This window comes from Ceratotherium simum, chromosome 15, assembly GCF_057802395.1.
Source record: "Ceratotherium simum simum isolate JZ-2026a chromosome 15, ASM5780239v1, whole genome shotgun sequence".
Taxonomy (NCBI): Eukaryota; Metazoa; Chordata; class Mammalia; order Perissodactyla; family Rhinocerotidae; genus Ceratotherium; species Ceratotherium simum.
Genome location: NC_141914.1, coordinates 25,180,881 through 26,284,068, shown reverse-complemented (window position 1 = coordinate 26,284,068; position 1,103,188 = coordinate 25,180,881). Strand labels below are relative to the sequence as shown.

General features: G+C 44.5%; 7 protein-coding genes, 1 non-coding gene and 3 pseudogenes across 25 annotated transcripts; 7 read left to right on the top strand and 4 right to left on the bottom strand.

The window, feature by feature from the left end:
- The first annotated feature begins 12,598 nt into the window (after positions 1 to 12,598).
- SLC12A8 (solute carrier family 12 member 8) lies at positions 12,599 to 138,685 on the top strand. 3 transcript variants are annotated; one of them, XM_087439732.1, is made up of 13 exons: positions 12,599 to 12,694; positions 31,958 to 32,104; positions 36,215 to 36,406; positions 45,440 to 45,671; positions 87,564 to 87,677; positions 103,593 to 103,680; positions 105,275 to 105,362; positions 111,800 to 111,946; positions 118,515 to 119,160; positions 130,899 to 130,996; positions 131,537 to 131,654; positions 134,776 to 134,836; positions 138,172 to 138,685. In XM_087439732.1, exons 1-13 carry the CDS (start codon positions 12,644 to 12,646, stop codon positions 138,332 to 138,334), a joined length of 2,145 nt encoding a protein of 714 aa, XP_087295858.1. In that variant the 5' UTR covers positions 12,599 to 12,643; the 3' UTR covers positions 138,335 to 138,685. The 3 variants fall into 3 exon arrangements, with proteins under 3 accessions (XP_087295858.1, XP_087295859.1, XP_087295860.1); XM_087439733.1 differs by lacking the exon at positions 87,564 to 87,677; XM_087439734.1 differs by lacking the exon at positions 111,800 to 111,946 and having other exon boundaries at positions 138,172 to 138,684.
- On the bottom strand, positions 19,677 to 19,783 carry LOC147915143 (U6 spliceosomal RNA). Its single transcript, XR_015554551.1, has one exon. It is a non-coding gene; the product is annotated as a U6 spliceosomal RNA (small nuclear RNA).
- Positions 138,686 to 158,898: 20,213 nt separating the features above from the next.
- On the top strand, positions 158,899 to 248,506 carry HEG1 (heart development protein with EGF like domains 1). 2 transcript variants are annotated; one of them, XM_087439730.1, is made up of 17 exons: positions 158,900 to 159,361; positions 189,258 to 189,545; positions 191,257 to 191,562; positions 197,222 to 197,575; positions 198,482 to 198,829; positions 202,142 to 202,429; positions 203,115 to 204,467; positions 207,133 to 207,252; positions 212,166 to 212,269; positions 214,979 to 215,037; positions 215,281 to 215,441; positions 219,687 to 219,821; positions 224,801 to 224,843; positions 224,976 to 225,013; positions 236,130 to 236,217; positions 240,640 to 240,814; positions 243,181 to 248,506. In XM_087439730.1, the coding sequence occupies exons 1-17, from the start codon at positions 159,052 to 159,054 to the stop codon at positions 243,328 to 243,330; spliced, it is 4,320 nt and encodes a 1,439-aa protein (XP_087295856.1). In that variant the 5' UTR covers positions 158,900 to 159,051; the 3' UTR covers positions 243,331 to 248,506. The 2 variants fall into 2 exon arrangements, with proteins under 2 accessions (XP_087295857.1, XP_087295856.1); XM_087439731.1 differs by lacking the exons at positions 240,640 to 240,814; positions 243,181 to 248,506 and adding an exon at positions 238,198 to 238,681 and having other exon boundaries at positions 158,899 to 159,361.
- Positions 248,507 to 275,056: 26,550 nt separating this feature from the next.
- Positions 275,057 to 284,301, top strand: LOC147915142 (uncharacterized). The gene is made up of 3 exons (XM_087440151.1): positions 275,057 to 275,199; positions 279,924 to 281,132; positions 284,123 to 284,301. The coding sequence occupies exons 1-3, from the start codon at positions 275,148 to 275,150 to the stop codon at positions 284,299 to 284,301; spliced, it is 1,440 nt and encodes a 479-aa protein (XP_087296277.1). The 5' UTR covers positions 275,057 to 275,147.
- A 1,505-nt stretch (positions 284,302 to 285,806) lies between these two features.
- MUC13 (mucin 13, cell surface associated) lies at positions 285,807 to 304,941 on the top strand. Its single transcript, XM_087439729.1, has 9 exons — positions 285,807 to 285,830; positions 288,727 to 288,782; positions 291,614 to 291,777; positions 295,812 to 295,937; positions 296,279 to 296,405; positions 297,076 to 297,113; positions 299,095 to 299,179; positions 301,281 to 301,462; positions 303,431 to 304,941. The coding sequence occupies exons 3-9, from the start codon at positions 291,639 to 291,641 to the stop codon at positions 303,436 to 303,438; spliced, it is 705 nt and encodes a 234-aa protein (XP_087295855.1). The 5' UTR covers positions 285,807 to 285,830; positions 288,727 to 288,782; positions 291,614 to 291,638; the 3' UTR covers positions 303,439 to 304,941.
- Positions 304,942 to 317,965: 13,024 nt separating this feature from the next.
- ITGB5 (integrin subunit beta 5) lies at positions 317,966 to 423,992 on the top strand. 2 transcript variants are annotated; one of them, XM_087439727.1, is made up of 16 exons: positions 317,966 to 318,393; positions 329,075 to 329,160; positions 335,708 to 335,912; positions 345,502 to 345,751; positions 353,579 to 353,747; positions 373,924 to 374,085; positions 375,574 to 375,669; positions 377,452 to 377,541; positions 382,840 to 382,974; positions 391,650 to 392,079; positions 392,171 to 392,323; positions 412,928 to 413,150; positions 417,323 to 417,426; positions 420,902 to 421,021; positions 422,389 to 422,555; positions 423,235 to 423,992. In XM_087439727.1, exons 1-16 carry the CDS (start codon positions 318,324 to 318,326, stop codon positions 423,328 to 423,330), a joined length of 2,556 nt encoding a protein of 851 aa, XP_087295853.1. In that variant the 5' UTR covers positions 317,966 to 318,323; the 3' UTR covers positions 423,331 to 423,992. The 2 variants fall into 2 exon arrangements, with proteins under 2 accessions (XP_087295853.1, XP_004424565.1); XM_004424508.3 differs by lacking the exon at positions 392,171 to 392,323 and having other exon boundaries at positions 317,969 to 318,393.
- On the top strand, positions 332,487 to 333,605 carry LOC106800932 (alpha-enolase pseudogene; annotated as a pseudogene).
- On the bottom strand, positions 369,238 to 369,755 carry LOC101403212 (large ribosomal subunit protein uL11 pseudogene; annotated as a pseudogene).
- A 2,013-nt stretch (positions 423,993 to 426,005) lies between the features above and the next one.
- UMPS (uridine monophosphate synthetase) lies at positions 426,006 to 459,580 on the bottom strand. 2 transcript variants are annotated; one of them, XM_087439726.1, is made up of 6 exons: positions 459,391 to 459,580; positions 454,978 to 455,131; positions 452,276 to 452,947; positions 450,412 to 450,587; positions 448,692 to 448,806; positions 426,006 to 427,145 (listed from the first exon to the last, which is right to left on the bottom strand). In XM_087439726.1, the coding sequence occupies exons 1-6, from the start codon at positions 459,544 to 459,546 to the stop codon at positions 426,862 to 426,864; spliced, it is 1,557 nt and encodes a 518-aa protein (XP_087295852.1). In that variant the 5' UTR covers positions 459,547 to 459,580; the 3' UTR covers positions 426,006 to 426,861. The 2 variants fall into 2 exon arrangements, with proteins under 2 accessions (XP_087295852.1, XP_004424564.1); XM_004424507.3 differs by lacking the exon at positions 426,006 to 427,145 and adding an exon at positions 431,277 to 436,744.
- A 1,736-nt stretch (positions 459,581 to 461,316) lies between these two features.
- On the bottom strand, positions 461,317 to 1,094,842 carry KALRN (kalirin RhoGEF kinase). Of its 13 annotated transcripts, none has more exons than XM_014783031.2 (60): positions 1,094,452 to 1,094,836; positions 914,856 to 914,930; positions 907,904 to 908,018; positions 881,840 to 882,032; positions 877,947 to 878,459; positions 852,366 to 852,488; positions 830,337 to 830,528; positions 826,552 to 826,683; positions 822,725 to 822,955; positions 805,042 to 805,164; positions 773,514 to 773,705; positions 762,271 to 762,479; positions 758,534 to 758,708; positions 745,504 to 745,699; positions 737,763 to 737,929; positions 728,812 to 728,931; positions 722,644 to 722,862; positions 719,151 to 719,300; positions 716,677 to 716,791; positions 712,899 to 713,014; positions 712,274 to 712,396; positions 705,152 to 705,334; positions 703,851 to 703,969; positions 700,311 to 700,377; positions 699,623 to 699,732; positions 686,630 to 686,699; positions 684,123 to 684,212; positions 679,123 to 679,215; positions 674,563 to 674,674; positions 672,569 to 672,759; positions 672,032 to 672,133; positions 670,520 to 670,662; positions 667,294 to 667,396; positions 594,049 to 594,295; positions 536,631 to 536,914; positions 535,004 to 535,108; positions 531,262 to 531,357; positions 521,960 to 522,090; positions 517,820 to 517,886; positions 516,286 to 516,389; positions 516,033 to 516,102; positions 515,633 to 515,719; positions 514,660 to 514,752; positions 513,545 to 513,595; positions 512,589 to 512,666; positions 508,958 to 509,143; positions 508,404 to 508,575; positions 504,197 to 504,435; positions 502,231 to 502,487; positions 498,549 to 498,672; positions 497,359 to 497,418; positions 483,431 to 483,458; positions 482,733 to 482,904; positions 480,655 to 480,776; positions 479,538 to 479,669; positions 477,816 to 477,980; positions 475,999 to 476,077; positions 472,170 to 472,370; positions 468,766 to 468,904; positions 461,317 to 468,182 (listed from the first exon to the last, which is right to left on the bottom strand). In XM_014783031.2, the coding sequence occupies exons 1-60, from the start codon at positions 1,094,522 to 1,094,524 to the stop codon at positions 467,637 to 467,639; spliced, it is 8,970 nt and encodes a 2,989-aa protein (XP_014638517.1). In that variant the 5' UTR covers positions 1,094,525 to 1,094,836; the 3' UTR covers positions 461,317 to 467,636. The 13 variants fall into 13 exon arrangements, with proteins under 13 accessions (XP_014638517.1, XP_087295841.1, XP_087295842.1 ...); XM_087439715.1 differs by having other exon boundaries at positions 502,231 to 502,484; positions 535,004 to 535,105; XM_087439716.1 differs by having other exon boundaries at positions 722,644 to 722,835.
- LOC147915141 (U2 spliceosomal RNA) lies at positions 684,627 to 684,734 on the top strand (annotated as a pseudogene).
- Positions 1,094,843 to 1,103,188: the final 8,346 nt, after the last annotated feature.

Genomic DNA, 1,103,188 nt, shown 5'->3' with positions numbered 1-1,103,188 from the left:
ACAAACTTTTACATCAGTAGTCAGCAGCCTGACAATTGAAATTCGGTAAGTCAATATATTTTAGAATATATTTTACCCTCCAAGTAGAATTGTTTTTAAACAATTGGGAGGATTTTTTTTGTTTAAATGCGTTTTTTATTGTCATTGTAAGAGTAAAATCTTGCTTGACCCCATATTATGCCATGAATGAATTGCTGGGCCTTGTGAAAGCTTGTTTCATGCGTAATCATGGAACACAGAAATGTTCTTTAAACTGACCTGCTCACTAAGAGGTTTAATGAATTTCACAGCTTCTGGCATTATTGTCATGTAGTTAACCTTGCCATTTGGAATTTATAATACCATTTTATGTATTGTGATACTAAAAGAAGTTGTTTTGTTTTATTTTTAATTGAATTATTAGACTAATTTATATTTGCAAATTCTGCATTTTAAATGTGGACACTGGCTATTTGAAAAATAAAAAAAAATACAGAATACAGTTTTATGAATAATTTCCTAGCTGAGTTTTTCACAATATTCTGAACCAAATAACGGTAAATATTTAAAAACTGTGGTATGTAGATTAATATTAAAAACAGAAAAGGATGTCTGTATGGAATTGACAATTTGTCACACAAATTGGGTAACAATTAGCAGGGCCATTACTGTAGCTTTGTGAAGAATGTTATTTAACAGGCAGTTCTAAGGTTCAGGAGTCAAATGTTACTGTGGTCCAATACTTTAAGACTTGAAATATGTTTAACAGAGCTAAGAATATATGTGATATTTTTTCTTTACAGATCAGATTCTATTTAGTCCATCATCATACGTGGGATTTTTTTTTTTTCCTCTTAGTGAAGATAGTTTCTTTTTATCCATTTACCACCTTGCCAGTCCCCTATCTTGTGACCAGTGGGAGCCACTGCCAGAAAACTGTTTGCAGTTAGGAGTGCAGTCTGGGTCCTTGGGATAAATATAAACTAATTGGCCTTTTTAGAGATTGATCCTAGGGCCCTGGCTTTTTTAGCATGGTACTTTAACCAATTATACATAATAATACCACTGATAGTCTATTAATCTGTTTCCTAGATTCCAGTTTTCCTTGATTGATTAGGAATGGTAGGGAAGGGGCCGGCCCGGTGGTGCAGTGGCGCAGAGGTTAAGTGCACGTGCTCCGCCGCGGTGGCCCGGGGTTCGCAGGTTCAGATCCTGGTTGCGCACCAACATGCTGCTTGTCAAGCCATGCTATGGCGGCGTCCCATATAAAGTAGAGGAAGATGAGCACGGATGTTAGCTCAGAGCCAATCTTCCTCAACAAAAAGAGGAGGATTGGCATAGGATGTTAGCTCAGGGCTGGACTTCCTCACAAAAAAAAAAAAAAAAAGGAATGGTAGGGAGAGGGGTGGGGAGATAGTCTATGTGATACTTCTCCCACCTTCTGAAGATCACAAGGAAAAATCAGATTGAAGTCACTTGAATTAATGTGTTGTCATTGAGTCTTACTTGACAAATTATCGTGCACAAAAGGAGTATGAAGGTTTTTCTGATTATACGTTTGGATGGAATTTTAAATTTTTTTCAGAGTGCTGGCTTTTGTGTGTGTGTGTGTTTTTCCTCTCTCCTTTGGTGAACCTGATAAGGTATCAGGATAAATTATATCCATTTGATGGATAAAAAATCAATGGAGCAGAAAATTTTAAGTGAATTAAAGGTAAATTTTGGGTCTCAGTTCTTTTGTCATTTTCAAATGCCCTTCAAAAGGACATTTATAGTAAAACATTATGCACACACTCATGCAGATGTATATACATATGTGTAAGAGCTGGGATGTGAAATGTGATACTGTAAATGAGAAGGACATTTTCAAAGTGATTTTCAAACTACTGGGAAAACTCAAGTTTAGAAATGGACTTGAGGGCCGGCCCCGTGGCTTAGGGGTTAAGTGCGCGCGCTCCGCTGCTGGTGGCCTGGGTTCCGATCCCGGGCGCACACCGACGCGCCGCTTCTCTGGCCATGCTGAGGCTGCGTCCCATGTACAGCAACTAGAAGGATGTGCAGCTATGACACACAACTATCCACTGGGGCTTTGGGGGAAAAAAATAAATAAATAGAAATGGACTTGAATTGTAAAATAGAGAACATTTGAGCCTTTGCATATTTACCCGTTTATACAGATGAACTTTTAAAATTATAACTTTCTTAATTTTCCCTAGCTTCTCCCATTCTTAAAAGATTCTGAAACTATGATGCCTGTGTCAAGGTGGCGAAGAGGGCCAAAGAAATATGATAGTAATTGTGTTTTTTATGGATTTGCATCCTTCCTTGCTGGGGTGTAGTATTCATTCAGCATCGATCACCTACTTAGTAACAGGCATTGTGCTAGTTGCAAATAATAGACGGTTGAGGCTACTGGCATCTTTGAGCATCTGAGAGGTATTTCTAATGGTATCAATTGAAGGATGCACTGTTGTACTTGAGATTATTAAAGCAAATATGGAGTATTAAGATGTGTTGGGTGTTGTGCTGAGTATTTTGTGTGTGTGTGTGTGAGAAAGACCAGCCCTGAGCTAACATCCAATGCCAATCCTCCTCTTTTTTGCTGAGGAAGACTGGGCCTGGGCTAACATCTGTGCCCATCTTCCTCTTCTTTATATGGGACGCCACCACAGCATGGCTTAACAAGCGGTGCATTGGTGCACGCCCGGGATCTGAACCGGTGAACCCCGGGCTGCCGCAGCAGAGCACGCAGACTTAACCCCTTGCACCACCAGGCCGGCCCCTGTGCTGAGTAATTTATATTTCATTCCTCAACAAATGGGTAAGTAGTAGTCCTTTTTTTGGGACAGTTTTTAGAAAATATAATTTTAATAAATTGGTTGCAGAAGATAGAAAGTATATACAGACCAAGAGAGTAAATAGAGAACATTGTCAAAAATTATCCCCTATTAAAATACCAAACTTAGGAGGAGGATTCAAACCTGGACTGTGGAAATGAGACAGTAGGCTTTATTCAGAAGGATTTGACCTAGTACAGGAGTGGGAGATTAACGCTCTATAGGGATTCACAAACCTGAGAGTAAAAATACACTAGAGGATCACCTATACCTTATTGGGCATTTGGAAATGGATGCTGGCAGATGCTTTCCTGGAAGTAGGAGAACTCACTGAACCAATGCTAGTTAGTCATTCTAGCACAGTCTTCATGGAATGTTATTTTAAATCCGTTGAAGTCATACACTACTAGTCAGTACTCTCAGGCTCTGATTATGATGCTCTTCATGTCAAATAACTTCCACTAGCCCCTAATTATCTGATATTCCTTTTTCCTTGACCATTTCCTTCAAGGTGTTTGGGCCACTGTAAAACTTACCTTTCTAAACCTTTAATATGATATTTTCCTTTGTTTCTATATGGGAACTCCAGCACTATCATGCAATTTTTGTCAATGACAATATGAGGATTAAGCCTGACTGCTAGGGCACAAAATTAAATGGCAGAAAGAGGACACACCTGAGTAGATGCCTTGAGAACAACTCGGGACTTCACAGGAGACATTGGCTGAGAGCAGGTGTCCCAAGCAGTTTGCTGAGTTGGCCCTCGTGGTTAGAGAACAGATGATGGCACTCAAAGGGAGCATAGCCAGTGCTGTGTGGGACAGCTTTAAATGAACTGTGTGTGATTTTGTTGAGGATTGTGAGACTGCAGTGATGTAGTTTGGTAATATTCTACAGGCTGCGTGGGCAGGTGAGGAGCAGTGAAATGAGCAAGGGACTTAGAAGCAAGAAACTTTTAAGTTGTTGCTCTACTTTGATTTATTTGTGTAACATATTCAAGTCACTTCCTGAGCCTCAGTTTTTTCATCTGTAAGATGGGGATAATAAAAGTATTTCTCAGAGTTGCCATGAATATCAAATTATTCGAGATAACTTGTAAACTATAAAGCACTAAACGAACATTTCCCACTTCAGATTTTAGAAGTGGCACAGAGGCAAGAGAGAGCAGAACTAGACAAGTGTTGGAAGCCTTTTTCTTGTAAAGCAGAGCATGTGAGCAATTCCTGACTTGCTGACAATATCATCTTTCAAAAGACTGGAGAAGATATGAGAGGGTCTGTCTGGTTTTAACTGACCAGCAAGGAATAACTAGTTAGTGAGGTGGAAGTGACAGGAGTTTTGTGAATTTATGATTCCATTATCACAGACCCTGGAAGGGATGGAACATTCTGGAGAACAACGTATATTGCAGTGAATGAGAAGCAAAAGTCAGTAGGCTTGTAGGGAAAAAGAAAAGAGGCAGAAACATCGTTCTACAAAAGTAAGAATATATTGAACTTCTCAATCCCAAGCTATTGGTTAGTCGTGAATAGGAACCTGGCTGTGCATGAGACAGAAACAAAAGTCATGGACGGTGAGTGTGGAACGCTGCAGCCAGCTTCACCAGGCAGGAGGGAGGGGTACGTGTCTGCGTGCATGCTGTGGGCCTGCCTCTAACCTTTTTCTCTTTCATTTTTCTTTCACCATTTCTGTTCATTCTTTGCTATCTCCTTTGTTTTCTTCCTCCTGACACGTGCTGTAGCAGGGATACACCAGACAAAAACAGCTGACTAATGGTATGTGATGCCCGGCCTTTCATGCAAGTTAGGTTTATTTATCTTAAATGTTTTTTAGTATTAATATTTCAGGAAAATTCAAAACTAATTGTTCATCAGGAAAAGATTTTAGGATTCCTAGATTCGTTTGTAAGCTTCTTGAGGGCATTTTGTTCACAGAATACAGAACAGTGCCTCACACATAATGAGTGTGCCTCACACACATATGTGCCTCACACGTATGAATGAATATGGGATAAAGAGGCATTAGCAGTGAAGGTGTTAGAAGTAATGGTGGAGATTTGGTGGCATTAAGATAATGCTATGATCAGGGAGTCTGGAAATACCAGATTTCTGCACTCCACTACGAACTTCTAAAAAAGATTCCCAAAGGAGACACACTCAAGGGTCAGTGGCTACTGGGAAACAAGGTATCTTATTACGTGCTGGACCTGCTTCCTGAACCCTAGTGTAGACATGGGCCAGGGGATGGGGCAGAACTACAGGCCTCTAGAGCCATTGCCTTTGTCTTGGCACCTTGCTACTCTCTGGCTGCAGAGAAATCAGAGCATCTCAATATATGAGAAGAGTGTGTCAAGAGCAGGACAGCCAGGACTCCATCAATGAGCAAGTGGACCCCAGCCCTTTCCCCACCCCAGTAGCATAGGAACAAAGAGAGGAAAAACAAAAAAGAGCCGTGTCCACGTGTGTGACCTATTAATAGGAAATGACCTTGGTTACTGCTGGATGTGGTGCAATAAATGTTCTACGATCTGATCAACCAGACTGGCAACTCACAGCGGGCAGGGCTTGTGAATATTTCTCAGATCCTTTCGAACCCTCTCTCCCTTTACCACTACACAGCCCAAGCCACCCTCAAGTCTTTCCTGGGCTCCTGCAACTTTCTGTACATCAACTCTTTTCTCCAGGTAACAACCATGCAAACCCTCTTCAGAAGCTTCTCAGTTGCTATTTGGATAAACACTAAGCTCCTTACCCTGGCCCTACATGGTCGTCCACTGCCCATAGCCCCAGCTTCCCCCACAGTGAGCCTCTCATCCTCTCTGCTCTCTCACTACTGAACTGCTTTCAGCCTCTCATACTTGGTTGTGCCCTCTTCTGCCACAAAGTCAGAGTTTTCCCTACACTCTTTACCCATCAAACCTGCCACCCCGATTTCAGCCCCATCACTTCCTCAGAAAAGCTTATCCTGATCTCCCTGATAAGGTCATAGCCACCCTCCCCATTTGTACCCCCCAAACCATTTCAGAGTCTTGAACCACCCTGTACAGTTCCTTCCTAACACAGATGGCTGTAATCATCTGCTTTGTTAGTGTGAGAATTTGATTTGATTTCTCGTCCATCCGGAGCCATCTTGTGTCAGTGTTGGGCACGGTGCTTGGTGATCAACAGATATCTGGTGAGTATGGCTGTGGGAGAGCATCCAGGCCCTGCGAGTGACACCCGAGGGTGCAAAGAGACCTGCAGGTCCCATAGAGGAAGCACTACCAGGGATTTTGAGGCTCTGTGAATAGCAGCAGTGGGACCAGAAAATTGGTCATGTGAGTTTCAAAACAGGAGGAAAGATGGTGTATTTTGAAAACAAAAGCTGAGCTGGACTGCAATCCCCAGCAAAATTCTAGAATGTTCATAACAACTCTGCTAGGCTTGGCAGGTCTTATTAACTTCATGTTAGAAATGAGGGAACTGAGGCTCAGGTGCATTCAAGACCCTGGACAAGGTCACACAGTGAAAAGGGAGAACAGGACTCTAATTCAGACCTGACTTCTCTCATCTCGACTCCTGAAGGTCTGTCACTGGGTCTTCCGTATATGATATTTAAGCAAATGCTGAATGCTAATTGCACTCTTGTCACAGTCCAGTAAGGCTCCCATTGTCATCCATAAAATAAACTGGACCCTGTTCATTAGGCTTCTCTCTGCATCACGTCTTCTCATGGTTCCACCAGGTTCTGGCTCACACCAGATGCCAGGTGGCTGATACAGGGAGAAAACCTTTCTCTTGTCAAAGGGCACAACCCTAGAGTCAACAAATAGCTTAGATCCTGGAAGAGAAACCTGCTCAACAGGAGCTGGGGACACCTGCCAGAAGGACAGTGGCGGCCCCTCCCCTTTCGTGAGCCCCACCCTGGGAAGCAGAGCAAGACTAGTCTTCCTGGGGTCCCGCCCCCACCTCGGGAACTGGGAGCTCTCAGGCTGTGTGAAGGGCTTCTACCTTAGTCAGATTTCATGTCCTGAGTTGCCCCCTTCCAACTTCCAGTAATGCCTGATAGCCTTTCTGACAGACTTCCGTCTTGCATCTGAGGCTCTTGGATATGCATCTCAAAGTTCAGGAAGAAGGAAAATCTTTTTCTGTCACCTGAGTTAGAGAGGCTGCATTGTGTAGAGGAGACACTGGAACCAGACCTAGGTTCAAATCCTGACTCCATCTTCAGAGCCAGCAAACTTAGCATGTGCAGAACTCCCGCGATTTTGTTAAATAGGCAGTCATGCCCCAGGGGGGTGCATCACAATGACCAAGTAAAAAGAAAAGAAAAAGAAAAAAAATATATAGTACATTACCTGTGCTCCCTGAGTGGTATATTTCACACCTTCTCCTCGTCATTGAAAATTATAACTGAAGTAACACCATGATGGGGAAGATGTATTCTAACATTCTAACTCTCAGGTATTTTAGAGAAGGGCAACACCCTACCCCCCCACCCCCCGGCAGAAAAAATCTATTGATCTAGATATACCATGGTTTTTAACCTTGGCTGTACCTTAGAGTCACCTGAGGAGTTTAAAGAAAATGCTGATGTCCAGGCCCCACCCCAGACCCAGGTATTCGTGTTTTCTGAAACCACCCCCAGATGACTATAAAGTACAGCCTGGGGAGAGGACCACCAGACTAGCTGACCCACCTCTTACGGCCCTTCTGTATATCTGATTGTAGGCTAGGCTGTGAGGTATGTTTTTGTATATATACATATTTACATCATGATTTAATGTTCTGTTCACATTTCTGTTTTGTCCAAGTTCTGATCCCTTTCCCAGGGTTCAGACTTCCTGACAAATGAGGTCACTTTTCAAGACATGGTTTCTTCTCCAACCTTCACACAGAAGGCAGTTCTCAGCACCTACCACTGGAAAGAAAAGACATCAAGGAGCTCCTGTCCGTGGCTGAGCAGGGCAAGACCCATAGAGCAACGACCTCACTACTGTAGGCTTCAGCTTGAGCTGGAGTTGTTCCTGAATAGAAAAAAGGTCAGTGTAAGAACAATATTATGGTTTTGCTATATGATGGGGCTGCAATAACAGTGAATTCAAACAATGAAATGAATAAAAATACTGTGAAAGGAAACAAAACATGTTTTACCTTGGCTGGATGCACTCTGTATTCACTATCTATTGCTGAGTAACTAATGACCCCAAAACATCATGGCTTAAAACAACAATAATTTATTATAGCTCATGGTTTCTGTGGTCAGGAATTCAGATGGAGCCCAGGAAGGTCAGCATGTCTTTGGTTTACAATGTCTGGGACCTCAGCTGGAAGAATCTAAGGCTGGTGGCATTGTTTCACACAGATGTCTGGCGGTTGATGCTGGCTGTTGGCAGGAACACCCACCTGTGGCCTCCCCATGTGGCCTGGGCTTCCTCACAACATGGTGGCTGAATTCCAAGGGTAAGTGCTCTGAGAGAAAGGAAGCCAGGCGGACTCCTTACTGCCTTTATGACCTAACCTAGGAAGTCAGGCAGTGTCATTGCTTCCATTTCTACTCTTGGTGGAGGCCCTTACAAAAGTCTCTTCAGGCTCAAAGGGAGGGAACAGAGACCCCCTTTTTTTTGAAGGAATGTCAGTGTCATATTGCAAGAAGAGCATACGGGATGCGATATGTGAGCGTAGCCATCTTTGGAAAATACAATCTGCCCTACATTGTTTGTCTTTTAATTTTCTTATTTTTTTTCAGATTCCAAAAGTAACATGCTCACTGTAAGAAAAAAAATTTCAATAAAAATCCAGAATTTGTACACTAGTTTCCTCTCCCACTTTACTCACTATCTCAATCTCACTCCCTAGAGATAACCACCATTAACAGTTTGATGTGGATTTTTCCATACAAACTATATACATATATCACTGCTTTTTAAAAAATAACAAACTATACACATTATTCTGAAACTTGCTGAGTTTTTACTCAGCATTATGTGATGAACAGAGTTCTATGTTAGTACTTATGAAACCACTTAATTCTTTCTAATGCTGGCTGTCATAGTATGGCTGTTTCATAACTTATTTAATTGTCTTCTATTAATGGACATTTAGGTTATAATTTTTTTTAACTATTACAAATTAATGATGCAATGAACATCCTTATGCTAGGTCATGTAGGGTAGCATCTTAAAAATGGAATTGTTCTTGTAAAGGATATGCAGGATACTGTTTTTCAATACAACAAAAGTGGGATTTTGTTTATTTATTTATTTATGTATTATTATTTTTGGGGGGGGAGAAAGATTTGCTCTGAGCTACCATCTGCGCTAATCCTCCTCTATTTTGTATGTGGGTAGCCGCCTCAGCATGGCTGCCGACGAGTGGTGTAGGTCCGTGCCTGGTTTGGAACCAAGTGGGCGAACCCAGGCCGCTGAAGTGGAGCACACCGGAACTTAACCACTATGCCCTGGGGCTGGCCCCCAGGTTTTTTTTTTTTAAGGTTAGTATCACTGTTATAGGATAAATCTACATTAAGCAGGATACACTTTTTTTTCTTTGCAAATGGGCAGGTTTCTCTATAGCCTTAACATGGAGAAAAGAAACAAATGTTTGTTCTTAGGTTTAGAAGATGCTTACAAGCTTTGAAGGGAAATTCTCATTTATTTAGAAAATGATGAGTGACAGGAAGTAGGTGATTATGAACAGAGGGGTGGATTTCCTTTTCTGATTATTTTAGCTCAGGCTGATAGGGAATTGAATGTGGATTCTTCAAAGTTCACACTGACACTTAGAGGGATGCTCATCAGAAGATGATAGCAAACAGGAAACTAGCTTGAGGCAAAAAAACAGTGTCATCTCTGACCCCAAAATGAGTAATAGAGATGACTCTACTGGCCATACAGATGTAATATGTGGATATGTAGTGGATTCCAATTATACGACTGTATCATTTGGCCCACCTATCCATCTTTTGTTTACTGATGGCTAATCTGAGGTTCTTTCCTCTTGCAGAGATAGGTTATTAAAAGCTTTTTTGCTGGGAATGAAGTTCTGACACATTCTACAACATGGATGAACCTTGAGGACATTATGCTAAGTGAAATAAGCCAGACACAAAAGGACAAATATTGTCTGCTTCCATTTATATGAAATATCTTGAAGAAGCAAATTTATAGAGACAGCAAGTAGATTCAAGGTTACCATGGACTGGGGGTAGGGGATTTGGGGAGTCATTGCTTAATGGTACAGAGTTTCTTTTGGGGTGATGAAAAAGTTTTGGAAATAGATAGCAGTGATGGTTGCACAACATGGTGAATGTAATTAATGCCACTGAATTATACATTTAAAAATGGTTAAAATGCCACATTTTATGTTATGTATCTTTCCTCACCCAAAAAACCTTTTTTTGCTGGAGCATGGGAGGTTGGGGCTCTGTCAGTGTTCCCATGGCTTTGCCTTCCCCTTTGTTTTTAAAAGAACAACCTCTATTTTTAGGGATTTTCACACAAAGGCTCATGTGGGCGTGGGAAGTACTCCCAGCTGCCCTCCTGTTTCTCAGAAGCCCACATGGAAGCCTAGCAAGTTATTTAAGGTTTAGGAAATATGCCAGATTGGAAATGGAGATAATTTAATCTCTCTGTATGTTAATTTAGTTTTTTCTCCCAGCTAAGGCCCTGGAAACCTTACTTCACCCCTGGGAAAGCCAGTTGTGGGTCTTGCTGAAGGTGGTGAGGGCAATTCCGCCCCCCCCCCAACACCTCAGCACTCCTGAGGGCACTTTCTTGGCAAAAGAATTCCACTTCCAGCGAATCTGAGGGTCGCTCGGTCGGGTAGCTAGGCGCACTTTGGGATGACTGGAGGGCAGAGTCTTAGTCTCCAGTCCAGAGGCTTCTGCACCTGCCCAGGGCGCTGCGGGACCAGTGTGGGAGCCGCCCGCAGGCTTCCCTCCTCCCCAGCCTTTCTCAGTCCTGTGTGCAATTCCTTAGACAGGGCTGTCCTCCTGATCCCTGGGCTGGGCACCTCGGCTGGTTGTATTGAACTAGTTATCGAGGGCGACAGCGGCAGTGGCTGGTCAAGTCAAGTCTGAGGGCTTGCAGACGCTCCCTCTTCTCCCCCGTCCCCTCCCCTCTCCTCCCGGGTCAAGATTCCGGTCCCCAACTCCCGGCCTGTCGGCACTGTCTGGGAGCGCGGAGGCCGCCTGGGCAGCGGTAGGTGTGCGGGCCGACTCTTGTGGAAGGGAAGTCTCTGCAGCCTCCTCTCTCTCCCCCTGGACGCGGGACTCGTGGGTACAGGCGTGGCCGGGGTGCCCGAACCCGGGACCGCCTCGCCAGCGGGACAGCTGGGACGCGCGCAGCCCACACCTGGCCAGCCACGTGGCGGGGGCGGGGCCGGGGCGGGCCCGGCGCTGGGAGCTCGCTGGCCCGGGAGCAGGTGAGGGCGGACGGGGCTGGGGGGTGGGGAGGGCACAGGTGGTCTCGGGGCGGCCCCTCTCCCCCGAGGAGCTCTGTCCGGTAGTAAGGGGGCCCGGTCTGGGTCACCTCTGTCCACAGCTCAGGTAGAGCTCCCTTCCCCCGTCACCTGGCGCGTCTGCACACGGGCACTGGGACACGCGCGCCTCCCGCCCGGCCCGGAGGAGGGCTCGTGGCTTCTCCCAGGGGGTCCCGCGAGCCCCGTCTGGGAGCCGCGGCGGGAGGGGGCTGGGTTGCTCCATCTGGGGTTCGCGCAAGTCGGCGTGCTGAAGGGGCGCGGGTCCCAGCACTGATCGAGACGCGAGGGGGCCGGGGCTCTGACTCCGAGGTGGGTCTCGTGAGTCCCGGGGTCCTTTGCCGTAGGCCGACGGCGGGGGTCGGCGAGGCCGAGCGCGCCACCCGCAGGACCCGCTTGGTATGCGCGTGGGCAGCGGGCCGTGGGGCGCGGGGGACCTTTCCTGGGTCCCCCTCGCACCCTACTCCTCTGCAGCCCTCCAAATCCCTGCCGTCTCCCCAGCTTCTCTCTGAGCAAACACCGCCCCCCACCCCCCGCAACTCTTCTGCTTCGAATATTCCTCAATGCGCTTTCCTTTCCTCGCCTTCGCTGGCTACTCTCATGGGTCCTGTTCTCACATGACGACAAGCTCTACCCCCAGCACCCCTTCTCTCATTCTCCCTTTTCCTCCTCCTTCCAAAATGTCATGAGCCCTCTCTATGTTCCAGCCCTATGCTGGGGAGAGGGGGTGCACAAAGGGGGCACAAGGTCCCTGCCCCAAGGATAGCCAGGTTCAGGGCCAAGGAAAGACTATGCAGGTCTGAGGAGAACCAAGCCCTGATAATGATGCTCAGTCATCTTTTTCTTACCTGTCCTCTCCGCTCTCCTACCCCTTTCTGGCCCTGCTCCTCTAAGACAACCTCCTAACTTCCCCTCTCCCACTCTGCTCATGGTCCAATCTACATTCACTCACCACCTGCAACCAGTTTAGTGAGCTGATGGTGCCCTTGCCCTGGACAAACGTGTTCACAGGGTGAGTGGGGAGTGTAAAATTGTGTCCTCAATTGCTGGGCAGCTGGCTCTGACCCCCATATTGAAAGAGCTCAGGGAGGAAAGAGAGAGCTGGGGCCAGTTGTAGCTTTAGGACAGCAAGATTTGAGCGCAAGGAGGCTCTGAAGGATGAGTGGGATCTATTTGGGTACCAAAGAGGGCAAGGGGATGTTTTCAGATGAGGTAGAATAAGGTCTCTTCCTCAGTCAGAGCTATGTCTGGTATAGAGGAAGGATGGAGGATAAGAAGAGAGGGAAGGAGGAGCCAGCCTGACCAAGGATGGTGTTTACTTTCCAGAGGGGTCTCCCCGCCCAGACCGCCAGGACCCCCATTTCCACGAGAATGGCCCAGATGTCTCAAGTGCAGGAACTTTTCCACGAGGCAGCCCAGCAGGTAGGCCTGGGTGCTATGGGGTCTGTGAGCAAACTGCTGGAGGCGGTGAGCAAGGGGTTACCAGACAGGAAGCTGAAGGGAAACATTACAGGGCACTATTTTAAAAGTTATCATCTCAGAAGTTTGTTTTGGTATTCCAGCTTAATCAAGAAAATATTATAGCCAACGCTTAACCATCTGTGTGCAGAAAGTCGTCTTTGGTATTATTTGTAGTGGATTTTGAATCCTGGACACTCCCTCCCTTCTCCCATGGAGGTTTTCCATGAGCAGTCAGAGGAGGACTCAGAGAATATGGACTCCTTTCAATATTGAATCAAACCAGTGTAAGGAGGTAAATTTATTTCTGAAAACCTCATATATGCTGAAGCCAAATGGATTTCTGGATTCCCTGATGTCTGCAGGTTTTTTTTCTTTATCCTCTCCCTATTAGTCATTAGTTATAGTAAATATTCAACATAGCTATGGAATTGAAGCAGCTTTCCCCAGAAATAGAGAGTTAATCCCTTAAAAAATAAAAAAACATACTTAGGTGTGTATCCGGAAACCACTTGCGCCCAGGGGCTTTGCCATTTAACGGGCACTCAACCGTGACGTTTTCACCGTCCCTTGGATTTCTCTCATGCTTTGTAGAGAGGGGCAGGAGAGTTTCCCGGCGTTATAACAGGGGAATGAGCCCCCCAAGAGGGGAGAGAATCAACTCAAGGCCTTACACAATAGCAAGAGAGCAGGGCCCAGAACCCAGATGTCCTGAGCCAAAGGGCAGAGGTTGGTGAGGGAGATGGGGTTCAGACTTGCTGGAGGAGTCTAGTCTGGCTAGTTTCCCCCTCTTCAGGTACACAGGTACATGTGAAAATGTAGCACAATGGCTGGCAGGTGGCGAGTGCTCAGCAGAAGTTACTGCTCCCTTTCCCCTGGGAGGCCCAGGGCTGTATTCCTGCACCCTGGACCTTAGCTCCCCACAGCTGGCCCCAGAAGTATTCAAGCTGCTTAGGAATGAGTGACTCGGAATAGCTCCTCAAAGATATTTGAGAACTCTTGTCCAGAGCTGTTCACTTCTGGGTGGAAAGGCCTGTGGCCACGTTCTCAGTGTGGTCGAGGACCCTGAGAGAGACCTTGATTTGTCAGGGGGCTTACATTTTATTTAGCTGGACCAGTCTCTCACCATACTTCACATGCATTTCTTTGGATATGTAAGACTGTACTCACGTGTTTATGCACTTACCATATATTGTGGACTACTTCTTAAACAATGGGGGCTGTGTTCAAGCGTGAACAAGATACCACATGAAAAACCAGATGAACAGGTGGAAAACATGAGGCCCTTGTCCCCAGAGATCCCAAAAACAAAGACAAGTAAGACATTCTTGGTTCATCTCTGTGAGAAGGATCTGTTAAGGCTTAGCTGTGATTCTCTCTCCCACCTTCCATAGCTCCCCGTGTCCATGACCCAGAGTTCAAACTCCTTGGCTGAGGCCCTGCACGGTCTGATCCAGCCTGTTTCGAGCCTGGCCCCTGCATCTTCCTCTTTGTGCCCCACCTTCCAGCCAAAGCTCAGCATTCCCCAGGCTCTCTGCTTGTATCTTTTCTCTACATTGGTCTTTGCTGATACTTCTCACTCAACTGATTTGTCACTGGAACCCTCCAAGCACCTGAGGCAACGCCTGGCATTTAAGTGGGCAATAAATGTTAACTGACTAACCAGATGAACAAGCAACAGATAACCACAAGGCAAGTTAAATTGCCATTAAGTGCCCTAAGAGAGAGTTGATTTTTAAAATGTGGTGGATGCAAAGACCTCTGTGTCACCTTCCTCTCCATCTCCCTCTCCCTCAATCTCCAAACACTGAAGGACTGGACAGTGTCCAATGTCAAGACTTTTGGGATTCACTCTCTAGATATGTTTGAAATCCATCCCTTTTTCTCTGTCTCTCTTGCACTGTCTTGTCCAAGGGACCATTTCTTTAAACATTTTTTTTTTTTTTTTGTGAATAAGATCAGCCCTGAGCTAACATCCATGCCAATCCTCCTCTTTCTGCTGAAGAAGACCGGCCTGAGCCAACATCTATTGCCAATGCTCCTCCTTTTTTTTTTTTTTCCCTTTTTCTCCCCAAAGCCCCAGTAGATAGTTGTATGTCATAGTTGCACATCCTTCATAGTTGCACATGCATGTGGGACGCCGCCTCAGCATGGCCAGACAAGCGGTGCGTCAGTACCCCGGGATCCGAACCCGGGGCCGCCAGTAGCGGAACGCGCGCACTTAACCACTAAGCCACGCAGCCCGACCCCCCAAGGGACCATTTCTTGATTGGATTATTCATGCCCTCCTAACATCTTTCTCCACATTGCTATTAAAGTGATCCTTTTCTAAAGCATAAATCTGTGCATTTGACTCCTCTACGTAAAGCCTTTCAGCGGCTTCTCGCTGCCTTCAGAATTCAGCTCGGACTCCTTATCCTGGCCCCCAAGGCCCTCCATGGTCTGACAGACCTCCCCTGCTCCCTCGGCATGCTCCATCACTGCACTTCCTGGGTGGCATTGGAATGAGCTGTTCCTTTCTATCTCCCTTTAGGCTGTGAACTCCTTAAGTTCAGGGGCATGTCTTCTTCATTTTCATGTCCTCAATACCTGCCATTAGTGCTCAGCATATAGAAAATGCTCATCAATGCTGGTTCTGCTTAACCCAACCCACCTGGCTAGGGATTGGGGGGCTGCCGTTTGCATCAGGTCTTGAAATGGTGGAAGTGGAAAGTACCGGGAAGCTGGGAGGCACATCCCAGGCCGAGAGGGTAAGAAAATGACAGTAACTACCAACTGGTGGGCACTTTGTGCTGAACCTTTAGTGGCATTACCTCCTTTAATCTTCACAACAACTTTCTGAAGTAGAGATGATTATTTTGGTTCGACAGATGAAAACCTGAGGCACTTTGAACTGGGCGTGTCTGTTGCCAAGGCCCACAATTTAATCCTGTCTACTCTATGCTCCCTGCCCCAATGGTGTGAGCAAAGCCACCCGGCTAGTTAATCGAAGGCCTGTGTGGGGAGCAGATAGCAGGTTGGGTGGCTAACATGTCTGAAACTGAACTCTGGGAGTGGCTGGCTCTCCAGAAGTTTCCCTTGAACCTTTTTCTACCTTTACTCCAGTCTCGGGAGTCAGGAATTCTGCTAAGAGCTTTGGAGCCTGAAGAACATGGAATTAAGAAGGCAGTGCCCAATGGGAAGACAAGCTGGTGGGTGTTACACCAAACCCTTCAGTTCAAATCTGCTCTTCTCCTGGGCACTGCTACTGGAAAGTAGTTCTCAGGAAGTCTGGCCAGTTGGGGATGCTTGTGAGTTAGGTGGAGAGATGAATGAGTGGATTCTTGGTTTGGCTTTCATTGTCTCCGGACCAGATGGTGTAGCTCTGTGTGTGTGTGTGTGTGTGTGTGTGTGTGTGTGTGTGTATAATAAGTGGATCAGCTGAGAAGAGGCTGTAATTGGAAGGTTAATATGTGGTGGTGAAGGGTACATGTGCCGCCTCAGTTCAAGTACTGGCTCTAATACTTTGTGACCTTGGGCAAGTTACTTAACCTTGCTAAGCATCTGTTTCCTCACCTGTAAAATGGCTACAATAATAGAGCCTACCCTAGAGAATTACGAAGATTAAAAGAGATAATTCATGTAAATATTTAGTATAGTGCTCAGTTCATAGTAAGTGTTAAGTAAATGTTGGCTAATAATAAAACTAAGGTGGGGAGTATGTACTTGGTGCGTAAGGTAGTGATGTAAGTGATCAGAAGGTTCAGTTGGCAAATAAATGCATGACTCAGCATGGCGAAGTCAGGCAGGAGACCTGAGACAGGACTTCCACATCTAGGATGATTCCAGTGGCCAAAACCAGAATGCGGGACATTGTCCAGGACAACCTGCTGGGTGGCCAGTCCTTGAGGAGGATGGGCACTTTCTAGGCCTAGCTGAGTCTGGAGTGGATTAGGAATGTATGTGTGTGTGTTTGAGGACCTACTGAACTTCTGGCAGGTACAAGTCTTGTTCCAGGATCCTCTGTCCTTAGGCACTTCACTAATGCGCGGTGTGGTCTAGTGGTCGACTTAAACCTGGGAACCTGGGTTCCAGATTCTGACTGTGCCACTAGATGTGCTGGGCCCCTGGGCAAGTTACTCAAGGGCTCGTAGTCTGTTCGCATAACTGTGAGATGGGGTGAGTGTACCTGATTTTCAGGGCTTTTATGCCATATGTGGAAGGAGCTGGCCCAGTGCCTATCACATGGTGAGCACTAACCGCAGTGCATGTTCAGTGATTGGATGAAGCAAATTTCACATTGAAACCCAGTAGAGTAGGCTGTTTGTGAAACATGAGGCTGGAGAGCTAAGGAGCAGCTGGTGCCAGAGGGAGGTGAATGGAAGGCTAACGACCCTAGATAGTATGCTTGTCTCTGCCAGTCACTGGACAGAGAGGACTGTGACGGACATGGTGTGTCAGGAAGATTACTCTGGCAGGAGAGAGCAGGTAGCCTGAGACAGGGAGAGATGGCAAGTAGACATACTGAAGGTCTGAAGTCCAGCAGGATCAATGCCTTTAGCATCAGGAATAGTGAGAAAATTCAGCTCAGCTTACCAGGTATTTACTGAGGGCCTGTTCTTGCCAGGATCTCCACCTCCTGCTGGAAATATTAAAACTGAAAACCTTTAATTGCTATGGAATAAGGAATGCCTCCAACTAATCTGAGGCTCTTGTCTTCCTTCTCCCAGGGCTGGATGGTCTCCAGAGAAACTTAAAGGGAAGCTTTGGCATGAGAACGAGTCACCAAAGGCCACAGGTTAGCTAGTATGAGTGACTCGTGTTCTGTCTTCTTCATCCAGCTTTCCTCTAGAGACTTGTGCTCCAGCAGGAGTGGGTCCATGGTGACCGTTTTCTAGGAAGTCTGTGCGCTCAAGTCTGGCTGGCCTGAGCTAATCACCCTAGAAAAGAACCCGATGCAGACCCAGGGAGTAGGTACCCCATCAGATCATGACATCTGGCCCAAGTGTGGGAGGAAGTGTTTCTAGATTGCCTTCCAGGGTGTGACCCACCTCCAACCCTGTGCCACGCCCCAGCATTGCCTGACTTCCTGCTCTCCTTTTCCCCTCTCTGTCCTCTCCTCTTTTCTTCTCTCCCTGCCTTCTCCTCCTCGGTTCAGTGGCTTACCTAGGTTAGTTTGGCATGGTAAGATTAACAAAGCGAGTCTGGTCAAGTTTGGGGCCCTGGGGAACAGGGAGGTAGCACTGGCAAGAGAGGCAGATAGAGCAAACATGTTAAGAGACAGAGAGGTCCTTGGAGATCATCTGGCCCAGTCCCCTTGCTTAGCATGTCAAGAAACAAGCCCAGAGATGTTGAATGACTTGTCCAAAGACACGTGCAAAGAGTGGCAGAGCCAGGCTGGAACCACGGCTACTGACCCCACAATACAGCTCTGGGTTGATCTGAAAGTATCCAGTCTTTAGGTTGTGATATAATTTTGAGCATTGGTGTCAGGCTTCATTGCAAAAGCTTTGCTCTTGTTTTCTGCGCCCTCATTAGCCAGTGTACGGTTAAGAACCAACTTGTATTTTTGCTATTCATTTTTCAGGCCTGTTTTGGCATCTTTAAAAAGCCAATATGCAAAGTGAGCCTTGCATGCGAGGTAATAGCATATTGCTTTATTAGTATGTAGAGAAATGAATGCAGCTGAGGAGAAAGGAAAAGGAACCTAAAACAAGACCGTCTTGTTAGCCCCTCCTTTTACAGATAAAGAAACTGGGGCCCAGAATAGTTGGGTGGAAGAGAAAGGCTCACATCTGGGGTTGCTGGAGCCATGACCCCTCTCGCCCTTCCAGTTTTCGTAGAGTGTGAAGCTTGTATGATTTTTAGGGATTCTGTTTAGTAAAAAGGATACACATTACAAATAAAGAATTAGGTATAATCTTTGGAAGGGACTCAATGCAAGTGAAGGGTCTTGAAGCTTAAGCTATTAGCTGCACTGCAAACCACCAATGGTACCTGGACAGAACCAACTTTTGGAGGTGGCAGAAGAAAAGAGGCTTCTGGTTCTGGAATCTGGGAGAGAAGAAGGGGCAGAAATCATCCTCAGGGTCGAGTTGAGTCAGGCTTTTATGTGCACACCGTCACCCTTTCCTGCTGTTTCTCCTTTGTCTCCCCACTTTCCATCTTACAGCCTTGTTTGTTACTTAGCCTATGAGGTCAACCCTGAAAATGATAACTGGGCTGGAAATGCTGCGTATTTGTGAAAAGTGGAATGGAGACATTTTCTGGATGAAGGTGTCCCAGAAACTGGAATGAAAGTGATTCTTCACTGAAATGAATTATTCTGTCTCATTTGTACCCAGAGGATCTTCATTTATGGAGATGACTGAGTGATGACATGGAGAGGTCAATGCCATTGAAAGAAGAATTTACTACTTACATTACCCAAGAGAAGGGGGAATGCTGTGCCACACAGGGCTACAGGAGAAGCATTGGGATCTGGTCAGCAGGCAGAAACAGGAGTGAGGGGAAAGCCTGGACCAGAGCCTTTATTGGGGTTTCCATGGGAAAGGCAGGGCAGAGCAAACAGCTTAGGACTGGCTAGTTTGAATAGTTCTGGTGGGCTCTGGGCTATAGGGGTGGTCTCTAGTTGCCTCCTACCTGGCCCTGGGATGATTTAGGGCAGGGGAAATATTGGTTTGGTGTGTGAGAGTTAGATAAAGGGGGTGCTTTGGGGGATAGACTTGGAATTGGTTGGTTTGTATAGGAAAGGCATGCTCCTGGCCAGCCCTTTGCTATCGCTAACAATTGGTTAACCATGGCGGGGTCAGTCTGTCCTCAGCCAGCAAGATTTTTTTTTTTTTTTTTAATTTTTTGTTTATTGCAGTAACATTGGTTTATAACATTGTAAAAATTTCAGGTGTTCATCATTATACTTCTATTTCTGCATAGATTACATCATGTTCACCACCAAAATACTAATTACAAAAATATGGAACGCTTCACGAATTTGCGTGTCATCCTTGCACAGGGGCCATGCTAATCTTCTCTGTATCGTTCCAATTTTAGTATATGTGCTGCCGAAGAGAGCACAAGATTTTTAAGATATCATAACATCATAAGATATGGAAAATAAAAAACATGATTAATACATTCTGCCTAGCTATGAATGAAAGGACTAGGTGACTTCAAAACTTTTTACTGCCTTAGGGTACATTTCATCCGTGGCCAGATATAGAAAAAGCCAGTCCTTGCCATCATTTAATAGATTGGGGTTTGCAAGGAGAATCCTAGCTGCTGTGTTAATGACTGTGAATCACTATTCTTGTAATTTGAGGAAGCTGCCACTAGGTGGTGCTTAGACTCTGGTCTGGCCTGACTGAACACCCTGGCTTTCTGTAGGGGTGGATAACAGTTTTAGCTTGTTTTTCTATTCATTTTATACTTTCTCTGCCCAAAATATATCTCTTCAGGATAACAGTTTAAACACTAGATAGTTCTATATTCATAGAACAGTATCAAATAATTGTAGTAAGATTTAAAGAAATATACATACCTGAGTATAATTCAATATCTCTTTTTGCTTTTCAATCATCAAGTATAATGTAATCTGATTCTTAAAATCGTTTGTATTTTTCCTTCTGAGTTTTAGTACCTTAATCAAGAGACTATAGTGGTTATAGAGATGGTGGTGTGCTTTAGAATAGCTTGGCATGAAAAGTCTTCAGAGGGAGCACCTATTCAGGCTTTGATGTATTTCTATTAGAATAATACTTGAGGTTACCACTTCTCAGGAGAAGGTCCTATTTACATTTCCTTTGTTTGTTTTTGTTTTGGTGTGAGAGTGTTTTCTTCTTCACCTGAACAAGCATAAAGAAAGAGAAAAAGTAGTGGAGTAAAAACCACTGGTCTGTGTAAAAAATTCTATGATCTTTTCCTAACCTGCAGATAGCTTGTAAGTCATAGCCAGGATCCCTGTCAGCAGGGACAAGATTTAGGTGCCTGCTGATGACCTTGAAGCCATGGTGGCCTAGCAGCCCTCACAATGCCAAAAATAGTTGTGTCTGGTCCAGATGATAAATTTGCTCTAATATGAATGCTAGTGTTCATGGAATTTAACTTAAAAGAAAACAGAAAGCCATGACTCATTTTGAGTAACCTTCCCTTTTTATTTTAGGCAATTATCAGTCAAGAACAATGCAGAGCAAAAACAAATTCTAATTTTTAAAAAAAGATATACAAATTTTAAGAACAGACATTAATATTACAAAAGTCTTCACTATCTTTAAGCGTCGTATTCATCCAATATGTTTAAAATGTGATTCAGATCACAGCCATCTTTTGGTGAATCCATCCCTTGTAAAAAATGAAGTTGAGTTGTAAACGGGATTACTAACTCTAGTACAGCATTTTATTTTTAAAATACTTCTAATAAAGTGATGATTTTTTTCTCTAAATAAAAAATAAGTTAATATTTTTATCATAGAAGTACTACATACATGCAATAAAAAAAAAATTCAAATAATAGAGAATAATATAAAATGAAAGGCCTTCTTCCCCTCTTCCTTCACCCCCATTCCCCAGAGACAGTCACTGCTGATGGTTTCTGGTTTTCGTTTTCCCTAATAATAACCTATTATTATAACTTTAAATAATATATTTATACCTCAATTTCTTGACCAAGTTATCAATTTATCATTTCACTTATTGCTTCCTGATATGAAAAAAGACATTGGCACATATACTCTTCCATTTCTCTCATTTCATTTCTAATTTTTTGTTAGTTGGATTATTATTTTTACATTGTCAGGGTTTAAAAAAATGATACTTTTTCTGTAACTATAATGAGCATTTCTATAGGTTATAAAAATTTTAAACCTATAAATAGCATTTACAGTAATAAGATGTGTGTATATGTAACTGACTAGCCAAGTGACATTATTAGACTCATGGAGAAGAAAATACAGTCTTCAGTCATGAAAGCTTTGCTGCTTCTGAGCAACACGGTCTTAATTTTTTCAAGTTTCCTTTAATTCTTCTGGTTCATATGCAGCTACTGCTGTTTCTCATATCCTGTGTCACCTTTTTTTTGTGATTCTCTTATCTTTTGGGTGACAGTAATTTTTTTCATATATGGGTCAGTGGTAGTAAGTTACTCGTTCCTTTTCTAACTATAGAACTGTGGGAGGCTAAATTTTTTTCATTTACTTCAAAAACAACATTTTGCAACAGATTGAATGCAGAAGTAGGTATGAGAATCCAGCTGTCTTCCATCAGGCCAGACATTAAAACGATTTGCAAAATGTATGACAAGGCCTCTCTTCTCACTAAATGTTTTTGTTTCAGAAGGTAGTTATTTTTCATGAAAATATATTTATTTATAAAATAAATATCATTTATTTTAACAGATAACAGGCTTATTACTGTTATTTTTAAATGATTAATAAATATTGTAAAATATCTCTCTTTAAATTTCTAAATCTCTCTTTAAATTCTATGGTAAATATTGATAGGTATAACTCACATAAACAAAAGCTCTTTGGGGTCCTCAATAATTTTTAAGAAAGTAAAGGAGGCTTGAGACCAAAAAGTTTGAGAACGGCTGTTCTAGGGATTAAATATACATTTTAAACTTTTCACAGTTGATTTAGAGTTGCTTCATGTAAACTGTAGAAACTTGGCAGTGACATGGGCCCTGTCTGTCCCCCTCCTCCCCATCTTTTATGCTGTGAGTGCCATATATGTTACTACTGTAGACATGACAAAGCCTTCAAGATCATTTTATACCCAGTGATTGCCGTGGCCTTTGTCTGCTCCAAGGGTTAGCTGGCTCTGAACTTGCAGCTTCTCAGGTGCCTTGGAAGACATTTCTTCTCCCGGCTGCCCTGGGCTGCTGCATCCTCTGATTTCTCTCCTCCCCTCCAAGCCCATCTGCAGGAATCCCTCCAAATATCTGTTGGTGGTGCTTGTTTTTTCCCCTTTTTAGTTATAATTATAGTTTCATACTTGAAAAAACAAAAAAACACACCTTTTCTGTCATTTTCGTGGTAATTTGGAAGGTAGAAAAGTGCTCACTCTGCCATCTTAGAAGAGAGGCTTAATGTCACTTTCTCAAGCCCATTCATTCATTCAACTAACTCACATTTAGTAAATACTTGTTCCATGTTGGGCTTCAGGGTACAAGGGTGAACAAGCTTTTTTTTTTTCATAAATGTCTGGGCTCCTTTTATTTAAAAAATAGCTTTTATTGAAAAAAGTTTCATTTATTTTGAAACTTTTAAAATTTTGATAAAATTTCATACTCGGAGAGTTGCAATAGTACGAAGGGCCCCATATATTCTTGACTCAGATTTACCAGTTGTTAACATTTTGTCCTTTTGCTTTATCATTTGTGTACTCTCTCTCTGTTTCTATGCCATATATATATATAGTCTGTATTCTAATACATATTATATTCTATAGTATATATATTTTTTTCTAAACCATTTGAAAGTAATTTGTAGACATCATGTCCCCTTATCCATAAGTACTACAGTATGTATTTCCTAAGGACAAGAATTTTCTTTTACTGAACCACAGTATATATATCAAGATTGGGAAATTTAACATTGATAAATCCTATTATCGAATCCACAGTTCCACATTCCAATTTTGCCAGTTATCCCACTAATATCCCATCGCTGTTCCCCCGGCCCAGGATCCAACTCAGGGTCATACATTGTATTTAGTTGTCACATCTCCTTAGTCTCCTTGAATCTGGATCAGCTCCTTAGTCTTTCTTTGTCTTTCATGACCTTGACACTTTTTGAAGAACACAGGCCAGTTATTTTGTAAAATATCCTTCAGTTTGGGACATGATCCCTCATGAGTGGGTTTAGGTTTGTATTTTTGGCAGGAATACCATAGAAGTGATATTGTGCTCTTCTCAAGGCATCATATTATGAGGTGCAGGATTTCTGTTTGTCTCATTATTGGTGATGTTAATTTGGTTACTTATTTAAGGTGGTGTCCACTAGGTTAATTCACTGTAAAGTTACTAACTTTCCTTATATAATTAATAAATAATTTGTTGGGGATACATTGAGACTATGAAAATATCTTGTTCCTCATCAATCTTTCACCCACTAGCTTTAGTATCCATGGATGATTCTTGGCAGAATCAATTACTGTTATGCACCGCATAACAATGTTTCAGTCAACGATGGACCACATCTGCAACAGTGGTCCCATAAGATTAGTATCATATAGCCTAGCTGTGTAGTAGACTATACCATCTAGGTTTGTGTAAATACACTCTATGATGTTTGCAAAACGATGTAATTGCCTAACAATGCATTTCTCAGGATGTATCCCCATCGTTAAGTGACGCATGACATATATATTACTGTGACGGTTTCAAAATGATGATTTTCTAACACCATCATTCCTCTTACATATATTAATTGATCTTCTACTGTAAAGGACTTTCCCTTCTTCCTCATATTAGTTTATTCATTTATTTATATCTGTATGGACTCAGATTCTTATTTTATTTCACAAATATTCTATTTCTATTATTATTTATTTTGATGCTCAAATTATTTCAGAATTGGTCAGCGGGAACCCCTTCAAGCTGGTTCCTGTGTCCTTTTGACATGTCCTCATTATTATTTTTTGTTTTTATTTTTTTGTGAGGAAGATCGGCCCTGAGCTAACATCTGCTAATCCTCCTCTTTTTGCTGAGGAAGACTGACCCTGGGCTAACATCCTTGCCCATCTTCCTCCACTTTATATGGGACACTGCCACAGCATGGCCTGACAAGCGGTGCATTGGTGCGCGCCCGGGATCTGAACCAGCAAACCTCAGGCCGCCGCAGCCGAGCGCGCGCACTTAACCACTTGCGCCACCAGGCCGGCCCCATCCTTATTTTTTTTTAGCACTTCCTTACGTTCTGGCACTAAATATTCCAGGCTCATTTTGTGCTTTCTCTGCCCCAGCTCTGAATCAGCCATTTCTCCAAAGAGCCTTGTTCCTTGATGTCAGGAGTGGTATTTAGAGACGAAGATCTGGATGCTGTATATGTTCATCGTTACTGGGGTGTCTTTGCTTATAGACCCTTTAAGTGGACAGAGAGGACTATAAATATAAATATATATATAGTCATGTGCCATATAACAGCATTTCAGTCAACAATGGACCGCATATATGATGGTGGTCCCATAAGATTATTACCATACAGCCTAGGTGTGTAGTAGGCTATACCATCTAGTTATGTGTAAGTATACTCTATGATGTTTGCACAACGACAAAATTGCCTAATGATGTAGTCTCAGAACATAACTCTGTCATTAAGTAATGCATCAAAATCCCACAGTAGCAATGCCATGGCCACTTAGCTATGTATTTTTCTATATATGTTAAATATATATATTTACTTAGCTAGGTATTTTTCTATATATATTAAAAACCGTAAATTCAAACTGATACCTCCTATTCCAATGCATCACCCCAGGGTTAATTCTTCTATTTTTTCCTCTTTCCTTAGTTGTAACTCCCTTCTCTAATAGTGAGAAACTTGACTCCCATTCAATATATTTACTTATTTGTTCAATCCTACAATTCACAGAAAGTAGATTCAAAATTGGTAACTCCTACCTCTGCAGAAAACACTTTCTGTCTAGAATTAAATTAGTTTGTAGTTATTTTTATCTTTTGACTGAGAGCACATAGTGGAAGTAGCGTGTTCAAAAGTTATTCTGGTTAGTTCGTTTTTCACCTTCAGTGTGGTTATGTGATTTCATTTAAAATACTGTTAGGTTAATTTGTTTCTCTTTGCGTTCTATTTTAGTTTTTCTCTCTCATCCATGTTGATTTGGTTTGATTTTGTTTTATTTTGAGTATGTAAAAGGTTAACATTATTCTAAAAGTCAAAACTACTCAGTGCATAAGAATTCTTAAACGGATATAATGTTGGCTGATCCACTGAAGCACCTAGAAGAATAAACCTATTGCAGTTGATTTTTAGCTGGTTTGCCTGTTACTGGAGGAGGGCATTAGGGTCTGTGTTTCTCCTCCTGGTGTTAAACCCAGGTAGACTTTCTAGTAGCCTCCCAAGGAGGCTGGGAAGGGAAGGGGAAGCTCTTGTTTACGTGGCCATGGCATTGCTGCTGTGGGATTTTGTCATTTGTGGGATGGTACCAGGTGTCCAGAGCACTCTGTCTTTGGGCTCTGAGTTCTGAGGGCAGAAGTGGCTGCTCTGTGGGGAAAGAGTTGATGTGTGGTTCTGGGAGGCAGAACTCGAGCAGGGATTTCCCATCAACTTCAATGTTTTCACAGCGTCTGAGGGTCTTGCCAATCCTGGGGCTGTGTGGTTGTGTGACCAGGTTGTGCCTTGGGAGAGTCCCAGCCTTGGACAAGGATTAAGATGCACAGGTATGGAAAACCACAGATCAAGCATGCAGGAACTACTGTGCGTAGACACTGGCTTTCGAACTCGCCCTGTGCAGAGGAGACCCACACTGCCATGATCTCACATTTCTAGGAATGACCAAATCAATATTGACCCAGGGTACTGCCCGGATTCCAACCCAGGGAAATGAGACTTTGCCTCTCCGTGTGGGTCCCTGCCTCCTGCACTATAGAGCTGTTTCCATTTCCAGCATCAGTCGGGATGGCAGAGCACTCACTGGATGTGCATTCCAGAACCCTTAGTACAGTACAGAAGGGGCTGGCTCCCCCAGCGCTGGGACTGGGCAGGGGTTGGAGCGCTTTCAGCTCTCCAGCTTTCAGGGCTTAGCTGTAGGGCAAGGATTCACCCGAAACGTGAGAACAACGTAGCTGGGGAAAATAGAAAATGCACAGTCAATAAGACCTCTTTTCTTGCATTTCCTCCCAACTTCCCTGCAGAAATCCTCACCCACATTTAAAATGGTCTGTTGTGCTTCATGTATACAAAAAGCTTTCCCAAGTCTTATCTCTTCTAAACTGTACAAAACCCCACGATGCAGGGATGTAGCTCTCTGCATCTTGTACAGGTACCACAGTTGGGCTCTGGTCCACGGAGCCCGTGGCCGTGCTGGCCCCCCTGCCCAGCTCCAGCTCCAGCTCGTGGTGCCTATTCAGAGCCAGAGGAAGGGAATGTGGCGCCCACTCTGCCCGCTGGATACAGTTCAGCAGTGGCTGGGGATATTCTCTGATGTGTGATTAATAATTAAATAATTAGCTCTCAGAAGGCAAACTGCTGGCTCGTGTGTGTACTCCGGGCAGAATCAGGCTCCGCGGGTGTGCTTCTCTGGGAGGAAGGGGCAGGCCGCACGCATCTTGCTTTGACCCACTCCTGACCCGAGTGGGCAGAAGCAGAGTTTCTCGCCTGGTTTCTTTTCCTCCAGCTGCCAGAAGAGAGAAAGAGTGTCATCTCACGTTTCAGAAGTGTTCATTAAGGCCTGGCAGGTAGCCTGCGGGAGGTGGGTGTTTGAGAAAGGCTCCTGGGCGTGAGCCTGTATCATTGCCTGTAGCAGAACTTTCCTCTCTTACTCAGCTCAGCTTGCTGGGTGCGGGAACCCAGTGTTTCCTACCCTGGGCAAGTTTCAGGTGCAGCTTCTCCGTCTTTCTAGATGCCTTGCTCGAGTATAGAAATTCTCTATTCACAAGAGCAAGACTTCTACTTCTGAACTAAAACACCCACCAGGCAGCCGTGGTGTTTCCCTGTGGGGTGCAGGCCCTGGGGCTCAGAGGGACCAGGGCGTGGCTTCTTGCCCTGGAACCTGGGAAGGAAAGCCCTAGCAATGAGCACCATGAAGCTGTGATCACTCCGAGGCCAGGCTCCCGGACACTGTGCCCCTGGAACCTGCCAAGTTGTCCCTGCCAAGCTGAGGGTCCTCGGGAAATAGAGGAACCTTACCCTTGAGCATGTGTCTGGTGCCCATTCTGAGGGACTGCTTTGTTCCTTGCTCTTCTTTATCTTCTTTCTTAGTCCCCACCTCTGCTTCCCGGTAGACGCTGTACCCAACACGGCACACATCCTGTTGCCGCCTCCCTTTCCACGCAGCCTGTTGTGTCAATGTCATAGAATGCTGAATGGGACTCTTGTTACTTTGGAATTGATGACTGGGGCCCAAATCTGAGGAAATGAGATTCTAAGAGAGTTATCAACAGTTGGGACCAGACCTCTTCCCTGGGGCATAAAAAGATAGCCCAGAACTGGCCCAACTATCGCCTACTCTCACCCCAGCTGTTCCCCTTCCCCACCCCTGGATGATAGAAATGACTGGGCAGAGGTGCAAAGGGGGCGTCTGTGAGCCACGGCCTTGGTGGGAGGGCATGTCTGAGATGGGAGGGGGTTCCTACCCTCTCATAGAGGAGGGAGCTGGATATGAGGTCCCTGAGTGTGGGGGAGAAGCTGATATTCTGGCCCCTACTGGATGTCTGCTCATGCTACATCTAGACCCATGGCTCTGCCCTCAGCCTCTCTGAGCAGGAGCTAAGGGAACAAAGAGAGCTGGCAGGGCAGGGCGAGAGCGGGCTTGTGGAGTAACCAGCCAGTCTTTATATTGTGATTTATAATAAGAAATAGATATTTGGTTTTCATCCCTGTTCCTGGCACAGAGCTCCTAAAACCCTTGGAATTTCCTAAGTGATAAGAGTGATAAATATATCCTGATATTCATAACAAACCTCTTTCAACCACAGCTGGGTTTATGTTAATGAGGTGGCTTTTGGAAAGCACCTAAAGATGGGGGCTGGTTGCCAGGGGAACCAAGCATGTGATTAGAGGGTTGGAACTCTCAGGGGAGGGGAGAGGGGCTGGAGGTTGAGTCAATCCCCAATGGCCAATGACTTAATCAATCATGCCTATGTAATGAAGCCTTCATAAAAACCAGAAAGGAGAGGATTTGGAGAGCTTCTGAATTGGTGAACACGTAGAGAGTTGGGGAGAGTGGCTGGAGATGGCATGGAATCTCCACGCCCCTTCCCCATATGCATCTCTTCCATCTGGCTGTTCCTAAATTATATCCTTTTATAATAAACCAGTAATCTAGTGAGTAAACTGACTTCTTGAGTTCTGTTAGCCGCTCTAGCAAATTAATCCAAACCCATGGAGGGCATCATGGGGACCTCTGATAGATAGCCTGTGGGTCAGAAGCACAGGTGACAACCTGGACTTGCAGTTGGCATCTGAAGTGGGGGGCAGTCTTGTAGGACTGAGCCCTTAATTGGGGGTTCTGACACTATCTCCAGGTACATAGTGTCAGAATTGTAGGATATCCAGCTGGTGTTGGAGAATTGCTTGGTGTGGGAAAAAACCCCATACACCAGAATTGGTGTCAGAATTGTACCAGTCATGTGCCAAGTAGTCACTATGCAAGGGAGCTGGTTTGAGTTGTCTAGCCAATACTTTCCTAAAAGGTCAACTCTGGGGCAGTAGCAAAAGGCTGAGGGCGTCCCGTGAGCTGTGAGGCTGGAGGATGTGGTGGAGAAAGGAGAGGTAGGAAGAACGGGGCACCCGAGCTGGTGCTCCTGTGTTGATGCCTGGAGGCAGTGGGTCAGTGCAGGGAGCCCGGGAAATACCCCTGCCATCTCTGTATTACCTATTTGGCATTTCTTTCTAGGGTTCTCTGTCTCATCCTCTTTCCCTTTTTCTGTGCTTTTGTTTCTTCTTCCTTCTTTCCCTCTCTCTAAGAACGTCAGAGTTGCAACCTCAGGGTCAAACCAGGCTCTTCCTCCAGCCTCTGAGGAGCAGGCTCTGGGGACACTTAGATATGGTCTTTTAGCACTTGTTAAAAAAGGTAGGCACACTCCCATAGACATCCCCAAATAAGCTGTCATGGCTCGGTCACCATTTCCAACCATTTATACCTTCATTCTGAGGGTACAGAGTCCCCTAAAGTTTCACCCTTGTTCATCTGTGAAGCACCTTTAAGGCTGACTTAGTCCAGTGAGATCCAGGGAGAGAAAGGCTTTTCATACACCATTAGGTAAAAAAACAAATCAACAAAACAGGCTTCAGAGTGGAAACACAAGGCTGGAAAGAAAGAGGAATAAAGTTTCTAAAACTACAATGAGAGTTTATGGGGAAAGGCAGATGTCTTCACAATTAAGCAAAGTCCAGGGTATTAGAAATTGAAACCTGTAAGATTGAAATTTAAGAGACAAAAGGGAAGTAAGCTGTGGTTCGGGGCAAAGTACGGATTTTACTGGAGCAGGGGGTTCAAATCTCGACTGTGGGACTTAGGGCAGTGGTGGCTCTCCTCCCAGCCTCTCTTTCCTCGGCTATAAATGAAGCCCTCTCCTGCTGCCTCCCAGAGGTGTTGTGAGGATCAAAGGAGGGGATTGATGTGGAAGCTGTAAGCATTCTCTAAATTATTACTCTATGTTGCTGATTGTTGCTATTGTTATTACTGTTTCTAATGGCCTATAACAAGCCAGGGTAGGAAGCTGAACACAAGCAGAGACAGGAAGTTGCGCCATGTCCTGACTTTGAGATTAGGTTCCTAGAAAACAATCCTACATTCACCGAACGGTCCCTTGGTGCCATTTGTTCAAGGACAAGCATAGGTTGGCAGGGTCTTTGCTCTGAGTCACCATGACTGGTCTCACATTTATTGACTTTCAGGAGATTCATCATCTGTGGTTTGTGGAAGACAGATGAACAGAAATATACCCAGATAAAAGGAGTTAGGGACTGATGGGGGACACCATGGAGTCCCCTGGCCATCTGTCCCGGGTGGCTTCATTGACGTCCCTGATGATTTCTCGAGGCCCTTTCTTGATCTGAGTGTATGATGCCAGGGGAGAAGAGGAGCAGGGATCCTCCTTTTGTTTTGACCAAGTCTGGCTGGCCTCTGCCTTTGGTCCTGGATCATGGGCGCTTCCATTGTTCTCAGCCATTCAGGAGCCATGCCCCTGTGACTCTGACCTTGGATTTTTTTCCTGTACTCTTGAGTTTTCTGCCTTCTCGCTGTGTTTGTAGATCACATACACACACCAGTTAGACTCTTCCCACCCAGCTGATGTTCATTAATCACTGCTGTGGTAGTTTGAAGATATTGGAAGACTCTACTGATGTCTGAATTCAGAGTAATTACTAAACCTATGCAAGACCAGTTCATAGCATGAGCTGCTACTGGTTTTTTTTTTATGTGTGTGTGAGGAAGATCAGCCCTGAGCTAACATTCATGCCAATCCTCCTCTTTTTGCTGAGGAAGACCGGCCCTGAGCTAACATCCATTGCTAGTCCTCCTCCCTTTTTTCCCCTTTTGCTCCCCAAAGCCCCAGTAGATAGCTGTATGCCATAGTTGCACATCCTTCTAGTTTCTGTATCTGGGACGCCACCTCAGCATGGCTGGAGAAGCGGTGCGTCGGTGCGCGCCCGGGATCCGAACCCGGGCCGCCAGGAGCGGAACGCGTGCACTTAACCGCTAAGCCATGGGGCCGGCCCCGAGCTGCTACTGGTTTTGTTTAAGATCATTTTAGGATTTCCACAAGGTTTAGTCTTTTTAGTAAAGAGTTTCCATTTGAGTGTTCTGTAAGTGCCTTTGTTATTTTTGAATCAGAAAAATGAGGAAGGCATCTGTTTAACCACTTACTATCCTCTGATTCTAGACAACTGCCAAATGATGCCTTAAGAATCCTCTCTATGTGGTGGAAGGGGCTTAGAGATCACTGTATCAACCAGTGTTCAGTCAGGAAAACAGAAACCACCTTAGGCATTTTAAACAGAGAGAATTTAATACGCAGAATTCATTACAGAAGTGTTAGAAGAGCCAAAGGAGGAAAAAGCACAAAGTAAAGTTACCCCAAGATTAGTAACTGCTGGAAGCTGCTGTCCCCGCTAGGACTGGAGGACTGAAAGGGAAAATGGTGTTACCCAGAGCCCATGACCCTGGCCTGAGCTGGAACCCAGAATCCTACGCTCACCCAGAAGTGACATATAGCTCTTCTACCTACATTCCAGTGGCCAGAACTCAGTCCCATGGCTACACCTACCTGTGGAGATGCTGGGAAACGTAGACCACTGAGTGGCCAGAGGCAAGGGAACTGTGTTGGCTGAGCAGCTAGTCTCTGCTGTGTTCCTCTGGTACAGGAGTCACTACTGCTAGGAGAGAGCAGCCACCTTTTGCAGACTCAGTCTTCAGGACTGTGTGTGTACACACATGCCCGCCCTGCCACAATAGGATAGAATAGTTTAAAGCTGAGTTCTCCTAGCTTCTCCTGTCCACTTCCCCTCCTCTCCCCTTGCCGGCCATCCTGAATGCTGTGGAGCTGACGTCTCTGTGCTCTGTTTTCAGGGGGCCCTGGCCCAGCCCCAGCCCTGGTGGAAGAGCCAGCTGTTCATACGGGAGCCAGTGCTGTTCGGGACCTGGGATGGTGTGTTCACGTCCTGCATGATCAACATTTTTGGGGTTGTCCTTTTCTTGAGGACTGGCTGGCTGGTGGTGAGTGATGAGCTGGTGGCGCTGGAGCCTCGTGTGGGCCTGTGACATGGAAAGCTCTGTCACTCTCGGGCATTCCACAGTACAGGCAACAGATTCCTGAAGCACCAATGCTCCAAAAACATGAAACAAGACCAAGTACGTTGAATAGCTGGCACTGCTTTTTAAATGAGAATCCTGAGAACCTGGGCCTCAGACAGAGGTTCCAATGGAAGCCTCTCCATGGATTTAACCACAGAAATATGAGCACAGAAGTCAGGGCACATCATGGGTGGGACTAGAGGTAGGTCAGAGAGAGCTGACCGATGGCCAGTTTGCCTCCAGTTTGAGACCTTCTCCAGCTTTCCTGGTATTCTTCAGCTCGTCTAGTGCCTTCCTGGTGGCACCAGCACCTCGACCACATGGTTGCCTTCCCCCCACACCCAGATCCTGTGTGTAAGGCTGAGCCCTGGGGTGTTTGGTCAGAGGTGCAGACTGCCTACCACTCAGGGCGATGACCTGGGGCAGACACTCCCGCATGGGATCGTAGGGGTCAGTTCATCTTCCTTCGCAGAGGGACAAGGGCCTCTTCTTTGTGTCTTAGGTGAAAGTTTCCTGAGACCTTCCAAACAGATGTGTGTCCTGAGCACGGTTCTCGCCCTCCACACAGAGCTTTCAGTGAACTAGATAGGCTGTTGAGGGAGAGGGAGAAGTAGGGGGAGAGGGAAAGTGTACTGGAAAAGCCTACAGTTTTCCTCCTGTGTCTTTCTCCTTTACTTTTGCACAGAACACTTCACTTCTGACACTTCTGGTCACCAGATGTGTGTTTTTATTCCCCCCACACACCAAGCAATTCTGTGACACCAGCTCGGTGTCCTATAATTTAACTCAATTGTGACACTGTCTACCTGAAGATAGCATTAGATCCCACAAGTTAAGGTCTCATTCCCACAAGACTGTCCCCACCTCACTTCAGATGCCAATCGCAAGTCCACATTGTCACCTGATTTTCTGCCTGATTGGCTATAAATCAGAGGTTCCCATGACCTTCTCCTCAAGTTCGATTAACTTGCTAGAGCGGCTCACAGAACTCAGGGAAATGCTGATGTTTACCGGTTTATTAAAGGATATGATAAAGGGGATGGATGAACAGCCAGATGAAGAGATACACCAGGCACAGGAGTTCCTGTCCCTGTGGAGTTGGGGTGTGTCAGCCTCCCAGTACGTAGATGTGTTCACCCACCTGGAAGCTCTCTAAACCCTATACTTTTGGGATTTTATGGAGGTTTCCTCATGTAGGCATGATCAATTATTAACTCTATTTCTAGCCCCTCTCCCCTCTTTAGAGAAGTGATGGGGGTGGTTGTTGAAAATTCCAAGCTTCTAATCATGGCTTGGTCTTTCTGGTGACCTGCCCCCATCCAGGAGCCATCCAGAGTCACCTCAATAGAATAAAAGATGTTCCTAGTGCTCTTATCACTTAGGGAATTACAAGGGTTTTAGGAGCTCTGTGCCAGGAACTAGAGGCAGAGACCAATATATATATTTTCTATTATCTCACAGAGGAGGGGAGAGAGAGAGGTGTGTGTGTATTTATTTTAAGGAATTGGCTCACATGATTATGGGGGCTGGCAAGTCCAAAATCTATAGGACAGCGAGATGCTGGGAAGAATTGATGGTGCACTTTTGAGTCCAAAGTCTGGAAACGCAGGCAGAATTTCTAAGTTGCAGTCTGGAGACCAAATTCCTTCTTCTTTGGGAAGCCCGTCTTGGCTCTTAAGGCCTTCAACTGATTGGAAGAGGCCCACCACATTAGGGAGGTTAATCCTCTTTTCTTAAAGTCAACTGATTGTAAACGTTAATCACATCTACAAACTTACAGCAACTTCTAGACTAGTGTTTGACTAAACTACTGGTCACCGTAGTCTAGCCAAGTTGACACATAAAATTAACCATCACCTATGCAAATTCCAGAGGATTAAAGCTTCACTGTGGTGGGGTTTATGGGGTTCTTAGCTGCTCAGGAGACCTGGGTGGGGCCAGACCTTCCTAAGCTCTTGCTCTACCCCATACCCAGGCCCTTAGCTCAGGGTTCAGCCTTAGCCGCAGCCAGGGTGAATCTGATATTTTTCTTTATTAATGTGTGGAAAGCTTAGAGCAGAGTTAGCAACCTCTCTGGTATGGATGCTAAGAATTCTCCCTCTCACACTCCTCCCAAACTTGCAGGAGCTCCCATTTACAAAAACACAGAGCCTCCAGCTCAGACTCCTCATCCTGGCACGTAGTCTCAAGCTTCAGGGATCAACCTCTGATTTTCCCCTTCCTGGGAGCCACCTCACTGCCCAGCACTTCTCCAGCCTGTGTCCAAGGGAGGCCCATCAACCTGACTGCTGTGGCAGAGAAAGGCCTGGCCAGTGACAGCCTGGGCCCCTGGGCTCTGCTTCATGCAGGGGATGGTTATGGGATGGTGGAAGGAGAAAAGTGTAGGCTCTCTCTGTTTTGATATCTTAAGTCTTTAGGGGCATCCTCTTAACCCTCCCGCTGGATGATCTTCTTGAGAAATGGCTATCCAGAAATGTCAATTCCATCCCCAAAGTGAGGGGACAAGTTGTATTAGTTATCTATTGCTGCATAACAAATTACCCCAACATTTAGCAGCTTAAAGCAACAAGTATGTATTATCTTGTAGTTACTGTGGTTCAGGGCTCCAGGTGCGACTTACCTGGTGCCTCTGGCTCAAGGTCTCTCATGGGGTTGCAGTCAAGCTGTCAGTGGGGGCTGCAGTCTCATCTGAAGGCTCTACTGGGAGGGGAGCTGTTACCAGATCACTTGTGTAGTTGTTGTCAGGCCTTGTCGTGTGGCCTCTTCACAGGGTTGCCTCATTATGTGCAGCTGGCTTCCCCCAGGGCCAGTGCCCAAGAGGAAGCCAGTCTTTCTAGATCCTCATCTCAGAAGTGACATCCCACCACTTCTGCAGTATTCTGCTCATTAAAAATGAGTTACTTGGTCCAGACCCCACTCAAGGGGAGGAAATTACACAAGGGCATGAATGCCAGGAAGTGGGGATCCCTGAGTCCCTCTTTGAGACTACCTACCACACAAAGACATCCTTTTGCCCTGAAAGGATCTCTGTTTTTCAGTTCTGACGTTAGTTTTACCTGAAAAGTCATATTTGATCATGGAAAAAAAGGTGAATGTGACACGCCAAAAATAAGATAGAGCTTCTAGGAGATGGCATAAAATGAAAATAAGTAGCCGTCAAGCCAGAATCATTTTTAAATAGAAAACATTAACTCTAAAGAATAATATGGCAGCATACTTACAATTTGGAAAATGTTAAAGTGGCAGTTTTGGTATGAAAAGTTAAAGATTGGTACAGGATATTTTATTATCACATGCAGAGAGTTTAACGGCAAGAAAAAAGGAAGAAAATAGTAATTATATAATTTCATTAAAAATATAAAATCAGCAAAATAAGTAACTGTCCAAATAAAACATAATCCTTCTCTCTTGGAGCTCACAGCCCAGGAGTAAAGAGGGGCTTGGAAACAGACCCAGTGTGATAAGTACTGTGATAAGGACTAAGCCCTGGGTACTGTAGGAGCCCAGAGGAAGGGTCGCAGGGACAGCTTCCTGGAGAAGGAAACTCCTGAACTGTCTTAAAGGATGCTTTGGAGTGAACCTGGCCAGGATGTGGAATGAGCAGGAAAGACATCCCCAGGCAGAGGTCAGCCTTGGTGAGGGGCTGGGGGGAAAACTTGTGCCTTCACACTGGGGCACAGAGCACAGGTATTGGGGGCTTGTTGGCCAAGGGATCAGAGGGACTGGGGAGGTAGAGAGGGGTCAGATTAGGAGGGGCCTCGTCCGTGTATTAGGTAGCTTTGACTTTGCCCTATGGGCGATGGGAAGTCACTGAAGAGTTTGGAGCAAGGACATTTCCCTTCATCTGGGCCTTACTCTTGTGGTGCTGCCTCTGTCCTTTTCCAGTCGCCGCACCTCTGTGGCCCAGCTCTTCTCCCCTGGATTGCAGCTCCGGGGGTGTGGTAGAGGTGGTCACTGCTCCCGGGAGGGGCCGCATCTGGCGGGGGCTCCTAATCCTAACCCCTGACCTTGCTCCTTGCTGTTCCACTGCAGGGCAACACAGGAGTGCTCATGGGCATGTTTCTGGTGTCCTTCGTCATCCTGGTGGCCCTCGTCACTGTGCTGTCTGGCATCGGGGTCGGGGAGCATTGTGGCGTTGGCAGCGGCGGCGTCTACTCCATGATCTCCTCGGTCCTCGGAGGGCAGACCGGAGGCACGATTGGGCTGCTGTATGTGTTCGGACAGGTGAGCCCGGGCTGCCGGGGCAGGGGACCTGTGCCCTGAGGCCACCTTGTGCAGGATCTCTTTCCCTGCCGTGCTCTTTGCCATCATCTTCTCATCCTCATCCTCATTTGCCCTGGTGAGAGGCAAGGTGGGGGAATTGCCCCCATTTTATAGATGGGCAGACCAGGGCTCTGAGAGAGACTCACAGGCAGAGCCTCACCCGGGTCCAGGGCTCTGCCCCTCAGTCCAGCACTCCTTCCACTTCCCACTCGTGCCTCACGGGGTGCTGATGGGACCTGGGAGGCAGGGCCTGGGCTGGAACTATTCTTGCTGCCCGCTCTAGGGAGGGGAGTGCCCGACAGTGGCCGGAGCCCAGGTGGCAGCTGCGTGGCTCCATCCCTGGGGCACTTTCGTGCTGAAGAGGGGACATTTGGCTTATGTCAAAGGACTTTCCTAGAAGCAGGCACTTCTCAGATGAGCTGGTGCTCTAGGTGCGTTGATGGCTTGATGGCCTTAACCAGACGCTGACAGGCCTGTGTGGACGTGCAGTCTGAGCAGGAGAATACTAATGAGGAGACTCAGAAAACCAGCGAGCAGGAAGAAATGCCGAGGCTTATTTAGCTAAAACACAGGGACGGTGACCTAACGCTGAGGAAACAAAGTGCAGACGTTAAGAAGCAGCTCTTTGTAAGCACTTCTTGGCTTGAAAAAGTCTTTTATGATGGTGCAAAGGGTGGTGGGTGTTTGAAAAAACAGTTTAAAGAAAAAAATTTGTCTAAATAAGAGTACCAGAGTCTCGTCAAAGAAAGCACTGGTTTTGTTTCTTTTATTTTTAAGCAGCAGGGGCAGGGTATTTTAGCAAAAATACATCTGATTCTCCAACAGCACAAAGCTGTGTGCGCGCACGTGCGCGTGTGTGTGGAGGGCAGATGCATGGAAGGCAGACATTGTCACTGGGCTCTTAAAAACCGCTTACCTTTATCAGAGAAAGATCTTTAAGCAGAGTAGTTTGGGAGGCGAATAATAAACAGTCAGTTTACTTCATTACTCTGGGGATTTGTATTGATTTTTTTTCTTCTCTGCTATTTTATAGCTAAGGAGGCTGCAAGATGGGCAAACAGCAGCCCTCATGTTTCCCACGCCTTGGGTAGACAACAGGCTTGCCTCTTGAAGCAGACACCACAGAAGGGGCACCCGTGCTGACCGGGTGGGAAGGGTCCTCGATAGAGAGGGAGCCGGGATGTTGGGAGTCTCCTGTAAGTCGGCTGACTTGCAAGGAACGATGGTCACAGAGATGTTTTCTGTGAGCTGGTGGCCACCGCTGAAGAAACCATTGCATCAACATCCCTTGCTTTGCCTTCTTTCCACCTGGGCCTTGGTCAGAAACATCGGCGCCCCTCTGGTCATGTCTTCGGCGTGCCTCTGTTTTGTCTGCAGCTGACCTGGGCTCTGCTCTCTGATCAGGGTGTGGTTGCTGCGCAATCCTTTTTATATGCTGCTGAACTCAGTTTGCTGGTATTTTGTTGAAGATTTTTCTGTGTGTATTCACGAGGGATTGATCTATAGTTTTCTTGTGATATCTTTGTCTAGTTTTGGTATCATGATAATGCTGGCCTCCTAGAATGAGTTGGGAAGTGTTCCCCCCTCTTCCATTTTTTGGAAGAGTTTGTGAAGGATTGGTGTTAATTCTTTAAATGTGTGGTAGAATTTAGTGGTGAAGCCATCTGGTCCTGGGCTTTTCTTTGTAGGAAATGTTTTGATTACTAATTCAATCTCTTTACTTATATAGCCGTATTCCGATTTTCTTTTTCTTCTTCAGTCAGTTTTGGTAGTTTGTGTCTTTCTAGGAATTTGTTCATTTCATCTAGATTATCTAATTTATTGGTGTATAATTGTTCATAGATTCCCTTATAATCCTTTTTGTTTTTGTAAGATTGGTAGTAATGTCCTCCCTGTCATTCCTGATTTTAATAATTTGAGTCTTCTCTCTTTTTTTCTTTTTTTTTTTTTTTTGGTGAGGAAGATCGGCTCTGAGCTAACGTCTGTTGCCAATCCTCTTCTTTTTGCTTGAGGAATATTGGCCCTGAGCTAACACTCGTGCCCATCTTCCTCTATTTTGTATGTGGGACGCTGCCACACATGGCCTGATGAGCAGTGCGTAGGTCCACACCCAGGATTTGAACCAGCGAACCCTGTACCGCTAAAGCGGAGCGCTTGAACTTAACCACTACGCCTCTGGGCCAGCCCCCCACTTCTCTCTTTTTTTCTTGACCAATCTAGTTAAAGATTTGTCCCCAAAGAACCAATTTTTGGTTTTGTTGATTTTCTCTATTGTTTTTCTGGCTTTTCTTTCTTCCTTCCTTCCTTCCTTCCTTCCTTCCTTCCTTCCTCCCTCCCTCCCTCCCTCCCTCCCTCCCTTCCTTCCTTCCTTCTATTTAGGCTTAGTTTGCTTATCTTTTTCTAGTTTCTTAAGGTAGATAGTTAGGTCATCTTTCTTCGTCCAGGATGTGATTGGGCTTTCTGAGGGTCCCTATTCCTGGTTTTTGTTAACCCCTAACCTTATCTTTCCAGGGCATGTATGCACTCATTTATTTTTAATGATTGCCAGAGCAGATTGTCTGGTTTGCTCTAGAGCAGGGGTCAGCAAACTTCTTCTGTAAAGAGCCAGATAGTAACTATTTTAGTTTTTGCAAGTCATACATCTGTCACAACTGCTCAGTTCTGCTACTGCAGTGCAAAAGCAGCCATAGACAATAGAAGAAACGGGCACAGCTGTGTTCCAATAAAACTTTATTCCCAATACAGACAGCTAACAGGATTTGGCCAATGGGCCCAAGTTTGCCAACCCTTGCCCTAGAGCATCAAAATTCAGAAGGTATAAACACTTAAAATAATATTTTCAAAGCTTGTGAAATCTTCTCATTGCCCCGCATCCTCCACACCCTTCCCCACTCATCTCTCTGAGGTGTTGGTGGCAGACCTGCTGTGCGGGGCCAGAACCATTGGCTGGTGGAGTTGATGATGGACTGAGGCCCCTCCTCACTCCTTACCGCACTCACCGTTGTGGACCTGAGGGCTTCTTTAGGGCTGCTCAGGCTGGACACCAAAATATCCAGCTTCAGCCTGCAATATTATGTCTAAAAGCATTTATTAATGGCTTACGTGCTCTATACTGGGCTCTATGCAAAAACAATGGAGAACTGGACAACTGTTATAGACCTGATATAGGCCTGGGGTTTTTGTTATGGGAGTTAACACATAGGCAGGACATACAGTCAACCAACTTAAACCAGGGATTTCGTGTTAGGAGGAGTGTGTAGGGGCAGCTCTGCTTTTCTAGGTACCCAGAGATGAAAAGAAAAATGCCTATGATTGTGAAAGTGCAATTTTTCTGAAACAAATACCTTAAAATGGAGGTGTTACACCCTGAAAATAGGTCACCTTCTCTCTTTCAAATGGTGGGTGACACCCCCTGCTTCCTGTGGCAGGGGATTAGAAGTTTCTCTGTAGACAATGAAAAAGGAAAAGGAATGCCTGTGATTATAAACTTTAAGAGGAGATAAAAACACTGTTAAAATATAATAAACTCTAGAGATATTTATACATTAAAAAAATTGGCAGAAGGCCGGCCCCGTGGCTTAGCGGTTGGGTGCGTGCGCTCCGCTACTGGCGGCCCGGGTTCGGATCCCGGGCGCGCACCGACACACTGCTTCTCCCGCCGTGCTGAGGCCGCGTCCCACATACAGCAACTAGAAGGATGTGCAGCTATGACCTACAACTGTCTACTGGGGCTTTGGGGGAAAAATAAATAAACAAAATAAAAATTAAAAAAAAAAAAATTGGCAGGGATGTTTTCCACCAAAGAGTAGTCTTCATGGTTGGGAGATAGACCACTCTGGGGTGGTTGGGTTGCTCTAGGGAAGGGCTAGCAGTCACTGGTGTCACACGCTTGCTGAGGGGAGGCTGGAGCTCAGGCCAGTCCCGAGTTCGCCAGCAGTGAGCCGGGTTTGGGGGAGGCCTTGAGTCCTAGACGCACTGGGTTACCTGTACCCAAATGTAGTTTTTGCATAAACAGAATAGTACTCTTTTTTGTGTGTGTGAGGAAGATCATCCCTGAGCTAACATCCATGCCAATCCTCCTCTTTTTGCTGAGGAGGACCAGCCCTGAGCTAACATCTATTGCCAATCCTCCTCCTTTTTTCCCCCCTTTTTCTCCCCAAAGCCCCAGTAGATGGTTGTATGTCATAGTTGCACTTCCTTCTAGTTGCTGTATGTGGGATGCTGCCTCAGCATGGCCAGACAAGCAGTGCTTTGGTACGCGCCCAGCATCCAAACCTGGGCTGCCAGTAGCGGAGCACGCGCACTCAACCGCTAAACCATGGGGCCGGCCCCAGAATAGTACTCTAAATGTGTTTTTTTTGTTGTTTTTCCTTTATAAAATTATTTTAAAATTACAAAATGATACTCATTGTAACCAGTTAACACATCAGAGATAACGTAAAGAAAAAGTGGGTTTCCCTCCTAAAAGTGTTCTGCACCCAACTCCAATGTGTGGGGAGGGTTTTTCCCCCACACCAACAAGCAATTCTCCAACACAAGGTGGGTGTCCTACCATTTGATTAGATTCTGACACAATCTACCTGGAGATAGCGTCAGATCCCGTAGATTGAAGGCTCAGTCCCACAAGACAGCCCTCTCATTCAGATACCAATTGCAAGTCCAGATTGTCACCTGTACTTCTGACAGACTGGCTATAAATCAGAGGTTCACACGACCTCTTCCTTGGGTTCTATTAATTTACTAGAGCAGCTCACAGAACTCAGGAAACCAGTTTACTCACAAGATTATCAGTTTATTAGAAAGGATATTAAAGGATACGAATCAACAGTCAGACAAAGAGATGCATAGGATGTGTTCTCCGACAAAGGAGCTTCTGTCCTCTTGGAATTTGGGGTCCTGGCACAGTGGCACGTGGAAGCTCTCCTTTTGGGTTTTTCTTTATTACAAAGGCATGGTTGATTACACCATCAGCCATTGGTGGTTGACTCAACCTCCAGCCCCTCTCCCCTCCCAGGAAATCACAGGATGGGACTGAAAGTTCCAACCCTCTACTCATGGTTGGTTCTCCTGGCAACCAGCCTCCATCCTTAGGGGCTTTCAAAAGTCGCTTCATGAACATAAACCCAGCTGTGGTGGAAGGGGGCTTGTTAGGAATCAGAAGACACCCATTTCTCCTTTATGGCTCTTAAAGCTATTTTAGGATATTAATTAAACAAAATTTTAGGATATTATTATATTAATATTAATATTAATATTTTAGGATAATATTAAACAAAAGATGCTCCCATTGCTCTAGCGACTCAGAAAATTCCGTGGGTTTTGGTAGCCAGGAACCACGGACGAAGACCAAATATATGAGAAATATGTTTTGGTCATCTGAATGATCAAACATATATTTGTTATAAATCACATTATCGCACCTGCATACTCCTGAAGTAACCAGTGTGGATGCCTAGTGTTCTCTTCTGGCGCCTTTCCCTATGCTCCTCTACATGCATTTATGGATTTTTTGAAATGCTTGCTTGTTTTTACAAAAATGGGGGCAAATTTCATACTCTATCCCGTGACTTGTATTTCTCACTTAACAAGAAGTCGTAGACATTCTGCTGGGTCAGGGTTTTAAACCCATGCTTTTTAAGTAGTTACTTAATATTACATGATATGAATGTGCCATAATTTATGGCACATTCATATTCTCTATTCATTCTTTTACTCTCTTTTGTACTAGTAGTTTTATTCCTTTTCTCACTCTTAATAGTCTATATTTTTTGATTTTCTCTTTTCTTCTTAATCAGGCTGCCAAATACTTATGTATTTTGTTAATCTTTTAAAAGATCAGCTTTTGTTCTCTGTATCCTCCCCTTTGTTATTTTTTTCTTCTGTTTCATTAATTTCATATTTCCTTTAATCAAATACCTCTTCCTACTGTCATTTAATTTATATTGATCTTTTTATCACTTCTTAAGTTAAATACTTTGTTAATTTATTTTTCTGCCTTTTTTAACTTATAAATACATCTAGAGTTATTCTTTTTTTTCCTTCTGAATACAGGATTAGTGTTCCTCTCAACGTCTGGATAAAATATTCTCATTTTCATTACTTTCTAGATAATATGAAATTAAAAAACTTTCTCCTTATTTGGCCAACATGGCTCAAATTTGTTTCTATTATATTTTTCCCCCTTGTTGATTTGCAAGTTCTACTATGCTTTTAGTTCTGCAAGTAGTTATAGTCCACCCTTAGAAGCCATAATTATACTTTTTCTATATTTCCCAACCAAGAAACATTACTTACTAGCTCCTCCACCTACCAAATATGAAATCTCGAGGATACTTTTACTTTCCCATTGTCCATAAACACCCTCACCTCTTACCCCCAAACCCTTACATTTTGAGAAGATAGTTTAATTTGGTCTGTTATTAAAGTAAGTCTCTTCAGTTTCAAGAATCCGTACTTACAACTTATATTGCAAATGGCCAGTGACATTACCATCATCTATTTAGCATTAACAAAGTATTTTATGAAATTTTGGCTAACTTTTGTTTCCTCTTCTTTAGTAGCTAATAATAGTAAAGCAATAATGAAATACCAATAGCGATTATTTCTGTAACTCAAACTGTGAGCCAGATATTGTTCTAGGACTTTACATAAATTATCTCATTTAATCCTCACAATAACCTTTTGAGGTAAGGTTATTATCTGTGTTTCACAGATGAGGAAATGAAGCACAGAGAAGTTAAAACACTTTCCCATGTCACACAGCTAGGACTGGGAGCTGCAGGATTTGGCCTTAGATAGTCTGGTTTCACAGTCTGTGCTCCTAACCACCACGCTCTTTCACGTGTCCTGAAGAGCTTTTTCTTTTCTGTTGCTGGCGTCTTTGGGCTAAAAAGTGATTTTAGGCACAAACATGAGAGAGGGGCTCTACTGGAGTTACTGGGAACAAAAGGCAGCATCTACTCCTTGGCCCACTTCATCTGAGCAAATTCTGTTCTCCAGCTAGAAAGAGAAACAGTTCTTTTGGAAGCTCCAGATGCAAATGGTCACATTGAAGTTCTGGCATCACCCTCTGTGTGTTAGAGACACGGGATACCTGGGAAGGTGACGCCCACACAAATAATAATCATGACTACATTTATCATTGTTTTTTAAACTCTGATATATCTGACCCTGAAGAGTCCTGTTGACCTGGCCAAATACTGATGAAATAGCATAATTATCACCATCACACTCTTGGTATTTAGTCAAGAGTAAGTTGGAGTTCTGAGGTGAAGGCAGGAAAACATAGATTTATTTCGGGCTCTCTCTCTCTCTCTCTTTCTCTCTATGTCTCTGTCTCTCTCTGTCTCTATCTCATCTCCCTCTAAGAGAGGACTGTATTTCCCTCACATTTATTGGGCTTCCCCCTTTACCCAAATATAGACAGAAATGCCTAGTGTGAATTTGGGGAACAATGATGTTATATCTAGCTGCAAAGTGAGCCAATCCCAGTTAAGAATGGGGCCTTCTTCGTGAGCTCCCCTCAGATGCAGAAATTGTGTCACCCTTCTGGTCTTTACATAAAAGGGCTGGAACTTAATGGTGCCTGCTTCCCAGGGCACTTTTCATACCATCAACATATCACAAAGTGTTTATTGAGTGCTTGCAACATGCTTAACAAATGCAGGGGATTGTAAGAGGTGCAATCAGCAGAAAAAGTTTGTGTTTTAGAATTTTGACATTCTTGGTCGTGGTGAGGGAGACAATAACATGCATTAAATAATGGAATGTGGCACCAGGTAATTAGTTGCATGGCACTGGCAGTAAGCATGCTATTTATTCAGAAAAGAGGGATGAGGAAAGGCTTCATGGAAAAGGAGGAACTTGACGGAGGCCTGAGTAGAATTTGTGCCCTGGGAGAACAGCAGGGCAGAGCGACAGTGATGAGAGTGATCCTCTGGCCTGGGGGATGGTGAAGGAGTGAACCTGATGAGAGGACGGGGCTGAGGAATTATGGAAAGTGAGGTCTGTGTTATTTTCAAATATTTATTTGAAATTGCATTTCAAGTATTTTTAAAAAGGTAATATCGTGCCTCTCAGGCAAATAAAACATAAACATGTGCCAAAGATTTTATTGAACTCATTTTATTTAACTTACTGGAGGAGCCAGTAAGATGTTGAAGAGCATTTGAGAAGCTAGGTATGGATACTGGATAGATACAGATCAAATCCATAAATTCATAGTTAGGCAATTTAATAAATAGACGTAAGGATAAGATTGCTGGGTTAGATACAAAACTGGGTAAGGTCTTACAGGACAACAAACCCAAATCTTTTGGATTGTCTGTTCTACTGGACGGAAGTTATTTGCATCTCTGCTGGAAAAAAATCTATACGTTAACGTGTAACTTCACTAAGTCTGGGACATTTAATACATTTAATCAATAGTAAATGGTGAGTAGAACTAAGCACATTCACCTGGATGGTCCTTGGGTAGCCTTTGTTCTATATGACCTGGAAAGGATATGCTGCACACGTTTTTTTTTCTAATTTCCAAGTTCTAGATAAAATACCGACCTACAAGAAATGGAGGAAAAACTGGGGTTTGCTTCAGTGCCCTTCTATGGCTCCGACATGGGAGGCCCTGTGTGTTTTTGTTCTCTATTAAGTTCTTGAATAACTCAGACAGAGAAGTCCAAAGGTGTCTTTGGCCCAAAGTCCCATCTTCTTCCTCCCCAAATCTTTTCATCTTAGTTCCCACTGACAAGCAGCTGGCTCTGGGGTTGGGCTTGGCATTCATTCCCTGCTCTGGATGAAGGTAGAGATATAGACTGGAAGAAATGGGGCCCGAGGCAAGGTTCCCAGGCCAGAAAGGCCCATTTAACCCCCGTGCTGGTTCCCAGGTGCCGAGCCCTGGCAGGGCTGAGCTGGGTCCTCAGGGCCTGCCACGCTGGCCTGTGGGCTCCTGGTGCTTTTTTCTCTTGCTGGCTCTTCCTACCCCGAATGGCCTCTCAGTGTGTTGCAGGCGCCATGTACATCACCGGCTTTGCTGAATCCATCTCAGATTTGCTGAGCCTCAGGAATATCTGGGCTGTGCGAGGAATTTCCGTTGTGGTGCTTCTGGCCTTGCTGGGGATTAACCTGGCAGGTGTCATGTGGATAATCCGCCTCCAGCTGCTGCTGCTGTTCCTGCTGGCCGTGTCCACACTGGACTTCGTGGTGGGCTCCTTCACGCACCTGGACCCGGGTAAGCCTTTTGGACTTCAGTAGATGGCCTTATTCGGGTCTGCCCTGCTTTCTAGACGTTTATAGGTGTGAGTTGGCAAGACTACCCCCAATAGGCTTTACCTGTAATTAATGTGGGCTATCCTGGAGAGGTGAGTGGGTGGGTCTTGGTGCAGCTTCAGCGGCTGAAAGCCACTCTTCGTATAGACATTTCCACTTAGCACATTTTCCATGTTTCTTTTTGTTTTCTTTCTATTAAAAGAAACCCAGAACATTTAGATCAAACAAAGAATAAGGTAGAACTGGATAGATAAAGATCAAATTCATAACAGTGATTAGGGGAGTGGCAAGAAATAGATTTGGGAGTAGGGAGGAAAATAGATTTTATCAGTCATATTTTTCCTTTTTTTTTAAAGGACTTGATGCAAATATAACAAATGTTAACAATTATCATTTCTGGGAGATGAGGACTGATATAGGTTTGATTATCTATAGTTTTCTATATTAAATTTTTTTCAAAATAAAAATATGAAACCATTAACGCAGCTTAAAGAAAGAAAATAAACAGCCAGGTTTGCACGATTTGGAAATGGTATCCTGTATTTGTAATCAGTCCATCACTGTTTAATCTTGGGTTTTCCTCAGCCTTGGGGATGCTTGGCAGCTCCAATCCTAAATCCTTATGCTCTGAGTGAGAAGCTGTCACCCGGAGTGTTCATAACTTCGTAGCTTTGTGATTTGGGTTGGTTTGGCATCAAAAGTCATTGTTTCTCTTCAGAGTACAGAGCTATTCCTAGGGTGCTGTAGAAAAACGTAACTGCCTGATATTTCACACTCCAGGGACTCTATCTTTATATGGCAATAGTGACCAGGCATCTACATGGGAACATGGACAGGGAAAGGAAGATGGGGCCACCAGCTGTGTTAAAAAAGAACAAAAAAGAAAAAGAAAAAAAGATCTGCAGCAGAGACACTCGCCTCTAACGGTGGTGGTGGTGGTGGTGATGGCCACTGCACTGGACCGAGCACTTGCTGAGGCCAGGCATTTTGCTCAGCACCTCACATGGCTCACATTGTGTCATCCTTATTGTAACCTCAGGAGGGAAGAACAGTTATACCCATTTGATAGATGAAGAATCTGGGGCTCAGAGATTACATAATTCATGGTAATACATGGCAGAGCTGGGAATGAGACTAGATTTATTTGACTCTGAAGTTGAGCTGTTCCCTGAGGTGGGAAGCTGGGCAGGTCTTCACATGACTGGCAGTCTTTTTGTGATAGCAGCTCTGCTTTTCCCTTTCAAGGCTGCCCCTGATGTGTGTTCCATACAGGCTTGTCTTTCATAAAAATGTTGGTTGAAGGAAGGTCAGAATTCTATTGGTACACACTGATCTGGCCTTATCACTTCTTCATATATTGAAATTCTTCTGTTGGAAAATAGTCACTCCCCTGAGCTCCCTGAGTGCCCCCTACCCTCTGGCATCCTGGCCCCTCCCCCAGAACCTCCAGACTGCCCCATGATCCAGCATCTAAAGGGTTAACCCCTGTACAGAAGGGGCTCCAGGATCTGCGCTGATGCTAAGGGCCACTGTGGTGTCCAAATAGATCACTTGAAGCCTGGGCTTTGCAGCCTGTTAAATATTTGGAGCATCTCTGTTGGAGGGAAGGGGTGGTTATTTTCCTGGCCTTGTCCCACCCTGCAGAGACAGCCCACATCCTGAGGGAGACCTGCTGGCAGTTTGCCCATCAAACTGTCAGTGAGGGAGAAAGAGAGTCTACCCCATCTCCGATTCCTGGTGCTCTCCCCCTCTGTCTATATGGCTGCTGAAAGGGCATAATGAGTTAAATTGCAGGGCGATGCTGCTGCCCTCTGTGAAACCTAGCTAGGCTGATGTATTTTCCTTCTTGATTGGAACTTTTCTTGGCTGCTCTTCTAAGTTACTCCAAATATTTCTCTTTCCTTCTGGTCAGTACATTAGCAGGGTGTAGTGTGAAATGAAATTTATTTTCAATCATTCCCATAGCAACTAGCCCCTCCAGAATCTGTTTTTGGTATCAGTGATGTTTTATATGGGCTATTTTCTTTGAGGTTAAAAATCTAAACTAAAACTAGACCATAAACCTTCAGAATGGATTTAGTGGAATGACTTCAACTCTTTAAAAAAATGACATATACATAGATATTTGAAAAAAGACTGGAAGGAACTATGCAAAGTGTTAACAGGAATTGTGTTTCTGCTGAGATTATGGGTGGCTGTATTATTTCATTTCTATTTTTCCTTCAATTGTTCTGTTGCTTTTTTATTTTAATTAGTAGAATTTAGTTTTTAGAGCAGTTTTAGGTTTATAGAAAATTAAGCAGAGAGTACAGAGGTTCCTATATCCTTCCTCTCTCCTTTCCCCACCACTGTTTTCCCTATTATGAACATCTTGCATTAATGTGGTACATTTCTTACAACTGATAAACCGATTGTGACACATTATTATTAACTAAAGTCCATAGTTTAGATTAGGATTCACCCTTTGTGTTGTACATTCTATAGGTTTTGACAAATATATAATGACATTTATCCACCATTGTGGTATCATACAGAATAGTTTCAATACCTTAAAAATCCCTGTGCTCCACCTGTTCATCCCCCCTCCCTCCCCCACACTTGACTTCCTGGTAACCACTGATCTTTTACTGTCTCTATAGTTTTGCCTTTTCCAGAATATCATAGAGTTAGAATCATACAGTATGTACTCTTTTCAGACTGGCTTCTTTCACTTAGTAACATGCATTTAAGGTTTCTCCATGTCTTTTCATGGCTTGATAGCTCATGTCTTTTTATCCCTGAATAACATTCCATAGTATAGATGTGCTCAGTTTTTAATTGGGTTGTTTTCTTATTGTTGAGTCTTAAGAATTCTTTGTATATTTTGGATACAAGCCCTTTATCAGATATATGTTTTGCAAATATTTTCTCCCAGTCTGTGGTTTACCTTTTCATTCTTTTAACAGCATCTTTTGCAGCATGGAAGTTTTTAATTGTAATGAAGTCTAACTTAGCAATTTTTTTTCTTTCATGGGTCATGGTTTTGGTATTGTACCTAAAAACCCATTAGTAAACCAAAGGCTGCCTAGATTTTTCCTGTTATCTTCTAGAAGTTTTATTTAGGCATAGCTCAGAGATATTGTGGGTTTGGTTCTAGACCATTGCAGTAAAGTGAATATCGCAATAAAGCAAGTCACACGAATTTTTTGGTTTGCCAGTGCATATGAAAGTTATGTTTAAACTACACTGTAGTCTAAGTGTGCAATAGCATTGTGTCACAAAAATATACATACCTTAATTAAAAAATACTTTATTGCTAAAAAATGCTGACCATCATCTGAGTCTTCAGCGAGTCATAATCTTTTTGCTGGTGAAGGGTCTGGTAAAAAATTTAACATCTGAGAAGCACAATAAAACAAGGTATGCCTGTAGTTTTGTGATTTACGTTTAGGTCTGTGATCCATTTTGAGTTTATTTTTGTGTAAAATGTAAAGTGAGTGTCTAGATTAATCTTCTTTTTTGCACGTGGATGTCTAGCTCTTCCAGCACCATTTGTTGAAATGACTGTCCTGTCTCCATTGAATTGCCGTTCCTCCTCTGTCAAAGATCAGTTGGCTGTATTTGTGTGGGTCTAATTCTGGGCTCTCTAATCTGTTCCATTGATCTATGTGTCTATTCTTTCTCCAGTACCACACTGTCTTGATTGTGTAGTAGTTGTTGTGATTGTGTAGTAAGTCTTGAAGTTGGGTAGTGTCAGTCCTCCAGCTCTGTCCTTTTCCACTAGCGTCACTCTTTAAATCAGAAAATAAAATTTAAAAAATACTCTTAAGCCTAACTTTCTTTCTTTCCCTTTCTTTCAATATAAAAGACTAAAAAAAATCCAATCCTGAAATGTAGAAAGTAAAAAAAACTCCATTTTCCCACTTCTACTCTCCAGAGGGAGAACAGTACAGGTATTAGTTATTTATTGCTGTTGAACAAATTACCCCAAATTTAGTGGCACAAAACAACAATAAACATTTATTATTTCTTTCCATTTCTGTGGGCCAGGGATTTGGGTGTGGCTTGGCAGGTGGTTCTGGCTCAGGGTTTCTCATGTGGTACAGTCGTATGTCGCCAGGGGCTGCAGTCATCTGAAGGCTTGACCAGGGCTGGAGGATCTGCTTCCAAGGTGAATCACTCACTAGCTGGCAAATTTTTGCTGGTTGTTGGCAGGAGTCCTCAGTTCCTCTCCATGTGGTCCTTTCCTGAGAGCTGCTTAAGTGTCCTCAAGTCATGGGGTGACTGGCCCCAAAAGCAAACAATCAGAGAGAGAGAGATCCTTTAGAAATGAATCACTAAGTCTGGCCCTCATTCAAACAGAGAGGAATTAGTTTCCACCTTTTAAATGGAGAGAGAATTTGCAGACACATTTTAAAACCACAAGTTTTAGTTTTAAAATCTGAAAAAAAATTTTAAATGCACATAAGTAAAACTATATTCTTCTCTTCATTTTAAAGACAAAATAAATGTTTTGTATTGTAAAAATAAAAAAAAAAATCTGAAATATAAAGTGAAAAGTGAAAATTTCTTCCCCTTACTCTATTTTCCCACTCCTACTCCCCAGAGGGAGATTGATAAATATCTTTCCAGTCTATTTTCTATACATGTACAAGCACACATGCACACATGCATGTACATTAACACATACAACATAGTCCTTTGTAAAAATGTAATTAAATTCTACATTGTTTTGCTGCTTTTCCTCTCCCACTCAATAACATATCATAGACATCCTTCAATGTCAGTACATTTAGGATTCCCTCATTCTTTTTTTAATACTTGCACAGTATTCCATATTACAGATCTAAAATACTTTATATTTAAACATTAATTTATTGATGGATATTTAGGTTTTTCCAGTTTGTCAGTATTACAAATACTGCTGACATGAATATCCTTGTACAAAATTTGAAGGATTTCTGTAGGATTTTTCTGTAGGATTTCTGTAGGATTAAGGCTTATAAATAGAATTCATAGGACAAAAGTCAAGCACATTTTAAATTTTGTTAGGTTCTGCCAAATTGGCTTCCAATAAAGTTATTCCCTTCTGAACTCCCACTGACAGTATGTGAGTTATTGACTCCCAGTACCCTGGACAATATTGGATTTGTTCAGTCTTTTAAATTTCTGCCATGTGATGGGCAAAAATTCTGATTTTTTAAAAAAATTTGCTTTTCTTAAATCATTAATGAGGGTTATTTTATTCCCATTTTTATTGCCACTTATATTTCTTTTGTTTGTTTGTTTGAATTATCTATAATCTTTCCCTATTTTTCCTTTAGGTTGTCTTACTTTTTAATAATTTATAGCTCTTCTGCCTTAGCAATTAATTCAACATAAAACAAATATTTGTTTAGCTTTTATTAGTCTAAACAATGTTATATATGTTGAAAATTGTTTCCTAACGTCATTTGTTCTTTTAAAATTAATTTTTATATGAAAAGTAATACATACAAGTAAAAATATTCATTTTTGAGCCAAATGATGTACTCTGATTGCTTTCTTTTTGTATATCTCTCAGCTTTTCCTGAAATTAAGCTTACCCTGTGTATCAGTTTCCTAGGGCTGCCTTAACAAACTACCACAAACTTTGTGGCTTATAACAACAGAAGTTTATTCCCTTACAGTTCTGGAGGCCAGGAGACTGAAATCACAGTGTTGGCCGGGCCGCGCGCTCTCCAAAGGCTCTAGGGGAGAATCCTTCCTTGTCTCTTCCAGCTTCTGATGGCTCCGGGAATTCCTTGGCTTGTGGCGGCATGGCTCCCATCTCTGCCTCTGTCCTCACAGGGCCTTCTCCTCCCCTTGTCTCTCTGTGTGTATTTTGTAAGGACAACTTGTCATTGGAAGTACGTCCAACTTGGGTAATCCAGGATGATCTCATCTGGAGATCCTTAACTCAATTACATCTGCAAAGACCTTTTTTCAAATAAGGTCACATTCACAGGTTCCTAGCATTAGGACGTGGACATATCTTTTTGGAGGCTACCACTCAACTCACTATGCTCTGATTTTTTTCATTTGCTTTATTTTCTAGGCTTTTATCACCATTTTAAAATATGCTCCATAGAGCTTTCAAATACTTACAGGCATTTTCCCAGTGCTCCCTGTATTATGTCTTCTCCTGGAGACTCCCTCCTCCCTGTCCTTCTCCTGGATGGACAATCTCGGGCCTGGATCACTCCTGTGGTGCTGGTACTTTCCTTTGCTGCTCCCAGGTGTTGGTCCCTGTTGTCTGGATCCCAAATCATCCTCTTCTGTCTATGATGGAAAATGTCACTTTTCCACTTTCACGTGTGATTGGTAGGAGATATAAAATCTAGGCTGAAAATAATTTTCCCTTAGAATTTTGAAGTCATTTTTGCTCTACCTTCTAGGCGTCAGCGGCACTTATCTGGGAGTTTGGTGCTATTCGGATTTCTGCTCTTGGAAGGTAACCTCTTCTCTTTCTCCTCCTCAAAGCGCATAGGATCTTCCCTTTACTCTTGAGGTTCTAAAATTTCATAATGAAAATTCTTATTCATTTGCTTGGGCATTTTCCATCTGGAATTTTCAATTATTTCTTTGACGATTTCTTCCCCTTTATTTTCTCTGGTTTAAAATTTTTTATTATTTTTTTGAGTTCTTAGCTGGATGTTGGAGCTCTTGGTTTGAACCTTCTATTATTATTCTTTTTTTAATCTTCTCTCTTCTACAGTTTATCTCTTTTTTCCATCCCTGCTTTATGGGAGAGTTCCTCAACTTTATTTCCAATCTTTTAACTGAAGTTTTTATTTTGGCTCTCCTTAATTTCCAAGAGCTTTTTGTTGTTCTCTGATTGTTAGTTTTAAAATCACATCCTGTTCATGTTTCATGGATATAAAATCTCTTTTTGACATTTTCAGGCTGTAAATTATACAGGTTTTATTTTCTTTTGAAATTTTTTTCTGCTCTCTATATTGTCTGTTTTTCCTAGATTTCTTAGTTTCTATTATCTTGTTTTGTTCTCTGTGTTAATTGCTGCCAGCTTTCTTCAGTGTCTGGTAGTCCTTGGTTGTTCGTTCATTTTTAATAACGAGGCACTGAAAGGCTGATTGGAAGTTCTGTGCACGGTCAGAGTGGGTGGCGATTGTGGCAGGAGGACGTCACTGTTGAGTGATCCTCTGGCAAACTGGACCATTTCACCAGAAATCTCCCAAATGTCAGTTTCTGTAGGTCTTTCCTCTAGTGCAGTTTGTGTTCTCTGGGCAATCTCCAGTCTCCTGCCAGGGGCGTGCCTGGCTGCCGTAGTTCTGGGGGTGGAGTAGAGGTGGGGGAAAGGTTGATGGTCTCATAGTCAGGGTGCAGACTCTCATGTAGTCTTGTTTTCCGCCTGGCACATCATTCCCTCCACTGTGTCTTCCATCTCAAGCCACTCGGTCATATCTCTCATTTCATCTCCAGAGTTCCCATAGCAGTGGATCTTATCATCACCTCCGTTTTCTTACCTCCCAACTCCTTAGCCTGCAGACAGGCAGCAGGGGCCCCTCTTCCTTTCCCCACCTGCTGTCCTGTCTCTTCCAAAACAAGCATCATTTCATAAGGCTCTGTGGAGACACAGAGCTCCATTACTGTAAGAAGCTGAATAGCGTGACAACTTAATTTAAACAAGGCACTCTCAAGTATTTGTTTGGCTTAAAGCTCCTCGAATGCCGTTTTGTTGGATTATATTTCCTTTATGTAAGATGAGTGTCATGCCAAAACGATTTTATTGCCATAGAAGTCAGGCAGCTATAGAGAAAATGCATTTTAGAAAATAAAGTGGCGTGTGGCACATTTTAATTCTATGTTCTGCATTTAAAATGAAATTATGTATCTCCAAGCTTAACTTTTTGGTTGTCTAGGAAGACTGTTGCCTAGCATGGCTCTGTAGTTCCCTCCACTCCAGAGCCCATATTGTACACTCTGCTCTGCCTTGGCCCTCTGCCTCTGCTGGGGGTGGCTCATTGGACGGTGCACAGCAGGACAGGCACAGGGTCACCTCGTGCTGAGTCCAGCAAGTGGGAGCTGGCTCTGCTTGCTGAGGGAGGGGCTCATGCTTGGCTGTAAGAGAAGCTACTTAGGAGCTGTAAAAGGAGTGGGTCAAGCATGCCCGACTTGGCCCTCTGCTAAAATTGCTCTACCACTGACCGCTTGATCTCCAAATCCAGAACCGTTAATTACTTTGTATTCTTGACCCCTTTTGCGCTGTTGACCACTGTCTCAGTCCTTGGGCTGCTATAACAAGATGCCATAGACTGGGTGGTTTATAAACAACAGACGTTTATTTCTTATAGTTCTGGGGCCTGGGAAGTACAAGATCAAGGAGCTGGCAGATTTGGTGTCTGGCCAGGGCCTGCTTCCTGGTTGATAGATGGCCATCTTCTCACTGTGTCCTCCCATGGAGGAAGGGGTGAGGAAGCTCCCTGGGGTATTTTTTATAAGGCACTAATCCCATTGCCTAATCACCTCCCAAAGGCCCCACCTCCTAATACCATCACAATGGACACTTGGTTTCAACATATGAATTTTGGGGGGACACAAACCTTCAGTCTATAGCAACCACCTATGCTGATTTGAAATTGTCTCTTCCCAATTTTTCTATGACACAACACTGTCAACTCTCTTCTTCATCTTCCTTTTCCCTGAGGTGGGCAGGGGGACCCCAGGTCAGTCCTCAGCACTGCTTTGCTCTGTGTTCTCTTCCTCAGAGAGAGCCTTCCACCATCACTGCTGCTCAGGCGATTCTCATCTGCTTCTTCAGCTCTCTTGAACTTACCTCCTGTGTCACCAACTACTATTGGATCTCTAACTGGATGTCTGAGCATCACCTGGGATTAAAAACAAGCAAAGCTAGGGTGAGCCCTGTGGCTGAGTGGTTAAAGTTTGTCACTTTCCACTTCGGCAGCCTGAGTTCTCTGGGTTTGGATCCTGGGCATGGACCTACACCACTCGTCAGCCATGCTGTGGCGGTGACCCACATATAAAGTAGAGGAAGGTTGGCACAGATGTTAGCTCAGGGCTAATCTTCCTCCAGTGAAAAAAGAGGAAGATTGGCAACAGATGTTAGCTCAGGGCAAATCTTCCTCACCAAAAAAAAAAGCAAAGCAAAGTCCTCAATTTCTTCCTCCTCCCTTTATTTGCCTTTTCCTCCTCACACACACCCGCCTCCCCAAAACAATAAGCAAACACAATTAGCTTATCTTCTGAATGGCTACACCATTTCCCCAAGCCTGGAAAGCTTGGGGTTAACTTTTATTTCTCTGTCTAGCTTACACCCTCCTATCCTTTTAACCCCACAGCTCTCACCTTAGATTAGCAGATGTCATTTCTTATGTGCGTCGCTTAGATGATTTCCAAATCTAAATGTATTCTTCCAGGATCTTCCCCTTGGTTGACCACCCCCACCCCATCTTCTATGGATAACCAACCCCTCCCATACACTGAAGCCAGATTACTTTTCTGAAAATAGTGCTTTGTTTATGTCACTACCCAGCTTAAACATTTCCAGTAGCTTTCTATTGCCTATAGGACAAAATCCAAATCCATTAGGTTTTCATTCAATTAGCTTCATGGTCTATCCCTAAATTACTCATTTGGTTATCTCTTCAGCTTTGTACCTTTCTAAATCCTCTTCTTCCCTAAAATATATCTACTCACTGGTTTATAAATACATATGAATACAGCTCTGCTTCTATTTCTGGAATTCTCTTCACTGTGCTCCATTTAACCTAAGTTCTTGCTCTTAGATGAAATAGTTAGTGGGAATTGTACATGAAGACATGGCCTGAAATCCAGGATCCTCTGTGTGGTCTCGAGCCATGTTAGATGTTCTGAGTCTCGGTTTTCTCATCAGTAAAATGAGGATAAAAATATTTACATCTCTGCTTTGCGTTCCTGCCCATCTCGCGTGGCAGCCAGGCCCAGGGCGATGGGTTGGGAAGAGCAACTGCAGCAGTCTGCTCAGGCCCCCAGGGGTGTTAGCGAGGGCGTTGGAGACTCCAGTTCCTCATTAAGAGTTTAAAAAAGGTACTGATAAAATATTTCAGATATACAGGAAATAACATAGCAGATCCTCATCTATCCACCCCCCAAATTTAATGGATAATATTTTGCCAATTTTGCTTCAAATCTCTATTAAAAATAAAAATAAATACAGCATTACAGACACAGTGTAAGCTGCACTTTCATCCACACCCTCTTCTCCCCCGGGCGACGGCTATCCTGAGGCTGATGGATGTCCTTCCCGTGGGTTTTTATCATTCTACCAAACGTAGATGGCCGCAATCCAGCTCCACTATTGTTGAGTGTTTCAAAATTGTACATACATTTTATCATACTGCATGGACCTTTCATGTGATAAATATTTGAATGGTGGATGAATGAATTATTTTGCAATTTGCTGTTCTCACCCAACATATTTTTGAGATTTATCCATGTTTCAACATGCTGTGCCGTTTCATTCATTTTAACTGCTCGCAATGTTGTGGGAAACCCAGATAAGTAAATGGTTACTAAAAAGTGACAAGTACTGTGATGGGGTTATACCTGGGAGCTTCTGGGAGGGAAATGGGGGGGCCTCAACCCAGCCTGAGAGTCAGGAAAGGTTTTCCAGAGGAGATTACCTCTGAGCTGAGGTTAAAGGAGCACAAGATTTGGCCAGAGGAAGAAGAGGAGGAAGCACATCTTGCAGCGAGGGCGGCTTATACAAAGACTCAAGAGTCTGCCACGCTTGGGAAAATGAGAGAGCCCCGGCTGTGAGGAGCAGGCAGAGCCGGGTCATGGAAGGCCTTGTTTGCCACGCTAAGGGCTTGGGCTTTATCTTGGGGTGGTGGGAAATGTGACATCAGTTTTACATTTTAGACACGTTGCTGTGGCCACAGTATGGAAAATCAATGGCTTGAGATAGGGACGAAGAATGGAGGCAGGAAACTTATTTGAGAGGCTGTTGTGGTAATCCAGGAAAGCAATGATGGTGCAGTGCCTCTGGGCATGGGAAGGAGGGGGCAGATTAAAGAGATGAAGATGGAGGGAAGGGGCATGGCCAACACAAGGCTGGCTAGCTAGTGGTGTCATGCACTGGGATCCGGGAGGAATATGGCAGCGGGAACAAATGTAGGGGAGAGAGCGAGGTCAGCCTAAACTCGAGCAAGGCCCACGTGGAGATGACTAGTAGGCGCTAAATATGATGGCCCAGAGCTCTGAGGTGTGGGCTGCTGGAGATAAAGTCATAAGCAGTGTGGGAGTGGGTGGAGCAGTGGGATGGGCTGAAGTGGTTTGGGGAGAGTGTGCTGATTTCATGGCCAACGGAGCCATATTTATTAAGAAGGAATTTAATTCACTAGAAGAGGCATTTTTCACTGCTCTATGTTAAAAAAACCTTCTCTCTGATAAAATTCCAAACATACAAAGCGGGTAAGCTAAAGATTAATATTCTACCCAGGAATGCACCCCGGAATCTCCTCAGGTGACTGTTCCCTGTTCCATTCAGGATGTAGTGAACCCACAAGTGTTTTGGCTGCTCCTCTGGGCCACACAGTCGGCCTGCACTTGTGGATGCTGAGGACAAGGCTTGGGTCTTCCCGGAGTGTATGGTCCCCGGCATCTAGTAGGCATTCAGTAAATATTTGTGCAGGAATGAACACACTAAGTGAAAGATGGTGAGCCCAGACTATGGCCTCCTCTGCCCCAGCAGGTGAAGGCAGCTGCTCTGTGGACACTTTTGCTCTGAAATATCTTCCTGGGTACCCCCTTCCCCGTGGCCGCCTTCTCCTTCTGAGATGAAGAGAGCAGCCCAGCTACCTAGCACCATGACTCGTAGAATCATCTTCCCTGCCAGGCATCTTCCTGAGCCTTCCTTGCGGGCTTCTTTCCCCCTCTGGGAGAAGGGCATCTCTGCATGGCTTTGCTGGGAGGGGTTTTCCAGGTCTCAGTGAGCAAGGCCTGCCTGGACGGCCATGCAGTGCCCAGGATGGCCTCTGTGTGGAGTCACGATTCTGGCTGTTTGTTTTCTGGGCTCTCAGGGCACAGAGCCTTGTCCCAGGGCAGCTGGCTCAGCCTTTCCTCTCTGCCCAAGGAGGTACTAGGAGGAAACATGGACTCCTTTGTGTGGAATGGTTTGTGGTGTCTTGGCAGTTGCATTTTACTTACGGCTGAGTAGGTGGTGCTGTGCAGCAAGGGCTTCCGCACGTGCTGTCTCACATGACCTTCACAAATGACCCTGTGAGGGAGGCCAGTCAGGGTCATTTTCCCCATCTCACAGATGCAGGAACAACAACCCAGAGAGGTGAAGGAATTTCCAAGACCCCAGGCCTCGGAACACAGCTCCCTTCCTGCCTCAGCAGAGAGGAACAGTGTCTTCTCAGAACACCTGATGAGAGCTTTAAGTGAGAGCCCCAGCCTCTCTCTCTGGGCTCCTCAGCCCTGCCCGCACATTAGAAGCACCAGGGGAGCCTCAGGGGAATAAAGAGACTCCCACGTCCCACGCCAGACCAGGTCAGTCAGCACACTGGGGCGGGCCTGTATTTTCAGTGCTCCAGGTGGTTCCACTGTGCAGCCGGGGTTGAGGACCCGGCCCCTGCTCACGGAGCCTCTGCTCTGCTGTCGGGCTCAGGCTCAGCAGTGTAGGAACCAAACATGGCGAGGCCAGTGCCTCACTGCTCAGGCTGGCAGGATCCTAGAGACAAGACCGCGGACTCATTGCCCTGGAAGTGAGCTCAGGACAAGGCCGGGAACTCTTCAGTTAGCCCCTGACTGTGAGGGTTGGCTCCTCCTTCCTCTGCATTTGACCGGCACTCCCCTAAGGGCCATACATACCGCAAACCTGCTTATCGTGTATATGGATGTGCGCAGGGAATAGTAATGAGCATCAACTCTGTGTCAGGCACTTTACATGTATTGTTCTATTCTATCCTTGAAACAACCTAGTGACATGGGTGAGATGATTATTCCCGTTGTACAGACAAGGGAGATGAAGCCCCAAGAGATTATGCAAACTTCCTGAGATTGCACAGTCAGTGGCTCAACCAAAATTTGAACCCAGAGCTCGTGATTCCAAAGCGCTGTTCCACAGTGCTTCCTGGCACTTCCCGGCTCTGGCACGCCCTTGGAGGAAGGTGGGGGAGCCGTTTTCGTCCACGGAGAATCCTTCACTGCTCCCCTTCTCCTTCAGATCAAGAGGGTCTGGGAACCTCCCAGTCTGCACTGGGCCCTCTCGTGGCTGCTGAGAACTATTAGAGGTGAGAGCTTGCAGGGGAAGCAGGAGACAAGATGAAGGCACGTGAGGCAAGGTCGGGAGCAGATCCAGGTAGTGAAGCGGCTGAAATATGGTTCCCAGCTGCCAGCAGAAAGAGCAGCAGTAGACAAGCTGAGCTGACTGGGACCAAATTCAAGTCCCAAGTCTGGCAGGGCAGGGCAGGGCGTCGTCGGGACGGCGTCTGCTCTCTGTGCAGCCTGATGCTCACTTCTGGGTCCTCAGGCACCACCCCTCTCCCTGGAGAGCAGAGGGGGGACCTGTGCACAGAGGGTCCCTTTCAGGGACCCTGCTCATGGGAGCTAGGCTGCTCAGCTCTCAGCCTTCCACACTGTCAGCCTCAGATAGACTGAACCCAGCGCGAGTGAGAATTTCTGCCACTTTCTTAGGTGATTCTTTGGAAAGTGGTGTTAATTCAGAAATGTACAAGGATCACGGGACCCCGGGGGTGCCGGGGGGCAGCAGACCATCTACTGGGATTTGCGGCTGTAGTCAAAGGGATGGGAAGCAGTGGGTAGCATTTCAAGCCTCTTTTGATTTCTCTTCCTGTCTTCTTCTTCTTGCTTTTTTCTTTCTCCCCATCCCTTCTGACTCCTTTTTTTTCCCTCCTTCGTTTTCTGGTTTCCTCCTCTGATCTCCTTCCATCTTCCCCTCTACCTCTATCCGTGGCTAGATCCCTGGAATAAGCTACTATGTGGGGGTTTCTGGCCCAGCCTGGGGTCCTGATTACTGCCCTAATCTCTGTAAAACACAGATTGTGCCATCGTGCCAAGTTAGTTACTGTAAGTTAAGTATGTAAGTTATAAGTTAAAGATTTGTTGCATTGTAGACTGCTAATGAGCAGGCTTTTGGAGGATCCAGAAGTGGGCAGTGTTGATGATTTAGTCTTAAAAAGTTTATTTATTCACTAGATCAGAGCCTAATATATATGCCAATTACCATGGCCAGCCTGCCACTCGGCTGTGCTAAGGTGTCTTCTTGGGACCAGAAAATGGACCTGGATCTGCCAGCCCTTGCTTGTGCTAAGGGAGGTAGGGTTGGGGCTAGATGATCTACTGCCTATTCCCTTGCTCAAACCCTCTGTTGGCTTTGTTGTGACGTTATATCAGGGACCCTGCTGGAGGGATCAGTGCTGGGATGGCAGGGAGGTGGTTTCACTGGGGGCTCAGAGGAGTCCAAGGTGCCAGGGTTGCCCCTTGAGTGGCCTGTCACAACAACATGAGTGCTCCTGGAGACAGACAGACATCTCAGTCACCTTTGTGCCCTCAGCTCCACCACAGGGCTTTGTATTGGCAGATACTCAATATGTTTGTTGAGTGAATGAATGAAGAATGAATCAGATAGATTGAAGAAAGTGTGAGGGAAAGGCTCTGGAACATAACTGGAGCCCCTTCATCTCTTATCTCTGTCGCCTGGGAGATGGACACTCCCCAGGCCTCCCTTCAGAGAGGCGCCGACCTTCCTGTTTTGGCAGCGGTTCTCAGGTATTCCGTCTGCACAGGCTGCAGCTGGGGAGAGCAACCACAATGCCTGCATGGTGGGCCCGGCCCAGGGCGGGGTCAGGTTGCAAGTTCAGTCAGACTGTCTTGGGAAGGAGGAAGGAAGGAAGGGTTGCAGCCGAGAAGAGACCGTGGCTCTGAAAGTTTTCCTCCTGGATATTTTGTTTGCAAGGAGTAAAAATGGTTAGGGGGGCATTAAATACTTGACAAGAGTGTGCATGAATTCCTGGTAAAATCAGAGTGAGGTCGTAGCTGCAGCAGGTCAGCGGGGTGGTTTCGTCTGGGAATGCCTGTGTGCTGGAAGGACGCCACAGCCTCCGGTAACAATAGCTCTGTATCCCTTAGAACCTTCTTTTTTTTTTGGAGAAAAGCACATGTGCTTCATGTTATGCATATCCACTGTGTCCAGATGGCTGGGACAGGAGTCTCCTGACCCATTCTTTCCGACTGTGCAGGTTTGAGAGAAAGACCAGGGATCTGGCGACGTTGGCCAGAAATTCCTGCAGGTCAGCTGGAATCTGGTTGGATTTGCTGATGTGAAACACACATGGACAAACGCACAACAGATGAGTCAAAGAACAAAGCCAACTTGACCTTGAACAAAATCTTCCTTTGCTCCTGAACCACACACCAAGCAAGGCAAATGTCGGGGTATGAGAATATGGATTCCTATTTGTTAAAAAACAGACAATTGTTTCTCATCAGGCTTTCCAGTTATAGTGCATAGGATTGCAGTGACCTCATTTTTGACCAATGGCCAACGCATTCAACTGTCTGGTGGAATAATCTATTAACTGGGCACCTGCCAATTGTCTGCAATAGGAACTAGTTTAGGCCTGTGTTTTCAAAAGTGATAACATTGTTACAGGCCTTGCCTAGACATGGGGATGGAAGCCCAAGCGGGTCAGCATCAGCACTGAAGTCAGTTTTGAATGATGGGTTTTGTTATTAGAAGACTCATTGCCCCATGACTGACCTCCCTTTCCCCCTGCACTAATTATATGGTGTTTAAGGGCAAGCAAACATGCACTTGGGAATGTTGAGTCTGGGTGATGTACCTGATTCTATGGGTGAGGAACTTAGGCACAGAGAGTCTGGGTCACACAGAGCCACAGTCAGAACCCAGTTCCTCCAACCCCCAATCCAGTGCTGTTTGCCCTGTACTCTAACGTGGTTCTGAGTCCTATGTGACTACCTATGTGGGCGGGGAGTCATCGCTCACACCTGTGTGTTCACTCTGCTGCGAGGAGGCCCCTTATGATGCTAGTTGGTGAAAGAGGAGGGTCTGCTGTTTGACAGCCCACCTGCAAGCTAAGTTTGCCACTTTTAGGAACCATGTCTCAATCCTGAGTGTGAAAAGGCTTAGACAAGTTGTTACAAACACCACCTGCGTCATCCAAACTGGCACCTGGAAGTAGTGGCTGATTGAAGGATGATGGTAGTTGTGGAACACCAGGAGGCCAGGAGGAGGACTGACCGCAGCAAGGCCGAGCACTTGTGGACCTTTTGATGGGAATAACTTCTTTTGTAGAAAGATAGTTGCCACGCACAGTAAGACAGCTGCTTATCTACGATAGTAACAATAGTAACAACTAACCTTTATTGAGCACTTAGTGTATGTGAGGCCTTGTTTGATGTGCTTTACATTATTAATTCATTTACTTTTTACAGTAGAAGTAGGTCTTATGATTATTCACATTTTTAAAATGGGGAAACTGAGATTGTGAGAGGTAAATACCTTGCCTAAGGTTGCATTGTTGGTAGAGTTGAGAATCAAACCCAGATAGTCTAGCTCCTGACCCCAAACTCTTAACCACTACCTTTTATGCCTGTTGAGAGTCTGATGACCCTAGACTTAGGCCTTAAGCCTGAGATGGGGAACTTCTGGCCCTCGACTTAATTTAATCTGGTCTTCACATCAGTTTTTAAGAGATGATATAATTTATGCCTGAAATTGTGAAAATGCAAAGGAGATTCTAAGTCTTTATAGAAAGTATATCCAGATCTCATAAAATGGAGATATTACTTCATAAAGATAAACAATTATGTTTTTCTCTGTAACATGAAGTGCAGCACTTTGCGGAGAAAGAACATGGGAGGGGGTGGTGTTTACCCCTAAACAGGAGGAAAAACGTTAGTGCTTCCAACGTTGACATTAAAATTATTTCTTAAATTCTATATCATTAAAATATAGAAGAGTATATAAAACATATGTCTTGTATACCAGAAAGAATAGCAAAATGTCATCTAGGTACCTGGGTTAAGAAATAGAAGATTGCTGGTCCCATAGGAGACCCCTGTGGCTCCTCCCCAATACATCTCCCTCCATTCCCATCAGAGGTGACCATTATCCTCTGACTTTTGGTTATTCAGGTCTCTGCCTTCCTCAGGGTTGTAATATGCATCAGGTACTAGACATCTGGAGGAATGCATGGGGGGAGTGAGCTGCTCTGTATTTCAACGTGTAAGCTCATCATTGCCTATCTCTAGCCCTCAGGAGTAGGTCAAAACAGAACACTTCTGTGGGGGGTAAGCAGCAGGCTAAGGAGGGAGAGCAGCACTTCATGGTCAAGTTCATGGTCAAGATGAGCCGAGTACAGATAAGACTCTGCAACAGGCTCACCCCAGGTTCTGACCTCAGGTTAAAAACTAGGTGCAGTGGCTGCAGGGATCTTGGTGATGACAACCTTCGATATGTCCTTAGTCAGTTGCTCCAGTGTGGGTAGTCACCCTGTACTCCTGTACACAGCTGTCATCTCTGGGTCTCCATTCATCCTCCTTTATCTCTCTTCTCTGTTGGACCTCCTGTTTCTGAATCCCGTGTCATCCTGATCTGCTCTCTCATTTTGATGGAAATCATCTTCTAGTAACTTCCTGAGAAAGAGCACATGGGAGACAAATTGAGACTTCCTATGTCTGAAAATCCTTTTTTCTATGCTCACAGTTGACTGATAATTTGGGTATCAAATTCTAGGTTGGAAGCTATTTTCTCTTAGACCTCTGATTGCTGGTCTCCTTGGTTCTAGTATTGCTGTTGAGTAGTCTAAAGCCATTATGATTGATAATCCTTTATAAGTAACTGTAGACTAATAGGAAGTTCTTTTTATCCCCAGTTTTCTGAAATTTCAAAATAGTTTGCCATATGAGGGTTGGTTTTTATTATGCTGGGCACTTGGTGGGCCCTTTCTGGTCTGGTAACATATCTTTTAGTTCTTAGAAATCTTCTTGAATTTATTTCAATGATGATTTTTTTCTCTACTTTCTGTTCTCTCATTCTGGTACTTCTGGATTTGGATATTGGATTCAGGATATTAGATTTTCTTATTATTTCTCACCTAATTTTATCTTCACTTTGAGAGATTCCCTCAGCTCCATCTTCCACTAATTCTATCAACTTCCTCACTTTGCTATCATGTTTTTAATAATCAAGACACTTTTTTCTTAGGTTTCTGATTGTTATATTTTATTGTTTAAATAGCATCTTCTTTTTGGTTTTGTGGATACAATATCTTCTCTTTTCTCAGAGGATTTATTAATATATTTTTTAAATTTTTCTTATCTCTGCATAGTTTCTGTTTCCCCTAAGCTGACTTTTCCTCTTTGTTTGGGTCTTTATCTTCCATGTTAGAGGAATTTATCAGATATCTGGTAGTTCTTGGCTTTCTGCTCGTGATGAAGAGTAGGGAATACAAAGCTGATTGGGAGTACTGAGCACATCCTTGGGTCCTGTCAGTTTTGAGCTAGGGGAGATGGTTAGGGTGGACTAGTTGTTGGAGACCCTCTCCCAGGTTTATACCTTTATGTGCTTCTTGAATTGTTTCACTTTCTCCGGAGAGGAGTCTTCCAGTCTTCCCTAAGGATGAGTCTGGTCGCCCATGTTGTGGGAGCTGAGTTGGAGAAAAGGAAGGGGGGGGTCTCTGCTTTCAGTGTTCAGTAAACATCTACTTGATTTCCCTCAGCTGAGTCTGACACCCCCAGTCAAAGCCCTTGGTTTACCCTCTCCAGAGAATAAGCCTCCAGATTCTGCTGGTTGGGGGGCACCAGGTGCCTGGTAGCATGAGTAACTTCTCAGAGTGTCCACCTTGGTCTTCCTTGTTTAACCCAGCACCTCTCACTCCCACGTGCAGACACCTGGTGCCACCTGTCCTGAGACCTTGGAGAATTTTGTGGGGTAAATCAGGTTGGTTCTCAGCTTTCTCCTCTGCTGACTTGAGGTTCCGTTTTCTCAGGTCTGATCTTACTATCACTGGACCATCTACTTTTTAGCTTCCAAAATTTTGTTGCTGTTTTTCCCATTCTTAGGAATTTATATTCCTTTAAAAACTTCTGTACTGTGTATTAGTGAGATTTTTGGAGGTAATAAAATTAGGTACATGTATTCAGTCTGCCATGTTACCCCACAGGTCTGGAGTTAATATTTTTAAATGACAAACTGACCACGTTTTAAAATTTTTTATTTTATTATTATGATTTTTTTTGCTGAGGAAGATTTGCCCTGAGCTAACATCTGCTGCCAATCTTCCTCTTTTTGTTTGTGAGCCACTGCCACAGCATGGCCGCTGACAGATGAGTGGTATAGATCCGTGCCCTGGAACCGAACCCTGGCCACCAAAGTGGAGCGTGCTGAACCTAACCACTAGGCTACTGGGGCTGGCCCTAAAATTTTTTTTAATTAGAGAGTTTTATTTACTTTTCTCCCCCCTCCAAAAATTAGCATTTTTCCATCTATAAAGGAATATTAGTATCTCTTTCTGTGAGAGATCATTGTCTCTCTTGCTCTGGCAACCTCTAAAGCCCTGTATTCAGAACTGTAATCACTGTGTGGGTTATACCTCTGATTTTGAGGACCACTTGTGAAAACCTGAATGATGCTCTTTAAACAGAAGGTTTCTGAGGTTTTTTTGAAGTCAGTTGGAGTGATACTGTAAAGGAGATAGGAAGAAGGTATTTTCTCTTGGTGGATTGCTGCAATACGATTTGTGACCTAGTGTCACAATAAATACTTGAGAACACTTGTTATCTCCAGTAGGGGTGACCTTATGGGTTGGTACTTCATCACAGAAGTCGGAAACTGTGAATTAGCGCTGTGGAAACCCCACCCAAATGACTGTCAGAGCTTTCCTCCCCACTTTGGAGGGTTTGCAGGCTATAAAGAAACAAAGTTTAGGTATTGCTCTGGGGAAAACGGTGACTCCATCCTTAAAATATGTGGTAATGGCAAATGGCATGTAAGGAAAAAGCTTAAGTTGTCTGAAGAGGATTCTATGATGGGCATCAAGGCTCACAAGGACTGAAAATAAGCAGAGAAATAGTCTACATGGAAATGAAACTTTAGGTTGATGGGAAAATGTATTTATTCCTGAAAAGATGTTTCACTGTGCCTTTTAAAGTTTTGTCTCACTACCGTTCTTTCCCTGACTCCTTCATTGCCACCTTGTCCATCCTTTGCCCCTTTGTCTCTTTATCTCTGTCTCTCATCGTCTCTACCCCACCTTTATTTCCTTCTCTCCCACTCTAATCAATTAACCAAAAAACTTCTCCTGAGCGCCACTATGTATAGACCCAATGCTAGAAATTTAAGATACACACAAGAATAAGGTCAGCCTCTCCTCTAACCAAATAATCACCATATGTTGGTTAAATATTATAAAGGAAAATATAATAGTTGTTGGTGGAGGATAGTGAAGGGACCTCGGTGTTTCAAAGAGGTCTTCAGGGAGTAGATGACGTTTGAGTGGACCTAGGAAGTTACACAGGAGTTAACGTGGTGCTAAACTGGAAAGGGTGATCCCAAGGAAAGGGAACGGTATGTGTGAAGAGGCAGAGATGAGAGAGGTCATGGAAAATTCTAGAGATTTCAGGAAGTTAGGTGTGCTGGAGCTTAGGGTGCTAGAACAGGATAGGGTAGAGAGGGCTAGCAGGAAATAAGGCTCTTCTGGGTTCAAGGAAGATTCATGTTCTGAGGTCATCATGATTGAATGTGAGGAGACAGAGGGAAGCTCAGGAAACTGTTAGCAGCTATATAGCCCCTGGGGATCCTAGTGCTTCCAAGATCAACTTTTACCACAGGCATTGGTGAGACATGAAACATTAGCTTGTCTTTTGAGGTTACAGCCATAGGTGATACCTGCTGTTCCCTGCTGCCTTCTCTAAGGGTCTCCCTCTTCATTCTCACTGCGAGAGATCTAGTTGGGCAAGGTCTCATGGGAAATCTCTTGAACAGTGGACTCCCTCAGGACCAGCCTCTGTGTGGTCACCTTTGGTTCAAACTCCCATCTCTGGTCCAGAGATTGTGTCTAGGAAATCAGGGTCATAGGGTACAAGGAGATCTTAGGGCAGAAATAAATTCACCTGGCCCATATCGTCAAAAGACATAAGCATGGCAGACATCAAGGGTTTCTTGGATTGTCCACTACAGAGGGGCCGGGTTTCATCCCATGGGTCAGGAGGAGCTAGCCAATTTGAAAACTGTTGCTTAAACAACAGAAATTAATTTTCTCACAGTTCTGGAGGCTAGAAGTCCAAGATCAAGGTTCCAGCTGATTCTGTTCCTGGTGAGGTATCTCTTTCTGGCTTGCACGTGGTCCCTTTCTATGTCCTCACATGGCCTTTCCTCAGTGTGTGTGTGTGTGTATGTGTGTGTGTGTCTCTGTGTTTGTGTGCCTGCGCATGTATGAGTTGAGGGGGGAAGGAGAGAGGGAGAGAGAGAGCAAGCACACTAACTCTCTGGTGTCTTTTGTTATAAAGACACTGGTGTTACTTGATCAGTGCTCCGCCCTTTTGACCTCACTTAACCTTAGTTACTTCCTTAGAGGCCCCATCTCTAAATATAGCCACACTAGGGGTTAGGGCTTCAACACGTGAATTTGGGGGTGGGGTGGGAATACAAAAATTCAGTCCATAACAGGTAGTATATACTAAATTATAATTCTAATTTATTTTTATTAAGAATAACACGTTTAATTTTAAAATATGAAGTATAAAGGCTATTTCCTTATAGTCTTTTTCCATCCTTTTTTTTTTTTTGCATAATTGAGCTCACACAGTATATAGTATTTTAAAAGTTAAAATTAATGTAGCAGCATTCAGAAGTCCCAGATGGAATGTAATATAAACATAGGCTTGATGACATGCCTTATCGTGAGGATTTCCTTAGTCTTTCTAGTTAAAAAAGCAAACAGATAAACAAACAAAATAACTGGGAATGACTTTAAAACTCAACATGAGTTATAAAGATGTGGAAATCATAAAAGCTGAACAAGGTTGATAGGTTTTTCTTTTAAGTAGGGAACCCCTACCTGGGGTTAGTGTGGGTACAAGTGGAGAGGGACTCAAGGCAAGGGGAGCCATGAAAACTCAAAAATTAAAGTTTGGGACTCAATTTCATATTCAACAGCAACTGCTAAGATGAGAGGGACTCAAGGCAGGGGCTGCCGGTCAGCGGCGGCTGCAATTGTCCAGGCAGGAGAAAACACAGCCTGGACCGACGCGGCAGCGGTGGGGGTAGAGATGAAGACCAGATGCAATTTGGGAAACAATTTTGTGATCTCATTCTCTTAGATTCTAAATACCTCTTTATTTTTTCCATTCCCTCCTTCCCCACTCCACCTCCCACCCCATCTGCACTACTTAAACCCAAGCAAACAAGATTTATTTTAACCAATGAGATCCTTGATTGATTTTGCCCTTGTTAGTTTATGATCCAAAATAATAAATGAAGTTTCCAAAATCCTTCCATGAATATTTATCTTACCCCACACCACTGGCTGTGTGAATGGACACAGAGTCACATGCACGGGTGATCTGGCCACTTCAGATACTCTATAGAAAGCACCCAACACAGTGCCTGGCACATGAGCCTGAATACTTCCCTTCCTCCCCTAGATCTTGGCCAGCCCCATCCATTATTCAGTGACAATGCCTTCTCACGCTGGACTAAACTCATTTGCATGGTTTCTAGCATGTTTTGTATTTTTAGTCTTTTTCACACATATCCTCTCCCATTGGACAGCTGGCTCCCTAATCACAAGAGTGCAACTTGCCCCGCATGCAGCATGAGAGCATGACTAGACAGCCTGGCTGGGTCTCTGCCTGCCCCAGGCCTGGATTATCGCTTTATGTGGCCATGATTTGCATGTGAAAATAATGTCTGCCTCACAAGTCAGTGGCCCAAACAGCAGTGTCTTTCACCCTGAGTACAGGGTCTAGAGATGTGAAGGGCAAAACTTCCCATGCTTCTCCAAGAATTTGTGTCGCTTTTCCAAAAAATTGAAAACATTGGGTTATGAAAGGTTGTTTTTTGTAAGATTAAGCCTAATGATTTAAAAAAGTGGCTCATAAACTGTTACTCAGCTCTTAACACTTTAAAAACTTATTTCTAATAGGCCATCAGATTTTTATGTCAGATGTCTATATGTTGGTGCCTTGGCAATCTTGCTGTGCCCGCGTCAGACATTCTTTATCAAACAGCCCAGATACAATTAATACTTTTTGAAATACTAAGTATATTTCTGCTTCTAAGTAGAGAAAAAAGAAATGAAATAATTTATTAAGAAGAGAAAAAAAGTTTTGGGTCAATTCACATTGCTACAGATTTCTTGAATTTAAGATTTGGAGACAGCATAGCGACCAAGGAAGGTAATATTAGTGTTTACTGAGCACTCTCTATGTACCAGGCACTGTGCTGAGCACTTTAGACCTCCGTTTATCCTTGCAGTATCCATGGGTCCATGTGCTAATATTGTCCCTACCATACAAATGAGAAAACTGAGGTTCAGAGAGGTGATCTGCCCAAGGTCACACAGCTGGTAAGCAACGGAGCCAGAATTTGAACCCTGCCGTCTGACCTCAGGGTCCATGTCCTTCTTAACCGTCAAGCTGACACTGCTCCTAGCCGTGCTGTTGACTGAATTAGGAAACAAGCAGTACACTTACCAAGTGATATTTACAGTGCATTTGGAGAAGTTGTTAAGTAGTAAAGTGAAAGGGGACCATAGTTAGTGTTCTGCATTGGGAGATGTGAAGCCAGGGTCCTCTCAGCTACTATCTGTGGGACACTGGGCCAGAACCCTAACATCTGTGGGTCTCAGTTGCTTCATAATAAGATGATGTTAGACTCATCATCTATTGGACGTCAGGGGGCTGTGGTCCCTTCTCGACCTAACCCCTCATCAGTTGGGGTGGAGAGGAGGTGTTATGGAAGGATGCTGGCCAGGAGCAGATGACTGCCAGTGATTGTGTAGGGGCGCTTTTACCTTGCATTTCCTCTCCTGTAAGACAAACAGGCTTCTTCCAGCGCCTGAGGCTGCTTCTTCCAGTCCTATCCATCTCACAGCTCAGGGCAGAACTTTGTTTGGCTCCCCCTGCCTAACCCTGCGTGCTTCTCTCGTCTCTCATGCCTCCCAGCATGGGAAACATGTTGAAAAGTAGAGAGGAGAATCTCGATGGGGGCCATCCTTTGATGTCTCTGAAAATAACAAAACAAAGCATCAGAGAGAGCAGAAGTGCTGCTGGAAGCTAAGAGAGTTTGGTAGACAGCTTCAGAAAATCCTGTCTACGTTGGATTCTGAGGGCTTGCAGAGCTGGGTAGGACATGCGGAGGTCATTGTTTTAGGCTGTAAGAGCCTCAAGGCTGGGAATTGCATCTTACTGCCTTTTTATCCAACATCTTAGAAAGTGCCTGGTGCGTGGCTGGCTCTCAGTTACACTTGTTGAGTGACTGACTGGGAAAGGAACCAGAGTAGATCAGGCTCCAGTACGGCAGATGGACACAGTCCTAGAAAACAATAGTCAGAGCAGCTTGTGGACGTGTGATACGAGTTGTAGGAGAATGACGCCGATTGGACAGACTGTTGGAGCATAGTCTCCAAAGAAGTGAAGTGTTGGGGGAAGAGCACCTGCCTGAGGGGCCGGCCACACTGCACACACACCTCTTCCTGCCTCCCTTTCTGTCTTCCTTCCACCCACCCACCCGGTGAGTAGTTACTGAAGCTACTGGGTGCCTGGAGCTAGGCTCCAGGATACAGTGGAGAACTGAATAGATATGGTCCCTGTCCTCATGAAACATGGAGATGACTAGGGAAGAGCATTGTTAATGACAATAATCTGTGCTTCATGATACGTGCTACCAGAACACAGGCTCCGTGTTAGCTGTGTGACTGTAGGCAGGCCACTGAAACCCTCTGAGTTTGCTCATCTGTAAAATGAAAATAAATACCTCCCTGGAAGGGCATTTTTAAGGATTAGAAATAACATTATTCAGTAGTCCCCCCTTATCTGCGGTTTCAGTTACTTGTAGTCAACTGAGGTCTGAAAATATTAAATGGAAAATTCCAGAAATAAATAATTCATAAGTTTTAAATTGCATGCCATTCTGAATAGCTGTGATGAAATCTCAAGCTGTCCAGCTCCGTGCTGCCTGGGACATGAATCATCCCTTTGTCCAGCGGCTCAGTGTTGTATATGCTACCCGCCTGTTAGTCACTTAGTAGCCATTTTGGTTATCAGGTGGACAGTCATGGTATCACAGTGCTTGTGTTCAAGTCACCCTCATTTTACCTACTAACGGCCCCAAAGTGCAAGAGTAGTGATGCTGGCAATTTGGATATGCCAAAGAGAAGTTATTGTTGTTAATCTCTTACTGTGCCTAATTTATAAAGTAAACTTTATCATAGGTATATATGTATAGGGAGAAACATAGTATATATAGGGTTCAGAACTATCCACGGTTTCAGAAATCCACCGGGGGTCTTGGAACACATTCCTGATGGATAAGGGGGGATTACTGTATGTCAGTAGTGGCTATTTTTTCTTTGAGTTTATTTGTGTGTATGTGTGTCAGGGGGTCTCCTTCTCTTCCCTGCTGCTTTCCAGAAGATGAACACTTACTGCATATTGTAGAGAATGACTTTTTGGTTTTATTATTTTGATGATGAATTTCTTCTGTTAAACTTCTTCCTGCTCCTCTTAAACTGGCAGAAACCAAAATGCTAGATTTCTTAAGGTACAACACCTTATAATCCCAATTGCAAGAAATCATTATAAACATTCAAAAGTAAATAAAATAATAAATTCAAACGGTAAATCTGTAATTACTGTCCAAATGAACACCATTTTAAACTTAAACATGCCAAATGTGATCATTATATGAGTAGTTATGCATGGCACATTCTTAAGTTCCTAACGTCATAAAGGAGCTTTAGTTATGGCCTAAAAGAAACTAACAATCGCAACCAAATAAACCCTATATACGTTTCTCTTTTTTCTCAAGTTTCTCTTTGAAGTAAGAGGAAAGTCACTTTTTGCTTTGTCACCCTGCAGTGACTCAGGTGGAAGCCACTTTTCAGAGCCCTTCTTCCCTGCAATTACTCCCCAACCCCCAGTTCCTACAGTGTGAACAACCATGCTCACACAGAGTTGGGGAGAAGGTGCTGGAAGACTGGATTCCAGTCCTGGCCCTGTCACTTCCTCACTCCGTGACCTTGGGCACATCACCTGTCCTGGCTTCAGTTTCCTCAACTGGAAAATAGAGAATAATCATACCTGCCTCACAGATTGTTCTGAGATAAAATGAGGTGATAAACCCTATTTCCTCAATTCTAAGACATCATCAATTTCAAGGCACACCAAATTTTCAGGTAGAAAAAAACATATTAAGTCTACATGTTGATGATAAGACAGCCAAATTTCAGGAAATAAAAATGTAAAAAAAAAAATCATACTCAAATTGAGGAAATACAATAAATAAGAGTGCTTTGCCATTGGGGGGATTCTAGATAAACGAAAGGCAGTCTTACTCTCGTGGATGTGCTCTCTGTGGTGGAGGAGCTGCGGTCCGTCCCGATTTCCCTGCACGGCCACTCTGCCAAGCAGTCTGAAATGGGGATGCCTTTGCAGCATTTCTCTTGATGCCTCACCCCCACCCCAATCAGATGCCAAGCCCAGTGTGGACCAGTTTGGGCACATTGTGGTTCCCTTTTTGTGTGGAATTTCCACCTCGTAGAGAATCAGAAAATACTTGGGCAATTTCTTCTGGACCGAGCCATCCCTTCCCTTCCATGAGTTTCTTTTACACCTGACCTAGTGCCTCCCAGTCATTTTCATGTCACTGCATAGCCAGAAAATGATAATATTTGTATAGGACTCCAGGGTAAAGGGAGGAGCAATCGGGCCAAGGGGCCAGAATCTTCGCCATCTGGAACCCATTCACAGCATTCCAGTGTGGCCCACCGTCTCAGCTTCTACAATGAAAAAGAAGAGGAGGAGAAAAAGAGAAAAGAAGGAGAAAACCCTAGTAATGTTCACTGGTTTCTGCTGGAGAATTTTAAGGGCATTTTAGTTTTTCAAAACATTTTTACAGTTATGGTCTTGATCAAAATACCCTTGGGCCTGTGGGTACCACAAACACACAAGTCCCCAAACCTGTCTGTGTGTCAGAACCACTGGGGAAGCTTGTTACTAGGATGTATATATATATATTCCCTAATAGCCTGAGGCCTGGGAATCCCAACTATGAAAAGTACTCCAGGTGATTCTTTATTTGCCATCAGATCTAGGAACCGCTGCTTTCAATTCAAGGCCCTCGAGGGTTTCACCTGGCACTATACATTTTATGTCCTACATTGTTCATTTACCTTTTTTGCCCTGTCAAGGTAGCCTTTCTGATGCAATGGTCCAAATGTAGTCACATAGTACCCTTGTACATATGCCAGTCCTGCCCCTGGTGTATGAGGAGGACACTACAATGAGTAGGGAATCTGCTGATCTGCTGGACCAGAAGCTCAGCCTCCCATGCTTGCAATTTTCTATGAGAACAGGGTGTCTCAGAGTTTGGTCTAGGGACTGCCTGCATCAGAATCACCTAGAAGCTCATTAGAAAAAGTCCGAATCAGACTCTCAAACTTTGGACTAGTAATCTGCATTTTAAACCTGCGCACTGGTAATTCTTATGCACATTCAGTTTTGGGAACTACTGCATATGTGTGGTTTAATAATCCCATTGATCTGTAAAGGGTTAATTTCAAGGTGAGCACAAACATTGCTACCTGGGTCAAAGGCAGACCTTTTACTGCGTGATAACCAGCCATACACACAGCTGGGGTAGTAACTAGGGAAGGGGGTTTAGGCCCAAAAATTCTATCAATGAAGCCAATGGTATAAGGAAAAGCTTGCTATGATGGCTTCAATACACTTAAGATTCAGCACATCCTGCCCTTGTCTTAGTTTAATCTGGCATTTGGGGTATTTTTGCTTTGGCCGTTATGGGTCTCACAATCAGAGTGGAGCTTCTAGAATAAGTAGTTTTTAACTTAGGATCCATGAGCCCCTGAAAGTGCATGCAAAATTTTATGTGAATAAGTATATTTTTCTAGGAGACGGTCAGAACTACTGCCAGATTCTCAAAGGCATATTTGACCCCAAAAGGGGAAAGATTAAGCGTTCAATAGAGGAATTTTTCAAGATCAGCATGGTGAAGAATTATAAACAAAGGCTCCTGCCCTGGGGGTAAGGATTTCTGAACTTTTGCAAACTGAGCTAAGAGTGAATTTTGATCTTCAGCATTCCTCAAAACTTACCTGGTTTCTCCCCTCTTTTCTTCCTGCCTCGTTCTTTCTTCCTTTGGGTGTGTCTCTGCCTCTGTTTTTCCTCCCCAATCTTTTTTCCTCTTTTTCCTCTCTGCCCCCATCTTGCCATCTTGCCACCCATGCTCGCCATCCATTCCCTCTCACGTCCTCTCCCTTACTGACCTAAATAGGAAGCAGAGCACGTTCTTATATTTGTTCTTCCTATGGAAGAACATTTTATTGGTGGTTCTTGTTTTTAAAATCAGATGAGTTAAACATTTAATATTTCTCTGGGAGAGGGAGAAAATAATGCCTTAGGTACCCTGAATTCCTGGCTTTTTGGATTCGGCACTTGATAGACGGTTTTCTGTGGGCAGTGATCCTCACTCCTGCCTGGCTGGAGGAGGGGCAGGAGCAGGCACGCCTCGGGCCTTCCTCTTGTTCTGAGTTTGACTCTGATGAAGAAAGAATGACTGACCACAATCCTGGGTCCCCTGCTATCTCCATTGGATTATTTTCATTTGCTGGCTGTGGCTATGGAAAGCAGAGATAGGAATCATTAGACTGAGGAGGCCATGGGGACCCAGTCAAGGCTATAGAAGTACGCGAGAGCTAACACTGCCCAGCTCTTTCCGGTGTCTGCTCCAGCTCTGTGAGCAGGAGGGGCCTTGGCACCCGGGCTCCCTGGCCAGCGTTCTGAGGATGGATGCCTGAGGCATGAAATCACCAGCTTGGGAGGGCCCTTTCCCGCTGCTGGGCCTCGCATGCCTCAGCCCTGAGCATCTGAGAGTTCCAAGGAAGTGGAGGGTGACACTCTGAGGGAAGGCTTAATATACCCCGCTTGTGCCCCCAGCTCCTCTCCAGCCCGGGCCTGTGCTCCTCTCACTGGTCCTCTGGTTGTGAGGAGCAAGTAGAATGCCCTCCGCATGGCTGTGGAAGGGCAAATGATGGCACCGTCTGGCTCAAGCATTTTGGGGGCACCTACTGGGTTGAGAGGCATTATAATGGATCTGTGAGGGACACAAGGCAGAAATGTGCCCTCAAGTCACTCACAATTGGGGCATGAGGTGGCATCTACAGATACAGAGAAACAGACAGACCAGGCCAACAGTGGGTGGTGCAGAGAGGACCAGCCTCAGGCTGGGCTCCATGAAGCTGGGCTGGAGTCTGTGACCCAGGAACCTGTGGATGCTCGTTAGAGAGGAGTGTAAAGTTTGCCACGGGTGCAGTTGGCAGGAGAGTGCTGCCTCCTAGGGGCTGGGTAGAGGAAGCCCCAAATCATAAATTTGAAAGTTATATAATGAGGACCGGGTGGGCCCCCTCTTGCTTTTCTCCCCCTTACCCTCACTCCAGGGCCCAGATGAGGTCAGTGCCAGAGGTTCTCGAGTTTTGGTAGAAGACCTGCTCACCTGCTCACCATCCAGCTTATCTGTCACTCCAGTCCCAGACCGTAATGCTCACCGCAGGCCGCGCCATGCAAGTTCATCCCCAGGGATGTGTTCTGGAGAAATAGTGAGCCCTCTGCCACAGGGTTAGCCCAGCCCCAGCACACAGGCACCTTAGCCCAGGCCAGCACCAGGCAATGGGGCGGCCCCTAGAATACCTCCCTGGGGATTCCACTTGCCAATGAATTTCTGGGCCCTGTAGAGAGTTGACAATTGGCTGTAACTGCTGGCGCAATTTAAAAGATTGTGTCATATTTACTACAGTTGTCAGGGCCATGGCTTTAGAGTCAGACCCTTGTGTTCAAATTCCAGCTCAGCTATAACCGGTTGATAGAGTTGGTCAAGTACGTTAGCCTTTCTGACTGTACTCCTTATTTCTGAAAAGCAGGTAATAATGCCTACTTTGCTGGGTTGTCAAAGCATAAAATACAACCATATATGTAAGAGGGCTAGTGTCATACATGACACAAAGTGGGTGCTCAATAAATAATTATTATCATTATCATTGTTTATCCTGGAAGAATAGGTCTCTGGAGGCCCCTGGATTATACTCCAAGATAGTGCTTCTCAAGCTTCAAGATCTAGGGATCTTGTTAAAATGAAGATACTGGGGCCCACCCGGAGGCGTAATGGTTAAGTTCGTGTGCTCTGCTTTGGCAGCCTGGGGTTCACAGGTTCAGATCCCGGGCCCGGACCTCTGCACCACTCTTCATGCCATGCTGTGGTGGCGTCCCACAAAAAATAGAGGAAGATGGGCACAGCTGTTAGCTTAGGGCTAATCTTCCTCAGCAAAAATAGGAGGATTGGCAATGGATGTTAGCTTAGAGCCAGTCTTCCTCACAAAAGCAAATAAATAAAAATAAAAAATAAAAAAAATGAAGATACCAATTTCTCAGGTTGGGGGATGGGGAAGGGAGAGGAGAGAGCTGAGATTCTGCATTTCTAACAAGCTCTCAGGTGTAGCTGATGCTGCTGGTCCAAGACCGTACTTTGGAGAACAAGGTACATCCCTGGGGCGCATCACCAAGTTCTCTAGAGCAGTGTCATCCTTCCTCCTTTCTCTTTGCTCTTTTCCCTACCCTACCCCTCATCAGTTGGTCATCAGAACACTTTCAGGCTCTACTGACAAATACTCCCAGACAACAGGTGTAAGCTGGGACCGTCCCAGGCAGAGTGTCGGTTCCCCCTACCTGTGGAGCACATCCAGTGATTGCACCCTTCTGGGGACGAGGAGGAGATCCCCGGGGAGGAGGGAACTTGTCCCTGGCCTTGAGGAACTCCCCATCCAATGGGGAGACGGTACAGACACACCTCACTCTCCGTGAGCACCCTGCAGAAAGGCACGTGAAGGCTTGCAAAGGACCACGCAGCCGAGGAGCCCACCGTCCAGGAGCACACTGGGACAAACTATACCCTCTCTGGGGCTTCAGCAGCCCAGGAAGATGGCAGGTGCCCCGTCCTACCTCCCCACTCAAAGCCAGAAAGCTGTGGGTGCTGCGAGCAGAGCGCCCCCACCAGCCCTCCTGAAGGAAGGGGTGCGCACAGCATGGGCACTAGCCAAGGGCAGCCCGGGTTAAAGGCATGTTCTTTGAAGGCCAGCTCTCATTAAGTGAGACCCGTGTTAAACATGGCTTCTGGGCCTGGGATCTCAGTGACCATGAGAGTTTTGAAAGTAGGAACATGTGCCAAAAGCAAGGCTGGGACACCAGTGCCCTTGACTTTGCTGAAGTTTTTGGTGGGAACTGGGCCTGGTTGATATCGAGAAACTGCAGTCTGCGTTTCTTGACAGCTCTGCCTCAAATCCCCCCATCCCTACCCCTCACCCCTGAATAAAACTCCGTAGGTTCTAGACATCAGCAAAGGGAGCCATGGTTTCTGCCTAAATTCCTGAGAACAGAGTGCTTTCTGCCCAAATCGCCCTGAAGAAATTGTGGTCGGATGGCTCACTGGTGGGCCTTGCTAATCATGCAGCGGCCAAGAGCTAGAGCTTCCACGCTTCGGCCTCCACCCAAGGAGGCAGCTTGCTTTGGCAGAGCATCCGAGTCCATGTCTAGGAGTGGTCTATACCTGAGGTGTGCCCCTTACATTCTGATCAGCCTTGGCCGGGAAGCTGCCTTTAGTCTCTATTTCCACATCAGCAAAGCAGAGAGGAGCCCAGGCCGGAAACAAGGATGAATGCAGGAGGTGGTCCCTGCAGGGCGCAATGTGGAAAGAAACACCTTGCGTATTTTTTTTATTGTGGTAAAATATATATAACATTAAAATTTGCCGTTTCAATCATTTTTAAAATGTACAATTCCGTGGCATTAATTACATTCACCATGTTGTGCAACCATCAAGATTATCTGCTTCTGAAACATTTTCATCACCCCAAACAGAAACTGTGTCTGGTAAGCAATAACTCCCTATCCCTCCCCTCATCCCCTGGTAACCTCTATTCTATTTTCTGTCTCTATGAATTTGCCTATTCTAGATATTTCATGTAAGTGGAATCATACGGTATTTGTCCTTTTGTGTGAGGAAGATTAGTCCTGAGCTAACATCTGATGCGAATCCTCCTCCTTTTGCTGAGGAAGATTGGCCCTGCACTAACATCTGTGCCCATCTTCCTCTACTTTATATGGGACGCCACCACAGCAAGGCTTGGCAAGCCATGTGTTGGTCCGCACCCAGGATCCTAACCTGCAAACCCCAGGCCGCCGAAGCAGAGTGCGTGAACTTAACCACTACACCACCAGACCGGCCTGTGTCCTTTTGTGTTTTTTTCACTTGACATAATGCTTTCAAGGTTCATGCATGTTGTACATGTATCAATACTTCATTCCTTTTTATGGCTGAGTTATATTCCATTGTATGGATGTACCACATTTTGTTTATCCATTCATCTTCAGATGGACACTTGTGTTGTTTCCATTGTTTATTATTAATAATGTTTTATATTTTTTCATGCCCCCTGGCTCTAGGCAATGGAGACACACCAGGAAATAAGATAGCAGAGTTCCTGCCACTTGGCAGGTAACCAGGTAGTGACAACAGAGAGACAAATGCTATCACAAGGTCCATGAGGACCCGCAGGACACTTTGGATGGGGGCTTGGCCCCATTGGGTTCTGGTCTTACCTGATCAACTGCTAACTGTGTGGTGTGGGGCTCTCCTTTTTCGGGCCTCAACTGTCTTATCTGTAAAATTGGGTTTGAAGCTAAAGACCCCTCTGCCTCTAACATTCTACGGTCCTATGATACTAATCTTCTGCCAAGGGATCCTAAGAGACCTTCTCCTCTGTTTCTTTCTTAGGTAGGACTTGGGGTTTGGGACAGCTGCCTGAGGCTGCAGAACTGGTGGGTGTGGGAGTTTGGATATTTCCAGCACAGTGCTTGGCAGGAGGGTGGCCCTGCTTACATAACCGTCAGTGTCATGCTGACTGCTCCCTGCTGGGAGCCACTTAACCTCCCACCCCCTTCTCAGCGACCTGCCTAGAGAGAATGTCCAGGCAAGAGAATGTTCAGGCTAGAGTGTTACTCCCAGGTCAGAGCTCCTGACCACTACAGGAGGCCAGAGCTGTGCAAGGGCAGTCAATTTGGGGGATGACCAGTTGGGTTAGGGTTATTTCGGGGGTGTTGGGGGTCTGGGGTTTAAGCAGGATGGGAATTGGGACACCAGAGGCAGGGACAGCCAGAAGGAGTAAGTGGTGGCTGGGAGGAGCCCACAGCCAGGGTGGAGACTTCCTGTCAAAACAGCCACTTATCCTGGCGGGAGAGTGCATTCCTTTCCCCCAGGAGATAAGAAGGCCAGATTTTCCTTTCTCAGGGCTCCTTTGAGCTGAGAGCTGCATTGGGCAGGCCAGTGGGGGCTCTTCGGGCTGGCCTGGGGCCAGCCTCTGGGGGCCTCTGTAGTCCCCTCAGTGGGGCCCGGCTTGACCAGCTCCCCCTCCTGCCCCCCCACCCCACCCCGCTCCTTCCCCCTGCTGCCTGCATCCTTAGATGAGCACTGACCCCAGCAGTGGCAGCCAAGGGCTGAAACCAGTCTCCTCTCTGTGCTCCAATTTCCTTACCTGAAAAATGCACCTACCTCATCAGGTTGTTGTGAGCTGACATAAATAAAGCACTTGGAACAGCGCTTGGCGCAAACCCTTGCTCAGCATATGTGACAATCACTCTTATTATCCCAAGATACCACTTTGTTTCATGGGACCAGGGGAGCCCCAAATTCCCGCCAGAGTCAGGCTTTTTAACGTTCTGGGACATTTGACAGTTCTTTCCTCTGGAGGCTTCTCCAGGCAAAAATCTCTTCTCATCTCCACTTGATGACCCCAAGGCCATTGTAAGAAAAGGTTCATTAAGCGTTTGAAATAGAACCCATGTCAGCAGATGGAACAATTTCTTGGATATTAGAAGTCATTCATCAGGAAAAGGGTCATCATCACCCTTGAAGTTTTCATGACAAGTGAGGAATCCTTTGCCCAGAAGGACCCCCAGGACTGCCCGTCCTAGATAGTAGAGGCTGGCGGGAGCCTCTCTTGTTACTGGAAACTTGCAGCCACACCCTCCCAAGGGGGCTGCCCTGACATCCCCCCAATCGGGGCCATGGGCCCTTCATTCCCTGGGTTGTCCAGCCCTGGGGCTCTCCCGGCTGTTCCTGCCAGCCAGTTGTCCCGGAGGGTGGAGGCCTTCCCCAGGGGCCTGGCGGCTCCAGGCTGCTCCTCTCTGCACCCTTTGAGCAGGCCCAGCCCCACTTCAGACTTCCCTTCTGGCCACTGCTGGAATGCCCAGCCCTCCCTCTGTGTATTTTCTCTCTGGGTGGGGGCCTTGGAGCTGGAAACTTGCTCACATCCTCTCCCCACCCTCTCTTTGGAGGACCAAACTCACTAGGGCTGAAGCCAGAGAAGAGATTGTAGTCTGAGGACGGCTCCCAGCTCACTGCCCAGAACTCCTGTGGGGAAGGAAAGCCATGCTATGGGCGGGTGCCTTGGGGGCCTCTTCCAAATGTTTCATATTTCCCCTTCCGTCTCTCCAGTCCGTGATCAATACAGTCCAAATCAGTACAGCCCAGTTCAGTTCCATCTCACAATACTTTCATGGAGCATCTATAGTGGACCAGGATTGTTACGACCCAGTTCAGTGGGGCAGCCCAGCAAATTGAGACTTGGTACTATGTGGACTCCAAGCTGAACTCTAAGCCAGAGTTACTGTTCCACCTTCAGCTTTCCGTGCCTTTCGAGCAGCTGGCTTCCCTCTCTGAACTCCAGTTTCCTCTGTTATTAAAATGGGCCAATGAATTAGACCATGCAGTTTTCATCATCTGCACTAACGGAGGGCACCCGTGACGCTGCAGTGATGGAAGACCTTGTGGCAGTACTTGTAACTGGGAATTGCTTTTTTACATTCACATATTAAAAATGTGGTGGTGAGCTTGTCTCACAGTTCTGGAGCACATATTGTATCAACAGCCACAGAGAAGGGAAGGGGTGGCAGGGAGGCAGGGGTGGTGCTGATGTGTTCTGGAAGCTAGTTTGGGATTTCACATCTGCCGTTGGAAATCAATGGTGTATTCGGACAATGTGCCCTGAGTCTTGATAATGGGCTTCTGGTTGGGCAACTTTCAGAATTAGGAGGGTTCTGAAAAATCATCTAGTGCCCTGCGTCTGGGAGTGTGGTCTGCATTACCTGGGTGCTGGTTGAGAGTGCAGAATCTTGGCCCAGACTGACAGAGGCAGAATTTGCATTTCAAAGGGGGAAGGGCTCACCACGGGTCCCACAGCGAGTCTGTGGTGGAACCAGGGCCAACTAGGTGTCCCGACCTTTGGTCCTGCCACAGTTCCTCCCTTCCTCCCCAGAGACCTTAAGGATCCTCGTGCCAGGAGGGGCCCCCTGTGCTCCACCCCAGGGAGGAGAAGGATAGCCTAGACTTCTCCCAAATCCGTACTTTTTGGGCTCTGTTTGGGCGCATCCTTCCTTCCTGTGCCCTGTGGCTGCCTCACCCACTGCAATGCGTGTACTCCTGGGAGCTGACATCAGAGCACAGAGGAGGCAAATTCCACTGGCCAGCCCAGGTGGCGGGGGCATGCTGGGTTTAACTGCCCATCTGTAGCCATCTTAGACCATGGGGGGTTGGGCAATATCTGAATAAGTGTGAGGAGCTGGTTGGGCAGGAGATCTGTGGGGGACTTCGGGACAGGATGGGGCCCTGGACCCTCTCTTTCTTCCCCTTTTCACTGACCTCTCTGTGTCAGGCTATTTCAGACTTGTCCCCTTCCCTCACACTGCAGATCTCTGTCCCCATGAGACGATGTCCCAGAGTGGTCAGGGCAGTAATGGAGGCTGGGCAGACCATCATGGGTTCCAGTCCAGCCCCACCGTGGGGAGGACCTTCGGAGGAGCCGTGTGTACAGAGCGATGCTTGACCCTTGGCAAAGGCACCCGATTCGTGTTTCCTTAGTGCACACCCTACTGTACTGTACTTCCTCCTCGTTTGAGGATCCTCAGCTTGCTCTTGGTGGCCTTCTCCTGCCCTCCCCACCCCCAGGCGTTGTTTTGGGGGTGTGTCCCTTCCCAGAACCTCGGCCTCTCCTTTCCTTTTCCTTGCAGAATTGCTCTTCCTGTGATCTCCCAGCCCCAGCCCGCCCTTTGGGTCTCGGTGGTGGGCCCCTCCCAGCCTTCCTCTCTCCCGGGCCCTTCCTCCACTCTTTCTATTCCTGGTTGGACCAGCCTCTCCCATTGTCTGTTCCCAGGAAAGGGCTGTCTCACGGGTCGAGGGGTGGGGGCCCCCCGGCCAAGAAGAAAGCCAGGGCCAGAAGCCCCCGCCCACCCAGAGCCAGTGGCTTGCAGCCGGTGGCAGGGGCCTCCAAGTGCCAGCATCATTTTTAGAAATCTCGATTTCTAAGTTAGTCAGCAGCCACAATCTGACACCCACGTGTGGGGGCTGATGACTTCCCGACTGCCTCTTGTAATTTCAGCAGACCCCAAAGGCGGGGGCGGCAGGGGTGGGGGAACCACAAGTGCCACAGAGAGCTTCCCAGCAGCGACCTTACTGGAGGGTGTGGGGCCCAGCCCAGCCTTGAGGGAGCTGCTCTTTGTTGCAACTTGTGACCAGGCTGATGGCCTTTGGCCGAGGCAAGGTGGGTGGGGTCCCACAAGCAGCGCCCTTGGGAATGGACAGTGGACCCTGCAGAACCACAGCCCACTGTTGGCATCCCAACAAGCCGTGTTACCCGAATCCTGAGGGGAAAGGTCAAGCCTTTCTGCAGACAGACCTTCCAGTGTTTTCCCTCTGCCTTTTTATTTTTTTAAAGATTGGCCCTGCGCTAGCATCTGTTGCCAATCTTCCTCTTCTTTTTTTTCTCTTTCTTCCCAAAGCCGCAGTACACAGTTGTGTGTCATAGTTGTAGACTTATAGCTCTTCTACATGGGAAGCTGCCTCAACATGGCTTGATGAGTGGTGAGTAGGTCTGACCCCGGGATCCGAACCGGTGAACCCTGGGCCGCCGAAGCGGAACGCACCAACTTAAACCACTATGCCACCAGGCCAGCCCCATCCGTCTGCCTTTTCTTGCCTGGGTTTTGCTGTGGTGTGTTTCTCTCTCTTTCCCTCTCTTGTTCTGTCTTTGTTCTTCCTAAAAGCACATAGCTTAAATGGGACCAAAGTATTTCTTTCCGTGGTTACAGAAACAGACACGTAGGTCAAACCCAGGTACATTCACCTGCAGCAGCTGCAGGCAGGGGCATCCCAGGCCTTTCAGAATTGAAAGATGTCAGCTCAGAGGGCCCCAGCCCAGCTTCTCCGTTTTACCAGCAGAGGAGTCGAAAGGCCCACAGAGGCGGAAAAACACGTTTTAGAAGCCTCGGGGGAAACACTTCTGGGATGAATTACAGAGGGATGGTATGGTAGATGGAAAACTTTGAATTCAGGCAGGCTGAGCTCCAGGCTGGGCTCTGCCTCCTCCCAGCTGTGGAAACTCCAGCCGGTCACATACCCCTGATGGGTGGCATTCCACAGGGGAGGCTCCCTGCCTGCCCCCCACAGATGCAGAGAGGGAGATGCTGTGATCTCTGGGGGCATGTTTCATAGGGTTGAAGGGAACCTGTGCTGCATGCATCTCTCTGTGAGGGAGGACCGGCCTCCTGGAGAAGAGGCCGTGGCTGTAATACAGGCAGGTCTGGCTGTGTGACCTTGGACAATATTCTGCACCTTCCTGAGCCTGGTTTCCTCCCCTCTGGTCTTGCAGGGTAGTTGTGAGGATCAAGGATGCCATTGTAAAGGGCTTAGTGCCCAGTGGCTGGCACGTAGGAGGTGTTCAATAAATGGCTGCTCATCATTATGTTCAGAAGAGAGGCTGCCCTGTGACGTCCATGGGGGACCCGCACATCCCTGCGCACGTGGAGACATTGCCTGGCAGGGACTGGAGTATGAAACATTGTTGGCTGCATCACTTGGGGTCACTGTCCACTCTGAGGCAGGGCCGTGGTGGCAGTCAGGGCTTGGGACACCGTAGGTGCATGCAGGGCCTGGCAGAACAGTCTCAGGTGCAGAGGCAGCTCCTAGAGTAGAGATCCTGAACCTCGGGGTCCATGCCCCCCAGAAAGTCTTCAGAGGCCCAGGAACTCCCAAATCGTATGCAAAATGTACTGTCTGTGGGGAGAAGTGCCACAGCTCTCATGAGATTCTTAAACAGGGCCATGACTAGAAGAATTAAGAACCTTTGGTCAGCAAATGAGGCATCAAGACCCACTGTAAGAGGGCATGGCATGTGGTGTCAGCTCAGCCCTGCACCCTGGACGTGACCAGCTAACCTCACCCACACCTCAGCCAGCAGGGACGAGCCAGTCAGAGACATCAGGGCCTGCCCTGGGTACCTGCTCTGCATAGGCTCAAGGTCCGGCTGGACCCCCAGGTTTGGGGTGTGGCAGAGAGACCGGGGCTCTAGGAATCAGGGTGAAAGCCAGTGGGGCCAAGCCTCTGTGGGTGCTGGCTCAGGACTGGGGACCTGAGGTGGGGGGTGGGGGGTTCAGGGTAGAAGTCACAAGGGCCTTGGAAGGTAGAGAGAGAGGAAATGAGGCCATGCAGGCCTCTGGGACCCCTTCTTATCGTTGGAAAGTGGCCTGTGTGAGGGCTGGGCCTGGGGTTCTGTCCCTGTCTGAGTGGACTTGGTCAAAAAAGCCATAAAATGGTCTCTCTAGGGCTTGAATTCTAGTTTGAGGGATATCATGGCAGGATCTTTCCTCAGAGCCTTAGTCAGAGCCCTCAGGCTGTGTTCCATGGAGGTGCGGCTGTGGGCTGAGGGTGTTTCCCTTCTCTTGCTCAATTTCTTTTTTTTTTGTTCCTTATTTCATTTGCCCTATCTTACTTACGTTTTTCTCATAAACCACTGAAATCATTTTGAGAAGCAGGGAGGGTATAAATGGAAAGAAAAAACGAAAAGATCTTCTTTTATAGAAAAGCCGTCTGGAGAAAGTGGGCTTTCAGTTTTGGGCTGTTGTATGTTTTTCTAAAAGATGTTACTTTTTGATGATAAGTCGATAATGCTCATTAAAGACAATGTGGAAAATCTATAAACGTAAAAAAAGAAAGAAAAAGAAATTGCCCATAATTGCATTATACAGATAACCACAGTTAGTATTTTGGTATGTTTCCTACTAGTCTTTTCTTACATGTATAAATTAAAACTTTTTTTTTGTATTTGTACTGTAAATGGTATCTAGTTTTCTTACTTAACATATATCATATGTAACATGGACAGTTTTCTGTGGTACTAAAAACCCTTTATGAGTGTTTAAAATACTTTAGTCCCCCATAGTTATTTAGACCCTCCCCCATTTTACATTATTATAAATAAAGCCTTGACAAACATCTTTGTCCATAAAGTTCTTTTCAAAGTTAAGATTATTTCCTTGAGAAAGATTGAGAACTGGACTTGGGAAGAGAGGCTGGGTCAGCAGTCATGTAGGTGTGAGCACATGCTTGTGGGTGTGTGAGGGCTGCATTCGTTGTCAGCCCTGCAGAGCAAGGGGACCGAGGCAGGCCTCCTCCGCAGACCCCCGTGTGAGCCAAGTGACTCCTTCGCTCATCTGTGGGTTTTGTTGGTGGGATAGAGGGAGAGAAAATGCTTCCCAGTGACTCATCTTTGAGACCTGAAATCCCCTCTGACCCTCAGGGTGATCAGGGCAGAGCCTTTCATGCTGGTGACCAAATACCGGCCTAAGTCAGGGCCGCCTTAGAGACTGCAGAGATCAAGGGAGCCTGATCAAGTGTTTATGTCCTGCCTGCCCAGTGCGCACAGCCCCGTGCTCAGATGTGCTTTGAGACCTGTGCGTCATTCCAGCTTGGCTGAGCTCTGTTCCAAGGCAGGCTGGGCTGGTTTTCTCCTCAGAAAGGCTAGTCAGTGGGGTCAGCCAGCGGATAAACTCAAGTTAACTTAGCTATTATTGCTTTTTTGTTAATGAGGGGAGGACCAGCTGTGAAGATGCCAAACCACTCAGAAATGTTGCACAGTCCTTGAGATTTCATGTCCCAGGACAGATTCTGTGTTCAGGCAAAAGAAAGCAATCGACAAGGATTTTAAGTCTCAACCGGACTCCCAAGGGTGCCTTGTGCTTCACTCAGCTCTCGTTTTATTATTTTTTTGAAAAATATTTTTCCTGTGAAGTTATGGATCTTGGAAGCTGTGAGAAGCGCTGGCGATCTCATTGGACTCGTGAGCGAGCAGGAGCTCTCTCGTGGAGGGAAGCTCAGGGTGAAGCTAAGCCCTGAGGAAAGGGAAGGACAGGCGGGCAGGAGAGTCTGTCCCCACAGCCCTGGGGGTCCTCAGGAGTGATGGCTGAGTGCCCATCCTCCATGATCGCGGGGACTGAGGGAAAAGGAGCAGGATTGGCTTCTCTTGGACTGTAGTTAACAGGAACAAACCCGCTCCTTCTCAGAGATGAGATTCGAAAGTAGAGGCTGGATGTCCTGGGTGTTCCTGAGCCCAAGATCACTTGACTTACATCTTAAAATTCCACAGCCCACTAACGTGTCCACAGATGCTATTCAAAGGGACCTCCTTTGACAAAGAACAAAAGCGCCTGTAGGACTGAAACCACCTGAAAAATTTTATTAAAGTCAATGTACCAAATGTTTAACATGCTTTGAAGAAATCAGATCTGAGGTGTTCCTGCTATAAAGCAGTCTCTGAGAAGTCAAACTGAAAGCATAGACGTGAGATGTGCCCAGAGCCAAGAGATCTAAGAGAAATATTCTTTTCAGTGTGACCCATATTTGCCACTTGCCTCCTGGGTGCCGGGTGCAGTGCTTGACTCTGGGGGACAGAGATGTGGAAGACTGGATTTCTTGCCCCAAGGAGTCTAGGTGGGGGAAGACCTAACATGGCTAGTCATGGTGCCAAGGACAGTTAGGAGGAATTGATTCTGAATAGGGAGTCCATGTAAAGCCCAAAGGAAGCAACATTGGAGATGGGCTTGAAGAGTGAGCACAATATTGATGCTTAGAGATGTGGGAGAAGGGTCTGGAAGGCAGGGTACACAGGGATGGGTATTCGTGGTGTTCTTGGGGAGAGTCATCTGTGTGACGGTGTGACTGGGAGAGGAAAGGCAAAGGATGAATAGGAGATGTTGAGCTGTTGCCAGGTTGTGGAGGGCTTTGACAGTCATCTTAAGAAGTTTGGACTTTGTTCTGTAGCTAATAGGGACTCATGGGAAGGTTTTTGAGCAGGGAGGTAACTTAATTTTTGAAATTAGAAGGAAACACATAAATACATGCTCATTGAAAGATTTTAGCTGTACTGAAGTCTATAAAGCAAAAAATGAAAATGCTCCCCTTCCCGGAGGTAACTACTGTTCTCCTTCATGTCATTTCATCTACCTGTATTTACAGATACAGATACATAAAAGTCAAGCCTTAGAAGTGGGAAGGAAGATGGAAGGAAGGAAGACCTCCGCTCTCTCTCTCACACACCACACACACACACACACACACACACACATGCACACACACCCCTACTTTTTAACGTTACATAAATAGGACTGTAATGTAGGGAAGCCTGCACTGTATCTTATCAGTTGGCTCATTTTGCTCTCCTTCGTATAATTTCAGAACATGGTTTTATTGGATATTCACCAGAACTGCTGCAGAACAATACTCTCCCAGATTACAGCCCTGGGGAGTCTTTTTTCACTGTCTTTGGGGTGTTCTTCCCAGCAGCTACAGGTACAGTAATTTGGGTTCTTTTTCACTCTTACATTATGGGTATAAATGCTTGGTTCCCAAAACTTATCATGAGTGGCCTGCATGTGCTCTCAGGGTGTATATCTGACTTCAGAGGTGGCCTTAGCTTTGACTAAAAATCTATTATTGTAACAGAGAGTTTACTTGTTCATAATTCCTGAAGGCCCCCGACATGATTTAATCCTCCTTACCCCCTATACTTATATATTGACACCTCTCGGCCAAGTTGATAGAGGGGACATATTTCTCTTAGGGCTGAACGGGATGGATTCCTTGGTAGGACAAGCTGCCATTTCCACTCTGGAATAGGAGCAAACTTGGTCTAGAAACTTCTCTTCCTTTACCCCAACCCCGTGTCTTCTCCCAGGCGGGCAGAGAAATGGTATTCTTTTCTTGCTACGCTGGGTGTGGGCGAAACCAGGATCCCATGGGCAATGAATGAGTCTCCTTACCCGCCTTCCCCCTTTCCCACTCCACCATGGCCAGAGAGGAGCCTTCCACAGCTGAGGTCCCTGTAGAACTCTTGTCTCATGCTTGGGGCCCTGGCCTGGAAGGCAGTAAGCTAACATGTGGACCAGATGATCCATAGCAAACAGCCATTTGCCGGGGACTGGGCTTGTCCCCAGGGCACAGACTCAGACAAGCACTTCACTCTTGATCAAGGCACTGTTGATGCCCTGGAGTGTGGCCGATTTTGTCTCCTTATCCTCCTCTCCTTCTCCCTCTGCCTTCCAACATGTGGCCATTTCCTTGCTCATTATCCTCTCCCCAAATAAGACAGGGGTAGAAAAAGGAGGAAAAGCTATTAGAATGTCGAAAATTTAACAGACTGTTCATACCAAATGTTGGCAAGGATGTGGAGAAACTGGAACTCTCATACACTGCTGATGGGAATGTAAAATGGTATAACCATTTTGGAAAACAGTTTGATGGTTTCTTAAAAATTAAACATACACCTAACCATTCCACGCCTAGTCATCTACTGCAGAGAAATGAAAGCGCGTGTCCACATAAAGACTTGTACACGAAAGTTCAAAGCAGCTTAATTTGTAACAGTCCCAAACTGGAAACAACTCAAATATTCATCAACAGGTAAATGGATAAACAAATTATGGTACAGCCATATGATATAAAACTACTCAGCAATAAAAAGGAGTGCACTGCTGATACATGCAACAATCTAGATGATTCTCAAAATAATCACACCGCATGAAAGAAGTCGGACAAAAAAGAGTAACTTTTTTAAAAGATAAAATTATATGAAACTTCATTTATATGAAATTCTAGGAAATGCAAACTATAGCAACAGAAAGCAAATCAGTGGATGCCTGGAAATGGGGGTGAGGGGAGCAGGAGGCGGGGGATGAGGAAATTTCGGGGGATGAAGAATAGGTTCCTGACTGTGGTGATGGTTTCACAGGTGCATTCATATGTCAAAATTTTGCAGATTGTTACACCTTAAACATGAGCAGCTTATTGCATGTTACTTATGCCTCAGTAAATCTGTTAAAATGAAAAAACATTAACAACTTGAATCGCCTTGAATCAACTTTCCTCAGTCCCTCCATTTTCTTGCTCCAGCAATGGCCGCTCTCTCTCCCCTTCAGAGCCAAACACCAGAGCTTAGTCTGTGCTCCTCATCTCTCTTTTCCTGCCTCCTGCTCCACTCCTCCACTCTCTCCTTTTGGAATTCCAAGCTTGTCTCTCCAACAAAATGGTTCTTTCCAAAGTCATCAGTGACTTCCATGTTGCTCAAGTCTATAGACATTTTAAGTTTCTCAATGTATTTGCCCCCTCAGCAGCATGCCATTCCCTCCTTCTTTCCTCTTGCCTTTTATGACCCAGCGCCCTCCTGTCTCCCTCCAATCTCTCTGACTTGCCTTTATAGGTGCATCATCTTCTGCCTGCCCCTTCAGTGTTGGGGTTCTTCAGGCTATGCCTAAGCCCTCTTTTCTTCTTTCTCTGCTGTTTTCCTTGGAATCTCATATGCTCACTATTCAATGACCACCCACAAAGCTGATGACTCCCAAATTTATCCCTCTAGCCCAGACTTCTCTAAGCTTCACATCACGTATTCAGTTGCCTACGTGACGTCTTCCCTTGGGTTTCTCGGATCCAACATGATCAGAACCCAACCCACCCCACCTACCCCCCAACTGGTTCTTCTCCTCTACTCCTGATCTCAGGAAGTGGCACCTCCATCCAGCCAATTGCTCATGCCAGTGATGGGGAGCTATTCATGATACTTTCCTCTCTTACCAATACCCTCCAAGTCCTGTCACTTTTGCCTCCTAAAGATCACTGGATTCTCTATACTTCTCTCCATCTCTACCATCTGACCACTCTGGTCCAAGCTTCGTCTCTCACATGGATCTCTGCAGTGGCCTCTTATCTGACCCCTCTTGAGACTTGGCCACAGGAATGAGCCTGGAGCTAAGCCTCAGTAATGGCAGGTAGAATCCTGATCCGCAAATCCAGGTGTGGCAGAAATAGAGCATCCCTTTCATTTTTGTGAAATGAGAAGAGAGTCAGTCTCTGACTCTAAGCCTTCATTCTCCTAGGATGACTGAAAATTGATGTCAATTATTCATCATGCCTCCGCCTTGCCCTGCCATTCTGTTCCAGGTCTTAGGGTCTTACACAGTACTAAGGCATGTTAGGGGGATTCTGTCTATTCATCATCTGTGCACAGAACCAGGCCCTCCCATTGTGCTGTCTGCAGATCCCTTTGAGTTCATGCTCTCTGTTGCTTCTCAGCCACTTTTGGGGACCAGAAATCTGCTGAGCCTGGGAACCCTATGCTTAGAGTCTGTGCACTTCCCAGACTCTCCTTTCCGGGGTCTTGCTGGATCCCCACAGTCCTGCCAGGGAGTGGGCCCCAGGTCCGCATTGCTCCAGATCCTGTGGGTCTTTCTCTCCCTGCCCCCAGCTCCAGGGACAATCTTCTGTTCTAATATGGGGGACACTCCTGTCCAGGGCCAGCTCTGCAGGCTCAGAAGGGCCCCATGCTTGGTTTAATGCTTGGCTGTTGCTAAAATTCTTACTAATTTTTGAACAAGGGATCCCGTATTTTTATTTGCACTGGGCCCTGCAAACTATGTAGCAAATTCTGTTCCTGTCGCCCCCATGCTTTCCCAGCCATTCTGCTGCAGTTTTTCTACTTCTTCCATCCTCTGAAGTCTCCTAAGGGCCCAGGCTTTTGAGAAACAGAACCCAAAACAGCGTGCAGGCAAATTTTGCTTCCTCCCTGCCACGTATCCCCCCCAAGGCAATAAAATATAGGTCAATTTCCTCTTGAATGGACAGAAAAGGCAAGGGGGAAAATAAAATAGAGGGAATTAAAAAAAAAAGTTAACATCTGAAAATACTGTCCAGCCCCCGCCCCAGTCCACCTTCCCCTCCCCCACCAGACGGAGCCCGCATTCAAGAAGCTTCCCACCAGAGCTTTTCCTCGGGCCTGGCAGTGAGTCCCAACACCAAGTCAGGAACTCCTGGGCGCAGGTGCCAGGTTAGCAGTTACACCTGGGGCGAGGCTGTGGGCCTCCATGGCCGGCAGCACTCCAGAGGGCGTTCTTCTCAGACACCCCCAGAGGGTTGTCTCAGTAATGTGACCCTTCTGTGCCGCCTCCACACTGCCCCCACGGCTTCCCTCCTTTGCCTCTCCAGGCCCCACATCTTAGCTAAGAGAGGGGATGCCTGGTCTGAAAGGGGGACCTGGGGTGGCAAGCCTCCCCTCCAGTACTTGTCCCTCTGGTAAGGAATTAGCAGGGGCCTGAGGTTTGAAGATGTTGCTAAGCGGCATCTTCACTTTTTTTTTTTTTTTTTTTGTGAGGAAGATCAGCCCTGAGCTAACATCCATGCCAATCCTCCTCTTTTTGCTGGGGAAGACTGGCCCTGAGCTAACATCCGTGCCTATCTTCCTCCACTTTATGTGGGAGGCCGCTGCAGCGTGGCCTGACAAACAGTGTATTGGTGTGCACCAGGGATCCGAACCCAGGTTGCCAGCAGCAGAGCGCGTGCACTTAACCGCTACGCCATGGGGCCAGCCCCTAAGTGGCATCTTCAGAGCTTTAACTGGACTAACACTTGATATCAGCTTGTCCAGTGACTCTCAACTTTTTTTTTTTTAAAGGACTTTTAAGTTTCCTTTGCTTTTTTTTTTTTTTGAGGAAGATTGGCCCTGCGCTAACATCTGTTGCCAATCTTCTTCTTTTTTCTTTTTTTCTCCCCAAAGCCCCAGTTTGTAGTTGTGTATCATAGTTGTAGAGTTCAACTTTTAATCCATATTCTTTTTTTTTTTTTTGTGAGGAAGATCAGCCCTGAGCTAACATCTGATGTCAGTCCTCCTCTTTTTTGCTGAGGAAGACTGGCCTTGAGCTAACATCCATGCCCATCTTCTTCTACCTTATATGGGGCGCCGCCACAGCATGACTTGACAAGCAGTGCGTCGGTCTGTGCCCAGGATCCGAACCTGCGAACATCGGACCGCCACAGTGGAGCGCGCGCACTTAACCGCTTGTGCCACGGGGCCCGCCCCTAATCCGTATTCATTTTTGATACTCATACTTAAAAACCTCAGATACACTGGAAATTCTGATATGCCTCCCTGGACCAGAGAGGGGTGTCTTTGTCCTTCCTTTGAGAAAGATTGTGACCTAAGAATGTTAGTCAAGCTTTATTTTCCGTTTAAATTATGAAAATATTATTTTGTAATATTCCAAATATAAAATTATAATGTTGAACAACTGTCTACACAGATTTCTTTTATCCCACCCTTCTTAGTGAGTGTACTTCCCTGTCCCTCCCACCCCCCCTTGGCCCAACCTGGTTGAGAATCACTGATCTGATCCTTTATTTTACCAACTAGGAAAGGAGGAGCACAGAGGAGCTTATGAAGGATCACTAAAGGTCACCCAGCTAATCAGTGACAGGAGTTGGGCCACCACCCTGCTGTGGAGAGTTGCCCTCCCCTGGCTCTCTCTCTGTTTTCCAGGGGCCCCAATGTAAACTCGGTAGGCAGGACAAACAATTTGTATCACTTGGCTTTCTCCTGGCAGATGTCCTGTTAAGCTATGAAAAGCATGGATGATTGACAGTTTCCATGGTGATGGATTTGCCAAGGATTAGCTCTGAGTGAGTCATGGCTGGGGCTCCCTCCAACGCCATCCTCTTCTGGAACAAGAGAACTTCCAGGCTGTGGAGAGGGGAGAGGAGTTTGGAAGAACAAACACTTCAGTCCCCCCACCCTGTGTCCCCATCTCCGGCAAGAGACAAATTATTTACGTGACCTCAGAGATTTTATCCCAAGGGCAGGAGACTTCCTGGGTAGAGCAGCTGAAGACTAAGTTTCAGTGGCCCCTCTGGACTTATGAAGCAAGTCCTTCTGTCCTTCTGTCCTTCTCACTGCACTCCACCACACCCTGTGGTAGTGGCTGCAGGGTGGGGCTGGGACCTTGGAGTAGACTCTGCATTTGCTTTGTTAAAGCACTTTCCTTCTCCAAGTTACACCACCAAACTTTCCCTGAAAAACAGACATCTCTCCCTACAGAGTTTTCATACATAGACACACACATGCAGCCACTCCTGGGATCCGGGACCACAATACATGGAGGAACTAGGACATGGAAATTCACTGGGAATAATACCAGTGTGTGAAGTCATGTAACCCTTGTCCCCAAATCTCAAGCTCTTACTGGAAGGGATGAGGGCCTCTTGTGGTTGACCACACCCAGCATAAAAATGTAGCAGGGAAACCAACAGCCTTTACCAGAATGTCCATAGTTACCTTTGTGGTGAAGGGCCATGCTATTCTCTGACATCCTTTGACCTCCCTGGGCCTGATTCCCTCTCCCCACTCACACACACACACACACACACACACACACGCACACACACACGCACACGCACACACACCCTGAGAAGCTGTGGGAATCTGCTGGCCCCTCTGGATTGGCTGGCTGTCTCCAGGACCCTCAGCAATGGGCATCAGTGCTGGCCCCACCTCCAGCCTACCTCCTGCCTTCCTCCCCTCCCAAGACATCCCTTAGGTCTTCTCACAAGTCATGTGTCTTGTGAGTGAGAGAAAAAGGACCTGCTGGGCCAGAATGGGATCCTTGGGTTTAAGGAACAGAAAGTCCCAAGAAAGGACAACCTGCAGAGTGGGCCCACCCCACTGCGTTCTGATGGACTTGTGAGCAGGATCAGGAGAAAAGAAGGAAACTTTATCATTATTATACATGTTAATTTTTATAATTTTATTTATATAATTAATTTATAATTTTACCAAAATTATGATAAATATATATAATAATCATTCTCATTGCAATAGCCTCCTATGCCAAGCACTGTGCTGAGCACGTCACATATAGTCTTTCCTTAAACCTCAACACCGCCCTGCAGCTTCTGTCAGATGCAGATTTACCACGAAGCTAACGTAAGACTAGCTCACTTGTGTGATCTCCTTCCAAAGCCCTGTTCCTAATTCCATATTCATCACCATATTTTTTAAAAGTTTCAGGCCCCCCAGAACTCGGATCCTTCCATGGGTTCTATTATTAATCCATTTTACAGATGAGGAAACAAAGACACAGAGAAGTTAAGTTATTTCTCCAAGGTCACCCAGACATAAAGTAGTGAACCCCACTGCTTTTTTCGTGCTTGGGAGAGGCTTCTGGAAGAGAGGACACACACCTGTCTGGAGCTGTCCCCAATCCAGAAGCCAGCAAATCTTCTTTGATCCTGGTGTTTGAATGTCTCATTATTTGACACCGTCTGTCCCAACAGAATCTCTAAGGCATCTTGAGAGGGTGGGGGATTGACAAGTTCTGTCTCCAAGAATAGAGTGAAGAGGGGATGAAAGATTCCTACAGGAACAGCTAAACAAACCAACCAGTAAGCCAAGTGTGGAGAAGGAGCGGGGTTTGGAAAGCAGGTGGAAGGTAAGGAAGGCAGCTAGAGTCGTTAGGAACCCAAGGGATTTCTGAGTGAGGAATGGAGCCCATTCTTCCTGAGCGGACATTTATTTAGCACCTACTGGGTGCCAGGCACTGTGCTCGGTGCCTTATAAATGTTCATTCTAACTTGACAACAGGCCTGCGAGGTAAGTAATCTTATCCCTATCTGTGGATGCGAAGACCGAGGCTCAGAGCCGCACTGCCTCCAAACGGTGATAGACTGCTTTCCTCAACAAAGGCAGCGAGTAAGATTTGGGCGCTTAGTGCGTGGGTATTCTACCTTAATGAAAAAGAAAAATAATCAATTCATGAACTTAAAAAGGAAAGAAAATAGCAGAGAAATAATTAAGCTTTACATGGAAAGAGAAAATTGAAGGTTTCTAAGGACATAGATTTAGATTGAAAAGCTCCCGAGGGGAAGCTTGGAAGTTCTTGAGAAAGAGTAAGTAGTCCTTCCATGAACAACTAAGAGAAACCAGAAAAGCCTATAAAAATATTAAGCTTTCTTTTCCCTTTCTAATTCTCATTTTCAGGAACAAAAAAGAAAATAAGGTGGGAAGTGGGCTATGATAATAGACAATAAGTGAGGACTTGGATCTCTGTGTGCCATGCTCGATGAGGTGGCAGGCAGGAAAAGGGGAGGACCACTAACATGCAGATGTTGGTAGTAAGTGGTTACTTGACATTTATACTTGTTATTTAAACCAAGAGCTTATTTTTGAGATGTATAAGGGATCCGTTGTCTCCTGGCCATCCATGTCTGTTGTCAGACTGGACATTTGAGCCCGGGCACCAAGCCCAAGCCACTGTTCACCTGGTGCCACCCAGCCAAACTGTAGGCAGGATGGCGCTGGTGGTTTAGTTTCATAAACCTAAGCTGGTAAATTGATGGCCAACACCACCATACTTACCTACTAAAGCTGAGACAATAAAGATGGGCTGACAGGCCACAGGGCTGGGGTGGAAGACCAAGTCAGAGGCTTTAACCATAAGAAGGAGGCTGTTTACCTAAGTCATGTGGTAACAATGTGCAGACCATATCATCATCCTGATACAGGGAGAAAATGTGGTTGGGGGTAAAGCAGTTAACTGCTTCCTGGAACTAGCAGCTTAAGACCCACGAGAAGGGGAAATGCCCTCGACCAGGCACAGACTAGTGATTTCAAACTGGTGATGGAAGTACCTGTGGGTAAACCAATGTGTGGTGCTGATTATAACTGATAAGTGCAGCCTCCTTGTGGGGGTGGTAACCCCAAATTAATCATGCAGTTACTCTGTTTTAAAAAGAAAAATCCAAGAAAAGCATGGGTGTTAGAAAGAAATGGAGAGATATATAACGTAATGGAAAGAACCCTGACTTGAGATCTGGAACCTTAAAGATTAGTGCTGGTTCTGCTAGCATTTAGCTTGAAAACTTGAGCAAAATCGTATCCCATCTTTGGTTCTCAGTTTCCTCATCGGTAGAATAAAAGATTGGAGTAGACGGTCTCTAGGACACCTTCCAGCTTTAAGAGTTGTTGATTCTAAATAGCCATGTTAAACAATTTGAGGAAGCCTAGCAAGGAAAGTGTAAAAGATAAAATAGTAATTACAAAATGGACACTTAGTGTTTTCCAAACTGTGTTTCATGGAACACTAACAATGAATAAAGTGTTTCACTTTAAAAAAAAAAGTCAATTGTCAAATAAGTTTTGGGAAACCCTGTGTGCTACATTTCTCTTCCTTAGAGATAGACAGTGAATATTAACATATTACAGGCCCTGGTAAGTCCAGCAATAAAAACCTCTCTAATCTTGTTTAATCAAGGTTTACCTAACTTTTTTTAAATTGTGGAACTTTTTTTTTTTACTGTAATATTTGTAAAACATCTGGACACAAATGCTCTAGGAAGTGGTACTGTATCTGTTTTTCTGCACCCACCCTAAATCCAGTTCTAACATTAGCGACAATATTTTTAGATTGCACCAGATGCAGAAAGAGAGCAAACTAGAGAATCTCTATAATACTTGACAAGCATGGGCGAAAAAATACTAAATTAAAATAATTTCTCTAGATCTAAGTAGCAAGTAAGACATTTATAATTCACCAGAGCTAGAGATCATCTGCTCAAGAATTGTGTGGTCACACAAGGGCAAAATTCTAGAAGTGGCAGCCACAGTGTGCAAGCCACTCTAACAAGTGTGCACGTTACCCCACTAGGAATCACCCACGAGGCCTCCTGTCTGGAGTACAAAGTGAGTCCATTTCCTTGTTTCTGGTGCTTTGTGTCTGTGGTACTGACTATCTACTTTCTGTCTTCCCTGCTTTATCTCAAAAGCCAGCTTCCCAGTTGTCTGGATCTGGCCCATTCCTGAGGGTGGCCCATGTCGGTGTCAGTTGTTTCTTCTCCCACTGACTAGGATCCCGGCACACTCCACACTGGGCCAGCTAGTAGGACCTATAATCACAGGTTGGGTCATCAACTGTGTAGGGGATTGTGGGAGAGAAGAAAAGGGTGTTGTTATGAATATAGAACCTGTTTGGAAGCAGGAAGCAATTAGGATTAGTCAATCACTCTCCTAGACAGAAGCATATACAGTCGTGCATTGCTTAACTGTAGGGACATCTTCTGAGAAACACGTCATTAGGCAATTTCGTCATTGTGCAAACATCATAGAGTGTACTGAAGGGGAACAAAATTTGCTACCCCAGGATGTGTCTCTTTAACATAGGGTTATTTTAGGCTGATTATTTTTAAGAAATAAAAGACTCAGAAAGTTTTCCTTGCTACCTCCCCCTTAACTGCCTAAAAGAATTCCCATAAAAAATCTGTCTCGGGAAGTGAGCTATCATCTTAGCATAACATGAACTAGGTGAGAATGTAGAAAAGCCTGTTTGCTGGGCTCCCCTCTGTGTTCTTCTGTTTCTGTGTGGCCAAACACTTGTTTTCCAGACATTTGCTCCTTTTCACCTACCTGTGAATTGCCTTCCTTCCCTTTGAAGTCCCTGACTCTCCCCATCCCCAACATCTTCTTTTGTCTTACCTGAGGATGGTATTTAAGGTGAGGGCTTCAGCCATTTTGGTGAGTTACTGGGTTTTGCTGAGTTTCTCCCATGTATACATGTTAAATAAACTTTTGCTTTTCTCCTGTTAATCTGTCCCATGTCAATTTAATTCTCAGACCAGCCAGAAGAACCTAGGAGGGTAGAGGAAAATTTCTTCCTCCCCTACAGTGCTTACACCAACCTCTCCTACAGTACTTACACAAATGGAGTTCTTGTGGGTTTTCATTTATTAACTTTTGTAAGTGATCTGAAGGAAGGTGTACAAAATGACATGACAAACTATAGGAAATACTAAAATGGCAAAGAATAAATAGCAGTATGTAATCTCACAAAGCTGAAAATGGGCATAAAATTGCCAGGGGCTTGGGGGAAGACTCAGGCCGTTGCAGAAGGTGGGAGGCAATGTGTCCGGGAAGGTGAGGCACCAGGAAGCCTGGTGACAGGTGGGAGCCTTGGCAGAGGGTCAGAATTCGGGAGGTCTAGGAAGCGGTGGTGTTAATGGACTAAGTTAGTGGGGTCTGGTTGTCAGGTGAACGTGGAGATCTGGCCAGGGATGCCCTTGGCACCAGATTGTTCTGGCAGCAAGCAGAACCCTTGACCATAGCTTCAGTGACAGGACCTGGTCCCAGGAGCACTGGTCAGAGTGAGGCAGGTCTTGGGCTTTCCTTTTTTGATCCAAATAAGACCTGTACGTGATAAAAAATAAAACACTAGAGGTGACTGTAATGTAAAGCAATAGTCTCCCACCCCACGCCTCACCACTCCAAGTGCCCCTCCATAGGGGCAGCCACTTATTCATTTTTAGTACTTCAGGAGCCAACTGTATATCACCAACCAATAAGCTTATACCTATAACTTGATTAATCAAAGTCAGACATAATCTGTTGACTCCACGCTAAGAAATAGGAGAGTGTAGCTTACTTACATGGTCTTCCATCTACTCCTTAATTTATGATAGTTATATTTTTATTTTTAGTTCTTTTTTGGTTACTTTATGACTTTAAATAATATGCTTTAAATCTCTGTTATTTTATCAATTCTAGGGCACATCCCTTCAGTTTTTATTGTTGGTGTAGGAAAGTGAGCTTCTGTGTTGTATTTTAAGATTAATGTATTAGAGTCATATTTATTGTATGCGTAAAATTTTTTTTACAAGGAATGCTTTAGTTATCTTAAGGGAATGCCTAATTTTAAGAGAATCTGCAGAATCCTTTTATATTTACGTTTTAGAGCAATATCAGGGAAGCCATAACAAGTTGATTATTAGCAGGTGAGTAGGCAAAATCCCATGAAAACTGTAGTTTAGAACTTTAAGTGAACACAGTTTCTCACACACACTCAAAACTAGTAAAAAATTTTTTGTCTTAAGGTGACAAGTCAACACTCTTTGTAACTTCAAAGACGAACTGCTCAATATTCTTGGAAATTTCTTTGCTCTTCTTAGCAAACACTTAGAAACTCCCCTTTATGATGACAAGGTACAGAAAAAGTATAGAGTTAACTTAAAATTTATTGCCACTGGTATATAAATATTTGCTAGCCTTTCCTTATCTACCTAACAAATTGAATGGCTAGCTCACCTTTCAAGTTTTCTTATTAAACGAATTGAAGCCAGTATGGAGATTCCTCAAAAAATTAAGGATAGAACTACCATACGATCCAGCTATTCCACTGCTGGGTATTTATGCAAAGAACGTGAAAACACCAATGCATAAAGATCCATGCACTCCTCTGTTCATTGCAGCGTTATTCACAATAGCCAAGACATGGAAGCAACCTAAGTACCCATCAAGGGAAGAATGGATAAAGAAGATGTGGTATTTATACACAATGGAATACTACTCAGCCATAAGAAACGATGAAATCCAGCCATTTGTGACAACATGGATGGACATTGAGGGTATTATACAAAGTAAAATAAGTCAGAGGGAGAAGGTCAAATACCATATGATCTCACTCATTAAGTAGTAGATAATAACAACAAACAAACACATAGAGACAGAGATTGGATTGGTGGTTACCAGAGGGGAAGGGAGGGGGAGGAGGATAAAGGGGATAATTAGGCACATGTGTGTGGTGATGGATTGTAATTAGTATTTGGGTAGTGAACATGAGAACATGATGTAATCCATGCAGAAATAGAAGTATAATGATGTACACCTGAAATTTATACAATGTTATAAACCAATGTTACCACAATAAACAAACAAAAGAAAAGAAAAGAAAAGAAAAGAAAAAAACGAATTGAAGCTTGTGACATTCAAGGCAGTCCTGAGTGAAGGTCATGCAACTTGTATTTTGTTTTCCACACTACTGTGATGAAAATATCAGTGCTTTTTCTCTTTCCTCTTTTCAGTTCCTAAAACCCGTTAGCTATTTTTACTTTTTACTTCGTGTTTACTTTTTTTTACTTTTACTTCATCAAGGTAGATAATATTTGTATTCTATTTTGTAGCTATGTCCTCTGTGCTTTGTCTATAGGTCAATTTTAGAAGTTAAAAAACGATAAACATGACTATGTAGCTGTTTTTCATCCAAGAGCAAAGTAGTGGGCTAGAATTCCATTTCTTTGCCGCGATTCTGATGTGGTCCTTATGCCGTTTAGGGGAGGATGTTCCTAATATCATGGCCAAATGGGTTAATTTTTCTTAAATTTTATTAAATGTTTAAAACCATGTCACATTTTAGTTTGCTTCATATTTAGACCTTGAATTTCTTGTTCATTTCCTGGAATTTCAATAACTTTTTTTTTTTCTTGTTGCCATAATATGCAGTCAGCATATCCTTAAAGTTATTTGGTTTCTTAATCACACTGTTCATTATGTTGAATCCACCTTCTATCCAGAGGCATCCCTCTTGGGGCCTCCATCCTTCTGCTTCAATCCCTGCTGGTTTCTCTGCTGTACGACTCTTATTCTGGGACTTTACTCCATTCCTGAATTATTACCGCTGTTTTCTGAATCTTGTGTTTTTCTCCTTCATGATTTACATCCTCATTTTGCTGGAGAACATGCTTTAGTATCTTACTCAGAAACAATATGTAGGAGGCAAATTTTCTGAGCCCTTGTTTGCTTAACTTTACTTTCACTTAATTGGTAATCTGGCTAAAATTCTAGTTTCAAAATAATTTTTGCTTATAATTTTAAAATCAATGTTCCATTGTTTTCTACCATTCAGTGTTGCTGATAAGAAGTCTGATGCCAATCTAATTTTTGTTCCTTTGTAAGTGTTCAGTTTTTATCTTTGGAAATATTTAGGATTTCTCTTGAAATTGCACAATGATGCGTTTAGGTATGGGCTTTTTTTTTTTTCCCCCCATTCTTTGTGCTGTCTACTTTATGGGATATTTCAACCTGAAGATTTCTTCTTCAGTTTGGAGACAGTTATTTCTATTATTTATCTGATTATTTTATTTTGTTTTCTCTATTCTCTCTTTCTGGATCTGTTGTTAGTTGAGGGTTGTAATGCAGAGATTTCTTCTCTCTTTCTCTTATTTGCTCAAATTTTCTACCCCTTTATCTTTCTGTTCTAAATTCTTTATCTTTTAGATCTTCTATTGCATTTTTAATTTTAGCGATCACGTTTTTAATTTCCAAACATACTTTCTCGTTCTTGGATTGTTTTGTTTTTCACAGCATCTTGCTTTATAGATAGAATATTCTTCTTGGATGTGTCTGGAGCTGCTAATTAGTGTTTTCTTCAAAATTCTCTTCTGTGTCCTGACTTATATGTTTCTTCCAGCCCAGGTTGTTCTATTTTTGTCATGCATGTGTTTGTGTATTTGTTGCTGGTTTTCTTCACACACCTGGTGATCTTGGTTGCTGGCGTGGATTGCCTGCTGCAGTGTCTGTGGATCTGTTTCGCTGATGGGGCTCTTCCTTCATGGGAAAGCTGACTGCACTGCATTTGTGAGTATGGCTGGTTCTTGAGGTGGCTTCATTTGGGGTGCAGACCTCCACACTAGCAGCCCTGGTTTTCCTTGGACGGTTTATTCAGATCCTCTAGAGAAGCATTCCAAGGCTTTCTTTTCCTCCCCTTTCATGCTGTATCATTTTCTCCATTTCCTGTTCCAGACATTTGTGGAAACCTTTCATCTACTCGAGGCTCCCCCTCCCAATCCTCTTTGCTTATAGGCATGTGTCCATTTCTCCCTTTTACTTCTCTTTTAATAGGATCTTGGGAGGGAGGGGAACAATAGGAAAGAAAATGTGCTTAACATGCCATTTTAAACAGAAAGCCCTTTAAAAATTATTTTCCCTTGTTTCAAAATGATCACTGTGGAAAATTGAGAAAATATAGATAAGCAGTAAAATAAAAAAAGATCTGTTTTCCATCACCCAGAAATAACATTGTTAACATTTTAAAATATGTTCTAGTTCCTTTTTCCTTTTTTCTATGTGTGTATTTATCTGTTGTTGTTTTTTTTACAACAATGGGATTATACCATATGTTCTGTTTTCTAATATGCCTCTGAAAATGAAACAATAGCTTTTAAATATCTTTCCATGTCACAACACATCCCTGACAGTATGGGAGACCTGGTATTTACTGACAAATGCATCATCACTTATTTTGCCAATCCCCTATTTTTAGACATTAGGTTGTTTCTGATTTTCACTATTATAAACAAGCATTTATAAACACTTTTGGCTAAATCTTTACTCATATCCTTGACTAGTTACTTAAGATAAAATCCTAGTAGTGGAATGGCTGGGTCAAAGTATATGCAGCTCCCAGTCTTGGTCCTACATTCAGGCTACTCTTCGATATGGCTCCACTTTGATTTTCTGGCCCCAACCTTTCACTTTACTCCACTTTCCTTGAGCTCCCTCAAGCATTATAGGAGAGGCCTTAAGAGCTTAATTTTCAGAGTCAGGCAGACCAGGGTTGAATCCTAGCTTTGCCACTTACTAAATGTGTGACCTCAGGCTATTTTAATTAACCTCTTTGAGTACTAGTTTCCTTTTCTATAAAATGGGGGTAATAATTCTCCTTTTCTGATTTGGTGGTTGTGAGGATTAAACAAGATGAAAAATGCATGGAAAGCACTTAGCACAGGCCCTGTCAGGTTGAAAGTGTCATAAATCCATAATGATGGAGTTAGACCCGTTCCCCTCCCTAAGCCTGTGCAAATCTTCCTTCAAGGCCACCTTCAAGACGCACCCACCCCTCCGTGAGGCCAGAGTTGCAGAGCACTTGTGGGCTGGACCGCATTTGATGTTCAGATCACGTGTTCTAGCTGCTTTCCTCTGTGTGTGTGTATGGACAGAGGGGCCATCCCCTCCTCACCATCCCACGCTGTGCTCTCCTTCCCCTCCCTGTCATGACTAATTACTTTTCATGAGTGTTCTTGGAGAATAGAGGCCATGATGAAGAAGAGCTTGTGACTCACTGTTCCTAGCATGGGGATTGTTCTTTGGAGTTTGTTTAGAACCCTTTGGTTGCTCAGGAGCTTTGAAAGTGGTCTCTGGCTCTGACTGTTGGATGGAACCTCCCCCCAGGATACCTGAACCCCTGTAGAGTCAGTGGGCAGCAGAGGCAGGAACTTGACTAAGGCTGAACCTCTCCAGGGTGTTTCCAGCAAGAAGGCAGAGCTCAGCATATTGCCCTGGGACCTTTGTGCTGCCTACCAAACCCCCGCCACCCTCATTACTTTGCACTGGTCCATAAGATGCTTTTGTACGCAGTAGGGCTTTCCTGTGAGCATCACCCAAACCACAAAGGTCCCTTTCACACCCCATGGATGCTTCCCCAGTTGCCAGGGGAGATTGAGAAGCATGGTTTGCAGAGCTGCAGATGGGAGGGCTTGACAAGGGATGGCTTCCAGGAGATGGCCCTGTAGGGGAAGATGATTCGTAGAGTGCGCAGCTCACCCCTCTCCCATTTGGGTGTCTTGCAGGAGTCATGGCCGGCTTCAACATGGGGGGCGACCTCAGAGAGCCTGCTGCCAGCATCCCCCTGGGCTCCCTAGCAGCTGTTGGCATCTCGTAAGTTCCCCTCACGGCAATCTGCTGGAGAGGGGAGAAAACCCGGGGCAAAAGAGCGGATTGCTCCTTTTGTTCTGAGAGTGCCCCAACTGTGACCAATCTATTTCATATTCCAATCCTCCTTTTAACACTCAGCCGGCTGGAAAATTCACGTCTGGTGGGTTCAGACGATTGCCCTTTCATACCTCCTGCCTGGGAATGCAGAGAGGAGGGGTGTCATTACACGCAGATCGCAGATCTCAGATCAGATCCTTTCTTCCCTTTCTCCTCAGCCTCCTGCCGCTCTCCCTCCCCACCCCCATTTTGAACTTGGGGATTTTTTAACCATTGAGTTTCCAGGATCACTGGAGGGAGCATAAAGATGAAGAGTTTTGCAATCAGACAGATTAGGGTTTGCATCCCAGCTCTGCCGCCCATTGGCTGTGTGACTTTGGGCAATTTACTTAGCTCTCTGAGCCTTCCTTTTGTTTTCTGTAAAATGAGGATAATGAGATATGTGGGCCTCCTAGATGGTAGAGGAGACACTGTGTGTAAGGTACATGGTAGGAACTCAGAGACTGGTTCCTCCTTCCCCCAGCTAGCCTCCCTGGCACCTCCCCACAAGGCTGTCAGTCTTCTTCAGTTTTATTTCACACTGTGCTGCCCACACTAGCAGGCTGGGTGGCTTTGGGTCTGTTTCTGACCTTCTAGAATCTTCTGTTTTTCTCTCTGTACCATGAGAAGAAGCTTCTCTGCCTTCACTGGGTGGGTGTGAAAGGCAATGAGATCACAGATGTGACAATGACTTGAGAAGATAAAAGTGCCTGTATTATTTTCACCGTGATATTTAAAAAATATTAATATATCTATTTCACAAATGCTGAATTTGCTCTTGGCTTGCTGTAATGGCACCGTTGCTTCTAGCCAGGCACACAGCACCAGCCTATTTTGTGCTAAATAAGGCAATCCCATTGGGAAGAAAATGAAGCCAAGAGAGAATTGGGTGGTGGAAAGGAAAGAAATGAAAGAATCCTGTCTTGTTTCTAGTCATAGCTGGGACGTCCTGGGAGGAGCTTTTGTCTCATCCTCTCGCTGCCCAGATGGGAATGAGGCCACTGGGATCATGTGACTTGTTCAAGGTCACAGGGCATCTGGGGGCAGAGCCAGGTCACTGCTGGCCTTTTCACACTTGGCTTGGCTCTCTGTCATCTAGGATCCAAGGAACAGCAGGACTTAGAGGTCTGAAAGATCATCAGCTTGTTCTTCAGCTGCAGGACGATGGGGTGTAGGGCTGCAGGTCAACCCTGCCTGAATCCTGGCAACCTAGGGGCCAGCTGGGCTTCCCCCTCCCCCACCCCAACACCCTTTGTGTGTTTTTCTTCTTTATTGAAAGAGACAAAAACAATGATACCTTTTTTTTTTTTGGCAAGAAATATGCTAAGGAGACATAGTACCAAAAGTGCCCCCCAGACGAGCTAGGGAGGCTTCCTGACTGGCCTTTCTCTTTCCTTTTGAGACAGGTCCCCGTGGGAACCCAAAGGCAGAGTGGGGTGGGTTGGGATGGGGTTGGCCGAGGTTGGGGAGCAGCTCTGCTCCACTCTTGGGTTTTCTGCAGGTGGTTTCTCTACATCGTCTTTGTCTTTCTGCTCGGCGCCATCTGCACCCGAGAGGCCCTTCGCTATGACTTCCTGATAGCTGAAAAGGTGGGTGAGTTCTGCACTGTCCGAAGGGCTTAGGCTGCTGGTGTTGCCTCCCCCTTGCAGTCCTGCCTGGGAATCCATATTGTCTTGGGCCAGGACTGAGGTACAGGGGGGTAAAAACATGGAAAAGGTACAGGTTCTTCTTATGGATCCCTAGAAACAGGTAACAACATCTGGAAAAGCACATGCACACAGGTGACTAATAAAGGGGACACAACCATCTCTTTGTGTCGAAAATCAGGACAGAAACAGAATCTGGTCACCTGAAATCCCCAGCTCAACCAGCCCTTCATTTTTGCCAATAGCCTCACCTTGTACCATGAGCAGAGAGTGCTGCTCACAAGAAGCAGGCAAGAAGGAGGAGGCTGATGGCTAGAAAGGAGGGTGGCAAGGTGGAGGGAGATAGAGGAAGCCCAGTGCCAGAGTGAGGGCCTGGGGGAGGCGAGGCAGGAGGCCCCTTGCCCTCTGAGGCCCCTCACCCCTCAGGCTCTCCCCTTGGGGTGGGCCGGTTGATTTGGCTGTAACATCTTTGTTTCTAGGGCTGTACACTCTGCCCCAGAGAAGATTAGCAAATTCCTTACGTTCCATGGATGCCCTTTAGCAGGCTGGAGGTCACGGGACAGTCAAGGACACTCATTTGGCATCTCTAGAACCCAGGAGAATAAGATTTCCAGATACTTTTCTGGAAATCCCTAAAAACTCCTACTTTCTTGTAAGTTTCTGGAGGAAAAGTGGACCCTGAGATTCCTGTCATTTATCAGAGAAATGGAGTAGGCGAGGGAGGTTTTCTTACTCAGTTAACTCTTAAGTATCATGGCTCATATTTTAGGAGAAACTACGCTTTCTCTTGGTGTGAGGTCTTGCAAAACAGCCTTGCTGATCTTCATGGAGGGCAACCTGGGGCAGGAAACCTGAACTTACTTTTTAGAGCTACATTAGGGCTTGATTATCACATTAGCACAGGTTTCTTTTTCAGGCATGTAGATACTGATGTAAAGGTGAGGTTTGTTTTCAGGGGTCTTGACCTTACCTGAAAGCAGGTTTTGAAAGAGGGAACAGTTCAGGTAGTGAGAACGCTGACATCCCCTTCCAGGGCCCGAGGTCTTAGGCTCCTAGTGAGCAAGGTTTGCTCTCAGGGAAGGAATCTATGGCCCTCATTCATACGTACATGCATGCTTCCTTCTCGACTGTCATCTCCCAGGGGCCTCTTCTCCAATTGTGGAATGAAGAGCTTGGCTGCATTAAAGGAATTAAAGGCCTCAGGGAGCAGCTGGCCCTTTGACCAGGGAGCTGCTTGCTGCTGTCTGCAACTTGCCAGGGGCTAGCTAGCACTGCCTGCTTCTACGGCTGGTTCCTTTCTAGTGGATTCCCTCACAGAGGTCCTTTCAACCATTCAAGACTGTGATCTGGATGGAACAAGGCAAATTATCCCCAGGGCTGGAGCTCCTTTCTCCCCTCCTTCCCCTGCTTTGCAGGGATGCTAAGAATGGGTATGTGGGAGGGCAGGCAGCCTGTGTCCAAGGAAGGCCACAACAGCAAGAGAGCAAAAACATCTCCAGTGACAGCATGGGAGAGCCTTTGTGGGTGGAAATTCCACGGCTAGTAATAGACATATGAACTGGGGGAAGCTTGTTTGGAACGCCACCTGTCCCAGACAGTGACCCAGGTAGGCAAGCACTTAGCCAGTGGGGGGCACCTGCTAAACCAGGCCTGGCAATAATATGTAGGAATGTCATTACGCACGCACCAGGATGAGAGGTGGAAAGTTAGTTTTTGGAGAAGACAAGAGACTGTTTCCTGGAATAGGCCGTTGTAAAGCCTGTGAAGAAAGAAAACATACTGTTCTTGGTTCTCGGTAGCAAACAGGGGCTGGTGCAGCAAGTAAGTGAATAGTGATGGAACCAACCACGGCAAGTCCAAAACAGCCACGCCCTGGTGTGCTGTTGCCCGCCATGGTCCCCCAACAAAGGAGGCCATGCAGGATTTTCCCCACAAAGCCTTGACCCTTGGCTTTTCTCCTTTCTTGCTCTCTGGTGTCCCTTCTTGGGCCTGACTCGGCTGCAGTAGCAGGTACTAAGGCAGTGAGCTGGGCCACCAACAATTTTACTAACAGTGCCTGGAGAATGGGAGGGTGCAACGGATAGAGGTTGGAAGGTAAAAGTTCACAGTCTCCTTCTGTGGTCACTTGACACAATCTACCACCCTAATGTGGTTTTAGTAAACTGTTCATCTCAACTTCCTGTCTTTGCTATGGCCTTGGTCTGAGCCAGCCCATCTCTTAGCTTTCCAGGGCCCTGAGGAAGCAAGGCCTCTTCCGGCTGGTCTGTGTGCCCTGAGGGTCTCGCCTCCAGGCACAGACCAGGCCTGGCCTCCAGCATGCTCCCCTTGGCGCTGGTTCTCATGAAGCTCCTCAACTCGCTTCTCTCTCTTTCTCTCCAGCGCTTTCTGCCAGAACAGTTACCTTCCATGGCTACCAGCTGTCCTGGATTCTTTTCCACTGACCTGCAGCTGGTTACTTCATCTGTTTCTTTCTGGGTTTCCTGTAGCTTCTCTAATCTATTTCTAATCATTTGGCTTCCCAGCCCACAGTTTCTCTAAGAAGTTTCTTTTTAACTAATGTTCATAGCCTAGAGGAACTTTTTCCTGGCTTTTGGGTGTCAGTTTCAGTAATATTATGCTTTCTAAAAGATCTTGAGTACATTGTGGTGGCTCTGAAGGAATCTATGTGAAGCCCAATACCTGGCGCACAGTAGGTGCTTATTAAATTCTGACTCCCTTCCACACTCCTTACGGGGATACCCATATAGATAGAGACATTTATTTGGGGGACACATTTTTTCCCTATTTTTTCTATGTTTAACTGAATAAGAAAAACCAAAATAGTCAATCTCAATATCATTCAGTTATAGAAAAAGGAACTGTATAAAGAACAGGTGTTAGTAGGAGAAAATTAAATAGATTGAATAAGTGTTTCAAAATAAGCTTGTATACAGTCCAGGAGAAAATGTTTATTACACACCAAAAAGACCAAGGCCTTTAGGAGGCCTGGGGCTTGTTAACTAGTAAAATAACAACAAACTAAATAGGAAAAGTACCCTAAAAGCATCTTTGTTAAAAATGAGGTATCCCAAACTTAAGATTGGCAACAGATGTTAGCTCAGGGCGAATCTTCCTCAGCCAAAACAAAACGGGGGGTATCCCACAGAGTAGGTTCTAGTCGTTCTGAGAATTGACAGTCATGGTTTCACATGTTCAAGGGGGGCCTTGAAAGCCCATGACACAAGCTGTGCTTGGGAAGATGGGGGTGGGGCAGGGCTCGCGTCTGGTGAGTGAGCCTTGCCCGCTGCTCAGCATCCACCGCCCAACCCAGCCTGACTGTCCTCGCTCTCTGTCATGGACACAACGCTGTGCCAACTTTGTTTCCTTATGGAAAATGGCTATCAAGTGAGAGGGAAAAGTTGACTGAAAATTGAGATGTTGGTCAATTTGTGGAATGAGGACAGTGTTAATGAGGACAGTATTAGAAAACTCATGTCTGTGGAAATATGATGTGGGAGAAGACTAGGGAACTGTTGAGACATTGCTATGTTAATAAATTTGGGATGGGGAGGGTTTCAGGATATACTCCTCAGTAATGTCAAGAGACCACAGGATTTAGATGCGGCAGAATGAGCACCTTGCAAATGACTTTAAATTCAGTCCTTCAAGAGAAGGGAGCAGCCAGTGGATTGGTGGGATCATTTAAAGACTGAAGCTCCCAACGGGATCTGGGATAAAATACCAAGAGCATGGGGCCAGCCCGGTTGCACAATGTTTAGGTTCATGAGCTCCGCTTCCGCGGCTTGGGGTTCGAGGGCCTGGATCCCTGGCATGGACCCACGCACTGCTCATCAAGCCATGCTATGGCAGCGTCCCACATACAAAATAGAGGAAGATGGGCACAGATGTTAGCTCAGGGACAATCTTCCTCACCAAAAAAATAAAAATAAAAAAATTTTAAAAATTAAAAAATACCAAGAGCAGAGATGGAATTAAAGATTTTCATCAGTAGTTACTAAAAAATAAATTAGGGTAGTTCACACTCCAGATAATATTTTGGAAAGATAGAGAACTTGGTGATGACTCAAACAGGTATATGACAGAAGGGCACCTTTTTTTTTCCTCCTAAAGAATAGCTGACACACATTTGCTCAACTAAATTCTCACTTCCACCTCCACTGGCACAGTTAGCAAGTTTACAGTTCCATATGAGTAGAGAAAATGATTAAATTCTGCAAGGGCCGGGAGCAAAGCTGTGTACTTTACTCTTGTACCTAGATAGCCGTGCCCTGTGCCTAGCACTGGGCCAGGTATGTAACCTGTCCTCAGTAAATGCTCCCTACATGGATGGATGGATGACAGGAAGGAAGAGACAGGATTCAGGTGGGAGAGAGACAGAATGGAGTTTTTATAATTTATCCAGACATGAGGGTCAACATTTCATGTATTTTTCAGAAAATTGACAGAGTAGTAGTTTTATATAAAAGAGTGGCAAGTGAACAGGCCATTCTAAACACAGTTGACAAACTGGACATGTCCATTATGCCTGGACAGTCCCTCCTCTGGCCCCCAGCCAAGGGTTCTGCAGGAATCCCAGGGACTGTTTGTGGTAAGGCTGGCCAAAGATGGAAGTCACGGTATCATGGCCTCATGGTGCCAGAGACTCATCAAGTTCCTGAGGTCAGTTCCAACAGTAGAAGAACGCCAGACTGGGCAGTCTCATTCCCACTGTGAGTAAACGGACAGGCTTTAAATGAAAAATGGGGTTTTGTCTGACTCCAATATATATAACCTTTTGGGTAAGAAGTAGTAACATTTCTGCAAGGAGATACCATGCCTGACTGTCCTAGAGAATTCTCTGAGGGGAGAATACAGTGGATACAATGGACTACGCCCAGTGGTTCTCCACCCTCACTGCACATTAGAATCACCTGGAGGGCTTTTGAAAAATCAGCAATATCTGTGCCCCACTCTATGCTAATTAAAGCAGAATCTCTGGGGTGATTCTCATGTATAGCCAAAGTGAAGAACTACTGAGTTAGATTTTCAAAAAGCTCTTGATACAGTTTCATAACAGAGTCTATTTTTTTTTTTAACCAGTCAACATAGGATGTGTTTGGTAGAGAAGACAGAAACAAAGGTTATGGATGCATGATCGCATCTCAGAATGGACCAGGGATTAATAAGGGGACCAGGTTATCTAACAATTTTGTAAGATATCCAGGGCACGAATCACAGTGAAGTCGTGAAGCTTCATGAATTCACTTGGCACTTGCTGAGCCCTGATTGCCAGACTCTCTTGGATGTGGTGGGAGGGGGCAAGACGCAGGAGACCCGGGAGTTTATGGTTCACTGGTGAGATAAGCCACGAGCGAGATTAACCACACCACAGGGTAGAAAATAACAAATGCCATCAGAGTACACAAATAAAGTGATGGGAAACATGAGATGACATTAATTTCTTCTAGTAATAAAATGGTAAGAAGAGTGGGGGATGAGATAGACACAAGTAACCTAGGACAATGAAGAAAAGAGGGGAGATTCATGGAGATAAGATGAGATAATGCATTTAGGGAAGAGTTATCCACACTGAATTAGGGACAATGGAGGCTCTGTAGTGGACCTTAGTGTTGTCCATCAAACCTCTGGCCTCCCTGACCATCTGGGTCTTATGCCACCTATGTATGGTTTGAAGGGAGTGAGCCCCATTTAATATTACAGAAGCCCAAATGACCAGACTCTCGCTTGCCTGTCCTTTTGTGGCCCTGGTAGGGCATGTGACCTAGGCTAGGCCCATCGGATGCTCCCAGTGTAATAAATGAGGCAAAGATAAAGGGATGGGGAGAATTCATCTGCAGGCCAGCAGGTTACTTGTACCATCTTGATATTTTTGCAGCGGGGCATTATGATCAGATTTGAGTTTAGAGAGGTCACTCTGTCAGAGGCTTGGGGATGATTCAGTGTGGGCAGAGCTCAGAGGCAGGAGGCCAATTAGCATTGTTGTTGGCCGGTGGTTCTCAAAGTATAGTCCCCAGGCCATCAGCATCAGCATCATTTGGGCACTTCTTGGAAATCCAAATTCTTGGGCCCTACCCTAGACCTACTAAATCAAAAACTCTGAGATGGGCCCAGAAATCTGTGTTTTAACAAATCCTCCAGATGATTCTGATGCACACTCAATTTGAGAACCTCTGTGTAGTCCATACAAGATGTGATGGTGGGCCGAGCTGAAATAGTGGCAGTGCAAATGAAGTGGGGTGGGGCTGGGGATATTGGAAATATATCCAAGAGGTTGAATCTAGAGGACTTATGATTAGCTAGGGTGTCGGTGGGTGCCAGGGAAGAAGAAAGGAACAGAAGCAGGTTCTGGCATTGGATAATGAGACTCCTTCCTTATATAGGTGTCCCTAGTGGGCTTCCTGTTCCTTTTGGGCTTATACATCTCGTCCCTCGCCTCCTGTATGGGAGGCCTCTACGGAGCCCCCCGGATCCTGCAGTGCATTGCCCAGGAGAAAGTGATTCCTGCACTGGCCTGTCTGGGGCAAGGGGTGAGTGACCCTTTCTTTGAGAAGTGTACATTTTGCCACTAACCTGATTGTTGGCCAATAAATTGCTTAAGTCTTTCTGGTTAGAGCCAGTAGTCAAGTTTTCCCCGGGGGAGAAACGAGAATGCAGAGGTCTTTCTTGTCCTCTGGCTGCCTGAGACTGGGGCCAGTTGGACACAGCATCTGTCAGTGTCACCCAGGGCCCTTTAGCACTGGGTTAGCTAACCATCATAGTCATATCTTGGACCCTGTGCAGCAGGGAGAGGGAGTGCCGCATCCTTTAATAACAGTAAATTCAGGATCCTCCAGGTTTAGCATAGAAGTAAAACTCTCTTGGTGAGGAGGGAGGTGGTCTTGCAGCTCTGACTCTGTCCTCAAGATTCACCTTCCCTCTGGGGTTGCTTTAAGATGATTTCCCACACCTCTGGCCTCTGTGCTCCCTGTTATTCATCATGGCCCAAACCCTAACTGACACAGTATAGCTTAGATGAGTCATGGAACGATCAAGTGAGACATTCCCAAAACCAAGGGGATGACCAAGAGAGAAATAAACAGAGAGAACCCCATCCCCAGCCTCTCTCTCATTTGGGGCCACGTATTTGCAAGTCACCCTTAATTCGTCTCTTTACTTTCCTCCACTTCTTATCCATCAGTCAGCCTGGGCTGGGTGGGAGCAATGACTGTTGTCTCTAGTACCTTCCACGTAGTGTATGCCTTTTACTTTAATTTCATTTATTTTTTATTAGGTAATATATGAACAGAGTTCAAAAATTAAAATGATATAAAAGGTATACCCTGAGAATTTTTACTCCTATCATGAGTCTTTCTACTCTTTCCCCACCTGTACTCCTGCCCTATCAGTAGCTGTTTTTATTCGTTTTTTATGAATCCTTCTTTCCTCTATTTTTACACAAAGATAGTGTTCTACATACATTGTTCTATATCTTGCTTTTCTTCATTTAATATAGCTTGGATATCTATCTTTTCATACGGATGTAGAGAGAACTTTCTTATTCTTTTTCTATCATGTGGATATACCATAGTTGATTCAACCAGTTCCCTACAGATTATGTGTCTTCTAGTAAATGGGGCTACAAAGAGTACTCGTGTGTGTGTGTGTGTGTGTGTGTGTGTGTGTATAATTTCGTACATGTGCAGATATATCTATAGGATAATTTTCATAAGTCCGTTTGCTGGGTCAAAGGGTAAATGCATTTTTAATTTTAATAGCTATTGCCAAAATACCTTCCATGGGATTTGCACCATTTGTACTTCTACCAACAATGTATTAGAGTTCCTGTTTCCCCACGGCCAGCACCACTCTTAGACTCGGGCCAAAAGACCCTGCTTTATAGGACTGTTCTAGTCCTTGGGGTAAGAAGTTCATGAGGTGAAGGGGACATGCCTGCTTGGATCCCATGTTCTCCTTCTAGATGGTCCAGGAATGCTGCACCCAGGAATTCCCTGCCCAGATGTCCCCCAGCCCACATCCAGGGTCTACAAGGGCCTCTTCCCTGGGCCTGTCCTCTCTAGGGCTGGGATGTGGGCTGGGAGTCCTCATGTGGGTGTGAGGCCCCCCCAGGGTATAGCCTTGGAAGGGAAGGGGGTGGGCTGTGAGCTGGAGGCTGTGCATGGCCGTCCTCCAGTGAGGAACTCTGAAGAGTGCAAGAATTCTAAACTTGAACCTGGCCTTCCCCATCGTCCTGGAGGTGTGTTTGCCAAGGAAGGAGGAGAGAACATATTTAACAGTTTGTTAGCTTGGTTTATCATTGTAAATATTTAGAAATAGGGCATGTGGACCACCATTTGCACCCTTGCCCGGCACCACAGCGTCAGCAATGGACATGACCACGTTGTTAGCTATAAGCTTTTCCACAGTGATCACAGTGTTAGCAGTGAGCTTGTCTACAGTGTCAGCAATGCGCGTGTCCACGGTGTTAGCAGTGAGCTTGTCCACGGTGTCAGCAATGCACGTGTCCACGGTGTTAGCAGTGAGCTTGTCCACGGTGTCAGCAATGCGCGTGACCACGGTGTTAGCAGTGAGCTTGTCCACGGTGTCAGCAATGCGCGTGTCCACGGTGTTAGCAGTGAGCTTGTCCACGGTGTCAGCAATGCAGTGTCCACGGTGTTAGCAGTGAGCTTGTCCACGGTGTCAGCAATGCGCGTGACCACGGTGTTAGCAGTGAGCTTGTCCACGGTGTCAGCAATGCGCGTGTCCACGGTGTTAGCAGTGAGCTCGTCCACGGTGTCAGCAATGCATGTGTCCACGGTGTTAGCAGTGAGCTTGTCCACGGTGTCAGCACTGCGCGCGTCCACGGTGTCAGCAGTGAGCGTGTCCACGGTGTCAGCAGTGAGCTTGTCCACAGTGTCAGCAATGCGCGTGTCCACGGTGTCAGCAGTGAGCTTGTCCACAGTGTCAGCAATGCGCGTGTCCACAGTGTCAGCAGTGAGCTTGTCCACAGTGTCAGCAATGCGCATGACCACGGTGTTAGCAGTGAGCTTGTCCACAGCTCATTGTCAAATGTGAATTTTTGCCAATTGTGTAGTGAGAAATGGCATCTTAGGATACTTGTGATTTGCTTACTCTTATTATGAATGAGGTTAAACATCTTTTCCTCTAAGAGTTGTTCGTATTTTTTTTTTTATATGATTGTTGGGCTTTTTCTCTCAATTTCTAGAAGCTCCTTTTTTGTTGGGGAGATTAACTCTTTGTGATACGTGTTACAAATATTTTCTCTAGTTTGTCACTCACCTTTTAACTTTGCAAATTTCTTTTTTCCAAACCTTCTTTACATTGTGTGTATGAGAAAGATTAGCCCTGAGCTAACCCTTGTTGTCAATCCTCCTCTTTTTTGCTGGCTAAGATTGGCCCTGGGCTAACATCCGTGCCCACCTTCCTCTCCTTTATGTGGGACGCCTGCTGCAGCGATTAACGCATTTTCTTTTTTAAGAGAAGAAACTTAAAAAAAAATTTTTGAGATATATTCAACATACAGAAAAGGGTGTAAAGCCAATATGAACAGTTTAGAGAATAACTGTGAAGTGAATGTCCCTGTAACCTCCAGCCAAGAACACTGCCCATCCCCAGATGCTACCCTCCACACTCCCTCTCTGGTCAGAGCCCCGTCCCTCTCGCTCTGGGAGCTGTAGCTGCTATCCTGACTTCTGTGATAACAATTTCCTTGCTTTCTTTATGGCTTTACTCAGGAGTCGGCAAACTTTTTCTGAAAAGGGCCAAATAGTACATATTTTAGGCTTTGCAGGCCCTATGGTCTTTGTCACAAATATTCAGCTCTGCAGTTGTTGCTCAAAAGTAGCCACAGACAATACCTAATGGGATAGGCGTGGCTGTCTTCCAATAAAGCTTTATTTATGGGCACTGAAATTTGAATTTCATGTAATTTTCATGTGTCACGAAATATTCTTCTTTTTTTTTTCTGACTGTTTAAACATGTAAACCCATTCTTAGCTCGTGGGCATCCATAAACAGATGGTGGCCACATTGGGCCCAGGGCCATTGTTTGCCAACCCCTGGTTTGCATCCTACATGTGCATCTCTAAACAAAAGTTTAATTTTGCCTGTTTTTTTTAACTTTATATAAATGTGGCATGCTTCTTTCACTCAACATTACGTCTATGACATTCATCCACATTTTTGCCTGCAGCAGTAGCTTGTTTATTATCATTCCTATGTAGCATTAACTCATTTGCTACAATTTATTTATTCATTCTGCTGTTGATGGACATTTGGGTTGTTTCCAATTTGGGACTATTACAGACCGTGCAAAGAACATTCTTGTACTTGTAAACTGGTGCACATGCAGAGTTCTTCCAGACTATATACCCATTAGTGGAATTGCTAAATTGTAAGGAATGTACAGTGAGCCCGCCGTTGCCTGCGGGTTCTGCCTCCACAGATTCAACCAACTGGGGATCAAAAGGCCCTCAATTGTTGCGTCTGTATTGACCATATACAGACTTTTTTTCTTGTCATTATTCCCTAAACACTACAGTATAACAACTATTTACGTAGCATTTACATTGTATTAGGTATTATAAGTAATGTAGAGACAATTTAAGATTTTATTTATTTTATTTTTTCCCCCCAAAGCCCCAGTGGACAGTTGTATGTCGTAGCTGCACATCCTTCTAGTTGCTGTATGCGGGACTCGGCCTCAGGATGAACGGAGAAGTGGTGCCTCGATGCGCACCCGGGATCCGAACCCAGGCCACCAGCATCTCAGCGCGCGCACTTAACCACCAAGCCACAGGGCCAGCCCTGTAGAGACAATTTAAATTATACAGAAAGGTGTGCAAAGATTATATGCAAATATTACATCATTTTATGTAAGGGACTTGAGCATCCGTGCATTTCGGTATTTATGGGGGTCCTGGAACCACTCCTCCGTGGATACCAAGGGGTGACTGTGTATATTCACCTCCTAGATAACACCAAACTCATTTTCCAAAGTAGTTGTGCTAATTTACACTCCTATCAGCAGTGGATAAGCATTCCCTTTCCTCTGTGTTCTTGCCAATACTTGATATTATCAGACTTTTAAATTTTTGCTAATCTGGTGGGTGTTTAATGGTATCTCACTATGGTTTTAATTTGCATTTCTCTGATTACTTAATGAGGTTGGGCATCTTTCATATATTTAATAGGCATTCTTTTGCTCATTTTTTTTAGTGGATTGTCTGTCTTCTAATTATTTTGTAGGGATTCTTTGTATATTCTGGGTTACCCTTTGTCAGTTATATGTGTTGCAAATATCTTTTCCCATTCTTTAGCTTGTATTTTCATTTCTTTATGTTATCTTTTGGTGACAGAAGTTCATATGTGACTATTTTATCACTTTTCAACCCACCCTTATCAAAGTCCTGGCCTGGACCACTAGCGTTTCCCTCAGCTTACCTAAGACCCTTCTTCTAAGTTCTCTTTAATTTCTGAAGATATACTTTATTCTTAGTAGTTTTATTGTTAGAATATGCTAAACAGCTGTAGCAAATATACCCCAAAATGTAATTCTCAAAAACAGTAAAAATGTACTTTTACTCCTTTTTTTTTTTCTGAATAATTTTACTCTAAAGTTCTAGGTAAGGTGTTTCAGGTCAATAGGAGTTCTAATCCTCAGAGACTCAGGCTGATGATGACTTTACTATCTTCATCCTGAAACTTCAAAGGTTTCTTTCTATTCCAACCCTCAGTAAGGGGGAACACACCTGGAAGAATACACGTGGGAGGTTTACAGGTCAGATCTGAAAGTGGTTTATATGCTTGCCCTCATATTCCAGAGTGCTGGCAGTCAAGGAGGTGGGAGCAGGGGTTAGATCCTGTGTATCTCCTGAGGGCAAAGCTGACAATATTTGCCAATGGAGAATGAGAGAATGAGAAAAGGCATCGAGAATTTTGCTTGATTGAGCAACTGGAAGGATGGAGTTGCCATTTTATGACATGGAGACTACAGAAGGAGTAGATTTGAGGGTTGAGAGATTAGGAGGATCAGCAATTTGGTTTTGGCCGTAATAGATTTGAGATCCTATTAGACATCAACTGGGAAATGTTGAGTAGACAGTTGAATATTTAATTCTGAGTTTCAGGGGAACATTTCAGGCTGGAGATTCAATTTTGGGAATTGAGAGCATAAAGATGGTATTTAAAACCATGAGCCTGGTTGAGAGCACCTAGGAAGGGAGTATAGATAGAGAAGAGAAGCGGTCTGAGGATGGAGCCCTGGGCTGCTTGAAGTATACATTTCAGAGAAGTAGAGGAGCCAGCAAGGGAGACTAAGAAGGAGCAGTCAATGAGTGGGGAGACAAATCAGGAGAAGCTAGGTGAAGAAGGTCTTTCAAACACCAGCGAGGATCATCTGGGTCAAATGTAGTTCTTAGGTCAAGGAAGATGAAGACTGAGAAGGGACTATTGCTTTTGGCCCAAGAATTGTCAGTGACTGATGTATAGCTTCTGTGGAGTGACAGATTATATCGAGTTAGCAAATTTTTTCCACTCCTGTTCTCCTGAAGGTCACCATACTGCCTCCATTAATAACAGATATGTATAAATGTGTGTGTGTGGGCGTGTGCATGTGTGTATGTTTAGTATCAGAATTCCCCCACCTCAGCCACCAGTGAGTCTGCTATGTCTTCCAGAGTCTGCTACTCCCCTTAAGGTCATTTTTTCCATTACAGCCTGGGAAGAATCAACTTTGCATCTCTTTGATGTCCAACGCTGGTGTTAAAACCCAATGAAAGACAAAAGGAGAAGTATTTGGGAAGTCCAAGTTCTATAGTAATGCCCCATATTAATAGTTACTAATACAACTAATACTCATGGTGTGTTGGGAGCCTACTGTGTGTCAGTGCCGTGTCAAGCATTTTATATGCATTAACTCTGATCTCACAGTAACCCCATGAGTTGGATATTATTATCCCAAGTTTGTAGACAAACAGTTATTAACACACCAAGAAGCACATGGTAGAAGTGGCTGAGCCATTACGAGTTGTGTTTCTATCATATAATGTGATTTTCTTCTGAAATTTCATAGTCCTGCTGTTATTTTTGCTTCTGCAGAAAGGGCCAAATAAAACACCTGTAGCTTCCATCTGCCTGACCAGCTTGGTGACCATGGCCTTTGTCCTCGTGGGTCAGGTGAATGTGCTGGCCCCCATCGTCACCATCAACTTCATGCTGACATACATCGCGGTGGACTACTCTTACTTCTCCCTGTCCGTGGGTCCCTGCAGCCTCCCGCAGGTGCCTGAGTCAGGGCACAAGGAGGGCACGGAAGCTCTCCACTGCTCTGAGCATCTGCTCTTGGAGAAGGCTTCCAACTATGGCTCTGAGGGCACTTCCCAGAGCCTCTCTGAAGGCACTCTGCTAGAATTCACCAAAGACATGGATCAGCTCCTCCAGCTAACCAGGAAGCTTGAGAGTAGCCAGCCCAGGCGAAGAGAGAGTGACGGGATCCCGGAGAGTCAGAAGAGGAAACGCAAGAAGGCCACCAAGCAAACCCTACAAGATAGCTTCCTCTTGGACCTCAAGTCCCCTGCCTCCTTCCCTACTGAGGGTTCTGGTGGATTGCCCTCTGCCTCCTTGGAGAGGCAGGAGTCCTACTGGAACAAACAGAGTGCCAGAGGTGAAGGGGATCGGCCTGAGGGAGCCTGTGGAGAACAACTTGTCCCTGAGCTAAGTAACCAGCTTAGGCCAAGTGGAGAAGGTGAGTGCTTCTGATCACACTGGGGCCTCCTAATTTGGGGTGACTACAGATTGCCTCACCTAACCAGTTATTGTAATCCTCTTTCAACTTCTTAACCAGTTCACTTTATAGCTGTGTTCAAAATCCTTGTTAATTTTGTTTGATATTTGTTTTAGAAAGTTATATTCAGATATCAGCTGAATATATCATTCTACTCTGTTATACATAGTTGATTTTAACAGAAATTTCTTTCTACACCTGTATGTTAGAGCTGAGAGCCATGGCTAATAATTAAATATTAATTTCATTTTACTCAAAAATCAGCTGAGGTATAATACCAACATGAATGAAACCAATTTCTCCTTTCAAGAGAAGTAGAAATGTGTTGTGACAAACTGCCTGGCAAGGACTCAGTATGTTTTCTCTGGTCCCAAACCAAGAAGAGGCGATGGCGAGAAGGTGGCTAAAGGAAGACAGCTTTTCTTTGCTTTCTCAAATCTACAAACATAGAGACACAGAGAGAGACTCTCAAAGAGAGGCTTACAGGGCATGAGAAATTCCGAAAGAAAGAGAGAACTCATAATTTTTGAGTCTTCCACATACTAGGTGCTTTACGTATGTTATTTCATGTGACGTAATAGACATTAGCATTTTCCATTTTACAAATGAAGACCCTGAGGCCCAGTGAGGTCACAGAGAAGTCTCAGGGCCGATACTTTGCACAGCTGGACATCACAACCCGGTCTGCCTGTATTTGAAGCCCAGTACTTTCCCCTACAGGTCCCCTTGAGACCTGTACAGACAAGTGTGGGCAAAGAGGAGGAGACAGAGGGATATAGAAGGAGATGTCTAAAAACAAATGCTTTATGTTCTCCCATACACCTGCTTTTACTTCTTTATTTCCAAGTTGGTGGGAAGTTTTTAATGGTAGGAGCATTATTAAAATTTTAAAAATTATTTTATTTCTATCAAAGTAATAAGTGTACATTTTAATAAGCCAAATGGATTTAAAAGTCATATAATGAGAAATAGTAATTCCCATTCTTCTATACTATCTCTTTTACCCTTCTCCACCCCCTAGTCCCACTCCCAGAAAATCCCACTTTCAACCAAAAAGTTTCTTTTTCTGTTAACCTTCATGTTACTAAATAATATATTTGTATTGCTACTTGTTTATTTTTTATTTTTTGCTAAGGAAGATTCGCCCTGAGCTAACATCCATTGCCAATCTTCCTCTTTTTATATGTGAGCTGCCATGACATCATGGCCACTGACAGATGAGTGGCGTAGTTCTGCGCCTGGGAACCGAAGCTCGGCCGCTAAAGCAGAGCATGCAGAACTTAACCACTAGGCCAATGGGGCTGGCCCTGTATTGCTACTTCTTGATATGTCAGTTTCAGATACCATCTTTTGACTTCCTATTATGGTAAATGAAGATTTAACTCATTTATACCACTCTGACTTCTCATCCAATGTCCCCAGTATAGTTATATTGCAATTTTTTATTAACTTAATAGCTAGTATTCATATCATTGTGATTAAGTAAATATTGCTTAACTCTGAGCCATATATTATGATATGATTACATTTGTTTTTTGTCCAACTTTTTCTGTTTCCTAGAGTTAATAATTGCCTTGGTTTTTTATTTGCTTGGTTTTCTGTCATTTTTCTCTAAATGCTCTGGCAGACATGTCAAACACCTCTCAACGTTATTTTCCAAATACTTGAATTCTTCAGAAATCTGTCATGTTCATTTCTGTTTTTCCCTCTGTCCTGTGGCTCTCATATGTTCCACTCTAGACTGTCTGTTCTCTAGGCCTGCTACAAAGCTGTCATTTTGGACTTCCTCTCTTTATCACACTTCTGTGTCGAATTCAGGGAACAAGAGATTTCTTGGATACAATATTATAGTAGACTTTTGTCTTTTTTTTTTGCTTACACAGCATTGAATGACCTCCCTATGTTTGAAGAATTTCCAATGTTATGAGTCTTGGTGGGAAGCAAAGCAAGCCTTTCACACTCAAAGCTGAAAATGTCAGGTACTCAGTTTTCCAGCCTCTTTTGCAGCCAGAGTTCTGGCATGAGACCAAGGCTCAGCTAATCAGATGAGCCCTCCTTATACTTGGAACAGGGAACTGGAAACCTGAAGAAATGGGAACTTTGAGGAATTTTCTGGAAGCATGATGGTAGCTGCAGGACAACTACATTCCTGGCTACAGAGTCCAGGGCTTTCAGGGTCAGTGGGCAGGCTGCAGTGTCTAGACCTTGGTGCCTGCAGCAGTGGTATACCCACTAGACTGCTCTGACATGTAATTTTGAGTGTTGTCCCTAGCTGCATAACCTGAACTTGATTCGCTCGCCTTTCCTGCTATTCTCAGAGAGGAGTCTGGGAAATGTCTTTTTAGTTGGTCACATTGCTGTTTCACATGAAATTGTGTGTGTGGGGCCAGCCCCGTGGTTTAGCGGTTAAGTGCGTGCGCTCCACTGCTGGCAGCCCAGGTTCAGATCCTGGGCGCGCACCGACGCACCGCTTCTCTGGCCATGCTGAGGCCGCATCCCACATACAGCAACTAAAAGGATGTGCAACTATGACATACAACTATCTGCTGGGGCTTTGGGGAAAAAAAAGGAGGAGAATTGGCAATAGATGTTAGCTCAGAGCCGGTCTTCCTCAGCAAAAAGAGGAGGATTAGCATGGATGTTAGCTCAGGGCTGATCTTCCTCACACACACACACACACAATTTGTGTGTGTGTGTGTTTTTTCCCTAAGAAAGAAGGAGAGATTGGATAGCAACAATCACTCTATGCCACAATTATCCTGTTTTTAATTTCTGAGAGCTCTTGGTGTAACCTGATTTGTCCTTATCCCTTTTTTTTTTTTTTTTTTTAATTTGAACATCATCTCATTCTTGTTTTATGAGTACAATGCCTTATCTTATCTCTCTGGTAATATTACTTATTCTCCCTTTAAATTCTTTTTCTGCTCCTTTTACTGTCCTGTGGTCTTTGAATTCTTTTCCCTTTGGCTTGGTCTCACTCTCTCTCTTTTATATTGGAGTCTTTACTGAAATGTCTGTTGGTCTTTTGATTTCTTTTCATACTCAGCAGTGAAGTACTACAAAGCTGTTTAGAAGACCTGTGCACTGGGCAGGACTTGTTAAGGGGGGCACCTCACTGTAGAATGATTAGGGAGTAAGCTAGCTTTTTCATGAGAGGACCCCCAAATGTGACTATCTAGAGGTTTTCCTCTGGGGGTCTTCAGTTCTTCCAGAGAAGAATCCTTTATTTTCTTACCTGGGGGTCACCCAGACGGCTGTTTGCATTCAGGGAGCAGAGTGAGATAATAGAGTTGGGGGCATCGCGCTGTTTAGGATATAGACTCTCATTTAATTCTCCAGTTTCCAGCTCCATTCCCCTACTCTTTGCTGTGCCTGTGTCCCAAGTCCAGGCTCTCTCTGGTTTGATTTCTTCACAGGAAACCCCCCTTGGGGAGGGAGTCAGACAAAGGAGGAGATGTTACTTACCTGCATGAGCAGAGGAAAGGATCTTGGTGTCCAGCTGTTTCATATACCATCTTGCAACCAACCCCCTGCACCTTACCACTGCCCAGGGGCGTGGTACTTCCTGGTCCGGAACTTGCTGGGGTCTGCCAGGGTACATTGGTCTGCTTCTTGCCAGCACCCTCTCTGTAGGCCCTGGAGTTCATCCTCCTGTGCTCTGCTCAGTCTGTTACCACTCCTCTGTCACCTTTCCATCTTCTGAGACTTATTTTTATCCCTTCTCTCATTCTCCTTGTGTTTGTGGGTTTATGCCTATTTAATTCCATTTCTGTCTTCTCAGTGGGTTTTCAGGAGAGACGAGTGGTCAGTTTGCAATGTTTAGCCCATGAAGTGGTTGCTACCTAGTTGCCCAATCTTAGAAATGTCATAGCTAGTGACCACTCCCTCTCCTCCATCCTTACTGCCTTTACCTTGGTGCCAGGAACATGGGACATGCTTGATAGACACTAGCTATTTTTAGCTACTAACAATATTTATCACTTATTATTTTTAGCTCATCATCTAACACCCAGACTCTTAAGTCTCCAAACTAGTCTCCTGCCTCCAGATTCTTTCACCTCCTGTTTCTCCTTCTCATTGTCCACTGAATGATCTTTCTAAAATAAAACTCTCATCATGTCTCTCTTGCTTAAAAACCTTCACTGGAATCTAATATCTTCCATCTAAAGTCCAAGATCCTTGGTGTGATTTGCAAGGTTCTTTATAGTCCTGCCCTGACTTACCTTCCTGGCCACTTTTCACACGACAGCCCGTGCACGGTACGTTCCAGCTACACCCAGACTAGTGCTCTATACATGTCATGTTCTTTATTCCCTCCTGCCTTTGCATACGCTGTTCTGCCTTCTCAAATTTCTTCACCTCCCCCTTCTCCATCTGGAAAACTCTGATTTATAGTTTATAATCCATCTGACTTTTCAGACCCATTTTCATCCCCCTCTTAGAAGGATTCCCTGATTTCCCCTCCTCTACAAGCGTAACATTTGATTCGCACTAGTAGTATAAACCATTATCACTTTGTTTTATATATTTCAATCACATTTGTTTACACATTTGTCTTTAGGCCTGCTCGTCTGTCTGTCTTAAGAAGAAATTTTAGCTTCATTCCTTTGCCCCTAGACTATGAGCTTCCTTTAGTCACAAACCATGTCTTTCCACCTTGTATTCATCACAGTATTGCCACACAGTATGTGGCACACAGCAAACAAAGGCTAGTTAAATTGATGAACAATGGAAAGGCTAGTTAAATTGATGAACAATTGGGCCGGCCCGGTGGCTTAGCGGTTAAGTGCACGCGCTCCGCTGCTGGCGGCCCGGGTTCGGATCCCGGGTGTGCACCGACACACCGCTTCTCCGGCCATGCTGAGGCCGCGTCCCACATACAGCAACTAGAAGGATGTGCAGCTATGACATACAACTATCTGCTGGGGCTTTGGGGGAAAAAATAAAAAAATAAATAAAATCTTTAAAAAAAAAAATTGATGAACAATTGAACAAATATTGGCTAAAAAATTGAAACATTGATCAGTGAAGTAGAATAGAAAGAGTTAAACTATTATAAGAACCTAATCTTTGACAAACCAGATGCCATAAAATAATAAGAATCAAAGCACTATTGAATAAATATTGTTGAGAGCAAATGGATCAAAAAAATTAAGCTGGGGCTGTATTTTATACCTTATATAGCCACAGATTCCTCATTTATAACAGCTGTGCAAGAGAGATATTTCTGACTATTGAAGACATCATCAAAGACAAAAAGGATCTGATTAAATAGAAATAAAAAACATTTGCACAACACAGTGTCACAGAAGGAAACAATTATTCTGACAAACACAACTGATAAAAGCATACCTTCCAAAGCATATTATTTTTAAAAACAGGAAGGTCAAAATCCAGATTCTACTAAAGAGAGGTCAGAAGAGATGAATATGCAATTTAGATTTGAAAAATCAATGCCCAGACTCATTCACTGTCCATTCAACAAACTAACTTTTATTGTTAAGTGTTAAATATTGTTAGTAGCTAAAAATAGCTAGTGTTTATCGAGCAAGTCCCATGTTCCTGGTGCTGAGATAAGCACTTAACATGGATTATCTCATATACGCTCAGAGTTAGGCGTTGTTATTATCTTTGTACAGAGGCTTACAGAAGGTAAACACTTGCTCACGATATGAGACAACCAGAAATGTGAACCCAGGTCCACCTCACTTTAGAACCTGTGCTCTTAACCACTATGCAAACTAGGCCATGGTATTGATTAATTAAAAAATTAAATTTAAAAAATAAAAATAGTAAAATTAAACCATCTTTAAGATATCATTGCTTATCTATTAAGCTGTCAAAAGTTTAAATAAAAAATAGTAGATCTGTGGTAATCAGGTATAGGTACACATTGCTGGAAGCAATGTCAATGGATTCATTCCTTCCGGATCTGTTGATAAAAGTTTTTCATCAAATTTGAGAGGTTTTTGGCTATTATTTCTTCAGATATATTTTCTGCCCCTTTCTTTCTCCCCCATCCCTATGGGACCCCATTACACATTAATTGGTACACTTAACATTGTCCCCCAAGTCTCTGAGACTCAGTTCCTTTATCTTCCATCTTTTCCACTCTGTTCTTCAGTTTGGATAATTTCTATTGATCTGTGTTCAAGTTCACTGATTTTCTCTTCTGCCATCTTAAATCTGCTGTTGAGCCCATCTAGTAAATTTTTTATTTCTGTTACTGTACTTTTTAATTGTATCATTTTCATTTGGATCTTTTTTATGGTTTATATGTCTCTATTGATATTCCCTATCTTGAAAGTCATTGTCATCATATTTTCCATAAGTCACTGACATTGTATTTTTATTTAATTCTTTGTACATATTTATTATACTAGCTGCTTTGAAGTTTTTGTTTGCTATACCCAACATGTGGGCCCACTCAGAGTCAGTTTCCTTTGATTGCTTTTTTTCCTGAACATGGGTCACAGTTTCCTGTTTCTTTGCATGTCTTATAATTTTCAGTTGAAAACCGGACAATTAAGATAATATGTTGTGGCAACTCCTGATTCTGACGTATGTTTCTGAGTTTTTTTTGTTTGTTTTAGTAAATTGCCTGGATTTGAACTGTGGAATCTGTCCTTCCCTGGGGTGTGTGGCTTCTGATGCCTTTACTCAGTTTTTTATTCTTATTTTTAATTTTTAGCCTGGCTTGCCAGGGGGGTTGCCCCTGTGTCTGCATGGCCCATAAGGCTTCCACCTTCTGCCAGTGGATCTGTGTGTGTGGGTTGGGAAGCACATTCAAAATTGCAGCCAGTTCTCCAGTCTCTCCTGGCTTTTACTTTTTTGCAGTTTCTCTTGGGTCTCCCCAGGCATGGACATAGTTTTCCAGTCAGCCAGGGAAATGTGGGGAGCTTTGGTCCTTCTGCAGCTCTCTCATTTCTAGAATCTTCCCATTAAATTTCTGGCTGGTTCACTGCTCACCCTAGTTTGGTCTGCAACCTCAGGCTAGCAAAGCTGAGGATTTTCCCTGTTCAATTTTCTACTCTGATCACCACATTTAGCTTTTAAAGGCATAGGTTTTTTGCCCCCTGCTCCAAATCAAGTTTGCCTTCTCTAGCAGAAAAACTGCTGGTTTCTGACCAGCTCCATGCTGGTGAGAACTGGGGTGGGGATGGGAGCAGCCCAGGCAAGAAGGCCACAGACTCTCACTGTTCTTACCCTCAGCTCCAGCAGTTTTTGAAAAATAAACACTTCTCAACTTGTTGTCTCCATCTGATAAGTTTCTAGAGCCCTGAGTGATTGTTTTTGAGTATTTTCTCAAGTTGTTTACTTATTTCTTGTAGAGAGGATTCACCAACCTCTTCACATTGCCATAGCTGAAAGTCCCTCTGGTTCATTCTTTCTGGAGAATGATCTTTCAGGAGGTAGCAAGAAATATGAAACTGTTTAATTGCCCTGACTTAGTAAATCTTTTTGGAGGAACTGTATATCAAGGAAACAACCCTAAACCAAACAACAAACCATAAAATATGTACAAGATTGTCATAGCTGCATTGTTTGTGCTAATGCCAAATTAGAAATAACTTAAATGTGCACCGTTTGGAAAGTGGTTAAGCAAATTATAGTATTAACATGATAAAATACCACGTGGACTTGAAACATGATCCTATGTGGACTGAATCAATGCACGTTCTTGGTTTGTGCGTTCTAATTAGAACTATGTTTATTTATTCTGATAAAGATATGGTATGCATTTTCAGAGATGATTTAATACTTTTTAAGTAATTTCTATATTTTCTCATTTCTAGATTTTAAAAGACAATTTAAGATTATGCGTTATGTTTATTATATTTGATATTTTTAACATGTCAGATGTGTGGCTTTATTTACCTGTCTGTTTGTTTTGTGACTAAAGCTTGATAAAGTTGCTTTCCTGGTTATCACTCTAGTACTTCTCACATGAGAAACTGTCCCCTTTCACCGCCAGTCTGTAAAACTTGCTTCTTCCAGGGCCGGCCCGGTGGCGCAAGCAGTTAAGTGCGCGCTCCGCTGCGGCGGCCTGGGGTTCGCTGGTTCGGATCCCGGGCGCGCACCGATGCACTGCTTGGCAAGCCATGCTGTGGCGGCGTCCCATATAAAGTGGAGGAAGATGGGCACAGATGTTAGCCCAGGGCCGTCTTCCTCAGCAAAAAAAAAGAGGAGGATTGGCGGATGTTAGCACAGGGCTGATCTCCTCAAAAAAAAAAAAAAAAAACAAAAAACTTGCTTCTTCCATCAAAATCCTAGAAAAGAGAAAAAAAAGTCTTCAGTTACTTTGGAAGGGTTTTGGAACCAGAATTCCAAATTTAGAATTCTATTTAGAATTCTGAATAACTGTCTGCCTGTATTGTCATACCTCTTCAAGTCATCGAGCATCCTTGCATGAATTCTCTCTTACATCTGACGTATAAAACTGCATTGTGCTTGCCTGGAGGACACTCCCCTTCCTACTGCGTCCCCCTGAGTTCCTCAGAAAACATGCACATACACACACACCCCATTTCCTTAGGTACAGTGTAACTGAGGCTGTGCAAGGTCAAGATCAAGTGTGAAAGGGTGAACTTAACATTTGACAAATCTCAGAGAGGTAAAAATCTAAGTCCTTAACCAATAGTATTCCTTAATTACCAAGGGGGCAACTGTATTTCACTAAATCTGTGACTGAAAAAATGAATCATGCATTGGGCTTGTTAAAATTATACAATTTAATTAATGACAATCATAACAGTATTCCTTCTTTAAAAAAAAAGTAATACAGCCATCAATTCAAATCAATCATAAACCTTGGCAATGTTTATTTTAATCCACAATTACTAAGGAGACATTTATTGAATTCTTCCTATACGTGAACTTCTAAAGGCCTAGATTTGACGTTTAGAGATATTAAAGACGGTCTTTGCCCTCAAGGTATGAAGGAATAAAAGATAAGTATAATAGTTGGAAACACATGATGAAGGCAGATAGATGTTGAGAAGGTGAAGACTTCTTGGGGGCTAGGAGGGTCCGTTAATTCACTTAATCACATGTGTGGAACATTTGTAACATTCCAAGCACTGTTCAAGGTGCTGGGGCAACATGCTGAACAGACATAGATGGTCTCTGCTGTCACTGAGCTTGCGTGCTAGTAGGGGAGACACATAATAAACAAGCAAACAAATGTATACTGTAATGTCAGTACATGATAAGCACAGTGAAGAATAATAAAGCAGGGGAATGGGATAGAGAGAGAGACTAGTGTGGGGAGAGGGGCTACTGTTTCAGATAGGTCTGTTACAAAAGATCTCTCTGAGAAGAGGATATTTTAATGGAGAAGTGAGTTGTATAAAGGAGTGAGCCATGCAGACATGTTGGGAGAGAGTTCAAGGCAAAGGAAATTGCATGTATAAAGGTGCAGGTGGGAATTGGATTGGCAGATTCCAAGAACAGCAGAAGTCTAGCAGTGACTGGAGAGGAGTGGGCTGGGGGAGAGGGGCAGGAGATGAGTACAGTGAGGAAAGTGGAGGTCAGTGTTGTATAGGGCCATGCAGGCTATGGTGAGTGGGATAGAAGGCCACAGAAGGTTCTAGCTTGGGCTGTGCTTTGATCAGATTCATGCTTTAAGAAGATCACTAGATTTGTGAGGAATGGGTTGTATAGAGGTAAGAGAGGAAACTGTGGCCAGTTTGGAGGTATATTAATTAGGATAGCTCAACTGCTATAACAAATAATCAGAAATGTAGTGGCTCGAACACAATAGAAATTTATTTCTTATTTGTACTAACAGTCTAGGAAGGGTGTTCCAAATCAGTGGGAGGCTCTCCTCCATACGTTGATTCAGGGACCCAGGCACCTTCCATTTTTATGACTTCCCCATCCCCTAGGACCTTGTCATGTGCAAAGTCAAGACTGAGTTGCCATGCTCAGGGTTCAGGCACAGAGAAGAAGCACACCTACTCTCTCAAAGACCTTGGTGCCGAAGTGGCACTCACCACTTCTGTTCACATTCCATTGGTGAGAACTCAGTCACATGGCCACACCTAACTGCAAGAGATCCTGGGAAATGTACTCTAGCTGTGGTCTCTATTGCAGGAGTGTACTGCAGTAAATCAGATGAAAGATGAAAGTGACTTGGACTAGGATGGGAGCAGTGGAGGTGGTAAGGAGTGGTCATATTCAGAATATATTTTGATGGTAGAATCAAGAGGATTTACCAATGGAATAAATGTAGGTATGAGAAAGAGAGGAGTCAAAGATGAATTTTAGATATTTGAGTGAATGGTGGGGTGGTGTCATTTACTCAAATGAAAATATTGGGGAGAATAGATTTTGGCTTTAGCCATGTTAAGGTTTGAGGTACGTATTAGCCATCTAAAGGGAGATGTTGAGAAGACAACTAGATATTCAAAACTTCAGTTCAAGAGAGAGGTCGAGGATGATATATACTTGGAATCATTAGTGTATGGATAGTATTTAAAGCCATGGGACTACATGAGATCTCCTAGGAGTGAGTATATATGGAAAAAAAGAGTGCTGAGGACTGAGTGCTGGGATACTCCAATATTTTGGGGTTGGAAGGAGGAGGCAAGCCAGCAGAAGGGACTGAAAAGAAGTGGGCAGTAAGATAGGAGGAAAATCGGGAGAGTGAAGCATCCTAGGAACCAAGAGAAGAAAGTGCTTCAATAAGAAGGAAGTGATCACTTGTATCAGATGCTGTCTGCAAGGTCAAATAGGATGAGAACTGGGAGTTGACCACTGAATTTGAAAGACTCAAGTTATTGGCAACCTTAGAAAGAGTAGTTTTAGTGAAATGGTATATACAATCTTATAAGCGGGTTGAGGAAATAATGGAAGGTAGAGATTGTATAGGCAATGCTCTTCAGGAATTTTGCTATAAGGGAGACAAACAAACAGGGCAGAAAACTGGGGGGTGAAAAGAAGTTATTTATTTAGGTGGAAGAAATTACAATGTACTTGTATTTGATAGGGATGATTCAGTAGAGGATGGAAAAATTGATGATGCAAAAGCAAAGTCCTTGAGCAGGGCACAAGTGGAGGGAAGGGCCTTAGATAGGAGCTGGGATGGTTCATCCACTGTAAAGGAGGGAAGGCAAAAGAGAGGGTACGGATGCAAGTTGTAGATCTGGTGTAGTTGTAGGTTGGTAGATTTGGTGATGAGAAGATATGAAAGCTCTCTTTTGAGAGGAGAGGTTGTAGATTTGTTACATCAGAGAGGAGGAGAATGAGTCGACTAGGTGTAAAACCACTGAGGAATGCTGAAGTGTGGAAGCAGATGATATATGCAGGGAACACTGAGTCTTGGACCATGTAACGCATCTAAGCTAGGTAAGAGGAAGTGAAAACAAGAAGTAGGTGATAGAAAGCAAAAACATACTAGGTCCCTCTGTAGTCTAGAATAGTTGGAGGAGGGGAGAGCAGAGCACATGAGAAAAAAAAAAATGAGGTGATGGGCTGAGAGTAGATTAGTTGAAATCATGATTTAGGAGGTGTAAGATTACTGGTAAAGACAAGCCTCAAGTGTGGCCAAGGGAGTTAAAGGTTAAGGTGAATAGAAGTTATCTTTTAGGCTGAGTTACAAAATTAGAGAAGAGGAGCACATGGGTATTTGCTCATAAAAATAGAAGAGAGTTCAGTAACAAATTTATAACCAAGGATTTGGCTCATTTATATTTTAGATTTCTTCCTGAAGTCCAAGTTCCAGGAACAAGATGTCCAGAGGAGACCAACTTCTTTCTACACCCGCCTGTGCAACCCCTGGGTCTCCCTGTTGGGGGTGAGTAACTTGTCCTTGAGGCATAATTCGGGTGGAGATGTGTGAAATTGGGGTGCGAGTGAGGGAGGAAAGAGGAGAGTCTTAATTAGGAGCAATGTGCTTTAATTGCCTGTTATATTAGAATTTAGATGAGACGACATATGGCAAGATTACATTTAATGAACCACTTATTTTAATCAATGGTTTACTTTTAAATTAAGTAATCATCTCTGATAACCTCTGGGTCATTAAATTTCTAGGTACACCAAATTAGCATAATTTCACTCTAATTTTTTTCTTGTAGGGAGAAGTAGGACAAGGAACTGGTATAGAATATCTGTTTATTGATAGTTTTGGCTAGAGGGTACTTTCAGGAGGTGTCTTGCCAATACTTGCTTAAGTGAGGTTTTTTGAGTTATGAGTGAACTTCAGTTATTCAGACGTTTATAGTGATCAGAGGTTGATGAGAGGAGCTATTGTTTCTTAAGGCCCTAGCCTCATGGCTTGCTTACCGTGTGCCATACCATTAGGTGACTTGCCCTTCGTACTCTGTTTCCACAGGCTGTCGGGTCCCTTCTCATCATGTTTGTGATCCAGTGGGTCTATACCCTGGTTAATATGGGTGTTGCTGCCATCGTGTATTTCTACATTGGTCGGACCAGTCCAGGGCTTCACCTTGGTGAGCAGCAGAGCCATTTTGCCACCACCTCCCTTCTTCTCTTTTCGCATTCATTGAAAAAATGTGTTGTGAACACCTGTTAAATGCCAACACTGACTCAGATGTGAATTCCATTTTCAAGTAGCTTACAGTCTAGGAGGAAAAATATGATGCACATAAATTATAACACATAAAACATAATAACAACTTATTATGAGGTTTATAAGACACATGGAAGTAAAATGGATGCTAGCAATAGCACAGGGACCAGGAGAGAAGAAATGGAAATATACTGTTGGAAGTTTCTGATACTGTAGGTGAAGTACTATCATATCGCTTAAAGGTAGACTGTGATAAGTTAAAAATTATTATGCTGAGTGAAAGAAACCAAACAAGAAGAGTACATATTGTATTATTTCATACATATATATAATAATTGAAAATGTGAACTAATCTATAATGACAGCAGATCAGTGGTTGCCTTTGGACGGGGAGTGGAGATGTAGATGCGTGGGAGCAAGATCTTATGAAGTGGCTTGAGGGACCTTTTGGAGGTGATGGATATGTTCATTATCGTGCTTGTTGTGATGGTTTCACAGTGTATACGTGTGTCAACACTTACCAAATTGCACACTTTACATGCATGCAGTTTGTTTTAAAAATATGCTCAGGATTTGTTTTAATCAGGTATGGTAAGACATACAGACACAAAATGACTGTCACGACGGAATAAGTTGGTACTCACAGATCCCTAGAAACAGGAGGCACAGCACGCCATGCAGGGCCACATGGGGAAGGACCAGAGTTGGTCAGGAGGCAGAGAGGAAGAGGGAGGAACATGGCCCAGAGCCTTTATTGGGGTTTTAATGGGAAGGAGTGGGCGAGAGAGGGCAGGTACCCTGAGTAAGCTTAGAATTGGATAGTTTGAATCATTTGGCAGGCTCTGCACTACAGGGGTGGTCTCTAGTTGTCCAGTACCAAGCCCTGGGGTGATTTAGGCAGGGGAGTATTGGCTTGGTGTATGAGAGTTTGATAAAGGAAGTGGCTGGGAGTGTGGGCTCTGGATTGGCTGGTTTGTATATCAAGGGTTTGCTCACAGGGAGTTATTTGCTATCTCTAGGAATTAACACCTCCAAAATCAAGGTCCCAAATGCTAGAGCATCAAGAATACAGAAAGTAAGAAAACATAGTCAATACTCTGTTATTGTATGTCAATTATTCCCCACTAAGAAAGCTCTTTAAAAAGTACATTTGAGAGCCCTTTACAACAAAATTCTATGATGCCCCAATTTAAAATAAAGCAATTGCTTTCAAGTCCTAACTAAATCAGATGGACCCTAACAATCCAGGCAAACTGAAAAAAACAATTCTTCAGAATTAGAAGAGTCCAATATATATTTTTGAAAGAAATGCACTTCACTTTGTCACATGTACATTAAAAATAGTGCTTTAGAAAAAGTCATGCTAAGAAGAGGTCTTCATATCAACTAATTTAATGGATAGAATATATTTTAATTAACATAGTGATTACTTCAGTAATTGCTTCTAAATTTCTTAGAAGTTAGTTTGATCTTAAGAAATTTTAGTATTTCCCAGAAATCTATTCACAGGAAAGTATGAAATTAAATTTCAGGCCAAACTTCATCTAAAATTTAGATAATTTAGAATCTTTGTTGTTGTTAGTGCCCTCCAGTCAATTCCAACTCCTAGCGACCCTGTGTCCAGCAGAGCAGAACCCTCCCCTGCCTTTTGCATCATCCTCTCACCTTCCGGCGCTTTATCAGACAATGCTCCACTGCTCTTCATAGGGTTTTCATGGCAATTTTTTGGAAGTGGATGGCCAGGTCCTTCTTCCTAGTCTGTCTTGTCTGGAGGCTCTGCTGAAATCTGTCTATCATGAGTGACCCTGCTGGTATTTGAAATCCTGGTGGCATAGCTTTCAGCATTTCAGCAACATGCAGCTGCCACAGTGTGGCAACCAGCAGACGGTGGTGTGGTTCTCTGCCCGGGAAATGAACCTGAATCGCAGTGGTGAGAGCGCTGAATCTTAACCACTAGACCACCAGGGCTGGCTGATTTAGAATCTAAATGATCACGAATAAGTAGTGTCAGTTAATGTTTGTGTTTATTTTCTTCCTTCTGCCAATCTCAAAATATATTAGGAAACTTCTCTTTGCAATTGCAGATTTTAATGCAAATCTAAAATTTATCCTCCTTTCAACTGTAAGAATCCTAAATGAGACTGAGTAAATACATGTTATCAGCTGCATACAATTGATATTAGCCAAGATTCTAACATAAACCTCTGAAAATAATGCTAACTTCCTGATCATATGTTGAACGTTATCTAATTAACCAATTTTCAACCAGCCATTTATATATATATATACACATATATCTGGTAGAGAGAGTATATATAATTTGGAAAAGCATTTTATAAAATTACATTTAATTAAGTTTCCTAAATTTATATATAATTTATTACATGAGATTTTTAAAAACCCACACCAAAGGAGATGGATTTAAAAAAAAGAAAAGTTGATAAACCCTATTCTGATTGTGTGTCAAATGTCAGGCTATTTGGCCAGGATCACCACAATCTCACTTCAGACTTCAGCTCTAACCTTTCTACATGTTGAGCTCTGTGATTCACTTACCACCTGTTGAAAACTTCCTAAGTGCCAAATCCTGTGCGTGTTGTTCTGTGAGTGTCAGAAGGATGGAAAAGACGCATTTCCTGTCCTCAAAGAGTGTCTGGTCGAGTAGGGGATTTTATAGCATGTATTTAACACATATTAGTATGAATCTAAGAAAAAAATGTTATTAAAATTTTTTTTTAATTCCTAAAACTGAAGTTAGCAAGTCCTCTGCTTTTTTCTCTATAGCACTGTATTCAGTTTCTGGGATTTTGGAGTTTAGAAATAAATTTTTGGAAACTACATATGAGTATGAAGTCCTTAGCAGGTCGTTGTCAGGGGGTATTACAATGAATGTTGTTTGGTTAAACTGAAAAAGGAAAAAAAACCCATTTGTGCTAATTCTGTGTGTATGTCAGGGGGTGTATATCCACCCTATTAAAACCAGGATTCTAAATGCATACCTAGAGCCCTCGTCAATATTTATGTATATGTCTTCCCTGCAGGATCAGCCTCCAACTTCAGCTTTTTCAGATGGATGAAGTCTCTCCTGATCCCTTCCTGCAGGTCGGTGCTGATCTGGGGCCAACACCAGGGCAGTTGAGTGTCCCGGGGCCCTGGGAGGTGCTAAGGGGTGTCCCATTCCTACCTGGGCTTGGTGAATTGTATAGGAACCTGACAGTTGAGAACCTCGAGGAGACTCAGACACTGCTCCTCACTGCCCTCCACCACCCAGCCCCCCAGCCTCAGCTCTTCAGAGGCTTCCCCTGGCCCATGTCCTCTTCCCTTCTTATCCTCAGGAATCATCAGCAGAAGCTTTGTTTAGAATCTGACTGCTGGGTGATAAGAGAGGTACTCTCAGTGAGTTCACAGTCTAAGACACACTAGCATCAATACATAATCATACACAAGATTAAGGCCCAAAGGACTCCGATTCTTCCATTTCAAGTCAGAGGTAGTTGACATGACTGTATTGGTGAAAGTGCAGAGGCCAAGTCCAGAAATAGAGGAGAGATCCTGGAGGATTTCTATGGGACCTCCATGTTCAAATATGCCAGGAAAGGGAAAAACAAACTTTCCTGAGAAACAGGAGAAGGCCTCATAGGGAAGGTGAGACTTCGTGAGCGCCCTAATCTCTTTCCTCCTCCTCCACCCTTCCAGTGCCAACGATTCCTCACTTTTGAAGGCCTCAGGACTCGGGGAAGTTACTTCCCTCTCCTTTCAGTATCTGTGAGGAGCCAACCCTGCGGGCTGGGAAAATCCAGGCAGAACCCAACGAAGTGTTTATTTGGTTTCATTTTGTTGGTTTGTTTTTGAACCTCTAGATGTCTGGGTTGCACTTGCCAATCTTTCCACCTCCCATGCCCAGGCATTGCTCATGGATTATGGGACCCTTTCCGTTGATCCCAGATGTAAGTTCAGAATCCCTTTTTTTCCCATTTTTTTATTATGGTAAAGTACACATAACACAAAATTTACCATCTTAACCACTTTTAAGTGTACAGTTCAGTGGTATTAAGTACATTCATATTGTTGTTCAACTATCACCACCTTCCATCTCCAGAACTCTTCATCTTGCAAAACAGAAACTCTATACCCATTAAACAATAACTCCCCATTCCTCCCTCCCAAGAATCTTTTTTAAGACAACTCTTTATAAGCACTAGTCTGTACAAGTTGGCACAAGAAATGGAACCTTGGTGCTAGAGCCTGGGATGATGAAAAAAAGGAGCAGGGGCTATGGAAACCGACAGGGAGAGGACTGGGAGGAGGGTGGTATGTTGGGGGAGAACTCCTTGTCATCTGCTTGGAAGCTGGGCTAAACATCCTGTGTGGAGCTGTAGGAGGGTGGGGTCACCTCTCTGCCTCTCTTTCGGTCTGAGGCACCAGGTTGGGTGACTCAGGTCGCAACACACCTGCCCTGGTCTCTTTTCCCCTACCACCTAGTCCTGAGGAAAAGTCGAGTTTCAGTGGAATAGATTCTGTGTAGAAGCTGCCTACAGATTCTGGAGCTGCAAGTGCTACGTGGTTAAGAGTTTTCCACCTTATCTGATTGACAGGAATATCTTTAGGCGTTTCTGGTTTTAAAGCCTACAGATGGCCATGGGAGGTCACTCCTCCTTATGACGCACTCTGAATTCCCGGAATTTCACCCCTGAGATCACGGTAGTGCTATGTAGAAAGAAGAATGTATTAGGAGAAGATTATTCTTAGAAAAGGGCAGTACTTTGGTTGGAATAGAACCCAGTCCCCACTATTCATAGTGCTGTGGGCTTGTGAAGTGGGTGGTGGAGGCCTCAGCTAAGTCTCAACATCAGACTTGCGAGCCTCACCTTGCTGACTCACCATGGCTACTGAGTGATATTTTGTGGTGGTTATTCAGAGGGTTAAAGGACCAAGAAATGGTGATTCATTTTAAAGTAGAAATTGGTAGCTGTGTTTTCTATTTTGTAGTTTTGACTTTTTTTCACAACTGTAGCGCCAGATTCTCTTCAAAACCAAAGAATAATACTGTAGAGCATGTTTGGGCGACAGAATTTGCCTGTTACTTCCTCTGTTACACCTACAGTTCCCAGAATTATGTGAAATTAAGCCTGACCTTGAGAAGGCTTTCTTTCCTGAAGTCCTTGCAACTGTCCAGGTGATAATTCTTAGGCCATTCTAGACTAGAAAGTGAAGTGTATTATTTCCCTGAACTCAGAAGAATGGAATGGTTTCACCATAAAAAAAAGAAAAAAAAAGCATTAATGAAAAAAATGCATTGGCAAAGACACTTATATGTTGACTGGTATGGCATTTTTGTCACTTCCTAACCTTACTTCTTGAAGATTCAACCTTTATAGAAGTTAATTCATTTCTCAGAAAACCTCAACCTATCTAATTTAGAAGTGTTCTCATCAAGTGGCTGCGAGGCCTTAGTCATGTGATCTGAACTTCTGTAACAGCACATTTTGCCAGAGTCAGTTGAAGCTTTCTGCTTAAGTTGCACAGATTTATAATGTTAGTTTCTACCTTTTTTTTACAGCTATCAAATATATTCCTGCTTTAAACAATTGAACATTACTACTCATAAGGTAGATGATTCTTTTAGAGTAAAATTTTTAAGAAAAAATCCATGCCTAAGGTATGACTTAAGGACCTAACGTAGACTGTAGGAACTGGAAGGGCCCTGGAAAGATGAGCAAATAGAGGCACAAGGAGGTGAGGAGGTTTGTCCGAGGCCATTAGGCTGATCAGTGGCAGAGCTGGGACTGGATCTATCTGCTGTAGATACCCTGACTGCCAGTCTGATCTTTCTTTACTCCTTCTGCCTCTAGCACTTTCCTCATATATCCCTAACATTTTTCTTTACCAGTTTATTCCAACTCCAACTATATATAGACACTTCAGTGACAATGGAATCCATATTGGGACTTGCTCTTTGTCTTCAGGCCATTTACCCTGTAGCTGCTTGCTATGTAAACTTAGCTCTGGGAATCATTCCTCATTCAACTTTCTTTCCAATGAACCAAAAAGAAGGTTTCTCTTTCTACTCTTCTCAATTTTCCAGCCTCTCCATTCCATTATTTCATTTGACAAAAAAGCAAAGAGAAGCTATAGAGCCCCAACATGACAGCATTTGGAAGGTTATCTTCCAAACAATTTTATACGTTTCTACTAAAGAAAGGCAAATATCTCTCTCTTCTTATTTGGTACTTGTCTCTCATACCTTGGGTTCATAAAATGTTGTACAAATAGCTTTCAACAGTTATGTTATTTAAATACATGTTAAATAATAAGCACAAAATAATAAGCACAATGACGTTTTTGCGGATAGTTTCTCTATCCCAGAGGAGACTTATCTCCACTGTTTAGCACTTGGTCTTTCTTTCTGACCATCCTCTGTGTTTCTCTCGCCTAAGGAGTTTGCAACCCCCCCAAGAACAGATCATTTTGGCGCCGTCCCTGGCTAGGGTTGACATGGAGATGACTCAGCTCACCCAGGAGAACGCAGACTTCGCCACTCGGGATCGCTACCACCATTCCTCCCTTGTGAGTCGGGAACAGCTGATGCCTCAGTACTAGAGTACTGAGTACTCAGTACCAGGCAGCCCTGGAACCCTCCTCTTTTGGAGCTGTCCAGTGTAGAGTGGACCCAAATCCCAGAACCTTTGTAGAGCTGGTTCTCCTCGGTAAGAAACTCAAAGACCTGTCCGCCCACCGCCGTTTTGGACAATGGAAATCTGCATTCTGGTCGTAGCACCACATCTAACTATGGTAACCACTGAAACATGCTCCTGGTCTGAAGAGCTCCAGTGGACACCAAGACTTGCGGGTATGGAGAACCAGACCAGATTGCTTGTTCTAAGGGCCACAATAAATGGTTATTTTAAGTTTTATTTTATTATTTATTTTTTGAATAAATAATACACTCACATGGTTCCAACCTCAAAGTATAATCATATATATAGTGAAAATTCTCCCTCCCACCCTTCTTACCCATCTATTCAGTCCCCATCTCCTCCCCCAGAGGCAACCACTGTTCTCATATATACTTTCAGAATTTCTTTATGAAATACAAGTAAATAGGAATGTGGATTCTTATTACTCCCTTTTTATATACAAAAGGTAGCATATTAGACATGTGTTCTGCACCTTGCTTTTCCTCTTCACTTGGAGATATTTCCATATCAATACATACACAGTTTCCTCATTATTTTTCATTGTATGAATGTGCTATAATTTATTTCATCAGTTCCACGATGATGGCCTTTGGATGGTTTCCAATCTTTTGCTATTACAGTCAGTTCTGCAGTGCATAATCTTGTACATATGTATAAGCATACAGTATATCTATAGGATAAATTCCCAGAAGTGGAATTGCAGGATCAAAGGGTACATGCATTTGTAAGCTGCTATTGTTTAGTGCAGGTCTTTTTAATTAAAAACTTAAATTACCATGAATTACCTAATGGTGACTCACATTCTCAAAAGCATTTGTGGTCCCCAGCTCTCTGAACACCTTTGCAGCTGTTTTGTGGTATGAACGCATGAGGGGACAGGATAATTTTAGTTCCTCTGTGAGTGCAGTGTGGCATTCATCACCAGCGTCTGGTCCTGGGAGCCATGGTAGTGGCTTCCCCCAGAAAAGTTCAGCATCTGGCCCAGAGTCAGTGGTTTCACCACTGAGTCACAGAGGGAAGTGCTATTGGGTCAACTCTGACCTCTTTCTTCTATAGTAGAGGTTCTCAAAAGTCAAGGTGCTAAGAGTCACCTGAGAGGCTTATTAAAAGTGCAGATTTCTACACCTCACCCAAAGATTATTTATTCAGTAAGTTTGAGAGAGAGTCCTGGGCTTCACATTTTTAACAAGACAAGTGCCTCAGGTAATTCAACACAGGAGATCCTTGGACCCCATTTGGAGAAACACTGACCTGTTGGATGGAACGGGCTTAAAGCAAGTAGGGGGGTGGGACAGTCATGATGAGGGGCCAGTTGGACCTTAGCATTCTCTCTTAGAAAATGAGATCTAGTTATGATTACTATTCACAAAGAGATCTAGTTTATTAGTACTGTTTATGCACTGTTTTGGTTAAATACCAGACTTCTGAACATCATTAGAAACAACTTAAAGAAAGCAAACTACGTTAACAATAGACATGTGGGAAAGAGAAATGTCATAGAAAGGCAGACTGTGTTCCTGAAGGCCTGAGTTGGTGATCTCTGAGGACCCTTTCTGAGAAGAAGCTGCACTAGTTTCTTGTGGCTGCTGTAACAAATTACACAAACCAAGTAGCTTAGAAACAACCGAAATTTATTCTCTCACAGTTCTGGAGGCCAGATGTCCAAAATCAGTATCACTGAGCTGAAACCAAGGTGTGAGCAGGGCTGTGCTCCCTCCAGGGGAACTCTCTCCCTGGAGCCCAGCACGACTGGCTGCTGCAGTGGTGGCTGGGATGGAACAAGTGGCCTCAGCCCCAGAGACAGGTGGGGCCCAGAGGATATGAGGTGGCACATAAAAGGTGTCACATACAACCTGTATACTGACAAAGGTCAGTAGTAAGTACAGGTTGTTGGAAAGATGAGACACGGATGTCACAGGATCGTTTAGACAGAGTTTACTTGTCTAAAGGCTGCTCAAAAATGTCAGGATGTGTGGCAGTGAGACTAGCAACATTTTCTAAAATGGTCAGAGGGGCAGATTCCTGGCCTAAAGGTTTTAGCCAAGGAGTGCACAGTTAGGTGAGAATGAATGAGTGAGAGTCATATCAGACCTTCTGGGATCGTGAATGTCTCCCTTCAGGCCATGCTATCAATTGATCCATCCAATGATCCATCCATTCGCCCACCCATCCACTCACCCACTGCCCCACCCACTGATCTACCCATCCACCCACCCATCTATGGCTGGAGCACCTGCACACGTGCCGAAGACCACCTCGTCTGAGCCAGGTACACCTCACCAATCTCAAAGCTTTGTAATGTAAAAATATGATCACAGGCCGTTCAGATAGAACTCCTCAGCCACCACCCTCAAACTTTCAGAGACAGTACAGCCCAATTCTAGAGCATTCTTGAACTCGGAGCTGGGAATCAGAACAGGGTTCATCTTCTTAGATGTTTCTGGGACTCATGCTAAACAAGTCCTCTGACCTACACAATAGGGTGTATCCTGCACAAACAATTATAAATCAGTGTGGAAGTGTGAGGTTCAGGATTCCATCATCCTCCCCTCCAGGTTTCTGACTGAGAGAGTCTATTTAAGGATGGGAAACAACGTGCTGGTTTATGTATTAACATCTGGACAAGGGTGCGAGAGCTGCAGTGGAGAATGCAGCTGAGGTCAGAAGGTTGAGACAGGTCTGTAGAGTCTAACTTCCTTCCTCTTGAATCTGAGAATCCACTTCCAAAGACCCTTGGATGAGGAGATGGAATCAAGAGAGAGAATGACCAGCTGGCCTCATCGCCTGGTAACAATGGGCAGAGATCATAAGGTGACCACACTTTACCTTTCAATCCAGGCCCTGCCCACCAGTGAAATGTGGCCCCAGCTCTGACCAATCAGATTGGCCTCTGCCCTCCCATGGGGAGGAGCAAATACAGGATGACCAGGTCGGGGTAGGGGCAGAAGTGTTCTCTCCACCGCTGCCGTGCCTACAGGGAGCTTGGGTGGTAGCTCCATCCTCTCCCTGGGCAGAGGAGGAAAGTGAGGAGAGCTGAAGGGACCTCAGTAGCAGTGAGAGCAGTGACAGAGGCAGACACAGGGTCTGTGGATGGCGGAGGAGCCCTAAGACACTCTCACAGAGGTCAGGGAGGGCTCCCTGGCGGAGGAGATATCTGACCTGCATCCAAGCACTTAGCAGGCAGAGAGGAGGGGAAGGGCATTCCCAACAGAGGGGACAGCATGATCAATGGTGTGGGGGGGCTGGTGGGTAATTCAGGGTTTCAGGGGCGTAGGGGTGAGGCAGTGCAAGGCAAGAGAAGTACTGGAAAGGCAGGCAAGGGCCGGGTGCTGAAGAGGCTCATACCCTACTCTGTATGCTAGGAGAATGAGGAGGGGAGGCTGAAGAAGGTAATAAAAATCCATCCTCAGCAGTTTATAGGGCTTTATCAGAAGACCCTTGTAAAAGTTAAGTATGATCCAGGCTCAGGAACAATCCAGCTTCAGATCTACACTTTTTCCGATGCATGTGTTGCTGTTTGTGTTCTCCTACACTGGAGAGAGGAGAGAGGGCCAGTGGGGGCTTCCGCTCCTGAGGTCGGAGCCAGCAGAGGAGAGGCTGAGGAACCAGCCCAAAACTCTGCAGGGGCAGGGACCAACCAGTCCTCTGAGGTTCACAGAGCCCCCACCATGTGCTGAGTACCAACTGTGCCGGGAGCTTGCGTGTGTGGGCGAACGGTGTGGAGATAAGAACAGAATGAATAGAACACACCATCCTGATGTATTACTTTCCTGTTGCTGCTGTAACAAATTACCACAAATTTAGTGCCTTAAAACAACACAAATGTATCCTCTTACAGGTCTAGAGGTCAGACTTCTGAAATGGGTCTCGCTGGGCTCAAATCAAGGCATCCGCAGGGCTGCGCTCCTTCTGCAGGCTCTGGGGGAGAAACTTTCCTTGCTTTTTCCAGCTTCTGGAGGCGGCCTGCATCCTTTGGTGGTGGCCCCTTCCATCTTCAAAGACAGCAATCAACAATCACATTTACTCTGAGCTCTGCTTCTGTCATCATATCTTCTCCTGCCTCCCTCTTCTGCTTTCAAAGACCCATGTGATTAGATTGGGCCCACCCAGATACTCCAGCACGATCTCCCCATCTCAAGACGCTTAATTTAATCACATCTGCAAAATTTCTTTTGCCATGTGAGTAACTATTCACAGGTTCTGGAGATTAGGACCTGGCCATCTTTGGGGCTGGGGAGCTGGGGGGGACAGTAGAGCTGCACAGGGAAATGGCTGGAGCAGAATTGCAAAGAGGTACAGCATACAGCTAAACGACATGCCGCAAGTTGATTTCACAAGTGCTGAGGGGACACTGAGTAAGGAGGAAATCCAGGAGACTTCTTGGAGAAGCAGGTTTTGAATCAGGTTGGTCAGAGGATATGGAAAGGCTTGTGAACCAAGGGAATGAGGTGAAGAAAGACAAATGAGACAGAAGGACCAAAGCAAGAGGATGTAGGTCTTCCCTTCTTCCTATCTTTGACCTTTCAGTGGGCTCACTTGAGAGTGAGTTTGGCATGGTTGCAAATTCATGGGATATGAGGAAGAAAATCTCTGTTTGAATCCTGACTCCCCACTTACTAGCTCTGTGACCTTGGGCAGGCTTCTTAACCTCTCTGAGCCTTGATTTCCTTCTCTGTAAAATGAGAATTCTAATTCCTATCTGCCTCCAAGTGGAGTTGTGTGTACTCAATTAAATGAGACTCACATTTTTGTGGAGAAAATAAAGGTGGAGGAGGTGTCATAAAAGTGTCCTCCCACCACTCCTGCTGACTCCGTGTCACTTAGTGTGGGCAACCCAGAAAGAAAGAAAAAAAAGTCCTTGGGAACTGTAGTGACTCTTGGCACCTGCCAGCCTGAAGTTGCAGAGCCGAGCGGAGTCCTACTGCTTCGGCAGGCTACTCTGTGTCTGGTCAGCCACGACAAGGTGGGACACCTTCCCTAGCCCCCAGCAGGAACTCTGCGCATGCCCAGTCAGAGCGAGGAGAACCTCTAGAGTTGAGCCTGATCACCGTGTCAGCTCTGCCCACCCCCGCTCGGCTTATCAGATTCATTTGGCCGCCTCCCCGTACTACTCCACTCAGGCTTCTCCCTCCCCTGCCGAGATCCTGGGGGATTTTTCTTAAACATCAAAAACCTACCCCACTCTCCAGTTCTTTTGAAACAAGGCTTACTCAACAGCAAATAACCCACTTCTTGCTATGTCTTATCCCCTCGATGTCTACGTGGATGCCCAAGAGGAGAGGATCAGATATCGTGATCTGTAGCGTGGGCTGTGGGTTATTCCATACCATTTGCACTTCTCCGCAGGCACGGGGATGCAGAAGTCTGCACTCAGTACACACTGCTCAGCATCCCTGCATCTGGGATATGGACCTGGGCTCCTGTGGGGAGGCTCACAAGCAGAAATAGATGCCAGTTTGTCCATTTGAGGCAGCAGGGAGAGGCATAAACTCCTGACTCTTGAAAAGGTACTCTTCTTGGGGGAAGGTCACATTCAAGTAAAAAGCAAAGCAGATGGCAAGAAAGACCCACCAGCATCAGGGGTCCCCAGTGCTCCTGGGCCTGCAGCCCATCTCACAGCATCAAGGCTGGCGCCCTTCCCCTGTTCCCTGGACTGATGGGCTGGGGGTGAGTGGAGGATGGGTAGCAGTTGACTGCTCACCACCTTTCATAGAGGTGAGGGTGGCCACAGCCTCCTTCTAAAAGAGGCAAAAACAGTTCTCTAAATGAGAGTCACTAAAATAATGGAGAGCCAGGATTTTTTCCCTATTTTATTGTGTTTCTCAAAAAACACACCTGTGTGTGCACGCATACACGTGCCCTTTCCTGACTGTTTGTGTCTGTCAGAGAAGGCACTATATGAAAAGAAACTGGACTCACCAAATGTGAAGACTGGCTTAAAATATGGGCCATGTGGTCTACGTCACAGTCACTTTGGGAAACCCTGAGGGCAAATGGCATTTCAAAGGATTAGCAGTCATCCCCCAACAGCCAGCAAGAGGGCTCGCTGAATGCTGATCTGTGCAATGTGACATACACCATATGTGTTAAGAGGCTGAAGACAGAGAAAACAAAACTGCTTTCAAATATGAACCCCAAACTGAAAGCCACAAGGGCAGTTGCTCGAAATGGCAGTGTCAACTTTTAATTGAGCTGCTTGTCAGATGGGTGACTCTGTGTAACTCTTATGTGTTTGTGTTAGTCAGGGTGGGCTTGCTGCTGCAACAAACAGCCCCCAAATCTCTGTGACTGGACACTTCACAAATTTATTTCTGGCTCATGTTCCAGTCTGACACAAATCAGAAGAGGGTGGGGAGCTGTGCTCTACACTGTCATTCAGGGACCTAGGCTCCTTCTGTTTAGTAGCCTGAATATCTTCTAGGCCCTCAGAGTCTTCCCCTGAATTCTCAGCATCCAGCTGGCAGATGACAGAATAAAGGGAGGCTGCCATGGAGATTTTAGGGGCCAGGGCTAAAAGGGTTCATATCACCTCCTCGCCCATTCCATTAGCCAGAACTAGATATATAGTCTGTGTAACTGAGAGACTGGCTGAGAAATGCAGGCCATCTGTGTCATCCAGAAGAGGAACCAGGTTTGGTGAGCACCTGGTCAGTCTCTGCCACTGTGCTCAGGACTGAGTTTTTTACTGATGGCAAGTGAGTCGGTCTCCTGATCTGCTCTGAGTAGGTTGGCCCCTTCAGAGCTGTCTTCTGTGGGAAGTTAGACATTTGATCCAGTGATTCTGCCTTCCTTAAATCATGCCTGGAATTCCGTCTTCAATATTCTTTTCAGAGCCTTTGAATATTCTCATGAATGGCACGTTTTTATCCTTTGTGGGTTCATCTGATTTCTGGAAGCACCAGAAATCATTTGGAACCAAATCTGGAAATAAGGGGACCAAACAAGCTGAATTATCTCCTTGGGTCAAAAATGAGGTGTGACCATAAAGTGGACTGACTCATGAGGCAATTTCCAAAGATGAGATCCCAACACAGCACAATTGGAGGACCTACAGTGTCATGGGAATAATTCTGTAAGGCTTCTCAAGGTGCTGATTTGAAGGAACAGCATGTATTTAGATAAATTGTGTGTGTGTGTGTGTGTGTGTGTGTGTGTGTGTGTGTGTGTGTGTGTGTGTAGTGAGTGACTCTGAAGTTTTGGTTCATATGCTGTCTTTTATTCGTGATCTGTTTTGGTTTTTTTTGCCCAACTGGATTGAAGACCTTCAGTAGTAGAGGTGTATCTTCAGTTACAAATCATTCCAGTTTATGGTTTTAAATATTTTTTATGTGCTCTGTCAAGCATCCAACCCATCATGCATTCGTTCAGTCACTCACTTAGTAAATATTTATTGAATGTCTATGTGTGCAAAGCCATTTTTTTATTTATTTAGAAACTGTGAAACCAGATGACAGCACTTGCTTCCCTAGCAGCCTGAAGCCCAGTCTGTAGGTGCTGGAAGCAGAGTGTTCTAGGATGAAGAAGCAGGAACTGGGCACAGACTTCTTGGAAGGCCAGGAAGAGAGGAAACTGGGCTTGGAATAGGCTGCACTTGGATGGTTCAACCAAAGTGTTCTGAGAAGAGAAATTATCTGTAAGATTTTCTTACAGAGTGAAGACACTGGATCAGCTCTTCTCTGGACTGATGTTTTACTTCCCTGGATAAACCCAGTGCCCTGGAAAATCTTCACACCTCTTTTAGAATTACTTATGTTACCTCAAGATGCCCAACCAGAGCTGATCTTTCCTCATGCACAATAGGAGGAAGCATGAGACAGGGTTGGACCCTGCTCCACGGCTGCAGTTCCAGGAAAGGCTTTGGGGATTCCCTTATTCCATCATACAGCTGCTTTCAGAAGTGAGAGGGCAAAGCCTTATTCCTGAAAGTATAGTCCTCAGTTCACGGATATAAAAAATCACCTGAGATGCTTGCTAAAATGCAGATTCCTGGGCTCTTCCAGACCTACTAAATCAGATTTTCTTGATGGGGCCTAGGAACATACATTTTTAAGTGATGCCTTCCCCAGGTGATTCGCTAGTTTGAGAAGCACAGGTGGAAAGTCTTTGGGCTGACCTGAGTCTGAGACTAGCTGACTCCATCAGCTCCAGGCTCTCTGATGGGCAGTGGCAGTCCCAGACCAGAGCTCCATGTGCTACATGCTGGCGAGGCGGGCTGCTCCGTGCTGGGGTCCGATAAACCACACTGCAGGGAGGTGCTTCCCCACTGGCCACACTGATTAGCCAGAGACAAAGCACTTCTTAACCTCATTCCACTAAGAATGGTAGAGTTGGGCTGTACAACCTGAGTGTGCATGTGTGTGCACGGGTGTGTGTGTTTGCAGCTGTGGGTCTATATTTCTGTAGACCTGGGTATGCACATTTTGTTCTCTCTGCCACTAATTGGTACAGCCTATCCCCTTATCTCCCACCCCAACCCCAACCCCGCCCTTCCTTCCACTCCTACCTCTTAGGATGCTAGGGTTCCATGCCCTGCCTGGACTCAATGGTCATGGCTCCCTCCTGCAGCTGGGGTTCTGCGATTCGTGGTCAATTCTTAAAAATTAAATAAGTATTGAACCAGGCATTATGCTAGACTCTCATATTCACCGTCTTATTTGATCCTCAGAACAACTCAGTGAGGTAGGTCCTGTGATTTCCCCCATTTTACAGATGAGGAAACTGAGGTTCAGGAAAGTTAAGGAATTTATGCAAGGCATAGTTAGTAAGTAGCAGAGCTGGATTTAAACTGAGATCATTCATTGATCACTGTTCACACTGCCCATGGAGGCCAGCCCAGACCTTATCTTCTCTCTGTGAGTCCCCAGCTGCTCTGCCTTCACCTCCAGAGCAGGCATTGGCAAACTGTAGCCCCATAGGCCAAATCAAGCCAAGGGCCTGTCTTTTTTTTTTTTTTTTTGAAATTCACATAAAATAAAAATAAGCATTTTAACCACCTGTTTTTGAAAATAATGTTTTATTGGAACACAGCCATGCCCATTCATTTGCATATTGTCTGTGGCTGCTTTTGCATCGTCATGGCAGAGTTGAGTAGATGTGACAGAGACCATATGGCCCACAAAACCTAAAATATTGACTAGCTGGCCCTTTATGGAAAAAGTCTCCTGGCCCCTGCCTTAGAGGTTTTTGACCTGGATCCAGGCCCTTGGGAATGCGTTTTCCCAGACATCTGTATCTCCCTTAAGAAATGTTTATCCTTAACCAAAAAAAAAAAAGAAATGCCTATCCTTCCTAATGGTAAGCTCTCCTTCTTTGTTGGATGCGTTGCTTTTGCACCTCCTGGACCTAGCTCCTCAGCCACCTCTGTTCCCTTCTCCCTCCTGTCTCCACCCACACACAGGTCAGTCCTGGCAAACACACACCTGTGCCTGATCTGCCAGGTGCCATCCCGTTTTTCTTTCTTCCCCTGCCAAATGCCTGGTATAAGGGTTTATACCTGGATATTCCACTTTCCCTCCTTATATTTTCCCTCCTCACCTCTACAATCCAACTTCTGCTCTTCAGCTAGCCTTCTGCATACATCTCCACGTGAATGTCTTGGAGTTACATGCAATTCAAGGAATCTACCCTGCGTCTTGTTATCCTGCTGTCTCAGATTAGTTACTGCGGGGCCATCTTTGCCTCTCTCTCTCTTTCTCTCTCCTTACATCTGTTCTGTTACCAGATTCTGTTGTCGTTTTTGGAAATATCTCTTGGGTTGCTCTCTTCCTCGTTCCCACCATCAATTCCTCGGTCCAGGCCTTCATCATTTCATGTCTGATCACTACGGTGTAACTGGTCTCCTTCTCTCTCTTCTAATCTGCTCTCTCTAGCTCATTTTTCAAATGCTAAGACCTCAAATAGAATCAGGCCCTGTGTTTGCTTCACTGTTCTTTCCAGCCTTTTCTTCCCATACTCTCCATGTTGTGCTGAACACAGCGGGTCTCTGTAGGACTCAGCACCTGTATGATACTCTTTCTTCTACTTGGAATGTTCTTCTCTGTTTTCTTTACTTGGTAAACTCCTAAACATCCTTCAGGAAAGAATTATAATGTCACCTCTGTAATAAAGCTTTCTCCAGCAAATCCTCAATGTTATTAGAGCATTTGGTTCATACTTACATAAAATAACTTATATTATACTTATTTATGGATCTGTCTTTTCTCCTAGTCTTCTGGCTGGCTAGTCAAGGGTAGGGATTATATTATCTTCCTCATCTCTGTGTACCCACAGCCTAGCACAGTGCTTGCTGCTACACAGTAGGTGCTCAATAAAGGCTCCTTGAGCAACCACTTTGATCACGTCCCTCCACTGCTGAGCGCTTACACTGAGTCTCTATTTCCTTCTGCACTAAGTTTAAGGCAGTGGTTTTCAACCCTGGCTGCACATTAGAATCACCTGGGGAGCTTCTAAAGAATACTGATTCCCAGGCCCCCTGGCCAGAGATTCTGATTAGGTAGGTGGGATCAGGCACCAGCATTTTGTAAAAGTTCCCTTGGCAATTCTGATGTCCAGCCTGGGTTGAGAGTCACTAGTCTAATGCCTAGTTTTCAAGGCTCTCATTCATTTCTCCATCTCCTCATGAGTTTCTTGCACATGCAGCCTCCTTCCTGAATCGCTCTCTCTCATTCAGGCCACACTTCTCCCCCCACCCAGACGAGTGCAGGGACCCAGTAGCTTTGCATCCCCAGAGCACCAATCACAGGGCTGCCAGGGGCATGGAGCTCCCTGCAGGGCGGAAGCCACAGAGCACAGGGTTTGTTTGGGTTGGGTGTGGAGGAAGAATGGGGTGGGAGCTTGTGGCGGGTGCCTAGCCTCCCTCCACACCCGTGTGTGGACAGTGCCAGCTTCCCTGCACCAACAAATAACCTCATGTTAGCAGAGAGCACAGAGCCTTAGATTTGCCCTGCTTGTCAGCAGACGTGTAGCCCTGTTTCCTGTCTCACACTCTTGTCTGATTCTCTCCTTGTGAGGGGGGACAGTGCAGGGTAGTGGACGGGACATTGGGCTGGTGTCTGAGGAAGAGTCCAGTCCTGGCATATCCCTCCCCTTGATGGGCAGTGGGGGCTGGGCCTATCCTTCAGGTCCCTACAGCTCAGACAGGGTTTTTTTGTTGCTCATCTAGACCAGGAGCCTCCAACAGCTATAAGCCAACATCACTTGGAAGGGACAAAAGATGTCAGAGGCCACGTGTTCCCACCTGCTCATGTGAAACCAAGACCTTTGGAGACAGGACATTTTGTGACGTTTCTCCTTTATTGCCCACAGTGGGTCAGGGACTGGGGAGAACTTTTGTCTATTGAAAGCCACAGGCTCAGATTTTACAAACAGATAAATCAAGAGCCTCATAATGTAGCTATTAGTTAATTTTTTTAAGAAAAAATAATAACCACCTTATTTTTGCATGACACTTTTTCCCCCATATCCATCGTCTTATTTGATTGTCACAGTGACCTTAGGAGGTAGTAACACCTACCAATGGCAGATATTACTGCACATCCTCTGCAGATGAGAAAACAGACACTGAGCTTAATGGATTGACTCAGAGTTGTAGAACCACAGAATAGAGAAGCCAGAACAAGGACTCGTGCGTTCTGCTTCTTACTCCAGAGTCCTTCATAAAACATCCCACTTGGCCACCTCCATCTTTCCAAATGGAAATAGTTTTCTGTTTCTCCCTGATTATAATAGCGATACATGCCATCGAAAGACATATACGTGAATGTTAATGGCAGCACTATTGGTAATAGCTGCAAATGGAAACTACTCAAATGCCCATTAACAATAGGAGGGAATATAAATACTGTTGAGCAAGGAGAATGAAGAGTCTATAACGACCTGCAACAATGTAAATGACTCTCACCATCACAATGCTGAGCAATAGAAGCTGGACACAAAAGAGTCCATTGTATAGCATTCCATCAATATAAATACAAAACCAGGTATTTTATCAAAAAATACCAATCTATGCTGAAACAAGTCAGGATAGTGGTGACCTGTGTGGGGGAGAATGACTGGGAGGGAACATGGGCATCTTTCCTTCTGAGTGCTGACAACACAAATGTTCTGTTAGTGAAATTCACTGCGCTCTGCACGCCACCTTTATGGCACACTACAGGTGCACTTTTTTCTATGTACGTCTTATTTTAATACAAAGTTTTAAATAGTTACTTATGCTCTTGTAAGAAATTCAGACAACACAGAGAAGTACACATATTTTTCAATCAATTTTAAAAATAAAACCCAGGGAATGTAAAAGTTTCTTCCACAAATAAAAAAAAAATATTTAGTTCTGTGCAACAGTTTGTTAAAGAGAAAAAACAGAAAAGAGAAGGAGAAAAAAAATGGGCATGAGTTGATTGGAAAAAAGGCATAAAAAGAGAGGAAGAGAGAGCCTGATGGAGACGTAGAGAAACAGGTGGGCCGAGAGGCACACAGTGACGCAAAGCGAGACATGAAGACAAGGAGAGACTGAGTACTCAGAAACAGCCGCACGGAGGAGACCCTGCGAACAGAAAGTGACATAGAGAAAGGCCACAAGAATGGAGGGCCCAACAGGGTATAGAGGAAGATGAAAACCCCCAGCCTCACAGAGGCAGAGAGAAGCTTCAAGGAGGAGTGAGGAGAGTCGGTTTAGAGGTGAAGGCATGGACGCGGCACCCCATTGCTAACCCGGACTGTGTGAGGGGACTGCGTTATCACTGCTTTTTGAAAGGCAGGCTTGCTCTGCGGTCACATGAGGACATTGCCTTCCAGTGACTCTGGATCAGGGCCTGGCACTTGGGAAGTGTCATCAAATACGTGTTGACTGATTGATGGAATGAAATGATGCCTGAAAATCCAGGTCCCTCTGCCCGCAGTGGGAACTTCACCTCCGGGTTTTCTGCTCCTTCCCTAGGGCCCTGGCCACTTTGCCCAGGGTCCTGGCATTCCAGGAATTTCCTTGCCTGCTCTAGGGAGGATTTTTCATGCTGGAAGGTTTTGCAAAATAAGACCGCTTTATCAGAATCCTGTTGCGTCGGAGAATGTTCCTGGCTCGTTGACGTTTACAGTGTGTAACCGATTTTATCAGAGGAATGTTGTTTGGAAGGGAATGGTCCTCTCCGATGGGCAGACAAGAAGTGGAAGGTCATTCGAGGACCCACCCCAAGCTGTCTATGTTGGAACTCAGGGTTGCTGTACATGATGCTTGGGAGCCTGGCCAAGCCGTGAGCAAGGCTTCCTCCCTGGAGGAGGTCCCAGCCCCTTTGCAGCGGGCTCGCGGTGTTTACATTCTCACCTCGGCCCTCCAAGCAAATGCCTCTGGAGGTCTGCACCAGCCAGGACTCCAGGACTCGAGTGGAGAAGCCGCAAGGGCTCCCTAGGCTGGGGCTCCAGTGAGCAGCCCAGCTCAGCCTGGACAAAATGAAACCATTCCTGACATTCCACAAAGGGGACAGTAGGGAGATGGGTTTGTTCCTTGTTTGGCAAGATCCCAGGCACTCTGCATCCCGGAGCTCTGGACAAAACAGTGCAAGTGTAGCGAGTGTTCCACAGAGGGCTTGAATTCTCTCTCTTCTGTTATAACCCTGGTGCTGTCAGGGCCAGCTCGGCAGCTTTGTCGGCAGGGGTTCTTGACATATCACTGGGTAGAGAAAAGGACCGAATGGGATGCAGAGAGTGAGACTGAGACGGGACGGGGCCAGGGGCGGGGAGTGGGGTTGGGTCAAGAGAGGTCAGGAGTCTTTGTTCCTGCGGGAGGGAATCTACCCTGAAGTGGGAGAGGGCTGAGTGCCCCAGCTCAGGCCAAGGATGCTGGATGCCCGTCAGCAGAGAGGAGCAGGTTGGCAACAGCTGGGGCTGCTGGACCCTCTCCATGAATCTCTGCAAGCCCTTGACAGGGCTGGGCATTCGAGCACATTTCTCTCACTCCCTACAGCTATTTCTAAACTTCTTCATTGTAGCGGGGAGAATTGTGTTCCCAAAAAGCCATGTTGAAGTCCTAACCTTGGTACCTGTGAATGAGACTTTATTTGAAACGGTCTTTGCAGATGTAATCAAGCTAAAACGAGATTGTACTGAATAAGGCTGGGCCCTAAATCCAATGACTGGTGTCCTTGTAAGAAGGCCATGTGAAGACACAGACACCCAGAAGGAAGAAGCCCACGTGATGATGGAGGCAGAGACTGGAGTGATGCGTCGACAAGCCAAGGAGTACCGGCAACCACCAGAAATTAGGAAGAGGCGAGGAAGGATTCTCTCCTAGGGTCTTCAGAGGGAGCATGGCCCTGCTGACACCTTGATTCTGGACTTCCAGCCTCCAGATCTGTGAGGGGATAAACTTCTGTTGTTTTAAGCCACCAAGTTTGTTGTGTTACAGCAGCCCCAGGAAATGAATTTATTTGTGTTCCTCAAAATTTCAAATCCCTCAGGCCCCACCCCTTCAGTCCCTCCACTCTTAGCAAACAGCCTTGTATTTGCTATTTTACAAAGAAACTTGAAGTCCTCAGGCAGCAATCCAGGCCCCTTCACTGTGCCACCCTCCCCTCTTCCTCCCCCCAAGGCCAGTCCCTCCACCTGTGCTATGGATTCCATCCCCTCCTGCTTCTCAGAAACTGTATCCTGTCGGCCGTCTTTTCTCTTCCTTAGACCTTTGCTTTTCTCAAGTAGACCCTTCCCATGTTCAAATTCTCCCACTAAAAACAAGAAAAACTCCCCTACTTCTTCATTCCCCTGTAGCTACTGTCCCAACTCACTCTTCCCCTTCGAAGCCAAACTCTCTTAAGAAGTTATTTTGACTAGCTCGGTTTCTTCATTTCCCACTCCTCCCAACTCTCTCCATTGTACTTCTTCTCCAATCACTCCACTGAAACCTTTCTTGTTTTGGTCACCGGTGACTTCCATGTTGCTAAAACCAATGGATATCTTTGGTCTTCACCTTACTCAACCTTTCAGCAGCCTTACACACTGTTAACTGCAACCTCCTTCCCTTTGCTCCAGTGACATAACTCTCTCCTGGATCTCCTTCCACATCTCCGTGGCTCCTTCCCAGTCTCCTTTCTGGCTCGGTCTCCTCTCCTCAGCCTTTTCACCTTGTGTCTTCAGGGCTCATTTTTAGGCTCTCTTCACTGACTGCAGCACTCTCTTCCCGAGGCGATCTCATTCCCTTGTATGCAACTCTTGGACCTCTCCTCTCAGCGCCAAGTCTGCAGATCTAAATGCACCCTTGACATTGCCACTTGGCTGTCTCAAAGCCACCCCAGACCCAAGTCCAAAACAAAATTAATGATCTTGACCTCAAAGATCTAGTTCTCATCCACTGTTCCCTCTCCTTGTGAGTGGTACCATCATCCACCCAATGATGAAAGCTAGAAGCTTAGGAAGTCTTTGACCTCTCCCTCATCCTCCATATCCATCAGCGTATCTTGTGGATTTTACCTCCTATAATCTCAAATCCATATTCTTCTCTGAACATGTTCTTATCATCTTTGTCCAAGAATTATCATTTCTCACTTAGACTCCAAGAGTCAGGCATCAGCTCTTGTTTCTTTCTAAGCTATTCCCCTTACCATAGCTGGAATGATGATTTCCAATCACAAATCATGTCACTACCACCCCTTTCTCTTCTCCACTCCCACCTCACCTCCTCCCCGACTTAAACCTTAAAATGACTTCTCTAAATTCTTAAGATAAAGCAAAAATCTTTAGAATGGGCTATTAGGGTCTGCCTGATCTGGTTGCTAACCAAGTCTTCAGCTTCACTCCCTCCATGCTCTTCCTTGCTCTGTGTGCTCTAGCCATGTTGGCTTTCTTTCAGTCCTTTTAATTTATCCCAATCCCTCCTGCCTCAGGGCCTTTGCACATACTTTCCCACTCTCCTTTGCCAGATTAATAGCCTATATATTAACAGCCTATACCATTTTCAGATTGTGGCTCAATCTCATGTTTACAGGAAAACCCAAGACCTCCTCCCGAGTGCTCTCCTTCAGGGCCCTTTCCACAGTGACAAGTTTACACTTATGTTATTTTGATTACAGTCTGTCTCCTCTAAACCTTTAGGCTCTAGGAGGTCTGAGACTCACCCAACACCCGGCACAGTCCCAGGCACAGAGTAGTAAATATTTGTTAAATGACTAAATAAAAGAAAGTACTATGTTGGGTTCTGGGGATACAAAAATGAATAAAGCACAGAACTTCCCTGAAAGCAGCTCATAGATTGGGGGTGGAAGGGACAAGCAAATGAGAGGATAAGTAAACAGACCCAGGGTGTAACGGAGTGATGAGCACATAGCAGAGGAGCAAGCCAGAGGAGACAGTGATGCCTGGGCCCAGCTTACCGCCCCCACATGATGCTCAGCCCAGGTGTCTATTGACTGATCTCTCATCCCTCAGGGACCCTAGTCCTGTGATGTTACTGCTATGCCGTCACCACTGTCTTCCAGCCATGGCCATGCCACCCTATCCTGCCACAGATCCTACGGGGGCACTGTCCTCAGGAACTGGGCCCACTTCGGGCCTGTTCAGAATGCAGTGTTATTAAAGGATCTGGTTACAATAAGAGCATCGTGTGCAGCACTTCAGTCAGAAGAGATCTGGTGCCTTCCGGACAGTGATCTCATCGTATCCTCAGACCAACCCCGGGAGGCAGCGAAGGGTAATGATTTTTCTCCCCACTGTACAGCTGGGGAGACTGAGGTCAACAGAGATCACTTGACTTGGCCAAAGAGTGAGAACAGCTCCAGAACAGAACTTGGAGAGAGCCCCAGGCCCTCTCCATGGGGTCCACCAGCCAGACCAGTTGGCAGAGGAAGAGGACTCAGGCCAAGGACGTGCTGCAGCAGAAGCCTGCAGGCTTGTTTACTTTGGTGCAGAAGGACATTTCATCACCTCTTGGAACCACAGAATGTCAGAGCAGATGGGTCCTGAGAGATCATCTGATTCAACACCCTCGTTTTATGAAGGAGGCAACTGAGGCCAGAGAGATGAGTCTCCTTCACCACTCTTTCCTTTCCCCACCCTAGTGATATCAAGTGGTAGGGCAGAAACTACTAGCTGTCTACCCACATCTCTTCATCCCTGTCTTTGCCTAGATGGCTAGACTATATTTCCCAGACTCCTTTGCAGTTTGGTTAGCCATGTGACCATGTTCTCTCCAGTGGGAAGTAGGAGGAAGTGAAGCATGCCACTTGCAGGCCTGGCCCATCAAAACCTCTCACGCTCACATCTCCATGTTCTTTTCACCTCTGGCTGATTGGGATGTCAATTCCAAGGGCAACACTGGAAGCCGTACATCAGAGAATGGTAGAGCTGCCAGAGTGTGGGTCCTGAAAGACTGGGTGAAGAGCCACCCCACTGACCTGAACATCACTGCCTAAGGCTGTTAAGTGAACAAGAAGAATGAAACATCCATTATGGGGGCCGGCCCCGTGGCTTAGTGGTTAAGTGCGCGTGCTCCACTACTGGCGGCCCGGGTTCGGATCCTGGGCACGTACCGATGCACCGCTTGTCTGGCCACTCTGATGTGGCGTCCCACATACAGCAACTAGAAGGATGTGCAACTATGACATACAACGATCTACTGGGGCTTTGGGGAGAAAAAGGAGGAGGATTGGCAATAGATGTTAGCTCAGGGCCGATCTTCCTCAGCAAAAAGAGGAGGATTGGCATGGATGTTCGCTCAGGGCTGATCTTCCTCACACACACACACACACACACAAAATCCATTATGTAAAGCTGCTCCATTTGGGAGCCTATTTGTTGCTGTAGCCTAACCTAAACCTAATCTAACTAACACAAGTAGAGACGGGGAAGTGCCTGGAAAAGCTCTGACTACACACAGCATTGGGTGGTGGAGACACTGGGCTCACTGCTAGTTCACTGTCAACCATTTGGGAGTGTCCCCACTCCCCCCGCTGGAGAGGTTAGGAATGCCTGACTCCTAACTCACTCAGTCCAGGAATTTGGTCTGAGCTGCCTTCCCACCTGTTTCATTCTAAATCAAAAGACTCCCAAGGCTGGAATGGATTTGAGATGTCATCTGATTTATCCCTTGGGTACCAGATAGAGTCTCTTTTAAGCCATCTGTGATGACCAAAAATCTTGTCTGGATTTCTATATTCCTGGGACGGAAACACTACAGATGTCCTGAAACACCTGTTTCATACCTCCTTGCTACTGTGTCAGAGGTTTTTACTGAACCCTAAAACAGCAGAGCTGGAGCACTCCTTAGCAATCATCTAGGACAATCTTTGTTTTACAGACGAGGAAACTGAGGCCCAGATCACACGGTCAAACAGTGGTAAAGGCAAGACAAGAAGCAAGGGCTCTAAGGCCAAGTTGACCACTCTTTCCAAGGTTCTCTCTGCCTCCAGCTCTCTCTTGCTGTTTTCTCTTGTTCTGTCCTCGGAGGAGATGGAAAATTGCTGGGGTCCATCTTCCCTGTGATCAGTCTTTCCAGGTTCTCCTGTGTCTCCCCCTCCTCATCCACAGGTTAAGCCCCACCCCACTGGCTGAACTCGGTCATTTCTCTTAGAAGGCAGAGAAGAGATTAGAGAGAGAGGAATCTGTGGGGCCTAAAGGGGAAGGACATGTGACAGTGCATGTTTGCTCCTTGGGCATTGGTAGTGAAGGCAGATTCTCTAGTGGGATCTGTGAATCCACACAAGAAGCACATAAGGGCCATTAAACACTTCAATGTTACTGTTTGCCTGGGAGGGCAACCCGTGCTGTGTGAAATGTTCTCTGAGGAAGGGAGGGAGCCGCAGTGACCAGAACCTCGGAGCACAATGTCATCGCTTGTTGGGACTTGTCTGGCTATGTCTGGACAGCTGGGCAGTCCAGCCTGTTAATATGAGAGCAGGATCCCAAGAAGTTGAGCTGAGGCCATGAGAGCAAACCAACTTACTTACAGGGAGAGCATGCTAAGGCACTTTATTGGAAACACCTGGAAATGCCATGTGAGAGCCCTGGAAAGTTGGGTTTGTTTTGTGGTTCTTTAAAAACAAAAACAAAATCACTACTCCTCGCTCCCCTATTTAAGGGGAGCTTGTTTGTACAGAGCATCCTTTATGTTTTCTGCCAAGTGACTCACTTGGACTGAGTCGCCAGAAAGTGGGTCTGGGTCTATCCGCAGCTGCCCTGGACACCATGTTCTGCTCATTCCCCTGGAGGTGGGTCATGGACCTCTGAAGACAGCAACAGAGAGGAGCAAAGAAATAGGGTGGAGAGACAGGCCGGAAACGGAAGTCCCTACTCACAGTTTCCTGCACATCTGGTGGTCAGACAGGGGTCCCCAAAACTGATGAGATCCTCGGGGAGCTCCAGTATTCATTTCAGTGGAGACATTGCCCGAGTTATTGCAAATTCTGAATTATGGGACCAGAATGCCATGCAGTCATTCACAGATAAATCCCTTACTCTTTGGGTCTAGCTTCAGAATCTTGAGCCAGTTATTTTCCCATTTTGAGCCCTTCTTTCTTCACCTGGAAATGAAGAGACTTGCTGTCTTAAAATTTAGACATTTTATCCTTTATTTAGTGGGAAGGGAGGGGATATGGACACAAATGGAACTTTATTTACCAGGAAAATTTGGTTACACTAAATCTTTGAATCTCTTCCCTGATGGTCTCCTTTTAAAATGCAGTGATTTTTGTGTGTCCTTTTGTTTAGCTTGCCATCTGCAGCCCTTCTTCTGATGATGAATTTGCCTAGCCTGCCTGAATTCACAGTTTTCTTTTCCCTGCGGCCTGTTTGAGTGTCCTGGCTGTGACATTTCTGCAGAACTCTGGTGTGAGCCAAAGGCAGGGGATGGAATCCAGGCTTGAGAAGGCGCGGGGGAATAGGATGACTCCCGCGTTGGCCGCAGGGTGAGGTGTCAGGCTTGGCAACAGCGAACTCCGCATCTGCCCCGGGGCCTGGTTGCGACGGTTCGGGGGGGGGGGAGGCCCTTCAAATTAGGAAGGGACAGCGACCACGCGGGGTGGGGAGTAGGGGAACAGGTTCCACTTCTCTGCCATATCAAAGCACTCTGTATAATCTAGTTAGTACTAATCACGCTTCCCAGTACCTGCTTTTTGCACCGATTGATGGTGTATTTAAGGAGTTGGGAAATCCTGGTTCCCGATTCGGAAGACTTGGGCTTTCTAATGCTTCTCCAAATGGCAAAGCAGTACTAATGAGGTGGGGGGGGGAACGTGTGTGTGCGCGCGCGCTCGTGTGGCCAAAGTTGGCCGGCTCTACGGACCTCAGCCCGCGGTCCCGCGCCGGCCGCTCTGCGGGCGCCGCCCCCGCCCCCTTCCTGCCCTCTCCCCGCCCCCGGCCCGGCCGCGCTCGGCCGGTGATGTCAACCGAGGAGGAGCCGCCCGCCCCGCGACCCGCCCGGGCTAATTAGCATGGAGCGGCGCCGGGGCCGCCTCCGCCGCGCCCGCCCGGCCCCCGGCCGCCCTCCCGCGGCTCCCCACAACTTTTGAGGCGGGGACTGCGCTCGCAGCCTCACTTCGCTCACTTCCCCGGCCCGGCGCGGCACCCGCCGCCCGCTTCCCTCGCACCCGCGGCCGCCCCGCGCCCGCCCCGCGCGCCGGGCATGTGAGCGCGGGCGCCGCCACCATGGCCTCGCCGCCGCTGCTGCTGCCGCCGCTGCTGCTGCTGCTGCTGCTGCTGCTGCTCGCCGCCCCCGCGACGTGGGGCCAGTCGCCCTCCCCGGGCCCCGGCGCGCCGAGCGGGACGCCCCTCGCCGGCGCGGAGCTGGAGCGGCGGTCCCAGACGGGCGCCGAGCGCGAGCTGCAGCCGCGGCCGCCCACGCCGCCCCGGGAGCGCCGCGGGCCCGAGACCTCCGGCCCCCGCCACACGGCCCCGGGGCCGGGCGCCGCGACACAGCGGGGACCCTTGGTCCGGTCCCCCCGAGGCGGGAGCGCGGGTGAGTGAGAGCCGGGGACCGGGCGCCGCATCCACCCCTAGGCCCCTCCGCGCTGCTCGACCCCGGCCGGGGGCTCCGCTTACCTCGCGAGTGTGGGACCCTGAGAGTGGGCTGGAGCGCGGGCGGCGGGCGGGGAGAGTGCGTTTCCTAGACGCTTTCGCTGGTGGCTGGACTGGGGGGTGTGACCGTCCTGTTCTCCCCCCACTCCTTGGAAGAAAACTTATCTCCCGTGGTGTACCCTGGACCCCCCCTACACACACACCTCCCTTAAAAACAAAGAAAAGAAAAAACCCAAACCTTCCAAAGCGCCTCTCCCACCCAGGAGGGGATAACATCCGGCCCGACCTTTCCCCAATTCCCTTCTTTTCCTATAGATACAGAAATGGCCTCTCCAGGTACAGAGCCTGACTTTCAAATCTAGATCACTGATTTGTAAAGGGTTCTAGCCCTGAGGATATTGTTCAGGACAAAGGATGTAGTTGGAAACAAAACCCTTTACTGGGTCACTCTAAAAGCAGAGCGACTGGGAGGACGCGGTGGGTTGGGGGGTTGGGGGTTGCAAGGTCGAACCCCTTCGAGGCAAAGACAGTCCTGACACAGGACCGTCCCTGAGTCTTTTCCTCCTCTTTGCTCTCCCAGCGAGCTGCTGCTCCATGCATAGCCACTGCCTGTCCGGCTCAGAGAGGGACCTGCCCTCTCTCCTCTGGACTTTTTTATCCAGTTCCATCTTTAGCTCTGGAAGAAATGCTAAGGACTGAGTGGAATTCCAACCATAATACCATTGTGACCTTGGGAATGTCACCTCTTTTGATCTCAGTTTCTCTGTCTGTGAAATGGAAGGGATGATCCCTGTTCCTCCTAGCCTCCTAGTGATGTGACAAAATGAAAGTAAAAATAAATGGAAAGGGCTTTGAGCGAAGTCAGCCATGTGGTGGTGTTAGACGCTGCCTCCCTGTGAGTGACACAGGCTTACGTTCCCGCAGGGTCATCCTCAGGGTCATCCTGGAGAGGCAAGTTTGCTTGCCACACCAGGTATTGATTTGGAGTTTTGTTGGGGAGGTTGAGATTTCATCTTCCTAACTGACACTTCATTTAAGTTTCTCATATCACACCAACTTTCTGGTATAGGAATTAGCTGGCTTCATTGAACCTAGGGATGCTTCCTCTAATTAAATAAGAAAAAAGTTTTTTTAAAAAATAATCAGATCCCCCAGTAAAAAGTCAACTCCGTATTCAGTGGTACTCCCATCATTGCAAAATGCCTTGTCCTTGAGAATTTCTAAATCGCTGGTGCAAGATTGTGAAGCTGAGAACAGTGAGGGGAGGGAGAGGGGAAAGAAGCTTCAGAAGACCTACCCGACACACCCACAGTTGACTCTGACTTGAGAGGACTTACAACATGCATTGTTTTAAGTTCCACGGGAAGGAATCAAGAATATAAAAGAGAACATTTCCTGGCTTTCTCTCACTGGAACAGTAACTAAGGAACTGTGTAGTATTTTGTGAGTTTTCTAAGTGGAAAGTGGAGTGCAGGGGATTAAGGCCATTTCAGAGGAGACACCAGGAGCTGAAGGCAGGATTCTCTGGCTGGTAGTCGGGCTTTCTTAGCTGTGGGGCCCTGATCTTCTTAGGGGATGGGGGGTTGGGTGCTGACTTGCCAGGGCGGTGCCTGGTTGAGACTGGCACATGAGTCTCCTTCCTTCTCTTACGGCCGGGAATCCCCACACATCACAGAGAGCTAGGTGTTACGGGGAGAGGGACTGGAGGGAACTGGCTTAGGGGACTCAGCAGGTAAGAATTGTTAGTCAGGAACCGCCCCCGCCTTAAGTGACCCACACTTCCTCACAGGTGTGGCAGGAAACCCTGCTGGTCTCGGCTTTGCATCCTTCCCAGTCTGATTCATTTTGGGAGGTGGGAGCATTGGAGGCTTCAGGTGCTTGAGGCTCTGGAGGGATCACCTGAGAGTCCCAGAGAGCAGGTGGGCAGGAGCTGGAGTCCAAAACTTCTCTTACCTAAGAGGGTCTCTCCTGGCGCCCAAGGAGCACCTGCTTTCCGGCTGATCTAAGGCTGGATCTCAGGGGGGATGTTAGAAAGGTGAGATTAGAAGAGTGGAAATTGATTACCTTTGAAATCTGCTAGAAGCTGCTAACATGGCTGAAGATCCAGGCATGACCTGTGCTTGTTTTCTGGTGGTCGCTGGAACAATGTCACTTAGGGAGAAAAAGAAACAATGAACAAGATAGCCAGGGTTAAGAGATTTCAATGAGTCTGAGTTTCCTAATAACCTCTGAGAATTTTCTTCCGACCCTTTTTTGATTGACCACTATGTATCACAAGGCACAATCGGTTATTTCCGAAGGCAGCGAGTTTCAACTCTGAAAGCGCCTCCAGAGGCCCTCTGGTCCACACTGCGTCCCACGTGGCTATCTGCCCTCTCAGCACCCCTGACAGATGGCCATCCAGGCTCTGCACCAACGTTTTTGTGTTTGGGGAGGTGCTCGTTCCTGCTGGTAATGAGCCCCAAGTCGTAGAAATGATGTGCTTCACTTGATTGTTGGGGACACCGCCTGCTACCTCTTCTGCTTCCGGCAAGCTGGTGGTCAGTGCCTGGTCCTCACGGCTTGGGCTTCCAAATACGCGGGTGTTACTAGTAGGGACCAGAGATGTTCTTTTCTTCCCTGGGGCCGTTTCTAGCCCTGTCCCTCTTGGCAGAGTTCAAGGTCCTCGCTGTTGAGTAACCATGCTTGCATTCCACCTGTGGGTTGTTTGGCTGCAAGTCCCTGGACAGCAGCTCCCCATCTGTGTAGCCATAGTTAAGCTTTTGTGCCCACGTATCACCCTGCTGGCTGTTCAGCTGAAGTTTGTTGCTGGTGTTTCAGCCAGTGGAGACAGAGAGGATGCTGAGTCTTAGAGGTTTTCTTTTTCTCCGTGTCTTTTTTTTTTTTTTAACAACTCGAGGCTTCCAAGGCACAGTTCTAAGCTGAGTGCGTGTTTATCCACCCTGATTTTTGTGATCCATCAGCTGTGCTTTAATGGTGAGACCTGCAGATGAGAGAGCAAAAAAAGGCTTAAGTCATAATGAAAATCAATGCAGAAGGAAAGAACTTTCCCACCCAAAGGGGAAATGACGCTGAGTGGCTGAGCAGCCAGCCCAAGGAATAATAATCTTAGAAAAATGCAGCTCCCTAGAGAAAAGGAAGCGCTGGGAGCCCCGCCGCTTCTGGGCTGTTACATAGCTGTCCCCTGAATTGCTGTAACTTTGTGGGCCAACTTGGTCATTTCTCGTTAGCTGCTGGGAGAACCATTGTACCGTGCAGTGAAGCAGTGAAGCCCCGGGCGGGGCAGGAGGCAGCCCTAGAGAGGGGCTTTCCCCAGGAGTGTGGTCACCTCACTCCTGGCTGGGGGGTGTGGTGGTGGGGATTCCTGAGAAGCCCGTGTGCTCTGATAGAGGCTGCCCCAAATAGAAGGAGGGGTGGGGGGAGAGGGACTCTCTGTGGTGTGTATGTGTGTATGTTTAAAAGCTACATCTTTTACCTTGCAAGAGCCCTTTTATTGCTTCCCTCAATGGGTGCGTAAATGCTGCACTGATATTTTCTGCCCGAGAACTGAATGGTGTGGGCGGAGGGAAAATGAAAGGTGTTTGATGCCCAGCTGGCGGTTACTGCATGCCTGGTCCTGGAGAGCTGGAGAAGGAGCTTCTGTCCTCCTGGTGATCCCCTCTGCCTGCCAGCAGCCCTCCCCAGCTGGCTGAAAATGGTGTTCTTGGAGTTGACTTGTCACAGACATACTCAGAAAGAAAGCAAAGAACAGATGGCAGTTGTGGTTTCCTTAGCCACTTACTGCCTTCTTCAGTGGCTTCCCTCTGCCCCCAGCCCCATTCAGTATGAACAGGAGGTTTCACCTGTAATAGATGTCCCGTCCTTTGAAGAATCCTAGGGAAGCAACAGGGAAGGACGTTAGTTTTGGTCCCTTTCTGCGCTTCTAGCCTTCTAGCCTTGGTCGGCAATTTCGCATTCCTCATCCCGTTGAACCCTCAAAACAATCCCATGAGAGACATCATTTCTCTTTTATAGTCGTGGAAACTGAAGCCTGGCAAGGTTAGATCACACAGCAAATGGAGGAGGCTGAATTTAAATCCATTTTTCCCAAATTCATTTGCTCTTTCCACAATAGCATGCAACCTCATTTTTCTCATCCGTAAAATGGGGTGAGAGTTGTTCTAGATCCCTGAGATTCTCTCCAGCTCGTCATTCGTCTTCCTCTCTTCCTCAATGCCTTGCTCTTGCCCCTTTTTAGGGACTAGGATTGGGATGAGGGACGGGATGAGGAGATAGTAGTGGTAATGGGGATAGCCTGCAGTAAAGACCTAAAAAAAGAAGACAAGACCACAAGTCTTTATACATGTATAAAAGGGAATTTTATATAGAGATTGTGAATTATGTCCTATTTATATGCCAATCCATAGGTTATTGATGCCGGAGGTAGCCACATTAATTATCAACCAAAATGAAATGAATTGGTGACATTCTTAATGGGCTCTCTCCTGGGGACGTGGCTGATATTATGAGGCAATTGTTATTAATAACTATTCAGTAGGAGGAGAAGTTAAATGGTACCCCATTCAGATGCTGTAAAATTGTTTTCTTTTTAACATCTATGTCCTCTTCTACCCACTCACTTCATCTTGTGTAGACAGAAACAAAGATGTTTCTGTCCTGTCTTTTCTCTCTTCTTTTGTTGGACTGTAGCAGATGTCTCAGTCTGTGTCACGTCTGACTGTGCTGTAAGTCAGGAAATATTTACAGAGCCCTTTCTAGGTGTGAGGAGCTGTGCCAGGGGATATGGAGGTTGTAGTGCATGTCTGCGATGCCCCCAGGGAACATGCAGTCTTGTTGGAGCACAAACATCCAAACTGTAAAAAGTGAAAGAATGATGCATTAGTGATTCATCACTGAAGAAATGTCATAAAAAGGTCATACTGACCCCAGGAATGATGTGGTTAGAGATGGGCTGCAGTGTGCAGAGGTGGAGAGATGCTGGGGGCGGGTAGTCCAGGGACACTTCAGGGAAAAGGGAGGAGTTGACTAGGATGTGGATAGACAGAAGTGGGGAGGGTACTGGCACCAGCAAAATCCCAAATATTGAAAAACTTGAGCCTTTTTAAATGGAGGTGATTAACAGCCAGGAAGGCTAGGGGAGAGGACTTGGGAGACCAGTTAGGCTGCAGGATAACTGGAGTCATTGAAGACAAGACTGGAAAGGAGGATTAGGGCAGATCGTGGGGCTTTAGAGGGCTGTGTAGGGTGTTTGTTCTTGTTGCATCTGCCTTGAGGAGCTCCTGGTGGCTTTTGAGGAAGGAAAGAGCAGTATCAGTTTGCTTGTTCATTGTCCATTTGTTCTTGGTGCCAGGGCCTCATGGATGAACCCACGTACACGTCTGCCCTTACTACAGCCCAGTAGTTATTTCAGACAAAGCGGAATGCTGGCAGGCATTGTATCGATGTGTTGGGAGGAAAAGACGGAAGACAGGGCACGGACTAGAATGGGTGTAGTGGAAATGGAAAGGGAGCAATGCCAGGGCTGTTTAAAGGAGTAAGGCAGGAAGAGTGACCGCCGGGCTGTGGGGGATGACGGCGGAGGATGGAGGGGGCTGGTTTGCCGTTAAAGAGGCTGCTTCGCTTTTAGGTGCTTTCGCTGTCAAGACTGCAGCATGTCCCAGTGGAAGTATTCTGCGGACAGCTGAGAATGTGCAACTGAACTAGGGAGAAGTCAGGGCCGGATTCAGCCTGCAGGGGTGAATTTCAACAGCAGTCGAAGCCACGGGAGAAGAGGAAGCCGCTCTGAACACCCAGTGTAGATGGTGGGGGAGGAAGCGGCGCCAGCCCAGGAGCCAGCCGGGCCTGAAGGCGCGGTGAGGGCTGGGCACTTTGGGGGCTGGCTGTGGTTGGCAGATGATTTGGATATAGCGCACAGTTTATGCATAAAATGCGACGGTCTGTGAAGGTCCCCGTAAGTTACCGTGTATCAGTGGGGACTTGTGGTCTCAGCCAGGTACTATCCAAGTTAAAAAGGTGATGGGGAGAATGAGTCGAGGAAAGGCCGTTGGATTTGATTCTGAGAAGCTGAGGGACACCTTTGAGAGTGCAGGAAGGAGTCTGCTTACCATGTGGGAGATGCTGACCTCCGCGGGCAAAGTTTAACAGTGACACAAAGGAGGGAAATCAGAGAGAACTGGAACCCTGGATTCCTACCCTCTTCACCTGTCGTCGACTTCCAACTCTTCCCGTGTCAGGAGTTGGCAACACGGTCCACCTAGTTACTTAAATGAAAAGCCTAGAGGCCGCCCTCCATTCCTTTCCCTTTCTCACATTCTACATCTTTTTTTTTTTTTGCAACTCCAGCTGATTCTGTTTCCGGAACATATCACGGATCTGCCCTCTTCAACTTCATTGCTCTTTTCTGTTCCCCGTGTCCACTCATGCTCTCCATCTAATCTGAGCTCACAGAAGCCAGAGTGATCTTCTTAAAATGTAATTCAGGTCACCTCACTCTCGGGCTGAAAACCCTCCAAGGGCTTTGCATTGTGCTTAGAATAAAATCCAGACTCCCTGCTGGACTACAGGATCCGCAGCATCTGACCCTGCCGACTCGCTGACCTCTTCTTGCTCCACTCCCCGCTTCTGACCGCACCAGACAGTTGTTTATACATGCCAAACTCCTTCCTGTCTGGGAGACTAGGTGCCTGGTGTCCCCCTGCGTGTGGTGGAACCAGCCTCCCGGGCAGAGGGAACAGCCAGTGCAAATGCCCTAAGGCCTGAATGAGCATGCAGGTTTCTCTGTTGGAGAGAAGGAAGGCCACAGTGGGCAGATCATGTGAGGCCACGAGAACTTCCATAAGGAGGTCAGATTTTCTTCTGGGCACCGTGGAGGGGTTTTCGCAGAAGAGGGAGGTGGAAAGTAGACTGTGGGAAGACAAGAGGAAGTGAAGATGGGAAGCCAGGGCTAGTTCGGTGCCTGACATACAGTAAACACTCATGGTATTTGTTGAATAAATGCTTGCAAAAGGGGAAAATGAGTCCAGATGCAGAAGTCGGAGATGGAAAGAGGAATGCATGCTTATAGTAATATCTCTGACTGAGCTGCCCTCATGTTCCTGGATCATCAAAACACAGGGTAGACTAGCCAATACCTTCCTCATACTTTACCCCCCAGTGCAATAGGACGGTGGACTGGACATTCTTCTTCTCTGGGTGAGGGACAAGGCAGAGGGGCTGCCATTGGAGCAGAGAAGCCCGCATCCTCTCTCTGGTGCGGGATTTGGTCCAGGGTGCCTGGGCTGGGATGCTGCTGTGGCGGGAGGAGCTGAAGCCAAGGGTTTGGACATACGTCTCTGGAGTGTTTGCCTTTTGCTCACTGTGTTCCTGCTTCCCTGGTTGGCCCAGGAGCTGTCAGAGGGTAAGGGTGTTTCTCCCTCATCAGGCAGGGCGCCTCTCCTCCCTGACATGTGTTTCCCCTGCCAGACTAGGGACTGTCAGCCCAGAGAAGCCTGGCTTGCCATCAGTCAACAGTGAGGCCATGAGGTGACATTTTGACTCAGGCTCAGGATAAAGTGCTAGCATTGTGGTATTTCCAAGCTGCATGGTCGTCTTTGCTTTTTAAAAATTATAACATTTTTTTCTAATTATGAAAGTTTTGTGTGTTTATCACATACAATCTGGAAGTTATAGAAAAGTAAAAGCAACAAATAAAATATCACGTATATTCCAACTACTAGAAGTATATTAAAACATTAGCAATTGTTATTGTTTCTCATTTATATGGAATATAAAATTTTATATATATAATATAAAATATATGTAATATGTATAGGATAATATATATCTCCAATCCATGTGCATATCCATATGAATATCCAGAATAGGTAGTCTTCCATTATGCCATAATTTTTTTTTCCAGCTCTTTCTTTATTGGACATATGGACTATTTCCACTTCTTCACTATCATCAATAATGCTGGATAAACATCTTTGTGCATCAGTTTTTGTATTTGTCTCTGATTATTTGCTTAGTGTTAATTCCTGGATGTGGAAAATTTTGAGATTCCTGACAATACTACCAAACGGTCCCCTAGAATTGTGCCAAATTATACTTTTCCCAGCTTCGTAAGATTGCGTAGATTCACCACACCCTATTTGCCACCAGGCATTTTGATGAAAACAAAGCACCTTTCTCCTACCTTTCTTTTTCACCCAGATATCTTCTGATAGTGTGTGTGTGTGTGTGTGGTGGTGGGAGTGGGCAATCACAGCATCTCTCTGCTAGCCCCATTTCCGGAAGCTTCTGTAGCCCCACCTTATCCTCTGGTCGGAGGCAGGTTGAGGAGAGGATGTTTCTGTGGGTGACTGACTTTGCAAGGTGTCTGGTGAGCAGGAAGCTTGGGGGACACTGCTGATGCCGTGGGTCCCTCCAAAGCAGTCAGGCGAGCTCTCCACCATGGTTGTGCCGAGGAAGACTACATCTGGGCAGGGAGGCAACCCAGCAAAGTGCTTTGGCAAAGTGACCAGGCAGAAGGGAAACACAAGTATTTTAGAAGGAACTGGAATGCAAAATGTGGGATCGGGCAAGAGAATGCCACAGGGACCTTGTATCTTTCTAAATTAGAGCCGTTTCATTGGCAATAATTGATCCTTTAAATTGTGGCATACTGGGCAAAATTAGATTTTTGTTTTGGGTCTATAAGAACATTTTGGGAATTCTGTTTATGTTCAGAGACTCCTAGACTCTCAGGGTTAGAAGGAACCTTACAAGGTCGATCTTTATTCATTATATGATAGAAAGGCTTATTTCCAAAATGAGGAAAAAGACGACTCTCCCTGTCATTGTAGGGCTCTCACTCTTTTGCCTCATCTACCCTGGTTGATTTCCAGCCAGAGTCAGTAAATTTCACTTTGTGCTCAGAAACTTTTGGTCTCTCAAGATGCAAGGTCACTTTAGATTGGGAGATTATCTGATAAATCGAGACGCTCCCAACCGAGTGATGTGATGGCTGCTGCTCACAGACATAGGTATTCCTGGAGAGGTTCTGGAAACCAGTGTAGCAGTTTCACAGCCATCGTAGTGACCGTTAGAGCTCTAGTTGGGGGTGGAAATGGTGCTCCAGCAGCCCGGAGTGCTAGAGGTGAAAGCTGGTCCGGAAGGTCTGGGTTCAAGTTTCGGCTCTGCCACTTAGTCACAGTGTGACTTTGGCACATTGCTTCCCCCTCTGGCCTCCATTTCTTGATGAAATGATTGGTTGGTCCATCCGGTGCTAAAAGCTCCGTTTCTGAGAGGGCCCGTCGTTATCCTGTGAACACCTCTCAACTTCCCTGATGCTGGTGTGAAGCTCGAGGAGACTCAACACCTGGCTTCTCAGCTGAGGGTCCGGGAGCTTTGGGAGCCTGTGTGAGGGACAAGGAAAAGGCCCTCACGGTGGCTCTGCATGTACACCTGTAGACCTCCAGCTCCTTGAGAGGAAGCACTAGGTTTTATCCATCTTTGTTCCCTAGCGCCTCCCTCGGCTCAGGGAGCACCTGTCCAACCTGTGGCCACCCACTGCCCGGGTGGTACTGCAGCAGCACCTGCACCACCACGTGATCTAGGGCTCCTGTTATAAGATCTCTTAAGGAGCTGGCCAGACCGTCTGCTCTGTTTACAGGGGCTGTTCAAAATGGACACGTTCCTTTTGCGCTGTATTTTAGTTTTGGGGTACTTGAACTTCATGGTACTATTCTGGCTTTCCTGTCATGTTGGAGTGTTTGAGGAAAGCTTACAGGTCAGATGGTGTGGCAGGCAGGCACGGCTCTGTTCCCAGCTCCTAGGGGGCTTCAGGGGAGGCTCTGACCTCCCTGGAGACTCTGAAGAACAGTAGCCCTCACCTCTCTGTGCTGGGAAGGAGCTGGGCTGCTGGAGGCAGGGAGGTGGATTTGATAAGTTTGACAAGTTTCTGCTCAGTGTCTTCCATAAGTTGGGAGATGAAGACCAGGGAGGAAGACAGGTGATGAGAAGAAGGCAGAGGCCGAGCTCAAGCCCTCCAGCTGACCCTGTGCCATCCTGGGCTGTCTGAACTGGAACAGTCACACTGGAGGAAGAAGTAGCAAGAATACAGGGAGAGACGCCTGGTTGTAACCTGGTGGGATGTTTTTTGTGCAAGGTTGTGACCGATGGTTATGGTCTGTTAGGCTAGGATTGAAAACCACTCCGTTTTCCTTCCCTGGGCAGTAGGAGGAGAGGGAAGCAGCTTCACTGTGGGGAGAGTTTCATTCCTGTAGGCCCTGGGGCCACCAGGATGTTTGTTGCTGCCATGTGGTGAGACTTTTTCTGGGATCGTCTTTTGACGGAGTGTGGATGAGAGCCCTGCTGGCTTTGCAGGCACAGACCTGGGGAGGTCCTGGCTCAGGGGTCAAATTTAAGCCCCAAGAGTGCCGCTTGCCAGCTGTGGGACCTTGGTAGGGTACTCAGCCTCTCTGTGCCTTCGGTTTCTCATCTGTCAAATGGGCTATAAATAAGCCCCTGCTCAGGGCATATAGTGTCATAGAGCCCCTGGAAAGCAGACTGCTCGGTGCCTGGCAGGAGAGCTCTGTAAATACCCGCCATGATGGTGCTCCCGAAACCAGTGCCTATTATACTGACCATTGTCTTAATGACAACACCCCCTTCACCTCCAGGCTTATTGGATGGGGGACAAGCTCTGAATGCAAAGGGCTTAAGTCCACCTTCCAAGGATCTCTGTTACCTGGTCCTCCCTCACCTTGGACCCCTGCCAACCTCACCCCTTGGTGCTTTTAGAACTCTCCATCCTTAACTTCAGATGCAGAGAGGAAAGAACAAGATTTGAAGATCTGAGGTCAGAAAAACTAAGTGCCACAGCTCTTGCGTATAATCATCTAAGGAGACCAGATTAACACATGTGAAACAATTAGGACTCAGTAAAAACAGTATGTGAGGTGTGACTCCAAAATAATAAGGCTTTAAAAATCAATCATACTTGGACCTCTGTGGCCAGTGAGTTTTCTCCTTCAGGTCAAAACCTCTGGAGGTTATTGGCACACGCCTCAAAAGTGTTTGAAGGAGTTGGGAGCCGCCTTCAGAGCTGGTGTGCGAGCCACAAGCAACGCCCTGGTTTTTTTTGCAGTTAAACCTCCTCCTGGATCCGAAATGGAGCCACCCATCTCGATCTCCTGCTTCAGTCACTAGATTGGGCTTTGAATTTTTGTTTGTTTCCAAATCCATCCAAACCCATTATCAAGGGATGAAAATTTGTCGTTATTCACGAAACGCAAGAGAATATTCTGCAAGCTCCATTGAAAGTTAGAGAATTTTAGAAAACAGCTTAAGCAATAACAGCATTGTCGGAATAAGTATGGTCTGAATGGGACCTCTTTGAAGAGGATCATCCTCATTGGGTAGGTGAATTCTTGTGGTTTGTTAGGAATTATTTATAGTGTAGTCATGCCTTGTGGTAATGGAGTGGTGCTGTCTATAGCCGCTGGCAGAGTTAGGGAAGAGAGATGCCAGTGGTGGCTCAAGAGCTCTGACAGGGTCAGAGGACTTTTGGTCTTAACCCCTTCACTTTCTAGTGATGTGGCATTGCTAGCTGCCTAATGTCTCTGGGTCTTACTTTTCTCATGTTAAAAATGGGGATAATAATATTTAAACTACTTCCTTAATAAGGCTTTTGAGGAGGAGCAAATATAATTATGACCATGAAAGCACTTTTAAATGTAGACATAGCAAGTAATTTGAGTCATAGTATGATGAACTGACTGTGACCTTGGGCAAGGCGTTTCATCTCTGAGCCTCTTTCCATATCTGTATAATAGAGATGATAATGCCAGTTCTGTCCATGTCACAGTGTTGTTGTAGGGGGTGAAGTGAATTAATCCACGTGGACAAATTTTGTAAACATGCATGTGCCGTGTACGTGTTAGTCCTTAATGCTTCCTTTGGAACACACTGGGCATTATCATTACATAAATGAGGTGGGGCTTCATGAAGCATGAAGGTAGATGTGGGAGGATGAGTAGAAAGTTGCAGAGGAGGTGGAAAGAGGGGAACATTCTAGGAAATCTCAACAGCCTTTTTCAGTTCTCCATCTCTTTGTCCTCTCGGCTGCCTCTTGTTGCCATGACTCTTTCCCATCACCTCTCCCTCCGACCAGGTGGGATGTTCTTCACAGTTTTGCCCTTGGCCTTCTACCTCCAACTCAGTTCAGTGAACGTTTATTGAGCTACAGTCTCTCATAAGGGACATAGAAATGTGATCAAGTAAGTTAAAATTGTATAACAAGGTGAAACAGTAGTCAAGAGGGACAGGGTTCTCTCTGGGGAAGGCTTCTTGGAATTGGCGGCCTCTGAGCTGGTTGTGAGAAATGAGTCAGATTTTGCCAGAAGGCCCAGAGAAGGGAGCAGGGCGTTCTAGGTAGGGAGGTCTGCAGGAACAAAGGCATGGAGGGAAGACTTAGTGTGGCTTCACCATTTTCTCTGAGGGGTGATTCCGAGAACTACCTTTCTTCTCTTCAGAAATCCAGTCCTGTGCCTTCAGCCTCCTACCAGACCCTCACACATATTTATCGCGCTTCACTTTCAACACAACAGATAACGGTTGTACATGCAGACATGTCACCCCTTCCTCCCCCAAACCTGACCTCCCTTTGCTTGTTAATGGTCCCATTCATCTCTCAAGACACACATTCAAAACCCATCTTTGCCTTGCCTCCTTTTCTTGCTCACATGTAATCACCATCGACTCTTCCCTCCCTTCTTTCCTCCCATCCTCCCTCCCTCTCTTTCTTCCTTCTTCTAAATCCTATCAGTACACATAATTCCATTCAACAGTGGGCTACATGGGATGTCAGGATGTTGTCTCCCCGTTTGGGGCATGAGACTGCAGTTTGGATCCAGGTGTCCTCAGGGAAGCATCCTGGAAGCCCACCCGAGGAGGGCTGCCTCTGTCCCGTCCAGCTTTCCCTTTCAGGATATGTTGCCATTTCTCTGAAGCTTTCTGTCTTCGTTTTGCTTCTTCCTTTCTTCTCCTTCATCCTTCCTTTATTTCTTTGGACTTTAAATTGGACTTTGTTTGGAGTCAGACAGACCTGGGTTGGGGTCCAGTTCTACTATTTGCTCTGTAGCCTTGGGCAACTTACTTGCTCTCTCTACGCCTCAGTTTCCTTATCAGAGAAGCAGGGATAATAATGGTGGCCGCCTCATGGGGTTGCCATGAGGATTCACTGCGACAATCCCTGTGAACTGCTTAGCAAGGTGCCTGCAGGGAGCAAGTGCTACACACATTTGGGCTGCTATAATTATCATCATAATTTCCCTACTCTTGTGGCTGTCCTTTTAAAATTTTTTAAATTCTCCCTAGCTTGATTTCTCCCTCCCTCTGCAAGTTTCTCCCTTTTATTTCTCTTTTCAGCCTCTTTCCTTTCTTCTCCCTCTATTTTATCTCTTTTTTTAACTAGCCATGGCAAACCACTGATTTAAAAAATATTGGTTGTATTTGAATCAAGTGTCAGATTTCCCAATCTTTATTTAAAAAGCCTATTAGTAAACTTTTAATTTATCTCTTTAAAGAGAATTTACTTATACACCCTGATGGGCTCCCAGTGGGCCCACGCTCCCTTCCCTCCCCAGTCCAGGCCTTGGGGCCCTTTGTGCCTTAACATCACTCCGCTGTGTACGTTTTCTAACATTGTAAACTTCCCAGACAAATGATGTTTCTATGATTTCCTTAGCGTCCTGGGCCACTTCACACAGGTCTGTAGAATAAATTAACCGCAGAAGTGATGAAAGTCAGCCGCCAGTGCGGAGTGGGTGTTTAAAGCCCCGGGCCACATCTCATTAAGTTTGCCCAGCGCCGCCTGCCCGGGAGAGGCCCGGCTCTTCCTGCCCCCTCCTCCCTCCGCTGCTCTCCCCCCTTCCTCCTCGGAACCAGGATGTTTTTCCTTGCCTTTTTATTGTTTCGCTAACCTGGCAGGCCTCCTTTGGTGGAGCCCGGCCACCAGGCTTCCTCTCTGGGTGTTAGCGAATGTTAGGGTGACACCACGGGAGACAGGGAGGCCTGCTCCCCTGCCCTGTCCCCCCTTCACCTCCCGGCGCCCCAGGGAGCTGCTCTTCAGCTGCTTTCTCAAAACTGCCTTTTGCTAAAGAGCCTCCTCTTCAAGCCCCTCTGCTGGGTGTTTATTTTTCAAAGGGTGAGAGAGGCAAAGAAAATGGAGGTGCAAGGTAGATTCCCCCAAAAACGAGATAGGCACCCCCACAGAAAGTCTTTTTGTTTACTTATTCACTTGAATGGGAATCTTATGACCTTCAACCCTAGGGCTTTTTCTCAAGGCCTTTTCTTTTTTAAACCTATAGAATTATTTTTAAAACAAGGAGCATGAGGTCACATCAAGATCCTTCATCTTTCACTCCTGCCTGGGGAGGCTGCCTCCCCGCTTAGCACCCCGAGGCCACCCCACGGGTGATTCTCATTCTGGAAGCCTGACCCCAGACTCCGGGGCTCCAGGTCAGCTGGTCCCTGGGTCACGGCTCAGTCCTGCAGGCCTGTTTTCTCCCCAGAGGATGCTCCCTGGACAAAAGCCGACTCTGTCACAGGGAGGGGAGGATGATACGCCTTATAAACTTTATACTTTCATTGCTAGAGGCTGTTCCAGGGGAACCTTTTTTAAAATCAGATCATCGGATCTCAAGTCCAAACACTTCATAGTGTGTATGGTTTTTCTTAGGGCTGCTCCTTTCAGGGCAAGGACAAGGAAGGAAATGAAACTCCCCGAGAGCCCTGGACAGTCCAGAGCGAGGGCTGAGTCTTTTGTTCACTCAAACTCATTTGGCTCCTGAACGTGCTCCACCCAGAATCATTACATCCGCAGCAGCGTTTCAAAACACAGCCCAGAGTGGCCCGCTGAGTAGGCGGCTGCCTTTCTGGTGAGATCTCAGCCACCTTCCCTCCACGCCCGCAAGGTTCCTGCCTGCCCCAAAATATCTCACCCCTGGCCATCCGGCCTGAAATCCCCCTCATTTGGAGGATTCCTGGGGTGAAGAGAGTGAGGCCAGGAGGGGCCTGCTGTGGAAGGGCCGTGATCTGGAGGAGATGGTGGCAGCCGGGAAAGGGAGGATAAGATTTTGGTCTTAGCCCTGCGCTTTCCAAACTCCCGGGGCACCCTCTCTGCCTCACTGGGCCACGTCCCACACCCCACGGCGTCGTAGGGATTTACGTACAGGTTCAGCTGTCTTGGAAGCGGTAAGGTCCTTGAGGCAGATTCCACCTTACCTTGTGTGTGGTTGATGCTCAGTAAATATCTATATTTTTTATTGTGGTAAAATATTCATAACATAAAACTTACCATTTTAACTATTTTTAAGTGTACAATTCATTGGCATTGAGTACATTCGCAATATTGTGCAACCATCACCACCATCCATTTCTGGAAACTTTCATCACCCCAAATAGAAACTCATTAAGTAATAACTCCCTATTCCTTCCTCCCCCCAGCCCCTGCTAACCTCTATTCTATGACTTTGCCTATTTTAGATGCCTGATGTAAGTGGAATCATATAATATTTGTTCTTTTTATGACTAGCTTATTTCACTTACCATAATGTTTTCAAGGTTCACCCATGTTGTAACGTGTCAGAATTTCCTTCCTTTTTAAGGCTGAATAATATTCCATTGTGTGTATACACCACATTTTGTTTATCCATGCATGTGTTGATGGACACTTGGGTTGCTTCCACCTTTTGGCGATTATGAATAATGCTGCTATGAACGTGGGTGGACAAATATCTGAGTTCTTTTGGATATATACCTGCTTTCAGTTCTTTGGATATATACCTAGGAATATAATTGTTGGATCATACAGTAATTCTATGTTTAAGTTTTTGAGGAACTACCGAGCTGTTTTCCACAATGGCTGCACCATTTTACACTCCCAACAGCAGTGCATGAACGTTCCAATTTCTCTCTGTCCTCGCCAACACTCATTTTCCATTTTTTTTCCCCCAATAATAGCCATCCTAATGAGTGTGAGAGTAAGCATTTTTTGAATTCATAAATGCCACTCTCTGGCTGTAATCTGGATTTGGAGCTGTTACTGGGACCTCTTGGGCCCCAGTCCTGTCGTCTGAGAGGGAGACTAGTTTGTTGCTATGGTCCGTAAGGGTGGAGGTCACCTATAGAGAGGGATGGGGGCACCAAAGACAACCCAGCCGATTTCCCAACTTTAGCCAGAATGAATGATGCAAAGCACTATGGATGCTGGCTAGTGACACAGGCTGCATGCCATACATTCGTTTGGGAAGAGATGGCTGAGCTTCTCTCTTCTCAGTCCTCACTGGTTTTCTCTTGAGTGTGGTTACTTAAGAGAGACACGGGAATGAAAGAGCTGGGATCCAGTCTCTGCTCTGCCACTTATTTTCTGGGTTACCCTGGGCGGGTGATCTCAGTACTGAGCCTCAGTCTTCTCTTCTATGAAATGGGCCAAGAATTCCTAACCTGCCTGCATTCGGAATGCCAGGATCTAACAAGATAAATTATCCCGTAAAAAGTGCTTTGCAGATTGTAAATGTGTGGGATTTCTGAATTTGATCTCTGAGAATAGGAGCATTTCATTCTCTCATGAAGTTCCTGTGGACAATGCCTTGCTCCTCTTGGGTTTACAGTCATTCGTCATAGCAAAAGAAGAATTAAAAAGGGAAGGGGATAGCAGTCTCCTTTTTTTTTAAGTCTGTTTTCTCCCCTCCCTGTGTGAGCGATTGAATCTTAGGAAAATCTTTAAAAATACAAAAAACATGCAACTGTCGTAGGTATAGGAATCTCTGCTGGTACACACAACAGTGTATTTTTTTTTCTTTTTACCTTTTGACCACCTTCACGCATTTCTCCCACCCCCTCCCCCACCTCTGACACTCCCAATCTGTTCTCTATTTCTGTGAACTTGGTTGGTTTTTTTTTTTTTTCAATTCCACATATAAGAGGGATCATACAGTATTTGTTTTTCTCTGTCTGACTTATTTTACTTAGCATAATGCCCTCGAGGTCCATCCGTGTTGTCGCAAATGGCAAGATTTCATTCTTTTTTTATGGCTGAATGATATTCCAATATGTGTTTTCTTTATCCATTCATCCATCAATGGATACTTAGGTTATTTCCATGTCTTGGCTGTTGTTAAGTAATGCTGCAGTGAACATGGGGTGCATATCTCTTTTTGAGTTAGTGTTTTCATTTTCTTCGGATAAATACCCAGAAATGGGATTGCTCGATCTTATGGTAGTTCTATTTTTAATTTTTTTGAGGAGCTTGCATACTGTTTTCCATTGTGTCTGCACCAATTTACATTGCCATCAACAGTGCACAAGGGTTCCCTTTTCTCCACATCCTCACCAACACTTGTTATTTCTTGTCTTTTTGATAATAGCCATTCTAACAGGTGTGAGGTGGTATCTCATTGTGGTTTTGGTTTGTATTTCCTTGCTGACTAGTGATGTTGAGCATCTTTTCATGTACCTGTTGGCCATCTGTATGTCTTCTTTGGAAAAATGTGTATTTGGATATTCTGCTCATTTTTTAATTGTATTGTTTGTTTGCTATGGAGTTGTGTGATTGTATGAGTTCTCTATATATTTTGGATATTAACCCCTTATCGGGTATATGATTTGCAAATATTTTCTCCCATTCAGTAGGCTGCCTTTTCATTTTGTTGATGGTTTCTTTTGCTGTGCAGAAGCTTTTTAGTTTGATGTAGTCCCACTTGTTTATTTTTGCTTTTGATGGCAGATTAAAAAATCACTGCCAAGACCTATGTTAAGGAGCTTACTGCCTATGTTTTCTTCTAGGAGTTTTATGGTTTCAGGTCTTACACTCAAGTCTTTAATCCATTTTGAGTTAATTTTTGTATATAGTGTAAGATAGTGATCAAGTTTCATTCTTTCGCATTTTCCCAGCACCATTTATTGAAGAGACTGTCCTTTCCCCATTGTATATTCTTGGCTCCTTTGTTGTAAATTAATTGACCATATATGTGTGGGTTTATTTCTGGGCTCTCTATTCTGTTCCATTTATCTGTGTGTCTGTTTTATGCCAATATTATACTGTTTTGATTACTATACCCTTGTAATATAGTTTGAAATCAAGAAGTGTGATCCTCCAGCTTTATTCTTCTTTCTAAAGATTGCTTTGGCTATTTGAGGTCTTTTGTGGTTCTGTACAAATTTTAGGATTATTTGTTCTATTTCTATGAAAAATGCCATTGGAATTTTGATAGAAATTGCATTGAATCTATAGATTGCTTTGGGTATTATGGACATTTTAACAATATTAATTCTTCCAATCCATGAACACAGAATATCTTTCCATTTATTTGTGTCGTCTTCATTTTCTTTCATTAATGTCTCGTAGTTTTCACTATACAGGTTTTTCACCTCCTCGGTTATGTTTATTCCTGGGTATTTTATTCTTTTTGATGCAATTTTAAATGGGATTGTTTTCTTAATTTCTCTTTCTGATAGTTCATTGTTAGTGTATAGAAACACGACAGATTTTTGTACATTCATTTTGTATCCTGTAACTTGACTGAATTCGTTTATCAGTTCTAACAGTTTTTTGATGGAGTCTTTAGGGTTTTCCATGTATAATATCATGTCATCTGCAACTGGTGACAGTTTTACTTCTTCCTTTCCAATTTGGATACCTTGTATTTCTTTTTCTTGCCTAATTGCTCCGACTAGGACTTCTAATACTATGTTGAATAAAAGTGGCGAGAGTGGGCATCCTTGTCTTGTTCCTGATATTAGAGGAAAAGCTTTCAGCTTTTCACCATTGAGTATGATGTTAGCTGCGGGCTTGTCATATATGGCCTTTATTATGTTGAGGTACATTCCCTCTATATCCACTTTGTTGAGAGTTTTTATCATAAATGGATTTTGAATTTTGTCAGATGCTTTATCTGCATCTATTTAGATGATCATATGATTTTTATTCTTCATTTTGTTCATGTGGTATATCACATTGACTGATTTGTGGATGTTGAATCATCCTTGCATCCCTGGAATAAATCCCACTTGATCATGGTGTATGATCCTTTTAATGTGATGTTGAATTTGGTTTGCTAATATTTTGTTGACGATTTTTGCATTTTTGTTCATCAGGGATGTTGGCCTGTAATTTTCTTTTCTTGTGGTGTCCTTGTCTGGGTTTTATGTCAGGATAACGCTCGCATCATAAAATGAGTTTGAAAGAGTTCCCTCCTCTTCTATTTTTTTGAAGAGTTTGAGAAGGATTGTTATTAATTCTTCTTTGAATGTTGGTAGAATTCACCAGTGAGGTCATCTGGTCCTGGACTTTGTTTGTTGGGAGGTTTTTGATTACTGATTCAATCTCTTTACTAGTAATTGATCTGTTCAGATTTTCTGTTTCATCATAATTCAGTTTTGGTAGGTTGTATGTTTCTAGGAATTTATCCATTTCTTCTAGGTTGTCAAATTTGTTGTTGTATAATTGTTCATAGTAGTCTTTTATGATCCTTTATATTTCTGTGGTATCAGTTGTAACATCTCCTCTTTCATTTCTAATTTTATTTATTTGAGTCCTCTCTCTTTTTTTCTTAGTGAGTCTAGCTAAAGGCTTGTCAATTTTGTTTATCTTTTCAGAGAACCAGCTCTTAGTTTCATTGTAGATACAAGGCACTAGCCTCACAGCTCTCCTAAGACTGTTTCCCAAGTTGAGGATCCCAAGAAAGCTCTAAGTGCAAGGGATGGATGGGAATTCTGCAGCTGGGGTCAGTATTTTACTGTTCCAGAACCTCTCCTTCCTGAGCCTTAACCTCTAGCAATCTGACCTTCATCTTCCGTCTGCCGCGTGACGCTCTAGAAAGTCCTGGGGACTTTGGTTGCCTAGTCTCTGGCCTTTTCTTAGGCCTGGTGTCCATGCCCTCTCTGCTGCATCTCAACCCTCGCCAACTTCCTAGTCCCTGCTTTTAATCTCGTCCTATCCTTTGCTTGTCATCTATGTCTCTTTCACTGGCTCTTCTCCTCCCTTCAAATTCAAGTTTTCCCTTAATTCAGACCTTGACCCTCACTTTTCCCTTCATATGCTATGTCCTTGTCCTACCTCCTAATCAATAGTGCCCAATTTTTAACTACCTGTCGGACATTTCTACCCAAAAGTTATAACCTCACCCCAAACTTCATATTTTGAAAACAGGCTTTTCTTGTCACTCGGACTCATTCTCCATTTGGCCTCTACTCTTTCTGTATTATCATTCTTTTCATGGAAATTACCCATGGAATTCATCTCTGAGTTGGAAGCTGATTTAGAAGTCCTCTTGCTCAGTCTCCCAGCTAATAGCATGCAGCAGTTGTCAAACCAAGTCTGTCTGATTCCAAAGCCCATGTGACATGTACCGTCTCATTCCTTTTAGGGCGAAACAGGGTAGTAGTGCAGGTGGGTTTAAGGCTGAAGTTTGAAGGCTGGTGGGACTTTTTTTGGCTCTGCTTGCTGGTCAGCACCGTGAAGCCCCATGTCACCAAATAAGCCGGGGTGTGATGGAATGAGACCTGGGTTCAGATTATGCCCTTGAGCGTGTGACCTTGAACAATCATGTGATCTTTCTGCCCCTCAGTTTCCGTGTGCCGTGATACCCACTTGACCCGCTGGCACACACATTAAATGAGATAATGCCTGTGAAAACACTCTGCGCTTAGTAAGCACTGAATAGATGTTTGTGAAATCTGAATCTAAATGGAAGGAAATGAAAATAAAGGGCTCATGCTTCAACTCTGTGCCCCAGAAACTCGAGACTGTATCTGGTAACACTTGACACAGGGCCTGCTGCAGCGGTAGATGGTGCAGTGTGGGGGCGGGCTGGGCCCTCCGGGAGGAAATTGCCTCTTTGGATGACATGGCACACTCCCTGTACACGCCCACCCCTCTGCTCAGAAACAATGCAAGTTGAAAAACCCCAAATCATGGGGTGGGTGGTGAGGAGTTGATTCTGTAGCAGCTGCTAATTAGGAAATCGTACTCCCGGGCTGTGCTAGCATCCCTGATGCTGCTGCTTCACAAACAGATGTTTTGGAACATTAAGACGCTACAGAAGTGGAATTTGTCAACTTGGGAAAAAAAAAAAAAACAGGCAAAGCAATAAAACTCGCTTGTGAATTTAATCTCCATTCATGGTACAAGGGAAAGTGATGTCCTGACATAGGGGGCTGAGCGCAGAGGGAGGATGGTATTTCTAGCTCAAAAGATGCCTGAGAAATTGGGACATCTAAACTCTAATACGAGGCTGGTTGGTGTGGCTCAGTTGCCACGGGCCGTGAGTGGGGTTTGAGCAATCATCTCTGACCATGTGGGGAGAAGGATGGGTGAGGTATGGTGTGCCAGCCTCCACTGAGCCTCAGGACGCCCCTGCCCCCACCTCAGAGGCTGCCCCTGAGCGTCTGGTGGGGCACAGCTTCTTGTCCTCCCTCCCCATCTGGCCCATCCTGGCCCTTTCCGTTCCTCCGGGGCCATATCTCTTTCCACCAAGAGTGAGAGCAGCTTGCCTGATACCTTCCGCTGCATGTGGTAGGTCCCTGTTGAGTCCTGTTCACTTTACTCTGAATTATTCTCCTACTCAGGGTCTGCACCTGTGCTGAATAGGGACCAACACCACAAACAACATTCAGCCACAGCGCCCTAAACAACCCGGGGCTTCTGAAAGGATTAGTACTTGGACTTAGATCAAGATTTTGGCATTTGAGCCATCGTTCTCCCTGAGATACAACATGGAATGGTGTAAAGCACTTGGATGTTCACAATCAAAGAGACCTCGAGTAGCAGAGAGGGTGGGCTGGGGTGCTACCTGCCCCAGCCTGTGGGGTTTGGTAATCCCTTTTCTGAGGAATTGTTTGTAGGCAATAAAAGAAGTAGAGGGACGCCCAGAGTTAAACAGGGAGCAGTGGGACACTATTCTCTTGGAACCCTGGGTCAGTGACATCAGGGGCTTGCCGTGCATGAGGTGGCCCCAGGTCTCACCCTGTGCCCCCTAAGTTCTCCCTGCGCCTCTTAGGAGAATGTCCTGGAGCAGAGGTGGAGGCGCAAGCTGCCCAACAGCCAGTCAGCCAGCCTCAGTCCTTTCACCAGAGTGCACGCCTAGCGTCCAGGAGGGCCTGCGGGCCTGGGCGGTCCAGGGGCTTTCACCTGTGGACCAGCTCTGATCTGCTGCCTGGAGAAGGATTGCGAGACTGAGCCATGATTGATTAGTAGTGTCTGCCAATCACATCCCAGATGTATTTGTTAAAAGTTGATAGACCTAAATCCATTTAATAGCTATGTATATAGCACTCACCACGTACCAGGTCCTATTCGAAGCTCTCACATGTGTACTGTCTATTACAGCCCAGTGAGGTAGGTACTGTTAGGACACCCATTTTACAGATAAAGAAGCCAAGGCACGGAGAAATTATGTATCTCCTTTGAGGTCATAGGGCATATAAGTGGTGGAGCCAGAAGTCTCACCCAGACAGCCTGACTTTAACCACAGTCTCTGTGTTACCCGCTGCCTCTCTTATTATGAACTGAATTTCCAGATCCAGGCATGGAGCTGGAAGCAGGCTCTGTTTCTTGTAGATGAGAGCACTTTGCCTAGAGAACACAGATTCACAAGGTATGGGTAGAGCAAGTAGCTTTTTCATGTTGCCTCCTGTGTTCCTGGGGGAAGAAAGGGAAAGATTCCTGGATAAAGAGGGACACCAAAGGTAAGAGCTTCTCACTGATCCAGGTGGCCGTGGCCCTGTGAATAAGGGGAAGAGGGTGGAGGTGGCCCCACAAGCCAGCCTGTTCCCGAGGTCAGCAGGGCCAGCAGTGACAGCGCTGACCAGGGGCGTGCCTTGTCTCTAGCTGCTCTGGAGAGATGGTCTTCGGCACCTCTCTTTGATCAGGCCACCAGCTACGGCCACAACTGGTGCTGAGAGTGGTTAGGCAGCCAGAGGCTGAGTGGCCCAGACACAGAAAACTCATCCGTCCTTCAGCTGGGCAGTCAAAGCCACTCACATCCTTATATTTCAGAAATGGCGCCGGAGCCTAAACCCACACATTGTGTTATTAGCAAGTTGCAGGAGCCAACTTTATATTTAAAGTCTACAGGCTTCACCTACCTTAGGGGGCAGTCTGGGGACCAAAGAAAGCTCATTACAAGATGGCTTCTTGGGGACCTGGAGTCCTTTTACCAAGATACCAACCTTGTTTGTTCTTTTTCTTAGGAGACACTTTTTTTTTTTAAATAACATGGGATCATATGGTACATACCGTTTTGTAATTTGTGTTTTCACTTGACAATATAGGTTGAGCGTAATACATATCTAAAACTGTATCAATAATATATTTTGGTCAGTCTGTTAAAGTTTTGTTGTCTTGTAATTAAGTTCACCACCTCCCTGTTGCAGAAATTTAGGTTGTTTCCAATTGTCATGATTATAAACAATGCTGTGATAAACTTCCTTACATCTAAAACTTTGCACACTTCCTTAATAATTTCCTTAGAATTAATTTCCAGAAATGGAATTCCTAGGTCAAAATATATGTCTATTTTTAAGGCTTTTGCAATGGATTGCCAAATTTCTCACCAGAAAGACTGAGCCAATTACATTCTTACCAACATTGTATGAAAGTGGCCATTTTCTGTACCTTCAGTGACATTAGATGTTATCATTTTAAAAATCTTTGCCAATTTGATAGGCAAAAAGAATTAAATATATAAAATTTAAAAAGGTCTTTTCTAGTTTGGATTTGTATTTCATTTCTTTCCAACAATACTTCCAGGTATTTATTCTCCACTTAGGTATTTCCTTTTGTGAATTGCACATTCATGTTCTTTGTCTGTAAGATGTGAATCTGAGAAATTTGAAAAAGTTCTTCATGTATTAAGAATGCTAAACTTGGGCTGGCCCCATGGCTTAGCAGTTAAGTGCGAGCGCTCCGCTACTGGCAGCCCGGGTTCAGATCCTGGGTGCGCACCGACGCACCGCTTCTCTGGCCATGCCGAGGCCGCGTCCCACATACAGCAACTAGAAGGATGTGCAACTATGACATACAACTATCTACTGGGGCTTTGGGGGAAAAAAGGAGGAGGATTGGCAATAGATGTTAGCTCAGAGCTGGTCTTCCTCAGCAAAAAGAGGAGGATTAGCATGGATGTTAGCTCAGGGCTGATCTTGCTCACAAAAAAAAAAAAAAAAAAAAGAATGCTAAACTTTTATCATGTACTGCAGACATTTACCCTGGTTTGTTATTCAACTTTTTAAAAATTTAATTTTTATTTTTATCAAACTCATACATAGTTGAAAGATCCAAGTATATTTTATAAGGCTATTATAAAAACCCTGACCACTTCTACCATCATCATTTTCTGCTTCCCAGAATCAACCACATTCAACCTTTTTAACTGATTCTTTTAGTAATTATGTCCATATGTCTAAATAGCATGCTTATATTGCTATTTATTGATTTTTATGTTTTGGTTTTAGGCAATATTCCTTGATTTCTCTCTATGGAAATTTTATATCATTCCAAGCTCTACCAGTTTGGAAGCTGACACACTCTATTTCTGTCCTTTACAGTCAGTTTGAGGAACTTTAAAATGCATTTTTGACACAACTCAAGGTTACCGTGACTTCTCATATACAACAGGATTCTGATCATCCCCTCTTGACTTATGTGCTATTGTTATCCAGAATTTTCTGTGTCTTCTTTTATTAATCCCACAAATGAGAAATTATTATTTTATAAATTCAATGTTTCTTTGGATTTTTGCACATATTTACTAGTTTCTTTGCTCATTATTTTTTCTTGCATCTTATAACTTCCTTCCAGGATTGTTTTTCTTCTACTTGAAATAAATTCTCCATAATTTCCTTTAGTGGAGGTGGTTAGTCAACTAAAATTTGACTGAAAATGTTTCTATTTTGAAAGATAATCTCAAGATGTTTTTGAAAGAGTTTTGCAGAGTATACCATTCCAGTTTTTTCTCTCTCAGCACATTGACAGTTTTTATCCACTGCCTTTTGGCTTCCATTGTTGCCACTGATAAATCAGCTGTTGGTCTAATTGTCATCTTTGGTAGATGATTTGTCATTTTTTTCCTCTGGTTGTTTTTAAGACCTAGTTTTTGTCTGCTTTTCTGCAGTTTCACTATGATATGAGTTATATTTCTTTTTTATTTAGCCTCCTAAAGATTTGTTGGTCTGAGGATTCATACTTTTCATCAGTTATGGAAAATTCTTAGCCATTAATTACCTTTTTGAATATTGCCATTTCTCTCCTTTTCCTTTCTTTTCCTCCTAGAACTCCAGTTAGATATACATTGGACCTTCTCACTCTGTCTTCCTTGTTTTTTCACCTATTTTTCATATTCTCTGTCTTTTCGTTTCATCTGGGCATTCCCTTGTCGTCTGTCTTCTAATTCTTAATTCTCTTTTCAGCCATATCTAATATGCTGTTGAGTTTCCTAATTTCAATTATTATTATTTTTTCATTTCTAGAATTCCACTTAGATTTCTTTCAAATCTTTTTGGTCATTATGTGTAGTCTCTTTTTCTCTCATTTTCAATTTATTCTTATTTCTTTTCATGTAGTTTTATATACTTACATTCTGTGTCTGATAATTTTAGTGTTTGAAGTCTTCGCTTGTCTAGTTTGCTGACTTTTGCTTATGGCTGTCTTATTTCCTTGTATATTTTGTGATTTTTGACTGTAATCTCTTATTCTTTAGAATTTTTTCAGTAAATGATAAAATTGGGTTGAAGGTACATTCATCTAGAGAGCATTTGCATTTATTTCTGCCAAGTACCTGGAGGCACTATATATCAGGGCCACTTTTTCCTCCCCATTAACAGTATATGTGTATGTGTATTTGAGATATAATTTATATACCTTAAAACTCACCTGTTTAAAGTGTATAATTCAGTAGTTTTTAGTATATTCACAAGATTCAGAACCACTTTTAAACATATTCTCAGCTTGAAGTTTAGACCACGCAGGTAATGTGAATTTGTGCTGCACACCCACATGAGGGCTAGCTTTATAGTTACAAATTCTTGAGTGAGATTTGTTTTTCTTTCACCTAAAACCAAGATTGAAGGGCCAGCTTTCCTTGCTGTCTGCTTCTGAAGGGCATACGTGTTTCTATTTGCCTTACACCCAAGGTACAGACCTTTGGGGTCCCAGCTTTATACAGGAGTTTCCTTTCAGACTCCCTTCCTGAGAATTTTGTCTCCTATCTCCTGCACCCTGTGGCCATCAGAACAGAAGTTCAGGTCACAAATGTTGAACAGATGCCCCAGGGCAGCTGCCAACTTCAGAGTTAGCTCACCTCTCTGAATTCCAGCTCTTGGTTCATTTTTGGCCTCAGAAGTTTTGGTTCTTTACTTATTTGCCAACTCAGCAATGCATTTAGAAATATTTTTTAAAAAATATTTTATTCAGCATTTTTAGTTGTTTTTAGTGGCAGAGCTATTTGGAATACTGCAGGACTATTGTCTGCCTTTTAGTTTTGTTTATAGTGTGCATTTTTTCCTGCTTCCATCTTTAGTCACTCCTCCAGGGAGAGAGTATGGTTCACTTTTAGCCACGTCCTGTCTTCATGTGGTTATTCTTTTCCTTTTGGAGACTGCAGTGGAATTCCTTGAGCTGACTGGGATCTGAGACTTTCACTCCTTGTTCTCTGAAGAAGGGGACATTGCTGCTTCCTCAGAGGCCCAGCCAAACTCACCAATGGCCAAGTCTCACACTTGTCTTAAGACTTAATAGAGCTAACTTCATTTTCTTCCGTTTGCTCATGGCTTGCCAGCTTTGGGGCATGGGTTTTGAGTCCCTTCTGCCTCCCCACCATCACTTATTTCTGACTCCTTTTGAGAATAATTATTTTCCATTGTGCCCGGTTGACCAAGAGGATAGAGAAAGCATCCTCAAACCCTTTCATCTGCTCTCTGGTGGCCAACTTACATTGGTGGCTCAGGTAGGAAGAACAAAGGGAGCGTGCCATATGGGTCACTGCTGTTCATAACCCTGGAGTCTTAAGTTCAAATTATGGACTTGGCAGCTGCCCCTGGAAACGCCCCTCTACATCCCATTTCCAGCTGAGTGTAGGCCTTGCCTGTCTAGGGCTGGGCCTCAGAGGAACCCAGATGCCTGGACAACTTCCCTCCCCCTTCAGGAAGCTTCTGTTAATTATCACTTACAGGAAACAGAATAGGAAGCATGAAAACAGTAATTCTCAAGAGACTTTGAGAGGAAATGATTCCCTTAGGAAAGTTTGTCAGAATCTCTTGTGGAAGTTTTTAATAATCACCACCCCTCCAACCCCACTGCTTCTGGTAGGAGTGGACCAGAGTGGCAAAATGTTGAGAACCATTGATCTAGAGCTGCACTGTCCAGTATGGTAGCCGCTAGCTACATGGTGCCATTGAGCTCTTGAAATGTGGCTAGTAAAATACTTATTGGATTTTAATACCAGAAAAAGAATGCAAAATATCTCAGTAGTTTTTCCTATTGATTACATTTTGCAGTAGTACTATTTTGGATATATCAGATTAAACAAAGTGTTTATTAAAATTAATTTCACTTGTTCCTTTTTAAAATATGGCTACTAGAAAATTTAAAGTTACATATATGTCTTGCAGTTGTGGCTCACTTTATATATCTCTTGGACAGTGCTGATCTGGAGGATAGCTTGTTCCTTTTGGGAGTGTGTGTGTGTGTGTGTGTGTGTGTGATATTTTAAGCCAAACTGTAGGTTCTGCCAGCAGCCTGTACTGGTCAGGTGGTTGGGCCATTTTTGCCTGACTCATATAGAAAGAAGTGACTTCACTCATCCTCACAGAGGTTTCTCAACAGTGCCCACAGCTCCCGATCCTAAGTAGAAAGAAAAATATTCCCAAGTGGGGAAAATGAAAATGGTTTCTCAAGGAGCCATGTAATCAGTAATAACTTCCAGTGGCCCTCGTCCTCATCGTTGCTCACTCTAGAAACTCATGAAACTCAGTTAGTACATGTCTTCCATGTTCACTTCCACATTAGTCTGGATGTTCAGGGAAACAGCTCTTAGACTGCTGTTTGGATTTTGGTGTTATCTTTCAGGGGCCCGGCACCCGCAGCCGTGGCCCAGCTCTGGCTTCCAGGCTGTGGCCGTGCCATGTGCAGACTCCTCCAGGGTACCCGGGCAGCTTTCTCGGGTTGGACTTGGGCATACCACCCACCTGCTCTGACTCTGAACCCCCTGCTTTGACAAATGACACTTGACACTATAGATGATTTCCTCTGTGCCCAGTTTACCCCAACTGTAACTTCATCCTGACAGCGTTTTCAGCTAATGCTCTCTTTGCCGTCACCTTGGGCGATATGGAAGTAAATGATCGTTTAAATATGTTTTCTGACTAATATGAGTACATTCCTAATTTGTAAGCTTCAAGTAATAGTTCATGCTACTAATAAGCAACATTTCCTCAGCACCCCTGAGCTGGACATAAGGGAGAGCAGGAGGATTTGCTCTAACACTCCTCTCTAGCACTTGATCCTTCCAGCTGAGCACAGCTGAGAGCTGAGGGGTTGGGGTTGGAGACGCTGCCTGGTGACCTGGGCAAGAAACATGACCTTCCTGAGCTTCCTCTGCCTCCCTGCAAAAAATGGGGAGAATAAGAGCACCTACCCCTGACTTTGTGCAAGGATTATGTGAAAAGAGTATATGTCGAGCGCTTACATCAGTGTCTCGCACACATGCACATACCTGATTGCTGTTATTATTATTTTTTAACTAAATGAGATCATACCCTAAAATCTATTTTGAAGCCTGTCATTTTAACTCAGTAATACTTGTAGAATATCTTTATTTTATAACATCATTTTAATGACAACATGGTATCCTTTCATGTGGATATACTGTAACTGGTTTAATTGATCTCCTGCTGTAGGATTTTTAGTTTCCTTCTTTCCCTCCTTTCTTTCCTCCTCCCTTCCTCCCTCCCATTCTTTTTTGCTATTGTAAACAATGATGTAGTGAACATCTATGCAGCTAAATCTTTGTCTACATTCTTGAGTATTTCCTTAGGATAAATTCAAAGAAAACAAAAACTGCATCAAACCTATTTACATTACTGAGGTTTTGGTAATATTGCCAAATCCTTCACATGTTTTTCCAGAATCATGCATGTCCTACCTCCTGCCTACAGGAGAGCTGTCAGGATTAAGAGCTGCCAGCTTTTACCCTCCTGCCACCCAGGAGGCACAGGTCACAGCCTTGGTGCTTATGAAGTGCTTTCTTCCCTCTGCTCACACCTGACCTCTGCCTTCCACACCCCTCTCTGAGCCTGCCCAGACACCTGAGGTTCAGGTGCTCTTCCCTGAGCCGCACGTTCCTCTCTTTCTTTTTTTTTTTTTTAATTTTAATTTATTTATTTTTTTCCCCCAAAGCCCCAGTAGATAGTTGTGTGTCATAGTTGCACAGCCTTCTAGTTGCTGCATGTGGGACGCGGCCTCAGCATGGCCGGACAAGTGGTGCGTCAGTGCGCGCCCGGGATCCGAACCCGGGTCGCCAGCAGCGGAGCATGTGCACTTAACTGCTAAGCCACGGGGCCGGCCCTCATCTCTTTCTTTCAATTTTCATCATTTATTCCACTGACTGTAAAATTTAATCTTACGTCGTATAGTTGACTCATAATTTCATTCACTGGATTGCAAGAGTAATTACTATGGGGAAAAAAAGAAAGGTGAAATTATTCTTGAATCGCCTTCTTTACTGATCTGTCTGCTCATGGTGTCTTTTCTAAGGATTTACTTCTCTTTTCAGAAGCCAGCAAGTTCTCACTGATCCATTTTCTGATTGTTTCAGCTACTGTAAGGGACCGTAGGCCAGAAAGTGACACTGAACTCCACATAGAAAACGTCACCGTTAATCACAATCAAGTGGACTTTTCAACAGTGGCCTCCAAAGAGGGCGTGAAGGCTCAGACCCCCAGAAAGAGCCACGCTTCTTCAGATGCTCCAGAAAACTCTACTCTACAAACTGCAGCAGCACATGCTGAAGGAAGAAACAACCCTTCAAGGAGAACAGATTTCCCCATTTCCTCTGTTGGGCCTGAGACAGCAACAGCTCTGACTTCCCACAGCAGCACCGTAGGTGAGGCTGTGCTGATGATGCTCATTTCATTCATGCATGTCCACTCCTGGAAAACAAAATTTCTGCCAGTCTCTCCTCCCCACCCCGATCCTGAGTCGTGGTGCCCATCCGAGGGTCCTGGGCTGAGCCATGAGACCTGTGGCTTAGGCATGCTGTGGTTAACTGAGTTGTAAGTACAGACCAGGCGAGGGTGCAGATTTGCTGAGAGGCCTGACCAGTCCCGTGGAATCTACATTCCATGGCCAGACTGCATCCATATGTCGTCCATTGATCCTGCCACACCTGCAGTCTCAGAGGTCCCAGGTCTGGTGGGATGCATGACTGAGTGTTTGTGTGGACAAGGCTCACATGGTGTTCTTGCTCCAGTCTGCACAGCTTGGTGGTTTGCCATTTTTAGCAAAGGATTTCAAGAAGGGGCTGGGGCTGGATGAGTAGCATTTACTGAGGAAGGAAAGACAGAGAAAACTAGCACTGATCAGGTACCTACTGCATACCAGCTTGTCTAGTCTCTCATTTCTCACAGCAAGCCAGTGCAGTCCTATTATTCTCATTTTAGGAATTTGGAAACTAGAGCTCAGAGAAGTTAATTTATCCAATGTGTGTAGATCAAACAGCTAACAGGTTTCAGAGCTGGGATTTGGGTCTAAGTCTATGTATCTGAGTGAGGCGGAAGGGGTGACTGAGGAATGGGATGCCTGGACCGTGTGAGTGAAGAGACAGAGGAGAGAAGAGAAGCGTGGGCTCTTTGTGGGGTGGCAAGGCCAGCAGCCTCCCCTGGAGGAGGGTGTAAGTCGCACACAGCGGAGAGGAGCAGCGAGTAGGACAGCTGTGTGGATGGGGTTATGGACAATCATGGAGGACTTGGAAAAGCAGGTAGTTTAGATTTGCTATGGTGGGCAGAGTCACTGAAGGTTTTTGAACAAGGAGGTGACGTGATTAAAGCGAATCTGGGGAGGATTCACCTGACAGACAGATATAAGATATATGGGTGGGATATAGGGCAGAGGGAACCTGGAGTCGGGGGACCACCCAGAAGACACAGAAATCCAGACACCAGGTGCTAAGATATGGCCTGGTGGCCTCAGGGATGGAGAGGAAGGAATTGGTAAAGACTGTTCACAAAGGAAAATTGATAGGACTTGGTACTGGCCTAAAAGTAGAGGATGAAGCCACCAAAGATGCCCCCATGGTTTCACACCCTTGTGACAGGAGGTCTGGTTGGGAGACTCAATTCTGTAAAGAGCATGTATGAAAATATTTTATGTTTCACTCATGAATTGTGGATATAGAGCTTAGAAACTGCACGTGCTGCTGCCTGGGGTTGTTGGTCATCCAAATATTAGAAATTTTGTTTATGTTGAATTCAAGTAAATTCTGGGACCAACTGTGTGGAATGTGAGTAATGACTCATCATGATCAGAAGCCGGTCTCTGATTCCATATCGTCTGATACTTACTTTCATGTTGCCCCTTTTCCGATAATTTTACCACAAAATGCAAAGCATTGTCTGTGAGATCTGAAAACAAAGATCTTCTTTGTCTCGGTTTGTGGTCTCTCATTCAGGAGTTAATTTTTCGTAGAATGAATAATTGCTCCTAATTTCTTCTCATGTCTGTCTATTTTATGGAGGTCAGAGGTGAGCCCACTAACAGATTATTCAGACGTTGGGAAGTCTGCTGGGGGCATTTTAATTGTTGCTGTCTGCTTTCAGCCTGGGGAAGGCGGCACCTGCCATCCAGCCGTTCAAGGTCAGAAGGAAGAACAGCCCCTTCTCACACGGACAGCGAGAGTGGAACATCGTGGGGTTCCCTGGTAAGAGGGACGGGGCTCCCAGAAGAAGTGACTGTGCACACCCAAGTGGCTGCCACTTCGGTTTTGAGCCAATCCTCTCTTCCTGCTTTGGAGATGGGAGAAGAGACCACACCCTTCAGGAAGAGAAATTCCTCGGGACCAGAGCCTTCCTGGCTGCATTTGTCCAGGGTGCCGGCTTCCTCTCCTCCCTCAGATCATTCCACATGTGAGTACTTGTATCCCGGCTTAGCACTCTGAAGTCATTCCAAACAAATACACAGACGTGTAGAGGTAGCTAGTTCTGTACTCGTTACAGAGGTTAAGGGGAAAAGACATTAAGCACATATGCAAAGTGTTCGGGATAAAAGTACAACCTGCACAATTTGTCTCAGTATTGAAGTTGTTTAAAGTATGTTTTCTTTAGCTGTATAAGAAGGACAATATTAGTTGGTCTGGTGGCTGCCCTAGGCCTTTCTGTCCACCAATCCTTGCTTTCCCCTCTCTTTCCACATACACACACACACACACACACTAAAGACTAAGTGTTATTGGTGTGTATTCTTGCACAAGAGGTCACGTTCTGGGGTGAATGAAATGGTGAGCACTGTCATTTGATTAGGAGTTCAATTTGTATTTCTTCATTATTGCAAAAATGTTTCTTTCAACGGCAAAGATAACATAGGTATACATTTTTCTAGGCATCATTTAAAAAAATCATACACTGCAGGTGTTTGTGGGGCTGCAGCAGTGGAGTATTCACCTCTCGGCCATTCCAATTCCTGGTCATCAGTTAAATCTCCGCTCAGGTATTCCATCTCCACGAAGACTTTTTCAACCCTGCGCTCCTCTGAGCCACACACCTTGTCACACTAGGTTGTCTAATGCCTGTCTGCCCAGATAGATTGTAATCCTCCTGAGGACACGGGCTGTGTCTACTACCTCTCTTAGGTTCCCCACTGCGCCAGAACAAGGTACAGCTGATAAGTAACAAGGAATAGCAGGCACCCGAATATCACAGGGCACGTCCAGCATGGGCCAAAGAGAATGTTGGGAACTCGTCCCACCCTCTCCCTTCTCTGAGGTTTTATTCAGAGTCTGTGCATGCTGCCTGTCTTTTCATCCTCATGCCACAGGGAGCAGGACAGAGAGGGTTGGAAACATTCTTGGGAAATAGAGGTTAGGTTGCTTCAGAAATTACCATTTCAAAATTTTTATGGGTCAGAGGTTTTTAGAAGTACTTTGCAAGACTAGGGGTTTGTGTTTATGTCATGAAGCAAAAACTGAACCCAGAGGTCCTTTCTGTAATGCCTATTTAAAGCAGCCAATTCCTCTTCCGTGTACTCTGTATACAGTTTCCTGCTGACTGGTATACATATAATTTATGATTCGTGTTTTTAGGAGATTGTTTTTTAAGATTATTCTTAAACATTGGTTAGATTGGATAAAAGCTATGATCTTTTCCACCTTCAAAGTTCTGTGGTCCAGTGATTTACAACCAGCTTTACTAAATGCTAAAGGAAGCTTTTTCTAGGAAGCTACGCTTTGATTCTGGTCAGGGTCATTTAATATTTATAATTTAAATTCAACCCATTACTGTGGTATATTTGAAAATCAGCCTGTTTCCAACTTTACTGGACTTGACTCTGTAGTCACCTACATTTTTCAACATTAAAAAAATAATCGGCCCTCAAATTCCTTGAGCATTCATCGTTTTAGAACCTTATATTTTTAATTTTCGAAGAGTACAACCATATCTTTCCTATTCCTTGAGTGTTTCACTGAGCATTTCTCTTCCTTCTTAGTGAAGTGGGTGTTCTATGCTGGGTAGAGCCCTGCCTCCTTCTTAGATACTGGAGAGGGCTTTGGGTGTGTTAAATGAGGGGATAGCCAGCCATCTGGGAACATCTGGATCCAGCCTGCCATCCTCCCCTCCTGCCTGTGGGAGTGCAGAGGACACATGCACAAGGTCCTGAAGCCACATGGGAAACAAAGTTCTGCTCTATTTTTAAGGCTGGGCTGGTACCTGCTAATCTGCTAACCAGAGCTCTGGCATACCTCCTACCTCCCCTTAAATCCAGATCTTGCGATTTTACTATCCCTCTCTGACCACGGGATCTAGGAGCTCCAGACATGCAGGCAAGGGTGCTGAGAGAGCCCGCAGGACTTGCAGAGCAGAGCAGAGTCGCCTGGCCCAGCTGGCCCTCTCTGTAGAAGAAGGGTAGCAAAGAGGGAGTGTGGTGGGTGCATGTGCCTTTCGATGCTCGGCCACTCTATCCACTTGTCGATGTGACCCAATGAAAGTTCTGGCATTTAAGACCAGTCCGATGAGTGATGCTGCTCACTAGGTGAGCACTAGGATGGCCAGCTGGGAGCCTGGCCCGGGGAGAATGGCGCTCTTGATTTGAAACATGAAGGGATTAGATCAGATGATCCTCAAGCTCCTTTCTGTTTCCAGCATCTGTTATTCCAAACACATCCAGCCTTTGTGTTCTGTGCCTCCTTTCACTCCTCGCTCTGCTACACAGAAACTGCATGCAGCACAGCCTCTTCTGAGGCTCGAGCAGCCAGGATTTATCTGCTTCCAGAAATAAATTGTATGCCAATAAATGTATGCATTAAAACAGGTACAGGCCCAGACAGCTAAATCAGATTTTAAAAAAGAGATCAGAAGCCGTTTGAAATTATTTTTCTTACTGCTTTACATCTTTTGCTGCTTTATATCTTTCTGTGCTTTCTGTGTTTTCTATAATAACCATGTACTATTTGATCATTAGGGGAAAAAGTAAGTAAGCAACTAACAGGGAAAAAAGTTCTCTTCTGCAGGCAGAAAGAGATATGTGTATGTTGAATTGTGTGAGAGTGGCTACAATTGAGCACTAAATTTAGTACTGAGCTTCCTGGAAACCAGGGCACAAAGGGAAACCGGGTGGGGCATGAGATTGTTGTCAGATAAAGTAAGCATACAGTTTCATCCATAGGCATAAGTGTTTTGGGGGCAGTAAATTCTAAGAGGAATATTTGTATAAGGAATGTTGAGAATCATAATAGAAAATGCCATCAATTGCTGTTTTGTGTAAATTATGCTAATGTTCTTTAAAAGGCAATATTTTATATAGATTCTCAATAGGAGCTGAGGGTGTAATAATGGATCTCAACTCTGGAAAGTATTTCTGTGGGTAGCAGAGCTAATGTGGTCTAGGTAAATTGCTTTGTGGTGATTTCACTTTGTAAAGGAAGAGAACATAACTCAGAAGATTGTAGATTTGGCATATCTTTCTCAAATATCAGCTGCTTCAGCTAGATTTCTGGCAAGTTCTGGAGAGCAATCAAGCCAAAGTTGAGCATTCTGTTGCATGCCTGAGGTTCCGGTATTTTGCATTGTGATTGGAGAGTGACCCTATGTTTTACCAGATGAGTAGGCATCCTTTTCATCTCCTGTTATAAAGATTAGGGCACTTGGCTTGTTTCTGCCTCCAAATGGATGGTCTTCCCATTTTTGTATGGCTGCTTCAAGGTAGAAATGAGCAAGGAAGCACTTCATAAATAATCAGTCATGCTGGCCTGTTGATTAGAAACATGGTAAATGTCTCCCTGGATGTATTTAGCAGGCCCGCATTTAACAGTATAAGTGGTGATTGTAGATTAGTTTGACCAAACATTGCCTCCTTTTAATAAAGAGGCACCAGCTCTACATTGTTCACAGAGCTTTACTGTGAGAGTGGAATGAGATTGTGCATATAAAGTACTGACTCAGCACAATGCATTAAGGTGGATATAAAGTACTGGCACATAGTAATTGGTCAGTAAATGGCAGCTTTTAATAATGCTGATAATGAGAAGATGAAGCAGTGTTCCACAGAGCCTCAGGGCAGGGAAAACATAGTTGTTTTCCTATTGTGACTTTCAGCATTTGTGATTTTTGTGATTGTACTTCTGTGGCCATTGATCTGCTGGACAGGTATTCAGGCTGAGTCCAATATAATGACATTGTACATCAAATCAATGAAATAATGCAGTTCACTGGAAATAAAAGTGCTTTGAAAGAGCACCCGGTGATCTGACGAGGCTGTAATTTGGTGGATTTAGATAATAACTCTAATGAAGTTAGGCCTGAGAAGCCAAGTGGGTGAGTGAGGATTTGGGACATATCTATATTCTGCTTTCCTTTTTTATGGTAATGTGTTTTTGTTTGTTTGTTTTTGTTTTTAAGTAGGGGTGGGTTTAGGTAGGCTGGGACTCCATTTTTGTGTCTGGGTCTTTCCGTTTCCTTGTTTCAATTGCTAGTTGTGTGGATTGCCTGCGTCTTCATTTTGTCTCATTGACGTCCAGTGACCAGAGCTGCAGCCCGTGTTCTAGGTCTTGTACGAGAGTAAGAGGAACCTTTTTGCTTCCTGTGCTCCTGCTTTCTTTCTCTCTATAACTATATTTTATATTTATTTGTGCTTTTGGTCACAACTGCACATAGGACTTGTTCTTCAAGGAACCATTTATACTGAGAACTTCCTTCTTCTCTTTCCTGGGTCACAATTAACATTTCCAAGCCTTTCATTATATAGGTGTATAGAGTACTTTATTTTATTTTTGGCTTAAGAAGAAAAAAGGGGTCCGCTCAGTGGCTTAGTGGTTAAGTTCACGTGCTCTGCTTTGGCGGCCCGGCGTTAGCAGGTTCAGATCCTGGGCGCAGACCTACACGCTGCTCATCAAGGCATGCTGTGGCAGCAACTCACATACAAAAAGAAAGTAAAAATAGAGGAAGATTGGCAACAGATAGTAGCTCAAGGCCAATCTTCCTCACCAAAGAAAAATCAGAAAGACAAAATGAAGCACACTTTGGTTCTTCCCAGTCACCAAGCTTCTCTGTAGTTTATCTGTTTGGAATGAGGATTTCAATGTGCTCTTCTGAAGGTCAGTTCTCAGGGTGTCCTTTGGAAAGTTCTTTGTGGGAAGAAGCCATCAGCAAGCCACCTGTACTTCTGTGGAGCAGACTGCACGTTTTGACCAATGGTGTATAATTCAATTCTTGAGGTTCTTGACAATTAATCCAGTGTTTGCCACCCATTTCGTTAGAACAACTGTTCCCAACCTGGAGTCCCTGATCTCCTAGGGGCCCACTGGAGTAATCTGTAAGCTTGAGAGCTGGTCTCCAAAGCCTAATGAGGCTAACTACAGTAATGGAGCCTGCTTCCTTTTGATTGGAATTAAATCAAATCAGTGGGGTAACAATGAGTATCTCCTGCTGTTTAGAAGCTCTATTACTTAATAAATGCAGTTCAGTTAATAGTCTTTCAAAACATGAGGTTTACAGTGGCCTTGAGGTGGGGAATAATAAAGAACCCTTGAAGGTGACAAGGCTCAAAATTACTGTTCTAGCTGGTGTTGTTCCAACTGTTCTCTGCAGAGCCCTAGGCCTGGGGGCTGGGCACCTTGGAACGGCCCCACTTTTATTCGTTTTCATGTATGGGTTTTAATCTATAATAGCGTTTGAACAAAGGGGTTACACTGCTAAAATAAAACAAAACAAAAACGTAAACTTTATCACATGGTCTCTCCTATATAAGCTATAAGGTAGAATTCAAGAGTAGAAGTTTTTACCTTCCTCTGTAAAATCCAAGGCAAATAATGTCTAGAGGCTTTCTCCTACCTTCTTTTTAGCTTGAGCTGAAGCTTTTCATTGCGCTTGGTGAAGGCCCTCCATGCTTCTCCACTTAGCTCTGTGAGGATTAGAGCTAGTGAGAGAATGAGTGTGTCAGATGTGTGTATCTACATTAGGTCCACATTATCTAGATTTATCTACCAAAGTGTAATAAACATTATTTGTATCTAGATACATCCCTGATTGTCTGAAACTCCTGAGTAGTCTTGAAGCATATTTTCTTCCATTTTAGCTTCTAAAAGTATGGAGGAGCTAAACAAATCCACTGCTCTCCAGAGCCCCTCAGTCAGTTGGATAAAGCGTGTGCACATTGCCACCACATTCCCCGATGGTGTCCCAAGGACACTCCAGTCTTTGACCGTCAGTCCAGGACCTCTAAATGAGACAGAGAGTTTCCCCATGGACTCTGAAATTGCCACGACTTCAGCATCAGTCCATTCTACACCCTCTGAGGCAGAATTGAAAGGAAACAGTGAAGTAATCAGCAATCCAGGGGATGGGAAATTCATCGAGCCATCCACAAAAAATGGATTTGGCCTTACGTCGTCCGACGTCTCGGTGGGATTTTGGCGAAATGATTCCCCAAGTAAGTATTCAATCTTTATTTGATCTATTATGGACATTTTTAAGTTGTTGAATTTTCTCAAAGGATCTCTTCAAGACCATTTGCAATCTCTAAAGAAAGCTGTGTTCTTAGATAACACCATCTCCTTTGTCTGGCATCCCACGTTATCTCGTTTTGGTTTTCTTCCTTATGAGAACATTGTGAAATTAGTTGAATGGGCATCATTCCTCCTGCTTTCTTGTAGATGAGGAAACTAGGGTTCAGAGGGTTTATGTAATGAGTGCACGGTCATTTAGCTTGCTCACAGCAGTGAGCCCCCAGCCTCAGAGCTCCCACTGTTGAGTGCATCTTATTACTCTGTAGCATCGTCTTCAATGAGAACTGGCCCTTCTTTAAAACTAGCTTCAGCTATTTTATGTACAGATTAACTTTACAAATAAAATGTGCAGATATAGATATACTCCCCAAATTCATGGTTTTAGTGTACCCTCTATAGTTGATTTTTTGTTTGCTATACTTCGAAATTAGAATAATCTTTATTAACAGTAGAAGTGTTTTAGAAAAATGCTTCTGACCAAGCAGTGTATTTGGGCACATCGTATTTGTTGGACATAATGACACACTGGCTCCCTTGACCACTTTTTTGGGGAAAGAGAATAAAACATTCAAGTTACTCTGCAACTTTGCACAAGCTATTTAAAAGCTTCCCTCTTCACCAACTTTTATTTTTAGTATTTCTATCTTCCTGACACGGAAGAGTTTTGAAATAATTATTTAGAATATGAAAATGCATGTCAGGTTACACATATGGTAAATACTGTACGGGGTCCTTGCAGAGGGCACCATTCCTAGAGAAGACTCACGTCTCTGTTCTGGAGGGATCTCTTTCACATCCATGTAATGGCATTTTTCTCTGACACCTCATAGCCTCCAGAGGACGCCAGCTTGCCAGCAGCTCTGACGCAGAGAACAGAAGCCGCGTGTCTCCGACTGAGACTGTGTCTGGGTCCGTCCCATTGGTCACAGGTGGAGAGAGCACGGCACGCTCGTTCTTGATCGACAGCAAGACAATCACAGACGCGACAGGAAGCTCTACTTTCTATCCTGACGTTGTGAACGCTTCAGTTTTGACTCAGTTCTCAGCCTCTGCCCCACAGAGTAGAGGAAGCGACACGGCGCTGGGTGATAGGAGTTACTCTGAGCTGGCCACCGAGTCTTTGTCTTCACCTTCCTCAGAAAGCCCGAATTCCTCTGCACCTCGCGGTGAACGCTCGAGTGAGTTTCCCTTCCCAGAATGCACCACACGGAGGGGAGAGGGGCTTCCTTGGCTTGTGATCTTCTGTGGCCTTAATGAAACAGCTCCGTAGGCCCCTCTAGTTTCATTATTTCCAGGCCATTCTTCTAGCTGGTTGATACAAGTACACCTCTATATCCCCCATTTTTTCTGGTACATCTCTGAGATACTGCTGTTGCCACCTTCCCCTCCCACGCACAGCTCAGAGACCTCTCTATCTGTGTCCTTCCCTTCCTTATCGCCCACACCATACCCCCAGACCTGCCTCAATCACACAGCTTCCGGAAGGTGGAAATATCACTTTCTTGTGAGTTCACCCCAGGTCTGGGCATTCATCAACAGAAATTCTCTCTCCCCCTTTTTTTCAAACACCTTTATTGAGATATAACTCACATTCTATGCAATTTCCCATTTAAAGTGTATAATTCAGTGGTTTTTAGTGTATTCACAACATTGTGCTATCATCACTACTATCTAATTCCAGAACATTTTTATCACCCCAAAAAGAAACTCTGTACTCACCAGCACTCACTCCCATTCTCTCCTTCTCCCATCTGCTGGCGACCAGTAATTTACTTTTTGTCTCTCTGGATTTGCCTATTCTAGACATTTCATATCAGTGGAATCATATGATATATGGCCTTTTGTAGTTTTCACTTAGTGTAATGTTTTCAAGGTTCATTCATGTTGTGGCATGTATCAGTACTGCATTTCTTTTTATGCCTGAAAAATATTCTCTTATATGGATGTACCACAATTTATTTATCCTTTTATCAATTGATGGATGTGTGGGTTGTTCCCACCTTTTGGCTATTATGAATAATACTGTTGTGAACATTCAGGTACAAGGTTTTGTGTGGATATATGTTTTCAATTCTCTTGGAATTGCTGGGTTAAATGGTAACTGTATTTTTAACCTTTTGAGGAGCTGCCAAACTGTTTTCCAAAGTGGCTGCACCCTTTTCTCTTCCCACCAACAATGGCAAGGGTTCCAGTTTCTCAGCATCTTTACCAACACTTGTTATTGTACATCTTTTTTTATTATAGCCATCCTAGTGGGTGTGAAGTGATATCTTGAGTAGTTTTGATTTGCATTTCCCAGCTGGCTAATGAGGTGGAGCGTCTTTTCATGTGCTTGTTGGTCATTTGTATATCTTCTTTGGAAATGTCTATTTAGATCTTTTGACCATTTTTAAATGGGGTTATTTGGCCTTTTTTTCAGTTGTAAGAGTTCTTTGTATATTCTGGATACTAGTCTTTTATCAAATATGTGATATGCAGACATTTCTCCCATTCTGTGGGTTGTCTTTTCACTTTCTGGATGGTATTGTTTTCAGTGCAAAAGTTTTTAATTTTGATAAAGTCCAATTTATCAATTTTAGAAAACTTTTCTTTTGATGTTCCTTCTTAATAATGTTTTTGGGTAATTTTTAAAAACAATTTTCAGCAGCCTTATCAATGTAAAGTGTATGCTGACTAAAGAAAAAATGCATTAACTTATCATTTATACTTATAATAGGTTTAAATTCTTACCTCTCCACCACTAATAATAGCAGCTTCATTTTCTCCGTATGTGCATCCTAATTGATGAGGAAAATTAGCATTTATTGCTACTCGTGATATGGAAAAGCATATGCTTATCAGGAAAGAATACCACACATATGGGTGGAGGATATTTATGCTCTTTTATATCTGTGTATGGAAAATGCATTATCTGCCTCCTAAACAAAAGAAATCATTTTCCACCCTCACAATTGTGGGGCTCAGAATTTTGACCCTCTCAGACCAGGATCTTAGGTTCTGTAGCCGTTCCCTTCTCCATCTCTTCAGTACCCTTTGCTCTGCATTAATGCTCAGTTGATTCATGTGGAAAATGTGATCTCAGGGTGAGCGGATCTTGGGGTTCAGTTATAAAGAGCTAGATAAGAAATAGCCTTGTTCCTGAAACCGCCTCACCGTGGGTTAACATGATGCTTTATCTCGTTTCCTCTGAATTACCCCAAGCTGACTCATTCTGCCATCCAGCCCTTCAGAGTTCTCAAGCTGTTCCATTTTCTGGGTTCAGATGCAGCCCTTCTGTTTCAGGTCATGATCTTCCACTTTGTTAAATTTGTAAGCCTGACACTTCATTTAACACAGCATTTACGACCTCCCCTTCCCAGGCAAGTTCCTCTTTGCCCAGAGAACTTGTGCTCAGATATGCTCAAATCTCAAGCCTCTCCTGGTGGACTTTCCGTGGGTCTCTGAAGCCCTTCAGCCTGGATCACATCACATCGCTGTCTGGGTCCTGGCTTTCTCAGTGCTTCCCAGATCACTGTGTATCCTTTCCCCATACTCATCCATCCTGTCTGTCAGTTAATGCAAACCTATCATGAAGTGAACTTACTCAACACTCAGCTGTCATCGATTTTCCATCAGGGTGTGTCCATGGGGTGTCAAGAGCTAGTCTGGTCTGGGAATAGGAATAAGAACCAGGAAAAGAGGCTGTTTTCTCATAGAGCCAGATTATGAAGTATTTAGGCCAAGAAGAATTGGACCTCATTTCCATCTGAAAAGAAGGGTTCATTTGATAATCTAATATAGTAACCTAAGATACTTTAAGCTTATAGCATAAAGCATATGCCAGAGAAAGGGGGAAAAGGATATTTATTTGTGTGTTACCTGTCCCTATTCCATCCTCATCAAGAAAATAAAACAAATGGATTAAAAAAAAATAACAAGCCCACCTTTAACCTCTGACCCAATACCATTTCTCACTGATATGTTAAGACCAGTAGCTAACACTCCATGAGAATGACAGGCCCTGTGTCACTTCCTGTACGGCTGGTCTACCAGGAGGTAAAAGCCCCTGGAGTGATGTGGGCCTCCCTCTTGGGCCTCGTCATAGGGTCTGAAGGCCCAGTTGGGTTGTTAGTCTTTGTCCACAGTTCACCTCCCCCACCGCCGCCACCGATTTCCCTGACAGAAACTCTATTTATTATGTGTCGCCGAGCAGAAGTACGGTATTGATCCTGTCCACTGAAGTAATAAGGCTTCCCATAAATCCAGGTCGCCTGAACAGATATGCTGACATGCAGAGCCTCTTGAGGATTCAGTCACCGATCTGTGTTTGCAAGAACAACACACGTCTTGGTTTTCCATGATGTGAGTTTGAGATCAAGATCCTGAGAAAGCACAGGGAAACATCTTGGCTAACGGAGTCCAGGAAGTGAGGCTTATTCCTGAGACTCACACACAGTACTGTTGCTCTAACCCTGTATTGACCGGCCATCCCCTTTTCTATCTTCTTGTAGCCACTGAAGACAGTCCGGAGCTGGGAGTCATTTCTGAGGCGCAGGAGGGGACTTCCGAGGGGACGTCTGGAGCCCGTGCTCATAGCCCGCACACTTCAGCCACTTCCACTGGAAACGGAGAGCGCACGCTGCGGTCTCTCACCAACGGGAGCACAACTCCTGGGGAAGCAGGGCGCTCTGTGGCAGCGCCCAGAGAAACAGAGACTGCCACTCAGCAGGGGAATGTGACCGTGACTGGTGACACCCACCTGGTCTCGGGTTCACTGGCGGCCTCGAGTGCCCTCGGAGGTGACGAGCAGGATCTCTTCCCACATTCCTTCAGCTCATCTGTCAGTTTGCTCACAGTCCCAGAATGATTAAGTTGGCTGTCAACCCAGAAAGTACCTTACAAGCTCTTTATGAAGAGAACTTTCTGGATTCTCCCACGTCCCCCCACCCACCCCCTCCACACACTTTCCTAAAGCATTTGCCGTGTTGTCTGCCAGGATGCTTGAAATAAAGGAGACCAGCCATGCTATGGCTAAGGCCAATCTCCTGGGAAAGAAATATCTCATTATACAGAATGGAAAGTTGGGAGGGTTTTCCTTTTCCATTTAGGCATAACAATTGTTCTATTTGGGGTCTTAAGAGTTTTTCAGATACCCGTTTGCTTTTATCAAAAAAGGCATGTGGAAGGAATTTGGACCTATTCCCTATTCTTCGGCCTCTGGCCCCACTTTTCTTTTATTATTGTTTCCATTGCTGCCACCCTCTCTCCTCACAGGAGGGTAAATCTACTCAGCACGGACTCAAACCCTTCCTGCCTTCCCATACTGTCTCTATCCAGAGTGCTCCCATTGAAAACCACCTCTCCAGAGAAAGTGTTTCATCCACTGGCATTCGCAGATAGGACATTGAGAGTCTATTTTATAGTGTGTGTTCAGGAGATTTCCTGTTTGTTTAGTTGACCTAACTTTAGTTTTTCCATTTGCAGTCACTGGAGATAGCTACGATCCAGTGAGTGGCACAGACGTTGAAGAGAGGAGTTCCAGCGACCACACAGACCACACCTATGTTTCATCTACTTTCACCAAAGGAGAACGGGCATTGCTCTCCATTACAGACAACAGTTCATCCTCAGACATAAGGGAGAGTTCAACTTCTTCTATTACGATCTCAAACTCATCACATTCAGACTATTCTTCCTCTTCTCAGGCTCAGACTGAGCAAAGTAATGTCTCATCCTATGAAGGGGAATATGCTCAGCCTTCTACTGAGTCACTAGTTCTGCGTACAGCCAACCCTCCGTCCTACACACCCACCATTAATATGCCAAGCACTTTGGTTCTTCTGAACACTAGTACTGGCTCACTTGGTGACTCATCGTCTTCTTCATCAGGGTCCCCTTTGCCTCTGCCCTCAGTGTCACAATCCCACCAGTTGTTCTCATCCACCTTACCATCGACCAGGGCCTTCGCTCACCCACTGGAGTCCACTCCTGGTGCGCCCACACCGTTGTCTTCCTCACCACCACCTTCACCGATACCCCTGACAGCCTCTACCTTTGCCTCGCTGTCTGTCTCCCAAACAACCCTACCACCTTCATCTTCTACCCTGGTGCTGCCCGCGGCAAGGGACCCTCCTGTGACTTCAGTTTGGATGTCTACAATAGCGTCTGTGGCAATGTTCCCCGGTAGTCAAACAGCAGATCCTAAGAACCAGAGCAACCCACAGCATGAGCAAATCATTACGGAATCAAAGCTAGAGAGCCTGGAGTCTCTGCCCACAGAGGCCACCAAAGCTGTGACAGTGAGGTCTACTCTGGGGATCCCTATGCCTCCGGCCTTAACAGAGTCTTCCACTGAGCAAACCCTTCCAGTCACAAGCACCGGCATGGCCCAAATGTCTCCAGCTTTGACAACCACCACTCTCGAGACCTCTTCTCCCCCTGTGACCACTCCCAGCCCCCCATCAAACACAGCAGCTGTGACGGCTGGCCCCACAACAGTACAGACTACAGCCAGAAAACAGCTCTTGCCAACCAGTCCTGAAACTGTAGCACCACAAATCTCGACAGAAGGTCCTGTTACCACAAAAAGGAGCCAAGTCGATATAGATGCTACCACCCAATTGGTCTCCCTGACCAGTGTACCCACCTCAGCAAAAGAATTGACTACAGTGCTTGGCATTACAGAAGAGTACAGCCCGACGTCACATTTCCTCAGAACATCTCCTTCTCCCGAAACCACAGACGTTTCTACCACTGAAGTGCTGACTCCTAAATCTACCACCTTCGCTGCTCAGAGCAGCACGCAGCCACCAACAGCATCGTCATCTCCAGCCTCAGGTAGAACGCAGTCGCATAAGCACACTGAGAGCTGCACGGGCTCGGGATTCGTGTGAATGTGTGGCAGTGGCTGGTATTTGCAACAGTACGGTGTCTGTTCTGTGGTCTCAAATGCTTCCTGTTGAAGCACTTAAAGCATAAAAGAATGTCATGGTGCACCTAATTTTCTCGCCTCTGAGTTACATAATTCTTCCTGAAGAAAGTGGAGAGGGTGCCATTGGCCGCATGCGACATTAGTAGATAGTACAGTTGTAGCCTGTAACGCCCTGTGATTGCAGGAGCTTTTCAAGCACGCCTTTAACTCTTCCAAGGCCAGAGCAGGGCGGTGATGCGGGATTGGAACGTGGAAAAACTGGAGTCAGGAAGCTTTAGATGGCCTGTCTGAGACACAGAGCGAGTAGGTGCCTGCTCCCAGACCAGAGTCCCGAGCTTCTGAGTCAGTGAGCCCGCTCCCCAGCCGTCTGGGAGGCTTCTCTTGATCCAGCAGAAGTCCAGGCCCTTTGTCCCCCTAAGGTTATGACCCTAATTGATAAATGTGGGGGAGAGGACATGTTCAAGAATAGGATAATGAGCTAACCTTTTCCTATAGTGACTGCGTGACCAGGGCTCCTTTACATCACGCTGAGGTTATCTTTACATCCACGTGGAAGTTGCTGGGACAAGGAAAATAAAACCATCCACTAAAGTGATTATCATTTAAGGAAAGGTAGAAGGAAGGAGGATGATGTAAGTTTTGATGTCATGTTCAAAATATGGGTTGTCTAGACCCAGGAAAGGAACACTGCCATGGGTGAAAGGGTGAAATGGAGACTGACGTCTTAAGGAAGAAGGAAGGAAGAGAAATGCTTTGTAGTGACTAGAGCAGGGAGCTCAGTTAGTGTCAGAGTTCTAGCCAGTCAGCCATCATCAGCCTGGGGGCTGGAGGGTCGTAAACCACCCCCACCGCCAGCCCCACAGTGCTGTGAGCACCAGTGCCTCCTGTGTACCAGCGATCTGGCACTTCTGGGAGATGAAGGGTGGATCCTTCTCCTGGCAAGTGTGGGATCCCTGCTTCAGGGCTCGCAAGCCTTCATTTCCAGAGGCCGAATATATTCCAGTACCAGATGGAACATAATTCACAAGTCTCCGTTAATGCCAGTGATAGCCGTTGCAATCATAACTATAGGCGAGCATCATTAGGAGCATCACTACTGGCTGTTGGTATGCTTTTTGTGACAGTGTTTGTGGATATATAGGGGCTGTGCTTCTCTAGGTGATTTTAGGTATATTAAAGTAGCAATGAGGAATAGGAACACCATCTTTGGGTTTATCCCATTTGTTTTCAGGGTTATTCTTTTGGAGTTAGAAGTCCTAATTTCCACCTTCTTTTTTCCCATTCTACAACTGATTTTCTCCTTGGAGACGATGCAGTCATGTTGTGGGTTTTGGCTTTTCTAAGTATGTGTCAGAAGCCTCTATCAAGCAGTTATCCTATAACTGGAGTGTGACAATGCCAGTTACACAGACCAAACCGAGAGTTGTGGTCACTGCCCCTGGGAGCTGGGAGTCCAAGATGACACTGCAGCCTGTGCGTTGTTAGGGCCTGGATGAATCAGATAGGGCTCATTGTCACATCAAGTAAAGAGAGGGCATTGTCGTGCTCAACTCCGATCGTTTTCCTAAATGATTGCACAGCACATGGAAGATCAGTTACATTTTGAGATTTTTGGATAAAGGGAAATCTTGCAGCAGGGAGGATGGTTGATGAGGGATCTTTTTACTCTTTAACTTGTCCTAAATTGGCATTGATTCAAGTAGAATTTTCTAAGTATCACAAAGGCAATATAATCGTCAGTCCTGAACTGAGTGACTGTTCTGTCCTGTCAGTCCTGTAAGCAGCGTTTGGACTGGAACCAGTTCCTGCATTCAGGGACTCAGTTGTCTAACGCTGTGTGTGTACCCACGCTAGTGCTGGTATCCAGTCCTGGAGCATCTCTTCTGCCCTCTTGGGAACCCATCCTATTTTAGTAGTGTGGCCTTTCAGGGCAAGTAAGCAGAAATAAGCAAGAATCAAATATTAGCTGGGAGAATTAAGAGATAGGCAGCAAACTCCTTTCTCCTCCAAAATGTAGGGGAGTAACATTTTTAGATTAATACTCCGCTTACTTGAAAGTTAGTGTGCTTATATGTTGTCTGCAGAATAACGTCAGACTGTCGCTGACAAGCCTCCATGATCTGGCTCCATCTTGTAGGCTCCCTACACTCCTGCCCTACTGGACCATCCATAGCTACCTAAAGACCCCTACGCTTTCCTGCTCCTAGCCTTCACTGTGCTGGTGCCTCAGCATAGAATCCCCCCACCCACCCACCCATGTCTGCTTATGAAAGTCCTTCCAATCTTAGTCAAGATGTTATTTCAAACAGTCCTTAATTCTCCCTTCCATCAAAATCTGCTACTTTCTCTGTACTTCCAAATCCTGCCTCGTATTTATAGTTAGTTGTATACATGGCTGCCTCCACTGTCAATAGACTGGCAGCCCCTTGAGGACGAGGGTAGTGTCCTACTCCTCTCTGGGGTGCCCCCACACCTAGTGCCTTTTGGCCCTTAGTAAGCGCTTACTGCACTGGATTATGGTTTTGCTGTCTGCCACAAATTCAACATGGCCTTGTTTTCTCTCCTCTGCAGATGTGAATGAATGCCGCTCGAACCCCTGCCCACCCCTGGCCATGTGCAACAATACTCAGGGATCCTTCACCTGCAAATGCCCGGTTGGGTATCACTTGGAAAAAGGAATATGCAGTTTGGGTAAGAGAATTAGTCTGTCTTGGAATTTTTTCTGCACCACAATATATTTTGCAAAATAACATTTATTGTTTTCTTCCCTAATCAAAATAAATATTTGTCCAAGGTATAAACTTAAGGAATATAGAAAGAAGTGGAGGATGCTGCCTATTGTTCCACCACTCAGAGATTTAGCATCTTATTTGCGATCTTTTTTAGTGTGCGTTATATTTTTATATAGTTGAAATCATGGTATTTGTACAAACTTTATATCTCAGACATTTCCCCTGTTATTAAAAATATTATACAAACATCTTAATGACTGCATAAATATGCCATTATTTGTGCATAACACTATTTGCTTAACCATTGCACCCTGCAGTTAGGAAAAAAGTATATCAAAAGGATATTCTAACCACATAGTAAAAAAAAAAATTATAGAGAGAGAAAGAAAAGAAAACCCTGATTATCCTACCACATTCACACATTCTTTTCATTTTTAAAAATGATCTTCACGTTCTTGTCCACAGGCAAATACATTTTTACAAAGCTGCTGCTGTAATTGTACCTTACGATTTGTAATATTTTGTTCCCTAATTTGATAGAGTCATGAAGCTGGTTGATTTTAGATATAGTCTCCATTTTAGAGATTAAAAAGCAAACAAACAACCCAAATGAAAACTAAGGCCCTGATAAGGTGCTAAGTGGCCAAGCTTACACAGCTTGTTGAGGAGAGGCCATAATTCCTTCCCTCACACAGCAATGTGTTAATCATAAGAGCGTTCTTGCACATAGGGTATACCCCTGTGTTAGAGTGCCAAGTTCAATACATACCTTGTGGAAGAAATTAGAAGTGAAGGACAGGGGGCCGGCTCGGTGGCACAAGCGGTTAAGTGCATGCGCTCCGCTGCGGCGGCCCAGGGTTCGCGGGTTCGGATTCCGGGAGCACACCGACGTGCCACTTGGTAAGCCATGCTGTGGCGGCGTCCCATATAGAGTGGAGGAAGATGGGCACGGATGTTAGCCCAGGGCCGGTCTTCCTCAGCAAAAAAAAAAAAAGAGAGAAGGATTGGCAGATGTTAGCACAGGGCTGATCTTCCTCTCCCACACACACAAAAAAGTGAAGGACATATTGTTATCTAAGCTGGATAAGGAAACTGGCAGGTAAATTGACGCATCTTTGAATCATCTTAAATCACCCGATGTGATGCTTAACACACAAAGTGCTCAGTAAATATTTTTTGAGAGAACAAATGTCTGTATCCTTGAAAAGTATTATTCGCATGAATTTCTTCTGCCCATAGGCTGAGTGGAGTCATCAGACCTTTTAAGAAGGTTGGTACCCTACTTTTAAATGGTAGAATTTTGAAAATTGTTTAGAATATAAGGTTCAAGTCAAAGCATTATTTAAAGAAAGAAAAATTGAGGAATATACACATCAATCAAAATCAAGAATTTCTCTTATTTTAATAGTTTATTTGCTTTTGGGTAACCTATTCCATTTAGCTACACTCTGTAAGAAATAAGCCAGGAGTTTTTGGTTTAAGAATGGAGAAGATGGAAATAATTTTGTTTTGAGGCAGTGTGGAAAGTACACTTGGCCAGGAACTCAAATGCCCGGCCCCCAGCTTCAGGGCTACTGCCTTGGGCACCACATCACTGTCCTCATCTGTAAAATCAGATTACCACTTGCTCTGCTTCCCACTCAGGGCTGTTGTGAAGATCAGATAAAATAACATACTTGATAACAAGTGTTGGCGAGGATGTGGAGAAAAAGGAACCCTCGTGCATGGTTGGTGAGACATTTAGTGCAGACATTATAGAAAACAGTGTGGGGGTTACTCAAAACATTAAGAATAGAGAGCCAGCCCTGATGGCCTAATGGTTAAGGTTCAGTGCTCTCACCACTTCAGCAGGCCCAGGAACCAGACCACCTGTCTATCAGTTGCCATGCTATGGGCGGCTCACAAGAACTGTAAGGACTTACAACTAGGATATTCAACCATGTACTGGGGCTTTGGGGAGAAAAAAAACAAAAGAGGGGAAGATTGGCAACAAATGTTAGCTCTGGGAGAATCCTTCCCTGCAAAAAAAAAAAAAAAAATAGACCTACCTTATGACCCAGTAATTCCACTTCTGGGTGTTTATCTGAAGGAAATGAAAACACTAATTGAGAAAGATATGTACCCCTATGTTCATTACAGCATTATTTACAATAGCCAAGATATGAAAGCAACCTAAGTGTCCATCGATGGATGAATGGATAAAGAAAATTTGGTATATATTACTCAGCCATAAAAAAGAATGAAATCTTGCCATTTGTGACAACATGAATGGACCTAGAGGGTATTATGCTAAGTGAAATAAGTCAGACAGAGAAAGACAAATACCATATCACTTCACTTATATGTGGAATCTAAAAAACAAAATAAATGATCAAACAAAACAGAAACAGACTCACAGATACAGGAAACAAACTGGTGGTCACCAGAGAGAGAGAGTGAGGGGGGATGGGCAAAATAGGTGAAGGGGATTAAGAGGTACAAACTTCTAGTTATAAAATAAACAAATCAAGGGGATGTAATGTACAGCCTGGGGCACATAGTCAATAATATTGTTATAACTGTATGGTGACAGATGGTGAGTAGACTTATGATGATCGTTTCATAATGTATATTAAAACTGAATCACTATGATGTACATCTGAAACTAATAGGATATTGTATGTCAATTAAAAGTCAATAAAAAAAGTAATAATAATAACATTTGTGCAAGCTTTGAGAATGGTAGATTTCTCCAGATGAGAGTTATCATTTGACATTAGTCTTCAACTTTTTTTTTTTTTTTTTTTGAGGAAGATCAGTCCTGAGCTAACATCCTGCTGAATCCTCCTCTTTTTTGCTGAGAACGGCCGGCTCTGAGCTAACATCTATTGCCAATCCTCCTCCTTTTGTTTTTTCCCCCAAAGCCACAGTAGATAGTTGTATGTCATAGTTGCACATCCTTCTAGTTGCTGTATGTGGGACGCGGCCTCAGCATGGCCGGAGAAGCGTTGCGTCGGTGCGCACCCAGGATCCGAACCCCAGGCCGCCAGTAGCGGAGCGCACGCACTTAACCACTAAGCCACGGGGCTGGCCCCTGTCTTCAACTTCTTGGAGCAGAATTGAAAGCAATGAAAACAGTAAACTACTCTGAATACAAAGTAATAATTATGCATCTTTAAAAAAAATCATTTAGATAACTTATGTAAATCAGCAGTTAAATTTGACTTAAGTACAGGTATGAAGATGTAAATGGGCCTGGGAAAGTGCAGGGGCTGGAAGGACTCTGTGTGATGCCATCTTCATATTCACACCGAAAGCAGAGGCACCATTTACTGTCATGTTTCAGGAGAGATCTGTGCACTTAACATTTACAATATGTATGTCTCTATACAGAGAGTCTGGGTGTAAATCTAGACCTGTGAGATGTGAAGATGAAGGAGTAGAGTGAAGGTTCTGGAAACCTGTGTGTGGAGTGTCCCACAGGCACCATGGATCAGGAGGAGAGCGGATCTCTTGTGTTAACAATCATCTTTCCCTTTTCAAGTCATTTAGCTTCATTGTTCATAACCATCAGAGGAACATGCAAATTAGAGCAAGCTGAAATGCTTTCATTTGGCCGAGAATGTTTTCAAAGAGCTCCCTGCTGTTCAGAAAGAGTCCTGAGCAGCTGGCTTCACTGAACTGTAGAACAAGCAAAAAGATGTTAAATAAGGATTAAGGGCTTTAGACAGTAAGGATAAGATGTTAAATGTTTTCCCTGGCTCATTTGTGGGCCTTTTTCTTAATTCAGCAGGCAAGCTTTCTGTGAAGGAGCAGCTTCATGGATTTCTGTGTTTTGGGTTTTCCTGTCCACAGGGAAAGATAAGAATTTAATATAAAGGAAGATAAGAGCCAGATATAAAGCAGGCCATACTAATTTTTGGTTGCCTGCCCATTTGTAAGTTCCGTTTCCCTCAGGCCCAATCAGCACAAATTGATGTTAACTAGAATTTTATTTTATGAGTGAAATGGGGCTGCTTTCTTTCATGTCTGAACCCGACGATATCTTGAATATGGGTTGTTTTCATTATGTGGTTTATAATCATGGAGTCTGGCAGCCCCCTGGATTGGGGTCCCACTACAGATGTTTGGCAGCTTTCTCTGTAGGCCCTTGGTTGTCCTAAGAATATCAGATTCCTCAAGGGGATGAGGGTGTAGAGGGGAGAGAAGAACTTGGAAGATGGGCACACATGACTTTGTATGTTAATTTTGGCCCTTGGGAGCTGGATGATCTTGGAAGTTACCTGACTTCTGGACGCCTCTTTTATCAGTGATAAAATGGGCATTTCCTCTGAGCAAGAGGAATGGGTGTTGGTGGGGGTGACTCTGATGAGAAGAGGAAACCCAAAGCGTGCCCTTGAAACGGAGGACTTAACTTGGTACAGGACCTAGAGAGCAAGAGCTTTCATCTATTTAAAGCTTTATAGGGACTGACGAGCATTTTTGTCTCTAGCCCCACATCTCCCTCCCCTCCTCCTAGGATTATGTTGTTTAGGCCAGCTCATCTTTCTTCTTTGTCACAGCTCAAGTGAGCATCTATTATGTGGGAGGTCATTAGAGAGATGTCAAGAAGGCTCCTTCTCTCAGCAGCCCTCGCACATACACGAAAGGCTCCTTGGAGTCTCTCACTCAGAGGTTTACTTGGTCTGAGCCTTCAGCTCAGCTCAGTAGATGCTCACTTTACTAGAGAGGAGCCCAGAAGAGGGAGAGGTGGTCTCCACCCTCAAGGAGAAAGAAACGCACGGAGATTGTCCTGTGAGGTGGAGTGAAGCTGGATGCCCCTGAGATTTATGAACACAGCCTTGCGTAGGTCGACCTGTTGTGTGGTCTAACAGGTTATGTTTTCGTTTGCAGTCAGAACCTTCGTGACAGAGTTTAAGTTAAAGAAAACGTTTCTTAATATCACCATGGAAAAACATTCAGACCTACATGAAGTTGAAAATGAGATCACCAAAATAGTAAGTTTCCTGAAAGTCTTCTTCCTTCTAGTCCTTTGTTTTCTAGAACAGATTTTATTCAGAATTGGGAACCTCCTGAGGATCAGCTGTGTCTCCTGGGCTGTTCATTTCTATTATATTTGGAAAGAAAACATGATGGTATGATAAAAAGCCTCTTAGAAATAGAAGGGAGGTGTTGAGAACTACTGGTGCCCAGTAGAAGCGTTTCTTTGAATGTGTCCTCACATGCAGCCTTTATCAGTGCCTTAGCGTTTCTTTTCCATGTGCAGACTCATAGTCGTAGACATTTGGATGACATGTACCAAGAAGAGCTGTTGGTGAAGAGGCAAGACCTAGAAAATCCTACTATCCCATCTGCTGTTGACATGCTCTGTCACTTTCTCTCTGTGTTACAGAACTTGGGCAGAATGATGCTCTTTTTTCTCAGGAGATGTTGTTATGCCGAAGGCATAACAGTTAATCCTGATTACCCAGGGTTGAGAATTCACTGCATAAATTAGCTAGGGCCATTTGATTCTTCTTCTTTCCCTTTTTGCTTACTTTTTGTGAGGAAAAAAAATAAGAAAGAAAGAAAAATGGAAAGGAAGGAAGAAGAGGTGGAAGTGAAGCTCAGATAATAAATTTTGCCTCTCAGCTGCCACCTGAGTCTAAGATTTGGTGTTCAGAAAATTGAAATTTGCCATTAAAATAAGTTTTAGTTTCTGGCTTCCATTTTACTTGTGCTTTATGGGTAAGAGTTAGTATATTAGCTAAAACCTATAGGATTTTATAGGACTATGGATTTTATTTGCATATAATTTAGGTTTCAGTTCCATTTCTGTATCTGCTGAGCATCTACTCTGTGGCAGGCACTTAGCCAGATGCCTCGTGCCTGTTAGAGGTGTTGCCAACACTGTTACAGAGGGAAAACTGGGAGGCCCTGGGTGTTAATGACATTGCCCGAGTTCACACAGAGCAAGTGCTAATTTAGGGAACAGTCCACTAGGCCTACCCTCACTTCTGACACCAGTTGCAAGTTTGGAGATCCCCAAGACTACCCTTGGTTTTGATAATACACTAGAAGGGCTCACAGATAATGCTGAAAGCAGTTATACTCATGGTTATGGTTTATTACAGTGAAAACATCCAGATTACATCGGGTAAGGAAAGAGATACGTGGGGCAGAGTCTAGGAGATTTCCAAATTTGGTGTCCTCTCCCCATGGAGTCATGGACAGCGTTAACTCCTCTCGGCAACGATGTGAACAATATTCACGGAGTATTGCCTACCACGGAAGCTCACCTGAGCCTTGATGTCTAGAGGCAATACATAGACATAGTCAACTGCCCATATGGCTGACCTCAGTCTCCAGCCCTTCTGGAGACTGAGTCTTGTAACCCAAAGCCCCCGCCATTAATCACATCGTTAGACTATCTGGAGTGGCCCAGCCCCTCCAGGTAAACAAAGCAGGACATTCCGGAGGCTTAGAGTTTGCCTCCCAGGAGCCGAGGGCCAGACCTCTCTTTGGACAAGGTTAAATTCTTTACTATACAGCAGGGTTTTACGTCTGCTGACCCTATACTTGCTGTTCTTGTCACTCTACCACAGCTGCCTCGTGGATGTGCTGTAGGTCAACATTTCCTTCCAGATAGTATGGGGGCTTAGAACACCATGCAGAGGTACAGTCTTACCCATTACACAGTGCTCAAGTGACTTGCGTGACTCGTTAATTTTTACCCAGTATCAACGTATGATTTATTTGTGAGATGGCATTCCCGCCCCCAAGAAATAGTGAAGATTTAGGCCGTGACTGGAGAAGCCACTCAAGTGGCCTTTCCCAACATGCCACCCTGGTCTGAAATGTGCCATTTCTGTTTTTACCTGGTGAAAAAGTTTAAGTAATTAATAAATCATTGCCTATCAGAATATAAAGCAATGTCATACAAAGCCAAAAGGGTTTGATAGCATCCTATGTTTGAATCCGTTTTATGAGGGTGAGATGTGTCTGACACATGGGCTTTGAAGACAGGTGGGTCTGCATTGGTCAAGGTATTGAGACTCTCTGTTGGTGAAAGGAATCCCCAGCCCCTGCCGTGGGGGGAGTGGGGATGCAGGCATGGTCCTTCACGCCCTAGAGGGATTTTCTGCTCTTTCCGAGGGCACAAGGCAAACACGGGAAAGTCGCTCTTAATTTGCTCTCAACAAAAGGGCTCTTGGCCCTGTAATGTAATTTCCCATGGAGAGCCTTTGTGAAGAGGACCTATCTTTGAGTTAGGTCAACTCATTGTAGATGATGAGCGGTCTGTGTAGGGCCTGCCAGACCTGGGGTAGCCAACAGGAACCCAGCCTTTTCAGTGAGGCTGTTCACTGTGCAAAGTCCAAATAAACAGTTGCCTCTGAGTTTTTTGAAACCCTGGGTCTTAGAAGAGATCTGCTCCTTTGAAGATGTTTTGCATCCAAGGGTGCTGTTCTGAACATCATTTCCTGCCAAGATTTTCTCCACTGATTTACTATCTGCCTCTCTCCCTTTGTACTCATGGGACAACAGAATAAGAGCAGAAAGGCATTTAAGAAGGGAACAAAAAAGGGACACCACTCCCATGTAAAAGCTGCCTGCTAATAACTTGATGGCTGGAAAATGCCTAGTTTATTCTGAAAAAAGGAAATTGGTTCTAGGTCCAAGGCTTTTCTTTAACTCCCAGTTAACAACAAACTTCTTCTTCCTTTCAGTTAAATGTGTGTTTTTCAACATTACCTGGTTATACCCGATCCACAGTTCATGCTTCTAAGTAAGTAGCAGAATTACATTTGTTTGTGAACCAGTCTCGAGAAAGGGGAGGATGTTCCGACATGGGTGGTAGCAGCAAAACTGGGCCCTGTTCTGACTAAACCCTAGAGTGATCCAGGCCAAGGTCACTGGACCTTCATGCTCTCCCATGCCCTCGCTGGAGAATGGAGACACTCATTTCCCAAAACCCCTGGGGCCCACATGTCGCTTTAGGACAATTAAAACCTACACACTTTGCCCATAGGGAGTCCAGCGCAGTGGCTGTGTCACTACAGACCACCTTTTCCCTGGCCTCCAACGTGACTCTGTTTGACCTGGCCGACCAGATGCAGAAATGTGTCAACTCCTGCAAGTCCTCTGCCGAGGTCTGCCAGCTCTTGGGATCTCAGAAGCGGATCTTCAGAGGTAAGACAGAGGCCCTCTGAGAGGACCCCACCCATACAGTTAGGCACAGACCTAGGGTAGAAATGTAAGGCATTTGGGGCTCAGGCCCAAGAGCTCGTCACATGCCAGCCTATCTTTGAAAGGGATGTTAAGCAAGAGGCCTTCGTGTGTATGCACCTTTGTGCACACGTGCATGGACACACACGTGTGCCCACACACGCACACACACACACACAGTCGTGTGCACACAGCCTTGAAGTCACCCGGTCCTTGGCATGCTCCCTCTTCTGTTTCTTCTATGCAGCAGTGGTATAGGAAGGGATATGGGAGCTGAAGTCATGAAGCAGAAATCACTCTTCTTTCCCTTAAAAACTTCCTTCTCTCTCTGGGGAGACGGAAATTCACACACAGAATGTACATGCTTGTCAATGACCCCAGACCTTCATCTGTGATATAGTGTTAAGTGAAAAAAGCACATGCAGTGTTACCCATCTTTTTGTTTGTTTGTAAGTTATAAATGCATAGAAACAAGACTAGAAGAATGGGGGCCAGACTGCTCACTGTGCTATTCACAATCATTTCCCTTTTCTTGTTCTTGCTTTATCTGTGTTGTCAAAAGCTTCTCTGGTGCATCTAGTGTGAAGCAGATGAACCAAGAGATTCGAGATGACAAGTGCGGAAGGCAAATTTGGATCTTGAAGGCGAGGTTTTGCCTCTGGGATGGGAAAACTCTGCTGGAATCAAAAGTGCTTCCTCCCAATGAGGGCTTGTCCCTGCTGCCGTCTCATCACTGATCAGAGGGGGCTCTGGGTAGCTCATTTTACTACACAGTTAGGACTGGCAAAGCCTGTAGAATCTGTGTAAACCTCCCCATCTGGTGTCCAGATGCTGGATGTGAGAGGCAGGTAGCAGGCCTGATGCTCTATCTGCTGGTAGATCGGGGGACGTTCCGGTGGGTCAGGGCTTCGTGAGTGCTTGTGCCCAGAGCTCTCCTCATGGGCTGTGCGTTGCAGAGCCTGGGAGCCTGGAGTTAACCCTTCACTCTGGAATAAACGTGGCCGCTTTAGCCCATTTCGGGGCTAGTTATTCATTTTGGGGGGAAAAAAAAGAGCTACAGAGCCGGTCTTCCTCAGCAAAAAGAGGAGGATTAGCATGGATGTTCGCTCAGGGCTGATCTTCCTCACCAAAAAAAAAGAGCTAAACTTTCTAGAGTTGAAGTTGCTGTCATTCAGCATCGTTGGGGAATTAGCTAAAGAGTTCATGCCCCATTATACCGTGCTCTAAATTTTGAGACCAGAGCTCCTTAGTTTTACTTTGTTTCTCTTGCCAGCAATTCAAGGCTACCCATTTTTCTGCCCTAGTGAGTAGGAAGGGGACCTTTCAATTCACCAAACACTTATGGAGTACATCCTGTGTGGTCAGCGTCATACCAGGTTACTTTTTTGTCCCCAGTAGATGCATTTCATGCCTTGCAAACCCAGTGGCCAGACATCTGGCCTAGCTCAGAGCTCTGCCCATGCTCAGAGCCCCGTTCTTCTGACTGCTTGGATGTGGCTTATGGGAAAGCCCCTCTCTTCCTTGCTGAGGTCTCATGCTTTTTTTTTAAGACTCTGGTTTTTGAGAGCAGTGTTAGGTTCACAGCAAAACTGAGAGGAAGGTGCAGAGATTTCCCATGCACTCCTGCCCCTACACGTGCTGGTCCCCATTCTTTACCTCTCCTTTCACAGCCCTTGAGAAGAAAGCTGGCCACACATCGTGGTGAAAACAGGCTCACTTCTCTGCTTTTCCTCCCAGGCTTCTCTAGGTTTTGCCAACACACCCAGCTCGGTCTCTCGCGCGCGCACCTTTCTGAGCGCTAGAGAGGTGGGCTTGCCAAGCAGGAGCCTTCAGCTTCTGACGCCTGGGTGTTTCCAACATGTGGGCAGGGCTGGGCTACTCTAGACGCTGCCGTTGGAAAGGCAGGTTTTCCCCTTCAATTCACAAAGTATCCAGAGAACTGCAGCTCGTGTGTCTCCAGAGGTTTAGAGTCTTTGGAAATCCCCCAGGGAGTGTCTCAGCTTTGATTTACATAAGTTCTCATTGTCTGTTTGGCGGATGTTACACCCAGGAAAGACCATGGGAATTGTGGATGTAGAAGAATCACATCGCCTGGCTTAAAATGAAAATGGGATTATACGTGGTTCCGTTTGATGGATTTATGACAGAATGTTCTTTGAGAATTTTTAGGATAGCAACCCCTCCGTTGCAGAGGCTGGGCCAGCTCTTCTTCTCCTGCGTGAACCTGCTTCTGTACATGGAAGCGTAGCTTCAGCAGGGCGAGTAGCACTTGCCAGCAGCCTGGATTAATGGGCAGGATGGGAGGAAAACATGACATTGGCTTCCAGAAACTATCTAATCAGGCCAGGCAACTCAGGCTGGCTGCTGGACAAGGCTAGGGCCGGCCTGGGTCGCCTTTTGCTCTGGAGGGATTTCTTTATATTAAGGGTTCAGGGCTGGCAAAGTCTTCAGAAAGTTCAGATGAGGGACTGTGGAGGTTGAACCTCTCTGCTGCCAGCTTCGCAGTGTTTGCCTGGTGAGATTTTCCATTTTTTATTTTTCTCCCTTAAATACAAACTTTTCACAATAAACAAAGGAAATTCTATCACACACACAAATAGACTTCTGATTTAGCATGCCAACTTCCACCGATAAAGACAGGAAATTCAGCATTGAGAACTAAAGCTGTGTCCTAAACTTACCTCCCTGTGACCAGTCATCCACCAGGTCTCAGCTCTCAGGGCTCAGGAAAGGAGGTGGGTATCTGGACCCCTGTGTGGGTGTCTGCTCACGGCACTAGAACCGGCCTGGGTGGGGCAGTTTTGCTATGTTAAAAGCTGGTACCTGGTTTCTGAATAGGTTGGTGTCTTCCTTACGGTGGGCGAGGGGAGATCATGCCTCAATGCACAATGTACACATTGCCCTTGTGTGGCTCTCTCCCCCGCTGACCTTGCTGGTGCCTGCCGACAACAGGGGAGATCAGTCTTGCCTTGCCCTGTACCTGGGTGTAAGTTACCATTCACTGCCTGGTTGGTTTCATATTTTTTCTTACTGTCTGTGTACCCCAATTACATGTGTCTTTTTTGTCAAGCCTGTCTTAGATGGTAAAATGCACCCTCATTGTATCTGCTGTATACAACCTCAGAGGGGGTCTGCTGTGTACAACTTGATAGAGGGTCCACTGTATACAACCTCAGAGAGGGCCTGCTGTATACAACCTGACAGAGGGTCCACTGTGTACAACTTCATAGAGAGTCCACCGTATACAAACTCAGAGGAGGTCCACTGTATACGACTTCATAGAGGGTCTACTGTATACAACCTCAGAGGGGGTCTGCTGTATACAGCCTCAGAGAGGGCCACGTGCCCAACAATGAATGCTTTTTGATAATAATGAAACGGTTCTTTGTCATTCATGAAATGAACATGGCCCACATGCCCAGGGCTGGACAAAGCCAGGAGGACGTACATGTAAAAAATAAGGCCCTGAAGTGAAGGAAGATGCCCTCCTCCTCTGCCCGCCTCTGCTTCCCTTGGCGGTGGCTGGTGACTGGTGGTCCCATGGCACCTTCAGCGTGTGTGTATCAAGCACTGTGTATGGACCAGTCTCTTGCACAGTGCTGAAGATGCAGAGGTGAATAAGCCCCAAGAAACCGTCAGTGTAGTGGGAGACAGGTGACATAAATACACGACAGCTGGGGAAGCAGATTATCTTCCACACGTCTCCTTCAAATAAGTCTGTTAGGCAGCAAGCTCCCCTGCCACAAGAGTGTGCCATGTCCCTTTGGGCCACACAGACCCCGAGCTGAGACACACTTCAGCTTGAGACTGGCCTGAGTGTCTCGGCTTCCTGAGAAGAGCACGGTCACGCGTGCTGGGTTTGTGCTGATTCTCCCCCTGCGGTCCTTTAGCGTGATGTACAGAAGACACCCACACCATGGAGGCCGCATTTGCAGTGGTCGCTGGAGTTGGAGACAGCACCCTGTTTCTTCCCAGTTTCGTTTCTCTGTCCTCTGGCATGCTGTGTGAACTTTTAGGAGATTGGCCTGGGCTGACCCAGGGAAGGAGTGGCAGAAGGTCGTGCAGAAGGCTCTCTGAAAGGAGTGCTGCACGGTGCAGGCTTTTTTGAAAACTGCTCTCAGAGCCTCTTGACATAGAAAGTCCATACATCTTAAGGTTTGAAGTGGAGGAGGTTTTGTTTTGCTTCACTGTCTTGTTTTTCCATTTCAGCGGGCAGCTTGTGCAAGCGGAAGACTCCAGAGTGTGACAAAGAGACCTCCATCTGCACTGACCTGGACGGCGTGGCGCTGTGTCAGTGCAAGTCGGGTTACTTTCAGTTCAACAAGATGGATCACTCCTGCCGAGGTACTGGGGTCGGGGGGTAGCAGGAGGGGTGTTCTGTAGCCCGTCCTGGGACAGGGAAGATGCCTTTCTCTGCCCCGGGCTCGGGTTCGCTCTTTGCTCTGGGTGTGATTGTGCTAAACTGGGGGTAACTAGTTCTTGTTGTTTTGCTCACAGCAGGATTGAATACATTATCTCCTTGGAATAATAGCGTTATCTCTGACTGGTGCATGCTGGTCTGGCCAATCAGATTCAAAGGAAAAGAAAAGAGAATGGAATGCCTGTGGCAGCAATGCCTTTTCTTTTTTTTCACTTAAAGGAAGTTAGAAAAATCACTGTTTTAATTCCCAAAGCTTTATTCTATTGTCTGCTAATCTTTTAAAATGGAAATACAAGCATGGAGTCAGGCCCGTACCTTTTAGTGGCAGCTGTGGCTCACTAGACAGAGTACAGATGAGGCAGGAGACCCAAGTCAGAGCCCAACTGTGCCTCACCGGTCATCTGTCATCTTGGGCAGTTCACTTCACTTTGCTGAACCTCAGTTTCCTCTTCTGTGAAATGGGTACAGTGATACTTCAGTGGGTATTCTGAGAATTAAAGAAGACAGTGTATATGGAGGTACTTTGTAAGCCATCAGCATTTGCTCTTGTATTTTACCCAAGTTGTTATTGGATTAATGAGTTCTCGTTTTAAAGGTTTCATGAAGGGTTTGAGGGCAGAAACCTAATTCCGCTAACCTTCTAGGTGTGGCTTAAATTCATTCAGTTTGAGATAAAGGCTGCTTGGTGAGTGTAGTGCAAGAATGCTGCTTTAAAATAAAATTAATTCAAGTCCAGAGCCCTGACTTATGAAAGACTGCCACAATTGGCTATCACCGGAAAAGCTGGCAACGTAAAGGCCATAACGTAGCTCTAAGCACTGCGTCCCATTAGCACGTGTGGGGCACGGTTTTCTCGCTCAGTGCACACCTGCTGGTGACAGAAGTACTGGAATCTGAGTGAAAGTCACATAGGGGGAAGGTGACATGCCACTTCCTCTGTCAGGACTTCCCAGGAGAGGACGAAAATACATTTCCGGGCGGTGCTCCCACCCTGAGCTTAACTTAAACTTAGGTTTATACACAAAGGGCTTTGAAAGCGTGCCCCCTCAGCTCTGCACAGGCCCCGCGAGGGGTTTTGAGGAGGAGGGCCACTCTCTGTGTTGGGCAGTGGTCCTGATGCATGACAGCTTCACCGCGTTGCTCAGCGCTGTGTCAGTCTGCCACTTTGATGCAAAAGATGATTTTGCATTTCCTAATTCCATCTTATCTGGTTTAATGCAGAGTGTTCCTTGCCCTTCTTAGAAACTGGGGCGTTGAGCCCCGCTTCGTGTGGGAAGGCGACCTCTGCTAAAATCCATGTGTGCTGGGGCGCCGTGCAGCCTGCGAGAGGGAAAGGCAAAGTGGGCAGAAGTGCAGGCGCATAGGAGCGGTGGCCCCTGCATGCCGCACCTCTGGAGTTTCTGCCGGCCTCAGGAATGGTCCTGCCACCTTTGTGTCTGGTTGACCCGAGCTACTTGCCTCCGTTCCAAGTCAGCGATTTCATAATTGTGTCACTTACGGACCAGCATTAGCAATGGCAGAGCTGCCAAAGATTTTCCAGATGCAATGCCACAGACAACAGCAACCTTATGTTGGTCAAGTGACGACCCAAGAAGCAGCATTCAGGGAACCTTGGTTAACAATGGGGCTTGTTGCCAGGCTCTGCGAAGTCTCATTTCTGCAGTCTCCTTGTAGATTAGATTTTCATCCATGGCCATCAGGCCTCAGATGAATGGATCTGGGAGCTCCTTGGGCCACAGCCCTGTCTGCTGGGTTCTGATGGGTTAGCAGTGACATCTTCTGGCCTTTGGTGCTGGAGCATGGGAGCATTTAAAACGAGTCCCCTTTTGGACACCTCAATTCCAGGATCAGTCCCCTGTATAAATGGAGGATAGAGGTGTGTTGGTGTGTGTTTTCTAAATCTTTGCAATTCTCAGCTGTACGTTAGCCAGTCTATATTGTTCTCTGTTGTACACACACACCCTTCTTAGTGTCTTACATAAAATGTCTTCATAGTGTCTTTACCAGACTTTCAAAACATCATATGAAATTAAAGAAGGTGTCCTTTCCATAGATGTCTTAGCTTCCTTCCATCATGCAGGCATCGTGATGAATTCCAACTGTCTGATTGCAGGTCTCGGTCACTAGACTGCAAATGTCTTGAGAGCAGTAGCTGTGTCTAGAATATGCTTAGCACATCGTGGGGTTCAACAGATGTCTGTTGAATGAACAAATGGATGATAGGGCAGCAAATATGATAGAATGTGATTGGCAGATGTTGATTTAGTTTCCTGGAAGGGAACAAAAGAGTCTTTAAGACTCCACCACTTAGTTATTTTATTAAAAAGGCCAGAAGGCCTGAGTTTGCTTGTGTTCCATGTCAGTACGGGAAGCCCAATTTGGGTGTATCTGCTAGCTGTTGTCACATTCATTCCATCTTCCGTGCTCCCTGGGTCAGAGTCCTTCTAGGGTGTGGAGATGAGGAGCAGGATCCTAAGGCGCGCTGGAGTGCCTCATGACAAGGTTTCCCTCCAAGAGCCCCTAGAACAGCCCCAGGCCCACGGCAGCACTCAATCTTTGATGAATGACAGATTGAGCCCATTTGAAATAAAGAAATATTATTACTCCAGGGAGTCAGGCCACTTCCGAAGCTAAGTGAAAACAGCCCAACCCATCAGCTAGCAGGCAGGACAACAGATGGACCTTACATCTGGCTGGATGACAGCCACAGGGTGGAAAGCCCCCACCCAGCAGATGAGGGTTGGGTGGGTAGATTTGATGTAAAAACATTTCCAGGAAGAAGTGTTCAGGATAGAACACACTGGGGTGAACACACTGGGCCTGCCTCAGTGCCGAGATGGATGGCGATGAGTCACTGGGGATGCCAGCAGTCCCTGGGTGGCATCTGTCCTGCAGACAGAGCTGTGGGTCATCTGGGGACGGCTTCCCCCGCTCCCACCACCTGGCCGGCTGTAGCCTGAATACTGCCAGAGCACGGTGCTCCCCACGCCCGGGGAGGCAGGAGTGCTCAGCTTGTTCCTTAGAGAAGGCCCACCTGGGTGAGGGCAGCGGAGGACTCAAAGGTGTCAAAGATTTGGGTGAGGGGCCTCGTTCCTCCTTTCCTAAATGGGATATGATGATGCTCTACTTGGTTGCAAAAAAGATTTGAAGCATCTAATGAAAATTCTTATAACAAAATGAGATTTAATTTAAAAGGTAAATCAGGTTGAAGGAGAAATAAAATGACTACTTTGTTGAGGCTAGAAAGAAAGTGACAATACAGAGATATACCATAAGGTCCTGCATGTTTGCTAAAGATAAGCCACTCGTCCAAGTTCTGAGCTTCCTGGACACTGAGGCAAAGAGAGAAACATGATTTTGAAAATAGGTAGGGACCATAAATAAGTACAGTTGTTCAGGAGCATCCCCATCTTTCTAGGCCCTAGGGCCCAAGAGAAGTTTCTCTGGGGTGTCCTCATGAGGTTACTGAGTGGTAGTGGAGCAATGTGGTCCATGATATCCCTCAATAAATACCCTAGGGACTTGCCCAAGGCTGCTAATAGATAGCCCTTAATGCAAGAGAATGTAGCTCAGGAAAAGTGATTCCCAGGAGCTGAAACAGCGCAGTCCAGGTTCACAGCTCTCATGATCTGCTGTGAGAGAATTATGGATTATTTAGAACAGTGTTTTCCAAACCATTCCACAAAACTCTAGTAATATGTCGGTGGTCTATGACAACAAAATAGATGCTGGAAACATTTAGCACCTAACATTAAAAATAGAAGGAAAAACAATATTAAGCACATCTAAGTAGTTGATATTATTATGTGTTAATCTGTAACGGAGGATGCAGGAAGTCTGAGTGCTCTCCCCACCCAGCCTGCAGGGCATGCACCCTGCTGAGCCGTGCACTCACATCTTGCCATTAGCATGTGTGCTGTCTGTCCAGAGATCGCTGCTCTAAGCTATGTACCTTTTCTTACCTGTCATTTTTTTTATGCAGTGCATATCGTACATTAATCATGAATCAAATTTTTATCATTCCTTGCAGCGATGAATTTCTCTATGAGGCCATTTTTTTATTGTCTCCTTTCATCCGAGCATGCATTATAGCTCATGGTGTTCTGTCAGCTTATTGTAGTATTGAAAGTGTTCCCTGATCAAATAAATCAGGAACTGCTGATCCAGGGGGATGGCTGGGCCATAGCCCTTCAGTGAAGCAGCGGTCCATGGGCAGCACCACCAGAGGGTTCAAAGTTATGTTCTCAGGTGATGGGCCCATTAGGGCTCATCTAGAAATGTCCAAAGTCCCCTGCACAGACCATAAGGTGAGAAATCTCTTTTGAAAACTGAGGCACTCACCAGGACCATGGCCCAGAAGATGTCACAGCTCCCACTTCCTCGTGGAAGGGGGCTAATGGGGTCAACAGCAGGTTAGAGGTTTGACTTACATTAAAGAAGGTGAAGCATATGTCTTTGTGTATAAAGGATGTTACACAGGGGCCAAGAGAACTTCCAAAAAGAATTGCATCTGTTGGATAATAATTACAACTACAGACATTGATTAGGTGGTTACTGTGTGCCAGGTTAAGCCATTTGCATGCCTTATTTTACTTAATCCCCTCCAAGAAACTGTAAGGTAGATATTATTATTGTTGTTGTTGTTGTTGTTGTTATTATTATCCTTGTTTTATAGAGGGGAAACTGAGAGCCACTAAGAAGTTAAGAAAATATTTTTGATAAAATTAAGAGATGAGCTGGCAACAGTATTTGGGCGAAGTTATAGATAATTCTAAAGCTATTTGTGGCCCTCTGGTTCTAGAATATTCTTGTGGATTTTAGGCTGGCTGGTGTTTTAATAAGTGTCACTTTGGGCCAAGGGAGGTGAATAGACACGTTCATGGATTTTCCTTTTCTGTTTCAGCGTGTGAAGATGGATATAGGCTTGAAAATGAAACCTGTATGAGGTAGGCTCTGTGTTCATTTATTTTAATGAATTTGTTACACACCTTATTTAGAAATTACTTAGGTAAATTGCCTTAGTTATTTCTTTTGATACTTGAAACTAATCCTTGTTCTTTTTCTCTGTTGACTTGCAGTTGCCCATTTGGCCTTGGTGGTCTCAACTGTGGAAACCGTAAGTGTGCAGAAGTCTCGAGTTCGAGTGGGTGGGGCCTCCAACGGCCGGCAAGGTGTCTGTCTCCTCCTCTTTCCCTCAGTTCACATCCGCTGTCTTCTCAGCTCCTGTGCTGGGAGGTGTGGGGAAAGCAAAGAGTGCTCTCCGGGGGCTCGAGGTCTGCAGGGGAGATAAACACATTCTTATATAGCCCTGACTACAGAGTGTTGATACAGTAGATCAAGCTGGAGGTGTGAGGCAGGGAGGAAGGGACCATGCCCAAGGAGAAGGGAAGAACCTCCTGAGTTCTTCTTGGAGGGGATGGAACTGGACGTTTTGGAAGACTGACTGGCAGGTATGAAGAGAGAAGGAATCCAGGCAGAGGGAACAACTTAAAACAAAGGTCTGGAGGCAGCCTGTGCCTGTGGTATTCTGGGGACAGTGTGTACGTGGGTGTGGCTGAGGATAGAAAGAGAGGAAGGCGGAAGGTGGGGGATTAAGTTGCCAGAATCAATGGGGACCAAACTGTTGGGGGTTTTGATGGCCAGCCTGAGAGTTTAGACTCTAATCAGTATCCATGTGGAACTAGCGAGCATCTTAGAGCAGGAAAGTAGTTGATCAAGAAAATCAGGTCTAGGGGCTGGCCCGGTAGCAAAGCGGTTAAGTTTGTGCGCTCCACTTCGGCAGCCCAGGGTTCGCAGGTTCAGATCGTGGGCATGGACCTACGCACGGCTTATCAAGCCATGCTGTGGCAGCATCCCATATAAAGTAGAGGAAGATGGGCACGGGTGTTAGCCCATGTTCTCAGCCTGGAGCCACTCGGGCCAGACTCTAGAGATCTGGAATTACATATCCATCTAGGATCACTGGTGACTTGAGTCATCTGATTTATCCTGACTGCAAACTAGCAAGAGGTTACAGGAGATATCCTAAGAGAAAGACCAGGGAGACACTTCTAGAAGCAAATATATTCAGAGCCATACTGAATGGAGAAGAAGGAGCCCACAGACTTAATGTTTATTTAAAAAAAAAAAAAAAAGAGGTAGCAACCTGAGGCCACTGAGTGGTGGAGTAAACAACACTTTACTGTTTATTAGTCCTTAAGGACACCACAGTGCCATAAAATAATTTAAGCACAGATATTCATTATGATGGACCCGGGTCATCACACACCTAATGGTGTTCCGTGTTACTATATGAACTCGTTTTTACTTGCTATATTTCTCACACTAAATGTGTGGGGTTTTTCCTCCTACCAGGGCATTCTCATACTAACTATCCAGGATGAGTGTCAGACTCCACAGGTGAAGGGCTCAGTCCCACAAGACTGCCCCTACTTCAGACACCAATCCCAAGTCCAGGCCTCCAGTGCTTCTGACCAGCCAGCTGTAAGTCAGAGGTTCCCATGACCCCATCCTCAGGTTCAATAATTTGCTAGAACAGCTCACAGAACTCAGGAAGCCACTTTACTTACTATTGTTGGTTTGTTATAAAGGCTGCAACTCAGGAACAGCCGAATGGAAGTGATGCATAGGGCAAGGTATGGGGTGGGGGTCCTCTGAGCTTCCGTGCCCTCTCCTGGCACACCATCCTCCCAGCCCTTTTCTGTGTTCACCAACCCAGAATTTCTCTGAACTCTGTTGTTTAAGATTTTTATGGAGGCTCCATTACGTAGTACTGACTGATTAAATCATTGGCCCTTGGCCATTGGAGGTCCAGGGGTGGGTCTGAAAGTTCCAACCCTCTAATCCATGGTTGGTTTCTCTGGCAACCAACCCTCACCTTCCAAGAGTCACCTTATTAGCATAAACTCAGGTATGGTTGAAAGGGGCTTGTTATGAATAACAAAAGATGCTCCTCTCACCTCCTAGCTCAGAAATTCCAAGAGTTTTAGAAGCTCTTATGCCAGGAACTGGGAATTAAGACCAAATAGATATTTCTTATATCACAGTATCACAGGTGTACTCAATTTAATAAGGTGATAAAGTCATCATATTTCAGGTTTTTTAAAAATTAAAAAGTAGTCAAAATTCTTTTTAAGTGTCAGTGCTTAAAAGGGTAGGCTTCAGTTTTTTGGAGATTTGGCTTCTATAAAACAGTCTGGATAGCAGTATATGTCCTTTTCTGAAAATCACTATTTAGACAAGCCAGTTTCTCAGCCAGGTTCAGGGTCATTATACCTCTGCATTCAGGGAGATATCTGTGCCTTAAAGGGGCTGCCTGGGGGACAGAGGTGTCTTCACTCACCTTCTGGTGTGAGTTTCACTCCTCACTCAAAACCAGAACCGAGCCATAGAGCACACTTAAACCGATCAGAGAATGGAGTCACCTGCACATACAGACTGAAGAACGCCTAGGACTTTTCAGTGTGGAAAACGGAGGCTGAAGAGTCAGACAAAATATTTAAGATATTTGAGACCTGTTCACCAAATGCTGGAATACTGAAACTAAACAATACAGTTTAGAAGGGAGGGTTTTAGGGCTAACAGTGTTATCAAGCAAGGGCTCACTGCCCAATGGTCACAGAAGCCGATACCATGGCTTTTGAGGGAAGAAAGGCTTTATTGCGAGATTGGTCTGCAAGGAGACAGGAGGCATAAGCTCTCAGATCTGTCTCCCAGATCCAGGGCTTGGGGCAAAATTTATGGGTTGAAGGTCAGGGAGGTCTGAGGTGTGGAGATAAATGATTGGAGATGAGGAGAGGTGAGGTAATTGATGATCTGCCCAAGTGTAGTCAAGCTTCATGGCTCTTCATAGGATGCATGTTCACAAAGCGGTGGTGTTAGTATGATCTGAGGGTGGAGCTTTCCTCAAGAGGGTCACTTATTGGACATTTGTGCAGGCCCAGTTGATGGGTTGGTGGTCTCAACTGGCCTAAACTGGGTGAGGAGTCATTTCTCAGTTCCTGAAAAACCACTCTTAGTTACTCTATTGATAAGACAGGGTCAGTTGAACTGGTCCTAGAGGGCCCGTGGTTACAAAAGTAGTAATTGCACCACAAGCCTGCAAACTTTATCCTAAGACATTTGAAGTATTAAAAACAGAGGCTTAGATCGTATCATAGAGGATGGCTTCAGAATAATTTAAGGGAGGAAGGAAAGTACAACAGAGTTGTACCACATGTGCAAGAAACTTATTTGAATACAATCCATCAGATGGCAAAGAGAGTGAGCGAGACAGGCGAGGAGTGTGGAGATGTGGCCGGCCCAGAGGTGAGCCGGGGAGCAGGAGGTGAGAGATGCCATCTGCCAAGTCCTCCTGGGGCCTTGGCCCTGACAGGCTTCTCAGTGATTGAGCCAGTGCCTCAAACCTGCTTTGGTCAAGCATCCCTCTAAATAGGTTTTACCAGAAAGTGCTTCATATTTCTCAGTGAATGGAAGAGTGATCCACAGAGGGAAAACGGATACAGGGAAAAACCCTATAAAGGGTTGAAGAGAGGGAAGTGAGCTGCAGGGCATTGTTCTAAGTGGCATTTAGTGATTTTTTTTTGGAGATCATTAAATACTATGATATATCCCTCCATCCATTGGCTATTCTGTAAGTTCCCATGTCTCCCCATTTTGTTGGTCGGGCCCTGATAGTAGCCAGGATTTCTTTGTGATCCTGAGACTTTTTTCCTCCCCATTTGTCCAAGTCACCATCATTATGTCCAGCAGAGGGCAGACTCCTGTCTGGATGGCTAGCTAGCTCCTGGCTACCTTTTGTTGCTGACTTGTTAATAACTCTGTGACGGTGTGTGAATATCACTTTATGATTTTGATATCTGTATTATTTTAGTGTTGCAAAGCAATTAATAGTGGCTGGTAATAAATACCACCTGCCACCTGCCCATTTTTCTGAGGTCTCAGAACAGCCCTGGGTGTTGGTAAAGGAATCGGGAACACGTGAATTTCATCCCCATCTATGGTGATAGTGGCCTGTGGCTTGTCACTCAGCGTTTTGTGCCACATAGCAGGGCTCTGACCCCCCACTGCTGTTACTTCTGCTGTCGCCACCAAGACAGTGAGTGCCTTCTTGGGGCTGTGGCTTAGGTTGGATTTTTTTGTAGGCAAGAAATGCTTCTCTCTATGCAGACTTCTTGGGGTACACACTCTATCCAAGTCCAGTGAGATGGGGAGCTCTGCTCTGTCCAGCCAAGCACATGGTCTTGAGCTCTTTCCCTCCCTCCTACATTCCTGGGAGTCATCCAACTCCACATATTCTGGGTTTAGGCATAACCTATGACCTGCCTTTCTACAAGTTTCTAGTAGCTTTCTAGTTGTGCCCAGATTTCACTCCTTGTTCCTCACAGAGAATATCTTTCAAACCAGAGAGGGCAGGACAAGCCCTTCTCTCAAGTCCTTTAGTCCTTGCGGTAGCGCAGGCCCAGCTGGACTCCCATATGCACCTGGCAGGGCCACCTACTCCTGGCAGCTCGGGTCTGCTCCTGTCTTATCACTGCTTTCCTTTTAATTTTCTTCCCATGTAAAATATGAGTCTGTTTATATCACAGATTCCAACAATTCTGTCTTCTTATACCACTTGTCCAATAGCCCCAGAATTCTCCTACAAACTTGTTATCAGAGATGCCCTCTCGCCTGCCCCTCCATCCTTTCCTTAGGCTCGCACGTTCCCTCCTGTGCTTGAATGTTCTATTGGCTCCTCCTCACAGTTTTATAAAATCTCCCATGACATCTTGGTTTGCTTCACCTTTGTTCTTTTTTTAAAAAAATGAATTTTGTTTTTTTATAACATAACGCATGCCCATTAATTTTCCTTTTCTTAACCCAAATTAAATAGAAAATAGATACAAGTTAAGGGAAGAAGAAAACTAAAATAAACAGTCTCATCACACGTTAAACATCACTGTTAACAGCCTGGTATGTATCCTTGCTACCAAGTGTGGTCCGGGGACCAGCAACAGCAGCATCACCTAGGAGCTTGTTGGAAATGCAGAGTCTCAGGCCTCTCCACTCCAGACCTACTGAATCAGAATCTGAATTTTAACCAGACCCCTAGATTTGGTTGATATGCAGATTTGTATACATATTAAAGTTTAGGAAGCACTATACCAGAGGTATGTGTGTTTTTTAACAGAAATTGGATCTCGCAGAATATATTTTTTTGTAACCTGCTTTTAAACCTCGTAAACTGTGCAGTATTTTCATTTATGTATTTTATAGTGTCACTTTTGATAGTTCTGTGGAATTCTACTCTGCAGATGTGCCATAATTTACTTAGCCGTTCCTCTCATTACCTATTTAAAATCTTTTTATAATCCCATTCTCTGAGCCATTTTTCTGTTTTGTGGTTATCATCACTTTGTGATTATAGAACTGGCGTAATTTTCCTAGATTACCTTTTTCTGGCTGCAGACATTTTTTTCTATCCCTCTTTCGTATTCACAACACAGCCTTTTGTAGGTCATCCTTTCCATTCAGATGTTCTGCATCTTTTCAGTGGAGCCTCCTTGCCACCACCCTCCCAGCACGGCCAGCGAGGATGCAGAACCTGTCTTCCCCATATATGTTTTTCTTCTTCCTTTCCGGTGAAACCAGAACATTTACTTAAAGATTATCTGCATTGTCTTCCCACCCTGACCCCCAGTCAGATGGATGTGTATAAAGTATCCTGCACTGGTATTCAGCTTGTTACACTGGGCTTAAAAAAACTCTTACCAGTGGAGGTGCTGTATGTTGGCAGGAGTCATAACAAACATCCAGAAAGACATCACTAAACTGCTTAGGAGGAAGAAGAGATAATTAATTATCCAGAAGTCAGCTGGAAGTCTCATTCAGCTAAGAGCAAACGTCTCACTCAGTGTTGACAGGCCTCGCTTCGTGTCGGAAGGGAAAGGAAGCAGGGCGTGGGCAGAGGGGAGTGCTGCTCTGTATCTGCTCTTGGGTATGGTCACATACAGCCTGTAGACGTGAGGAAGGCAAATTTCAAAAGGTACAGAGGGGAAAAAAGAACGCTGTGAACAGAGATTCTAAAGGAAAGAGGATGCGAGAGGAATGGGAAGATTTAAAAGGCAAAATTCTGACCATACATCACTGATGAGCCTGATCAGTGAGGGAAAAATGGGGAGAACTGAGTGAATTTTAAAATAAAACTAGTGTGGCTACCTAGAAATGTCTGTAATGAGTTCAAGAGTTTTAAAGGAAGGCAAATTGGTTGGTACGATTCTGACACCAATTCCGATGTGTGCGTTTTTTCCACATCACCAAGCAGTTAACTCGGTTCTGACACTATCTCCAAGGAGATCCCACAGGTTAAGGGCTCAGTCCACAGGTAGCCTCCCTCCCCCGTCAGACGCCAATCACAAGTCCAATTATCACCTGTGCTTCTGCTCGGAGGTTTCGATGACCCCCTCCTTGGTTTGATTAATTTGCTATAGTGGCTCAAAGAGCTCAGGAAACATTTTACTTACCAGATTACTGGTTTATTATAAAAGGATATAACTCGGAAACAGCTGGATGGAAGAAATGCATAGGGCAAGGTTTGGGGAAAGGGCCCAGAAGGTTCATGCCCTCTCCAAGCGTATCACTCTCCCCTCATCTCCATGTGTTCACCAAGCCGGAAGCTCTCTGAACCTTGTCCTTTTGTGTTTTTATGGAGGCTTCATTATGTAGGCATGATTGGTTACATCATTGGCTGTTGGTGATTGAACTCAATCTCCAGCCTCTCCTCGCTGCTCCCTGGAGGTTGGGGGGTGGGACTGAAAGTTCCAACCCTCTAATCACGTGGTTGGTTCCCCCTGGCAACCAGCCTCCATCCATAAGTTACTGAGGGGCTTTCCAAAAGTCACTATTAATATAACAAAAGACACATTTACTGCTCTCACCACTTAGGAAATTCCAAGGGTTTTAGGAGCTCTGCGCCAGGAACGAGGACAAAGACAAGATATATGTTACTTATAAATCACAATATCACAGCTGGCTAAGGTTATTCTGAAGTAAATAACCTTAGCTAGCTTAAGGAACAAAGACAGTTTATTGGAAGGATCCTGGAGTATGTCGTAGAATTCCAGCCTCAAGAGTGGCAAGAATTGGAATTGTGGGGAACCACAGCAGCTGGAGGTTGGAGGCCTTTTCAGAGCGTGTGTTAACATGACTCCAGCTTCATCTCTCATCTCTGCTCTTTCCTGTGTGTGTCTGTGCACAGGCTTTCTCTCTCTACAAGCAACATGGTGGAAAATAGGCTCGCCAAACAGCTTTGAGTGTGTGTCACTGGTTCAGACATTTTGAAAGAGAAGGTTGTCTCTCTCTCTTTCCCAAATTGAGATTCCTGGGAAGGAACTGATTGATCCAGTTTGGATCTGTGTTTACTCCCAGAGCAATGTGCTGTGGCCAGGGGATGGTGTTACATGCACAGGCTTGACCACTCCCTCTGTAACCTGCATGTGGAGGGGGGCGAACAGTCCCTGGGGGGTTGACTAAGCAGACAATCCAGTAGATTCCATCCAAATAAGCATATCAGCAAGGAAAATATAACTTATAGGAAAGACTGAGGCCTAGAATGGGTTGGTTTAGTGAAAAATGCCAACAGCAGTGACAACAACATCAACGACAACAACATCAACTTAGGATCAAACCACAAGAATGAAGAAAAGATAGAGCCATTGCTTGGGAAAGACTGTGAAATGTCAACAACGTCAGAGAGAAAGTAAGATTAAGAATTCCAAGGTCATCATTCTGGAGAATCTCTTCAAAGTAGGGAGGATAGGACAGATAAACCTAAGACGACACTTCTCTCTCACCGTAGTAGGTAGATATTCAGAGCACCTACAGACTAGTAAACGGTGCAGTAGGCATTGATTCAAATTCCATGCCCTTGTACATCATCATGTGGCCTCATAGTAAATCTAAGTCAGTACTTAAGTTCAAGAGATCAGCTGTAGCTCATGAACTGACTTGACAGCAGGTCTGAGGAAAAAAGATCTGTGAGTTGTATTGTCTATAAGCTTATCACAAATTTCTAGTGACCTGACTGCCAAAGAACATCAAACATGCTCTTTAAAAAATTATATCCATGTATAAAATGAATTATATATGTATATGTATACACATACAATTTCTAGATTTAGAGGAGGTTGTGAGTGTGTGTGTGTGTGTGTGTGTGTAAACATATGAATAAAATTTGGACATAGAGAAAAGCACAAAGAAGAAAGTAAAAGCTCTTCCTTACCCGAGGCAGCGCTAACTTCTGTGAATGTTTTGGTGAGTTCCCTCCCAGGCGCTTTCTCTATGATCACGTGCACAGAGGTCTTCTGGCTTTCTGTCCAGTGTTCTTTCCTCTCGTGTGTAATCTAAGCCTGTGCTACCCAAGGTCTGGTCTGCAGGCAGCATCCTCATCCTGGGAAGCTTGCTAGAGATACAACTTCTGGGTCCTAGCCCAGACCTGAATCAAATCTCTTGGGTTAGGGACCAGGCGTCTGTGTTTTAACAAGCCCTCTGGGTGACTCAGGTGTGTGCAAAAAGTTTGAGAAACACTAGTCTGTACCAGTGTTACTCAGAGAGTGGTCTGTGAACTGTTACTGGACGGCAACAAGATAATAAATGAGAGTAAGCACTTAGAAACGTTTATATTAGTTTGACATGGCTGTGACATCCAAGCATGAGATCCTTTTTAAAAATTAGTGTCATTGTGGGGCCGGCCCAGTGGCGGAGTGGTTGTTTGCATGCTCTGCTTCAGCAGCCCAGAGTTCACAGGTTCAGATCCCGGGCGTGGACCTACACACTGTGCATTGAGCCATGCTGTGGCAGGCATCCCACGGATAAAAGTAGAGGAGGATGGGCACAGATGTTAGCCGAGGGCCAATGTTCCTCAGCAAAGGGAGGAGGATTGGCAACGGATTTTAGCTCAGGGCTAATCTTCCTCACCAAAAAAAAAAAAAGTTTTTTTGTATCTTACAAAAGTGTCAGTGCACAGTAGACTCCTTAAAAAAAAAGAGAAAGGGAAATTCATGAGAGTTGGTGCCTGTGGGGAAAGATGAGAGGAGTAAATGAGACTTTATTTTCTCTATTTAAAAGGAATACCTTTATCAAACAAAAATTGGTTCTTGTCCACAGGTAGTTTGAGAAACACTGGTCTACTCCGTCTGTTTCTCCTTGTTTTTTCTTTTTTGTTTCTTAGTGAGCAAGATTAGCCCTGAGCTAACGTCTGTTGCCAATCCTCCTCTTTTTGCTGAGGAAGATTGGCCCTGGGCTAACATCCATGCCCATCTTCTTCTACTTTATATATGGGACGCCTGCCACAGCATGGCTTGGTGCGTGGTGTGTAAGTCCGCGCCTGGGATCTGAACCTGCAAACCCCGGGCCACTGAAGCAGAGTGCACGAATTCAACCACTACGCCACCAGGCCAGCCCCCTGTCTGTGTCTCTTTTTAGACAAAACTCTTGGTTTCAAAGAGGAACCTGCCACACCTGCAGCCATGTGCAAGGGCCGCTTAAAATGAGCACTTCCTTGTTTTGTTGGAAGTGACGAAACATGAGCTTGGTGTGGAGGGATGAGCGGGAGCTAGACTGTGGTCTTTCTTTAGGAACAAAGGGAGCCACTGTAGGTTTTTTAAAGCAAGGAAGTGGCACCATCAGATATGTTTTTTAAAATGAGTGGGCAAGACTGGGCTCAGGAAGATGAGTTGTCTGGTCAAGGGTTGATGTTAGCTTAGGGTGGTGTTGGTGGAGATGAAGAAAAGTCAATAAATTCAAGAGATTTGTCTTTTGTTTCACTTTTGTTAAAAGCGAAGCTTAAATACATGTGTCAGGAGGTGAGGGAAGAGAATTACCTCATTCTGTGGTTTGGCTTTGTTTTCCGTATGTCTTAATACTGATAGTTTTTCAAGATAATCAGTGTTCTGTGCTATTTATTTAAATAAAGGATAGGTCAATGTTTGCAACACTTGTATTTGCTCTTATCTTAATACTGATAGTTTTAATATCTTAATACTAATAATTTTTCAAAATAATCAGAATTCTGTGCTATTTATTTAAATAAAGGCTAGGTCAGTGATTGCATCACTTGCATCTGCTCTTATCTCACAGTCTGCTCACTGTCAGCTCTGTGCTTTATTCTTTGACTTTCCTGAATATCTAGAGAGCATGGTTCCAGTCTTAATTTACTATAGAAAATCTGGTTATTGGCCTTTTTTTTCGTCCTGCACCTTACAACCTGAGAACACAATTTTAATTATATTTCCACAACAAAAAATCAATCTGAATGTTTGATAGAATTCATTGAAAATATGATTGTGCCAGAAATACACAGGTATAAAACCAATTAGTTAAAATTTTAATCTTATTTATTACATATGATAGGTACTTACTTATATGACTGCTAATATCTGGTAATTAAATTCAATTTGTGTGTATTGAGGAAACTAGTCAGTGCCCAGCATGATTTATGCAATGATTCCCAGACTCTGTACTTAATTGACCAGTAATGTTTCTTATAAAACTGGGGAGTCTAACCTAGGGTTGCCTCCTTTTTATTTTATCAAGTAAGAACCTAAAACCAAATCAAGAGTTTTTATATCTATTGTCACCATCAATTCAAAAAATTTAAAAAACAGTTAACACCAAAAGGTGAGAAGTAGCCAAGAAAAGATTCTCTGTTTTCTCCATTACTTTTTAAAAACCAACTTTACTGGAGGCATAGTTTACACATAATAAAATGTACCCGTATTAAGTGAGAAAAAAAAAGTCAGAAGGACAAACTCTTAGTAGAACAGTTATTAAAACCAAACAGATTTAGTTTTTGAAAAATTCAGGCATCTCCTTATTTTTCCCTTTTTACCATGGATTGGTAAAATCCGTGGGTCAGGCCGCCTTTCCAATGAAAATCTCTTTACAAAAGGGTCACTTCCACTCTGTTTTCAGAGCTTCTCCTGTGTCTGCAGTTTCTCAAAAATAATCAGCTCAAAATAATAAAATATGCCGTACAGGAATATGTTGGGGTGGCGTATTCTCTACCCTTCCACAGAGAAAATGTAGAGCTAGCTCTGAGGAGCCCTTGCTGGGGGCCCGGGAAGTGAAAGGCAAGGTTACCAGCGGAGGTACAGTGGTAGCTGTGGGGTAGGGAGGGGAACGATTCTTATGTATTCATTTATTTATTCGTTACCTCTTATTTGTCCACTTTTATTCTTTCTAAACCTGTTCAGCCTATCAGCTCATCACCGTGGTGATCGCAGCCGCAGGAGGGGGGCTCCTGCTGATCCTGGGCATTGCGCTGATTGTCACCTGTTGCAGGTGAGTGGTGGGAATTCACACTCTAATTCTGTTTCTTTGCCTGTGCTAAGCAAGGGTCAGTTTTTAAGAATGTTTGGGGTGGTTTACAATATTAAATCATAACATGTGACTGAACTGTTAAAAATAGGAGAAAGGGAAATTCATGATAGTGAGTGCCATTGAGTAAAGAAAAGGACAGCAAATGGGACTTTATTAGAAAAGAATATTCAAAAACATAAGAAACAAAAAAAGAGATAAATTGGACTTCATCAAAATTAAAAACTTCCCTGCTTTGAAGAACACTATCGGGCTGGCCCCGTGGCTTATCGTTTGAGTGCACGTGTTCCGCTACTGGTGGCCCGGGTTCGGATCCCGGGCGCGCACCGACGCACCGCTTCTCCGGCCGTGCTGAGGCTGCGTCCCACATACAGCAAGTAGAAGGATGTGCAACTATGACATACAACTATCTACTGGGGCTTTGAGGGGGAGAAAAAAAAAAGGAGGAGGATTGGCAATAGATGTTAGCTCAAGGCCGGTCTTCCTCAACAAAAAGAGGAGGATTAGCATGGATGTTAGCTCAGGGCTGATCTTCCTCACAAAAAAAAAAAAAAAGAAGAACACTATCAAGAAAGTAAAAAGACAACCCGCAGAATGGGAGAAGGTATTTGAAAATCATATGTCTAATAAGGGACTTGTGTCTAGAATATATAAAGAATTCTTATAACTCAATAATAAAAAGGCAACCCCAGTTTAAAAATGGGCAAAGAACTTGAATAGACATTTCTCCAAAGAAGATATACAAACGGCTAGTAGGCACATGAAAGGATACTCAACATCATTACCATCAGGGAAATGCAATCAAAACTGCCATGAGATACTACTTCACACGCACTGAGATGGCATTAAAAAAAAGGAGGGGCCTGCCTCGTGGCATAGTGGTTGAGTTTGGCACGCTCCACTTCAGTGGCCCAGATTTGCAGGTTCGGAACCCAGGCGCGGACCTGCACTACTCATCGGCCGTGCTGGGGCAGTGACCCACATGCAAAATGGAGGAAGATTGGCACAGATGTTAGCTCAGGGCTAATCTTCCTCAAGCAAAAAAAAGAGGAAGATTGGCAACAGGTGTTAGCTCAGGGTAAATCTTCCTCACCAAAAAAAAGGAAAATAACAAGTGTTGGTGAGGATATGGAAAAATTAGAATGCTCATACAGTGCTGGTGGAAACATAAAACGGTGCAGCCACTTTGAAAAAGTCTAGCAGCTCCTCAGAAAGTTAAACACAGAGTTGTCATTTGACCCAGCACTTCCACTTTTAGGTGTATACCAAGAGAAATGGAAACGTATGTCTACACAGAAACACGTACACGTATGTTCATAATGGCCAAAGGTGAAAATAACCCCAATATCCATCAACTGATGAATAGATAAACAAAATGTGATATAGCTATACAATGGAGTATTATTCAGCCATAAAAAGGAATGAAATACTGATACATGTTGTAAAGTGCATGAACCTTGAAAATATTATGCTAAGCGAAATAAGCCAGTCACAAAAGACCACCTATTGTATGATTCCATTTATATGAAATGTCCAAAATAGGCAAATCTAATAGAGACAGAAAGGAGATTAGTGGTTGCCTTGGGCTGGGCAGGCAGAGGGGAGAATTGAGGAGTAATGGCTAAGGAGTATGGGGCTCCTTTTTGAGGTGATAAAACTGTTCTAAAATTGATTGTGATGAGATACCACCTCACGCCTGTCAGAATAGCTATAATAAACAAGACAAGAAATAGCAAGTGTTGGAGAGGATGTGGAGAAGAGGGAACCCTCATACACTGCTGGTGGGAATGCAAACTGGTACAGCCACTATGGAAAACTGGAGATTCCTCAAAAAATTAAGAATAGAACTGCCATATGACCCAGCTATTCTACTGCTAAGTATTTAACCAAAGATCGTGAAAACACAAAAGTGTAAAGATACATGCACCCCTATGTTCATTGCAGCATTATTCACAATAGCCAAGACTTGGAAACAACCTAAGTGCCCATCAAGGTCGACGAATAGATAAAGAAGATGTGGTATATATACACAATGAAATACTACTCAGCCGTAAAAAAAGATGAAATCTGGCCATTTGTGACAACATGGATGGATGGACCTTGACAGTATTACACTAAGCGAAATAAGTCAGAGGGAGAACGTCAAATACCGAATGATCTCACTCATAAATAGAAGATAAAAACAACAACAACAACAAATAGACACACAGATACAGATATTAGATTGGTGGTTACCAGAGGGGAAGGGGGGAGGGAGGAAGGCAAGATGGGTAACTGAGCACACATGTATGGTGATGGATGGTAATTTGTCTTTGGGTAGTGAACATGATGTAATCTACACAGAAATTGAAATATAATGATGTACACCTGAAATTTATGTAATGCTTTAAACCAATGTTACCTCAATAAAAAAATAAATAAAAATAAAAAATAATTAAAAAAATAAGATTGTGATGATGGTTGCACAACTCTGAATATACTAAAAACCATTGACTTGTACACTTTATTTATTTATTTTGTGAGGAGAACCAGCCCTGAGCTAACATCCAATGCCAATCGTCCTCTTTTTTGCTGAGGAAGACTGGCCCTGGGCTAACATCCCTGCCCATCTTCCTCTACTTTATATGAGACGCCGCCACAGCATGGCTTGATAAGCGGTGCGTCAGTGCACACCCGGGATCCGAACCAGCGAACCCTGGGCCACTGCAGCTGAGCGCGCGCACTTAACCGCTTGTGCCACCGGGCCGGCCCCGGACTTGTACACTTTAAATGGGCAAATTAAGAAACAGACAAAGATGAAAGGGGTTACCTGGCATATTTTAGCAGTAGAGAAATTGTAGCAGGCACGTGGGGTGAGCAGGTATTCAGCAGTATACTTAGCCCTGGGCTTTCTGGAAGCCAGTGGGATTGGGTTTTTACTGGAAAAGGAAGCAAAAAGAAGTTGGTCCACCTGCTCTGTGATAATCTATTCAGATAAAGGAAAATTATGACTTTTGATTTAGATGATCATAAATGGCAGCAGTTATCCTGACATAACAAATGGAGGGAACCTACCAAAGTAGCAAGTTATCTTTTCAGCCATTGCTTTGAAGGACATTATAAGATATCCTCTATCTCCAGTAAGGCTGCAGAGAGCAATTTGCTCAAACTGCGCATTCGAGACTGCAGGCCTCATGGTACAGCCTTTGCTGTCATTTACAGAGCTGCCACCAGATCATCAAAGATAAACTGTGTGAGTGGAAATAAAATTCTGGAAATGAGACTAAGAACCCCAGAGGTAAAACCTGAGTGCTCAAGGGACATAAGCCTCATATTTGCTAAGTGTCCTGTACCGGGTAGTGTAGCCATTTAGGGAAGGAGCCTGTGACTGTTGGTCACTGGGAAGGGAAAGTACTTGGGAATTAGTAAGTCATTGTTTAAGACTGGATGCCCCACCCTCCAGGGAGCAACACAGTGGCAGGTCTGTTCTGAACTTGCAGGAAGGGACAATGCCTAAGCCACATGTGGGACATATGGTTAAATGACCCGGAGTCATTTCAAACTTCCCCAGAAAGTTTATTTATAGGAAAGTGAGGTAGAAGGAAGAAACTTCAGATTATCTACCCAGGGCAAATATAACTAAACATGCCTGATCGTAGGCCCATTAGGTAGGTGAATTTTCTGGTCAGTGAACTCTCACAGCAGGGAGCTTGTTCCTAGGGTTTCCCTGACCCACTTAAATGAAAATATGTACAGGTCTGCGAACGGGTGGGCATTTTTGCAAACAAGATGTCCTGTTTTTGTGATTTGGGTTGAAGCTTCATATGGGAAAAGAGCACTGGCTGAGAGTTGGGAAGCCTCAATTCTAGTCCCAGCTTTGCTAGTAGCAAAATGTGACCTGGGACACAAGTCACATCTCTTCACAAAGCCAGAGTTGCCCCATTCCCCAGAGCTCCTGTTTAGGAAATCTAGGTGAGAACTAGAAGCTTCTCTGTAAATTCTGATGCTCAAGTAGGTGTGGAACCACTAGACTAAAGAATCCTCAAGACCCTTCCGGCTCCGGCAGTCTGGGAGTTTCTGACTCCTGTTTCCCGGGCTGCCCCCAAGATGCAGCAATCTCTGTCCCCCAGAAGAGTCTACGTCTGCTTCCCTGCAGCTGTCTTTGTCCTCTCTGCCTCTCATAACCTGTCCCTTTGGGCTGGAAGATTTTTTTTTGCATCTAATTGCATTTTTGCTTATTTTAGGCAAATACTGAAAATAATAACGTTCCTCAGTGGGCAGCTACAAAGAAATATAATAGTAGCTTTCAGTCTAATTTACTTTGTAAAATAATAGGTAGTGCTTTCACAAATATCATTTCTTTCAGAACTTATTCACTTAAATTTTCAAATATTTTTTATCCCACAGAAAGAATAAAAATGACATCAGCAAACTCATCTTCAAAAGTGGAGATTTCCAGATGTCCCCGTATGCCGAGTACCCCAAGAACCCCCGCTCACAAGAATGGGGCCGAGAAGCGATTGAAATGCATGAGAATGGAAGCACCAAAAACCTCCTCCAGATGACGGATGTGTATTACTCGGTGTGTATCCTGTGCCCGGGGCAACCTCAAGGCTCCAATTTCCTCTGAGAAGTAAAGAGATCCCATTTCGGTGTAGTAAAAGCACTACAGCTAGTTAACAGTTAGAGAGAATGGTGGCATGATGCTCGTATTTACGTAACTTCATATTCAATTTCTTTACCATCTATTTGCATGGTATTTATCAGTTTCGACATTGAGATATGAAGAGTATTTCCAGAGAGCACATTGCTTTTATGGGGTTGTAGCAATAACCCTGAACTTGCGTTTAAGTTATCGGCTGGGAAACTGAAAGGCAGAGAAAGAACTTAGTGATATTTGGCCTTTGGCCCTTCATTTTTATCTCTTGTCAGCCATGCTTTGCTAATGTGATTGGGTAGTTAAAACGGGGGAGTGGAAAAAGGCGTAAAGAGAACAATTCAATGTCATCCTCAACAAGTACTTCTCAGAGGTTTAGACTGTGTACTCAGTAGGTCTTTAATAATTTGCTGTGTCCAGCCCTGGGCTGCATCATTTAGAAAGAGGGGAGACCACCTTGAACCCTTGTTTCTTCTGTCCCACACTGAATAACCCATGACTTATTCTCGTGTGCTGCCCAGTTCATTTCACATTACACTGTGTCAGCCACAAAGCAAACACAGACAGAGTATCTGAGCTGACAAGTAAACAGACGTGAGGGGACGTCTCATGCCGTGGGGAGCTGTTTGAGGTACAGCAATAAACATGAAACCTTGTCCCGTGGGACTTAATAGCACCAGGCAGTCCTCTGACAGAAGCCACAACCCCTCTGGTTGCTATGGGATTGACCATGAGGGCTCAGACTTTGGATGGGAGTGGTGCGTTTGTTCACGCAGAGGAAGCTGCTGTTTCAGTGGACGCTGAAAATTTGAAACTGGAGGAAGAACAAGAAATAAGGGGAACGATAAACATAGACACCGACTTAGCTCTGGTTCAATGTTTCTGTTGATATTTCTGTAGAAGGGCTTTGCTTTGTTCTCTCTTTGTCAGGAAAGTCCTTTGACTCTAAGAGCTGCAACCATCACTAAGAGGTATCTTACCCAGTTGTGCCCGCCACTCACACCTCTGCTAGGCATGCCTCAGCCCCAGTGGGGTGAGATCACATAGCAACAACAGGCCTCAGGCGTCACAGCACCCAGCTGTGCTGCGTGTTTCCATGGCGTTAGCTACAGAGTGCCTGAAATCGAGCCAAGAACTTAACTGAACCCCGTCTTCAATTCAAAAATAGGCTGAGCAGTCTGTAGAAGGAGAGCCTGAGCTATGGCATGAGGCTGCCCCCTGAGTGAGGAGCTGTCCCTCACAGTGGTCTCAGGTATGCTTTGGACTCTCCTAGGATTTGCGTTTATTATATGCAATATCTAGTGCAGGCAAGCACTAGATATTTATTTATTTATACCAGGCAAGCCTTTTCCCCTGGTGGTCCTGAATGAGGGCCTCCTCAAAGTAGCTGTGTCATTCCCAGGGAGCTGCTTTTGCACATCAGATAGGTAGTCACGATCCGCTAAGTGGGGTCTGGTCACAGACGCTGGAGACTCGCTCTTGGCCTCCTGCTTCAAGGTCCTAACTCCACCTCCGACAGGTGGTCATATGACCTTGGGAAGATCAGTCCCCCCTTCATGGCAGAGACAGTAGCATTCTGCTAAATGCCAGAGAGAATTTAAAGCCTTTGTGCTCCACAGAGAAAGACACTTGTTTAAAAAGTCAAGATAATAATCAGATAATAATTAATCTTGATAATCAAGATAATAATTAACCCAAGTCTTTTTCTATGTTGGTCTAAAATCACTGGGCTGCCCTTGATTAATGTTTTTTTAAATTCCCTTTAAAATATGGGCAAAACTTACACAAAGAGACGACCTGGGAGGTCCTGACTTCTAGATTGGACCCTGCTTTGCTATGTTTAGCTGCCTCCATCTTAGGTTTATTAAAATGTAGCATTTCTTTCTCCCCTCTCCTCTCCTCTCCTCTCTTCTCTCCTCCCTCTTTCTTTTTCTTTCTTCATAAAAAAAGTAACATTCCTTTTTTTAAAAAAACTATTAAGGGGCCGGCCCGGTGGCACAACGGTTAAGTGCGTGGGCTCTGCTTCGGCAGCCCAGGGTTCGCAGGTTCGTATCCCGGGCACGCACCGATGCACAGCTTGTCAGGCCATGCTGTAGTGGCATCCCATGTAAAGTAGAGGAAGATGGGTGTGGATGTTAGCCCAGGGCCAGTCTTTCTCAGCAAAAAGAGGAGGATTGGCACCAGATGTTAGCTCAGGGCTGGTCTTCCTCACCAAAAAAAAAAAAAAAAAAACTTATATTCAAATCCATGAATAATAAACTGACTTCTTTTCTTTTCTCTTTGGCCACCAGCCCACAAATGTAAGGAATCCTGAACTTGAACGAAATGGACTCTACCCGGCCTACACTGGATTGCCGGGGTCACGGCATTCTTGCATCTTCCCCGGACAGTATAACCCATCTTTCATCAGTGATGAGAGCAGGAGAAGAGACTACTTTTAAGTGCAGAAGACAGAGGGCCCCATTGCTCTGAGCGAGTTGCCCGGGACCTCTGTTGCTCAGAGGACTGCACAAGGTGGGAGCACCAAACACTGGCTGCTCCCACGGTTTGTGGAGCCGCACTTGAGTGGCAGGCAGAAAGTGGGACAGGCGTGAGGGGCGTTGACCACAGTGGAAGGGGGCAGATGGAACCTGTGGACGAGGAACTGCAGGCTGCTCTTTCGGCACCTTCGTTGTTACTGTGAATGTGAACGTGGGCCAGTACCGGGAGAGTCTCTCAATGACGCGGCATGGACGCTGGCTCAAGGGTGACTGTTAGCGAGGGCAGATCATTAGGCATCACGGCAAGAACCCAGTTTTTCCTTAGTTTGCACTTTAGTAAATTGAGTAGGGAGGTCTCTCTTGGGATCTTTTTTCAAGACTGTTCCAGAAAGAAGGCCTCTTTTCCTGAGACACTTCCATAGGCCTCAATTTGGTGATGAATTTACAGCAAAATACTGGCTCTTTAGTTTTCCTGCCTAGTACCTACGAGCTAACCCACAGCTGATGATGACGATGATAAACACACCACTAAGGTTTGGAGATGCTGTAGGTTAACGTACAGTATTTTCATATGTTTCTAGGTCTTCTTGTGCTACAGTTTCCAAGCCAACCCCCAAAATGAGGAATTGAAATTTGTGGGGCACAGCACACAACTCCGGTTTGTTTTTGTAGTCAAGGTGACACATTTATTTAAGATTCTTTTTTCCCTCTGCAGTTAAATCTCACTTTTTCAAAAAAGTCTGGATCAGGGCAAAGCGGCTTCCATTTGGTTTTCGTTTGAGGCCACCAGCTGCCCCGTGGTGAGGCCCAGCAGGCAGTAGCCGGCACTGGCACTGGGCGAAGGCCCTGGTGGGAGATTTACAGAGCTGCAGGCGTTGGGGCACTTTGCATCCCCTCCATCTTTGAGGCTGAGGCTGCTCTGTATGGAGTAGAAATGGAAAGCTGAATGCAGGTTGGGTCTGAGCTAGTAGTTCACCACTAAAGGAAAGGCAGCATGGTGTAGTCGCTGCAGCTGAATGTGGTTAGAGGTATGGGCAGACTAGGCTAGTTCGATTTCCTGCAACACCAGTGCTTTAGGAAGCTGTGCGCCTTCCTGAGGAAGAAGAGGGAGCTGGGGTGGAGCCACACGGGAGTCTGCTCACCTGCTAGTGCGCCATCTTGATTGTATCCCTGATCTCGTCCTCACACTCAGTGTAAACTTTCAGCTGACCGCTCAAAGCTATTTATTCATTGAAGACATAACTTATTTGCTCTCATCCAGTGGTTTGTACCTCTTTGTACTACTCCTTAGTTCCCTCCAGAAACATGGTTATCATTCAAGTCAGCCTTGGAGAACTGAAGACTCCTGGCCAGTTAGGGAGTCGAAAGTCTGCCTTTGGGAAGGGAATTCCCTGGGTCTTATTTATTATGCCTGTGACGTGGGTCCTGTGAGGGGGGCGTATCCAATGCTCAGTGTCTTTAACTGCTTCTTGTGGAACTGTGATTGTTCTTGTCATCTCGTCGTCTGCTTTTGAAACATCTTGATTTGGGATGAAGTGAAGAGAACACAGATAAAAGAATTGTTCCCACCCTGAAGCTTTGGAGCTCGGTGGCACCCACGTTTCTGGAAGTGGTGCAGCCTTTGGGGACAGTTCTGTCCTGGGCGTGGTTGTTTCTTCGACGTTCTCTAATCTCTTCAGAATGTATCTAATCCTTATTCTTATGTAATCCTTGTCCTAACAGTTGTAAGTACAAACTCCTGTGTCCCATGGTCTCCGAGTCACTGCCACCCTGCTACAGCAGGAATGCTAGTCAGATGCAGTGCCTCTTGATGGTTCAGTTGCACTCATCTCATGTGATAGATACAAAAAGAACTCAGTTTTTGTCAGTGGATGCCCACTTAAAATCTCAGAGCATCACCTTTTTGAAATCTTGGGTCTCGCATCTCTCTGGAACCAAACAGCTCTTTGTGGCTCACGGCCTTACATCTCACTGGAGTGCTCGAGCTCCTGCACTCAGCCCACTGAGCCAGCCGACTTGAATCCCTCATGAGGTGGCCTAGCTTCCAGGCTCTTGACGCTGATCCTGGCTCATCCCCAGGACCCAGAGCCACGGCGGGGGGCTGTTCCTGGGCATACACGTCTGCCACCTTCAGCTGACCTCATAGCTGCCAAATCGTCTCCTATATCAGGGCCAGAAGCTAGAAGCTCCACAAATGAAGTGTCTGTCCCAAAAGCATTCTGGAGAAGAATCCCAAAGTCCAGAAAGAGTCCTGTGAGTTCCAAGAATGCTTTCCTGTGAATGGGTTTTGTGCATATGAAGTGGATTAAGAATGTTGTTTTGTGCGTGTGAAGTGGATTAAGAATGTTGTTTTTCTTTCACTGTGAAAAAAGGAGGCGCTCTGCAAGGTTGAGTTCACATCATAGCTGCAATTTCTAGGAGGCTCGTGGGGCTGGGGAACATGCATCTAAGAAGGCCTGGAAACAGCATGACTCTTAGCCAGTGCCAGCTGCCCGCCCGGGGTGAGGAAGGGATAGGCGAGCTTCACTCCTGCTTGGGGTTCATACCTCCAGAAGAGTCCTGCCTGGGCCGAAGGGAAACAGCTGTGGGACAGCAGCGTCTGGACTGTAGGGACAGGGCTGGGTGCACCCATGGCAAGCAGAAACTCTCAGCTCTGGCCCAGGTGCTCAGTGTAGCCCCCACACCTGGAATGTGTGATTCATGAACTCAGAAGTGCCACAGTCCTGCGTTGGGGCCCCATAGCTGGGGGAGGGTGGGAGGAAGGGAAAAGTGACACTTAACTGCCCATGAGACGCTGAAACTTCTGTAGGGAAGAGCAGGCCCAAATGGACCCATGTGTCCCATAACATACCAGAACACAGAGACTCAGAGCAAGGCGGTGCTGGCCTGCTGGCCTCCCAGCATCTGTGGGTTTTGTTTAAGCTCCAGAGGGTCTTATTTCTCGTGTCGTCTCCTCTTTGCCCATGAGCCAGCCCAGGGCACTGGAGACAATTTAGGAAGTCTAAATAGTCCCACCTAGCATCTCGCATGTTTCTCCCGCGACCCGGTTCTGTGCCAGGGACTTGGCCTCACTACACCCTTGTGAGGAGGGCATGAGAGTGCCTACTTCTCAGACGGGAACGTTCAGAGAGGATAAACATCTTGCCTTGCAGAGCCAGGATTCAAACTCTTCTGCCTGGCTTGCACTTCCCACTGTACCTCCCTGCCTCACCTTCCTGGCAGATGCCCCACCATCCAGTGTACTTTAAATATCAAAGAGGGCATGAGAAAGTGGGCTTAAAATGTTTTTTTAAAGAAACTTAATATTATTAAGCAGTAACTAAACTAATAACATGAAGTGCAAGAAATTGTTAAATCCCCTTTTGAAAGAGTCCTTTAGGTTTGTTGTTACATATATTTCTTGAACGCTTGTGTCATCATTAAGAAAACAGCGGCTGGCTCATGTTTAGCAAGAAGCATCTTGGTACATAGCTTTGAACGTAGAGGTGTAAGGTGATGACCTGGGTTTTTGACAAACACAGCCAGACTTAGACGTCCCTCTGAGGGCTGCTTCACCTGGCTGCCGTGGTAGGGCCGTGGCTTCCATATATTGGAAGCATATTTTCATGAACATTATCAGAGTCAGGAACATATTCAGTCAAATGTCTTAAATGCTGACAAATCTCCCCCTTTGCCAAAAGTTTATCTTCAGAAGCAGCTGAGTCGTTTAGAGCCAAAATTTCTGAATAGATAGTGTCATCAAGCTGGCTGATAGCAATGGAGATCAAAAACTAAGACGTGACTATTAGGTTCTTGAAGAGGTAACTCTTAAAGTTGGCCCAAATGGGAGGGCAGCATCTCTGCAATGCAAGACTGGATGGCTGCTGAAGAAAGTGTCTTTGAAGGATGATGTATTTATCCAGATGTGAAAGTTCCCAGAGCAGACACGTTAGGGTCATCCTTCGCACGTGGCTTTTGGGGGCCTCCATTAAGCCGTCGTGCCCCCTGGTGAAGTGCCCGGGTACCCTGTAACTCTGTGAACTTTGCCTGAAGAAACTAGAGCTGTCAGTCCAGTTGCTTCTGGCTTAGTTTAGCCTAACAAGCCCAAAACTAGGATTTTGACCCACAGTTCCAAAACTAGGATTTTGACCCACAGTTCTAAGATACACTGATTTTGAAAGTAGAGCACTTCTTTGGAGAGAGGAACAATGCAAAGTTCAGTATTTCAGTATTTTGTGTCTTATTTAAAACTACCCTTAATATCAGAGATATTTTTTCTATAGGAAAACTTTTGTGGGGATTAGAAGGGACATTTCGTTTCCTCCTTGACAAAGCATCATTCTGAGGTTCTTGTGTGCATTTTTATACGGTTTTGTAGAGTTGGCTTTTGAATATGTGTTCTTTTTTCTTTGTCTTTTCTTAAATCCCCAGAGAAGGAAACTGATTAAAATAAGAGGAACATTAAAGTATTAAATGTCAGTTAATTTGTTGTGCTAAAGTATCTTTTCAGTAGTGTTACAATCCATCCTATTGGGTTTAAACTGCTCACAGAAAAGCCTGGGAAACCAAAGGGGACAATTAAGGTCTAGAAAGAGATCTTAGACTGGCTCTCTCCTCTTGGCATTTTTAAAGAGGAGATTTCAAAGGATTTGTGTATTAGATTCTGGCTTTATCAGGTTTTTTTTGGACACATAATAATGCACTTTAGGTGCAGAGTTCTTGGGTAGGAAGGATGGGACCAGACAGGGATGGGATGAAACCAGTCTACCTGGGAAACTAACCTAGGTTTCTGTATTACCTGGCCTGTTTTCTTTAAAAAAAGACCTTTTATCACAGGTTACTGTGAGTTTTGTTAATGTTTGTGTTGCTGGATTTATGGTTAAATGGAGCATGTAGCTGGGATATTAACTTTCTGAGTGTTCACGTCGTCCTGGATTTCTCTTCGCAAACCTTTAAACCTTACCCCCTGGTTGACTGTGTTAAACCCATTATGAGAATGTTATTTAAAGTTGTATTATAATTGCAACCTCCACTAATTATTCAGTACTGTAGCAGCAAAGTATTATTTGTAAGAATTCGGTTATTTTTATACTTATATCCACTATAAGTCTGGCGTTCTAGTCAGTAAAATGATGCAATAAAATAAATATTTTCATCATGTGTTTTTCTCTTCATAACAAGCAAACCAGACCAAAGTGCAATGTTACTCTTCATGTGAGTATCACTTACACAATGGAACAGTGAACTCTTACATGGCAAATGTAGGGACTGAGTCGTTTCTGTATCCTCAGTGCCCGGCACAGTGAGGAAATATACTTATGATGGATGGATGGACAGATAGATTGACCTAAATGATAAGTTATATATAACACCTGCTTTTGTTTACTCTCTACCGATTGGAGAGTGTAAGGAACCAATTCAGACACTGAAAGTTTCCCCCTGAATGCCTCCCACTACCACCCCAGCCAACTCTTCATGTCTTGGAGGAGAAGGGAAGGGAAGCCTGTCTGTGGTGGAGGGATGCTGGAACTTTAGGATGGTGGGCCGTGGGCCTTACACTTATGGCGGCCAATGAATGTGGCTACTTGGCTAGATATATGTTCATTCATCAGTTGCTTCCTTGGGTACCTTTTGTGGCAGGAGTGGAGGAGCCTCTCAGATGCTTTATGACAGAAACCTTGGCAATAGGAGAGGCCAGTAATGGCAGCATGGGATGTGAAGGTGGCTTCGTGGCAGATTAGATCAGTGTTGCAGCCCGTCAAACATGCTGACGTGAGATGACCAACGGCACTCTCCTCTGCTGACCTGCTCCCTCACACTCAACTTTCCCAGCCCAGCTGTTAATAGTCCCCAACTGAGATCTTAAAGGGAACCCAGTATTGACCCCTTTCTTGTTCCCGCCCAGCTCAGCCAGACCTTATAAACATCACAGCATTTCCAGACCCACGCTCCCCCGGTTACTGTTTAGGACCTTCTGCTGTCCCCTGACAAGCTGTCCCGAGGGCTTGCCCTGCTTGTGCCTCTGACCTGCCTGGCGGAGTTGAGCCTCCACCTCAGGATTTGATCTCCAGTAAGTAAAGAACAAAAAATATTTTTAGACCCTTGGACTTCAAGGACTTCGGGAATGCACACTGAGTCATTTTCCAGTTGCTTGGGAAGTCATGAAAGGTAAGGGACATAATATATAGATTAGACGGGCCAGAGTCCTCCTGTAGTGGCTATTGCATGGCCAGGACAGCACTAAATCCCCAGAACTGGAATGTGGCATCATGCAGCCACCTGACGCAGCAGGAGTCAACTTTAGTTCAGAAAGATACAAAGAGATGCCAGGAATAAAGATATTTATGTTGATTTTTATTCACCTTCTCAACCTCAAAGATAAAATAGCCAGTTATTTTACTAGCAAAATGAATTTATTCAGAAATAGCAGAGAATTGCAATTTGGGACAAGCAGACTATGGCAAACCATAGGCAATTCTGAAGAGACAAACGGGGGTTAGCTTTTATTGGATTTTAGGAGGAAATTGGGGAGGATTGTTTTGAATAAAAGCTCATTGGAGGAGAACAAGGGTTGGAGGTTGTGGAGGTTTCTCATTGGCTGCAAGCAGTAGTCATCGCGTTGTTGCTGGGGCAGGGAGAGATCGTCCTTCCTTTTCTTAAAAGCAGGAGATAACATTCCTAGGTGAAAAATGTCCTCCCTTCTTCCTTCCTTCTTCCTGCTGGTTATACAGACTGCAACAGAATGTTGTGTGCCTGAGAACTCCCCCTCCAGGGCTTCCTGACTCCATGTTAAATGAGGTTTCCCCTTTATTTTTACAACCTGGTGAAAACTGACAGCACCATCAGGAGGCCTGGGCTCTGGCAGCTGGTACAAGACACTCGAACGATTTCATGGCTGTTTTGCCCAGATCGTGATGTCAGGCCTAAGAGTCTGCTCTGCTCTCTGAGCCTTGGCATCCTGATCAGTGAAATGGGGATAATAATTATTGCCTCACAGAGTTGTTGTGAGGATTAAAAGGAAGAATTCATATGAAAACACTCTGTAAACTATAAAGAAACATAACACGTATGGGCCCTCTTCAATTAGGTCCTCCTGTCACCAAAAGAAAGACAATTGCGAAATTAATACATCATTTCAATGCTGATTCACTAGCAACTGGTCCTGAAGACCTTGGACTTGCCGTCAAGTGTTCTTGTCATTTCCCCTTTCTTCTTTCTCCAACCTGCTCCATATATTGAGAAGGGATTAAGGGGCTCAAAATCGTAAACTCTGTAGGGGTAAGACTCAAGACTGTCCTGTTAAACATTATATGCTCAGGGCCTGGCACCTCGTAGGCATTCACTGAAACAAAGAATGAATAAGTGGGTAGACGAATCATCCAACAGAATAAATGTATTGAGTTTGAAGGTCCCGGAGATCCAGCCCCTCTAGTAGCTGCAGGCTGATGACTAGCGGATGGTAGATAAATATATAGCCATGACATATAACTGACCAGGAACCCTTAGCAAAGATCTCTCATAGCAAAGCTCAAGTAGGCATTTATGGATGAAACACCAAAGATACACTAGAAAGCCCTTCACCTGATGCATGTGGGGACAACTCTACAATGGGCTACCACTCAGCAAATAAAAGAAAGTAACTACTGCAACAGGCAGCAACGTGGATGAGTCTCAAAAGCACGTGCTACATGAAAAGAGCCAAACACAAAAGGCTGCAGACTGTATGATTCCATTTCTATTACATTCTGGGAAAGACGGAACTATAGGGACAGAAAACAGGTGAGCAGTTGCCTGGAGGTGGGGAAGGGGATTTCTGCTGTGCACCAAATATTTCCAGCTGTCTTCCTTCCAGGCACGTGGTAGGATGCACTTCCCCACCCTCTTTGAAATGTGGCCACATGACTTGCTTTGGCCAAAGAAATATAAATGGAAGTGAAATGTGTCACTTCTGGGAAGATACTTTAAAAGTCAGTGTGTGATGTTCACTTCTCTTGACTCAGTAATCCTGGAAATACACGGTGAGATGGAACCCCTGTTGGCCTGGGGCCCTGAAGGACTAAGAGGAACATTGCCTCCTGCTGACCGGGCTTGGAAATACACTTCTGTTTTGCTGAGGCACTGAGATTTAGGAGCTGCTCACTGCAGCATTACTTAGCCCATCAGCTCTCTAAAAGTAACACTAGTTACTGCAGTTCATATGCACTGCTCGTTTCCTAGTTCAGTGCCATGGAACATTTATGATTATCATTAAGATTCTTCAACTAAGCTGTTTTAAGTTTGTTTGTTTGTTTAGAAGAATTCAAATCAGAAACACTAATTGAGTGGCTAATATTTTCCAACCCTGCTGTGTGAGGCTTTGTGATACAGAGGAGCTTTTGAATCAGAATGACCTAGGTTTGAGACTCACCTTTACTGCTTATTCGCTGTGAGATCTTGATGAATTTCTTAACCAACCTGATCATTAGTTTCCTCTTCTATAAAATAGAAATAATAATTCCTAATTCAGAGGTATGTTGAGAGGTTAAAGGATACGATGTCTCTAAAGTGTATCTCAGTGATGGCACGCAGCACTTAGCTCTGGGCCTGGGATGGAGCAGACATGGATAAATGTGTTGGGCTCTGTGGTAGGCATGCTTGAAGCAGCTGTCTTCTTGTTCACATAAAGCTAGAACATTAATTCCTCTGCCCTTCCCTCCTGCTTACTTCACAGTTGTTGTCAAATCCCATTGTAAGGCGTTATCACTGTAATTTAAGTATTGTCAATAAGACAAAAGTAGTTTTCAGCAGTATACTCTAAGTTTATATGCCGCGGAGAACCTGATCTTTATTTAGCCCAGTGATAACTAGGTTAATGGAGGGACAAGGTCCATCTTTCCTATCTCTCCACACCCATCACCCCCCACCATGAAATATCTTCTCTGTCACTTCCTTATTGGTTGGTCCACGTTGAGGCTAATTCCTTTCTAAAGACCAAGGGAGTGGGATATAGTCATCCTAACTTGGGAAAATAAGAACAGGTTTTATTTACTCATGGTCTCATAGAATGTGAGACCTGGAAGACTTTCCAGTGAGGTCATTGAAGCTAGTGATTTACAAAACCTGCCTGTGGAGAGGTGCTGGTCCAGGAAGAAGTGGGCATCGGGATGAGGCCAAATGCATGAAATAAGTAGTGAGTTTTTCAAAAAGCTAAATTTACTCAATTTAAATGCAATCTCGTTATGAGATAATGTCCTTTCTACTTTTTTTAGTTATTAAAATGTCCTTTGCTTTATGAAACAATGGTGATAGCAGATGATAGTATTCTTTATTTTTTGGTACCCATGCTTAGTCAGCAAGCACCTCTGTGTCAGTCCCCTCCACATCACTAGTTTGGAACACATCACAAGCTTTTTTAAAACCTTTAAATCTGGGACCACTACCATGGTCCAACCCTGCCATTTTACAAAAGAGGAAATTGAGGCCCAATGAGGCTGAGTTGCTTTTCCCAAAGTTTCCTAATGTCCCTGGTTGTATTTTGAAGATGAAAGCATCATCAAGCAGTGGGATAGAAGAGTGCAGGCTTCAGAGACAGATGTGGATACAAATCCTGGGCTCCAATGAGCTACTCACTAGGTTAGGGCCATGTCATTCCTCAGATCTTAGTCATCATTGGTATTTTTCCTTTTTTTTTTTCCTGAGGAAGATTAGCCCTGAGCTAACATCTGTGCCAATCTTCCTCTACTTTATATGTGGATCCCCGCCACAGCATGGCTGACAAGGGGATCATGTCCACGCCCGGGATCCGAACCTGCTAACCCGGGCTGCCAAAGTGGACCGTGCCGAACTTGAACCACTCTGCCACAGGGCCGGGCCCAGTTTTTTTCCATTTTTAAAACTAGGTTACCGTCAGGTATAAAAATGGAGTCCCCTTCAAGCAGACGGACTCAGGCTGGTCTCACACTTCTCCACAGCAACGCGAAAGCTTGAAGGCAATGAGGCAATATCTATAAGGTTGTTCATTTCATCATGAAAGGAAAGAAAGATTTCAGGAAACCCAGCACCCAAGAAAAACTACTCCGTGGTGAAGTCCTTGCCAACCAAGAGAGGAATCAAAACGCTGAATTTGAGAATGGAGAAGCCATGAGGGATAAGTATTGGATCAGTTTAGGTATAGAACCAAGACTGAAAACAAAAGAATTAAGGTTTGGAAATAGAATATAAATGTTACAAAACTCCGATAAAGTAAAAATAATATAAGTAACGAAAACAGGAGTTGTGAAAGAATGAGATGCTCTCTTATTTTTCATAGCAGGTGGATCACTTCATGCTGTTTAAAGTTAAATAATAAGTTTTTAAAAATAGCCTATCTTAGTAAGGGTTTTCACAGTATTTTTTTTCTTAGAGGAATGTTTTTGGAACTATCTCTTGTAGTAAAGAAACATTTTTTTGAAGTTTAGCCATCATTTCATTTTCACTTCACTTGATTTTTCTCCTTTTAATTCAAATCAGAAACTAAATGTCTTGTTCCAGTTGGAAAATAGCATCTGTATTATGATCTCAGGCTTAGACAATTATACCTATCTATCTATCTCCATCTAGTCTCTCTCCCTCTATCAGTCCACATGCATGGAGATGTCTCACATGGTGTCTGCAGATGTTAACACTGGTTACTGGATTGGGGATGGCTTTTCCTTTCTTCTTCATGCTTTTCCGTGTTGCTTGAATTTATTTTAACAAGCATGAGTCATTTTATAAAACAATGAAATTATTAATTTAAAAAATAAAATGAGGACAATAACATATAACTTTCAGAATTATTGAAAGACTATGTATGTATGTGTGTGTACATAATGATGTGAGTGTGTGTATAAATAGATAAATATAGATATGGATACAGCCTAGCACAGTTCCTGGCATATTGTAGGCACTCAGGAGATGCTAGGTACTATTATTATTGCTTTCTTGGAGAGAAGAAGAGACTCAAATCCTGGAATCTTCTCCTGTATTAGTTGGGGCTCTTAGTTGCAGAGATGGGCATCTACTCTGGTTGGTTTATTAAGGATAACAGGTGGCTCACAGAATCTCCAGGAGGAACTTGGAAGATCCCCAGACAGGAACAATGGCTGAATCACCCTGCAGGAGCACTCCAGTATAGGGTACCCTGCTCCCCTCTGCTCGGCACAGACCTCACAGCTCCCACCACTGACCCCAGGCAGCGTGCTGGCACCTCAGGTTCTGCTGCCCCTGAAAGCCAGAAAAGTGAACTCCATCTGGTGCTGCTTCCTTTCACTTCCGTCTTCTAAACATAAGTCCTGTGCAGGTACCTCTGATTTATGGCGCCAGGTCATAGCCAGCACCCCAGAGACAAGAGAGGCTGCGAAAGCAAGGTCTTGGCTTCTGCCTTGGAGAGGCAGGATTCACGATGCGGGAGATCCCCACATACAAGAAGAGTAAAGGTGCTGAGCAGCCTCAAACGGGGCAATCACCATCAGCCATGCGTCCTAAGTATCCCTTACAAAGCTTGGTGATCCAAAGACCAAGAGGATCCTCAGAGCACTTGAAAATTATGGTAAATTGGTTCCTTGCTTATTCAAAGGTTCTGCTAATTTATTGAAATATATTTACAAAAAATTCTAAAATCTCAGAGAAGGAACCCCTTATCCAGTGTAAACAGTGTTATCAGAGACCTCTCGATTCTCGCTGATAAAGGGGTAGAGTTGTTACAAAAATGTAAACTGTGTATAAAGAAAAATATTAAAAAGCAAATGATAAACTAAGGATTTACAGCAGATATGATAGGAGGGTTAATATATCCTGATGTTCCAAAACTCATACAAATTAATTTTAAAAAAGAAAACACCAAGAACCCAATAGATATGTTGGCAAAGGACACGCATCCACAGATGATTGACAAAGTTCAAGAAGTCACATGGTATGAAAAATATTAACTCTCACTTATAGCTGGAGAGGAAGGGAGACTACCACTCTCTGGGGGCCAAGCATCTTGCATGCATTTTTATTTCATCCTCACAACCATAGTCATGTTAGAAGCCTGTTATATATAAAGAAACGAGGTTCAGAAGGGTTGGGTAGCTTGTTGACCTATAATGCTTGGCCAGGCTGGAACTGAACCCATGACTGTCAGGCTTCAAAGACCAGAGTCTTTCCCCTCACCAAGCTGCCTCTCTAGTGATTGGTGTGAATCGAACCAAACTCTTTTCACCTATGAAATTAACAAAATCCAATGCCGATAAGAACATGGTGGGAAAGTCCTTCTCATAAGAGACTATGAGTGGGTGAGTAAATTAATAAAATCCTTTGAAATCTGTCAGTACTTACTAAGAGCCATAAAAATGTTGCTTTCCAATGACCCCGTCATTCCATTATGGGGGAACCTTCTCTTAGGGAATAATTCAATATAGGGAAAGTGTTACGGGCAAAAAGATGTTCATTGTGGGTTTATTAAGAGTGAAAAATTGGAAACAACCTAAATGTCTAGAATTGTCTACCTAAACTAGTAAATATTTACTTTCCTCTTAATAGAATATTATATAGCCATTTTAAACATTTGTTATAAATATTATTAAGTAAAAAGGGAAAATATTATTTCATATAGTTTTTTTAAAGAAACCTGATACCCCTTGATAGCAGGATTAAGGAGTGAAGAAATGAGGGAGCTTTCACTTTATATATTTCTGTAGTCTTGAAATTTTTTTAACAAATATTTTATAATTTTAAAAAGTAAGGACAAATAGGTAAGATAAAATCTTGAAAATAAATATACCAGAATATCAACCACATCAGGGTAGAAGGATAACGCGTTTGTTCCCTCCTTACTTTATTTTCAAATTTTCTTTGAATATATTACTAAAAATATATTTTATAATAGAAAAACGTGTCATTCTAAAGTTAAAATACAGTGCCAGTAAACAAATAACCATTGCTGCAATTTATTGTCTCTGGAAGGTGGTCATTGTCTCCGTATCACAGATGAGTAAACTTAGGCTCCAGAAGGCTGAGTAATTTGCCCACCACTCAGAGTTGAGCCTTGAATTAAGCCTTGACCTGTCTGACTCCCAACTTTGTGTGCTTTCAGTTTGTCCTCAGGAATTGAAACCTGAGGGCAACGCAACTGAAGCCCTGGACCTGAAGGAAGTCCCTGAATGAACATGTATGATTCAACTTCTTGGAAATCAGTGACATGTGGAGATGTGTAGACGCACGGATCTCTCAGGTGTCCTGGTGTGCTGTGCAGGGAGTCCTTTGTTAGTTAGTGGATGTCTGACTGGTTGTGACGGAGAAGGGAGAGACAAAGGGAACGACGCACTCCACCTGACGTGGCCCCGACATGTGGTGCTGAAAGGCAGAATTATCAGCAGTTGGGATTGACCTGGACGTGATAAGAAAAATATCACGTCAAAAATGACCCTTAGCCTAAGACAAAGTAGGTGTTCAGGATTTTTGAAGAAGGTGGCTCTAGGAGAAGGAAGATATAGGGAAACCTCTCCAAATGAAATGGCATTCTTCTTTGTGATAAGCATCAGTACTAAAGGTAGAACTAATACAGGTGGAGACAAGATATGTTTCAGGACATCAGAGAGGAGACCTTTCAGCTTACAAAGTATTAGTACAAATTAAAATAACTCTAGGGGCCGGCTCCGTGGCTTAGTGGTTAAGTGCGCCTGCTCTGCTACTGGCGGCCCGGGTTCGGATCCCGGGCGCGCACCTACGCACCGCTTCTCCGGCCATACTGAGGCAGCGTCCCACATACAGCAACTAGAAGGATGTGCAACTATGACATACAACTATCTCCTGGGGCTTTGGGGGGGAAAAAAGGAGGCGGATTGGCAATAGATGATAGCTCAGAGCTGGTCTTCCTCAGCAAAAAGAGGAGGATTAGCATGGATGTTAGCTCAGGGCTGATCTTCCTCAAAAAATAAAATAAAATAAAAATAATAACTCTAGAAAACATAAACTACAGAATCCCAGAATCTCAGGTTTGGAAGAGATCTTAGTGATCATTTATTCCAACCACCCTAAAGAAAGTGCTTAAATTCCCTCTCATCTGAGCAGATGTCCGAGGAACAGGGATCTCATTTGCTTTGAGGAAGCCTCTGCATGTCTCAATAACTCCAACTGTTAGAAAGTTCCTTCCCACTCTTAACCCAGGTATTTCCCCCTTCTTGGACCAGAGTCCTCTTCAGAGGGGCGAGGAGCTTGGAGGGGTGAAGGAACTGGGTTGAGGTTAGGGCTGTACAGGGACAGATTTGAGCAAAGCTAAGCAGGAGAGAGGAGAGGTGAGGCAGGGGAGGAGGGTCTGTATGAAGGCAAGGTGGGCTCCAGGCGCAGAGAGTCACCCGTGACCGGGGGCACAACTTCTTCTTCTTGGGGTGAGCCACAACCAACCTCCCAGGGACACTTGAAAAATGTGTGGGGGAAAAGAGGTTCCTGCTCATCCTGGACACCTTCTCCCCAGCCATTCTTGCCAGCGTGGTGGGGGGAGGGCAGAAGCTGACAAGGTAGTAGGACCAGGCAGGTGACCCTGGCCACTCCTGCAGACTTCTTGAGTTCACGTCCCCACTTATTAGCTCTGTGGCCCTTGGCAAGTTATTTTTAATCTCTCTGTGCCTCAGTTTCCTCAGATGTAATATTAATAGAATCTGCCTCTTAGAGTTGTCATGAGAATTAAATGTGTCAATATCTATAAAACATGTACACCAGTATTTTACGTGTAGTAAGTGCTGTGTAAGTGTTTGTTAAACATAAAACATTTTGGAGTTCAAATTGTGAACAAATCAATTGAACCATGACTTGGATTTCAAGATTTAGGTAGCCAATTTCATATACTGCTGTGTTTTTCTAGTCATATTCCTGACAACCTCCTAAAGCATGAAACAAGTTGAAAATCACATTATAACAAGAGTGGCATTATAACAAAAGTTGCTAAGAGAGTAGATCTTAAAAGTTCTCATCACAAGAAAAAAATTTTTTTTGTAACCATGTGTGGTGATGGATGTTCACTAAACTTATTGTAGTAATCATTTCGTAATATAAACAGATATCAAATCATCATGTTGTACACCTAAAACTAATGCAATGTTGTATGTGAATTATATCTTAAATTTAAAAAAGAAAATAAGACAAGGTCTTCTCCTGAAGGAAAGCAAGTGGTTGGTGGGAGCTGGAAGGAGGGGAGGAGAGAACTTCTGAAATAGCTGTGTGGGAATCTGTATTCCCTCCTGTGAGGGAGCAGATTCAGGACATGGAATAGTGTTGGACAAAGGTTGAGAATAGCGGTCTTGTGGTAGCAGCAATCCCCACATAACATAATTTCACTCTAGCAGAACTTGGCAGTGGGAATTAGAGCAGAGAAGGGGGCCAATGGGTTGACCCAGAATTGAGGTTTTGTTTGGCAGGTGACACCAGGATGGGAAGGTACTGGCTGGAGGACTTTGCTGTGAGTGATAACGTGTGGGTCTGGACTTGAGAAGAGGGAAGGGCTGGGTGAAAATGAAGGGCCAACAAAGGTTAATAATTTTAATCCATAAAATATATTAAAAGCCCATACAGTTTAATTAGAACATTATGAATAACCCTTCCCTTAAAACAATAGGCAAAAATCATGAACAGGTACTAGAAATAACCTAAAAGTATAGGGGGAATGTTCAACCTCAATAGTGGTCAAATAAATGAGAATTTAAATACTGAGATATCATTTTTCGCCTACTATGGTAGGAAAAAAAGCCTACTTTTTACCAATGAAAGTACTTCATGCTGATAGGTGGGAGGAAATCTGCAGGGGTGTAAATTAATATGAATCTTTAAGAAGATAATTTGGTAACAATTTCTAGAAGCCTTAAAATTTTTACCCCTTGAATTAATCATTTTACTCCCTGGAATTTATACTAAGGAAATAATACAAAACAAAAACAAAAAACAAGAGAGGCACTTCCTTGCCTCCCAGAGCTGTGCTTGTATCCAGAGGACTAAGTCAGGTTAACCTTCAGGAATGATGGAACTTCTAGGCCATTCATGTCCCCTGAGGCTCTCTGTACCCGGATTGATAGGCCTCACAATACAGCCAACTTCCTCAGTCTACTTCTCTACGGAGGCAGGCGGGTCAAAAATCCCCTAACTTCATTGCTATTGATCCCTACATTTCTATTATTCCTAAATTGCTATTATTAGCTCTTTGATTATAACCCACTAGGTGGTGAACTCTTCAAGGGCAGGGACCTCAGTATTATTTATCTGTTTTGTTTTTTGTATCCACCTCTACTCCCTTTGGCTAACACTCACATAGTAGGTGCTTTAATAGGTATTTGTAAAATTGGCTGTCATTTCGGTGCTCCCCACCCCATAATGCCTCATTCTCTACCCTCTTTAGTTTGTGCATTTGGCGAAAGAACAAGTTGGCCTCTTTGTTCAGTTAATTTCTTCTTAAATGTCCTTGTGTGTGTGTCAACCAGTTGGCATTTCAGGGCTGCTATGTTTATTAGTGGACTCCTTCATCATGTGCCTTAAAGCAAGGTTCAGTGTCCGTGCCTCTCTGGGCCTATCAGCCGTAATGACTCCCCGTAACTCTTACTAATAAAGGGATGTGGTGATATGTGGGTCATAAAATATGGTGGGGAATCAGTTGACTCATGGAAAGTTAAAACTGGAAAGGAGCTCAGGAAATGTCGGTATCACTCACCCCGACTCTGATTTTACAGATAAGGCAACTGAAGATCAGAGAGGGAACATTTCCCAAGGTTACATAATTAGTTTGCGGAAGGGTTGGGATAAGATTCCAGGGTCTAGACATCCAACCTATGATTTCCAGGGCACATGTTGTCATCAAAAGTATGTGTCATAACATTGGTCATAAAGGAATCTCCCCGGACTAGGGAAACTGAAGAAAAAATAAGCAAGTGGAACTTCATCACATTAAAGAGCTTCTACAAGACAAATGAAACCAGGATCTAAATGAATAGACAACATACCAGCTGGGAGAAAATATTTGCAAAACATATATCCAACAAAGGATTAATCTCCATAATATATAAAGAACTCACACAACCGAACAACAAAAAAAAACAACAACCTGATTAAAAAATGGGCAGAGGAAATGAACAGATACTTCCCCAAAGAAGATATACAGATGGCCAATAGGCACTCATATGAAAAGATGTTCAACATCACTAATCATCAGGGAAATGCAAATCAAAACAACACTAAGGTATCACCTCACACCCTTTAGAATGGCTATAATCACCAAGACAAAAACAACAAATGTTGGAGAGGATGCGGAGAAATGGAAACCCTCATACACTCTTGGTGGGAATGCAAACTGGTGCAGCCTCTATGGAAAACAGTATGGCGATTCCTCAAAAAATTAAAAATAGAAATACCCTATGAACCAGCTAGCCCACTACTGGGAATCTATCCAATGAATCTGAAATCAACAATCTAAAGAGCTTTATGCACCCCTATGTTCATTGCAGCATTGTCACTATAGCCAAGAAGTGGAAGCAACCCAAGTGTCCCTTGACTGATGAGTGGATAAAGAAGATGTGGTGTATATATATATATATATATATATATATATATATATACAATGGAATACTACTCAGCCATAAAAAAAGACAAAATCGTCCCATTTACAACAACATGGATGGGCCCAGAGGGTATTATGTTAAGTGAAATAAGCCAGAGAGAGAAAGACAAACACCGCATGATCTCACTCATATGTGGAATATAAACCAACACACGGACAGAGAAAACTGTATTGTGGTTACCAGGGGCAAGGAGGTTTGGGGGTGGGCACTAGGAGTGAAGGGAGACATGTATATGGTGATTGACCAACAAAAATGTACAACCAAAATTTCACAATGTTATAAACTATTAAGACATCAATAAATAAATTTTAAAAATTATGAAAATAAATAAATCCAAAAAAAAAGTATGTGTCATAAGAACATGTGAGCTACAGAAGTGTATGGGAGGGCCGCCCCGTGGCTTAGCGGTTAAGTGCGCGTGCTCCGCTGCTGGCAGCCGGGGTTTGATCCCGGGTGCGCACCGATGCACCACTTCTCTGGCCATGCTGAGGCCGCGTCCCATATACAGCAACTAGAAGGATGTGCAGCTATGACCTACAACTATCTGCTGGGGCTTTGGGGAAAAAATTAAAAAAAATAAAAAAAAAAAGAAGTGTATGGGAGAGGGCAAGGCCAGCAAGCCCAGCTCTGTTGACTGACAAGGCAGAGCTCCATAATGCAGGCAGAAGTCACCAGTGATTCTGTGAGAAGGCCTGGTTGGAGAATACGGTCAGGCATAGATGAGTGTCTGGATGAAGCAGAAACAGTGTAATATGGTAAATAGAGTATGGCCTTGGAAACCTGGAATTCAATCCCAGGGCTGCCACACATCCCCTTGTTACTTAACTTCTCTAAGACCCAAATTTTTATTCTATAAAAACTTGCCCATATCGGGCTGGCCTGGTGGTGTAGCGGTTAAGTTCATGCGCTCTGCTTTGGCGGCCCTGGGTTCCCCAGTTCAGATCCTTGGTATGGACCTATGCACCACGCACCAAGCCGTGCTGAGGTGGAGTCCCATATACAGCAACTAGAAGGATGTGCAACTATGACATACAACTATCTCCTGGGGCTTTGGGGAGAAAAAAGGAGGAAGATTGGCAACAGATGTTAGCTCAGGGCCAATCTTCCTCAAAAAAAAAAAATTTTTTTTAATAAAAAAAAAAAACTTGCCCATAGAACTGACGTCTTAGAATTGAGTTAAAGGAGACAATGGAAGTGTAATATTCAGGAAAGAGCTCTGGAAGATTGTGGTTTGTGACATCCTCACGGAGGTCAAGTCTTGTGGTCCTTCTAGGAGGTTAAAAGTGAGCACCCATCCCTCTGTCAATCTTCAGAATGCTCTGGATGGGGATGAGCTCCTCCCTTGATGGGGAGGACCTATCCCCATTGGGCTGATTGCACTCTAGAGTAGGGATTTGCAAACTACATCTGTGGGCGAAAGTCAGTCAGCCTCCTGTTTTTTGTAGGACCCACAAGCTAAGAGTGATTTTTACATTTTTAAATCACTGAAAACAATTAAAGAATCGTATTTTGTGAAAGGTGAAAATTATGTGGAATCTAAATTTCAGTGTCCACTAACAAAGTCTTATTGGAAGACAGTCACACTCTTTGCTTGCCTGTTGTCTATGCTGCCTTCATGCTGCAAAGACAGAGTTGAGAAGTCCTGACAGACACTATATGTGAGGCTCCCTTCACTGCACACTGCTGCTCTGCACACCACACATCACAGTGATGCAGTCATAACTCAATGGTGTTTCAAATGCCGTGCGTATGGTCATACTGAGACATTTTGTTTTCTTTTTTAAATTACTGATGCATACCCATCGTCTCAAGACAAGAAAAGAAAAGTGGACTTCATATGTCATGCTTTTAAGTCACAGTATGGATTATTTTGGAGTATGGATTATTTTGTTATCAAATTCGATGGCAAAGCATTATTTATTATGCAATGACACTATAGGTGGGCTAAAATAATAGATTATGTTAATATCACTAGACTAAGGACATATCACAGTATTCCCAACTCACAGGAAAGCAACCATCAAAAAAACAGAAAATTCCAAATGGAATATCTCATCACAGCAGAATTTCTTCATAAAATTAAGTAATGAAAGTGAGACTGCAATCAGAGCAAGTTTCCAAGTGGCTCATTTGTTAGTTAAGCAAGGAAAGCCATTCAGGGCTGAGTTAATTAAACTGTGTTTGATTGCAGCAGCCAAAGAAATGTGACCAGAGGAAAGAAACTTGTTTAAGACTATTTCAGCAAGAAGGATTGCTCTGAGAATTCAAAACATTGGTAACAGTATCAATAGTCAATTAATAAACAAGGCAAATAATTTGGAGTAGTTTTCCTTGGCTCTTGACGAGTTGATAGATATTCCCAATACTATGCAGTTGTTAATTCAAGGAGTCAGTGACAAGCTTGAAGTGACTGAAGAATTAGCCTCTGCGAACAGACTCTGTGGAGCAACTTGAGGAAAGAATATTTTCAAAATGGAATTATGCACTTTAAATGGGTGAATTGTGTGATATGTGAATGTTCAGTGTAAATTGAAGTAGAATCTGCTAAGATATGTTGCAACTGAAGGTGGTAGAAATATGTGTGGAGCAGGAAAAGCTATAGTTGGATTCACTTACAAAGCTTGTAAAAATGTTAGACATTTAAAGCTTATGGTTATTCATTATATTATTCATGAGTAAAGATTTTGTGGAAAATATTTGAATATATCATGTGTTACGGAACCAGTAGTGTCAATGGTGAACTTCATTCACTATCAATGGGCTTAACCATCACAGGGTCTGTGAATTTTCGTCAGATAAGCTAGTATTCTGACTGAGCCTACTTTAAAGCAGTTTGATGACTTAGCAGTAGTAAAATTTTATTGCAAGTTTTTGAGCACAAAACTAAGACTACAATCTTTCTGAGTGAGAAGAACCACTCTTGACCACTATTATCAAACAAGAATGGCTTTTGAAGTTCTCTTTTCTGAAGACTTGATAATGCAGCTTAATGAACTCAACTTATAATCACAAGGCAAAACAGCACTTAACATGCCAATTTTATACTGTGGTAAAGTGATTTCAACAACTAAGCTTGTGTCATTCACAAGTCATCCCGAGCGGCTCTCTATACTTCCCGTGAGTCAAAAGTTAAAATGAGAAGCAAGATCTTCCTTCCCACACAAGTTTGCCACAGACGTATTTTCTGAACTTGAACTACAGGTCCAGCAATGCTTTTCGGACTTCAATGCAAGTGCAGAGAAAATCTCTGTGCTTCAGAATCCCTTTTACTATGCAGTTGAGGAGCATCTACCTAACTTTCGATTGGAGGTGATTAATTTGCAATGGCATGGCATGATAAAAGGCAGCTACCAATGCAAGAATCTAATAGAATTCTATAACTGCCTTCCAAGCAATGCATATACTAAATTAAAATTATATGCTCAGGGACTGAGATCAGCATCTGGCAGTACCTATCTGTGTGACAAGACATTTTCAAAGATGAAATACAGAAAATTTCATTCTATGTCAGCATTAACAGTTGAACATTTGTGATCAATTTTAATGATAGGGAACCTAATTTTGAACCTCAAGTAAACAAAATATTATCCCCCCACAAATAATTTCATCCTATTGGTAAACCAGTATTACCAAAAATTTTGCTCAATTGTTGTTATATTTTAAACTTCATCAATAAAAATTTTTTGGAAATTTGTTTTCTCTCTTGTTATTTAAATGTCTACGTAATATCCTCGATTTTGCCTCTTGGCCCACAAAGCCTAAACAATTTATGCTCTGGCCCTTTCTAGAAAAGGTTTGCAGACCCTGATCTAAGCCATAGTCCTATGTGCTTCAGGTTCCTAGCTATAATATGGGTATTATGATAGTAAATCTACTTCATAGTTTTGAATTAATAAGTGTAAAGTGTGTAGAATGGAGGCACATGGTAGGTGCTTTTTAAGTGTAGGTTGTTATTAATATTAACAATGATATTTCTATAGCTCTTTTGAACTATACAGAGTTGTGGTCGTTACAAAAGGTTATGTGTAGGCAGAGGGAAGCCTCTGGTGAATAAAAATTTCCTTTAAAACAGTCCTCTCTAAAATTGCCTTGGAGAGGTTTCCACCTAATCCGTCCCAGCTCACTTTTTGTTATTGTTCTTTTTTTCCCTTGGTAGCAGTTTTATTGAGATATAATTCACATGCCATACAATTCACTAATTTAAATTCAACGCATCACCACAACCAATTTTAGAATATTTCCATTGTCCTTGAAAGAAACTCATACTTCTTAGCCATCATCTCCCAATCCTCCCCACTCCCCCTAGCCCTAGGCAACAGTTAATCCACTTTCTGCCTATAGATTGCCTATTCTGGGCATTAAATACAAATGGAACCATCTTTCGTCACTGGCTTGTCTCATGTGGCGTAATATTTTCAAGCTTCTTCCACGTTGTAGCATGTATCAGTACATCATTCCTTTTTATGGAGGAATAGTATTCCACTGTATGGATATACCACATTTTGTTTGTCCATCCATCAGTTAATGGACTTGGATTCTTTCTGTTCCTGGACACATACACAGGTTCTTTACCCGCCACACAAGAGGGGCCAAATAAAGCTGAAACGCCAGGCTTATGGCAAAGAAAGGGTTTTTATTTCGGGTGACATCAGCTGAGAGACAGGAGTGAGCCCTCAAATTCGTCTGGTCTCCCCAGAAGATGGGAGGCAAGGGGTTGTAAAGGTTGCAAGGAATGTGGCTGCTTGTAGGGAGTGGAGCCTGTGGCCTTGCTGGTTGGCGCCTTCCCACCAGCCTGCATTTGGCCTTGTGAGGCTGCTTGCAGGGAGGAGGATGGGCAGATAAGGGAATCCACAGGTGGGTGTCCTTGGTTGTCTGCCTCAATGATGGGTGGTGGATTCTGGCACCAGGAAGCCAAGGAGTGGGGGTCTGGGAAGCTTCAGCTTCTTGATATTCTCTGGATATCAGTTTCCCTGTAATAAAACTTCAAAGGACCCATAACTAGCCACAACATCAGTGTAAGCCCAGTGTGAGGCCACCTGGGCTTTTATCAATTTGTAACTTCTATTTGCCTTGTGAAGTTCACCGACACAAAGGTTTAAAAAACCGATATTTACATATGAATGTAACTTAGAGATGCAGGGAAAGGGGATGAGTGCTTTTGGTTTTAACCCCATATATGCTGGGTTTAATGTAGGGGAACTGATATCAGGGCCGGCATCATTTCTACCTTTTGGCTATTATGATTAATGAACGTTCAAGTACAAGTTTTTATGTGGACATATTTTTATTTCTCTTAGGAATATACCTAGCAGTGGAATTGCTGGGTCAAATAGTAACTCTGTGTCTAACTTTTTGAGGACTTGCCAGACTATTTTCCAAAGTGGCTGCAGCATACCAGCAGTGTATGAGGCTTCTGATTTCTCCACATCCTCACCAACATTTGCAATTATCTGTCTTTTTTCTTTTTTTTTTTTTTTAAGATTTTTTTTTTCCCCCCAAAGCCCCAGTGGATAGTTGTGTGTCGTAGCTGCACATCCTTCTAGTTGCTGTATGTGGGACTCGGCCTCAGGATGAACGGAGAAGTGGTGCCTCAATGCACACCCGGGATCCGAACCCGGGCCACCAGCATCGCAGCGCGCGCACTTAACCACCAAGCCACAGGGCCGGCCCTATCTGTCTTTTTTCTAATAGCCATTCTCGTGACTATAAAGTGATGTCCAGCTCACTTTTAATTCTCTGGGATGAGGTATTGGGGAAAAACACCTTCCTCACCACTCCATGCTGGGTCCACGTGGGGACACCACCCCGGCAGGCCAGTCCTGCGAGAGCATCAGGGTATTTCCCTAAAACTTAAGTTTTGCCCAGAGGAGAAAAGGATCCCAGAGATTGTGCCCCACTGGTAATTAGTTTTTCAAGTCACAAATCCACACGTTTATACTACCCTCTAAGAAGGTGTTATTGGGAGACATGAAAATATTTTTCAAAGAACTGCAAATCCTTACAGGGCAGATTATTACAAGGTGTTTTGACTCAGCAGGAGCTAGGACAAGATCACTTCTAGAGAGAAGTTCTGTAGACTCCACTGCCCAGCCCCACCTCCCACCTCCCACCCTCCATCCCTGTGATTTACAGAGACTTCTGTAAGCCTTGAATGTCCAGTTAAATGGAGGATGGGCAACAACTTCCCAGGAACAGGCTCTTATCTGAATGTCAATCAGAAAATAACTCAGAGTTCAGCTCCAGCTCAGCCTTGGTTCAATTTTCTCTTTTACTAGTGTGATGTGACATTTTTCATGTTGATGTTTTATATTTCTTTTTTAGTTAACTTACCTGTTTGCTTCCCCCACCCCCATGCTTTTACAGGCCCTCTTCCTCAACATCCACTCAACTATATGTCCCAGTAGTGTTTCCAAACTTCAGTCAGTTTTGTACCACCCTCAGGATTTCTGACAAACTGCATATTGTCTCTACTCTTTCTTCCATATTTTTCTTGAAATTGACTTGTTTTTTTAAGACCTAAATAAATTTACTTTTAAAATAAACTTTCCATCATCACCTCAAATAAAAAACTAGTTTCCTCTGCCATTGTAGGGGAGGAAGACATATCCTCTCCCTCTCCCTCTTGGTCCTTCTGGTTGGGGTACGAATTAAATTGATATGAGACAGAATAACAGGAGAAAATCAAACAAAGCTTTATAATGTGTACACGGGAGAGACCCAGGAAAAACTGGGTAACTCGCCAAACGGTGGAGGCTCTCATCTTAAATACCGTCTTCAGCTAAAGACAAAGGAAGACGTTGGGGGTGGGGGAAATTAGTTACGGGAGATTACCAGAAAAGCACAGGAAACAAGAGTAGGTTATTATGCAGATTTAAGTCCTCACCTTCCGCATTGATAAGAGTTTCTAGAGATAAGGTCATCTCTCCTTTTTCCTGGTAGAGAGGGAGATACATTTACAGATGGAGATTTCCCTTAAAATGTAAATGTCTCTTACAAAGGGTAAATTTTACTTTTCAGAGCTTCTCCCATGTCTGCAGTCTTTAAAAGTAACCAGCCCGAAACAATCCTCAAGCCAAAGAGACACATTTTGGAGTGGCCAATTATGATCCCCTACACCATAAACAGACAGTCATCATAAAATAAATACAATAAAAATAAAATGTTATCGGATTCTAGGTGGATGTCTTTGATTGCCAAAGGATCTGTGCCAGAGGCCTGCTCTCTCTTTCTTGTAGGGGCAATACACAAGTATCAGAGAACAGTTCAAGATAGACTAGTAGTAAATGAGATTTTCTCCTGGTGTAATCAGAATGACCAAAATAAATTTGAAAAGGCAATTGCTTTCCCCTTCTAAGTGAATCAATGTTCTCTAATGCGGTGTCCGTGGACCATTTAAAATCATCTTGTGTGCCGTAAGCGCAGTAGCTCTCACACCTGAGCATGCATCAGAGTTACCTGGAGTCTTGTTAAAACACAGATGGCTGATTCTTTCAGTAGGTCTGGGCTGGGGATTGAGATGTGCATTTCTAAACAGTTCCCAAGTCATGCTGGTGCTGCTGGTCCGGGGAACACTCTGTGAGAGCCAGTGCCCTCGTTACATCCTCTCTCGCTTTAGGAATAACTGGACTGGGGAAGGCTGACAGGGCAAACCAGAAACAAATGCAAACCCCAAACAGGAGCAAATCTACTCCCATCTGTTGTTGGCAATTTTCCTCTCAAAGAGCAACAAGCTCAGGCCCAGCGCTGGCATCCCTGACAGCAGTGTTATAATCTCTAGAGCCACTCACTTCCTCTATGAAGAAACCTGAATACAGTCTGTGGCCGCCAAGAGGGAGCTTTCTGACCTTAGTAAAACCTCCCCATAATCCCACTCAGGGAGCAGAGGAGGAAGTGGGTGAAAAGCCAACTACTCCTTGGGGTAAGTCCCTCCATATAACTTCTCTAAGAGCTTAAGTCCAGAAGATAATAAAATGGAATTAATAAACCCGCAAAGTCTCCTATGATGAAATATACCTTTTTTTTTTTTTTTTTTTTTTGTGAGGGAGATCAGCCCTGAGCTAATATCCGTGCTAATCCTCCTCTTTTTGCTGAGGAAGACCGGCTCTGAGCTAACATCTATGGCCAATCCTCCTCCTTTTTTTTTCTTCCCCAAAGCTCCAGTAGACAGTTGTATGTTATAGTTGCACATCCTTCTAGTTGCTGTATGTGGGACGCGGCCTCAGCATGGCCGGACAAGCGGTGCGTCAGTGCGTGCCAGGGATCCGAACCCGGGCCGCCAGTAGCGGAGCGCGCGCACTTAACCGCTAAGCCACCAGGCCGGCCTGAAAAATACTTTTTTTAGGGCTGTGAAACTCAGTGGGGTGAATAGATAAGCGACTGTGGAGTTTTACAAGCCAAGACTCCAAAAGCCAATGCTTGCCCCTTTTGAACGCCAAGGTGTTTTGGAACACATCTCCAGTGGTTAAAAGTCCGTGTGTTGGCATTTGAACCTTCCTGAGCCCTTTACATCATTTGTGTATGAGAAGAGAAAATCTCAAGAGAGCTCCACCACAGTACTGTCTCCCAACAAATCAAACCACACTAATTTGTCCACGTTTCCTTCTAGGGCTGATCTTCATAGAGGCACATTTTCTACATAATTAGATATATAGTGAGAATCCTGCCTTTTTCACACACATCACAGTAGAATAAGCCCTTTCCCTTATTGCTACACCTAGTCTTCACCTTGTGTGATGCAGTCATATCTTTCATCAAGGATAGTCAGCATATTTAATCCTCTGTTGTTGGATATTTAAAGTTGTTTTTAATTTTTGATACTATATGTAACAGTGCAGCAAATATTTTTGTATATACGATTTTCCCTTCATTTGAAAATATTTCCTTATGATAAAGTCCCAAAAGTGCATTTCTCGGTCAGAAGGTAAGAACATTTTTTATGGCTCGTAATACCTCTTGCTTAATTGCCTTTGGAAGGAGATGTAACATTTGTAAGCATATTATGTTGTCTTTGTTTGGCTTGATGAGCGGTCTGTAGGTCCGCACGTGGGATCTGAATCCGTGAACCCTGGGCCGCCGAAGCAGAGTGCATGAACTTAACCACTACACCACCTGGCCTGCCCCCTAGCATGTCTTTAAATGAGGAAAAAGTTGAGTGTTTTTCCCACATTTCTTTACTAATTTTTAGTTTCTCTTTTGTGAATAATTTGATTATGACAAACTACTTTTAGAAAATAAATTATCCAAATGCACTGTGAGTCTGAAGACCCAGAACTATGTCTTATTTACTTTGCATTCCCTGCTCCCTGCACATAGACCAAACTGGATGGCATTCGTCCATTCCTTCTTTTATTCCATAAATATTTACTGAGCAAGGGCTATATGCCAGCTCTTCTGGGTGTTGGGGACAGAAGAGTGAACAAGGTGGGGAAGCTCTCATGGAAGATGAGCAACAGGCAACTGAACCAAGAAAGAGACAAAGTAATTTCATATTGTGATGAAGGCTGTGGAGGAAATGAACTGGGGATGGATAGTCAGTGGGTAGAGCAGCTCCTTTGGATAAGACTACCAAGAAGACCTCTCCTGTCATTCCTGGTTAAATATTCCTGTGACTTCCTGTTGTTGCGCTTAGAATAAAATCCACGCCCTCTGTGAGATCAGGCCACAGTATGCCTCTTTAACATCACCACCCGCCGATCTCTTCCTAAATCATGGTGCTCTCAAACACACCAAACTTGGGCTTACTGTCCCCTCTGCCTTGAATGTCCTCCAACGTTTGAATGGCAGGCTCCTTTTTAATATCAAATCTCAGTTCCAAGATTAACTCCCATGAGAAGATTCTGCTGCAGATTTAAAGAAGCACCTTCCACCCCATAAGTCACTATCCCGTTGTGTTTTATGTTCCTCATAGCGTCTATCACTCTCTGAAATTATTTTATTTAATTATTTTTTTCTGCCCACCCCTCAGCCTCTGTAAGCTCCAGGAGAGTAGACCTTCACCATCTTGTTCACAGCTTCATCTTCAGTGCCTGATAGATGTACAGAGGTGCCTCAAGTATGTGATATCAATTGAACAGCCACCTGAACTTTATTCTCGTAAAGTATCCATTAGCTGAAAAGTTAATTTCAGTAGATATGAATGCCAGGATTGGAAACGGTTCTGTCAAAGCACCGTCAATTAAACATTTGAGTTGAGAATATTACTTTCCCACAAGCCATTTCTCTGGGAATGGTTTATTGAATTAAAGAGGAAAATAACTGATCAACTTCATTTGTTATCCAAATATGATATTGATAATTAGTATTAGTGAACCTGGGAAGACTATACTCATCAAGAGATTAGAATTAGTGAGAAGCAGGAAAGGACAGTTAAAATTTCTTGCAACATTTGATTCTATGGACAGAAATATTTCTGTGGGTCTAGTTATTTAATTCTGATAGAAATTTTAGGTTTCTAATGATCCTCCAGAGCCTTAGAGCCTTATCATGGTACCACTGTGTTGCAGAATCAAAGCACTTAAAAAGGATCTCTTGACAGATCAAATTCTAATCCTAAATGACTTTGACATAACTCTCTTCTGTTTACCTTATGTGTAAATAGTCAGATATAGTTTTAGATTAATAAGCGTGTCCTGTTCCTCTTCATAGCCAATGGAATCATTGATAAGATCCCCCTGAAGAATAGTTCCAGGGTGACCAGGTAATTATGGGTAAACTTAGCTCTTTTTAGCTGGCTCTGTGACAGAGTCACATACACATAACATTTGTTTCTATGAGAAAATGGAATCTGTATTCTTCACTTGCAGATAAATATCTAGAATATAGCTGGTGTTATGCTAATAAATATCACCTCTTTTCCTTGCCCAAGTTTTGAATTGTGTGAGAAATAAGACAAAGAATCTGGCAGACAGAGACAAAATATCACTTTTAATAAGGAGCTTATTTTGGAGAATGCAGCTTAGGGCTTCCTAATACCGAATCCTTAAGCTTCCAGGTACAACCGTCCTGAATATCCAGGTTCTTTCACAGAAGGGAAAAGGCAGGATCTGAGGTCAGTATTCCCAGTATTTGTTCTTCTGAAATAACTCACGACACCTCACTTAGGACAGAGGGAATAAAGGCGTGTGAGAAGCCCGGAACGTGGCCTCATCGAGCTCCCTCCACATGGAAGGAAACATCAGCAATGAGGAAGAAGCATCTCCCCTAAGAAGGAGGTCTGTGTACATTGTCTCTCTAATCCTGGAACATTGCAGTCTGGTGTGGATTGGGTTAAAAGGGGCCTAAGAAAGGATTATTGCTGATTCATACTTTCAGCACTGCCTGACCTTCCTGTTACTCATGGTTTTCCGGATAAGGCCAGGGAAGAGTCAGGAATGCAGGTGCCTCACAGGCCTCCAACCCTTCCTGGTCACTCTTCCTTGTATGCTCACCAGAGAACTGGTGTAGAAAACCACGGTAAATATTGACACTGTTGTCATATGATGGTGTTAGCAGACTGTGGCAATAGAGCTCTGCGAGTACTACTCCCTTAAGATCTTAAACCCAAGACAAGACAGAGCAGTGGGCTCTTCTCGGTTTAGGAGACAGGATATGAGACCCCGCATTTGAGACCCTTCAGCTAATTATGTGACCTCAGGACACTTTTTCATTTTTCCTAGATTCCTGGTTAGCCTTTTATAAAGTGGACTTAGTATGTATGTACATGTAAAAACGCCAGAAAGAGAGAACATATTTGCAGCACATATATAAAGAACTCTTACAAATCAAAAGTAAGAAGACAAAACAACTCAACTAAAAAATGAGCAAATGCTTTGAACAAATATTTTACAAAAGAAAAGATATGAGTGGCTAATAAGCACATGAAAAGATACTAAGTATCATTTGTCATCACGAGATGCAAATTAAAACCAAAGTGAGATACCACTACATGCCCTTTAAACAGTTAATGTAACAAAGGCTGATAATAACAAGGTGTTGGCAAGGATGGGTGGCAACTGGAACTGTTATATTGTTGACGGGAATGTAAAATGGTACAACTTTCAAAAACAGTTTGATGGTTTGTTAAAAGTTAAACATATAACCTGCCATGTGATGTAACCATTCTACACCCAAGTATTTACCCAAGGGACACGAAAGCATATGTCCACACAAAGACTTGTGCACAAATACTCATAACACCTTTATTTGTAATAGTCAAAAACTGGAAACAACCCAAATGTCCATCAACAGATGAGTAGACAAAAAACCATGGTATATCCAGCATATCCATACAATGGAACACTATTCAGAAATAAAAGAAAACAAACTATTAGTACACACAACAACATGGATGAATCTCAAAATAATTATGCTGAGTGAAAGAAACCAGATAAAAAAATTAAAAAGACCCCAAAACTCAGTACATCTGTATGACTCCATTTATATACAATTCTAGAAAATGCAAACTAATCTATAGTGACAAAAAGCAAATCAGTGGTTACCTCCGACTGGGGGTGTGGAGAAGGATGGACACAAGAAAACTTTTGGGGGTTACGAGAATGTTTGATATCTTGATGATGGTGATAGCTTCATGGGTGTACGCACGTGTCAAAACTTTAAATAGTGCAGCTTACTATACATAAATTATACCTCAATAAAGTTGTAAGAGGAAGAAAGGAAGGAAGAAAGAACAAACTAAGACAGTCATATGGATGAATTTCAAAATCATTGTGTTGAGGGGGAAAAGCCAGACATAAAATAGTACATACTGTATGACTCCATTTATATACAATTCTAGAAAAAGCAAACTAATCTCTAGTGACAGAAAGCAGATCAGTAGTTGCCTGGGGTTGGGGGTGGAGGGAGGAATGGACTGCAAAGGGCCAAGAGGAAACTTTTGGGTGCGAGGGAAATGTTCTGTATCTTGATTGTAATGGTGGTTTCCATTGTATATACATCTATCAAAACTCATCGAGTTTTACTCTTTAAATAGATTCATTTGTTGATGTAAATTATACCTACCTCAATAAAGTGAGTCTAAAAACAAAAGAGAAAAGAATTAAAAACAGGCCTTTGTTTAACTCCTGGTGCCAGGAATCACTCAAGCTGAGAATAACAGCAAAACATATGGGCCTGAGAGGTGTCTTTGCTTGGGAAAAATATTTAAATGGGACTCTCAGCTATTTAAGAGCAAACCCCAAATCCTATTCCTGAATGGAGACTTTGGGGACAATAAGGAACTGATCTGCTGTGTAGTAATATAAAAATATTTGTTTACACTGAGTCAGAGTTAAAACCCTGGCTAATCTTCACAAGGTGTTATTGGTTTCACTGCCGTGGCTGGGGTTAGACACAGGGGTAGTTGGGGTCCTGGATTTTAAGGAGGGAGGACTGGATTGAGAACATCCTCGTCCAAGTGATAAAGCTGTTCCTGAAACGTGGTGAGAGTCAGGGCTGAAGAACAGAGGTGAGGAGAGGACCTGGGACTGGGGGACGAGGCCAGTGAGCAACCAGGAGTGAGGAGCTAAGTCATCTGTTTTAAGTATTTCCCTTTTCTGCACTGTATTTCCCCCTCCTTGACCTGTCACCCATAAGCCTTTGGTGAAGTGAGGTGAATGCTATAATTTGATGTTAACTGTGTCTGAGGGCATTCATGGGGGGCTGTGTCCAGTAGAGTGATATGTGGAGAGCCATGGAAGCTTAGGGACATGATTACAAAGAAGTGACCCTCAGAGAGGGCCAGAGTGGTGGTCCACAGAGAAAGCTAAGCAACGGATAAAAGCTAAGCAACAAATAGCCTGGGGACACAGGTAGGTCCTCCTCAGGGACTCTCGGCACTACAGCTGGGTGAAACCGGATTTCCCGCATTCAGATGGGGTGGGTGGAGCACAGACTATATTATTGGGTGTTTAAAGGAACAATGACCTTCTAAAAGGTGGTGGCTTGGGGACGTTTGGCATATAAGGAGATTAACTACCCTCTTCCCAACCTCCCAAGGTTGTTTGGACTGTCTCGAGTAATTTTGGACTATGAGACAGAAAAATAATCCATAGGGCAAGATTCACCTTTTTTATCTCAAAAGGTCAGAAGAGATCTATGGTATATGACCAAACCCTAACTAATAATTGCCTTTCGCTGGTTTGACGTCAGTTACTGACTGGACTTTGTACCTGAAAGAGAGTTAAAACTAAAGATACTTGGGGGACCATCATTTCCTCCTCGGAGCACCTAGCAAGAACATCTAAAATGAAAGCCTCTGCTCACCTCACTCTTCTCATCCTCCTTTTTGTAACCTCAGGTAAGGAATATTTAAAAATTTTTCATTCTTTTAATCTCATTTGTTGTCTTTGAGATAGAGTCAGCAGGCTCAAGCTAGCAATTACCACAGCCCAACAGGTGGAGGGTTTTGTGGATGAAGTTTCCTCTCCAACTCAAAGATACAAGGCATTTGAGTCTGTGATGAAGGAGGATAGAGCAGTAGTAACGAGGCCTCTGGACTAAGATTTGGAGGTCAGCAAACCATAGATTTGTCCTTGAGAGTTCCCGAGGCCAGACAAGAACAACTTAGTAGGTTCCCACAGCCCAGCACTCTACAGCAGCCTTCTGGATCTCTTCCCATGATAAGCACAGGGAGCTGGCCACAGAGAAGCCCTCCTTTCACAAATGTACTTGAATTTGAGGGTACTAGACCAAAAGGAATAATTGTAATGTTGAATGGACTTCAGAAATGGACTTCCTCTTCTGAGTTAAGAAAGGTTATCTGGCGTGCGTGTGAGTGAGAAGGTTGTCTGTGTATCTGAGAGGTGGGGGTTCATGAATGGAAATCTAGAGGCTGCTCGCGGAAAGGAATAAAGTGTTTGATCAGGCAGAAATGTGAAGAACAGAAATTGGACCCATTTTAGAGAAACTGGAATGGGCAGCATCAGGATTTTATTTTTTTGAGAGCTGGTTTGAAGCTCCTAATAGAGGAATGTTGGAAAGACTGTCTTCATATGAGAGACAGGACAGGCCAGATCTCCCCGATCAACCATGGGGGCAGATGTCATGGCCAAGCTTTCAGGTCCAAGCAGGATGGGGCAAGGGTTGTGTGACTTTCAGGAGCCACCATGAAAGAAGGCTTGACTGCCACAAAATAGAGGAAATTTTGGCTGGGAGGGGATGTGAAGATGGCTAGAAATCCGGGAACCCAAGGGGCAGGGCAAACTATAGCAAGCAGAGCACGTGCTTTGGAGTGAGGTAGGCAGTAATTCAAATACCTGACACCACTTATTAGCTGGGGGTGTCTCCGAAATTCAGTGTCTCCCCCTGTAATAACTGAGGGGAAATCCCTATGCTGAGAGTGACGGAGTGAGGGACGCTGACAGTATATGACGTGCAGGAGATGCTGCCTGGCACATAGTAGGGCTCAATAGATGCTTGAGACCAAGTTTCCTTAGTGACCGAGTTGCTAGAGAGAGGATTGAAGCTGAGTTAGGGATAGAAACAGAGAGCGAGCCAGGAGCTGGCAAGGCAGGTGGCATTGAACTCTCCACCAGCAAGCTGAGATTTCCCAAGCAGAGAAGACCACCGCTGCGTCTTCGCTGTCAGCATCTACCTGGTACTCAACCATCATTCTGCAGTCAGGTATTGCCTTCCTGATGCGGATGTGTGGCAGGCAGTGGACAAGAAATGAAAAAGAGCCAAAGGCCTTTTCTTTGGAAGAAAACTGAAGTGTTGAAAGCATAAGCAACTTCTCTTCCAGGGGCAAGAAAATAGCCCACCAGCTGGCCGTCTGACTGCTGCTGCTCCTGTGATGGCTACTATTCTCATTTCTCAAGGGCTTGTCCTGTGCCCAAGAGGACCTGTGACATAGACGTCAGGGTCCGCATTTGAGAGAAGAGCCCACCAACACTCAGAGGGATTAAGGGATTTGCCCAGAGGTAAACGTTAATTCCCATGTGTAAGGGGCCAAAAGGCTCTTGATGCCAGAAACAGGGATTAAACCACGTCCCTGCACTGCATGAGGGCCCAATGACATCTGGGGGCCAAAGAGAATACACCACTGGCCCGAGCAGTGGATGGGATTGGGGAAGTTCTCAGAGGAGAGAAGGCAGGCGCCCTGAGATGGGAACAGAAAGGTCACTTCTACCACAAAAGGCAGAACAAAATCAGCTGCCCTCCCTCCCTGTGCCCTCCCCTCACCTCCTCCAACAGGAAATAGGAAGGAGGCCTTTTTGTGGAAACTGCTGGGACCCTCATTCGACCCTGCATTGGAGGACGTTTGGTCATGCGAGGGAGCAAAGAACTGTAGACACAGAAGAGGCAGCTGAGATGAATTAAGGGTTACCCTGGCCACTTTTTGTCATATCCACATTTTCATCCAATTTTTAAACTTTGGCTTTGATTTTCTCTTCTCTGTTTGCTATCCAAGTAAGGCAGACCCACTGTAACAAATTCAAACATAGAGACATCTGCCCTCACACCCACCTACCCCCATCCTAGCAACCACCCCCAGATATACTACTATTGACTAGTTGGTGCTCATTAAGGTTTTTGTAAAAGAAATAGTTTCTTTTTCTATAGAATGTAAGGATTTTGCAGGTGTGCATGAGAAATTACTATTTCAAAAATGAGTTCCAACTCAGAGTCCTAGAAACCAAGGGCAGGAAGCGGATTCGTAACCTCTACACACACACCCCGCCCCCCTTGATGTCTTCCCCGGCACCTTGAATGCAATAACCCCTTCGTAAGCATTGACTAAAAAAATATGTGTGGGTGACACTCAAGTCCCTTTAACAGGCAAAACTTTGCAGGTTGTTTTTGCTTTCTCTGCAAGATTAGGGCTGGTTTATTCTGCGTTTGGGAACGCACATTTCATAATATCAAAGAATTCAAATCTTGAAGAAGGGCATTTTCTCGTAACCTCCAGCTAGCTTTGAATAGAGCAACAACAGGTGTTCCCTGGACAGGGGTGGGTGGGTATGGGGCGTTCTCCAGGAAGTGGCCAAGTCAGGGCTCATTTTTTTTCCCATTTAAGCCTATGGTTTGTACCCTCATGGACATTGTGCTTGTATTGTTCAGAAGCTCCAAGCTCCTTGTATTGTTCAGAAGCTCCAAGACTTGGGGAAATAAAAAGATTAAAGCTATCTTTTACTATGCTGATGCCTTAATATATTTCTGTAACTATAGGTTGAACACAATAGATTTTTTTACAATTCCTCTTGGATATTATTACCAGAAATGTAAGCCTCGGTTATCAGCTTCCTGAAATCTGTACAACCATAAAATTCACACATATACATACACACATATCTATATTTTAGGTTTTTAAAAAAATTCGTATTGTAGCTATTCACAGTGATGAATGTGTCTCATTTATTAAAACTAATTGAGCGTTCTTGAATGCAATCTCCCTAGCAAACAGAAATTTGAAACTGAAGTAAAAAAGCACTAAATCTAAAACTTCTTGTCATAATCTCAAAGACGTGCAGAAAACCTCTTAATAGGTCCCAAAGAGCTTTGTGCACATCTGCAGAAACATGTTGGTTATTTGGCATCAGCAGAGAACGAACATTTCTGAAGCGTGAAATTCAAGGCCGGGTGGAGTCAGGGCTGTTTGCACCCACAACCTGCCAAGCCCTTTTCTTCTGTTTAGTTTTCCATGGTCAGGGTCAGTCCCAGGCCACTCTCACTGCTTCTCCAATGATAGAGGACACCCCAGAGGTGGCTTCCATGCCCACTGTTCTCATTCTAATCCCCGGTTTTTCTCTATTTCTTTCTGTTTCCTCCTCTGATATTTCTTGTCTTTTTCATTAAATGATGGCTTTTTCCACAACTCTCTAACCAAGTCAGAGGTAAGACATTGGCAATATGCAGACCTGGCTTTGTGTCTGGGCAAATCCCTTAGTTCCTCTGAGTGTTGGTGGGCTCTTCTCTCCAACGTGGACACTCACATCCATGTCACAGGTCCTGTCAGGCACAGGGCAAGCCCTCGAGAAATGAGAACAGTAGCCATCACAGGAGCAGCAGCAGTCAGATGGCCAGCTGGTGGGCTATTTTCTTGCCCCTGGAAGAGAAGTTGCTCATCTCTTCAACACTTCGGAATGACTATCTAAGCCGGGCCCTGTTCCAGGTGAAGAGCCGGATTCTGCCCCCAGGGGCTCACAGACACCTGGGGGAGTCAGGGAACAGCTTCAGCAGTTTTCTTTATCCCAGGGTTTAGGAATTGCTTCCTCACTAAAACTTTTCTTTTTCATAATTATGTTTTTTAACCAATTGTCAATGTCAGAGTTCTTAGAGACAAGTGTTCTAGAAAACTGATCACTGGATCACTAAGAGTTTACTACCCCATGTGTCCAGGGGTTCCTAAGGGTTAAAAAAAAAAAGGCAACTTGGACGATCACCATAGTCCTTAGGGCAAAGATCATCTCTATTCATCTAACTCTTTAAAAAGTTCATGTGTCTAGAATTGTTGATGGATAAACATTGCTAGAAAAAATTTGGGGAAGAATTTTAATACACACTTAATGAGGTATATTTATTTTATCATTCTTTAAACACAACCCTTTCCTTCCCTCCCTCATATCTATCAACAGCTAAAATGCCATGTAATGGGAAATTGAGACACTTGCCTTCACAAAAAGACAAAAGGAAGCCTCTTCCAGATAGTAACACCGCCACCTAGTGGCATTTTCAATAGTCCTCCTGGGGACTACTCAGGAGTGTTCAACACCGATTGACAGTTCTACAACTATAGGCATAAATGATATTACTTCTTGGTTTTCATCTTAATACATATTAACTCTGTATCTTATTTTTCAATAACATTTTTCCAGTTTTGTCTGTTTATTTTTAGTTTTATTTATTGTGGGGTTTTTTGTGTGTGTGTTTAGAAGTCGTCATGTATTTTCATTTTTAATGTGGTCAATTATATTTATTTTTCAGAGAAGAATGGATTGGGTACTAATTAGTATTAAATAATAGCAACTGCCGTTATATATTCAATGTTCTGTCTTCTGAAACTTGGTATTTTTGTTCTTCCAGCCATCGGGCAAAGCCTGTCTAGTACCTCAATCACAGCTAGCTCAACTAGCTCCACCTCAGAAACTGCAACTAGTCCGTCTAGTGCCTCATCAACCACAGCTAGCTCAACCAGCCCCACCCCAGAAACTGCAACTAGTCCGTCTAGTGCCTCCTCAACCACAGCTAGCTCAACCAGCCCCACCCCAGAAACTGCAACTAGTCCGTCTAGTGCCTCCTCAACCACAGCTAGCTCAACCAGCCCCACCCCAGAAACTGCAACTAGTCCGTCTAGTGCCTCCTCAACCACAGCTAGCTCAACCAGCCCCACCCCAGAAACTGCAACTAGTCCGTCTAGTGCCTCCTCAACCACAGCTAGCTCAACCAGCCCCACCCCAGAAACTGCAACTAGTCCGTCTAGTGCCTCCTCAACCACAGCTAGCTCAACCAGCCCCACCCCAGAAACTGCAACTAGTCCGTCTAGTGCCTCCTCAACCACAGCTAGCTCAACCAGCCCCACCCCAGAAACTGCAACTAGTCCGTCTAGTGCCTCCTCAACCACAGCTAGCTCAACCAGCCCCACCCCAGAAACTGCAACTAGTCCGTCTAGTGCCTCCTCAACCACAGCTAGCTCAACCAGCCCCACCCCAGAAACTGCAACTAGTCCGTCTAGTGCCTCCTCAACCACAGCTAGCTCAACCAGCCCCACCCCAGAAACTGCAACTAGTCCGTCTAGTGCCTCCTCAACCACAGCTAGCTCAACCAGCCCCACCCCAGAAACTGCAACTAGTCCGTCTAGTGCCTCCTCAACCACAGCTAGCTCAACCAGCCCCACCCCAGAAACTGCAACTAGTCCGTCTAGTGCCTCCTCAACCACAGCTAGCTCAACCAGCCCCACCCCAGAAACTGCGACTGTTACCACAACGACCACACCTACTACAGTATCAGTAACTGCTTCTTCTATAAACACATCAAGTCCAGTTCCAACTACCACTGTCACATCTAAAGAAAGTGAATCCACCCCAAACACAAACATAGTAACTACACTTACCACTCCCACCATTTCCTCTTCAAGTGGTGGCTCAACCACAACTGTTTCTTCTCTAACACTAAGTAACAATGGATCATCCACGAGCACAGTCACGGAAGGTGTTTCCTCAAAGACTATTGCTTCAGTGACTTTCAGCAGCATCACTTCATCAGAGAACAGCACCCCAAAACCTAGTACCACAGGTAAGAGCAATTCCCTCAAGGACTCCTCACTGAGGAGTCAGACCATAGTAGAGGATGGGAGGTAAGTGTGCTCTGCTGGGGTAGGGAAGTGGGTATAAAGAAAGCCCAGGTTTCCTTGCATATGAATCCCTGAAATGAAAAAATCTGAGTCACAAAGGCTAATGGTGATGGCAGAGACCCTGAAAGATTACCCACAGTTCCATCCTGTTCTTTCCTTCCCACCCTTCCTACCCAAGCTATTTGCTAGATGTGGAATATTTTTATGAACTTCGATTTTATGAAAGCTACTTCTCCAGTTTCCCTCTCCCTAGGAGATTTTTGGAAATAGTTTCAGCGACTTTGAGAAGGCCAGGTCCAAATACACACTGACTCTCCAGCTCCACTGGTCCAGCTCCATGGGCCACCTAAGGAAGGAGTCAGTTCTACTCTGACTCCTTATCAAATGTTCTTAAAAAATATGACACTGCAATGGTGGCTGATCGCAATTTGGAATTTGAGCCAATTTATGGAATTTGAACCTGAGGGATAAAAAGCCAAACAACAGCAGTGCTCAAACAGCCCTAGACATGACAGGGGTCATTGTCCAAAGGACAGATGTTTGGGGATACTGTCTAAGATGACAATCAACCTCAAGCCAAAGTTATTGAAACAGAAACCACTTGCCTCATTTCCCAGAACCTGGTCTAGAACAGGGGTTGGCAAACTTTATCAGTAAAGGCAAACTAGTAAATATTTTAGGTTTTGTGGGCCACAATAGGGTCTCTGTTGCAACTACTCCACTCTGCCATCTTTAATATGAAAGCAGCCATAGTCATTATGTAAATGAACAAGCCTGGCTGTATACCAATAAACTTTATTTACAAAAAACAGAAGATGGCCAGATTTGGCTCATAATTCATAGTTTGCCAACCCCTGGTCTAAAAAAATCCTCAACCCTAGGCTTGAAGTATCTAGATAAACCCTGTCATTCTCAGATAGGGAAACGGAGGCCCAGTGAGGGCAGCAACTTGTCCAAGGTCGTAGAGCAAGTGGAGGTCTGCCATTGAGCAAAATTGAGAGGAAGGTACAGAGATTTCCCGTATACTCCCTGCCCCTACACATGCATAGCCTCCCGCATTATCAGCATCGCTCATCAGAGGGTACATTTGTTACAACTGATGAACCTACACTGACACATGATAATCACCCAAAGTCCACAGTTTACATTAGGGTTCACTGTTGGTCTTGTGTATTCTATGAGTTTTCACAAATGTATAATGACATGTATCCATCATTATGGTATCACATAGAGTGTTTTCACTGCCATAAAAATCTTCTGTGCTCCCCCTATTCATCCTTCTCTCCCCTCAACCCCTGGCAAACACGGATCTTTTTACTGTGGCCATAGTTTTGCCTTTTCCAGAATGTCATGTAGTTGGAATCATACAGTCTGTAGCCTTTTCAGATTGGCTTCTTTCACTTAGTAATATGCATTTAAGGTTCCTCCATGTCTTTTCATGGCTTGATAGCTCATTTCTTTTTAGCTCTAAATAATATTTCATTATCTGGATGTACCACAGTTTATTTATCCACTCACCTACTGAAGGACTTCTTGATTGCTTCCAAGTTTTGGCAATTGTGAATAAAGCTGCTATAACCATTCATGAGCAGGATGTGAGTTTTCAGTTCCTTTGGGCAAATACCAAGGAGTACATTTGCTGGATCATATGGTCAGAGTATGTTTAGTTTTGCGAGAAACAGCCAAACTGTCTTCCAAAGTGGCTGTACCATTCTGCATTCCCACCAGCAATGAAGGAGAGCTCCTGTAGCTCCACATCCTCACCAGCACTAGTTTATTTTTTAATAAAAGTAAATTAGATCCATAGTTATGGAATAAGAAGCTTAAAAAGGGCAAAAGCATATGTGATAAAAACTAAATCTCCCTCCCATCCTAAGTCCCTGGGACCCAGACCCCAGAGGCAAGTGTCTTTCCCCAGAGGCAAGTTCTATGGCCAGTTTCTTATGTCTTCCCTCCAGAGATAATCTGCAAATACAAGCATACATATTTGTGTGTTTGTGTGTATTCCTCCTTTTTTTAATCACAAAAGAGAGCATGTTATACACATTGTACCTTTTTTAAAAAAATTGATTTCTACCTATAGGTTCATAAGAATTCAGACAGCCTTGAAGGTTGTCATACACTTGGTTTATTCTGAAATCAAAGCTCAGAAGCATTTCATTTGACAGAGATGAAGAAAATGGCCAGTCAAGATCACCATTTGGCCATTGACCTAACTTTCCTCCTTGGGTTCCATCAGATCTCTGGAGACAGGAAAGATGCTGCACCCTGCCTGGTCTGGAGGCCCGGCCAGTGGTGTAGAAACCATTGCAATAATATTCTCACCATTTATTCAAGTCATCGACTCAGAGAGGCAGATAGTGGAGTGTCCCCTCATCATTTCCTCTTAGAATTTCCACTGAGTTAATCCACATTCTCTTCCTAACACCCCTTTCCTTTCTTCGTGGATCTGTATACCATGTCTGCTACCCAGAATATAACATCTAGTTTCTTGTTGGAGCTTCTTGCCTATTCCTCCCTATAAGACAGTTATTCACACCTTCCTAAAAAATATGATTCTTTCTCTAAAATGATCTTGGGGAGACCTACCTAGTGTTAGAGGACCAGACATCAAGGTTCTGGAGGGTCCTTGAAGTCCAAAGATTCCTGCCTCCCTGGAATTAGGACTGCTGTCTCTCTCTCTGAGCAGATGCTTGCCAACAACCTCTGACCTTTACTGTTGACACTTGGTTCCAGAATTTCAGCAACAAACTCCCTAGAGGCATAAGAAAATATGAATTTGTTTTTAGCTCTTCTAAGCGTGTATACTGTGGAATAACATAACTGAGGAATAGAAAGTGCCCAGGAGGGAGGCATGAAGATTTAAAAGTATGTTTCCAGGTGCTATTTGTTGCTGTTCTGTGGATTTTAATCTCTTTCTTCTCCATCTCAGGTCCCAGCAGTCCTTGCCAGGGGGATCCCTGTAGCGGTGGTTCTGTGTGTGTTAGTCTGAATAGCACATATTTTTGCCTGTGTTTGGACGGGTATTACTATAAGTCTTCCACATGCAATAAAGGTGAGTTACAAAGGATGAACTGTGCAGAGCTGCATCTCATACCTAAAGTGGAATAGAAAATTTAAAGAAATGGCAAAAAGAGCCTCCAGAATACTAGAGGTAGAGGAAAATTTGGAGGCAACAAAGGCCAGGAAAACGGAGAGAAGTCTCCTGCCTTTGTCTCAGTGGAAGCTAGTGGGAGAGGACATGGATCAAGCCAGATCTGTGAGCTAGTCTTGAAGGTCTGGGAGTGGATGTGTCCTTCACTTTACCTGTGCAAGGAAACAGTGCCTTGGGGATAAAATGAGAATCACAGGTGTTGAAGCCCCTGAAAAAGTACAAAGACTGCATAAATACAAAGTAGTGTGGTACATGGGACACTGACGCAGAAGAGGGGGACATGCCTGAGACCACATGGTCAGACAAGCCTGGGGCCTGGTCTTCTGACTCTGGTTCAGTTCTCTGTCATAGGACTTGCTTGCTCCATAACAGCAAACCCCATTTTCAGAGACTCAAGAGCCTCTCAGCTCTAGAAATAGACTTTAGGAGCAATCGACACACCCTTGGCATAACACTTTTTTTGGTTAGATCAACTGGGTTCCATGAAGGTCCAAGGCTGTTTCCTGAGTTATACATTTTTATCTGTTTCGTGAATGAGAGCTAGCCTCCCTTGCCAGAGCAGAACAATTGTGTAGGAAATGAATGCATTGGCCACAGGGCTTAGAGATATGCCAAAAGCCAAAAGGATGTTCATAATTTTAGCACTAATAAGCTCATTTCTGGGGATCCACTCTAAGTAAGTGACCCCAAATATAGAATGGTTTGTGCATGAAGAAGTTCATTGCAGGCTTTTATTTTTCCTTTTATTTTTTTATTTTTTTAAAGATTTTATTTATTTTATTTTTTCCCCCCAAATCCCCAGTAGATAGTTGTATGTCATAGCTGCACATCCTTCTAGTTGCTGTATGTGGGACTCGGCCTCAGGATGGACGGAGAAGTGGTGCCTCGATGCGCACCCGGGATCCGAACCCGGGCCACCAGCATTGCAGCACGCGCACTTAACCACCAAGCCACAGGGCCGGCCCTCTTTTTCCTTTTAAATAATTAAAACCACTAAAAACAAAAAAGTGAGACATCAGTCAAGGAACATATATGTCATAGAATATTATGCAGTCTTTAAAAATGATAGTTATGAAGACTAGGTAATGATTTGGAAAAATTCTTATTATATAATAATAAGTAAAATGACTTATGATATAAACTTGGAATTATAACAATGTAAACTATGCATGGAGAAAAAGAGCTGGGAGAAATATACCAAAATGAAAATGGTTGTGTTAGGTCAAGCAGGATTTGGAGTAACATTTTTCATATTTCCAGACTTCCTGTCCTATCATTATATAATGTTTAGAATTTTGAAAAATAATCTATGTTTTAAACACAATGGAAATGACCCTCTTTGTGTGAAATAGTACAGAAAGATTCTGCTTGAATTTCAGGAAAGATATTCCCCGGAACAATTACAGTAAAAGTATCAGAAACATCTGGCTTGGAAGATGAACATTCTGTGGCCTATCAAGAATTATATCATGAAATCACTACATTTGTAAGTATTTTCCAACCTTCCTTCTTGTATAAGTGTTCTTCATTCTGACTCTGAGTTGCAGAGCATTGGGCTGGTATTCAGGTGGTGCTCATTGGTGCAGCTGTACCACTTGTTCAGGTGGTGAAACGCACCCTTACTGGTTGGTACACAGCAGCTGTCCCGAGCCCCCTGGGTGCCACTCCTTACCGGTTGCCCAGGCCCCTCCCCTGGGACCCTTGGGCTTCCCGTGATCCTGCACCTAGAAGAGTAGCACTGGCACAGCAGAGGGCCTTTAGGAGCTTGCTCCAGTCATGCCAGACTCATTGTTACATGAACTATTAGAATATTTTTTAAATGGACAGATAATTTAATAAAAAATTAAAATAAATTATTTTCAATTGAATCGAAGAGAAAAAATTTAAAGATGATTTTTTTTCTTTTTACATTCAAATTTGCATAAATTTCCATCCTACTTAGCTTTTTTTTAACGTCTGGAAGGGGAACTCCATCTGAATTTAACATCTGTTACTTTTTTCCCCCACTTTCAAAAATGTCAAAATGAACAATAGCTTCATTTCCTTTTGATTATTGTGAGTGAGTGTGAACGTGAAAAGGATAGAGCTCTCCATTCTGGAACCATAGATGTGAGACCTGGAAGGCCTCGCAGAGGGCATCCGGCCAATGTTTCTTAAAGTTTAAAGGAAAAAAATGTTAGCCTGTAACTTTGTCTTAGAACACTAGGTGGAGAAACACTTTTAAAAACTAAAGTCTTATTCTACGACAGTATCTTTCAGTCTGGCGTTACATCATTACACAAGAGTTTTGTTATTAGAATTGGTAAAATGTAAAAAATTATTATCTAAATGATTTTACACATCATACAGAGAGAGCTAGTGCTCACAAGCTAATAGCCGATGCCTGGTGCTGCTCTGATAAAAACCCCAGCTGGCGCATCCCAGGGCGTGCCCCTGCTCCTTTGCCGTACCACCTGTGCAAAAAAAAGGGCCTTATCCTTTTATCCTGGATCTACATTCCTATTCACCAGCTTGGATGATATTCAGACCATTGAAGACACCAACATCAATGTGTTCCTGTTGTCAGGGAACCCTCGATTGTCTCCTGCGGCTTTACTGAGCACTGGCCACTGTGGCCACTACATTTCCCAAACTTGCTTTGGGTATGAGCGTCCAAAAGCCCCCTCCAGCTACAGGCCTATGCCTAGGTCTCAGAGAGCAGTGTAGAGACTTGATCTCAATCTTGATGGTCCCAGGGGGTAGAGGTGTTAGAACATTCTTATAATTTCCAAGGACCTTTTATTCCAAAAGAAATATGCCAGAACTTCCTTGCAACTCCCAGACATAGGAAAATAGAGACAATTTACTTTCTTCAAGGTCCTCTCAGCAGACTTTGTAGCCAGGACAGTCCCAGCTCAGGCCCTGAGAAGTCTCCCGGGATCCACTTTCTACCCAGCTGGATCCACACGGACAGTCGACACAGGGCTTCGGAGTTTCCCTGTTGCGTGCTGTGCCTGGCGTTTTATGTGTAATGTTTCTAATTCTCATAACAGCCCCACAGGGGAGATAGCGCTATGGTGCCTATTTCATGGATGAGGCAGTCGAGGATCAGGAAAGTTAAGTAACTGACTGCAGGTCACCCAGCTGATGAGTGAAGAGGTCGGGATTTGAACCCAGACCTGCCTGATCACACAGCTGCTTCTCCTTCTCCTCACCTGCTGGCTCTGTGGTGCAGTGGAGGCCAGGCAGGCCCGTTTCAATAGCTCCTGCCTTCTTGTCCAGCCTTGCAGCCCTTCAGATTCAGAGGTATATATCCCAGCAGCCTCAAAGGGTGACCTGGAAGAGAAAAAAAAAAAGGAAACACTTTGTCCTATGCCAGATGCTAACTTCACAAACTCTTCTTTGGGGTTAAGAAAATCAAATGGACAATGGTCACCAGGGGAGCTGGAAGGCACCTTGCAGGTCATCCAGTGAACTTGTTCCTAAGTGGACCCCTGGGACCCTGATGGTTTATAGAAATACCAGCTATTCCTAATGTTTAAAATATGATAAAGGAATATGGACATATTCTGGATATAAGGCTGCTCAGACTACCTAGAGCATCAAATTTATTTGAAATTGACTAGAATTAAAGAGAAATTATTTGACATCTTTTTAAATGACATTGGTTGCTGTGATCTTTTAAAATGTGGGGTCCCCATGGGGAGAAAAATAATCAAGTTGTAGATTATAAAAAGGTTGCACCAACCCAGTTCAACACTCATCTGATAAATGTGGAGACCTAGGCCCAGAGAGGGGAGGACACGTCCAAGGTCATGATTGTAGCTCTCACATTTAATTCATTCGATCATCAGTCAACCAGCCTTTGTCGAGCATTTCCTGGGGATTGCTAAGTGCTATGGGGGAGGCTGGGGGCTGGGCCAGTGGGGGCGGTTCTGTCATAAGAAAGAGAAAACCCCGTTCTTGGCATCAGAGAGCTTATGCTCTAATTGGAACCCCCACCCCACCTCCACCTCACCCCTGCCAGAGGTCCCCGCTTTATCTCTGGCCACTTCCCTAAAAGTATCTCAAGTTATCTCTGCTCTTAGAGCACAACTCAAGCCTAAGAGAGTTTCTTTGAAGTTAGTCACCTCATTTTTAAGAGTATGACCATCCATTTGGCGGAGTGCTTTCGGTTTCCATCTTTTTCCTGGATAACTCTGACTTAAATCAGAATCTTACTATTTTGAGCAAAAGTTACTGAAAGGTGTTAGAGCACATGTCAAGAATAAATAATTTGCTGTGATGAACCATGTATGTTTATATAAATGAATGTACAAATGTATTTATGTTAACACCTAGATACAGTATCACATTTTCCCCCTCTTTGTAGTTATTATTAAATCTGTTCTTTTCCTCCACAGTTTGGAAATGCATTTAACAACACTGACTACGGACAGACTGTAATTCTTAAAGTAAGGTAAGTCTGCTATGGACCAATGGGGTACTTTGGAGGTGGGTGTGCATTTGCCTAACTTCCGGTCTTCTCTTGAGTTCCCGGTGCAGCAATAAGGCCCTCTGGTGGCAAGTCAAATGTCAAGAAGAGATGATCACTCTGAGCACTGCGGAGGGCCCTGCCTCTAATGTCACGCTGACCCTGGCCAGGATGGGCAGGTTGTGACCTGGGGACAGCAAGATGCTGTCTGTGATTGGCTACTCAGCAACTTGCACACGTGGTCCCAGGCATCACCTGGATCTGTTTGGTTTGATCCCTTGGCTACAAACCACACCTGGTCAACCCCTAGAATGTGTATTCCCGGGGGCCAGGAAGAGAATCAATGGCTCACAGGCATCATCTCTTTCCTCATATCAAGGGAGTGAAGGAGACAAGAACACCCCAAGCACACATCTGGCTACTGAAGGGCCAATAGTGAGGTCTTTGTGCTGTAAGGATAAGTATTTATTGAGCATGTCAATACGCAATGAGCAATGCTGGGTGCTACTTAGGGGCCCAAAGAGGCAGAGGATTCTCAATAAGTTAGCAATTCTATCTCAGCCTTCTCTGAAGTATATTGATACACAGGTACCACAGGCCGAGGAAGGAATGCTCTAAGATGAGTGGAGCTGTACAGAAGGAAGCAGCTCTAATGTATTTCTATTTTATGATTTTACTATCGCACCTATCTTTACAAGCTTTGTCAAATCCTTTGTGGAATAAAGTAGATATATATATAAAGGCGGTGAGTTTTGAGCTGGCAGTGAATGAGGAGCAAGCGTGGTTGGCAGCCAGGAGGCCAGCAGGCATGGGATGGAAGGCACAGTGCTCGCCTAGCGAGGGGCAAGCAGCAAGCAGAGAGGCTGGGCCCCAAGGCAGAGGCTCGGAAGCTGGAGGTCCACAGCGGACAAAGCTGGAGGGCTATGCATTGTTTCAGGGCATTTGGTTTGGTTTAGCAGATGACAGGGAGTTTGTGCGTCGAGGATGACTGGATAAAAACAGGAACAGTGAGGTGTGATGGTGTCGGTCAAATCTGTACTTGAATCTTGGCTTTGGCACTTTCTCACTGTGTGGCCTAGCAGGTGTTTTAACCTCTCCGAACTTTTGTTACCTCCATCTGTGTAACTGGGACAATCTGATCGACTTTCCTGGAACCTTGGGAGGAGTTCAATGAGATAACATTTGAAAGATTCCCTGTGCAAAGTGCCTGGCACCTAGTTGATTTCAAGTCATTTACACTACCCTTTTTTGGTCACAGTGCACAGTGGCTCCATTGTTTCCTTTAACTGTTTCATGAGTGTAATGTCTACCTCCGAATCAAAGTGCCTACTAGTAGATTCTTTGAATGAATTATGGATGGCATTTTCTTTCCTAGCTCTACCGCAAAATTTTACCATCGATTTCTGGTCATCTTCCAACTGATAAAGAATAACTTGTATCAAGTACCCTTTCTCACTGCCCTATACATTCCACTGCCACCTCCAAATTGTATCATGAATGAATCATGGTAGACAGTTTTAAATTAGAATTCTGAAGCCCATTTTGCTTTTTTGAACTCCCTTTTGAGGTGGTCGTCCCTAAAAACAGAATTTGGTTCGTGTCTTGGATTTTCTTGATTATTCTGAAGAACCAACGCAGCTGTAAACATTTCCTAAGTAGGCTGGCTATATTTTCAAGCTTCTATATTTATTCAAAAGCCAAAATGGAGTATAGAAAAAAAAATCGGACAAGAAAAATACAACCTGAGACTTAAAAACACATAGCCACAAATCAAATAGGGAAAGAGTTTTTAAAAGTCCTTTTTTTTTGGGGGGGGGGGGGCGGCCCAGTGGTGCAAGTGGTTAAGTGCGTGCACTCTGCTGCAGGGTGGCCCCGGGTTCGCCGGTTCGGATCCCGGGCGCGCACCAACGCACCACTTGGCAGGCCATGCTGCGGCGGCGTCCCATATAAAGTAGAGGAAGATGGGCACGGATGTTAGCCCAGGGCCAGTCTTCCTCAGCAAAATAAGAGGAGGATTGGCAGATGTTAGCGCAGGGCTGATCTTCCTTACCAAAAAAAAAAAAAAAAGTCCTTTTTTTCTCTCTTAATGGTTGTACCACTTGATTCCTTTTGGACAATGAAAGAATTAGAACTTGGCAGTGCTGTTCTTAGGGCTCCAAACTGCAGTGCTGATTAGAAAGAGAGAGACTCTTATAATGTCTTGCTCATAGCAGGCTCTCAGTAGTTGATGAGAGGATTTGGTAGTACATGCTCATATTCCCCCCAGCCTTGTTTCAGTTCACCTCTGGGTCCTGTGTGACCAGGCCCAATCACATACCCACTTTGAAGCTGCCTGCTGACTTCCTGGCACTTTCTGGAAATGACCCAGACTTCATATGGTTGATTACTGCTCTCTCTTGCACAGGAGGAACACACATCCCTCTGTCTCTCTCCAAGTATGAGTCTGAGATTGAACAGCTCAGCAAGAGACCTACTCTTGACGTTCTACAGAAAGCGACAGCTTAGTTCAGATGTTACTTGCTCTACTTCTGCTTAGCTCCAGCCTCTTAGATCCTAAAAATTGTTGTCCACAACCTTCCTAAGTATCCTCCAGCAGGACATTGTTGTAGCCATAGGTTTCCTCTGAATAGACATCTTGGGGCCTATAAATTGCCATCTTACTGTAACCCCAGGCCTCCGTATTTGGGCCTCAACTGTGGCTATGGGACACTGGGTCAGGACTAGAGCTGGGAGATTGGGGAGTCTGGGAGGTTTGAAGACCTGTTTGTTGATCCTTCAGTTCAATTCATCAAATGATGGATTCATTTCATTTTTAGCATATCTCCTTCAGCAAGATCTGAAATGCGTGCCGGTGACCAGACTGTTAATGTAGCAGTAGTAAACATTCTTGTAGAAACTACAAGCGCAGATGAGGAGAGAGTGTCTGATATAATTGAAGAGGCAATTAGAAAATACTCAGGTGACATCACAGGTTATACCAGTAAGTATCAAACAATTTTATTCAAAGTTTACCTAAAGACCTACCTAGCTTTTTGTAAACTTTTGCATTATATGTAGCAAGAAGAACTGGATGACCAAATCCACAGATGTCTCCAAGTCTCCTTTTAACCAGTCCCTTCTTCCTCCCTTTCCTCTCTCACTCGGCCTCTGCTCCTTTCCAGCCGTCGCCCAAGTCATCAAACTGACCAGTTTGTTCCTATTCTTGGAAGGTAGCCTTGAACAAATGGTCTCTTGACAGGGGAAGATGAAGGAAGGAGAAACAAGAGGGCTTTACACCAAGTTACAGCTTCCCAAATGATTATAGCAAGTTTACCTACACCGTTTCCCCTTTAGGCTGACATACAAGCCCACAGCACAGCCTTAATAATTCACTTTTTTTTTTCTTTTATTGAGGTATAATTGACTTACAACATTATATTAGTTTCAGGTGTCATAACAGTTCACTTTTGCTGTGTTACAAACCATCCCAAAACTTGGTGTCCTAAAACAACAACTATTTATTTATTGGAACACTCTAATTCTGTGGATCTGAATTGGGGCTGGGCTCAGCGGGGCAGTTCTGCTGATCTAGGCCAGTCTTGGCTCACTTATAACTTCTGCCATTAGCTGTTGGGTGGGTCTGCTAGGGGCTGATCGATCTGTGATGGTTCAGATGGATGGTTTATCTCTGCTCCACATGGTCTGTCATCCTCCAGCAGGGTGGTCCTAAAGGGTTTCAAGAGCAGCAAGGAGGTAAGTTTCAATGCACAGGTGTTTCTCAAGTCTCTGCTTACGTCACATTTACAACCGTCCTGATGGCCAACACAATTCACATGACCAAGAACAGTGTGGCAGGGCCCTACCAAAGCAATTGGATACAGGAAGGCATGAATAAATTGACACTATTACTGCAATCAACCCACTTCAGCACCCATCAGGAGTTCCTCATCTTAGAAGTGACCTGTTAGGGCCAGCCCCAGGGGAAGCTTTGTGCAACTGGTTCTCAGTCCTGGTTGCCAAATCCAGAGGCCTCTGTTGAGGCACAATTTATCTGACTTTTCTGTAGCAGTGGTATCCTTCCCTTCTGTGACACTGTTATCCTTCCCTTCTTAAAGTCCCCTTCTCTCTGGGCCTCCACCCTCATTCTCCTAATCCCCCTCCTGCCTCCCTCATCCTTCTTTTTGCTCCTTCTAAGACTCCTTCCTTAGTCTCTTAAATTTTTGCTTTTTGATTATTGTAACCTCCCTGGCCTAGTATGCAAAACTTATTTCTCTTTTTGAAAATATAAAAAAATCCTGTGCGTTTATAATTTTCCAGCACCTTTTCTCTTTCTTCAAGATTTCACAAAGATTCTCACTGATCTCTCAGGACCTGGAATGTAAATGCTCTGGGATAAAAGACTTACAATTCTATCAGAAAAGATGGGGGCTCCTCTGCATTGTACCCCCTCCTTGGGCTGCGGTCCCTTTAACAATGTCCATTCAACTCTTTTCCATTTAAGTGATATGTCCTAGCAGAAAATACTGGAGAAAAATACCCGTGGAACATTCAGTTTTTCTCACGTCATCCATCAACATTACGCCACCAGGCCTGGCTTTTTCATGAGCCCCTGGTAGCAGGGAAAACACACAGACACACACAGCTCCATTAATTTGCCCATATTTCATTTTAATTCTTTGCTCTTTGTTGTTATATTTTTTAATTTTAATTTTAATTTTAATTTTTTGGTTATTTTGGGTTTTGTGTGTGGTAAGCCTGAGCTCATTTGAGACTCTAAACTTTCTCTGTCACATTTTTAATCTCCATCTTTGGTTATAGGACCTTCTTTCCATATTTTATTTATCTCTCTCATCTGAGAGCTTCCTGTGCAAACCATGCCAGTTTCTTAAATTACCTGACCCTCTCCTCCACTTTTTTATTTTACAACTCATGGGGATCATTTGCAGCTGCATAATTAGAATTGCATTTCAGAGCTTCTTACCTTCTTGAACTATTTTCATCGTCTAGAGTCTCATGCCGTGGAACTACATCTTTTCCTTGCTGAACATTTCAATATTTACTTTCTCAAAGTCATGCTCCTCTTTCTGGCTATCACTTGGTCCTTGTCTTCCACGGGACCTATCGCTTCTACCTGCCAATCAGTTTCTCTTTGGGGTCAGAATTTGGTCCAGAGTAGCAATTCATGCAGTCAGAACCTCTACCCCCTGGAAGATGAACTTGTCAGCAAGGCAAGACAAGACCTTATCACATACTCTGCTTTTGGCTATATGAGTCTTCTAGCAAGTGTGAGGAAGTTGAAAGTCCCCATCAGCATGGGGACTGACCACTCGGAGTGGTCACCAGCTCAAAATAACCAGTGCATTCTTCAAGGTAAAGTTGGGGTCCCCTGTGCAGTTCTTTCCTTTTGGCTCTCCTTAGTAATTGCCTTGGCTACAAGCCCTGCATATCTGAAACTATCGCCTCAGCTCTGAGAATTGCTTTCTTTTGACAACTCCTCTCAACATCTCTCCACTCTGAGAACACGCAAGTGCTCTAAGATACATGAGCAAATTACTAAATGATGCCCATAGAGATGGCTACTGAGCATGAACCACCGGCAAATGGAAGTGAGAGCCTCAGAACTGTTAGAGGAAAATCACTTTTCCTGCTCTCCAGCTTCTGCTGCAAAGACAGATTCTCTCTTCCATGTCAAAAGTCCTAGAATCTCTTTCCCTAGACTTTTTTTTTAATATAATTTTATTTATTTATTTATTTTCCCCCCAAAGCCCCAGTAGATAGTTGTATGTCATAGCCGCACATCCTTCTAGTTGCTGTATGTGGGACGCGGCCTCAGCATGGCCGGAGAAGCGGTGCGTCGGTGCGCACCCGGGATCTGAACCTGGGTCGCCAGCAGCACAGCGCGTGCGCCTAACCGCTAAGCCACGGGGCCAGCCCTCCCTAGACTTTTAATTGGTGGCATTTTCAAATGACAGGTGGTGAAGGAAGGTTGGTTCCAGGTCTGGAATGTTTAGAAGAGAGTAACCACATAACCACTCTGCATTCTCCTATTCTTTCCCCTAATCTAGTCTCAGATTCATCTCTTTATTCCTAATGCCTTCCAACCTGCTTCTAGACTAACATTCTTGAAAGATTGCATTCTCATGTCATGCTTCTGCTCAAAATCTACCAATGCATTCTCAGGCTGGTGGAATAAAAGTCAATGTCCTTAGCCTGGCCTTCAAATTGCTCTATCAATGAATGCACAGAAGAATGATTATTTGTTGAGACTCCTGTAGCGCCACTTACATTACATTAGCTCATTTATTTCTTACAACAATCATGTGAAACAAAAAGTATTAGCCCCATTTTATAGATGGAGGGAACTTGGACCCACCAAAAATCAAATGACTGAACAGAGAGCTCACAGCCAATAAATGGCAGAGTCAAGAATTCTCTATTTTCTTCCACCTCACCACCCTGCCTTCCCCCTACCCAAGTACAGCTCCACTACTCCCTACAAGAATGCTTTGCTTCTTTTTACACCTTGATTACTCCACTTAGACAGACTTTACCTCTCCTTTGACTGTTCACATCTGCCCTATTTTTCAAGACTTAACCCAATTCCCAGCTCCTCCATGATGTTATCTTTAGGTACCTGAGCCCCTGAATTCCCATTGTACTTAAAGTCTAGATTATGAGTTGCTTGATGCGACTCTCTATGGGTTCAAACATGTAACTCTACAAAGATGGGCCCTAAAGTTACATAGCTATTGTGTTCCTTGTGGAACCCAGCACAGAGCTAGGTGCAAAAGAGATACTTGAACTTAAACATGATTGCACTGCATTGGATTGAATTAATTTGAATTGAATAATATAAGGAAATAGTCATGGAAGTGAGGACTGGGGAGTTAGATTTCAGAATCCCAGATTTTCATTTGTTAAATCCCAAAACTTCTTAAAAGGCAATTATAACAATAATGGAATGGAGTACTTTTACAAGTTACTTTATCCATATTATCTTGCTGAATATATTTTTGAATTGTTTGTGCCTCTCAGTGCAAGATCGGTGTGATTACTATGGCTGTAAAAAGACGAAGGATGACAATGACTGCAGCAATGGTTTACTATGTACATGCAAAGATGGGCTGGAAAGACCTAGCCCACAGATCCCTTTCTGTTCTGGTAAGTTCCACCCGCTTCTAAATGTTCTTCACAACACCTATGCTCTCTCCTTTTGCATTTGCAAAATACAAACTTGACTGCTCGAGTTTCCATGAGCATTTCGGAGTCTGAGGGATGTGAATTTTGGCTTTAAATAAACATATGGACCTGGACTGGGACCTTGGGAAGAGCTGGTGAGGTAGCCCATGTGCAGCCTCACAGGAGGCAGGTCATGTGCAGAGCCAATGAGCACCTCATTTGACACAGGAAAAGCAGTGTGAAAAAAATTGAATTCTGTGACATCACTTTGGGTTTGAAGAGGTTGTTTGTGAAAATTACTCAGAAGTCACTCTGTTTTGAAGCTAGTTCACAGTGTCCTGATGGCTGCAATGAAGAGAACAAGAAGCAGTGCTTACTGATGGATGACGGGAGCACTGACTGCGTGTGCCTGTCGGGCTACGAGAAAGATGGTCAGGGCACGTGTCAAAAGTAAGAGAAATCACTCCTTTTCTATCTTGCCATAGCCGGAGCTAGGCCAAAAGGATAGAGCTTGCAACGTATATATGGGTTTAGGGTCAGGAAGTTGGTACGCTGGCATAAGTTGGTAGGTACAGAGCATCATCATCATCATCATCATCATCATTAATAGCTTTTGAGCATTCTCTATGTGCTAGGAGCCACACTAGGTAATATGTCTCACACAACAACACTGTCAGGAGTGTATTAGTTCCCTATTTTCAGGTAAGGAAACCGAAGCTCAGAGAATATAATAAATAAGACGCCCCAGCTCACAGGGCAGTAAAAAGGGGCAGAGCTACATGTTCTTACAGCCCAAGGGGAGGGGCTCCCACCATGCCTCCGGGGCTGAGCTTTACCTGAATTGCTGAATCTTCTCGGAGCTCAGAGGATGGAATAGCCAGTCAGTAGCAAATGAGACCACATGGGATTGTGTGAGCTTTCCAGAGCTTTCTAGAGCTCCATGGAAGGTGCTTACCTGGAAGAATGGGAGTGTAAGGAAGAAATGAGAAAGGGGAGAAGGAGCAAGGGGGGGATGGGTTGAAGGAAAGGAAGGTGGGAAGGAAGACATGGAAGTGGGGTGGGAACTCCCACTTCCCACAAGGAGCTTTACCATGCTTTCCTATTGCTTATTGTATTTTAGATGTGCATTTGGCTACAGTGGAGTCAACTGTAAAGACCGTGAGTATGAAAGTCTTGCTTTGTTATTAAGCACCTGAGAAACAAAGATTGGCCACATTCACAATTCTGTCCAGTCCCCCAAAGTCCCTGGCTCCCTTCATAAAGAGAGAGAAAAGCTGCCTGCAGTCTGTGTTCTGGGTCACGCCATCCCGTGCCTGCCCTAGGCCCAGGCAGCAGCACCTCTCCTACAGGAGATAACAGAACTCAGCCCATGAGGTGGGCTGGCACCTCTGCCCTTGTCCCAGGCCAGAAAAGGGTGTCCTAACATTATGTTCATTTCCTACATTACCTTAACTATGCACTGTCTGCTAACAGAAAGGATAAAAGACCAGTATATTCCAAAAATGTTTATGGTTGTGGGAGAGCAGAACTAGAAACCAGGCAGCTAAATAAGCCAATCTTTTTGTTTCAGGCCTATTTACTAGTTTGGCATGTGCTGTTGCAAATTCAATTGCTTCCTTCTCTCCTATGCCCCATCTCCACCAGATTGGGACAATACTAACTTTATATTTTAAATTGTTTTATATTTTAAAGTTTACATCAATGGTCCAAGATGAAGGAAATATTACTTCCTTCTTCAGTGGCCTCCCAGCCAGCCACAAAGCTAGTGATGAGAAATGCTCTCAATTTCTACTGTATTTTGTTGCAAGGCTGGATTTACTAAAGTCATTTCTTTCTTCCGGGCTTTCAGTGTCCACACCTATAAACTTAGCGGTTTGGACCAGATGACCTTTGAGGTCTTTTCCAGACTTACTGGTCTACGGCCCCAAGAATCCAGGCTGGAGTTGGTGTGGATGGCAGTTATGTAGCAGAAAGAGACCAAGGGGTCTAGAGCAGCAGTGTCCAAAAGAAATATAATGTGAGCTTCATATTTAATTTCAAATTAAAAAAATTCTAAGTAAATTTTAAAAAGCAAGGAGAAATAGGTGAAATTGATTCTAATAATATTTTATTTCACTCAATATCTCAAAAATATTATCATTTCATGGGCCCGCCCCGTGGCTTAGCGGTTAAGTGCGCGCGCTCCACTACTGGTGGCCCGGGTTCGGATCCCGGGCGCGCACCGACGCACTGCTTCTCCAGGCATGCTGAGGCCGCGTCCCACATACAGCAACTAGAAGGATGTGCAACTATGACGTACAAATCTACTGGGGCTTTGGGGAAGAAAAAAAAAGGAGGAGGATTGGCAATAGATGTTAGCTCAGAGCCGGTCTTCCTCAGCAAAAAAAAGAGGAGGATTAGCACGGATGCTAGCTCAGGGCTGATCTTCCTCACCAAAAAATAAATAAATAAAAATAATAAATAAATAAATAATAAAAAGGAAGTGTTAAAAAAATTAAAAAAAAATTATCATTTCAACATGTAATCAGTATAAGAAATATTAATGAGATATTTTACATTATTTTTCATCCTTCGTGTTTGAAATCTGCTGTGTATGTTACACTCACAGGCCATCTCATAGCCATATTTTAAGTTCTCAATAGACAGAGCAGATTTTGAGGAGGAGAATGAGTGGTAATGAACGTCCAGACTCTTCCCTCATCAGTTCTATCAAGCCATTACCTGGATCCTCTATTAGTGACAAATTTGACTCCAACCTAGTTCCCCCAGCTTATCAGCAAGGTCAAGTATGGTGGGTAGGCAAAGGCAGCAGAGGTAAGGAGGGTGTGTGGACCTCGGTTGTGATCCCATCTCCCATGAAGCCCAGGAAGGCCCTGCTACTATGGCGTTCTTTGTGTTTATGGTCTTCTTTTACCTGGCAAGGCTGCCTCTTCTGATTGAGTTCTGAAGACGCAGCTGGGGGTGTAGGGGGATAGAGTTAAAGGAGGTTAGCCACCCACCCAGCCTGGTCCTGGAGGGGTTGGAGACCAGAGCCTGACTGTCCTCACAACCAGGAGCCACTGGGAACACACGTACCTGTGCAGTAGACAGTGGTGCCTGCTTGTAGGAGGCTGTTCTACTCTTCTCTTTTCCCTTTCAGCATTTCAGCTGACCCTCACCATCGTGGGCGTTATTGCTGCCATCCTCCTTCTCGGCGTGGTGATCGCATGGATCGTCTCATTGAGGTACGGAATGGAAGTGTCCCTTTCCAAGGGCACAGCGCCACTGGCATTACACTCTAGTTCTCAAAGACACCCGGCCTTTCCCAGGCAAGAGATGAGAAATAAGGCGAGGCCTCTCTAATACCAATGACTTTTTTTTCTTGCTTTAATTTTCTTCTGATTATATAAGCTATACATGAACATTGAAGAAAATAGAGAAATGTGTAAATGAGCAGAATAAAAATCACCCATAAAACCCACAACCCTGATGCAACGACATTGTGGCATATGTCCTTCCAGGGTTTTTTCTATCTTTTTAAATGATATTATACACATAATTTGGTATCCTTTGTGTTTTTAAAAAGTTTTCTTGAGGTTTATTTTTGCTTAACACTATAATGGGACATAGAAGCCATTTCCTGATGTCATTAAAAACTCTTTGTTAACAGTATTTAATTCCACTGATGTTGTCAAATATAATTTTCATCAAGCCACACCCCTGCCCAGGACCTTGCTGCAAATGGTCCAAATCAGCCTCAGCTGAACCCCCTTGGTTTTAAAAAAGTAGAAACTGTTATCTCTGCGTGGCTCTTTCTCAGCTTGGTGCCTGAAGTGTTCTTCCTGGGAACTTAAGTAGGGTCCATTCATTTATTCAGCACATAGGTAGATATGTCCAAGTTCCCTCCATTAACAGTAGGGAGAGTACTATTATCTCTGTTTCATTCAAAATGTGCCAAGTGGGATTCCACTTTGATGAACATAAGCTACTTTTTTACAACATTTATCCCATATCTTATATTTTGGCACAATAGGTATTTTCGCACTGTAATGTGAGAAGATAAATAGATTTTAGCTTCCTAAAATATTTTGTTTCTTCTTTTATTCTATTTTGATATTAACTCTTCCCCCAGAGACTTAATTATAAGGACTCAAAGCTGGGAACTGGGAATATGACTTTCCCTGTTCCAGGGAGAGGACCAGAACATTTGATTCTGGAGCAAGGCTGTCTCCTCCTTTCTTAGAATTGGCTAACTGTCCTGGGTCTCCAGCGTCCAGGGGCTGCTGTAGAACCTTGTGACCCTGTAACAGCCATATTCTCAGTTCCTCCTTCCTGCTGCAGAGTCAGGTTTGCTCTTAGCTCAGCCTCAGATTTGTGATTCTCGGGAACACACCGAGAATTCTAACGTCTTGCCCATTTCAAAGGGAAGGAAGCCTCTCCTCAGTCGCCTTAGACGGGAGTGTTGTCAAAGGGCAGGACCCTGTTGTGGGCTGGGCTGGCTGTCAGGGTCACAGGGTGTGTGGGTCTTCCTTTACGACATTCCTAGTGTGACTGAGGCATGGGTGACTGTCACACTGAGAGGGCCTTGTGGGCATCAGAGATGCAACAGGCCCCATCCCCACTCTAACAGTCTAGGGCACTGCAGGGGCAGGACGATGGCCTGTGGGCCAGAAGGAAGGAAGGGTCATGATCAGCGTTACTTGGGGGCAGATGCCTCCCTGACCTGCAAGTACTTCCATACGGCTTTGAATGCTTACACTTGAGATCCTTGAGGGGCTGCAGCAGAACCTGGGCAACTTCTATTTCTCCTTTTAAGACAGTAATTCCTGGAACCCATTTTATTCACTGAGGTGATTCTGTAGATGTTGACTTTGCCCGAATGAAAAATTGTATCACTAATCACCTTTTCTCTTTGACTTGTATTATTATTTTCATAAATAATTCAAAAGCATACTTAAGAGGACTAACATTATTAGCAAAAATTTGCACGGGACCATGGAATTAGATGGTAATATTGGATCACTGTTAACATTCTGGTTTTGATGGTTACACGGAGCTTATGAGGAGACCGTCCTTAAACTAAGGGAATCTACACTGAATGAAGTAAAAGTATTATGGGTAATGGGGCAGCAGATCTGCAACTTATTCTTATATGGTTCAGAAATGTTAACAATTGGGGAGTCTGGGTGATGGATGTATGGGAGCTCTGTGTAATTTTTTTTTTTGTAAATTACATGTAAATTCGAAATTATTTCAAAACTTGAAAACATTTTTTAAAAAGAATACTAACATTTGCATCAAGGACCTTCCCTTATTGTCAGATCCTAATTTCTTCACTGATTACAGATCAAAGAACAGAAGGCAGAATATTGAAGAACAGAACTTGATTGACAATGACTATCAAAATCTGAGACTGCAGCAGACAACAGGCTTCAGCAATCCAGGAGCGGACGGGAGCATCTTCCCGAGAGTCAGGACTAATATCTCCAGAGATGGTCAGCCACAGAATCCTTATGCAAACCGGAGAGGTATGCAGAACCCTTATGCAAACCAGACAGGTATGCCCTGCCTTGACTATTAGGTGAGTCAGTGGGCTTTCTGATTGGCTTTTCGGAGTGAAAAGCCCCAGGGCAGAGTAGGGACCTGGCTATTCTCTCTTCACCTGGGGCTGCTCCCAAAGGCTTTTTTTTTTTTTTTTTTTTTTTTTTTTAATCCAAAGAGAAAGATCAGGGGCCTACCTGGTGGTGCAAGCGGTTAAGTGCGCGCGCTCCGCTGTGGCGGCCCAGGGTTCGCCGGTTCGGATCCCAGGCGCGCACCAACGCACCGCTTGGCAAGCCATGCTGTGGCGGCGTCCCTTATAAAGTAGAGGAAGATGGGCACGGATGTTAGCCCAGGGCCAGTCTTCCTCAGCAAAAAGAGGAGGATTGGCAGATGTTAGCTCAGGGCCGATCTTCCTCACAAAAAAAAAAAAACAAAAAAACAAAGAGAAAGAGAAAGATCAGAGGAAGCTCCCTGCTATGGTAAACAGCCACCCCTTGGTCCCTAACACCAATCATCTCTGTGACTTGAGACACATCACTTAATTTCTCTGGTCTCCTAGTTCCTCAGCCGTAAAAAAAAGAAGCTTAATTTAGATTCCCTTATGGTCCCTTTAAATTACAAGCTTCTGTGGACATGACTCCAGTGGTTGTGATGACAATTCCCAGGCTGTTTAAGGACCTAGGACCTAGGACCTAGGTCAGGCCTGGAAGGACTGTTGCATGTCAGGATCTGTGGGATGCTTTTCAGGCAGCCCATGGAAAGGCAAATCTCTCCTTCCCTCCCTCCAGGCCTCAAGGCGACCAGATCAATTTCTAAAGAGATAAGGCAAGTTAGGCTGGTAACATTTTATCTCCCTGGGGAGGACTTTCAAGAACAGCTGTACTCTTTAGATTTGTATTGATAATCGTAGCGGCATTGCTGAATGTGTTCTGAATGAAATGCTGGAAGGAGCAAGCCTGTCAGAGGCGACTCTTGCGGGGAAGAGAAACAAGGGACTGAGATGGAAGGAAGGAGAGGTGATGAAGGAACAGCAGAAAGGGGGCCAGAGAAGAGAGAGGGCAAAGGAGAAGGCAAGAAGAGAAATATTTTTTTTAATAAAGGAAGACTAGGGAGAAAGGGAAAGCAGGTGGAGGGTAAGAGGACTCAGAAGAGTAGCAAAATGAAGAGGAGGAAGGAGGGAGACACAGGCTGGTGGGGGCGGGGCTGAGAAGGGAGACAGGCTCCGCACTCTGCGCGCACATTTCTCTTCTGCAGACTGCCCGGGTGAGCACGCCGCCCTTTGAGGATCTCAATGCACTGTGAACATTCTGAGAAAACTTGACATTTTTATTTTGAAATTCCATGGCTTATTTTGCACATAAACTTTCCTTTAGTCATGGAAGTCTAAATGTTTAACGTGTACAAAGAGATGAGTTGCACAAAATGCACCATGTTGGGTTAGACACAGGGTCTTGCAGCAATACCAAAGATGGACATGCCGTGGGAACTCCTGTTGGCCCCACCTAAGGCCAACCTTAACCAGCAAACTCATTAAAAACCTCCTCTCCTCCGTATCAGTGTAGCCCTTACTTCAAGTATAACCTCTAAAGAGAGCCCTGTAAGTGGGAGAATAAGCATGGCATTTAGAGTCAGAGACCTGGGTTCAAAGCCTTGCTCTTCCTATCTGTGTGTTACCACCTGTGTGATCCTGGACAAGTTATTTGACTTCTCTGGGTTTGTTTTCTCGTCCATGAAATGGACAAAATGAATCCTACCTCATAGGACAAAAATCAAATAAGCTAAAATATATAAAGAACCTAGCACAATGGCTTTTCTGATTTGAATAGTAGTATTCAAATAATGTTAATTAAAATAATGTTAATAATTTATGAATCTAAATTTTCTTATGTGTTTTTGTTGGAATACTTCTTTTCTAAGAATTTTTTTTCCCTCTCTCTTTCCCTCCTTTTGTCTAGAATGGTAAAAATCCGGAAACATCCATGGCCCTCAACCCAATGTACGAGCTTTTATTTTGAACATTTAAAAGACTGATGGAGAAGTGAGCAGCCATAAAGATCTGGCCTTTGGTATTTTTCTTCCATCCAACATCTAGCCTCTCTGAGTGGAAGTTGTGGGCATTTGCTGTGAATAGAGCTTGTTTGCTAACTGAGTACCTATGAAATTGAATGCACATAGATGCTACCAGCACTGGTAAGGTAGTTGATTTTCTCCAATCAGTACAATGGTTAGGTTTTTTTTTTTCCTGTTGGGGCAGCAATAACCATTTCCAATCCAGAGAAAAGCTCCCCAAGATTGTTCACTCCTGGGAGAATGTTGCTCTCAAGTTGATAGCCTACAGATGAGTGACCTAGTTCTGGGAGACTCTTACCATCAGCTGTGGAGGTCCTAGAGGATGGGAAGAGATACTTTTTTTTTTTTTCTGGCGAGGAAGTTTAGCCCTGAGCTAACATCTGTTGCCAATCTTCCTCTTTTTACTGAGGAAGATTGGCCCTGGGCTAACATCCATGCCCGTCTTCCTCTACTTTATATGTGGGATGCCGCCACAGCATGGCTTGATCAGCGGTGTGTAGATTTGCACCCAGGACCCAAACCTGCGAACCCCAGGCCGCCAGAGCAGAGCACGCGAACTTAATCACTACATCACCTGGCCAGCCCCTGAGATACTATCTTTTAAGGTTCTCAAAGTTCATTCTCTGACAAGTTAAACTAGGGCTGCTACTTCTAGCCATCAATGTAAGGATTTCATTATCCTCGAACTGCCAGGAGCTTGTGACCTGGCCTCACACCAAAAGGACAGAAAAGAGACATGTCTCAGCTTTTTTGGCAGGAGTGACTGGGCATCCAGGACCTGTCTGATGCTAATTAGAAGGCCTGGACTAGAAATGTCCACCATGGGTGCATTCTAGAGTTTTTGAAATGCCAGTAGGTGGCAGAGGCAGGGAGAAAAAATATGACCAGAAGTGGGAGGAAGAGAGGCAGAAGGAAGCTGGGCTGGGAGGATGAGTAAGGAAGAAGGTACCCAGGATCCACCTGCATTGTCAGATGCTCCTCCTCAAGGAGCAAATGGGCACTGCCTCTAATTCATGCCCTATCCAAGCTCAGAGGCCAGGAAAAGGTGTGAAGACAAAACCCCCAGGAGCAAGAGCTTGAAGTCGCTTTGAAATTGCAGCCATTCTGTCTGGCTGATGGTGAGAGAGGTGGCTTGTGCTCTGGATCCAGATGTCCAGCCCTGTGATGCAGATTCCAGCAGGACTTCCTCGAGGCCGCAGCCGTGGCTGGTGACACACACAGCCAAGAATGGGGGCAGCCACATCCAGCACAGCCTTTCTTTACTGTGAAGAGTGTCCTTGTTTATGTCTCATGTCTGGTCCCCTTGCAAGTTATTTTTATTTGTTGTTGTTATTATTTGTTCTTGACTTGTTAACTGTGAAAGGTAACAAATAAAGTATCTTTGGTAGATGGCGTCCTTCCTTGTGTTCAGGGTTTTGGTGACGCACGTGGCAGTAAGTCTCACTTGCAACGGCAGCCGTGACACATGGCAAACTGGATGGATTGACATCCGCTGTCCTCATTAGGGGCTGTTGGATTACCCAAGTTAAATTTTTAACAGGTAGTAGACATTTTTGGCTGCTTCCTCATCCACATCCCATTCCCCTTGTGTTATGAAGCAGCCAAGCATTTTGGGTGGGACTGATCTGACCCCCAGCTCCCAGGGGTGTGCCTTGGTTGGCCCAAGCAATCAGTGGAATCCCATCCCAATCCACAGGGATTGACTTAAGAGTGAGCACATGGCATAAGTAGATGCAGTTAGAATAAAGCCCGAATTTTGGTAGGAGGCTTTCAGGAAGAGAAACTCTTTGTTCTGGTGAGTGGACTCGAGGATGTAAGGCCTCGAACTGCTTCAGTTTTGCTGAGCTGACAGGTACAGGGGGGCAGAGCTGAGAGAACCATGGAAAGTGGAGCTGGAGCTCTGATCAGACTATACTGGAAGCCTCTGGACGGGACTGTTAGGCCAGTTTGAGTAGTTGTTTCTGTTTTTGCAGCTTAAAGCATCCTCACTGATGCCACCTCAGTTTACTCTTGTGTTCTCAAGGCTAGGTGGTGAATGGAATAAAAGAAACACCCTCTTCTGAGCTATTAATGCCCACAGTAAAGACACTAGTCATCAACCAATTGGTTAATGGCAGCAGAATTAATGCAGACATAACAAAATTGGCTGACCAGTGTAACGTCATCACAGACTTTATTTCTGACCTACATGTTACCTCCTTTACATTTGAAGATGATTCTAGATTCAGTGCTAGAAGTAGGCTATTTGAACCTTTTTTCTAAAGAGTCCCACTTGCCTTGTGCCGCTCTGCACCAGAGCACGCCAGCTTCCATTGCTTCTCAAAGGTCCTGGGCCATACAAACTCTGGGCTTCCCAGACCAGAGTGTCAACCATTCTTCAGAGACTTTCATTGCTATTATTTGAATTAAAATAATATGCTCTAAATATGTACATGTGTAATGTTTATGAAAATGGGTTTTGTGTTCAAAGGTGCTTTTGATTCTTCTACAATATGGCCTGTAATTCAGTTGTTTCTGCTCTCCAGGACCTCTACAAAGGTTTTCTCACTGATCGTCCTGCAAACTCAGAGGGGAATGAACTTCCTAAGATAGGAATCTGATCATGACACTCCCTTGCTTAAGGCTTTCAGGGGTTCTCCACAGGGAGAATGAAGCTCACAGAATCAAGCCAGACTCCTTGTGGCTCATCACTCCTTGTCATCTGGCTGCTGCCACCAACTGCTCCTGCTTAGCCTCATGCCCTTCCCCCCACAGTGCACTAACACTCTGGCCACACTTGCTGCTCCCTAAACATACCACCTCTTCACAAATTTGCTCATGCTGTTCCCTACACTTGGAATGCCCCTTTCCTTCAACCGCCTGATCAACACCTCCATCTGTCCATATCGGCTAAATCACCATCTCCCCTGACCAGCTTTTCCTAATCCTCCCTGCAGCACTGAAGTAGAAGTATTGCCTCCTTCATGTCGCAGCTGGGTCCTGTGAGCAGTTCCCCGAGAGAAGAGGTTCTGCACAGTGAGTCTGTGCTTCCTTCTCACTCAGCACAATGCCTGGCATAGAATAGTATTAAATAGTTGTGTATAGAGTGGAGTATGAAATGGGACTCTTCAGCTCGACCTTGAAGAGTACGTTCATCATCTTGATTGTGGTGATGGTTTCACGGGTATATTAAAACTTGTCAAATTGTACACTTAATGTATGTACAGTTTATTGTATGCCAGTTATACCTCAATAAAGCAGTTTTATTTTTAAGTGGTGGGTGGGGGGTAGATTCTCATGCAAGGGCCTCTCAGACCTTAAGGGAGGCATCCTCTGATCACAGCCCTAAGACAGGACAGGAACACAGACATGTCATTCTGCTGCACCTCCACCTTAGACTGAAGGTCTCTGAGGTCAGCACTGGGTGAACCAGCTAGGGATGAGCTGCTGCCCAGACAGCAGCAGGGCTCAGTTGCACATCGGAGTCACCTGATGAGATTTAAAAATCACTGCCGGCCCCGTGGCTTAGCGGTTAAGTGCGCGCGCTCCGCTACTGGCAGCCGGGGTTGGGATCCTGGGCGCGCACCAACGCACCACTCGTCTGGCCATGCTGAGGCCGTGTCCCACATACAGCAACTAGAAGGATGTGCAACTGTGACATACACCTATCTACTGGGGCTTTGGGAAGAAAAAAGGAGGAGGACTAGCAATAGATGTTAGCTCAGGGCTGGTCTTCCTCAGCAAAAAGAGGAGGATTTGGCATGGATGTTAGCTCAGGGCTGATCTTCCTCACAAAAAAGAAAAAAAAAATCACTGATGCCTGGGTCCCGTCCCAGAGCACATCACTGGTCTAGGGCAGTCCTGAGCTGACAGATTGTTTAAGCTCCCAGGTGATTCGAATGTGCACCAGGGTTTTGAGAACCACTGCTTTAGATCAGTGGCTTGGCTCCTCACTGTCAAGCCCTGGATCATGTCATTTCCTGTTCCTTGCCCCAAGAGTCTAGAACACGGGAACCCATTATGCACAAGAAGCTTCAGTGGGCTCTGAGCCTCTTTTGGAGAAGCAGGTCAGGCGTCCAGGTGGCATCAACACCAAACAGCTTGAGACAAACCTTTTGGGCTGTTTTGTCCCTGAATCAGCCCTGCCCCCTCAGCCCCTCCTAGCCACTGGGCAAATTCCGCGGCCAGTAGGTGGCGCTGTCCCCTATGGCTTTCAGAAAATCCAACTTCCGGTGGTGGAGCGCTTTTAAAAGGCCTGCTTGAAATCGTTAACTTTCAATGCACCAATTCTAAATAATTTCCTCTTGGCTTTGTCTTGGTGTCTTCAATGCCTGCTATTGTGCCAGGGAAACATGAATGTTAGCTCACTCTTGTTGCAATATTTGCACCTTTTTTACTGGATCATTAGAGATCATACGTTGTTCACTTTATTGGTCCTAATAATACCTTAAGTATTGAAGTAATGTTTGTGTCATATTGACGATGCAAACAATTAGGTACAATTGTTCAGACAATCAACATTTCATTTCATGGTGATTTTCCAAAATTAAGAAGGAGATAAATCCATTTCCAATGAAAAATTCTTCAGTTAAGATAAAATACAAAATGTCACCAGTGGGAGGTGTCTGTCTTTCATCAGCTTTTATGAGCTGAGCAAGATCTGCCTGGGTTTTTTAGAGAATGAGGTTGGGGAGAGGTCTGGAGTGCAGCATGGGGGTCTTCTCCTCAACCTCCTTGCTGTGAAATGTGGGTTCTTTTATTCAAAGACAGAAGCTTGGGGCAAACCGTCAAAGGCTTCATAATTCCTGCAGGCCTGGTTTTCTGAGCCCACAATCATGACATATGATCCAGTAAAAGAATTCTCTCCTGCTTCCAAATGAGAGACTCAGTTTGAAAAACAACAGTAATAATAGTTAATATATTAGGGAGTACTTAATAAATGCCAGGCATAATTCCTAGTGCTTTGCATATATTAACCCCTTTAATTCTCATGACGATTATGAAGTAGGTACCATTATTATCCCTGTTCAATAGTTGGGGAAATAGAGGCAAGAAACTTGCCCAAAGTCGCATGGGTAGTAAGTGGGACAGCCCGGATTTTAACCCAGGCAATCCAACTCCAGAGCCTATTTCTCTGTCATTTAATGACAAAATATCAACCTATGTATGATATTTAAATGGTCAGTAGGGACAATGAGTCATATATTTGAAAGTGCGAGTGTCCTATATTTATTAAGCTTGATGCCAGATACAAATAGAGCTTCCTGGAGCTTATAGGTTAATACCAAAAATGAAAAATTCTGTCCCTATGCGAACTTCAGAAAGTATTCTTTCCATTAAAGTAATTCATCTAAAATCATCTGCAAAATGCCTACTGCATTACTTATTACCCAGGTATGACTTCCTGTTTGGGAGACTGTCCAACTTCTCTCTCTCTAATGCAAAGGCTCTCCATTCTCTGACCAGCTGTGGTATTCTGCCCTTATGTGGTGACAGAGGAAACTTTGAAGCTTCTTTCCTTCTGCTGGAAACAATAACCTCCTGGTTGGGTCCAGGCCAGAAATGAATCCCCTGTTGGACTGACATTGAATGCTCCCATCCCTCCTTTGTCCCACCTTTATCAGCCAGTCGCTTCTGGAGGGAAACCCTCTATCTTATTTCTCTGGTATGTAGAAGATCCTCAACACAATTTATTGGATGAAATAATGAAGGTCCTATTTCAATTAATTAACATCCTAGAGCAAAGAACATTCTAGAATATGGAAGCAAATCAATAGAATTAGGGCAAAACAAGAGAAGTTCAGATTAGGCCATAAGAGAAAGCATCTCTTAGTCTTGACTTAAGGGTCTTTACCATTTTCTTAGTGAGGAGAATTAACTTATACAATACTTTCTAAAAAGTACATAATTCTCATCTCATAATATAGCATATGTCATTTTTAAGTACTCTTTTAAAATTTTCTGTTGTTACTATTCCAAGTCTCAAGTTTTTTAAAAAACACACCTCAAAGTGTCAATACAAATTGACATTTGGACAATGGACCCCGCCTGAATATTATACTCCAGAGATGCCTATTCTTGCTCCTGGGTGTTCCTGCTGAGCCCCCTGCTCTCCTCTAAGTGGTGATCCAGGCTCCTCCCTGTTATGGCTCCATTATTTTAAACACGGCTCTCAAGGTCACATTGTACTCAACTGCATCAATCTAGCGGAAAGTGAAAGAGCGAGGAGGATCATGCAAGAGAGATTTTTATGGGTCAGGTCTGGTGTTAATGCACCTCATTTCTTCCCACATCACATTGGCTTAGAACTCAGTTACATTATCACACCCGACACACCAAGGGAGGCAGAGAAATATAGCAGAGCTACATGTCCAGGAAGACGGGGAAATGGGCGCTTTGTGAACAGCTCTCCAGTCTTTGTTCCCCTCCCTCTCTTACCTTACATTGTCTCATCCTTCAAGACTCAGCATAAACATCACTATTCTATCCCCAAGTCTAGAACAGTATCTGGCACCTGGTATACACTCAATATTTTTTGAATGAACAAGTCATTCCACAAATACTCTCTAAGTGCTCACTCTCAAGGAGTTGAGAATTAAGTCAGAGAGACAGTCATGCCCTAAGCAAGTAACTTCAACCTCAACACTTCTAACAGAGGCGAGGATCAAGCCCTTTGAGAACACAGAGGAAAACATTCTGCAAATGTCAGTTCTGGGAGGCTTTAGCTGGATATCGAAAGACAAATCAGAGTTTACTGGTCTGACAAGATCAGGAATAGGACCGTTTATGGAGAAGAAACACGATGTTCAAAGGTGAGAAGGTGCTTGTGAGGATGTGCACAGGGGCCAGGCTGAAATGGTGGATCGGGGCCAGGCTGTGAAGGGCCTTGTATATTGCATAATCATCTGATTCCTGGTCTGCTGATCTTTCAGTTCTACCAAGTATGTGCCCTGCCTGCTTTTTCTAGAGAAGGCTGAACGACTGTAATTAGTAAGGCGTTTACTCAAGTCCTGTCTTCTGGTGTGGATAATTTGCAGATGTCCTCCGTGGTCTCTTGAGAAGGAGGGAGCCCAGCTAGCTCAAGTTATGGCTTGCGAGCATCCTGCCTTGGGTCTGGCTTGACTCTGTCTTTTAGCTGCTCTTGGAAAACGGTGATCTGGGTGTCCTAGTTTGGGAGCCATAAATTCCCGTAGCTAACTACACTTTGGCCTCTTGATCTAAGGGTAAAAGGCCCTGTGTTTGCTGTCAATGAAGATTTTTTTTTTTTAAGAGTATTTTTATTTATTTATTTATTTATTTGTGAGGAAGATCAGCCCTGAGCTAACATCCATGCTAATCCTCCTCTTTTTGCTGAGGAAGACCGGCTCTGAGCTGACATCTATTGCCAATCCTCCTCCTTTTTTTTCCCCCAAAGCCCCAGGAGATAGTTGCCAAAGCCCCAGCAGATAGTTGCACGTCCTAGTTGCACATCCTTCTAGTTGCTGTATGTGGGACGCAGCCTCAGCATGGCCGGAGAAGCAGTGCGTCGGTGCGTGCCCGGGATCCGAACCCAGGTCGCCAGTAGAGGAGCACGAGCACTTAACCTCTAAGCCACGGGGCCGGCCCTGTCAATGAACATTTGACCGTGGTTTGGGGACAAATGCTCTAAGGACAGCTATAAAGCATGGAGCCCCCTGTAATGAGAGGCCTGCTGTGACCCTGGAGGGGCCATCTGTATAACATGACTCAGAAGTTTAGTGGGTCAAAGCTGTTGCTCTAAGAAATCATTTGAGTCCACCTCCCAATATAGGAAGTACAAGGCAGATTCAAGTAATGTTTATTGAATGCCTACTATGTGCCAAGTATTTTCAGATGTATTTGCTAATATAACCTGAACATAAATGTTTTCTGAAATAATCACAAATAAGACCAACTATTAGATGGTATTGCACATTAGAAAATATTAAGATATTATATTTCTCTTAAATACACAAATTATGTTAAGACTATGTCATAGTCACACTGAAGATCAGAAATTCCATTCAAAATGAGGCAGCTGTGAGATAATAGAAAGAACAGTGGACTTTGGAGTCAGGAGGTCTTGGCTCTATCACTTATTATCACTTCTCCAAGCCCCAGTGTCCCAATGGGGAGAAAAAGGTATGTTTTACAGTGTTGATTTGTATGAACTATAACTACCTGGCTGGGCACCATCCTTTGGGCTTCTCTAGGTGTGTATACCATCTAGGTTTGTGTAACACACCGTACGATGTTTGCATGACAGATTCGCCTAATGACGCATGTCTCAGAACATATCCCCGATGTTAAGGGACGCACGACTGTATAATGGCTTCTAAGCCAGGGAGGCTCCTATACCCGTGCAGCGTGGATCTTATCTCCTTGCACCTGAGCTGACTGCTCTGCCAGACTGAGACCAGAGCTCCCGTGAGATGAACTCTTGATGCCGCCCTGCTGGCCAGCTGTGGCTCCTCCCTACATCTGTTTTAGTTGGAGAAAGCCAAGTGTGGCCTCTAGAAGGCTTGTGAGTCTAGTTTAGTTGAACCTAGGAAGAACCTCGGATGGGCACTGCAGGCAGCGTGTTTTATTTTATGGTCGCTGGAATGTTGGAGGGGACAGTGACCTATGTCCACTAAAGCCAGCAGAAGAGGAAACCATCAAAGAAGGAACTTGGATTACATGGAATGAAGAATTTGCTGAGGTTGATGATTAAATAATTGGGGTGGATTAGCTAGGGAGCTGATGGAGGCTGCTCGGGATATCATTTAAAGAGGAGAGATGATCACTTTCAGAGTCTACCTTCAAGACAGGCCCTGACAGTCTTCCCACATACAGAACATGTTCAAACAGGCATTACATCCTATTAAAGGGCAGTGGTTTTTTGAAGGACAATTTTTAGTTGGTAGAACAGGTTATGTAAACCAGAGCCTGCTGCCAAGTGCCAAACATATTTGACTTCACAAGTAGTAATTATAGAGCCAGCTCTGGCATGGACCAGATCCTTCACTTTCCAAGTGAGCAAACTGAGGTCCAGAGAAGGGCAGGCAGTTGTGTGGTTGCTCAGCTAGTTGATGGCACTGAGGACCGGAACTCAGTTCTGATTCTGAGCCCAGATTTCTAGTTTTCCTCCACTAGCAATTGAATAGGAAGAGCTACATTCTACAAAAGGGGCAGCAGCCCCTGCACTCCGGCCAAAGATGGCGGCTGATGGCTTTGTGCAGGGCTGGTGGCCCTGGATTTCTTGCAGACCTGGTCCTCGAGCAGCTGCTCAGCCTCCAACCCCTACCTCACCCTCAAACCCGGTCCCCAGGAAAGGGTAGAGGTCAGAGACTTGTCCCACCTTTTGAAAAGCTGCTGAACTCCCAGCTAAACATTGTCTTAAAGACAACTGCTAGACCTCAGACAAGGCAGAGGAGAGAGGCAGGAAGGAGGTGGGGTGGCAGGTAAGGAATGGAGTGTAGGTGACAAGGAGGATGAAAAGAAAGTGGTACGCAAGCGGTCGAGGCAGAATGTTGGCTCAGCTTCCAACAGCAGTCCCACCACCAGCTGCTTCTGTCCGGTCTTCAGACATCTCTGTCCTTGCCCGTGTCTGTGGTGTTCACCGCCCTCTGTCCCATCCCCCCATCTGTGGCATTTCTCTCTAGGCCACACATGCATGGACCACACCTGTTCCGTACTCCTTCTCCATCCCCGACTCACTCCTTTTTTCCTAGCATTTACTCTAGAAATCTCTAGACATGATTAATTTAAAGTGTGTGTGCGCTTGTATTCATTCATTGTACTTTTTATTGAAATAACTGGAAAAGAATCCATGCCCTTTAGGTGGTGTGACATAACTTCTAGGGAAAGAGAAACAAACTGTGATGGCTTTGCTAGCGTGGAAAATGGGGGCATTTACACAAAGACTCTGCAGTCTCCTCTGGGTCTAAGCCCACTCCTCTGGGTCTTTTCCCACTTGAAAGAAAAGTTCTCTAAAAAGAAAACAAACATGCCAAAATTAATTGAAAGATATCACAACTCTTACTGTAATTTGATTAATGGATATTGTTTTAAATATTTCAGGTCACAGGGCCAGCCCCAGTGGTGTAGCGGTTAAGTGCGCGCGCTCCGCTGCTGGCGGCCCGGGGTTCGGATCCCGGGCGCGCACCGACGTAGCGCTTGTCAGGTCATGCTGAGGCTGCGTCCCACGTACAGCAATTAGAAGGATGTGAAACTATGATGTACAACTATCTACTGGCGCTTTGGGGGAAAAATAAATAAATAAAATTATTAAAATAAATAAATAAATAAAATAAAATATTTCAGGTCATGAAAGCCAGAAAACATACATTCTCTCTGGTATATATAATCTTAAAAATATTTTCAAAACTAACCTTTGAAAAATTGCTCAGAAAAATAGAACAAATAATGAGCGTTTTCAGAATTGATAATTATATGAACAGAGAGGTTGAAAACACACACCTTATTTACCAAGGGTGTGCTACCTACTCCATAAATAAGTTTAAAATGCTTGGACGTGCTTCTTAACAGCTTCAGAGAAATATGACATTTCTGTGAGTTACAGCTACATTTGTACATTAAAAGCACAACAAACAGAAACACCTTTCCCTATTGTTGAAGATTTCTGTCAAGACCTGTTTTGTATTCCATCTCTCGATGTGAAATTCCACCCACCTCAGGCTTGGCATAACCACAATGTGCATGCTTAATCCAAAAATAAACAAAAATTACTAAGGGACCTAGTATATGCAAGCTAACATAATAGGCTATTTTCATCAAAATGGAACCCGGTGTGCTCACCATGGCTTGTCATCTGACCATCTCCTGTGTTCACCCATGATCTGGATGTTTCTCTAGGTCTGTGATTGGCAGTTCTATATTGGCTATAAACTCTGAGAGCTGGCATGGGAATTATTTTTTCTTAACCAGGACCATGGTGCACTGGGGGAGAAAAACCTATAAAGAACATTTTCCTATAAAAAGGAATATAATTTGGTATTTTTAAAATAAAAAGTTAATATTAACACTAAAGAAAATTTTATATGTTTCATAGCCCTATCAATTGGTGCAAAAGAATTTTGTAATATTCTGTCATCACAGTCATTCGTTTCTTGCACCACGACAAATCCCAGGCATAACTATTAAAAGCAGAGTAAATTAAGCCTATTACCTAAACTAAGGTGAATACTGTAGGGTTGTTGTCTTTTTTCCCTTGTATATTAAATTGCAAGTATGTATTGGTAAAATATTTTTGACCTGGTTTATAAATTGAATTGCACAATATGACACCTCATTGTGGGAATGAGTTGGCATGTAAATCTGAATTGTGAAATAGAAAAGTTTGAACTAATTGATTTTTAAGTGTTTTTTTAAAATTATGGTAAAATATACATAACAAAATTTACCATAACCATTTTTAAGTGTACAGTTCAGTGGCATTAAGTATACTCATAATGTTTTGCAATCCATTTCCAGAACTTTTCCATTATCCCAAACTGAAACTCTGTACCCACTACACAATAACTCCCCATTCTGCACCGTCCCCCCGCCTGCCCCTAGTTTCCTCTATTCTACTTTCTAACTCCATGAATTTGCCTATTCTAGGTCCCTCATATAAGTAGAATTATACAATATTTGTCCTCTTGTGTCTGGCTTATTTCACTTAGCATAATGTCCTCAAGGTTCATCTGTGTTGTAACGTATCAGAATTAATTCCTTTTTAAGGCTGAATAATAGTTCATTGTATGTGGACATTAATACATTGTGTTTATCCATTCATCTGTTGAGGGACATCTGGGTTGTTTCCACCTTTCGGCTGTTGTGAATAATGCTATGAACATGGGTGTGCAAATATCTGTTTGAGTCTTTGCTTTCAATTCTTTTGGGTATTTACTCAGAAGTGGAGTTGCTGGATCATATGGTAATTCTATGTTTAACTTTTTGAGGAACTGGATTAACCATCTGTGCTCAAATCTCGAGAATCAAACCCAAACCAACCAGCAACCCCCTTCTGGCCCAGAAGCTCAGCAATGATCAGAAATGGGCCATTCCGGAGGCAGCCACAAAGGAAACTGTTCCAGTGACTGTGGGAAGTACTCCCTGTCTCCCTTCCTGAGGGGGGGCCATCAGTGCACCCCAACTGTGCCAATTAGAGGAAGTCAAAGCATTTGAAGGGCACTTCCACCCTTCAGCTTAATAAAAAGAATGAAGAGTTTTCAAACATGAAAAAAGCCACAAACCAGAAACCAAAATCTTCAGAGGAATTAGAACAGGCATCTCCAAAGCATTTCTAAGACAATGGAACATGGAAGAATGTTGTCATCACTTGCCATTCAGTGGCTTATGGCAGGTCTGGGCAGGTTGGAACCACCAGGTGAGACAGGATGGGGGCAGATCTTACTGCAGCACTTTCCAGGTGCAGTCCAGGTAAACAGAGGTCTGTGTTGGCTCTGAACAGTGAAGTGCCGTGTTGGGGTGGGGAAGGTGACGCACAGATCAGACATCACAGGGCCTAAACTTAGAGGATTAATGCAGGTTATTATTGTACTTATCAACGCAACATTTACCCAGTTTCCGGGACGTAACTTTCCCACCATATTATCCATCCTTCACATCCCTGCCAGACAAGTCTTTTAAAAATCACCACTTGGCACATGACACCTCAGGGTTCAAACTCTTTGACTGGCTTCTGATTATTTATAATCATTGTCTCTCAAGGTTGGATAAAAGTAGCCCCAAGGCCACTCCCCTGAGAGGCAGAAAGACCCGAGATAAAGCTGGGGCAGCCTCTGCAGCACCAATTTTACTGGAAAATGTTTGGGAACTAGTATGACTTTTACATTAGAACAAACACTGCAATGTTACACAGGAGTAGGATGTTTGTATGCAGTTTAAGGATGAAATGCTGGCCTTCTGTGAAATTTGGAGCTTCACCTCTAGGTACAGCATACTATAAGAATAAGTTTAAGAGGTGGCCCCCTGGTTTAGCGGTTAAGCGCCTGCCATCTGCTACTGGTGATCCCGGTTCCGATCAGGGCGTGCACTGATGCACCGCTTCTCCGGCCATGCTGAGGCAGCGTCCCACATACAGCAACTAAAAGGATGTGCAACTAGGACATACAACTATCTACTGGGGCTTTGGGGAGAAAAAGGGAAAAAAAGGAGGAGGATTGGCAATAGATGTTAGCTCAGGGCTGATCTTCCTCACACACACACACAATAAATAAATGTTTACTTCCTCGAGCCTCAGGACCACCTTGGTTGGGGGGGGCGGGCGGGCGGGCACACAAAGATTAAACTCCAAACTCTCTAATCTGGGCAGTTAGAACCATCCCTGGCTTGGCCCCTGGGAGCCATCGGTCCAACCCGTTCCTGACTTTGCAGAGGTCAGATCACTTTGCTCTTTACTCCTCACTGCTTCTGCTTTTAGTCAAGGCAGTCTGAACTTTGGGACAAGGCATCCCAGCTCTGTCACTTCTGGCAAGTTAACCTCTCTGTGCCTCAGTTTTCTCATCTGGATAACAGTAGGGCTGTCGGGAGGATTATAGGAGCTCATGTGGTAAAGCATTTAGAAGTGTCTGGCTAGCAGCGTGCTTGCTCTCTGTACATGTTAGGCATCCTGTTAGTATTTCCTTCTACGCGAAGGCCTCCTCTTCTCTTGACTAAAAACTATTCCAGTCTTCACCTATTCATGGTGGCCCAGCCCTAAGCCCACCTGGTCCTTTGCACGCACGCAGTGTCAGGGGAAGCTCACACCCCCACCCCTTACTGGCAATTTCAGAACCAGCTCAGATGTAAATAGTAAGGCGAAAGCCTGAGCATCTGCTTTTTAGTTTATTAGTTTGGCTTCACGGAAACTGCCAGTGTATCGAGATAAGGAAAACAAGAACGGCGGGATATCGGCCAGTTTCGAATCCTCGACAGGGGCAAAACGTTAATGAGGGAAAAGTGGGCTTCACGTGTGCCTCCACGCCCCCCGTGCTCTCCCTTCCCCATCAAGCGGGTCGCCTCGCGGTTACACGCGCGGGCGCCTCCGTCCCTCCTCGGTTGAGCGCGGGGCAGGCGGTGTGGCTCTGGGAGGACCAGACGGCCCTGGCACGATCCCACCGTACCTGCTCTCCCTCCCGAAGTCTAGCAACCCAAAGTAATCTCGGCTCGCCTAGGGGAGCGTGCCCCGCCCCCTTCCCGTGGCGCCCAGCTGCTGAGAAAGCAGAGCGAGACCCTACCCAGCGATCTCGACCCCCACAAGCGCGCCGGAAGGGACTTCCACCTGGGCGCCCCGGCCTCCGCGTTCCGGGCCGGTCCCAGCGCGGGGCGGAGCTGGCCGGTCGGGAGCTCGCCCCGCCCCGCCTCGCAGTAAACTGACCGTGTGGCAGCCGGGCGGGGGCCTGGAAGGGGAAAGAAGGGGAGGAGAAAGGAGGGAGGAAAGTGGAGCCTGGCGGGCCGGAGGGAGGAAGGGAAGGGGCGGAGGCGCAGGGCAGAGTGTGCCGGCGCGCGGGGCAGCCTCAGCGCGGGGCGCGTCCCGGAGCCCAAGCCGCGGCCGCAGCGCGGAGCCAGCGCCTGCCCTGCCCGGGGCCGTCCCGAGCGGCGACACCCCAGGCGGCCCCGGGACTCGGCTGCGAGAGGGATGGTGGCGGCGGGGCGCGGGTCAGCGCAGCCGCCACCGCCTCCCGCCCGGCCGCCGGCGCCGTGAGCCCCGGCTGCGTGCCGGGCATGCGGCTGCGGCCCCCGACCCCTGGCCCCCGCGCTCCGACCCCGGCCGCACGCCCCCGCCGAGGCCGCCGCTGAGGCGGGCGCCCCACCATGCCGCGGGCCCCGGCGCCCCTCTACGCCTGCCTCCTCGCGCTCTGCGCGCTCGTGCCCAGCCTCCCAGGTAAGCCGCGCCGGGTGCCGCGCTTTGCAGGAAGAAACTTTGTCGGGCACAGAGCCGCCCGCAGGCGTCTTGGAGGGGCCGGGGCGGAAAGTGTGATCTGAGGGTGGAAGGGGCCTTCTAGGCACTGCCAGGTGGGCGAGCCGCCGGGGTACGGCCCGGTGGGGGGCTTCCGAGCTGCGTGCCCCATCCCGCGCGCAGCCCCCCGGACTGTCGTCGGCCTCCAGTCCCCTCCCGGGCTGAGGAGGAGCCTTCCCCTTCTGTGTAAACAGTTTGCCCGTCTGCTGACCGAGCTCGCGTGCGCCCGTGCCCGGTGCGCCGGGAGGGCCCCGCCAGTCCTGTGTGGGGACCCGGGCTCTGCACCCCCTGGCACAAAGCGGCCCTTGTGGCGGCCGGCGGCGGGCGGCTGCTGGGAGGCGCCGAGGGATGCCGCCGGTACCCTGGTCCGGGAGAGGCGCAGGGCAGCTGGAGGCGCGAGACCCGGAGTCTTCGCTGGAGTCAAAGTGTGGGGCCACGGCGACTCCGGGGGCTCGTCTCCTGGAACTGCGGGTGCTCAGGGCCCCATAGCGAATCCTAGAGTTTCACTGTGCTCAGGCCAACCGCCTTCCTTTAAAGATGTAATCCTCCCCTCCCTGCTCCAAGCCACCGCGACCCCGAGGGGAGACCCGCGTCCCAATCCACAGCCCCACCTGGGACTTCCCGATCTGATGCCTTCTACCTGGCTTTATCCCGCGATTTGCAAACACTCCTTGCCGCACACTCCCCTAACTCTGGAGGATTCTGGAGCGGAGGGCTGGGGGTGTGCGATTGCATTAGCCGCACACTGCCATGGGCTGGGGGCTATGCGAGGAGCCCCCAGTAACCTGCTTTAAGTGTTCGGAGTTGGGAGAGGGCTGGACGTGGCGGTTAGGAGGCCCCAGAGGAAGGATGCTCTGTTTGGCGCTGGGGCTGTGAGGCAGATGAGCTACCCCCACCTCCTCAAAAAAAAAAAAAAAAAAAAAAAAGCAAGAAGCTCCAAACTTGCTCCTTTCCCGTAGGAAATCAGTGTGTTGGGGTGCTCCATTCACTTGCAAGTGCGAGATACTTGATTGCTCTTGTGAACCCACTGCCCAGCTGCGGAGGAAGGCAGGGAGGGCTGTACCCCTACGGTGTCGTGTCTCATTTACATGAAGGCTGCGGAGGTTTATAAAGGGCAGAGCGGAGGAGGGGTCTGGACAAACAAAAACTTCCTTTAGGCCCTAATTCCAACTTAGTACTGTAGCAGGGCTTCTTTTATGGGAAAATAATCACTCCAGCACTTGGAGTAGATCAGTGGTTTCCAAACACCCATCTGGCAACCAGTGCCCATCGCTGATGTTTTCTTGGGTCCCCAGGGAAATACAAAGAGAAAGAAGATGTACCCTGCGTCACACACAGGAGTATATCTTTGCCCATCATCCCCTGCTTCACAAGGACTATCCTTTAACTTGAAATTAGGTCTTTTTTATTTTTGGTGGGAAAACTTATTGTCTTTTAATAATTTATAGTGATAAGAGAGGGTAGTTTTTTATTTTTCGCAAAATAAAACTGGCGATCCTGTATAAATTTCCCCCTTTTCTGTTTGTTTCTTTTGTTTTGTTTTGGTCTTCATGTTCTGTGAAATGCAGAAGTTTGGGAACTGCTAAAGGAGATGACTTCTAAGTTCCCTTGCAGCTTGACATTCTGTGATTCTAATAAAAATGCAAATGTTTCCAGTTGCAAAGAATTCTTTGAATATACTGTTTTCCATTTACATTGTGATTTCTGTTTTTCAAAGTTCCTCTACATCCTCACAATGATCTCCATTTTTTGGATGGCCCCAAGATGGTGAAGTGACTTGCCCACCCTCCTTCTCCACCAGCCTCAGAGCATTTTGGTCCAGTGCCCTTTGTCCTGCATGACTCAGCATAGGTACAAGCATTGAGCTGTGATTTATTTCCAACTCTTTCAGGGTTCCCTTTTCTTCTGCGGTTGCCTATTAGAGCTCAGCCCGCCCCGGGGGGATGGGTAGAGCAAGCCCATTGCTGGCCTCCAGACCTGGTCCGCTCCCTCTTAGTGCCCTGGAGCTCCTCGAGGTTAGAAGGTGCAGGCTCACATCTGTGTCATTTCTCCCAGTTTCCTGGTGTTGCTGAGCCAACTTCAAACATAGTTTGAAACAGAGTTTTCCTTTTTCTTCCCTCTTCTTTTTTCTTGAAGCCCTGCAGGTACTTTTTTTAGAGCTTGTTTCTGTCTTGCTACTAGGAACATGATTTGAAAGAAAAAGCTTCATTACTCAGTGAAAGAAAGAGGTCACCTGCAGGGCCGTGCCTGCCTGGTGTCCCGAGACCGGTGGCCAAGTTGCCCTTCTGTTGCTTTCACCCTGCTGTTGTCTCTGTGCTTAGTCCAGCAGAAAACACACTTCTGATTTAAGGGGGCTCATTTCAGCAAGTCTCTGGCAGGCTGACAGCCCCCTTGTCCTGGGGTTATCTCCCGCTCTCCTCCTTATCTCATGGCCAAGAGCCTCCGGACAGCACCCTGGGACCTAGTCTTCCCACAAAACCAGGGAAGGGTTTCTCTGGGGTGAGGCCCTTGCTCTCTAAGGAGGGAGGAGTGTAGTATTGATCCTGCTGTAGGACTGGAGTCATGTTTACTATCATAGTTTATTAAAAAGAAAAAAATCAGATGTTCTTTTAGTGGATGCCCTGCAAATTAGAATGTTCTAAATCCTCAGAGATCCCTTTATTCTACTTGGTGGGCTTCTGTTGGCAGCGCTCTCCCCCCACCACCACTTCTCTGCGGTCTGTCAGGGGCTGTAGGAATTTGGCCCAGGGTTTGCTGCTCTCTCCAGGTGACCAGGCGTGGGTTTAGAAATGACAGGACAATGAAATGCAAACAGGGGTTTGGTTTGTAGACTGCTGTTTACCCTAGGTATTTACATTTTAGCTCCATCATCCTTGAATTAGGGGGGCTTTTTATAAAGGGGATTGAGCAGAAGAGGGCAGGGTCTAATTAGCTCTAATTAGTATTCCTCTCCTGCTTGTTCTCCATGCTTATTTAGCTACTGAGGCAACAGAGAATTAAAATATCTAAGTAGTTGGCAGAAGGCCCTTGGGCCTGCCGGCCCTGGTAACTACTTTTCTTCAGCTGGTTCATGGAAATATTCTGAGAAGTTTTAACGATATCGGTAATGTGGAACAATTACACAGCGCTTCAATAATAGTGCTCTTTCACTGGGGCGCTGTGGGTTAATGGGGTGGGGTGTCTTTTCACAGGTATTTTCAGTTGCCTGGGGCTGAGAGCTTTGGAAAGCCCACTGCTAGGGTTTGTTTTCTTTCCCTCCACTTGGAAGGGGATTAATGGCCTTTATAAATGTAAAGGAACACTTTATTTGTAGGTGCTCATTTGTTTGTGAGGCTTCTTCTTCTTCTTCTATTGAACGCAGGGTTTGATTCCTAGGCCACATGGTGAAAAGTTTGCTCCAAGACAGGCCTTGACAATCCCCTATGGTGGATGCTTAGAGGGAGCCATAGTGTGGCCTGCCCTCTCCTTACTGGATTCCTGCCCCCAACCTCAGCCGAGTTTTTCAGAGATGGTTGCTTGTCTTTTGTAGAGCTGGGACCTGCTTCTGCACTTGGCCCCTATAGTCCTTCTAAACTCTCACTCAGAGTGGTCCTGTTAAAACTCAGATCATGTCACTCTGCTTAAAACCCTCCAGTGGCTTCCCAAAGTCCTGGCTGTGTCCTGCGAGGCTCCCCCCACCCTCCAACTTCCCTGACTGTATTTTTCTTATCACTTCCCCTCACGCACTTCACTTCAGCAACAGGAGCCCAGACTCCCCCTGCAGGCCCTTCCCTCTGCCTGGACTACTCTGCTCCCAGATAGCTGCATAGCGGGCTTCCTCCACCCGCAGCCTTTTCTCAGTTGTTCCCAGCTCAGCCAAGTCTTCCTGGCCACTCCCAACTAGACCTGCAACCTCCTGCCCCACTTCTTCCTATCTCCTTTCCTTCCTTGATTTTTCTCCTTAGCGCTCATCACCATCTAATGACTGACTTAGCTGGTTTATTTTCCATCGCCCCTCAGTCAGGATTGTCCCCCAGCCAGGGCATAAGCTAGATGAGGGCAGGGAGTTTTGTCGGTTTTATTCATCACTGTGTCCTCTGTGCCTAGGACAGTGCCTGACTCATATTTGTTGCATGAATGGATAAACATGAGCCTTAGTAGTGTGTGTGTGTGGGGGGGGGAGGGGCGGGGCTTGTCCCATCCTCACCTCCTCACTCCCTTCTACAGTTAGCTTTGAGGTCAGGGACTGTGCATGTAGCTTATTAGGAAGAAACATTGTGGGAGAGAGAGAACCCATTTGAATGTGTCAAGATTTTTGAACTGGAATCAATGATAGAGGCCATTTAGTTCACCCCATGAATTGTTTGCATGAGGATGTAGCCAATGAATGACATAACAAGTACTTGGATCTTTCATGCCCAGGATATCCTCTCCTCATCCCATAATTCCAGCCATAACGTCCCCTCCTCTGTGAAGCCTTCTCTGCATCCCTTGGCCGGAGCAGAATTGGCCTCTCCTTCCCTCGCTCTCAGAGTGCATTCTATTAGAGAGACTTGGGGCTGGAGGGGTCTTCCTCACATGCTATGTGGTGAGTTGCCCAGGTCTCATTTACTTTTAGGTCCCTGATACAACCACGGTGGTTGGTACTCAGTTGCTTCTTCAAAGGCCTTTAAAAAATACCTTCAACTTTCTAAAAATTTAAAACAGTTTAGATTTACAGAGAAACTGAGAAGATAGTACAGAGAGTTCACATATGCCCTACATCTAGTTTTGCCTATTATTAACATCTTGCATTAGTATAGCTTGTTTGTTACAATTAATGAACCACATTGATGTTTTATTATTAACTAAGGTCCATACTTTATTCAGATTTCCTTAATTTTTACCTAATGTCCTTTTTCTGTTCTAGGATCTCATCCAGGATACCACATTACATTGAGTTGTCATGTCTCCTTAGGCTTCTCTTGGCTGTGCCAGTTTCTCAGTCTTTCCTTTCTTTTAAAGACCTTGATGGTTTCAAGGAGATACTTTGTAGACTGTCCCTCTACTGGGATTTGTCTGATGTTTTTCCTCCTGATTAGATTGGAGTTATGAGTTTTTGTAGGAAGACCAAAGAGGTAATCAATTGCCTTTTTAAAATTTAATTTTTGCATATGTAATATTTTCACATAATATTTTTACAGCATAACATGTATACAGTGAGAAATCGCCTTCCATTCTTGTTGCCCATTAGTCCAAGATATTGCTCTGGCCCCCATCCCCAAACAGATTATCCCTGTTAGGTTTCTTATGTAGCCAGAGTGTTTTCTATACCTACGTTACAAATATCCCTTCCTAATTTTAATTGAAAGGCAGCATTAAACACTGTTCTGCATCTTGCCTTTTAATTTAGCAGTATATCAGGGGAAGCTTCATATCAGTATATAGGGAGCATGCACATTCTTTTTAATGCTGCATAGGAGTCTATTATACGAACTGGTGTTTTATTTATTTATTTATTTTTTATTATTTTTATTTATTTCTCCCAAAGCCCCAGTAGATAGTTGTACGTCATAATTGCACATCCTTCTAGTTGTTGTATGTGGGACGCGGCCTCAGCATGGCCGGAGAAGCGGTGCGTCGGTGCGCGCCTGGGATCCGAACCCTGGCCGCCAGCATCGGAGTGCGCGCACCCAACCGCTAAGCCACGGGGCCGGCCCTGAACTGGTGTTTTAAAAAAACAAGTCATGGGGGCTGGCCTGGTGGCATAGTGGTTAAGTTCTCACGCTCCGCTTTGGCCGCCCAGGGTTCGCAGGTTTGGATCCTGGGCGTGCACCAACGCACTGCTTGTCAAGCCATGCTGTGGTGGCATCCCATATAAAGTGGAGGAAGATGGGCACGGATGTTAGCCCAGGGCCAATCTTCCTCAGCAAAAAGAGGAGGATTGGCAACGGATGTTAGGTCAGGGCTTATCTTCCTCACACATACACACAAAACTCACATCTGTAAAACTGACATTGTTGGGTATTCTGCAGATGTCTGATGTTCAGAAAGGCAAAGATATAGACTGACTGAGATAGATCCTTCCTAGGGTATATTTTCATTTCATGGTAACATCTCTAGACCAATGACCATAGTCATGTGCCACACAATGATATTTGGGTCAATGATGGATTGCATGTACAATGGTGGTCCCATTATTTGTAGTTTTTTTTTCCCTTTTTCTCCCCAATGCCCCAGTAGATAGTTGTATGTCATAGTTGCACATCCTTCTAGTTGCTGTATGTGGGACGCCGCCCCAGCATGGCTGGAGAAGCCGTGACTTGGTGCGCACCCAGGATCCGAACCTGGGCCGCCAGCAGTGGAGTGTGTACACTTAACCACTACGCCACGGGGCCGGCCCCATGGTGGTCCCATTAGATTAGTACCATATAGCCTAGGTGTATAGTAGGCTATACCATCTCAGTTTATGTAAGTACACTGGATGATGTTTGCACTACGATGAAATCACCTAGTGACACATTTCTCAGAACTTATCCTGTGGTTAAGTGACACATAACTGTATTTAACTGATGGATTCTGTACTGGAAATACTTGGTCTGTTGTGTGACAGATGTGGAGGGTGTGGTTCAGGGCATGGGGAGAAGCACTCCATTGCTTTACCACCCTTTTTTTTTAAACAAGAATGATATGTTTTTATTTTCTGTTGTCTTGAAAACAATGACTAAAATGTAATTCAGGATTGTATTTCTCTAGCCTGGCTTCTCGCTTGTATCACGAAGGTGATGGCACAGACATTAACTGTTCTGAACATCATGATCTGTGATTGATCATGTGCTTTCTAGGGTGGGTGTACGCCCTATACACTTGTTAAGCTTTTTCCACGATCCCGAACGAATAGTGTCATGTCTCCTCTCCCCTTGCCAGTAGGGCTATTCCACCTTGGTACTCACTTCTGTTATGCCACTGAATGTTTTGGATCAGGAAATTCTACCTGCTGGATGTGTGCTTCAGTAGGTGTTGTCTGACCTTGGACATGTGGGGTGGACAGAAGTGAGGAGAGGTGGAATGGAGGGAGGCCAGCCGGGCGGCTACTGCAGGAATCTCTGGAGAGCATGCCTTGGGCTGGGTGGGGCTGGAGGGTGCAGGCAGGAAGGGTTGGATGAGGAGAAACATTTCATACATCTTGAGGGAATCATCGGCTGGACATGATGGCTGCCTGGGTGTGACTGATGAAAGAGAGGGGTGAGTCAATGAGTTTCGGAAGGAGAGCATATTTTTAGATTACGGTTTGTAGTAAACCCCTGGCTTCAGAGACACTAAGGGCTGCAGGCAGTTGAAGTTGAGCTGGGAATAGTCACTATGCAAACAGCAACTAAGAAAAGACATGGCCATCATCTGGGCCATGAGCGCCTATTTCCATGACCTAGACACAACACTCTGACATTTGTGAACTCCGGTTGTTTAGCTTTTATTCATTGCTTCCTTCCTTTCAAAATGTTATTGGTGCCGGGTGACTCATCCAGCCAAATCCAAACTCTCTGAAATATTAATAGGTAGAGAGAGGAGAGATGCCAAAGGTAGTGACTCTGGCACCATGACACATGTCAGCACACAGCCTATGCTTCTGGCTCCTGGAGAGCCTGTCTGCTACCTAGCACATGGCAGACTGTGAGTGTCCGGGGAGCAAGGCCTGGGTCATTTATCTCTGTATCTCTAGCATCCCCTAGGCCAGTGCTTGGCATTTAGGACGTGCTTAGTGCAGGGTTTCTTGAATTTGAATTTGTCCCAACAGCAACCTAATTTTAGAGGAATCATTTTGAGTGTGGTGAAACTACTTGCTATTGCATGTGAATATGTAATAATAATAGAAATAATTAGTAATGCAGCATGGCAAATATTTTACAGTTGTTCAATATGTTTTCATACCGGATGTCTGTCACATCCTTTGAGCCTCTTCAGTATTATGTCCAAGGTCTTCTAGGCTGGCAAAGCTGAAGACGAGAGCCCAGTCTGATCTAAGTCAGAACTGGGGAGCTGTTATTACCCTGAACCCTCGACCCAAGTTCCAGAGCTCAGTGATGAGGCCCTGGTAATTAGAAAGTGGTGTTTGTGAATTTATGTAGATTGGAGCAGAGATGTAAATGAGACATCCTTTCTGAATGAGGGCCTGTTGGAAGTCTCCTCCAGAGGACCCTGGAGCTCGCTGGGCATGCAGCCCTGAGTCCAGGGTGGAGCAAGGATTGCCAGGCAGGTACCCTATATGGGCACTTACTGGCCAAGACCCCTTCTGACCTCTTTCTTGTAGACTGGGCTCCTTATTTCAAGTCACATACTCTTGTTTTCTCATATTTTCATCTATAAAATGAGGTGACCTGACTAGCTCATCTTAAAACATTTCTAGCTCCAAGGTTCTGTGATTGGGTGATTTAATGGAAATGATTTTATACATCAAAGCAAATTATATACCACAAGGGCCGATTTTGTATTTGATAAGGTTGAGGAGAACAGGAGGAAAGTCACATTCATTCTGGATTTAATCCGTCCCCCTCAGATAGTGGTTTCTGACAGGTAAGGGGATTTGACCAAAAAATGAAACTGGCATTTTGAAACTCTTTTCCTGCACCCATTCTCTCTCTTTTTTAAGGTTTAAGTGCCTATTTACAAGTCACCAAGTGGGGCCTGCCTGGTGGTGTAGTAGTTAAGTTCACACGCTCTGCTTCAGCAGCCCAGAGTTCGCCGGTTCGGATCCCAGGCGCGGACCTACGCACCACTCATCAAGCTGTGCTGTGGCAGCGTCCCATATACAAAATAGAGAAAGATGGGCACAGATGTTAGCTCAGGGCCAATCTTCCTCACCAAAAAATAAAAAATCAAAAAATAAAAGTCACTAAATGAGTGGATTCATTTTAAAATGAGAAAGGAGGTTGATGCAAGCAGGAGGCAGACAGGCCCAGCTTCCTGGTGGGCTAGATTCTAGGACCTTCTTGGTCCATGTTTGGACCCAGGATGGGCTTTTCCTGCTGAAATGAGGTTGGTCCCAACTTGTTTCTCCTGGAAAATGTGTTCCGAGTCCAGCGCTGCACCCAGGAGGTCCTGCTGCAGGCCTAGTAGAGACATGGGGTTCCCCAGCCCCGTGGGTGTGAGGCAGGGGTCCCAATAGGGTGATGGCTGGTGGGGACGAGGAGCCCAGGGTTCAGGGTTGGGGTCTCTGGCTGAGGGAAACCATTGTTCTCACCCCCTTTGGGCTCCCAAAGCCACCCTTCCCTTCTTCCCAGCATCTCAGGTCCTGCCACTTTCTCCTTCCTACTATGCCAGCTGCCATTCCTATCCCAGATGATATTTCTTCCCTCTAGTGTCCGTTGGGGTGACACAATGCAGCTTCCTGTGTCACCTGATTTCTGTTTTTACTGCTAGAGACAAAGGAGAGGCGGAGAGTTAAAATTAGCAAATTAGAGAAATGTTAGAGTTTCAGGATGTCTGACAATGAATGTTTTTATGGTGCCTAGTGGAGCTTCCTATATTTTCCCCTCCACTCTTCCTTTTTAATCTTTCGACTCTTATTTTCCCCCTTATAGTCTGAGTCCTTCTTCCTAGGGCTGGTGGCCCTAGGTTTCTCTTTTTTTCCATCAATCCAATGGGCCTCTCTCCTCTTCTCTCTATATTCAAGGCCAGACCAGGAGAGACCAGTGGGTCTGTTAGTACTGTGAGGCCTAGAGAGAGTCATTTCCGTTCAGAGAAAACCCAAGTTCTGCTCTTGGTCAAGAGGAAGCTGTCCTGGATGTTTCAGAGAGGAAGGAAAAGAAAGAGTGACAAGTTTCACGGAAGATACCTGTGCTGCTGGGTGGGGAGGTAGGGGGTGGGGATGTAGTGGTTGGGGAGGTGGGGTGGGGGGAGGAGGGGGGACAATGGAGTTAGGCTCGCCACCACAGTTGGCCTCCTTCAGGAGACCCCTCCCCAGATTAATGGGAGCGGGGGACTGGCCTGGGTTTGAAATAAGTAACTTTTACAATGATAAAGAAGTTTCCTACAGATCTTAGTTTCTGATTTTTTTTAAATCAGGGATGGGTTTTGAATTTGATCAAATGCCTTTTCATTAGCTACTGAGGTGACCATGTGGTTTTTCTTATTTGACCCACTAGTAGGTATATTGAATTAATGGGTTTCCTTTATCCTAACCCAGCAAGGTATTCCTGGGATACATTCTTCTTTAAGGGCTCTGCTGGCTTCTTTCAGGATGCTGTGGATTTGGTGTGATAGTACCTGATTTAGGATTTTCTTTTCTTATCCCTGAAGGAGACTGATCTATTCTTTTTTCTTTCCGTTTTTGTACTGTTTTTGTCATTTTGGCTGGACTAGGTATAAAGGGGCCTTGTTTCCCCTCGATGAGGGAGGACCTGCTATGTTATGGGGGAATGGGGTGAAAATCCAAGCGGGCCCGGCAGAAGAAATGGGAGTTGCTAACACAAATGTGGGTGCTTCAAAAACTGTCAGTGTTTAGCCTCAGCCAATGAGCCTTAACCTGCAATTAGCCCTGGGGCCTGCACCCTGAAAAAGGAGGTGACTCCTCCTCCCGCCCCATTCAAAGGCCTCATCAATAAGGTTTATGGCCAGGAACTAATTGGTGCATCTTTCTCTTTCTCCGAAGGTCTCAATATATGCACTAGTGGAAGTGCCACCTCCTGTGAAGAGTGTCTGCTCATCCACCCAAAATGTGCCTGGTGCTCCAAAGAGGTATGTGGGTGGGGGAGGGGAGGAAGAAGAGAAGGAGTGCGGGGGAGGGGGTGGGCTACACCGCAGCACACAAGTTGACTGTACAGAAAAGCTGCAGATTCTGCAGTCTGCTTCTTCCTCTTTTGCAGGAATGACGAAAGAAAAGCTGCATTTTTATAAGTGAAGTTGCATCTCTAGATTGTGTTGAATGTTTTCATTTTGTTTTAGGGAAACAAAGCCTTCCTTCCTTTTTGTGGGGGAAACAATTATGACTTTTATGTAGTTTTCTGCTATTTGGTAAAAGACCTGAGCTTGTGAAATGAGTTTGTTGCATAACGATTCCAAATGTGCCCAGTGGGTGTCGTGTTGGTGGATGCTGGTCATCTTAGTGTGGCTTATTTGAGGATGAGTATTATGAATTGGCCTTTATGGAGTAATTTTATTTAAAAATACTGGCTGCTGTTTCTTTAAGCCCTATAGAAAGGGATATAAGTTTGGGGCGATGTTAGGCATATTGCTCTAAGTATCAGAGCTTCGTGGGCTAATTAGGAAATGATCAATTTCTAAATTCCCTGTCTTGAAGGAAATTTCTGGGTCACTTTTCTAAACTGTTGTTAGAGTCATGGGGCCCAAACCCTCCTTGTACTACTGCACCATTGAGATTATTTTTTAAAGAACCCAAGATTTGCTGTTTTGGACTGGCTCGGCCTCTGCAATTCAGTGTGTGGTGCCTGTCAGGACCAAGAGATGGCTCCAGGCAGGCTAGGCTTCTTCTCATGATGTAGCCTCAGAGGTCTAGGGATCTCTTTAATCTACAGATGATCGTGCGGGGAGCCCTACGAGATGCCATACACTTTGAACATAGTATCTCTAATCCTCACAAGAGCTTTATCGAGTGGATAGTAGTATATTTGTTTTATTGATGAAAAGCCAAGGCTCAGAGAGGTAAAGTGACTTTTTCAAGGCCACGCATGTTCCAAACAAGCTTGGGTTTGAATCTGGCTTCTTGGACTTCTGAGCCCCGGCTCTTTCCTCTAGGCTGCACTGCCTCTTACATATGACTGCTCTAGAATTCTTTCTAGTAGAGAGGAAGGTGACTAAGCAAGTGCTCTGAGAGAGCAATCTTCCCAATATGTAAACCCTTCATTATTTTTGTGCTTAACTATAGTGTCTTTGTTATGAAGTTTCTTTAAAACCTTTCCCTGGTTCCCTATGATCTGTAGGATATAGTAGTTTCTCAGTAAATATTGATTGATGGGTTTCATTGGATGGCTTTTTATTGTGTGTCTGCATGTGCAGGCCATGATCATTTCTTTGTCTGCCCATACTCTATACTCCTTCAATAACACTCATAACCTCTTAATTCTGTTCATTTGTTTTTGTGCCTGTTACCAACTAAATCATCATCTCCTTGAGGACCTAAACTATGTCTTATTCATCTTGGCATCCCCAGATCTAGCCAAGAATCTGGCAGGAATTTATATTTGATAAAAGAGCCCTGTTAAAAAGATAGGCAGTTAGAAAACCGAAGTTTAAATCTCAGTTTGGCCAGTTTTACCGTCTCAGTTTCTTCGTGTGTAAAATGAAGACAATTCCCACCCTCCAGCATTACTGGGAGTATACAGTGAGATCAGTGCGTGAGAGCACTTGTGCATGGACTGCTGGTTAACCGAGCCTACTGAATGACTGAGTGAGAGTTATCCAGCAAACTGCTGCTGTCATTGATGGGTATGCTCTAGTGAAATGTGGGCAGTGGGGTCTACTTAAATTTCTTCCTTTCTTTTGCTAGCCCTTCCATATATCTGACATCCTGTTGATGAGAGTGAATGACATTATCCTTGGGAGCCTATCATTGTCCCGGGCCACACCTGGGTTCCCTCTATGCTTAGACAGAGCCTCATTCTTGGCTGAAGAACTTCCTACATGCCTGCACTGGAATGCAGCTTCCCATCCTCTTTGGGGTTGAACTTTCCCCAGGGCCTGAGTGTGTTTCAGGGAGCTGGGTTCGGAGAGTTCAGGAATGGTTTTGATCAAGCCCTGCTCCTTAGCAAGACAGAATAAGTGTGGTCTAGTGCCTTCGTAACTGTACATCCTGGGACATCTTCAAAGAATAAAGTATCTGCCAAGAACATATGGTGTGTGTGTACACTGAGGGCTGATACTGAGTAGACGGCCAGGGAGGGCCAGGTCCCTAACCAGTGTGTTCTTGTGGATTCTGATCCGCCCCTCCCCCTACCTTCGCTGCATACCACCACGGATTAATCCCGGAACACATTCCATGGGGACTCCCCTGCTCTGGATCCCACAGTGACTTCCTTATTTATTTGAGGTGGGAGTGGGAACTCCTCACTCTGCGTTTAACACCCCTTATAAACTAATTCCATCTCCTCTACCCTGTCCACCCTCCCATTACTGTATTCTCCCACAGGTATTGAGTTTGAGTCAGCCTGTGTCCTTACCGCCTCCCGCACAGCACCTCGTGCTGGTTCTCTCTGCCTAGTTCTGCTGCGTGGCCCTCTTAACCTGGCTCTCTTGTCTTTGTTTCCTAATGTTGTTTACTGGCAGCTTCAGACTTACCCTCTGGCTTCAAGACCAGAGTTGCCAGACTCTCCCCTCCTCTGAGACCAGGGTGTGTGTGGGGCTGCCTGGCCTCCCCTGTCTACACTGCACACCGCAGCCCCTGTCCCTTGTCCCTTGTGACAACCCTGGGTTGTTCTAGCCAGCCTTGGCCTCTACTTCTCGGCCAGCTTGAACACCTATGGTGCTGTTTAATTGCACAGTGTAAAACATGCAACAAACTCTGGCAGTTTGTCATCTATTTTGTCCTTCATTTTTTTTTTTAAGTGGAAATCTGCCTCTGCTCTAAGATAGTAAGTGTCACAACCTGGCTAGCTATAGAGAGGAATGTACAGGGAAAGACGTGTGTGGATGCTTATATGGCAAGGCCTCGGGGCAGCTCACATTATTTCTGCTCACGTTTTCTTGACTAAAACACATTGCAGCGAGGACTGGGAGACTTAATCCAGCTGCGTGCCCAGGAAGAAAGGGAGAGTGGGTTCTGTGGACTAGCAGCCTGTGCCGCAGGCAGGAAGGCCAGTGTGGCTTGCAAGAGGGCAGTGGTTTGGGAGCCATGGGCAGGGCTGAGGGACCGGTGCTCCCTGTGGGTCAGAAAGCAGGGGTGGTGGGAACGGGACGGGAGACAAAGGCAGGCAAGGAGATTTTGCCCAGGGTGGGGGGAGCAGGGAGGCTGTTAGGGCGTGAAAGTGAGACACCTTGAGGAGATGTGGCCGTGGAGGTACAGGCTGCTGTGACACCTGAAGCAGGAGGACCAGGTAGGCAAGGCCGCCCCTGTGAAAGCTGAAATCCTCAGGGAGAAGAACAGGGTGGCCTGTGGCATTTGGATGGGTGGAAATAGGGTCAAGACTTGATATACAGATAAAGATGTCTCAAAGGCTGTTTAGCACATCAGTAAAACCATTGGGCTTGCCCCAAGTAGCAAGAAACCGAACTCTGTGAAATTGCAGAAGATTGACAAACTGATGATAGAGGTGGATGGCACTGAGACTAAATCTGAATTTGGTACACGTGCCATAGGGTGTCCCTTACTGTCTGTGAAGCTGGAGCTGCTGAGAAAGGGCTCCCTGTACTGTCACATTGCTGACTTGTTGGCACTTGACATCATCCTGCAAGTTGCAGTTTTAATGTGGCCAGTGGGTGGTTCTCATGCTGGCAACCAGGTGACAATGCAGGAGTTTATGGTCCTCTCTGCCGGTGCAGCAAACTTCAGGGAAGTCATGCTCACTGGAGCAGAGGTTTACCACAACCTTGGAGAATGTTATTAAGGAGAAATAAGGGAGATCTACTGCCAGTGAGGGGAATGAAGAGGGCTTTGCTCCTAACATCCTAGAGAATGAAGCCCCATTGTGCAGTTGGGAAAGCTAGGTACACAAATAAGGTTTAACTGGCACAGATGTGGTTGCCTCTGAGTTCTTCAGGTCTGGGAAGTATGACCTGGACTTTAAGTCTTCTGATGACCCCAGCAGGTACATCTTCCCTGACCAGCAGGTGGCCCTGTACAAGTCCTCCATCAAGGACTGGTAGTGTCTATCAAAAACCCCTTGGGGCACGATGACTGGGAAGCTTAGATGGAGTTCATTGCTAATGTACGTGTCCAGGCAACAGGAGACGATCTCGATGACCAACCTGAAGCAAATGGCCGAGGCTGTGGATGAGGAATCATGCAACTTCCTCCCACTTAGAGCAAAGCAGATTGGCTCTGTGACCTAGTCTATTCCAGAATGCAAGCTGCTCCAGACCATTGGGGGCGCATCAGTTTCCCATCACTCTGGAGAGACTGAAGATGCTTTCCTTGCCACCTAGTGGTGGGGATCTGCACTGGACTAGTCAAGACAGGTGTACCTTGGCAGTCAGAGCTGGGCAGAGGACAGCCAGCTCTTCGGAACTAGAGGAGCTGGCAGCAAGGCCCAGTGTCCCAGCAAGAAGTTCAGAAATTCTCAGGCAAGTTAGCTTTGAGCAGGCGAGCCCCTGAGCCTTTCCAGCTCTGGGCAGCTAATTCGTCCTCTGCTTCAGACAGCTCAGGACAGCAGGCTGATAGCAGCAGGGCCTTCAGGAAGTTAACTCACTGTTCCCCCATCCCTGTGCTTTTTTACTGCTTCATCAGAATTTCTACAGCAGGGCCCAGCTTGACCATTTGGAACCCAGTTTGGAAACCCTAGCATAGAAATGTATTAATAATCATTTTAAGCCACCATCATCATTTTTCTCTCTTTGTTCCACAAGCGTCTGTGGAGCCACTTATCCTTACGGTGTCATCCCTGAGGTTGTTGACAGGCAAGCTCTCCAGGGGTTCAAGACATGAAATTAAAAAACATTCAGTTATAAAAAAACAAACAAAAAAAATCACAGAGGCCCAGAACAAGACATCTGGCTTTACTTATTTAAAAATACTGCAAAGTCTTCTTGATTCCTTGCTCTTGAATCTTGCAAAGGCTCTAATGGGCATTGACTTGTCTTGGGGCATCCTAGCCCACGATGAAGGGTGAGTCCCTCTGCGTGTTTGTGCCTCTTCAGCAGTCTGACTTCTAACATAGTGGTCAGAGGACACTTGACTCATCTGAGGCCTTCCAGCAAAGTGTTACAGAGCCGGGAGGAAGACATCAGCATCCTAATTCCTCCACCCATTATGAGGATTATCCAGTCCGGCACTGGCATCCAACCAGCTGGAGGAGGTGATCTTGTTTTCTATATCCATCAGTGAAAGGGTGTTCAGAGAGAATGCTGGGTGTGCTTTGCCATTAAAGACTCCCTTACTGGGAAATGATCCATACTTATAGGTACCATATTTTTTAACAATATATATTGTTTCATTTTAAAGTTAATGGCCCAAACTCCTGGTGCACCAAATCGGGTTGGGTCTTCCTGATGCCCAGGCTTCTCCTAAATCCAATTTAAGAAAAGAAACATTTTTCTTTTCAATGTGGCTTTCTTGTTCAAACAACAATAAAGATAAAAAGAAAAATATCATTTTAGTCCCTCTCCCCTAACACTTCTGCTATCTTCATTTTTTAATTTTTCTTTTGAATCCTCATGCAGATACAATTCTGTTTTCTGATTTTTTTCTTACTATAAATGTTTTGAAATTTCTACTTAGTCTTCATAATTATTTGTAACGGCTAGTTCATCTATTGAGGTGATATACCCTATTTTTCTTATGTTTTAGGGATTTTGGTTTACAGGTTTATAAGATTATTCTATCCGAAATAACTCTACAGTATATATCTTCTTACAGAGGTTCCCCTTTTGGTTATTTTCTTGTGACAAATTCCTAGGAATGGACTGCTGGGTCAAAGGGTACAATGTATGTTGCCACATTGTTCTCCACAAGGGTTGTGCAATGTCCGGGGCCTGCACAGGAGATGAGCGAATAGCTCAGAAGTTAACTCCTGATTGCCTGAGTGACAACTACTTGGCCACTTACATATTATCTTTCGAAAAATCCTAGTTATACAACTTTTGACCACTTCAGTTACTTTCTCTTGCTAATGGTGTATACAGTTAGGCACATATTTTTAGGAGCACTTGACCGTTAAAATAACAATGAAACCGAGGCTGGCCCCTAGTGGTTGAGTTCTGCATGTTCCACTTTGGCGGCCTGGGGTTGGCGTGTTCAGATCTTGGGTGTGGACCCACACCACTTGGCAGCCACGCTGTGGCAGCAACCCACATATAAAGTGGAGGAAGATTGGCACAGATTTTAGCTCAGGGCTAATCTTCCTCAGCAAAACCCCCCCAAAAAACCCAATGAAACCAAACATTTTTATTATGCATTTACTGTTTACAAAATGTTTCCCTATCCAGCACCTCAGTTAATCCTCTTAATACTAGGTGAGGCATTTGGGATACGGATTATCATTTTCTCCACTTTCAGACGATGAAAATGGAATGTAGAGGGTGTAGGGTCAACCTGATGGTAATGAGTCGACAGCCTGAGGTGTGCTGGGGAGACTCCTGACTGCCTCCTGCTCTCCTTCTCTGTGTCTGCACCTAGGACTTCGGCAGCCTGCGGTCCATCACCTCCCGGTGTGACTTGAGGGCAAACCTGGTCAGAAATGGCTGTGGGGGCGAGTTTGAGAGCCCGGCCAGCAGCACTGAGGTCCTGCGGAGCCTGCCTCTCAGCAGCAAGGGCTCCAGCGCGGCGGGCGCAGACGTCATTCAGATGACGCCGCAGGAGATCGCCGTGAACCTGCGGCCCGGTGAGTGCCCGGCCGGGACCTGTTAATCATGGGAAAAGCAGCCGTGCAGTGGGGGCCGAGCTGGGAAAGGGCAGAGGTAAGGCGTGGCCCAGACCCCAGGAAGCACAGTACAAGGCCCTTGTGGACAGATGGAATATCCTTGCTATTTTGTAAGTTGTGGTGAAATATATATAACATAAAATTAACCAATGGAACCATTTTTAAGTGTATAGTTCAGTGGCATTAAGTACACTCACAATGTTGTGTAACCGTAACCACCATCCATCTCCAGAACTTTTCCATTATCCCAAACTGAAACTCTGTACCCATTAAACAGTAACTCCTCGTTCCCTCTTTCCCCTGCCCACCACCATTCTACTTTCTGTCTCCATGAACTTGCCCACTCCAGGTACCTCACGTAAGTGGACTCGTAATATTTGTCCTTTTGTGTCTGGCTTAGTTCACTTAGCATAATGTCTTCAAGATTCATCCATGTCGTAGCATGTATCAGAACTTTCTTCCTTTTTTAAGCTAATGCTCCGTTGTGTGTATATGCCACATTTTGTTTATCTATTCCTCCAACACTTGGATTATTTCCACCTTTTGGCCATTGTGAATAATGTTTTTGTTTTTTATGGGAGGATGCTGGTAGGTTTACTCCTAGTTAATGCAAGTTTCTCAGGGAAAGTGCTGCTTCAGGAGAAAGTATTTTTTCCTGTCAGCAAGTTCCTTTTGAATCAGTGGCATTCTGAAGAAACACATTTTTAGAGATATTTTGTTTTATGACCCTGCAGCCTCTGTGAACCCTAGAGTTGATTGTACTATCAGGAAACTAACAGTTTTTGTGCACCTACTATGTGCTGAATACTTGACCGACCCTAAGGTAGCTGATATTTTACTCACGAGGAGCGACCAGTTAGAAGCGGCAAATCCAATTCAATCTCAGGTCTTTGTGACGGCAAAACTCATGGTTGTTTCTAGTTCACCACTTTTATCATCTAATATTCTACGTATTAGAATCCTTGTGATGTCAGAGGGTGGATGTGAATCACATTGGAAGGCACAGAAAGGGGCAGAACCTTTTCCAAAGGATGGAAAGGATCACACTGTTGAGAGAAGACAGCTTTTTTCCAAATGCCATTGAGTTTTAGCCTTCTATTCTATCTCATTTTCTAGGAATCATTGCCAATAACTATTTCTAGATGGTTTATTTAGACTTCAGGGCAGCTTGGAGCAGTGGAGGGTGGATCTGGTTGGCCATCATAGGTTCTACCTCTGGCTCTGTCCTTAGCTCAGACACCATGGGCAAGTTACTCCATCCCTTAGCATCTAGGGTCATTGTCACCTTCATTCCTCACAGCCAATGGGTTCAGAGGCTTAAATGAGACTTTTTGTATAAATGCACTTAAAAAATTTAAAATTATTACTGTTTTCAAAGTGATGGCCAAAGATGCAGATTCTGGAGTCAGCCAGATCTAGATGTGAATAGAGACTCTCCGTGTCTCAGAAGTGGATTTAGCACAGCGCTGCACATCAGAACACTCAATAGTGCTGCTTGTTATTGTTGTTAGAACTCTGAGTCATCATACATTTGGGAAATGTTTTATTTTTCTTATTGAATGGTCAGGGTGTAAGTGGCCCTGCTTAGAGAAGCGCAAGCTACCAGACGGCCCAGGGATTAGAACTGGGATTAGCTGAAGTTACTATTTTTACAAGTCACCTCACTGTAAGCGACACTTAGCCTTTCATTTGGTGAGATACCAAGTTGAGAGTGAAGGAAGGGAGCCCTTACCAAGCTGTGGGAGTGGGTAGAAGAGTCAGCTGAGTCTTTATGTGGGCAGATGTTTGGTACTATCTTCTGGGGAAAAATAACTCATCTCCTTGTGTGGAGACAGACTCAGGCTCAAGGGCTTTGACCTGGAAGGGGATGTAGGAGTTGTGGTAGACTATTAAGATATGGGAACATTGTGTAAGACAAGGGTGGTTATCAACTAACGTCAATGGTGTAGCTTCCTTTTTATCATAATATAACAGTAACTTAAAGGAAATTCTTGAAAAATCATCTACTTTAACACAACATTATTTTTCACTTTTACTAGATCCTCTGTCTTTATTCACGAGTTCATATTTTTCATATGCTTATAACTGTAGTGTGTTTATAATTGTGTACTGTTTTCACTCAATAATCTTTGACAAGGACCAAAATTCACACCTCCAAAAGAGTTTATAGTTTCAGAGTCATCACTGAGGGAGGGTTTTTTTTTTTTTTGATGAGGAAGATCAGCCCTGAGCTAGCATCCAATGCCAATCCTCCTCTTTTTTGCTGAGGAAGATTGTCCCTGGGCTAACATCCGTGCCCGTCTTCCTCTACTTTATATGGGACATTGCCACAGAATGGCTTGACAAGCCGTGTGTCGGTGTGCACCTGGGATCCGAACCTGCGAACCCTGGGCCGCCGAAGCAGACCATGCGCACTTAGCTGCCACTGGGCTGACCCCCTGGGAGATTTTTAACTTATATTTTTGGAACTTCTCATCTAGAATTACTCTCAGAGCTTGTGGTGTTCTCTCCAAGAAATCTCATTCATGGTGGCAAATCTTAATTCCTGAGGGTAGATTTAGTTTAGGAAAGAGTTGGAGGTTACTCAAAGCCAGAGATATCACAGTTTTAATTCTGGTTTTTAAAATCAGAATTAAGGTGTGACTATAAGGCAGAGAAACTGTTGTTTGGTTTGACTTAACCAACCGGCTTTTAAAATGGCCTCCAAAGAGGAGTTAAAGAAGTGATTTGAGGAAGGGCAGCCTCCCTGGGCACAGTGCTCTTGGCATTAAGTTTATTATTGTTGTTAGATATTTATTTATGCATAAAGCTCAATGTATGCTCAATTAAAGAAAAAAGAAATCAGTCTCATTTGGTATAGTTACATCCCCTGCTAAGCATTAGGATACAGTTTCTAAGCATTATGATATGGTTTCCAGTACGGAAATAAAATGGAAAACCTGATCCTATGTTTATACAAAATCATGATGTGAATGTATGTATGGCTCTGGTCCTGTGGAGAGTGTAGTGATGGAGAACCCATTGCTGGGAGGTCAAGGTGACGGAGGGGCTGGCTGCCCTGTGAAGACACACCCAAATGGTGAGGATGTTTCAGTCGGTAGAGATGAAGACTAGGAGGAGAGCTCATGAAAATATGAATTCCTACAGGTCTAGAACCTTGTGAATATGTTCCTCAAGTATGGAAATTTTAAAATTTAAAATTTTAAAATCTTAAAATTTTGAAAATTTTAATATTCATAAAGAGAAATACAGGCAAACCCCAGATTATTTATTTGGGGAAGGGGAGAATGGTACGTTGCAGTTAGCAATGTTTTTACCAAGTGCACACTTACCTCAGGATAATGCCTCTCTGACTCGGGGGAAGGCGTTCAGGTATGTGATGATTGGTTTCTCCATTATATACTTTCAGAAATGCTTTTGGGTCTCCTTCTTTGCCCCATTCCCCTGTACCTTGTAATAGATATTTGTTGAGTGAAATGTAACACTTCACCAGTCTTAGACCAGACTAGTCAGGACAAGCCTAAGCATAATATGAGAGATACTTCACGAAGGCAAAGTTAGTGTTCTAGGATAAGCCTGGGAAAAAGAAAAAAGAAAAATTTCCCTCTACTTTAAATAGGATTTTTTGTTTTGTTTTGTTTTTGATATATAATTCACATAAAGTAAAATTCACCATTTTAAAATGTACAGTGCAGAGTGGTTTGTGGTATATTTGCAAGTTGTGCAACCATCACAGCTATCTAATTCTAGCACACTTCATCACCCCAAAAAGAAACCCTGTACCCATTAACACTCACTCCTCCTCCCTCCTCACCACCTTCAGCGCCTGACAACGGCTAATCTATTTTCTCTCTCTTTGGTTTTTCTTATTCTGGACATCTCATTTAAATCATATAATATGTGGCCTTTTATGTCTGGTTTCTTTCACTTAGCAAAATATTTTTAAGATTCATTGATGTTGGAGCATGTATCAGGACTTTATTTCTTTTTATGGCCAAATAATATTCCATTGTGTACACATAGATATACCACATTTTAGTTGATCAGTATTTGGGCTGTTTCCACTTTGGGGCATTTATGACTAATGCTGTTTTGAACATTCACATACAGGTTTTTGTGTAGACATATGTTTTCAATAATCTTGAGTAGCTAGCTAGAAGTGGAATTGCTGGGTCACATGGTAATTCTATGTTTAACTTTTTGAGGAAATGCCAAACTTTAAGCAGGATTTTATATAAACACAGGATCATGTTTTCCATTTTGTTTCCAATCCTGGAAACTATGTTAGGATAACAATCTTAAAAAAACCTTAACAAAGGACATAAAATCCTTAAGAAAGGGCATAAACTTTAGAGTAAAGCTTATTGAAATGGTAAAAAGCTAGAAGTAGAGCAATTAGAAAGGGTTTACTTAAATCATTATTTGTCTCAATCCCTTAGCCTCTCAAAAAATGACCCTTGATTGGTAGCTTTTTTTAAATTTTGAAGAAATTTTAGATTCACAAGAAGTTGCAAAAATAATAGCAAGTTCCTGTGTACCCTTCTCAGCTTTTCCAATGATAACGTGTTACATAACCAGAGTATGTTATCAAAGCTGGGCAATTGACATTGGTACCATACTATTAACTAACCTATAGGTGATTGGCTGCTTTTGATATGGGTTTCCTGCCGGCCCCTATCCATGCTGCTCCTCCCCTCTCTCCCACCTTCTACTTTGGAGGTGCCAGTTCCCTGATTTACGTATTGCTTCTGCTTCTCAGACTGACAATGCACACACCTAAAAAGACTTGATGATGGGTGGATAAGGGGTTTGCTCTAGACTGAATGTGTTCCCCAGCATTCACATGTTGAAATCCTAACCCCCAATGTGATGGTATTGGGGGGGGCCTTTAAGAAGTGATTAGGTCATGAGCATGGAACACTCATGAATGAAATTAGTGCTATAATAATAATAATAATAATAATAATAATAATAATAAAGACCCTGAAGGGCTCCCTTGACCCTCCTGTCACGTGAGGACACACCAAGAAGTCGGCAGTCTGCCACCCACTAGAGGGCCTTCCCCAGAGCCTGACCCTGCTGGCCCCCTGATCGTGGACTTCCAGCCTTCACAACTGTGAGAAATCAATCTCTGTTGCTTGACCACCCACTCTATGGTACTTGTTATAGAAGCCTGAAGCGACTAAGACAAGGTTATTTTGAAGTTAACTAGGAATGCTGAGCCCTAACACTTGGGGGCAGATGCTGTAGAGGCCAACCACGTCTTCAGATGGTTCATTCCTTGGTTCCATCTGTCAAGAGTCAGAATGCTGAGGTGGGGAGTGGGGTGTGGTGTAGCACAGTGGCCTTATTCCAGATCAGTGAGGCGATTCTTTGTTCTAGGATACTAATTACTGACTGCTGCACTGAACAGGAGAGCTAGATGATAGTCTTGTCACGTGTGCACTTGGGCCCTGCTTCCCTGCCCAGCTGTAGTCCATTTATAATATAGCTGGTTTTAATGTTTGCCTTCTTTCTTTCCATTTCTAGCCTAGAAAGGTAATCGGGGAATCAGAAACTACTTACATTTATTTGGGGATGGCAAGAGTCTGTTGTCTTTACTTTTTTTTTTTTTTTTTTTGTGAGGAAGACCAGCCCTGAGCTAACATCCGATGCCAATCCTCCTCTTTTTTTGCTGAGGGAAGACTGGCCCTGGGCTAACATCCATGCCCATCTTCCTCTACTTTATATGGGACGCCGCCACAGCATGGCTTGCCAAGCAGTGCGTCAGTGCGCGCCCGGGATCCGAACCGCCGAACCCCAGGCCGCCGCAGTGGAGTGCATGCACTTAACCGCTTGCGCCACTGGGCCGGCCCCTGTCTTTACATTTGAACAAAAATCAGTCTTAAAAATCAAAGTTCTTGCTGGAATTCTCTACCTTCACTCTCCAGAAATATTTGTCATCTGGTATATAAAGCTAACTTTTCACTTGTGATTGAAGGCAAGGCAGAGAGAAGGAAGCTTTAAAAATACATTTCAGGGGGAATGCTAGTTGATACTTGACTACGGTGGGAGAGCCTACACTTATGAACTGAGCAGTGGCAGGAATTCTGTGCAAAATACAGGTGGAGCCAGGTGCTTTAGAAACAAGAAAAACCAGAAGGACGTGAGAGGGGCTGCTTGCAGGCGTGGCCTCATCCCCACAGGTGTGGGGCGATCAGCTTCTCTTTTGAGTTTGCTTTGTCCTGTTTCTCTGATCCTGCTGCAGGTCCTGAGGCGGGGGTTATGTGAAATGGCCCAGGAGAGAGGGGATGCAACCACACAGGGAGATGAGCCTGGAGGGGTCTTGTGTGGAGAAGGAGGAGGGAGGGCCTGTGGGCTGGTGCATCCAGAGGGTGCAGACCGAGCACCCACGCACGGACGAGAAGAGCTCTGCACTTTGCTGGACGCGAGGGAGGTGGCGACTGGTTAAAGTCTCAGGTGGTGCAGAACTGCGTGGCTGGATGTATTGTCGGAGTGTGTCTAAGTGTGTGTGGTTCTGGAAGTGTGCCCAAAGATGGAAGACGTGCCCCAGACCTTCTCTCAGCAGACAGTGCAGTTCACACGCAGCAACGCCTCACCTTCAGTCGGCTAGCCCTGGAGGCCTCCCTGTCTAGGAGTTGGTGCACTGCGGCTTAACTCCCATGCTTAGCACGCGTGCTGAGAAATGGTCCAGGAATGTCGGTCCCCACAAAATCTGCTGACAGAACATTGCGTTATTGCCAAGGCCACTGAGGAGTTTGTAGCATTTAAAATCAGACATAGTTGAGGTAGCAAGAAACCCTCATTCTGAACATTAATGATACTACTCTTTTTCTTACACCCCTGCCTTCCTGGAAAACTGAGAGAGAAATATTTCTTTTTAACATTTGCAGCCTTCCTCGGGGGAGGTGCATGCAAGTGTGTGTGTATGTATGTGTTTAGTGATCAATTTCTCTTAGAATTTAATGCCAAGAGATTTCTCACTTCAGACTAGATACCCTCTTAGCATACAAAAAGACCTCTGTAGCACATCTTGCTTCCCTCTTTGCCTTTTTGCCTTCATGTCTGGAAAATTTGGAGTTAAATTTAATGCCCAAGGCTGTGGCCATTCACACTCAAGTTTTTGGCAGAGTTTTCTGTCTCTGTCTTTATTTCTCTCTCTTTAATAGTTGACTTTCTGGGGAGGTGAGGCTGAAGTTTTCCCTGTGTGGAAGCATTTGTGTGGTGTTTATATACATCCTCCCCATTGTACTGATCCGGAAACTGAGCAGCAGGTTTATAGGAGCCTGAGGTCTCGAGTCCTTGGTGACAAGGTCTGGATTCCAACCCAGCTCCTGCTCTCCGAGGCTAGTGTCCACTTCCCTCCCATGGGTGCCTCCTGGCCTCCCTGAATCCAAGCTAGTTCCCTGTTTCCTGGTCTTAAAGTACTCCTTTGTTAGTTACTCATAATCCACAAAAAGATGGAGGTGGATTCCGGATAAATGAAGCTGTAGCTGGGAACTTGAGGGGAAGGGCATGGGTGACAGAAAATGCAGAAGACCTTGCAGAGAGGTCTTGGGGTTGGACAGAGGGAACGTGATTGCAGGCTCTGTCCATTTGGGGTCTATGGTCTGCCCATGCAGAGGCCAAGGGGGGGGTCTCCCCTCCCCCAAGGTCTCCCTCCCTCCTGCCCCTCCCCCACTGTGATGTGACATATAAGCCAGGGAGGGGCCCTGTGCAGGGATCTGCACTGTCTGTCTGATGGGAACCAGAGACAGACATCGCAGCAGTCCAGAATTCATTCTGGAAGAAATCTCGAACATTCCTCCGTTTGAGTCAGACTCTGATGGTTTTTAAAAATAGGCTCATACCAACAGGCAACCCAAACTCCATCAATCTTGTGGCGGCCAGAACAGTACACGCAGAGACAAGTCAGGGGAAGCAGGCTCGCGCTGTCACTTGGGCCACAAATAGCAATTATCATAATCATACTTCGTTTGTGCAGGCCTTTGCTGCTCATAAAACACCTCTCTCCCACATGAGTGCTTCACAGCCTTAATCAGTGCTGTGTTGTTGTTATTATTTCCATTTTATATGTAAGGAAATTGAGGCCTAGGTCCCACCCCGTGTTGAGGGACAGAGCTGGAGCTTGGACTAGAGTCTTTTGGTCATTTGATTCCTCACGGTCTGGTTAATGAACTGTGTTGTGTCTTGGGGTGGGAGGAGGAGAGGGAGACGGAGGATGGGGTTCCCTGTGCTGCAAGTTCAAGAAGGCTTCAACTTGCTGCTAGTGAGCTTGAGGTGAAAGATTGGCTTCTCTGAGACGTGACTGCTGGCAGATCAGGCAGGGCCCCCTTGGGCAGGAGGGAGGCCACCTTCGCTGTTGCCCCCTGAACACACAAAGGGTACGTCCGGATTTCAAATGGGGGCTGACGCTTCTTCTACCCAAAGAGTTCAAGGACATCTCTTGGTGCCTCTGAAAGGCTAATAACCTCAAGGGCAGATAGAATTACCTGGTATGATTTGCTTCTTGAAGTTGGTCTCAACGACATGTTTTTAGAGATTTTGAAATGATTTAGGATCATTATCCTGGCTTGAATCCTCCGGTTATTGCGCTGCCTTGGGCCTCTCTGTAAACCCTGTGGGGTGCGAGATTGCTGAGGCCACACCTCCCAGACACAGGCTGTTCTTTGTTCTTTTCCTCTGTGAATTAATGCCTCTTTTCTCTGTTGACTGTCTTCTTGTAGAACCACAAATTATTTTCTCTTTCTTGTAGCTTATATACAAATCTAGGAGTTTTTTTTTTTCTTTTTGTGTTTTCTTTTTTTCTCTTTTTGATGGGGCTAAAATTTGGAATCTGTCTTCTTGTTATTTATACATATAATTTCTGATGATAATGATTTGTGTCCATGATGTCCCAAAAGGTCAAATATGCCCAGGAACAAAATACTATTGTTGGTAAGTGGCTAAGGAAATAGAAATAGGTGACATCATACAAGCATAAATATTTTTGCCCTTTGGGAGTATTTTAAGTGACTGTCTTTGTGTCCCCACCCTCCATTGCCTTGTACTCTCTCTTCCCCACCTCAGTTCTTCCTCACTCATGTCTGTAGCCTTCTTCTGTTAATTTCTTCCCTGTTTTCTGTTTTCCACACACCTTTACAGTCTCCTCCTGGCCACATTCCCATCTTGGCTGGTCCTTTCTTTAAAGTTGGTGTGTGGTTGGTGGGCTGCTCTCACCCAATTTGTGTCCATGGAATTGTCTGGCTCACTGTCCACCAATTACCCAAGGGTTCTTTTTGCTGAGAAAACAGAACACACTAAGGAGACTGATTGTTAAAGAATTTCCTTAAAAATGCTGAGCCAAGTGTTTATAAGGAGAACCTAGAACTTCATCCTCACCATCTGTATTCCCTTCAGTCACTCTAATTCCAAGAAAAATATTTCTTCTGAGAGACCCACAATCACTAAAGAAAAATAGGAGATGGACAGCTTTGAAAGCAAAATCCATCCCTTCAGGGCCCAGCAGGTTGGATGACCTCTAACATGCACGGCCTGTCTGTTGGCACAGGTGATAAGACTACCTTCCAGCTGCAGGTTCGACAGGTGGAGGATTATCCTGTGGATTTGTACTACCTGATGGACCTCTCCCTGTCGATGAAGGATGACTTGGACAGCATCCGGAACCTGGGCACCAAGCTTGCTGAGGAGATGAGGAAGCTCACCAGCAACTTCCGTTTGGGGTTCGGCTCTTTTGTAGACAAGAACATCTCTCCCTTCTCCTACACAGCGCCGAGGTACCAGACCAATCCGTGCATTGGGTAAGTGACCAGCTGTCCTTCTCTTGGGTATTTAAGGGTGGGGGAATGGAGTAGCAGGAAAACTTAGCCCAAAGAAAGGACTAGACACGGCATATTTAGGAGAGGGAACCAGGTTTAGGTGTTTAATTTGGTTAACAGTGACCTAGTTCTATCCTGCCCCTATGTTGAGGAAATGAACTGACACAAAGTTACATAAAGATGTAATGATCACAGCTATTTGTTTTTCTGCTTGCTGGACACAGCACTGTTTTCTACATTAATAGATTTTAGAGAATTTTCTCAGGAAGTGATGGATTCGGGTGATCAGGGAGGGAGCAGGCAGAAAAATGGAAACTTTCCTGTTGTTTAGAGTGACTGAGGTGCTTGTGATAAGTGAATTCAACGTCTGTTCCTGTTGTTTATGTAAATAACTGTAACTTACCTTGACAAAACAAAATGAAAACCCTGTGTTTTAAGGGTATGATTTCTTTTTTCAACATATGTCAAATATTTGAATTAGATAGTATTTGACAAATTATTAGAGAACAGGAGATTCTAACTGCTGCAACAAACAAATCTAGAAGTATGTAATGGCTCCAAGTTGATGGAAGTTGGTTTCCTGCTCACTTAAGTGCAAATGGGTCTCCTGATCACCTCTCCTCCAAGCAGTGACTCAGGGACCCAGGCTCCATTCATCCTGTGCTCCATCTTCCACATGTGGCTTCTAAGGCCATCATGCCTGGAGGATCACTCATAGGAGGATCTTATGGGCTGGGACTGAGTGGCCTTCACCACTTCTGCTGCTACATTCTATTCTACAGAACTGGCTTCTGGCAAGGAGGCTGGAAACTAGTTGAGCTGTGCCGAGAAAGAAGAGGAAACGAGACTGGTGGATAAGTCTCTGCCATGGTGTATTTGCATGCGGGCTGGAGGGTCACATCCTCCAACTCCTCTAACACAACCTCTACGAGGTTGGTTTGTTTCTTTTCTAGTTCAAGTATTCCTTTAAATGTCAGAATTATGCAATGTGACCGCAGTGAGTGATAACTTCCAACTTTTTGTTACCTCATCTCCACATTCAACTTTAGTTAGGCTTTGGGGATGTAAGGCCCCAAAATAGTCACTAGATAAGGAACAGCTAAGACTTAAGTTCTTACTAAGCGTCAGGCTGCATACTAAATACTTTATATGGATTGTCTCATGTAAATCTCATAGTAGTCTTTTGAGGTCTCTAAGGTAGATGTGAGCCATATTTTAAATTTGAGGAAATGGAGGCTGAGTATAAATAACTTCCCCAAGATTACACAGATAGTAAGGGGTGGACTTGGGATATGAATCCAGACAAGCTACTTCCAGAGTCTGCATTTCCGTTAATATAGTGCTTATTTTTTCCCCATGCAAGTCACACTTCAACACAGATGCCTTATCTGAGTCTGAGTAATAATACCCATTCCAAAACCACCCCGACCCTCTAGGCACTTGCCTAAGGGTAATGTTACACTATACTGCAGTAACGGACAATCCCCAGATCTCCGTGGCTTAACACAGTGAAAGTTTATTTCTTGCTTGTACAAGATCTGATGAGGGTTGAGCCACTTTCTGTGGCAGCTCTCCTTTAAGTAGTGACTCAGGCATCCAGGCTCCATCTATCTTGTGATGTCGTTTTCGATTCTTGTATCTTTGGCTGTGCCTGAGGGGAAGCTGGTCTTAGGCCCCTGAGCCTGTCTAACCTCCAACTCATCTTTGGCAGACTCAACAGCTCCCAGCTCTGGGTTGGGCTGGGTGGTTGGGGTGAGGTGGTATTTATGCTGGTGGTATATGTTCTTCTGAATTTTTCCTGATCCTTCTGTACACTTTCCTAGAAACTAAATTAGACTTTCCCCAGGGGTTGGGAACTGACATAATGGTGGAAAAAACAAGAAGATAAGAAAAAGTTTTAAATACAAATGGGGCCGGCCCCGTGGCTTGGCAGTTAAGTGCACGCGCTTCGCTACTGGCGGTCCAGGTTCGGATCCCGGGTGCGCACTGATGCACTGCTTCTCCAGCCATGCTGAGGCCGTGTCCCACATACAGCAACTAGAAGGATGTGCAACTATGACGTACAACTATCTACTGGAGCTTTGGGAGGGGGGGGAACATAAAAAAAAAAAAAAACAAATGAGATTCTAAGTTCCCAAACCATGAAGAGGCACGAGGTGTCATCATTTGCTGGTTTTAGCTTCCTCCTGGCCACAGGTGGCCGCTGGCATTATTATTACTTTGATCCTGTCTCCAAGGCCCTTTTCAGCTGAGTCTCAGTGCCAAATGTCCTATGGTTGGAGTCCTGCTACTTACCAGGAGTAACAGCATCTTAAAACTTTTTTCAGTTCATCTGGAATAGTGATTCTATCTGCTGCTTTTCACCTCTGACCTCTGCTTGGGCCCTGTCTCCAGACAGACAGGGTGTGTCTCCACTTTCATTCTTCCCTGGACCATCCACTCTCTGTGAGACTACATTGGAAGCTGTCAGAGGATGAAGGACCTGCTCTGGGCACTCAGCATTTGAATACTCAAGGTTGTTACACAGTACTTATTCACAGCTCCTTCTCCAAGCCCGAGAAGGCAGAACCAATTGCAGACGGGAAAAGTCTTGACAGTGAGTGCAAGGCACACTGATAGCTACTTGTAAGACAGGAAATCCAGTGAAGAATGGGAGTTTTGAAGGAAACATCAGGTCTAAGTTATGCAGATCTCTCTTCTCTCAGCTAGGCAACCATCAGAGAGTCCCTGTATGGCTCAGTGAGCAGGCTGAGACTCATCTGCCCACATCCAGGCAGTGGAATGTGTGCAGCGTCCTGGGTGTCCTGGAAGACTCCCCACTGCTCTTGAGGGAGAACAGCATAAGTTGGGGGTGTAATCTGGCTGTTCCTGTGCCTGGTCCAGCCTGTACCAGTGCTTTGTTTGCCTGTCTCAGTTTTAATGGCACTGTGAATTAGTTGCCAACATTTAAAAAACAGAAGATTTAACCAGGAATAACCAGAATTTCTAGATTTTCTTGAAACGCTGGGGGATCTGGTAAAGCTGGGCTTGCACCACTTGTTGCTTGGCTGCCACAGTCCCTACCACTCCCTCCTGTCTCACAGCTGGGCTGCTTCATTGGTTTGCCTTCCGTGCCTAGCTCAGTAGACATTGTCTCTGATCCTTGTCTATTCTTTTCCTTCAGCTAATATGGGGAGGAAAATCATAGGGTTCTTCTCAAACTCCCATGGCACCTTCAGTTAGGTTTTTCTCCTCCGTGGTGGTGGGGGCAGCAGCCCCCGGGAAGTTTTGGGGGATGGAGGAGCCAGGAGGAATGACTTCACCACCTGTGCAGGACATCTCAGAGAAAAGAGAGCCAGTTTCTCATGGGGATTTCCTGAGGGTTATCCCTCCACCTTCTATTCCAGGTGTTTCTGTCAAAGGATCAAAATCCTAGACTCACCCCTTCCCCTCTTAGAATGCACCAGAAATGCCAGAATTGAAGTAAGTAGTACCAGGGCTGCCATAAGAAGAAAAAAGACAAAATAATTTAATCATCAGATTAAAGAAATGTTTAACTGCTGTTCTGAGTAATAGGAAGAACGTCACTGAGAAGAGTCACATGATAGTCACCGATACAGGATTTGAAGGATTAATCTGGCATGCTATTTCTGTTTCTGAATACTTTTTCTTTTGTTAGAGGTATTGGGCTGTTGTTGAAATACCAGTCATGTGTCGTTTATATGTGGAATCTAAAAAAGCTGAACTCATAGAAACAGAGTAGAGTGGTGGTTGCCAGGGGTTGGGGGATGGGTGGGGGAAATGGGGAGATGTTGGTCAAAGGGTACAAACTTCTGCTTATAAGATGAATACGTTCTGGAGATCTAATGTACAGCATGGTGACGATAGTTAACCATACTATACTTGAAGTGTGTACTTATATACTTGAAAGTGTTAAGAGAGAGTAGATCTTAACTGTTCTCACCTCACACAAAAAGGGAAATAGATGTGTAAAAATCTTTGCAAGTGAGATAATGCATTTCATCCTTCCTTTATATTTTTTCTTATCCTTTGTGTATTTATTCCAAGAGGTCATTGTACTCCTTCATCACCTTGAAGGTATGATTTTACTGTCTTCTGGCACATCTTGTGGCTGATAAGTCTGCTGTTCATCTAATGGTTTTCCTTTTCTCTGGTGGCTTTCAATACTTTCCTGTGCTTTTCATGTTCTATAATGGTTTGCATTCCAATGTGTCTAGGTTGGATTTTCTTTTATTTCCATTTTTCGGAACTTGGTCTGCTTGTTTAACCTGAGAATACATCTTTATTCTTGAAAATTCTCAGACATTATTCTCAGACACTTTTGCATCCTCTCTCTCACTCTCTGTTTTCTTTCTAACACTACTGGGTGTGTGTTGGAACTTCTCATTCTAAACTTCATGTTTCTTAATTTTTCTCCCATAATTTCTACCTCTTTCTTTCTTTCCCTTAGCTGCATAATAAGAAATTTCTTCCAGTTTACCATTTTGTTCTTCAGTTGTTTAATTCATACGTTGAAGTTTCATTTGTGAATTTCAGTGATTGTATTTTTTATTTGGTTCTTTTTCATGTTTCTGTTTCTCATACTATTTTTTTTTCAGAGCCTTATGACTTTTTTCTCCCCTAATAATATTCTATTCTGGTCTTTGGTATCTGTTCCTTCCTCTCCTTGAATGTTTTTAATATCCTTGTTGTAAAGTACTTCACATCATTCCATTGTCTCTGCTTCTTGAGCTGCAGATCCTTCATGGTGGTTTGTTTCTCTCGGGTCTATTACTTTTCCATTAGCTCCTCTCTGTCAGAGGCTGTTTTCGTCAGAGCGTCCCGGGCCCCGGGTTGTTGGCATCCCTGCAGCGGGGGGTTCATGTTGATTGCTGCCATCGTCCTCCAGGTTTCACTAGGACTAGTTTTCCTGTTCATTTCTCAGCTGGGGGTCCCTTCACCATAGAAGTAGTGAATTCTGACTTGTTCAGGCCTGGAGTTACACTTTTTATGGGTGATTATCTTGCTCTTGACCCAGAGTGGATCTTCCTTGCTTCTCGCCCAGGCCAGTGGCTGGAATTTTTCTGTTTTTGATTTTAGTGACGGAGCAGCTCTTTGTAGTGCTCGGCTTTGTGCAGAGAGCCCTGTTCCAGTGCTTGGTGAGGCACAGGTCTGAGGCTCATCACTCATCCCTGTTAGAATCCTGCCTCAAGCCCTCAGGACCTCTGTTGGGTCCTGTCACAGCAGGGGCTCTTATCTTCCCCATGAGCTTCTGCTCACTCCCCAGCTAGTCTCTTAGGTCCATTCATTTGTTGACTGGTTTCCTCTTCATTTCTGACACCTGGGATTCCCTGCTAACTGCCAGTCTTGGCTAGAAATTAAAATTTTTCTAATTACATTTTATCCAGCAGTTCTATGTTTAGAGTAAGAGGGGAGCTTTTTCCGTGTCAGGTCCATAATCCACAATATTGTCCTGAAGCATTGTTTTCTGGATTCGCCTAGATCTAGTGTCTTCAAATTGGATTAACTTTTTATACACACGTGTTCCCCCAGGCTCTTTAATCCAGCATATATGTTTTATTTATCTTCCTGTTCATAGTCCTTAATTTAGTAATTCCCTGTGCATGGCCCTAAACATGTGCCCTATGATGCAGACGTAGGGTGGGGGTGAGACGGTTTCCTGGCATGAGACCCCCAAACACTCAGATCTCCGGGTCACTCAGACAGCTCTTCCAGGGGTTAAATTAAATAACTAGTCACAGGTGACATCGTATTCCAGTGACTGTGGAGACATTCAACAGGGTCTGTGTGACAAAGCTGTTTTCCTCTGACTAAGAGATGACTCTAATTTGATTATAGAAAATTCTCTGTAATGAAGGCTTCTCTCTGGCAAACACATTTTCTAGTTCCTGATTATTTAATAATAATTCTCCACAGTAAAAATATATCTACTTATTGCTGTTTCCAGGAGCAAAAGGGAAGAGGTAAAAAAATAGTAAGCTAGTTTAGCTTAGCTTTTCACAGCTTTTCTGGTTTTCTCATTGAATGACAATTACTATTCTGTTCTCCTCCCTTTCCTCAACCAACCTGATCAACCGTGACAATAAACACAAACCTAAAGTCCTAAATCATGGAGCAGAACAGCACCCTACACCAAGGGTGTAGGCGCTTGGAGGATGAGACAGAGGGAAGTGAGAGTTGGAGAACATTCACTTCCTCCTGGGCCATCCATTTATCAGATGGGACCTCAGCTCAGTTCCTCCTTCCAGCTGGGAATGCAATTTCCACGACCTTTCACTCTATGGCAAAATGAGAGGCGAATGAAAATTTGGGGTGGCCCGAGGGTGTGCAAGAGTCTGACCTGTCCAAGCACAAGGGGCAGGGGAAGGTTTTAGGGGAAGGAGGAGGGAGCAAAACAAAGGAAAGGCAAGTTTCTCTAGCTGCTGCCCCCTGTCCCGAGAGAGCCATGGCTGTGACCGCAGTGGGGCTGACTCTCTCCAGAGCCGGCTTGTTGTGAGTGACTGGTGGATGGAGCAGGCACTGTAGGCCCCGAAGGAGAGTGGAATGGCCTCTTAGAAAGCCAGGGGAACCTGTGCAGACCTGCCCTGGCGGGCGCTTCTTAGCAACAGTTAGGCAGGATCCTCCTAGCAGTTGCTAAGCCTGTTTCCCTTCCCATGCACAGGGCTTGAATTGGATTATTCACTTTTCATCTTTTGTTTTGAAAGAGAGGCTTCCTTAACATGGCCACAGACTGGCACAGTCTGGTCCAGCGTGCTTTCCCAGCCTCCTCTTAGCCCATCCTTGCCCTTACTCCCTGCACTGCAGCCTCCCTGGCCTTCCTCTTCCTTGGGCTCTCCATGCTCCCTCCTGCCACAGGGCTTTTGTACCTGCTCTTCTCTCTGGTCAGGATGCCTTTCCCTTTCCCCTTTTACATAGTGAACCCATTTGTGAAACAATGTAAGGCCTCTCTCTGTTTCATGAGCTATACCTCAAGGTGAAACTCCTACAACTGTAATTGGGCTCTAACTCCTCCAGGAATGGACCACTTGAGATCTCTACTGCAGACTGAAGTTGAGATTGCCAAGTGTTTCGGGTGAAAAGCCTGGCATTAACCTACTATTGAGACGCAGTACTTCCCTCTTTCCGGATTTCCAGATTTAATTATCTGTTTGAGGATGGTTAGTTTCTAAATGATTTCTGTTGCATCTAGGAGAGCTGATAGTGTATCACTGCATACTTATAAATGAATGAAGAAGCAGAAAGAACATTTCATCTGTGTTCCATTTAGCTTTTGCTCATGTGCCAGCACATCCTGGTGGTCTCTGAGGGGGCCAACGTGAAGGGGTTATGTGATCCTTTGTCACATGGCAGCAGCAGAGTTGATGTGAGAAGCTGGTTTCATGGAGTAACTCAGCTTACATCGCCATCACTCAACATTGCCCACCTTCCTCAGCCCGGAAGAGCCTTCCTCTCAGCGCTGCCTGGCCTGCGGTGCCCATACCACTGGTTCCTCGCATCTTTCAAGGCCTGAGTCAGGACTCCTCCATGGTGTCTTCCTCTGACCGCAGTAGCCCACCATCATCACTACTTCCTTGGAACCATTTGTCCATTCCATTCACTTACAACCTGGTATATGCTGTCTCGTCTGCAGTTAAGGGCTTGATGTTTGGAGAGTAGGGACTGTGTTATTTCTCTTTGATCTCCCCACTGTGCCTGTCCCAGGGGCACACAGTAGGTGCTGGGTAAATATTCACTGGTGCACAGAGTACTTGGTTGTTGAAGATTTAGAGACAATGATGGACAAGAGACTCTTCTCTTCTTTCTCTCCAGTTACAAGTTATTCCCCAACTGCGTCCCCTCCTTTGGGTTCCGCCATCTGCTGCCTCTCACAGACAGAGTCGACAGCTTCAACGAGGAAGTTCGGAAACAGAGGGTGTCCCGGAACCGTGATGCCCCCGAGGGGGGCTTTGACGCAGTACTCCAGGCAGCTGTCTGCAAGGTAATTTTCCTTTCTGGCCCTGTCCCTGGGTGGGAGGTCAGGAGAGAGAGCATCAGTGTGGGCGTTGGCACTGCCTGCAGGAGGTGGTGGATTTTAAGCCACCCTAGCATGTGGCTCCTGTCCACTCTTACATCAGAGGGTGAGCTCAGTGGACCCTTGGGGAATCTACAGCAGTCAAGTCAGCTGGAGCTCAGGGATGGATCGGGGCTGGTGTGTGTCTCTGTGTCAGGGTGTGGCTCTGTGCAGTGGGATACTGTCTCTGCTGGAAGACAGCTGTTCTGTGTTTATACATTTGGCTCTTTTACTTCTTTTCGGGGGAAGAAAGTAAAGGTCAAGCCATATGCATAGCAACTTGTAGAGCTTTCTTGGTAAACCGTAAATATTGCTCTATTGCGCAATCCAGCTGAAAAAGAGTTGCACGTCATCTTTGGTGGCATTTTTATTTGTTTGTTTTTCTTCAGCTTTTCTGTAATATATGAAGCCAGAGGGAGGATGTAGACTTAGGTCAGAAATGAACTCATGCTTTGAGCGGTTCTAATCTCAGCAAAATATATAAATGGAATGTTGGTAATAACTTATTCTTAAAATAATTTTCTACTGTCAAAACAACTCAATAACAACAACAAAAGATAAAAATAAACATCACTCTTGAATTTGCTATCTCAACACATACTTTTAAAATTTTTCCGTAGTGGTCATCCTAGGGCATGTATAATTGGTAATGCTTTCTTGAAAATGTAGGCGGGCTCAGCAATAGGGTGGTGGTTGGGACTCTCATGTTTGGGGGAGGGCTGGAGTAGGAGGTTACGACTCAATTGGAGAGGCTGCATACCCTGCAGCTGCTATTCATTTACTAAGTGCTTAGCACTTAATTGTCCACTGACATAGTTTCTTTTTTTTTTTTTCTGATTAATTCTTTGAGGTTTTTTTTTTTTTTTTGTGAGGAAGACCAGCCCTGAGCTAACATCTATTGCCAATCCTCCTCCTCTTTTTTTCCTTTTTTTCTCCCCAAAGCCCCAGTAGATAGTTGTATGTGTCATAGTTGCACATCCTTCTGGTTGCTATATGTGGGACGCCACCTCAGCGTGGCCAGACAAGCGGTGCATCGGTGTGCACCCGGGATCCGAACCTGGGCCGCCAGTAGCGGAGCGCGTGCACTTAACCGCTAAGCCATGGGGCCGGCCCCCTGACATAGTTTCTGACCTCAGAGAGCCTATGTTCACTGTGTCAAAGACTCATTTTTCCTCCATGCAATCCTTGACAGGATGATAAGAGAGCCACAGTTGTCCTTTCTGAAATAACAAATTGACATGGTAGACAGAGAAGGATAAGGGGAAGGAAAAATGGAAAGAAAGCAGGGCAGTCTCCTGCAGTCCTCTTCTTGGTCCCAGTGTGGTTCTGCGGGTCATTTGCTGCATCCTTGGGGCCACCCCTGGAGAGGAAGGCCTCACAGTGCCCCCTATCCAGGATGGCTGCAGAGCGGCCCCTTCCCAGCTGCTGGCCAGAGCCAGACAGTTTGATTCAGAGGCTGCTGATGCTTTGTAGCCGTCCAGGAAAGCCAGATCGAGCACAGCTAGGATGTGTTCGGCTCTGAATCTTTCAAATGTGTTACAAAATAGACAGCTTATGGATTTTCTTCAGAAAGAAAAATTATATTTTTGACTGGAATTCAGACATTGATTGTATGAGGTGTTGTCTTCACAGACATTCTGCCAAATCCACTGCTTGGCAGGGACAAATAGTGCAGGGAAAGTATAGGATCCCTTTCATCTCCCCATGTTGAGAATTTTGTGGATTTTTTAGGGAGGAAGGGAATTATCTTTAAGACTTAGGGGAAGGAACCTAGTAATAGGCCTAAGAAATATCCAGTTTTATTAATTGTGTTTAATTAGATAATTGAAACAATGTGATTGAATGCCTGATACACAATGGTCTTTGAGAAGCCATTTGATCCACTCTTGTGCCTACAGAACCTTCCTATGCCATGCCAGACCCAGGAAATATTCTTCTCTTTGAAAACAGTATTTCAAGACTTGAGCATTTCAGAGGAGATGCTGGCAGATGTCTTAAACTCATTGCCTGAACCTGGTGTGTGAATTATTGTTGGCTGAGAGGCACTTAATGAGCATGTTTTTTAGTTTTATGTCTGTTGACATTTTCTGTTATTCCCCATCATGGCCTTTGCAGTAGGGGGCACCTGGGAAGTTAATAATTGCTTGGAATTTGTAGTCTGTGAGCCACCAGCTTCTCTCTTCACCATTTCTTTTCCTTTGTGCTGTCGGTTTTTTTGGGTACATATTAAGCAATTTCTTTCTTTCTTGAAATCACCTATTTATAACAAATGTCATCTTTCCTGGTTCACCACAGCCTTACTTATAGTAGCCAAATATTGGAAGTAGATTACAGCCTACGTTTTGATGAAAGACTGTACAACAACCATACCCTTAAAGAATATTTAAGGACTTGAATAGTACTTAAGATAAATTAAGAGAGGAACAGAAAGCAAGTGATGAAACAGTATAGACATCTGATCCTATTTTGCAAACAAAAGAAAGAAAAATATGGAAGCGATTAGAAATACGCAGACCAATGTTTTTAACCTAAATTTCCACGGTGATTATGTATGATTTTTTAAATTTATAATGAAACATTTCAAACATACAAAAGTAGAGAGAATAGTGAAATTAAACCCCATGTACCCCTTGTCTGTCTGTAACAGTTAACAACTCATGGCCAATCTTGTTTCATTTGTATTCCTAACCACTTTGTCTCCCATTATTTGAAGCAAATCCCAAATAGGATACATTTGTTTCAATGATATTTAGATTTGTAATGATAATTAGATTTTTAATTTTAATGGGTTTTTAAAGTCCTAAGCATTCCTTACTTTGTTTACTGAGTTTTCTGCCTCCTCCTGATTTGCCCAGATTAAAGGCCCTTCCACTTAATCCTGCAAACTGAATGTGACAGAGCTGGCAGGCCTGTAATCTCTGCATTTGGAGATGAGTCTCAGAAAGGCCGAGGCTGGCTGGGCTGTCCTCCAGCAGTGCACATGCTGGGCTTCCTCTGACCCCGGGCCCTTGGGGATGGAGCTGATAACAGGCTCATCTCAGAGCCTACAGGAGGCTCTTTGTTCTGGTTTTATTCTCATCCTGATTTCTCTGGGATGGACAGAGGCGTATGGAATGCGCGCATGACTGACCTTAAATCCCACCTCTGTGGCCCACTTTATATTTCTTGGACAGCTGTTCTTTGCAAAAAAGAAGGAAACTGTCTGTTTTTATTTAGGATTCTGTTTAGGATAAGGACCCTGCTTCTACAAGTGGACGTTTTGAGTTGCTGCCTTTCCCTCCAGCAGGTTGCATTGCTGTGAGAGGCCATTTAATGGTGTCCGCAGCTAAGGATGCCTCTGTCATCAACGTGGGCATTTTTTCTAATGCGCTGCACCTGGCTGGGTTGGAATGAGGGAATGCCACTGCCCTTAATTTCTTATCTTAGAAACGTATTCCTGAACCTGTTTATACTTTTTCTTGGTCAGAATAATAGTTTCCCCATTGTTTTTTATTGCTCTCCCAAGACTTTCTAGAAGTTGACTCTAAGTTATTTATTCTGAAATTGTAAAGGTGGAAGTGTGATAAGTCGTTCAGACTGGAACTATGGCTGTTTCCTATTCTCCCCAAACAGGGAGGGTCCTCAGCCTGGGAACACAGGGGAGGAGGGTCCCGGAGCTCTGTTCCACGTTCCCAGTCACCACTTGGCTGTTCTTCATGGCTCCCAGGTTAAAAAAGTTACCTGCAAATTTGAGCTTGGCTGGGTACATCCTGGCCGCACAGGGTTGGGCCACTGTCTCTGGTCAGACAGAAAATAAGGTCTGTGCAACCCAGCGCCTTCCCCTTTTGGCCTCAGCTTCTAGCGCCCTAGCATCTATCCGCCTTATTCTTCAGACAGACTTTCTGGTTTAATCTAGATTCTCTAATTTTGCATTGTGTGTTAAATTTTTAGCATTGGATGTCATCTCAGAAGTAGGTGGATGAGTAAGTCTCAAAGCAAACAAAATAAGTTCACATGCTGAGTGAGAAGTCTTGGCATGGACTGTGTCCTTTCTTTCTTTGCTGGTGCGAGCATCCTAATCTAAAATGGAGACCATAGCCCCAGAGGGGCTGGAGGGACAGCTTCACTTCAGCAAGACTTTCTACAGGAATGCAAATTCTGTGGACCTCTAGAAACAAAGTAATTGCTGCCCTTGCTCTACCATCATCATGCTCCAGATGTTTCGTGTATGTTATCTCTGATTCTCACAACAGTCCTTCAGGGTATTGGTGGTGATTGTCCCCAGTTTACAGACGAGGAAACTGAGTCGCACAGGGATTTATTACACTCATTATTAGTAAGGGGTAGAGCCAGGATTTGAACCAGATCTGGTGGATTCTAAGCCCGAGCCCTGGCTGTCACCTGGTGCCTGGGCGCTTTGGGAAGTAGCGACAGTGCAGTGCAGAGCCAGGGGGGCTCGATTTAGGGTCGTGTTGTCCTGACTCAAGCTCAGCGTCTTCTGCTACCAGCTGGCTCCCTGGAGGCTGGCTGAACCTGTCTGGGCCTCAGAATGCTCATCTGGAAAATTCAGGAAGGAGGACTGGAGGGGGGTCTCCAGGTGCCCTCCAGCTGTGCTACTTTTCACAAAGGACTTGTCACAGCTTAGAGCCCTTGATTTTGCTTTTTTGTCTCTCCTGGTTCAGGCTTGAGCCTCGGCCAGGGAGGGGCTGCTACAGATACCAGGAGAGGGTGGGGAATTCCCAGTTCCCGAGGCAGGCGCAGCTCTGACAAGCTTCCACTCTGCGCCCTCCCCTCTCCCAGCCTCCCGCAGAGTTGATTTGGTTTCTTTTGACTTGTTGCCTGATTTCTTTTAGACCTCAGACTTGTGTTGTTTTTCCAAGCATAAGTTGAGAAACGTAGGAATTGCCTTTCTTTCCTGGAGGAAGGCAGCCACTCCTGACGCCTTGGTGTCCCCTGAAGGGACTCTCCCACGTGGTCTGTCTTCTCGCTGCCTGGATTATCTGTCTCAGCATATGTGAGCTGCTTCTGCCACACACCATGGTTTCTGGGGCTTGTTCCAACCCCAACCTGCTTGCTCTTCCTCCGATTCAGTGTTCATGAAACACCACAAAGATATTGAGTTTCCCTGCAGCCCACGGAAGCCGTGGGGTCCGTGCGTGCAGGTATGCAGCCCTCCGCCCAGGCCCGTGCCGCATTTTTGTCGGAGGCGGTGAAGGCTCTCCTTGGCTTTCTGTTTTGCAAATGGTTGTGGTTTAATATGCACTTTTGAGTCACTTGACTGTTTGGGTCCCTTAGCTGATGTTTCCTTGTTCTGCCTCTAGCCCGTGAGCTGTGCTGTGGGCCTCACTGCCCACGGACAGCTGCTGGCCCTGATGCGAGGGCTGAGAACAGTCTGAATTACAACTCAGAATTCTCAACAGGGCACAGTGAGAGTTTGCGTCTCTTTTTATCCTCCAGCGTAAAGTGTCTCACCTTCTTCGACGGTGTCTGCACACCTTGGCTGCCTTGGCTGATGATGGCAGGGAGGAACCATCCCTGGAAAGTTAGGAGGCCCCTTCCATGACTGAGGCTATATTTTTGGACCTGGCGGGAACGTCAGTTTTTCATTTCAAGTTATGGGCTCCTTTCTGCTTTAGATGTCCATTTAACAAAGAGGAGTAGAGACAGGATTTATTCCTGGGCTCTTCTGGCACTGCCTTCCCCAGCCTCTGCCCTTCACCCCAGCCATAGTGACCAGAGTCACTGTTCTCTGACTCGTGTGAGGCCCTTTGCACATGCCGTTTCCTCTGCTTGGAATACTCCTCGCCTGTATTCCTTCCTTTCTTTTCTTTTTTATTGTTAATAGACTTAATATTTTTAAGAGCAGTTTTAGGTTCACAGCAAAATCAAGCAGAAAGTACACAGAGTTCCCATATACCCCCTGCCCCCACACACACAGCTTCCCCCACCATCAGCATCCCACACCAGAGTGGTATGTGTTTTAGAATTGATGAACCAACATTGACACATCATCGCCCAAAGTCCGTAGTTTATATTGGGGTTCCCTCTCAGTGTTGTGCATTCTGTAGGTTTGGACAAATGTCTAATGATGTGTATCCACCACTGTTGGATCATACAGAGTCATTTCACTGCCCTGAAAATCCTCTGTGCTCTGCCTCTTCGTCCCTCCCTTCTTCCCCCTGAACCTGCTTTTCTTTTAATGTCTAATCTCTGCCTACTTATGCTTCGGACCTCCGCTTACTTGTCTGTGTGTCAGGGAAACCTTCCCTGATTGAGCCTCCTGATGAGGTCAGAGTCCCCGGGCACCAGGCCCTTGGTCACATCTCCTCCAATTACCGTTTTAGTTATATTTGGGCCACTCCTTGAGTGATGTCTGCCTCCCCTTTGAGACAGAAAGCTCCCTGATGGCAGGGACCGTGTCTGTCTCTTCACCACTTTATTTCCCCAGCACTGGCATGTAACAGGTCCGCCTTAAACGTTTGGTGAACAAACAGAGGCTTTGTTCTCACAGATCCCTCTATGCTTCTAAAGTTCAGAAACCTTCAGGTCTACCTGGCTCCAAGCCTGTCCACCCTCCCATTATTCCGGGCACCTCCACATCATTTACGGTGCTTCACACATGTCCACTAAAGCAGAAGCAGAGGTACTGTTACTTGGCAGTACTTTCCCACTCAGTAAGTACTCACTGAGTGCCCAATAAGTGCTTAGTGGCGAGTATGGTGGAGAAAACTAAAGATGAGGAAAAGTCCCGGTCCTCGGGGATTTGAGCTTCCAGATCCACCAGAAAGTAAATAAACAACCTGTTTGTAAACATTAGATGGAACCAAATGAAATTATTGATATTTGACTATCAACGATATTTGGTATTTGACTATTGTTAGTTTCTCCTACAAAAATAGAAAACTCATATGGTTCAGCCTTGTACTTTCCAAATGTTTCTCTTCTTCAGTTCAGGTTGGACCCTCCGTAGAGTCCACATCAGACGTGTTCTACTGCACGTTGTTGGGCTTGGGCTCGAGGTGAATGTCTAAATCCTGAGTCACAGGCTGAGATTTCTTTTCCCCAAGGAAAGAAACACTACACTTTTGCCCTCCTTAAGTTGAACCACAGAAGATTTTTTAAAAAGAATTTTCATTGCAAAATATGGGTGGAAGTAGGAAAAACAAACTACTAATGAGAACATGTTTATTGTTATAAAGCGACAGAAATAGGCTTGAATGCCAACATGATTGAGGAAGCCAATCACAGACTCTAACCTTGTTTTTCCCTACATGTGTTGGAATTCAGACTCGTTAGGCCCCAAGCTCAGGTCTGCTATGAGGTCCGCCCACTGGCTGGTCAGGCCAGCCCCCTTTCCCTCCTCATTTCCTCTCCAAACCTGTCCTCTCTCTCAGTGCTTGCCTGAAAGGTTAATGTACAGAGTGTTTCGTTATGACTTTTGAAAATTTGTTGAGTACTTGTTATGTGCAAGATGCCCTGTTAGGTGCTGTGAGGGATGCATAGATGAATGAGCCATAGCTCCTGTCCCCGTGAGCATCACACAGCTTGGAAGACAGATGCCTGTACAACAACCTCAGGTACCAGTGGAGTGTACAGACTCTAGGGAAGACCTGGCCTCTTAGGACCCAGTGGTTGAGTCACAGTCTTCTCCTTCAAGGGGTCACCCTTGGTCTCTTTGCCTCCCTGTGTTTTCCCTGAGGCTCGGATGCTGGTGATGTTATTGATTACCATTGGCTGAATGCTTTGTGAGAGCCAGGCTCTATGCCAAGCACTTCACAGAGCTTATTTTATTTAATCCGTTGAAAGTGGTTTTACTGCCCGCTTTCAATGAGGACACAATCCTAGAAAGATTGAGTAACTTCTCGAAGGTCTTAGAGCTAGAAATGACAGGGCCAGAGATGGGACTGAACACCCGCCTGCCTCCAAAGCTGGGGTTCTTCACCTTGACACTAGAGTGCCTGCCGTCTTTTGTGGTCACACGGGAGCAGAGAAGTGGGAGAGGTATGCTTCCAAAGAGAGCAAAGTCCTCGTCTGAGGAGCCAGTACAATCTGCCACGTGACCCAGTTTGCCAATGGTGGAGCGGGACTGAGTCAGTCCCAGGGGAAGACAGCTGCCCTTGCTGTGTTCTCTGGAACCGAGGGTTTCCTGTTTATCAGAAACAGTTACAACATGGCTCTGACAGCCCTCGGGATGTTCTAGGGAGACCACTGGTACCGTTCCAAGGCCGGTGCACTGATGGAGCCCAGCCCGTGGAGCATGCTTATCTTTGCCCTTGGCTTCCCTATCTGTGAAATGGGAACTCTGATATCTGCCTTCTCATTCATAATTCGGGGCGTCTCAGAACCCTTGGTTCTGCTCTTCAGCTCTCAGAGACAGTGCTATGGCCACTTGTTCAGATGGTGGGTCCTTTTCAGCAGTGAGGGACCGTGTGGCTGGTGACTCTTCAGTGACGACTGTGGCCCATGGGCTGTGTTGATACCTAGCTGGGGACTCCTTCGTTTGGGTGACCATTCATTTTAATTAGACAGATTGACCTTGAGACCAGAAAACCCAGTCATTTAAAGCTAGTGTTTCTGTCCTCGCTGCAACTGCTCCCTGGATGGCATCTTGATTCTAGGCCTCCCCTGTGTTTGAACACTGTTTACCAGAGAGTGTTATGAGCGTTGTCCCAAACAAGCAAGCCAAGATGAGCAAGCCAGCCCACATCAGGCAGACATCCACCTCTGTTTTCTAAGGCAGCTGAGTGGGACATCAGCTTTTCTCAGATTTCCAGGAATCGGCATTCCAGGCCTTCCCTGTGCTCTCCCACAGAGGCGTCCTTGAGCCTGCCTCTCTCACTTGTCACGCTCTGCCGTGGTCCCTGTGTGTAAGCAAGTCACTATGAAATGGATCTGGGGACCCACAGGCTTAACATGGGACTGTTGGAAGATTCATCTGCCAAACACAGGACGTACAGTCCGGGGCCTGCAGGCTGCAGTCCCGGCCATTTTCCTCTGTGGTCAGACCACATCCAGGGAACTGCATCTGCCTCCGGGGACTGTGTTTCAGACAGACGTTGATAGCGACACAGCAGATGGGGGTGAGTGGGTGGTGTCGGGTGTGGAACCCATGTCCTGTGAGGGGTGGTTAAAGGTTAACCAGGAGGAGAGACACCACGGGGAGGAGTGTGTTGCCTGACCTCAGATGTCATTATAGAAGAGGGAGTAGACTCCTCTGGCTGTTCCAGGGGATATACTAAGTTAGCCACAGGGAAGCAGGTTTAAGGTCAAGGTAAGGAAGACTTTTCTAACAAAGATCTCTGCTCAGCAGTGGAGCACACTGCCAGATGTGGCAGTGAGTGTGTGTGGGAGTGCCAGACAAAAGATCCATGCTCTGGGTGGCGCTTGGATGAGACCATCTCTAGGGTTCCTTCCAAACTCCAGGTGCTACACATTTCCTCGCAGTCGACTTTTTGCCCCATAACCCTCTGGGGCTTTTGTTCTGTGGTAGCCCCTGCCAGCCTGTCTTCTGTGGTTCTCAGCTGTGCACTCTCTAAGCTGCATTTATGCGTGGCCACCGGGGACATGAACTCTACCATGCTCACTCGTTTGTGTGCCAAATGTGGCTTACTTTGAGCTGGTGCCCAGAAAAGCTTTCCCTGGCTCCCGATGTCTTCCCCATGGAGCTACCTTACCACATGTGTAAAAATCCAGGTAGGTTGGGGCAGCTGTTCAAGGGGACCCAGGGACAGACTGGAGGTGTGCAGGAGAGGATGGAAGCCTGTTCTAGGTTCTTTGAGTGACTTTCCTCATTTTTCAGACTTGCAGCCATTGACTCCTTCCAACCCCAGAGACCAAATTGCCCCACAGGCTGGAGGCTCATGTCCTCAAACAGAGAAACCATGTCCTCTGCTCCCTAGCCCTTGTTTCTCTCTCCCCCGGCCCCATGCTTTCCGGGGCTGGAGATTAGAGGTAAACAAGCCTGCAAGTCTATTTTCACTCTTGGGAAGAGCCAACTGGTATTTATTTTCTCAAACACTGGAAGGCCTGGTGTTCCATCTCCATCCTGCTCCCCCTTTCATGAACTACTGCTCCCTCTCTGCCATTTCAGAGTCCCAGATCCCCTGGACAACTTCCAGGCCTGGCTACCCAGGTCCTCCAGTGACCATCCCACTCACTGCCCTACCACCCCGCCCCCCCCGGCCCAGCATCGTGTATCAGATGATCCTGTGGCCCTGCTGCCACCCTTTCCATAATTCCCATTACTTTTCTCAGGTCTCAGCACATGGCAGGTGATTTGATTAAATGAGTTTTCACTTAAGATAGCCGCTTAATGCTTCCCATATTTATATGTTTAAAAGAAGCTGTTTGTTAGATTCCAAAACATAGTAAATAGTTGGTGGAATTGTGAGTGATGTGGCTGAAGACTTGTAGATATTAGCGGGGAGGTTTTGGTGCCCAGCCCCGATTTCGTTGATGTGTCCACTCGCTCATTCTTCCTTGAGTGCTGAGTATGTCCCGGGTGTGGCACTCTGATTCTGGCCTCAGGCCCTGCGCCCCTTCCTCTCTTCCCTCAGCTCCAGATCTCTGCTTCTTTCCAAGACAGAGCAGAGTTTGGGCAAATCCTCCACTGAGTTTCCACTCTGAGAAAGTCATCTCTGGCCCCAGCCCTATTTGGGCTGGTTGGTCCCCGCAGAACTAGAGGGTTTGCCTTCAGGGACCTGGATGGAATCAGAGATTCTGGGCTTGTGACGGCTCCCCCCGCCACTCATTAGTCCTGACACTTGCGTCCAGAGTCTATGGATGGCTGCTTTTCACAGCGCATAGTCACCTACCCCCAGATCTGGCTCGCCTGGAATGCCTGGAGTAAATGTGGGTCACAGAACACATCACCCCAGGGGCAGAATGCAGGCTGGTGGCCAGGAGAGAGGTGGGCCTCAGGCTTTGCCTGCTCACCCAGAGTGTGTTTAGGAAGGGAAAGGTGAAATGTGTAGCATTGTCCGGAAGCTCTGGCTCAAAACAGGTCATGGCAATAGACTATAACAGAGAATTGACAGTTTGGGACTGGATGGATGCTGTTGGGGGACCAGAGAAATACGATGAAGAAAATAATTCCAAGGTTTCTAGACAAGGCGTTTGATGGTCCCATTGTCAGAAATGGGGAAACGTAGCACTTGGTTTGGGGGGAAGATGGTGCAGCAACTTTAGGTAAGTTGAGTTCCAGGTGACAGTGGACACGTTTGGCTTTTGGTGCAGACCTGGAAGTAAAACTCAGGAAAGAGATTAAGTGAGGGATCTGATTTGTGAATCGTCCAAGCAAGGCATGAACTTGGGTTAGTCTCCACAGGGGAGAGTGTTACCTTCGACCTCATTCAACTGCTGGGAGAGGAGGTGGAGTCAGAAAGCAGCCAGAGGAGCAGGGGGGAGCTGGACGGTGCAGTGTCCCAGAAGCCAAGGTCAAGGAAGGAGGCCCTGGTCAGGCCATAAGAGTGAGGCCTGAGGGTGGCCATGGGATTGATAACAGAATTTCAGCTCAAGGTTCTCAACCTTGGCTGCACATTAGACTCACCTGGGGAGCTTTAAAAACCCCGGTGGCTGGGCTGCAGGTCAGCCCAGTTACATCAGAACCTCTGGGCATCAGTATTTTTAAAGCTCCCTAGAGGACCGTCAAGTGCAGCTAGATCAGAGAACCACTGTGTGTGTGTGAGGGAGGGAGACGGGGACAGAACTGCTGCCTGATAGAGAGAGAGTGGGATCACGTGGAGAGGTCAGATTGTAGGGAACTGAGGGGAGGAGATAGAGGCAATAAGTGTGCCAGTCTTAAAGAGAGAGAGACAAGTGATGAGAGATTGGAGTAGCTGGGTCAAAAGAAGGGGTATTGTAAGTGGGTCACAAGCATATTTTTAGGCACATGGAAAGGAACCAGAGGAGAGACTGATGGAACAAATTCTCCAAAGGGGGTGGGATTTGGGGCTGTATTTCCTCAGAGGGAGGAGCCCTCCTTCCTTTGGGACAGTGAGATCAGAGGAGAGGCCAAGAGGATGCCCATTTATTTATGACGAGAGGCATCCTAGGGCTGTGGAACCAGACCCTGAGCCACTGGGAACAGACGAGGAGGCACATCCTGTTACCTGTGTCTCTTGATGACGAGTGTGGGAGGTCACCTCCTGAGTGAGTGTGGGAACTGGGAGTTTGAAGGCTGAAACAAACCTTCTGGTGAATTTGATGCAGATTTGACCAGCCAACAAAGAGAAGTGAAGAGAATCGCATTCTTGGCCAGACGCCGGAGTTCTTGCTTCTGTGTCTAGTGCGTTTCCGTCCCGCCCAAGCCCTGACATTTTCACTGAGGGCTGACCTCCATCACGGTTAAAGAAATCGGCTTTCAAAAATTTTGTTTTTACTCAGAGACATGGAGAAAAGACCTAAACAAATAGGTCTATTTTTTTGTCTTAAAATAGTTTTGTATAAAAAGAGAATATATTCAATCTAGAAATTTAGAAAATGCAGATAAGTAGAAAAAAGAGCAACATCACCCATAACCCTGCAATCCAAAGGTAAGATTGTGTGCTTCTGATTTACAGACTTGTCACAGTTTTTTGACTCCATAGAAATACCGATGACAATAACTGCGAGTTCTCTGACCATTTACTGCATTCAAGTACTGAGCTGGGTGTATCGTTTTGTTTAGTTCTCTCAACAGCCCTATTTTATCGGTAGTATTATTATCTCCATTTTGTGGATGAGAAGCTGGGGCTGGGAAAGATTAAGTAACTCACCCAAGGTCACAAAGACAAGCTGAGGCAGATATGGGGCTGAACTGAGATTTGCCAGGCCTCTGAGCCCAAGCCCCTAACTGCTCTGAGATACGGCCACCGAACAAAAGACTATGTATAAGTAGTATTCCTGGCACATTACTGACATTCAGTCTATTCATGTAATTTATTATATTGAAATGACTTTCTGAGCAAACCAAGTCTTCTTTAAATAAAACAGCTTTATTGAGGTATAATTGATGTACAATAAACTACATATATTGAAAGTGTACAATTTGACAAATTTTGACACATACACACACCCGTGAGAGGATATATACACCACAATCAAGATAATGAACATATACTTCTCCCCAACAGAGGATTTGTGCTCCTTTGTCATTTCTCCCTCTTGCCCCCTTATCCCAGGCAGCCACTAATTTGCTTTTTGTCACTACACATTAGTTTGCATTTGCTAAAATTTTATGTATACTCTTTTTTGGCCTGGTTTGTTTCACTCAGCACAATTATTTTGAGATTCATCTGTGCTGTGGAGTGTCTCCATTCATTCCTGTTGTTACTGAGTAGTGTTCCATTGAATGGATAGACCGTGGTTTGTTTATCCATTTACCTGCTGTTCGATATTTGGGTTGTTTTGGATTTTTGTAGTTTTTGCCTATTACAGATAGAGCTGCTATAGATGTTCATGTTCAAGTCTTTGTACAGATATATGCTTTTATTTCTCTTGAGGTCAATACCTAGGAGCGGGGTGGCTGGGTTGTGTGGTAGGTGTTTGTTTAACTTTAAGAAACTACCAAACTGTTCTCCAAAGTACACGTATCATTTTACATTCCTGCCGGCAGTGTATGACGGTTCCGGTTCCTCCACATCTCCGTCAACATTGGGTGTGCTCAGTGTTTTTAATTTTAGCCATTCTAATAGGTATATAGTAGAGTCTCATTGTGGTTTTAATTAATTCAAATTAAACTTTTCGGTATGCAGTACTTCATAGTTCCTGCAATAATTGTGGAGCCTCATACATCAGGTAGTAGGAGAAGAGAAAAATTCTAAAAATTATTACTAGTCCTAGAGTAATAATTACAGATCCTTTTTTATGTAAGTACTTTTTAATGCATTATGCCTAAACCTAGCATCCACCCTGCAAAGTAGCGTTATCTCCATTTTACAGATGAAGAAACTGAGGCTAACAGAGGGGAAGTGACTGACTCAGGGTCTCATAGTTAGAGCAAAGCAGAGATTTGAACTCAGCCTCATCTGTTCCACAGTTCAAGTCCTCTGGCCCCCACACTATACTCCATTTAGTAGTTAAGTGTTTTCCTTTTCTTTAAAAAAGTCCACTTTCCCACTGTTGCTCTCTGCCCCAAACATGGAACACAGAACTTAGCCTTCAAAGCAAACAGCTCTGCTGGCCGGGCAGACAGTGGGAAAATTATTTCTAATGTAAATTCTCTGTGGAGTCACCACTTGTAAAATCTCCAAGCCCAAAAGCCTGGGTGAATGAATAGCACATCCTGACTCAGTCTCTGCGGCCCAACCTCTGCGCCAAGTTTGTTAACATCACTTACATAACAAGAGTCCACTTCAGAGAAAACAGAATTATTATTATTATGCTGTGCCACTCTTCATTTGTGCAGCTGTTTGTGTTTCAGATGCAACCTTCCAATTCAACAAACATTTATTTTGGATCTCACAGCCATTAGATGAGAGCCTACCATATATTTTCATGAATTATCTCATTTATTACACACACACCCTCCTCCTTTCTCCCTATGTGATTAGGTAGTTTAGCTTTGTGGGTAAGAGACGGGTCATCTGAATCTGGCTTCTCTGGTCCTTACTAGTTCAGTGAACTTGGGCTGGTTACTCAATGTCTCTGAGCACCAGTTTCCTCATCTACAAGATGGCAATGTATCACCTACTTCACAAGGGTTGTGGTGAAGATTAAATGGAATAAGGGAAGTGACCAATAAATGCTAAGTATTATTATTCTTGTTTCACTGACAAGAAAAAAGCTTTTGAGGTGTTAAATAATTCCATCAAAGCTACACAGGTAATTAGGAGTGGCAACAAAATTAAAATGCCCGTCTTCAGGATCCAAGTTCCATGTTGTTTTGTCTCCTCGCTGCCCCCCTACTTTAGGCCCCTACAAGTCCCTTGAGAGGCTGTCATGGAAGAAAAGGAGTCTGAAAAAGTTAAATGACAGATCCAGCATTCATAGCCCAGTCTTCTCGAAGTAGTACTTGCCTATTAAAGACAGTTGGAAAAAAGAAAAAGATATTGCCCATAATCTCAACCCCAGCCCCAGCCACATTATGGTGTATTTTGTTTCAGTCTCTCTTATTCTCTTTTAAATAGAAAGTGATGCTTGTTTCTTACCTAGTTTGTAATTACACTACAATTACAGTACTGTATTCTTTGTTTTTCACTTCATATTGTACATGTTTACGCATAATTTCATACCTTTAGAAGAACATAGTTTCTAACAGCCAGAGAGGAGATATCTCAGTTTAGTTAACTGTTCCTGAATAATAGGATATTCACATCTTTCCCTTTTTGTCACTATTAGTAAAAATACTGCTGTATTTCAGAACACTTCTTGCAGATAGAAATAGAATCACTGAATCAAAAGATATATACTTCTTTGGTTGTCATATGATCCTTTATTGAAATATTTTTCTTTGTAGTTTTTAACTAGCTGGACATTCCACCGCACCACTGTTGATGTCATCTATGATGTCATGAGGGTGGTGGCCATCAACATTGCAGCCCACAGACTGGGCAGTTCCCGGGATCTCTTTAAGGGTTCCAGACACTTCTCTAGCTAAAGATCAGTGCTGCATCTGTCGGACAATGTTGACAGTCTCATCAAAAGTGATATTTCCACCGTGTTTAATGTTTCTCTGCTTGTTTCTGTCTCTTGGCAGTTCCTTGAGGGCTTTGATGATCAGGGCAGGGGCAGAAGGTACCACCTCAATCTGCGCCTGTCTGTTTTCAATGGTCAGTTTCACTGTCAATCCTCAGACCCTTCCAATCACCGGTTGCCTTGGTGATGTCATCACCAACCTTTTTGGAGAGAGACCTGGGGGCCCATCTTGGGGGCCAGGGCAGAGGTGGCACTGACTTCCCCACTAGTGCACCTCGGGTACATGACTTGTGACCTCAGGTGCATGACTTTGATCTCGTTGGGGTCGAACTTAGGCAGCATGGTGGAGGCTGCTGGTGTCGGATGAACCCAGATTCGAGACCAAAGGTTTTTTTTCCTAAGTCAGGTTATTGAGGGATAATTTACGTATAGTAAAATTCACCCTTTTTAGGCATCAAGTCTCATAGCCACGCCTACAATTAAGATACAGATTATTTTTGTCACCCCAGAAAGCTTCCTAGTATCCCTTTGTTGTCGACCCCTCTGCTTGCTCGCAGCCTTTGGCAACCACCGATCTGTTTCTGTCCCTATATTTTTGTCTTTTCCTGAATATCTTATGAATGGAGTTAGACAGTACATCACCCTTTGGTCAGGCTTTTTCCACTTAAGATAAAGCCTCGGAGATTCATCCAATTGTATGTGTCGGTAGTTTGTTCCTCTTCATTGCTGAGCAGTATTCCATTGTATAGAGGTACCATGGTGTGGCTGTCTATTCACTACTTGATGGACATGTGGGTTGTTTCTGGTTTTTGATGATTATGAATAGCTGCTATAAATATTTGCATAGAAGTCTTTATGTGAGCATAAGTTCTCATTTCTCTTGGGTACCAAAGAGTGAGATTGCTGGGTTGATGATAAATATATATTTAAATTTATAAGAATCTGCCAAACTGTTTTCCAAAGTTGCTGAAAAGTTTTGTATTCTTGCTAGTGACTATGAGAGTTCCAGTTGTTCCACATCCTAACCAGCACTTGGTATTATAACGGTTGGTTTGTTTGCCATTGGAATAGCTATCTAATGGCTGTCTCGTGCTTTTAATGTGCATTTCCTTGATGACTAATGATGAAATTTCTGTTCAAGTCTCTATCTTGTTAAATTCAGTTGTTTGGTTTCTTAGTATTGACCTATGAGAGTTCTTTATATATTTTGGATGCAAGTCCTTTATCAGATTTTTATTTCTTGCAAATATTTTCTCCCAATCTGTACCTTGTCATTTCATTTTCTTAATGAATGGTATCTTTCAAAGAGCAGATTTTTTTTTTTTTTTGTGAGGAAGATCAGCCCTGAGCTAACATCCGTGCTAATTCTCTTTTTGCTGAGGAAGACCGGCTCTGAGCTAACAGCTATCGCCAATCCTCCTCCTTTTTTTTTTTCCCCCAAAGCCCCAGTAGATAGTTGTATATCACAGTTGCACATCCTTCTAGTTGCTGTATGTGGGACACGGCCTCAGCATGGCCGGAGAAGCGGTGCGTCGGTGCATGCCCGGGGTTCCTGGGATCCGAACCCGGGCCACCAGTATCGGAGAGCGCGCACTTAACTGCTAAGCCACAGGGACAGCCCCAAAGAGCAGATGTTTTTAATTTTGAAGTCCAATTCATCAATTTTTTATTCTGTGAATCTGTCTTATCTAAGAAATCTTTTGCCTATACCAGGATCAAAAGATTTTCTCCTATGTTTCTTTCAGAAGTTTTATAGTTTTAGGTCTGTGATCCACTTTGAGTTAATTTTTGTATATAGTGAGAGATATGGGTTGAGCTGCTTTTTTTTTTCCATATGAATGCTAATTGTTCCATTACCTTCTGTCAAGTTGATTATATGTGTGTGGCTCTGTTTCTGGCATCTCTGTCCTGTTCCACTGGTCTATGTGTCCATCCTTTTGTCAATACCATGCTGTCTTGACCTTAGATAATAAGTCCCCTAATTTTGTTGTTCTTTTTCAAAACTGTTAGGCTAGTTTCCATTGTTTGCCTTTCCATATAAACTTTAGACTCAGCTTGTCGTTTTCCAAAAAAGGCCTTCTGGGCTTTTGACTGAGATTGTACCAAATCTGTAGATCAATTTGGGGAGAAATGACATCTCAACAACATTAACTATTCCAGTCCATGGAAATTATCTCTCTGTCCATTTATTTAGGTCTCTGATTTTCTTTAAGGTTCTTAATACGTGTTGTTAAAAATAAAGGTTGATCTTCTACTTTCTTGTTAGGGTGTTTAGCATATTGCTGTGCGCTTGTGGATAAAATCCACATTTTTCCTGCAAAGAACTTTGCTGGTTTATATTCTGTTGATCATCTCCTAGCCTCTTGCCCCTCCCTTCCACACTCCATGGATTATAATATATTGCTTTGTTTTTTGTGTGTGTGAGGAAGATTAGTGCTGAGCTAGCATCTGTTGCCAGTCCTCCTCTTTTTGCTGAGGAAGATTGGCCCTGGGCTAACATCCATGCCCATCTTCCTCTACTTTATATGGGACACCACCACAGCATGGCCTGACAAGCAGTGCATCAGTCTGCACCCAGGATCCGAACCTGTGAACCCCGGGCTGCAGAAGCAGAGTGCGTGAACTTAACCGCTACACCACTGGGCTGGCCCCTGTATTGCTTTATTTATTTCAAAGTTTTAAACTCTGTATCAAAGTATAACATACATACAGAAAACTATACATAAAAATACTTCTCGATAAATTTTTACAAGTTGGAAATACCAGGTCAAGAAACAGCATTACCAGCCACCCAGAAGCCTCCTTGTGACCTTTTCCAATTATTACTCCCCCCAGTCTTGCCACCAAGGGAACCACTATCTCAACTTCTAACACCACAAATTAGTTTTGTCATGGCTTAGAATTTCATTGCTGTAAGGGACCTTCTAGGTTTCTTATTCTAGGTCCTGAAAATGTGCCCAGCCTCCTCATTATGCCTTTGCTAGTGCCTGGAAAACCCACCTCCCTCTTCTACCTTCTCCCTCATTTCTTTTTCCAGCTTCCTTGAAGAGTCTTCCCCCTCCTTCTAGCTCAGCTTAAGTTTCATCTATCCTGGGAAGTCTTCCCCTCCTCCTCTTCTCAGGTTTCCATTGACATTGTGTGTACCTTCATTAGCACTCTCGTCGTGATGTATGGGAGTTGTGTTTCCATTTGGCTGCAAGCTCCTTGAGGTCTGGAACAAGCTGTTTTGTAGACCCAGTGCCTTTCCTAGGGCCTGGCACACAGTAGGACATCAGTAATTGTATGTTGGATGAATGTTGAGAATCAAGGAAACTGATCCCCCAAAGGTTAAGTTCCTTGCTCACAGTAGGCCTCTTGGCTTTCAGCCCTCACTGGCTTCTCTTCAGACCTTTTTCTCCCACATATTTCTCTGACTTTTTGTGATTTATTTTTTTATTTCCATGCTGCTTTTGGAGCAAGTGAGAAAATATCATAGCTCTTGAAGGCTGTGTGATCCATCATTGTGATGATAAGAAAGAGATACCCTACGCCCTTCATCTGCCAGAAGAGCAATATCTTTTAACCTTAAAGTCCATGAATCCAGTCTCCTGTTTCAGTATCAAGTGTGCATGTGTAGATGACTCTGGGCAATGTTTAAATCCTTCATAATTCACTGTGCCACCAACATATTTTGGGATGCCCTTCTGCTATTAGTAAGAAAGTGACCATCCCAGGTTTGTTGCTCTGTATCAGGGTCTAGGTGCGCCTAATAATAATTACTGGGAGTGTTTGTGTGTAGTGTTGGGGCCACAGTGGCTAAATATGAAAAATAGAGTCCTTCCCTCACAATTCAGGCAGTATTTAGCTGCGCCCTCGACTGAAGAGTGGATGCATTCCGTACAGTGAAACAGGAAAGGGAGAAAAGAACTGATCTGATTGACCTTAAACACCCAGTGGTTCAATTAGTGATTGGAGTGGTCTACATCTACCAGAATAGATGGCAGATTTTACCACATCCTTCAAAGACAGATTGGTCTGTTGGTCATTTGAGCACTCCATTCTGAGCAATTTGTGTCTAACTGGGGACCTGAAGTATTCGCTTACCCCATCCTCTTGGACAAGGCCAGCCAGCCTGAGTGTGTTGTGGGGAGGTTGGGGTTGGGTTAAAGGCTGTTCTGGGTACAAATAATAGGTGAGGCTAAAAGGGGAAGCAGCCCTCAGGTAGAACTGAAAGGAGCAGGGGAGAGTATGATGGTCTGGAGGGGGGTTCCAGGTGTGTGGGCCTCTAGGGGCAAAGCCGTGGAGACTTGTCTCTGTGCATTTAGGCTTCCCCAGTCAGGCTGTGTCTCTTCTGAGCTCTGTGGAATCCCTCCCCAGTGGTTTTATGAGTGCTCTCCAGCTATGCCTACAGGGCAATGCCTCTGATTCAGACCATGCCCTCTGGAGATGGGCCAGTGCCTGTCCGATGCCCCAGGGCAGGCTTGGGCAGCAGCCAGAATGGCTTTGCATGCAGCAAACTTCTGCCCCTCAGGAGAAGATCGGCTGGCGAAAGGATGCTCTGCACTTGCTGGTGTTTACAACCGACGACGTGCCCCACATCGCGCTGGATGGAAAGCTGGGGGGCCTGGTGCAGCCGCACGATGGCCAATGCCACCTGAATGAGGCCAACGAGTACACTGCGTCCAACCAGATGGTGAGGGCCGGGGACCCCAGCGCTGCTCCTGTGACCCTGCCCGTGGTCCGAGTTCTCACCCGGCCTTTGAAAACTTCCTCTGGCCCTCTGCTCACGGACTTTCCAATCCATTCTTGGGAATGGGTTTCTATTCCGTCTTCTCCACCTGGGCTTCCAGAACTCCTCATTAACATAGAACATTTCTCAGGGATTTCTGTAGCTGGTTCATCTTTCTGTCATTGTGCACCTAAACAGGAGTGTTTAGTGGGGGAAAGAGGTGAACTGGGGAGACAGGATAGATCTCAAAGGGGAGAGGTGATCTTGCAGGAGGGCAGGGACTGTGCTTCTGCAGAGATCCAAACTGGAATAGAAATTACAGAGCAAGACCAGCGAAGACAAAACTTCCTGACTTCTAGAAATGGGCTCCCTGAGGTACCGAGTTCCATCAGCGTCAGGAGTGGGGTAGCAGGCATCCTACGTCGAACGGGAGGCCCCTAGGACCTTCCACTCCCAATAGTCTATGACTATGACCATGTCATTGAAAAGAATTTATACAAATTTTCAAATATATATAATAATAGACCAGTGAAATGAACTCCTACATTCCTATCACCCAAACCCAACAATTACCAAGATCTTGTCACACTATGCAATTTTAAAAAAAAATCTATACCTTCTTCCTTCCCAAATCCATTCTGGTGTCTAGCCAGAGAGGAATTTTTTCTAATTTTCTTTGTTGGACAAGCCCATTTTCTCCAGTTTTAAGAGGTGCCCAGTGCCCAAGCCTTCTATATTATCCAAGAATAATGGAGTCTGGAAAAAAGACTCATAACCATAGAACCTGATAACTACAGAACTGATGTGGACCCCCATGCCCATCGTTAGCCCTTAAAGTCCTTCTGGACGTTGTTAAGCTGCCTCTCAGCCTCCTCCCTCCCTCCCTGCTCTGCACCCCCTCCCCTGCCATGGCTCAGCTTTTCGTCCAGAAGTCAGCACCCTCTTCTGCCCATTCTGAGCCGTGAGCAGGACTGACAGGAGCTGTGGGGAACAGTGGCAGGCACAGCCATTGGGCATAGGAAAAGGAAAATAGGGCAAGGAGATGGGGAGGAAAGGTCTTAGGGAAGCGAGGAAAGATAACAGGTGCTGGTGGTAGATGGTAGGATGTGGTGGCTGCTCCTTTCGGAGGCTCCGCACTCTGCCCCATTCCTGCTGAAGGGATGGAGACACAGACCAGGTATGAGAAAGCTCCACTCCTCACTTCTCCATTTGGGGGTGGGAGGATTGAGTATAGTTTGGTAGGTGCCAGAGGGTCCTCTCCTGGGGAGTCTTCTCTACCCATTTCCTCAGTTAGGAGCTGCCCATGGGGCTTGGTTGTTAGGGGCTTTAAGGAGCTGCCAGAGGAAGATGCTTTTCATGGCAAGTGATGAGTCCCTGAGTGCATGTTGGAGGCAGGTGCTAGTATCTCAGCCTGTTAGAAATCTTACAGCCTTGACTTTGCCTTGGCCCTAGGACTATCCATCCCTTGCCTTGCTTGGAGAGAAATTGGCAGAGAACAACATCAACCTCATCTTTGCAGTGACAAAGAACCATTATATGCTCTACAAGGTAAGCCTGGAGGGAGTGAGGGAGGCTGGGGGCCTGATTCTGACTTAAGATGAACAGGAGATTATAATGTGGGGTGAGGAGTGTTGACAGCCCTACTTTGTGGGAGAGGAGATCCCAAGGAGGGGTAGAATGTAGCCCTGTCTTGATCTAGTGGAAAGTAATAGTACTAAGGAAGCTTGTAAGCATTCACCTAGCAGCACATCCCTTTACAAGGAGTTTAAACATACAGTATCTAATTTGATCCCAAGAAAAACTTTGAAAATAGTACAAATTCCCATTTTTCAGATGATGAAATGGAAACACACAGGGGCACACTCTAATAGGGAAGGACAAAATAAGTGAACATGTATAGAGAGGAAACTAAGGCATCTAAGCAGGCTGTATCACTAATTCCAACGTTCCAGAGTTTTTATGCCTTCCCTGCAGGGTATGGGACATCAGTGGGTTAGCCCGGGACAGGAACTCCCAAAGAAAACTGTAAATGTCTTGAGTGAACAGAGCAGACTGTGTGTGCATCTGTTCTGTCAAAGAGACTTTTTCCGGGTCGTCCCACAGACCATCATTATAAATCCCCCTCGTGAGTGTACTCTTCCCACAATCACGGGCAAGTCACATTTTGAACTACAACTCTCCTCGGAGTTGCTCGGGGAGTGCTCACGTGAGCTAAATGAAAAGCCCAGCTCACCTCTGGCATTTTTTGAATTGAGAGGGTATGAGAATTTAATCCCCACCTCTAGAGCAGCCAGTCCTGGTCCCCTCTCCTTCCTGCTCTTAAATATCCACAAAAGAACCTTTGTCTGACTGTGTTTTTCTATTGCTCCTGCCTCAGATTATCGCTGATAAAAATGCCACTTACATCGTCTTGAGTTCTTTATCTTCTCTTAGTCTGAATCGATTTTGGGTGATGAAAACAAGGGAAGAGAATTGATTTTCTTTTTTTGTTTAGTGGAAGATCGCAGGATAAAACATATCCATTTACAAATAACATTTTTAGATGGATCAATTGCACAGACTGTACTGAGTATGCTTCCAGATGCTTCGAGAGGGAGGACATCCCCCTTGGCTTAAGTCATCCTTGCTCGGTACCAAGGACACCTGGCTCAGGGAGGAGCCCACCCAGTCCAAGGCAGGCTGAGGGCAGTAGGTGTTTCTAGATGTTTCTCTCACTTTTATAAGTGGCATTCATTTCTTTAATGAAAGAGGAAAGGCAGCCACTTCAAGGCCACCTACTTTGTCTCCAGACTTCACCCAGAGATACCCAGATGTCCTTGGGAGGGCACTATTCACATCTCAGTTCCCTGTTAGGAAAAGAGGCTGCATTTGAGACCCTCAGAAAAGTTTCTCCTTTCACTCCTGCTGAACAGGTTGGGAGCATCCATGAACTGAACCTGGGAACACCTATGTAGACTAGGGGAGAGAGGGCAAGAAAATCAAGAATTTGTTGACCTTGGAGGATGGAGTTTCAGAGAGTTGTCCATTACATGCCAGAGGGGAGGGGTCTCCAGGAAGGAGCGTGACATACTTTAGGAACAGATCTCATCAGGCCCTTTCCACTCAGGCCTTTGAGAATGGATATCTGCAGCCTACTGCAATGACTGTTCCCTGTTCACGTTCTCCTTGCCTTTCTTTGTGGCATCCTCTCCAATTTATGGTGTGAGAGAGCGGCAGACTAGTGCTAGGGGGCCCTTTGCTGTTCTAGCTCAGTAGACAAGTGTTCAGTCTGACAGTATGGAGGAGCAAAATGGGCTTATCTTTTTCTTTCTTTCTTTCATTTTTTTCAAGAATTTTACAGCCCTGATACCTGGAACAACGGTGGAGATTTTACATGGAGACTCCAAAAATATCATTCAACTGATTATCAATGCGTACAATGTAAGTCATCAGTTTCTTCCCCCACCGCCACCTCCACTCCCTCCCACTGAGGCTCCGGGAGCTGATGTGGACTCAGCAGGGCCTTGCGCTGTGCTGGTGTACTTGGCTCTGCTTCATGTCTCCTGCTTCTTGAGTTTGGCACCTGCCTCCTTCACTCAGGTTTGCGTGGAGAAGGCCATCCTGCCTGATGCATCCCTCTCCCCTCACCTCTGCCATCTTGACTCTCATCATAAGCTGATCCTAGTGAGCAGAGAATGGCCCAGTCAGCTCAGGCCAGCGGCCCCTGGCCGTGCTTGGGCTCTGACTGTGTGATAACCCATGTCTCGTGGGAGCACCTTGCTTGGGCGGGTACAGGTGCTCTCCACCCATCCAGTTGCCTAGGCAATCTTGCCACTGTGTTCCCTTGGCGAGAAGGGAGAGGCATGCATACTGATCTCCCCCACCAGTGGGCAGGATAGTTGAAATTCCCCAGGTTCATGGAGCTCAGCATAGAGCTGCAGACTAACATGGGATAGAAGAATCCAAGAAGAAACAACAACAGGTCTTTTGCCTGTACACTTAGGATCTGATTGTAATCAGGTCCTTTCAGAGCGAGCCTGAGTGGGCCTGTTAAATTCCATGCTGTTGTAACTCATCACGGTAACTTGGTTCTGCTGTAGGAAGTGCAGTGTTTACAGACGTGGTGGAGTCACTTCCACATCCCAAGCCAGTTGTCCCTGATTCCCAAATCTTTCTCCTGCCTCCCCTTGTTTCCCTCAATTCCTAATACCTGAGAAGTACTTGACTCAGACCTACCTTTTCTCAGGAAAATGGCAAGCACTGTGTCTTGTGCTTGGAGGTATGTACCCTCAGCTGTCCCCTCCCTGCTAAGCCCCACAATGGTTGTTGCTTCCAGTGCCCACCCTGCCCTTCGTGAGGCCAGGTAATTCCTGGATTGGAATTCAGAGTACATCTTCCTGTAAAAAACAAAATTATACATAGAGTAAGTATAGTTTAAATAGCACTATTAGTCCTAAACTTATGTAAAATAGACTTTGGTGGGCTAACCTGGGAACCTAACTAACCACTATGGCATCACATGTGTGTGAGAAAAACCGTCTTACTTTCCCCCACCACGACTGATTTACAAATGAGTACTTGGAACTCTGTCTTTCCAGTGTTGACGTTGTCAACCTCCTGAGGCAGCCCTATGTTGAGTTACAAAATACTGCTCAGCTAGAGCAGGAGCCATAGGCAATGCCCTGGCTCTGGGGGAAGCCCGGAGGTTGGGGTATGGCCAGCCCTCCCTTGATCTCCTGGAGCTTCAGTGTCCTCATGGGGGTGAGCTGGGGGGCAGTGAGGATTTGTGGCTGGCTTTCCCTCCCTCTGTCCCACCCCCACCTTCTATTGCAGTTCAAGGTCCTCTTCCTCTGACAAATTCTCCGATTCCTCTCACTCCCAGAACTTCCTGTTGAGAGAAAACAAAGACTTCCTTCTCCTCTCCTACCCCACTCCCCACATGCTAACATCCTTTTTCCTGATCTGTGACCTCTAAATCTTCACCAGAGCCAGTGGCCCCCTCAGAACCCAGAACCCGGTGAGACAGGGTCCAAGCACAGCTCTAACCCGACCGACTTTCCATTTCTCTCTGTCCCTTTACTGCCTCAGCGGTTTGCGATGGATTTCATATGAGTCATGCCCCACATGACTAAGTGTGGGTGTTGACTTTTACCTCCCCTAGAGAGCTGGCAGACCATCTGTGGGACATTCTGAAGGGATTTTGGTTGGAGCACATGTTAACAGATGAAATGGCTGTGGTATTTAGCTAGGCTGAGGAGGGAGCAAAATGGAAAGGGTATGTTTAATTTAGCGTCTTGTAGAATCGAGTCTGTCGTAACAAATTTCGTAGAGTGAAATCTTCAAGTCTGGGCTTTGATTTATAAATTGGTTCTTGCTGCACCAAATTCTTCATTGTGAGAGATCACCAAGTCCTCCCAAGGGAGTTTAGCGGTGTGGAGCTTTGCTGTACCATAGGTGCTGGTGAGAGGTTCCCTTCCACAGCTCAGAGATAGGGCCCAGGGTGCACACACACACACAACACCAGCACTGTGTCACACTGAGAAAGGGGAGGTAGGACTCAGAGAGAAATCACTAGAGTCTCTTTTCAGAGTGGGAAAGAAAAGAATGAGCTGGAAACCACTGGAGTTGCATGTGGAGGGTGACATCAGAGGCCATGGTATATGTTTCTCCTTGTGGAGCACATGTTTCTCTTTTTGTTGTTGCCATAAAGTCTGCTCCCACCCACTCCACAGCTGGCCTGACTTACAGCAATTGCAGATGTGACCTAGCCTGACCGGGTATTCAATAGCCTTTAAACTTCTGACATTCTTGACATTGTCTCCTTGCCCTAGAATGAGGAGTAAGGAATCATCCTCAGGGGCAGATCTGGTAGGAGGTAATTGAATTTCAGGAGTCACATGTAAGTCTTCATGCATATGAACTGCATTGCCTGTGGCTTTGATCTTCTGCTATATCTTGTACTCCATTCGTTCATCCATTCATTCATTCGTCCATTCATTCATTCAACAGCTATATGCTAATGGCTTGATGTATGGCAGGCATCGTGCTGCACCTTGGAAGTAGAATGGTGCACAGAACACAGTCCTGTCCTCCAGGAGCCCAAAGTCTTTTAGGGGAGACTGACCCTTACAACCAGAGTACAACCTACCCACCCACACTTTCCAAAGTCAGAGCTGGTCTCAGAAGAAAGAAGTGAGAATCAGGTGGGTGATTACAGAGAGCATTGCCAGTGGATCAGGGAGGCCTGGTTCTTGTCCTGCCTCTGGCAGCTCAAGGACCATGGATGAGGTCTTTTCTTTGGCCTCAATATCCGTAAAATAAGAGATTTAAACTGAATAATCTCCACGGTTCCTAACCTTGTAACATCCTAAGGGTTTCTGATTCCAGAGACTGTGTGGAGAGCAAGAATACAAACTTCAGGTCAGAACACAGGCTCTGGGGTCTTATGGCCAGAGTAGAACATAGGATTCAGTTTCCATCCGTTATACTTACCGCTTCATTGAATAGGAGTCCCTGTCCCCAGTGTTCTTTGTCCCTCTACCAAATTCTCCGTTAATGCTTCCAGGTGGCAGCTTTGGCAGGTCTTGATGGGGAGGGCTATGCTTCCTCCCAACGTGTTGTTTGTGAGCCACAGGCTCTCATATTTCATTGACTGATCCCAAGTAACTTTTTACACAGCTCCAATATACCTAGCCCTTTTATAATACACTGTTTTGCCTCATCCTCATACTTATTCACAATTAGAAATACGTTTCTTTAATTTACCTTGTCTTTCAAAAATAATTTTAAGTTAGGCCTGAGTCCTTTACCATAGCTGCTGTTACAACATCCATCCTTCCATCCATTCATTCAACAAAAGCTGAGGCTCAGTCCTAGAGAGAAACATAGTATGGCCCTTGGAATTCACAAGTCAGTGGGGAAAAGGGACTTGTAAATAACTAATCACATTCAGCAGGAGATGCTGTGTGTGCTGAGTGGAGCCCTCGCAACCCTCTGCCAGTTGAGGCTGGCACTTACAAGAGGAAGTGGATTTAAGAGAGAGGGTATTTTTAGAGCTATAGAAGCACTTAGACAATTTGTTGCAAAAGGAGAGACTATTTTTTTCAGACAGTATTTTCAACAAGCTGTTAGTTTGTTGGGAAAACTGCATATTTAGCTTATTCAAGTTTAACACTACATGCTCAGCAAAAAGAGAAGAAAGAAAAGAAACCCCATGAGAGCAAGAGGGGATTCTGCCAGCCGTTCTGTTCAGTGCCGTGTTCCCTGGAGTGCACCTGGGAAGAGAGATGGGAGTCCGAAGGGCCGTCGGTTGATCGTGGGGTCCATGTGTCTCTCTGAGTGTGTCCCTCCTGCTATACTGAGTGTATTTAATGTTTAAAAAAAATTTTTTTGTAAGATATGGCCCCTAAATACAAGCCAATTACTTCATTTGGTCTCAATCTCCAAAGTACATCCTCCTCAGAGATTTTCAATGGCAATATTTTAAACTAACAGACATGCAGAAAATTGTATAAACTTTTTACAAACTAAATACACCTGAGTGTCCAGCACTAGGTCAAAAAACATTACTGGCTCCCAGAAGCCCCGATCATGCTCTCTTCCATTGCTATCCCCAGTTTCACCTGTTTTTGAATTTCATATAAATAGAATCATACAGGATATATGCCTTTTGTGTTTGGCTTCTTTAGGGCAGTGTTATATTTGTGAGATTCATCTGTGTCTTGGCATGTAGTCATATTTCATTCATTCTCGTTACTGTATGTTATTCTATGTGAGCACACCATCATTTTAAAAAAAAAATCTGTTCTGCTGTTGATAGGCATTTGGGTTGTTCCAGTTTCTAGCGATTACAGACAGTGTTGCTGTGAACAGTGTGTACAGTATTGTTGTACATTCTTCTGGTCAGTACACATCTCTCTTAGGTATAGTCCTAGACTGAATTGCCAGGTCTAAGGTTGGCCTAAGCGTTAGTAGATACTGCCTAATGGTTCTCTTAAGGGTTGTACCTTCACCTCAGTATGAGGGCCCCAATTGCTCTATGTCCTTTCCAACACTTGGTATTTTCAGTCTTTTATTTTTTCTATTCTGATGGGTAATTTTGGCTTGATTTTTATTTCATTCACTGTCTTGAGAACATAATCCACACATAAGATGATATTCTCTCAGAATGTAGTTTCAAAACTCATGAATAGGGACCTCATCTGATGGGGAATGGGTGTGGATGTGATGAATGATAGGGTGGATTCCGGCAGAAGGTGCCTACTGAACTGATTTCGAAGGATGATAAGGAGATAGTCGGGGGAAGAGAAGAGAGAAGGGCCATTGAGCAAAGGAACATTACTGTAGGCACGTATAAAGGCCCAAAGTCTGGAGAGCACGTGGCAAGATTGTAGGAGCTCTGTGTCTGAGGGTGGGGTGAGAGGTGACTCTGGAGAGGCGAGCAGGGGTGGAGCCTCACCCCTTGAAGTAGGTAAAATTATCATATGGCAGGGGGACCATTATCATCTTCTCTGAGCCCACAGAGCAAGAGCTCAGGCCAGGTCTAGCAAGATGGCGTGTGGGTGTGGAGATAAGGAAAGCGATGAGGGAGGGGCAGCCAGCCAAGCCCACTGGCTCTTGCCTTGGCTTGAGACTCCTGAGTTAGAGGAAGCCACGTGGGCATCAGAGAACCAGTGTACAGAGCATCTTGGCTGCAGCCTTTACTGAGGCGTTCTGCCTTCATCTTCTCTCTCTCTCCAGAGCATCCGGTCTAAGGTGGAGCTGTCGGTCTGGGATCAGCCTGAGGATCTTAATCTCGTCTTTACTGCTACTTGCCAGGATGGCGTATCCTACCCTGGTCAGAGGAAGTGTGAGGGCCTAAAGATCGGGGACACGGTAAGTTCTCACCCCCATTTATACTTGTTAGCCTTGGTTGTCATTCTTTGGCTTCTGATAACTTTTGTGACTTTTTAGCGTTCTTTAGGAGTTTGTATTCTGTCTTCCAACTCAGCATCCTGGGAGACTTCCCTACACCTGCTGTGTGGTGTGTCTTCAGGGTGCCAGGTGGACTTGTTAAAAGCTCCCCTCTATAGACAGCCCTCAGTGCAGTGCCACCTAAGTCTTCCTTGAGTTGACATTGTGCCCTTGGTGTTTTAAACCATTATTATCTTCATTTGACAGGGATGAAATCAGGTGGGAGGGTATGGGTGGAAATCTAAGAGACCTGGCCTTCATTCCTAGTTTTCTAGAGCTTGCTCTGTGCCTTGGATAATCTTACCCTCACCTTTCCCTTCTGTAAAATATGAAGAAAGCCATCTATCTCTTCTGATTTGATGAGATGGAATGGAGAACTCCAGCAATGGATGGCATAGAGGTGCCTTGTCTGGATTAAGTGGATGTAATTAAATGATGGGGAAGAAACACCGTAAAGATGTGTGTACCTGTATACCAAACCAAGGACTTGAGGGAGGGAGGAGGATATATGGGTGATGGGAACGAAGATAAAACAATGACACAGAGGCAGGCAGAGTGGTGATGGAGAGCCATCCACACATCATCTAGAAGTTCCTGCTGCTAGAAGCAGACCATGAGATCCATTCCTTGCTTTGTTGACGGTTTCATTGCTCAGAAAATAGAAAGACAATGAGGGAGAGTTCTTTTCTAGACTTAAAAGAATCTGGTTGGAACCAGAAAAATTATAGGGACCTTAAAAATAGATGACCATATTTTCTGGGCATTCATAAGAACTAATGATGGCCAGGGTGGGTATAAGCAGACTTATACGCTGGTCTCTAGGGAAACAGCTCAAGAAGATGTAGGTGTAGCTACATGGCTGGTCTTCTGGGGCTTTCTCACATTCCGTAATTGATCCTCTCCCTCCTTCCCTTTCACAACTGCCCTTTGCCCGCTTTACAACACACAGGCATAGCTCTCACCCATTCTGAATCTTACTGTGGTGCTTAGCCCCGCCAAAGGGACAATTGAAAATATAGTATCAATGTTGAGCAAGTGAAGGACTCTAATGCCTGGGTAACAAATCTAAGACAGGGGTTTTCAAAGTTTCTTTTGCTTTTTTAAAAAAAAAAGGTGAAAGAAGGCCTAATCATGGTATCAGGTGATAGATCATTAAAAATTAAAAATGATTATTTATGGCATTTAACTCAGAAAGCACTCATAGAAGAAGGTGACGTTGCTGTAACAAAACTCCTTCTATTCCTATCTTCCTATTTATGTGAATAAGGTTTTTTGGAGGGGAGAGGGCTTTAATCTCTACAAATAAAAAATAGGAATGTAATTGATGCTGATCCCTGTCTTATTTAGCAAAAAGTAATATTATTTTACATATACATGAACTATTTGGGGAAAGCCTCATCTCATTAAAGAGGCACTTCCAATAAAATTTTATTTTTAATACTTGTCAAATTTTGCAATATTTTTATGTTCTTTTGATCAATTTAATGATTAATCAATCCAGATGACTTTTTTAAAAAACACAAAAGCCTTAGAGTTACAGGGTTTAAAGAGACGGTTATGAAAAATGGAAGGAGGCAGAAATAACCAGAAAAAAAACTACACGTAAGTGAATTGTGCAGATCTGTGGATGGAATATTTGGTGCAGTGTGTCAGGAAAGCTAAAAAATGAGGTGTGAAAAGCACCCAAACAAGGAATCCTTTACTTGGAGAAATAGCTACAGTGGAACAGAGGTGAGAAAGAGCATGTGTAGCACACACACCAGAAGCCTGGGCTTCAGGAAGGCTCTTCACAATTTCAAATGACATCCTTATGAATAAGACGAATAATGAGAGTTGATGACAGCCAGTTAGGCAGATTTGTAGCTGAGCAAACATGCTTCTAAGAGTGTTGATAATGTTAGCTGGAGGGAAGACTTGACTGAGGGTCCAGATGTCTCTTTCTGTTCGTGTTTACTACTGGCTTGAGCGGAACTCACGGAAGGCCCGCTTATCAAATGTGGGAAGGTCACAGGGATGGAGAAAACAGATTATCTTATAAAACAGGAAAACTAAGATTTTAAAATATTTTTCAAAATTGAGCTGGATTGAAATCATCAGGATTAATATCTTGCATTTAGTTCAGCATATTAACAGAATAGAGGGAACTTGGTTTAATAGTAGTTTGTAAGAAAAGCGTCTGGCAGATTCTAATTCTCAAAGGCTCCATGTGAATAAACAGTGTTGCTTTGAAAAAAAAACATAATGCCAGTCGAGGCTACATTAATAGAAGTATTTTGAAACCTCAGAGGTAATGGTTCCGCTCTTCTGTGTGTGGGTGAGACTGCATCTGGAGTTCTGCATTCAGTTCTTTTTTCTAAAAGGGCGAGTGACAAGCAGCTATCATGATGAATTGTCTAGAAACCCGGAAGATCAGAGGAGCTGGTGTTGGTTGATAATAACAGCATAAAGTTGGAATACTTTTTGGACACAAGAAACTGAAGCCAATTTATGCTGCCTTAAGCGAAAAGGGGAAAATGGTTATAAGAATACAGTCATGTGTCGCTTAACGACTGGGATACGTTCTGTGCCATTAGGCGATTTCGTCATTGTGGAAACTTGATAGAGTGTACTTACACAAACGTAGGTGGTACAGCCTGCTACACACCTAGGCTATATGGTACTAACCTTATGGGACCACTGTCGTTTATGCGATCTGTTGTTGACCGAAACGTCATTATGCAGCATGTGACAGTATTGTTGTCCCTCATGGACCTAAGAGGGAGATGGAGTTAGTATCAAAAAGGACTGGAAACAAAGTAGACAATGAGTCAGGTTTATGTGCCTCACCTTGTTCCCTCATTGCTGCGAGGGATCCTGAGATTTAGGGGTATAGTGACCTGCCCAAGATCATCCAGCTAACAAACGGTGGATTCGCAACTCAAACCAAGATCTTTTCACTCCAAATGGAGTCATCTCAGCAGCCATTGCCTCCTTATCATGGAGGGAAGAACATGAGTTACCATTTCATGGGAATTTATCATGCACCCAGTACTGAGCTAGGGGCTTTACTGCTCCTTCCTCTGCTTGCTGTGGCTGTGTCAGGTAGACATTACATCCCCATTTTATGTGAGAAAAACTAAGGTTCTCACTCTCACAAGAGTTGCCGGAAAACTTGCCAGAAGTCTTGCTGGTGGTGAGCCACAGGCACCAGGAGTCAAATCTGAAACTACTGATGCCAAAGTCTGTGTTTTTTCTCTTATACCTCGTGTGCTTTGGAAGTAAAAGCTTCAGAGAAGCCCAAGGTGGTATCATTGTCACTTGTGTATGGACATTCGGGTGTACAGATTTTGATTTTTGCTTAGGATACCTCAGAATAATAGGAACATTGTCCAGAAGACAGAAAAAGATTTTAAGTGGCATTTTTTCACAGCAGTGAAAAATCTCAGAGATATTTGGATGATTTGTAGAGCATTTGAAACAGAGAAAGAAGATGGTGCTTCTCCTATACCAACCGCCCTTCACAACTCTTCCACAGGGGTGAGCTGGGCACCTCCCTTGGGATCCGACGGGCCGAGGCCCTGTGGAAACAGCAGCGGGCCCGAAGGCAAACCTCCCGTGCTGGCTCCTTGTTTCTCTCACCATTCCAGTGTTGTCCTGCTGTCCAAGGGGCTCAGTCACATAGCCCCTGGCCCCACTGCAAGGGCTGTGGGGTTTTTGTTTTCGGTAGATGAGACAGGCTGGCACAGAGCAGTGGCCGCTCGCCTGTCATAGCCAGACATGATGCTGCTCACAAGGGCCATGCCAGGCCACGAGAAGCGAGCTCTTCGATGGCCCTGAAGGCGATGGGGGACAGAACCGGCTACATAATTTGCAGTGCCAAGTGCAAAATGGAAACATGGGGTCCTTGTTCAAAACTTAAGAATTTCAAGATGACAACAGCAGAGCATTAAACTAAGCAGGGGGTCCCTCTGAGTGTGGGGCCCTGTGTGACTGCACAGGCACACGCCCATGGTGGGGGGAATTGAGGGGCTTTCCCTCAACCCCCTTTTTGCTGAAGAAGTACACTTCCAGCTGGGACCAGTTTTCTTCACCCTGGGCCGGGAAGGCAAACTTTCTGTTCCTCCTCTCAGGCTGAACTTTCTCCAAAGAGTTTACAGTTGGGCTTCGGCAACCAAGCTTGCTGCTGAGTATGTGGGCATTTCCCTCTTGACATTTGTCCCAAGGAGAAAGCTAGTGGAGAAACTATACATGCAAACAGTATACGTGCAATATACATGCAAACGAGTCAACCCCATGGAGGGTGACAGGTACACGGATAAAAGCTGGGCATGGTGCTATGGGAGCCCCAGGAAAGAAGAAGGGCCCCATATTGCAGAGGGCGTGCTGTTTGAGCTGAGGCTCTGAGCATGAATGGGAGTTTTCTAGACATAGAAAGGGAGGGTGGGAAGGTCCCTTTAGTGGGTATAGCATGTGCAGAGCAGCAGGGGAGTCTGGGAGGATACGAAAGAGCATCGCCCTTTTGCACGTGGGAAGCAGCTGAGGGGAGTGGGTTGGGGACTGAGGGGAGGGTGGCTGGAGCTGGGGCTGCAGAGGCAGCCTTGGCCATACTGGGAGGACTTATGTGCCAAGCTAAGGTGTCTGGCTGTTATGTGGCAGGTGGGTTCCATTCTTTAGTGCCACGAGTTGGGAGGGCTGTGAACAAGTCGGGGACTGGCGAGGAGCGTAATCAGGAGTGCAAAGCACAGCAGAAGGGCCTGGGGACTTGCCTGGAGAAGAGGGATTAGGAAAAGCTGATAGGGTGTAGCTGTCATAGGGTACCTCAGGGTCTGGCCTGTGGATGAGGACATGGGCCATGTGTGGGGCAGCCTTGGGACAACTGGGTCAAGTGCCAGCCAGGTGGGTCTCACCTCCTTGTAACTTCAGCTTCCTGCAGGGGTAGTGAGGGGGCAGGCAGAGGCTCTGTGGTCATTTCCAACCAGAGGCCATGGTGCTGTGACTCTCCTGTGTTCTCTGGGTTAAGAGAGCTGTCCAGGCAGGAGGCAGGAGAGATGGCAAGGGGTGAGGGACAAGGTTGTCCTCAAAAGGAAATATTCCTTCAATATAACCTCGAACTCTCAATTCCAGTGAAGTTCTCTTCTTCATTGATTTCAGTTATTTCCCTAATTTTCCTACCCCGGTCCCAACACCAACAAGGGCTGACTGAGTGGTCCTGGCCACTGGGACTCGGTTTTCTCATGAACTGGCTTGACAAATCAGTATGCAAGTGGTTGCCTGTGCAGCGAGCACTAACGCCCAGTACAAAGGACCCAGTGAGCCCCGTCACGGGCTTCCCACGGCGTCCCCCGCTCCTGTCCCCTCCTCTGGGGCTCTGTAGCCCGTGCCCTTGCCCAGGCTTTGTTTCAGTGAGCTCCTAGTGGACTTGGCATCTGCACAGCCCTGGGTTTGGTGGGTTTGGGGTGGGGGCTGGGCAGCCCTTTTGAAAGGGTGGATCAGGCCAGCAGCCCTGCGGGGGAACCGGGAGCATCCCAATGAGGTTTAAATAACAAGACTATCGGGGAGGGAGGGCTGCTATGTCCATGACCTTCCTCTGGAATCTCCGAGTGGGAGAATGGAACGTCTCCAGGAACTGGGGAGCCTTCAGGATCAGCTGGAGTCCACAGTAATCAGGAAAGAGAAGCCTCGTTCCAGCTGCCTGCCAGCCTCCCTGAATCCTTTCCTTTCAGGGAAATGGGCTCTGAAAGGAGAGTAGCAGAACAGATGTACTTGCTGTTCCCGAAGTGCCTTTTATAGCACTCCTGTGCCCAGCAGGAGCTGAGGCCCAGTGGCTGAAATAGACAGAGCAGTTCTCTGCTTATCAGGTGGCCGGCTGCGTGCCCGGCTGTACGGGGCCGACAGCTAGAAATGAAGACGGCCACCGCGACCTGCTCGAGAGCCAGGGCCTCCCTGTGCCCCAGCCAGGCAGGCAGTGCATGAACCTTTCTAAATCCTGGGCGATCGGCTGCCAGCACTGACACAGGGGCTCCCCCAGCCTTTCCGCTTACTGCCCGGCAAACACAGACACGTCGGTGAGACTTGGGAGATTTAATGGCGAGACTTGGGAGGTTTAATTCTCTCTCTATCCCTTGACGTGGGCAGGTTTCCTGGGGGAAGGTTTTCTCACAGACAGGCACTCCCCACAGTCTTTCAATAATTAGATGCCTTTTGGCTCTTCGTCCAGGTTATTCCTTTGTAGTTTATTACATTTCTGACCCCCAGATGCCTTTGGGGAGCAAGGGCTTTTCCAGCAAAGTTGCAGCCCTGGGACATAGTAGCCTTGAGCCAGTCCCGGCTTCTCTCTGAGCCGCAGAAAGGAGGGATGTTCACCTCGGCATTCTTGATGGCCCTGTGGGTGGTGTTAGTCAGGTGCAGCCCACTGCTGCCTTCCCCCGCCCCTGCCATCTACAGGCTCAGGTCACCCCCAGCCTAAGGCAGGAAGATTGGGAGCAGCCTCTGGTGGTCCCCACAGTGATCTAGGCTGCCTCTCCCTCTGGACACTGGATGTCTGCCTCATTCCCCACTTTTAGGAGGTGACGTGCCAAGGAGAGCACAGACCCTGCCCTCACCAGCTGTGTGACAGCACTGAGCTCCCCGACCCCACCAAGTCTGATTTCTCTCTGGTAGATGAGGTGCTTCCTTCTAGGGCATGTAAATGAGATGCTCATGGAAATGCCCAGCACAGTGCCTGGCGCATGTAGGCACTTGGCACCTAGTAACTATTAGTGTTTGTTGTCATTAGGCAGATTTCAGTGCCTGGGTAGGTTCCCATCTTGTTTCCTTACCTCGAGAACCTACCTGTACCTCAGGGCCTTGGAACTTAGTCTTGAACTTGCTTTTGTCAATCTCTCCCTTTGCTTCCTCCCACCCCCCACATAGATGTGGAGGGTGGGGTGGGCTAGTCCCAACTGTCTGCAGCTGACTTGATGTCCTCTGACCCTGGCTCCTGGTCATCGTCCTCAGCTCACCTGTCCAACAGCATCTCCTGTGACGCCCCTTGGCTAGCGCTGACTCCTGGATGTCTGCTGTCAAGTCCCCTAGAGCCGTGGCTTGCTGCCAGGCAGGATCTGTCCAGGCCCTCGAGAGCTTCCTCCTGCTCAGTCTCACATGTCCCCGTCCCCACCCTGGGGTGTCCCTAGATCTCACAGAATCTGAGGGGAGACTTGAGAGAAATTAGTCAAGATCCCAAGGTGATAGAGATCTATAGAACATTTAGAAAAAAGTATTTTCAGTGCTCTCCTAAAATATATATTATTACCTAAAGAGTGCTCAATAAAGCAAGTTATTGATGACTTTTTAAAAATCAGCTTTATTCCAACCCAAATAATGGAATTAATAATAACAATAGCTAAAAGTGGTTCCCAACCCATCCTGAGCTTCAGAATGATCTGAGGAGCCTTTTGAAAAACAGAGACATCTGGGCCGGACATGGTGAGTCAGCGTCTGAAGTGGGCCCAGGCCTCTGTCTGTCCAGGAAGCGCCACCATTCGGGGAGGAGCACTTCAGGATGGCGTGTGGTCAGGGCATGCCAGCTCCCTGTCTGGATTTCCACAGCGCCCTGCTCTCAGGTGGCGCTGGGCGATTTTAACGCACACAGGTCCTTTCTCAGTGGGAGGAGAGGGGTGGGGAGGAGCCTGCTCTACTTCCTGGGAGAATCGCACCGAGCAGTGTACTTGTTTTCCTCGTGTTCCACTGTGTGGGCAGCTAACGGGCATCCTTCCTGCACTGCCACCTGTCAGTAAGGTCCACCTTGCTGCCTGTTTCCAAGGCAACCCATGAGGCGTTAGCAGCACTTCTTTACATGTTTTGTTTAAAAAGTCTGTCTACCTGTGTGTCACGTTTCATCAGTGATGACTCTTCTTTAGAACCTCAGGGCCATGAGCTGATCATGAAAGACGCAGCTGTGGGGACCACTCAGAGGAGAAATTGGGGCAGAGGGAGGCTTCAGGTGTGTCTGTGAGGAGACATGCTCTGGAAGGGACCAGGAGTCATCTCGTCCCTTCTCCAGCAGGTAGAGGAAACCTTTCTACAGAGGGGCCGGCAGTTGCCAGGGCGTGTGGACCCCAGCGCCCCATGAGTTCAGGGAGCACGTAAGCGCAGTGCTCCCAAACACCCAGGGGCCCGGCACAGAAGGCTCTCCCAGTAATATCTGTGGAATGAGTGACTTTCAAAATGGAGATGGGCAGAGGCTAGGATAGAAGTGAAAAGGGGGCAAAAAGAACTGTGTAACCTTGAGTGCGTCTTTTTACCTTTCTGTGGAAGCCCATTCCCTCGAGGTTGTGAGGATTAAGAGAGAGAATGAACTTTAAAGAACCAAGCACGCGGCCTGTCAGATGTTGCCACGCCCAAATGTTCTCTTCCGGTAAAATGAGGGAGCTTGCTGATCTGGGGCCTCTTCCTCCTCTGCCGCGGCAGTGGCTCTCCCTGTGTGTGTGGAGGGGGCTGGATTTAGCCGGGGCCCTCCATCGAGGACCTCGGAGGAGTCAGTCCTTGGGCCGGGCCCCTGGGTGATTGAGAGGCCAACACAGATGCTCTGGAGGCCCTGACTCCACGGCCATGATGTCCCCTCTCTTCTTTCTGCCCAGGCGTCCTTTGAGGTGTCGGTGGAGGCCCGGAGCTGCCCGGACAAACACGCGGAGCACGCGTTCACCCTGCGGCCCGTGGGATTCCGGGACAGCCTGGGGGTGGCGGTCACCTACAACTGCAAGTGCAGCTGCAGCGCGGGGCCGGAGCCCGACAGCGCCAGGTGCAGCGGGAACGGGACTTATGTCTGCGGCCTGTGTGAGTGCAACCCCAGCTACCTGGGCACCAGGTGCGAGTGCCAGGAGGGGGAGAACCAGGGCGGGTACCAGAACCTGTGCCGGGAGGCGGAGGGCAAGCCCCTGTGCAGCGGGCGCGGGCAGTGCAGCTGCAACCAGTGCTCCTGCTTTGAGAGCGAGTTCGGGAAGATCTACGGGCCTTTCTGCGAGTGCGACAATTTCTCCTGCGCCAGGAACAAAGGAGTCCTCTGCTCAGGTAGGTGCCCCGGCAAGCGCTTGTGCTCTCAGCCAGGCCCAGGCCCAGGTGCCCTTAGGCCATCCCCCAAAGCGTGCCTTTTACTCACTAGTATGGTTCTCCTGGGAGAAGAAGAGGGCAAGCCTGGCCCGCTACCAGTGTCAAATACAAAAGCAGGAGAAGGTGCTGCCGTATGATGTGGACTCAGAGTGGGAGGGATCTGCCATGGGTCATCCAGGACTTACCTGCACAGCATTCCTGACAGGTGTGTGTTCAGCCTCTTCTTGATTGCCTCCTGGGACAGGAAGCTCACTGGGGCAGGTAGTGGTTATTTCCTTGTTAGACATCACCTTCACTGCCTGTTGCTGCTCTAACAAGTTACCACAAACTTAGTGGCTTAAAACAACACAAATTTATTCTGTTACAGTTCCGGAAGTCAGAAGTCTGAAATGAATGTTATTTGGCTAAAATCCAGGTGTCGGCAGGGCTGCATTCCTTCTAGAAGCTCTAGGGCAGAGATCCATTTTCTGGCCTTTTCCAGCTTCTAGACGCCATCTGCATTCCTTGGCTTATAGCTCCTTCCTCCATTTTCATTTATTTATTTATTTTATTTTTTGCTGAGGAAGATTCGCCCTGAACTAACATCCACTGCCAATCCTCCTCTTTCTGTATGTGAGCTGCCACTATAGCATGGCCACTGACAGATAAGCTGTATAAGTCCGTGCCTGGGAACCGAACCCCAGGCCGCCGAAGTTGAGTGTGCCAAAATTAACCACTAGGCCACTGGGGCTGGCCCCACTTCCTCCATTTTTAAAGCCAGTTAGTGGAGCATCCCCAGACCTTTCTTTGACTCTGACCTCTGCTTTGTTGTAATACCTCTTTCTTGGACACTCCTTCCTCCCTCTTAGAACAAGCCTTGCGATTACATTGGGCCCACAAGGATAATCCGGGAGAGTCTCCTCCTCTCAAGATCCTTGCCTTAATCACATCTGCAAAGTCCGTTTCACCATGTAAAGTAACACAGACACAGGTTCTCGGGATTAGGCTGTGGACACCTTTGGGGGCCATTATTCTGCCTCCCACAGACATGGTTTGAAAGTTTCTTTTTATTTTGAACAGAAAATTGTTTCGCAGTAACTTCCACCCAATACTTCGCGGTCTAGACTCCCTTTTCCACATGACAACCTGTCAAACCCCTGAAAACTTCTTTATGTTTCTTTATTGTCTTTTCTTATCCAGGCTAGACACCGAGTCTCTTCCTTCTCTGAGGGCTCTGTCTCTGAGGGCTCTGTCATAAGTATGCTTCTCAGAGTCGAGCATGTCACTTGTCCTTCCGGATAACGAGGGCTCAGCCCCGAGTTCAGCTGAACACTTACTTCCCGTGATCCGGACATTCCACTTCCATTAACACATCCTAACAATATGTTCGCATTTCTTTTTCTTTTCTTTTAAACAACCACATTATACTGTTGAGCTTGTTTTTAACTTGACTACCAAAGTTGAAGATTTTTGATTTTTCGAATGAACTATAGCCAAGCCAAGTTTTTATTACGTCATGTTTGAGCACTGAAGTTTTTGAATCCAAGCATAGGACTTGAACATGGATTCCAGTTAAATTACAACTTGGCAGTTCCCATTCTAGGAGTTGCATTCTGATGAGATACTATAAAATCGTGTCTCAAAAGGGTCGTTCCCTCCAACACCATGCCTCCTGCAAATATGGTAAGCAGAACAATTTTAGGCAAGATTGTAATTGCTTCTACTGCTGTGTATTCTGTTGTTTGCAGGGTTCCTTCCTTGAGAATGGTCTTCCAGTTGGGAAATGTTGATTGAAAAGGAACTTAAGAGTGTAGCAGCGAAGATAAAGCACAGACATATGAAGCAAATCAGGACTTAAATGATCTGTATTGTGGGAGGAGTAACTGTCCTTCCAAGGGAGAAACAAGTGGCAAGGGTTGCACAGACGTGGGTTAGCAAGTGAGGCCTCCTGGGGCCAACCGCACAGTGGGACAAGTGTGAATGCACCCATGGGTGCAGTGGGACCAACAGGTTCAAAGCTGGAATTGCTCCAGAAAGTGCAGGACAGACGGATGTCGTGGAAGAGTTAGGATTTGATGTGCTGAGCATGCACCAGGGAGCCACTCTTTCTCTGTCTAAGTGATGATAGATCCAGATTAGCTGGATGGTTCTGTCTGGGTCAGCAGAAACAGTGCTTAGGATCAGACAGACCCACGTCTAAATCCCATCCCGCCACATGCTGCTGCTGTCACTTTGGCACAGAGCTGTTGTGAACAATAAGAGGGTGTGTATAAAGCACCTCGCACATTGCCTGGCACGAAAGGAGGACTCGCTGACCACCGGCTCCTTTATGTGTCAATGCCACACTCCTCTGGGAGCCGCGGCTGCTGCCCAGTGTGCAAGAGGGCCCGGCCTTCCCCCTGTAAATCGCCCCACTTTGCCTAAGGAGTTCCAGCATGGTGGGATAGAGTTTCCATTCTCTTTAGCAGCCACCGTAAAAGCTCCAAGAAACTGACAGTGTCTGTAATTGGCTTTCAGCAGTGGTTTTTTTTTTTTTAATGTATTAGCAAATATTATCACAAAACTGTCCCTCTTTTCCCCTGAAGAACCAGAAATAATCCTCTGATATGTCTTCCTCCAGAAGGCTGCTTGTGTTCATGTTGCCAGGGAGCAAGAGCTTCTAAGTCAGATGACATGTGCCAATTCCACCCCCATAATTTATCCGCCTACCACTTGGGTTGTCTGGGACTTTCAGTTTTCCTGTCTCTAAAAATGACCCAACACCCCTTGTTTCTGCATTATTTTGAGAATTGAAGAAGACATAGAGAAAGGACCTGGCTTGGGTGGGGCTTGGGGGGAAACAGGGCCCAGTGCATGGTCGATACCTCCTCTCCCTTTCTCAGATGTTATGTTTCTCTGAATATACCACAAAGCCTGGAGATGCGGGGCAGGTGGTAGATGAGATGTGAGTGTCCTCGTTGGGGAAAACTTGTCATTTTGGAAACAGGAATATTTTCTGTAGCTAAGTGAATATGCTTTTTTTGTTCAGCCACCAGAACCCACAGTTCTTCTGAGTTAATCTTGCATTTAAGAATTCTGCCAGATCCCGGGTGCCCTTTCTCCTCCTCCCTTCACTCCATACAATCCTGCCGGATTGGGAGACTCTCGTGTCCCTGGGTGGAGACACGGGAGTTTCAAGAAGCCCTTGAAGCCCCCATATCACGGTGCTTCAAGTCACTAAATTCTCAGGATCGCTGAGATGGGATGTCTTTTTTCCCCCATTGGAAAAGCCCTACACATTCATTAAAGAAAATTTGAAAAATATAGAGAAGTCAGTGGATGTGTGGTCAATCCATGCTGTCTGTCTCCTTCTTGGAGACCAGGATTAATCTGGACCATCTGGCGAACCAGACAAGGAACACATTTCACCCAGACTGGTTCACATGCAACTCATCCAAAACTGTGCTCAGTCAAGAGGATGACTCCAGAGAAGTGGGGGATTATTCTAGGTCTAGAATGTTCTGAAGAGTAGAAAGAAATAAATCGTTGATAATTCTATCACTCATAGTTGGAGAGATTAGTATCTTCTAAACTTTTTTTCTAAGTTAGTGTGTGTATATGTGTTTGTGGTTGTATACAGTTTTGTATCTTGCTTTTTTCATATAATGTTATATCCAAAGAAACACTTGAGGTTGAATTACTTGAATACATCATTGATTAGAACATTGTGACTCTCTCCATTGCATCCCCAATTAGCCTCCCCCACCCCTTCACTTTAAAAGCAACAACTAGTTGAAACGTGAAGCTTTCCAAGTCTTCCTGGAGCAAAGAGTTTCTAGAATGAGGTCATTGTTGTGTTTGATCATTCTGGAAAGACTTAACACTGAGCCCAGCTCTGGGCAGGATTTGATAACACGTCAGTGCAGCGGCTCCTTGCACATCGATGTAGCGCCCAGCTCTTCGTTCACTGTCTCTCCAACACCAGAGCTTGGTCAGGAGGCAGCTGTGAGCGGGTGGGTGAGGGGTTCCAGCCTCCAGTTCCTTGGCACTCGTGGTCAGCTTGGGGCTCCCGCTCTGGAGTTGTGCCCATTGGTTTTGAGCTCTTGGATTGCTGTTACATTTGGGGTTTTTGTGGGAGAGAAGTCTATTTCCCAACAGCCGCTCTGGGCTTGAAGATGCTGACTCAGACTCATAAGCAGCTGACTTCAGCATTCTTGCACTATCTTTCTTACCCCTTTCCCCTGCAGCCTGTCCTGCAAGGGGACCGTGTGGTTGTGGTCTGTCTTCAAACAGGGCCCGAGGCAGAGCCAGGGCCAGCATCGGTGGGGACATCCTGGAGAAACTCCTTCCACTTCTCTCTAGTCTTTCCGTCTATAAGAGGCTTATAGTCCTCCCTCCCCAACCCCCCAACACCAAGAGACAGGACAGAGGGGCAAATACAAGAGATTACAGGTTTATAATAGGTTATACGTCATAAAAGTTAGTAGTGAAGCAAATCAGACTAAGGTCTGGAAGCAGTTGAACAACTGTGTTATTACTGTTGTGACACATGGTCATGGGAATGTGTGCACAGTCAGGGCTGTTGTGTCTCCCTCTGTTTCTGGAGGTGACATAACTTAGAGAATGGTTCTGTCCACAGACTATTCCTGTGTGTGCAAAGGGAGCTTTATGGGGCCATTGTGAGGGTTTCTATTCTTTCGAGTCTCATAAAGTGTCGACCCCTCAGAGTCCCTCTACTAATGGAACATGAGAAGTAGGACATAGTCTGTTTAGTTGTTTTTAATGTAATAAAAGATTATTGCTCAAACTTCATTGTTCTTTGTTGGTTTCTGTACCTAAACAGTGCATCTCCTGGGAGGTGAGTTACGCCATGATGGTAGACTGTTGAAATCAGTCTCAGCCGTGATGCTTTCAGCAGTCTCTGTACTTACAATGAGCGTGCTGGGGTATGTGGAATAATTTGCTAATAGTCAGCCTACTTCTTGGGTTTCATATATTGAGAAAATTTAAATCAAAAAGGATATAGGATTTTGAAAAGAACGCTTTTGGTTTTGTGGCTGTGAGATCCCGAAAGTACATCTAAGTAAGGTCTCATATTTTACTTCATCTAATAGGCTGTATGGCCAGTTTATCCATATATAAAAATTGACGTATATATATCCTTTAATATGTGGCAGGCAGTTAGAGGTCGGGGGGCATCAGCAGTTCCCTCCCAAACATAAAAACAGAGAGAGTGACACTAGTGGCATCATTTCTAGTGGCCAGAGCCAGCCTCCAAGCACAGGTTCTGGGTCTGGGCTGATGGTTTCCAAAAGGCTTCACAAGGCTCTGTTAAACCTCTCCAGTTAGAAGTGCCTCTGACATTAAGGCCTAGTTCTGGACTTCTTGATTCTTGCCAAATGAAACACCTCTTATGGCAACAGTTATCCAGATATGTTTATAAAAGTACTTCTCACCATATTTATCTGATTTTTCAGAAATGTAATTTTCACACTCAGAATAAATATCCTAGTGGCAATTCCTGGGGCTATGGTCACAGCTGTACCTTCTGTCACTGTATTGCAGTTTGCATATTTCATAAATGACTTGTTGCAAGACCATCTTGGATGTGGCTCCATGACAAAGGCCTCAAAAAGTACCTTTTGAATGAACCAAGATTTGATATATTTAGTTTCCCAAGAAAGGGGCCTCTTGGTGGGATTGCTACCACTGTTTGCCTCAGGTTGGAGAACCTAGAAAATTCTTCAGGTTTTTTCATGTCTATTAATCTGGGCTCAGTTTGTTGATGGTTACCCAAGGATGCAAATATGCATATATATGTATGTGTATATGTGTATATATATATCTTCTAGAGAAAGGGCCCCTCTCCCCCAAAGGAATATCCTGCATAGCAGTTTCCCTTATCTGGTATTCTGTAAATCCTAATTATGTACGTGATGGTGAAGGCCAAGAGAGTCATATCCCATTTTGGAGTACTCAGAATATGGTGACTCTGAAAACAGAATTTCTTACAGGATTATTCCATAACCATGATTATAAGGAATGATACATCCGTAATTAGTGAAGATAATTCCACAGAAGACCATTTACCGGGTTGGTTCAGTGCATGTTCAACTCTGGATTCTAAACCTGGCACTGTCCCCTTGTACCTCTGTGACCTTGGACTCTTCATTTCCACCCCCCTGACAGATTTTCTTTTCTGTCAAATACCCCAGAGGGTTATTGTGAGCATCAAATAGGACAAAGCTTCGTGCACACGGCCTCTCCACCAGGGGTGTGGAGTGAATGTTACTACCTGGGCGCCCCACCCGCTTCCTGGAGGAACATTTTATTCCGCAGAGATAAGCATCAGAGACGTTCATGGCATCAACACAGGTTGGTTTTGGAAGTTCTTAGCAGGCATCCATGGTCAGGAATTCTCTAAGAATTCCACCTGTATCCAGACATTGCTCAAGTTCACTTGAAAGGCAAAAAGGTACCAGGATTTGGGGCCTAGTCATATAAGGAAACCACGCATCTTTCAGACTAGCCACATGAACCAGGTGAGCTGGCTGCTCAGGGCTGGAGTCAGCCAGCCTCTTGCAGCTTGTGGTTGGAGAAAGTTCTTGGGAAAACCAGAGTGTAGTAAATATCTGATCTTAGGGCAGCAACAGATATGGAAATGATGATCTCTCACTGAGGGTCATTCTGTTTTAAGTAGGTTGCTGCATTCATCTCATTCAACAAGAGCTCATTGAGCATTCCTTGTATGCCAAGTGTTTCACTAGGATACAGAGTTGGAGTGCTTGTAGTCTTGAATTAATTTCTAAATATTTGTTGTCCCTAGAATTTTCCACTTCTCAGAAACTTTCTGGGAGTGAGGAATGAGGATATGAACCATTTAAGCTTCTACCTTCACCATCCAGACTTATATGAGATCTTGAAAGACAAGAAGGAAAGTGTTGGGAAGCCATTTTGAGAACCTGCCTTGTTCCAGCTCTGAGCTGAGCTCTGGGAATGGAGTTTTCTTACTGCTCTTACTCACTGCTCAGATCCTCTTTCCAGAAACATCTTAAGCAACAATTCACCAGCCATTGGGAAAATGGAATAATCTAAGCATTGGATCTCACCTCACGGCTCTTCTCTCTCTGCTTAGAAAGGGAAGTGTGCAAACAGGAGACCCTGTGATGAGGACTCTGTGTGCACCTTTGAACTTCAGGCCTGATCCTTAAGGTCATGAAGTTTGGCATGTGAAAGAAATAATGAAATTTAAAAAGCAGACGAAAATTCCAGAAGACCATGAGAATGCCAAAGATAAGATCTTAGTCATGAATAGATTTGAATGGTATTAGCTTTTTGATATTATGGAATAACACATTAGAAAATTTTCCATTCTTAGTTAAATTGAAAACTATAATAGACCTCTGGTGACTGAAATAGTTATTCCTAAGGCCCCTTTGGTTCCATTTCTTGGGTATTGAGCCTCTACTTTGAGTTTGGTCTTGATTTTGGAAACTGTGACATAATTGTCACAGATTCTAGGCCTCTGCTGCTCAATGCCTTGGGCGGTGTGGGATTGGATAGAGCCCTGTTTTCCTTTGAGGTGAGTGTCCATGACTCTTGGAACACTGACCTAAGAACTCCATCCAGATCCGACTGCTCCCTGGTGTCTGAAAGTTGCTCTGAGCGAGTCGGACCTGCTGGAAGTTTTGCTTCCTCTCTCAGGGCACCTTCCTGAGCCCAGCCTGTTGCCCTCTGACCTGAAGGTGTGGGCCTCCTATCACCCTGGCCCACAACCACCACCCCCAAAAGTCTTGACCAGATGACCCCACCATCCCTAAGCTAAAGGAATATACTTCCCAGGTTGGTAGTTATTTGACATCACAACGTTGGCCTTTAGCAATAGGCAAATGTTGTAATAATGCAAGGAGAATCTATTTTAATGCCCTTTCTACTATATTGAGATGGTTTCCTTGGAAACAAACTGAGGGTAATTTGTTAGTATTTTGCACTCATCATGAGCAAGCACTAATTAGTGGGATTATTTGCCTCTCGTGCCTTTCCTAACACCACCAATCACACACAGTGGTCAACTGTGTGTTACCTGCTTTGACTATTTACATTTGGGAAAACTGAGGCCCAGAACCTGGAGAAAAGCTCCTTGTGATTCTTGATTATAGATCAAGACCAGGAGAACCTTGCAACTAAATAGCTACCTCATTTCTACCTAATTTGAGTTATTTTGATTAGCTTGATACCCTTCCCAAATATCTGAGTTACCAGGTCAGCCCTTCCTGCCACCACCCAAGCATTTAGCCCATATTTTCCAAGACTTACCTAATAAGTGCTTTTATTTTGGTCAAAATTTTAGGAAACATTTAATCTCTGTTTTCCTAAGTGAGTTTCTCTGGGTTGCGTAAGGAGGTATCAGACACAGCAGACCCAGCTGAAGGACACTTGTGGACCAAGGGACCGGCTGAGGTGCTCATTGGTTTCTGATTATTATTTGATGAAAGGCACAGAGTGTTCTTCTTAGTACCCAGTGGGCGTCTGGCTGTTATTGATTATGCTGAACCCACTTTCCTTAAATGAACCTTTGTTAGCCTATTCTGATTTATAAAACGCTCCTGACACGAATGATCTCATTTAGTTGTTGTTACTCGACCAGGAGATTGATGTGGCTGTTACTGATCCGACCCATGTTGGGGAGGCTGTGGCTGAGAAGATTGGCACATTGGCCACACTCCCTACCCATGGTTGGCCCGAAGCCTTGACCTAAGAAAAGCCCACCTCCCTTAACCCTCGGGGGATGCTTTTCTCTGGGCGGCTGCTTCCTGCCATCTCATGGCTTGGCTGGGCTCTTGGCAGCCAAGCTTCAGCATGGCCCACTCATGTGACATTCCAGACCGACTCTGTCCCTTGAGAGTGCTGCACCAGGCTCTAAACAGTGGCCAGCTGAGGGTGGAATATGGCAACTGTGAACTGACCACAATAACATGACAGTTTTCCAGGTTGAAAATAGTAACCCTCTCATCTTATTGCAATGACCGAGAGGGAAGTAAATTCATGTCTCTCCAGATGTGGCTGGCATTTCCCCAGAAGTGCCTGCCAGGCGGATTGGGCAGGTTTAGTCAAACTCAAGATGTTGATCTGAGGTACCTCTGTTTCTTTTGGCCACAGGCCATCTGTTTTTCTTTCTGAGTCAGCATTCTCAGGGTCCTATGAGAACTATAGTTCATCTCACTCAGCTGTTTACAGACTACAGAAACTGGAAAGGTGAGTTCATTAAAGAACACAGATTTTTCCATCTTCCCTCCATTGCCTTAATCTCCCTGTAATTGATAGAGTTGGTCACGGACCGAGTCCTTTCCCTGCCGCCCTCGTGTGAAATGCAGCAGTAATTAGAGGGACTTGGCAGCTGGGTATCAGCATTGAGAAACCAGGGGCTAAGACCAGAAAGGCAAAGATATCCTTTGAGAGGGCTCTGTTGCCTTTGACAATGGATTCTTAGCTTTCTAGCCCGTGTTGTCATCTTAGAAAGTAATGTTGAGGTTTGGAGAAGCTTAGCTTAAAGCAACATCACCTTATTTGTTTAGTAGTGGTCATATTTTGTGGCTCAGATACTGAATGCAGCGTGTGGTCCAGCAGATGAAGGCAAAGGATGGGGGGCTGATAAGAGCATTGCATGTTAGGAAGCACCATCAGTTGACATTGTCAGGGCTGGTTCATTGACACTAAGCCAAGGACAGAGGAGCAGCTGGCCCTGAGACTAAGGATGCATCATTGTTCACATCTCCGAAGAGGCTTTTGCTGGAGAAATTTGAAGAATGTGCAAGAACATTGGAGAGTGCATGGCCTGTCACTTCTTCTTGACCATGACCATGTCCTGCCCAAGGAATTCTTAATCCTTTTTTTCCTCGTGTTACCCTAACATCTCTGGGTTTCTTGGACATATGTTAAGAATTTGAAATATCTCAAGAATCACATTTAAGTTTATAAGCATCAGTAATACTTCTATTCCTTTTCTAATTTCCAGCTCTGGATGTCTTCCCCTGGGGCTTCAGGTTTGTCCTGATGATGTTCACAGCCTCCAACAACTAATAACATGTTCTGAGCATCTACTGTGCACCCAATACCATTCTAGGCATTGGGCAAACAAAAATAAAACACCATCTTTGATTTTGTGTGGGTTTGCAGCCTAATGAGATGTGGCAAACGAGTAAACAAATACGTCCATGTGATAAGTGATTATATATCTACACTCGCCCTCTTAACTAAATCTTCTGGTCAGCTCAGGTCTCTTCAGTCTTGGGGAAAAAAAAAAAGAAAAGAAAAGAATGGAAAAGAGAAACCCTTAATCTGCCACCCCACTCACTGTCACCTTCTCTTTCCTCCATATTCACAGCCATTTTTCTGAAAACACTTGTCTACACTCACTGTCTTCATCTGTCACCTCCCGCTCAGTCCTCCACTCTGTCCAGTTTGGTTTCAGCCCTGTGATTCCAGCAAAGGTCCCTAATGGCCTTGCCTGCTACACCTCATAGACTTTTCCAGCCCTCATCTTACTTGACTTCTCAGCAGCAGGGGACACTGTTGACCATGCCCGCCTTGAAATGCTCTCTCCCCACTCTCAGTCACAACTTGGTAGTCTCCTTTGCAGGATCCTTCTCCTCTAGCAACCCGTTCACTGCTGGGATTGTCCAAGGCGTGGCCTAGCCATTTTCTCCTGCGTACTCTGTAGGGAATCCCATCACGTCCACACCTTCCGTCACCCCCTATGCTGCTCAGTTGCTCACACTTGCTCCCAAGCTCCCTTTAGCCACTTGCCTTCTTGACATCTTCTCTGGATGTCTTAAATGCACCTCTGTCTCAAGATGATCTCATGATCTGCCCAGTCGTGGTTCTCCTCGGGCTTTCCCTGTCTCCGCCTTTCACTTGTGCGAGCCAGGAGTCATCCTTGTTTCTTTGCCCCAGCTCCTACGTCCCATCTGCCACCAGCTCTTGTCCACTGACCTACCTCTTATATTTCTTTGAAAGTCAGCTTCTCTCCATCTCCGCTGCCACCGTCCTAGTCTGTCTGCTCTCCACACTGCAGTCAAAGTGATTGTCTCAAAACAAAGATATGCTAACATTCACCTTTTAGAGGCTGTGAGTGGTTTGGAATGGCCAGAACCTGCGGTGCCTGGGGGAAGGTGAAGAGACTCAAGAGGTCGGCTGGGATACTGGACCATGAATAGCCTTGTATCTTGTGCACAAAGTATAAATATGGGGGCTGTGCTTTAGGTGATTAGGAGTTGTTGAAGGGCTTTAAGCAAAAGAGTGTCATCACATAGTTGACGTTTTAGAAAAGTGATTGAGGAGGCCACATGGAAACTGACTTGGGGAAGGAGCAGACCCCAGAATGGGAAATCAACCAGGAGAATACTGCAGTGTCCAGGTGAGGCCTCCAGCTTGCCTCAAGTGATAGGAGTTTATTATCAGGCCTTTTGGGGCCTAAAGGATAAACTCAAACTTTCCAATCTAGCACTCAGGCCCCCTTTCCTCCACAATCATCCTCGTCCCTTCCTCCCTCTTTCCTTCTCTTCTTTCCTTCCTTCCCTCCCTCCTTCCTTCCCTCCCTTCTATCCATGTGTTTATCCATCCATATATACATACACACATACAATAGGCCTATGTCTAAATCTAGCCCCTTGCCATCCATTTTATTTTCTCTCTCCTTTTCAAATAGTTCCCTCTAGGCTACCCACTCTCTCCATTCGTCCTCACAAATGAACTCATGCTATTTTTTTGCACCCAAAATGCCTTCTTTCCTCTGGTATTCCAAAATTATAGCTTCACCTGGAGCCTGTCCCAGGCTCTCCAGATTTCTCCCTGCTCTGACCTTGAACAGTAGTGTCAGTGGTGGAGGAACCGTAGAGCTCGCCTAGTCTACTGCCCTTAATTTACAGAGGAGGCCAAGAGTGATTTAATGATCAGCAATTAAAAGAGCCAGCCTTGTGGATGAGTCTCCTGCACATTTTTAACTATACCACACCCTGGGGCACCTTGAACATTTATCCTATGTGTTGTTTTAATTGTCATCTGTTAATCATAACTGGATTATACTAGAGAGGCAGTACATGTAGTGGTTAGGAAGATGGGCTCCAGAGTCAAACAAATGTGGTTCAAATCCCCGCCCTGACACCTACTTGCTGTGTGACTTGGGATAAATTACTTGGCCTCTCTGTGCCTCATTTTCCATATCTTTGAAAATTAGGATAATAATTGTGCCACTGCATAGGGTTATGGGGAGGACTAATGAGACAATCCATGTAAAGTGCTTTGAACAATGCCTGGCTTATTGTAAATATTCCATAAAGCTTCTCTAGTGTTAGGAGATTTTAATAGCTTGATGTCTCAGTGAAATTAGAAATTTCTTGAAGGCAGTAAACCATACATTTCTCTACTGCATGTTTACAAGGAATTTCCCCAATCCTATCAGATAGACTAGGCACTATCCCTCTTTTATTGATGAGGAAACTGGACCACTGCCCAGCAAGTAGGTAGCTGAGATTGCACAGTAGCACCATTCAGAAAAGACATCCCCAACCGAGCAGTTCCAAGGCGTTTCAAGTAGAGTGACAAGGATAGGACCGAGTTGGTCTGAGGGGACTTTCTGCGGGAGCTGAGTTCCAGGGCTGGTGGTAAGGGTGGGAGTGCTGTGCTGTCTTTGTGGGAGGAGCAGCCCTTAGCTGGCAGGTTCTCCAGTCAGTAACTCATCCTTGGAGAGAGAGAACGCGGTGTTGACTGGCGCAGGAAGCCTGTGGTGAGGACGCAACTTGTCAAGAGCGACTTCTCTCTTGCCCTGGAGGCTTATTTAGTTTCTGCTGAGGGAATTAGAGCCAGGCTAAGATTCCTTATGAGGGAACTGGGAACATGTCCTGTGCATTTCAAAATCTCCCTTCTGGAACCAAAGCCGGTGCACGGAAGGGAGGGATAAAATAGTGGGAGCAGCACATTCCCACGTGGCCCAGACTGGAGACACCCTGAGAACACGACAGCACAGGCGAGCAGGGACGGGTGAGGGCAGGGGAGGGCCCGTTATGTAACCCGAACCTGTTTGTCAACAAAGAACCAGGCAGAGCACTTCCTAGGAGGGATTTCCCTTCCTGTTCGGAGGCCCCAGGCAGAGAGGCCCTACCCTTTGGAGGCCTGTGTGTGTGTTGACCACAGAGAGGTCAGCCCACGGCCGGCTTTGGTTCTCCATGGAGATTTGTATGAGGGCCAGCATGTCTGTGACAGTGAGGCCCCTCCTCTGTGTGTGGCCGCAGGCTCAGAGAGGGGGCTCCACACGTTTGCCTGATGCTAAAGAGCGCAGGACTGTGGGAGCTCATCCCAGGTGCCCCTGCTCGGCAGCGTCTCTGGGCCCCTGACACACACACGCACGCACGCACGCGCGCTCGCAACTGGAAGCATATAAAGCTCTGAGTTGGTTTCCTGCTCTTTTTAAGATTGTTGTGGGAGAATTCCAGGAGCTGGGCCCGGGGTCTCACCCAGAGGTTTCCAGAACACAGACAGGACCTGACTGCGGTGACAGGGAAATCACCCAAATGAGCAAAGGCATTCCAGCACACGCCCCTTCTTTTTCTCTTAACCACTTCCTGTTTACACGCTGCCTGTTCTGAGAAGAGGGGAAGAGAGAGAGGAGGGAGAGACTGCGGGCAGGGGCAGACGGAGGGCTGTGAGAGAGGGGGATCCTGTGAGAGAGGCAGAAGCTGAGAGGAAACCAGGAAAGAGAGGAGGAGTGAGCATGTATACTTGTGAGAGAGAGACACTGACTGGGGAGAGGGAGAGGGAGACAGGGCCGTGAGAAAAGAGAAAGTGAAGTGCCGTCCTGTCGCAGGAACTGAGTTAGTCCTCCCCCCTTAGCCCTCTTGGACTAGAATGGACTCCCAGAGGGGACGGAAGCTGCGGTGGAGGGAAGTGAGGGAAGCCACAGCGCATTCCGGAGCTGGATGGAAACTATTTTTGGACCATCTCTGGAAAGATGATTTGTACCCCCAGGGCCTGACATCTGCTTGGTTGTGACCCCTTGCTCCTGAGTCTGGCCAGGATGGGGAGAAGAGAATCATGTCTCGTTTCTGCCCTGTCCCAGGCTGGCTCCTTTTTTCCCCCAGCCCCACAGCCTGAGCAAATCCTCTGAGGTCACCCCATGGCCGCCTGGGGCCTTTGCAGACCCGGAGTCCAGCTTGGGGATGAGGTGGAGCTGTGGCTTCACTCCTGGGCCTGGGGCAGAGGACCACGAGGGCCACGTAGCTGTGCCTCAGACAGCTCGCTGTCCCCTTCCTGCCGAGGGCCAGGTTCACTGCCCTCCCTCATTGACTACCCTCACGTTCCTTGTGTCCTTGTGTCCACTGCACACTTCAGGGAGCTCCCCAGGCAGGGCCTCAGGCGCCTTTGTGTGTCAGCCTCCCCACAAGGCTCCACCAGGCCCTGGGTGTTCTCACTTCAGGCTGGATGTGTATTAGGTAACCATATGGGAGCCTGGAACCCTGAAAGTCTTTGATCCGAGCTCGTAGAAAGTGCTCCCCTTCCCATCCTCCAAGAAGATCTACTCCAAGCCTGCCCTTCCCTTCACTCCAATTATGACAAGGACAACCATGATGAAGATAGATAGCGTTTATTGAGCACTTACTGCATGCCAAACATGAAGTGCTTTGTACGGGTTAAGTGACTTAACTCACACAACAATCCTAGAGGGAGGCATGTTGATTAGCCCTGTTTTAAAAATGAAGAAACCAAGATACAGAGGGGTTAAACATCCCTTCCTGCTGGTAAATAGCAGATTCAGGAGGCCAACCTAGGCACCCTGATTCTAGAAGCCACGTGTTCACCACCACACGCTACTGCCCCATTTTCCGGATGTTTCCTTGTAGCCCTGCTCTGTTCTCCACCACCCATGCTCCATGGTGAACAGGCTCCTCTTCATCCTGAGCCTTGTGCAGAAATCCCCACCCCCTCCTTTTCCAGAAACCTGTGGTCCCTGGTCCTGGAGTGCATGGGGGGTGGGGTGCTGAGGGGGACTGGCCTCCTCCCACACCCTGTCAGCATTCCCCTCGCTCCTCAGTGCTCCCTTCAGATCTTTGCTTTTCACTCCCTTGAGCTCCCTCCCCTCCTTTGAGGCTGTGCCATCTCACTGCGTGATCCTTGACTCTTCCTCGTCCCTGTCACTCACTGACCTGGTCACTGCCTCCATTCCACCTCACACCCACACCCTCTCCCCCCGAGTCCCACCATCCAGGGGGCCCTGCATTTCCCTGTGACGAGCTGTCCCGCACGTTGATCTCCGAGTCCTTCCATGATTCAGCTCTGGTGGCAGTCAGGGAAATTCCAGCTACCTTTTCCTGAGCTCCCCTGTGTACCAGAGACTGTGTTAGGACTTGTAATAGTGCCTATATTTCTAACAGCACTCCCATGGGAAGGAGTTGTCCTCATTGACAGATGAGGAAACGGATCATCAGGCAGGTTTAGGGACTTCCCCAAGGACATCGTGCATGGTGGAGGACAGACTTGAACTTGGTTCCAGCACGGTCCCCCAGCCTTCCATGCCGCTGATTGCCGTTGCCCTGAACCCCACTCCTGGAACTTAAAACTCGAGCACCTCACTCTGGCACAGCCCTCACCCCCAGCTCGTCCTTTCCTTTCTCCCACTACCTCTCTCTCTGCTGGGATCTCTCTCGAGTTTGCCATTCCCTCCATCCCTCCATTTCCCCCCAAACTCTCTCTTCTGAATCTTTCTCTTTAATCAGAAGAATGCTCAAAGACATCCCATCTTCAGAATCCCCCATCCTCCCTCCTCCCATCTCTTCCTTTCCCTCCACAACCAGATCACTTGTGGGAGCTGCCTACACTCGCTGTCACCGCCTCCTCTCCTCTGTACCAGCTGGATTCTGCCCTCCCCACTCCACTGACTGGTGAAACCCAGTAGCCGCTGTAGGATTTGCCCTTGACCTCTGCAGAGCACTGATGCTGGGCTTCCTCTCACGGCTCTTTTGGCTTCCAGGTCACCAGTTCCCCTCCCTCCTCTCCGGCAGCTCTTTCCCAGCCTCCTTCAAGAATGCCCCTTCCTCTAAATAGCCGGCATTCTATTTTATAAAAGGAGGCAAGGGGCCATGTCTTGGCCCACAGCCCACACAAGCACCGTTTTGCTGATGGAAAGCTGTTGAATTCTGTAGAGCTGAAATTCTGTATAAATAGACACATTTACAACTTCCTGTCCATTTAGCTATCAATCATTGTAACAAAGGTAGTACTAAGAATAGCTTGCACATGTAGCAATTCACAGCTTACAAAGTGCTTTCACATGCCCTGCAATATCCCTATCTGTGTGTAATGAAAATATTTTTATGTCTGCACAATATTAAACAGGCATCATTAAGTTCAACTCACTTTGCCAAGGTGTTGGGGGTGGCATTAGTAATGAGCTTTGTTTGGATGAAGAGTCCTTGCTTACCTCCTCTGGGTGTTGTTAGCCAGGATCATGTTCCCAGTCCACTCAGTTATACTGAGTGATTGACAGGTTATTGACCCTTGGGACAGGGCCAAATGACCCTCGTCATTTTAATAACACCTGTTCCTACTGGGGTATGAGGAGAGGCCAAGGGCTGATCAGAAGATGTGGGAAGTCTCCACTCATGCAGGTTGAGGGAAAGGCAGATTGAGGCACAACTGCAGGATCTGAGACATTTGGATTAGGATGAAATGTGACCAGACTTGCATAGTTTTTGACACTGTATATGGGTCATGCTTTCTGAAGGAGACTTGGAAGCTTTAAACCAAGATGGCAAGTAGTGGTGTCTTGTTTGCCAGCTCCCACCAGTTGGTAGAATCTACTTGGAGTACAGTTTTGAGGAGGATTCTGAGGCCAAGCCCAGGCTCCCTGGAAGAGAATCCCATGATTAGACAACACTGTCTGCCATGGGTGTGAAGGAGGACATGGCTGCACATGCCACTTCTTTGCCATAACTGCCTTAAGTTGTTTTTGAAAGGCGATAGGCTACCTGACAAATTAAACTGGGGCCGTCAAGGGAGTCACTGAGGACAGGCATCAGGTGGCTTCAGCCATTTCGCCAACCGTGGAGCCTGGGGCTTTTTCCTAGTTTGGCTTGCGGGGACTTTGCTTTCGAGTTGTCAAATATTTGAGGCCAAAAAGCCACATGGGTAAGGATTTTCTGATGTCCCACAGCCCCTCAGCGGCTCCCACATGCTTGCCCGCCACACTGAAACGGGCTAGGGCTCTTGGTGCTCTGTCCACTTCACAGGTTCTTTGCAGTTTCTTTCTTGTCATATCCTTGCTGTGCTCTGGTGTGTGGGAGCCTTTCAGGAACGGCTTATGGTCCCTGGTGGTGAGTCCTGTCCTTCTCCCAGAAACCACAGTGACCTTTGGTGAACCGTCAGCTCCCACTCTGTCTTGCCCTTGACTCCTAACTTTCGCTACTTGAACCCTAGACCTGGGGCACTCAACTACATTGACCTTGGGTTGGGTTTTAGAGCTCTCAGGCCTGCGTGGTATCAGACGTACCCGAAGCAGCTGGGTTTATTTGCCGATCAACTGTCCTGGTGGAAAGTACAGGGGAGCGGGCACCTCTGCCTGATTGGCCATCATTCCCAGTGAGCAGATCTTTTCACTTAGAGGCCCAGTCACACACACACTTCACCCAAAACTCAACTCTTCAACAAAATAACATACTACCTCTTCTCCACACCTTTGACACTTTGGAATATTGTGTCAGGTTATATTTGGATAATTTTCTATCACCACCAAAAACAATTAGAGTTGGAAGGAAAACAACACTCACCTTCTCAAGGAAAGCAGTCCCTTTGGCCTGCGTACCATCTTTGCTACTTCTACTATGGCACTGACCATGCCTTTTACTTTTTGTACTTTTGTATTTTGGGATGATGTGATGTACAAGCCATTGGAGAATGCCAGAGCTTTATTAAAAACCTAACCCTGGAGGCCGGCCCAGTGGCGCAAGCGGTTAAGTGGGCGTGCTCCGCTGCGGCGGCCCGGGGTTCGCCGGTTCGGATCCCAGGCATGCACCGATGCACTGCTTGGTAAGCCATGCTGTGGTGGCGCCTCATATAAAGTGGAGGAAGATGGGCATGGATGTTAGCCCAGGGCCAATCTTCCTCAGCAAAAAAAAGAAAAAAAAGAGGAGGATTGGCAGATGCTAGCATAGGGCTGATCTCCTCACCAAAAAAAAAACCAAAAAACAAAAAAACCTACCCCTGAAGTGCACTGGTATCTCCAACTCACTTTGAAATGCATTTTTAAAAACAAGGATTGATGGATGGATAGAGGGATAGATGGATATGTGATAAAGCAACAGGTAACGAGCTGATGGTGGAACGTGGGTGGTGAGTATCGGGATGTTCACGGTGCAATCCTTTCAACTTCGCTGCAGGTTTGGAAATTTTCATAATAAAATGTTGGGGGGAAAATTACCCTCGACAGTGAACCGTTTTGATTTAAAACAGACTCTTGACCAGTGTGGTCCCTGAGGCCGGAGAGTGAGGGAGCTGTGTGGATTGGATCCATTTAGTTTGGGAAGACTTCCTGTGAAGGGTGGTTTCCTGCCTGCCTGGGCTTGAAACCGGTGCTGTTCATAGACTGGTAGGGAGGAGGGGCGTGCAGTCCTCCCTCCCCGGGGTGAGCTGTGCTCCCTGCTGCCATTTCCTTCCAACCTTCCCACCCCCCCATGCAACCCTTGGGCAGGGGGTGCTGCTCTCTCCTGTGGCTCACACATCACACGCCAGCTTCTAGGCAGTTAAGCTGCCCTCCACAGCCTCCTCCTGGCCAGTGCCTGGCTCTGCTCACTTCTCCCGGAGGGCTGCCATATGCCTCGTCGGTGCCTGTGACACAGGAGGGCGCTCTCGCCCAGCACGGTATCGGCTGTGGCTCTGAGCCCCTGGGCGAGTGGAGAGGCTGCCCAGCTCGGGAGGGTGGGGAGGCTTGGCTGCTCCAGATGGCCTCCCTGCCGCCTGCAGGGTCCAGGCACCACAGAGCGGACAGAGCGAGGAGGAGGCAGGAAGTAAGTGGCGGGTGAAGAGGCTCTTTGGAGTTAGGTCCTGACCTCAACTGTGGGTCACACTCATTGGTGGTCTCACAGAAGGGGCTGGGATCCAACTACCAGGATAACTGACTCAAGTGTGGGAGTAAAATGGAAGGACCCCCATCTGTCCGACGCCCATCCCCTGCCACTCAGTCTCCTGCAGGTGTGTACGAGGTGCTCAGTGAATACAAATTCTTGGTCCTATTAATATCAGCCTTAGCAAAAAGGCATCAGGAAGGAAAATCTGCTGCAATAATAGTATAAGGAAGATTTTTAAAAATTAGGTGCCATTTATAGCACTGCTTTCTGTCCTTTTAAGTGCAGAGAATCGAGACTCCACTAACCATCAGGCTCTTAGCCCCTTGGAAGATGACCCTCTCCATGCTTTTCACTGTCCAACGTGCACACATGTACGCATCCACTCACAAGTGCCTGGTGCATACTCTCACCCTCACACACTCACACACACTCAGTCCTCTGAGCCAAGCGATTCCCCTGCTCTTGACACCTGCAGAGCCTTGGGCGGGTGGCCAGCCCCTCCCCCTTACAGGCTGTGGAAAGGGTCCCTCCTGTAAGGGCGAGCAGGGCTACCCTCAGCTGGTTCTCCTCTTGGTTTGGGCCTGCTCTGTCCTCTTCTCCTAAGAAGCAGAGGATCCTGGAGTTCAGGCTATGGACTCTGGAGCCAGACTCCCTGGTTCGAGTCCTGGCTCCACGGCCGCTAGCTGTATGACCTTCAGCAGCCTTCGTCTTCCTGTGTCTCACTGTCATCACTTGTGAAGTGAGGATGATATGACCCCTACCGCATGGGATGGCTGTAGGAATTAATCGAGTTGATGCTGTCAAGCCTGGCACACATAGAGAGCATTCAGTGAGCACTGCTCAGTGTTAGCCGCTGCTGCTGCTGCTGCGCTGGCACCTGTTTCTGTATCCTCCAGCTCTGGGCCATGAGTCCAAGGCCAGAGCAAGAATTTGGCATCTCACTAGGAGTGAGGGACAACAACTATGTTAGTTTCCTATTGTGGCTGTAACAAATTACCACAAATTTAGTGCCTTAAAACAACACAAATTTATTCTCTCACAGTTCTGAAAGTCAGAGTCTGAAATTGTTTTCAGTGGGCTAAAGTCAAGGTGTGGGCAGGACCGCACTCCCTCAGAGGCTTTAGGAGAGGAACTGTGTCCTTGCCTTTTCCATCTTCTAAAGCTGCATTGCTTGGCTCTGTGGACTTTTCATCCATCTTCAAAGGGGGCAGTGTAGCATCTTCTGTTGTCCTATCACCACCTTCTGTGGTCAAATCTCCCCCTGCCTTCCTCTTATAGGGACCCTAGTGATGGCATTTAAGGCCCACGTAGATAATCCAGGAGACTCTTCCCATCTCAAAATCCTTTACCTAATCACACCTGCAGAGTCCCTTTTGCCATAATGAGGCAACATTCATGGGTTCTGGGGATTAGGGTGTGGACATATTTGGGGGCCATTATTGACATAACAACAGAGGCAAGAAAAAGCTCTCCTGGTCCTGTGGCATGGCTTGGCCAAGTTCTGGACCAACTTGAAGCACTGCCCCAGCCCCAGCCAAGCCCCACAACTACCCGGGCCCCCTGCTGTCACTCCATGCCAACACTAGGCCCTCTGTCTGCCCGGACGGAGTCTGAAGGCACGGTCAGGGTCTCAGGGCCTCATCCTGTTTGCTCCCCAGTGCCGGGCACTTGGCGGGCACTGAGGGGTTGGTTATGTGTTCATGTGGGCAGGCGCCGATGTGCTATGTGTGTCCTTTTAGGCCACGGCGAGTGTCACTGTGGAGAATGCAAGTGTCATGCAGGTTACATCGGGGACAACTGTAACTGCACAACAGATGTCAGCATGTGCCGGGCCAAGGACGGCCAGATCTGCAGCGACCGCGGGCACTGCATCTGTGGGCAGTGCCAGTGCATGGAGCCAGGAGCCTTTGGGGAGACATGTGAGAAGTGCCCAACCTGCCCGGATGCTTGCAGCACCAAGAGGTAATGGCCCCACCTACAGCCCCTCGCTCCAGCTTCTCACCGCCGACCAGGGCTGATGCTCAGGGCCAGCCAGCCTCTCACTCCCCACCTCCTGCGTCTTCCACCCACCCAGCCTTGCTGGGGAGCAAAACTCTGACTAACATTAACTAAAATAGCATCTCTGAAACACTGGTTCCATGGGGATTTCATAAGAAAATAAAAACAAAACAGAACAAAAAAACCAGACTGCTACTCTAGTTCTAAATAAGTTTAGAAATTAGCAGATGACTGAATTAAATGAAATTAAAGTGGTTTTGGTACCAAAATAGCATCTTCTCAGAGCCTTCAGTGTGCTGTTGTGTATCTCCAAAGGGGATACAGTATGCTTTTTTTCAAATGAATTTGAGCCCCCCCCATTAAGTCTCTCAAACAGTGTTTCACAGGACACCGTATGGGAAATGCTGCTTTAAACAAAACATCATCAGAAGGTGCATGAGATAGAAGGGCGTCCGACCTAGATAAGGCCTGCCAGAGACCAACTGCATGGGCCTTTGAATTTTCTGCTCCATTTATACAGATAATGGAATGCTGGCTCTGCACGGCTGATGAATGCAGAGATTGTCTAGACACGGGAACCAGGCCTGCACTGACCCAGCCTTGGAGTCACGTTCCCCATGTTGACCTTCCATGGCTCTGCCCCTCATGCCCTTCCAGAGCACGAATGAGAGGGAACTAAAGAAAACAAGGAGTTATGCCATCGGGAAAGCAGAGTGACAGTTTCTCTTGAATTTTGCTAGAGAAACAGCTGTGGCGTCGTCATCTGTGCTAAGGGGCCAGGAGGGAAAGAAGCCGGGCACAGATCATCAGAAACAAATAATAAGGCGGACATTGTTTGTCTTTGGCTGGGGAACACAACTGTGCAATTTTCTTTTGGCAGAGTTCCCCTCCAAACGTCTGGCTCGGGCTGATAATGCAGTGAGTTCATGCTCCCTCAGCCTGCCGTAGCTGCTGGTCAGTTGGTGCTCAGAAACGTTCTGGGTGGCAGAACCCCTGGTTGGGCATTTGCCACAAATAATCCAGGCGTGGGTAATTGAAAGCTGGCTGCAGATCAAGAGACGAGATGGACAGCGCCAGATTTTATTTTGTGTAGTTGGAGGGGAGCCGGGGAGAGTAATGGAGAAGAAGAACAGATCCACTTTAGACCTGTTGGGAGTGGAGAAACAACAGAAATGCAAATAACCACATCCCAGGGGAGGAGGTTAGGATCCTGGACCTGGAACCCAAGTACCTGGGGCCATCTGAGCGTGGACTCACAGCCATTGTCCACGTTTTATGCTGGAGGGAGGTGCCCTCCTCCCAGCTCCCACCAGCAGAACCCTTTTAAGTATCTGCTCCTACTCCTTGGGGCACACCAGGTTAGTGGGGGCCAAGCTAGGACAACACACATAGAGTCAATAAAAGTTGCTAAAGCCCGTTTCTTCCCTTCCTCTGGAGCAATAACGCAATGTCAGATTGGCTCAGGTCTGTTAAAAGGCCCCGTGGGAGAACAGCGCTAGCTTTAAATGTTTAAAGCTTTCATTTCCTAGAAGATGTAGACTCGATAGTTTATTATCCATTAAGCCATACCAAAGGAGCAAGGAGAGCAGAGATGCCGTAGGGAACCTCATCATTCCTTCTTATTCGTCTTTGGGCCACACTGACCCTCTGTCTCTTTCACAGCCTGGTTGCAACTTAAAAAAAAAAAAACAAAGTCCCTTTGATAGTGACTTATATCAGGCTGTTTTTCTACTTACTGCTTTCCTGAGAGCCACCAGGTTTTGAATGTCGTATGTCCTTGATTTTCCTGGGGTTTCAGAGCAGCCAATCTCCGCTTTCTAGAACTTAACCAAACATGCCCTTCACCTTGGGTGAGGTCACACTCAGCCTCAGCTGATTTCAATTAACAGGCTCTCTGAGCAAAGTCTCTCTCAGCAACTTGTTTGTTTAAAAGGCCAGACTTATTTTAATACTTGACTACAATATAGCACAAGTTTCAACCCAGTACGTGGAGCACACCAGTTAGACTGATATGTCCACATGAATAATGAAGGACTGTTTCCAGGAAGTGGCGCTATAGTTTACTGACAACAGGGGGTGCAGATGGAGGGCAGGGTGCATCCTAGCTGAGACCGGAAGCGGCCATCTTTCTTTAGAATGTGTTAATCCAGGAGGCTGGAGCAGGGGCCAGCAGGGTCAGCATGAATGACCAGAGTTGGAGCCACTCCTTCCTGGCCCCCAGCCAAATCTTGGTTGCCTGCCCTTAGGGCTCTGGCCTCAGGGGAAATGCAAACATTACCAACTTGTTTGTAACTCCAGAATGTTTCCATGAACTCATTCCCAGGAGAGTGGGATCTTGCGGCCAATTTGGGATAGAATTCTTCAGCATATTAGGACCCTGTTAAGGAAGTCTTGTCTACTTTTTCTTCGTGACCTACTCGCCCATTCCTCCTGAATGTTCAGAAAGTGGAGTAAGGTCTTGTCTGAGAGGCGGGTGCCTGGTGCTGGACCCAGCTGCCACTGACATCTCTTTGGCCTCATTTTCCTCCCCAGTAAAATAAGAGGGACTTAATGAAACGCCCTCTGAGCTTCCTTCCAGTTCTGACGTTCCGGTCCACAGTTTCTGCACTGGAAATGGATAGCTGACCTCTTCATCCCAGGGAATTAAAAAATGATGATAACAAAGGCGATGTGATCGTGTACCCCTCTATATTTTTGCCAGAGAGATTTCCAGACACACAGCTCCTCTGGTCCCCACAGGCCTGCGGGGCAAGCAGGGTGGCTATCCCCATGTAGCTGAGGCCCGAGAGGTCACCCCCTGCGCTCGGGTGCTGGCGCAGCTGCAGGGAGGCAGTGACCCTCCCAGCACCTTGGCTCCTGAGTCCTAACACGGGTTCCTGAGGAAGCCCCTGTTTCGGGGGCTCTCACCCACCTTGCAGGCCACCAAGCACCGTCACCTCCCTAAGTCCCTGAAAGTTCACCCGTCAGCTAGTTGTTTGTCCCAAGCCTTCCTCCCTAGGGTTGAGTTCTCACCCTCCATTTATGCGCCCCCATCCCACAGTCCCCAGAGGGGTCAGGGACCCTCTCTCCCCTCCACAACAAGCCTTACAGACCCTTAGTCAAAGCTTAGCTCCTCCGGCCTGGTGCCCTCGGGAGTCTTATTCTCCGTGATGTAACTGGAGGTGGATGGAGAAGGTCTGGAACTGGGATTTGACCATGTAAAGTCTAAATACTGACTATTAGTTGAGCATTTAATTAAGCATTTTCACACAATATCTGATTTAAACTGTTGGCCTGATACGGGAGGAGCGGGTCTCAAAGTGTCTCCTGTGGCTTCTAAGCCATTTTCTCCAGAAGGCCCCTGTTGAATGTGGGTTTCCTGGGACGGGGCCGCCACCCTGTAGCCTCTGCCAGAGTCTAGTGTAGCCCCAATGACAGGTGACAGTGCACAGCAGGGCCCTTGGGGAACCTACCAGGTGGGCTCTGTCTGGAAGGGAGAAGGGGGCTAGGGCCTGAGAGTTTCCAGGACGGTGGTGCTCAGCCCTCACTGTCAGTCAGAATCCCCGGAGCCCAGGCTCTATGCCAGAGATGCGGATTCTGTGGGTGTGGTTGGGCCCAGGCAGTGGTATTTTGTCTTGCAAGTCTCCTGGAGAGTCTAATGTGCAGGCTGGTGGAGAGGCCGGCCCTGGTGATGGTCTCCTGGTGGGGATGTTGGGAGTTGGGGCAATGTGGGGGCATCAAGCACTGGCTGTGGGGATTTGAGGACCCCTCTGTGAGGCCGGGAACACAGTGTTTTGTCACTCAGAAACTTCTCGTTTGGGGCAGACTCCTCAGTGAGGCGTTTGATGCACTAGAGTGCAGATGGATTTGGCTCCTGGTATCAGAATTTGAAAGGTCTCCAACCTGCAACTTGACAAGTAGACCAGACATGCCTCTAAACTCACATATGTTCCTCCAGAACCCTTGGGCTTCCCCGCATAAGTGCAACAAAAAGGGCAGAGCAGAAACCTTCCCTGAGGCCAAATGTCTGAAGACGGAAAGAAGTTACAGCCTTCAGGGGCCTGCAGGAGGGCTGGGGTGCACTGTTGGGAGCTTAGTTACATGCGTGGAACTGCTACGCAGCATCTCACACCCACGTTCATGCCTCTTTTCCAAAGAGATTGTGTCGAGTGCTTGCTGCTTCACTCAGGGAGTCCGGCTGACAACCAGACCTGCCAAACCCTGTGCAAGGATGAGGTGATCACGTGGGTGGACACCATCGGTGAGTGTGCTGGAGTGACGCTGGACAGCCGTCCCTTTTTGGATCTTGGCAAACACCTAGAGACTTTCTCCCCTGTGGGACCATCTTCAGGGGTACTTGGTGGGGAGGAGGGAGGTTTTAGCCTTAAGTTAGGAAGCACAGCCTTGGTGTCCTTGGCATGACTGCTGGCTTCCCAAAAGGACTTGGGGAACCTGTGCCAGGGCATAGGTTCCCGGCTCTCCAGGACATAAGACCTCCTTGTTCATAGGTTTCTGTCCCATCACTGGAGCCCAGTCATTTCCTAGCCACATCTTGTCCCAGGTTCTCTGAGAAGTTGGTATATTAGTTTGAATAAGTAACATTAGCTGCTACAACAAACCAACCCCAAACCTCGATGACCTAAAATAATAGTCGGTTTGTCACTCACTGAAAGTCCAGTGAAGATGTTCCTGGTTGGCAAGGCTTTCCATGTGGTCACTTAGGAACCCAGGCACCATCTATATCGAGGTTCCACCCTCCTCGGGGTCCTCAGAATCCTCTTGGTTCATTCAGCAAATGCAGGAAGACAGAGTGAGGGATCACGTGGGAGTTTGATACAGCCAGGTCTGGAAGAGGTGTGCCTAACTTCCACCCACTTCTCATTGGCCAGCACTCAGTCGTCTGGCCACATTTAACTGCAAGGGTGGCTGGGAAATGTAGTCAAGCCTTGTGCCCAGGAAGCAGGGAAACCACGTTTGGTGAACAACAAGCTGATCTCTGCCACGTTTGGCCTTAGCCTCATGCAGCTCTCACAGGCTGCAGGCAGCAGGGGAGCAGAGCTCTCCTTCAGTCTGGATTGAACCTGGGATTGAGTGCCGCCCTGGCTCTTCTCCTGGTGGCAGGTCACCTGTTTCTGCAGATCTTGCCCACTCCTCCTTCTGTTGTCTCGCTCAGCAGCTTGCATCTCAGGGCTCTTCTCATTCTGACCTCTCCAGTTTGACACCATCCATCCATCCGTCCGCCTTTACCTCTGGACGCATGGCTGCCAGTCCATTTCTGACCATGAGCCCACAAGGAGGCTCAGACAGAGGTGCAAAGATGTTTGCTTTTCACCCGCTCTGGGCTGCATCCCTGTCTTTTCTAGTACAGCCATTGCTGTCCAGGCAGAGGAGTTTCTAAGGACAAGAGATGCAAATCACATATCTTAGCCCTATATGCATGTGACTGGGTTTGGAACTGGTCTGGAACACTCTAGTTAGAGCAAATCAAAGTGACCCTGTGCTGGAACCCTCATACACTACTGGTGGGAATGTAAAATGGTACAGCCACTTTGGAAAACAGTTTGGCAGTTTCCCCTCAAAATTAAACATAGAATTATCATACAATCCAGTAATTCCACTCCCAGGTATATACACAAAAGAATTGAAAACATATGTTAACGCAAAAACTTGTACATGAATGTTCATAGCAGCATTATTCATTATAGCCAAAAATTGGGAACAGCCCAAATGTACATCAACTGATGAATGGAAAAATAAAAAGTGGTATATCCATATGATGGAATATTATTCAGCCATAAAAAGGAATAAAGTGCTGACGCATGCTACAACATGGAGGAACCTTGAAAACACTATGCTAAGTGAAAGAAGCCAGACAGAAAAGGACATATATTGTATGATTCTGTTTATATGAAATGTCCAGAATAGACAAAAACATAGAAACAAAAAGTAGATTCATGGTTCCTAGGGCTTGGGGAGAGAAGGGAATTGGGACTGACTGCTAACAGGTATGGTGTCTTTCTAGGGTGATGGAAATATTCTGGAAGTAGATAGTGAAGATGGATACAAAACACTGTGAATATACTAAAACTGCTGAATTATACACTTTAAAATGGTGGGGGAAAAGACTGCTTACCTTGAAAGGGACTCCGCCTCTGAGGCTCCCCTGCTGGCAGTGTCACCCTCTACCTTGACCTCAGCTGCTCCAGCCCCAGCCGCCTGTCTGTCTCGGCCCTGACTTGCCTCCTCTGTAGACGTCCTTGTTCCTGCCTCCCTGGTCTTGCCTGACTGCTCTGGCCAAGTCATGGCTCCTGAGTATGTTGAGTCATGTGTTCAGCCAACACATATTCATGAGCACCTACCGTGTGCCAGGACTTGTGCTGGACCTGGGGAGCCCACGGAGAGCCTACCAAGTCCCATCTCATTCCCATTTTCCTGTCCCTGCTACCGTCTTGCTATTTGAGGCCTGGCTCACAGCAAGTTCTGCCTGCAGACTCGGGGCGGTTGCCCCTAACTAGGCACACACGGTCAGAAAAGACGAGACAGCGCCTTCCTGTGGCCCGCTAACTGATTCACGTGCTCTGTGGCAATTGCAGGCGATCATACACGGCTGCCTCAGTCCATCCTTCTGAGATGAATCGGTTGCTTCACGGAGAAGATTTCTGTCTGAATTCTCCTTTTTCCTTTTCCTTCCTTCTCCTAGGCTTTTTTTCCATAAACACACACACACTCGCTCACGCTAATCCAGACCAGGCTTATGATTGGGGGCTGGGAGAAAAAGTCCAGGCTTTCATGTTTGATAACCACACTAATTTATCTGGTTCCAGGCTAAAACTCCTTTGAGTAACAGGGTTACAAAGGCCAGAGCCGAAAAGCATTTCACATCCCGACGTTAACCCGCAGTTGTTACTCAGGGCCGACTGGCCATTCCCTAGCCACTTGCCTCCCTCCCTCTTCACACTCTTCCCTACTTCCTTTCCCTCCTAGAAATCAATCTATCCCTTTCCCAGGGAAGCCTCAGAATGCAGATAATGCCTGGACAGGGGATTGTGACACCTTCCTCTCAGGTGGACAGCTGTGTGGGGACAGGGAGGAGCTGAGGCAGCTTGAGGAAGGGGCTTCCTAGTATAGAGGAGCAAGGCCAGTCAGGGTCCGGGCTCGGCCTGGCCTCCAGCGCTGGCTCACTTCTCTCTGGGTACAGGCGCCACTGTGGGTACCAGTCTCTTATCCAGATGTCCTCTTCTCCTTGTGGGTCTTCTTGGTTTTACAGCCCTGGAGAGAGCTGCTGACCCTTGGCCTCTGCAGCTGGCCCTCAGCCAAGTGGCCTCAAGTGTGAACTCTCTCTCAGGCCTCAGAAGAGATGGAGAAGGCTCGCTCTTTTGTTTATGCCTTGAGTTTCCACGGCCAATTCCACTTATCATCCCCGCTCCAAGCTTTAGTGGCTTCTTTTCTTTCACATCACCCCCAGCAAGCACTTCAGAGGTTTGAAGATTCTCTCCTGCATTCCACAAGAGTCCTCGCATGTAAGGGAATTCATGTCCCCAGAGTAACTTAAACTCAGCGCCTGGGCCTGTTCTTGATGTGAGAAACCTGAACTCATTTTTAAAGGCCCAGCCTCCCCTTTAAGCTTGTCTGCACCCTCTTCCTTCTTCGAGGTGCTGGGTTCCTCACTCTGTCCGTCAGCAGCTCTGGGTTGCTCAGAGACACACTCAGGACATTTCTGCTTGGTTTTCTTCCAGTGAAAGATGACCAGGAGGCTGTGCTTTGTTTCTACAAAACCGCCAAGGATTGTGTCATGATGTTCACCTACGCAGAGCTCCCCAGTGGGAAGTCCAACCTGACGGTCCTCAGGGAGCCAGGTGGGTGAGGGCCGGCTGCTCCCTCAGGGGGCTGGGTTTCTGACGCCATTCCCTGCTCTGGGCACCTCACCCGTTCTCTCCTCACTGCTCTTTCCATACTCCAGAGAGAGGAGGGATACGATTCCTTATAAAGATCAGGGTGTAAGGCCGCCCCTACCCGACAGCTAAGAGTTGAGAGAAAGGTGGTTTACATCTGGGGGCCCATTGCTGGGGCGCAGCTCTGGGGAGCATGGTTAGGGGCATGGGGGGTACAGGAGGACAGGGCCTGCCCTGAGGGCCTCATCTTGGAGGAGACTGAGCACAGAGGATAAGCAAGCACACAACACACTGACCCTGCACGGCTAAGGGCGGCAGGGAGCTACCGTGTTCTGCAGGAAGCATGCAGGGTGGGTGTGCATGGTCAGGGCTGGGCAGGCCAGCGTCAGGGAGCATCTGGGTACACACACAGCCCTGGCTGGACTGCTGCGCTTCCCAGTGTGGAGTCCAAGAAGGGCACGTGGAGTACTGGGTTCAGCATTCCTGCCTCTGCTGTGCTCAGCCCCCTGGGCCACTGAGGAGGTCAACTTCAGTCCAAACGTGGACCCATGCTTTGGGCCCAGGGACCAACGAGCATTTGCCTTGGAGGAATCAGGATTTCTAGTTTGACCCCTTTTGTTGTTCTCTGGAGGGGGCAAGGGGGAGCAGAAAAAGATTTGCTCTCTTTAATTCACAGCATTGCAAACTGTTTTTCCAAATTGGGCCAGACCACATAATGTGCCTTCGCTGGTTCAGAGGCAGAGGGAAGTGTTGTGGTACCAACCCAGGATGCATGCCTGTAAGAATAAAGCCTTGTTTCCCAGCGCTGTCTTTGCGGTTCTTTGAAAATAAGCACATTCGCTCCAAAGGGCTTCACACTGAGGGCTTACAAATGTTGGCTGGCCCCCAGCCCAGCCCTGTGGAAGCGGCTTCATGAAACCTCTTGCTTGCCCAGTCTGCTCCTGAAACCATTCACATGCAAGCTGAGACGTGGTCCGGCGTCCTGCACTGGAGATGGGGCCAGGCTGGGGTGTGGGGAGATGCAGCCGTGTGCACAGTGTGTGGGAGCAAGTGGCGTGGCCACCAAGGTTCTCGTTTAGACTTTGCCATAGGCTTGCTGTGTGGCCTTGGAACAGTCACCACCTCTCCTTGAGTCTCTCACTTTATGTGCACTGGAGAAACCTGCTTGCCCACCCAGGTCTCCCAGCAACAATGTGAGGATCTAAGAGAATGGAAGGAAGACGTTTGGGAGAGAGGGGTACCCTTCATGTCAGATATGCCTGAGGTTGGGGGGTGGGAGGGGCACAGCGATGCTGGTGGCTTGGCTCACCGTGCCTCCTGGTCCCCTCCAGAATGTGGAACCGCCCCCAATGCCATGACCATCCTCCTGGCCGTAGTCGGCAGTATCCTCCTGATTGGGATTGCGCTCCTGGCCATCTGGAAGCTGCTTGTCACCATCCATGACCGGAGAGAGTTTGCAAAGTTCCAGAGCGAGCGATCCAGGGCCCGCTACGAAATGGTAAGCCAGTGGGAAGTTGGAAGTAGAAAAAATGTCAAGCTTAGAGGTCTGGTTGAGTTCAAGCACACGATAAAGGCCCACTAACATCTTTGGCATTCAAAACAAGGAAACAAAACCTGAAAGGCAGTGTGTGCCCAGTTCTGGAAGGTGAGAAGTTCACGGCCCAGGAGCACAGAAGGCCCCATGCAGATCCCTGCACTGGACCCTGGCTGGGAGACTCATAGGGCAGAGGCACTGGGCACAGCCTCAGCAGGAAGAGTCTGGACAGCCTTAGACAATGACCCAGGAAAGGACCTCAAGTTCTTGTAGTCTATTACAGTATCCATATGTGTAGGTTTTATCTCCCCAAGCAAACGACACGCTCCTGAAGGACTGAGCACAGTGTAGGCGCCCCCTGAATAGCCAGTTAGTTCCTGTTAAAATTGGAAGGGACTTCAGAGACCATGTGACCTAGCCCCTTATTTCAGGGATGAAGAGCAAAAGCTCAGAGAAGTGGAGGGACTTGCCCAGGGCACGGGGAGTCAGAGGCAGCCCATCTTGGGGCACAAGGCTGTCGCCTCCACCTGCGTGCTCAGCCTGCTGCCTTCCTGGGTGACTGACCCAGGAAGGACCTCTAACCCTGAGTGTGTGTTCCACTGAGTGAACTGACACATGTCATCTTGCTTTCCGTGTTCTCTAGGCTTCAAACCCCTTGTACAGAAAGCCCATCTCCACACACACTGTGGATTTCACCTTCAACAAGTTCAACAAATCCTACAACGGCTCGGTAGACTGACGGCTCCTTCTCAGAGGGCTGGAGGGGGCTGAGAATCAAGTCAGAGACTGACGTGCTGACAGCTGCTCGACTCAGTCACAGCTCCCTAGATAGACGAGCACAGAGACCTTCCGGTGAGCCTGGGCCAGGAGCCCACTGCCTGCACAGGAAGGCACCCGGCCATGCCACCTGGCTGCTGGGCCAGAGCCACACTAGGCACCACCCCTCCAAGCCCAGGAAAGGCCACGGAACCTTGGCACTCTCGCTTTCCCCACTGCATCCAACTTGTCGTCTCAATGAACTACTGAGATGCTGGATGGCCTCTCCCTTCCAGGAGGGCTGGGCCTCCAGTCTGGCCAGAGGAGAAGGCTCTTGGGAGTGTCAGCATGTGTAAAAGTAACACACGGTCTGGCTTTTTTTGTGTTGATGATTTTTGTATGAAATAAAAAGATCGTGCATTTATGGTATAGTTCTGATTCCTGAGAATTGTCTGCCTGATGTCTATGCCTTGCACATGGGTGTTGGTGATGGGATTATTGAGACGCCTGTTGAAGGCACATAGTTTGCAAATGTCAGTTTTCCTCTCCTGTCCATGTTTGTTTAGTATTTTTGTAATGAAAAGGAAAGAGATTGTTTGGGATTGAAAGTAAAGATTAAAACCAAAAGATTTTGTGTCCGCCTGACACTCTACGACGTGCGTGTTCCTTTCTGCAGTGGTCTTGAATGGTGCCCATGGGGACTGAAGTGGCTGTGAACTTCCTCAGGGGACCCAACACAAGCCAGCCCAATACTCCAGGGCTCTTCAAACAGGGCTCCATGGGGTGCTCAGGGGCAGCCGGGGTGGCTCCAGGGAGGGCTGAGCAGGTGCCTTTGGACCCTCTCAGCTTTAGCTTAAAGAGTTTAGGCTAGAAACTGTGAAGACCACCCCTCTGGCCTCCCTCCTCTGTTCCCAGGTGCTGAGGCAAGCCATAGATTGTGCAGATGAAGAAGGGTCAAGATGTGATTTCCACACAAAATCACTTCTTACGCATCATCAAGAACAGTTCCCTTCCGATGCCTTCCCTAGCCAAACTCCTATGCCCCAACCAGGCCCAAAGCACAAAACCCATTTCAGCTTTTTTTTTTCCTGAAGGACCCTGAAATCCCCTTATCTATCTCCATATCTGAAGCAGAAAGGACCGCACGAGTTGTCTGATCCTCCTCCTATTTATAGAAGAGGAAACTGATTGCCAGAGAGGGGAAGTGGCTTGCCCAGGTGTCAGGAGGCTAACTAGTGACGAGCTGGCACTAGGATCAAGTCTCACAACCAGAGGAGCCTCCTACTACCTACTCTTTTTTGTAAAATCTCTCACTAATCATTTTTTGCTTTTGGCATCACTTCAAGGCTATTGGGCTTTCATTCCAAATTCATCTGTTCTCGGGCTGGGACCAAATTCCCCTTACTTCATTTTGGCAAACAGCGAGACAAATGCCTCCAGTAACTAGGGCCTATTACCTGGGGCAAATGTGAGCAGATCCTGGGTTTCTTCGTCCTGTGTAATTAGGGTGAAATGGACCTTGTGACTTGGTGAAACTGCCTTAACTCCTTTTTGTAATAAAGCCACATGCAAATAAATATATAAAATAGATAAATAAAATGGTGGCTTTGAGACTTTCTAGATTGAGAAAATTATGATTTTGGAAGCAACTTTGGGTTTCCGTTTTGCTAAACTGTGTGTTTCCTGGGGACAAATCATTAACTTGTTCGAAGTCTCATTTTTTATCGGGCAGCTCTCTAAGGGCACAGAGTTCTTGAGCCTCAGACACTAAAGGATGATGTGCTCCTGGCTTCCACCTGACGTGGAAGTGAGGCACATTTCATCTGTGACGGGACAGCTGTTGATGGAGCCAGCTGCTCACAGTGCCCTGCTGCCCCCTGCTGGAAGCTCTTGGGATAAGCTATTTGGAGACCTGGCTCGCGAGATTCTGACCCAATATGTGATTCCCTTCTTTCTTAGGCGATTGGCCATGCGGCCCCCTCTACCCCTCCACACAGATAATGGAGCAGGAGCTAAAGGTGGCTGGAAAGCTCTCTCAAACCGAGGGCTGACGCTGCCCTTTCTCCTGTTACTGGGCTGTGAAAACACGCAGATGGAAATGAGCCTTCTAATGCAAAAGGACTCACCATTGTGTGGCCACAGTGGTCCTGCAAGGAGCACCTGGCAGTCTCTGGAAAATTCTTTTCTGGTATCTGTTTGGAAAGATGATTAGTGATGTGCTTGTTTGTTGGAAAGAAGGGGGTTACTATTTACCTTTGTAATTGATCTATGTTGATTTAATACAGATTTCCAAATGGTACCTATTATTTTTATTGATTTTTAACAAACTTTTTTTTTTTTGGTGAGGAAGATCAGCCCTGAGCTAACATCTGCCAATCCTCCTCTTTTTGCTGAGGAAGACTGGCCCTGGGCTAACATCCATGCCCATCTTCCTCCACTTTATATGGGACACCGCCACAGCATGGCCTGACAAGCAACGCGTCGGTGCGTGCCCGGGATCCAAACCTGGGCTGTCAGCAGCGGAGCGCACGCACTTAACCACTACACCACAGGGCCGGCCCCTTTTAACAACTTTTTTTAATTACAAAAGTAATACATGGAAAAGATGGAAAATAAAGAGATCATAAAGTAAAAACTCTTTTATAATCAATCATCCCACATAGGGGTAACTACTCCTGACCATTTTGTGTATGATTTCTCAGTCTTTTTTTTCTATGCATATATATGTAATTTTAACCAAATTAGTATCATACTATTCTTCTTTTAAAAGGACTGGGGATTCTCATACCCCTGGGTTGACTAGTACTTAGGCACACTAAAGTAACTAACAGCTACCTCTTCTGGGGAAGAAATGTGTTTTTTTAATTTGTTTATTAGGATCAAAGCTTGAGGTTATCGTGAAACTCTTGAGATGAATTTCAGGGAACAGTAAACAGGTGGGGAGATCAGAGGGGAGGGGAGAAGGTCTTGTTCTGTGTTCCAATGACACCTTTAACTGACTGGCTCCTCCGTCTCTCTGGAGGGCTTCCAGGTGCGGGGCTCCTGCTTGCTTCTGAGAAGGTGCACTCAGCTACCGGCAGGGCTTTGTGACTGGCTGAGGGGGCGGTGGAGGAGGAAGATGACAGGTGCTTGGATGAAAGTCAGGAGGAGGTGAGTGCTGGACCTCTGTGTCTGAGGTGCCTGAGGAACCCTCTGAGGATCTGTGGAGCCAGCACTCAGACAGGGCGCACGAGCACCCAGCAGGTTCTGCCCACTTGGAAGCTGGTCTAGTGGTAGGTGCTCAAAGAGTTGTGGCTTTCAGCATGGTTGTGAATGAGGCATCCCGGTCCCTCTCGTTCGGGTCAGCGGGCTGAGGAGGCTTAGTCAGGTCTCTCCCCATCTGGCTTCTGTCTCCCCGCAGCTCAGGGGCTCCAGACTTCTCAGTCGGGACATGGCTCCATTCAGACCTTCAGACCCTCAGGGAGAGATTGTGCGGTGGAGGGAGGGGAATGGGACAGCTGAGCAGGCGGTGGTGCTAGGAAGGGAGAGCTGTGCCTGAAGAATCATCCTTCTCAGCCCCCAAGGCTCCTGCTGAGCTTGTGGTTCTGGGAGGGACTCTCTGATGGTCTCCCCAGCCAGCCCTGTCTGACAGAGCCAGCCCAAGGTGAGTCAGGTGGTGTGTCACAGTGAGAAGGTTTTCATACCCAATTTGTTTCTCTTGGAGTTCAATGCTGGGAAGTTCTGATGCTTCATTTTTCATATAATGGGACCTGCATAATCTGGCCTGTTTGGGTGTCTTGATTGTCAGGAAGCTGGGAACTAAACACAATGAAATATAACCTACCTCCAGTTCTTAGTGGGATCCTCGTCCTCACCACTGAACCACCCCGCTCCGCTGCCCCCACTACTCGCCCTGCGTCTTCCCTCCACACGCTGTCTAATCCTTCTCACCGATGTCCTGATGTATAATGTCTTTATTTTAAGCGGCCTCAAACTCTTGTTGAAAAAAGGCAAGGTCTAAACTGTAAGTAACCACAGGGCCATAAGGCGCAGTGACCTTCTAGGATAGGACTCCTTAACCTTCTTGGGTTATGGACCCTTTTGGCGTTCTGGCGAACGCTCCAGACTCCTTGTCAGAATAAATGTGTAAATAGGGAATATACTAAAATGTCTGGACCTATTTATCAGGGCAGCTGGTTACCATCTTAGTTTGACTTCAGACACACTCTGGAAGGCTCACCAATTAAAGCTTCATTGGCCCTACCTGCATAGAATATCAACCCCTGAGACTAAAGCAGCCTCTGCTCATCTGACCCTCACGATAGGCCCACATGGTATTCAGGGGTGGTATTTCCCCATTTACAAGGGAGGACCTCACACCTGGAGTGAGGGTTGGCAAGAGAGACCCCAGCTTGGGGAGCCCTTCTCTAGTTTGATGCTGTTTCCTCTGCATTGCACCTTCTGTTGGAAAAAGCATGACTGGCTTTTCTTTTTTTTTTTTTAATTTTATTTATTTTTTTCCCCCAAAGCCTCAGTAGATAGTTGTATGTCATAGTTGCACATCCTTCTAGTTGCTGTGTGTGGGACTCGGCCTCAGCATGGCCGGAGAAGCAGTGCGTCAGTGCGCGCCCAGGATCCGAACCCGGGCCGCCAGCAGCGGAGCGCGCGCACTTAACCGCTAAGCCACTGGGCCAGCCCTGGCTTTTCTTATCCCAGAACTCTGCGTTATGATTAGGGAGTCATCTGAGTTTCTGCCTTGAAGACACACATCTCTACTGAAATAAAAAGTACCTCTATGTGCAGACTAAGAAATTATAAAATGTCCCCCCTTCCTCTCGTTGTAGCATATGAACAATCTCGGGTACAAGCACGTTAACCAAAATCCAGGTACAGTTCAAGGAACTTTTCTATTTAAAAAAATGAGGTAAGATGACAACTGACACAAATTTCTTGATTCCTGGCACAAAAATTCAGTACTTTAAAGACTCCTTTCCATGGAGGTGACACATGGGTTGGCCTAGGCACTGGCTCATGGCTTGTTTGCCTGCCAGTTCAGCTAGCCCTGCAACAATGGAATATTTGTATGAGCTGACGTGTGCTGGCTGGCATTCCTGTCCTGGCCCATGACCATAAAACAATATTAAAAAATCTACACTGGGGCTGGCCCAGTGGCATAGCGGTTAAGTGCGCGTGCTCCACTTCGGCAGCCCAGGGTTTGCAGGTTCGGATCCCGGGCGCGGACCAACTGGGACTGCTTATCAAGCCATGCTGTGGCGGCGTCCCATATAAAGTAGAGGAAGATGGGCACGGATGTTAGCCCAGGGCCAATCTTCCTCGGCAAAAAGAGGAGGATTGGCATCGGATGTTAGCTCAGGGCTGATCTTCCTCACAAAAAAATCTACGCTAAACAAAACACACAGTCAACTGAGGGTTGTGTGGGTTGCACCCTGTGTGAGCATCTCCATGTGCATAGACTAGCTGGGCAAAGGCCCCGGAGAAACAACGGATGTCAGAGCTGCTTGGCTTTCCTGCCTACCCAGCACCATCTCTGAAGGGCTTTCTCCAGCTCAGAGGATGCAAGGACTGCAGCCTTGATCTGAGTTGGGAGACATCCCCTATTGGATGGACCTGCAGTTTAAAAGGGGAAGAAGGCAGAGAAGTGAGGAAGAGGTGATGCTACAGCCCAACAGGAGACCACAGGGTTTTGGGACATCAGAAGGGAGCAAGATGGCAGAGGTGAGGGAAGAAGAAGGGATAGGGAGGGAAGGAGATCAAAGAATGACTAGGCTGTTGTTTTTCCCTGAGCAAATTCTATGAGGTGAATAAGAATTTTTAAGCCATCCATTCAGGTATGCAAAAAACTTAATTTTATGTGTTTTTTGTTTTTTAACTCAACATTCTCCCTGCTTCAAGTATCTATTCAAGTGATGGAGAAAACAAAGTTACTAGGTAAATAGGGACAGTATGTCTTGTTAAACACAATCGTTTCAGGAAGCTTCCCACACCCCACCCTGGCGGGCTGCGCAGTACAGGGAGACAATGCGATGTTATGACTTTGGAGGTAGGCTCATGGAGCCAAGTCTGTGCACGCTGACACCTGCTAAGACACTGCTGTCCTCATCAAAACCACTTTCCACTGAAATGTCCTTACGTGATGGTTGAGAGACCCTTCAGGTCCACCAGATCTGTTTCTCAGCTAACTCCTGTGACCTTTTCAGGGAAGTCTGGCTTCTCTGTCTTGTCACTCTGAAGCCACTCTGGAAGCTCAGGCTGCCTCAGGCTCTGCCCCGAACACATGTGGCCTCCAAATCCATTGCCAAGCTCCATGCTGAGGTGGGGGTCTCTGGACCATCACCACTTTCCTGGGCCCCTCCTAGAAAAGCAAGGCCCAGAGCTCCTTGGCTGTCTAGGGGTCTATTTTCCTCCCGCCTCCCTCCCTTCCTGGGCTTTGGTCTGGGGTGGGGGAGCCCAAACGTATCGCAGCCCACTCAGCCGACCCCAGCATCTGATTCTGACCATCCCTCTGCCTCCTGATCCTCCTCCAGGCCAGAGGAAGACTCCTCCCCTGCCCCCTTGGTGAGAAGGAGAGAGGCAAAAGTTCTTCCAAACCAGTACTTATGCCAAAACCTTGAACTTTAAAAGTTAAAAAATATTCTAATTGTTTGGTTTCTCTTTGTGTTTTCATTGTGGCCTCCCTTTCCTGAGGCACAAAAGCCAAGTATGGACTTGGAAGGGCTACAGAAAAACAAAGGGATTGCAGGGCAAAAAAAATCACTTGATAGTTCATACAAGGCCAGATTACGAACTTTAAAGACCCTAGGATCTAAAAAAGACATGGCATCCCACATGCTGTAATCCAAAATAAAAACAACATTTAATAAAACAGCATTAACTATAGTCATGCACCGCATAATCTTTTGGTCAACAATGGACCACATATATGACGGTGGTCCCATCAGATTAGTAACATAGGTGTGTAGTAGGCTAGACCATCTGGGTTTGTGTAAGTACACTCTATGATGTTCGCACAATTATGAAATCACCTAATGATGCATTTCTCAGAATGTATCCCTGTCGTTAAGCAACACATGACTGTATAAAATAAATGTAAAGAATCCCAAGGAGTCCTGATTTTTCTATTTTTTTTAAATATCAGATTCCTTCCAAATACGTGTTTTTGTATCTTTGCTTCACTGGTCCTCTTAGCCCACGCTTAGTCGACCAATTGTGTGCCCTGATGTGTGCTGATGACATGATAGCATATCCACCTGTTAAGGGGTGGAGGAAGCAAATCGCAGAGTCCACAGGGTTACCCTTTGTCATTTTCAATGATTGATTGACATTGGACTCACTGTGTTGAAATGCAGTATCCACACAAGAGCCAAGCAGCTGTTTCTTTTAGAGAGAGCACTGAAGGCAGCCAGAGGTGAAGCCTGAGAAGGCTGAAGGTAGGCAGGCTGATTCGGGGTGGAATGGTTTTGTCTTCCTGGTAACCAGAGCTGGATCTGGGAGAGCTGCAGTTCATTATTAAATGTATTAGTTTGCTACTGCTGCATAACAAACTGCCCCAGAAGCCCCTGGCATACAATAATCATTTATTATCATGCTCACAGGCTTACAGACCAGTGGGGCACCTGTGCATCAGGCTGTGGAAGGCTGGTGTGGGCTCTGCTCTCCTTTCATTCTTCTGGGAGCTGTGGGCTAACTAGGGCATGGTCTTCTCGTGGTAGTGGCAGAATTGAAAGAGGGGTGAGCAGAAACACAAGAGCCTGGGCTCAGAACTGGTACCCTGTCACGTCCACCCACATTCCATTAACCAAAGCAAGTTACACAGCCACGCCCAACATCAGCAGGGTGTGGAAACATTCTCCACCTTGAATGGAAGGAACTGCTGAGTCACCTGGCAAAGTGTATGGATTCAGGGAGGGGTGAATGGGGACAATGACAGAATTGCTGCTTCAGTTTTGGCACTTTTATTGAATCTGGGTTGCAATAGAAGAACATATCTCTTGAGTTGCTACTGATAGAAAGACTGGCTGATATCTCTTATGATAGTATGGAAATCCTTTTGAAAGTTTAATTTAGAAACTAATTTTCATAATGATCAGGACAACGTATGTCTGGTTTACTTCCTGTAAATACTTCTTGATTAAATGGTGAAAGAATATTATATGTATATGTGTAGCTACACATCTGCCTATAGACAGAAAGGGGTAAAAAAGTGGAATATATCTACCTATACAGAATGTGGGTAAAAAGAGTGTGATAACAAAAATAACAAATTGGAGTCAAGAGACAGGGATTCTAGTCCTTACTCTGCTTGTAATTAGTTCTGAAACCTTGTGCAAATCATTTCTCAGTGGGCCTCAATTTCTTCATCTGTGAAATGAGATGATTGGATTAGATGAGCTCTCAGGGGCTGATCAATTTCAGTTTCCTAAGATTCTGGGATATAGTCACCACTTCATCTGACGACAGACCCCATTATCTATTGGCTAGCTACACCTACTCTACCTCTGCACTCCCAGCCTCCACCTGACCAGCCCTTTACAAGGCACATGCTTGGTGCATCTCACTCACCAGTGTGGCTATGAGTCAGAGCACTGAAGTGCACTATGAACAGGCTGCAGGGAGCCTAGCACTCACAATCAGGCTGCTACAACCTGAGAGGGGGTCACATGGCTGGGTTCAGGATGATTGGTTCTGACGGTCCTTTCTTCTCAAGGCCTATGAATGTCACCGTTTCCAAGCTTCCAGTGTTACAGATGACAGTCTGCTACTAGTCTGATTCCTTTTACTTTGCAAGTATTTATTCTTCCAGATGCTTGTAAAATTTTTTATCCTTGAAACTCAATACGTTTTATAGGCTATTCCTCAGTGTATGCCTTTGCCCATAACTCCTGCTAGAACTTCGTGGACCCTTGTAATCTGCAGACTCAAGTATTTTTTCACACTGTGGAAATTTTCCTCAATTATTTCTATAATTATTTCCTCTCCTCCCATGATGTTGTCTTCTTATATTGGCTCTGTCTTCTAAGCCTCTCATCTGCTCCCTCATTATTTCCATTTCTTTGTCCCTTTGTTTTGAAATTTGATGATTTCTTCCATTTGATCTTCCAGCCCACAAACATAGTTCACAATATTATCATACTATCTTTAAATTTTTCCATCAAGCTTTCAAATTCAAAAGTAAGTTTTTTTTTTTTAGTTCCCCAAATAAAAAATTGTGTCTTGTTTTTGTTATTTTGGTCTTTGCAGTGTGGTCTGTTTCCTATGGCAGTGCACTCGCACCAGAAGACACTTGTGCTCGCATCATTCAGAAACATTTGCTGGGCCTTGATGGAAGTGCAGAGAATACAGCAATGAACTTGAGAGACCCCCTGCTCTCTTGGCACTTACATCTGTTCCAGGTGGTTTATTTTGCTTTCCTCCCCTGGTTGCTGTATTTCCTCAGGCACTTTCTTCCTTTTGCCTACCCCTGGCTCTGTACACCTTGAGAGGTGGGGCAGCCCCTCATGAAGCAGCAAACCCATGGTTGGTAGGAGCCACCAACCAACCATATACTAACCACCATTGTACTAACCATGACAGACCGTCAGAAACTTCAGTTCCTCCCAGGCCAGGAAGATCCAGTTGGCCCTGTGTGTGTACACACAGACCTGCACACACGCATGCCACTCCTCCACAAGTCCTGAGCCTCACTCCCACCTACCTTAAAGGAGACAATACCCTGCACCTGTGCTCCTCTTTGGAGATTCTGGCAGACTGGGGTCATGCTCACAAGCCTTGCCTGCATGGCCCCACTAGCCATTTTGTTCAGTAGAGGTGGGAGAATGGGAGTTGAGCGGAAAGGACATTAAAGGTGTCCTCTGGCTGTCATCTTCATCCTCTAGTGCTTTTTCAGAGACTTTAGACAGTCCCCAGGGGCTACTTTAGGGAGCTTTTCCTACAGAGATGACTCACATCAGCATGAGCGAGGTTGAGAGCTGGGACTGAGACCACAGGCCTGTGTCAGCAATAGGCTGCCTGTGAGCAGATCCCTTCACCATTCTGGGTCTATACTTCTGTAACTCTAATGTAAGGGGAGCCAGACTAGGTTTCTTAGGTTCCTCCAGCAATACAAATTGAGTGGCTTATGCTCTACTAAATGCCTAGAGTAACAGAAGAGGCCAGACCGAGTTCTCACTCCATTAGTCTTACAGATGTTCTTGGCACCGTGTGGGGACCGTTCCCATGTTCCTCACCAGGACCAGGTGTTGTCATGTTCAGAACTCAAGCTCTGTAAATATTCCTTGACTGAGAAAGGGCTAAACTATCTCATGCTTCCAAATTACTTCTATGCTGAGTAGCAGCACCCTCATAGGCCCCGAGACAACCCAAGTTCTCTGTCTAAATCAATCTGTGCTCCAAAGTTTTATGACTCCAGACCGCCTGGGCTTTTGCTAAGATTAGAAGCCTGCAGCACTGGGCTTATTCTTAAGAAACCTAAAACCACCTGAGGTACCCGTCAGAAATGCAGATTTCCAGGCCTCTGGCCAAATGTGCTGGAGCAGAACCTCTGATGGTGGGGCTCAGGGATCTGCATTTTTAAATACATGGCAGGAGCCAGGTGATTCTCCGACACTCCTCTGATCTCCCTTCAAGTTACCTAGCAGGGGCCCTAGGTGAGCTGCAGTACAGGCATATCTTGGAGATGTTGCAGGTTTGGTTCCAGACCACCGTAATAAAGGAAATATCACAATTAAGAGCCACACGAATTTTTTGTTTCCCAGTGCCTATCAAAGTTATGTTTACACTATACTGTAGTCTATTAGGTGTGCAATAGCATTATGTCTAAAAAAGCAACGTACATATCTTAATTAAAAATACAATATTGCTAAAAATACAATATTGCTAACCATCATCTGAGCCTTCAGTGAGGCATCGTTTTGCTGGTGGAGGGTCTTTTAAAAAAGGCAGTATCGGGGCCAGCCCGGTGGTGCAGGCGGTTAAGTGCGCACACTCTGCTGCGGCGGCCCAGGGTTCTCCAGTTCAGATCCCGGACGTGCACCGATGCACCACTTGTCAAGCCATGCTGTGGTGGCGTCCTATATAAAGTGGAGGAAGATGGGAACGGATGTTAGCCCAGGGCCAGTCTTCCTCAGCAAAAAGAGAAGGACTGGCAGATGTTAGCTCAGGGCCGATCTTCCTCACACACACACACACACAAAAAAACAGTATCTGCAAAGCACAATAAAGCGAAGCAATAAAACAAGGTACGCCTGTAACAGAACAGGTAGTGCCAAAATCCTGGTACGGCAGGAGTTTACATTTCTGAAGGGCAGGAGTAGGTGACTCAGTAGGAGGGGGAAGCAGTCTCATTCCAGAAGAAAAATGTGACTAACCAGAACAGTAGCTCTCAAAGTGTGGTCCCTGCACCAGAAGCATTAGCATCGCCTGGGAACTTCTTAGAAGTGCAAATTTCCAAGCCCCATCCTAGACCTATCCAGAGTCAGAAATGCTGGGGCTGGAGCCAGTCTCTGATTTAAGACAACTCCAGGTGATTCTGATGCATGCTGAAGTCCATTAAGTGGGCACTTGAGACCTTAGCACATCACTCCAAAGGTCTCTCAGCCTCAAGGTCCCCTAGACTCTGAAGACACCCAAGAGATTTCTGTAAGTTTTTATTAGAAAATGTTCCTCCTCTTCATAACTTTCAGCTCCTCCAGAGTAGCCCTGAGGGCTACACCCCTTCCTTTTCCTTTTAGCTTTATTCCTTGATGATTTGCCTTCCCCAGAGGGAACTTTTCTGAAGCTGCAGCACTAGGACTTGATGCTCAAACTGGACTTTAGAGCAGAAGCTCTTAAGTGTAGACTCCAAGAGCGAATGCAACGAAAACCCGAGTTGAAATCCCAGGCTTCCATCTGAGTCATCAGAAGAATGGGGCAGTGAGGGATGGGAAGAGCTGTCACCGTAAGGAAATGGCAAGTGTCCTCTGGCACTTGCCACGCTGCCAGTAGGCATGATCCCGATGAGAAGGCAAGGTGGATCATGAGTGTGCTGGTGGAATCAGAATGATTCACCTTCAGATGCAACTGCCCCACTGGCCCTGCTCACACAGGGCCTTGAATGTGCAGAGCAGGGCCATTTCAATGGTCATCTGGGCCCACACCCTTCACTGCCCTCCCTCCAAGACACTTCCTGAATAGACCACAGAAATATAAAAATGGGGAAAGTCTGTATCAGTATTGGAGAACAGGGATCATTCAAAAACTCAGGAATTTCTGGGAGAAATAGTGTACTTAGGAGCAGGGTGAGAGGGCTGCTTGACTGGTTATGCCACATGTGTGAAGGTGGGTCTGTGAGGAAAGGCTGCCCTGGGGCCACCACAGCAAAAAAACCAGAAATGTTGATAGCAATGTCAGCTCTGTTACTGGGCTCCTTTCTCTTTAGTTCTAGTGACAGCTGACTTCCCTCTCTGTCAATGACAGTTGGGACAATTTGTAGGATCCTCATGTAAACCTCCAAATGGAACTTTAGACCTCTTGACACTTGTTTTTTTAAAATAAATGAAGGAGCAGCTTGTCCATTTGTAATCCAAATAAGGCAAGAGGAAGCTGTGACTGGGTTTCAGCACAGGTCCACAGCTGCTGCCTAGGGGAAGAAATGAGTCAGAAGCCCTCTCCATGTGTTTGAAATCGAAGCCAGATATTGGCTTCAGGGGCTCAGTTACAGTCCTCTCATCCCTGCCCCACCTTGCTCCCTTTAGTGAGTGGGCAATGGCAGTTTTGGGAACCAGCACCATTTGGATACCTAGACTATCACTTTTAAGCAGAAGTGGAGGAGAACAGCTAATACTTAAATTATTATTTGGGCATCACATTAGACATAGAATAAAGGATACAAGAAATGCTGTACTGGTTTTAGCTTCTTAATGTCCTAAAATTTTTGGGACAGCAATTAAAAGAATCAAAAAGTCTGATCTAGAGATGGGGGGTTCCTCAAATGTGGAAGACCCTGACACAGACAGAACTGTGAGTGCCCAACCAACATCAGCCTCAATAAAAGAGAGCTTGAAAATGAACTTCTTATAGTAACAATGCAGTGATTACAAGTCATTCAATATTTCCTAAAGACCACTGTAACACCAGAAGTCATTCCAACACAGGAACTGTGGAAGAATCCAAGCAGTATTAAAGGCTGCCTATTATTTCAATCTCAGGAAACCATGTATCTTCAAGGCCTTCACAAAAAGGTATCCAAGACACTCAAACACCAAGTCTACTCAAATAAGCTTCCCAGGCAGCTTTTCTGTACATCTCAGCTGCTTCCAGACGATTAGCTGATGTTATTATTCCCCGGCCTACAATGATGATATCAGAACCTCGTTTGCCAATAACTTCTTGTGGGCTATTGTACTGTTGGCCAAGATTATCCCCTGCAAAAACACAAAAGATACCGTTCAACACAATAGAAAAAAATCAGAAAACCTGTCACATGACCTTTCTGAAAAAGTATCTAACCAGCATTAAATAAAAATATGCTCTTGCATTCCATGCCCCTTCTACACAGCAAGTGAGTAAATGCAGGTGAAGAGACTCCTTGGATAGGCCAGAGACCTCCACAAGCAGAGAAAGATGCTAACCAACTCCTTTCCAATGTGTAATTTTAGAGCATTTATAGTTTAACAGTATCAAAACCCAAAGAAGTAAATCTCCTACATTGCCAAGAAAGGTTAAACACAAAAAAATACAATAAAAAAGTGGCTTCACAATTGAAGATAACTTTAGTATACATCTCTAAATCACTGTGACGTACTGTTGGAAAAGTCCTCACAAGAAATCTAACCTGACCATCACTCATACGGGAACCTTTCTGTCACAACCCCATCAAGTGCTCAGACTATGTACAAACCCTAATCCTTGATTCTGGCTTTTTCGTTCTTTCTTTTTTATTGAGGTATAACTGACATATAGAATTAGTTTCAGGTTTACAACATGATGATTCGATATTTGCATACATTGTGAACTGATCACCATAATAAGTCTACTTACATCCTTCACCTTGCGTAATTACAAAAAATATTTTTTCGTGTGATGAGAACTTTTAAGATTTACTCTCTTAGCAACTTTCAAATACACAATACAGCATTATCAACTATGGTCGCCATGCTGTACATTACATCCCCAAGACATTTATTTTGTAACTGGAAATTTGTACCACTTGACCCCCTTCACCCATTTCGCCCACCCCCTACCGCCTGCCTCTGGCAACCACCAATCTGTTCTCTGTATCTATGAGCTTGAGTTATTTATTTTGTTTTTAGATTCCACATATAAGTAAGATCATAAGGTACTTGTCATTCTCTAACTTATTTCACTTAGCATAAGGCCCCCAATCCATTGCTGCAAATGGCAAGATTTCATTTTTTTTAATGACTGAATAATTATATTCCTTTGTATATATACACACCACAATATCTTTATCCATTCATCCATCAATGGATACTCAGGTTGTTTCCATATCTTGGCTATTGTAAATAATGCTGCAGTGAACATGAAGGTGCATGTATATTTCTGAGTAAGTGTTTTTGTTTTCTTTGGATAAATATCCAGAAGTGGAATTGCTGGATCATAGGTAGTTTTTAAAAAAAATTTGAGGAACCTCCATACTGTTTTCCATAGTGGCTGCCCCAATTTACATTCCTACCAACAGTGCACAAGGGTTCCCTTTTCTCCACATCATCTACATTTGTCTTTTTGATAATAGTCATTCTGATAGGTATAAGATGATATCTCATTGTGGTTTTTGTTTTTTTTTAGATTTTATTTATTTATTTATTTTCCCCCCCAAAGCCCCAGTAGATAGTTGTATGTCATAGCTGCACATCCTTCTAGTTGCTGCATGTGGGACGCGGCCTCAGCATGGTCGGAGAAGCAGTGCGTCGGTGCATGCCCGGGATCCGAACCCGGGCCGCCAGCAGCGGAACATGTGCACTTAACCGCTAAGCCACATGGCCGGCCCTCTCATTGTGGTTTTGATTTACATTTCCCGGATGATCAGTTGAGCATCTTTTCATGTGTCTGTTAGTCAACTGTATGTCTTCTTTGGAAAAACGTCTTTTCAGATCTTCTGCCCATTTTTTAATCAGATTGTTGGATTTTTGCTATTGAGTTGTATGAGTTCTTTATATATTTTGGCTATTAACGCCTTATCAGATATATGATTTGCAAATATTTTCTCCCGTTTAGTAGGCTGCCTTTTCATTTGGTTTTTGGTTTCCTTGCCATGCAGAAGCTTTTTAGTTTGATGTAGTCCACTTGTTCATTTTGCTTTTGTTGCCTTTGCATTTGATGTCAGATTCAAAAAATCACTGCCAAGACTACTGTCAACGAGCTTAGTGCCTATGTTTTCTTCTAGGAGTTTTATGGTTTCAGGTCTTACACTCAAGTCTTTAATCCATTTTGAGTTAATTTTTGTGTATGGTGTAAGATAGTGATCTAGTTTCATTCTTTTGCATGTGGCTGTCCAGTTTTCTCAGCACCATTTATTGAAGAGACTGTTCTTTCTCCATTGTATATTCTGGGCTCCTTTATCATAAATTAATTGACCACATATGTGTGTTTATTTCTGGGCTGTCCATTCTGTTCCATTGATGTATGTGTCTGCTTTTATGCCAATATCATTCTGTTTTGATTACTATAGCTTTGTAATTTAGTTTGAAATCAGGGAGTGTGATACCTTCAGCTTTGTTCTTCTTTCTCAAGATTACTTTCACTATTTGGGGTCTTTTGTGGTTCCATACAAATTTTAGGATTGTTTATTCTATTTCCGTGAAAAATGCCATTGGAATTTTGATAGGGATTGCACTGAATGTGTAGATTGCTTTGGGCAGTATGGACACTTTAACAATATTAACTCTTCCAATCCATGAACACAGAGTATCTTTCCATTTATTTGTGGCTTCTTCAATTTCATCGATGTCTTACAGTGTTCAGTGTACAGGTCTTTCACCTCCTTGGTTAAATTTATTCCTAGGTATTTGATTCTTTTTGATGCAATTGTAAATGGGATTGTTTTCTTAATTTCTCTTTCTGATAATTCATTATTAGTATATACAAACACAACTGATCTTTGTATATTGACTCTGTATACAGCAACTGTACTGCATTTATTTATTAGTTCTAACAGTTTTTTCATGGAATCTTTAGGGTTTTCTATATATAATATCATGTGATCTGAAAATAGCGTAACAGTTTTACTCCTTCCTTTCCAATTTGGATGAATTTGGTTTCTTTTTCTTGACTAACTGCTCTGGTGAGGACTTCCAATACTATGTTGAATAAAAGTGGCAAGAGCAGGCATCTTTGTCTTGTTCCTGATCTTAAAGGAAAGCCTTTCAGCTTTTCACCATTATGTATGGATGTTAGCTGTTAATACGATGTTAGCCTATCATACATGGCTTTTATTATGTTGAGGTACAGTCCTTCTCTACCCACTTTGTTTAAAGTTTTTATCATAATGGAGGATTAATTTTGTCAAATGCTTTTTATGCATCTTTTGAGATGAACATATGATTTTTATCCTTCATTTAATTAATGTGATATATCACACTGATTTGTGAATGCTGAACCATCTCTGCATCCCTGGAATAAATCCCACCTGATCACAGTGTATGATCTTTTTAATGTATTGTTGAATTTGGTTTCCTAATATCTTGTTCAGGATTTTTGCATCTATGTTCATCAAGGGTATTGGCAGTCTGTAATTTCTTTTCTTGGGGCATCCTTGTGTGGTTTTGGTATCAGGGTAATGCTGGCCTTCTAAAATGAGTTTGGAAGCATTCCCTCTTCTGTTTTTTGAAACAGTCTGAGAAGCACTGGTATTAATTCTTCTTTGAATGTTTGGTAGAATTCACCAGTGAAGCCATCTGGTCCTGGACTTTCGTTTGTTGGGAGGTTCTGATTACTGATTCAATCTCCTTACTAGTATTCAGTCTGTTCAGATTTACTTCTTCATGATTCAGTCTTGGTTGGTTTATGTTTCTGGAAATTTATCCATTTATTCTAGGTTGTCAAATTCATTGGTCTTTAATTGTTCATAGTAGTCTCTTATGATCATCTGTATTTCTGTGGTATCAGTTGTAACATGTCCTCTTTCATTTCTGATTTTGAGTCCTCTCTCTTTTTCTTGGTGAGTCTAGCTAGAGGTTTGTCAATTTTGTTTACCTTTTCAAAGAACCACTGCTTAGTTTCATCATTCTTTTCCATTGTCTTTTTAGTCTCTATTTCATTTATTTCTGCTTTGATCTTTATTTTCTTCCTTCTACCAGCTTTGGGCCTCATTTTCTTTTCTAGTTCCTTGAGGTGTAGTTAGGTTGAGATTTTTGTTTCTTGAGGTAGGCATTTATCACTATAAACTTCCCTCTTAGAACTGTTTTTGCTGCATCTCATAAATTTTGGTGTGTTGTATTTCCTTTTTCATTTGTCTCAAGGTTTTTTTTTCTCTTTTGATTTCTTCTTTGACCCATTGGTTGTTCAGTAGCATGCTGTTTAGTCTCCACATATTTGTGAATTTTCCAGTTTTATTCTTGTAATTGATTTCTAGTTTCATATCATACCACTGTGGTCAGAAAAGATGTTTACTATGATTTCAATTCTCTTTAGTTTATTAAGACTTGTTTTCAGGTGGCCGAACAAATGATCTTTCCTGGAGAATGTTCCATGTGCCCTTGAGAAGAATGTGTATCCTGTTGCTTTTGGATGGAATGTTCTGTATATGTCTGTTAAGTTAATCTAGTGTAATGTGTTGTTTAAGGCCAATGTTTCCATATTTATAAATGTTATATCCTTTTGTTGGATTGACCCCTTTATCATTATGTAATGCCTTCTTTGTCTCTTACTATAGTCTTTGTTTATTTTTTTTTTTTTTAAAGATTTTATTTATTTATTTTTTCCCCCCAAAGCCCCAGTAGATAGTTGTGTGTCACAGCTGCACATCCTTCTAGCTGCTGTATGTGGGACGCAGCCTCAGCATGGCCGGAGAAGCAGCGCGTCGGTGCGAGCCCGGGATCCGAACCCGGGTCGCCAGCAGTGGAGCGCGCTCACTTAACCACCAAGCCACGGGGCCGGCCCTATAGTCTTTGTTTAAATAGTCTTTGTTTAAAGTCTATTTTGTCTGGTATAAGTATAGCCACCTCAGCTTTCTTTTGGTTTCTATTTGCATGGAATATCTTATCCCATCCCTTCACTTTCAGTCTGTGTGTGTCCTTACATCTGAAGTCAGTCTCTTGCAGGCAGCATAGAGATGCGTCTTGTTTTTTTAATCCATCCAGCCACTCTGTCTTTTGATTAGAGAATTAGTCCATTTACCTTTAAAGTAATGAGTGTTAGGTATGTACTTATTGCCATTTTGTTAACTCTTTTCTGGCTGTTTTGTGGTTCCTCTCTGTTCCTTTCTTCTTCTCTTGCTCTCTTCCTTTGTGGTTTGATGACTTGCTTTAGTGGTATGCTTAGATTCCTTTCTCTTTCTCTTTAGTTTATCTACTATAGGACTTTGCTTTTGGTTACCATGAGGCTACCTATAACAACTTACATCTAAAACAGTCTATTTCAAGTTGATAACAACTTAAATTTGATTGCATTCTAAAGCTCTACAGTTTTACTCCCCCCCAACATTTTACGTTTTTGATGTCACACTTTACATCTTTTCATCTTGTGTATCCCTTAACTAATTATTATACAGTCACATATCACTTAACAACAGGGATACATTCTGAGAAACGTGCTGTTAGGCAATTTTGCTGTGCGAACATCATAGAGTGTACTTGCACAAACCTAGATGGTATAGCCTACTACATACCTAGGCTATATGGTACTAATCTTATGGGACCACCATCATGCATGTGGCCCATTGCTGACTGAAACGTTGACATGCAGCTCATGACTGTAGTTATAATTATTTTTACTACTTTTGTCTTTTACCTTTCAAACTTGCTTTACAAATGATTAGTTCACTACGTTTACCATATATTTACCTTTCCAGTGAGATTTATTCTTTCATACGTTTTTTAACTAATTAGTACCTTTTCTTTTCAGCTTAAAGAAGTCCCTTTAACATTTCTTGTAAGGCTGGTTTAGTGATGATGGATTCCTTTAGCTTTTTCTGGTCTGGAAAATTCTTTCTCGCTCCTTCAAAACTTTGCCAGGTAGAGTTCTTTGTCAGAATTTTTCTTCTCTTAGCACTTTGAATATATCATGCCACTCCCTTCTGGCCTGGAAAGTCTCTGTTGAAAAATCTGCTGATAGTCTTATGGGGGTTCCCTTGTACATAACAAGTTGTTTTTCTCTTACTGCTTTTAAGATTTTCTCCTTGTCTTTAACTTGACATTTTAACTATATGTGTCTTGGTGTGGGTCTCTTTGGATTTGTCTTATTTGGAACTCTCTAGGTTTCCTGGATCTGAATGTCCATTTCCTTCATCAGGTTAGAGAAGTTTTCAGACATGATTTCTTCAAATAATTTCTCTGCCCCTCTCATTATCTCTCTTCTCCTTTTGGGACCTCTATAATGTGAATGTCAGTCCACTTGAGGTTGTCCCATAAGTCCCTTAAGCTATTTTCACTTTTTTCATTCTTTTTTTTTTTTTGTGAGGAAGATCAGCCCTGAGCTAACATCCATGCTAATTCTCCTCTTTTTGCTGAGGAAGACCAGCTCTGAGCTAACATTTACTGCCAATCCTCCTCCTGTTTTTTCTCCCCAAAGCCCCAGTACATAGTTGTATGTCATAGTTGCACATCCTTCTAGTTGCTGTATGTGGGATGCGGCCTCAACATGGCCGGAGAAGCAATGCGTCGGTGTGCGCCCAGGATCCGAACCCAGGACGCCAGTAGTGGAGCGCGCGCACTTAACTGCTAAGCCACGGGGCCGGCCCTCATTCTTTTTTCTTATTGCTGCTCTGATTAAGTGAGTTCCACTGCCTTGTCTTTGAGTTTACTGATCCTTTCTTCTGCTTCATCTACTCTGTTGCTGAACCCCTCTAGTGTATTTTTCAGATACTGTATTCTTCAGCTTTGTGACTTCTTTTTGGTACTTTCTTCTATTTTCTACCTCTTTGTTGAAGTTCTCTCAGTCTTCATCCATTCTTCCCGAGTTCACTGAGCATCTTTATGACCATTACTTTGTACTCTCTATCAAGTAAATTACTTATCTCCATTTCATTAAGGTTTTTTTCCTGAGGTTTTATCTTGTTCTTTCATTTGGAACATATTCTTTTGTTTCTGCATTGTGCTTGACTCTCTGTGTTGGTTTCTACGTATTAGATGAAACAATCACCTCTCCCAGTCCTGAAGGAGTGGTCTCGTGTAGGAGATGAACCTTTTTGTTCAACCCTGCCCTAGCTCTTGGTTGTCTCTCAAATCTTGGTGATCGTCCAAGCAGCCTATTATAATTATAATAGCTCCCAGTAGTTGAGGGTGTGCCAAGACCTATCAGTATCCCAAAAGGGAGGATCTCAGCACCTAGATTCAGGCTAATTGGAAGCCAGACCCTCAGGAAACAGCTTTTAAAGCATGCATATAGAGTCCTTTGGGACTGCAAGCATAAGCCCCACTGGCCACCAGAGCTCAGCTATCCGGAAGTGTCCCCTTGGCAAAAATCAGGGCTTCAGATGAGTGTATAAACAATTTTCTGGGACACACCAGCAAGCTGTAGTGAAGCAGAGGGACAGCGCAGAGATGGCCTCCATCAGCTTACATTCCCTGAGAACAGCTCTACAGGCCTCAGGTATGTGCCAAACCTGAAGCCAGCCCCTTCGGGTCAAAGCTTCAAGACAAGCAAATAGGCATTTTTCAAAGAAAGACTGGGGTGGTTTCAGTTTGTTGTCTATGCAGTACCCTGGGCGTGGTAATCTGCTAAGAATGGTCTCTCTGATTGTTACAGTCCCCTGAAACCCAGGAACACAAGCCTCCCTGGCTACTAGAGCCAGGTGATCAGAGGGTGTCCCCTGGGCAGCAGCTGCAATAACTAGGGCACCAAATTTACAAACCAGTGCACCAGACATGTGGAAGAGCTCCCCTCTGGGAGATACCGGCACTTTGGAGTGCAACAGAGGGAGAGCAGAAAGATAACCCCCAATCTCTGAGGTCTCTAGACAGGATTACATTCAGCCCTTAGATGTGTGTTTAATTTGAAGCCTGCCCCTCAGGTTGCAGCTACGATGATTAGCTAATAGGCCTCTTTCACAGAAAGACTGGTCTGTTGCCTCTTGCTGTGCCCTAGGGGCAGTAGCTGTTTAAGAACTCTTTATCTGTTGGCTAAAGTCCTGTGGGAATCTCGAGTATAAGCCCCAGGGGCCATCAGAGCCAGGCCATATAGAGGTGTCCCTTGGTAGCAGCTACAAAAATCAGGGCACCATACAAAGGTATAAGCTCCCTTCTCGTAGACACCAGCAAGCTGCAGTGAGGCAGAGGGAGAGCACAAAGACTGCATCCACCAGCCACTGTTCCCTGAGAGCACTTCCGTAGGCCACTAGACGTGTGTCAAATCAGAAGCCTGCCCCTTTGTCCAAAGCTCCTGGACAAGCAAATAGGCCTCTTTCACAGGAAGACTGGGGTGTGTTTCAGTTTGTTGTCTGTGCAATGCCCTGGGGGTGGTAGCCTGCCAAGAGCTGTCTCTCCGATTGTTAGAGTCCCCTGAGACCCAGGAATGCAAGCCTCCCTGGCCACTAGAGCCAAGTGATCAAAGGGTGTCCCCTGGGCAATAGCCATAAAAATCAGGGCACCAGATACAGGTAAAAGCTCCCTTCTGGGACATACTGGTCCTCTGGAGTGCAGCCGACGGAGAGCACGAAGACGGTGCCCACTGGCTGTAGCAAAGCAGAGGGGGAGTGTAAAGGCGGTGCCTGCTGGAAAAAGTAAAAAAAAAAAAAAAAAAAAAAAAGTGAGAGATACAGGGTACCCAACAGCTAGGTCAAGGCAGAGGAAAAGCATGAATACAGCGTGCCCCAGTATCCACGCCCAGAGAGTGTTCCAGCAGGCTCTTGGATATGTATGTGAAGTGAAGATGCCTGCCCCTCAGGCTGACACTTGAATATTAGCAAATGAGCCTTTCCTACTTAAAATCTGGGGACATTGGCTGCCTCTGAGCCAGGCCCTGGGGCCGGTGAGTCCGAGTGCATGAGCCCTTTCTTAGATCACTAGTCTTGTGGGCCTTTAGGACATGAGCCCTGTTGGTTTTCAAAGCTAAATATTTTGAAGTCTCATCTCTCAGGTGCAAGTCTTAAAAGTTGGGGTGCATGATGTGCAATGCAAACCTTTCATCCCTCAGGGAGAAGCTCTGGGTCTTGAGTTCCCTTCTGATTATGGATTGCTACACTGGGGGTGGGGTTTATGGTCAGATTGTGTCCCAGCCTCTCGTACCCACTTCAATGTGGTTTTCTTCTCATCTGCCCACTGTGTAGTACTCACTCAATCAGGCTTTAGGTTTTTTTTCAGAGAAAACTGTTCCACATGTAGCTGCAGACTCAGTGCATCCACTGAAGGAGGCAAGTTCAGATCTTCCTATGTAGCCATCTTAAATCAGAAGCCTGCTTTCTCCTTTTTTTAAAATTCTGTTGTTCTAGAAGCCTTCTGTTAAATGGCTTGTTATCTTTCAAATCCAAGATGCTTTAAATATCCCTAAAAGCCTAGATCCTAACTGTACTACCTAGTGAAAAAATTGTGGAGGCTTACAATGAACGTTAACAGTTGACAAGCAGAGTGCTTACTCTGTGCCAAGATACTGTGTTAAGTGCTTTACACATATTATCTCATTTAAGCCTCTCAACAACCCTATGAGGTCAACACTGTTATTATCCCCATTTTACAGATCAAGAAAATTAGACTAAAAGAAGTGAAGTGACTTGTGCAGAGATACACAGTTACTAAATGGAAGGGCCAGGAATCCAAATCTATCTGACTCATAAAATGTTTAGTGCAAATGTGGAGTTTTAAAAAACGTCAAAAGTTGTTAAGTACTAAGGCAGTTATTACAAAGCCTTAGATAGGCAAGTCATCCTGCTGAGTAGTGTATAAAATCTGTGATGTGAAACTTGGGAAATGGCATAGGAGACTTCCAATATTCTTTAACCCCAGGGGGTACAGTTACCATTCCTTAATTTATTTGAATTCTCATCAGCCTATTAGTTTTCTTCCCGATTAACCTTCTGTAATGTTTTCTGTTGAAAGTTTCTGTTTAATTAAAAACAAAACCCAGGGGCCGGCCCTGTGGCTTAGCGGTTAAGTGCACGCTCTCCGCTACTGGCGGCCCGGGTTCGGATCCGGGCGCGCACCGACGCACCGCTTCTCTGGCCATGCTGAGGCTGCATCCCACATACAGCAACTAGAAGGATGTGCAACTATGACATACAACTATCTACTGGGGCTTCAGCGGGGTGGGGGGGGAGGATTGGCAATAGATGTTAGCTCAGAGCCGGTCTTCCTCTGCAAAAAGAGGAGGACTAGCACGGATATTAGCTCAGGGCTGATCTTCCTCTCTCTCTCTCTCACACATCACACACACACACACACACACCCCCAAAAACCCCAAAAAGGCAATACTTTCCTTAAGTGTGGTTATATTATTTATATAAAATAATTAGCTCCTTCAAGGTTAGCTCCTTCAGTGAGTACCCACTAGTTCTAGTATTTCAGTATTTTTAAAAAGAAAACCAAGGTCTACCAAACTCATACCCTCAATCATTATGTTATTAGTGTTGTCCCACTCACAGAACACCTACTCTTTCATATGGTCCTATACAGCATATCGTGCATCCCTTCAATATTTGCATAAGTATTTACAGAACATTTATGAAGCACAAGGGTACTGCACTGGAGGATATGCATTCTTCAGAAAGAGCTCTCACCCTCAAGGAGTTTCTTGCCTAGTAGAAGAGTATTCCAGAAATATTCTACATATGTAAAAATATATACAAGGATGTTCACTGTTTGTACACAGTTATAAACCCATCAGCGGGAGAATGGTTAAATATATTATGGCCCGATTGTAACTAGCAAACACTATGCAGTTGTTAAAAGGTAACTCTCGATGTGGAAACGTAATACAGCTGCACATATACAAAACATTCTCCAAATTCTCCCTGCATATGTGAGTACATGCAAAGCCAAAGGTTTGGAAGGAAACATATATCAGTTATGTGATTATCTCTGGAGAGGGAAGCTAGACTAGGGAAAGAATGGTGTGAAGGAGAGACAGGTGTTATACAAGAATGACTAGTTTTTATAAAACCTACTTTTCTCTTAATATTTTTAAATATACCTTTTGAACTTTTCAATGTAAAAACAGAAAATCAGAGCTGTCAACCTGACAAATTCCACTGAGGAGTGATAAGCATAGTTGTTTTCATTTTAAATAGTTTTGCTAACTGAGAACTCTACTGTTCATAGTTCCAATCTCCAACTTTTAAAGCCTAATCTATAAAGAAGGAAAGAGATGGGGCCAGCCCCGTGGCTTAGCGATTAGGTGCACGCGCTTCGCTGCTGGCGGCCCGGGTTCAGATCCCGGGCGTGCACCGACGCACTGCTTCTCCGGCCACACTGAGGCCCTGTCCCACATACAGCAACTAGAAGGATGTGCAGCTATGACATACAACTATCTGCTGGGGCTTTGGGGGAAAAATAAATAAAAAAATAAGATTATTAAAAAAAAGAAAAAAAAGGAAGGAAAGAGATTGAAAGTGGGATAGAACAAACTCCCATACCTGTGATGAGCAAACTTCTTGCACAATAACCAATTCAGGAAAAATAAAATGTTTCCAGGTCATCATTAAATATGTATATTTATATAACTATATTATTCCTTTATCGACTAGAAACTATCAAGGAGAAAATACGCAGCTTTTCAGTCACTACAACTGCATTTCGCAGGCTGCTGAAAGTGTTACATGTTCAAATAAGTTTGGGAGCCACGACAGAACCACGTGTCTCCACACTGGAGAGTGACAACAGACATTAGCAATCAAAGGCTCTGCGAAGTCCTCTAACAAGAAACAAATGTTTGATTTTGTTTAGCCTTGAGCATTCTTCCTTGAGCGTGGAACACTTTTTTGGCAGCATATTCAGAACATCAGTTGGGAAACACTAAACCAAAATATCAGTTTCTGGGTATCTTTCAAAGAAAAGAAGCTTTCTAAATTTTCATCCTAAAATTAGACTGCAAGCTATTCTGCATTATCTAGGTCAGTATCACCAGGCCAAAGGGCTCATTCATTACTGTTCTAGACAAACAAGTTTTCTCTTTAGCAACTTTGTAACACAGAAAATTTTATTTTGCCCTTGCTGAGGGGTAGAGAAGCATTTTGGAAGAACTATGACCAATGAATAGATTTACCTCCTGCTTCTAACTGAACTCCTGGAGTCAAGTGAAGAAATTCTGGTTTCATGCTTACTCGGGAGCCAGAAATAAAACCAACCACAAATTCAGAAAGCTCTTCAGCCATTCTAACCTAAATGGAATGTAACAGGACAGATAAGAAAGCAGTTAATCACACAGAATAATAGTTCTACAAGTAAAGTAAAAAATTGACTCTATTAACTAGTAAGAAACTTTGCTATTTTATAGATGTCTTTTCTGATTTCATATTAAATTCATTATATCTAAAACAGGTAATCTTAGATATGAGTCTACATACTTGCTCCATTAAGACCCTGAGATAACGCCCCCTCTCCCCTCCTCCCAATTAATCATACCCTAAAAACATTAAAAACCCTATACTATGTGTGCCTAAAATCTAAATCCTGCATAACTATGTGTAATGCTGCTTGATGATACACCCACTTCCAAAAAGAAAAAGGATATGAGGAGAATACTCTAGCATACATTTATAATGGTATGAAACCACACTGAAGACTTATTGCCTATCTAGGTATTCCACATCCAAGGACAGCCACCATATAAAAAACAGCTACGTTTGTCAAGAGCTAAAGAAATCTCACCTCTGCCACTTTCCCTATTCTTTAAATTTGCCAATAAGCGGTCTTCACAATTTCTATCATTACCTCATATTCATAGAAGTTTTGCTAGAAAGTCTGTCTGACTTTCTAATTTGGCTCTTCCTGAAGGCTCATCTTGTTTCACTCTTGCCACCAAGTACTAACACCTAACAACAAGTCATGCCTTGTCCTTGAGCCAGACCCAGACTCCCACAATGCCAAATATTAGCACTTCACTCATGGAGCCTCTGCTATGCGAGTTGGGAAATGACAGACATTTATGGTCAATTCAAGGGTGGGGTTAAAACCTGGCCATGTGAGTTCTTCACAATTGTATACACAGACTTTGAAATACTATGAAAAAATAAATTCCCATGTAAAAATTAAAATTTTATTAAAATAAAAATTCCCATTACTTTTAAAAATAGTCTTTAAAATATCTGTAAAGGTGATCTATCCACCTTTCTAGGTGACTATCCAACAAGGAAACCTAGAGGAAAAAGTAAAAAGGAACTTTTTAACTAGATAATTAATTATCCATCTCACATTTTACTCTGGCGTGCAGGGTTGGGGGTTGGGTATTAATATGTATGATGTTATAAGAACTTTTAATGGGGAGTTACTGGAGGAAACAATGTGTAGACTATAAGAGCTTTCCCATACAACAACTAATCAATATCAAAGACTGAAAAGGATAAAGCCCTTCATGTGGGCTGCCATCCTAAGAATGTGCATCTCTACAGGACTTTGGAGACTGCGAGAAACAGCATGTCTGGGAACAAGCTCTTCAATTTCAGCTCATGGTGAGATGAAAAAACTCTATCTTAAAGGTCCAGTAAGTACAGTCAGATGTTTATTTGACCAAATATCTGTGTTTCAATGTTTCTCTCTTGGAGAAAAATTCAAATCTCTTAAGTGTCCACTACAAGATATAAAATGCTCTTAACTATCCGGGAATTCTAACCAACTAGTATCAATATACTGTCACACTAACAACAGCTCATTTTTTTCTGTCTTTTGGCAAAGGTTCCAAAGACCCAAATTGAGATATTTTCTTCCCCTGTAACACATAGCATAACAGCCCTGGCCTTCTCTCACCCCATCCCTCTGTCACTTACCGCTGCTTCAGTGTAGTTCCCAGTGGCCAGGGAGCCAGCAGAGCTCATCTCTGCAATGAGCAGGCAGCCCCGGTGCAAAGGCAGGCCTACTTCTCTCAGGCCCTTCACAACTCCTGAGCCTGGCACTACATGAGCATTTATTAGATCTGCCCAGGAAGCTATTTTAAAGATACCACCTAAGAAGAAGGAGGAAACAGATACTTGACAACTTTCAAACAAAAACCTTTAACTTTTTGCCCAACCAACCAAGTACAATATGAAATAATTTCCTAGTAACATGTTAATAAAACAGTGAAACACTTTAAGAATTTTAGTAATTATCAATGTACCTATGATTCCATCTATGAAAAATTTACCTGTCTACCTGGTAGCTAGTTGAGAGATCACGATGAGAAAAAACTCTTGCAAGTTCTGCACTTAGTTTATCAGCAACACTGATGAGACTGTTTTCCCATGCAGGCTGAAGCTTGTGACCAACACAATGTATGCAATTAGAAATGGACTGCAGCAAAGACGGGCATTTATTGAGGTCAAAGATCTCAATATTCTGAAATTCCTCTGAGGATGACAAATTTTCATTCCACAAGGGTTTCTCAGCAACTTTACCATCTCTCAAGTCATCTACTTGTTCCTTAGGTCTTTTTAGCTCTTTAAATTTTAACAGGCAATTGTATTCATTTTAAATGCTGACAGCAATAATCAACTGATTTTTGAAAAAACTATATGCAAAACTGTAGAAAGTTTGTGTAACTCTTACATCAGTCAATAAACTAAACTAAGCAATATGATGACGGTAGGACATCTTAAGGACATAAAGAAAGTCACTTACAGACAAATCTATCCTAAAGAAATAGCTTAACAATATATACATGCATTACTTTAAGAAAAATTAAGTTATCTCAAAAGATGCCTATAAGTGTTAAATAACATGATAAAATGTCTAGTATAAGGCTAAGTGAAAAAAGCATTAGATATGTACAATACGACAGAAATTTGCATAGAAAAACGGGTAGAGAATTAAGCAGGTTTTTTTTTTTTTGCTTGAGGAAGATTAGCCCTGAGCTAACATCTGTGCCAATCTTCCTCCACTTTATATGTGGGTCGCTGCCACAGCATGGCTGACTAGTGTGGTGTAGGTCTGTGCCCAGGATCCAAACCCGGCCCACCGAAGCAGAACACGCCAAACTTAAGCACCACACCACAGGGCCAGCCCCTTAAGCAGTTTTTTTTAACCAGCATGTTCTCTATTTTAAGTTTCTATTTAACATAAAAAAAATTTTTTAAGAGATATATATACACACACACAGATCATTATCTGCAGAAAATAAATCTTACAACTTTATACTACTTTTTCATTGCTTCCTATATCTGCAATTTTCATTCTTCAAATATTCAGAACTCACTGTGTTCTGCCAAGACAACATCTGTCAGTCATTTTTGCCTGCCTAGAACTCACGTCTCCTTCTTCTGGCATTAGCACATCTATTTTCTTCAGGGGAATTCCCCCTGAGCAGATCTCCATTCAAGAAGTTTACAAAGAATTAAAAACTTCACATCACCTGGGGTGGGGCACATTACCCAAGTGAGCTAATAAAGATATTCTATACGCTAGGCCTGAGTGACTGAGTTGGGGCAGGCATGATGGGTGTGCCTATCTGAGAAAGAAGTCAAAAGAGAAGAAAGCAGAGCTGAGAGATGGAGAGAAAGCAAGCCCAAAGGACATTAACTTGAGCTCCTCGATCCAACCATGCTTGACAGCCTGTTCTATGGCTGGATTTTCAGTGATGTGAGCCAATATATTTCTTTTTCTTCAGCCAGTTTAAGCTGGATTTCTGATTCTTGCAGATTCCTGAATAATATTTACCTTCATACTGCTTTTTTACTGTGTTTCCTATATCAGCAAATTTCCGGTCTTCAAATATTAAGAACTCGTGGCGTTCTGCCAGAGTTGTTAACTCCTTCATCACATCCAGAGTAAAATCATTCAAAATATCTACATGAGTCTTGAGCATGCAGATGCTGGGTCCTAAAGCATCTGCTAGCTGCAATAGCTCTCTGGACTCGGAAATATCAGCAGACAGACATAGATTGGTCTCCTTCTTTTGCATAAGCCTGAGAAGCTTCGATGTAAGTGGGTGGATCCTTGGCAGCTCTGCACGTGCACCAAAGCTGAGTTCTTTGGGTGTTTTCTTGACAGAAGGGAGACAACTCTTCTGATTAGCTGCCACAAAAACATTCTCCTGAATAAATCTCTTCACTCTCTCAACCATCTCAGGATTAATTTTCTTCTGTTGCTCAAGAATCTCTAGCACTTTGGACAATGTACACACTGAATGGAGATGAATCCCATGCGCCTGCAGCTTGCCCTTGCCTCCTTGCTCTCTGTCCAGCAGCACTATGGCATCAGTGACTTTCAGGCCCTCCTTCTGAAGAACCTCAACAGTTTCCAAAATGCTAGATCCACTGGTAATGACATCTTCAATGATCAAACAGGTTTCTCCTGGATTAACAGCCCCTTCTACAAGATGCTTAGTACCTAGAAAAGAAAAAATTATGTTGATTCCAGCTTAAAATTATGTATTTCAGTCAACTCAAGGTGCATCTTGCAGTATAAATTTGGCATGTATTCATGAAGACATGGATGATCTAAATCTTATTTTCTGATACTCTGCTTGGGAGCTACTTTATCTTTATTTCTGATGAATGTTGAATGTGCCACGATTGCCGATTGCCATTTTGTTCAGTGTCTCTGCATCCCAAAATTGTCAAAGTTACATATACAGAACATTTACAGTAAAACTAGCAAATTATTTTGCAGTGTAGATAAACACCACTTAGGGCCGGCCCTGTGGCTTAGCGGTTAACTGTGCGCGCTCCGCTGCTGGCAGCCCAGGTTTGGATCCCGGGCGCGCACCAACACACCGCTTCTCTGGCCATGCTGAGGCCGCGTCCCACGTACAGCAACTAGAAGGATGTGCAGCTATGACCTACAACTATCTACTGGGGCTTTGGGGGAAAAAATAAAATAAATAAAATTAAAAAAAAAAATTTTGTTAGATAAACACCACTTAACATGTTTATGATCAAAATTTTAAATATGGGGTTTCTTAAAGCAAGATCACCTAGATCAAGGAAAGTTATGAACCAACAATAACCCAATATCATCAATGAAATTATTCCTTTTTCCATCATCAAACAAGTTCATTACTCAAGATCAGCCAAACAATTAGCCTTTCCAGGGTATAAATTCAGGTGGGAAAATATTCAGCAACCATTTAGACCAATTACAACTTTATGAATTATATAATGCAATGTGACTAAATATACTTCCCTACTCCAACGCCCACCATAGATTATTTTCAGATAATCTACAAAATGTAAATATCTCAGGCTGTAGACTTTATAAACTCATTTTTTTAGAGACTTATTTTTATATTTTCCACTATCAAATTTGTCTTATTTTGAAACAGAAATAGAATTAGGGGGCATTTTGCCCACTTTCTGAGCTTTACTATAGGTACCATCTTTGCCCTTTCCCATTCCTTTTCTCTTAGCTCCTTTCCTCCCCTTGAAGAACTGGCAAGTTTAAATGAATCAGCTTAGACTAGAACACAAGGCTGCAAGTACTTATAGGCGTATTTAAAAATTAATGATCTTTTTCTATGAAATATTTTTAAAGATATATAATAAGGAAATACAAATAATAGTTTTCTTATGGGCAGGGATTCATACAGATAAACACTGTGCCATCAAGCAGCAAAAATATTTTTATTTTTTTTATAATGGAGAATTTCAAACAAATAAAACTAGACCAAAGAGTACAACAAACACCCATAATTACAGCATCTTGCCACTTAACAACTCACGGTCAATCTTGTTTCAGCTATATCCCCACCCGCTCCCTCTCCCTATAATTTTTAGGAGCAAATCCCAGATATCACATGATTTCATCATAAACATTTTTAAAATGCATCTGTGAAAGGTAAGGACTCTTAAAAAAATAACAAAAACACTATCACATCAACATAAAACAAAAACAAAACCTCAGTAATTCCTTAATATCATCAAATATGAAGTCAGTTCTAATATTTTTACATTGATTTGGTTTTAAAGCAAGCCCACATGTTTAACACACCCACCTGATAACCTATTGCCATGGAACTACGAAAAAATTAGAATTTCATGTGGCATTTATATTGCTTTATGAGAGTAATTTTATTCACATATTTCTCTTTATGCAGTTTAAATACAAATACAATGAGAAAGTATGTGCCCTTAGAACATTCTGATGAGGGAAGGGCTGGTAAAAATGTTGGGTTTCATAGATATGGTGCAAAAAAAGCACTTTTTTTCATTGCCTAATCAATACAAAGCATTTCACCTCCATACTCTAAAGGAAAGGAAGATGATTTATAGCAACAGTTAACAAATTCCACATAACAACTTAAAGGACCTATGAAGAATATTAAAGGTGACTCTGGTAAAACATCACTGCCTAGAAGAAGAAAAAATTCTAACATTTTCAGGTTATATATCAACTTAACGCTTATACTACTTTTACTTTACCATAATCCTTTGTTTCTTTCCTTCTAATAAGCATTGGAATTTGGTTGGTTGAACAGATAACTGTAGCCAATGGTAAAGCTGTGTAAGGTACTCCACACACAGTGTCAAAATTGATCCCAGCATCTTGGGCAGTTTGGAATAAAATTTCTGCAATCTATAAGAAAATAAACACATTATCTATTATTATTACTATTTTAAATGGTGTATAAATCAGGTAACATTAAAGACAGTAATAGCCCAGTAGGAAACAGTCTCAAACCTCATCAGAAAAATATCAACGCCTTTTTGTTAAATTACTCTCTCCTAAATCCCGGTTTACAAATATAAATACAAAAACACAAGAATGAACCTGCCTGGCTAGACTCAAGGTCTCCTATGAGGGCACATGGGATGTATTAGGGAAGGCTATGATACTGTCCCCAAAGACTAAGGATGGCCCCTAGGCTTCCCAGTTTCCCTTAGTAATCCATTATGCTTTAAGTATTTAAAGCTTTCTAACACCTGCTAGTTATATTTTCCACCTAAAAGACATCTTCAATTAAGAAGTTTCATAAGAAAAATAAAACAATCCATTTACAACTGCATCAAAAATAATAAAATGCCAAGGAATAATTTTAACGAAGGAGATGAAAGATATGTATAATGAAAACTATAAGACATTGATGAAAGAAATTGAAGATGACACAAATAAATGGAAAGACATTCCATTCTCATGGATTGTAAGAATTAATATTGTTAAAATGTCCATACTACCTAAAGCAACCTACAGATTCCCTGCAATCCCTATCAAAATGTGAATGGCATTTTTCACAGAAACAAAGCAAACAATCCTAAATTTGTATGGAATCACAAAACCCTGAATAGCCAGAGCAATCTTGAGAAAGAAGAACAAAGCTTAAGGCATCACGCTCCCTGATTTCAAACCACAGGCATACATTGGAGATATCGCAGACTCAGTTCCAGACCACAGTAGTAAAGGGAATGTCGCAACAGAATGAGTCATACAAATTTTTTGGTTTTCCAGTGCATATAAAAGTTGTGTTTACACCACACTGTAGTTTATTAAGTATATGATAGCATTATGTCTAAAAAAACAATGTACATACCTTAATTAAAGAATACTTTATTGCTAAAAAATGACACAAAGTGAGCAAATGCTGTTGGAAAAATGGCACCAATAGACTTGCTCACTGCAGGGTTGCCACAAACCTTCCTGTGTAAAAAAAATGCAATATCTGCAAAGCACACTAAAGCGAAGCAAAATCAACGAGGTATGCCTGTATATTACGAAACTACAGTCACCAAAACAGTATAGTACTGGCATAAAAACAGACACACAGATCAATGGAACAGAATAGAGAGCCCAGAAATAAACCCACACATAAGTGGTTAATTAATTTACAACAAAGAAGCCAAGACTACAAAGTGGGGGAAAGGACAGTCCCTTCAATAAATGGTGCTGGGAAACCGGACAGCCACATGCAAAAGAATGAAACTGGATCACTATCTTACACCCTATACAAAAATTAACTCAAAATGGATTAAAGATTTGAACGGAAGACCTGAAACCATAAAACACCTAGAAGAAAACATAGCTGGTAAGCTTCTTGACATCGGTCTTGGCAATGATTTTTTGGATTTGGCAAAAGCAACAATAAACATGTGGGACTACATCAAACTAAAAAGCTTCTGCACACCAAAGGAAACCAACAACCAAACGAAAAGGAACCGACTAAATGGGAGAAAATATTTGCAAATCATATATCTGATAAGTGGTTAACATCCAAAATATACAAAGAGCTCATACAATTCAACAGCAAAAATCCAAACAATCTGATTAAAAAACGGGTAGAAGATCTGAAAAGACATTTTTCCAAAGAAGACATACAGATGGCCAACAGACACATGAAAAGATGCTCAACATCACTAATCATCAGGGAAATGCAAATCAAAACCACAATGAGATATCACCTCACATCTATCAGAATGGCTATTATTAAAAAGACAACAAATAACAAGTGTTGGCGAGGACGTAGAGAAAAGGGAACCCTTGTACACTGTTGGTATGAATGTAAATTGGTGCAGCCACTATGGAAAACAGTATGGAGGTTCTTCAAAAAATTAAAAATAGAACTATTATATGATCCAGCAATTCCACTTCTGGGTATTTATCCAAAGAAAAGGAAAACACTAACTTGAAAAGACATATGCACACCCATGTTCACTGTAGCATTATTTACAATAGTCAAGATATGGAAACAACCTGAGTGCCCATCAATGGATGAATGGATAAAGAAATTGTGGTATACACACACACACACACACACGGAATATTATTCAGTCATAAAGAATGAAATTTCGCCATTTGCAACAACATGGATGGACCTCGAGGGCATTATGCTAAGTGAAATAAGTCAGAGAAAGACAAATAACATATGATCTCACTTATATGCGGAATCTAAAAACAAGCAAACAAACAAAACAAAACAAACAAACTCACAGATACAAAGGACAAATCGGTGGTCACCAGAGGAGAGGCAGATGGGAGGATGAGCGAAACAGGTCAAGGGGATTAAGAGGTACAAACTTCCAGTTATAAAATAAATAAGTCAGGGGGATGTAATGTATAACAGTCAATAACATTGTAATAACTTTGTATGGTGACAGATGGTTGCTAAACTTGTCATAATGATCATTTTGTAAAGTATATAAATGTCGAATCACTATATTGTACACCTGAAACTAATACTGTATGTCAACTATACTTCAATTAAAAAAAAAGACCAAAAAAACATGAAAATGTTGGACTATCAAAGCTGGAAAAATTTACATTTTTGGGGAACTCATATTTTCATTCCACTGGCTTCACAAAATTTTATTCTAATGCAATATATATTTACACTTGAAAAACTTTTACTTCCTATCATACTTCACTAAAATAAAAATGTATGTAAATTGAAATTTAAAATTGTAAATTTTAAAAACTTCCCCATGCCCATAAGTCTGTAAGTGTTAAAAATTCTTGTGTTATCATCACAATTGTTATACAAAATTAATTAAAACACAACTTGCAAAATTTGATAGAAGCATAAAAAAGATTATTTTGGAAATGCATTTCTTAGTGAGATGAATAGTACCTTCACCCCCGCCCCCCCATTAGTTTATTTATCTACTGTAATTGAATATTACTACTAGGAAGTTGGAGTTTAGTGTAAATTCTATTGCATTTTTTGAGTGCAAATACTGAGAAACCCTATTCACATAAATAAGGAGACATGAAAGGAATTCTGCTATAGCCAGGTCTCTCAGTGTTTTGAACTCCTTCCAAGTTAATGACCAAAAATCACACAGACACTAACACACACCAAGAACTAGTATCAAAAAATAATTTTTAATCATCTAGCAACTGACGACTTGTTAAAAAATAAACCAAATTTTCATTAGAAGATCCCTTGTCATTCACTTTCTCAGCACTGATGAGATGCACCATAGCAAGACTCTGGGTGGTGAGAACAGTCCAAACCACTTCAACTAGGGCTTCAATGCTTTTTATAATAACCTCACAAGGTGAGGTTCACAAAGGGTGAATATAAACCCTTACGTGATGGAGGAAACTTATACATCTTCTAGATATAACTTCTGTGATGATGGAAATGTTCTATATCTGCACTGTCCCATATGGTAGCCACTCGTCACACGTTACTATTTCAATTTAAAAATTCATAATACTCAATATTCATACATAGCTAGTAGCAACTCTACTGGACAGCACATTTAGACACTTCTACTCAAAGTGTGGTTTGCAGCTTTGGCTGGCAGCTTGTCAGAAATGAATAACCTCAGGCCCCGCCTCAGGTGTACTGAATCAGATTACGCATTTTAACAAAATTCCCAGGTGATTCATATATACTCAGTTTGAGAAGCACTGTGCTAGAAACCTCTAATTTGTACAAAATTTTTCCTTATATTGACCAAAAAACTGCCTCCATGAAATGTCCACCCTCTCGCCTCAATTCTTGCTCCTGGCCACACAGTGCAAATCAAATTCCCTTTTCCTAGCAACAGCCCTTCCCAAGTATTTGAACAGCTACTAAATTCTCCCCCCTCCCACCTTTTCCTTTCTCCCCCAGGTCTAATTTTCTCGAGGTTAAAAACACATAACTCTTTCAACTACTTCCATTAGAGAAAGGGCCCCAAACTGGGTTTCCCGAGTGTCTTGCAAACCACGTGTCAAAGACGGCGGGTCAAAGATCAGGCTGCTCTCTAGGAACCCAAGAGCCTAACAGTTCCTGGTCTCTGGGCTTCTCAAACCCACTGCCCACGACGATATTGGAGTCCGCCAGTAACCCCTCCTCCATCTCCTAGTCCCCATTCCCGCCACCCAGCCTGCTCTTCCCTTTCCCGGGCCGGCACCTGACTCAGAAGACGCGGTCGAGACACGATGCCCCGCAGATCGATGTAGACGGGGGAAGAGAGCCCGCTCTTCAGCACGAAGTTCCCAAACTTGAAAGCCTGCACGTCGTACAGACCCGTTACCAATGACCCCAAAGCTGCATCGGCGGCCGCCATCGTCGCGCGCTGTTTGCTCCAAACTCCCAACCGCCCCCGGCCTGCGGCGCCCCCGTGACGTCACCCGAGACGTCCCGCCTCTTCCGCCCCCTTTTCCGGCGGCCGGGCGGGCTCGCTGGGCGCGGTCCCGGGTGTTAGGTAGCAAGGGTCAGGCGGCAGTAGGGAAAGTCGTGTCGGGGTCTGTGCTTCTGCTGGCTGCGTCTGGATGGGATCGCTGGAGTTTAAAGGTCCAAATAGTTAGATTGACTGCGGGATCATAAAGTCAAGCCTCTCAAGAGAGTTTGTATAAATCCGTTTTTATATAGCTCAGTGTCCTCTTAATTATCTCTACTCCTTGGCCGAGCATGTCGTTATATGCCTATTAGGCATGACTCCTCTCCCCCCCACCCCGCCTTCTGGTTTCTCCAAATAGAGTGTAAATTCTCGAATACAAGGACCTTTACTCAATTCTTTTGTTAACTTCATGGTGTCCGGCACATGACAGTGTCATAGCAATTTGCACATGGGGCTATAAAGCGCTTAGCAGGTAATTGCTTATTACCGCTTGTACTGGAGGAGGAAGTGTGTTTATTCTGGTTAGAGTAGCTCAAGTGCTTGGCACGTAGTAAGTGTGCAGCAGGTGAGGAAGAGAAGGGAGCAGAGTAGAGGAGGATGAATTGATCGGTGTCAAGGTTATCCAGGCGGGTAATCTTACTAGCCAATCTGAAAATCCAAGTGTATTGGTCTTTACAAATAAATCCTTTCAAATGGGGGAAATTCTCATCATGTCTAGAAGGCAATGCTTTAAGGAAAATAACCCTTAAAATCATAGGACTCATGGTTGTTACTCATCAAGTTGATTCTGTTTTCACTTCTATATTTCTATATTCTTTATATATGTCTGTATTTTCTCTGAAGAGATTGTGCTGACCAGCCAGTGTGAAGAACCAATGCTTTTTTTTTAGCGAGGAAGATCAGCCCTGAGCTAACATCCATGCTAATCCTCCTCTTTTTTTTTTGCTGAGGAAGACCGGCTCTGAGCTAACATCTATTGCCAATCCTCCTCCATTTTTTTTCCCCCAAAGCCCCAGTAGATAGTTGTATGTCATAGTTGCACATCTTTCTAGTTGCTGTATGTGGGACGCGGCCTCAGCATGGCCAGACACGCAGCTAGTCCGTGCGCACCTAGGATCCGAACCCGGGCCGCTGGTAGCAGAGCGTGCGCACTTAACCACTAAGCCACGGGGCCGGCCCAAGAACCCATGCTTTTGACAGTTGTTTCTCATTTCAAATAAATGCAGTAAAATCTTGATGAAATAGAAGCCAAATATTAAAACATTTTTGTTCTTATTGGCAAAATAAACTAATCACTTCAGTCTCTAACACTAGCTAATTGACGGTGTGCTATGAATCAGTCTCATTTGCACTTGGGTGCCACATGCAGACTCTTTCAAAGCCTGGTCATGTCTGCATAGGCTAATCCAGGCTCCTGGAGGCCACACTATGATACATAAACTTGTAAGATCTAGTCCAAATGGCCTGCCAGTCTTCTAACAAAGTTGCCATGTGAAACACAAGAATGAAGTTAACAACACACATCTGAGACTTATTTGGCATTTTTGAATAGAGAAATGCCTTAGAAAACTTCTCTAGGCTACAGAGTTGTGGCTTTCTTTCCAAAACGCTGGGCAAAAAGTGTAATAGTAATGTGATATCTTCACCTTGTCAAAGGCTTTCATATATTTGCAGGAAGTGAGAAAAAAAATTACTTTTTTTTTGAACAAAGGTTTTAATTAGGAAGAGAAGGGGAAGACCACCAGAAATATCTTAGTATAGTATATTTATAGGAATGCATAACTTGTGAGATGTACATTTTGAAGTTTCATCCATAACTTAGAACATTTACTGTAGTAATAACAACAAGACAGCAGGTTATCACTTTACAACATTACACGAGTGATTTTGACTTACAAATAAAATATTTACAACGCTACCTTTACAAAACGACATTGTGTGCATACAAAATGAACAACTGCAGAAAAATTTAAAAATAATAAGACAACCAAAAACCCAGAAGATACACTTAAGGCAGACCAGCAAGACACTGAAATAATTAAGGCTGTGGAATTCTTCTGCACCTTGAAAATATAGAGCTATTTATCAATACTGTGGAGTGATTTTAAATCAATTGTTACAAGCCTGATGGAAGTATGTAGTTATATGTATATGTGTAATGGTCCCTATGGGGAAACCTGTCCACTTATGGATAAGGCCCTTTATCTGAATGGCCAGAGAAGCCCACCCCAAACTCTCAAGAGACTTGGTGGGGAGGGGTCACTCAAAACCAAGAGGTGCCAATGCAGTTTGCAAACCAATTATTAATAATTCAAATATAAAGATATAAAGACTCCAGGTAAACAAAATAACCTAAATAATGGCCCCATTATGATTCAGGCTTTGTTTTTTGGCTTTGTGGACTTCAAAAGACAGCAAATAATTCCCAAATGAGTAGAATCTAACTCTGCCCATCAGCCCTAATGGTTTTGAATGTCCCTAAATGGTTTTCCAATAGAAAAACTGACCCACCTGGGCTGTCTTCAAATGGATAGATTTCTGCATATGAGCAATAACATATACATACATATTATACACTATATACATGTACAGATGTATATATATCCATATTTTCCAACAGTTTGCACTTTGATCACTACTGTTCTCTGACTAGGATCTCATTCTGAAGAGTATGTTTTTTCACAGTCTTCACATTTGTCCTAACTACGAGTTTTACTCACCTTCCCCATAGAGTAGGCTGAAGTTTGGCAGAAACAGAAAAGCACCAGGGTCAAAAAAATCAAACACAGAGATGACAGATATGGCTTAAGTTAGTAAGAGAAGATCTATGTTTTAACTTCAAACTCATAACCACAGTCTTTGAGATGATGGTAACAGTCCCCACAAGACTCCAGGATGTGGATGCATTTCTTGATAGAAGTCTGACATTGATGGAACTCATGCTAGCTATTCCTGGGCTAGCAAATTAGCTTGCTTCAATTAAGCCTCAAGAGTTGGGAATCCGAAAATTATTTGCGCTTTTTTTCTACCACCCTCCTTTTTCTCAGCTTTCTTCACTATTTGAAATAAGAGTTACCTGAATAGTTAATCTTGATAATTTGAATAAAAACTAAACCTGACCCCATTTTAGAATCTCCCAGCAAACAGGCTGACAGGAAAACACAATAGCCTATGAGTATTAATTTCAGGCTTTCCATAAATGTCCCTTAAAGATGAAAATTTGTCTTAGAGTAATTGCTTTTTCCTCTCCTCTAACTTCTATGTATACTGAAAATGAGGAAGAAATGCCTTTCATAGAAAATATGGCCTGTGATATTTCTGTGTTCTATGTCTCTATAGATTTCTCACATGAATAATATTTTTTATTAAAAATCTCCAGTGCTATGGACAAATTTCAGCCCTTTTTAACCCTCTAGAATTAATGAAACAGCTGAGAACCTTGTGGTTTTTAGAAAAGAAATGTTAACATAGTAGCTTCCCTTTCTTAGTGGAGTACGTGTAAACCTTATCTTTCCTAACACCACTCTGGGTTTAGTCATTCATTTCTAAGTGCTCCCTAGAGCTTAAATAGTTAAGGAAAATCATAATGCAAATAAGTCCACTGAAAGCTCACATACTGTGTTTGCCTAACCCAGACTTCACAGAAATGCTACATGGGAGAGAAAGGAATAAGGCCCACTTTACTCAAAACTGAACAAGGAAGTGGTTAGTCTGTACCTTTGCCCTTATGCAGAGACCCTTACATTTGAAATAGTTCCTCCTTTATCAAATGCTTGGGACAAAGTTTTAGTTAATACACAGAAATAGCCACTATTTAGTTTATAACATATTTGCTTCCTAATTTTCTCACAAACCTAAATTTCCATGTTTTTCCACATACGCAAGAAAAACGGCAATGACTAACTCACGGGCACTAAATCAGAGATGATGGGACAGCAGATATGCAAATCCTGAAACACCTAATTATCTAAAAAAAAGGTCCAAGGTTTCCCCTCCAAAAACCAACAGTTCAATTCATTTCTGCACCTGTGAGTTTAATGTGCCTCTCATAATAGATGCCTACGAGACTCTAAAGAAATGAGCTGTGATATCAGAAAATATTTTATTCTCATTTCTGCCCTCCCAGTGAGGAAAGTGACTGTTTGGGTTCTTCTCTGTCAATTTTTCTAGAGCATAAAGCTTGAGAAGAGAGAGTGGCGGTTGCTCTGGGAGGCCTCTTACTCTTTGTGTCTGCCATAAGATACTGGAGAAAACAGTTTATTAACATAAGACTTCATCAGCTCTCCTAACCTTTTTCTGTAGACAAGCTTTTAAATGATTGAAATTACAGGCTAAGACCAAATAACATCTAGACAAAGAGCAGCTAGTATTTCCAATTAAAATCAATTTACAGAATTTAATCTCATGAGTTTGCAAATGATATCTAAAGACATGAACATTGAAAACCTGGAATGTTCAAAGTCACTATCAATAAAATTCTTAGCACTGGCATTGTGTAGCACTTTAAAAAAAATCAAAGTATTTTCTAGACCTCCCAACTAAGGTATTTTCCCAACATTCCTATGAGATGAATGTCCTTCCCTCCTTCCCCCCAACTCCCATTTTAACAATGGGGACATTCGGGGCAGAAAAAACACTTTCTGTAAGAAAGGACGAATCAGGAATAGCTGAGGTTGAAACTCAAGAATTCCTGGGCTCACCTTATATTCAGATGTTTTCATTTAAAAGATATTTTAAAATAAAGAGAAAATGCTGCAGTATCAGTCAATCTAAATACAATGAACTTCTTTATCTCCCATCCTCCCCTCTGAAAGGCACTACTATTTATAAAGGCTTTGTGAACCACAAAGCGCTAAAGCCAGCTTTTCCTCTGCTTCCTCTACTCCCCCAAGAGTGTTTATGGCTGTGAGAGACCCGAAGGACACCTCCAACATTGCAATTTTGTTCTTAAAAGTTTTCCCACAATCAGCTGTAAGTGGATATAAATTTCTTTAATTTGAAACAAATGTAAAAGATGCAGTAAGTCATTATACCTTTTAAAAATTATTATAGGTTGTCCCTGATCTCTTCCTCCTCTCTGCATCCCACCCTTACAAAAAGCCTCAAAACTCTATACAATGACTATAAGCCAAGCAACAAACTTGTGACTTGAACCAACGTTTATTTTTCCCATTTCAACTGGAAGTTCATTCCCACTAATTCCTAGTTTTGATTTCAAGAACTGCCATAATTGTAGTAGAAGTGGACTATTTTCTTTTCTCTCCCCTCTTCTCTCCCACAAAGTAATAAATATCTCTGCCAAAACAGGTATAAGAAAGTGGGTCCTACTCCTTCATGTCTTACCACAGTTGCCCACAGAGCAACCTAAAGTACATTTCCCAGCCCCATCATTTCCAACGTGCTGTGGAGAATTCTTGAACCAGGACCACTAGCTTATCCCTGTTGGGAGGGACCAGGAGCTTTGCAGACAGGGAGCCTCCCTGTTAGTTTTCTTCAGTTATCAAACTATATAAAATATACACCCTTTCTCTTGGGGCCTCTATTAAATTCATTCTACTCTAATGATTGTACTTTGGCTCCAATTAACAAAATCCTACTGCTTTTCATTTCTATGTCCCTCCTCTCCTGTCTCCTCACTTCCCCAAAAAGTGTACTTGGGGCGATTCCATACAATCTCACATCTGGACCATCCTAACTCTGATGTAAAAGCTGATATAAAAGCTTTGGCTCTAACATTCTGTCAAATGTCCTCCCCACAATATGATTTCATTAATGCTCTCCTGTGCAATCTGTGCACCATTGTCCTAGGCCCTGTCCTTCTCAAGCAGAAATTCAGCTTGTCTCCTACATGGTCATAAAAACTCAACTTGACTCATTAGGGGGCTCTGTTGTCCACAATGGATGGAACAGAACTTGCCAAGCCATACTTTATAAATATTTGGAATCCTCAGCACCTGCAATCTATCCCAGGATAAGCCCTAGGGACCAGGCTTTCTTCTTTTACGCTCTGATGAAGACATATTTACTAAAAGAGTTTTTAGTAAATATGTTTTAAATTTTAAAATATTGTATCATATAGTATTTGTATATACATACGGGTTTAAATGAACAGTATGGAGAGCTAGTCAAGAGAGAGCTCTGAGGGAGACTTGATGACCCAGGGCCATTTGAAAACTAGGAAACAAATACAGTCGAAGTCAGTTTCCATATATTTGGTTAATCCTGAAAATATGAAGTGCTATCTAGTCTTATTGCTTGTACTTTCTACTAATTTATTAATCTATAATCTTGGACAGGATGAGGTGGAGGGTGGATGAGGAAGCTGACTTTGAAACCAATGGAAAAGAATGATGAGCCTATTTAATTCTACATTTCCACTGTGAGAATAAGTGTTTTTATGTTTTAAAGTTCAGGCTTAGTTTCCACCTTTCTTTTTCATTTAGATATGTTTGTAGTTCTCTTTATCCTTCATAAACGCTCTGCTTGCACTTCTGTGCTGCATGATTTTAATTTTCTCAATCCTATTATAGGAGAGAAGCAATGCTATTAAACCTGATTTGGACAAACACTTGAGTTATATTTTTAAAATATGATTTGCATAACAGCAATTTTCAAAGCACATTCTAGAAAACAAAGAGTGTATCATGTACAAACATAAAAGGAAAACTCTTCCCCAAAAACAAAAAAAGAAAGGAAAAAATCATGAAATGCCCAGGTTTAATTTTTTTTCCCACCAGCAGAATAAAGGGCAGTTCATAATCATCTTATATGGAGAATAGACACCAGAAAGCAGCGTTGGCCTCTACGTGCAATTAGTCCTTTTAAGTCTAGGGAATTATCGGTGGCTGAGTGCTGATAAGTATTGCGATTGCAGCTAAAACTCAATGCTCTGTTAGGATGATGCATCAGATTTTATTCCATGGCTTCAAAAAGGACTTGGGACTAGGCCTTTAAAAGGCCTATATGGCTGCCTCCTTTTGGTAAGCACCCCTTAGCTTCCATAAGGAGTTAGAAATAAAGCAGGCCAACTTTCTGAGGACTGCATTCTACAGCTGTAGAAGACACCAGAAAGTGTTGTGATGTCGTTCATAGGAACTGTAGGAAAGGTTTCTATTTGCCCTTTTGTATGAACCTGTTATATTCATAACCTATTTCAAACCGAGTGTAGACATAAAAATAGCCCCACAACTCTTACTGTATTTGGACTTATTTCCTGGCAGGCTTTCCTGCCAGATTAACTCTGAGCTGCCAGTGAATTTGGGGGTAGCATTTCATATACAGAACCTCTGTTGTCAAATGCCTGTGGCCACGAGAAAAATCTTCTCGTTCACAGACTGCAAAAGGGTAACATTGCTTTCTCTTAACGCACAGGTTCTGGTAAAAGATTTCTATACAAGATTTATAAAATGCTCTAAAAAACTTGTCTTCTAATTGTGCTTAGTCAAAACAATGTAATGCTTCTGTAAATAAATTACTGTCTTAACTGGAACACTCAAAGTTACTTATGATTGATTTCATATATATCTCTATATTATAAAACTCTGAAACCTGCATTGGATATATTTTACTGTATGTGTATATGTATCCTATTAAGAAACTATATCTAAGTAATCTAAACCAGAATAGTTGACATACATGACATCTCTGTTAAATAGAACTTTTTGCTTAAAATTTCAGCAAAGGCAGAAACCTTTTATACTCACTACAGTGAGCTTAAGTTTTTCCCAGTTAATTACTCATTTTGGAACACACAACATAACAGCGAATATTCTTGTTATCCTTGCCCCTCTTTTTAATACTTTTGGTGACTCTGCATCTTTCTCTCTTCTGAATGACCTTCTGGAAAGCCCCTGGCTTTAGGGTGACTTTACTCCTGCTTAGACCCTGAATAACCACTGACGAGGTTTAAGAGGTACATCTCTCAATCCAGAGAACCGCATGGAGTGAAATAATTAACAGAATTATTTACAGACACATTCAGTCTTGCTTTGGTTCACACTGCACTTCCATGTGAAACCTCAAGGGCCAGGAGATGGCTACGTCCCTTGGTTTACCCGGTTGACAATATAGCTCTTGACATCAGGAACAGGCCGCACATCGTTCTGATGCTTGCGGCGTTCTATGAAGCACGCCAGGCGGGAGGTGTCCAGGGGGATCTTGGAGTAGCTGCCATTGTGGGGCTGCAGCCACGGATGCTGCAGGCAGGTGGCTGCCGTGGGCCGCCTTCGAAAGTCTTCCTGTAAGATCACATTGATGAAATCTCTGGCAGCATTGCTGACGCCGCAGAAGTACTCATGGGGGAAGCTGAAGTCCACCCTGCACACATTGATACATGTCTCCTCTTTGCTCTCATCCAAGAAGGGGGAGACCCCACTCAGCATGACATATGTCAGAACCCCGATGCTCCAGATATCTGTGCCCAGGGACACAGGGATGCCTTGGATCACTTCTGGGGCAGCAAACTCGGGGTTACCCAGCAGGTGGTGGATGTGGAAGTGACCTGAGATCTGGACAGCATCCTCCAAGTCAATGAGCTTCACTCGAGGCACTGGAATTCGTAGGTCAATAAGCAGGTTTTCAGGCTGGGGAGATCCAGGGAGGCAGGGAGAAGAGAAGGCAAGTTCAGATCTCTGCTTTGACTACCCGTAGAACTCCACTGGTAGCCAATAGCAACTCTGCTATTCTTTGATAAAGTCTACGGTGTATGGGACATTTCCTATGCAAAGTGCATAGAAGGCTTCAAAGAAGCTAAACTCTAAGTTTGGGCAGTACTTCAGAGAAATCGTTTAGCATTGAAAATCATGTCTTAACTACCCCTTACTTCTGCATTGAATCAAGAATAAATTATTCATTTTGGAGAACAGGGGCTTCTTTTTGAGCACCATGAAAAAGAAGGTGATATTTATTGGCTTCCTTTTATAAAATCAGATGAAGTGGTTAAAGCCTCCCTACCTTGTCTCACCCTAGACGTCATTGTGACTTTGGTGTGTTCTCATTAATTCACGAATAACACAATTAAATTGTGTGACAACCTAGTTTCTGTTTAATATTCATAAGGATTCTACTCTAGGTAAATAAAATGAATTAGAATTTACATCCCTCAAGGGTAATGACTGGCAGGTGGGACTTAACCATTGCCCTGCAAGGGTTGCTATTTCTTCTTACCTTTATGTCCAAATGTGCAACCCTGCAGTTGTGAAGGTACTGTAGAGCTTCCATGATGTCCCGGATGTAGAAAGCTACTTTTTCTTCCATCAGCTCATCATGATTCATAAGGTAGTCTAAGAGCCGGCCATCATCCATCCTGAAAGTAGGGAGGAAAAGCCAAAGGAAAATGTTTGTAAAGAAACAGAAAAATAACAGATCTGTAAGATTGCTAAGACCTATCCCATTCCCTATTATAAGTTAAGATCAATGTTGCAACACATGCATATTTTAGTTAGAGCCCAAAGTTAGTATAATGTTCAGAACTTAAATAAATAACAAATGTGGTTTGCTTCAGGGAAGAAATTTGTGTGACCTTAAGATACATTCTGTTTTGTTAACTTCTAAAATTGCTCACGAGGAAAAAGGCCTGACATCTCTTTAACGGGTGAGATTCCAAAATAGAGAAACTCTTCACAGAGAGAGAGAGAAAGAGAGATCTCAGCAATATTCTAATTAACTGGAACCTGGTGGCTGCAAGCAGCCCCACATATGTTTTGCAAATTGCTTTTATTTGTTAATTTTTAATTGGGGAAAAATGGAAAATAGGCAAAGTTTGTCCTTGGCATTCTTGACCCCTTTTTGAATCCTTTGCCTTTTGGGCAACTTTCCAATCTTAAAAACTGTGACTGAAAACAATGTACGAGGAGCCAGCCAGATACAGGGTTGAATCCTGGTTCCGCCACTTAAAGGCTGGGGGCTTGGAGCAAGTCATTTAAACTCTCTGTGTTTTGGTTTCTTCATCTTTAAAGTGCGAATAATAACAACAATAATAACACCTTCTTCATTATGAGGATTGTGCAAGGATCAAGTGAGACAAGGAGGCATTTAAGCATAATTGGTAGCAATATGCTCGATAAATGGCAACTCTTTTCAGGTACCCTGTGCCCTCTTTAGCAAGGAGTGACCAGATGTCAAGCAGTTATTCTCTAATGTGCATTGAGCTGTTGAAGGCACATCCCCAGGAAATACCCAGGCAGAGGAGCTTGAACCAGCATCAGAAACTACTTTTAAGCACAGCTGAAACCCTCCAGACAAGTTTCCATTCTCTTCTCTAGCTTCTTCCTTCCCACTGGTCTCCTCTCCTGCTTTCCTTGACAGGAGCAAAGGCTAGGACCAGTGAAGACCTCCTTTGCCTTCCTCTGACCCTGCCAGGGTGGGGTGGGAATGGTGAGCATGAAGTGGAGTGGAGTAGGATTGGGCTTATTAGATGCACCCCCCCCGAACTTCTTGGGGTGCTTAAGTGAGAAATTCATAGTAGCACTGCTCTAAGACCAGAAGGTCTCAGCCACCAAGTTCACCCTTAGAGCTCTTGGATAATGCAGACACCCAGGCCCCACCGTAGACTAGGGGAACAGAACCTCAGATGCCTGGTAGAGAAAAGCTCTAGCAGCGATTTGGATGGCTGCCTAAGGGGGGCCCCACAGTCATGGCATAACCAAGTTTTGGAAGGGTTTAGCTCAGGCATTGCCTCTCAACAAATCTTCTCTGAACCTCAAGTCCAGCCAAGCATCCTTCTATGTTCTCACAGCAACCCTCCCCTGCATACGCATGTACCATGCTTTATTGAAATCATTCATTTATCTATTGGTCTTCCTCATTAGGCTTATAACTCCTCAAGGGCAAGAACTATATCTTTTCGTCTTTGTTCCTCCCACCCTGGCCCAGGTCTACACAGCGGTTGGCACACAATGAGTGCTCAGTAAATATTTTATAAACTAGTTCAAGCCAGTATTCATCAAATTTAATCCTTACAACATCCCTGAGAAGTGGAAATAATTCTTCAGACTTCACAGATGAGGACCCGGAGGCCCAGGAAGCTAAGTACACTGCCCCAGATCACAGAGCTGGGATAAGAGCCCAGGTTCTTCATTCCAAGAATGGCATCTTTCCATTGCACTGTGGCAGCTTGGTAATCAACACCTTCTCTTGGAATGGTAATCAGCAATGTGATGGGGCAAAAGTTCCAGGTCTGCTGTACCACTTTGGTACACAAGCGACAATACCTCTTATTGGAACTCAAGTATCACATGTTGTCACTTGTAAACAAAGATAGTTCACTGTCAAGAGAATATGTCTTTTGAGTTAGGAAGCTCCCAACAAACAGGTTGGGCTCTGAAAGGCTGTTTGTAAGTGTACTTATTAATTCTTTTGTGATACTTTATATAGCTGTGTAGTAGCTGGCATGTTGTCACTTTGGTTTTGTCTCCTCTTGTTTCTTTTCAACCAATCTAAAAAGGTACCCAAAGATGTTTTCATGTTCTTTCTTTTTTTCATCATAAATAAATTTATAAGTTACTGCCTCAAAGGCCCCCATACACAAACACCTTGACTAACAAGAGCAAGACTAAAATGACAGTTGAAAAGCTGTAAATGGAGGTGCTTCTTTGCTGAACATCAGTTCATGTGGAGCCATACACAGCATCAGTCTTCAGTGCAAATGTCTGTCTTCTCTTCAGGCCCAGGGCCCCATTAGTACCGATCAGATAACATTTCTATGAGGGCTCAGTACTCTGAAAAGACTGTTCTCTTTAGCTTCTGTAAGATCTCTCTGAACCACAGAGCATGATCTCTTCCTAGCTTGGGGAAATAGTGGGGAGCATGTGACCTTATTGCTCTATTCTGGCGCCAAGTATGTGGGCCCAAGTGTATGGTTGCCTGAGTCCCTAGAAAATCTGGAATGAGTGCAGTGTTATGAAGATAAGGTTCTACCCTAAAAGGAATCTCTTGGGTGACAGACTGGGGATGCTATGGCAGTGGAATGATGCACAAACTGCTCTCTTCCATTTCAACTCCACCCATGTCAATAAGCCCACTGTCAAGCTTTTTCTAAACTCCGGCCCAGCCCAAGAGTCCATAATAGAAAGAAAATGCAAATTGGAGAAAGATGTGGGTTCAAGTCCCAGCTTCACCATTTCCTAGTTTCAAGGAGTTAGTTTTAGTTAACTTCCTTATTTTTTGATTCTCTAATCTATAAAATAAGAATAACATTTTAATTTATTTATTTAAAAATATTTTTTTTGCTGAGGAAGATTCGCCCTGAGCTAACATCCACTGCCAATCTTCTTCTTTTTGTATGTGAGCCACTGCCACAGCATGGCCACTAACAGACGAGTGGTGTAGGTCCACGCCTAGGAACCAAACCTGGGCTGCTGAAGTGGAGTGCACCAAACTTAACCACTAGGCCACTAGGGCTGGCCCAAGAATAACATTTTTATGCAATGGAGGAGAGAGTGCATGTGACATACAACACTTTGTAAACGATAAGACATTGTATAAAATGTAACTGCCTTGTCCATCAATTGTGGGCAATAAGTAACCCAAACATCTGGGGACCTCCTTAGAGAGATGACACCTGTACTTACAGTTCCAAAATCAGGATGTAGGATGTGGGGGACTCATAGGTGTCATGCAGAGTGATGTACTGGGGGTGCTGCAGGTGCTGAAGGAGGGCAGCCTCGTGGGCAGCCTGCTCTTTTTTCTTCATTTTTTTGCTAACGAATTTCACGGCGACATCTTTGCGGGTAGCTTTGTGAATGCACTTCTTGACTATGGAGAAACGGCCTCTGGAAAACAAAAGGGAGACAGTGTTTTGCCAAGATTCATCAATCAGCTAGGTATCATTTTATTCAAGGATGTCTAAAGTTTTATCCGAAGTGGTCAGACAGCAACATTTTACTAGGAATCCTGCTTTCCTGTATTTTTAATTATCATGTTATCATTCAGAAAAGCCATTTTTCCTTCTTTAGATTTAAGGTTCTTTGAGATTTGAAAAACTAACAAATAATACTTTTTAGTCAATATATTTCTCTGTCTTTTTGAACATCAACCACAGGTTCAGTTTTCTAAACAGTATATTTGTATAAAATGCAATAATAACAACAGTAACGATGTTAAAGGTGGAATTCTGCTCTATGATAATTTCAAAAACATGTTTTAAAGAGGCAATTTTTTCATTTTATTTTGTATTTATCTTTTTATTATGAAAAACATCTAATATACACAAAAGTAGAGGGACTAGCATAGTAGATCTTCTATGCACTCAGCAGTCAGCGTCAATAATTATCAACATTTTGACAACCTTATTTCACCTATTCCTTTCCCACCATCTGCCTTTTTTTTCTGGAGTATTTTAAACAAAATCCAGATATCATGTTATTTCACTCATAAATACTTCAGTTTGCATCTCTATTGACAAGGACATTTTAAGATATATAACCACGATGCCATTTTCACATCTAACAAAATTAACCACACCTAAAATAGACAGAATGGTTCCCAGACCCAGCTGTAGCCCTATGGAAGGAAGTTAAGAGAGTGAAATAGAAGGGGAACTGGTCAGCAATGAAGCAGAAAAAGGGAGGGTCCAAGAGGTGAGAAGGCAGTGCCATCCAAGGCCCATCCACGAGGTGCACTAACCCATGAGCACAGGAGGAAACGGTTGGCAGAGCAGTCCATTCCTCTAGCAGAAATCGATGCATCAGACACCACGGAGTATGGTTCCCCTGCCCTCAACTATGCTGGTGTCCCCAAGAACAGAAGCACTCTGTTTCTCCCTTTCTAGAGAATAAACCTCCAGCCTTCTCCCAGATGGGGAAGGACAATCATACAGCTATCTGAAGCTGGGAGGAGATCTGGAGCCACAACTTCTTCTCACACTGAGTTCAGCCAATCCTTCCAATGTTAGCATCCTCTTTACACCTATTTCCAGAGGAACTTGGTGCTGCCAGTACCTGAGCCATTGGGGAATTCTGCTGCAGAAGTCATACTGGCTTTCACTAGACTCCACCACTGACTTGGATTGAGTTTTCGCAGATCTCCTAGGTCATTTGTCACTCTTTCACCTGTTTTTCTGCTTTTAATTCTTTATTGTTGTTGTCTATTCTTCCGAAGTCCTTATCCTTATGTACCTGCTTAAAAAAATTCCTTTACTGTAGATTTAGTGAGGTCTCAGGAGGGAGTGAAAATAGATGGCTGTGTTCAACCTGCCATCCTTACCTGGAGGCCTGGTGCTGCTACCTTTCTGGATCCTGTACAGGTAACCTATCAGCATTCCCAGGGGACAACTCCCTGAGCTTCTTTACACTGCAATGGTGCCTGTCTAGTTTATTTCTGCTTAAATATGCTGTGCTCAAGTGCTCTTTGCTTCTATAATGGGCTATAGGAGTGAAGATATTTTTTTTTGTACCATGGTTTTTATAATATTTAATTACTGGAGAGCTATTTTTAACAAGATAGTCGTATAGGCCTAGAATTCTAAGTTTAGGTGTGCTGGAGAAAGTTGACTCACTTCTATGGCCCTGGTACAGATATCTTTCATGTGTCTCATGTAAGTATCTACGTGTTTTACTTCTACTCTGTTACCCTACAGCATTTTTAACGGATTTTCTGAAAATATGAGGACTATACTTAAGAGAGAAGAAAAGCTTCAGGTTATTGGAGATGAGATTTTTGAAAAACCATTGATTGCTCTGAACAGATCAGAACACTGATTTCCCCTTTGAGAAATATCAAAACATCCATCTCTTCTAGGTAAAACATGCCCTTGCCTATGGTTATCAACAGCAAATGCAGGTCTCGGGGAGGAATTAACCAGTGCATCTGGGTGATGAGACCAGTTTCATTCAGAACTAGGTGGGGATTTGATTTGCTCATTTTTGGGGTCATATCTAGCTTCACGAATTTCAATACAATGGAGCAAACTAGATTTCAATTACTAGGGCCTATTTTTGACAAAAATTGCTGTGATGAGAAACAACATATGCTGATAAAACAAGCAAAGGCTGAGAGTCAGGTGACCCAGGAGTTGAATTCTGTCTACACTTACTAGTTGTGGGGCCTCGAGAAAGTTACTTAACTTTCCTTTACCGAAAGTTTCCTTTACTGGAAATCTACTCAAACACTACCTCACGGTGCTGTAAGGATTAGATTAAATACCTTTTGTATAATATCTGCATAGTATCCATAACACTATAGATACTTAATAAACATCATCGTCACCATTATTACCACATAAATTTCCAGTGGCCTTTTTTTTTCTCTGTTTGGCTACACACAGAAGAGGGGAGAGCAGAGCTAAAATGGGTTTGTGATGAGAGGTGTTTGTACTGAATGGCAGTGAGTTACGTTGTGACTCTGCCTAAGAAACAGGAATAAGGAACATCTTGGCTTTCTCCAAAGCCTCTGTCACAACCACCCCACTTAGGAAATTTATGCTTCATTGAGAGACGTCAGTCGAAGATGGAGATGACGCTAATGGCCCATTGTGAGTGGCTGCTCTTTTATTTATACGTCTAGGGTGGGTGGGTGACTTGCAAGATCTACTTGCATTCTCTCACCTAGACCACCTGGAGCCCAATGCATGCACAGGGTAAAACCCCCTTTTGTTCCTTTCCATCAACTATTTTGTGGGACAGGTGATAGATTTTTTTCATTATCCTGTTAAAAATCATATTTTTATCCTTTTTATTTTTGAGGACACACTTTTCTAACCAAAATACTGAAAGAAAGAGAGAGAGGGAGGTGTGTGTATGTGTGTGTGTGTGTGTGTGTGTGTGAAGGGGGATATTGGACTAGAAATATCCATAAAACAATGTGCTTGACATATGAACATATATGAGACCTGTACCCAACAAATAGTGATTATACATTCTTCTCAGGGACACACGGAACCTTTTATGCAAATTGACCATGTACTACTCATAAAGCAAGTCCTAACAAAAATCAAGCGATCAGTATTATATAGACCAAGTTCTCCAACCACAATGCAATTAAATTAGAAATCAGTAACAAGAAGATAATTTCTTAAAATCTCAGACATTTGGAAATTTTAAACATTTCTACTACAATTGGGTCAAAGAAAAAAATCATAGTTGGAAGAAAAATATATAGAACTAAATGATAATGAAAATGCCACATATCAGAACTCTGGGGATGTAGCTAAAATTACACTTTGAAGAAAAGGTTGAGCCTTAAATTCTTATATTAGAAAAGAAGAAAGACTGAGAGTTGAGGAGTGAAGGTTCCAACTGAAGAAGTTAGAAAAAGAACAATAGAAAATACACATAAATATTCTAGTTTTTCCTTATTATGGAGAGAATGCACTTAGTAAAAGAAACAACAACAAAAGCAAGCCATTAGTCTGATGTGATGTTAAGCGTTCATGAAGGAAGGAACAGAAAATGAGGTCATTACCTTCCAATTTCATTCAGCTCAGTATAAGCTGAATCAAAATTTTCCTTCCAACAAATGGTGGCGCCATCGGCAGCAGCGTCTTTGGGAGAGAGAAAAATCATTTAGGATGTTGAGGATTATCACATGAGAACAAAGAAAAGGTTAACAGCAAAGCTCTAGCATCACCCCAGAGCAATTCTCATGACTAACTAGGGGGCCTCACTCAGTGGGAAAATGCCACGATTCTCTGAAATGTTATTTTAAAAATATCCAAGGGGAAACTGACATGACGGAGTCAGACTCCCTGCGCCACCTACGTAAACAAAGGGAAAACTTGGGACAATCAGAAAAGTAACTTCTGGATATTTTTAAAATAGACATTTGGTAGAAAAAATTGAAAGTGAGAAAGAAAAACACTTTGAAGGCTAGAAAAGCCAGTGGAGTCAGCGTTGGAGGGAGGAGGCAGCAGAGAGGATGGGGCAGAGTTACAAGGCCAAGGAGAACAGGAAAGGATGAGCTCAAACATTCTAAAAACTACTCTTTCTCACCCCGCTGTCCTCAGGCATTAGTGAGCTTATCCGGTGTACTGAATGATTTAGCTTGACCCAAAATATACGTCTGCGTAGAGTCTTTGGCAGCGTTACCTTGTATGACGTGTTAATTCCCTGCAATGATTTAACACACACACAAGCACGCACACCAGTATCTGTGTGTGTGTCTGCCGGGGACCGATGCTTACAAGAAGCAAAACATGAAAAGTGGTCATCCCTGGGCAGGATTTAGTTGGTGGCTTGACAGGAGAGGAACGGGATCAGAAAAGCCGTTCCTCTCCTCTCAAGCCACCAACTGTGACCCTTCTGGTCACCTCAGCTGCCCAGAGCACAGCCGGCTGAGGCTGAAGGTGCCGTATCCATATTGAATGCTGAGGAAACAGAGACCCAGGGCTAAGGTTTCCTAGTGAGTCACAGGCCCATGGGAGCAAAGCCATTTTGAGGAAGCTGAGCTGGCCTGGTGGTGGGAACAGGGCTGGGGAGCGTTTGCAGATTGGCTGAGGGCGGGGCTGTAGCCCGAGGCCCTAGAGGGTTTCCCAAGCCCCTCTGGAGACTCCGGGATTCCTTTAACCCACAGAGACACAGGTTCATTGCCTTTTAAGTACAGTGACCTTCTCTCCCCGCCCAACACACACAGTCCACTCCCCTGTACTGCCGAAAACCTCACAACTTGGGGATTTCTTTAGGCTAACAAGTGTCCTCCTTCCCCCAGGGACCAAGGTGGCTTGGTGAGATAGTGACTAGATGGGCAAAATAAGAATCACCTTTGTAAAATACTCATGTGTAGCTAGTTACATGTATATCTTAGTTAATTATTCAACACATCTACATAAAAATATATTAATGTTGAACAAAGACATTCGGGGAGTGTTGGGGGTGGGGAAACTATCAAATATTCATTTTGATTCAAATCCTTCAACCATTGCCTTCCTCTCCCCATTTTAATTTGGTGAGTGGGGCTGTCTCTCATGCTGAGGGACACTTATGCCTGGCAGGGGTTCCCAGGGAAGAGGAGGCTTGGTGTTCCTGGAGACACACACGGGTGCCCAGGGTAGACGTCGGTGGCAGATCTAACTTTTGCTCCAAGACACTTGAAATTACACTTTGTGGAAACACTCTTCATCGGGCCTCTGAAATGTCACTTGACTGAAGCTGCCGAGCAAATCCAGGTCACCTCTTGCTTGGTGGCCCAATGTGCCAATGAACAGCCAGTGCCCGTGAGTGCGTGATAGCTGGCCTGGTGCCTTTCCTCCACCCCCTGGTGTCTTGGGCATGGCTGGGACTCACCGTATTCTGGAAGTCGCACAAACTCCGAGGGCTCGCTGGGAAGGCTGATCCCCCAGGGGTTACTGGCACTGACTCTGAACTGATAAGGACTCCCGGGACTGAGGTCTTCGATGACGAGGTAAGTGTCCAAGGTCGAAGCCACTGACTGCTGCCAGGCCTGAGAACCTGTGCACAGTTTCCGAGGAGGGGGAAAGAGAAAAAGCCAGAGGGACATTGTTTCAAAGACCTTCAGCAAACAAAGAAAGGAAAATTGACACATTCCATTCAAGGGACAGTCGTGGTCACTGTGTCGGACTCTGAAAGCCAGTGGGCCAACCGTGGCAGGTTTGGGTTCAGTTCCTAAATGACTGGACATATCATGAGCGGTGTGGGAGCAGTCGGCCTATAGATTCTGTTCCTTTTCACGTGTGCACGTGTGAGTGAAAAGACAGATCATACAGAATTTACAGAGGAACATGTGGCAAATTTTTAATAAAGCCAGAAAAATATACTATAAATTAATAACAAAATGAGAGAAAATATGCATTTGGAAATTGAAACAAAATAGAAATGAACATGTATGAGCACGACATACATGTAAAATACTGTGCAAGGGTCTCCACATGATTCTCTCATTTAACTTTCTCACTTAAACCCACAGAAACCCTATGAGCTCATAGGGTTTCATGAATCTCATTATACAGATGAAGAAACCAAGGCTCAGAAATATTAAACAATTTTCCCAGGAGAACTTCGTTAATAAGATGAACCAGGAACCGAATAATGTTGAAGTAAATACAAACTTTGTGAAATGTGTCCCTCAGCTCAGCATTAATACCTTTGTGCTGAGTTGGGAGACACAAGAGTGAATGGCTTAAAAAAGATGCAGAAACAAATCGCTTTATAACTGCACAGGGAATGAGGGAAGAAAGAAGAGTTAAAATAGTAAGAGCGATGGAAAGGAGAGTAAAAATTTTGGTGCCGGGTGCCAGCAGTTGGCTTTCAATCCAGTTGTGTAATTCATCAGGTGGTTCAGAGACCTGTGATTAACAATTAGAGCTGCCTGGCAGCTTCTGAGTTTACCTAATTCTTCTTGATCCTAGGAGTCGGGGTCAGTTTCTAACTGCTGAGAACTGTATGCACTCTTAGCAAGCAAATGTAACAAATTTTAAAATTGAACAATTTAAAGAAGTCATTATATATATATGACATATTGTGTGTGTGTGTGTATATATATACACTATATATATACATATATATATATTTCATGATCTCTAGATTTTATCTGGGGTGAGGGTGGTGGTAAAGCTCTGCTCATGCTACCCTAGTCATTACTCTGGGAGAAAGATCACAAATTAGCAAACCAGAGACCTGGGTTCTCAGTGCCAGCTCTGCCTCTTACCAACTCCAGCCTCATGTTTCTTAACTTTCTTTAGGCTTTAGCCTCCTCATCTGTAAAATGGGCCTGATTGTCCCTGTCTGGGTGATTGGCTTGTTAAGTAGGGAAGCGCACGTGAAGGCACTTTGAAACCAGCCACAAGTCATCACCATTTTGGCGAAACCCACTGCCCCATGTTTGAGATCAGAAGGTGGCTGTGGACTGGCCCTGAGGCCTCTGTGCTGAGCTGGAAGATGCAAGAAGGAACAGCTGATGAAAAGCACAGAGGCAAATAGTTTTACGACTCTGAAGGACTTTATGAGGAAGAGAAGACAGAAAGAGAAGAGCCGGCGGAGATGGCCCACCTTCCTCTCTGTACTCCACAGTGTACCCAGAAATGGTGCAGTTTCCCGTGCTGGATGGGGGCAGCCAGCGGAGAATCACGGACGTGCAGCTTCTCTCCTGGGCAATGGGGCGGTTAGGGGCTGCTGGAACACCTACAGGACAGAAATTAGGGTCAAGTGCTATTTCTGCAGAACTTGGCATTTCACACCAAGATCGAATGTCACCTAGGAAATGTTACCTAACCTGCGTCTCAAAGTTTTCCTGTGACCTTCTCCACCAAGTGACATAGCTCTCTCTAGGCCCGAACGAGACCTGGGAGACACACCTTGCTGTCGGAAGTTCTTCCTCGGGCTAAATACTGCACAATGGAGATAAAACTTCTTCAGGAAACTACGCAGGAGGTATATGGTAGGCCACGGACAGCTCTTAGCAAAGATTCGTTCTCTTCCCACTTGCTAGGACTTTACTTTGGAATTTTCACAACGGACCTTTCCTTCCCCAGGTCTCAGAGAGCTCTTGTAGTGTCCACTTAAAATGTCAGACTAACACAATTCATAGAGACACAAAGTAGAACGGTGGCTGCCAGGGGCTGGGGGTGGGGAGGGAGGAATAGGGAGGTGTTGTTCAACAGAGACAGAATTTCAGTTTTGCAAGATGAAATGAGTTCTGGAGATGGATGGTGATGATGGTTGCACAACAACGTGAATGTACTTAACGCTACTAAGCTGGACGCTTAAAAATGGTTAAGATGAGGTCAAATACCGTATGATTTCCTTCATTAAGTAGTAGATAATAACAACAATAAACAAACACATAGAGACAGAGATTGGATTGGTGGTTACCAGAGGGGAAGGGGGGAGGGAGGAGGGTGAAAGGGATAATTCAGCATATGTGTGTGGTGATGGGTTGTATTAGTATTTGGGTGGTGAACATGATGTAATCTATGCAGAAATAGAAGTATAATGATGTACACCTGAAATTTATACAATGTTATAAACCAATGTTACTGCAATAAACAAAAAATTAAAAAAAAAATGGTTAAGATGGTAAATTTTGTGTTGTGTGTATTTTACCACAATTAAAAAATAAATATTTGAAAAAGGATAAAAAAATATTTGACTAACAAAGAGACTGTACCTTGCACTTTAACTGTGGCTGATGTCGATGTGGTGCCGTGGTCATTTGTGGCTATGCAGGTATAAATCCCGCTGTCTTGGGGCATCAGATTGCAGATCTTCAAGGTGATTTCCCCAGAATCACTAGGGACATGAAAAGGAAGTCCTTCAAACTATAGTAATAAGACAATTGACTGGTAAAGGGTTCACACCTGGTGTGCGGGCTGAGGAGGCCTCAGCCCCTAGGTCTAGTCCCAGGTCTGTTACCTTCCTGTGCACCTTGGGTGATGGCCTTGCCTTTACATCCCCAATTCCTTACAGAGGAAAGAGATTCTTGCATGCCCATCTCTCAAGTTTGTTGTAAAGGAGTAAAGTGAGAGAAGAATTAGGACATGGTTTGAAATATATCAAGTTTGAGACGGGTCTTGGTCCACGACATCACTAGTATTATTACCACCAGCAACTTCGTCCTAAAATATTTTCAGTCTCACAGATCAATAATGAATGGGACAAGAAAATGGAAAGACTGAAAGTGTTCAAGTATTTCAAATTCTACATGTGGGACCCTCAAAATAATTAAGTGAATTAAGTAAAGGGCAAATTCCTCCACTAAATGATAACTTGCCCAATAATCCCAGTCTGGGCCAGGACGTCACAAGGGAAGAAGTGCTCTGAAAGGGTTCAATGCAGAAGTCACAGCTCCACTCCCTCCCCGCCGGTTGTGACCTATCCTGGTGATCTTCATGATTCTCACCAAGCACTGACTCTCACACTCAGCTCCTTGAGTCCACTGATATTTTAGGACCTGGCCACAGAGTCTCTGCTGGGAATACCAATTCACACGCACAAAGGTTAAGTTAATGGATGAAAGTGTCTTGATCCTAAGTGTTTCTTCCATAAATGTTTCTTTTTTTTTTTTTTTTTTGGTGAGGGAGATCAGCCCTGAGCTAACATCCGTGCTAATCCTCCTCTTTTTTTTTTTTTGCTGAGGAAGACCGGCTCTGAGCTAACATCTATTGCCAATCCTCCTCCTTTTTTTTTTACCCCCCCAAAGCCCCAGTAGATAGTTGTATGTCGTAGTTTCACATCCTTCTAGTTGCTGTATGTGGGACTCGGCCTCAGCATGGCCGGAGAAGCGGTGCGTCGGTGCGTGCCCGGGATCCGAACCCGGGCCGCCAGTAGCGGAGCGCAAGCACTTAACCCCTAAGCCACGGGGCCGGCCCCTCTTCCATAAATGTTTCTTGAGCATTTAGGGCTTGTCCACTGTAAGCAGTAGTACACGGTAAAGTTCATAGTTAGTAGCAATAAAAATCAACAGAACGATTGGGAGGCAGTCAACTAGGTTTTCTTAGACAGCCTTTTTGTGTACAAGCGTGCTTGTGGCTGGATTTTCTGTTTTCTATTGCACACTTTGGAGTGAGTCATTTTTTTCCTTCTAAGAAAATTGTTCTTAGGTTACTAGAGGAATCAAATATATCACTGTTTCACAGGACCCTGAGGGGCACAAAAAACACTTGGATGTCTAGATGTGAGGACCACACTCCTACGTCAGGAGCCTTTGCCACTTCTCCTGACGTAGAGATTCCCTTCAGGATCCTTAGGGAAAGATCAATTAACGGGGTGAATGAAAGGCAGTGACTGTCAAAGCTCTTCAAAAGTATGGTTCAGGCTTGACCTGAGATATAAAGGTTTATGTTTTTATTTGTGTAATGCAGGTCCAGAATGCAGTCTTCCCAAACTGTTCTTGTTGGTTCCACGTATGTCTCCATGATGCTGAGCAACATGTGAAAATGTGCTGGCCATGACCCCAGATGTCCATCAGGCTGAGTGGCAGGTTGTAGTGAGTGGCTGAGGCTGTGCTAAAGCTCACAGCCCCAAGTACACTGTCGTGTGCATGCACTACTGTGAGTGTACACTACCGTGAGCCACCTGTGGTTTCTGAATCAATCACTCTCCTAATCAAGGCCAAGTGTTTGCACTAGAATAGGCTCCAGGCAGCTCTTCTCTCGGAGAGATTAAGAACAGAAGCTGCATCCCAGACTTAGCCTCTGGGTGCTGCACCAAGGTGCTGGGGGTGCTAATGGGAGGCGATCAGCTTACCAGGAGGAGACGGTGTATGTGGCTGAGCTGTTGTCAGTGTCAAGGATGTTCTGGTCTGGACCCTTCCAGGTGATGGTGGGCTTCGGCCTCCCACAGACTTTGCACTGCAGTGTCACTGTGTCTCCAAGCAAGCAGGTCACATCCACTAAGGGCACAAGGAATTCTGGGGCCACTGTGGTCAAATTGACATAAATTTGCATCGAGAACAAACTTAGAATAAAACAGCCATTTTATAACACAACATTCTCATTCCCCACCCATGGTGTATAATGATTCCAATAACCTTCAGCTTAACACTGTTGTCATCTGTGCCCCATGAAAAAGTATTTTAAAAGTAATAAATGTTTATTGTAGAAAAATTAGGAAATAGATACACAAAGAAAAGGAAAAGTTCCATGACGTCATGATCCAGAGGTAACTACTCTGAACATTCTGGTATATATATATATATATATATATATATATATATATCCTTTCAGGCTTTATGTAAACACACTTTCTCTTACAAAAAATTGGATCCCATCATACATATTGCAAGTTGTGGTCTTTTTCACCCTCTCAGTTGATCATCAACACCTCTCCTTCTCCGTCAGTACAGACCTCTGGCACCACTGTTTAAAGGTTCTCCTTCCGGGCCGTATTTGCCGTAAGTTATTTAACCAACCCCATGTTCTAAATTCTATCATTTTTTAACTCACCTTCTTGGATGAAATTTGGATTTAAGATCTGAAAAACACAAAGAAACAGAAAATTGCTTAAATCCTAAACTACTAAAAGAGAACAGGAGACTTTTACCCTATTGAGTAAAAAGAAAGTGCAATTTAGGGAGCTGAAGCCGGGAGCCCAGCCTCTGGGGTTTGTGACCGGGTCACTATAAAGTAAGGGCACCCGGCTGACTTTCCTGTCTGGTTGTTCACACCCCTCTGGGCGGCCGGGGAGGCAGGTTTACGTGACTGTGAGTTCTGCTGGCTGCAGCTGGCCTTTCTGTCCTCCATCGCCTCAGCTGCTCTCCCCTCCGTGCCATATGCACAAAAACCCATTCTCCACCCACCCCCATTCAATATGTACTCGAGCAACGTGATGGCACTGAGTCTTCCCAGCGTCATGAATTTTCAAAAAGAGGATCCAACTCCTATCAAACTGGACAGACAATGGACATTAACTAGCCCAGTGGTTTCCTTCCAAATGTACCCTTTCCCTCTAGGCAGGGAAACTTCTCTTCAAGCAGCTAAATTCAGAGCTTGTCTGGTTGAAGGAGAAAGAGAGAAGTCCCAGCCATCCATCCTGTCCCCAGCACGGCCTCCTGCAGCCCAGGCCTCTGTAGGGCAACTTGAAAACCACTGACCTAACGGTTCTAGCCCTTTTGGCTGCTTAGGTAAGAAAATGGAGACTTCCGGCCAACTAAGTGACTTGTGTGGTCACGGGGCCCGTTGGCAGAGGCACTGCTGGAGCTCTCTGCACATCCCGTGCTGATGCCTCATGACACCGTGGATCTTCACAGAAGGGAAAGCCTTCCAGCTGACTAGCCATGCTGGAGATACCCCTTTTCAAGAGGATGGTCACCTTGATTTCCCCCCATCTTTTGTATTACCTCTTATCACATAAGTCCGGGTCAGAAAGTCTGGTGGGGTGAACAAAACATGGGCTTCAGAGTCAGGCTGGGGCTCACCTCTTTTGTTTGATGTGATTTTACGATACTTAAAATTTACTAGCATCAATTTTCTCCAGTATAAAATGTGGATAAATAATAACTAGTGCAAAGTGTTATCACAAAGATTAAATGAAATAATGTACGTCAAGTGCTTAGCACAACACTTGACAAATAACAAGTCTTCAATGACGAAATAAAGATGATCGAATTCCAAATGTACCCTTTCCCTTCTGCTAAGCAGCCTGTTGTTACAGTGGCTTATCTCTAACAGTTCATCTTGCAGAATTCTTCTTTCCTTCATAATGAAGCCAGAAAGCTCAAGTGCCTTACGAAGAGCCCACGGGCATTCACACTTATCTCCCTGTATTGACCTGTGTTGTATGTGAACATGGTTTCTGTGTGTTTTCCCCTTATCCAGAGATCCCTATGAGCCCTTTGGAACAAAGATGCTATTTCCTCCTTTGGGTTCCCCTTTGCAAACCAATTGCCCAAGTATACCACCCAGGTTTTTCACAAAGTGGGCTGCAGAAAACTCTTGCAATGCCAAGTCCTGGAGCTGAGTGTCTCCAGACAGACCACTGCAGTGCCCTTTGCTAGTCTCAAAAGGCCACTCACACCACTGCTCAGCCTTCCTTTAAATCGGTGACTCTCAATCCTTGACCTAGGCAGCCTTAAAAACATAAAAAGACCAATGCCTGGGCCTCATGGGTGAAGTGGGGCCCGGCATCAGGAGTTTTGAAAGCTGCCTCAGGTGAATCAACACACAGCCTGGTTTGGGGAGAGCTGTTGAAAGTCCCTCCATCCAAGGGAACTAATCTCAGTTAAACCAGCTTCCTGCCATTGAGGCATTTGGGGGGCTGGGGAGAGGGGCAGAGTGTGTGTGTGGGGGCATATGGTGGAAGCTACTGCTTTTCCCACACCTAAGAGACCCCCCTCTATGTGAGGCAGCACTGGGCCATGATGGGGGCCTACCAGTAACCATGGTGGGCAGTACCACATCACCTGTAGGGGGTGCTAAGGAGGCTGTGAATTTACCCACCTGGCTTAGGTGAGGCAGGGAGAATGACATCCAAACCAGTCATTTCACAGTCAAAGAAAAGGAGACTAAGAATATTTTCTAAACTTTAACAGTGGTTATCCCAGGCGGTGAATACACCCATTCAAAAAAGATTATCTTCTCCAGGCCACTGTAAGGTTCTGTGGATACAGAGATGCTAAGACATAGGCCCTGCCCTCAGGATTTATAAAACATTGTCTGAATTTGGGGTGATTTTTTTTTCTCCTCTTACCTGGTTTTCTAAATATTCTGCAATCAGTATGCTTCACGCTTGTAATTTTTTTTAAGGAAAAAAGGCGTAGTCAGAGCTGTTATAAGTAGGTTCTTCAACGACAGGAACCACTTATTGATCTTTGTACCTCAGGCCCCTAGCCCGGGGTCCGCTGCACAATGGCCATTTAATTCGTTGGTTGAATGAATATTTGACTTTTGTCCTCATTCCAGTTCTCCCAAGAATTGAGGACTGGTTCATAAAGAGAATCTGGAAATAGGACCAAAAGATCTATAAAATAATTACTTCTGGGTATATTACCAATAATCTTTGACTAGAGCATATTTTCAAACACAAATGGAATGCAAACTTCTTGGAAAATGATTAAAAAACAATAAACTCCATTGCTTCTGAGAGAGGAGGTTCCTAGTGGCCTGCTGTGCAGGAAGGAATGTAAACTCGGAGCAGACAGAGCACGTCGTGTTCAGACCCTAAGCCCAACAGGCTCTCTTGCCTTGGACAACATTCTTAAGCAGCTTAGGCCTCAGTTTGATCTGTAAACTGGGGATACTAATGCCCACCTGGAAGGCTGTTTGACGTAAGGACTCATTTATTTGATGAAGCTTTGCTGGGCTGACCCTTGATTAGGAGGGTGGCCAGCAGGGAGCAAGGCAGACATGCTCACTACTCTCAGTGGGCCAATAGGCGAGTGGGGAAAACGGAATGAAACGCCACCTGTCCAGTGTCCAGGACGGTGTCTGCTGATGCTAATGACCAGCCTTCCACAAACCTGAAGCACTGCCCTCTCCCCCGTCCCCCTCCACTCCGTCAGAAGGACTCTAGGGTAAAAATGGCTTGGGAATGCTGCCAACTTTGTTCAGTGGCCTGTACTTCCCATCCTGATGGGAATCCACAAGGGACCAAGACAGTGAGTCCACGCCAGGAGTGTCAGAGAGGAGACAAACGACACATGGCAGGTTCCTATGGTATGAAATTGTAAGGGGGGTTTCATAAACCTGCACTGCAGCAGGACATGTATAAAACAACCCCCTAAACTGCAGCTTAGAGAATTTCTTGCCTTATTTCTCTTTCTCATCACAACCCCAATTGTGTTAACATGCACTGTTTTTAAAAAGCAAATCTTCCTATTTGGGTGTAGACTTGAGCGGGGAAGTTGGAGAGAAAGGTTGCCAATAAGGCTGGATTGCAGGGTCTCTATCTGGAAGGGGCTTGTGGAAGGCATCAGTCTCCATTCCTCTGCCACTTGGCCGGCCCAGGTGTTGCTGAAAATGGTGATTATGTCACTGATGTGTGTAGCCTTATAGACTTGGCATGAACTACTCACAAGCCACTTCATTTGCAGCTCCAAAACCCTGGGAGGAAGTGCTGAGCAGGTGTTATTGATTCCCATTTCCAGATGAGATAGGAAAGTAAGTCTAAGATCACAGAGACAGGACTGGCTTGGAGTGAACTTTCCACCCTAGCATCCAGTTCACAGGCAGGGGCCTGGGAAAGGCGTTGTGAAACGTTGTCATCAATGTCAAAGGCCTACCTGCTTACCTTTGCTCCCCAACCTTGCTCTCCAGCCCATCTCTACCTAGTCCTCTTCTTTAAACTCCTCTAATAAGGACCAAGAGCCTGGGCAAAGTCCATACTAATACTCTTTCTAACTTTGATTCTGGATGATACCCATAGAAGATTCCTCCCGCATTTTTCCTCTTTCTACTTCGAAGCAAATCAGAGTATGGACTGGAGAAGGGTCATGACAGCCTTCTCACACTGTCATGTGATAACCTATGTGTTTGTCTATGGCTCCCTATGGACTACAAGGCCTATGCAGGCAAGGACCACATTTTGTTCACTGTTATTGCCTCAGAGCCTAACAACGCCTGGCACATAAGAGCTCCACGGATATTTGTCAAATCAATGAAAACTTAAAGTAGTAGGATCCTAATTTGGGGGAGGAGAGTTGAGAAAATGTCTCGCCATGATCCTGGAGTGTTTTCCTACTTCCATTAATCGGGAATGTGACTTGCTCTGGAATCTCATTGGTCAGTCTGTGTCTGCGATTTAGCCAATAGCGAACTTTTCCTCCTCCTCGCCCCTCCAGAGGCTGGTACCTACAGCTCTGATCATTGCAGCCATCTGTCATAACATCTTCCTAGCATGTTATTGCCCTACCAGACTTGTGAGCCCTTTGAAGATAGTAACCCTTTTATATGTTTTATATACCATCTGTCACACTGCTTAACAACGCATTTTGCACACAGCAGAAGATCAAGCATATGTTGAATCAAATTAACTGAACTGAGGTCACTCAACTAGTAGACTAGAATTTAGGTCTCCTGACCACCTCGTCTAATGACCATTGTGGGTGTGTGCAGGGACCTGAAGAGTTAATCATACGCCACACATGTTTCTTGAAACCTAGTGTTTTCCTTCCACCTAGTGTTTTCCTTCCTTTGAAATAGTTGGGAGTCCGTGTACAGTGGTCGATGGGAAGGAGGAGAGAACTGGAATCCGAAATGGATGTGGTAGTGGAGGAAAGAAGATGCTGTTTATATAAAATGCACATGTTCTCTTTCTGGGACCCAAATCCAGGAGGACGAGGCTGGTATAGACGGTGTGGGAAAGAGCTACTTAGGAATCTGGTTTTATTTGAACAGCAGGGGGCAGCAGGCGGTAGTGCTTCCTCCCAGATGGGAAACGAGAACCACACAAGCTGGTCCATCAGCAACTTAGTTTCTTCCTTCTGGAGAGAATTCCAATTGTTTTCTTGATTTTTCTTCAAAACGGGAGGGCAGTGAGGTAACAGGAAAGAATTACATGTCAAATCAACCAGCACTGAATAACAAGCTGAGCTTTGAACAAATCTTGCGTCTATTTTTCTTGCCAGTCAATGTTCAAGATTCTGACTCGATGTCCTGAGAGTGGGGGTGAAATCCTCGTCTGTCTAGAACAGTAGGTGTCAACTGACTCCAGAAGAAAAATGCCCTCCCCCCCATCCAGTTTTTCTAAATCTCTCATCACCAAAACACAGTTCAAACTATATATTGAGAACGCTGGAGGAATAAAAATGGTCAAAAAACTCAAACCAAATGCCCTAACCTCAACTGGAGCTACCTTGAATGAACCAAAATTTCTACACTCAGCCTCCTCTTGCTATGCCTTTTGTGCTTGTTTCACGGGAATCTGTCTTCAGAGGAGGAAGGAAAGGGATTTTAGATGATGAGATTTGGCAATAAAACAAAGAGATATAAGAAAAAAAATCCTTAAAAATTTAGGTATGATTTCTGATTTGACCCTTCATGTTTTCATCTGGCCAAACCAGATAGGATTTTCTAAATATGTTTATTTAGAAAACACTTTTCTAAATATTTAGAAAATATTCCTACCTCTGCTCATTTCTTTTTTTTTTTAATAATTTTTATTTATTTATTTATTTCCCCCAAAGCCCCAGTAGATAGTTGTATGTCATAGCTGCACATCCTTCTAGTTGCTGTATGTGGGACACGGCCTCAGCATGGCCGGAGAAGCAGTGCGTCGGTGCGCGCCCGGGATCCAAACCCGGGCTGCCAGCAGCGGAGCGCAAGCGCTTAACCGCTAAGCCATGGGGCCGGCCCCCTCTACTCATTTCTAAATGGACATAATGCAAGTGGCAATAAAAATTATGCAAATGCAACAGGATCCTAAACAGCAATAGAATTGTCTTTGAACTAGTTCCTTACTTCCCAAATATTTTCATTATCATTTAGTTCTAAGTATGTTTTCTTCATGCTTTTTTTCTTTGACCCAATTGTAACAGAAATGTTTTAAAATTTCCAAACGTATGAGATTTTTAAAAATTATCTTTTTATCGCTTTTTATTTATTTATTTATTTTTCCCCCAAAGCCCCAGTAGACAGCCGTATGTCATAGCTGCACATCCTCCTAGCCGCTGTATGTGGGACACGGCCTCAGCATGGCCAGAGAAGTGGTGCGTCGGTGCGCGCCCAGGATCCGAACCCGGGCCGCCAGCAGCGGAGCGCACGCACTTAACCGCTAAGCCACAGGGGCGGCCCATTTATCACTGATTTCTAACTCAATTGCATTGTGGTTGGTCTATATGATACTGATTTGTTGATTTTTGATGAGACTTGCTTTATGAGTAGTATATGGTCAATTTTTGTAAAAAGTTTCATGTGTTCTTGAGAACGCATAAGCGCTAATACAGGTCTCTATAAACATCCATATGTTAAGCACATTAATTGTTTTATGTGCTACCCACCCCTCACCCACCCCTCCTTGGTATTTTGGTTAGAGAACACTTAGTGTGTCCTCAAAAATAAAAAGGATGAAAATATGGCTTCTCCCAGAATGAAAAAAAAAGATCTATCACCTGTCCCACAAAATAGTTGAGGGGAAAGGAACAAAAAGGTGGTTTATTGCTGTGCATGCATTGGTCTCACGGTGCTCTCACTAGCCTAGATGTCTGTTAGGAAGGGACAGGGGTGGGGGGTGGGGATGGTGCAGTGGCGGTGTTACCACTTACTTTTTATAAGTCACATTTTCAACCTGGAGCCAAGATCTTGACTTTGGATAAAGCCTTGATGGATGAATGTTTTGAGGTCTCATCTCTTAATGATTTGACCCTGATCATATCCCTTTCCCCAAAATGTCTTTTACTGAAACAACTCTCAGAGCCTATGGACCCACCACAGGTTAAAATTTGCTCTGAGGACATGGGAGAGTGCAACCTTGATTTGGGGGCTCCTTTGGAGTCCCCAAGTAGGAATGCCCACGCCTGATGCCCCTTCCCTGACCTCCCGTGATGTACTGAGCTGCTTTCATTCCTGCTCCTCCCCCTGCTCCTCCTCAGCCTCTCACTAGCTCTCATTCCTCTCCCTGTCTCACCCATCAGGTATTTTTCACCTTCCACTGGGTCTAGTGCAATAGCCCTCCAAGAGGCCTGACAGGCCTGCCTGTCCCCACCATTCTTTATATAGCTGCCAGTCATCTTCCTAAAGTACAGAATGAATCATACTGACTCTGCTTAACAACCTGCTACTGTTCCTCACCGTCCACTGGATCAAGTCCACGCTTCCTAACAAGTTCCCCAAGGCCTTCACAGTCTGGTCCCAACTCGCCTGCCAGGTTTTACCTGCTGTAACTCTTCCCACATACCTAAACCCCAGGTACCCAGACCATATACTTCTCTCAAAATGTGCCAGGCACTGTCACACCTCAGGGCCTTTGCTCACGCTCTTTCCTCACCCTTTACCCTTCTCCAAGACTGTTTACATCCTATTAATCCATCCAACCTATACACTGCCATCATGGAAAGCCAATGACCATGCTCATAGGCTTCCTGGGGGGACAGGTTGTGAATATACAACCTTCGGTAAGTTACTTACCCTCTCTGTGCTCAGTTTTCTCATCTGTAAAACAGGAATAATGATAATAGTACCTATATCATGATGCTGTTTGGAGGAAAAGACTCTGCACAGAGCCAGGTACATAGGAAAGACTGATTAATAGTAGCTACTATTATTATTAGCCTAGTGCCTGAGTGGGTATTTAAATATCCACTGAAAGAATAAATGAATGGCCCCATGCCTCTATTAGAGCAATTTTTAAAATTTGCTATGTAACACAGGCATTTACTCAAATCTGCCTCCCTCCACAAGACTGTATGCTTCTTAAGCACAGGACCTGACCTTACATAATTTGTTGGCCCTCCATAGTACTCACTGCAATGCTTTGTGTTACTGAGTTTTGATATACTAAATTGACTAGGACGTCATGTTGAGTGAGCCTGTAGATGAACTTTGACAGCATGGGGGTAGGGCCTGGGGAGGGAGGTGACGGCCTTTGCTCCTCCAACAGCCAGCTCTTAGAGCAACTTCTCCTGGGTCAATGGCACCTAGTAATCTCATTAGTGTACAACAGAAATGAAATGGGCTAGGCTTCCAGACTAGGGTGAGGATCCCACAAGACATGCATGACTGAGGATGTGCTGAGTGACTGTGTTCGCCTGAGAACCAATTCAGATACTTCCAACCCATGTAATTGGTTCCTTTTTTGGCTTCTATGGCTGGACTCCTGAGTCACTGGGAAACAGTGTGGGTGAGGCCAAGTAATTACTCCAACAGCGAAGGGATTAAAAAAGTTGTTGAGGAAGAAATTCTCCAACAAGCGATGTGCAATAAGGGAAGACCTGAATTTGACCCTTCTTAAGAAAGTACCTGAGCCTCAGTGAGCAGACTTCCTCCATATCACATGCCAAGTTTGGCCTCTCAAAGCACCACAATCAAGACCTGCTCTTTTATTGGTTGTATGCCCATGACCTCTCTGAACCTGTTTCCTCTAGGAGCGTAAGAAAACCCCACATTCACCAGGTGGTTAGAAGGAACAGAAAGCATAATAGACGTGAATATGCAGTGGAAGATCTTGCAATTCTCCCAGGAGAGAGAAAAGCCAGCTCCAGCAAACTAAGTGCCCTCCTCTTAGTGGCAGAATATAAATCAGTCTGCATAGAGAGTCAGAACAAAGCTAGGCCAGAAGAGTGAGTCTCCAAGCCAAACCCATCAGATATATTACAAAGAAAATATTTTATAAAAATAAAATGAGGAATGTGATGCTTTACTTTCTTTTCTCCAAAGAGTTCTTTTCATAAAAAAATTCCTTTTATAAAATGCAGTAACAGGCATCGGTGGAAACACACTGGCAATGCCAGGTGGTCAGTCATCTGACGAGGGGTGTAAAAGTTTCCTTCAATCCGTCTGGCCAGGTTATTTTGAAGCTCTGAATCTGGGACAAGGAGTCAAGGCAGCTGAGGTGGGAGCAGCAGGCTGTCTTTGAAGACATGGGAGCTGGGGCTGGGGAATGGAAAGAAGGGTCAGCTCTGGCCACTCAGACCCTTCCCAGAGCTGGGAGTGGACACGCCAGTCAGGTCTCAGGAGGAAATGTACCCAGGTCGTTCCCGCCACATCCCCTGCAAAGTAAGTTTTAAGGGGCAAGGCACAGAATCTTCTACTTCCTCTTCTGTTGGGGTCTCGTTGTTTTCAGAATCAGAAGGTTGGGAGAGCAAAGCCCTTTGCTATCACACCTTAGGGCTGCACATCACTTACATAAACACCTGTCTACCTGGAGCTGTGCGACCTCCCACAGATAAACCCGAGGCTCAGAACTAACTGGTCCGAGGCCTCACAGCTGATGGTACCCAGACTAGAGTCCAGCTTTTCTGACTCCCATTTCAGCATTCTTTCCATGTGATACTGCCTTTGTGAGATTTTTAAGTCATACTTCCACCTCAGAAGGCTGGGATGGGCAGAAATGATATTCCTCTTTGCTGAGCTGGAAAACTGAATAACAAATTCATACAGAAAAACTGGCACGAAAAGGCAGGTCTTCTCGTCTGCCAGGATCTGTGTTTTAGATTAAAAACAACCTGGAGATGGGTTGCTCCAAGAGGGAAGCAGGATGGTGTAGGTGGGGGAACAACGGTGGTGGGTACAGATGGGATTAACTAAAGGTTTCCAAGTTCCCATGGACTCTAAGATTATTACCCTAATTGGAAATTTCCTCCCAAATTAGCTTCACCTCTCCAAGTGCTTTCTCCCCCTCATCTCTCAGAACCATCTCCCACAAGATCCCAACCCTGTTCTTACTGCAGAAAGTAACCCCCAGAGCTAAGCATGCCGTGGCTGGTATTATGACCGAGGGTAATGTCGGCACTGACTCCGTGTTGTGGATGAGGCTGGCCCTGTGGTAAATGGCTGGGGCAGAGATGGAGTCTTTCTGGAATCGTGACAACTCTTACTCTGATAGATTGACCTTCTCTGCTAAAAGTGGTATTGGAATTTTTTTTTTTAATTTAAGATGTATTTAATTAATTGGACATGACTTAAAAGCTGGGCTGAGAATCCTTATCCCTGAAGACAAAGCCCAAGTTGGGATGTTGGTTCAGGTCTTCCTACTCCAGCGTATGATGTAGGCAAGTGCAGTGCTGGTTTTGGAGGGCAGGTGCAAAAGCCCTCAGACAACTTCTCAGAGGCGGTATGGGTGTGGGAACCTGCCTAGCATGGGTCCTATGAGAAATCCAATACAGCTCAGAAAGCATCCAGACTTCTCCGAGATGGGCATTGGCTCAGTGGGCAGATGCTGCCCCTTGAACCTCAAGCCCTAGCTCCAGCCTGGGTGTCAGCGCAGACGCTGGGGCAGGGGCAGGACTGAGAAGCTGGCAGGGGGCATGTGGTGCCCAGCCCCCTGTCACGCCTGCAGTCCTTGTCAATAAAAGGCCATCAGCAGTCTAAGCTGCACAGGAAATAATAAATTAATGTGAACTTGTTTCCAAGACAGCCTAATGTTTGATTTTCAGTCTGATTTGACTCTTTTTCCACGTAGGACCATGTCTCTCACATATAATATTCCCCTCCACTCCTACACACCCCCAAAGTGTAATCAGTGCAAGGTAAGGAAGTAAGGTGAACTCTGGGCAGACCCTTGCCATGTTTAGAACAGTTCTCTGAGGTGTGGTCACGGATCAGCAGGAGAGAAGAGGGTGCGAGGCCACGAGGGGATCGCATAGACCCGGAGCCAATCTTGCAGCGGTTGGTGGTGTGGCCTGTGTGTTGGGGGTTGGGAGTAGGGGTTGTACTTGAGAATATTCACAAGTGTGTCTCTACAGGGGAAGAAAAAGGATGTAAACCTTAGAGCAGAATTGCCTCCTTCACATAATTGAGCGTTCTTGGAAAGCTCTGTAAATCAGATTCCTAGGATTCAAGGTGCTTTATTTTCCTCTTAATTAGCTTTCAAAGATGTGCTCATATAGCTCCCTAAAACAGTATGGCGGGACATATGCCAGCCCTGAGGGTAAGCAAGCAGCTAGTGTGTAAGAAAAGACTCCAGGAAACTGCTCCTTAAAGGAAGGCTTCAATTGACCAATTGAGAAAAAACAAAGAATGCTTTGGTAGTGACATTCCTGTGGAGGCAGGAGCCAAGAGCCTGCACACAGCTAGGGTTGGAATCAATGTGCTGGCAGCAGGACAAGGGTAGGCAGTGAGCAGGGCAGGAGACCTAGCATGGAGCAGTGCACGTGGTGCATGGACCGGATGTCAGCTGGGGTTCCAGGCACAGGTGCTCATAGCACAGGCCACGGAGCTGCAGTTCAGCTCGGCAGGGCACAGGGATATGCTCCCACAGAGACAACGCCCACTACAGTAATCAGGTTGAGAGGACAAGAGTGAGGTTGGGGCCAGGTTGGGCCTGGTAACATGACCAAAACTGTCAATTTAGCAGCGAGAGGCCTTCAAGAGGCGGCCCGCCCACCTGTTCCTCAAGTGGGCCTGCGAGGTACAGCTGTCTTCATCGGCCACTTTCTTCTTCTGCAATAGACATTGCAGTAAAGTTCTACTTACCTAGCCTGTAAGAAAATTCTCAACTCCTGTTGAACAGGCTGACTTGCTATATTTTATTTATTATTTCTGTCTGAAAATACTAAACTAGCTGTGCCGAGATGCCTGCTTTCCCTCAGGACCTGCTTATGTGCTCCGAGTTAATTTCGACATGGCAACACAGTTCAGCAGAGTTCGCTGATGCTTAAAAAGAGCCGCATGAAATACACAAGGGCTACATCCACACCTCTACAGAAACCTTGGATTAACCAGAATATTTGCAGTTTCCACCCACACACCCCCTCAAGAGTTCCAGGTAATTGAAATTTCTGCCTCCTATTGTATTTGAAAACTTTTCAGACCTGCATTAACACAATTTTTGGCTTTCCTCTGCTCAGCATTACCATCCTAATGCCTTTGCTTAGGCACCCACAGCACCTCCCCAGGACCCATCTCACTCAGCCTATGCAAAGGACTGCAAGCCTAGGATGAAGAAGAAACGTGTTCAATTCACAAAGCAGAGCTCAGACACGTGTGTGCACACGTGTGCATGTGCTTTTGCTTATGCGAATATAGAATGGAGCATCTGATTACATCACTTAACCTTCTCAGTGTGCTGCTCACCTGGTCCCACAGCCCCCTGGGCCCCCTTGTTCCTTTACAGAGCAGAGTGGGAAAGACACTCTTCTCCCCCAACTCCAGAGAGCTGAAAAAGGTCCCAAACTGCCTTCTGGAACACAGATATCTGGCTTTTCCCTTCCTTCTGCCTGGCCGTCATCTACTTGCAGATGATAACACAATTAGATACACGCCAGCAACACTTAGGCCTGGAGATATAGGTGCCACCAGGGATCTACAAACTGACAGGTGTGGGCTCCATGGGAGCTGGTGCCTATCCTATGAAATGCAAGGAAAGCAGAGCCAGGAATTTCCCCTGGCTTCCTCATTCTCTAAGATAACGTTTAGGCTACGAATGCCATATCCACTTCCTCCCACAGTGGAGCATTGCATTGACCCACACCTGCCAGATTTAGCTCTGTGGCAATACCCACATCCACAGGGGACTATTTTATCCTGGCAGAACTCCTACTTACAACCACTTGTCTCTGGCCCGATTCTACTCAATTGGCGTCTTCCACAGCTGACTTACCCCAGTAGGCTGCATGGTCTTTGCTGGTTTTGTGGTGGTTGTCATAATATGGTGGTGGATTTCTTTGGGGTTAGGTCAAATTAGAATAATAAAAGTCCATCTAGCTAAGTGAAAAGCTGAGGGCTATAAAAAGGAAAAAGTTTTCAAAAAAATAGTCTCTATTTGTGCTTATAAGAACCCTCTAAACTTTCATCCATTACTGGAAATAGGGGCACAGATTTGGAGAAAAACATTTCAATTTCCTCTGAAAGACAAAAGGGCAGGGAAAGCCAGCTCCAAGTTTGCTCTGATTCTCCAGGGTTTGTAAATTTATGACAGCTGTCGCTCCATGGCAAGCCATGTAAGGGTCCTGTTTCTATAACCCCAAATAGAGCCTAGCGTAGGAGGAGCTAGAAGTCCATTTGATGTTCCTGTTGGTGGAGGTGGTTCCACACCCACATCCCTGTAACCCTAGAGTGTGAGAGAGGTCCGAAGGGCAGTGTTCCAGTCTCCCCGACTCCAGAGAGGCCTCTGCTAAGAGTATGGGAGGGAGGCTGTTCCCAGGGCTTCTTTCCCCTCACAGTAGGCACAGCCACCGCCCAGAAGCCCTGGGGGCCGGGCAGAGGCGGGTTCTGGAGTTGCTGCAACCACTCATCATTTGCTACCAGCCAGCTATACACAGTGACCAGGTGCCAGGTCTCCACAAACCATACTTAAAACATGATTTTGCTGGAGCCTTGAGGGAGGAATAGGCCCCAGTAGAAGACGACCCAGAGGAAGAGGATAAAGGGAAAGAAAGAGGGTTAAGGGAGGAGGGAGAAACTAAAACTAAATGGGTTCTTGTCTTTTAGCTAGGAACCAACCACTCTTTACAATGCCGTTTTCCATGAAAAAAATGTGTTCTAAGTTTCCAATAATGAGGTTAGATATTTTCTACATAAAGCCAAACCCGCCAAAAAAAGAAAATATCAAGCAAACATTCAAGAGAAACAGAAGTTCATGCATTTAAAAAGATATCTAGGTAGAGTTTTCCACCAAAATTGAGCTGAATTTTTTTTTTTTTAAGTTGGGATGGGCCACCCAGAGATGCCCTGACATAACAATTCATCCTTGACTTGCTGGCCACTTTAGCAAGGTCACTGTTACAGAACACATTAAAAAAGACAATCATTGTAGGAAATAGGACAACAATAGCTGCTTCTACCTCCATGCTAGTATTAGGGTCAAGATCATCACACTCTGACTCCTCGGAACTGTTGGTCTCCTTGGTGGGCAGCATGAGGAAGGGGGAAGAAAGAGAACACAGTTAGAACACAGGCAGCTTTTGCTAGAGAGCGAGGAGAACTCCAGAGCAGCATGGGCAATGGGGACTCGGGCAGAGAGAAAACCAGGTGCTTTTCAGGTGGGGTGCGAACCACCAAGGGCGCAGCATGCTCTTTTCAGGGAGAGGAGGCGGGGATCACGTACAGCCGCTCATCTCACAGGAAACAGCAATGGAGGGAACTGAATGTAGCATGAGTGCTGTAGAATTTAAACTGTAGTCTTCTGTGAGGCTGGACTGCCCAGATGAGGGTGAAGGAGAGAATACAATTTCTTTTCCCCAAGAAGAACGTTAGAATGGGTTTCAGTTGTTCTTATTTTGCCCAGGAAGGGAAAAAAGTGCCTGGTAGATAATCACACATTATAACCAAATTAAACATCAGCAGTCTAATTTCCATGGTTCAGGGGCAGGTCTTTTCAGAGGGCCCAACTTGAAACAGATCACATCGTTTCAAGATGGGGGACAACAAGGGTCTGCCAAAGCTTAGAATCAGTGAGTTCACAGAAACAGGTGGATTATTAGAAAGCAATAACTTGGGCTTCACCAGTGTGTCTCCCATCCCCGCCCACGCATAGGCCTGAAGGTGATGTTGTCTGAATTCTGGGGAAAAGAAATGAAACTTGACCAAAGACACAGTAGCCCTTAAATTCCAAACCTCAGACTTCACAGGGTTGGGGGTTTGGAAAGCATCCCTAATCTCTTTACCCTGCAAGTATTTTTAAAACCTGGGATACTGAATGGGAAGCTTTGAGAACTTTAGTGTGAATTAAGCACCTTGCATTTCTAAGAGAATAATGCTGCAGATAATTTTGCTATAAAACATCTGCACAGGATAAAGAGAAAGGCATAAAAGAAAAAAAAAAGAGATGATACTTACTTATTTGAATCGAAGTTGCCAGGAGAAATAAAAAATAAAAAATAAATTGATCTTGCATGCAAAATCCTGCTAAACTACTTCCCCTCTGGTCCCCACACTGAGGAAAAAAAATCCCATCCACCCAAGTTGCCTCGTGAGAATGCTGCAGGGTGGGAGGAGATGAGAGGTGGACACAGCTGCGGAATACCTTACTCACTTTAACAGAGACTTTGTTGCCCAGAATATCCTTGGGTTTACGAGACCCTGTGGCTTCATTTTTACCCGTGTTCTCCACTTCTGCCCGCTTTCTCATGCGTAGAGTATGCCATGAACATGACTTCCTGTTGTACCAAAAAATGCACCAATCAAAATGGCAGGTCAGGGCAGAGTGAGACGGTAGGTGGGCTTGCCACCCTTAGATGAGTCAGTAGGTGAGGTGCTCCAGTCAAGCCCTGGCTTCAGAGGCCCCAAACCTGCATGCCAGCTCCTGTGGTGGCTGGCAGCTGATCTCACCTCCAACAGTGAGTGAGGATGAACTTTGACCCCTCCTGATAGATGTGCGAGGTTGGCTGCAGCATTTGAGGAAAATATGAGTTATTAAACTCTACCAAGGGGATTTTTTATATCATACTGGTAAGGCCGTATAGGACTGAGGAATTCCCTTCCTGAAGGGTATGGTGGATGGGAAGAATGGGGAGTGGGGTTGGGGTAGGGGTAAAACAGGAAAGATAAGAGAAGTATATTCTATGGTGCATAAGCTACTAGCACTTTCCCAGGACCAGATACAAAGACCCAAAAGGATGATTTCGAGGTTTCCATCTCATTATTTGTATTTGGGCTGTGGCCACTCCCAACACTATAGTACAGATAGGGTTTTCTGGGGCACTTGACTTAAAACAGTTGAGCACCTACTCATTTAGATGGATATTTTAGGATGAAGGGTTTCTCGGTCTACATTCTCCACATCACTCAGTGTTTGTGAATACAGGGCTCTGTCAATCACTAAGAGGTGCTAGAGTTTTCTTGTTGGGAGAAGACCCAATACGTGCTCTCAGGGAGGTGAGGGCAGCAATGCCCTTTCACACCATCCTATTTTATTTCTTCCCCTCAGGGGATGGGAACTACTTCTTCACAGACCTGTGAAGAGAAGCTCAGAGCAGAGCTCTCAAGTTCCACTTATGTCAGGACTCAAATACACCAAAAGCCAAGTCACAAACAGCATCAGTGACCCTGAGCAGGCATCATCAATTTCAGGTGTAGTCACAGTTTGGATGAAGTTCTAACATTGCCTGGGATAAGTGAGGTTGGCTTCCCTTCAGTGTCTCCTTGTCAAATTTAGGCCTATGCAGACAGGGTTCAATGAAAAGAGGCTTCATTAAGGGAGAGAGGAGAGAGAGAGAAGCATATGAGATTTGGGAGGAAGGAGGATGCCCCAAAACGTATAGCATCTCCTCCATAAAACTCCATATATGTCAGGAATTTTAGGATGTCCTGAGGAAGGTGTTCCTAAAATATTTGTCACTAACACATATACTCAACAATCAACCTTCTGAGTAGGAAAGAGCTATCATAGCCATGTTCTCAAATTTTTGCAGAAAGGGGGCTCCTTCAAAAAGCAAGAATCTCTTGGCCAGACCTTCTCCTGTACCTGCCAAATAGGCAGGCCCTCTAGGATCCCCAGCATACTAGCTCCTCGCTCCAACTGTTATATCCGAGTGAGAACCAGTCATGGAAACTAACCTTAGATAACATCACTCTGTTAACTTCAGACTTTCATCTCATATCTTTACCCCCAAAACCCATGTCCCTGGCTCATTCGGAGAACATCTTGAGTCAGGGAGGTCCCTGCTGAAAAGACTCCCAGGGCAGACAGCATAGTGTGTGCATGTGTGAGTGTGGGGGTATGTTCCTATGTCTACTGCAACCCTCTAGATCATTCAGGATGCTTGGTGAGAAACTAGAAATGTTACAAATAACGTTCAGAAGGAAGACTCGGAGTAGTACAAGCATCAGGACAGGCTCAATCTCATATTCTTCTTCCCAGAAGAACTTGTCATCATGGTTTGGGGAGCTTCCATCTCTTGCCCGTAAGCCCAGGGACTGATGTGGAAACAGGGTTTCGTGACATTTATATTGTAGGCATCACAACCAACTCTGACCCCTGTGGTCATAACAGGCCCCGGGGAGGGTGCAGTGAGTGTCCCTCACTGATAGATACCGACAACCACTTTTCGTCAGTTGCTCTGCTCCACCCCCACCAACCCTTGTGCAAGAGCAACTGACAAGGAACCAAAATGACCAATTTGTATTTGCATCTGTTCTCTTTCGCCCAGCCTGACACTCCTCCTACCTTCCCTCCCATGGAAGGTGTGAAAAAGTGACAAAAAGACCCAAAGGTGAGGAGGAAGAAGTGCTGAGTGTCTGGATAATTAGATCACAAATCATTATATGTTAGCTCTGTAAGGCCACTGATTAATAGGAACTTCAGTGCTTTGAGGGCCTTTATTCCCAAGGCTTCTTAAAAGGTAGCAAAACCAAGTGTCTTTAGATAAAATGAATTGAGGCTATTGTGCCTTAGAGGCCACTACTGATTTCCAGCTGGACCTGTGGTTACCTAGAAAGACCAGGATGAGGTCAGTAGCCTCTATCCCCTGAGCTATAGAAAGGGTCAAAGAAGCTGTTGGTGCCCCTGCTCAGATATCTTATGGGAGCTCCTGCCGTGGATGACCACACAGCATAGAAAGCAGTGGGGGATGCACACCAAACACTGCCTTCTACTCTAGTCATTAATTGATGTCAGGACCTCAAGGTCACCCAGTTGGACAGCATCCAATCTGCATCATTCCTCATCTTAGAGATTAGAGAAAACCAATAGGGGCTGTTGAGAAGGGAAAGCTAGGGTTGGAGCTTTAGCAACAAAGGCATGTTTTGTGTAGGAAAAAGGTGCCAATGCATTCAACCAATTCCTAAAATACAGAAAGGAAAAAGAAAAAAGAAGAATCATTTGCACATTTAAAAGTCCCAGAATAGTGAAATGGGGGAAAAAGGGTCAACTAGTCTTGAACTTCATTAAAACATGCTCATGGTGAAAATTTATTTTACATATTTAAAATAGTACATTTAAAATTATTAGTTACATTACAGGTACAATGATGGACATTGTGACTCTCCATTATATTGCACAACCTGACTTCATCCATATGGGTTTCTTTAAATAGTGCAAAATACTTTATACAGGAATGTGTTCAGAAGGGTCTTCGCAACCAAAATGAGGAAAAGAAATATCTTACAAATTACCATGAACATATATTAGAGTGACAGGGGAGGGGGAAAATTAAAAAAAAAAAAAACTTACAATCTGTACAGAGGAATTGCCATAGACAACCAAAAAGTTCCCTCTCTCCTGGGAGAAGCAGCGGGCCTCTGACCTATACAGGTCTGGCATTTGTGCTAAGGTAATTTTTTGGTGTCAATCAAAAATATTTATATATATATATCAGTAACTTAATACAATATAAATAGAAGTCCAGTCCAGTGAATCCTGTGGTGGGTCAAATGGAGCAACGGAAGGCATGCCTTTTGTCATCTAGGGTCTCAGTAGGGTTCTTTTCTTAACGAAGGGGGGAAAAAGAGGGGAAAAAAGGAAGAGAAAATTATAAACGAAAAGGAAAGAAAAATCACTGCCACTATCATCAACAACAACAAAAAATCGGAACACTCCAGCCTGGATGCCCCATGCTGCGTGTGGTTCCAGCACTCAAACATTGGTTCCGGTGGCGCTGTCGAGAATAGGCAGCAGTAATTCCCTACCGTGTGTTTGCATTTTTGTGTTCTTTGTTTGCTTTTGAATTTTTTTAATCCACATACTCCTCTCCCGGGGAAGCCAACGAGGCACTTACTTGATGCTCCCGTCACTATTTTCTGCTGTTGCCGTGGCTTTGGTGATGGGCGCCAGGATGCTGCCCGGGACCCAGCCCTCGGCCGCAGGGGAATGGTCGCTGGCAGGCTGGTACACCAGGCACATGTTCTGCTGGTTGACGGCGAGGACCTGGACCACCTCACCTTGGCTCACACAGATTTCGTTCTCCTTCAGTGCATAGTAATCTTTGATCACGGCCATGGACGAGGTCCCATTGCAGCCTCCCAGGTCGCTCTGCTAGGAGACAAGGGCGAGAGGGACACAGACACAAGAAGGCTGGTCACATGGGCTTGCTCTCCATCCTACTGGGTGGTTGAAAGCCAAACTTCCTACTAGCAGGGTAAGTAGGAGGCAGAAGATAAGTATCTTGAGTAATGAAATTATATTCATAGACGTGCTCTGAAAATGCATTTTTTATAGTAATGTTTCATACAATATCATAACCAAGGGTGAACAGGTAGAGATACTGCCCGGCCTAGGTAAAGGTATAAACACACCTTCCTCCTGGAAGTCCCTCCCTAGCAGGCAACCTTCCTGCCAGTATCTTCTCACTAATGGAAGGTAGAGCATGGCACTGGCACAGGGATATGTATGCACCTCAGCAGAGTGAGGTCAGGGCAAAGGTCAGGTCAGGGGTCAGAACCCCATAATGGAAAAACATAGACCCTTTGATATATTTTTCTCTTCCTTTTGAAAAAACATTGGTCTTACTTTACATTCTGACCCTCCTTGAGACAGAAGTAACAATGAGACATTTGCCTAATTCAAAGGCAAGGCCATGACCTACCCTGACCCAACTCCTGTGGGAATGGAAATCCCCTAGCCCCCACCCCCACCCCCACTGTATTCATTAATCTGAGAGGTCCTGCCTGCATAGCCTTTTCACATAACTCTACACCAGGGAAGCTGCTTCTGGACAGACCTGTAACTCCCAAGGAAGCTTGGCTGCCTCGCAGAGCATGATGAGAACCAGAAATTCTTCAGTAAGTTTGACAAAATGCAATGTGACTTCAACTTATTCACAAGGGCAGGGGGTTTTTAAGATGGAAAATCATTTCCAGGTCTTGTGATGAAATAGCTTGGTACAGTTACTCCAATACAGAATTGAACTTAGACATTAATAGTTCATTAAAAAAAATCAATATCATCTAATAATTTTGGTAAAAAGAATAAAACTATAAAATCAAAATATGTAGGTAGGTCAAAAATGTAGCTGTTCCTATTCACAGACCCATTGAGTTCTAGAGAAAACTGAGGCCTCATGAGATTAACTATTTGCTAAGGTTCTAGAGCAAGTGAGTTGCGGGATTTGGAACAGAAACCAGATTGCCTGACTCCTAATCTAGAACTTTTCCCATTTGTTCTCATTCCTCTTACTGTGTAGCATCAAAATAGCTGTGTTGATTGGGTCTACAGTTAAGTCTACGACTAGCCTCATGGTGATGTTTGAATTGTGGGTTATTTATGACAAATGTTTATTCCAAGGCTGGCTTACCCCATTCGCTCACAGATGAGTAACTTCCCTTTGCCACATCAGCCAACGGATGGTGAAGAACTGTGAGCTCACTTTAGCAGCTCATCATTAGAAAGGGCAATCTCTTTAAGATGTCACACACTAGAGTTGTGAGTTTTAGATGATCCACACCACAACTACTCTATTTGGTATATATCACCCGTCTTCATAATTGCCTCTACAATAATACCTTATATTTGCATTGAGTTTCTGCAAATGACAACAGCCCTTTAACACCAAGTATCTGAGCCAGAGGGAACTGGGCTACCTTACTCAATTTGCTGGGGAAGAAAGAGAAATAATTGAGACTAGGCTGTATTTAGTGGGCTGTTCTTGCTAAAATGATCAGCATAAAAAGATGCTACTTCCTAAAGTGAGCCCCGAGGCTGTGCCCTCAGAGTGGTAAGGGTGGGAGTAATGGGCTGTCACTTACCTTGTTGGCCTCAAACTTGTCCCCAGGCTGGTGGTAGTCAAACCCTGGACTGCCATTGGAGGTAGATATCTTCAGGGGTGGCAGAGGTGGGTTATAGCTGGAGCCCTTTGGGGGCTTCTCAGAGCCCACAGGGACAGAGGAGTAGGGCCTGGGGCTGGCTTGGGGAGTCCTAGCAGGCTGGGACCTCATCACGGCTGTGCTCCTTTCTTTCCGCTGATACTCAATGGGTGACTGTAGTGCTGCAGGATAAGAGCAGACGGTTACTCTAAGCTTTAGGAATCCCACAAGGATTTGAAGGCTTATTAGGTACAGGCTTTGTACCAGGCATAATGGAGACAAGTGAGGAAGACACTACCCTTGTTTTTAAGGAACTTATTATAATCTACTGTGAGAACTAAGAAACCTACCTAAATAATGAAAAGACAAAAACAAAATGGTGCCATATGTGAGGTGCACAGTGTTGTGCAAAAGGAGGGAGAGAGAACTCTGTTGTAATTGTGCATGTTGGTGCACATACATACAGGTGGTGGTGGGGGTAATAAGGAGCTTCAGAGGAGGGCCAGCTGTCAGACCCTGACATGCAGACTCTGCAGGAGGGAAGCAAGTGCGAAGAATGTCTGGGGAACAGGATGGAGTCAGACGACCTGTAGCATAGGGCCAAGTGTCTCCATGGAGGAGGAGGAGACAAGACAGGTAAGTGAGGTTGGAGATGCCATGGTGTGAAAGATCTAGAAAGCCAAGGTTACTGAGTCTGGATTTAGTTCTGAAGATCAGGAAACATGATTGGGTTAAATGACTGCACGTTTTAAATTCAGACTCTATCAGCAGAGCCATGCTTGAAGAACATTAACCTCGTAGAGGCTGGGAGGAGGGATCAGAGAGGCTGATTCAGAGGCCACGAGATAGTGGTAAGCGAGAGGCCTAACCAGAGCGGAGCCTGGGGGAATGTGGGAGGGATTTTGTGTGGCAAGTGTTCCCAAGGGAGACTAGACTCTGACCCAGTCTAGATGGGAAAAAAGGCAGGAATCAAGGGTCACTCAGGTTTGGAGACTGGGAGAATGGTAGTCAAGGAGGCAGAGGAAAAGCTGATATGAAGGGAAAGACGTGAGCTTTGTTTAACTAAGTTTAAGACAACAAAGTTCCAAGGTCTGAGTACGAAAGAGGTACAGCCAGGCAAAAGCCACACAGGTCAAATTCTATAACAAGGACTTCAAGGGCTGGCCTGATTATGTTGTTTTTATCAGTAGTCACTGTAACAAACATTTAACTAAGTGGGTTAACAGCTGGGGCCCTGAGAACTTTCAATTATAAGAACATTTCTATAGTGATATGTATACACTTCAATAGGACTCAACATAGGGTCACACTTCCTTTCTATTTGAGGTTTCAGGAGGGAAAGGACTCTGAGATGCCTGCACATGTCTCTGTGAGTAAAAGCCTGGACCTGGTCCATCATCACATCTTGTCTCTCTAGTGTGTCAAAGTACAGAGCAGGATCCTGGCAGAGCTCAGCCTTTCTCCCTGGAGAGTGTTCTGTAGGCATTAAATATTTAGGTATTGATAATCTAGTTCAGTAATAGCTCCATAATTCACTATAATTAGGAGAAAGGTCTCTTGGAACCATATAAAAGTCTGAATCATTGACTATGCCCAAAGAAATGCAGTTCTAAGTCTTAAGTAGATAGCAAAGAGTTGCGAAGTAGGCTTTGTCAAACTGACTTTATGAATTAATACCCATCACATGGAATTGGGGTACTACCTGATTATATGCAATAACTGTGCTAACGTGTTTGAAAATAGCACATCTTCTTAAATAAGCTACAGAGAGATCCTATGTTCTTCCACCAGCCTCAATTTGCATAACTTAGGTCTTTGGACCAAGAAAGCTGTACATCATCTGACAGGGTTTGTTTCTAGCTGATGGATACAGTGTCTCACGGCTGATCCTGTTTCTTTCTTTGCTTTGCTTGCTAGGGAGCTCACAGATAAATGTGTGTCCTACCACGAGCAACAATACTGCAGTTCTGTGGCTAAGAGCCATTAAAGTCATACAGCTCTGGATTCAAGTCCTTGTTCTATCACCTACTGTTTTTATGATACTGGACAAGTTTCTTAACTTCTCTGACCCTCCTTTTCCTCACCTGAAAAATATAGGATGATAGTACTTTTCCATGTTGATGTGAGGATTAAATGTGAAATGCTTACATACATGTGAAATGCTTAGCATTGTGTCTGGCACAGAGAAAGGACTCAATATATGGGAACCATTATTGTTACTTCAATTATTTCTGGTTTCAATTTATTGTCCTACCGTATTTTTCTTTTGTCCTGAATTGATAAACTTAAAAACTTCATCCCAGCCTAGACTCTATCAGAAATTCCATGGGCCGGCCCCGTGGCTTAGCGGTTAAGTGCTCACGCTCCGCTGCTGGTGGCCAGGGTTCGGATCCCGGGCGTGCACCAATGCACCGCTTCTCCGGCCATGCTGAGGCCGTGTGCCACATACAGCAACTAGAAGGATGTGCAGCTATGACATACAACAATCTACTGGGGCTTTGGGTGAAAATAAATAAATAAATAAAATCTTTAAAAAAAAAAAAAAAGAAATTCCTAACAACAGAATGCAATTTAATGAGTGTATTTTATATATGCATATATTTTTGCATAAAATTATTTTATCAACAAAAGTGTTAATTCAAAGTTGTGCGTTCAGAAACCATAAACTATATACAACTTTCATTACTATCCCTCAGGGCTGGGCTGGTGTTTAATTTTAGACTTTTTAGAATGAGAAAAAACCCTGGAGATCACCAGTCTAGTTTTTTTACCAAACTGCTCTAGAGCTGGGGGAGCAGGGGGCATGACCCAAAAATACTCTAAGTGCAAAATTGCTTTGAAGTCTCCTCTTCTATCTTCAAAAGTCATGGCATCCTGCTAGATAACTTATTTTTATGTGTTTTAAAATAAACACAATGTGTTAACTCCTTTACCCTGGAGTAAAGCTGATGCTGTAGGGATGCGTGCCATGTTTTTCTGCTTCCGGTACTGCTGGCACACCATGGCACATGCCAGCATGGGCAAAGTAGATTACTTGTCCTTTTCACAAAATGAGCCAACCGAGGCCCAGAGAAACGTCATGACTTGTCCAAGGTCCTCAACTAGTAAGTCACCTTGAATCTTTCCCCACAGCATTCAGTCTACGCTAGACATCCAACAAGTGCTCTATCTGCATCATTTGAAAGAGAGTCCAGATTCCAGTACTGGCAATAAGAGGTGACACCCTGGAGGGTGGGCCCATGTGCACACGTGTGTGTATGCGTGTGTGTACACAGGCATATGTGCTGCTGAGTCTCCAGGTTTATTTGGTTACCGGTTACATTTTGCCTTCAACTTCAAGCTCCACTTCTGCTCAGAAAGACTTCTGAGCTCATCAACTCAGCGGGTCAACCCTAGTTAAAAAATGTCTACCTCCTTTCACATGACAAGCTCAATAGGAAGAAAATCCCAGCAGGGAAAAAGAAATAAAGAAATGTAAACAGGGTAGCAACTCCGCTTCATTTCCGTTCACACCACCTGTTAGGAGACTTCTGCAGGGTCCATGGAGAGTGACATTGCCTGCGTAATCATCAATTTGTTCTGGGAAGTTTCAAAATTACTGAAAGTTACTGAAATTTAGTTAGCAATCACTTCTCATTTGAAAGGGGTGAGGTTGGCCAGCAAGATGACTTAGCCAGGCTCTCACACCATTGGGAGCAGAGGGGGGGATTTGAGCTGATCTGCCAACCTCCCAGTTATCTCTAGATAACACTAGAGAATCTGTGAGGTTACCAGCCATTAGCCACCAAATGGGAAAACACATGTCATTGACAGCTGGTCCGTAGGACAAAGAGGATGTGCCCATTTCAGACTTTTGCCCCAATATTACCAGCTGGTAGTGGTGGCCACAAGGCATATACCCTACATCAAGGCTATAAGAGAATATCTCTTCTTGTGGAAAGATGGGGCTTCTTTATCATGCCCCATCTGTTCCACTTGCATATTCAGGTTCAGAAAAATTCTAAACAAAGTGTTTCTGAAAACCACAAAGTTGGAATGCATATAAAATGTGATCTGGGCTCATAACTCACCATGAGCCTAGATCCAAGAAAGCTCAGAGGGGTGGGGTCCCCTGAAAACAGCCCTGCTAGAAGCCAGGCCCAATACCCACCATTTAAGAAGTCTCTCTGTGTTTCTAAGACTTGATTGATGTCCTGCACCCAGGCCTGCTGGATGTCAGCATTGGCGGCTTGCAGAACAACCCTCTCCGAAGTCTCCCTGTTCATGAGCGCAAACTTGCAGGGGTCATCGTCCACATTCTCCTCCAGGACCAAGTAATTCATCTGGAAGAAACCAAGTTGATCCTTTCCATATTTAAAGGGTTTAAAAAAAAATCAACAACATATTACAGTTCCTCAAAGTTTTCATTTCAGGGCATGTTTCCAAAATTTTGCCATGGATCTAACAGCTAAATACTTTGCTTTCTGTCTTTGAGTGAATGACATGATCCTGGAGAACCTGCAGGACCACCCCAGAGACTGGCACTCAGCCTGTCATTTCCACCCCATCCCCCCAACAGATATTCAACCTTTATGCCCAAAGGTTATTAGGCTGAAAGATCTTCAATGTTCTGGATCCTCACTCATTCCAGTGCCTGTCTTAGAGAAGCAGCTCTCCCCAATTTGGCACTTTTTTGCTCTTTCTCATCCCCACTGGGATTCTCACCTTGATGCTCCTTTTGAACATGTAGCCCGGGGTGAGGGATCCCTTTCTGAGCAGTTCACTGAAGATGACAATTTGCTCAAAGAGGAACACGCGCCTCTCCTTGGTCCGGGACTGCATGCCTGCATCCAGCTCAATCACATAGAACGTGTCCTGCTGCAGCAGCTTCCCCTGAGCCGTCAGGGTGCCCTGACAGGAAGAAGGGCTGGGGTGAAGTAGGTGAAAAATGGGGAGATGGCCACAGCCCTCTGGGTCCACAGGATCTCCCCCTCTGGGGACCTGACACCAAAAGCCTCAGGGATCTAGTAAGAGACTGAATTAGGACCCACCCACTCATCTAGGGCAGACACCAGGGCCCTGGAGGGAAAGGAAAAGCTAAGAAGCAGCTCCAAGAAAATGCCAGAAGGAAGGAAGATAAAATTATTAGCTAAAAAGATGTTCAGGAATTATCCTGGTCCTTCTTATTTTTTATTAAAAGGAGAACAGAAAGTAGGTGACACCTGGAGCTAGAAGAGCTCTGAGAAATGTGCCTGCCTGGCAGCATGGGCCAAGGACCTGGGGTACTCTTGTGGCCATGAAGCTGGAACCAACCTGTGGCCAAGGGAAGTGATGCAGGCAAGACCAAAAACATTCTGATGAGGTGGCCCCTCTCTCCTCCTTCTAGTATTTCAGGATGGGGCAATTCTGAAGTCTTAATCTCCTGCTATAGATCAACAGGTAAAGTTGGGGTACCACCTATTTTATAAGCTGGTAGATATTTTTCTGGGTCTTGTGATCATTCTTAAAATGCCTCCAGCCTAGGAGGTGGAGCCTATTTGGTTTGCTAGTTTCTAACCAGATTTTCAGAGACTTCTTCACATCTTCAAAGGGAATATGGCCCAACCTAGCAAGTCTTCACAGATGCTATCAGAAAGCCTCGCTTGGGGCTGGCCCAGTGGCGCAAGCCGTTAAGTGCACGTGCTCCGCTGCAGTGGCCCAGGGTTCGCAGGCCCGGATCCCGGGCGCGCACCGACGCACCGCTTGTCAAGCCATGCTGCGGTGGCATCCCATATAAAGTGGAGGAAGATGGGCACGGATGTTAGCCCAGGGCCAGTCTTCCTCAGCAAAAAGAGGAGGATTGGCAGATGTTAGCTCAGGGCTGATCTCCCTCACACACACACACACACAAAAGAAAGCCTTGCTTTTCCTACTATTCTGCAACAAGAAGACACTGACATCTGAGACAGCAGTCAGAGGGCCTCCTCTGAACTGTACTCTCTCAGGTGATGACTTTCGCCTTTTAGTGCAAATATGGGCCATTCTCTGCATACAATGCCCTACTCCAAACATTACCCAGCACACAGGTCACTTTTCTTTCATGTTCCTGTGAAATGTCTGCCCTCTGCTTGGATCATGGCTCCTAACTGTCAAGGTCAGCAGCCACATAGGCTTATCTCTACCTTGGTCCAAAGTTAATATTAAGCCAATGACCAGCTAGCCAGGAGAGCTCCAACAGCTCTGTTGATATTACATAAGAGCCTGACCCGTGAGTTATAGCCCTGCTGACGCTAAAGGGAAAGCTAGAGGATTTAAAGGGAGGGAAGCTAAGTGAGGGGGCTAACTGCTCCCTGGCCCAAAGCCACGGACCTCAGAAGGAATGGAAGTACATTCACAGTTCTTCCCAATTAGCTGAAAGAATGCAAAGCAGATTCTCTGGGGCTTGATGAAAAAAGATGGTGGTGCTTGATTTAAAAGAGAAAATGATTCCACGCTCCTGTGTGTGGCCTTCCGTAGACACACACACATGCACAATATACTTCCTGTGAAGTCTAACTTGAGCCAGACAGCACCATCAGATGCCCTTCCTCCTGTCAGCGGGCAGTTCCTTCTGACCTTCTGAGAACTGAGAGCAAGTCAAGCCAGACTCCTGCTCAGAAAACATGGAGACAACAAGGTTTAAGAGCAATAGGAATTACTTGGCTTGTTCAGAATAGCCTCAGACCTGGCATAACTCCAAGTGACAAAGTGTACAACTTCATCTAGTACGACCAAAGAAACACTGTGGAAGAACTCAGGTGTGTTTCCGCTGCCTAATGCTGCTTACTCTAATGCCTCAGCTCTACCACGGAGAACCGGGAATCTACAAAAAATGAACCTCAAAGAAGACCCTCCGCATAGTTCCTGGTCACAACAAAGCAATGGAAATCAGACAGGGACACCAGAATGGGCTGGAAGGACAAGGAGGACAAAATAATTTGGCTCAAGAATATCATGAATCCAACTCATGAACCCAAACTTGAATACAGATATCATCTTCTAAATTTACTTATATACCAGTCTGCCTTATATCTATTCTATTCTATCTATTCTAGTTTAGTCAGGGAAAAAAAAAAAGGCTATTACTTTCTTAATTAGCTCAGCTTCCGCGAATCCCTTTTCTCCAAAAAGGAATAATGAAATCTTAGGTTGCAGGACTATCAGGAAACAGGATTAGAAGATCCACATCTTTCTCTAAGGGGTTCAGCAACAACTAAGTACCAGTCAATGATGTGTCAGTTCCAATTTTATCATATTAATATTCAAAACAGATTATGTTTAGTTAATATATGAGGTTTGGATATAAACTAATAACAGCCACTTATTAAGTTTAAATTAGGAAAGTCAATTTGCTTTCCAAAATTTCACTGAATTGTACCCCCCTCCAAGTCATATGTTGAAGTCTTAACCCCTAGTACCTCAGAATATGACCTTATTGGGAGACGGGGTCTTTACAAAGGGAATCAAGTTAAAGTGAGGTCATTACGGTGAGCCCTAATTGCATGACTGGTGTCCTTATAAAAAGGGGAAATTTGGACACAGAGGTATGTACAGAGAGAAGACGATGTGCCATGTGAACGTGAAGACGGCCATCTACAAGCCAAGGAGAGAGGCCTGAACAGATCCTTTCCTCACAGCCCTCAGAAGGAACCACCCTTGCCCAACCCTTGATTTCAGACTTCTAGCTTCTAGAGATGTGAGATGATAAATTTCTGTTGTTTAAGCCACCCAGTCTGTGGTACTGTGTTATGGCAGCCCTAGCAAACTGGTACATTCACTGAAACCCAAATCCTGGGGCCATCCAGCTGTTTCTCCTAAGACTTGATTATCCTCTTCAAAGAACAGAGATGTGCACTCTGATGTCTTAGAGCTTTAAATGTTCATTTAACTAAAAAGCCAGCCGCTATATAGACCTGTTTATTGGAACCACCATCTCAAAAAAAAAAAAAAAAAGTGTTCCATTTTCCCTCTGGTTCTACTTCCATCACATCGTCCGGCTCTCCTTCACATTCCCAGCATTTCTCAAGAAAGAAAGAAAAGGGAAGAAGTCATTGCTGGGTCCACAGTCCTAAAGAATTTTGGGTCTTTCCAACCCCTTTGGAATTGTGACTCCAGCCTGGTTGACTGCTCTGTAACTTCCTATGACCGCCCTATCACTGCATGTCCTAAATAGATGCATCTTCTAGGCCTGTGAACCATGGGGGCCCAGGCATAAAGGCGTAGATGGCGAGTGAAGGAGGCAGAGGAGGCAGGCACAGAGCTTCAAAGGGAAGCCGCCTCCCAGCCTGGGCTCCTGCTGCCCAGAAGAGAGAGGGCTTAGAAGCATTTAAGGGCTCACCTCAAAGCCCTGCAGGCGTCCCAGATTCATCATGTCATTGCAGTGTTTTGGAACAAGGCACATTAACTCCACTGCTTTCTGTGGGAAAGAACAATAGCAGCTCAGCACGGGGAATAGCACTCAGGCAGGAAGCTCAGGGCAATTCTGTGCTGGAAGACAGGCACCTCCTGGCAGCTCCTTCATTCTAGGAAAGAACCCTGGTCCCTGCTGCCCACTCTCAGGAGTGTGCGATTTTCTGTTCTAGGTTGGGGGGTGTTGGTCATCAAGGGCAGGGGCTCCACGTGAATCAGTGACCACATGTGGGGAGAATACTACCCAGCCCATCCTTCACCTACCTTCCCACTTTTGTTTATCAATTCCCTTTCTTTCTTGTATTTTTTTGTCTTCTCTTTGTTGTTTCCTGGCTGCCCAAGCAACAGCTTAGCATGGCTTGTGGGACACTAGAGGTTTTAACCTAAAACAACCTGCCAGAATAGTTTGTAACCTCCCTGGCTTAAAATAATCCCCATGGTGACGTTGTCTCAAAGGACTTCACTTAGGGAGTAATCCTTGGGGCGAGTGGGGGAGTGACAATGAAATACTTTACATGTTAGACTCAAACAGTGTCTGGATTCACGGATAAAATTGCACGTTGAAACATCCAAACTCTGAAGGATGTTAGAGGGCTCAAATACCACCCTTTCCACCACATGTCACTGGAAGCCACAAGAAGAACACCAGCAGGGCTAAGCTCTGGTCTAGCCTAGGACAGAATTCTCGAGTTCTAGAAAAACACTCAGTGTGTTCATTGATATTGGCCATTCCTCATCCTGCTGAGCAGCTGTTTGCAAGGGGCTATTACTGTCTGAGAGGAGTCAGCCTGGACCCTCGCTTGTCCAGAGACAACCTTTCCCCTTTAGAGACAGACATCCAATATCGTCCCTAAGAAGAGTCAGCATTACACGCAGAAAACTCACCTCAATATCTGAACACTCCAAACCAGCCTTCTCGCTGTATCTCAGGAAGTCCTAGCAAGTGGAGGAAGCAGGGAAGGGTGAAATAGTTAGGAAAACAGTGCTATAAAAAACTTAAGCATCATAAAAACTGTGATAACACTCAGAAGACTTTCCTCCCCAAGAGAGAGGGCAGTGGTGTCTAGTAGCTGAGATATGAAGTTATGAGTCACATTGGACATAACATAGAGAAAACCCCAGAATATTCAAAGATTCAAAGCTATGGGAAAAGGGAGGGAGGGAGGGAAGAAGAGGAGAGAGTAAGTGTGTGAGCAGGGAAGAGACGGGGGTTATGACAAGAAAGGAGGGGACAAAGGAAGGTAAATCTCTCTTCCATTTACCTCATGTCTCTGTAAGACAAATCAAATTACACCATTTTCAAAAGTAAAATATGATTAAATTTTAGGTATTACTCATCTAAGGTGTCTAGGGCCTTGCTTTTTCTTTCTCCTTGTATTCCACTCTGATTTTATGCTCTTATTATTTTTATTTTTTAAAGGTACCAAGTCAGTGATGATGACAAAGTAAGACAGTGAATTGGAGAAAAGAAAATGAATTACCAACCAACCTTTTTTTTTTTTTGTGAGGAAGATCAGCCCTGAGCTAACATCCATGCTAATCCTCCTCTTTTTGCTGAGGAAGACCGGCCCTGAGTTAACATCTATTGCCAATCCTCCTCTTTTTTTTTCCCCCAAAGCCCCAGTAGATAGTTGTATGTCATAGCTGCACATCCTTCTAGTTGCTGTATGGACGCGGCCTCAGCATGGCTGGAGAAGTGGTGCGTCGGTGCGCGCCCGGGATCCGAACCCGGGCCGCCAGCAGCGGAGCGCGCGCACTTAACCGCTAAGCCACGGGGCCGGCCCACCAACCAACCTTAAAGGCAGGAACAACAGGCATGTAATTTATTTGGAGGCAAAGCTGACACCAGTAACCAACAGCCAAGATGAAAGCCCACATGTTCCTCCCACTCGCTCACAGGAAAAGTGTGGTGGAGACAGAACCTCAAGCTCACCTGCTCCCTAACTCAGAGCCTCAGAAGACCCTTCTCCGGCCCTGACCCAGGCTCACAGCTCTCTTACCTTGAGGAGCAGTTGATATTTTGTTATTCTCTGAATGGGCTTGATAAGGAAGTCGCTGAGTGTCAGCCTTTGATTTATCTCCTGTTTCACCTCCTGGAACACAAGGGAGCTGTGTTAGAAAAAAAGGAACCAAAGAATTGGGGTGCTCAAGATCAGGGTTCAGACAAAGAAGGCAAGTCTTGGTGTTTGCCAATAAAGTTTTAGAATCTTCAAACCATACGAGGTAGAATTGTCTACACAACTGCTAATTTGTTATTAACAACATGTAACACACTTCCCCATCACCTTCTTACATGTCAAGCACTTTCATACCCTGTGTCCTCATCCCAGTCCTGGGGGACAAGCTGGAATGGGTATTCTGTTCTCTCTACCACTCCAGGGCCAAGTCAGGAATGAAGGGCTTCTCCTAGGACACAAGCCACAGGGCTGGGCCCTCAACTCAGATCTGCAAACCCTGAGTTGAGGGCTCTTTCCAAACGATGGTGTTGCCTCTCCTCCAGCAAAATAAACACTTCCAGGGTGGGGCAAAACAAACACTTTGAGATGCTTGACAGAACTCTGGGAACAGCAGCAGAGACTAGGAGGTAACTGTGAGCACCTCGAGGAGGAGGAGGGTCTCAGCAGGCAGCCTCCAGGGACTGGTGAGGAAGAGTGTGGACACAGTCTGCTCTGGGGTCACACAAGGAGGACTAGAACTTCTGCAACAGTCTGTATGTTACAGAGTCATTCTGCACATGGGGGTTTCTCAAAGCAGCCGCACACTGGGCTGCCTCAGCTCCCTCAAGCAAAGCGGCTCATGAGAACACAGCTCAGAAGCTAACGCTCTGTTGAGGTAGCTCTCCCTGTCCTGAGGGGGTCAACAGTGCTGTGTGCGGCCACCTATGGATGGATGACGGCTGGGGCTTCTGATGTGGTGGTCTTGGCCTGAGTTTCTCCCCCCTGGCCCTGGTTCAGCAAAGCCTGAGCAGCGTACTTCAAAGTAGGCGTCGTACTCGGCGACGATGTACTCTGAGCGCGGCTTATTCTGGCAGTACCACACGTAGATGTGCAGCTTCCGCTCCTGCAAAGGCAGAGGGACGGGCACTCAGGCACCTCGTGCCTCACGCTCAGTCCCAGAGGGCTGTGCTGGTCTACACACAGACAGAAGGACAAAGAGACAGTCTACTCTTTGGGGACCCACCAGGGCAGTGAAATGTCAAGGATAGAAGAGTAAGTGCAGTAGGCAAGAGGTCTTCCAGACTGCCAAGAAGGTTAAAGAAACCGACAACTCAGAGAGGGATGAGAAGGAAGAGCAGAAGAGAGAAGGAATTTTAAAATGAATGTAAATAAGCCTGGTTGAGGGTAGGGGGCTGGGGGCAAAGGGAAACACTCACATGTTTAATAAAGAGCTGTGCCAATCTGTCTTGCTCCTGGATACATTTTTCCAGTTCAGCCAGGAAAAAGCTAAAAGGATGGAAGGGATAAGAGAAAGAAGCCACATTCTTCAGGACTGTATTATTTCTCAGTGCTGAGATAAATGACAGAAGACTCTCCCCAAACCCTACCCCTAAGGTCAGATGCAGGGGGAGGACGGGAGAGTCCTGGATTCCCAGGACACCCCAACCCTCAGGACAATGTAGCACTTACTCCTTATGCCAGTCATAGATCTGGTGAATATTTCCAAACACTATTTTATCCTTTCCTCGCATGTCCTCAGGGACACCCTTTTCTTCTATTCTCTTCATGAAGCCCTGCAGAGTGGAGAAATGGTGAGTAGAGCATTTTCACAGGAAAGCTTTCTGGGCCGAGCCCCACACTGCAGTCCCGGGTAACCACCCATCGCTGCGTGAGTTTCAGGGCAAGGGCTTCTGTGGTTTCTCACTATTCAACCAGGACCTTCCCTTTGTGCAGAATGATAGACAAAACTTTTATGAAGTTCTGGATCCCTTGGTCTCCAGCCCCCTTAAGAAAGCGGAACAAAGAAAGAAGACAATCATTTGTCCCTTTCCCTTCTCCCAATCCAAGTTAATTATGGTCGTTAAGGCTTAGAACTAGACACACCTGGCCTAGAAATAAGTCTTAATAAGTTAATACTTTAGACTCTGTAAAATGCTATCATATATAGTCTCATTTCAGCTTTAAAATCAAGTTTTGAGGTTGCACAGGCAGCATCTATCCGCATCTGACAGATGAGGAAGCCAAGGCACCAGGGAGTTATGTGATTTGTCTTACAGTCACACCACTGATGTCTGACTTCCCTGGACCTCAGTCTCTAGATGCCTAAGACCTCTACTTCTAGGCTGTGCTGCATATGGAGGCACAGTACCCCTTCCTGCCCATATTCCCCCTTGGAGAAGAGAATTAACTTTCCATAAGTTAGAATTCAGTTCTCTATATGCCAGGCTAGTCTGTTTATACAAGGTTCAGGATAACCAAAAACAAACTCCTAAATCAGTAGGTTTCACAGGATGGGGAACTTTAGGGCAAATGTAAGGAAACATCAGGTGATTTAGAGATCAGGCACTCAAATTTTCGCCTTCACATTCTTTGTTTAAGGTGATTAACAACACAGCTCTAAGCCATCTAAATTATCCATTTACTTTCTTAGATTTTCTCATCCAAGTGCTAAATCTCCCTAAAGTAAAGCTCTATGGAGAGAGAGCTGTTTTAAGACCAAGTTGACTCTTAACTGTGGACCTGTCACTGTTGCCTTATTGGTGGTTTTTTTTGTCTGTCTTTTTGGTAGCCATAAGTTCTCCCTAAAATCTACGGAAACATATAGACCCCAAGGTTTCACTAAGAGTTACCTGCTTAGTGCCCACGGTGGGTCATAGCTCTGAAGAATATATGTCATGAGGTTAAATATCAAAGAAAACCTCCTAAGATAACAATTTGGTCACCTAAAACAAGGTGAAATGGACTCAGCTCTAACCAGGAGCCTCCTCCAAATGCTGCAACATTCAGGGCCCCACCTCCCTCTAAACCTCTTAAAATACTTCAAGGGAAAAAGAAAAAAAATTAGTTACATATTCTGTTTGATCTATTACCATTGTTAGTTTCATTTCTGCAAATACCCAGACAGAGTAAAATACATACCCTCAAGTGAAAACACCTCGGCCCAGGTAGGGTCCAATATGCCCTTGGTTGGGTGACACAGTCCCAGCCTGAGCCATTTACTCACCTCCACCACAATCCCCAGATCCTTGACATAGTCTTTCTCTGTCTGTACCAGCTCATTCAGGACAAACCTGAGCAGGAGATTAAGAACAATGAGGGCTCCTCTTCATTGTAAAGCAAGAAATCTTCACACTTAAGTTCACAGGAAGGTTGCTTCGGCATCTTTATGACAAGCCCACCCAAAACCCCACGCTTGGTACCTCTCAGGAAGGTGCTTACTGGTGCTTTTTCTACAAGAGGCCCCACTGAAGAGCTGAGGGCATTGAGGCCTAGAGGGCTTTCCCAGACAGCACACAATAGTTAGATAAAGAACAACACTCACAACCCAGCATTCTTCTTTCTATTTCTGCTGCTTCTTCCTCCCTCACCTATAACTGAACAGTTGTGTAGACACAGGGCAGAAGGAATGACAACCACTCTGGCAAACTGAGTTACGAAAGCTTTGAGGCCAAGGGATCAATGTGAGACTTTTATTCCTTCATTTCAGCTCCATTCTTCGCTTAACAAGAAAAAGACATTTGTTTGGTAAGCAACCTTTGAGGCCTCAGAGACACTGACATCAAGTGAAGCTTTTGAGATACAGAAGCCACAATTATTCAGATGGGTATCCGTGGTAACTAGCCTGCAAAATCCCCAGTCAAGGCCAGCAGGATTGACTGCAGACATTCCATAATCACAACCTGGAATGCAGCAACCTCCCCACCCCCACCAGAGGCAGGATTTAACAACTTCAAGGACATTTGCTTTCTTCGTTTCTTTCTTGTTAATGATTTCTTCCTCTCAGAGCTTTTACTTTGTGCCAGTTGCTTCCTCTGGGTTTTCTCATGCTTCTAACAAGGTAGGTACTACAAAACCTACTTTATATAGATGAAAATACTGAGGCGGTATTGCCTAAGATGACCAAGTGAGTAGCAGAGCTGGGATGTGAACCCAGTTTCACAGGAGTCCAAGACTCTGCTCTTTTACTGTCGTCCGCTGCCTGGCCAACTACTCAGACTGGCTCTCTGGAGTCCCTGAGGCATCAAACCCAAGCACTTCTCTTTCTTTCTCTCCAGACAGTAAAAGGCTGGACTTAAAATGCTGTGCACACGGCCAGGCTAGGTGCCGTGCAGCTTACTGGAGTCTGATTTGTATTACCTAAATTTGAAAGAGTTTTGCCTGGAGCCACACAACTGCATTTTTGGCCCAAGTGGCAGAAAGGATTAAGTTCTAAACTGTCAAAGAGGGGCCCCAGCCCAAGTGTTGTAATCGTTCTGAACCCAGGAAGCAATTCATCTGGAATTCTTGATCTACACAGCACAGAGAAGCCACCAACTCCCCGGGTCTGGGGCCTCAGGGTGATGGGGAGGAAGCAAAAGGAACACACGCTTCTTTATCAGCATGTTCAGCAATTTCGACCAGCTCCCTCTCTCTAATACACACAATTGCGAATTGGAGGCCCCAGGAAGGAACTGCCAAGGCCAAATACAAGCATTTAAATTTATCTTCAGCATGGCCCAATTAGTGCTTGGAAGAAAGTGGTAGAAGAAAACCCACAGCAAAGTTGGAGTGGGAATTTGGGGTTGGAAGGGCCCTCTGGAGATGGAGTTCAGCTCTCTGTCTCCAGGCGATATTTTTATCCCAAGCTATCTGCTGACAGATTGAGGGCTATCTTGGGCTTTCCAGCCTCTAGGAAAGGGAACCGGACTAGGTGCTGCTAGCAGACCTGGCGTCTCTTCCCTTGAAAGGCTGATAAAATACTTGGGGAGATAATGACACATTAAAAGACGTTCTGAAAAGATACATAAAAGATTTAAATTACATGCATCACAAGGCAGTGCACGGTTAATTGCCAAATAAATTGAATTGATGACAAAGCAATTTTTTTTTTTTCATGTTCACTTCTTATTAGTAAAGCTTATTCACAAGGTAAATGTTATTCTTTGGTCCAACTAAACTTCTTCCAGCTACAGATCAGACCCCAGTCTAATCTTTATCTTTCATAACCGTAGGGAGTGGCGGGTCTTCCACAGAAAATCCCTTAGAGCCTTTGCACTGGCTGTTCCTTCTGCCACTGAACAGTTTTCCTCCATGGCTAATTCCTTACCTCCCGCTGGTGTTTGTGCAAATGTCAGAACCATTTAAAACTGGAACAAGGCCTCACACCTACTCCTGATCTCCCTTACTACTTTTTCTTTTTCCAGCTTCTAACATACCACATAATTTATTTTTTATTTTGTTTATTATATGATTTCTCCCATTAGAATGTCAACTTGCCACGAGAGCACAGACTTGACTTCTGTCCTTGTTGTTTGTGTTATTCACTGATGTATCCCAAGCACTTGGTACATAACAGGTGTCCAACAAATATTTGTTGAATGAATGAGCAACCAAAATTTGGACAACTAGGTCCATTCTCAGCCTTTTTCTTCTCCTAGACGCATAACTATTTGTTTTCACCTTTTCTCCATGGAGCTCTCATTTAACCCTTTGATGTCTTGCCATCTTCTGGACTGAGTCTGAGTTCTCTATACCCCTCAGCCTCTAGTCGCACATAGGGCTTACCATTAAACACCTATGTATCCTCTCTGTCATCGTGGCCATAGATCACAGCAGGATAAAAACAATCTACAGAAAGAGGAATGAGACATCTAACAGCTGGATTTTCAGGATAGCTCAGCAGGTGGAGAGTTGGGCAACAGAGAAGAGGGAGCTGAGATGAGTGTAGTGGGTAAAAGAGGCAGCAAATTTTTGCCCTTTGGAGCAAAATCGGACAATATCATGTCTGGAAGCAGGACAACGGCATAAATGACTGCTCATAGGCCCGTTTGACCTAAGTGACAAGAGTAGTGACAGGCTTTGCCAAGTACCATCTGCTACCTCAAAGTTCACTTCCCTGATCTGAGCTTTGCTTTGGCTTGACAAAGGACTGGAACATCAGCTCCAACTCGGCCTCATCTATGTAAAAACAGCCTGAGAAGCCAAGGAGAATTAGCTTTGTACAAGTCCTGCGACATTTCCCTTGGGGATGGTATTTCTCTAGCTCTATTCCATTCTTGGGCTTCCCCTGAGCACCCATAAGTTGAGGGGGTAAATACGGAACTAGAGAGCTTACAGGCCACTTGCTCATCTCCACTATGAAGTGACAGCCCTGCTCTGAGGCCAAGCCCTGGCTATGATGTTTCCTAGGAAACAAAGTCATAAACGTTCACTTTGCCTATTTCCAGGCAACAGAAGGACCTGGCTTCATTTATTTTTGCTAATCTTCACGTCTACAACCAGGCTAAAGGAGCAATGAGTTTGAGGAAGAAGGGCGGACTAATTAGCAACAGGGAGGGACCCTTCACATCTGCCTACCCAATTCTCGCTGTGCTTACAACATCTTACACATCGAGCTATGTCCAAGGCTCATTAGTAGCTCTGCTTCCAACACAGAGTGAAACCCTAAACAAAAAAACTCAAGTTTCAGAGGAATTGTGGTTTTGCATTAATGGCATCTGATATCTTCTTGATCATCTCAAATAATAGAAGACTGACTTCACATCAAGGTGGATTACGCAAACCTTCCATGACATATGGGTTTTTATGAAATGGACTGCAATGTAAATCGTATTTATCCCAACCATTCAAAAAGTGAAGAGGTTCTCTTGGAACTAAGCCCACCAATGGATGCAAAATTAAAACCTCTGGAGAAGGAGTAGAGATAGGCCCTGGTCTGGTGGTAAAACAGCTCCCTTTTCCTAAACACTACTTTCCTACATCTGGGGAAAACATTTCCTCAGATGAAACTCCCTCCGACTTTCTGCCATGGATTCTCTGATATGGGACCAGAGCAATAGTCCATAGTTCCCCGAACTTTGTCATTTTCCTTTTATCAGCATATTTTATTCTAACAGACCTTGCTTATAACCACACTTTGTCAATAACAGCTGCTATCTCACAGAAAATATTTCAGCTTAAAATTCTTAAAGTCAGTGCCACAGTAGCTCCTTGTTTATCAATGCTACACTGTATAGATCCAGGTCACCTTTACTTAGAATGAATGATATCAATGGAAACACAGTGTGAGGAATCCCTCTCTAATTCTCCCCAAGCTTCCCGCAACCCTTGCCCATTGTCCACTCCACACACGCACGCCACGGTGGAATCCGGGAAAGCCACTTACATCCTGCCTCTCAGGGCCTTGGCTTTCTGTTCTTCTTCCAGATTTCTAGGAGGTGTGGGCGGGGTCATTCCCTCATTCAGGCAGCCTGCAGGGTCTTTCAAGCTTCCCCGGTATGAGCCTCCTTCTAGACTCTGAAAAGAGAAGAACAAACAACCTTAGAGAAGTATACACTGAAAAGCCATCTGGAAGCCCTCATGTCCCCCCAGCCTCGCCGCAGCCAACTTGGCATAGTAGCCAAGGCTGTTCTCACCCAACCTCAGTGAAGCACCAGGAGACCAGAGACTCCCATCTTCCTGCGGCAGAGCTGCTGCCTTCTCAGGCAATCAGGATGTGCTTGGCGTCCTGTGCTGCCAATTTCCCAGACATAATGAAAATCGTCAAGTGACTTATCTCTGGGAAAGAGCTCCAGAGGTAAAGCTAATCATCGCAATTCTACACCAAACAAGCAGTTAGAAACTGAGTTGTAGGACCATCAAATGCCAACTGGTAAGGTGAGGGTAGTAATAGGAGAACTGTTTGGTAAAATCTTATTAAATCAGCTACAGTTTTTTTTTGAAGAGGCTGACGAGATATTGACAAGAAGAGGTCAATAGATTTAGCCTTTTCTTTTTTTTTTTTTTTAATAGAAATGTTTTATAGAGTCAATTCTTTTTTTTTTTTTTTTTTTTTATTTTTTCCCCCCAAATCCCCAGTAGATAGTTGTATGTCATAGCTGCACATTCTTCTAGTTGCTGTATGTGGGACACGGCCTCAGCGTGGCCGGAGAAGCGGTGTGTCAGTGCGCGCCCGGGATCCGAACCCGGGCCGCCAGCAGCAGAGCACACGCACTTAACCACTAAGCCACGGGGCCGGCCCTAGCCTTTTCTAAAAAAATCTTTGCTAAGGTTATTTACCACTGGCTTTCTTTCATTTATTAATCTCTTTCATTTCTTTTAATTAAAGTTCTGCAGGATTGAGAAATAAATTAAAGGGATTAATACTGTACTCAAGAAAAAGCTAGGGGTAAAGGATTCTAATCCGAGATTTGCTAGAGACTAGATGGTCTTAAGTGAGACAACTAAAATTGTTCTATGCTTCAGTTTTTCTCAATTTTCGCATCAGTTCTCTCTTTTCTACAGATTTCTAAGAAATAGAGAGAGACAATAGTTGTACAACCCCTTGATAAATTAAAAATGCTCTATAATGATGAGTTTTTTCCCATGTATGGAACTGGGACATTCCCATGTATGGAATAAGGACATTCAAAAATGGGGTCCATCTTAACATTCTTACAAGTACCCAGGAAGAAAGATCACACAGTGACATTTAGCATTTCATTATGCAAATGGCAGAAGCAATGTGGATAAACAGTAAGACTGGAGATCAAGGTCAAGGTAGGCAAGGTCAAAGCAAACAGGGGAGACTAATCCAAACTATCCGTACAAAATGCCTGTCTACATTAGCCACTGTGGCTAAGGAAAGGCTTCACTTTCGTAGTCTTTGAAAACATCACCCCTAAGGTTAAAGTCACAAAGATCAAAAAATGTCCAGAAAGGTAGCAAGAACAAAAGGCTTCAGCATGGTCTTAAGCCACCTGCACTTGGAATATCTGTCATGAACTTTCTTAGCTACTATATTTCAACATGGGCCGACTAGAGGTAGAAACAGTCCAGGGAAATGAAACAAAAAATGAATGAGGTGCCCACTGGGTGGCTATATGAGCACAGGTGGAGAATATTAAGACTTGAAACTGAAAAACTTAAAGCTAAGAAGAGATGTCAACCTTCTTTTCCCCTACTCTACTCTCAAATCAACAGAATGTGCCAAAAGCCAAACATGAATTTGTTACTAGAAACTAGAAATAAGAGGACAGCGTCTTCAAACTTAAGAGAGAGAATTACTTTTAACTTGACACGAAGGCATTTTACAGAACAAGTAGTCAACCATGGAGGTTCTCATCCAGAGAAGCAGCATAGGCTAAAAATATAGAAAGGTCAAGAAGAGTTTAGCTAAATTTATAGATTCAGGATCTATAACCAGTTATTAAGGAAATGAGTGTCTGGTGCTGAGGCTTGACAAGCCACCGGACAGGCAAGTTTTCCAAGGACATGTGACATGTCCCTTGGTGCCACCACCAGAGACAGACTCCGCAAGCAGATGGACCCAGCTGGTGATTGATCTGATTACATGCCTTTTACATCCCCTACCCCTTTCCCCATTGTCTGATTACAGCCTTTGTTCTGCAGCCTTTTGGCTGGCAGGATGCTGGCTGCAAGGCCTGGGAAACAGGCTTACATCTCTGCCTACAAGGCTCTCCTGCAAAACATCCAGCTTGGTGTGGTCCACTCTCAACTCTTCTACAGAAGGAAGGACATCTGAGGAGTCCAAAGTGTCACACACGGAAATATGTTCCATCTCCTCCTGCCTGACTTGTCTTATGAGCAAAGAAGCCCAAGTTATCTCCAGAGAAGAACTCTCTGAGATGGAGCTGAGAAGGGCAGAGGCAATGAGAGAGGAAGAAGAGGGAAATAAAGGGTTTGGCTAAGCTGTATGCTGGGTAATCTGCCCAAATAAAATCCGGCTAAAAATACTTATAATAATTCAAGAGTGATTCCCTCTGAGAACTTGGCTACCTGTGCTAGAGTTGGGATACTGGGTTCCAGCCGAGGGCCACCAGGGGTTGCCTGCAATTGTCTGTGCTGCTCCCAGGGAGAAACAGACAGTGGTGGCTGGTTGATGCGTGGTGGGCTGTGCAGCCACAGGGAGGACTTCTGCCCTGCAGGGTTCAGGCCACAACAGTCCCAGTAGACCAAGGAAATAGTGTACAAACGAGGGAGCGACAAAAGTTGCACAATAGGTGCTCCTATAGTTGGTCCAAGGTCAGGGAACAGAAATGCAAACAGGATTCAAAAAAGTAGATTAAGTATGGAGGAAGGCTGTCTCCACATTAAAAATGAACACATTTCCTGTCTGCTGAACCTTGAATCACATACCCATAAAATGCCCTTCCTCTGGGCTCCTATAAGCACCATTTACACATCCCATGAGCAGCAGTCATTACACAGTGTTGTAATTGATCATTTGTTTGTACTAAAGCAAATATTTATCGAGTATCTACTACATGCTGAATATTTGCAAAGTGTTGGAGAAACAAAGATGAATAAGAGATGGCTCCTTGCCCTCCATAATTTAAGCTATAACAGGTGCTCTTCTAGACAGAAGGGGTACCATGGAGGATGACAAAAGGAGCAGGCAGCTCTACAGCGGGGTGGAGGGAAGGAAGAGACTTAACGGGAGAGGTAACGCTTGAACTGAGTATTGAGAAATGAAAAGGATTTCATTGGCTACCCCAATGGAAGGACATTCCAGGCAGGATCAGGACTGTGCATAAAGGATCAAGTTGTGAAACTACACAGGGCAGCCTGGGAAGCTGAAAGCTGCCTGGTATAGGTAGGATATAGGGTGTGAAGAGGGTGGGAGTTGGTGTGTGTTACGTGAGTTGGGGTGAGTGAGTACTAGGGAAAGAAGAGGTGGGACGTGAAATAGATAACCCTGGAGAAGTTTGCAGGGATCAGATCATAAGGAGCCTTGTGTGTGGCATTAGGTAGAGACTTTACCTTCTAGGATCAATGATGGGAGAATTTTAAGCAGGGAAGTAACATGATTTAATTTAAGTTTTAGAAGCATCAGCCTTAATGTTCCTAAGAGCTTTTCATGACGTGGGAAAACATCTCTGATATAATAGTAAAGGCCAACAAGGTTAAATTTTATATACTCTGTGATTACATTATTTTAAAAACGGTCTAGAAGAAAATATATCAATATTTCAACACTGAATATGTGTAGATGATGATATTATGAGTGATATAATTTGTGTTTATACTCTTGTCATTTTTCCAATTTTTCTTGAATGAGCATACATTGCTTTTATTAGTCAGAAAAGAGCTATTAAGTTTTTCTAAAAAAAGTAAGAAAAGAAAAGAAAGGTCTCTCTGGCAGTCACATAGAGAGATGTCAGACTAAAATCTGGGAGGAAATGGTTACAACAGTCTAGGCAGGAGAGGATTTTGATCATTAACCATAGGCTGTGAGCCTCATTAAGGAAGGTTCTGTGCTTGATCTCAGAGCTGGCACATAGTAGGACTCCAGGAATTCATTGAATATACTGTGGAACTCTTTGTGAGAGGTCAAAGCTCATCTGATAAGACAACAAGTAAGGGTGCTGGTCCAATACCACCTACCACACCAACCTCTCAGCTGCCCCACCCTTCTATAAAAATTTGTATAATATTCTCTGGACAAAAAGTATTAGATCTTAGTCATTCCCGCATATTGAGGGTGAGGGTGGGGAAGACAACTAGACAGTAGAAAAACTGAAGTCTGGATTTTCCAGGCAAATGACATTTCAGATTTGTGACTTTGTCTTAAATTTTATTTGGTGAAAATTTAAACTTTTCTATTTCAACAAGCTCAAGAATCTTTTCCACAGAGGGATGCCAGAAGAACCCAGTTCCAAAACACACACCTCCACAATGGATATGATGGGGCCATTATTTCCTCCCATCTGGACTCTGAACTTCTGCTAACTCTACCTTGCCTTTGACAAAGCAAGTCAATTCACCTAAAGGAGAGCAAAGCACACACACAAATGCAGCCTGGCCCGAGCCATGTTCCGTCGCCCACAAGGCTAGCCTAGGGAGATGGATGCTATCAAAGCAGGAGAATCAGAGGGAGGGAAGTCTTGCTGAAGCAAGTAGAACTCATTCTCAGGATGCCAGGCCACCAGGCAGGCAGGATTGAACAAGAGCTCAATCCTGGCCAGCCCCTTCCCTAAAGGCAGAGGATTATCAGCCAAGGGTCCATTGGTGCCATCCTGAGCCCAATGAACTACTGTGATGTGCTACCTGAGGTTAAGAGCTCAGAGAGCGATCTTTCTTTCTAGAGGCTCAGTCTTTCATCTCATGCAGGTGGTAGAATCCTGGAGCTGTTTAGAGGCACACTAGATTATCACATGGCCAGGAAGCTCTTGCTTCTCAAAACTGAGGAATAAAACCAAATCATATGGGTTGTTAAGATATTACCCTGCAACATTCACCCAACCACCAATCTACTGGCTGACAAATACTGTGTCCCTGTGCCCAGGGTGTGGCTACAGAAGATGAAGTATGGCATGGTTCCTTTTCCCTGCCCTTCACAATGCAGATGAGGTGGTTAAGAGCTAACATTTGTAGGATGCCCGCTTATCAGTTTACAAAGCACATTCACACCTTACTCAATTATCATCCTACCTCTCCTGAGACTAGATTCAGGTGGATAGAATCATTGTTGTTGATAAATGAGATAAAAGAGAAGCTCAAGTAGACGAAGTAACTTTCCCAGGGCTATACAATAAGTAGCAGAGGCAGGACTAAAACCTAGGTCTTCTGAATCCTTACACACTCACGACCACCACCACCGCCAGTCCACATGTCTAGGAAAAGCTTTATTAAAAATCACACAGGGAGAGCAAGAGGAGTCCTTAGTCCTGGCTCAGAATTAAAGACAATACATTACTACAAAACCCAGAAAAAGTATGTTAGCTCTATTTGAGGGACGTGGGTGGGCATCCTCTCTTGGTAAACAAAAGCACTGGTTAAACACCAAGGCTCGCAGGCAAGAACTCAGAAGTGTCCGTTACTGTCTACAGGGACTTGCCAAAGGAGGTTCTAGGAGGGCTTCCGAGGTTTTATCTACACCGCAGGTGAGTGGAGAACACCTGCCCTCATTCCCTAACAGCAGCTCTCAAGCAGCAGAGATCACAACTCCTTGGGGCGGAAGCCTTGGTGCAGTCATGACCATGTAACCAAAAAACACCAAGGGCAGCCTTGGGACCCAGAGACACAAGGGATCTCATGGCTTTCAGGCAAAGCGAGGGGGCCAAATGAATTCTAAGTGCAGAATTTGGTACCATGTCTTGAGCAACCAAAAAGAAGGCAGGAAGAAGCCAAGCCCTAGATATAAAAGTCCAAGTATACCAGATGCTCCTGTAAAATTTCCAAACTCTATAAATTGGAAAGGACTTTATCAGTTAGTCTTATACTGAACTAAGATAACTTCCACCCACAGGTCTAGGTTCTACCCTCTGGAGCAACGAAGAGTGAGACCAACTCTTCTTTCCCATGGTGGTGCTCAATTATTAGAAGACAACTCGCATGTGTCTCCTCTCCCCTAATTTCTCCTCATACTTAACCTTGGTTTCTTCAACTTTCCTTCAAATGACATGGACCACATAGCACTGGTTACCTCCTCCAGGGCCCTTCCATTGAGTTCAAGAACATTTTAGAATGCTGTGTTCAGAACCTGATGTGTGACTCATGCACAACTCATGACAGGTGTGGTCTGAAGAGCTTTGAGTACAATGGGGCTATTACTCCCCTTGATCTGTACATTGTACTTTCACTAACTGAACCTATGACCACGATGACTATCTTGGCAGCTGTCACACTGTTGTACTTAGAGTCAAATAAAACCTCTAACTTTAACAGATCTTACCCTCTTCTAAGCTAAAGAGCTGATGAGGAATAGGAATTCAAGTCGTGGAGGTGAAAATGCAACTCAGTATTCTCAAATATGGCTGAGGAAACAATCACCTCCTGTTGCTTCATCGCTACCCCACGGTGGGTATGTATTGGGATGGGAAGAAAGAGAAAGTAGTGGAAAAGACAAAGGATGGAATTTTGGCGAGAAGATTCTGAGAAACCAAACCACTGCTCCCTCATTCCTTTCCATGATATGGGCTTGATTTTATATGTTTGGCCAAAGAAACGTCTATAATTCTGGGCTCACTGAAGGTTCTCAAGAAGTAGTTACTGGTGGAAGAAGAAATAAAAGCCCTTATTATGGTAAACTCACCACAGAAAGGCCATTCATTCAACAGATATTTGTTGAGAACCTGTTATGGGGCCGATCAACTCCACCGCCATCCTACAGTCCCTCTGCTCTGGGAAATTTGCTCTTATGGGACTTTTCTATACCTGCACTCACATGTTTAACACCAGACCCATTGATCACACAAACTAGAGGTCCACAGAGACTCCCAACAGGTGCTAAGGTGAACAGTAGTAGTAGGAAAAAGGTAATCCAAAATATGAAAAAAATACAGACTTTTGGAAACAAGTGTTTACTGATGTAAGTGTAAGTGTGAAGGAGGTAAAAATAATGTTCTAAATGACTAATCATGTAGTTGAGGAGGTAAGCTGCCATGAAAAGATATTTTAACAAATAACACAACAGGACCTTCTAAGAGCTGTCCCAGGCAGTATGTGGCTTATATAGTAATTGCTGTGGGATTCCAGAAGAACTCTGGCCTGGGCTGGTCAGGGAAGCCTTTGTAGAGAGATGAGATTTGAGTAGGATCTTGAAGGACTATTATGCTTTAGATAAGCAAAAATAAGAGGGAGAACATTCCAGAGAAGTGGGGTGGTATGAACAGAAACTTGGAGGGAGGAAAGCCAAATGTGTGTTGGGGACAGTGAAGAAAACAAGCTGGTTGGAGCAGAGTTCATCAACCAGAATAATAAGTGGATGCTGGAAAGGCAGGTTGGAGAATGGGCTACAAAACATTAGAATATTGGGTAAGTGTGGACTTTCTCCATGGGCCAGTGATTTCCAAACTTTGATTATATACCTCTACCAGTAAACACAATTTTGGTCATACACTCCCAAAACATGTAACTTATTCATAAATTATATTTCTGGCTATTGTATTATCATTATGTGCATAATAAAACATACACAAAACCATTTAAAAATGATGAGATAAATGGATTCTAATATTTTCTTTCTGTACCTCAATAAACTGTCTTGTGTACCTGAAGGCACACCCCCACATTGGAGACCACTACCCGTGCGGCAAGAGGAAAGCAACATCAGTGCTCGTGGAAGACCTGGCAGGAGAGCAAGGCCTGGGAGGTGGACCACAGTGTGGAAAGATCAAATGGCTACTGCAATAGTCCAGGCATGAGGTCAGGACCCAGGCTCAGGTGGTGAAAAAAAGGATGATTTTTAAGGAAAAAATAATTTAAATGGTATTTGGAGAATGAAGAGGGTGTCTGGGTCAGTGTGGAGAGGAGAGGAGAGCAAGTAAGAAGTAGGAAGATAGGTGTGCTTTGAAAAGCAGATGTAGTGTCCATGAGAGCACTCAGTCACCACCAGTGGGACAGGGAGAGAGAGAAGGAAAGCAGACAACCTTCAAGAGTGTGACACTAGTTACTAAAAACTCTAGCAAAAAATTATTTTTTACTTAGGAAGAAAAATTTAGAAGGAAAGAAGAAAGTCATTTGTGTTAAATGTCATTGGTTGTCTGTAAGCTGGGATATTTGAAAAGGGAGTTACTGTAATCAAAATTATCATCAGGCAGCTTTCCCTAGAGAGCACCCATCATTTTCGTCTAATTCCTGGGCCAAGTGGAGAAGGGTTTAAATGGCGCTGATTAATAGGACTGTCCAACAGAAGTCTGGGGGAAGCACAGACATTTACTCTAATGAGAGTTGCAGGAAAAACCAAATGAGTGACATGGACGAGAGCGAAGGACTCATTGTCATCCTGTAGTGATATACTCGGATGTAAAAGCATGGAAGTAGAGGAACAGCTCTAGCCAAACAGGAGCTCTTTCAGCAGCATTATCATCGGCTGAAACCCTGAACCAGCTCAGACTCATAACCCTTCTCTCCAGTGGTCTGGTTGCTCCGTGAGACAGTCACAAGCTAGACCAGTTTCCAGTGGCTTACATTCAGTCCTCCCCACCACCTCCCACGATGGGTTACGCACCAGTTCCCTTAATTTGTTGGGGTGAAGTATCCACGCACTTTTGCTCATTCCCCATTATAATCAGTGATCTACTTTTGCAAGTTTTGGCAAGCTAGGCGACTATCTGAGGTCCCCGAATAAAATTACCCAGTGCTTTCAAAGATCCAATCCATGTTCTGTGTCTCAGCAGCAAAGTCAGCTTCAGGGCTAACCAGATACACATCGGTCATTGTCCAAATGCCACTTCCCTGTAGGCCAGTCGACCTGGCTTACAGGGAGGCTACCTTGTTTTGGAGACTTTTCACCTTTCATCAACGTCACAATCCCAAAAGGGCCTGTTAATTGCCAGTGCCCATTCCCAAACAAAGCCAAAAAGGACCTGGGGCACAGGTTTTTAGGAACCATCATTAGCTGGAAGCAATCCTAGAAGAGGAATGAAGATGGGTGCAAAGGAGAACCTGGCAGACAGATGCCAGGCTCTGGGAGCCGCCTGGAGGTGAGACACCCGCAGAACTGCCTCCAGGACCCCCACTTACCAGCTTGCTTTTGACCAACTGTTCTATTGCACTGACAAGGTCTGCAGCAGTAGGTACTTCGGTGGAAGCCTGCCGGGCTGCTAGCAAAGAGGAGGACTGCAAGACATTGAGCAGCAAAGGAAAAGCAGATTAGCCAGGAATGAGGAATAGCAATTAGGAAGCAACACAGCAAGGCCAAAGCTCAAAGCCGGCAAGGGGAAGCAAAGTTCTCTGTTTAGAGGGAAGAGATGACAGAGGGAGATGGGGGTGGTGTGGGGTGGGACAGCCTGCCTGACCCCTTGTCAGGAATTCTGGCCAGCAGCGAAGCATGGATGGCACTAGGCTCTCCTTAGGCAGGTCTCCGAAGGAGCTGAGGGGAGGGAGGGGTCACTGAGTTCCCGGGAGGCTGCACCCAGTGACAGCAATGAGGAGACGGGGACAGGCAGGAATTTGGCCACTACAGCGCTGCCCATTACTGTTCCGGGGTATGAAGGGAGTCCAAAAATCTAGCCTTGAGTGTGTCCAAAGAAGAGAAATTGTCCTTGCTTTACTTAGATGTAGATCTGAAATACAGATATCCACTGGCTGTCAAGCAAAAATGCTAAAGACCTGGCACTTACAGGCCAGGAAGCTAGAAACCCCCTCCCCATACACACTCCACCCCCCCATGCACACACGCCTCCACAAACACAGCTGTTTCTGGTAAGGCCCCCAAACTGGAACACTAGAGAATGTAATAATGGGCTTTAGCAGGACTGTGTGTCTCATGCTGGAGCAGCCAGAGACTCTCCTCGCTGTTCACAGTGAAAGCAGGCTGACGCCAAGGGCCTGTCCCGCTTCCCCTGCACCAGCAATAAGGACTGGTCCATGTGGCTGTTTGGTCAATGGTTTGGAGATTCCTGCTCACTGAAGGATGGAGGTTTTTTCTTCCTTCTCCTACTTGAAAAGAAATTGGGGGAGAAATGGTTAACCCTACATGTGTGTGCCAGCTTTTACCCCTGGCACATCACAGCAGAGGGCAATCATGTGCCCAGGGCCCAGGCTGCTTGCTCCTTCAGTTTTCGACACTAATGATGGTGGGAGTAGAAACCTGAATGTCCTGGCCATGCTCTGGCTTCAAGTGTGTCCCTTAAGTTAGAGGGAAGAGTTTCAAAAAGGAAGCTTTTAGTTTTTGCTGAGGAAGATTCGCCCTGAGCTAACATCCGTTGCCAATCTTCCTCTTTTTTTGCTTGAGGAAGATTAGGCCTGAGCTAACAACTGTGCCAATCTTTCTCTACTTTATATGTGGGACACTGCCACGGCATGGCTGGTGAGTGGTGTAGGTCCGTGCCTGGGATCCAAACCTGAGAATGTGGGGCTGCCGAAGCGGAGCACACAGAACTTTAACCACTTGGTCACAGGGCTGGGCCCCAAAAGGAAGCTTCTTGTTGTATAATCTAAAAGTTACTTTAGGCCTTTGCTTCTGAGATGGGGTAAAAAAATCAAATAAATGTTATTAAGAGAGATATAACAACACTCTTTTTCCTCTCTTGGAAAATGTAGGAAAACAGCCTAAGTCTGCTTGGAAAAGTTATCAACTTTTTGGAAAAGTTATCAACTTTTTGATCTAGTAATCCTACCCCTGGGAACTTATTCTAAGGACAGAAGTGAAAAGAACAAACACTGTACGTACAAAGTGATCTGTGGCGGTATTATCTAGTGTAGCAAAAACTGGAAACAACCTGGGATGTCACCGAACAGGCTGGTGGAGCAAATTATAGTATATCAAATAGTGCAATACACCCCAGCTATTAAAATTATAGTCACAAAGGCAAAATTAATAAGATTTTAGGAAATAGTAAGTAAAACATTGAACACATCATATGCATATTATAATTATAAAAATAAAACATACATGCATATGAACAAACATTAGAAGAAACATGGAGAATTAATTGTACAACAATATGATGGGTGGACTTTTAAAAATTCCTTTTGTACTGCTGTAAAAATTATTTTAATAAATCCAACTCTATTTGCTAGGGATTCTGAGGCTCACCCCACTCCCAAATATTCCAGAAGAACAATCGTTTAGAAATCAAACAGCAGGACTGAGGAGGGTTAATGTGTCTAAAAAGGGACTATTGGCATCTGCCTATTTCTGGCTAAGAAAAGGCTATACAAATGTCTAGGGGTAAGTCCACATTCCCAGTTAAAAATTATCCAGAAAAAACATAACATCCTTTTCCACAAAGCTGTGTTTGAGGGAATTCGAGGGGGAAGGTCCGTGACCTTTGCTTATCTTATGCAAGCTGGCACCTCCGTGTGGAGGACTGTGTGGGATGGCAGATAATGTGACATGAGTGCCCTACTCCCCACATACACTATCACTGTTTATACAACATTTTACAATAGGCCTCCGGGAACACAGCAGGTTGGTCCTTGTCCCCATCTCAAGGTGAAACAGGCATTTCTGCCTCTGGGAACCCAGGATGGGTATCCTGCCATGCTTCCTGCTACTTTTCTTCCCAACAGTCAGGAGTCAGAGCTGCCCCCGGGGACCAGGGCCACCAACATCACTTTAGGAGGGGTGAAACTGTGTGCTTCTCATGATGAGTCACAGAGGGGGCAGCAACCACATCTTAGTCATCATCCTGTCCCTAGAAAACGTCCCTCCAGCTTAGCACAGAGGAAGATCTCAATTAATGTCTGTGGGTTACTGATCCAAATGCAAAGCAGAGAGAACTAAAACGAGCACTGGGAAATCACCAGAAACACTGAAGCATCTTCAAACAGTCCTTTTCGAATTGTATCCTGGGTGGCGGTGTGAAAGTTTACTCCCTGCCTATGCAGGCTGGGCCCATCACCGCAGAGGAGCCTGCCCAGTGCAAGGTAGAGCACCAGAGAGCACAGGGAGACCCTGGAGGGATGGCTAAGCAACCACTACCACCACAACAAAATGACACTCTGAAAAGCAAACGCAAAATACAATCAAAAACTGAAACCACCACCTCAACCTCCAGAGTCCAACAGGACAGCAACGCTAAGAAAAGGCAAGAAAAACCCAGTGAAGTGAAAGCACAGTTTGTAAGGAAAGTGAGGGACGGAGCACACAGTTAACACAGCCCTGAGCCTTGGGTCAGGACCTGGAAGCACATCCCACCTGAGCCTCTGCTCCAGAACAATCGGGACGATCACCCTCCGACTGGAGACTTGGTGGACATTCACATTTCAGACACCAGTCAGCAACCTGGCATATTCGGTTTGCCCACCTTTGACAACAACCTTGCCTTCACAGCATCTCCATCCCTCATGCTGTGTTTGCCAAATTTCAACAGCACTGGGCTTGACTAGAAGTTACCGTGATCTGGATTTTAGAGTTGAGCATAGGGAAAACAATCAACTAAAATGTAAGTTGAACAGTCAGGTACAACAAGTGATCATGACCTGGAACCACCTCAGATTCCTTTTTGAGACAAAGAGTTCCTTTTGGGACCTGATGCTTCCAAAGGCAGAGCCATTACTCTTCATCAACAGGATGAGACAGCAGGAAGATTCCCACTCTGGGAATTCTACACATACCGATACCCTGCCCAGAACGAAGTCAGACGTCCCGGGTTAGGGGAGGGGACCCCTACCAAATACAGACGGAATCTACGTCATCATGGATTCACGTGTAAGAGACAACAAGGGAGAGAGAGTATTACTACCCCCACCACACACAAAAACGAAATCACATGTTGTACACATTGCCATTTCAAGCGAGAAAGTAAAGAAGTCCTACCATCTCGTCCTGCGTGGGGTCGTTGTCAAAGATCTTCATAGGTGGAGGGAGGGGGGTGTGTGACTCTTCATCTGGCTCATCTTCACCCCAACCTTTCTTGCTCTTCTAGAACAAAAGAGCAGCATTAGTCACAGTTTCATATAGTTAAAGATGCCTGTGGTTCAGGACTTGGAATTTTTAATAAAGCAATATATAGGGGCCGGCCCCGTGGCTTAGCGGTTAAGTTCGCACACTCTGCTACTGGCAGCCCGGGTTCGGATCCCAGGCGCGCACCGACGCACCACTTTTCTGGCCATGCTGAGGCCGCGTCCCACATACAGCAACTAGAAGGATGTGCAACTATGACATACAACTATATACTGGGGCTTTGGGGGAAGAAAAGGAGGAGGATTGGCAATAGATGTTAGCTCAGAGCCAGTCTTCCTCAGCAAACAGAGGAGGATTAGCACGGATGTTAGCTCAGGGCTGATCTTCCTCACAAAAATAAATAAATAAATAAATAAAAAAGCAACATATAAGATACCTTCCTCTCAACACACTCCTATTTTTTCAGCTTCACTGTCCTCCTCTGTGGAATGGGTACACTTGCTGTCTCAGAGGACACTGAAGACCAAATGGGGGAAAACACACACACGAGAAACATCTACTGCATTGATTAGCCAGCAAAAGAGAAAGCTGAAAGAACGGTTAGAGAGAACCTAACTTTCAAAGTTTTTGAAGGACTATTAAATCACAATCTGAATATCACCAGGCTCTAGTGCCATTTTCAGAGGGAGAAATGGCAGACAGCATAAAATTACAGAGAGAGTCTGGTTACACATCAGGAAGAATTTCTTAGCCACATCAGTGACTAGAGTAGGTTAGTTTGCCAAATAAAACAGTTATCTCATTCCCCCAACTAAAACATACCTATGATATTTTGAACACAGAATCTCAGCTTTGGAAGGGATTTCAGAGGTCATTGTCCAGCCTGACCTCTTGGCTAACATGGATCTCTCTGACTGTATTGTGAGGTCACACGGTCTCCCAAGCCTTCTGGTATGGGTGTTCATTTGTTTTCATGAAGGCCCATTTCATCACTGGTTGACTTCCCATTAAAGTCCCTCTTTGAGCTGAAACCTTGCCTACTGTAAACCTTCAGGTGTTAATCACAGTTCTCCCTTCTGGAGCAACCTGGAATTGTCTACTCCCTTTTGTATGTGGCACTGCTCAAAATACTTGAAAACAGCTATAATCTCCCAGTACAGTCTTCTGTTTTCCAAGTGAAATGGTCTCCACTCTTTTATTCTTATTCTAAACAGGCCTAGCAGGTTTTGATGTAGAGGCAGGGGACTAGGTTCCCTTGGCTCCCTTTGGGCCCAGGCCTCTATCTCCAAATCTGGCAAAATAGTGTCTGTCTGCTGGATATTCTAGGTGCTAGTCAGTCTCTGAATTGGTCACAAATCAAACTAAAAAGGTCGTGAGAATATAAAGATCTCAGACTACTTAGGCCTAAGAAGACAAACTACTGAGGTCTAGAAACTGGCCAGTTTACAGAACCTGGGGAAGGATGCCTTATAAGGATCCAGGCAGGATGTATGTCAGAAGTCCCTTCCTAATGGAAGGCTCAGGGGCCTCGTGTAAGTACCTCATCAGCGCTGTCTCCCTGAGGGGTCGTCTCATCTCCAGGCTTGGGAGATCCCAGGTCGAAGCTCTTCCGACCATCCCGTACTTTCTTCTGCTTCTTGATGTTTCCATCTGCTTTCCCGCTGTTGAGCCGGCGCACGGGACTCGTTAGCCACTTCTTAAGGGTGTTGGTGGAGCGCTTGGGACCGGGGGAACTGTGGATGGAGTTCAGGGAGGGCTGAGTCTGCAGGTTGGCCACCGACTCGGACTTGCCTCCATTTTCACTTGAGGAATGAGAGTAAGCATCTGAGGAGAAAGAACAGACAGACGTGGCCGCGTCAGAGGCAGTTAAGGCAGGCGGCCAGCCTAGGAGGAAGACAGCTACTTCCTTGGGAACTAGGCCACAGGCACAATGTCAAGGCCAGCTGCAGACTCCGGTCGAGGAAACTCTCTCTGGAGGCTAACAGCTGACACTCACTCAATTTTTAATGTGCAAGGCACTGCTCCAGGTGCTGTGGATACGGGAGGGGATAGAAGACAAAAGACTCCTGCCTTCATGGAAAAAAATCAAGATCCTAAGCAAGAATTACCAACCAATAATTATATCACGCAGCACCTGTGAGGTAGTGTATTCTAAAGATACATAAGTCATACATTTTATTTCCATAGAGCTCTTATCTAGCTACGCACACACAGAGGCAGAGAGAGGTAGAGAAGAGCAAAAGACCAAGACAGAGCACGCAAAATAAAGATAAATTCACGAAGCACTATGTGATTAACTGCCAAAGCGCTGGTGTGGACTCGAGACGGTAAGTAAGCAGTGTTCAGAGGAGGGTCAGATCAGTGTAGGCGGGGTTGGTCTGAGAAGTTTTAATGGAAGAGACGTGTCTGAGTAGAAGGGAGAAGGAATTCTGAAAGGGGGAGACGGCGGGAACAAAAGCACAGAGGCAGGAAAATGGAAAAATAAGTTAACACAGCTCATAAGTAGATCCTTTGAATGAAATAAAGATTAACAGAGAAGGAGAAGCTGGATAGACAGATTAGTGAGGACATTTAATAATAAACTAGAGAAGTATGAACTTTGTTGTGAGACTCTACTGGGAAATGACATGATATAAAGGGTTTTTGTTTGTTTGTATGTTTAATTAGTCTCACAACTATATACAGCGTCTCCCCGGGAAGAGGGACTGGAATCCAGAAGGCCACACGAGGACTACGCACAGGGAGTACAAAGAGCTGAATGTGAGGCATTTCAAAGCAAGAAGTGATACTGTTCGAGTCTGGATGAGAAATCAAAGGTGAGTTGTCTCTCTGTATGCTGCTGCTTCTTATCATCAGAATGGCCTTGGGAGAACCCCTGGCCAGCTTTCCTGTGACCCCTGAAGGACCCCGTCACCCCAGTACCAGTTTGCATACTGATATTTAAACCAAACACATGACTAGCTATTTAAACGAATCATGGCAGTGGTTTTTACATCTGCTCGTCTCAAAGGCTGAATCACCTTTTCCAACAATGACTTCATCCTTGACCTAGACTAGAGGTCTGACCGGGCTTGGAGGCCCTCTGGCCAAGACACAGCCAATCCAGAAGAAACAAAATCCTGAAATAAGGTAATGAATGCTTTCGCCATAGAGAGCTGCCTCCAGCTTCTACAACTGGCTGATCTCGAGGGCACCAAGGATCACTCAGGATCTTGACCCTATGGGGATTTTCTTAGATATAGCTAGAGTTTTGTGCCTACTTTGGAAAACAGCAGCAGAATGTTTGCATCTAAAATTGAGGTCCTCAAGTCCCCTGGTATGAAGGATAATTTACAGGGTTGCCCTGCTCGGGCAATATCTGGGGATCAACTGACTCAGTTGGTGTCCCTTTAAGGACAACGTTGTAATCTTATCTCAGAGAATTCCTTGCTGGCTGAGGTCTTGGGTATGTTGACATTATTTCTGAAGTGTTTGGTGTGGATCAAACTCCTGTTCTCAGAGCCTGGATGATAAGCATCTCCCCAGCACTTGTAGTAGAACCAGGGCCTCCCTGTTATCTTTCTGCTGATAAACTGCAGAAGCTTTTCAGTTACCAGGCCCCTGTGATACCACATGGCTCCATTAAATCCCAGCCTTCAAAACTTAGATTTATCAACATACATTGCGTCAGCAAAACTAGAGGCCCAACCACATTAACTGTGCCTTGTGTAACTAAGCAAGACAGATGATTGCCCAAGTTTTTTGTTCCATGGCAAATCATAGCCTGGCTTTGGGATTCACTAATCCAAATTTTCTTTTGTTGTGTGAGGAAGATTAGCCCTGAGCTAACATCCGATGCCAATCCTCCTCTTTTTGCTGAGGAAGATTGGCCCTGAGCTAACATCCGTGCCCATATTCTTCCACTTTATATGGCACGCCGCCACAGCATGGCTTGACAAGCGGTGCGTCGGTGCGTACCCAGGATCCGGACCTGCGAACCCTCAGGCCAACTGAAGTGGACCGAGTGCACTTAACTGCTACGCCATCGGGCCAGCCCCCACTAATCCAAATTTTGACCATTCTTCTCACATGGTCATCTGGCTCTGCTTTGGTGCATTCTGTACAAATTAATTTGGTGCAAGAGTACAAATTACAAAGTACAAATTAAAAATCAAGAGTATTCTCAATTTTATTATTTCAAGTTTATTCTGTGTAAACAGTTAAGGCCATTCAACCACAGCCCACATAAAAGCAAATTCAAGAGTTGGAAGCAATCTATAATTCATCTGGTTAGGGTCCTGTATTAAAACAGGACCATTTCTAAATCACTTTGAATGCATGGTTATAAAAGAATGTGGCAGGGTTTAGTCTGGAAAATTTGTACTTAGTTTAGAAATTTCCTAAAAAAATTTTCTTTAGAAAATTTGTACTTTGCTGCTTAAAGAATGATTGGCATGTTATACTCATCCCATCTTCAGAAGATGGCTGTAATTAGCTGTTTGAGAATTTATTCCAGTACTTTTCCAGGCACAAAAGTTAATTGACTTGATTTGTAACAACTACAACAATAATACCATTATTTCTTCAAATCTTTCCAAGCTGAGGTAGGTACTATTTATTATGATTCTCGTCTTAGGAAATAGAAAATCAGAGTGTTCCAGGAAACCAAGGCTCATGGTTGGTAAGTGGCAGAGAGGCAAGATTTAAAGCCAGATTTGACTCCACTGCACATATATTTAATCTTATTCCTATATGTATGTTCATTCCATGTATTCCTTTAGCCTCTAAAATTATTGTAAAAAGGAGCATCAAGTTGTTAACTTATGTAACATTTCAAATATACATTTGTATATAGTTTATATATGTTATAAAATTTCAATGCTGAAAATACGTCTTCGTCTCACTAACTTTACAGATAAAGCAATCAAGGTTTCGATATGGGAAATCCACCGTTACAAATGAGCTAGTCACAAAGCCAGAACCAGAATCCAGGCGACTCTTCCCCTGCTCCCTGGCTCTGAATCAATGCCTTGTCTTCAGCCCTGAGGCACAGAAACTGCCCTTCAGGCTGATATCCGGTTTTAAGACACTGGAAAGACAAATGCGTCCCTGGATACCGCAGGTAATAAAGTTCCCTGCACGGTCTAGGTCTAGTATGTACAACTTGCTTTCTAGATCAGAAAGAAATCATGTTCTGAGGCTGATTTTACTATGAAATATTTTTAAAATACAGAAAAATATAGAAAAAATTTGACACCCAGGTATCTACTACCTAGATACGATGAATGTAAATATTTTTGCCATATTTGCTTTAGCTTTTTAAAAAAGAAATAAAAGATTAGACATAGTTGAAGCTTTTTGATTTTTTTACCCACTCGCAATTCCATTCCCCCTTTCCCTTCCCAGAGTTAAATTCTCTTCTGAAGTTGGTGTGCATCTTTCCCATCCATGTTGTCAGCCATTTACCGTGAATACAAACAGTATTATTTTGTGTTTTATATTTTATACAATTATTGTAATGTAGGTATCATTTTGTAACTTGCTCATTTATTCAAAATTATTTGAGATTTATCCATGTTCATACATGTAGATCTAGTTCATTCATTTTAAATGTTGAATAATATTCTTTCATAGGACATATTGTGATGTTTTAAATACATTTTCCTAACCATAAGATATTTAGGTTGTTACACACACACACACACACACACACACACACACACGTATCCAGTCATTATAAGCAATCCCCTACAGGTCTCTGCATATGTGTGAGATTCCTCCAGGGCAGTGCTTCCCAAACCACCTGTGATAAAGGACCTGTTTTTCTTATTTCCAATCTGTTTTGGACCAACGCTTTTATAAAATACAAAGTCACACTCTTGGATGTCGTGGAAATGTCAAGTTGCTCTGAAAGCTTGTAAACGCTTACTCTTATTTTCTGTGCTTGTCTCACTGTGGACTAGAAACAAACAGCTCACAAACCTTCACCATCTGCAGATCACACACTGGGTAGCACTGCTCTCAACTGTAGAGCATCGAAAGCGTGTATCTCAAGGTGGAAGCGCTGGTTTTAGGGAATACACACTGCCAGCTCCCACTAGGTGTTGCCAAACTGCTCTCTGGTTTACTCCCACCAACTGTGTGCAAGAGTTCTCATCTTCCCGCATTCTCCTCGATGTACATTAGTACATAATTCTCCTCTGGAAAAATTAAATGTATCCTCCCTAACCAAAAACATGTACTTCAAGGAAGTAAACTGAGATGAAATAGAATGTTTCAAGAAGAAGAAATGAAAAGGTAAAAACCAGTGCCTCTAGACTAATAGAAAATGCATCCTATCATTGATTTCTCAGCTGCAACTGGAAAAATAGGAAACTTGGCGGGGCATTCCATGAGGCTGAAGGTCCAGCTTCATAGACTGAGTGGCATAAGCTTACCTGCTTGGTCCTGAAATCGAGAAAAATCTAAATAAGCTAACAAACAACAAACTGTTATCCACGAGCAGACTTTTACACTATTTTTCATCCCTACTTCCTTTAATTCCCAAGCCACCTCTCTAAACCACCCAATGTCTTCCTTAATACCTGAGGAAAGAAGACACGCTGCACGCTCACAGAACACACGCCAAAGCTTCACCAACGACTAGAGAATTCTTGACCTCAACACTCATCTCTTAATGATCTTTTGTTGAAGTTGATTAAAAAACAAACTTGCTGGTATATCTTCCTGCCTCTTATGATCCAAGAACAACCCACTGGTGGCTACTCAATGGGTTGCAACAAACAGTTGACCTGGGTTCTGGTCCTGCTCTGCCACTAACTAGCTAGGCAGCATTGGGCAGACACCCAGGCCTCTCTTTCTTCATCTACAACATGGACAGATTAGACAGGATGCATTCAAAGCCTGGCTCCACCACTGACTAGCTGTGTGACTCTGGGCCAGTTACTTAGCCTCTCTATATTTTGGTTTTCTCATCAGTAAATGAAGATAATATTCGTATCTATCCCATAGGGTTGTTATTAGGATTAAGGAGTTAATATTTGTAAAGTGCTTACAAGACTTTTGACTCATAGGAAGCACCATCTAAGTTAAATAAATCAATAAAACCATAAAAGTCTCCCCTAATTCCATGACTGTGGTTTTATACTGTATGTTCCTTCATCCCATCTATATGTTCTTCTAAAGGCTAGACTTGATGATTCAAGGCCACTTTTAGCTTCAAGGTTTATGCCTCACGAAAGCAAAGGAAAACTTAACGCTACCAGTTGCCATGCTATGTCATTCTCTCTCCTCACTTCAAGTAACCTTGCCTATGACCAATGCCTGAAATCTCGTCTGAAAATAAGGCAGTCAAATCCCTGAGCAACCAAGTCACTGTTGTCCCCTTCCTCCATCATTTGGAAGTTTAAGCAGCACAGGTTGTTTCCTGAAGATGATATACACCTTCTTATCTACAGGGTATCCCTCAGAATGAGAGCTTCTGATGGACTTTATGACCAGGCCATTGAACGACTGTTGAGATTAGGGTCTCAGATACCATTATGGGCTTAGAATAAACATGTCAACGTTATTAGCTTAAGCCTTGGGGCAAGGGCTCTGTGATTTCAGATATTTTTTTTAACCACAGCAGCATGTTTCCAAGCAGTACAGGAGATGAGAACTGTCTGCTTGACATGAAGATGAAAAATGAAATAAAGCCCATGAAAGTTTGCACACTGAACACATTCTAACAAGTCCATTGTCCCTGTCAAACAGTGCCCTTTTTTTACTTGGGTCACCCTTCATTAGCAACCAAAACAGAAGATATTTGCGTACAATGTGGGTAGTAACTCAATATACTAGAAATTTGTTATATCTAATACAGCTCATTTATAAATTCAATTTCTTTTTTAAAAAGTTTCAACTCATTTCACTTTTATATTACAACTAAAAGAAAAAGCTTCAGCCTTTTTTGATCTAGTGTAAAATTTGCAAAACTATTCTGAGAGCAGAATATGTCGTCTACACGTCATCAAAGAATGTAAATTCAGGATACAGCAAATGCCTTATGGCTGCATCCATATTTTCCTAATCACAAAATATTGATTCAGCCTTCTCTCCAATGACCTCAAAGTGAGCTGAATATAAAGAAGGACTACATCTTCTAGACCAAAAGAGAAGACAGTTCTATTAGTTTTGTGGGTTTAGTATTCCCCTCAAGACCAGGAATGGTGTCCTTGAAAGCGCTAGGCTGGGACCCCAGAGAGTGTATGTATGTATGTGCAGGTGGCATCTAAGGTTTCAGGGCATTGCGAGCACCCCAGACGCATAACTCACTAAGCTGGCCCACCATTTTCTACACTGGCTTGAGGGGCACAATTCAAGAATGAAAAACTCATTTCAATCCACTCTTCTGGAGTTCAGTGACAATATTTAATCACACCCCAAAGGCATGTCTTTCGCATACTGTATTATGTAACTGCTAAGAGACATGGGGTCTGGTTGTTCTATATTAATCATACCTGTTTTATCTAGATGGTCAATGGGTCTATAACGCACCCCTCGTATTGGAAGCTTTGACTCCAACGGCTAAATTCAGAAGAAATCACAAAGATTCCTAAAATCCACTAGATATTTACAGAAGAGTCTTTATTTTTTATAATTTATTTATTTATTTATTTTTTCCCCCAAAGCCCCAGTAGATAGTTGTATGTCATAGCTGCACATCCTTCTAGTTGCTGTATGTGGGACACGGCCTCAGCATGGCCGGAGAAGCGGTGCGTCGGTGCATGCCCGGGGTTCCGAACCTGGGCCACCAGTAGCGGAGTGCACACACTTAACCGCCAAGCCACAGGGCCGGCCCTACAGAAGAGTCTTTTAACCTCCTGTTCTTTTGTCTTGCTTTAGCTCCAATGATACAGGAATAATTATAAACTCATCTTTATTGCTTCCCATGACTTGAGCTATATAAAGCAAATGCATTTCAATATATCTGTCTGCAGAGATTATACACCCAAACATTCCTGTTTCCTTTGACTTCTATAAATAATTTACTTAATATAAAAATTATAGAAGCATCACATACTTTTTATTCACACTGGAAATTGTACCTCTAGAGAAGGACGTATGATGAGAAGGTCAAGAGCGAAAATTCTCTGGGTAATAAATCCATAAATTCAATTGTTTGTAAGCATGGACAGCACAAAACCTAAAGTATTAATATGTCCTTCATGGAGTAAGATAATGGCTCTGGCAGGTCTTTTAGCAGAATGCTTATGAAAGCCAATCTCTTGGTTCCATATTCTGCTAAACTCCTGAGGCTACATACCACCAGGTCCTGGCATGGCTGGCTTCCCAGCAAACCACTTGGTTGGGCATCTTGGTGTCTGGGCTACTTAATGCCAGAGGATAAAGCAAGCTGCTATGGTGACAGCAACAGGACATGGGGGAGAAGAGAATCAGCCTGGTCTAGAAACACTGTTTCTTAACACTAGGAAACTTGTTGCCCTTGCAATTGCTCCTACCACAATGTCAGACTGAACTTAGTGAACACATCTTGGCTCAGGATATCCCTTCTCCCATCTCTTAGCCATACTCAAGTCCCAAATGCATAGTGCAAGCCCGTCTCGCTTATTATACTGTAGCTTTTATACTTACTTCAAGAAGCTCTTCTCCGGTGAGTCCTTTGCCAATCCACCATTCTCCACCTCACCACTTTACTCGGGCATTATCTGTTTTTATAAATTTTTTACATCAAAATCCCTATGATTTATAATGTCTGTGTCTGATTTTTCCCATTAACTTAAGAGTACAAAATGAAGGACCATTCTGAGCCTTAAAAGCACATTTTGTTGGGCTGTATCGTAGTTCATTTCTATGTATTGGTCCCCTTCTCTTCCCTACACTGCTGTTCCTATCCTGGTAGAATGTGCAGAGAGATCTGAACCATAGAGATGATTCCAAATTCAGTGACATTCACATAGGATAGGAATCCTTTTCATCTTCAGAGCCCACTGGGACATGCTCTTATTATCAGGATCTTTCCCAACAGACAAAACAATCTCCACGGGGGTGAAAAGCCAGCACCTCTGGCTTCAATCTAGACAAACTCCTTGGAATTCTGTTTTAATTCAGTCCAGATCTCCCTCAACTACTGCTGGCTCCTTCCGTGCCCTGCCCCCACCCTCCCTGCTTTGACTTCTGTCAGGATGCCATTGGATGCAGAGGGTAAAATGATAAAGTTTCCAACTGCTTGTCCTCAGTTCTCCTTGGCCTCAGTTTCCCCTATGTAATCTCTTCTCTGAACCAGAGACAAAAGGAGGAGAGAACTCAAAGGGCACCGAGTCAGTCCCCTCCCCCCACCCCAAATAAGCACATCCTAAACATGAGAGCCATTGCTGTGACACGTTGCCACACCAACTCTTCTGATTCACTATCCCCTCTAGTTGCCTTTGGAAGTTAAAGGCTAAAAATTATCTTTCTTGATTCCACCACCACTCTCTATTCTGGGAGTGGATTCTGAAACTTGACATATCAGATCAGGCAAAAGCCAGTGAAAGCAGCTCTGTTGCTCTTCCAAGAGTAAACATTCTAGATACTATTTCCATCTATCTACCCATTTCATTCTCCCAGACTTGTCCACAGCCTCTGGAGAGAGAACACACATTTCTTCCATGCTATGCAGTAGAGAACTCTCCTAAAAGGCTCTGAACGGTTCAAAACATAACCACCAAAAAGAGCATGGTGAAACTTCACAAATTCAGAGTGAAGAAAGGTCATGCCCTATTAGTATAAAACCTAAATACAGATTTTTAAAGAAATGGTTCCAACTTGAGATAGGGCAACAAGAATCAGTGGATCAGGAGGAACTGAGGTCACCTGAGACATGCTTTCGTCTATAAAGATATCACGAGCACAAGAAGGTCATCTAATCGTGACGCATGGCACCCATCATGTTCCAAGGCTGAAGAAGGCATCTTCTTCCAGCTTCATCTCCCCACGTGCAACCCTCCCAAGCTCCATACTTCACAGGTAAGCCAAATTCCCCTGGTAAAATAGGGCCACTCCTGAGTCCAGGGTGTATCCACACCTGAGTTTTCTCCTAGGCCTTCAAACAAGCCCTCAAATAGGTTAAATGAGCTCCCTAAACAGTTTACTCTATGAACTTACATAGCAACATTTTCCACTTTTCTTTTCAGATTGTGTGAACATTAACAAGTTCAACCCTAGTAATACAAAGCCTCAAAATAACATTATACAAATAATTATACATAATAATTTATAGATTATTGGTCAGAGAATGACCAAGGCTAACTTTCAGTTTTTCTCTCCTGCAAGCAGATTCTTCACTCACAAAGACTTCTGCACTGATATGTTTCTTTCCATTCCTACTCTCACTGCCCTAATTCAGATTTTTTAAATCCATTTGCTTTAACTATGTAAGAACCTCCAAACTGGTCTCTCCGCATCTCATGCGTCTTTTTGTCGTATCCATTTGACACATCTCTGCTACCACAGCAATTATATTGCTTAGGGCAAGTCACTGTTCAAAACTTGATCAATAAAATCTAACTTGTCAGCCTGCCATTTAAGCTACTCCATGGTCAGGCGTGCTCACCTTTCCAGCTCTATGAGCATCCATTCTTTGATAATCTGAGATTCTCAAGCTATGGTCCCCAGACCAGCAATGTTAGCATCACTAAGGAACTTGTTAGAAATGCAAATTCTTGGGGATCCAGAGCTACTGGATCAGAAACTATGCGGATGGCCTGGCACTTTGTGTTTTATCAAGCCCTCCAAGTAACTTTGATGTATTCCAAAGTTTGGAAACGACTAGTCTATATGAACCTCCACTTCAGTCTAATTGTTCAGTTCGCTGCACCAACCATGTTGCATTCCCCATTGCTCATATCACCCTGCAGCCTCTCTGCTTGTCTAAAGCCTACCTAGGACCTCTGAGATGACTAAGCCCAGCACATTCTCCTTTTTCTCTAATAGTACCTGATAAATGCTTGTTTATGTACTTTACCTCCCTAACTATAAGGGAAGTCCTGGAGGACAGAGATGTTCTCCATCTTTGTATCCCCAGCACAACCTCTTTGGTCATAGAGGAGATCATTAAATGGCTAGTGATGAATAGCTAAGGACAAAGAAAGATAAATCATTGAGTCTGAGTATTTTTAGGCCCAGAGACCTATAAGAAAAAGGCAATTTTGGTGAGGTGCTCGTCTCTTCAACTTAGCAAGGTGACTATCGATATAGGCTAGTGCTTCCTGTTCCTTAAGATGTTCTAAGTGTTGCCCAGTCAATTAAGATGGGTTAAATGAAGTTACCTGTTTGTTTACTGTAAGACTTCTTGGAACCTTTAATATACTAATTAACATGTTCATGTAGATGATGACTCACCAAGGGGAACATATAGTATTTACCAAATTCTATTAATATGTTGTAGAAAGCAGTGTGGTTAGCATTGATCTTGGCTATTATTCCACCTGAGTCTGGAACACAAAAGGTGAATCAGACTCCCGAGGATGGTATCCTGACAGCAGGGTTCCCAGTCAAACTCAAAACCTCTTAGGAACGCCAAAGTGGGAGATAAGTTACAGTCCAGTCCAGTTATTTTTGGCTTATGTGCTATCACATCAGAGTCTACCCAGAAGCCAGTGGGAAGCCTGACCTGGATTCAACTTAGAACGTGCCCTTAGTAGTAACCTTAACCAAAGGTAACCAAATGCCAGGCTTAATTATAGAGGCGGAGGGAAAGAGTTGAGCAGGGTGACACTGGAAAGTTTAAGACTGTAATTAAGCCTACTTAACTGAAAATGTTGCCATGGAAATTCTCCTAGGGAACCTGAGGGAAGCAGAAAGAGGTGGCTGGTGGTCAATGACTGTTTTCAGTGTCCTTTTTTGGCGAACTACTTTTTCTGTGCGAGGTGGGAAAGTGTCAAGCTTTAGGGTCTCCTGGACTTGATGCAGTCTGAAACCCTGTGGTCTTAACCTGGCCCTTTTTCTCCCAAGCACCTGTGCCAAGTGAGTTTTCTTCTAGGTCCTCGCTACCTGGCCTGGAAGAAAGCAGCAGACAAGAAAGCTGAGTTCAGTCTGGCCCACCCAACCAAGCGCCATGTCTCCTACACTTCTCCACTCTGTGTTCTTCATGCAGCAGCACCCCCATGGTCCTCCTCCCTGGCCTCCTCGGACCCAGAGCACAGATTCAACACTAAGGGTACACGTGGCCGGGAAAATCCACTACCTGGCCTACCTAGGGATGAGAGTCACAAGTACGATCCCATTGGCATGTCTTTAAAATTTTTATTTTGACATAATTTCAGATTTAGAGACAAGTTGCAAGATTAGTACAAAGAATTCCTATACACTCTTCACCCAGATTCCCCAAATGTTCACATTTTGCCACTTGCTTTTTCTTTTTTCTCTCTCTCTCATTCACTCGCTTTCTCAACTGTCCAAGGATGATTTCAGAGAAGATTCCCTTTATCCCTAAATATTTCAGTGTATGTTTCCTAAAAACAAGGGTATTCTCTTACAAAATTACAGAACAATTAGCAAAATCAGAAAATTAACATTAATACTCTACTTTATTCAAATGTTGCCAATTGTTCCAATAATGTCCTTTATAGAAAAAGGTCATGTCTTTCATGACTTGGTTATCTTTTACGGGTACAGGGTAGTTATTTTGTAAAATATTCCCTCAATTTGGGTTTGTTGGATGTATCCCTATGATTATATTTAGAGTGTGCATTTTTGGCAGGAAATGAACCCCTGAAAATGATGCACCATGTCAGAAGGCACATAATATCGATTTGATCCAAGTCTAGCGATGTTAACTTTGATCCCTTGGTTAAGGTGGTGTCTGTCAGTGGCACAATTTTCTAATCCATCAAGTTAAATTACATATATGCTCAATCCTGCTGCTTTAAAAGTCTAGTTCAGGGCCGGCTCCGTGGCTTAGTGGTTAAGTGCGCGCGCTTCACTACTGGTGGCCCTGGTTCGGATCCCGGGCACGCACCGACGCACCGCTTCTCCGGCCATGCTGAGGCCACGTCCCACATACAGCAACTAGAAGGATGTGCAACTACAACATACAACTATCTACTGGGGCTTTGGGGGAAAAAAAGGAGGAGGATTGGCAATAGATGTTAGCTCAGAGCCGGTCTTCCTCAGCAAAAAGAGGAGGATTAGCATGGATGTTAGCTCAGGGCTGATCTTCCTCACAAAAAAAAAAAAAAATCTGGTTCAAATCAACTGTAAACGATGCTTGAATACAATTCCTGTAAAATACCCAATTCCATTCATAAAACAATTTCCTGATCACAGAGAGGAGAATAATTTTCCACTTCATTGAAAACAGATTAAACAATGTATAATAAAAATGGTGATCATGCTAAAGGCTAGAAATAGATTCTGTTAAAATTTTATAAGTTGTGCTTTATTTGACATGCTATTTAAAGTTGATTTTAGCTTTGTGGGCATACAAAATCAGTCAAGCTGAAGTTTCCACATGAAACTCACATTCTTAAACAGGGATTCTGAGAGCTAGTCTGGGGTTAGGTTTGTACTCAACCCATGAGTCTCTTCTATAGTTCTTGAAATTGTCACCGAAAATGGTGTTGGAGGTTTCGGAAGAGGCATAAAATTCTGGCTGGCTCTGTTAATTACTTACAATATTTTACTAATAAAGACTGAAAGATCATCATGACAAAGAACATTGGTTGCTCTAGAGTCTTAAGTATGGGAGCTGACCAGCTGAAAAGGCCAGAGGTTGAAGAATGCAAACATGATTCTAAGAGACTGGTAGACAGTGAGGCATTTCCTGTCTCACAAGTCAAATTTAAGAGTGTTAAAGGTGGGAGAAATGGCAAGTAGGTGATGAGAGAATAGATCAGGGAGAACCTTAGAAGCTCAAATGCAGGCATCTAGTCTAGAAAACACTGAATTAGGTTACTTAACTGTTGTAGCACATAGTAAGCCTTGGGCACATGAAGAGAGGTTGAGTTGGGATGATACCTTGGAACCCTGGAAGGGTTATTTCCTAAGTATACCATGTAGGTTATTTGTATAATTGGGACCAGAAACTCCCTTTAGCAAGCATTCTCTGCCTTTGGGGCAGGTAAGACAAGCTGACACCTTGTCTTCTAGCCATGAGCTGGTTCCTGAGACTCCCTAGCAGTATTTCAACTTCCCTTCAATCAGGAAAAACATTCCAAGTAGCCAGTGGGCTGCTAGGGAACAGGGCATCTATTCACCTCACATAGGGGTCACAGCTCATACGTCTTCAGGGACCAACGGGTAAGGTAAACATGAGAAGACTTTCGATACAGAATAATCAGGAGGCATGGAGTGGCAAAATGGAGAGGGCAAGTCTGCTAAATACATTCATATTCATATTTTTAAAAATAATCCAAACACTCTGTTGCCAAATCCTACACATCTGGGATCAAAGGCCCAAGGGCTGCTACTTTGTCATGCCTGCCCGTAGGTGACAAGGCCATCTCCTCTTTACTAGAGCTGGAACCCCCAGCTTCACGATCAGCAATGACTGGGATGGGATATCATCTAGCACCACAGACATCCCGGAGATCCTCTGCAGGAAAGATATGCAATTAGACTATTTCCATAAGAGCATCTCTTTCCTAGAAGATTGCCTACACCCTGCCCCATTACGATGGCTCTTTTATTACTTAAGTGCTGGGTCTTATAGGCTCAACATACATAACGTTTATATTTGAAGATACTGTGTTCTTATTTATTAATTCAACAAACGCTTACTGAGCGGCATCTACTGAATGCCAGGTGCTATTCCCGATGCTGGGCTAGAGCAGCAAAGGAGACAAAGTCCCTGACATTAGAAAGTCAACATTCTAGTTGGGGTGGGGGTGGGGTCCAACAGTAAGCTAATAAATGAGTTAGAAAAATTCCCAGTACTGTTGAACAGTATTTAGAGAATTAAAATGGCTAATGAGCTGGAGAGGGCCTGGATAGCTTCTTCAGAGTGAGCAGCTGGTGACAGTCTCTGAGAAGTAAGCTGAGACCTGAATGATAAGAAGGAACCAGCCATGTAAAGATGGGGATAGGGCCTCTGCCAAGGGCACAGTCTGTGCAGAAATCCTAAGGCAGCAATGAGTTTGGGATGTTCAAGTGACCTGAAGGAAGTTCTTGTGGCTGGAGCACAGCTGGTGGGTGGAGGGATATAAAATGAAGTTGGAAAGGTAAGCAGTGGTTAGATTCGGAGCCCCGCAGGCCATGGCAGGGAGTTGGCACTTTATCCTAAATGCAATGGGAAACTATTGGAGGGAGAGGTGATGAGATATGATTTCCTTTAATTGACAATCTTTAATTTCTGATTGGTCCATGTTGTATACCAAATAAATTTCTCCTGAATTAGAATCACCTTTCTACCAAGAATCATCTTTTCTTCTAAAAGGATTTGGGGAGAAACATCTTACCAAATATGGATGAATGGGAAATATCAGGATATTCAGATCTGGTCTCTTAGACAAACTACTCCTCCATATTCAGCTCACACACATAAGGCCACCCTGTTCCTTCCTACCATCAGCGTGTGTTTCTGACGCCTTTGTGTCACCTGATCTCTCCACTGTATTCTTCCTGCTATGGTCTAAGGCATATTGATACAGCTTTAGGTGACATTATCAATGAGATATGCTCCTACCTCTGATCTTGCTGATCTCTTTGCCTTGACAGTTCTTCCTCCAGATCCCACAAGGCTCATTCCCTCTCGGCTTTCCATCCTTGTTGAAAGGTTACCTTTACGGGCCAGCTCCGTGGCTTAGCAGTTAAGTGCGCGCGCTCCATTACTGGCGGCCCGGGTTCGGATCCCGGGCGCGCACCGACGCACCGCTTCTCCGGCCATGCTGAGGCCGCGTCCCAGATACAGCAACTAGAAGGATGTGCAACTATGACGTACAACTGTCTACTGGGGCTTTGGGGGGGAAAAAAAAAGGAGGAGGATTGGCAATAGATGTTAGCTCAGGGCTGTTCTTCCTCACACACAAAAAAAGAAAGGGTACCTTTCCAGTTCCGTCTTCCCTGGCTACTCTATTTAAATTGGTAATATCCCACCCCTTCAGGCTGACACTCCCTGTTCCCTTTCCTTTTTATTTTCCTTATAGCACTCATCTGCTTCTGGCCTACTGTATTATTCATGTCTTTTTATTTTCTGTATTCTGATGCTTTGATATCTGGGGTCTTCTGACCCTGGAGGGACAGCTGCTCCCAGGGCTATCTAATTCTCAGAGATAGCAAACAGCCTGCTTTTCATATGCAAACCCACCAATGCAGAGCCCAAACCCTCAACCATCTTCTTTATCTGCTCTCACATTTCCAGCCATTATCTAAGTGCCCTAATCATCCAAAGGCCAGGTACCTGACAACTAGGGACAGCCCCTACACCCCAGAGCCTGCTGAAATGATTCAAACCAGCCTACCCTAAATCTGCTTACCCTGACTCACCTTTTAAAGGCTTCAGCCCACTAGTTCCTTTGCTCTCTCTTCCTGCAACCAACCTCAGTGTTTTCTCCTTTGGCCCTGGGTGGTATGCTGCCTCCTCTTGGGAATGTGAGTAATAAACTATCTTTTCGGTGTAACCATCTCCTGATCTGCTAGTCTTATTGAACCTCAAAATTTTCTATTACTACACTCTATTTAAAAATACCTACTGGGGCTGGCCCAGTGGCGTAGTGGTTAAGTGCATGTGCTCTGCTTCGGTAGCCCAGGGTTCAGAGGTTTGGATCCCGGGTGTGCACCAATGCACTGCTCATCAAGCCATGCTATGGCGGCGTCCCATATAAAGTAGAGGAAGATGGGCACAGATGTTAGCCCAGGGCCAATCTTCCTCAGCAAAAAGAGGAGGATTGGCAATGGATGTTAGCCCAGGGCCAATCTTCTTCAGCAAAAAGAGGAGGATTGGCATAGGATGTTAGCTCAGAGCTAATCTTCCTCACAAAAAATAAATAAAAATACCTACTATAGAATTTACTTTATTACTTGTTTCTCCTACTCCCCTCACTAGAATAGAAACTCCATGAGGATTTCTTGTCTGCTTTTGTTCACTCTTGTGTTTCTGGCACCTAGAAGTGTGCCCTACACAGAGACTAAAACACTCAATAAACATTTGTTGGAAAAAAAAGACTTCATAGAAAATGCTGAATAAATATGTTCTTAATATTAAATGAATAAAAAGGCATCCCAGGTGCCTGTCTGTGAGAGCATGGATAAATACAGGAGCCAAGTGGTAATGAATGACCTTGGCATTTGAGCTCCAGCTCACTTCTTCACTTTTCTGAACCTAATCTATCAAACAGAGATAACCTCTGAGATAATACTTACTTACATAGTGAAAGGTTATTATATACGACAACAAACAGCAATGACAACTACGATTGTTGAATGACAATAAACAGTATTGTGTTGTAATACAGTAATGCCCATGGGGCTTAAGGCCTAGGAGACAGCCAGTCCTTATCCTGAGCCATCAGACAGTGCTGCTTTGAGTCATCTGCTGAATGAGTTCCCTCTCACTTTCCTTCACAGCACAGCAGCAAAGGGAGAATGCATTTCCTTCTTCCCAGCAGCTCCACTATCCCTTTCTCCCTTCTATAACCTGCTGCTCCTCATCAGTCACAGAGGCGGAAGCAGATCCCAGCAAGTGCAAACACACATCCACACTCACAGACGTGCACGACAAGTGTGAAGGGGTGAGTGGCATGACACATTTAGGACTACCATGAACTCAGGTGGGAGACCCCAAAACTATCAGACTCCCATTAGAAGACAGAATTTATCTGGCTCATAAAATTTCCCACCCGTTTCTTACTCCAACATTAGGAAGTACTTCATGACTTTAACAAATAAAAATATTTAGATGAACAGAAGGATTTAAAAAAAAGTCAAGCTTTCAAAAGTAAAACATAGTCATTATAGGAAAAAATAGAAAATGAAAAGTTTCTGTAATCCTTCCATCATGTAATCCTTCCACTACACCTTTAATAATTTAGAACATTTACCTCATCTTTGTGCAGGTATATATATGTGTGTAAAGCAAGATATCTGTGGAATGAATGAACTAAAACTTAAGCCCAGGTGACCTTTCTGTAGCTCACTGTCCCTTTAGCTAAGTCTCAGTGTTCCAGGCAGCCTGAATGCTGCTTGAGTACCTTTCCTGGTACCTTCTCAGTTCTAGGCCAGGCTCCAAGCTCTGAACTCCCTAAGAGAAGGAATGTGCAGTACAGTAAAAAGAGCACTGGGCCACACCAAGAATCCCAGGTGAGGATTCTAGCTTTACTGCTAATTTGCTACATGGTTTTAGGCAAATCCCAATCTTGCTGGGTTTCAATTTACCTATGTGTCAAATGGAAAAACAACTCTCGATCATCTTTACCACCACTTTTACCTTTAAAACTCAGAGATACAGAAGACTGAAATTTGTATTCTAAGCTGACTTTTAGATGCCATTACTGCAGAGGAGGGCCAACATTTCAAATCCTTCCCTTTGGCCCCAATTCTCAGGCAGGCCCACAGCAGAGAAGCTCCCAGAAGCCAGAGTTAGAACCTAAGCTGGAGAAGCAAAAACATATGGCCGTTGATCATCAAAGAGAAGGTGAGAGGGGGGCAGGGTGTTGTAAGGTTTCCGCAGATTTCCAGTGACTAGTCCTTGGGTCTGACTCAGCTCCCCTCCACTTAACCACTCCTATTGGGCAGAGAGCACGGGCTCAGTCTCCAGGTATCTGTTTCTCACGACCCTTGAAAATCCTGCCATCTATTCCAGAGTCTTAAAGTGTGTGAATTTATAATCAACATTTCACTTAAAAGTAGCACAAGAGACCATGAATTTGTAAAACTGTGGGGAAATGCTTAGACAATATTAAGTGAAAGAAGCAGGATACGAGGTTGAGTATAAAAACTGAATCAGCTGTGCTAATTATGCATTGCTTAACGATGGGGATACGTTCTGAGAAATGCATTGTTAGGCGATTTCTTCATTGTGTGAACATCACAGACTGTATTTACAAAAACTTAGATGGTATAGCCTACTACACAGCTAGGCTATAAGGTACTGATCCTATGAGACCACCATCGTATGTGTGATCCATCGTCGACCCAAACATCATGTAGCACATGACTGTATATTTTACATACAGAAAAAAGACTGAGAGATAAGTAACTAAAGTCAAAGTGTCTAGGCCTAAGTGATATATTTTCCTATGCTTTCCTAATTATCTACTATAAATATATATTATTTTAAAAAGTACATCTTTTACTATAAATATATATTAAAAAATACATAAATACATGCTCATGAAATTTCAAACAAGACCTTAGAAGAGGATAGGGTTAAATGTCTTCCACCTCACTCCAATTCCTTCCCAGCTATTCTCTCATACCCCAATTCTACTCTCCTACCTAAAGGTAACCATAACTGCTTGATGTGTACCTCTCAGACCATTTTCTGTGTATTCACATACACACATGGTTTGTTCTTGTACAATGCAGTTCATACTATGAAGTTGAATGTTTCTATATAGATTTTTTTTTTCATTTAACAAGGGGGAGATCTTCCCACGTCTGTATTTTCTTTTCTGTTTTATTTTTTTAAATAATTTTATTTATTTATTTATTTTTCCCCCAAAGCCCCAATAGATAGTTGTATGTCATAGCTGCACATCCTTCTAGTTGCTGTATGTGGGACACGGCCTCAGCATGGCTGGAGAAGCGGTGCGTCGGTGCGCACCCGGGATCTGAACCCAGGCCGCCAGTAGTGGAGCACGAGCACTTAACCGCTAAGCCACGGGCTGGCCCTCTGTTTGTTTTAGATGATTGCATAGTACTCCACAGGAAATCTGTACCACAACCATTCTCCTATTGGAAATAATGCTCCTGTCCATCTTCTTGTTTGCTATTACAAAAATTGCCATTTGAATATCCTGGGACAAATGGAGAACTTCTTTAGGGTACAGTCTTAGAAGCAGGTCAAGAGACATATATATTTTCAATTTTTATAGATTCTGCCAAATGGCCCTCCAGAAAGATTGTATCAATTTATATTCCCACCAGCGTATGACTATCTACTTCTCTACCCCCTCATCAATAATTTTGCCAATGTAAAGGGTGAAAAATTATTTTTATTTCTCTGATTACTACTGACATTATCTTTTCCAAAGTTGATCGCCATTTTTTAAAGTCTTGCTTCTTTACAACTTTTGCCCATTTCCTATTGGGTTGTTGGCTTTTTTTCTATTGATTTATAAGAACTCTTTATACATTCTAGATATTAATCTTTTGCTTATTACGTAAGTTGTATTTTCTCCCAGTGCATCATTTGTCTTAACTCCCTTAGAGTGTCTATTACATTTGCCTGAATTTCATCTGAAATTTATTTTTATGTACAATGTTATTTGGGGACATAATTTACTTTAATGTTAGGAAAAATATTTTAAAGTAGAAACTTCAAAGAACCTTTATTTTATATTTGTTTTTTAAGCTTCCCATATTTTATAAATCAAATTTATGGAATTTTTAAGGAGACAGGACTATGAGAAAGGATGAAGAAGAAGCCTTGCTACACATCCCATAGCCTGGGTATGTTCATAGCTCAGTGCACGGTGCTCTGTGAGCACTGGAGCTGGTCAGATGTGTGAGGAGCAGATTTCAGGCTCTGGCTCTCCGGGCCGTTCCTGTGCTCCTCTGGGTCACCCACCAATAAGGAGGGCCCCCATCTAAGAGAAGACACACTCCAGTCTAAATACCACTTCAGGCCAAAGTTTAAGGACCTACGAATGCCTCATATGAGGACAATACAGTAATTACTCCAAAGCATAATTCCTCTCAGGTAAAAACTCCAATAAATGTGATTTTATTTCTCTGTGGGTCTTAAGTTTCAGTATATTTAGGTTCAACAAATATTTGCAGAATGAACGCATGAATATGTTAAGTTAAATCTTTAAGTCATTCGTGATGGGGATAATCAGAAGGAGTCGGCTAGGCAATGAGATGATAAAGGACAGTCAAATTAACTAGAAGTAGATTGCCCAATAAAGCCTCGAGAGAGATGCTAGAAGCTGTGGCAAGAATAACATTCTGGTGTGTGTCTTTAGGGGCGAGGGATCTCAGTCATGTGCAATGGAAGGAGAAGGTGATGGCGGGAGAGCCAACTGCTGCTCTGCTCTTGGGTGTTCTGACACATCACATTGCCAACGGTGAAGAACAGGGCTGAAAAACACCTGGGGGGGCACAAGCATCTTTATTAAATATGTGACATCCCCAAACCCTAAGGTACTGAAACTCTATAATCAGGAGTCAAAAACTGATATGGCACCTGTAGTCAGTGCAGCTCAGAGGGGTGGCCATAAGGAGCCATCTGCACTGTCCCACCCAATTCCTCTGGTGACACTGGCCATGGATATAGTAGACACCTGACTAGGGTAGAGGTCAGTGTGGGGCCAGGACAGGGAGGGGCTGCACTTGTGACCGTGCCCCCATCAAACCCAAGAAGGGCTAGGGCAGGTGGAGAACAAAGGATCCTGGGATCTGCCTGAAAGTGTGGGTGGCCTGTCATTGTTTCACTTAGCTATGCTTTTGTCCATTTAGACTTTTTGTTGTAACTTAATATTTTCTAGTTGAAGAAGTAAATAATGTTATTGTAGGAATTTCGAAAAATCAAAAAAGTTTTAAGAAGAGAAAAAAAATCACCCAGAATCCTTCCATATAACATGTTTTGGTAAACTTCCAGTCTTTTATAAATTAATAAATTGCTCTCTTTCACACATAAACTTACCTTTTTTTGGGGTATAATTTTAAAATTCTTTTTATTGTGATAAAACATGCATAAAATATTTTACCATTTTAAACACTTTTAAGTGTACAACAGTGTTGTGCAACCATCACCATCATCTACACTTACCTTTTATATGCTATCCTTTACTGAGAACTTACAACATGAACAGATATGCTAAGCGTTTCACTGCCATTCTCGTATAACATTTGCAACACTCCATGCGCACAGGTGCTATTATACCCATTTTACTGATGAGGACAATGTGGCATAGAGAGGTTAAGTCTCTTATGGCAGGTTACAGAGTTGGCAAATGACAGAGCCAGTATTCAGGCCAAGTCTGCTGGACTCTAAAGTGTACGCTCTTACACAGTTTTGAGCCCCATCTGGATGAAGGACCGTGGTGGGGGTGAGGGGGAAAGCATCTTAATGCACCTATTATCTGCACACACAAAAATGGATTAAAAAATATCTAGTTCAAATTTCTAGCTAGGAAAATCTGAAATATTTCTAACCCAACAGAATGGAAATTGCAAAGTACTCATTCTCTTTATTTAGTGGGATAATTTATTTTAAGGATCACAAAAATATTTACAGGGCTTTTATGAGCTCATCGGCAGCCTTCGTCTCCCCAGCCTACTTTCCACCATTAAGCACCTCAACTTTCAATTCTGCCATCACAAGGTTATGCAGAAACAACCTCTGTGGTTCGGGAAGAGCACTATGGTCCAACAGTGGCACCAAGAGCGGCTCTTGCCAGAGCTCAGTGAGTGACCTTGAACATACTGCCCAAATCACAGAGCAAGCTTGACAAACGGGAAAGCAATCTATTTTTTCAGAGTTTTTACTCTGTGGATTGTGTTTGCCACCCACGTGTCACCCCAATTGTTTCAGAAAAGGGATCTCTTAGTGATAGAATCCAAGTCCAGAGCACACGACACAGAATCACCTGTGTGAGTTGATGTTGTCCTTTATCCTAGTGATGGCTCTGAGAAAGACCTTCTCACATAAGACCACCAGGCTCCAGCTGGAGCAGTTTTTCCTAGCTGTATGATGTATTATCTAGGGGATAGGAGAGAGCTGAATGGGGGTGATGGGTAGATAGAAACTATAAGTTAAAAACACCTTCTTTACTCTCATCAAGTTCAAACCAAAATGAGGCAATTTTTTTTTTACTTCAAAGCAAAGGAACCCAATAGACTAGCATAGGGGAATAATGACTTTCTCTGAGACAGAACCCCAAAGCAAGGACATAAATTTTTAATATCCATGATGGGGGCAGGGAAGAGATACTCCATGTCAAAAATTGGCTGGGTCCATCTCACAGGTCAGACACAGGGAAGCGAACCCCTGCATATTGGCATGGCCTGTGGGCAGAGCCAGGGGTAGGAAGGAAGAATGGCTGATGGACATCTCAAGGAAAGCTATACTTTCAGTTATCTGAGTCAACAGGTGGGCTCAGGGAGGTGAAATCCAATCCTCTCCTCAGGAGAGGTCTGTGAATCCTAAGGAAGGATTCAGGAGTGTCAACACAAAAGAGGAGCAGGGAAGTTAATCACAGTAATTCACAGGCTGCCAAGGCTATGGAGAGAAGGCAGGCGGAACAGACAGGATTCTGGGAGGGCTGTGATGACTAGAAACAGGCTCCTTGGGAGAGTCAATACTATTTTAAGATACAAACAAGTGTGACTGTGGCTAAAGATAATCACAGTCAGATGTTGACAAAAGTAGACAACATTTCTAGGCCTCTGTTATTTAGGTTATGAAAGTGTGTGTGTGTGTACGTCAGGCAATGCTTGTTAAGAGTCTGGCGGCACAGGGTTTATATACGCAAATAAAAGTAATACCGCACAAGAAAAAGCTGCTTCTGGAACTGCTAACCCATCCCATAGTTTCAGGGACACTATATGGAACTGTACCAGGTTCCATTACAGTAATAAAAAAAAAATAGACTGATACAAGGATCAGAATCTAGTTGGGCAGCAGGGTAAGTGGGAGAGAGCAGAATATTAAGAGGAAACCAGGACTCAACTTATTAACTACATGCTCTCAGGGAAATTGTTTCATCTCTCTGAGCCTCAGTCTGCTTGTCCGTGAAATGTACAGGCTGACTCCCCAAAGCTGAAGACCAAAGGAGATACTCCAGTACCACAGGGTAAACTGCTAGCTGTTCATCATTTCCAGACACTCCATTCCCATCCAGAACTCTCAGTCCTTCCTCATGCTATTTCCTTTGCTTGACTTTTTAGGTGAAGAATATCCCTCCTGACTCTTCAAGACCCCCTGTGTCATCTCTTCACAAGGCCTCCCCTGCACACATCTTCCTCACTCCTCCAGAAGAGCTGGTCCTGCTGTCCCCTGAGCAGGTACAACAGAAGAGGCAGACAGAATTCAATTGTCCTTAAACTCACTGCAGTTTCTCATTAGACTAAGGGACCCACAGGTCAACAGAGAGGACACCTGCTGGCTGCCTCCCCAGCACCCACTTGTCTCTTTTCCTCTCATAAGAGTGCTCCAGATTTCCCAGCTTTGCGACTCCACCCCCACCTCCAGGAGTGGGTCCTAAAATAACTGAAATATTTTATTCCCTGGGCCACGGGGTTTAATTCAAGGATGATCACATGACCTGACTCTGTGGACAGGCCCAAAGAGAGTCAATTTTGGGGACTTTCAACTTCCTCCTTCTCAATGACCATGAAGGTCTATAAGTGAGTTTTACTATTGGGAAAAGTAATCTAAATCTAACCAATAATACATTTTAATAAAATGTCAAGTTTTTGCTTTTGTCTAAAATTGATGAATGTGGTTATTGAACACAAGAAGCTCTGATTGGTTGCTGACGACAGAATAGAAATTTCTGAGCCATAAATAGCAGATATTTATCAGAGCATAGCACATAATTGTAGTAATTAGAGGAACACATCCAAGATGATCAACTTTAGACACGAATACAAGATAATGGCACAAACTAAATTAATAAATATAAAGGTATTTAGTAGTGACCTCCTGAAGAATTGCTTAAGAACCCAACAGACTGGCCTCCAGGTATAGGGAGGAGACCTTTTATCTCTCTTAATAAAAACTGTCACCCTGAATCAGCCCTAGGACCAACCAGATCAGCAACTTATTTTGAACAGGGACACTCCCAGGGATTAAAAATTGGGCAAAAGGCCAGTAATTAGAAGTCTAAGTTACAAGTTTGTTTTCCTGGAAAGCTTTGAAAAATATTTACTAATCCCCCATCCCACTTAATGGTTCATCTAAAACCCCTGCCTCTAAGTCAGAGAAATATCTGATAATGAGAAAGAATATTATTGTTTATACGCTAGCATTTGAGTGCATTCTATGGGCCAGGAAGCCAGGCACTATACTAGGTGACATACACACTCTCCACACCTTTTTTATTTGAATCCTTACAAATACCCTGGGGATAAATACCTGTATTTTCCCAATTATACAGATGAAGAAATTAGCATAAAGAAGTTAAGTAACTGGACGAATGCAATTTACCAGTGCTAACACCAGAATGGGAACTCAGTCTGACCCTCCCTAATCCACACTCTTCCCTTAGAGACCTGAGCTAGAGAGACAATCACCCGTAAAAACCCTCGGTTTTCTCACAGAAAGTGACAGTTGAGCACAAGAGAGCCAATGGACCCATGTTTCCTTCTTAGTCAAGTCTCTGTTTGTGGTACTAACCTGGGCACTTTTAGAGAGTGCTAGAGCCCCAACTCCAGAAGCTTTCTGATCTAGTTCTCCTTTCAACTGCAAGTCAGGGCATTTTGAAAGACATATAATCAAGGCAGCTTCTCCAAACCTGCCTCTAGACTACTTCCAAACTGTTACAGATCACACAGAAACAGAAAAATAAAGATTGTCCTATTTGAGCCATAATCTGATGGCATTCTAAAAATGTCATATATATGTCCCATATCTATGTATGAATTTTATGGTGTAGGATGCTAATCATGACCATAAATACAAATTGGAGGTGTGACTAAACTATAATGATCTAAATTTTACAAATTAAACCACTTTCAATGGTTTGCATTTACACATTTTTAGTATAAAAAATGTGCAAAGCTATTACACCAACAAAATTACAGACACTGCCCCTGTCCTGTCTCTGAGATATGTACCCATTGATAAGATGCAAACCAAACAAAGATACAACCCAGACAACCAAACAAGGGCTGAAATCTATACAACACAATGTCAGACTGTATCTCATAAACCCGGGATCAGTGACTTTGGAATAAGAGACAAGAGTGAGCACACAATTGTAGTATAGTGCTTGGCAGGAAGCCATGGTAATTACAAATCCAGGTGAGTTGCGTCATTGATACTTTACAGTGGGAGGAAACCAAGAGGGTGGAGAACTTGGCTGACCTTCTCCAAGGGACCCAGCAAAGCTAGGATAAATGCCATAGTCACTTGGGATGACTGTACTTCTCCCTACCCTGAACTCCTCCTCTTCTCCTCCCAGGGCTGATCTGGGCTTTTGGGGAACTTTGCCCACCTTCTCTTCTAACTCCTACACACATCCACACTCCTGAGAACAGTCCAGCTCTGATTTTGCTCTTGCAGCCCTAGCTTGCATCTGCTGGCAGAAGGTCACAGTTAAATTTAGACCTGACCACCTCACTGGGAGGGAGCTGGGAAACTGGCTGTTTGAGGAGATCCATAGACACTCTGGTAGATTTGGCGGCTTACACTCTAAATGGAAGCACTATTTGGTGGTTAGGATGTAAGTTAAATTGGGAAGGGAGTATAATTTCCAAACTAGAGCACAAAGAAAGGGACTTAAGAATTAGAAAGGCTGAAAAAACCCTCAAAAGGTTATTGAGGTCTTCTCCTGCTTTCACACAGAATCCAAGTAAACAATTGGCTTGTCTCTGTTTTTTAAATCTCCTTGTGGAATGGGAACTGGAAAAGATCTCAGAGGCCGTTGAATACAATGGCCCACGTGTTGTAGAGTCAAGTCTACAACATTACCGAGAGAGGGTCACTCAGGCTCAGCTGAGACCTGCCATCACTCATGATTAGTGGTGCACCACGGCACGAGGCAGCAGCTGTGGATGGCTATGCCTCAGAGCAGAAACTAAGCCAGGTGAGAAAACCTCAGGTGGGTAATGGTGAATGGGACTCCGGCCCTTTTAATCTGATCCCAGTGTCAAAATATGTAGGGATACGACAGCTCCATAGAGATGCAGGTCATGAATTCAGAAGTGAGGACCTCAGCAATCACCCATTGTGGACACAGTACAGGTTCCTCAGGTGCTTGTGGACCCAAGAATGGCACGTGAGCTCTTGAAGCAAGCCAGCGCCAAGCACAGTACCAAAAACGTGAACTCCATGAAGCTGTCTTTACGGCTTTATGTTTCTTTTGCTTTATTTACCTTGTGTTCTCCCATAATATTTAGCAAAACCTTATGGAAAGACTCTTTAAACTTGGTCCAGAATGCAAATAATACCCACTTGGGACCAGAAAAATGGTAGTAACAAGACTTTTGGTACTTATGTCAGTTCCTCTGACAGGGTTCCTACTGCCCCAATCCAAATTCTACCTCCTCCCCCCACCCCCGCTATGAGATATTCTCATAGCATCCTTTGAGAACACTTAGAAAAATCTGTGTGTGTATGAGATATCTGCTGCCTCTTCTAAACCGTAAATTTACAAGGGCAGTGCCATGTCCATTTTGTTCACTGGCTATGATTTCTGATTCTCCCCCGGTCCTGGAGGAGGCAGAGATGACCAGTCCAGAAGATCTCAGGTAAGGCCCTCAGAATACTGTGGCAGCCACAGACCTCCCTGGGTTCCCTGGGAGAGCTTCATGGGACCCTGACTAGATGGAGCACACTGGCTATCCAGGCCTGGCTTCAGATCAAACTTGACCTTCCGTCTGGCCTGGAAGGTCATACGAAGGCCCCTTGAGATGTCTCAAGAAGGTCCCCTGTGTTGTCTGGCCTTGCTTGGAGACTCCAGGCCAGTGGGGCAGACCCCGATTTCAACAGGACCAGTGGGACCTAGTCCTCAGCTGTAGGTTCTGGGAATCCAGCTGTGATTTCAGAACAGTAAAGTTCCGCCAGAATCCCTCCGGATATTTAGAAACAGCAGATGCTAGTGGCCCCTGTGGGGCATATTTCTATGGGAGCAAACCTAGAGCAGGTAGCTGGGATACCTGGGAGTGATTTCTGATTCCCTGGGGTCCCTGGCCCCCTAGATTCCTTTCTTCCGAAGAGCTGGATATTCCTGAAGACTTTATCCAGTGCTTCTACCCCCCCACCCCCCCAAACAAAATGGCAGGACTATTTTACATTTCACTCTCTTCTCTACAAAGATATAAGCACTATGCTACAGACAGAATTATATCATTTTATTAATTACCAGCTGATACCTCAGGCAAGTTATTTCTCTTTTCCAAAGTGCTCTTCTCATGGACAAAACTGAGATCTTTATGATCTGAGATGCTGTAAAATTCTAGCATTCTATGATCCCCTAAAACAAGGCAAGCTATATATACAGTTTTCCCTAGGCAAGTAGGGAGATGGTCCCAACAGCCTGATTAGCACTGTGCTCACCAGGCACTCAGTGCTGCTTCATGAGGACACAAATGGGGATGAAAAATGCTGCTCAGAATGATACAACCCAACACTCAAACGTCATTCAGCTAAATGAGAAAACGAAACTTGCCCAAGTTCAACCAGGAGTTCCACGCACTCACTCAGTTACGTCTCTCTAGATCTCAGTCTCCGACTCAGAGCAGCAGGTTCCCCCGGCCCTGCCACACAGCCCCATCTTATCTCCTAGAGCCTGGAGACATGCAGGCCAGCAATGTCACATAAAGAAGCAGGACTGGAGGGAAGTCAGTTAGGGAAGGGTTGGCAAGTTGGGAGATGGCAGCATCCTGTCACTCTCTTCCTGTTCTCTATTCTTTTCAGGACTCTCCCTCATTATGTTCCTGAAAGCTGGCGTAATCTGAGCTCTGTGAGGAGATCTTACAATTTAAGCCCTGTTTGTTCCCTCACAAACTATGCTGCTCAGAAAAGAAAATGTATAACTGCTTTTCTTCAAAGTTTCACTTAAGAAGGCCTGTGGGCATCTTGAAGCATCAGAGAGACCACGGTCCTCCTGGAATTACTGTGAAGGCTGGGAGGATGGCCTAGGATTGGCCCTGGGATGGGATGAAAGGATACAGAGCTGGAAACTTCCTACTCTGGCACATCAGAGTTTCATGCACCATAAGTGCTAGGACGGCTCCGTCCAACAGAAATATAATGCAAGTCACAAATGTGAGCCATGTATATATTTTAAAATTTTCTAGTAGTGACATTAAAAAGTAAAAACACTCAACAACAAAAAAAAACAGACAACCCGATCAAAAAACGGGCAGAGGATATGAACAGACATTTTTCCAAAGAAGATATACAGATGGCCAACAGACACATGAAATGATATTCAAAATCACTATTAGGGAAATGCAAATCAAAACTACAATGAGATATCATCTTATACCAGTCAGAATGGCTATAATTACCAAGCCAAAAAACAACAAATATTGGAGAGGATGTGGAGAAAAGGGAACCCTCATGCACTGCTGGTGGGAATGCAAACTGGTGCAGCCACTGTGGAAAACAGTACGGAGATTTCTCTAAAAATTAAAAATAGAAAAACCATATGATCCAGCTATCCCACTACTGGGTATTTATCCAAAGAACTTGAAATCAATGATCCAAAGAGAGTTATGCACCCTTATGTTCATTGCAGCATTATTCACAATAGCCAAGACATGGAATCAACCCAAGTGCCCTTCTACGGATGAACGGATAAATATATACAATATATTTACAATGGGATACTACTCAGCCATAAAAAAGACAAAATCGTCCCATTTGCAACAATATGGATGGACCCTGAGGGTATGATGTTAAGCGAAATAAGCCAGACAAAGACAAATACTGCCTGATTTCACTCATATGTGGAAGATAACAAATGCAAGGATAAAAAGAACAGATTAGTGGTCACCAGAGGGGAAGGGTATTGAGGGGTGGGTAAAAGGGTAAAGGGGCACAAATGTATGGTGATGGACAAAATTTAGACTGCTGGTGGTGAGCATGATGAAGTCTACTCAGAAATTGATAAATAATAATGTACACCCAAAATTACACAATGTTATAAACCATTATGATCTCAATAAAATTACTGGAGGGAAGTATATTGTATTTCACCCAATCTCCAAAATATTATCATTTCGACATGTAATCAATATAAAAATTGACATACTTTACATTATTTTTTTGTACTAAGTCTTGGAAATCTGGTATGTAATTTATACGTACAGCACATCTCAATTTGGACTGGCCTCATTTCAATAGCCACATATGGCTAGTGGCTACTGAATTGGACCACGCAGCTCTAGAAGGCAGGTCTAACCTGCTTTCCTCTGTTGTGCTCTGCATGTAGCTGCTGTTTTGCTTACAGTATATCCTCAGCTCTTTAAAAACCCCTTCCCACCCTTTAGGGCCCAGGGAGGACCCCACATCTCTTGAGAAGTCCTCCCAGATCACCCCAGGCCACTGTGCTCCCATCAGCTTCTGCATAATTATTTTAGTCAGCAATCAGGTAGGACCTTGGAGCATCTTTCCTCTTATTGTCTTCAGAAACTATTTTCCTTTTCTTTTTTTTGGTCATTATTTACTGTTTCATACTTATGGAGCAGCTCCCAAGTTGGACTGCAACATCCTCAGGGGCATGGAAACATCTTAAATTCTCTACGGTCGCTAGTCCAATACCTGCCACGTGGTAGTCAAATATTTGGGGATTGAAACAGAAAAGCTCAGCTCAATTTTCCACCTGATTAAGAAACTAATGAAACCATTTGAATGTGACAGCTGGCACAATTCCACGGACCTCTATATACTCATTAACGCTAAGAGTAATCCCTCACTTACCTAGCATTTACCAGGTGCCAGTTCCAAGTGATTTACAAATGTCAACCCATCTAAGCCTTGTAAAAACTCCATGACTAGACTCCATGATCATCTCCATTTTCCAGATAAGGAAACTGAGGCAGAGTTTATGTAACTTGCACAAAGTCAGACAGATAAGTTGCAGAACTAGGATTCAAACTCATTCTGGCTCCCTAGTCCAAGCTCTTAATCCGCATGGTATACTGCCTCTCAATCCAGAACAACCAGAAAATATATTTTTTACATCCTGCATATCCTGCATATGCCTAAGAATCAAAGGCATTAGTTTATTGTACTCTCAGCCTGAGTATTTCCTTATATAAAAAGAATTAAGTTAATTCAGAAAATGTAAACAGAAGTAAACAATAGGAGAGACACGAAGTTCCTGGTCCCAGGGGATGTTTCTCATAAATCCTCTTAAAACAAAAACCAGCACATTCTTCCTTTCAAAGAGTATGCAGCTGGGGGGTAACTGGCAACAAACAAGTCTTGAAATTCTGGATGTCCTTTGATTCAGGAACTCCACTTCTAGGGATTTATCATAAGGAAGCAACAATGGTTGTGTGTCAAGACTTAACTATAAGAATGGCCATTACAAGATTGTTTATAATAGCGAAAATTAGAAATGACCAAAAATAGGGAGATTTTGAAAATAAAAACAAACCATATTTACACACGATAAATTGTGCGTCTAGCATCATGCTGATAAACCAGCTCTCTGAATAAAACAAAAAGCCTTGATTTGTAGGTTCTGGTGACTTACGCAGTATAAACACTCCCACCAGGGCAGTTTTCAAACTGCCGATGGTTTAACAATCCGCTCTCAAAATATGACTATTTAACAATCCCAATCTGAGCTGAGCTGGCTCCAGCATATCACCGAATGCATCCACAAAAACGTCACAGAAGTTGTTCAATATGTTACGTGAAAAAAGTTTATAACCCAACTATATCATATTTCTGAAAAAAATACGCACGTGGGAAAAAAAGACTAAAAGGATATATTCAAAGTGTTAATATGGTTATCCCAAGGTAATGAAATTTTATCTTCATTTATCTGTATTTCCAAGTGTTCTCTGAATGTTTACGTATGATTTTGCTAGGCATAAAGAAATTAATCAAGGCTCTCTTTCCCAGTTGCAATAATTTATAAATAACCTACGTTTGGAGGTACGTCTCAAAACAGGAAAAAGAAAAATCCCTGGACTTGTTCAGTGAAAGCAACTGCAGAATTAGAAGCCTCAGGAGTGAGAGAATTCCTGACACCACATAAGTAAGGAAAGGAGGAGAGGGGTAAAAGCTGGGCTAGACCATGCATACTGGTCTACTGAGAAAGAGTGGTCCTCCCTTGGGGGTACATCATACATCCTGCAGAGAGGAAGGTGGGAAGTAGGGAGTGGAGAGATGTAAACTCTAGGACAAGAATCAGTCTGTCTACATAGTCTGATTCTGGAAAGATCGATTTCTTAGCCCAGCGCCATTCCTCATCCCTTCCCACTAAACTTTTAACAATTATGTGAAATCAATACTAACCATTGTCAAGTTCAAGTCTTGTCTGCAGTGAAACACCTTGCAACCATTAAAAACATCCTGGAAATGCATCCACATGGGAAGATGTGCAGAAGACTAAGGGAAAGCATGTTATAAAGCAGTCTATAAAGGGTGAACCCATTTATTTTAAGAGGGGGTAAACATATAGAAAAGGATATATTAAGTGGTTTGTAGTAGCAGTTTCTAGGTGGATAGGATTACGCTATAAGTTATGTTCTTATGGTCTTTTTTTACCTAACTTTTGATTTTTTCTATAGTGAGCATAGTTAGCTTTAAGAGTAATGAGGAAAACAAAATAAAAGCAAAGGAGTCTTAACTCGGAAGAAGGATGCCACAACTTCCCTTACTCGACTTTGGGGGGTGGGAGGAAGGGGCGGCAGCTGTAGAGTTCAGGGGAAGATGCAGGGGATTCCTAATTCGGAAGCCGCCTGGCAAGTGAAAGTAAACAGCAAAGGGGCCTGTACCACTTCTCAAAGCCAGAATCCTTGGGGGGCGGGGTGGGGGGAGCAGGAAGCCTTTCATCACAGAACGCTTTCCCTGGAGCTGGGCGGAGGGAGGAGGAAGGTGCCGGGAGAGTGGAAAGAGGAAAGAGGAGAAAAGAACAAACCAAAACACAAGAAGCCACCTAGAGAGCTTGTTAAACAGACCCTGGGTCTCATCTAGAGTTTCTGAGTCAACGGGGCTGAGAATCTGCATTTTTACCATGCTCCCGGGTGACCATACTTGCAGAACTTCTGCTCTAAATAGAGAAAAGAGGGACGCACTGCACAGGTATGAGACTGAGGTGCAAAATCTGTGTAGAAGCAGAGTGTTTGCAATTCTTTTTAACAGTGAGGCTTGGTTTCCCCTTTGGATGGGGAAAGATAATATCCCTGTCTCCATGGAAGCAATGCGGAGATTCTAACGGTGGGAGGGCAGAAACTGGGACTGTCCCGAGAGCCTGTTACACATCAGGTGCTGTAAGAGAACAAACACACGGCTACAACTAATACCGTCCCAAGGAAGAGCAGACACCTGGAAACAGAAATGTTTTATGAGATATGTTTCAACCTGGTGGCAGAAGGGGTTTCCCTTCCTTTCAGGTGGACAGTTTCCTCACTGTGGTCACCAGGAAAGCAAGAAGAATGTGGAACAACCTGTTCAGTGGCTCTGATCTTTGCTGTTTTACCTGGCTAAAGCCAACCTGGCTAAAGCCAACCTGGCAGCCTTCTAGCCGCCTCACAGGTGTAACCAGGGCTCCCCTCCTTCCAGGAGGTATAACACAGAAGGTTCTGTCAACCTTGAAAGATGTGCTCCAATAGTCACTGAAGAGACCAAGTTGGGGAGCCAAGTTACCCATGTCCCCCATCTACAAGGAACACACAAAATACTGGCCAAACCTCAGAGAAATGTCCAGAACCTCGAGGGCTGCTGTGGGCAGCAGGTCGTGATTTTTACCTAGGCAAAAACAGCCTGAAGAAGACCAGCAAAGCTTTGCACATGAAGGATGTGCAATAAATCTTGGCTGAAGTAAAAGAAGAACGTCTCTCGTTAGATGGTTAGCCAAAGTCAAGGGGCAGGCAAGAAGTGATGTCTTTATATATGACGTAAGTTCTCAGGGTCTGAACTTCAAGCTTGGTGCAGTTTAGATCTGTTCTCCAATTCCTGTACCTTGTGTTTCTCCTCAGAGAAGACTAACTCAGGGAGGCCTAGGTTTCTTTCAAATGTTCTTTTATGTAACACATGGTGATTATAATACTAGAAGTGTTATGTGGTTTTTAAAAAATTGGTCTAATAAAGAAAAAAAGAGAGATCTCCCTATCACACTTCTAGATAACAAGCTTTCTTCCCCCACAGCATTGAGGCACAGCTGACAATGACTTGAACCAAAACGATTAAATTGCTTAGGAACTTGGATTTACAGTGTTATTACCTAGGGGACCCACAAGTGTTTAGCTGGGAGTTCCCTGAGGATGGGGTCTATGTCGATTATAACAATTACTGTTACCATTAGTAGCTAACTTTTTTTAAGCACTTTATATGCCTTGTGCTATGCTAAGCCGTTTACATACATTATCTTAACTAATCCTCACGAGGGCCCAGTGGGGTCAGCACCATTATAATTCCCATCCCTTCTCCTCCAGTACCTAGTAGAGGGCTGGCAGGCAGTCAGCACATAAACATTTGTCAAATGAAGTAAAACACTGTGTGTTACATAAAAACCAGTGACGTTCAAAGAGGGAATGATAGGAATGTATTTCATTGATTCATTTCTACCTGAGAGGGTACACTTCAAAAAAAGAGACAAGAAAGAAAGAGGGAAAAGGGACCTTCTCAATCAAATTGAACCAGAGGGAAAATCATGAATAGCTATTTCCTAAGAACAATGTGCACAAGCTGCTCCAGGAGAGGCAGAGATGTGCTGGTCTCTGTTTTCTGTGGTCTTGGGACAGAACAGCCCCTCAAAGCAGACCAGGCAGGTCCAGTTCCGAATGGTTCCAGACAATGCAGTCCCGAGAACTACAGATCACTCCACAGTCAACACCAAGTTCTGGCTTGAAGACTGCCTCTACCCTCCTCGTTGGGTCAGCCTTGCCTCTGTCCAGAGTAAGAGAAACCATATGCCCAGGAAGACAGGAATGGAGTTGAGGAAAGAGCCCTGGAAAAGGGTTCTAGTTCTGACTCTGCTGCTAAGTGGCTGGATCTCAGTTTCCTCCTGTATAAAAGGAGAAGATCTATTAAATGATCTCTAGGGTTCCTTCCAGTTCTAACTTTCCATGGTTTAGCCTCTTTCTGCTTGAGAAGCCCCCCCTGGGTTTTGGGCCCATGTTTTTTCTGGTGCCCTCCTTCACGAAAAGCCTGGGGTTTGGTCTGAAGAAGAGGGCAGGCCTTGCAGCCACTCTCTCACTGAAAGAGCACTTCAAAAGGATGGGAAATATTTTTAGGGCAGAAGAGAAACGGCATCCAGATTCTCAAGAGGAACATCAGGAAGTGGAATACCAATAACACTATGATTGAGTAAGGCATGCTTACAAAAGAAGTGAATACCCAATGCTCACTTTTTTATTTTTTACTTTTAAATTACTTTACTTTGCATAAAAACACAGATAGAGAGTCTGAATTTTTACCTTTTATCCCAAGTTAGGGCTTACCAACCTATAGCACATGGAATAACTGGGGTGACATGCCTACAGGATTATCCGTGATTGCTGGACTCGCAGCTGTACCAGACAAGGGATATTTGGCTTCAGTTTCCAGTCCCTCCCTCACCCCACCAAATCCACAGACTCCCATCACTACTAGGCTACATTATGACTGGCAGTCAGTACTGTTATCCAGATGATAATTGATATCCCTGTTACTACTCACCAGTCAGAAAATCAGGTACGGGAAGAGAAGCACAGGATTTAGGCTGGGGACAGTATGTATGTACGGTAATTCTCCCCAGATTAGAGTATATCTCCGGGAGGCAGAGAAAACCATGAGATATATTGGAAAAACATATATGCTAAATGGTCAGTTCAATTTTCATAGCGGTAAAGGCACTTCCTGGAAGATAAAGAAATAAAAGAGTATGTATGTATGTGTGTATAAGGGATTTTGCCCCTTGGGTGGTGAATTAAAGCAAACAATAGTGACTGTCACAACGGTTCCTCTTTGAGGTTACCAACACCTTTCTAAAGGAACTTGGTGTCACGGTTTCACACGTTAAATTCAGTTACAAAATGAGCTGTATTAATTTATGGGTCATAGGAAAGATATTTACATCAAGTCATAAGGTTCCTGCTTAGTGATTCTGGGTAAAGGTAGGAAAAAAGAAAGAAATTATAGATAAGGATGACTGGGGATGCCCTGTGAACCCCTATAACCCTTACCCACAGCCCATGACATCAGACTCAAGATGGAACCTAACCACCCTTGCGGTGCAAGAGCCGTAGGGATGTGATCCCAGGCGCTCCCCCAAGAGCTGATTCAGCCTGGATAAGTCACCACTCCTTCCTCTCTTTACCTCTGAGATACTCAGACTCCTGACCTGGGCACTGCCTCACAGTCTAAGATACATGGTGGGCTTGAAATGCAAGGACAACGATACAGCAATAAACAAGTATAAAGAAATCCCGTGCACACCGTGGAGAAGCATAGGAGGACAGCAATCAGGCAAGGTATCTAAAAAGGGACTTCTGTCCACATACCCCAAGTTAATTACAAGTTGACTAGAAAACTGAAGGCTCTAAAACTGGGTTCTACCTAGCGAGGTCAGAAAAATCCCTAGGCTCCGTGATCTAAGAAGTCACAAATGCCAGTCTGCAACACGTAACTTAGCAACCTCCAGGTGATTTGAAATCCTTTTTGTCACTCTGAAGGAAGTTGCTTTTTAAAATTTTAAGATAGCCAAAGAAGAATCCAGAACTGACCCACTTCTTCAGGCTTAAAGGAAAGTCTAAGTAGCCAAAGCAATCCTGAAACTTCCCACAGAGCGCGACATCAATGATTAATCACCCTTCAAACACACACGTCATTATTTCACATTTGGCCATTTTGCTCTTCCAAAAAGGCAGTTATAAATGTATTTGTCTGTCTTCCTTCTCACCTGATCTCTATATCCATTCTACTCTTGATTCTCAGTTTTCCTGCCCTTCAACACCAATTTCAAGGTTAGGAAGAAAGACCATCTTTCATCAAACCCCTTTACCATACCCTTACTCAATAGAATCAAAAACTGGAAGAGGAAAAACACAAGATAGTTGCCTTCCTCTCTTTTCCAAACCAAAAGGCAAGCTCAACTAACTTCATTCATATTTTTCTCAAATATGATATTTAAAGGCCACACAGGTATATCACAAAATCCTTGACTCTTACCCCAGTGCTAACAATTACGACCACTTAAGATTCACCAAAGTCCAGGATGCCTCACTCAGCTCTGAGTCAAAAATAATCAGGATATTCCACTTCCTCTTGGTTCCTTCTCAGACTTTAGAAGGAGGTGTCCTTTAAATCTTGAATGACTGGAAACCAGTTAGTCAAGGGAGCTTGAGAAACCCAGCAGCGGGTTCTGACCCATTAGCTTCAGTGTGCAGCTACTAGAGCACTAGGAGTGAGCCAAGCTCTCTCAGAAGAGATAGAGACCAAACAACCATCTGCCTTTATTTAAAAGGGAAAGCTGTCTTTCAATTGTATTAACTCGGTACAACCAGAGAAACTGGTTTAACTGAAAATGGAGACAGACCTTCCCCAGTGCCGATGCCTCCACTCCAGTTGGCGTCTCAGACTCTTCCCTGAGCCCTTCTTTGTGTTGCAATTGAGCAAGATTCTTCCCATAGAGTTTTGGGGGCTCTGGGCAATGAACTCAAGCTCAGCACTCAAGACCTTGTCTTTTCAACCTGCCTCTGAATTGATGCCTACAGGCTAGGTGGAGACTTGGATCTCTCTTTTCTGTTAGAGCCAGACTGAGGGAGCCCAAGGGCAGCGCCCCAATACCTCAGATACTATCACCCTGTCCAGACTGGCCAGGCCTTCTTTGAAGGGTGGCTAACTCACCTCCCCACCATCTTCCTCAGATTTCCATCTTCACATATTTTAGATCTAGGAAAGAGTAAGGAGTAAAGCAGGAGGCGACAAGGGACCCACCTTTGTGACCCTCCTTTTCCCTTTTAAGCAGCTTTCATTGCTTGGGCCTTTTGCCTCCCTCAATCTTCAGCTGAGGGTCGACGGTCTCCTCCAGCTTCGGCTCCTGCAACGCCCCCTCTCCTCCCACGCCCACTCTCCAAGCCACAGAGCCTGCAGCCACCGCTTTCCCAGTCCTGCAGGCAGGAGGCAGCCCAGCAGGCGCCCCAAGCGGGCTCCCCACCCCCTTCTTGGCGCCGCATCGCGGAGGGACGGCCAGCGCAATTCACAAACAAAGCAGAGGCCAGAGAGACCCCGGGAGAATTACTCTGTGGGGAAGCTGGGGCTGCCACACATCTGGACTCAAGGAGACAGCTGCGGGGGCTTTAGATAAGCGCCGCCCAAGTCCCCACATTCTGCCTTTTAACAGGAAACGGACTCCCAAGAAATCCTGCCTGGAAACCCTTCACCACAACAGCACAGCCTTTGGAGCAAACCCACCCACTCAGATTCCCTTGGGCCATTTCCTGCTTCCTCTCCCTTTTAATTCCCCCTTCCTTCATTCCAGCCTTGGTTTTGAAAGTTTTTGAACTAGGCTCGGATTTTTGTGCAAGTCCCGACCCCCTAAGATTCCTTCTCCATCTGAATTCTGGCTTTTTGAGCTGTCTACTACACATTTCCAGGCTGTTCTAATTAAATGCCGATATTGAGAGAATCTAACGCTGGGATTAGGAACCTTAATGACTTGGGGAAAGATCCTTTAGATTTAATCAGTTTTTGTTGCCTTATATTTGCTCAGGATGGAGAATTTGTCAAGGCTACGCTATGTGTGTGGCATAGAGGATGGTGAAGGGCCGCTTGGATGAAGTTTACTCATCAATAATTTAGAGAGAAAGTTCTATCGGACTTTGTTAGAGGAGGATGGGGACGGAGACTAGGGCACTGTAAATGGAGTGGAGGCGAGAGGCCGAACAGGTGAAACTTAAAAAGGGCAAATGTCAAGTGAGAGGTTATATTCTCACTTCCAACCACACAGAAACAAAATCTCTTCCCACCCCCCACGCAAGATGAAGTGTCCAAGTGACATGAACAGCTTTAGGAACATCTGCAAACTCTGTCTAGGAAGGTCCCGACTTCTTTTTCAGGAGAGGCTACACAACTGATAACCTTCCCTCTGGGATCTTTCTCACCATCTTGTTTTGCAGGCTGATATGGGGGAAATTAGCGGCTTTCTGCAAGTCTCCTCAACAAAGTTAAAATTAGCAGAATAATGAAATACAGTCCTAATTGGGTACATAGAGAGTTCTTGGTTAATTAATGAGGCAAGCTCCGGCCCAGGGTTGCAAACCCACGCTGGCTTGCGAAAGCCCAGGCAGAGAAAAGCCTGCTCTAGTCCCAAAAGAAAATTGTCACTTGGCAAAAATAGTTCCTGGTGTAGACAGAAGTGTCAAACGCATTCCTATAGCTAGGAGTCCTCTGTTAATCCCGCAGCTGAGATCCATATGTAAATGAGCAGGGAAGTGCGACTCTGCCACTGCAGGGACACTCACAGCTCCCAATGCCCTCTCCCATCCCCCGCATCCGCGCCCCACCCCCTGCAGGCTGGCGCCCTGACATCCAAAGTCGCTATAAGTAACTGAGTTCCCAGACTGCCGCTCCGCATCCAAGGCAGAACGTCACCGAGAGAGAAAGAGCCCGCGTTCTGCCGGCGAAACTGAAATGAGCGCGGTTCTGAGCGAACTCTCTCGGTTCGCCGCCCTCCCACTCCCCACTCCCATGTCCCCCACCCCAGAGGTCTCCCCCCACCCCTCCCTCCTACTCAGCCGTCCCGTTCTTTGGCAACAGGAAGGCGCAAAGGCCGACAGCCACTCACCTCTGCACGGGAAGCAACAGCAGCACTTAGCCAAGAGCCACCCCAAAGAGGGACCTCGGGTGTAAGCCCGGTCGCCGCCCCTCATGCTGCCGCGCGGCCCCAGCGCTCCGGCATGGCCCGGGGCGCCTGCAGCGGGTGGAAGCGCAGCGGGCAGGAAACTTGAGCGTCGCGGCCCGGCAGACAGCTCGCTCCCTCGCTCCCTCCCTGCCCGCCGTCCTCTCCCCGCACCGCGGCCGAGGCTCTGACTTTCTGGGAGCCGGAGGTACCTTGGGCAGGAGGGGAGGGGCCGGGCGGGGAGGGAGGGCCTAAGGGGGCGGAGTTCCAAAGTCCAGCTGTTTGCTGGAGTGCGGGCCAGCAGCGTGGCCCAGAGTCCTACGCAACGCCGCCTGTGGATGTGGGCTCTGGACAAGCGCTGGGAGGACCGTCTGTAGGGCACGCAGCCCCTGGCCCAAAACAGGTGCTTCTCCTTACGTGCAGCTTCCTCTCCTCAAAGCCCACCACCATCAGCTTTGGCTTAAAATATACACCAGATGAGGCCAAAGAGGTGGGAGAGGAGCAGATTTAGAAGGTTCAAGACTCAATAATGCTTTTTCTCTCTAACAGGTTCACCCTCTCCTTCCTCTCAGCCTCCCAACATGGACAGCCTCCTCTGTATTGAAAACACCTTCACCTAACCCTTGTCTGTCCCTCCTTTTAATATTTAATGCTAATAATGATAATAGTGCCTCACTTTTTTATCGGTTCCGGGGCTGTAATGATTTTGTGCAAAAGCACCCTAGATTTGGAATCATAAAACCCACGTTCAAAGCCGTCTGGCCACCTACTAGTTGTTTGATCTTAGGCAAGTTACTTCATTTTTTTTGATCTTCAATTAAAAAATAAATAAAAGAAGGAAAAAGAATTTCTGTGTTACAGGATTGCTAATAGAATTTTGAAAGACATATCCATGGAAGTACCTGTTGGAGAGGAGATGTTTAATAGTTCCAACTGAGAGAATGCCTACACAGAAACTCCAAACATCTTCTGGTGGGAGACTTCCATTCACCATCCTCCCAACCACATCCAGTGGATCTATCATTCCTTTACTTATATCCCTATCCTTTTCTTCTTTAAATCTTTTTCATATTTCAAAGCTAAACTCACATCCCCGCTCCCCCTATGAAGCCCACCTGGACCACATCAACTGGACCTTCCCATGAACCACTGTGTTGATCACTCACAGGGCATCTCTCCCGTAACTTTGTGTCCAGATTTAGGAAAAAGGGATTGCTGGAAACATACAACACTCATAAAGTAGAGAGGGCCCATTTATCAGAAAAAAACAGAAGTTTGTGAGAGAAATAAAACACAGAGGCTGATCACCAAGGTAACCATTTCCTACCTGGAAGAAAGACAGCCAAGGGACAGGACTTTTAGGAGCTACCAGGATTTGGGGCTTCCTTTCTCAGTTTGAACCATGTTTAGATTTGTGCCTTCTTTATCTATGTGTTGCAGCACCTGCCACTGTCGGAACACAGTGGATGCTCAGTAGATGATAGTAGCATGACTTAATGAGTAACAATAGCGACATGCAGTGAGCATTTATTTGTGCCAAGCAGTTTCCTAACTGCCTTCTATATATTAACTCATCTATCTACACAAAAAACTCTCATAAGGTAGGGTCATCTTTTACATCTGAGGAAACTGAATGAATGAACTTTGATGGGGCTTTGATGGTTTAACTGTCAAGAGAAACTCTAAAGAGCTTCACGCCATAGGAACAGCAGAACCTCAAGTCAAAATCTAACTTCTAGTTCTATCGCTGCCATCTCCCTGATGACCACTCCCGGCAAGAGTTACATAAGAATCTCACCGTGGAGCAGGAAATGTGCCTCTGGTTCTCCACATACAAAACAGAGAAATGAAAGTTCAGATTGCTCATGCAGCCTAAACCCCAGATTCCTGATTCACTGGCCATCCTGACTACTGGTCAGTCTCATCTTACAAGCTTGAGTTACAGCAGGATCACAGTCATCCTGGGTTCTACTTCTGGCCTGTGGCAACCAGTGCTGCAGTCTAGTTCTCTCTTCCCTATCATCAAAGACAAGAACTATTTTACTGTTCTTGCAAGCCCAGAGCAGAAAATGGTGAGGACCCTCAGCTCTTCTAAAAATGAACTTTATTTATTTGTGATCCACTGCATGGGGGCTATGATACAAGAGTCGATATTTGGTCTGCCCACCCAATCCACCTCTTTGGATACTTTTGGGGCATTCTGATAGGAATTCAAAGATGTTTCAAAATTGCTTGGTGAGTAACCAGTTCCTTTCTTACTTAAATCTTCCTTCTGGGCCTTTGTATTCAGGTGACACTGACCACGATTCTATCATAATCCTTTGCAAGAGGCTGATGACATCATCTTGCAGAAACTGGCTTGAGTTAGATGTCTGAAGAAGACCCAGGCCTTACTTCAGAAATCAGAGTACCAGTAGACTGTAGTTTTAGTCTCCATGAAAAGAATCCATCAGGCGCGTTTCCACTGCTCCTTAGAACGCAGGAATCCATCCTACTCTCAACTTACAAGCATAAAACCATTAGGAACACCTACTCATCTTAATTGATATGGTCAACACATTTTTGGCCATCCTGGAGATTCACTCTGGGGTTAGGCACCAACTACCCAAGAGTTCCATTGCCATCCTCACGTGCCTTCCAGAATGAGACCAGTGATGTTTACAACCTGACAAGGAAGTCTTGAACACCACTGGGACACTGATTGCAGACTTATTCATTCATTCAGCAAATACTTATTGAGTGCCCACCATGTGCCAGGATCTGTTCTAGGCACTGGGTCTACATTGCCGAACAAAAATAACCCCAGCCCTTGTGGAGCTGGCCAGTAGGACAGACTCACCATGAATGTGAAAGGGAATCAACCTTAGATATCTGACCAAGTTTTGAGTCGAGAGATTTAAAGAAAATAGGTGTCTGAATCCTCTAAGTGCATCTAGATGTTTTAAGGTAATGTCCTCAGGACAATTGAAAGAGGATCCGAGGGCAATGTCTTTAAACACTGGTGCTTATTAGAGTCATCAGGGAAACTTGAAAACATTCTAGCCATTTTTTTTAAGGCTCTCCAGGTGATTCCAGGGTGGAAACCAAGTTTAAGAACCATTGATGCCTGGGTCTTCCTCCCCCAACCCCCTCAAGATTCAGATTAATTCACTTTGGGTGCAGCTGGGCATCAATAGTTTTAAAAGTTCCCCCGGTGTTTGTAATATGAAACATAGTGTGAGAACCCTTGGTGTAGTGTGGTGGTTCTCGAACTTGAGTGTGCATTAGAATCATCTGGAGGGTGAGTTAAAACACAGATTACTGGGCCCCACTCCCAGAGTTTGTGATTCAGGAGGTCTGTGATGGGGCCTGAGGATTTGCATTCCGCAAATTCCCAGGTGATGCTGACATTGTTGCTACAGGGACCACACCTGGAGAACCACTAGTGTAGCCAATTCCCCCCCCCCCATCAATTTGCCATTTATGCCTCCTTCTTTTTGTAATAGCACCTTGATTTTTCTTCAAGGAACCAGCCCTCCTCCATTCTTAGACCATGTTTTTGGGTGTGGCTGACATCCTCCCCCTGTCCACCCTCCACTCCAAGGATGGGCCCATGACCTGGGCTTGGCCAGTCAATTATAGGAATTGGTTCAGATTTAGCTCATGACCCAATTTCAGCCAATGAGCATAAACTGTGAGACCTTAGCAAGAACTACTAGGAAAGCAGTAATCTCTGCCCACACAATTTCTAAGTTGGTAGAATGTTAGCCTAAAGCAGCTGAGGGCCATCTTGCCATAACCACATTGGAAGAAAGTGCCTGAGAATAAAGCCAACATAGAGGAAAGAGATGAGAGAGACAGAGATAGAGAGAGAGAGAGAGGGAGAGAGGTTTGATGACATCACCTGAATAGATACACTTGTTCCCAAAGCCTTATTGATCTCCAGACTTTATTTGAGCCCTCCAATAAACTCATTTTTGCATGAGACAGTTGAATGTCTATAATTTCAGAGTTTTCAAACACCTGCCCACCCACTCCCAAAGTTCAGGCTAAGAATCCCTGAGCTATAGCAATATCTTTAGTGTTCTGAATTTCCAAACAGATGGCTGAATCTCATTCTTATCTTTGGCAGAGTTTGTCTTTAGTGATGCCTCCAGTCAAAGTCCATTTTATAAGAATTAGGCTTTCTACCTACCTATGTGTCCATTATATGTCTCATCTCCATTCCCCACAACAGTGAGTCCCATTCCTGCTGGTCTCAGCCTGCAGACATACTGGGGCGGGTATACCACACTGCTGGGCTTGCTACTGTGGACCAGTGGGACTGCCCTCTCTCCCCAGGTTAGCCACAGGCTTCAGTAAGACTGGACTATGACCTCAGGCATCTGCCCTTTGCACCGACAGACATATGTCTAATTTTTTCTTTTAGGCTTGTTCTCTTCATATTTACAGGAACAGCGATTTTCAAAATCAAAACACTTCCCCACATTTCTTAGTGAGAGCTCAGCCCAGAGACAGAAGGACTAGCAACTGGGCCCCAACTCAGGCCTGATTCCTATGAGAACCTTCTTACTGTGACAAGTACAGGACACACCTTTTACAGAACACGCTTGAAAAGGCTCAGTGAGGGTTGTGGGTTCCTGGTGAACATGGAGGACAGGCCCTGCTTTCCTCATCCACCCCAGCTCATCACTTACCTGCCTCTCCTCCAGCGGTGACTCGCACTTCTAGCACCCATTCCTACATTCTGATCCAGATTCAGATCTATAGTTTTTAGAAAGCTCTGCAGGTGATTTCAATTGAAGTCAGGGCTAAGAACCACTGACCTTGGGGCTCAAGGCCACCTACACTCTGGGATGGTTGCTATAGGGTTTAGGAAGCACTTGGACTCCAGTGTTCTCACTTTCTTGAACTCTGACAACTGGTCTTTTGATTCATTCTCCTACCACCTGTTACGCTCTCCATTTGCTACCCGCATGATCCTTAATCCTCATCTCCCCTGTGTAGATTTCTGACCTGTGAACCGCCTGATTGCTGATGTCAAGGTGGTTCATAACTTTTCCCAAATTACCCTGTCCTGGCTTCCATTTATGACTGTGGCTTAAAACTCTAAGATTCTTGCCAAGTACCAATCATCTATTCAACAAATGGTTTTTTTTTCTCTTCTCCCCAAAGCCCCACTACATAGTTGTATATTCTAGTTGTAGGTCCTTCTAGTTCTTCTATGTGAGCTGCCACAGCCTGGCTACTGATAGACCAGTGGTATGGTTTCACACCCAGGAACCAAACCTGGGCTGCAGAAGTGGAGTGTGCTGAATTTAACCACTAGGCCATCAGGGCTGGCTCAAATGGTTGGTTTTTGAACATCTACTATCTGCAAGTCACTAAGCTAACCTGTATATGGGAATTTATAAGGGAAATTTATATGAGAAATAGAAATTGAATAAGACATGTTCCCTCAGCAAAGACACAGAAGAACAGGGTGAGTTCTAGGAGAAGTGGTTGGTTCAATTTTTTGTGGCAGAAAAACGAAACTGGAGACAGACCAGGACTGGACATAGGTTTTGTGTTTATGTGAAAAAGAGGAACTGAGATAATAATCACCAGTGACCAGAAACACTTAAGATTAGAGAAAGGAAGTGTAATGTGTACATTGCTTCTATATTTATTTGAACTCCAAATATATCTTTCAAAATTGTATGCTGTCCATGTGGGTAACTATTCCCAGGTAATATGTGCTATTTTACTGTTAAAGTCTACAGAAAAAGTGTGATTGCCAGTATTATGCATAGTAATCTTTTCTCCTAATTATCTGTGTTTAGAGTGGTCTAGTCCCTGCACCATTGCTGGCCCTGTGGGTACCACCATCCACTTGGTGACAGCTCTCAGAGTAAACCATCACAGAACTCATCCTGTATGTGTCAATGGGTTCATTCCTCTGTGCTTGCCCACCAGACACCTGTCTGCCTCTTTCTGGCTGACTCACTTATCCTTAAGAAAATTAAGCCCCAGCTCATCCTGTCAATCACCCTCTTTGTTTTCAGGAAGGAGTGTTACTGATCATCCTCTGGTCTGAGCCAGGCCCCAGGTAAGGGGTGGTCTAGGCAATATTGATGAAGACCATAGGATTTCACAGAGGACCCAGGCGTCTCCCCAGAACAGCCAACGTTCATGTTCTGTGGGGACAGAGAGGTGGATTGCGGGCAGCCAAGACAGGTTCCTGGAGATCTGTGCTGAGCAGCCGCCTGGGCTCGGGAGGAGACAAGCTATTTATCAAAGTGAAAGATGACTGCAGCTGGAGTTGCTAAAAACAAACCACTCCAGGTTTTATCTACTTCCAAAAACGTTTCCTTCTAAGTAGGTCAAAGTGTTCCCAAAGTAGGGCAGTAAGAAGTGCCAGTCTATCACTTTGACTGAGTTCCAACCTAGGAAGGCTTACCATTGCCAAGGGTCCACTACAGGGATGGCAATTTAATTCAAACTGCCAATGCCACCTTCCCTCCCACAGGCAGAAGTGGCAGCTGCAGCAGCATGTAGATTCACGGGGTTCAATGAAGAGGCTTCTGATACATTAAATGCAAAGTGGGTTTTGCCTGATCTAACTCAGCTCAGTTTATTGAAGATTTCAATAATAGGAGGGATGTGGAAGACACTGCCCATCCTGATATTTCTGAGTTTTTAATCATTCCAAATAAACGAGAGGTGCTTAGCCATGTGTCCCCAGAGAAGACTTCCCAGGAGACGAGATTTCAAAGGCCTCTTCAGTCAGAACTCCTAGCATCAGAACACTATTCCCTGTTTCCATCCTCAGTCTCCTGCTAAAGCTTAAGCCAGTTTTCTCTACAGTTCTTAGCAGATGGAGAACACACTGAGCCTGGTCCTTCACATATGAACGAACTCCTCAGGGGTCCTTCCTTCCTTCCTATAAATATTTACTAAGACCTTCTGACATGCTAGCCACTGTTCTAGATGCTGGGGATAGAGTAATGAACAAAACAGACAAAATCCCTGCACTTGTAGGGGAATCGAGGGGGTGGGGCAGTGGGAGGAATAGACAATAAACATGAACAATTATGTCAGGTAGTGATAAACGCAGTGAGGAAAAGTAAAACAGGGAAAGGGGTGTACAGTGTGATGGGAGCGGGTGGGGTGGGGAAGGCCTCTTGAATCAGGGCACATTCCTTCAGAGACTGAAGGAAGTGTGGCAGCAAGCCACCTCGGTATCTGAGGATCTGGAGGATCTGGAGTTTGCAGGCAGAGGAAACAAAAGGTGTGGGGCGCTAGATGGGGTGTGCATGGCTTCACTGGGGAATAGCTCAGGCAGGCAGGCTGGTCAGGAGACTGGTAGGATGCGATGGGAAGAATATGGCCCACCACAGATGTCCACAACCTATTCCCCAGAATCTGTAAATAGGTTACCTTAAATGGCCAAAGGGGCTCTGCAGATGTGGTTAAGTTAAGGATCTTGAGATGGGGAGGTTATCCTGGATTATCTAGGTGAGCACAATGTAAATCACACAACTCCTTAAAAGCAGAGCCTTTCCTGCAGTGGTCAGAGGGAGACGTGACTAATGGGAGAAGAATCAGAGAGATGCAACATTGCTAGCTTTGAAAATGGAGGAAGGGACTATAAGCCAAGAAATGCAGGCAGCTCCTAGAAGCTGGAAAAGGCAAGGAAACAGCTGTTCCCCTAGAGCCTCCAGAAGGAACGCAGCCCTGGTGACACCTTGATTTTAGCCCAATGACACCTGTGTTGGGCTTCTACCCTACAGAACTGTAAGCGAATAAATGTGGGTTGTTTGAAGCCACTAAGTGTGTGGTAATTTGTTACAGCAAAAAAAGGAAACGAAGACATAGGAGATGAAGTCAGAGAACTGGCTCTGTTTTGTAGGAGGCTCCTTGCAGCCACAGAAAGAATTGGTTTTTACTCGAAGTGAGACAGGAGCCATGGGAACGTTCTGAGCTGAGGAGGGTCTTCAGCCCAGGCCTCCTCCCTGCAGCCGGGAGCCAGCAATGGTAACTGTTTGTGCCCCGGAGTAGAAAGGTGGCACACCATACCTCCTGTGGCCTACAGGGCCGTGTGGACAGCGAGGCAAGTGGGCATGCATCAGAAGCAGCGTTCCTGGCTGGGGCAGGTGGATGGTGGTGGGAAAGTTGGGCAGCCCAGTGCTATCCCCACAGCAAGGACAAAGGAGTGGGGAGGGGGCAGGCCGTTCAATGAGTGGATGGCCTCTCTGCTCCCAGAGGACAGGGAGCTGGTATTGAACATGGCAAGAGTTGTAAACTGAAAGACTGACACGTTGCAGGGTTTGGGTTCAGCCTGCAGTTTCAGTCCTACACAAGTCCTGGATGAGGGGAAGTTGTTCTCAAGGTTCAAGCGACACAGGGGGAGGCACTGAGGCGGCGAGAGGAGGGTCCTGACCACTCTGTTCTGCCAAGCAGCATCCAAATGCCGCTGCTGGACACTCCTGGAGCTGTGGCCTGCAAGGCTGCTCCACAGGGCCTTTAAGATCCTTTCACCTCTGACCTTCCCAGAGCAGAGAGGGCAAGCACACCCTCCGTGGTGGGACCACCGTTGCTCTGCTCCTTTTCTGCTTCCCAAGCCACGTCTGGCGCATGGCATTTCTGGTCCCTTTGTTCTTTGGGGGGGAAAGTGGTTTCTGCTAAGCTAGCTCTAGTAAGAGAAAATTGCATCGTCTTCTCTTGGGGGAACATCACGTCTGCTGGGTGACCTCTTCTCCATTGTCTCCAGCCTCTCCTCAGTGGCAGCCTTTCCTCTCTGGGGTTGAATCCAGAGGCTCTCATTTTCACTCTGAGCTCCATCAGCTGGTTCACGAAGCTCCAAGGAATGAGGATACCATTCAAGCCTCAGTCTCCCTCCCTTCTGGATGATGAGGGGCATCACCTTCATGTAGCTCTCACAGATTTACAGTGCACACCAGCAGGCATGAAAATATGCTGTTGAAACGGGCATTTGGCATAAGCAAAGTCACAGCAGGCTGGCTACACAAAGGAGAGGGGCAGGATCTCTGCAGAGGGCCCCGGGGAGACCAGGTCTTTCCCCGACAGCACACGTCCTCCTCCAGCTTCAGCTCTGCTTAAAGGCAGCACCACACTGGGCTGTATTCAGAGTCGACGTGGCCTGGCCTGACATCTTCCTATTGAGGCTTCAATTCCAAGCCCTTTAATGTTCTAAATAATATCAGACGGATGGTAGGCAGCCTCAGGAAGGACATCTTGCCCAGAATAAAGTAGGCCTGGGCACACTTTCTAAGTGTCTTTACTGCTTTTTTATTCTTAAAAAAAAAGGAGGTGGGGTGTGGACTGGATAGCACCTACATCTCCCTCTTCCTGAAACTGCATCCTGTGAGGGATCCCAGACTGTTGGTCCATAACTGTCGAGCCATTCCTGGCCCAGCCTATCATAGACAGGTAAGTGGAAGAAATTCAGTTAACAATGAAACAAGAAAGGCAATTTTCACAAAACTCCCCTCTGTCCTTCTCTTCTTTGAATTGAGGAACGACACACGCACACCCATCCCGACACACAGCGTCTGCACTGCCCTCCATCACATAGGTCAGGCCATCTCTACGGTGTAACCCGAATGTTACCTTCAATGACCACAGGTAATCACTGAAGGAGAATAGATCACTGAGAGATGCTGCCAGGGAATAACTTGAATTTTCAGCTCAAACATATCAGATGTGATCTCAACCCTCTGGGTAGAAGGCAAAAGAAAGAAGAGAGGAACAGACCATTATTTCTTGGGAAATCATAGAGCCAGATGGACCTGCTGTTAGTAGACTGGGGAGAGGGCCCAGGATAGGCCAGGAAGAGAAACTGAGGGAAGGGCGAGGGTGCAGACTAGAGACAATGTTGGGGCCTTTGCAAAACCTACGGATGAAGCTAGAAACAGAACCTTGACCCCTTGAACAGCCCTGGAGAGCATTCAGGCTGGAAACACCCTAGACTCACCCCTATAGAAGTATCAGTACTGGCACAAAGGTCAGGCAGGGAAATTAATATTAATTGTTAATTTATATGGTAGACCCAGGCTAGGAAGTCTAACTCAAGGGAAGTAAGCTCCATTACCCCATTTTATAGATTTCAAAGTCTTGCCCAAGGTCACCAACTAGTCAGTGGCTGAGTCAGGATTCACACTCAGGTCTTCCACCCCAAGACTCTTAGTTACTCCACACCTCTCGTCATCTCATTTTATGGTCTAATACATACCATTGTAAAGCCTCATGGTAGCCAGGTCACTTTTGTTTCATTCTAAACAATTAGCCCGTGCACATAACAACAAGACCAACTTTACAGTTTAAAAAGCACTTTTACTTAACACTGCCATCTTTGAGCCTCCCGGCAACTCTGTGAGACAGGCATTTTTATGAGCTTCCCTTTGCATAGATGAGGAGACTAAGATTAAGTGACTTTCCACTCATTCCACATCCTGTCCTCTTCCTGGCCTATCGGACTCCCTGAGAGCCACATCCTCCCCTGTTTTCTCAAAGATAAGCAAGTACCCTTCTAAGGAAAAGATAGGCTGATTGTAACGTATCAGGTTCAACCATTTCAAATCACTGAATTCAACCATTTTTGACTACAAAAATGGCAATTTCATGTGGTTCAACCTAATAAATTGGACCTCAAACTGAAGATATTTATGCCATGCTTGGATGAATTAAACACAGGACACTTAGGTTGCCAAGGATACTTACCTGATGTGGAGAGAAAAAAGCAGACATTTTTAGAACTGGAAGGGATCCTAGAGGTAATTCAGGAAGATATGGATAAAAGGTTATAAAAATGCTACTTTAGAACAAACAACAATATCAATGACGGTAGGGAATAACCAGGAAAAAAGACTAGCCCCTAGGGAGCCTCAGAGTGGAAGGCAGTCGCCTCTAAGTCCTGTGCCCAGAGAGAAGGAGACCAGATCAGAGGTCCGTGAGTGAGAGACCAGGGGCACCTGATGTGCAGGAGTAAAGCCAGACGGCTGGAAGCTCCTAAACCCAAGGATGGTTAAGAGGACTTTAAAACCACACACCCAAATAATCACTTTAAACAAGTTAGGATTGTTGAATTTAATCCAAAATGTTTTGTTCTGCTTTAAGGATTTAATAAAAGATGTATGGAGAAATTGCTAGGCTCTTATTAAATCATATCTTAGGAGAGAAGTGTCTAACATTTTACATGCAAATCAAATTACTTCTTTCTAGATAAAGATCAGAAGGAGATGGAGAATGAGAATTAGGATTGGTGGGTTTCAAGTGGGAGATTGGGGAGAGGAGCACAGGAGGAGGGGTGGGCAGGAAGTATCTGGATTTCAGCACTAAGTAAGAGGAATTTTCTAACCATTAGAATTGCACTAAAATGCAACAGGCTTCCTCTAGAGGTAATGAGCTCCCAGTCCCTGGGAGTGCTCAAGTATGCTTGGCTGACCACCCGTCAGAGACATTTTAGAAGGGGGTCCCTACATTAGTGGAGAGAGTGAATCAGAAGACCTTTAAGATGCTTTTCAATTCTAAGATTCCAAGAGCCCATAAAAGCCAATGTTCTGACGTGAAATGAAATCTAAATCAAGGACCACTTTTATTCAATTATAAAAAGAGAGTTATAAATTCTAAAAAGTTACTTCTAACTTTTTATAGTTGTGAAAAATGGCTAGGAGCTCCTTTTAGAATCTTTACCAATACATCTCCATCTATCTTAAAACATACTTTTCTTCACGAAGTATCAGCACTCAAGTTAATTACATTTCTCACTCATGCATTATTTTTTGGTTTCAGTTATTCTTATCCAACAGTATTGTGATTTTTAAAAACAACCTTATCACTATTTTTCACTGCAAACATACTATATTCAGCTATGTTATTCTTAAATAAAATTTTGTGGGCTGGTGTGGGAACCCATCCTCATTCATCACACTCCCATGTACAGTTTTGTTCCGTGAGGAAGTGAGTTCTGAATTTCAAGTGGCTACCTCACAGCTGGTCAGTTTCAGATGTGGTGTTGTGCAAATGGAGTTGGAATATGGATCAGCAAGCTGTAGTTTTCACGTGTCACTTCACACCTGAAAGGAAATGTTTGGGAAGTGTTCATCCGCCAATTATTTTTTCAGCTTCCCAAGGTAAAGCCCTGTGTTAGGCATTACAGAATAAACTAAAAACCTGAGAGTAGTTGCTCCTAATGCAAAATTATACCGAAAACTAAGACAGAGAGAGAGACTTTTGGTGGACTCTCCAGGGTGAGTAGGTAGGAGGAGACTTTAAGTCTCTGGATTTGATAGCAGAGGGGACAGGAATGGTACATGTTGGCTCCTGGCAGCAGAAAGTGCAGGCAGTTCCCATCCTGCAGAAAATCTGTTGGATGGCTGGACCAGCTCCAGGGGTCAGCTGGCTCCTATCAGAACCGGACCCAGTTCAGCCTGCTATCCAGAGGCTGCTCTGTTGCCCTGCTCCAGCTGGGGACACCAGGACTTTCTAGTGTGCAGAGCACCCACAGGACAAGTCTGTCTGATTGGTTAAATAAAGCCAGACTGGTTAAATAAAGGGGTGCCTAGTCAGATGGAAGGGTGGTAAACTAAAGTACCTGTCTGTCTCAAATGCCTTCAGACTTGGGAGGTTGTAGAGCATAGTGGTCAAGAGTGAGACCCTGGGAAATGGATAGACCTGGGTTCAAATCTAGGTCTGCCCCTTGTAAGCTACGTGACTTTGGACAAGTTACCTAATCTTTCTAAGACTCAGTTTCCTTGTCTGTAAAATCAGAAAATACTATTATTAGTAGTATTAAAGCATTAACCTAGAATCTAGCCCATGGTAAGGCTCAACAAACATCAGGTATTTTTATGAGTTGACTAAAAACTTAATATAAGTCAACAGTATCACAGACTAGTTCAGCATCTTCAGGCTGTTGGTGGTATATGCTCCAGAGCCCAAGTCTTCTCCACTGTTCTAGACCTCCACACCTTCCGCAGCCAGGTAAGCTGTTCCTGGGCCAGCTAGGCCATAACAGCAAAAATCTTTAGGAGACTCCATGGGAAAGGACTCCCTCTGAACAAGCTAGGGCCACCATGGGCCACTGGCCCTCTCCTCCAGGACATCTGCTTGTAGTGCTCATCTGGCCCCGGGCTAGGTATGGTAAGCAAAGAACCGTTTCCTTCTAGTTCCTCCAGGCGCTCAGCTAGAGCCAGGGAAGAAACTGTACAGGAAAAGAAAAGGAACACGAATGTCCTATATAGGTGGATGGAGAAGAACCTAGACCGGTTTTTGGAGCCTGGGGCAGAAGTACCCAGGATCAATGCTTTTTTTTTTTTTTTTTTTTTTAACCCTTTTAACCATTTTTAAGTTTACAGTTCAGTGGCATTAAGCATGTTCACATTGTTGTGCAACCATCACCACCATCCATCTCCAGAACTTTTTCATGTTGCAAAACTGAAACTTTGTACCCATTGAACATTAACTTTCCATTCTTCCCCTCCCTCAGCCCCGGGCAACTACCATTCCACTTTCTGTCTCCATGAATTTGACTACTCTAGGTACCTCACATAAGTGGAATCATAGAGCTTTTGTCCTTTTGTGACTGGCTGATTTCATTTAACATAATGTCTTCAAAGTTCATCCATGTTGTAGCATGTGTCAGATTTTCCTTCTTTTTTAAGGCTGAATAATATTCCATTGTATATATATTACCACATTTTGTTTTTCCATGCATCCATTGATGGACACCTGGGTTTCTTCTACCCTTTGACTATTGTGAATAATGCTGCTATGAACATGGATGTACAAAACCTCTTTGAGTACCTGCTTTCAATTCTTTTGGGTATATACCTAGAAGAGGAATTGCTGGATTATATGGTAATTCTATGTTTAATTTTTTGAGGAAGCTCATATTGTTTTCCATAGCTGTTCACCATTTTACTTTCCCACCAGCAGTGCACAAGTGTTCCAATTTCTCCATATCCTCACCAACACCTGTTTTCTGTGTGTGTGTGTGTTTTTTTTTAATAATAGCCGTCCTGTCCTAATGGGTGTGAGATGGTATCTCATTGTCTTGATTTGCATTTCCCTAATGATTGTAAAATGCCAGATGTAATGATGTAAGATGTTGCCCATCTTTTCATATGCTTATTGGCCATTTGTATATCTTCTTTGGAGAAATGTCTATTCAAGTCCTTTGCCCATTTTTAAATCGAATTATTTGTGTTTCTGTTGTTGAGCGGTAGGAGTTCTTTATATAAACTGCATGTTCACCCCTTGCAAGGCATCTGTAAGAATCTCCTAAGCCTGACATTTGGGGATGCCAAACCCATAAAGCAATGACTCTCAACCCTCACGGAACATCAGAATTACTAAGGAACTCAAAAAATACTGATGCCCAGGCCCTTGGTAGCCCCGAATTAATTGGTCTGGGATGGGATGTGAGGCATTAGTATTTTCAAAAGTCTCCTCCAGGTGGGTCTAAGATGCACCCAGAGTTGAAGACCACTGCTGTATAGTCTTTGTGCCTTGGGTGGTGCTGCCCTCCACCACTTACTGCTGAGGAAGGGAAAGCGGATTAGGAAGAAGAATGACGGGTCACGCAGGGCCCAGCCCCAGTGAGAACCGTACAGTGTCAGGGTGGCGGGAAAGTAATAGGAAAGGCAGGCCCCCCACTCTGTCACACAGCCCCAAATTCAGTCCTGGCACAGATATATCAGGAGAAAACAACAGGTGACTGTCTCCGGGCTGCATAGAATCATAGGAGGGAGGGCCGGCCCCGTGGCTTAGCGGTTAAATGCACGCGCTCCGCTACTGGCGTCCCGGGTTCGGATCCCGGGCGCGCACCAACACACTGCTTCTCCGGTCATGCTGAGGCCACGTCCCACATACAGCAACTAGAAGGATGTGCAACTATGACATACAACTATCTACTGGGGCTTTGGGGAAAAAAAAGGAGGAGGATTGGCAATAGATGTTAGCTCAGAGCCGGTCTTCCTCAGCAAAAAGAGGAGGATTAGCATGGATGTTAGCTCAGGGCTGATCTTCCTCACAAAAAAAAAAAAAAGAATTATAGGAGGGAAAGATGGGAGAGGAGCCCTACAGCCGCCCGGAAGCCCAGCGGGCAGCATGTATGAGGAGGAGGGCGCCCTGGTTCCACCCCAGCTCTGCTATCAACTCTCCCTGTGGCTTCAGGAAAGTCACCTTACTTTCCTATGCCCGAGAGTGCCCCTGGAAGAGAGGAAACTGGGCTAGTGCCGTGGTTCTCAACCCTGGCTGTACCTTGGATCCACTAAGGAGCAGTTAAAAAACACCGACTCTCAGGCCCCACCCTGGAGACTCTGATTCCAGTTGTTGTAGGTGGGGCCTGGGTGTTGCCACTTGGTAAAACTTCCAGGTGATTCTCTGAACCCTGGGCCAGTGGTTCTCCAAGTCGCCTCCTTGGTGCTAACATTCTGCGGTTCTGCCTCCATTTCTGGGGGTGATGGTCATGGCCTGAGCGCTCACATGGCACTCAGCACGCCATATAGCTACTTCCCTGCCTCTCACAGCCGCAGGAGCACTGCCTTGATGCTCTCTGCAAAGGTTAGGAGGAGCAGCTCCCTTCTAAGGATTGAAAAAGAAAAAGATTCTGACCTCCAGTGACACCACATGAGGCCACCCTGTCCTATTCCACAGCCCCCAGAGGAAGGTTTCATTCTCAATCCAGCTGTGGATAATTTATAAGGTGATACACCCACTGGAGACAAACCACTGCTGAGAGAAGAAAAGGCCAGGTGGCCAGTGGACAGCCAGTTGGAAGGGAGGAGGAACAGTTTATGGAGTTTCTGCTAAGAAGCCAACATTCCGGGCAGGCCCTGGAGACATGGAGCGGGTTTTCCAAGCTGGGGCATGTGTGTGAGTGCATATACTTCAGATGAGGCCTTGTTAGGGCCCTAAGGGATGCTCCATGGAGAATAGTGACTTAGGTCCTGACTGCTAGGAGTCGGGCACCAACATATGCTGAGACCACACAGGTGAGAGGGCAGTGAGAGCTAACTGGCCTATGCTTGGAGAGAGAGGAGCCAACCTGCAAACAAAGAGAGCCAAGGAAATGGGTGATAGCCCATGCTGGTTGGTGGAGTTAGCTGGAAAATTCTGTGACAGCCTCCTTCCCTGCTTTTTCTCTTGTCTCTGTTTTCCATCCCTTGTCCTCAGCTCCCCTTTTCAGTTAGTTCTCCACTAACCTCCCTCCTTCTAGAGTTCTTATCCTGAATGCCTTCACCTCCCATCTTGCCTCTGGATCACAGATCCACTCTGACAGCTCTCTGCTTCTCTGCCTTGGGTTTACTCCTGACAAGCTGTGCACATAGGGACCCCAGCTGGGCCGGGGGCAGGAAGGGGATGCACGTTTTACCCAGCCACAGGCTAGGGAGGCCGGGCCTAGTTCAAGAAGTCTCAGGTCTTCTCTTGAAGCTAAGTGCTTCCTGATGGAACGACCCACACTGGGACAGCTGTGACAAATTCACCTTTCCCAGCAAATGCATTGCTGTCCTTGGTTTTGTCTCTGGAGATGGGGTCTCTAGACTGGACTTGTGGGAGTTTGCAGTTATTTTGCTGAATAATCTACAACAAATCATATAATAACTATAACTTATCATGACAACCAAATATATTGAGTACAGGGTACTTGTTCTAGTTGTTTTGTCTCTACGATCTCATTTCACCCTCACAATTCTAACCTTTTGCGCCCCAGTTTCCCCCTTGGTTAGACAGCAAATAGAACCATATTCCTGAGTTTCCCTGAGTTTCTCTAGTGGCTGCTTCAAAGGACTGAGGAGCTGTACTGGCAATTGCAAATTCCACACAACTTTCTGACACAGTTCTTCCTTAGTCCTCAGAGAAAAAGAGGGAAAAGCAGGTGATGGCTAAGCTGGGGGAGGGGAGCACTGGCGTGTGTATGTGGAGGAGAATCAAGTTTTAGTTCATATTATTCTCTGGGTAGAAAAAACCCAGGGAGCCGATGGAATTGGGGAAGCACTAATAATGCAACCTGCTATCGCCACCTGGTGGACGAAAGGAGGAAGTCAGGCTTTGGAGACGGAGAAGATGGAATTCCAGAAACCGGAACATTTCAGACACGTAACTCATGGTATCTACTAGGAAGCCTGCAGCAGGCGTCTGTGGTGACTCTTGTCCCTCCCTCCCAACAGAACCAGGTCCCTTCCCTTTTCCCATCCCAAAAATACCTAGTATGGGTCTGCATAGCAGGTGACCTGATTCAGATGATCTGACCAGTTACAGAAAAAAGCTTAGAACCAAGTCACTCTCTGGGCCTCAGTTTCCTCAAAGTAAAACGAGTGACTTCAAGGCCCCTGCCAGCTTTGACTTTTGAAGTCACTGGTTGTCATACTTGAGTGTGCATCGGAGTCCCCTGGAGAGCTTGTTAAACCACAGACCGCTGGGCCCCACTCTGGCCATTTCTGATCCAGCAGGTCTGCGGTGGGGTTTGAGAATTTGCATTTCTAACAGGTTCCCAGGGGATGCTGATGCTGCCAATGCAGAGACCACCCCCCCCACCCTGGAGAATCACTGTTCTAAGTAGTTCAGTCTCCCTGGTATGAGAAAAGTGAATAAACAAGCAGAGAGCCTACATAAAACAAGCACAGAGCTTATATAAAACAGAAGCCTAGACTTGAATAACTTATCCACCAAAGGCACATGAATGAGTGTCTCAGACCCTGGCAGGGCTGAGGGGAGGGTCGAGCCCGACTGTCCCTAGGTTTGTTCGGTGGCCCTGTGTCAACATGAGCATGGCTGGGGGTTTGGGGTCAGGGAGCCCATGGTACCTGTGGAAGGCAGAGTGGGTCAGTGGAGAAAGGATGAGTCTAGGCTACGGCCATAGGTAGAAGAAGACTTTTCTGAACGAAGGGTGATACAACAGGAGAGCTGGAAGAGATCTTAGAGATCATCTAATTCAACCTTCATTTTTAAGGCGACACTGACTCAGAAAGGTTAAATGACTTTTCCAAAGTCACACAGCTATTTCTCTTCATGGTCCCAACCCACTTTCTTTGCAAGCAGATCCCAGAGAAATCCCACAAGGTCAAAATGGTTTCGCGAGACAGGTTAGTTCCACAATGGTCTTCAGTTCGAGTGGGCCAGCGTCCCCAGCGTCCCCAGCCGCCTGCTGGTGCACGTCCCCTCCCCCTCTGTCCTCCATACCTTTCACCAATGGGAAGAAGCAGTCCATCTCCACGCTGCTTCGGGAATGGGAGATGCACAGGGCACTGCTGGGGACCAGGCCCTCCTGCGGGGGGCTCCGCTCCGTGGTGCGCACCAGACACCAGCCCGGCCGCTCGCTCGGCCGCTCCAGCAGCTCCACCGTCTGTCCCACCTGGATGGTCAGCTCGCTGCTGTGGCCTGCATTGAAGTCCTGGAGGACCACGGTCAACTCACATCCACCAGAGAGCTTGGAGGTGATGGGGGTGCGGAGTAAAATGTGAGGGCGTGGAGGAAGGAGATGAGTGGGTGAGAGAGGAAGGGGACAAAGGATGCGTGAGAGCAGGGGAGGAGGAGGAAGAAAAAAGGGAAAAGATGGGATTCAGGGTGGAAAGAAGGCCGAAGATGGAAAAGAGAGTTGGGAACAGGAAAGAAAACAAGAAAAAAAAACATAATTAACAGTGCCGTCGAATCACCCAGCCGTTCCAGCTGCAGTGACCGTCTGGAGCCTGCCCAGGACCACGGCTTTGATTCTAACTCCTTCTTGTTCCGTTGGAGTTCTTCTCATTATTCCTTTGCCAAGCTTCCACCTAATTGTGCCTTTAAAACCCCTCCCCAGCATGTCCTGTTACTCCTTCCAAGGGCTCCACCCTGTGCCCCAGGACTGCCTGCACTACCACTCCTTAGACTCCTAGGGCATCATTTCTAACTCACTCACTCTCACTTGATTCTAGGTGATGTTTGGGAACAATGGAAGAGCTGACCTCCCTTCCTTCTAACCCCTGCAGTCTTCCCCATCCCCAGTCCTCACTGGAGCCGTTAGCTTAAAACAGAGGCTGCCAGCAACACAAAGAACAAGGCTTCAACTCAAAAGCAGAAGCAGAACCTTGTTTATCTGGCAGGGGAACAGAACTGTTTCCCCTTGGAGACCAGGGGAAAGAGTGGCAAGGGAAGAAAGGGGGGTCACATCTTACTTAGGGACCGTGCTTAGTGCTCCGTCCTGCCCTCCCTCCAGGCCTGGCCCTTCCCACTGCACCGATCCTGGGGCAGAAACAATAAAATTGGGTAGAGAGACCCGGAGATAGGACAACCTCTCCTAGCTGAACACAGAGACTTTCACTTTGCCTAGGAGAAACCTTTAGTTATTAATGTGTCTCCTAGAGGTAAGCACACAGCTTCCCTCTTGGAACAGCAACTGCACTCAGGGGCAGAGGGAGAGGGAGGGAAGCGCAGGAAGGGGAGGCCCAGAGGCCTGGCTCGGCAGCCTGTTCTCTGGGTTCAGCCCAAACAGCGGTTTGGGGGAAAGCCCCTCTACCACCTCTAGGCACTTGACTTCAGTCTGCACATGTCTGATTTAAGCCGTCAGGACCTGCACTGACTGCACCAGCAGCCATATGAACACATAGTCCCAATATGTTGTGCAGCTGTTTCACACACATCCTGGGAAGCTTGTGCTGAATGGCAAACACCCGAACACCACAGTAGGTCGGGAATCAACAGTCCCACCAGGACCAAGACCTCTGCATCCAGGACTATGAGAGTTCTCTACTAACAGAACTTGAATGTCACAGTGAGCTTAAAAAGGTTAACAGGATGTATCAGACTGACGGTTGCAACACGCCTCACCACCAACCACAGAGCAGAGAGTCTGCCTCTAACACACTCCCACAGATGGGCACCATACTGCTGACGGGATTAGATCTGACCTACCTAAATCTGTAGGTCAGAAGGCGGAAGATGGAAAGACACAGAAAAAAAAATGCTTATTGGCTCATTTTCTCCACTTAACTTGCCTGGTCCCATTAAACGCACAGACCCCACTCCCCACTCTCCTCGTGCTATCTTCTCTAAAGCCTCATTTAGAGGAGGATGCTGTGGGTGGTAATACCTCACGTCTGCAGAGTGCTTTTACAGTGTGCAAAGTACCTTCACATGAGTTCTCCACTTGATACTCACAATAACCTGGTGGTATGACCATCTCCATCTCATGCATCAAGAAACTGAAGCTCAGAAATGTCAAGGTCAGTGGTCAGAACACTGTGCATGAAGATCACCTAGGGAGCTGATCAAAAATGCAGATGCCCTTGCTGGTCCCTCCCTTGCTCCAGCCCCCAATCACAGATTATGATTCAGGGGGCCTGGGTTAGGGCCCAGGAATGCATATTTTTTAACAAGGACTCCAACTCATGATTCTGAAAAGGGGGTTCCTGGGATACTGTCTGAGAAACACTGGCTAGATGGTTTCCCAGTCACCCAGCTGGACTTGAACCCAGACCTCGACTACAAATCCTGCGCTCCTTAAACCACACACCAGGGCAAGTTATGGACATATTTTTAGGTATGTTTGTGGTTGGAGGGGGTGGGAGACAGGTGGAGAGAAGACACCAGTGGCCTGAGCTACTGGCCTCCCAGAGTTTGCTTGACCTACATCAGGTCTCTCAAACTTTTTGGATTGCAATCCTTTGTAAGAAATACATTTTATATCTTATATCAGCTTCACTCATATTCTATTTCGTTTTACTGTCTCAATTTCTGGTGGCGTCCCACTAAATTGATTCCACTTTCCACTAATGGACTATTTGTGGAATGCTGGCCTAGATGACCGCAAAAGTTACTTCTAACTCTGAGAATTCCTATCACTGAGCTTGTACACCTCAGTGGAGTTGTTCCTCTGTGCCAATGTCAAGTACTCAGGGTTCTTTCTCCGGGGTCAAGTGTGCACAGGGCCTGAGATGCAACTTGCAGCCCTTTTGCTGATTGTTGAGGCTGAGCAGAGGGGGCCTGAGGCTTTGGTTGTATCACCCAGATAGAAGGCACACTGCTCCCAGAGCAAGGTACAGTCAGACCCACTGGTGAGTGGGGGGGTAGCTGGGGGAGGGGTTAAGGGAGGATAAAGAGCTAGGCTGCGTGCTTCTACAACTCAAACATCCAGTTCCTGAAGAGAAGCCTGACGGTGGTGTTTGCCTCCTGTAGGCTGCCCTGTTCAGACAACAGAGGAGGAAGTAGAAGGAAGATGATCAACAGGCAACGTCTCTCGTGCTCAAGCTTTAGATCCAGCCAAAACCCAATATGGTGCAAAAACAAGATGAATGTCCTGGTTCACTTCACCTCAATGGCTTGGCCTGACTACACCAGGTCCCCACCCCAAGGCAATAAGGGAATTCCAAAGAGCGGCAGCTGAGGGGGTTAGGAGCAATGGATGGGTCAGTGGTCAGGCAGACTGCCCCTGAAATAATCCCTCCTCATCCTCTCCCCAGAGCAACAGGGAAGCCTCAGGGTGTCCAGGGACCTTGGGGCTCACACTTGAGAAACACAGCTTCAGAGTACCCACAAGTGGAATCACTGGAAAGTTCCAAGAGCTCCTGCCAGTAGGGGAGGGGCCAAAAGAACTTGGGGACTCTTGGAACACTTAAAAGGCTTTTACTTGCAATCCTTAAATATAATTCATTCATGCTTCGTGCTTTACGCCTTCTCCTGGACCGTGATGAGTCACACCACCTACTGAACTTTAATTACAGAGAGTGCGCCTCTCATTAACCAATAAAAACCAAATTCCCTCATAAATACTAAATGATCAGTTTCTTAGAAATGTATGTGTGCGTTTTTTCTTCCTGACCAGTCCTGGTGTGTGTCAGCAGGTCTCCTGTCTCACAGAGCCCTAGCACCATTATTTTCTCTTCTTCCTCTTTTCATTCTGAGAGGACCAGTGAACACTTCCCCACTCTCGCTGTTTCTTCCCCTTTTCGGAGCTCCAGTCCTGCCCAGTGGCACATGCAGGAAGTTCTCACTTCTCTCCCTCAGCTCAATCTCTGGTCCCAGGAATTTAACAGGGTTATGCAACAGGCTGTTGTAGAAAATGCTGCAGACAGCATCTCTGTTTTCACCTAATTCTTTTCTTCTCCACAGACTTTCAAGAGCTATTTTAATGTCCTCCTTTGCAAATCTTTAGATTTTTATTTTCAATTTCTTGGCATATATGTTTTCTAATTTTCCCTTTTAGGCCTGCAGATTATTCTTCATGTTTGGCCTCTTTTTTTTTTTTTTTTTTTTTTTTGGTGAGGAGGATTAGCCCTGAGCTAACTATCCATGGCCAATCCTCCTCTTTTTGCTGAGGAAGATTGGCCCTGAGCTAACATCTGTGCTCATCTTCCTCTGCTTTATACGTGGGATGCCTGCCACAGCATGGCTTGATAAGCGGTGCCTCAGTCTGTGCCCGGGATCTGAACCTGTGAACCCTGGGCTGCCAGAAGCAGAGCAAGCAAACTTAACCACTATGCCACCAGGCTGGCCCCATGTTTGGCCTCATTTTTAACCCCCCTTGTCAGAGATGACTCCTTTATGTTTTCTAATTTTTCTTCTCCTGGCAGAGCCTTCCTCCCCAAAAGTCTCTGTGAGTGGGCTAATGCAAGACACAACTTGTCTCTCAGCTGTTTCTCTGTTTGACTTATTAAACACTGAGACATGGACGTGGAGCTGGAAAACCACTGCCTATTAGTCCTCCTTGCCTCCCTGTTGGGCTTGTCATTTGGCCACTTGATCCCTCCCTGGGTACAGCCATTCACAGCCGAGGCAGCAAAGAGGATGCTCTGTCCTAACTCTCTCTCGATGTCTATATCTCCCACATACTGACTTATTTTACAGATGACTTTATTTTAAATTGTCACTTCCTTGAACATTTGCTTCCTCCTGAGTATGCCAAGCCCTCCCCCTAACCAGTCCCCACTCTTTTTTTTTTTTTTTGTGAGGAAGATTGGCCCTGAGCTAACATCTGCCAATCCTCCTCCTTTTGCTGAGGAAGACTGGCCCTGGGCCAACATTCATGCCCATCTTCCTCCACTTTACATGGGACGCCTGCCACAGCATGGCCCGACAAGTGGTGCGTCGGTGCGCGCCCGGGATCTGAACCGGCAAACCCCGGGCTGCCACAGCGGAGTGCGCGCATCCAACAGCTTGCGCCCCCGGGCTGGCCCCCAAGTCCCCACTCTTACTCCCCTGTCGCATCTCTCCGTCCCTCCCCCTGCCCCGTTCTCCCATTTCAGGGCTCTAAACTTGGATTACTTGCATAATTTCCTCCGTGCCCCTAGCCCCCTTTGCAGGCTTTAACCACCTGCTCTTCCTCCCGCTGCCGGTGGTCTGGCCATAAATACTGTATTATCGCAGCCTCCTCTCGTCTACCTGCAGATTTCACTTTTAAGTCACCCCAGGGAGATCTGACACATAGGCAGCCGGCTTAAGTTCCAGGCACTTTAAATGTCCTACTCTCCACTGAGCTGACTCATGCTGGTCCTCAAAACAGACGAAACAGTCTTCTATTCCTTTAAATATTTCTCAAGAGAAAAGCAGGTCCTGTTGAATGGATCCTTTCTAGCGACCTAAAAGTGAAAACTCTACTTTCTCTCCTGTAGCAGGGTCCCTGATTTCTCTAAAATGACCCCCCGTCCAGTAGCATTTTTTTTTTTGTCTTTTCATGATGTACGTTTGGATCTCTTTCTATCAGGTCGGCTATTCTCTCAACAAACAATATTCCCATTTGACGGGCGTCCTCAGCCCCATCCCTCACCACCACAGAGGTCAGAGGTGATTCAACAGTACCAGGAAGGACTCTCAAGCCCTGTTCAAAACTCTGAGCCCCATCGTATTTTTACTGTATATATTTTTTAACTATCTGCTATGGATGCCTAACTTCCCAAGTATCAACTGGGTCCTACTCCAGATTCTACAACCAAACTTATCCCTACTAGAGAAATGTTGGGAGCCCCGAGCTGGTAGCACAGACTCTCACCATGAAGTCAGGTGTGTCTGGGTCTCCTCTGACCTTGTCCTGCAGTTTCTGTAATCTCTCACCTTACTCCCTTCACTGTATCTCCCACCCCAGCAGCGAGTCCCTGTCTGGCTTTTCCTGCTGAGTCTCTGACTGGGCCCTGTCCTGGGAGCTTCTCATCTTCTTGGCCTAGCTCCCTAGGACTCTGCCCAGGATCTGCTAAACATTTTGTTTGTTGTTGTTGAGGAAGACTGGCCCTGAGCTAACATCTCTTGCCAATCCTCCTATTTTTTTGTTTGAGGAAGATTAGCCTTGAGCTAACATCTGTGCCAATCTTCCTCTATTTTATATGTGGGTCGCCACCACAGCACGGCTGACGAGTGGTGTAGGTTTGTTCCTGGGATCTGAACTGGAGAACCCTGGGCTGCCCAAGTGGAGCGCACCGAACTCAACCACTAGGCCACAGGGCTGCCCCCACCCCTACTTTTTCTTTAAATTAATATATTTTTTTTGTGTGTGTGTGAGGACAATCAGCCCTGAGCTAACATCCAATGCCGATCCTCCTCTTTTTTGCTGAGGAAGACTGGCCCTGAGCTAACATCTGTGCCCATCTTCCTCTACTTTATATGGGATGCCGCCACAGCATGGCGTGACAAGCAGTGCATTGGTGTGCACCCGGGATCTGAACCCACGAATCCCGGGCCGCTGAAGCGGAGCGCATGCACTTAACCACTTGTGCCACCGGGCCGGCCCCTAAATTAATATATTTTTTAATTATTATTTTATTGAGGTCGTATTGGCTTATCTGCTAAACCTTTCTGATGCTAACTGCTGCCTGGATTTCCTCCCATTGCCTGCTGCTGACTCATCATCTGGTTCTTTTCCTCACTTTCCCAGTCTCTCTCCTTTCTGGGTCCTGGCCTTTCTGCACGGACCCTGTCCCCCTGCTGCCCAATCCTTAGGTGGACTTTGTCCTCCACTCTCCTGATGCTTCCCGGGGGCAGATGGAGCTCCTCAGGTCCTCATTTACCTCCTGCTCCTCAGAGATAGCTGTGTTGCCTTCTTTCCAGCATATAATGCTACATGCACAGAGGAGACTTCATAACCACCCTCGGTTCTTACTCATATTCACCAGAAACTATTGCTTTCCTTTAGGTCCATTTTTGCTTGGCTACTATTTGGAGATTACCTGAACCTCCCGTATAAACAGTGTGAGCTGGATTACCCCTATGAGCTTCCCCATGTTATTGAAAAAGAACACAATCATTCCCTGAGGGTTTTTCAGTGACATTCAGAGAGGTGGGACAGTACACCACCCAGCATTCTACTGTTGGCACTTCTGGGCCTCAGCTTCTGCATGCCTCTGTGTCTCCACCCAATACGCCCAAAGCAGTATAGCCCAGTGGTTAAGGGCATGGACTCTGCAGCCTCCTCAGCTGTGTGACCCAGGGCAAGTTACTTAAACTCTTGGTCTCAGTTTCCTCATCAGAATGGGGATAATAACAATATCTGTTTCATAGGGTGCTATGAAAATTCAATGAGATAATACTTTTAAAGTACTTAGGACAGTGCCTTGAGCAGAGTTAGCTTTCTAAATGTCTGTTTAAAAGTAAATTCTAGAGATATTAATCATTATTATTTAAATTTGAGGAGAAAGGAGTAGAGAAGAAATGGAAAAAAAGAAATAAATTTTGATGGCACATTATCTGGGACTGTCTTGTACCAGATATATATAGGCATGTAACTATTATGTAAACGAATCAAATTTTTTTCTTTTTTATAATCTTGACAGCGTCTTGTCCTAACCCAGGCCAACTAGCAGAAGTGGCTTGAAGGCTGTCTAGGGAAGGTGATTCGGACACTTTTAAGGATCCCCCAAGTCAGTATATGCTTTTCTTGTTAAAAAGAAGAGGGTGGTGGGATCCTGGATCCCTTTATGGAAAAGGAGATTCACTCCTGCCTTTTCTTTCTGCATTGCTTTCCATGCACCATCCATCTGAAGGAGCCCCCCTTTCCCACGAGTCTGGTAACTGCCCACAATACCTGCCACCTGAGCCTGCTGACAACTGTGGACACCATTTTCCAGCACTGCTTTGCCCATCAGATAAGTCAGACCTCCTCTTCCTCTCCTGGCTGCCTGCCTCTAACTCCCTCCACCTAATTCCTCCATAGTGCTCAGCCAGTGCGAGGCACAGAGTTCTCTGAGTTAATGTCTGAATTAATGCCTGAATCAATCTGTGAATGAACAGCAACATGGGAGGCCTTAGAAAAATGTGAAGTTGGAGGGTGTCTATTTGGCATGGTTTAAAGGACACTGAGAAGGCCTGCCAACTTTTGTTCAAAACTGTCCTTCTCTCCCCAATACCCCCTGTACCCGCTGCCAATGACTAGAATCCCACTATCAGAGATTAATTTCATTTCATTAGGTAACGTTCCTCACCATGAAACGTCTCAAAACAGAGTACGCACATGATTCCCTTCCAATTGCAAAAAGATGAGAAGTGGGATGCGAGTGACATGCACGTGACACGCAGGTGACATGCAGCTGTCCTTGTATGGCTTTAAGCCTGCAGGTGTTCATAACAGTATTTTTTTTAACGAGAAAAACTTAACAGCCATAACATAAAAAAACCCCTAAAACTAAAATATAAAAGTCTAATAGAAAGGGAATGGTTAAGTATTTATTGTACTTCTACTAAGTGAACGTTTAATCATGCAGCCAGTAGATATTTATAAAGCTTTATAATAGCTTACAAATTGCTTATCTCATATAAAGTAAAAAAGAAAAGGGCAGGATGTAAAGTTGCATATATAACTATGTGAAGAACGTTATCAACAACTTAACAACCCTATTCATAGGAAACTAACAGGAAGGAAATTCATCAAAATGTTAAGACTGGCTTTGCTGAGTGGGAGCTCTGGGTAATTCCCTCCTTCTTTCTAATTTCCAGTATTGCCCAATATTTCTCACCTAAGAGTTATTTTATAATGAAAGTAACAATAACATCAACAATAACAACCTGTAAGACAAGTCAACAATGTAATGGGGGAAAAAATGCCAATATTCCAAGGAGGCATAATACTTTGAGGAAAAAACGGGGGCAGTGGATGGACGGATAGTTCCCAGTTCTGCTCCAGGACCACTACGTGAGCTTCAGGAAAGCTCCAAGTTGCTGCTGATGCCTCAGTGTAGTGGCTTCAAGTTCTATCCCTATAAAATTCTGTCCCCTGCACTCTTGCGAAATTCAGATGATCTGTCCAGAAACCAGGTCCCTTTACATGAATTTAGTGCTCTGTTTTTATCTTGAATTTTGAAACAGGGGTATAAAAGCAATGACCGGGCATTGGGCCCGGGGAATACTGTTGCGGAGCTCTGGGACGTCTTTAATTTGCATATTGGTAACCCATGGAGCTGCTGGGTCCAATTAAGAGTCTAAGGCTCTAAGATTTGCTTTATCTTTGTTTGCTGGAGCTGGGGCTGCTGCTGACCACAGCTGAAGGAGCTATTCAGTTTAGCGTTTCCCATGGTGCTGAAACGGAGGCCAGAACCCCACAGAGGCAGAGTACGGTCTGCAGTCAGTGTGGGTTTCATGAATTGCATAGTAATTAATAGTGGGAAGAACACAGGAGTGGGAATCAGGAGGCCTTGGTGCTGGTGCAGTTTTTACCTGTGTGTGACACTGGGAGAATCCCTTCCCCTCTCCGTACCTGAATTTCCTCATTCTTTTTTTTTGGGGGGGGGAGGGGTGAGGAAGATTGGCCCTGAGCCAACATCTGCCAATCCTCCTCTTTTTGCTGAGGAAGACTGGCCCCGGGCCAACATCCATGCCCATTCTCCTCCACTCTATATGGGACGCCACCACAGCACGGCCCGACAAGCGGTGCGTCGGTGTGCGCCCAGGATCCGAACCGGCGAACCCCAGGCCGCCGCAGCGGAGCGCGCGTGCACCCAACCGCTTGCGCCACCGGGCCGGCCCCTGAATTTCCTCATTCTTAAGATGAGAAAATTGGTCTTCAGGGCCCCTTCCAGTTTTAATATTCTATGAGCAGAGCAGTTTCTATATTTACTGTCCAACATACAGCCGTATTTAATTTTCTTGTGCACTTATCATCAACGTGCTGTCTTGTTTATTTGTTAACTTATTGGTTGTCATATTGCATATCAGAATGTAAGATCCAGAAGCATTCTCTGTCCTGCTCATGGCCACAGTTCTGGAGTCTAGAGTGATGTCTGGCACACAGCAGGTGATCAATAAATGTCTGAATGCATGAGTGAATAAATTCCATGAATTATTGCCTGATATGTAACTGAGATGTCTAGCTATGGTGGCTGAGAGGCCTCTCCCTCGTTGGCTGCCCACGTATTCCTGGCAGTGTCTTCCGGATCCCACAGTTTAGGTTCTGAGCCCCTTTTCAAAGACATTATGTTGCCCTTTAATCATTTGGCTATATCTCTACTAATTCCTAAACCTGACAAAAATGACAAAAGGGGGAGAAGTTATAAACCCACCAAAACAAAGGGAAAGGGAGGTAATAGTAGATAAGAGAAGCCAACATTTTTTTGAATAACAGAAAGTAGCTGCAGCAGTATATCTGACTCAGTACAATGGAGAAGATAAGATGTGAGTTTCTGCCAATCAGCTCTCCACAGCCCTCAGGAGGGCTTGGGAGGTGGAAGTGCCAGGCAGCACTGAGGGAAGGAGTATGGGGGGTGCTAAAGAGGGAAGATGGGCTGGAAGTCTGTAAAGGGAGCAGATCCCTTGATGCCCCTCTATCCAATGCACACTTTCCTGAAAAATTGAATTCACTGAAGGTCTACACACAGACTAGGGAGATGGCCACAATCCTTGTTCCTCATGGCTCCCAGGATACTGGCAGTCAAATATAAACATTTTAGGCAGATTTGAGGATCTTTCATTGGAGAAACAAAAAAGATGTACAGATACTCAAATACTGACTTTTAGAGATCCCTCCCCAAAAGCAGATACAGTGCCCTGCCAGATCACCACCCAGTGAAACCTTCCAGTCAATAAGCTCCTTGCATTACACAGAATATCCAGTCTGCTTTTTTGGTGCCCCATTCATAAATATAAATATGATTCAGCTAAGACTCACCAGACTTTCCAGAAAAGCCTCTCTGACAGAGACCAAACTAAGCAAAGAGAAGCAGGAACTCAAAAGAAACAAAAGGCAGGCAGGACAAGAAAACTTCAGCAACACTATACGATAAGAGAGGATATTGTATCCATGAAAAAAGAACAGGCTGCCACAGAAAGGGGAAAAATTACAGAATGAGAAAGAGCTCTTAGAAATTAAAAATATGCTTGAAATGAAACATTTCATACATGAGTTGCAAGATAAATTCAAAGAAATTTTCCAGAGAGTTGAACAAGAACACCAAGAGAGGAAAATAAGAGAGAAAAATATAAGAAAATTAGGGAATGAATCTAACAAGTTTTAGATAGAATGGAAAGGAATAAATTGTAAAGAAAAACATCTCAAGACTGAAAGGCATGAATTGCCAAATAGATACAATGTTCCAAGTGCCTGCTGTAATTAATTTTAAAAAGACCCACTCTAAAGCATAGCATCAGGACATACTGGCAGTAAAGAAGGCATTCTAAAGCTTTCAGAGAAAGGAGAGGGAAAAAAGTCAGGTAAAATCCAACAAATCAAGAATTGTAATGACAGCAGATTTCAACAACATTAGAACATAAAAGAAAATGGAGCCATTCCTTCAAAATTCTGAGTGAGAGTTATTTCCAACCTAGAATTCTACGTCCAGACAAACCACCAGTCAAGATGAGGCTACACTAAAGGCATTTCAGACTTTCAAAGACTCAAAACTTTGCCTCAATAAACAATCAGTAAGTATTTATTTATTTATTTTTTTTGTGAGGAAGATCAGCCCTGAGCTAACATCCATGCTAATCCTCCTCTTTTTGCTGAGGAAGACTGGCTCTGAGCTAACATCTATTGCCAATCCTCCTCCTTTTTTTCCCCAAAGCCCCGGTAGATAGTTGTATGTCATAGTTGCACATCCTTCTAGTTGCCGTATGTGGGACGCGGCCTCAGCATGGCCGGAGAAGCGGTGCGTCGATGTGCGCCCAGGATCCGAACCCCGGGCCGCCAGTAGTGGAGGGCGCACTTAACCGCTAAGCCACGGGGCCGGCCCTCAGTAAGTATTAACTACTATGTTAGCATCTGTTGTCTTCTCAATTTTCCTCTTTTACTCTCTTTATTTTTTTTTTGTTTATCTTAATGTGATATGCCTTTGACATACACAAATTAAAATTAATCCTTTTATTCCTGTTTTTAAAAAACGCGTTAATAAGTAGACAGGTTTGAGAAATGCCTGATCCACAAAATGGTTTTTGATTTTAGCAAAACATTCATCCAAGAATTATGTGATAACCTTTTAGCCCAAATAATGAAATGTGGGTTGAGATGATAGTACTGTTAGGTGGGTTCATGGCCTATTAGAGGTGATGAACTTTGGGGTTCATCTAATCCAATCCCTTTATTTTACAGATGAGGAAAATGAATCCCCCAAAGAGGAAGGGACTTACCCAAGGAACATAGTATTTGGAAGATGGTAGATACTCAATAAACATTTGTTGAATGAATGAGTGTGCTAGTGAGCAAGGAAATGAGTTAAGTCAGAGACTATCCAACCCTCTTAACTCGTAAGTGGAAAAGCTGAGGACCCCAAAATAGTTGGTAGCAGAGCTATGACCAGACTCAGGTTTTCAAATTCTAGGCTCAGAACACATTTTACTCAACTTTAATTAATGATGTATCACTCTAAGAGAATGTCACAAGGCTCTAGGTCCACGCTTACACCTAGTGTAGTGATATATGGATTGATGTCAGTGTGGGAGGAGGATTTTCAAATCCATGCTTGACAAAGCCCCAGAGGACAAGAAGCTGGGAGAGGCAGCTAGGATTACAGATCATAGAAACCGAGGACATTAGTGAGCATCTACTCTGACCTCCTACTCAAGGCAGGGTCCTTTAGCAACATCTAGCTCTCTGCTTTATGACGCTGTTCCCTCCTGGTGGAGAGCTGTGGTTTTAAAAACACTTTGTTTTTGTAGTTTCTATCCATAGTTCTTAGTTGCCCTTTAGGGTAATACAAAAGAAATCTTTCTTTCTTAGAGCTTCATATATGTGAAGACTAGATTAATAAATCTTTAAGTTTTCTCTTTTCCAAATGTTCCTTCAAATGGTTCTCCAAGGTGTAGTTTCCACTATTTTCATCATGTTCTTTTAGATGAAATTCAGTATGTCACTGTCCCTCCTAATAGGGGGCACCTAGAATTGAACCCAATCCTTTAGATGTAGTCTGCCCAGCACAAACTAACCCGAGTACTCACTTCCCACGTGTAGACACTATACCTCTATCAATGTGGTCTGAGAGTCTTTTAGTTAAATCATGCTGTTGGCATCTATCGAGCATCGCCTACTAAAAACCCCTTTCTGATTCACAGGGGCTTCTCAAGCCGGCTCCTCCTCTTTCTCTACTTGGGGTTCTGAGGCTTTTAACTCAGAGAATTTTCTACTTATCTTTGTTAAATTTAATTTTCTAGCTAAGGAATAGTGTTTTTGACTCTCTCATCTGTCAGAGTAGTGATTCCTTCCAGCTTTGTGTCATCTGCAAACCTGAAATTTATGTTTCAATGTATTCAACCAAGCGCAAGATAAAGATGGAGAACAAGGTAGCAACAAGGACAGAGCTCAGAGATATTACACTGCAGGCTCCTAAGAGAGGACACGATCTGCTGGGAGGTAGAACTAGACTTGCTCTTGGGCATAATTAATACCAGGGGTGGAAAGTACAGAATTTTAGATTTGGCTTAACTTCATGTTCATTTAACAAGAATTTATCAAATGCCAGTTAGAGCTCTTCAGCAAGGAAGGACGGAAATGCAAACTGATTCAGAATTCTGTCTGCTGTTTATCTCTGTACTCCCTACTTAGGCTTCAGAGACCATCTAGACTTGGCACAAGGTATCAATAGAGATGGGGCTGGGAGGATTAACAGCCTGGCAATGAACTTGGGCCTCTGTAACAATGACCCTTAGTTTGGAGATAGCTATCCTGCCAAGGGCAAGGCATCTCCGCTCCTTTGTGCTTGCCCGAGGCCGTCTTTACAGCTGTTCTGACTGCACTTGCGCAGGAAGGCACTTTCCTACAACACACACCGTAGCTTGGGAAAGCCCATGGGAATGGCTCTGAAAACCTGGAGGTTTCCTGCAGCAAAGGGAGGAGAGGTGGCTGGGAGAAACCAGAGATCACAAAGAGCAACTTGTGGGCTGCCCCCAGGCATTCTGCAAATTGTCCACCGTGGGGGTTGTGCAATGCTGGAAAGTTGAGCTTCAGGAGAAATCTGGCCAAAGACCAGAGAGGATTTCATAAAAGTGCAAAATGTTTTCAAAACTCAGTTATTCAGATGTGGGTCACCATTTCCCATTTTGTGGGTTATTGGGCCTGGAGTCAGACTGCTAGGTTTGAATCTGTCTCCACCGTTACTATCTGTATAACCTTGAGCAAGTTAATTAGCTTCCCTTTGGCTCATTTTCCTTACCCGTAAAATAGGATAATATTAATTCCTACCGTATAAAGTTATTGCAAGGACTATGTGAGTGAACACAGGTAAACCCTGACATGCATTATGTGCTCAGTGAATGTTACCTATTGTTTATCTAGTCATCTTAACTGGGCACACACCCGGGACATGTTTTCTGCACTGAGACTATGTGTCCAGGGAATAGAAACCCATTTCTAAAGCATCCTTAATGACACACATTGAGGGAAACTGGCAGCCTAGGAAAAAAAATTAAAAGCAGCCATATATTCCCAAGCCCAGATTAAAAGGTTTAGGGTATGATTCAGGCTACAATTTCCCTTTGTAGGGCCATGGGTGTGAATTTCTCTCCTCTTCCTACACCAGGCCTCCTAGAGAAGCAACAGACTGGCATCAGGCTGGAAGGGGATTTCTTGGAACTATTTGCCAAATCTGGGTGGATAACGTGTCTACACTGCGGTGATAGGGTGGAGGTACCCACTCACACATAGAAACTTGGCGAGATAATCCCTGGAAAGAGGTCACGCTTCCTTGTGGTTGACCAGGGAACACCAGTCAGCCTGATTACTGTTGGGTAATCTGAGTGCAGCAGCAAGTCTGCCAGGACCGGAATTGGGAAGAGGGCATAGGTGGAGTTCAGGGGTGTGCTGCTGAACACCTTGGAAGGGATCTGTCTCAGCAAGGGCACCAGACAGCCACTAGCAGGCTGGGGGTGAATTACAAATGCACGTTCAGAAAAAGCACATTCTAAACGCTTTGACTCAGAAAGCAAACACCCATAGTTACCGTCTCCCAGGCCAAAAGAGATGCCGGTGGATATCTTGTTAATTTCTCATTTTCAAGCAGACTAAGATAATAATTCACATTTGCATGGCCCTTTGTAGTGTTCAAAACTCTTTCACAGACATTATCTGGTCCTCATGGATCCTGTGAGGTTGGCATCATCATCTGCTTTTATAGATGAGAAAATTGAGGCACAGAGAGGTACAATGACTTGTTCAGGATCAAACAATAGCAAATCGCAAAGGCAAGACTCCAAGTCTTACGAATCCATTATCTTGTCTATACACTTATTCTCTTATTCACCAGCCAGTCACTGCACTGGGCACGGGGCATAGAGCAGTGAGGCAGATGGTCGTGATGACCCCGCCCTTATCACCAAGCTTACTGTTGGGGAACATAAATCATCTGAGCATCCCGAGTGTGACAACAGGAGAAATGCCGGGTGCTGGCCAGGGATGAGGAATGGGATCCCCCAGAAAGTGATTTGCTCTTCCCATTACCGCCTCACCCGACTGCTCCACTGGATACTGCCATGGTTGTGTCTCCTCGGAGCTGTTCATATTATTAGCCTCGGCATCCTCCCTTGGCCATGACAGTGGATAACAACTTTGCTCCTGCCTACCCATCAGCCAGTGGGATCCCGGAGCATCTGCTTCTTTCCTATGCCAGCCTGCTCAGTGCCATCACCATGAGGTCGTCTCCAACTGTGCTGGCACCATCCTGGTGGTGGGAGCTGGAGGAATGCCAGCTCTTCAGCTGAATGATCCAGCACATGTGCCCAGCAAGGAGGGGAAGAGAAGCGGCAATTGACAGGGTTCCCAGAGTCTTATGGTGTCTTCCCTAAAAGTTGGCAAGTTTTTGCCATCAGTGAATCAACTTTAGGATGTCCCTATCCCTGATCCTGTTCTCTCCCCTTCAGTGTGAAGATGGACCTTTATCTGTGACCCCACACGCCTTACTTGTCCAGGTTCACCCACTTATTGGGTGAGTCCTCATGGGATTTTCTGCTTCTATCTGCTGCCCCGTTGGCTGGTTTTGCTCTGGGACTGACTGCCACCTCATGTCTCATGTCTGGTTCATGACACTGTGTCTTCCTTACCACTGCCTCTCTGCCTGGTGCCCAACTATCAGGACATGCCCTCTGGACGCTGCTTACGGCCTGTTCCCTTGACCGTGTGCATGGTCTACGATCCAGCTCTGTCTTACCTTCTTAACTTTCAATTCAGATCAGCTCTCCAGGAACAAAAGGGCAAAAGCACAGTTCTAGTGGCACTAAGTGGCCACTAGAGGGAAGCAAAAGCTAGGATTTACGAAAGGAAACAGACGCACTTGGGTAGCTTGAGCAGAAGGCTGGACGCTACCCTGGCTGGGGCACACCACCAGCTCACGTGGGAAACACCAGACGGACAACTGCATAGTGCCTGGCACACAGTAGGTGCTCAATAAATGTTTCCTGGATGAAATTCCTAATTTTAGGTATAAGAAAGCAGAGATCAGGACAAGTTAGTGATGTGATCACAAAATTCGTGTCAAGGCCCAGTCTTACTGGTGCTCAGGCCAGTGTGCCTTTCCATCACGCAGTACACAGGTCCTCTTCCTTCTCCTCCTCCTTCTCTGCTCCCTCCTCCAGTTCAACCCAGATAAACTCCCCGCCCATTCAAATTCCAAAACATTTTTGGACAAACTGTAGTCATTTGTGACTCTTTTCTTCATCCCTTATATCTAATTTGTCACATGGCCCTGCTAGGTTATTAAAAATCTTTCTCTTGTCTTTTGGACAGCTTTGCTAATCCAGACCCTCATCACCCACCTCTGCATTTCTGCAGGTGTGTCCTCATTGTCTACTCTCCTCCATGCTCCACCCTCATAACACTCTATTATTTCAGAATTCACCTTGACTCTGCCATGTCTGCCCCTTCAAATTCTACCAGCCTTATCCTGGCATTCACAGCCCTTCATAATCCTCCCCCATTCACTGTTCAACCTCAACTTCCAATACAGTAGTCTCCCCCTTATCCACGGGGGATACGTTCCAAGTCCCCCTTTGGATGCCTGAAACCATGGATAGTACTGAGTCCTATATATACTATGTTTTTTCCTATACATACACACCCATGATAAAGTTTAATTTATAAATTAGACACAGTAGGAGATTAACAACAATAACCAATAATAAAATAGAACAATTATAACAATATACTGTAATAAAAGTTACCATAGATCTTAGCAACCTCAGCATATTACTTTTTTTCTTTCTTTATTAAGTCGAGAACTTTCACCTTTTTGCTTAAAGGAAGCACTTTACAGCTTCTCTTTGGCATATTGGAATTGCCAGCATCACTACTCCTATGCTTTGGGGCTGTTACTAAGTAAAATAAGGGTTACTTGAACACAAGCACTGCAATAGCGTGACAGTGATCTGATAATGGAGAGGCTACTAAGTGGCTAACAGGCAGGTAGGGTATACAGTGTGGATATGCTGGACAAAGGGATGATTCACGTCCCGGGTGGGATGGAGGGGGAGGGCACGAAATTTTCATTGCGTGCTACTAATTACGGAGTGTAATTTAAAACTTATAAATTGTTTATTTCTGGAATTTTCCATTTAATATTTTCAGACTGAAGTTGACTGTGGGTAACTGAAACTACGGAGAGCGAAACCATGGATAAATGGGGACTACTGTACTTGTCCATAGATTTTGTCTGTTTGGGCTCTTGATGGTGCCTTGAATATGTCCCGGTCATTTCTGCCTTTGGATTACAGTTGAGGGGCGACAATCCTACTGAAATAGTTTCCCTTTTCCTCTCCAGACCCGTCTTCACCATCATTGAGGGTCAAACACAGTTCTCAATCTCCACATCTCACACTGCTCACATTCTTTGACAATGGACTGTGCAATGGGCTTTCTCCTTCCTGGGACTAATTTTGTTTGTCCAATGTGTTTTGATATTCAAGCAGTCAGAAGGACACATCCCTCACTTTAGATGGCACGTGTATATGTGTATATTATCAAACTTACTATATTTCTTGGGTATTTGGCTTAGTTACTGAATAGTCATTTTTAGAGTCCCTTCTTAGTTTTATCAGTTTTCTCCTATTCTCCAGTACTGTTTCAACAATGGGGCATTCCAGAGCTCTGTGTTGGCTAAAATGACTGTGAGTGTGTGCCACATCATAGTATTCTTCTTCATAATTTTTAGTTTCTTGTTTTTTTCCTCCAAACACATGTCACTATTTCTAACCCAGAACTTGTGTTTCAGGTGGTAGTGGTGGCGATGGGGTAGGGTGCTTGAGGGAATTGGTAAGGCTAGGAGTTCACAGGAGGACAGCACGGTGGTTTTTAGTCTGGATTGTGAACTCAGCAGCCCTGAGTCTGAATCCAGGTCCTACCACTGACTAGTATGTTACCTTGGAAATGTTAAAGATCCAAGGTCTGTCTAAGTTTCAGTTCCTCACCAAAAATGGTGAGGTACTAATATTAGCTTAACAGAGTTGTTATTTTGATTAAAGATTATAATGCATGTGGAGCATGTGATATCCAGTTAATGGCTATTGTTGTTGTTATTACTGTCATCATTATTATTTGGTGTGATTGGTTAGAGTCACTGAGCACACATGGAATAGTCCCTTTTCTTTAGAGAGAGAAATTATTCATTTCGTTTTTAAAATTTTTATGATATATATACAGAGAAGTGCATCTAGCAGCTCAACGAACTTTCTCAAACTGAACACATCTGTGTCAGTAGCACCCAGATGATAGAAAAGAATGTGTGCAGTGCTCGGAAGCCTCACTCACACTCACTTCCAGGCACCACCCCTGACAACCCATTATTCATTATATTTTCTTTTATTGTGGTGAAAACACTTAACATGAAATCTATCCTCTTACCAAATTTTAAGTGCAAAATACAGTGTTGTTAATTATAGGCACAGTGTTGTACAGCAGATCCCTAGGATTTGGAATATTCTCTGTTGTACCCTCTTGTCCCACTGTCCTGCTGAGTGGCTCAATGGGTCTGAGCAGTGAGGGTTCTGCAGAATTGGACAATTTTGACTTCCTTCTGCTAGCTGCAGGAGCTGGGGCTAAGTATTATGGAACAGTATCAAACTGCAGGTCCAGTTAGAACATCTGGGCTAGAATAAGTTTTAACAGCTGTGGCAGAATGCAGAGTCAAGATCATAGCCCTCCAAGAACTGGGGAGAGATGGGAATTTTATTCTTTTTTAAATATAATCAATTATGCCAAATATGGGTCACAAGCGGCCATCCAGATAGTTTCAGAGAAAGCAGAAGAAAACCCTCTTTAGATGTCTTTTAAAATGTTATGATTCTTTCTTCCCTGTGCCCCTTCCCCTGTGATTAGGAGTTTAGTAGCTAGAAAGGGCCAGCTGACTTGAAATACATCCTGGACAGAATAACAAAAGCAGAGAGAGAGGACTTGGTGAAGGAAGCTGGTGGCCCCAGGAGCACACACCATCCTCGCTGAGAGCTCCTGGTGGCAGCACTTGGGTGGAGAGTGGGTTTCTTTACATCCTCAGGAAAAGACAGAAATTGAGGTGGCACTTGGGCAAGTTGTAGATAACTTGAGAATGCACCTATGGGAGGGCTCCTGGGCCCCAAATTTTAGCACATAGGGAGAAGAATGAGCTCTTAATTATAGAGATGGGTTATGGGGTCAACCTCAGGCTGTATATGGTGTATATCAGACAAAGAAAGGGAGATCCCTGCTTGAGCTGAGAATTTTGGTATACAAGCGTGAGAGCACAGCCATGCTCAGCATCACAACAGGGGAGCCCAGCACAAACACCCATATACCCACCTCCCCACTTTCCTGAGTCTTCAGCCACAGGCAATGCACAGGATTCCACTTGAGAGACAGTCGCCTCTCACCCCAGGTACAAAGAGGTACCCTTCTCTCAGTGTTTTGATTTCTGGAAGGTCTTGGTCAACTTCAAACCAACTTGGCTTCTGAAGGGAAGAGACTGCTTAGGTAGTCGTCTAAGTTAGACTTAAAGGGAGAAATTTTTCTCCTATAAGGCTGACCTCAAGTTACTCATTCATTCAGCAAATATGTATTGAGTACCCCTGTCCCCGGGTTCACAGCTAGGATAGAATGCAATCCCCAGATGCCTGCCCCGATCCCACAGACATGTATCCCCAGCATATTTGGGCAAGGATGTACTCCACATTCTCACAGCTCCAACCCACTGCTAAGACCTTCCTAAACCGCATTTCTACCACTCTTCTCCGCCTACTTCCTATCTCTCTGAGAAAGTCTTCATTAGGCTCTGAGACCTCCAAGGGATTCTTCTGAGATATTCTATACCTCCTTTCAGCTGTGTCTAAGATAGATCCAGACTGGGAGCTTTTTGCTCCAGGACCATCCCCCTCTATGACGACGGTGCAAGGTTTCAATTGTGAAGGAGACATTCTGATTTTGCATTTCCACAGAGGCACTCCCCTCAACACTCACCCACCACAACAACCTTCTTTTATATTGGGGTCCAGGTGGAGTCACTGCTTAAAATCGCCACTGCCTTGCAACCACTAAGCATTTGACAAGGTAACATTGAGTTGTCAGTGAAGGACAACAAGAATGATGGTTTCCTTCTTTTGAAAACGGTATTAAATCTTAAATATCTCAGGACACGTTTCTTTAAAAAATGTAATTAGTGGCTGCTGAGAGCTCCCTACTGGGCTGCATTCCCTTTCCCATGATAAACTGCACTCTCCAGGATTTCTGGTTGCTCCTCTGCTTACATGAAGGAAAATATGAGACAAAGAAGACAATTTAGGACAAAAACTCTCCAGTGTTGGTCTCTGCCTACTCAACTATAAAGTCAGGTGGGGCAGGGGTGTGTTCTGACCTTGGGCTGAGAGGAGATTTCAGAGCGTTAAGACATAGTTGCCAACCTGAAATTTATACAATGTTATAAATTTGTTTTATAAATTTGTTTTACTTTCCTGTTTGCAAAAGAGCTTTTCTTAATACTCTCCTGAGAAGGTATTCTCATAAATTAATTTCCCTTTCACTAATTAGTGCTTCTGAATGGAATAATCTTTCATCAAGAAACTGGGAGAAAAAGAAAGCTAATTTTTTATGGAAACTCATTTGCAGAGAAAATAATATATTAAAAGAAACCTTCTGTGGTGTTGTAAAAATATGTCCACAAATTCTTTGATACTCCACCCTTCAGTGGTTGGTGGAGCTTAATTCTCCTCCACCTGAGTGTGGGCTGGACTTAGCGGCTTGCTTCTAATAAATAGAACATGGTGGAAGCGATGATGTGTGACTTCTGAAGCTAGGAGATCAAAAGCATTGCAGCTTCCTCCTTCTCTCTATGGGATCACTGGCTTCGGGGGAAGGCAGCTGCCACGTCACGAGGACACTTAAGAGAGAGGGCTACACGGTGAAGAACTGAGGCCTCCTGCCAGCAGCCCTTTGAGGGCGCTGTCTTGGAAGCAGGTTTTCTAGCCCCAGTCAGACCTTCAGAGGCTGCAGCTCTGGTTGACATCTTGAGTGCAACCTCACGAGACACCCCGAGCCAGAACCACCCCGCTAAGCCACTCTTGGATTCCTAACCCCCAGAAACTATTAGATAATAAACGATTGTTGTTTTAAGTCGCCAAGCTTTGAGGTAATTTGTTACACAGCAATAGACAATTGAGTTCTGTTCTGGTTCTATCACTGACCTTGAGGAAGTCAATTAACCTCCCTGACCCTTAGTTCCTCAGCTGTAAGTGAAGGAGGTTTGAGTGCCAGCTCTCACACACTATGTTCTCTGAACAAAACACGCTAGGAATAATGTAATTTGGGTCAGCTATGTGTAAAACGTAACAACTTTGATCTCTCTGGGGCATTTCTGCAGATTCAAATGGCAAGGCGGTCATCGCCTGAACCCAGAGGTGCAAGCTGTGTTCTGGGAGGTGATATTCAACCTAGAAAGAGATACACGAAAGTCCCACATACAGAAGTTTTTATGCTTAGGAGGCGCCTAGAGGAGAGAATATGCTTTCCATGGGTGTGGCGCGTCATAGTGGACAATGTGTTTTCATGTATATTATTTCATTCAATCCTCACAAATCTCCATTTTACAGATAGTAGGTAGAGGCTCAGAGAGTTTTGGTAACTTGCTCAAAGTCACACAGTTATTAAGTTTCAGAGTTGAGAATAGAACCACAATCTCTTTGTTGCTAGATTTACTTTCCGTTACTCTCAGCTACCTTTCTGATGATTTGACCATGTGTTATATCAAGCAGGTTAAGGTATTATATCGCCTGGCATGGCCACACTCCTATAAGAAACTGCCCTGCTTATAGCTGCTGATAGGGCAGGCCTTAGACAGCAACATCTTCTATCACATAACCCCATTTTGTCCTGCGCCCACAGGTGATTGGACCAGCATGGGTATTACCCATGGAAAGCTACCCTAAAGGCTGCCAGGGAGAAATGACATGGCCTGGGGCAAAAAAGATGAGTGGGGACAATTAGATTCCATCTTTCAAGAGTGTGAACTAGAAAATGGCAAGAGAATGACACACCTATCTGAGGGCAGAACAGGTTTTTATGAAGGGTAGAAAGGTCAGCGGGGCCACAGGGGGCACAGGCAAGCCAAGGTTATGAGGGAACAGAAACTCGGAGTAAGCAGAGGCATTAAGGCAAAGGAAAGGGATATACCCTGTGGGACTTGGGAAGAGGAGCTTAAACTGGAACCTCAGGCAAGGTCCCTACAACCACCCTGGATCCAGAACCATCCTACAGACTGGGCTCGACAAGGTCCAGATTTACTGCGGCCACTAGTATTTGATTCCTATGAGATTCCATCTCCCTCATCAATTCCTGGTCATGTTCACCCCTTCCTTGAGCTATCTTGAGAGAGCTCTTACTTTGCAACTAAATGAATTTAACTGAAGCTGGCATGGCTGATGTGAAACTTAAAAAGCAAAGCTGTGGGATTGTATAATTCCAAGAATCATACTAAAACAAACACACATATACAAAGACCTCATGGATTCTGCCAATTAAACAACAAAAACACCTGTAACACCAAAAACTGTATTTCCTGCACGGAGACACAGGAAATGAGCCCTACCCCCTCATAGGCCAAGTGGTGACTAGGAACCAATCAACTGTTTTTCAGTTTTTAAGAAACTGCTCCTAACCAGAAAAGAGGTGATAATCAGTCCAGAGTAATAGGAAGACCAGCTCCTGAGCTCTGCTGTGGGAGTTTGACTGGCATACAATTAGGGAATAGGTTTTTGAACCTCGAAATGTCACTCGTGATGGACATAAGGCACTGCCTCATAAAAGGCTGCATTTTGTTAAATGGCGCCCACCGAGCAGCCCTTGATCTGCCCAAAAAATTGACCTTCATAGCACCAGGACACATAGATACGGTGTAAAGAGTTCCGGAATGAAAATGAAGAGTCCTGGATATGACTCCCAGCTCTGTCACTTAGTAGCTATGTGGCTTGGACAAGCAACTTCAACTTTCTAAGCCACAGTCTCCATCTATAAAACAAAAAGCATGGACTAAAAGGTCACCGAGGTCCAGTGCAGCTCTTAAACTGTATACGTGTGATTGAAAGACGCTCAACTACTCAGGCACAGCTAGTCATTCAACTAGCCACTTACCATACACATACGGTAACCATATTACCATATTGTGTCTAAAAAACTCCAAACAAACCAAAAACCAGGACACATGGTCTGGCCACAGGACAGATTCTTCAAAATCAGAATTGTTCCATAAACTACTTTATGTATACACCTGGGCACGTGGCTCCCCCAGCCTATATTCTTCTTCTAGAAGGGCCTGAATGGGTGATTGAAAATATAAGGGACTCCTTTGCCTGGCTCATTTCTTGTCTTATTTACATTTAAAATAATTTAAGGTCAAATGAACAAAAATTTACACAACTCTGACCTCTTGTCTTTTTTTCTCCCTTACTTCCTTTTTAAAAGAATCTGGGAAACCCAAGGCTTATCTAGCTTCTTTCTTTCAGGTTTTGCCATAAAAACACCAGCGGTCACACCCCCTTCTTTATTCAGCACCTCACTAAACCCCGGGGCAAAGTGTTTCCATTCCCCTCCAACTCTTCTTTGCGCTAAGCCCTGAAGCAGACCGCCTGCTGGGGGTGCACCCAGTGCATCTGGTCCTGGTCTCAATGAGACAGATGACGAGCTGGTGGAGAAGTTATTCATATAACTGTTGTCATGCTCATCATTTCTATTGGAACAACATTCAATGTTTTAAAGCTTCCAGTCTTCCCCCTCAGTTGGGAGAGGATCTGGAACTTAGTGGGCTATTTCCCTCAGAGGATCAATGTATTTTAGAAAGAAGATCTATCAGTCGCCAGAAGGCACAGAAGGCCTAAACTCAGCGAGGAGGTTTGCACTGCATTTTAATATCTCTGAAACGTGGTGGTAAGTAGATTTTTTTCCTAAAATCCTCTAAAACCATTTTAGAATATTTCCTGAAATCCCCATCCGACTGCCTCCCTCGGCTCCTCTTCATCCGCAGGCTAAGATCACTCCCCTACAGTCGCCTCTTTCTCTGGGAGTGACATGCTCAGCCGTCAGGGCTGGCACAGACCTGGGGTGGCGCTCTCATGGTGGACCCCACCAGCCCTCAGGACACCACGTGACAGCATGGTAGCGATGGTAGGGGGAGCACTGGGCCAAGAGTTAACAGTCTGGGCAGACATCAGTCCTGCCCCTAAATGGATGGTGATCTTGGGCAAGCCACTGGATCTCTCTGGGCCTGTTTACTCATCTATAAACTAGAGCATTGGGTACATGAAAAAAATACACAAAAGCACCCGTAAGCTCTAACTTTGTGTTCTGCTTCACAGCGTGCCCGTCACTGAACCACAAGGTGGAGACACCACGGACTCAGAGTGCAGGTGTGGACGGTGAGCTGCTCCAGCCCCTCTGAGCTCTGTGGCCTTTTGGGTCCCGACCATTTGCTCTGCTACAGGCTGTAAAGGTATTCTGCTAATATCTCCATAATGTCTTTGACATTTTCTCATTACAATGCCGTTTTGAAAGAAACAAGGGAAAAGTCTGTCTCCCTCCCGCTTCAGGGAAACATCTCTTAGTTCCCGTTTAAACTTCTCTTGCTAGAAGTTTTCTTATGGAAAATTCTCTTGTCTTCTTTTGGTGTCACCATGCCTGGAATATCCAGCATCGCTTTAAGAACTTATTCCAAATGTCACACAGCTTATCCGCCATGTACATGCATATCTTATTCCTCTGACCACAAACTGCTACCCAGTGATCGTTTCTCCCTAAGTAAAAGTAACAAATACTGTTCCTCTCTCCTCTCTCTGTCTTGCTATCTGTCACACACACACACACACACACACACACACACACACACACACGCATGCACCCTTCAGCTATTCATGCTGGTTCCTATATCAAGGTCATTCAAAATCATCCCACTGTGCTGTAAGAAGGCTGTGTCGAGAGAAGGCACATCTTGAAATGTCAATCCATGCAGTTTAAGAAAAGCACACCATGGTATTCTCGTACTTGTCAAAAACTAAAATGTTATTTCACCTAATGTGTTTGCCTTTTTGCTCTTGCTGTCAGAAAACCTGAAGACAAATTCACTTCCAACCCCTCCGTGGGTACTTTGAGATTGCTCATGACCCCTTGTTCATTCCTGTTTTGATTTCTCAATATATTACCCTCTTTTAAACTCTTTACATTCTTCATAAGCTAACAAATCAACCGTAGTTAGTCTTGCTCACTACTTTCTGAGAAAATAGAGGTCATAAAATGTGAACACACTCAACTTCCTTCTTCTCATATTCCTCCACTGCCTAGAGAACCAGGTCCAAATCCCTGAGCATATGATTTAAGGCCTCTCAGATCCAATCCCTCAATGTTTCCAACTCATCTGCTACCAAGACCGATCCTATGCTCCAAGTCACACTTACACTTGCCAATTCCCAAACATACCCAGTATTTTCCCAACTCCCTGACTTTCATTTATGATGTTGTCTCAGTCTGGGCTAGGTTCTACCTTCCTCTCCCAAACCACACCCCTCTCATCTTCTGGAAATCCTTGCCCAGCTGAAAGGCAGCCTCATCCATGAACCGCTCCACAAGGAGCTCCCATCCATGCCATCACCGCTAGCAGTTCCAAATTTCTTCCCTACCTTGCTAGAGAACACTATTTGTACCTCTATCACAGCATATTTTTGCCTTGGATATTTGTCCAGATTCCTGTGTCTTTCACTGGATTGAAAGCACCTTAACGGTAGAGCCTGCGTAATTAAAAAAAAATTTCTTATAAAGAGAGGATTTCCAATTATTGTTGATTTGAATTTGCTGAAGTAGAAGGAAAGTGCTGTTCTCTGCTTCCTCACATTTTGGAAACTTTTACATTCCACTGTTTCTTTTGTATGGACTCCCTTCTGTTTAACTTTTAAATTTTACATCTCTCTTATTGTTTTAATTAAACTCTCTCAAGTCCTATTGGAAATAGGTAGACTATATTTTAAATGCCTTTTGTTGGCTTATAATTCTGGACTGTTGATTGTGCCACCATCAATTTGGAGGAAACTCCTCACAATTCTTTAAAAATTAATCTGTTTAAAAATATATTTTAATCATTAAGAAGGGGAAACACAATGCTCCTGTATGATACATGGAAGGAGTTACGAGTTGTAAGTCTCAAAGATACTTCTGCTATACATTAATACTCTTCTGTAAAAAATAAGCACAAAATGTGGAGGAGGGAATTAATTAGAGAAATGTACAAGGGGTTGCTACTAGTTATTTTTCTGATAATAAGAGATAGTCTGGCAGAGACTTCCAGGTGCCTCCCAAAGTCCACTCTGCCCTTATTTCTTAGTAATAAAGACTCATTTTTTTGGGGGGGGGCACACCGCCACCCAGTAAGAGATCACATTCCCTGCGTTCCCTTGCAGTGAAGGTAGCCATATTAGCAAGCTTTGGCCAGTGAGATGTAAGCCTGAGTGTTGGTTGCAACTAGTTTCCTTAATGTGAGGGGGATGACTCTTCTTTCCTTTTGTCCAGTCTGCTCCCCGGAACACCTGCCATCTTGAACTATGAGTTAGATGAAACGCTATGAATGGTGGAGGAATAAGATAGGAGGAGCCTGGGTACCTGATGAGTTTGTGGATCTCCTCCACTAGTCCCAGACTGCTTACCTTCAGGTGTCTGTTGTGTGAGAGAAAAATAAACTTCTATCTTATTTAAGCCAGTGCCATTGGAGCTTTTATATGTAGCTAAGCCTTCTAACTCCATTGATGTAGATGATAGGATCTTATGAAGGTAGAAAGGGAAAGTTTGGAAACGTTTTTTAATCTCCATGTTTTTCTATTCTGATCAGGAGAGAAAAGTCAATTCAAAAGCAGAATGGATCAAAGAACCATCTCTCTTTGACAAAAGAAGACAGAGAGTGTGGGGAATGCCAGAGAACTAATTATGAAAGCTCGGATGACAGCAGTGCCTGCGACATGGCTGCTCTGAACGCCAAGTGACCAGAACAGATTGAAACAGACTGAAGGGGCAAGTTTTCACACAGGTCATGCTGCAGCATTCTTAGAAAACTCAAGTATTGCTGGTACAAGCAGAGCCAGAAAGTCTCTTTCTAGAAGAAAAGATTAAAAATGAGGTGTAAATCAGCGTACAAAATAAATCAGCGTAAGAAATACCAGGCAACGATGACAGGTTTTGTGAGAGTATCTGTACATAATATACAGTTTTCAAATTTGCTTCATTTTATATTTTAATGTTTATAAGTTTAATATTTACAAGAGTCTTTACAAGTTTATAGTGTTGAAAAAGCCTTCTTTAAACAACATATCCCCTCACCTGCTTAATTGACTCGATAATCATGTAGCACTGATTTTTTTTAAGCAATTCTTTTTTTTTTTTTTAATTTACGTTCCTGGGGAGACTCTTTTTGATGCTTTCTCACTTGTTAAAAGACTTGAAGAGTCCCCTGGCAGAGCTACAAAAATTGCAGGGAAAGTGCCAATAAGGGGATAATTAGCCTCTATAGGACTAGTCTTGATTTTCTAAACCCATTAAGCAGTGATGAATATCAATCAACTCAGCTTTAACCCTCAAAGGGCAGTCCAGTACTTCCACCAATCTTCTCCTTTATCTAGCGTTACTTCCTCTTGAGTGAAACCACTTATTTCCATGTTTCCCCAACCCCAAAACTTCTAGAAAATTCTTGTCCTCTAGAAGTTCACATAGTCAGCAGTCAGGTCTTGTACCCAAAGTCACTTGCATGCACTCTTTCTCTGTGTCTTTACCAGCAAACGCTGGTTGCTCTGGGTTCTTTCTGGATGAACTTGAGTCCTGCAGCCTATCATTCCCCACGCACCTGTGTGAATGCAGCCCTGAAAACCGCCCCTCCCGTGGATATGCCTCCGTCCTCAGAGACTCTCCTGCACGCTAAGTGTAGGTGTCAACACATTTCCTAGCCTGCTTTCATCTGACGGGCCTCAGTGTCCAGTCCCGCAAGTTCCAACCATGGGAGCCTTTCACCATTTATTTCTTTAGCCTCTCCTGCTCCTTTGAAGCTTAGCTCAGGCCATTCTGGATACTTGAAAAATACTTTCCCTTCCCTCATTCGCTCTGCCAACCAACCCTCTCCCACGCTAGATTCACAGGTTCATCTCCAGGGAGTCTTCCTGAATGACTATAAACTAGGTTTCCACACACACATTCAGTTTTCAACCCACTAGTCATTTCCTTAAAATTTTTGTCATTTAATGGAATTAAATTTTATTTCATTTTGTCATTTAATGAAATTTAATTTTTGTCATTTCATTTAATGGAATATATATTATACATGTATATACGCAAATATTATATAAATATAATATATATAAATATGTATATATTTGCAATTAATTTACCTTTTCCATCTAAGAGAATCTTGGACGAAACACAGCCATTTGTGCATCCTTTCTCTGAAATTTTACCCCATGCAGAGGGCATATTCCCTACATCAGTTTCCTTTCTCCATCATTACCCATTCTCTTGTATGAAGCTTTCCCAAGTTAACTAAAAACTGTTTCCAAGAAGCAATTTAACCACCCCTTCACTATATTATCAATGTGCTTGGCGCTCCCACAAAATGGATGTGTCCTTCTAAGTGCATAGCTTTGTTCAATTAGTATTATTCCACAGTCTAATCAACTGTATGTTTCCTTTATGCCTGAGTGGACTGCAAGTCAGAAGAGCTGGAACTAGTCCTGCTTCTAATAGTTATATGAATTGAGAGCTAGTTATTTCACTTTTATGGGCTTTAGATTCCTTATCTACAAAACAGTAATCACTAAGGATTCTTCCGGGTCTAAGATTCTGCTACTCTATGTCTATGAGTTAATTCCCTACTGGGACTACCTCAACCACCTGTCGCACAACCCCATACAGCTCCACTCCTCACTCCAAGGGCAGGTGGAGTTCTTGTAACATTTTATATTATAGTGTTCAGAACCTGGCCAACATTTTGATACAGTATTGAAAGAGAGCTAAATATACTTAGATGATCAAACAAATCTACAAATTTCAAGTGTAGAGAATAGAGGAGGAATGTGCCTGTGGATTTTATAATTCTCCCATGTCCTCAGAAGACACATGGCAGGAACAGTGAGTAGTGCCCTTGTCTCCTCTTGAGAGAATTGCTATATCAGATCAAATCCTTCCATCAGGAGAAGGTACATTTCATTTTTCTGAAGGTTTATATTTGTGGTGAATGGGGATGGGATATGAGGGCAGCGGAAGGGGTCAGTAGCTGTAGCTGCCTGAATGCTCAATTGTGTGGAGCTCCAAATTCTGGTTTTCCACTCAATGACCCTGTTTCCTGGCCTCTGCATCCCGGGTACAAGGCCTCTGCTGTTTCTCATGCCTAGCTGTAACTTGGGCAGTCAAGGCCAGCCTCCTGATATTGTGAAGATCCAGGAGAATTCCTCTTTAGGGAATCAATATACAGTCAATCACTTGTCTGTACAGGTTAATCCTCTCTGGACTGTCCATAGTAATTGGAGGATAACTTCCCTACTGCTGCCTAGCTCTGAGTGCCATTTTAGAGATGATGTGGCTTACAGGCATAAATCAGAGAATGCTAGGGTGTGAATGGACTTTAGAGATTGTTTATGGTCCACAATATAGTCTTGGTAAATATTCCATGAGCACTTGAAAACGATGTGTATTTTGCTATTGTTGGGTGGAGTGTTCTATAAATGTCAATTGGGTCAAGTTGGCTGATTGTGTTCTTCAAGTCTTCTGTATCCTTACTATCATTCTATATCCTACTTCTATCCTTACTATCCTTACTATTTATCCTATCAATTATTGAAAGAGGAATATCAAAATCTCCAACTGTAATTGTTAATTTGTCTATTTCTCCTTGCAGGTCTATCAGTTTTTGCTTCATGTATTTTGAAGTTCTGTTATTATATGCATAAAAGTTTAGTGTTGTTAGGTCTTCCTGTTGGCCCCTTTATTATTATGACACATCCATCTTTATTCTTGGTAATATTCTTTGCTCTGAAACCTACTTTGGCTGATATTAATGTAGCCACTCAAGCGTTTTTTTTAATAGTGTTAGGATGGTATCTTTTTAAAAAAACCTATTTGTATATTCATATTTAAAGCGCATTTCTTATAGGCAGCATATGGTTTGGCCTTGTTTTGTGTGTTTTTTTTTTTTGTCAGGAAGATTAGCTCTGAGCTAACATCTATTGCTAATCCTCCTTTTTTTGCTGAGGAAGATTGGCCCTGGGCTAACGTCCACGCCCATCTTCCTCTACTTCATATGGGACGCTGCCACAGCATGGCTTGACAAGCAGTGTGTCGGTCCACACCTCGGATCTGGAATCCAAACCTGCGAACCCCGGGCCGCCCAAGTGGAGCGCATGAACTTAACCATTATGCCACTGGGCTGGTCCCTGGTCTTGTTTTTTTAATCGAATCTGACAATCTCTGCCTTTTAATTGGGATGTTTAAAGCAGTTAAATTGTGATTCTTAATATGATTAGGTTTGAGTCTATTTTCTTGCTATTTGTTTTCTATAGTTCTCGTCTGTTCCTTGTTCTCGTTTCCCTCATTTTCTGCCCTCTTTTAGATTACCTGAGAATGTTTTATGATTCCATTTTATCTCCTTTATTGGTTTATGTTATGGACTGAATTGTGTCCTCTGCCAAAATTCATATGTTGGAGCCCCAACCCCCAATGTGACTGTATTTGGAGATAGGACATTTTGAAGGTAATTAAGGTTAAAGGAAATCAAAAGGGTGGGGTTCTAATTCAGTAGAACTGGTGTCCTTATAACAAAGTGGAATGGACACCAGAGCTCTCTCCTTGGGAGCAGAGAGGAAAGGTCATGTGAGGACACAGAGAGAAGGCAGCACCTACAAGCCAGCAAGAAAGCCCCCACCAGAAAACAAATTTGCCAGCACCTTAATCATGCACCTTGATCACCAGAACTGTGAAAAGATAAATGTGTTGTTTAAACCACTCAGTATTTTGTTATGGTAGCCTGAGCAAACTAGGGCAGCTTATTAGCTATAACTCTTTTCTGTTATTTTAGTGGTTGTTAAGATTTATGGCATACATCTTTAACTTATCACAGTCTACCTTCAAACAATATTATACCACTTCATGATAGTATATATAACCTTCCAATAATACACTTCATTTTGCCCTTCTTGGCCTCTATGCTATTATTGACATACATTTTACATTTACATGTGTTACAAACCACACATAATTGGTACTACTTTTGTTTAAACATTCAATTATTTCTTTTTCTTTTAAAAATTTCCAACGCTCTTCATTTTAGTCTACAAATTAATTAGATACATTAGCTGCCTTCCAAATTATTGTAAATGATGGTTTTCCAAATGTTTCATCTCTGCAAAATGCAGGTCTCCATTTTTCCAGCCTCCAATGACACTTTCCTCCATCCTCAGCTCACCTCCAAAGCCAATACCACATATTTTCTTTTGTTGTTACTGTTTTCTTTCTTTTTTAAAATTTTTGGTCTGGCAGCACCCCAATTCTAGGTATCAATTTCTGTATTAGCTTTGCTGGAGTAATAAGCATACCACGCATAATAAGAATTTAAAGAATGAGAGCTTAAAATAATTACATTTTATCCGACAAAATTTCTAAATACCTTTCTATTGGTTAACATTTGCTTGGTATATCTTTTTCCATCTCTTTATTTTCTGTATCATTGCCTTAGACTTGCCTCTCTCTTACATTTTGACTAGAAGATCCAATTGGAAAGTATTTATATTTTAATTAATTATGTTTTAAATAATTATTTTAATTAAATCTATTTGCATTTACTGTGATTAACAACATACTTGGGCTTCTTTCTCACTCTATTTTCCATGAATTCTCTTAGCTTCTTTTTTTTTTCCCTCTCTTGGATTAATCAAGATTGCTTTATTCTCCTCATTTTCCTCTACCAGTATTGAAATTACATATTCTATTTCTATTCTTTTGGTGGCTATCCTTACATCATCCTTACAAATTTATATTTTTCTATCAAAGTCTAAGTTAATTCCTAATTCTCTCCTGTTCTCAAGTCAGACAACGATCTGGGCTTGCTTTCCTCTCCTTGAGAACACTCCATTTTGTTTTGAATGGCTATTATTCTTATTATTTGTACTCAACGTTAAATTATAATTACTACCATGTTTTAGTGTTCCTTTTACTTACAATATCTTTTCACATCTATTTCCTCCTTTCTAGGTTTATTTTTCTCTTTGCAAAAATGTAAGGATTATGAGTAGTAAAATTTTTAAGTTCTTTTATGACTGAAAATATCCTTATCTCACCCTCACTCAAATTATAATTTTGCTGGGCATAGAATTCTAGGTAACAAAGATTTTCTGTTAGAACATAGATGCTCTTACTCTGTTCTCTTTTAGTCTTTGTGGTAGTGGATGAGAAGCCTGTTATCAGGCTGATTGCTGTTCCTTTTTAGGTAACCAGTTCTTTCTCTCTCTTGACTTCAAGATTTTTTTATTCTTGGTTTTCTCTAGTTTCATTACACTGTTTCTATATTTCCTCATTTCTGGAAAATTCTTAGTCATGTTCTGTTTGAAAAAATGTCTTTTTGCCATCCTCTCCACTTTTTTCCAGAATTCTTTTTAAAACTACTTTTCATTCCATCTCTTTTACCTCTCTGGCTGTGCTCTAAGTGATTTCCTCACTTCTATTTTCCAATCGGTAATTCTCTATTCATCTGTGTGTATTTTTGTTTTATAGTCACTTGGTTTCAGATATAGTATTCCTCTTTTACTTCTTTGAAGATTTTAAACATGCTTGTTTAAGGCTCTTTCATACTGTTCTTTATCTGTAAATCTTGTATATTACCTATGCATTTGTCATTTCTGGTGCTTTTCATTTCTCTGTGTAGATCCATACTTCCCTGTGGTATCATTTCCTTCTACCTAAGGGACTCCCTTTAACATTTCTTGTAGTGTAGATCTGCTGGTAAAGAATTTTTTTCAGCTCTTGTATGTCAGAACAATTTTTCTTTTGCCTTCATTTTTGAGAGATATTTTCACTGGGTATAGAATTCTAGGTTGAGAGTTGTCTTTTTACTTTCAGCATTCCACTCAGAGGCTCTGCTGACTTCATGCTTGCCTGGTTTTCAACGAGAAATATGCTGTCATCCTTATCTTTGTTCCTATGTCTATAGTATGTCTGCTTTTCTCTGACTGCTATTAGGATTTTTTCTTTTATCACTGGTTTTGAGCAATTTGATTATGATATGTCTTAGTGTAGTTTTCTTCATAGTTCTTGTGCTTGGGGTTTATTGGGATTCTTGGATCTATGGGTTTATAGTCTTCATCAAATTTGAAAAATATTCAGCCATTATTGTTTTAAATATTTTTCTGTCCCCTTTCCCCTTTTGGAAACCCCAATTACATCAATATTAGGCTGCTTGAAGTTGTTCCACAGATCACTAATGCTTTGTTCTTTTTAAAAAATTATTATTTTTTCTCTGTTTCATTTTGGATAGTTTCTATTACTACACTTTCAAGTACACTTATGTTTTCTCCTGCAATGTCTAATCTACTATTAATCCCATCCAGGTATTTTTCACCTCAGACATTGTAGTTTTCACCTCTAGAAGTTCAGTATGGATTTTTCTTTATGTCTTCTGTGTCTCTACTTAACTTTTTAAATGTATGGAATACTGTTAATAATAACTGTTTTTATGTCCATATCTGCTAATTCTAACGTCTGTGTCACTTCTGAGTAAGTTTTGATTGATTTTTTTCTCCCTCATTATGGGTCATATTTTCCTACTTCTTTGCATGCCAGGTAATTTATGATTGGATGCCAGATATTGTGGATTTTACCTTATTGGGTCCTCAATATTTTTATATTCCTACAACTATTCTTGAGCTTTGTTCTGGCACGCAGTTAAGTTACTTTGAAACAGTCTGAACCTTTTAAGACTTGTTAGGCAGAACCAGAGCCTAGTTCGTATAGGGCTTATTATTCCCCACTACTAAGATAAGACCCTTCTGAGTACTCAAGCTGATGCCCTGTGAATTTGAGGTTTCCCAGTCTGGCTGGTGGGAACAGGCACTATTCTAGGCCCTTTGTGGGCATTGGATACTCTTCTCTCTAATTATTTCAGGTAATTCTTCTCCATCCTGGAGTAGTTTCCTCATATGTATATGCTGATCAATACTATGATGAATTCTTGTGGGAGATCCTCTGAAGATCTCCAGAATTCTCTTTCTATACTCTTTCTTCTCTCCACTATTTGGTCCTGTGAAGTCCCATTGCCTTGGTCTCACTGGACTTTCAGCTCTGTCTTCTTAACTCAGGGACACCACCGGGTTACCTCTCCCTGCACTGAAACCTGGAAACTCAAGGCAGTAAGCTAGGGTATTCACAGGGCTCACTTCGTTGGTTTCCTGTCTCTCAGGGATCACAGTGTCCTTTGTTGTCTGATGTCCAGTGTCTTGAAAATGATTGTTTCTTATATTTTGTCTGGGTTTTTTTGGTTGTTTAAGGCAGGGAGATATCTAGTCCTTGCTTCTCTATCTTGTTCAGAAGCAGAAGTCTCACATCTTCCTTCCTTATTCTCCTTCCAACTTGCTTACTATGACCTTTTTAAAACCCCATTGGGACCTCTGGTTCATTGGGACTCTACTTTCTCCCAATCCATCAATACACTCCTTTTATCACTTTCCTTCTTATGCAGCTTGGATTCCATGATCCACTATTTCAGTAATGCTCTTGCCTCAATTCCCTTCCCCCTCTCTGCTCATTTAACCCAGCTAATTACATGGTAAAGGTTCAATATATTTTTTTAATGAATGGATAAATAAATGAATGAGAAAATAGAGCATATATGTTAGTGTCTGACAACTTCTTTGCCTGTATTTCAAAGCTAAACAGTTTTTTAAAATTTACTGCTTTATAGTACTATGTCTCTTTTATCAATAAAGATAATAATTATATATAAAATTAGGTTTAACTTTATATATAAATATCATTTTCCCAATTCTGTATTACTTAGAATGTGTGCTTGTTGATTTTTCCCACTAAAAGAAAGTCATAGACTTCTGAGTTTAACTAAGCCAGTAATAGAAAAACAGAATGTTTAAGCATGAATGAAATTTAGAGATAAGTTCCTATTACTTTCCAATTTTATAGATGAGAAAACTGAGGTTTTGAAAAGATAGATGATTTGGCTAAAATGTTTTTCAAAGCTCATACAGCTGGTCAACAGCAGAATTAGGACCCAAACCAAATTTCCTGACTCCAACCCAGGGTTCCTTCCATCCCATTGCGGTGCTATATTTTCTTGCCAGGGTCTGCTTGTATCCAGTACCCTGTGTTTGCAGACAATTTGATCTTATGTAATCTTATAGCACTACTTACAATAGGAGCAATGTGGCACATGGGTTGTGTTCTTACATTCAGGTAAGACATCCTTTCAAACATTAGTCAGTGACGCTACCATAAAGGATTCAATAAGTTCATATCCCTACTGTACAGAGTGTGATGCCAGATGCCAATAGAAATCTCTACAGGTTAGCATATAAATAATGTAATAAATTAAGCCCTAAGATACAGAAGGGCTCATGTTCCTCTAGACTCATCAGGACATTGTACCTTCAAAAATTGATTCCTTAAGTCTAGAAAAAGCTTCAAGAAGAATAAGAAGCTTTCTCGTCGTCATACTCTGACTAGACATTGACATTAGTACTGACTCAATACGTGTAGGGCCTAATACTCACGGACAGGGCCTGGTGGAAATCAGGTCGTGGGAGTAACAGAAAGCAAACAATGAGTTAAACACGAATAACATTACTTCAATGTACACGTTTGAAATTCACACACACACACACACACACACTTGTTGTGTAGATCCAAAATTTAAAAATCTGAGTTAGAGCCAAAATGTAAATTATTTGCAAATATGATGTGATGTTAACTGCTAATGTAGTTATTCTGATGTTTACCAAATATTTTTAGCTCTCTGCCTTCTGGACACACAACTCAATTGTTTTTCTGACCCCTGATGGTTTTGTAGGGTCGTATGACTAATTCTGGCCATTGATGTTGAGTCATTTCCAGGCCGGATCATTTAATTGTGGGTCAAGATTCTTCAGAATACTCTTTCTGTCTAGGATGGTAATTGGCAACTTTAGAAGATGGTTCATCAGCCAGACTTCCTGATTCCCTGTGATGAACAGAGTCCCCTGCCAACCCATTATGAACATGTAGTGTTACCAGAAATAAATCCTTGTTGTTTTAAACCATCAATATTTTTAGAGTTGTTTGTTACCACAGTATAACCTAGCTTACCCTGACAGATACTTTTGTTCTCTTCTCTGGATGGAATTGTCTCAGGGATGGATATTGGTAGGAGTCCAAGAACATTAAGAGAGTGGTAGGAAAGATAAAGTTAAGAAAGGGAAAGAGATGTAATGGGGCCATTCTAAGGCAAATATAGACACATACAAATTGAATGCAATTTGAGCAGACATACTGGATTTTATTTTTGTTGTTCCTCCTCCTACCATGATTATTATTATTAGTCATATTATTAGTTTTTTGAAACAACATGAAGATTACTGCAATTACATGCTATGACTTACCCTTGGTTTTGGATAGACATACAGAGGGAAGAGAGACCATTCTAGCTTTTGTACCTCTCAGGCTAATGAAATAGATATTCATCATACATGGTATGAATTTTGTTCTTTGAGTATTTATATTTTCTCTCTCCCAATTGGACGGTACAATTCTTGTAGTTAAGGACTATATTTTATATTCTTTGTATGTACTTTTGGAACAGTCCTAGAGCTCAATAAAATCAAGCTGAAGGCCAGTTTCACTTGCTATCAGGGAATTGGCATCAGATCCCAATGTAGACCGTCTCTTGGGCTGACTCCAACAGATGCATCAGTCCTCATATTTTCATTTCCTGGAGCTTCAGGAATGCTTAATGAGAATCATGGGCATGGGGGTGGGGCAGGGCAGAGAGGAGAAGTGCATTTTCAATCAACACTGTGTTTGGAACTTTAGTCCTCTTTAGTGATCAACTCAGTGAAGCAAATCAAATGAGAGACATTTTTCAAATTTGACTTCTCATAGGAATTGTTTCATTTTTTTGGACATGTGCTCTGTTAGGTTTAGTCTCCTGTTTATTGCTCCTGGCCCTTGGTGCTTTTCCTTTTCCAATCTTCTCATTTGCCATTCTTAATTAGAAATGATCTACAGAGCCACGAAAGTCAAATGATATATTTAAAAACTCATGGGTGGGTAATCCAATAAAAACTATGTTGAGAGAAGAGTCAGCATTTACAGAATCCTTTGAAGTGTCAGTGACCAAACCACATGGTAGTTTCCCACACCTTGCTGTGCACCTGGTCTTCCACTTGCTCATTTGATTATGGCTTTGGAGCCTCTTTGCTAAGTTTTCAATTGCTTTCCCTGTTTATCACTTCTGGCCCTCGATCCTAGATTTTAACTTTGCCTATCAGATCATGCACCAAACCTGTCTTCTACTCGTGTTAGCTGGAACTCAAGCAGCATGCTCCTTGTTTTTGCCAAGTATGACATTATTCTGCAGAACTCCTTCCTACTCCCCAGTGGTGCAATGGAGGTATTTGCCTACCAACCTGGTTGCACTAAAGATGGAGAATATTTCTCCAGGTATTTCTGCACACTAAGGAGATTGCACCTGCTCTATACTATGCAATTGTACTTGCAGTACCTACTATTATCTGGCACTAGTATAGGCAGTGGGGATACAGCAGTGAAAAAAGCAGACAAGAATCCCTGCCCCTGTGGAACTTACTCTGCAGCAACGACAAATCCAATTACTAGTATGATTTGACATGGATCCTATAAAATTATACTGGTTCTGTATCCAGCTAATGATCCACATTTACATGTAAGTTCAAACATTTTTGCATCCTATAGTTTTAGTTTTGGTTCAAACTAAATTTTTATCAGGACAGACCAAAAGACAGTTGACCCATACCAGGTATGGTCAGAACCCCCCCTGCTGAGCACACATGTTGATCCAAGAAAATAGAAAATAGCCAAATGCCACATTCTATTTCTCATAGCCACATGGAGAATGTGATTTTGTTTGCCATTATACCAATTGGCTCTTGGACCAAGACCTGGGCTGCAACGAACTTGTCCCATGAAGCCCTTTTCTAGAGGGGCTAACCACTGCCATTTGAGACTAATTTTTCTATATAGCTGTGGCAGACAACTCTCTGGAGTTAGTCTTATAATGAATCTTTCTCAAGGTAAGGCTTAGCATTAGATGGGAGCTATCACACAATGAATGGGAGGGTGTGTGTATATGTGTGCGCACGTGCTAGTACCTTGCGCTTCCCTCAAAAGCTTGTCTTTTGAGGGCAAACTGATGCAGCTGGGAGGAGAGAGCCAGCTTCTCCTTAACTCCCAAGTCTGCTGCCCAAGTTTAATGAGTCCTAAGTGGGGTTTAGGGAAAGGAAATGGGGAAGCTACATTTATACCACAACTGTGACTGGGCCATCTTCCTGCTATCACAGACTCAGATCTAGGTTGAACATATCTATTACTTGGGCCCAAGGAAGATTCTATATGAATTACTATCCCAAGACTCGAGCATGAATTCCTGCACCTCTTCACTGGGTTTCCTGGGGCTCAGTGCTGTTTGTGGTAAAGAGAACTGGCACTCTCTCTGCCAGTTCTCTCACTTTGTACTGGTGAGTGGGGTTGGTCCCCAAACAGGCATTTTGGAAACTATTCTTCCTGCTGCTGATGAAACTTTATCAAGTGGGACTTGAGGGGCCCTGCAGTCTGCTGGGAATTGGGAAGGTGACCAAAGGGAATTCATATTTTAAACCTACTAAGGATAAAAATACCATACCACACTTCCCAGAATCTGCAATGCCCTTTTGAGCTTCCAAAGATTTAGGAATAGTGTATTTCATGGGCTCTTGGTTCTTAGATTCATTTTATACTTGGATGATACCTGGATTTAGTTTCAAGAATCTCACCAGGTGAACTTTGATGGATGTTTGGTCACCCCATAGGGGAGGTTCTCATCAGTCTCAATGGAATCCAGGTTCCTTTAACCTAGGCTAATACCTTATCAGAAAGGCTCCCTGGGACTCCTGGTGGAGGCTGGGGGAGTAGCCTGGAGTCTGACTTAACTTCTGGGGCACACTCCTGGGCACCCTCTTGGCTCCAGTGGAGGCATGAAGGCTAGAGGAGAGGCCATCTTACCTGAGAGCTCCTACTTGTTCTTAGATAAGACCACTCCTCCCCAAGTCTTAATGCTTTTCTGGGGAGAAATGAAGAGAGATTTCTGAACCCTTGTGTGTGCTCCTAGCAGAACCATTCCCCTCCCTCTCCTCCAGCACTCACAGCCTCATTACCACTATCTGCCTGGAGACCATCTGGAGTAATTTCATTATACTCTGTATCCTTGATTACGTTAGTCATGAGAACTCAGATCCTCTTCTCACTTCTTCCCTCAATCCCTGCTTACAGCCCTTCAAAGCTATATTTTTCTCTATAGCATGTATCATCATCTGGCATTTTATATATTTTACTTATTTATTTGTCTGTATTCCCACCAGAATGTGAGCTTCAAGAGGGCAGGAATTCTTATCTGTGCTGTTGCTGTTTAGAATAGTGCCTGGCACATTGTAGGTATTCAATACATATTTGTTGAATGAATAAATGATGTAATGAATATCTAGTATTTAATGAAAATCACTAATTATTAACAATATCCATTCTCTTGTTTTTTTGGATGAATGACCCCCTCATCGACCTCTGAGAATGTATTAGCCTTTCCCATAGTCCCTGATAATTGAGGGGACTCTCCAGGACCCAAATCATCACATTACTTTGGGCATAATCCTTAGCACTCCACCCCCATGTCAAACATTTGCCAAAGAGACCAATGTGTCCAATGTAACTATTGATGCTATCCCATCTCAACCCTTTGCACCCCCCCACCATGTCTGCTCATATATGCATTCTTTTATAAGACATTTAATCCAGGAAAAAAGAGCCAGATTTCTGACCATTATAGTCAAATTTGAGGTCTAGGGCATGATGGGAAACTGGCATACGACAACGGTCTAAGCAATCACCTTCACAACACCATCAGACTCACCGGGCTAATTACCTTCTCACTTTAATTTCTGAACAATTCATTCCTCTGAAGCTACAATGCTGGGTTGATGGCCTCTCCCAGAAGGCTATGCACCTGCCTGGTCTTACCAGCAACCTTGTGCTGTGCCATTAAACTAGAATGTCACCACTCATATTCTGTAACGCCAACCGATCAATCAGACCCTGCAAGGGTCCCCCTCTTTAATGACCTATTCCATCTCTAAGCCTGCCTGTGTGGCCTTGCAGTGTGGATAGAGAGTACTTAGATCATTTGTGATGGGCTGGCTTCAAGGCCTATGTCTATGGCTCTCTAACAAGTTTGCTGGTTGGATAGTCCCAGAAATACCAAAAATAAAGTAATATGTCAGCATCTTCAATACCAAATAAGAATGTGGAAGAGTCTGGGAAGTACAAAGCCTCCTATTCCCATTGCTAACTTCCAGCAAGCTTTGGAGGAACTGAACTGCGTAAATCAATTTTATCACTGACTTGCTCCTCTCAAGGCCAAGATACCTGTGCAAGTCCTCATGAATTTATGAGATACCAGAGCAACACCTGGAGTGCTATACTTATGGGTTACTCTCAGAGTGAGAGTGCCACACCAATGAAATCTTGACCCTGCTTCTCCATCAACTGTTTCAGTCCCCACTCCTACTCTGGTACTTCCTTTTCCCCCAATGGGTGCCATAACAACTAGCCAGCAGAACTCGGCACAGCCAAATCTAAAAACTCTACACGGTGCTTGGGGGTAAGGCCCATTAAAAGGTCACATTGACAGGCAACAGAATCCCTGGACATCCTTACAAATAGAATAACACTCCTTATCCCACCACCCCAGAAACTCAAAGGCAGATACATAGAGACCCCTCCCCCATCACTGCTAGTTCTGAACCCTCTAAATTCTCCCTTTGGCTACCACATCCATGACCACACCCACTCACAGTGGGTCTGGCTATATTATCATGCCACTAGCAACCTTGATGGTCTCTGGTAAGCCTAGATACAGCACCTGTGCTGTGAAAACTCCCTCCAGGGCCAGGACAGGCTTGCAGAGCTGGCAGAAATAGGGTGCACAGGACAGATCTGAGATCCAGCTGCACATCTGCCCTGAACCTCTGTCTTGGGATCCACTATTCACAAGGCCCAACCCAAAGCAGAGTGGAGTCCAAGTCTGAGCAGCTCCTTTAAGGTGGTCAGGCAGTGAAAGCTGCTGCACATTCAGGTCCAATATAAATATGAGCAAGATGTGTTAGAGGTATTCCCTGAGCCACTCAGTCACCAGAACTACAATCTTATCTTTATCTTCCGACTGCACCGTTGGATTTCTCAACTTGTCTTCCTTTTTGCATTACAAATTTGGAATTCATTTAAAGGGCTCATATCCTCATAAAACCCTTTTTACTGGCCTTCAGCACCATTCTGTGCATATGTATTTGTGTACACATATGCACACACACAAGTGCATACACACACATTGTTGGATTATGCAGCATACACATACTTCATCTCTTCTTCTCATGGATTCTCTAACACTGACCCAACCAATTCAGTCCTCTGCATCCCATCCCATCTCCTCCAACCTGTTTTCTTATACGCTCAGTCCTTGTGTTGCAGTAGGTGTGAACTACTTTTTTTAAAGAATAGTCATTCTTCCCCCCCCCGCCCCCAAAGCTCCAGTAGACAGTTGTATGTCATAGTTGCACATCCTTCCAGTTGCTGCATGTGGGACGCGGCCTCAGCATGGCTGGAGAAGCGGTGCATCGGTGCAGGCCCGGCATCTGAACCCTGGCTACCAGTAGCAGAATGCGTGCACTTAACCGCTAAGCCACAGGGCCGGCCCAAGGAATAGCCATTCTTATAGCACACTTTGGAGTCTAAAACTCAGCAAAAACACATTCACATGAGATCTTTCATCAATACGGAATTTCTAATCATCCAAGCTTTATGACCCTAATATATTCAATTTTTCATGGCCACACGTGGAATATCTACGGCAGATTTCAGATCCTGTACTGCCCCCTTGTTACCATGCTTTTGGGCTGCTGATGCACATCTCCGTGTGTGCTCAGAACTGTGGAGTGGTGCTCCTTCCTCACCCCACTCTTCTCTTCCCCAGGTATTTTTCTTTCCTAATGATGCCTACTTTATGTTGAAGCCAAATAACTCATCAGTGAAAATGGGAAGCTCACATGAGTTTATAATCCAAATCTAGAATATACTTGAATGTTAATTATACTATATAATTTACAGAGTGACTCTAATATATGCCCAGTTCTTTGAGGATAAGATTATTTCTATCTCACTTTTTGTAGCCTGCTCAGTGGCTCTTCCAGGGTCTGGTACACAGTAAGTGCTTAATAAATGCTTATGGAATAAATGTGTGGTTCCAATGGCAACATGGGGGGAAGATGTCAGAATATCAATGGGTTGAGAGACAGACGAGGGCGGTTTTAGCAATTAAACTCCTAAAACCTTGGGGTCCTGGATAGTCAAGGACAGTATGGAAGCTGAAGAGAGACAGCTCCTTGTCACCCAGGGGTCACCGTCCTTGAGATGCACGGGAGACCTCACTCCCTCTCCACGAGGGATCAATGCAGGACTGGAGAAGACAACCGGAAGGGCAAGCACAGCAAAGGAGGGTTTTATCTTTCATGACCATGGGTTGTTTGTTTGTTTTTTTTTTTTGGTATATTTAAATCCCTGAGAAGTGATTCACCAGCCATCAGATTTAACAAAATCCACTCTCATTTTGCTGTGTGCTTTAGTGATACAGAGAACTTTCAATTATCTCGACTAATGGAATGGAAGCAACGGTACGCATAATCACAATGCCACGTCTATTTGCCTTTGGAAAGTATTATGCGGGCCTTCCCTCAGCAGGTTTGCTTCGTAATGATTAGTTCTGGCTACGGCTAATATTAAAATGAGTTGGCATTTTCCCTGTACAATAGCTGGTAGGAGAGGAGGAGAGACGCGTTTATGGCAGAGGAATCTCACGCAGGGCTTAGTATTTGCCACAGTTAACCACCCACGTGGATAATCTACTTGCAGCAAGTGGGATTTTGAACAGAGCAAAAAGCAAAGAGCGACTATGTGTCCTGGATTTGAATGACCCAGGGGTAGATGCCCCAGCAGAAAGCTGTAGCCAGTGTTATGAAGGGTGTTAACGGAGACAGAACACAGCACTAGGTGTAAGGCAACTGGGGTTCTCCTCTTTGATAGCCCAAGAGAAGCCATATAACCTCTTTGTGTCTCAATTTTCTTATCTATAAAATGTAATGATGACATATGTTCTGCCTGCCTCACAGCTTAACTGTTAGGCCAAAAGAGAGTAGTGGGCACACGGCTTGTAAAAGTACTAAATGCTACGAAAATGCAAAGCACTGATAGACAAGAAATGAAATATTGTTGTCACCACCTTGTCAGGATCTGTCCCTTGCCTTAACTCCTCAGTGCTTGGTGTCTTAGGCTGTGGCTTCTGAAACTTACCCCAGTTAAAAAAAATAGTCACACTTCTTAAGGATCCTGTTCTTCCAGGATAGCTACTTGGAAAATGTCCATGGATCCTAATGAATGGATGCATCCTTTCTCAGGTAATAGTTTCATTTTAACAGGGATATTCCAGCTATAATAGCTTAACCTCCCGGCTCACAAAGTGTGGTCCTTGGACGAGCAGCATCAGCATTACCTGGGAATTTGTTAGAAATGCAAATTCTTGGATCCATCCCAGACCTACTGAATCATAAACTCTGGGAGTGGGGCCCAGCAATCTGTGTATTAACAAGTCTCCAGATGATTCTGACGTATACTCCAGTTTGAAAACCATTGCCTTAGCTCAAAGGAGAAATGGGAAAGTTAGGAACTGGGCTCTGGGACACACTACCAAGAAAATTTTATTTTTCTGAAAGAGGTAGGGGAAGGCTAATGGGACTTTTCAAATCACACTACACAGCTCTGTGTGCATGCGTGTGTGTGTGTGTGTTTGTGTATGTGTGTGTATAAAATGATGACCCAGAACATCACTTTCTCGTGTAGTCTTTTTCCCAACCACCCTACCTAAAAATGCATCCCCACCTCTGGTATGCCTACCTCCCTTGCTGGATTTATTTTCCTTTGTAGCATTTACCACCTTCTATTACGCTGTGTTATTTACTTATGTATTTTGTTCATTGTCTGCCTCTCCAGCTAGAATGTATGCCCCACAAGGACACTCTGTTGTGTTCACTGCTGTACCCCCAGCTCTGAGAACTGTGCCTGGTGCCCGGTGGGCACTCAATAAATATTTGTTGAAGTAATGAATGAATGAATGACTGCTGAACCCGGGAGATAAGAAAATACTGGGGTCAGACCAAAACACAAACACACCTGCAAGCATCCTTATTAGTCAGTGTTGCCACAGCATGGGAGCCTTGCCTCTCTGTTCCTGCTTTGGGCTCTCAAATAAGTCTGTAAACAAGGCTTGGATAAATGCCATCCTCAGGGGTTTGGTTCACTATGCTGTTTGATTATCATTGAAAATGTGCTCTCTGGTTTTTCCCAGGCATGAATAGTGAGAATAGTGAGAATAGAGAACAGTGTACTGATGGATCAACATGTTTATATGGCTAGCTGGGGTTAGGGGCCAGTCTATGGGTGTGCGACAGACTAGAGTGTGACATGGTAGGGAAAAAACAGTCTGAGAATAAAAATGAAGAGTTCTGAGTGCTGGTCCTCATTCTGCCCCTAACTCGCTCTATGGTCTTGGGCAAACTGCTGAGCATTTCTGGGTCTGTTCCATCTGTTGATCTCAATGATCTCCAAGGTCCCTTCCAGTTGTAATTTTATATCCATTCATGAGTTACTTGATTAATGTCTGTCTCCTCTGCTGGTAAGCTCCTTGAGAACAGGGGCTGAGTCTGTATTTGCCCACCTAGTTCATAATGCCCAGCACCTGTAGGCATTCAAATATTTGCTGAGTGAGCAAATCCCTATGAAAACCAAATGGTGACCTCAGCCTCATCAGCCTGTGCTCTACACAACTAAGTCACAGGGACGTGGATGTGAGTTGCAAAGAAGCTGGCCTGGCGGGGATCTCCAACCACAAAAGGAAGAGCAGGACACTGGCTCTGCACCTCTCAGCCCCCAGGCATACAGAAGTTGTACAATTCATTAAAGTGAAGACCATGCATGGGAAGTGTACACGGGAGAGCCCAGGCTAGACACTGGGCCACCAGCCCTAAGGTTTGTAAAAGCATGGGTTGGAGCTCAAAGATCTGAATTTGAATCACAGATCTGCTATTTTCTGGCTGTATAACTTTGTACAAGTTATTTACTTCTCTTAGCTTCAGGGTCTTCACCTGGAAAATGAAGATAGTACTGCCTCTCAGGATGGCTGTGAAGATTAGAGGAGATAATGTTTATCAAGTGCCTTCCCAGCATCTGGTGTGAGAAATGTGCCCAGTAAATGGAACCCTCCTTGTCTGGTTCTGCCTTCTCTTCCCCTTATAAGGTTTCTAACAATGCCTCCTTTCCCCAAGAACTGGCCTCAGTTTGTTACTTGTTCATGGGAGTGCCCTATCCAGTCTCAGCTGTAGGGGGATAAAGATTGGGATAAAAAGTGTTTCTCAAAGTATCTACCTTTGGAAATATATATTTTCTCCATTTGCTTCCAGTTTGCCTAATGAGATTTTGAGATTTGTAACTTGCCATGGCTTGATATCAAAAGGTGCAATTTTGCAAATAAAATTTAACAATTGATTATCATTTGAACCTGCTGAGTCCTATCACTGAACAGAACAAGTTTGAACTTGACTCTCTTTTCATCTGCCTTTGTCTCTCCTTCCACCTTGCTCCCTTGCCCCATCCCTGGTAGAGTGAATTATACCCCTGTTCTTGTCCGGCTCCCTCCACTCCCCACCACACCCCACTCATCTACTATATATGGCCATCTTTATTCTGGAAAACAAATTCTGCTGCTAGGCAACCAGAAGACAAAATTGCTGTGGTTGACATGATTCTTATTAGTGACTGCAATTGCAGTGGTGCCGCCATCATGCCAGATGTATGCTCATCACATCTGTCCCCAGCTAGACAGATCTTTCCAGAAAGCGAGATGGGGTGGATTCTTGGTAGAAAATTAAGGGCCTCAGCACTCAACAGAAAGTATTTATAAATCACTGTATATCAACAGCCTGCTTTAGAATCATTTTATTAGAACACATTCAAGAAAGTGACATACGGAAAAAAGACAGCAGCAATTCTCAGTCATGCAAATGCCCATGTTAAGGTTCTCCATTGGATTTGAATTCAAGTACAAAGACAGTCCTTTCCTGAGCCAGGTGCAATTCCAGAGAATGACACTTTTAATCGAGAGCATGTTTCCTCTGCAAAGTTCAGAACACTGAACAAGTCCCAACCTCACAAGAAGACTGTGAGATACATGGAAATGTAAACTTTCAGGATTCGAGGAACCCTTTACCCAGCCCTCCCCCATAACCCAGCTGGGGGAAGTAAGCCCAACTTCAGGACCTCTTAGAAATAACATTTAGTCTATTGAAAATAAAGCAGTGGGCCTTAAAAAAAATTAGAAAATGAATATATATATATATATGTAATGGAATCACCTTTGCCTCTTGCCTTGGTGTGGGGTTTCCAGGAAACTCCGTGTTAGGGGTTGGGGCTCACTCTTGAGTGTCTTGGAAGCTGGAGGACTTTTTTTATTTTTTAACTTTTTATTATGAAAAATTGCAAACATATACAAAAGTGGAGAGAATGGTATAATGAATGCCCACGTACCCATCATCTAGTCTGAACAATTATCATCATATAGCCAATTTGGTTCATTTATTTCTTCTCCCACTTCCCACCTACCCCCACTCCCAACAGGATAATTTGGAAGCAAATGAAGGCTAGGACGGCGGTCTTTGAATCAGAGACCTCAGGAGTGAATGAGGTTAGGGAGGAGCTAGAAAATTTTGATAAAACCCGGGTAGGCTGAACCAGATAGAATATTTGTTGGGGCAGTGGTTGTTGCCAATATTTGGCACAGCTAGAGTTCACCCTCCTCTTCTCTACCATAAACCATCTTCTTCCTCCTCCCTCTTTCTCATGATGTGGGGGAGGCAGGCTAGATTAGAATGATGGGTTTTTCCAGATTGGCGGCCACTGACAATAGAAGCATTCAACCTGGAGAAAAACTCCAGAGATAAGTATGTCCCTCTAACGAACCTGTCCACTCACAATGCAGACCTCTAGGGCAGCGAGGGCTGGGGCACCTGGTACAAATTCTGCTGATGGGAGCCGGGGGAAGTACATCGGGCCATGGGGCCTCTCACAGGTCCCCACTGTCCCGCCATTTTAGACTTTGGAGAGAAGCTCGGGAACCTCGAGTTGCACCCAGTAGAGAAGGAGGGAGCCCCGAGGGGTGAGCCCATGGCCCAGGTGGGCAGATTTTGCCTGGAACATGTTGCCCTCTGAGCAAAGGCTGCACCCCACACCAGCCCTGCCAGAGCAGTCTCAAGAGAGGTGGGTGATGGGAGTCCAGGTGGGAGGTCCCAGCGGCGGCACGGCTAACCCGGTGAGCTGCAGGGACAAGTCCCAGGCTGTGCGCTAAACGTAAGTGGAGAAAGGATCTCCAGGTCCCAGGTGCCACCGAGGAACAAGGTTGCCATCCTGTTAAGAAAAGGGCCAGGGCTCTGTGATTTGCATATGACTTTGCAAAAATCTGCATGAGATCCTGTAGCCCTTTATAGAAAACAGAATTAAATCATCAGTGCAACCTACTGTATTTCTAGCAACCCAATGCACAGAGTGCAACCTGGCAAATACATAATCATTGTCTTAGAAGAGGAAATGGAGGAAGCAGAGTGCTGGGTAGGACTTTCCTTGGTCTAAAGGTTCAGAAGGAGCCAGCCAGGTCCAGGATCCACATGAGGATTGCTGACTGGCCACTTTTGCTAACTTTGTTAGGGCTAAAATTCATACGCTTTTCCTCACATTAGTTTCCCAATGAGCAGTCCTGCAGTGGCTTCCCAATGTCCCAGACATATAAGCAGGAGTCAAGCCAGGAATAATATAAATAGGGGCACATTAAATAGGAGGTCCTAGTGGCAGTGATCATTAGTGTTTATTTCATACCTTTTTTGTTTTGTTTTGTTTTCTTGTTTCAACTCTTTTAGAGGCCCTATGTCCTACCAAGTCTGGCCATGACATTCATTTGGCAGAAAGAAACTGAGAAAAGATTACCCATTTATGTAGCAGGTCTTTGGCAGTAACAGACTTAAAATTCCTGATTTCAAGTGTTTCCAGGGTCCATGATATGCAGTAATCTGTAATTTTTCCAAGGCATGCGGTTGGTTGGTGCAGGCTGCAAGGTTGACTGAGGGAGCGGATTACTGAGTGACTGAGTGAAAGAGGGAAGGAGCCTGCTACAGACCCAGCTTCCATATTCCAGCGTGGGTGGCTATGCCAACTCTACCGGGCCATCTGAGGCAACGGAATCATTGTTTCTTCAAGCACAATGGCCTCTCAAAGAAAGTCAACTTCTAGTGTAATTGGAGGAGTGAAATATTCTAAAAAACAACAGTGCTTAGCCAAGAGAAAAGTTCAGGATGAATTAAAGAGCATGATTCACATTTAACTGAGGCTCAGCTCATGATGGCAAAGGCTGCCATGCAGAAATGAGAACAACAGTCTGAAACTCTCTAAGAACTCCAGCTGGGCAAAACTGTTCATTCAGGGAGAGAAAACACTTCAGCATCAAGCTGAAATGGTAGTTATCCTGAGCTGTGAGGAAGACGGGGGATACTTAGGATTCAGAAGGAAGCCAGGAGCCGTACACATGATTTGTGAAGGAACTCATGGTGAAGGTACTGGTGACCACAGAGTTCAGCTGTACCAGGGGCTTAAGAATTTTAAATCACATTTTCCTTTCCATAATGTTGTCCCCTAATGTTTATAGATGTGCTATTAGGTCTGTAGAATTTATTTTAGTGGCAAAATTTAATAGTTTTATAAGTGCTGAATTTGACATTCTGCTCTTTATTCAGATATTAAAATTCTAAAGGGGAAAATAGTTTTTAAAAATATTTTTATTGTCATTATTATTAATAGCTCATTTATGTCATTGTTTTTATTGTCATTATTATTAATAGCTATTATGTATTGAGTTTTTAGCATGTGCCAGCCGAAGTGCTGACTGTCTGGTATGAATTGTGGCACCACAACCTTATGGGGTGGGTAACACCACCACCCCCATTTTGCAGACTGAAGCACTGAGAGGTCCTGCCCAGGATCATACAACTGGCAAGTGGAGGGAGTGAGATCTGAACCGAGGTTGGTTTGACTCCAAAGCTGTCCTTCACTACTGTGCTCTGCTGCCTCTTATAAAGGCGTATCCATCTGCTAAATGATATTTGCACAGTTGCATGTTTCTGGACTCCAAAGGTCTTGGAAAGCATCTCTCACATATTTTGAGGATCCATCTTATCCTCGAGGACCTAACTTGAAGTGGTTTGGATCACTTTATTATATATATTTTCATTAGGCTTTGCAGAAATTTTTCACCCCTTTTAAACCTCAAGTTGTGATTGTCTCTGTGCACCTGCAACCTCTGTGCATCTGTCTGATGATGGTTTGATATGTGAGAGATCTAAGAAACAAATGCATGTAGGCAAACCGAACACTTGTTCTCTAAAACCCGGAGAAAATAATACGCATGTATATAGGAGGCCATTATTTTATACAGCCCCTTTGGCATCCTGAATGAGTAGTTAACACCAATGCATAGCTCTTAACTTTAAAAATGACAGCCATTCATGATCTCATTGAGATGACTTTTTAAAAATCTGGCCTGGAGAAAGGAGTTGTGGAAAAAGTTTAAGTGCAAGTGTGAAAAAAAAAGGCCATTAAGTTTTTTTGAAATGCTAATGATTTCTATTATTTAGAAAATAACTCTCAGCGTGGACTTCACATACACGTTCCATATCCAATCACCTTCTACCTTTGGTATTCTGATCAAGTAGGCCAGCATAGGGCCTGGGATTAGCTTTTCAAAATATTTCCCTGGTAATTCTAAGGGTCACCTGGTTTGGAATATTTAGGGCAGAGGCCTTTTCTATGTTCCAATCACTCCATTGCTGGAAAACCTGAGTTTTGCAGCGTTTCAACTACATTTTCATATCTGCCAGCATACATTGTCTAGAAGCACTTGTCTTTGGCATTTTCCATGAGGGGTGAGAATCAGTGAGACCCAGTGGCTTTTATTAACTAGACCTCCTCAGCATTCTTTTTTTGGGGGGAGAGGGGCCTATGTTGCGATTCCCCCATGTCCTCCTTTTCAGGTACGGACCCGTTCATATAAACATATTTGTTTAATATACTGTAGGCCCCATTCTAATACCAAACACTCATAATATGAGCTTTCTGAGCTATAGCATGATGTTCTGTGGTCCCTGGTGCGCAAGACACATCATCGGACATCCAGTGGTATAAAACTAGCCACAAATGGGGAACATATTTATTATAGTATAGATTTATACCTCTTCTTGTTCCACAAAGAATTTGAGGCAACTATTTTGCAAGATATTTTTAAATGCATCTTCAGTTGACTATATGTTCTGGATGTTTTTGTCTGATGGGTTAGGAAACCACTGAGGCGGAGATGTGCCTAGATTACTACTCCCATGGCTAGGACGTGATAAACAGCCTCCTCTAAATTCCTGACTCATGCCATGTGCCGCTAAGCACAGAAGACAGTGAGCGATTGACACATGCAATATATGGAACATGGAATGTTCTTGGTTTTTTGTTTTTTTTTTTGGGTGAGGGAGATTGGCCCTGAGCTAACATCCATGCCCGCCCTCCTCTATTTTGTATGTGGGATGCTGCCACAGCATGGCTTGATGAGTGTTGCATAGGTCCGCGCCTGGGATCCAAAACTGTGAACCCCGGCTCGCTGAAATGGAGCACGTGAACATCATAACTACACCACTGGGCTGGCCCTGGTCTTGGTTTTTTAACTCAGGTGTGTTTCATTCACTTGATCAGGAGGGGGAAATGATAGGGTTTACACCACCTGGGCCAAAATGTTACTTTGTGTGTTTCTGCCTGAATCATCCAACTGTTTTCTTTAATGGACTTGCCCCACAGAAGGTGGTATGCACAGTCGATGTCAGAAAGACCTGGGTTCAAATCTCGGCTCTGCCAATTTCCGGTTATGTGACTCTGGGCAAGTTATTTAACCTCTCTGAGTGACATTTGCCTCATCTGCAAAATGAGGATAATGATACTCACCTTGAATTGTTGTGAGGATCAAAGGAGAGGTTATACATAAAATGCCAGGCTCCTGTTAGGAGTTGAGGAAGAAAGGCAGTTGTTATTGGCAGTTGTTTATGCTCTGGACGGCCTCCTTGCAGGCAGCCTTGTGCTTTTCTGGCCTGCCCAATTATAGCAGGGACTTCTAGGGAAAGGACTGTATCTCTCATTAGACGGAGGGATTTTGTCCTCGGTGGGGACTGTATGTGCTCTGTTTGTGTCCCTCCAATATACACTGGGAACTCTGCAAATACCATATTAACTGGGCCAAAAGAGCCTTTCTCCACCTCAAATTTCAAACTACAGCCCACACTGGAAATTTTCCTTGAGGTAGCCATCAGAATTAAAAGCTGAGATACAGAGTAAAAATATCGAATTGTGCATAGAGAAAAGACAAAAACACCATGAAATGTATTTCCAGTTTAGCTCTTTTTCAAGGATTGGTTTTGTGACCTTCGTATTTGTTCTTTCATGCTTTCTACTTTGCCTGAAGGGTCTCCTTTTGGCTTCTAGCCGTCTGTGGTTGCTGCTCATGCTGACCCAGGGCTCCTCATCCTGAATTCTGTGAGGAGGTTACTGATAAGGGCCAGTTGGCTGAGCGGCATAGTGATGAGCAGGAAGGACTGGGAAGTGGTGCAGAGTTATTCTCTGCTGTGCTCCCTCCCAAGTGACAGGCCGGGCACTCCCCACCTCCAGAACACCACCCCAGTGAAAAGAAATCAGCCACAGCGAGGAAGAGTCAATCTCCCTGTTTTTCCTCTTTCCACTTCTCCCTCTGCTCAAGGAATCCTCTGAGAGAATTATGTAGCTAGTCAGTGTGGGAGAAACATCCTTGAAAACATTTGTTTCATGTAATTTTTTTTGTTCCAAGTTCAGAAAGGTTAGAAATGGCCTCGTTACTAAGAATTCTTATCAGAAGACATTCCCTCTGCCCTCAGACTATGGGAGATGGGGGTGGTGAGGGGATGGAGGAGAGCTGGGTCTTGACCTAACCATGAACCTATCTGAAACCTTACTGCCCATGCAGGGGTAACGCAGTTCCTAAATGGATTCTCTCTGTGCCCTCGCAACCCGGGTTCCAGTGTCCCCACGCTGAGCCACTCTGGAAACCCCTCCCTCTGGAAAACCAAACTTGAAACATGTCTGCTTTCTGTCTCTCCCACTGTATATCTCTTCACAAAATCTCTTCATGAATTTGAAAGTATATTTCAAGCTTTTCTTCACCTTTTCCACACTTCTCTAAACAGCTAAGTTTGGGGGGAAACCTTGATGAACTTACTGTCCCCTTGTCACCCCCAACCCCCCAATCCCCTGAATGTTCCTTCTCTTTCCTTTCACTGTCCAAAGCTCATGACCTTCACAACCAAACAAAGTTGCCAATTCCTCAGCTCACAACCTTGGTCCATCCTGCACATCAGCCCAGTTCACTCTCTGGTCATTTTCTCTCATCTCGAGATCCTGGGGAGAAGCTAATCATTCTATTCCCTACTAGGCACCTGCTTGTCCCCTTGTCCCTGGTTCATGCAGAGGGTTGACCTCAGCAACCATCTAATAATTGTGTTCCTTCCTGTCCTTTAAAAATAACATCTATTGGGTTTTTTGTTAATAAAAGTAATTTGTCTTATCACAAAGAATTTGGAAAAAGCCACCATCCAGAAATAACCACTATTTACATTTTGGTGTATTTCCTTCATATATACATACATGCATACATATATGTATATACATATATATGTATATATGCATACATAAGCACAAACACGCACATATATACACATACACATTCCTTTTTATGTTTAACAGAAAAATTAGTCTTTCATATTTAGAGGAGAAAGGAAGACCCCAAGCATGTGGGAAAGAAAAGTAACCCCAGGCTGCAGCTCCGGGAGGCTCTTCACCTGTGCCAGCCACAGCCATGAGCTTTTGGAGCACATGACTCACTGATTTATAATGTCATGGGCCTGACGGCCATGAAACATATCCAAGATATCCCTGCTTCCCAAACCACATAGATGAGTACTCCTTGGAGCATATATGGGAAACACCTTCAGAGACACACACAAATTTGTAAATATACACAAACGGAAGTTATACACATAAAACATATCATTCAAACAAGTATTTTCTGAGCATGTCTAACTCTCTCTCAGTGCACTGCAGATAAGAGGTGTGACACGTGAGCCTCATCTTCACCGATCTCGGGGTTCAGTTGCTGAGACAAAAACTAACCCGTGGGAAACAACAGCAAACTGGAAGAAGACGCTGCCTCACAAAGCACTGAAGGAAGGAACTCCAGAAATCATTCTAATAATGAAGAAGAGGTGTTCTAACAACATTCTTGCCGAGGCCAGAAATGGAGGACAGAGAAATAATTTTGGAGACACGGTGATGCAGTATAGGTGAGTAGACAAAGGCGATTATGATTTGAAAGATCCTCATACTTTAGTGAAGATAATGACACATATCTACCAGATAACATATGTTAGAGGACAGGTTTGCAGGTAGCAAGGGAACCAGGGGAGGGGCAGGATGAGGGGGAGGGGCTTGTTTATCAGGAAGCTCTAGGTCCTAGAGAATGTTACTGTGGTTTGGGGGACATGCTTCTCCTCTTGAAGCTCCCAGGGATGGACTTTATATATCATACAAAAATATAAAGCCAGGCTGAGTAATGTGCAATCACTGTGATGACTCAGTGGAATGTTATTTCAGGAAGAGGATAGAGAACGAAGGAGAGCCAAGATGGCTTAGGGGTCAAGTTGTGGATGGGGGTCTTAGACAAGGAGGAGATCTGGGAGACAGTAGAGGATGAGTTTAGTTTCAGTTCTGCTGAGTAGATGCAGTGAGTCATCCAAGCGCAGTTATGTCGTTGACAGCTGGAAATATGGTACTGGACCCAAGGGTGAAAGACAAGGGCCAGAAATAGAGATCTTTCAACTCATTGTGAAGGGTGCAGCTTTATGCTAAGCAATGTGGCAAATACTAAAACATACAATGTTTGCCCTGGATGTTAATGATATTTGAATTTTTTGAGGAGGGGGCAATATTAGTATAGGTGGTTCAGAGATGGTGGCAAGGAACTAACGTGGAGAAGTAGTGAGCATTTCCACAAAGGAGGCATGAGTTAGGCTGGCGGTGAGGGGTGGGCCGGATGTGACAAGGCAAAGTCAGTGGGCATTCGAGGGGATGGAAGTAGGAGGAGGAAAGTGTGACATGGGTGGGGGTATCTGAGTGTCATTATTTACTATGAGCCAGGAGACAGTAAAGATATAAGCATCATTGAGACCAAGACACGATCGTCAAGGAACTCACAATGTAACACAGGAAGAAAGACATACAGGCCACCAGCTATTTGATAAGTGCAATTAGGTTGAAACATATAAACTGTCAAGAGTCAACCATTTTGGATACACAAAAATGGCAGTTTCATATGACTCAATCTAATGTAGGTGCATTACAGTGTGTATAACAGATAAGGGTCTCTAAAGGATCATGTGTAGAAGGGAAAACTATACACAGGACTTTAGAGATGGGCCTGTACTTTATCTTTAGTAAATGTGCTACGGAAGGCTTTTAACAGACACATGAGATGTTGAAAGAAACATTTTAGGAAGATGAATCTGGTGTCAGTAGAAAAGATAAAATGTAGGGGCAAAATCCCAGAAAGCAGAGAGGCCATTTAGGGGGTGACTGAAAGAATTTAAGCAAAGGGTAACCAAGGCCTGCCCAGGGGGTGTGACCAATTTCAAGGGAATTGTTCTCAGGACTTGGTAACAGACTGGCTATGAGGGAATATGCCAAAAATGAGTCCACAAATAAAACCTGGGTATCTGGGAAAATCATGTTGTTCTGCCCCAAAGGGTGAAGCCAAACCAGGTTACTGGTTTGAGAGAAAAAGGAAATCATTTTTTGATGTTGGGACTCAGGGAAAGCCAGACATTGAATTGGAAACGCCCGGCAGCAACAGTGCTCATTATGTCGCCATTTGGTTCTTGTATTTCCCTGTCGGCTTTCTGGTTCCACGGTAGAATTTAGCTTTTCTGAGGGTGGGGCCTCGCCTGCTTTGTGTCATGGCTGATTCTCCCTCCTGGAACAGTGCCCGGCATGTAGTAGGTGCTCAAAAAAACATGTTGAGTGAATGAATAAATGAATATGAAACCACCGTTAGGAGTAAAGCCACTTCAGAGATAGACTCCTTGAATTTTTGTCATGGATATTGGAATTGAAGCAACCAAAACTACTGTTGAAGGTGGCAGGGGATCTAAAGAAGAACCAGGAGTAGAAGTTCAAGCGCAGATCTCACTGGGAGCACGAGGTAACAAATAGGTGTTAGAAGGCAGAGGGACAAGAGGAGAAAGAGAAGAGGTGTTGAATTGATATACTGCAGATGGGCACAAAGGATGAGATCCAGAGCATTGTGGACAGGTTTTCTTAGACTCTGTCTGAGTCTAGAGAAGGAAGGAGAGAAGAAAAGGACAGTGATGCATCAAGGTGACGATAAAAGGAATTCTGTAACCCTCAGTGTTTCTTGAGTGCTCCTCAATCAAGTCTAAATTCCTTTGAATGGTGCCCAGCATCTGCCATGATCTGACCTAACCGATCATTCCAGTCTTATTTCCCACAGCTCACCTCATGACCCTCAACTTCAACCAGGCACATCTACTTTGCATGCCCCAAACTTACCCTATATTTTCCTTACTCCCTTACCCTGCTCTTGCTGTTTAGTCCATTTAGAATGACTTTCCTCCCCATGCCCAACATCAGTGCTGCCTGGATAAATTCTACCCACTTGGTAAAGTCTATTGCTGAAACTTCTCTATCTTCCCGAACTAGAATTTTGATTTTCTTAATTATATTTGGTCCCAATTTCTAGATCTCTCTCTTACCCACAATGCCAAACACATTAGCTTGTGTTTATTTGTTCTTCATTTAACAAATATTTACCACGTACCTTCTATGAATCAGTACTTTGTTGGATTGATGATGCAGTAGGGGTATTAAACAGATATATCTCTGTCCTCATGGACTTAGAGTCTGGTGGAGGAGGCAATCACATAACCACACAGATGTTTATATGATTACTAATGGTGATAGGTACCAAGAAATAACAGTACAGAGTTCTGTGAGAGATATGACTTGTGGAGGAGACTTGGTTAGAGGGTCAAAATAGGCTAAGATCAGAAAGAAGAGAGAGCAAAAGAGGTGGACTGTAGCATAGGAAGAGAAAGAATTTTCCAGGGAGAGGAAACAAAGGCCCAGCACAAAGGCCCTGGGATGGGTCCAGATCACGCAGCCCTCAGAGGTCATGTTGAGGATATTCATATTCATCCTAAGAGCAAGGGGATGCCTTTGAAGGGTTTGAAGCCATAGAGTGATGTGGAGCGGTTGCATTTAAAAAGATCACTTTGGCTGCAGAGTGAAGAAGAGCCTGGAGGGAGATAGGAGTGAATGTCTGGGGACCAGATAGGAGGCTCCTTCACAGGCCACATGTGACAGGACAGTGGCTCAGACTACAGTGGATTCTACAGATGCTCAATAAATGCCAGAGGACTGCAGTATTAGTTTTTTGGAGACAATCACTAGAATTGAAAAAAGTTGAGTTTCACCTTTACAAGTCATTCCACTAACATGAACCACAGTCAACCTAACCTCAGCTCTCCAGAACCCTTGGGAAATGTGCCTGTCAGGATAATCAAGTTTTCTGGATAACTAAAGGTAAACACCAACATTTTTTCTCCCCATTTTAACCATTTTTATGAATATCTTTGACTTCTTAAGCAGAGTACACTGAATATCATTTCCCCTTCTGTTGACAATTAAAAACACCAATATGAGTAAAAATTGTGGTGGAGTGCAAAATACAAGGATGTCCTCAGACATGCCTGGTCACACAGCACTCTGGTACCTTCACTAATTAGAAGCAAACTTTGGAGTGTTAATGCCTCCATCAGCTTCTGCTTTCAGAGGTTTTCTGCTCCCTCTCTTGCTGTCAGTAGCTCAGCCTTTGTGGCTATTTGTGTGTCTGTACAGAAGTAACTTTCTCCTCTTCTAATTTACTTATGGGCTAAGTAACTAAATGGCCAAGATAGTAAGAATTACATATAAAACTGGGATTGAAGAAGCTTTCCTGTGAACATAGATGCTTGGTTTTGCTACGTAAAGACCTTCTTCCTGGGTCTTGACTCTGTTTGTCAGACAGCTAAGTTCCAAATCCAACGTATTTATCACCTTTTTTTTTTTTTTGTGAGGAAGACTGGCTCTGAGCTAACATCCACTGCCAATCCTCCTATTTTTGCTAAGGAACATTAGCTAGCCCTGCGCTAACGTCTGTGCCCACCTTCCCCTATTTTGTATGTGGGACACTGCCACAGCATGGCTTGATGAGCGGTGCGTAGGTCCACGCCCAGGATCTGAACCTGCGAAGCCTGGGCTGTGAAAGCAGAACACGTGAACTTAACCTGTGTGCTACTGGGCCGGCCCCCATTATCATCATTTTTTCTAACACATTTCATCGCTTTAGCTGTGTTACCTGTCACATAATGTATAGAGTAAAATGCGACAGACAGATACATTTTAAGAAGTCAACTAGTTCTTACTCTTTCATTAAAATAGAGGTATACTTAGGGATTGACGGAAACCTGATTTATACATAAAGTTTCCATACTAGTACACTATTCTGTGGAGAGATAAATGGTGAGTTATATTTTAAAATACTAAATGTAAGAAATGTCTCACATGTCGCATCATATGAGCCTCTAAATTACAAATATGTTGCCTTCAAAATGTCAAAGTAGATATTTATCAGGACACAATAAAGAGAGTGAGAAGAGTAGCCACAGAGCGAGAGCAGATACTTAAAACATGTATAACCAACAAAGCACTAATATCCAGAATATATGAAGAAGTCCTAAAAATGAATGAGAAAAAAACCCAGCCAATTCACTAGACATCTGAGCAAAAGGCTTGAACAGAGCCATCATAAAAGAGAAAATCCAAAGGCCCAATAAGGATATGAAAAGGTGTTCCACCTCACTAATAATCAGGGAAATGCAAATCAAAACCATAAGCAGATATTACTACATACCCACCAGATCTGCAAAAATTTTGAAGTCTGACAATATCAAGTGTAGGTGAGGATATATACTGGTAGGAATGTAAATTTGGCATTAGCATTTTGAAAAATAGTTCACATCATCTAGCAAAGTTGAAGATATGTAGATACATATCCTATTACCTAGGAATTTCTTTCTTTGTTTCACCTAGCAATTTCACTCCTAGCTTTACATGCTAGAGAAACTCAAGTACATGTGCACAAGGATACATATACAAGAATATTCATGCAGCATTGTTCACAATAGCCCCACATATCCCATGTATAGAATGGATAAATAAATTGTGGTATATTTATATGCTGGAATACTATACAACAATGAAAATGAATGAACAACTATATACAACAGCATGGATAAATTCCATAAAAATAAGTGTTGAGTGACAGAAGACACACACACACACACACACACACACACACCAACCACACAGTATGATTCTAGTCATATAAAATTTAAAAACAGCCACATTGAAACGATATTGTTTAGGGATACATACATAGGAGGTAAAATTATAAAGAAAAGTTAGGATGTTATTATTATGAATGTCAGGAAAATGGTCACTTCTAGGGGAAAAGGACAGGGTTGTGACCGGGGAGGGGCACACAAGGGGCCTCTGGAAACCTGGCAATGACCTGCTTCATGAAGTGCATAGTTATTACACATATGCTCATTTTATAATTATCCATTCAATTGCTTAGTAGCTTTAATGCGTTTTTAGCATATATATTTTACATTTAATTTATTTTTAAAGTTTAATATAAACCAGATATTTATAATTAGGAATGCATTTTATCCATAGAAATAAGAGTATAAATAACAGTTAATCAGATAAGTCTATAACTCTCATTAGGTAACAGTATAGATTAAATACTGTACATTTCAATAAAATAACAGAAAATAATATAGTTATAACATTATCAGTTAAATAAAACATACAAGAGCCATAATGAATAAAGATTACTTTTAGAGTATCTGATATCAGATTGAAAAGATAAAAAACATTGATGATACACTAGATTGCAAGACTGTGGGGAAACTGGTGCTCATACACAGCTGGAAGGAGTGTAGACTGGTCCAGCATCTATAGAGGGTGATTTGACAACATCTATCAAAATTTAAAATGCAGGTTCCCTTTGATGTAGTAATTCTACTTCTAGGAATTTGTCTATTAATATACTCACAACTCACAAGTGTGAGAAACTATATCTGTACAAGAATTACATACAGCCTTGTTTGTAATGGCAAAAGATTGGAAACACCCCATACATCCATCAGTAGAGGACTAGTTAAATAAATTATGGTACTGTAAGAAGTGGAATACCATATAGCCATTAAAAAGAATGAAGCAGCTCTACATTTCCTGCTATGAAACTCCCTGGATTTGTTATGTGGAGAAAGTGTAAAACAGTATTTACTGTATGCTACTATTTGTTTAAACATTCTTTAAAGAATAAATAAGTGTATGTGAGGCTCTATATTTTTAAATAATATCTCTAGAAGAATACCTACACTTTGAACTATAGGTATGTCTTATTGCTTCAAAAGTTCATTTTAAAAATCTTGAGTGCATGTTTAAGGAAAAACAGGTTTAATTAGATGTTTATGAGGAACTATAAGAAGGTTTTGGTAAATATTCTAAGGGAACTTTTGAATAGTTCCTATCAGAGCTAACAGTCCATTTAAAAAAAAAAAGTCTAATTCTACACTGAAATAAAATACTGGATACAGATGTATCAGTAGCACTGCTCTTTTACATATCGTCCATGATTAGAATAATTATTTTGGGATCAAAATTGATACAAAGGAGGAGAAACAGAAAGGAAGATGAACTTCAAGGCCAAGCTGGAATTTCCCTTCTGGTGTAAAAGCCTTCCCTGGTTCCCAGGTTAAGTTTGTTGTTGGAAGTGGGTATACTTCCATTATAAAACGTAACATTTGTATGGTAAGTATGTATCTCATCTGACACATTCATCTTTGTAATTTCTCTGATGCCTAGCACAGCAACTGGCATAACGGAAGTGCTAAGTACAACTGTCTTGTTTCATAAATACATGTAACACGTATATAACCACTCTATTTGGTATCATACATAAGACACTTAGGGGTAATAACTCAGACGAATGGGACAAGGACCAAGATTGTTCTTATATATCCTGAATCTCCGTGGTATCTGGTCATCAGTGGACACTCAACAAAATTATGTTGAATAAATGAATGAATTCAGTATATCAATATACTTGAAATAATTTTCTATTCTGCCTCTAACTAATTTCATTCTTCTCCATTAATGGATTTTTCTGCTTGGTCATGTGTTAATGGTAGTGCCTACTTGTTTGCCCTTTAAATAACAACCAGTTTAGTAGTTTGGACTTTATAGGCCCCTGTTAAAGTATTGTCTTAAATTTAAATGTTAGAGAACATATGCTAAAAATCTTTCTCTTTGGGGATTTTTCAAGAAATTTTTCATGAATGCAATAAAGGTTCTTAATAGCCTGTGTGTAAAGAGGCATAAAAGTCGTGACTGTTCTTGTTTTGGGAGGTTGTGGGGTACAGTGGGGAGAGGAAGGAGTTTAACAAACTATTTTCCCCACTCCTTATCCCCTCACATCCCTTTTTTCAGAAAAATTCTCATTTTAAAGAACAATTTTCATCTGATATTCCTAGCTGTTTTATGATAGAAGAAATTTAAAAATACTTGGAGGTTATGTGAACACTTCCTAATCTTTCCTCTTTGTCTAGAATATCTACCTGCCATGAATGTAACCTTCCCTAATCAGGAATCTGCTGACTGCAACCATAGCCGAAAGATGACAGTGGGGGGAAATCTAGCATTCTAGTTAGAAATGGTTATGAATCAGGGAATTAAAAATTCAGGGACTACCATTAAGAACTCCCAAATGGTCTTTTTAAAAGAATTGCTGAGTTCTTTTTAAAATAAAAGCTGCAATGGTGTCAGTCACAGAGACATATGTGGAGGTAGAAGTCAAAAAAAAAAAAAGAAGTTCCAATGCATTCCAAACGCCAGAAAATTGAGCATATTTAGGCTAACATCAGCACTACAGAGAAAGGTGTAAGCAGGCCACCAGGTTGCTTGGTCTGTTTTGTTCACTGCCATCTCCTCTGTGTCTAGAATAGTGCCTGCCATGGAGTAGGAGCTCCATAAACGGTTGATGAATTAATAAACGAGATAACAAGATAGCATACATCGAAATCCTGAGGAAAAGAAAAGACAATGAATGTTTAACATCCTCTAGTGCTCACTTAGTCAGTCATCCACATGTAAGTGAGCAACAGCAAAGAGTAAGTGAAACTTTTTAAACCCCGTTCCTGCAGCTGAGAGGACACCAGCCAGCAGGAGACGGACGTGGTAAAATATAGAGCCTGTTTTTTTTTCCCTTCAGTACGTCACAAAGGTGAGAGAGGAGTATAATAAGCCCTTGCAGTTGGTACAGGGCAAAGAGCAATGTATACAGGAGCTCTCACTAAGCATTTCACAGCCAGCATCAACAGGGTTCACGCAGATCAGAGGAACAGCTCTCCTCTGTATACATGTATACATCTCTCTGCATCTAGTAATTTCAAAAGAACCAATTAAAGCATAAAAAAAAAAAGATACTAGATGAACGTTCTGAACTAGGAAGACTCAACTTTAAACCCTTACATATGGGGAGGCTGAAAATTGACTATAAGCCCTAACAGAAGGAAGTGACCACTCTACGCAATCAAGGCCAGGTCCACGTGGACCACAGCAGGAGAACAGAAAGACTGATTAGCAGTGATAGGGTCTGGTTGAAACTAGGGCGTGGACATCTGTAGTGGGTCCAGTCTGCACAGTTCTGCCTCTTCTTCCAGCAGTTTTCTCTCCACGGGAAGAGCTACCAGGGCAGAGGCAGGCTTCTCCCCTTGGTGGGCATCTGCTACTTAGTGCCCCTGGGAGAGGCTCTGAGCCAAAGTCACATCCTCACTGTGGCTCCTTGTAGAAGGCCACCATGGAGGACATTCAAACTTGTTTCTTTTGACAAGGCCCTGCTTTCTGGCAACAGATTCACATCATCTCACCCTAATGCCACAAATCCTTAGATCCACCATCCCCATTACCCAGCTACCACATTACACTGGTCGTGGCAGACAGGTGGCCAGTAGCCATCAGCAGAGGAAGTGACACTAAGCTGCCAGGCAGGTAAAACCCAAGCAAGCATTTTCAATCTAAGCTCAAGATCAAGAAACAGGGTAGGGCCGGCCCGGTGGCTTAGCAGTTAAGTGCACATGCTCTGCTACTGGCGGCCGGGGTTCGGATCCCGGGCGTGCACCGGCGCACCGCTTCTCCGGCCATGCTGAGGCCACGTCCCACATACAGCAACTAGAAGGATGTGCAACTATGACATACAACTATCTACTGGGGCTTTGGGGAAGAAAAAAAGGAGGAGGATTGACAATAGATGTTAGCTCAGAGCTGGTCTTCCTTAGCAAAAAGAGGAGGATTAGCATGGATGTTAGCTCAGGGCTGATCTCCCTCACAAAAAAAAAAAAAAAAAACAACTAACTTAAGAAACAGGGTAATATCTACCCACTTGTCTATCCAACAGGCTTTTTCCAAGAATCCTATGTTATGGCCACAGGTAGCATATGTCACATTTTACAGCATAGCACAGCTAAAGCAAAGCCACCACTTCAAAGCCACCGTCACCTGCCCCATCCACTCTAGCCTCACTGCTTTGGCTCCAGACCTTCATTTCTAGTAACATTTCTGCTTGAAGTTTCTAAGAGTTAATTTGCATACCCCCCAGGAGAGCTTACCTCTAGATACCATACTCTTGGTGTCACTTCTAGTCACCCAGGAGCTCAACTTCTTAAGAACAATATTTCCCACCACCTGCTTCCCCCAACCATTAGCTTTATTAAGAGAATCAGTCATTCTGTTCTGCACTAAAACAACTTTTTAACTGACACAAAAGGAAAAAAGGGTAAGTGATATGCCAAGAGGTCTGTGCGGAATACGCCAGTAAAATCCTTGCCCTGAGAGCTGCCACTTCTCTCCCTGCCTACAGCCTCCAAGTCTTGCTCTGCCCTCCCCGCCCTCCATCTGTGCCATCTCCCCTTCTCATGTCCCTTGTCCCCAGCAGAACACATCCGGTGGGAGGCGTACTCACTTGGGTCTTGTTTGCCTTGGACTGTCCCCAGCTAATCCACTTTAACATCTTGGCTTGCTCTCAAATTTGCTTTCTCCTTCCACCAAAATTGTTAAAAATAGCATTTACATTTGTGCTGGGCTGCGGCGGGACTGAGCCCGTTCCGGAGACTCAGCACTCCCAGGCGGCTTGGAGGCGGGGATCTGTCTTGCCACATCTTGGTGCTCACTGCCAAGCTCTCAGAGCCCAACCAGGAGTTTGCCTTGAGAGGCTTGAAGACTGTCTGGGGCAGAATCACACCCCCACCAAGGCCGCCATATGAGTCACAAGTACTTCGTATCAAAGTCTGTGATAGGCATTAATACTGGAGGAGTTTTCTTTCCTTTTCACCATGCGCCAGCCCTGGAGACACAGGACGGGGCTATAGAACCACTGTGTAATTTACTTTGGGTCACTATGGATTTGCAGGGGCTGGGGCAAGGTGGTGCACAGGCAGTTGAAGAAGGGGGTAACAACAGTGTCTGTTTTTTGCTACAAGGTTCTGAAGCTGAATTATTAGCGTTACTACGAAAGTACTAAGTTTTTAATCCAATTTAACAGGCAGGAGCTTGACTTGGGTTTGAGTCTTAGCTCTGCCATTAATTGGCTTTGTGACTCTGAGCAAGTCATTTGTTCCTTTTAAACAGGATGAAGGCAGAGGGCTAGATGATTTCTAAAGTTCCTTTCTTCCCTAAGCGTCTATGTTTCCAAATTCCAAACTCACCCTGATTCAAATCTGGCCTCTGGCTACCCCTGCAACTATCACATGTAGATCTAATCTACCAGCAAATCACCTTTTGCAGGTTCCCTATGTCTCTAACAGACACCTGGGCAATGCCGCCCCTGGAAACACAGAGATTTGTGCAGGCTCTGTGCTCTGAGCACCACGAGAGCACTTCTGAGGTTTCCCGCCAACTGCCTGTGTGCAGCAAACTACTCACTGGCTGATGTATTGTATGAAATGTATTCACTTTTCCAGATGATTGGCAACTTTAAAGATGGGTTTCTCAAGGGAGGTTTTCAAGCTATGGAGTATAAACCAAAATATTAAGTAAAACAATGCTGTCAGGAGAGATTTTGCCCCATGAACCCAGGTTATATTTTTCAGCAAAGTTATTTCATACCCTTCGGTGGTACGCAACAGCTGGAAGCCAGTCATTTATTTGAGCAACTTTTCATTTCCAGGAAAACCGGTGACCTCAACTCCTTGCACTTTATCAATTTGTTTTGAAAAGCCAGCACCTTTGTACTGTGCTGAACGTGGCTCAGGAGAGGAGAGACTTGTGCTTCTGAGGAGGCGACAGAGCAGCCACAGAGGAGAGCTTCCAGCGTCCCGAAGACCAGGAAATCCTCTGCTTTTGTTGACCACTGCTGCCATCACCCCCTCCTCCAGCCACCTGCCCACCACAGGTCAAAGTAACAAAGGAACGATACGAGGAAAAAAGTTATTTTCAAATTTAGTCCTGGACTTGGATTATTCAGAAAACTGGAAAAAAAAAAATCACAATTTGGGCTTAAAACTTTAAAGTGGAGATGGCATTTTTCCTACTTTGGCGTGACCACCAAGTCCTTGAGAAAAACCAGATGGCCTCTATCTAGGATTTGTACAGCGACTCTAACCCACCGTCCTGTCGGGCGCAGGGTGGGACCAAGACTCCAGGTTATGTAGTTTATCAAGTCCAAGTTCAGCTTTCAGATATATCCATGCCAAGCCCTGGTAACAGGAAGCACAATTATATCCTCTTCTCAGGTATTTATTTAAGGATTAGAAGAAAGTGTTGTATTACTGGATAGGAGGCAACATCAATCTCTCCCTATAAAAAAATATTTTAGGGCCCTCAAGCCCCACTGAGACCAAGGGCAGAGAAACAGACGTGCTGAGGAATCTGTCTTGGAGACCCACCACATTTTCTCTGGCTTTTAATATACTGCATTTAACGGGCTGGACCTCCACTGGGTGGTTCACCTGCTCGGGCACCACAGCTAAATGTAACACACTGTCACAATCACACTCTGGAGACTCAAGCTTGGATGGGCCATCTTGATGGTTTTTAAGAATTTGTCAAGAGAAAAATATTACCTCATGTGAAGTGATAGAATTTTTATTAGTCCCAACACTGCTGAGTCTCCACATCTCCAGATACTTGGTTTTCTCTTCAGTGGCAAAACCCAGTGATCTGTGGGCCCTTAAAACTCCCGGGAGCAATTCATCCATTTTCTTGCATGGGAGTGCCCTGCGGTCACCCGGACAGCGACCTATTGCATGTCTCCTCTGCCCCAGACATTCTTTCATACAGGATCTTGGCTAGTCCTTCAAAATACCGGGAAGCAGAAATCACTGCCTTCACTGTATAGATGAGGAGACTGAGGCACGAAATGATTAAAGGATGCACTTATGGTCACGCAGCTAGTAAATAATTGGGGATTGAAATCTATGCCTGATCTAAAAACTCATCCCCTTCCTACTACATCCCCTTTTCTCCCTGCAGTAGACACTTTGCACCCCACCCAGATCCCCTTTCCCACCAGGGCACCCATGCCCCAGCTCTTGTCCCTGGTGCCTGCTAACAGCTCACAGCTGACACAGAAGGCCGGCCTCCTTGCCTCGAGATGGGTAAACTCTGGGTGCAACTCATGCTGCAGAGCTCCAGAAGGGATCAGACTGAGTTAGACTCCAGCTGAAACCATGTGCATATCTGCCTTAGCTCATTTCCCACTGGGTCCTGCCCTTCTCCTGAGAACACACCCTCTATAAATTACATGCACAGGACTCTCAGTCTCAGACTCTGCTTCTAGGGAAATGGAACCAGGATGCTCCTTCCTCCCTTCCCACACTCCCCCAAGTAGTCCTATCCTATCCCTATTCTTTGGGGGCTTTTTTCTATCTATGAGCCTATTTAAATGAAGAGATTCTATTTTTTCCCCCCTTGGTCATCTGTCCCCCTAATGCTAATCTCTACAGGGGAAATAACTTCTTACATCTAATTCAAGTTCTTCCAATTGCAACAAGAGCCCACTTTTCCTTAGAAGACAAACTGAGTAGCCTTTCATCTCTGATGCTATTAGCAGGAGACCAGGGACACCATCCTTTCTCTTTCTGGTTGTTTGCCTTTCCTCCCTACAAGAAAGCTAGAGGACTGCAGAGCCTTGTTTTGTTCATTGCTGTACTCCCAGCATGGAGAACAGCACCTGCTATGGAGTAAGAAGGGTCTCAACACAGTGCATGAATGAAGAGAGATGGAATAGGCCAGTGCGGGGACTAAGACCTCATCAATGCAGGGGCCTGGCCCTTGTCAGTGTGTTAAAGCAGGGGCTGGGCCCTCATCAATGCACCAAAGCAGGGGCTGGGCCCTCATCAATGCACCAGTGCAGGGGCCTGGCCCTTATCAATGTGCTAAAGCAGGGGCTGGGCCCTCATCAATACACCAGTGCAGGGGCCTGGCCCTTATCAATGCACCAGTGCAGGGGCCTGGCCCTTATCAATGCACCAGTGCAGGGGCCCAGCCCTCATCAATGTGCCAGTGAGGGGCTGGGCCTCCTCTGACTATAGCCCTTGCACTAGCAGCCTGCTCTGTGCTCCCACAGTATAGGCATCAGGATTACCAGGTTTTGATAAACCAGATGAGGCCCTATGGAATTCTGTTCCCAGAAGGCTCCTGCAGCCAGGCTGCCCGGCCCCTTGTTACAGGCATCATGATACTGCAGTGAGTGACACAATGTGACACAGGAATCTTTTGACTTTCCCCTTAGTTGGGCCCTCACCATCTCTAAACCCAGCCTTCCCTCCCAATCAGAAAACAAAATTTTGGTCATGACCCACTACATTGGTTTGACAGTCCAGAGTTTAAAAACCATTGAGTTAGATCCTGAACTCTCCAGGCTTCTCCAGACATTCTCCTGTTCCCCTGCAGCATGTTGCCATTATCAGCCCACCTTATATCTTATATCACAATAGCTTGTTATTGAAATTCCTCATTCAAATCACAGTCAGCCCTGGGATGCTCTGGCAGAGTTCTTTCCCTTATAATTTTTGCAGAGAGGGGCACCTGCAACTCAATCTCACTTCAGCCTCACTGTCTCCAGCTAGCCTGGACCTGTCTAGAAATTCAGTGAGTTGTGAATGCAGCGTATCCCTACTAGGATGGGTCTGTGATGGTCAATCCAATAAGCGTTTACTAAGCATCTCTAGCCCACACAGACTAAATGGTAAATACATACACAGGACCATCACTGTGCAGAGGGCCATTTCTGCGCCATTAGCCGGAAATTCTTCGGCAGACGTCCATCATGTTAAACAACAAGATACTTCTTCACCGCCCCCTCAGTACTCAGCCTTGCTTGACTAGAAATCTATAATTCTGGGTTTCTTTGAAGTGTGGTTGCAAAGCCCCATCACTTAATAATACACACATAGGCAAAAGACTCTTCAGTGGAACATCCCGCTCAGAGTAGCATGAACATATTCCTGGACAGAACAGGAAGGGGCTCAGACCACGATGGAACAAAGTAAGCCCACCTATTTGCCTTCAGGGAAATAACACTTGTGCATGGGACAGGTGTAAGGTAGAACCTAATTATGCAGATCCGTTTGAGGGATGAACAAAAGCAACTTTGGGGAAAGCTGTTCATGCCATTTGCTGAGGCACCTATATTGGCTCTGTCAGTGTTTAACGTAGAATTCAGAATATTAGACTGATTCCTCATCCGGGGAGGATTTATGACTTAAATAAGCAATCCCAGCTCCTCCGCTATAGAGAAAAGTGGCAAGTGTCCTTTCCCAAAAAAGAGTCAGACAAGGAGGGTTCCAAGTGTCAAACCCTGAGTGAGAAATGAGGAAGGGCCTGGCACTGGTCTTCTGTCTTCAAGCTGGTCTTTTTAGCAAGAATTTGGATGAAGGTATGTTTATCCAATAATGCTGGGAGATGTAGCTGACATACTGAACAAAATAATTTATATTCAAAACATGCTGGAATACTGGGATGAAACTAAACAAGAGAAAAATCTAATAGATATAAAGTAGTCCGACACTCAGGTTACTACGTCACCTGCCCCACTAAGGGCAGTCCATGAAAACAGGTGTGGAGATTTTATGAGCCAACACTATACACCCCTGCTAGACACGGTGTACGTCTTAGGGAGGAGACGAGGCATCAGAACCCTGGAACAGGAGCTGAGCTTGCATTAATGAGATTACATCTGCAGTATTGTGTACCATTTGGATGCCCCATTTTATACAGATCAGTACACACTGCAGTAAATCCAGAGGAAGGCAACCAGGGTATGGAAGGGTCTGAAAATATATTAACACAAAGAACAGCTAGAGAAACAGGACTTCTAACCCAATCAGAGAAGATTAAGAGAAAAGACAAGACAATTATCTTCAAATATATAAAGGGGCTGCCACTGGCCAAAGGTGGTACAATTTGAGGACTAAAATGAATACCGGACAGTAATGGATTATAACCCATTAAATAATAAAATAACCCCATGAGCCAATGCTAACAACAAATATCTAAGCCTGGACTCTCAGGGCTAGCAAGTAGAAAGAGGAGTAAGTTGTTCTATTTATAGACAGATAAATTGAAGCTACTTCCATTTCTAATCTAGAAAGTCTAATATAGAAAAGAACCTGCTAACAAGGAGTTAATGAACGATGAACCTGGAGCACAGAACTCTACTCAGAACTTTCAAAGATCCTCACAGTCTGCTAAATAATTGTGGGCTCTTATTCATAGTATCTAAACTTTTATTTCCCCTCTCATAAGGGTGGAAAATTAACCTTTGCTGAATGTCTAACAGGTGCCAAGTAAATATATTTTACTTAATCTTCCTAATGACTCAGTGAGACGGTATCATCTTTGTTTTAAGGCGCAGTAACCCATGCAGCATGACACAGAGAGTAAATGCCAGAGCTGGGATTTGAACCCAAGTGTGTTTAAACCCCTTCCACCCACAAAAGCACACAAAATACACAAGGTGACTGGAGAGGTGCCAGGGCCCCACAGCTCCTCAAGTCGGTCTGTCATGGCCCTTTAATGTTTACATTTTCCCCATCTACCCAGACCATAGTGCCACTATTCTAATTCCTCTGGATTAGAAGAGGAAGACTGGGGCCTTTTCTAGAAACCCATTGTTGAGATAACCCTGATCCCTGTGAGGTGTCTCTGCCCCATCCCCTCCCCACAGCCACCCTTGTTTGCCCTTCTGTTGAATACGGTTCAGTTTACCTGAATCGACCCACTTTGTTATCTTTCTCTTCTTCAGAGTCTGTTCACCTGACTCTAAAGTTCACCTGGAAACCAATGGACACCAGTTCCCTGGTCGTCTGGGATAGCTAGGGGAAAATTTAACACTGTTGATAACATCTATGAATTCAAAGATACCAATCAACGGTTTCTCTGACGAAGGGGAGTGCAGGCTAAGGGGGGACACGTGGCTGTCCTCTTACGACTCCTCTTACCACTGTTATGTGTTAGAAGAGTAAGAACATTCTAAATTACAGTGCATGGTCACAGACAGGCCCTTTCTTTATTTTATTCTGAAAGTATGACTATTTCTAAGTGATTTTCCAGGTTTTGTGTCTGGAACACAGAATCTCTCATCATCTCCCAACCTGCTGCCCACGTCTCCCAAGGCCTGAGAAGGTAGTTAGGATTAATGTTCCCAACAGGTCAGGCTCACCAGCTGACTAAAGCTTTCTGCTTGGAGGTAAGGAAATTTCTAGGCTTCTTTAGCATATTTAAAAATACAATGTTTGTATATTTGGCTGCTTTCAGACCACCTGTTTTAGCTGCCTCTTAATGAATGCTGGAGTTCCCTGAGATCAGGGACCACACCCCCTCTGATTATTCATTCCACAAGTATTTCCGGAGCATCTGTGTGTACTGTGTGCCAGGGGTAGAGCAGTGAAACAGACAGACACAACCCCTGCCCCCATCAGGGCTTAACAGCCTGGCTGTAGAGACACACACGAAACAAAAATTACACAAATAGGATTCACACTCAACAAACAGTCCACATCTCTCTACAGTATCCAGCACAGAGCTCGGCACATGGTGGGTGCTTTTTCATGAATATGTGACTGATATTTTTGTGGAATGTGCAGAAAGACTGACCAGCTGAGTTAATCTTAATGTTGGGAGTTCAACGCTTTGACTTTTAGAGTAAGGGAAAAACATGAGAGTGAATCAGGGAGATCTGGGTTCTAGTTCCTGCTTTTCCACTGACTACTAGAATTTTCTTGGGTGAGTCACTCAGTCTTTCTGAGCCTCAGTTTCCTTACTTGTAGAATAACGTGTAAGGACTGGGATTCCTCACTGATAATGAAATGCTTGCTATCAGAGGTGTTCTAATCTAGCCTCCCTTACCTTGCCAGAAGACAAGGAGTGACTGGAGCTGAGGGCTTCCTGAGGCAAAAGGCTCTAGCGTGGGGGTCTGTGTTTAAGTCAGGGCTGGGGGGAAGATGGAGTAGCCGCTGGAAGGAATGCATCCCCTGGACCATGAAACTAACAGGCTATGTCTGAACATGGGAAACACTGCACTTCACTTACCACCGACTGTTTAAAAAGAAATGCTTTCATTCATAGGATATTCTAGGTTATATTTCTAAACAACAGATCAGAGGAGAAAGGAAAGTACAGAAATAGTTTTCTTTGTATGTTTTTACAAGTGGAAAAAACCAATTTTCCATCCACTCTGATAGTCAAAAATGGCTTAGAAACTTGAAGGCATGATGTCAGATAGAAAAACCTTGAATGTCCTTGAACACTGGTCTAGAGCATGATTTAGCACCATGATTTTAGGAGATTTTGGGCATAGCCTTCTCTTCCCAGTAAGAAAAAAATTAAGAAAAATTCTAATGAATGCATATCATCTTAAAAAAATACTCATAACTTAGGAAACTAAAATGAAGCAAGGACACAGCCTGTTGCCTGGGGCTGAAGGACTAGGCCAAAATAATAGGTCTAAATACTAGGGCTAAATCCATATCTTCATTAATAAAACTACTAATATGCAGGAAAAGATCATCTCATACCCTTCCAACCCTGAGGTAAGCGAGTGAGAGTAGGGTCAGAGACAAAGCCTTCCCCTGTCTCTGCTGCAAATTCAGACAGTTGAATTCTTCCCCTAGCTTGAGCAAACGCATTGAGTCTCTGCTACAGTCTCCTTTCTCTCACTCCCTATCAGAGCTCCTAATTTTTGCCTACTTGCTCCAAATGTAAGAGAGCAAGTGATCAGGCTTTCTCACAAGACTACTACATCCCTACAGGCTGTTTCATGCACCACTTCCTGGTCTTCCACCCTTCAGGAACTGACCCCCAATAACCTGGCCAGAGGAAGGCATCGTTTCCACCAGGGATCCTTTGGATAGGAGGCCCCTACCAACCAGCATCTCTGTGGCCATTTCCCAAATCATTGGTCTTGGTCTAACTTTGTGATGAGCCCCATTCAAATAATTATAAATATGAGCCAATCACAGCCACTAAGGTCTCAGGAAACTATCCCAACCTCAGCTCCCTGAGTCCCAGCCTCCCAGAAGGCAGAGCAGCCCAAGCAGCTCGGGTGGGGCAGCTCAGAAGGAGAGGAGACCCAGACCCTCTCATTCTTCATCCTCGCCACTTCTGCTAAACTCTCACAACATGAGAGGTCTGGCTGACCGCCCCAATCTTCTGCCCCCTCAGACAAGGTCTCCACGCTGTGACATACCTCCTCCAGCCCTGCTCTTTCCCCTTTGGCTGGCACAAAGAGACAACTGGCCCCTGTGGTTAGGCTCCACAGTGGGAGAAATTCCTCTGGGGGTAACTCTCCAGGGGCGGTTAAGCCAACAAGAAGTCTTGGGGGAAGGAAGGTTGGGGCACTGTCCTACCTTGTCACTGTCCACTGTGTTCTGAGAGGTCCTAGATGCAATGGAGATGGTGTCTGGCTGGCTGCTCCCATCCCCCTGGCTGTCAACATCCTCCACTCCATCCCTGTGGGAAAAAGAGAAAAAAAACAGGGGTGGGGGCGGGGGGAACCACTGTGGGTTTAGAGCACACAAGGATTTCCAGCTGGGCTGGCAGGGCAGAGCCTCAGCACTTTCTAGCAGGGATTTGTCTAAAATTATCCCACTAAAGGGAGCAGCCCTATGTGATTTTCAATGAGGTCACCTCTTGCACTTAGTAAACACGGTAAATCACTATGTTGATAACTGAACACAAAATGACTCCTTCTCCATAACTCCTCTGGCCCGTGGTGCAGAGGGGGCAATTATTTTTCCTGGGACTGGGTCTATAATAGGCAGTAGGAAGAGGTATATCCTACTTAGAACCTAGGCTTCTATCCGGCTGACTGGGTCATCGCCAACAATCCCAGAGTTCGGGGTATTCAAGTAGTTTTTCTGCTGCTGTAACAAGATGGGGGTTGGCTTATAGCTGGAATATAAAGAAAACAGAACTGATAAGATATTTTTTTGACTTGTGTTTCTTCTGCTCAAGAAAATGGAGTGGGATATTTTCTCCAGGGGAGATTATCTTTGGGAAGTTCCTGATGCTGAACTCTCAACTCCTGGGGATGGAGGAGGAGTTTATTGCCTTCATTTTGGTGGGTCTTGTTGATCTCATGCTTATTTACGATGACTTCTTATCAACACAGAAGGCCAAGGCATCTTCTCAAAGATAAGAGAACAGTCACAGAATCCACAGCCGCTTTTGAGCCAGCTGTGCTCCTGAGCGCCTGATAAGACGGCTCCCGAGAGCAATCTTGCCTTTGGACTCCTTCCTGGGCCCTGGACCATATAGCTGTCCCACTCACAGGCTCCTTCAGCTCTCCAGCTTAGAACTGTGTCGAACCCACAGTTCTGCATTGAACCCACAGCCAGGGCCAAGTGGGATTAGACGCCTGGGAACTGGTGAAGGCTGAATGGTCTGTGTCAGGAAAAACTGGAGCAGATGTGGGCCAGGGCTTGGATAAATTAGCACAGGAAATGACAGCTCTTCCCACAGAGGCTTTGATGAAAGTCACAGCCTTGATGCTGCTTATGGAGAAGTAATGGTATTAGAAGGAATGGGAACTCATTGCCTGAGGATGTCACCACATAGCAAAATGCCCCATATATTGAAGCTACCTCACAGAGTCTAAACAACCACAATCTGGTGAATGTGAGTGTATGTGGACATGCGTGTGCATGTGGGCATACATGTGATGCATATGTATACAGACAGTGTCTACTAGACATAACAAGTGTTTTCTCCCCAGAACACTTCTAAGTTGACTGCTCTTTCACCAAACACTTGTGGGCTTGGGAAATGTCAACTTATTTTAATAATATAAGCCACACATTCGTACGAAGGAAAATCTGCTGTAAAAAGAAATTATGTGATGTATTTCAAAACTAAAAATAAAGGACTTTTAGATCATCTGTTGTTTTAGATATCTGGGCCACTGCTCCCCACCATTTGTAGATAGTTGCGAGTTGGCTGTACTTTCTGCTTCCCACTAAGCAGGCCTTTCTGGTCCACTCCAGATGGAGCCAGTTCTGGGGGATGTGGGGAGCCCATCCAGAAGTGTGGGAGTATTCTCTAAGCCAATCCACTCCTCCGTAAACCCTGTCCCCATATCCAGTGAGCCAAGCTCATGAAATTACAGATTGCCTGGCTGTTCTCTGCAGTGTCTGCAAGGTTTCTTACCCTCTCATCACAGGACAATGACAGAGAAAAGGTGGGGGGTATTTCCAAGGTATGTCATGTCCATCCCATGTTCGAGAGATGCTCAAACTCTCCTACTATAGGAAAAAGGGGCTCTTTCACAGAGTAACTCTAGCCAGCCTCACCTGAATATCCTTTCCCCCTATGGTCCTGGACATTCAGTTCTTTATAACTGTTTCCATTCTGTCTTCTTTATTAAAGTAGGGGCTTCCTGCAGCAGGGTCTGTCTCTAGTGCTAAGCTGAATCTACTCCTTACCTGGACTCTGGACATGGGTAACTGAAATCAAAATGACCCCTCCCCCAATACAGTCTCAATTTATCTTTTCAGCACTGAGAGGTGACCTTATGCTGGCCACACCGGTCTTGGGGCTTCTGCCCTGTGTGGTATCTCTCTCTACCTTAGTCACACCCTTCTTTTGGCTACCACCTCCCTCTGGACTAATGCTGCTACTCTGCAGGACCTGTGGTGGCTCCCCGCTTGTGTATACTGGTTGGCACCAAAGGGTCAACTAAATCTTCCGGATGTATTCCATTCAGGAAGAGGGGAGGAGAGAAGAGCCTGTTACCATCAATGAGCATCAGCCCCAGAAGTCCGTTTTTTTTTTTTTTCCCAAAGTTGACATGAAGTGTTTGTATGCTTTCTTTTGAAGTGCCCTAAAAGACTCATCGTAGGTGACTGTCACAGGGAGACTTGAGAAAGAAATACTTAAGAAGTCATCCACTGTTCTAAGGGAAACTGGGATTAGAAGGGCCCAGAGAGATGAAGATACAAAGAATAAGTCCTTGTCTGCCCGATCACATTGCTTATCTGGGATGAATGAGGGTGAGGACTCGGGGGGGCTGCAGTAAGAGCTGTAAGGATAACCCAACCATCGTACCCCCCACACATTACAGTGTGCAAAGCCCTTTTACCATCTAAACAGTCGAGAGAGCTCCCCACTCACAGCCCATCTCCTTCCCAAAGCCTTCCCCAGACACTCTACTCTGGTGCTCATCTAAAGTCCCCTCTCTTTGAATTCTTACAGCATTTACTGTCCCTACATGTGGTACTGGTTCTTCTTGTCTAACTAGTCCATGGGTGAGACATGACGGTGAGATGGTTCTTGAGGGGATGGATTCATCTTACACTTCCTTTTATCTTCTTGCAGCACCTGGCAGAGTGTCTCTCAAAAATAAGCTCAGTGAGACCCTGCTGAATTTCATTGACAGTAACCGACGAGATGCTTAAAGAGGGGATGACTCATCTTAGGTAGAATTCGGTGGAGAGGGGTGGAGAGCAGTGCCACCCCTCCCCTTCACGGAGAGGGGTGCCACCTGCAGAGCACACTGCCCCCGTGGAAGCAAAGGTTCACCCTGTTCCCGCTCCCGGAAGCCTGTGAGGCAGTGCTGGGGGGAGAGACGCTGGTTACCTCTTACTATTGTTCCTCTGTTTGGCTGGTGTTTTGGGGAGCTGAATTGGCTCCTTTAAAGCTCCTTTCAGGTGAATGATCCTTTCTTGAATCACCTCTCGAATGTTCTTGATCCACTCCTGCTTGGTTTCTATGTTGGAGGCCTGGAGTGCCACAGGGAGAAAGAGTGAGAACCCCATCTCCCTTCAGCCCGCCAAAACAGTTCTCAAACCTCCTCTTGCAGGCTTAATCCATTATTTTCAAGGATATCAAATGCTCGAGGAGTTTATTTCTCATTTTATACTTATGACTCTTCAATCCCAGAGATGTGCATCTCCAACACCTAGCACAGGGCTACGACCTCAAGACTCAATGGAGACTTGTTCAGGGGTGATTTTCAAAGTATTTAATAACCTGTAAGGCACTGACCAACACTGATACCTGCCCTGGGGCTGGAGCAGTAGCTGGAGGCCCCCGCTGGGCCAGGGATTAACCCTTCACTTATTAGATTCTGGGGAGGTCTGGGGAACACTGGGAAGGGCAGTGAGGGGGCATTTGAAGGCACTGCTATTTAGCAACTGGTGTGGATAACTGTCAGGACATTCAACACCTCATATTGGCTACATAGGCTTGTACTGGTTGAAAGTCAGTCCTGGGTTTTTAGCCTGGGAAACCTGTTAATTGAAGGCATTGCTACCATTCCTGAATATCCCATTTGTCTTTGTGGAATTTTTTTCAGGTAATTCTGCCTCATGACAGGTAGCAGCCATGCTGACAATTCAGAGTGGACAAGCATGACGCTTCTGTCAGGATTGGACCATCTTTTCCTTGGTGATGGGCACTTCCCTGATAAGCAGATGACTGGTGGGGGCTCCATCTGCAGGCTCTCTTCTCAGTGAGACTAACATTACCACAAGCACTGACCCAGTTCCCAGGCTGCTGTGCTCTGGAGAGCTGAAATGACTCTTTAAGGCCGTCATCTGATGAAAGGCCCTTTCTTAACACTCCTCTCAATTAGCACAGTTCCCATGCTAGCGTAATTTACTAGAGCTTCTAGAATGTAAGTCCCTAGAGGATAGGGTCCATATCTTATACATAACTATCCCCCACAGCACTGAGCAGAACACCTTATACATAGATGGTGTTCAGGAAAAAATGTCGAATGAATGTAGCATAAATCAAGGTGCCTTTTGTCAAAGGGGCAACTGTTGCTCTTGCCACTTGGAGGGGACATATGGACAGAACATAGTTAAGGGCCCTGTTGAGGAAACCCAATAGACTGCTCCCTGCTTCTTCTCTCTATGCTCATACAAGTGCATGGACTTCGGAGACCACTGGTCTTCAAGATTTCCAGTCTACTATCACGATAGAATTTGCTTCTCAATACCCATGTGATGCTGCCTTCCCAAGAAAGGCCCAGTGGCTCAGTGGAGTCTCCAGGCCCCAGCCTTTAGGTATAATGTGCCCACATCCCTCCACCCCACCTCCGCTACCCCAACGCTGGTCTTGTGCCCAGCAGAGAGCAGTACTTACTTTTAGCACTGTTTTATTGTCTGAGGACGGGGTGCGCCCGGACCACAAGGCGAATTTGCAGGGATCACCCTCCACGTGCTCGGTCACACCCAGCTCTGAGGTCTGTAGACAGGAAATGCCTGTGAGAGGCGGGGAAGGGGAGGGCAGTGGGGAAACTTAGGGCTGGGGTGGGAAGGGAAGGCAACAAAGAGGAGAGGACCGAGGGAGGGGCTCTGTCAATCAAACTTCAACAGACTGGAGGTTCTGTTCATCTACCCAGGATGGAAGGACTTACAGGCACGTGCCTGGTTAGCAGGTAGCAGGGAGGGAAGGTGAAGAGGGAAGTGCTAAAAGCAAACAGGAAGAAGACGTGTGAACTCTAAAATGCAGAAGGGGAAGTTGAGGGGGGCGCTTTCCAAATAGGAGGCACTTTCATTTGTCCAGGATGGTTTTGGTGTGGCGCCAGGGGGAGAGAGGAGCTGAGCGTTCGAGACCCCTTCCTGCCCAAGGGCTCCACGAAAACAGGGAGTCTGGTGTTGCCCCACTGGCCCCACCTACCAGTAGCTTGTTCTTGTAAACATATTTCGTGTGTCCTGAAGAGTCTTTGATCTCCTTGCTAAAAACCAAGGAGATCTCAAAGAGGAACAGGTGCCGCTCCCGTCCCTTCCGGATCAGCGACTTCGGGTCCCACACTTGAAAGGCATCCTGGAGAATCAGCTCCCCCTGCACGTCCAGGTTCTCGTCGAATCCTGAAAAACACCCATGTCCACCCTGTGGAGTTTCTCTATGCCACATTCGGGGCGCCATGTTCCACTCCCCCCTTGGAGAAAGGCTTCCCTATCTGGGAACCCTCAGCTACCACAGTGCTTTTCTCTCTCCGCTGATTCCTGAGACTTCTGGACACCTGAGTGGGCAGCTCTATGGAACTGTAATCAGATCCCCCTTCCTGCACTAGGTCTCCTCTACACAACCGGTATTAGTGGACTCTCCTGCCAAGGTCCTATGAACCTCCTCCAGCCCCACTGTTAGCCTGGGACTTCCTGCAAGGGCAAACCCCATCTCCTTCTTCCTCCACAGCTCCCCATTGTCCCTGACTCGGAGCTCGGAGAGGGGCTGAGGACAAACACTGCCTGATTGAGTGTCCTTGACTCCACTTTATTTGTCGTGGCTTTCTTTCTTATATTCCATTTGTAGGACTTTTCCCTTTGATTGCTTCTGTACAGTGCAGTGCACAAGCCTTCAACAGTTTATATTTATACCACTTTAAACCTTTGACAGAGGTTCTGAAACTTTAGTGTACATAAGACTCACCTTGAAAGCTTGTGAAACCACAGATTCCTGCCCACCCCTCAGCCCCCCAAGAGATTGGGATTCAGTAGGTGTGTGGTGGAGCCCACACATTTGCACTCTCACAAGCTCCCAGGTGCTGTTGCTGCTGGTCCACAGACCATGCTTGGAGTAGCTGGATCTGGAATACAGATCAGGGACAGGCTGGAGGAGAAGGGAACTTACAGAGGAGGACACCTGGGGTGGGGGTGGGGGTAACAGCAAAGAAAGCAGTGGAGAAATTGTGACAACAGGAAAACATTCATATGGTCAGTGCTCAGTCTGGAGAAGGTAACCAGGGCTCCTTTGAATGAAAAATTGGGGCTTCCTATGCTAAGGGTGGCCCAGGAAGTACTGAGACCAGCCAAGTCTTTTAGATGGGGGTGGGATGGGAGGGGAGGTGATGGGGGAGATAGAGCCCAGAAGAGAAAAAACAGCCCACAGGTTTACATATTTACACTTATCTCCCTTAATACCTGTTTGCCAGCCCAGGACTGGGATGTTAAGTCTTAACTCACCTAACGACTTCCACCCAATATGGCTGCTTTGCCCATCTGTTTTGTGGTGTTAAGAGCACTTTACGGGAGTCTCACTATACTGGGTTTCTGGGCCCCAAGAACATGGTTCCAGTAAACTGAATGTGCTTCGGTGGAGTCCTATCAGGTTTACCTGGCTGGACTTTTCTCAGTGCTAGGAAGAGCATAAGGGTGGTTGCACACCAATGTGAATGTACTTAATGCCACTGAATAGTATGCTTAAAAATGGTTAGAATGGTAAACTTTATGTTATAGATATTTTTTACAATAAAAAAAAGAAGGGCATAAGGCTGAAGATGTTGTGTTTGTGTGTATGTGTGTGTGCATGCACAGGATTTCTACTTCTTCTGATGACAAATGCAATGCAGATGCTGTGCAGAGAACAGGACTGCTGTGGGTCAGGGCTCTAGCACGTTTATAGTAAGGATGATGGCCTGTCCTAGACACCTCACAGGCAGCAAACTGTCCATGTACCCGAAACAGCCTAGGCCTGGTCCTACCTGGAGGCGATGTTAGCCGAGCTGGCCCCGGTGGAGCTCCCCTCACACCTCCGAGGACCTATGTAACAACTTGCCATTTGACCTCTCCTCTAGCTTGCCCCTTGCCTGATTTCATGCCACTTCCCTCCCATGAGCACCCTGGTCTTAGGAAAGGAGGGGGCTCCTCCAGGGAGGCTGGGAGGACAGCTACCTTCCAGCATGCTGACATGCATGGCGTCATTGGCTTTCTTTGGGACACTGAGCATCACCTCCAGGCCATCCTTGAGCTCCCCTTTCCCTTCTTCACAGCAAGTTAAGAGTTCCTGGGAAAAAAGTCCAGACACAATTAGAACCATTTCCCCAGCTTCCCCACCCTCCCACACCTAACCCAGCAAGGCAATTATACACCAGCTTCATTCTTTGTAATGGTTCCCTCTAAGCTATAAAGAAAGTGGGTGGGGTGGGAGGTTATTTCCAAAGAATTCAACCTCTATTTTTTTCCTAGACTGAGCTTCCTCAGCTCAATTCAATCCAAACTAACACAATTCAACCCAACTTCCAAATGGCTAGCACTCTAAGTCAGCAAGTAGGGCATTTTCTGTCATTTGACTGCCCTCCTGGAGAAGGAAATGCCCCTGGCAAAGCACATGAACAGAGGTGCAGCACTGTGGAATCATCAAGAGGAGACAATGGGTCTGCAATGATGCATGGCACTCATATGCCACGCCGCATACCTACTGCTAGCACCACTTTTATTACATGCTTCTACCGCCTGAATGCTGACTTCTACCATACTGGGAGCAACCTGGGGTTATAGACATTATAGGTTTACAGCATTTCAGAAGTATAAAAGATTTTTTAGATCATATGGATCAGGAGTTCCTAACCTGGGGCCAACAGATGGGATTCTGGACTAGTTCTTTCATTGTCAAATGAGGAAACTGTGATTAAGAGAGACAGAGATTTCCTCCAGATTATAGAATTCATTGGAGTTCATGTAGGGGCTTGAATCTAGGTCTTTTGGATCCAAGTCCAGTACTCCATCCATCATGCCAACAATGTCTCCCCCATGTCCCCCACCACACTGAGACTCCCCAGACCATGCCCTCCCTTTTCTACTTCCTCATTGGAGACTAGACCATCTCCATAAAAGATACATAGTATCTGGTTGATGGAGAAAAGATAACTTCCAACTATCTCAGGAATCATAAAGACCATTTGGAATGATTTTGCCCAAACCAGAGGGATGCTGGCTTTCATTTTCCCTGTCAGGGTTATTGTACCTTGCTCACTTTGTCACTGCAAGGGGAGCAGGGGGCAGGGGATGAATGGATGGGAATTTACTTCCAGGAAAGAAAGAAGTTGACCAGATCAAACATTAATACATTAATGACAGATCTCTTGGCAAATAAACTAATGGTACTTGCTAGCAGGAGAGTCCTTATCTATGGAATGCTTTTAGTAGGATATATCTGGCCTGTCTAGGACTTCTTATGATAAACAAACCTGGAATCTGTGGCTTTAGGGGGTTTGCTCCCTGGAAAGTATCACATAAGCTATGCAACTATCTAAGTAAAAAGTGAGTCCATTGCATAACCAAAATGGATCTCTTCAGGGTAAGTGATATGATGCAACATACATCATTTAGATGACCTTGTACGTTAATCTGGGACACAGAACATCCTGATGCTGCAAGAAAGGTCTTGGAACTGTTGGTGGTCCTGGACTTCTGTTTTACCTCTGCTTTGGAATTATTTGTATCCTTGAAATTATTAGTAAAGCTTATACTTGGTAAGCTATCTGATTCGTGGGCATCTGATATAAAAATCCAATCCTTTGTGTTATCTTAGATACATTCCCATATGAACAAGGGAGCTTTGCTTGTCTAAAGAAGAGGTGAACTGCCCAGAGCACACGTTTGGAAGGTAGAAGTGATCAGTTCTCAGCTCTGCTTGGTTCTGGTAGTATAATGGCATCATTGTTCAGAAAGCTGCATTTACTTCTGCCAACCTGAAGTTCTCTGATTCTCCCCACCCCCTTCCTAATTTTAACCCTCCCAACCTTGTTCTCATACATCATCAAAGGAACTCCTGAAGCAGAAACATAAGAGAGAAATAAGAAATATGCTTCAGTTTGCAACATAAAACACCAATTAGTTTAAGCCCCCCAAAGCAATTTGGCAAGTCTCTCAATCTACCAGCAAAGCCAATAAGTTCTCAGATCCTTGCTATAATTTATGATCAGGAGAGGACTCCACGCTTAATTTAGACTCCAAAAGGACAGCTGTAGCAGATTTACACGGAGAATATTGAATACTTTGACATATAGTTTTTACTTTCATGCAACACCTAAACTGAGGAACCCCGGAAGATACTGATAATTAAATATCAATTTATTTGGAGTAAAATTGACTTTAATGAGAAAATAAATCCCATATTATTTATTTATAGTAAAAGCTCAGCAAGCTATTTTCCTTTTACTCAGCAGGTACTCTGCTACCAGCACATTTAAAAGAGGCCAAAATTCCCTTGTCTTTTTTCCAATAATTTTATAACTTGCCCTATAATCAAATTCCAATTACTTCATTTTTCCCCTTCTTAGTTACCTGCACAATCACTTCTTACTAAAACATTTAATCACAGAATGAAGGCCCAGACCCCACCCCTCCACCTGTCTAAACCAAAACACAGGACAGCCTACCCATCCTCTACTTCTCTCATTTGTCTGTGTCATGCAATTAATCCCAGGAACCTCAGCCTTAGGGGATTAACAGGGAGAGGTGAAAAGCTCTATTTCCCTTAGAACTGCATTTTACTTGATTTAAGACACCGGTAGTGGGCAAGTTGGCTTTTTGTTTTCTAATTTACAATCCAACCAATTCCTGAAAAGGCTTTGGGATACTTAAATTAAAAAACCAGAGAAATAAAATTTAAAAAATCTTCTGGTAAAAGAAAAATCATCTAGAAAGGTCAAGCATTAAGAGGGATAGGGAAGGAGAAGATAATTATACACAGAAATCTGGGCTAAGGAGAAACTAAAGTCATGCGCTGCATAACGACGTCTCGGTCAACGATGAACCGCATATTTGATGGTGGTCCCATAAGATTAGTACCATATAGCCTAGGTGTGTAGTAGCCTCCACCATCTAGGTTTGTGTAAGCACACTCTATGATGTTTGCACAATGACAAAATCGCCTAATGATGCATTTCTCAGAACTTATCCCCATCCTTAAGCGATGCAGGACTGTACTGTAAGTAACCAGAGAACTCAACGCTAACTATCTGATAGTCAAAGGCACAAAGAAGGACCTAAAGCTCTTAAGATTTAAAGGTAGAAAGCACACCAATTTTTCAGGAAAGAACTCCCCAGGCTCTACTCTGAGATCTTATGAGAATTTCTGTGAGTCTTTTATAAGAAACTTCAAAAAACAAAGAGGATGACATCTTCAAAAGCGGTTCTGCCAAAATAGTCGTGATGTTCTGCACACTGTTACTTCTCACACTAGCCCTGGATCAAGGCCAAGGGCACGATGCCGCGGTATAATTCTCTAAGGCATTTCTGCAGGGTTGGAAGACTTGAGTGCCTGGAAGCAGAAGCCCACAGTCTCCTCTTGGAGATAAGGAAGGAGAAGGTTGGAGGAAGGAGGCTGAAGGGAAAGGATGGTGCAGGCCCTGCCCTGACACAGAGCGGGGCAGAGAGGCCAGGGCACAGGCTCACTGCTGCCCCCACTCTTCTCACCACGGAACCACAAGCACTAAGCCAGTGAGATCCGATGGGCCAGCATGATGGGCATACTGCAAGTCACTAGAAACCTAGATTTGAAACTAGACTAGTTTTCAGGTCTAGTGAAGCTAGAATATGTGAGATTCTGCAAGTGTCTCTAAACATGAGCTGAATTTTATCAGATTTTCTCTGGAGCTATGCTACTAATAACATGCCTCTCACTATTCCTCTCTACTTTGCATTTGAGGAGCAACCAGCAAAATATTCAAGCTTAGGGAAAACTCCACCCTTATGCCTTAAGAATTAATATAGACAGGGGTTACATAACTGCCTGTATCGATTTCCCAGGCTTTCTGGGGAAATGTCATATTTTCAGACTGTCAGTGTATCTTTCTCTGAAAAGAATCTGCCCAAAGTATTTAGTATTTTACATAATTTGATTATTTGACTTTTAAAGAAAAGATTTTGGAGAAAATCCAAATCTCTTCGTTGGCTCCAGAAGAATCCCTAACATATGGGATCCTACAAACACAAGAGTGTCATTGTGTTTTAATATGTACTCTTTGACTATTTTCTCTCAAAAACATCATAGTCTCGACAAATAGAGATTGAGGCAATGGTAGGTGCTGCCCTGGGCGTCTACTGCCCATGTAGACTGTCCCTAAGACCTTGACCCCTGATCCTGTCAGAAGCAGGGGTTACCAGGAGGAATCTGTCCCAGGAGGGAAGGACAGAGAGGCTCTAAGTACCAACCAGTGCCTGGGGTGGCAATCACTGTAAGTTGTGCAGCAGAAGGGTGTGAAAATAGTCACAACTTGTTCCTGCTCCCACTTTTCCTCTTTCCCCTAACAAATCAGCATCTTGAATTTCACAGGCTAGGACGTGCAGTCTGGAGCCAGCAATGGCAGCACGGGCTCATCTCTGAAGTTGTGCTCTAGGTAGAGGAAAGCTCTTCAGGTAGAAGCTTTCCCATCCTTGTGCAAAGCTGGGACTCCCTGGCCTGCTGAGTAGTGTGGTAGGGGGTGACACACAGGGGAGGGGAGGTACCTTCAGGAGCAGTTGGTACTTGGTGATCCTCTGGACGGGCTTAATCAGGTAGGAAGAGATGGAGTTGGCCAGACCGTGCCGCTGCTGTATCTCCTACAGGGATGAAAGCGGGCACCATTAGACACAGAGGGGACATGTACATTAGACAGAGGGGACGTGTAGGTGTGTGTTCTGGGAGGAGGTAGGTGGGGCAAGACGAGAGGAGAAACAAAAAAAGGGTAGACAACTATGAGGAACTGTCCTTTGATGGGGAGAAGGGAGTAGAAAGCGAAACAAGAGAGACCAAGATGCATATATAAATAGAAAAAAGGAGAGATGTCGAAAGGGGAGAAGCTTTAGGAAAAGAAAGCAGATGTGTGAAGCAGAAATGGAAATTAAGAAGAAATGGAGAAAGATAAATGTAGAAAAAGGGAGTGAGGAGATAAATAACAGACAGAAGGGTAAAGGAGAGGTGAAGGAGCAGAAGTAAAAGGAAATAAACCCAGAATGGAGGAAATAAAAGGCGGATGGAGGGAGGATGAGAATAATGGAAGGCAGAGCGCGAGGCTCTAATTTCTATTCTGATGGCTCCTGAGTCTCCACTTGCCCGCAGTCTCTGTAAAACAGCACCAGGACTTCTCTCTTTTACCACCTCTCCTCTCTTCAAATTGAACACATCCCAACTTAGAAGCACCACCTTATTCCTGATAACTTTTCCATTGTGATCAATGGCACCTCCCTCATTCTTCAGGTCTCATGAGCTGGAAACCATGGAGTCATTTTTAGTTGTTTTTTTCTGTTATCCCTGGCGACAAGGCTTTCCTCTCCATGTTCACCAGCATCACCCACATTGTTCATGCCCAGGCTAAGACCATGGCCTCCAACTGCTATTTGTGCCTCTAGTCTCTCATTTTAGTCCATTCTCTATCCTACTCTGAAAATGGTCTTCCACTCCCCAAGGTCTAGGTGTTATGAAGGTTAGAGAAGGGTACATTTTAGTCCCTTCCATCAAGTACCTTATTATATTCTAGCCAGCTGAGAATACTCACACACATAAAATTGAGAGCAACAAAGGACAAGAGAAGGTATTCTCATTGGTTGTTGCCAGTGAGAACAGAGAGGAATCACTGGACCCAGGAGTGGCCGTCAACGGTTCAGTAGATAAAGCCTTCAGCTGGGGCTTAGAGGATGGGTAAGGAGCGGTGAAGTGGGAAGCTGGAGGAATGGCAGTCTATAAAGGGGAAACATATAAAACAAAATGCAGAGGCCGAAATAATCATAGTGTATTTAGATGATAATGAGGACCATGTCTGAATGGTACAGAAGATGCATACCTAGAGTCTAGAAAAAGTGAAAAATACCGTTAGATAAGCAAGATGTAGCTAGGTCACTGATAGGTTGATCTAGAAGAAAGAATTAGGATTTGATAGTGAGCTTCTCAATGGTAAAGTATTATAGATCTTAAAATAGAATAAAACATGGTGAAAGCAATGTTTCAGAAAGAGTAATATAAGCCTAAAAGCAACATAGGGGTGGAGGTTGGGAAATAGAGACAGAGAGACCAGTTAGGAGGTTATTGCAAGAGCCCAAGTGTATAAACACATAGTTACCATACGACCCAGCAGTTCCACTCCTAGCTATACACCCAAGAGAACTGAAAACATATGCGCACACAAAAACTTGCATACAATATTTACAGCAGCATTTTAATGATAGTCAAAAGGTGGACATAGCTCAAATATGTATCAATTGATGAATGGAAAAACAAAGTGTGTTCTAAACATATAATGGAATATTACTGGGCCATAAAAAGGAATGAAGCACTGGGACAAGCTACAATATAGATGAACCTTGAAAACATTATGCTGAGTGAAAGAAGTCAGTCCCAAAAGAACATATATTACATGATTCCATTTTAATGAAATGTCCAGAATAGGCAAATCTATAGAGATAGAAAATAGATGATTAGTTGTTTAGGGTTGGGGATTAGGGGGGAGAATAGTGTTGGGGGGAGACAGCTAAAGGGTGTGGGGCTGCTTTTTGAAGTGATGAAAATGTTCTAAAATTGACTGTGGGGATGGGTGCACATGTCTGTGAATATACTAAAACCAGTGAATTGTTCTTTTTAAATATATATATATAATCTATATCTATATCTCCAGGTGTGTAATGTAGGGGCTTTTGCTGTAAGCGAGGATTAGCGAGAACAAAGCACAGGGAGGAATACAAGAAACATGTTCAAGTAGACAAGATAGCACTTGCTATGCGCCATGGAGGAGGGTGAAGAGGGAATAATAAAAATATTATGCCATTTCCCACCAACTCTCCCAGAAAGTAGCAATTTTCTCGCTCATTTGCCTCTTCCCTAGAGGCGTGTCATTATAGCAGGACTTGTTAAGGAGGATGGGCAAAGAGTTGGCAGCTTGACTCTCTCTGGGCAAATGAACTCTGTGAGTTATTTGGGGGCTTTGGCAAAAGAGCCAGGCAATAATGCACCTTGGAATCTCTTCCCTCGCTGACAAGATGCCCACCTCTGGGAGGCTGCATGTGGAGCAGTGAGGAAGCGGCTGCCTCCAGTGGCTAGGTCACCCAAACCAAGCTTAGTAATCAACACGGCATCACACACCACAGCCTCACAGTTCTTACATTTAGAGCAAAATATTCTAGGTTATGTGAATGTGTGGGCTTATCTGGGACTTCAATTTTCTGTGTTTTCTACACTAATGGATAATAAGAGCCTGCTTTTATTGAGGGTTTATCGCTTTTATAGAATGAGGGCCTAAACCAGATGGTTTCCAAGTGTAGAGCATCAGAAAACTCTTCTGATGGAATGGAAAAAAGCCTACAAAGATTATGCTTTCTGGAAAGCTGTGGGAATAATCAGGAGATTTTAACGCTCTCTCTGCCCATCCCCAGGCCAACTGTACTGGACTGGATTTCTGGCTTCCATTGGCCTTCCCTCATCAGGCCCTATGTTGGAAATGGGGGTAGGGTGGGAAATTTGGGGTATATCTGACTTATCAAAGCCTAGAAATTGGCTAGAAACAGGGATGTGAGGAATGTAGGACTAAAGGAAAATACAGTTGAGCACCAAACACTGTGATGTGTACAAAGTGAGCCAGGCAAACTGTCCTCAAGGGGCTCAGGTGGGGGGAGGTGTGTGTAATAGAAAGGTACATTGTTAACTTGCCAAAAGGCAAATCGTTACAAATGCTATAACAGAATACAAAGTATAATGCATGCAGAGAGAAAGGGAAGGATTCATGCAGGAAGCAACATTTGACCTTTAAAGCATAGAAAGAATCTTGAAGAGTGACTCTGTGTGTGTCTACACGTGTGCACGTGCTCATGCTTGCTTGCCTGCACGCTGGGGCACAATTCGTCTTAGGCAAAGAGAACAGCACGAGCAAAGATAAGGAAGCAGGAGTCTGAGGCATGCTCAGAGCACAGGACACGCATGTTTAGAAAAATGCTAAGTGGAAGACAGGGCATAATGCATTTAAAACTTCAAAAAGACCCTTCTGGATACTGTTGATGAATACTCAACCAGAAACATTTGAAGGAAAATACATTATTAAGTAAAGATAATAGTGGTATAGAGCATCTAATAAATTCTGATACCAAGTTAGAGTAGTATTTTTCTTGGATTTTCTGTTTTACCAAATCTAACCTCAGAAATTCCAGTTTGGGACACTTAGGACAATTTTCATATTAATGCTCCACTTAAAAAGTCATTTTGCTTTTTCTCATCTGGTTTTCTACCGTTCAAGAGTCGTTCCTTCACATTGAGCAACAAGATACTTGTAGAATCATTTCTGTTACAGCAGTGTCAGCCTACAAGGATGCTCAGAGAAGGTTTATTTTGTAAACTTGAGTACGGGAACCATATTTAAATGTCTTCCCTATGGAGCCTCACACACTATCTTGAATACAGCAGACATTCAAATATTTATGGAAGGAATGAAAGCAGGTTGGCAGACAGATAGATAGACTGATAGACATTAAAAATTTCTGAATTTCAAGTTTCTGTCGCTTCTGATATGACTACCAGAATGGCCATCACTGCTACAGTCTGTCTCCCACTGAACTTCCTTTTATTCCCTCATTTCTTCTCTTCTTCTTGCTCATCCCTGCATGCTGCAGTGACCTATTTGATTCTGTTCATGTTAGAGCCAATAGGTCACTCTCTGGGGACCAGCACTACATAGACTCACATCCTCATTCACCAACAGGACTGGATCCTCATTCAAAACCAAAGCACCTGACAAGTCACATTGGCCCTGCCTCTTCCCCCACCTCCTCACAGCAGAAGTGTTCAACCCGGCTGCACACCACTCTCACCCGGAAACTTTAAAAACTCTCAACGCCCAGGCCAAATCCAGGCCAGTCCTATCAGAAGATCAGGAGCGGGACCCGGGAATCAGTACTTTTCCAAGCTCCCCAGGTGATTCCAACGTGTGGCCAAGGCTGACACAACCGCATTAGAGCTGTGATTCTCAAACTTGAGTGGGAATCAGTCACATAGAGGGCTTCTTAAAACTCAGATTGTTGGGCTCCACCTTTAGAGATTCTGAATCAATAGATCTGGAGGGGAGGGGGTCCAAAAATACGGATTCCTAATAAGTTCTCAGGTGATCCTGGTGTGGCTGGTCTGAGGACCACACTTTGAGAACCCCTACATTTGAGGGAGCTGTACACGAGGCAGAAGTGAAACATTTTAATCAACACCTGCATCATAGTAGGCCTCCTCTAAACAGGACATTTATGGCCAGCTAGGTTTGCTGTTGAGGCGTGGAGACAAATATGCCTTGTCCGAAATCATAGCACTTGAGATGGGATGGGGTAAAACAAAACACAAACACTGCTTTTGTTTTTCTCCAAGCTTATCCATGAGATAAAGGTTTAGAGTGGCCAGTAAAGAAAAAGGAGGAAGAAAGGATAATTAAAAATCCCCTATTCCAAAGCAGAGAAGCATTTCCACCTGCTCCTCAAGGGCTCAAGAACGGAAAACCAGAGCTTACATCAAAGAAGGTGCCTGCATGCTCCAGGATCAGCTGGTTAGAATCAGGCTTGTTCTTACAGTAGGTGACATACATCTGAAACTTGTCTGCCTAAAAAGAAAAAAGACAATGATAGATAAGCACCCATTAGTGGCCCCCTTCTGTCCACTGCGCCTGAAGGGCCAGCAAAAGCTGTACAGTTAAACCCTCGGATATTGGTGCCTGGATTATCTGTGCGAATGTTCTGGCTCATCTGGCCCCGGCTCCCCTAATGACCTCCAGGAGGCTCTTCTCCTATCAGCAGGTGGAGACAGCTTGCTGAAAGGAAGCTCAATTTAATACTAGTCTGTGCTAGAAAGACTCAGAAAAACCAGTTCACATATCACAATGTATTCTGAAGCCATGCAGAATTTCTTTAAAGATTATTCCCCTTTTTTGTGCTTCTCGTTTTAAAAAATGACAGCATTTGTTCTAAAAACAAAAATCAAAGAATGAAAATGATGTATGATCTCAGAGGTAGACATCATCGCTTCTCGGCCTTTTGGCTAAGATCAAGTGTAGTATCAGAGGTAGACATCAAATGTCTCCATGGGGGGAGTTTGTAGGGCATGTCAAGCGACCATGCCATCATCCCCAACTTCCCTGAAGCAATGATGGAGGGAAAGGAAAGCAGGATGGCCCTTTGGGGCAGGGTCTGAACAATGATCCCTAACTGGATTGTTACTTCAAGAACCTAATGGCTTTGTGAAAATTCATTTCCTATTTCCCTCAGGACCCTCTGGGTTAGTGCTAAACACCTTTTCCACTGGGAAAGGTACGTGTATTTTGGCCACCAAGTACTTTTCCCATTCTTGAAATGCTGCTTATCTTGGTGCCTATACAATATTTAGGATGTCATCTTCTGAGAGAGCTGCCTAGACATGTGTTCATATATCAGATTTCATTTATGCCAGCATTTTGCTAAGTGCTTTATTAACTCATTTGATCCTCATGAGACCCCTGTGGTGAGTTCTGTTATTATTATCCCCATTTTACAGATGTGAAAACTGTGACATAGGTTGGTTAAGTGACTTTAAATTCCCAGTTAGACACTGGTAGAGCCCACACAAGCTGACTTCAGGCTTCTTGGTCGTAACCACTGCCTTTCAACACATTACAAACACCTCTGTCTACCCTTCACTCCCGCACTACACTCATATTAAGATTATGAGACTTAAGAAAGTCACCTTGGAATAATTCTTGGCAAAAGGTGTATATTGTATGTAATCACCAAAGTTTTTCTGAAACCAATTTTAGGGTTTATATACTACCTAAGAGGCATTCATCATCCCTAAGAGATGCTGATAATCACACTTATGGTTGATTGTAAGGTAAATCCACAAATTTTATGAAACAAAATGAAAAAAAAAATCCCTTTACTTAATGGTCAATCTTGTTTTTTCTCTACATTGGCTGTGCAAGAGATCATAAGTTATTTATCAGTATTAATGTGATCTGTGCATGGGCTCATGTACTTAGAGGTAGAAAATGTATTAGCACAAAATGAGATGGCATCTGAGCCTGCCTTAAGAAATGAAAGTATGCCAAGAAGCAAACATTAAGGTCTCATGAAAAGAAAGCAACTCAGGTCTTGAGTTGCGGGAATGGCTGTGATATTTATTACATGTCAGTGGACAGTCAACCATCTATCTCATCTGAAATGTTTCCACCCATAAATTCTAAAACATAACCATAGTCCTGCCTGTTCCACAGGGCTGTTGAAAGCATAAACTCTCTGAATTGTGAAGACATTTTGAAAAGCAATTAGCCCACTTTGAGTGGAAGTTATAATTAGATAATTACTAATATTAGAACTTCTGACCCTGGAGAAAGATTTCCATGTTTAGTTGCAGTTAGTGCCCTGGGTGGACTTCCTTGGAGATATGTGCACTCATATCACGAACCTGAGCTCAGAATAATGTGGAGTGGAGAGACTAATGGAGACTAATGTTTCTATTTTTATAATTAGAACCTGGTACATTCAGCCCATTTACTTAGCCCATAACAAGAGCACCAAGAAAGAGAATGACTAGACACTCATCTTGTAGGTCAGAATTGGGATGGACACCCAAGAAGTTTGTTCTTCTCTATCAAGAAAGAAAATATACCTAAAGGTTAGGCAGCTTCCTAAAGTTCTAATTCCCTAATCCCTATCCTGTAAAAATAACTAGTGGATCGAGCTAGTTAGTTCCTCTATCAATGGTGGTGGTCTTTTTCCTCTCTCCCGATATCTCAGTTTTAGAAAGTTCTTAGAGAGCTTAAGATGGAGTTTGGACATGATGTCTAAAAACTTTTCCCAAGGAGGGCTCTGCTCTTCGGGGATGGACTGCTTCTCTCAGATCCACTCATGACCCCTTTCTGCCGTCGCTGGTCCTGTGTTAGACTAGCAGTGACACTTATACTCAGGTCAGACACCAAACAGTAATGCCATCTGGTGCACTCCTGGAAAGCATGGGACAGTGGGGGAAGAAGGATCTCAGGTTGGTTACCCAGGTGACAAAGCAGTGTCCCACATCCTCAGGCAGCTGCTCGTACTTCTCCAGCTCTTTGAGGAAGATGCTGTAAGGGGAGAGAAAGGCTGCATCAGACACCTCTGTACTGCTGACCACACCCAGAGGATTATACTGAGGCCAACACAACCCTGTAAACTCCCAATTACTTACACGTGGCTTCTCCACTCTCTGAGTGATACATGGTGAGGTGCAGTTTTAAATATGTTGGAATTTCATTAAATTTATATTGATTGATTTATATATATAATTCCATATATATTATAACTATATATATAATATAATAATACATATGGGTGTATATATATATAATTGCTACTGAAAACAATATTGTTTTCCTTAGGGGTTTACACTTCTCAGGCTGAAAATAATGAAATATTATACTTGTGTGAGACCTTTCATTTTAACAGCAACTATGAGTCTATTTTTTAGACAAGTAACCTGGGCACATTGTAACACTAAAACATAGACAGATAGATATCAAAAAGAACAAAATAAACATCATCTACGATCCCACAGATAAAGTGGAAAAATTTTAAATACTACACTGTCTTCTTTCTAATTCCTGGCCTTCTTCTTCCACTAGTAGCCCAATTTGTGCTAAAAACTGTGAGTTAATGTTTCCTAACGCAGACATCATTAGGAAAGAAAATTTAACGGGGAAAAAGTCACAATATATTTCAAAGCTGAACTGAATTACTACCGAATTATCTGCCATTGTGGATATCTGTGCCATGGCTCCTTTTTGTGTTAATAAATAATAAAGAGTTGACTATACTTACTTCAAATTAATATATTAAACAGTTGGTTTGAGTTCAGAGAATATAAACTCTAAAAAGCCAGCATCATTGGAATGGAATTTGCTTGTTAAAAATCACACAAAATTTTTCAAATAAAAAATAATTAGGAGGCTGTGGGGAAACATACTGATGGAAATGGAAGATGGTGTAATCTTTAGAGAGGGCAACTTGACAATAGCTATAAAAATAAAAAATGTACTTATCTTTTGTCTCTGCAGTTTTAATTCTGGAAAATTTCCTATAGTTGTATCCACACATGTATATGATGGTGTCTATACATGACTATTTATTGTGGCACTGTTTGTAATAGCATAAGGTGGTCTGTAGGTGACAAAGTATTTAAGCTATGGCACATCTACAGAACTTAATGTTGCATAGTGATAAAAAATGACAAAGCAGTCTATGTTTTCACATGGAAGATCTCTTGGGCAGGCTGTCAAGTGAAAAAAGCAAGGTGTGGAAGAATGTATAGAATATGCTAGCTTTCATTTGTGTAGGGAATATATATTTTTATCCAACTCAAGAAACTAATGGTCAAAGCGTATAGTTTCAGTTATGCAAGATAAGTTCTGGAGATCTACTATATGCATAGTTCCTATAGCTAACAATACTGTCTTGTATACTTAAAATTTGCTAAGAGGGTAGATCTTATGTTGTATTCTTACCACACTAATAATAATAATAATAATAATAATAATAATAATAATAATAACAACAACAGGAGTGAGAGGAAACATTGGGAGGTGATGAATATGTCTATGGCCTTGATGGTGGTGATGGCTTCATGGGTGTACACTTATCCCAAAACTCAGCAAGCTGTATACATTAAATACGTACAACTTTTTACATGTCAATCATACTTCAATAAAGTGGTAAAAAAAAAAAAAGTCATTACCATAGGAAACCAGGTGAAGGAACAGGACGGTTGAAGATGGTGGTGGTGGGACTTCTCAATGTATACTTTTCTAATTAATTTTGACTTTTAAAATTAATTCAAAAATTAAATCAGGAGCTATAAAGCAATTTTGAATTATTCCACTACTTACCTCTAATATTGGAAAAAATAAATTTTATTGATTTGACTTACTCTGCCTGGCTCCTATTGTCCAAGTATTCTGGCAGTATCTTATAATTACAAGTGGTTATGGGTTCTATGAATGTGTTACTTGTATTTCCCCTTCAGTGACATAGAAAGATGTTGTTTTAAAAATATATATATGTGCAATTAAAAAATATTTGGCAAGTCATATTTGGAAAGCCAAATGCTAATAATGATTGGGAGATCAAAGATGATTCTTTTCTTTTTGCCTATCTGCATCTTCAACTTTTTCTACAATCAATGGGTATTATTTTAGTAATAAGAAAAGTCACTTAAAGACATTTTGGGGACTCCTAGCAGTACCCATTTGATGATAATCATCTTTCCCCTCACACGTGTACTTTAGAGTATCCTGATCTGAATCACAGAATGGGAGAAATTATAATGCAATTTGGGCTTTAGAAATGCAAATATGTAGTGATCAAAAATCAACAGAGTAACATATTTACCACTACTTTTAGAAGAACTGCAGGTATGTATTTAATATGACTTCTAAAATAGAAATAGGAAAAAATATTATATAATGTTATAATTGGGAAGCAAACTTTCTTCAAGGCCAAAACAGAAACATCTTGCTTTGTTGCAAAGAGAAGCAATCTGGCTCATCACTCACTCTCTATATAATATAAAATGAATTTATTTTTAACATATTATATATTTTTATTTCTGGAACTGAATTCTAAAAGATATTTATTATGTGGCTCTTTTCCATGAGAAACACTAAATAATATAACGTACAATGTCTTCAGAAGTGGCTTTTCAGGGGTTGAGATATTCTTTACCTAGTCACTTCTCATATTGGCCTTCAATATAAACCTCAGTGAAGGCAATGAATGGACACCCAGCTCTGAGCCATGATGGACTGAACAGGGCCTGGGGGTGGGGGCTGGAATAGCTTGGCAAGTGGGGGAAGAAACTCTGATAAGCTATTCTAGGACAAGTACTGTGAAAGAAAATGAAGCACTTTAATGAAAGGAGGAAGAGAGAACCTAGAATGAGAAACAGGAGAAAGGAGAGAATTTGGAGGCCTGGGCACATGGGATAAATGCTCGTGGCTTGCAGGAAACCTCCACTTCCCAATCTCAGGATCTCTTTATTCACCTAAAGAGTATTATTCTCACTCCAGCCCCCTAAACTCTGACTCATGGTACACAGGCCCTTTTCCTTTAAGGGTGATCAAATAAATGGTAAAACAGCCTGCTCAAGGCATTCCACACAGGATATAAAATTGCACTTTTGTTTTAGAAGTTGCAAGGACACCCATGATGACTCAGGAAGTTTCCCTCTTTCCCTGACTTATGACTCAAGGTCACTGGCCTGGTCACGCAAGGTTAATTTTAAGCAAACACTGGTAATTATACCCCCAGAATTGATACTTGATCTAGATTCTAAAGACAGTGCTAGCAATTTTATTAAAAATCCTGATAATTTAAATAGAGCAATACCCTGACTTATTGTGATAGCAGCTATCAAAAACCCACGGGAGGATGTTCAGTTTGAAAATTCTCAAAAAATAAAAGCAGTATAAAATGAATTAAATGCATAGAATATTATTTCTACAATTAATGTCTTTCTGGAAAATGAAGGTTTTAATAGCAACTGCCACTAGCCAACCCCTCTACTGATCCCAGATCTCACCGTCATTCCCTCCCAAACAAGCACGAGATAAAGACCTCGAGTTCACACTTACTTACAGGTGTGAGGTCTTCCGAAGCCTTGTTTTTCTCATCTTTATATAACAACTTCATGGGGATATTATGCAGATTTAATAAATCCATGTAGGTAAAGAACCCAACCAGGGTCTGGCATATAGTAGGTACCAGGTGAACATTAGTCCTTTAGGATCAGTGCTTCCCAGTCTTCATAAGCTCCCACTCTCTTTGATATACAGATCTCACACTCTGCCCCACTCCTGGACGCGCACACCTAGGGACCTCTCCCCACCATGCACCTGTTAGGAAATCTGTGGTAGATTGCCTTCCCCTAAACCATCTCCTGGGAAAATCTTGATTGTCATACAAAAACTGGATTCCAAGGTCACATATCATTTAAGTTTGGGAAATGCTGGGCTAAGCTTGTTTCTTTACTGCTGGACTTCCAAAATCCTACCATATCATGAGGTACATTATAAATCTCTGAAGCAGATACAGTGTGCAGTGCTTCCAAAACTTCTCTGTGAGTGGAAGAGTTTTGGGGGGAGTATCTGATTTTGTCATTCTTGGAAAACCCTAGCTAGTGGTCTGCATACCTGGCTGTGCACTGCCCTCTGGGATTAGGATTGGAGCATCTGCATTGTTTAGAAAAGCTCCCTGGGTACTTCTAATGCATTCAGTCCATAGATCAGCATTTGAGGGCAACCACCCTAGATTCCTGCGTGCTCCCAGTTGGCAGATCCTACATCGACTCCATGTGATTTAATTTTTGAATAAAAAATGCTAAGAATAAAAAAAAAACTACTTAGCTTGTGCTGGGCATATTAATTCGTAACTTTGAGTAAGATATTCACTACCATCTCAATGTAATTGTTGAAGGCAAGTGGCAATATTAAACCCTATTTTGCTTTTTTAATTTGAAGCTTATGAAGATGACAGATTTTCTGATCAATATCATTCCACCTACTTCAAAGAGAAACGACGAGTTTAAAGCACGAGAGGTCACAACACTCTTCACAAACGATGGAACATTCCACTTCAGCTGTTCTATTGCAACATCTCAGTCCTCACGATTTCAATAATTATATGTAATAAATTGTGGGAGAACGAGCAAAGCAAGTAGTTTAAGTGTTTGTGTGAATATCTGGGTTTTTTTCAGAAATGAATAAAACTTTTAAAGAAACGTCAGGATGAAAGGAACATCATTACTCTATTAAATTATTATGATGCAATATGTTCTGTAGTTACTTTATGAGGAAAATGCTTCCCTCTGGCTTTATACTGATCTCTGGAAAGGAAACCTCTAGCATTTACTGTTAGAAAAGCTTTCTTTCTTTTTTTTTTTTTTTTGTGAGGAGGATCAGCCCTGAGCTAACATCCATGCCAATCCACCTCTTTTTGCTGAGGAAGACTGGCCCTAAGCTAACGTCTATTGCCAATCCTCCTCTTTTTTTTCCCCCTTTTTCTCCCCAAAGCCCCAGTAGATAGTTGTATGTCATAGTTGCACATCCTTCTAGTTGCTGTATGTGGGACGCCGCCTGAGCATGGCCAGACAAGCGGTGCGTTGGTGTGCGCCCAGGATCCGAACCCAGGTCGCCAGTAGTGGAGCACGCGCACTTAACCGCTAAGCCACAGGGCTGGCCCCTAGAAAAGCTTTCTGAGGTTTGTCATCAAGTACTATGGAAACAGCACCATTTCAAAGGTATCCTGAGTCATTTTGAGTTTGTTATTCTCTCCAAAGGTAGATTCGTTCTATAGTCTCACCACTTCTGGAGAAGTGTATCCTGAACTGAGGGGCTCACAATGTGGTCCAACAGACAGAGCTTTACATCAAGGGTGCAGTCTGCACCTGAAGGGGAATATATTTGATGACCTTGTGTGTGCGCGTGTGTGTGTGCATGTGCACGTGTTTGTGTGTGTGTGTGTGCGCTCTGCTGCATGCGCACTTGTTGGAATACTAGAGGTAGTGAGACGGGGAATGAAGGCAGGGCTGTGGCAAGAGGGAAAGAGCAAAAATGAGAAGGATATGTAAATGAATTAAGCTTGAGACAGGGTGGGGAGCAAGGCATCAGGCTCGCCGATTGGCAGGAAGTCCAGGACACTGACTTCTTATCTAAGCAGGGCTGGCTTACTGCTTTCACACAAGTGGAGCTGGAGAGCATTTCTAAAGAATCCATTAGTGACTAGACAGATTCGGAGCCTAGTATGTAAGAGGCTCTAGACCTAGCTGTCCTAGCAGGGGCTAGGACAGCTGGTTAGCATACTGGAGCAGCTAGTAAACTAATGGAGAGTCACGTGCACTCCAGGGAGGGTGCGGGATTTTTTGTGGAAGTGTTTCAGCACAGTAGGATCACCCAGGTGGAGCCATGAGAATCACCTGGCTCTGCCCCTTCCTCCCACACCAGGAACGTCAGCCCCGGTCAGAGATGAAGGGAAAGGTGTGCAGGGCTGGACCCTCACTCAGCATATTCTCCATCCTCAAGTAGCAGTTTATCTTGCTGCACTGCTGCCTGTTGAATAGGTTTTGCTGATATTTCCTAATTTTGTTTAACTCGTGTGATCAGATGAATCAAAAAGTATTCGTATAGCTATATAACAAGTTTAATGTTAAAATAAAATATACAAAACGAGTCTCACATTTAATGTTATTCATATCCATTAATGTGCTGCTTAGCAACTAGGCATGGATACTAAGCAGTTGGTGTGGACAACTAAGATGAGCATTACTTTGACATGTCCAAATAAATGTTTTGACTTGGTGTTGCTTTGGGTATTGCCCAATATCTATAGCCAGCACCAATGTCTACAGCTTACTGAAAAAACAGCCAACAACAACAAAACCACAGCTAAATTTTCATAGGGCCCTTCCAAGGTGTTGTGAAAGGCCTGCAGCTACCCTTAGATGGTGGGTTTAGGGACCAAGAAAAATCACAACAGGTCCATCCTCTTCCCTTGATATTTGAATATTAAGAAAATGACAGTGTGATGTAATAGGGAGTTTTGGAGACCCGGATTCTTTGGCTGTGCTACTAATTGGTTTGGGCAGGTCATAAACCTTTGTAAGCTCCAGTTTCTATAAAACAAGGGAGTAGAATAGAACTAGATTACCTTCAAAGGTTTTTTCCAGGCTTTTCTATTTCATAATTCTATGATTTTCTGCAAACCGGATAAAACTAATACCAAAGGTATTTGGAGGGAGGAAGAAGCATAGAAAGCATAGACGATGCATATTTTCAGCAAGGGGTGTGGATTGGGAAGGGGCAGCAGAGGCAAAGCAGGATAAGGCAGCAGCAGCCTGGCAGTGTGGTCCTGCCGACGGGCCGTGGGCTGCACATCCTTTTTCTCACCACCTGGTGGAGCCAGCTCCTCGCCTTGTGGCTGCAGATCAACCCACCGTGTTTCAAGGGGTTGTAACATCAATTTAGCGCTTGGAACCAACATTAAAAAAAGGAGAAAGAGAAATGGAATCTAACACAAAATATCAGAGTGCATCATACACAGTAAGGGTGTTATTCTGAAAAACTTAATTTCCCTATTATATATAAGCATGCGCATATCAGGACATAACGTATAATCTTTTTCTTCGGTTCAAGATCAAAAATGTTTGAAAATACCTTGCTGATTCTCCTGCCTGCCTACAGTGGCCCCAGGGAGGTATAGGTCTCTATTCATCTCTCTCCCCTTCAACTCCTCCCCCCCCCCACAACTTCCTTTTTCTCTCTCTCTAATCTCCCCCCAGTACTGCCTCCCTCCCATCTCTTCTTTCCCCTTGTTATCCACCCACTTCCCTGTCCTCTCTCACTTCTCCTCTCTCTAGGTATTTTATCCCACGTTCCCACCTCACTCTGTCTCCCCGCTCCCTTCCTCTGGGTTCCTCACCACCACCATTTCTGACTGCACTACCTCTACCCACCACGTCTTCCTTCCCCTACCTCAGTCTTATAGACAGGTGACAAGACACAGTCTAACATGGAGTGTGACAGCTGGCCTTCTCCCCACCCTTGACCTAGAGTTGAGACTACCTCACAAACTCCTCCCCATTGCCTCTCTCAGCCTCCCTGCTAGACTCCACCACTCTCCTCCCTTGGAGGGCCTTGGTTCAAATTTTCCTCCATCACCAAGGGAGCCATCTATGGCTGTGAAAATCCCACCCGTTATTTAAATTCCATCTCAAATGCCCCTCCTCCTCCGTGAAGCCCTTCCTATGACTCCAACTGGGGCTATTTCCTTTGCTCCTTTGAACGGCATTTTCGCTCACCTCCACCTTATCACAGGTACCTAACTAATTCCCAGAACTCAGAGGGCAGAGCCTGGGTTTGATTCATCACTGGGAACCAGCTCCATCTCCAAACTAGCACAGGCCTGGCCCAAGAAGGAACTCCAGGGAGGTGAGGGAAATGTAGGCCTGGTTAGCTGGCATTCTCCATCACTTTGCCCACCTTGTCTTCACCCCTGCTGCACACCACTCTCTGCTCCTGGCTGACCCTGGCCACCTGGTCCCCTAGTAGGCTGACCCTGGCCTGGCCAGGGCTCCCAGCTCAGGCCTGCATAGCTCTGGCCAGGCTGGAGAGAGGGAGTGCGCAGGAGGGAGAGCTAGCCTTGATTGCTGGTCACTTGTCTTTCCAATCCTTGCTGAAAACTGACTTATTTCAGGTAATCACTGCAAGGGTGTAGGACCTCGATGACATACCCGTGGAAGAAATGGGTTGAAGTGTTCCTCTAATTTGGGGATCCACATGGAAGCTAGTTAGATATAAACCAAACCAACCAGATCTGGCAGTCCCAGTTGGTGGTCCATGGAGTGGGGGAAGGGGAGAGAGCACTGATTGTGGGGGCACTAAATCCCCAGAATCTATGCCTCATCTTTAAAGGAGAGGGTGTCACACATTGGGCAAGGCACTGGCTCCTCTTGGGGTCTCAGTGTCCTTATCTGTAAGTGGAGATGGTTGTACTTTTTTTTTTTTTTTTGTGAGGAAGATCAGCCCTAACATCCATGCCAATCCTCCTCCTTTTTTTTTTCCCTTTTTCTCCCCAAAGCCCCAGTAGATAGTTGTATGTCATAGTTGCACATCCTTCTAGTTTCTGTATGCAGGACGCCACCTCAGCATGGCCGGACAAGCGGTGCATCGGTGCGTGCCAGGGATCCGAACCCGGGCCGCCAATAGCGGATCGCGCGCGCTTAACCGCTAAGCCACGGGGCCGGCCCTGAGATGGTTGTACTTGATGATGAAGAAGACCCTCAGCCCTGACAGCAGAGATTTTATAAAAATGTTATTGCTCAGACTCACATACGGCCATACCTCCAAATCACTGAAAAGGGAAAAGTAAAGTTCCTATTTAACTGAAGGTGATGAGCATTTTAAACAAACAGCTGTCCTTACCAGAGCTAAAAATCTAATAATCAAGGCAAACTGAAAATAAATGATTTTGCTGAATTACAAGTTGTAGTAAGTCAAAGCAGGGAGATGGCATTACAAAACCATTACCATTTGGGGGATCTATTTGCGGAACATACTATCTTATCTGAGTGCCCCTGGAAGACTTAGCAAAATGCAATAGAAATGGATCTAGTTCTTGTGGAGATAAGTTTCATGATCTTTATATTTAGTTCTGTAGAAAAGAGATGTAATAAGAAAATAGGGAGAGTAAAGAGTAAAAACTAAGTATCATTCCACCTAAACCTCCAATTTGTGTTAAAATCACTACTTGTAGGTATTAAATTCTACATATTGAATTGTTCTTCTTTATAGAAATTGTGGTGCTTGCGAGTTTCTCCATTCGATACCTATATAGGCAAAGATCCTTAAGATAGCCCTCTCTCACACACACACACACAACTAATCTTGGGTGTCATTTTTCAAAGTGACACCATTTAAAAGGATCAATACTAACTAGCTGAGATATTTAACATATGCATCATATCACCGTTGGCCTAGGTACTAATTTCCCAGAGACTCAGCTAACTGGGTTATCCAGGCAGTGTCTATCTCAATCCCTCTGCCTCTCAATCTCTCCATCTCCCAGTCTTCCTCCCTCCCTACCTCCCTCTCTCTCCGGAGTACGGGCAGATAACCTGAGCCATGCACTAGAAATGAGAGGAGTATGTGTCTCTGTTAGATAGCACTTAACTGTAACTTCGGAAAGATGCGAACAATTGGGGTTAAAAAGAACCCTTGGATATTTTCAGGTTAAAAAGTGACCATTTCAGAAATGTATTCCTGAGAGCAAACAGGTGTTTGGACCATTGTATGGTCCTTCTATTAAGAAGCTCCTAGGAAACTCTTTCATTCAGATATTTAATTATTTTGTTGGCTTACAAGATTCCAGTAGTGATGGGGAAAAAAATCATACCTAATGGTTTTGCCTGTCTTGAGACGCAAATAAAAGACTGAATTATAACTTGAATGGCATTAGCCATAAGTCTGCAAACTGTAATTCTATTTTTAGTCCTGTCTGCCATCCATCCATCCAGCCATCCATCCATCCACCCAACAAAGATTTACTTAAGGTTTATTGTGTGCCAGGCACTGGGGTTATGCAGTGAAAGACATAGTCTCTTACAGAGTTCACAGCTCCAGCAGTTTCAAAGTTGGCTTAGTTGCCATTTTCTCTCTTATTTGTAGAGATTTTAGAGGTATTATGCTTTCTTTATTAATCAAAATTTGTGTGGCATAAGTAGAAAGCATACATTATGAGTAAAGCCTTAGCCCTCCAGATCCTGCAGGGAATTAATATACAGCTTGATTTTCTTGGATGTTCCCTTAAAGTGTGGATAATTTAAAACATTAAATTGGTGGATAGCTTTCTAAATGCATTACAGAGTTCCTTGCTTTTTATTGCAGAACATACTAATGATTCAGGGTTATTATTAACATCAATAATTATGCCATACTGTAATACAGTGGCTGTATTGGGCTCCATGTTGGGATATAGGAAATCCCAACTCAATATCCTACTCAATACTGAGTAGCCCTTGACCACTATGATTTTTGGGGTTCTTTGCCTATTTTTTTTTGCAGTTTGTCTGTCTTCCTTCTTGTCAGGCTTTACTTTATGCTGCTGGTATCAAACTACTTGCTCATGTTCTTAATTCTTATTTGCTGCTTCTAAATTGCTAGGGTTGGAAACAATTTAACCACGCAGTAAAGTGGCTTTTACGGAGGATAGAAAGGCGTTTCTATGAAAAGACAGGAACTTTATCTTTGTGATACATCTTTTGGTTGCTCAGAGGCTGGTTTTTATTTTCTTCTTGTTTCTTTATAATGTTATAAATAAGTAACATTTGCTGGGTAGCTGTGTTCTTGATAATTGAATTTATTCCTGTACAGAACGCAGCATTCCATATGGCTTAACTTGACTTTTTATAAAGAGTTTCTTAGAACTGTATTTTGTAACTGGTAGGTAGATTTTCAGCTATTTAAAAAACTACCAAACTGCTTACTACGGCTTACTAGAGTGATATCATGAAACCAGAATAAGAGGCATGGTTATGCTAGAAATTTTGTTAGAATTGGTCAATTTTGAAATGAATATTCTTTCCTTTATACTTTTATTTGGCCAAAGCAGGGCTCAAAAGAAGTGCATGTTGTGATCTCTAGATTTCTGTGCTTAGTCAATTCGGTAAGAATATGGGGAAAGCAGGACTCGTTGGCTAAATCCCAAGATCATAAATCAGAAAAGTACAGTGACATGACATACTGCTTACCAGTCCCATGTCTTCTCAGATATCCTGGGGGAGATGGGATAATGCTGAGCTGGGCGCAGATGACCGAATTTGGGATCAGTGGTCAAGAATAGCTTCATTGGGATCTTATTAAATAGGCATAAGGAGAGAATATCTCTATGTCTGAAGATTTCCAGACAAACCAAATGGAGAGCGTTAAAATTTGTGATAAAAAAAAAGACTAGGAAATTTTATTAAGTACTCCAGAAAGTCAGAAGAATTTTTTTCCCCCTAGAGCTTACTGCTATCAGAATTTGACAAGGTTAACATGTCATGGGAGCTAAATATTTTATGTTCTCTTTAAACTGATGCCATTTGATGACACAACAGGGGATTAATAATCAGGAGTTGACAAGAGAGGAGTGACTCTCCACCCCTTACTTAACCCTTTTAGAACTCAGAATATTTTACACCCGACCCTTGCTTGCCTCTTAGTCATTCTTAGCAAACGGCCATATTGAGGTCTCATTTTCTGGAGCTGGGCTGTCCAATATGGTAGCCATTTGCCATCTAAATTTATTAAATTAAATAAAGTTAAAAATTCAGTTCTCAGTAGCACTAGTCACATTTCAAGTGTTCAGTAGTCACACATGTCTAGTGGCTACTGTCTTGGACAGCCCAGACATGGAACATCTCCATCATTGCAGAAAGCTCTACTGGACAGTGCTGTTCTAGAGTCTTGCCTCAGCGTGGCTGCTACACCTGTACACGTGGCCTCCTCAGGAACTCTTGGAGCTGGCATCTCCAGCATGACTGCTTAACTCAGTAAAAGCCTTGACTAGCCTGACTCCAGGACTTCCTCTGAATTGTATCCTACAACACTGAACCTCTACCTCTGAGCCCTTCTCTGCAATAGTGTCCTGAGAGAGCTCTAGGACTTTATGCAAACACTATTTCTTGTGTCTTGAGATTCCTTCTATTTGAATTTTGGAAACTGAGTTATTTCCATTACTTGGTTATATAACTAATCAACCAATATTCTTGATGACCCTCTGTTAACAACAGAACAGGTTGTTTAGTCTGCTGTGGAGAAGACACTTATAAAGTCAGGAGCTGGACAGAATGAGTTGTGAGGTTTTAGGGCTCTATGGTTCTACTTATTTCAACAAAACAGAGGGTCGATTGATGTTCTCACCTATAAGCTGTCAAGAAATGGATTCCATTGGGTATTTTGAGTATCTATTATCTATCTATTTATTTCTTTATGTTATTGTTGTTTTGGTTGAAGGTGGGGATGATGGAGTAGTTGGGGATGGAGGAAATATTTAGGCTGAAAGAAAACTTCAATGGAATTTGAAACCTAAGGCCCACAAGGTAGAATGGATTGGCTCAGATGAATTCTAATGTCAGGATTCCCCATAGTTTTAGTGAGGAGAAGCTACTTTTATTTCCGCAAAGCCTAATTATCATTCGTATGAAGATGTTGCCAGTCAGGTCCCTAAGGAGAACTTGGTGGGTAGGGGAGGGACACTGTTGAATACTTGACTTCACTCTCCACTAGAAATTTCTTTTTGGACAATTGCAGAGAAAGAGAGATGAGTGAGAAAGAAGTCTGACAGCAACTGACATAGAAAATTTAACAGGTAATACTTTACCAGGCAAGATTTACCACTCAGCTTAAATCCACTTGTTGGGAAGCCCTGTTGTTGGGTATTTATGGCCCTAAAGGTGCTCCACTGAAACTCTCCACCAACCTACTTGTTATGGAAATCGTAGATCTCCTGGATGTTGCCAAAGATGATATGCTCTTTATTAAGGATCCCCGGGGGGATCTCCTCCACACCACTGGTCATTTCCCACAGGTAGGTCTGTAAGACAGCAACAGTTTCATCACTGGCAGTACTGCCACATGAAATACAGACAAAACAAACAGGCCTTCAAACTTGTGGAGCAAGACAGACTGGGAATGCACATAGAGTGTAAAAAGGGAGATGGCAAAAAAGCAGAAAGGAAAGAAACAAAACCTGAATGTTCCATTATCTTGAACTATTGCTGGGAAACTCACATCGTGAACTTTGGCAAGAGCACAAACTCCACACACTTCTTATTTATCAAATGTGTGTGTGTTTGAGGGTGTGTTGGGGGAGGATGCAGATTTCAGACTCAACTTGAGTTTACTCACTGTGTCATGGTTTTTATGTGGAATTCAAGTATCTTATAAGCTTTTTTTGCTAGGTCTAGCTCCAGTCTGAGAGAAGTTTCTTTTCAAAAGCACCTTAAACTCCCATGCAATTACTATTGACTCTGGGAGGAGTTCCTCTGGTTGGCTTTTTATTTGTTAAGCTCCGAGAGAAGACAAAGAGCACTGAGTTCCTCTCAAGGACTTGACACGGGTGAGGATGTCATTTTTCTAATACAGCTGTGAACTGAATACTGCAAGACTTACCTCTAAGCACTCGTGTAAGTCCCTTACATAAGCTTTCTCTGTCTGGAGTAGTTCAGCCATAATGAATCTAGAAGGAAATAAATGGGCTTCAGTAGGTTAGAGATACAGCACCTCCCTTCCTTCAAACTTCACTTCACCACCTCAGCATTTATGACATTCTTTTTTTTTTTATTTATTTTTCCCCCAAAGCCCCAGTAGATAGTTGTATGTCATAGCTGCACATTCTTCTAGTTGCTGTACGTGGGACGCAGCCTCAGCATGGCTGGAGAAGCAGTGCGTCGGTGCGCACCCGGGATCCGAACCCAGGCCGCCAGCAGTGGAGCGCGCACTCTTAACCGCTAACCCATGGGGCCGGCCCTATGACATTCTTGAATGTCCTATTTTTCTACTTTACCAACATACGTCTCTTCCTTTCTTCAAAACTCCTTGCCTCTGAGTCCCTGTCACTCTGATCACTTGCTCTGCATCCCTTCAGCCTGTTTGTGCTCAGCTAGTTCCATATCCTCTCTCCCTTTTCCACCCCAGTTCTACCATTTTGTGATTCTGTACTGATATGCATGTTTTCAATTGCACGTGTGTGTTTGCATGTGTGCACAAGCATGCAGCACCATTCACATTCATTCTCACCAACTAGAGAGCTTGAATCCCAGCCTCCTACATTTCTCTTACAGCTCCCAGAATGATGATTTCTGTTCAGGAGAATTGTTGACATATACCCAAACAGCCTGCAGTACCATAAGTTAAATCGGGTTTAAAAGCCAGGAACAGATGCCCAAGACACCACCACTGAGACTGGGGGGTTAGCAAACTTTTTCTGTAAAGAGCTAGATAGTAATACTTGTGGGCCATTCAGTCTCTGCCACAACCACTCAACTTTGCTCTTGTAGTGTGAAAGGAGCCATAGACAATATGTCAAAAAAAAATTAGTGTGGCTGTGTTCCAATAAAACATTATTTACGGACACAAAAGAATTTCATCTAATTTTCACATCACAAAATATTATTCTTCTTTTGACATTTTTCAACCATTAAAACTATAAAAAATAAATTTTATCTTATAGACTATATAAAACAGGTGATGGGTCAGATTTGGCCTGTGGGCCATAGTTTGTTGACCTCTGGCCTAGACTACCCTATACACTTAACATGATTTCTTTTTTTTTTTTTTGACCACTGAGCTTGAGAAAGTCTACGATGAAGACCTGGAAGAGATCAGATCAAACCCCTGGACACTGCCAGTTTATTCTTTTTTTTTTTTTTATGTGAGGAAGATCAGCCCTGAGCTAACATCCATGCTAATCCTCCTCTTTTTGCTGAGGAAGACCAGCTCTGAGCTAACATCTATTACCAATCCTCCTCCTTTTTTTCCCCAAAGCCCCAGTAGATAGTTGTATGTCGTGGTTGTGCATCCTTCTAGTTGCTGTATGTGGGACGTGGCCTCAGCATGGCCGGAGAAGCAGTGCATCGGTGCGCACCCGGGATCTGAACCCGGGCCGCCAGTAGCGGAGCGTGCGCACTTAACCGCTAAGCCACGGGCCGGCCCCAACACGATTTCTAATGGGGCTCATTTGTATCACGAACTGATGTGCATGAAGCTGGGCATGTGATCACAAGCATAGCACAAGTTAACAATGTGAAGTGACTGCTCTTCAGGCTCCCGTAAAGAGAAGCTTGTATTACACATCAAGGAGAGGGCTCCCCCCTCCTTGGGCCCCTAAATAACACAACGCCCTCGGGCAGTTGTTAAACTTATGATGCATAGCTTCACTGGAGTGTACCTACTTCGCTTTCTTTCTTTTACAAATTTTTATTAGAAACGGTGCTTCCTAGCTGACGTGATATGCAATAATATCTAATTTGGCACAAAGTATAAATTTATACATTTATTTTAGATTTTCTATGTCAGTTTTTCATGGTAATTCATAACAAGAACACCTATTTCCAGGTATTTCATCACATGAAAATTTTCAGAAAGATTGTCCCCAAAGTGTCCCCTGTCGGAAATTTCACAAGAAATAGTCAAATGAGCAGCATCTGTTCCTGGACATTCTTCTTGGTGAGATTTTCCTTAAAGCAATACATTGTTCTAGCAGAGGCTTTCCTATTAAAATTAAAGTATTGATTTAAAAAATTCCCTTGTGCAGGAGTTAACTAGCCACTCTCTTACTATTCCTACTCTACTGGTAGAGTGGAAAGTGCATGAGCTTTGACGTCAGACAAACAGGAATTGAATTGTGACTTTGTCATTTACTAGAGCAGGACTCGCTTCTGGAAGCCTCAGACTCCTTACTTATAAAGCAGCTGATCACACAGGATTGTTGCAAGGATTGAACAAGATCATCTCAGCAAAGTTTCTAGTACATTGCAGGTGGTCGGTAAACAGGAAAGAAGGAAGACCAGAGGGAACATAATATGACTTGCTTTGAAAAGTTGTCTTTGATTTTACTGCCTTGGGTCTCTGGCATTCTTCTACCTTTTTCTCCCTTTTTCTTCATCTGCTTCCTGCAGTTTTGCCTGTATTTCTGCCTAATTTAGCTCCACTACCTTCTACCTCTTTTTGTTTTATTTTTCACCCATCTTTTACCTTCCTCTGGCTATACGGTGTCCCAGACAGAGCCCAGCAGGAAGATTTGGCCAAGTGTGGTCTCCTCATTTTTCTCCCTGTTATGGGCTAAATTGTGTCCCCCCAAAATTTACATGTTGAAGTCCCAACCCTGAGTACCTCAGAATGTGACCTTATTTAGAAATAGAGTCACTGCAGATGTAATTAGTTAAGTTGAGGTCACACTGGAGTGGGGGGGGCCCCTATTCCAAAATGACTACTATCCTTAGAAAACGGGGAAAACTGGGTATAGGCATATATTCAGGGAGGACACCACATGAACATGAAGACAGCACCCACAAGGCAGGGAGAAAGGCCTGGAACAAATCCTTTCCTCTCAGCCCGCAGAAGGAATCAACCCTGCCAACACCTTGATTTCAGACTTACAACCTCCAGAACAGTGAGACAATATATTCCTGTTGTGTAAACCACTCAATTTGTCATAGTGTGTTACAGCAGCCCAAACAAACTCATGCCCTCCCCAGATGAACCACAAGCTCTGACTTCGCAGGCCAGCTTCAGTGTCTTCAGCTTCAAGGGGCCTGTAGGCCTACTTCATTTTGATAAAATCAACTACATAGAACTTCTTAATCTTAGGACACACTACTTTTTCCAGTGTTACCCAAAAGGAATCTGAAAAAATATTCTTCATAAAGCCCTTGTAAGATCTCTGGATATGTGTAACTTTGTAACACCAATATAAAGAAAGCAGAGTGACCAAGAAATGGTTTGTAAGGCTGACATGGTTCATTGCTTCCACTATCCAATGCCCTATAATTCTTGATAAGAGTGAAATGGATGGAGGCATCATGTCTGTCCATTCCAACCTCTGTAGATGTCTTGAGGACAACTCAAGCTGTCAAAAGGGTCAGGTGGCAGTGAAAACCAAGCACAGTCATGAGGGGCCTGCTAGTTGGGTGGAGGCTCCCCAAAACATACTCTTTCTTCCGGGCTGACTTCCGCTTTTCTTCATTGACTTCGTGGTTGGCATCTCGCAGCTTGACCTCACGATCTGAAAGGCTTGCTGGGATGATGTCCAGCTCCAGGTCCTTGTTATCCTACACACAGAGAGATCGCAGAGGTCACCTTAGAAATGCTTTGGGAAAGCAACTCATCAGAGTTGGGGGAGGTGGTAGAGGGAAAAAATACAGAAAGATATAATGAAGAAGGATGAGAAGATGGGGAAATCCTGCAAACTGCCACCCACAAGCACTCTTCTTCATGGGATCACTTTTTGTTTTTGTTTTTTTTTTTACAAATAAGAAAGATATAAAATGTTCAGGTCAAGTGTTCAGGGCTAATATCCACAGCAGGGAAAAACAATGAACACATTAGATAATTAATGTCATATTTCCCCAAGGACTTTGGTAAAGATATAAGAAAATTTTCATTTGTCAAGGGAAAATAACAATAGCAAATATTTTTATTTAAAAAAAGCAACTTCCCTTAGAAATAGAAAGCTAAATGATAGAACAATTACTGAATTTTCTAATTGCCCATCTCTGCTTATTTCAACCACTGTTTGGCATTTCTATAGAATGGAAACCTCTAGAAAAAAATCTCCCAGGCTAAAGCCTGGGGGAGACGTTAATTCCCTCAATTTTAGTGGTTTGATCACTTCACTCTCCAGTCTGCTCCGCTTCAGAGCATGAACTTATTTAAAGATTTCAGAATTAGAAATCCCAGGATTAAATTGCCAGGCTGTATTTAGCTCTTAATTTAGAGGTTACTGACCCCTATTACAAAGAAGAGATTAAAAGTCAGTCTTCCCTTGCTTCATGGCAAATAGTACCTCTTTTCAGTTGAAATGTCAAACAGCCTTTGCACAAATTGCATCCCTTATTCTTGAAAGAGCCCTATTATACATACTGGGGACTCTAATCATTTGCTGATTAATGTAATTGGGTGGAAGATGGTGCTGATGAAGCCAAGACAAAGGGTTTTGTCCTCAAAGTCAACAGTTAACTCTACACATAGAAAAACTCTGTTCTGTAGCCATAGGATCCACCTCTGGCCAGCCAGTTTTGCCATATATATAGCACTAACCATGGGGGCTGGAAGCCAGTGGCTCAGCAAGGTCCATCCCCTCCACTAGAAAACCACACAAGGCAAGTGCTCCAGGGGTCAACAGCTGAGAATGGCTGCTCTGGAAACCCTGCTTCCTTCCATGGCATTGAGAGCAATAGTGCTGATGGAGATGAGAAAGGAGGATGTCCCAGCCGGATGACCCCCATACCTACCTCTGTGTTGACTCCTAGGGCTTTCTCCAGGGAGTACCGGTACTTCCCCATCCTCAAGGAGAAGTCTCTGTAATGCTTATCCACCGTGGTCACCCATTTCCTGATCTCTGTGGCATGAATGTGGCCTTTTTCCACAAAGCTATCGGCCAGCTGAATCAGAAGCTTCACCTTCTCCTTGGTTTGCTGCCCCAAAAGATGGTCTTAAGTTACTGGATTACATTTACTCTCATGGCCCTTCACCCCCATTCTCCTTTTCTTCTTCATAGCACCCACGGATACCTCACAGCCAGACTGCCTAGGTTTATATCCCAGCTCTGTTACCTATTAGCTGGGAGGTCTTAAGCACATTACTTAATCCCTCTCTGCCTCACTTCCTTCATCTGCAAAATAGGGATCATCATAGTACCTCCACTGTAGGGTGGTTGTAAGCATTGCATGAACTGACAATGTAGAAGGCTTAGAACAGTGGCTGGAATATAGTGCTCACAGTAAGAACTCAGTAAGCAATAAATGTTAGCCATTATGATTATTGATGTAAGAATCTCTTACACTAATACAGCACTTCATCAGTTTACAGAGTACGTTAATGTCACATCTGAGACTCATTTGAGTCTTAAAGCATCCCTAGGAGGTAGGTGGAGGGAGGTGGTATGGGTCTCTGAACCATAGATAAGAAAAACTGAGGTTTAGAGAGGCTGAGGGCTTGTCCAAATTCATACCACCTGTAAGTGACAGAGCCTGTTTGCCTCTGGTCCATAGTTCCTAGTTCTCTCTCTTCACTGTACCAACCTGAAGTAGGCTTTCTAAACAGTAGGTTGGCATATTCTAGGATCTAAAGAAATCCAACGAGCAGATTTAAGAGTAAACTCTGTCCCTTTCACCACCAGAATCTTGTCTTTAGTTTCCATTAGAGAGAAAGAGAAGAGTTAATGAAGCTGGTATCCATTAGAAGGCTAAATAAGGTGGAGCTCTGATGTGTGCTGGGTTAATTTCATTTCTAGCAAGAGTTTGTTCAACACCTACTCTGTCCACACCACTGTGCACAGGGCTGTGGGGATGGGCTTGGGGGATAAACAAAAGAAGAAAAAAGATACTCATTTCCTCCAGTCTATAATCTCTAAAGGAAAAAAGATTTTCACACAGAGTAGTTAAATAACTCAGAGAATTATGTAATTGAATGTCAAAATGAGAAGTATGTAGAGTTAACCGTATAGGAGTTTTAAAATGGGAAAAAATGAAGGTGGGCTGGCAGGGCAGGAAAGGGGGGTGGGACTTATGTTGGGTAAGATATGGAAATGGAAGGAATGTTCAAACAAGTAAACACTTGCTCATATTTTATCTTAAGTTTGGGTTTCGAAACTAAAATCTATCAGGGGAGCCTGATAGATTTTAAAAGGAAGGGAAGAATATTTAAATAATATTTTAAGAAGTAAAATTATCTTTTTGACTGGAAGAAAGTAGGTCCAAGGTTTGGACCATTCTACAGCCTAGACAACTGACGGAAACTGGGACAGAAAATCACTGGAGCAACAACAGGAAAGACAGAAGAGCTTTTCTTTCTTTATTCTACCATCCTCACCCTCCCTTTCCTTTCTAGGCTCATCTGCAGCCCCTCCCACGAGACTGACCCTCCCAAGAAATGCCAGAGAGGGACAGCTTCCAGCTAGAGAGGCAAGCAGAGAGGACCTGGCCTGCCACAAGGCCAGGGAGACCAGACTCCAGCTCTCCAGCAACTCACCACTCCCTAGCCTCACCCACCATAGGACAGTGGGCTGGTACCCAGGGCTGGGAGACACGGGCCCAGACCAGCTTTGATGTGAAGGAAAGAAGATGGATGTGAGGGCAGGAGAAACATCTCCTTAGCCATGAAAAGGCAAAGAATAATAGCATTAGGAATTGGTTGAGAAGGACTTCTATCTTATTTAGAGGTTTTTTTTTTCCCCCCTGAAAACAGAAGAAATGCCTCTACTTCAGCACGTATCATGTTGAGTTATTTATTTATCTCCTCCATTAGACCATGAACTCCTAAAAGATAAGCATTATATCTTATTCATTTGTATCTCCAATGTCTAGAAAATGGTAAGCATATTATAAATGTTGACTAAATGAAGGAGTGAATGAGTGAGTAAATCTTGCGTTTGGAGGTGAGTAAAGCTAGACCAGCAAGAGTTGAGGGTTTCTATTGAAAAGAATTAGATGATAAGTTTGGCCCATAAACTGGATGCCAACCATGCCCAATGGCCCTTGCTGAGAGCAGTCTGAAACTATTTCTTATGCAAGGGCAGCTATGGTGGCACCATGTGACCTGCCACATGCCTGGCCACAGCTGATGAGATCAGAGGTAAAAACTTGTCCCACAAGGGCAGCCCATCAACATGCAGCTAGCGACTTCTGATGTGTCCTGGCCTAAAAGCTCTGTCTAAAGAGAGACAGTGCCAACATACTGAGCTGATTGGGGTGGTTTCTCTGGGGATTTGAACTTCAGCAATAGGGAAGTGGGTAGTTGGTTGCAGAGTAAAAGTGGAAACATAGACAGTAGAGAGGAGAAGAGAGGGGAAGCTGAATGGAGGTAATGTATCCCTGATGCCCTGTGATGAGATGACTAGATAATGTGGCTGCTGGAACTGCCCTTGGTCTTGGGTGACATCCCAATTTTCATCTCTAGAGGTGACACTATGCCACATTTCTTGTTTTTCCAATAAGGCTGAGTCATTTAGCTTTTCCTGGGCTCCTGGGAGGTCCAGCCATATAGCTTCTATCTTCTTTACTTCCACCTATAGCCATACAATATCCTTTCCCCTTTATAACTTGAGCCAGTTTGAAACTCAAATCTTACCACCAAAAGAGAGTAACTTATATGGACTGATAAAGTGGGGGTCAGACAGTAGACAGTCTTGAATGTTAGGTTCAGAGGTATGAACATGATCTTGTGGACAAAAGGGAGCCTTTGGGGAACAGAATTCATCTGGGAATTTGGAAGTGACACCTCACTTATCTGGGGCTTCATGTGTCCCCTAATGTACGTTTTGCCCTTTCCACTTTGAATTTTATGTTATCTGTTGGAAAAGACAGAGATAAAAAAGAAGCATTCAGTTCTTTTTTTCTTTCTTTCTCTTCCTTCCTTTGATCAGTTAATATTATACCATCTTCCCCTAATCAGCGAGCCTTCCTCTAAACATAGATTTAAAAAAGCCCTTTTAGTGTCTTTAGCACATTTCACAAGTCTTTAAGATTTAGCGTCCTCGACATTATTCTTATAATCTCATTATAACCTTCCAGTTTGGCTTTCATTGTTGATATTCCTTGTACTTATTGATATATTCTTTGTAGATACGAGCTTATTGGGCTCTCTGTGTGGGTAAATGATCCTCTTGAGATATATCTCCAGATTCATTCCACAGGCGAGAGTTTGTCATTATACGTGAAAAACTAAACCTTTCAAAAATTTCCACCACATGTGAGCTATATTCCTCTTAAGAATCTCTGAAACAGAATTACGTCCAACTTTAATGTGAATTGTTTAGATTCTATTTTTCTCGGTCTAAAATGCCTATCTGACAAGCCCAGTGTTCCCTTTTTGTGTTAAATTCTAAGACATAATTTAGTCCAGCTAAGGCTCCAGTCACTTTCATTATGACTTAATTCTCTCTTGTTAAGAAGAATTAAGTCCAGTTTATCCTATAGCTTCTTTTACTTTCAGAGATAAAATTAACAGTTTAAAAAGTGTATTCTCAATATAATTAGTCATTGGTAAATGCAAACCAAAACCACAATGAGATACCACTTCTACCCACCAGGATGGACCTATAAAAAAGACAGACGATAGCAAGTGTTGGAGAGGATGTGGAGAAGTCAGAACTCTGATACGTTCTTGGTGGGAATGTAAAATGGTGCAGCCACTTTGGAAAACACTTTCGCAGTTCCTCATAAACAACGAGTTACCATTTGACCCAGCCATTCCATGCCCAAGTATATACATAAGAGAATTGAAACATAGATTCACACCAAAAAATGTACACAAATGTTCCCAGCAACATTATTCATGGTAGCTAAAAAGTGGAAACAATTCAAATGTCCATTGACTGATGAATGGATAAATAAAATTTAGTATATCTATACAATGGAATATTATTCAGTCATAAAAGGAAAGTAGTACTGATACATGTTACAACACGGATAAATCTTGAAAACATTATGCTAAGTGAAAGAAGCCAGACACAAAAGACCACATATTATATGACATCACGATTCCATTTATATGAAATGTCCAGAACAGGCAAATCCATAGAGACAGAAAGATCAGTGGCTGCCAGGGGCTGAGGGGAGCAAGAATGGGGAGTGACTGCTAATGAGTATGGGGTTTCTTTTTGGGGTCATAAAAATGTTCTGGAACTAGATAGTGGCAATGGTTGCACAACCTTGTGAATATACTAAAAAACCACTGAATTAGAAAAAAAGAAGAACAGAAGAATTTTTTTAAGTTTTGCTTTTAGAAGAAATGGAGTTCTTCCACATGTCAAGATTATTAAGCTTTCCTATCACCGTGTGCCTTGACTCCTTATAAATTTTGAAACCTACAATAGGAAAATATCATTTGTATTCTTCTAACTGGATTGTCTACAGCATACCACCACAGGAAAATTTTGTTTTCCTCTTATCCTCACCCAAATTCTCTTTATCTTATTTTTATACTTACATTTGTGGATTGCTATATAGAAAGTACCTTTTTATATTCAGTGTTTCTCCTCCTTGATCTGTTTCTTTGGAGCAGAGTATAATAATTCAATATACTCTATTGCCTTGTTCAATCATGAGGTCCACTATATTTACTCCCTTGTGGTTTAAGGTCAATTTGATTTCCATTTCAAATTCATTTTACTGGTTATAAAGATTAAAACCAAAGATGGCTGGTGAAAAGATGCCTCTGTGAAGTGGGGCTGGGGTGGAGCAGGAGGCTGTCGCCTTTCATCAGAAGCTCCTCGGCTGGATTTGTTATCCTGTAGATATTCTAATAGCAAGTAGCCCTGAGACTTAGAACATGATAGATGGGAGAATGAAACCCCATTAACAGAAATAGTTAAGACAGAGAACTGAGATAGCCAAAGTAAAAGAATTAAATATAGATTTGGGGTGGGGGTGGTTCAAATCTACTCAAATTTCTTTTTTCCTTATGTTCACAAATGTTTGTGACCTCCCTTCAATGCATAAGAAACAGTCAGGTAAGTGAACAAAGCGTGGTTCTTGTCCTTCGGGATCTTGCTGGCTCACATAGGAGACAACACTGCACACAGATTACTGGAGAGCAGGTCGGTCCATGCCTAGTGTCTTAAGGGTTATACAGACAACAGGGCTGTAGGGCAGGGATGGGCCAGATCGGATCCCGGCATGCAGGCAGGGTCCCGGAGGAGGAGGCACTGAAGTGGAGATGTGGGCTCCTTTTAAAAAGTACAGACTAGAGGGAAGGGAACGATGTTCTAGGCAGAGAAATGGTAGAGAAAAGGTACAGAGACAAGGAAGTATATGATGTATCCCTCAGAGGGTAAGAAAATATATCCATTTAGCTGGAGCATAAAATGTGCATAAAATAATAATTGAAGATAAAGCCAGGGAGGGAAGCTGGTGCCGCTGCAGAGGCTGTTGAGTGTTAGCCTGAAGGCAGTGGAGATTCATTGAAGTTTTTGAGCTAGGCGGTAATATGACCCAAGTAGTGTTTTAAAAATGAACGGCAACGAAGAGGAGGATGGACTGGAGGGAAGGAAAGGCCAAAAGCATGGAACCCAATTAGAAAGCTACTACAGCTTAGGGTGGTAATAATATGAGTGGAAAAGAGGAGAAAGATAGGAGGAAGATTGTAAAGGAAGGGTGAATTAAATTGACTACATAGTTCTCTACAATTTCACTTTAGTTATGGACAGACTCTGACCCTAGGAAGTTCTGGGTATCTGCTGCGATCCATCCTGTGTGGGTAGGAACACCAGAGGATCTCATACTCTTCAGCCTGTTAATGGTTCATTATTGGCACTATTTGGAAAGGGGCAGATACACACAAAGTGGGCAATTCAAAAGCCATTTTCATTTGGATTTGAAAAGGGTTCTGTGCATCTGCCACCTTCCTAGTGCTGTTTGCTCTAGCTGCTATGGAAATGAGTCTCTTATCTGAACTCACAGCTTTTCACCCAAAAGCCCCAAGGATGCCTGGGAAGTCTCCCCACTAACAAGAGTTCATAGCATAGGATTCATAAAGTAGATAACCACTTCTGAAATATCAGCTCAGGAATGAGGCTAAGGGCCTAATTTTGTTGCAGCAAACTAGAGGAACATTTGCCGTAGTGCCAGAGGGATCTCTGGGTAGGATGGGCAGTAATGTGTTCCTCCAGTGACTCCTACAAAAGCAGCTCTCACCTTGGGAAGAGCATCTGCCATGTATGGAAGTGACGCCAAGATAGGCTCCTCCATGGCAGGGAGCCCAGTGTGAGGGACAAGGATGCTACAAAGAGGGAGCTGAGACAGATTGGATTTTCATTGAAACCCAAGGGTCCTCAGATCAAATCCTGGCTGTGAAAACATTCTCTGTCTCTGTAAATAAGGGTGCGAGGGTGTGTGGTATGTGCAACAGTGCACGTTTTGCTCCTCTGACACCCCAGCCTGGCTCATTTGCAGGTCTGAGGCCGGATGGAAGTAGTCAGCTCAGGAAATAAACTCACCTGCTTTGTGAACCCACCCATAGCCATTGGCCCTTCCCATGAGGTGAGCTTCCCAAGCCATTCAAATTTCAAGAATATGTGGCTAGGTGCAGATGTTCACACATACAACATGCATTTCACATGACTACATTCCTTTGCCTTATTTGGTCTACAAGAATACAGCAGATTCCAGAACCTGGAGCACGAAGATGAGTATTTGGAAGCACAGTGTATGACTTCCTGCATAAAGACATTCTACGCAGCACCTGCAAGTCTTTGGGTCTTCAGGTTTCAAAGGAAACAACCCTACCCGTGCTTCCCTCTTGCCACTGTGGTTAGCATTTCTGTGAACAGAGGCTGCTCTCCCTTCCGCAACGTGAAATTGGCCAGACTGGGGAGTGCTGAGTGGATTTAGGGAGGGCTCCGGGATGCTTCCTACCTTGGCAGGCACCCTGAATTCCCCATATTCTTTCAGCAGTTCCTGAGTCTCCTCTGTGGTCTCTCCGGTGGAGGTATGTGTTGAGAGGTAATATTCACCTGTTTCTTGGATCCAGTCCAGCGCCTGTGGGAGGAAACAACACATCCAGTCCCCCCAAAGCCAGCTGTGAGTAGGAAAACATGCCATGCTATAATGAAGGTTTGAGGTGTGGGACAGCGTGATGGACCCAAGAAATGCTGGCACGATTCAATCAGTATAAGCTTGGAAGCCGATTTTATGAATGAGCCCTCCCCTGTTACACTTGGAACATCCCACCAGCAAAGAGAAAGTGTCTTGTCCATTAGACTGGGAACTCTCCTAGGCCAGGCCCAGTATCATCCATGAGTTAGGGGTAATCTGCGCCCAGCCTCTCCTGCCAACTCCGGGGACCAAACTCTGAAGAGTGCTTGGTAAAGGCTGAAGGACTGGTAAGTGACAGCCTGTTCTCCTTCCTCTCTTCATCCCACCTCCCATCTCTACTCTGTCTGCTGCTATGCCCCGCTTCTGGACTCTCCCAAGTCTTGGCATCTGGGCATCTGTGTAGTCCCCAGAACTGAGGCAAAGCCAGGGAAAGCTCTGAACACACCTGCTTAGCACTGCGCTCAAACACCACGTATTGCTGGCACTGGTCTAACCGCCGCTTCTTCAAGGTCCAGAAGTGTAGGACGCGATTCTCCCTCTGTAAGAGCTCGCTCAAGATGGCTGCAGGGCAGAGGAGATGAGCGCTGGTCAATGGAAGGCCCTGAACAAATCTAACCAGCCATTTCAGCCCTGTGTCCCAGGTGCCGGGTAACCATGACCTTCAAGCCTCCCCATCAGAGGCAAGGGAGCAAAAGCTTGGTCCAGAGAGAATTTCCCAGAGGGGAGCAAGATTGGGAAACTAGGGTGAGAGTTTGTTGATGAGGTTCCATCGAGTAAGGGAGGAAGAGTATGTCCCCAGGGGGACTTAAAAGTGACCCTGATTTTCTTCACACCAAAGTTAGTCCTTGATAGTAAGAGACCTTAGGAAGTGTCAGTCCCTAACATAACAACTAACTCAATGGAAGAGCGAACGGACTTGACCAGAATCCCAGCCATTCCCGAGGAGTTCCAGGAGAGGGCGCGAGAGGAATGGTGGCGTGAGGACTGGGGTAGCCGCACGGATGACCCGCGTTATGCGCCACCCTCTCTACCCTGTACAAGAGGCTGTGCACAGCACTTTAAGAGCAGAGCTTCAATTTTAAACCTTCTAAACCGTGGGCATAGGGACGCGGTGTTGGAATCCTGTCTCTAGGCCCAAATCTCCCTGTTTTTTGGATCTGATCATAAGAAAAGCTGAAAGCTGTGCTGGCGTTACCTCTAACAATGGTTAAGTGTGAGGATATGCACAAGGCACATAGCACCGCAGTGAGCCATGGGAGGTGTTCATCCATGCCGTTTCCCTCCTTCCTTCTCCTGTTGTTCCAGGAGCAGCTGGCTACATAGGTAGGTTTCCTAAGTGTTTCAATAATACCTTCTATGCTTGAAGCAAACAAATTCCTTTTCTATTATGTCTGCCTTCTGCTAACTATATTACTAATAAAATACACAATAATGATGATATAAAAAACTAATATTTATTAAGCACTCATTATGTGGCAGGCACGTATGTTCACAATACCCGATGATGCATGCACCATTATTATCTCCATTTTACAGATGAAGAAACTGAGGCTTAGAGAGGATGGGTAACTTGCCCAGGGACATTCAGACAAGAAGGGGTGGAGCTGTTTGACTTCAGAGCCTGAGTCCTTAGCCATCTGGTCTCCCGAGATACAGGGGCTGGAAAGCATAAGTTACCATGCTTTACAAAAAGGACACAACCCAAACTGCAGTGCTTGTACTTAGAAGGTTTTACTGATTTTGTGTACTTTTAATGCACCCAGAAGTCTGGCTCTCTAGGGACAAAAATCTGTCTCTCTTCCCTGAGGCTGAGATTTTAAGGGTCCCAATTATCCACCTTTATGATACTATACCTTTATCATGTGACTTTTTATTTTTTTTTTATTATTTTTTTTTATTTTTTATTTTTTAATTTTTTTATTTTTCCCCCAAAGCCCCAGTAGATAGTTGTATGTCATAGCTGCACATCCTTCTAGCTGCTGCATGTGGGACACGGCCTCAGCATGGCCGGAGAAGCGGTGCGTCAGTGCACGCCCGGGATCCGAACCCGGGCCGCCAGCAGCGGAGAGCACGCACTTAACCGCTAAGCCACGGGGCCGGCCCGGACTTTTTAATTCCTCCCCAAAGAGACAAAGTGTACTTCCTCATCCCTGACCTTAGGCTCGGCCATGTGACTTGCTATGGCAAATGGGTTGTTAACAGATACGACAGGAGCAGGGGCTTGAAGTGTGCTTCTGCACTTGACCTTCCCTTTTGTACCTCTGCCATCACCACTACAAGAAGTTCTCCTGGGTAACGGTCATCCCTTCAACCGAGGTCCCAGAATCATTACACATGGAGCAGACAAGAACCCAAACCACAGTGAAGGAGCCAAGCCAACCAGACTCGCAGCCTGAAGCAGAACTGCATTGTTAAGCCCAGCCAAGACAGCTGACCCCCAGCCAACCCACAGTCACGTGAACAATAAATGCTTACAGTTGTATGCCACTGAATTTTTGGGTTGTTATGCGTAATAATTGCTCCTGTAACAAAAACTTAAAATAAGTGGCACTGGCTTTGGGTCCAGGCGGCAGGTGGAAAGAAAAAGGATATTCCACCCTGCTAAGGTGGAAGCTTCAATCGGACAAAGAGAGTGAGAACCTGGATGTTCTTTAGTCTCGGTCTCCTAGTCAGAGCTTTGCTCATTGCAGCTCCCTCTATGACGGCTGAGAGAATCAACCCAGATCAGGCAAAAATCCTAAAGAGTTTCAGGTTTCATTTTTCCCCCTTCTTGAAAGCTTTCCTGTGGGCACCCACTTGCCCTCCCTGTCAGGAGTCATAGCACATCCTCCTCTCTCTGGGTTCCTGCCACTCTTAGCACACTGAGGTGTAGGTGGGGCGTGTGCTCTCTCAGCAGGCAGCTGCCACCTGCCCGCATTTGGAAGTCAGAACATATGCTTTGAAATGTGCAAGAATGGGAGGGTGACACAATGCCAGCTGCCCACAGGGTCCCTTGACCGCAAACAGAGTAGCACATTTAAAAAGGGAACCCGACTTCTCTCTTCTCTGTAGGGAACTTTGATTCCTAAGTTAAATTCTTTCCAGTGGCCTCTGATCTTCCCACCTCCTGAGCTCTCTGAGCAGGGAGGGGGCTTTTCCTAAAGCCGATCAGCGCCTCCCACTGTCAACCCCGCAGCTCTCTGAGCCTGTTTCCACTCCTCACTCCAAGTCAGTTTTGGTTCTGTCCCTAGCCTCCATCTCCAGGGTTGATTTTCTCTGCTGCGTCAAGAAGACATTTGTTAAATTCTTTTCTCACTCAAAGGCTAATTTCTGCATGGTCCAGAGTAAGCTGATTCCACTGATAATAATTTAAGCTTCACGTGGTCAGCTAATAAGCAATTTTTAAAGGTTACTGATTATTTCATATGATTACAGACTTTATGGAATTCAGAGAGATATTAAAGACTATCTCAACCAGTCTACTTATCTAAATTTATGTATCACAAATCACCTGGTTGGGGTGGGATGGGGGGATCTCTTGCCAAAATGCAGGTTCTGACTCAGTAGGTTTTGGTGGGGCCTGAGATTGTGTGTTCCTTACAAGCTCCCAAGTAATGTCAATGCTGCTGATATGGGGACCACATTTTGAGCGGTAAGAGTCTAGACACCCTCCTTCAATTTTAAATAAGAAAACTGAAGTTTTCAAAGCTTAAGTAATGAGTAATAAAGCCAGAATTAGAACTTGGTTTTATGATTCTCTTAAATGGACCATGTCTTGTTCCCAGGCTGTAAGATACCCTAGTTTTGTGCTCTTCAATATGTTAGCCACATTTGGCTATTTACATTTAAATTAATTAATATTCAGGAGAAGTAAAAATTTAGTTCCTCAGCTGCACCAGGCACATTTCTAGCCCTCAACAGCCACATGTGACTAGTGGCTACTATATTGCACAGCGTAGATATAGACCATTGCTGTTATTTCAGAAAATTCTATTAGACAGCACTGCTCTAGACTCCAAGATAAATGAAAAAGCTTTGGGGAAATTTTGTCCTAATTTTTCCATTCCAAATCTTGATGCATGTTAAAAAACTGCCCGCGGATCACCACTACCCATGCCATCCCACATCGAACTTTTCTCATCCAAGGAGCAGACCCAGGAAATCTGAGATTGCGTGAAGACCAGACACACAGCCCCTGGTCCGTGCTGCTGACGGTGGTCGTGGCCAGCAGGCCTCGCACTGACCTTTGACTTGCTGCTCAGGTCCTCGGGTGTGGCTGGCGGCACTGGGCATGCTGACGTTGTTCCTGTGGATGTACTTGAGAAACACCTCCGCGTTCCGCCGTGCCAGGGTACAGGCCTGAGAGAGACAAGGGTGTGAAGCCCTCACGTGTAAGTACTGGTCCAGCAGGTGCATGGGATCCAAGACACCAGAGAAAGGGTGCCGGTGACGAGGCTGCTGGAGCTCTGGGTGAGCTGAGCCCTGGAGGCCACTTCTGGTTCATGGACACTCCAATTCCAACACAGGAGGCTCACCTTTTATTGAGCAAAGAATTGTTCTTTGTGCCTCTCCCCTTTCCATCACAGATAAAAATCAGAAACTAGCCATCCCTTCACTAGTGTATGTTGAGTCAGTATTCCTAACGTTCACTCTCAGGCTGGTTTTCCTCTGCCACCAGAGTGCCTCTTACATGACCACTGGTGTAAGCCACTTCAACATTAGTTTATTTTAGACTTAAGAAAGCAAATTTGGTATACGAACCTATTAACCATACATCCAAATTGAAATGGAAATTACCCACATTTTAAAAACTTACTTATCCACCAAATCCACTCCTACCTTAATAATACTATTAAACATCCTGTGGGTGAGAAATATCGATTTACATAAAGAAATAAGAGCCATTACTCCACCCCCTTTAAGACTCAATAGCAGAGGGTGGCAGCGAGGACAGGTCTGTCCTGTGTTGCTGTACCCATGGAGGAGACCGAGGCCCAGAAAGGGCAGGAGTCATGAAGCCAGTCAGGGCTAGAATCTAGATCTACTGACAGTCTTTCTAGTTTCTCTCAAGACCACAGAGTTTCTGAATCTCTTTAAAAAGCAGGTTTTTTTCTGATTGTAGAAGTAATACATGCTAGTCTACTAATTTTTAATCCACAGAATTAAATATCTCTACACAAAACTGTCAAATTTTAAAACCTTTTTACACTTAGCCTGTGATTCTACATATTATCTGGTAAAAAATTACTTTAAATGTTGCATTAGCAACAATGGCCTCTGGGAGCTCTGGTAAAAGACTGCTGGTGGGCCCAACCACCCTGAGATCTATGAATTTAACAGCCGGACAGTGGTCCCAAGCTAAGGAATCCAAACTCGATCAACTAAGAATGCATACGAATGGAGAGCTCGATGCTCTGTCCACTGGGCATATAATTCCCACAACGATAGGGAGTTTCTCAACTATTGCTTTAGGGACACATGGAAAACATCAGACCAGAACATTTTCTTTTTTCCTTCTTCAAAAGAAACAATTTTATGAAGAAATATCTTTATACCTCTATTTAAAATCTTTGATACGCTCTACTTAAATTGTTCTGTTTTAAATTTTGTTTTGTAATAGAGAAGATTTAAAAAATCATCTTAAGGCCTATATAGAAGAATTTCTATTTAATCTTATTAGTGAGAGCTGATTCCTAAGGGTTCTGATCGAATGCAGGTGCAGATACCAGATAGAAGGGAGGAGGGCAAAGGGAGGCCATCTCAAAAAAAGAATAAGAATAAAACTTAAAGAGGTGGTCAAGTAGAGAAAATCCCTAATAAAAGGCAGTTAATTATGGAATTGTGGAAAGTCAGTGGCAGTATGTCAAGGGATAAAAATTCTCTTTTGTACTTTCAGAAAGCTGAGAGGAAGCAGAACATAAAGGCAAGGAATTTGAGAGTAAATGGAGCCTTTAGATAAGTTTTAACACAGAAGACTCTGTCAGAGGAGATCAAAGCCTGGAGGAAAGAGGCTTATGAGGACTTCCACACCAGCTGAAAGCCTGTTCAGAGCAGGACTGTGCTTCCTCCCTGGGAAGCTAGGGCTCTATTAAAAACAAAACAAACAAAATAAGGTATTTCTCTCTTCATACAGCAGAGTAAACACTATTACATTTATCAGTAATTGATAATTGTTAGATTGATAAATAAATAAGGTGTCAATTTGTTTCTTTAATTCTTGCCCTAAATTTTGTATCATCCGTTTATAAAAGATTTATTTTAATATTGTTTTATATCTAGGCTTATCTATTTAAATTAAAAAATATTTTTATAAACCAAACATAACTGAGTGAAAGTATGTGTTTTTCTCAACATCAATGGGATATCAGAGTATTTGAACAGGGCACCAGTAGCAACGGTGTATCCTAACTGCCTAATTATACAAAAAGTGCTGAGAGAAATAATGTTTGAAGTGTAACCTTTCAACCTTTCAAATTAACCAGCCAATACCTTCTCTACAAATGCCTCCCTTTAGATAAGAAGCTAGAAAAAATCAGGGTGTGGGAAGCCCATATGAAGCAGTGTGTGTGTGTGTGTGTGCGCGCGCGCGGGCGCGCGCTCGGGACAGAGAGGGAGAGAAAGAGCGGGAGGGAGAAGGAGGAGGAGAGGGGAGAGAGGGAGAAGGCAGATGAAAGAACAAGGCTCAAGTCCCAGACCTTGGATGACAATGTGCTCTGACCTTAAGAAAGGCCTCCTTTTGTTCCAAATGTTTACTGATGAGCGGAATCACGTGGTCGATCTCTGCTGCCGGCCCCAGTTTATCTCGTCCACCACACCAATCCTCATCTCTCCTGTATTCTTGCTCTAAGCTCTCCAGGACACTACAAACCTAATGAATCGTGGAGGAAAAGACTCAGTAAATTAACCCGTCGGGACGTATTTTATGAGGACCTTCAGCCAAGAGAACCCTGCACAGGTGACATTTTCCATTTGAAGTTCAGTTTGTAGATTTAGGGTATGCAGTGCCCGGGGACATCTCAGAGAGGTCCAGGAGGCAGTGAGAATCCAGCATCTGGGGCTTGGGAAACAGATTATGACTGAGATATGAATTTTGGAATCATCTTCTGACAGTCAATGGCTGAAGGCTGAAGCTATGGGGGTTGATGAAATCACCTAGGGATAATACGTAGAGTAAGAAAAGAACAGAGACTAGTAATTTGGGGAGTTTCAAAGGGTTTTTACATATTATATTGCTATAACTTGATGATAACTGTGAATTAGGCAGAACAGGAAAGTGAGGTTTGGAGAAGATATGTGGGTTGCCCAACCATCTATACTTGCTCTACAAGAAGCAGCCTCAAGCAGAGGTAAAAGAGGAAGTTGCCTGGGGCCGGCCCGGTGGTGCAAGCGGTTAAATGCACACACTAGGCTACGGTGGCCCGGGGTTTGCGGGCTCGGATCCCGGGTGCGCACTCACGCACTGCTTGGCAAGCCATGCTGTGGCAGCGTCCCATATAAAGTGGAGGAAGATGGGCACGGATGTTAGCCCAGGGACAGTCTTCCTCACCAAAAAAAAAAGAGGAGGATTGGCAGATGTTAGCACAGGGCTGATCTCCTCACAAAAGAAAAAAAGATGAAGTTGCCTATGTTGTGTGACTTATGGGCCGTAAATGAATGTTATCTTTCCCCTCCCTGGGGAAAAATATCCCAGCAAAAATGTCTCAAGGTACTACCATAAGGCAATGACATCTCCAGGCCTTCTACTGCAAAATGGACATTTCCTTCAGAGGGACAACAAGTTTGTGTTAACCTAAAAGATAGTTAAGAAGCTTTTCATTATAAAAATGCTGAGAGGCTATGCTTTAAGTGACCATACAAATGAACTCTGAAGGGAGCAAAAGCATTTCGAATAGGTCTTGGAGGGAAAATTTGGTTGGATGCCACAGTAGGAGACCTAGGGCAGCCTAGTGTCAGGGTCTAGGGAAGGATGCAGAAAACAGAAACTCATATTCCTATACTTTCCTTTAATAGGCTTTGATTTCTTGCTTGGCTATGGCAGCAGGGGAGAGCAACTATACCTATGCTTGGCCTCCTCTGTCTGAGAAAGTCATCCCTTCTAAGGAAGGGTGTGGCATCGGATAGGACATTTATTCAGTTATGAACTGAGCTAAAAGATGTACTTGGCAGAATACCCCCATAGCCAACATGCTTCCCATGTCATGAGGAGGCCTGTCCCTGGACTCTGGCTGACTTCTCTAGCACCACACACCTCTCTTTATGCAAGGCATGAAAACAGCAGGAGGGCTCAGGTCTTGAGAAAACACAGATTATACACATGAAAAAACTTTAAGAAAAAGAGCACCTGACACCTGTCCCATGATAGTATTAGACTTAAAACTAATCAATTTGGGAGCTGGAAGAAATGAAAAGATTATCAAGCATAAATCCTTTAATAGGAGAACAAACAGAAATCTAGAGAGATAAAGTGACCTTTGGCAAGGTCAGTTCAGGGTCAAATTTTCTGACTCTAGTACTCTGCCCCTTTCAGCATCTTGATCCATCTCAAATTAAAATTTGTGTATGATATTAGACAGGGATTAAGCCTCATTTTTTTTTCATATGGCTATTCAGTTGTCTAGCACCATCTGTTGAAAAGACTTCCTTTACTCACGGAATTGTCAAAAATCAACTGACTGTATATCTGTGGGTCTACTTCTGGAACCTCTATTCTGTTCCATTGTGTCTATCCTGACACCAACACCATTCTGTCTTGATCACTGCAGCTTTAGAGTAAGTCTCAAAATAAGGTAGCGTAACTCCTCCAACTTTGTTCTTCCTTTTCAAGATTGTTTTGGCTATTCTAGGTTCTTTGGATTTCCATATAAATCTTAGAATCAGCATATCAATTTCTACAAAACAGCTTGCTGGCATTTGATTGGGATTGTGTTGATTCACAGATCAGATCAGCTGGAGAAGCTCTCTATCATTTTGGTCTGCTGCTCCCACTTCCATGGCCATCAAAGGCATCCTCTCTCTAAAACAACAGAGAAGAGCACTGGGAGAAGGTATGGAGATGCGAACACTGGCTTCAGGGCCCTCTGACAGGCATGTTACATTTGCTCTGAGACAGGTTTTCCCATGTTCCCTATAAGTCACCCAGAGGAGACTGTTTCTCTGATCTATTTCTACCAGGAAACTATTTAAATGAGGAAAGTATTTTACATCGAATAAAATTACTCCTGTTTTAACTCTCTATTTCATGAAAAGAATTCCCTAAAAATACCCAAATCATTTAAAAATCCTCTTAGCCTTTGTGCATATTGCTGTACAGATGTAATAAGTAATGGGTCTGCATCTTTATGGCCCTGTTGTCTGCATCTCCTGTCTTTTCTCCGACAGCTGCACCACGCTACCAGTTAGGCTCAGAGTTCTCCAATGATAGAGAGCAGTGTTTCCTCCATTAGACCGGGAGACCCATGAGCGAAAGAGTGGTATAGTTTTCAAAGAATGCATAGTGCCTGATTGTGTTAGATTAGATCATGTTCAGCAAATTGTCACTCTCCTCTCCCAACCTTCATAGGAAGCATATACTTCCCTGCCTCATTGATGTTGGCTTGGCCACGTGACTTGTTTTGGCCAAATGGATTTTAGAACATATGACAGAGACTTGAAATGCACTGGCATAGTAGATTTTGGGGTCTTGCCTTTCACTCCTGCCTTTCACTATAAATGTGCCTCAAGTAGCTGCTGGACGAGGAGGATGAGAGACATGGGAACAGATCTAGAGCCAGTCTGCACCTTGGAGCCTAGTTCTACCAAGCTCAGCCAAGATCAGCTGAACTCCAGAAACTTAAACAAAAGATAAATGCTTATTGTTTTATACCACTGAGTTTTGGGGTGATTTGTTACACAGCATTATTGTGGCAAAAGCTGATTGAAACACCACTTAAATCTAGCATTTAGCATACACCCACCCAATTTCTACTTCGACACCTAGATCTGATGAATTTGAGAAATTTATAAGAAACAAATCACACGGTCTGCTTCTCTAATGGAAAGGATTTATAAGGAAGCCAATCATGGTGTTCCCATAAATGATTCTTCTACTCTCAAAGGTTAACACTGAGAGGACTGGCTTCTTGCTGAGGTAGACACTGCAGATTTGCAGTGTGAGGCAGAAAATGACCCTCCATCAATCTCAGCCCCACACATCCCACAGCCCTTTCCCTCACCTGTTCAGAAGTTTTGTAAAAGGCCACAGAAGCATTGACCAGTTTTAGCCGGTCTTCCATCTTCAGCATCAGCTGCTGCCAGTGGAGGGCCACCTTCTCAGCACATTCCCGGATGGCGTCTGCGTCATAGTGGCCAGCCTGGAGCAGTGCCTCGGCTTTCTGCTGTACCTGCAGGGCACTCTGGTGCGTCTTCTGCAAGGAAGTGGCATGAAAGAGGGACTGGGCACAGGGGAGGAGAGAGAGGTCCGTGGGAACGACCCAGGCGTGGTATGGGAGGGGGTGGAGCGAGGCGTGAGTGAAAAGATGCAGAAAAGTTAAAGAGCTTTAAATGACTGATTCAAACATTTTGTCATGATGATTAACACATCATTGTTGTTAAAGCACATTTTAAAAAAAGAATATCATACATTTCCATTAACTAATCGCTCAGGTCCCTAACTCCTGCCCCCACTCCTTTCTCTTCTACTTGTATTACTCTGGGTTTTAAAGACATTTCCATTTCTGTGGTAGAGAAACAGCAGTTGTGTATAAATCTTCTCCCTGATTGGTTCATACATCAGTTAAATTTCCTTTTCAAATCTAATCATAAAATCCTTCATCATCATGAGTTTTCAAAGGAGGTTACTGCTGCAGTCCCATTTTACAGAACAAATAAACACAGCACATTAAAAAAATCCCCCTGTAACACAAATCTCAGCCAACAATGAATTCATTTTAAACATTAATTATCAGTTGAAAAGGACTCCACTAGAAGGAACAAATTTGGCAGGTTAATAAAGCATAAGAGCACCATGCCTTGATTACCTCACCAAGGGAACAGAGCAGGACAGTAGATAATTCTGCTCAACATATAATCCCCACATGACTACATTATTTATGTTTGCCTTGAGGATAATACAGATCTCGTAGAAGGTTTATTTTCTTATTCTGGCTAAACGTGGTGTGAATTCTCTGAGTTCACATTAACTGTAGGAGGTGGGGAGGCCAGGCTGGAGGACTGGGTAGCAGGGAGAGAGCAATATGGGATTAAAATTTATTAAAATAAAGAACTGATGTGGATGAGCCATATGACTTCAAAGAGCTAATATTATCCCAACCACAACTGCTGGGATCATTTCAACCGAATGGCACAGTACTATTGGCCTTTTCACTTTTAGGAAAGTATAGCTCAGCTGGCAGTGAAAAGGGACAGCTAGGAGCCCAGTAACTTACTCCAGAATTAATTCTGCCCTTCTTCTTGGGCAGCAGTGCCGGGACAGTTCCCAAGAGCGAATCCATTCAGCACTCCCTGTGTGAGAGTACAATCTTGCTCCTTTTCACCTCTATCTCCCCCTTCACCCTCATCCCTGACAGCAGTCTACACAGTCCTATTTATTCTTCCCAGTCTATCAACCACCTCCTGGTTTCCCTTCTTGCTCTCCCAAATCAGTACTCAGTGTTAGCTACCTTAGCACGACCTCCTCTAGCAACCTAGAATCCTTCATTCCCTTGCTTTGCTACTGAGTCAGCCTTCAATCCTGATGACCATATCAGCATTTGGGTTCCTAGTTGCTGAACGCAGCTAGAAAAACTAAACTAACAGGCAGAAATGCTCCACTAAAAATCCCTGATTCCTTTCTCTGTTTTACTTATTGGTATCATTTTCTTTTCCTGTCTCCTAAACGTAGAGGTACCCCAAGGTCCATTCTTGGTTTTTGCTCACTCTGCAGAGAACTCATCTATTCCCTTGGCTTCTATTATCTCCTTTTTGTAAATGACTTCCCAGTCTATATCTCTCACCTGACATCTGAGCCTCATCTTTGACTTTGGATGTGAGGGTGAGCTGCCTGCCACACCTCTCACCTAGGTCAGTGGCACTGATTTGGTTGATCTAGCTGTCTGACTCATGTCAGTCACTTACAAAGATGCAGTCTCAGTAAAAAGAATGAAAGATCTTCCTAGAGAGAGGAGGAACCCTTGCCAATGAATGCAAATGGCTTTAATGCCTTATCAGAACCTCCACATTCCTCCCAGACATTGCCTCAAGTTCCACATCTAAAACGAATCTCCTCCTCCCTCTAAAAGAGTCTCCCCACTGCAGTCTACCATTCTGTTGGTGGTGTCTTCCTCACTGCCACCCAGGATTACAATCTTGTCACCATCCTTGGCTGCTGTTTCCCACCCTGAGTCCCAGTCTAGCCCTCACCACTTCATATCTAGACAACTGTGGTGATCACCTAACTAGTCTTCTTGCCTTTCATTTCTAATCCATCAAACCCATTCCTTACATTTCTGACAGACTAATTCTCTGCGATAGGAAATGCCTGGATTAAGTGACTTCTAACATCCTTTCCAGCTCTAAAACTCTTAATTCTGTGCTATAAACATCATTCCCTTCTCTCAATTCAAAAGCCTTCGGTGGTTCCCCAATTGCTATGAAATTAAGTCTAAACTTTAGAGGATGTCATTAAAAGCTCCTCACCATGTGGTCCAATTACTGCCATAACATTATTACTAATACTTCCTTACAAAAAGCCTTTGAAAACACATGCACTTTCTTGTTTTTGCTACTTTCATTCTTCCTGACTTTAATGAACACCCCTTACACTCTTCCCATCTTTGTTCCAGTTTTCCTCTGAGACTCAGCTCAAGTCCGATCTCCTTCAAAGAGGCCTTTTCAGACAGCCTCAGACTCACTAAAAACTACCCTTTTCTGAACTCCTATATCACTCACCTAACACTTGGCTGATTCTCCTTACTTAGACTGTGAAAGTCTCAAGGTAAGGACTATTTAAAAAATCACTTTAATAGCTGTCATTTAATCAAATGTATACTCTGTGCTAGGTACTTTGCTTATGCATATTTTTTCTAGTTCTCATGACATTACTACAAGGTGGTTATTATTATTCCCACTTCACAGATTAAGCAAGTGAGGCTCAGGCTGGTTAAGCGAATTACTCAACAATGTACAACCAAGGAAGTGATGAAACCAGGAATAAGATTCAGGTTTGACTTAGTCCCAAACCTATTCCTTTCCATGAGATCACATTACATCATTTTATGTCTGGCACTTAGAATGGTATCTACAGTTCCTCATTCAGAGGAAGCATTCACCAAACGAATATTAGTGATTATGATAACTATTTGGCCTCTCCCCAATATATGAAACTAGCATATAATTGTCATCGTAAACCCATTATTATGTCTTTTTCTCCGAGAGTGGAAGACCAACTTTAATTTTCCTATAATTTTTGCTACGTAATAAATCTCTACCTTATTCTGACACTCATTATCATCTAATAGTCCTGAAAACCCCTTTCCCCTTTAATTTCTAAAAATGATAAACCCTTATGCATATGACATAATCTTGACTTTACTAACGTTGAGTCATTATTTTGCATTTATCTCTACTCTCTATTATCTAATCCTATTGAGTGCTATATCTTTAAGATGTGGATTATCAAGGATGCTAATATTTAGTAGGAGTAGGTGGAAGAAAATTGAATTTATTATCCAGTTTTAACCACTACTTCTGCCATAATGTTTATGCTTAGGAGGATTTCAGACAAAAATGGATTTCAAAATTGAGCTTGTCTCTATGAGGTTCACAGTTCTTCACACATCAGCCACAATATTGTGGATACTAACAAATAATAATCCGGGTTTGTTGATAAAGCTATGCTTCTGGGTGTTGTGTACTGCTCTCTATTCTGAATGGCTCTGGGGAAAGTTTCCCTGAAACCAAGCCTACTTCAGGTAAAAATTCTGACCTTCTTTGGGGAGACCAAAACCTTCAAACTGATGAGGCCACCCATCCAAGCTAGGGTGAGCAAACATCTTGGTTTGCCCCTGACAATTGTAGTATATGCCTATTTTTCTGGCTTAGTTACTAATAATTCCCTCCTCCACTCTTTAAAGTGTCTCAGTTTTAACAATAAATTATATGATCTACCTCCTTATAGCTTTTTTATTTTCCCCTCTGGAACCCAGGGTTCTTTCCTAGGGTCCAAGAAGTCAAATTATATTCCCTCTCAGCAATCATTGTAAAGGGCTCCAGTAACACCATCAAAGTGGGTTAAGCCAAACCAGACTAGTTAGATTCCCTTTCAAATTGTTTAAATCCTTCCTGGCATATATTCCCTGCAGGTCCCTGCAGAACCTGGTCTAAACCAACACATTTAGAGAGAAGCACAAGGCCACCTGGAGAAGGAGTGTATGTTGAAATTCTGGTTCTGTCCTCTTTATTATAATCTCGCCATGCTGCACACCCTGCCTACCTGCCATTCCCAAGATCTTCTAGAAATCCTATCTGCTTTGCCGTGTCCTCTTGAGACCATTGACATAAACTCTTCAGGGACCTATATCTCAACATCAATTCCAAGAATATTTGATCAAGTTGCACCCATGTAATTAAGAGACACATATGCTTAGTGAGGCTCTATTCTGTAAGGATGCAACAGCATCTAATACAAATTAAGACATTCTGCATAGGCAAGTCATGTGGAATTTGGTCATTTCAATAGCATTGCTAATGCATTTACCCACTATTTTCCATTAGCTCATGGAGATGCGCAAATGTGTTTTACACTTGATTTTTACTTGCCCAACATTTGATTAAGTGACTGAAAATTTAATTACCTGACAGTGCAGGTAAACTTCACATTGAAGATAAACAAGAAGGAGGTACGGCCAAGAGCTGTCTTCTCTCTGCCTAGCATCCCTCACAGCTTCGTGCCATGCTTCTAGTCTGACGGGCCCAACCTTCATCTTCTTCATTGCTCCCTCTCTATGGGGACTTGACCACTGTGTGCCTGATTCTGGATTGTAACCCCAATCCTGTTTTTTTCTTTACAGTGAATAGATCCTCACACTGTCATATTTGGGCGTGCCAGTAAAATACAACTGAGTCAGCTGACGATAATAAAACTTCTCTCCTCTGGCTAGTTCTTCTTAGAAAATGATTTTCCCGTATTGTGTGTGTAATATACAGCTCATTTTTAAATCTCAACTCCCAGACAGTACTCTGGTACTAGCAATGGTTCCTAAGAAGCTATCAGGCATCTTATAGAAACATGTGATTCAGGTTAATGCTATATTTACACATACAAGATGGTTTCTGAAAATTTAAATGGTTGAAATCAATTAATACTAGTTTAAAAATGGCTAGCAATCAGTTGGATTACTGCATTAAAGATATGCTTATTGCCACAGACAATTAAAATTTTACCATTGTTGTGGAAAATTCTCATTAACAATCATTTGTTTTAGTAGAAGATAACACTTTTGCATTTCTTACTTAGAAATGGGTTGAGTTTTATACTGAACCACTGTTAATGAACATTTTTGAAGTTTTCACTCTTTATCTCTTTTCCCATTGGTACTGAACTTATTTTATTTTCAATAAGTTCCCATGTCCTATTTCCTACTCTTTTCCCCACACTACTCTACAGCAATCAGTTCAAGTCTCTTTGGGAAGGAGAGTATTCTAGTAGAAAGGATAATTAAAGGTATTATTTAAAGCAAGACAAAATTTATATTAGATTATCATAAGTGGAGTTTTATTTTAAAATAGGCTTTAAAACAAGTCTCAGTTGGTGAACTTCGGGTTACAGTGTATTCTTTAAATATGACTTCCACCAGCATTATTGAACGACTACTTTCAGTGAAGCAAACTACCTAGTGAGATCTGCTCCAGTGCTCACTGTTCTTGTTAAAAGGCAGACTCTGACAATGGAATCTAAATGTTACGTGTAAGTCAAATGTTTAAAAATGGAATCCTAACTTACTAATGACTTTTGTATTTGTTTATCCTGAATTCTGAGTGATCGTCAACTGGAAGTGACTTCTAACCTTTTAGCATTTCATTTCTCACATGGTACACAGTCTATAATGTATAAAACACTCAGTGTTACCTGAGGCCTTGAAGGTTAAAGGTACCAATGAGTAAGAAAGATCCACATTTGTAGTGTGAATACTTGTCTTCTAATACTAGGCATCCTTGGGGTGATGAACCCCTGTATTTGCTTCTCCATCAATTTCTGGGTAATAGGGAGGCTACCTGGACCATTTCACTAGAAAGAGAAAGGGCTTCACTACATAAAGGAATGCCCACATCTTGAGGAATCATCCTGCATGAGATGCAGAGCAGAAAGGGGAAGGGAGGACAGTGTAGCCAGATTTGGGTGTTACCTCGATGGCCAGTTGGAACTGCTCGTGCTCCCGCTGCAGCTGCTCTGCTTCAGACAAAGAGCTGGCATTGACCAGGCTGGCGTTGAGCATTGACTCCCCATTGCGGATCCATCCCAGGACCTAGGCAGTCAGGACAAAAATGCAAGTGAATGGCCTTTGCAGGTTCCCAGAGCTGTTGCCTTCTCTGATGGATCCATCAATCAGAGAGCTCGCTATCTTCTCCCCACAGTTGGACAGAGGACAGGAAGGGTCTGGATAATTAAAATAGTCATCTCCCTCCTACAATCACAACAAAAAGAATAAAGTACCTAGGAATAAATTTAACCAAGGAGGTGAAAGACCTATACACTGAAAACTATAAGACATTGAAAGAAATCGGAGAAATAAAAAAATGGAAAGATATTCCATGATCATGGATTGGAAGAATAAACAGAGTTAAAATGTCCATATTACCTAAAGCAATCTATAGATTCAATGCAATCCCAATCAGAATCCCAATGACATTCTTCACAGAAACAGAACAAAGAATCCTAAAATTCGTATGGAACAACAAAAGACCCCAAACAGCCAAAGCAATCCTGAGAAAAAAGAACAAAGCTGGAGGCATCACAATCCCTGACTTCAAAATATACTATAAAGGTATAGTAATCATAACAGCATGGTACTGGCACAAAAACAGACACACAGATCAATGGAACAGAATTGAAAGCCCAGAAATAAAACCACACATCTGTGGACAGCTAATCTTCAACAAAGATTAGCCAAGAACATACAATGGAGAAAGGAAAGTCTTTTCAATAAATGATGTTGGGAAAACTGGACAGCCACATGCAAAAGAATGAAAGTAGACCATTATCTTACACCTTACACAAAAATTAACTCAAAATGGATTAAAGACTTGAATGTAAGACCTGAAACCATAAAACTCCTAGAAGAAAATATAGGCAGTATACTCTTTGACATCAGTCTTAGCAGCATCTTTTCAAATACCATGTCCACTAAGACAAGGAACACAAAAGAAACAATAAATAAATGGGACTACATCAGACTAAAAAGCTTCTGCAAGGCCAAGGAAACCATGAACAAAACAAAAAGACAACCCACCAACTGGGAGAAAATATTTGCAAATCATATAACCGACAAGGGGTTTATCTCGAAAATATATAAAGAACTCATACAACTGAACAACAACAAAACAAATAACCTGACCAAAAAACGGGCAGAGCATATGAACAGACATTTTTCCAAAGAAGACGTACAGATGGTCAACAGGCACATGAAATGATGTTCAACATCACTAATTATTAGGGAAATGTCAATAAAAACTACAATGAGATATCACCTTACACCTGTCAGAACGGTTATAATTAACAAGACAGAAAATAACAAATGTTGGAGAGGATGTGGAGAAAAGAGAACCCTGATACACTGCTGGTGGGAATACAAACTGGTGCAGTCATTATGGAAAACAGTATGGAGATTTATCAAAATATTAAAAATAAAAATACCATATGATTCAGCCATCCCACTACTGGGTATTTATCCAGAGAACATGCAATCAACAATACAAAGAGATTTATGCACCCCATGTTCATTTCAGCATTATTCACAATAGCCAAAATGTGGAAGCAACCCAGGTGCCCATCAACTGATGAATGGATAAAGAAAATGGAATACTACTCAGCCATACAGAAGACAAAATCGTCCCATTTGCAACAACATGGATGGACCTTGAAGGTATCATGTTAAGCGAAATAAGTCAGACAGAGAAAGACAAATACCATATGATTTCACTTATATGTGGAAGATAAACAAATACATAGATAAAGAGAACATATTAGTGGTTACCAGAGGGGAAGGGGGTGGGAGAAAGGGGTAAAGGGGCACATATGTACGGTGATGGATAAAAAATAGACTATTGGTGGTGAGCACGATGCAGCCTTACAGAAACTGATATATAATAAAGTACACCTGAAATTACACAATGTTATAAACCAATATGACCTCAATAAAATAATTTTAAAATATAAAATAAAATCGTCATCTCCCTAATCTTACCTGGCACCCTGTGCCATAAGCAAGTACCAACCTTATTCCCAGCTTCATATATTCTTTCCTACCCTTATCATCCCTCTGTCCCAATTTCCTCACCCACTTAATTTAAACATTACTTTATCTGATTGCATTGTATGTACGTTTCTGAAGTTCCTTCCGGAACATAGAATAGTATAAATAAATTCCATCTGTTGGTATCCTTTTCTTTTTTTAAGACCCGGTTCAAACATCAACAACTTCTTGAAATATTCCATACCTATTCACTTCCATTAGAAATAATCTCTTCATCATCTAGCACAACCAAACCATTTTGTATGTACCACCTTTGTGGCACTCACCACAGACTGCCTTGTTCAGCTGTTTTGACTTATGTTTCATTTCCCCACTTAGAATGTAAACTCTGGAAGACTAGACTAATATATTAGTCATATTTTAATTTCACAAATTACCTAGCACAGTACCTTGCATATGATGGGTGTGCAGTAATGTTTTTGAAACAGTGAATGATTATCTGTGGAGAGTACTCAAATCACACCTGAGCAGTGGGTTTAACCTCCTATGCCTTGCAATATAGCCAAGAGTAGACAGGTTTGAGCTTTGGTAGGTAAACAACCCAAAGGAAGGCGGAAAGAGAAAGAAAACAAGCAAAATAGCACTAATAATCCATACACCGGGTCATTAGAAAAAGGGAAAGTAAGTTATAATTGATTTAAATTATTTGGAGGCTATGGCTAGGCTGAGTAAAATTTCTAGGTGACCTTAATTAGCACTGGGGGAAAGAAAACTCAGCTAGAGAATATTAGAATAGAAGGAGAAACAGCTCACACTGTCTAGATAGATGGTCCCAGGTGAGTGGAGATGTGGCAATTATTTAGCTAACAGAGTCAATCATGAATAATCAAACCAGAAGATTTAGGCCTTGAAAATCTACCTTGTGTCTGGTCACCAGAAACTCGCCAAATATTTTCTTTATTAGAGAATCTGAGAGTTTGCTTGGAGAAAAAATAAAAATTCTTCTGAAATTTCAAGATCAGTAAATACCATCCATCTGTTACCTCAAGGCAAAGCAGAAGACACCACAATCTGTTTTAGATTTTTTCAGGTTTTTTTCTCCTCTCAATTTCTTCATGTTAAACAACTAGAAAAATACTAAGCCTGGTCTCCTATTCCATAACCCTCATAGGCGTTTCTCAAATTTCCTCCTTGGGCAGAAAATGACTGATGCCATATTGTGCATGGATAACATCAGGGCATAAATCCCACTAAAGCTGGGCTATTTGGATTGAGGTGTTAATTCATGGCCAGTCTGGCAGATTGTAGATGAGATGCCAATCTCTAAAGCAATTAGTTGCAGGAAATAACTGCTCAGAGTGTATGTGTGAAGTCTCTGATGCCACTGGTGTACTGTGGCTGGCTGGCTGGCTGGCTAGTGGTGCTAAGGATTTCCAAAAGCTGCCTGGAAGTTTGGGTACATGCACACATGGATTGCATGCCCAAATGCTTCATCTCTTTGGAAAAAGAGCTCACAGTGTATATTTTTGAACTATGTAAGTCCTTCTGCCATGATTCATTGCATTTTGCTTGGTTCAAGATTCACTTGAGGGTGTCAGAGAAACATTTTCTCCATGTGCATCACAAATCAATGCTTGAGGGACAATTTGACTCCTTCTGGGCCTCCTGAGTCTTGCTGGAATATTTTCCTTTCTAGTTTCAGCCAACTGGAAAGATCAGTTATAGTTATGGTTGTGGGATCTCCATTTACCAGCTTTCTATTTAGAAATATTATAGGCTTCAGTTTCTACATCTTTCATTAAATCATGCCATATACTTGAGATCCTTGTTCATTTTTATTTCCCAAATGTTGTTTATAAAGGCATTCCAGGACTTCAAAGTGGGAGATTTGATAACGCATGGTGGTTTATATCTATGGCTTAGGTTCAGGGGTAGGACTGAACCCTATGATTGAGTCAGTCCTAGAAGCGGAGATGGGAGAGTGTAGAAAGCACATAAAATCTGAAGTCAGAACACCAGGCTCTGTTACTACCCAGCAAAATCACTTAACCCCTTGGAGCCTCAGTTTTCTCATCTGTAAGGTTAGGATAACAGTACCTTCCCTTTCTGTATCAGGGTTGATGCAACGTACTGTAAAATGTAAAGCCTGATGATGGTGGTGGTGGTGGTGATGTTTAGTTTTGGAGCAAAGGAAGGTAATGCTATGATTCTTCATTTATTCTTCTCACAATGAGAAGAGGAAAAGTTTAAGAATATTAATTTTATTCCAGTATTTGTAGAGCTTATAGGAATATTCCAATGTGGTGTAGGTACCTTAGCTGTTATCATCATTCTTTGTACTCTGATCAATGACAATGTTCATTGGTAAAATTTTATATTCCTGTAGTCCTTTATCTTCCGGGTTCATAAAGTAGGTTATTTATTCTGTGAACATCCAAGTGATTGCAAGGTAGTAGAAGAAATATTGTAATAAAAATGAGAAAATGTTGGTCCTACTAATCTTGAGCTGTGTGACTTTGGAAACATCATTTAATCTCTCTGAGGCTGTTTTCTTATCTGTAAAATGGTAACACTTTGCTTGCCTAAGTCATAGGGTAATGATAAAACGAAACAGCTAATGTAAAAGTATTTTGCAAACCCTAAGATGTAATCTGTAAAATGAACATTTTATGTTGATCAATCATCTTAGGCAACAGTTTACCTATAGGTTAGATGACCTTTGAAGGTCACTCTGAGCCCTAATATTCCATACTTCTTTCAAAATTCAGAGACTGCCCTTATAACCATAGGATACCAGAGAAACTGAGCTCTGCAGAAATGAGGGGCTGGAAGAGTATTGCTGCTTGAGGACTTAGGAGCTGGACCACGAATTCAGCTCAGTCAGAGCAGAGACAGGGAGCTGAAGATGGAGATCTATTGCTTCCTCAAGCCAAGGAAGCTCGGATAACTCCAAGTTAGGAGAAGACTGGTTCTGGTTAGCTGAACATGGATGCCCACAAATGACAATGCCATCTAACCTGGGCAAGCTGGACCCTGTAACCACCTAGGCTGGGAAGGTGCTTGTATATGACTGTGTTCTCTAGGTCACACAACAAAACTACGAGGTTGCATTAAGGCCGCTGACTCCAAGGCCTGCCATTGCAGATGACTTATCCCAAGGCACAGTCATTTCTGAAACTCCAGCCACAGGAAAAACCGTCAGCCCCTCGGATGGTAACTGGAAGCCTGTTATGTTTCCAGTGTTTCTTAGTTCTAAAAATTCACAATTTATGAAATTATACATGTTCATCCTTCCTGGTTTTATAGACTATGACCATGTGTCTTAATTATCTCCATGTTGAAACAAATGGATAGTACTTGCCCCTGTGGTTGTTTCTCTTGCATCTACTCCAACTCCTCTCTAACTTTTATATACAGTGTACAGAACTGAACACAGTATTCTTGACAGGAATATGGGACAGGATAATATTTTCTCTTTTGTTTTGAATGTCCATCTTGATCATATGCAAATTTTGGCAAGTATTTAGTCCCCAGGGGTAGTCGAAGTCAATGTCTTTAGTAGACAAAAAGTATGATTTCTTTCCCCATAGCTTAGAGCCCCAAGGTCTTATAAATCCATTTTGGCCTATAGTCTGCTAAACGCACTGCTCTGCAGGAATACATATGGAAATTCATTTAGTTTTACGCCCATTAAGTAGGTTTTTCAAATCTTCCTGAATTATCTAACAAACATGAGGTCATCCTTACCAGAGTAGTAATTTTCCTAAAAAGCAATAAGCGCATTTTGTGGGATCTGGAGAATAATTAGAACTATTTTTCTAGGAGAAAAGGCTTCTGTGTGATCTAGGGCCCTGGACCATAGACTGAAACCAGGGGAGTGGTTTCCCTTCAAGATTCAACATTTCTCTGGAGGTATTTGGGTCACTGATCTTAGATACAAAGTCCTATGTAATCCCTCAGAAAGAAAATCAGTTGCGTTAATCAATTTCATTTGTTCTAAATACTTGAAAATAATTTTCAGTCTAATGTCTCTGGCGTCGTCACTCCTCAAAGCTTCAGTTTAATATAATTGCGGTGTAACTACACTTAAGGATATGATAGCCAAATCTAAACCTTTAATCTATGAGCTCTAATGACAGAGCTGTATAATAACACATTGCTGTCCTCTCTTTTTCTGTTCCCATTAATGGCATTTCAAATAAGGTGTCCCTTTTCTTTCTTTTTTTTTTTTTGAGGGTATATTCAAAAGAAACTCTCAGGCTGGTGTCTAAATTTAGCCCCACTGATCAATTCTGACATCTAAATTAACTCCCTCTTTCCAAGTGTCAACAGCTTCCAAATCAATATTTCCTGCTCCACCAACTTCCATCAAACACAGACGCCTTCTCTGAAACTGGATCAGATGACTCCCTAAAGAAAGAGCCCTACATTGACAAGGAAAACAAGTCTGACTAATGAGGCATGGTGGCTTAACCTAGCAGGAGTCCCTTGTTGCCTCCAAGGGCCGCTGTCCTTCGCAAAGGCCTTCATGGATTTCCTAGTCTGACTCAAGCAATCTAGTACCGTTTTGAACTACAATCCCACTGCGTGTCATTCTTGCCATGGGGGCAGAAGGAATTTTCTCACCCCCACAGAAGAATTCTTATTTTGCCCTCCAACTCATGAAATACTGACTGGGAATGCAGACAGATATTAGTCAAGCCTAATTATTCATTTATAGACAATCTACGTCCCCGTTGCCAAACCTATCATCACCTCAGCTCCCCATCCTACACAGGATGTATACTTGGCGGATGAAGATTCATTTCCATTTTCACATCAGTCAAGAAAAACACAAGTAAGGAGTTGGTTGTACTATTAATGCTGGAGCAAAAAATAAGAAAAAATCAGAAACAAAAGCAAAAGTATATATTTCATTTCAGAGTCAAATAGGAATAATTTTCCCATTATCTGCTTTGTTCAGATGATCATTCCTGCCACCTTCCATTGACAGAAATAACTGAGTATGAAGAGCAGAGGAGAACTCCCATGACCTGCTGGAGCCTGCTGACTCATCAGGCAGGCGCCACTCTCTGCCAGGTGAAGGCCATGCCTGCCTGTCTTCTCAGCCGTGGTACCGCAGACACCAGGAAAATCCCAGACTCAGTTCTGCTGGAGGGCTTCTTTCTATTTCTCCTGGAATCTCAGGGTGGGAATGGGGTCCAGCAGAGGCAAATTGTAGGACCTTGGATTTAGGAGGCCTGGGCTCAAGTGTCAGCTAACTAGTCAAAGGGCGCTGGGAGCACTAATCTATGGTACCTCAGTTTCTTCATTTGTAAAGTAAACATACACCATTTTTCCCCATGGGCCTGTTCTCCTGAAATGAGATCACAAATGAAATAGTACTTCTCACATGAAAAGAAAGTACTATCATTACTGCCAAGAGTTGCAGAATTTGTACACTCATCACTGCTCTGGGCCTGCTAGGATTGCCACCATGTCCCTGTGAATAGCATTTCTCTCCGAGATTCAGGTGTGATCCCAGCAATCAAACAGAAAACGCCCTGGATGACAATGCTTGATGTGGCCTTGCTTGGGGCTCAGTGATTCCACCTGCGCTGAATACGGCTCTGTAGCACAAGTGTGTGTAGGCTCTGGCTGAGCACTGATTGGAAGAGAAGGGGAGCAGAGAAGATAATTTTGCCCATTATAATAAATAACAATATAATAACTAAGACATAGGCATTAGCAAGGAATACCCTGCACATAAGGGACCGAGCAATAATTAAATAAAATGTTTCTTAAATCTAAAAGCTCTAGCAGTCACTGTACCTAAGAAAAAAAGGTTTAAAAGAGGGAGCTGTGTCTCTGCTTAAGATATCCTGGGTGCGGCTCTGCCTAGAGGAAGCAGGGGGATGGGACTGCTTGGGAGAGCGTGGAGCAGAAGGAGCAAACACTGAAGTCTCCCTGCCAGGAAGCCCTCCTGGACCCGTGGAGGGTGGCGGTATGTGCTTTCCTCAGTGTGACCATCGTCTGGTGACCTCTCTAAGCTTCAGTGGCCTCATCTATGAAATGGGAATAATATCTGCTTCAGAGAATGGTTGCGAGGGTTGATCGAGAGAGAGATATAAAAGGAACACAGCACTCAGCAAATGGACTATAATTATATTTGTATCTCTTCAATCCCACTTTGTCTAAATAGGAAATCTCTAGTCATTGTGCTAATAATTCCCACTTGGTCTGTTCATAATATAAACATGTAGTATTTTTAAAATGTGCCACTGGTCATTGTGTGTGTGTTCCTAGAGATCTGGGTATGTCCTTTAGTAAAATGGCTCGTATAATGTCTCATACAGATAATAACTCTTTTTTTCTTTTTAAAATTGACCTTAATATGGCAAGAAAATTTTCTTATCAGGGCCACACACACTGAAAAGAATGACGGGAACTGCAAGCACTTATGGCCCATCAACTATGTGTCAGGGACTTAGTAGGCACACAGGTACCCCAAATTAATCAACCTGGCTCTAAAGGCTGAACACGTTTATTGACCAAGGATTTGTATTTCCTGTGAACTGCATGCCAGGATTGATGATAGAAAGGAAGAGAACAGATTTAGCGACTGAGGACAATTTAGGAAAACTCTGGAATGCTCTCCTTAGATTGCTAGGAAAGAGAAATCATGCATTTGTAGTTTGAGCCATTGTACCATTAGCTCGGTTTGTTAGATCCAATAGAGAGCAGCTTAGCTTTCAGAAGCTAATACAACCACTCCTTAACTTACCTATTTTCTAAGTTTTGGTTATACCTGTAGCTCTATATGCCTTATCCCATACTAGGAGCAGGCCCCCGGCCAGGCTCAGCTGCTGGGAAGCCCAGGCTGAAGGTGGAAGGGCCAGGCTCACCTGTTTGACCTCGGCCTGGAGGTGCCGCAGTTGGAGGCACTGCTCGAGCCGCTTATGGGTCTGCTCTGCGTTGAGCTCTAATTCATGCTGCTTCTCATGGAGAAACTCCAGTAGCTCTTGCACCTGGGCGGCCAGATCAATATCTTTCTCACAGATTAACTCAATTCCTGATTAAAAAAATAAACAAAAATCAGGTTGTACCATCAAGACCACATTTCCTTCAATATGCATATGAAGGCTAGAATCTGGAAATCACCGTTATCAGCACCCTTCCAGCCTCTACATATCCCTCTGTGAAATTGGATGGATCACCATAACAGGGCTTTATCTGAGAGGATTAAATGAGATAATGCATGTAAAGCATCTGACATAACACAATAAACACGGATCTTTGCTCCTTAGTCCCATGACTTTCCTGATTCCTGACTCCTAAACTGTCACATTTCTGCCTTCTCACATTCATGCTCTCTTGGTTTCTATCTATCTCCAACTTGACGCAAGTTGTAACCCGTGTCCTTTCTTTTTTTTTTTTTTTTGTGAGGAAGATCAGCCCTGAGCTAACATCCATGCTAATCCTCCTCTTTTTTTTTGCTGAGGAAGACCAGCTCTGAGCTAACATCTATTGCCAATCCTCCTCCTTTTTTTTTCCCCAAAGCCCCAGTAGATAGTTGTATGACATAGTTGCACATCCTTCTAGTTGCTGTATGTGGGACGCGGCCTCAGCATGGCCGGACAAGCGGTGCGTGGGTGCGCGCCCCAGATGCAAACCCGGGCCGCCAGGCGCGGAGTGCGCGCACTCAACCGCCAAGCCAAGGGGCTGCCCCCCCGTGTCGTTTCTTGATTCTGATTGTCTACCTATTTCTGATTCGGTCTTGCTCAGATCCTTAGCTTTGGGAAAATCCCAACTCGGGATCACTTGCCTCCTTCTGGTCCCTGACTTCACCTGGCTCTGCAGCTTGAGTTCTGTCCAGATCGTTTCCCTGGCTCCTTATCCTATCATCTATGATCAGTGCACCTGTGGGCCTGATGCTCACAAATAGAGACGCAACCAACAATGGGGTTCAGACTCAAAATCCCAGCAGATAAGTCACCAAAGGGTAGTGTCCTTCCATGGGAATCACACCCAAAGGAGCCCGCCAATCTCACTGTATGGCCAACTAAAAAATAAATCCCCTTTGGGAGACTTCCCTATCACTCACACCATCCGAAAATCATCACTGCCACCACCAACACACCTGCAAGATACGGTCGGGGGAGTGTAGGGCAAGTCTGTACCCGCTAAGGGGAATTCATTTCTAGAGGAAAAAATAGTGTGTTATACAAGGATAGTATGGGAAAATGGGAAATTTTTTTTCTGGTGTTACATGGTAATAATTTCAGTGTCTTTTCATGTTTATTTTTTCTGTCAGTTTCATAATTCCAAATCCCAGCTCCTGAAATATCTGGAGGAGAAAGAGAAAAGAATGGCTTGTTCTTTTGGCAGTCAGCTCCCTCTAGTTACTATTTTCAGTGATGATGAGGTAGAGCATCTCCTTGACTGAAATAAAAAATAAAATAAAAAATACACAAATTTCTACCTCTGTAGCGCTCGGCATAGTGGGAGGACCCTTGACCCCCATGTTTACTTTCTGAAAATGTAATTTAGGATCCATTTGCAGAAGTAGATGCTCTTCCCTGCTTCCAGCCACAATGTGGATTTTTTTCCAGCTCGTTTTCATTCTGCAAGTATCTCTTGTGTTTAGTATGCTGGGCTTGGGCAAAATGTCTTTCTCTGGGAAGCCCGTGGCTCACCCCTGCCACACCACATGTAAATAGGCTCTCTAAGCCTGGTAACTCATCAAAGAGGCCAGCCACCTGCTTAGGACATCAGCCAGAACAGGCTCCCTGCCTGCCCCAAGACTCAAGCCCTTCCCTTTCATCTATCTCGCTTGATATTGTTTTATGGGAGATGAGCACAGGAAATAAAACGGGTGAAGACAATGCCTACTGCACTTCTGCACTCTTCAACAACACATCATGTAGTGGGTAGAGTTAAGGGGAGGAACAGGGAGACTTACTCCAGCTGTACCTAGGAGAAGAGAAACTCATCCCTCTCTCCCACTGCCCCCAAACACATCAACCTGAGTCCCAGCTAAAACCCACCAACTGGTAAGTAGCCATTGATCAACAGCAAATAGAGTTTGCTTGTGTTGATGTGACTGCTCTCAATCTAATCACAGGATTAACTGCTTTCCTTAGGGGCTCTCAGAAATGCAACAAGACATGTTTGTTCTTTCCATCAAGTAGTGAAAGATATTCGTAATGAAATAGTTTCTCAGTCTCTTTAAAGAAAGTTGTATTGAGGTTGCTTTCTGATGTGCTCCCACAATGTCCTGTGCCCATCCCTCCATCAGAACACATCCATTGAGGTCGGTTCCTTACTAACTTGTCCACGTTCTCGAAGGAATGCCAGCTCTCTGATACCAGGGACATGCCTGTCTTATGCCTCTCCGCATCTTCAGGAGCTAGCACAGTGCTTGACTCACAATGTCTAATAAATACCTGTTCAGTGAACACATGGGCCTCTTCAGGGAAGAGCTTGGGCTGTGTGCTGTGGTGGAAAGCACCTGAGAGCTTGGGGAAGGACAGACTTAGAATTGAATCCATGCTCTGCAACCTATTAACGGTGAGTCTCTGGGCTCTGTATCCTCTCTGAGCCTCAGTAAAATGGGAATTCCAACAACGACTTCTTGAGGATGTTGTAAGGACTAAGAGATAAGGTATATACAGTGCATTTAGTAGGCTCAAAAACATCCATTTTCCTACTTTTTTCTTTCCCTTGGAGAAATTATAATATTTTCATTGGTGATTACTAATGGGACTGTTGAATGGCTTGTATAAAATGTAAATATAAAATCTACACTCAGGCGTTTATGTACTTGCTCCATGTATATCATTAGAAACTATGGTGGTTTGGATGCTGTTAGATCTTGGCTCACGTTAGATTCTTCTGGACAACTTTAAAAAATCCTGGCTACACCCTAGACCAATAACATCATTATCTCTGTGGGTGGGATCCAGGCATCAGGAAGCTCCCAGGGTGATTCCGACGTGTAACCAAGACTGGGACCCACTGGATAGGGTGGTATAATGGCCAGCAATCCAGGGAGAGAGATATTCCTTATGCTACCCTTAGTTACCAGAATGCTTGGCACTGCTTTATTTAGGGCTCAAGGCTACAGCTAATAATAAAATCTTACTTTGCTTTCCTTTGCTGCCAAGTCGAGAGTACCATTTTAATTTCCTCAGTGAGGGAGTGCCTGTGCTCTAGGGAAAGATTTAGGTATTCCTGGCTATGCTGCCTGCACTTGTACGGTGTTTTTTGACTGTGTGTTTTTTAAATATCAGTATCTGCCTCAGATAGAGAACTTCTTTTCTCTTTCTCTTCCTCTCCCCACTCCTTTCTGTGTCACTCTCTCAATATGACACCCAGTTCAGAAACCCCCAAGTCCTTTAATGAGGTTTCTAGATCAGCATTCTCAACCCTAGCTGTACATTAGAATCACCTGGGAAGTTTAAAAAAATCTGGGCCCACTCCAGACCAATTAAGTAAGAATCCCTGAGGGGTGGGGCCCAGATCTTGGTATTTTTAAGAAGTTGTCCTGTCCAGGTGATTCTAAATATGCAGCCAGGTTGAGAACCACTGAGGTTCTCTTCCCCTCATCTCAGCATCCACCAGATCCACATTCCTATTAGCCCCAGAGTAGCTTCCATTTTGGAAAAACACAGGCTTTTTACGACATAAATAAAATTATTTGTGGCCCTTTATTTTTACCTACACCTGTTCTACCCACACTGATGCTCAATCTTGATTAATTCAGCAAACAGTATTATTGAGAACTTGCTTTGTGCAAGACATAACCACTCTGCTAGCTGCTGGGAATGTAAAGAGAAGGAAGAAAGAGTCCTGCCCTCATGCTGCTGGAGGAGCTACAGGAACACAAATAACTTCGATAGAATGCACTATGTATGTGCTAGAATACTAGTATAATATACAACAGTTATCAAGCTTTATGGAACTCTTATCATGCTCATGTACTATCCCACTGCATCCTCACAATGACTCTATAGGTTGGTTTTCTTATAATTTTTCAGAGGAAGGCAAGGCTTAGAGAGGTTGGGTAACATGCTCATGGACACCTAGCTAGTAAGAGGTATAGCTGGGATTTCGTCCCAGGAAGTCTTCCTCTCCTATCTGTACAGTTAACCTCTGTGCTCAAGGAGATGAGTGATCTTCACAACCCAATTTAAGAATTTATTTATTTTCAAATGCTGAGGCTGGTTCTTCCCAGGCAAAACAGTAAATTTTAAGCATTATTGCTACATACTCCAAAGAGTTTTCACTTGAAAACCATGCATAAAGAAGAACCTGATGCTTTTATTAAACCACAAAAGCAATATATCCATTGGATACATAGCTCTTGCCTTATTCCCAAGGTCAAGTGTAACAGTCACATGGTCAGATTACACTGGAGGGAAGATCTGTTGTATAACCAGTGGGGGCGGTTAGGCTGAATCAAGGAAAGTGAGAACTGGAGGGGAATTTAGGAATCAAGGCCCACCTGCCACACTAGACAGAAGGAACTAACGTCTAAAGAGAAAGAAAGGACTTCCAAAGACAGGCTGCTTGTTGGTGGTGGAACCGGGACTTGAATTCAGCCACTGCGTTTCCCCAGTTTGACTATTTCCGGCAAACTCTGCCATCTTCCCACTTGAAGCCCAAATAGATGATGCAATGGTGAGGAGAGAACAATGAGCAAGGGAAGAAACTGTTCCTGCTCTGCTTTCTGTTCCTAAGGCTGATGCAGATTTAAGCAAAGGCTTTGCTTTGGTTAGAACTGTTGGCACACCAGAGGGATGTAGCAGAATCTGGCTCCATGCTACAAACGTCACACCTGAAAATAAGCATATGGAAATGCTCTACTTCCATTAACTCCTATAAAATCCAAGCATAAGCCCTTAATTAATTTACCATGGAGGGTTAAATACCAACCAAATTCTTAATTTTGCTAATTGTCCTTTTTCTAAGACAATAGTTTGTTTTACCTGTAGTTCAAATATAGTTCATTAGACATACATCATAAGTGCCCAAGACGTGTATTGCCTCAGTCCTGAAGTTCTGCATTTCTTGGCCACTTGGGGGCAAGGCCTGCCCCCAACCTCCACCCCCACCCCCAGCTCTGGCGTGACTCTGCCCTCCCTTCCTCCAAGCCAGAGATGAGATAGATGCCTCCTCTGTAGGCCCAGACATTCAGCAGCAGACAGGGAGTGAGCTTCCCTGAAACCCTTGGATTCATTCCCTTTGAAGCCTCATGGGCTATGCCAGACTGAACGTCTAGCTGTGGTAGGAGCAGGAGAACAGCCAGTCCCAGCAGAGAGGGCTGAAGAGGCTAATCAAGCTTCTCTGACATAACTCATTTCTAGAACAGGATACTGTGGGGGTAGGCAGCCCACCTGCCTGGGGTGCTTTCACCCACTCAGCCGTCATGGTTAAGGTGGCCACCAAGCACAGCCAACCCCCAGTCACAAGCAGTCTTCAGGGACTTCCAGCCAGCTCCCAGCAGTCTTTCTGTTACCATGGATACTTGGCTCTTGGGACAGAAGTGGGCTTGCCCAAGGTCATGCCAGCACCCTGCTCCTAGGTGCTGCAGGTTTCCCAGCAGACAAGCTCTCCTCCTGCCAGACCCATCAATACTGAAGGATGAAGGGTGAGCATCCCTGCAGGGCTTCTCTGCCCCAGCCTCTTTCCTAGGTACTGTGTTTGCATTTTCCATGGTTCCCCGTCTTAGCTGGATAGCCGGCAATGGTGAGCATCATGAGGGCAAGCCATAGAGTGAAACCCTGAGTCCAGGTAAGGTGCTCAAACACAGAGAAAGGATCACAGTTCCCCTCTTCCCTAATAAGGCCTTTAAAAGGGGAGGCCATGGCCTAGAACGCCACTTCTCAAACTTTAATGTGCACATGATTTACCTGGAGATTTTGTTAACATGCAGATTCAGATTCATAAGTCTGGGATGAGGCCTGGTATTCTGCATTTCTAATCAGCTCTCAGGTGATGCCAGTGCTGTTGGTCCAGGGCCCACACTTTGAGTAGCAAGGTCCTAGATCAGTGGTCCTACATTAGTGGTGCATCAGAATCACCTGGAGGGCTTTGAAACACCGATTATTGGGCCTGACCCTAAGAGATTCTGATGTGGCAGAGTCTAGGGATGGGCCCTTGAACTTGCATTTCTTACAAGTTCTCAGGTAATGCTGATGCTGCTGGTCTGGGAACTACATTTGGGGGTCACTGTCCGAGGGCACGCCATAGATATCAGCTGCTGTGATTTAACCATCATGAGGAAAAGCAGTGTTCTCAGCCCTGGCCGCACAGTGGAATCATCTGAGGAGCTTTTTGCTGATGCCCAAGTCCCATTTAGAGAGAGCTAAATCAGAAGATCTGGGCATGAGGTCTGGGCATTGTCATATTTAAGACAGTCCCAAGATAGACTGCAATGTGAACAGCCCTTCCTGGGGCTGTGTGGGGCACGGTCCGCACTCCCATAAACAGGCCTGGGTCTCATAGGCAGCTGCAGCCTGTTCACAACACAAATGAAAATTCAAAGAAAGATTATGCTGATCAAAGTGAACAGAATTTAATAGGTGGTCTCTCCTCTGGTTAGAAGTGAAGTTCCTTTGAATGCTGGTATTTACTCCTTCAGATTATTAAAAGAAACAGAGTACCCTAAAATTAAGTTTGATTGCTAAGGTCCCCCTGACAATCTCGTGATTCTGAATATCCTTCATGATCAACAGGGACATGGGCCAACGGTGTTTTAAAGAGTTGATGGCCTGAGCCCCTGTCTGCCTCCTCCTGGAGGGTGAGGAACCTGAGCCAATGAGGACCCAGGAGGAGGGCAATGGGTGGGTTTGGGTGTAGACACCTGGGTTCCAGCATTCCACTGGCCTGTGCCCAGGTGAGTGACTTCTTTTTCCTGGGCCAGTTGGACTAGGGACTGCTATGACTCTCTCCAGTTCGACCATCAAAGGCCATTTTGGAGAGTGGTAGGTATAAAAAGAAGGGCCCCTGCATTTTTTGGATAACTACCTAGTGAATAAATCCTGAGCAGGAAAAGAAGTCAAATCTGGGTGACTCAGCCATGTGTTTTTGAGAAGTTATAAAATTATATGATCTTGCTATAAATTTTTATCAACACTTCTTACGCTCATGCACAGACCAGTGATAAAAAACTGAGGACTCTGAGAGGCATGAACTGGAGACAAGGGCCAGCCCTGGGGTGGAGGAAGTGGGCTGGGCAGGAGAGTGTGTGTAGGGGGATGAGGGGGGGAATAGTAGGAATCTACACATTTTAATCAACTCACATGGATGGCTGACTGCTCTTGGAGACCACCTGGTTTGTTGTTCCAGGCCACCATTTTTTGGAATCTGTGCTAATTTCCATCACTGCTTTTTCCCATTCTCTCCATAGCACCAGGAGACCCTGGCCCTATTCCCATCTTTACCACAGCCTGACTGGGCAACCTCAGACAAGTTACTTCAGCTCTCATGCTTTAGTTTCTTTTTCTTTAAAATAGGGGCAAAAATCTGTATCTGTAGGAATAATACGAATGAACAGAGTGGAAGTGCTCATTAGAGTCAAGCTGGTGTTCTTGTTTTCATCTTCTTCCTGCCCAGAAAACAAGGATGGGACAGGTTGCCTACCTGAGGCCTGGACCTCCATGATGTACTGGTGCAGATCCTGGCCCTGCTGGATGACCTCGAAGGTCATGTTGTTCATGGCTAGCTTCCGCTCCGTGTGGCGCTGCAGCCGCTGCTCTGCCAGCGTCAGATCTTCTGTGTTGAAGTCATTCATCTGCCGAAGCAAGTCCTCATTCCAGGCGTCTAGCTCTGCTGTCACCTGTGAGGGACACCATCAGTACAGGCTCACTGGGCCATAAGAGACTGCTAAGTTGAAGCTCACCAATTCCAAGCCTTGTTAACTAACCCAACTCACAGATTAGCCTCTGCTTTGCATCTCTGACCTCTAGACTACATTCAACCAACACTGCCATGCCCTCATGTAGGCATGCCTTTAAAAGTGTTCCCCGTGTGTTTCAATGTCTACAGCTACAGCAAAGGAACAGCAGCAAATCTTTATATGAAGAATTATGGTTTATAAAGTTTTTGCATACTCCATCCCATTTGCCCCCCACAATGACCTGGAGACAAAGGCAGCATGGAGATCTCCAGGTCCATCTTACAGAAGAGGATGCTGACGCTCACCCAGAAAGATGGAATGGTTTGCCTAGAGTTCACTCTGCTCTCGAGGGGAGACCTGAGTACACAGCTCAGACTTCTACTGCAGACTTTGTCCACCACACCACAACTGCTACCCTAAAAACATCTCATCATGGGACAGGTGCCAGCAATTAAGTATTGAGTCTAACTCTTTTGAAGAAATAGAAACTGAGGGCTGGAGAAGTCTGGTGAATGGCCTGAGGTTACACAATCGGAGCTGGCGTACAGCAAATCCCGGGGTCCTGATCTGGTTCCTGTGTTCTACTGGGTGGGATTCTCTCCCCCTACTACCAAGGCGAACACCTGGAAATGGTGACTAGACAAGGTGTAAATGTACAGCATACCTCTAGAAACCCACGCAGATTATACTCTATTGAAAGGCGTTAATGGTTCTAATGAAGACTCAAGCATGTAATGAATGGAAACTTTGTCCTAATGTGAATTTGTTAGGTGCTCATTGCTCTACACCTTCACTCATGTGACTTCCCCTAGTCTCCTCTCAAATATGTGATTGCACATAGAGACTGAATCCTACACTTACCACCACTGCCATCATTCACAGAGTAGGAACTCAGAAGTACAGAGCTGGATGATAACTTCATCTGATATACGAATCAAATGAAAACTTTTCTGATGTAGTTTTCAGGTCCATTATCTCATGCTGCTCCCATGGCAGCCCATGAAGACAATGGCACAGGGACTGTCACCCTCTTTTCCGAGAAGAGGAAATGAAAGCCTCACCTGAGATCAAACAGTCGCAGTGTGGCCCAGGCAGCCTAAGCACAGATGCCAGAACCCCAGCTTAGTGATTTTCATCATGCTGGGCCTCATCCCAGCTGACACGTGGCACAACCTTCCCAGTTACCAACCGTGGCTGCTCCAGGAGCATCAGGGACACAGGGAAGGAGAAGACCAGTTGGAGGTAGCTGGGAGCTGGCACTCTTACGTCCCGTGCTGGGGCCATACAGACCGGGATGGGAAAGGCAAGCAGTGCAGCATGAGGGGCTGCTATCAGGGGCACGGGATTCCATTTCTTGTCTAACAGTAAGAGCTTTCTTCACTGAAAGTGTAGTTGCTCTTTGAACTGTAAAAATACCACCTTCACTGTCCTGGGTTCCCAACTCCTGCCCCCACATCTTTTCAGATCAACTAAGGGATCCACTAAGCTCAGCAGGAAAACCTAGTATCCTTATTGTGGGGAGTCCCTGGGGTCTGGGAACCAGCAGGTTGGCAGGCAAAACAGGCTTATGTTGTATCCCATCTTTGAAAAGCACTTCATTCTCTAACTACAGAAAGAAGTTATACTGAGAAGAATAAGAGAGAGAACTGATCTGTAATTTTAAGAGAGAAGTTATAGGATGAATAGGCCTGTATAGATGAGGCCTATAAATACATTTTTCCTCCTGTATTTAAAAAAAAAATTGAAGTATAATTTACATACAATAAGATACATATATTTTTTGTGTGTGTGAGGAAGACTGGCTCTGAGCTCCATCTGTGCCCATCTTCCTCTACTTTGTATATGGGATGCCGCCACAGCATGGCTTGATGAGTGGTGCATCAATCTGTACCTGGGATTCGAACCTGCTAGGCTGGGCCGCCAAAGTGGAGTGTGCGAACTTAACCACTAGGCCACTGGGCTGGCCCCAAGATACACATATTTTAAGCATTCGGTTCCATGAGTTTTGACAATTTTATACACCCATGTAGCTGTCACCAAAAACACAATATGGACCTTTCCATCACCGCTGGGAGTCTACTTGTGCCCCTTTTCAGTCAGTTCCTGCCCACTCCCCTGACCCCGACCCCTGCCTCAGGTACCACTTTCTGATTTCTATCATCACAAATGTAGTTTAGCCTATTCTTGGATTTCATAAGATTGAAATCATACAGTATGTACTCTTTTATGTCTGGCTTCTTGTGTGCAACATGTTGTATTTAAGATTCCTCCATGTTGTGTGTATCAGTAGTTCATTCCTTGCTACTGCTGAGTAGTATTCCATTGTATAGATATACCACAATCTGTTTATCCATTCTCTGGCTGATGAACTCTCGAGTTGTTTCCAGTGTTTGGCTACAATGAATATGGCTGATTGAAAGTCCTTATATAAGTCTTTCTCTGGACATAGGTTTTCATTTCTCTCGAGAGTTACCTAGGTGTGCCATTGTAGGGTCATAGGGTAGGTGTATGTTGAACATTCCCAATAGGAAAGTATGAAAGTTCCAGTTGCTCTCCATCCTCGCCATCATTTGGTATTATCAGTCTATTTAAATTTCGTCATCCTAGTGGGTGTGCAGTGATATCTGATTATGATTTTAGGATGACTAATGATGGTGAGCACACTTTCATATGCTTATTGGCCATCTGTATCTACTTTTGTAAAATGTCTTTTAAGTCTTTTACCCATTTTTCAAACAGTACGTTAATTATCTTTTGATTATAGATTTGTAAGAGTTCTTAATATATGCTGGATAAAAGTCCTTTATCAGATAATATTTGGAAAATAGCCCAAACAAAATTTTCATTCCATTTCCCTGCCTACAAACTAAGAGAAATTAGAATAAAACTAAGACATCAGGCATGCAAGAAGAGCCCGCCTTTTTTCAATTTTGGTTTTTGTTTTCTTTCCATGAAACTGAATCTATGAAGGGTCTGTCTGCACCAGGAAGATCCCCGAGGGGTCCCAAGGCCAGGAATCAGTGGAGTGGAAAGTGCTGAGGGTCCTGTGAGGAGGAGCAGAGTAAAGTCGAGGTGATTTAGTTGAGAGGGTAAGGCTCAGAGGTCTGGTATCTTGGGAATTTGAATCTAAACCAAATGTGAATATGTCCAGGATCTATATCCAACGTTTCCACATTCTTTCCTACTGCTCCCCTACTGTCCTCCACCCTCACCACCTGACATCATTAAGCTGTAGGGCCCAAGTCTGTTCTGAAGCCTGAAGAATGAGAATTTCAAGGGAATCCTTAACAGAACAGCCTATCCTAAGGCTCCCTCCCTGCATCTACATGCTCTTTATTCTCTGTGTCTGACTCTCTTCCCATTCTCCCCAAGCACTGAGGCCCAGAGCTTTGACACAGTCTGATTTGTGCATTTCTAATGGTTGCTGGAGTTTAAATTATTTTCTTTTTCCTCAAGGAATGTTCTTTCATTGGGTTCCCCCACTCCACCTTCTTTCTGGGTACATGGCTGACACATAGTAGAGACTCATTTTGTTTTTTTAAGAAAAAACTTTGTTTTCAACCCAGAAGCTTACCTACTAATGAGCAAACCTAGCTTTCCGGCCTCATGGCATGCTCTTCTGTTACGTGAACCAGTCAGCTGGTTTGCTTGCTGATCCTGAGAGTTCGCTCTGCCCTCTCCAGGCACCTTCCCTGGTCCAATAGCCCTGAAATGCTCTTGTCTGTCCTTCCAGTCTGCTCAAGTCCTCACTGCCCTTCAAAATAAACCTTCTGGCATGAAAAGAGCTTCATGACAATCCTAGACCCAGATGTTTTTCTCTGGTTTCTCTCATAACATGGGGCATGGGCTAGTTTGCTAATAAGGTGACAAGATTATGAAAAGAAAAACTTGCACGGGGAATTAATTTGGTGATTTAACTCCATTTGGAAAAGAAACCTGGAAGAATTTGTTCAGGGTGGAAACTAGGACCTGAACCAAATGAATGAAAGATAGAACACAAGGTGCTCCCAGGGCATTCAGCTTTCAATCAAGCTAGTTTGCTTTCTCCTTCCACTCAATTAGCTCCAGCTTGGCTCCTGGCCCACTCAGTTCCCCTCTTGGCTCCAGCGCCCCTATCTCCCTCACTCTCCTGAATTAATTGGAGTGTTAGGATACATGGTGACCTCTTTGAGAGATACACTGGCAACATTTCTAGTCTCACAATTGTCTACTCTAGAGCCACAGCCATAAGGGAAATCAGAGAAGGAGCTAACAGACTTAGAAAGGAAGGAGGCAGTGGGACTGGTTTAGCAGCTGCCATGGCCTCTATTCTCAGGGAGCCCTCTCCACAGGCTCCTCCCATTTTGTGGGTCCTCCTCAGTATTTATGTGCTGAGAACACTTTAGCTCCTTCCCTCCAAATGTTTTATTTTGTACTTGCCTGAATCAAAATTCACTTGCACTGGCTCTTCCCTTTCTATGGTCTATTCCCCCAAACTTAGCTCTTATCACCTGCAATGTTGGAAATCTCATTGTGTAGTCCTTTTCTTCATACCCCTTTAAGATGCTGGTGCTCATGATGAAGATGATCATCATGGTGGAAGAAGATATTTTACCTTGTACGGTGCATTTATTACGGAATAGACAGTGTGCTTAGCATTTGACTTTCTTTTATTTAATTCTCATAGCAACTCTAGGAGGACACTAAGGCACAGAGAAGTCAGATCATTTTCCCTGGTCTCAGAGCTGGCGGTGGCAGAGCTGAGCATTCTACCACAACGTCCAGGGCTCCTAACCACAGTGTTATATCAATAAGGCTGGTTCAAGAACTGATTTCTGGGGGTCGCCTTCTTTTAATTATTCTTACTTCAGAGAAGTGCCCATTTAAACTTCCCCTGTTTTCTTCTTAAAAAAAACTCCATTTTCTTCACTTCACATGAACCTTTTAAATTAATTATGTGTTCTTTGAACAGATCAATAAGTGAATTATGTATTTGTGGCTGTATATAAATGCCAGGAAAAATTTACTCTTGCAAAAAAACACACAGCCTTCTCCTAATAGGATATTTTTGTTTAAGAGTTTGGTAACTCTTTTTTTTTTTTAAATTGACTCTGCCAGATTATTCAATAGAAGGTAATGTTAACCTACCTAGAATTCTCTGGTCCCCTAGGGGCCTTTGTCATGAACAGGAGGCACATCTGCAATCTAGTATTAGGGTGTGAACAGCAGGATGAAGGCTGCAGCAGGGAGAAGTATGACCCACCCTCTGCGTGGGAGATTCTCTGTATGGCAAGAGCAAATGCCTTTGGTTCTCACAGCAGTGGCATGAATACCAGAGGATTGCCTAATATGACTTGGTAACACATTCAGAGAGAAACAATGTGGGAGAATAAGACGGGAGGTTGAACTGCTTAAAATCTGGAAGCAAATATATATATGAAAAAATAGTGTGAATAATAATTATAATAACAATGTCAATTACAATGCATTAAGTTTTTATTACGTGCCAGGAGCTTTGCTAAAAATGTTCTATGTGTTAACTCATTAAATCCTCAATAACCCTATGGGCTGGGAATTACTCTTCTCATTCCCACTTCTCAGATGAGGAAACTGAGTAAGTAACTTGCCTAAGGCCACACAATTAGTAAAGGTGGTGAAACAGGTTTCAAACCTAGGCAGTCTAACTCAAAATACTGCATACTTGATGACTGCACTATACTGCCTCCCAGCAAATGGTGTGGGGGATGTGTGTGGGGGAGAATGTGTGTATATGTAATATATGTGTATGTACATATATACACATATGTATAACATGTTATATACATTAAGGTCCAATCCCATTCCAACTAACAATGGCAAGGAAGGGTCCAAGGCATTTCATTGTGGTGAGATGCTCTGAAATACATGGGCTATCAATTGCAAAATAAGCACCTTTCTGTTTTATGATGCCATTATTTTTATTAAGATGAGAAAAGTGAAAGCTAAATATTCTCCACTGACCTAAATATGGTGGATGATAGAGAAAGACATATTGCAGCTAAAGAGACAATCTCATTGCACAGGAAGAGCTATTTTATCTATAATGAGTTTGTATATTGATATAGGTTACCACTGTGAAACTAAAATAAACTCAGTTACCATAGTCATTTATTCTTCTTGTCTAATGTAAAGTTATTTTCTGTTAATCAACTTATAAAATGATGAGATTAGTGAATTCTAATACAGATTATTTTAAAGATAGATCATAGCATTTCTCTCTATTTTAGAAATGTATATAATCTGCTTAAAGAGTTAAAAGATTTATTTACATAGCTATATAAAGACCTTTGGGGATATCACAAGAACGTTCTGGAAAAGCAGATGCACTTGGCATCTGTTTTTAATTTTTGGCAAAGTAATCTAAGAGCATATTGCAACATGTTGTAATTGATGAGTTCTAATGTTCAGGTACCTAATTTCTATTCCAATTGGATAATTTGGATACTTGAATAATTTTTATGACCAATTTCATGTTCTTTTCTTCATTATCATCATGATTAAAACTGAGATCTTTGATATAATCATGACTGATCTTAAGTGGATCTTAAGTTTATTTTGTCCATCTCTTTTCCTCTTAATCATTTTGAGACTTGTGGGAATCTATTCTGTTTTCAAAAGTTTTCCCCTTTCTTGAAGAGTTCCTATAATATACAGTGTTCATTCATTCTAGTACGTATCAATGCTTGAGTGTCAGAATGTTTTTTCTCCCAGGTAAGCTAAACATCTAGTGCTGGAGCTTACATCTGCTTCCTTCTACTGAATCCCCTGCATCCTGACCAGAAACGAGAAACATACAACATGCGAACCCTGATAATGTAACCTGGCTTCAGGTCCACAGCCCCAGACCCACCTCATTACAGAGTAATACAAAAGTTCCCATCAGAGATCTTTGATAATTCGCTGAAAACAGGTTACTTGCCAGGGTAGTAAAGCTGTGTGAATAATCCTTTTGGGTTGTCTTTTTTTTTTTTTTTAAAAGGAAGATGCAGAACGCCCCCAATGATCCTGAAATCAATTTGACAAAAGTCTAGAAGAGACTATCTAATAAATATTTTGTGCAGACTTTGGTTTACTTTATTGTATTTATTCTGCATTTCCTTCTCAAAGGATCTGAGGCATATTTAGAAAATGCTACCATGATCCCTGGGAGGAATCCACAAAGATCTCAAACAGATCTCATTTTCTTTCTTGATATAGTTAATCTGTTGGTGAATTTTAGGCATATTACAAACATGGAGAACAGCGAGGCTTTGCAGTCTCACATTGTATCTATGGAAGAAAAGGTTATGCAATTGGACTAGTTGATGTGGCCCTCAGACGATCCACAGTTGATGGACTGACTGTGCAGGCTGATGGCTCTGTGTCAACGGAGCAGAACTTCCAGCGAAGCATGCCAGGCCCTCCCTGATCTGGCCAATATCTCCAACAGCCACAATGTTGTTAGGAATAATAAATTAAATTTATTTTGATTGGCTGAAGAACTGGGCCAACAAAAAAAAAAGTAAAAGTTGAGAGGGAAATGTATATAAAAAGCTTTCATTTAGGTTAAATAAAAACCAACTCAGTGTATTAGAAGCACTTACCTTGAAAAAACAACCAGGGGCTTTTAAGGAAGCACAAGCCTAGACAAGACAGGTGATGAGGTCACTGAAAAGGCTCCTGTCTCCTGGCCTGCACTGGGAGAGCGCCAGTGTCCTGAATACGCTGCCCCCAGGTGTGTGTATGTAAGCCGGCATGGCTAACTAGCATCCCTTCAGCAGAGGGCGACCAGGAGAGTTAGGTGTCTGGAAATCATGTCAAATCCAGAAAGAGCTGAATAAATTCAGGATAGGTACCACAGAGAAAAGGCTGACGATAAAGAGAAGTAATTTTTAGAGTCAGAGGGGACTGCAGAAATAACATGCAACTCAACATTTTCCAGATAAAGGAAAAGAGGCCTATGATGACCATTTTTAAATATTTTTAAGGCTGCCAAATACAAGAAAAACAGATTTGTTCTGTCTTTTTTCCAGAGAGCAGAACTAGGACCAAAGGGTAGAAGGGTGGAAATTTTGGTTCAACAAAGTAATGAAATCCTACTCTCCTTCCTCTCTCTCCCCTCCTCCCATCTCCCCACTACTCCTCGCTTCTGGGCTCTGAAGATATTCTGGTAGAGGCTGGACAGTATCCTTCAGGGATGCCAAATCCTGGCCACCAACTTTTACCTTCCTCCAGGTGTAATCTCATCAGGAAACCTTCTGTGGGCAGCCTGACTAAGCTAAGCATTTCTCCTTCAGCGTTCTCGTCAAATGCTGAGCCTTTCTCTGTTATGGAATTATTACTTGTATGATATCCTGCTTCTGTGTTTCTCCCCAACTAGCCCCCTAATGTCAGGGACTCTTTGTATTCTCAATGCCCAACATAGTTTTTGGAAGACAGTAGGTGCTCACTAAATATTTATTGAGTTGACTTTCTAACAGCTAGAAGGCTGACTGACTGAGCAATTTCTTTCCAATAGAAAAAGCTAAGCGCCTCTGTATACAACCAATTGCAGAGCTGAGACCACCAGGCAGTTCCATCAGCTTTCTCTCCTCTAGGTGGAATTTTCCTCCTTGAAGCCCATTTTTTCCCAGCCTCAGCCTGGCTCCAACTTGTCCTAATGCGAGCCCCATAGATTTATAGTTGGCTATTCCATTCCTTATTCAGGTTTAATTTTCAGGTGCATTGAGCAAACTTTGATTGTAATTACAGAGTCAGAGACGTAAAAGAAAGACCACAGCTGTGGCCCATTTTTCATAAGTCCCTTGTTTAGAGTATCTTTCTTGGTGTCATTTCTAGTACTCTCCAATGTGGGTATACCCACCCCAGGGGATGCCCAAGACTATCCATTGATAACAGAGATGAAAATTCTCTGTATATAAATATGCATATGTGCATATATATTATATGCATACATATTTTATTAGGCCAATAAAAAAGACATGAAATTTCCTTAGACTTTCACCAGCAGAATGAGGCTGGAGGCCCATTCGGACCACATGGCACATGGGGTGGCAGGAGAGGGCTCCTCAGGGAAGGGGGGAGCAGCACAATGTAGAGGGGTGGACTTTGGCTCATTTGCTCAGTTACTTTCAGCATACTTCAAATTATTGCTCTTTTCATGTGCCCAGTTAAATGGATTTATCTATTATCTAGTTTAAACTAACCTTCACAAAAAGATACATAGCTTAACAAGGTTCCTCAAAGAAACTGCAGTTTGAAGATAATACTAATCATGAAAGCACAAGAGAACTTTGAACTCTATCAGCCCCATTACAGGGTAAAGAAACAATGACAATCTAATCAGACCTGTCAAGAAACCAGGCCAAAAAAATAATTGGAAATTATCGAGAAGATTATTTGAAATATGGAATCACAAATTCTGATGAAAAAGCTCAACTTTACCCTAAGGGCACATTGAGTTTAGAGATTATTAGCCAGTGATAGTAGAACATGTACATAATTTATAGACTAATATATATGCATATATAGGGGGTTGCAAGTCCAAAAATATTTTATTGAGAGAGTACATAATCAAAAGAGTTTGGAGACCACTGGCCTGTTCTTGCTTCTAAAAATATTTTTTATTTCTTTCTGATCCTTCTGATTAATTGTAGAAAATTTGAAATGCATGGAAGCATCAAAAACAAGAAAAAATTATCCATATTCTTACCACCACAAAATAAACATTTGCATTTGGTGAAGTGTCTCTTCTATCATAACCACTTCATATAAAATGTCTTTCATAGAAGGAGGCTGAACCTCTAGGAAAAAACTATAAAATATCATGGTCCACTATGGGTCACTTTGTGTAGTCTCTGTGGAGTCTAAGAAGGTATGTCAGGAATGAAGCTGCAGTCCTGGTTTTCAACATTTGCCTAACACTTTTGGGATAAGTTTCACTCTTAGTGGGTGTGTCCTATGACCTCAACCCAGTTTATACTGTGGGCACCATATATACCATTATTATTGAGTAAAAGGAGACTGGTGCAGCAACTCCCATATTATCTTAATTTTTAAATTAATTAGCCCATCTCAGCCATCAGTGATATGGTTAAGGAGTCATGCTTAGATTCCCCAGATGTCAGGGGAGCAGGCTGGCTCTGGTTTTCAGTAATCCCCAGGAATTCCAAGTATGTCCATCAAATTCCTTCCTTTAGGGAAGGAAACCATGGCTGCAGGTCCTGCAGTGACAGCCGCTGCCCTGGCTTCTGTCAGCTCTGACACATCTCTCATTGCAGAAGTCATCCTCAGTTTCACACTCGAAATCCTCTCTAGATGTCTGCCCTTCATCCCCACAGTGAAACGCTAGCTGGTATTTGAAATAATCTCATCACCCTCAAAAATAACTTCTGACCATCTGACTTGAAGCAGAACTTTTCCATAGGTTTGGTAGGATTTCCATTTCTATCTAAGATGAAATGCAGCATTTCCCCAAGCTTTGGGCCACACCCAAAATGGGGAGCAGAGCCCTTTTAGAACCTGGATGTCACTGCCTAAACCAGACGGAGCAGAACCAAATCACTGTTTTTATCTCAGTCGTTGTATTAGACCCTCTTACTATTTCCCCACCTTTGCTCTACTGCATACCAAGCTGTCCAAGTTGTTGTCCAGGATTCAGAGTGGGAGGGGGAATTTTTGTACAACAGAAAGGCTGAAGAATGCAAATCCTACAATTTAAATATCAAGCTCCCTTATTGCACCATTTAAATAGGATCCAATTTTAAAGCATTTGATTTACGGTCAGCTTTTTTTTTAAGGATTTTTTTTTTGCATATACTTTGGGTTGTTTTTCAGGAGTGGAAATGGATTTTCCCACAATCACTGCAGGCAAACACACCCTTGTGATGCCCCCAGCTGATGTCAGGGGTGTAGTCCATGGCAAAGTGAAGCTAACTGACCCACTCCAGAACAAACCAGAAACCTTGACCTCAAAATCACAGCCATTTAATCAATTAAAATTTAAACATCCAAACCCTCAGAGTGTTTCCTTCTCCTTAAGCATTTTTTGATGTGGGCCTGGATGACAGGAGAGTAAATAAAGAATACAACAACAAAATCACCACACCTACTAATGATGTAACTTCCCCCATGGATGTCCTCACTCCTGGTGGGTGAAATGGAGCTGAGGATGGATTGTGGGAGTGCCTGGGGCCTACACCACAGCAACTGAGTGTAACCTCTCCCTATCTTTGTGAGTCTCACTCCCAATCACCAAAGAATAATAACTCACACCCCCTCTTTCCTTTATTGCCTTTGTGGCTCCACTTTTATGAAGTTAACCACATTCACTCTTTGCTGTGTGCCAATATCTCTAATTTTCCACTGGCTTTTTAACTGTTCCTTCAATATATGTTTTAATACTACTTTTATTAAATATACTACTTGTCATACTACTTATAAATAAATTCGCCTAAAGTCATTGAATAAGTTGGAAGGATAATAGAGATCTAGATTTAAAGACATCTTTTCCTTCATTCTAGAAACAGCCCAGAAGGTACCTTTTAGAACATGAGATCTTTAAGCAAGAAATTGCAGTGGCTTTCAGGGAGGCAGGGGTAGAGGTGTGTTTATACAAAGAGAAGGGTCATAAGACAGTGAGGGATAGAAGGATTGTTTTAGGACTGGTTTTCTTAACACTTCTGATTCTCGATATAAACATTTTTGGTCTCAGGATTGAAGAAAAAGGCAGCTGTTGCCAGGACAGTGGTCTGGTCCTCCATGGGATTGGGATTGGGATAGTGGAGCTTTCAACTTTAAAAAAAAATCATTTTCCTTCCAAACCAGTTCCATGGAAGTTTCCACATATATTATTGGGAAGATCAGTCCCAGACACCCAGAAGTCACAACTCAGAGGAGATGGCTGGAATGCTAAACAAAGTTTGAAAAAATGGTGGATGGAGAATTGGCTTTCCCTCACACCACAGCAGCCAGGAGTAAAGAGAAGACTCCCTTTAATTTAACCCTTTGCCATCCCTGAAAAGGACAAAGCGCCTTAGGTGCTAGATACTCTTCACACCCCAGAAACTCTACTGGCCTGGCTTTAGTCACTGTTTCAAAACAGAAAATAATAAAAGGCAGACATTATGTGGGGCAGGCATGTCACAAAGGGGACATAAATATACCAGAACACCCGATGCTGACCTTCCCAGAAGGAACCGATGAGCCTATGAGATGAACCAACAAACAGCCTTCACACAGACTTACTTTCTTAATAAGCAGAAAGCAAATTGAGGATACAGGTTTTCCTTCTTGTGGCTCCTGAATTCCTGCTGTGTGATTTCGTCTAATCCCTGCTCTACAGTCATCAGCTGACGAGGCCTCCTAATCTTAACACCTACCTACTCATGAAGCTATAGAATCCAATGACTCTACCTTAATCACCAAACAGCCAACTCCACAGTCTTTCAGGAACCAAAGCACCAAGTAAGAGTCCAATGAATACCAACAAAAAACTTCCCAATGAAGTCATCTCCAGACAGAAATCAAAAGAGAGGAGCTCTGCTTGGTAGTGGGGGTGAGAGAGACAGAAGCAATATGACATGGTGGAATGTGAATTTGTTGATTTCTAATGTATCCTTGATGCATAATCCCCTCTAATTCCCTTAGGCTACTGCCCCACACTCCTTTCCTAGTCCCTGGGGCAGCACCCTGGCCAGGAAGCAGGCACTCTGTGGGCCTCCCCAGCACTCTCCATGACCCCCCCCATCTCCCACCACGCTCCTCCCCCACCTCTACCTCAATGGTATACTGCTCAAAGATGCGCAGCTGCAGGAAGATGTCCAGCTTGATCTTCCTCTCATGGAATAGCTCCTCCATCTGCACCTGGGCGTCATCCAGCTGCTGCAGGACCGACTCAATGTGGCTGATGGAGCTACTGTGGGGCGTCTTGTTGTTAGACACAGCCGAGTCCCTGTGGCAGAGTGGGAGAAAAGAGGGGAGGGGCCTGGCCATGTTAAAAGTGATACAGGAGCAGGAGGCCTTCCTCATCTGAGCAAGGCGGATGTGAATCAGTTGAGTCATTCAATTGAGAGACGTTTATCAAACTCCTACTGTGAGCCTGGTACTATCTGCTCAGTAGGTGAACCAAAGACACATGCATCCTCTTTGGGGTTCACAGCACGATAGCTCCGAGACTAGCTGCTCTCCTGTTCCTCAGATAGGATTGCGAAGGGGTCAAATGAAACAACGTATGGGAAAGGGCTCTACAAAGCATAAACTATTAGAGAAATGGAATGGTTCCATACACATATGTAGTCTAACATGTATAATTTTAATACACACGCATACACATGCATAAGACTAGACACATTAATCACAATGCGTAAGACTAGACAAATTAAAGGCGTAAAAAAAAAAAAACGCTTCCTAGTTCTACCTCACAGGATTGTTGTTAAAATGAGATCATGGCTGCCAAAATTATTCATCCACTTTATAATGCTATGCCAAAGTTATGGGCTGGTGTTATTACACAGGCTTCAAACCGTAGTTAAGACAGCATGGGATCTGGAGGCTGCAAGCCTTGATTAAGTCCCCGTTCTGACATACTGGGCTGGTGTCCTTGGGAAATCGCCTCCCTGAGCCCCAGTTGCCTCCTGTAAAATGGACTTAACAATCCCTGCCCTGCTTACTTCATGTTTGGCTGTTAAATAAGATGGTGCGTGTGAACGTGCTCCATGACCAGGAACGTACTGTAGGAATGACTGTCAATCCTAAAAGGACACGAGTGAAGTGTCAAGTGCCGACTGGGGCCCAGACCCCTTCAGGGAGAGTAGAAGGTAGGACAGAAGAGGCTGGGACAACAACAAGGTTTCAAAGAGGATGAGTTCTGATTTGGGCATTAGAAGAAAAGCATGAACCCAGCCAAGCAGATGGGAGGGGTGCGCTTTCTGAGCAGGGGGTTCATACAAAAGTAGCAGGGGGAGGTGACACGTTGTAGAGGGGAACCAAGAGTTAAACATATTGACCTGCTCAGAGAAGTGAGGGGGTGGTGAGACCTCCAAAGAGATCATCATAACAGGAAAACCGTGGAGGCTAAGAAGTTTAGATTTTATAGGGCCTCGAGTAAGCTAGAGCCTAAAACTTGAAATAAATGGGCACATTCATTATCTTGTGATGTCTTGGTTTCTCATAGAATTTAAGAGGTCAGAGGACAAGGGGAAAATCATTAGTTTTGAATCCTTTTTCAGAAAGCAAGCTTTCTGAAAATCAGTCCTTTTAGCCTGTGTTTGTCTCAGAAGCAACAGTATCTGAGCTCACACTATCCACATCTGAAGGGAGCGTAAGGCCAGGTTGTCAAGAGCCTCTCCTATCATCCAGAGAGATCCCATTTCCTACCTTCTCCCCTCGGCCTATTTGGGTATGAAACCCCATTGCATGGACACCCTCAATCATGAAAAGAACACAAGACATATACTCAACACTATGCATTATGCATTTGCTGAGGCCTTTGCTGCTGGGAGGATATTGTTCTTTTTGATTGCTCCTCTCAGTCTTTCTCCATCGCACAGCTTCCAGAAGGAAGAGAACAATTTCCGATCGTTTTGTACACGCACCTATGTCAGTGTCACCCTCCCTAGGAATCATAGAGATGATGCAAAAACCACTGAGGTACTTCAGTGATGAGTGCCCGGAGAGTTGTGGAGACCTAGAGAAGATGTGTGCTCTGGTGTGTGTGAGGCATCCTGCCAGTGTCCACTAGGCACCATTTACTTTTTTTCCTGTTTGGCTGCTCTTGATATCAGAGAGGAGAGCCTGAGCTAGAGTCAGGCAAGTGGGGGAACAAATGGTCAGCAGTGGTTCTTGGTCACATGCCTATGGCCCTCTGTGAAATCCATGGCACTTAAACGTGCAGAACAGGCATCAGGCACATCATTGCCTTCACCATCCCTGAGCAGCCATCAGCCCTTAGGCACTGTGCAAGGTTGGCTGTCGGTAAGAGTGAGTGGCATTTCCATAGACCCAGCCAAGCTTGTGACAGTATTGGAGAGAAAACACAAAGCCATCACAAAATTCTAGAGCTGACAGAGCTCCTAGAGTGAACCCTTTAATTACACAGATGAAGCAGCTGAGGCCCAGAGAGGTTAAGTGACTTCCTACTATTTGGAATTTTCTTCAGAAGCAAATAACAGTGGCGTTTCCCAGGTAGGCAGACAAAACTGTCACGCATTATATATTCATGAAGATGAATTGGGGGAAGAAGGGAAAGAGGCTGTCTTGTTAGTATGCAACAGGAGGACTCAGAACATCTCATGTGCATGTTTGGAATAGAAATGATTAATTTCCAACAGAAACACATGCCAGGGCTGTCTAAAGGTAAGTTCTCATTGTTAATTTAATTGGACAACTGGTGTGGGGGAAAAAGCCCTCTCAACTGAAGTAATTCCCTCAGGCCCCAGGGTTGGCCTGGGACTTGTTGATGAAATTATTTCTGTCCGGAGCTGGCAGAGGTCCCAGCACTCAGTGATTTTGGGATAGGAACAAGTCCCTGTGGGCAGACATCATTAGCACCATCAAATCCTATTTATACAGCACCTGGGCACAGGGCTGGTTGCTGAGGGCTTGCTCAAGGCCTTGTGACACTTTATCTGAGGAGCCAATGCCCTTGACAGGGACAGGAAACTAGATATTGATGCCAATAGACAGGAGGCAATGGTGTGGATGATTCTAAATGAATATAAGGTTTTAGACAGGATTTTCCTTCTCAGTTATGTTTGTTTAGGTTCAAACAGAAGGAGTCTTATTTTCTCGGCAGCAAGGAATGGTAGAAAGGTCATAAGTGGGTAATAGGGGAGAATGGGACAATATCAACACACTCCCTACATTCTCATGGGGACAAAGCCAATCATTTTGGTTGCCGACTGGGGCACTAGAGTTCAGAGTTCAGCCTGAGATCAGATACCGAATACAGTCATGGGCTGCATAATGACGTTCTGGTCAACGACAGACTGCACATACGACAGTGGTCCCATAAGATTCGTACCATATAGCCCAGGTGTGTAGCAGGCTATACTATCTAGGTTTGTGTAAGTACACTCTATGATGTTTGCACAATGACAAAAACGCCTAAGGACACATTTCTCAGAACATATCCCCGTCATTAAGTGACGCGTGACTGTAACACTATATTCCATAATGGCTATTTCTCCATGTGACCAAATATGCCATAATTCTTAATGAAAATGTTATTTATCTTCTGTTGAACATTTAATTTTTGTTGTATTTATGTTACTTATTGATTGCTGAATAACATCACAAATGATAAAAAATGCTTTGGAACATTAGAGCTTTTCCATTTACTATTTCATTCTAAACTTAAGTTGAACATGATGCAGGCGTTTTTATATCCGACAGATGGAGAAACTGAAGCTCACACAAGACCACAAAGCTGGCTGTCGCTGAGCCAAGACTGGGACATGACTTATCTCGTGTCTAGTCCAAGGCATTTCCCACTGGAAAGCACTGCCCATGCTGACCTGGCCTCGCTGGGCTCCCCCAGGGAGGGAGGCGCTGACCTGAGCTGCTGAATAAGGTCTTCGCCTTCCTTGATAACGTTGAGCGTTGCATCCAGAGTGGCGGTCTGCTGCTGCTGGAACTGCTTGATCAGTTCCTGGACCGCATCCACTGAGTCTGCACAGACATCCTCCAGCATCTCCTTCTGAAGGTCTTCCATCCATGTCCACAACTGTGGGAGAGAGGGCAGAGACTCCACTCAGGGCAGATGGGAGAAGCTAGGGTTGAGGCAAGGGCAAGAGAGTCAGACTGGGGTCACCCAACCTACCTTCAACCAGTCAGTGCAATGTCAGACTGTCCTTCTCATCAGCACATCTATGGGTCAGTTTGTGTTCCCATATTTATATTCATTACCCATCTCTGCTAAGTTTACTCCATCAGTATTAACATTCCCTACGGATGGGAACCACCCTTGGCTTAACTTCCCTGTGGTTCAGGGAAACTTGTGGTCTTAGAGCAGGGAGATCATTTATCTTGGGGGACTGGGAAAAACAGGAGACTGGTGATGGACAAATATTTCATCTTTCAGAAAGGAGGGCTTTGCACACTTCTTCCAGGCAGCTAGACGTCGATTCCTAGAGATGCATCGTGATTTTGCAAATATGCAAAAAAGAATGTGATGCTCAATAAGAACAAGATTAATTAAGAAAATATGTGCTATGTTAAATTATTTTGTTCTTTTAAGGATTCCTGGGTTGTTAGAAACTTGAATGCTAAAGATGTAGCTTATCTTAATTTCAATATAAGTATGAGATATTTCCCCCATGACATTCAAGATGATGAAATGCAGTCAGGATGATATTACTGGCCAGCCAACTTAAAAGAGCTAAGTATAGTGTTTTGAACAGTATAGTGTTTTGAAGTATAGTGTTTTGAAGCCCTGGAAATGAAGAGTTGAACTGAATTACTGGAAACTCGTTTATTGATAGCTCTTCCTCATACCGAAAATACGTCTCCATTGGCCTGCCATCATATTTCATTTCTGACTATCCTTATTGAGCATTTTTGTAAATGATGGAGGGAAAGATGAGTCTGATATTTGCTTAGAAATCAGGAATCTTCACCTAGCTGGCAGAAAAGAAAAGCTCAGGGTTCTATCAGGAAAAAAGCCAGTAGAGAACGAAAATTGATAGAGTCAGAAGATATGGATTTTGGTCCCTGTTTTTCCCATAATTCATGGTACTTTTGAGCAAATCACTACACCCTTTGATCTCCACGACTTCATGTGTGAGTAGGTTGGAGAAAACATAAAATAAAATGGTTAGTTACCTTCTGGTTCTAACATTCTTTAAGTCTTTCATGTTAAAAACATAGAGAAATATCCACCTCAAGAATATCATTTCATGTAGTTGGTTCTCAGTATGGTAAATCATGATATGGTCTTTACAATAAGGGACAAGAAAAGAAACAATAAAGAGAGATAAAAATAGTCTTCAGATTTCGGACAAATTATTCTTTGTTCTTTAGACAGGAGAGGCCCTAAATGTGGCAGAACAGGTTGGCTTAACAAGATTAATAAGCCCTGGAGGTAACAAATAAGGGGAGGGGGGTATAAAGAATGACTTCCTTGGACAGGTGAGAACCTCTCCAAGCCTCAGTCTCCTAATCTACAAAATAAGAATAAGAACTAAGTATATATATCACTTAGAAACAGTGCCCTGCTCACTTCAAAGATTATGAGGATTTAATGAGTTACTTACTATTAATGCTTTAAATAAACATACAGCATTATTAATAAGCTTATAGCATTGTGATGACTGTTAGACGGAATACAAATTATTATTATTCAGTGTCCCTCTCATTTAGCAGCTTGCAATCTGTTGTAATTAGTTCAGCTTTTTTCTTTACAACTAAGCTTTTTGTTATAAAAACATAAAACAAGTTTTCCAGACCATATAAGCTGGGATACATATTCCTACAAGTATGAATGTACTTATTCCAAATCAGTATTAACCCAGGAAGTTCAGGATGTTGGTTACTATAGCTTATCATCATTTCATACTTTCTGACTGTAGTTTTGCCTAGAGAGCAAAGCCTTTTTCCAAGTGTGCTAAATTCCTTAAGAGATAATGGATTCTCTGAAAAATTATTGTATAGCGAGGCAATATAGCATAGTGGCTAAGAGTTTCAAACACTAGTTCTACCACATATTAGCTATATAATCTTGGGTATGTAACCTACTCTCTCTGCACCTCAGTTTTCCTTATCAGTAAAATGGGGACAATAATAGCGCTTACCACCACAGAGTTGTAAAGATTACTAATAAGTTGATATATATGTGTGTATAAACACACAAATAAGTTACATATATGTACGCACACACATACATATGGCACTTACTACATGGCAGGCACTGTTTCTAAGTGATATATATACTTAGTGCCTGATGCATATAACAGTGCCTGGCATATACTAAATGCTAGCCATTACTATATTTAAAAGATATTTTTGATGCAAACCATCTCCAGTTCCCACTAGACGGCAGAGGGATAGTTTGAAGTACCCCTTCATTTTGGAATTGGTAAAAGATCAACACTGGATTTGGTCCTTCGATATGCTAGGCTGGGCTGGACCTCTCTTTTCCTGTTTTTGTAGCTTTGTCTTGGGATGTCTAAGGAAAACCTAGAGACTGGAAATTCTAGATATTTCTAAAAAAAAAATAGATGGAGAGACAGGTGAAAATTGTGGACACGGAGCAGGTCATCTAAATAAACTCGATGTCTCAACAGAGGACAGGTGTGGAGACCGAAGACTGATTAAGATAAGGCTGGCACTCACTGTTACAGGAATAAGAGACATAGGAGACAGGCTTACACGTATCTTGAAGATTTTATTGTATTTAAGATAATTTTGTTCTCAGTACCATGCTAAAGCTATTTTAATGGCTTCATAGCTTGGTGGTCCTTTTTTCTCTCCTCAGTACAAACTTGAACATCTCTGGTGGAGGTCTAGGGAAGAAAGTCGGCGTCATTTCTTTCTGAGGAAATCCACCTGACTCACTATACTCCCTCCTCAGGCAGCTACATTGCAGGGACAAAGACAAAAACTGCCAAACAAAAGTGAGGTGTCAGTGGCACAAACAAAAAGACTAGGGAAAACGGGCCAGCCCAGTGGCATAGCGGTTAAAGTGTGTGCACTCCGTTTCGGCAGCCCGGGTTCACAGGTTCGGATCCCAGGTGCGCACCGACACACTGCTTGTCAAGCCATGCTGTGGCGGCGTCTCATATAAAGTAGAGGAAGATGGGCATGGATGTTAGCCCAGGGCCAGGCTTCCTTGGCAAAAAGAGGAAGAAGGCATGGATGTTAGCTCAGGGCTGATCTTCCTCACAAAAAAAAAAAAAAGACTAGGGAAAGACTAGGGACATCTGAGGAGACATACTGACCTCTGAAGTCACTATCATTAGAAAAATGTGTCCTCCTCTCAAATATTCTGTGATTAGCGAACTGAAACTGATTTCTCAAATTTCTGTTCATTTATTCTACTTAACTGTAAAGAAAATCTTATCTAAGGTTGAGTTGAAACCTACTGCTAAGGAAAATCAGCTGAGAGAAACAACCAAGTACAATACTAGATGCAGTGCAGCCCAGGGTTAGCCCCTGGATAAGGAAAGGAAGTGGCCGCCTACCTTCAACAGCATAAAATGTCAAATGAAATTGCTAGTGATGGAAGTGAATTTGACACAGAGATAGGGAATGGGTTTACAGCACCAGAGACAAAGGGTGACATCTTTCTCTATTTTTCCTTCTGTAAAAACAAACGAATAAACAAACAAAAAACCCAGAGGGAAAGGAGTTCTTGAATGGAACTGACATTTACTGGAGATAATTCTTGATTCTGCCCTTTCTGGCTAGTTCTGTGACCATGGGAAAACTACTTTACTTCAATTAATTCATATTTAAAATGAAGAGTGTGTGTGTGGGGTTTCTCTAGCTTGTCTTTAAAATTCCTTCTATCTCTAATATGCTATGGTTTCTCTTCAGAAGCTTGTGAAAAAGAGGGCAATAATAGAAATGCTTCTCTAAACTGAAAAACTGCAGTCACAGCTTTGACACCAAAACATCCAAAGTCCAGAGAGTTTAGCACAAGTTTGAGGATAATTGTGATACCAACTTGATACAATTTACAACCTGGAAAGCTTGAGTAGTGAGCCACTTAAAATCCCATGAGACCACACGCACACAGTCACCTCCTGGTGGCAGCAAATTTAAATTGCAGGCTCATAATTTTGAAAAAGCACCTTGGAGGCATAAAGTGGACAAAAATAAACATTAGTGTCATTAAACTATGAGTAAGGGTCAATATTCCATTTCTTGGGCTATAATTTGTCTACTATCTGAATGTCTTGTAGGTCTCTTTCTATGTATGTGTCCAAATGATTTATCCCTGAAGAGCATGCCTAGATTGCTTTGAAAAGAATCAAAATAAGAGAGCCACTTCTATTACTAATTTACTAATTATCATGCAGCCAATGAGACTCAGTCAGAATGATCTCTCTCTTCAAGCTACCACCAGCCAATGATGCCAGAACTAAGTAAAATCATGAGTGAGTAAGGTAGCTTTGTAGCAGAACCACATGTTTTTTCCTTCTATTCTTCATTTTGGTTTCTCTCCCTAGGATAATCCTCTTTACCTTCTGCTTATCTAGAGTCTAACATGTTAGCACTGCACCTTCTCCATCAACCCACCTGCTCCCCAGAAAGAATCCCATGTTTCAGCCATTTCCAGACCCTTTCTTCTTGATCAAACACAGCTGTACCGTGACCCATTCTTTCAGAGTTCTGCTCTATGCTTGGCAATAATGATTACTTGGTCCATGCTGATACACACACTTAGAGGGCTTTCTGTGTTCTTCCTCTCAGAGCACACACGCAGTTGAGGCCAAAAATACCTATATCCAAAAGAATGGGCCTAATTTGAGAATTTCTAGAACCTTGGCAGGGGTTAAGTTAAGGGAGCCTTTCAACGCCCTACATAAGGTTAGTTTAGTAGTGAAACCAGTGAGTTCAGGAGGGGCCAGCCCACAGACCCTATCCTGCTTGCAGAGTGGGGCAGCCTGAGAAAAGGGCGACTGAAAGTAGCAGGAAGAGAAGGACAAGGGAGGGAGAAACTTGGAGGTTTGTAGAAATAATAAGGCTTATGGATGAGTGGTTAACGAAAGAGGTAGTTTTACTCCATCACCTTCTCCTGCTGGTTGGCTGCTCCATTTTTGCACAGCTCTGGCAGCCACTGTGCTGACACAATTGACAGACCAGTCCCACAGGGTGAATTGCCCCTCCCTCATTTTGAAGAGATTGTTTTTCTTTGGCATCAACTACCAGCTTTTATTTCTTAAATAAACATCGTGACAGTTTGGTAATTGAAATAGAGGATGAAGCTGTTGTGTTCTTGAGGCCATCACCCCTTGTGAAGACTGATTTAGTTTTGGTTCTACAGTGGGTGGGTAGAGGAACAGGTGTACATGTGAGTGTCTGGGGAGTGAGTGTGTGTGTGTGTGTACCTATGTGAGCAGGAAGTAGCATGGAAGAATGATTTCACAAGTTTAGAAACAAATGGAAATGGGCATTTAATTAAGCTGTCTAATAAAGAGCTGAGATTGATTATCTTGGCCACATTCCTTAGTTAATTTGACTCTCCTGTTATTACTACAAAAATATCTAAAAACGGATATTTTGAAAGCCCAGCAATTGCAGCATTTCCATGGAAACAGTAAGGAAAGAGAAGTCTGTTTGGACAATCTCTGCAGAGCAGATGACACTTGCTACAAATGCCTTTTCGCTGGACAAAGAAAGTGAAGACTTGGGTAAATGTTTCTTCCTACATCCTCCCTAACTCTCTAGACCAGCAAACAGCCAGGTGCCCTCTTGTACTTGGGCAAAAAGAAGATATTTGAAAGTTCAGCAAAATTTGTACTCATAGCTGAGGCTCTGGAAGCATAAGAAGGTCTCAAGGACATGTTTGTCACCTCTCTTTATTGTGTAGCTCTTCTAAGTAGGGATAAAAAGGACCTTTTTTTTTTTTTTTGGTAAAATAACATTTATTGCGATTGTTCCTGATTTTCAATTGAAAAATATCATTGAAGAAAACTTATAACAAAATATGCAAAGGAAAATTAAATCACCCATAATATTCTTAACTTCTTTGTATATTTCTTTCTAGTCTTTATTTTGTGTGTGATCAAAATTGTGGTCATGCTGGATATGTAGTTTTTTATGTATTACATCACAAGCCTTTTCTCATGCCATTAGTGATCTTTGACAATGTGATTTATAGTGACTGCATAATATTTCACTATATAGATGTAGTATGATTTGTTTAATGAATCACCCAGCGTGAAATATGTAGATGGTTTCTAATTATTCAAGATTATGAATAAAACTGCAATGAAATGGTTAGAAGATTTTAACCCTCCAGACTCCTATGGTTGCCAAGAATCCACAAAGCAGGGCCAATAGGATTAAGCAGACCCTTCAATCTGCAGAAGAAATTAGCCTGGGATATCTTTTTCATATCTTCCTTCTGTTTCTTCTATGATCCTAATTAGAGTAAATCTTTTGATGTAGGAAGTAGGCAAAAGTAAAATTATGAACTTCAACCTGGGGAGTCACAGGAAGTCCAGGTTAAATAATTTATGAAGATGTATATTTAGTCCTTCTCAGAAATCTCCTATAAAGGGGGCTTCAATTCCTTCAAAATTACATCCTGCAATGACATTCTGTTACACATTGGCACTAATGCAAAAAACTCAGCAAATGATTGTAGGTAGGTAGGAAGAAAGAAAGAAAAAGGAGGAAAGAAAGAAAGAACAAGGCAGTCATAACTAGGCAGGAAGGATCTATGGCAATATTTATCAGCAACCCCAATACCACTCAAGGCCACTTTAGCAAAACTGAGCAAAATATCCTCCTTTCATTCACTCTATTTACTGTAAGAGGGAAAAACGACCATACCACCTCAAAATTCCCTAACAGACTTGGAGACTAGTAGACCTGGCTACTAATCTTGCGTTGAGTAAAAAGCCAGAAGTTTGCCTACAGAGTCAAGAGGAAAGAGTCAAGAGTTAATAGACCCAGGATTAAATAGGACCCACACTTAGCAAGGTTTGAGACGTGGTGCACCTTGAGAGGTATTAAATAGAATATGGAAAGATCAAACCACAGGAGTTCCTTCTTCATTAGACCATCCAAGGATGCTCACTTCTGCCTAACTAATAATCCAGTTCAACCTGCTATGCAATTCCTAGAGGAAAGCTCCCACAGGCAATTCAGATTCCCCACCCCGCCTGTCTTTATTTATATTGTCTGTAGAGTTCAAGTCAGAGAACTGGAGTAGGTGAAAGATGTGATTGAATGGGCTTTTCCCTCTTTTTTCCCTCTTTTCTTTTTTTAGGAGAAATGACTAGCTTTCCCTGGTCAAGTAAACCCATTCAATATTTATTCAGCATCTCTATGTATCAGACACAGTGTAGAAATATACATATGTATATCTATATGTATATGTACATATATCTATATGTACACAGCTAGACCCACACGTGTATTCTATATATGAGCATTTCCAATTTAATGAGGAAGAGGGCCGGCCCTGTGGCTTGGCGGTTAAGTGCTCGTGCTCCGCTGCTGGCGGCCCGGGTTCGGATCCTGGGTGCGCACATGCGCACCGCTTCTCAGGCCATGCTGAGGCCGCGTCCCACATACAGCAACTAGAAGGATGTGCAACTATGACATACAACTATCTACTGGGGCTTTGGGGGAAAAAATAAATAAATAAAATTAAAAACAATTTAATGAGGAAGAGCCCATCAGCTTAGTGTGATCCCGGCACCACGGATGGAGGGATGCACATGGTGCTCTAGTCCAGTCTGGGTGGGAAGTTGGAAGCCCCAGGGAAGAATTTCAAAGAAAAATGATGCCTGAGTTGAGTCCTCAAGTTCCTTATTAAGCCTACTGTAGAGATGCTCTAGGGATAAACTTGGCAGGGAATTTTCTACTAGGAAAAAAAATAGGTGTTAGTACTCTACTACTCAATTTTGTAATCATCATTATCATAATTATCACCAAGTAACAGAGATTAAGTAATTTTCCCAAAGGCACACAGCATGCCCAATAAAGATCTAGATCTGGAAATCAGACCTCCCTGGCATCTAAGATCTTGCTTTACTTAATGTGTGTGTGTGTGTGTGTAATGCACATATGTGTGTGTGCATGTGTGCACATATACATGTGCATATGTACATAATGCATAGGTGTGTACAAACATACACACGTCTTATTCTCTCCTCCGCCTAAAGGGGGCCTCACACAGACTAGTTTGGGAGTGGGAAGGTGACTGAGAGGGAACATGCAGATAGAAAGCCCTGCTGGATGACCCCTAGAATAGCTCCTCCATGACAGCCACTCAAAATGATGCTTTTCTTTCCATCCTGAAAAAAGAGTCAGAATCTGAGATTTGTAGATCTCTTGAATAGAAAGATCCTCACAATCACACACCACTTTGCCTCCAGACAGGACTGCTCCTAATTTCTCTCATATTCTGAGATCCAAGACATAAGACTATGCTACTTCCTGACAGCCTCCTGTTCGAATAAATTCCCTGGTGGAGAAATCTCCCAGTCTCTATTTCCTGGACTTATATGAAAGTCTGTGCGGCAAAGGAGAAAAAGTATGGGCTTTGGAGTCAGAAAGATTTGGGATCAATTCCTACATTTACCACATTCTAGCTACCTCTGGGCAAATTATTAATTTCTCTGATCTGTAAAATTGGAATAAAAAATGACATTTCTCTTGGCTATTGATTAGACAGATAGATAGATAGTCTAGCATATAGTAGATACTAAATACATCATAGTTCCCTTTCTCTTTCTTCACCTGCCCCAGTATCATGCTGGGCTCTCTTTAGGACTATTTCACACAAATGTGATTTTACAAAAGCTATCTCAGTGGAAAGCAAGTCTCAGGTTCAGATAGGACCAAGCTTAGCAAGGTTGAGAGAAATCTGGGAAAACCATGGTTAATAATGACTATTCCCATCTCCCACACCCCCAACCCTGGCAACACTTTACATTTCTCAGCTAAGATCTGCCCTGCCCAGCAAGTCCTTGTTTTGGGGGTTTGACAATGTAAAGAGGAAAAAGAAGAGTGAGGAGAAGGAAGAAGAGCAAGGGAGAGGAGGAGACTCAAAAGGAAAAAAGGAAGACCCCACAGAGAGTGGGGTGGCAGTAAGAGCCCCATGGCAGTATTTAGGAAGATAGGTAACATCCCTGCTGTGCTACTGAGAAGCTCTGTAATCTTAGACAGAGATCTTTTCCTGAGCCTTAGTTTTCCCATTTGAAAATATGTTTAATAAAATCTATATCATAAGATTATCATGAGGATTACATGAGATGATATGTGTCTGGCTAGTAGTAGGTACCCAAATTAAAAAACAATACTACCTAATATACATTAAGTGCTTACATTGAACCAAATCTTAGGCTAAGAAAACCACCTGTACTACTCCATGCTTAATTACTATTATTATTAATTATTATTATTATCAACATCAAATAAAGAAGAAGAGAAGAAAAAGAAAGGAATCTTGGACTCACATGAAAACCATAAGAGGCATTAGAGCCACTGAGTCCTACTGCATAATTTTATAGATGAGGGAAGCCCGGGCCAGCGACATAGTGATCTGCACAAGTTCGCGTGGTTCTGAGGCAGCAGCATCTGGACTAGAATCCCAGCCTTCTAGCTCCATGTACAGAAGGTGGGAGATGTGGCTGGGCAGGGTTCCCGGAAGCCATGGTCACCCTTTCAGGAGCGGCACCTCCATGGAAACTGACCTCGTCCACCACCTCCCTGGGCAGCCAGCACCCCCACAGCCCTCACAAGGCTCATGACGCCTGTTCATTCACACTCCATTCTATCACCCACAGGCTCATAATTAGAAGAGAATACACATGCCTTGGGTTTCTGAGACCATTATTAAGAATCGGGTGAGCCACAAGCAAGCAGACAACCAGGCAGGAAAACCTGGATTAAAGCTAATCCCCTTGCTTTACAGACACTCATCAGAGAGTGGTTATGGGTCCCACGGAGAGGAAGCAGAGGCAGCCTCAGGGAGCTGGCTCCCCAGCCCTTCATCTGCCTGGGGAATCTCAGTTTAGAAAACATTATCTTTTCATGTTTGTCTCTGACAGGCACTGCAATGATTTGCATTCGTTCTCACAAAGTGTCAGAAAAGCCTGTGAAGTCGTAACAACCAGGCTTCTTAATGCATTTTAAATATCAAAAATCAACTTAATTAAGTGGGGTTAATTTTTCTTTTCTGAGCAGCAATCAAACTTTAATTAATACTCCATTAAAATGAATGCCTGGGGAAACACAAGCATGCATACACCTAATGAGTCCATCTGCCAAGGGTGGTATAACAGAAGATGCTAAGTGTGCCTCCTCACTGGCCACTTACTCCATCTCAGAGAGCCCACATTCATCAGAAATGAAAAGCTATCACAGGTTTGCAACCCTCCTCCTCTCTACGGGCCCCTCTGCCCTGCCAACAACCGAACGTAATCCATCCTCCCCTCTCCTGTCTCCACTTTGTGAGTGATTCAGGGCCAGATTTAAGCCCAGTTGGCCTCCTCCAGTGTGGAGGGCACCTCAGTCTCCCTTCCTTCACTGGCCACCAGTCAACAAGCAGGCAAGGTGAGGACCAATTCACTATAATATCCCCCTGTGGCTGACCTCATTAAAAAGATTTAATCTCTTTTTAAAAAAAATAAAATAAAAATATAAAACACATTTGCAAAGTCTGTATGTTCCTGGCTGGTAGCAAAGATGATGAAAGTTCTGCAGGACTCGCATTTCTGACAGGATTGGGTATGGGATGGAAGGGAGTCTCTGTTGTTTTCTATTTCCTCCTGCAGCGACTTTCTATTCCAGGGATTCCCAAACTTCCCCGGCCGCAGACTGCATGCTCTGGCTGACTGCGCAGAACTACCAGCCTCTGCTGCCCCCTCCTCACCAGGGATGAGGAGGAAATTTTGCCCCATTTTGGTTGAGGCCAAAATACAGGTGATCAGGAGCAAACTGTTAATATCATCACCGTTAGGCTAGTAACCCCAAGACCCCCAGGATCCTGGGCATACCTTGCAGGCCATTTTACCAAGAAACCGACCTGACCCTGGCCAGAACCAGCCAATGTCCTGTCTCCACTATCTCCCCTTACCTCTTTGGTGTGTGTGTGGAAGGAGACAGACATGTCCAGGAGAAGCTTCCGCTGCTCCACCCTGCGCACAAAGTCTTGGATGCGCACCTCCAGGTGTCGAGCTGCCTTGTAGATCTCCTCGGGGTCACATTCCCCCGTCTGAGCCAGCTGCTCTGCTGCTTCTAGGAGCTTGTCCGCGTTGGTGTATGTGTTCTGCCAGCAACAACAGTGAGGGAAAGTCAACCTGCAGTCCCCGAGCGAGCTTCGCGCCTTCCCCCAGCCCACCCGGGGCTGCCCAGAGCGGGAGCGCAGGGGCGTGGGCGCTGAGCCGACAGCTCCCTGATCTGGCACGGAGGAGCGGAGCGCCGAGCTCATCCGCCGCCTCTCAGCAAGCTAGCAGCCTGCCTGGCAGCTCAGCACTAGCGGGCACGAGCTAGGTGCCTCCTCCATCTCTGGCATTTCTCAGAGGTGGGGCGTCCCTGGAAAGAGGCGAGGAGACAAGAGAGGATGCTCAGTCCCCAACCGCTCCCTGACCCCCACCCCTACGAAGATCCATCATTGCCCCCACATCTCAGGCAGTTAACTGCCAGAGTCGGAAATACCTCATCCACCAAGATCGTCTGGGTTTCTATGTGAGAACGCCAGGAAACAATAACTGGGAGACTTGCTCAACTTTTCCCCCAAGTTCCTTGTAACTACTGGTGTTTATCTTTTGGAACAGAGCTATCTCTTTGGAGGGGAAGGGGTCAGTAACTCAGGGAGCTGACAGAAGGAGGCAGCCACAGCCAGAGTGAGGAAATGCAGGCTATTCCCTGCTCCCAGGGAAGGCTTACTGCTTGCAGGAAGGTTGAGGAGTCTGGTGATTTTGTTTATTGTAAGCTACTGCATGCACACTCACTTTCACCCACACACACTCACTCCCACACATACTCCTCTGTGTCTGTACACACCATGGTATTCTCCAGAGCATTTTAAAAGGCAACCAACGTGTAACTATTATTCATCAAGATGGGAGTCACTGCCTTTATAATAGTTATTACAGCTCTACCATGGATACAACTTTTCATCAGCAGGCTTCCCTTAAAAAAGATCTCTTGATATACCTTGATTTAGAGCTGGTGACTCAGGCGTATATTATATTTCTTAATATCCGTATAGTCGCACAATGCCCTATAGAGCAGTGAATGAGTGGTTGCTGGTGACGATGTGAATCTGGCAGCAGAAACAGTCAGGATCACAGGCAAAGTGAGTGGAGAATTGAAACGGATTAATGAGCAAGGACTGGGTGGTGCTTTACTCTGCCCACGGAGAAGTGGGCAAAAACCTCCAGTCTCCACGGAGGTTTTTGCACTCACCTGGGTGTTAAGGATTGAATTGTGTCCCCCACTAAATTCACATGTTGAAGTCCTAACCCCCCAGTACCTCAGAATGAGACTTTATTTGGAAAGAGAGTCATTCCAGATCTAATTAGTTAAGATCAAGTCATAGTAAAGTAGGGTGGGCCCCTAAAGTGTCCTTGCAAAAAGAACACCATTGAAGAGACAGACACACACCCAGGGAGAATGCTGTGTGAAGATGAAGGCAGAGACCAGGGGATGTATCTACGAGGGAAGGAATGCCAAAGATTGCCAGCAAATCACCAGAAGTTAAGAGAGAGGCATGGAACAGATTCTCCCTCATATCCCTCAGAAAGAACCAACCCTGCTGACACCTTGATCTTGGACTTCTAGCCTCCAGAACTGTGAGACAATAAATTTCTGTTGTTTAAGTCACCCAAATTGTGGTACTTTGTTACAGCAGCCCTAGCAAACTGGGGTGGAACCTTTCAGAGGCTGTTGACCCAGCCTCTTGATTGTACCGGAGGAGATGAGCAGGCCGTCAGCAAATATGTGTCATGGCTTTAAGGAACACCAAGAGAGGGCCCCATGGATCCTTAAGGAATGCTGTCTGAAAAGCAACTGCCCAAGGCAAACGCTGTCCTAAAGCAGGTGAGGTGGGGGTGGGGCTGGGTCTGAAAAGGAAGAAAAATCCTTTGGCCCCACCTGGGGAATTCACGATAAAACAGATGATCCTTGTGTGAGGAAAGAGGCTCTGCCATTGAGTTAAATAAGCGTGTGTTGATTCTGGAAAGCAAATGAACGAAGTACTCAGAGTCATGATGGAAAGGCCAGGAGAGGTGGGAAATGATCAGCAGGAGGAGACCTGTGGGGCTGTGGGCCAGGTTGAGGAAGGCTCTTATGCGGTTGTCCATAATTTCTAGAAAATATACCCAGCGCTGATGGGAGAGGGTTTTTTCAGGAATCCCTCAAATCTTCCACTTTAAACCTTAGGGAATCTCAGGAAACCCAAAAGAAACCCAGAGGTTGTGATTTTGTATTTTCTAGCCAATAAAAAAAATTTGTGGCAAAGCCAAAGCAAGCTTGCTTTCAAGTTAAATTTGGGACCAATAAGAGATAAATAAAAAGCAAAACTGAAGTTGAAACCGGGGGCCAACTTGCTCTAACCATACTCAGTTAGTTGTCTGTTTGCGAAAGCAGTTAGATAATGCATTACTAAAACCCACGCTATAGATAACATCTCTGAAGCCTGAGTCACCATGGTAACAGGTGCTTGAGTTTTTCAGGAACTGAGAGTCAACTCCTTGTCCAGTTCAGGCTAGTTAAGACCACTGACTCATCAACTGGGCCCGTGTGGATGACCAAGAGGTGACCCTTTGATGTCAAGGAGCTGAAAACTCCACCCTCAGATCATGGTAATGCCGCCATTTTGTGAACATGCATCCATGTGTCCTATGAAAAGCCATGAAGCTTGACTACACTTGCACAGATCATCAGTTACCTCACTTCTCCTTACCTGTGATCATCTATTCCCACTTCAGACCACCCCGACCCTTTATCCCATAAAGATCCCTAATCCCCATTTTTCGGGGAGGTGGATTTGAGATTGGTTCTTCTGCCTCCTTGCTTGGCTGCCTTGTGATTAAACCCTTTCTCTTTGCAAAGTCGTCGTCTCAGTGATTGGCATAATGATGCAGTGGGCAAAACAAACCTGGTTTGGTATCAAAATGACCACTGCATGTAAGGTGGACAACTTGTCCTGGTTTGCCCAGGACTTTTCTGGTTTTAGCACTGAAAGTCCCACGTCCCGGAAAGCCTGTCATCCTGGAGAGCCTCTCATCCTAGGCAGATTGGGATGGCTGGTCACCCTAATACACACTCACCACTGTAGGTGTCTCAGGAGGACAGATACATATACAATGTATGCTGCCTCAAAGGAGAATAAAGTCATCCGTGAGAGAAATAATATGACAACACAGAAAATGGAGCAAGCAACATAATAATAGATAATTAGGGGTTAAAGTTTCTTGACATGATGTAGGTGCTGAGAAGAGAATGAGTAAAAACTGAGAATAACAGCCAATCATAGTTGAATACTTTTCACATGCCCAGGACCTTCTAAAGGTTTATATGTGTATTAACTCATTTAATCTTCACAATAACCCTACGAAGTTGATATAGCCATTAGCCCATTTTACAGATGAAGAAACTGAGGCACAGAGAATTTATGGCCAAGGTCACAGGTTTCATAAGTGGTAGAACCAAGATTAAAATCTTGTTGTCTGGCTTCAGAGCCTGAGCTCCAAACCACTGTACTACCCTGTCAGACGAAGAACAGCCTTACATGTCACACTAAGGTGTTGTACTCCAAAGTAGTGGGAGGCCACAGAACAGCTTAAGTAGAAGAGAGGTGTGACTGGTGTATAGTATATAGAGACACTACTTTGCCTCTATACGGACTGAAGGCAGAAGCCTGAGGATGGGCAGGATTTAGCAGAGAAGGAGGAGTGCTTCTCAGAGTCAGGTCCCTGTCTTTTTGCCCATGGTTCTCTATGTTTCTCCCATACCACAGCCACTCTCACACTCACAGTAACAATGTGCTGCCATGTGTATCTCCACACTGGTCTGTGCGCTCCTTAAAGGTGAGTTCCATGTGTCACTCATCTTTGGTTCTCCATGCCAGGCACTGTGGCTGGTACACAGTAGGCACTTACTAAATGTTTCTTGAATGAACAAGACTCAGATGGGAATGAGCATGGCATGTTTGGATAAGTTGAGTCAATCTGACTAAAATTGGACAGTGACAGGACGTCACATTGAATAAGGCAGGGAAGAGCTAGATAATAGATTTTATAGAGAAAAGGGACAATAAAGATAGGTGGGAGGCAATGGGGTCAGCGCTAAAAGCTGGGCTCCCTGCTCTACCCGCTGCCCAGCCCTCCTCCCATCACTACCAGAAAGAGCTTCTAAAATTCAGAGCCAGTCACACCTCTCTTCCACCTAAAACTGTTCAGTGGCTTCCCGTTGCCTTTGGGGTAAATGCCTTAGCGTGGCATGCAGGGCCCTTCTTCATCTGACACCTGTCTTTTCCATTGAGCTTCAGCTCACATCACTCCCCTACAAACAGTCTGTGACATAAATTGCTTACCCTTCCAGAAACTCACTGCACTGAATCTTGCCTCTGTGCTTTTGTCCGCGGTGCCCTTCCCCCACTTTCCTACCTGACCAATTCTTACTTACCCTTTAAGACTCAGCTCAGGCATCACTTCCTCCAGGAAGTCCACCCTCATAGCCACTTCTCTCCCATAGTGGGCTTAGATGCGCTCCTCTGAGCTCCCAAAGTGATCTGTCCAACCTCCTTCTTGGTACCCGCTATATTCTAATGCAAATGTTTGCCTTTCATATTCACTTAGGGGCACATAATGTCTTTTACCTCTTTCCCTTAGTTCCTGGTGCCAAGTAAGTTCTCCATAAATATTTAGTGAATGAATTAATAAATTAAAGACTACATCAATCCCCACCAATCCTAATAATCAATACTTGGCCTTCATCAACTACTTGGTACAAGACCTTACATGCTAGAATTCATGTTCAGTGTTCAATCTCATTTGGTTTATCCTACTCCTGGCACAGTCTTGAAATAGGAATGTGCTTAGAGAATATCAACTAAAGTATCAACAGAGCAATACATTGATGCCTGTCAATGCCCCCAAGTGGAGCAAGGATCACAACAGGCTTCTGCTCACCTTCTGATCAAGTCAACAACAGCTTCTGCCCCAGGGCCAGAGTCCAACCTCACTCTGAGTGCAGTTCCTAGATGTTCTTTGGTTTCCCAGCCTCCTAGCACCTGCCTTGGATTTGAACCCTAATCAATAGTTCCCCACTGATATGCCAAAAATGGGTTCTGAGTGCTAGGATATTAATCCCTCAGCTCTTGGGGGCTTTCAAGAGGGTCTGTGGTAGCCAAAGCCCTGAGTCAGAGATTTGGGCCCTACAGACGGCTACGGTTCCTATTCTTCCCTCCCCAGCCCCCCATGCTTATGTCAACCGGGTCAAATGCCCCAGATAAGTCAGCCCTTAAGTCTACCTTCCATTCCCCTGCTGCGGCCTTGGATCATTTCTTTTTTGCTTTCTCCTCAGGGAAGAAACAGAGCATTCTAGGATAACTTGTCCCCCAAAACACAGGCATCTCAGCAATACAGGTATGGTTTCAGACTCTTTGGGCTGAAGCAGAGGGAAAGGAGGCAGGCTTTTTAAAGGCAAGGGGTAAAAGAGACAGTGAATATAAACACTTCTGGTGTCAAGAGTTGACTTCCTTGGTAATATGGAGTTAACACCTTGCTCTGGGGATGAAGGATGGGGCCTAGAAGTCACCCATTATTCAAAAGAGGCAGTATAGACTGGAGAATGTGACTACCAGAGGACCAGGAGAGAACTCCCCTCCTGATGATTATTTTTCCAGGTTGGCATGGCTGGAACCAACAGGCAGTGAGAAGAAAGAAGCAAAAGTACGCAAGCATTAAAGGAAGAGGAGACATGGAAGCACAGGCACTGGGGAGGTATAGACTTGTCTCTGGATCTTGACATTAGCGAATGGCAGGCAAATCAAGGTAATGCCTCAAACCTTACTATTTGAATAGTACTTTATAGTTGACAAATAAATCTCTTTCCCCTTCCCTTAACACTCAGTCTGGGGCAGATCTTCAGAGGACCCATTTGTGTATGAGAAAACTACCCAATGCTGTGAAAGAAGCACTTGAAAGGATTAGAGGTAACAGCACCCAATACTCACACAGGACTAGGAACAGTACCTGTTTCCACCAGTGAGACTGGAAAACCTCATGATTGACGGGATATTGGGTAGAGTACTCAGAAAAGTCTTGCCTCAGCAGGGGTAAATAATTATCCCTGGACTGAGCACTGCTCTAGTCTTGCCTAGCATGTTTTAAAAGAAAGACCCGAAAGGATCAGTAACTTAACTGTGTCCCAGAACAAAGCTTAAGAATATTGACGGGAATACAGAAATATCCAGCAACTGACAAGGTAAAATTCACAATGTCTGGGATCTAGAAAAAATTACCAGGTATACAAAGAAGCAGGAAAATATAAACTATGATGAGGAGAAAAATCAATCAAAACTGACCCATAACTGACATAGATGTTAAAATTAACAGACAGAGAATTAAAATGGTTATTATAACTATTTCATATGTTCAAAAAGTTATGTAGAGAAACAGAAGATATTTTTAAAAGACCTTGCATTTCTAGAGATGAAAAATATACTGGATGGTATTAACAGCAGGTTAGATATTGCAGAAGAAAAGACAACTGAAGTTGAGAACATAGCAATAGAAATTATTCAAAATGAAATGCTGAGAGGAAAAGAATTTTTAAAAATGAAACATCAGTAAACTGTGTGACAACTTTAAGCAGGCTAATATACACGTAATTGAAATCTCTAAAGAGGAGGAGGGGAGTGGAAAAGGTACTTGAAGAAATAATAGCCAGAAAGCTTCCAAACTTAATGAAAACTATAAATCCACAGATCTAAGAAACTCAATGAACCCTCAACACAAGAAACACAGCAAAAACTACACCAAGGCACACAAAAATAGAATCAAATCAAGTGGGGAAAAAAAGAAAAGAAAATATTAAAAGTGACTAAAGGAACAAGACATGCTGTGCACAAAGGAACAAAGATAATGACAACAGAAGATTCATCAGAAACAAGGCAAGCAAGAAAACAGTGGGGCAACATCTTTAAAGTAAAAATAAATAAATGAAAATAAATAAAAGTCAACTTAGAATTCTATGCCCAGCACAAATATTTTTCAAAAACAAAGGTGAAATAAAGACATTTTAAAGCATACGAAAGCTGAAATATTTCTTAACCAGCAGACTTGCACGACAAGAAATGTTAAAAGGAGTCCTTCAGGAAGAAGGAAAATGGTAACAGATGGAAATATGGATCCACAAACAGGAATGAAGAGCACTAGAAATGCTAACCATATGGGTAAATATATAGGATTTTTTCTTATTGTTTAAATCTCTTTAAAAGATAACTGACTACTTAAACAAAAATAATAACAATGTAGTGTGGGGTTTATAGCACATGTATAAGTAAAACATATGACAATAATAGCACCAAGGCCAGGAAGGGAGAAATAGAAGTACTATCATAAGATTCTTATACTATATGTAAAGTGGCATAATAGCACTTGAAGACACATACTATAAACCCTAAAGCAACCATTAAAGTAACAAAATAAAGAGTTAATTAGCCAACAAAAGTGATAAAATGGAATCATAAAAACTATTCAATTAATCCAAAAAAGAAAGAAAAAGAGAGAAAAAAAAAACAAAGAATAGATGAAACAATTAGAAAAAAATAACAAGATGATAGATTTAAATCTAAACATACCAATATTCACATTAAATGTAAATTGTCTACATTCCACAATCAAAAGACAGGGATTGTCAGACTGGACAAAAAGGTAAGTCCCAACTATATGCTGTCTACAAGGAATGCACTTCAAATGTAAAGACATAAATAGGTTAAAAGTAAAAAGATAGAAAAAATATAGTATGATAACACTAATCAAAAGAAAGCTAGGGTAGCTATATTAACATCACACAGTAGATTTCAGAGCAAATATATTACCAGGGAAAAAGAAGGTCATTTCATAATGATAAAGGAGTCAATTCATCAAGAGGATATAATAATTCTAAATATTTATGTACCTAATAACAAAGCTTCAAAACATGTGAAGCAAAAACTGATAAACTTGCAAGGAGAAATAGACAAATCCATAATTACAGTCAGAGATTTAATGCCCTCTCTCAATAATTAATAGAACAAACCCAAGAAATTAGGAAGGATATAGGAGATTTGAATACTCTCAACCAACTTGACCTAATTGACATTTATATAACACTCCACCGAACAACAGTAGAATGCACCTTCTTTTCAAGTCCTCACAGACCATTTACCAAGAGAAACCGTATTCTGGCCCATCAAACAAGTCTCAACAAATTTAAAAGGATATGAGTCATACAAAATATTTTCTCTGATCATATTGTAATTAAATTATAAATCAGTAATAGAAATATCTCTGGAAAATCTCCAAACATTTGGAAGCTAAATAATCCAAGGGTCAAAGAAGGCAGTAGCAGTTTAGCAGGTACCTACAGTGTGCTAGGCATTGTGTTAGGCTCTTTATATACAGTACCTCTAATCTTTGGGATCAATCATAAGATAGGCAGTATTAATTTCATTTTACAAATGAGGAAAATAAGGCTCAGAGAGGTAAAGTAACATATTTGAAGAATGTTACATAGCTGGAAAATGGCAAGCCATGTCTCTTTGACTATAACCTCCAGGCACTTTTCATTGAACAATGTACCTCTCTAAGACTCATTGTAAAATTTCCAATTCCTCTGCTTCTCTGTTACTTTGTATTATACTCAGTCTTATGCCTTTGATTTTTAAATTATGACATTGTAATTGTTCATTGGCAACTGCTATTTTTTTTTGTTTTGCAGCACACTTCCAATGTGTACATAATGACTTCCGGAGAGAATTGCATTCTCCTGGAAGGAAAAAGTCCTATCTTACTCATCTTTTCTATCTCAATTACTCATCAATGTACCTGGTAGGCACAGTGCTTTCCTTTCAATAGGCACTCAACCCAAAAACTCTGCAGCCTAGCATCCTGTCAGCAGTAAGGCTTGGAAATGGATGTTTACCTTATCTCCTCATGTAGGTAGTTCCCAGTTTAAGAATGAGTAGTGGTCCAAAAGTTTCCCTTGTAAGCCTTTTATTTAGCACTGGGAATGTATTTGCCATGTAAATGGGAGTTAGATTCCCAGGATAAAGTAAAGAAATTCAGTTGAGCACATAATATGTTTAAAATATAGTACTGATATAGCACATCATGTACAATCAACCAAAATTTATAACTAGGGTGATACAGGAAAACGTTTTTCAGTTTTCATCTTGGAGCACCATGCACATATTTCTCCTCCATCTGCTGGCTCTTGCAGGGGAGGAAGGGGAGGGACTGACAAAGGCAAAGTGCTCTTTGGTGGGAAGCAGTAGGAAGGAAAGGAAGAAACTACTTCTTGGTAACAGTGATGGGTTAACCCACCACATTATATCTGTTGGAAGGACATCTTCCTAGGTGTCCTGAATAAGAGAACAAATAATAGTTGCCTCCATTAGGGCAATTTGTATGTCCAAACAAGGAGTGTCTAATGAGTAGTCCTAATCAGATGCTCCTTAAATTAGAGACTGTCTGTACAAATCTTCAGGCTACTAATTGGAAATGATACCAAAAATAACTATTGCAGATGCTGATACCTCCCAACACCAATAGTTTGGGTGCTGAGATTATCTCTGGGAACCTAAACACTGGCTTTACCACATTTACATATGTGATCATCACCCCATCCCATTCTCCTACACATCTCTACTTGCAGAGAGCATTTTCCTCTCTATATCTAAAATACTTCAGCACCTTTTCCTATTAACAATAAATGGTATATTTTCAGAACTCCACATCTTTTAAAGTAAAGTTTTATTTTCCTGCAGTCTAATTTTTATGTGTTTAAGAACGTTCCTAGTCCTAGGAATTCTGAGAAAAGAACAGCAGTTGTTCTTCACTAGGGTGTTCTCTCTTTTATTGATTCCTTTTCTTTCCTTCTGATCCTCAGGACCCTCTGCATTTACATGTTATGCTTTAAAGGTACTTCAATGTATTTCCTCTCAGCTGCAGGCGGGAAGATGAATAGCTAGTCACTCTCAGGCAAAAGAGCAAAAGCAATAATGAGAACTGTTAGCATATTATCTATTTAATATAATAATGACAGCATAGAAACACCTTGTTTCTGGTCCAAAAGGCAAGGTCAATCCTAGAGGTTGCCAACACAGGTTATAAGGTATGATCTGACAGAAAACACCAGGTCCAGCTTTTAAGAAAGGACCAGCCAGATTCCAGAAAATGTGATAACCCTTAGGGAACTGAGACACAAAGCAAGGAAGGACTTTCTCCCTGACTCTCCCCACCTGTGCCTCCAGGGCATGGAGAGCAGTTGAAGGCAGAGACAGGACTGGTGCTTAGACTGAACACAAAGAAGGTAGTGCAGACAGGAAGGGGACTAGAGGACAGAAGTTGGCCCAGAGCTTGCAGCGTGGGGCAAAGCAGAGGGTCCTAGGGAGCTGAGCAATTAGGAGATCAAAACCAGGAGAGTGCCATGCAGACACAAAGCTCTGAAGATTGCGGAGGGAAGCACTTAATCCTCTTCTCACTAAGCAGGCCCCAAATGCAGCCAGCTGGCATCCATATTGCAGCTGGGAAGCAACCCACCACTCTGGGAATTTGATAACATGTCTCCACCCTCCCTCTCCCTCCTTCCCCTCTATTCAAACTGGCAAAATAATGAAGGAAAACATGTAACCACAACAGAAGAATGTGGACAGAAAATATTTTACAAGTGAAGAAGGTAGACCTATGTGTTCAGATGTGGATACATGGACTGCCCAGTCGCCGTGGCCCTGTACAAGTTCATTCTAACATGGAATTCTTAAAGCCAAAGAAACAAGCAGTTGGTGAGACAGCACCTCCATGGAACAAAGACGAGTAGGGCCACCTGCTGCAGGGTTTGGCAATTCAAGAGATTTTGGGTGGGGGTGGGGAGGATGTACCCAAAGCAATGTTCTCTCTCAAAAGATGTAACTTTGTAGGGTTGCTGTTTTTCCTGTTTTCCATATTCTATGTTTGGCTGTCAGTGGGAGGCAGTGGGCGCGAGAGGGAGAAGGCAGGGCTTTGGAGTGACAAGACAGTTGGCTTGAAAATACTGCTGTAATCCTTGGGGCTTGTGGATTTCTTTCTCTGTTCTGTTCCACCCCTGAAGAGGACAGACAGAGAAAGGCTATGTCTGACCCAGGGAGATGGGGGTCAGATGACAAGGCCAACAAAGCAGAGGGTCTGGCCCGCACTTCTGCTTCTGCACTGGTAAGCACAGCACTCAAGTCCTTTCACCCTCTTTTGGTCACATTTAGTCCTGTGACCCCAGGGCTGTCCACATCTACAGAGATCCGCAGGGAGCCCACCGCCTCTGACCTAAGAGCAGAGGTCACTGACCCTCTTGACTGATAGCGTTCCTGTTCACTTTCTACCTTCGCAGATCCTGGACCCCCCCTACCTGCCTTGCTCTTACCTTGGCTAATCTCCCTGGGTTTGATCCACAGATTATGTGGAACAGGGTTTCTCAACAGCAGCACTAGCAACAATTTGCGCTGGATAATTTTTTGTTTAGGGGGTTGTGATGGGTTGAGTTCTGTCCCTCCAAAAAGATATGTTGAAGCCTTAACCTCTAGTACCAGAGAATGTGACCCTTTTTGGAAATAGTGTCATTGCAAATGGTAATTTGTTAAGATGAGGTCATACTGGAACTGGGTGGGCTTTAATCCAATATGACTGGTGGCCTTATAAAAAGATGGCCATGTGAAGATACAGACACACAGAGAGAGCCATGTGATGTGAAGGCTGAGATTGCAGTGATACCGCTACAAGCCAAGCAATGCCAAAGATGGCCAGCAAACCACCAGGAGTTAGAAGAGAAGCCCAAAACAGATTCTCCCTCACAGACCTCAGGAGGAATGAACCCTGCTGACACCTGGATCTCGGACTTCTAGCTTCCAGAACTGAGAGACAAGACATTTCTGTTGTTTTTAAGCCCCACAGTTTGTGGTACTTGGTTATAGAAGTCCTAGGAAATTAATACTGGAGCTGTTCTGTGTACTGCAGGATGTTTAGCAGCATCCCCAGCCTCTACACACAGAATGCCAATAGCAACCCCTTCCTCAGATGTAATAACCAAAAATGTCCCCAGATGTTGCCAAAGGTCCCCTGGGGAACAAATCACCTTCCAGTTGAGAACCATTGTTTTAGACCATAAGACCACAGAGGAAGCCCCAGTACAACTTGCTCAGTTTACAGTGCTTTTCTGATAATCCTTCAGACGGCAGAAGCTTACTGAAGGAATCATCTAATCCTGTGGTTCTCATAGGACAGGATGAGGGGGTAGATAACTGAGCTTGGGGGGAAAAAGCAGTGCCCAGGCTCTACCCCAGATTACTCAAATCAGAACAGGCTTGAGGGGGTGGGGCGTGGTGTGGAGTTGGGAGAGTATTTGATGGCATGTTTTTAAAAGCTCCCCAGGTAACTATAACTGCAGCCACTATCTAAGGCTAAAACCACTCGTCTAAGGGCAGGGCTCAAAGCCTGGGCTGAAATTCTGAGGTGAGCAAAATCTAGTCTTTTGCCTTAAAATGGCTACAGCCTTTCAATGAATGACAATGCTCCTGAAGACCTGAGAAACTCAGGAGAACTAAGGATATTAACAGATTTAACACTTTGCTTAGTAGTTTAAATACTGTAACTGTGGTTTATAAAAGTAAAAACTAGAAATACCCAAAATGTTCAATACTAGGGTGTCAAAATTGACTTTAGTGGAGCCATTTTAAAATGGAGTTGGAGCTGCCTTTCCAGAGAAACTGCTTTGCTGTCTTGAACCTTGAACTGGGCCAAAATGACAATTCTTTTACAAGCAATTGTTTGAGAAGTCAGCAGGAGAATGGACACCCTGATCACAAAGACTGATGATCGTGGACTTTCTGAAGATAGAATCAATAGTCAATCAATGTTTAGCCAAGACTAGCTCTCTGCCTCAACTCCAATAAAAATTCTTTGTAATACAACCTCCTTTCTTTGCCTTTAAAAGCCCCTGACTTTTACTCCCTAGTGGGATAGTATTTGGGTTTCTACCTGAATCTGTGGTCCCCAAATTGCAATTCTTTGATCCCAAATAAATGCTTTGCCTCTTAAAATGGTTTCTGTTTTAATGGGTTGACAAGGGGGATGGTTCACTACATTGTGGTACAGTCACATGATGCAATCATTACAGTTATGTTTTGAAGACTATTTAGTGATCTGAGGAAGTGTTCCTGGTATAAGATTAAATGAAGAAGTCAGGATAAATCAAAGTATGGTTCTGACTCTTTGTTTCTTTCTTTCTTTCTATCTGTCTATCTATCTATCTATCTATCGAAAAAACTACTACTGATAATTAATGATGGCTGCCAGTTTTGGATCCACTCACAAACATTATTACATGTGGTAGATTATGCTATTATATCATGTTACAGATAAGAAAACTGAGGCTTGGAAAGGTAAAGAAATTCACAGTAGGTTCACACAACTGGTGAACAGCAGATGCCAATCTGGAATTCACATTTATTTGACCCCTAAGCAAAACATTCTTTGCATTCTACTGTGCTGAATGGAAATCTGCCAATAAATATTAATAGTTTATCTATAATTATCTCTTAGTGATATTAGGGACAATTTTTCTTTTCCACCATTTCCTTGTTTTTCAAATGTTCTATGGTGAATATGTATTAATTTTATAATCAGAAAAAATGGAAAAATCATTTAAAGTATAAAAATTATATGCAGGGCATTCTTTAGAAATTATCCCAAAAAATAAACAGAAATTTTTATATTTACATATGTTTGCTTATTTTTGTATGTGTAAGAAGAAAAATGTGCAAGGTAACTGTGACTACCTTGGGAAAGAGGGACTGGGAAGTGGGAGTGTAGGTGTAATTAGCATTTTTATTTACATATCTTTACAATGTTTCACTTGTTATTACAACAAACAGGAATCTCTTTCAAAATTTGAAAAATACCAAATACAAGAAATTTTAAAGGAAAAGATAAGGATCCAATATATTTTTGTCAATTGAGTGCATTTAGAAATACAAATAAATTTCACTACAAATGTATTTAGCTTAGAGATGGGTACATTTCCTAGTTGTGGGATCCTGAAGACACTAACGCTTGACCAACCACAGTGAAATATACAATCGCAAAAAAAGTAAAATCTCTCTGTAGCGCCAGTGAGAGATTTCACCTTTCTCAGTTTGGACTTTATGACATCGCTCATCATAGCTTAGAAGAAACATGATTTTGGTATGACATATATATATGTAAAAAAGATCCAGTTCAAAATAATGACCTATGAAGTGCTAGAAATTATCCTTCTTGGGCAGAGTGCCAGCATCAACTACCCATAACCCTGAGTTGTCTTTCTCAGCAGCCAGAAGTAAGAGACATGTCAAATTTGAAAATACTTAAAAGACAGGCAGGCTTCTGGACCACACTCCCAAGAGCCTCTGTCTGGAAGGAGGCTGTATGGTTCGGTTGAAAGGCTTCCCTATCACCGTCATATAAATATCAAAGCCCTAGTGCCCATGGCACGGAGCTGACAGCAGCACAGAGTGACAGGCAGGGCCAGTCCTTGGGTGCTCCAAGTATGAAAGTGACAAGCTGGTGTGGGTTGAAATGCTTAGGGCTCTTTAAATAAAAATCAGCAAAATAAAGATAGAGTGATGCAAAAGTGAAAATGATAATAGAAGAGATCTAGTTCTAGAAGAGTCATCCTCCCTCTCCCAATCTTGAATTCCAGTCCACTGTGGGACTTGGGTTTCAGTGGCTTTAGAAGACCTAGGATACTTACATCTCACCTCCCCTGGGTGTACCATAAAAATCATCACCATCATCATCACCCTCCAAGAGAAATATGGCTGTGAGCCCGAGGGCTGCTCCAGGGCCCGCAGGGAGTGACACATACTGCTCTAAAGGAATTACAGATTCCCTAATCAGGCCCCCCTGAATGCAGGCCAGCCCTAGAAGGATACTGCAGTGTTGGGAAGGACCCTCAGTGAAGGGAAAGGGAAAACTTTAGCCTCTGCAGTGGCCCTAGAGTGTCTCTACTCGTGACTGGAATTAGTGAACATTGCCATGCACCCCAAAGCATCCAAAAAAAAGGAGGAATTATGTTCAGAATGCTCTGTATACAAGGCATGGAAAGTTGAAACTATTTCAGAAAGTTTACCATTAATAAAAATGAAATTTGAAAGTTTCAGCATGAAGTGCTTAGGGTTAAGTCTTGGTTCTCTATGAAATTAAATTATGTAGAACAGTTTGTTCTCCAAGGATGTGAAAGAAATGAAGTTTGACAGTAGTACAAAGTGGTGATTTAATGCTGAGGGCACACCAGGTAACGGAGCCATCAGGATAAGATGGATAAGCCTGGAGAAGTTTTCAGAAAGAGGCAAGTTTTTGAGCCAACTTTAAAGTCTAAAATGTGAAGGCAAAGGGGAGGAATCTGCCAGGCAAGAGAATGGCTCGGGCAAAGGTCCAGATGGGGAAGTCGGGAAGATGTAAGGGGCCTTAGCAAAGAACTAAGAGAGTTACAGTCCTGGGGGTTTCCCCTTCAAGCCAGGGTTGGTGATGGAAAGCTTGTTGGGGGCTCACGGCAGAAGTGGCTAATGGCTCTTCAAGAACAGCCCAACTGTCCTTAGAGAAGCTCAGTTCAGGAGTCAGAGAGCCCGGCTCTGGCCCTCACTGTAGGACAAGCCCCAGACAGTGGCCATGTGATGTGGAAGAGTGGTGGGGAGGGGTCTGAGGGAGGCAGGAGAGACAGATGAAGGAGAACTACACTAAGAACTGGGCCACCTGCACACCCTTCTCAAACAGGGCTGGATTCAGAGATTTGCTCCAGGACAGAAATGACACCCTATATCCACTAAGGACTGTTCATCACAGACTGTTGGCCAGGCCCTCTGAGACCTCAGGATCTCCACTTTCAAAGAGGGAACAACATGTTCTTCCCCTTTCCTTTCCTTAGAAGATTGAGTGAAAAGATTCACCCATTGGAGCATTTCCTCGGAGCAGAGGTCCTGCGGGAGATCAAAGTCTCCCCACATATGGCTCTCAAGGGAAGGGGCAGAGTCTGAATAGCTGGAGATTGGATCAAGAGACAGGGAAGGCCCATGAGGCTCAGGCTCACATCCCATCATTCATCTCATGATCTGGAGCTCTTAAATGTTCCTAACTTTCACAGGCCAAGAACTATCTTTCATGACCACAGACTGCACCCATAATCCTCATAGTCATGAAAGCCTTGGCAAGAACCATGAGTAATTCAGTACAAACTCACCCTCAACACTATAAAGGGAGAACTAAGCAATGGGGTTATGTGCATGGTAACACCATACATAGGAGCAAGCTGGCTAGGAGGCGGGGTCTGGCAGGCGTGAATAATTTCACAGAATCCCAAAAAGGTAGATGCAAGAGCCACTGTAAACCCCCAGGCCTCTCTGGAAGGGCTGGGCATGAGCTGGGGGGACACTGCTTGCTGTTGAACAGGTCACTGTGGGCAGGGCTTCCCTGTTCTCTCTGGTTAGAAGGCCACATAAGACAAGTGGTCAGAGTGCTCTACATGCAAAGCATCATGCTGTTTCCATTTCATTTTCCAAAATCTACTTTTGACCCCAAAGTCTCACTGATCTGCACTTATATAAACAACAGAACAAGGCTCATTAAATCACTAGCTTTAGCTTTATAATGTGGAAAGTTTCCCCCGCTAATCCTGCTCCTCATGGGAATCTGGCCCTCAAACAGTATAAGAAGCCCAGGGCGTGAAGAGTTCAGTTAAACTCAGAGACTGGTCAGCACATTCTCTCTCGGGAAACACCCTGTATGGGGCAATATCATCAATCTTTTCTATATCTTTAGTTCCTCTTTTCTGAGCGTGTTCCAGACATGATCTCATCCACTGTCACTATACCCCTCGAATAATAATGATCATAATTTACATTTGCTCTGTGTTCTAGACTTAAAGTGCTTTTAAGTACATTATCTCATTTAATACCTACTTCAACTATGATGGAATAAATATCATTCCCATTTTATAGAAGTAGAAATAAGGTTTGGCAAGGTTAGGTGACCTGTACATACACATGGCTCTGGGCCTCCTACCAGGCATTCCAATCTCTGTATCCTTCTCACTGATCTTGTTGCCTCCCACAAGGAAGAAGGGAGGAAGAATCTATAACTCTCATTTGGTCGATGGGGAGCTTATGGCACTAATAGTTGAAGTGGTCTTAATGTGCGGCAGAGGGTAAGGGAAGAGAGAACCTAGGAAATTACCCTGTGTCAAGGTCATCTGGTACCAAGTCACCTGGCCCCCTGAAGCCACGAGGGAATGTAATTTCTCAGAGCAAACGTCAAATCTCAAACCTTTCTAACTTTATAAACTTGTAAAACTTTTACCAGAGTGACTGCTATGGCAGGTGGGTCAGACCCAAGGTTTGCATCCAAATACCCTCTCTTCTTTAGCTGTATTTTTTTAAAGCAAATGAGACTCACCTTGTGAATTCCCAAAACACTAAAGAGTCCATAACTTTAGGTGGAGTCCAAGCCCCAGGAAGAAGGAGAAAACAGAAAAATGTCTATCACATGGATTTGGAATTCCCTTTTTAGCCTTATTCACTGCCCCCTTCCCTTGCGTTATTTTCAAATTCTAGGCATGTGATGGACTAAAGTCCACCAGAGCTATTTCAATGCATACTTGGCATCACTAAGGCTCAAATGCATTGTACAAAATAGCCCACAGTGTGAAACATCATGGAGATATGTAATTACAGCTGAGGTTGCCAATATGTAGTGTGGTCAGCTCCTAGAATACAGTAGGACAGCTGCATTAGTCTCTACTGAAACCCAAGGGCAGTGCCTTGGGCTGGCCGGGCATTTGCCTTGTGGATCCCAAGACAAATAAAGGCACCTACCCTGATGAGACTCAGATGTCGCCTGGTATTGCAGGAGGCCATAAGAGCTCAGCTCCCTCTGCCCCAAACCTGGCTTCCTTTCCAGATGGAATAACTCAGATGTAATGCTTTGTCCTTGTCAGAACTTGGCAGTGGGCTTTTCTCTGGTTAAAAATTTATTCCAAACAAAACTGGTGCATGAAAATGCCTCCAGTTGCTCATTGGCAGAGAAAAAAGACACAGATCTGCTTGGTGGGTTCTTTTCGTTGGTAATGTGTGTTTATTTTTTGGTTTGCCTAATATACAGCCTGAAGCCCTTTCACTCAGGGCTCTTAGGTGCTGGTTCCCGGTACTTGCCGTCTATCTCAGCTGCCCCATCCAACCACAAGTTCTCAAAAGCCCTGACCCTTCAGTCCAGATACTCCCGATTTGCCTCATCACCCTGAATGCCACAACAAGGGAGTACTCACATTGCAGACCTCTTAGGGGTCCTGGAAAACACTGCCCACCTGAAACCACACTTGGACCAGAGCTGAGCACTGCATCCGGGACCTGACTAGAGCCCCTATTTCAGGAAAGGATCTCACAAGAGAAGATGGGACAGACGTGAAGGAAAAAGAGGAGGATGAGACAGTAGAAGGAAGAAGGAAGGAGGAGGAAGAGGAAAGAGGCTACAAAGGTTACTGTTTTGAAGCACTCTCAACCACCACCACCATCCTGCACCCCACCTCAGCTGGTGTTATGTGCTCAGAAGGTCCTTTAACATACATGCATCCACAATGCGGAACTGAAAAGGCTTCGGAGGGCACGTGTAAATTGCCATTCTCTAAAGCTTTCTCTTGAGAAAAGATTCTGAATGCTTGGCTTAAACCCAGGCTTCTGTTTTCAATGCTTATTTTGCTCCTCCTTCCCCACTCATAACTGTACCCACTTTTAATAGCCTAGAGAAAGAAGTCTTAATATTAAAGACTTCACCAGCAAAGAAAAATAACATTGTAGATATATATCTATCACCATGGATATATCATTAAGTGAGAAAAGCTGGTGACCAACGTACACATATGTATAAATAGAGGAATATCTGGAGGAATAAACACCAAAGTATTGGCAACTGTTAGCCAGACAACTGAGTAGGTGGATTATTTTTGCTGCTTTTTGCTCGTCTCCACTTCTATATCGAAAATGTGTAGTTTTGTAATTAAAAATAAAAAAGTAAAAATAAAATAGAAACTTCATTTGGAAAAAAAATCAACATGAGAGTTGAATAAACTCAGGTTTTTCCCATTACTCTGAATATATGAATGCTAGAATCATGGGCTCTGGGGTCAGCCTGCCCAGGTTCAAGTCTTGCATCCTGCACTTGAGTGATCCTCTCTAGGCCTGTCTTTTCATCTGGAAAATGAACATAATATTAAAACCTACTCCATAGAGTTGTTTCAAGGATTAAGGGAGATATTTCTTGTAAAGGTATGTATTCAATAAATGGCAGTTATTATTATTACTTATTCTTAGGTTCGTCTTTATAGCACAGGTTTAAAACCTTGCAAATACTTTTCAAAATATTTTTATCCAGGAGAAATATTTTCATTGTGGAATTTGCATACATTCCCCCTGTACGCAAATCCATCGTGTGCTCCCTCTTACTTTCAGCTTAGACAATGCTGGCTTCCAAGCACATTCCTTGCTCACAATGTGTCATAGAAATGAAAGAAAGAAGGAAGAGAAAGGAGGATGATTTGGTTTCTCTTAATCTGGGCAGGTTGATCTATGTTGAAATTAATTATTGGAAGACATGGTAATATGTGGTTTGCTTTCAGAATCGATACTGGGCAGACGAGAAAGCTTTCCTCTGGAATAGCGTTCCCTGTTTCCTTTCTGTACCACGTCAGTGCTGTCTGAGAGACAGCAACTTGATTCTTCCCATCTGTATGTTATTCTCACTGTGTAAGGTAAATATGTTGTTGCCTGGTGAAACTAGTGGTTACACACTTGGTACCCCTCTAAGGAGGCCCACTAAGTCAGAGAATCCTTTAAAAGGGAGAGTGCTCTCACTTGGTGCCCAGACTCTCCCCTTCCTTCTCCCTTTTTTGGGGCCCCATGGCAGGCTCAGCTCTAGTCCAGTTACAGAAAACAAATGGAACACATCTTACTAACGACTGTCCTCCATATCAAGTTCCATTGGCCCTGCCCTGGTGCCCAGGTTTGATAACTAGACTTTTGTCCTGTCCCTAAGAGCCAGCCCTTCCTTACCTGGTTCCCCAGCAACCCTGCCTCTGATTTGCAGCCCAGTGGCTGGAGCCCTGCTATTTGTTATGAGCCTTCCCAATGCAAACTGTCCTTCCTCCTTGGATCTCTGAACACACTGGCTCCTGGATGCCCCGTGCTGGGTACCCCCTACCCACCACCTCCAGGCAGGACACACCATTACTCTGTTGCTTTTTCTTGGTTCTGACTGGTCAGATTGGATAGCCACCTCTTCCATAAAGCTTAACCTAAGGGCCAAGCTTGTCATTACCTACAGCTGATCTGTCCCCTTGGCACCCGGCCCATCTCAAAGGACAGGTCTCCTCTTTCCAACATAGTTAAGCAGACCACACGAAGCTGAGTCTTGAGAGATGACAGCATGGTACTTGATAACCTAGCCTAGAAGGGAGTAAAGCTTAGATGATTTCCATCACCACCACTACCACCATGGTCACCACTGCTACTACAGAGGCCACCATTCATCAGGCACCTCCTATGAAACAAATTCTCTATTAGGAACTTTCCATATGTTATTTCTAACCCTCACATCACTCTTCACGGTAGGTGTCACTATCTCCATTTTAGAGAGGACACTGAGGCTCAGGGAAATTTAGTGATTGTCACAAGTCCCAAGGCCGATAAAAGCAAAGAACAGACCGACTGCAGATGCTATGCTTTTCTTCACTACACCTATGTTCCAATAGATGGGAAATCAGAACTGAGTGAGATTCTCAATTAGGCTTGTGGAGCTAGCAAGAGGGATGCATTTTGGAAATTAGGAGGTTTAGTTAATGATAGCCTGACCTTAGCAAAAGGTGAAAGATAAAAAATAATCTCCTGGACTGGGCCAAATGTAGTCCACCATTTTGTGCTAGAAAATGGAAATGAAGACTCAGGCTAGATACTGGCCAAGTTAATTGCTAAATAGGCCAAGCTCTAGCAGAGAGCAGAGCCAGCTGTCACACAACCATGGGTACATGTGTTTCAGATAAGCCAGAAGACAGGTCGAGAAAGGTGAAAGGCAGTCATAGGGTTCCCAGAGGCCTGGGGTCATACAGACCTTTAGGATTAAGAAGATGTCGTAGAGGATCATGGAGGTGACCCTGGAGTCCAATGGAAATCTCAGACACGTGGAGGGAAAAAGTGTCACTCAGCGGTCCTGTGGCCACAGTGCTTACATGTAGCTGTCTGAGGGGTTACCCAGATCCACACATAGAAAAAGGACTAGGAACTGGTTCTGGGATGGAACTGAGGACCCTACCAGGCCCAATCCCAGAGACATCCAAAGTTCTCATGAATTGAGAGACTCTACAGCAAGGTGGTTGGAGTCTGGGCTCTGAAGCCAGACTACCAGAGTTGAATCCCGCTCTGCCACTTACCAGCTCTGCCAACTTGAGCTAACTATTTAACCTCTTTGCCTCAGATTCCCTATCTGTAAATGGGAATTAGAAATACCTAGCTCATGGGATGTTATGAGAATTAAGGGAGTTAACATAAGAAAAATAATTAAAACAGTGTCTGGCACATAGTAAATAGTCAGTAAGTGTTATTATCATTATTGCTGTTGTTATTAGGGTCTCCTCAACAAGGAGAAGAAAAAAGTGTCTAGCAATGAACACGATATACTGAATAAAAAGTATGACTAGAGTTGTCTTAGACTCAAAATCAATATACTGAACATAAAATTTGTATACTACTTTTGTCTAATTTTCTTTCTGTTTTGTTGTTGCCTTTAAGATCCCTTTGAAAAGGGCCAATCTTATTCACCTCTAACAAAGGAGAATTTTTGAAAGGGAAAAAGAACTTCACCACATTTCAGCTACTAGAGGGAAAGGGTTAAAGCCTCCCCTAGCAGTCAGGCACGATGTGATGGTAACTATCCCAGCTGGAAAAATCATGGAAACGTAGTGGGCTGGGGAAGTGGACAGAGTACGGATTACAATGTCTTCTTGTCAAAATTGGTTTCTATGGCTTCATCTGAAATAAATTTTAGTTTTTTTTTTTTAATTAAAAAATACAGACGAGTCCAAAGAACTCACTCAAAATTTGACTCAATAGATGCTTCTTCCCAAGTGCCAGATCTTGGGCTGGGGCTGTCCAGGCTGACTCCAGCTCAGTGCAGTCTAATTAATTCTATCAGGATATCTCTCAAGTAGGTCCCAGGTTATATGATTCTGGGGCCTGTGTTCTTATGAATATTCATCTCATCCATCTCTCTTCTAATTACCATTCTTAGAGTTGGAAGGGACCTCAGAGATCATCTGGCCTTGATATGTACACAACAAAGGAATTCCCTCTATACCATTCATTCCTTTACTTTTCAAGTGCTATTCCATGTTAGGCTCATGGTGCTAGGCATTGGGATAAAAAGACTAATGAGACAAAATTTCTGTTCTAAGGAAAGTCACAGTCCAGCTGGGGAGTGAGGCTAGCATAAAATTGATTATAACACTGTGTGATAACTACCATCACTGTGTGATAACTACCATGATAGAGATGTGAGCAGAATAGGTGGGTGCCTAGAAAAGAGGCATTCAATCCAAACCACAGAGGCCACTGAAGCCTTCTTGGAAGAGGTGATACTTGAGATGAGTATTCAAAGATGAATAGAAGCTGGTAAAGGGTGGTCAGAATTAAAGAAGTGGGAAGGATTAGAGAGGAGACAGCATTGAGACTGGAGAGCATGGCATGTTTAGGTAAACTCCAGAACATCAGCAGTATAGGGTGGGGTGGAAGGAGCACAGGAGAGGTAAAATGTAAAGCCAGAGAAGGCAGTAGCCAGGTCATAAAAGCTTTATAATATCAAGAATTTGAACTTTATCTTGATGGGAAGCCATCTGTGGGTTCCATAACCAATGGAGTAGCAAGATGAGATGTGCGTTTTAGGAAAACCACTCTTGTGGCAGTGTGGGGACAGACTAAAGGAGACCATGACTGGAGTCAGGGAAAACAGGAGAGTACTGCAATACTCCAAGCAAGAGATAATGAGACTCTGATCTAAGGCAGTGGCAATGGAGATGGAAGGAAAGGGACACATTAAAGAGGTAGAATTAGTAGGACTTTGCAATGGACTCATGACGGGTGAGAACAAGAAGGGAGTCAAGAATGACTCACAAGTTTCTGGCTTGAGCAACTGGGTGGTTGGTAGCCTTCACTGGCATGGGGAATACAGGAGGAAGGGCACACCAAGAAGGGGTGGGAGATGATAAAATAAATTTGGGACATATTGGGTTTGAGAACCCTCTGAGAAATCAAAGTGGAGGTGTCCAGAAAGCCAATGCGTTTACAAACAGGGAGCTAAGGGGTGAGATCAAAGAAGAGACATGGATTTGGGAGCCATCAGAGCAGAGGTGGTAGTTTAGGCTGAGAAAGGGTATAAAATCATGCAGGGACTGTAAAGTGAGAAGAGAAAGTCTGAAGAACAAATCCTGGGGAAAAGGGAGAAGAGTCGAAGAAGGACCAGCCAGAAAGACAAAGAAGCCAAGAGATCATGGTGTCATGGAAGACTTGGGAGAAGAGAACTAAAAAAGGAAGTGGTCAACAGGGTCAAGGGCTTCAGAAAGATCAATTAACATCTGAAAAGTGTCATTTGGATTTAGCAACAAAAGCATTCGAATGGAGACTTTGGTAAGATTAACCTCACTTGGCCAGAGGGAATAGAAACCCAATGGCAGGCATCAAAGGGCATCTAGGAGGTGAGGAAGTAGAAATGCAAATATAGATGCCTCTCTCAAGAACTTGGACTGTGAAGGGATGGAGAAACAGGGGAAAGTGGGGTCCAGAAAAGTAGTCTTGGCTTCTTTTTATTTGTTTGTTTGTTTTTAAGATGTGAAAGACTTGAGGATGTTTATGTCCTAAGGAAAAAAGGGTCACGTCTACTGGAAAACCTCCCGTGATAAGAAGCACACTACATCGCAAGACATTTCATTCTGGTTTTGAATAGCTCAAAAAAAGCAACCGTGGGTTAGAAGCGATACCTGAATTAAGCTAAAATTGGCTTTACTATACCTTCCAGCCTTATCTCTGCTACAGGAAGCCTTCAACTATCAAACCCACCCCGCTGCCTTCCATAAAACATTATTTACTCAAAACTGAACATATCTAGTTACTTTAACTTGACTCTCCTGGCAGCCGTCCAACAATGACAGTCTAGTTTGTCAATATCCTTTTGAAAATATATTTTCTAAAATTAGGGACAATATTCCATATGTGATCTAAACAGCCAACATATAGAGAAATTCTTCTTTCTCTGGTTTAGAGGTTATATTTTAATTCATGTCATCACTCAAAAGCCTTTAATATTCCTCTTTGCTCTAAGAGTTAAGTCTAAATCCTATCATCTAAAGGTCAAGGTTCTGGAGAGCCTAGACACAACCTATACTCTTTCCAGCTTTTCTACAATGATTTGCTCTCTACCATGCAGAACCTTTCATTCACATCAATTTATTGATGCTTTATTCACAGTGTCACACAATTTACAAGAGATGCCAGGAAATTTGAGGACTCTCATCACCACCATAGTTTTCCTTGAGTCAGAACTGAAATCATATCAGAACAGCATTTTCCATTTCCTCCATCTGATAGAGCAGACTATGGTATTCTGTAGTAACAATCATGGCTTCTTTTTTGCTCTCCTTTTATCTCTATTATTTCTCCATATTGTCTACTACCCTCAGGCTTGTAGATTTCATATAGATGTGTTTTCTGATATGCCCTCACCCCTCCTATTACAACAAATCTTTTAAACAAAAAATCCTCTTCCATTGCCATTTTCTACTTACCAGCTCAATACCCTAAAGTCTCACTAATATTTACTATATTTATCTTCTTGTGTTGAAGTTTAAGTACCTCACTTCTTACACATGCCTTTTGCTGATATATAGATAAGGAAGGCTATAAATATTGTTTACAATATATATTCTTGGTATTTTCTTTACCTAAGGTGACCTAAGAGCATTTCCTTCACAAGGTACTTCTTTCTATGTCACCTGTGTGGTGCCCCATATATCTGGTTTTGGCTTTACTGGGATAATTTTCTCCTTCCACCTCAAAATTTACTTAAATCCTTCTAGATAGATCAACAAGATTTTCTGCGAAAGCACATCCTTCTCAATCTTTACAAGATGCACTCTACTCCTAGCCAGAAGTCCATCATCCTGGCTCTGTAGGATATAGTCCAGAAAACTTTTTAAAACACCGTCTACATAGGCAGCCATTTGTTTCTCAAAGCCTCCCTTCTTTTCCATAGTCACTGCCATCACATGGAATAAGACATAAAAACACCACCTGTGCTTTCAAATCTTTCAGTTTGCTACCCAGAACTTTAAAGTCATTAGGAATGCAGTCCCGATTTCTTCTGAGTGTGCCATTTGTTCCACACAGGAAGCAGCAAAAGTGGGGGGACAATTCATGATCTTGATAAGAGGTTCTTGGCAGGCTACCTACAATATCTTGGATATTGACTCTGACCCCCCTCTCAATTTTCCACATCAAGTGTATACAAAATGACCTTCAAAACCCTTGGCTGGGAGTTATCCACAACATAAAACATCTTTCTTCTTCCTGAGAGTGGTCACAAGGCCCCTCCCATCAGCTCATGCCAGCAACTTCTCCCTAGCGCTCCGTGGAGGGAATATCTTGAATCCACCCCAACGGGAAGAGTGCCATGAAAGATCCAAAGGGTGAGAGTGTCCTTCATGCCTCTGCTGTTTCACATTCTTCCACTTGCCCACTTCATGACATTAATTCCTCTGCATATTCCTGGCTTTCTTCCTCACTATTTTTTTGTATCCTGCCTAAGAACCTTTCATCATCTCTAAGAAGCTGGAGTGTGAAAAAGCATCTATTTAAGCTCTCCCACCTTTTCCTTCTGCTTGCATTTGCAGCTGCTATAATTGGTCACCATCTCAGGCATGAAAAGAAAGATGGAACTTACTCAAAAGGTCATTACACCACCCCCTAGGCAGGTGTATTTATTGGATCTCCAAATGAACTAATGGTTTATCTTGGTTTCACTAGAAATGCTCCTTGAAAACCCTAAAAGAGTAAAGGTTATGTCTCCTCTCTTACTATGGGACTTCTTAGAATGTGTGTGCTGCCTGTTTTTCATTAGATTGTGAGTTCCTCATGACAGAATCAGTGCATCTCTTTAATTTCCCATGATGCCCAACACAGAGACTTGGTGGGACATGAAAACTGATAAGAGCTCCTGCCCCACTCTGAGGGCACAGGCTTTCCGTCTCTAGAGAATACCTTATTTTATTTGCCCTTAGTACTCTGGTAGGTTAGCTGACTATACTTTGAATATCTTTGATGAGCAAGGTCACTGATGGATTCACTAAAATGTTTCCCTTCCATTTTTGCCTATTTTGACCCCAAGACTCAGAATAAATTTTTTTAAGTGTATTCTATTCAAGTTTGAGAAAAAAACAAGGGTCAGACAGGGAAACAACTAACCAGAGAGTACTGAATGAAGTATTAATTGTGCCTATGTTTTTATTTTTCTTTAAATCTTTCTTTAAATGGTCTGTTTTTTCAACAATTTTACACTAATGCTAGTTATGTTTAGCTGCTTAGATGTGATTTTGTGCTTTGAGATTTTAGGTAATATATATTTGAATGGAAATGCTTGCTAATTTTTGACTAAGCTAGCTTACAGAAAGTCTGTCATTTCAGATAATGAGGTCATAAAGCTAAAGAGGTCATAAAACTAACAGAGCTGCTATCTAAACCACAGACACTTGAGAACTCTCCTATTGAGTGATAGCAAATATTGCAGGACAAAATAAGAGTACTATATTCCATTCTACCTCCTGGGCAGATATGGACACATCTATGCCCTGACAGCTATGCTAGTATGGGCAGCAAAACCCTTATACTTGTTTATACTCCCAATGACACCTAACCTGCCACAAAAAAAAGTAAAAATATAGTAAGCGTCTTTTAAAATCTGATTTACTCTATGGCCTGAGTCATTTGATGAGTTTATAGGCAACTTGAGTCAAGTATCTACCAGGACCAGGAGGGGTTCCTACTAGTACCCAGGTCTTCCATTTGAACATGGGCAATCTCAGTAACTTGGACTAGAAAGACCCGCAGAGACAGACCTCTGATGTATTCCCTGACCCCAGACCCTCATCACCTGCCTGTCAGGAGCCTCCACAGTCATGACTGTGACTCCTTTCCTCACTCAGCTCAGCCTCTATGTAGGCTATTCAAAGAGTGCCACCTGCAGGATGAGCTGAGGACTCACGAATACATAATTCATTTCCTCCAAATGACAGTTGAATAATTTGTTTAAAACGTGTTCAAGAGCTAATAAACACAAAATTTAAGTTAAAGTTTAATGACAGATAATGGGTTGCTACATTAATTCTTCACAGATATCATTTGTATTTATTTTGACCACAAAGAGTAAGCAATGGTGAGAATCACAGGTGCTCCCACTATCCCAGGGGTGGAGATGTATTTGCTCAGGGCATTTAGGCTGTCCCTTGACCTCTCCCTGTGGTTAGCCATTTTCTCTGCTTGAGAGCTTGCTGTTCCAGGCAGAAGGGCAAATTTCCAGGAGCTGTAACACACGCAAGAGCTCTCCTTCTGCTTTGATTCAAGACAATTTTTTAAACCTGAATACTGAGAATGGGAGCTCAGAATTCCCTTTTCATGTCAGCCTCTGGTCAAAGAAGCATGAAATCATCAAGTTGAAAGAGGTTCCTTCACTGAATCATGACCCTCTGTAACAGTGCTGACAAGTGATCCCCAGCCTCCTACTTCACACCACGTGTGATGCCCTTCCTGACCATATCTCATAACCAGCAACCCAAAACAAGGAACAAGCTTCAATGCTTTCACTTTGGGTCATTAATCTCTGACCAACTCAAGAATTATCCAGTTCCTGCTTAAATCCACGCCTCTCCTCCCAGTGGCCCTCACCTAATTGAGAACAGAAGCAAGAGAGAAACAGAGTGCCCTTCCCTGCCTGGGTCACCCCCTTTCTTACCACCTGAGCATGATGATCACCTTGCACAGCACAAAGCAGGGCTGAGGTAGGCTGCTACCAACAGTCCATCTGCCTTCACCATGGTCAGAGTTGGTTCTTCTATGTGGACTACCAATTCTGGGATGCTAGGCAGCTCCACTGCCCACTCCCTTCCCCAGAGTGGGGATTGGGGAACAAGACTGGATTAATTTCCAGACTATGAGACCCATCTCTAGAGGCCTATTTACAGGGCAATGCGGAGACCTCATGGCCCCTTGCGTAGGTGTTCCCTTTGTGGCCCACATCTGCTGCTCCCCTTTCCTGGGGAAACACTCCTCCTAAAAGCGTGAGCCTTTTGAAAGGTAGAACTCTCTCTCTCTCGCAAAGATACAGTCTCATCAGAAAGCAGAGGCAGGGAGAAGTGGATTATACCAAGAGATTACTTGTTGGCATGGCCAGGGAAAAGATGTAACATACGCCAAACAGGATGGCCACAGCAGCACGCACCACCCCCCACCCCCTACTCCCCCCGTTCGTGCTCTTGGGCTGCACTTTCCATGAGAAAACTGGCACTTGGAAATGAATTTTACACCCAGTTCCTATACCTCAATAAGGGACAGCAGGGAGTTAGGGTAAGAACATGACTCTGGAGTCAGACAGACCTGGGTTTGAATCCCAGTAGAGCCACAGACAAGCCACATGACTTGGGTACACTGAAGAACTGAGCCTTAGTGTCGTCTTCCATAAAACAAGGTTAATACTATCCATCACTCAGGATTGGTGGGAGATAAAATACATAATGGAACCATAAGCTCTCAAAAATGTGTCCATTCTTTCTTTAGTATAAATTTACATTAATGTGTCTCTGCTGCCGAATGAAAGGCATTGTCCCATGCGAAAGGCATATCAGGCATCAGTGAGAAGGTAGAGGAGCAACTGGGAGAAATGGGGTTGAAGTTGGGGTGGCCACCAGGCTTGCTCAGTTGTAACAACACACAAAATGACAGCCCCCTCGTGGGCCTATAACCAATGCTGGCATTACCTATGAGGCTGCAGCAGGAAGAAAGCAAGGAGAAGTGGGTTGGGTCAGGGCTGTGGTGGCTCTGGGGATGTCTTTCCTAAGTGAGGAGAGGCTGAGCCACAGGGCAGCCAAAAGGCAAGAGCACCAAAGCTGTGGGATTGTGGGATGGTTCTATTCCAACAGATTATCCCTGGTACCATGATCTGCCCCATCCCGCCCCCACCCCCACCCCCACCAGACAGGGAGTGCATGTGGCCCTCTCCCATCTTTTGCCCCCTAACAGGCTAAAAAGGCACCCAGAATGCCTGGCCACCCAGACATTTAGGGTCTGTACTACATCTTGTCCATCAAAGGCCCATTGGGCCTGAGTCTATATCACGTTGGCATAGTCCAGCTCATTCTGCAGAAGGTCCTTGTGTGGCTACGAGGCTTGCTTTTCTTGTGGTGGTGGTGGTGGTAAAACATATATAACATGAAACTTTTTAAGTTCAGTGGCATTAAGTAGATTCACATTGTGGCAACCATCACCACCATCCATCTCCAGAACTCTTTATCTTGCAAAACTGAAACTCTGTACCCATTAAATAATAACTCCCCATTCCCTCTACCCTCCAGCCCCTGGCAACCACCATTCTGTCTCCATGAACTCAACTATTCCAGGTACTTCATATAAATGGACTCATACATTTGTCCTTTTGTGACTCATTTATTTCACATAGCATAATGTCTTCAAGGTTCATCCATGTTGTAGCATGTGTCACATTTTCTTTCCTTTTTAAGGCTAAATAACATTCCATTGTATGTATATACCATATTTAATTTATCCATTTATCTGTAAATGGACACTTCGGTTGCTTCTACCTTTTGGCAATTGTGAATAAGGCTGCTACGAACATGGGTGTACAAATATCTTTTCACATCTCTGCTTTTAATTCTTTTGGGTATACATCCAGAAGTGGGATTATTGAATCATATGGTAATCCTATGTTTAATTTTTTGAGGAACCGCCATACTGTTTTCCACAGTGGCTGCACCATTTTACATTCCCACCAACAGTACACCAGGGTTCCATATGAGGCTTTCTTTATTCTATAGGTTGGGTCTAATATACCTGCATTCCCTGGGGTCAACTCACTGCTGACACAGTCTTTCTGGCTCCTGTCAGGCCTCTCACTTTTCAGCATACACTTGCAGCTCACCTAGAGATGTGGTATGCTCCACTACTTTCCTGTCCTCTAGCAGATTCCTTTGGTTCTTGGCAGTCCCTCTCTTTTGCACCCACAGCTCACATCTGTCTGGGGCTGGTAGCCTCCCTGGGCGAAGGTTGGGGCTCTGCACAATGCCCAGCAGAACACCCACGTTGAGGACTGCCCACATAGTGGGATGGGAGTCAGCCCTGGGTAAAGCTGTGATGTGACAAACCCTAGCTTTGTGGTCCTCACCACTCCAGCCACATCCACCCCTCTGTCCTATACTTATACTCTTCACAGCTGCCCCTTTCCTGCCTTATTCTTAAGAGTCTTATTTTCTACTGCAACTGATCACACTCGACAAAATAACTGAACAGCAGAATTTCATCTTGAAGATGAATATTTTCAGGATCTATTTGGAAAACTCCCCAAAAGAGGAATATAAGGGAGTTAGGATAAAATTTTGAGGATGCAGGCTCAGAACAGAAAGCCTCTTATATCATTCTATTAAGACAAATGGTTAAGGCCTCTCATATAGCATCTTTGTGCAAATTAGAAAATGGTGCCCTTTTTGGACCAGGTGTGCAGCTCAGCTAAAACGCTGAATATTGTGCAGATTACAGACTAACTATTGTGCCAATGATACAAAGGTGCATTCTCTGGGCACATTCAGCCTTGTGGGTGCATAGCTTGATAAACAGGTGCTACCTCTTCCTTCAGGAGCTGGAAGGTACACAGCTTTGCAAGCAGAGCTGGCACTGATTTTCAGCTCCCACTAGCCTGCAGTGACAAACATAGTGGTAGCTTTGGGCTATTGATGGCTCTAATAATGTCATTCCCTCCCGCCATTACCATCTCGTGGCATTTACAGATCATGCTGGCATGAAGATTTTCTTTGAAGACCATAAACTGAGGGTCTCTTTACCACTCCCCTAGTGATCCAAGAGCAGACACAGGTCCCTTGCATCAGGCAGGAAGGCAGTCCAGACATGCTATGGGCTATCAACCCAACATGCCCCACCAAACACCAAAGCCATAGCCCTGGTCTCCCTCACCCGCTCTACACACATGTACACACACACACAGCCACACACAGCATCTCACCTGAGCCACCTCTTCAAAATCATCATGCCTCTTCTGCAGGGCCCGGGCTCGATGCAGGGACTTCCCAACCCCTGTGTGTTTGCTGAGAAAGGCCTCACCATGGTTTTCAATCCAGTCCAACACCTGGTCAAAGGAGGAACACAGAAACAATGACTTTCTGACAAAAGGAAAGACATGTGACAACATGTGTGACTGCTAGAGTCCTAGACTCCCCATGCCAATCAGAAAGCAGCAGTCCAGGTGGAAATGTTCAATCAAGTGTAGATTCAGGGGATTTCATTGCCGTCGGTGGCAACATAACAATCCCCCCCTTAACAAAATTCAAGTCATCCTCTTTGATCTCCAGAATATATCCTCATTACTTTTTCAGTTTTTCCAGCCTTAATTAGTCCATTATTTTAAACAAGCTACACAGACCATCAGGCACCGTTTAACCCCCTCACCACGTTTACTCCAACTCCATAAAGTCAGACACATTGGCAGGAAATTAGGCAGTGTCAGGTCAGGGCACTTCCGTGGCCCTCACTTCACCATAAAAATGCTCACAGCAGTGGCGACCAGTCATGGGCTCCTGCCTCAGTGTGCTCCTGGGACTCTCTTCCTAATCTTGGAAGGAAAGTCCAGAGCAGTCAGTCTCCAACTGGAGCTCTGCTCAAGGTAGCTGGTCACCAGGACAACTGCCCTCTCTGGCTTCCTTCCACCTCTCTCCTCCAATCAACACCAACCAACCAAAAAAATAAAGAAAGGTCTTTGCCTTCTAAGGCCTTTAGCATCTATGATTTTCTTGGGAAGCAGTGGAAACTCCATGTTCATCCAGGCGTAAGATTTAGTGATTTGGACTCAAGACATTTTCCTCAGTGTTTAGAGAAGCTAGAACAGAGGTGACTGGTGCAGTTGGGGCATGAGTGAGGGGATGCTGAGAAAATACGTTGTCTTGAGGGGCACTTGACAGGGAGAGTAGAAACCCCTTAGTAAAAGCCTTGAAATGTAGGGAGGACCAAAGCCTTTAACATCCGTTTTGCATTTGCCCAGATAGCCTAACAAAAATGTGTGCCTCCCAGAGAGAAGGGAAGCAGTTCACCTTCTGGTCTCTGAGGAGCCGGCACTCAATAAATCAGGTGGCCACAATTAAATCAGAATTATGGTACAGACTCACCTGTTACAGATCCTGCCAAGACTCAACTGAGCCCACTCTACTCCTACTATACTAAACTTCACCTGAACATTGGATTAATGAGGTACCAGCCTTCTCAGATTTTAGAAGGACTTTTGGGAAAATGATTTAGATGAACTAAGCCTGTTTAAAAGAATGCTTTAATCCATTTTTCTGTTTCTTCTGCAGATTGCCCTGTGGCAAGCAGGTAGACCAAATCATTCCATAATTCTGTACAGCCAGACATGGAAGTTCTGGCTCTACAGAACGTAGCCCTTGGTTTCACTTCCTCTAACATTTGAGATAAATTAATGCCTGCAATTGTGCAAAGTGTGGAAGCCTTCAAAACCTTCAGTGACGGTATCATAAAGCGCAGACCAAGATGGTTCTAGTTCAGAGAAACGCACCTATGAATATAAAAATAAGGTTTAACAAACATTCACTTAAAACTGGAAAGTCAGGTACCTGTCCATTAAAATGAAGGAAAAAAAAGGCTTTTTCGAAACTGACTTTATCAAAACATTAGGTGTAGATATTATAAACGTTTTATATAACAAATTCTGGCAATATTTTTTAAATATTCTGGAGGCACATCTGTAAAAAGAAATTGCAGTAGTAAAGGAACTAGATTTTTACCTTTTGTAAATACTGAAAGGCCACACTAAAAGGAACTTTATTCCTTTCTTAGAAGAAAGAAGGCTACAGTACTCTAGAATTACTTACAGTGAAATTTCAACAAAAAAAATCAGGAGAGTGCGTTGTTACTTGCCACAATCTGATCCCACAATTCTGTACTGTAAAGGGGATGATAAGCATCAGCACGCAAGGTCAAAGATAAATACTTCTAGTCACAAAGTTTCCTGTATATTGTGTACCATGAATAGTGCAGTTTTATAATTTTTATGCATATTTAAACTTTTAATAACCCCCTTTTGAGAATGAATTGAAGCTTTGGAATAAGTTTTATATACAAAGGAGCTGTCTTGCAGCCTTTCATGACTGCTTTGGAATTGATGACAGATTTTCAGATTACAAGTTTTTTTTTTTAATTTAGTTTTGAGCAGTTGAGTATGACCTGCTTGTCTGGCACTGTTTTCATGAAATTTATTTTATTTCATTTCATTTTTTATCTCTAGCTTTAATAAAATTAGTTATTCTGAGGCAAAGTGGTTAAAGAGGAGTGTTTTTCTTCCACTAGTTCACAAATGGTTAGCTTTTATACTGAGGGTGATTTCACAACTTTTAAACTTTTTCCTAAAAAGCAGTTTGTGGGGGCTGGCCCGGTGGCATAGCAGTTAAATTCGCACACTCTGCTTCAGCGGCCCAGGGTTCACAGGTTCAGATCCTGGGCACGGACCGACACACTGCTTGTCAAGCCGTGCTGTGGCGGCGTCCCATATAAACCAGAGGAAGATGGGCACAGATGTTAGCCCAGGGCCAATCTTCCTCAGCAAAAAGGGGAAGATTGGCAATGGATGTTAGCTTAGGGCTAATCTTCCTCACACACACACACACACACACACACAAAAGGCAGTTTGTTTCCGGTTTAGTTATTTTGCTTTCTTTAAAATGTCAATTCATTTTCAGTTAGCGACTGAATTCATTTTCAATTTACTTAATTAGCCTTAACCACCTAAAAATCTATTTATTTCATATTTGAGAGGCTTTTACTTAAACATAACTTTGCTCTGTGATGTTACTTTGCCTCCATTTAGTCCAACTTTTTCCATTAGAACTGAAGCTGTGGGAAAACAAGTGCAGCCTCAGTGAGGATTCAGGGACTGCATGGAAATCAACTTAACAAATATAAAGCAATGATTTAGGAAGTGAACAAAATTACTTTAGTAATACATAGAGACTGAAAAAGTACTCGAGGACCCATAAACATAATCAATACATGAGGTATTGTTTAAAATGCTGCTTTCTGACTGTTTTGTTTCAGACAGTTCATTTGGAGCCAGCCTGGCTTGATACACACATTTAGACCACATGGTCCCCTGACCCTTGATTCCATGTCCCCCATCCCTGGGAGTACAATCTAGCTTCCCATGTAGACTACACGGCAGAGAAATGTGCTTCTGAGCAGACACCAGCAGTGCCTGACAGTTACATTACACACCGTAAATGAAGGTGCAGCCCTGGAAGTCTGGAAATCCTTCAGTTTCTGGTGGGTCCCAGAATCCGAACATCATTGGCTAAGAATAGAGTTACTAGCCATACCCTGGACCCTACCAAAGGGTAAGCACCCATCAAGGCAACCCTTATTAGCTGCCCCCTGGTTAATTTCTCTGATGCACAAGATCTTATTTAAAATACTCAATTATCAATTATAGTCAGGATAGTACAGGACAATAGTTAATCATACCTATTGATGGCTTTGAATCGGTATTCAAGCGTTTCCAACAATAGGAGGTTTTATCTTTCTGCTTTTATCTGAGGGGTCCTCAGGATGCAGAGAAGCACATGTAGGATATGAATATTCACATATTCAAACAGATATCTATTAGTCTTATTGTGCCCTGGTGTGCGGCACTAGGACAGCCCAGGGTGCAGTATTAAATAAGGCAGGTGAGGCCCTGACTCCAAGAACTTAGTCTAAGTGGGTAATAAGCACTCGACATGAAATCACACAATTCATCATTACTTGCAATGGTGGAAAGTGCCAACAGGCAGGGAAGGCCTCTCTGAAGAAGTGAGGGTTAGCTGAGACCTGAGAGAGAGTGGGAGTTCCCCCAGTGAGGCAATAAACAGAGCAGCAGGGCTTGAGTAGGGCGCAGGTAGGAAACAGGCCCAGAGAAGGCAGGGACCAGACAGTGCTCAGCCCTGGTGAGCTGAGGCTGATGCCAGCGTTCATCCTAAGAGCCACTGCAGGGCTGGAAGGAGGAGAAAGACATCAGAAGATCTGCATTTAAAATGCTTGCTCTGACTGCTTCATGGAGAATCAATTGGAGGAAGGGAAGAACAGAAGTGGGAAAACAGGAGGTTACTGCAGAAATCCTGACAAGAGACCATGGTAGCTCAGAAGAGGCCAATGGCAGTGTCCGTGGAGAGACAGGTTTGATTAGTATTTAGGGGAGAGAATGGCCAGGATTTGCTGATTGGGTATGGGGGTGATAGAGAGGCAGGTGGAAGGCTGACGCCCAGGGGCCTGGCTTGAATCACTAACTGCGTGGAAGGAGGAACTGGTCACGGGTGCAGAAGCAAGTGAGTTACGAGGGATAGCACCAAGATGACAGATTTTTCTTAAATTCTCTTTCAATTTCCATACTCATGCTCTGGCTTTGATAAACGACAGTTGTGCCTCTGAACCTGAGTGGGAAGTAGCACCCAAAGATAGTCGTCAATCTGACTCTGGAAAGATGTGCCTTTACTTTCAAAGAAGCAATTTTATACACTAAGGTTTAAGAATTATAAATTGTTCATATAGCTGGATCCTAATAATAAAAAAATTAGAGACACTAAATCCATTTGAAGAACACAAATTTAGGCTTACCTGGAATTAACCATGCATTCTTGAAGGGGCATTTCACTGGGATACAGTTTTTGAGGGGCCCCTTAACCTGACATGCAAAGTCCTCTGTGGCCATCCCACTCCCTCCTAACCCCACCTCCAGTGAATTCCCGCCTCACCCCTACAACACCCCGAAAGCTGCTTTTCACCTCCTGAGTTTTGCTCTCACTATTTTTAACTTCACTTGAAATGTCCATATCATTTTCTCCCTATATCCACTTCACAGGCTCCTTCCTACTCATCCTTAAGGTGCCATCTCAAAATCACTAGTTTTAGAAAGTCTTTTCTCTTTAATAACCCATCCAGGCAGGGGTGGTGCTATGCTTCTCTGATTCTGTTCAAACCACAGTTATTGCCCACAGGCTTGTCTCTCCCACTGGACTCTGACCTCCTTGTGATCCCAGGACACGGCATCGTACTCAGCATAGAGTGGTTTGCTTAAGACACATTGAACTGAACTGAACTCAAACTCATCCTCCCACACACAGCTTTGGGGTGAAAGTCTCCAGTTCCATACTCCCATCATAACTCTATCTTAGCATCTCTCACAGTCTGCATTCAAAGTTCTCTTTGTCTGTCTCCACCCTTTCCACTGCCCCACTTGGCAGGTAGGTAGTTCCTGAAGGAGTATGGGGTTTTCAACATTGTATCCTATCCTTTCATCTTCCCTCTGGCCCCAGCATCCCTGCCAGCACTGCACATGCATGAGATACTCAATGAATGTTTACAGCCATGATTTGTCAGGCGCAAATATGGCTGAGGCTCCTGCTCTACTGTCTAGGGAGAAGTTGTACCACTCCATTCAGCAAGAGGCCTGACCTTGCCCTGTCATTGGGAACAAAAGCCCAGGTTAGCCTGGGACTCCTCGCCATTACAGCAGGCAGGCAGTCTTGTAGACAACTTGTAAAGCTCCTCCTCCTTTCTCATGCCCCAACTTTTCAACCAGAAATTAGTCCTTTCCCAGAACAGCCTTTTCCAAGAGAGATACTCACATCCTGAACCAGATTTGGGAGCCAATCTAACAGTCATTATGCATAATTCCCTAATCACCCCCTTTCTTTCTCATCTAATTGTGTTTATTCCAATGAGCATACAATCAAGACAGTGCTTTTCAGGGGAGGAGACAGTCTTTCTAGCTGCTAAGGAGAAGAGAAAAAGTTCTTTTGAAGAGAACTATTGATATTTTCTGAACAGTGGCCACGAATGCAACTGAGTTACTGGGAGAAAATCAATGGCCTAGCTGCTTTCTGTCCCAGGACTCTGATTTTTTGGATTCTTCTAACATGATAGAATCTTAGTGTTAGAAGAGACCCCAAGGATCACCCAGCCCAGTGCAGGAGGCCCCTGCACTTAAAGATAACCATCTTTGGAACAAAGTTTTAAGTTGGTATCTAAGCTCTACTTATATATAAAAGTGTTTCAGGTTTCTAAAGCGTCATCAAAATGTGGTACCATCATGATCATCCTAACTTATAGACACCATCCTTGAGGTCAAGAGGAACCTGGGTTCTCGTCCCAGCTCTGCCTCTAACCAGTTGTGACCCAGCTGGGTGTGTGCCTTCTCCTCTCTGGAACTCATTGCCTCAAATGTGAATGCTGGATCAGACCATCTCCCTAAATCTCCTTCTAACTCAAATATTTCATGATTTTATTATATTGAGGGTACAGTGCCTCCCCTCCTCGGAAGAAGAGACTATTGTCTGTGGGGGTTTGCTCTTTGTCAAGCACTAGGCCAGGGCATGCTGCTCATCATCTCATCTTTGCTATCTTGGCACAACCCTGGGAGGTGAGAGTTATTATCCCCATGTTTGGATGAAGAAAATGAGTCTCAGAGAGGTTAATTAACTTGCCTGACTTCACACAGCTATCAAATAGTGGAATCAGGATTCAAACCCAAGAGGTTCTGGCAGCAACACTACCATCTGATTCCCAGACCCCATGCGTTTTGCCATCTGTCCCAACACTGACTTTTAGAGCAAAATGACGCAGCACGTGTCATGTTTAGTTGTCCTTTAGTCTGGAATAGCTCCTCAGGCTTCACTTGACTTTCTTGCCTTTGCCACTTTTAACAGTTACAGGCCTATTACCTTCTAAAATGTTCCTCACTTTGGGTTTGTCTGCTATTTCCTCATGATTAGAATCAGGAAATCACAGAAATGAGTTCTTCCCAGTGCATTCTATCAGGTAGGATACAATTTCAGTTTGTCCCGTTACTGGTGAGATTAACTTTGATCACTCGATTAAGGTGGCGTCTTCCAGCCTTCCTCATTGCAAAAGCCACTCTTACTCCCTTTGTAATTAATAAGGATTTGGGGGAGGTACTTTGAGACCATGTAGGTGGTAGATGCTGTGATGTGCCATAAAGGACTTTTTACCACAACTGCTGAGAGTGCCGCCAGCAGGCAGACAGCCCTCAGTTGTCAGTCCCCTTTGGGGATTATTACCCTTGGCTGAAGACAGTAGCTTTGCCCAAAGCCACAGCCCTTCCCAGGTTGGCCTCTACCCAATGACAGACTTCAGTGTACAAAGGCCGAGTTCTCGCTCCCCAACCCGGGACAGCTCTGAATGGTCATCCCATCTTCAGCACGCCCTGAAGGGCTGGCTGAGGATTCCTGTGCGATGACATTGCAGCTCAGCTTCACCCTCTATCTAATCCTGCTTCTTCCCTTCCCTTCCTCAGGGGGTGATTCTAAGACCACCTCCTAATCAACTTCTCCTGGCTAGCCCCCTGGTGGACAGCTTCTCCCTTGTTTGGACTCTGATCCTCCAAGCTGGGCTGCCCTCCCTTCATGGATGCCCTCCTCACTCCACCCAGGCTGTGGCACTGCGCACCACAGCCCCCGCCCCTCGTGGATGGCCTCCTTAACCTGCTCAGTCTCTGCACCTGTGCTGGGCCACCTTCTTATATAGACGCTCTGCTCCTCTTGCTTGGGCTCTGACACGATGCACCAGGCTGCCCCCGCACGGGACTCCCTCTTCACTCTACTCTGGACCACCCTTCCTGGAGGACTCTCAGGGCTGGGCTGCCCTCCCGCCAAAGCCATCCTCATCCACTCGGGCTCTGAATCCCTCAGCCGCTGCGGCCCTCCCACCCTGTGGAAATGCCAACCTTGCTCAGCCCCACTTAAGAGGAAGAGCCTCCCCTTTCTGGAAACATTTCTTCACTAGCTCCTCAGACACCATCCTCACTGGGGCTTGCTGATCTCCACTGTAATCTTCTTTCCTGAATCCTCCTAGTCTTCCCAGCCTCTAAGTTTTGGAATACCTGAGGGCTCAGTTCTGGATCTCTTCTCTCTCTTCTCTTACTTCTTGGTGATCTCATTCAGTTCCACAGCTTTAAATATCATCTATGTGCTGGTAATTTCCATATTCACAGTTCTAGTCTTAATTTCTCTCCTGAGCTTGAGACTCATATACTCAACTGCCTACTCTTCCTCTCCAATTTGACATATAATGGGCACCTCAAACTTAACTTATCTAAAACAGAACTCCTGATTCCCTTCTGCTCCACTCCCCTCCTCTCCTGGTCTTCCCCGTCTCAGCAAAAGATACTATAATTCACCCAGCTGCTTAGCCACAAGGCTGAGTCTTTCTTATTTACTCTTTCTTGCACATTGTTTCTGCCACAACCACCCTAGGACAAGCCACCACCTTTCCTCACTCACCCACCAGTCCTCTAAGTGGTCTCCCTCCTTTTACTCTTGACACTCCCATCCACACAGTAGCCAGACCTATTTCTTTAAACATAATCATGACACTCCCCTTATTGAAACTCTACAATTGTTTCCCATCACACTTAGAAAATCCAAATTCTCTCCATTGCTGATTGGATCTGGACCCAGCCCATTTCTCCAAACTTCTTACCCCTTTTCCCTGCTCTCTATTCACCAGCCGCTCTGGCCATTCTCCTATTTTTATGAATGCACCCAGCTCATTCTGGTCTCAAGGACTTCGTAGGTCCCATTTCGCGTGCCTGCAACCTCTTCTTAAGCACATCCCATGGCTTATTCATTCAGCTCTCTGCTCATCCGTCAGTGGCTATCACTATATGATCTACCACATACTTGTTAGTGGTGATGTTTTCTCTCTACCTCTTGAATGTAAGCTCCATGTGGGCAGGGCTTTGTTTGGTTCGCTGCTGTGCTCTGAAAGAACATTTCCTGAATAAATGAGTGAATGAACCCAACCAATCTGATAAAGGGCAAAAACCATTAAAGGAAATGTAGACATTTTACAAACACATGTTGAATCAGAATCCCAGCTCTCTGTTTCCCTCATCTGGCTCTCTCTGATCAATCACCTTATTTGAAATAGGTTATTAAGTTTGTGTCATAATTTGATCCACGGTAAAACAAGCAAGACGTTTTGTTTTTTTAAAATAAACTTTAGAACTCCTCCCTCTCAGCAACTACCTCCCAGCCCCTACCCACCCCGCTCTTTAGAAAGCCATTATTCGGAGGCCAATGAAGGTGAGTTTACAAGCCATCAGGTATCCACAAACATTCTGTTCTGTTCAAGGCTCAAGTACACACAATGTGTAAGAGCACCCAGGACAGCCCATCAAGTCATTATTTCTGTCTCCTCACACAGTGTACTGAGCATTAGTTCTGAGGGGAAACGGCGCGCACACTGCCAGTACCACCTGCCTCCCCATCGGGCTGTCACTTGAAATGCCCAATTACCAGCCATTCATTTTCTGTCCCTTCTTTGGAACAAGTATGATCAAAATAAATGTCTTGCTATGGCAGGAGAAGCCATCATTTTTCTGAGAGAGCTCAGCTGAAACTCATCAGCAGTGTATAGACTCTCTTCCCTCTGAGAACTGTGGTCCTTTTACCTGACAGAGGCGATGCTGGGTGGAAGTTGGCTAACAGACCAGAAGACCCAAAGTTTCAGCTGCCTCCCTCCCTCAGGCCCTTCCACTCCCAGCCAGCCCACACCTGTCCCTTCCCAACAGAGCCGAGGCTGGGGTGACCGGAACTTGCCTTTGTCCAAGGTGCCTCCCTGAGAGAATCTCCTCACCCTGGTGCCTTGATGCTTGTTTATGGTGTCACCATATTTTCCATCGCTAAGGCTTGAATCTCTTAAGTCAGAGGTTCTCAAATGTTAGAGTGCATCAGAATCACCTGGGGTTCTTTTTAAAACATAGGCACCACCTTACCCACAGATTCTTAAACAGAAAGAGTGGAATAGGGCCAGATAATTGTTTTTTTAACAAGATCCCTACTCTGGCCAGATGATTTTAATGCCAGAGGTCCAAGGACAACACTTTGAAAAATACAGTTCCAGATTCACACTTGACACCTCCCTTATTTTCTATAACAAAGTGGACAGCAATTTCCAGTGATTTTTTTCAGAAATGCTCTCAAATCTACCCTTGTCCCATCACCCTAGTTCATGTTCTGTGGCCACAGCATGACTGTGGCTCCCAGGATCTTCCTTCTCCAACCCAGCACCCCACTGGCTCCAAATTACCTCAGACCTTCACTATGATGGGCTGTTTCCTCTCCTCAAAAATCTTCCAATAGCTCCCCACTAGTTATAAAGTATGAGTCTTTTATCCTTTAGCCTGGTAGTCAAGGCTCCAGAAATAGCATGTGGAGGTCAAGGACACGTTGAGCATAGAGGTCATCAGAAAGAAGTGACCCTGGCTGGTGACTGTCTTGTCACTTGTTAATAGTATAATAAAAAAGGAATTGAGGACAATAAAACTGTTTAAAATTACCAGGATCAAGAAAGCCCCGAGGCTCAATGACTCCTGAGAAGGGGCTTCTTCCTCTCACTGCCTCCCAGGCCCCACCAGCCTCCCAACCTTGCCAGATGGAGGCGCCCAGGTCCTTCCTTGGAAGGTGCTCCCCCCGACAGAACTACCCCTCTACAGCCAGAACAGAGTTTGCCTTCAGAAAATCAAAGTAAGCACCACGGGAGAGGCCACGGTGGAGAAGTGAAGAGAGGAAGGCAAAAAGTAGGGCAAAGAGGAATGGGGCAGGGTGTAGAGTGCAGAGGGTAGGAGGAGTCCATGAAATTCCCAGGCAGGAGGGTCTGAGCATGTCAGAGGCAAGCCTCTAAAGCTCACTCCCCAACTCGGCCAATTCTAGCTAGGGAATACACGGAGAGGACTGGAACAGACCCTTCAGAACCAGTCTCCTACTACACAGAGAGGGATAGAGTGCTCCCTCGAAGATCAGAGACACCAAGGAGGTAGATGGGAACGCTTCCCTATCTTCACTGCAATCAGAAAGCTACCCTGATAAGCAGAGCCCTCCCTGTCTCCCCTTCCTATCTCACCAATTCAGCTGAGCCTCAACCTTGCTCTTCCTGGGCATTCACTCTGCCCAAAGAACCATCTATTATCCACCTGAACATACTTGAATGATTAGATTATTACCATCAAAAAAATTAATTGAGAACTTTCACACTGCTAAATACTCCCATAGACAAATGGATATTTTTCAAGATATATGCTATAAAAGCTCAGCAATGCTGAGTTAACATATTTAGGATTGAGAAAAACAAATGAGAACGGGTAGTGTCTGTTTTAGGGAAATTTGTGTTAAAGATAAATAACTGTAAGGGCTGGCCCTGTGGCGTAGTGGTTAAAGGTCAGCACGCTCTACTTTGGTGGCCCAGGTTTGCGGGTTTGGATCCCAAACGCAGACCTACACCACTCATCATGCTGTGGCAGTGTCCCACGCACAAAATAGAGGAAGATTGGCACAGATGTTAGCTCAGGGCTAATCTTCCTCAGGAAAAAAAAAATATATATATATATATATAAATAACTATAGAGGGCAATTCTACAACGACAGAACAGATGGAAAAGAGTGTTTGGGTATAAGTATGGGTCTTACTGGACAGGCACTTGGAGGATGAATCTCAGCTGTCAGCGGCTATATGACCTTGGGCAAGTCTCATACTTTAGGACCAAGTGATCTATCAGGGCCCTTTGAGCAATGACATTCCAGCACTATTATAAACTCCTCAAGGGCAGGGTCCTTGTCTCTCTGCATTCTCATCACCTAGCATAGCACAAAGGGCATAGTAGAGAGGTAAAGAGCATGGACCTACAGATTAGGTAGACTTGAGTTTGAATCCTTGCTCTGTCACTAGCTATGTGAACTTGGGTAAGCTAATGTCACCTTTCTAAGCCTCAATTTCCTCATCAGTAAGATGGGGACCAAACTATCACCTGCCTCATAGTGTTGGAAGATTAAATAAGAAAAGGCAAGCGAATGGATTAGATGCTCAATCATATTTACTCACAGAGATGATGAATCCTGAGCTTTGATCAATAAAACTTTTATAGACATATTTAATCCCATTAACAAAACTCAGGGTTGGAATCCAACTATCTCTCTCATGTTTGAATCTCCTCTCCAACATACCCACCAAGTAACCAGTCGGTGTTTCAAATTTTGAAGATGGCTCTCTCTTGGGTGTGTTCCCTGACACACACAGTGTCTGGGACTGTGCCCTGAGCATTTTCCATCTCAGATGCTTTAATCCTTTCTTCTTATAGGAAGAGTTCATTTCTAGATCCATCATCATTCTGGTCACTTTTTTCTAACTAATCATTCTGTGTGCAAGCCAAAGTGCTCCTCTTTTATTATGCAAAGCCATCAAGTGGATTATACAACGCCCAAACTGGTTTAGTATGATTAAGGAGCTACAGTCACTATAGCTAGTAAAAGATTGAATATCTGGAGTTAAAAAAACATTACTCTCAAATCCTTTCTACACATTCTTTGGCAGGCAAGAGCTGACAGAGTAGGAGCTATAATTTTCCATGTGAGGCTCCAGAAAAACTGATAGAAAAAGGTGAGATTCATTTGTAGTATAAGAACTACAGACTTTAATATTAATACATTCAGTCAGAATGGAAAGTCACTGAGTCAGATAAATTCTGCCATCACTGCCCCTCAGTAGCTCACCTGACTGGACTGCTTAAAAACAAAAGACATTATTTTTAAGGGAGAGCAAAGGATCCTCAAATGTGTCACTGTCCCACCCACACCACCAAGACCACTCCTAAGTCTCCCAGCCTTACCTCCCCCTTTTGCTGCCTGGAACAGGCACCCAGGTAGACTTCCTCTTCCCTGCCCCCTGGCTATACCTTAGCTTTCTGCTTCCTGGCCTTCCCCAGGAACACCATCCCCATCTCCCCTGCCTGAGCTCCAAGGGCCAGTGCAAATCCCACCCCAACCACAGGGAACTTTCCCTGCTCTGACTCCACCAGCCTATTGGCCTTGAACCCAGATAGCTGTGGGCCATTCATATATCCTTAGGTGTACATGTCTTCTCTCAGGCCAGAGACCTCTACTCCTAGCACAGGGCCTTGCACATAGTAGTGTTCCAAAACACTTCATCAAATTATTCTTGCAAAAAATAGAGGGAGAAGAAGAAGAAGGAGAGGCAGAACAAGATGGCCTGCAGAGAGTGCTCAAAACACTTGCTGTGGCTATGAAAAAATGGAATGGAATTTGCATCTTCCAGAAAGATCAAGAATCTAGCTACTCTTGTTCTTCTCACCACAAAGTGAGGTCTATCTGGGCTTGGAAGCAGTTCTTCACATCCAAGGAAAGCCACAAGAGTTAGGGGAGAATAAGAGACAGAAGGTGGAGATCGGCTGATGCCTCATGGGGCACTCTTTTGGCTGTTGTTCAGTACTGTCGCACTCTAAACTGGAAAAACAATAGTACTGAAAATTATTCCAGGAGCAACACTATGGCAGTATTGTAGCAATACTACCCATACCTTTCTGCAGCTTAATGAACCCAAGTTCCAGTTTGAGCCTTAGAGATTTATTTCCATTGCTTCCAAGCCCAGCAGAGAAGAGAAAGCTGTTGGGACCCAAGGGAGGGCTACGACAGAGATGATGTGTCAGCCAATTCTGGCTGCAGATATTCAAATGGAACCTTTTTTTCACTGGCGTCTACCTTTGTTTTTCATCTCTCTGCTGTACTCTGCTTTGGGCCCTTAAAGGGCAAAGTACTCCTATTTGGGGAAAGACTACCCCCAGAAATGGTGACGGGGCAAGGAGTCAGGCAAGAAGAGGCTGGCTCGCTCTCCCTCCCTCCACTAGCAGGAGTCCCTGTCCCTTTCTCTTCTGCCTCTCCCCCCACCTTCCACTTTCTCTTTCTCCTCCCATCGCATGTATGTCTGATTCTCTTCTTTCTGTCTCTAAATCTCTCTCCCTTTCTCTCTCTCCCTTTCTCTCTCGTCTGTCTCTGTCTTTCCCTTCCTGTTTTGGGGTGTGTGTATGCATCTGTCTTTCCCCCCTTTATGTAAGTATGCATGTGTGCTCTCCGTCTCTCTTCCTGTTCTCCTCTGTCTCCCTGCCTCCTCTCTCACATGGCTTTTCTGTAGGACACCTGGACTGGGGGCTAGAAGACTTAGCTTCTGGTCCCAGCACTACCATTAATTAGCTGTGTGGTTAGGGCCAAGTTACTTTACATCTCTGGGCCTCAATTTCCTGGACCATATTTAGTTAGACTGAATGCCCTTCCAGGTCCTTGACAGCTCTGAGATTTTATCACTGAATGAAATGGGACTTAGCAGATCCACAACCTACAAAGCAGTTGCTATTGTAGAAACAGGAGGATCATGCTGGGGGCCCCAACAGCACAAACACCAGGCGGCGTCCGAGTACCACTCAAAGAGGATGAGACCAAACCCAGGAAACACTGATGGAGGATGTACTCTGTGCTAGGCAGGCACGGTGCTAAGCTCTGTACTTGTATCTCACTCAGTCTGATGAGGTAGATACTATGAGAGTTCCTATTTTAGAGGTGAGGAAACTGAGGTACTGGAGGTGGGGCGACTTGCCCAAGGTCACACAGCCAAGACTTGTCAGAGCGGGACTGAAACCCAGGCCACTCAACTCCAGAGCCATGCTCCTAGCCGCCATTCTGTATTGCCCCGGCCTCTGATGCTTGCTCACAAGCTTCCCACTGAGGCTGCTGAGTAAACATCTCTGGACCCCGAATGTGCTCAAGAGTCTTGGATCCAGACTATATGGTTCAATCCATTCTCTCCTCTTCAAGACACCAACTCTGACTTCTCACGCTTCTGCCTATAACTGCTCCATCAATACTCTGTTGCCTGGCACGCTGACTGGCATGCGGTGGTAGAACTGCCCTTTATATTTTCAAATGTGTATGTCTGTGCCATTCTAACTAACCAGGCATCTTACCAGAATGTTTACAGTGCTGGGCCCACTGCAGAGGCCCATGCTTGCTGAATAACTGACAAGCACTGGGATACTTGGTGAGCACTGAGGGTATGTCCCTGTGTCCTCTGCCTGGGCTGTAAATATCTGGGACCCTCAAGACTTTCACATCACAATTTCTGTAGGCAGACTCCAGCTACTCACTGGCAACTACTGGATGGATTGAGATGGAGGGTTAAATGGTGTTTACTCAACAGAAGCAGAAACTGGGGGTTTTCCAATGATAATTTCAGCTCAAGTCAGCAAATATAAAGAGAACCCCAGCTTCGTGCCAGACACAGCTAAGAGCTATAAGGGGCACAGAGAGGAAGAAGCCATGGTTTCTACTCTCAAGAAGATACTGGAATAGAAGAGATGAAAAACAAAATCAAAAACAACAAACACATAACATTTCTGGGAGTCAGGAGACCAAAGTCCAAGTCCATCCCTCTGACCATTGAGTGCATTATGTCCAGCTCCCTTCTGAAGCACCAGCTCAGACACCTGTCAGGTGCTAATGGTGGTTTGGGTGTCAGGGAGGCATTTGAGACCTATCACCAGGCTTGGTAGCCCTTATTTTTCACATTCCTCTTTGAGCACCTGTCCCAGAGTCAGATACACGGTGAGAGAGAGAGTGAGTGGGACAAGGGGTGAATGAAGTCGTGTTCCCAGAAGTCATATTCACATGTCCTGAAAAGTACAACGGAATTAACCATCCTGGGAAATTCAGTTTGAAAATTTCAAACCCCATCACATCCACCTCACAATCTGCTTGTTTTTCTTTTCTTTCTTTCTTTCTTTTTTTTTTTGAGGAAGATTAGCCCTGAGCTAACATCCATTGCCAATCCTCCTCTTTTTGCTGAGGAAGATTGGCTCTGGGCTAACATCCGTGCCCATCACCCTCTACCTTATATGGGATGCCGCCACAGCATGGCTTGACATGCGGTGCGTCGGTGCGCGCCCGGGATCCGAACCTGCAAACCCTGGGCCACCACAGCGAAACATGTGCAGTTAACCACTACACCACTAGGCCGGCCCCTGCTTATTTTCCTTCAGTGCCAATAATGTGATTCATACAGTAGAGATGAATTAATAGGGTCTTAATTCCAGAAATGCTCTCATTTTTAAGAGCATGATGTAGAATAGCCACCAGTGTAGTTTTATTATACTTTCTCCTAGCTTTAGCGTAGATGTCACGGTGGCCACAGAAAAGTCTGGTAACAGCCATTCCCAGATAGTCCAAGTCTGGATGTCGCACTCCTGCCAGGGAGATCTTTTGCCCACCCTCCTCGCAGCCCCTCTGCCCCTCTCCAGCACCCATCATAGTATAAAAGCCATCAAAACAGAAGATGGCTAAGAGCACACCAAGGAAGCTGTGCAATCCGTAGCCAGATAATCTCTGAGAGTCACTCAGAGTTCACTGAAATAGTAACGCCTCCTCTGTGTGCCTCCAGAGGCTGGCACCTCACTCTGTCTCAATCACAGATGGACTCCGTGCTCTCCTGTGCTCAGGGATGATATATGTATCTGGACAGTTCCAGATGGCAGGGGTAGACAATTGATTCATTTGCTTCTCTATTCCCAGCAGGCCCCACAAGGGTTTCAGAGCTGGGGCCAGCACATAAGCAGTGCCTGTTTCTCCTAAGGCTAAGGTGTTGCCTCTGATGACTCAATCACTGCCCCAGTGGGGGGTAGGGGAAGGGGAGGGGCAATGCAGGGGAGTTAGGACAGCCCAAGAATGGGGGACACTAATGAAGGCCTGTCTACTCCTGGGACTGACTGCATGGCATCCCGGGACCCAGAGGGTGTCACAGGCAGTGACAGGATGCCCCTCTCTCCCTCCATCCTGCTTCTGTCTCAGGGCACCCAGCACGAGGGCCCCGCCCAACAACAGCTGTGAAGGGAACCAATACTCTAAAGACATGTCCAATGGGCTCCCAAATTTCCACATATATTTCGATACACTTTTGGATTACGCCTGGTCAATGCCACAGGAGGTATGGAAGGACAGTGAAACATTTTTATATGTATAGTCTTGAAATTATACAGATACATATTTCTGGTGGCCACAGAAAAGTCTGATAAGATAAGCGCCCTCATCCCTGCCTCTCACAGTGAACCAGCAGGGAGATGACGCTAAGCCTCAACTTCAGTCTCCAGCTCCCAACCAGCTCCCCCTCCCCCAGTATATCAGTCCTCAGAGCAAAGCTCCCAAGGGTCCTCTCAGAGACAGAGAAAGTATGATGGGTTATTTCATCCAAAAAGGCATTTGTGGCAAGGCTGTCCTTTTATAGTCAGAAACATAACCATTTCTTTATTATTTGTGGTAAAGGAAAAAGCTATGACTGGTATAATAATGCAAAAAGACAGATTAACCCAGAAATAACCTCTAATCATGGAACATACAGTCATCAACAGCCCATGTTGTAAATCTGGTTTCCCAAGTACAACCTTGCCAAAGAATCCCGTAAAGGCCTGTACCCCACCACAGCCCATCTCTAGCAGGCCACTTGCATCCCTGATGGGGAAGTGAGCTCATTTTACGTGAGGTCCAACCCCGACAGTGCTCCGATAACCCCCCAGACCCTGAAGTTGTCCAGAGAGCTCATGCCTGGGTGAGGCCAAGCTCTGCCTCAAAGAAAGCTATGTCACATGACTGCAATTAACAAGTGTTGAGGAGGGGGCAGCTGGGGGCTGAATTGCCCTCTTCCCTGCATAAATCAGCTGTTCCCAGGCCTGATGACCCAGGTCAGGGACTCGAGCCGTCAGCCTGTCTGGGGTGGATGCCAGGCGTGGGGCAGCAGCTTGTTACCTGCTGGACGTCCTGCTGGAAGACGCAAAGCTGCAGCCGCTGGTGGAGCCGCACCTTGCGGTGCTGCCAGATGCTCTCGAGCCGCCGCTGGTGGTGCAGCACCTCGTGCACCACATCCAGCACCTGGTGCACTGCCTTGGAGTAGTTGGCTGTGGCTGTGAGCGACTCGGAGTTCCCAGGACTCAGGGGACGCTGCAGCACATCCAGCAGTGCTTTGCCATCCTGACTGACCTGCAAGAAGAAAGGAAGATCAAGTCAAGGGAGCAGAGCAGCAGGCAGGGCACGGAGAGGCAAGGAGGGTCTGTCCAGGGGTCCCTGATTAGAGGCTGAGAATCTCAGTCCTACCCACACCCATGACAACCAAGAATGCGCCAGCCAGAGCTGCCACGGTGCCCAGCCTGGAGCCCAGGGGAGGGCAGCGCATCCCGGAATCCTGGGGGAGAGGAGTTGCTGGGGCAGCAGCCAGCTGTCTGTGCGACTCCCGAATCTCATATTATTTGAATCATATCCTGAATCAATGTCTCGCTCCCTCTTGAATTTCAGCTTCATGAAGGCAGGGATTCTGCCCTGTTCATCTCTCCCCACTGTCTGGAACAGTGTCTGGCACATGGTACTTACTCACTGACTAGGTCAGGCGGCAGAACTTCTTTTCATTTCAGAAATGAAGCTGAACATATGTCAGCACTATAAGCCTCTCTCCCTCTTTCTTCTTCACATTTCTCTACCTGGCTCTAAACTTCTAGATGTGTGACCAGAGGCAAGTTACTTAACCTCTTTGGGCCTCAGTTTTCTCGTCTGTAAAATAGGGATAGTAATGGTATATCCCTCATAGAGTTGTGGAAAGGATTAAATGAGTTACACACAGACCCCTTAGAATAGGGCCCGGCACGTAGCATTGGCCCCCAATTCTATCTTTGTTATCATCATTATTACTCTCTCCTGTCTTCTTATTTCCTTGTCATTTTCTTTCTTCTATATTTATCCTTCTTTTGCTCTTCTTCTATACAATCCCCTTTTTTTCTCCTGAAAGTGGTAACGTCCCCATCTTTCCAGAACATGCAGAGTAAGGGAGGGACCCTTAGATTGTGGACACAACAACCATGCTCCTGGCTTCCCCAACACTCACCCTCAGTGCTGAGACCAGTAGGGGGACATTCTCTGTCCTTCCTCATTGAAATCCTGGTGCAATTACAGGCAGCAATATTTCTGGAAAGCGGCATCATCTTATCTACACCTGTGGCGCGCCAGTGCTTGGCAGAGTACCTAGTAGAGCGTGTGTCTTTCCAATTTAAAACAGTGGTGACTAGGGAATTGACAGGAAATTTAAGATCCTAAATTAATTTGGTTAACAATGAAATCAAAGTTGGTTTGGAATGGAAATGGTCTTTTCCTTCCAGCAAGATGGGGAAGGAGGTGTGCTCCCACCTCCAGCCTGATGACAATGAATGGAGAGTTGTTTGCTGGGCTCACAGCCTCCCCTCACCCCACCTTCACGTCCTGATAATAGCTTGCCTGCGGGTTCAGAAACACAGGGGCGGCTGTTACTCCCCTTGCTCAAGGGGCAACAGAAATGCATGTGGGGCTGGGGCGTTATTAAGAGGAGTGCCAGTGGAGAGTGCAGCTGAGACAGGAGAGGAATGCTGGCTGGAGGAATATGGCCAATTTAGGTGACCACCACTACCTACCCCATCCCACCATGCCTGCCTCCCGCAATGAATTGCCAGGGGAGGGGGAGAGGAAGTACATTATAAATAATACAGAGGTAAAGGCCTCCAGAGACGTGAATAAGACAAATACCCTATGGTCAAACCCAGGAGAGCTCTCTTCAGGGAATTCTGAGTAAATGCTGTCTTTTGGCCTGTGCTATGTCCAGGGTGGGGTGGTTACAGATGGAGGGCCAGGTCCTGAAGTCCAAGCCAACATGAGTTCCAGTCCTCTGCCTCAGTCCACATCTGTAGGAGGCAGGGGCAACCCACTGACCTAGGAAGTGGGCTTGGAGGGTATGTTTACATCCCACAGTACTAGGGCCTGAGAATAAATTGGGAGAATACTGTGTCTCTCTATATAATTACACACACACCCACAAGTGTGAAATGTGTAAGTATAATATCAATCTCATTTGTACTTTCTACTGTAGTATTTTACAAGCAGTAAATTTAGAGATTCTTGACCCATGGACAGAGCACAATTCTGTTATAAAAGAAAGCCTTGGGCCATTTGGATCTGATGAGCTCAGATTTGGTTCACAAGCCCTCCTCTCTGCCTCCTATAATCGCAAACCTGTTACCATTTTTCAGCAATGATTACTGTCAGGCACTGGGCCAAGTGCTTTACAGGTTTTATCTTTTTTTTTTTTTCTTTTTTTTTTGTGTGTGAGGAAGATCAGCCCTGAGCTAACATTCATGCCAATCCTCCTCTTTTTACTGAGGAAGACCAGCCCTGAGCTAACATCTATTGCCAATCCTCCTCCTTTTTTTTCCCCCCTTTTTTCCCCCAAAGCCCCAGTAGATAGTTGTATGTCATAGTTGCACATCCTTCTAGTTGCTGTATGTGGGACGCGGCCTCAGCATGGCCGGACAAGCAGTGCGTTGGTGCGTGCCCGGGATCTGAACCTGGGCTGCCAGTAGCGGAGCACGTGCACCCAACCGCTAAGGCACGGAGCCGGCCCCAGGTATTATCTTTATAACCCTTAAAACTGCAGGCAGGTGTTATCACCTTCATTTCTCAGAAGAAAAAACTGAGGCTTAGAGTGGTTAAGTAACTTGCCTGAAGTCACATAGCTAGTAAGTAGGGGAGCCAGGATTCAAACTCAGATTTGACTGTGGCAAAAACCCTTACTCTCACCCATTGGTTCTTTGATTTCAACATGCACCAAACTCACCTGGGGTAATATTTATTAAAATGTAGATTCCAGGTCCCACTTCTTGACACTCTGATTCAGTCTGGTGTGGAACCCAGGAATCTGCGCCTCTAAAAAGCACCTCAGGTGAGTCTGCAGCAGGTGGTCCAGGAACCCACTTTGAGAAACACTGTTCTAATTGGCCCCAGAGGAAACCATGAGCCGGATGTGAATTCACTCTCCCCTCCTCGTCCAGCTTCCTTAATCAGCCCATCTGTCTCTTTACATCCCTCAGAGTCCTCCCTCAGAATTCTTGCCAGTTAGTGAACTACTTACTTGTGTGTGTCCACACAGATGCACCTATAGGCCCTTTCCTTTCAGCTTGAAGGAATGTCAAGAAGTTTCTTCCCCTTCTTAACTTTGTACCATGCCCTCGGCCTTTGATTTTTCAGTGGAAGAGTCTTTTAGTTTGCCCTTCATTTCCATGGCAGCTTCTCACTCCTGCAAACACTATCTCCACCCCATGGTGTATATTCCTCTGGACCTTCTAGTGAGAAAATTAGTAGTTTTTGATGAGCTCCTTCATAAAAGGGGCAGTCGGGCTAGTGTGAACATGCCCATGCACCAGCCAGAAAGCAAACTCAAGAGGAGCACTGTGCTGCTTTCTTATATTCCTCCCCCAGAGAAGAGAGTCCGATCTTCACATATAGGGTGAGGTAGGTGTAGGGGTGTGTGTGTGTGTGTGTGTGTGTGTGTGCGTGCGCGCACTAAGCTAGCGCCTGCTGCTGGCCACATTTTTTCTGCTGCCTGGCAGGAGACACTATCATTCACAGGTCAAGGATCTCAAAGATGTCTCCAAAGGGAGAAAAATGGCCTCTCTTATTTTTAGTCCCACCCAGGCTACTTCACAGTGTACAGGCCAATACTCTTGCCACCCATCCATATGCACACACACCCAGGACTCTTGGGTGTCCTGCTCTGTTCTCACCTCCGTGTAGGCCTGGGTCACCTGCTCATACAAGGACTGGTGGTGATGGATCGCCAGCTCCAGGTCCTGCATTTCAGATGGCAGGCCACCTTCGCTGCACATCTTGCACCAGGCGTCCACTCCTGACAGGAACTGGAAGGAGATACCAGCCGGGTCAGTATGGGAGCATTGGGGGTGGGCAATCGGCAGGTTATGTAGAGATGGTCAGATACCTTGGGAAGAAGCATCAGGACCTCGGGAAGCCTTCAGAGACCACTGCAGAGGGTGGACTTCTCTCTTTAACTCTTAAAATACTAACTCCATGTAAGTAGTCAGACCCAGTACATGTTTAGAAAGCGTGGTTTCCAGAAACAAAGATGACTGTTATGAAACTGGTGGGGATGGGAGCCATCTGCATGTTCAACAGGTTATATCTACACATTCACTATAAAATACAGGTGTGGAAACAGCTCACTACATGTATACATTTAAGCTTCTTGTCCCGTGCACACTCACGGGCACATGTGAAGGGCTGCATGTTATGTAATGGGATGTTTCCACACGTATACTTTATAGTGTGTACAGTGAGTTGTGAAGATGAGCAAAGAATGCCTCATCCAGGACCATCAGGCATCCCAGGGAACTTGCAGAGACCATTCCCACAGGGGATGGGGATTAACACTCAACAAGAACCCCACTGTTGGGTGAGTAGCCTTAGCGGTGGGTGAGGGGAGGGGCAGCTGAGGGGGACAGGCTGTACTGTGCCTACAGTGGCAGTGCTCCTGGGATGTGATATATAGATATAGATCTTGACAGATATTAAATTATTTAAAAATTAAAATTAATAACTGTGGAAGACTGTGGGTCTTCATGCTCAAAGGGTGAGCTAACTGAAATCACTCAGATTTATTGGGTGGAAAAATATACCTCTAAAATGCAAATAATTCTTCACTCAACAGTCTGGAGTGGTTCTGTCTGTGACTTCTCTTGCCTGGGTGCACAGCTCCATTTAAATTAATTGCCTAAATACCTTTTTATCTCATTGCCTAGAACAGCCCATATGAGGACAATAAAGAGCTGCCTAAATAAATGCATTGAAAAAAATAGCCTTGAATCCATTGTTTGGTATGTTTTCTTCCCCAGCTATAAAGAAGCATGGTTTATGAGTTTTCTTGAAGGACTGGTAATACCTGAGGAAATTGCATTAAAAAATAGATACAAATAAAATTGCTTCTGATTCAAATTAATCCAAGTCAGGAAACATCAATAAAATTTGACTCCTCCAGCTTCTGCAACTGCTGGAGTTCTAGTCTTGGTGTCATTGTCAGCTTTCAGTCCCTGGCCTGTTGGCTGTTGTGGTTGATTTTTCACTCTATATGATTTTATCACATTAGGCCATCTCTTAACAATTCTGGAAGAGCGCTGGGTGCCATCCAGTATCAGATTGCATGTATTTACTAACATCTCAGAAGCTTCTTTGCTCCACCAATAACCATTTTACAGAGGAACCTGAAAGCAACTGGACATTCATGTGTCAATCATGAGGGGAGCATCTCTTCAAGGTCCTTGGGACTTCTCTGTAATACTCTAACAGGAGTCCTATAGTACATCCCACAAAATGGTCAACTCAAGGAGAGAAAGAGAAAGAGATAGAGAAGGAACCATTGAGTCTCTCTTGACAATCTTGATGAACCTTGAATGAAGTGTGCAAGGGATTGGGTTGAAGAAAGAACAAGAGATTAGACATGAATATTCTCACAGTCCTAAGAATGAACCCGTCACCATCAATCACTGCCAAGATCATCCTTAAAAAAAAAAGAGGCGCCTAGAATCCTCTCAATATGTAGGGCTTCTCTTGACTTATGACACAGTATTTCAGTCTTTGGGAAGGTCTCAGGCGGAAACAGACACGGGTCGAGGAAATACAGATGCCAGGATAGCATGTTGAACAAATACCCACAGTAGTAATGTCTACCATTTAAAAAGCACGCTAGGAAACTTACATGCTCCATCTTTAATCCTTATAACAGTGCTGTGAGATTTATGACTATCCCCACATTAGAGATGAGGAAACAATTTCAGAATGGCGAGGTGACTTGCCTAAGAGCTAATGATTAGAACCTACAGGTGTATGCCCTCAAAGCCTAGACTCTTTCAATTATCCCACACTGCCTTCCATGTTAGGTAGGTAACAGATGGAGAGATTTAAGGTGTGACCTTGTGTCTGACTCTCCACTATCTATAAGCTACCCAAATGTCATACAAAAGAAGAAATTTAGACGTTAAGACCACAGGCTTTAATGTTAGACATACCTGAATGGAAATCCAAGCTGCCCATAGAGTAATTGTGTGATTTTCACAGTGGCGTGTTAGTTATATATATAGGTTAGTTATATTTAATAACTAACCTATATATGTATATATGTGCACGTGTACGTGTATGTATGTATATACATGTATATACATGTACAGAGACATAAGTATATCATAAACTTTACTGATATAAAGGATGTGTAGCACATAATTTACAAAGAATAATAACATATACAATGCTCCTTATTATAAATTCCATATGGGCAGTTGATTCTCACAGGATGCTTTTGTCTGCAAATGACAAACTTACATAGTTCCAACACAAAAGCGAAAAATACCTGAAGACCTATGTCAGAACATTACTCGTCCATCAGTGACGTGAGTGACTTCTTTGCTGAATGGAATAATAGTTTCTGAATATCAGAAGAATATTTCCTCAATTTTGTGTGCTATTCACAATGTAACAGCTACAGACAGGACATATTTTTAAGTTTAGTCTGCATTTATAATATTTTCTCCCTCATTTTCTTAAGACTCTAAGACAATCAAAGAAACAATAAATCAGGCCCTGGTTTGTAGCATTTGCTGATTTCCATGGTGTAAACTGTCTACCTTGGTCTATTTCAAGCTACCCATGTGACATCACAGAATGTGGCGCTGGGAAGAGACGATCAGTAGCACACACTGTATAGTATCTGCACCATAGAGATAAACAGATATAAATAACCTCAAGAACATAGATAACAATAAAATGTAGTAAAATAATTGGGAATGATGAGTTTTGAGTATTTATTACCTTTGTTTTTAATATAACATATTTAATGCAAATTTATATAATTTAGTTTTAAGTAATGGCTATGTTTAACAACCAGCTCACAAAATGACTGAATGTTTAACAATCAGCTCTTCATGATCTGGTTAGAGCAGCTCCAACCACTGGATCTTAGGCAGTCACTTAATCTCTCTGAGCTTCAACACTCCTCTCTGTAAAATGAGTTAGTAACGTCACTGGCCAATGCCAGTAAACAAATGGCAACAAATTATTATTATTTCTATCCATTGTATTATTATTACATTATTATTATCCATAGCAAATGCTTCGTGTAAAATTAGTTTCCCCCTGCTCTCAGCACTCAATGATCAGTTTAGTTTCCCCCCTTTGGTCTACGCTCAGGGAATGCAAACTAAGCAGACAGTCAATACACAAACGCACACACAACAATAAACTACCAAGCAGAATGTAAATAGGCTCTGGGTTCCTTCTTGTTTGGATGTTAAACAAAGACACCAAGAGTTACCAGTGTTTCTTTGTGTACACAGGGGCCAGGAAAGTGGTAGAACATGGGTTACTGCTGCAACTACTCAGCAGGGTCTTCAGTGTTTCAAAAAGAGGAGAGGCTCTCTACAGAAAGTATACGCACTCCCATCCTGCCCGTCCCCTGCCCATCCACTCTGCCCACCAACAGCAGCCACAGCAGCTCCCTTGGCGTCACCTGCTCAGCCTTCTGGTGGAACACCGCAGACATGGCGAGGATGGTGCTGCGTTCGTCCAGGGCAGCTGCGAAGCTCTTCCACTCCTGGTCCAGCTGTGTGGAAATCTGCTTGATTTGCTGCGAGGCATAATGGCCAGCCTCAGAGAGGCGGGAAGCCACAGACATGATGCGGTTGATGTTGACATAGGCATTCTGGGAAGCAAAGGAGAGGGAGTGCTTAGTGGGGCAGGCTGAAAAGGCCACTGAGCCCTTCTGGGTTGGGTGAGTATTTGGGGAAGGAGGCTACCCAAAACAAAAAGTATGAGAGAGGCTGGTATAGGCTACACTAGGGTATCATTTTTGGCCCAAGGGAAGTCCTTGTCTCCAAAATAAAATTTCAACAGATAGCAGGTACAGTAACTGAGACCTTTCATTCTGGGGACCAGCATAGTTTTTGTGCCAGCTATTAATGCACATGAATGCAGTCACTTTACGTGGACTCCCTTAGTAATCCTCACAATCATCTTAAGAGCTCATGCCAAGGTGACAGCATGGTACTTCCAAGAGTTACTCTCTGGAAGCAATGGCTCAGACTAGGACAAAAGCTGGAGGAGGCAAAGGCACTCTCTTGCTCAGGACAGAGCTGTACCCAGGGAATTACTGCCACCTACAACAGGGCAGTGGTGCTCATCAAAGAGGGCAAAGGACACATGTCACACAATAACTACACATTTTCCTATCACCAAGTGAAGACTTTGCTGTCCCCGCCCCACCCCCCACCAAAAGAGCTGGGGCACTGGTCATTGGTCAGGGTTAAATAAAGAGAGCATTTGAAGCCACATTTTTCCATGCTAAAAATAAGACCTGTGGAGCCCTTTCTCATCCCTACCTGACTTACGAAAATTTCTCCACCTGACCCCAAAAAGGCAGCTGTGGGTACCCCTAAAAGGCATCGGTGGGGCTCTCCTGGCCCTGCCGACTCCTTTCCTCTTGTGTTTTGTTTAGATTCATTCCCATCTTTGCCAATTAAAAATTCATGACATGTGTGTTGTTTCCTACAAGGCCAGCAGAAAACCCTCCAGGAAGGAACAAGACAAAAGAAAAACCCCACAAACATAAGACAGCAGTGAGCATGATTATTTTTAACTGCTACCTCCTACTAATTGTCTGAGGTGTCAAAACAATCAAGTAATATTGTGGCACCCACAGGGAACTGTTCTGAATCACACAACGTCTGCCCGAAGAAGGACTAGGGCGGCAGGTGGCTTGCACACCTTCGTTCTTTGTTACAAATCTTCCTAAATGATAATAAATATTCTTCAGTGACAGCATTTTCTCTTGGTTCTATTAGCTCAGGAGTAGTTCATTAATATTGGGTAAGTTTAATGAAGGGTCTTTATTTTTCTTTCCCTCTTCCCTCATGGTCCCCATTCATCTTCGCTGTCCAGGCCCTCAAGCACTCCATCTCAAGCCTGAGCCAGGTTGATAAGGTCTCTCTTCACGTAAAAGGTCTCTGTGGAAGTTTAAAAGGTTAAGTGAAGTGCTTGAACACAAATCCATCCTGATGTCTAACGCCCCCACGCGTAATCTCTTTCTTTAGTCTGGCGTGAGATCTTTCCAACACAATACATTTCTTTAATAGAGCTAGAATATTACTGACTCTTATTATTTGAAATAACTATCATGCAAAGATTTAGGAATCATTATCAGCCCTGTTTTCTGAGTTATGACATAAATTCTACTTAAAATTAAACTCTATTTATAGAACAGACAGAAAAAACAACTCTGCACTTAGAAATAAAGGCATAGAAGAGGAAAAAAAACGGCATGTACTGATTTTAATAGTTCTGTCTTCTAAGGGAATAACATTTAGATTCTCCCAAATTTCCAGCTTTGTGTCATTGTTTGGGTTCCCCCTAAAGCAGACCCTGAGACAATGATTTGGGGCAAATCGTTTACTTGGGTGTGATCCCAGGAAGCAGGGTGAGAGAGTGAGGAAGTCAAAGAGGAAAGGGAGGAAAATGAAGAAAAGATGTGTTCACTGGTGGGTTACTGCATGAGCAGTGGGGGGCCATCCGTTCGAGACCTTTTGAGAGACCGTGTAGAACACATCACTGAGCTATCCCTCTGGGAGGTGAGGAATCTAGGGTACTCACCAAGCCTCACGGCTCATGTTGAAGGTCCCTCCTGGAGTAACTCCTGGGCATTTCCAGCCTGACCTACACACAGGCCAAGCACACTCCCCAGGTCAGAGAGTGACCATGGACAGAGAAACGCAGGAAGCTGTCATTGTATATGGGAACCATCTGCAGATGATCCTCAGGGTGAGCTGAGGGGATACAGGTGGGATGTTGACAGCGTCTAATATAGCTGCTCTTCCAAATTGGATTCAAATCCTGGAAACCCTCCCCTCCCATACACATTTGTCCAGATATATCTAGGGTTGTTGGGTTTTCCTGTCCTGGGAAAGACCTTGTATGCATTGGCCAGATGGGAAGCAAGAAAAGCAACAAGAGCAGGGCACTAGCCTGTCCCTCATGGACATCTTATGGATGCCCAGCCCTTTGTCATCACGACCTTTACATTGTCTCCCCACAGGGAACACAGGGAAGCATATTTCTGCTCACTTTCAGGAAGAACTTTCCAGCTATTAGAGATGTCTGACTGTGGCTGCCTCTGGAGGTTGTTAACACCTTGTCACTCATTCAAATATTTATGGAGAGTGGGCCAAGCTCTGTGTTGGGGGCTGTGGGAGATCAAAGAGGAACGAGACAGAATTCCTGCCCTCAGGGTCTCACAGAGATTTAAGAAAAGTCCTCAAATAACTGTAATTTAAAGCAAAATGAAGTAAGTGTTTTGACAGAGGTAGAGGCAACTCGCTGTGGGGATGCCGGGGGAAGGGATCTGAACCACTGGCAGGGATGTCGGGAAGGGGCTTCCTGCACAGAAGGGGGTGGTGAGGCTGGCGGTCCTCCAAGGCACCCGTCTACCCTTAAGCCTGTGATCATAAATGAAAGCTAAAAACAAACAAACAAAAAAAGACCACAGCTTACATTTCACATTCTAGAGACCAGCACAGTAAATGCCTTTTTGTTTCCTTATCAGTGGGCAGAGAAACGTCTTACTAAAACTAACAAACGATTATGCTTCACGAAAGAAGCAGAGGCAGTATTCCTCACAATAGAGGGATAAATATAATGTTGACTCATGAATTTGCTCATTCTTCTTCTCTACAGCCCCTTGTTGGAACAGCAAAACACTGCAGGCAAGTCACATTGCCCAAGTTCATCATCATCATCATCTTTATTTTCCATCAGCCAAAAATCTGAGACCAATGAGCAGATTGACTCTAAACTGCAGCCACAAACGAAATGAAAAGCGAGGAATGACAGAGAAGGTCTCAAATGACTTAAAAGGAAAGAGCAAGGTTAAAGAGCTGGATTAAGAGTCTGAATAAATAGGGGTGCTTAGCCATTGGCACAGATGACATGTCATGGCCTTTCGTCAATCCATCCACATGGTTCTTCCCTGTTGCTGTTTACGACTCTGTCAACGAGCATTTGGGCGTCATGTTTGGTCTGGGGATGTGATCAGCAAGAACGGATATTTTGACTCATTACAGCCTTTCCATTTCCTACCAGCTGTCCCCTCACTAGCCTCCCATCTGCCTGGCTCTGCCATTCTTCCCTGCCAGACTTAAATGCCCTTCCATCTGCAGAGTTGTCCATCAGTCAAGGGCATCAAAGTCACTGGGCCAGGAGTCAGGAAACACGAGTTACGGTCCAGCTCTGGTACTCAATTGGGATGTCACTCGACTCCTCTGTGCCTCAGTTTCCTTATCTGTAAAATGGGGGAGTTGAACGAAATGACCTCAGACGTTCCATTTCCGAGTAAGCAGTGGTTCCATATAACCCAGGCCTCTAGTGCATTCTCTGTCTATGGAGGCAGCCAGATTGAATGTAGAGAGAAGTCAGGATGTCACAGTTTTCTTCTGTCTTATTTTCAGTGCCTGGGGGAATACTGACTATATCTATTCCCCTCTCCAGACCCCCTTCTAGGGAGGAGGTAAGGCATAAACTGAAGAAACAAGGGTAATTCAAAGCTTTCAAGTGTCCATGAGCATTGGGAAGGTTTTAAACAAAAGAGTGAAATGATCTGACTTATATTTTTAAGACTGCTCTGCATGCTAAAGGGCTGGTGAGGGGAAGTGTGCATGGTGTGAGAACAGAGACAGCAGGGCTGCCTACCCCAGAGGTACACATAACCCAGCTGCCTACCCTAGAGGTACATAGCTGTGCCTCAGCCCCTCATCCTGGCTCTGCCCTCTGCCCTGTCATGTGAGGGCCACGGCCGGAGTTGGGTGGCCAAGGGCCAGCTGCTCCCTTCTGCCTTCCTCTTCAGCTCCTTCCCCTGAGGGGGGCTGCCTAGACTAACCAACTTCCCTGGTTGGAAGTTAATAACATGACTAATAATGAATGTCTTCTTAAACCCTTACCTCAAAACTGCTTTATAATTTAAATTTCCCTCATATGTGCTGCTGCTATTATTATTATCATTATCCAAAGTATCACATAGTCCAAGATGTAAATACAATCTACCTTACAGAACACAACGTGCCTGCAGAATGGTTTGCATCATCCACCCCATCCCACCTCCCCTCAAAAGCTCTCTTCCCATCATTTTGGTTACAAATGGAAAAAATAACTAAATTCCAGCAAAATCTCACTAACTCAAAAACCCTTTAAATTTACACCCTGCCCCCACTTTTGTTGCCTACAAAATTCTCTGTTTTCTCATTTCATTCATTAATTGGAGATCATTGGATGGACGGCCCCTTCTCCTGAGGCCTTGCCTCCTGCTGTGATTAACTGAAATCAATGGAGCAGAGTCATTCTCTTGAAAGAACTACTTGGCAGAATCTTGATGAAGTTCTCATTTTGATGCTGGTTCCTGGCTGTCTGTACTGGCTACAAAAATATGCAAAGTTGCTTGCAAGATAGTGATAACTTTCCATTAAAAAATCCAGCTAAATTGTCTCCTTAAGGGAGGTTTCTTATGTGGTACACTCTGAAAGAGATACTGGTTCTTCTAGAAATATCATTTGATGGAAGCTATCATTTTGGAAACTTAAGCTCTATGTCAGGGGCTGATTGTCAAGAGCAAATCATAGCTGAGTATGTGTGTTATTTGAATCCCATTCACTTCACTCCTAAAAGCAGGGTGAATTTTATACTCTTGTGGTCATAGGTCCCCATCCTGAATCAGAAACTCTCCCCTGTGGTTACACGAGATAACAGAAAGCATCCAGTCAGTTGCCTGGCATATAACCGATAGCTCCACGAATGTCATATCTTTTCCTTCATCCAGTTCCAGCAGACTGGTGTTAACTCTCCAAATTAAGTGCAAACCAAACCAAAATATTAGTAAAAAGCATAACACAAAGAAAAATCTATCAATTACTTCAACATGAGGCAAATATTCCAACAAGAGTCCAAAGTCTCATTGTATTTCACAGAGCATGCCACAATGTCCTCTACTATTCCTGGAGAAGAGTCCCTTTCCATAGAAGCCTGCCACATGTGCCCAGCCCTACACTAGTCACAGCTGCCCTAGCTGCTTGTCAGGCCATTGCCCTGCACACCACACTCCCTCTGCTGGCAGATGCCCTTCCCCTAGGATTCAAGGGTCTGGGGCCCTGAATTGTCCGCAGGTCTTTCCTTGACCCGGAGAGATCAGGCAATCAGAATCAGCCAGTGACTCACTCTGTGAGCCATGCTCTTTGAACACTGTGTCCTTCCACACCTTATGTTGGAAAAATAGAGGTCTTTGTTATCGGGGACAGCCTTCTTAAGGCATCTCCACTGCCTTGGCATGTTTAGCCATTCCCAGAGCACCCAGAAGTGGGAACGTCTTGTCCTCATACAAGAGAACAGATCCTTCTCCTTATCACTGACCATCTTGCAAAAGGTGGCAGAAGCCTCCTCCCCAGGCCAGGCGTGGGGGCCCCTGACTTTGACGTTCAGGGGCAATGTTTCTCATCTTCACCTCCAGAGAGGCAGAGGGGAGTCACTGAAGAGCTGTTTCATCTCTGCGAAGAATGAGTCCCAAATACGGGGTTCTCAGCTCCATTCCAGTTAAAGGGGCTACAGCTTGTAGATTACTATCATGAACATGGAAGCTGTGATCTGTCAGATCACCACAAGATGTGAGGTGCAACTACCACGTAGGGGCCTTTCCTGAAAGGGGCTCAGTTCTCTAGAGAAGCCCTTGACTCTCCAAACCCAAAACTTAAGAAAGGGAGGCCAGGCAAACAACAGGCCAAGGGCCAAAGTACTCAGAAAAACCTTTTGGGTCAAAGGAAAACTGGACGTTAAACCAAAATGCTATACACAAAACATCTAAGCAGTACAGCCTCAGCTGAGAAAAACATTATGCACACCAGGGGTGCACACCCAAACGTTATCAGTCATTGAATGCTTATTTTGACCCAGATATGCATGGTGGGGGCAGCTTTCCTTTGGGGTCTTTTTCTCAACTCAATTCTCTTGGGTATAGAGAAGATTGTTAAAAAAATAATTTTGGCATACATGTATTTGTCATAATTTTAATTAATAAAAATGTTCTTAAAACTATACAGAGAAAATATACAGTTTTTCATCCCTCAGCCGCTTCTCTCCCCATTGATGTTAATACATCAAAACATGAGATGTCCACAGGTGATGGAGTTAAGAGAGAATTTATGTTCAATATTCTACTTTTATCAAACTCATTCTTTTTATTGAGACACAAAGGTTGTTTCTAGCTTTTGTTTTTTCTTTTTCCTCTACAGATAATGCTAGGGGTTGTGGAATATTTTTAATTTTAATAGATTTAGTATTTTAAATATTTTTCAGTTTTTAAAATTATTTTAATGTATCTTTAATTTTAATAGATTTGGTCAGGTTGCATTCCATGAAGCTGTAATTACTCAGATTTCCCCATCCCTTTTTACTTTAGTAAAGGTTTTTTTAAAGTAAAGCACAATTTACTACCAGTGAAACAGGCAAGTTTTAATGAGCAAATAGTGCTTTAATAAGGAAAGGAATATAAACATCCTTTATTTAAAGTTTTTTAGAGCAACTAGAAGGATGTGCAACTGTGACATGCAACTATCTACTGGGGCTTTGGGGAAAAAAAAAAAAAGGAGGAGGATTGGCAATAGATGTTAGCTCAGAGCCGGTCTTCCTCAGCAAAAAGAGGAGGATTAGCAGGGATGTTAGCTCAGGGCTGATCTTCCTCACAAAAAATAAATAAATAAATAAAGTTTTTTAGGAGCCAAGTTCATGTAACAATCTCATTTTACAGTTTAAAAAAAAAAAAAACCTAGACATTTCTTGAATCCATCTAGTAGGTGTTTAAAAACTTGTTAAATCAATCAGGTGGTGTGTTCAAAGTCACAAAGAGAGAGGCAAATTGGGACTAGACCCAGGCCTCCGGATTCCTAGTCTGCATGACCCCTCTGCTTATAGCTACCTTCTTATGCCCTGCAGCTTATATTAATTTAAGTTTTTGTTTTGTCACGCTCAAAGAGAGCCATGAGAAGTATTTGGAAATTTTCCCATACAGCTTTCAGAGGCTTCGTGAGTCACGTTTGATATCAAGAAAATCAAGAGACTGTGCCAAAGCAATGGAAAAAGCTGAACCTCATCTCCTTTTTCCAGTTTAATAATACCATATGTATTGTTTACATCTTTGTTAGTACCAAACCCACTTTGGATCCTGAAGCTGTTAAAGCATCAGCTTATGATTAATTAGTTTAACATTACCATGTAAACCTGCTGATCCTACCTCAAAACATATGGACATTGGGATAGTAACATCTGGGATAAGAACCGTCCATGCTTGAAACTCCTACAACAGCTATGAGATGTGATGAGCTCTAAATGAAACCTCCAACTTCTGCCTCCCACAAACCACAGGGTGCCCTCTAGGGGGCCAAACAGGGCAGCTGATGGATGACTATCTGGTCATGTCTGGCCAAACAGTAGGTCAAACCATGTGGAAGCCATCTGTCATTGTTGGGTGGAGAGAGGAAAGGAGCTGGAGCAGCCCCAGTGCTCAGCTCAGCAAAGCTAACATTGGTCCGTGAATCCCTCTGTCCCTCTCGCCTGGCTTGCTGTAGCAATGTCTCCTCCAGCAATTGCTTTACAAACCATTAAGCAGCCATGAAAACAAGCGCCTGGCCATATGTCCGAGGGCCAAGGAAACCCAGAAGCAGATTTAAATAAAAGAGAAGCCCCTCTCTGTCTCCTTTCTCAGCTCTGACTGACTGCTTTGGAGAGGGTGTCTTTGTCTGAGGCGTCGTTGCAGAACTGAAATGGTAGGTGGGGGTGGGTACAGCTGGAATCAGATGCAGAGACGCCAGGGGGGGAAAGTGGTTGGGAACAGTGCAGCTCTTCTGGCTCAGGATGCAGTAATTTCAGGCTGCCTTTAAGATCGGAGGCAGAGGCTCTAAGACTCCAGGGAAATACATTCACCCGTCTTTTATCCCCCAGCCCTTTCTCTTGTAGGACCTGGCTATTCACAGCTTGGTCTGTGGCATCAGCACAACCTGAGAGCTGTTAGAAATGCAGAATCTCAGGCTCCTTCCCAACCTTCTGAATCAGAATCTGCATTTTAACAAGATTGTCCCAAGTGATATATACGCACATTCAAGTTTGAGAAGCTCTGTAGATGTAACTCTGAGGGGCGGCCTTGAATAAGGAAAACTATTTCTTCTAGCACTCCTGACCCTGACAACAATAATAGCTGAACACTTGCCAAGCATTGCACTGTTCCAAATGTTGTGCCTAAAATGCACGATCCCATCTCATCCTTACAACATCCCTGGGAAAGGCACATTCATTATTCCCCATTTACAGACGCAACGGTATGGCTCTAAGAAACTGAAATAACTTGCCTATGATAACACAACTAGGAAGGAAATACAGAGCCACGGTCAGCACCTGGTGCCCATGCTCCTTCCCACCATGCTGTTTTACTTGGCCATGAATGTGAAAGCAGGTGGCCTGGCCAAGGCTGGCCCTCAAGGCACAGGGGAGATGATGAAGAGAAATTTCTCCCAAAGATTCAAAGACTTATATCCCAAAGAAACTGGGCCCCTGGAGAGAGAATTCAATAAAAATTTCTACACCTCTGAAGCCTCCCCGTTGGTGCCCTTGTCTTGCCCTTAGAATTCCCAGAATAGCCCAGCTCCAGAATGGGCAGGAACCTGGCACTTCTCGTGCCCTCTCCCTCCTTGGACCAATAATCTCCACCTGTAAACCCAAAGCCAGTCATCCTGGGGAACAGGTCCCTGTCTCCACAGAACCACAGGAAAGCTCAGAGTTAAGGCAATTCTTTGCCCCTTTAATGGATATTTGCCCTATTGTTGAAGTCTTAAACCTGCTATCCTATCTGTTTATTCAACCATTCATTCAACAACGCAAGGCACTGTGCAAGCAGGGAACAAGACAGACAAAATTCCTATGCTCATGGAGCTCACATCTTGGTAGAAGAGTCAGACAAATTAATAATATTTACTATACAATTCTTATTTCAATACTGTATAAAACACAGCTGGGAAAAGGATAGAGCATGAAGGGGTTGGGAAGCGCTACTTAAAATGAAGTCAGGGGTGACATGTGAGCATAGCCCTGAATGTGAGAGAGTGAAACATGTGGCTATTGGCAAGAAGAGGCTCCAGGTAGAGGGAACAGCAGGGGCAAGGACCACAAGGCAGGAATGACCGTGGTGGGTTCAAGAAACAGCAAGAAGCCTAGAGTGACTGGAGCAGATGAGTAGGTGGTAGAGGCTGAGACTTGAGAGGTAACTGGAGCCCAGGTGACAGGGAGGCTCATACGCCATGGGAAGGGACTTCAGCTTCTATCCTGAGAAGGACAGGAAGACATTACAGCATTCTGAGTGGAGGAGGGGCAAAATGTGATGTACCTGGGAGGCTCACTGGGGCTGTTGTGTTGAGAGTGGACTGTAAGGGAACAAAGGCAGAGGCAGGGAGACCAGGGAGGAGCTGATGGTAGCTTGGCCAGAGGGGTGGCCGTGAAGGTGGTGACAAGTGGCCAGATTCTGGATATAGTTTGAAGATAGAGCCAAAAGGACTTGCTGATGGACGCCCTTCAGCTCTTCCTCAGTTTTGGGCCTCTGGCCATGCTGTGCACTCTGCTTTTTGTGGTGCTCCTTTCCTATCTGCCTACCTGCTCCTGACCTCTCAGTTCTCGAATGCCCTGATTTGTAAACGTCTCGCCTGTACCTCCTTGATCTGTTTCTGTCCCTCCTCTGGTACTCCTGGCCGCCCAGCACCCATGCCCCAGAATGGCATATGCAACGTTGCTGCTGCTTATGATGATCAATACTTCACATTTGTCTCGTGCTTTACAGTTTAAGCCCTTTTGTGGACATTATCTCATCTGACGTGCTAGGTTTCACAGGCCATTTCATGCCTTTCATTCGGCTCCAGGAGACCTCAAAGAAGAGGCATGAGTCAGCTTTGGCTGAATTTCAGACAAATTAACTCCTTAGCAGCTGCAGACCTGGCAGAGAGCAGGCACTGGCTGCATGTGAGTGTGTAAAAGTGTGTGACTAAACTGAGCAACAAGGCTCAGGAGTACACACCAAGAGGTCACAGGAAATAACCTGAGGGCAAGGAACCTGCTGACAGAGGCCCCAGAGAGCAGTGAATCAAAACCAGAAAAGAGGTGGCAGGGTTGTGGGCACAGAATCAGGATTAGGGAGAAGAGGAAGGAAATCTCTGGCCTGGAGGCGGGTGTGTGATCAAGAGGGAAGGCTGAACCAGGCCAGTGACAGTCATGAGTCAGGAATCTGAGTGGTTAGCCCAGCCCCACAGATCAGCTCAGAGAAGCCTTTTAGAAGAGACCCGGGCCAGGTGGCTGGGCAGCAGGTGAAGCGAGCCAGCATTGTGCACCAGAGTGATGCTGACAAAGCCTCTGCCTAAATCAAGGAGCTTCCTCTGTTTCTTGTTTGAATAGGAGCAAATCCCCAAAATGTGGCTGATTAGAGACCAGTGGGTCAAGGAAAGTGGGGCCCCTGGAAAGGTTCTGGTGGAGAGCAAGGAGTAGGGAGTAAAGACAGATACTCTCTCCCTGGATACTCCTACCCTTGAAGGGAAATCCTCACCTCCAATTCCACGGGCTAATTATCTGATGGCTTTAGAGTTTGACCCCAGGGCAATTGTCAGTTGGCTTATTCTCTTCACCCTGGACCAGTGATTCTCAATCTGGTTCTCAACCTTGTACAGATTTCCTGGGCTCCACCCCAGCACAGTTTGCAGAGTCTAGGGCAGTGGAGACCAGTTGTGATGTTTTTTCAAAGCTCCCCAGGCCACTTGTGGGCAGCCAGGGTGAAGGACTGCTATCTTAGATACATGCACTAGCTTCACAGGGCTTAATTCAAAGCACCCTCCTCTTTCCTTAGGACAAGTTTAATACTGACAATGGTGCCAAGACCAAGGATCATAAATGGCTTCTGAGCAGATCAGAAAATAAAATCTGATCCTCCCCCTGAGTTGGAAGAAAAGGGAAATTCCACCCAAAAGGCTGTTTGTGGAGATACACACACTGCATACTGTTCAACTTGATCAGTAAGAATAGGTCTGGCTGGTGATACATGCAGTATCTTACAAGTGCAGGTTTCCCTAGAAGGCCTGCCTTAGGAATCCCAGTGTTAACAGCAAACACTGGATCACACTCCTTCTTGTCAGGGAGGGACACATTTAGTGGCTTTACTTCCATCCTTAGGATTAGAACCTCAGAAACAAAGATGCTTGAGGTCAGGTGGAACTTGAAAAATCATCTAGTCCAGTAGTTTCTGGACTTGAGTATACCTCACCTGGGGACCTCGTAAGCATCCTTGTTCCCAGGCCCACCCCTGATGGAAACCATCGCTCCCAATCACCTTCTTTCCAGTGATTGAGTTTCTGCTGGAGTCACGTCCTATATGGCTCCCTCAGAAGAGAAGGCCCTGCCTTACCAGTTCTGCGTCCTTGCTGCCCAAACTCTGCTCCAGATGCTGTGGCATGCTTAATGCCCTTATTCATCCAAGAAGCATTTATTAGGCACCTACTAGGTGCCAGGCCTTGTCACAGGTCCTGGGGATGCAGGTGTGAATGAAACAGACAAAGCTCTGCCCTTAGGAGCTTATATCCTAGTGGGCAAAATTCTTTTTGCATTAGGTACATGAATTTGTGGATGGCTAAATTTCAAGCTCCTTGAAGACAGCTTCGGGTCTTGTGAATCTTGCTGTTCTCAGTGTCTAGCAAAAGGCACAGAGAATAAAAACAGCAAAAGTTTGTTGAATACACCAATGAGTGAATGCTGAGTGGTGCACCCAGGTCCTCCTGTCTCAGCTATCCTAACACCACCAGGGTTGGTGTCCACACTCTGCCATGGTCCCTCTCTTTAACCATTAAGAAGGTTATACCTTAAAGCTAGTGGGAACCGACTTACATAACACTCTCTCTCCAGTTGTCTTTTTCTTCTTCTTTTTTTTGACAATTTTACTGAGATATAATTCACATACCATACAATTCACTATTTAAAGTATACAACTCAATGGTTTTGAGTATAATACTATTTTAGTATACAGATAAGTACAACCAGCACCACAGTAATTTTGGAAGATTTTCATCATCTCAAAAAGAAACTCTGTACCCTTTCGCTATTGTCTATTGTTTTTCTATTCTCTAATTCATTAATTTCCACTCTAATCTTTATTATCTCTTTCCTTCTGTTTGTTTTAGGTTTAGTTTGCTCTTCTTTTTCCAGTGCCTTAAGGTGGAAGGTTAGGTTATTAATTTGAGACTTTTTTCTTATGGCCTAGCATATGGTCTATTCTGGACAATGTTTCATGTGCCCTTGAGAAGAATCAGTCTGCTCCTGTTGGGCAGAGTGTTCCATAGATGTCTGTTAGGTCAATTTGGCTTATAGTCTTCTATTTCTTTGTTCAAGTCTTCTATTTTCTTGTTGATCTTCTGCTTAGTTGTTCTATCTATTATTAAAAGTGGGGTACTGAAGTCTCTAACTCTTATTGTTGAATTGTATTTCTCCTTTCATTTCCGTCAGTTTTTGCTTCATGTATTTTGGTGTTCTGCTATTAGGTACATATACGTTTATAATTGTTATATCTTCCTCATGAAGTGACCCTTTTATCATTACAAAATGTTCCTCTTTAGGGAGCTGGCCCTATGGCATAGTGGTTAAGTTCAGCGAGTTCTACTTCAGTGGCCCAGGTTCACAGGTTTGGATCCTGGGTGTGGACTTACCCCACTCATCAGCCATGCTGTGGTGGCAACCCACATATGAAGTAGAGGAACATTGGCAACAGATGTTAGCTCGGAGCTAATCTTCCTCAGGAAAAAAAAAAAAAAGTCTTTCTTTTTCTCCAGTAACATTTTTTTGTTTTAAACTCTAAAAGTCTGTTATTAGTGTAGCCATTCTGGCTTTCTCGTGGTTGCTATTTGTATAATACACCTTTTTTCATTCTTTTACTTTCAATCTATTATAATTTTTGAATCTTAAGTGTTTCTCCTGTAGACAGTATATAGTTGGATCTTGTTTTTTAAATCAGTCTGACAATCTCTACCTTTGATTAGATTGTTTAATCCTTTCATATTTAATATTATTGATATAGTTGGATTTATGTCTACCATTTTACTTTTTTTCTATATTTTATATGTCTTTTTGTTTACCTCTATTAATCCTACACTGCTTTCTTTTGCATTACATGAATATTTTATAATGTAGCATTTTAATATCTTTACTGATTTTTTTCACTATATTTTTTGAGTTATTTTCTTAGCTGTTGCTCTGGGGCTTACCATGAACATTTTAACCTATCAGATTCAGTTTCAGATGTATACTAACTTAATTCCAGTGAGATATAAAAATGTTACTCTTATATAGCTTTATTTTCTTTCCCCATTTTTTGCGGGGAAAAATATACATATTATACATATATATATGTATATTATGTATATACATAATATACACATTATGTCCAAAAATGTTATAAACCCAACATTAGCTTGTTTATAATTATCACTTTTTATAATTTTATGTCTTTTAAAGAAGTGAGACAAGAAAGCAGGGTAAGTATATGTTTATAGATTTTGTTATATTAACTTCTTTATTTATCATTTCTGGATCTTTTCATTTGTTCCTGTGGATTCAAGTCACCACCTGGAGTAATTTCCTTAGCCCAACATAGCTTTGCTCTCACTCACCTCCTTTGTGCTGTTACTGGCAAATATATTACATTTCTATATGTTATAGGTCCAATAGTACATTATATACATATTATTTTATGCAGCGAATTTTTAAATCAGTTATGAGAAGAAAGAAGAAATTTGCACTCATGTTGTCTTTTATTGTTACATAATTACCTTTACTGGTGCTCTTTGTCTTTTCATGTGGATTAAAATTATTGTCTGCAGTCACTTATTTTCATCCCAAAGAACTTCCTTTATTATTTCTCATAAGGTGTGTCTGCTAGCAACACATTTTCTCAGTATTTGTTATTTGGGAATATCTTTATCTCACCTTCACTTTTGAAAGATAGGTTTGGTGGATATAGAATTCTTGATTGACAGTTTTTTTCCTTTGAACACTTTGAATACATTATTCTACTTCCTTCTGGGCTCCATTGTTTCTGATGAGAAATCGGCTTATTAATTTTATTGGGATTCTCTTGTGACAAGTTACTTTTCTCTTGCTGCTTTCAAGATTTTCTCCCTGTCTTTGGCTGTCAGTATTTTTACTACAATGCATCTGTTTGTGGATCTCTTTGTGTTTATCTTACTTCAACATCCTTGAGCTTTCCGGCTGTGTAGATTAATGTTTTTCAATAAATTTGGGAAGACTTCAGCCATTATTTCTTTTAATATTTTTTCTGTTCCTTTCTCTCTTCTCCTCTGGTACTCCCTTTATGCATATGATGGTACATCTAACAGTATCCCACATATTTCTAAGGCTCTGTTCATTTTTCCTCATTGTTTTTCCCTCTGTTCTTCAGATTGCATAATTTCTATTGATCTATCTTCAAGGTTGCTATTTCTCTCTTCTGCCAATTCGAATCTACCACTGAGCTTCTCTAGTGAATTTTTCATTTCAGTGATTGTATTTTCCAACTCCAGAATTTTCTTTTGGTTCTTTTTTATAATTTCTATCTCTTTACTGATATTCTCTGTCTGACGAGATATTATCATCATACCTTCCTTTGTTTCTTCAATCATGGTTTCCTTCAGTTTTAGTTTAGTTTTTTGTTTTTATTTTTAACATATTTATAATGGCTACTTTGAAGTCTTTGTTAAATCTGACATCTGGTTGTTCTCACAGGCATTTTCTGTTGCCTGCTTTTCCCACTGTATGCTTTTATTCTTTTTTTTTTTTTTCCTGGTCATACATTTCTGTTTCTTTGCATGTTTTATAATTTTTTGCTGGAAAATGGACATTTTAGATAATATATTGTGGCAACTCTGGGTAATAGTCCCCCAATTCTGGAGCTTGCTATTGTTATTTGCTTGCTTATTTGTTTAGTGACTGGCTGGATTATTTTAATGAAGTCTATTTCCACCTCAGCCCCCACAGTGGGAAACCTCTGTGAACGCTTGGGAACGCCCACAGTTACCCTGGGATGGCAGTAGTCTTGGCAGTGCTCTCGCTAACTTTCCCCTCTCCCTAACAACACCCAGTTGTTAAATTCCACTAATTGCCAACTGGTTACTCTATCGCTTTCAAAATGTCCTGGGACATAAATCGCTCCACAGACCTATCCAATCAAATTCAGATTCCTTTGAAGGGATAGTTCCTGAGGTCAGTACTTGAGATTTTTTCTGGCCCCAGAAGGTCTCTTTACCTAGTTCTCTCTGGCAAACTAGCCCACCTACCATTTATCCTATATCTCCAGTGACTCTACCAATCTTCTCCCAATTGCCTCTCACCAGAACCTCCTCCTTTGAGAGTGCTGTTGGCTTGAACTTCTCCACTCTATAGTGCAAATAAAGTCAGTTTCTTTGGAAAAAGATTTGGAGCTCTCTGTTTTACAGTTTGTTTCTATCCCCAGGCAAAATCTCTGAGCCGTGGCTCTGGAGTTGGCGTTAGGGAAAATGGTGTGCTTCCCTGAGTGACACCCCCACTTTCGGTGCTGAACACTCAGCAGAGGGGGGTGAGTAGCCTCAGGCCTTTTTGGCTTGCCTCTCCCAGCATGGAACCTCTGCTTAGGAGCTGGAGCAAGGGCACTTGGGGCCCTAGAATTCTCAGCAGTGTTGCACCATGGTATGGCCTTTGTTCCATGAGTAGGGGCTAGGCAGAAGAAGGAATCTCCACCTCTTGGCCACACTCACCCAGAACTTAGCTTCAGCAACAGGCAGCTTGGGGCAGGATAAAAACTGCCCCATCTGGGAAGACAGTCCTTCAACTGGGAGGTGAGGGGAAAGGGGACCCTGTGTTCTTGGTTGCACCAGTCTGGAGTGGAGTTTCCATCTCATTGAGCTGGGATGGGAGAGAGGGAGTCTTGGTTCAAACACATAGACTCACTGTTCTTGTTGAGTTTTAGTAGATTTTCTTGAATAAATGTTTCACCATCTGCTCTATGCACTTAGGACCATTTTCAGAGACTTTAAATGGTTGTTTTTAAATAATTTTTACCAGTTTCACTGGAGAATAGGTCTGCAGAGCTCCTTATACTGTCATGCTGGAAGGCGACTGTCTTTCAAAACTTGTGATGCTTTATTTTAGGGAGTGACTATTTTATACTTACAGATCTCCACTGAACAACAGTTCTCTAACTTTAATATGCACATAAATCACCCGTGGAACTTGTCAAAAATGCAGGTTCCTGGGGCCCCATCTCCCAGAGATTATGATTTTCTAGGACTGGAGTGGAAGCCAAAAAGAAATCTGCATTTTTAGCAAGCTCACTATATGATTCTTTGAAAAAAAAAATGTACTAAAAAGACTACTGCATATCAGAGAAGATTGACGTCTTCTTTTTTTAGTAGGTTTTATGTCTACTAAGGGGCTTTGCAGCTATGACAGGGCCAAATACTGGCTATTTAAACATCACAATAGCAAGTGCATATGTGTGTGTGTGTACAACAAAATCTAGAAATACTGTCATTATAAGAAGTGCTGCGTGTTTAGGGGTGGGGAAGTGCTGCAGAATCACGGTTTGGGACTGCCAAGAAGCAAAGATGACAGAGGACCCCAAGGCTTCTCAAATTGGGGTCAGGAAACCTGCCTCAGAATCTTCATTTTTCTTGCACCAGATCTGACTTTTCCTTGGTGTTACCATTTGTAAGTTTCCCTCAAAACAAAGAGAGAGCACCACAGGCTTTGCTGCAACTGGTCTGATTTGCACCATCAAGTGGCAATCTATGCCTCTGGTGAGCAAATTAATAGGATTAAAGCTGCTATCAACCATGCTGCAGCAGAAAGAATTCCTACCACCCAGCTGCACATGGTTATCACTAATGTGAATCCTCACAGTCGCAATAATAGAAAATGAGTATCACTTCATATTTTAAAACTCTAGACAGAAACCATTAGCAATTTATTTTTTTCCCAAAGAACCGGCTAATTAAAATTGTAAATAAGGCTATGTTATGTTTGTATGTACTTCTGTGAGTGTCTTTTTCATGAAGTACTAGAACATGGGTGGCTACACGATTGTTCTGCTGCATATTACAGACCAGACTCTACTTCCATCTGCCCACATGCACATCAGAGGAGTAGGCCACATTCAGGGGAAGGAGAATTTGCGAGAAAGGCTTCCACAACAGACGGCAGAATTGAGAAAGAAGAGGGCCCCAGAGAGCTCAGGAAACCTGGCTTTCTGAGGCACTATAAGAAGCCAGAGAATATTTTCCTACTGGGTTTAGTAGGTGGGTTATTATTGTTATTATTTATTTTTTGAAGATCAAAAGAATAGGATTCCCCGGTGGGAACCACAAAGAAACATGTTACAACGAAAAGCCAAAGATCAACCAATTTTAACCTTTTTCTTTCAGAGTTGCTCATGTACCATACTCAGTAGGGTATCCTTCCCACACTGTTGGCATGTTAATAATTGACAGCATTTCTTGGTATCAATTCATAAATTAAATTTAGGAAATTTATGATTTTCTTCCATGAGTTAATGATAGGCAATTATTTCTCAGTAATGGTTACCTCAGCTGGAGTTGGGTCTTTAACTAGTATATAAAACTAGACACACGAAAACAAAACTTAAAAAACTGATAAATTATAAGTTGATCATTTTCATTTACAAAACAATATACCTAGGGCTTCTTTAAATTATAAGTTCTTTGGTACATTATAGAGTTAACTCACAGACCATTAATTACGGTCAATGAACGAACAAAGAGCTTTAAGTCAATACTGATTGTTGATCGAAAAATGTACCTGACCTCTCCTCATTTAAATTGAGCCCTTTTGTTATACTCTCATAGCATACCTTACTCTCAGCATAAGATTTACTGGTTTGTAATTATGTATTTATTTATGAGATTATATATTTAACATCTGTCTCTCCCTTGGAACCTCCATGGGACAGACTACCTCCATTTTGTTCACCACATATGCCCAAATCCAGCACAATGTCTGATCCTTAATTGTTTGTGGAATGAATGAATAAAGAAGTCATGAGGTTCTTGAAATCTTAAATTGGGGAGGTTGATTGATAGGCTTCAGATGTCTCTAAATCTCCTAAAATTGTCTAAAACAATTTTGTTTATATATACGTTTTTCTGGAAAGAGGAGCCACAACCTTCATTAGATTTCAAAGGGGTCTGTGACTTTCCTGAAAGGTAAGAAATCACTGGTGTACTTCAGTGACAAAACAGGATTCAATACCAAAGAGCTAACCAGTAGCTTGAAACAAAATATACTACAACGTACCTTTATGTGGACAGATACGTGGGTGTGTGTATAGGTGTGTGTATAATTTCCAAGAACAGAAACAGATATGCCTCTGTGAATCTACAGAACAATCCACATTCCCACTTCCCCTGAGTAACTGATCATTCCTATAGTCACTGGGCTCCTGCAGTAGCTGTTCACATTCATCTATTTCTTGGCAGCAACATCCATCACTCAGGCCAGAGAAAAGGAGTCTGTAATTCCCTCCTTTCACCTGTTCAGGGTGGTGACATCCTTCTTTGTGGAAGTTCCTTTTAATAACAAACCGGTAAACCTCCCAGTTAACAAAGGCACAGGGTGTGTTTATAAAGCACAGGTGCCCAGGCGCTTTGATCCAATAACCCTGGGATTTCCCTTCCCTTGTCCTGCAGCCAGAGAGGCGATCCAGCCTGATCAGGCTAAAGAGGCCTCCGAGTGCTGCATTCACGGCGGTGAGACACTATGGGATGTACAGGATGGGCTGGAACACGCTAATTGGCTGTTGTATATTAAATCCTTCTTCCCTCTCTCTCAGCTCCAGGAGATGCTTCCCTTCAATAAATTTCCTCCCTCGTTTTTGTCCTGAAAATGGAGACTTCAAAAGTAAATGTGTCAGAGGAAAGGGTTTGATGTGCCATTAACTCTCAGTTACCCATTTTAACAGAGAAGAGCAGTGGTGCAGATAATTCAAAGCCAAAAGCTCTTTCTATTTAGCTCTGTAGTTCATTGTTTTGAGGGGCTTGGTGGCAGACTTACCTCCCTAATTATGTTTGTCTTTGCTTCTCATGAAAATGAGTTTTTTGCCTTAGGGCCAGGCAGTCGGGTGACATGAAGATTCTGGCACAGAATTTGTAAAATTCACCAGGGGAAATCCACAAGGCACACAGATAATCAAACTTGACTAGATCTGAGTTCACGTACTTAATCACCTGTGATCAATTGCTTTGTTCCTCTGGGACTAAAGTGAGCCAGGGATGAGACATAATTATAGGAGACTTGTTGGAAGGGAATGAGCCTTTGCATTTCAATGAAGACACAAGAGTGTGTTGTGGCCAAAATTGATAACACAATCAATATCGATGCTTTCCCTGCCTGGTTCCACCACCTTCTATTCTGCAGCCAGAGTTATCTTTCGATGCAAATCTCATCGGGTTCATCTCTGTCTTACATCCTGCAATGGCTTCCTGGGCTAGTCATCAGGGCTATTCACAAATACCCCACTCTCTCCTCCCCAACTCGTGGTAAGACCATACACTTCCACCCCCGAAGTTAGATGTGGCCGTGTGACATAATGAAATGTGAGTGAAAGTGGCATGTGTCACTTCTAGGTGGAAGGTTGCAGAGCTAGTGTGTGCTTGGCTACATGCTTTGTCTGGTGAGGCAACTGGCAGCATCTGCCATGGTGGCTGCTCCATCAGCCTGGGTCCCAGAGTGACTGTGATGAGCAGAGCTCCCACCAGCCAGTGATGGGCATGTGGGAGGAGCAAGAAATAAACCCCTGGGGGCTGGCCCTGTGGCCTAGTGGTTAAGTTCAGCATGCTCTGCTTCAGTGGCCCAGGTTCAGTTCCTGGGCACGGACCTACGCCATTCATGAACCATGCTGTGGTGGCAAACCACGTACAAAATAAGGGAAGATTGGCCACAGATGTTAGCTCAGGGCAAATCTTCCTCAGCAAAAAAAAAAAGAAACCCCTGTTGTTTCAAACCGCTGAGATTTTAAGGTTCTTAGTTAACGCAGCAGATCTTTATCAAGGCACACAGCAAGCTGCACCATGATTGTCTCAGTTATCTCCCCAACTAGATGCTGAACAACTTGAGGCCAGAATTATTTCTTCTTTAGTACATTAAGCTCAGTGTATAGCATATTAAAACAACCTGCTAGGAAATGAAATTTTCTTCCTTCCTGGCCACTGTAATCCTCCATGTTTATGTTTTTCTAACACTTGCCCCCCTCCCAGCATCACCAGCTGAAATGATAAAGTGTTTTTGGTGCTCAGATATATGGGGAATGGCAGAGCTACTCTTTTGGACCAGTAGTACAAATAGGGGAGAGAGAGAGAGACAAGTCGAGGCAACTTAGCCTGTAGGCATTTCAAATACAGTGGGTTCAAGGGGCAGACAAGATTTTGAAATAAAGTCTTGGGGCGACCACATGGAAAAAATAGTATCCCAAAAAGTTAGTTTTATGAGGGATCACAGGTGTTATCTGGACTAGACTCCTACATCATCATCATTATCGTAATAGCAATACTTATTAATAATTACTATGTACCAGGCACAGCTCCAACTGCCCTACAATTAACTCACTGAATCCTCACAACAACCCTTATAAGGTAGCCATTATTATTTCCATTTTACAGATGAGGAAATTGAAGCAGAGAGAGGTAAATTCCCTGTGGCCACACGGCTAGCAAATATCCCTCTCTGAATTTAGGGTCTGCTTGAACACTCCCCATCATGGGAGCTCTCTAACTCCCAATGCATCCCACCCCAAGCCATGTCCTGTCTCCCCCTCCAACTGCCGTCCCCCGGGCAGTTCTGCCTCCTCAACTAACACAAGCCTCCTCGACTAACACAAGGCTATCCCACCTTCCTCTCTCCAAAGTAGCCGTGCGCATATCTGAAGGAAGCAATCAGTCCCTTAAGGCTCCTCTTCTCCAGCCTAAACAGCCCCAATTCACTCAACCGTTTCCAAAGCACCACAGCCTGAGGTCCCTCACCATCCCAGCTCAGTGACTCACATATGCTGGTTGGTTTAAGTCAGTGGAGTGGAACTGGTGACTCTCTCTTCTAGTCTTGAGCTGAGCTAATGCCTTCTACAAGCCCAGCACATTCCTTTCACCACGTAAAGCAGGGTCTGGAGGCAGAAATGGGGCCATAATCTGCTACAGGAATAGCTGGCTGGCCATGTGTCCTGGCACGTCCCCATCCTGGCAAATGGAATGCTAAAGGATCCTCATGTTCAGAGTTCCTCATTCTTACTCAGGTGGGAAGTCTGTTTCTGGCCCCCTGCCCCCAGTTCCCTCCCCTCTCCTCCTCCGCTCACCACTCTCCGCACCCCCCGAACCCCCAAGGCAGTGCTGAGAACAGGCCCTCCACTCACCATGGAGTTCATGGCGAAGTGATTGTGCTGTGTCTGGAGGTCTAGGGCATGCTGGTAGCTGACTCCGATCTCCGTATGGCTCTGAAGGAATAACTCCTTGTTGTGGCTTATCCAGTCGAACATCTAGAGGGGACAAAACAGTACAGAGTAATCAGAAGGGTCATGGGTTCAGCAGCACAAAACTTCCAGAGCTGCTGGAAGAATGAGAGCTCTCCTGCTGTGCCTAGTGAGAATCAGTCATGTTCTCAGAATGGGGCGACCACAGCCTGGTTTCCCAGGAGAGCCTCACTTTTAGCATGAGGACCCACCATCAGCCTCTGTGTTTCTCTATAGAGACTAAGGAAAAAAGAGAAAATGAGTATGAGAATCAGGGAGACGGGGAGGAAGCTGTTCACTATGTCTAGTTATTTACCCTCTGTAAAAACTTAGAAAGCCTCAAAAGGGGCCATGTGTGCTTTAAAGACAGGTGATGAGGGACAAGCTGGGAGGCTTAATCCATTCCCTCCTGCACCAGTGGAGGAGAGAAACCCTTGTGGAAGCAACGGGGCATCCTGACATGCCCCTATCCCACTTACACACTGCCCAACCACATACCTCACAATTCGAGGGTTTCTGCTATAACCCATCAGGAACCAGAGGAGGAGGATTCAAGCGTAGCATACACACAGCCTGGTGCAGTGTGCACTGAGCCCCTTTCTTCCCCTGAGCTCTGTACCCTGGTTTTCATTTAGGTTTCCACCTCTCTCCCAGGCAGCCTGCATGCTTTAAAGGGAGACGACCAGAACCCCAGTGCCAAGGAGGTCCTGATCACTCTAAAGTTTATCCTTCCTCAGGACACCAGATCTAAGCCAATCAGCATGTGACATTTCCCAGCCAATGGGATTGTCCCAGAAATAGGAACATTATCCAGTTCAGTACAAGAAAACATGAGGGGAAGTTTGCTGGAAGCTTCTGGAAAAACAGAACCCTGGTTCTGTAGATACAACTTTTCTTCCTCTGATACTGTCATTGTGACCCTGAGCCTCAAATTGTTGCAGCCATTCTGCTGGCAGCTTGAGGGTGAAGCCAATGGGTAGAGAAAGGGTGTAGCCAAAACAATGGCAGGAAATAGGCAGAGCCCTGATTGAGCCTTGCCTGATCTCCATCTTGTCTCTGGATTTCCTTAGTACCTAAGCCAAGAAATCCTTTTTACTATTCAAGCTGGTTTAAATTGGATTTTCTGCCCAGAGCAGTCAAATGATACCGCCAGGAAATGTGTGAGACTTTTGCAGAAGAAGACTGCTATAGCTGGCACTGATGCTCCATAGTTTGGGATGGGCTGAAGGCTGCAATTCAGGGAGAGCAGAGCAGAGCAGGCAGGAGCTGAACACAGGTGCAGTTTGAGATGCTGCAAAGATCACACCAGCTTTCCTGGAGGCAGAACTGCAGCCGCATTCCATTATTTCTCTTTAAATGGAAGAATGAATTCACTTTTTCAGTTACATTCAACCAACATCTTTGGGACACTGACTATGTGTCCAGCACTGTCCAAGGCAACAGAAAGGCAAAAATGACTAAAATGTGATTCTTGAGTTTAAGAGGCTTAAAGCCCAGTGTGCTAAGCAGACACAGATACAATATTAGTACAACCTGGCATATGACTTGATTAAAATGACACCTCAAAAAAAAATCTCTTGAGGTAGAGGCCAACGTGGGCTATCAAGGTAGCACAGAGGTAGCACCCACCCTTGATGGCATGGGAACAGGGAAGAGCAGAGAAGGCTTCCCAGAGGAGGTGACACCTGAGTCGAGCCTTGACTTAGGTAGGAATTAGACAGCTGAAGATGAGTGGATGTGAGCTCCAGGCCAAGGGGAGATCAAAGGGGCAGAACTGTGGGGCAGCCCAGTGTGTCTAGGGCTCTGAAAGCATCCCAGCTGTGTGTCTGGAGGCTGATGTAAGGAGTCAGGCTGACCATGGAGAGCCCTGGACACAGGCTTCAGGAAACCTGGACCATATACTATGGGCAGCAAGATGTCGGTGGAGGGTTTTAGGCTGAGCAGTGAAGTGTGATGTGAGCTTTGATAGCAGCGTGGGATGTGGATTGGAGGGGGTGGGAGGGAGCAGAGAATGGTTATGAGGCTTTATAGTAACCCTATGAGTGAGGCTGGGAACGTGGAAACCTGGCTTCGGAGAGTAGCAGTGGAGTCTGAGAAGTGGGCAGATTTGAGAGCTTCTACAAATAGGATTGAGGACTCACAATGGTTTGAGGAGAGAGTGAGGAAGAGCTTAGGAGAACAGCCAGGTTTCTCCCTGGTGCCCTGGCATGGCGCCCCAGGTCCTTGTAATAAAAGGTGCCACCACAGGTGCTACCTAAAGAGGAGGGTAACAAGCTTGGGTGGGGTGGGGAGATAGGAAGTTCTGTTTTAGATGGTTCTGTTTGAGGGGCTGAGGAGAGTTTCAGGCAGAGGTGTTCTGTGGGCAGTTAGAGTTACGTGTCTGGAGAGACAACTCACGCTTAAGTATAAAAACATCACCTTCAGAAAGCAAACGTGCATGATTTTGAGATGATACTCCCTTCTGAATTACTCAGATCACTTCTGGATACCTACGCTGATAATAAAGGAGGGACGGAAGTATCATTCATCACTTTCGAGTGTCGGAGGATGTTTCAGGCTGGGGGGTCCTGTGCGGGCAGGGTTGATATCTGCAGTGTGCACTACCCCAGGGCCACCAGCCATGGCCAGCCCCACACTCGGGCAGGGGTTTTTAACTAATTATTATTAAGGACAAGGGGAAAAAGAAGAGAGGTGCCCCAGGAGTTCAGGGGACTCTCATTCTGTAATTTTTGGTCTTTAAAATTCTGCCTCTCGGGCTGGCCCCGTGGCTTGGCGGTTGAGTGTGCCAGCTCCGCTGTTGGTGGCCCGGGTTCGGATCCTGGGCATGCACCCACGCACCGCTTCTCCAGCCATGCTGAGGCCGCGGCCCACATACAGCAACTAGAAGGATGTGCAACTATGACATACAACTATCTACTGGGGCTTTGGGGGGGAAAAAAAGGAGGAGGATTGGCAATAGATGTTAGCTCAGAGCCGGTCTTCCTCAGCAAAAAGAGGAGGATTAGCATGGATGTTAGCTCAGGGCTGATCTTCCTCACAAAAAAAAAAAAAATTCTGCCTCAACCCTATTTTAAAATAATTTCTTATCTCTTTTCCTTATTGACAAAAGAATCAATAATGTTAATGAAAATCTGAAATGCCTGAAGTCCTTGGAACTTTGATGAAAAGTGCTCACTCCATATACTTTCTTAGATATCCCTGTGGCTGAGAAATGACCATCCCTGGATTTTATGTTAAATGACTATTTAGATATGCAAATGAGCAGCAGAGTTATGTGCTACCAGCTGAATGATTAGATTGCCCGGTGCCCGGTCCCCACTGGACTACACAGCAGGACTAACCTGCTGAACTCAAGCAGGTTAGAGTCGGGAGCAATAAGAAAAGTGAGTTAAAAGACAGGCGAGAGCAGAGAGTGCGGGAGGAACTGTACATCTCGTTGAATGGGCTTCCCACAGCAGGAGGTCTGTGCTATGCCATTCCACTGGATTCCGGGGTCTACCTTGGAGCATAGGAGCTGCTCTCCAGTGGCCAGGCATTCTGGGAAAGTTCAGCTGTGCTGGAGGCAGCACTCCAAAGAGGCGATACATGTCTCTGACAGAGAGAAAAAGACCTGCTCTGGGGACCAGGTGGTCCCACGTGATATCAAGAACCAGGGTCTCTCCAAGATGGCTGTTTCCTAGGGACAGTCTCATGTCTTCTCTGGGCCCGAAGCTACTACCTAATTGTATATAATCCCTACCCTTGTGAGGCTGGCTGTCTGCAAGGGTCACCAGCATTTCTGTTGCATTCAGTGGCAACGGCTGCAGAGAGAGAATGTGTGCATGTGCACGTGCCTGGGCACGTGTGTATGTGTGCATGTATATGTGTGTGCACTCATGTCTGTGTATGTGTGCAGTCAAGTGGGATGAGGACCAGGCTTGGCTCTGTCACTAACCACCCAGGAGATTGTGGGCAAGTCTCTTCATTTCTGGGCTTCTCCTCCTTTGCAAGAGACAAGTGCTTCCAAAAACGGAGGTAAGCATCCTGGTTCACAATTGGCTCAATTTGGAAACTTATGGAATGTATTTTTTTCCATTCCAAATGAAAAGTAGTTTTATTGAGTCTTCTGGATCAGAAGGCACATTCATTGCTACAACTTACATTTCTAACTTTTGAATAGAATAATGTCAGTGAGAAAACAGGCATTGTTTGATAGCCAGAGAAAGGCAGCTTCTTAGTCTCAGCCCTGACATTTGTCTGGTGCTTTAGAGTTCAGAATGTCCATTCACATGCATCATCTCACTGCATCCATCAGGCATACTTTACAGATGGGAAACAGGTTCAGAGGTCTGGAATTCATTCATTCCACCCAAGGCACATTCACTGAGTGCCTGTTGAACCAGGCTCTTGGGACATGCTCTGTGTCCTGCATGCGGCTGTAGGACCTCCTCTGCCTGGGCTCCACCCTTTTACCCCCCAAAAGGCAGCCACCAGGGCCCTGTGGGCCTCCAGCTGAGGTAGGGTGCTGTCCCTTACATGGGGCCATTCACTCTCCAATACCCAGCCTCCTCCTCTCTCATCACCTCTGCCCCTTCAGTGTCTGGGGACGACCCATTCAAACAGTGCCACTTCTCTTCAATAAATACTTCACAAATGAATGAATGCATGAGTGAGTTGGCCACAAACTCTGGGATTGCTGATCTCCATACAAGCTGACCCTTTCTACACTCCCTTCCAGCTAGGACATTTTATGATTTGATCCATTTGAATTGGGCCCTCTGGAAGACAGGTGAACTAGAATAACCCAAAGATCTAAAGAAAAACTAAAGAAAATATCTCCACAGTGGTTTCAAACATTTTGTCTTTTTTTTTTTTTTTTGAGAAGCTACAAACGGTAAGTTCAACAAAACATAATATAACAACAAAATTCCTCCAAGAGGAAAGTTCATGCCTAAATAATGAAATTTTATCTCTTTGTTTGGAAACTAACATAGTTTTGTCTCGCAAGAAGATAAATGTTACATGTAAGCTACTTGGGTTTTTTTTTCTTTTTCATGTTTTGCTTTTAACTAAGCTAAGTAATTTTTTTATGCTGGCTAAAATTCAATGAAAATACGAAAATCTAGTTCTTAATATATAATAAATGATAAAAGAATCTATTTAAATGCAAATTAGGAAAATAAACAGAAACCTTTTTCCCCTTTTCTTATAAAGATGGGGATGGCTAAAAGGTTATTATTGTTCTGTTCTGTTGTTAATGAAGCATAAACTATTTCATAGAGCAAAAAACAAATAAGGATCTTGTGCTTATTTTCCTTCATTTGCCAAATCTAGCAATGGCATCTGATTTAGTTTTAACTTTCAAACCACCTTACCACCTACTGTTAGTATTTTACACTGTCTGTAATTATAGATTATATTGCATTTAAAGTTGCTCATATTCAGCTTTGATGAGTTAAGAGGATAGAAGAAAACCAATGGATTTTCTTTGCCTAAATATGCACAGTCCAATATCACTTGTGTCCCCTGCACCTGCTTGTACACTGCAGTGACCCACCTATAAAAGCCTGTGCCCTAAAGACCACTAACAACCTAGCACCTCTGGGAATCTGGAATGCAGTCCATTCCAGAATAAAATGTTATGTGTGTTAGAGTGTGAAGAACAGAGGCTCAAATCAGGAGACTTGGGTTCTAGTGCAGATTCTGCTGCATAAACTTTGACAAGTTAGGTTATAGGTCTGAATCTCAGTTTTCTTATCTGTAAAACGGGGATAACAACTTACACTATTTCAACCTTAGGGTAATAGTGAGATTCAAGTAAGATAAGGGTGTTATGCTTTGTTAAATGCTACATACCTGATAGATTTTAAAATCCATATAGTGAGCATATTCTATTGCACATATTTCCCCAGTTTTCATTTAGAGCACAAAACAGATGAAAGGTGTGGATTTAAAATTGCAGTCGCTTCACCTTACTGCAAAATCACCATGGGCTAATGGGAATCACACCTGCAGCTCAAACACAAACACATCCACAGCCCACCCCTCCTGGAGATGCGCCGCCGGAGTAACCACAGGGTGCTGCACAGACACGGCACAGAGACACCCCAGCATCCTCCCATTGCGTCCACCTTCACGGACACAGGGGGCCCTGTGGTGCCCTGGCCCATGCAGACTCAGAAACTCGTACACACTCGCAGGGTTATGCCCGAGGGCACTGGTGCCCTCCTGCCCTCCCTGTGTGGCCTGACCGGGCATCTCACTCCCTCCTGCCTTGTTTCAAACTCTCCCTTCCCTATTCCCTATGCCACACCCCAACTCTTTCACTATTAGAGACTCAAGCTCTTTGGCTCTTAACAGTTTTCACTCAGGAGAGACTCCTATTAAAATGCATTATTCCTGCAACCCCTCCTGGAATTAGTTTATCCTGCATACACAAACAGCTCAGTAAGAAAGCAAGGCCCTTTGTGAGCATGACCCAGGGATGAGTTCCTAAAATGAGGTGGTGGAAGAGCCCTAGACAGGAGCGAGGCCCTAAAATGAGAAGCGGGTGGGAACCAGAGGCGAATCTCACCCCCATTACAATTCTGCTTTCACATGAACCTCGGGGCACAGATCCTTGTGCAAACAGGGCAACACACAGCCTCCATGTGTGTGTTCTGGCTCAGGACACTTAAGACCCTTTAACCCTGGTTTTCAATGACCCACTCTCCTAGAACTGTGCTTTCCTGCTTTTTCCAAAGTTGGGTGAAGAGAGAGAAAAAATAAAGGACATCAGAATGTGGGCCTAGTTTCTAGGTTCCTAGAATTCCTCACCAAAGGGAGTTTAACACCTTGCCTCTTTTGTACCTGCAAAGTTTACAGGCCATGGGGAATTCAGAGTTCTGCGAGACCATCTTTACATTGGTATCTCTAGGTAGGGGAGGCAGTTGGGACTTGTGCCTGATAGACTGTAGGTGTCAATAAATATCTACTGAGGGAAAGAAGGTACTCTGGGTTCTGCCTGTTTTCCTTTAGACTTTCGGCATGTCAGCTGGCATACTTTTATATATTGTATAAAAGAGAAGCCATTTTTATCTTTCACCATAAATCCAGCTGCTCTAGGGAGGATGGCTCAGCCTGGTTACCTGGGAGACCCCATCACTGTAGCCACAGGAATCAGCCAGGATACCAAACAATTTCACCAACCAGGCTGTGTCTCTGACCTGTGGACATGCTACTGATCCCCTAGTATATTTCTTACACCTTCCATACCCAAATTCCCTAATTCCCAAATCCCAGCTCTAACATCCTAACATCTTGTTCACATCTAGAACTGTCCTGGTTTCTCTATAAAATAGGCAAATGTCCCACTGTGAGCAAAGCGTTAACAAAACCCTTTCCCCTTCTACATGACAATCTGACCTTCAGTTAACATTCCAGGTCTGTTTCCCTGGAAACAGATTAAGACAGTATCTGACAACATATTACTAAATCATGTTGTCTATGGTAAAAACAACCCGCCGATTGGTAAATTGTATCTGGATTTGAAGGACTATCAATGAACTATAAATATCTGATAGGGATACCACAACTTGGGCATCCCTCAGTGTGGTGACTCTTGTAACTGGCATGTCCATTACAGAGACACTGGAAGCGGTGCTGATGGAGCTGTTACAAGAAATATTGGCTCCTGTGGGCATGGAGTTGTTAAGCCACAGCAGCTTCTGCAGCTGCCCACCGCGGATCCAGTCTTCTTGCACTTGAGCTGTTCTGCTGCAAGAATTGTCCCGCTGGTGAGCCATGGTTCCCATCTTATGTGGTTCTAAGTAGATCAGTGCCAAAGGTGGCCCATGATAGTCTTGTAAGTCAGAATGTTTAGTAGAGTCTAAGAAGACTGCCTGTTTGTGTTGCATCCATATTTCAGAGCCAACTATACATACAGGTCATTTTCAGGGGCAGGCCACCTGATGATGAGCTTCTCCCCTCTGCTGTCACTACCTGACTGCAGGTCTCTCTCTACCTGACACTAAATCCTCTCAGGAGCACCCATGCTTTCACACATTGGCTCTCTCTTCCTTGACACATCATGTCTCATCTCAGCAGGACAAAAACAATAGAAACGCTCTAATTTTGAAAGCTCACCAACCCTCCCGTCCTACACTTGTTTATCTAAACTTGCCTCCCACTTCTCCAGCTGCCCCTTCACGACTTCCTTTCATGTTCCTCACACCTTACTGTGACAGTCTCAAGACTTGGCCCTCAGCCCTCTGCTTTTATTCATCAGGCTCTGTCCATGTGAAAATCCATCCAGGCTCACAACTTCAACAGCATGAATGGTATTTCCTAGTTCATGTGCCAAGTTCCTCCCTAGATTATCTCATGTAGTCCTTATAATAATGCTACAAAGTAGGTATTGCTCATTCCGTTTTAAACATGCTGAAAACTCAGTACAAATAAGTGAAGTAAATTGCCAAAGATCATACAGCTTCTAAGTGCTGGAGATAAATTTAGAATCTAGTCTCCATCTGAACCTAAATCCCATCCAATTTCCTCTGTCCCAGGGTACCCTCTAACCTTAACTTCCCAGATAACTGACAAGAATAAATATGTGCCAGGCTCTACACAATGAGCTTTACACACATTATCTCAATCTTCATAACAGCCCTATGAGGTAGTAGATACTATCATCACCACCTTTTTCTAGTTGAAGAAACAGATTCAAAGAGATTAAATAACTTGACCAAGGTCACATAATGAAAACTCAAATGACATATTGAAGACTCAAATCTAGTTCTTTATGACTCCCAAGTCCATGCTTTTAAACCACTATCAAAATGTCTCCCAAATACACACCTAAATTTCAGACTATTCTTAGTCATACGGTGCCTGTGGACTCAATATGAATACCCTCTTGATGTTCCACAGCATCTCCAACCTCTGTGTCTTTTCTATGAAAACTGTTACCTTCTCTTGACTTCCCACATCTTCACCTCATCCCCCAGAGCCCATTTGTTCTTTCTTTCCTCAAATAGCTCTGAAATATACCCTTTACTTTCCATTGCTGCTGCTATTCACCCCTCAGCCCCTCCTGCCTAGATTACTACAATCACTTCCTTACTGGTCTCCCTGACTCCATTTTCTCCCTGATAGCAAGCCATCCGCCCCCACCAGGGCTGTGCCAGTTCACTGCTCTAATGTGCTGCGTTGACCATGTCATTCCCTCAGTCAAAAAAACAAAAAAACCCACAAAATTATTGCTGCTGTCATCTACAATGCAAAATCCAATCTTATTCTCACAATCAAGGCCCCCCTACCTCCCCACCTGGTCCAAATCTGCCTTTCCCTACTATTTCACACCACTATCCTACACCAAGCATCCTTTCCAGCCATATTCTATTCCCTGCCATGCTCATTGCCACCCCCATATTTGTGCTCACATCCTTCCCCCCATGAAATGCTCCACGTCCAAATAGCCAAATTATTCCCCTCCTTCAAAATGCAATTGAAGTCTCACTTCCTATGATGCCTTTTTTGACAAACTGAGCCCATACTGAGTTCTCTTTTGTCCACACTCACCACTCAGTGTCTACCACAGTCATTCACAAACCTAGCCTTAATTCAGAACTATCTGAAATGTCTTCTTAAAAAATATAGTTTCTCAGGCCTACCCTTGAGATTCTCATTCAGTAAGAGCTCTCCAGGTGATTCTGATGCACTGCATTTTTATTTAAACTGTTCATGTGGAGACTTATGGTCTGTCCATGACGGGGCAGCTGGTATCAAACTTAACCCTATCATCTATAAACTAGTTGAAAGCATTGGTCAACAACAAACATAGACCAATGATCCTTGAAGAAAGGGAAACACACAATGTAAGCCCCATATTCACCCTGGATTTCTCCCTGAGGGTATTTTCCAAATTGTGGAGCAGAGACATAGGAGCTGAGCAGAGAGCAGCCATCTTGGTGGGTGTGAAAAAAAAGAGATTGGCGGTCAGGGCTGATAAGGTGGTTGGAATTTTGGTGATAGGATATTAGAGAGGAGGGAGCTGAGAAAAGGAACCTTAAAAATCTTCATTAAGGGGCTGGCCCAGTGGCACAGCAGTTAAGTTCGCATGTACCACTTCGGTGGCCCAGGGTTTGCCAGTTTGGATCCTGGGTGCGGACCTACTCACCACTCATCAAGCCATGCAGAGGCGGCGTCCCACACAGAAGAACTAGAAGGACCTACAACTAGGATATACAACTATGTACTGAGGGCTTTGGTGGGGGGTGGGAATAAAGAGGAAGATTGACAACAGATGTTAGCTCAGGGCCAATCTTCCTCAAAACAAATAAATAAAAAAATTAAAAATCTTCATTAAAATTTCCTTCAGGTCCTTGGCCAAATCCTAAGCTTTGCAAATACAAGGCAAGACTCCAGAAGGTCTAGCAGAGAACAGCTGTGGGAGGTGGAAGATATTGAGAGCCAAACAGAAATTTTAGAGGCTACACAGTGTTGGGGAAATGTTGCGAGTTCTAAATCAAACAGTGTGAAGAGACTTTGGTGAAGACACTGGGCATTGAGTTGGGATCCCAAAAAGACCAGGCTGTAGGAGTAAGAACCACATCCTAAGAACAAGGGCTATACCCTAGGATTAAAGAAAAGATGGAGGTAGATCTGTCATAGCAAAGCCTAAATGAAGGCTCGAGAGCCAGATCTACTGGTAAATTAACTGCGTCCCAGAACAAAACAACAATATTGAGAGAAAGATAACCTAATCGAGAGTCTCTACAATGTATCATCTACAGTATCCAGTATACAGTATAAATCACTAGACATATGAAGAAGTAGAGGAAAGTGATTGAAAACCAAAAATTAAAGTAGTCAATAGAAACAGACACAGAGATGAGCAGGCTATGAATCAGCAGATAAGACTTTCAAAATAACCATGATTAACATCTTAAAGAAAATAGGAGGGAAAGGGACAGAATGGATTAAAACCTAGAATACCACAACAGAGTCCAGTTTACTGTTTCTTGTAGCCAAAACATCCTGATATAAATAGTCACATGCTCTGATGCTTAGTAAAGTATTTTATTCACTTATTGAGTACCCACTGTATTCCAGACACTGAATTAGAGACTGCTGATAAAGGATCAAGATTAGAGTCTAGTGAGGGAGACAAACGTATTCAATATTCTGTCAATTTTAAGTGTGAAAAGCACTGTGAAAAGTGTATACTGTGGGCTGACAGCAGAGGAGCACCTGGTCCAACTCGGCAGAGGCAGAGGTAGGGAAAAGCATGGATGGCTTCCAGAAGGTGGCAACAGCTGAACCACATTTGAAAGACAATAGGATTTAGTCCAACGAAGATGGTGTAGATGGGAAGGGCATCTTAATGAGAGGAAAGAGCTTGAGCAAAGGCCTGGAGGCTTAAAACAGCACGGAAGAGAGGAGCTACAAAGAGCTGTAGAGCACCAAGTGAGAGGCTGTGAGAAGGGATGAAAAGAGATGGGGAAGGGCCAGGCCACAAAGGGGCAAGAGTCGAAAGGCAGAGGAACTGGGCCTTTATTCAGCGGCGCTGGGGAACAACTGAAGGGGTGTGAGACAAATTTGCTCTTAACCCTGAACCAGGTGTCTACGCTGAGGCCCCAGATAGAGAGTCATTTATCTCATTGCAAAGGGGAGTCCAAGCCAGCCCTGATTGCACAGAACAAAATCAGCTAGCACATTAAGGACTTCTCACCTACTGCGGGTTCTCCGCCTCCCCCTCCCACTCCTTTTTTCTACAAACCCTTCCAAGTCTGGGTCAGAGAAGATAAACACAAAGGGATAGAGAAAGATAACTTATGAAAGGTGCCCAGCACAGTGTATGACACATGGTAATGCTGACTGCATGCTAATTCCTTTCTACCTCCCCTGGGTTCCGACAGGATAAGCTGACAGTCACAAAAAGTAGTTGCTTTCTAATTAGAGAAACCCAGGCTGCACAACTTCATGCTAAAATCACACTCTGTCCTTGAAAATGAGCCACAGCTCAGCTCTGCCTGGAGAAGCACACGCTCGTGTTCGGCCTTAAAAGGCCGCTCTCCTCGCTCTTGCACTCCTCATGCTAACCGATGCAATGAAAAGTCTCACCAAGTCCATTATTAACATAAGTATTTTCAGACTTTAAATAAGAGTTTTTTGTGTTTTATTTCCAGTCTGTTTTCCTGGATGGGCTGAATTCCCTGCAGCACTGGCAATAGACACAGTACCCCCCTGTGGGGAAGGAATGGTCATCCAGGAGCCAGCAAGTTAAGCAGACGAGAAACAGGACCAACCAGGCCAGGAGTCAGCCCAGGCAGCCCTGGGATATTGACTCCGAATGGCCAAATTCCTTCCATCTGAACCACAGATGCTGATAAAATATTTTCAGGAATGGAGTGAGGGAATGTACTTCACCGACTTCCCAAAATGTAGACTTGAAGAGGTCAAACCCTACTTAATCCAAGCTGAGAAAATAGTGCCCAACTTTATCCCAGAGCTAAATTTAGGCATAAACTGAGATCTGGCCCTTGGCAAGTTAATTTAGATGAGCTAATGCTTGTTCCTGGCATACAGGATGCACTCAGTAAATGGTAACTATTATTGTTACTGCAAAAACGGAGTGTCTGTTGGATGTTTTCATCCAGTCCTCCCACGCATCCTAAAATGGGCTGTGCCAATCATTTGCACATCTGGGAAAAAAAATTCCACACGGGCTAAGGAGGAGATGGCTCGCCCTTTAAGAGCCCCTCTCGGAAAGAAGTGGGTAAGCGCTGTGCTGGAAGGGGTCTGTGCTGGGTGGGGTTGATCTAGAGCTGACAGAGAGAGCTGGCATTCCCCTTTTCCCCTTCTCCCCTCGTCCAGCAGCAGCTTCAGCAATCGGGCCCGAGCAGGTGAGGGACCACACGGGAGCCAGGCTCAGGCACATCCAGGAGGAGATGCTTGGTCATGCTTCCAGCATCCAGACCCTACCCAGCACAGCATACCCCACAGGAGCTCGGGAAGGACTTACAGAGTGAAGAGCCCAATCACTCCTCAAAACCCTCCATTTCTTTATCAATCTTATTCAGAGGACTAAGGTGAATTCCTATCTTCAGTTAGTGCCATTGTCCCTAAGAGGAGGGCAGAAATGCGATAACCAGATAACCCATGGTAATGTTTTTAATAATCTTCATCACCACTTCTCTCACTTTTCTGTGTCTTAAAACAAATTAAAATTTGAATTTAATTTAGTCATCCATCCTTCTTCCAAAATGTTTTGGGGATTTCTTTCCACTCTCATCCTACCGCCATCACCCTAACATGAAGGCCTTATAGTTACCTTGGCTCCCCTCCCTCCCTGACATCCAACCGGTCTCCTGGTCCCATGCTCTTTCCTTTAGAGTGTCTCCAGTGTGTGCCCCTCTCCTCTCCACTCCTGCTACCACCCCATCTGCTCACACTTGGATTAGTATAAAAAGACCAGAACTGGTCTTCCTGCCTCCTAATCTCTCCCTTGCAAGATGAAACTTGCTAAAACCCCAGTTTTTATTTTAAGTGAGAGCATTAGCGTGGCGTCCCTTGAAACCACTCAGCAGTAGGTGGTGCTCTTGTGCCAGCTCAGAGCGCTCACAAAAGTTTTGTTCCATCAGGCAGCCTAGTAAGTACAGACCGTGCCACAGTCCACTCTTTATTTGGCTCTGACTGTGTACCTCTGGGGAACACAGTTATCTAAGACATCAGCCATGACGTCCAGCAATGTGCAATATAACTGGGGGAATGAGGCCTTTGAACATAAAGCTATAATATAAGACGGGTTGGAATAGGGTCAATTTGAGGGGGATAGACAAGGGCTATAGAAAGATGCCCAGGGGAGAGAAGGACCACCTCCAATAGGGAAGAGTGGGGAGAGTAGCATCTGAGAGCTTTTGAGCTGGACTTTCAGCTAGGGTAGGGTTTCACTAGGCAGAGTGGGAGGGAGGTTGGTATAAACAAAGGGTGAGAAGGTGGGATTGCGCAAAGCAGAGAAGAGGACGTCCTGATGGTAGGGGCTGAATGCCCAAGTCCAGTCTCAGTCTCCATTCTAGGCCCTTCTGGTTTGCAGCTCCTCTTGACACCTCATGATAAGGGTCAACTCCCCAGGGAAATCTCCTAGGGCAGGACAAGTGCCACTCTGAGGTGGCACCAGTCAGCCCACCTGATCTGCATGGAGGAAACCAAACATCCCTTTTTTCTCTATACCAAGAAAAGGCATGTCTTCTCTCACCACAGCAGCAACTGTCCCCACAGCAGGGCCTTTCTTGTCCTAGAAAAGGCTCGCTAAGGATGGGCTGGAGGTGAGCCAAAGAGCAAGAGAGCGGTGTTTCTTGGTGGACATGGAATGGAGAACATGGGGGAAGAACCCTTCTGAGATTCCAGAAGAGGTAGTTAATGTAATTAATGTTCCTTTGTGCATTTTACCATGAGTTGTCTGACTCTCTCCAAGACAAGACCATGAAGCTTTGGCTCTGCTTGGGAATGATCTCAGGGAGAGCCATGGGGCACAGGGATGGGGCTGGGACAGTCGATACCCTGGAGTGGGGCTTTTCCCTGAGGAACAGTGAATACTACTGACCTGGGCACACCTAACCTGGGGCACCAAAACCTGTCAACTCAACACTTTCATACTGGAAAAGTCTCTCTATGCATACAGGTGAGAAGACATCCTCTTGTATTCACATAAGAGACAGTGCCTCTCTCTATTTTAATGAGATAACACAATTCTCTGAGTGGGCATAGCTTGGAATTTCAGACTGACTAACTTGAGCTACAAGAAGCAAGTGCACCCCCCCCACACAAAATCTGTTTGTCACTTGTGGAAATGGGATCCAATCCCTTCTCATATTTGAAAAACTGGTCTCAGGAATGCCACATTGAAGAGTTCAGAGCCTGTGTCAAATGAAAACAGGCCAGTAGAATGATGGGAGTTCATCTGGAGCAAAAAAGACTGGGACGGTCCATGAGGACTGTCTCCAAGTCATAGGAGGGCTGCCCTATGGGAGAAGGAAGAGACTAGTTCTGGGGGACTCTAGGGCAGAGCTGGGACCACAGAGTAGAAGCTCTAGGGAAGCAGATTCTGGCCTGGTGGAAGGAAGACTTTCTAACAAAGTAGGACTTTCTACAGCCTGTGTAATGATGCAACAGGCTGCCTCACAAAGCTGTGGCTTCCTCAACCCCTGAAATGCTCAGCAGAGTCTAGAAAAATGCATGTCTATCAGGGAGGCCGGAAGGGAGTTCTGCCCTGGGTAAGGAATTGACCCTTGATTCAAAGATTCTAGCATTCTAAGATGCTCCTGGCAGGACCTGAACCCTTCATCAGAACCCAGCTTTCCTTGTGTCCCCTGGTTCCTCAGGGAGTGGTGTGACTAGATTTCTGACCCCCTGTTGTAGTTCCTGGTAATTGACATGGCATGGACATCACTCACCTGGACTCCTCCCCATGGAGCCACACTGGACAGTGGAGGGTCCCAGAACCCACCCTGGCCTTTGAGGCTGCCATGCCTTTGCTCAAACTCTTCCCTTTTCCTACACCCCAACTTTGTCTGAATATTTCCGCATCTATCTTGTTCCCATAGCAGTGATAGGTACATTGGTGAAGTTTCCCCATGCAGCAACTATCTGCCGGTGCCCCCTGCTCCCACGTGCTAAGGCCTGACTCTCACTCATCTTCCAATTACATGTCCCCACCACAATATCCGGCACTTATTTAATTGGCTTATCTTCAGCAATAGCGTGATAAGATCTTGCCAACCTGATCACATGTTTCCAATTCCCTTTCCTCCTACTAGCAGCAGATCTTGTATCTAATCCTCATTGACTGGTTCCTTCTCAAGACCCCTTCCGGGTTTCTCCAGGCACCAGGTCCCTATCTCCCCTCCAGGCTATGCTGCCACAGGCTGCCCACTGTCTGCTCCAGAATCCTTGCTGGGGATGAGGGTATAGTCCCCGCCGTCCCTCCCCAGGACCTCAGAAAGCCTCCCCATGCCTCTCTTCCACTCCTGATCCCCTCTATCTACAGGGCCCAGCTCAAGTCTCTCTACAAACCTACCACCTGTTGAGCACCTACTGGGCTCCAGGCATACTAGATGCTTTATATACATTTTCTTTAATCCATACAGCAATCCTAAGCCATGTATTAAAATCTACATTTTACAGATCAAGAAACTGCTCAGAGAGGGTGAATTGGCCACAGACAGCCAATCAGCTAGCAAATGGCTGAGGTAGGATTCAAATCCAAGTCTCTGAGATTGCAAAGCCAGTGTTTTTTCTAGAAGTCTTGGCTGGGTCTTGTGGCCTGTGCCCTCTCTGCCTTCCATGGGAGGCCCGAACCACACAGGAGCTCTTCCTTAGCTCCACCCAAGGAAGGCAGCAGGACCACAAAAGGGAAGCGAAGCAACAAGTTCAGAGAGAATGGGTGCACCAAAAGCGTGGGGTAAGTATAGGCTGGAGGAGGTGCAGGGCAAGGAGAAGAAAGGTCACAAATGGGACAGGAAGTAGGTGGGGTGCAGCGAGTCGGATAGAAGGTGAAGAGGAGGAAGGAAAGTGGGTTCTTCGAAGTAAAATGCCTGGAAAGGAATTGTGAAAAAGTTCCCTACCCCAGAGACTCAATTTGTGTTTTCACTTTATAAATTATACCTGAATGTCTTTCATTCTTCAAAAAAGGGCACTTAAGACATTTCCTCCACTTCCCCTACTGGGGCAGAGCTAACATGTTTTCTTTTGTCTTGGACCATCTCACCACTCTCTCTCCCACATACAGTAGACCCCCCAACCCTAACCCTTGCCCAGTAAGCAACAGAGACCTTGATATCTAACCAGGTTCTAACCACTAGAGTGGTTACGATTTCTAAGCCATCTTCTTACAAGGTATCGGGAATCACATCAATGCTGAACCTGATTTTCCCTACACTTCCCACACTATTCCCCCATCCAGTGCCTGGGGTGGGGGGACATGGTCCCCAGCACCTAGCAGAGGACCTGACACTTAGTAGACACTCAATGTCTGTTGACAAACGAATGAATCAATGAATGTTTCTCAGTCACTTCCCTGTGCCTCACACAACTTCTATCTCTGATCAGGACCTTCTTCTTTTCCTAGCTCACCTAAATTGCTGTAGACAGAATCAGTATGGCAACCTGGGTTCTGGAAAATGTTGTTAAAATAGTGTCCATGTTCTCAGTCCCAAGGGGTCACTATGGGGTCCACAGTTCTATGGGGTCCATTTATACTCAAAGGCCATATATGCAGGCTATTCATATCTGACAACTCAGGTCTCGGCCCCTTCCATTCCTCATGAGAGACCGGGGAGGGAGCCAAGCCTCCCATGCCCAGCCTTCCTTCCAGTCCTTCCTCCGCTCTGCTCTCCACACCCACACTCCTTGTGCGGGCCTGGTGACCTCAGCATATAGTGGGGCTGAAAATACAGGAGAGGGAAGAAAGGAGAGTGAGTAAGGATGTAAGAAGGAGAAAAACAGCTTTGGGAAAAAACACACATGCAGCCTGTAGAACATTGTGACTTGGATTATTTTTGGAATCTAATGTTTCTAATGTTCAAGGGGAGGAAATGAGAAAAAGTAAGTAGAGATTCCCAGGACAAGCAGGCTGGAAATAATACAGGACACTGTGTCCTGTGTTGGGGCGGGATACAGACACACTTCCTTGCCCTGAGCCCAGTCAACAGGGGGTGGAGAGGGCGGTGGGTTAGGCCACAGTAGGAGGAGGGAGGGCAGGGACTAGAGGGCACCAGACCCTTTCTCCAAAAAAAGCAGGAAATTACAAACTGCCCAGTAAAGACCTTGCCCTACTGGCTGCCCCGAAGGTTGCAGCTCTTTGAAGCCTCCCTCCCAACACGAAGGGCTCAGGCAATTGAATCACAGAGACTTGTTGGCATGCCCCCTGGAGGCCTGTCTGGTGGCTGCCCTTTTACCAAAGCAGTAGTGAGGACAGGGATAGTTGACCCCTACCCTCCTTTCCTCCCCAGCCCTTCTAGTCATTTCCTAGGTTGCTAGCATGGGCGCCCTTTCTCCTGCAGGGCAAGGTCCAGTGTGTGTGTGTGTGTGTGTGTGTGTATGTGTGCGTGCGCGCACGCATGCATGTGTGTGTGTGTGTGTGTGTGTGTGTGTGTGTGTGTGTGTGTGTCTATGTGCTGGGGAAAGGGGAGGAGCCCCGGCCTCAGAGCAGAGGGCTTACCTTCCCTTCCTGCCTACCTGGCTCTATTCCAGGCACACCTCCCAACCTCACCAAGTCTCAGCTTTCCCATTTATAAAATGATACTCATATTCACGCCCACATAGCCTGACACACAAAGTAGATGGGAGACCAAATGATGAACCACCGATTTTGGGTGGGTCTCTGCTCTGGGTCAAAGTTTTCTATGTAAAAGGAAGGGCTGGACCAGAAAATCTCTAAGGTCACAAGTGTGAGAACACTTTAAAAACCGACATTCAAAAAATATGATGTATTAGAGTTACTACAATGGCACTTCAGTTTGACAAATGACTGTGAAGTTATGCTCACTGCTGGCTTGAGGGGCGTGGGGGGTGGAGGTGTGGCGAAGAGAAGAGGCAGTGGGCCAGTGTCCAGCAGGAAGGAGAGGCAACGCGGTTTCTCCACAACTGGCCCCACTGGTTCCATCACTCCAGGCAGGATGAGACTTTGGGTCCTGCTTTGGGTCTTGGGGAGTGATCAGAACTGTTTATACCTTGGAGGGAGAGGGCAGGAAACAGCAGTGGATACTTTGCCCAGTGACGGGGCATCCTGGGGATGTCCTGAATTGCTAATGTGGTTAACAGGACATACAAACAGCAAAACACAATAAGCACGTAACACTCAGCACAGTCTGTGCTGCCTACCGTGATGCCTTTCACCCAGTGGGCCTTGCGAATATTTTCTCACGGTGATTAACATGAAAGTAACATTATTTTGTTTGCACAGACCTCCAAGAATATCAAAATGCATAGATGTATTTTTTGGATGGACTATAGGAAGTGTTTCTGGCCCCAAGTTTGCAGAATAAGACAAATATGCTCTTAGTTATAACACAAAGCAGAAGGTGACAAGTGTCTCAGACGTAGAAGGTGCACGGGGAGGGGTGATCACATCCCCCTGGGAGAATCACTTTCCTCTGTGGCTACTTTAAGGACAAACATTGTTTTTTCAGAGACCTTTCCCCATGGTGGCTCCCTCGACCCTGACCCATCAGATATGATCCCAATTTGACCTGGGTGTCCTCTCTTGTGCCTCACTCAGGAGCACCACTCCATCTAGTGATCTTCAGGGACCCCCATGAACGCACATCATGATTGCCAACTTCTCTCAAAAATCAATTCTTGATTTTGTTCCATTAGGGATCACTAAAAATTATTTAGAGAAGTTCGTTTGGAAGACAGCATCGATGACACTTGGTGTGGTCTCAGCAGGACCTGGGTGACTAAAGAGCAGAGCATGACTGAAACGGGGCCGGGAGACGGAGGGAAGCCGATGTCTGGGGAGCAGCTATGCTGGGCCAGGCACTGTGCGGGGCACCTCCACGCAAGTCCTCCCATTTGATTCTCATAACAAACCTGGGCAGCAGCTTGGTTTTTTCTTTTTTTAAAGCAGGAAAAGACCTCAACAGATTATGGTTCTATTTGCTGAGAAAAGTTTCTTATTTTCCATCATCACCCAAGGCAACAACCCTGAAGAGAGCCAACCGTAGATATATAGGGGAGAACGAATAGCAAAAAGGCAAAAATTATTATAGAATTTTTAAGCTATAAAGGGGCTTAGCTATCATTTAGTGCGGCAAGTCTCAAAGGAGGAGGAATGGAGGCACATCTGAGTTGGGGTGGGTGGGGGTCTTTATCAAACTACTCTGGAGATGCTGATACATCCCCTTATAAGCCTATTCTCCATCACCACCACCATGACCACACACAGGCCCTGCCACCCCATTTCTCCCATCGAAAGACACTGTCACAAAGAGAGAGTATTAGACGTGAGAACAGTGCGACGTGGAATCAGAAGAAAAAAGTACTGAGCTAGCCCAAATATTCATCTTCGTTTTATTGGGAACATAATTTGGGGTCAGAGGTTAAAGATGTGCTGAAAGTCTCCCAACTGGTATGTGGCACCCCAGGACAAATCTGAACCCCCACTCAGCTCTATTTCAGCATGGACATGGCACCCATAGGTATGAATCGAATCTCACCATGCAAGAATGACCATGCAGGAAGGCATTTAAAATTAGGTTCTCCAAAGCGAGCTTTCCCACAGGTGACAAGGGGAGGGCAGGCTCGGGCAGCCACTGAGGCCAGTCCTCCCTAAGCAAATGAGAGGTATTCATCTGGGCAGATGCCTTGGTCACACAGGCAGTGGGCACCTAAATATCCTTCCAAGCGTGGGGATAAAAAAATTGTCTTGGATGTGTTCCAAGCACAGGTTTATATATGGATGCACAGGTTTATACACAACATGTTGCATAAACCAATAATAAGCACAATTCCAATACTGGAAGCCCCCACTGTCCACTCTTTTGGGGATTCTCCCACAGGAGGTGGGAATACGCACCTCCTTTCCAGAATAGCATTGGGCAAGACTTGAGTATGGCTTCCTGGCTAGACATCAGTCTAGCCCTCTTTATTCAAAAGCGAAGTAGACAAGGGTTTCTCCATCAGTTAAGTCTAGTTATGCGCTGTAGCCCTTCCAAGCACTTCTCTTTCCCTACAAAGACTGGAAGATTGTGGGCCTTCCCCAGATCAGAAGGTGGGTGGTGTGGCAGCTTCAGTATTTTCTAATGCTTATCATTGGCATCGGCACATAGATAGGCATCGTGAGGTCACAATGGCTGTCATCAGGATGACAGGATGCGTGGGAGGTAGACTTTTTGATCTCAAGGTCTCTTCTACTTTTACCATTCTAAGATGTGCCCTAGGCACCTAGGAAAGGGGAGGGGAGCTAACGAGCATCCTCCACTGATCAGCACCCACCCTTCCCTTTTCCAAGGGGACATCTCCAATGAGTCTACTTAATGACCATTAATCCCACAAACCACCCCCTAATGGAGAAGAGGCCTCACTTCTCTCTGGTAATGTGATGTGATTGCAGGGCAGACACCTTCATCACACAGGGTCCACTGCAGCTAGGGGGACAGCCAGCTATGAAATAGGGCTGCAAAGAGAGCTATAATTTGAATCTGGTTAATGAGAAGCGCCCCAGCCTGTGCTCTGTGAACATAGTGGAGGACAGGCCCATTAGTTACAGACAAGAGGGCACAGGGCCGAGGTAGTGGTGTTCATCTTGCAACAAGATGAGTTGTATGTTACTCAAATCACGCCTGAATTACCCAGACCTCCCACAAATTGCTCATTAAGGCTTTCCTGTTGTTCCTGAGCTGTAATATTCCCTCTTCTCTGAAAACTCCCCAGTCACAGAGGCTGTGCCTAGGACATTGGGGTGTGTACAGCAGACACAAATAATAAGAAACAGGAGTTTCTATGACAGCTTGCTGCTTCAGGACAGAAATTCTGGCCTACTCGTCTTTATCCAAGTGCCTTGTTTTGGGCTCATGACAGCTGCTCAACAGAAGTTTATTAAATGAATGAGTGGCCTGCTTTATGAATTATCTGTGGAACAGAGTCCTTCCTCCCTAAATGTTTAATTGGGAAAGAGAATGGCTCCCTCCCCACCACCCCCAAGACGAGCAAAGCAGGGGTCATCCCAGAGGTCAGGGGAAGTGCTGAGAGGTGGCCTCGCTCCCCAGGGCCAGCTGGTCAATGGGGCGATCACCCATTATTCAAGCCCTGGGAAAAAAGCTGTCACCTCACAGGGCCAGAGGGGAGACTCTGTGCCCACCCCTTTACAAAAACAGAAGCTGGGTGATCACCAGACTCCTCAATTCCCAAGAGCTTCCCAGATCTGGAATTAGGGCGCTGACAAGCCTCCCATCAGAAAGGAGACTAGACATGGCTCACACTGTAACTATTTCCTCACGCCCTTGTTTAGATGTGGACCCGCACACACAACCCTTACCCCAAACCGCCACCCTCCTCACCTCCTTTCAAAAACACCAAATAAGTCAAGGGCCGAGGAACTCAGTTCTGCACAGATATTTTAAATTAATCTTGAAGCAACTTAAAAGGACTGTTTTTCTCCCCTGCTCCCTGCACATTTTCTGTGGCAGCTGGGTCAAGCCTGAGCAGCATTTTCACCGCTGACTCAATAGCAAAATATTTCTGGGCTGCCCTCTTCCCATCATCCTTTCACTCCCTCTGTTTTGTTTTTGACATTCTCTCCTTTCCCCCTCTATACACACACACACACACACACGTGCACACACACTTCTTTCTAAGGTCTGAGCACACCATGGAACATGGATCCTAAACTTAGAGTCCATGCATAGAATTCAGGCATCATGTAATTGGATAGGGTAAAAAACAAGCTTTTATTTTCACTGACCTCTAACTGAAATACAGCATTCTCGTCAATTATGAATGTAGGCAACGAACTACATGAATGTTAGCAATACCTGTGCCTCTGACATCAATAGAAACACACACATTTTCATATCACATCAGAGTTGTTGCCCTGAAATATCATTTGTGCTCATCACCACCTCAAAATTATGGTAGTTATGAGACTTCAAGTAGATGTTATGATTTAACATGTTCCTAGAGAAGTCCATACGTTACTGATACTTTAAAAAATTTAACAACTGTATTTCAATAATTATTTTCTAAGCCTATACATATGGTTTTGTACATTTACAAATATTATTATCAGAAAGGGTGCAGAGTTTCACCAAATCAAAGTGGTCCACAGCACAGAAAGGTTCAGAGTCCCTGCTGCCAAATGAGCCTTAGAAGGCGGGATTTGAGATTTTCCCAGAGTCACCAGGGCATGGTCCAGGGGGCTCGGGACTAACAGGCAGTGTTCAGTGGTAGCATGAGGCAGGTCCTAGGAGCAGAGGGACAGGAGGGATATTGGATAAGAGCTTGGGTGGGCTTTGAAGACAGACAACATACTGGCTCTAACTGGCAGTGTGATCTTGGGCAAGCCACCTCATCTCTCTGAGCTTCCATTTCCTCTGTTGTAAAATAGGAATAATAACATACCAGAGGATTCTGTGAGCATGAAGGAGAGGATACGTGTATGGCAGCAATTGTTGCTTGGTTGACTGGCACTTGGCCAACTCGAGACGGTCAGCCTTCCTACCCAGGGACTTCTGTGGCTAAAGTATGTTGTTTTGGAGACAGACACTATCTGTGTCTTTTGCAAGCTTCCCATATCCTGGAGCTTCAGGGATACAGTGAAGTGCCTCAAACTCTAAAGCACTCCCAGGCAGACCTGAGTCCCCTGCCTCCCCGTCTGTCCCCGGATCACCGAAATAGGCACCCAGACCAGGCTGCAAAGCAGATTCCCTGATCCAAAGCAGAAGAGACCGCAAGTCAAAAGGAGACACTCCAGACCTTTGCAACACTCATCACAGGAGCCAAAGCACCTGCCTCTGGGGTCACAGAACAGCTGGTTTCTGGTGTCTCTCTTCACTTGGTGAGCAGTGACAGGGATTCTGCAGTCCTAGTGGTCCCTCCTGGAGCAGGCCAGGCCAGGGTCAGACCCAGGCTGCCAGTCCACTTGGCAAAGAGCCCTCAGGAAGGCCAGGGAAACTGCACGACTCCTAAGGCGGTGCAAGAAACTCCTTCACACGTCTTCCAAAACCTGGCCTAAAGGATGTTCAAAAGTTCTGTTGTAGAAAGGGGCTATGCATTCTTTAAAAATTACATATATTGATTTTCATCTGATTATAAATTACAAAAGACTGGAAAGCACAGAAAATTTATACAGCGAAATTAAAATCAACCTAAGGCCTGACCCCTGGAAATCAAAACTATTAACACTGTGGTGAATTTTCTTCCAGTTATATCTATGTTGACTCTCTCACATAAATTGGGATCATAATTATATAGAGTTTTATATCCTGATTTCATCACTGAAAAATACCTACAGACATTTTCAATATGAGCTCTTAAAAGACACAAAACCATTATATAAGACACTGTCTGTAAAACTCACAGGTTACTGAGAGATCTCACGGTATTCCTAAGGGTAGTATTGTGCATTCAAATATAAGTTATTTCCAGAAAACTGATAGGAGGAGAGCCCGTTTCACTCTTCTTAAAGTGCATATAATATTTAACTCTCTTCTTTAGCCTAGAGAGAATCTAGAAAGACACTTTTTTGTGTCCTCAGCAACGAGGCACTATATGATATTTTTCTTTTTCACTTTTTCCATATCTCCCTTGATAAGGGGAAAGCTTTGAAAATTCCCTGCTAGAAAAATGGGGTCTTCCTTGAGAAAGTGTTCAGCAGCTGAGGAAAAACTTCCAGCAAGAAGTGGTATGGCAGGAAGAGCCATGGATTTCAAATGGAAGAAAGCTGGATTCATATGTCAAGCCTGCCATTGTAGCCCCAAGATCAAAGACACCCATTTCCCTGCATCAACACAGACACCACCCCCCACCTCAAAGGATCAAAGGGTTGCACAGATTAAATAAGACTCTGTACGTGAAAGTGCTTTGTCAATAGTGAAGTACACGGCAGGACAATAACCACTAAGTCATGTTACTGTGGATAGAAACAGTATTGGTATTTTTGTTGCTTAGCTAGCTTGAACCACTCAGTGCGTGCCCTGAGAGGGGCAGTGTCCAGCACTGTATCAGTGGGGACTCTTGAGCCACACCGCACTTTCTAGTTTGGCCAAGTTATTTAGCCTTGCGGTTTCTTCATCTGTAAAATGGCATAATGATAATACATCTATTGAGATGGAGAGGATTAAAATGAGTTAATTTACACTCATGGTGCTTAGAACAGTTTGCTGTTAGTGCCCTCGATTCTGACTCCTAGCGACCCTGTGTACAGCAGAGAGGAACCCTGCCTAGTCTTTTGGTGCCATCCTCTCACCTTCCAGTGCTCTATCAGACAATGCTCTGCTGTATTCATAGGGTTTTCAAGGCCAATTTTTTCGGAAGTGGATGGTCAGGTCCTTCTCCTAGTCTGTCTTAGTCTGGAAGCTCCACTGAAACCTGTCCACCATGGGTGACCCTGCTGGTATTTGAAATGCTGGAGGCGTAGCTTTCAGCATCACAGCAACACGCAGACGCCACAGTCTGACAGCTGACAGACGGATAGTGTGGTTCCCTGACTGGGCAATGAACCCCGGGCCGCAGCAGTAAGAGCACCAAATTTTAACGCCTAGACCACCAGGGATGGCTGTTTAGAACAGTACCTTGGACATAATAAACACTACATAAGGGGAACTTTAAAAAGTCAGTGATCAATGGCCAAATATAAGATCGAAATAAATGTATACCAGCTAAAACCAGTAGGCACATTTTTTTTAAAGCTTTCCACAAAAGTATTATCATCAATCAGAAGGCTGGACTAGCCGCCTCCATCAGTTTCCCTAAAAAGTTACGCTCCCCACCCCAGCCCTGCTCGGGTTTGGCGGGCTCCCCTCCTACCTTCTCGGCATCCTGCTCGAAGAGCCGCAGCTGGAAGCACTGGTCCAGCTTGAGCTTGCGCACGTGCCACATCTGGTGCAGGTGCTGCCGGGTGGAGTGCAGCTTGTCCAGGAGGCTGGTGATCTTGGGCACCAGGCTCTGGAAGTCAGCGCTGCCCGGAATGCAGTTGCGCCCCGAGAAGCCATCGCTGCAGCGGATACACTGCAGAAGCCGCTGCCCCTCCCGGTCCAGCTCCTCCACAGGGGCCTTCAGCACCTTCTTCTTGAGCTGCGTGTGCTCATCGATGAGCCGCCGAGAGCCCTCCACATCCACAGGGAACTCCTTCCGGGCCAGCATCTCCTGCAGGTCCTCGAGGCGCGAGAGCAGGTGCACGGCGCTGTTGAAGAACTCCTCCAGGGAGAGCCGCAGCTCAATCCATTCCTCATGGTTGTAGTCCAGGGAGCCGTCAAACTCCTCCGTCAGCTGGGAGGGGTCCACCAGCTTCGTGAGGCCCTCCACGGACACCATGCTCGTCTGGGAGGGGCAGACACAGAGAGGGAGACTCAGTGATTTGGGGGCGAGAGGGGGGAAGATCCCAAGGCACCAGAAGGCAGAAGAGAGAAAGTCAAGGGGAAAGGCCAAGACAAGTCCACATAATAATGACCACAGCCTGCTTAGGAAAGGGCGAGTGGGGAGCACACGGCCCACTGGTCAGGAGCCACAAATCAGCCAGGGTCAGCAGTTTCAACAGACTGGCCGACTGGGTCAAAAAGCCTCTCCACCTGTCCACCATTTGCCATTCAAGGAAAGACTGCCTTTATGCCGCTGCTGCCCTCATCTTCCTCCTCCCCACCCCCGAGTCCACTGCAACAGGGCTACAGATGCCAGAAGCAGGAGAAGCTGGAAGAACAGACCTAGTGCCTGGGGGTCCAGTTCTCCACGGCTGTAAAACCCAGGCCCACAACCCAGGATATCATTGCGGTTGGACTAAACAGTGTGGGTCAATCCTTGGGCTGCAAGGATCACCGAATCCATCTTCTTGACTCAGGTTGGGTGGGTCCTGGCCCCGCCCCAAGACTCTCTTTTAGCAGATGCCCTTCTCTGGTACAGTGAACGTGCCAGGGCTAGGGGACAGGGAGTCTGGGCCCTCGGTTTTCTCTGTGAGCCCCCTGCAAGCTCTTGGAGAGCAGAATGTAGAATGTTTGTCTCCAGGACGAAGAGCAACAAATGACAGCACAGGCAACCACCCCAACTCATCAAGAAACATCTTTTCCTTCCCATAAGATTTCCCACTTCTCTCTCCTGGAGCAGGAGAAGCTATCAAAGAAATATCTGGATCCAGGGTCCAGCCTTACACTTACTAATTGTGTGAACTGGGGAAGCTATTTAAGTTCTCAGCCCCTCAGGCCCCTCCTCTGTGTGATGGAGATAATAACATTTTTCTCCTAGGGCTGTGCTGGAATTAAATGTGTCAGTGTGTGTAAAGCACCTAGGGCGCCCGGCGTGGAGCACGTGCTCCTTCCCTGTTAGCGCTCATTGTGATGATCTGAAGCCTGCATCATTACCGGAACCCTTAAAAGCAGTTTGTCTCTGTCTTGCTACTCTCTGAGCATCTCCTCCTCATCTCCCTTTTCCCTCTATCTCCTTCCTAAGATATAGGAAGGAGCTGCCTGTGTCTGGAACAGGGGTTCTCAAATTTGACTGCTCATTAGAATCCCTTGGGGAGTTTATAAAAACACTGATGCTCAAACCCACCCCTAGAAGTTCTGATTTAGTTGGCCTGGACTGGAGCTTGGGCATGGGTAGTTTTAAAAACTCCTAATGTGCAACCAGCGACATGAACCTCTGCTAACCTAGATCCTTGCTACTCAAAATATGGCCCTCAAACCAACAGCGTGGCATCACCTTATTAGAAATGTGGACTCTGAGGCCCCACTTAGACCTAGTGAGTCAGGGCCAGCCCCGTGGCTTAGTGGTTAGGTGTGCGCGCTCCACTGCTGGCGGCCCGGGTTCAGATCCCGGGCGCGCACGACACGCCGCTTCTCCGGCCATGCTGAGGCCGCGTCCCACGTACAGCAACTAGAAGGATGTGCAGCCATGACATACAACTATCTACTGGGGCTTCGGGGGGGAAAAAATAAAATAAAACCACATTGCTTAGACCTACTGAGTCAGAATCTGCATTTAACAAGATCTCCAGGGGACTCTGTGTCAAATTTTGAGGTCCTGTTTTACAGCACATTCTCCTTTGAATTTGGCTCAAAGTTTACCACTTCCAGGAAGCCTCCCATGATTACATTCACCAATTATCCATTAAGTGTCTGCTACCGAACAAGCCTGTACTCTCACCTCTGTATCATTAATTGCCTCAGTCTGTACTAGGCATTTCATTTGCTGTTTGTAAAGTACAATTTATAAACATTCTTCCGCACGCGAGGCCCCCATCTGTCTCCTGTACTTCTTGTTTAGGAGGCAGAGACGAGCTTGCTCAACCTGGGGTGAAGGGGGTACACGGAGATGGGAAGTGCTGGGCAGCTACACTGAAGCAAAAGTTTCAAGACTTGTTAGAAAGATTGTCTTCAGTCTTTTTAGCTTATAAATTTATAGGCTTGTTGTCACCACCTCTGTATAAACAAACCAAAAATACAACAGGGTCCCGAGAGGACTCCTAGTGTTGGGCTGGGGTGTTGGGAGAGTATGAGAGTTAACTGCTTTTATACCAAGTTGAATATCTTGTGTTATTTACACAGAATAAGAACTGCCTGCATCAGTCAGGGGATCAGGTTGTTGTGTTCAAGTCGCAGTCTATATGGGGCCACTACTCCCCACACAGGCGCTCCTGCCCCTGGGGGACAAGAGTCTGGAACGCATTGCTGCAAGATTAAGAGCAGCTCTGCCTTTCCAACATACACACGTATACAAGGTCCGTCCCCTTGCAGACGAGGGCCAGAATTTCCAGAAAGGGGAACAGCTCAGATTTGGCTTGAACAAAAGTTCCTAAATCATTGATTTAATCTGATGTGTTGCCATTAAAAATTCTCAGGGGACACACATGGCCTCTGGAAAAATCTAGTTAAAAAATAACTTGTTTTCCCTGAGTATAAAAGTTAAGACATAATTCTCGAAAGAAAACAGAAAAATACGAAAAAAATAAAAAATCACCCATAATCCGGCCACTTCCAATAAACTAAACCACAGTTAACATTTTCATGTGTTTCTCAACCTTCTTCTCCACACATATACTTAAAAAACAAATTTCAGATTATATTGCCCATACCGTTTTATAACTTGCCTTTTTAAAAATAATATATTGTGAGCATTTTTCAAGGACACAATTTTTCTAAGTACGATTTTTAGCAGCCTCATAGTATTTGTGTATTAATGTTACCAAAATTAATGGATATTTATGATACAAACTATACATGTGTGTATGTATAGATATGTGTATACATATAAATATTATATACATATACATATGTATAGTATTGCAAAAAACACTGTGATGAACATCCTTGTAGACATTTTTTGTTTAATTATAATTAGCTCTTCATCTTTTGGTTTTGTTTAATTTTTATATGAAAAATATTTTCCTAGAAGAAGAATTACTAGATCTATGGATATAAACTCTTTTTAAAGCATTTGACCCAAATTACAAAGTTGTCCCCGGAGACAACTGCTCCAATTACTGGCCAAGAGTAAACAGGATTGCCTCATGACACCGTGTACTTGGGACAATCTCGTGAGCCTCGTATTCCTCCCCAGACTCTAACTGGTTAGGCCACAGTCGCCAAGGAATCCTGAAATATCAGCCCCTGACATGTTGCATGTCGCAGGGTGGATGGAGAAGCGGAAGGGAGAAAGGTGAGAGTGGCAAAAGGGGAAGGAGACGGGGTGCTGAGAGAGGTCTGGCTCACCTCAAAGATGAATTTGGAGCTGCCAAAGTTAGTCTTCTGCTTCTGCCAGAAGTTGTCAGGTTTGATGATGAGGGCCACATGGATCTCGGCTGGAAAGGCTTCCTGCAGTGTCTTGAGGAGGGGTTTGATGAGGTCCCACTTGGAGCCCCGCATGTCGATGATGACGGTGAAGCCACGTTTGCACACGTCCTCGCTGTGGGGAGGCCAGAGGTCAAGCATGGTCACTCTGGGCAGCTGAGACTTTGGAGTACACACTCAAAAAACATCTGAAACCTGCATTCCTTTTCATCTGGACCACCCTTCCGACTTCACACCAGCTCTCCTGGCTGCCTTCCAATCCACTCAAAGTGTACTGCTCAGAGAACCTTTCCTGATTAACCCCATCTGACCAAGGGCATTCTGCCTTCTCCTGCACTTAGCAAATAACTCAGCCTTCCCTATGTCAGCTGCACTTGTTGGGATGTTCACTGTTTAGTTATTCACAATTATGCTCGATTTTCTTTTACTTTTTGTCTCCCTCTCTTGCTCCTGGGATGAATCATGTTTTCCCCATTTGAATACAAGCCGTCTAAAGACGGGCACTCTGTTACCCTTAAATCTGAGAAGAGAAGTCCTTGGCATGAGTGCTGTCCTTCCTGTGTCCATATCAGTGGTAGACACTGGTACTCTTTACCACTGAACCCAAACTGGGCCAAATAATCTTTTTCAATAAAGGGCTCTAGGCTGACTCTATCAATTGATTAGAGATGGTACACGAAGTATTAATAACATATATTCGCCACCACTGTATTTAAGATACATTACTTGTAGTTCAAAATGTACATCAACTTAAAAAAAAGCAGGGGGCTGGTCCTGTGGCATAGTGGTTAAATTCAGCACGCTCCACTTCAGCGGCCTGGGTTCATGGGTTCATATCCCAGGCACGGACCTACACCACTCATCAGTCATGCTGTGCTGCCAACCCACACACAAAATAGAGGAAGACTGGCACAGATGTTAGCTCAGGGCTAATCTTCCTCAGCCAAAAAAAAAAAAAAACATCAGGTTGCTGAGCCATGCTGATTACTCTTAGATGGCCAAGGTGGCACTGATTAGAAAGGGAGATGCAGTCCAGTTGTCTTATGTGCTTCCCTTGTAAGAGTCAGGGTGTAAAAAGGCACATTTCTGGAAGTTAAGAGAGGGGAAACTACTCTTGAAATCAAGGCCAGATGCAGTGACAGTGACCATTGCAAAAACCAAAAACTAATCACGCTAAGTGAATCAAGATGTTGCTATATAACTTACTAAGTAGCAAAGTTTAAACACTTGGACTTTATAATTCCTAGGAATTGAAAGAAAAAAAATGAAGGTCTAAACAGTTATAATATCTTGGTTTGGAAGAAAGTCTATGTTTTGGTTGTTAGGGGTCTTTCCTTCCATCCTCCTTGGTTTATTTAACCTATGTATTTATTTTATAACTCAAAATAGACTTTGGTTAATTCACATTTTTACATAAAAACTGGTCTAGTATTTCCTTAGGGTGTTTCACTTAGTTTTCTATTTCCCAGATTGTACTTGCACGCTGCATGACCCACAGATGTGCACCATCACATAACACTCGCTTATAGCTACTGGAGGTAAGGCCACAGTTGGAGGATTTAGGCCACAAAAGGAAACAAAACCCCTTTTCAGACTTCACTCTCAAATCTCAACCGGTGATGAGAATGTCACAGATGAGTGAAGAGACCACAGCTCCTGTGATTGTGTGAATGTCTCAGGCATAGGCAGCTTCCTCAGGCCTCCCAATTAGACAGGAAACTCCCCAGGCAAGGAGATTCTTTCCATTTCTTCTTGTTGCTACAAAGGACTAGAGTCAGCATGAGAGGAAGGCTGAGTCTTTTGTTTCTCCCCGAATCCTGCATCCCACAGGAAAAGAACTGCCTCTTCTCCTTCTCTGACACATACTGAGTCAACAAGTAGCCAGAATCTTCCATAAATAATTGTCTGAAAGCAATGTGACTTCTTAAATTAGGGAATTTCTTTCCCATTATAAAAGAAACACCTGCTAATTACAGAAAAGTTAAAATATTCAAGAATCTATATAAAAGATACTAACGATAGAAACATATAATATTCTGGCCTATTTCCTTCCCATCTTTTTTGTGTGTGTAATTTTCATACCATATAGTGTTCTACTTTTCACTGTAACATAGAGTTTTTTCTCATGTCTAAAATTTCTTTGAAACTGTTACATTTAATGACACATAGTCCATCTTATACCTATACCTAACTTATTTGATCATCCTCATTATTGCTTTACAGAAAGGCATATCAGCTTCTTTTTTCCTTGTTTTTCCAAGTATTTACTAATTAAAAATACTTATTCTTTGTAGAAAATTTGAAAAATACAGAAGTTGAAACAAAAAAGAAAAAAGGCATCACTCAATTCCCTGTTGAAGCCACTCACTGTTAACACTGGTATTTTGCCTTTCTGTTTTATTTCCATTCTTTTTCCAAGTTAAAGACTAATGGTAATGTTTTTCTCTCTTTTTATTTTTTTATTGATGTTTTAATAGTTTATAACATTGTGAAATTTTGGGTTGTATATTTTTGTTTGTCCATCACCATATATATGTCTCCCTTTACCCCTTGTGCCCACCCCCCCACCCCCATGGGCATATCAACTTTTATGTCCACCAGCAACGCATGAGAGCACCCCCTACCTATATCCTCATCAGTACTCGTTATTGAATTTTAAAAATATTTGCCCATTTTTTAGGAAAAATATTGCATTACATTTAAATTTGCATTTCTTTGATTACTTGCTATAACTTATTGGCCTGTAAGTATTTCTTCTGTCAGTTACCTGATCAGTTCTTTCATCCTTTTTCTACTAGGGTTTAATGGCTTTCCTCATTGAGCTTAGTTTCGTTTAGCTTGACTCACATTGGTTGCGTGTCCACTGATGTTAGGCACTGCAAGGTAATGTGGGTCTTGCCTTTCCTTAGCGATGCCTCATTTCCTTGTGTACCTGCTCCTCAGCTCCATCCCTGTTATTGTACTTAGACTGACATGAGAAATCTCCATCCTTAACAACAAATAGTCAGTGTTGCTACCAAGACCTGGAGTTTGACTATCCCAGCATCTAAATGTGGTGGTCAATAGCAGGTTACAATATTAACTAATTATTTCTATTAACTAATAACTATTAACAAATAATTTCTATTAGCTAATAATTTCTGACAACTAAAAGTAGAAATCAGGTACTAATATTCTCCAGGAAGTCCTCCCTAACTCAGGAGGTGGGGAAAGAGGCCTAGGGGCTTAATGCTGAGAGCTAATCTAATTGGCATCTTTCTGTGAAAACAGCCTGATCTCCCAAGGTGCTCTGTGTGTTTGGTTTCATAGAAGGAGCAGAGCCAGGGGAGGGAAAAGAATTTTTTACCAGTGCTTATTCTAAACCAGGATTGTGGCTGGGCACTTGACATGCAATATTTCATTTTATCCTCACAATACCTTACAAGGATGGTAATCTCCACGAAGAGAGGATGAAACCGAGGCACAGAACTTGCTGAAGGTCACATGACTAGAAAGTGGCTAAGCTGATAATCAGAACCAGGACTGCCGATCATAATAAAGCCCACGCTGGGGTCGCTATCACATTACACCCACCACAGCACCACGGTGTGCGGTGTTTTTGTGATTGGAGGTGGGAGTTAAGGGTCAGCAATGAGGGGATTAGGTTAGGGAGCTCATGGGAGATGGGGGAAATTAGGGCAAGGAGTCTAAGTGGATGACTTCCATTCTGCAGTCTGTGCAAAATCACAGAATCACAGAAGCAAAGGAGCAGGGCATATTGAGAAAGTTCAAGTAATTCACTTTGGTTTACGCATGTGAGGAAGAGAAAAAGTGATGAGGAGTGCTGCCCTGAGTGCCTTCGAACGCCCTGTTCCAGGCTCTGACCCTCCTTTTGCACCGCCATCCCCCTCAAGCCCGGGGCCAAGGAGACTTGCCCAAATAGAGTCCATGCTGTACCTCTCCCTTGTGGACCAATCTCCTAGTACCTAAGACCCTAAAATTCTCTGCCCAAAGGGCCCTTAGCCTACTTCTTGGGCGCTTGTGTACCTCTTTCCCAGGTCCAATCCCCCAAGGGCAAGTAAGACCACCAGTATGAGCACCCCTAGGCTTGAGGGGTGGCAAAGGGCTGCTATTTGCAAGGATGTGGTGAAAACATGGATATGTCAGCTGGAGTGTCCACATGCATGCATGCGACAGTGGAAGACAGAGTTGGGCAGTGGGCAGAGAAGGGAAGCAGAGCAGGGGCTTGGGGCTGGCCTCCCTCTGCTGCTAAGTTCTGGCATGGAACTCAGTCCAACAAGTCTAAATTTGAAGATGTCCTCCTAGATCACTATGAAGATATATCTGTCAAGGTGGAAGAGTAGAACATGTTTTATTTAACAGGTTATTAGCATGCTATATTAATTTTCAATATTTAGACATAGGGTATATGGGTTTCCATTTGTAGTCTTGCCCCGGGCATCACAATGTTACAAGCAGGCCTTCCACAGAAGAGGCAGGAGTGGAAGACACGTCTTGTCCCATGGCAGGAGCACTGGATTCATCCTAAGGACAATAAGGAACCACTGAAAGTTGTACTTCAGGAAAGGAACGTGATCAGGTGATTTGGAGATTACTCCAGAGCTGTGCAGAGGGAGGGTAAAGTGGGGTCAGCCACAAGGAGTGGTGAAAGCAGAGAAACCACCACCTTTAGATCTTTGCTAAAATGCCTCCTAAGTGAAGTCTTCCTTGGGCCACCCTGTGTAAAGCTGCAGCTGTCACCTAGCACTCACTACCTCCCTTCTCTGATTTATTTTTCTCCTTAGCACTTAGTACCATCTAGATCACATAATTACTTATTTATTGTCCATCTTCCCTCCCTAGGAAGTAACCTCAATGAGGGCAGGGATTTTGTATTCATTTCACTGCTGGATTCCCAGTGCCTAGTACAGTGCCTGGTGTATGCTAAGACACGATCCACTGAGTAAGTAGAGATAGCAGTCAAGGGTATGGAATCTAGAACCACCCATCCGTGATCTGAATTCCGGCTCCATCATTTACTTATTGAGGAACCTTAGGCAAGTTGCTTTTAACCTATATGTCTCAGTTCCTTCACTGTAAAACATGAATAATAGTAACTACATTACAGGGTTATTTTAAAGGTTAAGTTTGTTAATACACATAAAGCATGTACGATGGTGCAGACACATAGTCTGTACTAGGTAGGTCTTAGCTGCTGTAGGAGATGTTGTTAGTTTCCCACCCAGGGCCCCTTAATTGACCAATGTGCCCCCAGCTCCAAGAGTGTTATAGCCATCAGTTTATAACTGCAATCATCTTTGGAGACTTGCCTTTGGCTGATGGCCTCCACTTCTCCAAGAGACACCTGAGCAGTTATACCCCTACTCCAGGGGGGCCAGTGCCTCTCGTATACAGCGGTGCCAAAGCTCTGACCCTTTACCTCAAGGCAGAGTAACTCTGAAGTGTAAATTATGAGCCTTCTCATTCCCCCAGTCAGTCTCCGGCTAGACTTTATCTGAGACCACATCCTTGCTCCGTGCCTCTCCTTCCCTACTCTGCTTCTCCTTTACAAGTTTTTCCTGAAGAGAACGCCCTTAATAAATCATTTGCACCTGAATCCCTATCTCAAACACAGCCTAAGGCATACATATAAGAATTTCATACATATATGAAATTCTGAAGGCAATTTGTTAAGTGGTCTGGAGATTAAAAGAGAAATCTGGGTTGCAAATTTGACTTTGGAGTCACATCGTGCCTGGCACAGAGTAGGTGTTCAATGACATTTGCTAAGTGAATAAACCCATGAACAGTGATAGTAGATATACACAGAAATGTGTAAGATCACCCAATGAAAACGAGTAAGATGAAAAGAATCATCATCTGAGTCAAGGATAGAACTGATGGGACTATCAATGTTTAAGAGATTGGAGAAGAAAGTAGATGAGCCTGGGGGAAAAAAATGCAGAGAGGTTAGAGAAAACCAGGAGAGGAGTGAAGTCAAAGCAATCAGGGAGGAGAGGATTTCAAGGAGGAGCTACAGTGTCAAATACGGCAGAGAGGCAGGCCGTTAGCTGAGATCAGAACTATCACATTCAGCAACTACAAGGCCTGGCCCCATTGGTCAGGGCAGTTTCAGTGGGGTGCTAGGGCAGGAAACGGGTGCAGCAGGGAAGCAGTCTTCCTAGTTGATCTCTGGGATGATTAGAGGAAATGTCAAAATCATCAGAGGTTGTTTTTGCTGCACTGCTATCCCCTGGCCCTGCCTCCTCAACTCCGGAAATAACCAGGGTCTCTGCACACTGCTTTCTGGCTGCCCTGAGCCCCATGTGTCTCCCCAGTCTGGCTCTTCCCCAAGCCTCCATGCCCCCAGACCTCTTTTCCTGTCACTTAAAGGAAACGGCTGGGGAGCAGTTTGAGCAAACCAATTTACACTGGAATATAACTAACAGGTAGCCTTCCTTTTCCCTTTAGGAGATTTACCTTTCAATGATATTTATTAGCCCAAATTAAATTTTCAGGGGCAGAATTTTGCATTATGTATTGTGAGGATGGGGACATAGAAGGGTGAAGTTTGTAGCAGCAAGCCTTTAAATCCACTAAGGAGGGGAATGGAGGGTGAGCGACCCCTCACCTTTTCCCACCTCCCTACTTTAGAGGGAGAACACAGCCATGGCTCCATCCCCCCTGCCCCACTAGTTTTCCATCTGGGGCTTGAGACCTGGACCCCCTTGGCCAACTTCTTTATCACCCTTTGTGATAAATTCAGTCCCTTCAAACGGAGCTGTGAGCTGTTTCATAGACTCCCAGGGGCTCTCAGGCCCAGGACATGAACATACACTGAACGGCCGGATGATTGATCAGATGTTTCTTGTACTCAGTTCTAGACCATTTACTCGCGTTCATTACATGTCACAGGGGCTATTTTCACTCGGCAAGCCTGTGCCGTCTCAAAAAGCACCATTTATGCCAATGCTTCGCAAACTTCAGTAGCTTTTATTACCGCCTAGGACACTTGTTTAAAAATACTGATTTCAGGGAGCTCTTTCAGATATTCTGATGAAAATCCGTCTGGGATGAGGCCCAGGAGTCTCCCCAGGCGACCCAAGGACACCACCTAGACTGTCTTAGGTGTGGTTTTTGAGAGTTTAATGTTACTCACTTGTCTAAATCAGATCAGGATAGGCATTAATCAACAGCAGATCACACACCTATGCAGTCAGAACAATGTCTGCTAGGTGAACCAACAGCTATGTTATACAGGAGCCTGTCAAAATGTTCTTGGGTTTCTCTCTCCATAGCCTCATGCTCTCTCAGATGGAGCCATTTATTGCAAGCACAGGCTGGGAGGATTTCGGTCCTTGCAGTGCATTTCTCTGGTTCTTTTTGCAAACACTGAGCTCCTCCTCTCTTGGCCTAGGGAAGCGTTCCCTGAAGGGCCTGGTGGCTGCCCTCCCAGTGTAGCTGTCTGTGCTCAACCAGACACCTGCTGGAGATCTGCCTTGCTGGTCTCCCCTCTCTACTTATAAACTGCCATGAAATCACTAGGGGGTTTCTGCTTCTTATCACACACCTGACCTGGCAGCCTCATCTCAAACTTCTGGGCAAGTCCTGGGTGTCTCTCTGGGTCCCCGTAGGTCCTGCCTACATGATGCCCCCAGAGTCGTCTCTTGACCCAGTGGGCTGTGAACTCTGTGAGCTCCTGATTGGTCCCGGTGTGGAGGGCCTCAGTGGTGGGCGGTGGGGAACCAACAAAGAGAGGCATGTCACCACCGACCCTTTGCACTCCTGGTGGCCCCTCCCATGCCTAGCAGAGATCACAATTCAGGAGTCCACTATTGAACCCAGTCTCCCAAAGTGGTTTTATCAGACAGATGTTATTGTTGTTTGTAATACTTTCAAATGTCTCTGGAGGAGGCTTAACCTCTCCATTCTCCAAGCCACCCCCAGCTCATTCACATACTCACATGACCCTCTGCTTGTTGGCTTTTGGATTTGCCTCCTCTGTCTTAGCTGCTGCTATTATCCCAGCCCTGCTTCACACATTAGAAGACTCAATGGCCTTAGCTCGGGGAGCAGGGAATAAGGTATCAGTGGTCCAAGCCAAGGGCTCTAGGACCTGGACAGCAGGGCCAAGCACCTGTTGGTGACAACTCCAGTCCAGGGCTTCACCCTGGGTTACAGGTGTGGCCTCAGGGAGCCAAGTGCCACTTCCTCCCAATCTCTGCTCCCTCAACTCCTCCCCAGGTCCCTGGCCGAGTGAAGCCCAGACCGTCCCACTGGATTCCATCCTGGCACATCACTGAACCACCCTGAATACCTCCCATTATCACCTGGCTAAAGGGTCGGATTCAAATGCCACCTTCTCCCTGGGGTCTTCCCTGATCCCTCTCTCAGAGAGCTCTCCCCTTTGCTAGAACAGACAACATATTACCCATGCCTCTCTCAACTTCCTTATTCGTGTCCTTCTGTATGAGACTTCGGCCTTTTGTCCCTGCACACACTCATGCTTGCCCACCCCGACCCCATCTTTGCCTAGATAACTTCTACTCACATTTCAAAGCTCAACTCACATGCTTCTTCCTCCAAGAAGTCTTCTCTTCCTGCTACACCCCCTCCCCACCCTACGCCATCCTCTGGCATAAGGGTTCTTCCATGCATTGCCATGACCTTGTGCTCTCTCTGCATGGCAGCTGTCATACGTGGGGTAACCAGAGCCAGACTCTGGCTGCTCACTTCCTGTATCCCTTACAGAGATTTATATGGCTTCAAAATGAGAGCCTAGTTATAAAGGTGCTTCATAAATAATATGGTGTCATATAAATATATTATCCATTAATTCGTTAATTTATTCACCCGAAAAATATCTACTGAGTGCTTACTTTGTGGTTGCCCAGTGATAGGCACTAGGGATATAAATGTAGACAAAACAGAAACATGAAGGCTACATCCTAGGAGCAGAGGTGAACAGAAGACAGTAGCTAGATTAATAGAATAAATGCAGATTGTGGTAAATCTTAAGAACTTATCAGGTCAGGACAGGCCACTATCAGGAGCTGACATTTAAGCAGACACTAAAACTATGAGAAGGAGCTAGTTAAGGGAACACTGTAGACAGAATAACGCAGGTGGCGGGAACAGCATGTGCAAAGGCCCTGAGGAGGAAAAGAGCCTGTGTGCTGGCTGCACCTTCGTTACAGGGAGGAAGCAGAGGTAGCGAAGTTCAGTAAGGAAGTAGGGGACCAGCAGCGAGATCTGGGCTGGAGCTCTACATCGTGAGGACCTCAAAACCTCAAGCTGGAAAGAAATATAAAATGAGAGCCAAATGACTGAAACTTGGAGCAGTTGTTTTTGATAAAAATGGGATATATACATGTATTAATGATAAAAGCTAATTTCATTGAGCACATGAGAATCTACATATGCTAAGCATTTTATATGCATTGTCTTAGTTATTCCTCACATGCAACTCCCAAGTAGCTGCTATTATTATCCCATCCTACAGTTAAGGAAACTGAGGCCCAGAGAGGTTGAGTAACTTGCTTAAAGTCACCAGGAAGAGGTAAAATCAGTATTTGATTCTGGTGTGTTTGATTCCAGTATCTGTCATGCTCCCTTGCCTCAGAGAGACGCAGAACACTTGAGCTTGAAGAAACTTGAATGCTTACTCCTGCTAATCCTTCATTTTAGAGCTGAGGCAGCAAGTCCCGGAGGAGAGAAGTGACTTGCTCAGGGTCACACAGTCGGGTGGATGCTTTGGCCATCTGGGCCAGACATCCAGGTGTCAATCTCCCTGCTTCAGGTCTTCTATTAAGCCACGAGAACTCTGGAACTGAGAGGAAGAAAGATCCTCTGAGACACCAGATAATCTGGTTTGGAGGCCCAGGGTGTCCTGTGCTGAGAACTAAAGCTCCTTCCCCAGGAATGAGGACCATCCTGTCATGGTTTCCACCATTCTCCGGCACCAGAGATGGCCTGACCCCATCTGCCCCAGCTCCTGTGATGCCACCTGAGATTTACCCCATATCTATGAATGTCCGGCAGATTCTCACTTGAAACAGCTGCTGGAACAAATATTACATCAATCCATCCTGATGGCAGGTGGGGAGCAGAGACTGCAACGAGCACCACCCCAGCAGACCAGGTGAGGGGGCGGCAAGGATGTCTGCCTAGTGTGCGCTGCTGGGAGCTTTCAGTTGGTGCTTGTCGTGGGGTGTCAGAATCCTAGTGCGGGGGCCCGGGAAGGTCCAGGACTGGGCTGTGATGGAGCAGAAGTAACTTTTGAATCAGACCTATTCACTAAGTTGTCCAGGGAAGGTGACAAATTGAACACTGCGGTAGAAGGACAGACTGGTCACTGAAGAGTGAGTGTCAGAGAGGAAGGACAAGGCAAGTGAAGGACGTCCTGTTTCATGAGGGCGGCACAGCCCTGCCACACACAGCTCTGGCCCGGTAGGTGCAAGCAGGACTAGCAGTGCAGGAGGATCTGGAGGGATGACTGGAGAAGTCTGACCTGCGGTGCGTGGACAGGCTTCACCACCTGGAGACAGTTCACCACGAGCAGACAGAAACCAGCAAAGGGAGGAAGGAAGAGTAGCCCCCGCAAGTCACCCACTTCACACTTTCCCTAGAACAGTGTGGTACTCATGTCTCCCTGAAATCATTTCATGAACTAAATTCTCCTTTCAGAATTTGAGGAGAATTTAGTTCAGAATTTGGAGTTCTGCAGAGAAAACAATTCCCCTGACCCATTTGTGCCGGGGTTCTCACGCCATTCTCATGCCGTGAGAGTCTCTGGCTGTAGGATCTGGATTTTGTTTAGAATATTGTCCATCACTCTGATCTGTGTCAACCTGTCTTCTGCCCCTTATTGCTAGTCTAATAGCAGCTCTCGGCTGATTGCCCCAAATCACACCTCACTCACTTTCTTAAACAACCAGAAATCAGCAGGTCTTAAAGAAAAGTGTTATAGACACATTAGCACCTGCTTTCAGCTTTCTAATTGGTATAATCAGAAGCAGTAAAAAGAACACTGGGGGAGGCAGTGCCCTATAGAGAAACAAGTCACTCTAGGGAAGGCTGTGTCGTGAATGAGCATTTGCTCGCACAGACGTGTCTCATACTCGTCCTTCACGATGTGGAGGGCTCCTGGGTGGCTGGACGTCTGAAAGGCAGGAGAGAGGCGCTCAGAGAGGAGGATGGGCTCCCTTGCCCATCATGTACCTCTCTCAGCAGCCTCACAGGTGACTGTCCACCATCAACTGGCTTTCTGTCACCACGCGATTCAGGTACCATCAAGGCCTCCTCAGGATCCATGTTGATCCATCCAGAGGTTTTTTTGTTTTGTTTCTTGTTTTTGTTTCTGTTACTGGAAGATACTCTCTGCCCACTTTCCCAGGTCTCGATTATTCCAAAGAATTTGTATCTTTTCCACTCATTTAACAACATATCTTTTACCTCCTTACGCTTTTATCTCCTTATGCTTTTATCTCCTTATGCTAGGGCTGGGGGGCAAAGGTCAAAGGTGATGCTTTATCCTAAGTCAAAGCCTCAATTCCTCCTCTGTAAAGTGGGGAGACTCGGACTAATTGGTCTGGTGTTAGGCTCAGCAGTGATAAAGAGTTCCCTGGTGATTTGAGTGTGCACCGTGGTTAAGTGGTACTACAGTAAAGGTTCTAGAGATTTGCTTGCCCATTTCCAGGCCTAGGAACTGCCCCCTTGCCAGTTTCCCACCCTTGACTTTACCAGAAGAAAACCCAACTCTCGCCCCAGTCAGAGTCCCATGGAAACCTCACATTAGAGGCCAAATGAGGAAGGTTGCCATTTTCCTCTTCTTTAAAGTCTACTCCCTAATTCCACCCAAATGAAGTTGTTTAAACAAACAAACAAACAAATAAAAAACCCTGATTACAAATGTGCCAGGGGCAGGAATGTGGCTGATTCTCTTTTTGTCCCCCTGGACAGGGTGTAGTGAAGCATTAAATAGCACAGACTCAGGTTCCAAGATTACTCCCTGCATCCCAGGTGTGGCCCTAAAGTGACAGGCCTGAAGAACACAGCAGGACATCTGCATGCACAAACAGACTTGTCCTCGATGCCACCTTTAAACAACACACTTCCTAAAAATCAAGTCTGCTCAGAAAAAACAAAGATTTGCCATCCTTTTGAGCATGCCCCAGGCTGAAGGGAGCTCCCAAAGAGAGTTCCAGAAATGGCACAGGTGACAGCAGGACCAAGGTGAAAGTGTGCAGCCTTCCAAACGATAGCTACCTCAGAGGGTCCAGCCTGGGTTAGCTGCATAAACCCTGGTGTGTTTGTTAATCAGCCAGGTCATCTTACAATCCCACAGACTCGGAAACACAACTTCCATTCACCAAAGGAAGAGACCTGCTCTCTAAGTAAAGCTGGCCTATGGGCAGGGCATTTGGACAGACCTACTCTGAGCTAGGAGAAAAGGAGCTTGCAAAGTCCTGGAGAAGGCCCAGAACTATTGCTCCTAGGAATCTGGGGCTGGCTGGCCGAGAGGGAAGGTGGCAAAGGGGTGGGTTTGGGGGGCTGGGATGGAAACTGATATATCCATTTCCCGACAGCAGCCTCCTGTCCTATTTCCCACCTTGCCTCACAGAGCTGTTCATCCCTTCCTTCTGGAGCATTCAGAACATGAAGCAGAAATGAAATGGAAACCAAAGCAGCAGGGAGAAAGAAAGAATAATCTGGAAACCCTAAAACCACAACCTTTCCACACAGCCCTTCCCTACCCCTCCCAGACAAACCCCAGGGCCACAATCTTCTGGCCTTCTCCATCTGCCCCTTCTTTCCTCCCCAGTCAGGCTGGGTGAAAAACAAGTCGTCTTTTAACTTAAAAAAAAAAAAAAAAAGCCATTATAATCACCACCCCTACATTTGTGAGTAGTAGACCAAAGAAGGAATCCACATTCCAAAGACTGTGACCTGTCTAACCACAGTGTCTCAGCCACCCCAACTATAAGACGCTGGGAGCTTTTCCAAAACGGGGAGACAGAGAAGCGAGGAGAGAGCTGACCCAAGAGAACTGCACCAGTGTGGCCGTGAGACGCCCCTGGCTCAGCCCAGAGCTGCAGCTGGCTGGGACGCAGAGCAGGAACCCTCCTTTGTTCCCTCCAATCCCTGCTGCCATCACCTCTCTTTCTCCTCCTCCTGCTGCATCCCCAACTCTCCCCGCCATCTCACGGGATCCTTCGCTCCCCAGCTGGGCTCCGGTTTCCTGGCAGGGCAGGTGGAATCCTCGTTAATAAACCGCACATTTCCTCCAGGAAACAGTCTTTGGTCAAAACGTGCCTGTGCACACCTCCATTCCTCCTCCTTAAGTAACAGTCACTTTCGTGAAAGCCCAATGCTGTCTGCCTGCACACACACAGACACATGGACAAACATACCCACCCCCATAGACACACTCAGCCACCCCTCACACCATCACCCTCTGGCCATGCCCACCAGGCTTTGCCAACACAGGAGCTCTGCTTGCCGCAGGGCAGGCGGCCCTCACCCTGCAGCCAGCCCTCCTTCTCTGCGACACTGGCCAGGGTTGCTCTGGCCAAGGGCACTGATGAGGTCTGTGTGGTTTACGTGCAGGAAAGCCCCGTGATGGCTCAGACACGAGTTCAAATCTGAGAGCAGCAGGGAGGTCAGAGAGATCCAGACAGAGGAAAACCGGAGGAGGTGACACATTTGGTACTTGAAACTAAACAGGAAGGGCCCTAACGGGTCTGTGCCCCCACCCACAGCGAGCTCAGAGGCTCTGAAAGCTCGTGTATGAGTGAGATCATCCCTCCGCTCATGACCTGGGGGAGGCCCTGACCCCCAGGGTGTGCTGCCCTGGGGGCCACTTGCTGGCCCACAAGTCAGGGGCAGTGCAGGGTTGCAGCAACCGGCCCCAGCAACACCAGCTGGGTGGCCCTGGGCACGTCTCCACACTCTCTGGACAGCACTCCATCCTTTTAAAGTGAAGGGCTTGGCCTAGCTGACCTCCACAATCCCTTCATGCCTCAAGCTCCAGGACTCGCATCCACCTACTGCTTTTAAAATCCAAGTCAGATTTTACGTCCAATAAACTCTCTCTAATTAAGTCCATTTAACTGGTATGCTTACTTAAGCATTGCCCTGAAAACATTTAGTTTGTCTTCTCCAATGGGTCCTGGAACCTCACCAGACTGCGAGCTTTCCTGAGGGCAAGAACTGGGCCCCCCATCGTTAGTCCGCAAGTTCAGGGGCAGCTGGAAAAAGCCGAGGATTATTTGACCATTCTCTCTAAGTCAGTGTGTATGTAAGAACTAAACAATTGTCCTGTGTGTGCACAGAATTAAATCTGGACTGATTTGCAGGTCCTAATGGAACACTCCATCATAGTCAGGGCTGGGGTAGGGGGAGGAGTGGTTCCTGCCTTCCTCCAGGTCCAGACAGGTAGTTTCTCTTCAGCAAGAGTTCTAAAGCCTGAGTTTCCTGCAAAAGAAAACAGCCCAGGTCTGGAGATGAGAGGACGTTCTTTTCCGGGGAAGGGAATCAGGGTAGGGCGTGCACAGCACAAGGTGCAGACCTTGCCTTGGGCACCAAGCCAAGAGGAGTTTCCGTGCAAAACCTGGCAGACGAATTACTAGTGATGGGAAGTGATGAGACTCCAGCTCAGGACGGCACGGAACGGTCTGTCTGAGAGATGAGAGGGAGAAAAACATACCGGTTTTAGGACTTGTGAGTAGCTCTCAAAACCAAGGCTGGTCCTCACTTGACCCAGAACAAGTAGGGAGTGGGAGAGGAGGGAGGCTCTGAGAGAAAAGGAAAGAGGGAGCAAGGCCATCAGGACACACACTTGGATTATGTCAGTAAATTATCTGGAAAAACATTTGTCCTAGCTGAGTCACCGTGGCTCGGACAAAGTGCTCCTGTCTGGGTTCCGGGAGAAATGTGGCTGGCTGTCACACTTGCTCAACTTAGAAACAGGAATACTCCTCCTTGGGGAGACAGAGTCAACTCCCAGTTTCCTCGCATGCTCCTCCATGCTCCGTCCTCTGGCAGAGAGCTCTGCCTTCTCTCTGCCACAGAGCTGTCCACCCACCCTCGCCTGGGCACTCCTTGTGGGTACAGCCCTTACAGAGGAAAGAGGACATCCGAAGGAGACCTGGGTCTGGCCTCCATGATTTCATGTCTGGAAAAGAGACCTGTCATTGGCCTCGAGGGGTCTGGAGGTGAGACACTGCCATTTCCCCTTGGGGAGCCCTAGTCTAATGGAATTAAGTAAACTCACCCACCAGATAAGACCCACCATCCCTGCCCTCAAGAAGTTCACCATCTATCAGAGAGAAAGCCTCACGGACAATCAGAAGTCCTAGAAGAGATGGGACCCATCACCACTACATAATGAGTTTTCTAGATTCAAAAGTCTTTTTCAAATTTTGTTCAAATTATTTTGTTCTGTTGAAGTGATGCTGTACTTTTAAGAAAGAAATTCTTAAGAAGTCTTTTTATCTAAAGCAATCCAAGAAGAGATGAGATGGAGCGGAATAGGTGAGGCAGAGACCTTCTTTCAGTGGAAGCTACAGGGGCAAACTGGTACAGAGATTTCTTGCAACTAGTAAGTGTATTCACCAGGGTTATACTCTCAGCAACAAAAAGCCCTAGGGAGTGATGGTTTTCTTGCTCTCATCTTCTACGTTCAGAGAAAGAAAATAGAATCTGAAAGGGAAAGTTTGAAAAAACAAATTAAGACTTTTTTCTTCAATGTTTATAGCTGATGAAAATAATGAGGTAGACAGTAGAAGTTCCAAGAGATAACTATGCTTGGGGCACTGTGACTTCAAATCTACCTAAGACTGAAGATGAACCAATAGGGAGAATTTTTTTAATTAAAAAAGAATTTGATTTCATAAAAGAAAGTTAAGAATTGGTATAGACATACCACATTATTTAGGTATTTCCCCCCGAAATAGCATCATTATAAAATTCCCATTATAAAATAACTGACAATTATTACATACCCAGGCTAAATATTTTCACAAATGTTATTTTATTGAATATTTACTACAGTTCTGAGAAAGATTATATTAAACCCATTTTGTAGTTGAAAAATAATTGTTGTTAGTGGTTATTTAAGTTTCAGCGTTTCAATAAAATTTTAAAGAGTGAAGCCTGGAAAATCCAAGGTCTAATGAGGAGAGAGCAGAAAATTACCATTTGGAGCCTCTGACAAAACCCATCTGTCTTCTTGGGCAGCTGAGTTGAGGTACTCCACCACTTGGTGGCAGCATACCTAACTTGCCAGAAGTGTATCTAATAAAAGCAGTCTCTCTACAAAGTTAGTGTCATAACACAAAATGTCAGCATCCAATATATGCCTAAAAATGTACACAACCCCAATCACCAGTGAAGGGCACATGATAAGATGTGACCAACGATAGGTGAAGAGAGAAATACATAACATGCTGAAAATAATCATATAATGGGGGAGGGAGAAACAGCCCAAATCTGGAACCCACCAAGTGAAAAACACATCCCTCTTCCCCCATGCCAGGCTGTCTCTTAAGCATCTATATTCAGGGAGCTCCCTTATTTTCAACATTCCAGCCAAATGAATCTGAACTACATTTAAATCATCTTGGTTCCCTAGCATGAATTCCAGAAAAACCTGAAAGTACTGGGACTTATTTCATCTGACATGTTGAAGTTTACCTAATCAAGGTGGCACCAGAAACATCAGCTTCCTAATCAGCCTGCTGTTGGTGAGCCGTAGACTTCAGAAGCCTAAAAAAGAAATCAACTGGCCCCACCTAAGCTTTAAGGCTCACTCAACATTGCTGCCCAGAGACAAAACCCAAGGAGGCCTGACTTTCTCGGTGGAAGACAGGTAAGGACCTCAGTCCAGGTGAGCACAGAGGAGGTTAACAGCCACTTCGGGCCAAGCCCGGAACTGACTGCACAACCAGCCAAGGCGGTGAAACACACCCGGAGGCAAACTAAAGATTCACGAAGGGCAGAAACAATTAAGTCTTTCTCCATTTCACATCAGATCCGAACTTTAATGTGTGGGCCCTGTTAAGAGGCCTATCAGGTTAGGAAAGTAAAAAGAACCCCAACCTGCAGACCCCAAAGGGCAGGCCCTGTGATTGTTTACTCTTTTCAAACCCCGGATCAGGTTTAGGCAGATAACATATGGCCCTAAGTTAGGGTTTCTTGATGATACTGATGTCAATGTTTGCACAGTGGGGCAACGATGAGCAAATAAGCTTAAATCTGGAGAAATGCAAAGACCTGGAAGTTTAAGGCAAAGGCATACTGGAAGTATAAATTGGGAAATTTGGAAAGTAATTTGACAATGTGTATCACCAGCCTTAAAAAAAATGTCCATGATTGCCACAAATCTATCCCAAAGAAACCATCTAAAATGTACACAAAGGTTTATACACAAAGATGTTTACTGAGAGTTATTTATAGCAATGAAGTTTTGCAAATGACTTAGCTGTCTAACGATAGGTTAATTAAAATATGGTGCATCCCAAGACATACTCTTAGGCATAAAAAGTTTGTAATGTTATGAAAATATTCTTTTGGTGTAATACTAAGTGGAATACAACAAGAAGCAAAATTAAATAAATGACATGATTCAATTCTGTTTTTAAAAAGCTCTAAAGAAAAAAAGGAAAGCAAAATATCAATATATTAATTGTTACTATCTCTAGAAGGTAGAGTTACAAGTGGTTTTTTTATTTTTCATATTTTTCTGCACTTATTTTCTATAATAAGGAAATATTTTTCTAATTAAAAAAAGAGGCCAAGACTTTATCACACTATTAGGCATATATATTCATTCAGTCAGTATTTATTATGAGCCTGCTGGGTGTTACTGACTTTACTGCTATTCCGACTAGCTCTAATCCTAACTTTAGCCATCACCCAAACTCTGACCTTAACAAAGCAGTGCTAGGGACAATGAAGGACAAGGTCCCTACTTTCAAGCAGGGCAAGGGAAAGAAACTGCCACTTGTCATTGGCCCCTTCTGTGTGCCAAGTCCTGGGTCAGGTACCTTACATGTGTTCTCGTGTAATCCTCACTACCATTATGTTTGGTGGTATCTCTATGTCTATTTTATGGGTGAGGAAATTTGTCAGCAAGTGTGCACATTTCTCCTCCCAGAGGGGAAGGTTCTGGGGTTCACTCCTCGTGGGCTGGAACCCCCTGCATAATTTCCAGGGTCAGTAGTTTTCCTCGAGCCCACTCTTTCCTTCTCTACTAGTCCACAGTTCCCCTCCCACTGAGTCAGTGGCAGGGTCCAAGTCCCTTCTAAGGGTCACATTGAAGATGCATGTGAAGGAGAAACAACACACCCCTCTTCATCTCCATCAGGAATCCTTTCTCCAATGCTAGGTCCTTGATTTATCCCCTAAAGGCATTTACTGGTTCCGGGAATAACCAGGGCTGCTTCTCATAGTTACTTCATGACCACATGGTTTCCGCCTCGGATTATCCAGGTTATTTTTCTCCAGGGAATCACAGATGCTTGTCTCCACATTTGAAGCATCACAGCTGGCTATCCCCCCGCCACATACACACACACACACACACACACACACACACATTCACAGGGTTCCCACGAGCCTCTCTGGCCCCTCAGCCCCATCAGGATTGTGCCAGCATAGACACAGATCCACCAAGTCCAAGGTGGCACAGTTAAGGAAGCGAACCAACTTCAAAACGCGTATCACCTGACCACTCACTAACGCCAGAATTGTGCTCCTGATGCCAGAGCAGCGCAGAAGACAGAAACAGGCAAGCAGCTGAGTGAAAGAAACACCTCAGACCCCAAAACACTGAAGAGACGACCATGTCTAGAATACACTAGAGACCACCCCACCAATCCAGGCTCTACATTCAGGGTCCCTGCTACTGACAGTCTTTTACTCATCTCTTTAAATAGTTTCCATGGTCTTAAGTGTTTTGTTTTTTCACCACATCTCTTGGTGTAATTTGGTCACTAAAGCATAGTTGGTTATCATCCACAGATGAGCAGCGTTTATGTGTCTAAAACTGAACACAAACACCTGGGGAGGAGTCTGAGGCATTGCCCCACCACCACCTCCATTGTCCTGCACATCCACAGCCACCATCGCTGCCTTGGCCAGCAGAAGCCCAGGTTTGAGGCAATCGTCACCTGCATTTCCCCCCTGCAGCTACCTTTACACTTAGAATCCAAGGGAACCTCAGAGAAAGCAGGCGATGGACAGGTCATCACTGCCCGCCATCATTACGTCTGTCTGCCCCTCATCTCCTTACCACCCTCTCCCATTGTCCTGTCCCAATCCAATCCTCAGCGCATCCTTCAGAGTCTACCTTCCTACTCTCCCCAAATCTGTCCCCTGTACTCTACCACCGCTGCCTCCTTCCCTCTGGCCTCCTCATCTCTTCAGTGGATAAAAGCTCAGAATCTGGTGCTAGACCAGCTGGCTCCAAATTATACTGGCTGTGTGTCCACAGGCAAGTTACCTAACCTCTCTGAGGCTAGGTTTCCTCATATGTAAAATGGGAATACTACTACTCATCTCAAAGTGCTATGAGAATTGTTATGCATGCAAAATACCTATAACAGTGCAATAATGTAGGTTAAAGACACTAATAATAAGGGCTAGCACTTATTTATCACTTAATAAATGATTCCAGAGGTTGGAAGCATTAAGCACTTTTTTCCCCACTCAAAATCACGTTTGAAAATTCATCCACATTGTTGCATATCACAGTAGTTCAACAAAGCTAGTCAAAGAAAATACATATGGTACAATACCATTTTTATAAAGCTCAAAAACAAGCAAAAGTAAACAATATATTGTTTATGAAAACATATGGTAAACCATACCAAAAAAGCAAAAGAAAGATAAACACAAAACTCAGAATAGTGGTTATTTCCAGGGAGGTAAGAGAGATCAGGAGGAGGAGGAGCCACAGGTAGCTTCAAGAGCAGAGGTGATGTTCTGCTTCTCAAGTTGGGGGAGGGGCTCTAAGGTGTTCATTTTATTATTTTGCTTCATAACTTACATATACATTATATCTATTCCTTAAGATGTAGCAAGTATTACTATATATGTGTGTATGTATACTTATTATTATTAAGGTTCTTCAGGAGACAGACTAACAAGTACTGACTGCCTGGGTGCTACAGAGCGATTGCTAGATAATTTTGTCACAACAAATACTTGTGAGATGGACGTTCTTTTCCCAAATTAAAAATCAGAACAGTGGAGCCATAAATATTAAGTAATATGACCAAGTTTTCCCCTTGTGCCAAATACCTTTAATTTTTCCCCTCAAATCCATTCTCCATCTTCTCCCTGTACCAGATGCCCTGGGAGGCTGACCCACATGGACTGCGTCAAAGGGCTCCCTGTCACCTGGCTTCAGTTGCATTCAGTCAATGACAAACAATGACAGGAGGACAGAGAATGGGAGGACAGTAAAGTAAGAGCATCGATTCTCCTTGCCCCCCATCATGGAATCACCACCAGTGGGTAACATCTCTCTACTAAAGGCCACAGCTCCTGCCAGGCAGCCCTCTCACACAGCTCTCTCTCTCCAGATTCTAGGCACTGCTCCTTACCTTGCTACTTCAGGTCTAGAAGTAGTAACGTCTCCCCTCCTTATGGTTCTAGCCCTGGGATAACTTGAGAATCCAAACCTTGCTGGTTTCTGTGTTCTCTGCCCAAATCACTGTAAATTGTCTCTTCATTAAACTCTCCTCAGATGACCCAGGTTGAGTGGCCATGCGTTTCCTGACTGAGAAGCGGTAGAGCTGAGCTCTGAACCCCAGTGTCTACCCTAAGATGCCTCTCTTCCCTTTGCTGTGAAGGTCTGCATGGCTCCAAGGCAGGTGATCACTAACAATGGTAGTTAGTACTGTAATTGTATGTGCCTTAGCAGCAGAGTAGAATACAGTTTGCTCTTCAGGACTTGTGTTATGCACAGTTAACAAGAGGGACACTTAACTGATATTGCTCAGAAAATTGTGTAGAATGTGGGAACTCTAATAGAAATTATAAACCTTCTATACACAAGCAACAAAATAAGTTAAAAATGGATCTGGAAAGGTATGAGATTTAGGCTAATGTTCTCATTGGTCCTATTTTCTGGACTTTCCATCACTACTCCCTGCATCCTCCTTTAATTGATGATCTCAGAGCAAAGGGCAGGATGTCAACAACACATCTCAACAGGCCCTTACAACGAAACTCATTCAGTGATGACAGTTTGGATGGCTGGGGCTCTCTCATGCCGAATGTAGTGGGAGGAAACCTTGCAGTTTTTACCTCCTTGTCTTTTAACTGTCTTTCTGGCTCTTTCTGCTTATTTCTATTTTCTGGTCATGCTGCACAAAGACAGCGCTGGCTAAAAGCCAAATTTATCTCTTGCTGAAATAAGTAGAACCAGAGCATATGTTACCAAATAATAAGCTGTGAATATCGGCACCTTGGTTTGATTGGCATCTCAGAACATCCCATCTTAATTTCTCATCACCTTCCTCAGTATGACACCTGCATTCCTTTCTGGAACCCTTAGCATCTCAGCAGCACTGCTAAGAGCAGAGCTAAGTGGCAGATACATCAAGGGGCTAACAATTGGTGCCCTTAGGAGCAGCAGAAAGATGACCCTGACAAAGCAGGATACCAATAATGATGAAGAGGAGGAATTCAATGCAATAAAAATAACCCAGGATTTCTTTACTAGATACTTAGAAATTCCTGTTTCAAGCACATGGTCAGCTCCCAATCATCACAGTGGGTAGATTATCCACACTGTGGGCTCTGCCTGGGCAACTGTTTACTCTGACTAGATTTTCTATCCTGTCTCTAAATTTCTAGGGACATTCATCAGCTGATGGTATCTGAGTATTTCCTTTCCACTTCTTTCATGTACAAGTAGCTGCAAGCAGATAGCAGGCCAGAAGAACAAAAAAGCTAGATAAGTACAGGATGGATGACAGTCTGAAAAGATAATACCAGAACTCAACAAGATCCCTAGGTGGGAAGTGCCTCATAGCAGGCACTCAATCAATATTTGTAGAACTGAGCGAATGGAGTTGTTAGCAAGTTGACTTAGAAGACTTTCAAGGCCTCTTCCAATCCTGATATTCTGTGATTCCTCTGAACAAGATGACAGAAAGCTTGGAGAAGACCCAGGAGATGGATACTCAAACTCATCAGGAGCAAGGAAGGGAAGTTGGAAAGGACTCATCTCAGGCTGAGATGGATCCCAAAAGAGTAGCTAGGACTGTTCCAAACTGTCACACCCCAGGATGATTCTTGGTCCCAGGTGATGTCCCCAAATCCCCACCTAGAGTCCAAGTGGACTGGAAAGCAGTTCTCTTAGGATTTAAGATGTAGACAAGATATGAAGTGAAATTCTAGGCCTTAACTTATTTAGGGATCCTGAGAAAGGGAGTGTATGTCTGTGGGAGTGGTAAGACACTGTTTTGAGGTCCTAGATTTTATGACGTACATTTTTTCCAATATCATAGAAATACAGAATTCAGGGCAGTAGAGACTCTTAGAAATGATCTAATCCAGCCTCCAGCCTAGTGAAGGAATTCTTCCTACAGCATCCCTAATAGAAGGTCATCCAGTCTCCAGCAACAGGAAGCTCACTTTCTCTAGAGGCAGCAGTATTAATGCTGGACAGCTCCCATGTGGGCAGGTTCTGTCTTCACTTCCGAGTCCTGATCTCTGGAACGTCTACTCATTGATGCAACAGAAGCCAGGCCTATTTCTCCTCCTTGGGGCAGCTCTCCCAACATCTGAAGTCAGGAATTACTTTTCTCCCGTTCTTTCCCCTGCCAGCAAACATCCTTCGTCCCTTCATGCAGAGGCAAAATTTGTGGATCCCTCAGTATGCTACTCCCCTGACAATAATCTAACTGGTCAACGTAGTTCTTAAAATGGGGCTGGCAGAGTTCAATGTTGCAGAGTTGAATGCAGTGGTCTCCAGATGTGGCCTGGCCTTCATAGAGCACAGTGGTACTATTTCTTCCCATTCATTTCTAAATTATCACAACCACCTGTTTAATCATCTATTCTAGAATGGTACCAAAAATGGCCATCAAGCCAACTGGTTCCTTAGATTCCGGGATACCCTTTCATCACTTACTGGTCCTTCTTTGCTTGTCTTTTGCTGGCTGGTTCATCTCCTACACCACCAGCACAGTCATATATTGCACTGCCCTTTAGGGTCACTGGTTTGGCACTGGGTAGGGAAATACCTGAACTGAGTAGGTTTTCCCAAACTCTCTCAAAATGTCTATTCCTGCTCACCATGAATCCTCAATCTACCTGGTGTACAGAGGCTCTAAATATAAGTTAAATAAATAAAGAATGAATAAATGCATGTCACATGTCACCTACAGACCATCACTCCAGGCTGCAGAGCAGACTCCACCTCCCACAGGAGCCTGTCTTTTCAGCATCCTGGGCCATGACCCAGAATAAACCATTTCTTCTCATCAGTATCATCGACCTAACCTAGCAATTCATTTTCACAGTTTCTGGTTAAGCAGAAGAGTGGCAAAATACTCTCTGACCTGCTGAGTCCTTCAGTTTCCCCCCTAGACTTCGTTGTCTTTAGAACAACTCTGTTCTAGGTTTTGTTTCCAACAGTCGTCATGTGTGAACTTGTGGCTGACAGAAGCAGGAAGTGATGGGTGGGCATGACTAGTTGGTAAACTCTGCAGCCAGCCAGGTACTCATACTCCTGGTGAACACAGGCCCCTCGGGAAGGAGACAACAGGCATCCCAGAACAATTCTCCCCACTGAAGGTGGCAACGGGATTCTTGCCTCCCACCTGCCAGAACCTGTGAAGTAACTTCTCTGCTCTCAGAAGCAGAGGATGCAACGCTGTGACCACCCTCTGAGAAGCAGAGAGCCTGCATCTAGTATATTCCTTCAATGATAATGAATTGTTTCTCCTTTTTCACGACCTTCCTCTCAGCCCCACTTGGGTTTCATTCCCCTTCACCCAGCAGAAATCCTTTCCTTTTTAATTGCTTCCGATCTGTTTTGTCCCATCTTTGCTTAACAAGTCAGAATGAAGAAAAGTGTTCTTCCAATTCTTTAACTTTCTATTCTAAAGAAAAAATTAGCACGCATTAGCTGCAGGGATGTGACAAATATACCGGAAAGAAAAACGTACCCTTCATATCTCCTGGGATCCCAATTTCTTCTGGCTCTAAAAGAACTGAGAGTCCATCACAGGTCCCCATGAAAACTTTTCTTGTAAATTGCTTTAGAAAATGCCTGATTTTATGCCTGTTAGTAGTGTACTTAGGAAAGATGCTTTTAAAACTGCTTAGCCCCTAGATGGCTAAATTGCTAAATTACCTAGATCAATCATGGGTTATTTAGTCCATCTCCTTGCCTCTGAGATGGATGGAAACATTTCTTCTGTATAAAGACTTCTAGAAAAAAATCTTCTATTCTATTCTTTAGTCCAAAGTCTCACATACAAAGTTTAGAAGTTCTTCTTTGAATATAACCTGAATCCCTTTTGTTGGAGCTTAAGACCTTTTATCATTTTTCTGGTCCCCAGTGGGTATTATAAAGAAAAAATAGTAGACACTATATGATGTCTATTTGTTCACAGACTTCTGCTTGGAGCTCTTCACAGCTCCCTGCTCTATTCAACATCCTTCTAAGCATTTGATGACTGTTCTGAAATCGCCTTTCCCACCTGCCCATCACCATCCACCAATCTCTTTACATTTGTCTCCCCTGTAGCTCTTTCAAATGTAGTGCTTTCCTCACTTGACACGTGCTTCAAGATCTTAATCAGCACATTTAAGAATTACCCAAGGTCTCCCAGCAAAGGCAGAGCTGAATATACAGCTCCTCTCTGTAATTTACCAATTCTCCTATAAATGCACACAGACAAGATGAAGGCACCACTTCTTATTCACCACAACAAACACTTGACAGCTCCAGCCCCGCTAAGAGACAAAGAACAGAGTCTCCACCGGCCAAGAGCAAGGATGGGTAGAGCAGGAGTCAGGAGGGCTGAGTTCTGGGCCGAGCTCTGCCACTGACACCCCATAAGCAACTCCCATCCCACATCGACTCTGTTTCCTAAGCAGAACACAACCCGTATTTGCCTACATTATTTCTCAGGGCACTTTCGGCTTTCACGTTCCACTATTCTCTGACTAGGCAAAGGCCTCTCCTCTCCCTCCTTATAAGATATAGACCACGTGCTTGGCATGTCTCCCTCCACCAACCTCTGGGGCCACTACCACCCAGAAACACTCAGAAACCAGTGTTTCTCAACCTTTTTTCTATTATCATCATCCTCTGCCCCAAAAGAGACTTTTTATACTTTTTTCCTTAATCACTTACCCAATGAAAATTTAATACTATGAATATACTGTATATCTGTTTATTTTCTACATTTATAGCTGCGCTTAATACATAAAAGAGTAAGTTTTTTCGCTACCCCCAAGAACCAAGTTTCATCCCCCTTGGGGGGGATATACCATTGAAATTTACCATTGAAATATTACCAGTGAAAATGCATGACCTAGATTTACCTGAGGGCTGCTTCTTCCTGAATGACACAAGTGGAGTTATTTGCCCCAAACTCTTCCCAAGCCAGAGATTTTAAGAATAATCCATTGCACAAGCCAGAGTGGAATCAGCCTGAGTTCCCTTTTCCATAAGGTAAATAGCAGCTTCCCATCCCTCCTCCCCAGGCCACACCGTCTCCTGTTCCAGGCCCTGTCCCGGTCCTATTAGCCTGGGACCTTCACCTCTGCCCTCAGTTCCCACTTCCAGCTCCCACTCCATTCACATGAATCCCAGTGGTAACAATGGGAATGATGGGAACGAGGAGGTGAAGAATGGGTGATGATGTTCCAGGAATAATTAGAATCCACTCTGGCAGGGATGGAGGTTCACTCTAACTCACATACATCAGCCCAGCTCTCCCTCCCTCCCCTGCAGGACCATCCCCTTCCCCTTACCTTGGCACGCTGGCCAAATAGGTCACGAGTTTCCGCAGGTCTTCCTGTCTTATTCTGTCATGATTGCTGCGAGCAGGGAAGGTCAGGATGGGTCCTCCTCGCTTATCACGGCCCCCTGCAGAGAGGAAGGGGAGGGAGTTTAAGAAAACCAGCCAGAAAGTGTGCTGCAGATAAAAAAGAACTCCATCTGAGCCCTGGATGAAACAGGCAGAAATATGTTGCCCAGAAAAATCCAGTCACTGCTTAGGACAAAGACACGAGGCCTGGATGCCAGTAACATGTGTGACCTTGGGCAAGTCTTTTGACTTCTCTGATGCCTCATCTGCAAAATGCAGATGAAAATAATGATGACCACATTACAGGGTTGCTACAAGGACAGAAGAGATGGTACACGGGGAAGTACTTTGAAAAGTAAAGCTCTCTACTAATGTGAGATGATGATGAAAGTAGTGTAACTGTTCTTATCGAGAAAACAAGCCATTGAAAGTGCTACGATCTTTGGAAATTTAACCTCCAATTCACTTCTCTTTGCAGATCTCTGTGTGGTGGGAGCGCTCGGCATTAACCGACTGCCGTGGTGAGAAGCCCTTAGAGCATCCATCCAGGAAATCACTGCTGGGAGGTTTTCAGATTCATAGAAAAGACATTAAGCATTTTCTACGCAGCCAAGGAGCCACCCCTGCCTGCCCGCCTGAGGTGCCACCTGTCACTCCTGCTGGAGGAGCACATGAATCTTTATCAGAAATAAGATGCTCAAGGTCTTAATCAGTGCAAATGCATATATACACACTATGATTACAAATGTTTTCTAAATATCACATTAAAAAAAAGCCGGAAGGAGTATACTGAAATGATGATCGTTGTTGTTATTGGAAGGCTTGGATTTTACATGGTTGCTTTTTCTTTCCTCTATTTTCCAAACTTTCTATTCACTGTTTATTCTGTGATTTAAGAATTTATTCATTAATGGGTGCTATGATTAGAAAGCAGGACCAAGTTTCTCAGGAGATTTAGATGGAGGTGAAGCTATGGTGTGGTAACCACGTCCTTACAGGCACTGGCTATTACACAAAGAAAACCTCTGCGTCATGATCACAGACTCCCATCCCGCAGGCATCTCAGGCAGCCACCCGACATCCCCAAGAGCAGGGACCACAAGGGGATCTAACGCAAGAGGGAGGAGGGGTTGGCACGGCCATCCCCCATTCTGGAAAAGAAGCTTAAAGCTCAGCCCTCAGAAGAAGGATCTCTTCCAAGGAAAGGCAGAGCCCCCAGGGCCCCCACCCCAGAGTGACTTCATGAATAATGCTTCCTCTGATTGTGGGGTCCTGAAGCCACACAGATAGGGGGGAGTCTCAACTAACAAAATCCAATCCATTCCAGGATATTCCTGGTGTGGAAATAAGGAGATTGCAAGAAGAAAAAGATCAAACAAAATCAGGGCCACTGAGAGATCTGGCCCTGACCAAAAAAATGTTTCAGCACCACCACTCCTCTTCCACAGCCCCACACCAGGGCAGATGTGTATAGATATACCACGGAGTTGGGCCCCGGCCCCTGGCTCCAGACCTTCCATAGCACATGCTTTGGTTTCTTGTACGGATAACCACTCCCATCTCATCTGCCTTGGAAATGGTCCCCATCTCGCAACTACCTTCCACATGAGGAAAAAGAAGCAGAAAGATTAAATGGAAGGTACCCCAAGAGCTGGGAGGTTCCCCCACACTCTCAACCTTCCCCTCCAACCTTGACCACATCCGAAGGATTTTCACTCTTGGATGGTTTTAACTGCCTTTAAGAAAGGCAGCTGTTGCCTTTCTTCCCGACCTTCCATGGACACTTTAAGAGTAGAGCCATGGGAACATGGGGGCCAAGGCTGGTCTGATTGGCAAAGGCTAACTAAGGAGTCTGGAAGGATGTTGGCACTATCCCTTCTGAGCTAGAGCCAATGCTACCCTTGGAGATAGGAGTTTCATAATCATGGCCAGGGAAGGTTCCAGATGGCAGGGTAGGGGGAGTGAGGAGAGAAGGCCTGGGGAAATGCAATCCCTCCCCCTCAGGAATATAGATAAGGAGTCAAGAGGGGACAGCAGGATCAAGCCAGCTATTTTTCAGAAAGAAGAAGACCTTGCAAGATTATAGGAAGAAGAGGAGGAATAAGCATAGAGGAAGAGAATCATTATGCTGGAAAGAGTGGGGACAGGGGATGGAGCAAGGCCTCCCCGCAGGTACAAGGAGAGGGGTCCTGCCCCCTTCTCTGAAGCAGGTGGACAGAACTCAAAGAGGGAGGAGGAAACAGATACATTATGGAGAGGGAAGAGTTCAGCCTGCCTGGGGGACATTGTTCTTCAGGTGAAATAGGAGATGAGATCACGTGCCAGAGGTCAGGGCAGGCTCGAGGTTCTGGAAGAGAGGAGAAGTGGAGCATCACTGGCCAGCATCCCTAGAGAATGAACAGCACGACTGTGTATGATGCGGCTTAAGGGAAGGTGGGGAAGGTGGCAGGGTACTGGGGTATAGTGAGAGCTCTACTGAAAGGTCTGGCCGTGGTGTCCATGCTAGGCTCTAACTTGAGTGAAGGCAGAGTACAACTAATGCTGGGGTGAGTGAGGAGGGCCCAGTGAGGGCAGGAAATGTCCCACTGGATTATGAGCTCCCAGAGAAGAGGGAACAACATATGTTTTGTTTATCTGACATCCATCCCTCCCAGAGGGGAACATCAGAAAGGGTCAAAGGTAAGAGCCTAAGGCCACAGACAGACATATCAAGGGTCAATGTCTTGGATGTGCATGGCCAAGGTATGAAGGTGGAAGACTTTGGTGCCAAGGAGGCTAAGCAGCCATGAAGCTGTAGGATTTGATCAATAATTGACACAGCTGCTGAAATTACAGAGGGTGATAAGAAGACATGAAGAATGAGAACCCACATGCTAAAGTCAATGTGCATGATGGATGTGGATCCCAGAGGGTGGGAGACAAAAGTAGCCAGGTTTTGAAAAGGTGATAGAGATGGTGGCAGGATCTTCAAAAATGCCATTGCCTTGCTCATCAAATACCTGCTGTTTGCCTACTAGTGCAAGGTTTCAGTGCTAGGAGCTATAGGATAGGAATGTAGAGAATAAAGAGGGAGGGGATGGTTTGATGTTCTAGAAATGGCGATAATCCCCTTCCCTAGAGGCAGGGCAGGACAGGGCTGGTGAGGAGGCAAAGCAGAAAGGAGGGGAAGTTAAGGCTTCCCTGATTGAGCTGGGAGGAGGAATGGTGCTCACAGTTTTCAGGGGGAGTCAGGCTCCCCTTAGGGCAGTTTGGGGAGGTGGGGGGGCCAAGAAAAATACATCAAGGGGGAATCATACCAAAAGTCTGGCATGTGAAACAATACTTCTGCAAGATGTTAATGGATACACTGATTTTTTTTTTAAGGAAATTAGGTTATTCTGTAGTTTGGGAGCTGTTTTCATGTGCTTGATGGACATACACTTTGATGAACATGGCAGATATCCAAGGGGAAGCTCTAATATGCAGCATTTCCCAAACTTATTTTTGAGAGGAGAACCCCTTTTCCTTTTTTGAGGATCTTCTTGTGGGACTATTGCTCTATAGAACACACTTTGAGAGACACAGGTCCAGGATACAGAAGATCATGCCGCAGCGGCATGGAGCTTCCCTGGGAACAATGGAGAACGATGTTGGTGGAGACAAGGGGGCAGAAAGGGACACAAGGAGGGGGCCAAAAGGAGGGTGTGAGTGCACATGAAGATAACAGGGCCGGAATGGGCCCTGCACAAGAAGGTTGGATAAAGGGACAGGGGGTGCTGTGAGGGGGAGGTACATGCACACAAAGGAAGCCACAGAGAGGGCAAAGGGGGACCCCACAGGTTGTGAAGACGGAGCAAGAAGGGGCAGGGCTGGCACAGACACAGATCCTATCACACACACGTGCACACGCCCACACGCAGAAGCTGCTGGGCTGTGCCGGATGATTCCAAATGTGTGTTCCCATGGCAGCATGGCTTTCCTTTACTCCAGCCACGCTGGGGGCACTCTGGGGAAGGCGGGTACAACAACAGTTTGTTTCTCTGCCCACCACCTTCCCTGCAGGGCTTTCTTCTCAGAAAGCAAAGCAATGGCTACACTGCATTATTTAATTCTGGATTTCTTTATTTTGTCTTATTCTTGTGTTTTGTCTTTTAAAAGCTTTTTTGGTCTGTTTTCTGTTTTTGTTTTTTCTTCCATGCAGCCAGCCATCTCCCTGGCACCATCAGCGTCCTTCCCAGGCACAGAAGGACAATGTTCCCCAAGCCCGAGAGCTCCTGCAGCACTGAGATGAATAAGACTTACCCCAGGTGGTTCAGCCCACATCCGCACGTGGGAGTGAGCTGCACACCCGCAGCCCCTTGGTCCCACTCTGGGAAGCTTCTACCTCCGCACATGGATGACCAATTGCCTTCGTGGCACGTTGCTTCTATGTGCTCTCTTAGGACAACTCTCTACCCTGGGGAAGGTCTTTTCTAGGGCTGACTGGGCCCTGCCTCAAGGCTCCAACTGAATTCACATGGGAAAAAATAAACCAGAAACAATCAAACAAGGGTCCCCATGTCAGAGTGTACTGTATCTGCACTCATATACCCCGAACTGATGCAGAAAAGGATGTCTCAGAGGCTATGCATTAAAACCAGGGAGGCCTTCTGGAGGAAGCAAAGTAGGAACTGACTTGGGAAGGAAAATAGAGGCTCAAACAGGCAGAAGGTGTAGGCAAGGCACTGCAGGTAGAGGAAGCTAAGGCACGAGAGAAATGGGAGCATGAGCAGGATACCTAGGGGACAGAAAGGACATCAGGTTAAACAAGGCTCAGGGCCATAAAAAGGGAGGAGGAAAAGCTCTGATTGGCCTCTACTCGGGAGAAGAGAGTGAACAGAGAGGGCTGTGGGCCAGGTCCTGGGGGCCAGGCTGTGGGCAGCAGCAGAAGTCAGAGGCCTGGTGCTGCCCAGGGGCTCCCAGGACTTCTACACGAGGTCTCCCCACATGCTCAGCAGGCACTCAGATCCGAGTTCACGCCTCTCCCCACACTGAAATCACTGCCACAGGGTCCTGCCAAGGGGCTGTTGTGCTTCAGTGACGGGCTCCCTGTATCATAAGATATACGAGCACCTGACACTGGTTGGGAAAGGCAGCCTCCTGGTCACTCTCCTCTAACAGCAACAACAACAACAAAACACTAGTATTACTACTACTATTAATAATAATAATAATAATACGGAATTCACTTAGTACCTTACAAGGTTTACACACTCCCATCGCATACTCTGCCCTCACCTCCCATCCCTACTCTCTGAACCATCGGTCTCTCGTCTTCCCTCTGGTCAGGTGGGAGACACCTGCTGCTTGGTTTCTCCTTCCTCATACCCCCTCCTCCCTCTCCCTGCTCCCCATTTTGGCTGTTGCCTGCGGGCCAGGCCAGTGGTGCCCGTGGAGTGAACCCTGCACTGTGGGACTGTACTGGCTTTTTCCTTGTGATTCCACCGCTACTCCTTGTAGACAACCAGAATCACCTAGAAACAAAGGTTCGGTCCACGAGGCATAAGCACTTGGACATGTTTCTTTGCGTGTGATCCTTGGCTACTCACACTGCCAAGAGACTCTGATCCAGGAGGCCTACAGTGGAGCCCCAGAACCAGCAGCGAGAGTGATGCTGGTGCACCTATAGCTTGGCTTCAATTACATCAGGGGTCACCAAACTTTTTCTTACAGAGCCAGATAGGAAATATTTTAGGCTTGTGGCCATCCGGTCTCTGCTGGAACTACTCAACTCTGCTGTTGTAGTGAAAAAGCAGCCATTGACCCTACCTGTAGTAGGCTGAGTCATGGCCCCCAAACATATCCTAATCCCTGAAACCTGTAAATATTACCTTATTTGGAAAAAGAGTCTTTGCAGATGTGATTAAGTTAGGGATCTTGAGATAGGAAGATTATTCTGGATTATATGAGTGGGCTCGAAATGCAGTCACAGGTATCCTTATAAGAAGGAGGCAGAGGAAGATTTGACATAGACAGAAGAACAGAAGACAATGTTACCACAGAGGCAGAGATAGGAGTGATGAGGCCACAAGCCAAGGTATGATGGCAGCCATCAGCAGCTGGAAGAGGCAAAGAACAAATTCTCCCCTAGAGCCACTGGAGGTAGCACAGCCCTGCTGATACCTTGATTTCAGCCAAGTAACTGATTTTGGACTTCTGGCCTCTAGAACTGTGAGAGAATAAATTTCTGTTGTTGTAAGCCACCAAGTTTGTGGTAACTTGCTGCAATAGCAATGAGAAACTCAAATACCACCTAACAAATGCCCAGGCCTGTGTTCCAATAAAAATTTGTTTCCAAAACAAGTGGTTGGCCCCTGAATCAGACATTAAAAGGCCCAGGTGCACAAGATAGGTTGGAAAGAAAAGTCAGAAATAAATATTTGGAAGTCATTATTCAGAAAAATAAATAAATAGATACTCACTTGAGTTCCCTTTGCCAGGAAGGAGAGATAAGGAGGAGCCAGAAAAATTTTTAACCTTCTGCCCATGACACACTCGGAGATGAACCCAAATAAAACCTCTAGGAATGTGTGAAACAGATAGACTCCTCCAACTGGAGCATCTCCCATAGGGACCTCAGTGGCTCCCACCGAGCCTGGCAGGCCTGGGAGTGGGGTGGGGTGAAGTGTATGTGTGTTTGAGGTGTGAGGTGTGGAGGGGACACCCACCTGTGGTTATGAACGTCCTCCAGAACACCCAGCTGGGACTAGAGAGCTCTCCCTTCTCTTTCTGCCTGCCTCTGGAGAAAGGAAGCAGCTGCCCTAAGTATCACTTCCACCCCCACTTCTCTCTCACTCACACACAAAGTGAGTGCCTGCACGCGTGTGCACACACACTTCTCTAGGTCCATTACAGAGGCAAGTTCCACAGATACTCACCAGACACGAAGGCCACTTTTTCCTTTAGGATGGGAAGGACATCAGAAGCTTTCAAACCATCATTCCGAAAAGACCCTGTGGGACAACAAAACAGATGCAATCAGGGTGAGAGAGGCCAGATGGCTGAATCCCTGGATCCCACCCTCAGCCTCCCCACCCCATCATGGGCCAGAAAGTTCTGCCTGTTCAGGCCCTACATCCCAGCCCGATGGAACAGGAGAGGGTCTACAACAGAAAAGACACGTCTACAGATTCCAGGCCACACAGATCAAGGGTGTGTTCCTTCTGGTCCCTCCCAAGGAGAGGACAGTCCAAGTCACCCCCCACCACATTTACAAAGCTCCATGCCCTGGAGGCAACAACTACAGCCCTGCTGCCGTGAGCAACTTGAAGACGGGAGCTTTTGAAAAAACCATTTTTGTACCTCTAGTGCATAGCACAGTGTCTGGTACACAGTAAGCACTCAGTAAATATTTGTTGAATAGGTTAATCAATATCAAGATGGACCACAATGCCTTAAATAATTCTTTTTGCCTTTCCTCCATGTGGCACAGCAGCTCTTGGTCTTCCTTTTACAAATGGGAACAGGAAACCACAAAAATCCCCAAGTGGTAAGCAGAGGTGAATGCAATACCCTTCTCCACCCTTCTTCCTCCTCCCCCTGAATGTCACCATCACCATCCACCACAGACAGGAGGTAGGAAGACACCAGGCTCCTGGGAAGGAAACACACTCCCTTCTTCAGCAGCTCATTCTCTACCTAAATCTCACCTCTCAGTTGGAAAGTTCATTCTGGGGTCTAGTTGAGCTCCTGTAAGGGAGTTGGAGGCAGAGGCCTGGAGCTCACAGAGAATGGAAAATAGCAATGTGCCTGGAGTAACAATTGCCTCAAAGGACAACCCAGCCCGGTGTGAGATGCGTGGGAAAGGAGGACCCAGCTTCCACACACACACAAAAGCCCAGGCCAGCCCACTGTGCCCCTATCATTTAACCCAAATACCTGACAAGGACTCTCAGGGAGAGCCAGCCCACACTCAGAGCCCTGAGAGCTATAACTGGAATCTGCTGTGTGTTACCACTAGGGACATGGCAGAGATGGACCCCAGAAGAGATGAGGTTCTGTGTCAGCTCAGTGAGACAGGACCAGAGACCACACACACCCCCTCTATTGCTTTTCTCCACTTGGCTTACTCCCTTGTGGTCCCAACCTGACAATCTGCAGAGAGGAGAAACGTGCTGGGCAGGACCGTCCCACTCAGGGCTGTGTCAATCCCAAAACATTGACTGTCTCAAGAGACCTACTTGGGAATTTTGGCAACAACCCAGGGTTAAGACCACCGGCCTGGGGAAGGGAAATGAGCCAGTTGCACACTCAACCAAAGAGGAGAAGAGATGTGTCCCCAGAACGTCAGTTTCCATGGTCAGAGGTCATATCCTAACCCCACACAAATTTCCAAAGTGTCTCTGACCATTTCACCTACTTCTTCTTTTTTATTTTTCAGCAAATGAAGATGATGAGGCTTTTTATTCATCCGTTGCTTCTCTTTACAAGCTGGCCCATAGTACTGATGCTGGGGTAACCAGCTGCAAGGCTCACTTTGAGAAGACCGTGGGCAACAGATGAAAAAAATAATACCATAAAAAAGAAAGGTCTAACCATCAGCCTTGTTTTGTACTTTCTATCCTTAGTTTCTACAGATCTTTATGCTCTGACCTTATCTTCCAACACAGAAAAACTATGAAATCTCACCAGCAGAAACTAATCAGGATCAATATAAATTACTACAGAATTTACAAATAGATACATAGAGTTTTTTTCACCTTCATGCAGTAAAGAGACATTTCAGCTTCCTTGGCAAGGAAGAGTCCTATCAGGCTTTACCAACTAGACAAGGATAATCTTTAACACATAAATCGTTTGTTTAGAATGATGCTTCTGCATCAAAATAGCTTATTTTCATATGTGAAATATGTCTTTCCACACATCAGTTCAAAAACAATTTCCTGTATATCACTGAGCACGCTATTAATTTCTACAGAAAAAAATTTTAATACGAAAAGTTAAACTTCATATTATTTACAAGTTCAAAAATAGCAAGGCCCAAACTAATGAGATTTTACTGTATAACAAGAATCCACGTAACCTTCTTCTCTCCCAAACTCCTGTCCTATTTTTTCCACTGCTCTTCTCTCCTCCCCTACTGAGTTAACGTACACAAGATGGCTCTAATTCCACACAGTCCCCAGACATTAAGGAAGAGTTTGGAATCTGCTATAATGAAAGCAAAAGGTTCCCCATCCTACCCCGTCTTCAGTCTCACCCAGGGAGAGAGAGAGGGAGCTCTGAATCTCATCCTTCACACCCCACTCACCATGCCCCACCTCTTCCTTCTCCCCTCCAGACTCCAGGACCCAACAGAAGGGGAGCAGCTTGTTCATGCAGCTTGCAATCATTGGCTCAAGTCAATGTCAATATCTTGGCTCAGTCTAGTCCAAGATTCCTAGGGCTTTCTCCTCCCCAGCCAAAGTCTTCCCTCATCCACTTCAGACCACAGCTGAGCTATCTCCCAGGTTGTGTGCCCACCATAAGAAAACCTAAAGTGTCCAGATTTACAAAATCCTTAACGAGGGGATAATCATTTCCAACAACAACAAGATTTTCACATTATAAAAGGATTTGCTCCAGGGTCTCTTCAAATAAAAATTGCCTTTAGTGGTTTGAATTAGTTTTTCATTTGCCAAAAATTGAATTACAGATAACTTTTAGACAATATATGTATTACATAAAGCCAAGCAGAGCTAAACTAATTAGTCCAGCAGCTCTGAAGTTGGCGACCTTGCACAGAAAACCTATTTGTACTGGCTGAAGATCCTATGTATCAATTCCCCCAGGGTCCTTGCGAAACCAGCTGTCAGGATCCATAATAAAGGGTAAGTTCATTGAACACTAACTCAAACAGGACCAATGAAATAGCAACATGTTTTCACTATCAGGATCATGTCTGGGCAGACTCACAGTAAATGTTCAATAAATATTTGATGAAAGAATAAATAAATGAATGAAGTGTTAACCCTTCCTAAAGTAACTTGCACAAGGTCACTGGCCTCATCTATCACACCAAGAGCTGGCGTTCGGAGTAGGTGATCTCCAGAGCACCAGGCACCTCTAATATTCTGAGACTTTTAAAATCTTTTCTTCATGTTTATTGGCCTTTAAGATCCTCAGATTATCAGATCAATATGCTTTGAAAGGAAATATTGGGAAGAAATTCCCTAACAAGATTCAGTGCACTTTGGAAAGATAAAACGACTCTTCCCTGGTCTCTCATTCTCTCCAGGAGTCAGCTTAGGGATTGGGATGCTCAGGGCACGTCACCCCATTTTGCAGATAACCCAAGTTACCCAAATGAAAGACTAGTGATGGAAGACCTTCTGTGAGGCATACACACCTTGAAAGAGGCAGGCTTCAACTGCAGTTGCTATCTCTATGATACAAGGTATATTTGATAGTACTAGTAGACTATAAACTATAGATCAATCGTAGACCGGCTTCCCCGCTTAAAAGAAAAGCCTGTTGAAATAGTAGGTTCCTCGCTACCTCTAAAGAAAGCCTGAGAAGAAATAAAAGCCCCTGTGCCCTTGGAGTTACTGCAGGAAAAAGGAGAACCAGAGGGTACCCTCATGGACCTGACCCAACGAGAGTAGTGTGCTTTCTCTTAAGGACAAAGGCATGTTCAGCGCTAATGCCATCCCATTCGTGTCCTGCTGCTGTCAGAATTACAAGCCTGCTGTTCCATTAATTAGCAAAGTTGAAATGCTCTGCATCTATTAGGGAAGTAAAAATTACCACCGCCATCTCCCCAGGATCTCCAGCATGGGTCTTCTCCAAGCCCCGCTTCTGCCTCCTCCTCACTCCAAGTGTGTTATGCTTACATTGCTGCTGTCCGTTCCTCTTCACATTTTCCTAGTCACCAAGTCTCATGCTGGAAAATGCCAATCATCCTCACTCTGGCTCCCAGCCTCTTTGTGGCCCCACGTGGCCACGGTAGGACTGCCCTGTGTCACAGGCCCTGTCCTTGGCTTGGTGGCTCCCCCAGGGCAGCTGGGTGCCTTGTGCAAGGAGGATACTAAGGATAACCATACCAAGTATGGATACTAACCTCCTTCAGAAAGCAATCCTGATTTCAACAAGTGGAGAAATAAACAACTAAATGTTGAGCATTTGGAGGTGCAAGCTGTGAGGGTACCCATGGATTGCTCTTTATTTCCTTTTGGTTCTCAGTCACAACCCCTTGATTTGCACTTATTTAGAAGTAACTGTGTACATATTCTAATGGTGCTTCAAGTGGGCCTGCACCCTGTTTCACCATTGAGATGGCAAATTTGCCAACACTAAGGTCTCTGCCTCCTCTTTCCTCTCCATCCTTGTAGTTTCCAGCATGAGAGCCTCAATCAAAGTGGCACTGAGTCACGGACTGATCTGCTGCACAAAAGAGATTTGGCTTTCAAGTGTGAGTCCCAAGATCTCATTAGGAAGAACTTTGGTTTGGGCATAATTTGGACAGTTGCCTATTCCCAGAGACATTCATCCATCCATTCTTTATCAAGCTCCTATTATGAGCTAGGCCGCATGTTAGGCTTTGGTGATACTTAAATAAGAAACGGTCCCTGCTCTGCAGGGGGCTTCCAGGTAGAGATAGACAGGTGTGCAGATAGAACAATGAGTTATCACCAGAGACAGGACATCACCTGTACAGAATGCAAGGGCGCTCAAAGGAATGGCTTCCTAAATGTGAGTCTTAAAGCCTTGCTACTCAAAGTAACAAGCATCACCTACCAGCTAGAACCTTGCTAGAAATGCAGAATCTTAGGCCCCCATCCCAGACCTACAGAATCAGAACCTGCATTTAATAGGAAACCCAGGTGATTCATATGCACATTACATTTGAGGAAGTCCTATACACTAAAGTATGTCTTTCTATTCCAGAGGTGCCTCAGAGGCAGAGACAGATAAAAGCATCCTCTAGCCTAGTGTAAACACAGCCTCTAAAATCTGAGCTGGTGCTGCTCATCACCCCTCCCATGTCCACCATAGGAAGACCCCTCACCACTACCCAGGGATTCCGGAGATTCAGCCATTACCCTGTAACCCATCACTCAAATTCAGCTCTGAAATCAAAAGGCTATCCAAGAGATAGATAACTTTCCCCTCCAGGGCACTGAGACTGGACCATGTCTTGTTTTTGGTGGCAGGAATGTTTATGAATAACCCCTGTCCAAATGGCTCAGAATTTTGGTAGCTTAAACCACTCTCTCATGCATCAAATATTTTAATTTCACAACATATCTTCCTTGCTACCGCAACCCTCGGAGCCCTGCCTTCTCTAACTACTCTCAGTACCATAAATACTATCACTGATCATGTTTACAGACCAAGAGAAGGCCTGAGATGGCCCTGGAGGACAGAGGAGCCAGTCGGTTTATGCCTCTTTATCACACTTGCGCTCCCACCCACAGGTACAAAGCCCTGAACATTGGGCAAGACTGGACAAAAAACAGACAAAGGAGAGCGCCCCTCTCCCCAGGAACTCCACATCTACCAAGAACACGGTACTCATCTCAGGCAATTCTCTCCCTTGGAGGGGAGACCCAATTTCTGTGCAAGTTTCCAGCCTAATAAAATGCCTAGTGCCCATTTCCCCTGACACCAGAAAGCTACTAGATTCTGTATAAAAAATAACGTAAGATTCTGAGGTTCTGATAAAGACCCTCCCATGCTGCCCCCAACCTGGCTGTCTTGCATCCCCTACATCTTGATTATTGGTGCCATCATCCACTGAGATGGCACAGAAGCCTGGGAGGCATCCTAGATTCCTCTGGCTACTACACCCCAAATATCAACTCAGTCGCTTGGTTCTGTTGATCCTACCTCTTCACTCTCTCTCTCACCCGTCATCTCCTCTGTGAAGTGTCCCTGACCTCCCATGAACTTGAGCTGTCCCTGACTGTACCTTGCTCTCTATCCCTCCTGAAAGGCATCTCTGTGTTTTCATTCCCCTCCGCATTAAATGATCCTAACACCCCGCATCACGTCTTACTTGTTCTACCCCAGCACGGAGCACAATGCCTGTCATGCAAAGGGGACTCAAGAAATGCTGGACTGAACCTGAGCACGCATAGGTCCTAAGAAGGCAGGGAGTAAGGATGGTGAGTTGAAGGTGATTCGTCAGGGTGCTCCCCAAAGGAGGTGATCTTTGAACCAGGTTCTGAATAAGGGAAGAGCCATGGAATGGAAGCAGCGCATGCCAAGGCAGAGAGGAGGGGGCAAGCAAGCCAAATGTCAGAGATGAAGAGAGCTTCCTGGCTGAACAGAGAAGCAGGGTTAGGAAGCGAGGGAAGGAGGGCATGGAGGTGGTGGGCAGGCTCCAGGATCTCACTCTGAACTTCCCATCTCCATAGGGTGGGCTCTTGGGAAGGAGTCAGCAAAGATGTGGTGCAAGTGTCTTTGGAAGCTCAGAGAGCTGGGACTGTGCTGCAGCCACGGCCAGAGCTGGGTGGAATATGGCTGGTCCCAGAGGAAGGCTGTGGTTCCAGAACAGAGCTGGACCCAGCAGGCTCTGACTCCAACCTCCACGTCACATTCCATCTTCAAGGAGTAGGGGAAGGACGGGACACTCTGCCCCTGCTGAAGTGGGTGATGGAATATGGGGGCATCGGGCACTAGAACTTTGTCTCTTTTGAAATTCTCCCTGAGCTCCAAGAGAGGCAGCAAGAATGTCTGTGAGCTACCTCCTGCGAGCCTGTCAGGCCAGTAGCAGGCCGGGAGTTTATGTAGGACCCCATGAAGATGCAATGTGGAACTGAATCATAAAGGGAGGAGAATTGGTCCCTTCTGTGTAGGGACAACTAGATGGGCAAAGCCCTTGAGAGAAGACACTGTCAGTGTAGCTGGGGATGGGAGGGAACATATCGGTGGGTAGAGGCGATGATCTTCATTTCCCTCAGTCCTATATTAACACAAGAGAAGGAGAGATGGGTGGCAGGAATGAGAGGAACAAGGGTGAGAGCTAGAGATAAAGAGCTGGAGAGAGAGACACACACACAGACGGAGGTGAATGTCTTGTCTCCTCTTCACAGATGCTAATGAGCTATTGCGGAAACTGCCTGTTGGAAAACTCCTCCAGCGACTATAAATATGTTCCTTGGAGCTCTTATTAAAACAACTGCCACTGAGGCAGGAAGTGTGTACTGAGAGGAAGGAATAAATCTGGTGGAGGAAGAGACTGAGGAGCTTAGAGTCAGCACACTGTGGAGATCCAAATGCCTCTCCCCAACCTGGGGATCCATCCACCCACGGTGAGGCCAATGCCTGGCAGCCATCCCTCACCACTGACACCTGTGAATGTCAAACCAGCCCCAAAAGCATCCTCCTTCCCTCCTCGAGGGCCAGCTGTGGAGGAGGGATGATGTGGAAGACTTCTCCTCTTCCCTGGCACTGGGCCATGGGACTTCTAAGATAAAAACATTCACAAGCCTCACTAACCTGATTTCAATGCAAAAGGACAGAGGGAAAAAAAAAAACCAACAAGGGCACCTCTTTTGGTAATTGCTAAATACTAAGCTTTTCCAAGCAAATGGACGAGGCCTCATGCAACATGAGGTGGTAGCCAGGGACTTGAGATGACAGCCAGATTGGGCAGTCCTTACACTAGGGAGAAGCAATGTCTACCTGACATGCATTGGAACAATCTCAACTCTGGAACAATCTCAATAGTCTCAACTCTGACACGCATTAGAACATCACTCCTCACAAGGACCACTTTCCGCCCTGCACTATAGTGAGCCCTCTACCTTCCCCAGGGTGCCTTCTCTAACTCCTCCCCCACCCCAGGCTGGGCTGGCTCCTCCTTCTCTGCAGATCATGCGGCAGGCACCTCGCTGTCATGCCATCTCTACTGCTGCATCTGGATCCCTCTCTAGACTCTAAGCTCCTGAGGACAGGGACTGAGTGCTTGCCTCCGTATCTCCAGTGCCTGGCACACAGCTAGTGCTTAACGAGTGACCCCGGGACCAAGTCTTTTTCACCCACAGTGCAAAGGTGCCTTCAACACAAAAGGTGCTTAATAACAGCTATGCCTCTTCCTCCCCTGGTCTCTCTCTGTGCCTATTTCTACCCCCACCTCCATCTTTCTGTCTCTCACACTTCCACATGAACTCTAATTGTGGCCAATTTCAATATTAACTTTCTAAAGTCAATATCAGATATAAAGGCCTGGCTAATGGGCTACTTTTGAAGAGCAGAAATTTGTAACACTTACCATTGCCAAATTAGCTCCATTAAAGATCACTAATAATTAGCACTTTAAACATGTGGGTAACACCTCTGTAAGCCCAGCTAATGAGCAAACCGTTTCTGTTTATTCTTCACAAGATTTAATATTAGCTCGAGTTGAGACCTCAGCTGCAATACACACAGGCTCACTCTTCACCCTCCCTCCCCAGAGAAGCTGGCGTCATTCAGTGTGCTCTAGACACAGGAAATGGCCACTTCAGAAGTGATTCTATCTGCCCATCACTTTTTTCTAACTGATTCTTTGCTAACTGACCAGGTTATTAAAATGCTCATACTTCACGGATGGTGGTGATGGTGGTAGATTTATCGTCTTTTTCTTGCATTGAGCATTACTCTTGGATGGGTCCTCAAAGTAACACAGAACATGAGCCAGTGATGAATCAATCAGTGATGAATATGAATCAACTCTTGAATATTAGCAAAGTATTTGCTTTTATAATATATTTAGAGGCAGTTACAGAGGTACTCAGAGGAAGAAGGTGTGTGCCATGGAAGTTCAGACATATAAACGGCTTGCTCCTTGGAACTCTCACTCTCAGCCCCCTCCCTCTTCCCCAGCGTGCACATCAACAGTATTTTAATTTTCATTAATTTTAACTTAGTCAGGATATAATGACTCTAGTTAAAGATGAAACTGTTGATTTGAAAAGCCAGCTTTGGTCTCTGTCATTGTGGAAGGCACTCTGGCAGGCATCCCAACAGGGAATGCCCAGCACCTCCCCAATGCCTTCCCCCTCTCCCCCGCTCCCCATGGCCTGAAATTCATGTGTGGGTTGCAGTGGAGCAGCAACTGCTGACTGCAGAGCTCAGAGCAGGAGACCCTCCTGGGCAGCTCCTGGAGCAGTCCCTCCCACCCCAGCCCAGAGCTTCTCCCTGCTCCCACCTCCATGCTTTCTGATCCCTCAGCTGTGCCATTCCTGCCCTAGACTCACCACCATGCCCATCGGTGGAAGCAATGCCACAGGAACATACTGGGCACAGACTAGACACAAGTCCACCACAGACACAGAACAACTAGCGCCAGAGTAATAACCAGGTTTGCAGAATTGCAAGTGCAGCCTGACAGGTGAGAAGGGCCACACCGAAAGGTCATATTATTGAACAAACTTGAGCAAAGTAAAGCACCTTCTCTCACTTCAAGCACATGCATGCTGCTGTCCTTGGTCCTGAGCTAGTTGTGTAGTTGCTACTCAGAGTAGCTGCTGTCCAGCCAGTCCTATGATATATAAACCAAACGAGAAAGAGGCTGAGATGAAAGAGATGTTAAGATATATCAGGGAGATAAATAAATATGAAGAAGTGTTGAAGCGACATAGACATGGACAGATTACTGGAGAGAATAAAAAGACTTGTTGAGGTATTGTTTTCAAATAATCGCAGTAACCCAGAAAGAAAGGCCTGTGCACATCATGCATGCACACACACACACACACACACACACACACAAACTGTGCACATACAAACACACACAGCTCCCATGGAAATGAGACAGCATGAACTCCTTGTGTCCCCCAATACTATGTTTAGGTTTCTGGATAAACTGGCTGACCATATCTGAGGTGGATGGGTTGGCCACAGAAAGATTCCTAGAGTTTTAAGCAATTTTTAAATCTCTCCCTAAGTTACTACCTTGGGTATCTAAACACTGCCCAATTCAGTTCAATAAACATTTATTGAGAACTATATGTAGCAGTAAAGTTCCAGTCACTCTGGGCACAATGATAAAAAACAACCTTAAGGGACTTTTAGTTTAGGGGGAGAATCAGACACATCAACATGTAATTTTAATATTATGTAAGAAATACAATGATACAGGGACATACAAGGGACAAATATTAAGAAAATCCCAAAGGGATAATAAAACTCAACCTCTAAGAAAGCATCTAAAAAGTGAAAGAGTGGTAACTAGAGAAGAGGCAGAGGGTTACAGGATCCCCAGCACGGTCCTGGACTGGACAGCATAGTGGTGAGTACCGAGGTCTCTCTGGTGGGTTTAGGGGAACAGAGAAGAGTAGCTAAGACATGATGATTTTCATCATGACCCAGACCCTCTTAAGAGTAATAGAGAAATGAGTTAATGTTTGCCAGAGACAAGCCACAAAGTTCCCCTGTGGACCTATCATAACCAGGAGCCAGCATAAGCTAGGAAATGACCAAGATTAGAGAGAGTCTGACTTATGATCCTGCTATTTCTTTAGAAGGAAGCATAACAATGTCAAGTGCTAAATAGGAAACCAGGAGTAATCTGAACGTCTCATGAAGCTAGAATCTTTCTCTGGAATTATGGAAAACAAGAAGGAGCTGGGGTGTCTGCAAAGGGTTGCCTAGGTAACCATCAACTCTGCTCACCAGAGGACATACTAAGCCACACCTTCCAGGAGCACCTGGTAAACCAAAGCAGGCTCCCTAACCCTGCCTCAAAAATGTCTGTGGTGGGGGAGGGCCATGAACCTCGTGAAACTGCATGCAAATTACTGCATATATGTCCAGATGTGTCCATTTTGCTGAGAAGAGAATCTGTGTAATTCCAGTTTTCATGGGATTTTCAAAGGGGTACATGGCTCCCTAAGTGGTTGGGAACCACTGGTCTAAGGCAAAGTCAAAATGAGACCCTACAATTTGTCTCGAGTTCTAGCCATTAGATCCTATCACTCAGCATCCGCTTCACTCATGGCCCACTGTCTAACACTCATGGTTTATCTGGGACCCAATACTGTGGTTGGGCTGGCAGAGAAAGTAACTAGAGAAGAGAAATGATTTAGATTCCTTAGCTGGGATAAAAGGGAGCTGAGGCAGATGGTGGGAGATGAAGGCTGCGCACGGGATCCTATGCTTGAAGGATGAGCTTAATCAGAGGTGGCTCTCTCTTGTTATGGAGTTATTGAGAGCCACGAGAACTGAGGTTAAACAGGAAATGAGTTTTTAGATGCCTAGGCAGTGCCTTTCCTGGAAGCCTTCCAAACCGGAAATTCCCCTAGCCTCCAACCCCTGCTGGTAGAGGGATGACAACTTGACCCCTCCTGGATCTATGAGGGGTTATGGACAGGGCTAGAGCCAGCAGAGTGGGTCTGCAAACTTATTTAACAAGATCCCTTGGAGGCCGGATCATGGCAGGATAAGAAGGGGGTTCTCAAATGTTCCTACTGAGGTACATGCCACAGCAGGGCATGCCTAGGCACTATTTGCTCAACAAGCCACCTTCTGCATGAGATGGCAAGCTCTCCCAGGGGCGGCACATCCTGAGTGTCAGCTCAGAGCCGGGAGTAAAGCATAACCCTGAATAAAGCACTTATTAGCTGTGGCCCTTGAACAACTTAACCTCTCCGAGTCTCTGTTTCCTCATGGGAGATAAAAATACCTACTTCATAGGTGATGACTGAAGGAGAAAATCTATTTGGAGGTAGCAGACACATAGCTGATGCTAAGTAAACATAACACTCCTTTCTTCTTCCCTGCTCATCTTGGTCGCCTTAGCATGGGGGCAGGCACATAGCAGATGATCAATAATAAGTGTTGATTATGAGAATGAATGAATGAGTGAGTGAATGAGTAAGTGAATAGAGCAAATTCAGAAAACACCAGCTAAAAACTGCCTCCTCATCTTCCCACTACACACCTGTAAGCCACGCTGCTCACACTTATCTGTGTGGTTCCTCTGAATTTTTATTGTTTCTCTCCCCTACCCAATCTGGGCTGTTTGGCGAGCTCTCCAACCACTCCTGTTCCCCCAGCCAGGTTCCCCAGACGCAGAGGAAAGCCTTCTGTTCCCAAAGGGAGACCAGCTGCTCAGTGGATGGAGCACTTGCCCTCCCCTCCTGTGTCCAGAGAGCTATGGTCATGGGCACCCCTCCCACACTGATCTCTATGTGCTGGAGCCTGTACCTAGCACACCTCATTCCTTCTTCCCTGGTCCCTCTCCCCCACTGCCCTTATGAGGCTGGGTTCTAGACAAAGGTGTACAGGTCCAGGTGGTGTTTCTGACAGGTACCTCTATTGAAAACCCATCCCAATAGCAGGACCACCATCTGAGATGAGGTACCTCCAACATCTACCTGTAGGAAAAACCTTCAGAGCCCCATGAGGGAGCTGCATGCAGGGTGAAAGAACAAGAGGCCTGAGAAGAGTCTGTGCACAGGGGTCTTTTCTTTGGTTCCCCATGGTAAATGGGGAGTTCACAGAGGAAGAAAGGCTGGCGAGGGCACAGAGCTAGGTGTGGAGGCACAGGGGAGTGGCAAATACAAACCCATGTGAGTTGGACTCTCAAATCCACCTGCCGTAAGCTGCTAAATTTCTCTGTTCCATGCTCTCTGAAACTGTTTTCTCACTAATTTTCCAATACTTAGAATTTTCTCCAGTAATCTGAGCAGAAAACCTCCAGGAGGCTGGAATACCTGGTCCTCTTTGCTCTTTTCCAGCTCCTTGAAGAAGACGAGCCCTTGCCATGACCAGGGAGCCATGAGGTTACCTTGTCCATAGATGAATATGCACATGTACTCAGAACACAGCTTATATGCTAAATATTAGAATAATGTTAAGTTAGGGAGTAAAGATATTTATCATGGCTTTATACTATTGAAAAATCACAAACAACCAAAATGTTCGCCCATAGGAGATTGATAAAATAATCTATAGTATATCCATTCCAAGCAGCCATTAAATATGACACTGTAAAAGAATAACTAATGCCACGGGAAATTTCATGGTATATTGTTAAGTGGGGAAAATGGATTACAAAACAGCATGTACAATCTTACCCCAATTGTATACATACTGGTGTGTGTATATGTATAAAAACCACACACATACATGTACACAGTGGTTATGTCTGGAAAATGGGATTATGGCTGATTTTCTTAAGGTTTAGTGTTTTTCTTATTTATTCTTGAAATAATTGGAGAAGAGCAAATTCCCTCCTTTGTATATTAATCTCTCATATACGGGATCTTTGTAAAATATTCATGCACTTAAAAAGTTTAATAATTAGGTTGTGATTATGATACCATCTGCAAACAACATTTTAAAGGCAAACTTACTTAAAGTTTAGGACAACTGTGTGTTATGCAGCTGTTCACTCTATGATAAGATTCCATGGCAAATAAAAAATCGCTACTATTCATCATAGATAAAGTTTTCTTACCACTAAAAAATAACTAAGTCCAAATGAGCTGTAAAAAGAAAATTAATTTTTCATTAAATTTCATTTAAAGATTTGCCAGGTATGCGAAAAGGGTTTATCTCAGGAATGCAAGACATTAAAGAAGATTCAAGTAAAGTAAAATTCAAATAAAATCAACCTGTTTTTGGATTAAAAAGCTAAATATTATAGCAGATATCTGTTGAATGAATCCCTAAGTACCTATTATGTGCCAAAGCGATTTTCAACTAGACTTCCATTTGGAAGAATAAATGGATGAAAGTAATTAAACATTTTTTGGAAAAAAGATGAATAATGGGTTGGGCTTGACCTACTAGATATTAAAATATATTTTTTTTAAATTACAATTATTAAAAGGTGGAACAGACTCAAGAATTAACATACAAATGAATGGAGCCTGATTCATAGACCTAATACAGATCTGGCATATTTAAGAACCTAATCTATGATAAGGGAAGAATTTAAAGCAATGAGGAAAAGATGAATTCCTCAAAAAACAGTGCTGGAAAAATGGACTATTTGGAAAAGAAAAATCAAGTTAATCTTCATAACTTCATACCATACGCCAAAATAAAATTTAAACAGATTAGAAACCCAAATCTTAAAAACAACATATAAAAAACACCTTAAAAGAAAATATGAGTGAGTCTTTAACTGATTCCTGAATGAGAAAGAGCTCTCTAGCATTGAAAGAAATCAGAAAGGAAAATATTGATGGTTTTGTCTACGTAAAATTTTAAACTATGCATCAGAGCATAAACAAAATTTAAAATGTAAATGACAAGCTGGGAAACATATTTACAACAGATCTGACAAAGGATTAATACTACTCCCTATTTGAAAAACCAGCAGAGAATGTAAATATACATTTCAAAAAGAAGGAGAAATGGCTAATAAACATAAGAGAAAGTAGTCAACCTAATTAGTGATCACGCGAATGCGGACTAAACAATGAGATGTTTTAAAATCTATTAAATTTGTGAAGATTTTGAAAAGGCAATAATTCTCAATGCTGGCAGGAGTTCAGCGTTAGCCCTCCCTGCCCATATCCTGCTAGTGTAAGAAAAATTGCTCCAACATGTCCAGAAAGCCACTGGTAATATGAATCATGAATAATACCATGCATACACAATAACCTAGTAATCCCCCTTTTGGATGTCTATCCTAAGGAATTAAGGAAAAATGAGGACAAATATTTGCAGACAAGAGGTTTTGAGCAGCACTTTTTATTGTGGTCCCAAACTGCAAACAGCCTAAATGTCCAACAGAAGGAGAACAGTTCTTGAGATGGCTATAAATGAAACATCAATCAGCCATTAAAATTTTTATATATGAGTAATTTATAATTTCATGGACGAATGTTTAAAATATGTAAAGTAATAATTAGGATACTAATGATACATGTACTATATATACGTTAGGTTGAATCATATGAAATCGGTGACCCTCAAGTGGTTTTTTACCTTCAGAAATAGCAATTTGGTATGATCCTAAATATGGATATAATGTATTTCTGGGTTGTGGGATTATGGGAATATTTCATTTTTTTCTTTATACTTTTCTAACTTTCTACAATGAAAATGTATTAAAATTTTAAAGTTGTATAATTACATGAAGATCATGTGAAGAAACACCCCAAATTCAAATCTAGATCACACTATCGCTCTCCTTTCTCTTGTCTGGATTTTACAATCCTCTGCCTCTTTGATCTCTTAAACTCCATGCTCTTCATCTTTGTCTCTCCTTCAATTCATGTGCACGTCCTGTAATTTGCTCTTTGGGGTTAATCTTGAGAATAAGAAGCAGGGCCCTAGAAAGGGTCAGACATGGGCTGTCAATCCCCCTTCCTCCAGAAAGGCTTCCCAGACGAGGCATGAGAGTCACGAGACTTCTATTGCCCAGAAGTGGCCAGTAGAAGTACCACAGTCAGTAGACATACCACAGTCAGTAGAAGTACCATGAAGGGAAAGGCAGGGAGCCTCCTCGTCGGGAATCCTCCGCACTCGTGTCACTGCCACGCCTCTTTATAAAGCTGGGACTGTGGTTCCTGCCCCTGTCCCATGGTAGGCTCACAGGTAAAAGGTAAAGGCCCACAGGCTTGGGAGAGGGCAGACAGCAGCTGGCCTCCACCAGCAGCTAGTAAGAATTAATCCCAGTTACCTCCAGCCTGACATCTTATCATGCTCTATGTTCTTGCTGGATGTCTGTTGGAGTCCTCATCCACTACAAGACAAGCACTCAGACCTCTTGGTGACATGTCCTCTCCCAGCACTTCTTGACTGTGCCACTCATGAAGCTCCTGGGCCCCACGAGGGGCAGAAAGAACACAAGACTTGGAGTCAGATGATCTGGGTTCAACTCATATCAACTTGGCAACTTTGGGGAGGCTCCGCATCCTCTCTGCCCTCAATTTCCTCAAGCAGATATTTCAATACTATCCCAGTAAGGATTAAATAAATTCAGGGTAAAGCAGTTGCCACACTGCAAGCCCTATACAAAAGTAAGGTATTAGCTATAATGCCTGTATCGTAGCCTTTTGTGGAAGCAGTTACAGGTTTTTTGCCTTTCTGAACTTGAAGCATGCCTGTACTTTTAGGATCTAGCCAAAGCTGCCCCCATTACCACCACCATCACCACTGACCTCAGGGGAGAGGCCTATATTGGTGATCATGATTAGAGAAAGCCTGGGTCATCCCACCCTTCCCTCCACTGCTCTGGTGTCTCAGGTCTGAGGACATAAATGTGCTGATTGTAACCCTGAACTCTTGGCAGGCATTAGTCTGCAGGGCAAGTGTGGGGCTAGATGCTGGGTCACTGTGTGGCCATGTTCCCATTTCCATTCAGGGAACACGGTTCCCAACATGCAGTGAAGTCTGTGTCAAAATAACCAAAGGCACTTCCCTGACTTCCTACATATGTAATTATCTCAGCACACCCACCAGGAGACTCAGATGAACCAAACACTCTCAGTTTTTCCTGAAACGCCAGCCCCAGCAGAGTCCTGCCACTTCTTCCAACCTCTTTCTCTTCTGACAACTGAGTGTATCCTTGCAACTATAACACCTAAAGAGATGGATAGCCATCCCAGGAATGCGGCCAGGGCCTCCATCCTCCACATCTTCACCAGCCCCCCAGAATAAATCATCTCTTCCCCTCACCTACTTCTCCCACTACTCTCATCCAGAAAGAACCCCTACATGCCCAATGGCTTTACAAACAGTCCATGCCCGTGAGTTGAGCAGAGACAACAAAATTCCTTCTCCTCAGAGCACTGGGTTGTGATAAAACACACCCCTCCCCCTGGTCCATTGAACCAAGCAGAACCAAATGAAATGGCAGAGCTAGAAAGTCCTTACAGAGCTGCTAGTCTTTCATTTACAGGAAGGAAAACTGAGAGCCAGTGATGCGAAGGGACTCAAGGTCACATGATGAGTCTAGAAACCCAATCTTAGTCAAGCATTCTCTGCTCCATACCATATGGGCTGAAGAGTACCACTCCTATAGATGCAATCATATTAAAATGTAAGGACTAGTAGATGACAGTTTAGAGCTTTGCTATCCAACACTGTAGCCACTAGCTACATGAGGCTATTTAAATATCAATTAATTAAATAAAATAAAAAATTCAGGTCCTCAGTCACATTCACACATATGAAGTGGCTAGTGGAGAGCACAGAGAGAGAACACTTCAACCATTGCAGAGAAGTTCTATTGACAGTGCAAATCATTTACATGGATAGATTTCCTACAAATGGTTAGGTTCCCTGAGGGCGGGGTCTGTGTCATGTGCTCCCTTGGAATGTACTGGGAATGTTCTCCATACTCCAAAACCAATACTGAATGAGTGAAAGAACAGCCCCTGATACAACCAGTGAGGGGCTCAGCCAGCAAGCACCCAGAGCCCATGAAACACAGATCTGCCATCCAGGGAACCATAGAGATCCCTTCCTTGGTCTAAGCACATAAGCCTAGGGAAGAAACAAGTGACTTCTGTCTTCTCACCTCTTTTTTCAAAAAGTATGATTACTGGAGTGAGAAGTCAACCTGCCCAAGGGCTTTTAAAGCCCAAGGTCCAACATGTGGCAAGGTGAGAAGTCACCCAAAAGACTGAGTGAACATTCTGTCATGGAAAAAGCCCCTTTGCAAACAGGTTTGACTTGTTCTGCTCTATTCAAAATTTTGAGTGATAGTCTGATTAATTTCTGCCAATAAAAAATGAGTTTTAGAAATTTCTGGATGTAAAGCCTCCAGTAAAGACATCCTTGTTAATATAAAGGAGTGTTCATTAAAATGAGACCAAAGGGGAGAGAAATTAGCTGCTCACAGAAGCCAGAAAAAGAACAGCTCCCCTGGATATTTTCAACACCTGAAGTTCTAAATACGCGACAAGGAAAAGAACTACTCTGAGTTCTATTGGCTCAGTTAACAGTGACTGACACAATTAATGTTTAGAGTTAATAAGATATTCAAGGAACATTTGATTTCTTTTCTATAGGCTATGACTGTATTTTTGTATTTGTTCACATCTTGTAGTGTAAAATAATTCACATTGCTATTTCAATTTTAAGACATTTTTCTTATAACAATAAAGTTCTCTCTTGCTTTGGAGCACCCTACCCCTGTTTTCCACTGGGAGAGTTCATCAACGTCCAACTTGAAAAATGTTACTTAGCATCGCTGTTCCTCAGTTTTCCCCTCTGCAAAAAAAGTAACACCAACCTTATCAGGCTATTGTGAGAATTAACTGCGATTATGTGCACACCTTGTGACTGATAGGTATCCAGTAAGTGCTAGGTGATGAAGTGAATGAATGAACTAATGAGAAGTCTGGACTGTGTGACTGATTTGTCATTGGGCTCAGCTGTACAAACCCGGAAGCAGTCAAACTGCAGAAACCATTCACAATTTAAGACACAATCATCCACATGCTGTCAGCTCCTGAAATTGTAGACACTATAACTGGGAGGAAATACGCTGCCTCCAGAAAGCATGCCTTGCAAATTCAGACTACTGACAAGGTGAGAATACTATAGTTTCCATGGAAAAATCTTCCTTTCAACTCTAAAACTTTATGACTCTGTGTTTCTGCAAATGGGAAGAGTAGCCAACAATCTAATCATTTCAGCTTTGGGGCTCTAGGATTAAAATCCTTCCACCAAAATCCATATGTAGATTTGGAAGTCTTCACCAGCTGACAGGGGCCCAGGCATGTAAAGAGCAACTGAGTCACAGTTGTGGTGTTATTCCATGCTAATAACACTCATGACGTGGGAAAGAACACTGGACGAGGAATCTGAAAACCTGCGTTCCCCTTGTGGCTTTTTCAAAGTCTCTTCCCCTCTCGCACCTTCATTTTCAACACCAGCAAAATGAACAAGCCAGATAGGATAATGACGGAGGCTGCCCCTTCCCCAGCTGTGTCATCCCTAATTCTGCTTTCCCGTAGAAGAGATAATGGTGGGCAAAAAGTTAGAGAAGCAGGCATCCCAGAGGGGAAGTGAGAACCACAGAGGTGAGAATCATGCTGGGGAAATACCATATTTAATTAACTGCAAAATGCATCATTAGTTTATATACCACTAAGAAAGAAAAAATGGTTGCAATTAAACTACTACACACCATAAACCATAAGATGCATCCTGATTTCAGAGATGAAAAAATGTGGGGGGGAAAGGGGCATCTTAGAATCGATGAAAGATGGGAACCATTTACTGGGTACTTGTTATATTCTGTGCACTGAGCTAAGCATTTTATCTATGTTATTTCATTTAACCCTAAAACAACCCTGTGAAATAGAAATGTGCGAAAGATCAGCATTTTACAGGGGAGAAAATTGAGGTACAGAGGGTTTACATAATTTGCTTAAGGCCATCTAACTAGTAGGTAAAAGAGGTGAGGTTTGAACCTATGACTTTCACTTCGAACTCCATCTTCTTAACCCCTCACCCTCTGAAGAAAGGCTGAGGCATTTGATACAAAGTGAAAATGAGTTCTCTGATGGAGATAGGGCTGAAACACTAAAACTGTCAGAATACATTAAAGGAACTTATTAGGATGAAATACTTTGAACTAGAAGGGACCATAGAGATAAGGGCAATACAAGCACATACTTTACAGACAAAGAAACTAAAGCCCAGAGGGATAATGTCATTTGCCCAAGGTTACACAGCCAGTTACTGTAAAAACTAGGATTCTAGAATTTTGCTAGGTAATAAGATCAAGCTTGCAAGTCTATAGTTTCCTGTCTCTGCCCATTCCTGTCTTTTCAAGTTCCAGACATTTTCCCATCTCTACCCAATGATTTCTTAGTGATTTCCCTGTGATCCCACAGGCAAGTTCCCTCAGTGTCCCAGGACGCAGTTCCTTCAGGCCTGAGACACAGCCATTCTCAAAGCAGTGTGGGGAAGTGGACAGAACAGTTGAGTCTGGGTTCTAGTCCTCCCAGCTCTAGGAACCCAGCATGCTTAATTTTTCTGTGCCTTGTGGGTTCATATGTAAAAAGAAGCTAATAGCACCAACCTCACATGGAGACAATGTATAAAAAGTCTCTGGCACATAGCAGGAGGACAATCGATGGCAGTTATTATGGCCATGACTGCTAAAGTAGCTTGGTGCTTTTACCCTCCCCTCACTTTCTTGGCCATCAGTTCTTAGATGGATAATCTATTTTGCATTTTCCAATTTGAAGTACATTCTCTCGGCTGGAGATGGTGGAAGCAGGATAACAGGCCCGTATCCTTGCCTTCTCCATCTCCTTTTATAATAGATCAGCTTCCCCAAGCAGAAAACCGAAACTCTCCTCTATCCTTATTGTTCACAAGCTCACCTCCTGCTGGCTTTAATCCAGACACCTGCCCTTCCTTTAAATTTTGTATAAGGCCTTTAAAAATCAAGTTTCTTGAAAAAGTCCCTTTCCTTTCATAATTCATCCTGCTTGTCTTACAGTGAAGGCCAACCCCTTTCCAAGGGGTGGGCAGCCCTCAAGACTTCACAGCCACTTGAAGCTCAAGGTCAAAGCAATTTATGATCAACCTTCCAACCACTGGAGGTTGAGTACCAGTCCAGGAAAAGCCCCTTCCTACCTTTTAAGGGATCTTTGTGCTTCTAGTCACGCACATGTTAGAAGACAACTGTGATGATTATGTTGCAGGCTTCCAGGAGAAAGGGCGGGCCCTCACGCTGGGAAGTGGAGTGGCCAGGATGTGGGCTGACTGAATAGTCCTGCTTTCCATTTTAAAGACACCTAACTGGGGGAAGGCATGTGGCCAGCCCCACAGTTAACCACATCAGTGGAAAGCCAGCTGGTGAAACCAGCGGGCATAATGGAGGCACCACCGCCCCCCTGGTGATAGCATACCTCACAAACACGGGCTTTGTAAATCAGGCATCACAAGAGCCCAGATCTCAGCTCCTGCTTTCATAAGCCCTGCCTGGTGGTATTTTGCCCTTGCTGCTTTTGTGGGACTTTGTAGGAGATGTTTGCTACCGTGGATTAAAGATTACTACCCAGGTGCAGGCTCCCTAAGTGCCTTACATATCTTATGTTGCTTAATTCTCACAGCTACCATTTGGGGACATATTATTTCCACATTTTATGGATGAAAAACTAAAGATTAGAGAAATCAAATAATTTGCGCAAAGTCACAGAGCTAGGACAAGATGAAGTCAGGATTTGAACTCAGGTCTGTCCCATTCTTAAAGCCCGTGCACAAAACCTCATACTGTATGGATCTGTCTCATCTAGCACCCAAGTCGCCCTGGGTCAAGGCACATCTGGAGCTTCAATCCCTCTAGTTTGGGATCTAGATGGGTCTGGTGCAGCCCAGACACAGTATCTGATGTGCCTGGGATGAGCCTCCAGCCCCTGAGTTTCTACGGAGTCACAGGACAGCCATACTGCTGAGCTTCTGCCTCAGCTTCCTGCTGAGCACTGGAGTTAGTTCCCTGCAGCTAGCACTGTGCTCCGAAAGCCCAGCTAACCGGTTAGGGCCTTGTTCATCCCTTGCCATGCTCCTTTCCTGGCACAGTCTGGAGGAAAGTCACCACCTGGGGGCCTGCCAAGATTGGATCGATGGTCCTATAGTAGTGTAGGACCACAGACTTGCCTGACCTGAGTGTCTCACACCACTTATAGACTCTGGTGACACCCCCTCCCAGGACTGCCCAAATCTCGCTCCCCCACCTTGGATGGTGACACTGGCCTGAAGGAAACTTGCTTTTGTGATGCTCCCCTGGATCCCATGCAGCAGTTCACCACTGACTGTTTGCCTCTTCCAGGCCAGCCCAGCAGTCCCTGAGCTCTCAGCCAGCATCCTGCCAACCCTTCCAAAAGTGCCAACACCAATCTTGTTTTGAGGTGGGAAGTCAGGTTTCCTTCATGTAAGCAAGTGACTAAAACAACCCATAAAAATTGTCTAAAGCATTTTGGACAACAACAACAATTAGCTAAATTAAAATGAAAAGTCCCATGAAACTCCCCACCCCATTGACTGTTAATGATATGGTAATTATAAACACAAGAGCAAATATTATTACCAACTTCAAGTGTTAACTTGAAACCAGCTGGTACAGTCAGCAAAACACTCCAGTCCTGGAAAGTTCGGGGAACTCATGTAACACAGTAAATCTAACAACTGTAAATCCAACTTAGGTGAAATCTGTCTGACTGTGGGAATGGAGTTGTACTTCTCAATGTGTCACACTACCAGAAAACCCTAGGGGCTAAGCACAAGAAGTCTTCTGTGGTGACCTGGATTGACCTATATCCATGGTGGCAACTGTTTCTACCAAGCAAGTAAGGATGGGCCAGAGACTGGCCAGATGCTCACCAAGCCCATTCCCTCTTCTTCTGAAGGATATAACTCTTAAATTTCCCAGCCTCCCTTGCATTTAGGAACAGCCATGTGACTGAGCTCTAGCCCATGGAATGTGGGCAGAAGTGTTATATGCCACTTCCAAGACTGGCCCATGTGTGTTCTCCATACTCTCTCTCTCCCCTCCTCTGAAGGCTGGATGCAGAGGTTCCAGTAGGGGACTCCAGGAGATGGCAGAGCCACTGAATGAAAGGAGCTTAGGTTCCGGGTTGTCACCCAACCAGGAACATCTGTAGTGGACTGTGACATGAGGAAGAAATAAACTTCTATTATGTTACCACTGATATTTACAGGTTATTATAGTAGTCAACCTATGCTGACCAATTAGCAGAGAACAGTGACATTGTTGACATAATTTTTGGTGAAATATCAGGATGGTAAACTGTGGAGACTGAAGAAATTACTTTCTATCTCCATTCCAAAATCTTATGTCTAGTGTGAATGTGTTCTGTAAAGGGTGGACAGGATCTCTTTTAAAAGCAATAAGGATATGTCAGTGATCTGGGTACAAAAACTCTGGGATAACTTCAAAGAGAAGAACAATAAACATAAGAAAAGGGAGAACTTGGGAGGACTCAGATACAAGCTGCCAGTAGTTAGCCAGGCTCTCCATTCTTCTCTCTAAAAGAATTCATCCATTCCCATGCCTCTACAAACACATGTGAAAGGACCAGGTAAATTTTACAGAGCAATATTAACACAGGCACTGTCATTGTTCTGATTCCCAAGTCTAAATCCTTGGCCTTGTCTCTCATGCAGCCTAGCTCCAGCCGCATCACCAACCACCGGCAGGTGTTTCCATTTAGATGGCACCCAAAGTTCAACATCTTCCACTGTTCTCCATTTCTATCTCCATCATGTCGGAGAGGGGAATAATCATTTGCTTCATACCTAACATATGCCAGGCCCACATACAATAATTATAATTGTATAATATTATGTATGTATATTATAATTACAGTAATTACCTCATTAAATCCTCTCATATTCTTTCTTGAGATTAGACATCATTATCTCATTTCACTCATGTGGAAACTGAGACCGGTAGAAGTCAAATGATTTGCCCAAGGTCACCCAACTGGTAACCAGAAGTATAAGAACGACTTTTCATTTATGTAAAACACCATAACTGATGCAACTGCTCCCTTAAATAGCCAACTACAACTGGTGGTGTGCTGGAGCCTGCTGTTCTGGCTCCGAAGAGCCAATTGTAATTTCAGGATTTTTGCCAGCTGGGTGTTTTGGTAGCTTGAAATCTGCCACAGATAGGAATATTTACACAATGGAAATGGGCAAATGCTCCAAATGCTACCATCAGGGTTTTCATTCCTCTTTGGAAACATTTACCAGCATATCACTAACTACACCTTTCTATTTGGACCATATGACAAGGCAACACCATGTTTTGTTGAGATTTAAGAAATAAGAAATTGAAGGAAAACGTGCCTGGATTGCAGACTGTGTAAACAAAAACTTAGAAAGTATAAAGGCAAATGTTACAAAGACACGAAGGAATGAGGAAGAAGTATGTGTCCCTGAGCATGGCTTAAGCTTCTGACAGTTCCATAAAGAGTTCTCCTAATAAGCTGGTAAGAAACAATTAGGAAGAACAATACTAGTTTCGGGTGGGGAGGCAGTTAAATTCTGGGGCAATGTGGAGAACTGCTATGGAAAGAAAGATCTGAGATTTAATTTAAAACTAAGGGATGAGGGAGGCATCATAAGCCCCTTGAGGTAAATTCTGAAATAGAGATTATTAAAAAAGAAAAAGAACATGCAGTTAGCACATTAATGCAGTAGCACAGATAATCCAAAGCAGAAGATAAAGTCACATGATGCATTCCAAAGCGAAAGATAAATGACTGGAATATTTTCTTAGATCAACTGCACAAGATTTACCTTCTGGAATCAAAGTACATCTTAATCAGATGAGCATGCACTGATCGGATATTTGGGGAAGGGAGTACAGAAGCTTACGGAGTGGTTAGGGGCAGTCGGTCTGCATTTACTTTTTTCTTTTTAAGTAAATATTCCATATGTGGAAAACAATCCCCATGTGAAAAATAAAGAAATTGGTGTTTTTATTAGTGGCCTTGAGCAGTTGTTCCCAAACCTGGCTGATCATCAGATTTGATTGACAAAATTTTTAAAAATACAGACTCTGGTATCCATATTTAGATTTAGATTCAGTGAGTCTAAGAAACTGTGTTTGCCAGAACTGAACTGAAAGACTCATAAAGCATAACAGCAAAACAATAATTATGAGGATGAAAGGATCCTAAGAAGAAACCTAAGTAAGATTGACCAACAGACCCAAGTACAGCCAGGGAAGGGAAAAACACTTAGGACGGAGGGTCTGAAGGGGATTCCAGTTTTTGAAAAGGTTATATAGATCTAACAGGACTCTGGGTGTAAGGCAGGAAGACTAAATGCCACTTATTAGCTACGTTTGGATAGCAAATGGCTTAACATCTCCGGGCTTCAGAATCCTCGTCTGTAAAATGGAGAGACTCACGCCTCAATTGCTAGACTGTTGGAGAATGGAAAGCACCTATTACAGTTCCTGGCACAGAGGAGGTCATTGTTAGTTATCGCCCTATTATTTTCTCTTTTTTATCCTGCTTTGGGAACATTATCACATGCCAAAGCATACAAAGCTACAGAAGCTGCTGCCTGGGGTGCCTCCAATCTCCCTTCTCCCGCAGCAGCCTACAGCAGGCTCACAGCAGTCTTCTGAGGATGACCGAGAAGGCTAATCACTGCACCCACCATCAGAAAGCAAGAGAGTGGCTCTCACTTGGCTCTGCCCTCAACACACTACATGACCCTGAAAAAGCTTCCTGCATCCCTTGGTCTTAATTTTTAGCCCTGACAAATGGGCACAATCAAATAGAACCTGTCTCGGCCTGAAGCTCTAATGAAGTGTCCAGGAGAATGGCTTAATGTGAAGGCTCACACAGCTCCGGGATAATGAGCCAGCCTATCGCTGTCTCCAGGAGCTTTCCCTCCCCAGTCAGGGAGATTGTTGGCACCCTCAAACTGCACTGAGCTTCAGCTAATTGGAGGCTTGATGACAGATGACACCAAGTTTCTGGGAAACAAAATGATCTCTCCAGCCCAGAGCTCTACAGTGAGGAGAAGGGAGGATGGGAAACGTCCCCAGAGAAATGCAACCAAGGTTCCTGGGGGCAGCATATAAAACGTTAACAGAACTTGAGCCACCACCAGAACATGTCAGGGAGTAAAGGAAACAAGCAAAGCTAAGAGTGGAGAGAGCTGCTGGCCCAGCCTGCCAGCTGGCACAACACACTGGAAATGAGACACAGCCAGCCAGACAGCAACAGGACGGCTGCGGAGGACTGCAGCAGCATCGAGAGCTCTAGAGACTCCGGAAGATTCTCAGGAATTAAGGGAATGGCACTTTGTACTCTACCAGAGAGGAAAAGAGGTGTGTCTTGAAGAAATGGTGATGAAGCAAAATTGTGGGAGAAGGACCCCAGTTGTGTCTGTTGCAAGAGGTCATCACCGGAGAGACCATCAAATGCCACACGTGGAGGAGGCAGGCTGTGAAGAGGGGAAGGGCAGAAGGGTCTGTGACAATGTAGCCTGAAGAAAAGGTGCAGGAGAAGAGACTAGCACGAGAAGGAAGGGTTCATACTCGCATGAAGGGAGTAGAGTGGAGTGGCTATCACTTCTCCACACAGAGAGAGAAAATTCTAGATCTTCATGCTGACTTTTTTCTAATTTAAATTTTCTAAATTACTTCCATGTATATGAAGTATGCCAAACGCACAGGATTTCACACTTCCAACTTGAGCTAGCTCCGACGCCGCTGTGTTTTCCCCTGCAAGTGAAGTGACGTAGGAGATGCTTACCTGGCCCTAGCCTGCTCACCGCATGATCCTTGTTTCCAGCAGCTCCTGGTCACAGCTCCAAGGCTCAAGCCTAACTAGAGATGAGGATAGAGCCCAAGTAAGAGCTACTTATTCCCAAGATGGGAGCCACATCATTGGAGCAACTCCCTTGGCTGCATTAATGGGTTTACTTTATACCAAATTAATTTACATGTCCTTAAATGTTAAACATTCTCAAAAAGTAAACATTCCCAAATCTATCACTTGTTTATGTTCGGTGTCCTCCATCGGATCGGGAGCTCTCAGGGCAGCTCTACGCTTCTCCCTTCCCCCAGGAACTTTGGGAGAACAGAAATCACACCCATCAACCTATACAGACTACACCAGAGCCTCCATACACCAGGATTTTGTAAATTCTTTTTGTTGAGGATGGCATTTTAAACCTCTGTTTTCCCCAAGGATTCTTCTCCAGGAAGAGAAAAGTTCTGAAAACTAGCCCTGTCTGCTAAAAAAAGAAAACATACACAAGGCTCCCATCTTCCAGGGGGATTGCCAAGAAACTGGAAAGACCAGGAGCTCGGCCAGCCAGAGTCAAGGAAAACCATTGTTCTTCCTGCTACGAAGGATGGCCTGCACCACGCAGTGTCTCCACCGCCTTCTGAGCCCGAGTTCAGTTGGGACTTCCCAGACCTCACAATCCTGCATTAATTAGTATTGTGTTTGGCTGAGAGTAACAGAAAGCCCTACTACAATGGCTTAAAAAGTAAGGTGCTCATTTGTCTCAAGCAACAAGAAGTCTGGCGCTGGCAGTCCAGAGCTGCCTCAAAGGTGGCTATTTTCTTGATCCACCATCTTTGCACATGGCTTTTGCCTCTTGGTCACAAGATGACTGCAACACCTCCTGGCATCATGTCCCTATTCCAGGAATTAAGAAGGGTGAAAAGCTTTCTCTTTGGATGGCTTTATTTAAGAAGAGAAGACCTTCTCATTGACTTGTACCTACATATCAATAGGCAGAATTGTGTCATGTGGTCTTCTCTAGTGGCAAGGGAAGCTGGAAACTTAAGTATTTCACCCTCCACCCTTTATAATGAAGGAAGAAAAGAGAGAAGGTCTTTGGAATGGATGTTAAGTACACCAACCTGCAGTATCTGAGCCACACACACAGACTCACAAATCAAAAGGACACTCACACCCTCCCAAGAGGGATGGTGTGGGGTACCTCTTGATTGTCTGCTCTCTCAACTGTGAAGCGCTCTGAAAAATATACCCCAGACTCAGAAAAGCCTCTCAGGCTCCCAAATGTGTCCCCTCCCATTTAACATGCTGAGTCGCTTGTACATGCATTCTCTCACGACTTCACCACAATTTTCTAAAGCATGGGTGACCTACCCCACTTCTATAGATACGGAAGGAGAGGCTCAGAGAGGATAAGTTACTTGCCAAATGTATCGTGGCTTATTTGTGGTAGAATCAGGTTCTGAACCCAGACTTTAGTGTCACACCAGTGCTTTCCTCCTTACACCACTGGTCATTCTTATCATGATGCATGCTTGACTGTGGCTGTTACTGCTGCCACCCCCTACCTTCCCCATTTATGATGATCCTTTCCCATTTCAAAATTTAGATTAACGCAGAAGGAGAAGACAGGTCATGAGGAATCTGGCAAATACCATAAAAGGTTGAAAAAAGGTCAGGAAGCCCTCACTCTTGCCAATAGAACATGCATCTCGGTAGGGCACTCTCTCAAAGCTCACCCAAAAGAGGTACTAAAAAAACCAAATCCAAGAATAGAAGATGACTTCCAGGGCTCAGCCCCTCCATCTCCCTCACTCCACCCCCTCAAACAGCAGGGACAGACCGTGAAGTCCTCTGGCACGTCTACGACTCCCCGCTGCTGCATGATGCTGCCCAGGCTCATCACTGCTCAGGCTAGCCACGTACTCCTTGGGAGAGCACTTGTAGCACTGGGTGGTAATTGCCTGGCCACTGTTTTGACTTCCACACAAGACCCTTTGCTCCTTTAGAAAAAACGATTGTGTCTAATTCGGTATTTTTTCCCCAGCATCTAGCATAGTGCCTGGCACATGGTAAGTTCTTAATAAAAATTATTCAAATAAATGAATGCAAAACATCAATTCTTATTATTATAGTGTCCGTACATTTCTTTTTGCCCTCTCCAGAGTGGAAAAAGAAAACAGCTGGTCACTCCTGTGGCTGCCCAGTTAGGACTCCACAGATCCCAGGGAGAGTAGAATTTGGGCCATTTAGCACAAATCCAGAAACCTCTTAAGATGCGAAAGCCCAAGGAGGCTGAGGTTTATGGCACTGGGGTGATCTTTCTGCATTTCTGGGGTGGGGCGGTGTGTGAGAAGGAGAGGAAAACGGGCTCTGAACTTCTAGCAGGCAGAACTCTTGGTGCAAGGAAAGCAGAAAAGGGAATGGGAAGAAGCCCAGCCTAGTTGCAGCAAGAGTGAATGCCAGGCACGCACTGCAGTGTCGATGCTCCACCTGGCCCCCACTCAGGGAATCAGTGCCGCAGTCACACATCGGACTGCAGCTTCCAAGGTCCCCTGTCTCTGGCCTTTCAGGCCTTTGCTTAGCTTCCTTAAGTCTGCCTCGCTGCCTTGCCTTGACCCCTGGCACCTGTCCATCCTTGCCCCTGACTCTGTCCTAGCACTGATCCATCATGCATCCATGTACTTCCTGAATCTAGCTGAGTGCCCACAGTCTACTCCCAGGCCCCGCCCACTGCAGCCCACAGCCACTGTTGACGGAGACAGAGGATGCAGAATCCAAAGGAGCCTCTAAAGCAGCGGTTCCTAGCCTCTCTGGAGTCAGTGACCTCTTTGAGAATCTGATGAAAGCCACCGACTTTTGTCCCAGTCAATTGCACATATGCACACAACCACAAAATTTCCATTCAACTATAGGAGCTGGATAGACCTCCAAAAAAGCCCACTCACGGACCCAGAACAAGAAGTCCTAGTCAAGAGAAAGTCATGCACAATTTTTATTTTAGGGGGAGAAGCCCCCAGTAGCTCAGCCAGGCAACTCTCATTTTGTCTACCCCACAGGGAAGCATTTGGAACAGTGAGAACACAAATGGTCTCTTTGATCCCTTCCACCTCAGAAGCTTTTAATGAAAAAACACTGAGCACTTACTGGTGGCGTGGGAAGCCAAAGGACTTGACATTTGCCTTTGGCTGAGAGTAACAGAAAGCTCTACTACAATGGAAATCTAATCTTCACAATAAACTTGTGAAGTAGGTATTATCCCATTTCAGATGAGGAAATCAGGCTTAAAGAAGTTAAGGAACTAACTATGGTCACACAAATAGTGAGTTATGGAGTGTGGAATCAAACCCAGGCTTGCCTGGGGTCCATGCCTGCTCTTGTAAGCAGCACAATCTAGAGACTTCCCAAGGCTAGGTTACCTTTAGGAGTAAGTAAAGAAAAGCTCCCCTGGCCATCTAAAATCTATCCCCCTCCCTCCAGGTTACACAAAGGCTTTAATTCAATAATCATAAATCTAGCTAAAAAGAAAAATAATACCTCATGGTTATGTGTCCATTTCTCTGGTTCTATATAAATGTGGTCTTGTTTTTTGGACAGTTGATGGAACTGTCTCCTGAATCAGTGAGCGTAAACCAGGAGAGGTGTAGGTAGCACTCTGGTAGGAAACAGCAGAGAGCAGGTGAAGGTGGCAGGGGGGAGAACATGCAGGGAACATCTTTGAAGATGTACAGAGGAAAATTAGCTGGCAGATGGAAGAACATTCCTAGATAAACTGCAAAGCAAGAAGAAAAGATAAGATGACTCCTGATAAATTCCTTCCTGTGCACAACACTGCAGGGGCCTGGGGTCAGGGCAGAGGATAAGCCCTGCCCTGTCAGGTACCTGCTGGAAGGCTGGAGCAAGGTGGGGTTGGAAATGGCATTTAGAATGGACTGTTTCCACACACTGGCCATGCAAGACACTGAGCCTGGGCTGGAGCCTGAACCAGGCAAAGAACATCCAGGAAAGATGTTGCCCACAGCTGGAAGAGGGCCACACTGTGCGGGTCAGGGGTGGGGACCAAGCCGAAGTATGGTTTGGCAGAGTCTGGAATCCAGGAGAAAAGATGGAGTGAAAGCAGAGTGGGAGCAAATGAGGGGCAGAAGAAGACCGCACTGTGGGTGTCTGTTTACAACCAGCACCCAGGGCTTGCAGAGGCCAGAGGCAAGGGCCTGGTAAGCAAGCAGAATGGTCTCCATTAAAGCACCTGGAGAAGGTGTGTACCTTTCCCCAGCATCATGGATGTTCAGGAAACCAAACAAACAATCACAACACAGAGCGCAAATAAAAAGCTTAACACGTTATGAGTCTGCAGAATACCACGTTCTTCAAAGACAGTAAATGATATAAGGCAAATCTAGTTAATGATATCATTATAGATGTATGCCAAGATTAAATAAGGGTTTGTGATTTTTTTAATTAAAAAAATCCTAAATGTCCAACGATAAGAGAGCAGTTCAATCAATCATGGTAGCATAGTGTAATTGTTAGGTGTGTAGGGTCTGAAATCAGACTGCTTAGATTAAATCCTGGCTCTGCTACTCAAGAACTGTGTGACCTCTTGAAAATTAAATTCCTTGAGCCTCCATCTCCTCACCTGTAAATGGGCATAATTACAGTAACTGCCGCTTGGTATTTTTACTTAGCACAGTGCTTGATGTATTCCTAGATAACTGCATAGCAAGAAATCCTTCAGTAATCGATAGCTAGTAGTATTGTTGTTATTATCAAGATGCATTCATCACATAGAATACTATTGAGCCATTAAAAATAATTTGTAGAAATACAGTGATATTGAAAGATGTTTACAAACAATGTGCTTTAGGTTTTAAAAAGCAGATTATGAAGTATATATGGTTATACATATATTTATACATTTGTGTTTATATATACATATTTTATACGTGTATGTATTTAGATGATTAAGAAAATGAGATGAGGATTCAGAAATAAATAGCCAAGGAGAACAGGAAAGTGCTTTTGCTCTCAGAAATGAAGAAAGGCCAACCTCAATATGGCCAAAAAAAGCTCTAAGGGAATGTGTTCCTGAGGAATTTCTTTGATGTGAGCTTATAGAACATTCCTGGCTGTCACTGCTTCCCCAGCCCCCACCCTGCCCTTCTTCTCTCTAGTCTTCAGTGAACAGGGATTTGAGCCTCTCCAAACTCAGAAACGGGCAGCAGCAGTCTCCATTATTATGAGTATTATCAATAACAACAGCAATACCTCTCATGAGAAGAGCATCTCACCTTTTCTCAGAGCCCTTCACGTACCCAACAGGTCTTTAAAACAACCTTTACCTGAGCATTGAGCCTGAGAAGGACCTCACCTGCAGCTTGTCTCAGTCTGAGATGGACAGCCTCATATGAGCCAGGGATTAAATGAGTAAATCTGGGACGTTCACCCAGGCCACACAAACAGCGAGAGGACCACAAACTGTGCAGACATCACTGAAGGGCAATTCTAGGGGCTCTCGGTTAAGACCAGTAGAGTCATGGAAAACATTCTAACCCTTTCCCATTTATTCCCATTATTTAGAGAGGACAGTTGGGGAAAGAGTTCCAGGCTCTGAGGACAAAGCTGGCGATGAAAGAGAGGTCCCTTGTTCCCTCCCTCTCGGCTCTGTGGAGCTCTGTGGAGCTCTGCCTCCTTCTAAGGCAAAAGATCACTTCTGACGAGAACCGAAACACTTACGGGAGTGCACTAGAGTGCAGGTGAGTTTGATGCAAGCATCTGAAATTAGATTTCTGGCAGGTAGGCAGGACTTCGCAGGTTTCAGCAGCTGTCCTTTTGTGCAGAAGCATGGACAAAGCACTCCACGCTTGCTGCTAAACTTGGCTCCTCATTGTTATCCAAACAATGGAGTCAAGAGGTAGATGAGAATGGAGGCAAAGACGGGCTCTTGTGGCGCCAGTTCCGTACCCAAGAATAAGCATCCAGGGGCAGTGATTCATTGCGGCTCTGTATTTTAAGACCTTCCCCTTCTGTTGCAAGTTGAACAAGATGGGTGGCTCTATAAGGCCCTTTGGGAGGAGAAGGAAAAGGTTTCTTCCATTCTCCCACCATGTCCACACAGGGGAGCCTCAGGGGAAGGTACTGGAAATGTCAATATGCTCTATTATGGCTCTCAGAAAGTCAAGGCCCGCTCCCCAGGAGCCCCCTCCCACCATCGACAAAGCACTTCTACATGTGCCATCAGTGTGATCCTGACAACAAGGGAACTGGGCAGCCTACCAGTTTGTAGCAGGGAGCATCCCATGGATCATGTCACACAGGAGGTCTCAAGGAAGGTGAGTGACCCTTTGGGAGGAGGAAAGAGGCCCTGTGAAGTCTGGTAAGCCCTCATCGGCTTGGCTAAGCTCCAGGAGAGACATGAATTAATGTGGAGCTACAGTAAAAGTTCTTTCACACCGTCTGAGTGTGGGTATTTGGTTGCAGCCTGAGTCTTAACCTCCTCACTAATTCTTCTCCCCAAGTCTCTTCTAGTAGTAATGACAAGCCTACATTACAAACGGATTCTAAAGGTATTTGGGGTCCACAGACATCTGCATCAGTCTGCAGTGTCTGCAACAACCACATACACATGTTCCCCATGCTTGTCCCTCCCCCAACCTCCCACCCCTACCATCACTACCTTCTCTTCCTGAAATGCAGGTCTACCAGCTCAGGGTCCTCAAACATATGTCCTTAGCAAACATACGCTCCCCAACACACAATCCTCTTCCCACGAAGCTGCAGATAAGGGTCCACCCAGAAAGCGAACAAGGTCAGGATGAAATCCGAGAAGCCACCTGACCCACAAGCTCTGACGGTACCTGATGAATAAGGGGCCCTGGGGGAGGGCTGAGTGTCCCTTAGGTTCAGCTACACCAGGAGATACACCTCCAAACTCAACTTAGACACTAAGTCCTCTGTTCTTGTAGGGCAGGCCATTTATGCTTTCAGTAACATGGAGATGCAGTTTTAACTACAGGTGACAAACCATAGCAAGTGCTTACATGAAGATTATTCATTTCCATGCTCACCTGGAAGAAAGTTTTAATCCTGGTGGGAAGACATAAGGCTGTAACTCTTTCAAATACTACATTTCATTCCAAGAAGTAGCTAGCACTATCATTACCACCAAGAAACTGGGGCCCAGGGAGGTTCCTAACTTGCCTATCATCACACAGCTAGTAGAGATGACCAAACCAGGATAAGACCCTGACTCCAGAGCCCTAATCTGTACCCTCCCTCTCCTGGAGTTCCTTCCCTCTCCTCCAGACCTACATGGATCCTGCCCATGTTGACTCACTATTCAGATGGCATCACAGGAAGAGACTTTCAGGGAGCAGTCCAGCTCACATTGATCTCTCCCTCCTCTGCTCTTTTATTACACTCACAGTCTGAAGTACTCCGCCTAGCAATTGATTTTTTTTTTAATCTCCTATTGCTCTCTAATTGCCTCATACATGTCCTCTTGCCTTCCTAACCAGTCCCTGCTCCTAGATCATTTCTTCTCTCACTTCTCCCATTTTGCGATGGGCACCACAAGCACTCAGTGAATGTCTGTTGAACAACTAGTTTGAGAGATACAGATGTAAACCCTAGTTGGCATCCTCTTTTTGGAATACAGAATTTCAAAAGTCAGAATTTTCCCTAATTCTACCTTTTTGGTCCCTTTCACGAGTTAAATGTGGTGCTTAGGAAGAGTTCTAAAGAAATGGGAAAATGCTTATGATAAAATATCAAGCTAAAAGAGATAGGATGCAAAAATAGATATACTATGTGAGATCAACTATGTAAAAATGCATAAAAATATTGGAGAAAATATATTAAATGAAAATAAAGACTGGAAGGAAACTTATCAAAGGTTAAAAGAGGGGGCTATCTCTGGCAGGTGGGACTATGAAAGACTGCTATTTTTCCATTTAGTTTTCTGTCTTTCTTTTGGAAATGCCAGAAATTGCACTGTAAAGAAATTCCAGAATGAATGTTAAGTTGGATTCTATTTGTAGAGGAAGTAGTGGGAGTGAGCTTGGGAGTGGAGTGGTATACACAGTCAGTTAAATTAGGCAAAAATATTAAAAGAATACATCATTCTGGTCCAACCAGATAAACAGAAATCACTCTAGGAATTAAAAACAGAGGGAATTCAATGCAAGAAATTGGTTATGCAAGTGATAGACAAGCTAAGTAGTCAAACAGGATGGAATGGAAACCCAGAGATTACCAGGAGCCAGGGTCACCCATGGAAAATGGAACCAGGAGAGCTGAGCTCATTTCCCCCGCCCAGAAAACGTGGGAATCATAGACAGAGGGAAGAGATACTTCCAACTTCCCTTTCTTTCCACCTTTCAATCTCCTGCAAGTGCTCTCCCATAACCAAACTCAGCCAGGAGCCAGCTCTCATAGAGCCTGGGAAATGCAGTCTTCGGGGGCTGATGCCCGGCAAAACAGGGCAGGGCAGGAGAAGTAGGGATGGCGGGAGGGTGAATCTGAAGGCAAACTGTCCCAGGACCAGCAGGAAGGGGACAAAAATTAGACCAAATATCAAATAGATTCTAGGTCAGGTCAACAAAGAATAAAAGTACACATGCTGACAATTTTGTGGAGAATATAAGTTTCATGCACATACAATTCATTTAAGGCAAACACAATTTCTAGTGTAACACCCAATTCTCAACATAAGTGTTTTCCAAACTTTCCTGATGACTGGAGTCCCCTGGGGTACTTGTTAAACTCACGGTTCCCAGGGCCCTCACCTGGAGATATGGATTTGATCTGCCCAGACCTGGTGTAGCAAATTAAAGACAGTGACAAACAGTTTCCTAGTTCTCCCACTAAAAGACAGAGTCTAATCCTACTTCCTTTGAATCTGTGTTGACCTTAGTGACTTGCCTACCAATAGAATGCAGTGGAAGGGACATTCTGGGACTTCTGAGGCCTTGCAGACTCTGCCCAGGTCCTGTGAAACACTCACAGTGGGAAAGCCAACCACCACATAGGAAGCCTGACTACTCTGAGAATACCATGCTGTGAGGAAGCCCAAGCTAGCCATGTGGGAGAGACCACATAAAGAGAGAAAAATGGTTGGCCAGCCCAGCTGTTCCCCCAGGCATCAGACATGGTATGAAGAAACCATCTTAGTTAGATATTCCAGCCCCAGCAGACACAATGTGGGAAAAAAACCAAAACCAGCTACAAGCAAAATTGAAGCCCCAGACATATGGCCCTCATGCACCTGTCCTAGTTGTCTCCAACTACTGGAGCCACTCCTGAGGCCTCAGGTATTGTGGAAGCGAGATAAGCCACCCCACTGTGCTCTGCCTGAATACCTGACCCACAAAATCATGAGCATACTAAAATGGTTGTTGTTTCAAGCTATTATGTCTTGGGGTCAGCAATAGATAAATGGAACACCTGGCCAGTGATTTGGCAGTCTTCGGAAGTGATGTGGTCCACCCCCAGCCTTCTCAAGTTGGACTGTGCTCCAAGTAAGCTGCCCACAGATGAATGTTAGGGTTGGTGATGGTGGAAAGGGGGTCAGGTAGGGTCTTGAAGAGAAATGACAGCACTCAGACATATAACTCGACTGGGGAGAAAAATTAGAGGCCCTGGAAGGATTCAGAGGAGAAGTGGGCAGGGCCAGCCACCCCAGGCTTCCTGTTTGTTTCAGCTTCTGGGCTTGCACACAAACTCTCTGCCTATCCAAGTGCCCTCTGCTCTTCCCTTCCCCTCTCTTCTCCATCCCATCCCTTCACCACCTTCCAACTCTTCTCAAAAGTTGCTTCCTGGAGTAAGTAGGATCTGACCTGGTTCTAATTAGTCTCATTTCCTGTGATTCCTCAGTGCCCATGCATGGAAAAAATAATTGTGGACTAAAATGAAGTAGTTTGGGAAAGTACTTGTGAACTGTAAAGCACTGTTTAAAAATATATATACATATTTTTCTTGTATGTTGCTTTTTATACAATCTTGCATGTAAGACTTTTCTAGAGCCAAGAACTGCGTGGTCACAAAGAGAAGCAATTTTATCTCTTGACTTGTGTGCCTCTTTCAAGGCTCCTGGAATCCCCTGCATGCTCCAAGGGCATGATCTGATATCACACACAATATCAACACTTTCAGACTTGAACAGTTATGGGTACTTGGCTTAGCGTCTCAGAATACTCTCCACCCCATACCAAGGTGAACCTGTGTGCTCGGTCTTTCCCGGAGCATTTATATACAGTGAGAAGATTGGATGGTTTCATTGCAACACCTACTCACTGGGAGACCTTAGGTGTTAGTGTTGGGAGACAATTCTCCATGGTCTCTCACATTTCTGCACATCTTATGAGCTGAGGCCCTGATAGCTTTTGTTCTAGACAATCTTTTCAAGGATGCTCATATAGCAAACAGCCTTGGAAGACAGATTGGTCCTCTCTGAGGCAGAGAGCAGATTTGTTGCTGACCAGTATAATATAGATAAGTCTCCAACAGAGGTTGGGCAGATTTGACTGCAGCCCCTTGAAAAGACAGGGGTTTCCTAAGGTCGGGGTTCCTCAGCTGTGATGCAAACCCATTGCATGTGTAGGATCCACCGGGTCCCCTGTGCATTGCCCCTGAGGGACGTGGGGCAAAGGGGTACCAATGCAAATATGCTAAAGCTCATGCTACCTGTTTTGCCACAAGTAATTAAGCCCTTTGTCTCTGACCCAGGAGTCTCATATCTCCTGCCAGCATCCATGAAACTGTGGCAGGCTAACTTGTTAGCTTGCAAGTAAGTAATATCTCAGGCCCTTCACAGTCCTTGACACTAGGTAATAGAGTACACACGCCTCCCCTCCCACACACCTGCTCCAGCCTCTCTCATTCTCCCTGTCCAAAGTACTTCCTTCTGCCATACCCTTGATTAGAAAACCCACTGTCTCGGCCGGCAGAAGACAAGAGAAGCTGAAGGTAAATGTTATTAAGTGACTAATTCAAGTGCCAGACACCAATTTCTGTCAGAACCAGCCACACTGAGGAGATAACGATACTAACTAAAGCAGCTTTTGCTCTGAAGGAAAATCTTTTCAGAAACGTCTTTTTCCCTCAGAGCTTTTCTCCTCCACCACCCCCAACCCCTTCCGACTGTTTTCTTACTGTCTTGAATGTCCACAACCTCCAATCCTGTATCCATACTGCAGAATCCGATTTATCTAGGGACCTTGTAAGCCATGAAGATTCCTGCTCTACCCTAGACCTACGGAATCAGAGTCTCTGGAGGTGGGGTCCTGGAACCTGCATCTGAAACAAGTGCCCCAGGTGACTTTCAAATCTGCTAAAATTTGTTCTAAACACTGTGGCCTCAACCCTGACTGCATGTGAAAATGCGATGACCAGGCTCCAGGCCAGAGAGTCTCATTAATTTCTGGGGAATGGGGCCTTGATGTGGGGTGTTTTTTTTTTTTTTTTAGCTGAGGAAGATTAGCCCTGGGCTAACATCCATGCTCATCTTCCTCTACTCTCTACTTTATATGTGGGACGCCTGCCACAGCATGGCTTGATAAGCAGTGTGTAGGTTTGTGCCCAGGATCCAAACCTGCTCACCCCAGGCCACCACAGCAGAGCGTGCGAACTTAACCACTACACCACCCAGCCTGCCCAACATGGGGCTTTTTAATGCATTCCTAGGTGCTTCCATTTAAGGCCGGGGTTCAAAACCTCCAGTCTATCTACTCTATTGAGAACTGGAACCAGGTGAAAATGCATACATTGGGGAGTTTTCTCTAATATTCCTCTGCTCCAACATCCTAATTGCCTTTCAACAAACTCATTTAATTCTTCCCCCTCCAAATATAAATCTTAAGAACTGCCCCCATCTTGTAATTCTCTCACAATCACTTACAATAGAAATTACCCCCACAATGTAGCCTTAACTGGCCCGTTCCCTTCCTTCTACTCCACCTTGGCACTCCAATTAATCCATTTATAGTTCATCTATCCATCAATCCCTATGTACCTTGCTAAAGATATCTTCAGAAACAACTGGGTGTCTCTTGGCTTTTTACTCTGCCATTCATGGTCAGTTCTTCATGCTTCCCTCCTCTCTGCTCCCAGCCCTTAGCACCCAAATCTTCAGGGGAACAGAAGCTGGAGTGAAGATACTCTTTCATACCAGAAGCTTAAGAACTTTTGTTAATGAAGTAGAGTCTGAACAGCTGCTGATGATCCTTGCCTCTCCTTCCCCACACATCCTCTGTGTCTGGATGGGTGACCAGGGTGCCATAGAAACCTCCACTTAGATACTAAATTCAGCAGGTCTGATGTGGAAGGCCTGCCTCCCTCTCACTCTGCTCTTGAGGGGTACCACTTAATAGGAGGGTTACTCGTAAGACATTTGCTTCTTTATGGGGTAGAGACAGTAGAGTAATACAGAGCCTCCATTCCACATCCCGGAAACAGGAATTTGTCTTTAAAGACAGCGCAATCCACGTGCTCGGTGTCCTAATGGCTGTGCCTTTCAGAGAGATACCCCCACTGTCACCAAAGTGAGCTCTGGGCAGCGCTGCCAAATCATCAAGGCCCATCTATATAATAAGTCGCTAGTAGTTTCTTCCAGCATCATTTCCCTCTTCTGCCATGTCGCCCCTCCCAGAAGAATAAGTATCCCCACACTCTCACCAGTCACCTCTGTCAAAACCCCATTGAGGAGGGATCTGACACTCAGGCTTGGAGCACTGATAAGGCATTGCAGGAAACATCTTACATTAAAGAAATGAGTTACTTTAATGGTCGAAATGTGGGCTGTCTTGAGCTGGAGGGAGAGATGCTCTAAGGAGACAATGAGAGAGTTTTTATTCCTAGGAGAAGCAACACGTTTATTAGCCTCAGCCCCTACCTACTGAGGATACAAGCTGTGAGAAGTTATCAGAGATCTCAGCATTTCATTCAGTAAATAACAGGGCACCTACTTGCAACAGGCTCTGGCTGGACACTGTGTGGATTCGGTGATGTATATGCAAGTTCTCTCCCTCCAGAGCCTACCACAGAAGGCAATCACATATTAAAAAGACTTTTAGAAGACATACAAATGGCCAACAAGCACATGAAAAGACACTCAACATCACTAATTATTAGGGAAATGCTAATCAAAACTACAACGAGATACCACCTCATACTCATTAGGATGGCAACTATCAAAGAAAAAAAAAAAAAAAAACAGAAAATAACAAATGTTGATGAGGACGTGGAGAAATTGGAACCCTTATGCCCTGTTGGTGGGAATGTAAAATGGTGCGGCCACTGTGGAAAACAATATGGAGGTTCCTCAAAAAATTGAAAATAGAATTACCATGCGATCCAGCAATTCCACTTCTGGGTATATATACAAAAGAATTAAAAGCAGGGTGTTGAAGAGAAATTGGGACCCCCATGGTCATAGCAACATCATTCACAATAGCTAAAACGTGGAAGTAACCAAGCGTCCATTGACAAACGAAAGGATAAACAAAATGTGGTACATATATACTAGAATATTACTCAGTCCTAAAAAGAAAGGAAATTCTGACACATGTTACAACATGGATGAACCCTGAGGGCATTATGCTAAGTGAAATAAGACAGTCACAAAAAAACAAATACTATATGATTCCGCTTATACAAGGTACCGAGAGTAGCCAAAATCATAGAGAAAGTAGAATGGTGGTTTCCTGTGACTGGGAGGAGGGGAAAATAGGGAGTTATTTTTTAATGGATATAGAGTTTCACTTTTGTAAGATGGAAACAGTTATAGAGATGGGTGGTGGTCGTGGTTGCACAACATTATGAATATATTTAACACCACAGAACTGTACACTTAAAAATGATTAAGATGGTAAATTATGTTATGTGTATTTTACCACAATAAAAAAACTGGAAAAAAAGAAAATTTTAAAATAATATCTACCACTCATTTGCTAGGCATGCTTCTAATCACCTTTAAAATACTATCTCATTTAATCCTTACCTCAATCCTATGGAGTTTCTGCTGCTATTACCCACATTTTCCAGCTGGGAACACTGAAGAATAGAGAAGGGAAGTAATAGAACCAGGATTCGAATCCAAGAAGTCTGGCTCCAGAATCCAAGCACCTAACCACTGTGGTGAACATCTTCAAGAGACCAGCAGTACCAAATACTTAGGAGTGGTGTCCTCCTCAAGGGCGACCCTGCGGGAGGCAGCATTATTCTAATAGTCATGCTATTACTCAATGGAGTCCTGCATCTTCTCTTTAGGAACTGCCCCTCGGGGTCTTGTGAATATCCTTCACTGCACACATCTTTTTCCTCTGATGAGGCAACCATGGTAAATAAGTTGGGCCCTCAAGCCAGGTAACTCCATTCTAGGTCACCATTGAAGTGTGACTAAGATGTGAGACTTTGCCTCTGCTTTCCTAACCTGGCTCAGAGGGCAGTCCCCTTGGCCCACAGGCAGTCCCCACAGGTCTTCCCTCAACTCTCTGCTGAACAAGCTTGTAAACGAAGTCAAAACGAATACCCATTGGCCTTGAAAATGAAAGGCAGCAGGGCAGCTGACAGCGGGGAAGGGCACTGCCACCATCTGAGTGCTGGGGCTGAGACGGGGTGTTCTGGGCTGACACATGACCTTGGGTTGCCTTGAGTCTTCCTTGGATCCTCTTCTTCCCTTCCCCTGGCTGCCTTGTGGGTTTATGAGGTGGCTCCCCAGAGCAGGGCAGAAGGCAGCTGGCACTGTCTGTGCACCAGGTTTGCCTGGAACAGGGGAGAACCAAGTTCTCCCATGGTGAGAACTTGACCAGAGGAACAGGAAGGAACAAACACTGGAGCAACTACTAGTCACCCAAGAGCCAGCACTAGACAGACGTCCCAAGGAGGGCAGACCCTCAGCCTGGGAGGATTGCAGTGAACTGGACCTGGTACAGAAGTCCCACAACTAGGAACTTGATTTAGAGCTTTGAGAGAAATATGGAAGCAGCAGGGAAAAAAATGAAGCCCAAGTGGGTCTCTTTTCCATCAAAGAAGAGAGAGAAAGTCCAGGAGCCCAGAGTAAGCAGGGGTCTCTAGGACAAGCTTTGGTCTTAAGTATGAGATAAGACGCCAGCCAGGTTCGTTTCCTCTGAGGCCTCTCTCCTTGCTTGCAGATGGCCACCCTTTTGCTGTGTCATCACATGGCTGGCCCTCTGTGTACATGCGCCCCTGATGTCTTCCTGTGTGTCCTAAACTCCTCTTTTTATAAGGACACCAATCCTATTGGGTTAGGGCTCACCCTAATGGCCTCATTTTAACTTAATCAGCTCTTTAAAGGCCCTATCTCCAAATACAGTCACTGGTGCTGGGGGCGAGGGCTTCAACATATGAATTTGAGGGGACACTATTCAACCCAAAACATCCTGTATATATAAATATCCAATATTTTGAACTTTTCTGTCCCTCTTCTCCATCACTTTATTATTCTTTTTATGGTTTTTACATTTAGTATGAAAATCTTTAATAAGGAAGAACAGCTATGAAGATGCTGTTTTGGTCAGAACAGTAGAGCAGTACAAAGAGCCCAGGCAGAAAACATACCTTTCAGGACTGGAGGCTGATAGCAAGATGGTTAAAGAGCCACTAGATGGAACCAGATGGCACTGGGCCGCCAGATCCCTCAATCTCCTGGGTCCTTGTCTTGGTTAATGCTCCCTACCTGTGACAAGCATACTCTAAGACTGCACCCAATGGTTCTCCTCTCCTAGTTTTCACACCCTCATGAAATCTCCTCTCCTTCGGTATACACTGGCCTAGTGACTTACTTCTTAACCAACAGAATATGGCAAACATGATGAGATGTCACTTCTGTGATTAGGTTAGATAAGATTGTGATTCAGTCCTGCTAGAGGACTCTTTCTCTTGTTGGCTTTGATGAAACAAGCTGCCATGTTGGAAAGGCCCATGTGGCAAGGAACTGAGATCAGCCTCCAGCCAACAGCCAACTAGAAACTAAGGTCCTCAGTCCAACAACCCTGAGGAACTGCTAACAACCATGTAAGTGAGCTTGAAAGTGGATCTTTCTCCAGTCAAGTCTTCATATGAGACCCCAGCCCTGGATAACACCTTGATTGCAGCCTCATGAGAGACCATGATGCAGAGGACCCAGTAAGCCATGTATGGACTCCTGACCCACAGAAACTATAAGATAACAAATGCATGTTATCTTAAGCCATTAAGTTTAGGGGTAATTTGTTACACAGCAATAGGTAACTAATACACTGTCCTAAAGTCCTCTCTCTAGCCCCCAAATATTTGCCACCCTATTGTTCTGACTTCTGACCAATTAATATCTTCCAGTATCCACATTCATATTTAATTCCTTAGGACAATTTTATCTTGTATATAATTTCATCAGATTGATTTTTCCTACTGCAAAAGGATGCAGTCACTATAAATGCACTCCTGGGATACTAACAGCCAATGTGGAAACATCCAAACTTAGGTTGGTAACAAGACTCTCATCCCTTAATTCGGTACATTTGTGTGGTGATGGGTTGTAATTAGTATTTTGGTGGTGAACATGATGTAATCTATGCAGAAATAGAAGTACAATGATGTACACCTGAAATTTTTACAATGTCATAAACCAATGTTACTGCAATAAACAAAAAATTAAAAAAAAAAAAAAAAAAAAGACTCTCATCCCTGATCTGCCACATCTGCCACCTTGTTCCTAAAATACTTGAGGGCACTCACTCTCCCACCTGACTTGGTTTCTCTTTTCTACTTCCTCCTCTCTTCCCCATCAGAGGAAAGATGTTGTGCTCCTCTATCCCTCAGAGGAAGTACTTTCCACTATCAACCGTATTTCCACAGCACAAACATATCCATCCTAGGTCTATCTGTCGCTCTTCTTTATTTCCAATTCTTTCCAAACTACTTCAGGAAAAGATTTCTTTCTCCCTCCCCTCTACTTTTCCCTCCCTGCTTTGTTCCATTTTTGAGCCAAAAATAATCCTAATCATGGCTGATAAGCACAAGATCAGTGCCAGGGATTTACACCTGCATCAGGAAAAAGGCAGCACCATGCATTTTGAGGTAAATTAGAGCTAACACAGAACCAAAGCCAGCAACTCTAAAGCCTTTGGAAGTATCCCAAAATCAACATCAGAGCCTCTACAAAAGCGTCAACCACCCACCTCCTCATTGTCTAATTTAATTTAACCTGCTTTTGATCATAAGAAGCTTTCCAGAAAAAACAAAATAGGACTCCTCTTTGCTGAGCTTTTTTCTATGCTTACTATTAAAACAACGTTGTTCTCTACTTTTTTCTCATTGCAAATGTATATGTGGTGAGTTATTTTGGGTCTAGCCTGGGAATGCTCAACCATTATGCATAAATGTGTTTTTTTTAGAAAATCACAAGCCTAGCTCTGACAACTTACTTACTAGGGAATTTTTAGACATAACTCACTTTAAGTTGGGGTCATAGATACATATAGAGTGTGAAGGGTGTTGTTCATTGCAGGAAGTGAGGTGAGAGATGGGGGAACATATAAACATGAGCAAGGGGGCCAAGCAGAACTGAGAGGAAGGAGCAGAGAGTGAAAAGAGCCCTGTGTGTGAAAGAGAGTCAGGGGAGGGGAGTGGAAGGACGGTGATATTTATTGAGTAACCAATATGTGAGGGGCACCGAGCCAGAGCGTTCTCCTCTTATTGTACGGGATCCTCTCACATCAGTCCTGTGAGGTAGGTCATCTTTTCCTGCCATTTTTCAGAAGAGGAGACTGATTCTTAGAGAGTTTGTATGACCTGCTGAAGCTCACATAGCTCATAAGTGGTGGGATCGAGATTCCAACTTAGATCTTTCTGAAGAGCCAGCAAAGACCTTCTTGCCATTTCCTTCTGTACCCACTCCCTTCTTTTCTAGGCTAAGAAAAAGGAGGGGGTGGATTGTTCCACTTTTCTTGATGAAAGTTGAGGGAAGGAAATGCTAAACCACAAGAGTAAACCAGCAGAGAAAGTCTGGGGAACCAGAGAGTATACATTTCCCAAAACATGGGAAACTCCGTGGGCTTCAGGGAAGGAGCTGGAGGGCTGGAGAAGCTGGGTCTGGAACTGATCAGGAGCACTAGAAAGAGAAAGCCAGGGTACTCCTTCCAAAGCCACTACAGCCTCCCTGGGCAGCTGAGAAGCATGGCAGCCCTAGCCGAGAAGGGCAAAGGCAAGGTCAGCAGCTGAAGAGAACCACAGCTAGGAAACCAAGGAAAGCTAAACACCAGCTACTCCAGCACCAACTCAGCATTGGCCTGATCAAGGTTTGTGTATCTGATTACGGTTACAGGAAAACTGAGGCAGGGGAGCAATGGCTTAATGAGGAAGATACAGCTACGTATCTCAGGCATTCGTTTCGTTAACATGTTTGCTCTGAAAGAATTATCTTCCTTTTACTGTTTGCTTAGTGTTGTTTAAACACCCTTTTAATAGAGAAGTATACTGTGCACCCACAAGACGGATATAAAAACTGTGCTCTTCTTTAACTTCAGGCAAACCGTTGGACGCCACTGCTCAGACCTGCGTGTCTGGGTGGAGCCCAGGATCTGCCTCTGAAATCACAGTCAGAGCCTCTACAAAAGCTTCAACCGCCCACCTGATGCAAGTGGTCCAAACTGCACTTGAGGAAACACTTGCCCTAGACCGCATGGCTATGGAACAGTCCACCTATTACACAGTAATACACCAATTAGATTGGGACTGCTCTCCAAGATATGGGGCTTAGGAAAATGTGGGAAAACTGCGGAGGATAAGAAGAAACTACTGACCTCTAAAATACAACTACCTCCAGCATACTTCAAACCCATTCCTCACCAGCACTTCACAAGCATCTTCTCATTGACTCTTTATGACCCCTCCCCAAGCTTCTGACTCATCTGGGACCCTCATCTCTCTAATATTGCTCCCAATTAACTGCTATTCTTGATATTTTTACTAGACTACAGGTTGTGGTCAAGGTTACCAAGATATTCATTGTGTTTAAAATGCTGCAGGGAAGAAACAGAGGGCATTGCCTGAGTCCATGCTTGCCCAGCAATGGCCTCGTCCTGAGTGCATAGGAGTGGCTGGCCTTCTTCTGGGGAGGACACATGCAAAGGTCTCCACGTGCACAGAGCAGAGCCCCCAGACACCCAGGTCCCATGGAAAGAAAGGGAGAGAAAACAAAGGAAGCCATTTAGCACACATGCCCTCTGCAGTGATGCCCACCCGGGCATCCTGTCTACCTCTAACAAGAGAAAGACTGCCTCCACCTCTTCTCAGGGAAAGTCAGGTGATCTTTACTAAGTGCTCTGAGCGCTTTGGACCTGGTAGGCCTCTCTGCCCCAGGAGTCTGACAGGAAATCAATCTGCTGTCTCCTTTGCTTTCTGAATATTATGGATGCCCATCAGGTAGGAGTTTGAATCAGGTGACCTCCAAGGTCCCTCCCTAATGCCAACATTCTGTAATTCCTTTTAGCCAAGGCCTGAGGATGCCTTTTTGGCATGAGGCAAAGAGAGAATTGACATAAAGTTAGAAAATATAGTCACCTCCCAAATTTCCTTGAAAATAGAGGAAAGTAGTGGTATGAATAATCCAGAATTAGACCTTATTTCACATCTGAAGAAACTGAGGCCAGACTTAACACAAAGTGATACAGTTGATGGTTGAACTTGGGTTGGAACCAGGACTCCTTGCTTCTCATGCTCACCCCCCTCCAACATTCAGGTCCACCACCTTTGGCTCAACAGTGTCTGCCCTGACTTCTGGCACCAGCAGCTGCTTTACAGGGGTACTTGGTTCCAGCTAACATCCCAAAGAGTCAAAATCCTGAGTCAGATGGTGAGGATAGGCTCCGTGGCCACAGTTGAGTGGCAGAGAGAAGCCTGCCCCGGATTTTACAAGTCACCATAAAAACGTATCACAATACAGGTAACCTACACAGAGATTACTGAGTAACAAAAATGATCACTTCACTGAATGCTACTGGGAGACTCCCTCAGGATGGATTCCCTGAGAACTCCCATCATCCCACTCGATCTTCTCCCAAGTGATCCTGATATGATCCCAGGTTAAGTCACTGCTGTGGGAAGTGGAGAGCACCTGAAGGCATCTGCTGTTTTATGAAGACTGATCTGAGCGAGCTAGAAAGGAGCAAGGCAGGACCAGAAAGGCTGGTCAGGCAGCGATGGGAGAGAGAAAATCATGAAGAAACAAGGTTTTAAGTCTTGAGAAAGAGGGGCAACGTGTCTTGGGAGAAGAGGCTAAGTTTAATTTTAGACATGTTGAACAGGACATTCACATAGGGTCACAGAGCAGAGAGCTAGAGAAGAGAACCTGAAATTTAAAAGATGTGAGCAGGACAGCCACATCCCTGGTGGTCCTGGAGAGCAGGCCTGGACATTCAGCAGTGTACAAACTGTGCTGGGCGCTCAGTGCCTCCAGGCGTGTGTGTCTTATATTCGGAATATTCTGTAAGCACCTTGAGGGCAGAGAACTTGTATGTTGTTATTCCACGTGCTTCACCATACACAGCACGGGGCACATTGAAGCACAGAACCGAAGCCTCCTCTGGCTGCTCACACAGCCTGGGCTGTGCCTGACAGCTGCAGGGCCCCACAAATTGTCTCAACCACCACATTAGTTTCCATGACAACAGAAGTCAAGCTGGACCAGAGCCATGGGGCATTGGTCCTGCCAGCTGCCCTCTTCTCTTGGGAGGACAACACAAGGTCCCCACACAGACCAACCAGGCAGAAAAGGAAGCTCCTCTGTGGTTTAAATCTTGCTACTGTTTTCTCAGTTCTGAAAATGGGCACTAACTCATAGGACACAAACCACCCTCAAAACATCTTCCCTGTCAAGGATTATGAGTTGAAATCAAGAAAGGAATAAGAGCTCTAACCGACAAGGGAAGCCAAGAATCTCTAGGCTCCATGCCTTGTGGGTTGAGTTCCTGGCCACAAATCCTTCTACCTGCAGCTGAGGACATACACACAGGTCCCTCATGGGCCCATGCCTACCTCTGGTTCCTAGCCACATGGCCCTCCTATCCCTCCCTGGACCCTGGTGCAAAGTCCCATGATCTGTTTTTCCTTACCTACTCCTGCAATGAAAATAGCAAGGCTTGTATCTCTCTTTCAAGGCACCTGGTGATGGCTAAGCAGACAAGTTGACAGCTAGATGCTGATAGAGTCCTCAAACAAACAGGTGCATTCAACTTCCAGAGAGTTCCCATCACATAGGAACCTATTTAAAGTAAAATCTCTCTCTCCCCTTTTCGTCTAAGGCAGGCGTCAGCAAAGATGACTAGGGGCAGAGAATGTCTAAGAAACCTCCATTTGCCAGAGGGTCCCATGAAGCTCCACATTACCAGGTGACATGACGGTTCTGGTGTGGCTCACCCCACCCCTTCTTCATGTGATGAGAGAGCAAAAGCAGAAGAACAGACCTCAGCAACAACGTCCTGCATTCACACTCGTGACTCTGTCCCCAGAGCACACCCACTGGAAACCTCCAGCATGCCTACAGGCTGCCCCCTTCCTCCCTCTTGTGAGAAAGCTCTCCTCTGGATATGCTCTGCTGACTGGGGGCCTGGTCAGGTCAGGCCTGCTCTGCAGGGGGAGGGGAGCTGGCAGAGACCCCAGCACCAGGCCATATGCGTGGGGGCCAAGGGGAATCCTGCACTTGTGCCCTTCTCCAGGGAGACAGCTGTGACTCTGGACTTCTGGGCACTTTGCCCAGTGGCCTGACATCCTGGGGGTGGAGGAGGGGCCCAGCTGGCTTCAAGAAAGGAGCCTGACACGGGAGTTTCTGGTAGAGGGGCCGGGGGAGATAATCCAAACCTGAGGAGAGATTGGCAGTGACTGACAAGCAAGTAAGCCAGGTGGCTAAAGTGGACAAATTCTGTACTTTTAAAAGTTCCCACCTCACTACTGCAGAAAGTCCGCTGGAACATCAGGAACTCCTTGGCAATGATGAATGGTGGGGCATTTTGCAATGCACAGTATCAATAACAAGCTTCCTATATTTTCTTCCAAAGTTCCTGGAGAACCTTCATCTCTGCCTGGCTGGGGAATTCTGAGGCCTTGCCCTGGTCTCTCCAGTTGGCCCTGAGACTTGGCCATTCAAAACAACAGGAAACCTTGGCCCCTTCCCTCCACCTTCCCTCCCCCACCCCCAATTATCACTTGGCCAGGAGGCCAAGGCAAAGACGAGTGAAGTAGAAAAAGATTCAACGCAATGGTCTGTTGACCTTACATTCTCCCCACCTCCTCAAAAACTTCAAATCAACCTAGGCACCAGTTCCACAAGGTGGTTCCATCTTCAAAGCCTAAGAAAGGGTTAGCGTCTACTTCTAATTCTGTCTGCCATTTGCCAACTACATTCCCTTCCAGTTTGGGATACCTGTGTCCATAATTTAAACAGAGGCCACTACTTAGGCCTCTGTTTAAGTAGGCCTCCTAACTTTTCTTTTTCTAAATTTACTTTTTTATTTATCCAATTTATTTTAGCCATTATAAAAGCAATATATGTTCATCATAGAAATTTTGAAAAATAAAGTAGACATAGGAAATAAAATGTCTCAACTCTACTCCCCACATATTAACTCTATTTTTTTTATGCATTTCCTTCTAGTCTACTTACTGTGCATTTTTCCTTTTTTTTTTCCCATCTGGATCAGACAGCCTGGTTCCCCAGCTCTGTCACTTACTAGTTGTGTGACCTTGGGCAAGTTATTTACTTAATCTACCAAAGCCCAATTTCCTGGCAAGAATGACGACGGAGGTGGAAGCCAATTGTGGCAGCTCTGCTCCTTCCTATTACATCTGCTTTCCAATAAACTCTTTCACTGAGATCAATGATCAGATCAGTCAATTAGGAAACAGGATTCAATTTACAAAAATTCACATGACGCACAACCTTTCTGAAATGCAGCTATCATATCCTGGGAGGCAGGTCATTCAAAGTGTGGAATCATCACTTCCTGTGGACGGCACAGCCTCAGCACACAGGGACCAGTGATGCAGTGTTGAGAGGGTTGCAAATAATCACAAAGCTGTCACTCACTGTGCATCCACCACGTTCTAGGAACTCTGCTAGGCTCTTGGTAAATTTTTTTCTCCTATTCTTAAGAAACTTGCAAAACAAAATTCTGATCCTCATTCTATAGATAAAGAAACCTAGGTTAAAAGGCTTGCCCAAGCTCTCAGATCTAGAATGCCCAGGGTCGGGGTCTTCTGCATCCAAATCCCACACCATTGTCCTAAACAGTGACCTGATTCTCTGTGCATCATTTCTGGCTGTTCCATTCAGTACTCAAGCAGAATTTCTTGTCGTCTACAGCAGACTTTCTGCATATTTTCTTAAATTTCCTCCTCTGACCTTTCTGCAGGGGACCAGGATTAGCTGGGTGGACCCATTCTGACCTTCCCTGCTTACAACAATCACGACAGAACAAAACAGGAAGATCTGCAGAAACTCGTGACCTTTTGGCCAGCAGGCCAAGGTAACGTGAAGGGGAATAGGGATGGGGGTGAGACCAGCTTGATTCAGGAGTTCTGAATGAGAAGCTCAAGCTCTTTCTGCCCTTAGAGTGGATTCTAATTATTCCTGGAACTAGGAATAATTATTCTAATTATTCCATCATTACCCATTGTTGAATGAAAGATACCTCACATCAATCACACAAAATAGATATACACATATTACCCATATTACGGATGAGAAAAACAAGATTCAGAGAAGTCAAGTAACCTACTCAATGCCATCTGCCCAGTCAGTGCTAAAGCTGAACTGGCTGAACCCAGGTCTGTCCAACTCCCAAACCTGTGCTTTTCTACTCTACCAAGCTGCCTTCCTTACTAAGTGTCCAGAAATGTATGAGGATAGCACAAGATTTTGGGGGGAGGATGCTTGGGACATCCATCAGAACCCTTCCTAGAACCCACAGAAAGATGATTTTATTCAGGGACCCTGATGGCAACTGCTTGCAGTTATTAAACCATCTGCCTGAAAATCCAAATTCTAATTTGATCTCCACAGGCAGGAATTCCTCAGGGAACATGTAGTTCAAACTTAAGGGAGGTTCAGAAAAACAGAAGTTTTTCTGTGATAGATTGTATACAAAGCTGGCCCCATCAAGTCCTCCCATCCATGTGTGCATGCTCCTTTGCAATATGGCTTTGCCTCTCCTTCCATCAAGAGATAGAGTCTATCTTCCTACCCCCTGAATCTGGGCTAGCCTGAGAATTGCTTTAACCCAAAAGAATACAGCAGAAGAGACAGTGTGTGACTTCTAGGCCTCGACTTCAATAAGTCTTGCAGCTTCTGCTCTCATTCTCTTGGAACACTTCTGTCATCATGTAAAGAAACTCAGTCTGGTCTTCTGGCAGATGAGATGCCACAAGATGAACAGAGAGGTACCCAGCTGATAGCCAGTACTAGCTGCCAGACATGCGGGTGAAGCCACCTTAGACCATCCAGCCCCAGCTGTCAAATGACTACAGCTACATGAGCACCCAGACGAGAGCAGCAGAAGAACCACCCAGCTGATCCCAATCAAAATGGCTGACCCATAGAATTGCAGGCAAATAAACAGTTGTTTTAAGCCACTGTGGTTTGGGTATTTTGTTACACGTCAATAGATAACTGATACACATTCCCTTTGCCTCTAGGAACACTTCCCTCACCTACTCCTGTCAACAATATCCACCCACCTATCCAGTGAGGAATCTCCTTCAGTTCTAAGCAAGCCCTGCGTAGAACTTGTCTCAGAGGTTCTTCCCAATAATCACTTTCATTCCTAAATATTTATGCAGTGTATCCAACAAGCCCAGTACTGCACTGGCAAGCATAGGGCTTTCATAAGTGTGTAAGTTAAGGACTCTTCCCTCAATGAACTCACAGTATTACAGATGTCAATAACCCAAGCCCCCAAATAGTAGCAACACAAAGCAGAATGTGAGGTGCACAATTGAGCTGGGCACCACAGCATGTGCCCATGGCGGGCAGAAGTGTGAATAAATGGTTAACTGGAGAAAAGTGGCTTAGGGTCCAATTTCTCAAATCACCTTACAGAGGATTACTCCAATGCACTAATTCATCACTTCTGAGAGCAGGGGTGGCATAAAGAATGTGGAAACTGAGGAAGATTGTGACGTATACTTCAGACAAGGTAGCTGATGTGGCTCAGGCCATGAGACTCTGCAGGCTCCAAGAAACCCCAAGACTGGAGCCAGACAGCACACACAATTTTGACTGCATAAAGAAGAACCAAGCCCAAGAGTTTCACAAGGGCTCATAAAAATGGGAGCAGATTAGAGACTGCTTTTATTGATGCAAAACTTCTCTGTGTGTGCTCAAGAGGAAAATGTCTTCTTTCATATATCAAGCTGTTGGTCATAGTCAACAACTCCCTGTTGCCTTCTAAAAGAATTCCAAATCCCTTAACCTGACATTTGTGGGCTCTCCATGATCTGGTGCTAAAGTCAGATCTGGGATGAATTCTAATCTCAACACTGCCCCTTATTCACCCAGGGCAGGACACTTCACATCTCTGAGTCTGTTTCTTAATCCGCAAAACTAGGATTTTACATGCATAGATCACAGGGATGTTACGGAAAGTAAAATGACATAACAAAGTGCCCCGTATTGTCCCTGGCACACAGAGGATGTTGACTAAGTGTAAAGTTCCTTCCCAATGGTTCAACACCTTCCATCACACACCCATCCAACATCCAACATCTTCCATCACACTCAGAGAGGAGAGATCCCTTCAGAGAACAGTTTGAGAGATGCCAGGGAGGAGGTCAATGTTCCTTGGGATAAAGGCATATCTGGAAGCTTGATGTGGTTGGTAAGGGACTAGAGTGATGGAAGAGGTCTCTGTGTCATTCGTTTGTTTGTTTTTGTTTTTACTGCACATCTCAAGTACATCGACACAGCAATCAGGCAGCTAACCAAGGCTTTGCCAAGGAATTCTCTGAAAAGGGAACTCTGAATGCTCTTGGTTGGGTTTTAACCAAGCCAGCCCTCCTCTCAGCCTTACACTTCATACCCAGCGATGGGTACTCTTTCTTGTGCTCAGAACACCAGGCCTACATTAGGACTGTTCTCACCTCTTTCTCCAGTTTCTTAGTAGAAAACACTCACTAATACTAATTTCTTTAGTCCCACTCCAGCAAGGCACCACTCCCACATCCAGGCCAACTGAGAGTCCCAGAGAAACGCCCCTCTTCCCCACTACCTCCTCCCCTACCTGCTCCCCTATTGACAGGAAAGTCAGTCCACTGTTAGTCCTTCCCTGTCTCTCTCTCACACAAATATACACTCATATTCTAGAGTAAAATGGGAAACCAAAATAACAGAACTAAATCTCCATCAGAGACCAATCAATACCATTGATTGGAGCAGCATTTCACTGAACGTGAGGCACCAGGGAACCAGAGATCCTCCTCCCCTCCCCCTAAAAGTACACGCACTGCCCCTCCAGCAATCCCTAGGATTCCGCTGCACAGGTAGTTGTAGATTGTCCACAAGTATCAACCCCATCCAACCAGAGCCCACAGCTGGGGAGAAGCCACAGCTGCGAAAACGTCAACCTCTGGGCTCAGGATTGAAGAGAAATAGGCTCCTTCATATCTGTAAGCCCTTATCCTGTAGGGAGGGCGTCCCTGATACAGTAAGCCAAACCCACCCCATCCCTACCCTATCATTCACACAGCCCAGAGAGCCCATCTGCTTATTAGTAAAGTGGAATGATTCCCAGTCGCCGAGCATGGACTTCCCATAGTTGCTCCATCACTCCCATGCAAGTCACAGCACTGACTCCTTATAAAGGGAATGCAAATAATTTGTTAAGTGACTCAACGTGCCAAGCCTTCTGCTTGGTCTTTTACATACACGTTCATCATTCATTCCTACAACATGCCTGTGAGTAAGGCATTATTCCCACTTTATAAATGAGCAAACTAAGGCTAACAGAGCCCAAGATAACAGAGTCAATAAATAGGAATTGAATCAAGGTCAATGTAATTCAAAGCCCACAACTTTCTACCCACGAGTCAACATTTAGAGTTGTACTCTCTTCGTATGTATTCTAAATATATCTGCCTTTGTTTGGGAGTCTGTGCCTTTGTCACTGTTTCCCACACCTCCCAGCACAGTGTCATGTGCTTGGAGGTACTGTTGACAATGCTGACAGATGGGGTTGTCTTCCAAATCATTCCCAGAGTCTTCTTCCATCAGAGGCCCACTGAGACCTAACCCTAACCAGAGGGCATGTGAATGCAGTTACCACATTCATCAAAAGTGGTGCCTTTTCTACAATACTACACTGTCACATGAGAGTTAAGACCATGATGAAGACATGAGAGGAAGCAGAAGGAAAGCCAGACCAGGAGACGTGCAGAGAGGGTGGACAAAGAGTCACCTTTTCTATGTGTTCACTCTTTATCTGGGAAAGAAGGTGGCACCACTAAGCCTCTCCCTAGGGAGCCTCCCCTAGTTTTCGAACCGGGCTGAGCCCCCAAGCCAGGCGCACTTCATGACTCTTACCACCACTCCAGGGGCCTCCTTAAAGCCAAGGCAAACACAGCTCTCCCCAGCAGAAGCCAGCTCTCCATGCCCTTCCTTGACCTCTCCCACATTCTCTCTAACCCAGCTTAGACAAGGTAGAGAATCAGTTGTCAATGGCAACCAAACCCCACTGCTTCTAATCCAACTTCACTTTGATTGGCTTGGAGGGATGGAAGTCAAGGAGGGGCCAGAACCAAGTTGCTTTGTGTCTAATGCACTCACTTAACAATCATCATGTCTTATATTCATGTAACTCTTCAACTTTTTGAGGGCTTTCCAGTATCATCTCATCATCTCTTAGTCTTGCTGCAATTCTTGAGGTCAATGACAAAGTCTGCAGGTGGACAGGACCTCTTTCCAGAGGTTTGGTTCCTCTCCATCAGCCTTAGCACCTTTAGAGACCAAAAGACACTCAGCAGAGGAAGAGCAGGCATATGATCTTCCCAATACAAAGCCACAGAATCACTCAGCCTTAGAGACAGATGGGACCTTAGCAGTTCTCTAACTACACGTCTCTCATCAGTAGCAAGGGTGCCTTATGAAACCAGCACTGTCCAATAGAACTTTCTGTGATGATAGAAATGTACATATCTGCTCTGTCCGATACAGTCCCCACTAGCCACACGTGGCTATTGGTCACTTGAAATGTAGCTAATGCAACTGAGAAGCTGAATTTTTTATTTTATTTTAACTTTAATAGCCACATTTGGCTAGTGACTACCATATGAGACAATGCAGCTCTACAGCATTCCAACCAGATCTTGCTGCGATGGCAATTTACTACCTCAATTTGCTGTGTGGTGTCCCACAGACCAAAGAGCATCATGGAATTTTACACAGAAGATACTTGGCATACGTGCTGAATGAATCACATGATGAAAGGCTAACTGGATGGCCTTTTGCCTACAGTTTGGATGTTGATCACTTTAATAACAAAATGCTTACAAATTTTTACAGATAGAGCAAGTTGGAAACAGAGGAGCTGCTGAAGACCACCTAGCTCAACCCCTTCATTTCATAGATGGGAGAATAGACTTGCTACCCCTTTCTCCTCAGATTGCACCTCACAGATCCCCTGTTCTGTAGGGAGGCCAGTGCTGTTCCACACTTGCTCCCAAGGTTTCTGACAACCTTCCCAATCATTCTCTACCTCTAGGTATCCCAGGGTAAGAGCCAAGCTGGGGAGAAGAAATTACAACTGTCACCATCACCGTCAATGACCAGAGTCTCCTCTTCAACAATTTCACAAGGGTCCAGAGGACGAGGGTCCACTGCAGGGAAAGAGCTAAGGGAGCCTGGGCCCAGACTCTCAACGCAGAGTTCTGCGGCTCCTCCCTTGTTCCTGCCCAACCTCCATCTTCACTTGTCCAGTCACCTACTTGGAAAGCCCTCGAATTACACGTTCAAAAAAAATCTGTTTTCTTCTCATATTAGCTCAGAGCAGTGGTCTCAGTTTAAATTTGCAGCCTCTAGGCATAATTGGTTCCCAAAGGAATCTCTTTCCCTTTGTTATTTGCCGAATGGATCCCTGGAGAGAAGGAGCCCCCGTTGATATGAGTCCTAGAAATGAAGATTTTGAAGTTATAGAGAGACAGAATCTAATTTTCTTGTAAAAAGAAAAATATATTTGTTTTCTCTATTTTTTTAAACTGGAAATTAAGAAGAATGCAAATGTACATCAGCCTAATTTTTATTAGTGTTATTTAGAGATCTTTGGTCATACTGTTTGTTAAGGAGAATCATCTGTGACATATAACCATTCACTCATCAAACACTTATTGAACACCTTCTTTCCAGTCACTATGCTAGGCATAGCATTATCTCATAGGGGAGACAACACTCTCCATTCGATATTTATTGAGCCCCTACTAGACAGAGAAAGTGCCTATCTTCACAGAACTTACACTTCAGTAATGGGAGGCTTTCAATAATCATGAAACATTAAAATAAAAATATCATTTCAGATAGCATAAGTCCTAAAAGAACATAAAAGCAGTAGCATAGAGCATAACAGGTGTGGGGGCGGGGTATGCTACTTGGGCTAGTGTGATCAGGAAAGGCCACTTTAAGGAAATGACATTTGAGCTCAGGCCTGAATGCTGGGAAGGAGGCAAATGAAAGGATGATGCAAGACGCCTCAGGCAGAGGGAACAACAGGTGCAAAGGCCCTGTTGGGAACAAGCTTGACATGGTTTAGGAACAGAAGACTGGTAAGGCTGGAGTGAAGCAACAAGTGGGAAGTGGCAGGAGAAGAGGTCTGCGAAAGAGGCAGGTTCAGATTATGTGGGGCCTTACAGGCCAAGGGAAGAGGTGTGGACATTATTCCTAGTACCATGGGGAGGTGCTAGGGCGATGTTAAGCATGAGAGAGATACGATTAGATTTATGAATATAAACACATACAATTATGGATAAAATATTTACAATAGAGGAAGATGGCTGCAAAGCAGGCCATTACAACGTATTATAGGAACTATGCTAATAAAGAAACGTGCACTGCAGGGTGGGAGGTGAGGAAAGACTAGGCCTCTTGAGGCAACGGCATTCCAGGCCATACAGCAGATGCAAAGGTGTGGAGGTGTGAAACAACACGCGTGAACCATGATGGCATGTTGGAGGGGACCACAGGTGGTCAGCACGAAAGGTGAGTGAGAAGTCACACATGGGAGGCATTATACACCAGCCTCGGGAATTGAATTTATTTTGCAGGCCACTGGTTCTTAATTTGGGTCTTAAAAATACTGGTACCCAGCCCCACACCAGACCAATTAGATCAGAACTTCTGAGGTGGGAGGGTAGGCACCGATATATTTAAAAGCTGTCTGGATGATGCTAATACACAACCAGGATTGAGAACTACCACCGCAGGTGATGATTGATGGGCCCTGAAGGGTTTTAGACAAGCAGTAACAATTATTTATTTTCCATAACAAATTTGTTTTTCTAGAGATTATATTTTAGAATACAGTATTTTTAAAGTATAATATATTCAGGCAATGATGACAAATTAATTACCTATATTTGCATTTAGAAGTTTTGAACATTGTTGCAAATGAAGTCAGAAGTTTCCATTCCTCCTGAACTCTGGCTCTTATGACAGTTTATGAGAAATTTAGAAATTTCCAAACAGAAGAAACCACCAGCAACACAGAGCTGACAGATTTTAGAGCCCGAAGGGTACTCCAGAGAACACTCATTTTACAGATATAAGAAGAGAGGTGCCATGACAAGGTCAAGGTCACTTGGGGTCAGCAGCAAAGACAGAACTGGAACCCAAGCTCTCCCACCACACCATGCTGCTGCTTTTATGACTCGAAAGAGAAAAGCCATCCTAATTTCTGGACTTGGCATTTTTCACAATATTAAGTAAATCATGAAAGAGCACTTAATTTTACAAGAGAAATATAAAAGAGGAAAAAGAGGTAAAATAAAAGTCCAAACTAATCAGACAGTTTTTGGCACAAAGAACTTTATTTTTCAGGTTATCCCCTGAGTTAATGACCTCGAACGTTACTGCTTCTTTTGATGCTTTATTTTGATATTTCCATAGGCTTCCGTAAACTGAGAATTTGTTCAAAGACAGACAAGTTTTCTACAGGTTAGTAATTCTTGTTCAAGGCACATATTTCAAGATGTAGACCCACATCCTCCTCCAGCCTGCAGAGGATCCAAGAGTTTGTTTGAAGCAAGAGACACAGAGACTGGGTCCTTTCCCCATGCTGCAGGAAGCATTTGCAGGACTGAATCCCTGGCTCTATGTTAGAATCAAACCCCTGAGGATCTTTTGAGTCTATATTGGAAATACCATTCCAACACTGAAGGCTGAAATATGCTGCATATTTTACAGGTGTGCCAGGCAAATGTAGCAGCAGTGCCACCTGTGTTTATACTGCCACCTTTGAGCTCGAGATCCAAGATTCATGTAGCAGCAATGGCCCACCATGTGGTTCTTCTCCATTTGTTAAAGTTTTTCACTTTACTTTCCTCTGGACAGGTTGGAGGAAGTGCACTGAGATTTTAAATGCCAGCTGAGTTTATGTGAAACAGAGGTGATGGATGTCTCAGCCAAGGTCACTGTCCAATCTGGACATAGTGATAGCCATAGAAACTGACTTTGTACATTTAAGTGTGTGAGTTCTGCAGTGAATCCAAAATACAGTGCTTCTTGCTGCTCAGAAGGACCACAGAAGAGACTGGGTTCAAGCTGGATTGTGTGTCAGCTGTGAAAGCCCTGAACTTCCCCAGCAGGGGCAGATGTTGTGACTGAGTCAACAGAAATAGTGGCTTGGCCAAAGCTTGGTCATGCAGAGATGGAAGCAAACACTCAGGTATTAAAAATCAGTCACGTGGGGCCTGCCCTGTGGCTTAGCGGTTAAGTGCGCACACTCCGCTACTGGTGGCCTGGGTTCGGATCCCGGGCACACACTGACGCACCACTTGTCCGGCCATGCTGAGGCCGCGTCCCACATACAGCAACTAGAAGGATGTGCAACTATGACATACAACTATCTACTGGGGCTTTGGGGAAAGAAAAGGAGGAGGATTGGCAATAGATATTAGCTCAGAGCCGGTCTTCCTCAGCAAAAAGAGGAGGATTAGCATGGTTGTTAGCTCAGGGCTGATCTTCCTCACAAAAAAGAAAAAAATAAAAATCAGTCACATGGCCCAGGAGCAAGACTATGTACAGGGAAGATTGGGAGGAGGAGCACAGAGCTTGGAGGTTAGACCAGGGCAAACCTGTAGGTGAAAAATATGAGGTCCATGGTCAAGGGCCATCCAGCCCAGGGATGGTCACTTCTGACTTTAAAGGGCCCAAGCTTATCCAGACAGTCATCGGTATGCTTTCTTCAGCCAAAATCCTCCGAAATTGTCTCAAGATGTTCTGAAAATAGACCCAGAACTGTACCACTGTCTAGAATAAAGATAAGGGCTCCTAGAATTGGATTATCTTTTTAATCCATGAAACTACACTTGATAGGTCTTTAAGATTCTCAGATTTTACTTTCTTGAATAACTTATTTATATTGTTTTAAACTCCCAAAAGGACATCACTGCTCTACATTATCTAGTTTTCTCTACAGCCTGTCAGTGTCTTTTATAGACTTATCCAATTTTTTCAATCCCTGAGCAAAGGTCCTAAAATAGTTCACTGTTCTGTTGTAATATTTTTACATTTCTTATTCTACCTTTATCTCATTTCTTTTTACTTCTTATGCAGCTCCAATTCTAGAGCCTATTATGTGTTTTAGAACCTATTTTGCTCTCCTTTTTCTGGAGTGCATCCAACTTATAAACATCTATAAAGAACACCAACAAAAAATATATTTTAATGTCATCAACAGATTTAGGCTACAGGATACAAACCCTAATGTAGCATTAAATTAAGACATTTTTCCCCACACTGCTTTCACATCACTTGCAAAGTGATTTGTGAAAACAAATACTTTACCACCTCTTCTCTGTAAGACTTCCTATACGCCATACATGGTGGTTCCCTTCTATTTTTAATGCCTCTGGAAACACAAAAGCTGGTTCAAGTGTCATTATCAGGGCATCCATGGCTTCTTCCCTCTGTGTGAGTGATCAACCATCCATCAGTAAGTCCCATAGAAGCTGCTTGCTCTTCATAGATGCTTCCATTGTCCATTCACACCCTCACTCTAAAGAGGTTTGCCAAGAGAGTCTTCTGGACCCAGGGCTGGTGTACATATGGAACCTTCTGGCCAACGTCCACTTTCAGGCACTCACATCAGCATGCCCTCAGAACATAGTGGTCCTTTTTTTTTTTCTCATCTTCAAATGTCATCATATATATGACGTGTTTTGAATATAGCCAAGGTGACTGTGTATAGTTTTCATTTGTCCCTGTATGGTCCTAGTGAGGATGCTGTGGCTTCAGAAATGGCAGCAGCAGGAACTGGAGAATTGGAGAGCTAGAAGGAGGTACTGGTATCTCCATCATGCACCTCCTCTCACTCATGAAGAATTGTTTAATGCAGCAGACACATCCCACACATGAAGATGCATGCTTATTTCCTTTGGTGGTATTTGGAAGTCATGCTTCTTCTTCTTTGGAATAACCTGCAGTGAGGAAGGACTTCATGTTTCATGTGCAGGAAGGAGGTCCCAGTTTGCTAAGGAGAAAAGGACAAAAGTGTAGTTAGTGCCTTCTAGTTTCTAGAAAATCTTCTCCATCATATGTAATTCTGAAAACAGTCCCTTCAGAGGGCACTAAACAGTATTCCAGCTCTGAATGCCCCACCTCAGGAGTAAGACTGGGTGTTTGACTTTGCTCAGAGCGTGGATTCACAACTATTCAAATATAATTCACGTACGTTATGGAAATATGCTACTGGAGCTAAAACAGACTATAATATTCAGAGTTTGAATAAATTTAAACTCTTACCTTTCAGCAAGGAGACATCTCTTTTTTCTTTGTGAATCTTAAAGTGAAGGGCCACAGGAGCTGATTTCCAACTTCCTTCCAACTCCTACAGCTTCACGCTGGCTCTTACTCCTGCCTCTCCTGACCACGTAAGGCAGTGAGCTCATCGTTCTATAATCTCCACAGGCTCCAGTGAGCGTCCACTCCACCCAGACTTTTAAGGCCTATTTAGGAGGACTGGAGCTTGTCCTCCAACCTGTGGAGCAAAATCCAACAAGAAGAAGCCCACAAGGAAGGCACTGATTTTTTCCTACCCGCAACCCCCTCTTAGTAAATTGGCTGCCTGCCCTGAAGGCAGAAACACATGTAGCCATCACATCTGAGAGCTGTGCCTGGCTCTGCACATGACTCGAAATCACCTGGCACCATGGGCAGTTCTACATTCAACCGAGTTCTGCATCATTTTCCAAGATGATTTGGAGGAGGCACAATACAGGTTCCAATATTTGAACATAAAAACTTAAATATTTTATTTCATGCTAAAATGAAACAATCTCTCAATCCAAAAGATGTCCATCTTTTAGCCCCCTTCTGAGTTATTTTCTGGGGCTTCAGCCTATGGGGCACCTTCAGAAATGGTGAGGCTGTCAGGCAGTATTTATGCCTGTGGTTGTGATCTTCAGAAGCAGCTCGGATCTCGAGAAATGAGAAAACTGGGAGGTGATCTTGTAAGGCTTGGATGTGGATGTCCACAGGCCTGGAGAATGAAATGGTCTGGGAGGTGTGCAAACAGCTCTCACTTCTGGGAGCAAAGTCTGGGCCAGAGGACCAGGGTCCGTGATAGCATGGGACATGTTTCGTGAAGTGCATGAGGCCACATGAGACTCACATGTTTCTGTGCTATAGATGCAAATCCATTTCCACTCTCACCTCTGGGATAAAGAGTAAATTGGGAAGCAAAAGAAAGGAAGAAAGAGGAAAGAGTAGTGCTGAGGAGGGAGCATAACCTTGGGGGCAGAGGTAGAGCCGGCAAAGTGATCTCAGATCTTATGCGATTAAGTACAGTTTATAGTTCATTTCAATTCCAAGTATTGTGATCTATTTTATCCCCCACCAAGGGAATTTCTAGAGCCATCCAAAGTAATAACAATAATATATTGTGTTCATTGAGTCTTACTAAACAGGGCTAATTCCTCACATATTTACAAGATTGTAAATATGAGCATTCACCACAAAGTGCAATAATTACTCTGTACCACCCAGAGTGTCAAACTGACTTGAATATCAGCTTTGTCCAGTATCTGCATTACTTTGTTTTTTTAGGGGGAGGTGCTTGTGATTTTTTTTTTTATTGTAGTAAAATACACATAACATGAAATTGGGCATTTTAACCATTTTTAAGTGTACGTAAGTGTGGCATTAAGTACATTCACATTGTTGTACAGCCATCAGATCTCCAGAACTTTTTCATCCTCTCAAACTGAAACCTGCATTACTTTTCACACAGTCTGTGAGTCGCCCCAGAACCCCAAAGGATGAGGACTCCACCTACCTCCCTGTTCAGTCCTGGGGAGGACCCTAAGACACAATATTATATAGCGTTTTAAGGTTCACAAAGTGTTCTTCCTCAACACTCACATCAACCTCATAAGCCTCCTGTAAAAGGAAGAAGACCAAGGCTCAGAGAGGGGGACAGACTGGCTCAAATAGGACAGTGATGATGGGTGGAAGGGGCTAGGCTCCCAGTGTGTATCCCATATACCTCACCACCTCTAACGCCGAGAAGGGAGATGTGAGAAGGCTCTGCGGTGACACCTAGGGACGTCCTCCATGGGCAGAGCTGTCTCTTGTCCCACTCTCAGCTTTATGGGATTCTCACTGATTTGGGGACAGAGAGCCAGAGCTGCCTGGTAGCCCAGGAAAAGAAGGCAGTTCTCTGACACAGCACTCACTGCAAAAGCCAATGTGGGTTGTTTAGCACCTTCTCTCCTCCTCTCCTCTTTCACTTATATCAAAGCAAACCCACATCCTATCCACTTCTTCACAAATCACCATAACACACTCCTCATGACCCCTCTCCCTGCCCTCTTCCCAGCACACACCTCCTTTGTTCTATGATCATTTTAACCAGATTTCTTCTTCTTAAGAGCAACCAAGAGATCCTGCCTGGTGTGATTTCTCCTTCCTGCACCTCGTAGGGATGGCTCTGCCCATGACCTCCCGTCATGCGCAAGATGCCCCAAGTGCTTCACAGGCCACCTCCACCCAGGTGACCAGGAGCTTCCAAGAGTGAATTTGCCCCTGTGTAGTTCTTGGTAAAATTGCATCACAAATTACAAGTGCATACTTCTTACCACAATTAGAATCACGATGCTGGTCGCAGTACTGCACACACACCGATACACCGTCATCCAAGCATTTGACCCCCTGAGTTCCAGATATATATGCCACAAACACACAATGAACCCCACTGTATTCATCTCCTATGGCAGCCACAACAAATTACCACAAACTGGGTGGCTTACAACAACAGAAATTTATTCTCTCACAGTTCAGGCCAGAAGTCCAAAATCAAGGTGTCAGCACCTGAAGGCTCTGGAGAAGAATCATTCCTTGCCTCTTCCCAGCCCCCGACGGCTCCCAGAAATCCTTGGCATTCCTGGGCTTGAAGCTGCATCACTCATCTCTGCCTCCACCTTCACACAGCCTTCTTCTCTATGTATCCTCTGCTCTTCTTGTAAAGACAACAGTCATTGGACTTGGGGCTCACCCTAGTCCAATACAACCCCATTTTACCTTAACTAATTACATCTGCAGAGGCCCTATTTCCAAATAAGGTCATATTCTGAGGTTTCAGGTAGAAATGAATTTTCAGAGAACACTTATTTAACCCAGTAAACCCACCTTCCATCTCCAAGGTGTATTAAATCCAATTTCCTGTTTTCTTCCGGTTTTTGTTTTTGGGTTTTTTGTTGTTGTTGTTGTTGTTATTGTTTTGCCTCTAGCACCTGCTCCATTTCAATCCTACTCTTGACCATTGCCTTGTTGGAAACCTTTCTGAGGCATCTGCTTCCATTCCCCCGACCCCATTAAACATCTCCAGACCTCACTTTAAAATGGGGGCATGAGCACCAGGTCAAGAAGGAAATAATACTAAGTTGCCCAGAGAGGGTTAATAATTTCAAGTATCTGTCTCTCCCCATTTACCCAACCAGGAGTGTGTGCTCATCTCACATTCAGCATCGCACAGGAGGTTACAGGGGTTCTGCCCTTAGGGGCCTTAGCGCACATTAGAGAAATGGGCTATTGTATAGCTAGATGAGCAAAGAAGGCAAAAGAGCCAGGAACTGGAGAAGGGAGTAGATTTGAGCAGGTGGAGGAGGAAGACATGGGGACAACCTGGGAAAAGGCACAGAGATACAAATAAACCTGGAATTTTCATGGGACTGTGAGCAGACCCCATCTGGCTAGACAATGGGCTTCACTACAGAGGGTAGGCTGGATCAGTGAAAAGGTTGTAAAGGCAACTGTTTGTGGATGTGCGCCTGATCCTGTAGGGCCTTGAGTCCAGGCCAAGAGGACCCATTAAGGGTTTCTAAGCAATTGGGGAGTTTGGCTAAGTGGTGTTCAGGGAAGCCAGATCTAGTTGGGCATGCATGATGGACTGGGGGTAGTAGGGAGTTGGCAAGGAAGCCCTGGCTAGGAGCCCAGTTAAGAAGACAGGCTCCAGGGCCGGCCCCGTGGCTTGGTGGTTAAGTGCGCGCGCTCTGATGCTGGTGGCCCGGGTTCGGATCCCGGGCGCGCACCGAGGCACCACTTCTCCGTCCATCCTGAGGCCGAGTCCCACATACAGCAACTAGAGGGATGTGCAGCTATGACATGCGGCTATCTACTGGGGCTTTGGGGGAAAAAATTAATAAATAAAATCTTTAAAAAAAAAAAAAAGAAGACAGGCTCCAGGGCCAGATCTTTATTCCTCCACTATCAGTGAGTCCCCATTCATCGCAGTAACCTTCCGTCAGACTCGGTAATCAATACCACCATCCCGACACGGCTGGGGGTGGGGCACCCTGGCTGGCCTCCAGCCCTCCCTTCCCATTAATGTGATGAGTTGCAGAGGGCACGTCAGGGAGAGCTTTCAGTGAATTCCAGGAATGGAGATCCCCTTTGGACAAAAATCCCCCAAGAGGCGCTCAAGAGTGCTTTGCAAATCAACACATGAATGCCTCTCATGGACAATGCCCTGTTGAGAGAGGACTGAATCACCACATCAGCTCAGATCTAGCTTCTTCCCACTGCTGCACTTCCCTAAGACCAGCGCTGGCATCTGGGAGGTAAAGAAGTGACCCCCAGCTCAGGAGGCCACCAGACAAGTGATTATCATCTCCCTGTTAGAAGGGGAGCGTCTTGGGAAGGGTGAGTTGTCTCTCCCATAAGCCTCCATCAAGGTCCTTCCAGCACCAGAGACAAAGCCCAGGGCAGACACAAAGCCCAGGGGAGGCTGTAACACACCCTCACCTTCTCCATACTCCTCGTCCGTCCACAAATTCCCCTGCTTTGGACCTTAGGGAGCAGAGCGGAGGTGGAGGTCACACAGAGAGGGCAGGAGCATGCCCACAGTGTGGTTGGCAGAGTAATTTCTGAAGCCCACAAACCACATCTCTGAGTCTCTTTTCTTGCCTTGCGTCTTTCTGGAGAAAGGTGAGCAGAAGGGGAGCTCCAAGGAGCAGGAGGACAGCTGACTTCTTTGGTTTCCCTTCACCTTAAGGAAAGCTTTGTACACCATCACAAGAGCTCCCACAGGCCACCCCTGCCTGGATGTAGACCAGCCCAGAGCAAGAGGCATCAGGAAAGAGCCTGGGGCAGAGGCACCCCCAGGGAAAAGGGGCAGATGAGGAATTTCCTGAATGCTCCTAAGGCAAAGGGGAGAAAAGGCACACTCTGCACTCCCAGCTTTAGTGGACTGGAAGTTTAAGCTCCGCTAGAAGTAGATGGTACACAGAACAGCAGTCCACAGGAAAATGGCCCTCCTCCAGATTGTTTTCCCTTTTTTAGCAATCAATCTAATTTGAAAAACATAACAACTTCCACCCCCTTTATTCTGAAGGAAGATGCAAACGGGTGATCTATTTGAACTAAAATTAACCTCCCTCTGTGTGTAACTTCTTGATGGCACTCATATATTGAATCTGACTCACACTTTTGATGTGGAAAGGTTTTATTAACATAGCTACTTACCCCAGCCCACTCCCACTGGGATTCATGGCTCTTGCCCAAGGTACATTTTGGCTATTGCCATGTTACCTTAAATCCTGGCACAGATTAATGTTTCATGACAAGCACATTCACAGATTCTATGAGAAATTCCTGGCTGTCTTTGGGTAATAAGTATGAAGCGAAATTGGAAGTAAGAAGCAGCCTTGTCTACACAAGCAAAGACCTCCAGATTGAGGGGTCTGGAGATCCAGGATCTTATCACACTATTGTGTGCGTGATCCAGTCACTTGCCTCCTCAGGGTCTCAGGTCCTCATCTGTAGAATGAGATTGCTGGCCTCACACAGTTCTCAGTTCTCTTCCAGCTCTGACTTCCTGTGATTGTAAAAGACATTTAAAAATATCTCCAGAGAGAGAAATCTCACAATATTATTTAGTCATGAGAAGATTGGACTAATGATATCTAATGTTTCTGGGTTCTGAAAGTCTGTTATTCTATTACATACAATGGTTTTTAAATGTGCAAAGATTAATCAAAAAAATTTTAAACAAACAAAACAGAAGAGTCGTTTTTAAATGCCCATTTTAAAAGAACAGAAGTTAAAAAGCCTCAAATAAAATCTCTAGCCATCTGTGTACACACAGAGAAAATGGGTGGATGAGATCAAAGCTATACAGCATCTGGGGTGCCAAAGACTTGTGGTGATTAGGACTCTTTGCTGATTCAAATAAGACATGACAATTATGGGGACATTATACCACAGTCCTAACTCCATGTCACTGTTACATCTTTTGCTATTAGGCACAGGGGGAACCCAGGATCCCAATGTGTGGATAGAATTATGTGAAAAATATTAATTCTCTCTTGACAAGGGCACCGCTCTGTCCCCAGCTTGATGCAGACCCTGGGGCAACAGAGCAGCATCTCAAGATACTTAAGAACATGGGGAGGACAACCAGGGCTTCAGCAGGTGCCCGGTTTGGATGTTACTATGCAAAACCTGCCATCCAGCTTAGAGTCATCCTGGTTAACAGGCCATAGATTAGCTCAAGTCACAATGGAGATACAAAGTGGGGTACAATACAGGTACAGGCAGGTGAGATTAATCACCAAATACTAAGCTAAGGCTGGCCATGGCAGGGAACAGGGATGGGCAAGAGTTGAGGTCAGGCGATGAAACATCAGTAAGGTTTTTGTCAGGCCCGAAATTTAAGTAGAGATTGTCATTTAACATAGTCAGAAGTAAACTAAGCCCTCAAGGGCTGGGAATTGGTTTTGCATGCTGGTATACAGAAGGTGCTCAACTTGTTGCCCAAATGGAAACTTACAAAGAAGCTATTGCTCCATTGTTTGCTGAACAATATTTCCCATTCACAGTAGCTCAGACTTGTAGGTCAGCCTCAGGAGAGGGTAAGAGGCATGAGGCGTAATTCCCTAAGATTAAAGGTACCTGGACCAGGTCCATGCCCCCTCGGAGGGAGGGTTCCACTTCCTCAACCACCCTAGGTATCACTGATGGAAAGGAGCTGTATTATCTGGATGAGTTGGGAATTTGCCAGAGAGCCAAAGTCCTCCCTAGTTTAAGTTGGGTGGGGCCCTTGGAAAAGGGGTGCTCACCCATTAGAGGAAACACCTCTTAGCAGCACTCTAGACCCATTTGCCTTGGGATCTTAGAAAACTTGAAAGATTTCAGGTTGCTGGAAGTGGCTGGACAGAAACAAAAGGCCCTCCACAAAGTAATTAAAACAAGCAAGCAATTAAAGGCTCTGGGTGTCTAATTCCTGAGCACGCAGATCAGGCAGATGTGATGAACTCCAAGAACAGGCACCAGCTAAGCTTGTTTTCAGAGAAAGCATTCCCTTATTATGAGGAGAACTGGCATTAGACAAAGTAGCAATCATTTTCAATTGAATCTTGTGAGAAATTTTATTTAATTGGAAACTAGATATTGCATACTTTTAAATTCCATTTCTTATGATATATCCATCCTCTAATAGAGGGGACAGTAAACCAATACATGCTATGATTCCATTAAAGTTATTTTATTTGGAGAAGCATATCTAAATACAGTCTTCACAGACTGTCAAAGGGTTTTATATCTGGAAACTTTCTGGACCTCTGATCTTGCCCTGGCCTCTCTTAGACATCCACACCTGAGCCAAGAGTCTACCTAGCCACTTATTCAATATATCAAACTCAAGGCAGTACCAATTACTTGGTGGCACCTCCAAAATTTAATGCATGGAAACAGACATATATGGTCACTTAATTTATGACAAAAGTGACACTACAGTGCTGTGGGGAAAGGATGGTTTTTTCAACAAATGACTCTTAAGTCAACTGGATGGCAAAACAGGAAGAAAAAAAAAGAATCTTTCCCTCACCATACACAAAAAGCACTTCAAATGGATTACTGATCTAAATGTGAAAAGTAAAACAATAAAGGATTCGGTAAAAAAAATAAGGGTCGACAAAGATGTCTTAAACAAGACACAAAAAGAAATAACTATAAAAGAAAAAATTTGAAAGATTGAACTACATTAAATTAATAACTTATATTCATCAAAACACACCATAAAGAGGATGAACAGGCAAATGATAGACTGGAAGAAGATATTCACAATACATATATTCAAAGGACTCATATCCAGAGTATATAAAGAACTCTTACAACTCAATAAGAAAAAGCAGATAATTCAACAGCAAAAACTAGGCAAAACAATTGAAAGTTCCCTTTACAAAAGAGGGAATCCAAATGGTCAATAAACATGTGAAAAAGTTCTTGCTTCATATATCATCAGGAAAATAAAACACACACACAAACACGCACACAATGTGGCACTACCACATACCTACCAGAAGAGCTAAAAAGAGGAAACGACAAATAATACCAAGTGTTAGCCAAGATGCGGAGGAACTGGAAGTCTCCTACCGGCTGGTAGGGATATAAATTGTTACAACCACTTTGGAAAACTATTTGGCAGTATATTTACTAAAGCTAAACATACTCACACCCTATAGCTTGGTAATTACTCTTTTAGGTATATACTCCAATACTGGGTACATATATTCATCAATAGACTTATACAAAAGTGTTCACAGCAGCTTTATTCATAATAGCCCCAAACTGCAAACAACTCAAACACTTAAACGGAAAAATGGATAAATAAATTATGGTATGTATATATATACACAACAGAATATTATATAGCAATGAAAGTGACATAAAATTGCTACACACAACATGGATTCATCTCCCACATATCATGTTGAACAAAAGAGGACAGACACAAAGTAGTATGTACTTTAAGTTCCATTTGTATAAAGTTTCAAAACAGGCAAACTAATCTTACGGTGCTGGAAGTCACCATAGAGACTGCCCTTGAGAGGAGGGACTAGTGAACGGAAGGGCCACTGAGGGACCAGTGTTCTGGGGTGCCAGTAACGTTCTGTTTCTTAATCTGTATGCTGGTTACTCAGATGTGTTCACTGGGTAAAAATTCACTGAGCTGTACACTTAGGAGGTGTGCATTTTTCTATATGTATGGGATACTTCAGTAAAAAGTTTACAATAAGAAAATATCTACTCAGCCATAAGAAACGATGAAATCCAGCCATTTGTGACAACATGGATGGACATTGAGTGTATTATGCAAAGTGAAATAAGTCAGAGGGAGAAGGTCAAATACCGTATGATTTCCTTCATTAAGTAGTAGATAATAACAAAAATAAACAAACACATAGAGACAGAGATTGGATTGGTGGTTACCAGACGGGAAGGGGGCAGGGAGGAGGGAGAAAGGGATAATTCGGCCCATGTGTGTGGTGATGGGTTGTAATTAGTATTTGGGTGATGAACATGATGTAATCTATGCAGAAATAGAAGTATAATCATGTACACCTGAAATTTATACACTGTTATAAACCAATGTTACTGCAATAAACAAAAAAAAAAAAAAACAAAATATCAACACAAATAAATTTAAGGCATAAAGTCTATGAGGGGGAAAAAAACTCCATGAAAACTGTCTTGCAAATCCAAACATATTAAATGACAGCAAAACTGACAGCTTCTACTTGTTCAGACTTTTCTGTTCTAAAATGAAGATTTTCTTTTTTATTTATTTAATATATATGCCCACTTTCCAAAAGAATTAGAGGGCACAGTCTTATCTATTGAACAAATACACATTAGAGGCTTTTTAGTGTTCATTGGAAGCTTTTAGGATATCAAAATTGTTAAATTTTGCTTGGTTTACTTTTACTTTTTTTCCCATGTTAATATATGGGTTTTTAAAAATACAATTTTTCTTGGCTAACACCCTCTAATAAAGATTAACAACCCTAGTATTTACATAGCCAGCAAGCAAATTAAGCTGAGCAGAACAGTCTACCCAATCAACATCTTTGTAAGGCTTCAGCCAGTGGCTATCGTTCAGATCCAAAAGCCTCGCACTCATTGGAAAGGGAAGATTGGGAGCAATTATCTCAAGAATCCAAGCCAAGAAACACAGCCATGCTATTCAGGAAAAAGAGGGCACTAGAGAGACCAAACCTGCTACAGCAAAACACAGCCTGGCTGGCCAGAAGGAGCTCATGTTTTCCTGCTCTGACCTGTGCGCTGGCTTCTGCCCCTTCTGGAGGAAAGCTTTCCAGGAGACAGGATCATTCTCTTTCATCCACTGGACTTACATTTGTCCAATGCCTATGGTTTACAAAGCTCCTAGATACTAATATCATTTGAGTCTCATGCTCACTCTAAAAAGTAGAGACAAAAGGTTATTACTCTCCCCTTCTTGCTGGTGAAAGAACTGAGACTCAGACAGCTAAGGGACTCCTTAAGGCCACAAGATTGGAAAGTCACACAGCAAGGACAAAGCATATTCAGGCACAGCGCTCTGTCTCCTATACCATGAAGTCTCCTGGCTTCTCTCTAAGTCTGCTTATGAGAATGAGAACACAATCCCAAGACTAGAAAAAAATTAGGCTAGGATTACTAGACACCGGGCAGCAGATAAGCTGGAAACTGTGCTCCAGCCCAAGGACAGTGTTCACCTTCAGGATCATGCATCCTGGAGGCACTGGGAGGAGGTTGGGCATGGGTGGGAAGGAGTCGGTACTGAGGGCAATTAGCCCTTGAGTGTAGCAATGATCTGAATGCCTCAGTCCAACTCTTCTACAGAAACGTCATCAGCAATGGTGGAAACATGCTACCTGGGCAGGCTTTCCTGCATTCAGAGAACTGACACCCGTGGGTTTGAAACATATATGATATAGTTCTGAAATCCATCGTGAACATGGTAGGTTTGGATTCTGCTAGACATGGCACGTCACCAATACTAAACAGCATAAAGAGCACTGACTTTGGATTCCAACAGACCTGGCTTTGAATCTCGACTCTCTTTTTCACTAGATGTACACCCCAGAACAAGTTACTTTGCTCTGAGCTGCAGTTTTCTTGGCCATAAAATAGCAATGATAATACCTACCCATCAGAATCATTGTGAAAATTGATGAAATAATATACACAAAGTTTTTGGCATACAGTAGGCAATAAATAAGTGATAGTTCCTTTCTCTATTTCCTACCTAATAAATAAGTAAATAATAAGATTAGTGTTCTTTTTGGGAGTTTTTCTAAAACATACGACATGAAGTTTGTGTCTTCCTTGGCAGCTAGAATGAAATAAAAACATAAATCATGTAAATTCATACCTTATAGGATAATCATATATGAATATATAATAACCTTCTCAGATGGCATAATTTAAAAACCGTGACTTATTTTTTTTTCCTTTTTCACCTGGAAGTAATCTGATTAACACAGTGCCTGCTTCATTTCCTGGAATAGAAATTGCAATCATCTTCTCGCTAATTTCAATAAGTGATTAACATGACAAAAATACGTCAGCTGTAGTCAGACTCCAGCTTCCACAATTTTTTTCTAGAACCAAAGTTGCCAAATGCAGACCGGAAGAAAAGCTGAGTGTCTGATTGCCAGGTTAACTCCAGATGTTGCCCTGCGCAAATTCCACAGGTTACCCAGAGAAGCCGATAGAAGGGGTCTTATATCTGGCTGCCTATGACTTTCCTTTTAAAAAGCAAATATAATCTTTTCAAAATCTACTGGTGTTCTTCCATGAAAATGTTTTGCTGTCACCTCAAACTCCATGAATACCCTCTACCCATAAACTGGCCCCCTTCCTAAATGTCCTAATCTTTCCATGCCTGCCTGTTCTTAGAATCTCAGAAATAAGAAACTGGAAAGACTTCCATTAAGGTCATTTTGGCCCAATATCAAAAAAATGCAGGAATCATTTCCACTGCATCCCTGACGGTCTGCTACTGACTAAATACTTCCAGTGTAGGGGAGCCGACTACTTCCCTGCTGCACAATTCCCATTCTTGGTCAAGTTCTTCCATAAACTCAGCTGGGATGTTTCCCCTCATGTCTTTGCCCCCTTCATTAATTCTAGCTCTGCCTTCAAGAGCAATAGGGGGCATAGATAGATCTCACCCTTCCTCCACATTGGAGGCCCAGCAATATGGAAGGCAGCCATTATTTTTATACACACAACTTCTACTCTGAATCAAACATTCGACTCAAAAAACATTTGTTATGGGTCAACTATGTGCCTCACACTGCTTTAGGTGCTAAGACAGGAGAGCTAAATAACACACGGCATCTACACACAAGATGCTCACACTAGACCCTTAGAACAATCCGGATGTGACTTGGCTTCCAGATCACCCACCTTTTTCATCCTCCAGATACACTATGGCTTGTTGATGATTCTCTTAAAGTGTGGTACCCAGAATGCGAGAGAAAAAATGGATGAGTGCATTGTGCTCCTTGATATTTACCCAAAGGAGTTGAAAACTTACGTCTACACAAAAACCTGCACACAGATGCTGCTTTATTCATAATTGCCAAAACTTGGAAGCAACCAAGATATCGTTTAGTAGATGAGTAGATAAATAAACTATGCTACATCCAGACAATGGAATATTATTCAGTGCTAAAAAGAAATGAGCTATCAAGCCATGAAAAGATATGAAGGAACCTTAAATGCATTTACTACGTGAAAGAAGCCAAACTGCAAAGGCTACATACTGTATGATTCCAACTACATGACTTCTGGAAAGGGCAGAACTACAGAGACAGCAGAAAGATCAGTGGTTTCCAAGGGTGAGCAGGGAGAGAGTGATAAAGAGGCAGAACACAGGAGATTTTCAGGGCAGTGAAAATACCCTGTATGATACCACAATGGTGGATACATATCATTATATTTTGGTCCAAACCCGTAGAATGGATACCACCAAGACTGAACCCTAATGTAAACCATGGATGTCGGGTAATAATGATGTGTCAATGTAGGTTCATCAATTGTACCACTCTGGTGCGGGATGCTGACAATGGGGGAAGTTGTGCATGTGTGGGAGCAGAGTGTAAATGGGAAATCTCTGTACCTTCTTTTCAATCTTTCTGTAAAACTAAAACTGCTCTAAAAAATAGTTTTTTAAAAAAATTGGTAGAAAAAAAGTGGATGGGTGAGTCTGTGGATTAGACCAGTGTCGATTTCCTGGTTTTTATATTGTACTATAGTTGTACAAGATATTAACAGTGGGGAATGCTGGATAAAGCGTACATGGGACCTCCCTGTACGTTTCTTTGCAACTTCCTGTGCATCCATAATTATTTCAAAGTTAAAACTTTATGGGCTGGCCCAGTGGAGTAGTGGTTAAGTTCACGCACTCTGCTTCCACGGCCCAGGGTTCACGGGTTCAGATCCTGGGCATGGACACAGACACCACTTATCAAGCCATGCTGTGGCAGGCATCCCACATATAAAAAAGTAGAGGAAGATGGGCACGGATGTTAGCCCAGGGCCAATCTTCCTCAGCAAAAGAGGAGGACTGACAATAGATGTTAGCTCAGGGCTAATCTTCTTCACCAAAAAAACTGTTTAAAAACAAGTGTGTGGATGAGACGGCACTGGCAAAAGCTGCTGACAGGACAGTTCAGAATCTAATAAAAGGCCCAAACCAGGATGGGCCATCTACTGAAATACCTCTGGAAATGAGCACCAAGGAGAAGAGAGCAGAACTGCCAGATAAAGGGGCACACTCTGCCCCTCCCTAGGAGGTAGGGCACCTTTCTAGAAGGACAACCCTAAACCCTGTGATCTGAATCTTAGGGCCTTCTCCTCATCCTATTCTGGAACATCTGGATGGGCAGAGTCTGGCCCATACTCCTTGTCACCTGGAAGGGCTACGTGGAGTGGGGGTGGGGGACCACGAGCCATCAGGCTCAGAGTCCAACACACCTGGCTTTAAAATGCAGGCTCACCACTCACCAGCTGTGGTGGCCTGAGCACATGATTTGCCCTCTTCGGGCCTCTGAAAAACAGAGATGGGGACAAGCACCATTATCACACAGGGCTGTGAGAGGAGTCAGTGAAATAATTCATATGAGGCACAATACAAAACCCCAGCATCCACCAAAAACTCAACAAATGTTCATGGTCTGAGGGCCTTCTGCATGAGTAAGGTCTAGCTTTTCAGGACATACTCTTCCTCCCTTTACCATATTAGATAGAACATCTGTCCTTTTCCCACTCGCTGGCACCTCTCCGGATTTCCAGCTACTCCAGTCCAGTGCTTCTCAAACCATCTGTGGTGAAAGACCAGTCTGGTTTGTTCTCATTTTTTTCCCCCATCTATCATACACTGGTACTTTTGTAAAATACAATAAAAACGAATCACTAGAGAAATGCAATTTTAAAAATAAAATATAAGGCCCAATTTTTAATTTTTAGATTCAACAGATAAAATCATTCTGTTCCTAAAGGCTTTCTTTCAATTTCCGTATTTCTCCTTACTGACTGACTGACTGATAACAAACAGTTGGCGGAGCTGGGCCACGGACCACACTTCAGGTAGCGCTTCTCTCTCTCCGAGCTCCTAATAACCTTATAGCCATAAAACACAACTGAGTACCTAAAAATCTCTAGTTTTGATATTAATTTTAATTCCCCAGCTAGAATGCATGTTTTTTGAATGCCAAGGCATGTCCACTATGCCTAGCTTAGGACAGGTGCCTCATAGGGCTCAAATTCTTGCTGATAATCCAAATATGAAGCAGGCATATTATTTACTTTTGCCTTTTCATGATTTAGACAACTTGATAACGCATTTGTGAAAACCTGCCTGAGGAACACATTTAGTCCCTTTAGCATCCCTCCCTATTTGCCTGCCTTCCATCTATCTCTGCATGTGTCTTTTTCACTGCCTGTTTCATTTAACTGAAATGCACTTGATATAGTCACTGTTTCTCTTCTACTGAGGGACAAGACAGGACAAATCACAGAAAATCTGAATCACCAGAAAAGCTGGCTCTGGCTCACCAGATAAACATTCAAGGAAATGGAGTGCTTAATATAAGTTAGTTCCAGGGGATACTATTATTCTCTCCTCTGCGTCTCTCTAACATTGGGCCCACAATAGCTGCTCCATAAGCGTTTATGTGAACTGGCCCTAGTGCCAGTTGTATCTTAGTGACCACAAGTCACATCTTTAGTCACATCACTCAGAAGGCAGAGCAGCCTTAACCAAAAAGGGGTAGTGAGTGGCAGTATTATAGAAAGGAGCTTGGGGTCATGTAGACCAGTAGTTCTCTACCCTGGCTCCCAGACCCAGAGATTCTTTTATGTAATTGTTCTGGGGTGAGAGCTGAGCATCAGTATTTTTCAGGTCCCATAGGTAACTCCCATGTGCAGCTAGGATGGAAAACCACTGACGTGAAATACCCTCCCATCCACACTGGTACTTAGCAGATCTTCCTTAAATGTTTGTTGAGTGGATAAACGACTCAATCAATGGGTGAGAATGAGTCTGTGGCAAATGTGGAGGTGGTCTTGACTCCTGTTTCCTCAGTCCCCTCCAGTGTGCATTTTCTCCCAAGGTCCAGCCTTAGGCTCCAGCCAGAAAGCATCCCCCTTCCATCCTCTTGCTGGGGGAAGAGGGCTTGTTTCTCGCCTAGAGCACTGGCCCTAGGAAAGCACTAACTTTGCTCATCCTCACCTTTTTGAAGCAGGAAACTCTTGGGTTTTCTCAAATACACACCCAAAAGGCCCCCACAAATACCACTGGCCTCAACTCATACAGGATGAGAACATGTTATCTCATCTATTTTGTGTTTATTTAATGGTCGTTCTTCGATTGTTCTTCTGGCGGTCCATGGGTCTAGGATGCTATCTCAGACTACAGACTTCCAGAGGACAGAGGCACGAGAACACTTAGTACCAAGTGACTGGTTGGTAGAAAGTCTAGTAAATGGATGCTGCTGTTGTACTGCTAAAGAAGGGCCAGATGGAAGGGAGTGGGGGGCAGTGTGTGAGGTGAAAAGGAGGAGGAGGAAGCGAGTGATGTGCAGGCATGACATGCTGGCTGCCCACTGTGGGCAGGCACAGGTGACATACAGGATTAGGAAGTGTCCACCACCCCATCCCAAGGGGCAGGGAACAGCTTAACCGAGCTCCAAGTTCTCTGTTGAGAATGTGTGCCCGGGACTGCCCCAGCTTCTGACCTCTGGCTGCCCTCTTAGCTTCTGCCTCTGCCTCTGGTATTTTTAGTTGAACTGCAGCCCCTCCCCAGCCTCTTCTTCCAACCTATTTCCATGACCTCAGAGGAGCTGCTGAACTTTCATCCTCCCTCTGGACCCTGAACCTCCCATTCCTCCTTGAGACTTACACTGAGTCAATTTGGGATGCTACATGGGGATGTTTGGAAGGAGATGAACACAGAGTAGCTGGGAAGCCAGTTGTGAAATCCAACATTTATTTTTTAAACCTGGGAAAAATAAAAAGGAAATACCTTAGGTCCAGGGAGTGCACTCCCTCTGGCCCGAAAAAGCAAACACTGCCCACTGCGTACTGATGGCATCCCATCACTAGCAATGACTGGCATGTTCTGGTATGTTTCTGTCTCCCCACAAAAAGGAGAAAAGGAAACTCATACTATTTGGGCACCCTTCTTTCCTGGCAGTCTGCTAGACTCTATTCATGGTTTTTCTCATACAAATCTTATAATCCATGAGCCAAGTTAAGGGACCCACCCAGGGTCACACAGCTTACAACTAGAGCTGGGATTCAAACCTAATACTTTATGACTTCCAGGCTCACAGAGCTTCATCTCCCCCTGAAAGCAAGCCTCATACTCCTATTACCAAAAAGGATAATCTGCCTCTAGCCCTTTAGACCATCAGTTTCCCAAGGCAGGACTCATGAAGACCCATTAGACTGGTACCTACCATGTGGACTGAACCACCAGCTTCCAGAAAAAAATAAAGAGAGAGGAAAACATATTCACCATCCACACGCCCATGAGAGATGAAGAAATAGGTGTCTTCTCTTGCTACACCACCTTCTTAGGTAGCTGGAGAGAGGGAGGAAGGAGGCACCCAGCCAAGAGAGGTGAATTATGGACCATCCCAAAGTCCATAATAACATTTCCCAGTTCCAGAAGCATCTCTCAACCATAGGGATTCTAGGAAAATGATTCATTCATTCATCATCCAATAGATATTTACTGATCACCTACTGTGTGCCAAGAACTGTACTAGGTGCTAGGGATAGTGAACAAAGCAGTCAGTGTCTGCCCTCATAAAGCTAGCAGCTAGAGGGGGAGCAATGCTGGGGTTCAGAGGCATTTGTGGGGTAATGGCATCTCCTGACACACTACCTTAAATTTAGAGCTGAGGCACTTTGTGGGAGGAGGAGAAGGAGGAGGAGTAAAGGAAACCAAACTCGTTGCTATGCAACCATGATGATTTATTCTTAGCCAGAGCAGCAGCAAGGCGCAGGGAGTGGGTGGAGGGAGGAGATGGGAGTGGGGGAGGACGGAGGAGTATGGATGGGAGGCAAAGTGGTACACAGAGAACACCATGGCTACACACACAGGCCTCTCCCCAGGGAGCCACTCATAAATGGACACTGCACAGAATCAAGCTCGCCAGAGGTAGCTGGAATATTGTGGGACAGCCCTGGGAACCATGGAGAGGACCTCCTGCCCAGCTGCAAAAACCCTTGTTCTTGGGCCTGAAATTAACCTTCAATTATTATAACCAGGTCTGTACTGAATACCAAAAAGGAACAAAGAACAGCAGAAAGGCTGGCATGTTTCCCACCTGGGGAAACACACAGTCCACCAGAGGAACAGGACACACATGCATAGAAACAGTCCATCAGCAACTATTTATTAAGCACCTCCTCCATGTCCATTCAGCATGGTGCAGGACGCTGTGGGGACTGAGGGAGGGCTCGGCTGGCCTGCCAGGGCACGCAGAGAACTGCACAGTGCTACAGACACCTGCCTGGGACTCAGGTCTGAGTGCTAGACCCGGCTGGGCCGCCCATGGGCTGGGCAGCCTGTGGCAAGTCGCTCAATGTCTCTGGGCCTCAGTCTCCTGATGTCTAAAATGAGAGATTTAAACTAAGCAATCCTTCCAGTTCAGACAAGCCCTGAGTCTTTGACATAAATGCTACAGGATTTCAGTGAGAGCAGAGTTGAGTATCAGATGGAATATTCAGGAAGGGCTGCAAGGAAGAGGGAGGATTTGAGGATGGGGTGGGGGAGGGCAACTGATGTTTACTAAGGGCTTACTGTGTACCTTTACCTAATGATGAGGAATAGTTTCCCCATTTTCAGAGTTGAAAAAGCCGAGGTTCAAGGACCTTGAGTTATGTGCTTAAAGCCACACAGCTGGTAAGTAGCAGATCTAAGATTCAAACCCAGATCCCCCTGGCTCCAAAGCCTGTGCACATTCCAGTGGGCCACACTGCTGCTCTAAGATGGTAAGACTCGGATAGGAACAGGTACGAGGAGGATGGGGGAAGCAGCATAGGCAAGACACTGACAGGCTGAAAAATTGCCAGGACAAACACGGGAAGATTCCTGGGGAGGGGGCTGTGAGGGAAAGGAGGGTGTGGGGAGCAGGAGTGAGGACCAGGCAGTCCCTAACCAACACCCTGCATTGCGCTAAATGCTACGGAAAGAAAACGGTATATAAAACAGTCCTTGCCCTGAATTAATTTGCAACCAGGGAGATAAAACGTGAAAATTAACAATTAGCGAAACGCTACAAAAGGTGCCAAAGAAGGCGTACAAAAATAAATCACAGTACAGTTTAAATGGGGAAACTGTGCTTCCGATTTTGGTGGCCACGGGAGATTCTGTGGAGGAAGGAGGTTGGATGTGGGCTTGAAAGGATTCAAGGCGGGGAATAAGTGGGGAGAGGGGAAGAGAGGTAAGGACATTTGGGACAGGGAAAAATCGCATCCATGAGCGAAAAAGCAGGAAGTATGCTCCTGTGCTTAGAAGAGAGAGCTGGTAGGAGACAGTATAGACCAGTTTCATTGGGGGAGACTAGAGAGCCTTGGCTGATGAAGTGAAGAGCCTGATCCTTCACCAGAAGGCCATGAGAAACCACTGACTGTGCTTGAGCAGGGGAAGGACATGGTTAAAGAGGAGAGTAAGTAAGGGAAACCAGCAGCACTCACAGAGCAGAGAAGGGACAAGGGACAGGAGAAGGGACAAGGGACGGGAGAAGGGACATAGGAAAGGGATGAGGAGGGTCTAAACAGGGGGTGGGGTGGCCCTGGGGATGGCAGGGAAGGATTAGTCTCCTAGGTATTTCAAGATGGACAGAAAAGGGGGCCGGCCCATTGGCACAGCAGTTAAGTGTGTGCGCTCTGCTTTGGCGGCCCAGGGTTCACAGGTTCAGATCCCGGGCGCGCACCGAGGCACTGCTTATCAAGCCATACTCTGCCAGTGTCCCATATAAAGCAGAGGAAGACGGGCACAGATGTTAGCCCAGGGCCGGTCTTCCTCAGCAAAAAAAGGAGGATTGGCATCGGATGTTAGCTCAGGGCTGGTCTTCCTCACACACACAAAAAAAGATGGACAGAAAACTGCTGGTGACTGGGGAGCGGGAGAAGGAGGGAATCCAAGTTAACCCAAACTTCAAACCAAGAGAATGACAGTGCCATTTTCAGAACTAGCGAAGCCCAGCCAAAAATAAAACTTTGGGGGAGGGTGGTGATGAGGTTGATTAGTTCCATTTTAGACATTCTGTCTAAGGTTCCCCTAGGAAATCCAAATAACAAAATCATGAATCACAAACTCAGGAAAAAGAAACCTGAGGCTGGGGGAAGGGAGGTAGGGTCACCCATCACCCAGGGTGTGGTGAGCCCTCCCCTGCTCCTTAAGTCCCCTGGGAAGGCAGGACAGCTGCTCTGAGTCAGGAACTGCATGTCCTGATAAGAGAAGTCACAGGGAGGACGGAAACAGAATCCCTGAGCCAACTCTTAATTATTCCCATCAGTAGAGCCAGGGAGGCTCTCGAACACGGTCAAACCCAGAAGAATCAAGTATACTTCCCTCTCCAAGCAGGAATCCCTTCTGTGCTCTAGTGAGGGATCGTTAGCCTTTGCCAGGTCAGGGAATCACAGGGGACCTGTCCCAGCATCTTGGTACAGAGACAAGGGATAAGACTTTGCAGTCAGAAAGACTTGGGTAAGAACCACAGTTGCTCCATCTGAGTGAGCGTCGCCAAGTTACCCAGCGTCTCTGAAGAATAAATCAGACAAGAGTCAAGTGCCTGGCACAGGGCAGGGCATACAGATGGCGTCAGTTAAATGTTGGTTCCCTTCACCCTACCCCAGAACAGGCCTTCCCATTACTGTTCAGTTCTCATTGATACAGTTTTTTCACTAATATCTACTCAGAAGGCCTAGCTATCCTCTCTGGGATAGCAAAAAAAATACATCAGTTTCCCCTTCTACCTGCCAAATGTTGATAATTTTTCCTCTGCAGCTGGGTTTGGGGCACCTTGAACCAAATTCCATCCTCATGGTAAGGTCTGACAGATAAAGAGCAGAGGAGGGCTATAACTGCTCTTCTGTAAATGCAGCTCAAGGCCTCCAAAATATCGCCGTCATCTGACTGTCAGTGGCAGTTGAATTTCTACCATTAGAGATTTATTTCTTTAGCTTAACATGCTTCTTTTAAATAACAAATTCTCCCATGAGGAATAACTCATTGAGCTGTTGCCAATCATAAATAACAAAATGTGTCTTAATTCATCAGCTGCTTAGGGAAGCAAGGGTTTTGATGAGACGAGGAAGGGAGTATTTGGAGCTGGTATCACTGGTCCTATTTAGGGAGGCTGTTGAAGTGAGTTAGAAACCAGAGGGTAAAAGGACTTAGAAGAGCAAGTTTCACAGCTTCACAAGGGATCAGCCCTGATCACTGAATGAAAGGAGTCACAGAAGAGATAACCCTCCTGGCTGAAATCACCATGTGACAGTGAGGGACCTTGGGGGTACGATATGAGAGTCAGCGAGGCAGTACCTCTCCAAAGGGTATGGCAAAGTGCCACAGAAAAGCCATCTCCACCTTCCACGGAAGCAAAATAAAAGGGATCAAGGTGCACCAGGAGAGACTGAGGTCAGAGCCAGGAACCACTTCCCAGATGATGCAGAAATTCTCGTTTCCCAGCTACACTCTCCTTGTGCCCCCACCACTCTCCTGAAACTGTTCCTTTAGAGACAATCCGTGATCTCCTAGCATCCAAACCCCAGGGTTTTATCTCACCCCTCGCAGATTTAAGGCCAATGCCCACACTTTCCTTGAAACTCCTGTGTGAGGGAACCCTAGGTGCCCCAGTGTGACACTGTCACATCATCTCACTGTGCCCCAGGACTCTGCCTTTCTCCTGTCTGCACTCACCCCCATCCCTATAGAGGGAGAAGGACCACCGTCCAGCAGTTCTCAGCAAAGCAGGAAGGAGTGGTTCTCAAGAGTCTCTACGACACAGGGCCTAGCACAAAGCAGGTGCATCATAAATTGCAGACGCAACAAAGAAAGCCAACACATTAAAATGCTGGCCAAAGTGTGGCTCGAGGATCCCGCCATAGGAAGCCACAAAAGGCGCAGCATGTTGTTGTGTTTCTGAGGAAGCTTCACTTACTTGACATACATGCCCTGGCTTTGACCCGCAAGCACCTGTTCATGCGTGTTTTCTCCAGGGAACAACTTAAAGGGAGTGCCGTCAACCTCAGGGCCCTTTGCCTCCTCATTACTCTGGTCTCCGGTATCCAAGGAGACGTTCCCACAGAGGACCACATCACCATAGGAAAAGTTTCCATGGATGGAATCCTGAGAAGAGAGCACTTCTCTGCCACAAAGGGACTTTTCTCCTCCGGGCCAGCTTCGCCAGCCCCTCCTGCTGCAGTCCCTCTAGCATCCTCCCTGACTCCCACCCTTGCCCAAGCTGCACCAATTTTCTTTGCAACGTTCTCTTTCCATCACCTCACGTCTGTGTTATATGTATCATGATACACATACAGATGAACAATATCAGAGAACACCACACTCCCAACCTTTGGGCTCCCTCACACCAAAGTTTCCCTGTCCTCCCAGCAGAAGTGCCACAGAGGTGAAGACCATGCTCTCCCTCAACAAGCGGGGAGCTCTCTGAGGATCAAAGCCGTGACAAAGAGCCACACATTGGTCCTTGACCCTTCCTCCCTCTGTACCCACCACTTCTCTTCAGCACCTAGTACAACACTCTGCCCATATGGCCACCCTCTAGTTCACGCTGGTGACTGAGTGATACACAAAGAAAAGCAAGAGGGCCCCGGAACTTCATAGATAGGGAGATGTGAATACACAAGGAAAGGTGGAAGGAGAGAAGACAGGAGAGGGGAAGAACTGGAGTGAATCCTTGGTGACCTCAGCAGTTTCTTATAGCCTGTCTTAGTCACCCTTTTAACCTTTGGTCCTCGCCCTGATCATTAAGATTTACCCTTTGATCTGCTCCTCCATCTCTGCCCATTGAGCGAGAAACATTGGGATTTGTCATATATTCTGAGCACCAGAGCCCATGCAAGAAAGTTGCCAAGGCAACAGAACTCTCCTCTTTAGTATAAATACTCATGGGTGATGCCACTGGTGGAGTAGAGCACACACACCCTTCCCTTCCCCCTCCCTGAGTCAGACCTGGCTGATTTCAAAGTGGGGGGAGCCATGAATGATTTTGGCAGGGGGAGTGGGAAAGAGTGGGTCCTGCCCAAGACCAGCTAAGTTGCTGTCTAATGGGCAGTCTAGTAGGGAGAGAGGACTTGGTAGTTCTGATTAAATGCTCAGCTCCCACTGGGCCCAGAGGTGGGAGGGGGGCAGAGGGAGGGCTGCCAGAAGGCAGCAGTGGCATGAATTATGGGAGGGGATGCCTGAAACCACAGCGCTAGGACAGAGCACCCAGGACAGGTGCTTGAGATACCAGGCTGCTGGGGCCACTTGGAGATGTCCGGGGCTTTATGCTCCGGCTAGGGCTGTTATGACTTCCCTTGTTCTCCCTACTTCCTCCCCAGACCCACAAAGACACAAACTGCACAGAGGACCCCTACGATCAAGCATCCATGGCCCAGTGCTATTCAGGGAAGACTGTGCCTTCACTCCTGCCCTCAGCAGACACCACTCCATTCTGATAGCTGTCTCAGCATCCAACCCACACTCAGAGCATCTTTTTTAACCCTTTCTCTTCCCTAGATCTCAGGCTTCCCATCTCTAAAATGGGAGGGTTTTCCTCTTCTCCTTCCGACTCCAATATTTCTGGAAAAGGTAAAAATAAAATGAAATTTTGCCAGTGAGGATTCCTCGGAGAAACCCTTTTAAGAAGTAGTCAGTACCAGCAGCCCCATTGCCAGGAAGCAGGGGTCCTTGGGGTGGCCCCCAAGAATACCAGCTCTCAGGCTTTGAGGGAGAGATGGAATAACAATTCAGGACAAGGTGTCTTACATTCATTTCCCCTTTTCATCCACATCCTTACCATTGTTCCCCACAAACACCCACTGCACTCAGACTAAGTTAGTCACACAGAGGGAGCCGCACCCCCACACCTTCGCTCACTCCATCATCACTGCACATCTCACACCCACTCATCCTGCCAGGACCAGCAGACTCATCTCCCCAGAGCCTTCCCCAACCACTAGCCAATAGGACTCTTCTCTCCACTGTTGAAGACCTGCTGTCTGCACCAATCATTTTTGACGAATCACATTCTGTATTTTATCATTAATTTTTCTGGAGGCCCCACACAATATCTAGAACAGTCTTGTGCAAATAGTAAGTACTTAAGTGAATATTTGTTTTAGGGCGGATTTTTTTTTTTAATTATTCATTGTTCAGCAAAACCAGGTGACTTGAGTCTCCAGGTGTCCAAGCACGTCCCTCCAGAAGGAGAATGGAACCTCCCCACGTCCTCTGCTGTATTGGCCAGCATAGCTCTCTTCCTCTTCTCAACACACCATTCCTGCTCTAGCCTGAAACATCCTTTCCAGTTACCCAAACTCTCACGGCTGCTCCAACCCACCAACCTTTCCCCTACTCCTCCAGGACTGCTCAGGACCTCCCTCCCCCACCTGTGACATCACTAAGCCATGTTTCTGTCACTAGAGTCTCCTGAATTTCCGGTGGAGCACAAACAAGGTGCAACTTTAAAGCAGCGCCACCAGCTTTGTAACAAACACTCTGGGACATGCACATCCGTGACCATCTTTTCCCAGGTCACACCCTGAACCAGGTGTCTGTGCCCTGGGTGAGAACTCCAGGATCTCTTAGCTGCCTTGAACCTCTATCCAGAATTTCTGGGCCTCCAACAGCCACCAGGTTTCCTGGCAGGAAATTGGTATTGTCTCTCCCTGCGAGGAGACTGTAAAGATCAACAAACTCTACTCTCCTCCCAGAGGTTAGGTAGACATCGGACCAACCCAACTCATCCTCCCAGGCTCCTTAAGAGTCTGCCTGGTGTCATGGTAAGAGGGCGGGCTTTGCTACCAGGCAGGCCAGGGTTCAAATCCTTGGGCAATCTGGTGACATGCCCAATTCACTCAGCATCTACTGAGTGCTTACTCTTGCTCTCAGGAATCAAGGGCTCTCACAGTGTGGTCCGCACACCAGCAGCACCAGCAGCACCTGGGAACTTGTTAGAAATGCAAATTCTTAGGCCTGCCCCAGACCTGCAGAATCAGAAACTCTGAGGGTGGGCCCAGCAACCTGTGTTGAACAAACTCTCCAAGTGATTCTGATACACACTCAAATTTGAGGACCACTGATTTACATCCTGAGGATACACGAAAATGAAAAACCTACAATCTAGACCAGCAGTTCTCAGCCCCAGCTGCACATTAAAATCACCTGGGGAGCTTTTAATATAACGCCAAAGCATGGCCCCATCCCGGACCAATTCCATTAGAATTTCTAGGAGTGGGCAGATAATCGTAAGGCATTGTGCTGAGTGCAAAGACTGAACAAGTGTGCAGGCAACTGAAAGGGAGAAGGCAGTGAGGAGACCAGGGCAAGAGGCTTCATTATGTGCGCCTCCTGTTTTCTCATCTGTAAAACGGGGATCGTAGTGTCCATCCTACATGAGATGATGTATATAAATGCCTGGTATACAGGAGATAGTCTGTACCAGTTCCCTCTCTCGCCGACTCTGAGCTCAGCAGCTGGACTGATGTGTTTAGAATGTTCCTACATCAGCTCACCATCAAGGACGCTGCCCCACCAGGGGAAAAACCCCCTGGCTGTTCACAGCTTTGGGCAAGAGTTCTCTCCAGTAGCCACCTCGACATCCTCAGTGTCTTCGGTCACTGTCCTGAAAAACAACCTGGGTCCTTGGGAACCAGACTGTCCCCGGGGGGCTGCTCACAGCCCAGACCCCAGCTTTGACACCCCCCAACTCTTTCAAAGAACAGCTCTTTAAAACAATGTGATACAGGCCACTTGAGTTACACTAGGAACACATTGTCCTATTCCTGTCCCTTCTCAAATTCTTGTTGCCCATGGTCCAGGCAGGTCCCTGGCTCAGGGTGAGTTCTCTCCCCATCAGGCAGTCCTCCCTGATGCAGAATCTTTCATTATTCAATCTCTCTTCCCAGCAACATCTGAATTCAGGTCTATAGGGGACTTGGCAATAGCCCCAAATTCGCTTGCCCCTCGCTCCCCACAAGGCCCAGGAGTGGGTCTGCAGTCACAGAGAGAGCCCTGGGCCTCCCACAATGCAGCAGACCCACAGGCAACCTCCCCAGCCTCCTGAACTGAACAGAGAAACGGGGACTGTCCTTTGTAGCTGCCCCCTTGAGCTCTATGCTTATCCCAGCAGATGCTAAAAACATTTCTGGTTGCATCTTAAGAACAGCCTTCATTGTCATTTTAAAATAAAAAAACAAGCAAATTGTGTCATTACTTTATAGTCAAACCTTGCTTTTTTTTTCTTTTAACTAAAAACACCATCACTTAGCTTGCCCAGATTTGGTTCCCTCTTCCCTAGATTTCCCCAAATAAAGCTGGGCTGTTTCCAAAAATCAAATTAGCATTCAAAGAACAAAGTTTCGTCACCATTAAGGATAGTTTAAAACAAACAACAACAACAACAAAAACCTACACCACCAGATTGGAAAACAGATCCCAGAACGCAGATCCCACAGGGTCTGAACACAGGTGGCAACTCGAGCATTAGTTCCCCTCTGGGGGCCTGCTTTGAAGGGAGCAACCCCTCAGTGGTCAGTGGAGTGGTCAGTCACACCATCATCTACGAGGGGCCTCAGAAACCAAACTCCCACATCACATAAGGGGTGGGAGAGGGGACTCAGAGAGAAGAAGGGATTTGATCTCAGAGAAAAGAGTTTAGACACCCCAGAAGCGGAACCAGTCCTATTCTCCAAAGAGGTGGGGGCTGCCAGGGGAGAAACTGTCTTCAGAAGCCAAGGCCTGGTCTAATTTCCTGCCCTTGACAAACAGAACCACCACAGAAGAATCTGGAACGCGAGACAGGAACAAAAATCCTTGCAGAAACAGTTGAGGAGGAACAGGAAAAATAAAGGTGCCCCACCGCTTTTCCCCCATTCTCTGAGCAGCAGTGCCAGGGCCTGCTTCCTTCCCAGATTCCCAGACACCACTGAGTCCCCCTCTCCTGGCCCCATCTCCCCTCCTCTTCCTTCCCCAAGTCCAGCCACGTGCAAAAGAAGACCTCTGCCCAGGTTGGCCAGAGGAGAATGAGATATTTTCTCCTTGGCTCTGCATTTTCATTCAGCCTCAGAAAGCTCAGGCCGGGCAAGAAGCCCACAAGTGTGTCATGCTGCGCCTCGGTGCTCACCTCCCCAGAGCTGGCAGCTCCCTCTTCACTGGATTCCTCCTCCTCGCACCAGCGTTCTCACTGGCTCGGGTGCCAGACCCTGGGCTCTGGAAGCGCTGACTGAGCTGCCTGCACAGCCCTTGGGAAAGCGTGGCCAAAAGCAGAGCATTACCAATGCACAGCTTTGCTCATCAAGGCATGCCAGGCTGGGGCTCCAGAGGGGAGAGGGTGGCTGGAGGGACAGGGGAGAGGTTGTGTCAGTCGGGCGGCGCTCAGTCATTGCACTAATGGTGGAAAGAGATACTGGGTAACCAGAATGATGGGTAACTGATAGTCCAGAATAATGGACATTGTTTGTTAGCAGACAGCATGATTTTTCACAGCAGAGTTGCAAAGAATCTATTTGTTCAAAGATGAATTTGCATTTCCTGGACACAAAGACTAGGAAGGACAGAAAACAGCCACATGAAAAGAGGAAGCCAGTTCAGGATTTAAAATTGGCCATATAATACACATACAGAAATAACTGAGAATTGGCTATATGGGGAAGACACACAGGAAGTTAGACCTGAGAGGGACCTAAGACATCATCCAGCACCCCATTTTACAGATGAGAAAATTAAGGTCCCAGGAAATGAACTGGCTGCCTCACATCACACAGCCATTTGGCAGAAGAGCCAGAACTGGAGCTGGATTGTCTAAGCAGAGCACAATTCACTTGGCCACATTGGTCTAAGGTTTCAAGGTCCACCTTGAAAAGAACCATCATCCTAAACCCCTGATACTGACCAGTGTGTCGCCAGGACCCTGCAGGTCTCCCGGCAGTGGCTGCTTCTGTCATCACCGAGTTCCCTACACACAAGTCACTCTCATGTGCTACTGACGGCCCTAGGCCAAGCACCAGAAGGATTCATAAATCACTGCCCAATTGTTTGAAATCACAGCATGGTCTTTGATAGCAGCACCTTCTATGATTCAAATCAGGAGCTGCTATCAATTACATCAAGTTCAAGTACAATAATATTCTTGGTATTTGGGTGGCCCTTTTGATTTTTTCCAAAACTCTTTGACATCTTGTACCTACACAATGTTTACCAAACCCTGTGGGTTAAAGGTAGAGGAGGGATTGAGATGCCTGTTTCATAGACTTCCCTGATGAACTTACGCATAAGTGAACAGCTGGCAAATGGGGCTGAGAGACTAGTACAGGCCTCCTGACTCCCAGACCCGAGCTCTTTCCAGAGCAAGCTAGGAGCAGGAGTGAGAAGCTAAAATTTACAAGAAGGTTGAAGGGCAAGAGCCATAAGGACATTGTTAGCCCGTAGGCAAAGAGAAGATGCAGGGGTCTGGGGCAAACTATTGAGCATCATATCTCCTTCGCTTTGTTTTGTTTGTTTTTTTATTAAAGCATAACTTGTACACAGTAAGTGAACAAATCTTAAGAGCTGGGTAAATTTTTGCGTATGTATATACTGATGTAGCCACCATCCAGACCAAGATTTAGAACATTGACAGCTACCCAGAAGGTTCCCACATCCCCCTTCCAATCAAGAATAACCTTTATCTGACCTCTACCCTATACAATAGGTTTTGCTTTTTCTTGAACTTCACATAAATGAGAGAATATAATACGTATTCTTTTACATCTTGCTTCTTTTGCACAATGTTCTGTTTGTAAGATTCCTCTATGCTATTAGTATGCCAATAGTGTGCTCTTTCTCATTGCTGTATAACATTCCGTTGCACCAATATATAACAACATATTTATCCCTTCCACTGGTGGTAGAAACATTTTGGTTGTTTCCATTTGGGGGCTGTTATGAATAAAGCTAATATGAACATTCTTATACATATTTTGATGAAGATAAACCCTCATATCTGTTGGTTATATCCAGGTGCAGAATTGTAGGGTCACAGGGGTACATATAATAGATACCACCAAAGTTTTTTCAAAGTAATTGCACCAGTATACACTCCTACCAGCAAGGAGAGTTCCAGGAACTCCACATCCTCACCAACACTTGGTATTATTGATAAAGACTCCTTTTTGAAGGTATCACTGGGAAACAAGGTCCTCAGGTAGGTTTCCAGATAATTAAGTTTAGTCTCTAAGCAGCTTTTTTTTTTTAATTCTAACAATTTTACTTCTTGAACAGAGCGAACCACCTAACCCTTGCAGACCATATTGAGATGTGCGAGAGATGTCTTCTCCTATATTAAATATCTAAGAATTTCACTGTCTCCTCCTTAATGCGCAGACATCACTAAAGTATCAGCAGGCCATAGCACCTCCCTCTAATCACTGTTCCAGGAAATATTGAAGATGGCCCAATCAGGAACTTTAGTTTACACACAATCATAAGTCAATAAGTTCTGATCTCCACTGGGCATGGGCTTCTTTGCTACTGTAAGGCTATTTCTATGTCCTGAATGGTGAAGTTTGCTTCATAAATAGATAAGTGAGTTCTTACTCATTTCATTTGTTGTCATGTGGCTTGGCAAATGTTATCCCATTATCAAACAATCAACACACATTTATAAAGCACATATTTTATGCTACTGAGCTAGACATTCTGGAAGTCACAAAGAAAATCAACAATGCTTCCCTTGAGGGGGCAGGGCCCTCTGGTAAATCACGTGGAATGTTGTCATCTGCCTTCCTCTTCTCTCTTTACCCACCCAACTTCTTCCATAGATGAAATGAGGTTAAAACAAACATCAGCGATGGCCTTGGCCTTAGAGCGGAAAGCAAGCCTTCAGGGAATGAAAATGGAAGAGAGGAGAACAGCCCTGACCATAGGGCCACGATGACAGAGTGAACGGATGATAGGAGATGATTACAATCTCTAGTCTTCTCTTAGGACAAGGTCAAGCTCTGCCTTATCCCTTCCTCCCCTGACCTCCACCCACCACTACCTCCTTTCCCCCCAGCTACTCTCTCATGGTGCCATTGCGCAAGTTATTAAAGCAAAGTGTGCTGCCCATCCCACATCTCACCACCAGTGACCAAGACAAGATGTATTCCCTGGCCTTATAGAACATAACAACCTTAAAGAACATACCTATGGTGATCACCAGATACAGGCTTGAGTCTAAGGATGAGTTGTTGTGGACTGGCATGTGCAGGCCTTGAGCTGGTCCCTAAAGAAGGGAAGACTTAAGGCAGAGCAGTAGAGCAGTGATGAAGAACGCTCTGCCCTCTGGTAGAGCAAAAGGACAAGAGTAGGAAGAAACAATGGCCCCTTAGAGCCTGTGAATAGACAGGACAAGCTTTCCACATCACTATGATGCTGGGACACAATTTGGCTGCTGCTCCAGGTATGGCCTGACTCCTTCACTCAAACAAAAGCTGCCTGAGCACAGTGACGGAGAATTTAAGGACCTTCTTAGGAACACCCTCACATGAGCAGGCTGGATGAGGCTGCGCACTGTTTAGCTCATCAGCATTCTACAGCCCTCAATTTCTCAATTCATAGTTTCTGGCTTGGCCCTCTAGATGTCAAATGCAAATGACTGAGAACAACTCCAAGGCTTTTCTGGATGGGAAAGTCGCTTCTGTCCCTGTACAGAGGTGTAACCAAGTTGACAGGACAGTTAGCACGGGGGTACAGGGGAGCAGACAGGGAACAGGCACAGGAGGGTCACACCCATGAGGTAACTCTAGACCCCAGAACCCTTCAGGGCCAGTTGAAGAGGGTGGAGATAGCATCTGAGTAGGGGCATGTGGGAACACCTGGGCACCATACCAGAGCCACCCGCATGAAGACACAGTTCTTGAACCACTTCTTCTCCAGATATCTTTTTGGGGCCTAAATCAAGGTTTTTCAGGAATCTGTAGCCTTATTCTATCCTGAGGGACCATCTACTTCTTGTTGCTTGGTTTAAATTTTCATTAGGTTTTCCAGCTTCCGTGTACTGTCAGCTCCGAGGGAACACCTCCCCTCTGCATGGGGCAGAAGTAAAACTACCACTTTTGAATGGCCAATCAGTAAAGCGGGATTGGACTGAGACTTCCATTCTCAGCCCAAAAGTTGATTTCACCTCAGGCTTCTGTCCTCATCCGTGTTTGTTATCTAAATAATCTCTGTAGGAAACACATCTTTTTCAGGGACAAACATCTTTTAATGTACAAAAAGTAACTAGCAGAGAGAGGGGTGAGGAACAGCCATCAGTTAAACAAACATACCATTGGTTGAAAGCATCTTGTCTCAACATTCCAGTCTCTGTTCACTAACCAATCTTATTCCATTGATAAGTTTGACTACAGGTGTAATGAACAACTTGAGAAATGTCAGAGCAAGACACATCAGTAAGAGCTTCTTGAGGGCAGGGAGTTGGCCTTACTCATTGCTGTCTTCCAACACTTACTACAGACCTGCCACCCACAAAAATACTTAATAAATATTAATTGAGGAGTACACAAATGAAGGAAATAATTGAGTAATTTAAAACATATTATATACATCAAAGGCATAAATTCTAAGGGACACAAAATTGTGGAGAGGTTTAGCCTATAAAATTGTGGAATATGAGTAATAAAGTAAATGAAGCATAAGAAAAAGAAAACAAAACTACAGAGACACAAGAATCAACCAAAAAGTATAAAGCATTGCCAAATAGACTGTGTGGTGGTAATAACTGCTATCCTCAATTATCTGAAGGACTTCAAGTAAAAATGAAATTATATAGCTCCGTATTACTCTAGAGGGCTGAACTAAGATCAACGTGCCTAAATTAGACAGTCAGATTTCAATCACATAAAACAGTTTACTAACAATTAGATCTGTCCAACAAGAAAATGAGTTATCTGTGGAGTCGTGAGCACCTTGTCACTGAAGATATGGATCATCACCATTCAGAGACCATCCAGAGGCAATTTCTGCCTCAGGTGGAAGTTAGACTCAATGGACTCTAAGAGCTTATCCATAACCAAGATTCTTCTCATCTAGAACTCTGTGGTCAATAATGGATAGAGTCAAGCAAAGCAGACTTGCTGGAAGAGGAGAGTTTGGAGTCAGACTGGGAAGGAGGTGACGTGGAATGGCAAGTTAGTCTAGTTACTACAAGGAGTAATGGAGCATAGGACCCAGAAACCTCACTAAGTGGGGGAAGGATTAGAAAAATCACCCTGTATAATTGTGTCAGGGACACTTTAGGGTCCATATGTATTATTCTCAGAACCATCTTTTTAGAGTAAATTGAGACCTTTCTAAATTGGCAGATAATCCTAACCTGGATCAAATTGAAATGGGAAAATCTAGTCAGATATTTTAATGAGTTGATACAATAGAGAGAGGCGATAGAGTTGGAAATTAAAGGAAGCCAACAACAGGCAAGTCTAGTCCACAATTCTGTAACCAATTTGAAACTTGTGAACGGCTCTCTCTGAGCTACCGCCATAAAAGCACCCATCCTGGCAGCCTTGGATTCTTGTCATTATCGAAACAGGGGTCATTATTTTATGAATCCTGTATTATAGCTGAGCCAGACGGACAACAGTACCTCCTTTCATTTTGCTTGGATAAGGGCCAAATACAAGTCACTTTACTATGACTTAAAAAGTATTGTGTCCATCTGTTCACAATCAATGGGAATAATTGAGGGGTGGAATGTGCCAGGCACTCTTCGACAGTCCTGCGGAAGTGGGTCACGGGCTTTCTTGGCTATTTGCCAGGTGACAACACTTCCTTCATCTGTGAACATACGGACTTGATGAAACTGTCACTTGGAGAGCACAGTACAGCAGGCCTTGGGCCATTGCATTTCCACAAGAAAATTTACCTAAATTATAGCAAGACAATAGCCTTTACATTGTGTGTTACATCGTGAGAAATTCTTGCAAGCATGTGACTTTGTGTTCTCTCTCTTAGGAGAATCTGGCTTTGTGCCCTAGAATCAGAAAGGGCAAGTTGTGATCGCATGTCATCCCTGTCCACCATCTTGAGTTTAAAACAGGGAGGTAAATCACCTCAAAGGAGAGGAGCGGCCAGTGATGTCCTGACAACCTCCGTTATCCACCTCCCCTAAGATGGAGCAGTGCCGGGGAGCAGGGAAGGGTTCTCAAATAGTTGTTCAGACTTTTGAAACAGTTCAACGGTTGAAGGAGAGAAACTTCACCAACAGTGGCTGAGAAAACGGTGTGGGTAATATTGGATTATTTTTAAACATAATTTTGAGTAAAAAGTAAAGAGACCTTCCTAAAAAATCCTTCTGATGTCTGTCTTTTCACGTTCGGAAACTTTCACTCATGACTTATTTAAGAGAGAAAGAGATTGGCAAAGGTAAGGAAGTCTCTCCTTAGCCAGGAATTCCCCAAACCATGGTCCTCTTTTATTCAATATTTCTACAGTGAACATCAAGGTAAACTATTAAGGTAGAAGAGATGTCCCTAAAGGGCACCCTAGAGTGGGAAGGGAGTGTTAGTAGGTGAGCTGTTGAGTTTTGGGTAGTCATCTCCTTTTCCTCTACACCTGCCTTACAGAGTCAGGACTCAAACCAAGATGAGCCCCTAACTCATCGAGCCACCACTACTCAAAGTGGAAACACCTGATCAGTACAGCCCAGCCCTAATCAACCAGAGGGGTTGATGGCCTAATTGTGGGTTATCCAGATTCTTGACATCACCTCACACTCTTCCTAATTGTTTCCTTGCTTACAGGGGAATCAAGGACAAGGGTGGAAGAAATTCATTCCAAGGTATTTTGCTGTTTGTGGGCAGTTGTTGAAAGCATTTCTAGGAAAAGGGGATTATGTTGTAAGTTAAAAAGAGGTGTTTGTGTTTCCTCTGATTTCAATTATTCAGACCCTCAGCGCCCTTGACTCCCCCCAGCCCCCCTTGCATGCCTAGGAATAATGAAGAGTGGGCCTGAATAAGGATGTCTGCCAACAGTGCCAGGAACACCACACGCAGCCCTCTGCCCACCACAATCAGGGCTTCCTCTCCTCTGCATGCCAGCTCAAGGTCACCTGCTCCTGGAACTCTTCCTTACTCACTGCACTGTCTCTACCCTTGTGCCTCCCTCTTCACAATATTACATCTTTGAGCCACGTCGTGTGTATTTGTCTGTTCTCATGATTAGGAACTGACAATGTGAAATAACAGAACAAAGCAAGAGACGGCCAATCCGAGGTCCTGGATTCAAGCCTTGGCTTCTCCTTGCTAGCTGGGCCACCTTAGGCAAATCTCTTCACCTGTTGAGCTTCCGTTTCCTCATCCTGAAAAGGCTGATGATAATCCTTGCCCTACCTATCTCAGAAGGCTGCTGTGGATTTCAAATGAGATAACCTATGTGAAAGCTTTTTGGAAATTGTAAAGCAGCCTGTTCCTGTTGGTGGTGGTTCAGAGACCATGTCTCTTCCTTATACTACAGTGTCTGAACTAGAGTTGTACCCCCTCTGCAGGCTCAGCACAGATTTGGTTTAAATGTCCCTGAATGCAACCCTTGTCGCTACAATGCTAACACAGACCCTCCCCCCAGCTTTACCATGTATGCTCAGAAGTCAAGCTTCCATGCACTTCATTAAGATGCCCACTGGGAAGGCACCTGCATCCTGGCCTCATGCACCTGCAGACATGAGACAGGACAGCAGATCCAGCCCTCAGAGCCTGCTGAAGAACACAACAGCAGCAGCAGAGTGGCTCTGAGCCTCCTCCAGCACCGCAGGCCACACTGGTACATCCAGCCCCACAGCCAGAAGGCAAATCATCCCCATGACACCCAGGAATTTTTTCTCCTTCTCTTTAGCACCACCACCTGCAGAACTTCTATCACAATCACTGCAGCCAAACTCACCATTTGGCAAGCTGACGGCCCAGAATCTTCTCACTGGGACTTGTTTTTGGAGCCATAACTAAAATCTCTGATTGCCCAACAGAAAGCACCCGGGAGACCAAAGGGAGAAGGATGCTACATGACATCTGAAGCCACTAATTGCCCATCTTCCCTGCAGCAGTGTGCTGACAGTGTCCTGTCTGCTTCCCCGAGTGTCTGCTAACAGGTCTGCCTGTGATTAGGAGCACTTACAGTGCTTCTAACTCACTCGGCCTCTTCAACAGCTGACACCTAGGAGCAGCTCCTTTGTTTTACAACAAAGCATATTCAATAATTAATAGCCTTACAGAGAATTTCATCCATGCCTCTTTCAACAGGGCTTCAAAGGCATCCTCGAACTATAAAAATGCTTCAAGTAGAAATAAATCACTATTTCTTGCACTTTATAATACAACCAGGTACCATGGGCCCCAGAGTCAACCCTTTCCTAATAGTCTGATAAAGGAGGTAAGAAATGGCTGAGTGCTCATTAGTGACTTGTGCAATATTTTATAAACATGAAAAAGAAATCAATATCAGAGTGCTGTGGAGGTGGCAGAGATTTCCTCTGAAAAATCTAAAGTGTCCTCCCAGTGTTACCCAAATTCTATCACGTTGTAAATACTTAACTCAAGCTGGACTTCTTCTATGAGGCTTTCTCTGATCACTCCAGTCTAGCAAAATTCAATCATTCATTTACTCATTTAACATTTATTTATTGAGCATCTACATGTACCAGGCACTGTGCTAGGTTCTGGGGGTAGAATATTATAAACAGTCAAAATCTCCATCTGGTGGCTCCATCCTTTGATCTACTAACAGAAGTAGTGTTTATACCCCTGCATCAAATACAATCTTTCACAGAGAGCATTTTCCTGGAACTCATATTACTCTCCACTTTACAATATAATTATAAACACATCTTTTTAAGCAGCTTGAGGGTAAAAGCATTTCTGATTTCTTTTGTGGTCTGCTAAGAAAAGGTGCTGAGTAAATATATGTTGCATGAATACTCAGATAATTATGTGAAATACATATATATGTTTAATTTTCCTATCTAGCTTATAACTTTCTTCAAAGATAAGAATTTCCCTGTTAACATTTCTGTATCTTCTAGAGCATCCAACCCAGTGCTGAGTACGTGGCTCATTCTCAGTATATACTTAGGTGAATTCAGTAATTCTGCTAGCAATGGGGGTTCCTCTTCCATGCCAATCCTTTCAATCATACCCTAGATTTAGAAAACGGGAAGCCTAAGGCCAAGGAAAACAATATAATCAGCCCTAAGTGACCTACAATCCCTCAACACGCTGGTTAAACTTTCTCCAGGACCAGAGCACTGTGTTTGTGAGGGAGGAATAAAGTCATCTTTCATCCATGAGGACAGGCATAAGCCACCCGTGCATTGCAAGAAGAAAACCAGAATCAAATTGGAGCAGCAAGCCTGACTTTGGACAGCGAGACCACCCATGGAAACATCCATCATGTGACCCACACAGGATCTGCCTAACAAAATACCACAAACCCAGGAGTCAGGGCCACCTACTCTGTCAGGGGTATAGCTGCAGCCAAAACCAGTCCAGAGAGGCCATAGACCCTGCATGTGTACCCATACTTGCTGTCTTTTGGTTTGGGCTCTTGAAATCCATCTTCTAGAATAGCCAGCTCTGCTCTGCTAACTCTTAGAAAATGCCACAGCTAAAGAAGTCAGTGTCTGGAGCTGACCTCTCTGGGGAGATGGACCAATATGCTTCACTACCCTAGGTGAGATAAGGTGAACTGATGATGCTCTCCCAATCCCCACAGGCATCTGCGATTCCTACCACCTATAACACCGATGAGCACATCATTAGCATTGGCAGAGCACACCCAGCTGGCAGTCTGGGAATGGCATAAGATGTCTGTGTCACCTACAAGGTCAAATTAATGCGAATCAGAGAGTTCTAAGTTCTAGACATCCTCATAGGAATCTTAGGATTTACCATCTGAAAATTCAAGGCACTTACCCTGAAGCCCATCCTCCCTATTTCCCAAAGTAGATAGTATTCCAGGACCTTCAAAATCAACATTAAATGATGAAAAATTAAGTTCCCTTTTCTATCGCAGACACAATGCTAGACTCTGCTTCAGCCTTACCAGATCTGAGCAGTCTGATCCCTGCTCTTGTTGTGTCAGCCTGGAAGTATTCCTGCCTCTCTGCCTCCTTCTCCACCCTCAAGATCTGGGATGGGTCCTGAAGAAGTTGCTCTTGGAAGCCAGCAATGGCATTTAGTCATGCAAAGCAGTGAGCTGACTTCATTTTCCTCAATAAATATTTCACTGAGATTCAGAGAAATAAGGGAAAACTTATTCGTGAGATTTATGTTTGTCTTAATGATTCACAGCATAATTTGTTCCAATTAAATATTTATTTTAATATCTTCTTGGGTCTGAAAACTTCTGCCCATTCATCAGTGAGTCTTTGTATCATCAGTCCCCTCACAGATGTGAAGACGCTGGGAACAGCCTCATTCTTCTCCAAAGTGAGAGTTTTTCCTTGCCAGCTCTGTCTCAATGGCCTGTGCCATGCTTGTACTGTCTCTGACATCTCCCAGGGCCCTGCTCCTTCTCACCTCACATCTCTCCACCCTATACACGTGCTTGAAGCTTACTCTGCTCTGATACCTCTCCCAGACCCAAAATCTCAAGAAATCCTCTATAGAACAAGGGGTTGAGGTTGGGGGGAGGCACCAGGCATTGTGGTATGATGAAAAGGAGACTGGAATTGCAATAAAGAGCTCTGAGTTCAAGTCCCAATGTCACTACTTCTGGCTGTTTCGCACTCGTATAATGGGGAAATATATATAGTTGGAAGAATCAAATGAGATGATGGAGGTGCTTTATAAACTGTAAAGAATTATAGCTACCTCTCACTATTGTGAAAATTAAATAAGGAGATAGATTTCTAGTGTTTAGGACAAACCTGGTATATAATAAATGCTCAAATAACACACAGTTATTATAAAAATATGAGAAATGAAATTTGTTTACTTTTATTGGAGCTCAATGACTATTTAGGCCTCACTGCCTAGCTTGTTGACATGTTGCCTAAGTGAACATTTCCATCACTCCCACATATAGATGTACAGAACTCTTAGTAATATCCAGGACCTATGTCAGGGCCAGAGAGTTTCCGTGTACATATGTGTGTGTTGCTCTTTTATTTTTTTTATTTTTTTTTTTTAAAGATTTTATTTATTCAGTTTTTCCCCCCAAAGCCCCAGTAGATAGTTGTATGTCATAGGTTCACATCCTTCTAGTTGCTGTACGTGGGACTCGGCCTCACGTTGGACGGAGAAGTGGTGCCTCGGGGCGCGCCCGGGATCCGAACCCGGGCCGCCAGCATCAGAGCGCGCGCACTTAACCGCTAAGCCACGGAGCCGGCCCTGCTCTTTTAAACTGTTCATGTTTTCACACATCTTCGCAGTCTCCCCAAGAAACTCTCCTGCAGAGATGGTGTAATCCTCGCTCAGTTGCTAGAGCTTCCCCAGATCCTAAGAAAGGCATTCCTTGTTTCCTTCACAGGGAGTAGTCTAAGCCACTCCCACCCCCTCGGCCCCAAAAACAGACCCATCAAGTGGCAGCCAGAGCCATCTGCCATCTGTGGTCCCTCTGTCCTGACCTTACCTGAGAGCCCACCACTCAGCCTCCCTGAAATCTGGCTCCTGGTACAGATGGAAGTACCTCCTGCGTCCCCAAAGAATGTGTCCTGGCCCCAGAAAGTGTAGCCATCCCCCTCAGGGAAGGCACTCTCCTCTGCCTCCCTCCATGCACACCCTCAGGAGGCTTCCTGGATGATACCTGATAGGAGACAGGACTGGCCTCGTGGAAGAGAACCAGTAGATTCCCAAGGCAGCTTGAAACCCAAAGGGATTTTACCTTTTGCATTACTTAAATGTCATTTCTAAAATTTTTAAATTCTTGGCACTATGAGAAAGATTTACTACGCCAAAGCAAAAAAGGCTTCCAAAAGGTAATTATAAAGGTTTACAAGTTAATAATGGCTTTGTACCTTGTACTACCAAACCTATTCCATTATCTGAGAAACTAAAAATTGATGTTCAGCAATTTGGTGAATGCCCCAATCCACAGCTTCTGAAAGAACAATCTTCTGTGACACCACACCATGTTAAGTACTTCTCTCCTCCAGGAAGCCATAGCAGAATATCTCCCACCACATCTGAGTCATTCCATTCAATCTAGACACCACCCACCCCACTCCACACACACATACACACACACACTGCCTTAATGTTCCTCCACTTCTTCCGGAGCCAAGGAATCTTAAATTAACACCAGGGTGCATTATTTTCACACTCATAAAAGGATTAGCTGAGTGATATTACCCCAAAAGAATGAATGAACCCTTCTGGGCACCAAGGCACTGCCAGGGTCAGAGAGGTTCCAGGCAGGGAGCACTTTCCTAGCACCTTTCAAATCACACCAATTCTGTCTTCCCCAGACATGATTCTTAATAAATGTTTCAGTTATTTAAATATCAAATAACTTGCTGATACTTTCCCCCCCACATGCTCAAGGAAAAAAACACCACTGTTTTTCTTTTCCATAAAAGAAATTCCCAGTATAGACCCCCAGCTAAGGGCAGCAGGTCAGCAAAATACACTCGTCCACGCACCAGCCAGTCCCCCCTCCTCTCCTTCTGAGCTGTTGCAGATCAGAATGAAGCCAATAATGTCTGAAATCTGATCTTCCATCTGCCACTTGATCTTCCATCTGTTACTTCCCCAATTGGGCAAGGGGCTAGGGGCTGGGAGATAGATGAAGAGAGGTCTCCAGGGGTCTCCTTGGCAATGAGCAGATGTTAACTTGGACACCAAACAGGATAGAGGTAATTCCACTTTAAAGCAAGAAGAGGCCTAAGGTCATAGCTAAATACACTTTGGTGGCCAGAGGAGACCCCCAAGATGTCACTGAATGGTCGGACATCTGACTCTTCCTCCAGGTGTCTAGGGTATAGGTATTCTCATCACAGTTTCCAGAACTGAGGAAAGAACATGAGGTTTAGAATAAGAAAACCTAAGTCAGAATCCTGACTCCCCATTACACAAGCTGAATGACTTGGGCAAGTCACATAACTTCTTTGAGCCTCAGTTTCCTCATCGGCAAAATAGAGACAATACTATTGTAAGCTTTAAGATAAGCACCTAGGACAGTTCCTGGCACATAGGAAGTACTTAATCAATGTTCAAAAACACTAAATTACAACACAACCATTATCAACAGGCCATATTCTCCGGGTTCTTTTTACAGTAGAAGGACTAGATTTTTGTTATCTGTCTATACTATTTCTGCTGGCCCTTGCATGACTAATAAAAAGCTACTGAGAGACTACCAGCTGGAACAGACGATGTAGCTCCTAACCTTGACCAGAGAGAAGTTAGCTGTCCAACAGAAGGATGAGAGCTGAGCCACAGCCTGCCCCTCACGAATACAGTGTCCAGGCCAACTAAGCTAAGAGGACCATAAGGATATTTTAAAACATCACTGTCATTGGAAGATAAATCTGCACCATACCCTTCATTTGGATACAGAAGTTTTAAGCCACCAAATTTGTAGACCATGTCCTGGTAAATAGATATCTTTAAAAATGCATCCCCATCTTTGTTGACGATCCTCTCTTCACTGAGAAATGTTCCTGGAACCAGGGTCTGTTTCTGGAAACCAATTTAAATTTATGAAGCTGCTTGTATTTATGATAAAATGAGTAAATCTGGCTGAAGCAAAGATCTATATTCCCAAGATAACAGACCATTCATTTATTAGTTCCTGCTCCTAGCTAACACCCAAACCACAGGCTGCTCCTGGCTCAACTGTCCCTGCAGGAACCCTGGGTCATTCAGAAGCACCGGGAAGGAGCAGAAAAGGCAGGGGAAACAAACAGCATTAAATCAAGGGACACACCCTCTACAGCCAAGGTCAACACCCAGGAGGGGCAGCAGGGCTTGGACAGTGGCGGAAGGACTCCACCCACACAGTTCTTTGAACAGAAGCTCCCTTCCAACTGGAGGCATAGAGCTGCTAATCTGATGCACACCCAAAACAGAGATGTGGGTAAAAATAAAATTACAACTGCTCCCGTGAGAAAGCCAGGAAGAGAACATATTGAAACAATCATGGCCTGAAGCCCTGCCTAACACCAATGTTACTAAGTGACCTCTGCCAGGGACTGGAAAGGATTGATCAAGTTGCTTTCCTTGCTCAAAATCTCCCAATAGCTGTCCATAAACTACTAAATAAATTCCTAAATCTCTAACGTGGAACACAAAGCCCAGTCAGCCAGCCTTTCCAGCTTTCTCTCTCACTATCCCAAATCCCCTGCACACACTCGCAACAAGCATATACACACGACCTCCACATGAAGACTATTTCTCAAACTCTCCAAACCTTCCCACCCTGCACCCTTCCTCTATTGCCCTCCTCCATCTCCACAAGAGCAGCTTCTCCCCATCCATCAAGGCCTTTCAAGGCCAAGTCCACAGCTGGAATTCTTCTCTTCCTCTTCTCTGCTCCCATTCTTTAGTTGGCACTTTCCAACCAAGTAATCCTTTCCCTTCACTGTAATTTCCATGAAGACAAAGACTCTGCCTGTCTTATTCACTCTCATGAAAGTACCTTTGCAGAGTAGGTGTTCAGTAAATATTTGTCAATTTAAGGAGTACCTCAGTGCCAAGATGGTTCTTCTGTAGCTTGAGTTTTCTAGTCCTCACCAGACAAGAAGTCCCCATTAACAGAGGCAATGCACAGATCATAGGTTTTGGCCTGATTTCCTTTCCCATGTGGCGTCTCAGCCCCTGAAAAGTCTCATCCCATTATGTCCAAGAGCCCCACTCACAACTCCCTCGTTGCTCCCCTGTGCTCACCAAGCATTCCATCGCCCACAACCGCTGTACTCTTCCTCTCCTGCTCAGGCTGCTCACCGCTGCTGGAGGACGCATAAGTGTCCTCTATGAGGACACCAGCATCTGACCAGAGCGCTGGCTCCAGAGCTCTCAAATCCCCAATAGTCCAAGAGCCAAATGGCCTGAGTTGCCTGGGGTTCTCATTACCCCTGGATCAAGGCCTGGTGGAAGCTAAGTCCCTCTTCCCCACTCTGTGTGCACAAAATGAGCATCATCCCTCCCTATATGTCACACGGAACCCTCATGAGAACAGCTCCTTCAACTTCTGCACAGCGCTCCTCTCCTCAGGGCTCAGACGTGACCCCACTAGGTTGGCTGGAGATGAACATCTGGGAAAGAGAGTGCGTGGAGACGAACATCTGGGAAAGAGAGTACGTAGTCTCTCCAAAATCCACTTTCCCCTTCCTCCTACTCAAACCCATCATACAAACAGGGACCAATGGGCTGCTTGCCTCTCTAATGGCTAGGACATGTCCAAATGTCTACAGTGGCCACAGTATAGACTGAAGCTACCCTTCTTTGCCTCTGACGTAACCTCTGCTGCTTCAGGCCTCATGCCTCATCCCTCTGTTTGAGGTACAGAAGGAGAAGAGCTGACTACAACCACCTTTCCTATTTAAAGAGGGCAACACTTTCTCTGCCTTCCTCCTTCTTTTAATGCTTCCACCCAAGGCCCACTCTATCCTTCCAGCACCTCCCAGGACTCGGCTCCCTCAGCCCCTCCCTCTCTGCATTGAGACAGACATTCACCCTTGGATCCTTCTCTCGCAGTGGTCGATGAGAATGGATTTTAGCAGATACAGCCCAGGGCCTTAAGATTTATCAATGCTGAAGCCTTCTAATGCCTGCCAATTAGTGTGTCCATTATTCTGGGCTGGGTCATCCAAGCCCTTAATCTACTTAATGGAGAAGGAAATCCAGCGAGGCAGGAAGCACCTTGAGCTGGTGGGCTGAGCCTGCAGAGGAACTGCCCCTTCAGAGGCAGCCCAGCTCAGCCACCTGGCAAGTAGCCTCAAGGGGAGGAGGCAGGGCCTTAAAAGGAGATACTGATGGATGACTCCACTCCTGCAGAAAACACATCCCAGTCACAACAAAGTGCACAGGGCAGCCTGAGCCTGAAGTTTTCCCCCAGGGCCTCAGACGAACTTCAAGGCAAGTGGAGGTTGCTCTTTGACTCTCTCCCCAACACTGCCCTCTCTCAAAGCCCCAGGATTCAGCATTCCAGGCACATTCTGCCTCCCCCACCCCACCCAAACTTGCTCTCCTAAGCTTCTGGGCCTCAGCTCCCCTCTTGACCATTCTGCCATCATCTTCTTATCCAAAAGTTAGATTTTAAGCAACATAGGTTAAGAATGAATAGCTAACATTTATTGAGCTTTTAACACGTGTAACATCACTTAATCCATACAACAACCCTGTGAGATAAATATTGATATCATCAGCATCTTATAAATGAGGAAACTGAGGCCTAAATAGGCTAAGTGACGTGCCCAATATTACGCAGTTGTGAGTGGTGGATTGTGAGCTAAACCAGGCCATCTTGATTTCAAAGCCTCATCACACTTAATTAACCACTCAGCACACTGCCTAAAAAGCAAGTCAATCAGCAAAAATCTGGCCACTGGACTTGATACTTCCAAATTTTATTAAGTTTTAGGTTTTTCTTTGGTTTTTCAAGGAGCCTGCTCGTGCAAACCAATAGCTTTAACTGGTGGAGCTTCAGGATGAAACAGCATGGAGGTGATAAAAGGGGATAGACTGACATGTAGGTGTACTTTCAACTCACTTTCACCCTACTTGAAACCCCTAAAACCCAGCTGTACTCAGCTGCCCATGACCAAAAAATCATCCCATGCACACTTTCAACCAGCTTGACAGACCTTCTTTGGGCATCTTCTTTGAGGGACTTCCAAGAGCCAGTGACCTGTGGCAAGTGATGGACTAATAAGTAGAATTTCCAAGATGGGGTCAAGCCATAGACATGGAATATAGAAAAGAAAGGGAGGGGAAATGGATCCTGAACCTGTGGAAGGCACTGGTTCAGGATTGAACCTCCTCTCCTCACACAGATACTATGAAAGGGCCAGTCGGGGGCAGGAAGGATAAATTTTCTTCCTGCTGGGGCCTCCTGTCCCAAAGAGAGGATGTTGAGTCACTCTGGTTTCTCAAAGGCAGGGAGCAAGCCAGCCCTCAGGAAAGTCTCTCTTTCACAGACCTCACCTCTGTGTGCTCCAACCCTGCTCCTTTGTGCCAAGGGCAGGTATATTAGAGCTTCCAGCCCGCTGGGGAAGAAATGCCCTGATGTCTGATGTTCCTGAGGTCTATGAGGAGTCTTAAACCTTCATATGCTTCTTCTTCTGCAGGCTGCAGTCCACTTCTGCCAGGAACACTTGGAAGGACCCAGCTCACCCAGTGGAGCCACATGACTCCATCAGATGCATTAGTTTTTATGCAATATGCATTTATAGAAGTCATTTGTAGTGCGATTAAATTTTTGAATAAATTTCCAAGACTATTCTTTCTACTATAGAATTTTGTTTTATTTTATTTTATTTATTTATTTTTGTGAGGAAGATCAGCCCTGTGCTAACATCTGCCAATCCTTTTTTTTTTGGGGGGGGGGGGAAGACTGGCCCTGGGCTAACCTCCGTGCCCACCTTCCTCCACTTTATATGGGGTGCCGCCACAGCATGGCTTGCCAAGCAGTGCGTCGGTGCACACCTGGGATCTGAACCAGCGAACCCCGGGGTGCCACACCAGAGCGCAGGCACTTAACCACTTGTGCCACTGGGCCGACCCCTAGAATTTTATTTTTGATTAAATAAATTTATTACATTTTTGATCAGAGGCTATCTCAAATTTTTATAGTTTTTAAGTTACAAAGAGTGTTTTCAAGGAACATGCCTCCAATACTTCTGAATCCTTTCCATTAGGATTTGGCTCTACATCTTCCTGCACCACTCAGAGCATGTAGGTCCCCAAGTAGGGCAAGAAACATGCCTACACTTCCTAATCCTTAACTCTAGCTGAGGACAGAGTGAGATAGATACAGATGGTTGCCTACCCAGTAGCCATTTACCCCCTTATTCCTTGCTAATAGAACCTAGATTTTGTCCAGGAATCAAGCATCCATGTGCTTCAGGGGAAGCAGAGACCCTTCCAGCCCCACAGGGTAAATGTTTATTATGTTGCACCAATCATAGAAATTGCATCCCTTTTCTGGTGACTTGTTTAGGAATTGGTGGTGAAATTATATTTTTTAGACATGAGGAAAATCTCCCAAAAGACATCTGGGAAAGGTTTTCTTGCTCTTTAAAGGAACTACGTGAATACATGCATGAAGAAACAGGCCGTTTCAGTGGTTGTCAGCTCTCCATGTGACACAGGGAGCTGTGGTCCCCATCTCAGGGCTATAATGAATGGAAGGATGCAAAGAATTGGAATCCTGGGATCTTCATTTCTTGTAATGGCAGGCTGGGCAATTAGAACCCACCCTCCTACTAAGGACAACTGTAGTTTTTGGGATTTTTGTTTTTTGAATCTTCTTTAAAGCATTAAAGAGCTAAGAAGATAAGAAAGAATTATTAGGCCAAAACCTAGGGGAAGGTGAGAATCCAAAGAGGTTGGCCCAAAACACAAAGCAGCTTTTGCCTTGAGAGCATTTGCCAATCTGCAAGAAATAGTGGCAAAACTGAGCTGTGCTTTTGGCAGCCAGGAGAGGAAAGGGGAGCAAAAATCAAAGTTCAGGGCCTGCCCAAGGAAGGGACTCTGATAAATAACACTCCTCCTTAAACTGGGCTTTCTTCCAGAGGGTGGGCTTCACCCTCAAGGTAAAGGTAATTTAGAAACAAACTAGCTCTCATGGAAACTTGAAACACAGCTGTCTATAATCTGGGTCCAAGGAATCTCAAGCATTCAACTTGGGTTGAGGTGGAACTGGACTGGTAGTATCCCTAGGGGTCTGGCAAAAGAAAATGATCACTGCAAGAAAGTTACCACTCTAGGCTTCAAATTCTCATACAGTCTTTTTCAAAAATAATGACCAGGACATAATCAAAGATATCACAATGAAAAAAGACACCATGAGCCAGAACCATCAGAACAGCAGACTACAAAAACAGACCCACAAAGACTTCAGCTATTGGAATTAACAAAGACTATAAAGCAAATATGCTTACTATGTTCGAAGAAATAAAAGACAAGCTTAAAAGTTTTTTAATTAAACTGAAAACTTTTAGGGGCCAGCCCGGTGGCGTAGCACTTAAGTGCACATGCTCCACTTCAGTGGCCCAAGGGTTTGCAGGTTCAGATCCCGGGCGCGCACCGATGCACCGCTTGTCAAGCCATGCTGTGGCGGCATCCCATATAAAGTAGAGGAAGATGGGCATGGATGTTAGACCAGGGTCAATCTTCCTTGGCAAAAAGAGGAGGATTGGCATTGGATGTTAGCTCAGGGGTGATCTTCCTCACAAAAAAAAAAAAAAGAAGAAGAAAACTCTTTTTAAAAAAGTGCTTTGAGAAAGAATTAAATACGGATTCTAGCACTGAAAAATACAATACTTAAAATTAAGAAGTCAATGAACAAATTTAATTGCAGATTAGACACAGCTGAATAGAGAATTGATAAACTGGAAGATAAATCAGAGGAAACTAGGATGCATCATGGAGAGACAAAATTATGAAAAATATAGAAGTAATGATAAATATTAAAAGATACAGTGAGAAATTTCAATTTCAAAATTGATTCAAATTCAAGAAATTTCTATTTCAATCAACTGGTATCCCAAAAAGAGAGAAGAGAAAGAACAGAGTTAATGGCTGAGAATTTTTCCAAAACTGATGAAATGCAACTATCTATAGATGTAAGAAATCAAATGAACCCAAGCAGACTAAATAAGAATCTGGTAATGATACTGCACCACTGATATAATGGCCCAACTTATGAACTTCTTGTTAAGAGAGGCAGAAGAAGCAAGAGGAGAGGAGGAGGAGAAATATTTATTGTTTAAGCCATGTTGAGTTTGGATTCAGTCATCTGCAGCCAAAAGCATCCTAAGTGATATTAATAGTGAGAATAAAGTATCCACCACTTACTGAATACCTACTATGTGGCATGCACGGTACATAGATTTCCATTTTGTGTCATTCTCCACAAAGCCTTATGAGGTGGTATACATCAGTCAATATAGGCTTGGTAGACTATGGATACAAACCACCCCCTACATCCAGTAGCTTCACAGAAAAGATGATTATTTCTTGCTCATACTACATGTTCCACTTGGTTCAGCAGAGGGCTACACTCAAAGTCACTCAGGGTCTCAGGCTGATGGAGGCTTTATCCCAACACAGCTTCTACAATCGATGAAACAGTGGGAGAATGAAGTAAACAGTATACTCGCCTTTAAAGCTTACACTTGGAAATGAAACACTTGACTCTGCTCACATTTCATTGTCCAAAGCAACTCACATGGCCAAAGGTGCAGGGAAGTGCAATCTTACCGTGTGCTTGGAAGGTGGAGAGCTAGAAATATTTAGTGAATGGCTCTTATGACTACCACAGATAGATATGACTCTAGTTTTTTAATCCTCTTTAAAGCATTAAAGAGCTAAGGAGATAACAAAGAATTACTAGGCCAAAATCTAGGAGATGGTGAGAATCCAAAGCAGTTGGCCCAAAACATATAGCAGCTTTTGCCTTGAGAGCATTTGCCAATCTGCAAGAAATGAGAAAGCTGAGACTCAGACAGGTATTTAATACTTGTTAGATGGATGAATCAAAGATGTACTAATTAATACATCTTCCTGAAGGTGGTATTATTTTTTATTGAGGTATAATTGACATATTATATTAGTTTCAGGTGTACAACATAAAGGACCGATATTTTTATATATTGCAAAATGATCACCACCATAAGTCTAGTTAACATCTGTCACCATACATCATTAGAAAAATTTTTTTCTTGTGATGAGAACTTTTAAGACTTATTCTCTTAGCAACATTCAAATACATAGCACAGTATTATTAACTATAGTCACCATGCTATACATTATATCCCCATGACTTATTTATTTTATAATTAGAAGTTTGTACCTTTTGACCCCCTTTACCCATTTCGCCCACCACCTACCCCCAGCCTCTGATAACCACCAGTCTGTTCTCTGTATCTATGAGCTTGGTTATGTATTTATTTATTTATTTATTTATTTAGATTCCACATACAAGTAAGATCATATAGTATTTGTCTTTTTCAGTCTGACTTCCTTCACTTAGCATAAGCCCTCAAGGCCCATCCATGTTGTCACAAATTGCAAGATTTCATTCTTTTTTATGGCTAAATAATATTCCATTATATATATAACATACCACATTTTCTTTATCCATTTATCCATTGATGGACACTTAGGCTGTTTCCATATCTTGGCTATTGCAGATAATGCTGCAATGAACATGAGAGTGCATATATCTTTTCAAGTTAGTGTTTTTGTTTTCTTCAAATAAATACCAGAAGTGAAATTGCTGGATCATATGGTAGTTCTATTTTTAATTTTTTAAGGAACCTCCATACTGTTTTTCATAGTGGCTGCACCAATTTACATTCCCATCGAACACAACTATTTGCCCCTTGGTAATGTGAGTAGTGAAAAGAGAAATGCAGCAGTTATACGATCTCTAAGGAGCCAAGAAGAGTGCCCAGCTGGGTCTCATTATGGTCTATCCCAGAATCACCACCCCCAGGGGTAGAGCACTGGACCACGGCAGCCAGGCAGCAAATACCCTAGTCCTTCCTTTGCTCCTTATGCTAACTGGAGCCTTCTCTACATGGATAAGACTGAAATTGACCAGAGAGTTCGTATACATGCACTAAGGGTTCCCACTAGCTTATATATTCCAGGTGTTCAAAATGTGGTTAAGAGGGGGAAAAAATAAGCCCACATAATCTGGTTGGCCATGCCAACTTTCTTAACTTTGATCTTTGCAGATTCAGAAAGCTTGTCAAGGCAAAGAAGATGCAAACTGAGAGAGCTCTCAACCCATCAAGTCCAAACCCAGGAGAAGGGGCCATCTTGTTCTCTTAGGCCCTCAAGATCTTCGTATGACATGGATTTTCCAGCCTGTAATGTGCAGAACATTCCCCACCTCCTCCCATACTTACTGATGACACATTACCTCCACCCTCCCAGAACCCCACATCTATTGGCAGGCTCCCTTGACTGCCCTTCCTGCTACACGTGTCCTGCCTCTGCCAGCCCTGTCCAGCCTCCTGCAGACACAGCAGCATCTGTCTGCAATTCTTTCCCTGTGGCAGGTAAGGAGTCAACATCAGGGTTCTTATTTATTTACGTGTTGCTTTATTCCTTCCCAGGGATGACGCAGCGGTTAAGGGCAAGGGGGAGGAGGAGGGAAGGCCCAGAAAAGAAGCTGTAGTGGGCCAGAGATTGGCAGAAGAAATGTCTCTATAATTTCAACTGCTTTCCAACCACACTCTCTCTAGCTGAGCACCCTGGGGTGAAAGGTCTGTGTATTACAGGGGATGGGAGTTTGTAACCTTAATTGTACCTCGAAGCATTTGGCTGTGTTTCTCCTGAAACTTCCAGTAGAAAAAAAAATGTGGTTTCCATTACAGTGTCACTGAGGGACTTGTACTGGGGTTGGAATCATTAAAATGAAAACACTGATGAGTAAGCCATGGCATTTTGTCTCCAAGACTTACGTCCTTCCTCCACCCCTAACCCTGTACTTTATTTTGAGACAGGCTTAAAATAGTCTATAAAATATGGAGCTCATTATCCCATCTAACAGGTTTCATTTGGCATAAATGTAGATTAAAAGCCCCATGCCAATTCTTCCTCCAAGGCCGAGTTTATAAGGAAGACACTCCTCTGCCTTTGCCCTGGGCCAGGTTCTGAGTACGATTCTGCAATAGACCGGGAGAGCCAGGAGGTGCCACTTCCAGCTCCACTCAGCTTATTTTTCATGATAATAACAAGGGAGGATGGAGAAAGAAATACAATCCTGCCTTTAGTGCTTCTTAGAAATTTTGCCTGGAGCCTTAAAAAGCCAAATACAAACTAGACTCTTCTCAAACCCATGAATTCTCCAGTCTTCCCATTCTTCCACATACAATGACTACATCAAGGCTGTGAGCATGTGAAAAGGTACAGAATTGAGTTGAAACCACAGGGGTATATAATAGAAAGAGGCCTTGACTTGGAGTTTTTTTGTCCTGGCTTCATATGTAGGCTTAGCCAATAACTAACTATATGACTTTAGGAAGTGAAAACATCTCTTTGGGCCTCAGTTTCCTCATCTCTTAAATGAGACATCTAACTCTGAAACTTTCTTCTTTGCCGGGGGTAAAATTATGGAGTCAAAGAGAATGAGAAATAAAAACTTCTTACTCACTGCTAATCTTGTTTGACCCAATACCATCTCTTGAACCAGAATATTCACTTTTTATCTGATCAAGCCCCAGCTTCTCTGATTACACTTTTCCTCTGAATCACTAGAGTGTTTGCACTGCACTTTCTCTCACCCTGAATGCCCTTTTCCCTTGCTCTATCCAAATCCTCAAAAATCTGAATACTCACAAGGACAGTGTGCTTAATACTAAGTACATGCTGATAGCTTGATTCATTAGTATTTAGTGCCTTCCATGTACAGGTGTCATCTCCTCTCCAAGGATTCCCTGCCAGGGCCCAGCATAGGGTTTAGTATAAGAGGAGGGAGGAGAGAATGATCTCTTGATTTCACTGACAGGCTCATGGTTCTCCACTCATTAACAACAGCCCCCTCTGAGCAGTTCAATGGCAGAACATCCAAGTGATAGACCTCCCCTCTTGCCCCTATACTTTCTAGTTATGGGTCCTCTCTGAGTCCCCTCAGTTATCTCATCTATTCAATGAGAATAACAACCCCTACATCACAGGGTTGTTGGAGATTTGAATGAAGCAGGTAAGAATCTATCCAAGGTCTTGAACTAGCCCACCCCTCCAACCTCATCCCATGCTCTTGTCTGCTCTTTTGCTAAGAATATCAAGGCCAGCCGGACTGGCCTTTCCTCATTTTTCCTTTTTTCTACTTAAAAATACTTTCCAAGCACCCTCTTCTTCCTTCCTTCCAACAGAGGAAGCATTCCCCCTCCTCTGGTCTACTACTTCCATCTGCACTCTTCATTCAACTCACTCCTACCTCCTCCAGGTCATTGCTGCGCTTTACAGCATTTATCCCAAGCTCTTATAAATTCAACTGTTGCTTGACCCGTGTACTATCTGCCTCACTCACTAGAATGTAAACTTCATGAAGACTCCATGCCTTATTCATGCTGTATCCCCAGCAAATAGCACAGGGCCTGGAACACTGTCGGTGCTCAATGAATATTTATTGAGTGGTTTAATAAATCCATTTCTATTCACCATTTTCAAACTTCTCTCTGTCACTGGCCCCCTCCCCCAGCTCAAACACATTCAGGCTTCCCTTTTTTAACAAAACCATCACTTGACCCTAAGGTCCCACTAGCCACCATTCTATTTTTACCTTGCATTGTCTGATATATTTCTCAAACAAACAATGTGTACTTGCTGCTGCCTCATCCTCACCACCTCCTCCCACCAAAATCTGGTTTCTCCTCCTCGAGGCTGCTGAAACAATGCTGTGAATAGTCACCAATGTCTTCTGTCCCAAACTCCTCAACATTGCCCCAACTCTGCAGATGGGGATCCATAACTGTCCCTTCTCCTCTACTCCCATGAACTTATTGTATCCTGGCTCTCCTCCTACACTTAGGAATAACCCTCCCATCTCTTTCATCCTGTCTTCCCATGTCCACACTTTCCAACATCAGTCTACACTAGTCCATTTTCCCTTATACCATCTTCCTTGAGCTAATATCAATTTCACTATCACTTTTAAGTAGATGACTCAAAATCATGCTCTCCTACCCTAATTGCACTCAAGAAACACAGACATACTTCAATTGCATGAAGGAACTGGGTATTTTGTTATACCATGTTATATCATTTTATGCTTCTTTCTATTGCCAGCACCTAGTCTACTGCCTGGTACATGGGAATTGTACAATACATCTTTTTAATTGAATGCTACTACCCTGCCATCATTTGCCTTTAACCTGTTGCAAAAGCAAGAATCTTCAGAAGGTGGCCCCAATCTATCTCTCCGAACTTAACTCTTACCACACAGATGCTCCAGGCAGTCTGTACCCTCTCACTTCCATTCTCATAATTAAGTACTACTGAAGCTTAACTCAGTTCTCTCCTTTTTATTCTACCTGCCATTTTATTATTTATTGTGTTATTTGTTATCGTCTATGTCCCCCACTAGACTATAATGCTTCATGAAGACAAAAATATGTCTTCTTCAACATTGTATTCCCAGAGCCTTGAATAGGGCATAGCATATATAAGGTCCTCAGAAGATACTTGTTGAATAAGTATTTCCTCTTTCATTCAGACCCAATTATTTCTCCATCTTGTGAATATGTAGCACATATAGAATTTATATTCTTGCGGCATCACATAGATACATCGTAGGTGTTGTAGGTATATGATTTGGCACATATTGCAGGTACTGTCCACATAGAACCATGGAACATTAGAGACAGAAGGGATCCTCCTTACAATTAATCTGTCATTTGATAGAGGGGCCAACAGAGACTCAGAGAGCTTACAGCTAGTTCTTGATATTTCAAGATCCCTGAGAGCAGGAATCCTACTTCCTACCCCCAAATGCTCCCTGCTATATCTGTGCCCTTAGTAGATACGATTACTACTGCCACTGATAACAATAATATTTACTGCTTCAACCATTTCTTTGATAACAAGCCACCTCCATCCATAAGGTGAAGAGCAAACCCATCACTTGCACTGAAAATCCAGTTGGCTTTCTGACCATCCAGGGACAGAGCTGCCCACTGCCCTCAGCTCTCAGCAATCACTGAATATGTCACAACAGAAGAATAGGCCTTGGGAGGCCATGCCACACCCAAAGAAGTGCTGCTTTACTGTTCTCACATCACAGTAACCTCCACCCCACTGGATGGAAACACCACACAGAGCAGCTATCAGTGTCCTTCCCCCAGGACTTGGCCTAGATATATCTTGTCCAGTGATCTCACACCACAGACAAGACATCCCAGTGATACACTCTGCTCTCTGCTGACGGGGAGGTGGGCAGACACCCCAATCTAACATGTGTGCTGGAGAAAGATGGGGGTCTCCCCACCTGTATGACAGCAAATATCGGAGAAAACTCATCCCAGATGGGATTTGAGGGTCCTGGATCTTAACTCTTCCTTTAGTAGCTCTGTGACTTCAGCAAAGTATTTAACCTTGATAAGCCTGTTTCCTATCTGTGAAATGGGAACTGAAGTAACCTATCCTCATTATGGGGGCTAAGGGGAATGAGGACCAAAGGGGATAAGATGTTGAATTTGTCAAATCATTACAGTTCTCTTTTTTTCCTCCTTAACAATGCCGTGACAATCAGTACCTTCTCTTTGTTCCCTGGAAAGCCCAGATACTCTGTTAGCCAAAGTGATTTATTAGGTTTCCTATCAGGATACAATCCTGAAGTAGGTGTTTGGGTGAGAATAGAAAGGGATGGTGGGACAAGGACCTGGCTTCAGGGAAGCTCCGCTCTCAACCGAGGGAAAGGAACCCCCAGAAGCAACTAAGCTCCAAAAAGTGACAGAAATCTGGGAAGACTATGTGCACTTACTGAGCACTTATTCATACCAGGCACTGCCACACATTTTAACTCCTTCAATGCTCACAACAACCCCACGAGGTATGTCCTTATCACCCACAGGAGCACACTGTGAATCACGGAACACCGACTCTGCACCTAAGTGCCCACGTGTCTCTTGAACAGAACTAGGTACGATTAATCAGGGGAGCTACTTCTGGAGGACATAGGGTTACGAGGTTTGGAAGGGGGAGGGTGTGGATTAATTCTAAAAGGGGAGGCTTGGGGCATTTCAAGTGGAAGCACACGGAAATATGAAGGTTGCTGGGGAGGCTCTGATATGGAGCCACAGGGAATTGTCCTGGGATGGTGTTTCAAGTGGTGCTATGTTCTAACTGTTTATTGAACAAGAGACCTGGTCCCTTTAGGGAAGTGGTCTTGTGCCAAAAGCCAATTAAATAACTATAAGAGATATCTGCTTGTGACTCAAAAAGCTAAGCTAAAGTCACTTCTTTACGTATTATATGAATATTCAGCTCAAATGGGAATGTGATTACAACCTAAACCCCTCTAATTAGACAATTCTCAGTGCAGGAGAACCATCTGACACTTCTCATACACATGCTGTGTGCTTTTCTCTTCTTTTTCCCACTGCACATAGGAGGGAAGGAACAAGTCATGAAGGCTGGCACAAAGAAGCCACACATGCTGGGCACACATATGCAACAGTTAGGAGTAGAACAAGCCAAACCAAGGTGGGTATCCAGAGTCTGTGGCAGGCTAGGGGCTGGCCACAAGCAGATGGTCTAAGCAGAAACACCAAGTCTGACTCAGTCAGGGGAGAGCTGGGCAGATTACAGAGCAGCAAGCAAGCCAAAGACACGGCATCTCTCAGCGTCGGGAAACCAAGGGCCAGGAAGAGGGCTGCAGGCCTGAGAAGGATGAGACTAAAGATCACGGTGCCTGAGAGCCACAGCCACGAGGGCCAGCTGCTTCTTGACCTTGCACTGCCCTTGGGCAGAGTCAATCCTTGGATTAGAACCTTTGGGAGATTTGAAGGTTGAGGCAAAAGAGAACAGATGCACAAGCAGAGGTGAACTTTATGGAGAAACACGAGTGACTTCCCGCTGAACTAGAGCCCAACACCATGAAGGCTTGAGGAAAGTTACTCTCCTCTCTGCCCATCTATCCAGAAGAAGAAAGGGATTTTTCTTTGTCTAATTCCAGCTGAATATGAGCAGTGCCCACCTAGTGCAGTTAAACTAAGCAAAGAAGGAAAGGTTTTTGACATCTGCAGTGACAAAGTGCCATCCCAATCTCCAAAGCCCTAGGGTGATAAAACCAAAGTAAGCTGGGGCCAGACAACATCCTGGGGTGCAGGTAAATTTTTTTCCTGGGAATATGAAGGAAAGTCAAGGTTTAGTTAGTGACAAAAAATGGTTGTAGTTGAAGTTTCCAAAGAAAGATGCATGAATTGTACTCAAAAGATTGTGTTCTTTTAAATTTTGTCCCTTAGTACATTCCTGTGTTTACTCCTGTGTTTACTATTCTCACATAGTGACTGATTTTATCATTGATTTTGTTATTTTGCTGGAGAGTCATTTTTGCCTTTACTCTTTGGCACGCATACTAAAGGGTGGTAATGAGCAGTTCTCCACCTGGCCGCCATCAGAATCACCTGCAGAGCTCTTAAAAAATGCCAGTGTCCAGCCCCCTTTCCGGTGACTCTAATTTAATTGGCTGGAGTGGCAGGTAGGAAGGAAGAAGTGGACATTGTGCTTTCTAAGAGCTCTCGATGATTCTACTGTACATCCAGGGATGAGAACCAGTTGGTTTCTGGTCCAGAATCCAGAGCACTTGGTGGCAGCTACAGGAATGTGGACAAAGTGCCAAGAAGAAATTAGCCGTCTAAAACCTACATAGCAAATACAACTTATCACTGAAGTTTTCCACACATTAGTCATTTTTGTACTTCTGTCACCATTTCAGCATATCCACATATCTCCTACGGTTATTTTCTTGATATTGGTTTAAGTTGACTCCATTTTTTACTTAAATTTATTTTTAAAAGAAACTAGTGACCTGGGGGGAATGGAAAGGTGACATAAAAAGGCAAGAGCGAAAGAAAAGACAGTGGTTCCTGAGAGGAAAAGGTGCTCAGGATTAGAAGGCTGGGAGAGGCAGGAGACCCAGGATCCACAGGGCAAAGTTGGCCCAGGCTTAGGGGTGAGAAGGGATGGAAGCTGAGCGATGGGTTGGACAATAACAGAGGAATACCAGAGAATGGGGTTACAGGTAGCAAATGGCATGAGGCCATGCCTTTAAAAGAGCTCTAGGGACAGAGAGAATGGGCCTAGGGAACAGGGAAGCTGGAGGAGGCAGACATCTGGAGCCAGAGATGAAGGCAAGACAGGGTGTGAGGCCCAGGCAGGGCTGGTGGAAATGAGGGGAAATCTGAGGAGTTGGTGGGGCTAAGGAGGGCCTACACTGGATGGGGTGGGGGCAGGGGCATGGACAGAGCAGTAGAACAGACACTGGGCAGAATAGATGGTCCTCCACATAGTGCCGGCAGCCACCAGCAAGAGACCCTCCAGTGACATCTGTAAATTGCCTAAAATCATTTCATGTACAGCTAGTGGTGGATGTTCCCATATGCCGGGAAACACTGTCCAATGTTCTATGAAGAAAGACCATCAGTCTTTTCACTCTTCCCCTTTCACCATGCAAAAAAATTACATGTAAATACAGGAATGTACACCCCCACCTCACTTGTCAGGTCCCATGGATATGCCAAAACTCAACAACAACAAAAAGCAATGTGACTTCTCTTATATACCACTGATGTTTCATATCTGATGAGCTCCTTCCTTTTGATGGACAGTCCCCACCACAGGAACCATCTCCTTAGTCACTGTCTATAAGCACAGAACACAATCGGCGGAGCTGAAGAACGCCCAGTAACAAACACTGTAAAAACAGCATCTACTATTAATGATATAAATCATCAAAATAATCATGTCTGAGCAAGCTGGCAGTTCATTATCCTACAAATCCTCACATACAGTTAAGTACAGCCCTAGAAAACAATCCTTTTTATTTTTTTAAATCCTTACCCTTAACCGAACAATGATGTGGGCGACAAAAGGTTCGTCGGCAATCACCAAGGATACACTGTCATTTCTTTGTAAAGTTTATTTCCGCTCCATGATGTGTTCTAATGTTTCCTCCCTTTTCCTAGGTGTGTCAAATCATAGATTCATTTATCCCCAGTCACAGCCAAGAGAATGACTCAGGCTGGCACACAACTTGTCGATTCTTTCAATTTCCTGGGCTAAACTCATCATTTCCCATTTCTTCTCATTCCTTATTCCCTCCTCACTTTCTTGAGGCCTGTTACTTTCAAGATGACAAGAGGCATGACAATGATGAGGGTGAAATGACACAAAATCCTAAAACAGATGAAGGAAGCTAAATTCTATTACACTAAAGAGAGGTCTAAGAGAATTTTGTTCACTGTCCAGAAGGATGGGTTCATCATTCATTCATTCATTCACTCATTCATTCAACAAATATTGATTGAGCATCTCCCATGAGCTAGCTCAGTCTAGTATGCTGCTTTAAAGCATGCCATTGTCTATACAATGATAGCTAATGTTGGTTACTAGAGGGATGTTGCTATACCCAAAAATTCTGCTTGAATATGGAGGTGGCTGTGCACACAGGTACATGTGTGATACTTTGATACCCATTAACCAGAACGGGGCAACATAATCAACACCCAACCCCCGAAAGCCTGGAAATAAGTTGCTCTACACAGTCAGGAGCTGCTATTCTAAAGCCTCACATTAAAGAAAACCCTAGAGACACTGTTTATGAACGAATATAACTTTCCAATAACAGCTGTACGTGGTGACAAAACATGCATGGAAGAACACACAATTCTGGCACCAACTTTTGCTAACCAAGGGGACGGGTTAATCCATCAATCCATAAATTCATAACCTGACATTTCTAAGAACGCCTGACACTTTTATATACACTAACACAATAAATTTCTCCAAAGTTCTATAATATAGGTATTGTTATTATTAATATTCCTATTTTTCAGATTAACAAACTGAGGGTCAGTTTGAGGGTAAATCATTTGTTCAAGTGCACTTAGAAAGTAATGAAGCCAGAACTTGCACCTAAGTTTGCAATTCATGGATTCAAGCATTTTCTAAAAAATAAAAATAAATCATTAGTAGTATAGCTTATACATTAACATCTAGTTTCTTCTTATAATTAGCATCGCATGTTAGTTTGAATCTTGTTTTAATTCACGTAAATATAAACTGTCTCTAAGCCTCTAACAACTCTTAACTGGACTTTTCTCAGCTCCCAGTTATTACATACCTCCTGTTCCTGTCTTTCCCACGATGTTTGTAGGAGAGTGAGAATTAACTGTCTTGGTAATGAAAACTAACACTGAAGGAACACTTTCTTCACGCCAGGCACCGGAATGAGTAGCCCACTTGTAGTTTCTCATTTAACCCTACATCAACCCTCTGAGTTGGTGCTACTATTACCATCATCATCACCTTTTACAATGAAGGAAAGGAGGCAGAGAGAGGGTAAGTAACTTGCCTGAGGTCACTTAGATAAAGGGGACTCACCTGTGGTCTCCCTCCCCTTCCCCTACTTGATGATCTCCACCAGTAAGAAGTTCTGGCTCTCTCCTTAACACTCTCATCTCATCTCAAGTCTGGGCTCCCACTGGCCTGTTTCTCAGTGCTAGTGTGAGACTGCCTTTCGCATGTGCTGGTGCTGTTTCCTCCATCTTTGATTTCTCCCCGATAGGAGCCCCAGTTCCCCTGCTCTGTGCAGCTTTCTGCTTCCCCCTGGTACTGACCTCCTGGCACATCGCAGACTGCTCCCGATGGAGATGAGCACACCTTGGGGTGTGTGGCAGGGCTTCCCCAGGACCATCTTCTCCATCAGGAGTTTGATCTCATTCTTGCCAAAACCTCTTAAAGGAGCCAAAGCTTTTAAAAATAACACTAAATGTTTTTTTAAAAATCAATTACTCAACCAAGTTAACAGTGGCTTTCCCTTACAATGGAATGTCTGGATTTGTGTCACATTACCAGGAGATTTAAATCACATTAATATTTGATGGTGCAATGTATTAAGGTCAGATTAACCTGAGGAATAAAATGGACTTTCCCTTCCCTTTCCACTAACTGCAAATTCTGTGCCGGCTCTATGTACAGATGACCCACAAAGGGAGCTGTCTTCAAGACAGGTGCTATAGTTCCATGATGCTGCCAGGTGTGTAAGGAGGAAACGAACACTGACAAAGCACTACTGTACACCAGACATCATGTTATGTATTTCACAGGTATGAATTAGATAATTCCACAAGAACCCTAGCAGATAGGTCTTACCATGCCCATTTTACAGATGGGGAAACAAGCTCGGACAGGTCACATAAATCAGCCTAAAGTCACAGAGCTGGGAAGTGGCAGAGCTGAGATGTGAGTCTGTGTCTGTTTGCCCCCAGCTTCTTGCTGCAGAGACCATTCTCCTTGCTGCACTGCTTCTCAGCGTGTTCTATCGAGAGCCTTGTGAGACAGGGCTCAACTTGCCTTTGACTACAGTACTCACCTTGATGATAAACCCAGTAAGAAATGAGATCCCGATATGCAGATGCTCCCCAATGGCCCTGTGCTGCCAATTCCCAGCTGGGTCACAAATGTCCCCAGGAAAACAGCCTTTCTTTACTTTCCATGTGTTGGCTATTGGCCTGTTTCATTAGCCTCTTCTCTCTTTTCTTGCTCTCCACTCCCCTCTCTGCTGTGTCTTTCTGTGCGTGTCTCTGTTTCTGTCTGTCTCTATGTCTGTGTGTGTATTTCCCTCTGTCTCTCTCTCTTTCTCTCTCTCTCTCTCACACACACACACACACACTCAGGAATACCTCGATCCAGCAGCCGGAGCAAGCGGAGATACCAGAGATACCACTGGTCCCAGAAGCGGTCCGTCATCCCACCCTGAACTCATCCTTCACAGCCAGTCCCCTCAGCAGAGCCTCGTCCCACCGCCGCTGACTCGAGGAGGCCGGAATTACTTGACGCTGGGCTCGCACGCAGCCTGCTCTAAGCAAATGCCTGCCTGAGAAGACAGCCACCAGTCCTCCCACACAGAGGCTGACTGTGCCGGGAGCCTGTTTCACAGCAACAAAGGAACAAGTGCAGAACACCGCAGCCTCGTGCAGACTGAGTCTGCAGGGGCCCAAGAGGAGGTCAGCGATGCGGGGGAGGGAAGCCAGAGAGGGCTTTCACAAAGAAGCAAGGTTAGAGGTGGTCTTGGGAATGAAAGTCCACAGTCAAGGCCATGTCTTGAATTTCATTCCAGGATCTCCCACCATCCTGCCTTCCCCTGCCTCCTATATGAAAGGCCAGTTGCTCCCCTCACAAGATGGGGGTGGGAAGCCTCGAGCTCAGCCATCCTGGACTTGGAGGCCAGCCCAGAAGACCCAGAGCCTCATGCCTTGCTCCACAGGGAACACAGGCACTCCCTGCCCAAGACTGCTAGACCCATGCGAGCAGAAAAAGGGCACAGACCCTTCCTCCCTATGTCCCTTCATGGATCCTGTTATATTGGAGACAACATGGGCTCTGGAGTCGCACAGTCATGGGTTCGAATCCTAATTCCACTTAGTAGTTGCCTGGCCTCGATCAAACGACTTCACCTCCCGAAGCCCCAGATTCCTCCTCTGTAAACTGAAGAACAGCATCTTCCTCACAGAGCTATTGTGAGGCTCCAAGGAAAGGAAGAAGAGAACACTTCTGGTACAGCACGGGGAGTCAGGGTGCTCAAGCTTTGGTCCCCCTTCCCCTCCAACCCCACCCTCTTGCCAGATTCCCAGTTCTCACACATCCATCATCCCATGGTTTCCTACCTCCATCCCTTTGCTCCTGCTCTTCTTGCCAATAGCGTGTCCTCCCCACTCCCCCACTTCATCATGAGCAAATCCTCCTGGTTTTTCCAACGTCTAACTCAAATGCCACAGAATCTGGGCAGCCTCCCCTGGTCTTCCCCTTTTATATTGCATTTCACTTTCTCCTTTGTATAGGACTCTGCTCCCTTACTCGACGACAAAATCCGTGAAGATAGGATCTGCTTTGTAATCATCGTTGTGTCCCCCAAAGTACCTCATATAGTGCCTTGAACTTTGCCAGTGCTCAAGTATTTACTAACTGAACCAGTGAATAGGCATGTGAGTCTGGGTACCCAACACAATTTCGTTTTTATGGCAGGAAAAGGAATGGACTGCAGGGCCTCAGTTCCTGAGCACTGCCTAAGGCCTGTAGAAGAATGACAGGGCATCCCATCCTTGCCCTGCTGGGGACCCATTTCACAGTGGACTGGCCGCCCACACGGTGAGGCTGTGCCCCTCGTGACTGGGAGTCCTGCTCACAGAAGTAAAACCCAAGGGGACCCCAGGTCTAGGACAACCTTGTGCTCTATGCCAAAAACTACCCAGCAGCCACGTACACATTCATCACAGCTTTTGTTTCAGCCTACACCATGCCAGCAATGTTTTCTCACTGTCCTAATAGAAACATTGGCATCCCAGGCCTCCTGGTCTCCATTGGGCACCTGGCAGAAGACGACCTCCCTCAGCATCAGCTCTTCCTGGCAGCTTAGGTCTCCAAGATGAGAGAGGCTGCAGATTCTGACAGAACTCAGACTGGGGAGGAAGCATGTCAGGGGGAAGGAGCTAGGAGGGAGAGGGAGAAAGTGAGCAGAGTCACAATCTCCACCAGCCTGCCCCTGCCTCAGCACCACCAGTGCCCCGTGGTTCCTTCTTAAAGGCCAGCTTTGGGACTGAGCAGACACCACTGCCCAAAAGCTACCTCTCAGGCTCTGTTAGTATTATTTTGTTATTACCTTAAATGGACAAGACTCCAGTGTGTAGTTAACACAAGAATGCAAACCCCTCCTCCTCTCTCTCCAGAGAGAAGCACACTGACTGTAGCCTCCCCCTTCCTTCATGAATAACAAGATCCATCATTCAGGTGTGGCTAGTACTTTTTAGCTCACAAAGTGTTTTCATATCCATCATCAACTTTGGGGCCTGCAAGGTCTGCAGGATGGGAATCACTTTCCCCAGTCTACAGAAGAGAAAACCAATGTTCCAAGAGGTCAAATAACTTGCTTATGGTCAAATGCCTCACAGGTGGCTGGGCCAAGAAAGAAATATGTGCCATCTGTCTCTTCCCAAAGAGAGTTTCTGGGGCTCTGGATTGTTCCCCGAGGGAACATCTCTCATAAAGAATGAAAGCCCTCATAGTAGGGCAGGACCTCCAGGGCAGTGCTGACATGTCACAGGCAAGGCTAAGTAGAGGGCCTGTGTGTGGTCACTTACTAACAACCTTTCATCTTTTTCTTTGGCTCCTGGCTTGTGGCTGCCCAGGGAGAGCATCTGCAAATAAGAATGCCCAAAGTGGCTTTCACTAACACAACTTGGGAGAAATCTGAAATGGGAGGGGTGGACCCATGGTTCCTGCCATGCAGGAGACCTAGACAGAGATGGACTGTGGGAAGAGCGTCTGACTGTGAGGCAGAGAGTCCCAGAAACTGTGTGGACACCATGTAAACTAGTGTACTCTGATGGTGCTAATACTACTATTCCATATCCCACTCCTGGGCCTGGAGAAAGAAGCTGGCCCTGTTCCCTTCCTTCTAGTAGTCAAGGGCAAAACATTTCACACAGCCTCATGTTCAAAGAGAGAAAGGGAATGAAGATGTTAAAGAACAATATGGGCGCAAGTACCTCCCCCCAAAACTGTGAACCTAAGAACATAAGCATTACCTGTTGGGTCAGGCCCAGCACGAACCCGTTCAGCCAGGAATTTTACTAAAGATTGGCTTCAACCCATCAAGCTGGGCTCCTTGGAGCTCCCCAGCCCCCCACTGCTCATTTCTCCAACTCCCACAGAGCCTCATAAGCCTTACTTTCAATGCAATCCCTCCAGAAGTTGAATAAAATGTTCCAAGAGACCATACGAGTTGCTGTTTAGCAGCAGTGCAATTAGAAAGGATGGGATATTGGCCAGGAAAGAGCTTTATTAGGTTTTTGATGTTGTGGTGGTTTTGTCTTAAACAGTGCTTCCACAGTGGCCCCTTCTTTCATCATGGTCAAAGCAAGCACGGTCGTTGGCCTGGTTCCTCCGGCCCATCCAGCTGGCTACAGGGACGTGGTCTCCAGTGTCTCCAGGCCAGCAACAGCCCATCCATTCCAGAGGGCCAATGCCCATCTGGATGATCACCGGTTACTCAATGGCACAACATAGATGCGTTCCCTTCTCTTCGCTGTTCCTTCCTCTTAACTTGGCACTGTTCTTTCTCCCTCTCCCCACCCGCCCCAACACGAAAACACTGTGTTCCCGATCAGATAAAGCCAGCACAAGTGTATGGAGCAGAAGGCAAGCAGCACAGAGGGAGGAAAGAACCAATCACGTCCCAATCTTTCCCACTCATCTCCCGGGACAACAATGACCATGGTTCCCACAGGCCGGCTCCTTGGACACATGAGGCTATCTAACGAGTGAAGGCCACACAGGAGGCGATGTAGTTGCTAGCGTCTGCGTACCAGAGTGAAGACGGTCTGCCGACAGGCTATTCTCCCCCGCCCCACCCCAGGAAGTGGGCTCCACCAGGCTGCCATTTTGCCCGGCAAGCTGTGCTTCTGTTGCAACACGAATGAAACACTCTAGCAGATACCATCCTCAGCCACCTCCCACACCACTTCTGTCCCCTTGGCGATTAGTGCCCAACTGGTGAAGTGAAGCTTGTGGCAACGCATTCTCAGTGACACCATCCATGGGATGGGATGGACACCTGCCAGACTCTCCTATGAGAGCCCCATGTCCCCAGGTGAACAGGCTCCCTTAGGTCCACACTGAGGACAACACTGGAGACAAGTATCACCTATCACATTGAAATTCAAGTCCACCTCTCCCAAGAGGCCTTTTCCAGCTAACCTCATTCACTGTCTCAGAGGTTCTCAAAGTTTAATAGGCAGCAGAATCACCTTAGAGGGTTGGTTATCCATGCAGATAACTAGGCCTCACTCCCAGAGGCCTGCATTTTTAACAAGCTCCCAAGGTGATTCTGAAACGGTGATCTATCTGCTTCTGTCTCTGCTCTCCTCTCTTACACACAGCACTGACTTCATGTAACTCTTTTGGTTGAATTCTAGCGTGTACCCCATCTCCCCACACACCCGAAGTGTCCAGTAGGCAGGGATTCTGAATCCTGAATTAGACTAGAGTTTCCTCGAAAGTGAAGGGAGGTCCTGCCTCCCCTCCAGGCCCAGTTGACGGCCCCACGCGGAGGGGCGGAGAACCTGCAAGCCAGAAGACAGAGAAATCAGCCTCATCTCTCCACAGGCTCCAGAAAGTGTTCATTCTGCCCTGGCTCCACCGCACATCTGTACAATGGCTTTAAATGTCATCTCAAATATCAGGCCACGCAGCAGGAGGGAAAGGCTGAGCTCATTAGCCTGCCTTGCCCTGGCTTTTGTGTCACTTTCATCCTCGCTCACCTCGGACCTCCGCTGAGATCTTTAACTCTCCCTTGGCGGAGGGAGCTCCAGCTCATGAAGACTTCACACCATCTTTCACTGCACTGGGCTCTAAACCAAACTGTCAAATGAGGGAAAAGCTCCCCTCTTTGACCCCCTCCTCTCAGCATTTACAGTTCCCCCACCAGTCGATAGAACCCCCATGTTGCCCCGAATCTCCAACCACAGCATGCCACCCCAACACCCCACCCTATCCCCGCAAGAGCCAGACCCTTCCCCTCTTGCTCTGCCTTTTCACCCATCCTGGGCCCGTGAAAAGTATTACAATAATCTCATCCCCTTTAAGGTTTTCATGATGAGAGCTTAATATTTAGGCCCTCAGGGAATATTTACATTTTGGCAAAAGATATTGTCTTAGGTCAGAGGAAGGAAAGTGGAAGTCCAGGCTCTAGATAAGCAGTGGTGGAGTGGATATTAGGGGCAAGGAGGAGGGTCCGTGACTCTCTTCCCTAAACCTTTATAAGCATTTGCCTGTCGGGCCATCCTGATGGGGGCAACTCACAGGAGCTGGTGCCTCTTCACCTCCCTAACTCACTCTCCTGGCCTCCCATTTCCTATTCAGAACATGGACACCTGGTAGGTTGCCTTCTCCAAAGCACCAAAATTATAAAGTAGTTCTTCTTGAAAAAAAAGAGCTAATAAATAGTTGGAGAGAACACCTCAGAACCTGACCCAAGAGGCCTAGGTAATCCAGAGAGTTCATTATTGCCTCCTACGTTTCCCTCACAGCCAGAAACGTGGTACCTCCATCTTTCCTCCACTAAGAGCAGTTTATTCACCCATCAAAGGAGGTGATGTGTCTTCATGACATAAGAGCCCCTGAAGCCTCGGGGGTTCAACCCCCTGAGACTTGGTTTCTCTTAAGTGTTCCTCCCATCTCTCAATTCCCACAGTTCACTAACACAGAATCAGGAAAATTTAAGTTGTTAATCACCACAGATGAAACCTCTTACCTCACCAGCCCCCAGGAGCTCTACCATGGAGAATTCTCTCCCTTCTCCTCTCTTCATCCCACACCCTTCTCCCTCTCCTCCAAGAACCTTTCCAAATAGCCCCCCTTGGCACATCTGCCCAGTAAAATCAGGCACTATACTACAATGACTGGAGTTGATAACAGTGAATGTGAAGTTCAACAGGATTGAAAAGAGCCCAGTGTCCCATCAAAAAATACTAAATTTTGGTGAGCATATATTTAGAACTAAATGTTTTTTTCTATATTCTGTTTTTTTTTTCTTTTTTTGGAAAATGTTTAATCTGTGTGTGTTCCATAAGGCAACTCACTATTAAATCAGAATATCTGATTCACCAGAATGCCCTGACCACCCCCCCACACACACACACACACAGAGACCAGGCTGGATAGAAGAGTGTCTGCACACTAGCCAATTTGAATTTTCTCTTCCTTGGCTCTTATTTTCAAAAAGAAAAGAATCAGTTGCCATGATCACTTTACTTTGCAGCAAATGAATTCTGCTTGTGGTTCTTAAAAATAACTGATTCCCATAAATTCTATAAAGAATCTTTATATCCTATTTATACTGCTAATTTGAAGCCTTCTTGCTGTTGGGAAAGGGCATGAGCTTTGCAATCAGACCAACTGGGTTCAAATCCCAGATCTTTTTCCAGCTGACTGGGAACTTGAGGCAAACCACTTAACTTCCTAAATCTGTTTCTTCATCTTTTGGATGAAGATAAGGCTGATCTTATAAAACTTGAACCACCTTTATGAGGAAAAAACAAAACCACATATATAAAATACTAAGCACTGTACCTAATACATAGTAGGTGCTTAATGAAGTTAGCGCATTCTCCTACAATGAAAAACAAGTTCATGTCAGGTTGGAATTCTCAATTCATTGGGCCGAAGTAGACAGACAGACCAGTAGAAACAGCATCAGCTTTGCCACTGAGGACAGCTCCAAGCCAAGTGGCCCTTATGAAGTCCCAGTTAGGAACAAGTCATGACTCCAAATCCCCAGCTTGTGGACCTGCTCTTCGAAGGGGGTGGGCAAATTCCTAGACCGTGTTTGCCCAACTGCCCCAACTCATCTGGCTTCCTCCCTCTGCCCTAATACAGGTCGGAAAGTTCCAAGAGAGATTCAATTATGAAAAATCCTTTGACTGTGCCCACATGAACCATGTGCATAACCCTCAACACTGAGCACATGGGAGACTCTATGGAGCTCCCTGATGGAGTTTCCATGTAGGAGCTTCCCTACAAGTCCATCAATCCTGGCCACCCAGCATACACATGGCAAAGCCTGGCTAAAGATATCCATGTAAAAAACAAACTATAAAACTTCAAGAAGAAAAACTTTTATTGTCTTAGGGTAGAAAGGTTTTCCTAAGCAAGACACAAAGCTCAACATCTTGGCATGTATATGCATTTCTTGACTCTCTGGGAGGATATAGGAATCACCGAAGGAGAAAGGGGCTGGATAGCAGCATTGAAAGGAATACTTTTCACTGTGTATCTGTTTATACCTTTCGAATTTTGACCTTTGGACTGTAGCAGCTAACTTTTAAAAGACATCTGAAGATGATAGAGTCAAGACTAAATAAAACTGTTCTTGGAATCTAGCTGCCATGCTGTGCAGCCTCATGGAAAGGTCACACGAGAAGACCACATGAAGCAGAACCAAGGACCCAGGCTGAGAACTTCAGCCAGTCCAGCCCCACCCACACCAACAGCCAGCCATGTTGGTGAGGCCACTTTGTAGCTTCCAGCCATCCCAGCCTCTGTCAGACACCACATGAAACAGAAGAACTGCCTGGTCAACCCTCATCATCGTGAGAAATGATCCATTGTTATTCTAAGCCACTAAGATTGGGGGTGGTTTGTCACAGTGTAATAGATGAATGAAACGGAGTCATTGGTGAATGGAGAGCAGTTAAAGTCACAAGAATGGATGAGATCAAGAAGGCAGTATTGAAAAGGATTTTTACCTTATTTCATCTAGAAGACAAAAGCATGGTTACTCTCAGGACCATATCTCTTTATCTGCCTATCTTGGAATTAGAATTCTGAAGACAGGGTTGTCACAGGGGGTGTCTAATTAATACGTTTGCCTGAATTAAAAAGAAGTCAGACTTTCTCTGATAGGAAATAAATATGTCTGATTTGGCTGCTTGCTTTGACAATGAGATCTGCCTTTTCCAATTCATTAAATTTGCAGCTCCAAGATTTTCAAGAAAATATATTTAAAGCCTATATAAAATATACAATATGCTACAAAATAAATTATTTTGCAACCATTTAAACTTGTGATAAAAAAAAAGTCAAACATCAATTTCAATGTGTGAAGGGGTATATAGTTTGCAATGTTCTTTTAGGGCATATATAAGCAAAAAAGTCTGAAGCCCACTAAACTACATATGGTATACCCACACAATAGAATATTATGCAGCTGTTAAAAAAGAATGATGAGGCTTTGTGTAAACTGATGAGAAAAGATCTTCTAGATAAATTGTTGGATTAAAAATGCGAGGTGTAGAATCATATAGTTAATATTTACTTGCTTTTGATAAGAAAGGAATAAAATAAGTATGGATTCAGATTTGCTTATATTTGCAAAAAAGACACACTGGAAGAATTCACAAGCAACTAACACTGATGGTTACTCATGGGAGGAGGGGCTGGGCAGACAGGCATAAGGGTCACATAAAGACTTTTTCATCTTGTATTAATTTTTGAATAATGTGAATGTCTTATAATTGTGGGTTTTTTAAGTCTTCACAGAAAAAAAAAAGAACAGATAAAATTGCAAAAACATGAATAATGTTAAAAGGTAATCCGGGAGACAAGTATTTGCCACATTGCAACAATACATCATACAAAGGATTAGTATCTCTAATTTACAAAGAGCTCCTAAAAAACATGAAAAAGTTAAACAACCCAGTATAAAAATGAGACAAGAATGTGAACAGGCAATTCACAGAAGAAGAAATACAAATGATTGATACAAAGTAAAAAGATGCTAACCTTTATTTATGATCAGGGAAATGCAAATTAAGGCAATAACAGCATGCCACATTCTACTTACCAGATCAGCAAAAAAAAAAAAAAGTATAATTTGGTAGGAGAGTAAACTGATATAACATTTTAATAGAAATCAGTTTGGCAGTATCTATCAACATTTTTTTTTCCCTCCAAAGCCCCAGTAGATAGTTGTATGTCATAGCTGCACATCCTTCTAGTTGCTGTATGTGGGACACGGCCTCAGCATGGCAGGAGAAGAGATGCTTCAGTGCGCGCCTGGGATCCGAACCCAGGCCGCCAGTAGCGGAGCACGAGCACTTAACTGCTAAGCCATGGGGCCGGCCCTATCAACATTTCTAAAGTGCATGGCCTTCAACTCAGCAATTCTACTTCTAAGACTCTTACCTATGGCACTTACACACACACTGTAGTGTTTTCTCTAACAGCAAAAAACTGGAGATAACCTAAATGTCCAACAATAAGGGATTAGTAAGATAAATTATGATACAGTTATGATATCTATGTTATACTTTGAAACCATTCAAAAGGACAAGCAGTTTTATACGTAGTGACATGAAAGGATGTCCATGATATACTGTTGGGTGGGAGAATACAATTTTCAAGATAATTTGAAATAATTTGTATTATCCCACTTTTTTGTGAAAATAGATAGGGATACATAAATTCATGCACACTATGAGTATGTATTTCAACGTGCATAAAGAAGGAGTTCTGGCAGGATATACACCAAATTGTTAATAGTGGCTATCCCTGGGGAATGAGGGAAGGTGGTTAGAGAATTGTATTTTATAAAATTTTATGTTGTTATAATTTTTTACCATAAGCATTCATTACTTTGGTAATTTTCAAAGCATTTAAGAATTCAGACTGACTGAGGTAGCAGCTCAGATCTTTTCTGAAAAATGAGTGCTCCCTCAGGGCCAGGACAGCTAGTCCCTTCTTTAGCTCCCACTCATAGGATCTAGAATGCGAGACCGTCTCCAGAGAACCCACAGGTCATCCTAACCAACTTCCTGGGCTTATGCCCTCATCTACTGGCCAGCAGAGGCCGTTCATCCCTCACTTCCCTCCACACCCCATGCTCACCACAAGAGTCCAGATGGGCACTCCATGAACTTAATGAGCCTTCAGTAAAAGCCCAACTCTCCTCAGACCATTCACTTATCGGCCACTTAGACACCTTGTGAGACTTTGGTCAGAGATGGCAACTATGTTTCATCTCAAGTTCCAGTTCTAACCAAGGGGAAGTGATTGTCCCAAGCTTTGTGTCAAAGAAAGTTACCATCTTTCCCCTTGCACTAATAAATATCTTTGAGACTATGTAAGAAAAGCAAAAAAAAAAAAAGATTCTGAGGCCACAGGTAGGACAGACGGGGAAAGAGAGGAACCGTCAAATAGGGACGGCTGCCGAGACAAGGCGGGAAGAGCCATAACACGCAGGCTGTCAAGTCTGCCATCCCTGCCCTTGTACAGTGGGCTTTGACTCACTAACACTAATACTTTCAAATCTGCCAACTCTACCTAGTGTGTTATACGTACTTTAGTTGGGGGGAGCTGAAGGAGGAGGGAGAGTGACAGTGGATTGTGACCGTGTCATTAGGTGCTGTGTCTAGCAGACGACAAGGTGAAGACGTAGCGAGTCTGAGGAAGGGGAAGGAGCCTCTAACAACAGCTGGAGATGTGGCCCCAAACAGCTGCAGATGGAAGACTGAACATCTGGACACCAGGCAGGCCTGAGGTAAGCCCTGAGCCTGGGTTCCCTCTGTCAGGTCTTACTGAATTCCTTACCCCGAGGACTTAGCAATCGTGCCCAAGTAAGAACATGCCTCTCACAATTTTGAAAGGTCAAAGTGCCCTGTTAATTGGGAATTCACTCATCTTCCCTATCCCTGCAACCAAAAACTGAAAAAACCCAAAGCCAAAAAATTCTCAGAACTTCATGTGTTATAACTGAAAACACTCAGTAAACAAAGCCAATCCTTGGGCTCCCTTGGGGAGTAATTGTCTAAGAATGCTTCTTTTCTTTCAGCTGGTGAGAGAGAGACAGACTTGCTAAGACTATGGAGCTCATCTTGAAAGCATTAATTTTTCCAAACATGAGAGTGCAGTTCCTGTGCTTTTCCTGAGTGAGCGGCAGCAGGCAGTGAGGAGCCTGCTGAAGACACCCCCCAGGCAGGGTCTGCCTGTGGGGATTCGGAGGAAGTGGTCATGACCTGCCACGGGGAGGGACTGCACAAGCCAGTGAGGGCACAGATGACTTGGGGTGGATTACTCATTTCCAACCCGGGAGGAAAGAAAGCAGGACCAATACCTCTGCCCCTTTTCAGGCCCATTCTCTAGGGGCTGAGTTGGCAATCAACCAAAACATTCCTCTTCCTCACCCATCCCTCACAACCTTTAGCCCCAACAATCACTCACTGTGGCCTAGCACCAGGAGAGGTTGTCCAGTTTCTGGGCAGAGGTCTTTAAATCATTTCCCTTTCTTCTCCTCCCCATTCAGGGATGGAAGTCCACAGTGGAGAATGCAGTTTGCTCACCCATGGTTTAATTGTTCTTTGCTGCCCCAAATCCATTCTCCCTAGGAGGCTGGGGACATTCTCCTCTGCAGTCTGTTCACAGAGGACAAGACACAACAAATCCATCCACTGAGGCAAGGGAAAGTCTCATCCTCTGCCTGCAAAGACAGACTCAACAATTGAGATACACCAGAAGCCCTGTCAGTCTTAGCTACCACCAGGGTCCATCCACATCCAACAGTGTGCCGGGATTCCCACCAGGAATCAGTGCCCCCCACACATAGACTTAAATGCTTTGTCACCACCAAGACTTCACATGCAATCCTACCACTTATTAGTTGTGTGAGATTAATCAAGTTACTTAACCTCTTGTGCTTCTATTTTCTTATCTATAAAATCAGGATAATAATAATAATATTTAAATAAGTTAATAAATATAAAGGGCTTAGAATTGTACTTGGCACACAGCAAGTACTATATACGTGTTTATGATTATGATTATCATCATTATTATTGGTTCAGCCTTTACTTTCCACGCTAGGCTATGTCTTCCCTTAGGACCATTGCATATACTCTTCCCATGCTTTGAAGCATTGTTTCCCACTCTGCCTTCATCTAGCTATCTGTGCTAATTCTCCAAGTCTCTAGGAAGCCTCCCCTGTCCCACCCAACTGGGCCGGATGTTCCTGTATATGCACCCATTGCACCCTGTGCTTCCTCAGTATCATATTATATTCCAATTTTCTATATATCTATCTCCTCAACTAGGTCCTGTTCACTGCTGTAACCCTAGTGGCTGGCACAGAGATAAATATGGGTTCATTGAACGAATGAGGAATAAATAAAGGGCAGCTTTCATTCATTCAACAAGCATTTACTAAGTGCCTACTCCGTGTCACATCCTGGACAATGCCTGGAAATACACAAAGGAACAGAACACCCAGGCTTCTCTCTAAGAACTCACATTCTGAGGAGCAGAGTTCCTGTCTTCTAGCAGTAACTCAGGAAAAAAGACAGGGTGGGCGTGGCCCTGTCCAAGGCAGGAGGTCACCAGGTACCAAAAGGAAGAGGTGGCTCTCAGAGAGGAATACAGGTTTGCATAGAGTGGGTCTGCTTAACTTGAACCAAACAACAGAAGCCTTGAACCTTAGATTCTGTTTATCACCCCTCTATGTGAAGAATAAATGTAGCTTTGCATGACCTATGAAAAACAAAAGGTGGACTCTTCTTTTTAAGGGTGGTTTATCAACCCAAGTAACAATCTAACTCTTTCAAGAGAAATACTGGTTAGGTAATTGCATCCATGCAGTCTGCAGACTGTCTTCACCAGACTGGAAACTCCTATGGACCGAGATCATAGTTCATGCAATTTTATATTCCACCCCACTCCCACCTGCCACTGGCACCAAGCGCCTAGTTTAGTGCCTTGCCCAGAGTAAAGGAACATTTATGGGGACTGATTCACTCATTTTTGTATCATGTCTTCCCTTCTGCATGTCTCACTATGTTTTTTATGTTTGTTTTGTTTATTAGCTTAAGGGAAAAGGAGAAAAGAAACATCAGTAGTTGAAGGAGTATTTGTTGTTCCTTCTACTTTTCTCTTCTGAAGCAGAACCAGCGCCACCACCACCCCAACCGCCAAATAAAGCTGGCTGTGGGATTCGGGAGAAGATCTACTTGGCTGTAACTTTGCCAGAAGCTTTTGATAGCTCAGGCCCACTGAAGGAAAAAAAGGAAACAGAATTTCTACTTATAGTAAGAAAAAGCTGAACCAACTTTTCCCTTGGAGATTACATCATAGATACTTGAGGTTATGTTTTCCATCCTATTTGGCCTAAAAATGAGGCAACATAGGATTTTTTCCTCAATGAAAGTCCAAGCCTGGCCACCTCCAGAAGGGCAGTGGTGCTCCCAAACTTCAGCCTGGGGAGCAGGGGACTCTGGAGCACTGCCACCCTGTGCAGCTGCAGCGATGTGACTGCATACTTCTCCTGGAGGTGGATTTTCAGAGTCATGATGCCTCCATCCTCCATCACCCACCCCAGGACTCTGGTGTCACCATCACTACCATTTCAAGGATCATCTGTGGCATGTCATATAATGAATTTCAAAGCCAGATAAAAGTGAGTTCGAAATTATCTGCCCCATCATTTCCATCCTTCTTATGGATCGTGCAGGGTAAGCTTGTAAGGCTGTGACTCAGAGAATGTTCTTTTACCATGAGTACTAGACAGAGAAAATGTGTGGATGGCATGTATTGATGTGCATACACATGCACGTAGGCCTGTAGGTGTGTCTATGTGAATATATCTCCATATATTGTGTCAGGGGTGGACAGATTAGCCTGAATAACATTGGAAATATAACCATAGGCACTAAGGCAGCTGTGTCTCCACCATCAGATACAGTCTCTCTGGGAGACCAACTGGTTCAGGAACATATAGGTGAGATGGGCAGTTTGGGAACAGATAGCTTATTTTTTCCTAATATCTTTGAGATCAAATGCACACTTACGTGGAGGTACATAAAACATTGCTCATTATAGCGGTACTGGGATTTACTTTAAATGACACTCGCCCTGGGGCAACGTGTGCCAATCCTCATTTCCCTCCGTGACAGGCCCACTAGAGTCGGCAGTCACGAGAATGTCATAGAGTGTGTGTCTGGATTTCTGCTAAATCTTTGACAAATGTCCTCCACGATATTCTTGTAGATAAGATAGTGGAAAATGAACAAGATAAGAGTATAGTTGGGTGGAACCACTGCAGATAAAATGCAGGGCCCAAAGAGTGTTTATTAGAAGAATTCAGTGTTGGCCCCATGGCTTAGCAGTTAAGTGCTCGCGCTCCGCTGCTGGCGGCCTGGGTTCGGATCCCGGGAGCGCACCGACGCACCGCTTCTCCAGCCATGCTGAGGCCGCGTCCCACATACAGCAACTGGAAGGATGTGCAGCTGTGACATACAGCTATCTGCTGGGGCTTTGGGGGGAAAGATAAATAAATAAATAAAATTATAAAAAAAAAAAGAAATGCTACATTAAAAAAAAAAAAGAAGAAGAATTCAGTGAGCTTTAGGTAGGATGTGGGTCTCTGGTGGTGGACACAGAGCTCTTCCCTTGACTGTTGCATTTGACTTTTTAAGAAAATCATTTTCTAAGGTGACAAGATGAAAGATATGCTTACAATATGAGAAGATACAAAACTGGTATAGTAGGCTTAATACTATAATAGAAGACCAAAATAAATATGTAAAATTATCTCAGCAGATTTGAACACTAGGTCAAAATTAACAAGGGAAAATGTTATGCCTGAGATCTACATTTTAAAACAAAAGTGTACATATCACTCACCTAGCAATTCCAGTCCTCGTATCTACCCTGGAGAAACCCTTTTGCATATGCATGCTTGTTCATGACTGTTCATTGCAGCACTGTTTATAATGGTAAAATAAATAAAATAGCTAAAACAACAATAGGAGAACTGCCAAGACAATCATGAAATATCCACAATGAGAAATACTATGCAGAAGATTTTCAAGACATGTCGTTGCACGAAGAAAAGGTTGCAAAATGATAGAAAAGCATGATATATTAACCTCAGACATATATACACAGAAATTTATAAATTTCTACAGATATATGTCTATATATGCAAATGCATAGAAAGGTCTGGAAGGGCCCCTCATAACTGATCCCAGAATCTACCTCCAGGGAGAAACTAAGTTGATATGAAGTCAAAAAGGGCTTTGGCTCTTCCTGTAACATCTGAAATTCAGAATGTATTGTGTTAAACTTGTGTAACTCAGCTTTCTTTTTAAAGTCAAGTCTTGCTTTTACCAATAAAAAAAAGTTCAAAAATATGGGGGAGGGCACAAATTCTTGGGCTTTCCATCACCACAAACCTAAGGAAGTCAGCACTGTGGAAAGACTGCAAAAAGCTAATTCATACCGCACAGAGTGCATTAGAAGTTTGGTGTCCAGACAGCCTGCAAGTAGCAGGGATCACTAAGCTGGTCATGTCTGCAGCACTGTGTCAGATCCAATCCTGGCAGCAGAATCAGGCAGGGACGCTGGCAAAGTAGAATGCAGCTAGAAGAAGGAAATGGCTCTGGGGAGTCTGAAAAGCATGACTTAAGAATAATGGTTGAAGGAACCACTACTATTTAACCTGAAGACAAGAAGATTATGGAGAGACAGACAAGTTCCTTCAAATATTTGAAGGGTTATTATGCAGATGATTCAGTAAATTCATTTTGGGTTTTTCCAGAGGCAAATCCTGGGACAAATAAATACAAGTGATTTTTTTTCTATTAAAAATAAATAGGGCCGGCCCCTTGGCTTAGCGGTTAAGTGCGCGCGCTCTGCTGCTAGGGGCCCGGGTTCGGATCCTGGGCGCGCACCGACGCACCGCTTCTCCGGCCATGCTGAGGCTGCGTCCCACATACAGCAACTAGAAGGATGTGCGACTATGACATACAACTATCTACTGGGGCTTTGGGGAAAAAAAAAAAGGAGGAGGATTGGCAATGGATGTTAGCTCAGAGCTGGTCTTCCTCAGCAAAAAGAGGACTATTAGCATGGATGTTAGCTCAGGGCTTATCTTCCTCAAATAAATAAATAAATAAATAAATAAAAAGAAGAAACATTGTAACTAAAAAGAATGAATGACAACACAATAGTCTGTCAGGCAAGATCATAAGCTCTCTGTTACTGGAGGCATTCAAGTAAGAGATTCTACAGAAGAAGATATTGGATTTCATTAGAAGCAAAACTATGTAACCTTTAAGATCTCTAACAATTCTAATATTCTATGATTCCATATTTTGGCTGCAGAATCAATTTTCAATCAATGTGTACCCCCATCAACTCCAAATCCCATAGGTGGTGTACTCTGCCACCAGGTGGCAGTAGATGCTTTGGACTCTGGGCCCTAAATGTTAGATGTGGTGAAAAAGAAATTAGCAGTTTTCAATATTTTTTAAAACTAACAGAATAATAAAAGAACAGATGCAAACATTAAGCCAAAAAGTAGCCACTTACAAAGGAACACATAAGTATAATTCATAATTTTTCTGATTATTCCATCACAATGATTCTTAATCACTCACTTTCTTCTTGTACATTTCTTTTGTACAGGGTCTACAAAGAGCCGCTTATCTTCTTCTGTGGCCTTCTCTCTCCGGTGTCAAGTTTCCTGACTTGCACACAGTTCCAGATCCCCGCATCTCCGCTTAACGCAAAAATCCCCTCTGCTTCCTCCGCAGCTGCAGACCACGTCTGCTACTAGTGTCTTTCTTCCCGACCCACGGAGAAGAACCAACAGGAGGGTCAGAGAAACACCCCAGCCATTTCCTGCTTCTAGCTTTCCTGCCCCTGGATCCACACAGCTGAAGCCACAAAACAAGCAAGGAACAAACAAAAACAGAACAGGCGGAGTAGCTGAATCTCCACTCTGACAGCAGGAAAGTATATGATTATCTTTTTCCAATTAGAAGAAAATAATCCCCTCACCCCCACCCGGCTCTTAAAGAAAAGAGACTTTCCTTCTCCAGCCACAGCTGTTGGCTTAAAATTTGAATACAATCAACTACCCTTGTCCCAGTCCCTAGCAAGCTAAAACTGCTAGCATTGCCTTGGTTATAGATCTTCAGAAAACATGGTTCTCAGAGAGCATTTCTGTAAGAGCTTGTGAGTGAATGAAAATGCAAAAAAAAAATTTTTTTTAATTGACATTTAAAGCAGTTTCATCACAATAAACCATGTCCCTGAGTCAAGGTCCTACTCATATTTCTGGTCTCACGTGAAACATCTCTTCTTTCAAGTAGCCCTCAGGAGCCTAAGACTATGTTGGTTGCCCCTGCTATGTTCACCAACAGCACCCTGCACCTGCCCTGCCTCAGCCCTGCACCTGCCCTGCCACCATCCTTACCACACGCACTCCAATGGCCTCTGTACCATCCCATTTCACCATTATACTGCAGGATCCATGAAGGCCTAGATTGTATCCATTTCTTTCACCACTGAATCCCCTAAACAGAGTAGGACTCAATAAATATTCATGAAACTATTATAAATGTACACATTATCAATTAACTAATTAACGTGGAGCCCAAGTCCAGGCAGCTGTTCCACTGAGGATAACATTCACAAATTCCACAAACCTTTCCTGAGTGTCCCTTGTGCCAGTACGGTACAGGATGAGTCAAACCCGAGCCTGCCCTCCAAGAGCACGCAGTGGAGGAAGAAAGCCAAGACAAGTACACAAACACCTACCCTACAAAGCAGACACAGCAACACCTGCTACTACGGATATTAGAGATGGATATTAGAGGATGGGAAAACAGGGCCCAAGGAGCAGGGATCACCAAATAGTTCAAAGGAGCTGGAGCTGAGGCTGTGGGACAGGTACTAGGGGCCAGAGGCTGGGGGTCCTTGAATTATACCTTTACTTAAATAGTCAGTATGTGCCCGGCTAAGTGCTTTACATTCACGATTTCATTTATTTCTTGAAACAATTCTGTGTAAAACCCTACTGTTACAGAGAAGGAAACAGGCTCAGAGAAGTCAAGAATATTGCCCAAGGTGGCACAGCCAGTAAGTGGCAGAGCTGGGACCCACAGCCAGGCCAGCCTGATGGCTGTGGCAGCAATGCCATAGTGCTTTGGAGGCTGGGATGCCAAGTTAAAGAGTCGTTACTTTATACAATGGGCAATGGGGAGCCATTTTGAGCAGGAACATGCCAAGGTCAAAGCTTGTGGCTGGGAAGATTTATCAGACAGTAATGGGGAGAGTGGACTGGGAGCAGTCAGGTTAGAAGCCTCCTGCAATGGTCCCAATGTTGTATCATGAAACTCCTGAATTGGGAGAGTGGCAGCCAGACTAGACAGCCAGTTCAGGGCTGAGGAATCCCAGAGGAAGAGTGGCAAGAGTCAAGGACGATTGCAAGGTGTACATCTAGGTAACTGGGAAGATGGGGATTTGGAAGTGGCGTATGCACGCTTCTCCAGGGTCTCGGCACGTGTGCATGTATGTGCAGTGTCTGTGGGGAAGAGTAGGCAGGAGTGCAGGCGTGGGTGGGAGTATGGCAGCTTTAAGTCCTCAGGAGCTCCTAAATAGGGGGCAGCCTAAATCCTCCCCACTCCCACCTATGCATTGCTGCCACCTGCAAAAGCCTCCTGAATTCCCCGAGCCGTCCCACCCACTTGGGGCATCTGATCCCCAGCAACTCACAAAAGCACAGGAGCAATAATGTAACATGAGGCATCACACAATCATGTCCCAGGTCTACCCTCCTCTGGCCAACCTGTCCCAGCACAGAGAATGCTTGGTCTCAAACCAGCACCAAGAAGCAGAAGAGCGCCAGACAGATGTTACAGGCCCAGGCAGTAACTCATGCTCTGTGTAACCTTGAGCCAGAAGCTTAACCTCTCCGGATCTCAGTTTCCTCATCTGTAAGACACAAAATTTGAACCAGAAGCAGAAGTTGCAAACTGCAGGCCCACGAGCCAAACTCATCCTGCAAATGGACTTTGTGTGACCAACACAATGTCTTAATTGAATTAGTTTTGACATTCAAAAATCAGGCTATTTCACAAAGAAAATGCATATTGGAATCCTCTGTGAGACAAGACCTGGCAACAAGGAGCTGACATTCCCCAAAGGCATCAATCAGCTGGAGCTGAGTCGCTGCTGTCCCCTTAGGGGAGACACCACTCTCCAGTTTGCCATAGTCCCCACCACCCCTTACTGCTCACTGATAGTCTCCACTCATCAACTACACCTGGTCCATTTCAACCTTTCAGGCTAATGGTCTGGCTCCTCTAGGCACTTGAGTTCACAACCCCTAAGAAGATGATCTAAAATGTCATCATCGTAAGGCTCAGGAATTGGGGACAATAAACAGAAGCACAGGGAAGCAGACAGTGAACTCCTCACGAGGGCAGATGCGGGCTTCTCAGAGAAGCAGGGGCTTGCTGCAGCTGATGAAGGTTCATTAACACGCGTGTTAGGCCTGCCCACCATCCCCCCATCCCCACCCACCAAAGAGGAAGAAGGCGGATGACATCAGCCTTGGACGCAGTCAGAGAAACCCCATCATGAAGCAATTTGCTTCCCCAGCCACTCTAATTTAACAATTAGCTTAACAACCCTGGTTCGGCACTTGCTGCTGGAGCAGAGAAGTGACCCTGATCAATAGCAGCAGCTTCCGCCCAGAAGCTTCAGGAAGTCCTCTCCCCCATTGCCCTCGCTTGGGCTGGGTCTGCATCTCCTACTCACACAAATAGAATATTGTAAACATCTCCAGAGGTTCCACCTTCTCCTTGAACCTCCCGCTTGGACCCCCTGGAAATTCTCCTGTGTCCAAAATCAATTTCTCCTGCTGCAGCGTCAGCCCATTCTCTCTTAATTCTGTCCTGCAGATTCTGGCCTCATCACAGGAAGCAAGCCAGGCCAGTATGCTTAAGTCAATCACTGCTCTGGCCCTTTGGGAGTTGGGGTGTGGAAGGGAAGCCTGAGCATAGACCACACTGCAGGGAAGGGGGTAAATGCACAAGGCTGGCAGCCTTGGGACATTCTGGGCACAGACCCTGACTCAGAGAACAAGTCTGGGAACTGAGCTTGCCCTGAGCAGCACAGCACGCTCACCTCCCCATCTGCATGGCCAAAGAGCCTCTCAGTAGAATGCACAACATTTCCCTCACCCAGCTTGTCCTGCTCCTGCCTCCAAGTCCTTTCTCAAGCTGTATCCTAAACCCGAAATGCCAAAATTCAGAGAGAGAAAGACACCCACACACACACACATTGGAAAGGGGAGACTGAAAGGAAGAGTTTATAAAGCCCCAAGTCCACAGAAACCTGGAGGCTATTTTAAAATACAGTATTAGAATTATAGGATAGATGGGGTGAGGCCAGTCCCAAAATAGCAGACCCTCAAAGAGGAAGCACCCCTGCCTGACTAGGTAGACATTTCAAAGAGGCTACAGAGGAAGAAATGGCACGTAAACACAGAACAACAACCCAGGAACCTAACCAAGTTAAAAATAAAACTGAGGGATACTGATGCCAAGGTCAATCACAGAGGTTCTTTTGTTCCACCAAGGGGGGACAATGAGATGGGGAATCAGGGAGACCAGCAGTGATGCTCCTGGTACAAGAGGCATCCTCAAGAATGAAAGTCCTTCCCACCCTGCCCTCCTCAACGGACAGGAGCGAGGCTAGGGTTGAAACTGCAGTAAGTGCTCAGGAACTTGACTGACAAATGAGGTGTAAATAAATCACCAGGACCATATGGCATCCACCTGGGATTCCTACAGGAATTCAAGGGTGAAATTGTGGAGCTGCTCGCCAAAATGTGTAACCTCTTATTACAAAGTCACTCGTGCCCTAGAACTGCCAGAGTACTCATGTAGCCTCCATTCATAAGAAAGGATCCAGCGAGAATTCTCATTTTCAAACCAGGAAAGTCGGCAGAACATATACGAAGAACAGGACTACTGAGTGTGTAAGCTAGCATGACCTATCAGAGGAAAAGACAGGATGGTTCTCATAGGAGTGAAGCATGTATATAAGAGTTTTGAAAGAGTAAACATGAGTGTGAATTAAAGAGAATCTGTGGATGTAATTTACATAAATTTCCAAGAAACTATTAGCAAGGTTTTATAGCAAAGACTTTTTTTAATTGAATAACGATGCAATAGGGAAAACACTTTTTCAGGGAACTGACTTGGAAACCAGAAACAAAATGAAAGAATAAACTGACATTTCTCCAAATTAAGAAATAAAAAAGTGGTGTTCTTAAGGCATCTACAGTAGAACTGGTCTTATATAACATTCTTATAAATAATCTGTCAGAGGGAATTAGCAGTGAGCTACTCTACAGGTCTACACTCTTCCTGGCAAGAAAACGAAGTGCTGATCTAGAGAAACGATAGGAAGGTCTTTTCAGGTTCTAAGAGCTGATGTAAAAGAGGCGGCTGAGTTTCAGTGTGATGGGATCTATCTGCCCCGTGACAGTTCCAGATAAGATGAATTCTGGGCTCCACTCCCTGGGCCTTATGATTATAGGATCCAGAACCCACATATGCCTGGAAAATAGGAACAAATCCAGATTTAAGTCACAGAAAACACTCTGGCTAGACTAACAGGGAGATTGTTCACTGCCATTTGGTTAAACCCTAACCAGCCAGGGCCCGCCATGGGCCAGCCTTTCTTCCCTCACCTGCAGTGCCCATTCAGCATAGAACTTCAGCTTTATAAACCCAAGGCAGACATCCATAGAAAAGCCAATCTGAGGCTATGAATCCAGAATTCTAAAACAAACAAGAGAGCATGATTGGATTTACCTATATCTTTGAGTTAATTTTTGTTATTGCATCACTTTCTTGAGCATATAGCAGGGAGCTGACCAGAGGAATGCAAACCTGAGCGAGCTCAGCGTCGCTTACTGGGCCCTGCTTTTCCCTGTGACCCATCCCATCTGCCTAGTTGGCTTCTCCTACTGCCTCTAACATGAGTGACTGCCACATGGTACGAGGTCGTGCAACACTCTCTCAGCATCCATCTCTGCTTATCCAAGTCAATTCATTCCCTCAAAACTTAGGGGCAAAACAGCTTCTCCCTACAGTCATCCCCTAGCACATGGGAGCTTGAAACTTACTCTATCATTTTGGGCTTGAGGTCAGTGCTCTGTTGGAGAAGTAAGAAGCAAAAGAGTTCTATGTTGTGTCACCTGCTAAAGCTTGTTCCAACGTAATACAGTGGCTATGCACATAGTTCAAATTTGACTCTACTACTTGCTAGTTGATTGAACTCAGAGCTCAGTCTCCTTATGTGTCAAATGGGTGTAATAATGTTTACCTACCTCAAAGGGAAGTTCTGTGATCAGTTGAGGTCACACTTATAAAGAGCTTGGTACAGCAGCTGGCACATAATAACTACTCAATAAATATTAGCCAGTACGAACAACATCTTCCTAAACAGATCTATTCCTTTCTTGATTTTCTCCTCTATCTAAAAGGCTTCTTTTTTAAAAGATGACTAATTCTAGCTCCCTCTGTTCTACAACCCCTCAGCTCTCAGTTGTTCCTTTATTATCTTCTTGTGCAGTATTTGCTTAGACCTGTCTGAATCTTGTTTTATAAATTGTGAAGTCCTTTCCATGTGCCAATGTCGTTGCTGCCTGTTCTTGGGTAAAGTTTGCAAGAAAGCAGGCAGCAAGATTAGGTTTACCAGTAGTGCACCACTGACTGCTTCCAAGAGAGTCCACCTGTGACATTGTCCTTGATGAATCCATCGAGGTAAAGGGGGTGCACTGTGAAACTAGATTTTGTCAGCACTTGGAGAACAGGTCCATTGTTGGTGAAGACTTGTTAACCAACCTCACAAAGCTGATGTATAAATCAGAAGCTCCATTTATTGGGTGCCAAAAACAACAACAAAATACAGCTGTCACAGGACTGGAGGGCTCAGGTCAGCATGGTCAGCATAGGCTGATGGACCGGGGAAACCAAGCCATCCTCTGAAAGTTGCTTAGTGAGCGTGCAAGCAAGGCTAGGGGAGCCTATAGAACAATTCATGGTTCAATGGCAGCAGGCCACGATGGGCTGATGTATCTACCCCAAGATTAGGGCTGGACCTGCCAGAGAACCCAAGTTCCCTTATCTGTGGGCAGAGCCTGAATGGGCACTACCAACTTCTGCCTCTTTAACTTGCCTTTCAGAAGTGCCTCAGCCGACCAGCACCTTCTACACATAGTCTTTCCCCAGACCGCACTCAGTACAACTAATTAGGTTTCAGATTACTAAATTACAGTCACATTTCAGCCCAGCATCCCTGAGATTATTCCTAGGTCACACTGATGGAGTCCTTTCCCTTCTTTCACACATTTGTAGAACATCTCCCAGTCCACAGCTGCAAATGGTAGATCACATCCATGTAGGATGTATGGATGGACCTAATTTAACCCTCAGAGGCTGCTTCATTTCTGTTATTTCCAGGTTCCTGGGAGACTTCACTGTTACCTCTATGGGTAAAACTCCCCCAGGCCAGGATCTTCATCTTCTATTTTATTTCATGGTTCTTTAGCGAGTAGAAGAGGAATTCATTAGCAGCCAGCACCTCATCGATGGCATTGATTGACTTTGAAAGTGAAGCTGCAGACATTGCCTTCATTAACAGGAAGATACTACTTTTCAAAGATTGGTAGGAGAGAGAGAGAGCCGATTCAGGGAGCAGATCAGAACAGAACAAGACCAGGAAGAAGGGTGCACTGAACTGCTGTAGTCTGTGCTCTCTTTACAAAGACTTGCAGAAGGAAGTGTAAAATGTCCCCGGGCTGTATTTAGAAAATTGATACCCACTACTTGAAAAGAAACAGCTCCTCTTCCACCACATTTATCCTGGCCAATAACCTCTTTTCCTTCCCTGGTGTCTTAACAGCCCGTGGAAGAACATTCAGCTTTAGTTCTTAGAAGAAAGAAACTCAGAGCTTGGACTAGAAATATGTCTTATTCCACAGATCACAGACTCCTTAGGCTGGAGAAGAGCTTCAAGAGGTCTTTCAGGAATCCCTCTGGCTCAAGGACCAATGTGCCTGAGGGAAATTCTAACAGAGGAGACGAGACGCCTTGCCAGTTGGGGGATTCTCGCCTTCCTATGTGGTTGTGGCATGGATGTCTTCTCTCGTCTTCTGGGTTTGAGTTGCAAAGCAATGTTGATGAAAAGAGCCCAAGGTTGGAGCCAGACAGCCTTAGGTGAGATCCTGGTTTTGACAATTTCTAGCAAATCATTTAACCTCTCTGAGCCTGTACTCTCAGCTATAAATGGGAGTAGCTACTATCTTTCAGAGTTGTTGGGAGGACTCGAGATGACATCTGGAAAGTGCTTAATCAGTTGTTGTTTTTATTTTGGGGGACTTTTGGCCAACATGGCACCTGCAAGGGACACCACCATCAGATAAGTCACCACCAAGTAACACCTGACTAGTCTGAGAGCACCAAGCATCCCAGCCCACCTAAACATGCAGGAACACCATGCCCCACATGCCATCCAACCCAGGCACAAGGCTGCCTCCCTCCCCTTCCTGGTCCTCCTTTACATGGAAATGCTACCTTCCTGAGTCTGGTTTTAAACATGAATAGAAACCCTTCAATGACATACAACAGCACACATGAGGTGGGGGGAAGTGGTGAGGAGAGAGCAACACAAGGCAGAAAAATAACCCTAATTAAGGCAATTTCAATCACACAATCATTCAGTGCAACTCTCTCATTTTACAGGTGGGAAAACTGAGACCTAGAAAGGAGAAGAAACAGATTCAAGTCAATGATAGATTGATCCTAAAACCAAGACCTCCTGACTGGGTCGAGGCTTTATTCACTATCCCACACTGCACAGACTGGCTGAAACTGATACATGAGGCAAGATATCAGAGGAAGGGAATGTCAAGCTTATATTTATTTAGCTTCTACTGTATAAACAACACTGTGATAGCCACTAAGGCTTACAAAAGAGTTCCCAGCAGTCCTGCAGGAACTTAATATCTGTCTAGCTGGGGAAAAAATATCTGGCATGTGAAATGGCAGTAATGAAAGGAGGTTTGTGCTGACAAGTCCTGGAATGTGTTCAAGGAGATGAGAGATGGAAACAGAGTGATGTCACAGAAAACTTATTCCCCACCTGGAATGGGACAATGCTGGAGCCTCACAAAATGAATAGACTATCAACAGACCATGGCTAGGATGGAGAGAACATTCAAGCAAAGGTTCCAGCAGGGGCAAAATCTTGCAGTCCCGCCTGAGCACGGCATATTCTCAAGCCAGTAAAGAGAGAGCTCTGGCAGATTCTCCAAGGATCTGGTAACTACTTACCTGGCTGCTTCCTGGCCCTCTTACTATATGTCATGGAGCTTGGTGCTCAGAGCATAGACCTTGAGGATTCCATGTTTCTCAGCAATCACCCATGGCACTGAGGTCACACACACACACACACACACCCGTGCACGAACACAGGCACAGCGATGGCAACAGCTGCTCAGATTTCTCTCTTCCTACAGGCTCCATGAGTCCAAGGAATTCTTCTCGTCTGGGTTCCACCAGGCTCTGACTACTCCGTCACTGAAGCAGCCTTCATTCCTGCTTTTCACAAAGGCTTGTCCAGCTATTCTTGGTGTTCACAGTCTCTGTCTTTGCTCCACACACGCTCTTTTATAGCAGTCTCTGTCCATAAGCTTGGAGAGCACATCTCCAGAAAACAGGGATCAAATCCAGCTAATCGTGCTAACCTCAATGCTACCTTCCTTTCACTTTTCCTACCTTAATTTTTCCTCTGCCCCTTTTTCATAATCTCATTTTATCTTATTGTAGTGCATATGTTTTATAAGCTGCTGTAACTCCTTTTACAAGCAAGGTGGTATCCAAATGCATGCCTGCTAGTCCAGCCCATTTGTACAGCAGCCTGACAAGAGAGGCTCTCCAGCCTCTCCTCCAGGGATACCTTGGGCCCCCCATCACAGACTCCCCAAACTCATCCTTCCAGGCCTAAGCCAAATTGTCACCTTTCCTACAAACCATTCCCTAACTCCTCTAGGTAAAGCTCACCTCCCTCCCCTCTGAGCTTCGACTTCATAGCATTTACCCTATTCCACACAGTAATTCACTCCAAACACTGGTAAAAAATAATAATAATAATTTTGTTAAAACAAAGCAGGTCTATCATGCAATTCCCTCACCCAGAAACACTCAATGGCTCCCCATTGCACAATGAAGGAATCCCCCACTTTACCACCAATTTACCTCTAGTTTGATTTCCAATTTTCATCATACACACCTGCTAATCCAAACTGCCTACTTTTCCTCACACATGCCCTGTTCTCCGCTACAAGTAAAAGGGGGGTGGCAGATTCTTTGTGCTTCTCTCCAGTGCTGTCCCTGAGCTGCACACTATACAGAGGGGCACACGTGTAGACTCAGCTCTGGAGATCTCCAGGCTCTTAGACATTTTAATTTTGTGCCCTCAGTATTTCTTCCTCCTCCTTCTCCTAGGTCTCCATGAATTTATTTTCTCCCAGGGTAGTGCAGTAGAAAGCACATGGACTATGGAAGTAGACATATGAACTATTTCTTGGTTCAAACCCTAGCTCTGCCATTTAACAACTGTGTGATTTTAGGCAAGTTTCTATCCTCTCTGAGTCTCTGTTTCTTTACCTTAAAAACGAGGACCACAAAGATTATTTTCAAGATTAAATGAGATATGTGTGAAAATGCTCAGCCTTATCCCAAACATACAGAAGTGCTCTATAAATATTGTGCATGATTACTGATGATTACTGTCCTTTTTATTATTCATGCTTCCATGTCTGAAGGACAGAAGCAGGAAGTCAGACTCCCATATATGGCCTTGGTCTCCAGTCTCAACATAGGCACTGCTCAGGGCCTGGAGCCCTTCCCACATCATAAATCGCATTGCTTCCTCATACATCAACTGGAAAATGCCACATTGTTCCTTCCTCAGACCATCAGTCAGTGGGGGCTCCTCTTCACCCCTCCCCAACTCCTCCAAGCTCCATGATTTTTTTTTTCCTTTTGTAAAAATTATATGTCCCAAATGCTTCTGTCAATAAACATTATTCAACTGTTGGGGGAAAGGGTCTAACTCAATAAATACCTAAAATCCACCAGCTTCTTTATCACCTCCAGATATGGCAGGGCATGGGGAAGAGTGTAATGATATTCAAAGGAAAAACGAACTGTTAGTCTGTGGTGGAGGCAGGGAAGGGGGTTTCACTCTAGTTACCTCATCTTTGTGTCTCTCGGCTAAACACAAATATTGAGTGTGTTCAGTGTTAACAGGGGTTAGTAGGAGATGAACTCTAAAGTTAAAGTTCACACTTTAGCACATTCAGCAAAAGAGGCTCCCAGGGACTCAGAGCGTAAGTGAACTAGATGCTTCAGTGTTATGACCTAGTACAATGTCACTGAGGCTACTACCTGTAGAAAGGCGGTTACACCGAGTAGAGGCTGACATACAAGTGCCCTTGAGTTCCACAGATGTGGATGGGTGGTTTCCTTCATGAAGAAAGACCACGTCCCTTCCCTGACTTCCAGTCAATCCTAGAACTGGGATCTGGTTGAGTTGGGTTAACCAAACTTTGTCATCCTGCCCCCTGATGAAAGGATTGTCAAAATAGCTGACCAGGGTTAAAGGAGGCACTGCCTATGGAAGGGAAGCCATGTTTTCTTCTGTGCAACACTAGCTGGACCCTATCAGGATCAAACCCCGGGTCTGGCCTCCTCCAGGCCACTGCCAACCAGCTGAGCCAAGAGCACAGGTCCCAAGAAGACACGTGTAGGACATCAGGAGGCAGATCAGTAGTGAGCACACTATGTGAGGAACCTCTTGACTGTGTCTTCACATCTCATAGTTAGTTGGAGATCATGTAATAATCCAATTCTGAGGTCCATGAAGATGGGCAAATGGGGTAATTTCAGTGGGGAGAAAGTCACCAGAGGGCCTTCTAGCTCTTTTTATCTTTGGAAATTAAAGAAGTGGCCTTAAATGCTTTTTTCTTTTTTAATCTCCAAAGCCTAGAAACTAAGGTACAAAATGTAAACATTCAGCCTAAATACACAGAGGGTGTAATGTGTGTTTGCTCTGTTATTTAAGAATGTTCAATTCTTCTCTATAGAAAACAAGACAAACAAAATGAAGATAGATAAAACCAAGTATAGGTAATAAGTAAGCAAGTCACTCACGAGACATGTTAGACATAGATAAAATAAGAGCATGCATGTGTTGACAAGAAGCGAGGAAGGAACCAAGCAGACACCTAACATTCATGCCAGGCATAGATGCTCTTTGGTGACACTCATTCAGGCCTCATGAGTCCTCTGCCCACATAAGATCCATAGCTGTTCATCAGGACTGCTCTGGCCAGGCTTACCTGCCCCAGCATCTCTCCAAAGAAAGTATGTGTTGGCCACAGGCACCTTCTGCCTACTGTGCCCTCTCATTCACCTCTCAATTCTGGTTTCCATAACAACATCATCAGTGGGGAAAACTGACATGGTAGAGACACATAGGACATATGACCTGTCATCACAGAAGTCAGGGATGTGGTCTTTCCAAAGGGCATAAACCTATCCCATGTCTTTGACTATGAGCTTTCAGTTCCATGACCTCTGGAGATGGTGCCCACAATGTGTAAAGCACACTTAGAGGTCACCATTGCATCAAGGTAATTTCCTATCACAACCGGGGCAGGTGGGGTGGTGACCTTGAAGAGTCAAGGTCAGGGAATATTGAAAGAGTGGAAAGGTGCCAATTTCATGTGTGAGGTCAGAGTAGAATTAGGGCCTCAAGGAAAGATCATCTCACTAAGAGCCAGGATATGTGTCCTCTTTCTGGCTCTGCCACCAAGAAGCTATGGACTAATGACTTTGCCTCCCAGGAACTCAGTTTTCTTATCTGTAGGAATGAGGCAGTTAGGCTGAACTATCTCTAATGCTCCTTCTGGATCTCCCATTTTGGAATTTAAAGTCTGCTTCCAGCCTGCACACCACAACTAACACTGTATTCTTAGAAACTGGTGTTTGCATAAGGCTACTGGTGCTTATGCAGAGTACAGAGATCTCTCGGCTCCTATAATAGCAACGGAGAAGTAACCAAGAGTGAGGTTGGAAAAAAAAGCCTTTTTCCTAAAAGCCTCATATTCTCCTAGTGGACTAGATGTCTCCTGTTTGCCCCTCCAGATCCACCCTCCATCACTCTCCACCCTGTTCTAGGTACACCCTCCATCCTTCTCCATCCCGGGAGGCTGACCTGTTTGGACTGCCTCAAGGCTCCCTGGCACTCTGGCACCCTGCTGAGTTCAGCCATTGGAAAGCCCTAGCAGGAGATCAGGAGAAGCAAGGAGAGTGAGACTGGGATACCCCCTACCTCTCCACAACCTCCCTGTGGGGTCCTGATGGGCTGGCTGTGTCACTTGACCTAAAGTCACAGCTCCTTTTGAGGTAGCATTCTTGCACAGACCCTGTCTCCAAGCTCTAGTAACCACTCCTCCCTTCACTCCATTAGGTCTAGAGAAACTAACCTCCCCATTACTAGTCTGTGCCCACACCTATGTCAAGAGCCCCTCCATTAAACCTTCCTCAGATTACCCAATATGGCTGGTCCATCTGTTGTCTGCTGGGGCCCTGACTGGTATACCTAATGAACCCATTTTCTGCCTAGTCCCATCTTTGAATGATTGATTCACTGAAAATCTCTGCACTATGCCACTCACATTCCAGACTCTCTCTGGCGCAACTGAATTCCCAGACAGAAGCTGAGTTGTCTCTTTTCTCTGCAGCCCTCTTTGTGCCTACCTGCAAAACGTCCTGTTTCACTTGAAAAGAAAAAGCATCAATGGCTAAAACAACCTCAGTTCTGTGCATGAGCAGCACAACGTTCCTGTCATGGTCTAATTTGGTCTTCCACCCAACCTGGTAACTCGACATCTCTCCTGGGAGATGACCTCGTCACCCCTCACAGCAGTGTCTTCCTACTCACTGCCTCTCCCTGACAACACCCAGCCCACCCTCCCCGGCAAAGGGCGTCATCAGGATCCTGGACCCCCATCAAGCCCCGCTCCACCTCTGGCCCCCTGGACTCACCACAAACTTAAAAGTGACCCAAGTTGGATGCTTTCATCTGGCCTCTGGAGAAACTTTTTTTTAATTTCAGCTTTATTGAGGTAAAATTGACATACAAAATTATAAGATATTTAAAGTGTACATCATGGTGATTTGATATACGTATATATTGTGAAAGGATTACCCCCATCTGGTTAATTAACATATCTGTCAACTCACATATTTATCTTTTTTTTTTTTTCGGTGAGAACATGTAAATTCTACTTTCTTAGCAAATTTCAATTATACAATACAGTGTTGTCAACTATAGTCATCATGTTGTACATTAGATCCTCAGACCTTATTCATCTTATAGCTGAAAATTTGTACTCTTTTAACATCCTCTCCCTATTTCCCCAACTCCCAGCCCCTCACAGCCACTTTTCTACTCTCTGTTTCTATGAGTTTGACTTTTTTTTTTTTTTAGGATTCCGCATGTAAGTGATACCATGCAGTATCTGTCTTTGTCTGGCTTGTTTCACTTTGCACAATGTCCTCCAGGTCCATCCTTATTGTCGCAAATGGCAAGATTTCCTTTGGCCTCTAGATATATTATGTTCTCTCTCAGCCCCACTCTAAGCTTAACATCTCAACTTCTTGAGGTGGTTTCTCTTCAATAATAATAGTAATGATAATAAAACAGTTACTGTATATTACATATCAGATACTGACACAATTCAGTCTTCACACAGCCGTATGCAGTAGGTGCCTACATCATCCCAACCCATTTTAAAGAAGAGAAAAGGACACAAAGAGATCAAGCCAAAGGATTCAGGCCATGAAGTCTGGCTCCAGAGCCTTTACTCTGTTTTTTTTAATGTTTTACTATGAAATGTTTTAATCATACAGAAAAGTAGAAAGAACAGTATAACTAGTTCCCATATACTCATAACTTAAATTTAACAATTATTAACTCGTTGCCGTGTTTGCCTAATTTTTACAGAACTATTTTGAAGTGAATTACAGACATCATGACATTTTACCCATAAATACTACAATATGCATCTCTTAAATATGAGGGCACAGTCTTATCCACAATACAATTATCACGCCTACAAAATTAATAATAATTCCTTGATATCATCTAATAACCATTCTGTATTCAAATTTCCAGAACTGTCCCCACAAAATATGAAACTCTTCATGAGTTTACATGTCCTCCTCGCACGGAGCCAGTCTGATCGTGTCTGAATTATCTCAATTTTAGTTCATGCGCTGCACTCACCCCCATCACCACCATGCTATCTGCTCCTTGCTGTGCTTTTCCTTCTTAAATAGTCTTTTAAAATGAAAAAACTCCCTCTCTTATTCCAGTTCTCTATCCATTCAGTTCTTTTATAAATCTAGAGCAAACCAGCCTTTCCTGCTGGAAAAGACCAACCTCCCCAATTTAGCTACTACCCCACTGCAGCCACGACCACGAGAGACACACGTAAACAACACGCTCAAGACACAGCACTGCTTACATCCACTGCGAGCAACTCAAGGAAGGAGGGGAGGGTAATAAGGCTCCAAGAGAAGGTTGGGGGTCTCTCTGGGGTGAGTAGTCTTGCCAAGAGGGGAGGAAATTGTCAAAATTTGCTCCATGTCTCTGCCTTGGTCACTCTTGTTCTGAAAACAACGTGTGTGTAGCTCATGGTGTCAGGTGGAAAGGAACAGCAAGGCTGGGTCATTCTCAGGTAGGGAGTGTCGCTTTTGAGATTCTAGACCCCAAGCCAAAAGCAGTCCTAATATATACACCACACTCTTTGCCTCGGTGCCCAGCTCATCAGCTCACACAGTGGTGAGATGTCATCTCTGGGCACCCTCTCAAAACCCTTTAGATTTCCTCCCTAGCCCTGGGGGAACAGTGTGTGCAGTGAGGGGTTGACAAGGAGAAGAGGTCATCATTACTGTTGCTTTTGCTCCTGCTAAACACCTCATGGATGAAGAAGAAAGATGGTGAAGAGAGAAATGGAGGAAGAAGAGTACAGGAAGAAGCTATCATCTAAGTCTCCCGTGCCTCCTATTCAGGAGCTGGAAGTCCCTAACATTCCTCTGCATACCATATATCCTGCATCTAAAGGGCTGCTAGAGGAATCACATCATTTCACTCTCTGATTAAAAAAAAAAAAAGTCTCTTACGATCTCGCAGCAGTTTAAACTGCTACTTGTTCTTGAAGGCTTAATCAAAACCACCTCCTGAATTTTGCATCCTCATCTATGCTTCCTCAGCGTCCAGTGATGACCCAATTGCAGGATGTGTCAGGATGAGCTGTAACTGTCTGTTTCCTTGGTCGTCTCCCCCTCTAGACTCTGAGCTCCTGAGGCCAAAACCATGTGTTATTTATCTCTGTACCCTCAATCCTTAACACAGAGCCTGCCATATACCAGTCATTTAACAAGCATTGGTCAAAATGAACTAAATTCTAGCACTTCTCCCAAAATCAACTTCTGTGTCTTGCTAAAGGCACTAGAGTATTTCTTTTTTTAACTTTTTCTTTACTTAAAAAAAAAAAAATCCCCAATTGCTTCTCAGTAGCTCACTTGATAATCAAAGTAACTGGAAAACAGCACACATCTAAAAAACTATGTATATAGTGAATGTAAGTCTGTCTCTTATTAGAGTTTTGGATGTCAATCCCTTTATACCAAGACTCCTGAAGGGTTGGCCCAGCCTTTTTTGACCCTCACTCCACCAAAGTCAGGGCTTTACATATGGTACACCCTCGAGAAATGCTTGTTGAATCGACCTGATGGTGTCCATGATCTGAGCTCCCCAGAGAAGTTGACCATCTGCCAAATATAGCTACAGTGTGTTTGAATTATGTTATGTAGCCAACAAAGTTCAAGTGAGGAAGAAAATTATCAATTCCTCCTGGAAGTGAGCAGAGAGAAGGGCTTTCTTGCTTCCAAAATGTCCAAACATCTTGTTCTAAATACCGACATCTGTTTGCCTCCAGCTTGCTGCACCCAATGTTTGCCAACTGGCCGGGAATATTTGTTTTTTTACCAACCATCTTCTCCCATCGCACCCGCATCACTTCCTTCCCAAGCTGGCAACTTCACAGGCAATACCATGCAAGCGCTGTGCCCCCCAGGGCAAACAACCACCCCACTGAGGAGGCCAGGCCACTGTCTCTGCACCCTGGACAAGCCCACCATCAAAGTGTCCCAGCAGCTCCCCTTCCCTGCAAAAGTGCCAGCAGTGCCATCACCCCAGTCACAGGCCCCACTCCCCTCCCCTCCTCTGCTTCTCTCCCCATTGTCCTCTTAAATCACATATAATCTGGCTGCCATGATAGTTGAAGACACTGAACCCTCATTCCTCAATGCATGAATCCTCTGGAGACAGACTGACCGGCCTCCAGTGTTTGTTGACCACTCCACGCTCCTCTCTCCTGGTATCCCCACCTTGAGCTGCCTGTCTTTCCTTCTGCCTCTCCAGCTCTCCCTATGTGTCTCATTGACTCCTCTCTCCCTCCCACCCTCTAACCGGAAATCCTCCGTGAGCTCTCTCCTCACACTGCCCGTGCACTCCCACTCCTGGGAAGGCTCTGCTGCCTTGTGCAGAAATACCTTCTCACACCTAAATGCACCTCATTCTGCTTCCTTTACATCCCTCAGTGCCCTCACGTGACTGGGTCCCAGTACTACATCAGGCACCCCCAAATCCCTGGCTCAACCCTGTTCTCTCCTGTATACTGAAGTCCCACAACCTCAAATGTTTTCTAGACAACCTCATTTGAATCACCTGCCATCACCACACATTCGATGTCACCCCTCTCCAAGTTAGCTTCCTTTCCCAACGTCCTCCTTCCTTCCATTGTGCCTCCAGTTTTCTAAGGCACCCAGGAAGTGTGTGATGTTAAAATAACAAGAGAAAATCATTAGAGAAGAGAACCAGTAGGGGCTTTTGTACATGGAAAGCGGCAAGAAAGTGTTAACACCTATGCTGGAACACAGAGGTTAAAGATGTGGATTCTAGAACAGACCCCAGAGACTCCAATTCAGGAAGTGTGGGCCAGGGCCCTGGAATCTGCATTTAACAATGTCTCCAAGTGATTCTGATGCAAATAGTCGTAAGTCATATTCTAGGAAAGACTGGGTTTAGCAGTTGGGTACGGGATAAAGCAGACAGGGCTAAAAACATGTAAATGCCCAAAGATGGCTTTAAATAGAAGCAATAAACTGTTACAAAGCTCTGTTGCTTAGGGATTTCTACTTAAACCGTAGAACCAGAATAGACCGCAGAGATTTTCTGGTCTCACTTCTTCATCTGACGAAGATAAAAAGAAGCTCAGAGCAGGTTAGCTACCTACCCAAGGCCACACAAGTCCAAGGTAGAGTGTTTAACATATGTGACAAAGGATGTCCTTTTTCCATAGAGTTAAACAAAATAAGCATACACACAGGCTGAAAATGATACTGCTCAAACCTTAATGTGCAAATGAACCACATGAGGCTCTTTTGAAGATGCAGAACCTGCTTTAGCAAATCTTGGGGGCCTGAGACCCTGCGTTTCTAACAAGCTCCCAGCTGAAGCTGATGCTGCTGGTTCACAGTCCACCCTTTGAGCAGCAAGATCTTAGAAAGTAAAATAACTGCTCTTCTGTTGTTCTAAAGAAACGGTCTATTTCTTCACAATGAGCTCTCGTGCCGGAGAGAGCCGTGCACACTGTGAAGTGAGGGGACTTGCCGCAACACTGCCTCCAGATGCGGGCCACTAATCACCTGTTGACAGCCAGTGGGGGTGGAGCCCAGAACAAAGGGAGACTAATCTGCCTCACCTCTTGGCTCCGTTACTGAAACATCCATGTTGAAAAGTGCGATGGGATGATGAAAATCGGGGATTTAAAAAGACGGAGTGACGTACTTTTCTTTAAAACATATTTAGAAAATTTGGAGATGATTTCATTTTGAAGAAAACTTTCAAGTTAAAAGTAAATGTCCTTGTCTGGAAATACATATAGAACCAGACAAGGCATTTTGTTTGGAAGGAGGAAACAAAGATGCACTTAAGCATCATTATTATGAACAAAAGCTGGATTACACCCAGAAGGAGAATGGTCTCCTGGCTAAGAGGCGGGCTGTGGCACATCGTTGGATTTCAAAACCTGGCTCCATTATTCACGTACCATGGGATCTGGAGCAAGTCATTTAACCTCAGTTTTCTCATCTGTAAAATGGGGTTATTATGAGACTTAAATGAGTTGCTATAGGTAAAGCACTTAGCATGATGCGGGACACATGGTGGGATTCAATACAAATTGGCTACAAATATTTCCAGAGATGGGAGCGCAGCCAATGAACCACAGCTGAGTGAATTCTTCAACCACTGAGAGCTCAGCTTGGTCAGTCACAAGTGGAATTGTCTACCGTACCTGCCTCCCCCAGGTTTACAGGCCTCCCCGGAGAAAGACACACACAAAGGTTACTGATTCAGTCTTTTCTATTCATCTCAGGGCTTCTCAGGTGCTGGCAGCATGGCTTGTGACAGGGACACCTGTGGTCAGTCAGCCATGTCTGGGTACTTGTTACCCCCTCAGCAACCCCGCTATGGGCAGGGCCAGCTTCATGGGGGTGAACTGAAATTCTTAATAATTTAATCTTTGAATCTGTGTTTTGTAAGTGAAATCTGATGAGAAAATGGAGCACATGCCAGGGGGTTGGGGCCTAGGCTTATGTCACCTTCCAGGGATGGGTTCTCAGCCTCCCATTCTCCTACCCGCTAGAGCCCTGGGCCTTGCCCAGCCTCTCCAGCCCTGTCCCCTGGCAGGGGCCCTGGTCACAAACAAGGAGGGATCAAGATCACTCACCCCCTCACCCTACAGTGTCAAAGTAGGGCATGGTGGCAGCCATCCGTCCCCTGGGCTGGCCACACCACAGCATGCTCAGTGGGTGACTCAGCGGGAACAAGCCTCTTGTCCACCTGCAATCCAGGTAGCTAGTGTGTCCCTGTGCTTGCAATATCCTTCAGGGTCGCCCATTCACTCTGGGTTGAGGGATGGGCCCATGGGAAAGGGAGATGCCTGGCTCAACTTCTCTGCCCCTGGCCAGGGTTCAGTCCTACAGTTGGCAGGACCCAGCCAGCCACAGGCACATGTACCAAATCACAAGGACAGAGGGGGCCAGACAACTGTGAGGGTCTGCACTGCCTAAGGGAGCACATTAAATAGCAAACTGAAAACGAGGACAGGGCATGAGAGAGACTGTGGGAAAAAGGAAAGGCTTTATATTTTAACACCTCTAATAGCACTTTTTTCCTGTTTTTTAAAGGCCTTGCATTTTCATTTTGCACTGGGCCCTGCAAATTATGTAGCCAATCCTGACTATCAGCCTACAGCCCCACCCCAACTCCCCTACTTGGTGCTGCTTTCACCTCCCCTTCACCTCATGTTGGGGGAGCGAGGCCTAGCTCTTTCTCATGAAAGGAATCCCTGATACAGGCTCTAATAATCAGCCTCAAGAATGGTCAGTAGAGCCAATCGAGAGTGGAGAGGGAGGGTCCCTTGAGAATCGAGACCACTTGGAAGCTAAGGAATTCTCAGGAGATGTTTGGCAACCCAAAGAATGGCAACTAGGCTGAGGAGACAAAAAGCACTAAAACCACTCCCAGAAATGATTTCTCGACATTTATGCCACTATCTCCATGGTTCCCAAACTATGTAGCAAGGCACCCTGGGGCACCACAGCAAATTCATAGGGGCTCCGTGGGATGTTTACATTCAATGCCTGACATCTGTCAGACACCACATGAGCTACTAGCTCAAGATAGTTCTCAGTTTCAGCATTAAACCACACTTCATTCCTTTCAATGACATCATATCTTTGCAAAACTGGATTTGGGGCAGTTGCCATGATAAAAAGCAAGCATAGCACAAAAATCAATATAGAACAGGAAATGAAGGGAGCAATATCCAACCTGATTCCAAGGTCTGAGAGATTGTGCAGTACCCAACAGGCACATGCGTCTCAGTGGTAAGTAACCATGGTTATTTAAGAATGAAATAAAAATACTTTTCTTCCAATTTATGTGTGTTACTTTTTCAAATGGCTACTACACTATTAGGACACAAGTACTTATTAAGTTGTTTGGACCTAACTGCTTAATGAACAGATCTATTAAGTGTTTTGTCTGGCCTAAGGGTGCCATGGAAGAATTAATGAGACTTAAGGTACTGTGAGCTGAGAAAGTTTGGGAAACTCTGCACTACACAATCCCTTTCTTTGATTTATTGAGGGTCTCTGGAAGGGGAGGATAAGGAAGAGGATTATGAAGGGCACATACCTGGTGGAACCACAGCTGGACGCAACCAGGTATAACCAACAATTGACGCAGAGTGACGATTCTCTCATTACACTTAAAGAAGTTACTTTCAAAATTCGAACTTTAACCTGGATGTTTGAAAAAAAAAAAAGTAATAAATCTAGACCTTTTCATCTTCAGCCTATAGGATGGACAGTCCAATTTGGAAAAGGTTGAAGGAGACGTTAAATCCATGACGAAGGATGCAAAGACAGATACTAGAGGGAAGCTCATTGACTTAATTGGGCTGGATCAATTCTAGTAAGAAATCCCAGAAAAATCCAATTGCAGGTGAAGGCTATGAAGCCTGCAGTGCTGAGCCAGGCCACAGTTAAGCCTGATGCTCTTTGGCACCCTGGGGAGATGAGCAGCTTCAAAACTTTCAAGCCTGAGTGGGAAGAAAAAAGTAACCAAGAGGAGAGTTTGCATCAAAAAGCAATAAGGGCCTTCCATGTTTACAGAATAAAAGCACAAAGATAAATGGGCCTCTTTCATTTACAACCTGTTTTATTTGTGGCCAGAAAGAGCATCTGGCCCACCTATCGAAATGAGTTAACCCCACCCAAGGACTCGAGAACACAAAAATGTGGCATCAGCCAAAGAGACAGAGAAAGACATACAGGTAGCTCTGTTATCATGAACGGAAAGGGGAAAATTACATATTTGAAGACCCTCTAGGGCTAAAGGATAATGTTCTGTTGGGATTTGGATGCCCGGTGTCTCACCCTAATATAGTCAGATAGTTTGAACATTCACAGTGTAACCCCAGGCTTAGGAAATAAGCCTGGACACTGGTGGGCTCATGGAATGGAGAGGACAGAAGGTCCATGAGCAGCAGAAACAGCAGAGCTCATGGGATGCCTTGATCCAGGGGAAGGTATGGGGACAGCCGCTGATGACATCAAGAACTATGCCCCAGCCAGGTGCTCTCACGGGGCTCCTCCTGCTTGGGAGTTGGTGCCTGCACAGGCAGGGGACAGGGCCAGAGCAAGGAGATTCCTCAGTCAATAAAGACTGAGTAGCTGGAACTCAAGTCCGTTCCCCTCACTCCTGCTGCCCCTGGCTTCTGCAGATGTCCTGGATGCTGAGTGGATCTTTTACTGCCTTCCTTGGCTGACCCTCCACCATTTCACCTTCTCGGCCTTTATCTACCTTCCCCCTCCCTCGCCCCTTGCTGCTTTGAATCTGGCTTTGGGGTACACTCTGGCCTGGCTTCCCTATCTGGTTCTGACTCTTGGTCATTCTATAAACTTTGAGAATTTCTTGACTTTTAAACCTTGCTTGTGTTTCCTCAATCCCAGTTTCTCACCCTCTGCCCAGCTTCCAGAATAATACTCATATCTGAAGACACAGTGGCAGAAGAAGGGGTGCAGTGGGGGGAGGCTCTTAGGGAAAGGACAGGATATAGTCCTAGGGGCTTAAGCACTCTGAGGATTGTCCTCCCCACCAGCTCTCCCCAAGCCAAATGTGGTAAAGGATAAATCAATGGAAGTTAGAACTCACTCTAACAGGGAGGGAACAGATCTGGCAGGGCCAGCCAAGACAGATATCTCTGGGGGAAAAGATTTGCCAAATATCCAATTTAAAGAAGTTGGAGGCTCTGAGAAAATTCAAACAAAATTTTTCTCCTTTCAAAAACCCTCTTTACAGACCAGGAGAAGAAACAAATCATGTTTAAGAGTAGTTGTTATATATAGATTAATTGTTAACTGCACTTTCTTGGGAAGCCCATAAATATTTGGCGGGTCCTATAAAATTATGAACTAAGGATACCGTAACTGGCTCAGAATTTATCCTGTACAGCTTACCCAGAGACAGGAAAGCCTGGGGATTTGTTGTTGCTGGATTTCTAATGGCTGGGCACAGATATAAGCCAATGGAAATTTATTCTGAATTTTGTGTGTCACTTGTGAAAGCAGGGACATCCTAGCCCCCCACCCCCATCCCCGACCCCCACCCGGCAATCTTTATAGGACAGGCATTTTCTCAGAGTTGAGATAAGCAGAGGAGGACCTTCTCCCAAGTACATTCTCAAGGAGACCCTGCAGACTTTCAAAATGGCTTAGAGATGAAGGAACCTCAGGAAACCTCCATTTCAGCACCTTCACTTCATAGTGAAGAAACTCAGGCCCAGAGAGGTACAGTAGCCTGCCCAAGATCACAGAGGAGGCCAGCACAGAGCTAAGAGCAGGATATGGGGCTCTCAACTCCAGACTGGGGACAGACCCCTTTGTACTAAACTGCAGCCATAGTCTGTGCTACAAGCCAGCCAGCAGACTTGAGAAGGTCTCTACTGACATCCAAAGCATGGCAGACTTCCACTGATCATATTTTTGGGGAGTCCTTTTCACTCCCCTCCCACGAAAATGAGAATCATATACAAATTTCCTTTCAAGGGCTGAGCAGTTCCCGGAAAGTGCAGCCCCAAATACAGCATCCACATGACATGCAGGGCAAGGGGCAGCAGAAAGTTAAACAACCTTGAAGGAGAGGATGAAAAACACAGGGTTAAAAATCTTGACACTTGACGAGATAAACTGCCTCTTTTGTTCTTAACCTCCACAAAGGCTCTCCAGGAATTCACAAGGCTCTCACCATTTAAGCTGATGGATGGGGAGATTAAGTTGAATCCAACAGCCCAGAAATGGAAAAGTCCCCGAGAACAAAGCCTCAGTAGTGCAACTATTGAGGGTCCTGGAAGTCATGAATAAAGCATGTACCTGGATGCAGAACCATTTGAATGCATAAGAATTGAAATGTCTTGGCATGGAAAAAAATGGCACCCACCAAAGTGCTTGACAGAGCCCTAGAGGGACTGCCCTTCTGCTCCACTTGAAAGGGATTTAGGGTTGGATTTGATGGTGCCACCTCTCTTGTCAGGTCCTGCCAAATCTAGAGTTCTCTGGTCCTAGGGCCTCAGGGAAACCTAAGGTAGCACATGATCACACACTCCGCCATGGGTCTGTCAGAGAGGACCTGACCTGGGGAGCTGCCTTGGTGTTTCTCACGGGGAAAACTAAAACCTAAGGGGAAAATCACAAACATGCTTATTCAATGCCTAGCATAATGCTAGATGGAATAATTGGGGTGGTCTGAAAAAGGTCTCAGTCAGAGAATTACCTCTATGCATAATAAATCAAAAAAACACTTCAAAACAAACTATGTAGAACAGATTGAATGGCTATACGAGCTTAAAAACTGGGCCAGAGTAGAGAGAAATTAGATGAGCCCCTTTTGGATTCAAGAGACTTGTTGGATGGCATCAGGAGCAGGGTGGAGGAAACATTCTAGCTAAGAGTGAGCAGACTTCTGTGAACCCTGCATCCCTCCAGCAGTGCATTTGTCCTGCTCAAAAACCAGACATTACAACCAGAATCTACGAGAATTATGAGAATTCAATTGTATTACCAACTCTGATGTGTGCCCTCTGCTAGAAGTGATGCATCGTGAAACCTATTGGGAAATGCTGAAAATCATTTCTTATGGATTTATGTAAAATTTTTGGCAAATGGAATCCAAATCCCCCCAGTCCAAAAGTAATTGTTACACCAGATAGGTAGAATTTTAGCATTTTACCCTTTGGGATGAGGAATTCACCAGGCTTCTTCTTAAAGTTCCAAAAGTCCTGAAGGTTAATGGTTAACTGAATGAGCTAAGGTATTTGCCATAACCCCACTAATTAAAGAGCTATATTCAACTAGACTATAGACAATAAAATCCTAGAGAAACTTTGGTTGGAACTACTGATAAACATAACCCACAAAGCTGAACTTAGAGTTAAAGTTAATAAATGCTAATAAGGACATCCAGAAAATACATAACTGTTCTCAGGGAGACTAGATCATACAGCTCACACAGCTCCTATTGCCTAGATACAAATTAGTTCATCAGTGGACAGTATAGCCTAGACCACCCTGCTGTACACAGGTCAGTTGATCAAGGGTTCCAACTGTGGGAAAGACAAAGTCCTTGATGTCTGGAGTCAGGCACAATGTGGTAAGGCTGCCTGACTGGGCACCATGAAGCTAGGGCTACCTGCTAGGGAAAGGCCTAAGAGGTAGATTCTGAGGGTCCACCAAAGCCCACAGGGAAGCATCAGGACTGGGGCTGAAAGGAAAACTACCCCAGAGCTTTCTAAAGCTTGCACAGCAATCAGGTAGAGAAGGATATTCAGCATGTTCTCCATTTGCTTCTAGAGGCGTCTGCAACCCTTTAAATAAAACAGTAACAGAAAGTCGGGGCATAGAGGAGGAAGTGGTACTGCAACTGATGCTGACCCAAGCCTCTCAGATGCAGCCATCTCTACCAGCCTCAAGTTTTCCTGTTGCCTAGGAACAGTCACAAAGCATGCTGGGAAGGGCAGCTTAAGTATCTAGGTGCAGGCTCTGTGGGTTATCTAGGCCAATTCTTGACCCAAGCCGGACTTTAACCGTCTATCTGAGCTTGCATTTGGCTGGGGGCCTGGGGATTTCCCCATTTTGCACATGGCAGACACTCTCCATGGGAAGGGAAAAAATTAATTTGACACAAGTAATCAATCCCACTGGAATGTTTGTGCACACCGAGCCAAGCAGAGATGGATCCTAAAGGGAGCACTTCTGGGAGGTGATGGGAATTTTAATGCTGAAAAATGATACTGTGTCAAGAACCAAGTATGATGGAAGAAGCACACACATTTGCATTCAAAGCATGAGCAACATCACACACATGTACACAAGCACAAACATGCACACACAGGAATGCAGACTTGTCATCCTCATGGGAAAAGCTGTCCGGGTATATAATTGTCCAGCCATCAGTCACCCCGCTTTTTTTATGTTTTGTATCCAAAACGTTTAAAGAGGTTGAAGACAGACCAGTGCTAACCCCCTTTACAGCAGAAAGCTATAGTAGCTTGTGAAATGTTCCTACGATTCCACTGTGATTTCTGTGGTGCCAGGCTTGGTGAAAGCACCATCACCCTTTACCCACAACCCAAGCCAAAAACCTGGAGGTTATCTGAGACTTCACCTCTCCTTCAACCCCCACACCAACTAGACACAAAATCCTGTAGACTCCACCACCATTACATTTCTTGCATCATCAACTATATTTCAGTAGTTTCCTAACTAGAATTCTTATCTCTAATTTTGCCCTTTCCAACACTATACTGGCCTTTCTAAATTATAATTTTCATTCCACCACTCCAATACTTTAAATCCTTTAAGACTTCCCACTGCTTATAGGATAAAATCCAAATCCTGGAATATGAAAATCCAAGATCTCACATGCATGGCCCGTCTCTCTTACCTTACAACCGCTAATTCTCCATGATCTCACACAACTCTCTGCATTTGCCTACCCTTCTCCATCTGCCAGGAATGCTCTTTCCCACTGTGTCACTCCGGATAATGAGCTCATCATCCCAATGCCATTCAAGCATCTCCTACTCTATGACCACTGCCACATCTGCCAAAATAGGCTTCACCACTCTCCCACATATATCTCTGCATTCCACTTGTGTAGTCATATTATATACCTGGAATGCTTAATGTATTTTTTAAAGATCTAATGTTTCCCTCTACCAAAATGTGATTCTCTGGAGGTCTAGAGAATGTGGGGGAAAGGAAATGGAATTCTGGGTAGAAGGAAATGTAGAAGAAAGCCAAGATAGCAATTTAATTACCCATTGTCTCCTTTTGAGATGATGTGGTCGGGCTGGGTTGGCACATGCCCTAGGAAATGAAGATTTTGGATTGCTTTCACCATCTTCTCTATCTGACTCAAAAAAAGAAAAGTTCAAGGCTATGAGCTGGCAGGAAGATCAATAAGTTAGTCCTCCCTGTGCCTTAGGAGAGCTGGCAGAGAAGCTCGGATGGGGCCCTGATGAAGGCATTACCTAGGGTATTTAGGCTCATCCCTAATTACAGACTTGGTTGGAATCCAAAGAAACAGGCTGAGGAAGTGTGGGCCTTTCAACACAGGCCCAGAAATCTCAGAAACCCGGCCCTTCTTTCAGAAGATTCTAAGGGTCAAAATAGTTTGAGGCCACTTACTGACCCTCAGGTTGATTCTCCTCAAGGGAATCAGAGGCCCTTTTCACCAAGCAAGGATGCTGGTCAAATTTTGGTGTCAGGAGGTCTGACCAAGCAATCCTGAGCTGCAGAGACTAAAGGCCTCAGAAGGATGGAAAGTCTTCAGAGGGCCAGGGCGTGAATGTCCTGATACCACTTACCCCACGGTTTCTCTCCATCCTGGCTTTCCTGTTGTCCAGTTAGCTCAGAATCTTATAGATGGAAGACGCATTCAAGATCACCTAGCTCAACTCTCCCATTGGTCTCAGAGAGCAGAAGGGATTTATCATGTTTATCAATAATAATGCTGTTCTCCTGACAACCATCTCTTTCCTCCTGAACCCAACCACCTGGCACCATCGTTTACCTGCTTCTTTATTTTTGCTCTGTACTTTCCTGGCCGGTCTGGTTTGCCAGTCTCCCAGTTTCCACCACCTTCACAGGGAACAGAGTTCTCGTTTTCCCTGGTCAAACTGGAAACACTGCTCATCGCTACTAAGGCTATTGGAGCCCCAGAGCCCTGGAGTGAAAACAGTATGTAAAACACAGACTCCTGTGTTAAAAGAAGTGAAAGAATTTTGGTTTAAAACGACAGCAAACAAACAACTCCACCACAGAAGAAGCAGAGCAACAGCTCTAGGTTGGACTCCATTTTTCTATTTATTATTGATTTAAATTGACCTCGTTTACCATGTCCCTTCTATAGCATATCTTTTCGTAAAAACTTAGACTGATGTTAAAGGAATTAGCTTTATTTGGAAAAAGCAAAACTGACCGGAACTGGTCATTTTAGGAGGATCAAGAGACTCAGAAAGCAGGTCATAGCAAGGCAAGGGGGAAACTAGACTCATTAAAGGCCCCTAACTCAAAGGTTAGTCACATTTACCAGACCGAAAACAGCCTCCCAGAAAGCAGGATTCAGCAGTGCAGCTCTGCATGCAATCCATTTCCACCCCAGCGCCCCCTAAGACTGGGAGCAACTTAAAGACCCAGACCGTGTCATACTCCCCTCTGGACCACAGTGCACGGGATGTAGAAGTGCCCACCAAATGCTCGCTGGAAGAATCAACATCACACCCTTGGGTGTTTACATACTCATAAACACATACACGCATATAGAGGGAATCCCAACGAAGGCAGTCCTAGAAGCCCCATTTCCAAACATTTTTTCCCCAAAATTATTGTTTTAACTAGGGTAATACTTTTCAAAGCATAATGTACTTTTCTCTTTTGCATAGCCTTACATATATTTAACCTCCCCCTTCCTCTGCCGGAAGCATCTATTCGCCTCAGGGAAGTTCTGAGAGTTATAGCAGCAGGCAAAGAGAAAGCATCAATGTTCAGCAGTTGACATCCAGGATAGGATTTTTTTAGTATGCACCTTGAATTCTCAAGCTCCTATTAACATATCGAGATCCAGACTGGGTGGACTTGCCCATTGAGATCACTTTCAACCAGGGGTAGAGAGTACTCAGGAAGTGACATAGGGAGATCCTTGCCACAGAGAAGGAGAGAAAGCCCCCACTCTCCAGCACCAGAGGAATGTGGGAAAATTTCAGTCTAGGACATCAGATACCAGGGTCTCAGCCTCCTCCTATATGCCCACCTCAAGGCCAAACCAGGGTTTGGGGGATAGCTCTAGAATATAATATCCCAATAGACATGAAGGTACCTGAGAACCCTAAGGCCACTCCTGAGGAGGCTGCAGGCCTCTAGGAGAATCCTACCATTCACTCATGTACCACGATCCACACAGTGTGGAGATGAGAGGATAAAAACACAGCACTGGCCAAGGTGGGTGTCTAGTTAGATGAGCCAGTGCAGAGGTTCTGTCTTCTCACAGTTGGCACTGAATGAGCTGGACATCCACATATTTCTTCATTCCCTGATGATGGTACTCAGAGATGCTCAGAGTCAGTGACCAGGCAAAGGCCTGGGGTCAGGACTAGGAGGCTGCCATGTGCAGGGACTCTGACTCTATAGACAAATAGTCAGGACATGAATGTTAGTGCTGGGTAACAGCACAATACCAATACCCCAAAAAGCAAGACAGGTCTAGCCACACCTCTGCAAACACCAGTACAGGGATCAGACCAGACCACCCCCCACAAAGCAAAGACCAGGGGAATCCAGTCATCAAGCTGTGGCTGCAAGCACCCTTCTCCCCCTGTGCCCCTACTACCCCTACAGGTTCACATGTGCACTTCCATGCACCCAGACCCCAGTCTGAAGAGAAGAGGGAGAGCGGAAGAATATCTGAGTGACTGAGCAGCGTCCTGATAGAGATAGTCATCTGAAAAGACTGATCCCAGAAAACAAAACGAAACAAAACCTGATATACTATAAACTAGTCAAGTTGGGGTGGGCATGGATGAGAAAGATTAGCTCCACATTAGAAAATTTTGAAAGCTACATTTCTTTGCACGTCTGGGTAATAAGGAGTAAGTGTGCAACTGAGCTACACTGTCACTCATCAGAAAGAAAACCTCAGCCATCCTGGGCACTTGGATGAGCCGCTCTTCCACTCTCATACACTCATCTCTTTTCCAAAAGCAAATGCAACATATCATGAAATGTTTCACTCCATCTCTAGTGCTGCCAATTTCCTACCAGACACGAAAAAATGTACAGTCCTCAAACTCAGCTCAGGCTGTCACTCCCATCTGAGTCCCCTGGCTCAGCTTTCAACCGCACTCAAAATTGAGGGAGACCCCAGAGAAAGGCAGCCGACAAAAACTCTTTTCATTTAGTCAGCAGTTTTGTTTGGCCAAAGCATTTTTCTTCTATTATCTCTCTTTATCTCATACTATTCCTATGAGGTATGGCAGGGCAAGCATGTTTACCTCTTTCTTCAGATGAGGAAAGAGAGGTCCCATCTGTACAAACAGACATGTTAACTGGCTGGCCAAGTCACAGAGCTAAGTAGTGGTGGGTAGAATTGGAAACCAAGGTCTCCCGAATCACATCCTTGGATTCTTCTAACCAAACACAGACCATGGCTTTTGCACACAACCTAAAAGCACTTCCATACCTGTGGTATTGGAATTGACTTTCACTCAAGCCCACAGAACACATGTGGCTTTTTTTGGCTAATTGTGACTGCAAATCTGGCTCCTAAGTCACTTAAAGGCGCACAGCAAAAGAAGCCAAGAATGGCCTCTACCATTTATTTAAATGTCATTAACAAAAGCGCCCTTAAACATTACACAGAAAGCTATCCTTCAGAGAACAGGGACTGGCTGTTCTCCCTGTCTCCTGAGGATAAAAGCAGAGGAAACATCCCAAACTTAGAGTTGTCCTACCGCCACCTTTGAAAAGGATCAAAAAATGGGTGACCCTTCTTGCTTCTCTTTGGACCAAATAACATCCCAGAACAAACACTGGTCCACAGAAAAGCTGGGTTATAAATGTCCATTATTAGGAGAATGGGTAAATAAAATATGGCACAACCACACAACAGAACATAACACAACTCAACACAAATGAGGTAGAGCTATATGTACTGACATAGAAAAATGTCCACGATAATGAAGTGATAAAGGCAAGCTGCAGAATAACAGGTATAGCATGATTCTCTCTTTGTTAAATAAAATAAGGAAGCTATGCATTTGTATAAACATGTACTTGTATATGCAACAGGTACATATATATATGGTGAATTTATCTTAATATCAGGAAGGAGGGAGAAAGAGCATTCACTTTTGACCATAGACCCTGTACTTTTGTTTTGTGTAAATATTTTTTACAGTGGTAAATGTCAATGCCTTTACTCCTCCAGACAACCACGGGATCCTCTGTCTTCCCATGTTATCCCCAAATAAAGGTTAATTGGCTTATGAATGTCTTACTTTGCTCAATAGATATGTGTATACTGATGGAGCATACATTTAAATTAATTGGGAAAAAATGACTTCATTTAGGAAAAAGCGTACTCCCCGCCAATTTGTTTTTCACCTTAATTCAATGATCAAAAAACAAACCATGGATCAAGGTAGAGAATGCATATAGGAAAAAACACCAGAAGGCAATATCTCAAATTAACAAACAGGGGTTCTCTCTGGGTGATGAGATTATGGTGGCTTTTCTATCCTTTATACTTCATCATATTTTCCAAATACTCTACAGTGAGCCAGCATGACTTTTATAATTAAAAAAATAACTTGAAGATAAAACATAAATGTTCTATGAAAGTATGTCAAAAATCAAATCTCTCTAAATGAAACCTTGTTTACCTCTTAATTAAATTATCTTTTAGCTTATAGACAATCAATGAATGAGTAAAACTCCCTTCCTGATGTATCTCCGATTAGTCATTTTTTCCTATATCAGTCCCCCCCAACCCAACAAGACCATAAAGTCTTCAGAGACAAGGACCAGTTGTTACCCATCTTTAGCAGCCTCCTTAGTATCTGCCATAATACTGGGCATGTGGCAGACACTCACTCAATATTGATTAGTTGGTCTATTTGTATGTTTGAACTTTCCTATGTGGGTTTTTCTGAAAGAAGAGGGAATCTTTACTTTTCCAGTGCCTATGAAATACATGAATATTTGTAAGCAAGCGATAAAAGGGATCCCCTCTAATTAATCCAGAATCAACAAGAGTTGTGCACCATATCTCACAGTCAATATTGATTTCATAGGTCTTTTTGTTTAAGGTAGAATTGCCTGTCCACAAAAAACGATTCACTTCCTCAGTATAGTGTTTCATTATAAAACTCCCAAATGGCCTACACACCAATAAATAGCTCTCTTTTTAAAAAAAAGTCAAGCCAACAAATACTAATCAAGCAAGTATTATCTGCAAGGCACTGAAGTGGGTGTTGAGAGGAACACAGACAAGTTCAAAGGAAAAGATGTGTACAGCCTACTTGCAGAAACCAGACATGACCATTTTCCAAGGTGGGGCCTCCAAAAGGCCTTAGAGGTATCAATGTTCAGTAAGGTTTTGAGAAGAGGCTAGTGTCCAAACAAGTCTAGTGTATACCTCATCCCCACCCTGGACGTCTTGTCTAAGGTACCTCCCAAGACCTCAAGAGTCTGCTGTTTTCACCTCTACTCCTGAGCCTCCAGGGCTGAGCAAGGTGCAGATGCCTACAGACCTGGCCCGCTCTGAACTCAATTGGACAGATCTTTCTTTTATGCAATTCTCATTCATTCTCCAGAGAATGGATCTAGTCGATCTCCTCTCTTCTCAGCCTCTCAGCATCCCTCAGCCTGTCAGATGACCTTGGCTCCTATTCACAGAGATGACTCAGGTCAGCTTAATAAGAGCTCTAGCACCTAACCTGAACACCACCTGGTCTTTTCCCACAGCCACAGAGGAAGAAGTGTCCCTCCATTCCAGAGATAAGCTCTTTTCCTGGGTATCTCATCCTTTTCTGACTTATGAGGAAGCCAGTGCCCACTCTGGTACCCCACCCACACACATACCACCTTCTAACACTTTCAGTCTCTACTACTGTCTCCTTCCATGACTTTTCCAAACATTCAAAGATTTTTCTCTCTCTGAAAAAAAAGAAAAACTTCAAAAAAATTTTTATTGAAGTATAAATTGCATGCATAAAATTGCACAAACAAGTCTACAGCTCAATGAAATTTCACAAATGGACCACACGTATGATCAAGAAACAGAACACTACCAATACTTCCAAAATGTCCCTTCAATTGCCATTTTATTTTTCTCCTTACTTTTGTTACCAAACTTCGTGAACAGTGGTCTGTCTTCATTTTCACCACCTCCTCATCTATATCAGTCTAAGCTTCCCTTCTTCAATGAATCCTCCCCACACCCATCCAGATGAGGTTGTTGATCCTTCCCCTATACTCTCAATGTACAGCATGCAATCATCTTTATGGCACCTATTATACTACACTGCAATCATCTATTTATGTGTCAGGCAATCCCACCAGACTGTTACCATCCTTGTGGGAAAGATTAGTTCTAATTTGTTTGGGTACCCCCAGTGGCTGTCACTTAGTAGGTGCACAGCTGATGTTTGACATTTGAATGAATGAGTGTAAGAATGAATGAAGAGATCCACTCACTGAAATAGTATGCTGCTGAAATTGATCAGTTCTTTGTCCAGTTCTCATCAAAAGCAATAATGATATTTAGCTGTCAAAACTCAGTGGTTGGGATCATGAAGAATATCTAGAGAAACATACTGTTTCAATATTTGGTTAAGTATTCTCTTTATATCCAAGTATTTGAGCATGTTATGTGCCAAGTCACTGGGGTACAGAGAAGAGACTTAATATCTTGCATCTACCCTCCAGATTAAAGCTATGACATTACTTCCAACGGCACCCTGTCCTTCCATGGGCATACACCCAACATGGAGTCCTGCCAATCTTCTTCCCCAACTGCTCCTCGAGACACTCCTCCCTCTCCCTACAATCTCCTTTCTAGGACAGTAAGAAGTCAGAGACAGGAATCCCCCAGGAGTCCCAGCCCCCTCCTCCTAGCCCCCTTTTGTCACATCCAATTAACCATCTGGCAGTCTCCAGGGTCTCCTTCTAGCCCACTGTCCAGCTGCCAACTGAATACTGTGTTTCCCCACCCCCAGCCCCATAGATGCCCATTGTCCCTGGGCTGCAGGGTAGGAGTGTAAAAGGCGAGGGTTTTAGCCACATTCCCAGTCCCTGCTGCCATGCCCTGGAGAACTGTAACTGCAAGCTTAAAAATCACATTGGTATCTATCTCTGCACTGTTACAGAGGGAAGGAAGGAAGGATGGAAGGGAAAGAGGGAGAGAAGGAAGAAGGGAGAGGGGAGAGGAGAGGAAGGAAGCTATTGAAGCATCCTCATTTTCATGATTTGGAAAATAAAGAGATTCATCTAACTAGTAATATGATAATAATATATTATATATGTAATATAGTCATAGTAGTAATATATTATATATATAATCATATTATACTACTACTAATATAATCCCATTTCTATTACTACTTATAATATGAATATAACTATCTCAATATACCATATACCTACAAACATAGAGTAATTCTGAGAGGTCAGGATTTTTTTTACCAATTTTACAGATGAGGAAACTGAAGCTCTGAGAGGTTGTAACTTGCACAAGGTCACACAGCTAGCAAGTTCCTGTTCTGTTTTAAGACTATGATTCTGGGACTGGGTGGCACCTAAGGAAACTCTCACCTCCTTCTACTCTAGGGAATGTAAGCCCAGTCCCCTACAGCCCACCTTTTGGTAATAGCAGCCCCCAGCATCCTACTCCCGACCTCTCTGGAGGGCCACGTAAGGCCCCTGATGAGCCTTGGATGAAATGGGGCTTTTCACTTGATAACACTTCTTGGGTTTGCCCCTAAAATGAGAGTTGAGGTCAGAGGGAGTGCTTTGGGGCCAACGGAAAGGGTGTGCTCACTGGCATCTTCCCTCTTGTTCCTCTTCACGGAGAAGAATGGGCAAAAGGCTCTTCCATGATCCCTATTCTGCTTCCTCTTTCTTTGAGGACTTCTACAGGCATTAAGGAAACTGGAAATTCAAGACCAGGCCCCACTCTTGGCAGATACAGTACCGGATAGCCAGGCATGGACTCCTCCTCAGGAGGCTGCTGGACCCCTTCTTGCCTGAGTCCCTCTCCCTCTCTCCTCTTCTCACTCACCCTCCACCCCACTAACTTGCCTTTCTGACTCACACTCTGTAGGAGGTGATTCTGCAGACCCCACTATAGCCTGGAGCAAATCCCACGTCAGCCTGCAAAAGAAAGCCACCAGCATTTCTAAAAGGATTGCTAATTTGGGATCTCCCAGCCTTTCTTTCCAGCTTCTCTGCTCAAGAACCTCCTAGGGTTCCACACCAACCCAGCTCACCCATTTCACAGCTGCCCTCCACTGGCACTACCCTCCCCAGGCACAGCACCACTAGCCCCGGAAACTCCGAGCCAGCTGATGCTCTCTCTACTGGGGCTGTTGATGAGGTATATTGTGCCCTCAGCTCAGGTCCTTGCCACCCAGCTACTTTCCTAAGGTCTGCCTCACCCCACCCCTCGCCCCCCAATCCCGTCTCCTCCTCTGGCCCAAGGCTTACCCCTCAGCTGACTTTGAGATCCACCCCTCAGCTGACTTTGAGATCCACCCCTCCAGGCTCATCCAGGACTCTCCTCCATCAACTGCTCCTCACTTTCCTAAATATTCATTCTTTTCCTCATGCCTGCCTTCTCTCTCCTCCCTACTGGTAGGTATTCACATATCTTCCCTACCTAAAAAAAGCCTCCCCTCAACTCTGCTACCCATCTCCAACTACCTTCCTATTTTTAACCTTCGCTTCACAGCCAAACCTTTCCAAAGAGTCATCTATATGCGCTCCCACCACTTCCTCCCCATCCTCTCACCCTCCATTCCCTCTGCAATTTGAAATTGCATACACCTCCCATGCACAACTGAAATTTGTTATTGCAAAGGTTACCAATGATCTCCCAATCTCCAGAATCAAGGGGGTTTGCTCGGTCCCCATCTCCCTCAACCTCTCTGCAGCATTAGACCTATGAGGACCCGTTTTTTTCCAAGCACCGCTCTCTCCTGGGTCTCCTCCAGCCCTTCACTAGAGTCAACAGCTCTGTCCTTGGCCCTCTGCCCTCAAGTCTGTATATGCTTTTCATTTATTATCTCATCTATTCTGATAGCTCCAGCCACAACTTCTTACAAGATATCTCCCAAATCTATATTTCCGGCTCTGGCCTCTCTCCAAAGCTCCAGACTCCCTTCTTATCCGCCTACGGAATCAACACCTCCCTTAGCTATTTCACTGACACCTGAAATGCAACATGTCCCAAAGTGAATTCCTGAATCCTCCCTCTCCTCCTGCCACCTCACAGCTGCTCCTCCTCTTCCTAACTCCTGATTTTCATTTAGGGTACCTCCATCCTCCCAGTCACCCAGGCTCCAAGCTTGGGAGTAATCTTTGATTCTTGCCTTTTCCTTGACACCTCTACCTCCAAGTTGCCAAGTCCTATAAACTCTACCTCCATGAGGTCCCTCATATCCATCCCCTCCTCTCCATTTCCACTGTGACGTCTCAAGTTCAGACCCTCCTAACCTATCGTAGTGGTCTCCTAATCCGGCCCTAGCCAGCAGTACCTCCCCATTCCAATTGACCCTCCACAGGGCTGCCAGACTTATCTTCCTGATCACATCACCACCCCATTCAGAAACTTTTAGTGGCTCCGGAAAGCAAACTGCAGAAAGACTAAACTGTTCACCTGCCACGCAAAGCCCTTTATGATCTAGCAGCCCAGTATGTGTCTGATAAATGAAGCAATCAATCTGGTCCTCAACCTCTTCTGAGTTTTATCTCCCATTGATCCTCCACCTGCATCCTCTCAGTCACATAAACTGGATCACTTACCACTCCAAACCCTGGATCTTCACCTCCTTCTAACGCCGTTCCAACCTGGGAACACAGCACTTGCTGTCTTCCCCATCCAAACCCTACCCATCCTGCAAGCCTCAGCTAGAGAAGTAACCACTTCCTTGAGGACACAGCTCATCTGCCACTTTTCATTCTCCCACTTGTTTATCCTCTGAAACCATGTTTTCTACCTAATGTCCCACGCCCTTCTAATAATGCCATGGGACAGAAGGTGAGGAGACGACGCTAATTCTCCAACAGTTTCTTCTTTACTTCCCTGAATTAATTCCTCTGTCCTCCCAGCTGATTCTTTCTGTTCCCTCACTCCTCAGCAGACACGATTTCAAGCAGCTCTATTGATCCAACAGCCCTGTGGCCGTCAATCATTTCCTAGTTATTTTGCTGCCAGTCATTCATACACAAAGGAGTGGCAGCAGGAGTCTGAACTGCATGCAGACAGAGAAGGGACAGGACGGGACTGATTCACTGCACCCACCTGAGGCTCAGCAGAAGCTAGAACTCCATTCTTGCTAGGCTCCTCCAGACGGCATGGGGCCATGTGGCCCAGGGCCTGGAGGGCTGGGGGGGGGGGGGGGGCTGGCATTTTTATACATTTGCAGAGGAGGAGAGAACATGAGGGCCCTGACCTGTTGTAAGGGGGGTACCCCATACAGTCCCCTTGGGAAACCAAATTGAGAAGGACTGCTCTCTTCCTGGACTGTAAAGGTCCCATGGAGGTCAGATTAAATAAGATAATACTTGCCAGAAGAGGCACTTAGAGTAATAGAATGTTCTATTTGGAAGGAACTATCTACATAAATCTGGATAGAACTGTATAACTTATAAAGACCTTTCACATATAGTATCTTGAGTCTCTCAACAGCCCTATAAGGGAAGTGGGGGGCAGGGGGCTATCATCCTTATCTTACACAGATGGTAAAGTCACTTGCCCAAGTCATTCAGATAAGTAGAGAGCAAAGGGGAGTGTTCACCTCCTGCTCTCTTGCCTGACCTTCTCAGCCTCCTTCACAGGCTTTTTCTCCCCTTTCCCACCCCTTAAATCCAAGTGCTCCCTGAGGGGGTATATTAATGTCCATTTCCCTCCCTGCTCTACATTCTTTCTTGTAATGATTTTATAAGCTCCCACAGAACAGTACACGGCTGCCGTAGGCACTCAATAAATATTTGTCAAACAAGTGATTAAACGAATGAATGAAAGAGAGCTGAGGCCCAAACTCTACCTTCAGATTCCACACACACACACAGGCTCCCTGAGCTCCATCATGCTGCCTCTCTAGCACCTTCTCCCACCCCATGTCAAAAGCTCTGCACAGCACCCCTTTTGGAGATCCCCCAGCTCTGTGCCATCACATTCACTTAATAATTAAAACAGTAGGAACAATAGGGGCAGCTAGGACTTCTTGTGCCCCTATAGTGTGTCAAAAATGGCCAGATGCTTTTTACACATTTTTTCCTATTTAATCCTCTCAATCTGTAAAACCAGAATTCTTAGTCCCACTTTGCAGAAGACTGAGGATGAGAAACAGTAAATAATTTACTCAAGATTTTACCTCTAGTTAGCGCTGAGCCTCTCTGATCCAAGGCCCATGATCTTTTGGCTACACCAAGGTTTCCCAATCTCAGCACTATTGACATTTGGGGGCTGGATAATTCTTTATTGCCCTGTGCATTATCGGATGTTTAGCAGCACCCTAGACCTCTACCCACTAGATGCAAACAGCAACCCCCTCCCAAGTTGTGACAACAAAAAAACTGTCTCCAGACATTGCCAAATGTTTCCCGGGGGGACAAAATTGCCCTCAGTTGAGAACCACTGGGCGACACCACACTGACTACCTGCAGAAGTCAACTGCCAAGTTCCAGAACCAGAAAGAACTTTGAAAAGTAAAAGTGCTCATTCTCCAACATCTAGTTCACCTGTTTGTGCTTTACTGCTATTGACAGTCAGGAAGACTTTTCTTACTTATCATCTAATTTCTTTCTGTAGCTTGGGTTTATTCCAACACCTCTTACATCCCCCAAAGGATTCTCAAATACAATTGGAGAGAATGTGCCAGTAATCAAGTTATTGATAACTGGCAGCACAAGGATGAAGCAAAGCCTCCCAAATCTTATGGAGGTGCATCTGGATGTCACTGATATGTTCTAAAACATATTAATGTAAAAATAGCCTATAATAAATACAATGTTAAAAATATTAACAACATTCCCTCTCCACAACAACAAACTCCTCTCAATAACCCCCTACTAGGTTCCTGGAAAACCGTGTGACCCAAAGCACAATTCATGATGGGTAGAAGTGGAGGAGAATCAAAAAGGAACAATAAACATTGAATTAAACATCATGTTTACATTCTGGAATATCAAGCACAATGTCAAAAAGAGGTATTTTGCCTTTGCTGCAAAAGAGAGCTCAGGAGGTAAGAGACCCCTCCCCTTTTAGGTGTCTGGCAATGCACAGACAGGGTGGTGACATTTACTCAAAGATTTGCACACAAACATAGGTGGTTATTCCCAAATCTGCCCTCTCTACGATCTGGACATGATAATGTCCAGTTCCTCATTCCTAAGTGGGATGGGGTTATCATCTGAGAGAAAAATTAAAGAATCGTACAGTGATTACCAATACTCCACCACCTACATTGAACAACTACGTATCCTTTGCCATGACTGCTTTGTCTATACTGGGGGGAGGTGATTTGCTTTGGTTTTGGTTTGGATGAATCACAAGCTTTTTAAAAGATCCTTTTCCTTACCTCCAAAGAACAAATAACTTCAATGGGAAGACAAACCCAATGTGTACTGAAAGGGCTAAAAACAATACAGTACCACTCACGAAGTGTGAAAATGAGTACAGACAGTGAGTGTTTACTAATTTGGAGGAGACAGTGGTCTTGTGAGCTGTGAAAGCTCCCAGAAGAAGGTGGGGCTCAAGTCTTGAAGAATGAGTTGGATTTGGAGTGTGGGGGGCCAGGGATGGATGATTCAAGGGGAATGTGAGTCAAAGTGCCCTTGGACAGCAGAAGAGCAGCCTGGCTGGAGCTGAGCTGTGAAGTGATGGACTTGACCCTGAAGGCACAAGGGAGTCACTGTAGATTCATAAAGCAGGTAGTGATGTGATGAAAGCAGTGATTTAGGAAGTGTAATCCGCCTGCAGATGCCAACTTGGAGTGGGGTGAGAGAGAAGATTCCAGGGGAAAAGAATGAAGGCCACTAAAGGAGTCCATGGGTGGCATCATGGGTCCTGGCCTCGGGCAGAGACCCTGCGGGCGAACAGCAAGGGCTGACGATGAAAGATAATTCCATAGAGGTTGTTAGAGGAGAGAGAGTCTTCACAGACAATACCAAAGTTTTAAATATCATGACTGGGAGAGGGAAGATGCCACTTACAGAATTAAGGAAGACAAGAGAAGGAATTAGTTTGGGCAGTTGGAAAGACACACAGAGTTGAGTTAGAGGCTGGCCAAAGTCCAAGGAACAGCAAACACTCCAGCTGAAAATATCTGGACTCACAGGACCAAAGCTCAACAGAAAGACAGAGGTGGAAGATATTTCCAAATCAATCTCTTTTCATTTATGCTCTTGTCTTCCTCTGAGTTTTAAAGGAAGAGGTTTCTCCTCTGCTCACCAAAACTACGCTCTTCCTTTTGTTACAGAACCTACACTTGTCTCACCTGTTCACGTATCTAATTCAACAATCAATCTAGCATCTTCAGTTTTTCCTGTCCATTAGCTTTCCCCCTTCCACCTCCAAACCTCTTCTGACTCTCTGGCAAAAAATGAAAACTCCTTTTCCTGATATTAATAACATCCCTTCTGACTAGCCCCCAACCTCTCTTTTTTTCACTGATAAACTCTGCAAGTAACTGATTGCTACCCTCCACCCCAAATCCCTACTCCAAATGCCTCTGCTAACACTGTGCTCCCAAGAGCTCACAGTAGCCTTCTTTTCATCACATCCAGTAACACTTACCCAGTGCTCCTCCTGCTCAACCTGTCTGCAGCCTGTCATCACATCAGAACCCATGCTTACTCTCTGGGGTCTCCAAGATCAAGTCTCCTTTGCTGCCACTTCCTAAATAAGGGTTTTTCCCCCAAATTCTAACTTTAGCCCTTCCCCTCTTTCCTCCACTCCCTCCCTCTGAGAGTCAACGCATTCACACAGCTTCAGCTGCATCCAGCCTTGAGCGAGAAGGCTTCCAAGTCCACATCACCAGCCCTAACCTCCTGCCCATGCTCATGTCTTGAGTCCCACATTACCCACAAAACTTCACCTGGATGTCCCTCCATCATCTCCAATTCTCCATGTCCAAGGCTAACGTCATTATCTGCCCTGCCAAACCGGCTCTTGGCCTCAACTAGACCATGTCAGTCGGGACACTGTTAGTCCTCTACACTCTCAACACAGCCACTTCTGTTTCCTCATGGGCTTAAGTTTCTTTTCCCCCTATAACTAGTTTCTCAAGAAACCCCCACATTTCTGCCTTTGAAAATGTCTCTCAGAGTTGTTCCTGATTCCCCATCCTTTATGCCACCAACCCAGACCAAGCCCCTTCCTCCTCAGCTCTGGATCACATTTGCATCTCCCTGGATTCTTTCTCTCTCTTCTCTACTTCATCAATCATATTACCCCCAGATTAACCTTTCCAAATACCACTTCCTTCAGGATATACCCTTGCTCAAGAACCTCCAATGACTCCCTACCACTCCCGAATCAAATCCAAACTCCTCTCTTGGGCTTCCAAGACTCTCCCTACCTGGCTCTGCCCTACTTACCCACCTCCGTTTCCCATTCCTCCCTAACCTACACCTTTCACACAATCCGCGCCACAATCCTCAATGTCAGTGCCCCAGCCTCCCCTGTGCCTTTGCCCAGGCTGCTCTTTCCACTCTCCATCCCCCTTCAAGGGCTACTCTCAGCTCCATTCCTCCGTAGTTCCATAGTTCCGTCAACTTTTTATCTTATAGCACCATAATGGTTAGCAATTAACCTCTAATTGAGCAGTAATTGTCAATCTTCCTTTTAAAGTTCTTCAAAGTCAAAGACCACTTTGAATATTTCCTTTGTATTCCACAGCACCCTGGACAGCAGAAGGTTCCTAGCAAGAGTTGAATAGTCTTTGTTGGGTTTTCTATTCCAGTTGGGCTCTAGTCCCAGTTCTGAGTTCCCATATTTCCTCTCCTCTGCCTCATAACTATGATCAATAAAATTATTGCAACACACTTTTCCCAGGCATAGAACAGAGTTCCCAGGAAGATGATATGGAATCCACCAATCTATAGGAAGAGCAGGCTGGGGTGTGTGTGTGTGTGTGTTTGTGTCCATGTGCATGCAGGGAAGTGAGATTTAGGGAATCTAGCTTCATTAATTGGTCAAGAGAACTGAAACACCAAAATAATCAGAAGAGGACAAGTAAGGAATTAAAATGACATTATTATTCGAAACATGCCTAATTAGAAGCACCTTACGCCAGGGTTTTGACAAAGCAATTGCCAGTCTGGTCTTTGCGCGAGCAAAATTTTCCACCAGATAGTAGGGGGTAACCCTGGTGCTAGGAACTTTGAAAATGTGTTTGAAGGTTTCTCAATTGTTCAGTTGAATGAATTTATAATCTGTCTAGCCTACCAGGTATAGTGCTATGTTCCACAAAGATAGGGAATCTGAGGGGAGAAGGTTAAGAAATATGGCCTTTTCCAGGCTTAAGAATCCCCAGCAAGAGCCAAGGCTAGAGACTAGAGGGGGTAAGATCAGGAAGCAGAGCACAGACGGCCACTCGGGGGTAGGAGGGGGCGGTCCTAGACCCAGCCTGCCCTCCCTCTTGCAACTTGTTTCAGGTCATCAGTCACTTCCAGCCTTATGCATTGAAGATTTAACCTTTCTCTGATTCTAAGTGCACATCAGACCTAGCCCCCACTCAACAAGGCTGCCCAAGGAGGAAGAGAAAATCCCCAACAGGAGTCTCACAGGAGACAGTTCCCAGTCTGCCATTTACTCTATGATTTGAGCCAAAGCTAGACAACGTAAGCCACATGTTGTGTTTTGAAAGGCCCTGGGAAAAGTAACACATTGGACCATTACAGGCCATTAACACCATTAACACTGTGTGAATTCATTTGTCAGAAATTAGCAAGCCTCCAGAAACTGAGCTCTGCTCCAAGGGCCTGGGGCAGAGAATGAACGGGAACTAGTGTTTGGATGGTAGGAAAGGGGAAGAGGGAGTGGTCACCAAAAGATGAAAGTGGGGTCCAGAAAGGGAAGGTGGGAAGGCTCGCACTTCACGAGTTTTCCCCAGAGCTAAGAAAAGGCAGACTTTTGCCCCAGATGGGAGGCAAGGGGGGCAGGGGAGACCGCCTAGCGAGTGTTTCCAGGTACCACTTAGCCCCCCAAAACCTCTCCCCTAGATGCCAGGTTATAAACTCAGGTCAGGCACCTCTCTAGAATCCATGCTTTGGGTTCTGGGCAGGGTGTGTGAGTTAGTGTGTGTGTGTGTGTGAGAGAGAGAGAGAGAGAGAGAAAGAGAGAAAAAGAGAGAGACAGAGAGAGAGGGGGGATGTGTATATAGAAACCACCTCTGGGGAAAAGGAAGGAGGGAGGGAGGTAAGGCTGCGCCCTGGGAAGCAGGATGGAGAAACAGGCTCCCTCTGCTTTCTCCAGGCTGTGGCATCAGCTCCTGTCCTCCAGCTCTTTCCTCTTCAGACCAACTAGAAAATGAACATATGGGCCAATCGAGTCTGGACTTCTAAAGCCACAAGTCTCCCCAACAATGCACCCCACCGCCTTCCCTAGAGATGACCTCCAGGGCAAGGCAATGAGGTTAGGAAACAGATGGATGTGCAGAGAGCCTGCAGTGCTAACCTGATCCCTGACCCCACCAGTTCATGTCCTCTAATCCAACTGACCAAAAGAGAGGGCAGATGTGCAGGGCCCCCATAACTTATTGGACTCCTTGGGACAAAGATTCCAGACAAAATGGTTCCAGACGTGGGAGACGAGAAGCTCTACCAAGTTTGTGGAAGCCACAGATAAAGGGGAGATGAGGAATCCCTTGCCATCAGAGAAACAGGGCCACAGGTGGTGGGAGATGAGGGTGGTCGGTGTCTGTTCTGGAGAGGGGGCTGTGCAGCCAGGGAACAGGAGGAGCTATAGACCTGGGGGATGGGAGGTGGCAGGGGCTGCAAACAGCTGGAGAGACAGATCTAGGGGCTTTACATACCACAGGCAAGCAAAGATTCAGTGGGTGTGTATGAGGGGGACGCTAACTCAGACTTCCAGGAATGAGTGATTCTTATGAAAAGCTCATCCGCTCCCAGAACTGGAGAAGAGGAGGACAAGGAGGAGGTCTGAGGCGCCCACCCCCCTCGGATCCCGGTCTGCCTCTCAAGTCTGAGACGCTGGCTCCCCACACGCACCAGGCACGACCGTCCTGGGTCCGCCGCGCTCCTGACTGTCAGTCTGCAGCCTGCGCGACTCCCGGTCCCCACTGCCCCTCTTCGCACATCAGGGCCCCGGGCCCCTGGCCCCAGAAGGGGTGCCAACCCAGGGCGGCTGGAGCCCGGCTGACAGCGCTGGGAGGGGGCAGCCGAGGGAGGGGCCAGGGACGCCGGTAGCCGGAGCGGCGCGCTGCAAAGTGATCCAACATCGCCCCATCCCCGCGCTCCGGGAGAAGGCGGCCCGAGGGGACCGCCTCCCGCCTACCCTACACAGACTCCCGCAAGTGAGGAGAACGGCGAGGGGCGCCGAGCTCCCAGCCCCCACCCCTCCCCAAAACGCCAGCAGCATTGCCATAACAACAAGAATTTCGGCAACTCCAGCCCCGACGACGAGGGGGACTGCCCCCCAGCACGCACGCCCCAGCAACAGCCCTCCTTCCCCAAACTTGTCCGAGACGCCGCGCCCACGGCAGCGGCCCTCCCCCGGCCCCCCGCGCCCTGCCCGGCTTACCTGTCCGGAAAAAGGCGTCCACGTCCGAGTCGGCTGCTCCTCCTTCCTCCGCTGCCCCCTCCGGGGGGTTCATGACTGGGGAGGGCGTCCGCGGGCAGCCGGGGGCCAGCGAAGCCTGGGGCCGAGGGCGGCGGGGCGCCCGATGGGCGGAGGGCGCGGGGCGCAGCGGCCGCAGACCCGGCGGACTCGGGGCTGGGCGGGCGGACGGCTGGGGCGGTGGGGCTGGGGCAGGGCACGCCGTGCCTCCCTCAGGCGGAGGCGCGCGGCGGGCTGGGGGCGCCTGCCGCCGGCTCCCCCATGGTACCCCTTCCCCGGGGGCGCTGGCCGCCTGCTGTCTGGCCGGGGCCGGGGCCCGGCGCCGGCGTCCGGGCTGCCTGTGCGCCCGCTCTCCCCCAGCAGCGGCAGCTGGCTCTCCTCCTCGCCCGTCTGCCTGTCTCTATTGTTCAGTCCTGCTCGGCTCTCCTCTTTATTTTTCCTCCTCCCTCCCACCCTCCCTGTCTCTCTACCTCCTCCCTCCCTCGCTCGCTCGCTCGCTACCTCCCTCCTTCCCTCGCTCGCTCTCTGGCTCCCCCTCTGGCTCCCTCGGCCGCCGCCGACGCCTCCCCAGCTCCTCCCCCGGCTCCCGCTCCTCAGTCCCGGCCAACAATGACCCGGGCAGTGCCGAGCCGAACTGAAGCTCCGGCCCGGGCCGGGACTCGCCGCGAGCCCCCCGCGGCGCGGCCGCCTCCCTCCCCCGCGGCCCCGCGCCCGCCTCTCCGGGAGCAGGGCGCCGGCCCCGAGCTATTGTTCGCGGCTGTGCTAGGCCGGCTTCCTGAGCCCCGCAGGAAAAGCCCCGGCGAAGGAGGCGGCCGAGAGGGGGCGGGGCCGCCGGGCGAGTCCGGGGCCGCGGGGCGCACGCCGAGCTCGCCGAGGGGCTCTGCCGCCCCGCCGCCGCGCGCTCAGCCTCTCCCCTCGCGCTGTCCGTGCTCCGGGCCCGGCGGCCACCTCCTCCGCCCCACCCCACTCCAAGGGGTGCGAGGGGGAACCCCAACCTGCCTGCCCGTCTCCTCTTCTGACCGGTCCCAAGCTGGACTATCTGTCCCCAGAGGCTGGACTTTTTTCCCCTCCTTCTTGACAAGCTCTCTACTCTCTCCCTCCCCTCCTAAGCCTCTCGCATTTTCCTCACCGTCTCTCCTTAGTTCTTCTCTTATTTAGCTTTTCTCTTCTTTCCCCCCCTTTTCAGCACCCCTTAAACATCTCTGTCTGTCCTGTGATTCTTTGTCCGGTTCATTCCTCTTGCGATGTGTCCCTGCCCGTCTCTCCCTCCCTGTCACTCTCTTCTGTCTCTCATTTGTCTCTGTCCTGCCTCATACTTGGCGCGTATCTCAGCGCTCCTCTTGGACAGCTGTCAAAACTCCCTAATCCCCGGGGCCTTCTCTGTTTTGTTCTTTTCCCTCGTGTGAATGGAGAGATCCAGTTGGCCAGGAGAAAGGTGGTGTTACAGCAAGCTGAATTTCAATTAAAGTGGGGCGAGGGGCTGGGGATGAATGGGGATGACGGCAAAAAAGAAAGCAGATGCTGTATGGGGTAATTAATGCAGTGATTGTATTGTGCCAATTGGTTTTTAAGCAATAATTAAACAATAATTAGCCAGTATTCTGTTTATAGTCCTAGTGACTGCAGAGCCTACAAAACAGAAGCTCTTTAGACCTGAGTACTTAGTGTGGTGTGTTGGGGGGTGTTGCTGCTGTCTCAGCCAGGCTGATGGAGAGGCTGTGGCCTGAACTAATGTGTTAAAACACACCTAAGAGGAAAATCAAGTCCTAGTCTAAAGTTGGTGGCCTGCTACCCACCAGCCAGAATCTCCTGCATCTGTTTGTCTCTGACAACCTACTTAGTTACACCTCTCTCTGGGTCATAGCACCTGGGACCTTTCCAGATCTAGCAACGGGGTAACTAAGAGTAAACAAAATAAGTAAGTTTTTAGTGAACCCTTTCTGGCTCCCTGTACTCATTACTTTCTTTGTTGAATGTCGCAAATGGTGTTTTTTTTTTTCCCCCACCCATTAAAAGAATAAATACAGTTGCCTGACTCCAATCTTGGGTACATCTATAAGACCCCATTTCTTAAAAATTATTAACAGTGACTCTGAGATCACAAGTTCACTGCCATGAGATCTAATTCACCTGGCCCTGATATCTTGAACTGCCTTAGAGCAGCCAGCACCCTTACCTATCACCTTCTCTGACCGCAAAAGTACTTCTCATTTGTATTTTCTAAATTTTGCCTCCCTTTTGCTCCATGCCTAAATGCTGGCGTGCTCTCTTGCTCTCTCTCTCTGTCACACACACACACACACACACACACACACACACACACGACGGCAGAGCTGCTGTTAACTGCCACCATTGTGCAGATAGAGAACCAGAGACCTGGCAAGAGTCTTGCCAAATTCATCCCAAATTCAGAAGAAACATGTTTAAAGGAAGGTTGATATCAAAATCTCAATAAATGTGGACCAGAATGGGGGGACATCTTATATAATGACACTGAGTTTTAAGAGGAAATTTGCCAATTTCTATTAAAATTTCAAATGTTTATGGCTATATTAATATCAGACAAGATTTCAGAGCAAAGACTCTTACCAGGGATAAAGAGAGGCATTTTCAATTCATCAATTAGACATAACAATCCTACAAGTTTTTGCATTTAATAAGAGAATTTCAAAATATATGCAGCAAGACTGATAGGACTACAAAGAGAAATAGACAAATTCATAATTATAGTCAGAGATTTTAATATCTGTGTCACTCAATAATTGATAGATCATCAGGAGGAATATGGAAGACTTGAACAGTGTTATCACCCAACTTAACCGAACTGACACTTATAGAATACTCCACTCAATTACAGCAGATACACATTTTTTTCAAGTGCATAGGTAACATTTATGGAGATAAACCATATGCTAAGCCATAAAACGAATCGCAATAAATTTACAGGGTTTACACCATGCAAAGTGGTATGCAAATTATACCTCAGTTTTTTTTTTTTGAATCATACAAAGTATGTTCTATGAGCACAATAGAATTAAATTAAAAATCAATAACAAATATGTGGAAAATCCCCCAAATATTTGGAAACTAAATAACATACTTCTAAATAACCCACAAACAACTAAGAATGCAAAGGGAATACTAGAAAGAATTTTAAAGTGAATAAAAATGAAAACACATCACATAACAATCTGTGGGATAGAGCTAAAGCAGTACTTAGAGGGAAATTTAGAGTATTAAAATATCTATTTTGAAAAGAAAGTTCTCAAATCAATGATCTTCTCTTCTACCTTAAGAGCAAATGAAAGCCAAAACAGGACAGAAATTTTAAAAGATCAGAGCAGAAAGCAAGGAAATAGGTAACAGAAAAACAAAAGAGAAAAATCAATGAAACCAAAAGTGGGTTCTTTGAGATCGATAAAATTGATGAACCTCTAGGCAGACTGAAATAAGGAAACAAGAGAGAAGAATCAAATTACTACCAGCAGGAACGAGAGGAGCCCTGGTGGTCTACGTTTGGGCTCTCACTGCCACTGGCCAGAGTTTTCTGGTTAGGGAACCACACCACCCTGTCTATTGGTTGTCAGACTGTGGCGGCTGCCTGGTGCTGTGATGCTGAAAGCTATGCCAGCATTATTTCAAATTACCAGCAGGGTCACACCTGGTGGACAGGTTTCAACGGAGCTTCCAGACTAGACAGACTAGGTAGAAGGACCTGGCCCTCCACTTTGGAAAACATTGGCCATGAAAACCCTATGAATAGCAGTGGAGCATCTGATATAGCACAGGATGGTGAGAGGATGGCGCAAAAAGACCAGGCAGGGTTCCACTCTGCTGTACAACCAAAATCTACCTGACAGCACTAACAACAGGAATGAAAATAGATTATAGAGATGTAAAAAGAATAATAAGGGAATATTATGAACAATTGTATGCTATAAAATGGACACATTCCTTGAAAGACACAAACTACTAAAGCTCATTCAAGAAGAAGTAGATAACTTAAGTAGTCATATATTTATTAAAGAAATTGAATTTGTAGCTTAAAAGCCTCCCACAAAGAAAACTCAAGACCTATATGGCTTACTGGTGAATTCTATGATACATTTAAGAAAGAAATAATGCCAATCCCACACTCAGTCTTCTAGAAAAGTGAAGAGGGAATATTTCCCCACTCTTTCTATGAGGCCAGCATTACTCTGATGCCAAAACTAAACAAAGACCAATAAGAGAAGAAAAAAGAAAACCATAGGCCACTATCCTTCATAAACACAGAGGCAAAATTCTTAATTAAATTTTAGCAAATCAAATCCAATAATATATAAAAAGGATAATACCTTATGACCAAGTGTGTTTATACCAGGGATGCAAGGTTAATTTGACATGTGAAAATCTATCAATGTAATTTACCATATGTCATGGGTTGAATTGTGTCCCCCAAAAACATTTGTTGAACTCCTAATTCCCAGTACCCACGAATGTGACCTTATTTGGAAATAAGGTCTTTAAGGATGTAATCAATTTTGGATGAGGTCATTAGTGTGGGCCCTAATCCAATATGACTGGTGTCCATATAAGAAGGGAAAAACTCCATGTAAAGACAGGGACACACAGGGAAAACACCATGTGACAACAGAGGCGAAGATTGGAATGATGTAGCTGCAAGCCAAGGAACACCAAGAATTGACTGCTACCACCAGAAGCTGGAGTGAAGAAAGGAAGGCGTCTACCCAGAGTCTCAGAAGGAGAATGGTCCTGCTGACACCTTGATTTTGGACCTCTAGCCTTTAGAAATATAACAGAAAAAATTTCTGTTGTTTAAGACACCCAATTTGTGGCACTTTGTTACAGCAGCTGTAGAAAATTAATGTACCATATTAAAAAAAACCATATGATCATGTCAATAGATGCAGGAAAAACATTTGACAAAATACAACATCGTTTTCTGATCAAAACTCTCACCAAACTAGGAAGGGAAAACACTTCCTCAACTTAAAAAAGGGCATTTACAAAAAACCTATAGCTAATACCACACCTAATGGTGAAAGTCTAAACACTTTCCCCCTAAGTTCAGAAGAAAGCAAGGACATCCACGCTCACTCTTATTCAACAAATTACTGGATATTTCAACCAATACAGTAAAACACGAAAAAGAAATTAAAGGCATCCAGATTGGAGAGGAAGAGATAAAACTGTCTTTATCCATAGACAACATGATTGTCTATTTAGAAAATTCCATGGAATCTATCAAAATTGCCACTAGAACTAATAATCTGTTTAGCAAGATTTCAGGATATAAGACAAACATACACTAGCAATTAAGATTTGGAAATTTAAAAGTTTAAAAAATCACTATTTACATTAGCTTGGAAAAATATAAAATATGAAGGCTAAATATGATTAAAGATATGTAAGACCTATACATTGTAAACTACAATACATTGCTGAAATTAAAGAAGACTTAAGTAAATGGAGAGATATACTGTGTCATGGATCAAAAGACTCAAAATGCTTAAGACATCAATTTTCCCCAAATTGATCTGTGAATTCAAAGCAATCCCAATCAAGATCATAAAAGGTTGTTTTGTAGATATTGACAAGGTACTTCAATGCAAAGAAACTGGAAAAGCCAAAACAACTAAGAAAGAAGAAAGTTGGAGGACTTACACTATCCAATTTTAAGACTTATGACAAAGTTACAGTAATCAAGACAAGGTGATGTTGGTGTAACAATAGGCAAATGGATCAAAGGAATAGAATGGAATCCAGAAACAGACTCACACATTTATGGTCCATTGATTTTCCACCAAGATCAAAGGGAATTCAGTGTAAAAAGGATGGTCTTTACAATGGTGCTTGAGCAACTGAAAATCTGTATTAGTTTCTATGGCTGCTATAAGAAATTACCATAAACTTAGTGACTTTAAACAACACAAATTTTATTATCTTATAATAATGGGAGTCAAAAGTCCAAAAGGGGTCTCATTGGGCTAAAATCAAGGTATAAGCTGTGATACGTGTTCTTTCTAGAGGCTCTAAGGGAGAATCTGTTTCCTTGCTTTTTCCATCTTCTAGAAGCCACCTGTATTTTTTGGCTTGTGTCCCCCTCCATCTTCAAAACCAGCAATATGGACCATGTCCGTTTCACACTGCTATCTCTGATTCTCTCTTCAGTCCCCCTTCCCATTTTTAAGGGTCGCTGTGATTTCATTGGGCCCACTTAGATAAATCTAGGATAATCGCCCTATTTTAAGGTCATCTGATTAGCAACCTTAATTCCATCTGAAACTTTAGTTCCCATTTGCCACATAACCTAACGCAGCCACAGGTTCTGGGAACCAAGACATAGACATCTTTGGGGAAGGGCACTATTCTGTCTATCATAACATCCATATGCAAAAGAAAATGAACTTAGATCAATATATCACACCACATACAAAAATTAACTCAAAATGGATCATAGACTTAAATGAAAAGCTAAAACTGTAAAATTTCTAGAAGACATTGAAGAAAATCTTTGTGACCTTAGGGTAGGCAAAGACTTCTTAGATATGACTTCTAAAGCAAAATCTCTAAAAGAAAAAAATGATAAACTTGACTTTATCAAAATTAAGAAGTTCTATTCTTCAAAAGATGTTAAGATAACGAAAAGACAAGCCATTGGGAGAAAATATTTGAGATTCATATATTTGATGAAGAACTATATCCAGAATATATAAAGAACTTTCAAACATTCAAAACAAGAAAACAACCCAATTTTTTAAAATTGGGCAAAAGATTTGAATAGACATTCACCTTAGCAGATATATGGAATGGCAAATAAGCACTTGAGAAGATGCTCAACATCATTAGTCATTAGGGAAATGCAAATTAAAATCACAATGAGATATCACGATCTATATTAGAATATCTAAAATTAAAAAGACTTGTTCATATCAAGTGTTGGTGAAGACGTGGAACAACTGGAACTCTCCTACACCTCTGGTGGGAATGTAAAATGGTACAACCCCTTCAGAAAACAGTTTAGCAGTTTATTAAATAGTTAAGAATGCACCTACCCATACAACCCAGCCATGCTTGATATTTACTCAAGAGAAATAAAAGCACATACCATGCAAAGACTTGTACACAAGTGCTCATAGTAGCTTTGTTTATAATAGCCGAAAACTAGAAGCAATCCAAAAAGCCATCACAGGTGATAGGATAAGTAAGTTATGACATATACATATGAAGGAATAGTCAGTAATAAAGAGGAATGAATTATTGGTATACCAATAATACTTGGATGAATCTCAAAATAATTATGCTGAGTGAAAGAAGTCAGACAAAAAAGAGTACATTCTAAATTATTGCATTTATATAAAATTCTAGGAAATGCAAAATAATCTGTACTGACAGAAAGCAGATCAGCAATTGTCTGGAGATGACTAGAGTGGGGAGACTGGGAGAGGAGGGGCAAGAGGGTGGGATGACAAAGGCGAACAATGAAACTTTTGGAGGTGATGGATATGTTCTTGATTGTGGCGATGGTTTCATAGGTGTATGCTTATGTCAAAGCTGATCAAATTGTGCACTTTAAATACGTGCAATTTATCAAATGCTAATTATACTTCAACAAAGCTATTTTTAAATAAACAATAATTTTTAAAAAAAGGATGGGGTAAATCTATATGTGATTATAAGGAAATAGCAGTTATCTTGAGGGGATAATATGGGATTTTCATGGTCTGTAAAATATATATGTTTTATTTAAATATTTAAATTTTCATAACATGGATTCTTTACAAGGAGGAGAAAGACAATCGTCATCTGGGGAATCTTTTTCACGTGATGCACAAGAACATCCGGGTGGAGGAAGGAGGAGAGATGTTTAGATACAAGTATTTAGATAAAACTCTCAAGTAATCCTGACAGACACCCTCTTCTCCTCACCTCTCTATAAAGATTTAAGGAGGAAGGGCACAGGATGGGACAGGATGGAAGAAATGTTTAGGAAGGTAGATGTGCCCAGAACCCTGAGGAGGAGCTTGGAGTCCATAGAAATAGTTTAGGAGCAAGGCAGCAAGCACCTCAAGGAGGGTGTGGTTGTGGGACTGAAATGGAAAGCTGTGGAAGTCAACAAGAAGGAAAAAGCAACAGCATGTGTTGTGGAGTGGAGAAGATGTGGGCAGGAAAGAGGAAGGGTTGGTGAACAGGAGTTCAAGACACCTCCGGGCACTAGGTAACTGACAGAATGGCAGCAGTCATTCTGAAGAAAAAAATCTAGGAGAGAAACCAATCTGAAGAAAGATGGGAAAGTGACTAAGTAAGATATTAACTTAACCTCTCATTTCATCAGTGAGAAAGCTGTAAACTAGGGAGTAAAGTGACTTGCCCAAAGTCACACAGCAGACCTTAGAACTCATGACTCCTAGGCCAGTTTTCCATGCTGCTTCCCTGGAACACATTTCCTCGTACCTGAGGAGTCTGAAGTGATGATGGGCATCCAGGTGGTAATGTCCAATTGGCAATTAGGCCTGTCAGCGCAGAGCCTGGGAGGGCTTGGGAGCTAGAAATATTGATTAAGGAGCTAGGAGCTGAGTGAAGCAGCAAGAGCAAATGAGATCAAAGGTTTTCTATCCATTTCCATTAACTTTCCCCTTTAAACATATTATCCACTTGGATATCCTGCTTTCTACTCAAATCAAATTTGCCTTAGAAC

Bases quoted from the DNA above. Each gene is read 5' to 3' on its own strand.
- LOC147915142 (XM_087440151.1), top strand. From the start codon at position 275,148: ATGAAAGCCTCTGCTCACCTCACTCTTCTCATCCTCCTTTTTGTAACC. The intron at 275,200-279,923 runs GTAAGGAATATT...TTGTTCTTCCAG, and splicing joins CCTCCTTTTTGTAACCTCAG to CCATCGGGCAAAGCCTGTCT. The intron at 281,133-284,122 runs GTAAGAGCAATT...TCTCCATCTCAG, and splicing joins CCCAAAACCTAGTACCACAG to GTCCCAGCAGTCCTTGCCAG.
- UMPS (XM_087439726.1), bottom strand. From the start codon at position 459,546: ATGGCGGCCGCCGATGCAGCTTTGGGGTCATTGGTAACGGGTCTGTAC. The intron at 455,132-459,390 runs GTGCCGGCCCGG...ATTTTCTTATAG, and splicing joins GACCGCGTCTTCTGAGTCAG to ATTGCAGAAATTTTATTCCA. The intron at 427,146-448,691 runs GTAAATCTATTC...CATTGTGTTTAG, and splicing joins AGTTCAGTTAGAAGCAGGAG to TTCCCAGCTTCCTGACAATC.
- KALRN (XM_014783031.2), bottom strand. From the start codon at position 1,094,524: ATGAACCCCCCGGAGGGGGCAGCGGAGGAAGGAGGAGCAGCCGACTCG. The intron at 508,576-508,957 runs GTGAGAATCCCA...GGTTTCTTCCAG, and splicing joins TGTTCAAAAGGAGCATCAAG to ATGAATTACTTGGTCCTGGA. The intron at 479,670-480,654 runs GTACAGTCTCTT...TCTGTCCTGTAG, and splicing joins AGCCACAGTTAAAGTGCAAG to GTGTTCCAGCAGCCCCTAAC.
- SLC12A8 (XM_087439732.1), top strand. From the start codon at position 12,644: ATGGCCCAGATGTCTCAAGTGCAGGAACTTTTCCACGAGGCAGCCCAG. The intron at 87,678-103,592 runs GTACAGTAATTT...GGTGTCTTGCAG, and splicing joins GTTCTTCCCAGCAGCTACAG to GAGTCATGGCCGGCTTCAAC. The intron at 131,655-134,775 runs GTGAGCAGCAGA...TCTTCCCTGCAG, and splicing joins CAGTCCAGGGCTTCACCTTG to GATCAGCCTCCAACTTCAGC.
- ITGB5 (XM_087439727.1), top strand. From the start codon at position 318,324: ATGCCGCGGGCCCCGGCGCCCCTCTACGCCTGCCTCCTCGCGCTCTGC. The intron at 318,394-329,074 runs GTAAGCCGCGCC...CTTTCTCCGAAG, and splicing joins GCTCGTGCCCAGCCTCCCAG to GTCTCAATATATGCACTAGT. The intron at 382,975-391,649 runs GTAAGTTCTCAC...CTTTCTGCCCAG, and splicing joins GCCTAAAGATCGGGGACACG to GCGTCCTTTGAGGTGTCGGT.
- MUC13 (XM_087439729.1), top strand. From the start codon at position 291,639: ATGCGTGCCGGTGACCAGACTGTTAATGTAGCAGTAGTAAACATTCTT. The intron at 291,778-295,811 runs GTAAGTATCAAA...TGTGCCTCTCAG, and splicing joins TGACATCACAGGTTATACCA to TGCAAGATCGGTGTGATTAC. The intron at 295,938-296,278 runs GTAAGTTCCACC...TCTGTTTTGAAG, and splicing joins ACAGATCCCTTTCTGTTCTG to CTAGTTCACAGTGTCCTGAT.
- HEG1 (XM_087439730.1), top strand. From the start codon at position 159,052: ATGGCCTCGCCGCCGCTGCTGCTGCCGCCGCTGCTGCTGCTGCTGCTG. The intron at 212,270-214,978 runs GTAAGTTTCCTG...TCTTCCTTTCAG, and splicing joins AAAATGAGATCACCAAAATA to TTAAATGTGTGTTTTTCAAC. The intron at 219,822-224,800 runs GTACTGGGGTCG...TTTCTGTTTCAG, and splicing joins GATGGATCACTCCTGCCGAG to CGTGTGAAGATGGATATAGG.